This window comes from Phodopus roborovskii, unplaced genomic scaffold, assembly GCF_943737965.1.
Source record: "Phodopus roborovskii unplaced genomic scaffold, PHOROB, whole genome shotgun sequence".
Taxonomy (NCBI): Eukaryota; Metazoa; Chordata; class Mammalia; order Rodentia; family Cricetidae; genus Phodopus; species Phodopus roborovskii.
The window spans coordinates 15973334-17098647 of NW_026126571.1; the positions used below are offsets into that span (position 1 = coordinate 15973334).

General features: G+C 37.8%; 3 protein-coding genes and 2 pseudogenes across 4 annotated transcripts; 2 read left to right on the forward strand and 3 right to left on the reverse strand.

The window, feature by feature from the left end:
- Positions 1 to 70524: 70524 nt before the first annotated feature.
- LOC127235597 (serine-rich coiled-coil domain-containing protein 1) lies at positions 70525 to 598577 on the reverse strand. Its single transcript, XM_051202943.1, has 10 exons — positions 598535 to 598577; positions 477312 to 478667; positions 475677 to 475858; positions 417034 to 417127; positions 374950 to 375070; positions 266671 to 266878; positions 213415 to 213489; positions 143961 to 144044; positions 78275 to 78352; positions 70525 to 70660 (listed from the first exon to the last, which is right to left on the reverse strand). The coding sequence occupies exons 2-10, from the start codon at positions 478624 to 478626 to the stop codon at positions 70601 to 70603; spliced, it is 2217 nt and encodes a 738-aa protein (XP_051058900.1). The 5' UTR covers positions 478627 to 478667; positions 598535 to 598577; the 3' UTR covers positions 70525 to 70600.
- Positions 598578 to 729707: 131130 nt separating this feature from the next.
- Positions 729708 to 730669, forward strand: LOC127235879 (serine/threonine-protein phosphatase 6 catalytic subunit-like; annotated as a pseudogene).
- A 21663-nt stretch (positions 730670 to 752332) lies between these two features.
- Mmrn1 (multimerin 1) lies at positions 752333 to 793764 on the reverse strand. 2 transcript variants are annotated; one of them, XM_051202966.1, is made up of 8 exons: positions 792999 to 793764; positions 782911 to 783030; positions 780901 to 781007; positions 770993 to 771106; positions 769322 to 769495; positions 764651 to 766609; positions 754402 to 754551; positions 752333 to 753466 (listed from the first exon to the last, which is right to left on the reverse strand). In XM_051202966.1, exons 1-8 carry the CDS (start codon positions 793574 to 793576, stop codon positions 753045 to 753047), a joined length of 3624 nt encoding a protein of 1207 aa, XP_051058923.1. In that variant the 5' UTR covers positions 793577 to 793764; the 3' UTR covers positions 752333 to 753044. The 2 variants fall into 2 exon arrangements, with proteins under 2 accessions (XP_051058923.1, XP_051058922.1); XM_051202965.1 differs by having other exon boundaries at positions 754402 to 754554.
- An 87362-nt stretch (positions 793765 to 881126) lies between these two features.
- Positions 881127 to 965620, forward strand: Snca (synuclein alpha). Its single transcript, XM_051202961.1, has 6 exons — positions 881127 to 881196; positions 882308 to 882453; positions 891444 to 891485; positions 895826 to 895968; positions 963863 to 963946; positions 965123 to 965620. Exons 2-6 carry the CDS (start codon positions 882333 to 882335, stop codon positions 965153 to 965155), a joined length of 423 nt encoding a protein of 140 aa, XP_051058918.1. The 5' UTR covers positions 881127 to 881196; positions 882308 to 882332; the 3' UTR covers positions 965156 to 965620.
- An 11747-nt stretch (positions 965621 to 977367) lies between these two features.
- Positions 977368 to 977847, reverse strand: LOC127235551 (ATP synthase F(0) complex subunit C2, mitochondrial-like; annotated as a pseudogene).
- Between the last annotated feature and the right edge of the window lie 147467 nt (positions 977848 to 1125314).

Below are 1125314 nucleotides of genomic sequence, written 5' to 3' on the forward strand. Positions count from 1 at the left end.
TACCTGTGTTGTGGCATTCCACAAGTGATTTCTGAAAATGTATTTGTAAGTCACTGCTTCAGATGAATGACAGTCAGTTCTGGGGGCGGGGGGTTGAAGAATTCAAAAGGACTTACTACTTTGTTTTGGTGTGGATTTCTGGGGGCCTCCTTTGTTAAAAATAAAGTAGTACACTGTACTGTAAAATACCTTAAAGTATGAAATATGGAAGTAGAAAAAGAAAATGTCTCAACCCCAAAACATTCACACCACTGAGATAAATTTAGTGCTTAAAATGATTTTTCCAGATGTTTACAGAATGTCTTCATTCCCTGCATTGTGATAACCTCCACACTTGCTTTTAAGATGTAGTTTAATTTAGTGCAGGCAGCTGTCAGAACCTGTCAATTATAGTCCCTGATAGGCTGACCATTAAAAAGTCTTAGATCAGAAATATGGCACTTTCCATCATATTGCCAACAGAAAGGACTCACCAGATCTCAGTTTAGAGTATCGAAATCTGTGGTGGGTTTTCTGGTGGAAAATGTCCTTTTTGCTTCTCAGATATTTTAAATTTTCTTTTGATTAAGCCACCCTGAGAAAGACACATATTTCAATGGTAATGAGCTCCTGTGGAGTAGGCATGCATGCAGGGCTAGGCTGTATCAGGGTGCATTTCACATTGAAGGAGGGAAGTAACAAGCACTTGCCCTAACAATGTCACTATCTTCCATATTAAGATACATCCTTTTTTATCTTCTAAATGAGGTCAAAGGTGGCTGGCTTCTTTCTGATATCAGTTCCAGAAATAAATATATTTCTTTTTTAAAAATTCATCTCTCTTTTTACTGTATGTGTGGCTCTAGTGTTATTGGGTAGAGTGTCACATGCCTAAAATAAAGTTCTGCCTTATCATTTACAATGCTTAGAAGTGCTGGTAGCTTACATCCTAACAGTGATGAAGATCTCATGGTATTTTGCCATATACTAAATGGAAGCTTTATTTTTATTTCACATTTTGATCAATGTCTTCCTCAGTGCTTACCGCTTTGGTCTTACACATCTGTTAGCATTCTTTATTGTGTGCATAGTTTTGAAAAACTCTTTAAAATACCTTAACAAGCTTCCTGTATATGTGCATATGCCTACATTTACACACTTGTTTGCCTGGTTTGTTTTAAGCCAGAATGCATGCCAGAAAGGGTTCCCTGTTCTATTGCTCAGTAGAAATTCTGGACCCTTAAGGGTTTAAATTATAGCATGGATTTCTATATCTTTTAACTCAATTGAGCAGAAGACAGACTTTTTATTTCTTACCATGTAAGGCCTACTGCAAACACTAATAAAGAATTGTGAGCAAAATTTGTGGTTTATTTATCTATCATTCTATATCTATTTGTCTGTCATCTATCTATGTATCTATATATCCATCCATCTATTTATGTACTTATGGAGACTGAACTTGTGGCTGTTGCTGAACAGGTATTCTACCACTGAGCTTCTTTCCTATCCTATTTATCTTCACTTTTCATGGATGTGGACCCTGACAGTGTTTCCTGAGGTGGGTTAGATGGTAACTGTTTTACAGGTGGAGAGAATAATGTTAAAAGAAATAAGTTAAAGACAAATAATGGTTCTGCACCAAGCCCCATAAACACTTTTCTGTATAAGTCAATGAAGTTAGTAGCAGCATTCTTCAATTCAAAAGTGTATTTTAAAGTTATTTTAACTATAAGGTAATGTAAACTAAGCTTTCTTTAAGGTGCTACAATTCTTAGACCTTGTCCTGTAGGGTTTAATACCAGAATGTGGTGAAATTCTTGCAGTGTTTTTGAAACACACAAAATATAGAATACTTATTATATCTTATCTTCATTTCTGGTCCTCATTTTACACATTTCACTCTTTATTCTTAAATGCAATGTTTCAAGAATTAAGAGGGATTTATAGGAAAAAAACGTAGTATTTGGAGAGAAACTGTATAAAAGTGTAGTTTAGATAAAATAAATTTCATGAACTAAAGTGTGGAGTGAATTAAATATGTGGCATTTGGGGGGAAATCTTAGTTTGTCTGAAATTGAAGGTGCACATTGAAAAGTCAGAGGACTTAAGGCTAAGAAGACAATTGGGATGCTCCTGACATCTTGAATGTCAGACATCATCTCACTGCCATAGCCAGACAATGAATCTAACTGGGATCCTACCACTGAAATTCTGGAGGGACTAAGAAGAGGTCCTAGAAGGTTTGATGTAATAAAGGCATTCCCAGGATAGTGACTGAGAATTGTAAAATAGTGCTGGTATTTATCACAGTTAAACTACCCTCAGGTATTTAAAACCGTTCTAAAGGGTGCTTCTTCTTTGGTGGTAAGACAACAAAGCTTCCAGTGCCTTCTTGGTATTTATACAAGAGCCTCAGGGCCTTAGAAGTCAATGCAGAAAGAAAGAGCAAATCGTCCCTGTGCAGCTCAAATTGGACAATCATTTATCTCCTTATATTCAGAGCAAACAACAGGCTTTTAGCAGCATTTTTGAGTTATGAGAACATTTTGCCTATGGTTCTGCTACAGCAGGAGTATTTGAACTTTTGCCCAAACAATAGAGAGGCTCTAAAAACACTTTTGAGCCCTTATAAGTAAGCAATTAGACTGCTCGGCTCATGGCATGCTGAGCCAGCCTCAGCTTGCTGCTCTCCAAATACAAAACCACAGAAGAAAAATGGCAGGTGGTGCCAACCTGTGTGGGAAACCAGTATCAAGGTTTAAAATAACAAGAGGGAGAGTAGGGTTAGGTCATCCCACAGTCATCAGCTTTCTTTAAAGTCATCCATATTAAAGAGCATGCAGTACAGTGGTTGCTTTGCCCAGCATCACCTAGCACAGTAGCTTCTCTCCTTGGTTTTTGACAAAGGGGCATGAACTGGAGAGTGAAATGTCAGAGAAAAGAGCTTGTGTGTGTGTGTCTTTCCATCTCTATCCTTGCTTCCAGTCTACAGAACCTGATGAGCTTTTCTTCTAAGGTTCCCACTCTCCATGAGTTGTCATGACATTCTCATGGTCCCACACAAGCCTGCAGAGGACAGACATAGGGCTCCAGCTCCGGTTGTTGCCACATTTCTACTATCCTTTTCTTTGATGAAACCTGAGTCTTTATGTGTCCTCTCATGACCCTGACAGATTCAGGCAAAATAGCTCTATAGTTCCCTGTAACTCTTGACATTTCTTAGAGATGTAACTGCATATTTTTATACATTTCCTTTTAGAATTGACTTCAGAGAAAATCTCTATGTATATCACAGGGTAGCTGCTAATAAAGAAAAGGAAAGAGCTCACTGTTTTGTCCCTCTCTTACTGAGAGGAAGTGGCTACCAAAGTGAAAGGTTGGCTAGAGATGGGAAGTTTACTAAGCTACTGGCATTTACATCGCATCTGGGAACTCACTGATAAAGAACATTCTTGGGCTCTGCTCAAGACTAGCCTGACACAGAATCTCTGTGGATGGGTTCAAATAATCAAACAACCTGTGTTTTAAAACATCTTCCAAGGAATCTGCATGGTAAAGTTTCAGGAGTACAGAGCTTGAAACAAACTAAGAAACACATAGTGGTGATTGTGAATTAAAAAATTCAATGTCACCCTGTTCGCTACAATGCTCCCCAGTCACTGTTCAAAACATAAGACATTTGGCAGGCAGCTCATCACCTTGGCCATTGCCCTCTTTTCATCTATGGAGTCATGCTGATTATTTTATGTCTTGCCCAAATTCCCTGATTTTCAAACAAATGGTATTTTTCCTTTCTCTGGAATATTGCATGTTGCAAGTGCTGTAACTTACAACTTCTGGACTTATAACTTTGTCTCCTTTTCATAGTCTTTGCTTTGGTTTCTTTACCTTCGCTACTTGGTTATTGGGAATCCCAATATTATACTGACTTTCCATGACTTATTTGCTCTAGAAATTAATCGTGTGGGTGGGCCATACAGTATTCTTGTGTTGTTAGAGTAGTCACAGTTATTGCTAAAACTTGAAAATGTGCATTAAAATATTCATTTCCAGAGAAAAATTTCTTTGAAGTCTGTACCATATAATCAATACAAATAAATTCAAATGAATGAAATCAAAAATGTAAAAGAAATAAAAAGGGGGGCTGTGTTTAGTTGCTACTGTATTGTTGAGAAAAGACACAGTCACCTTACAAAGAAGTTTGTGGTGGGGGCACTGGAGAATGTGCCTGCAGCTACAGAGGTTGAGTCCACGAGCATCTCGGCAGGGAGTTTAGCAGCAGTCAGACAGCAGAGTGGTACTGGGACAGTAGCTGAGATCTTACATCCTGAGACAGGAACCATAGGACAAGAGAGAACTAACTGTGAATGGCAAAGGCTTTTAAAACCTCAAAGCCCACTCCTGGCATACCTCCTCAATAAGGCCACTCCTCCTAATCCTGCCCAAATGATTTAACCAATTGTGGGTCAGCATTCAACCCTATGAGCCTATGAGGGCATTCTCATTTGAACCAGCACTGGATGAAAAAATGTCAGAATGTTTAAAAGCACTTATGGTTCTTGCAGAGGATACAAAGAGGCCAGTTCCCAGTACCCACATCAGGAATCTCACAAGACCTCCCTCTCCAGGGAATCACAGACCCCCTGGCCCCATGGGTATTTGAAGCCACTTTATGCACAAGAACTCACACAGACTCACACATCTACACAAATAAAGATAACAAATGTGAAGCCACAAATGCAGCAGACATGCTCCTTTCCTCCATGTCTACATGTACGCCTTCTATGAAGTGTTCTTCCCAAACACAAGACTTAAGTGCAGACACACAAAATCAGAACTGAACTGACACAGTTCGTGGAGCAGCTTCAGTTCTAAAGCATTTATGGTTATGGAATAACCAGTGCCAACTTAGTATGAAGTGTTCTTTGGGATCAAGTAATATTAGGAAAAGGGCAATGTGACACAAGAGTGCATTGGTGGTAAAAGGGACTTTTAGAGCACTGAATATTGTGTTTTAGTGATTCATTTCACTTACTTGATACTGTATATCATGAAAACACATCTAAGTGACTATGTAATAATTTTTAAATAATGCAATAAATAGTCTGAGCTCTTTTAAATTCCTACAGAATTTATTTGATTCCAAAGAAAGATTAATACTCAGGAAACCAAGTGACATTGTAGAAAAGACATTTACCTATGATTAGCCCAAAGAGATGTGGTCTGGAGTATTCTGATACTCCTAACATTATAAATACTAGACAGAAAAAACTCATAATCAAACCACTGTAATTTAGACATCTTTTAATTTGAGGGGTTTGAGATCAAGGATACTTTTTCCCCCAAACTTTATTTTTAAGATTTGAGGATCTTTTATCAGACAGACATTAGGAAATTCTTGACAATCATCAGCATGGCAAGGGAACAAATGCCTTGAAAATCCACTTGTTAAAAAATATATTGCTTTTCTTGATGCCATAGCAGATCCAGTAAACTAAGTACTCTGAGGAAGGAAGGCACTCAGTAGGTATAACAAAGTATTTTAGGGCAGAAGGCTAGAGAGAATTTATTAAACATTAATCTAATAGACTTGTACAACTGAAGTTACAAAAGGGAAAATTAGTTACACACATATAACAAAATCCAGGACATCCAGGCAATGTCCACGCCCATAGACTGGCTTATTGATACCCAGTGCTCAGGGAATTGTTACAGCACTCACAGCAAAAGAGAATGGCAACTTCTTTGTCAAAGGAAATCTGATTTCTCAGTAGAGATACAATTTCACTTCTGTTTTTCCTAAATATTTAGGAAATGCTGGCCCATTAAGATTTTAAATGTGGACTTTCTAAGGAGAGAACATTGGACCTTGGAGACAGTAGATACCTATTGTAAACATCTCTGCTCAACGTATTATAAAAAGAAAATATGTCAAACAGAATTGATCCTGACAATGAAGATTTCAGATATAATCATCAAGCTTGTATATTTATAGAAAATAAATTCCTATGTACCTGAAGGATTAGCTAATTTGCTCACAGGTTTTCCACTCTCTCACTTTTTATTTTTTCAAAGAAGCTAGACATTGATTCCTTTTTGTTATACCAATGTGGACCAAAGACAACCAACTAATCTGAGGTCTCTGCAAACCCTTCTCACTATAGTTTACCTGCCTTTTTCATAGACTCAGATGGTCACGTTCTTTCCCTAGTTAACAACAAAAGGGCCAATAGTTTTCTCACTAAATCTTGCTCCACAGCCTCAAGCATCTGAGTTGACTTGGTTCTATTATTGCCTGTTCTAGCTGTATTACTTAATGACCATGTAAAATTACCTCAGTTTAGTTCACAGTAGTGTGACCTTTAAAATGCAGCCTCTCACACATGATGGCACATGTGGCTTCAACTTTCATATCACACAGAGGACAAGAGACATCTCCAGCATTCAGTGGGAGTCTGCTGATAAATACCACAATTAATTTAGCTATTCGTTTGGCTTTCCTTGGAGGACAGAAGATGTGGAGTTCTAAGTTTTCTATCATGTATGCACCACAATTCCCCATGTTGTGTCATGTTCTGTCTTCCAGTGACTTCTTTAACCTGCTCAAGATCGTATATTTTTTGATGATAATTGTTACTCAATAGTAATTGTGCCACTAAAGGACCCCAATCTTCTCTATCTTTTAGAATTGTTTTAAATTATTGTTTTATCATTACTATTTTTCTCTTTCATTCCTCCAGTCCCTCCCATGTAAACTTCTCAAATTCAGTCTCAGACCTCTTTTCTTCGATTGTTATATGAGTGTGCATGAACACACACACACACACACACACACACACACACACACACACGTACTTGGGAATTCCTAAGTACCGAAATACAACCTGCTAAGTATATAATATTACTTCTATGCATATATTTTCAGACCTGATCACCGGGCAGTGGAAGACCAGTTGCTCTTTCCTGGAAGGAAATCTTTCTCCTGCTCTCAGCATGTAGGAATTGCCTCTAACCCTTGGTCTAGGGCTGGGGCCATGAGATTTACACCTTACATGTTACTGTGTCAATGCTGTCATTCTTTTTCAGATCTTTGTTAGACAGCCATGTTGGACAGATTTCATGGGCGTTGTTTTCCTGATATTTATAGGTAAGATACTGGTAAGATAAAAATAGATTACCAAGGTAAAAAATAGCAGCTTGCTGTTTTTAATTGATTAAATTAATAGGAAAGAAGCATTGCCTGTAAAAAATAGTCAGTATCAGAGAGGCAATATCAATATAAAAGAGGAGTACAGTGTATAACAGTGTTGAAAACATTAGCGGGCTGCAGGCAATATTTGTTTTTCCTATGATATCATAAACAAGCATGCACTGGTACATTTCAGTACAACTTGGTATTAAAAAGCATCCCTTTCAATGATTTCTTTGTTAATTGTTTTAACCTTTTGAATAAACCATTGAAGTTGGGACAATTAGAGTGTGAAAAAACAGTAAAATGTGCTAAACAGATGAATTTGCATAAGTTGTAGACTTCCAAAGGTGTAAAGATGTTCTGGCTTTTGGGACTGTTTCTGGGACCTTGGCTAGGCTAGATATTCTGCTTAAAGCCACACAGCTGTTTTTAAACATGGAAGTACTTTACATGATCATTACTAAGTGCTGCCACAGTGCAGCCAAGACTCATTGAGCAGTCAGTCACCACTGCCTTCGTTCCAAATGAGCTTAGACAGATTACTTGATATCTAATGTCTAAATCATGCATTATTTTTTAAAATGTTTAATAGTCTCTCTTAGCACGTTTACCTTTACTATATGATTTTACTAACAGTATATTAAGCCCCTTTATATATTTTGTATGTAAGAAACCATGTGTAAAAAAATATTATTACAGGTACTGAGATTCAACAAGAATTTTATGCGAATACCTCTTGAAGCACTATGAACCTATTTAATGACTACAAGAGAGAGTGAAGCCGAGGAGACTGACAGGCTTATTTTTGCTTTGCACTGTGGATAGGCTCACTCTCTGCTGCTTCTCTATTGAGACCATAATACAGAACATTTGCAAGGGCTTTTATTCTGAGTTATAGATGTAATGTAATTATGGGCTTAGCACATTACTCTTCCATATAACTCTTAGCACTGAACAACTGCATTCTTCTCCTCAAGTACTAGTTTTTCCCTAAAACTTATAATTGTCTTGAGCATGTAGCTAATGTGCTTTAAAGTGTCTAAATGTTTCTATATTGTGATATAGATACATAAGTGTTTCCTATGGCTATAGCCACTCTTATCTCAAACCAATAACAATTATTTCATATCCACAGGGAACCATGATCATCATATTCACCATGTTAGAGCTTAGAGATTTTTTTCCTGGATGAATAATTAAGGAATTATTAACCCAAGATCTGAAAGCAAGATGATACTTGTGGAGAATTTGCTAGTAGGCATGTGCCATACTTTCTTTTGTTCAAATTATTATATTTTGGCATGTTTGGAAAGTATTCTATGTCACTGTTCCCAGGTCACAAAAACTACTATACTTGTGTTAGCAGATAAAGACTGCCCTGATCTGGTGTATATGTTCATAATTTCAAGGGAAACGGTCTCTGACTCACCCATTAACTTGCTAAGTCATTGACTCATAGGTACAGATTAGGATAATAGCATGCCCTGATAATCACACATACCCTGCTCCACCAATAGTGGCTAACTGTGTTCAAATGAAAAAAATGAGAAGCAGTTTCTAAAATTGTGACCTTGACATCCTACTTGCAGTAGGACAGGGAGGCTTAGCACTGTACGGGCCACAAATATACTAGGGAGAAACTATCAATTTTTCAGGGTCATGCTAGTGTAATTGCAATATGAAATTACTATGAAATATCAATTGTCCAACCTGGTCCTGGCAAGCTTGTGAAGCATGGTTTGCCCTTATGAATTTGATCAACAACCATAAGCTACATTTGCCTTCAAGTTCAGTAACTAATATTCTTCCAATTGCTGCTTAACCAAAGTAAATTATCCAAGACATTCAACAGTTTACTATGTCATAAGCTTTGTGTCATATGCTTTGCCCAAGTACAGGAGCTGTTAGTGTTTTGACCATATCCAAGATGAATAAGCTCATGAATTTGGGAAGTTAGGTTTAAACATTTTTTGACTTAAATAATCTCAACTTATAATTGGAAATATCATGGCATAATCTTGTCACAAATCAAGTAATATCTGAACACATTCCTAAAAAAATTTCTACTTTCTTGTTTAGCTATAAATGGAGTCTGCTTGAATAGTTGTTGTGTGTTCTAGTCTACTGATAACTAGAGCAAAAAAGTGTTAAAACATGCATTTTCTCCATGAATATGGCCTAGTGTGACACTTGAGAAATAATGTTTATTTTCCAAATTTAAAAAAAAAAACCACTAAGGCCATCTTCTTTAATACCTTGTAAATCCAAACCCAAATCATAACATTTTAAGCATCAAAATGGAAATATATGGCCACATCAAACTGAAGCTAGTTAGTGTTGATATGCAACTTTAATCTCAGGACTTGGACAGCAGAGGTGGGAAGTTCTCTGTGAGTTCCAGGATAGTCAGGGCTAAGTGGTGAAACACTGTCCCACAAAAGCAAACAGAGAGAGAGAGAGAGAGAGAGAGAGAGAGAGAGAGAGAGAGAGAGAGGAAGAGAGAAAGAGAGAGAACAAAGCTGAAAACAACCCAAAGAGTCATACACAGAGGCACAGGTAGACAATAGATATAACTACTATCTTATCAGTGGGGCACTGATAAGTAGATATCCATATGGTATGAAGAAGAAGGTGGAGAGAGGGAAAGAAATGAGAACATGGAAAGAAAAGAGGAAGGGAGAAGGAAAGGGAGAAAAAGAAGGGGAGAAGAAAAAATTAGGAGGAAGAAGCTTATTTAGGTTCAGTAGTCAAAGTTTCTATGATTGTTTACCTTAGATAGTATTTATATAACAGAGCATAATAAATAGAAGCTACCTGAACCTTTTTGTGCATTGGGGCATGATTAAGTAAAATAAGAGTTGCTTAGATAGAAGACGTATGAGACAACAGCAGTTGGGATGATGGGAACAAAGTCACTAAGTGACTAATGAGTGCATAACTAATGTAGAATTCTAATGCAGTATAATAATGAAATTGTTTATTGAAGGTTACATTTAACTTTTGAATCGTGTGTTTAATTTTGCAGTCATCTTTGATTCTGGAGATTTCTGTGTTATGTTGGCAATATCCATCTTTTAAAACACTACCCTTCTATCAACACCACTAAAAGAAATTAATATTATTCATTTTGAAATGTACACAGTCATGAGAAATCTCAAGTTTAATTTAAAACTATGATTTGTCCACAAGCTTCATGCCAACCCTGGAAATTTTGTGTCTAAGAGAAGTTTCAATTTTTATCTTTATTGCTTAGTATAACTATAAGATTTATTAATAACTGCCAGCTAATGGTAAGCACACATGTGGATCATTCCTTTATACAAAATTGTTTAAATCCACTCAATAGCTTTTAAGACATTATGCTTAGCAATTAACATAGAAAGTGCTGACCTATTTAGTGTTGAAGTTCTGCACAATGGAGTTTAATTGAGGAATAATTGAATTGGTTGAACCTACTATTCACTGCAGATAAAACCAGATGTTTTATTTCCTTATTTCAGAGAAGCAGTTTCCATTTATTTGGAACATTTCATAATTTAATGGTATTTCTTATCATACATCTCAAAGTAGTATAGTGTGACAAAGACTCTCAATATTCTTACAGTAATGACACAGCAAGAAGACAGTCTCCTAAGATGTTGGAAATTTATTGGAAGAAAAGAGTACATTCCCAAAACTGACATAAATATGATATGATGGCTATACTTGGTTGTCAACTTGTCTACATCTGTAATTAAGTAACACCCAAAAATGGAGCTCATACCTATGAGGGAATTTCCCTTAATTTGAAGTGAGATCTTCTAATCTGGATCTTTAAGGTAGGGAGACCCATCTTTAATCATGATCTTGAGGTGGGTTTATACACCTTTAATACAGATCTTTTGAACTGAGCAAACACACATTATTCTGGAAGCCTAGATAAGGACATGGAAAAAGGAAGCTTTGCTCTTTGCCTGCTTGCACCCTCCATGCTAGTACTTCCATTCTTCCCCTGATATAAGAGCCTACTTCTTCAGGGTTCCAGGGTTTACTCAAAACCAGCTGAGACATCTAGTCGTGTAGACTGAGCAACTACTGAATTCTTGGACTTTCTCTTCATAGACAGCCATTATTGAATTATCTGGACCAGCTCTGTAAGTCATTCTATTAGCCCTCCTTTTGATATGAAAAGAGAAGTTGATTTTATAAGTAATGTTACTCTAGGGGACCCCAGCTAGTACATATGATTTTGTAATTACACAGCCTATAATGCTTTAATTGATTAAGGTTCAATAATGTAGATATCTTTGCATTCTCTCCTAAGGATAGCTGTAATGGGAAACAAAAACATAAGTTCCATTGAAAATTATTGATAAGGAAAAGGACAAACAGCAATGGCAAATCCATGATCATCTTCATATAAGCTACAGAGTGAGAAGCACAGATATGCTCACATATAGCACACTGGCAAATAGTGTTTGTGAATCTTCCTCCTGTAACAATTTCATTTTATGCTTAGTCTGTGAACACTCTAAGAGACAGAATGTATTAGGTTTTCCACAATCAGTCTACATGGTGGTAACAAGTTGGCTCAACTGCTCCAACAAAGCATTCTCATGTTTGTTATTTAGGTTGTCTGTATCTCTTCTAGCCTAGGGCATAGGAAATTCATGTAGGCTTTCTAGGAACATAATATAGAAACAATGAGAGAAACTAAATTAAAGAACATGCACATGGAAATAAAGACACCACATATATATGACAAGCACATACACCATACACCATACACACACACACACAGAGAGAGAGAGAGAGAGAGAGACAGAGAGAGAGAGACAGAGAGAGAGAGACAGAGAGAGAGAAATAGATACAGAGAGTCAGACAGAGAGAGATACAAAAATTGAAAGATATAGGTGTTTTATCACAAAAAGTAGCTAGTAAAAACCCAAAGAGTTTTGAGTCTATTGTAGCAACATGACACAGAGAAAGAAATCTCCTTTTGGCACTTCAGAGCATTGCCTATTTAGGCTGAAGTGATCATGTCTATAAACACCCATCATCTTTGGCAGTGTGCATATCCTAGTAAAGATTTCCTGGAAAAACTTAGCTTTCCCAGAAAGAGACTTAAAGCCTACACCCATCTGTATGGAATTTTGTTTTGTCTCAATGGGAACAAAACCGTGAGCAACCACAAGACTCAAGCAGAAATGGATCTTCATAGGGATTTGTCCGGATTTCTGAGACCTCCGGAAAATCATCATCTCACAGTGCCACAGTAAGACTGGAAAAGAGATGAATGAAGTATAAATGAAAGGTCCTACATGCTTCTAAGAATACGAGATGGCCCCTGGAAATTCAGAAATAAGACTCCATGATTTTAAGGAAAAGAAGTTGCCCAAAAAATGATGTCAGAAAAATATTGTTATATACTGAATATTTTGGTTGTGAAATTTTTAGGATGAGCACCATTAAATGCTAACCTAAGAGAAGGAAGCATATGAAGACTCTTTCAGACTATAGATCAACACTGAATCTTCACAGTCTGCATGGCTTTACAAAGACAGAGGAGAAACCAGATTGCCAGTCATTGATACAGGTCCCTGAGTGAAGGAACATTCTGACTGTGACAGATTGTTTTTACTCACTATTGCCCTGACAGAGTGCACTTGTGTTCTTTTAACATGAGCCTTCTTACATGATTGACACTACAGGCACACCAGTGACAAATAAATGCTGCAGGAGTGTGTCTGTAAGCCACCATTATCCCATAAATGTGAGTAGAAAGAAGAGACAGAACCCTTACTCAAAACAATTGAGAAGTATTGGTCTCCTTATTGATGACATAACTGATAACAGTCAGAAAGCTATTTACTTTCTATGGTTACCTAAAATGGGAAATTGGGTTACTACAACACATTGACCAATATTCAGGGAATGAAAACTCTGTATATTCTAAATTCAGTTGACAGTCATAGGATTGTCATAATTCACAGATTATAGAGTTCAATAACATATGGAAAAGCTGTTTTGCTTTCTCATTAGAAGTATCATTTATACTTATACTCAATTAGTTAGTGCTCTCAGCATTTCAAAAATACTTATACTTAAATAAGTTAGTGCTCTCTGCATTTGACATAGGCTGATGTTTATGAAAGAGATACTAATCAGTTCTTAAAATAAATTTAGAAAGACTAAAAAGAGAGATGTAAAATAATTAGATTCAATAGACAAAAATGACCATATACAATTTTGAAAAAATTTGTAAGTAGCTTATTCCTAGATATGTGTATATATTGATAGATAGGTAAATATCTATATAGATATAGATAGATAAATATATATATTTGAAAGAGATCAATAATGATGATAGTACAACCAGATAGTAACCAGAGCACTAGGAAGACTATTATAAAATAAAATAATAGTGAAACAGATAAATAGACATATAGGTAGGCGAAAGAAGATAGATTGATATCCATATACTGAAAAATCGGATTGCACTTGTAACCTGATATTTACATTTATTAATTTATTTTAAAATTATATCTACAGATACGCTGCAAATATTTTTGATTTGTGTATTCAACCATAGAATACTGACTGTCATTTTTCCAAGTTTGTCACTGCGGATATTAGTCTCATCAGTATAAAAGCCCAGACTCATGTTCCCACTGATGTGGTAGTGTTCAGAGTTTTTCAAGTGAGTATAACATATTTGTACACAGTTACCCTTAATAGAAGTGCAAATGTAAACAATATCTGTGTTAGATGATAAAGATTTATGTATAATCATGGGCAGAACCATTCTGCTGTCTGAAGCTAGCATGGCATGACCTAAGCTTGAAGGAGCCTACTCATCAATGACTGTGTGGCATTTTGAGAGAGATTTCATGTAATTTTCATCTAATGTTCATGTAATAAGCCTCTTCTGAGTGATCTATCTATGATGAGGAATATCATAATCACTGATTACTTTCCCTACTGCTAGGCAAATAGGCAAACTGCTCATGAAACAGAGGAAAGGTCTCTCCCTCTCTCTCTCTCTCTCTCTCTCTCTCTCTCTCTCTCTCTCTCTCTGTGTGTGTGTGTGTGTGTGTGTATGTGTGTGTGTGTGGGTGTGGGTGTGTGTGGGTGTGTTTCTGGGTGTGACTACAGGCAGAACACTCACATATTTATCCTCTCCTTCATCATGTGCACTTTATAAAGGCAACACAAAGCTAGTGGTGTGAATTTCTATACCAGATAGTAAACCAAGCTCACAGTACTAAAGCAAATTATTATGAAAAATTTTCTCCTCTATTCAGTTAAAATCTATTCTGTTTTCAGAATCAAAAAAGAAACAATTACATTTTTTGGTAATAAGAAAAACAAAGTGATAACTAAAATGAATTCTAATTAGTTCTCTACAAAATATATTAATATTGGGTTTGAAATGGAAATAGTCAAAGAGAAATATTTTAAGTGAGCAAAAACTGATTTATTAATCGATTTGTAAATAGGCTTACTTGTAGAGGTATAAGCAAAGAACTTGTCCTGGAAATAGGAATAGAACAATAGTAATAACAACTGGAAGTAGCACATCATAAAATAATACACTGTGAAAGAAATTCATATTGAACATAATATTAGCTTATCACATTTGCACTGACAGCATCTAGCCATGCTTAATGAGCACTTACTGTGAAACTGTGTAATGCTTTATACACAACAAAGGAAATTAGAGGAAACACTAAATCGCAGAGGTCATTTTTCCAATAGCATTGGATGCAAGCTCAAAAAGGGTATATGACCCAAGAGAATCGAGTGCTGTCAGATTTCAGAGGCCACCTGATGGGCACCAGCTGATTTGCAACTGTAGTCTGAGAAAGTTCATCCAAGTGATGACACAGAGCTAGGAAGGACTGTATCAATAAAGTCTGAGTCTCTTGCACTGGCAGTGAACTAACAGTAAAATCAGCACACAAATGCTTTCCTTGTGAGGAAAGTTATAAAAACTGATGTCAAAGTTCTCATGCCAGCGTATGAAGTCATAATTAAGTGAAGGGAGATATTTTATTTAAAGAAAAACAGAATTCCCTTAAGGACCTAAAATTAATAAACAGAGTGAATCAATATACATTTAGTAAGATGATTTTGTCTGTTGACGAAGGGGAAATGGCTGTGAGTGAAGATAAAGACACAACCCTGGATGAGAACTCAAAATGAGCTGCAGTCATAGAGTCAGTACAATAGGAATTCACAAGTGAGCCTCAGAGAGATAAAAGTGGGAGGGGGTGAGCCTGTGCATAAGTGTAAGCTTTTAAGAGTCAGTGGAGGAGGTACAGTTTGTTTTCAGAAAGTGAAATGTATTTCATGAAATATATTTATGAGTGAGCAAAGCAAGTGTGAAACTCACAGTAGACCAGGAGCTGAAGAAATGATGAAGACTACAGAGAGGGTGGATTTACAACTGCAGCCAAGGCAGCAAATGCATTTCTCCAGCTAAAAGGCAGATTGCCACAACTCTCTGTTTTATACATGAGGGGTTTTCTGGGGTATATGTATGCGAGGAGTGGATGTGGCATACACATGTGTTCAGTTATACTCCACTGTGCCTGTGGACTTGCAAGTGCAGCCTAGGGCCTGACACTGGGTGTCTTCCTCAGTCAACCTCCATTTTATTTTGTGAAATGGGTCTCTCTCTGAATCTGGAACTTGTTAGTGTTGTGGCTAGAGAGTCCAGGTATGCATCTTGCTCCCTGGTTCCCACATACAGACCTGGGATTACAAACAACTCTGACATGCCACACTTTATATGAGTGCTTAAGATTCAAACTCAAATCTATAGGCTATGAACCAGGCACCAGAACCACTGAGCAATCTTTGCAGAACTTGCACTGGGGATGTTCTATAGGGAATTAGCTTCTCCTTCCCAATAAAAGAAGAATCATTTTTTAAAATAAATATTATCAAATCTTATAAAATATTAGCAAATTCTGGATGATCCAAATGACCTGGGTCCCTTAAGAAGTCAGAAATAAAACTTCTTTATCACGACTACATAGGAAAAGAACACACACATACGTGTGCATGTGCTTTCAGATATATATATATATATATATATATATATATATATATATATATATTAAAGTTAATAGTAAGATAGTACTAGCCTGCAGACAAGGCAAATGCCAGATTCTAAAATATGTAGCATATTTCCTGGTTGATGTAATTTCATAGACACCCCCCAGGATGCAATTATATGTGGGCATTAATGATAGGACTTTTGAAACATCAAAGCCCATCTCCAGTGACACATCTCCTCCAACAAGACCACACCTACTCCAAAAAGGCCACACCTTTTAATCATTTCCAAGCCGTTCCAATAAGTGGGAACAAGCATTCAAATAGTGTATAGTGTGTCTATTCTCATTCAAACCACCGCAATGTCTTTAGGAGAATTTCCAGATCTTCCAACTTTCCCCCAAGATAGACTCTTCATATTATGTTGCAGTTTTTCACGAACAAAAAAAAAAAAAAAAAAAAAAAAAAAAAAACAGTACTTAGTTTCCTCAGCCTCTACTTCTGACTCATCAGTGACAGGAAGAAAACTGAAGAGGTTTCAACAGTTGGAGTTTATTTCCACTTTCACTAAGGAAAACAGATTTTCACTAGGTGTCCATGCCCCAGTCATTCCTAGTTGCAAGTACTACATTTTTATGCATCTAAACAAATGTTTCTATCATATTGTGGAATTATTTGTAATTTCTTTTCTTTTTTTAAGAATATCAACATGAGAGATTTTAGTAAGGGTAGGCTATTGACCATTAAGAGATAAACATTGCTGAAAGGATAAAGTAAGCCACAATCACAGTAGAGGCGATACAAGAAAAGATGATGATGATAATGGTGATAATGATAGTAAAGAGTGACGATTACAAAGCTGGATACTATTGAACTGCGGTGGTTTGAATAAAGATGGCTTTCAGAGGCTCATAGGGACTGGCACTGTTAGGAGGTGTGGTCTTGTTGGATTAGGTATGCCTTGTTGGACAACGCATGTTACTGCAGTTAGACTTTCAGGTTTCAGAAGACCAAACCAAGCCCAGTGTCACTTTCCCAACCTGCTACCTGCTGATCTGGATGTAGAATTTTCAATTACCTCTCCAACATCATGTCTGCCTGAGTGCTGCCATGCTTCCTGCCATGATGATAATGGACCAAACCTCTTAATTGTAAGCCACATCCAATTAAGTGTTTAAGTTTTCAAGAGTTGCTGTTGCCACAGTTTCTCTTCATAGCAATAAAACCCTAACTAAGACAGTGCGTAAATGTTGCATCATGTTTAATGCATTCTGGGATTAACGGTTTTCCTGCTTACTTAAGTCTGTCACAATACTTACACAAAATTGTTATAAACACTGCATTAAGAATGAATCTCAGGATCCTCAAAATGTGTAAAGTGTTATATGAAAGGCTTTCAAATTACTTCACTGAGGTAACATTTATCTTGTTACTATCACATCTGAAAAATAACAAGTACACGCTTATAAAACTAAAAGCTATTCGATGCCTTGTAGTCAGCATCAAGTGGAAGGGAGGTACTCTTTATGCTATATCTTTTAGGGAGTCTGTCTACAGTTTTATGTTAATAGCTTGTCAAACTTGAATAAATGTAAGCAAAGTCTATGAAATCTGTATTTCTAGAGTTACCAACATAGTTTGATTTAAATGATAGATTGAAATATTAAATCAATTACCAAATCATACGTTCAAATTTTCATTGACAAATTGTATCTTAAATTTGAGTTATTCTTATGTTATACTTTATTGTTTTGTAAATGTCAAGTTCTAAATATTTTAATAGCCTAAAAAGCAATGGCTTGATTCAATGTGAAAAACTTCAGACACAAATTCAAATCTACATTTCCGTTACTATTAAATCTTCTTTAATTTGCTTGATCAAAAAACAAAGTTTAGTATATTTTAAGTGAATAACAGCAATATTTTATTTTGCAAACTGATTGCTAATATTAGTATAGACTTTCTGGTAGATATGTTTAAAATTATATTATTTCAAATATAAAGACCAGCTTTAATAAATCAATTATACCAAAACTGAGCATTAGGAGACATAACCAACAAATGGATGCAGGTATCATTAATGCTCAAAGATTAGTGAAACTTCTAAAATTTCAGTCTGAAGGATCCCTTTTCTGATTTTTTTCAGCACTTCATCAAAATTAATATTCTTCCTCCTGTTTTTTTCAAATTAAATTTAGTTTTCATTATTAGTTTTTCAAATGACTACCTTTGACAGTCTAATTGAGAAGAACTTGTTTATATGCATTCAAGTTCAGTTGAAGTCAACAGCATGTATTTAAAATGACAAAGCAACTTTTCTGTCCTTTTTTATACTCATACACATTTGTTTAACATACCCGTAAGTTAAGGCATTAAGATAACATATGTGCAGAAAGATCAGCATTACACAATCTGTATAGAGTAATGGCTACTCCTTATCATCAATTTTTCCTTATTTGGGGCCTGTGAGCTACATGTTAGTGGCATCTATACTGTCTCTTTAAACCACTTAGTATCTCCTAGGAATTGATTTCTTCATCATTTTAATTGAGATAATCTGTGGCTTTCATTTCCCTAAACTTGAACATTCTGCATCAAATTATAACAAATGGACTTAATCTAAATTTCTTTGTTATAATAATGCAAATTGTGTGATATAGGAAAAATAATAACATAGGCCCTAAGAACTTGTGTGTGTGTGTGTCTGTCTGTCTGTCTGTCTGTATGTATGTATGTATGTATGTGTCTGTGGTTTTTTTATACAGGGTTTTTCTGTGTAACAGTCCTGGCTGTCCTAGAACTTGCTTTATAGACCAAGTTAGCCTTGAACTCACTGAGATACTCCTGCCTCTGCCATACTAGTGATGAAAGCAAAGGTGTGTGCCACCACTGCCTAGAATTTTTAAAGCAAAATTAATTCATAAAAACTTCTTTATTGATGACCTCTCATTAAGGATTACATGTAAAACAGGTATTTTAAATATATGTTTCTTTTTGCTTTGAATAAGAATCTGGGTGTTTTTTTTTTTTTTTTTTTTAAATAAGACAGTAAGGGAATTTTATACTGTGCATGACTGCTTCTAGAGAATACTTTGAAGGTCTTACCTGCTCAGTACTCATAATTCTTTAGTAATAATAATCTAACATCTCTAGAATGCAGCTATTCTAGAGCACACATATAAGGAGGACAGACTTTGTAGTAGGAGTAGAATCAGTGAGTGTCACTAGAGGACCTCTGAATTCAGAAGAATAGCAAGTCATCAACAGAAAAGGCCTATGTCATTCATGATTTTAACCACCAAGACTCAGCCCTGCAAAGGTTTTATGTTATTATTTTCCAAGGCAGTACTTGCAAGCATTAATCTATATAAAAAAACCAAGAGATTTCTGGGGTTTGAAATTGATCACTAATACTAATAAAAGGACATCAAACTCTACCCTCCATGGCCATGAGATAGAAGGACTTTTTAAAAGTCCATATGAAAAATAAATAAATAAATAAAATCTTTAGAAGAGATTTTTCTCAAAAAATAAAAAAAAAAAAATCTTATTCCTTCTGGGTGGTGGTTGCACAAGCCTTTAATTGCAGCACACACAAGTTCAAGGCCAACCTGCTCTATAGAGTGGGTTTGCAGGACAGGCTCCAAAGCTTCACAAAGAAACCTAGTCTCGAAAAAACAAACAAAAAAAAAAAACCAAACAAACAAAACAAAAACAAAACCAAAAATTTATTCTCATAATTAAGGAATGAAATCATGGCGCCTATAATGAAATGTGTGACAGAATGGACTCTTGGCTCCTAATTGCGTCTTAAACTGACTGCTGTAGCCCTAAGCTTTTCCAGAGCAAGAAGGAGAAAAAGACACAAGATGAGCACAGGTAGAGAGTTGCTGATGTCTCAGAAGCCCTCACATGTATCACAATGTGGACCTGGAATAGGAGAAGCAGCAAGAGCCAGGAAAATGTACTCTTTTACTTGTACTTGTCACTGACCCCATCTCCATTTCTATAGCAATGTTTATGTAATTGTCATTCTATTTAAATTATTTGTGACAAACTATTGAACCTCTCAAAAATGAAGTGTTCCACTTATAATGCCCTGATAATTTCCTCTGTTAAATAGTCTTCCTAAGATCAACAGTAACAGTGAGACATTTGGTCCCAGCTCTCCTCAGAAAAGAGCAAGCAGATGAAAAACACTAAGCCTTGGGTTTATTACTTAGGTCTCTCATGAGGGCAAGGAGATGGAGTTTATGGCCAATACTACAGCATTTGCAGGGGTTATGTCATAGCTGGTTTCTGTCCTACCTTATTTTACTGGCAGGACTGCTAAGGAGAAAGGAAGAAAGAAGGCAAGGGACAGAGAGTATGGGAATGAAGGGAGGAAGGGAGGGAGGGGAAATGGAGAGAGGAGGAGGAGGATGGTGAAAGGAAGGAGAAAATATAAACAAAAGAAGAGGAGAAGAGGCATGCTTGAATTTTGGCTTAGTTCTCCCTAACAGTGCAGAAGACAGAAGCCACCCAGTTGACAGCCTCTTCCATAAGGAGTCAAGGAAAAAAATACATGTGGCTCTAACATTGAAGCCTTTCAAGGGTCTACAAAATGGACAAGCCTACTCTTGTTACCCTTGCCCTAAGAACAGAAAAGAGCATAACACCTTGCCATCCCTCTGGAATAGGTCCTCTCGAAGTTTCTCCATTCATCACCTCTTTAGGTTGAAATTTTTTATGTGATTGTGGGTACAAAGGTACATAAAATAGGTTACATAAATCAAAGATTTACTGATGAGAAAACATTTTAGATATTTTCAAATATTTTAAACCATTTTTGGTATACATATAATTTACCATCAATTGTAGAGGAAACCAAATTTGTATACTAGCAAGATTGCCTTTACTAAAGGAATTGTATGTGGATAGAGTCTGGGATACTACAGAATGAAAACCTTCATCAACATTTTGCAGCGTTGATCAGTTATTGATGTTATAGTCACAAATGCCGAACATGGTAGACTACTTCCATATCTAATACAGCATGGAAGATTTTCCAACTGATACATACAGAAGAATGGTGGATACACTTTGTTTTCTGTAACTAAACTGTTAGCTTCCTGTAGGAGCAGAGATCCTAATAGGTCAATGCAAACATTATAGCTCTTTTAAAATGGGGGCTGCAGAATTTCCAACACAACATATTTATACTGTGCGATGAGAATGATAACTAGGGACTGGAAGAGAATGTGTTCTTATCAGGGAAATATAAAGGACAGTGAATAAATTGGATAAAACTTCGTAGAATGTCAAAGAACCTGGGGATAATACAAGTACACAAATTCACACATATGGGAGTCATAGAAAAGAGAAAAACGAGCAGAAATTGTATTTGAAGAAATAGTGGCTGAAAACATACAGAATCTTGGGATGGAACGTATACACAAGACTTAATCTCAACAAGTCAATCAACACCACAAGGATACCTACACTGGGATTAGAGGGGCCCTGCCTCGTCTGTCTTTTCATGTGAGTGATGGACATTAAAATCAGGCCCTTATGCTTATAAAGACTCCTTTACCAACTACGCTATCTCCGCTGACCACATATAAAATGCTTTTAATAAACTTATCAACTCAATACCAGCACATTGAAAGGTATCACTGTTTGGTTCTCCCATCATACAGAATGAAGTACATTTAACATAACATGTTTTGCCTGGTAAACAGAAATCTTCATAAATCTGCTTTGGTTTTCAAGTATTTATTAAGTATTTTTGTATATATGTTCATAAGGGAAATTTGTAATTCTTTTTCTTCATTTCTATTTTTTAAAAATTATTATTTCTTATTTTACATATCAATCCCAGTTCCCTCTTCCTCCCTCCCATGCCCCTTGAAGCCCCCTCCTATCCCATTTCCCCCACCCACTTTATAGGGAGGGTGATGCCTTCCAGGAGGGATCATCAAAATCCATCAAGTCATTTGGAGTAAGGTCTAGCGCCCCCCCCCCCCCCCCGCCTCCAAGCTAAGAGAGCATCCCTCCTTGGGGAATGTGCTCCCAAAGTACTTTCATGTACCAGGAATCCATCCTGGTTCCACTGTCAGAAGTCCCCGTATTCTGCCCAGGCTTTCTAACAGACCCATGTTCAGGGGGTGTGAGTCGGTCCTATGCTGGTTTCCCAGCTTTCAGCCTGGTGGTTCATGAGCTCCCCATTGTTCAGGTCAGCTGTCTCTGTGTGTTTCTCCAGCCTGGTCTTGACCCCTTTTCTTATCACTCCTCCCTCTCTGTAACTGGATTCCAGGAGTTTAGCTCAGTGTTTAGTTGTAGATATCTGCTTCTGTTTCCATCAACTACTAGGTGATGGCATATAAATTAGTTATCAGTCTCATCATCCAAAGGTAGTGAGTTATCTTAATTAATTGTTCACAGTCAGTTACAGATTGTAATTCTTTTTCTTTGGTTCTTTATGTGGTTTGGGTATCTGGGTAGCTGTGGCCTCATAAAATGCTGTGTAATGTTCCTTCTGTTTCTATTTTGTGGAAATAATTTGAGAAGCATTGTAATTAACTTTTCTTTGAAAGTCTGTTAGAGTTCTAGGCTAAAACCATCTGGCTCTGGGCTTTTTGTGGATTGAGAGATTTTTAATTACTACTTCTGTTTCACTAAAGTTTATAGGTCTGTTTAATTGCTTTATCTGATCTTGATTTAATTTTGGTACATGATATATATTGAGAAAATTATCCATTTCTTTGAATTTCTGCTTTAATGGAGTATATGTTTTTAAGGTATGTCCCAACAAGTCTCTGGATTTCCCCAGTGTCTATTGTTATGTTGTTCTTTTCATTTCTAATTTTGTTCATTTGAATCTTCACTCTTTGCCTTTTAGTTCACTTCAAGAAGGGTTGATCAGTCTTACTGATATTCTCAAACGAACGACTCTTTGTTTCATTAATTCTTTGAACTTTTTTTGTTGTTTTTATTTATTGATTTCTGTCCTGAGTTTTATTACTTGCCATATACTTCTTTTGAATATGATTTCTTTATTTTGGTTTAGAGCTTCTAGGAGTGCTGTTTAGTTACTAGCTCTCTCTATCCAACTTTTTTTTTAATGTATGCACTTAATACTATAAACTTGCCTCTTAGAACTGCCTGCATTGTGCCCCGTGAGTATGCATATAATGTATTCATTTTTATTCAATTCTAAAATATCTTCATTTTTTCTTAATTTCTGTCTTGATCTACTTTTCATTAGTAGTTGTTCAGTTTCCACAAAGTTGTAAGCTTTATGATTTTTATATACAGTTTTAACCTGTGGTGTTAAGATAGGATACAGGGAATTATTTCAAATTTTTGTATAAGCTGAAACTTGCTTTGTGTCCAAATATGTGGTCAGTTTTGATTAAAGGCCCATGAGGTGTTGAGAAGACAGTACATTATTTTATGTTGAGGTAAAATATGTTAGAAATATTTTTCCATTTAGGTTTTGTCTGGATGGCCTGTATATTGGCAAGAGTGGGTGTTTTAAATATTAAATTTAATTCACAGCATATTCCAGTGTACTTCGTAATACTTGTTTCTACCTTCACAAAAGTATAAAAAGTATATAATTAGTCATGAATGTCCTTAGAAATTAAAATTGAAAGATAATTTTACTTTTTGCTGAAGACTTAAAGAAATTGTGGAAAATAATTTATTGTAAAAATTTTTGAGTGAAAAAAATAAATGTAAAATGGAATTACTAAACATTTAAAAATTACCTCATGTTCTTTTTATTTAATATGTAATATTCTGGTGTGGGAAGAGATACATAATTTCAGTAAATGGAATTCCTGGAACCAAACTAATATGCATCTGTTTACTCCATTCTAAATGTTAAAGTAAAAGTTGGTTCAAATGCAGAAATGTCAGTTAAATGGAGTTTGCCCTCACTCATCATGAGGAAGGAAAAATAGATTGAATGTCCCTTTGTAAAACTCTAGGCTTTTTTCTTGATTTTTAATACTCTTAATACTTAAACATTCACATTATTTATAATTATTGACTTTCTAAAAAGTGCATAAATGTCAAGAAGGACTGTAAAGTACTCATGATTGACAAAATTCAGAGAAAATAATTGGATTAAATGGAAAGGGATGTTATTAGAATTTCCATTAAATATTACAAGTGCTCATACTTGAATCTGCTGCTTTAATTTGTATTAAGAAAAATATGCTGAAAATATATTTTTAGTCCTAAGATTTTAATAAATCCAGCACAAGAATGAAATCACCTAATCCAGGCTCTTCCCATGTTATTCTTTTGCTTGAGTAGTTACTTACAATTTTCAATTTCATAGTCCATATCCTTCTTCTAGAATGTTATTTATATAATATTATTTCCAGAAGTATTTCTGTGAAATACATTTTATCTTAAGAAAAACATTACATGAGTAAACAGTACAAACAAAACAAAGTATAAACAACACAAACATACAACATTCAGCTTTACATTCTATCATGAAAAAGAATGGATCAGAAAATAAAACAAACAAAAAAATATACAGAAGAAAGTAAATCTAGTTTCAATCATAACAAGCAAACTTTTAGCAGGGACAGATAGATGTATGCTGGGCATATACTTTTCAGGAAGATGGTAAGATTGCATTGGGAGAATGCCTGTCTAAGCTGAACACTAATATTCTGCTCTCAGTTGTTACCAGTTATCAGTGGAAGAGATATTTAAATGAAATATCATTAATTGGTGTACTATAAAAGAACAGCATATTTTTCCCACTATATATTTCACAGAACTTCCTAAGAAGATGTTTTCTGAGCAGAAGAAGGAGGAGAAAATAGTTATTCTGTACCTTTATTTTGATACTTAGAACTACGTAATCTAGATATGAAATTTCCATACACATTTGTGAATATGTGTGTAAGAAAGTGTGCAAGTGTGTGCAAGTGTGTTTGTGTGTTTGGTAGAGGAAGAAGGGAAAAAAGGGGGGGGAATGTATATTACAGTGATGAACTTTAAGAATGCAAAAAGAACAAAAAGCATACAATCATGTGATTCATTTTATTGTTCATGTTTCCTGTTATACATCATTGGAATGCACATGGAAAGAAATAAACAAGAATACGCCCAAATAAAAAGAAATTAAGTAATGTTTTACCACAGATCAGATACTCTTTGGAGTCTAATATCACAGAATTCATTTGACTTTTAAAAGTAGCTTATAAATTATTATTTTATTGACAAGAACAAATAAAACTAAGTCCATAATTTCCAGAAAGCAAACCACTTATAACAAACAGCTACTAAAATTTTCTTACATGTGTTACAAGAAATTTTACCCGAGTCATTTTTTTTTTTTTTTGGTTTAATAAAGAAAAATTATGTGGTAACTCAAATATGTAGCCAGAGAGTTACAGAAATGTCTAGCAGTATTTCATACTGCATGTAAAAATGCCCAAGAGGAAAGCTGCTATGTAGGATCCTAGTTATCTGAGCATAAAAATTTATGAACATGATTTGCCAATTATACTGTAATTCCCTTAATAGATTCCCAGAAATATTCAAGAGCTCTAAGAAACAGTGAGAATACTTTACTAAATCAAAAGCCATATGGTGCATGAAAATAGAGAACTTACACTTGATGTGAGACCATGAGAAGGAATAAAAGGATTACAAATTAAAAGAAAATAAAATACACATAGCTGATAAAAAAAAAAAATATCTAAAATGTTTTAAAATAAAATATCAGAACTCAATCGTAAATGTCTTACACTATCCAGTTTGGCATGGACAAATGACATTGGCAATTTACTTATCAGGGAAAACCATAAGCAAAAGCATCTATAGACTGTTCAATATTGTTAGCTGTGGGAGAAATATAAATTAAATCACATTACTTTATCAGCATACACAATGCAGAGTAGACAAAATCAGATGTAGAGACACAGGTACAGATACATACAAGCCAGTTGTTCCCCAGAACCTTCACAAGACACAAAGTTAAAACTACAGCCTGAAAAACTATAAGATAACAAAGTTTTCTTTACTTTAGCACAAGTGGTATTTTTATATGAAAAACAGATAGCAAGTAACAACCCAGTAGTCTGTGCTTGGGCTTTTCTCCAGAAAGATGAGACCACACAAACAACACAGCAGCATAATCTATAACTACTAGGGACAACTCAATGTCCTTCTGTGGTGAAGCCATTGGAGAGCTGTGGAGTTCTACTCAGGAATAAAAAGAATAAACTATGGCTACAAATTCCTACTTTAAGTGTGTCGATTAGAAGATGCCAATTTCAAAATGTTATGTATGTTTCTGTCTCCATCAGCTACTAGATGAGGGCATATAAGTTAGTTATCAATCTCATTATCAGGGAAGGGCATTTAAGGACAGAAGCAGACGTCCACAGCTAAACACTGAGCTGAACTCCAGAAGTCCAGTTGCAGAAAAGGAGGAGTGATGAGCAAAGGGTTCAAGACCAGACTGTAGAGACCCATAGAGATAGCTGACCTGAATGGGGGTGTCAAGGAGGGGGGGAGCTCATGGATACCAGACTGATAGCTGGAAAATCAGCATAGGGATGACCCAGACCCCCTGAAAGTGGGTCTCAGTTGGAGGGCCTAGAAAATCTGTGGGACTTCTGACAGTGGAACCAGGATGTGTCTCTGGTGCATGAAAGGACTTTGGGAACACATTCCCTATGTCCAGATACTCCCTTAACCTAGAGACAGGAGGGAGGGCCTAGGCCCTACTCCAAATGACTTGGTAGATTTTGATGGCCCCTCCTGGGGCTTCACCCTCCCTGTGGAGTCTGTGGGGAATGGGATAGAAGGGGATGTCAGGGGGCATGGGAAGATGGGAGGGAGAGGGAACTGAGATCAATATGTAAAATAAGAAGAAAAATAAAACTACAAATAAAAGAACATATTTCATTTAAAAAATATAATGTATGATTTCACTTCTAAAATGTTAATATTTTCTTTACATTGATTTAGTGTGTTAATGAATGTGTAGGTGTGAGTGTAGTTTTGTGCATGTATTTGTGTGTGTGTGTGTGCATGTGAGGACAACTTGGAATTTGTTCTCTCCTTAGACTGTTGAACTGCAGGAATGAATCTTGGATCATTAGTCTTGATGTTAAGTGCCTTTGCCTGCTGAACCATCTTTTTAACCATCAAAAATATATTTGAAATAATGCAAATTTAGAAAAACAAACATTTCATGTTTACCAGTGGTTTGAGATGATGAGGGAGGAGAGAAAGATTAGTAAACTTTCTGTGGTAAGATCTTTTATAAACCATTAAAGGAAATTCCACAGAAAATAATTCAAGTTTTATTTTAACTGGTAGAATCCCATGTATTTCTTTTTGGTTAATTCAGTTAGAACTAAAAAACATGTTATATTGTCATCTTCACTGGTTTTGTTTGTTACTTTCTTCTCCAATAGCCATTCCTCAAGTTACTTTTAAAGAGATAGAATGCCTGAACTACAAGAAATAAATGGAAATATTAACTAACTGAACACTTAATAGATCCACTGAGTTTAGAAATTGATAATATGTTATATGGAGCCAAAACCTTGATAAGAAAGCCTTCAGTGGTATCAACAAATGTGGAGTTTGTGTAATTAAAAACTATAGAAATCATGAGAAATAATATCTCTCACTGTATAAGATGTATGAAGCAGATGTACTTCGTCAGAAAATTTCGTCTTAGTGCATAATTTTAGTGACTGAAATGACTCAAATGAAAATAAAATAACAATTCAAAGCTCTCTTTTGCAGGTAAATTTTCCTTTTCAATTTTAATTTTTTTATTCATTTTCTATAACAACCAATTACCACCACCCTCCTCTCATCCTCCTCCTCTATCTCCTCCTAACTCACTCCCATCCACTCCTCAGAAAAGGTTAGGCTTCCAATGAGGAGTCAGCAAAGCCTGGAACATTTAGTTGAGGTGGGACAAAGCCTCTCCCCACTGTATTAAGGCTGAGCGAGATATCCCACCATATGGAATGGGTTCCAAAAACCCAGCTCACATAAATCCTGGTCCCACTCTCAGGAGCCCGTCAAACAGACCAAGCTACACAACTGTTCCACACATGAAAGAGGGTCTAGTTAGGTCCCATGCAAGTCCCCAGCTGTTGGTCTAGAGTCTGTGAGCTCCCACAACCTTGGGTCAGCTACTTCTGTGGGTTTTACATTGTTGAAAAGCTAAGGATCATTTTCATCAGTCTGATTTTGACTATAAATCAAGTATTTATATTTAAATATAGATTACAATTTTTTTTTAAATTTGAGCAAATTGAATATTTTATGGAGATTCAATGTGGTGATATTTTTTTCTTATAGTAACCCCCCTCCAAAAAAAAGTAACCCAACCTTAAAAAAATAAAAGATTGAGAAATGGATGAAAACCAACATAGCATCTTGTTCAAAGGTTAAGCTTAAGATCTACAAATTCCCTAAAGATATGTAATGACCTTAAGAATCTACTACTAAGGGAAATGAGATATTCATGATCTTAATTTGGATTTCTGAATAACAGTACACAGAATTTATATAGTCCTTCCAAGGTACATTATTATCCTCTATATTTGGGGTTGTTTATATTGATAAACAGCAATAGAACTTAATACTTCTTTGTAACAATACATCTATATTCTAAATGTTGGATATGAATACAAAATATTTGGAGTTTATATTAGGTCTTACTTCTAAATGAGAGCTACATTAATAAAAAGTTTGAACTTAGTAAAACATTTTATAAACTTAATTACCAGAATCCCTATGGAAAGCTGTAATTATTATGGACTATATTATTTCTTAAGCTTCAGTTTTGAATGTCCCACAGAAGCCATGAAACACAAAAATAATACATATCTAAGTGCTGAATATCAATTTACTGTGTATTCTTCAGGGCAGTGCCAAAAACTAATGGCTAGCATATCATGAAAGCTTAAATAAGCAAATTCAATTTTATACAGTGAAATCAACAAGATATCATTCAATTCTTCTAGAACCTGGGGTCCAGGATATCTAATGGCCACCTTGATCTTCCAATCAACTCACTATCTGCCCTTGAAGAACATATTTAATTAGTCTCTGACTAATTATATGAATGTATAAAATGGAGATATTGAATATTCATTTTACTCATGGGATATGTAAAGGAATTAATTATTATAAAATACAAAAATATTTGTGGATGGAAGGTATATATCAAATTACTAATTAAGGGCAAAGTCAGATGGTTTGTTCTGTTTTATAATGGTAAACTTCATGCAATGCTTGATAATAATAGTATTAATAATATCCACCAAAAGAAGAATCCTAAATACATTGAATGATATGAAGAAATAAATACATTCTGGTGGAAGATATATGGTTTCTGAGTTAACCCTCTTAATTCAGATTAACACATCATCAAAGAAACAGTATCTTCCAGCAACTCTAATAATAAATACCATGGAAAGGAATCATATGTAAAGTGCATTAGTCAAACAATGAGCTATGAATTTAAATATACCTAACAGTAATTCATGCTCTATTTTGCAAGACAATCTTCAGCAAACTTCTTTAGTATAGCTATTGTGATAATTTGAATGAAAATGTCCCCACAGGATCACAGGGACTGGGACTATTGGGAAGTGTGGCCTTGTTGGAATAGATGTGGTATTATGGGGTTATGTAGTGAGATAGTCCTTCTGTGGCACTGACCACGCCCATTGGGGGTGGAGCCATGGGCGGAAGTAACCTGTGGAAGGAAGCCGGAGGAAAAACTAGGAAAAGCTCTCTTGCTGGGTAAAGCTCTCTTGCTGGCAGGACTGGAAAAGCTCTCTTGCTGGCAGGACTCGGACAGGAGAGCATTAGGTGGAATTTCCTGGTGTCCATCTGTCTAGGTTGTAAGTTATTTCTCCCTGAATAAGCATCTATTCGGCCTATTTGTTTATCCTGTTCCATATTTACCGTGATAGGGTTATGCTTTCAGGTCTTAGAAGCACAATCAAGGCCACTTTTTGGCTCACTGTTGTCAGGGACCATGAGAAGTATGGAGGCTAACCTACCAGTGATTCTGTGATAGGGAAAGGCTGTGGAGTTACTGGCTGTGGAAACCAGTTGCTCCTGTCTGCAGTTTCTCTCATGACTCACTTCATTTCTTCCCTAAGAATAGCTTTGGGTGTTCTCCCTCTCTTGTTCCTTTATCTCATGAAAATATTACATGGGGGGCATGGGAGGGATGGAGAAAGAGAGGAAGGGAGAGGTAACTGGGATCCACATGTAAAATAAGAAAAAGTATACTTAAAAAAATAAATAAAAAGGACAACCCCCCAAAAAAAGAACAGAAAAAATTCCATCTACTGGGCACCTATATTTGTGGGTGATCCAGAGGATGATTTTTCATTGACCTGTATAACTTTGTTGTATAGAAAATATGCTGGGACTTCCTTCATAACTAGATCTATTTGTTCCTCTTGGACTGTGGACACTTAATAGCCTGCCTTGTTCTTTTGTTCAGACTAACTGCACACAATTAGCTCACTTTCACCTCAGAGCAAGTTCAAACTAGACTAAAACAGTTTTTGCTAGATATGTTTAATATCTTACAGTTATGTTCAAGGTCAGAGTCACAGATGTCCAAACAAGATTAGTAAGAAAAACATGTCAATTTTTCACTTGCCAGTATACTAACAATAAATACGTGTCTCATAGTTGTCACTGGACACTGTGCCCTTCCCACAGTCTGGCCATGGATATGCTCCTATGGCCTTAGGACTTTATGTTGCCATGGCAATGCCTCAACTCCCTATCAGTTATCCTAGGAATGTGCTCTTGATCAATGAGAAACACCTCTTGTAATTTCTTTATTGCCTCAACGTTTTGAAGAGAGAAGGATTTTAGAATAGAAGAAGAAGCTAGGAGGAATTAAAAGAAGCAAAGAAGAATTAGAACTATGACAGAATAAGGAAACTGATTTGGAAAAGCACATGTGGATAATTCATTCACCCTCAGATTTCTCTAGTCATCATGCTTGCCTATGGTGTTCTCTCTGAACTCTGAGGACTATTGAAGCTGGCACTCAATAGCCTTCCTTCCTCTTTTTGCTGCCTGCAGATCAAGATGTAGGACCATATTGGCTTACATATAGCCATTCTTCTCATGATGATGATAGTGGATTAAATCTCTGAAACTGTAAGACAAACCTCTTATAAATTCCTTTTATAAGAGTTGTTTTGGTCATGGTGTATCTTTACAGCAGTAAAATCGGCTCCGTCGTGTTGCAGTCTGTACAGTACCATTTCTGAGGGTTGAAGATGGAATGATTCGAGCCAAGCTGCAACTGCTCGATGTGTCTGCACTCATCCATTGTTACTATTTCTTCAGTCTATGGGAGAGGCACATCATCCAAACAAGTCTCTCCTCATAACACCTGCAGCACCTGAAAACGGCTCGAGCACACGGCTCGCCCCGGGGCCCCTAGGGCGGCATCTGGGTGGCAGCGAGGGTCTTGGCCAGCAGAGGGTCAGCCAGCAGAGGCGCGAGGCCACGCCCACCAGCACTTTGGTTTACAGAAACAGATCTGTTCATATATTTCAAAATATTTACCTAATAGCCAAAAAGATGTAGTTCAAATGCAGAGTTGATCAAAGGTAGCTATGGATGGGCCTACAGACAAACCAACTAGGCTGTTGACCTGTACTGACCTTCCTTCTACACATACACAGAAGTATAATAAGATAATCAGCCTTTTTTTTTTTTTTTTTTTTTTTTTTTTTTGGTTAGAAATGCCATTTTTATACTTTTACACTTTTGATGAAGTGGGCTTTAAGTAAATGTTTTCATCAGAATATTAGAAATGCAAAGCCACAATAAGAAACAGTATTTAAAGACTCATCCACACTCATATACTACAAAAAGAAAAGAAAAGAAAAAATATATTCAGCCTTGTAGAAAGCTCAACATAGGGTGCATTTACTTATTTTTATTTTCTAGAATCTTTTATTCACGCCTGTATACCTGAAGGCAGATTCCCACCATACCTGTGAGATACTGTGTAGACTAAGATTAGCCTCTGAGTGGCTTTGAAGGATTGTCTTGATTGCATTGGTCAACGTAGGAAGACCCATCTTGTCTATTTTCGTAAGAGGATAGGGAATAGGGGAGTCTGGGATCCTAGACTGCATATAATAGAGGGGTAAGGTGAGCATGAGTGAGCATCCAAGGCCCTGCTTCTGATTAAAGATAATGGCACCAGTCTCCACAGGTTTCTGTCTCTTTAACTTCCCTATTACAATGCACTATAGTCTGATGCAGAAATAAATCCCTTTTCCTTAAGCTGCTTTTATTTATTTTTTTCAGGATATTTTATTACAAGAATAGGAAAAGAAACTAAGACAATTAAAGTTTCTCAGCAACTCAAAGTTGCACTAAGACAATAACTTGGCAACTTGAAGTTCCACAATGGGGATGCTTAAGCATATTTGTTCAGTGGAATATTGGTCTGTATACTCACCTAATAATTCAATGGTTCTTGTGAGTTGCTGTGTATAAAACATTCTCTTGAAGCCACAATAAGTGCCTGTTGATTACACACACAGTACACAGCCTGAAAAATACCTGAATCTTCCTCAAAACAATCAGAATAACATCTTTGAAAACCTAGATAAACTGTATACAAGCTCTGTCATGAATTGATAAATGTAAGCCTTAGTGATATATAATATATATAATTTTTCCTTTTCTACTGAAGAGCTGAGTATAGCAACAGGTGAATAATTGCCTTTAAGAGGACGCAAAACAAAATAGACTGTGAACTTGTGCCAAATATTAGAAAGAAACATTATATTATTTATTTACTATAATACCTTCTAATTTCGCATGTTTTGCCAAAGCTTAAATTATCAGCAAAAAATGTGAGCGTTTCAATGATGAATAAAAATTAGTTATCAATTTTACTTTAAATATTTATGATTTACATGGTTTATGACAAATATGAAGTGTAATTTCGACTGGTATATATCCCATAATGTAGTGAAATAAATTTCAGAAATTTCACTTACTATGTTCTAACATCAGATAAGGACATGGCAAATATCACTAGTAATAACTGTTGTGTTTTCATATAATCAAATTTCTCTCCTAGCAATTCACAAAGAAGCCAGAAATGCAGGTTAAGGAAAATAAAATAGGGTTATAATATATCAACTACCAAAAAATGTCAAAAAAATATTTTCCCTTTTTTTTATTACAACCTACAAAAATATGAATGGTATTCTGATTTTATGTAAAACTCTTTCTAATAATGTCTAATAAAATATGTCATGTTTGTGAAAACATTGTATTTATGGGACTAGCCAAATGTATGTGGTTTTACACAATACTATTTTCAAGTCCAGTGATTGACATAAACTACAGTTATCTTTATACAATAAAATATGCATTTTACAAAAGTATCTATAGTCATTTGTAGCACTGGCTAATACATGAAGAGTCCACATATGTAATGTGGAATCAGTAGATCAATCCTTAATGTGTCAACCTGAAATCAAGTTATTACATAAAACCTCTGTTTTTCAAGACAACTTGGCTTTCCTCCCTATTGCTTGAAAATGAAATAATTGTGTCACTTTGTCCCTTAGGCTTACATAAACTGATGCAAGCAAAGAACTTGGAACACGATAATTTTCCAAAAAGGCATTCAAGGACAAACGTCATATTGACAGCTTAGACAATAAAAATTGTCCAGTGCATCCTAACAACAGTTATTCTTCTCCACTACATGTTTTGTTTTAATTCAACTAACTAAGCACTTGTTCATTTATTCATTAATCCAAACAACATGGGATTTCATTAAGAGCAGGGCATCGCACCCAATACTGTCAGTTATACTGAAAAGTATAATAATGATTACCTAAACACACTTGCTGATACTGAAAAAAAAAGTAGCCAGTAGTTCATCAAATTGACTGAGTTGCAATCTCCCAAGGAGACTAGCATTTGAAGAGCTATATAAAGAATAAGTTGTTGTATGCCAAGCTGTATGATATGTAGAAGCAAGTGATTATTATAGACCGACTATTGAAGAGTCACACAATGGGATGGCAAAATGCTCTAGAGAAAAATGCCTAGGTGTTAAATTTTACTAGCTAACATTACAGTTAAAGTATGTGAGAACAGTGTTGAAATACCCAAAGAAAGAATTTCAATACCTTCTCCTATAGAGGTTTACTTTTTTTTTTTTTTTTTTTTTTTTTTTTTTGTTTTTGATGCTGCTATTGTCTTGTTTTAGATATTTGATATGTTATCATTCTTCAAATACTGATGCATTGTAATTTCTCCTGAGTAGACCCAAGCTACTTACATCAGACTCCTTGACCTCTGTATTGAAACAATAGGAAAATGGGAATCTTCAGATATTTTAAGAATAAACACTTCTAGAAATGGTTTGTGATAGTCTGACTAAAAATGGCCTCCAAATACCCATGGGGAGTGACACTATTAATGGGTGTGGCCTTGTTGGAAGACATGTGTCACTGGGGGAGGGCTTTGGGGTTTCAAATGCTCAAGCCAGGCTCAGCATCACTTTTTGTTCGTTTTGACTGCCAATCCATATATATAGAACTCTCTGCTACCTCTCCAGCACCATTTCTGCCAGCTTGCCCCCATGCTTTCTATATGACTGTAATGGACCTGTGAACCTGTAATTAAGCCCCAATTATAAGAGTTGCCACGGTGGTGGTGTCTCTTCACAACAACAAAACCCTAAGATAGTGTTCAGTAAAATTTTGGCAAAAGACCACAGAATTTCAATGATATATTTGGGAACCCACATAGCCATTTGTCTTCTCAAATTATTTAAAATGTTAATATAAAATTAGTTTATTTGTATGTAATAAAACAGATTGGACTCTAGGGACTAGATATAGAAACATTCTTAGAGTGAATGAAGTATAAGTAAACAATTATTGAAAAGAACATGTGACACCTACTGTAGAAAATATAACATCCTATAGGATTACATTAATCCAAATGAAAGGAAATGGATCTGTAACAACCCTATTTGTTCTTTGGGGTTTTATTTTCATATTCTCCCAAGTGTTAAAAGGTTATAATAATGTTTCATGGGAGATCATGTTGTGCCCTGTGCTGGAGGCAGTGTAGAGGAATATGCATGACATAGCTCATGCATATGAGAGGGTCTAAGGAGAGTGAGACAGATTGAGGTCATGGGAAACCTGAGGAGATGCACTTACATGCATTTCCTTAAAAACTGATTTGTCCTCAGCCTGGGGGCCTAGTGACTATGAATTCACAGTCTATCTGTAAGGATTCTGATGGGTTTTTTCCTCCTGTTTTGTTTTGGCTCCAGGGTCTCAAGCCTTGGAACCATACCAGCTGTCTTATTACAGGTCTTTTCATGCTCTTTTCAGCCTTATATTTTCAAAGGGATGGCTCTCTTTGCTCCCTAGGGAAACACCTGTGATCTAGGTTTTATCTTATTTCCTGGTAGCAGGATCATTGGTTCCCTATGTTTCTAAAGCATCTTGTCTACTCAGTGTTTCTCATTCTGGTCCCAAATTTAAAGCTTGGATGAAATGCTCTATTAAAGTTGAATTTTAATAATGTTATAATCCCATAAACTTAGTTGTCACAATTAAATGAATTCTAAATCTCCCCCCTTAGAGTCCTATGTTAAATCCTAGTCTCATTGTAATACTGGACAATAGACCTTTGAGAGCTGAACTGAGCTCAGGAGGGTGGGGCCTCCTTGAAATTAGTTTTGTTTGTTTGTTATAAAAAGAGATGGAATCACTCACTCTTTCAACCCTATGAGGATGTAGTATTAAATGCTAGTCAATTGTAAACCAAGAAAAGAGTCCTCCCACCACAATGAATTTATTTTCACTTTGATCTTGTACTTACAGCCTCCAGATCTCTAAGAAGTAAATATTTTGGATACTCCAATCATTTGTAATATTTTAACACTGCAGCATAACACTTATTTTTCAGAAGTTTCTGTTTTAAATGTGGACTTACATCCATAACTGGAAGCATAATAGGGCTGGGCTCAAATCTAGTTACTGTAATGCATCAGTTTGCGAACTATGAATAATTGTGATTACTTCTTGGGCTTCCTCAGTGATCTTACAAGAGTGCCATTAGCAATGTGCAACTGATAAGACTCCATTACCCTTTAGTTTGCTGAGATTTCGTAGCTGGTGACTCTCACTCATTTGAAAGTTCCCTTTCCTACCCAGCTCAGGATGACAGTCTTTAAGCCAGATTCCTTGGCAAAACTAACTCTCTTTCTGATGGAAGTAACTTTTTAATACAGGTTTTCTCTGCTTGATCCAAGTTAGGTTATGGATTCTTCTAAGTCTTTGTGATTTGTAAGCAAATACATCTTTACTCTTGTTTTCTTTCAATTTATATTTACACAGCAATTTCCTCTTCTAACTTCTCCCACTGTTAGATGTAAACATCATGTGAACCACAACATATGTCAGCTCACACAACAGGGCAACATGTTAGGTGGCTGCTTCACAGCATATTTTACAAACGAGAGAGAACAAAGTATAATGATCCCAACACACAAAAATGTCAACTGATACCTTTTATTCTGTGCCAACGTAAAATTAATTCTTAAATATATATAAATAAATAAATAACTCTTTGGTGAAGTTTTTATAGTTATGAACTGTGGTTGTTTGGGTATCCTTATAAGCAAAACCTGATCAAAGCTTATTGAGAGCCCATGTTAAGAAATATTGTTTAAGAACAGAGGGCTGAAAAAAGGGGGGAATCAAAACAGTCTGGGCTGGGGAATCAGGTTTATCATGTGTTACTAATTCATTCCGACAATTAATTCAAACCCATCAGGGATGCTAGTTTCCAGTGTTTTCACCTGATGGTTAGGGAGCTGGGTGTTTGTGCAACTTCAGTGAGTAATTGCTTGAGGTCTTCCCAAGAGGATGCTCCCTCTCTGGCACTTCAGGCCTACCATCAGCACTCTGTGAAAAGGTGAAGGTTAATTACCTACAGACAAGGAAATGGTAATTTATCAACAGAAGATTAAGGGCAGTCACCAACAGCTTGCCTGAATCTTAAACAAAGCTCGATGTACAGACAAAAAACAAGTGTGATAAAGCATTCTCCTTTTCATATAGCTCCAGGCCCAAAGACGAGATCTGACTTCTTACTCAATTCTTCCAAGCATCATCAAGGCATTCTTTCTTGCCTAAATTTATTTCAACATTTTCTGGGGTCCCTTTCCCCTGCCCCTGCCATCTCCTTTCAATTCGCCTTCATAAAGCCACAGAGAATTCTATGAGATCCATCTCCAAATGTTCTTATTTTGGTATGTCCTTCCATTTCCATCAGTGCCACTCAGCTCTGTGACAGTGTCCTATCTAGCCTACCTGCTCCCAATTGTTATGCTGTACTGGATTCTTTATAAAGGACTCAGTATTGTCTTCCTAAATCATTTCATCTCTGTGTTCAGACTCCTTCCACTTACTATCACAAAAGGCTATAAGTACTCCCTGGCTCTGTATGCACAAAATTAAAAGCACTCACTGCTCAGAAATTTTTCCTTACTCAGGTCACTGCAGTCACAAGGGCTCTGTGATTTTAACATATAATATTTTCTCACTTCATATCTCCTAATTGTAAGACCTAGGAATTGGTGGGGCTGTGTGTTCTTATTATGGCCTGCTTCACTCACAACTATATCCCTAACACTTGATGCTGTATAGTTGGTATAGGTTTTCTCATGTCTCATTAACAAAATAATGAGGACATTTACCATTTCAGCCTAGTGAAAGAGCCTTCCACCTCCATCTACGCAGGAACAGAACTCTATTAAAGGTCACATCGACAGAAAAACAGAGGCCCTATTCATATGTCCCATAGCCACCCTATTGCTTAAATGTATTCAGAACTACATTTTAACATGAAAATAAGATGGCAGGAATCAGGTAGTACAATTCTTTTCAGTGTCCTTGGAAATAGCCTATAGAGCTACCACAATGTGCCTCATACTAGATATAAGTACTTGCAGAATAAACAAATAAATTATCAAGTTGAGCATACATGTTATTTAAAGCATTGTTTGTTTTCAAAATCTATTAACACATGTAAACTCTACTATCACAACAAAAGTAACCATCATTGACTTCCTTACAGTCTGCATATTCAAATGTACACTTCATGTTTTACTAAGAAATGTGTGTGTGTGTGTGTGTGTGTGTGTGTGTGTGTGTCTGTGTCTGTGTCTGTGTGTCTCTGAAGCTCATACTGACTCTTTTTGCTTAATCTAAAGAATTATATTTAGATAGAAATGCAATGTTCAGACATTCAACTCAGTATATGTTTTGAATCTACATTACCTTTTTTAGAACCTAAGTATTAATTAGTTTCAGGTTTAATGATGGCATAAGAGGAAAATAAAGTAATCATTTTGAGTAGACAATCTTTGGGGACATACTTGTACTGACAGGTTACTGTGAATTTTGACTGAAACCTTCATTTACAGAAAGCATGCATTGGGGACTTATGAGCTCAACATAGCTCTAAGCACTTTATATGAATTAGGGTTTTGAATTCTCACAAAACCTTAATGAGAAAAATATTTATCAGTCAGGCTCCCACAACAAAAGTGATAGGGAGTCCATTCCACATAGAGGGATACTTTCTCAGCTTATACACATGGGGGAAGGCCTAGGCCCTGCTCCAAATGATATGACAGACTTTGAAGGTTTCCCCATAGAAAGCCTCACCCTCCCTGGGGAGCAGAAAGGGGATGGGATGGGGGTTGTTGGGTGGGAACAGGAGAGAACTGGGAATGACATGTAAAACAAGCCCTGTCCAGTAAGAACTGACAAATGACATCAATGGTTAAACCTCCTGACTGATCACTCTGCTTAAAATCCCTAATTTGTTAAGATTTAGTCTTGGCAGGTTATGTCTAAGAATTTATCCTTATGTTGCAAATTAACCAAATTGCTGACACAGATTTTCTCAAGACAGTCAAGTGAACTAATTTCTCTCATTTTTATAATGTCTCACTTTTCACTTCTGATTTTAAGCCTGTTTTTCCTTAGTCTGACTAAGATTTGTACATTTTTTATTATCCCATATTTTCATTCTATCAACCTCTTCTACCATCTGTTCTCTATTTCATTTATTTTTTCCCTAATTTATTCAGTTAGTTTTTAGTTACTTTCATCTTTTCCTAATTCCTTTGTCTTGTTACTTTTCAAACAACTTGTTCTTGACCATGGAGGTGGTTACAAAGCCTCACAGGGGATCTTCTTTGTGCTGCTTTCGGGAAGAGCTTTAAACTTCCTTAATATGGTCTCCCTACCTTTCTCAAGATCTAGGAAATATCTGGGCATCATTTTCTGAAAGGTCCAGCCTCTCTTCTCCTTCTGTGACTCTGCAAGGCTTATATTGCTTCCGTTGATGATGTCCCACAGATTCCTTCGGCTTCATTTGCTTCCTTTCTTTTCTCTTTTGCCCTTCTGACTGGGTCATTTTGTTTGGCGATCATTGAGGGCTAGCTGGTAGTGCTGAGTCTTTATTACAGTTGAGTCAACTCCCAGTAGTCAGGTTTACTTCATTATCTCCAGAAGCACAATTTTCTTCTCGTTTTATTTCTACTTTTTGTTGAAACCTCCTTTTGTTCATACCTTGTTTAATTTTCTGACTTGTTAACTTGTCTGTTTGTATTTTGACTACTAGGTTTCCTTAAAAAATTATTGCTTTAAATATTTCTCTCAGATATTTCATATATCTCTGGTTAATTCAGCTTGTTTGCTAAAATACTATTTTACCCTGTAGAAATATTATGCTTCATCATTTTTTTCTCTTTTAGTTTTCCTCTGTCACCTTTTCATTAATGAAATAGTTTTTCCCAACAGCATATACTCTCTGAAGAGAAAGCCCTTCACTTGCAGTTGGATGGTTAGAAACATTTGGGCTATCTCAGAACATTTCTACAGATAAATCATCTTTTACTTCTTTATTTAATCATGAAAACAAGGAAAATATGGTAAGCCAAACTAGACCTAACAGCTCCCATTTGCTTGACCCTACAAAGAGCTCTAAATTGTCAATCAGGTTGACAGACAGCTTTGTCTGTAGGTCAGTTAATCCTGCTTATCGTCTAGTGCCCTGCATGCCATGAGAAATAAGTTGGCCTCTTAATGTTACGGGTATAGGTGTTTTGTCTGTATAAATGAATGACTAAGAGAACACCAGGTCCCATGGAACTAAAGTTATAGACAGCTGTGAGCTGCCATGTAGATACTGGGAATCACACCTGGGTCCTCTGGAAAAGCAAACAATGCTCTTAACTGTTGAGCCATCTCTTCAGCCCCTTCTTAGTGTCTTATGCCACAGGAACGATTGGGTTAGAAAAGTCTCTCTTGGCACTAAACCTTGCTTCCTGGCAGAAGGTATTCTGAAGGGAAAGAAAAAAGATTCTGTCTCATTTTTTGGGTAATTTGCATCAGAAAGCTACTGGAACCTCCAAAATTCCTCAGATCTATGGGTAGTTTTGAAATTCTGTAAGTTCTATGAGAGAGAGAGAGAGAGAAAAAAAAAAGGCAGAATATATGTACTTCTTCCTGACATCACTTCCATCTACAAATTCATGAGCTTTAGGAAAATTTATGTTGTTTTCAGTTGATTTTCCTTTAGCTGTTTATTGATGTAGCTGTTGCCTAAAGCTATGTCAATATTTACTTCCATGTTTTCTTAAGAATACTTTAGTATTGCTTATTACTTTTAAGCCATTGATTCACTCAGAAATAAATTTTGTATGTTATGAGAGGTAGGTGCCTTACGGGGTTCTTCTGCATGTCCAGTCACCCCACCACAATTTGTTCAATTTGTTCCTTTTACCATTGCAATTGTTGGCACTCATTAAAAGTCAGCTGTCAGAAGTAAGCGATGATTTTGGACTCTCAGTTCCATTTTGTTTATTATTGGGTCTGATTGCATGCCAGTATCAAACCATCTTTATTATATCCTTTATGTAATAAGTTTTCAGCACAAGGAAGTATAGTTTCTTCAATTTCACTCTTCTTTTTCAGTACCTGGCTTTTCTAGGGACCTTTCATTTCCACAGGAAACACAGAGTTCCCTTTTCAATTTATGGATACTGGTTGGGATAGATGTGAGTGGGATGGATTTATAGATCAATTTAAAGAATCCACAAATATGCATCAATACAGACATATGTCCCATATTACACATAGCTATATTTGAAATCAGTATAATAAAGTTATAAAGACAAACATATTCATAGCATCTCTTACATTTCCCCTGGGCCGTTACTTATCCTGATGCTGTATCTATTTGTGTCCCTTCAATTCATGGCTTCCTGCTTTTTTCCAGTGTGATCCACTCCCTTTACTATTTTAATCAAGGCAGGTTGCTAGTCATCAACTCACTACATTTTGTGTTAATCTGGTAGAGTCTCGATGGCATTTTAATTTTTGAAACACAGTTTGGGTTCTCACCGTTTTCTTTTCCTCTTGGAACTGTGAATACTTTGGCAGATCCCTGCTGCCCGTTTCAGAGAGAGGTTAGCTACCTTCTCCATTGTTGCTTTGATCACTCTCTGTCTTCTAAGGTGGACGATTAGGTTTTGGCATGCAGACCTCTTTAAATGTAACCAACCAAACCAAAGGGTTTGCCAAACTTTTGAAAGTTTCGTATATCATCTCTTCACATATTGTTCCCAATACTTTGCATTAGGTTTATGAATGAGTCTGATTTGTGACATTGGGAAGCATAACAGATATTTATTAATCTCTGGGAATGGGGTTTAATGAAAGGTCCTCAGATCCAGGAAGTCCATTTCATACTTTTAGAGCATTTAGCCTCAGCAAAAGCTATGTTGCAAACACATTGACTGTAAAGAGAAACTCCCAATAAAGTACGGAATAGGGGAACATGGCAAGCTAAAACACAACACGGTACCCCCTGTAAATGAGATTGATTCAACCATCTGATTTTATCAAATGTGTCTTGAGTTTACTAATGTGTAATTAAAAACTTTCTTGATTTCTAGATACCTAGTTCATTCAACATTTTTCACCTTAAGCTACTATTAAAATGTATTTTCATATATCTTTGATCTGCCACTTTAGAACTGTTGCCATTTGCTATGTTTTTTATTATTTTTTTCTTATTTTACATATCAATCCCACTTCCCTCTCCTTCCCATCCTCCTTCCATCCCATTCCCCACCCACTCCACAGGGAGGGTAAGGCCTTCCAGGAGGGATCATCAAAATCTATCAAGTCATTTGGAGTAGGGACCAGGCTCTCCCTCCTTTCTCCAGGTTAAGGGAGTATCCTTCCATGGACAATGTGCTCCCAAAGTCCTTTTGTGAACCAGGGATACATCCTGGTTCCACTGTCAGAGGTCCCTTAGACTGCTCAGGCCTTCTAACCCACATTCAGAGAGTCTGGGTCAGTCCTATTCTGGTTTCCCAGATATTAGTCTGGGGTTCATGAGCTCCCCCTGGTTCAGGTCAACTGTCTCTGTGGGTTTCTGTAGCCTGGTCTTGAGCCCTTTGCTCATCATTCCTCCCTCTCAGCAACTGGATTCCAAGAATTCAGCTCAGTGTTTACCTGTGGGTGTCTGCTTCTGTTTCCATCAGCTAGATGCTCTAGGTTGGCATCTCTACTATTGCTCAGATTGTTAGTTGGGGTTATCCTTGTAGGCTTCTGAACATTTCTCTAATGTCAGTTTTCTCTTCAAACCTATAACAGCTCCCTCTATTATGGTAACTCTTTTCTTGCTCTCATCTATTTGTTCCCTGATTCAATCTTCCTGGTCCCTCATGTTCTCCTCTCCCTTCCTCTTCTCCCCTTCCCTTTCTCCTAACTTCCTCTCCACTCACTACTCCCCACTCCCACTCTCAATATGCTCAAGAGATCTTGTCCCTTTCAGTTTTTACCTCTCTAATTTAGGAGTAGTTCTATGTTAAAAATAGTTATAGATATTTATTATTTTACTTATGGATTTAACTAGAAATAACATAGTTCTTGTTCACACAAAAATTTGAATAATATACTAGTATTATTATTTAGCATCAATTCTAAAAGGACCATTGCACAAATATGTGAACATATGGAAAGGTATATCAAATTTATGTGAATTTTGTTTCTAACAATAGTGTAAATGAAATCTCTTGCCTTAAAGTATAACAATTGGTTTCTAATAACCTTTGAGAAATCCCATAGATGAGTGAAAATAAAAGATTTTCTATGTGTCCTTTCCTCAAAACTAAAGAGTTGCAGGGGTAAACCTAACTCATTTAATAGACAGAAGTAAATCCTAACTCACTTAATACATCATTATCTTGAGATATACTGTGCTAATTCACTAGAACTTCTCAATGGGAGTGGCACAGTCTGAGCAGCTCCAATGCAGAAAGGTCTGTCCTGGAGGCTGGTCTTCTAAGGACAATGTGTTCCTGGCTCTGGAACTCAGAAAGCTGCCTTCTCAGGCCCTCGACAAGGAACTTTCTGTTTCCCTTTCTTGTATCTCATCTTTTAATAAGAAGATCAAACATATAGGACTAGAGGCTAGCTTCTTTTCCATGATCTTATTTAATTTTAACTTTATTTTATAGATCATTGTCTCCAGAACACACCCTGTTACTGATGTTAAAGCTATCATTTCATAAGAAATATTGGAATTCATTTGTATATCCACTTCAATATCACCTGCTTATGGGTGTTCAAAGTTCAGACCCTGGGAATCCAAAACTCAAAGAGCATAGCTCCGAGAGTCTGTGGAATCACCCCATTAGGGCTCCTGAAGCTTTTCAGAATGAATCCAAGTCAAATTTGCTTCAATATTTTAATGTCAATGTTAGTTTCTAAGATTCTTCTTTTTGCCAAAGTACGGAGATTAGTATTGGTCAGTATGATAACAATTTTGAAGTTATATTCCTATTTAAAGCACTATCATTAAAACAAATCTCTGAATAATTAGTGATACAGTAAATCCTGGTGATTGGCTTTACTAACAAATAATGACATTCAAATTTAAAACATGATTTTTCTTTTTGCTAGAATCTAACAATATGTAATTACCTACATGCATGTTATAATTTGCCCCTTTCATGCTACTCTGACTGTATTAGCTTTACTAATAATAAACTGCCTTCAGTGACTACAAGAATTTTTCATTATCCCAAAGCTAACAAATGAATATTAAAATAGCCCCATGTTTAAAATATGCATACTGTGGTTACAGGGTAAAGTAATTCAATCCTATTATGCTTGTAACATTAGCCTGAAGGTGAAAGGTAAAACCCCCAAACCAAATATTGCCTTTTGCCATTAATTAATATTCTGTCATCTCAAATGTGCATTACTCTTAGTAAGTGCTGCTTGCTTAACCATTGCATATTTAAGTTCTATACTTGTGCATCACACTTTCCATTTTAATGTGATTATAATCAGTTAGGATATTAGCTACATGAGTCACTGAGACACATTTTGAGGAGTAAGTTTAGAGGGCATAGAGAATTCACAGTTTTAAGGACTCCTTTATTGTGCTGTCAAATTAAATTTAGATTTAAATATTCCTATTAAATTGAAGTGAATGCAGTCAAAATATTATTCTTTCATTACTAAGTCTAAATGGCAAGCTAAATATAAGGGTGACAGATCCTTATTCACAGTTTTGACTATAGTTGGACAAAGCTATCATTTCAGTTTTAAAACAAAAGTAAAATAAATAATTTTGCCCTTTTCATGCTCATTTATAGCATTATAAATGTCTTCTTGTATGTAAAGAAAGTAATATTATTCATGGCATCGTACTTATAGTCTATGGAGTCATAAATTACACAGAAAGCTCATAGTATAGCAAGGCTGATGGTGGCCCATTGCTATCCTATGGTTGAGGTATTTACCTCTTAATCTAGGTCATATCAAACTGAAATAAAATAGTCTCAGTAGGAGCACTAAATGATAATTCTCAGGGCACAGGAAAAGGGCTTTCAAGAACACAAGTTTCCCAAAATGTAATCATCCACACATTGTAATCATTTAATACTTTCTACATTTTTTTGTTGTTGTTGTTCATGCTTCAGGCCAAAATAAAATGACTCAATCAAATTAGCTTATTCAAGGAGCAGTTGTCACCACTTTTAGATCACTCAAATGACCAGTTTAAAGCAATTCTGTTCTGTCTTAACATTAAGGCATTTTATCCACAGCATATTTTATATTTAGCCTTCTGTTATCACAATATTACTTGACAATATTGATTGAATAAAAATATTCACACACTTATATTTTGTATCAGTTTATCTAAGCTTTTAATTCAAATGGTACTTTATAGTATAATAATGTTTTTATTAAAGTCTGAATAATAAATCAATGATTTTTTTACTATATTCATTAATTTATAAGAATTTAAGAAATAAGATTATGTTAAATTTTTTTTTCTTTGAGACTGTGATTCAAATAAGAATGACACCCATAGGCTCCTGGATTGGAATGCATAGTCACCAGGAAGTGTCAGTGGAGATGTGACCTTGTATGGCCTTGTTGGAGGTAGTGTCACTGAAACTGGGTTTTTGGGTTTCAAATGCTCAAGCCATGTCAAGTGTCTCTTCCTGCTGCTTGAAGATCCAGATGTAGAACTCTCAACTACATTTCCAGCACCATGCTGATAATGGACTAAACCTCTCAACCTGTAAGCCAGCCCCATAAAAGCTTTCCTCTATAAGAGCTGTCTCTTACAAAATGTGTCTCTTCAGAACAATAGAATACTGGTCTAAGATAGACACATTGTCCTTTCCCAATAATTCTATATGTATAACCTAGTGCTACAGCCAGTGTAGGTACAGACATGTACTGAAAATGTCTCACTCACTGGACCTAAAGCAGAACGATGGATCAGATGACACATGGTTGATATGATTTGTCCTTTGGATTGGCCCAAAGTTACTATCTTCTAGCATGTATATAAGAAGCTTTACATGTGAGTATGACAAAAAGGAAAACTTAAAGTTATATATTGAGATGAATCAGAAATATTTGACAATTGCTGAGCATTTGGAAGAGGGCAAATGAGTGGAATACCTGTAGAATCATCTCTGCTTATGGCTCTGGGAAAAAAAGCAGTGCAAACTTAAGAATCACGAAATAGAAGCCAAGAAATGGGATACTGTGGGAACTGTTCCTTGGAATTTGCTAGCTTCCTCTCACAAGGCCCTGAGATAAGAATTCACACTGCCCCTCCTTTCCTGTGAGTCAACAGGTGGTAAATAGGGTCAAGAGATAGCTGTAACTCTGGTTTGCCCAGACAAGATTAATTAGCACACCTGAAGCCCTAAGGTCTGCTGACCCTAATAGCTAGACCATCTGGCCTCCAAGGGTCATGTACTCAATGGACAGAGGGTCCCACCCCCTCCCTAAGCTTGTGGGTTTGCCTTTAAAAACACCTGGGCCCAGGGGAGGGGGCTTCTCCCTAGCCTGCGTGCTGGAGGAGCCCATTTGCGCAAATGTTTCCTGTTCATTAAAGCCTCTTGCGTTTTGCAGCAACTGGACTGGACATTGAGTTCTTGGGGTATCGACCAAACCTGGAAGACTCCTCATTCTGAGGGTCTTACAGGGATATCATGACTACTATCCATGCAGTGTTCACAAAGCACTTATACATAAGGTGGTGAAAACTATTCCATGACTTTACAGAACAGTTCCACCCAGTCTTGCTGTGCTTATGAATTAGTTAAGGGTAGTAACATAATTCAACCACATGTAGTATGGAGAAGGTAGCTGGGTTCTGGAACACAGAGCTTCCATTGACAGAATGCAAGATATGGAGGGAATGCCACTGAATCAAATTGAAAGTGTGCCGGTTAGAGCAATACACTTGTCACAGAAGGAAGACTACCTGAAATCTGCCTCCACAGAAGGCTGAGAAGAATGTACATTGGGTCTGTCATTGTCATCCCTGTCTCCCATCAGCTTGAAAATGGAAGGGTAACTTTTCCAGGTAGGACTTTATTTTAGTAGAGGGGATATTCGCCCCGCCCATGACCTTGGGCTGCCTGGCATATAGGGTTGGTGCTTCTTGTCTGTGGATGTGTCCTTTTAAGAGGAAAGGAAGGGCAGTCAAGCTCTCTCATATGGTGGTAGGAGATTGGACTGCTGGTTCTATTCACTCCCAGGCAGGACGGAAGATCATGGCAGCTGTCTACCTTGTTGTGTATTCATGGATGTATTCTAATAAATCCTAATTTTCCCTTTATGAGCATGTGTGAATTTGACTACATGTTGTATCCAGATTTTGGCCAGTATTTTCACATAAAACCTGACAAATGTTCAAAAAAGGATTCCAGTCTTGACCCCTTTGCTCCCTGAGGAGCAAAAGGGAGTGGGGTGAGGGAAAGGTGGGGTTGGAAATGGGAGGAGCAGAGAGAGTGGGATTAGTATTAAAAAAAAAAAACAAAACAAAAAAGCACAACAACAAAGAAAAAGAAATAAAAGCTTTACTACCACACACACACACACACACACACACACACACACACACACACACACACACACACAGGGGATTTCTAAGAACAAAAGACCAGAGTCAAGCATGGCTTCTTGGTAGCAGTATTTTTTGTTTCTGTTTTTTTTATTATTATTATTATTAATTAATTAATTATTTTTTGAGTGTGTTCTGTTTACTACAGGCAAGCACAGGCACCATTCCTTTAAGAGACACCTTCCTTGATCCTGATGAAGGCCCTAGAGGCTCTGGCTCTTTTGACAGGTCCTTCTAGGGAACACTTGAATGGGTTTTGTGGGGCAGTGTGCTGCAAGTTGCTTAATGATGGCATGGACCCACCATGTCCCTAGAGCTGGACTGGTAAGCCAAGTTCCCAGAGCAGAATGGAATGGAACCAACAGACAAAGCTGCCACCTTAGTCCTGGCCACTCCCACTTATAATTTAAAAAAACTCTTCCAGTAAGAAAAGTATTACAGATACACAATAAGAACAGATTCAGACAAATAAATCCTCTAATGGAGTGACAGTGTGATTAGTGTGCAAGAGCTTGAGAGAGAGAAAAAAAGGATAAAAGATACACAGTGCCATAGATACAAAAATAATTTAAGGATAATAAACTAAACATATTATAATGGGTCCTGTAAAGATGGAAAATGCAGGGTCTGGATTATGTACATTATTATGTTTTCTTTGAAGTTTTTGACTGCAGATGAGTTAACTGCCCAGAGACATTTGATTATGAGGGCTGCTAAGCTAAACCAACATATATATTTTAAAGGTTTCTTGACTTCAAAAGTTAAGTCTAGGGACATGCTACTTTGGAAAATGTGGGCACCCATAAAGATGGGGCTACACTCCATCTTGGCACAAGCTGCCAGTAAGTCATGAGACCTAAAGTCAAAGGTGTGGCTACAGGATGTTTCGGCTGTCTTAGTTTAAATAACAACAGACCTGAATCTGAGGTGTGTCTAATACTGTCCTCAAGGCTAGGGAAGGAGAAGTTGAATCTGAGGTGTGGCTACTCCTGACCTCAAGGCTAGGGAACAAGGAGTCGGAGCTAAGGTGTGGTTACTGAACCCTTAGAATAAGTGAGGAAGAAAAGTCCGTTTGTTCCATATACATGATACTGTGTTCCCTTTTTGGTTATGGTATATGAGTGGTGAAAAATAAATTCGTGGCATTTCAGTATTGACTGATCTGCCCTCCTGACCTTTATTCTGTCTTTCTTTATTGTCCTTAGCTAGCCTTTCCCTCATCCACACTCCCCTGCTCAGGTATGGACTTGGAGCCGCTCAGCTGGCTCCGATTGCAGCCCCACAAAGACTGCTCCCGATTGGAAAAGAGGTTCTGCTTTTGTTTCCACAGAACATGAAAAGCTGTGGATTCCTTCCAGGCTAATATGATTTGTTCAAACAGATCCCTGAAGCAATGGCTCGGGTGATCCAACATCAAGAAAAGCTTCAAGGAAACTGGCTGAGATGATACAGCCTCACAGACTACTACAGACAAGATTTAACCATAATTCTAAATTTTCTCAGGGTCCACATATGATCACTGTGTCCAACAATCAGCAGGAAGTAGTCTAGAAAGTTATGCCCAAATTACCAAATGTTGTTTATAGATGTTTGTTTTCATTTAAGGGGGTTGTTATAAGTAGTTAATTGGGAATATGATATAAACGAATAAAAGGTAATATGATATAAAAATAAATACTTTACATTGGTATGGATTTTGGCTTACTGACACAAATTAAGGTCAATTTTAATATATATACATATATATACATATATTTGTTTGAGGTATTATGCCTATGTATCTCATTTTAAAATGTCACATATAATTAAGAAATACAGATTAGTAGGTAGTCATCTACAATAGTTAAACTTATAGTCATGTTAGTTAGGTTTTCAAGATACACAGAGATATATTTCAGTTAAATAGGTAATCTTCAAAAACTTCAAAGACCTACAGAAAATGCCATTTAAAGTGTTTCAAGAAATTAAATTTTTTTTTTTTTTTAACAGTGAGACATGTCTGGTTCTGACAGCACCAGTTACTTCAGAGAGGATGATGGACATCGAAGAAACTCGTCATGGAGTGTGCCTTCAGTGTGGCAAGGCTAGTCATTTTGACAAGAAACTGTTCTTGTCTAGACTGGTGTATAAACTGGACATACAGGGCCCACAGGAAAATGAGTGCTAAACTTTCAAAAATGAGATAGGATGGTCTTTTTGCTTTCCTGCTTCACTGAAGAAACTACCATATGTTTTATGAGACATGCACAAAAGCAACTGATGAACTTTGCCAGTACAAGGCAGAAAGATCTTCAAATTTCCTGTTTTATTGAGAAGTATACCAGACACTCCAGTCCTATAGGCTGAAGATGAATTCCCCTATGTTACAGAAAAACTTTGAGTGAATATTCAAACAGCCAGATATCTCTGTCATTTCTGGAGTTTTGGAAGTTGCTTACAATATGCTTTTTGGTTACTTAGGTAATATTATATCCTTCTGGGGTCTTTTATGGAGTTGAGAACAGTTATAGTTACAGATTTCCTTAGTTATATTAAAGATAAATTAGATAAAACCTTTAGACTCATAAAGATACAACAGATGATAGAGTATTTTCTCTAATTTTGCCAAATGCAAGTTGACTAAATATTGTAACTGTAATTCTTGCTTGATAATGTTTGTTTTTGCCAAAACTGATAGCCTGGACACTTAGTATGTATTTTTTGATTGATGTTCATTGTAGCATGTTATTATCTTTTCTTCTTCCTAGACAAACATTGACAGTCATTTCTATTGTATATAGTTTTGTGTTAGGCATAGACAGTTCTTATTTAGAGAAAAGGAGAAAGTGTATCACCCCCAGGTAGAATCGAAGACCACAGCAGCTATCTACCTTGTTGTGTATTCATGAGTATATACCAAGAATTACTAATTACCCCTTTACTAGCTCTCATGGACTCCCTTACATTTTAGGGTAATTTGGATGGAACACCAAGAAGGTGATGAGCGTATATATATATATGGGACAACATGTTACAGTTGAGAGATTAAGTGGCTTTACCAAAGAGAGAGAAATAGTAAAATTAGAACCAAATGTTCCATTCCTTTTCTCTAGTGAATATTTCTTGATTTTTGTTTTTTTATTTTATGTTTTTGTTGTTTCGTTTTTTGAGACAGGGTTTTGCTGTGTAGCATTGGACTCTGTTCTGGAGCTCGATTCATAGACTAGGCTGGCCTAAACTCATAGAAATTTGCCTGTCTCTGCCTCTCTAGTGCTGGGATTAAAGGTGTGTACCACCACCTCCTCCTGTGAGTATGTTTCTTAATGGTTGATTCTATCTCAGAATGATGTCCAATTCTTGCCTGTGTATACTTGAACTATGTGTTACAGTGTTATATATAAAACTGTATTCAATGAAGTTTTGTAAACAGAATGAATTATTGATAAAAGCAATGAGCATGGAAGTGCCCTGTGAGAATCAGTTTTAGGTATTACTTCATTGTAACCCATGGCATTAGATGTATAATTCTCATCAAGAAATTTCTGAATTTGTAAGGCCTAGGTTGAGGCAAGTTTTTGTTATACCATTGTTCTAGAGCACAGGTTAGAAATAAGCTAAGGTAAATCTAACTCTGAATCAAGAATTGGGCTGTTCATGTGAAGTAAAACCAATAAATGGCAGTGATGCCCAGAGCACAAATAGTCTGTATCATGTGACAAAATTAAGGACAAGAGCTGAGACCAGAGGTAAGGAGGGATACACTATGGTAAAGGGCAAGTCTGATGGATGGAGGCAATCAAGACAAACTCCTATCAGAGAGATAAGTAGACATATACACAGATACCTGATAGCCCAGCATCAATGAGCTGGGCTTCTCTTCCATCCTCTACTGCTACACCATATGAAGTCTTAGGTAAATTTATGATCATCATGTTATTTTGTCTTATTTTACTTAACATTTTCATAATGTGTGGATATTAATTGTTATTTTTAAGTTAAAGGTACAAGACCAAAAATTACTTAGTGAGGTGCCTACAAATACCAAATTTAAAATAAAAGATGAAACTTAGCCTAGCTGTTTATTTGTGCTGTGAACTGTGGAAAACTTACTCTCCCTGAGCATCAGTTTGTTTATCTCTAAGGTTTGCTTGCGCGCGCGCGCGCGCGTGTGTGTGTGTGTGTGTGTGTGTGTGTGTGTAACTAGGGAAATGAGTGCAAATATCTAATGAAGTGCTTAGTTTGAATAGGTGCTGAAGACAGAATAATCAGCAGTATGTCTTATGTGTTTCCTTTTAGAATTTCAAAATATTCCCCTTTGTACAGTGTTTAACTAAGACTACTCATTGTTGCCAAGGATTTCTGCATAAGAACTGCTAAAGCATCTAAGACTAAGAGTTTATAACTGGGATAGGCAGTTAAATTTTGGTCACCAAGCATTAACTATCCTCCTCCTGTGGGCAGAGTATAATTTCCTGCTCTGGATATATTGAGCTTTACACTGAAGCTGGTTTGGACCGAGGGATCTTACACTAGTTGTAGTCTTTCACACATTTTGACCTTTGGTACTGTAGACACTGGAATTCCATCCTGGAAAGCACAAGAAAAGTGAAGAAACGCATAGAGAGAGTTAGAACCCACACCCAGACACAGAAATCAAACCCAGAAAGCTCCAGTGCAAGCCAATGTAGAAATCGCAAATCCACAGTGCTTTGAGCAAAGAAATGAATCTTTGCTGCTGCCGGGCTCAGGAGAAGTTTGTTACACATAACTACTATAGAAAACAAATGAGTAAAATCCCAATGAAAGACTAACACAATGTGCAGGGAGAGGCTGACATCCTCAGGTAGCCTCTCGGTTTCTTACTGAGAGCACACAGTGTAACTGGTGCAGTCACTGGGAACGCCACTGGGTCTGGATAAGTGAACTTGAAGTTTGACATTGCTCACAGGGGTGTAGCTTCTCAACTGAGTCTGAAACTGTCTTTACATTTTGTTGATATTTCAATTAAGTGCTACATTGCATAAAATCTTTGATGGCAATAATTTTTATAAATTTACAGATTCTTACAGACTCTAAAAATCTTTTCAGCATGTCTTTATCTTGAGGGTACAGAGTAACTATTGCAGGACTCTTACTTTATACAATCCCAATTTCTTCCCAGGATTCTCCCTACTAACACTAGAACATTAGGTTAAACAGGCCAGTATTGGGATTTAAAGGGTGGGAAAAACAAGCATTCCTTCCTGAACAAGATCTGTGAGGTGGCCAACAAGGGTATAGCCACCTGACTGATCAGTAATAGGCCTTCCTCTCTCTCATGGCATACAATTGTTAATGAAAGGATCAAAGAAACCAACAGAGATCTTGTCTGTTACAAATCTGTTCCATATTAGAAAAACACCCTCCCCCACCAAAGTCTGTGCATTAAATGCTTAGTCCCAGATGGAATTCCTGGGCATGGCAGAAATTTTAGGAAGTGGAGTCAAGTGACAAGTATTTAGATCACTGGGGCATGGTGCTTGAAGAAATTCTTCTCCTCCATCATTCAACTACCCCCGACTCTCTCTTTCTCTCTCTCTCTCTCTCTCTCTCTCTCTCTCTCTCTCTCTCTCTCTCTCTCTCTCTCTCTCTCCCTCTCCCTCTCTCCCTCTCCCTCTCTCCTTCTTCCCCCCCTCTCTCTCCCTCCCTCCCTCCATCCATCCCTTCCTCCCTCCCTCTTCTTCTCTGTCCCTTCCTGGACAGTAATGTAAGTAGTCTGCTCTGTCACGGGCTCGCCCACTGCCATCCGGGTACCCACACCAGAGATTCAAAGCCAAAGGACTTCTGTTCTTAGACTAGAACTTACAACCTTTGAGTCACAACAAACAGTCTCTTCTCTGCAAGTTTCTTATCTCAGGATTGCATGTAAAGCAACTTTAAATTTAAATTAATGCTAAAATTAACATATGTTTTTTTTTTTTAATGCGCCAGCACAAGAGGTAGAATTCTCTATAAATCATTTGAATGCTACCTGAGTATCTGAGTGAATATAAGTAAGTGTTTTCTCTATCAGGGAACTTCTTCGATCTAAAATTACAAACTGTATGTCTCTGCTTTTTCTTCAGATACCTAAAAGTCCTGTAGTTTCCATCATTTTCCTTTATTATTTTGTCATTCTCTCTATTGTGGGTTATTTGTACACTATGTGATTATGCATTTGCTGTTGTTGGTGTAATAAAAAGCTGAATGGCCAAGAGATAGGAAGACGGTATAGGCAGGATTTCCAGGGAGTGAAAGGAAGAGCAGAAGAATCTAGGTACACAGGAGACACAGGGAAGAAACAGGAGGTACAAAATGGAAGAGAGGTAATGCCACATGATGTAACATAGATTAATATAAGTATGTTAATAAGTTATAAGAGCTAGTTAGAAACAAGCCTAAGCTATAGGCTACATGATGTAACATAGATTAATATAAGTAGGTTAATTTAAGTTATAAGAGCTAGTTAGAAACAAGCCTAAGCTATAGGCTACATGATGTAACATAGATTAATATAAGTAGGTTAATTTAAGTTATAAGAGCTAGTTAGAAACAAGCCTAAGCTATAGGCTAAGCTTTCGTAATTAATAATAAGTCTCTGTGTCATTATTTGGGACCTGGCTGGTGGGACATCTCTTCCCCAAGCCCTGTTCCTCTCTATTTCACATGCTTTCAGTCAGGAGAGCTCCATTCTCCACCTTGTTAATCTGGCAAACTACTACTCTCTATTTAGACTCACCTAAATGAAAAACAAGTGGAGTTCTGAGCGCATACTTCCCAGGAAATGGCATACAGCACAGCCTTCTTACCATGTTTGTTGAAGATACTGATAAGATTTTTCATATACACACTTTTTAGCTCCATTCTTAGCACATTTCAATGTTAAAGATACAGCATACATTCTCATTATGAGCAAATGGAGACTTTGCCAAGTCACATGTGCTGTTTGAGATCACAGTTAATAAGTCTATATAATGCTGCTACATTTGTATCTCACTCAGATTCTGTGGGGAAATCATTTTTTTTTCACATGATAAATTTATAAAGCTCATAGCAGTATCACTAAACCATTTACAAGAAGTTGCATTCTGTTCTAAATTGTAAACAGATATTTTAAGCATTTATCATAAGGATAGGGAACATTGTAAGAGTTGCGAGTGAGTACACCACACAATGATCAAAAGAGCCATGCCGTGTACTAAGACCTGGAGATATATATGTAAAAGTGACAATATATTTGTCATAATGGGAAACTCTGAAGCAGTGTCCTCTGACTATTTATACATCACTATCTATGTGCCATGTGAAGGTTGAGAACCTCTGTGAGAGAGTGTATACTAATGAGAGTTTGGTTTTATGTAACAGATACTTTAATATTGTGAACTTAATTTCCTGAAGTCAGTTTGCTTTTGAAGAAAAGCTAATTTTTGCCCTTACAATCCCATGGGAATCTTTCTTTAATCTTGTCTAGGGATGAAAACTAGCAAATTTTGTCCATTTATACAGTGACATTGGTCTTCTGTACAGCATATATTGATATTCCTTTATGATAGGTCAATTACTAAGTACCTTTCTGGGACCAGCTACTCTTCCAAATACAGAAATAAATCAGAAAAAAGTACACTGCTTCGCTTTTTTGAGTTTATACCCAAGTAGAGATTATAAATAAATCACATGTGGCTCACATTAGATGGTAATATCAAAATGGAAAGGAGAGATATGAAACAAGGACAGAGTATTAGATGTGTATTTATAATCATATTTAGTCTATACAACTCTTAGAGGTTAAGTAATAAAGGTCTCTAGAAGAATAGGATTATGGGCAGAAGCAGTAGAAACATCATAGTTGGGCCTCTATGAATACAAGCAGGAGTCATGACCTATGAAAAAGAGGAAAGTCAGATCTCAAAGAAGTGAATTTGCTGGGGTGTGGGGGGCAGTCAGGTCAAATTGTGTGATGTATTTAAATTTGGCCAATAATGAGACTAGAATTCACTGGGAGGTTTGGAGCACCAGCTCTCTAGCCTATCTGGGGCAAATGAATTAAAAGGAGGTTGATGCTGCAAAGGCAGAGCATCATCCTTTTCCTCATTCCCTGTCAAAGTCATGCTAGTTAACTTTAGACATAATTTCACTTCATCTTCACATGTTATATGCAAATTGTATTCCATTATAGTAAGGGCAAAGTATTGAATACAGAAGAAAATCTGGTAGCCACAGTTAGAAGGAGGGAATTCACTTAATCCTGATGTAAATGAATAAACACAATTAAAATACCGCTGTCCTTCTATCCCTTTATTTCCCATGTTCCCCACCTTTACCACCCTACCCCAACCCTGTTTGTGAATGCACACCATGTGTGCTGATCCCTTTCTTGTTTAGATGTGGCACTCAGATTTAGGGTACCTTCAGAGGTATCTGTCCTGTGGGCTATTGTTTTAAGCATCTGGACCATTCCACAGCCAATGCTACTTCTTTTAAGCAGTGAGCTGCTTATCCTCCTCATGTAATGATCAAATGCAAAACTACCATCTTAAAGAAATGTCTTCCCATTTGCCTGGAAAATTGCTTCAATGGGATTTATAGTATTCCCTCAGAGGCCAGGAAGATTTGAACGTGCTTTTCCTTCCTGTACATGCTTTCAATCAGCTCACCCTACCTGGAAGTTGGAAGCATTTGCTGTGAACTAATGATGGAACCATGATAATGTACTCTTACCCATTTTACTCAGTACTTGGTAGGTGACCTATGGCAAAGATTTTCTTTAGCTTCTTGTGATGTAATGCATTTGTGCTGGTTAGTTTTGTGTCCATTTGACATAAACTAGAGTGATCTAAGAGGAAGCCTCAGTTGAGAAAATGTCTCCATCAGATGGTCCTGTGGGTAAGTCTGTCTATGGGGGCATTTTCTTGATTAATGTTTGGCATCAAGGCCAAAACCATGGTGAGCAGTACCCAGCCTGGACAGGTGGTCCTGGCTTGTATAAGACGGCAAGCTGAGAAGTAGCGAGGAAGCCCCGCTTCAGTCCCTGCCTTGACTTCTCTCAATGATGGACTTGGATAGATATGTATAAAGCAAACAAACCTTTGCTTCCCAAGTTGCTTTTGCTGTGGTCTTCATCACAGTAATAGAATACAAACTGATACAACATTGATCATTTTCATAAATAAAATGCCCAGTGAATATTAAGAAAACTGTAATTTGAATGCAAAGAAACATGTAATAAATTAAACTATACAATTAGATCATTTATTATTAAAAATTAATATAGTTACTATTTCCTACCAAACTTTGGGTTCTCAGAGAATATCAGTAAGTCTTGATATCAGTTCTTGGGACCTTTCACTGAAGCTAAACAAGTTTCATGCAGTGGTATAGCATAAAATATTGTTTCATGTGGCCACACACTGAACAAGAGAGTATTGCATAAATTTTCATGGAAAGTATACTTTGAAATGGACCAATGCAATGTATCTCTATAGGAAGAATGTTGCAGAAATTGTTAGTTGTTGAGTGGAATGAATTTTCATGAAAATTTACAAATATTGATTAGCATTATAGAAGCTACAAGGTGCTTTTCAGAGAATTTTCTTAGAGTTAATGACAGATGAGGAAATGTCAGGGACAATTCTAATGAACTTCATATTTAATCTTATTACTAAGTATATGACTCTAAAAGTTTGGTGGTCTTAAAAATGGTAAGAAATTTTGTGGAATAAAAAATGCTTTTGCATTTATTGAAAGGTTTTCAGGCATGAATAACTCATGGAAACCTGTATGTAATATTAAATTATTTGTTGGAGAGTCAGTAAGTGCAAGTCAATATAAAATCTTCACACACACACACACACACACACACACACACACACACACACACACACACTAAAATCTCAGCCTTTGGCTTTCACCTACTTGTCCTGTGGTGTTTTTGGTCTGTCACACTAGAAAAGCATTACTCAGCAAGTGAAAAACAGACTTCATACTTGGAATGTTGATCCTTTCATGGGCTGGTGACCTCAGGTTAAAGGGGTAGGTACATTCAGTGCACCTCTTTTTAGTCATAAAATTTCAGTCTATGAATGTAATCTCATTGTGAAGTGAGAAGTATCTATATTTAATTGTGGAAAAAAACTGTATCTGTGACATCAAATATAATTCTAAACATATGTATGTATGTATGTATTAATATGAATACAGCTGAAATAAAGTATAATTTATTCCTTGTCTTCATACTTATTTGGGTTTCTGTTATTTTTAAAATGGTATATTCTTTTACTGGGAAGTAGCTCAGTGGGTAAGAATGTTTGTTACTTATGCATGAGGATATGAATTCAAATCCCCAGCACCCACCCAAGAAACTGAGTGCTACCCCAGCACCGTGGTGGACTTAGTTGGGGAAGATAGAAAAATAACAAAACAAAACATGAAATCTGACCAGCAAATGAGCTTTTTAAACCTGTGGACATAGTAGTTATTAATTAGATGATGAATAATAGATGTCATTACAGAGTTTCCATGTTTTTTTTTTTTTTTTTTTTTTGCACTGGGAAGGTAAAGAAAATACCCTGAGCATGTTTCACAAATTAGGGGCCACTAGATTCTGGGGAGCTAAAAAGGCATAGATTCATTTGAAAGATATTTTCATATACATAAAGTGAGCTATGTTGCTTTATCCTTGGACATGGCCACTTAGGGAAATCTTGTCACATACTCATCCTGACAGCACTTAAAGACCACTACAATGGTGGTTCAAAGGATCATTGTCCAAGCTGGTGGTAGAATCTGGTATTGCCTACATGGTGCAAGTTTTTCAGACATACACAGTGCCAACTTTGAGATTTTATAAGGTCTTCCAACAAGATTTTTTTTGAGAAAAGACTGAAGCTACACAGTATGCAGCAAGGTTGGGTTCTCAACAAAGAGCCGCCAGGAAGGCTATGAATGATTCAGTGAAGGTGAAGTTCATGTTAAGTGGAGATCCCAAGAGGCTGAAGATGGCAGCAATCTGAATAATTTGAGAAAATATTTAAGTACCTAGTGTAGACAGCCAAATAGAGACGCAATGAATGGCACACAATGTGTCTTGGATGCTAGCCATGAACTTACAGCACTTCAAAACTTTTAAATGTTTCTTGTTTGGGTTTCTTTGTCAGCATCTGCTCTTGGTCTGCCATGATGCAAACAATACCCACCATATTTGGCTGATAATATAAATAGAGCTGCTCTCTCACTTTGGGTGAAAATCCTCCAGATTAATGAGCAAAAAGCGTGTGTTTCACCCTGTCAGTTCTTTCTATCAGGTATTATGATCACAGTGCTGGGGAAATTAACTAAGGGAAACATTGCTGCAGGAAAGCAATAGACGGAAAATAAGACTGTACTGAGACAATATGGAGAAAATGGGCTATCTCCTCAAAATACAGATTTAGACAGCATGAGTTGTAGGAAGGGAGACAAGAAAGGAATGTGTTTTTAGCAATATGGAGTCATGGGGCTTCCAGAGGAAAAGTCATGCTAATAAGAGAGTGAGCAAGTCCCGTTATTTCCATGAAAAGTAATGAAAACACTGTACTAATAAGCAGTTCATGCTGTTGACAACTATATTATTTATTACGGCCAACTGACAATTCTGATACTGGTTTCTTCCTATCCACAATAATTGTATGTAGGGAAAAAAGAACATGTGTATATGTGTAGTAAAATTAACATTCAGAAATCTCCTATTTGATTAGCTAACTATAACCAGAGAAGTTCAATGGCAGTTAGTGTCTCTTTCTTCCTGGAAACTCTAACTTTCTAATTGCAACAGTAACAATTAGACTGAAACAATTTAGAAGCATTCTGAATAATGTATTATCAGCCCTATTTTCTGGAAGTCTTTTCCCTGTGTCTCTCTTGGTACCTTTTGGTACCTGGGCATAAAATTCTGCTTTACATCTCAGGATTAGTCAAAAGTAAATCAAGCAAAGAATGCTTTTATAACATAAATTCAATGACATTTATGAAAAAAACATTTCTTACATTCTGGTTGGATTTCTAACAATAATTATGAACCATATACAGACTTTCAAGCTGAAGAGTTTATGAGAAGTTACAAGAACACTTAACCTACATTTCTCATGCTCTTTTTATTTCTCCAGGTTTATGAAAGGAAGGTGACTGGCAAAAACAAACAAAAAACAAACAAAAAAAAACTACTTAAAAAATTCACTTTCCATTTTACAAAATAGAAGCTCTATTGCTTTTCCTTTATGGCTCTGAGACTTCTACACTGTAAGGAATTCTTTAGCAAGTCATCTAGGTACAGAGTGATTTTTTTGTAAAAGAAAAATTTTATCACCCTTTCTTAGAAAAGTGTGCAAGTCTGAAAGTCATGTTCTAAGGGCATGTTTCCATTTTCTCCTATTCTGTGCAAAGTAAGCAAAGCCGAGACTACTATGAGAAAATAAGTTTTTTTGCTCAACAATACTTGGGCCTGGAGTAGTAGGCATGAACAAGCCAAGTGCCAACATTCTCCAAAGACACCCGAGAATTTCTTAGAGATATAAAATTATTTATCACCTTAATGTCAATACACCCTGAGCAAAAGTCCATTGTAATACTCCTACCAACTCTGCTTACAAGAGTGCCTGTGCTGGCAAAGATCCCAGTAAGAGATTATTAAGTATAAACCAGGGCTGCCAAGAGATGCCCTACTGGTTTATTTGTGATGCTAAATACAAATCTGTGGAACTTAGAAATATAACATATGGTTGTCTTCCCGTGTAGGACAGAAGCATGCCAAAGCAACACATTAGTGCATGACGATAAACAGATATTTCACTGTGCAATCATATTGCTTTCAGCAGTACCTAAGGGTGCTACAAGAGACTCTCTCCATATCCCAGTATAACCAGGCTTGTGGGCAGAGAAGCCTTGCTGATTTTAATTTGACAGGTATGCATGCTGAGGTGTTATTAATGTAAGCCTTCTGAGTCTATATGACTGCAAACAGCCTCTGAACCAAAAGAAATGAGTTAGATCCTACCTTTCTAATTCTTATGGTTAGAGGCATGGTAATGCAACATCTTTAACTCATTTTTCTATTTTTTTGGTAGATAGTGACTTTAGAACTTGGCACTGTGGGTTTGTTCTTTCTTTGTTTATTCCATCTTTCAATAAATGATATAATTAATAATAATGTATTTTATTCTCCATTGAGTTTAATCTCTCAAATGAAAATATAAATGATTTGAATATAATAGCTCAGTGTGAGAGGAAATGTGAAAAACTAAAGCTTAAACTTATTCATTCTCTCCAGGAATCAATCTAGAATATTACTCTGTAATCAAAACATTATCAAGCTGTCTATTGTCTTCTTACTTTATTACACAGTATTATTTAGAGTTTTAGAAATTAGTCTTTTCCTTTCTTTCTTTCTTTTTTTTTTTTTTTTTTTTTTATTGGATTTTTTGAGACATGGTTTACTCTGCACCTTTGGAGACTGTACTGGAATTCACTCTGTAGACCAGGCTGGGCTGGAACTCGTAGAGATCTACATGTCTCTGCCTCTCGACTGCTGCTGTTAAAGGCATGCACTACCACTGCCAGGCTTAGAAATTAGTCTTAATCAGATAGGTAATATGTCTACCTCAGGATCATCTAACACATCAGTCCTTAATGTAAACTGGAGTAACAAAACCAAAACCTCTTTTGAAGCCGTGGCTGTAATTGGTGAGGGGGAAGTGATGTGAAGATAATGGCCATCTCCCTGATGTAAGATAAGCTCAGGCCTATTCCTACACCCTCCCACTATTGCTAAAAGTCTTAGTATCAGTCATCCCTGTGTATTCCTGGGGATTTGTCTAGCACCAGGTTTCTCCCTAACCTCATAATGGCTCCCTCCATCAAAAATATCTCTTTCATTACTCTCCCATTCCATTCCTTCCCTCAATTTAGTCTTCCTGATCCCTCATGTTCCCATCCCCTATATCCTCTCTTCTACCCTCTTTCCAGCTTACCCAGGAGTTTCAACTATTTTCTCTTCGTGGGGCCCTCCATGTGTGTTCCTCTTAGAGTCCCCCCTTTTACCTAGCTACTCTGGGGTTGTGTAGTGTTGCCCGGTTATCTGTGTTTTACATCTACTATGCACTTATAGGTGAATACACACCAAGTTTGTCTTTCTGGGTCTGGGCTACCTCACTCAGGATTTTGTTGTTGTTCTTGTTGTTCAGTCCATTTGCCTGAAAAGTTCAAGATACCATTGTTTTTTTACTGATGAATAATACTCCATTGTGTAAATGAAACACATTTTTTTTATCCATTCTTGGGTTGATGGCCATCTAGGCTGTTTCCAGGTTACAGCTAGTTCAAATAATGCGGCTATGAACAGAGTTGAGCCTTCCCTTTTAATCAAATTAGTGACTACCCTAATTGTCATCACAGAACCTACATCCAGTAACTGATGGAAGCAGATGCAGTGACCTACAGCCAAGCACTGGGTTGAGCTCCTGGAGTTCAGTTGAAGAGAGGGAGGAAGGATCATATGAATAAGGGGGAGTCAAGACCATGATGAGGAAAACCACAGAAACAGCTGACCCAAGCTAGTGGGAGCTCAGAGACTCTGGACTGACCGCTAGGGAATCTTCACGGGACCAAACGAGATCCTCTGAATGTGGATGACACTATTGTGACTTGATTTGTTGGGGAAGTGGAGGGCCTGGCAGTGATACCAAGACCCATCCCAGGAGCATGATCTGGTGTTTTAGAGCCCACTTCCTATGGAAGGATACCTTGTTCACCTTTGATACAAGGGGCAGGGGGCTTGGTCCTGACTCAACTTAGAATGCCAGACTTTGTTGACTTCCTAAGGAAGGCCTTAGTCCTCTGAGGAGTGGATGGGTGGGGAGGGGTGGGAAGGGGAAGACAGAAGATGCAGAGGGAGGCGGAATAGGGAGTTGGTGGGTAAAATGAAAAATACATATCAAAAGGGACTTTTAAATAATAAAAGAAAAAATGTCAGCTCAGGAACAATTGTGTATATTGTGACATCAGGTTATTGTCTTTAAGTCCAATGTTCTCATCTGTTTAGTAAAGATGAGGGACCTGACATATAAAGTCTTTATGTTTACTGAGTAAGAGGTAAATAATATTTAAGAGGAATGGTAGTTACTGTGAACTACCTCAAACTTTTACAAGTTTCGGGCAAAGAATAGATACTCAAGACATAATGTATGAATGATCTCACATTTATTTTACTACAGTTTAGTAATTTGTTTCAATAAATGTATCACATGAGAAAAAATACACAAATGTGGGAGGCTTCTGACCACTTGATATGATGCTTGTACTGTGCTGCTTTTAGTTTGAGACCGGGTTTCTCTGTTAAGCCCTGGCTGTCCTGCAATTTGCTCTGTAGACCAGGCTGGCCTCAAATTCAGAGATCAGCCTACCTCTGCCTACTGAGTGCCGGGATGAAAGGTGTGTACCACCACTGTCTAGCTAATTTTTTCTTTTATTATTATCTTTAAGACAGGGTCTCACTGTGTAACTCTGGATGTCCTGGAGACTCATACTGTAGACCAGACTGGCCTTGAACTCATGGAGATCCAGCTTCCTCTGCTTTAGAAGGGCTGGGAGTAAAGGTGTGTACCACCAGTGCTGCTCCTTATGCATTGACATGAACAGTGATAATCACACACCTACTGCTCTATAGCATTTTCTGATTTTATAGCATTTGGTAGCATTTCATGTATTTTACCAGCATAAAACATGATATTCTATTAGATTATTTAATTGTTTAAGGAATTATATGTCATATCATTTCATTGTACAATTACCTAATTTTCTAAATTTAAAAAGAGTTCTTAAATGTTGGATGTAACTAAATGTAAGGAACATGCTGGTGTCCTTTTAAATCAATCAAGAAGAAAGTCACAGAAGTAAAAATAACACAAGGAACTGCAGGTGTGACCGAAGCTGTTGATGTTCTTATTCACCAATATCTCCTCCCATTCTCTGAACCAGTATATGTCATAGTCCCTGAAATCAGCAAGCTGATAGCTGATCATAAACTGTGTTAAAATATGCTATGCTCCTGAAATGATCATTTTGAATACATTTTTTTTTATGCTGTAATTGTAATTCAAACAGTATTGTGTTCCTGCCTGCAAATGTGTCAGACTTTACTTATATGGTGATTGGGTTTGTGGTATTATTTGGCTTTATAGTTCACAACCCAGCATTTGTAGATGTTCAGAAAATGCTTCAATTAAATGAAAATACAACCTGAATAAACAATTAAGGGAAAATACTGGAAATCCGAACATTTCATGGTGTTCAGAAAAGTTTAGAAAGACATCACACTGAACCAAATCTTTTCAATATTTCAGCTATGTCTTTTCAGCAACACTTAAAAAGCTCAGGAATGGCAGTATTACATATTTTATATTTTAGGGTTAACTACTGTTGAATGGCAGGAACTAACCTCAAAATTTTTACATTTATTTAGAAGTTTAATTGATGGGCTTTTCAACTGTAAAAGTAATACACAAACTCATAATATTTCTGAATTTATATGGATTTTCTCTAGATCATGTGATATACATATATATGCAATTATATATACAACAAAATTATAAATACATATTATAAATATACATTTAAATACAATATACAATACAATTATATACACATATATAAATACTTAGAACAAATATAAATGTAATTTCTCAAATTGTTATCTTCCAGCTTGACACAATACAATTCACATTCTTAAGATGTTCAGTCGAAAAATTAGCATCTAATTTCATATATATATACACAGAGAGACTGGAGTTAGTAAAACAATAGCCTTAGAGCTGTGCTAACCATAATCTTAATATGTTAATGTTTACTTAATTTGAAATTAAAATAGTTGACTCATTTTGAAGAGTGGGAATAACAAAGCTATAAAGCAAAACAAACAACCCCCTCTACTTTCAACATTGAAGTTCAAAGAGAATAATGCAGCTTTCCTGGTTTAAGAATTCACATTCAATATATGACTTTCTCAACAAGGAAACTTGTGCTTTGTGTAATGAGTGATTGAAGGAGATTTTGTGTTTACATCATGGAGACCAAAAGGTAATACCTGATTTAGGAGACAACAGGGGAAGAATTTAAAGCACATTAGTCAGGAGAAAGGATGCACCTTTCTTATCCACCTGTCTTAATTGATGCAAATTACCTATTTCTGTATCAAACAAAGTATGTTATTTAGGAAAAGAAAAATCATTTTTGTTCACACCTTTAAGATATTTTACTTGTCACTTAAAATCTCTAGACATAGGGTTATTTACAGAAGAAAAATGGATTTAATGATAAAGTTGTAGGAAGGTGAATGATTAAATGTGTGTTGCTGGAACAACAGTGTCACAATGAATTACTCGGACAGGTACAAAAATGATTCTGAGTTAAATACTGTCAAGTATGATCAACTATCTTTAAAATGTTTTAACAGGACACCAGCCAAGGAAGCAGTTGCCTAATTGTGGATCCTCACCTCTCTTTTGTCTCCTCTAAGTCCAATCCCACAGTCTCATCATCTCCAGCTCTGGAATGGACCACCTGTTACAGCCGCCAATTCTGTTCTACTAACCACTCAGACCTTCTCCTCCAAACTTCCTCTTTACTTATCCTGGTATTCCAGCCTCAAACACCAGCAGACATTCCCTGGGAACACTATGCTGCACAAGCCAGAGAAACAGGTAGGTTAACTACAGATCTTCACTTCTCCCTCCTTTACGTCAAATCCAATTCCCCAGCCTCATCCCCAGCTCTGTAGCACACCACCTGCTGCAACCTCATCAGCTTCGCTGACACCAGCTGCAGTGAATCACAAAGTTCTTTCCATCTAAACCTCACCCCCTACTCATTACTTTATCTCAGTCCTCAATTCCAGCACACATACCCTGGGAATTCACAGGCCACTCTAGTCAGGGAAGCAGAAAAAGTAACATGGAGCTCTTAGCCCTTCTCTCTCTTAATCCAGTCCTCCCTTCTTATCCTCGTCTCTGAGCAGACCACCTTCTATGGCATTCCTATCCTCCCTGCCCTCTTCTCCAATGGATCATGCATGTCTTCTCCTCCAACATCCTTCCCCACTCATTGCTTTGTTCCAGCCCCCAACTCCAGCCTCCAGCAGGCATTGCATTCTCTGGGAAGCCAGTGGCCAAATCTGTCAGAGAAGACAGCAGGCCTGCTTTAGCTCTTTGCTCTTTTTTCTCTCCTTTATATTCAGCCCTGCAGTCTTTTCCTCACTCTATAGCAGACTACTTACCTACTGTAGCCTCTCATGATGCTCTGTCTCAGATCCTGGGAAGGCAGCCTGCTTCCTTCCTTCCTGTGGACCCTCATTCCCCCAGCCCATTGCCATGCTTAAGCATTAAATCCTAGTACCTAGAAACAAATTTTGTTAAGAACCTACAGTGGCCATACCTATAAGGATCCCAGAAGAATTTCCTACCAGCAACTCACAGCTACTCCATTCTCCTTAGAAGCAAAGACAGCAAGAGAAACCAAGGGACAAACTACCCATTCAGCAAAGATAAGACCTATAGTTACAAACGTCCCCAACCCAGATGCTTCAAAATCAGTGTAAAAATGAAATCAATAAGAACCAGGACAATATATCTCCATGAAAGCCCAGCAACATTACTACAGTCAGCCCTGAATATTGCAACATAGTTGAAGCACAAGACAAAAACATTAAACAGCCTGTACGAAGATGGTAGAGCTCATTTAAGAGAAAAAGAATAAATCCCCCCTCCCCAAATAATCTATGAAAACACAAACCATGGAAGAAAATGAATAAAACTTTTCAAGACCCAAATTGGGGGAAAAAAATCAATGAAGAACAAACTGAAGAAAATCTGGAAATGAAAAATTTAGAAACTCGAACGGGAAGCCTCACCAAGAGAATACAAGAGACAGAGGAAAGAATCTTAGGTATGGAAAGACACAACAAAAGAAATGGATACCTCAGCCAAAGAAAATGTTACGGAGTGTGTGAATGCCTATTCTCTTTTCTAGACATTTATACAACAGGCAGGAGTGAAGCAGTGTGGGTTCTTTCTCTGTGGGGACTAAAGTGTATGCCACCCTGAGTCACTTTTCATTTTATTGGAGACTCAAAGGGAAACTAAATATCAGTGAGCAGTAGGCAGCATCTGTTTACCTTTGCACAGCCACCATCTCCTTACTTCAGGTGTAAGTTTTCATTCACGTACCTTTCTTTACTATGAATGTGTCAACACAAAAATGCAGTTTTACTTCAAAAGAAAATAAAGAATTCATTATGGAGGCAAATACGTGTGGTCATGGCCTAGGAACATAGACATGGATGTCACCAATTCGTTTATTTTACAGAACAAAGAAAACTGAAAACCAAACTACTTTTCAAATACAGTGGTGGGGAACAGGAATGGCTGGGTCAGAGAAAGCTCAGGTTTTAGATGTTATCTGAAGGAATTCTAGCTTTTGCAATGGTGTATGCTGCTGTCCTATTTAAAATAAGAAGGTTTTGATAGTCTCAGGATGCCATGTGTTTTAAATGGACTAATTATAGACAGTCCAAGCAAGTTTTTCAAAAAATGAACAATATGGAAACCTTTTCTGAACCATCATGAAATGATCGAGGAAAGTAAAGTTCGTGAAGTAAACTGACGACATCGTTGGGATCAGCAAAGTAGAACTCTTCCGTTTCTTGCTTATAAGATATTTTATTGTATTCAAATCATTTTAAAAGTATTATCTACAACTCTAATAATTTAATAAAAGTCAATAGATAAAAGACCCTTTTAAAATTCTAATCCACAAAGACATAAGATATCAGAGACAGAAAGCTGATAACTTAGCAATATGTGCACAAGTAACATTAATTTGCTACATATACCACATATGTGCAACATACACATATCACACCATGTTACATCTCACAAGAAAAAAGCATATTCTGTTATAAACAAAATATGGAATCCAGTGATTTAATGAATATAGAAACACTAGATCTCATGTCTTTTTTCTGAACAATACCTGTTTTACCTAAATCAATTTGTATTGCACATATACCCATAACCAGTTATTTAAATTTCTAATCTAATGTCATTATTTATAACAGAATGCATTTTTTGTTTTTAAACATTTCTGTCTGACCATATTTTACTTGTATTTATGTGCACTGTGTATGTGTGTCTCATGCCAGAAGCAGTAAGAAGCAGGGGTCATGTCTCTTAGAACAGGAGCTACAGATGGTTGTGAGGTACCACATGGGTGTTGGGAACCAAACTTGGGTAAAGAGTGCTCTTAACTGATGTCTTAACTGATGAGCCATCTCTTCAGTTTCACAATGTGAAAATACCCTTTTATACAGGATTGTCCTTTTCTATTTTTCAGTAATTTACATTTGCATTTTTCTAATAAAAAGTTTACAACTTATTGTTCAAATGCACAATAGTAGTTGTTTCTTTTGTAAACTTGCAAGGATTTTTTTAACCCTTTTTAAATACACACACACACACACACACACACACACACCAGGAAGCTATATCCATATATATAAAAGGAAAAGCATGCCTATAATATCTTAATATCTAGCATTTACCAATACAGGTAAAACAAATGTTAAATGCTGTTCTTTAAAAAAAAATTAAGTTGTCATTGCCTTGTACAGAAATTAATTTTAAATTTACTTTTCAGTGTACATGGTAAAGGTGTACCAATGATGCTTTCACATACGTTTCTTAGTATCCAGAGGGGATTGATTATTCCATTTTGTAGAATGACAACATAGGACAGTAAAATGACAATTAATGGATGAACGGAAGAAATCAAAATCAGAAGTAGCTTTTTCCTAAAGGCTTATACATGGAAAATTAAAATAGGATAGAATCCTATTTATGGAAACCTATAAGGAAAAATAAGTACAATGTAAAAAGCATATTTGGTAAACTATACTGTTTCCTCTGGTTCTAGGATAAATGAAGATGATATATATTGGATTTATTATATAAATAAATTTTTAGGCATGTTTTAATTAATCAATAAAACCTGTGGTATATAGACTGCAGCATGACACATACCTTATGTCTATTGTTCAGCTTTTGAAAATTATTATCAACCTTAGTGTAGTGTGCACAGTAAGATGAAGATGTTAATTTTTATAGTGCTTATATACATTTTATAGAAATACTACAACACTCCCATAAGTATTTTATGCATATTTTAAGCAATTGAGTAAGACTTCTAGAAAAACAATGTTACAGCTAAATGAATAGAGATATAAAAGAAAATCATACTCTACAGTAAGTACATGAAAAATTCTGAAAATACTTCTTGAAATATAAAGTGTTGGTTTTGTGAGCATATATTCAGTAATGGGAGAAAGAATGGAGAGATTATTAAGATCACAATGTAAAAAGTTTCTTGTTATTAAAAGGACATCCTGAAGTTGTACTTTTGAGGAAAGCTGTTTGATTCATCTATATTGACAGCTAATGAAAGCTTCATGGTATTTGAGGCAATCAAAAGTGTTTTTCATTATTGATTGACTCTAGTAATTATGCCCAGATTTTGTCTTTTATTGGATTCCTCTTCCAAATGTATGGATCACTCAAGTGGATGAAAAAAATTTATGAAGGGAATGCATTATGAAAGCAGGGGAAGTTTTGCCTTATCTGTATAAAAAGAATTCAAAAGGGAGACATCTAAAAGAATAAAAAGAATGAACTGTGGAAGAAACTGTGGAAGAAAAACAATGTTTTTGTATGTTGGATCCTAGAAGAATACTTAAAGGGATAAAGTCAATAAGGGCACATACAATTTATTTGTGTAAATAAATATATTTATAGTTTAATTTAACACCGCAGTTTACACTCAGCATTTGGTCATTCATATTTTATGGTATATAAACATGCAGATAATTTAATCAATTTTATAGCATATTTCTATACATTACCATTGAAATTATAATTATTTCATTATTACAAAGGGGAGGGGTCTCTTCTGATCCCTGTGGCCCTTCTACTAACCAGCATCCTGCCCACAACACTGAAGCATCCTTGCAATAAAGTATAACACTCAAGAAAGCCTTCTGGCTACTTTGCCCTTTGATAAGTGGGCTATCATAGAAAGGTAATAAAAACAGATCCACAAAAGTAAAGTTCAAGGTAAGGCCTCTTATACCATATACATTCAATAGATAAGTTCATTTTCATGCTTTTTAAGGGTATAATTTGCTTCTGTCTGTATTACATTCTGAGCTTAGATAAAAGCAACACCTATTTGTTCCATTTGAAAACATTGGGCTTCAACTCCTGGTATTAATATGATGAAAAGAGGTGACAAATAATCCAGTTTATCATTGGGAATTATCCTGCTAAAATGAGGTAACTAAGCCTTCATTTTCAATCTGTCTAATGCACATAAAATGTGACAAAAAACACAAAGTTAATACGAAAGAAACAAATGATATGGATAAAGAGGATGATCAAACAATATTTACTGCCAAGTGGAATAATACATTTTAGCATATTTGCATATGGAGCTAATCCTTAAATAAAATTATATTTAAAAGAACATAGTAAGTAAAAGCAAACATATGTCCATTGAATCTTCATCAATAATCTGTGGAAATTGTTTATAAATGTAAGAGTTTACAGTGTTTAGAATTAAACAATTTCTGTATTACATATATTCTGTGAGATAGTTAAAAGAAGGAATCATAGCAAAAGTGTATTTCTCTCAATATTTAACATGTCAAAGATCAGTGATGAATTATTCATGTTCAAATGATTATTTAATTTAACTTGAAATATATACTGGTTTAAATAAACCTCCAGTGCATGTAGGATTCCACAGGGCCTTGAAAAGAAGAAAACAAAAAGAAATGAATTGCAAATAACAAAATGAAATTTTAAATGAAGATATCAAATGTTTAAATACTTAAATAAAAACCCACATTGACATGAAACCCTTCAATTGGTGATTTTATATTAGCATTCACAAAGTATTTATTTTTAGCAATGTAAAATGAAAGAATGGAAAGTTGACACAATTTTTTACAGTTTTTAAAAAATAAGTAGAAAATAGTTTTCTTCAACCATTTATGCATTACTCAACTGAAAAGTAGCCAGAAAATTGCATAACAGGTAAGTAGCACAGGGTTCTCTTGAAGACTGTGACTACCACAGTTACTATCTGAGCCATACACACGAAGCTTCAGAGTGATTTCCATAGTCTGAAACTGTTACTACTCTAATCTTTAGCCTGCCATTTCTGCTGAAACTTCACATGGCAGGAAATTAAAGCATTTCAAACTATTTCACACATACTATAACAAGGAAATCCAAGAAGTGCAATGTCTAAGAAGCACAGAACACTTCACTCATTCCTAAGGACAGTACACTTGTTGAAAAGAGTTCTACAGGACCACAGGATCAATACTGCCAGACTGTGTTACGTACCACCATAAAGGATGTGTTTGGTGTGTGTGTGCCACATGTCAATATGTAAAATATAACAACATATCAGATCTGCAACTAAGAGGTAGCTCAAGCAATACTAGTAGATTCTGAAGGAATTCCACACAAAGAGAAACTTATTTGGGCCCACATCAAGAAACCCTATAAGAAAAGGCACAGCAAGCAGTGATAGAGCAGTATCCGTGCTAGCAGTTCTGAATGAGAATGGTGGTGCTATAATAAAAATCACATAATCAGGAAGTGGAAAATCTCAGCAGTCACCAGGTTTGAGGAAATCAGATCTTATCCTGTAAAGTTTACTCTGTGTGTGTGTGTGTGTGTGTGTGTGTGTGCGCGCGCGTGCGCGCGCATTTATACTAATAGCATTTTTAAGAGAAACTTTTCTATTGTCTCACAGAATATTGCTCATTACTTGGGTATTCAGGCTGATCAGTGTATACTATAAACGAGAGTGCAAGGCTTTAATGCTTTCACATTAGCACTCTGAAGGTATAGTTTCAGTGAACAGAGCTGTACGACTCTGTGAACTATAGAATGGTTAATTCTCTTTGTCCTTAAAAGAAAGCTCACTGAAGATGTATAACCAGAGAAAGAGGTAGGAAAATGCATCTAAAATGGACTTTTAAAAGTATATGTGATACTTTTTGGTGTTTCTCAAAACAGCAGGAAAATGTTCTCTGTTGCACTTCTGCAGCCTAGTTCCCAAAACCAAAGAGTTGGAAAATATGAAATTTGAGTTTCTCATTAGCCCTTCCTTCAGCCTAGAGAATGAACAGCTCATCCAGTTCCAGGTTTTACCTTAAAACTGGAGAAAATACTAAACCTTTTATATTATTTCCTTCCAGAAAATTATTCTATATTGGACGATAACATCAATTTGATGGATTAAGTCCAAATTCATAAATCCATCTATAAACATAAAATTCATAATTATAAATCTGAAATAATTCTGGTATTTATAGAACTGACTCTTTAAGTATTCTGAACTGAAAATTATACTCTCTTGGTATAAATTTTCTATATACTACTTCAGCCTCATAAATTTACAATTGTAATTACCATCTTAACTCGACATCACTAAAGAATATAATTTCCTTGCATTCTTACTTTACAGTGCATAAGGTTAATGATATGTGTGGCTTGCTTTTAAGAAAGTTTCTAATGTAATAGTCTAAAAATTCCTACTCCTGTGCCAGTTCTGTATAAATACATTTATGAAACTTTTTCCCTCAATTCTCTATGACTACATTGTAAAATCACTGTAGATCTTTATTTCTAAACACTTTCCATCTAATTTCAATGTCTTTGTCACCTAAATAATGCATTTCAGTGTTCTCACTTGCAAAAGTTAGATAATCTTGAAAGACTCTCAAATCCAAGAGTGTAAAGCAAGTGGCTGAGTAGTATCAACCTTCAAATAATGAAGCTAGTATTTATAGGTTGTTGATATTGCACAAGATATTGCATATGACCTGGAGATGACCCCTCACAAAGAGCAGGGTGTGAAACTACTGAACCCTTCCTGTAAGAACTTGAGTACATGAAGATGGTTCTAATGTGGCTTCTGGAGTAATTGCTCAGAGATACTGAGGGACAAATGTGCTTCTACCAGTGGAGGAGGGGAGAGAAGAGGAAGAGAGAAAACACATGGGATTATCATTATCAGGAACTCTCTTTGAGTGTAGTTTTATATACATATATATACATATATGTACATATAATTAAATTATTAATTATAATTATAAAATATTAATAAAATATTAATTAAATTAAATATGTATTTAATATCAAGTGGAAATGACAGGGGGGTTACTAAAGTATTGTTCCTTTAGGAAGTCTGAGTCTGCTGTTATCGTAGGAGGGAACACAACAGATCTGAATCTTTGCTCCCAGCAGGAGAATTCTGGGTCTCTTGGATAGGCCTTGATTCTCTCTGTGAGTTTCCTGATGCACTCAATCTGTTCCCAGGCTTAGTAGCACGGAAGTCCCCTTTTTATACCAGGTGGTCTCTATGTTAATCTGACTATTCATATCCAGGACTGTGGCAAAGATAATACAGTTCCCTCACTGACTGAGACTTTCAAAAGATCTTCAGGGAACACATTATAATAGGACTTCTGTCAAAGATGCTTTCCTCTCTACTTCCAATGCACACTGCTCACCCTTCTCTGTTTCAGGGCCCCTGTGTAACTCTGCAGATGCCAGCCCCACTCTCAGTCTCTCACATTATCAGTAGCTCCTTCCTGTGTTTCCCCGCTCTGCACGATGCACGTAGAACCTTCTGATGCCAATGCCTTTATCATTTCTTCATTTGTCTTTCTGAACTTAATTACACAGATTGCAACTGCATACTCCATAGGAGACGCTGGAACTTTTCGGTTAAAGGATCCAGGTAAATCGTGATATTTGATAAATATTAATTCTACAAATTTTCAAAGCTGTGTTATAAGACCACCTGTGTTGGACAAGCCAAGCATCTGTGTTACATAGAAAATAATCTGATGAACATTAGCATTTTTAAACAATGCTCTTATCAGGTACTTAATATCATATTAAAAATAATTTCCTTAAAGTAAATACTTTCTAGGTATAAACAGCAATACCTAAGTTGAGTGAATATTAACAAATGGAGCATTTGACGAAAGACATTAATTATTTCATCTGGCAAGTGACGCAGCCTATGCATAGTCCATCAGATGTTCTGACTAGGAAGGATGACAGCAGCGATGTAATATATCCAGGGAGATTTAATACAGTACAGGTTATTGGAAACTAACGACAATGTTGAATTGACAACTATTCAACTGAGATAATATATCAGCATAGTATAAAACCTTACCACTCTAAAACACAGCCAGGCAACAAGTGCAGTAAAGGCAAGCCTCTGCATACCTATCCTGAACGACACAGGATACACTATTCTCATATTTTTAAGGGCTCTTTGTATACTCACTGTCAGGAGAAGCATCAAAATGAAATCTAATATAGCCAGGAGAAGTTGCTAAACACACAAAAAGTGTACTGAGTAATTCTCTTAATGTCTTCATGTATAAGGCATATTTTGCTAGCCTATAAGCAGAAACTTCATATATAAAGCAAATTTCCTTAAGAAAATAAGTTAAAATAGTTGAAATACATAGACATACTAAATCAATCCTATATATATATATATATATATATATATATATATATATATATATATGGGACTGGGTAAAAAAATGTAAGTGACTCCGTGCTTCAATGAATTTTTAAACAGTTAAATGAAAATGATTAAAAATACAATACTGATCATAATTTAATATGTGATGAAATATCTGGTCATTTTACACTCAAAAGTAAACAAAATCCTAAAAAATTCAATTCTAATAATCACATTCTACATAAAAACTACAAACAAATAGATTTCTTTACTCAAAATTCTCATTCTAAAAGATGAATTTTGTGATTATTCAGAGTGAAACCAATGCATTATTTGGAATAAAAACTATACTTGAAGTCAATCTTATTTATACAAAGTAACATCTTTTATAAAACATAGCAAGAAAGTAAAATTTCTCTGGAGGACACTAAATTGATGAAATCCTGAATTTAATCACCGATATTACTGTTGAATTCACTCTCAAGTAGTTTAATCAAATCATTATTTGCAGTAGCTCTCCAGCTTCAAAATATTTACAGGCAGTATGTGTGCTATATGGAGGTCATTATATGTGGGTGATGCAACCAGAAGGATCTCAATTGGTTGATATGGTCTTATAGGGATGAGTGTTACATCCTGACTGTACCCATCCATCTTCTATCCAGTTTTAAACGTGTAGGTAACACTTAAGAATTTATTTGGTTCGGGAGTCCTGATAAAATTGCTTCACTGGAGACCTTTACATTTGTCTGTAGTGGACTTTTATTAACATATTTTATTCTGTGTGCATATGGATTCCTTTCTTATGCAGCATACATAGCTATGTCCTCAGTGCTAATAGTGACTTGGCCTTTGGTAGTCATTCAGCCCTTTGACACATGATCACAACTGGTCCATAAAGAATGAACGGTGGTTGATTTTGAAAGCTCCAAAAAAGGGTGGGAGAGCATAAGCACCAAGGATGTACAAAGTCTCCATAAAATTCTTTCTTTCCTATGAAGTTCTAGAACAATTATGAATAGATGTTTCATACACATATAGAGGTGTGTGTTTAAAATTCTAACATAAAACTATTTTATGAAATATGGTGAAGAAATATTATGAAGAGAGTGATTGATATGCACATGAAAGTTAAATTATTAACAAATAAATACTGGAATCAATAGATGACATTTCCTATTCTTGGAGAAGTGTGGATTAGTCCCATGTGTCCTAGTTCTTATGCAACTCATAATTCTACAAATGCCTTACTTTTAATTTATTTACAATGTTTCTTTCCTCGAGTTTCCATATAGAAAGCACACTCCAGTTCATGCATGTAGTTGAATATAGTTACTTTCCTAAGTTTCTGTGCATTTAGTCATCCATTTGCTGATTCTGTGGATTGTGTTATAGATAAAAGACTAGGAAATATTCAGCCTATCAACATGAACTGAGTACTGTCCTAGGTTAACAGTTCTCCAAACTATAACAAGTACTTGTATAGAGGGGACATTTTAGGAGTCACTACCAAGGAAGTATTCTTACTTTGACTTAGGTCATGGGCTGATTTGCCTTCGTCACACTGAGACAAGCTAAGAACAATGAAGACTTTAAGAGAACTATTATGTTCCCAACTCTTTTCTAAAATTTGCATTTACATATTTGTAAAACCAAGGATTAAGATGTATTCTGAATATATATATATCACCACAGAGAAGGAAATTCGAAAGAGGTGGCTGGTAGCTGAGGTCTTAAGTTGTTAAGTTTAAATGTTCACAGCTTAGCTATTTCTCCAGACACAAGTTCTTACCATCATTCACAATGGATTCTAAAACCTAGCACTGTTGCATAACAGTCTTATATTATTTGTGTATATTGAGTCTCCGAGCCAGTTAGAATGCAGGTACCCAAGTATTAATTCCCAAATCTAGCCCAAATGCATATGGGTCTTCCTCATCTTTGTATGAAGAATGCATTGCTTTTTCCTAACAATCCAGGCACCTTACAGATCCCATGATTAAAAAAAGAAAAAGAAAAGAAAAGAAAAAAGATTTCACCTTCCCAGAATTTAGATAATTCACTCAAGAATTGAATGCTTTGAAGTAGCTAGAGCCTAAGCTAACCTGTAAAGTATATGTGCTATGATGTATATTGCAGTGGAGTTTGATGGCGATTGTGCCTTTATAATTCTTTTTGAAACATCTCGGACATCCTGAGCTAGAAATACACAGATAATTATCTAAAATACATGTTGGGGTTATATCCTAAGAACCGATACATACATATATATTCACAATTGTTATATTGGGAGTGGGGGGAGTCCCTCGAAAGAGATAAACAATGGATTACTTGTTGTAAATTATCCTAAAATTATAAAACTAGTTCCTTAAAAATATAGATTAACAGCACATACATAGCAAATAAAACTAAACTAGAAACCATGCTGTAATTATATCAGTATCTGTATTTAAACATCTAGAAAAAAATATTCAAATGAATATTATAGAAAAATCCCCTGGAAAACACAGCTTTTAGTACCTTTAAACTTAAATTAAATTTGAAAACAGTTTGTGTTAGAACTCAAAACTGTTTTATTTTGTGAAGGAGAGATGTAGTATGTTAGTAATTGCTATAGTTTTCATGAGGATACAAGAGTGACATTTATGTTATCTGATGTGAAATATAAACATATATTCACAAATCTCAAAGCCGAATATATGCAATTTCTTGTTAATGAAGTAGTGACAGCTTCTAAGTGTAAGAACAGGTTCTCTCAATAGATGGCAATGAGCAAGAGAATTCCTTCATTTGTTAGCAGAGAGGAGTTGAAAGCAATTCAGGAAAACACAAATTTTAGAGCTATGTTAAAGAAAAGACTGCTATTTAGATCAGCTTTACAAAATCATATAGGATTTCTGGAGGAATATTGGGTTACAACACATTTTACAATCCCATCAGCAAGTATTTTACATTAAGAAAAAATACTTTTAATTAAATTACTTGCCTTGCCTATACTAAAGCCCAAAAGCTAGAACAGTGTAAACTTGTTTGCCAAGTTGGAGGTTTTCTTTTACATGCCTGCATGTAAAAATGTTTGGCCTGGGTTATTTCAAACCTAATAACTTTATTAAATTGTGAATAAATAAATTAGAATTTTCTTAAAAAACAAATTACCCTAGTATTCTTAAGAATGTTTTCACTTCACTAGCTAGACCTGAACAAGGGAGAGTTTATGGATCCCAGACTGATAGCTGAGAAACCAGCATAGGACCAACCCAGACTCCCTGAACGTGGGTGTCACTTAGGAGGCCTAGGCCACCTATGGGGCCTCTGGTAGTGGAACAGTATTTATCCCTAGTATACAAATGGACTTCGGAAACCCATGTCACATAGAGGGATACTCTCTCAGTCTAGACACATGGGGGAGGGAGGGCCTAGGCCCTGACCCAAATGATGGACAGACTTTGAGGATCCTCCATGGAAGGTCCCATCATCCGTGGGGAGCAGAAAGGGGATGGGATAGGGGGTTGGTGGGAGGCAGGGGAGGAGGGGAGGAAAAGGGAACTGGGATTGACATGTAAAACAAGCTAGACTCTAATTCAAATTTAAAAAAACAGAAGGAAAAAAAATTCACTAGCCCTGAAAAGCATGTTAGAGATGTTGGCTTAAAAACATTAATAGGACTCTGGTATGCCACTTAGTGCATGGAATTATCTTTTTCAGTTCAAGAATGTGTTTGGGGATTGTTTGAGAACAAGTGATGAATAGAGCACAGCCCATCTGTATTCACCGGACACCACAGCAGAGGTAAATAAGCCGTGGAAGTCTGAAGACCAATAAAGAAGATAAAAATGGTTTCATACAGCTACTTACATCGCAGCCTAGAAGTTCAGTCTGCGTGGATTTATCTACTCGTGAAGCAAACGCCTTCTGTAAATGCTGCACTTTTTCCTGCAAAGTAAAAAGGAAAATCACAATCATAAGACATGTGCTTCTTTGCTAATATATCCTGCTTACTAAAATTTGATAAATCTCTAATTCAAGAATCTCAGTGTGTGTGTGTCTGTGTCTGTGTCTGAGTACACTCAGTTACGGTGGTGTTTTTTGAATTAGTGTAATATTTGCAGCTTACTTTTCCTGTCACAACCATCCCACTGGGCTATCTTTTCTTCTAGACTGTGGTGTTTTGGATGAGTGATGTCCCTCTTTGTTTCAGGAATTCGAACACAACTATCAAAGTGTGTCTGGTAATTCTGAAAGACTAGCACAAGTGTGTAGGTTGGATGGAGAAGCTATTGACACCTTACATAAGGAAAGATAGCTGAATTATTTGGGGGGGCCAACGTTAAGTAGAAACAAATGTCACACGGAGATTTTTGGGCTGCAACAACATTCATAAATAACTGAAGTCAGAGAGATTGCTACAGTTGCAGGCCTAAATAACCACAAGTTCAAAAATTGCTTAAGGGGAGTGAAAAAGGAAAGAACAGAATGCCACCCACTGGAGCCAAGTCAGTCCAGAAAGTACAGGCATGTCAAAGGACGAGGCCAGAGTGGCAAGGCCAGAGCAGGCAGGACAGAGCCCCGCACAAATGATTCCAAAGACGCTTCCTTCTTAAAGTATGATTCTGCAACTGAAACATCAGAAGTCTATTTGAGATAAATCCTAGCACAGATTTCAACTTGTCTGTGGCCTTATGTTATGCCTAAGAAGAAATCAGAGCAAAGTAACACAGGAGAGAGGGGCATCTGGAAATAAGCCAAAGCAAAGATCTTAGCCACCTGTGCTTTTTATTAGCTCCCTAATCCCCTTGGGGTAAGCAAACACAATTTTTCTAGCCCCTCTGGGGGACAGTGGAAGATTAAAATTGATTCAATTTCTCACAGACAACTTTTACAAGTAAATCTGTTAATGTGCTAAAAAATTAACTTTAGCTTTTCCTTTCCAAGCATTTAACAATTCGATTTCTTAATTAAAACACACAAGTTGGCTTTCTTTCTCATTTAAAAATAATAATAAAATGTGTGTGCATAAAGTATAGAAACATAGGAGATTTCTAGAGAGCCAAGATGTGATGAAAAAGTATCCTGATTTATATTTGCTGATGTTTGTAGTACGAAATATATGTTGATTTGGGGTGCTGTGAGCTACTACTACTGAGTACAAGTATTTTTTTCCTGTCTAAATCTCCCAGTGATTAAATTGTACATCATAGATAACTAACATGACACTATTTATATAACAAAAGACAACTTTTATCATAATAAATAAATGCTTATAAGCCAAAAATATAGTATTTGAAATTATGGAAAGCATTTAATTACATTTACATTTTATTTCTACTATAATCTTTACCACTGTAATTATAACTACTTACAGCAGATGCAAATAATGTGGTACAGGCTAGATGTCAGCCACTGAACCCAGTAATATGCACAATTTAGGCATGCAATGGTCATTTCAAAATATTATTGTCACTTAAGTACATGAAATTGATACTGAGTTAAAAATCACCCAAGACAGTAAGTAGAACTGAAAATTCAAACCTTCTTGTCTTCAACCTTAGTATACTCATTTATAAAGATATTCTAACTCTGAAAAGCTATAAAGGAATGTTTTATCTCTAGGTTATATATGCAAGAAAACATATCAAATATATAATTTCTGTAGTCATTGTACATCCAGTAACTGCAGGATGGTAACAGACTATGTTGAGGTCCATCTGTGTATATTCTTTTTCAGACTTTACTCGGTTATGTTTTTCTGTGGTAGAAACTTAATCTTGCCTTAGATATAGCAATGTAATTCCTGTAGCATATATAAATCCACAGAATACCTTCTGCCATATATATGTATGATCAGTAATGCATTTTACAGCAGGACTCAGGAGTGAAGGGATACGGTTTTTGTTGAGTTATGATGCAAGTTTAGAAGGAGAGGAATGCTGCAAAACAAACATGTAAAAACCACAATTTGAGATGGCATGAAGTTCCTTTAATACACATGACAGTTAATCACAGCAGAATATTCTAAAAATATTCTATTTATCCTTATATACATTCAGGATAAATATGTGGTGGGGGGACGTGTGTGTGAAGGATAAAAGAGACAATAGTGGACTCGACATACACACGCATTCTATCCACACACAAATGCTGACTTCACTTGCTGGCATCATTCCCCCACTCCCTGTCCTAGATCAGATTCCCAACATTCACTTGCCAGTACACGATCATCCATAAATCCAGTGCTAAAGGATCCAGCACCCTCTTCTGACCTCTGCAAGCACTAACAATGCATGGGGTGCACAGACATACTTACATACGAGCAAAACACTCATATATAGAAAATAGATAAGTAAAAAAACTTAAAAGGCATTGTTTAAAATATAGTAGTCTTTCTATATTTTATTGATATAGATATATATGTATATATACATATATATATATCTATATCAAACACACTAGGAAATAAATATTGGAAACTATCTCAGTCTCAAAAAACAAAACAAAACAAAACAAAAAACCCACCAAAACAACAAAAACAAATACAAACAAACAAAACAAAGAAACAGATAAACTGGAAGAATAAAACTAGTCAAGGTGCTAACTATGGAAAACACTGGAATGAAAATTGTAAGACTCTGAAGACAGAGAATGGGGAAGATACTAGAATATGGAAAGAGTTCCTATGCTTACGGATTAGTAGAACTCATATTGTGAAAATGAACATCCTTAAAAAAAAAATCCTACCAAAGGCACAATTTACAGATTCAATACAAACCCAAATCAATCAAACTCCACTCAAAATTTTTCTCAGAGGTAGTAAAATTAATCCTAAAATTTATATGAAACCACACCCTACATACACTCCAGATATCCTAAGTATAAATAATAATGCTGGGGTGATTACTATAATAGCTTTCAAGCTAAACACGGTTGTGGTTTATTTTTCCATTTGCCTATGTACTAATTACATAACATGTCACTGAAGCAGCATTACTAAAGGCAAGTGTCACAGGATCACAACCATCTTTTACTCTAATCCCACTGGAAATCAGAGCTTGGTTCTCTGGAAGAACAACTAGTGCCCTTAACTGCTAAGCCAGCTCTCCAGTACCAAATGCCTGATAAATTTTGAGCTGGGTTATGTACATGGGGGGAGTCAGGTCTGGATTCATTTTTTTTTTTTTTTAATTTTCATTGAAGAAAAATTTTACTGTCTTTGCAGGCAGCAGACACACAAGTGGTACACAGACATGCATGCAGGCATAATGTCCATACATATAAAATATAAATAATTTTAAATATTTCTACAAAGTTACATGTCAGGTGTGAAGAGAAGGAAACATAAGATACTTCAAGACACTGGAATGAATCTCGATGATTAGCATACGGCCTTCAGAGGACAGAAAATTTATCATAGACCAAGAGGATTGCATCAAACTGTTTTAGCACAACCACCATGGTGGGACACTGTAGGAGACACATACAATAGCTGCTGCACACAGTGCTGTGCAACTGGAGGGTAAAGAACCAAACAACAACTGTTGTTATCCCCAGTGTATAGAAGAGAATTTGGCAAAGGATATGTTTAAACTAGAAGAATTGATTTCTAAAACCTTTAAAAGAACACAAAGTCTGCTTTAAAGTAGTATGAGCCCAACATCATGAATCCAGAGGTTATGATGGTGACAATTAAATGCTGTTAATATTAACATGAAAGGGGCACAAAAGATAACTTTTAAAATGAAAAAAAAAATTGATTCCTTAAGAGAAAATCCACATGATGTGGAGGATCAAGTTTAATCTATGAATTAAGTGGGTCAATGGAATTTTAACATCATGTATTAGATTTTGATGTCAGTGATAAGAATCATAATCATTTACATAATACGACAGCGAAACCAAGAGAGAAAAATCACTGCGATTGCTGAACAATGCTAGAGCCAGGGATGAGCACAGGGAGGCAAAGTCAACCGCCCAGCCATTCAATTCCATATCCCTTTAGCAAAATGAGGTAACTTCTGCGAGAAATGTTCATAGGCATTGACCTACCCTCGCCCCATTTCATTTCATCTATAAACTTGTGCTTTCCTTCCTACTGGCATGGGCTTTCTGCAAGATGAATCTCAATATTCTAGGCACTTACCCTGGGAGAGGTGTGCAGTTTCCCTTGTGTCAGCAATGATAGAGGTTCAATTCAGGTGAGAAAAGAAAGTGCTGGAAGTAAAGATGGCTGAGCTCTAGTCTAAGTATGGAATGTATATGTATGATGTTTAAGTTTACTTTCTCTGATCTTCCATTTTACATTTAGCTCTAGACTCATGGGGCACATAAGGGTGGGTATTTGTTCGCTTTGAAATACATAGAGACGATGAATGAGTCTGGAAGACCAAATATGAACACAGTCACTAGGAACACCCATGAGAGCTAGGACAATTCATTCAACACAACAGTTCATAACTCTGTAATTAAACCTTGAAAACATAAAAACCATGAATCACTACAAAGACTTTCCTGTAATGACAGTCTTAAAGGATGGCAGTATCCTCAAGCTTTTCCTTGTTTGATATTTTCATTGTGCCAAATTCAACACTAAGATTACTATTTTGAAGAAGATTCAGTTGAAGGATAGTGAGCATTTTATAGTGTGGTATTGATTCAATGTCAACGTATATAAAAGTTCTTCTTATGAATTGTGAATGACCACAGCATACTCCACTCATTGACACCATTCTGCAAGCATGAGCATGAGCGAGACAATATTACTGAAGCCTTGCTGAGTCAGCACAGACTCTCACTTGACAATCAACCAGAAAACAGTGGATGCCATAAATCAAACTTCAGTAGACAAACTATACACACAGATCCAACTGTCTGGACAAACCAGAGAGGTTCTAATGTCCAGTCTTAAACTACTCTTCGGTTTTTCCTCCAGCACACCCATAAGAAAAAGTAAGATACAAAGTAGAGTTCATCCATATATACATTAATTATAGGAAGACCAACCCTAATATAGTAGAGAATATAAGAAGATTCATATTACCTGTAAAGGAATCACTTACTGGTTTTTATCATTTGTTTATTATTCTTTTAAACATAAATGTTAAACAAAGATATTTAAAATTAGATAACTAATTACAAAATTTTAGTGAGAGTCAAACATCTTGATAATTCATCTACCAGAAATGGTAGTATATCTAATTATGCAAAAAATAATGGGCTCACTGTTTCTTTGTGAAAATAAAATTTTTATTTTGTTTACTATTTATTGTGACATTTAATTTTATGCAGATTCTCTCTTTTATGAAAGTTATATTCCAAAAAAATCATGGTAATTTGAAAGTGTTCAAGTAATAACTCTTTTAATATACCTAACCTGCTATGCATCATTGCTTAACAACACAGTATACCAGAGGGCATGAATCACTTGCACTGATGACTATGTGGCTGGCTGAAAGGAATAACATTGCCATAGCTGAGCATCACAATGCTATTGACCTGTGTATCAGCAGTCAGGAAAACAAAGAATGTTTTGATAGTTTTAATAGAGACAGTACCACAAATAAGTTAGTGCTTGTGATGCTTGGGAAAAATATTCAAGGATGAAAGTGAAGTTCAAGGTCATGTCCAAGTATGCTAGAGGAACACCCGGGTTGTCGTTGTCAAGAGGACAGAGGGAAAAGCAGGGAGGAATTATATCAAAGAGAAAGAGAGCTGGGTGAGCATCAGTTGAGTACCCGATTCCGCCTATCTTGTTTTAGGTTTGATGAGCTGTCTCAGTGAACTTTGAAAAAAAATTACTCTTTTAAATAAGGGAGACCGACTTGGCTTTCAAACTAAAAAATATTCAGTCAAACATGAAATTGATTTCTAGGAAATTAAAGACTTAGGAAAACTAAAAGCAGGAGAATCACTGGTAACAGTCTTTAATCCTGTTTCCTGCTTAAGAAAGGGCTTGACTTTTGTATTAAGAATACACTAGGAATTACGGTATCTAAAATGAGTTCTTCCATATAAAAGTTAGGTTATCACATTCAAGTTGTGTTGTTTGCCTGTTCGTTGTCCTCTTCAGTCACATTGTCCACACTTTATTCTGAAGAGATCTTTCTTTCTTAAATATGAATATCATTAGATTCCAATTAATATTAGTGTGATTACTTTGAAACTGGTCAATACATATATAAATGTATTGGTTGTGGATGAGATGTGCTCAAATCAGTTCCACTCATGCTTCTAGAGGTGAAGAAATTCAAAGGAGCAAATCCTATGTGCCTGATCTAACTCCTCATATGATGTTTGCCCTATGAGAAAAAAAAAAAAAAAAAAAAAAAAAAAAAACCCAAACCTCTGTTGTTTGATAATTTTGTAAGCAAGATCAAACTGAAGACATTTGATGTTTTAAAGTCATTCTCCATTCCTTACACACAAATTTACAATGGGCAAGATTAATACTATATTTTTCTAATATTACATGATTTATTATTTTTTTTAACTCTTGAGGGTATCCAAACCATGTGTAACATTTTAATGCATATTTTCTCTTTTGGAATACTCTTTAGTATGAACTGTAGGAATAAAGATAATGAAATAGGGCACCGGAGAGTTGCTTAAATTGTTAAAGAGCATACATTGCTTTGGCAGAAAATCCTTGTTAGTTCACAGAACCTATGCCAGGGCGTTCACAACCATCCTAATCTCTAGTGCCATGTGATCTCCCATCCTTGTTTGGCTTCCATGGGCCCCTGCACTCACATGCACACTCCTCCACTACATATTTTTAAAGATAAATCTTTTTAAAAAGAAATATTAAAATAGTTAATTTCCAGCAGGCACATGTGAGTTCTAGTGATGACAGAGGTATAAAAATAAAATTTATTTCCAATAGTAAAATGTAATCTATGATTCAGCATGTCAAAGTCTTGATTGATAATCGCATCTCCTATTTATATTCTTTTTACTTATAAAAGCTATCTGTGAAGGCTAATAGTTGTGAATTTGACATATCTGTGGAGAAGGGGCCACAATTTAAGGAACAGCTCCATCAAGCTGGCCTCTGGGCTTATCTACAGGGCATTTTCTTGATTATTAATTGATGTAGGAGGATCCAGACCCATATGAGTGGTACTATCCCTAAGGAGGTGAGCTGGACTGTATAAGAAAAGGCAGCCAAAAGTGAGCCTGTGAGCAAGTCAGTAAGCAGCATTCCTCCATGTTTTCAGCTTCCTTTGTCCGCTTTAGATCCTAAATTCACTTCTCTGTGATGTGCTGTGACCTGACAGTGTGAGCCAAATAAACCATAAACCCTCCTCCTCAAGGTGTTTGATTTTATATATATATATATATATATATATATATATATATATATATATATATATATTCTTTTAGTTGTAGTGGCAACAGAAAGCGAACTTGAACACCATCCAGCTTTTTAGAATAAGGATTGTTCTTACTGCCAAGCCACAGACCACGCATGCAACTTCAATATCCACGTGCATCAACGATCTCAGCGTATTCTGAACAAGAACATCATCTCCTAACAATCTCCCTCCTCTGAGGCTTTCTAACAGTGAAAGATCCCCCAAACCATCTCCCTGAATGCCCAACTTCCTCCTTCATCTTTTCTATCAACCTACCACGTGCTCCAGCAATTCTACTTAAATAATGTCCACACTTCCTGCTTCCCCTCTCTCTACCTTAGCCACTCTCTAACACTTTTCACTAAGATCGCCCGAATAAGCTTCTGAGAGTTCTCCCTCTCCAGTTCAGTCTGCTGACGGTGTGCTTCGTAGGACAACAATATCATCTGCTCCAAATGAAGTGAAAATGTGCTTGAATGGCTCCCTATAATTTATAGGCAGGGCTTCAACACTCTGTAAGATATCTTTTGGGATCTGGTGTCAGATTATGAGTATGGTATGTCACTTCCTTGACACCCACAAATACTAGTTTCTCTTCAAGGAAACTAATGAGCTTTCCAGGCATCTTAAATATCTTACTCAAGCCTAAATAATATTTTTTTGGTCTTCATATAATTAAAGGCCATGATTCTTCTGACTCAAAATTTCCATGACTTTATGCATGCCATTTGCCTAGTACTCTATAAAGACAACTCCATGTTTTTAGTCTTTTTAAAAAGACCCAATAAAAGAAAAACTTGTGGCAGACATTTTAGAAAGAATAACTAGTTTAAGTTCAGTCTAATGTCATTAATTTGATGTACTACAGTTTAATAAAGAATAGCATATCAATGATTTTATTCTAATGTAGATCATCAAATATTACAATGATGACAGTCCCAACTTACCAAGGGATGGCTTTGGATTTTCCTGTATTACCTAACAAAATTTTCTTCAAAATCACAGTTTTCTGGGACTTGTATATAGTAGCAGCTAATAATTTTGTCATTAAATATTATATTTTGATATGTTTTCCACAAGAGGATGTAAGTAAAGTATTTTAGGGAGTTAATAATTTTATAGAAAAAAGTTATAGGCAGTTAAAATATAATGTTGTATTTAAATACTCCTGCATCACTGCAACTTTGCTCCATTTTTAGATCAACCTGGCAAGAATTGACACCAAAGAGGCTGGATATTTGACTAAATGTGACATACACAACCCTAGAGCTTTCTACTCTATCACCATGAATCTAAATTCAGTAGTCTGTTACTTTTAGTTTAATTTCAAAGCTGTCAGAACATAATTTTAATCAAAGCACACACACACTGAATTGAACTTGCCATTGAATCCTAAGCACTACCACGTGTAATTACTCATCTGATAAAACATCCTGCACATGGAGAACATTTAGCGACCGCTGGCTAGAATTAGCTGTTATTAGCAGTTGCAAGCATGGCAGGTAGTACCATTGCTGCCTGACAATGCGGGAAGTAAAGAAAGGAAAGGAGAACAGCAAGAAATAGAGAGAAAAACGGGCAGGAAAAAAAGCAAAACATAACACTCACAAAACAGAAAGAAGAGTAAGAAAGACCAGGTGAACAAGGGAGAGCACTAAATTAAGAAACAGAGCAGTTGTTCTACATGTAGGATGCTACAAAGACCAGAGAGTCAACCACAACCACCACAAAATGACCTCCCTTTCAGTGCTACAGGTTAGTGCTTCAGTTGTAATTCTAAGACAACGAACTCACCTTTATGCTTCCCTGGAAGTATGTGTATCATGGCAAAAACCTTTTAGTTTATGTTTACTGTGTCACTTAGTCTGGAAACATAGACCTATGTGTGTGACTCGCTGTAAGAGCGTGTATTCAGAATGCACGAGGACCGGCTTAATTCTCAGCAACAAGTAGCAACACAAAACATAAGTTTTCTCATTCCACTAAAAAGTGTGGTAATTATTTAGGACATAAAACAAGCGACATGAAAAGAATGCTACTTGTATAAACAAAAGGAAACATGGATACAATTCAACAGTCTTATTACAAGTTATCTATGTATATTTTATTAACATTTTTCATTCATTTGCCCAGCTTCCCCTCCCACCTTCCCTCCCAGCGCAAGCGAGCCCCCCTCTTCCATATAAGTAGTCATATCTCCACACTAAAGCCATACCCTACAGCGTGACCATTATCTCAAATCTATTGGTAGAAAAAAAGATGCCACTACAATCCTCCCCACCCCTAATCTCCCCCACACTCCCTTCCACTCCTCCTCCCATGGGCTGGAACAAATCATGGTGCATCAAGGTGAGGCAGGACCCAGCTCCTCAGGTTGTCTATTTTTAAAATATCTGAATTATTTTAACACTGCACGTAAATACAAATTTTCACAAAGGTTTTTGTTTAACTGATGTTTGGCATTTTAACACCTAAAAATATCCTCTCAAATATTTATAAGATCATGTTTTTAACACCTATTAGTATTGTAATTGGAGTTTTTTTTTCACTGTAAACTGAGACAAACATTGTCAACTCCAAAGTACAAAAATTATATAAAGAATCATAGTAATAGAAAACAAAAATGAAAATGATGTAAAAAAGAAATCTTTATAGAATAATTATAAATCACTAGATAGTAATATTTTTTATGATAGCACATGAAACTGTATAAACATATCCCCTAAAATTTTAGCTGTTTGAAAAGGGGAATGATTTGCATAGGTTGCTGGTAATACCTTCTAAAAATGGCCAGGAAGATACCATAAGGTATGAAATACAGAATCAAGCAAGCAAGCAAACAAACAACAAAAACAAAAAACCCCAAAAACAAAACACCATTTTGAAGTTTGTTTAATTATGTGAACAATCCAGAACCATGCTTTGAGGTAGGGAATTGGTAGTGGAAGATTTAAAATTCTTCCTTGGCCCTCCCATCTCACTGACTTACCACCTCAAGAGTAGAGCTGTCCAGGCAAAAGATTTGCTGAATGAGGATAAAGTAGATAGAAGCAGACATGAATTGGATATTTCTGCCTGTGTTTCTCAGATTTTACCCACAGTATTTTTTTTTTATTGCAGTCATATAAACTGCTTCTTCCTGTATTCCACCAGAAAAGCAACAATGGGTATAATCTAAACAAGAGTAGAAACCTACCCAGTTCTTACAAAGTGAAGTGGCTAGACACCTACGGTACATTGCATTTTGTTTCAGGCCCCATCCCCAGGTCTCTCCAAGAGCAAAAAGCAGTTTTAACCCCTGAGCCATATCTCTGGACCCAGAAGGCGTTATTTTCGTTTTTAATTAAAATATAACTACACTGTTTCCCACACTTTCTTTCCTCTTTTCAGTTCTTTTCATATACTTACCTTGTTCCTGTTTGAAATCATGGCCTCTTTTTCTTTCATTGCTATTGTTTTACACACACACACACACACACACACACACACACACACACACACGGTTGCTTAAATATGCTAACTCAACTTGCTCAATCTGTTTGTTGTTACTTGTGTGTATATGATTTCAGAGCTAACCACTTGGCATAGAAGGAAAGAATTTAAAAGGGATATAGGAATTATGATTACAATTTTATTGCTGGTGAGGATGGAACAGCCACACAATTATGCTTTTTCAGCCTAATCACAAAGGAAATTCTGCACTTTGATTTATTTCCCATCTTCAGATTTTGTGAGGACAATGATGCACAGGTGTTTTTCATAGTTTCATTTAAAGTGCAGCCATTTCACTCTCCTGGCTGATTCTGATCATGAATGGACTGCATGGATTATATGAAGCCATAGAAAGTACTGCATCAAGTGTCTGGATATCACCGTGTGACTGCTCTTTGGTATACTGCCCAAGCACATTAACCTCCACCTAGAATTTGAGTTTTCAAGGATATGTCAAAAATGATATAGCTAAATAATGGGACTTCAGGATAAAGTTTGAAATTATTGATTGGAAAAAGAACACACCTGCAAAATAACTAAGAGCAGACTCATAACCTTATACTTTCTCTTTCTCCTCAGACAGATAAAAGTCACACTTGTTTGTGGGTATCAAAGGAAATGGCTGTGACATAGAGAAAATAAATGTCAGGTGTGGTGGCTTAGCTCATATTTCTTCTTGTTAAACTTGCCAGTTGAGAGAGAAAATAGCAGCTTGATATATAGCCACGGACTGAAGTCCTTCTTTAGCAAAATTTTACCTTAAAGAATTTATACCACTCATCACATCTACTTATATTAATGAATATCTAACATAGCACAACAGAATATTTTAAGCTGGGACATAACTTTGAAAGTTATATACAAAGTATTTCTAGAACTAAATTTAATTTTGAAAGATAAAAAGGGACAGCAAGGTAGCTCAATGGGTAAGGGTGCTTATTGCATAATTCTGAATATTTGAGTAGAAATTTGTCCTCTGATCTCCATATGCATAATGTGAATGGTGGCCACACTCATCATGCACACACAACATATACACATAAAATAACTAAATAAAAACCAAAAGAGAATTGTTACTGGGGTTTTTCGCCTGCCAGGTTCCACAGCCACCTTGACCCAAATTAGCATACAAAGACTTATATCAATTAGAAAATTGTTGACCAATGGCTAGGGCTTCTTATTGGCTAGCTCTGGCTTAATTATTAGCCCATTCCTATTAATCTAAGAATTTCCATGTGGTCTCACCTTACTAGAGAAGGGTCCATACCTGTTGCTCCTTCCTTGGCTACATGGCATCTCCTTGTGGCGCCTCTCTGCCTACCTTTCCCAGAATTCTCCTCACCCCCTAGCCCTGCCTATCTTCTTGTCTCTACTGGCCAAACAGTGTTTTATTCATCAAACAATAAGAGAAACATATATGCAGAAGGACATCCCCCATCAGAGATTCATTCTGAATCATTTGATATTGCAGTCATAATTCATTTTATGTCAATTAGTAATATCTACTTTTAGCTAAGATGAGGATTCCCATGAAATTATTTTATTAGTAAGTGGTGGCTAGAATACTGAAAGGTGGAAAAGGAAGGCAGGAAAGGGAAGAAACACTGGGATAGTGGCATCTTCAGTATTTTAGAGAGCAACTTTGGTTGCATCTTACAGGAAAGTTCTAGAGAGAAAAGTGTTGGCACTCATCTGCCTCTGCCTGGGGAAAGCTTAGGGGTGAGCTCTGCACTGATCCGGAAGGTAGGGCGTACACACTTAGTGATGGCAGGCAATGCTTGGCAGTTCCCAAAGCTAGCACAGCCCAGGTGCATCCCATGGATGGCATCTGACAGTAAGCGTTCACCCTAGTGAAACAATCACAATAATACATATTAATCTATGCATGTGGGCCAGGCACTGAGGGAACATGGTTCAGTATTGACTGCACCTCTACAATTTACCTTGAAAAGACTCCAAACTTTGACAGGAGAGAGGACTGTTTCCTTGGGACATGGCAAGTAAAGAACTCACATGTCCATTTAGTTTTAGAGACCATGTTCCATGGTAAACATAACTTTGTTGTCTTTATAACCTCTGTTCTGTTCATTTAGTATTTTAGTATTTCATAATATTTATTTACAGAGTATTGGAAAGTAGCCTGCATGTAGTTTAACTTAAAATATTATCTAATATTAAGATTTTAACTTTATCATTATTTGCTAGTTAAGATTGGAATAAAATTGTTATATTTTCTTTATATCACTATTTTTAAATTTTAACCAAAACCTTTAAATTATTTATAATCTCCTTTATCCTATGTACTCACATTTCATACTTTAATCTTTTCAGGCAACGATCTCCCACAGTTTCATCCATTTGTGCTGCTGACTAGGTATTTTTAAAGCAGAAAAATATTGCACCGTATTTATAGGTTAGTTTACTTATCCATTCCTCCTCTGGTGGAATCATGGTTGTTTCTAGCTCTTAACTACTTTGTATAAAATGATACAACATAAAAAAGAAAATGTTCAGTCTGAGACATCACTCAGTGGTTAAGAGCCCTGGCTGCTCTTGCAGATGACCTGGTTTCAGTTCCCAGCACTCACATAGTGCCTCACAACTATCGTAACTCCAGTTCTGGGTGGTCCAACACCTTCTTCTGGCCTCTCTGCGCACATACAGGACACATACAGTGCTTAGGCAAACAAATACATCTGAAAAATATCAATAAATCTTAAGAAGAAATTGTTCAGAATACTCCCAGATAAGTTTATATTTTTCTATCTTCTTTTAGGTGTGCTATTTCCCAGAGCATTGGAAGACATTATATGTTAGGCTGCAATAAGTCACCTAATTGAAAAATTTACTCCTGCAAAGGGATAGTTATTAGGATTGCCTATGAGTGCCCCTTTGAAGAGAAAGACAGGCAGCAGGACATGAGCCTGTACAAGAAACAGTTTTAAGAGCAAAACTATGGTGTGATGTGGTTGCAAATTTATAATTCCAGCATTTAAATGGAGAGACAGGAATATTCCCTACAGTCAAGGCCAGCCTGGTCTACCTTGTGATTTCCAGGATGTCCTGGAAATCAAAATAAAAAGATAATACAAACAAATAAAAATGGAAACTAAGCAGGGGAGAGCATTCAAATTTGGTATAGAAATTGAAATGATTTGTAAATGTAATTCTTCTCATCCACACTAAACTGGTACTGGAATCAACTAACAGGGTTTTATTGTTTTAGGTAATATTGATATAACATGTTTATGCCTCTTGGATTTTTTCTATCATTTATATACTACTGAGCAGGAAGTATTTTAATTAATGAAATGAAACAAACGTATAACACTGATATATAATACCATACGGAATTTGAGTTAAAATGATAATGGACTATTTATAAACTTGCTAGTTGGGTTAAAATGAAATTTTTATGCCAACTAACTTCACAATGGAGCTGCAAATACTAATGGTAGTACAACACGAACAGACATTGTACACTTATCTCTTAAAAGTATCTGTCTCTCCATACTGTTCCTTCTCTTCAAAGAACTTGGTTTTCAGTGAGAACAATCTCATTCCTCAATGTGAGCAATTATTTTTTTTTTCCTATGGCACTGTGTTGAATGTTAGCCTCGGGTGTTTTGTTTTGCTCATGTCCTAATAGTACCAGATACTGACTGAGAGACAGAACAGCAGGGATGGCCACGGAGGGAAATGGAATAAAACCGAAGCCTCGGCTGTCTCCTTTGCATTTTCACAAAGGAGAAAGCTGGCTGTTCAGTGCATTTATGTTCTGTTGCCGTCTATTAGCTTCCCTCTCTCTCCTCACCCTTTCAAAGTGTAAGTAAACCAGGAAAGGACCCTTAATCTAAGCGTGCACAGGTGAGAGTTAGGCAATGACTAGCAGAGTGCTGAGTCAGAAATGCAGCTGTTGTTGGGCCCTTTAACCCACACTTCACACAATGGTGTGCTTCATTGTCACAAACTACAATTAACTTCACAAACTACAATTAAGGGAAAAACAAGGGTCCCATACAGAATAGCAATGGGGAAAAATTATAGGTGTGTGGTTGTTTCTTTCATTATTAATAAGATTTTATAGCCCACATTTTTCCCAGGGTCTGTAACTGTAGGAGTTCCATTTAGTACAGACCTTCTTGGCTTTCTCTTCTTATTTTTTAAACATATCTGAATTAGTCATCATTCTAAATTCCAAATGACTCTTTAATGGTTTTGGTAACTTTTGTCATTGTTGAGTTTTAATTAATATCTTTTAAAAATTTTAGAATATATATATATTCTATGTAGCAAAAAGGCAAAAAGATTGAGGTGATGGAAGATACCACGGGGAACACTGTCTTACAAACACGAACAGGAATGGCACACATATTAACTCACCAGGACTGTGTAAGCAAATACAGACAAAAATCCAGGCACAGAGAAGGGAAAGTAGACCAAAATGACACCCAAGCAAAAAAGCAACTCACAGTTGATAACTGCTGGGATAGGAAAAGTCGGTTACTCCAATGGCGTGCCCTGGGAATATCAAGTGTATCAAAAAACACTCCATTCGAGTCTCGATGTCCAAAAGTAGTTGAACAACACAAAATGGACTCTGTTGTGGGATTTCAATCTTTTTGACCAATGACTTTTGGGTGGGAAGGGAGGGAGAGAGGATGAGAGGAGTTGGGGAAGGGGAAATAATTTAGTCAAAATAGTTTGTATAATAATATTTTTAAGTAACAACAAAAAAATGACAAAATTTATTTTGTTCCCTCCAGAATGTTTGTTTCTTACTGGTAGTGTTCTCCACCAGTGGTTTTTCTAAATGTCCTGACAGGGAAGGAAGTGGTGCTCTTACCTAGAAGAAACTTCTTTCTCTTGGAGTTATATAAAAATCACTATACATTGCTAACCTTTGTCCTTGATGAGCGGCTCTGTCTGAGGGTGAATTATCTTTCCTCACCTTGCTATTGAAATGTTTTCACTTTGCTGATAGGTTTGTCTCACTTCTTCTAAGGACTGCCATTGTATGACACACATTTGTTAAAAAAAAAAAAAAAAAAAAAAAAAAAAAAACAGAAGTCATAATTAAAATAGGAGATGCTTCAAAGCTCCTGACCTCATGGGGATTATGGTGAATTTGGCATAGAATTAATTCTCTTTTTCAACTCACAAGACACGTCCCTTTTAGGATGACTGTGTCCTCAGAGAATGAGTGAACACCAGGCCACTTCATAAAACATCCTTACATCTCTTCTGCCAGTAAAATAAAAACAATAAAGTACTGCATCTTAGAATTTTTCCAAGGATTACAAATAAGAAATCTAGCCATAATAAGTGTTTGGTGTATTTTATTATCTAGAGATAAATAGTTTTCTACCAGTTAACATGTACTTGCTTATGTAGTGTTGCAGAAGCATCAGTTGAACACAAAGCTGAAGACACATCTCTAATCCAAGGGATTTTAAAGGTTCCTACTGAAGCCAGTAAGCATTTCTCATAGCTTACTATATGTAATTGTATTTGAGCACAGCGAGCTGAGTTTCTTCCCTGAAAAGGCAAGACTGAGGTTATATTAGGAAAAGCTGCCTGAAAGATGGATTGAGACAGACTGAAGGAAGGAGAGTTTTAAAGTTAAAGGGGGCCTGTAGCTGTAAGATGAAGAATTTTCAGGTTATATTTATCTCATACATTTTTCTCCCAAGTACAGCTGAATCTCAGCGTCTCAAATGGTGGGAGAGGTCATTTGAATCTCAGCACTGCTGAAAAACTTCCAGTCCCTCCAGCATGTGTCTGACAACTAGGAAGATTGACCAGCCCACATCCTGAGACCTCAGCTGATTCCAAGGAGAAGGTGTAAGGGCACAGTAAAGAAAAAAACTGCTCGATGTCTGGAGCACAGAGCAATTCCAGGAGAACTTGCCCAAGATGAGAACTGTCACCACAGTGTGTGTGTGTGTGTGTGTGTGTGTGTGTGTGTGTGTGTGTGTGTGTGTGTGCGCGCGCGCGCACGCACGTGTGTATGTGACAGTAGTTAGAACAGAATAGTGAAAGGATGAGGGGAAGAGGAAAGTCATAAGAAACAAGGGCCCATGGTAATGCAGTCATCCCAGTGGCAGGAAGACCCTTGATTTGCTAACATTAATAAAGACTTGATGTGGTTTGTGCACTCAATACATTCTTCATTCCATTGACACCTTCTATGCTTAGGAGATGCCTGCAAGACCTTCTTGTCCTCCTGGTCACGAGTTTCTTTTAAAACCATCTCTCATTTCTGCCACCATTTCTTTGACTCTGTTTATGTTAGATAACACACTCAACAGAAAATGGATCTCAGGAAAATACTCTATCGTGGGGAGGTCCAAAGGGAGAATGTCTTCACCAAAGGTGAAAAAATACTCCCAAATAAAATTCCTAAGGTTTTGTAAGAATTCCCATCTCTCAGCATCACAGTGCATACTTTGGGGCAGGGCCAGAGTTATATATAGCCTGGATAACAATTCTTGACGTCATCAGGCAATTGCTCAAAACAAATAGTGCATTGGCTTTTGACAGCATGTAACATTTTATAACTTCAACTAGATTATCTTTTCAACACACTTCAGAACTAAGAGTGCAACACTGTATATCGGGTTTCACATTTCCCTGTCCCTTTTCTTCTGTCCAGGTCTATCTACTCTGTGGTAATGACACATTATTGGAGAGAATCCTGATAGAGATGTGTGGATACTTCCAAATACTTAAGTGACTGTCATGCAGTAAGCAGCTCATGGTCACTGAGTTCATCTAGGGTGGGTGTGGGGGGGCTATGGTGTCACTTTGCCTTAGTATAATTTCTTGAATGATGTCATTGGAGAGGTGTAACATTTTCCCCTTGGCTCTTTATTATAATGCAGAACTAGACCAAATGAGTTTATGCTTTTAGTAGAGGCGGCAATGTTTTAAAAATCTTTCCTTTTTTTTTTTTTTAAGTTCTACCTCTAGCATAATGGCATTTGAAGGACAAATCCCACTGAATAAAGGGTTTCTCTCATTGTTTAAAACTTTTCCACGACATTGGTGAGCTACTCCCTACTACTGGTTCAATCATATTCTCTATGTGCCCTTGCTGTCAGGGATACCATGCAGAGATCGCCTGTCTTAGAAACAAGCTCTCCATGTCTGAGTCCACTCTATTCTCATGCTCCCTTCTCCTCCCCTTCCAGTGTGATAGTTGTACTTCACATAGAACATCTTCACTTTCTTCAGCAAAGCTATCAGGAACTATTTCAAGCACAATGACATTTATTCTCAAAAGTGATTAGTTTTAAAATAGCATACAATTGTATACTCAATAACTGCTTCTGTCATATTTTAACATACTATTTTTCCTGATCAAGGATGTAGCCCCCCCCCAGAAAAAAAACCAGTAGTGTTAATATTCCTCAGTACAGCCATTTAATTTACCTCTCTAACTAGAATTGATTGTTATAATATATGATATTTATCTGTCCTAGCTTTCAACGTAATTCTTCTGTGCATACAAGGACAGACGGTATTTAGACAAATGTGATCATGTCATATTTTTGTGCCTCCCTCCTCAGTGGGTGCTTTATGTTGCCTTTGAATATTGCTATTTCCTGGATGTCTTTGCCCTTAATTTTCCAACAGTTTTATAGAATTTACTATATGCCAAACAATGTCCTAGAAAAATATTTTATTACCTGGTTGACACCCATAGGCGGCACTCCTTGACCCACTGGACTGACCTCTGCTCTCTGCCTTGGACAAGGATATAATAAGGCTCCAACCACTTGAAAATGAATTATGTTCAGCTTATCTACTTGTTCAATTTCCTTTTGTCTCTTTCCCAGAATTTGTGAATATCCAAAACAGCTTCCCATTTCACTCAGTGGAGTTCTACTGCACCTTACTCTAAATCTGACTCTAATTAGTTACTAATCCTATGATTTAACTCTTAGAAGGTATGAAATGCATTTCCCTCACACCTGCTTTCCTTCTCTCCAGTGCCCGTGTCAACCTTCAGCATCATTTCAGTCTTGCTATGTTTAATTTTAAGCTCTGTCCTTTAGATCCAGCTTATGTGAGAGGAAGGAGCTTGGAGCAGCTCCACAGCATGAAGCCGTAGCCCCTCACTGTCAGCAGACAGAAGGTCTAACTGGCACCTGTCTTTCTCTGCTCTGTCTCTGCTCTCTCCACTTTTACACTTTCTCCATTAACACCAGAGTATTTTTAGCTCCGTACGTAGATTCGGTTATTTTAGAACTATGTACAGACTTTCCATGCTTGTCTGTCTTCCCTGTATCCTTCAGAGAACTTTTGCTTTCCAGCTCTGCAGAATTGTACTTTGCTCATCTTATTCCTCATTTATTCAAAACACTAACCCTAGTGTATCGCTGTAAATAAATGTTAAGTCAGAAGTGAGCTGAATGTTAACATTTTGTAAATATGCATATTTTGACAACGACATGTTTTGTGTTTTTAAAATACAAATATTATGGTTTCTTATTGATTGACAGAATCATGCCGACTAGACACAGCTGCCTCTTTTAATTTCATGCTGTTGTTAATTATACTGATGGATTAATTCAACGTTTTTCCTCGTGCCATACATGGTTAGAGACATGACACAGTACATTGCCAAGATTCTGAACTGCAGGGGTTAAAGCTCCATTACTCAATGCATTGGTATTTGTGGGTTTTACCTTCCTAAGCCTCCATTCTTACCAGTCTGTTGGAATAATAGAAGGCTATGCAACAGAGGTGTAAGAATGAAGCAAAGTCATGAAGAAAACATACCCCACTATTTGTTCTTTTCCTTAGTTTTTGTCAAATTCATCACTAGGTTAAACTAACATGTACTCTAGTGAGACAGTAGTTTTATCTTTTCTAAGAGGCTCTCATCATGACAAGATCCCAGGTGAGCTTGTCTTGACATTTTCAGTGGCACACTTAGCCTAACATTATAGAACGAAGAAGAGACTTTTATTGGTGTTTTGTGCTGTAGGGTAAATGAGTAAAAATAGAACTATGCCTTTTCAGTGAGTGCATGGTGATGAGCTATAGAAGTTCTGGTAATTGTAAAAATACTTTAAAGGAAGATTTGGGCCTCTGAGATGGCTCAGCTGGCAAAAGCACTTTCAAAGAAACCCAAAGACCTGAGTTTGAACCCTGGATCTACATGGTGGAAGAAGAGAATTGGTTCTACAAGTTGTCTTTGATATATACACTGCCACAAATAAACAAACAAAAAGTTGTAAGCAATTCTAACTCCTGTCTTAATGGCGATGTCAAATATATTATCTCATTTAAATCTTACAACAGCCTTGACAGAGTAATTTTAGATAGTATGCACCACAAAATCATGGATATGGCAAACTCTGAAATCCTCAAATTCTGTGTGACTCTACATAACATGGAATATGCTTGTTACCATCCTGTTTCAAAGAAGTTCCAAGAAATATGTGGTGACAGTTGATAAAAATGGCTTCTACAGACATGTCTCCTTGGTTTATAGCTCAAGGGATTTTGATTGTGTTACTATGGTGTTCAGTTGCACATCAAAGGCCAGTGGTAGCCTGTACTACGATCTGAACCTTATGAGACACTCTCCTACATATGTTATCTAACATCAACCAATTAATTATCCAACTAGAATGAAGAGTGAACTAGAATTAAAATGCCAGATTTTTTTTTTTTTTATTGTTGCTGTTGTTTTTTTCATGAGAACTCACACATCTGGAAACAGGCAGTATTATGACAATGGAAGGTTTTAAGCAGTCAAGTTAAGTTACAGGAAGCCCTTGAATAGGTAGGATCACCATAGTAAAAATGGCAATCTTGCCAAATGCAATCTACAGATGCAATGCATCCCCATCAAAATCCCCTCACAATTCTTCACAGACCTTGAAAGAACAATACTCAACTTTATATGGAAAAACAAGAAACCTAGGATAGCCAAAACAACCCTGCACAATAAAGGAACATCTGGAGGCTTCACCATCCATGACTTCAAACTCTACTATACAGCTGTAATCCTGAAAACAGTACAAAATCCTGTATCAGTACAAAAATAGACTGGAAGACCAATGAAATCGAATTCAAAACCCTGATATTCACTGACACACCTACAAACACCTAATTTTTGACAAAGCAGCTAAAATTATACAATGGAAAAAAGAAAGCATCTTCAACAAATAGTGCTGTCATACTGGATGCTAGTGTGTAGAAGACTGCAAATAGATCCATATCTATAGCCATGCATAAAACTTACATTCAGATGGATCAAAGACCTCAACATAAATCCAGCCACACTGAACTTCTTAGAAGGTAAAGTAGGCGATACCCTTGAATGAATTGGTACAGGAGACGGCTTCCTGAACATAAGACCAGTAGCACAGACACTGAGATCAACAATAAATAAAAGGGACCTCCTGAAACTGAGAAGCTTCTGTAACAACAAGACAAAAGGACAGCCCACAGAATGGGAAAAGACATTGACCAACCCCTCATCTGACAGAGGGCTGATTTCCAAAATATACAAAGAACTCAAGAAGCTAGTCACCAAAACCCCAAATAATCCAATCAAAAAGTGGAGTATAGAACTAAATAGAGAATTATCAATAGAGGAATCTAATATGACTGAAAGACACTTTAAAAAGTGCTCAACATCCTTAGCCATCAGAGAAATACAAATCAAAATAACTCTGAGATACCATCTTATACATGCCAGAATGGCTAAAACAAAAAACACCAGAGACAGATTAGGCTGGATAACATGTGGGAAAAGGGGTAGACTCCTCCATTGCTGGTGGGAATGCAAACTTGTACAGAGATTTTGAAAATCAGTATGGTGGTTCCTCAGGAAAATGGGAATCAGTCTAACTCAAGATCCAGTAATTCCACTCTTAAGCATACACCCAAAAGATATACATTCATACAACAAGGACATTGTTCAATTATGTTCATAGCAGCATTATTTGTAATAGCCAGAACCTGAAAGCAACCTAAATGCCCTTCAACTAAAGAATGGATGAAGAAAATGTGGTACATTTACACAATGGAGTATTACTCAGCAGGGGAAAAAATGGAATCTTGAAATTTGCAGGCAATTAATCTAGAGACAGGAGAGAAGCCCTAGTCCCTACTTCACATGACCTGTCAGACCTACATGACCCCAACTGGATGGCATTCCCCTACATATGGAATTGGGGTGGGGGGATGGGAGGGGAGGGTGGTTAGAGTGCATGTGAGAGGGCAGAGAGGGTAAAAGGGAGGGAAGGAGGGAAGGAGGAACATAGGGAGGGAGGGAGGGATGGAGGGAGAGAGGTAGGGAGAGGGAACTGGGATTGACATGTAAAATAATAAATTAAATTAAAAAAAAACATGCTTTGACTCCAAAATTTAAGTTCAAGAACAAGTTACTGGGGAAAAGGATTTCTATTTTTGTTTCCACAGAAAATGAAAAGATGTGGATTCCTTCCAGACTAATGTGGTTTGATCAAGCCAGACACCTGAAACAGAGTACCAGGTGATCTACATTCAAAACAGCTGGACAAAGCAGCCTTATAGACTACAGCCAGGATTTCAGAATCTTCTTCGAATCCTCCATGACAGCGCCCCTTACCAGCAGGAAGTAGTTTGGAAAGAATGACGCCCAAATTCCCAAATATTGTCTATAAATGTTTGTTTTCATTTAAATGGACTTGGTTATATAAAATAAAAAAAAAAGAAAAGAAAAGAAAGAAATTTGCAGGCAAATGGATGAAACCACAAGAAACCATCCTGAGTGAGGTCACTCAGGCCTGTACTCACTGTGGCCTGAGTGTTGCTAAAGGCCAGTTCTTACTGGAGGTTTGCTCTCCATAATGGCAGTATTGAAAAGTGCAGGTTATTTTAAGTTGTAGAGAGATGGGACCTAGTACCAGACTCCCAAAGCCACTGGAATAGCAGTCATAAGACTGCTGTCCTGGTTATCCTCTGAAGTTCCAATGGGTATGTTATCACAGAAGGAGCAAGCCTGGCCTTTCCCATCCACTCTTTCTCTGCTCACTCCGTATTCCTCCTCACATACACTTGTCCCCCAATCCTGTATTTACAGGCACTTTGGCAAAACTTAGAAATAAATGAACTATTTTCCTTCACTGGAAGTCAAATGTTTCATTACATGAAACCTCACTACTATATGAGTGAAAAAGGAGATGAATAATATATGATCAAAGAGGCTTACATATTGGTTATCAAAACAACTCTGAGACAAAAGCAAGTCTATAACTAAAAGGAGGATTTGATTTTGATTTGGAGGACCTATTAAGTCTATGAGGAGTCTGTAACTTTTGCTTTAAGGAAAAAGAAAGTATAGCATTGATTGAAGAAAACACTCTCACACATACTCTGGGTAATTGACTATGGTTCAATGATGTACAAAGCAGATTGGGTGAGGCTCCAGATGTCAATGTGTACTATTCATAACAACTCTTCCTGAACTGAGAGATACTTAGGTAGCTGGCAAAAGCAACCATCTAGACATCTATTGGTTCTCATGTACTTATAAAATTTTATTATGACTGAAAATAAATTTTACTTACAAAGTTTAAATTTTAAAATACTATAGTATTAACCTATTCATATTGCTTCCCCCCCTCCCCCGTTGTATCTGCAGCCATGATCTGGGAAATGTTATTTTCTGATTTAAGTGATAGCTATTTTACACCATGAACTGCCTCAACAATAAAATTTAGAACTAATTTCTGCAGGTTAGGACACCCTTGGAGTAACAATAGTCTTAAAATTGCCTTTTATTATTATGAATGATTATCTTAATGGTATTACTTTCAACTTCTTAGCTACAGGCTTTTGAATTTCAAATGGACACAGTGAAAAGATAGCTTTTCTGGTCTTTTAATTGCACAGGTGGGTGGGGCGGGGGAGGCTATATTTGTGGGAAGGTCCATGCTCGGACCTTCTTTTCCAGCTGTGTCCCCTTGAAGAGTTGATGATGTTTTCAGAATGAAAAAAGAGAAGGCAGGCAGAGCCATGTATCACAATAGAAGGAGTAAACAACACCCTCAAAGCACAATGCTCATGATTTTGAAAATGTTTTGTTGTGAGAAAAAGAATGTATTCAATGCTTTACATCAGTGAAAAAACATAGCAACCGTCTATTCGGTTCTTTTGTTTGGTTACATTCCATTAAGCAGATTCTGCAGAATGCCTTTTAATATGCCCAGAGAAAATTTACAACTGACTAGGCTGAATGTGCACTGACCTTCGTTCTTCTTTGAATCTGCAGTATGGCTCATTTTAGTCAAGCTGTTGAAACATTTGTGGCATAATGCATCAAATTAAAGCAACCAGCTGTGATGTTTAATTTAAGCTAAAAGTTTATGATCTACAACCACACAATACCTTTGAGTATAATTGATATTGTATGTAACTGCACTATAGTGACATGCAAGAATTGTTACAAAATAGCCATAAAATGTCACATACTTTATCGTATTAAAGCCATTTGGACTTCAGGTTTAAAAAGAGCACCATCATTTATACAAAAATGAAAACCAGAGGGTAAATGAATAGACTTCAAAATCATTCTCTAAATATAGATGAGAAATGAAGTCATTTGTTCTAACGTGTCAGAAGAAAGGTCCTTTGTTTTATCCTCCATTGTTTATAATGGAATCCCCTCATTATTTACAACATTCTAAAACTTGGAAATGTCATTAACCATGAGGCTCCACTCTGTTTATCACATCTCTCATTGTTTAAAAGTGAAGTCATTTAATAACCACCAAGACAAGATGATTCTCATCCATCATGTCTCCTTTCTTTGTTCAGTATGATGCAGAACACATAACTGCCTGAGTGTCCCAGCTGATACTGGCTGTGTCATGCTATAGATCACCGAGGAACTCAACAACTTGGGAAAACACAAGATGTAGGTAGGTGGATAGAGGAAGGTAGCTAACTGGGTAGGGAGATATAGTGTAAAGCTTTGCTCTCCAAGATATGCGTGCCTTTGACTATTTTCAGTAACTAAGGATGATTAAAGGAAATCATCTCTATACAATAACATTCCCCAGGAATAATAAACTCACCTGTAAATATTTGCTGAATTTATTTTGACATCAGCTTTTGTTTTACATTTTCAAATAAAGATAAAAAATAAATTGGAAGGTAGAGGCCTCTCTATTTCAAGGGCTGTAAGTGCGGGCAGGGGATAGCAGAAACAGGAAGAGTGTGGAATATTTGATGACCTGGCCAAAAGTGCCATTCACGAAGCAGCCTCAAAATAGCAACCCATCTCTTCCTAGGAATAAAAAACTACCCCTAGGTTTGAAAGCCATAAAATACTTTCAAAAATACCAGGGGAAAGTTACATTTTAAATAAGTTCACAGGTTTGCTACACAGTCACTGGCTTTATATGCTTATTTTAAAGACTTCACATACAAACCCTCCAGTGATTTGTGCTTGTAGATAAAGGATTTATATAATCATATCATGAGAACATATTTGTTAACTTTAAAAATATCCCCTAAAGCTGTGCCTAAAGATAAGTGGAAGCAAAGGGGAGAAAAATGCTTCAACAGCACTTCTAAGAGGAAGAGAACATTTTTCAGAGCCTCTGCCTAGGTACCCAGCTCAAGCAAACAGAAGCCCAATAGAAAACCAAGAGTGAAGGCTCTTTCACTTTCCCTACACCAGCATTCTCTTTCACCTTGAAAGCAGATTAAGGAGGAGAGGTGGAAAGCTAAATCATTAACACATCTGGAGGCATAGTGCTACATGTTGGTGTTTGCATAGATTTTTGAAACTAGTTAAAATAAATTCAGTTATTAAAAAGGCATCTTGATAGATCTGAAATATAGGAAGTTCCCACTGGGACCATGCCTGCCATCTGCTAGTCGTGCAATCCAGGAGACTAGCATATAGAGTAAGGTCAAGGCAATCCTGATATTTTTGCTTAGTATTAGTTGTTTGCTTTTCAATTTAACTATTAAAAAAAACCCCACTGTTCTTTACTTTCTTTTAAAATATATACACAGGTACATACATTCATACACATTTCAATGCACTGTATTTGACCGCTTACATAGTTGTAGCACATGAAACAATAGAATATAGCATGTAGAACATCACCATTGGAATTGCTACAAAAATGAGTGTTCAGAGCTGATTGAGGTCTGAACACTATTTACATTGGCAATGATGTGTATTTTTAATGGTAATTAAAGATTGGTTTGCTATTGACAAGATGTGATTCCCCCAAGAAGAAAATCACACACATAAAAGAGTTTTTAATGGAACAACTGGAGAATGTAGAAATCACAGCAGCTGTTTAAATTAGGTATTGTTTGGTTATGTGTCACTGTTTAGGACTACTAATGCAATTGAACTGACGAGCTGTAGCAAATGCCAAGCTGAAGCATAGTGTATGTCTAAGAGCTGTTTTTTTATCAGTTGGATCAATCAAGAAATGACCTATTGAACAAGTACTTGTTTCTGTGAGAAAGAGAAAACCACCTTTACAATCTGTATACCTCAGCAGTGTTCAGTATGCATGGAGAAGCAAAAATAACAGAGGTAATTTAATAATGGTTAGTGTCTAACTATAGAACCAAAAATAAATTGCTTAATCCTAGAATAGACACACTGATAAAGGCTGTCCTCATTGTAGACTCTCCATGGAGTTAAGATAACCCTGGTAAACAGTTTTACTCACAAATAAAAAAAACAAAACAAAACAAAAAAACAGAAATAGATTACTTTTCTTAGTAAAGATAATCCTTATTTTCCATCTGAAAAAATACAGGCATCGTTACTATAAAGTTTCCTTTACTTTCAAACAAAGTGGCATTATCCAACATCATCAATGACCCTCACTTGAAAGGTTAAAAAAAAAAAAATCACTCAAAGTGGATTTTCTCTGATCTATCATCACATGAAATCTTAGAGGTTTCTCATTAAGACTCAAGATTCACAATCAACTTTCCAGTACATATCAATTATGTCACTGTTGTTGGGGTGGGGAATGCAACAATTAATCCAGGAGAAACGCCTCCATGAACTCCCAGAAGGCTCTTTAATGCAGCAATTCACATGCTCATTACTTCCTTTCATTCAGTGTACTAGAATCCACTCACAGGAAAATAGAGATGAGACTTCATGGACTTAAGGTGTCAGGAAGAGTGAACAGATCGCTATAGCTAAGCCATCTCTCAAGCAGATGACAGCCTCAGCTTCCTCCTCTGTGAGGTGTCAAAAACAGCAGTTTGCAAATTTTAGTATAAAATTATACTTTCTCTTAGACTAAAGAAGTAGAAGCATATTAACAGCAAGTAGCAGCTACTTCTCGGTTTGGTTAAATATTCTAAAAAGGCTGGCCTGGCAGTTGTGATGCTTTGCATAAGTCCAGGACCTTCAACAGGTCCCTTAGCATGCATAACTTAGAACAATGGAGGTGTGCTCTTGAATGAGAGGTGGGGTCAGAGGCTCTTTGTCCTGTCATGTTCGAGCTCTTGCTGCCACTGTGCCACTGTGTGCTTCCTTAAGGACACACCCACTGGCATGCCGACATGTACAAAAGCATTAGAGCCAACTGACCATGGACAGAAAAATTCCATTTAGCAAACTAAAATACTCTTTCCTCTTTTGAAGTTTTTTTTTTTTTTTTTTCAGGATATTCTCAGGATTATCCAACATTTAATGATTAATATTTTGATTGCCGTTGCCCAAAGTCGTTTTAGGAGCTACAAGAAGGAAATAATAAAATAATGGAGGATCTTCTCATTCCTGGGAAGTATACTACACAAAATGTAGATTATTGTCTTATACAAACAATTCTGAAAGTTTTTATAGCCCTATATCACAATTTATAGACTATTTCTCCATATATGTGTGCATGTATATATAGACTTCATACACAAACACTTTCATAATATACAAATGGCCTAGGATAGAATCAAATATAATTATGTTATTACAATTTTAGTTTCCAAGCACTTTAAAGATCAGTGAACAGGGCTGTTTTAATTGGTGAGAGATGCCAGAAAGAGAAAAGACAGGTGCTGAGAGTCAGATCCCAACCTGAAAACACACAACTGCGTTTCCATCCTCGGACATCACTCTTCCAGGAAACACTCCAGGGCTGCTCATGGCCGTGATGGATTGAGCCTCCTCTATGGAGGTAGAATGCAATGCCTGTTTGATTGTGATTTTCTGTGAGGCCTTGCTATGTTGGTTACCACACACTGCTAACTTACACCGACTATAACTTTGTATTCTGAGGAGTTTTGAAAACTAAATGCTGCATACCATGAGCTAAATTCTAAATATGTTCTCATATGTGTAACTGATGAGACTTCCAACAATGGTGGGATTTGTTGTTGTTGCTGTTGTTTATTTTTTTTTTTTAACGATGCAACAAAATCTTATTTTCATTAACTTGGTACATTCTTTGCTTGAAGAAAGCTTGAGTCGTTTAAATCAGACATTGTTTTATAAATAAAAGTTATAATTTACACTCCATTATTTTTAATCTGAGTATTCATCAGGGGTACAATAATTAAATCTTGTGAACAATTCAGCTCAACTGTCAATGACAAAATTTTTGATTCTACTTCTAAGCACCATTTATAAATACTTAGGAACAATTTGAGGTTTATTCAATATGATTTTAGTGACAATGGAAAAAGAGCCATTTACTAAATACCATAAGTATGTGTAGACTGAATAAAGATATATGAGAAATAGTCATACTTGAAATTGAACAAATAATGGGAATTCTACCAATTATTTGTTTTTGGATTTTCTAGACAAGGAAATTGTACCAGTTCTAAAAGACTACAATCATGGATAAAATATGAATAAAAGCAAATATATTTTCCACATAAAAATGTAAAAAATAGTTTTGATTAGGCATTTGATCAATTTCTTATTAGTAGTAGGAAAATCTATTAGTTAGCAAAGATACTCCCTGTACTGAAGGCAAGGTTAATTACTCAAGAGCTTTTTAAATATTTCAGCTTTACTTTTTCATCATGTGGAGCAGCCACAGTTGACAATAAAGGAGTGAGTAGAAGAGAGGATGCTGGTGAGGTCTGCTGATAAATAACCTATTAAACCTCATCTGAACAACAGTGATCAGTGAGAAGGTTTTTCAGGTAGAACAGTGCACACTCCTTCGAATTTTATTTCTGGGAGTAGGTGAAGTTGTGGCTAGAAGAAACCCATCCAATTAAATGACTTAGATGAAGAAAAAAAAAATGTGGTTCTTGTCCTATGTAAACTCTGAAAAGTGGTGTGGTTCCTTAAAAAATTGAATGGTTATGGTCTTCCACACACTACAAATTTTCTTATATTACAGAATCAATTAGTCTCCTAAAATTTAACCCAATATTTATGACAATCTTAATAGAAATAATTCTGAAAAAAGAGTGAAAGGTTAATAATTCACTCAAAATTGCAAGAGAAGACTTGGGCTCACACCTATTCAAACATTCCCCCTGATCTTCAGTGTTAACATTCACAGTCAGATTCCTCAAGTGGTGATTCAAAGACCTACTGTGAAATAACACTGATGTCTCCTTGCTTTTGTAACTCATCTATAAATGCTCAAACATTTCTTCAAAGAGAATTAGTCACACTGCTAAATGAGTTCAGATTTTGAGTGAGTTCCCAAGTAAGGAAGATAAACAAGAGAGGATGGAACTGACTTTTGTAAAGATGAATGGGTTTATGGGGGGTGGGGAGGAACAGAGGAAACAGGGGACAAAGTTGTATCATTGCTGCTATTTTAACTGCAATCTAGTTAAATTTTAATTACATGTAAGAGTATCATGCATATCAAACAATTTTTTAAAGAGAATCTTGCTGACAGAACATTGATGTGTTCACTGGCTGACCAAATAGTAAATGGCATTCTAAATCTTAGTAATAATATTTCACAGCCAACAAGAAATCAAGGAGGGAAGCAAAAGGTATCAGATGTGATATAAAGTTCCCAGAAGGAACTGGGAAATTTAAATTGAGTGGAACAAACTGCAAAGTCTTCAATGGCTGACTAGAATTCCATAGTTTACAGAGAGGTTGGAATGCTGCATGTATAGGTCCTTAAGGCACCCTAGCCTTGGGTTGTTTAGCCCTTCTTTAAATAGTCATTTACAGTTCACCTCTATGTGTGATTAAACATCATTGTGATGTTAATTAGGTAAAGCTTTGGAATGAATGAGCAGACCACTTTGCCACCAATGAAACAGCTAAGAACCTGCTCAGACCCATAACAGTTTCCCCCATTTTTCTGTAAGCGGCCAAGGTGCTGTTTTTAACAATGCATTTGAAAAGTGTGGATATATGACTTTCTTTACTCTGTTCCTATAAAAATTATAGGATTGCTGCATTATTGAATCATGGCATTTGGAGTACCTGAATCTGTGTTCTCATGCTTTACTCTCATTTGTCTCTATACCAAACTGTATCTAATCCACTTCAAGGTAAGTGCTGTGTGTTTCACGGTGGAGCATCAGGCACTACAGCTGCCCATTCTCCAACTTCCATGGTGGCTCACCTTCTCACTTTCCATCCTAAGTTCTAACTGTTATGAATTAACAATCAGGAGAGAACAAACTTTTCACTACTCAAAAGGTCACATCTGACAAATTCAAACTGCTTGAACAAGGAAGAAATAGCCCTATAGGAAGTTCTCCCAGAGAAGCTGTATTTATGGTGTAGTCTTACCACTATTTAAGACTGGGCTACAATCAGGTTTCTAATCAGCACTGGGAGAGAGTTCCTGACACATGCTTCCTTCTTTATCCTTGGCCACCGGCTGGCCTCTATTACAATTACTTATCTATAAAGCAACACCTGATTTAAATGACCCAAATTTTCTTCCAACAAAAAATGTACTGAATTCAGCAAAATGAGAAATTGCTACAACATTAAAAAAATAAAAGTTACTGCCCTAAGTCTTATCACTTACATACATGAGAACACAGGTAGAATTTAGCTCATGATAGCTAACATTTAGTGGTCAAAACTCATCAGGACAAAAAGTGACAGCCAGCAGGGCTGTAATTTAGCAGTATGCAGTAACCAACATAACAAAGCTACTATCCATAGCCTTGCAGGAAGTCAGTCTAACAGGCATTCCATTTTACCTCTGTAGAGGAGGCTCAATCCATCATGGCCATGAGCTGTTGTGGAGTATTTCCAGGAAGATTGATGTCCAAGAATAGAAGAGCAAATGCTCTGGAACTGCCTTGAAATCTGTCTCTAACCACCTTTCCTTTCTCTTTCTGGCATTTCACGCAGATCAAAAGATCTGTGCTAATCAGAGATAAACAAGAAGCAGGGTCAGAACCTTACAGTGAGTAGGGAAAGGTTTATAATAAACTCAGAGGTGAGCAAACAACTTCAGAAAAACAGGAGAGAATAGAAGTGTTTGGAACATTAGTGGAGAGAACAAGCAGGAAGGGAAGAGAGGCTCAGGAGCATGAGTTAAAGCAGCTGCCTAGAGAAAAGGGTAAAGAGATGGGCTAGCTCAGGCATGCAGGAGGAAGAGGGAGTCTCTCCAATAATTCTGGTACACTCAGTGAGACCACCCAAGTTCAAGAAGTAAAGATTTTCCTCCTGTCTTCCTTCCAGCATTATCCATTTTTGTTCTTTCTTCATTTTTCTTCCTACTTAAATATTAAAAAATCACTTTAGATCTTATGTTTAATTTTATTTTTATATATTTTATTAAAATACAATTACGCCATTTTCCCTTGCCCTTCATTCCTTCCATTTGCTCCCAAGTTCTTCATTTTCATGGCCCCAACTCAACACTCTTCATTGTCCTGCAGCTCTGGCTGGGAAAGAACAGCTATTGGATTTTCCCCTACATTACCTCTTTTTCAACTCAGGTAGTAGGAATCATGGAAACATATGGTGGGAGTAATTGATGCAATGCTGCTATCACACTATCTTGAGATGGCCCATTTTGTCCCAAGCTGGGGAGGACCTCATGATGTGGTATAGTCAGGACGGAATGGTAAATTCTTGTACTGTTAGATGTAGAAGTATGAGGTAAGGGAGGGTTCATAAAACCAGGGAGACCATTATACTAATCACCACCCCTAAGAAGAAGTGAAGGATTCCTATTTATGTGGGAAGCAGTCAAAACTCTTTACTAAAAAGCTTCATTATAAAGTAATTGACTTTCATTTGAAAAGAGGAACCATATGGCATGTGGTTTCTGATTTTCAGAATTAACTACTCATCTTGGGAAAGTACTTGCAGCACAGACACTTTAAATACACATGCTAACATGCTAATTGCTGACATATAATTTACACTCAAAACCCCTGGAGTTTCTTAATAAATGGCAAAATCAACTTTACAAAAACATCTTACAGAATCCAACCAAGTTCAAGATTGCATATGTTCTGAATGTCTAATTTCTCATCAATAAATTATGCATCTGTTTTGCTTTTCACTTGTCAGGGTCTCAGCTACCTGCTGATGTGTTGTCAAAACAGGTCTTCACAAAATAGGTGAAAAGGCTCAGTTGGCAAAGCTGCCTGCCTTGAGGTCAAGAACTGAGTCCAATCCCTGGGCTCTCATAGTAGAAGGAGAAAACACATCTCATAAGTTGTCCTCTTATGTCCACACATACAATCACACACATACACACAAGTAAATAACTAACTAAATATATAATGTGCCCATTTTCCTAAACCAATGTCATTTCTAACTGCATTCTGCTCACAGGCTACTTGAATATACAGTACTTACCAAAGAAATTCCCTTTTGCAATAGAAAGAGGCAAAGATCATGGGGTGCCCAACCCCAACTGTTACATATACAATATACCTTCTACATTCAAGGCTCAGAGAACATCACCAAAGAGGAGGCAGAAATATTTTAAGAGAAGGAGGTCCAGAAAATCTATGAGATTGTGTCTTCTAGCTATGACAGAGAAGCTACATCTATGAAGTTTCAACAATACAGCTACCTTGACAAGACTTGAAAAATTCCAACAGTTGATATCCTAGTGTAGATGGAGGAAAGCTTACTTGATCCCCTTGCTAGATAAACAGCTATAAGTAATTAACAACTGCTGGGAGAGGGAAAGAAATTCTTCCCTGGGAATGAGGCTCCAACATTAAGTTGTCAGGTCTAGAAACATACACATTCAGGCAATACCTAAAGAACTCAACTTGTGTTTTTATGTTTATTTATATATATACAACATGGGGTAATGGAGAGGAGGGCACTAATTTGGGAGAGAGGCTGGGACTTTGAAAAGGTAGGAGAGATAAATGCTGTATTGTATATTTTGTTTTTATAAAAGAATTTATTATAATTTTGTCTTTCTCATAGAGCCATTCAACTTTGGTCTTGTCTTCTCTAGCTTCTCATCTGTATGCACAGCCTATTTCACAGATTTTGTGAGACTCAGAGGAGACATGGAACTCATCAAGTGCATTAAGCAGTTCAATGACATATCTACATTGAAAATTCTAAGCTGTGCATAATCTACAAATTGCAAATGCAAAAAGTGTGCAGTTCACAGCTTCCTCTAGCCCATTCTAGTAGATGGAGCTCTCTCACATACATATGTCTTCACATATTTCTCTACACAGTTGCATCATTCGTCCTGAATTGCAACTTGTTATTTGTTAAATGAGCTGGCTAAGTATAATTCTGCAACCTATTGTTCATATCACTGACATATTATTATCATATACCATGGAACACATAGCTTTAGCAATCCAGTCACGAGAATCAAGATCTAAAAAACCTTCATGGACTCACTTAAACACACTTTTCTCTGTGCCTCATTCAGGTTTTATAACTTCTCATGCCATAAGGAAGAAACGAATAAACTCTGAGTCTGAAATCTGTTTTTCTTCTCTTTCTCACACACTCATCTTTACTCTCTGAACAGACCCTTGCCTATTGTCATCTTACTCCACATTTTGTGCTTCTCCCAAGCCACTCATATCCTGATTCATAAATATGTTGTTGTGATTTTATTATCATTTATAATAGTTTTATCAAACCATAATTCATATGTCATAAAATTTATCTTCCAAGGTATCCAATCCAGTGGGTTTTACTGCACAGTGTTCCAATCGTCACCAACATGAAATCCCAGAACATTTTTTTCAACCTAAAACCTCCATACACTCCCCCAGTTCCTGGAAGCCATTGGTCAACCTTTGTTTCTTTTGATTTATGCATTCTTATCTATACTGGGTGAGTTTTGTAGCTATACATCTCTGGAGTAGGCCATTGGTTCAGTACAAAGGAGCCTGCTGTCTGGTTGACCTCGTTAGTTCAATTCCTGAGATACAAAGTGGAAGAAACAAATCGCTGCACGTTGTCCTCTGACCTCTACCTATGATGTGGCACATGCACCCCTTTCCCACAAATAACTAAATGATAAAAACCCAGAGGCTGGAGTGGTTGCTCAGTGACTAGGGATAATTGCTGCTCTTGCAGAGACCCTGGGGTTTGGTTCTCAGCTAACACAACAAGTTTGTCACAACTCACTGCAACTGTAGACCAAGAGGATCAGATGATTTCTATGGGGACCTGAATTCACATGGTATATATAAATATACTCAAGGCACGCATAAACATAAAATAAAAAGTATTAAAAATGTACATACAATGAATGATCATTCCATTCTTCTTTAATCTAACATATTTCCAAGATTGCCCCATCCATCTATTCTTAAATGCATTCTATAGCTATATAATATTCAAACATATGAATATACCAACCACGTTTGGTTTAGCCTTCAATTGATGGACATTTGGGTTATTTTCATTTTGCAGTATTCTGAAGAGCATTGTTATAAACATCACACACAGGTTTTTGTGGGCATATATTTTCATGGTTTTGAATACACATTGGGGGAGGTTCTAAGTCACATGCTATTTCTATCTGTAAAGCTAGAGGAAGTGAGAGTCATTTGTTTAATTTGATCGCTTTGTTTAAAACATCAATGCCAAAGTGAGTGTTTTCATTTCTCCCCATTTTTAAAGCCATACCAGTGGAGCGCTGGACAGGATATGTTTCCATTCTGACTGGTAACTCATTTTTGGCCATATGCATACCTAATCTGTCCATGCTTTACACAGAGTTGTCTTTTTGTGGCTTTGTTTGTTTGGATTTTTGTTTGTTTTTGTTGTCTTAAGGAAGAATTTTCTGTGCATCCTGATTACAAATCTCATGTCACATTTATTATTTAAAAAAACGATTTCTGACCCAGGCCCTCTGACCCAGGCCCTCTGGGTGTTAGTTGGAGGACTGGGCAGTCTGTGGGACTTCTGGTGAGGATCAGTGTTTGTCCCTAGTGTATGAATGGACTTTGGGAGCCCATCCAACATGGAGGGGGGCTTTCTTGGCCTGGACACATGGGGGAGGGACTAGGCCCTGCCTCAAATGATGTGATAGACTTTGAAGACTCTCCATGGAAGACCTCACCCTCCCTGAGGAGCAGAAAGGGGATGGGATGGGTTTGTGGGGGTGATAGGGGAGGACAGGAGGGTGAAGGAACTGGGACTGACATGTAAAACAACCTTGTTTCAAATTTGTATAAAATAAATATTAAAATAAAAAAAAGTTTCTGACATTCGTTGGTTGTATGTATGCAGAAACATGTGTTTAGAGGTTGCACATGTGAGTGAGTAGTTCTTATGTACGTCCTATATGGGGAGGCCTGACAACAACGCCAGGTATTCCTCAAGTTCAATTAATGTTTTTGTTTCTTTTTAGCCAGGGTCTCACACTGACCAGTACCTGTGCAGTAGGCTCACCTGGCTGATCAGCAAGCACCTGAGATTCTTCTGTTTTAGCCTTCCATGCACTGAGATTACCAAGTTCTTTCCTGACGGGACTGTCTGTCCATTCTGAAGGTAACTTTCTTTTTTTTTTTTTTTCATACCAAACATGAAGTGTACAAGTTATATATTAAGTAAAGTTACATAATTTTGTAGGTTTTCTATTGCCTCCTTGAGAATGGAAATTACAGATAAAATGAAGGTAAAGAGAAATTATGTGAATTCTACTGAATCACCAATATTTATAGATGAAGGCCCCGGCTAGTTGTGGTAATGTGTCTGTGTTTATACCTTTATCCTACTCACCACTTTTTCCTGTCACATCAACTATGATTTCAATAAAACTTACACATTGCTTTGTGCATGTTTCTCTTTCTTTTTAAGTTTAACACATAAATTGTTGGTGACCTCTGTCAGGCAACTTAAATCCACATAAAACCTAAAAAAAAAAAAAAAAAAAAGCAGCTTCCTAATAACTGCTTTTTCTTGGGGTAGGCTTGAGCCTAGTGGCAAACACAGGCACAGCTTCTTTTGGAGGCAGCTTCACGGCTTAGTGCTAGCAATTAACATGGACAATGGACATGGTGGTTTTAAGAGGCCTTAGATGGGTTTATGAGCAGTGGAAAACTCCCCAGAGTTGGGGAAGTAAACATGGCTCGACCATGTACCAGGAGGGAAGGAGCCAGCTCCAGCTGCCATGACCAACTCATGTGCTAAGCTGAACTGGGCCAGAAATTAACATGGCAGTTCAAGATCATGGGATTAAAGACCAAGGCAGATATTCAGTAAGGATTATGAACTCTGCAGGCCTTTCTGAATCTAGTTTGTTTGACCTCTAAAGCAAAGATTAAGAAAGAACCTGCTCCATGCGTTCAGGTCACACATCCTCATTGCAAAGGTGTAATGTAGTATTATCACTGCAGAAAGAAAAGCAAAGAATATAACGTAATGCAAACAGTAATAATGTGAGGACCATAAATGTATCAATCATCCTTCTTAAATTTTTTTTTCTCAACTGTCTATCATAAATAACATCAGTCTCTAAGTAAATTTGTTGTCCAGAAAATAGAGTGAATAGGGACGAATGTGCTGTTAACCATACAGATGAGGACAACTCTGTTAGTTCCTTTTCTGTTGCTGTGACAAAAACATGGCCAAGGGATTTTATGCAAAGTTGAGTTATTTTGGCCTTATGAATTTGGAGGGATAAACATTCCATTATGGCAGAGAGAACTGAAGCAGGCAACAGGAAAAGTGACAGAAACCGGGAACCAAGAGATCACTAACAGAGCGGTAATGAAGGAGTGGGGAATAGGTCCAGTTAGGAACTCTCAAAGTCACAGACTCTCCTGGCCCCCTGGCTTCCTCCAGCAAGACTGGACTTGCTACTCCTTCCCAAACAGCACCGACAGCTGGGGCCCTGTGTTCAAATGCCAGAGCCTATGGGGGACATTTCTCATTCAAATCATCGCGAGGCTGAAGCAAAATTGAGGCAAATGTTTAAACTGCCATAGCTAATAAATACTGACATTCCAAAATATTATTTTCCCCTATATAAAAGTAACCCAAAATAACTGATTCCTACATCAAGCTGTAGACCTGCAAATAAAAAGTATGTAGTTATGGGGAAAGAACGTCTTTCCTAACATATCTAGGGATTTAAAAGCTGGTAGGCAATAATTTCAAATCAAGATTATTGAAGATCACTATGAGTAATGATTGTCTTTCACAAAAGTATCAAATTAGAGTAGAAGCTAGTTATTCTAAGATTTAAGATCAAACATTTTTTGACCTTTTTCCCTTGCAAAAAAATTTTATGCAGCATTTGTTTTAATAGTTTTACATTCATCTCCAAAACAAAACATACCATAAAAATAAATATTTGAAAGTACATTGAGCAGATGGTTGTTAGGCTCCAAATGTCTTTGTCAAATTCTTAGTGTCCTTTAATGGCTGAGGGAGACATAACCATGGAAATGCAGAGCCCTATTGCAGGGCAGTGACACCAACTGACTACCCACTTACATTGTGATTAGTCATCCTGTGCCTTACAGAACGAATGTAAGTGAAATTTAAGTAGTAAAGGCAATGGCCAGGAAGAAAGACATTAAGTAATAAGGCTGTAGACATTTGCATGATTAAGCTTGACAAAGGAAGTATCTCAAGAGGGAAAATGAGGCATGTGCAGAAGCTGAGCCCTCGAGGACTTCAGAAGTGCTGTAGGCTGAAAAACTGTTTAGTGCAGAAACAAACAAGACAAAACCCAAACCACCACCTCCACCAAAACCCTCTCCAGATTGCTTCTTGGCAGAGGACAGCTAGTGAGATGCTAAAATAAAATAGCAATGCAAATAAAGAACTGGTTTTAGACATGATTTTGTCAATGAGCAGACATCACTCACTTTAAATACCCTTTTCAGATTTTGAAACAACTATTTTTTCATCTAATCGCATTCTCCCATGCAGGAGACCCCCTTTCAGCCCTTTGACTTTATCCAGGTCTTACATACCAACAAAATAGGTTCATTTCATGTTTCTTGAACATCACCATGAAACTGTTTGCCAATTAACACTATTAACTCCTCTTGTCTCTTCTTTTGATGATGTCCTAAGACTACATTTTCCTTAACAGGGATATCCATCAAATGCACAGAGAACTTCATTACTTTCACACCTGCAAACTTGCTGACAGTTCTGCAGAAACTTAACCATTTCTGTATCTCTAAGTTCCCAAAAGAGTGGTTAGTACATCAGTTGTACCATATATGTTTCTCAGCAGTAATTGAAATAAATTTGAAACAGATCAAATCCAGTAGCCAAATTATTTACATGCCTCAACTTCCCTTTTATCAGTAGAAAGTGCTAATGGGTAAGTAATAAATACATATTTCACACGAGCAAAATGAAAGGGTTGCAAACATTCTGTCAGTGATTCTTATTATGCCTTTCCCTGAATTTCAAGAGTAAGTATATTTTCCATAAGCCATCTAAAATAGTGTGATCTTTACAATAATCATAAATTAGTACTACATGGAGACTGTCATTTACCATATAAGTAATGAAACAGCAGAAATCAGAAACACCTTGCAGTATTACTCAGACCTTTACAAAGTATGTATAGACTTGCACAAAGGTATTCAATTTAGAACAAGGGTTATTTTCCAGATGTTTTCTTTTTTTAAATGATATTAAAAAAATAGAATCTTTACAGCTCTCATAGCTTTATACAGCTATAAACTTGTCTCTCTAAGCTTAAACTGTAAATTTATTTTTATCATGAATTTATAGTATTTACATAAGTTATAAGAAATTATATTTTTTATACTTTAATCAATTTACAAAACAAATTATAGAACAAGGCTTTGGTTAAATGACTTCCTTTTCTTCTAAGATTTCTGCTATTTTAGAATTCTAAACAACTGAAGGTTATGTTATAAAGAATATCTCCCTCTGAAAGGGACAGTGTTATAAAAAGGGGGTATATTCTATGCATAAACTCCCATGCATTGGTGCATCTTTCAAAGAAAAGATAACCTTATAGAGCTGAAGTAACTGAAGAATGGGTAGGTTAAGGCCAGGTACTGAAGATGGATCATGGTTTTAAGCATTTCTGTGTTGTTGCTCTTGTGGGATAATTTTGCACAGGAAGAAACTTTGTGCATCTTAGTTTCTTTATTTCTTGAGCCTTCGGAAGGCCATCCTGAAGCACAGGATGGCTGCAGTACCTTGGTCCTTTAAAACAGCTTAGCCAGGTAACTGGCTTGGGGAAAATGAAGGTATCTGCCAGAAGCTGATGTATGAATTGCTCTGCAGGAAGATTGCCAGTCTGGGTTTTGTAAACAGTTTGGCAGGAAATACTACAAATTACATGTAGTGCAATTTAAGCAAACACACAATTATTTACAGAAGGATTTTATGTCATCTTGTCCCTCAACTTCAGATTTGCACTTCATTTCTTAGTTTATAAAAATGGAGCTGGGGGAAAAAATGGAGCTGAGGGCATTAAATGTTCTTTTTCACTAGCTTGCAAGTTGGTCAGCTTCATAAGTAAGTAGAAGAGGCTACAAAGACAATGTACAAAGGAGATTTCTTCTTTGCTGCAACATGCTGTTTAACAGGTGTTTGCATTTTAAGTTCCCTTCCCAGTATCAGGTTTCTGTAGCGCCCTGCTTCCCAACTGTCCACTACTATAATAGGTGACTATCAGTAGCTCTCAGTGGTCAGAAACCTACTAAGGTGTTTTTGTTGTTTGTCAGTAAAATATAAACATGTGAAACTGCATCTAAAAAGATTATTTTTATGAAAAATCAATTTCCTAATTTGGTAGAAGAATACTTAGGGATTAAGGACTCTCTTTGTACACCAGCTGAGAAGAGAAAATTCTGTAAGCATCTATTGATTGACAGAAAAGAAGCAACTGTTTCATCTCAGCTGTAATGGAAACATTGCAGGAAATGCTCTACGTGTTCCATGTGTTATTATGGCCATAATTTACAACCCAGTAGTTTTTAGCATTCCCAAATGAACAAGTTGATTTATTTGAGGTATTTTCATGAAGGTATCCTACTGACTAGGTGTCAATATGTGTCTGGATTTACCATAATTGTCAGAATTAATTCTTCTGATGCAAATCCTTTTGACAATACATCTGTGAAAACATATTTTGATGAATCTTTTCCAAGTTCAGCAGATGGATTTCATGGGGGAAGAAGACTTCCCTAAACCTTCCCATGGCTCATGTACTACAAGATCCAAACACTTCAGACTGTTCTGCAAGGTCTTGACATACATGCACATCTGACTAGTCTCATAACCCCCTTTAAGTTATTGGCCATGAGGGAGTCTTCCAAGGGTTATCAGAGACAGAATGTCCAGTACATTTCATAAGTATTTAAGCCTGAAATGATGAATGATCCATTTTAGGATGTTTGAGGCACTTTTCCATTCCTAGCAAAAAACCTACAGGACTTTATTTTAGAAAAAGTGATAGCTTTCTATCTGAAAAACAATAACTAGTAACACATATAAAGATTATACCATAAATAGACATAGCATTCTCAAACTATCACCCGTGTTGCAGCTCCAGACAAGGAAGTAATATACAGGACACACCATCATCTCAAGTTTAAGTGTAAATCAAATGACAAGAAAGCAGCCATCTCATAAGTGATATAAGAAAGAACTTTGTATACTACAGAGAAATATTTTTGTATAGGAATGAATTTAAACACCACTAAAATATATTTATTTTTGGAGTATCTATCTATCATCTCTCTCTCTCTCTTTCTCTCTCTCTCTCTCTCTCTCTCTCTATCATCCATCTATCTATCATCTATCCATCTATTTATTTAATGTGCATGTATACCATGAGTGCAGGTACCTGTGGAGGTCAGAAGACAGCGTACGGTACCCAGGATCTAAGTTATAGGTGTTTGTAAACCAGCTGATATGGGTGTTAGAAACCAAACTGGGCCTTCCTCAGAAGCAGCAAGTGCTCTTAACTTAATTTCTGAACGTTAGTTCCCTAAATATATTTCATATCAATACCGAAATCCAGATATCATAGATTTCTGGTCCGGGATATTATGCTCCATGCCTAACTGTGCCTAACTTATGCTTTCTTGTACCAGAACATATTATAGTTATGACACAGTGAATAAAACCTATTGTCTAAAACAGACAAGCAGCATGGCTGGAAAGAATTTCTTCAACTAAGAAGCTGAGTAGGAATTTTAGAGGAAGAAAAAAATGTTTTGGTTATTAATACTCATATTTTAAACATTTTTGGACTTAATCTATATTATTTATTCTTTCATATATATTTGTTGTTATTGTTTGATTGTTAGTGACAGGGTCTCATGTAAACCAGGCTGGTGTGAAACTCACTATGAAGCCAAAGATGGCCTTGAGCTTTTGATCTTCTTGCCTCACCTGCTGGGATTAGAGTTATATGCCGCCAGTACATTCATTTTACAGTGTTGAGAATGAATATAGGACTTTGGGAATACTGCAAAATCATTCTACTAAGTGAGCTACATCTTAGCCCCCTCAGCAAATAGTTTTTAATATCTGTGCCATATATTACTAGTTCTTTATAGGCCACAGGCAAATCTAAGCTTCCCTCTACCTTTAGTAGTACCCCATAAGTATAATGGACTAAACTTTAAAACTATAAACCAAAACAATCCTCACCTCTTGCAAACTGCTTCAGTCACAGTGACAAAGACAAATAACTAATGCAGATAGTGTGGTTATAATAATATTTTGGAGAATAATAACATCTGAGGTTGCAAAGTGATTCAAAATTCACTAGATCTGGACGGGTTTGGCTAAGCCTCAAATTTATTACAGCATACACCAATGTATTTTACATTATTAGGTATAACACTGAAGACACTAAGCAATATTATTAGATTCAGATTCAACAGAATCATAATAATAGTTATGGACTAAAACAATGGTCAGACAAACAGCACTTATACTCTCCCGGAGCAGATCCATGTTGCTCTGGAAATAAATTAAGAAATTAGTGTTTAAGCATGAAAACACAACAAAACAAAAAGCAAAAACATACAAACAAACAAAAAAACATCCAAAGCTCTATCAGTGATGTCCATTTAGCAAACAATAATTAGTTTAAAAGATCGGAAACTGATTTTTCCTGAGTTTACATAAAAGTATCTTAAATAAGGCATTGGTGAGAAGTTAACAGATAATTTCCATAGATGGTAACATGGTAAAGCATTTAGTGTTTTTCAGCAGTTACTAATGCAAATCGTTATATTGTCAACAGTCAACTCTCAAGAGAGGAAACACAAAAGAGACAGCAGATCCATGGACTGACTGCAGAAGGCCCCTATTTGTGATTCCAATCACAGCTCTATTCATGGGTAAGTCAGGGGCAAAACCAGTATGAGAAGTCACACTCTCACTGCTTAACGTTTTGCATGATTAGTAGGAAGAGAAGGAGCCGGATGCACTTCCAAACTCCTACAATAACCTTAAAATAGGGGCTGTAGAGCCTCCTCTTTGCAATGTGACTGACTGGTAGCAATACAGCCTTTTATTTCCACAATACTCAGAACACTAGCAATGGAGAAAATGATGTTAACCAGTAAGTCTAACACAAAATTTTTCTGGACTGGAGTGAGTCAGAGAAAAGCATGAAGCAATTTTCTTTTATGCTTACTATCAACCCTGTCCTCAAACACATCCAATACTTTTTGTCAGTGGAAGGAGTCACTGTGTCACAAACTACTGTTTTATCCACTAATCCTATTTCTGAGGAGATGTCCGTCTTTTGTTTCTGTTAGCTGTAGACTAGTAAGATGTTGGTCAATTTTTTCAAATTATTTTTTAAATGTTTTTTTCATACAATATGTTTTGATCACCTTTTCCCTCCCTTAAAACCTCCTAGATTTTCCATCCCTACCTTCCTAAACAGCCAACTGCATATTCCTTCTCTGTCAAAAATTCTCTGTCAAAAATAAAAGCAAAGAAAAAACAAAAGCCAATAAACAAACTAAAAAAAAGGCAAGAAAACAAGGCAAAGAAAAACAATAACACATTTTGTATTCGTCACTTACTCCTGGGCATGTGGCCTGACCTAAAATGTGGTTGCCATACTCAATGTCACTGTGTTGGAGAACATTGATTTTTCCCTTTGCTTGTGGTGATCAATCACAGATAGCTTTTTGGTTAGGGGTAAGATATTGTGTTTACTTCCCCTTCTCAGTGCAGATATTTTGGAAGACACGTCTCTTACTGCTCAAAGAGAATTGATGAAGAATTACAGTCTGTTGTGCAGACAAACTACTAAGGATATGTCAAGCATGTTGTCTTAGAGCAGGAAGGAATCTTAAGTAACTTAGCCATCTAAGGTAATAATTAGTACATATATGCGATACTCACTGGCTGCCACTTTTCAAAGATAGATAAGAGGATGAAAACTTCTATTTTCTTTTGAACACAGATGCAATTTCAAGAAGCTAAAAAAGAATTGATTCTCTCAGAGAAAGGCCAGAACTGCCAGAGAAATTCAGTCGCCTGCAGTGTAACAACTAAGAACACAAAGCAGTTAGCTGTTAACTTTAGCTGCTTGCAACACACTGTTGGTCTACATTAAGAGTAAGAGTCGAGTGCTTCCTAGTTTTGGCCTTGTGTTTTGAGTCAGTATAATGTCCCGAGGGCTGACATGAACACAAGTACCATCTTCCCACGTAGAAAGTTTCTTGAATCTTAGACTTGAATTTTATTCTTTTAGTAAATTGTCTCAACAAATCATAAAGCAAAATAGTGCAATGATTATCTAAAAAAAAAAAACTTGTAATTAGGGAGAACATTGGAAGGCATTTTAATGAGTAATTTCTCAAGTCCTTGGAGTTATTCCAGTAAGCATGCTTTATATATCAGTTTTGAATTTCATGAGTCCTTAAACTCATGATCTTGTGCTGGACATCAATGATAACGCATGCTTTAATTGGTTGTCACAGCTTCTTTGGGTACATTGATGACCACAGAACAACATCCTCACGATTCTTCCTTAATTTATAATACAAATATTATCCATTAATCATCTGTATTGCCTCAATGCAGCACATACAAAACTGAACTTGGTTATCAACAATTATTCTTTCTGAAATGCTTCAAGGTCTCAGATTCTTATCTAGTCAACTCAACTAACTCCACCACTGCTGACTAGTCATTGTTACTTAGGTCTGGGCCTAAGCAGTCACAAGTATTTTGTATTTTGATGTATAGTACTAGTAGTATGAGGAGGTAAATGCTAGAGTCCTTATATTTTTATACATTATTTCTTAGCTATGTAGTTGTGGAGTAGTGTGTGGTTCAGTTCATATATACCATAACATGTATATATAGTCAGCTGGCTGGAGTCAGCGCTTTCCCTTTACTCCATGGGTTCTAAAAGCTGAGCTCTTTAGGCTTGGCTTCCTATCACCTTTTTCCACTGTGCTACCCCATGGGGTCTACAGTAAAACAAAATGATAAAAAAAAGTTTCAAGCAGGTTTCATAGACACATGCATGCTATGGCTTATGCCAACCAAACGTATATGCTATACACTACACACACATGCAAACTTGCAAGCACTATGCACATATGTGAACATACACAATAACCACCACCACACAATGATATTAATAAAACAAAACTTAAAAGAGTAAATGGGTTTTCAATGCTCTAAAAATCTGTTATATAAAATTCATTAAGATATGTTAATGAGTTTGAAAAACTCTTCACCGTGGATGAGTCATATATGGTTTCTCCATCACCTTTGCTCTTTTACATTGTTCTTCATAAGCTTTGATTATTTTTTAATGTGGCAATAATTTTCATAATGTTTTCTACAGAGACAACAGAAGAAATTCATGTGGACTTGGCCTGGTTGATCGAATTTATTGTGATTGCAACTCTCCTACAGTTTGTTTCTGAAGATCGATCCATGTGTTAGGGTTTAATTTTAAAGTGGAATGGATCTTGAAGAGGTCAGATCTAGTGGGGTGTCCATACGGAAGGGAGAGATGTAATTTTCATGGGACTCTGCTTATTACTCCAAAGAGACAGTGACAAAAGAAAAAGGCGTCTCACCATTCTGTGTTCTCTGGTTTCCACCTCACTCTGTAATCTCCCACTTGAACATTATCAATATCCTGATGGCATATCAATAAATTCTCATAAAGGGTGAGCTCATGCCAGGGACATGCCCTTGAGTATTCAGGACTATGAGTTAGATTTTTGTAAAATCAATACGTATTACCCAGATTCTGGCTCTTGTTATATCTAAGGAAAACAGGCTAATAACACACACACACACACACACACACACACACACACACACACACACACTACACAGTGGATATATATTATATTACATATATAATGTATACTATTTTTAATATCTGGTCAATGCTGTCATGTTCATATAGATTTTATTCATAAAATGTATTTCTGCCTTTTGGAAAAAAAATGAGGACCAAGTTCCCATGAATGTTTTCCTATTTGTGATGTACTAAAAGATCAAGGAGCAGAACAGCACTTCATTTAAATCCTCTTGGAAGGGGTTAAAATAGGCTATGGGGGGTGTTCTGAGTTTGAAAGTTATTGCTAATTATCTTGAAGAATATAGAAATAGTACTAACATCCCAATAATTGCTCCCTCTTTGGGGTCCATACTGAGTCCTTAGTAGCAATATCCTTCACTGGGGAGCTATGTCTATTGCTTCACAATGCAGCTTCCTAGGCAGAGCGGTTGTATTTGACATGCCTGTCCTAGCTACTTAAAGGAAGAAAGATTCACTTGGCTCATGGTTTCAGAGCTAGAGTCCATGGTTGCCTGGGCCCAACAATTTGAAGAAAACATCCGAGTTTCAGAACTTCAGTCAGTGATTACTTGAATCCAAGCACTTTCAGAGAACATATAGCAGTTAGAATAAGAAGATATTGTTCTTCATTTCTTGGGGCCAAGACAGGTACTCAGAGAAGATAGTTTAAAATCAGCAAAGATGTCCTCAGTGACCACGAGCTAGGCCTTACTTTTAAAGTTCCTACAAACATTCAAACCACTCAAAATAGTCTACAAGTTGGAGACTAGGCATTAACACACAAGCCTGTAAGGGGCATACTATATTCAAATAATAATAGTGTCTTATTAGTTCATTTTGTTTTGCCATAGAATGATATTAAACTGGGTAACTTATAATCGAAAGAAATTCATGTGAGGCATCTTTTGGGGGGGGCTAGGAATTCTATAGTTGGGGACTGGATCTCTCAAGCATACTTATCACAATACCACTTGCACAAAAACTATACTAGTCTCCGTTTAAAGGCTCTGATCAACACTGTCAGTTAAGGGTTAAGTTCTCAACACAGGAACTTCTGGAGGACACATTCAAACTGTAATGATGGCATGTAATATATTCACAGTAAACCTGGCTCCTCTACTCTTTGTAAGCCTGGAACTGGCTTTATCCATGTGCCTTGTTTATCATCTAAGAGTGCCATGGGTGAGTAAGAGAGGGCAGAGGAAAGAAAAGAGCAGCAAGCAAAACCTGTGAATGGGCACAACTCAGCAGGACAGGTGCCAGCAACACATTTTAAGGTCTCCTAAGCAGGCTCTCCTGTAGTTTCTGATATTTTACACCACATTTGTCAGATTGACAGCTCAAAAGGTCATGCCAGCCTAAATGCCTGTTCTGAGAGCATGTTGATCATGCCTCGAGGCATCAGTACCAGACACTTAAGAGAACGAGAGACAGGAAAGAAGGTAATAAAAACTTTCTACATTTACTTTGCTTTACCTAACAATTCCCACCCAATTTTACATATATGAGAACACTGGAAATCTCAGGGCTGTTTTGAATAGAAATCTATCTATTGTGGAACAATGAAAAGGAAGCCAAAATGAGAATGTTTCTTTCAAATCCTTAAATAACCTTAAGCCTGTATAAGAGCCCCAATTTTAAAATTCAGAAAGTCTTTCATTGTATTCTACCCCCAAGTGATAATGTGGAATCACTTGAAAATTAGAAAATATGCACAATGATGTCCCAGACCTCATGTTGCCTCTAATATGGCAAAAACTCCACAATGACACAAGACTCTCTGCACTGCAGCAAAAGTCTCCCAGATGTCTTGCACAAAATTAAAACAATCTGGTATAGCCTATTTTAACTTCACAAAATTAAAACTATATTGTAGTTGGATATGTCTCTCTGGAAAAGTTTAGGTTTCCTAACCTGTCATCTTTAATGAGAGTTCTAGATACCACTGACAAAGCCTTAGATGTTACCACTGATGTATAGAGAAAGAAAAGAAAATTTCTTTAAATCAAATTTAAATCAAATATGCTCAAGGAGCAAATACTGTGTATCAAAATGCAGTCACTCGGGGCATATCACTGAAGCCAGACTATAATTTTACTGGGCAGTCTCATGGCTCCAAGGCAATAAACAAAGCGTAGTTTAAAAGATGATCTAACTAAGGAATGGCAAATGAATCTAATGTTACCATGTCAAGTTCAAACATGAAGCTGTAAGCAGCTGCACTGATTTGGAAAACAGTAAGATAAAATACTAAAAAATAAAAAGAAGATAGAAATGAAGATGACAAGTTAAAAGAAAGAATAGAAGCAGTTGAAATAGCATAATTGGTATAGACACAGTTCCTATGTTGGTGATCAATGTCTGAAAATTGTCTGGTACCAGAACAGAAAGAACAGATTAAATGTTCTTGCTTGTTTGTTTCTTTGTTTTGTTTTGTTTTTCCCTAGTACTGTCATTCTCTAAGGAATCTTAAAAAAATAAAAAGGGAAACTACATTACAGCTATTAAGCCAAGGGGGTCCTCACAGCAATAATGGTGATGGTATTAATTATTCACTCATTATGTTCAGCTATTAGTATTGAAACTTCATTTGGAAAGCATGTGTGAAATTCTATAGGCTTAAAAATTAATTCTTATCAAGAATTAATTGCTAGTTAATTGAAAGTTGTCTTCATCATAAGTTTGGCATGAATACTAACGAGAGAAACAGATTAGAAAGACTTTTCTGACGACAAGGATGAGGATTTTAAAGACTTGTTACACCATGAAAAATTATCAACAACTTATTTGAAGCACAGTACCATAAGGAGACAATTTGTATGTGTTTTTTGACAGGTCAGGGTTGCATTTTGCCAACTGAATGTAAGAGTCACGAGAGCAAAAAAAAAAAAAAAAAAAAAGTAAAAAAGAGATACCATAAAAGAGGGAGCCATTATAGGTTTGAAGAGAAAATAGACTCTAGAGACATGTCCAGAGACCTACAAGGATGACCTCAACTAACAATCTGAGCAACAGTGGAAAGGCAACCATAAATGCCCTTCCTTGATAATGAGATTGATGATTAACTTATCTACCATCATGGAGTCCTCATTTAATAGCAGATGGAAACAGAGGCAGACACTCACAGCTAAACACTGAGCTGAACTCCTGGAATCCAGATGCACAGAGGGTGGAGTGATAAGAAGATGGGAGCAAGACCAGGCTAAAGAAACCCACAGAGACAGCTGACCTGAACAAGGGGGTGTTAATGGACCCCCAGACTGGGAGATGGGAATCCAGCATTGGACCGACTCAGATCCCCTGAACATGGATCTCAGGAGGCCTGGTCAGTCTAAGGGACCTCTAACAGTAAAACCAGGATATATACCTGGTGCACAAAAGGACTCTGGGAGCCCATTCCCTATGTAGGGATGCTCCCTTAAACTAGAAACAGGAGGGAGGGCCTTGTACCTACTCCAAATGACTTGACAGATTTTGTTGATCCCTCCTGGAAGGCATCACCTTCCCTGTGGAGGGGGGGGGGAGTATGGGATGGAAGGGTGATGCAAGGGTGATAGGGGGGCATGGGAAGGAGGGAGGGAAGGACAGGAAACTGGCATTTATAAATAATAATAATAATAATAATAATAATAATAATAATAATAATAATAAAAGAAGGAATAGTCTATAACCTCTTCTGAAATTCATTTTCCTTAGAATAGCGTTTCTGACCTGTATCTTATACTACTCTAGAGAAGGACCTTGTAAAAAATATTAAAGATATCAACATGCATAGGTAAGCTTTATAAAATAATATTTTAAGTATTTTCAAATATATTTTAATAGCTGGAAAAAAGAGTCATTTACTCACTAAATACATATGTGAATGCCGACAGGTTAGACAATGGCTCTTATTTTGATAGACTGGTGGTTCTGTATAAATAAACAAAATTTAGAATTTAGGCCTTCTCAAGTACTTTGGTACCTGTCCTTTATTTTTTATTTATTTGCTTATTTATTTTGATTTTTGAGACAGGGTTTCTCTGTGGCTTTGGAGCCAGTCCTGGAACTAGCTCTTGTAGACCAGGCTGGTCTCGAACTCCTAGAGATCTGCCTGCCTCTGTCTCCCTAGTGCTGGGATTCAAGGCATGCCCCACCAACACCCGGCTGCACCTGTCTTTTTAAAATATTTTATTGTCTTAGTTTATTTTATTACTGTGTCTTATTTTGCATGCGTGGATATTTTACTTGTGGTTACATATGTACATGGTACCCTGCAGGCAAGAAGAGGGTGTCAGAGTCCCTGAAACCAGAACTGGTTCTGAGTGCTGAGGATCAAAGGTGGGTTCTCCAGAAGAGCAGACAAAGCTCTTAACCACTAAGCCATCACTCCAACACATAAATTGTTGTTGTTGCAGGAAACATAGTCTGAGGGATTAGAAAATATAAGAGGATTCCTAGAACTTGCCATCATTTTTGGAGCTAATTAATACTGTCCTTAGAAGAGAGGAAAATGAGTTTCTTGGGATTTTGGAAAGTTACTGGGTAATGAAAGATACAACACATGCGCAATTACACATATTTTCTTACTCCCTGGAGAGGGATAGGCTGGTGTGTCTGTGTCTTCTTATTTATCTACAGGAAATGTGTAAAATTAAGATTTGAATTTCATTTGTGGGTGCTGTGAATAAAGTCACAATTTTATTGTTCCAAACTTTCTTGGTACATGTTGCTAAGGGACTAAGCTACAGAATGGTAAGTTTTAGTCTTAACAATATTCTTTGGGGTTGAGTTGTACGAGTTAAGCGTACCTGAGTAAAATTTTCATCCTTATGATAGTCTAACTTGAGGACTTCCGTTTCAGTGAGCATAGTTTACTTAATAATACATAATAACAATACATGAGGAACGCAATGGAAGCTTACCATGTGAAACCATCATCTTTGCGCTCAGGTGTCAACGACACAGACGCTTTTATATTGTAGAATTCATGTATTTATGTAGCACACATTTTATGAGTAGTATTGCCATTCGCTGTGCTTTAGAAAACACAGTTTTCTGTTATATTTATCAACTACCCTATTTGTACCTGTTATTTGTATCTATACCTGAAAATAGAGACCTCATATTAAAACAAACTTTTCACAAACAGCCTCCCTGGAACTAAATTTACTTTTTAGAGGAACAAATTCAGTATGACCTTGCTACTGTAAATAATTGGGAAAATACTACTAGTACATATTCATATTAGACTCATGAATTAAGGGGAAATAATGAGAATTTTGATGCTGTGTAATAGGAACTTTACTTTCAGTAGCCCCATTTACTCTAACAGAAAATAAAAGAAAGAAAGAAAAAGAAAATATTTAAAATCAACAACAACACAACAAAAATAGTCACTGAAACTATGTGTGACATATGCCCAAGAAAAAATAAAAAATCATATACTTATTACTATTTCACTATCCCAAAAATAAAAAGGGAGGTGTACTTGACTATCTCTTGGAGTTGTGGTTAAGCTAAATAGTTGATGCTTTATCTTCTACTAAATATTTTTAGTTTCAAAATAGTCTAACAATGCAGCATAAAATAAACTTTACCTAAAAAAAAAAGCAAAGAAGCTTTTCTCAAAACATACTCTCCATTGTAATATAGAAATGATGAAACTTCTTTAAGAAGGTTTTTGCTGTTGACATAATGACAGCCATGTTCATAAAGTTTCATGGATAAAATAAAGTGCTATTCTTTCAGCCTTAAGTTCAATTTTATGGGATGGATGACATTGCCAAGTATCTGCCTTCTACAATGCGGTGGAGATAGCACAAATTATTCAGGCAATTTTGAGCACTATAGCAAGCACACTGTCACCTTCCTCGCAGTTTATCTGTTTTTCCTAAAACAAATACACCTATTGTGACAAGGTTCAGAGCAGAACCAAATGTAAGACCTTCATCCTTCAGAAATGCTAGTTTTCTTCCATGACATATTGCAAGAAAGCACCAAGTCTAAGACAGCAGTCTGCATAACAACAGAACACTGAGACCACAGTGCCTGTTGTTTAATTAAAAATCCAGCTTACCTAAGGAGGGAAATTCAGTGAGTGTATATTTGACTCATTCTCCTTTACATATCCTGTAGGAAGCCAGTTTTGAGTGAAGGCAGGGCAGTGCCACAGAAAAGCATCTCTTAAGCACTAGCTCACTACTTGGAAGGGAGAGTCGGCTGGCCACCAGTCCTTGAAGCATTCCCATGCTAATTCTACTTAACCCTGTTTGGCTGTGTGATGAACCTCAAGGTGTGTCCTCTGTTAGGACTGGGGACTTAAATAAGGCAAACAGATTATTATTGTGTACGCAATTATAAGCTGAAGAATCCCTTACTTTACAATGAAAACAATCTTCAAATGTCTGTAGTATTGGAGTAACATTCACAACAGCAGAACATAATAGCATATAAAGGTCTCAATACTATAGCATTCTGCTACTCACAACGAAGATTCAAATTTACTCAGACACCTTGTAATTAAGATACCATATAATTCTCTTCATTTAGGAATTAACAGCTTTTATCCTCAATTTCCTTAGTTATGGACGAAAAATATTACTGGGTACAGGACAAGTTGCATAGGTAAACTGACATATATAGTGATGTATATATGACCGACTGCTGCTTCTGTGTGCTTCTTAGACTCTCACAGCCTCATAAGCAAGTTTGAGTATGTGTGCATATGCATTATATAAACATGTGTATGTAGTAACATTTTCCTTGCTCAAGTATTATTAATTTCTATTATTAATTGCTCAGAAATCAAATGTTCCTGGATGATGTTGCATCTAGATTAAACACCTCACAAATGTGAAGGATATTAATTGAAAATATATCATTTTGTCTTGGCGGTGGAATGTAGATCCAGAACAGGCTGGGCAGAGTTCCTCTGAAGGAAAACATCCCCAGAACTCTACTCAGATTTTATTTTGAGACAGGGTTTTATGAACTTGTACAGGCTGACCTTTGACTCGCTCTGTAACCTAGGGGGCACCCTGAACTTCCTGTCTTCCTACTTCTATCTCTCTAGCTTCTTGAATTACTGTGCTATCAGGACTGAGTGAAAGTGTAAGTTGGCCTGTCTCTGTGAATAATTTCATCTCCAAAACTTGGTTCTCTTGGTGGTAAGAGAATCTTGATGGGTAGGAGAGATGTCTCAGCACTCGAGTAGTTACTAAACTTGTTGATAACTATGTATGGTTCCTAGCACTCAAATTAGGTGGTTCACATCTATCTGCTTCTTTAATTACAGGATATCCAATATCCAGTGGCTTCCATGAGTTCTTGAGCATACATGGTATACATAAACTCCTGTAGGCATAACCACTGTCACTGTGGTTGTTGGAATGCGAATGAGTCCCATAGGCTTATATATTTGATTGTTTGATCCCTTGTTGGTGGAATTCTTCTGGGAAGGATTAGAATATGTGATTTTCTTGGAGGAGGTATGTAACTGGGGATGGGCTTTGAGGTTTCAAAAGCCCATACCAGTCTCTCTGTCTCTGTCTCTGTCTCTGTCTCTCTCTCTCTCTTCCTCCCTCCAATTTGTGAATCAAGATGTAAGCTTTCAGATATAGTCACCTACAATAGTTAAAATTTAGGTTAGGTTATTTAGGTTAGTTAGTTTAGTTAGGCTTTCTAGATGTATAGAGATATATTTCAATTGTATAGGCATTCTTCAAACCCTTCAAAGACCCACAGAATATGGCATTTCAAATGGCTTAGGGATTTTCATAACAAAGAGATACAACTGCTCCTGGCAAAATCAATTACATCGGAGAGGAAGATGGGCATCGAAGAAACTCGCTATGGAGTTTGACTTTGACATGTCAGAAATAGCCATTTGAGCAAGAAACTACCCTTGTCTGGACTGTTTGACTTTATGCTTTATTAACTGGACATGCACGACCCACAGAAAAGTGACTTCTGAAACAAGATGGGACAGTTCTGCAGGGTTCCTGCTTCATGGAAGAGTCTGCCTGACATTCTTCAGGACATAGAGAAAAGTGACTAACAAACTGACAACACAGGTTGGACAGTTTCAAATTTCCTGCATGCTGAGAAGTCTGCAAGAAACACTATGGCCTATGGACTGAAGATGGCTGCTCCAATATTACAGAGGAATATTGGATGATTGTCCAGGAAGCAAGATTTCTCTGTCAATTCTAGAGTTTATATCTTATCCTTCTGAGGTCTTTGATGGAGCTGAAGACAGATAGTTATGGTTATGATTTTCCTTAGTTATGATAAAAGATAAGTTACATTTAAAACTTAGAGTCACTCTAAATCTTGCTAAATGTTAATAGACTGAATATTGTAACTATAGTTCTTAGTTGATAACTGTTTTGTTATATATAATTTTACTATGTTAAAGTTAAAACCTTTTAATTTAGACAGAAAAGAGGAGATGATGGGATTGTCCTTCTGTGTATAGGTTTCTCTTATTGGCTGATGAATAAAACACTGAGTAGTTATTGGCCAGGCAGGAAGGACAGTCAGGGCTGCCAGAGGAGGAGAATTCTGGAAGGTGTAAGCAGACAGCAGACACCAAGTGAGACTGGGAAGGCAGGATATGCTGGACCTTCTCCAGTAAGATAAGACCATGTGGAAATACTTAGACTAACAGAAGTGGGTTAATAATTAAGACAGTTAGCCAATAATAAGCCCTAGCTACCAGACAACAGTTTCATAATTAATATAGCATCAGTGTGTTTATTTGGGGCTCAAGGGTAGCAGGACCTTGATGGGCCAAGAAACTCTCCTAACATCTTCCAGCTCTTAGGATATTCCCATACCTTCTTCTTCATTTTTCTCTGAGGTTTATGTGTAGGGATTATGTGTAGATATATCCATTGAGTTTGGCATCTCTGTCCATTTTGACCAGCTGTGTATTTCTGTATTGATCTTTGTCTCTGTAGAAAGAATGTGGTGATAGCCACACTTACTTGTTTGTGTAAGGATGAGTTTTACAATGTAGTTAGAAATTATACTAGTTTAGGAAAGTAGCAATAATAGATTCTTATACAGGGTCCATGATATCATCAGCTATAGAAAGCTGGCTAGACATGAATTTTCTTCTATTGAGAGGGCTTTAAGTTCAATTAGATGATTATTGTTTATCCCCAAAGATATGAAAGCCACTACTGAATCCTTGGGAGCATCATGCCATCTTGATCATTGCTGTGGTTCCTAGGGTTTATAGATGAGTAAGACTATTAATTGTTTTTCTCCATAGGCAACTTTCATATCACCTTGGAATACTATGAGAGGTAGTTCTCAGAATGGAGGCTTTTAAGCTAATTACAGCTTGGTTCCTCCAAATTCAGTCTGAGTTCTTATAGGAAAGTAATCTGAAGAAACCAGTACCCTTTTTGCATTGTGTTGTTTCCTTATTCCTGTAAAACTATGAGAGGACTTTTTCTAAATCTTCAAATGAGATTCAAGCTTGATTTGTTACTTTCTAATAAAATCTAATTTGATCTTAAAAATTGTTGTAATTTTCATCAATTTACATACATCTAAACACACATAAATGTTTCCCTTGTGATCTTTTCTGATGAAATTCATTAAGTATGCTTTCTTTTTAACTCTATATCTTTGTATGGCTTATGTATTGCTTATCTAAATGTCTACATTTTATAAATTTAACAGCAAGCTTAGGAATACCTATTGATATAAAAATAAAAAACAAAGAGAGGGGTGATGTGGAAATTTCAGGATACACTTTATAGAAGAACCTAAGAAAACATAAAAACAGTCAACTGTTTTAATTTACATATATATTAAATTCTGCTAGTTACCTCACTTGATCAGTGTAGCTACATACTTCTTTTAGGCTCTATCCATGACTTAAAAGTAAACCCTTGTCCTACCGGTATTAAAATATGCAACAATTATTTCTCTGTATCTATGACATACTACAATATAACAACACTCTGTGATAAAGAGTTAAACAAGTATGCAAGATTGCTACAATAAATGCGCTGGAATATTAAAGATTGTATCTTTTGGCAGCTCTTCATCAGGCTACTGGAGTGTGGAAGGAAGGAGAGGCTAACCCCATTATGTATCATAGGATACTGTCAGATTCATATTCTACATCTGTCTCACAGTGCTGACTAGGAGAGTAATTACTGCTGAGATAAGCCCTTTCTGGAATATGTGCAATTAATTCTCCTGGAAAAAGAATGAAAGTAGCCTGACACTTTAATAATGTTTAAGTATACCTAATCTATTTCTTTTCTGTCCCTAATGTTTCCTAAATATGAAAAAGAAAGAGGATTTGAAAGTACTTACAGCTGCCTGTTCTTATGTAAATCTTCCACGGGACTATAATATTCTATCTTAAAATGACTGGCATGAAATAATACTATAAATTATAATAGCATGAGAAGCAAGTGGGGAATTACTTCCAAGCTGAATTCAGGATGTGAGTTTCATGCAGAATGATGTTTCTCTTATCAAGTAGGAATTATTCTGTTATTAAATCTTCAAGGGTGTACAATTTCATTCAATTTGAATTCATAATATATATTTAAACCAAATGAAATTATTCTTCTCTCCAGATTCTTTATAAAGTGAGGGCTATTTAACCTCATGCATTTCTCACACTTTTATTTCTAGCAATCTCCTTAAGGCATAGGTAGTTGCCTGATTATACATGATAATATACTTTTAGTGCCTTCATATTTCCAAAACTCTTCAGCTCTATGTCTCCTAAGCACTCGATGCATTGCTACTCAAGTGTTGACAAAGCATCCTCAAACTTGACCTATGTTCTATGGATGGCATCTCAGAGGGCTAAGAGAGGAGTGACTATTGCTTACTTGCATTAAAATAAGAACATGTTTTCATATTTATTTTGAATGAGAGGAAGGAAACTTAATAATACAGGGGATTCTTTTTCTAACTTTTTAAATATTACTAGACTTTCTAGAGTTGGATTTTACCAGAAGGAAAAACTGTTCATCTCAGTGAAGTGTTGTGTTGGCTACCTGGAACAACATTTTAATGTGCTCCTTCCTATAAGAAAAACTCATGATTAAATAATGTGCATGCTATTAAATAGATATTAGCAATGGCCAGAAGAGAAACACAGGTAGCCAATACTTTTATTGACTTTTGTAAATATGAGTTTGAAAAATAGGAAATTTTCACAAATATATCTTTTTTGAAAGTCATGGAGCACTATGGAGGCCTCTCTGTGATGTGCAGAACATGTGTTTTTGTAAGAGCATCACACGCACACACACACACACACACACACACACACACACACACACACACACACAAAGACAAATGAGGACCAAAAACCAGTGTTTTAGATATTAAAGTACAGTGGGTTATTTAATGTATGAATTATAATTTATAAGCATCTATTCTTACTGCAACATGATATGCCATGTTTTGTCAATACCCATGGGAGTCATGCCCTTTTCTGAATAAAAATGGAAGGGGAATGGATAGGGAGATAAGTTTAGTTGAAGAGGGGATGGAAGGAGAAGAGGGAGGTGAAACTGTGGTAAATTAAATAAATATTTAAAATTTTGTAAGTGTCATCTAAAATATGTGCAACTTAATTTTCAGTCTATTATTTTAATTCTTTATATTTTAAGCACATCATTTATATACACATGTGTGTAAACTTGCTAAACAATGTGGTATGGCTTTCAACCGTGTGAATTGTGAAGATCAGGTCAGGTAGTCAGGCTTAGCCACAGATACTTTTACCCACTGACCTGTTACCAATTTAATTCTTAAATGGTAAAATTCATTAAATCAAATTCTATAACTTCATTGCTAGTTTTTGAAGCTGTAGATAATGGCCTTTCTTAGCATAACCTTCATTATAAACTAAATTGAAGCTAGCTATGTTCTGCACAGTTACAAATTTATCAGTTACAGGGGGAAATATGCAACTTGTGTGTTTCGTCTCTTTAAGTGGAAGTCTTTCTATATAGCATTTATTTTAAAATTTATGATACATTAAAAATAAGTATCATTTATATAATAAGTTGTGTACACATAATTTAATTGACATAGAATTATTTACAATGAGATGCCATGGTTTCTCTCTCTCTCTCTCTCTCTCTATCTCTCTCTCTCTCTCTCTCTCACAGACACACACACACACACACACACAAACACACGATACTTCCAGGTGGAATCTCAGCAATGATACATTTAGAATTTTAGTAGACTGAAATAGTAAATAAAGATGACTTTCAGGTGATTACATTATTATTTCCAATCTGTATAGTCAGTTGTTGCTTGCTCTACCATGAAATATGTAGTAGCTGACTTAGAAACTGATATTTTTCACTACTCTCAGACAGTACAGATATTAAGAAGCACAAGCTCTTCATTCATTCATGGGATAAAGAACTTCTTATCTAGAGGCTGTGATGGTTAGTCTCTGCATTGTCAGCGTGACTAGAAGAACCAGCTCTGAACATTTCTAAAGGGGTAAAGCTGAGAATAAGGGCCAATTCTGAATATATCATCATCCCATGGTCTGAGGTTCTATGCTGAATAAAACTGGAAAAAGAAGAGGGAGGAGCTGAGAATGGGTATTGTACTTCTCTACATCCTAGTCAGGGCACCAGGAAGCCCTTGCCACACCCCGTGATGCCTTCTGCACATGACAGAACACATCCCTGAATCATAAGCCCAAACAAACCCCTGATCTCTCTTAAGCTGCTTGTTGTCAGTTGTAGGTTATAAAGACAAGAAATGTAATGAATAGAGAATAGGGCACACTCATTTTCCTTATAATCAGAAGTGACTGTTTGTAGAGAAAAAGCCTCAGAGAAGCTGCACTTAACACTTGTAACTCAATCAGAAAGATGAGAAAACCATCCAGAGGGGAACATCTTCACAAAAGGACATGTAAACATTCAGAATCTTGAGATACTTTCATAATTTGTTTTTCCTTTTAAAATCATCTGTATATTTTCATTTGACATTTTACCAAGTATAAGTATTACTTATTCAAATTACTAGTAAAAACCCTAGTGTATAGCATGTCACATCAACACAAATTTGTACATTTCAGTTCTAATCTTCAGAGTCAAAAGGTTAATTTTGTCTATAAGTAGACTTAAACTGTGTTAAATTAACAGCAAATACAGATTTTAGTTTTTATATCATCTGAAACACACTTTTCACTCCAAAACTGAAAGCATTTATGAGAATTCTGCAGTCACTTACATGATTAATGGGTATCTAATAGAATATATCTACTCCCTAAAACACAAGGCTACATTTCACCACCAATGTTCATGACAAATATCTCAGATTTACTGCAGTACATGAAGATAATGATTGCAGTGTCCCTCAATTTCACATTAGGAATAAAAATAAGACTATGTGGTACCCTTCAACAAGACCTTCACTAAATATATGAGAAAGAGACTAAATCTTTACACAGGCAAGAAAAATAATTCCATTTTATAACAGTCAGTTTAACAAAGTTAAATTTGTATAAGCATATAAAAAAGCTCATCCTATTATAATTTACGATAGTGAATATATTCAGCTATTGTATTTAGGATTTTGGTTCTACTTCATATGGTATTCATTAAGTGTCTTAATTAAATAAATGAGTAAGATCTTAAAATCTAAGTGTTAGATTAGAGAGTAATCTTTCCAACATATGTAATACTCCATATGCCCTATAAAAATAAATCTTTACATTTAAATATACTTTAATACTATTTATTATAAAAACCCTTCCTAGCATTCATGATTCTGAACCTTGACTGTATTACATAATGTTAGCATCCTTTTCAGTCCCCAGATACTGAACACTTGTACCAGAGCCTTGTGGCTGTGCCTTCACATCCTGCTTAGTTCCCCCTTCTCCAATGACTCATAATATGCATTGGCAATCATTCTTTCTATACCGTTGTTTAATTGTATTTTGTATCATTTGTTTCATTAAATAAAATACCACATAGAATAGCAATACAAAAATCAATAAAATTGAACTCTTATTGTTCATTTAGCAAGGGGTATGAAAATCCCAAATTCTTTTCTGATGCTGTTATTGACCCCATCATTGCAGATAACAGGAATAAAACCAAACAAGCTATTATAAATTTTTAATTTATTCTCCAAAGATAAGTATCTTATTTTTTTAAATGATAAAAGCAGTAGATATTTATCATTAAAATGCAATACTGACCCAAGGGTAACAAAGAATGCCACTAAGCCCAGATGACTGCGGAGGAATTGACAAATTCAAGTGATGCCAGGGACAAGACCCTTCCCCCACACACAGACATAAAGCCACCACCATTACCAAAACAACCAAGCAAACAAATAAGCAAACACAAACGAGCAAAAGGAAAGCTCCCAAACCACACAGTACAGAACTGAAAATTCTCATTATGCAATACTATGCATTATTCCATATTTTAAAAAATAAATGGTTTTTATTATTATATAATTATGAATCTAAAAATCTATACCACCTTTTTATAGTTTTATAAACATTCTCACTATAAAAGTATATGTAACCTAATATGTCATATGAACATAAATATAATGGTTTGTTTATCAAATCACTACAAATGGTTATTTTGTTTGTACTTTAAATATTATGCTCTATAGTCTGAATTTGTGTCAGAGAATTCATGGGAAGGAAGCCTGAATGTCCAAGGCAACAGTTATTGAAAGGAAGGGACAAATAGGGAACATCAGAAATGGACCAATACTAACTCAGAGAGAATGAGGGCTTGCTTCACACACACACGCACACACACACACACACACACACACACACACACAGAGAGAGAGAGAGAGAGAGAGAGAGAGAGAGAGATGAAATACCTAAAATTCCAGTAATAAAGGTAATTAGGATCATCTAGGAATAGATTTTGATCTTTTGGATCTCTGTATTGCCACAACCTTCTTTCATCAAATGTCTGCCCAGAAAGATAGAGGATGGTAAATCCTTATTTGTTTTACTATAGGGTTCACTGTCAATTCAAAATGAAGCTGAAAAAACTCAGTTTAAGCCTCCAGGATCCACATGTCATTGGTCCTCATTTTATATCAGCACAATTGGAGAAGTGGTTCATTTATGTTTGTGTGCATCAGAAAATATATGAGCCTCAAAAGAATATTTTATCCTTAATACATTTCCCTGCCATCACCCCTTTCTGAGGTGAAAGGTCACTATGGGAAAGGCCAGGATTGAAGTCCACGTGGGAGAGTTCAGTGTTGGAGAAGAGGGCAAACTTCTGGAATTTACTGTAGCTATCATACAAGTCATCCAGATTCTGTGTGAAGTCAGATTCAGGGCATAGTAGTGTTTCACATGATCCTAGCATGTGGAAAGCCATGTCAGAAAAATCATGAATCCAAGTCCAACTGAGACTGAACAGCAAATGTCTAACAAGCCTGAGATATATATGAAGACTATGTCTCACACACAAGCATATAGACAAGTAATTGTACATCCCAAGAGCACCAATGATCCTAGGAGCTAACAAGTAAAGCACAAAGACTTCATATACAGCATATGGCAGAGAACACAACAGAATATCAACCAAATATATACAAATCATCTAATTACATATAGTTAATGGTTTAATGTTTCTTCTATGCTTAAAGCATGATTTTGAGACTTGAATAATCATTACACCATTAATATATAGCTATGACTGAAGACCAAATTGGTGGCAGAGGACACTGCTAAAAGAAACATGTCAAGAATGAAAACTTATCATTGCTATAAAACAGATTGGATGAGCAGATTAAGGAGGCAAACTATGAAAAATAACATTTCTGGATGAAAAACACAAATGCGACTTGAAGGAAAACTTGAATGGGTTGAACACAATTTCTGAATACTGTTCAGTATTTCAGAAGAAAAATAATAAAACGACCTTGTTAAACCATTGTATGAGTTTTCTTAGGCTCCCACAACAAAAATAGCACAGATTGGGTGACTTTCAAACAGGATCTTTGTCACCTGCCATTCTGAATGTTTTGTTCTGGGACCACAAGCTTACAGAGTCCAGTGCTCCTTCCTGGCTTGTAGATAACTATATTCCCCGGGTATGTTCATGTGATTTATCAGAGAGAGGGTGGAGATGGCATGGACTGAAAGGAGAGGACAAATATGGGCAATAGGAAGGAGACAGAGAGATATGGAGGCAAGAATTTTCTCTTGTAAGTCATCTATCCTCACAGTTAACATACACGGCTGTTATGTTAGGAGCCTGAATGGATAAGAGCATTACCCTTTGCCCCTTGATGTGTTTCTGGCAGAACACAATGGCTCTGCTATGGGCTGAAACAGCTGGGAGTAGATGCTCCCATTGCCAACCAGTTCCTTTCTGCTATAACACAAGGGGCTACAGTGTGTAACTCTTTTTTTTTTCCTGCCAATTAGTTGCCCTATGATGTATATAACCTCAGTAAAAACTGATATTTTAGCATTTAAAGTTCCCTTGGACATCATAAAACAGTGTAAATCATTACTTTTATCTGTCAAAAACCAATAAAGCTCATAAAAGTAAGTAAAGCATGAAAATTTCATAGGCATTAATACCAGACTCCTTGAAAATGTTCCTGAGAGAACTAATTGCTTATTTCCTTCCTTTTTACACAGAAAGGAATGCATTGGCAATTTGGATAGAAAATATACTCACATTAGGAATCCAGTTACAAAACAGTACAAATGTATGATGCAAAATAAAATGATTATTTTGAATTTTGTTGCATCTTCATGCTTTATAAATTCTACCAAGTCAGGAAGCAAGGAGTGTAGAATTAGAGTAATAATTCTGAAATCGTGGGGAAGAAAAATAAGGATACTTCATGAAATGTATTGCAGAACTTGCTGGGCACTATGCTATTTGATAACAAAAAATAAGCAGGAGCACATCATAGGTGTTGTTCTCTGAACTGTGCCCTCCCCCAGTCACACAGTAAGTCACCTTGGAAGAAAGAACACTGGGAAGTGGCTTTAATTAGATGACATCATAGGGTGGGGCACTCAGATGGATTAGATGGAGAGATCATCCTTCTCCCTCTGTATGCAGTGAGAAGTTGGCCATCCATCAACGAAGAACAGTCCTCACTGGTACCCACCCATGCTGGCATTCCAATTTCAGACAGGACTGTGAGAAATTAGCTTTCTCACACTTAACTATGACATATATAAGGAAAGGCCAATCTCTTTTGCAGGATTCCAGCTCACTGGGTATCTATTTATACTTATACAATTTCACTGATGGACTGAAAATTAATATGGTATCTCTAAAGCAATTTTACTCAAATGTTCAAAACTTACAGATACATCAGACATCAAGTAATGCATGAAGGCTGCTCCTGACATACTCTGGGGAAGTGGAAGATGCTGATGAACACCACTGGGAGAGTAATGTGGAAGGATGCATCTTTCCTTCATCCATGATGTTTTGCCCTGCCATACATAGGCTTTAAACAATGAAACCAACTGACCATGGACTGAAAACACAGAAACAATGTGTCAACATCTTTTCTCTTTATCTCTCTCTCTCAGGTATTCTTTATAGGACAGAAACAGCTGAATGACAGTGTTCTGCTGAGTAAACATGGTTACACAAGGCAAACCTTTCTTAATCTTTCTTTTATTGGAATAATTCCTTATACATTTGTTCAGCAATATACAAGTAGATACATTTGCCTTAATAATATCAGTGATCAAGAAATTAAAAAAATTGCAAAAACTTATAAATTCTGTGCTATTAATCTGCATGATAATAAATAGTTACTAAGCTAGTTTTTGAACTTAAATTAAGTGTTGTCAAATTGTTACGATTAAGCCTTCTCAAGTGACTAGCACCTGCAGTTTCTGTTCTTGTAAGACTTAAGCATGGGAAGAGTATAAGTTCATGGTCAGCATGGATACATATAAAAAGTGCTAAGCCATGGTGGGATACAGAGTGAACCCATATCTCACACAAACAAGTGGAAACTGGAAACACAACAGTTGCTCAGCATTAGAACCACATTGGTCCATATTTTCCATTGATTTCAGCATGTTTTAGAGTCCTATACACTTATGTACCTCATGAACTCCTCAGATCTAGTTGTAATTTTCTTTTCAACATGTCTCCTTCCTTGAATAATCACACCTTCTTCCTTACTGAAAGTCCTCTTAATCAAAACAAACTTCACCTAAAAAGGGTAACATCTTTCTTTCCTTAAAACATTCGACTATGCAACACAGACATTGAAATAGTGCCTTGATTATCACTTTGGAAAATTTCAAGGCTAAGTAGCCTATTTGGACACATCAAATTTAAAGAAAAGGAAAATTTAAAAGCCCACCAGTATGTCATTTTAGGATGTCAAGAAATTTAAGCCTTTTTTGGAGTGATGGGAACTGAATTATTGTAATTATAGTTGTAGTATTAGCTCTGGAAGCAATGATTTTCTTTCTCGCACAACAAAGAATGGTCTATTGCTTGTATATTCCATGTTTTAAATTTGATCAAACTGATGGTAAAAAGAAAAATGTATAATCTTTTCTGAGTTAATGATTGAAAATGAGCACTCCCTGGCAAAGTGAGTAAACTGTTATTTAAGATCGATTATCCCATTTGGTAATAGGTATCTGTACTTAATATTTATTAAATACAAAGATATTTTTTCTATGGCATACAAACAAAGTTGGATATAATATATACCTAGAGCAGTAACTCTCAACCTTTGTGTCATGACCCCAACATTGGTTGCATATCCTATATTAATATTATGATTCATAACATTAGCAAAATTAAAGTCATGAAGTAGCAACAAAATAATATTATGGTTGGGGCTCACAATAACATGAGAAACTATATTAAAGGATTTCAGCATTAGGAACTTTGAGAATCACTGACAAAGAGGAATATATTAAATATACTGTGATTTCACTATGTAGGAGATACTGTCTGTAATTTTAACATCCTTTTATAATGGGCTATTTCTTATAGTACAGGAAATGCTCCTTGTATCTGTGAATGCTATTCTAAAATATCAGGTAGTTTAGAAGCTTGTGATGCCCTACTAACATGCTTGTGACCGTGAAACCCTAGTTTAATAAGGGGCAAGTTTCAGTAAAAACACTGCCAGCTCTTTATACTCCATAAAATGTTATGAATTTGATACCACACTAGTATGTCTGTCATCCTTAAAAGCTTGTTGGGCTATAAACTCAGTTAAGCTGTTGGACAGTACTTTATAGCTATGTAATATACCGACATTGATATAGTCAACTGTTAAATCATTTTATGTCTTTAAATAGTATTTATTTTGTGGCACCATTGCACAAATGTCACGGTGTTTTCTACTGAGTTATGTTTATTTTGCTGGTATCGTAAGAATTATTGATAAGTTATCTTTCTCTTTTTAATTATTGTATCATTCTATAATTTTCTTTCTAGAGTACTGATATTCATTTTAAACCACCGATCATAATGTATATAAATTGAAACATCTAAAATAAAATACAGTCCTTCTACACAGCAAATGCACTACTATGTTCTAAACACTTAATTCCTTATTTCCATCATGATAACCCATCTCACTTATATTTTGTGAGAGAAGTATATTCATTGAAAATTCTACCATGTATTGACATAAAGCTTCATATGGTGATCATAAAAATAAAAGTAAAATATGTTTGGTTCCCAAGAGTAATAAATGGCTTCCTTCATATTGTATAGTTTCTCTCTAGGAATTTCAGTATGGAAGGGGATCACACAGAATACAAAATGTTATATGACCTTAGTCTTTGTGATTACAGATACTACAAGGTTGCACTAATTTCTAGTAGGATGTAAACTGTCGCAAATGTAAATTATTTTCTGGCTGTTGTCAATCCACTACTACAGTTTTCTATACAAAAGTTTGATAAAAGTTATGGTGATATTTTAAATCATTCATCAAAATTATAAATAATAGTATTATGTCAATAGATAAAGGTTATACCAAACAATGTTGAAAAGTAAGTAACTGTGTCAGCCAATCACTTACCAGCTCTGCTTGTAGTTGAGAAATGAGCTCATCCCTATCTTTCAGTTGCAGCTTCAGCATTGAGCATTCGTCTTTCATTACATCCTACAAAAATCAGAGAAAACAGAATAGGCTTAGCCCCCTCACTTTGCTCATTTCATATAAAGTCATCTTCTTTCATGGAAATAATTGTATGTGACTAATGAAACTCAGATTTCTCTATGATGTGGTATTTCTTATATTATTTCTAAGTTGTATAAACAAACAAAAGTATATGCATATAAAACATTATATGCTATATACACAGTGTATATTTCTCCATATATATGATTAGTTTTATAGAAGTTGAAAGTTTTCTTTTTGGTACTTATTTGTCAACATTGTGCGACTTAAAAACAAATGAACATCATTCTTAATTCTTTCATCACTTTTTGGTGTATATAATCAATGTGACAACATTAATTATATTCTACAAGAAATACGTTTGTTATGTTGTGTAATTAAGTATTAAGTATCTTTTGGGGGGTTGCTTTGTTTTGTTTTGAGATCGGGTTTCCCTGTGTAACAGAGAACTCCTGGAACTCAGTTTGTACTCCATAAAATGTTATGGAGTCCTGGAACTCAGTTTGTAGACTAGGTTGGCTTCAGAGTCACAGAAATCTGCCTATCTTTGCCTCCAGAATGCCACTATTAAAGGTGTGTGCTACCATGGCCAGATAAGTATTACTTCTTAAACCATGGACAACCATATCATCATTAATAATGTGCCTAGGATTCACTAGTTCCTTTCACTAGGATTCACTGCATTTGACATTCTCTATGTGAAGGCACATTTAGCATCTACAACCACAACCATGGCCTCTGTACCTCTGTGTTGGTAGTTTTCAGATACAACCACCCATTACAGAAATCACCATTTGCTAAACTTCTACTCAGGAATACAACTTCCACCTCATTAGAGACTCCTGAGTGGGAGATAATGCCATTATTTCCAGTGTAAAAAAAACTGCCTTTTTTTTGCCTTTTTTCTTTTTAATTATGTTTTTAAACACTTTTAATTTTAAAAATATTATAATAATATTTTCCATATACTTTCACTCCCCCCCCCAAGTCCTTCCTGATCATATCACCGTCTTATCCATCAAACTTTTAAGTTTTTTTCTCAAAAAACAAACTACAAATAGGATAACAAAGCCCTAAAAACCCAACAAAGTAAAACAAATGAGCAAAAATACACCCACCCCAAAACAAAACAAAACAAAACAACTATGAAAGGAAAGCACAACTGAAACCAAAACTGTGGAGGGCCTTATGTGTTTGCCAACTATTCCTCAACACGAGGCCTGCTCTGAATAGGTTGATATACCTAGTGTCACTCCATTTGAGCTCCCAGCGGGTATAAATAAAAAAAATTTGGTTGTTAACCTTTACCCTAGTAGCTGAATTTTCATCCATTCATTCAAGTTTTGAAAATATAACAAGTAAAAAATAATTAGATAAAACAAAAGCTTTTACATCAAAGATGGACACGACAAACCAACAGAAGGAAAGGAACCTAAGAGAAGGCAAATCAGAGACTCACTCATTCTCAAACACAGGAATCCCTTTAAAACACTAAACTGGAAGTCATAATATATGTACAAGGCACCTAGAACAGAACTATGCAGGCCCTGTGCTTGCTGTTTCATTATCTGTGTGAGTTCATATGATAGGCTGGTATTATTTGGTTTTACCTAGTCCTTGGGCTATCCCAAGTTACCCAAACAGTGTCATGTATTGCTTCTATCTTGTGGAGTGGAATTTGAGTCAAACCAGTTATTGGTTGGTTACTACAACAACCATTACCCTGATATATCTTTGCAGGTAATACACCATCATAGATGAAGGAATTCTGTTTGACCTGCTGTTTACATTTCTCTTTTGATAGCATGCAGATGACTTTCCTGTACCAAAGATGTTATAACATAGCGAACACACACCTTTTCTCTTAGTCTGTATCTCTATCTGACCTGACAAGAAAATATATAAGGGAGAAGATGAAATGGAATTTGGTTATTCTGGGTTGCTCATTACATTCTCTATGGTAACAAATACTGTATAATTCTAATCTATTCATATCTTCTTGATTCTTCTGATAAGTGTTGTTACAGTTTGCTTCCTATTGTTGTGATAAACACTGACTGAAAGTAACTTGGGGAAGAAAAGGTTTATTTCAGTTTACATGGTTAAGGTCTATTAACAAGGGAAGCCAGGGGATGTGCTCAGAGCAGGTACCAGAATGTAAGAACTGAAACAGACCCACACAGCTTGCTCTTCATGGGTTCCTCAGTTTGCTTTCTTATATAGACCAGCACCATCTGTACAGATATGATATCACCCACAGTGGACTGGGCCATCCAACATCCTTCAATAATCAATAAAATTCACCATAGACATCCCCACCAGCCAATCTGCTAGAGGAAATTTGTCAACTGAGTTTTCCTATTTTCACAGTTGTGAAACTATAGGTTGTGTCCAGTTGACAAACAGGCCAGTATAGCCATGTTAACTGAAGATGCTGCAGTCTTCTAATTTGCCCATACATTATGGGTTTCATAGCCTGATTTTATACCTGTTCATTTTAAAAACATATTAATTCTTACTAGTACCCACATTAGCAGAAAGTTGAAGTCCTTTCACATTGCTAAGGGAAAATTAGCAACATTTAGGAAGCATATAAAACAACCATGATATTCTAAATTAATAAGACCTAGGGTTAAATCCCTGAACCTAATCATATAAATACTTATGTGTTTCTATTTCTAGTAATTAACTACTTTTACCTCCAAGAAAATCACCATGGGTGTTGAAAATGGTACCAGGCTAGAAGCTACCTGCTTCAAATACTATCAAAATTCCTATACCATCATATCAAAAATGAAGTTAAGATCCTACATTAAATAATACATGACCAAATTTTCTCTTCTGGCACTAAATAAATACTAAGATGGAGTTAAGCATGTTAAATATTTACTGGAGAAGGAGAGTAGGATATATGAAAAGAAGGGGAAAGTGAGTAGTGTGTAAAATAGTACAACCATATTTCTCTTTGATAAATCATGTCAGTTAAACAACTACGTCCTGAAATCTGTTGAACTACACCAGGAATTCTCTACTGAGGAAAGCAGGTTAGTTTTTGTTCAGTCGGTGTGTGGAGAACGCCTGAAGCAAAACTAGATTCCAGCTACTACCCTCTGAGTTTAGTTATTATTTTAGACCATCTAATGGTGACCTTGGACTTCACTTGGGAATCCAGGAGATGCTGAATGGCATAATGTTTAAAAGGAGTCAACTTTTAACATAGGTCTTCCAGATCTCAGTAAGTCTTCAGGAATTCAGTACATGCCTATTTCAATTTTCTGGTGGTGTTGATTATCAACAGTAGTTTTAAGGAATTAATTAGCATTTTGTGGATTAAGTATTTTTAATATTGTAGACTCGCCACTGTTTTGCTTTCATGAAATTATAAAGAACTTAATCTTTTCAAAATAAGCTCTCTTTAAGAAGACTCAGACTTTATTCCTGTGGAAATTTCTCAAGATATTTATAGCCTCACAACTTCAAAACAGAAAAATGTAATCTATTAGTGATATGCATTTATAACATTGAATATATAACACATTATATGCCACGAAAAAATCATGTGTATGCTCTCTGTATAACTCTGTCAATAAATATTACCTACCTAACATTCTTGGATTTCATTTTCTGGTACTTTTGCATCAATATTCATGAGGGATATTGGTTTGTAGTTCTCTTTCTTGGTCATGTCTTTGTGTGGCTTGGGTACCAAGGTAACTGTGGCCTCATAAAAGAGTTTGGTAATGAACCTTCTGCTTCTATTGTGTGGAACAATTTAAGGAGTATTTGTATTAACTCTTCTTTGAATTTCTGGTAGAATTCTGCACTAAAGCCATCTGGCCCTGGGCTTTTTTTGGTTGGGAGGCTTTTGATGACTGCTTCTATTTCATTAGGGTTTATAGGTATATTTAAGTTGCTTATGTGTTCTTGATTTAATTTTGGTAAGAGATAGCAATCCATAAATTTTTCCATTTCCTTTGAATTTTCAAGTTTTGTGGAGAACACGTTTTCAAAGTATGTCCTGAAAATTCTCTGGATTTCCTCAGTGTCCATTGTTACGTCCCCCCTTTTATTTCTGATTTTGTCCTCAACTTTATATGGAAAACCAAAAGAACTAGGATAGTCAAAACAACCCTGTACAATAAAGGAATTTCAAGAGGCATCATCATCCCCAACTTCAAGCTCTACTATAGAGCAATTGTCCTGAAAACAGCTTGGCATTGGCACAAAAATAGCCATGTAGACCAATGGAATCGATTCAAAAATCCTGATATTAACCTAAACACCCACAAACACCTGATTTTTATACAAAAAAAAGTTAAAATATACAATGGAAGGAGGAAAGCATCCTATATCAACCACTATGAGACCACAGGTTAAAGGGAAAGACAGGGGACTGCAACCCCACTGCATCTCTGCTTGAGAAACCCAAGGTTCACTTGTCCACTGCATCACACTAAATCAGCTCTTCTCTACCTGTGTGTCACAACCCCTTTGGGGATTGCATATCAAATATCTTATATGTAACATTTTTACCTTTTGAATCATAATAGTTACAAAATTACTATTATAAAGTAGCAACAAAAATAATTTCATGGTTGGGGGTCACCACAACATGAGGAACTGCATCAAAGAGTTGCAGCATTAGGATGGTTGAGAACTACTGCTCTTAATGTTTGAATTATAAAATTATGAACAAATGAAATTACAGCTTATGCAATATGTTTTAAGAGTTAAGTGTATTAGAGTCAAAAAAGTTCATAAAAGCTCTCAGTAATCACATTGGAGTTAGTGATCATAATTAATGGTTGTACAAGAATCCATGATGTTAGTTTAAAAGTTAAAATTATTGTGTTAAAGTTTGCATTTTTTCTGATTTACTTTACCTCTATACTTTTATTTTATTAAATTGGAAACTTAAAGCTATATTCTCAGTTATTTGGAAAATATGTCCTAAATTTGTTTTTGAGTTAAGATTCATGTATTATACATTTTTGCTTGTTATTAGTACCCTGCTATTTTTTAGTACTCAACATAAGCAAAATTCAAGTGTCCAAAAAGTAGGGTCAAACTGTAATCATCTTTGAATTTGTCTGGTGCTAAAATTAGAAATTCAAACAAAAATTCAGATACTGTGTAATTCCCAAAGTCCATCCTGATGATTCTTCTGGTTAATATTTGAATTTAATTGTTATCTAGGAGTTAAAAATAATACATCAGATTTGTATGCATCAACATAGATATATCTATTTATAAGTTTCCAGAACTCTCTCTAGGTTTCATTTTACAATGTACAAGACTTTTTATCCATTGTAAAACTGAGGTTTAAAAAATCAAAATAAATAAACTAACAACACAGACAGCTTTGTTGAGCCAATGAAGATAGAATGTTACAAGCAAGTGAAAAGGAAAAGGAAAGAGACCAGAAATATGTCATGGATGAGAGAAAGAATACGATCTGAAAATGGAAGAACTTGCAGGAACTTGTGGTTTTCTCCCTGCTCTACCTACCCAAAGCTTCTTGGGTCAGCATTGCTGTAGGGGCACAAATGGACTTCCCCAGTGGGGTCACTGATAAAGGGGAGTAAGGGACAGCCATCCTAGATCTACAGGAATGAGACTCTTTAGACATGGAAGACAGAGACAAAAAAATCACTTAACCCTTGACTAATTTTAAATAATTAAAATTACTCTACAGTCCACTTTAGTAACAGAATTGCTATATGACACTGTGAATTTAAAAACTGAATAATTGACACTATACAATATTGAATCAATTAATACTGTGTTATTTTATATATGTGATATTTTATCTTGAGATTTTCATAGAAATATATGAAAATAAAAGCCATAGTATTTTAATAAGTATATTACATGCTCAACACACTTGAACAGACTAAAAATCTGAATTCTTAAATGCTCCCAAACATAATATTTTTGATCCCACAATGGGAAAATTCCACATCTGACCTTCTTTTTGCACTGGGAACATAGCTATATTCACATCAACAATACAAAGCTGCCCTAGGCATGTGCACAAAGCAATATGAAATAGAAATGTGCTTTGCATTTAAACTTGGATCCTATCACACAGATACATCTCATTCTGTACTTGAAAATGACCAAAATTTACTATTATCAGAATCAGGACCATGTCTAAAACGAACCATTTTGATAAGGGATGCACACACACAAACACACACACGCACACACACACACACACACATATTATACATACATACATACATACATACATACATACATACATACATATCCATGGAGGGAAGTAGAAGATTAGGGCAAAGACTGTGTTTACCGATGAAAAAGGTGACAGTTTATGCAAGGAGTATTCATACCTAAGTAATAAAAATATTGCCAAATATCATAGGTCTTATTTTCTAAATGTTTTAAGAATTGTACATATATTTGTCAGATGTTATGATCATGGTAATTTATTCTCATATTTATAAGAGATATTAAGTTTGATAAAGAAAATGAAAATGTAATATATTTACTTATATAAAGAAGCTAGTATTTATTAATTTGACTCTGGAACTGTTCATACTTTATTTTCATAACAAGTATCTTTGAAATGTATATTTTTCCTGCAAAAAATTCCACAGCATTCACAGGCTTTTGGAGTAGTGATGTATATATCATGACATTTCACAGCTGAAGAAGAATCATGGAACACTGACTTCTTTTTAATTTTAGTCTACAAATTTCCTTTAGAAATACCTCAAGAATTCTCAGCTATTTTTATCTTTTAAAAGATTACAGGACCTTACATTTGTGTGAAGGCTTTACAATTCATAAAAACTTAATATCATCTCATTTATAACATAATAATATTTTTTAACCAGGTATTTCAGAAAATGGTAGATTTGGGGAATAAAGGAGGCTTAGTCACAAAAGTAAAGGAGAAAAAACATCTACATGACCCCCAACTGGATGGCATTCCCCTACATATGAAATTGGGGGGGGATGGGAGGGGAAGGTGGTTAGAGTGCATGTGAGAGGGCAGAGAGGGTAAAAGGGAGGGAAGAAGGAGGGAAAAAGAGAAGGAGGGTGGAAGGGAGGGAGGAAAAGAGGGAGAGAGGGAGGGAGGGAGAGGGAACTGGGATCGACATGTAAAATAATAAATTAAAAAAAAAATGCTTTGACTCCAAAATTAAGTTGAAGGACAAGTTACTTGGGAAAAGGATTTCTACTTTTGTTTCCACAGAAAATGAAAAGATGTGGATTCCTTCCAGACTAATGTGGTTTGATCACGCCAGACCCCCTGAAACAGAGTACGAGGTGATCCTACATTCAAAACAGCTGGACAAAGCAGCCTTGCAGAATACAGCCAGGATTTCTGCATCTTCTTCGAATCCCCCATGACAGCGCCCCTTACCAGCAGGAAGTAGTTTGGAAAGAACAACGCCCAAATTCCCAAATATTGTGTATAAATGTTTGTTTTCATTTAAATGGACTTTGTTATATAAAATAAATTTTAAAAAATTAAAAAATATATTTTTATGTACCTTCTGTGCATTGATAGTGTTTTCTAAAAACATGGCTGTGACTGTAAAGAATAATATTGAAGGGAAAAATAAGCTATCTTGTTGGCTTTGTTTATTTCTCTCTTTGTAACTTAATTTCATTTTAAGCATTGTGCCTTTTTCATGGGTGTGTGTATTCATAAATTTAATAATATCTGTCTATTTTCTTTCCTTAACTACTGTCTGCCCTTTGAAATCACTTGATAATGGGAGTTGCTAAGCCATGTTTGGCGATGTATGCTTATTGTAAGTGGAAATTTTAGGCAGTTATTCCTGTACAAAATGTTTAATAAAATTTCAATACAATTCTAAAAAAAAGAAAAAACAACTTCAGCAAATACTAAATAAAATGAAAACACAACATCAAAAATGTCCACTACCCACTTAACAAAACTTTTACATTCCTATGATGTATTCACTAGACTTTGAAAAAATAATAAAGTAGTCTTATTGAGCACAGTCTTATTATTCCCAAATTATTGTCAATATTTATTTTGACTTAGACCTTTAGACAAATAACAATTAAGATGAACTCATATAACTTATATGACTAATGTAACTAATAAAATATAGTCATTCAATTTCCCTGATTATAAAGTAAATGGACAGAATGTTGTAACCTAAATCATGGTTCATATCAAAATTGCTGCTCAATAATTTTACTACTATTTATTCAGCCAATATTTTTTAACAATTATTTATTTGATAATTTTATTTAAATTTGGAAGAAGCTTGTTTTATATGTCAATCCCAGTTCCTTCACCCTCCTATCCTCCCCTGTTACCCACACAACCACCATCCCATCCCCTTTCTGCTCCCCAGGGAGCAAACTTCCATGGAAATATTCGAAATCTGTCATATAATTTGGATCATGGCCTAGGTCCTCCCCCATGTGTCTAGACTGAGTGAGTATCCCTTTATGTGGAATGGGCTCCCAAAGTTCATTTGTATACTAGGAATACATACTGATCCATTACCAGAGGCCCCATAGACTGCTCACTCCTAACTAATACCCACATTCAAGGTGTCTGGGTTGGTCCTATGCTGATTTTCCCAGCTGTCAGACTGGAGTCCATGAGCTCCCCCTTATTTAGGTCAGCAGTTTCTGTGGGTATCTCCAGGCTGGTCTTGACCCCTTTGCTCATGACTCCTCCCTCTCTGCGATTGGATGCCAGGAGTTCATCTCAGTGTTTAGCTGTGGATATTTGTTTCTGCTTCCATCAGTTACTAGAGGAAGGATCTAAGATGACATATAAGGTAGTAATCAATCTCATTGGCAGGGAAGGGCATTTAAGGTAGCCTCTCCACTATTGCTTAGAGAACAGATGAAGAAAATGTGGTGCATTCACACAATGGGGTACTACTCAGTGGGGGGTGGGTAATGAATTCTTGTAATTTGCAGGCAAATGGATGGAACTAGAAGAAACCATCCTGAGGTAACTTAGTCACAAAAAGATAAACATGGTATGTACTCACTCATATATGGCTTTTAGACATAGAGCAAAGGATTACAATCCATACTGCAAGAAAAGTTAGGAAACAATGAGGACCCTAAGAGAGACATACATGGTCCCCTGGAGAAGGGGGAATGGACAAGATATCCCATGCAAATTGGGAGCATGCGGGGGAGGAGACAGCAGCCAATATATTTGTAGGAAAAAAAAAAAAAGATAAAATTGATATAGGAAGTTCCTAAATACATCTTAAGTTGGCTGTATTTCATGGCAGAAGGAATATGAAGAAAGTTTTCAGGAAGACAGAACAAGTTACTAGGCACACCAAATTAGTTTCTGATCATCTAAAGCCCAGCTTTGATCCAAGATCAATTTAAAACTATACTATGACATGTCTATAAACTAAACATCAATAAATTTATCAACAGATCACTAACAAAGGTTTAATATTTACTCATATTGTCCGCCTGAAAATGTTTGGTAAAAGTTTTGGGGCAAAAACTATCCTCAAGAGTATTAAGGTTGTCTGACACTAACATTTTTTTTCCTCAAATAAATAAGATTAAAATATTATACTTTAAGTCATGTGAACAGCTGTTTAAATGCCACTTCCCATGATGAAGACTAAATGTGGAAAAACTAAAACACCATACTAAAATTGTCTGTCATCAACTATGAACTGGATGTAACAGAAGGTAGGTAGGTGTGGGGATGAATATGCACTGTGTATAAGGTCAAGTAATTAAACTTTGAGATTACAGAGGATTGAAGTACTTCTTACCATAGCCAAATTTATCTCAGGTTATTTTTGGTTCCTCAGAAATCCATTCACTACCCACCCACTTAAAATGTGTTTTCTTGCAAAGCACTAGCTTCTATCAGATAGGATCTGAATTCTACCTTAGTCTTCCCAGTGGTGTGATAACTCACCTGACATCCTCATCAAGGCACACAATAAATGCCTGATTTAGGTCTTTTCTTAATTCTGTAACTAATAAAATATCATATTACACATCCACAGTAGAACACAGTATTAGGAACTATCTCAATATGTTCCTAGGCCATGGTTATGCATATTGGCTATAGAATAGACTTGTTAAATTGTTAGATGCATTTATTTTACTTTTCATATGATGCTTGCCTACATTCATATAGGTTTACCATGTACAAACCTGCTGGATCTCTTGGAACAGGGGCTCCAGATGCTTGTAAGCTGTCATATGTAAGCTGGGAATCAAACCTGGGTCCTCTGAAAGAGCAAGTACTCATAACTGAATTACCTCTCAAGCCCCAAGGCAAACTACCTCTTGTTCCCTCTGAGGTGAGATGTGCTTTTTTATTGTCTGAAGTATATTTATGTTTTTATAATTTTAATGAAAGATAATCTTATTTTTCTACATCGTGAAGTTAGCAAGAAATTTAACAGTACATTGAACTTATAATCTTTTCTGGAAAGAAGAAAACATAATCAAAGGATGAAATTTATCTCCACTCTGCCATAGAAACATGCAGCACAGTTGTTTTCTGTTTTATCAAATGCTGCCTGGAGCTCATATTGAGTCAGTGTTTGGAATCTAGTGAGCTTCCTTGCATAGTGTCTAACAAATATCAGCATTCTTATCCGTCCCTCACAGGCAGCACCTTCACACACCAACCTTCCCAGCATGCAACCCCTCCAAGCACATCCCACTCCTGGATCAAGACCAAACACTGGGCAGACAGGACAACCTTATTCATGTTAGACTTATTCAAAACACCCAAGCTTTGCTTGCCTTGGCAGGCTGCTTCCTACAGCTAGTGCCTGATGCTGCTCTTTCGCAGGGTGACCTTTGCTAGTCCCTGTGGAGCAGTCTTTGCTCTTTGGAACTGTAACAATGTTCTCTGTTTTACCAACCAGAGTGCTATGTCAGTGTGCTATGTTCTATCATCAAAATAAGTTTTAAGTTTCATAAAACAAAATGCAACCAGGAACCTGGCTGCATGGTAGTGGCACCTCTATCATCCTCCTACATCAAGAGAGCAATGGCTCTTGGCATTTACATTACCATCAGACATAAAGACAGTGCAAATAACACTGGGCAATTCTTGGAGGTACATACATACATACATACATACGTATGTATGTATGTATGTATGTATGTATCTTATATTTTAAAGGGGGTGAGAGTCATAGAGTAATGCCTTTCTGAATTTATCTGTCAATAAACAGGTTAAAAGCCAGGCAGACTTGGCTATTTTATAAGACCCTAAAATATACATAGTACCCTGTTCTGTAGAAAGCTGAACTCTGATCCTAATAAAGAATACACATCTATATAATGCTTCAGAAGTGTTTCATGGGCTTTTTTTCTATAATTATAGAATTTGGGAGAGAAGATACAGTAGAAAGCTCAACACTGTTGTGCAGGAATGATAGATTTCCATTTTAAGCAGTGTTTTCCAGTGGCCTAAGAAGTCACAAACTAAACTGAACAAAGGCAAAAAGCACTAGCCAAAGATTACAGGCCCAAAACAAAACCCACAGTTACAAAGTGAGGAGAGAAGTGAGGGTCCAGTCCTGCTTTGGTCTTTTCAAAGACACCAAGGACAGCAACAATATGCACAGCTGTGTCTTCAAGTGGTCAGTATCCGAATCATCTTATTCCAGGCGTCTTTAAAGAAGGCTAATAATTGATTTGAGAGGTATGTTTTTTTCAGCCTATAATCTAGATACACTATGAATGATTGTTTATGTAATGGTTCTTGTGTAGTGAATTTCACTACACAAGAAATCCACTATATAAGCACATCACATATTATATAATTAATTTGCATAAAAAAACATCAATCTGTGGATTAAAGCGGCTGCAAGTTAAATTTAAGATCACTAAGATATCTTAAGTGGTCACTGACCATTAAAATATACTTTATTTTCTACGATAGAAGAAAATGTACAAAAATGCACAGAACCCATCTTGTTAATGTTAGGTTGGCAGAAAACACTCATTTGATTCTCTAAAGTTACACTGGTTACTCCATAGCAATCTACAATTATCAAAATGTAACAATAGTATCAGCTGTATTACTTTCAAATGTCTGAGTTAAGAAGGAAATGATGACTTAAGAATAATAAACATAATGGAAATTTTTTTTCATTTTTGTTACTGGGTTTCTCTGTATTGCTTTGGAGTCTATCCTGGAACTACTTGTGTAGACCAGGCTGGCCTTGAACTCAAAAAGATTTGCCTGACTCTGCCTGTACCACCAACGCCCGGCTCATAATGGAAATTTTTAAAAATGAGGTTACCAATAGATCAACACTATAAATAAAACATACAAAAATAAGCACTTGTGGATCCACGGAGGATAATACACCAACAAATGTGTAAGTAGGGGTGTTCTATAGCATGATAGAATAGGCAGGATATAACCCTAACAGGAAGATGGTGGGAGGTCAAAGAATTTAAGCAAAATAGAGATGTAAAGTATGATTAAACAGTTGTTTTGCTTATCATAAATATCAGTCACTACTGACATCAAGAAAGTAGTTTCTGGTGGAAAACAGGAATTAAATCCATATTATAGTTGACCCTAAAATATACTGGAAGTAAAGTGGTGAGCTACCAACAACACAATTAGGAAACATGGAAGTTTCCGCCAAGAACTGTGAGAATGGCAGACATTACAAACATTAGTTTCTTAGCACATATACTGTTTCCATGACATGAATGAAACTGGATGTTTATAAATAAAATAAATACAGTTCTGAAGATAAAGAATATAGTCAGAGCATCTTCTATAGTCAGATGATTGTCTTGGGGACAATGGTAAAACATTGTTGTGGGAATTATGGAGCAACCTGCTATGTAAGGAATAGAGAAAAGTAGGTTTGTCCTCTATATAAGTGTTCATGGGAACTAATCCACTCCTACCATGCCTGGCCTACTTGTACAAGAGAGAAAGAGTCTCTGTTGTGTAGTTAAATTTCACTAGACTTAACTTTCAGTACCTTTTCTCTTAATACTGCTAAATTAGGCATTATGCACTCAGTACACCAATCCTTAGGAAGCAAACCATACCTAAATCTGTTAGTACTGGATAGGAATGCAATAGTAAGCTCTTGCTATTGCTTCTGCTGCTGCTGTTGGTGGTAGCATGGTGACGATGATGGTGGTGATGGTGATGATGATGGAGGAGGAAAAATGGGAGGAGGAGAGGAGATGATGAAGAAGGAGGAGGTAGAAGAGGAGGAGAAAGAGAAGAGTGAATGAATGAATGTTTAGGAAAGTTTAAACATATGCAGAAGTTTATGGAAATATTGTAAGAGATTAAAATGTTAAAGAAAGAAAATGGTTGAAGAAAATAAATCTGTTGAATGTTCAAAAATTAGGCCCAAAATGTACAGAAAATTACTAACTTCAGTAGAGAAGTATCTACACACAGAATAAAACAAAACAGTATTTATCAATGGTGAATAAATGCTAAATTTACCCCTTCCAAAGAACTTTAACAATGTTATATTTGTTCCTTCCAAATTCACACACTGTAATCTTCATTCTCAGAATTATGTGTTAGAAAACACTGGAGTTAAGCGGGCTCTCATATAATGATTGATAGCCTTATAAAGAGAGGGAATTTTTATTTTAAAGAACACAAACATGGACAATGGAATGTGATGGATTTGCTGTCACAAACACTAGAACTATTGGAAAACAAAAGTTGTGCCAAAGAGAAACAGAGAGAGAGGAGGATGGAGGGAGGGGAGGAAGAATTAAGGGAGGAAGGGAGGAAAGGAGGGAGTGAGGGAGAGAGGGAGGGAGGGGGGAGAAGGAAGCATGAGAGACAGACAGAGAGAGAGAGAGAGAGAGAGAGAGAGAGAGAGAGAGAGAGAGAAAGGAGGAGGGATACTATTGCTTTCATAAGAAGCATGGCCCACCAATGGCTTCAGAATTTTAGTCTCCAGAACCCCGAGGAAATAGATACTCTTTTTCTTCCTTCTATATATGCATATTGTCAATTTTTTTAACAGTTATCTATTTTAAACTTCACAAATCAAGTCTGCCTTCACCACACTCTGCTAATCATTAACATAAGGTAGGACCTAGCTGTGGTGGGCTTGATGCACTAATATTACAATAGTAAAGGGCTAGAGGTACCCTAGAAAAACACATATAGGAAACAAAATGTTAGTCCCCAAAGATTTAGCAGTTATGTAACATACTGTCCAAGGTTCATATAAGCTATGTTTAGAATAATGACATGTTCCAAAATATACTGAAGAATTTAAAAAAAAATGCACAAAATAGACCTTAATTTGTATAGCTGGGACATTATTATTGAAACATAACTTAGCCAGTTTTACTCTTACCCCCTTGCTTTCCCTCTGTCTTTGTCATTCCAGTAGCTCTCCTAAGTTCATGGAGAACAGGACAAAGAATTCCCTCATTAGAGACTACAGGAACACAGGGAGATAGACCCAAGTTAGAGAGCACAAGAAAAGAGCCAGGAATGGTGAAAGGTGAGATTTGGAGATGACTTTATGTAAGTACCACCTACCAGCTACACAAAATCCACACTATGTATGTACTCAATACATAACCAACATGTGAGTTGTAGATGCTCAGTTACTGGAATAAGCAGCAAAATGAATGACATCTTTCAAACCTTATGACATTGAGGCTTTATACCTAAGAATGCTACAAATTTTAACAACTAAACTCAAGAAAGAGATGCTGCTCAAAAGTAAGTAATAGTAAATTAACTAAAACATTAGGACTGCATAGAAAATGGATGGCAAGTTTTGAAAATTAAGAAACGCTGTATATCTTTTAAAATAGCATGATCAGAGTTTAATTTGGAAAGTAATACATTGTAAAGGTGAGCAGTACCTTATTTTTGTCAACATCTGTCAAGTTACTTGACTTTAAAACAGAAACTGTGTTTACAACTCATGAAGTTTTTACTTTGAGCATGCTATTTTAAGAGGTTTGCACTTTAATGATGTTATACTATCTTAAAAATTACACATCTTTCTGTTCACACTATGAATTTAGATATGACTCTCATGCTTATACTGCTTCTCTGACTGTGTCCAGATGTGCAACATCTTGTATCACAGTACAATCATAGGATTATGAAAACAAAAATTAAATAATCCTATAGATTACAATTTTGGGATATTGCAGTCCTACTCATCTAGCATGTACAGGAGCCAAAGTTCAATGCCCTAGTACAGTGAAAAACACAATCTGTTGAAGTAAGTTATAGATGGCTTTCAAGGGTCGGGATGAAATATTACTAAGCCCTCTGGAAGAGATTGCACAGCTCTGCAGTCCCTAGAAGATATTGCACAGCTCTGTAGTCCCCTCTCTACCCCGACAATCAAAAAAAATAACTGAAAATATAAATGGGAGCTCAGCATTCACATCATCATAATCTCACTTTATGAAGAATCTACATTTCACACTGGTGTAATTACAGTGGGCCATAGACTGTTCTCATGAGGAAGATACTTCCTATTTTCTGGGATGATGGAGAAAAGACAGGATTCCAAGAATTTTTCAAGGAAGCATTTGTTTGTAAATATGAGTCAGTTAAAACTTGATCAGGGTTAAACACTTGTTCATCAATGGCCAGAATAATGGTGTAGGGAGACCACTCTTGAAATCTCAATAACTTTCAAGTTAACTACTTTCTACTTAGTTATTAGAGTCTTTTAGATGACTTAGTTTTTTTCTTTCTTAAACAAATGCACAGCAACAACAACAAAATAGAAACCCATAACTATGACATTTGTGAATCTAACTTCCATTCCTGAACCTTGTTTCAACAAGACACTCTTCTTAAAAGAAAACAAACAAACAAACATTCTCTGATTGTGTGTATGTTTATGTGTACAAGCATGAAGTTGTCCAGGGAGGTCAGAAGAGGGCATGTGAAGGTTTGGTGTGAGAGTCACGTTTGGTTATGAGGCTTCTTCATGTGTGATAGAAAACAAACTTGGGCTATCCTTTTAGTCCCCTTAATGATATTATTGAAAGATGAACTACATTTATAGAATCAATGTCCCCATTTACGATTTAGCATAACAATTTGATAAGAGATAATTGTTTAATCTTCTTGTCTCTGAAAGCTGGTTTCCTGACTAGTCACTTAATTGAAATTTCATCAGTGTTAATTAGAAAATTATTTTCAGTCCTCAGTTCAGTCTCTGCTTTTGATTCCACATTACAAAGAATCCTTAAAACATTTCTCACTCCTGGGTTTCTACCCTTCAAACTCCTTTACGCTTTGTTTTCTTCTCAAGGCACTGTTGTATAAAGTTCACATTTTTTCAGGCTTGTGTTCCTAGCACTCTGAGTCCCACCTAACCTTTACACTTTCACTTCAGAAATTTCTAGAACAGCAACTATCTATAACACTTGAATTCTATGTTTTATTAATTCCTTCTACCTAGGGAAACCCTGTGCCAAACTTGTGCCTGTCCCTCAGGGAGCCTCCCTAAATCCTTCACATGTGTGAGACTGAAGTTGAGCAACATAGTAGCTCAGTGCTTTTCCTGCACTCTGCTTTCAGGCAACACCATGATTCCACCTATCCTGTTAAGAAGGCTGAAGGTATATACTGGCTTCCTTTAACATTTGCAAATGTACCACTCCAGAGCTTGTCTGGCATCCATTCTTGGGAAAGTCTGCTTATCTTTGCTTCTCTATAGTTAAAGATTTTCCCCCTTTGGTTTCTTCCAGGCTTTTCTCTTTGTCTTCTGCAGTTTTAATATAATATGCTTAAGTAGCAAAGTACACTTGTATATAGGTACCATGCCAAGAATTCTCTCTGCTTTCTGGATCTGTGACTTGTGTGTCATTACATTGGGAAGATGGCTGGTCAGGAAGACATCGAGCACACCCCTACCCCATTCTTAGCCCCTTTATATGGTCTCAGCTTTGTTTCTGCTGTGTTCTTTGAAATTAATCCAGAATCTACACTCTTTGCTGTTTTTTTTTTTTCATGGTTTTTTGCTACTTGCATTTCAATGGGAATGTTTCTGTTGATTTTGTCTTTGAACCTATTAGTCCTTCCATTTGGCATTCTTCTTTTTTGTTTTATTTTTCCATTAGAGTCCTAGTCATATTACTTCTAGATACATATCTCAACATCTTTCTGTCTCCCTCTTCCTCTCTCGATCCCCCTTTCCTCCATCCATATTTCTCATACTATATGTTATGAAGCTCTTTTACACGGTTGTCTGTTGGTGGGGCAATAAGGAGATGTGAAGGGTGATTCTGTAATCTAGTAATTAAATCGTATTCTCTTAGCAGGTCTGCAATCTTCCCATAAGACTCTTCATGTGCTACATTGGCAGATCTCAAGTGGTCACTACTCCCATGCTTGTCACAAAGAGAAGTCCTGCAATTCCTACAGATAAGGTTCATGAGAAGGCTAAGCTTCCCCAAGGATGTACTTTTAAGAGTGCCTAACTCCCAAGATAGTCTTTACTCAGCCTATAGCAAATCATTGGTCCTAGCAGCATCCAAGCTCAGTGTCCAATCTAACCACCTAAGCTCAGCATCTAAACTCAAAGTCTTAGTTTATGGCTCCAGTGTCTCTGCTCAAACTTAAATGTTTTCTGGTGTGACTTTTGAGTATTCTATTTTCAGATTATAGCAGGTAGTTTATTCTGTAGCCTCATGTCTCTCATAGTCTCAAATGCAAAGTTTAATACTCTGATTGTTCACCGTTTTTGTTGCTGTTTCAAGGGCTAAATTAGGTTTTCAAGATGTTAATCTGCTATTTCAAACCAGAGGCCACTTCCTCGGTCTGCATGCTTGCATTTGGAAAGCATTCTTAAAAATTTCCTTGCCTTGATCTCAAAGTCCACACCAGAGATTCATCAGTCTTATCATACATGTATGTATGAATACACATACATACATAGTCTATTACTGAAAGTTGTTTCAGGATGAGAGCTGTAAGCAAAATTGGTACATTGCACACCATGTAATCCACTAATGATTACACATGAAGACTTCAATAACAATCAAGTAAATGGATGAGTGGTTGTATAATCTGCTATCTAATGTGCCTTGATTTGCAAGCTGAAAAGTTAGGATGACATTTGAAGTTAAACTGATTTTGATTTCCACAGGTTAGGTACATAAATTCCTTTAAGGAAAAATATTTTATACACAAGTATATTCCATCAATGATGCAAATAGCTACCTCCTGGTGCTATTCAAATTAACAATTCAATGAGGAGAGCACAGGAGATGCACTGTATAATCAACACTGCCCTTCCTGAGTGCTCAGAAAATGCTTTATAGGGAAGGATTTTACTGCCCTCCATAGTACTAAGACAACTTCAAAGGATGTTTTGCAATGGAAACATTTTATACTTAACATTATTCTGTCTGGGATTTAACACATGCTTTTGATTTTCAAAATTCTTTTCAAAATGATGTTATTTTTATAGGGTACATCACAATTGTTATTAGTTTGTTTCACAAGTAAATTGAAATAGAAAGGATAAGTGACTCACTTGAGGCAGCCATAGAAGTTATCAAAACAGCTAAAATAAAGACAACATTCCAATAGCAAAAATAAGGTTGTATACAGAGAACACAGCTTTAGAAAGCAAAGTAAAGGCAGATTTTATAATTTTCAGAAATAGCTTAATCCTGGACTCTATGATCAAATAAAAAGGGGAAGGGGAGGGTGTGTGGTTTTAGCCGCAGAAGGAGTATAAACAATTGAACTCATTGTATATTTTATCAAGAAAAACACCTTTCAATTTTAATTTTTAGTCAAATAAGAGAAGACTATCCACTCATTTCCATGGGCTGCAAGTCCATTAAAGTTTACAGGACATCAATCTATGAGGCTGAATTACAGCACTAAGATTTTGTAGAATATATAGTATAGTTCAGAACAAAACAATCTATTACTCATTAATCTGTTGTAGTGTGATATCTGTCTTGTCTGTACCTGTGACCATGCCCATAGTGAGATGTCTACCCTGCCTGCACTTGTAGCAATGACCACGCCTACTTGGGTGTGGTCACAGGTACAGACTTAACAGATATCTCACTACAATCTGTAGATAATGGTGAGGGTAATTTTTCCTCACAGTATCATTTTTAACAAAGTTAGAATTTTTCCTTTGATCCCAGTGTTCATGACTGGGTCACATGGCTAAGCTCTGCCACTTTCTAGAGAAAATCCAGTATGTTTCAGTGTTAAAGGAAAATATCTCATATCCTTCTGTCTGCTTCAGAGTGTGGCATCATATATATGTAAGCAAAACATGAGGGAAACGTGACATGGAAATGGGTTCCAAATGCTCATAACTGATACTTCTTTCATTTACCAACACATGTAGAAATAAGTGGATATTACATGCTAACCAGTGAACAAAAGCCTTCTGGTTAAATGAGTATTTGTATGGCTGATTCAAGGAACTTTTTAAAAACTATGACAAACATTAATGTAACAGAACTGTTATGTTGTAGAAAGTTCTAATTTAGCCTTCTAAGAGGAAGCAAGAGATGAGTTCTCAGGGGCAAATATGATGCAATGGTGGTAAAAGAAGAAAACACTGAACTATGGCAATCTTGTGTAAAGGATAAAGAATATTCAAAGAAATGGAAAGATGTTTAGTGTCGAATAAACAGTAACAGCAGGGCACCATAACTGCTGCAGGAGCAGCCTGGCTGTCTGCAAGGTGACAGATGGTGGGAAGGAAGGGTAATAAAATTTCCATCAATGCGGAGAAGGAACAAAGGAAAATGAAATAACGAAGGAAGGAAATGAACTTATCAAAGTGCACTTAACTAGACTGAGAGTTCTGACTCTATATGACAGATTTTTGGCCACAAATACTCTGGGAAAATATCCTAATATAGACATTTTGCAAGGTATTAATATGTCTGGTGTTGAATGACACATGATCAAATGTATTATTTACCTTCCCACTGCCATAACAGATACTGTAGGTTTCTGTCCATATTCATGATTAAATCTCAGGATCCTCTCCTTGGCTTCCAGAAAATGACAAGCATTTTTCATCTTGGGGCTCAGTATTAAAGGAGAGTTTTTATGAGGGTGAGTGGAGGTGAGTGGTCCACATCACCTTGATATCTACTGCAGTTGGGCTTTACTCTTAGACCTGGTAAGGCAACTCATAGCATGTGTTACTTCTGGATTCAGTAGGGGCATGGGGGTGTGAAGATTGACAATAGAGTCTCACAATTTCCTTTAGGCTCCTCTTTTCAATGACATAAAAACTTTCCACCGAGCACCAGCTCTTGAAGAGTCACCACTTGCCAAGAGTACATAGATTAGGGACCAAGCCTTTGGCATGTGGGTTCTCAGAGGCCAATCTAGATCCAAACATACAGAAAATGAATTCAGCATAGCTTAGTAAATGTTTTCTTAAAAGACACTCAACACAATCTCAATCTTATGCCTTAGGGACTAGGGATCTGAAGACAGGGAGGTCCCTTCCAGCATATCATATCACACTCAGGTCACTTACTTTACTGAAGTAATTGTCCCCTCCCTAAACATGTAAAAGGGTAGAGGAAGATAAGTCATCTGTGGAACATTTATTTAGCAAATGATAGATTTTGTGTTTAATATGTATGCCCTTTGGTTCTTTTTTCTGTACAAATACATTCCAATAATATATATATATTCATTTGATGATGAACTCAGTTACAGCAAATTTTGCCTCTTAGAAATGTTCACAGTGAGGATTTCTAGGTCTCAACATTCACTCATGCATAGCCTGCTTTCAAATTAATTTGTAACATATTTTTAATGCATGACTTGTACTTGTTTCTTTTCAGGGACTTATGGGTACAAGGATACAGAGTCTTCAAATTGCCACTGCTCTGTGAAGCACAGACTCAAGAAATTAACTTTTGTTCATCCTGAATATACCCCGCTTGCAATAGTAACTTTAAGCAGAGTGATATAGTTTGAATTATGTGGTTCTCAGGCAAAAAGAGTGGTTATATTTTTGAGGAGAGTACATGGAAATAGTTCAATAAATGCATTCAGTCATGAGGCAGTGAACTGTCTGCTTTTATATTCCTAGATATTAAACTAAAGAGAAAGAGAAAATATAAAGGAAAAGTGAATCTTAAAAAAAAAAATAGATCAATCAATACTCATTTGGTTTTAACTCTACGTGAGACATTCTAGGACTCATATTAATAACCACTAATGGAACTGAGTAATGAAAGTGTATTTGAGATTGAGTATTTAGAACCTAAATGTAAAACAACTGCATAAATTCTATCAGCACTCTGATATAATTGTATTGGGTCTCTTTGTCTATGTTGTCTAGATAATCCAATATGATATAGTACCCAGTTTATCCCATGTCAGAATATACCATGTGTTATTAACTGTCTGAAACATGATTTAGTTTAGAATTACAACAAGCCTGCAGGTTCGCTACAGATTGGTATGTGCATTATACAAATGTGAATGCAAAAAATGGATGGAGAAAAGCACACAAGGTTCTGACCCTACCCAGAGAACTACAGTTGACTGAGGATGCTGGAAAAGAAAGACATGGTCTTCTCCAAAGAAGAGCACACAACTGCTTTAATACAAGGGCAGGAACTTAGTCCTACCTAACTGCCATACTTTCTTGACACCCATGGGAGGCCTGACCCTTTTTCAACAAAAACAGAGGAGGAGTGGATTGGTTGGACAGGGTAGTAGGAGAGAGTGGGAGGAGAGGAGGGAGGGGAAACTACAGTTGAGATGTAAAAAAAAATGAACAAGTTAAATTAATAGTAAAACATCACACACATACAATAGTAAAATAAATTAAAAAAAGTAAGAAGGGTCTTACATACATGTAAGGACAAAATTGACTTCTTCAAACACAACAACCCTATGTAAGCTCAAGCTAGTGTCAATGGTGTCAGGCATATCCCTGGGGCAAACGGCATCAGGATGAGGTCCTAATGATATCTTATTGTATTCTGACGCTTTATAATTATATTATCTTTGCAAATAAAACATAAAATATAATATGGGATATCAGAATTTGCAGTTCTCACATAAAAATGCAATAGCATTGTTTGATTAAGAGCAAAGGAAAATGAGATAATTTTCTGTTTATAGTTCATACATCCCTCTACTTTTTATCTATCTATCTATCTATCTATCTATCTATCTATCTATCATTTATTTTACATTGGTAGCTGTGCTGGAGAAATATCCCAGTGTAAATCAGGGGCAAACTTGAGCTTATATTTCAGATGTCTGCTGTAGTCATGTCAACTGAATCTATGCGAGCTTCATTGTACTTAACACATCACCATTACTCTCTGTCAAATTTATGCATCATGATCCACTTCTACAGAAGAAATCCAAGCATGTATCATAACAGTAGTGATCAACTTTACAAACTGCCAGCTTCTGAAAATATTAAATATAATGAAGACAAAATAGCACTCATTGTAGGATAGAAGTTTTCTCTCCATATTTAATATTTAAGCAATCTCATCTCTTCAACTGTGAAATCCTCTTCATAACATAGTTCTACAAGGCAAAACTATTTGTCATTTAATGTAACAACAATAGTTATACTGTTTGATCTGACACCTGAAAGAGATACAGAAACATTAATGAAAATTATTCTTATATTTTGGCTTTTTGAGAAGACACAGCCTTCTCTGGAGAAGAAACAGGCTGCATTTTTACAATTTGATCTCAAATACTCATTCATCATTTTCTCTGGATATCTGGGAAGGATGTGAATGGTTCACTCAATTTTAGTCATTGAGATGCTTAAATTACTTCATAATGAATCATTATTTTCCTTCAATATAAAAAAATGAAACAGAAAATGATAAATAGGGAAAAGAGTGAAAGCTACACATTTCATTTAAACATTGATAATTATAGTAATCTGTAGGTTTGAGCTTGACTCTTCAGTAGTTTGGAATCTGTGATAGTCACTTTCAAGGCCAAGAAGAACGAGGTTACAGATCTTATCAATGGACTTTTTGCAATAAGAGTGAGATTGATGAACTTATTATAATTCATTACAATGTGGTATGTGGATGACTGCCTACTTTAATTACTTTTATAATGGTCAGAAATTGTTTCATATTCTAGGCACACCACCAGGCATGCATGGAAAACATCAGACAAGTAGTCAGACTTGATTTGAGAAACTTTTCATTAAACAGTGTGACTAACAACCCTTATATGAAACACAGAGGGCAGCAAATAGATGGATATGGCAGAAGGTGACAGAGTGAAGTTTATCAGGTCAACTATTTTGTTCAAGAATATGCAAAAGGTAATATTACACTGTGTTGTGGATTCTTAGGTGTAAATCTATAATTATATATCAAAGTGTTCAATGTGTTCATAAAGGTTCATCCATAAAAATCAACATAAATTTTCAAAGTCCCCTAATACTTTCATAAAATGATAATATATTCAACAAAGAAATTCTTCAGAAGGAAGTTTGCACTCAGTATCAGTCTCAAAGATAAGGCATCCATGCAAGCCTTTGAAGAAGAGCAACCAACTGTAAATCTTTTGCAAGTAAATCTACATAGGAAGCATGATGAGATGAAAGGCAGGTAAGGAAATGCCTAATCGTTCCTTTCAATAAATTCTTAGCAGTAAAATGTATTATTTAACCTAAAAGCAAAAATAATCTCATTGTCATAAGTAAGATTTAAGCATTTAAATAATATTTTACCCTTAAGGTTTTTAACTGTTTGGGAATGCTAGAAACACATAATTAACAAATTATGCTCACTAGCTAGTTTGATCTTTACTCTTGGGAGTCCATAATTTCAAAAGTTATTCTGAATATATGACCTATAAACAGAAAATTTTCTCATTTTCCTTCACTATTAACAAACAATGCTATTTTTGTACAAGAATTTATGCAATTTCTGAAATACCATATTATATTTTATGTTTTTCATTGCAAAGATAATCTAACTGTAAAGCATCAGAATACAATGAAATATTATTAAGTAGCAGATAAAATAGCAGTAATTTTCATATACATATATATGTACACATAAACATATATATGTATGAGTGTGTGTCAGTGTGTGTGATGTATATCAAACCTTTAAATGTTGGTACATCTATGGGGAATTATTGAGATGCACATTTCTTGCTTGAGTGGTCTGGAAAAAAGGCAGGAACGGGACCTAAACAGGACCATGCACAGCAGCCACAAAAACAACACACACACACACACACACACACACACACACACACACACACACACACACAAGAAAAACTCAGTTCAGAAACCCAAGTATTGAGTCTCTCTAATGTTCCTTGCATAAGTCTTCCTTTATCTTCTTAAATTACACAGCAAGCCTACAGTTCCTTCACCAAGAAGTCAGAGACAGAAGGAATTGACATATCATGATTTATTGTCCTTTGATGTAATGAAGATTATGCAAGTCTGTCATCAGTTGCTTTTGCTGAAGGGAAATCAGATAATGTAGATGACTGGCAGTAAGCCATAGCTGAGCACAGGTCCTGCTCTGTGTCGATTTTGTGTTTGTGTTTAAATGTTACTCCTTCTCAGTTAGCTATTGAGATTATTGATCACTTGGTAAAACAGGATATAAGCACATAAGGAAAAGAACATTCTTCCTTTCAGGTCATAAAAGAAAAAGATATTCAGAAGAAAAGACACTTAATAGATAAAATCATTTTTTTTTTTTAACACAATAAGGAAAGCCTATTTTTCTTTAAGAGGAAATCAATTTCCACAGACAAGTCACAGTAATTCTGCCAGAAGGTTCTTGAAACTGGAGGATGATTTGAGGTTTCAATTTATCGGTTACACCACATTCTAGTGTCTAAAGACTACAGTAACATAAGCCCATGCATGGAAATGTTTTCAAGTAGGGAACAATCTTGTGATTGATTGATATCCCCTGGAAAGTTCTATTTCATTGACAGTCTCCACAGAGACTCTCTATTCTTTGCCTCTACTTTCATCAGAGAATGTGAATTATTCCTTTAATTTACCCAGAGGTATTTTATCTTTATCATGTAAAGAATTATTACTTGTAAATAATAAACATTTTAAGCATATATTTCATCTATCACCTATCAACATCCAGTCCATTTTTATAGTAAATATTCATTAACCTGAGGTTAGTCACATTTTCTCATTGATGATGCTTTTAGATACTTTATAATATATAGATTTTTAAAATATATCAAATTTGAAACTTGTGTTTTCATAGAATATTGTATCTTCAAATAATGTCCAAGAAAATTATCTAAGAATGCATTGATAATTTAGTATTTTATTTGTATGCTATATATTTTATTATGGAAAAACTTTTTGTCTAAATAAAATACATATTTATTATTTCAGAGTAGATTTTGTTAGAGAATCAATCTGGTTGTACAAACAAGGCTGGGTAATTTCCTGAATAGTCAGAGAGCAACTGATGTTGAGTCAGATCTCAGAACTTGGGATATATCAACAAAAATTATACCTATTACACACTTCAGCTCCATGAACTATCCATGACAATACACCAAAGAATCAGAATTAGCAATGACACCAATTTCAGTTATAGCAATAAAGAAACAGTAACAGGTTGTAAGAAGATAATCACCACAAGCTACCCAAGAGAATAATCAAGTTTCTGTTGGGGTTAAAAGAGAAAGCTCAATTTCCAAGCCAATTCTATAAACAATGAAATTGCCACAGGATCACAATGCTTCAAATTATTCAGCTATCTTATGCAGTAAGACTCATCACAGCAGACTTGGAAGGCATTTGCTATCATAATAGTCTCTCTTAAAATTAATGTTAAAAGATAAAAAATTTAAACAAAACAAACAAAAAATTAACATTGTCCTACTCTAGTTTTTAGTCACAGGAATTTTTTGCATATGGATTTTGCTTGGTGTCAGGCATCTAGTGCCTCTTTTGTGGGAGGAAAGAATAATTGAGCAGCATGAAAAAAATAATTGTATCTAAAACTCAATTAAAAATAAATGGAAAACAGATTTTTTTAAGGGAATCCTTCTGAAGACCTGTTTTGGCAACTGTGTGTTTTTGCTTACTGCATTCCTTTTTGGGAGACACCTAGATACAACACAAGCATGAAATGGCCTCTTTGGGAGATACTTAGATACATCAGAAGGAAACATTTTTAAACCTGATCTCTATAGAAAAGGGAGTAGAAAAAATCATTGGAGAGGACTGCAAAGACCACAGCAGAAACATGAGAACTCAAGTGATTGAGAAAGAATGTGATTATGCATGTGACTGAGTGTGATAAAAACCAGGAACCTATGATAGAGAATATCACCAATAAACATGAATGCTGTAGTAAATGAAAGGCCACTGCAAATATAAGAAACATCATCAGTCATTCATTCTCATATGGGTATCTCAGAGACTACACGGATACCATCTGTATGTAATAACACAGTGGAAAAAGCTTTTACACATCAGGAACAGTGGAAAGATATCCACCATTCTGAATCACTTCAGGTACTTGAAACTTCTTCCAAGGAAGTGAAAGCCAAGTTAATAATGAAGCCAGTAGGAGTCTCTGTTAGGATCATTCTCAGGAGAGAACTCACACTGGAGTTACACTCAATAAAAATGACTTAATGGAATACATGTATGTTCAGAACAATGTCGGAATCCATAAAGAAGTGAAACTGTATGTAAGCTCTGTGAAGAATCTGCCATTGATTCCATGACCTTTATAACCATGAAAAAACTCATATTGGATAGAAAAGGTACATTGTAGGCAATTGTGACAAAACATTTAAGCATGCAAAATGTTTCGAGAAGCATAAAATAACTCATACAAAAGAGAAACCTTACACTTGTAGGCATTGTGGAAAAGCATTTAACTTCCCTAGCCATGAAAGAATGCACACTGGAGAGAAGCCTTATGCTTATAGGCATTGTAGAAAAGAATTTAACTACTCTAGTAATCTATCTGAACAGACATGAAAATAGTTACACAGGAGACAAGCCTTATGCTTGTAAGAATTGTCAAAAAATCTTTGCATGCTCTAGTCATCTGAAATGACATGAAAAGAATTCACACTGGAGTGAAGTCTCATACATGTACGCATTATGGAAAAGCCTTCAGTGACTTCAGTAATCAAAAGGACCATGTAAGGACTCACACTGGAGAGAAGCCTTAAGCTTGTAGGCATTGTGGAAAAGCATTTAACTGCCACAGTAGTCTGAACAGACATGAAAGGATTCACACTGGAGAGAAGCCTTATGCTTGTAGCCTTTGTGGAAAAGCACTTAACTGGCACAGTAATCTCAATGTTCACAAAAGGATTCACAGTAGAGAAATGAGAAATGATAGCATGTAAGTATTGTAGGAAACAATTCACTGACTCCAGTAGTCATAAGAAACATGAGTACTCACACCGGAGTGAAGGCTATACATGTAACATGTAAACATTGTGGAAAAGACTTTAGGCTGTCCAGTGGTCATAAGAATCATGAAAGGAAACCTTATTCATGCAGGCATTGTGAAAAAGGTTTCAGCCAGTTCAGTAGTCATAACACACTTGAAAGGAATCAGACTAAAAAAGTATTATGTATGAAAACATTACATAAAAACATAAACCCTTTCTTTTAATAATTTTTTAATTTAAATTTGAAACAAGTTTGTTTTACATGTCAATCCCAGTTCCCACAGCCTCCCTTCTCCCTGTTCCTTCCACCAACCCCCATCCCATACCCTTTCTGCTACCCAGGGAAGGTGATACCTTTCATGGGGAGTCTTCAAAGCCTGTTATATCATTTGGAGCAGGGTCTAGGTCCTTCCCCAAGTGTCTAGGCTGAAGAAGTATTCATCTATGTGGAATGGGCTCCCAAAGTCCATTCTTATACTAGAGATGATTACTGATCCACTACCAGAGGCCCCATAGAGTACCTAGTCCTTCTAACAAACACCTACATGCATGGGTTCTGGGACAGTCCTATGCTGGTTTCCCAGCTGTCAGAATAGAGTCCATGAGCTCGCCCTTGTTCAGGTCAGCTGTCTCTGTGGTTTTCTCCATCCTGGTCTTGACTCCTTTGTTCATCATTCCTTCCTCTCTGCAACTGGATTCCAAAAGTTCAGTTCAGTGTTTAGCTGTAGTTGTATGCTTCTGCTTCAATCAGCTACTAGGTGAAGGCTCTAGGATAGCATATAATGTAGTTATCAATCTCATTATTGGGGAAGGGCATTAAAGGTAAACTCACCATTGTTGCTTAATTTGTAGATCCTTGGACATTTCCCTAGTGCCAGATTTCTCTTATAACCTATAATGGCTCCATCTGTTATGGTATCTCTTTCTTGCTGTCCTTGATTCTTTCCCTGACTCAATCTCCCTGCTCCCTCTTGCCCACCTCTTCCATCCTTTTCATGTGAACTCCATCTCCCCTCCCTTGCCATGCTCTCAATTTGCTTGGGAAATCTTGTTCCTTTCCCCTTCTCTGGGGGCCATGTCTTAGGTTCCCCCCTTGTTTCCTAGCTTTTCTGCTGGTGTGGGTTTTAAGCTGTAATCCTTTGCTCTATATCTAAAATCCATATATGAGTGAGTACATACCCTGTTGGTCTTTTTGTGACTGGGTTACTTCACTCAGGATGGTTTCTTCTAGATCTATCCATATGCCTGTGATTTCAAGATTCCATTGCTTTTTTGTTGGTGTTTTGCTTTGCATTTTAGGGTTTTTTGTTTGTTTGTTTGCTTGCTTGCTTTTTCCACTAAGTAGTACTCCATTGTGTAAATGTACCATATTTTCTCCATTCATTCTTCAGTTGAGGAACATTTACGTTGCTTCCAATTTTTGTCTATTACAAATAATGCTGCTATGCACATAGTTGAACAGATGTCCTTGTTGTATGAATGTACACCTCTTTGGTATATGCCTAAGAGTGGAATTACATAATCTTTAGGTAGACTGATTCCCATTTTCCTGAGGAAGCACCATACTGATTTCCAAAGTGGCTGTACAAGTTTACACTCCCACCAGCAGTATAGGAGTGTTCCCCTTCCTCACATACTCTCCACCATAAGCCATTTTTGATTTTAGCCATTCTGACATGAATAAGATGGTATCTCAGAGTTGTTTTGATTTGCATTTCCCTGATGGCTCTGAATGTTGAGCACTGTCTTACATACATTTTGCATTCCTCTATTGAGAATTCTCAGTTTGAGGAGGTCCCACTTATTAATTGTTGATCTCAGTGTCTGTGCTACTGGTGTTTTGTTCATGGAAGAGTCTTTTGTACCAATTAGTCCAAGGGAACCTCCCACTATCTTTACTAAGAGGTTCAGTGTGGCTGGGTCATGTTGAGGTCTTTGATTCATTTGGACTTCAGTTTTGTGTGTGGAAATAGATATGGATCTATCTGCAGTCTTCTATACATCAGCATCCAGTTATGACAGCACCATTTGTTAAATATGGTTTTTATTTTCCATTGTATAAATTTAGCATCTTTGTTAAAAATCAGGTATTTTTAGGTGTGTAGGTTAATACCACGTTTTCAATTCCATTGGTCTACCTATTTTTGTGCCAATACCAGGCTGTTTTCATTACTATAGCTTTATAGTAGAACTTGAAGTCAGGGAAGGTAATGCCTCTGGAAGTTCCTTTATTGTTCAGGGTTGTTTTGGTTATCCTGGTTCTTTTGTTTTTCCATATAATGTTGAGTATTGTTCTTTCAAGGTCCACTGGGATGGGCTCCCCCTCATGCAGTCACCAGTCATCAGGAGGCTCTGCCAAGCAGGGCCCCCGGAAAGCAGGCAGGAAACAGAAACCTTTACCCTTTTTAGATCAGAACTTGAATGAAAAAAACCAATGGAGAGAAGCATTTTTTGTGTAAAACATGTTGAAACTGTTTATCCAGTCTAGTGATCTTTACAACTATGAAAAAAGGTTCGCTCAAAAGACAGGCATTATTCATTGAAGCATATTTGAAAAGCCTTCTGTGACTCCAGTAGTCACCACAGACATGGAAGGTGTCACACTGGGGAGAAATCTTATGCTTTAAGTATTACTGAAAAACTTTCAGTCTCTCCGGTGATAATAGCAGACATGACATGCTTCGCTGTAGTCAGTAGCCGAATGCTTTGCAGCATTTGGGAAAGTTTTCTGTAGTTCTAATTGGCATAAGAGCAGTAGAAACATTCACACTGGAGAGAAAGCCATGTTTTTGTAAGGACTTAGGGAATTATTTCTTTGTTCTTATGAATTTTAAGACCTCACACTTGTGAGGAAACTTTTCAATGTCAGCATTGTGGAAGAGCCTTGGGTATTTCAAGTTTCTGTGACCCTCATGCAAGAATAGACTTTGGAAATAGGTTTAATGCTCAAGTATGCCTCTAAGTATTGTGCCAAAGCCTTCACCAGTTCCTGTTGCCAGGATGTTGTCAAGAATTCATCCTTTCGACAGGCCTTACACAGATATCCATTTGGAAAATGCTTTAGTGACAACAGTTCCTACTATAACCTAAAATTTATCTCACTGTTGAAAGCTTTTATGTTTGGAATAAATGTGAGAAAATCCAAACAAGTGGAAAGCAACAAAATTAGTCTTTAACAAATATGAGAAAGATTTCATGTCTAATGTTGTCAAATTGCTTTATTCAATTCAGAATCGTACTAAACTACTGTGTAAAGAGATCGATTTGGTTCCTGCAACTTGGTTATGTCAACAACACAGACCTGCTTCTTTTATCATTAGATGTCTGTGTATTGTTGTAAGTTCATATATGTGCGAAAGAAAAAAAATGCTTTGGAGAAATAATGAAGTGACAGAATATGTGAGAAAATGTTAATAAATAACTGCTCTGTAACAGGGAAGCAGGGAGATCTGGCATGAGGAAGAAGTAAAGACAATGTGTAATGCAGTGCATTCCACCCACTATGGGGAAGGTCGATACAGGTAACATAAGTCACCTAACTTGATTTTGGCTTTCTCCCCCTATTTAATCATCCCATCAACATTTTGCCCAACATCTCATTATTTGCCCATGAGAGTTGAACTAGTGACCAGATGCATGACCAAGACTCAAAAACATATCCTTATTTATCCTTTATGTTCATTTTTTTTCTACTTTTACTTTCTTTGAGGTTATGATGCAATTAAAAACTTTCTCCCTTTCATTTACTCCACACTCCCCCATATATTCCTCCTTGCTACATTTCAAATGCATGCAAGACCTCTTTTTCCATTGTCATTGCATGCATATATTTATATGCACATTCTTAATGGGAGCCTTCTCAGTCTCTATAATGTTACTCATCTGTATATTTTCAGTTTTCCTAAAGATTAACATGCATTGTCTCTGAAAACACGTATCTCCTTGATTCAATAAGATCCAACAAAGGCTGGAATAATTCCATTGCATAGTAAATGGAGTTCTTGTCGGTTTGAGGTAGGTAACTACTGGGCCTCCAAATAACCAACACAAAATTCAGTACATTCAGTTGCTGTGGAATGTCTTTCTGTATGCTGGGAATATGTTTTTATTACCATTGGTTAATGAAGAAGCTGATTTGGCCAGTAACCAGGCAAAATAGAGATGGGAAATCCAAGCATAGGTCCAGTGAAAAAGAAGGCAGAGTCTGAGAGATGCTAGCAACCACCATAGAAGGAAGATGTGAGGTTACGAGCCATGAAACTTGTGGAAAAATATAGACTGATAGAAATGGGATAATTGAAATAAAAGTGCTGACCAGTAATATGCCTGAGCCAATGGCCAAATCATTATAATTAATTTTATTACTGAATGATTATTTTATAAGTGGCTGCAGGGGTCAGTGGGAGGAAGAGAAACAGGTTCAGCAGGACCAAACAGAACCCTGAAAGGCTTTCAGCTACATACAGTTGCTGCAGAAATTGAGATGCCACTGGCATGCAGCAAATCTGTTGTCCTATCATGCAATGTTGCACTTAAGATAAAAAAGCTGATACAGAATAAAGACCCACATAGATATTGGGATGCAAGCTGAAGATCAGAAGAGCAAAGCAGTAGTTCTTAGCTCTGCCTCAGGCTGATACTGAATGCTCTGCTCCTACTTTTTTTTTTTTTTACCTCTCTAGAGCTAGGATTAAAGGCATGATATCCCAAGTGCTGAGATCTCCATTGTGTTTCTCTTTTAGACTGATTGACTCTATTGCAACCCTGGCTAGGCTTGAACTCACAGAGATCCATCTGTCTTTGTCTCCTGAGGCCTGGGATAAAAATGTGTGTGCCACCACTGTTCAGTTTTTATAGCAAACTAGTGTGTCTGGTGGAATTAAAGATGTGTATCACCATTGTCTGGTTTAATGGCTATGGCTAGCTTTGCATTTTTGATCTCCAGTGGCTTTATTAAATCATAAATAATATATAACCACACAGAATTCCTATAACCCTTGACTTTACTTATTGAGTTCTGGTTCTGCTCTCTGAGTCATCATTCTCTAGCATAGCTCCTCCCTTTAGCTATGTAGTAGACATATGGTAGGAATGCTATCTAATTTCTGTTATTCCCATTCCTCTCTGCTCAAGGTGGTATTTCTGCAGATACAAGTTTTAAGAATTTATAATCTCTTACAGATCATCCTGGAGTTTAAGACATTTTACAAAAGCCACATTTATTAATCTAGAGACAAACCCTTCTCTATCTTTGACTCCCAAGTTCATGGCTGACTCAGTAATGCCCCAGAAGCCATAATGAAATTTTAGAGGTCATGGTGGTATGGTGTATGTCAGTGGGGAGGAGGGAGGTCAGTTATGTAAGGACCCTGGGATGACAGCATTCATTTTTATGAGAGCTTAATGAAAATTTTTATCATCATCCCCCTGCTTTCTTCTTTACATTTCTTGGAAGCAGCTTGGATGTGATCTTTACTTGAAACCATTTCTCAAACATCATAGATTTTGAGAGGAGCAATGATAATTACCAGATCCTTTTTACATAACAATTCTTCCTTTAAAATTTCTACTTATTCCTGTATATGATACATAGTGATAACAGAAGCAAGGTAGTATCTTCCTGAATATCTTGGGGTTGGGCCATTCTTTTAAGTATATTATCTAGTTTGCTAAGCATTTTCTTCACTTTTATCCACAACAGTGTTGTAAAAAACATGCACCATGAATAACACTATGAAATAAAGATTTTCCTTGTATACTTTCCAATTCCACTTACCATTCCTACAAGACCTGACTTTCAGCCTACTGGAGACTATTGGGGGATCTAGCAGCAGCTAATTTAAGGCACATTGCATTTTCACTAGAATTCTCCCCTAAATCTGTTCAGACCCTAACCACCCTTACAGGTTAGCCTTTTGCTGTATCAGCACTTTACACTTAGAAACAAAATTTATATTAGGTACCCACAATTTCTTGAAAAGTATCCCCAAGCCCAGTATGTACAGTGAGTTTTAATTATTTCAGTGTCTGTGGATGAGACTTCCAAGCAGAGTTCATACAGGTGCCTGCATCTTATTGTTTCTCTTTAGGACATTCTGACACTCCTACAAAGAATAAATCCATCCCAAGCTACTGCTATAGGGTACTTGCACAGGGCTGCTGGTGAGTCCCAGGAGACAAAGCCATCACTTGGATCTTGCTAAAGAGTTTCCTCATGATAGGATAGATGGCTTCTCCCAAAGTAAGCAGACCTGATTATAAGTCTGAAGTCACACACACACACACACACACACACACACACACACACACACACACACACACACACACCAAAAAAAAAAAAATGGAACAAGCAGATAGTTTCCTACATTTTATTCATTTAAAGATAAGCCAATAATGGATAAATTATAAAGAACAGAGGTGACCAAGAGCATGATTTCAAGTCAACCTGCTTCAAGTACCTGTTGGACTACCCCATCTAACTCTTTCTCTGATTTTAATGTGCCCCCAAAACCATGAGTTAGGAACTCAAGACTTCTTGCAGTAGTCAGGCTTGAAAGTGGAATCTTGAGAAGTGATTGGGAATAGATGACATGAGAGTTGAGGTCCCAAAAAGCAACTGGAGTTTCACAGAAAGAGGGATAAACGCTAAGAGGCATGCATGCTCTGCATTGCCCTGGGATGCCTCTGCCATGCTTTCATACTGGGAGAGGTCTCTCACAGAAGGCCTCTAGACTGTGCTCTTCCAGATACCAGAATTTCAAGAAATAACTTTAGTTCCTTGATATTGTCCTTTCACTATTGTAAAAGAAAAAGAAAAATAGATTAAGGCAACTACTGTATTACCTGGAAGGATAATTCTATTTTTATTAGCCACAGTATTAATGCTCAGATATTTCATATAGATATATGTCATCTTTTCACAGATAATTGATAATAGTCACAAAAACAATCACTCATAAATAGTCACATTTGCTTAAAAAGCTGGAATAGCTACTCGGCTACTCAGCATCCAAGAAGTCAACTGAGTTACAGAGAGAAATAAAATGTTAAAAATGAATATGAATAGCACCTATTAAAACTATATGATACTTGTAGCATCAGGACATCAACAAATCCACAGTTTATATCCAATCACACCATGGTGCTTTCCATTAAAAACATACATTCTGCATTTTCAATCATCACTTTTATAGCTAGGAAGGGCTACACTTGTAAATAACATTCTCATATTAATTTACCTCAAAGAAAAAGGAAATAACTTGTGAGGACAGTGAATCTGTAATATTTTTCTTTACATGTTCACCATGCAGTTAATACAAAAGTTTGTCTGATAGGAAAATATTGGGATTTTGTGGATAATAATTTTATGAATTTCTCCAAATGTGAATGACCCACAGAGCATCCGAGGGATGCAGCAGACAAATGGCATTCTACTAGCTCAACAACACAATCATACTCAACAGGCATTTCATTTAGCACAAACTGGGAGCTGATGCATCAATAAATCCCTGTCATTCTCTTAGGCTGTACAGCATAGATCACAGCTCATGTGCTATCTATAAACTATGATGATTTAGACTTAATATATGTTTTGTGTCTTTGCATTATCCCTACTTCTATTATCAATGAGGGAAATAAACGCTGACTGTAAAAGTATGTGAATACAAACAAAATATTTTAAAATCCATAATAAATATGCACATATAAAAATTAAATTGAATTTTTATAACATTTTTATTGCAATGACAAGATGATGCTGTTTATTATTTCTGAAATGCTTTGAGTACATGTATTGTATGGATACCATAGTAAGACAAAGTGGATCTATCCCTTTCTGCATGAGCATTCAGATGTTTTATGACCATTTACTTAATTGTACCTTATGTTACTTAACAGTCATGAGCCTGAAAGCTTCAGTTGCAGTATAACTGCTTCATAAAAATTCTTCATCAACTGTGGAAATTATGCAGATATAACTTTCAGGAAGTACAAAATGTCTGTATCACAAAGGCTTATCTGCTATGTTCACCCATAATGAGATTCCTATGATGCAGGTAGTTCCTTTAATGGTGTCCTATAAACCTCAACATTGCAATAATGTCTGTTAAAAATTTCAGAATATGTTAATGTGGAGAGTATATGAATTCTGAATGAATGTGTTATTAACATGAGCACCACAGTGCCTCAGAAATGTGGTTAGGCATTCTTCATATTAGATTCAGAGGAATGGTGTTGCCTTCTTCCTCTGGTTCTATACAGATGTTGACAGTATGTGCAGAATACATCAACTGCAGCTCCCTCTTCCCCATCCCTACAGTCCTAGGCTGCTCCCCTATGGAGTGTCTCTACTGAGATTGGCCACCTCCTCCTAGTTTGTGATGTCTATAATGAAAGTGCTGAGTTCCAAGGCTGCTGCTGATGCATCACCATTAGAGCAGAGCCCAGCCATTATCAGATTGTCTAAATGTCTGTCACTTCTTCATGTCTTTCCCAGTCAGATAAATCCCAAAGCTGTGCAGGTCATGGTAGATTAGCTTTAGTGTACACACACACACACACACACACACACACACACACATGCACACACGCACACACGCACACACGCATGCAGGCATGCACGCAGGAGCACACATTTCCTTTACAGGATCCACCTCCAATCCCATATAGTCTCTCAAATAACATAGCCATACTGTTGTATGCTGGCCTATTTTTCTGTCTTGTTTCTAAGCATGCTTTCCATAATACTTTGGGCTTTGCTTTTTCTAAACTCCCCTTCCCATAGTGTAGTTGCCTGTCACCTGGGCTGACTTCCTTGCTGATTTAAACCACATAAAATCACATTTTCTTCCTCTGGACAGCCACTGAGGTTTACAGCTTGCCTTCCATGAGAGTTTTTTTAAACACTAATAAAATTGTTTTGGGACTTTAAAATAATGATGATTATGATGACAATTTGTATATAATGATTTCTGTTATTACTATACATTTATTATGCAAAATGTCTTCAAATAATATACATATTTTCCCCTTAAATGCCACTGACAATCCCATCTCCCTTTATCTCAGGCACCTCCCACATAGGATTCTACACAATTAACAACTACAAATTTCTAATTATTCCTTAAAATAATGATGTTCCCTTCCACAAATCCATCTTTTTTGTGGGCTCATAATGACCTTTTCTGTTGTAGTAAAATCTAACTCATTGTTTATAATTTATTTTAGATGTGGCAGAAAAATCTTAATCTCCTGACTTTCTATTGAGTCAAAAATCTATAATACCACTTACTAGTCTATCTTTGTATCTTATAATCAAAAACAACACACAAGCATACTCCCCACCCATCCACAAACACCTACACATCTTTTTCCCCCATTCTTCATTAGACTGCCAATTCCTGCAAGAAAGCAAACATACTTAGTTTACTTTCCATGTCTGCTTTCTAGTTTAGCTCACATTGCTTGCTCAACCTACTTTCTTATAGAACCCAGGACCACCAGCACAACCTGCCTGACTGGGTTCTCTTCCATAGATTAAAAATTGAGAAAATGCCCTCTGGGCTTTTGTTTGTTTGTTCAGAAAAGCCAAGAGTGGTTGCACATTCTTATAACCTCTGCACTTTTAAGGAACAGAAATATAGATTCCTGAGGTTCACTGGTCACTGGTCTGGATGAATGAGTGAGCTCCAGGCTCAGATAAAGACAGTGCCGCGAGCAAGATGAAGAAGCCATTAAATGAGACAACTTATGTTGACCTGTGGGCTCCACACATGAGCATATACACCTATACACAGATGTACATGGCACACATAGTCACATAGCATACACACACACACACACACACACACACACACACACACACACAGAGCAAGCACATATGCACCCACACACATTTTAAAAAAATTAAGTCAGTATTGCTGACCTCAGCTAATTAAAACCCTTTTGCAGAAAGCTAAATACAGCAGCTAAATGCAGGCATGCAATTTCTACTGTAAGAGAAAATAAGGTGCCAGTGAAGTTAGAAAGTACAACTACAGGATCCATATTTCCCACTTCCTCAGCAGCCTAAGGCTTCCCATGTATCATTTCAATTCAAATTTAGAGCCCTGGCGTATGTGCTATTGTCATTTCATACATTCTGGTTCTTTCACATAAACTTGATTTTTCCTACAAATGTCAACAAAATCAACACTTTCCTAGAGTTTTCTGGTTATGAACCTCAATCTGCCGTTCTTTTGCTTCAGCCCTATACTCACTGCTTGTCTGTTTTCATACTAGTGTGTTCACTGCCTGTATTCGCCTAAGTGGGCAGCTTCATGAGGACTGAATTGTTGTTTACCTCGTTTGTGCCATAAACTCAGCAAGGAACTCACTCATATGTGAGTGACTCAACAACAAACAGCAGAAACAGGAAAAGGAAACAGCGTGGACCCACCTACATCTGTTCCTAACAGTTGCTGTTTACATCAATACACAATTTAGTTACTTAAGAAGAAGCACATTTCTGTTTGCTTAAATGATTTTCTTACATTAAAAATCTCAAATATTTTTCCAGTGTGCTGTTCTCAATAAGATAAAGTACTATGATAAGTAACACCAGATTTGCCTTTTGTTATTTTTTTTATGTGTGTGTTTGCACACATGTGTTGGGGGAGAGTTGTGCCCTTCCTGGGACTTGTGTGTGTGTGTGCACTTGTGTTAACTTGTGTGTGAAAGCAGAGGTCACTGATCCGTCTTTCAGTATCATGGCTGCTTTCTACTTTAAACTTTTGAGACTTAGTGTCTCATTGAAGCTGAAGCTGCAGCTCGATGATTGGGCTAGACTTGCTGGCCCAGGGCTTCCAGCATCCATCTTTTCTGTATCCCTGCTAGCACTGGAATCTCAGATGGAACCCTTGCCATGCTTGGCTTGTCATATGATGATGGTGAAAGACACCCACTATGCATATTGCCTGTTTGAACTGCTCTTGCCAATTTGCCAAGGTCAAGTTATGGGAAAAGTACAGGAGGGAACCAGGTGCTGCTCTCATCCAACACCAACCAGATATCTGTGGTCTGCAGCTTGGACCAAAGCAAGGTCAGCAGGACGGTATCCGGGATGCTGAGATAGCCATAACTGAATTCTTTGCATTCTTTGTGCCCAACCTGAATAACCAACTGTCCTTGGTTAACTACAATCACTACATTTAGATGAAACAATGAAATCCCTGTAAAGATGCTTCTGCTCCTGAAAGCCTGCTTCTTGCAACCCCAACCCTATATAAACTGCATATGCTTTAACCAGGCCTGCTCTCTCAGTCTCCTGAAAGACTGAAGCATCCACAGGTACCTGTGTTAACATTAAACAGCCTCTTGAATTTGCATCCAGTGGTTTGGTATCCTCTCTTGGGGCAAGGGCCTCCCCAGACAGTCTCAGACCTCTTGAGGTCTTTCAATGGGAATTCAAATCTGTCCTCCTGCATGGGCCCCAGGTGCTTTACCACCTCAACATATCACTAGTCTGCATCTTGTTGATTTTTAAAACAGGGACAGAGAACAGTAACTTCGTTGTTTAAATTAAAATAGCAAGATGGGAGTTACAAAAGATTTAAAGTGCTGGATAAAAATTAAAACTTTGAAAATGACTGTAGGTTTCACATGCTAGAAAAAGAAAGTTGAGCTCATCTGTGCTCCAACTCAATGGTAAAGATAATATCTCAATAGTGGCATTAATAACAAGTTAAAAAGGAAAAACTCCTATTTTTGTATTCTAAGGGGATATAATATCATAGTTTTGCTATTTTAAAAAACAATTTACTGATTGAATTGATATTCAATTTCCACTCTAAAATAACAAATATGACTTTACTTACTTTTTTCAACTAGTATATATACTGCATCACTTATTCTAAATGAACAATAATTGCTGTTTTAAATTAGTTCAATTTTGTCATAGTAAAAATCCTTTAAAATATTCACATAAAATTTTAGTTTAAAATTTGTTCATTCACAATCAAAATTTTGCCCTACCACATTCTCTGTCGCATTATCTTTCTGTAGAATCAAAAGCAATGGGGCCAATTAACCATGAATTGAATCCTTTGCAATTGTAAAACAAAATAAACTTTTCCTACTTTAAGGGTTTGATTTTTTAGGCATTTTGTTACTGTAGTGGAGAACCGAATAAGAAACACTGAAGCGAAAAACCAAAGCTCTTATTTTAAAGGAACTAAAATATAGTATTTTCTGCAGAAATTTTGAGTGACAATGGCCAAGGAACACAGGCTTAGGACACCCCAAATTCCATGTTTCCTTAACCAAGAAGTTTCATGAAGTTTTTATAGTTTTACAGAACAAAGAAAATCACAAATCTAGGTAAGTTTAAAATAGGTTGGTGTGCATGTCAAAAGTTGCAGTAAGATGTGGAGAGCTATTCTATAAGCTTAAGATGCTATCTGATGATATTCTTAGTTCTTGGATTGGAAGAAGCAAGTGTTCTGATTAATCAATACATTTTAAAAGGTTTTTTATCTATTTTCACAAAATTATAGTTTTGATACAGGGTGGGGCAAGGATGGCTATTTGGGGGAGCTAAAATTAGCCTCTGGACCTGCAACATTCCCATTTCAGGATTTTGTATTCACATATACAATATTTAATTCTCCTTTAATTCTTTCTTTTAATGAGAAAATCACCTTACTGAGGTACTTTACAGGGTTTTGGTTGCTATCAATTTGCTTACTTGCTTTTATTGCTGTTGTTATTCATTTTCATCCATCCGCAACTCCTTAAAACAATGGCTATAGTCTTTAGGTTTCCTCTCCATTCACTGAGATTCACTGAAGGTACATCACTGTTAAACTACCACAATGAAATAGTCACACCTTGTTCAGAGTGGGTTAACCTTCTCCAGAAACATGATGAAAATGGCAATTCATGGTATCATTTTGACTACCATAAAATTAAGAGTACAGAGTATGCACTCAAAAGAAAGATAATGACCATTAATTGAAAAGAAATGTTGAATTTGGAAGTATTGCTCAGATTGTTTGCTAATAGAGGTTTGTAATTAAGCATGACAAAGTTTTGATAACACGGGTGTTGGGATAACACAGGTGTTGGGAGGAAGTAAAAATGTATTGACAGAGAGAAAGAAAATACAAAATATATTAAGAATTAAGTTATAGGATCCTACTAAAAGGAGATATAAACATAAAGCTCCACCCATAACTAAGAAACTGTAGTGGCATCTTGAATTATCTCAATTGTAATGAGAAAGGAACAACAGACAAGGAAAGACATTGGACAACAGAAAAACCTTCTGAGCTAAATCAGCCGGTATACTTAAAGGATGTGTTGACCTAAGACTAGAAACCAGGATGTGTGCTACTTTTGGGAAGGGGTTTCCCTTTTGTATCTACAGGAGAAGAAAAGGAATTGATACCATCAAAGCTAATCAATATTCGATTTGAAGATGAGAAATCTCTCGATGAGGAGAAATGATAGGTCATCCAACAAGGTAAATAAATACCACAAGTTGTAAGCAAATCTCAGAAAAGTTGGGGCAGGGTTCTGTTCTTGTCTTTGCAGCAAAACAGAAAATAACCATCTTCAAGAAGCCAAAAGACACTGGACATATAGATGCCTAAAGAGGAAAGTATAGCTATCCAGAAAGAATCATCAAACAAAGAAAAATCTGACTTCTGGTACCAATCAATATCTATACAGGGTAAAATCTCACAACTTGAACACCTATGCCTCCTTATTTCCCAGTACAATAGTAGTCCCAATTCACATAAAAATCAAAGCTGGCTTTGGAGTTGGGTTGTGACTTTTCTTCTCTACATCCAAGCATGTTGTTAAAAGGAATATTCAGAGTTTCTGTTTCACATCAGAAGAGCCAACTGGTGGGAGACAGAAAAAACAAAAATCTAGGGACTATTATTGTCAAAACTCTATTATCTCTCAAAAAATCCGAATTCTCATCATACTTATTTTCATTCTTATTAAAATCTTTCCCTTTATGCATACCTATGAAATTCAAACTTTCTATTTTGATATTAATATTTAAGTCTTCCATAGTGTATACCTATAGTGTTTCTTGTCCCACCAGGTCCCAACACTTAAGTACCAAATGAATACATAGACTCCATATTAATTATGGCAAATGGTTAGGGCTTCTTAATGGCTAGCTCTCTTTAATTATCTAACCCATTTCTATTAATCTAAGTATTTCTCCTCCATGGTCTTGGCTTACTGGAGAATTCCCAGACCTGTTACTCCTTTCAGTTACATGGTGTCTCTTTGTGGTCTCTGCCTATCTTTGACAGAATTCTCATAACTATCGTCCTTCCTCTATTGACCAAACCACTAAGAGAAGCATATATACAGAAGGACATCAACATGATGTCTTTAAACTATTAAACACCACTCAAGGATTAGTTTTGGACTAAAACTGCTCTATACAATTCCAGAATAGCTAGCTAAGATTGTCTACCTTCTTACAACACTCTTACCAGAGCTTCAGGTAAGAACTTCAGACAAGCATCACCTGCTACTCAGAGACCAGTTACAAATGTTACAGCTAGTCCTCTGGAGACTTAACCATTGCTTTTTAGTTTTGTTTCACATTTGTTTTTGTTTTTGTTTATGATTTTTTTTCCTACAGGATACCATAGAGTCACTTTTACCCCCATGATAGCTGGAAGTAATTCTAAGAAAACTACACCTAATTTCCCTATAGTTAGCTTAGATGGTGTGTGTGTGTGTGTGTGTGTGTGTGTGTGTGTGTGTGTGTGTGTGTGTGTGTGTTTTCCCTAAAATATAGATAACCTTCTAAGGGATAGTTTTTAGTTGTGTAGCGGTGGGAATGGAAAATGACATTCAGACCCAGGAATCTATTTTAGAAAAGTATAAAGCCAATGGATGGGATGGGATATAGGTAGATTAGTGTATCTTCTTGTGAACTATTTTTAGCAACTATTAGCTATAAACAACTTGCATTGTTATAGATTCTTATATATTGAAACATATGTAAAGTTAATTTTGTATTCCTGTCTTGGACAATTTGTATATTGTTTCAAACTTGAAATTATATTTGTCACAGTATATAGGCTCCTCTTTCAGTTTATGATCTTTTTGGGCAAAAATGTAAAACTATCTTTATCACTGTATGTATGTATGTTTCTACATATGCCTAAGATATTTTGTATACTTACACAATTTATGATTTTTTTTATCATGTTGTACTATACAATTCTACCTCTGGTCAACATATTTGAGTTCTACCTCTGATATTGAGATTTACACATATATGTACAGAGTTACAAACTTGAGAAAAAAAATAAAAGAACTCTTGCATAATCCTGGTAGGGGAATGTAAGCCAGTGAAGTCACTGTCGACTATCTTCACATACCCATAAGTTAGAGCAGCACTACATTCAGATGTAGCTGTATTACCCTTACCATACACTGGAAGGACTCTCCATCAACAAAGGGCAGAGACACAAATCAGTATATACCTGCTTGTGCTTAACTTGCTTCTCTACTCTTAAGCAACCCATAATTCCACACTGTGTGGATATTTCTACTTTAAGTTAACAAAAACTTTCAGAGGAGAAGACAATGATATCCTATATTTGGTGAACTGTTCTTGCCACATGGGATCTCTGTGCCCATATCTATCTCTGTGTGTCCTTCTCTCTGACTATAATAAATCTGTTTGTAAAACACTTTCCATCCTTCACAAAACTCAATTTTCATATCTGTGAGATAAGAACACCAAAGGCACTGGCTTGTGGTAACTTTGGAAGCTGTATAATTCCGAGGATCCTAGGGTCTCTGAGTAAGACTCCATAGTTATCAAAGCTTCCCAATATGTCCTATAACTCTTAGTAATAATGGGGTACCTCACATATCATTAAAAAATCTGTAAATGTGGTAGCTAATATCAACACAAAAACACAAATATTATCTCAAAGGGAACAGGTAATAGTTGATTCTGGAGTCAAATATGAGTGACTAGGACCTGAGAACACAGTTACAGATTACCTCAATTTCAAGTTTGAATACGGAAGCAATTTTATGAAATTTGTAACAGTAAGACAAGAAAGTCACAAATAAAACCACTTCACATAAAAAGGGTGGAAATAATATGTGGAACAGAAAGAAATCTCAGCTATAGGTTCAGATGTTATCTGATGACTTTGGTGGCTAAAACTAAGGTCTTGTTAGTCAATACATTTCAAAGGTTTCTGTATTTTAGTCACAGGATGTTAGGTCCTACTCAGAAGTAGACATGTCCATGGCTATAAAAGACACTGAAGACAGATCAATTGTAGTTAGTCTCTGAAACTGCAGCATTCTCAACCCTACACAGCGTTGACATTTTAACCAATCAACCAGTCTTTGCAGATCCAGCCTTGCTCCAAGAATTCTCACTCGTACTAACTTCAGCTTCAAACCTGAAATTATTTTAATGTGTATCATTATTGAAAACTAGACCATAAAATGTTGGAAAGTTGCTTATGTTTTCATAGATAATAATTTAATGAGACAAAAGTCGTATTACGAATCACTCCAAAGTTGTAACAGACCATAGCAAGGCTATTTACTCTTTGGAAAGAAAGCAATCCATAACACATTAAATAGTTTATTATGTGTTATAAAATCTTGGCTTTTAGGTAAGATGAAAACACTGGACAAAGCAGGAAGCATATTACAGAAACATTAACTCCTTTTTTGTATATAATTTAGGCAAAGTAATAACAATCATTGGCTCTTTCTCCCTCTGTTTACTTGCAATAGGGAATTCAATGGACCTTTCATATGTAACATCCTTTTAGGTGGTTCAACTTTTTGACTGTTTTATTATACAAAAACTGCAGTTACAGTGTTTCTAGGTCTAACCATCATCTCCCCATTTCTGGTGGTATCTCAGTGGAGTTTACTTTCAAATTTAACTGTACAGTTTGGACACTTACTTGTGTAAATACAGCACCAAACAGACTATGTGCATTTTCCTTATGTTTAGACCAGCTTCAGAAGTTCCACAAGCTTCCTGGCTTTGAGCATCTGCCAGTATGGAGTGTTAATGAAATCAAGCTAATAGACTTCCACCATTTGAATCCAAACATAACAAGAATTTACTGTTTTGTGACAGAGTACAAGATGGGAAACCAGATATAGAATAGGCAATACTGGAGTGGGAGTAACATAAATAAAATATGCATAAATAAGCACACAGCCATAAACTAGAAGAGCAGTTGAGTGCATTCTGTAAGACACTAAGGTATTCTTGGCATCAACTGCTATTTATCTGGCACTAACCCTCGTGGTGGCTCAGTTACCAACTAGCTGTTGGTTAGAGCAGCAATGTATGGAGACTACATATTACAACTTTTTTCCAGACTGTATTGAGGTGGGAGTAGCAAGGCACACAGGACTGTATGTGATAGGAAAGCTGTTCCTTTAAGGAAGCTGGCACGGTTAGCAAAGGCATTTCCCCTTTCCTCTGTGTTCCTTATTACCTGGAACACTGATGTGATGGTAGGAAATCTAACATTTATTTACATGAGACTTTCAGAGGCAACCGATAATGGGTGTTGGATTTGAGAACCGTACACAATAGGAGACAGGGCAACAGATCGCTTCCAGAGCAGCCCAGTCCTCTAGAACATCTACTTTCAGAATGATTTTATGTGTAAGATGCAATCAAAGGATTAAATCACTGCTATTTTGTGTTGCTACCGTTTTTCAGTTTTTTCTTGTCTGATTTTTACGGGTGAATATAATGTCTAACTAAAATGATGTACTGAAATGTCAATCAGGTGTTCAAATCAGTAAAAAAGATTAAGAGCATTTGAGTAGGAAATAGAATACAAAAGGGAAAAGATTTCTTTGGGATGAGTGTTAAGAAAACTCACTATGGTGTGTTACAGCAAACTGAAACTGTCTTTCTTTTTTTTAAGCCAAGTATATTTGGTCTATATACAAGTTCCCCATGTAATTCCTCTTCTTTTCTTTTTCTTTTCTTTCTTTCTTTTTCCTTTTTATTCTTTTCTTTCTTTCTTTCTTTTTTTAACTTTTGTAATTCTGGAGATAGAACCCAGGGCCTTTAGCATGTGGTCAACTACATGTAACATCCTGAGTCCTCTCTGTCTAATCCAATAAGCCAGATCAGTTACTGCCTCAGTGCCCTAACATTTTAGTATCACATCTTCTGGGGAGTGATGGGGAGAGCAAGAGACATAGTTGGCTAGGAGGCTTAGGCTAAAAAGACCCAAAGGAAAGAGAAGAGCATCTTTGTTGGCTAAAAATGGGAGCATACTTAGTCTTGCTAGAGGCCAGAAATGTCTAAAGCAAAAGTGGCTTTGGTTTCCCTATAGACTGAGGCTGGAGATGTCATTAGGAGAACTGGTTTCTTTTTACATCATTTCCTGTCATGGAAAACATACTAAGAATGTGAAACACCTTCAGGACCTAAATGGACTGATAGGCTCACTCCTTTCCCCTTTTGGCACTCACTACAGCCTCACTACCAGTCAGTGAGGTACAATGATGTCCTGCTCCAAGGAGGTCCCTCCTTCTTGGGAGAGTTCTGTCTTCTCTCTCTCTCTCTCTCTCTCTCTCTCTCTCTCTCTCTATCTCTATCTCTATCTCTATCTCTCTCTTAAGTTCCCTATGACAAAACTGTTTCTAAAACTCATCTGAATTTAAATGTTTATAAGAATATGTTATACTGTTCACCTAAAAATCTACTTAGTGACTCCTAATGATATTCTGTTATAGGTTAGTGCATTTGTTCTGCCATTATCTGAGAAGCTTCCTCCTGTAGCAAATGGGAACAATTATAGACATTAAGCAGAGAGTGAGAGACCTTTGGACAATGAACCCAAATTGGGAGGTTTTCATCAAGTCCCTCTCCTCACTGCTCAGGTAACCCTGCAGAAGAGGAATCAGAGTGTAAGAGCCAGAAGAACACCAAGAAAACCATGCCTTCGAAACACAGCAGGACCAGTGCATCTGTGAACTCAGAGACAGAAGCAGCATGCACAGTGTTGCCTGGGACTGTATCACGTCGTTGGTACTTATGGCTTGCAGTTTAGTACTTTTATGGGATTCTGAGTGTGTCTCTAATTATTGTGCCTTCTCTTGGGCCCTTTCCCTCCTGTTCTTTTGGCTTGTCAAACTTCAACGTGACAGTTTTCATTTTATTATATTGTATTTTATTTTCTTATATTTTAAAATTGAAGGATTAATTAATTAATTAATTAATTAACTAATTAATTAATTAAAATCAAACCACTAGGGTAAAGGCTAATGACAGAACTGTCATTCATGCCTTCTGGGAGAGGGAAAATCACTTTTCGCCAAGGCAGTGCACTGGGTATATCAACAGTCCCAAGACAGGCCTCATGTTTAGGAGTAGTTAACCAACATATAATGGACTCCACTTTTATTTTGTTACAGGGATTTCTTTGGGGGGGCGGGAAAGGAAGATGTTGTTTTATTTTGTTTTCTTAGTTTTGTTGTATTTTTTATTTTTTGAGAAGAACTTAAAAGTTAGGTTGTAGGAAGGGGGAGAGAATTTGGAAAGACTTGGGGACTGAAAGAATATAGTTAAAACATTGAAATTTTAAAATTCTTTTAAATAATAAAAATAATACAAAAGAAAAATTTTTAATGGAATAATTTAGATCAGGATAAAACTGTGACACCTGAAATATAAATAGATGTGAGATAATGCTTTGCTTCATAGAAAGATGACCACATAGCTCAAGAATAACCTGTATGTTAACAAGGAAGTCCTAAAAGCGTATTACCCAAAATGAGCATGATTTCCTGATGCCACCAACAAGCAAATGACTGAAAACTCAATTAGTACATCAATAATTCAATAAAAAAAAAACAAATTCTCCAACAACTACTTAATAATCTATTAACTACCACTAATTGTTGATTTTTCCCTGGGTCCTTAAAGCATTATTTATAGTGATGCTTTAGTATAATTTTTCCCTTCAAGGAGCTCTTGAGAAGAATGTAAACACCATATGTTACACTGTGTTTGGACAGAATTATAATTACTTACTCAAGTCAATAGGTAATTTAAGTCTGAATAAGTATAAGACTGCTTTCGAGGCAGCTGCTCTCAAACTGCTTTTACCACTTAGATATGAATTTAATTATGTGGCAAAAACCTAGTCTTACAATGTGAATACATTGCAGAAAACAAAATCGAGTTTCTGTTAGAAAAACTAATTCCATATTGTTTGACTAAAGCATTAAAACTGATTTATAAATCAGAAAGTAATGACATGTAACAACTGTGATATGGAATCATGCCTTTGCTCTTTGTATGTGTACATCTTTTAGGGCCCACTTTAAAGCAACATGTGAACATATTCACATATGTGAGCTTGTGAACAACTTTTTACTGGTTTCCCTCAAATATCTGCATATATTACATGAAGCAAAATTAAATAGCTTAGCTCTAGAAATATTTTCCACTGGAAAAGATTATTGACAATAATCTAATAGTTTCCCAATCAATCCAGACATATTTCAAAGACATCCTTTGTTAAGCATTTAAACTGTGAATGTTTGTTGCTGACACAAAGGAGGATATATACAATTAAACTCCCTGATGTTAAGTGCCATTTGGTCCCATCAACAATAAAGAAAAACAAAACAAAAAGAAAAACAACCCCCCCCAAAACCCAGATACAGACACATATCTCAGACACATATCTTTTACTGTCACACTGTCACACCAAATTGAATATTTCAAATTGTTACATTTTGCAGATATATCTCCAAACACCAGAGATGAGGTTGGTTTAAACATGGAATTATTCTTCAAGTAATCTTTAAATGAACATAAAATATCTCCCTGGATAGAGACTTACATATCAATAAGAAAGTAGGTGGGATATTTTATCCCTAATCCCACATGAAATAAAGTTCTTTGCTAGCAGACATGGATGAAAGCACAAATGGACAGTAGACACAACCCCAAGTCTTAGCTCTGAGGAAGACACATGTCTGTCCATGTCCTAACCATGCCACCTCACCTCTGCATGCAGGAAAACCAGGAATCCAGAAGCTAGGGGGAAGGTGGGGTTGTGGGTGGGATGAATTCTATAGATCCAGGCAATATCTCAGGTTCAAGTTGGAGATGAGACATTTACAGCCATCAGAAAGAAACTGGACAAACCCCAGACCATCCCCCTCCCCAAATAATCAGACAAAACTGAGGGATGGACAAATGAAATCAAGTGAACTACACGAAGTCTACATACTAGCCTTGGGAAATGTCCAACCACACCTCACCTGTATTGGTCTGTCTCTACACCTAAACCCTCCCCTAGCAGCAGTCACTCCAGGACTTTGGTTCCTCATGTTTCAATGTAAGAACTACTGACTGCCCAAGGGATCCTTTAAACTATCAAATGATATACAGTGAAATATCATTGATTCAAACTATTTGAGCCAAATTATATTCCAGATAACTCTAATTCGAGAATTTCAAAAACAGTTCACGTAACCATTTAGTTTTGGTTGGAAGCCTAGCCTTTAATGGCTCAGCCATCTCTGAGCCCAAATAACCATTTATTCATGATAGAAATATCTAATTAGAATATGACTACAACAGAAGCTAAATCTAAGGCAAGCTTTCTTTTGGCTCTGCTGATATGTTCTTCCCTTTACATTTCTCTTTACCACATATCATGTATTTATAACTAATAAACAATCAGAATTGTGGGTGAAAGAAAAGCACTGAAAATTCCCACTGCAAAGCTATTCTTCAAAATGTAAACACCTGAGACAGATTTTCACCTAAGCAGCTTGCCCAGCACTGGGACCTCTAGTCAGTTCTCTAGATTTCAAGGCTTCAATTTCCTTATCTGAAAAATGAGACAGTAATCCTTTGTTGCAGATATGATGTAAAGAAACAGGCAGTTTCTAGGGTAAACATTTTGGGAAAAAATGAGTCTGTAGTTAAAATTTCCAGTGCTTGACTAGGTTGTTTTTTAAAAAAGAAATCCCTAAAAATATGCAGGTGCAGTTGGTAGGAATGCAGCTGTCAGGCAAGCATTGCTTATCAAATCAATATTAGGAAGGCAGTAGCCAAGTTTTAAGAATAAAAGATAACATCCTGACAAAAATCAAGAGAGTGTGACAGGGACTTCTCTCTAACTGAACACATCATTTGTACTTAGATTTTGCTGAGCCAGCCTGCAAGTTTCAGGAAAAGGGATAAACTAGAGAAAGTTTTATATTTGAAATTCCCTGTATAATTTAATAAGTTCTTTTTATATTACCTCAGTGTTATGGGTAGGATAAGTAGAGGAAAGGCAACTAGAAATGTGCTGTCAACACTCACTCATTCAACCAGTAGTGTGTTCTGTACTTGTGCTAGAACAATGATGTAAAGAACATAAACATCAGTATCTATTTGGAAAGACTTAAAATAAACATAACATAATCTCATTATATTTATTAGAAATATAAATCAAGTATCGCAGGAAGATGTGGGAGGTTTTTACACAAGAGGTTGCATGTGCTTGGGTACATGCCTGAAAGATACACCAAAGTAAAATAACAGTCTGTATAAATTAAGCATAGAAAAGTTTATTTCTATTACTTAATTAATAATTATGTGGGAAATTAATATGCTCCCCCAAAACTGAATAAAACTGCCCAAACATTTATGAATACAACAAAGATCCCCTGGTGAGGAATAACATTCAGATTTTACAATATTATATTGCTGTCTGTTGTTACGCAGAATGTTACCTTATGGTCTCCACCTGAAAAGATGCTCCTGGCAAGCAGGAATTCAAAGAGCAAATAAAATCAAGGCCGCTAATCAGTGAAGCTTAAAACTGGCTATCTGGATAGAAACAGTCAAGTAACAAGGGTTCTAAAATGTCAGAAGGGCCAGAGGAGAAGGCAGAATGATGGCACAAGGGAAACTTGCCTAAATGTTAATGTAAAAATATTGCTTGAGTATTTATTATTTCTAAATCCTCTATGTCTTTAATATAAATACAGAGCATTTCTATTCTATTTGGAGCATATTCAGGGAGCAAATAAAGATTTATAATAATACAGTAGTATCCATATATCTTATACTTTTTACTTGATCAGGTCTATTTGATATTTTAGTAACTGGAAAATTTCAAATACAGCTGAGAACTCATACTGTGGAACTTAAGCTCAAGAAACATACAATTCATACAATTTTTAGGCGTCTTTCTTCTTCTGTTTCTTTTGCATGCTTCTTGTACCTTACTCTCTGGAGAAGAAAGCCTAACTTTACATGAAATATGGATCACACTCCACACCAGCATGAATTCACAACCCACTCTTACACATCACAGAACGACGATTGGCTTTTTATCTTTATGTCTAGTTTGACACTGGAATTGGGATCTTATAATTCCCCCTACATCCAACTGGAATATTTTGAAATTTTCTAGGCTGAAATACAACCAGCACCACAATTTTCTGCAGCTTTTTAAAATTAGAATAAAATATGACCTCTTCTGTTATTAGGTCTTAACTCATTATAAGACTCATTAGAAGTTTTTCAATTGTTGTGACAAGTATGGTGAAAAATGGGATAATACCTGATTAGGGTCAGGAGAAAATTAAGAAAGAAGAGAAAATGGTAAATTCAAACAAGAAGCTAGAGTGCTGCTCCCCTTATTCCTGTGGATCTTACTGCCAAACACAACCCATCCATTTGCCTGCTGGTCCCACTGCCAATGGTCCCATCTCTGTCAGAGACATGTAAAAGAGAAAAGTGAGGTGAATTCCTCTACCTTTAATTATGTTGTGACATATCTATCTATTGGTAAAAACTAATTGGCTCCAGGAAAGTTGTAATATCATTAAAAAAAAGCAGGACCTAGAAACACTAAATATGTTGTTTTATTCTCAAGGAGAATATGCAACATAATTTAACATAATAGGATTAGTCTGAAAAATGGATCTCTGATTGTGACCTCAAAACTCATGCCAAACCTCAATGTAAGAGATTACATGAGGGGAAAAAAAAACAAAGAAAATGGGTATGCTAGGAATAAAAGACTTCTACTAAAACATGGTGAATCTCTTCCTATTTATCTGCTGGCCATTACTTTCCTACTACACTACTGAGAATGAGAATGATATATAAAGTTTGTGTCAGAATATATTACTCATAGTCCAGAGCACAGCAATTATTTCTATTGTCTCAAGATTAAATATAATTTTCTCATAATTAGTTTTCAACTTCTAACTTCAGCTATTAGCATGCCATTTTGCTTACATTTTTTTAAAAAATAAAGATACCTGAGAAATTTATTATCATTATGAAATATTTAAAACAGAGTATTTGATTAATGTATTAATTTGATTGCATCTTTCAGCATGACTATTTAGTACAATGACAGCAATAGAAGCCTATACATTAGTCTTTCCCATTCCTCATTATAATTATTAGCATGTATCAAATATAGAAGTACGTGGGATCCACTGTGATAGTTCCATGTATACATACATAATGCACTAAACTTGTTCATCCAACCATCCATTCTTGACTCCATCTGTTTTTCCTACAGACATCCTCCTGAGCTCTTAGACAGTCTAATACTCATGTACAATTTTATAGTTACCAGAAAAAAAAAACATAGCCACTTCTAAATAATTTCACTTTAAGGTGTAATTAACTGCACTCACTTCTGTAGTCATTGCATTTTATAGTTTCAAATGCATTAACTTAGTCTGCTTTGGCACTGTAAAGGACTACCAAAAAATAACTGGCCTGTAAGTACTAAAAATGTGTATCTTGAGCTCTAAAAGCAAAGAGGTCTAAGAACAGGAGCCTGCTCGTGGTGGGTGGTTCTTTCTGGACTCAGAAGATTCTACAAATCATGATATGGTGGGAAGGTGTCCTCTAAGAAGTTGGTTATAATATCATAATGAATATCATATGAATCCCCCATAGCCTAGAGTGGTGTTATTTGCCAACTTATGGACCTGTAGGAAGTGTTTCAATCTTAGGCGCTCTGACTCAACAGTGGGTTGATACCTTCCTGAGTTCATATTACAATGGCATCATTTGGATGTGATGCAATAGCAGAGGTGAGGCCTAGCTGGAGGACTTTGGTAAAGGGAATGTGCCCTTTGGAGGAGCATCTTACCCTGGCCTTGTGAGCAGCCTCCCCCATATGTTTCTGCTGTCCTGGCATCACCACAGAATCCACACCAGCAGATCTAAGGACTGTGAGCGATAACTCTGAAAGTGTGGTCACAAGAACACTTCCCTTAAGTTACTTCCTCTCAAAGATAACAAGTGTAGGTATTAATACTGTCTATGAGGACTCAGCTAAGCCTTATCTGCTAATAACATCATATTAGGGAAAATTATTTCAAATGTTGACCTTCATGAGGGTGCAAAATTTCACTCTGTGGATCTTGTATTACTTTATTTTAACTTTTAACATTCCTTTGGTATTTATTTATTTTTATAGATATGTATTTAAATTAGAAACAATATTATTTTACATAACAATCCCATCCCAGTTCCCTCTCCCTCCCATCTTCAGATGCCCCGATTCAAACCCCATCCACTCCCCAAGGGAGAGGGATACCTTCCATGGGGCATCATCAAAGTGTATCACATTATTTGGAGCATGGCCTAATCCCCCCTGCCCCCCATGTGTCTAGACTGAGAGAGTATTCCTCCATAGTGAATGGGCTCCCAAAATCCATTTGTGCACTATGGATAAAAACTGGTTCCACCACACATCCTATAGATTGAGCAGGCCTCCTAACTGACACCCACGTTCAGGGGGCCTGGTCCAGTCCTATCATGGTTTCCCAGCTGTCAGACTGTGGTACTTGAATTCCCACTTGCTCAGCTCAGCTGTTCCTGTATGTTTCCCCACCATGGTCTTGACCCCTTTGTCCATCACTCCTCCCTCTCTACAACTGGATTCCAGGAGTTTGGTTCAGTGCTTAGCTGTGGGTGTCTGCTTCTGTATCCAACAGCTACTGGATGAAGGCTATATGATGGCTTTTAAGGTTAATTATCAGTCTCATTATAGGTGAAGGGCATTTAAGGTAGCCTCTCCACTTGCTTAAATTCTTAATTGGGGTCATCTGTGTGGATCCATGGGCATTTCCCTAGTGCCAGATTTTTCTTTAAACGCATAATGGCTCCTTCTATTAAGGTATCTCTTTCCTTGCTCTCCTCTATCCTTCCCCTGACTCAATCTTCCTAATCCCTCACATTCTATACACCCCCCCCTTTTCCTCTCCTCATCTCCTTCCTCCCTCCCCCTCCCCCATGCTCCCAATTTGTTCAAGAGCTCTTGTTCCTTTCCCCTTCTCCAGGGGTGTATGTCCTCTTAGGGTCCTCCTTGTTTCCTAGCTTCTCTCTGGAGGTGTGTATTGTAGCTGTATATGTCTAATATCCATATATGAGTGAGCACATACCATGTTTGTCTTTCTGTGACTGGGTTACCTTACTCAGGTTGGTTTCTTCTAGTTTAATTTGCTGATTGCATGACAGTTTACATAAGTGACCCAAAATATTCTATCAGAAAACTCCTATAGCTGATAAACACCTTCAGAAAATAACATCAATAGCCCTCCTATATATAGATGATAAATGGGCTGAAAAAGAAATCAGAGAAACATCACCCTTTACAACAGCCACAAACAACATAAAATATCTTGGGGTAATGCTTACCAAGCAAGTGAAAGAGCTGTACAGCAAGAACTTTGAGTCTTTACAGAAAGAAATTAAAGAAGATTCCAGAAAAATGGAAAGATTTCCCATGCTTTTGGATAGGTAGGGTCAACAAAGTAAAACTGGAAATCTTGCCAAAAGCAATCTACAGATTCAATGCAATCCCCAACAAAATCCCAGAACAATTCTTCACACACCTTGAAAGAACAATACTCAACTTTATACAGAAAAACAAAAAGCACAGGATATCCTTTGGTACTTATGTAGACAAATCCAAACTATTACAAATATAACTATCCCCCTCATAGACTAATTTTGCACCATGTTTCCAATTGGTAGCTTTTCAGAGTTATAGTCTCTCAAATGTGTGTTCAAATAAGAAGTCAAAATTGCATCTTGGCCATTAAATTTTTAAAGAGAAGTTACAGTATGTTGTAAATATATGTAACTCCAAAATTATTAGTATAATTGGGATTATTCCATATTACATCTATTTTCCTGCCAATGCCTTAGCATTGCTCTTCTATATGTCAAGTGGCTTTCCTTGTCTGGCACCCTCATTAAATTTGGGAAATTTTAGGAATGGTGATGTGCAAAGGCACTGATCATCCTTTCCTCTTTTCATCCAAGCTTCTCTTGGGGACTGCAGACATGGAGTAAGTCCCAATGAAGCATCGAATGCTGAGCTCTATGGTTCTCAAATATAATGATCTTGCTATCTTGTTGACAGACATAACAAATGCTGATCAGTTCTGAAGTTGTGTCCCAAACTAAGAATGTGATGTCAATGGTTATTGATAGGAGATGTCATTCTATATATGTTCCTCATACTGGTTAATGAATAAATCACTATTGGCCAATAGGAAAGCAAGAGAAGAGGGACTAGGAGACAAGGAGGAAAGAGGAAGTAGGGAGGAGAGGGTCAAGATGGAGAGTCTGGATAAGGAAGAACCGCCAGCCGCCTCTCCCTGGTTAAGACCACATGGAAATACATAGAAATGGGTTAATACTTAAGATAGAGCTAGCCAATAAGAAACTAGTCCCGGGCCAACAGAATTATATCTAATACAGAGTCTCTGTGCGTTAATTGGGGCTGGCACGACGGCGGGACTAGACCAGCACCGGGAGGAAAAACCGTACTCCTTACAGGTTATTTCTTAAAATTTTTCATTTTGTCAAACATCATTTCAAATTCCCATCTCTTTTCAAAATGTCCAAAGCCTTTATGGGCATTGGGCTTTTTCTTATAGCAATTCCATATTCTGTTTTTTACATAAAATCAAATGCAGTATAAAATCAAATTCAGCAGTCAAAGACACACTTCAATACTTTGTACATGGCATCCACCATATTTAAACTTCTGCTACAAAATGTACAATCTACTTGTATGCAACAAATTCTAAATATTTGTATCAGACCACTCTTGGAGGTTCTATTTACCTAAGTGACATATAAAGTGGATCCATGAATTCATTTTTCTAAGATCATTTTCCATCAAAATCTTTTCAGATGATATCCTATAACATCATTAAAGAAATTCTTTTGCCAAGGTTAGGTCAATGCTAAACAAACCCTTGCACAAAGGAGTCCCTTGTGGAACTCAGAAAGAGACAGGCAAAAACCCAGCTAGCAACTTGAATAAAGTTGAACAAACTCTGAAATTTAAATGGGAAGGAAACGAAGTGTGTGAATTCTAGATAATATGACAGGGGCATGCTATTATTTTTAGTGTATATTAATGTGGACAAGTTCTTTATATTGTACATAGCTGCTAGAAATTATTTGGACAGTGTAGGAGAAGAATTTGGACAGTAATATGAAGCTACCATGCAGCAGCAAATTATTTACTTGCTTTTCCCATTAAAATCTTTCCCTAGAGGTGTGCTATGTCTGAACCATATTACATGTCTTTTAGCACAAATTAAATACAATTCATTTTGACTTTAATTTATGTATTTTTCCTTACTAGGACATAAGCCCTCTTTTCTGACTCTATGCATAATAATATATTATACAGTACCACTACTGTCTGGATCAGTCAAATAAAAGGCAAATTATTCTAAGCTTATTACAGAACGAGAAGAGCAATACAGCATAAAATAATATGAAACATTATATAGAAGAAATAGTACTAGTTGTTATTTCACATTATATTTTACTTAGTATTTACATTCTGTGTTATATTCAAGATTTGATAGGCACTGAGTTAATTCAAATTCTGTGACATGGAAGTTTGATAACATAAGTTAATGCAAATTAACATGGCCATAGAACTTAAAGTCATGAGTGTACTGGAGAATATATATGACGAGGAAAATTCTTAATTCTTTTTGTACTCTTTCAGACCCAAAATTCCTATGTTCAACTAAGAACTTAATAGTACTAGAAACTGCCTTAACAATAGACCATCACATATGTACAAGTAGAGTATTGATAATAAAATACTTAGACATTTATATCAAAAACTATAGTTATTTCTCTTATGCTTCAGCAAAGTTCTTCTCTGCTTGAATTCACATAGTAGATCTGCAGTGCATTTATTCCAGCATGGACTATGTTGCTCCACATTTCCCAGCATAACCACATTTAGAGACAAGAACTTCAAAGAAGGATGGGTATGAGGTAAAAAATACTGCTGGTCACAGTGGTGTCAATAGGACAGGATATGCAGGGTTCTTGCACACAGGACATAGTAAGAAGGTAGCCTTTTCTAAGCCATGGAGACATCAAAGATGCACAAGAAACAAAAAATGTCAATGGCTGAATCTTTAATGTCTATTTATAGAACTCATAGAAAATAAACTTGTATTATTCCAACTGTCTGTTGCATGGAATTTTGATATGACAGCCCTATAGAATTGCATTCTCCCTAGTAAGGCTTTCCGGCAAGGTTGTCAATTAGTTGCATCTTTGGGCCTATCTTGTTGCCAGCTCCTACGATGGTAACAGTGGTGCCCAGCAGCTTTAGTGCTTGTACAAATAACAGTTTATATTGGGCACCTAATATGTACCTAGAAATTTGAGTTTTCAGTGCACACTCTGTAGTATTCCCACATGACAAATGCACAACAGAATCCTCAGTGGAGAGTTTCTAGTGGGCTTCAGAGAAAAAGAGTATATCACATGTGTGACACTCGATTTTCTTTCTGTTAGCACTATACAATCCTTGTGGAGTTTTGCCTGGAAAATACACTTTCTCATAAAAATCTACTCTAATTACCCTCAAACATCCATACTCTACAATAATTCAAAAGGCTCCTTGGGAACAATGAAGTATGGCAGGCAATGCCTGCAACAAATGTCCAATATGCAGACCATGGGAACTAGAACAGAATTAACTTCAATATCTATCTCCCTTAAACTTAAGAAATAGTACATGTAAGAAAATATAAATAGCATCTCTATTCTAAATCTGAATGCACTTAGTTTAAAACCTCAAACAAATCTGCCAGGAAAGGCTTAGGCTTCATATCTCAGAAACTGTCATTTGGAGCTGACCAATGTTTAAATGATTTATTACATAAACATACATAAACAAAACTGTCATTCTATGTTTAACTAGTCTAAACTTGTTTTTTAAAATATGTATATTATAACAATAGATATACTTTAAGATTACTTTCATAATACAATCATAATAAGTAAATATTTTTAAAAATCATCATCAATAAGGAAAAATACTGTTACACTTTTACTTGAAATTATATTCAAAATGGCTGTTGGCTGCTGCAAAACCTGTTCAAAACTCATCTTAAAATTTCACTTTCATTGTAACAGCCTTAAAAGCCATGTGGTAAGTGGTAACCAGGCCCAGGGAGCTCTATCCTTATGAAATATTTACAGCATCCTTGTGAGAGTGGCATAATTATTGTTGGTGTAGGTTCCGCATAAGATGGAGGGTTTGACCTCATTTTATCTTTCTGTTTTATGTGTACTTCCTTTAATATTGCCTTTGCTTGATGCAGCAAAATTTTCCTTGCAAATGCTGGTGTCATTATGTACTAGGCTTCTCACTGCCCCGAAGTGTGAGCCAAACCAACACCCATTGCTTTAGTTTAGCAAGCACAGTGTATTTTGTTAAAGTAGAAAAGCACAGAATAAGACAAGAATAATGCTACCTCATTTTCATTTTATATTCAAAATCCATCAGTTATCCCCTGGACAATTTTATTTTGTCTGCCTACTTCTAGTGAACATGGATGGATCATGTTTTTCTTCTATAATTATTGATTTATCATAAACTATGTCAAATTATATCTAACTCTATATATGTGCATTACAGTTTCCTGCAAGAGAGAAAAAAAGGACTCCAGAATAAACAGCAAAAATAGGACTGAATAATAATTCTGATAAAACCAAGGTTATGTTAAAGCTTACTCCTACATTTCCTTCCTCGTGATCACTAAAACAATCCAACCAAGTACCCCCAGGGGGGGGGAAATAATCTCTATACCATACTTAGTTATTGCAACAGCAAAAAGGTAGTTACTGAGACAAAAATGAAAATAGAGAGAATATGAGTTATTAGTATCCCAAATGGTCCTTTTACCTTTTTAAAATACCAGGGTACGATTGGCTACCAGACTCTGCTGATGTCACTGTTGGAATGCACCAATGACCAGCCAGCTGTTGAACTTTCAGACTTTACAGTAAACTTGAAACTACCACAATCCCTAATCTACAGGAGCCTTTGCTGTCTTCTTCTGCCAGGTGGCCATTGGTTGAAGCCATACAGAAGGCAAAGCAATAAGTCTAAAATAAACAGCGAACTTATTCAGCTTTTGCTGTAAACATTCCAATGAGTTCCTATCACATGCAAACAAAGACCCTGTCTATAACCCAGCCTGTGAGACCGTTTGTGGCATATTCTATCTCTCTGACATAGCCCTGAATTACAATCACGTGAGACTCCATTCATTCCATACCAGTTACAAGGACAGCCATAACTAACCAGTCACCTTTATGCCTCACAGCTTCTGTACTTACTGTGCTCAGGACTCTTCCCTCTGAAATACACATTTTTCTCCTTTATTCATTATACATCTGCTAAAATGCTGCAAACCAGAGGAAGCTCCATTTTGCCTTTTTCTTCCCTTTTATTGAAAAATGGGTTTTTCCCCCTTATCTAATAGATCCATTACAATTTCCCCTCCTCTACTTCTCTCAGTTTCTCACAACTACCCCTCCCATCTTGATCCATCCCCTTTTGGTTTCTCATTAGAAGACAAATATGCTTCCAAGGGATTATAATATAATATAATAAATATAATATAAAAATATATAATGACTATGACCAAACAAAAGTTCAACACATCTGAATAGGTCAAAATCAAACAAACACCAGAAGGAAAAGACCCCAAGAAAAGGCACAAGAAACTGATGACGATTCAAAGAACCATTCATTTGGCCTTCCTCTTTGAAAGGAGACATTATAGTGTCACTTTCTTTCCCTGAAATTCTGTTTTATTTTCTCAAGATCCCTAAAAACACACTGTATAGTATTTGTTGTGTATTTTTCTTTTATCATGAAACCCAGACACCATGAAATCAAGTATTTGGTTTGTTTTATTTACATTGAGACATGAATGTCTTAGATCATTATAAAGCCCACGGCAGTTAATCAATAACTAGATTGGATACCTCAACAAATTAATGAGTTAAAAGATAACTGCAGCAATGATTCAGAAATACACCACAGTGGGATCTTACTGGGAGAACAAAAAGGTATTTTAAGTATTAAAAGAGACCACTAATTCCCAAAGGTGGAAAATATCTGTAATAAAATTATCTCACTCTCCACACATGTAGGACATAAGATGGATGTTTCTGAAACGAAATTGCCACAAAATATTCCTCTTCTGTAGGGTCTCAAAATGTACTCCTTTCTATTACGATATACTAGACAAAATACCTTGAAGCTATATTGATTCCAGGACATTTGAAAGGGTAAATTATCAGCCTTGCTTTGTTTATAGCAAATTTTTTTTCCAGAGTTCTAATGAGGTGGATGAGCTCCTTCAATGAGAGCAATGTATTTAGGAAGTTAACTGGTTTTCTATATTTAGGAAGTTGGATAATATAATGAGATATTCACCTTGTCCGCACCTGTGGCATTGACCATGCCCATTAGGGGTGGAGACAGGGCCAGATGTGACCTGGGGTAACTAAACTAAGGCTAAGGAGGGGGCCCTGAGAGCTCTCTTGCTTGCAGCATGGGGACAAGAATACATCTGGAGGCATCCTTGGGACCAGGAACCTGCTAGTGTTCATCTGTCTATGTTGTGAGTTCTCCCTGAATAAACATCTATTCGGCCTATTTGTTTCTCCTGATCCTTATTAAACATCAATAGGATAATTAAAGAAAAATGTTCTATGACACACTTCTGATGAAAACAAAATCTCATATACCTTATGTCATAAAAACTATTTTATATTTTCTCTGCTTATGTTTCAATACAGGTTGCCCTCAAAAAGTTCATATTTATTTTTTCTCCTTTATACACAGCATTCCTGTTAATCAGTTTTTATAAAAGTAATATGTGACAATATAAAATAAATAACATGAGTTCTGAATATTAAACACTAATCTTTCAAAGTTAAATAATCCTTTCCCATTTGACAATAAGAAAAATAATGCTAAGTAGAAAAGTCATTCATATGTATATATAGGGAACTCTTGATCTAAAATTGGAGATCCTGTTTCTGTGAAAACAACAGCAATTATTTTCTGTTTTACTGTGTTGTTGTAAAAGTTCTTTATATACTGACCTCAGCCTTGCTTTTTATTTTCCCCTAAAGTGGTTGTACTTGTCTTTGCTTTATAGATACATAATTTAAGAAAGTAACTGTCTTGTAGTGATAAGGAGAAGAAATTGGCAGAAGTGGGCTTATAGTTTCCTATAATGCTACAGAAGTCTTTACTGTAGAAACCTTCCAGTGTATTTCCTTTGAAAATATATATGCCCGGTTTTTACAATGCTGCATTATGTAATATATGAGGTTATGATAAATGGCAGGAGGTACCTATTTCATTTTACATTGTGGGACTATTTTCACTTTCTACCTTTTTAGAATATTGTATATTTAAATAACCTAACAGGAATGAGGTGACATATTATTTATGATTTAATAAAGCTTATGTGGGGATCAAAATGCAAAGCTGGCCACAGCCATAGAGCCAGGTAATAGTGATACACACCTTTAATCGCAGCAGCCATACTAGCTAGCCATAGAGGCCAGGCAGTGGTGGTACACACCTGTAATGCCAGGACACCAGAAACAAAGGCAGATGGATCTCTGTTAGTTCAAAGCCACATTGAGCTATGTGAAATTGACTGAGTCTAAAACAGAAACACTTCACACAAGGTGATCTCAGTACTTGGGATCCCTTGCATTTAATCCCAGCACTAGGGAGATGGAGACAGGAATGTTATGGCTAGGCAGAGAGAGGAATATAAGGAAGGAGGAGACAGGAACTCAGGGGAGTGAAACCTGAGGTTTGATTAAGAACCTTGCACTCTGAGGATTTCTGCAGACAGGATCACTCATTTCTATGTTAGAGGTAAAAGCTAATGGCTGGCTGCTTTGCTTTTCTGATCTTCAGTTTGAATCCCAGTATCTGTTCTGGGCTTTTTTATTCATGTTACACATGAATACACTTCAAGTTATGGATCAGAAGTCCTATGACACTTTGCACAGTTCATAATCATGGGGAATTAAAGTTAATGAAACAAACTTTGAAAAGCTGAAAAGTTGAAAAACTGACAGGAAATGACCATCTGCATATCAACTAAGAGACACCCACTTACAAAATAGCTGAAATTGTTTATCAGAATATACCTTTTTGAATTAGTGGCTTGTAACATAAGAGTTGGGGTTATCCGAATTAGTAAGACTAAACCTTTCATTTTATTTAGACAAAAAGTGTGTTGGGGGGGATGTTGGGGGATAATCTTTTTGTACACCATAAAGATGTGTCTTTGTCAAGATGCCTCCTGATTAGTTTAATAAAGAGCTTAACTACCAATAGTTAGGCAGGAGGGAATAGGCTGGGATTCTAGGAAGAGAGAGGAACTTGGAAAGAATTAGTCCTATGCAGATTATGTTAGCTAGATACAGAGGGAGTGAGGCATACAGAATGGGGGCAAGGTAAAGAGCCATTCAGCAGAGTGGAGATGAATAGAAACAGGCTAATTTATTAGAGGTAGTTGGGAACAAGCCTAAGCTAAGGTTAAACTTTCATAATTAATAATAAGTCTATGTCATTATTTGGGGGCTGGTCACCCAAAGAAAATCTGACAAGAAGGCTTGCTACATTGTTTCTAATTAAAGACTAAAACAAAAATATATGCTCCTGGCTAATAGGATAGGTAAAGATACTTGCCAACATGTCTGATGAGAACTCTACAAATTGTCTTCTCTGACTACCACACACATGCACTAGCACCCTACCTACACACACACACACACACACAAATACAGAAATGTAAAATTTTATGAATCATCTAGAACTGATGTATTTTTTGAAACGTTTTTCACATAATGCAAATTGTATGTAATAAACAATAAAACTTGTGAGTTATATTGCATGTTAATAAGTCCTGGGTTAAGACTTTATGATCCCATCCCAGTGACACAAAGCATGTCTCCTTTAATGGCCCAGCAAAATTTTGAGAGGCAAATTTATATTTCTGTTTCCTTCTTAATTGAATTGGGGAGCTTTCTTTTACTTAAAGCAAACTTTGGGCCAGGGCAGAAGAATAGTCAGATAACAATACTACTTCAAAAATATATATTAAAGAGACTATTTCTCTCCCAGTATCCATGCTCCTTTATGGACAGGAGGGTAATCTCAGATGAAAATGTAAGAATGCTATAGGCAAAAAGAAGACTTCGGGAAATGAAGAAAAGTAACAGAGATCTTTGATCCAGAAAGTAAAGAAAATGAGAAAATAGTCCATTGTAACTTGGAACCAGTTCTGGGAAAACTGACTATATGAGCGAGAGCACAGACTGTACCATGGCTGGCTCACGTGTGCCTCACAGGTGGTGGTGATACCTGAGAGATGGTGGCTGTACCTCAGAGAAGGTGGCTACATCTCAGAAGGAGTACCTGCACTTCAGCTGAGATACTTGCACCTCCAGGAGGGTGGCTGCACCTCAGAGAGGGTAGCTGAATTGAGAAAGAGTAGCAGTGGCTGCCCTTCGTATGAGGTAGCAATACCTCAAACTGTATGGCAGTACCTCAGAGGGAGTGGCAGTATCTCCAAGGGTGACTGTTTCTGAGAGAAAAGGTAGCTGTACCTCAGAGGGAAAGGCTGTGCCTCAGAGAAAGTGTCTCTGTGAACTCCAGGTGCTGCATAAACTGCCTCAAAGACTTTTCAAGAATGCAAACTTAGCAAGGCAGAAATGTGCTGTAAAAGGAAATGAGTAACATTTCATGGAAGACTAGTGAGTAGTGGTGTTCTTCAGTACTGTTGTGTACTTTAAAAGCAGAATATAGGAATAGTTTATTCCTATTGAATTTATTACAGCATAAGAATAGATAGGGTGATTTAATAATATGTATTTGGTATATTAAATCAAACATGACTTTTGATAATGAAGAGAAGAAGCTATAGACACCGTGCTTCACTGATGGACAAATGAATTTGGAACGCTCAAGATCCATGGTACTAAGGGGGGGAAAGTAGCACAGCTCCTCAGCTGGCAGGCAGGTGGGGAAAGAGGCTGTCTGTTGGTGAGTGGGCTTTCTATTTAAACCCTTAAAATGGCTGTCTTCCTGCTTTTCCACCACTCAGACAAATGGGAACTTCCAAATCTCCCAGGAGGGAACACTCTTGTAGTAGCAATCAATCCACTTTCCTTTCTTTATCTGGATTATCCAATCTCCTTCAATAATTCAAATCCACCCAAAAAAGCCACTCATCCTAACCGCAAGCACAAAAGTATTCTAAAGTTCTCACTTCCTGATAACCGTCCTGACTCACGGAGTCTCCCTGTCTGTGTGCTTTGGGGTGAGTGTGTGTGTGTGTGTGTGTGTGTGTGTGTGTGTGTGTGTGTTTGTGTGTGTTTGTGTGTGTTTGTGTGTGTGTGTGTGTGTGTGTGTGTGTGTTTTCAATAAAATGGTAAAAGGACCATGCTACGATAGAACAGTAAATTGGCCATCCTAAGGGAACTTTAGTATAGGAAATCATGCGGAGTCTAACAAGGACACAAAAGGCAGATTGAAAATTAGGTGGTAGGAAACTAGGGAGGTAGCAGAAAGGAATGTAGAGTACTGTAGACAGAATGAGGACCTGAAGGCCAAGACTTCCGATATGAGTGTCTCTCTATCGAAGACCATAACAAAGAATGAGGACCTGAAGGCCAAGACTTCCGATATGAGTGTCTCTCTATCGAAGACCATAACAAAGAATGAGGACCTGAAGGCCAAGACTTCCGATATGAGTGTCTCTCTATCGAAGACCATAACAAAATCTCATGGTTATGCCATCTACTCCTGCTTTAGGCATCAGAGGAATAAAAGTGTGTGATCATATCATGGGTCTATAATGACATGGTATCCCTACTCAATTGGTTATTTGTAATCCCTCTGTCATTAATAACGATATGGTGAAAGCTGTCAGCTTGTATATGTACAGAGTTAATATAATGCTAAACATAGTTAAAATATAAGTTATGTACTTTCTGTTTCTTTAGAAACATGTGACCATGATCATAGCCTGAAAAATTATGATAATCTGAAATGCTAGAAATTTCTCAACACCAACAGAGAAGAACACTGTGAGACTATTACCTGTCTGTATGGAATGATTGACACTTAAGTGCAATGTATTATGAGTTAGCCATCGTGTCCCCTGATGGATGCACACACATCATAGTTTCACAGTTGGTGTGAATTCAATAGGGAAGAGTGCTGACTGTGGTGAACTGGAGGTCATGTGACTTGCCCATACAGATACTTCCCCAGTTGTTTTGTCCCTTCTGTTTGCAAAGTAAGGCAGAGTTGCTGGATTTTCCAGTTAAGGCAAGGTTGGAGGAATTGCCAAATACCAAAGCAACAAATAAGCAATAATCATACAAAGTTTAGTGGGGTGGGTTACACATTGTATGGGAAAAAATTAAATCATATCTCAAATGAAATGTAGAATGCCTTTCAGAGCATAATTTTAACAACTAAATTTGAAGACTAGATTTTAATAGTACCACTGATGGAAACAATAATTTATCAGAGAAAAGAAATGTTGGTATCAAACAAGGTTTGTTAAGTTTGATGCCTAAATTTCCAAGTCTATAAAGCCACATGTTTCCCACTTTAGTGAACTAGCCTCAGAGTATTACCTAGATTTTTGTAACATTAATTTACTATATCTTATTGTGGAATGCACTTAACAACAGTTTCTTAGCAAACAAGAAATTTAAAATAAAGACACAGGAGTAGCAGAGGGAGAAGAGATGTTGGAAATGATATAAATATATCATCTGAGTAAAATGTTCACAAAGTAAATATATGAAAAAAGGCAGATGTTAATAGGGTTATAACTATTAAGTAATAAAATAATGATCAATTTGTCTATTTTTCATGCTATATATAAAGTAAATATAGTCATAATGTTATTTTAAATGGAAATGTCAATGTGTTGTACACTTGGACTGACACAAGTCATCTTTATTTAACCCCAGCAGTCTGTGATTAATGCTAAATAGGTATGAATAACAGAAGCCATTTTTCTTGCTAGTTTAACCACTGCCCAGAAGAAGAGTATATTGCAAGCCCTCCATCAGCAGCAATGCAGTTTTGCAGAGACATAGTGGCTTTGCTTACTCATTGTTACATATGTGACAATGAGGTGAGGTCCTAGACTCACCACTGTTTAGGAAACTGGTGCTGTACCTTGAATGTTAGTGTGAGTGAACTCACAGACATCTAGGCAGTTAGTAAAACCCTTGGGTGTGTCTGTGTGGCCTATGGCGACATAAATCATCAGAGACTAACAATAGGTGGAACTGTGGAAGGTTAAAAACTAGTTAAATGACCCTGGCTGCTTAGTGTGTACCTTTGAAGTGTATATCTTATTCTTGGCCCCTTCCTACAACTCCTCTCTGCCTCAGGGTAACAAAGAAATGAGTTACAGCATGTTGCCTTCATGATGTTGTTTCTCTCTCACTAAAGGACATGAAACATGAAGCAAGTCACAACAGAAAAAAGGATCTGAAACCATGAGCTCCTACACAACTCTCCTCCTCTTAACTTCCTCCCCCAAGTATTTGTCATTGAAACAAAAAATAAACAACAAACAAAAACAAAAAACAAAAAACATGACTAATGCAGAACTTATGGGGTTTATTTTCACTATATTACATTCTTGGAGAAAAAAAAAAAGTACCCACATTTTTCTCTATATCTGAAAGGTGCCATGCTGACTGATGGAGCTAATTATTTTTCTCTCTTTTCTACTAGTAAATAATTAGATTACTGAAAGAAATAACTTTCTTCTATTGAAAAATATTACCATGTTCATTAAATATATTTGTGTATGTGTTCTGGTTCACACCTTGTGTAGATGATGGTACACATGTGTGCAAATCTTTGTTTATGCTAGTGCATGCTGTTATATGGTATGTGTGTGCGCGCACACATGCGTGCGTGAGTGCGTGCGTGCATCTGTCTGTCTGTCTCTGTCTGTGCCTGTGCCTGTGTGTGTGTGTATGCTATTGCATTTTAAATGTGACTACATGCGTGTGCGTTTTCATGTGGAGCCCAAGAGACATGCTTGGGTGTTACACCTTAGGAACTTTTTACTTTGAGACTCATAGTCTGGAGCTGTACAATCAGGTTAGGCTAAGAAGTCCTCAGGACTAGTCTTGTCTTTGCCTCCGCAGAACTGGAATATAAATCCATTGTGTACTACAAGCATCTGTGTATTGCTTAAAAATAGGTTCTGAGATTGAATCCAGAGAAATCACTCTAGCAAATATGCTCTACTCTCAGTCCAACAGCATAATTTTGAATAAAGTTATAAACTACAATTTCAGGGTTTTCTTCTCCTAATGATTATAAGAGAACATAAATATACTCTATGCCTTAATAAAAATGTTTGAAATTAGTAAACATTATGCCACAAAAGTACTGCCCAAAATATTTTCTTTTACTTTGTATTTATATAAAAACAAATAATTGATGTTACTCTCCAATACAATGTCAAATTTCAAAGACAAACTAATATTGGAGTTTTACTACCTATTTAAAAGATTAAATTTTGAATAACTTTAAGTAATAATGGTATAGTTTTATAAGTATGAGAAATTTCTGAAGACTATAAATCTTATTTTTTCACATGATAAGTAAAATACTAGGAACTTTAAATATATTAGACACTCAAATCCAATGCAGCATATTCCAGGCTCTCAAAAGTCTTAATTGTGTTCAAGAACCATTTATACACATTAGCTCCAAAACAGTATTGATCTCTTAGAAGCAGTCAAATAATCCAACAAAAATGATTGTACTTAAATTAGTTTTATATCAGCAGATTCTAGAATATAAAAAACTCATTTTAACCTTTGTTAAAATCACATTCGGTTTTAGCATTATAATTTATCCATACATTAAGAGAAAATGGTTTCTGGTGATGCACTGAAAATTCAATTAAAATCTTCGTGAAGAATGGATTATTCTATGAATTCCGCCCCATATCCTAAGAATAAAATACCTCATATTATTAATCTTGGTAGCACAAGTTGTGGTGTCATTTTGACAAATCATTTATACCCCAGTAGTTGCTATTCAGTATTTACCAATTCTTTGATACAGAAATGAGAGTTTCATTATTTTACTAAGTCTGCCACTGTTTTAGTTGGGGTTTTACTGCTGTGAAGAGATATCAGGGCCATACAACTCTTATAAAGTAAACATTTAATTAGGGGCAGTTTACAGTTCAGAGATTTAGTGCATTATGCATCATGTCTGTTGATATACAGGAAAATATGTTGCTTGAGAAGGAGCCCTACATCTTGATCAACAGGCAACAGGAAGTAAATTCTGCACCACATTGGGTATAGCTTGAGCATAGGAGTCCTCAAAGCCTGCCCCCACAGTGACACACTTCCTCTACAAAAAGTCATACCACTCCAACAAGCCACATCTCCTAATATTGCCACTCCTTATGGGGGGCATTATTTTCAAACCACCACCGTAACTAATCATGAAACAACTCAGGTATGTTTAGAAATTAAAAGTCTTCAATGGACAGCCTTGTGGAAGACTTATCTCAGTGATACAATAGCATTGAATGAAGGGAAGCCGTAGGTATCACTGTCCAGCTTATATGTAGCATGAGGCTTATTGAGATACACCCCTACTATGAAAAACAACAAAATACCAAATAATAATTTTATACACAACTAAAATGAACATTCTAATACACACTCAAGCATGCCCTACTTTACTTTCAAAGCAAACCAGGCAAAAAAAACTTGAACTCAAGTGCACTATCCCCATGTTCCAACTTTTTTATCCAGACAATTGCAGATTTCTTTTCTTTATAATAATATTAATGACATACAAACATTTTGGTACAAACAGTTCATTTTATGCTAGAGCTAAAAACTCAACCCTTGTAGACAATGAGGAAATTTCCCTATTTGTAGAGTACATAGACTATCAAATTGGAGAATATGTTTAGGAGAATGAATCCACACCTAATGTTAACCAAAAATCAAACTTTTAAGTCACTAGGCCTAATGTTAACTTTTTTGTAATGATTGCCCCATTCAGTACTGCTGCTGAAGAAAATATAAGAAGAATAAACACTGTATATTCACCCATGTAAACCAATTACTGACTACTGTGATTTAAAATCGCTACTTCATATTGACCAATAAGTTAAACTACAGCTCCTGTGTCAGACATGACATGCAGCAACTGCTTCACATATATTTCAACCTTCAGCCTTTAGGTAGCAACTGAACAATGGCACAAAAACAACCCTTCATATAATGCATTTAAAGATGAATTAAGACATGACAAAAGGATGCATAAAACTACTCTCAGCACTAAAGGGGCTGAAGAAGATATCTACTTCATAAGTAACAAAGTAAGACAATCAACCAGGTAAGATGAATGAACCAGCTCACCTCACATCTGTATATGACTATATAGCATAAACTGTTTGCAAAATTTGAAATACTAAGAAAAATATTTTTGGGGGGCCATTATTATCTTTTACCTTGAAAGGCAGAGGGTCTTCTGTGAGAGGGCTGATGGGAAGCGAGGTGGTACTGCTGGAAGGGCTCACATCACTCTACAAAGAAAGGATCCTTGTGTTAAAGATGCCATGCTTGAAATAATTTTCAAAATTCCTAACCGAGAAAGTAAAACTCTTTGTTGAGATAAACAAATAAGTATGTGTTAAAAAATTCAACATGGCTATTTTAATGAACTATAATGACTCTTTTGTGTTAAAGCAATATGTAACAGTGTTACTGAATTTATCTTCTCTGAAGATAAAACTATAATGAGTCATTATTATACCATGTCAATAGCTTTCTGTCTGACATTTAAACATTTTTGTTCCTTTGTAGTGATTTAGCTATGCTACTTACCTCATATCCATTAAATAAGCCACATACAATTAAGATAATTGAAACAAGAGAAACAACATTTTTATGCTTCCTATTCCTAGACCTTGACATTTATATCCTTTCTTTTATTTTGCATACTTTATTAATTATAACATTGTATTAAATATTTGAGAATTTTGTGCATGCATACGATGTACTATGATCATGTCCAGCCCACTGCCAAGCTCCCCTATAACCCTTCCAAGTTTCACACCCACTCCCCCTGTTAACTTTACATTCTTTTTTTTTTTTCTTATAGTTCATGGAATCATATTTGTGCTGCAACATGTTCACTGGGCAATCCACTAGTGTTTGTGCAACCAACCTAGTCATACTCTTGAATCAAATGAATTCCCATCGTTCATTAGCCATCAACTGTCAGTAGCTCCTCAGTTAAGGGTGGGAGCTTGTGAGTCCCTCACCACTCAACGCTAGCATGTTAAACATCTAGATCTTATACAGGAAAATACGGTTGTTATGAGTCCATGAATGCTGTGGCTTTATCATCTGCAGAAGACAATGTTTCACCCTGGCTTTCCCCAACCTCTGGCTTGAATCATCTTTTAATCCCTCCTCCATAATTATCCCTAAGTCAGGAGAAAAGGAAAGTGTGATACAGAAATTCCAATTGTGGCTGAATGCATCATTAATATAGTCACACTTATTCTTATCACTTTGACCAGTTATAAGTTTCTACTTTAAACTTTTGACCACTACATAAAGAAAAATCTCTGAAATGGTTGAGGATTGCATGGGTGTGGATGAATGAATATGGAGGGCAATTTAATACTAAGTGTGTTTAGCAGAGTTATAGGAGTGGGTTTACCACTAGGGTCTATGAGCTCCCCACCATGGATCCTTTGCCAGCTGTGCAGTACCACTTATGAATTTCCTCCTTTATAGCAGACCTTAAACACAACCAGAAAATGGTTGATTGCCCATATAACAGTGTGGGAACTATTGCATACATGAACACGTCTTACCAGCCTGATCATCACTATAGCTTAAAAAGAGTTTACATGTAGGCAGATGCTATTGATTTGTCTCTCCCTTGTAACATTGCTAATTAACAATGTGAGGAGAGGGTTCCCATACATAAAACTAGGTATTCTATTTGGCAACCTGTGACTCCTGGGAGGATATTCCCATTGTAGGTTAACTCAATTAGACTCTTTAATATGAATATATCCATATAAATATTTACATAAATATATACACACACATATATATTTAATAACATTGAGGTTTCTACTTTTTGTTTTCAAACAGCTTTAGTGTTATTTTCCTCAACCCTACCTCTGCCTTACTCTGCAATACTTTTCCCCACCTAACATTCCCTCTCGATTACTCATCCCTGTGTAGAACCACCTATATTCTGCTATTAACTTCCCCTAAGATATTTCTTCCCGCTTCACTGCAAATGGCCGTATCTAGCTGCTAGAATCAAATAAAAATGTTTGCACAAAATAAGAACATGTTTGGAATGATTTATTGCTATTTCAATCCTTCAAAAATATAATTCAATAACACTCCTTAAACAAATTTTGTTTTTGAAAGATGTATGAGTTAGGAGTCTTCATCAATTCACTTTACTAAAAGCAAAAATAAGCTACTGTTACGCAAATAAAACACCAAAAAAGGAATGTCCACTGTCTTAGTCTGCTTTCTATTGCTGCCATAAGACACTGACCAAAGGCATCATAGGGAAGGGAAGAGTATTTGGGTTACAGGTAATAAATAGCCCATCATCAGAAAAGCCAAGTAAAGAAATGAAGGCAAAGGCAAAAAATGAAGAGATAATGGCCATGGAGGAATGCTGCTTACCTACTGGCTTGCTTCCTTTGACTTGCTCTGCTTTCTTCCTTCCTTCCTTCCTTTCTTCCTTCCTTCCTTTCTATTTATTTTTACTTTTTCTCTTCTCTTTTTAAATTTAAATTAAAAACAATCTTTTTTTATATGTCAAATCCCAGTTCCCTTATCCTCCCCTGCCCCCCACTGACCCCCTATCACATCCCCTTTCTATTCCCCAGGGAGGGTAAAGCCTTCCATGAGGGATCATATCATTTGGAGCAGGGCCTAGGACCTCCCACATGTGTCTATGCTGAGAAAATATCCCACTATGTGGAATGGGCTCCCAAACTCTACTCATACACTAGGGATAAACACTGATCCACTACTTGAGGCCCCATAGATTGCCCAGGCCTCCTAACTTACACCCACATTCAGATGTTTGGTGTCGGTCCTGTTTCCTTTCTTATACAGCATAGGCCCAAATGCCCAGGGACATTACCTCCCCAGTAGGTTCCACCTCCTGCATCAATTACCAATCAAGTAAATGCCCCAAACACGGCCACAGGCTGATATGACTGAGACCATTCTGCAGTTGAGTTTCTATCTTCCCTCACAGAGCAAGTTGACAAACAAGATTAGTTATGACATCTACATTTTTCGACTTGATTTTCAAATATATATGTACAAATATATATTTTCAAATATATATGTACAAATACAAGAAACCTTGCCATAAAGAGTAAAGCAAAATAATGAATTGACATGCTTTGATGAACAATATTAGCTTTAGTTCATAAAAAAGAACATATTCAAATAAAGGTTGATGTTGTACTTCCTTTTATTTAAAGGCATTTTAATTCACTTATTAAAGTTTACATTGAAGTAGATAAATTAAAAATTATTAAAATATTTCTCCTGTTTTTCCAGTCTGGAGACCATGGAAAAAAAGTATAAGCACCAACTGAGACCTTCCACAAGATTTTATGTTAAACACATTGCACTTAAGTGAGTTAAATGACTCAGAAGGACATTAAATAAAAACTGAACAACACATAAAAAGTTAGAAAAATATCAGTTAATGGCTATCTTTAATTTCTAAATTTACTCAAGACTGCTAAGCCAGTAATCAATCAAAACCCAGGAAATATTAATTATAAAATCAACTGACTACAGGAAACCTCAGGAAATTTTATGAGTTACAAATCTTTCTGATTCTATTCTATAATAGAAAAGGTTTCTTCCACCAACCAATTTAAGTTATAATTCTAGCATAAGAAATGAGTGAAAATTTTACAGAATTAAAGTTATGGAAAATGTGACTCTGGGCTGTTGGAACAGCTTGTAGAAAGTGGAATTGCTGATACTTGTCTTGGAGGGTCTGTACTTGTTAAAGTGCCATGTCCCTAGCAATAGCTGTGAGAATGGAGATGTCTGGAATATATACAGTACAAATAGTTTTAAACTCCTGTAAGACAGTGAACTGAGAATCAAGCCATGTAGCAAAGTTTTTCAAGGAGTAAGTTCTCTCAGGCCTTGTCAGAAGTCAGTGTGCAAAATTCTTAGCTCTCAGAGGTTGGCTTTGGAGATTTGACTCAGTGTCACTGACATTGGAATGCCATTCATAGTGAGAGCTTCCTTCTGCTTATAAAATTCAATTCATATGATAACACTTCAGTTCTGTCTCTCTTAAAAAAAATCTTGGCATAACTGCTTTAAGCAAGGGATCAATCTTAAATAAAAAATCTGATGAACTACACTCTAATATAAAAATGAAAAAAATTAACAAAAGTCAAGTAAACGTGTTTTCACTTTTATCTTACTGTTTTTGAAACTCTTTTTAGGAACTTGCAATTCAGGTGTCATCAGGACATAATTGCTCTTCTAAATAACAATATATCAAAACCTTTGGAGATATTTATTATTCATATTTCAAATCTTAATTAACTTGACCTTTTATTCAAACATTGTAATATTAACAAATTTGCCTAGTAAGTTACAGATTCATAAAACACAAAAACACTCCATGTTGATTTTTACACTTTTAAAGGATACAGTATATATTATATTGTTATTCTTCCTGTGCTTTGGTTGTATTTATATTTTGGAAGTAGTTCAAGAAATTGAAGGACACATAAAAGAGGTGGACTCCCAGAAAAGCAAAAATCCCCATAGACTGGATCTCCCTCCTCTCAGGTCACACCCTTGTGTGTCCTTAAGCACCAAGGATAGCTCATGCCCTAATGCTAATAGGTGCCATTCATTTGCATGTCTGGTTCTAAGTCCAACCTGGTACCACACACTTTCAACACCAAAGTGAATTCATAATGTAACATTTTTCTTACCTTTAGATTATTTTGCTGAAATTTGATTTCATCTTTCTAATTGTGCCTTATACAATCTTCTCTTTTGTTTTCCTATACACTAAGCTTAATATGATCTTTGTGATTAGTGGCTGAAAGTAGGCAAGTGTTCCCTTGGAGCACTTTGGAGACATTCTGGCCAACACTGCCCTTTACTCATGTATTCTGTTTTCTGCTGTTTTTTTTTTTTTTTTTTTTTTTTTTTACTTGTCTAATCTTAGAGCAACCTTAGACTACTCCTTCATATTACAGTTCCTCTAAATTACCACGTGTATATGTGCCACCTGAACCCATAGCACCTAACTTGTGTTGCTTTAGGGGTGGTGGAGAAAGCTTCAGTGTCTAGTTAGAATTCTTCCAGACACACGCAGCCATGCTCTGGCTCTTATTCCTTATTGTCTCTTCCATTCTCCATCCACAATGTCAGCTGTGTTTCCTATAGTATATCTCCATCATACTTCTTGACCATGGGCTGAAAACAAGTGGATTATGAGCCAAATAAACCATCTTTTGAAGATGATTGACTTAGATAATTGGCTATAAGAAAAGTCAACCAACATACACTAATTTAAAAATTTTCTCTTAGGGCAAGTTTTGTGTTTATGTGAATTTGATAAATATAGTCACATGTATAACCACCACTGAAATCAAACCACAAGGCATTTCAGAAAAGTATGACATTTCTTCATATACTTGTGTATCCAGCAACAAGATATTACTTGACACTATTGGTTTATTTAATGTTCCATTCTATTTCACATAGGATTCCAGTATAGACTTTACCCTGTTTTTGTCCTATTTTTGATTTTTTTAAAACAATATATTAAAAAGAATTATTTTTTTTTTACATTCTGTTTGTTTTTTCTAGTTACTTTTTATAGCTCATATGCTTTTTATTTAAGATTAGGAGTCTTTCTACTACTGGGGTTTCACAGAAAATATATACTATCTTTCTTTTACTTTTTTGACCTTTTCAATTCCAAAGCTTATGCCAAGGAAATAAATACAGGAATCGGGTTTGGAATTGATTTCTGATCTTTCTATGTGTACTGAACAGTAAATGATGGCAATTTTATATCACACAGATTCCAGCCCAATGTTTTCACAGATTAATTTGAATTTAACAACAATTCTTAGGTGGGGTACTCAATTTTTCCATTATAAGTTCTAAGTTGACTTCATCTATAACAAGTGAAATAGCTAATATAGTATCTGTTTATGATTGTGTCAAAGGAGGGCAAGATCCTAGCTAAATTATTTTAAATGTTTTTCAAAGTCAAAGTTCTTCTTATTGTGGAAACTGCTGAGCAGATGGTTCTCAGAAGAATGAACACCTGAGATGGGAAGGAGCAGCAAGGAGGCAGGGGTTACAGGAGAAGCACTGTGTCTATGACTCACAGGCGAGGTCTTTTAAACTAACATATTGACATGCCTTGACACAAAACAGACACACAAAACAAAAAAACAAACAAAAAAAAGGCTGCTTTTGATAAAATTGTTAGAGATATATAGGAAATATTATTCCCTTCTTTAAAGCTTTTGGTAGGATAAAATCTAATTTAAGCAGTTATAGATGTTTTGCAACTTCATTTTGGTGAGTTGAAAGTTAGGTCTCCTACAAGCAGAGCAGATGCCAAAAGGTTTAAGGAAAGCAGGGGATTGTGGGGAAAAAGGCTACAAGCTGATTAGAGCTTCTCCTGGACCATAAGGCAGATTCTATATGTGCACAGAAGATGCACAAGGGCAGATGGTATATCATGACACTTTGGACTGGCAAGATGGCTCAGTGGGTACGACAACTTCTCACAAAATATCATGGTGTAACTTTGATACCTGGGATACATATGGTGAAAGGAACAAGATAAAGTTGTCGTCTGACCTCCATACACATGCCAGCTTTTGTGTGTTCCTGTGATCACAATACACACACACACACACACCCCTAAAGTCCAAAAGAAACAAGCAAAACCAAGCTGGGCATGATGGGACAAAACTACAGTTCTAGTACATAGGAAACTAAGGAGGAGGATGGCAGGTGTGAGGCCAGCCTCAGCTACTTGGTGGCAGATTCCCTAGGCACATAACAACACAATGAAAAGTGAAAAGAAGGCTTTGCAGATCCTAGGCAGTGGTCTGTCAAAGTAAGGCATGTGCATGAAATAAGACTTTTTTGATATAATAATTTTTTCAAGGTGCGATTTCAGAGAACGCTTTTGTGAAATGGTGTGCCCTGTGTTCTGTTGGAGAGTTAAAATATGTGGCTGGAAATGAGGTCCTTGAAACTAACACTGACTACATGGTTAGGCAAAATAAATTGAGGGTATAGCCCTCAGCACACTTCACTAAAGCAGAAGCAAAATGAAAGAAAAGAACACAGTACTAACTAAACCAGAAATCTACTTCTCAAATTTACAATCCCACTTATGAGGAATACAAATATGAACTCACTTTAACAGGATCAAGTAACAAACGTCCTTCTATTCGAGTAATATATCTTGACTGATTCATAAGTGTCTATTACTTGATCATATCGTTCTAGTAAGTACAGTTTTCCCAATCTTCTATTTGTAAACACCACTTTAAATTTTATATTAAATTCAGTTGCAAATACACTTTTTTCTTAAATGAAGAAAGTGCTTTTTTCATTATTCCATATAAGAGAATTTTACAAGTATTATAATTCAATAACACATTCCTAATAGCACAGACTCTCTAAATCTTGGTTTGTTCTGTTAAAGAAACAAGGACTTTGTAGAGAAACGAAGGACTTTGTCATTATATGGCATGGAGGCTTCTAGAAAGTTTTGTCTCAGATAGTAAGGGAATGCACATAAAACAAAACATGCAGAGTAAACTAAAGAGAAACCTAATCAAAATGAAAAAGCTACCAAATGTCGAAGATAGAATGAACTTAATAACAAGAAATATGGTGTTGGGGTATAATTCAAAATCCTTCAATCCATGACCGCACATAGAATAAGTAAATGATCAAATACACAAATGGGAGAGGAAAGGGAAATGCTCATAGAGGAATATCACAAATAATTTATGTATATAATGTTTTTTTTAAAGACTAGGACTTAGTACCACATGTCCACACACAATATGTCTTCAGACATGGCTTTCAGAGGAAAACACAATGAGGGACATGGACAATGCAGAAACATGGAAATCCCTGTTTTAGCCAAGTATTTAAGGTTGGCTTCACACAGATCACATGCATTTATGGTAGGTGCCAATAGGGTATACTTACTCATCAAAAATAATAAATTTAGTCACAAGAAAATAAAAATAAACAATAAGCAAGAGATATTCTATAAAAGACTTGATGCATGTTCATTCATGCAAACAATGAAATAAGAACAGGAAGGTCTGAGAAACTTTCACCTTATACCTTGTTTGTAGGAAGATGTGAAGACCAGTTGTCATATGGTACCCTGAGCAAGATCATTGTAAAGAAAAACAGCATTAATGAAAATGGGTGAATTTGGATAACAGTCACACATCACCTTAATTAAGTGTTGCCCTCCACTTAAGTAGGAACAATGGAGGCAGGTGGACTAAGAATACATGCTGAGTTATCAATAGTATCTCTGCAATGTCCAGGTAAATCCCAAATTGTTCTGACACAATAGTTTATTAAAGAATAGCTATGAAGCAGTATAGTCAGAATACTTGGGGCAATAAAGCAGGCTAGACATTGTGTTCTTAGCTTCTCAGTTTTACTGGACTTTATGCTTTTCGTAAAATATAAACATTGTCAGGTTGCTTCCTTGGGATGTGTTTTATCCTCCAACTCTACCCTTTGCTGAGGATCTCTCTGAAATGCTGACCTTAAATTCTTTTACATGCTTTCAGGTTCCATGTGGGGGTGGCTGAAGGAAAGCTTCAGTCATATAAAAATGATCTATTTATTTAGCTTATTTGAAGGTGCTCAGTAGAGTGAGTTCACACTACTAATATTTATTGAATGCCATAATACTATAGCGCAGATCCATTCATTAGCCTGGCCCAGAAAGCATGATGGATGAACCTGTCTTGTGGAATTAAAGTCTGCTTAAAAGGATTTCTTGAGGCAAAGATGATCAACAGGTAAATCACTTTATATAATAAACAGATGTAGGAATAACTAAAATATACTCATTTTCAAACTCTTCATGTAAATTTAATGATTCCCTATTTCTAATAATTAAATGGTCCCTATATGTGTTAACCCTAAAGACTTATCATCATAGCTGCAAAAAATATATAGAAATACATACAATCTAGCATCACCATCCTTTACAACAGCCACAAACAACATAAAATATCTTGGTGTAGCACTAACCAAACAAGTGAAAGACCTGTATAATAAGAACTTTGAGTCTTTAAAGAAAAAATTAAAGACAATAACAGAAGATGGAAGTATCTCCCATGCTATTGGATAGGTAGGATCAAGATAGAAAAAATAGCAATCTTGCCAAAAGCAATCCACAGATTCAATGTAATGCCCATCAAACTACCAGCATGATTCTTCACAGACCTTAAAAGTACAATCCTCAACTTTATATGGAAAAATAAAAGACCTGGGATAGCCAAAACACTGTACAATAAAGGAACTTCCATACGCATCACCATCCCTAACTTCCAACTCTATTAACGAGTTATATCCCTGAAAACAGCTTGATATTGGTGCAAAAATAGAGAGGTAGACAAATGGAATTGAAAACTCTGATATTAACCCACACACCTGCAAATACCTAATTTTTGACAAAGAAGCTAAAATTATATGATGGGGAAAAAGAAAGCATCTTCCAACAAATGGTGCTGGCAAGCTGGATGGTGTCTTGTAGAAGACTGCAGATAGATCCAAACGTATCGCCATGCACAAAACTGAGTCCAAATGGATCAAAGACCTCAAAATTATCCAGCCACACTGAAACTCTTATAAGAGAAAATGGGAAGTATCAATGAATTAATTGGTACAGGAGACCATTCCCTGTACAAAACATCAGTAGCACAGACACTGAGATCAACAATTAATAAATGAGACCTCCTGAAATTGAAAGCTTCTGTAAGGCAAAGGACACAGTCAACAAGACAAAATGGCAGCCCACAAAATGGGAAAAGATATTCACCAACCCCACATCTCATAGAGGACTGATTTCCAAAATATATAAACAACTCAAGAAGCTAGTTACCAAACCACCAAATAATCCAATTTAAAGGTGGGTTACAGAACTAAAAAGAGGATTCTCAATAGAGGAATCTAAAATGACTGAAAAACACTTAAGAAAGTGCTCATCACCCTTAGCCATCAGGGAAATGCAAATCAAAACAACTCTGAGACACCATCTTACTCCTGTCAGAATAGCTAAAATCCAAAGCAACAATGACCATTTATGCTGGAGAGAAATGGGGTACATTCCTCCACTGCTGGTGGGAATACAAACTTGTACAGCCACTTTGGAAATCAGTATGGTGGTTCCTCAGGAAAATGAGAATTAGTATAACTAAAGATCCAGTAATTCCACTCTTAGGCATATACCTAAAAGATGCACATTCATATAACAAGGGCATCTGTTCAATTATATTTATACCAGCATTATTTGTAATAGCAGAACCTGGAAACAACCTAAATGCCCCTAAGCTGAAGAATGGATGGAGAAAATGTGGTACATTTACACAATGGAGTACTATTCAGCAAGGGAAAACAAACAAGCAAACAAACAAACAAAAAAATGGAATCTTAAAATTTTCAGGCAAATTCATGGAACTAGACGAAACCATCCTAAGTGAAGTGACTCAGTCACAAAAAGACAAACACAGTATGTAGTCACTCATATATGGATTTTAGACATAGAGCAAAGGATCACCAGCCTACAATCCAGGCTGCCAGAAAAGCTAGGAAACAAGGAAGACCCTAAGAGAGACATACATGGTCATCTGGAGAAGGGGATAGGGACAAGACATCCTGAGCAAATTGGGAGCAGGGAGGGAGGGGAGAGAGAGTTAGAAGAAAGAGAAGGGGATAAGAGGAGCTGAAAGGAGAGCATGAGGGAGCAGGAAGACTAAGTCAGGGAAAGAATAGAGGAGAGCAAGAAGAAAGATACCATAATAGAGGGAGCCATTATAGGTCTAAAGAGAAATCTGGCACTAGTGGAATATCCAATGCCAATCTAAGCAACAATGGAGAGTCTACCTTAAATGCCCTTCCCCAATAATGAGATTGATGACTACTTTATATGTCATCCTACAGCCTTCATGTAATAGCTGATGGAAGCAGAAACAGACACTCACAGCTACACACTAAGGTGAACTCATGGAATCCAGTCACATAGAAGGAGGAGTGATGAGCAAAGGGGTCAAGACCAGGCTTGAGAAACCCACAGAAACAGCTGACCTGAACAAGGGGGAGCTTATGGACCACAGTCTGATAGCTGGGAAACCAGAATAGGACCTACCTAGACGCCCTGAATGTGGGTGTTAGTTGGAAGGACTGGGAAGTCTATGGGACCTCTGGTAGTGGATCAGTATTTATCCTAATATATGAATGGACTTTGGAGGCCATTCCCCGTAGAGGGATACTCTTTTAACCTAACACATGGGAGAGGGTCTAGGCCCCATTGCAAATGATATGACAGACTTTCAAGATTCCCCATGGAAGATCTCACCCTTCCTGGGGAGCAGAAAGGTGATCAGATGGGGGTTGGGAGTAGGACAAGGGAGGAGGGGAGGGTGAGGGAACTGGGATTGAAATGTAAAACAAGCTTGTTTCAAATTTAAATAAAATAGTTAAAAAAAAAAAAAAAGAAAACAGAAACACATACACTCACTTCAGTAGACTGCTATAATTTGTGTGACAACTGCTGAAGTATATGACCCAACTTTTATTTCTATAATATAAGTGAACCATTTTTTATTAATAAATTTTCTTTTACACATGTAAATTGGTTAATCATTCTACCACCCAGAATGTATTAAATACACTTCAGACTTTCCTGTTTCACCTGGACAGATGTTAGCAGGCTTGCCCACAGTCATATGATGGACTGAGAAAGAGAACACAGGCCACTTTAAGATGGCACACAAAAATTTTACATGCTAGTGAGACACTTGAGTTCTGTTGTGTCCTTTCACAGTTATATACAAAGTAAGAGGAGCCAGCAAGCCCAGATGTCACCAATTCAGGGTTCTGACCACTGAGATGAGACTTTGCTCTGTGAATACTCAGTGGCCTATGACGATGTTGCCCTCCTCACCTCATGCTGCACATCTCATATATCCTATACCAGCTGAATTATTGTTTTAGCAGTAATCCAAAAATAATCAGTGGTGACTGTTGATCTCTAGATTAAGACTAGACATTTATATTGTCAAGGTACAACAAACTTTCCTCTCCTCCAGTCACCTCTTCTGGTCCAATTTTCACCAAATGAAAATATAGAGACTATAAAACTTATCTTCTTACAGTTAGTCATGGACACTTTTGCCTTCCCTTTCTCTTCCTAATTCTTTCTATAAGAGAAGTATTTTTATTTTCTTGTGAAGGGTGACTACATCTATATGCAATTCCTCTGAGTATTTCTGGTCAGACCTTAAAACAGGCCTGAGTACACATGAAGTCCCAGTCAAGGCTTCCAAGTGCTGACAGAATACACAGCATCCAAATTCCATGAATGAAAGTCCTATCTTGTGACTGTACTGGAAACTTTAGGAAGTGACACCTTCATTGGCTATCAGTGCTGAGGTTATGAGTGCATACATCTCACAGAATGGTCAAAGGCTATAAGTAGATCAGAAGTCCCCAGGGCCAAAGCTAATTCCAGCCAGTCTAAGGAAACAGAGAGCAAAAATATAAGTCTAAGATATATTCTTTGTGTAAACAATTCAGGTCTAGATGGGCAGTTGACTTTTAAAAGACACCTCTACCTAAGATATAAATTTCCCTTCTAATACAATCTGTGTTTGGTGGCCTGATAGATGAAACATTTAAGGCTAGTATTAGAAAATTTAACATTTATATGCCATTAAAAACAGTATTCTCAAAATATTTTAGTGAGAAGAGTGGTATTTTGTAATTATCAATAGTTGTTTCACAATTTTCAGTAAAAGAAATGTCTGGAAACAAGAGTATTTTTTGATTATTTTAAGTTTACAACTTAGAATAGAAAATATATTTACAACACTAAAAATTCCAGTCACATAAAATTATTTCCTTCTATACTGTGGCACTTCAGATTTCAATAGCTCTTGAGTATTCTGTGACACTTTTTATAATATTCTTGCATTTCAACGAGAGATGAAATAAAATTGCATATGCACATATTTCTACATTTTAAAATGTACTTTTCCTGTTAATGGTATAGTGATTCAATTTCTTTTCCAGACAAAATATGTCATCTGCATGTTTTACTTCTCATTAGCATTCATTATTTCTGAGTCTTATATGTGTTTTAATCCCATTCATTCCCTACCTCCATCTTCACCTAGATCTACCCTCCTTCCCTACCTACCTAATGAAATATGTGACTCTTATGTAAGAAAAAAAAAATGCTCAATAAGTACTGTGTTGCCCATATATTATTGGACATTCTGCCTTCCACTTGAGTATAGTCAAAAAGCAATGGCTACACTTTTAAAGAAAACTGACCATTCCCCTTCCAGTAGCTTTCAGATGCCAATATTCTCAACCAAGGCCGGAACTTTTTGCCTATCTCACCAACTTCATGTTGGAATTTCATCTGCATTCTTGCAGCCACTGTGAGTTTGTATGTGCAATTATCCTGACTCTTACAATAAAGATCTTTAAAAAATGTTTATGAAAATCTACTGATCTAGAACCTTCAAAAGTATATGCATAGTGATATACAAGAAGTTTAAATGGAGATACAAAATGGGTGGCAATGCCCTAGTAGATATCCCAAGCTATCAAAGGACAAAAAATTCAAGAACTTTTTAAGGAGTTCTTGTCTAATGTGGTCCCATAGACTCCCCCAAAACATAACAGTCTATTTTCAGTGTTCTTAGTTACCCTTTAAACTTAATATTAAGACCCTATTGCTGAATACATACCATAATTGACTAATAGAACATGGAGAAATCAGGCTGACATTAGCCTGGAAGCTTTATCATACTGGTTAGCTTTCATAATGCTGGAATGTTATGCATGACTCAAGAAGAGAAAAATAAATACCAGTTTTGCTCTGCTGAGAATGCTGCCAGCTATAACAACCAGATCGATAAGATTAACACACTGATGCAATAGAGTACAAATGTCCTGATTGAACTTTCTGATTGAACTTAAATCCTGTTCCACATGATGAAAGTCAAATCTTGTACCATTACCAGGGCCGCGAAGAGTAGCTAGATAATTGATAGGCCCTAGAGGAGATCACACTATTATTATTCTGTTAATGAAACATTAGCAAGCTAACTCATACTGATATTTTTTTTATGTATGTACATTCCTTAACCTCCATTTTGCAATTGATGATATTTAACACAGAGACCCACAAGAACCTATAAAGCTGCAAGAATTCAGCAAAGTCGTGCTCTACACTTTGGTCCCCTGGTTCATGTCAAGTGAGAGACAATCCCCACAGAACTTGCCTTTTGGAGACCCGTCAGACAAACATCCATATGCTGACTAGAGACTAGGCTGCATGTCTCCTGACATCAACAGATTATACCTTACATAAGGCCTAGGAATGAATAATGTCCCCATCTGACCATATAGTCTCCATATAAAAATATTTTAGTACAGAATCACAAGGTGAGAAAAAGATTATACCTTTAAAAGTATAATATAAAAAAAAAATAAAAGTATAAAAGTAAAAGCCTGCTGACTACTCAAAAATGGGGGCTTGGGGGTTGGGGAGAGACTCTACCCTGACAACTGTCTCTGTTGAGTCACCTTTGTTCTTGGTCTTATTGTGATCTTGTAAAATGATTCTAGTTACTAATCCCTTACTTTATCATCCTGTAACTAATTAGAGCTGTGACTAACCTGGAGAATAACCCAAATCATCTACAGCAAAGAAATGAGCCTTCTCATTCCTTCAGAGGTGTCCCACAGGAGCAATTAGGGATGGGCCCTTTGTTTGGAATGTTCTTAAAATAAAACAGAGCAATTTACATAAGGCTGAGTGTTTTTTGTGTGGATGACTCAAATGACTCTAACTTCTTAGACATTGGTAAACATATGAAATGAAAATAGAAAACCAAACTTGGCATAAATACCATCTCAGGGTGATAACCAACTTGAATTTTCTCTCAAAATAGAGTCACAGAGAATATCTTCACAAAGCAGATAATTCTCTGTTCAGTTCAAAGTTAGAAAAAAAGCAATTGGAACCTCTCAAAGGGCATTGAGATGGAACTGTGATAAATTGTATAAATATAAATGCTGAGAGTCTGTTTTCATTGAAGATTCACAACTTCTTGTTAGTGACAGAACTCACATTCAGACAGTCATTAAAAGGAAATCAATCACTTCATGGCACACACATGACAACCCTAGATCAGGAAAAACAGTTCTCACCTGCAATGCTACTTTAAACTAGACCAGTTTGCTAGACACTGTATTGGTTATATAAACAATGATTCAACTTACTTTTATATTTTTTTGTTTACTTCAATTTTCAGCAATTTCTATTTCTATAGCCTAATTCTGAGCATTCATCATATTTAAACTTTAAACTCCACATACCATCCTCCAAAGTTATTGTCTAGCTACTTTTCAGGTAGTTTTTATATTTAATCATTACTTTTCTCAAGCTGACTGACAGATTCTGTCTCAGATATCTCTTCTCTGTGGGTTGGTCCAAATTAATGTTGCCAGACAGCTTCATGTTGTGGTTGTTGAGAGTGTATTCACCATCATCTCTTTGTCTTTTTTCTTATTGGACATTCATAATGTGTTCAGCAACAAGTGCAAATTTGTTTCTAATTTTATTTAGGACACTTAATAGATAGTAATGAGAAGCTCCAAAAAAGCAGACACTGTAGTGTGAGTTCAATAAAGTAGTCCCTACCTCTACTATTTGAAATGTACTAGGGTAGATAGGCCATTAATAAAAGTACAATTTGTTGAAAAATAAACAGATTTTACTAATATATACAGAGATGAGACAAATAGAATGAAAAAAAAGAAAATTCCAATTATGAAATGAAAAGAATGGATCAAATATCCACTTACTTTTTCCACTCATTTTCTGTATTTATGATTATGTCTATCCTAAACTTTGCTACTAACTAGGCTGTGAGAATTTTTTATCAATATTATCTTTCAATGTATTTTATGATAAATATAAAAAGTACCAATGTAAAGTACAAGATGATTCATCTTGTAAGATCACTAAAAGTAAACACCAGATACAATTAAAGAGAAGTAAGTCAATACTTACTGTTTTCTTAGAATCAATAGGGCTTTGACCGACATAGAAACAATAAACAAAAACTAAAAGACAGGTGTGTGTGATATGTTAAACTTTGGACATATTAAAGAGAATATAATAAACTTACAAGTTGTAGAAAATATTTGGAACACTCTGGGGTTTCTAGGAACACTTATTTCTCAGTCCTGGTATTTCTTTTTGGGTAGAGGATGCTCTACCAGTGTTACATCCTCAGCTTCTTTGAGCATCAGAAGGTTCACCTATGTGTTGTTGGATTTGCAATAAATTCAGGGTGCTATTCTCAGCCCAGAGAACTTTCTTTAGCCATCAGAATCACACACAGAGAGATCTTGTACTTTGCTCAATAGCTGTGTAGTTACCAAGGTCACAGTGAGGGCTCATGAAGGCCAAGATGATAAGAAGAGCTAAGCTGGATGGTGGCCTGCTGCTTGTCAAGTCTTCTCATAAGGAAAGAAGTTATTTTTTTACTTGGTCTTTGGAGACTGATGGAGCTCAAAGGATAAAATTTTCTCACTAAAGACTCCAGACCTAAAACAAAAACTCAGAAAAGATAATGGCCACTGGTAGCACTAGCCCAAAACACATACTAGAGCATCAAGAAGAAACTTCCACTGGTTTGCATTTCAGGTGCTGGTATTTTGGGGAATAATGGTTTCTAAACTAAAATACACCTGAGTTCTGCATCTTCTACAAAGTATCCTTAGGCATAGAGCTTTGAATTATGAGAGCCAGATGCAGCAGTTTCAGTTAGTTGGGCTCTTGAGACTTGTGGCTTATGGGATGCCTACAGGTATTTGTATTGTAGTGTATGCATTTTCTTTTGAGTCATGGCCAGACTTAGGAACTGACTCAAAATATATAAGAAATGGCAAATGTTAGGTTTAAGAAATTGTGCAACAAAGGCAGGCTCAAGGGGTCATAGATGTTCACACAGGGACTTATGCATTGGATGTAGTAAAATTGGTGGAGAAACAAAGATTGAAGGTAGAAATGACAAGATTTCTTGATATTATTGTCTGAATAAAAAAAGAACTTTGAAGGCTATGAGAAAAAATAAAAGAAAAGAAAAAAAAAAAAAAAAAAAAAAAAAAGGAAGAAGAAGAACCAAAGGTTTTTTCCAAGGTATTACATGAGAACCTGAAAAATTACAAAATAATTTAATGGCTATGTAAGATGACCTAGGGGATATTTGGAGTGAACAAAATCATTGATTCTGTTTGAGGAGCTAAATTTGATATGCCAATTCAACAAGTGTATGTGTGTGTGTGTGTGTGTGTGTGTGTGTGTGTGTAAAATGAACATCAGCTCTTCCATGTGTTGCTTGAGATAGTACATACAGCAAGGTCATGAATAGAGAGAGCAGACAGGACCAGAAACATTGGCTTCTCTTGTGTGTCTGTTGTCCCTGCTTTGGTACCATCCGTGCTAATCCTAGGGAGGAAGATTGTCATTGTCAGCCACCATTATTATCAACTTTACTAGATTTAGAATAACCTAGGAAATGCATCTTTTATTGCCTCTGTGAAGACTTTTTTTTTTTTTTTTTTAAAGAAAGGTTTAACTAAAGGGAGAAGATCTTTCTGGAAAATAGGCAGCACTGTTCCATAGGTTCAGGACCAGACTGAATATGGAAGTAAATAAATAAACAAATAAATAAATAAATAGCCATCAGAGCACTGGCATTCATTCCTTTCTGTTTCCTGACTGTGGATGCAGTATGAGCAATGCTCCACAGTCCTGACATTATGGTTTCTGTACCACAATCGTGTACCTACAAAGCCAAGGAGACCCTTCCACCCTTAAGTTGATTTGGGACACACATTTTATCACAACAATAAGCACAGTAAGTAACACAATAGTGTAGAGTCTAATTCATTTCTGCTTTATCTTGTATCTCCTACCCCAGGCTATAAAAAATATCCAGAGTGCTTACTCAACTTCCATTGTATTTGCTAAGTTTCAACAACAATTTGATCTCCTTTACTGGTGCAGAAGTCATACTGCTGATAATAATTTACACTTTATTGTTTTTGTTTCATTGATGATTGTTGTTTTACATGTTTTTATTATGTTTGTAGGGATGAGGCATGATGCCTCAGTTCCTCAGGCTTAAAGAAAGCAACTTTACCTGTTTAGTCATCTTAGTTGTTCTTTTATTAATCTTTTTAATTTACCAAACAGATAGTGTGATTTTAAAGTGGTATTCTTCTGCTGAAAAAAAAAACAAACAAACAGATATGTAGCTCATAAAAAAGAGAAATTTATTCACCTAGATCAGAAGGTAAGAAACTCTGGATCATGATACAGGTGGATTTGGAGTGTGTGAAAGCTCCCTTTTGGCTTATGGCAGTTTCTTCTTGTTATGTATTTCCATGGTTTATGGTTCTAGACAGGTCTCTGGGCTTTCCTTTATAGGGACACTAACCCCACTCATTAGGACCTCATCCTCATGATTTAATAATTCCTGTAAAGTCCCATTTACTATGCCTTCAAGGTATTTGTTTTCAGGATTTGAATTTGGGAAACACAAGCATTTGGATCCATATATAAAGTGTAGGAGATCTTGCTAGAGTTCCCGAGGACATTTTGTACATCTCCTAGTAAGGATACTAATGCCACAGCTAGGGAACAAAAATTAACATTAACCAAAACCTCTGCACAAACAGCAACATTAGCTGACCCTGCAGAGAACATCCCACAAGTTGGTTGTCCTTGCTCCATCTGTAGACATTTCCTGTTTGAAAGAAGGCTTATCCTGGGGATACAGCTGCATGAATCCAGGACCCATTAGCATCTAAAATTTTTCTTCAGTTAAATGTCTGTGTAATTATTTACCTCTGGCCATGAAGTCAGTCATTCCCAGCATCAACCCACCCATAATTTGCTGTGAACCTATTACCAGTTCCCCAGTCACTATCCAGTTAGCCCTTAGTTGCTACTGGAAATTTTCTGCCAACCCTTTCCAACTGTCATGTTGAATTATTTCACACTGACACCTTGACTTTGTCCATACAAGGATCATCAATGCCACAGAATCTGGCAAATCCCACACATGTTACCCTAGAATGACTGGGAAGACCAATGTATAAGTGGGTCACTTTACCCACTACTACACTGTGCCACTGATCTGATTTGAGGCCTCAGCAGGCTTTATCTATGCCACATTTATTACAAAGACTCTACTCTCAAGGCAGCCACAACACTGACATCAAATTGATTTTTCTCAAGCATGGCTCTTTATGCCTGCACTTAAAAGGTCTAAGTACTGTACATAGGCAATAGGTTCAAACTCATAATGACCTTGCCTTTCAATTCTTATTACCTTGATTTCAGACCAGCTCTCAGAACAAGTATTATCAGCTGTTTTCCAGGACTCCTTTTAAGCACTCATACCCCTCACAACACTCACTTGCTTGCAGTCATAATGATCTCTCCTTAAGCATCTGAGTGTGTCCTTTCCTAGTAACCCTAATAGAAAAATGCCATCAATCATATCCAGCCAAGCTCCTATGAGCAGTCCTCTGAGAAATCTTCCCTAATGTCTTCAATAGCAAGCACACTGCACACTCTGAAGTACCATGTGTTACCCACAGCCTTTCAGTACTCACAATGCTTTAAGTTCATTATATTTTGTGAGCACACGTGTCCTGTTTCCTTCATAGATTTCACGCTCCTGAGAGCAGTGTTCCTGTATGACACGTTGTGCACACATGCACCTCAGAACACAAGCTAATGAAAATTTCTTGCAATAGCTACAGACCACGGAAATTGTCCATTTTTCTTCTTATATAAAGTACCCCATCCATGCTTATTTGACACCAAGATTGAATATCCTTATGTTAAATGGATAAATAAATGGATGAGTGCTGAACTTGGTCATATCTCTTGAAATGTTCCCCACTGAAGTAAGATTTTCTTTTTACAAGTAGCAAATAAATGGATTAGAATGACTGAGAGAAAAGTGTTGTGTCTAAATAAGAGTGTAGGCAAGAAATGGCATGTTCTACGCATTTCCTTAGATGACAAAATCAAGTTCTAAACAAAGTATTTTATTTCCTCTAAACTCCAGTTTTTAATATGTGCTTCTTTTATCATGTCTTTTAAAACATTGCTTATTTAGACATACAACCTAGAAAGTTGTATCCAAACATTTAATAACCTCATCCATATGTCTTCTCTTGATATACCTCATTTAAAACTCTACAGTATTACCTAGATCCTAGTACTCTGATGTATCCAGTAGTCATATTGAGTCTCCTAGGTGAGGCTGAGTCAGAGATGGAATTCAGGAACTCATACTCTCAAGGCATGTTTACAAGCTTGGACCAACTGCTGGTAGAGAAAAGGAGCTATATAGGAGATGCTCTCTGCTGATGGGAGTGTCTTCAAATACAAATCCCTTCATAACCCAGAAAGTAAGATCCTTTGTGTAGTCCTATCTTTCAGAGATTTCAAACCACTTTTCATAAATCTGAGACTATTCCAGTGATTAAACTTGAAGTTTGTACAAATGTTTCTCTGTAACACACGTGCCATAATATACCGCCCTCCACTTGTCAGTCTTTAACATCCATCTCTCTGATTTCCATGGATTTCTGTGTCACAAATTGGCTGCAGTATACAATAACATAGAATACAAACAAACAAAAATTGAATACCCTACCCACTGTAATCTAAGATGTCCATTTACTCTGGGATGTGGGACCATCCATTGACTCACAGTCTACTTAGCAGTATCCACACCAGTAAAGAAAACTGACTCTCTGAAGCCCTGAACTATCCACAACTACCCTATAATGGGGGGGGGGACTCCTACAGAGTCATACAATACCAAGTCAATACTCAAACATAGAGGGCAGAGGCTAATCTAAATTTGGTATTCTTTTAATTAAAATTTGACATTCCAGATTTGAATAATATTGCATAAAATTAATGAACTTTCAGTCAAAAGTTTCTGTCCCACCGAGTCTGCAGCCATGTTTAGTCCCAAATAAACACATAGAGGCTTATATTTGTTATATACTCTTTGGCCGATGGCTCTGACTTCTTATTGGCTAGCTCTCTCTTAACTATAAATCCATTTCTATTAACCTATGTATTTCCATGTGGTCTTGGCTTGCCAGAGGATTTCTGGGTGTCCTACCCAGATGCTACATGGCATCTCTCTGACTCTGCCTTTACCTTTCTTTATCCCTGTTCAGGTTTCCTGCCTGGCTAAATCCTGCTTCTACAATAGCCGAAACAACTTTATTCATCAACTAATAAGAGAAACATATATTTACAGGGTACAGAGGACATCCCCCATCACCAACTCAATTTTAATATTTGGAAAAAGTAAAGGTACTTTGCTATAGCTATAATAAAATACCCTGAGAGAACTAACTTTAGAGAGAAAGGATTTGCTGTGGCTCACAGTTCCATGGTGAAGCCACAGAAGGAGGAGGTTAATGAGGTAGCTGGGGACACTGCATTCTAAGTAAACAAACAGATTATGGATGATGCATTCATTCAGCTAGCTTTCTGTTTTTTATGAAGCCTAGGAGCCAACTCTAGGAAATTGTGCCCCATAATTATAGGATGAATCTTTCTAGCTCAGTTGACCTAAAAAAGATAATCCCTCACACATATGCACAGAGCCTAACCCAATCTCATATTCCATTATAGGTATAGCTGGAGGCTTGTTTCATGGGTGATTGTAGAGTCTAGCCAATGGAGTTTTAGTAGAGGATATTTATTTTAAGAAAGAATGGAATTTTATCTTAAGATTATTAAAATTTCAAAAATAAATGAATTAAATTGTATTGAAGAATTCATCACTATCCTAAATTTTCTAGATCTTTTTCCCACGTGCCTCTAAAAGAATCCTAATACTATTATGAACACTGTTCACTGCTTGCATACTGAGTGATAACATTGTATGCTTTAATGTAATGAAAATTCCTTCAAGATCTAAATATCACTACTAAGTAATAAAGTATAAACACTGGGTTTTATAACACCAGTAAATAAAATGGAGCAACAGTAGTAATGGAAAAATAAACTTGAAAAAGCTATTAAGAGTCTCATACTCCCCTCCACACACCCAATCCCATGTGAACTTAACCGGTCACAGCTCCTAGGATTTCCTGTTCCTCTTAGTAAACATGTTTACTCCTTGAAAGAATTCATAGTCTCTGTATCTCATGTCAGTCAGCATCACTCCACGGGTGACAATATGATCTCAAAAATCTATGGTAAAGGGTTTTGTCACTATGTGAACAGCATTGAGCACACTTAGACAAGTCAGGATGGCTAAACTATGATTGTATGATCATGTATGGGTAACAGGGTGATATATGCATAATGCACATGGCAGTGTACCAACATGGTATCATATGGTATTTGAATGCAAAAGTTCTCTACTCAAAGAATAACTCATGTGGAGAATTGCGGCTCTAAGCTTCAGGGTGAGAACATGCTAGCTTATTAGCTGAAACCATAGCAAAATTGAGATGTTATTACCTAGCAGGTAAATAATTGTATTAATGAATTCCTATAAAGCAGTGCACTTATTGTATTTTAAATAATCCTGCATTCATCATATAAAATAAATATTTCATTTATAATATGTGAGCTTATCAAATCTGTGCCATAAAGTTTTTAATTCAAACTGCTGTGACCCTGGATTTAATATTACAAAAAAAAAAAAAAAAAAAAAAAAAAAGAACAAAACTTTTAATTCTTCATTGGTTGTCAAATGATATAAAAGTAAGAAAATCTAGATTATCAATATAGAATGTATTTTTCAATTCTAGCCTTCTTTGTTCATGCTCCCTGAAGACAAAGACAGCAATGCTAACATAGAACAAGTAAAGGCTCAATCTCTGCTCTTTGCCATTCATACTAAATATCATGATGAACGGTTCACAGACATAGTTTGTTTTCTATAAAACTGAGGATAGTAGCCAGCTTTTAAAGACTACCATATGTAAATTTTTTCATGAACTAAAATGCAGAAACACACAGATCATCCTGGGGGAAAGTTCCCAATACCCTGGATTAATGGAGCTCTTCAAATTGAAGGCAGTGTTTGGCAGAGTTTGGAAGATTTAATAAGTGCTCTGAATCCTTTCAAGACTGAAAAATGATTTTGAGAGTGCAAGACATTTTATTGAGGAAAAAAATGCACCCAATAAAAACCAATCCAACCAACACAAAAACATTTTTCATGCCCCCTAACCCCAAAGAGAACCTTTCCACTACTTAAGTTTGCTCTCAGTGGGATGCACTGATCTTTTTGTACTATGGCCCACATCATGGAAGGAATAAAAATATGCAATCCTAGATACATGAATAAATTTATTTTAAAAGAATTGTTTTGTGTATCCATGATATCATTTATTAATACGGGACAAATATGCATACTTAGGAGATTGACATGCTTGTTCATTTTTACATAGAGCATTGATCCTAAGCTGAATATTTGAAATCCCAGAAGAGAAAACATTTTCAACATTTGAGAGATGACACACTTTGACTTTTTGATTATCAATGTTGGTAATAGCACCTAACCTTAAATATGTAACACAAACTTATCACGGACATGTAGTGAGAATTCATACTCAGCTTAACAGCACATGGGAAGTCCTTCTAAAGTTGGAAAGCATTTTTAAAATTCTCTACATTTTTCTGGTCTTTATTAATGCAATTTTCTCATGGAAGATCTCTTACTGATATTTTCCTTCTTGTAGGAAATATTTAGTTCATTTAGTTTCCTTTCTCTCTCATTTAGAAAACAAAAATCCAATTTTGTAGGTGTGACAAAACAGAAAACATGCAAATCTGTGCTAATAAATAGTTTTGACCATCACTTCAAACAATTTTTACATCTGTAAACTAGAAATTGCAATTTTACAGGTAACTTTTTAACTCTTTAAAAGACATGATTTAAGAATATTTTATCTTTTCTATCTTCTATATTTCTCTTTTTCCTATGTATGTTTTAGCGTCTTGAAATACTTTTTATTAAGCCAATGTATACACTTACTGATCTGGACCATAAGGAACTAAAGTAGGGAAAACATTTAATCAGGGTTTGGATAAGTGTGATCCTCAGAGAATCCCACCACAATGCATGCTTCCAGTTTGTGCATCAAAGAAGAATTTTTAATAGCTGCATAAGCTAAACATTAGACCACTATATCTCTACACAAAGTGGAAAGAAATAATAAAAAATACTGTTTTCAATTTGTTTTGAAACGTATGTAAACACAAAACTTTTGAAAACAAGTAACTTTGTGTTCAAAACACAAAGCTGCCCATTTCTGCAGTCTTCCAATGTTTTATCTGGTCTTTACCCTAATGTAAACAATTCTAACAACATAAAGAATAAGATATTCCAATTAATTGAATAGTAGTAGTACACAGATTATCTAATGCACGTATTGTTATTTGTTTGGCTTTGGTTTTTCAAGACAGGGTTTCTCTGTGGTTTTGGAGGCTGTCCTGGAACTAGCTCTGTGTTTCTTTGGAACCAAAATGATCGCTAGCCTACAATTTCTAACATTCATCTCCCATTCCTAAATCTGTTTTACAGTTTTATTTATCACAGGAAATCCTTCTATTTTTCATAAAGTGTGTTCTGTGATAAACTGATGGAATTTAGAGAGCCACCATGAAAAAAAAAAATAGGAGAAGAACTTTGACAAGTCAGCCCAGCACTCTGAGATGTGTTTTATTCTTTCCAAGGTGTTTGTTGTAGTTTTAATTAACTCCAACTCTACTTCTTATTGGCTTATTCTGAATGGCTTTTCTACATGTAAGTTAAGAACACATGGTTTGCCCGAGTGGGTGGTCTCCTCAAAGAACTCCAGGAGATGTGGGTAGCAGGGAGATCTGTGCCTCAATCCTTGTCACAATAGTCATGTATATCAAATTTTCCAGACTTTTGAAGAAAACTCAGTATGACCAAGAACACTTTAATAACAGTAGTTCGGTAAGACTGTATGTTTTTATGAGCTCCCAAACTCAGACATAAAAAAAAAAAAAGACAAAGAACAAAAAACACCTAATTCTCATTCTCCTGAAAAGTATTTCCTTAATGTCTGAAGTAATTGCTTCTTGCTGGTAATCTACCTATTAAATTACAAACCTGGGTTCCCAATAACCTTAGAGACAGTAGACATCAGAGAAAGAATTATGACATATTTCTGTGAATAATATAATACCTTCACGAATCTTAGGCAACTGGAAAGAAATCATTTCTCTTTCATCAATTATGAACACTTTGTCTTGAATGGAAATTACATTTAATCAGTCTTGGAAAAAGACAATGGCTATGAGCATTACAGTTGTACTGGATCTTGAAGTATTGTCCATGAGACAACACTAGATTTATTTATATAGAAAAATTTCCATTAGTTGAGAAGTGGTTTGACTGATATTTTCTGTTACCAGTTGGAAGAGATTTAATAACAGAAAAGTTCTGCAATGTACCAGACTTGACAGAAGAAAAGAGAAATCAAGCCTAAGGCAGAACCACCCACACTTCTTAGTGCTTAATAAGCCTTTTTTAAATCTTTCTGATTGTCTAAGTGTGAGTACTTTTGAGAATAGGATAGGGAATTCCCAGTGTGATAGTTAGCACTGAGAGTCAACTTGAAAGGACCCAGAATCATCTAATCATCTAGTAAACAAATCCATGAGCATGCCTTGGATGGATTATCTAAATTAGATTAGTCTCTGGGCATATCTGTTCAGCGTAATTCAGGAGGGAATAAAGGAGTGGGAGCAAAATGAAAGGACAATATGGACTGAACACCAGCACCCATCCTTCGCTATGTCCTTACTGTATGAAATGTGCTTAGTTGCCTCTAGCTCCTGTTGAAAATTAGTACTGAGGAGAAAGCCTGCTGCTATGGTAAACCTGACTGCGTGGTTCTTAGCTACTGCAGCTGATTTACAGTAGGAATGTGGAAGTTTATACTGTGGACTAAAAGTCCCAGACTGCTGCATTAGAGTTTAATAAACCATTCTTCTGAGGGCTTGGAAGGCTAAGGGAAATAGGGGCAGTAACATCCTGTTTTATAAGGGTTTGGAGAGTACCAAAGACTTCATCAGGAACTGGGCTAGAAGCCAGTTCAGGTACAGTCTACCAAAGAATCTAGTTGGATTTTACCAACTTAGGAACTAAGTAAGGCTGAACGAGGGAATAATGCACCAGTTTCTTTTATGGAGAATATTTGAATACAGTACAGCATTCTGAGTGTGACATGGCTACTCTACCTTCCTTATTTAAATCTACAGTGACAGAGAGTATCACTGTAAAACTTCAAAGAGGTGACAGGGAACATATTGAACCTTTATTCTCTCTGATTTCGTTGCTCATTACTCTTTCTCAGATACAGAACATTACTTGACAATGATTACATCTCAAAAAAGGGGGGGGGGTGAAATAAAGCAATAGACCCATCCTTTCTTGCAAGAAAGATCACTGCATTCTTATTTTTTATAATGATATATTATTTTAAAACTTGAAACATGATGTGAAGTTGTTGATTCAAAGCAATAATGAAATCAGTCAGACTCAGAACACTCTCTTAAGTGCAAAGGAAATAAAACATGACATGTTAGTCTCTGTGCAAACAACGCTATGTGATTGCTGTTCACCTCCAAAGGCTTTGAAACAAGTTAAAGGAAAAAGATCAAGAGAAGATAGTAATGATTGTTCCATATTTGGTGCAGTCAAGCAGACAGGACTCAACTGTCAGGTTTAGGTAAATTTAAGACACACAATCTGTGCTGGCTGTCAGCTTGACACAAACTTATGCGATCTGAAAGATGAAATCTCAACTGAATAAATGCCTTCATCGGATTGGCCTGTGGGCAAGTCTATTGGATATTTTCTTAATTAATAACTTATGTAGGAGGGACCAAACCACTGGATGAGGCACAACACCTGAGCTGTTAGTCCTGGGCACTATAAGAAATCTGGTTGACCAGGCCCTGAAGAGCAAGCCAGTAAGCACACTGGTTTCCTTCAGTGATGGATTTAACAGGGAAATGTAAATGAAATAAATCTTTTTTGCTTTTGGTCATGTTGATTTATCACTGCGACAGAATTCCGAAGACATAAACCCTTGTTAGTCCATTGCTTGAGAGATTTTTAAAAAATTAATCTTAGTAAGTCCCTAATTCTACATTTTGGAAACACATAACTTCTGTTTTGACTCAAATGAGTATACTATTTCCTTTTAAACAGTTTTAAAATGAAAGCAAAATCATTATAGCAAAAAGGTTTAAGTTAGTAAAAAGCGATTGGTCCCAAAGCAATTTAAGCAGCTTATCTTTTAGAGTCATTTTTATTGCAGAAGTTTTTAATTTCCCATAAAAGTTTTTTGTTCAGAATGAGGGTATTAGCAACTAGTCAGTGATTACTGTGATGCAATAACAATCAATGTTATGAATTTAACACACAGAGTAACTAGAAGGAATATCCAAAGCCTTCGGAGGCTAACAGCAGTCACAGACAGATGTTTTCTCAGATTCTACAACAGATATTTCAAGGATTTCATATTCAAAACTAATATAAGATAATACATTTGGCTATCAAACTGTAATAACAAAACCAAAATGTTTCCAAAGTTTTGTACTTAAATTTGGTTTAGTTTTAGTTGTACTAGTAATGTTTTCAGCCAAGCAGATGTCAGTTTCCTTAGGATTCTGTGCCTGTAGGTGTTTCTGGAGAGGAGATAGAAGGAAGCTGGAAAATTAAGAAGGAGTATAAGGCTGAGTGGGAAACTCACTCCATACCTCTTTTAATTCACAGGTAACAGATACGTTTTATTCATGACTTTAGCATGCATGTTTTCTACACTGCACTAAAATGATTCTACTTCTTGTATAAAGTGATATGGATGGAAAATTTTGATGAGCTTTTAAAGAGATAAGTCCTGTATGCAAGGGCACAATAAAATAGCATGTTATAGTTTCGGGTAAATTTAGGATGAATCTGTAGGAGAGTCTCCATGTAAGAAATATTTACAATTTACTGGGCAAACATGAACATTATGGATTGAATTTGCTTGACTGGGAAAGAGTAGTTTTCTTATTATTGCATTTCCTTAGCAAAGAGATTATACTGCAAGGGCTGCAGCCTTCTAACATACAGCTTATTCAACAATGAAATGTTTAATTTGTCTGTTTCCTTTATGAAGACCAATTCTGGAATAGGAGAGATTTTCTTCTTACTGTTCCCTAACAATAGGAAATCACAGAGAGGTCATCATGCTGTGCCCTTTACTGTAACTCTGAGAAGTTCAGATGTTTATGCTCCTGTCATGTACTTATTTTAAGTTTAAGAGTAATAGGAAACGTGTGGAAGTAATTTTGCTACTCATGTCCTCTATAGAGATCTACGCACACAGAGAGGAAGAAGTTATAAACAGTTGATTTTCCTGCAAAATAAGCCTGAAAAGTTACAATTTAAATATCAGGCCAACAGGTGATAGAGAGATGCCTTGGCAGTTAGGAGTGCATGCAGCTAAGGCATAGGACCAGAGTTTGGTTCCAGCACTTAGATCACATAGCTCACAGATACTTCTAACACTGGCTCCAGGTAATCTGATGCATCTGATGCTCTTTACTGGCTTCCATGTGTAACTACACACACACACACATACACACACACACACACACACACACACACACACACACACATTTTAAATTTAAAATATCAGATTCATGATTTTCACTGAAGGAACACAAAACACACACACACACACACATTCACAATTAACACTTACTTGTAAAAGAAAAATCCATTGTCTCCAATGGAGTATCACTGGGTATATCAACTACACTGCAAGGCAAGCCCTATACCCAGAAGAAGTTGACCAAACAGACTCCATTAGTATGTTGGTGAGTTTTTGTTACAATTGTTTTTTTTTTTAAATTTGGCAGTTTTGTCTTACTGTTTTGCTTTTGTTTTTGTTTTGAGAAAGAGAGCAAGAGAGAAGACCATGAAGTTAGGTAGGTAGGGAGGGAGGTGTGGAGGATTGCGTTGGAGTTGGGGAACAAATGATAAAATATTTTGTATCAAAAATAATTTAAAAAAAATAAGGGGGCAGCAAAAGTCAGAACCTTCTGTCCTTTATAAAAGTTGAATATTGAAATTATTAAGCACACTATTGATATATTTGATTGCTGACCCAGAGACTTTTAATCGTTATTTCATTATTGTTGTCGTTATCATTATGAAGATGATCAGCATGAGGTGTGCACAGACAGACTAAGGACAGCTTTGTAAAGTCAATTCTTTCTTCCAACCTTTATGTGGGTTCAGGAGATGGAACTCAAGTTTCCAGTTGCACATCAGAGGGCAAGGATGTAAAACTGCTGAGTCACTGCACTGATGCCAAGGTAGGCTGGACTCCTTAAGAAAAGGAGGCTTTGCTGTTTTTTTTTTTTTTTTTTTTTTTTTTGTTTTGTTTTGTTTTGTTTTGTTTTTAACCCTTAACAGTCTATTCCTTCTTTGTAGCCAAAGTCCAATGACTGAGGATTTTATGTGTGCTTAAGTATTTCCAATATTTATGCTTTCTCTGTGATGTATACTGGCATTTTAGCTACCCAGGCTATATTACATCTACTTTTTAAATCCAGTTGCTTTTATGATTGTTTGTGAGTGAGTCACACTTGCTCCTATCTTGAAGAATTTCTCTGTTTACATGAAGGCCCTTCCTCCAGGATTACTAACAGCCTTCCAAAGTCAGTACCTGATGCATAATGGTATGGTGAGTTGCCCAGCCCCTTTTTCTTAAGATAATACAAACTACATAGGGGACTCAGGAGTGGAGCTTCTCCTTCTGCCATAGGAGCGCACTGGACAGAGAACTGGCTTTCATCTTTAGTGGCTTCTTCCCTCTCTGCTTTGAGAAGACTATATTAAATCACGTTGCAACTGCTGTCCTATCTCAAGGTGACTTTTAGGGAACTTAACCCCAGGACTCAGTGTAATTGTAAAAATTAAAAGTAATTGCAGACAGCAAAGTATAGATTGTTTTTGTTTTAATATTGGCCTTATTTCTTGTCATCTTGGCTACCACTTCCTCAACTGATCAAAAGATAGATTCTATTCATTTTAAAGATCTCTTTTATATGCTTTCTAACAAAAAAATAGTGAGAGAGTTCTTAAGGTAAGGCATAATATAGGCATCCAATTTAGAAATTAGACTCAGAGTGAGAACATTTAAGGGCTTGGTTAAAAAGCAGACCTGCTGTTATAGCACATATTTCTTTATATAAACAAAGCCAATGTATATGTCTTTTAGACATTTTGGCAATGTCCTTTAAAAGAAGAGAATTTCTAATTTGCAATGATAAATAGGCTTCCCATAAATTGTTAAAAGACATTTAAATGCATCTTGTTATGGTTTAGCTTGCAGTTCCATGTTGAAAAGCATGTATGTTCTTTACTTTTTTGGTATTTTTTTAAAATTGCCTGTTCTAGGTATACAGTGAAAGTCCTTTAAGTAGTATAATTTGTTCATACCAACCTATGGTCAGTGTCTCTAAATATATCCAGGAAAAGTAGTCCAAGTCTGAATTATAATCCTACCTTCTTCTGAAAGGTGCTGTCTTCTCCCAAACTGCATCATCACAGTCTTAACAGATATTTATTTAACAAAATAAGTAATGTTTACTCCAAATAGAAAGCAGAGAATTTATTTTCTTCCTTATTTCCTTTTTGGAAAAAAAAATGTATAATAGGCATTTGGCTGCACATATGTCTATGCAGTGTGTGAGCATAATGCCCACAGAGGACAAAAAAGGGTACCAGATCTTTTGAAACTGGAGTTCTCCCAGTGGTTCTGAGCCAACATGTGGGTGCTAGGAATCAAATGCAAGCCTGTTAAGAGAGCAGCCAGCACTCTTAACCATTAAGCCATCTCTCCAGCTAGAAGAATTTTCATTAGAGATGATATTTGCCATCAGTGACAGGGGTCCATGTTATGGTACTGATTCCACAACATACTGACACACCTTTTAGAGGTGTCCTTTCCTAAGACCACCTTTAAAATTTATGTGAAATATGCTTAGAGACTTCTCTATATTATTTTGCTTGTCTCATGCCTCCAGACATTAGGTTAATAAGGGATATATTTTAACATTTTCAAAGAACAAAGAAAAATGCAATTTGAGGAAACTCGGCTAGAAGAAGGAAGAAAGAAGAGAAGGGAGGGAAGGAGGAAGGGGGAAGGCAGAAGAGAGAAAAGAAAGAAGTGGGGAAGAAGAGAGGATGAAAGGAAGGAAGGTAAAAGAACAGGGAATGAAATCACCTGTTCTATTCTAGACACATACTTGCAATAGTCTCTGTTTGGGTACTGTTACCACTCCAGTTAGCACTGTGAACCTCGGAGAGCGGAGCCTAAAAATGAGGCAGACTAAAGCCTTATGTAATAGCCAAATTATTCATGGCATCAGGCAATTTTTATTCTGAGGATGTTCTGAGTTCCCATTAGTTCAAGCTGTATATAGTTGGAAGGACAAAGCATATTCAAATGAGCTTAGTCTTAAACAATCATGAGGCAAGCCTATGCTTAGAAATATCATCTGATGGCCTTCTGGACCAACTAAGCAAGGCAAATATGAGCTCAAAGAAACAGAAGCAGCAATCACAGGCCCTACATGTGTCTGACTCAAGTCCTCTTCTTAAATATTATAGCTATTAACCCAGTATTTTTAGGAGATTCCTGACTGTGAAAATGAGTGATTTTCTGACTCTAATGCTTACTCTTAGGACTCTTTTCTTCATGTTGGGTTGCTACGTCCAATGTTAATATTTTTGTTTATTATATTTTATTTTGACATGCTTGGTAACTATCTCCTAGATGCCTGTTCTTTTCCAAAGAGATACAGAAAGAGATTGGGTCTAAAGGAGAGTTGAGGTGGGAGGAACTGGGAGGATTGGAGAGAGAGGAAACTATACTCGGGATATATTGTATGAGAAAATATTCTAGTTTCAATAAAAAAGCATTATTTGAATAGTATGATAATGAAGTAAACTGACTCCAAATTACTTCTCTTAGGAGGAGCAAGAAAGCCCATTCTAAGAACAATCCCATCTTTTTGGAGGAACAGAGGTCACTTTTTATTGGAGTTTCCTCACAAGCTCTCAGAATTCTTCTCACACAGTTTCATTCAATAACTATGTTCCTACAGGTACTTGTTGGTTAAATATTAACTATTTGATATTGGTAATTTTAATTATACATGTAAAATTTTCTTTTCCAATTCATACTTCCATGCCTTGGCTATACTATAAAGAGTTCTCATTATCAAATTTCTAGTTTTCTAGCTTTTCCATAGTCTCTATCCTGTGTTGAAATTTTATAATGGGTTGTGCACACGCATGCGCGCACACGTGTGTGTGTGTGTGTGTGTGTGTGTGTGTGTATCTTTTTTAAATTGTATAATAGCTATATGTACAAAACTAACTTCCAAATTCCTATCAATACCCTTAGGCAGAAACTAAGCTGAATAAGTTTCATGTTTTTTAAAATGGTCATTCCTATACTTTATACATATTACTTATAAACAGCAGTCCAATCAAATTATGCTGATGGGATAGCCCTAACTGCTAATTACAATGAGAGGGAGTTTAGTTCAAAGCCAATTATGAAACAACCAATTCACAAATTCACACATGAAAGGAGTGTTCTTTGAAAGTCTTTTAGTATTTGCATTTAACTATTCGGCAGGATGTAATAGAAAATACATTCAAATTCTGATGCTCTGTAAGGGATCATTTGATGTTCTTGTGTGAAGGCATTCATTTTTTTTCTTTTTTACTAAGTTAGTATAATGTCCTGATGAGTTGGGAATATTTTAATCAAAAATAATAAATCAGAATGAACTGTGGTAATCAGCTCACCTAGCAAAGACACGAGCTTGTAAGTGGTTTCAGCCTGTCAGTCCCCAGTTTGAACTAATGGCAATAGGATGGCATTTTAGGAGATGACTCTTTGCCTTAAGAACCTTTGGCTCTTCTGCAAATTGAGTTGTTCTGAGTAATTCCCCACTGAAAGGTGCTTGGAGGAGAGTGCAAAGAAAGAGACAGACAGTTTTCCAATAGCAGAAGTGACAGCATGTTTCTCCTGCTTCACTCTGGGTGACAGTAGATATTTATTGTGACTACAACACTGAGGAAGATCATTTGACCTCCTTTGTTTTCAGTGACAAATACATTTCTCAAGAGTATTACACCTAGATGATCATTGCTCTTTTTGTTATAGAAAAATAACCCTTCAGAAAAGTTTACAATACTAGCATTGGCATCTTCAGATCTACCAAAGTCACATAAATTATAACTTCTTTTCCTATCAAGTATGTTGACACAGCTTCACTGTAACATACAAGCAATGGTATCTATCTAACTAGCCAGAAAACATATTTTATAAGGAGTACAACTAAAACAAAAAGACAAACAGAATTGTACCTTAGCATACTTCTCTCATCTGCAGACAAATTATTTTTGCCTTGTATCTTCTATAATACTTAAATATCACACAAGTGGTAAAAAAAATTAAAGTAGTGAGTGGTCCTAATGATAGCACTAATACAATATTCTCATTTAGTCTTCACAAATAACTTGTGCCATAGCCACAGACATCTACTTTCCCACTTAATAACTCAATGTTTAAGGAACAGAATAGAACAGAATAACTTGCTCAGCCTTGGAAGGATGGGATTGTAACTGCTTTGGCAATTGTTGGGAGGCAGCTGAGTCCCACAAAGGCCATGGACTCTTAACAGTCTGTCTTGTTCTCTTGCTCAGACTACTACACACAATACACCCAATACACAAAATTAGATCATTTTCACCTCAGAGCAAGTTCAAATTAGATTAAAGGCTTTTTTGTAAAAAGAAACCTTTACAGCTTTCACAAGATCGGAGTCACAGATGTCTACCAAAGTTACCAAGAAAAGCACGCTAATTCTTTACTCACCAGTCTACTAACAATAGATCTGTGTCTCTAAGTTGTCACTGCGCACTGTGACCTCCTCTTTTTGGTCATGGTTTTGTTCCTATGGTCCTAGACCCCTGTGTTGCCATGGTAAACAGCTCAACTCCTTATCACTTTCTCTAGGAATGTTCTTTTGAACAATGAGAGAAAATTTTTTATTACTTCAAGGCTCCTGAAGAAGAGGCTTTAGAATAGAAGTAGCTATTAGAAGAAGCATGGAGAAGTTAGAAACAGGACAGTGATGGCTGATAAATAAAGCCCTGTGGACAATGAGTCAGATGATAGGCAGGACTAGGAGACAAGGAGGATTCTGGGAAGTGTAGGCAGAGGAGAGTCATCATGTGAGTCCAGGGAAGAGAGGACAGGAGTGAGGCACCCAGACTTGGGGCATGAATTTCTACTTAAAACTTAAAAAGGGGGTTTAAAAACAAAACAATAGAAGCAAGCACAGTTGGCAAAAGCACTTTGTCAGAGGAGCTCTGTTTGCCAGGCACTCTCTGAGACAAGCAGAAGCTCATGCAAAGCTCCTATCAGAGCAGTTTCCTGACTCAGCAAACTGCAGCATAGCTCTTTTGCCATGTCATTTAGTAGATTAGGACTCTTGGTTAGAAAAATATAGAGGAATACAGTAAAAAACAGTTATATCTGAAGAAAAACTTCTAAAACATTTACAGTGTGTTTAAAAATACAAGTAGTTTTGGGAGGGAAACGAAATACAGTAGCTGGGTGTGGTGGCACACACCTTTAATCCCTGCACTTGGCACTTGGGTGGCAGAGGCAAGTAAATCTCTGTGATTTCAAGGCAAGCCTGGTGTAAAGAGTGAATTTCAGTACAGGCAAAAGTTCACAAAGTAACCCTGTCTCAGAAAAAAAAAAAGATGAAAAGAAATAGAGTAACAAAAAAGCCACATAAAGATGGAAAATACACAGAGAGTATGGATACTGTATTTTATTGTGTTATCTTTGAATTTTTTGATTGATGAGGAAGGAGCAACAACTATTAAAAGATATTTAATAATAATTCTGCTGCATTATACAATGTATATATTTTGAAAATGCTTTGCCTCCTAGAATTTATGACTTAGCAAGCCACAGTTTGGGGGCTCAGTTAGCAGTGTCAGCCATGAGTTCTGCCTTATGAATTATGCTTAATATATAATTAGAAAAAAGTCATGGAATATTTTCTAATATTCATGTCATCATTGCACCTGTAGTTATGTCTTGTCAGGCCAGTTGTTATTATAGTTTTCACAGTTCACAGCTGGAGAAGACATTTAATTGCTTCTTGCTCCCTTACCCTGGGTAATATGCGTAGAACTTTCCAGCACTATGAAAGCTAACTAGAAGGGATAAACTTTCCCAGTAAATACCAGCTTGATTTCTCCATGTCCTATCACTCAAGTATGTGGTTCTTCATCCATAGGTCTTACCCTCAAGTTTGGATGGTAACAAATAGCACTAACCATAGTATGGAATGTGTGGGGTGGGGGCAGTGTTTAAAGGACCCCATTTACCACCAATTTAAAAAGATATAAACCATACTGACATTGGGCTTTTTATTTTATAGCCAATACTGTCTAGAGGAGGAATTATTCCCTGCATTATAGAGTAACTCTATCTACAACTCTCCTACATATGTGTGAATTTTAGAAAGCCACTACAGGAGTAAGTTTCCACATGACATTAAAGGATTTCAGTATAAGTTACTCCCCTCCCAAATAATAGCCACTGACTTATATTTCCAGAACAAATGAACAAAAGTCTTTATAAAGGTAATCAAGTTATTAAAAGCCAATTAAAAAGAGAGCTAAAAAGCCCCAAACACATTAGCTTCCAAAAAGCAATAAAATTCTCATTAAACACAAAGTGGAAAATTAAGGCACTAACACAAAACAAAACAAAACAAAAAAAATTGCAATCAACAACTTTCATATCTTCTGAAAGTATTTTAAATAAAACCAGATATATTTTTAGGAAAAATAAATTTAAAAAGACAGAATCATTAACATTCCCATAAGAAAACACATACTACATTAAAATTTTCTTTGGGCATTTGAATAATGATCCTAAAGAGAAGTACAGCCATGCAAAATATAAAACATTCAGCAAAACATTAACACTGAAAGATAAATGTATTTTAATATAACTGTTTTAAAGTAAAACATGATGCAGAATTCATGTTCTGATATAAAAAATAAAAAACAAAACATGATGCAGAAATTACGTGTTCATTTGCTTTATATCAGGAAATTTAATAATAAGAAATAACTAATAGAAAATCATCTAAAATGCAATATAGAAAAATTGGTATTAAAGAAAGAGACTAAAGTTGTATATTTTTTCAAATATCCTAGTACTTATTTAAATATAAGCAAAATATATATTTAAATTATTAACTAATGGTGCATATGTAGTTTGCACGCATATATGGTTTTGAGTGGGTACCCTTGCAAAGTCAAACAGTATAGCAATCTGGTAGTTGCCCCTATCATTCTTTTCCTTATGCCCATCACTCAGGGTCTCCCTTAACCTGGAAATCATTGTTTCTACTAGGTTAGATGGTCATTGAGCTTCTGAGATCCATCTACTTACCAATTATGGGGTTACAGGCATGTATGGTCAGACTTGCCTTTTTCATGTTCATTATGAGGATTAAAATTAAGGTCCTCATGCTTGCACAAATGCATAATCTTCTCAGTACCTATTCTCAGGTGATTTTCAATCCAGATTCTAATGCTAAACTAAAACTACAATTACTAAAACACATAGGACATAAAAATGCTAATAAATAGTGAAAATAAAAAACAGTGACCAACAGAAACTACATTGGCAGTATTAATAGTAGATGAAGTAAATTTAAATCAGAGTGCTCAGTACAAATGGAAAGAAATATGTCCATTGATAAAAGGTAAAGTCAATAAATATTATATGTAAAAGCATAAAAAACAGAAAGGAGAGAATATAAAAACATGTCATAGTGGAAAGTTTTATCTCATCTCCATTAGAAACATACAGAACACAGAGTATTTATAGGGGTAAGCCATTTTGAAAGTGGATACTAGAAGGTTTTAGTTATCATTTTTATCAAACAACAACAGCAAAAGCCATACAGACTTTAGATGTAAAGGTGTCACAGAAGCATATTTTCCTCCATATGAAATGAGAGATGAAAGAGAGCTGATCATAAGAATTTACACTGTACATCCATATTTTCTGCCGCACTGTGCACAGTAACCACGACGTGGAACCAGCCTAGATGCCCATCAACAGATGGATGGATAGAAACAATGTGCTACAGAGCTGAAATTCAAGGGAAAAAAATGAAATTATGACATTTGCAACTGCTTCTGCTTCCTTTTCGCTTGTGAGGGAACACGGGACAGCAGCTGGCTGGGCAGCCATCCTCATATACAAGAATGCAAGACTATAGTGATAGACTTCTTATTAAGTACTGCCGTTACACCTGCATCACTGTGCAGCATGCTTTCCTTTTAAGAGTCTACTTACATTCAAAAAGCAGCACAGTCTTGATGGGATTTCAAGCAAGAATAAATCCCTTTTGAAATGTGAATTAATATGCCCAAAGTAATGCATTTCCGAGAGAAAGCAGATTGTCTGGGAAGTAACACATGTGAGGATTTTGTAGTGCCTGTCAGTGGAACACTATCACACACTCTCACTAGGGAAATGCTGATGAGCCTGAGATCATCTTAATTTGTAAGGAGATTCCATTGTGTGCATTTGAAGATTCCAATGTGCTGATGAGGATATGTGAGGACCAGGAAATGTTTACAACAGTGAAATGGGTAACAGCTCAGTGGGCTCCCTGTTTGCTGCAAGAGCCTCTAAAATGTGGCTTATTTGACAAAATGTATCTTTCAAATGTGCCTTTTGCCTTAGAGTGGAACACTAACTCTGGACTATTTATTCTATAAACTTTTCTGAAAAATAGTCCATAATAAAAGCTTTTACAAGAACTGAAATAAAGAATTGTCCCCCGAAAACATCCTCCATCCCAATATCTGCCTACAGTTTTACACCTTGATCTGTGTCTCCATAAAAGGAATGGCCATGTTCTTCTCATTTTCATTTGGTCCTATGTCTGGCACCCATCAAACATCTGAAAGTTTATCACACTTACTTCAAACAGGATGCTGTCAATTCTGTTCTCCTTTGACAATGCCTAAAGTTCAGACGTTTAAGTATGTGGTATCTGCACATATGTGTCCCTTAATTTGCTTTTTTTCATTTGCTAATTAGTGCTTTTAGGCTTTTTTTATTGTCTTAAAAGGAAGTATAATGAAATAGAACTCACAATGGCCGAGTATGCTACCTTGGGTAGCCCAGAAGCCAAATTGGCTGAGATTATCAAAAATGAATTTAAGACATTTACAGAGACTGTAAAGTTGTTTTCTGTTTCCCCCTCATAAACCTAAGAAGAATTAGTCAGCAGCCCTCTACCCACCATCAAGCTAAGTGCTCTGGGATGTAGAAAAGCAGCTGCACCGGGCTCCACCTGTAATGCATGCAGCAATCTTAGAAGATAAACCCTAGTTTAGCCTTGTTGATGAGACAGTGCAGACAGCAGAACATTAAGAGAGTTTTAATAAAGTGGTGAGAATGTCTTGAGAGTACACAAGGCAAAGTGTCAAGAAGGGGAACCGTGGGGAGAAAAATGCGTGGGAATTTGCATTCAGAAGGCACCATTGCCTATCTGCAGAGTAATGGAAAGGACACATTGACCAGTGCAGAACTGAGACACAAACTAGAGATAGAACCAGGTAACCCATGAGGACAGGCTTTGAATGAAGACTGGGAAGTGTGGTGTCATTCATTTTGGAACAAGGAACTGGGTGGGATAATTTTATTGTTATCTTTTCTATTTTTTTTTCTACCCTATCATGGTAGAATAGGGATTGGCATATTAAGGGGCAGGTAAAAGAGTCCTAGACAGACACATGTCTCACAATTCTGAGGACCAGAATTAGCTGCTCCTGATGAGAACTTCCTTCCTGCATTGGAGATGTTTTTTTCTGTCTCTAAATGGGGAGTGGGAGTGGGGAAAGAGGGAATAAAGGAGAGAAGGGGAGGAAACGGGAGTGGAGGGGACAGGACTAGATGTTTGAAGAAGTAAGGGAGACATGGAAAGAAAGAGAAAGCTCAAACAGCCAGCATAGGACTTCCAACAATGGCCATTCCTCTTGAGTTTGTGTTTGGGACACCTCACAGTGAGGCCTGGCAGGCTTCATTTCTCTGAGGTATCTGCTTCGCTGCTTTCTAATTGTGTTCTCTCTCTCTCTCTCTCTCTCTCTCTCTCTCTCTCTCTCTCTCTCTCTCTCTTCCTCTCTCTCTCTCTCATTAAAAGTACACCAGTTGCATAGGATCCTCCTTTATCGCTTAATTACAGGCACACTGGGGAACTAACATTAAACATGCCTTTGGGGACAATAGAAGTCATTTCACAGCAACTGATTCTCTTATCATCTGTCTTTTAGATCATGCCCTACAATTGCAGAAATTGCAGTCTTTAAGCTTCACTTTGAGTGTGTGTGTGTGTGTGTGTGTGTGTGTGTGTGTGTGTGTGTGATGCAAGAGTGTGTATATGGCTGAAGAGGTCTGAGGACAATCACAGGTATCGAACCCCTGGCACCAGCCACCTTGTCTTTCCAGGCAGACTCTCTCAGCTTGGAGACGGCAAGTGTGGCTGGCATTGCGGATCGTTGTTTCTATATCACCAAGGCTGCCATTAGAAACTCACATGTGTACTACATCAGGCTTTGCTTAATGCATTCAGGGAATCAAACCCAGGCTTCACATTGCACTTTGTCAGAGGAGTTATCTTCCTAGCCTTTAGTTTTCTTAATAAAAACCTGAAACGATTTATTTCTTGAAAGCAACTCCTTTCTTCCCGCCATGCCTGGACATGTCCTTCGCTCTCCCCTTCCCTCCCTCCTCTTTTCTTCCCTGTTCTCCTTCCCCTTTGCTCCCTGAGTGCTGGAATCCCTGCCCTCCTGCCTTCCTCTCTCCACATCCTCTCCCTCCCCATTCATTCCCTCGCCCCTCTTCTCTCTTTTTGCTTCATTCCCACATTTTGTAGTTTCAGAGACCATTGTTCATAGAAAATTTGTTGATAAACTGGATAGAAAATTGCAACTCTATGTCTAAACGGAATTGTGGAAGTCCAGCAAATGGCCCATAAAACCCAGCACAGCACAGTTTAAGACTGATCTTTAAAATGGGTAAAGCTCAGAGAGGTTCTGAATAGAAACAAAGTGTCTGAGAAAATAAAGTCCCCATTAAACCTCACATAAAATACTGTATTTTAAGAAAGCTTTGCTTTTCCCATCTTTCCACAATTATATTCTATACACTGGCCAAAAACTTCTGTTTTAAAGAAAATACTATCGTAAATAAAATGTTGCCTTTATATGCTGATTGTATAGGTTTAGTTTTTAAGACTTGCTCTTAGTGCTTAAACAATTCTTACGGTCTTATTCCAAAAAAAAAAAAAAAGAAAAAGAAAAAAAGAAAAAAGTCTAAAACTTATGATCAATGGTGCACTGAAAGAAATATTAGTTGCAAATTAAAAAATATCAACATTATTTTGAAAATCTGAACTGTGTTGTAGAACATGGTCCTCCGAACACAACAGCTATTGTCATTTTAGTCAGGGTAAAAGACTTAAACTAGCAAAGAAATGAAATGAAGCCCAAATAATTGGAATGCTGGGCAGAATTTGCTAACCACCAGCCCTGAGAAAGCAGGATACCTAGAATTCACACTGCCCCTCCTTTCAGTGAGTCAGCAGGTGGTAAATAGGGTCCTTAAGAAACAAAGAGATAGCTGCAACTCCAGTTTGCCCAGACAAGATTAATTAGCACACCCCAAGGCACTAAGGTCTACTGACCCTAAGACTGAGACCATCAGGCCTCAAAGGGTCATGTACTCAATGGACAGAGGGTCACACCCCACCCTAAGCTTGTGGGTTTTGCCTTTAAAAACGCCTGTGCCTGGGAATGATGCTTCTCTCTAGCCTGCATCCTGAGGGAGCCTGTTTGCACAAACGTTTCCTGTTCATTAAAGCCACTTGCGTGTTGCAACAACTGGACTGGACATTGAGTTCTTGGGGGTACCAACCAAAACTGGGAGACTCCTCATTCTGAGGGTCTTACAAGGGCACCTATAACCACACAAAGAGAAACTCATGGATGCAGAATGTCCCTCATAGAAAGAGGGGCCTGAGAGATCCCTTCAACCTTTATTTGAGATTCCAGACACTTTCCCAATATGTCCCTTCCAGCTATATGTACATAATTCAGCCCCAGCTGCATAAAGGCTCAGTCTCCAGGACTGACAGAGTACACAGGGCAGAGTGTGTGTCTTAGTTAGGGTTTCTAACTAACTAACTAACTAACTAACTAACTAACTAACTCATGTTCTAACTAACATGAGGAGACACCATGACCACAAATATTTTGAAAGGAAAACATTTAATTGGGGGTAGCTTACACTTCAGAGGCTTAGTCCATTATCATCATGGTGGGATATGGTTCCATGCAGGCAGACAGGGTGCTGGAGAAGGAGCTGAGAATTCTTCATATTTGATCCACAGTCAAGAAAGAGTGAACTGGGACATCAGGTATGGCTTGAACATATATGAGACCTCAAAGCCTATGAGACCGCTATGCCTACCTATAACCTTTACTAGAAATGGTCTATATCTCCTGTTCCAGGAATGGCAATCATGTGTTTGTTCAAAATGTTGTATATAATAATCTTGCAACCCAACCTTTGTTCCAAAAGGTTACATGGCCCCCTATATCTACCTTGTTATAAGTACCTGTTGTGACTGCCTTATTTTTACTACCTATAACCCCACAGACTTTTTTTCCCCATTTGGAAACCCCTAACCCTGAGCCTTATACATATTCTTGTCCTCTTCATCTCCAATGCTGACCTCCTGAACACTGCCATAGGGGAAGGCAGCCCATGAACACAAATACAAATTTTACTTTAATTAATTTTACCATGATGATTTGGGTTAGTGAACCTTCTCCATTCTTTGGGATTAACATCTTCAATAGTGTCAAAACTGAGGAGACAGTTTGGAAGTGAAGGGATGATTGCAACCATACCTTTGTTTCAAAAGATTGCATGACAACCAATGACTACTTTGTTATGACTACCCATTGTGATTATCTTGTTTGGATAACCACAAAGGATTTCCCTGGGAAGGGAAAATAGAGTAGATTTTGGGGGTGGATGAAGGATAGGTGTGATTGAGAACAGGGGGGATCAGGTAGAAGAGAAAATAGGGGGAGAAATAACTGGATTTGGAGGGTAATTGGGAAGGTGAGGTACAAACCTATCACAATGTAAACTCCATGGAATCTACAAAAATAACCCTAGAAAAGATAGTAATGGAGGACAGGGAGCAAGGCCTCAACAAGGATATTGAGATACCAACCCAGCCACAAAACCTTAACCTACAGTTTGTCCTGCTTGTTGAGTGTAATGGGACTGGAGTCTAGTAGAATCATTATCAAAGAGATTAGAGCCATTTCATCCAGCAACTGATGGGAATAGATACAGAGTCCCACAGCCAATATTAGGCAGATCTCAGGAGTCCTGTGGTAAAGTTGGAGGAAGTATCAGAGGAACCAGAGGAGTCAAGGACTATACAGGGGCATGGACCACAGAATGAATTAATTAAGTTTCATGAGGGCTCCCAGAGACCAGGGATGCTGCAGAGATCTGACCTAGGTCCTCTGTATATGTTTTGTGGCCAAGTAGCTTGGTCTTCTTATGGGATTTTTAACAGTGCGAGTGAGGCCTGTCATTGATGCTTTTGCCTGCTTTAGGGACCTTTTTCTTCCTACTGGGTTGCTTCATCTATCCTTGATGTGATGATATGTGCCTTGTCTTATGCTAGTTTGTTATTGGGTGAGGTAGGGAGATAGAAAAGAGAGTGGAGAGACAGAAGTCAGAATGTAATATATAAGAAGAATAAAAATATTAAAAATCCAAAATAGTAATTATAAATGATGTGACTTTAAGAGTTGGAAAATTAGCCAGGTAGTGGTGGCACACACCTTTAATCTCAGCACTCAGAGGCAGAGGCAGGCCAATCTCTGTGAGTTTGAGACCAACGTGGTCTATAAGAGCTAGTTCCAGAACAGCCTTCAAAGCAACAGAGAAAACCTGGAATCTTTATTCTTCTAAAGTCAATAAAATCTTTTCTGTTCTAAAAAGAAAAAGGAAGGAAAGAACTAAAGAAGGAAGAATGGAAAAGAAAGAAAAAAAGAAAGTAGACACTGAGTTTTGCTGTATCTAAGTCCATTTCATACTGTGTAAATACAACACACATTTATTTTCCACAGCAAACTCATGTATCACTTTAGTCACTGAACTAATAAGAAAACAGTCACAGAATTTAAGTAACTTGTCTCAGCATAACTTAGGTGAACTGTAGAAATATAGATGGCATTACCAGGAAAGCCAAAAATATTATGAAACTAGCCATGACAGATGTCTACTGCCAACTAATGTAGACCTTATGTCCACATACCTTTCTTAATTACTTTTTTTAAAAAACAAAATACAGTGAAGCTTTCAAGAAAATTCTTTGTTCTCTTTAAACTAAACATTATCCTGTTGTGGAATGCTTTGTTTTGGGAGCTGGTTGGAAGCCCAAAAGAAGGCCTGCTACATTTCCCCAACATGGTGGAAAACCTCATCTACTCAAAGAAACAAAATAAATACATCTCTTGACATGCATTACCAAGGTATAATCTGACTTGGTTTTAGTGTTATCAATAGCTCCTCATCTATTGGCAACTAACTTTAACTTAAACAAACAAATAGACAGTAACATATTTAAGTATATAACTTCTGAAACAGTAAATAACTAAATACAGCATTTTATGTCCTCCAATTTTCATCTTCTCTGAAATTAAAGTGCTACTATTACATTTAAGCAATTAGCTTCCCTCTGTCTAAGCAGGGTACCAGATTTTCATCTGCCAAAAGTAGGATACCAATGGGTCAATATACCCCCTTAATAGTTACATGTGACCTAACTTTAAAAAACATTTTCCTGGCCATGATGACTAGAAATAGACATTCCATTATTTTTACACATGGCTTTGCTTCTGATGTTTAAAAAACAAAACAACAACAAAAAAACAACACATAGCATGGTCTTAGTGGGAGTCAGGGGGGACCACCTATCAAAGAATAAAACACTTCCTCTAACACTGCTTGCTTCCTGGAGAGCTTCCTCCCTCCCCCACAGGATGAACCCTCCTGTTCACAGGAAGGCAGGCTTTCTGAACTCTTGGGTGCCACCTGCTGCTCATTTGCTACGTTGCAGCCTCAAATGCTTGATAACAGACAGAATTACATAAAAGGGTCCCTAAAGCAGGCAAAAGCATCAATGACAGGCCTCACTCCCACTGTTAAAAAGCCCACAAGAAGACCAAGCTACTTGACCACAACACATATACAGAGGACCTAGGTCAGATCTCTGCAGCATCCCTGGTCTCTGGGAGCACTGATGCTGGGTTTCTTAAGAAAATGGGAATTGAGACATACATAACGATGGAATGTGACTACAACATAGTGTTACCAAACCTGTCGGAAATGAGGAAGGTGAATTTTAACAAAACGCAAACAGCATATGACTATCACAGAGTGCTCAACAGTATCCTCTACCACTTGTCCTGGGCACCCTATGAATATCAAAAGCACACTGTCTGAAAATATGTGACATTACCCCTGTAGCTTTCACAGCATGGGGCTGAAATAAAGCTGTGGGAACATATCTGGTAGATAGGCGCCTCTTAAAGCACAGACAATTTCAAAAGATTTTGTCTGTGTCTAATCTCCAAACATATCCTAAAATTTTATATGTAAAATGTGATTTTAGAAGCAGCATCGGAAACGCTTGTGAATATATAATGTCTCTTAAGACTTGCTCTCATACACATCTGTCCTTATTCCCTCTACACTGACAGACTCATCCTGCATTGTGTGTTCGGCAGGTCCTTACTTTTTTGTTCTATTTTTCCTCTTGTTTTGCTCAGTACACATTACTTTTGAACACTGTCTTGTATAAACCCACATATTTTTGAACCCTGTGTTCTGCATGAACTGACTCTAATGTAAATTCTCATTCTAAGAATGCCCAAGCTTTGCATACTTGTCATTATGGTCACTTCTGGGTCGCCTCTGCGTTTAAGCAATAGCCAAAATAATTTTAGTAACACTATTTAAAATAAAGACAAGGTTTCACCTTAATGCAGGTGGCATGCTACATAAAATGTTAGTTACTATTCTTATCTATTCAATAAAATTTATTTATTTTTAACATTAAAAAGTCCTATACTTTAAAAGGGAAATATAAACCATGAACCAAGGGACATTTATTATTGTTGTTGAGATAAGATTTCACTAGGTAGCCCAGGCTGGCCTCAGATTGGCAACCCTGCCTTAGTATCTGCCAAGTGCTGGGACTGTAGAAAAGGCATGCATCACTATTTGTGGCAGGTGGCATGAGGAATTAAACATCTTCCAAACTCATAGAGAAGTTCCTTGTAAAGAAAAAAGCCAACAATTTGTGAGCAGGCAGGACTGATTATTATTTTTATTCCAAAAAACACTTCCTGTGGGTCATTGTAAATGCTGATGTCCCACAAGCTTTTGTAGTCTGCATTTGGGATTAACTTTGAAGGGCTTACCATTCTTACCCTGGTGCTCAGCACCATTCTGGTCATTGACTTTCTTCCTGACAGACATCATACTGCTCTGTTCTTTCCTGGTTTTCTGAACATTAAATGTTAAAGCAGTCTATGTTGGTGTCACACATAAACTATCTGATACATAGATACATAGATACCATAGATACAGTAGTATCTATGCTCAAGAATATTTGAAGTATATTTCTACCTTGATCTTCCTGGGAATTCAAAGAAATAAATCCATATGTGACACATATAATTGAAATGAACTAAGTAAGCCCTATAACCTTCCTTTGTCCTGTATAGGGCTCATATGTCCTTCAGCCTCACATGGACGCTTCTCCCATACTTTTCTAGGGACATAAAATTGCAGTGGCCCTCTGCACATTACCCAATCAGTGACATTCAGGGTTACCCTTGCTTATTCTCATTCGGCCACCTCTATTTCAGTCAGCAAGTACTATTGAAGTCCCAAGTGTTTCACATATCCCTCTTCTTTCTGTGCTAATTGCTACAGCCTGGCTAATTGCCATAATTTCTTACATTACTACATTATTCCTGACTACAACTTAGTAATACGTTGAACTGAAAAGGATATTTAATTGACATGTTTTAGTTCATTTATCAAAAAATATGAGATAAAATTGGTGCCATCATTGAGTAAGTTCCTAAATGCACATTATGGCAACAATATTGGTAGTTTAGTTTCAGCTAGCATTGAATTTATAGCAGTGATTAATTTTGTATTTGTACTATTTAATGCATGCAGCATTCACATTATTAAGGATGTTTGACTGTTTAGACTTCAATGTATTTATGAAATCATGAATATTATCCAATTTACTTTTAATTATCCACAAATGAGACTATTGTAGTAGTTTATATTCATGGGTACTATCCCCACATACCCACTGGATGTCTCTTATATGTTATTTGTGAATTGTGTCTTGACTATACTTACAGTTACAAATAATGAAAATAGTCTCTTAAACCCTAGGTCAAAGTGGAATAGCTATTAAGTCTCAGAGGAAGATTTGAATTCATATATCTATGATTCTGTATTTCTTTTGATCTTATCCAGTCTCATTAACATCTTAAAAAAAATTTCAGTGAAACCAAGATAGAATCAGGGAAGAATGTAACTTTGCTTTCCTTAAGCTGGCAAAGCACTTGAAAATGTAGGGTTGCTCACATAGAAAAATAATTAGATTATCTTTTCTTTTGTTTTCCAGATCAAGATTTTTAGCTCCATAGAGAACAAGGCCTTTTGTAAGCAGTCTCCTCTTATTAACAACCTGCAAGTCCTCAATGAACCTAAAAGAGGTCATTATCTAAATGAGAGGCTGTCAGCTAGAAGAGAGTGTGACCCATTGGTCCACATGAATGAGCTCATACTGTTGGTTTTTAACATGTTTTTCTAAAACCGAGTAGCAGATTAGCATTAATAACATTTTTAAAAGAATGGTCAAAAGCTTCCTAACTTAGCATGAATGACAATGTCAAGCTCATTTCCTGATTTGACAAGGGGAAAAATGAATACTCTAAAATAATTGTATTGATAGTGATACCACCAACTGCATGGTGACAATCCATGTGAGTCTGTCTTAGCTTTAAATAATTCAGTGAGCTCTGATAAGCCACAGGGATGGGACTACTCACTATCTATTTGGGAAGATGAGAGGTGTGACAGAGTACCAGTTTCATTCTGACAAAAGTCACCTTCTGTTAAGGCTTTGAGTTTTGTTCCATAGCACTTCTCAACAAAGAAATTACAACTTTCAAAGCCGAAAGCATCTGTAAGTCATCCGTTTCAGACTACAGCTGGGATCATCTAGAAGAGATTTGTGGGTGTGGCTTTCCCATGATGGAATGAATCGCAAATAGGAATAGGCAATTCAAAGAGTTTTAGTGAGTTATGGCTACAAAAGTACTCCTCAGTTTACACTTCCAAGCTGAAGACATTGTAAAATGGAAAGAAGCCTTTGGATACCTATCTTCAAACACATAAAAGATGAAAAACATCTTCCTTTCCATCAGAACCACTGACTCCCAGTAAATTTTCAAAGTCATAAACTCAATGGGAAAGAGGACAGCCACTAATAATATATTCTCCAGGCCCTTTAAAGAGTGTAGTTATTCCTTCAGCTACACATTTGTCAATCTGCAAGATGGATAATATTATAGAGTTAAAGGGAATGTGTACTGCTCAAAAAGGAAAGTTATCCCCAAATGTAACTGTGGAAAATGGAAAACTAGGCAGCATCACTTAGTATGCTATTCACATTGTACATACTCAGGTTTGGGCAAGATTGTTGCCAAGGAGTTATAATGCAGTTTCGGGACTGGTACCATCATAAGAGCTGAAATAGCATCCCGAAAATAAGAAGGAAAATGACCAGAAAAAGAAGAAAAGCTAAAGATAAAGGTATCTGGGTTCAGAATGAAGTGCCAGCATGCTCCATGCAAAGAAGCACACTTGGTATGAATTAATAGAAAACAGCATGTGGTGTCTCCTAATCTCAATCAAGTATGTTCTTGCTGATAAGTCAGGGTCACAGGCACAATGACTTACAATTTCTGAAACAACTTCATAAAATATATTGTGCAACTTGACGTGTTCACCTAGACTGTATGTCCTGAGAGAAAATGGCAGTTATGTAGCCCAATGAAAGATGCACATAGTGAGGAAATGACCTGTCACTGGTTTTCAACTACATTCTGATTGGACAAGGAGGAAGATCCTCAGGCTCAGTAAAGCCTTTCTATCACAAGCCATTGCTGACATCTTGATATGATCAGCCATAGCTCACATCTCATCTTGAACTATGACCAAGAGGGAGTGATTTTCAAATTTTTAGGTAAATTATGTGAGATAACAAATTGTAAATAGCTTTAAAATGAAGCTATTCAGACTTAGTTTCCTCATGTATCACCGTAAAAAGTATTAAATAATTTATGTTTCAATACATATTGTATTGATAGATTTTCCATACTCTGCTGCTGACAATAATCTTAATATTCTTATGGCTATACAAACTGTAGAAATGGCTACTCTCTTCTTGATTTTCCTGAGGTAATTGTCTGTGATTTTTTCCCTTTGTGCTTTAATATCATTCATTAGCAATTCATTTTCTTTTAAAATGTCAATGAACCCAGTGGATATTTTAGATTGACTACTATTTGTCCAAATTTTGCTTCACTTTTTCTTTTTAAATTATTTCTTCCCACTTCTTTTAGATTTAATTTGCCTTTTTAAACCTCGGAAGTGAGAAACTTTGTCACCAGTTATTATACTTTCTTCATGTTAACATAAATTTGTAAGTGAATAATAAATTATCTAGTAATCATCTTGTGAAATCTGTTCCACAAGTTTTGCATTGTGGATTACAATGAAATCCTATAAGTTAAAATGTCTGTGGGCAATAGGATGCTACATTTGGAAATGACCTATCTGCTCAAAAACCCTGGCCTGGCACTGCACAGGAAGGGCTGGTTTTGCATTTAGGACTCACAGCTAAATCTACATAGGCCTATTTCTTAGATATTCTACTATGGTAGGCTTATCCACCTGACAAAGTAAGAAGAGTACTACACATGATGAGTAAGAATTCTTATACTTAGTGATGTTCAGTTTCATAACAATTTATATTTACTCCTTCCTGCTGAGTGTATAATGACTGCTTATAAAAACAACATCTAAACCTGGAAGGTGTGAGGGTACATGGGGAGCAACAAAGTTCTCATCCACTAAGCCTATAGGATTTTCTTCTAATCTTCAGGATTTAGGAGATCATTTTTAAAATAATAACTAATGAATCCCAGAGCATATTTTTCCATAAGATGATCTGAACAGCTTTGGGAGATTATGAGTTCAGTCTATACTCTTTAGCATGTATAAGGGGCAGGATCAAATTAAACTTGGTAATGGTTGCTATGTGACTCTATTGTGTATGCTGAGAAAGTCACATTCCACTCTCCTTGGCAGGGAGAGCCTGAAGTAGTCTTCGTTTCTGAGTTTTGCTTGGCATTCACGTTTGCCAGTTTCACTCCATTAACGGGAATTCAATGACTGACTAGAAGTTGAATATTATCCATTTTTGATGGGAGATGTCATTCTGTATATGTTTCTCATACTGGTTAATGAATAAAGCACTGTTGGCCAAAAGGAAAGGAAGATAGGGGGGACTAGGAGACTAGGAGGGAAGAGGAAGTAGTAAGGAAGAGTCAAGATGGAAAGTCTGGAGAAGGCAGAAGGAGACCACATGAAAATACATAGATCAATAGAAATGGGTTAATACTTAAGACAGAGCTAGCCGATAAGAAACCAGTACCTGGCCAACAGAATTATATCTAATACAGAGTCTCAGTGTGTTATTTGGGGCTGGCGCGGCGGCAGGACAAGACCAGGCAGCGGGCAGAAAAACCTTACTGCTTACACATTTTCTTTTCACCTATCTCTTAAGCAGTACATGTATGATATTTTTGAACAGACACTAAGATAAGATGGCAAGCTCAACTCATTCATGACTTTTACTTGGAGTATCACTGGAGATAAAGAATTAGCAATTGTAGGACCAATCGTATAAAATCCTAAAATGTGCATGTTGCTACCCTGCAGCGTACATCTAAGGGTGTTTAGAAAATGTTCTCTGTCCCAAAAGATTTTTGACTCCAAAGAGATTTTTTGACTCCAAAGAGAAACTGGATAGTAGGTGGGAAGCTCATAAGTCAGAAGGCCAAATATGATTACAATGAGAAACTAGGACATCCCTCAGGTGGTAATTACTGAAGAGAAAAAAAAAAAGGAGGGGGGGCTAAATTGGGAGACACAGGCTAAATTCCAAGTGTTCAGGAAGAATCCCAGGTGGACAAAGGAGTCAGCTGTTTTAATACAGCATCTTAAGAGAATAGCCTAACCTAGCGCCTCTGTTTGAGGGCCCACGGAAAAGAATGTGGGAAAGCTGGCACCCAGCACTTGAGTCTGTGAAACTGACTCCAGCCTAGAGCCATAGCTACTGCTGGCATGCATAGCTGCTCCCACCAGATGGTCAATCACCAGTAGAACAGGGTTGTATCTCTCATGCTACTGCTCTGCCCACTTTAAGAATTGCATTCAATTGAAATTCCATGTAATAGTCTGGCATAAGAAAAGTGATTCCACAGCATTGTTAATTCCACTTTTAGCAGATCTGACACACTCTTCTGACCACTGGCACCAGGTACACATTTAGCGCACACACATACATGCAGACCAAGCATTCATATATGTAAAATGAAATAAAATGATAATGACACAAAAAGTCAATATGAACATTTTAAAGTATCACTACTGGAACCAAATAACAGTGTTCATATTCATTCAAATGGTACAGGGAATGTTGACTCCATAGACACTGTAATTCGGAAGATCACATATTTCAAACACTAGGGGGACTTACCATTGAAAGTCCTCCTCGTGTCCCAAAGTGGTAGTGAACTCTAGACACTCAGGGAACAGCCTTGTGGCTCTGAACTTCCTAGCAGCTATACCCTCACCATATGTAAGTGTCAGGTCATCTTGAATTGTTTGGCAAAAAAAAAAATATATGTGACCTTTTGGGTGTTTCTGAACCTCTCCAAATGTTTCACATAGATGCTCTCTCCAATGAAGGGAGTATGTATGATTTGACCATATGGAAAATAAATTCAGCTTTTATTTACCCAAGTATGAAAATGTCACAAGTGTATTTTATCCCCACTAAGGAACAGACAGGTAGGTTTCAAGGGAACCAACAGAAAAAGGATTATAAAAGTAAAACTTGCCCAGGTTTTGGTGGTGTGTGCCTTTAATCCCAGCACTTGGGAGGCAGAGGCAGGCAGATCTCTGTGAGTTCAAGTCCAGCCTGGCCCATGACAGGCTCCAAAGCAATACAGAGAAACACTGCCTCCAAAAAAAAAAAAAAAAAAAAAAAAACTCAATTAAGAAACATAATTCAATTTGTTTATTTATTTTCATTAGGTTTAAACCCAGACTAACTTCTGATTGTGCCTCGTGCCTCTAGAAATTAGTTTATACTGCTGATGTTTTAGGGAGGGGTCATATTAATGACCTAAAGGCCACAGTGAACCAAGAATCTCTGGACCAGAAAGTTAACTTGACTGACATCTGTGGGAGTTTCTGATCAGACCCCCATACTAATCACTCTGGTGTCTAGCACTTCTTTCTATTGCAGAATAACTGACCTACAGATGGTGTCTTTCCATATCCAATCTTCATTTTTCCATTCTATAAAACCCCAAGAGCCCTCTCCCACCTACTTGACTCTCACTTCTGCAGGGACTGTGGCCCTTGTTGTTCTGATTAAAGAACAATTCTGCTTCTAGAGATGATGTTAACTCTCTTCTGTTTCTACTTCAGGCCCATCAAATCCCAATCTAACAGTTATCATAGTCAGAAGCAGGCACTGATAAACTGAAAACATTTTTGTGATAAAATACTATAAAATAGCAAGTAAAATAACAATTACTAAAAATAGTAACTGAAATATCTGTACACCACCCAAGCTAACTCAATCCTAGCACCAGGGAAGTGGGAGGAGGTCATGAATCCAAGTTTGCTTTCATGATATAATCAGTTTGAAGCCAGAAGAATCTCTATCACACTATGCCTCAAAAATAATGGCAAAATGCTGGATAGCCATGCTGGTTGGAGGGTGCTGTCTACCATGGCCTGGTAGGTCTCTAAAAGTTCAGCAACATGGTTGATGCCCCCACTCACATCCTGTGGCAGTCTCTAGGTTCGCTATCTGTCCTTATTTGGAGACTGCCCTAAGCCCAGGTGCCTGACTTATCTCTAATATGACCCTTCTGACCCTACGCACAGTTCTTTACAGAAGCTTCCCCGCCTTCTGGCCATGCGGCAATCAAAAATTGTGCAAAGAAAATTACAATCGGACGGCGCTTCCACACATGATATTTGAGACTTTACTAAGAGCTTTATGATAGAAGCAATATAGTGTTTTCAAGTTTCTGAGGTACAGGTGCTCCCATATGACTGATTAATGTAAGCGAGGAAGACATAGTGACACTGTTTCAGGACACTTTGATCACATAAAACCAGTAGGCGTGAAAACATTCATAAGAGGCTGTCAGAGGGCAAAGACATTCACCACATACTTCATTAACACCTGCAGACTGAGGAATCCTGGCATGATTAAGACAAGAGCAAAATCACTTTCAAAATCCTGCCTTTCTAATTCCATATAGATAATTCGGCAGCAAAATCAAAGAAAACTCAGTCGATTTCTCAACCTCTTGACAGTGACATAAATAGAATACTGCATAGCTGATGCCCATCTCTCCTTGCTTGAGAGATTAGGGAAGGTTTGGCCTCAACTTCCTTCTTCATAGGATCTGAAGAATTTCTGAGTACCTATCAGAACTTGAAGCTATTCGTCTGCCATACAAGAAAAGCTAAGGCTCAGAAGAACACTTGACCTATGCTCAGTTCCCCACAGCTAATGAGTGACTAAGCAGGTCTACAGACCTATTGCAGACCACTAGGGACAAGCCCTAACTGCAGAACAGCCCTACCTCTTGAAGCACTCTCTTCATCTTCAGTAACAGTGTCTTCACTGCAGTGCACTCCTGCAGCATCAGTCTGAATGGCAGGGAATCTATACCTCCATTTTCCTCCACACCCAGCAGGGGCCAATCTGCAGAAGGACTGTTGGGCAGTCGGTTGACATGGGAACACCGGGCTTCTTGATCAATGTCTTTTGTTATTTTCAGGGAAAGGCTCCTAACAAGAAACAAAATAAAAAAAAATTATAATGAGGTGTGCCTAAAGTTCTGTTTCCTCTCATGTCAATCGACATTTACATGACACGAAATACTTCCAGGGAAGTATTTCTTGTCAGTTTCTTAAATTAGTCTTTTAAGTACTCAGACTGTCATCAGAAATTATGAATTGCATAGTTAGTGATAAAATTCAATGACAATTAGAGTTTTAGACTATATTTCCTCCATCAGTATTTCATTTATTCATGGTATTTATTTAAACCACTTATAAATGTTGAAACAATAAAAACCAAAAGGAGATAAATTCTATATCTAAAGTTTCTGATGATATGCTTATATTAACTTGAATAAAAATATTCAGAGGCAAAATGATCAGAAATTAGTTCAACAACTAATGATTTAAATTGCTAAATCAACCAATAACAATTTCAGTTAGAAAGGCAGCATACACAGGATTTTATGTTAAAATAGTAGCAAAAATGGAAAACATGTAATTCCACAGTGGCATTAGCATGGAAAGGAAGAAAATGATGCCATGCCTAAAAACTGTGCGTCTAGCATGTGGCCCATTTTTACCTGAAGGCAACTGACAAAAGGAATATTCAAGAAAAGTCCCCTGCTCCACACTGCCCCAGTCCTGAAATATAACAGAGAACTCCAACAAGCCATGCTGACTGGGTCTTGGCTTCGTTTTATTTCCTCATTTATTTATGTCTTATACTTTGATATCCTAAAACTTCAATAGCCTTCTTTGTCTTGTTAATGCTCTATAATTTACCCTTTTTGGTTGATATGTACAATAATTCCAATGCTAACTGTCCTTTAAGTCACCTCACTCCATTGAGTTCTACCTGTGGGTGACATTGCACCTGTTAATAAGTTGCTCATGCTCTTTTGTCAAACTGTCTTCCCTCGGTCTAATTTATGGGAGGGTAACAGGGAAAGAATCACACAGAGCCTTCAAGAAAAACTGTGTTTTCAAAACTGGTAATTGATATTTTAACGGGGGTGGATGACAGTCTAGTAACAAAATAAACACTCATTCCAGACTCTCAGAGACATAGGAGCTATGAATGTATTAGTTATTTTTACAAACATGTACACTGTGTTGCTATCTGGAGAAATCTTACACTTAGCTCTAACTACAAAGCTAATTATGGCTACCTCAGCTTCCTCAGACAAACAATGAAGATACAGCTACACCTACTTGTTCAAATTTGAATACAAAATCATATAATCCAGAATTTAAATTATTTTTCTCTAAGTAATCTGAGTTTTGTAAAATAATTAAGAAAATATTACACTTTTTGTATCTTTTCCTGAGTTTAGTAGCAAGGATCAGGTAGCACTTTGTAATACTTGGGTTGATAGTGCTTATGTCATGCAGTTCAGAACAGATAGATAAGTAGATACATAGATACACAGACAGATATGGATGAATGGAAAGATAGATATAATACAGGTGTGTGTACCTGCATGCGTGCGTGAGTGTGTGTGTGTGTGTGTGTGTGTGTGTGTGTGTGTGTGTGTAAACTGGAGATTATAACTGCCAAGTATCTCACGTGAGCTAGATACAGAATTACACAGAGATGATAAAATTAGCTACGAGTTTTATACTTCATCAGTTGGAAAAGAGAATACTAGCATTTCTTCCTCAATTGTGAAATCCACGATTCCAGGCAAGTGATAGTGGCTGAAGTTTGACAACTGAATGTTGTCATTGACTAAGGAGTCTCTCTTCAGCTCTGCACTTCATACTAGTTGATTCCAATTAATAATTACAAGTAAGAGACCTGGGATGTTTTACTTGTGCAAGAAGAAGCAGACCTACTATTAGAGCACAGTGAATACAAATTGGATGGAGATTGTTAGCAATAGGATGCTGAGATGTGCTGGTCCTCAGGAGCACATCTCACACTGCTAGTCACTATGCTTATGATTATGACCATTAGTTTTCTGAAAGGTTACATTACATGGCTTATATTTAATAACAGTCAACTGCATAATTAGTATTGTAAATATTAAATTTTTTTAAAAAACTGAACATTATTGTACCTAAAGCACCTAAGTATCTAAGCATGTTCAATAGAAAATGTTCCAATGTTGTGAAAAGCACAAACATTCTCACATGAAGTCTCAGCTGTCTCTAGCTGTCAAGTGTGGATGCTCCAGTGCACTTGTGATCATAAGTGGGCAAAACTCACAGGACAAAGCAGCTCCTACACTTGGGTTTCATACCCCACTGTTGGTCACATTCTGATAACTGTATTCAATGGTTCATTAACCATCAAAATCACCACAAGCAAAAAAAAGAAAGAAAAAAAAAAAAGAATGTACTCTCTACTTATTAACCCCTACTCTCTAAGGTTACATCCAGAAATATAGACATATGTAGGATTGTGTGATAGTAGCCATACAGTCCCTGATGCTCAGAATGGCTAAGAGAATCTTTGTAACTTAAATTTTAGTTACATTTATGTATGAATACATTGAGACTTATAGACTTTTCTTGATCCATACCTACAATAAGTGAGTTCCCATAAAAATAAAAGTAGAAATGATAAATGTTGTAGTAACAGTATTCTCAAATTTGATTTGAGAGTATGTACTACTACTGAAAATATTTAACTTCAGTCTGCTGCAGTGAATTGGCTTTATACATTTGGCACTCAAACTCCTTGGGAGATAAGAATTTATTTTTACCAACCTTTCTAATATATGACAGACAAGTTTAATGGAAAACACATTTCTTGACATAAATGATAAAAGCATTAGAGGATTTTTTCTTGCCATGGAGGAAAATGCGAGTACTTTCACAATTTTCCTCTCATTTTTTTTTTCTGTAAATAGAATGCCATTTTGATGGCAACAAACTTTGTTTGCACATAAGAAAACTTTTCCAAATAATTCAAAAGCACTCAGATATCAAAGCCAATATAAGCCATGAGATGCAAGGTATGTCACCTGGCAAGCATTGACTTCCTTCCTGTCACATGAGCTGTTTAGCAGTTCCACACATCTGACATTCCTTACTTCAGAGATGGTCTATAGCCAACATACACCTCAGCAACATATCTACTTGTATCTGAGGAATCATTTCAGTGACTTACAAATCTCTCAGGACAGGTCACAGTCATCTAACCTGTAGTCACTCAAAGAAATAAGCAAATACAACAAACCAGACTTCCAACCAAATATGTAGGATTATAGAGAATTAATTTTTTTTTAAAAAAAGTTGATTTTGTGAAATCTACTGCTATGTACTACTAATTTCATAAAAGCTTGGATTATTTTTGTTGAGTTAAATCTGAGCTAAAATATGGCTATAACATATACAGCAACACAGAGATTAATGAACTGGCATCCTAAAATGTAAAATAAATTGCCTGTTGAATGAATTATCTCCAAAAATCTAATGATGATTTCATTTATCCATCACTGGTTTCCTTTAAATGCAAAGTGTTTACATTGTTTTGGGAAACTCTGCTCATAATTGTTTCTTAACTGAATATTTGAACACTTAGACATGTTTAAAGACAGAATCAATATCTCTGTGTATCTCTCTGTCTCTCTCTCGCTGTGTGTGTGTGTAACTTGTAAGAACTTAATACCTTTCACCATTAAATAAAAAAAAAAAAATAAATCGACCTATAACTGCTTTACCAAAACCTATGATGAAGACAATGGCAGAGTAGATTGAACATACCTTGGCATAACTTGCAAGTCTGTGATAGTGCAGCAACTGACTGCTTCTCCTCATCTCACTCATACCACATTCTTACCCTTAATGTACTCGCTCTACTCTCACTCAGGCCCTGTGAAGTACCAAACTCTACGCTGCCTTACAGCCTTTACATATGTAATGTTTGCACACAAAATATTCCTTCGATGTGTGTGTGTGTGTGTGTGTGTGTGTGTGTGTGTGTAGGGGAACGTTTGTACTCCTCAAGCACATCACTGACAAAAAGCACACAGATTCCCCTTTCTGACAGTAATGTTTTGTTCAGAGTAGTTATCCAATATGCAATTAAGATATAGTCTGCTACCCTGGCTCACCCAGCACTCAGGAAGCTGAGCAGGTGGATCTCTGAAAGTTCAAGGCCAGTCTGCTCTACTAGAGCTTGTTCCAAGACATGCTCCAAAGCCAAAGAAAAACCCTGTCACAAAAAACCAAAAGAAAAAAGGAAAAGAAAAGAAGAGAAAAGAAAACGATACATTCTGCAGAGATCACTCTGAACACCTGAACACAGTGCACATTTCATGTTCTACCACACGGTACCACACAGTACCATCACCTTTTAAAATACAGCCAGGCAACACAGAAAAGACAGAAGGGTTCCCAGGTGCCTACAGGAGAATCAAAGCAGCAGTGCTTCTGCAAACTGCCATTTGCAATGGTTTCCTGTCCAAATTGAGAAAAGCTGCATATGGCAGGAATGTGAAGCTGATTAAAAAAAAAAAATGAAAGTACTTGATATGCCTTAAAAGGTATGTTTATCCTGGCTGTCTATCATATAGAATATTTCCAGTATGGCAGTTTCTCATGCAGGGTGTATGAGGCTTACAAATCCTGGGAGACAGTCCATCATATATGGAAGTCAAGCTATGAATGCAAGGCAGGAAACAGAAGCAGGAACTGAGGCAGAGAGCATGAGAGTATGCTGCTTATGGCTTTGGTCTCCATGGTTTCCTCAGTTAACATACCTATATAACTCAAACCCAGTTACTAAAGGATGGCAGTACCTACAGTGAATAGGCCTTCCTACATTAATCATCAATTAAGAAAATATCCCATAGAATCCCCCTCTTATGCATATACCCAAAGGATTCACATCCATGCAACAAACACATCTGTTCAACTATGTTTATAGCAGCACTATTTGTAATAGCAAGAACCTGGAAGCAACCTAGATGCCCCTCAATTGAAGAATGGTTAATGAAGATGTGGCACATCTACACAATGGAATACTACTCTGCAGAAAAAAATAATGGTATCTTGAAATTCGCAGGCAAGTGGATGGCACTTGAAGAAACCATCCTGAATGAGGTAACCCAGTCACAAAAAGAGGAACATAGTATGTACTCACTCATATATGGATTTTAGACCTAGATCAAATGATCACCAGCCTATAATTCACATCACCAGATGAACTAGGATACAAGGTGTATTCTAAGAGATTCATATAAAGTCCCTCACAGAACTGGGAAGTGACAAGTCCCCCAGAGCTCAGGTGAAGTGGGGGAGGACAGCGAATGGAGAGAGAAGTAGGAGAAAATGAGGGGGAGGAAAGGAACACATGTGCGACCTGGAATATTGAGCCTGGTTAGGAATAGAAGATAGGAAAGAGAGAGAGAAAGAGAGAGAGAGAGAGAGAGAGAGAGAGACGAGAGACAGAGACAGAGACAGAGACAGAGAGAGAGAACATAAAAGAGGGAGCCAATATTGGTTTGAAGATAAAATTGAACACAAAGAAAGATCGAGAGAACTATAAGACTGCTCACAAATAACAAGTTGAGCTTACGTGGAAAGGCTATCATAAATGCCCTTCCCAGAGAGTGAGATCAACAACTAACTTCTCCATGGAGCCCTCAACTAATGCCTGTTGAAAACAGGATCAAACACCCATACATAAACACTGAGTCGAACTAAAACCCAGATGCAGATGTAGAGGACAAGACCATGTGGCAGAAACACATAGAGACAGCTTACCTGAACAAGGAGGAGCTAACGGCCACTAGACTTATAGCTGGGAAGCCAGCATGGGACTGACTCAGGGCCCCCTGATTATGGGTCTCAGCCAGAAGGACTGAGCAGTCAAAGAGACCTCAGACAGGATGTATCCCTGGTTCACAAAAGAACTTTGCGAACATATCCCCCCATGGAGGGTTAACTGCCTTAATCTAGAGACAGGAGAGAAGCCCTAGTCCCTACTTCACAGGACCTGTCAGATCTACATGACCCCAACTGGATGGCACTCCCCTACATATGGAATTGGGGTGGGGGGATGGGAGGGGAGGGTGTTTAGAGTGCATGTGAGAGGGCAGAGAGGGTAAAAGGGAGGGAAGGAGGGAGGAAGGACTGGGGGGAGAGAGCAAGGGAGGGAGGGAGGGAGAGGGAACTGGGATCGACATGTAAAATAATATATTAAACTAAAAAAAAAAAAAATGCTTTGACTCCAAAATTTAAGTTGAAGGACAAGTTACTGGGGAAAAGGATTTCTATTTTTGTTTCCACAGAAAATGAAAAGATGTGGATTCCTTCCAGACTAATGTGGTTTGATCATGCCAGACCACCTGAAACAGAGTACAAGCTGATCCTGCATTCAAAACAGCTGGACAAAACAGCCCTACAGACTACAGCCAGGATATCTGAATCTTCTTCGAATCCCCCAAGACAGTGCCCCTTACCAGCAGGAAGTAGTTTGGAAAGAACAACGCCCAAATTCCCAAATATTGTGTATAAATGTTTGTTTTCATTTAATTGGACTGTTATATAAAATTAAATAAAATTAAAAAAAAATATCCCATAGAGAAGCCCAAAAGTAAACGTGATGAGGCAATTATTCAATTAATGTGCTCTCCTTCCAGATATGTGTAGGTTTATGTTAAGTAATCAAAAACTATGACAGAGAGAGCATTACTCTAGAAGAAGTCCATGTTCAATTTTCAGTATCATGCCAAGTGTCTTATAACTCCCTGTAGACTAACACCAGGGAAATTGGTTTCTTATTCTACATTCTTCTGCACGTGCACTCACATATATGTGTCCTCTCTCTCTTTCAAACACAAACACAATTTTAAAAAATGTAAATAATATAAGAAAAATAAACTAAGGATGAATAGTCAGAACTCTAAAGAATATCTCCCTGTAAAGCTTCTGAAAATATTAGAAGTCTAGATCCACTGCAGGAAATTGTTACATTTACTTTTTTTATAGGTTGATAACTTTTTAATAGATTGAAAATCTATACTCATTTCTTTGTAATGTTGGTTTTTGCATACTTACTACATTTCTTTTTTGAAGCAATTATTTTTTTAATTATATAATTTTTAGAACTTTTTTATTTTTTATTTTTATTTTACATATCAATCCCAGTTCCCTCTCCCTCCCTCCTTCTTTTCCTCTCTCCCACCCTCTCTTGCCCCCCCTCTACCACCGTCCCTTCGATCCTCCCACCCCCTCCCCTGCACTCCACATGTAGGTTGATGCCTTCTACTTTTAAATATATCACAAGACAATGACCATCAGAAATGTGTGTAAGGAACCTGGGAATTGATCAATTGATCACAGATATCTATAAGAACTGGTAACTCATGATGCATTTGACTTACATATCTTCACTAATTTGAAGTATTTAGTGGAAAAATACAGTACTCAACTCATCATGCATTTTATTTTCTTTGAAAGTTCACAAGTTCTGGCTCTATTACTATTACTAAGAACATCCACTCTACAGTAAGAATTTTATTCTTTCATCATAATATAATCAGCAAGATGAGAATGATCACTTACAAAATGCACCCATATACTTCAAAATATTTATTGTCAATGCTACTTATTTTAGGCTCTCCTTTTTCACTATATAATAGGAAACAAAATGCAGGTCATATTTATTTCAAACAATTATCACATGGGGAATTTGACTAATCATTCAGACACATGTTTCCATTGCTAAAAATCCACTGTTTTACCAACACATAACAATTCCAACATGTAATTACTTAAAAGTTGCATGCTAAATGCTTATTTTGTGATTATGTAATGCTTTATTATTTATGTATTTAAAAGTGCCTCTATGTATATTTACTTCTGGTAACTTCATTAAATAAGTGCATCTTGAAAACCCCTTCAAGATTCCCTTCTAGATATCTGATTAAAATTTTCATAAATATTTTGCAAATGTGACAGTAAATTGTACCACATGGAAATGTGTTTTGTAGAGCCTCTTCATGTTTAAGAACATTGGCTATTCTTCCAGAGAAATTGGGAAAACTTGAGTTTTCCCAGAACTCACATAGCAGTTATTAGTACTCTGTAACTCCAGTTCCAGGGGATCCAACAGCCTCTTCTGACTGTCATAGGCACTAGGTGTTCTCAAGGTTCACATACATACATGCAAGCAAAATATCCATAAACGTTGCATTAAATGCCATTTAAAAAAGAAATTATGTTGTTCTCAATGTTATCTCAGAATTAAAATGTGATATAAAACAGACCATAGTAATGTGCTTACACTGTGCTACCTATAGAAAATTATGTTGTTCAAGGAGTTAGATTCATGACCTTCATCCTGAATGCCTAGACTTTTGCTATCAAAGTGCTAAGTGTTAGCAGAGGAAGTATAATCTAGGGAATATTAAGTTTTAAAAGATAATCAGTTCTTCCTCTGTAAATTGGCATAAAGACAATATCAAAAATAATTATACACAGTCACAAATATACATAGTATTCATGCATATTGAAATTAGTTGGATTATTACTTTATATAAACCATATATATACAAAGAGCTATAATTTGATAAAGATTAATAAAACCCACAAAATCTAACAAATCATGTACATTTTTTAGGAAGCAAAGTAATTTTGATGGCTTGTATTCAGTTTCAACCAGAAAATGATTAAACATTTTCTATAGTTCACAGAAGACTGAATTCCCAAATGCTTTGACAAAACCATGCATACATACACACAATCATACATAAATACACACACATGAATGCATCACATATACAAATCACTGAATTACTTATATCTGAAATCTATGGTTTTATTTGTAGGCTGCTCAAAGATAACATAATTTGTCTTGATTTGTTAACCATTTAGTCTTAGTTAAATGTTGTAGGAACTCTCTCTTTGGGGGGACAAAAACAAACACCTCTTGCCTTCTTATCATCAACAACAAAACTACACTTCCAACAAAGACCAACTAGGGAACCAATGAGGTCACTGGGTTTACATACTTACAGAGTATGCAAAAAGTTACCTACAAGATCATGGATGACCCCAGGGAATTGGTACTACCACAAAGTCTCACCTCAAAATGGATAGTGATGTTCCCTTAGCAGTATAAACAGAGTGCTCTCAGTTAATCTTCCAGAGCTCATATACTCTTCACCTCCAGGGAAGAGGAAGTCACATTCAAAACAATTACAAATGGCCAGGACTTACGGGAAGGAGTGGCCAGACCCTCAAGTAAGAATCCATCAACATGAAGTCAATAACAAACTCAGAACCTCTTACAAGTCATGGTGGCTCAGATGACTAGGCAGCTGTTAGTTAGGCTTGGAGGATAGTGGTTTAAACTCCTCCCTCATCCATCGGGCTCTTCTGAGTAAGAAGGCATTGTGACTAGCTCTTGAAGTTCTTATTGTTGTGACTTCCCTGCTACAACATACAATAAATAGGAACAGTAAGCTGCATAAACCTATTCTCCCTTAAGTTGCTTTTGTCGGAGTATTTTTAATCACATCAATTGAAAAGGAACTAAACACTAAAGTAAAGAAGCATGCAGTATAGTAAAATAGGTTGCACATCTTTTCACAGTCACTGGCCATGAAAATCCATCCTTTGCGGCTAATGCACTGTTAGGCACAGAACAAATCTCACCCATTCCTATCGCCATACCCCATCTCCAAATGTTCATATTGCTTTGGGCTGCTTGCTCTTCTTATAGGTCTAATAGCAATATATATATATGTGTGTGTGGGGGGTATGGTACTGTACTTGTCTTGTTTCCTAACTTTTTAGGTGATTGTGGAATTTTCAAGCATGCTTTGCAATTCTAAAAGCCTGGCTTCTATCAGTATCCTAATAACTATCTGTTGCATGGATGAAAGCACAGTATTTTCATATACATAAAGCAATCATGCTAAAGACTATGTTATTAACCATAGATTTATAGATTACAATTTCTTCTGAAAAAAAATGTTAGTTTTATCCTTAGAGAGCTACCAAAGTCAATCCTATTCAAAATAAAAAACATTCACTCAACACCTTAGGGATAGATAGCAAAGTAGGCCAACAACTCTGACAGGCATAGCTAACTATGGCAGGAAGGATGATAAAGGGTAGAATATGAAGAGGCAACAAGCAGTTTCACATGGAGACAATGTGGAGCTTATTTATGGTTTGAAGAAAATTGGCTGCTATTGTGGGATGCTTGCTTTCTGTGAGATAAAATAAAGCTAAATGAAGAGGCAGCTATTGGATGTTAACTTCCTGTTTAGTTTAAGAAACACTGTCATTTATTTATATATCTTTCCAAACAAGTAAATCTAATTACACTTCTCACAACAAGCCATTTGACCTACAAATGAAGCAACTTCAAGTCCTCAGTGAAGAATAATGTGTGCCTGTAGTTGCATTAACAAAATAATAAGAAGCTAAAACTTAAGCGATTTGTAATCAATGAATAGTAATAAATAGTAATAAATAATAATAAATAAATAGTAATAATAATAAATAATAATAAATAATAATAAATATATAGTAATAATAATAAATAGTAATAAATAAATAGTAATAAATAGATTTGTAATCAATGAATTACAATCCTAACTATATCCCCAACTATGATGCTTTAAAAGTTATTTTGTTTGGCAATTGCATTATTACTAATATACAAAACACCACAAGCTATATTTAGCCAACCTAAAATATATTTTAGTCTACATAAGAGGAGCTGTAGTCCAGGTTACTGATAGTTACTTATAACAGCACCTGCATTGTGTAGTAAATGGGAGGGCTAGTCGCACAAGCCCTACCAAGATTGGATAGCTGCCACATTTTGATGAAGATTATGAAAGAAGTATATATTTTAATTTTCAAATTTGTTTAAAATATTTAATTATGTGGAAAGTCATAATAAATAATAGAAACTGGAAAAACAATCTAGTAAGTTTCTTTTAACTGTTTACCCAGTATTTCTTAGACATACAAGAAGAGTCACCCATGATTTTTATGATAACATATATTGATTTTAAAAAAATAGTAACATTGTGAAATTTTATCAAAACTAATTTCCTGAGAAAATGTGTAGATAGCTTAGTATGAAATTAATTCAAACATATTAAGATTCCAATGGCGATGTTGAAATCCCCATAAATATTCTGAGGGAAAGTCACTGTTGACAGGCAAGACATTAAAAGATGTTTGACTATAAAAGTGTAATTACTTTGTAAATAATAGAAACTTAACCATAAATGAAAAAGAAACAAAACTGATGTTCCCGTCATTCTTTCTGGACCTACCAGTGGATTTTTCTCAGCATAACAGGCCTGATGAGCAGTATCAAAGCACATACTGGTTAATAAGTCAATGTCACACAAATGTCCAAGGTAAACAAGACTTCTGCAACAGCAACAAAAAATACTTGATGTTTGAAAGAGAATCTGAGGCTAGACCTTGTAACATGGGACACCAACTGTCATATCTGAACTGATTAAATGACAGTTTACTGTTACAGAATTACCTTTCCGTATTGATCAATTCAGCAAAACAAAAATGATATTCTAGTCATACAAACATGGTGCTATGACTACAATCTCAAGGACAGATAAGTCAGAAAACACACAATGGTATACATTGCTGCTGACAAGTCCTTTCCAACTCTGGAGACACAATCACATAGATCTCTGGGCTCTGTCTTCTTCTTTGAATGTTATCTCTGGTTCTTTCTCTCTGTGCTTTGGTGTACTTGACATTTGAACAAGATAACAGTGGCTGTGGGTGGCATGGCTTGTCTTTCAAATAAGCAGCAGAGACACAGATTGGTATCAATGTTATTTTTGCAAGAGGGCTGAAAATAAAAAGGAAATATGCAGACTCTTAACAGAACCAAAGAGGAGCAGAGAATAGGACTCTCCAGTTCATTCTTTACCTCAAAATAGCTCACTTAGAAAGGATAACAGAAAAATGAACTTCAAAACTCAAACAAGCCCATTCAGAGTAAACAGGACTCAAATGGCAAAGTTTCATGTTTCACCGCTACTGTTTTATATTTGAAGAGGAAAAGAATATTTTAGGCTTCAAACAGGAATTCTATCCCCATCCTCACCTCTCTGCCCTCTTCAGAGAAGGGTATTTGATAAATGCCTCAGTGATGTACCACACTGAAAGTCACAACCCTTAGGGATAGAAAGATACAGGTAAAGTTAATCACAGAGCAATTATAAGATAACCACCTGAAAGACATTGGCATTATTTACTTACAGGCAACACTTGTTATTGTTTTGTTGTTGTTGTTTATTTTTTTTCTTGTATAATCATCCTGGTTAAATAGTGTACCCCCTGGTAAAGCCCTTGCTGTCCACCACTGTTTTTACAGTCCTTTGGGGAATGTGAAGCAAGGTCCCATCCCCCAGCCCCTCGCCTCCATGTTGTAACATGTGATTTTCAGATCTAGGTTTCCAAATCTGAACAGTAATAAAGACAGAAAAACACTTCATGGAGCATCGTGAGGAGCCAGGTCTCTAGCAGAGCAGGCCTCTCATCTGGCTCTTAGATTTGCTTTGTGGCTCTGTTGCAATCTCCATATCTTGCAAATTCCCTTTTCAAATGACCCCTTAAATCTTCAAATTTTCTTAGCTTTCATCTAGCTAAGCTCTGCCTGAGAGTACTGCTGTTCCTGACCAACTTGAGCCTTTGAAGATTGACCTTATTCTGGTGAGATATTACCATTCTTCAAAAGAAATATCAGATAAATTTTTGTCATATGAACAAAAGTGGGTCTCTAGGACTACTTTCAAAAACTTTCATTTTTAATTCATAGGCTAATCACTTTTTCTAACTTCACTATCCTAACATTCCAGTGCTATGTCCAAGCCCTTACCCCTCTCAATGTTCCAGGTAATGGATTCAACAAATGAGCTCTTAGTTGATGAGAGACTGTACAACATTGTTATTTTAGCAAATTACTTCTTATCCATAGAAATACAACATAAAACAAAGAGATGCTTAGAGCATGGTACCTGCCCAAAGCAGATATTTGGAGGCACTTGGTGAAGCCAATGCTATTCAGTAAGGAGCTACATGTTCTGTGTATAAATTGTACTGCATTTAGAAGGGAAAACATCTTAGCTATTCTGAAAGTGACCTCTTTTTACCAGGGGAAAAGTTGCCTGAATGGTCAGCAATAGAACATTATATGAGCTGTGTTTCAATGTAGAATTATCCTGATTTAAAATGGAGTAACATGCACCTTAAATCTTGTAAGTTGAACATTATAGTGCTCAAATCTCTTTTCAGAGGTAGTGCTAGTACATCAACTTTAACTCATTTTCTTTCTTTGTTCATTACAAGAGCAAAAATTGATGGTTGGTTTCCCTGATTATCTTGTCTTTTAGGTGATAGACTATTTTCTATTCTCAAAGTATATTGTCCTCCTAAATTATCAACAGAAACTTTAGGGCATGCTTTTCAAAATTTTGAAAGTAATTATCTATTCAATGCTCTAACCTTTTCCTACATGGATACCTTCATAAAAGTTCTATAACCTGAAATTTTAACTTGACATTGGACAAATACTTCATGTAGATAGAAACTATTTTCATTTTAATCATATTATAAGATATATACATTTTAAATGAACAGAGTAATTTTAAATTATACTGTTCTAGCAAAGATCAGTATAACTATCAGTATAAAAGTATTAGAATTTTTATAGCAGTGTTTTAAAAGCAATACAAGAAAAGAAGGGAAATAAATGGAGGGAAATATACTGAGAAAAAATCTAAAGTGTTTGTAAGAATTTGATCAGTTTGTATATAGAGAGAAATTTCTATAATAAATATATTATTACACTTGGGGACCCAGTTTATCTTCTGTTTAAGATGATGCCTTAGGTAGATTTTCTACCACAGCCAAAAGAAACTTTGGTTTAATTTCTTCTTACAACTCTCAGGACACACTCATTAAGTGGGTGGAGTCTAGGCAGAAACTTGAGGCAGAAACTGAAGCAGAGATCATGGAGAAATAATGCTTAATGACTTGCTCCACACGGCTAGCTCATTCTGCTTTCAAATACCAATGATGCCCAATTGCCCAAGGACAGCTCTACCTACAGTGGGTGGGGCCCTTTGACATCAATCATTAATCAAGAAAATTCCCTAAAGTTACCTACAGGCCAATCATATGGAGGAATTTTCTCAAGTAAGATTTTTTTTCTCTCTTTCTCATGTATATGGATATCTTTTGATGCTATATTGTTTACTTATATAGTAACCATTGAACATATGTATAGTTTATACTAAACAGAATGCATAAATTGTTAGAAAATGTGATGGTTTTCACAAGTGCTGGTATTGTAAAAATATTTCTGTGAGAATTATTTAATAATGAACTTACATAAATGGAGCATGCCAGTCATATGAGACCAAATATACATTTTAGAAAATGTTTATTATGGGTTTTACACTAGAAAACCCAGGAGTTAGTCATTAATTTTTTTTTTCTGAAATTTCCTCTCTGTAGAAACAACTGAGATTTAATCCCAAAGAACAATAAAGCAACTAGGGAACAAAGCACTGTGCCTTTGACTTTTTTCCCCCACTTCTCCCACATTTACTATTATTTTATTTCTTATTTCACATATCGATCCCAGTCCCCTCTCCCTCCCATCCTCCCATGACCCCTGACTCACCCCCTCCCATCCAAGTCCCCACCCATTCCACAGGGAGGACGAGGCCTTCCAGGAGGGATTATCAAAATCTGTCTAATCATTTGGTCTAGGACCTCTCTCCTGTCTCTAGGTTAAGGGAGTATTCCTCTATGGGGAATGTGATCCTGGAGTCCTTTCGTGCACCAGACTTTTTTTACTTAACAATACTGGGATTATTTTTAATCGTTCAGGCAAGAAAATTCCACAATAGTATCTAAATACATTTCTTTTAGTTGATATGTCATAGTATTATGAAATTGACATTTTAAACGAATATATAAGTACATCAAGATCAACTTAGTAAAGAGAAAAGCATAACAACCAACTGTTCCTCAAGCTGAAGAAAGGAGAATGACTTCATTTGTCCTGATTTCTATTCTTACAGTTTCCATTATCTGGTAAGGGATGTAGTTACAGCAAGTGTTTAAGTATGGGCATGTGGCTGAACAAAGAAAACCACCCACACCTCTATTATAGCCATGTGCAGCAAATCCACAGACACTGCTATTCTGGACAGCTACAGAAACTTGGGACTCTATCTTGAAAGCAGTTGCACTTGATGCTAGTATTGGATTTTAATATGATGCTATCAAGACAAATGAGGTGAAGTGAGGAAAGATTCCCACAAAGACAGAAACCAATGAACAAAATCATGTAATGACGATACTTGAATAGAAAGATAAAGCATCAGAATAAGCAGTTTTCTTTATTATAAAAGAATGAAATCGCTAAACAGAAGACTGTTTGAAATGCCCTTAATAAAAACATCTCGACAGAAGCATACTGATTGGCCATGAGATAAGTAAAACATGAAAGAAAGGAAATTGAAAATTCTAAATAATATGTGGAAATACAGTATTTCCTAGATTAACATTCTGTGCATGTTAGGCAGTTAGCAGCAACATAACATTTCTAGAGTTTATTATACTTTTCAGTTTTATTATCATTGATTATGTATGTTTTACATATGTGACAAAGTATATGCTGCCATTTAAAATCGTACTCCAACATACAGATGTATACACCTCAAATTTTAATGCTCTGAGGGCATGTGGGAAAACTATGGCTGTGACAGGATTTCATGAGTCAACTTAGTTATCAGTTGCCCTCAAGGTAGTACTACTAGTCACAAACAGAAATAGTTTACCTTGGCTTCGGGACTCAGTCTAGGAAGCTCTAAAAAAGGACAAAACATCATACGTATGCACATTCCTGCTCTCCATGTGCTCTGCCCATAGAGGGGAGTGTGTTTCTTAGGAAACTTCAAGTTAAATCTACATAACTGATTAAAAAACACTCAATAATTAAACATGTTTTCCATCAATTTGAGATGTCAAGAATATTTTATGAGTAACAAAGCCAAACCTATGATGAAAAATAGAATGTTTCCAACTTCATCCTTCTAAGGTAGCAATTACTTAACCTGATTTTTTTCATTAATGAAGGAATAAGGTACAGATTTCTGAACCAAAAACAAAGATCTCTCTACATTCAGTTGTTACAGGGCATTGCAGAACAATCAGGAGACTTACACAGTGATGGTGGCTTATGTTTCCAGAGGATACGCTTTGGAAGAAGTCTTCCATATGCACAACACCAGCTCTGGCATTTGTTACATAAGAAACGTGTAACTATGGCATTCTAAGGGCACATGCCAAACTGTCCATTGTGCCATCTGAGGCTGATTCCTACAAAGACCAGCACTCTTGCCAAGATATTTACCAAGAAATATGGTATGTGTGTTTGCTTGTAAAAGCGGTGGAAATTCAAAGCCCACAGGGGATCATCCTCCTCGCATAGGCTTTTAAGTTGTAGTTCTTGTCATGTCATATATTCTCTCTGTAAGGAAAGGAATTTCACTGCTTTTCTATTGTCTGTGAAATCAACATATCCAATATTAAGTCCCGTGCCTGGTAATTCATGTATAGAGCATTCATTGTATTCTCAAAACTGTGGTTTTTTTTTTTTTTTTTTTTTTTTTTTTTTTTTTTTTGGCATCTAAACTGTACCAGCCATGTAATTTCAACTTCCTGTGCTCATTATTTGGATGTGCCCATTCAACATTAAGTCTCAGAGTTCTTTAGCTATGAATCGTAGGAAAGATTGGGTGGATACGGTACTAGACCAGGAGCTTTGAAGTTGGTAGATTTGTCAAATAGTGTGCCTTGAAGAGGGGTCACTTATATTATCCTTGAAAATAAATGTCATCCTTAATAATGCAGATTTGGTTTTGCCAAAATATAAAGAAAGGAATTTTCTTTCATCAGTATAATCATGTCCATTGCTGTCAATAAATGCAAAAAACAATGTGTCATATCTGTGAGCAAAGGTTTTAGATGAAATTAATGAGGTCATTAGTATCTGTGTAACAAATAACAAACTGATATTCTATTGCAGAACTAGCCTAGACCAAAAATAAAGGTTTTGCTACGTGTTTTCTATTGTCTTTGAAATGTAGCCAAAAAAAAAGATTGTTCATGCTTCTAAGTTTGTGTTTCTCCCTTTCATTACCAATTATTCGTTGATGCCAGTGGTAGGATTTTTGGCAATTATCCTAGACTTCACTCTGAAATGTTTGATAATCATAACAACAAACTAATTTAGGTCTCAGAATAATTAAATATATAATATATGTAGTAAGGTTATTGCACATAATATGTGTTTGTTTAGAAAAATAAAAAGGTTTCAAACCTCAATTTCTTTGCCACTGTGAGATGAAGTTTTGAAAAAATAATGAGAAATATTTAAGCTCATCAATCCTGACATCATTGCTATTATCATTGTGACTGTTCTACAATGTAGGTTTGCATATAAGTACATGGAAAACACAATGTATATCATACAATCATGGTATCATTGTTGAAATGCAACAATGGAAAAGGCAAATTTGTCCTATAGCATAGGTACAAACAAATGTGTAAACAAAATTGCTTAAATTTAAAATTAAGTTCCTTAACCAGTTTGTTCGGGTTCCCAATACTTTCTTGGATATGTGCTTACATGGACAGCTGGGGTAGCATTCATATAAACATAAAGAGTTCCAGCAGTGGGCCACACTGTTGAGACTGTATACACACACTGGGGTAGAGCAAACTGTTCAGATTGTGTACACTCTCTGTAGTAGATCACACTGCTCACATTACATACATACACTGTGGTGGAGCACACTGCTCAGACTGTTTATACACATTATAGTTGACCACATGCTCAAACGGTCTACACACAAACTATGGTGGGCTATTTTCCTCAGATTGTATTAAACAGTGGTACTCCATTCTGCTCAGACTATATATGTATGTATGTATGTATGTATGTATCTGTATATATACATACATGTGTATGTATGCATATATGTTTACTATACACACACACTATGGTGGACCACACTGCTCAGATTTTATGTACACAGTGTGTGTACTGGACCACAGTGTTCAGACTGTATAAACACACTGTGGAGGAACATGCCATTCAAACAGTGTACACTCACTGTGGTGGACCATACTGATAAGATTGTATATACACTGTGTTACATGCTCAGATAGCACAACTACCCAACTGTGGACCACACTGATTAGATGGTATACACACACCATGGTGAAACACACTCCTTGATTATATATAGACCCTGTGGTGGACCACATTGGTCATGTTGTATATACATACTTTTGAGGACCACAGTGTTCAGGCTGTATATAACCACTGGAGGACCACACTCCTCAAGTTGTATACATTCCTTGTGGTGGACCACACTGCTAGCATTGTGAACGTGAGCTCTGGTGGACTACACTGTTCAAATGCTATACACACACTATATACATACCCTGTCCATTCACTTTGCCTCTGAAAATGACTTACCAAAGAATTAACAAAATAAAACATGATGGCACAATATGGAAAACTGGAACACTATCAAAAGTTTAGCTTAGTGCTGCCCTTAAGAACATATGCACGTGCTGGATTGCCTTGCCCAACCTGGGGGAGGTGCTTGGTCTTAAGGCAGTTTGATATGCCATACTTTGCTGAAGCCCATGGAAGGCCTGAACCTTTCTGAAAGATTACAGAGGAGGAGTGGGTTGTGGGGCAGAGGGGAAGAAGGGGACGGAGTGGGAGGACCGAAGGGTGGGGAGGCTGTGGCTGAGATGGAAAATAAATAAGGTAATAAAAATAAATTGTAATTCCTCATTTTTTAAAAAAGGACATATGAAGCATCTGTAGAAGCTTACAGAGAAACTATTTCAAGATGTAGCCATACTACTTCAGGGTACACACCCAAAGGAGATTTAGTTCATCACATAAAAGAGGTACCAACATACCCAGGTTCACTGTGACACTGTTCTCAGCAACACTGGAGACCATTTAAGGGCAAGGAATACACTGCATATGCAAATGATGTATTACTCAGCCATAATGAAAAATAAAACCTCATTATCCACAAAAAGCATGAGGAGCTAAAGGATATAACATGAAAGGAAATCAACAAAACACAAAGCAGTGTGTGTTTTTCTTATTAAAAACTAATGAATATGAACACAAACAATGGACAGAAAATAGGAGGGGACGGGGTGAAATAAGAGAGAGGTGAGGAAGGGTAATAGAGATGGCAGATGCAGACAAAGTGTGATATGTCACTCACGAACACAGAATACTGAACTAATGTCACCGAATTTCATTTTACTAACATTAAATCAGGACACAAGCTAAGAAATCATCGATCTCTTCAGAAGACACGCTTAGAATATGGACATGTTTAGTTTTGTAATCTACCCTTTAGCAGATTTTTGGTTGCCTTTAGTTTTTCTTTTTATGTTTGGCTGTTTTCTTTCTTAGGGACTAAACCCAAGACCTCATGTATGTCAGGGCTACTCTGCTGTGCTCTTAAATCCTGCAGCCCATTCATGAAGGTGTTACAGACTCTTCAGTGTTTTAAACTTTTTAGGTGATGACCATTCAAAAAGAGAATCAAAAAGTTTTTTTTCAAGAAAATCTTTAAATATAATATATATCAGTCTTAAAATGAAATTCATGTTTTTCATAAAAAAATCTCCTATTAAAACTTTTGAAATAGCCTGGCAATGGTGGCATATGCCATTAATGCTAGCACTCACAGGCAAAGGCAGGAAGATCTCTTAGTGTTTTCCAGAGCTCTTAGTGTTAAGATATTAAGCAGCATATATCATGAGTAGTCTAAATGAAAAGAAATAGTGGTTGTAGCATACATTCAAAAATATATATTAGTTGCATGTATAATTTCTATGTATATACATGTGAATATATGTATTTTGCCTACAAGCTCACATTTAAATTGTATATCCAATTATAATTTATAGTTGGTGTATTGACCTTTTCAAACAGGATTCTTTGGTTGGTATTACTTATTAAAATATTACTTGATAAAAATGTAAGTAACTTTTCTAAGAGGGAAAAATCAAATGTTCTCTATAAAGTATTTAGTAAACAAAAAGCAACACTACAAAAAATTCTTTATTCTCCACTATGGACCAATCTCTATAATATATATTTTAAAAAAATAAATGTATAGTTTAATGACCTATCTGAATATATAATTCATATATGCAACCTTGCCTGTCATGGTTTGTTAATTTTTACTTTGAAATAAAAAACATAAAACAAAGCAGTGCACTCTGGATTCTAAGTATATAAACAATTGTTCATTTTTCTTTACCTAGGTTTCTCATATTTTATTTGATCTTACAAAATGAAGAAAAACAAATCTACATGACTTTTTCTCATCAAACATTTTGTTCATTTCTTTTTTGGGAAACAGCTCTATCTACAGGAAAAATAGAATTTCCATCTTCATATTTTGGTTTATGAAAAACATGTAACTAAACACTTGCTGTATTGACATTAGATTTAACTGCAACAGTAAGTATCAAGGAAGAAAGACAGTGGGGGGAAAAAGGGAAAGAGACGGAGACAGAGACAGAGGATTGCTACATTTCAACAGTGCCTCAGAATTCTTGTGTCTTTGAGTATGAATTCTTCAGGACTGTGTATCAAGCACAAAGCCATGACAAGCCACCAATATTGTAAAATTCAGCTGTAAGAAACACGTAATGTTACAAATAATTCCACAGGGAGGAAATGCAGGAGGATGAACAGTTAATGAAGGGTTTACCATGAAGCTTTCTGGATTAGAATACCTTAGTGAAAAAGGAAACCTTCAGATTCCATGAAGGCTTTAGGGATCAAGCAAATACATGCCTCTACTTAGAAGTCATGTGTTTAATAGGTAATCAAATTGAATCCTGGTACATTCATAATTTTGAATTTCCCAGCAACCTGGGAAAGCTTATTTGTGGGGGGGTGGATAAGATCACCCCTATTAAGTTAATAATCCCCTCCTTAGTGCTTATTACATCTGCTATGCTCAAGAGTGATCAAACTGACTTAGTTACTTAGGGTTTGTTCTATTAAATGTGGACAAACACATTAAAATATGCACAGATGTCTCAATTAAGCCAACAGTTTTCATTGTTTTGCAGATACTGAGTTAATAAATACCATTAAATATTTAAAACCCTTCGGTGAAAACAAAGCACATTTTCGAGCAATCCAAGTTCCCCATAACTGAATGTGTAACTAAGCCTGTATGAGGAATCTTTATTCTTCTTGGGTAGGAATGGCTCATGCTGTGTTTTTTTCCCATTAGCAGCGATTACTGTGATCCTGGAATGCTTCATTTCACTAACAACATGTAAACAGGAAAAGTCATGAAAATACCTTCAGGCCAACATTTATCTCTAACAGCACACTTCAGAATGACAACTGCATGGCATGCAAATGTGAGACCACAGCCTGAATCCCAGCAGCAACATTAATATTCATACTATTTATCTGCATTGGTGTCACAGGGACGCTCGTGATCTGAAGTGTTGTTTTAGAGCGGGACAGTCTACAGACTACTATCATTAGTACCTCTGAGAGGCAAGATGCATCCAGAAAATAAACCTGCAGAAATAAACATGTCCAACCATTCCCTGTTATGTCTCCAGACTTTAACTTATTATGAGATGAAGCACAGTGCTTTAAAAAAAAAAACATGACAATAAGGTATTCCATCAGATATTTAAAATGCTTTACATAAGCAAAATAGTGAAAAAATTAAAGCAAGGACTTCGGGATATGCAAGTAGGGATGTAGGTGCTCGTCAGTGACAAGCTTAGCTTTCTTGGCCTATGTCATGAATGGGTTTGATTCTGTAGAACCACAAAACATACAGGTACAATTGATAGAACATACTCTGTGGTAAGAAATAGAAAAGGTGAAGCTTGTCAGTAGGTTATATGCACCCATCTATCACTTCTATATTATAAATTCATCCAGAAATCATCCGTTAAAATTGTTTTCTGAAAAAAGAATAAACATGCATAATGAATATCAAAGTTACAAAATCCTGACTCATATAGTATTGCAAGAAAGATTTCGCAAGAGTTGTATAAAAATATGAAACAAGGAAGATTAACTATAGTAAACACATTACCACATTGTAGTGTCATTCAAAGAATGATAATTTGGTGCTGTAAGTCTAGGGATGTTTCTTAGGAATATGTGTGACATGCAAATGAAATGTTTCCTCAGTTCTTATTATGGAAAAAAACTTAATATTTACACCAAAAGATACCTAGTCAATTTAACATCAGCAAGCAAAACTCTAAAAGTAATGAAATGCATTTCAGAAAGGACTCAAGGGATATCCTTCTTATACTGTGAACACCACTAAATACAACTATTCCATCAGCATTGTGGCCATAGACAAAAGCATAGTGATAGAGTGCTATAAGCCAACATTCCAAATGAATGAAACATGATGATAAATTAAAAACATTATACAGTGGACTCAGTGAGTTCGTAGACATTTAATTGTTCAACTTCTATTTTCTGTCTTCAAATATTTTTTCTTCTTTACAACTTTTGTGAAGAAAAAGGAAGAGAATGTTTAATCTTTGACTTGGGCAAGTTTGAAATGTCAACTTTAGGAGTCTATATTTTTATCCAGTTCTGAGTGTACTTGTTTGTGGCCACAAATGCCACAGATGGCCTATAGAGATCAGGTGTATAACTTGTGGAAGTTGGTTCTCTCCCTCCATTACATGGGTTCCAGGGATTATACACAGGCTGTCAGGCTATCAGGCATGTCTCCAGCCTGTTTCTTCATCTGTAAACATGCCACAGTATTTCATCTTTGCTAGTCGTAACATCAATTATTCTTGATCATTTGCAGTACATATAGGACTCATAATTAATGTTACAACTATGTGCTAAACTGAATATTTAATTGTTTCTCATAGAAGTCTTACTGTCCCACCTGTTTAATAGCTATTAGACTAAAATCCAGAAAGCTAAGCTGAATAGCTCATAAGTCTTATACATAGCAAGTTGGAGTTATTCTAGTTTTATTGATGATACTGTGATATATTAAAAAAAAAACACCCTGATGGGAGATGTCATTCTGTAAATATGTTTCTTGTATTGGACAATAGAAAAGCAAGATAAGCGGGACTAGGAGACTAGGAGGAGAGAGGAAGAAGTAGATAGGAGATACAAGATGGAGGACTGAGAGAGTAGAACGCAGGGCTCTCTCCTGTAAGATAAGACCATGTGGAAATACTTAGATTAATAGAAATGGGTTACTATATAAGACAGAGCTAGTCAATAAGAAATGCTAGTATCAGGCTAACAGCATTATTATCTATACAGCGTCTCTGTGTATTAATTAGGGCTGGCGAAGCGGTGGGACTAGGCCTGCAGGGAAAACCTACTCTTAACAACACCCCCACAAGAACCAGTGTAAGGTCAAAGAGCTTCTTTGGCTTACAATTCCTGAATGTGGTGTATCCATATAGAGAAGTCACAGTAGCAAGAGCTTGAGACAGTTGGCAACACCACAAGTCAAAATGCCCAGAGGAACAAATGAATGCATGCTCACTTGCTTGCTTACTTATATTCATTTGGAAATTTTTACTCTTGGATCAAGCCTATGGAATTGTACCACCCATAGTGGGCTGGTTTGTCCAACATTAATTAAACTCATAAAGACCTTTCCGCACTTATATAACTACAAGCCAACCCAATGTAGACGTTCATTCAATGAGTCTATATTTCCAGGGCATTCTAAGTTTTCACAGGGTAACAATAAAAGGGAACTATCACCTGAGGATCGTGCTCAAATTTTACTCAGGTCCAAGCCTTATTATTTCCAGAGTCTAAGTTCCTTCTAATATACATAACAATATTGAAGAGAATAAAAATGACACTAAAAACTAATGCAAGTCTCAAGGATGTTTTCAAACAGGAGAGAGGATTCCAGAAGTATTTCTAAACATTTATAAGTTTTTTGTGACCAGTTTCGGGTAATTTGCATACAGCTTTTTAGATGCAAGATCACTAACAAATTACGTAGAACCTAGGCCTCAACTGATGCAAAGACAAAGTGATGAGGATAATATAGACATTTCAAAGACTTAACTAGGCATGCCATAGGCTCTCATGTAACATCTGTTAGAGAAGACACCAACACATTTATTTATCCTTTCTTGTTTGGTTGTTTGCGATTGGTGATAGATCTATAAAGGCTTATGCTAAATTATCAGTTTCCACATTTCTTCTGATTGACTCACAAAACAAATCTCCAAACCCAAACCTTGTGTAAACAGAAATGAAGGAACCAGGACTTCTGTTTCTAAATCACTTGCAAACAGTCCTTATCTTCTTCCATCCTACTGCAGTTACTCCCTGGAAAACAAATGCTTGGGGAAGATTATTTGGCACCATCTATCAAGATGAAAGACAGTCACACACTGTGAACCATCACATTCTAGGCATCTATCCAAAGGAAATCCTTTCACATGCACTAAAGAGGTGATGCACAAAGTTACTGCCTTAAATATTGCAAAAGAAAGGGTCTTAAGATGACACTAATAAAGACTCTGACAATTATCTGTTACCAATTTTCCATCCTCCTCCTTCATCTGTTCATTCTCTAAGACACAGGAAAATCTGAGAACTATCCTTCCTGAATCCCCAAAGGGCCAGCAGACTGACATGGCAAAAGACACATGAATGAGGCTTTGGATGTCAGTAATAAGATAAGCCAGTATGCTGAAGCACTGTTGAGGGAAGACTCGAGGGCAGTGGCAGACAACAGACCAAAGTCCTGGAGGTTAACCAAAGCTTTAGGGCATCATTTTGAAAATGAAATGTCCTAATTTCAGAGGCCGAGGGAACAGCAGCTCCAGCATCATGCTCATCTGCATTTCAGGTGTTTGAACTGTAGACTAGGTCTGCACTGCCAACCATCTCAGAGACCTGTAAATTCTTATAATAAATAATATTATAAGAAATTATCAGTGTGACTTTTCTTTTTCTTTTGTTGATAGAACTTTTTCTGATGTTTTCCGGAAATTTCTTTGGTAAGAAAGTTTATTATACAACTCCTTTTTAAGAGATGGGATATTTCTCCTTTAACAAAGAAGTAACCTGCATGGGTACTATTGATCTGCACTATTTCCATTTCCTCACTTTCAGAAGATGGAATTGGAGACGTTATTTAAATCATGAATAGTATATTATTTAATTTGCCAGGAATAACATATTGCATATGTTCAATGGGTTTACTGCCTCTTTCCATGGTAAATCAACATGAACGTGGTATAGTAAGCTAGCCTTGAGGGTGCTGGCTGCTTATAAAACACATGGACACTAGGCAATATAATGGAATACTATGCATACATTAAAGTTAATGAGACAAAAATACTAACAAAGGAAACTGCTGTGCGATATTAACATTCATAAGACAAAGAAAGTGAAGTTCAGTCAAGTAACAATACCTAACTATAGATTACTTATAAAATACAAACTTTATATAGAGACAAAATGAAAACTAAATCATGAAGTAACATATGTAATACAAATACTAATCAAAAGAAGAGATGTAATGATACAGTGGTAGTACACAAAGGAGGTTTCAAGGTATATTACTAGGCAACAAGAAAAACATATATTGAAAAAAGGGTTAAAGTTCAGGTGAAAACACACACACACACACACACACACACACACACAATATGATTTGCCCCCAAATATGGACCTTCAGAGTCCAAATAGCAAAATCAAGACAATGGAAATATACAAGTAGAGTTAGCACTTTCAATATTGTTGTTTTAATACCCACAGAACCAGGAAGCATAAATAAAGGAAAAAAAGTGTAAGATACTAGAATACCAAGCTAAAAACTGTAGAATATTAACCTAAGAATAAATACATATTCTCCTCAAGCACATAAAGAATTCTTGTTCAAAACCATATTCAGTAAGTAAAACAAATCTTAATAAATTAAAAACGATTCAAGAATATTTCTTTGAGCCAAATGCGTTTTTTTTTCAATTAAAAATAATTTAAAAATTTACAAATACTGGCAAGAGGAAAACATGTTTTTAAAAGCTCATGGTCAAATCAAAAATTTTAAAGGACACTGCAAAGTATTTTGAACCAAAATTTAAAAATATAAAGTATATGAAAATTTTTAGATTTTACAAAGTAAGAAACAATGTGAAATTTAGATCCCTACACATGACAGAGAATGCATATGAGATATGTAAAGACATTTCCTGACTCAAAAACAAAGAAACAGCAGCAAAAATAAAAATCTTAGCAAACTAGAAACAAAGGAATTTTCATCACCTGATAAATAGTACCAACTTTTAAAAAATGGTAAAAGATTGTATTATTTACCTTCAAATCTAGGCACAAAAGAGGGTCCCACCTTACTAAGCTTACTGAGTATTGTTTTCCAGTTAGCACAAGTCAAAGGCAGGGAATTTGGAAAAGGAAATATAAAACCTCATTGTACATGACATAACTGTGTATGAATATCTAAACTGTTGTGTCAACTGTATTCAATATACCTGCAACAAATATCAAAGCTTAAAATAAAATACTACTATTATGGATAAATCTAATATAAATGTAAAACTGCTGCACACTGGACACTACAAAACAGGACTATTATGTAAAAGAAGTAAGACTCAAAATCATTAAAGTAATAATTATTCCACAATGAAATATAATCCCAATCCATAGCCTTTTGAGGGAGATCAATCAAATGCTTCTACAACTCAAAAGTAATGTAAAGTACATTGTTATGACAGGTTCCTTATCCTGGATGGGTCCTGCCACACTTGAGCCCCCAAATAAACGCACAGACACTATATTAATTATGAAACTGTTGACTGATGACTTGAGCTTCTTATTGGCTAGCTCTATCTTAATTATTAACCCATTTCCATTAATCTAAGTATTTCTACGTGTTCTCATCTTACCGGAGAAGGGTCCAGACCTCTCACTCCTTCCTATGCTAAATGGTAAATGACTTCTGCCTCCACTTCCCAGAATTCTCTGCATCTCCAAGCCCTGCCTATCGTCCTGTCTGTTCAATCACTGTTTTTTGTTTATTTGTTTGTTTGTTTTGTTCGTATCAACTAATAAGATACACATATACAGAATAACATCTCCCATCATCTCCTCTTTTCTTTCTAATAAAAAGAAAGGTTTTTAACTGTAACATAGTAAAATATATAACAAGACAGTTATCAAATAAGAACTATAGTTACAGTATTCAGTTCATTAACATTTACCAAGTTTTAAAGAAAATATTCTATTGTTTATCCTATCTTTGTGAGTCCGAAGTCTTATATGAAACTTATCTTTTATCATAACTAAGGAAAACCATAACTATAATTATCTGTCTTCAACTCCATCAAAGACCTCAAAAGGATAATACACAAACTCTAAAACTGACAGAGACATCTCGCTGCCTTGTCAGTCACCCAAAGTTCCTCTGTAACATTGGAGCATCCGTCTTCAGCCACAGTGTTGACAGACTTCACAGTGAAGCAGAAATTTTTGTACGGTCCACCTGTATTGGCAGTTTGTCAGTCATTTTTGTGAGTGTCCTACATAATGTCTGGCAAATATTTCCATTAAGCAGGAACCCTACAGGACTCTCCCATCTTGTTTCAGTAGTTCATTTCCTGCATGTCCACTTTATACAGCATATATTCAAACAGTCCATGCAAGAGCAGAGTGCCCAAATGGCTATTTCTGCCATGTCAAAAGCAAACTCCATAAACAGTATCTTCGAAGCCCATCTTCCTCTCTGAAGCAATTGGTGTTGCCAGGAGCAGTTGTGTCTCACTGTCATGAAAAACCCTAAACAATATTAAATGCCATATTCTGTGGGTCTTTGAAAGGGTTGAAGAATATCTATCCATCTCAAATATTTATCTGTATAACTAGAAAATCTAACATAACTTTTGACTAATTTAGGCGACTATAATCTAATCTCTCTCTCACTCTCTCTCTCTCATGCATGTACACACACACACACACACACACACACACACACACACACACACACACACACACACACACCACTTCTGCCTCCAGCTGGCTAATCAGGATGTAGCTCTCTGTTACTGCTGCAGTGACATGCCAGCCTGCCTACTACCATATTCCCTGCCCTGATGACCATAGACTATATATAACCTTCTGGAACTGTGAATTCCAATAAATGTTTTCTTCTATTATTTGCCTTGGTCACAGTGCATTTTTGTTTGTTTGTTTGCTTGTTTTTTTGTCACAGCCATAGAAAATTAACTAAGACACTAACCGTGTACAATTTACAGAACATAATTTATATTGGTGAGTCACATTTACTTTTATTGTCTGTAGAACGAAATCATAAAAACAACTATTTGATTTAACTAAGAAATACTATGATAAGTTATAATTACTCAAAACAAAGTCAAGGGTCCTCCTTTTAAATACTATATTTTTCCTACAATCCCAACATTCTGATAATATTCAATATATCCCAGCCAGTGAACTACAACAAATCAACTTATAGTACTTAAATTCTGTCAAATAGAAAGCATAAGAAAATGTAAATTAATTTAAATAACAGTCTTGTTTGTGGCACAAAAAGAAAAATTTGTCTTTCAACTACATACCAATTTTAAAAAAATATGGCACTTTAGAACATGCACTACATTTAAATATAAAATTCTAGCAGATAAAATTTTATTGAAAAGCAATAATATGAATGCATAAATTTTTTGCATATTCTCTTAATTCCTTCCTGAGGTGGCTTACACTTAAAGTTGTAAAATAAAAAAAAATATTCCTTTAAGATATAATTTATTAGGTGAATACTTTTTTCTTTGTTTTATTTTTCGAGATAGGGTTTTTTCTATGTAGCTTTATAGACCAGAGTGGCAACGAACTCACAGAGATCCGCGTGCCTCTGCTTCTTCAGTGTCAGGATTAAAGGTTTGTGCCACCACCAAGGTTTAGGTGAATGCAGTTTTAAAACCTGTTAAGTTCTCAGGTTTGAAATTCTCTTAAAATATGAAAAATAATTTACTGATGAAACTTTAGCATCCACCGATAAAGACTAATCCAGGTGTCTCTAATGAACTATATAGCATAAATAGGTTATATCCAGTCAAGAACTAAACACTTCATATTTGTGACACATGGGTCATGGACACAATGTTGAGCATGTGTGCAGTGACTGCAGCTCTGTCCATCTAGTAAGCATCATAAGTTTGATAGAAGTCTCATGAGACAAAATTAAGCAACAGCAAGGCAAAAGTCCTGTTAGAATGATCTTAGGGAAAACCATAATCTCAACCATTTTTTCATTCTTTTATAAACTCCCTGCATTGTTGGTTCAAAGCCCATTTATATAATCAAAAGCCATCACTTGGCTAATTTGTATTGCCTTAAGTTAGGAGTAAATCTTCCACATCACAATTCCCCTTTCAAGGTGCCTTTTGCTATCTTAAACCATATGACTCGTTTACATTTACAAAGCTCTGCATGTAGGTAACATGCAGATTCTGGGGATTTTAAAAGGACTTCTTTAGAAGGATATGATTCTTTCCACCAAAGTCATGACTAGCAATACTGATAAAGTTCTTGGAAAGTGGCCAATTCTGTGAAAATTTCAATAGATAACTTATGACAGTCATTTATGGGGAAAATGACAACATTACAGGTAACCTTCATCTAAATGTATCAGAAATAACAAATAGTTTTAGAAATCTAAAAGAATGTCAGCTACTACAGATGACTGGTTCCCATCTGGAGGAGGGAACATCCCAAATGTTTTAGCTGCTGTAGCACACTAACTAATTTTGCATTTGCCAGCCAATCAATCTCAATATTCCCGACTGGCTATTTAAATCCCCCAGTCCCTCCTCAATTAAGTAAATAACAAAAACTGAATTTATATTAATAAAACTCACAACTTCATGGCTTTTTTAAAATTAATATTTCAGTGATAGAATAAACCTATATTCTTGCCAACGTAACTTCTTGATGGTTGTTTCAAATATATGAAGGTCATCTACAGGTATGTTAGGATAATTATATAAAATAATAAATAATAAATCCCCCTAATAACATCATGATATAAATGAGAAAACAGACAACACATGTAGCCTGAATATAACAAACATGACAATTTGTGATGGAAGTAATATGCTTCTGAAACTTATTGCAGTACAGTAATATCAGAGAAAACATTACATTGCCATAATATTTTCAGTTAGATATGTTTTACTTTGAAGAAATTATTTACAGTCTGTTTTGGACACACACACACACACACACACACACACACACACACATACATACATACATACATACATAAAACAACTTTAACATTTGGTTAAATTCATACTACAGAGTCTGACCAATGATTTGGAGCATAATTCTAAGTAAATTAATTTTAGAATGAACTGTTATTAAGGAAGATAATATTTAACATATTTCTTTCAATTGATTTATCATAAGCATACTATTAGCACTCTAAGATTACAAAATAAATTACCAACATTGATCACATGAAAAGCAATAATCAATCTCTATGTGACAACTCTGTAAGTAAAAATTGTGTCACATGGTGGCTAGGTTCTCTCTTCAAAATAGCATTCGGCTTAAATCAAATGTCAGCCAGGTGAGGTTCTCTAGGGCTTGCTGTGAGCTCCCCCTGTTATTTGTGGAGTTAGCTTCCATCAAGTCAAAGCATGTTTCATTTGCCATGGCGTTCTCAATAACTAGAGGCTCCCCCAGTTCTGTGGTATATGCTCCTTCTTCAAGTGAGCAAGCAAAATCGTCCTTGGAATCCATAGTCCATGCTCGGGGGCTTTCATGAGAAAAATCCAAGAATCTTCTCAACAGCTTAAGATGTATGCTTTTAGACTCCCTTAGCCTTGTTAACATAACCTAACAAGGTATTAACTACATATGGAAACTCACCCAAGAGTAGAAATTGAAAGTCCTCATATCTCCCAGGGAAATAAACAGGGTTTGTGTGCTGAAAGGGCTATGAACTCACCACCTACCTAGGCTTCTGCACACCAAAGTGCCATCTGAGCTAATCTGAAGTTTTGTAATAGTTTTGCTTTTTAAAAGAAGTTTTGAGGTAAGATCTGTTTGTACAAGATGGCCTCAATGTTTATATCTTCCCTCTTCAGCATCTGTGAGGTAAGAATACACCACATTCTGCTACAATTATAATGAGGATGCAATTATTTCTCTGAAATTGGATGTTTTATGTTAATAAACATTAATAAGGAAAATAATATGTGCCAACAAATATTAAATTGCAACTTGTTCCTAAGTAAATACAGATCACGTTGTACTCCTAAAATATTTTCCTTAGCATTTGTTAGAATAGATTTACTATTTGAGAACAAAAGGAAAACCTGTGTTTTAACTAATATTTTCACCTAAGGTTGATTTTTAACCTCTTGTATTCAGCTGGAACTAAAAACAGATGTGCTAGAAAATCACATAAAAAGGTGCTCTCATTTAAAACTTGTGACCTTTATGAGATAGACAAGCCTGGCTGAAAATCAATACTTAAGATGCTTCTTTGTGAAAACACTTTTAAATGCTGAAGAATCACCACGATCTAGGTCATCATTCAGCACATTTGACAGGAAGCATCATTTTTTACTTTTTGAATTCTATAGGAAGAATTTGACCACACGAAGAATTCACAGACATACACATTTGTTCTAACCACACATCTGCAAATATTGAGCACATGGAAAAAAGGAGTACAATTGTTTAGTTCAGATAAACTTTAAAGTTGAATAGAATGAAGTATTAATGACCGAAAACAGAGAAGATTAATTTGGGATATAAAAAATAAATAATGTTATTAAGCCAAATGGGGAAAATCCAGTATGGATAAAACAAGCATGTATGAGGACTTTAGTTTTATATCAGTAATCTTCAGTATGACTATCATATAAAAACTCTATTTTCATGAAAAATTTTTATCATTCACATTTACTTACAATAAAATTGTTCAAATTTTGTTTCATTTCATAAATAATTATTTGACAGTTAACAATGATTTACCAAATAACTCTTTGTTAACTTGCCACACAAATCCATCACTATAATATACTTTCCTTTCTAGTTTATTGCCAAGACCTCATATTAACATCACATTTTAAAATAGTACACCTTTAAAAGCATCACAATCTTTAAAAAAAAAAAGAAAGAAAGAAAGAAAGAAATCCTAAGTTGTCTGTATTAAATTCAAAGTCTCAGTCCAAGCTCTGGAAATCCAGTCAAAGAGAAGGATGAGAGAATATATGAGCAATGGAGGTCAAGGTCATGATGAATAAATCTACAGAGACAACTGAAACAAGCTTGGAGGTACTCATGAACTCTAGACCTGTGGGGATTCCAGGGGACTGAATTAGGCCTTCCTTATGTGGGAGACAGTTGTGAAGCGTAAACTATCTGAGGGGACCCTGGCAGTATGACCACAATACAAACATGGTACATGAGCTAACTTGTTGGAGTCCATTTCCTAGGGTGGGATACCATGCTCAGCTTTAATAGATGGGAGATGGGATGTTGGGAAATTTAAGTACTTGTCCTTTACAGCTCTCTTCCTCCCCATCCATTTGTAGAACTTCCATTACAGATTTAGGTCCATCATTGAGGGAAGCCAAGGCAAAAAAAAAACAGGATGCAAGATCTGAAACAGAACTGACTACGGAAGAAGCTATTACTGGCTTACCTCTCTTGGCTTATTCGCCTACCTTTACTATAGGTGCTAGACATATAGCTGTCTTAAACAAGGTTACTAAAACACCATACCCAATAGCAACTTGAAGAGATTTTTATTCTGCTTATGCTTCCACGTCACTGTTCATCATCAAAGGAAGTCATGGAGAGAACTCAAACAGAGCAGGAGCACAGAGCAGGAGCACAGAGCAGGAGCTGATGCAACAGCCATGAGGGAGTGCTGTTTACTGGCTTGTTCCTTAGTGCTTGCTCAGCTTGCTATCTTATAGAACCCAGGACCACCAGCCCATAACAGTACCATTAACAATGGGCTTGGTCTTTGAACATGAATCACTAATTAAACAAATGTTCTACAGGGTTGCTTACAGTCAGATATTATGGAGGCTTTTTTTTTTCCTATTTAATATTTCTTCCTCTTAGATCACTTTAGTTTGTGTTACTGACACAAAACTAGCCTTCCAGACCACCCAGGGATGGAGCAACAGACAATTCAATGGGTACTCCCACAATAATCATCATTCAAGAAAATATCTGACAGGCAAGCCCACAACCCTGTTTGACAAACACAATTCTTAAGATTCGATACCCTATTCTCAGATAAATCTAGTTTGTATCACGATAACAAAACCAACCAGTAAACCCAAATATTTCAATGACTGATGAGAGTAATTTTAAGGTACTAATATGTAAAACAATGAACTATTTATTCACTTATATGTGCATTTGTTTTGTTACTTATAAATATTTCAATTAAACTTCTTGATGTGAAGTATTTGGTTTATTACATAAAACATCCAAGTAGATTTTTTTTCAGGTCACAAAATAATTTCCAAATATTTAAAAATTGTCAGTGACAAAGTAGAAATGAAAAGTTGTTCATAAATAAAACATTGACATTTTTCAGAGCTCAGTTCTCTCCAAGGATTCTGTTAAGCAAGCTATAATTCAAATTATTTTCCTTTGTTTAAAAAAAAAGTCAACAAATTCATCTTCAAGTGAAAGAAATACACTATATTGACAAAAGTTAGTGTTTAGATTTTATAAACGCAATTTAAATAATTTGAACACTAACCTATACCATATACTTTTTTTTTTTTTTTTTGAAATCACAACAGAAATACTTTTGGAGTACTGGCTGAGGGCTTTGTGGAGTTAAAACAATTCAGTAAGACTGATGATCAGGCCTGCATATTCTCAGAAAGGTTTATGTTCAAGCCTGAACCTTGGCTGACTATTGGATGATGAATTCCCAGTTATTGGAATAGTATTCCTGAAAGAGTGCTCTTGGAGGGTTCAGAAAGGAGGATTGAACCTTCACAACAGTATGAACTATTCCAAAAAATGTTTTAGTGTGCAGAGTCTGAATGAGGCATTAACCACAAACACCAGATTAAACAGAGTTTTATGATAATCAACTGATTTCTACTGAAGGGTTCTTTGTTTTTTTGTAGTGTTTTTTGGCATTAGAGGCCTACATCAGAAATGCAAGCTCCCAGACAGATGTGATGGTGCATCCTCTTAATTCCAACACTCAGGAAGACAGAGAAAGGTGGATCCCTGAGTTCTAGGCAAGCCAGGTCTACAGAACAAGTTTCAGAGAAACCAGGGTTTCACAGAGACTCTGTCTTGTAAAACAAACAAACAAATGAATGCATGCTCCACATTTCTTTCAATCCTACAGTGAAATACAGTGAAAATCCACTCTTAATAGGAGCTTATTTGGCTGAGAGCACTTGAAAATCTTACATTTCAGAAAATTACAATACTTATCTGGAGGTCAAACCGTCAGTAAGCAAGCCAAATTGGAATGTGCTTGTTCAGCTACAGGGACAATACAATAGTTAAGTAGTTACACCCGATATCCTGTACAAATTTACTAGCATAAGTTTATATACATGCATACATGTGTTCATATATATTCATGATCTGGGTTTTCAAAAGTGGCCTCTTTTAGACCCTCTAGAATAACGATAATAAAACAAGTCTTAGGGTTTTTTTTATATGAAATATAGAAAAGAGCTATATAGGACATAGACATCTATTTCTACAGTGTCTATTTTTCAATGAATGGAATTACCTCCAGTCTTTATAAAAGTCCCAATTTACCCAACTATAGTCAAGGCTAAGCACACAATGAACTACGTTACAAAACTGAATTATTGGAGTACTGTCCCTCTCTGTCTAGGTTTCAGAGATTTAGAAAAAGATTTGTATGTAATTTTTCATCCCCAAATGCCACTGGCTTTTCCTATTAGCATTTTATACACTTCAGTAATTATATTTGACTTTTGAAAACGGCATAAGCCAGAAGTGTAAAGAGGTATGCATAATCTTCTTGAAAAATTTTATTTGAACAGATGGGTATCACATGAACTGGATGAATCTGTTAATTGTCTAAGTGTAAAGGTTTCTTATGCAATTTTAGGCCATTAATGAGATGGAGAGCACAGCTCTGAAGGAAAGTAGCGATTTTATGCTACTTATACAAGATGTCTGACCCTACCACTTTTTCATTTAGTTGAATAATTGTTCTTATGGGAAACTGAAAAACAAAACAAGTTAGAGAAAGAAACATTTGCTAAACAAAAACAAAAAAGCATCAAGCAAGCAAACAAACAAACAAATACAGCCATATTGATTGCAAGAGTGCTAACAGGCCCTGCTAGACCTACAGTAACACAAATAAATAAAGCTTTTCAAACGTTGGCTTGAATATCTATCTTAATGAAAATAAAGCAATTGAATAATGGAAAGTTGTTATGTGACATTTATAAAAGTTAAGTCTGTTGTGACCAAGTATTGAAAATGAAAGATTATCACCATTTAAAATGTTATGCTTTATCAAGAACAGGCTGGAGAAACCCACAGAAACAGCTGACCTGAACAAAGGGGAGCTCATGGACCTCAGTATGATAGCTGGGAAACCAGCATAGGACTCACACAGACCCCATGAATGTGGGTGATAGTTAGGAGGACTGGGCAATCTATAAGGCTTCTGGTTGTGGATCAGTCTTTATCCCTACTAAACGAATGGACTTTGGGAGTCAATTCCACATAGAGAGATACTCCCTCAGCCAAGACACATGAGGGAAGGCCTAGGCCCTGCTACAAATGATATGAAAGACTTTGAAGATTCCCTATGGAAAGCCTTCCTGGGGAGCAGAAAGGGGATGAGATGAGGGTTGTGGGGGGGACAGGGGAGGAGGGGAGGGTAAAGGAAATGGGACTGATATGTAAAACAAGCTTGTTTCAAATTTAAATAAAAATATTATCATAAAAAATAAAATAAATGTTATGCTTTAAAATTTTTAATTTTAAATATATCTAATCTTAAACCTTAAATATATAAATATACATTAAATAGAAAATATGCAATTTTATTTCTATTAAGTAAAAGAGCAAGTGTAGAAAAATATTTGAATTTTCCTGAAGAGACTGTGTTAAAACAATAATGACTCATAAAGCAGAGAAGTATCATCAAAGGTCTTACAAAAATCAAACAAACAAAAACAAAAACAAAAACAAAAAAACCTTAGCAGGGAGGATGTTAAAGTATAAACAGGACACTTGTATTTTTCTGTTACTATATCCAGAAGACAACTATGGGATTAAATAAGATATTCCGAATTATGTCATCACTAAAAAATAACAGGAATAGCGAGGCATGCTAATATTGTACATCACATGAAATTTAATGTTGGAGTTGAAATATGATGTATTGACAAAATGTCTGGAAAGCAGACAGTGAGGTGCACTGTTTGACTCTGAACCCTCCTTCAATTAAAGTGCCTTCAGTTATAATATATTAAGCAAAGTATTAGTATTTGAAAATATTTTTTGATTATCAAATACTATTAAGGACAAAAGCACAGACAACATTCTGAAGCTAATGAAAAAAATAAAAGGTTAGCAAGATCATTTATTTTACTATAAAAATGACTATTGCCATTCAAATATGATCATTTGCTAATAATGTTTGATGTTTTAAAGTATACTATCTATATTCCCCAAAGTGTTTGATTAAAATCAAAAATCTTTGCTGCATATCTCAGTACTCTGAACTTAAGATTATAAAAATGCAATTAGGCAAAGGTTGATGTACCAATTCAGACTGAATATTATTCACTAATTTGAGTCATCTTTAAAAATTAGAGAAGCCTACTTAAGAAAAAAAATCTCATAACCTTTTTTATTAAATCCATGAAATCCTAAATTAGCAAATATATACGGAGAGTGGGTTGGTGGGTTGGAGATGGAGGAAGCAATGAATACACAAAGACATGAAATAAAATTGATAACAGACCAAAGTATGTGATTCCCTGCTAAAATCACACAGGTCCTAAACATGGTGAAAACACATAGTTGGTTGAATGTTGATAAATGTGTTTTATTTACACCTGTCCGTGCTTTAGTTCTCTTTCTGTTGCTGTGATAAAACCCTAGTACAAGAGAAATATGGGTAAGAAGGGGCTAATTATAGCTCACAATTCAATGCTACAGTCCACTATTGAGGAAAAGTCAAGGAACTTGAAAGCAGCATGTTACGTACCCACTGTCAAAAATATAGTCAAAGATTATCACTTACATGGGCGTGGCCAGCTTGTTTACTTCAGAATCCTCTTATTGGAGTCACGTACTTTGAAAGTAGCCTCTCCTTACATCAATCAACAAAATAAAGATAATCCTCCATGGCCAACATGCTCTAGACAATCTCTCACTGAGCCTCTTCACCCAGGTGATTCTAGGTTGTTTAAATTGACCCTTAAATTAATCCTCATACTACTAAGTGATGGGGCATGGATTTAGTCAGTCATATAATAGCATAGTGAGTAAAAGAGGATCAGCCTAAGATTTCATGGATTTTTGGCACAGGCTCAGACTCTTTATTTAGCCTAGGGAGACCTAGACTACTTCTGATCCACTGCACTCTACCCTTAAGTGCCAGGATTATAAGCATTTACAAAGCATGACCAGTGGTGCAGAGCTGAGGATGAGACCCACAGCTTCTAGCTTCTTTGGGGAAATATTCTATCAACTGAGTGTTACGAGCAGTTTTCCTAACTTAAAAATTAGGCCATTTCTATTAATCTAAGTATTTCCACCTGGTCTTAGCTTAACGCAGAGAGGGTCCGGACCATTGCTCTCTTGATCCTAAATTTTGAATCTCCTCCTACATCTCCCAAAATCCTCCTTGTCTCCTAGTTCTGCCTATCTTGCTTTTGTATAGGCCAACAATGCTTTATTCATTAACCAATGTGAGAAACATATTTACAGAGTGACATCTCCAATCAGCTGAGCTTTATCACAATCCTCTTTTTATATTTCAATTTTATATTTTAATTCCAACCTTACCTATATGAAAATACTCAGTAAAATAAAATATATCTAATTAAATAAATAAAATATTAAATACAAGTGATGGCTAACTCCATAATTTCAGAGTATAATTTCAAGGTATAAGGATGCTCTATGTGTGAAATAAGAATATTGCAATTGATGGGGCTACAAAATATGTTTTTGGATGTTATGCAACAATGTGGGTTTACACATATAATTTAAAAATTAAAATAACAAAGGATGTTGCCCACTTTCTTAAGTGTCTTACCCCCTTTTTGATTTCCTCTACTGAGAATTCTTTCTTCATTTCTGAACCCCATTTTTTAATAGGGTTATTTGGTGTTTTTCTGACTAGCTTCTTGAGTTCTTTGTATATTTTGGAGATCAGCCCTTTGTCAGATGTAGGATTGATGAAAATCTTTTCCCAGTCTGTGGGCTGCCATTTGGTCATGTCCACTGTGTCTTTTACCTTACAGAAGGTTCTAAGTTTGAGGAGAACCCATTTATTAATTGTTGATCTCAGTGTCTATGTTCCTGGATTAGCTATCAGGGAAATGCAAATCAAAACAACTTTGAGATACCATCTTACTCCTGCCAGAATGGCTAAAATTAGAAATATCAATGACAACTTATGCTGGAGAGGATGTGGAGCAAGAGGAACACTCCTCCAGTGCTGGTAGGAGTGCAAACTCATACAGCCATTTTGGAGATCAGTATGGCAGTTCCTCAGTAAAATGGGAATTAGTTTACCACAGGACCTGGCAATCCCCCTCTTAAGCATATACCCAAATGATCTGCATCCATGCAACAAAGACATCTGTTCAACTATGTTCATAGCAGCACTATATTTATAATAGCAAGAACCTGAAAGCAATCTAGATGCCCCTCAACCGAAGAATGGATAAAGAAGATGTGGCACATCTACACAATGGAATACTACTCTACAGAATAATGGAATCTTGAAATTTGCAGGCAAGTGGATGAAACTTGAAGAAACCATCCTGAATGAGGTAACCCAGTCACAAAAAGAGGAACATGGTATGTACTTGCTCATATATGGATTTTAGACCTAGAGCAAAGGATCACCAGCCTATAATTCACACCACCAGAGGAACTAAGATACAAGGTGTATTCTAAGAGATTCATGTAAGGCCTTTCACAGAAGGGGGAAGGAACAAGTCCCCCAGAGCACATGGGAAGTAGGGGGGCAGTGAATGGAGAGAGAAGGAGAAAGAGAGGGGGAGGAGAGGAAAACACGTGTGACTAGGAAGATTGAGTCAGGGTAGGAATAGAAGACAGAGGAGAGAAAGAGAGAGAGAGAGAGAGAAAGAGAGAGAGAGAGAGAGAGAGAGAGAGAGAGAGAGAGAGAGAGAACATAAAAGAGGGAGCCATTATTGGTTTGAAGAGAAAACTGAACCTAAAGAAAAGTCTAGAGACCTACAAAACTGCCGCCCACTAACAATTTGAGCAACTGTGGAAAGACTACCATAAATGCCCTTCCCAGATAGTGAGATCAACAACTAACTTAACCACCATCATGGAGCCCTCATCTAGTACCTGTTGCAAACAGAAGCAAATACTCATAACTAAACACTGAGTTGAACTAGAATCTAGATGCAGAGAGAGAGGACAAGACTAGGTTGCAGAAACACAAAAAGACAGCTAACCTGAACAAGGAGGAGCTAATGGGCCCCCAGAATGACAGCTGGAAATCCAGCATGGGACTGACTCAGGCCCCCCTGTATATGGATCTCAGCCAGAAGGATGCAGTCTAAAGGACCTCAGACAGTGGAACCAGGATGTATTCCTGGTGCACAAAAGGGCCTTGGGGATACATCCCCCATGGAGGGATACTGCCTTAACCTAGAGACAGGAGAGAAGTCCTAGTCCCTACTTCAAATGACTTAAAAGATTTACATGAACCCACCAGGATGGTATTGTCCTACATGTGGAATTGAGTTGGGGGGGATGGGAGGGGAGGGTGGTCAAGGTGCATGTGAGGGAGGGAGGGAGAGAGGGAGGGAGAGAGGGGAGGAGAGAAGAAGAGGGAACTGGGATCGACATGTAAAATTAAAAAAAAAAAATTAAAATAATTAAAATTGCATTCCAGACTCATACTGTAATAATGTTTGATTATGATTATTCTTATGTTTTATTCTATGGTATAAAATTTTCCTACTTTTCTCATAACTATATATATTTATATTCCACAGCCTATAACCTAACTTGGAGTGGGAAGGACACACTAATTTCTGTACTTTTAAGGATTCTTTCCTTATTCTCTAAGTGGTTTTACACTAAAATATGCTGCAACATCTACTTACATATATATAGCATTACCAATTAATAATCTAGTATTTAGATATAGTGTTTGCCATTGGTAAGCTTGTAATATATGTTTGCTATTTGTAGCACTATATTTCTGCAATCCATACTGAATTGTTTTTGATATCCTTTGCATATACTTACTTAATACTTTCTTCTTTATACCTGGGCCTAGAAACCATGTGTGAAAGTACAATAACCTCTTTGATGCTTTTATTAAACATTAAGAGTTTGTTTGTATTGTTTTAAATGCCTATTAAGAGTTTTTCACAGCGTAATCTTGTGAAAACATTTCCCTGCAAAGGCCAAGCTGAAGTCTTTCCTGCACACAGATTGTATCAGGAAGTAGAGGTGTGGCTCATTGTCACCCTACCTTCCAGAACCCAAGCATATTGAATGCAGTGTTTTGCTTTGTTTCGCTTGTTTGTGCTTCATTGTATATGAGCATTATTAAAAACACAAAACAGATACTAATAATGTTATCTGTTTAAGTATTAGTAAATAAATTTGGATGTTAAATGTTTGTAGAAATGCAAGGTAATTAGGGGTCTTAATTTCTATATACACTCTAGACTTGTAAAATTGTGAAATGTATGAATATGACATTCATAATCTTGGAAATAAATAATTTTTTATTATTATTCACTTTTACTGATAAATGCTTAATGCAGTGTTTGATTAAGCTAGCCATTAGTGTTGCCAATTAAAGTATAAATGAAGCAATAATGAATTTATCACTAGTAATCTGTTTTAAGCAGTAGTTAGTATTCATTATTGAATAATAAAAGTATCACTTAAAAACTATGTTTCTAAATAGATCCCTTATGATTTTCCTCATATCAAGTTCATTCTGACATTTCAAAGGATAATATTTAAATTAATGAGTTATTTGATATTGAGACCATCACATGCTACCCAACAAGTTCTCAGAGGTGTATAACGACTCAATAAAAACTGCTGGTCAAAGCTATGAGCTAAAAATGCTCAGCTGAAAACAAGAAAAGTGAGTTCCTGTGTGTTGTACCCAAACATGACCACACATGGACACAATCAAAAACTCATGCGTTTTAATGGAAGTTGAAATCACACTCATTGGCTGAATAGGTGGGTATCAGGGTATTACTGTTCTGTTGTGTCACAGATAACCTCTCACTGAAGCACTCTGGTGTGTCTGTACTGTGCCATAAATATTCTTATACAGAGGTTGTTAAGTGAGGTCCCCTGTTTTGTTTTGTTTTTTACTTTTTGTAATAATGAAAAAAAAAAAAAACAAAAGAAAAACAAAGAGGATTTTTTAAATCTTAGAAAACAAAACAAACAAAAACAACAACAACAACAAAACACACACACACACACATATTGCTGTAAATTTCCCCCTGAGAACACAAGTGCTCATATTGGAAACACACCTGGTATAATAAAAAGGGGAAAGTAAACGTCCTTCATGGAAGGCCAATGTTTGTCAGTGTTGAGAACACTCCTCAGTCACTCAGTCACACGTGCCCCCTAAGCTGATTTTTGTTTGTTTCTGGAGATAGAGCCCAGGCTTTACACATGTTAGGTGAGCATTCTTCCGATAGAGTTTAATGAACAGTCTGTGGATTTCTTCTGTTGCCAACAACATTATGTTATATAGGGAAGGAAATTGCAAATGCTGATCACAATATCCAGCATATAAAGAAAACTTTAATATGTGTTTCACAATGTTGAAATTTAAACTGCTATTTTTTCTTTATTGTTTTATTTTATTTTACATATCCATCCCAGTTTTTGTTACCAGTTTGTTAAAATTAGTATCAATATCAAGTTTCTAATATCATGGTAATTTCAATAGATTGTGTTAAAAAACAGAACTAATATTTGCAATATTGTTTAATTTTTAAAAGGTAATTCATGAGTGCTGAGTTATAGCTTGGGGGTAGAGTGCCTCTCTAGCATTTTCAAAGCCCTGAGTCCCATCCCCAGCACCATCAAACAAACAAACCCAACATTTTGGGCTGGAGGTCTATCTCAGAAGAGGAGAGCAAATTTGCAACCCACCATTGCCAAAAGTACAAAAACTAATAAAGCACCAATAATTCATTTAACACTTAAAGACAAATATAGTATTCTGTGTTTACATGTTGGGGAAACATCCGAACCACAGCACACTTGTATATCCCCATTGTCATACAAACAAATATATAAGAAAAAAATAGAGATAAATGTAAAAAATATGAAGAATAGGAACAATAGAACCATGCAGATGGAGAGATGGCTTGGGAATACACTGTGCTCTTGCTTAGTTCAGTTACTAGCACCCACATGGGTACACTCACATCTGCCTTTAACTACAGCTCTAAGATTTCTTCTGCACTGTGCTAGCACCAGCCCTCACACATGCACAGACCTACATACAGACACCACACACACTTTAAAACAAAATAAATCTTTTAATATAAAAGAAAGATCCATTGCAATGGGAGGTAGAGGCAGGAGAACTCCCTGAAGTCTATTGTTCTGTTATCCAGGTGTATGCTATGGAGAAAAAACAAAAAAAAAAAAAAAAAAAAAAAAAAAAAAAAAAAAAAAAAAAAGAGAGAGAGAGAGACGCTATCTCAAATAAGGTAAAGTGACAGGTTGGTTAGTTTTCTTATCAGCTTGACCTAAGTTACAACCATCTTAGAAGGGAGATCCTCAACTGTGAAAATGTCCAAATGGGCAAAAAGAACCTGATGAAATTGGCCTACAGGGAAGAGTTAGGAACTTTTTATTGATTAAGGACTGATATTGAAGGACACAGTTCAAGGAGCAGTGCCAACACTGGCCAAGGAATCCTGGTTGCATAAGCTATCAGACTGAAGAAGCAATGGCAGACAAGCCAACTGATAGCATTCCTCCATGTTCTTTGTGTCAACTCCTGTCTTGAAGTTCCTGACTTGTTGGAGTTCTTGACTTGGCTCCTCTCTTTGATGGGCTGTGATTGAGATGCGTGTGAACTAACTTCCTTGGCAGAGGAAATTTCGAAACCACCTAATAATGATTCTTTCACCTGGTTATTAGTATTCACTCTTGTGTAGGTCTAAATTGAAGAAGAGCAAATGAGCATGAGAGAAAGAAAGGGAAAGAGCCTAAGACAGCTCCTACAAGAAAAAAAAAAATAGGCAAATCTGCTGGTAACATAATTCAAGTGCTGGGGGGGTGGGGGTGGGGAGTGTCCATTCCAAACTGGCAGCCAAACATGGTAGTGTTATCCATTTGTTTATGGCTTAAGAGTCACAAAGGATGCAAAAATAAGGGGTAGTAGAATCTTTGTAGTTTCAGAAAGAGCTCCTGTGTGAAGGCTGTGGGATTGCATGAGGCTTGAGATGGCATTGAACAAAACTGTGAAGATGAAGTATAGGTTATCTTAGAGAACCCAAGACATTAGAAATGCCAGAGCCATGAGAAAACTGCCAAAGAGAGCTTCACACAGGCAGCTCACAGAGAGATGCATACTGCAGTGAGCAAACCTCGAGGGTCAGAGCCACCTAGACGCTTTGATATCACACATGGAAGTAGAGAATTTTGCGTTTGACCTGCTGGGTTTCAGTCTTGCTTTGCCTCAGTATTTCCTCCCTATGCCCAATTTCCTTAATGTACACTCTGTGCCAGTAGTGGTTGGAAGAAAGGAATCAGCCTTTTGATTTTATTAGTTAAGAGATTTCCTTGAGTCACAATATAGACTCTGCAGAGGCACAAAATTTCTCAGGTTCAGGTCTTAGACTAACATAGCTTTTAAAGTTAAAAGCGTTAAAGTATATACTCATTTTTTCCCATTTCTAATGAACAATAACTTTTAATAAGATAGTTCAATTATCATAAAATGAACCATGAAAATACATATATAACTTCATGATAAAAATACCTGTATATAGTACCATCTCTATCAGTAGCATAAATTAGTTCGTGAATAGATACTAAAATCCACAATTGAAATTTTCACTCAAAAGAATAGACCCATAATAACAGAAAAGTTTGTGAAATATCTATTTATTTTGTTAATCAAATGTTGTGTTCGTTGCACAATTGTACTGCCATTATTTAATAACAGGCAAAGGCAAAATGTCAGCCCCCCAAACCATAAATACTGCAAATCAATTTCTCTAAATCTTACATGAATTTATCCTCAAACTTATGCTTTAGCTCCCTGACATTTAAGCATGGAATGTAGAGCAAATGTTTTAATAATTCTTTCTGGAAATCCATTAATGTTCACACCCAGTCAAAATGAGAAATACTTAAGTATGAAACTCACACAGGGGACCATGAATTATACAAATGCTTGAGACAGCCTTCAGAAAATTAAAAACTGTGAAAAGCTGATAATAAAATTTTATTTTTATTTTTTTTATAATTAAAAAGTCAGTAAACCTGTAAAACAAAACTGATTGTTTTCTGGTTTGAAAATGTATTTTAGTATAATTATATAAGAAGTCTATTAAAGAATTTCACATTAGTGAAAAAGATGGTTTTCATATTGTGAGATACAGGATCAAGTCAATAAATGAACATGGAAATAAAATAAAATGTTGAAGCATGCTTACACTATTTCTGGTTAAAAAAAACTTTAAAGAAAATGTATTTTTAATAAATACCCATTCCTTTTTCTAACTAAACATATAACATATATAATTTAAATTTTGCAGAAACTAATGAACTGAGATGATTGTCCACTAAGCTGCTTGCTTTGACCTCCTTAGCTGTTCAGCAAATAGGACAGTAGCATGCTCAGGCAAATGTAAACAGGGTAAGGCATATAGAGAGAAGCCATTAATCCATACAGTTCTATCAGGACAACATTGCCCTCTGCCATGAGAGCATGATAATAAATTGTATCCGAGAAATGTCACTGTGTTCAGTGAAGTAGAGCTCAATATCTCTGTCACCTCCTTCCCATTCCAATGTCTATACTTTTTGTAAGAATTGTGGGCTCCTATGATAGAGTCCCATAAATTTTATTCATAGAGGATAGCACTTTTCACTAATAGATCCAATTATACATCCACCAAAAAATTATGTTTTCTCTGGGCTTTACTTTGTTGAGTCTAGATACTAAATTGTGAGATGGGTTGATCTGGGTGTCTGGTTTACCATGGGGTAAACCAAACACGTGAGAAACTGTGCTGTTACATGCAGCAGTCTGAGTTTATCTGTTGTTACCCTCAATCTAGATTTGGCTACTGGTTTTACAGAGCTTTATGCCTAACATGCATTCCAGATATCCCTAGGTGCAAAAAAAAAAAAAAAAAAAACCCAAAAGTTTGTAATACTTTCAAAATAAATTTGAAAGTGCAGTACCTTTTTATAATAAAATCAGTTGTGATTTAGGAGAAATGGACTCTGGAAACTTCTAGAAGTTTTAGAGAATTATTTTTCTCTAATCTTTATCATGAGAAACCAAGAGATGTATGTAACTTCTTGAGCCTGACAGAAAGAAAGGGGGCATAAATATATTGCTTTCTAGGAAATGGTTAAGTCAAGGGAGAATCCACTGGGATTAAGAAGCAAAAATCATGGCTAAAATGTGGGAATTTTCACAGGAAGAGGGGCCGTGGCTACTGCAGAGGTACGAAGAGGGGCAGTGGTTGTGCAGAGGTACCTACAGGGGAAATAATTCTTGTGTTCTTTTTTAATCACTGGGCAAAGGAACAGAGGACGATGTCACTACAAAAATAGGGTAGAATTTGAAGGTAAACATGAAATTAGAGAAATTATAATTTGTGGATTATATCAGTAATACAGAACCACATCCTTTAAATGGAAAATTAATTTCAATCATGCCATATCTAAAACTGTTACCACTTTCAGGCATCCTGTTATTTCTCTTCCCAACAGAAACTTGCCTAGGTTTACTTAAGCTATGTGTCTGTGAGTGGGGCAGTTCAGAGCCACCTCATGGTGGAAGCCTTTCCCTCTATTTTCTAACAGTCTATCATCTGTATAATTTTACTGAGAGGAAAACCAGAGGTTCTGCATTTTGATATTCCTAAGGTGGACACCTGCATCTCTTCTCTCGGCCAATTGCAGTCTGTATTCCTTAAGAATTAACAGCATTCGACCTTTTTGAACATTGCATTATGAGGTCATCCACAAGTGTGATGGGCCTCGTTCACAGCATTTGCTGGGATACATGCAGCCAAGGTTGGATATGCCTTGGAAAACATGAATAAGTGCAGCTTTGAGTGTGCTCTGAGTCCATCTGAATCATAGAAGCTGAACTGGCTTTTCTTCACCTGGATTCAACAATTAATACCAGAATTGGAGGTAGCTTCATGATTGTACCCTAATGTTGCACATGGTAATACAAACAATTCTGCCCCATGCCACAAGAGATGAGACAATTGCCAATAACTTATCTACAAGACAAATTTCAGGGTTCCCCTGTGATGTGCCCTCCCCACATTACATATGCAGACATCCCTTGGCCAGATGATGTAGACCCATGGGAATGTAGTTTCAGAAAACTGCAAATAAATGTTACCCTGCCTTCTGCTTCTGCTGGAAACCTAGATTTATATAACTTTCTGCCAATAACTGTGAAATTTTGACAGGAATTCTGCGATTATAAATTCAGGGTGAAATATTGTCCTCTTTTATAGCTGAGTTAAAACTTTAGCACTGACCCTAAAGAGGCCCTACCAATTTTTACTCCTATCTTCTGAAGTTTTAACTATAAAGTTTACTCTATGCTTGTCCAAATGGCCAACTGAGAAATAGTTTCAGTTACATACCTAGCAGCTTTAAGCGGAAGTGAAGACACTTATAAGTGGATTTAAAGAAGCATAATAGCATTATATTACATATCTTTGTGTGATTAAAGACACAATTTACTCCATGCCCAGTAAGCAAATGAGGACTACACTGTCCATGTTACTGTTGCAAAGGACACTTTGAAGGAGTGGCTTGTAATCTAAGATAATAGAACTCGCCGACTCTGACATCCTATACATTCTTTTTCAGACTTATTTATAAGAAAAACAAAACAAAAAATAACCAGCCACACAGCACAAACTCTTGTTTTCACTGTTTGCCAAAATTTCCAAATCATATGCCTATCTAGAAACATTTATGACCTCCAGCTTCCATAGTTGCCAACTTTACGAGTAAACATTCTGGTGTCCACCTGCTTATTCATAGCCCTTCCCACAGAGGGGAGAGCCAGTCAGAAATTACACTTAGCACTGAGCAGTGTGCTTTGCTTTTACTGTAGCATCTAGTTTGTTTTTTTATTTTGTTTTCTGCCTCATATAAAGTGATGATGTAAGCATTGCAATTTCTAGGCAGTGAAGCAAATGACAGAACACATAGAGACCTGAGATGCTGTCCTTGAACTCCTAAATTCACAAATATGTCACCAGCAAAGCTCAGGGAAGCACATACAAACATGTTTGAATGCTTATATTCCCATGATGCAAATATAGAGAAAAAAGTTTCAGTAAATTCATGCATAAAGCATAAGCATATTTTAAAGATTAAATAATGTAAAATTTTTCAAGTCCCTGAAGATTGATATCAACTAAAATTCCAAACCAAAAAGAAAAAAGAAAACACTCTGAATGTTTAAACTAGTAAAGCAAATGATGCCACACACCTCTTAATACCATTTAACTAACACCTCTTTAGGACTGCAACACTCAAAATTGGCTGTTTAAACATAGTAAAACCAAAGTCATACTTGTAGTGAATACAATGGCCTTTATTCACACAAAATAATCATTGACCTTAGTCCTGATTCTATCTATTAATTTTGTAACCAGTTTGTCACAGCTGGGAACCTGAAGTCACTGAGTCCTCTCTGCATCAAAACAACTTTATTGTGGGGTTAGAACCTTTGGGTAGCTTTCCTATTATTGATGCTGTCATTATTCATGACAACAGCAAAAAGAATAACATTTCTGAAGCTGACAAGATAAGAATACTTTTCACTTTCTCCCTGCTGGGTGAAACTCTGTTTTCATCTACACTCTAGAATACATCAGTGAACCTAATGGGATCAGACAGTCCATCTTAAACAGTGTCATTATGTACCAGAGAAACCGGAGGATGCATTACCCTTGCCCATTTTGATGACTATTTCTTCTTCTTCTTTCAATTTTAACAAATAACTGAAATTCTACCTCGAAAATTTTTTTTTTTGAAATTGTATGCTTTTAAATCTGATTTTCCTCTTAGGAGAGTCTGTCCAACAAATCAGTGTTTTAAAAAAAAAATCCATGCAGAATAGAATTAAAAAGATATTGAGCTATTTGACTATACTACTAATGAATTATATATCTATGTATCAAAACATATAAAACCAATAAAAATTCACTGAATAAAGCACAGAAATGATACAAATGAAAAATTAAGCAATAAGTTTAAAAATAAGCATTTTGGATAAACAATGCTGTCATCCAAGTGCTTTTTGAATATAGTCACAATTTTTGCCTAGAAACAAATGTAAGAGCCAGTTTTAAAAAAAGAATGAATATTTGTATGGCATCATAAAATTAATGAATATATACACCACCACCACCTCTCTCTCTCTCTCACCATATATATATATATATATATATATATATATATATATATATATATTGGTTTGAGGTTTGAATAAAAATGGCTCTCATAGAGTGTGATATATATATATATATATATATAATTTTCTTTTACTTTACATATCGATCCCAGTTCCCTCCTCCCTCCCATGCCCCCTGACCCCCTCCCATCCCACTCACTATTCCTAAGAGATGTGTTCTTGTTGGAGTAGGTGTGGAGGAAGTGCCTCCCTGGGAGTGGGCATTGAAATTTTCTGCAACACTATTCCTGACTGCATGCCACCAAGCTTCCTGCCATGATGACAGTGAGCTAAACCTCTGAATTGTAAGCCAGCCAGAAATATGTTTTATAAGTGTTGCCATGGTCATGGTATCTCTTCATATCTAAGTAACCTCACTAAGACACACACGCACATGTACACACATGTATGTATGTATGTATGTATGTATGTATGTATGTATGTATGTGTGGGTGTATCATTGTATTACAATGCACTAGAGAAAAAGAGGACAGATATTAGCCATTGAGAGAGAAGGAACAAGACCGCTAAAAGACCTTCAGACCTATGTACTTTTCTGTGTTTCTTTTGTGAACTGAATTCACTTGAGTTGGGTAGGCACTACTGACCCCACTGCTCCCTACTGAACTTTCAGGTGACACCCTCTGGATCAATGAATAACAGGACACAAAAGGCATGCTAATCTGAGCAATATGAATTTGAGTTGATGCTTACTCAACATCTTGTGAAAACAAAGAGAAAAGTCATTTCTAAAGATAAGAAGACTGACTTAAAAACAGTTATTACTCCATCAACAGTAGAAAGTGTTTTAATAGAAACTTTAGGAAAGATGTCTCTCTCATACTGGCCATACTGGACTCCTTCCTTTGGAACTGTATCTGTTCCTTTGTTTTGCTCCTGTTTTCTTCCAGTTTTGACATTCAATAGTTGTATGGTTTGTTATCCCTCCCACAACCAAGTTACTTAGTTTCGCTCTCCACATTTACTCCTTCCTTAACTTCCTAGAAGTAGACAGTTGACACTCACACTATTAAAGTGATGAAGAAATTTTGTTACTCAATGAATTTATAAATGGAAGAATATCAAACAATAAAAAATGGGAATCTTAGAAAATGGAAGGAAATGTATTTCATAGCTTGGGTCTCTATATGGTTATGACTATATCCAAATCAAAGAACAGCAGAAGTTTATTTTTGGATTTCTAAAATGTTAGCCTCCTAGTATGTATGGCAAACCATCATTACCATATAAAACCATGTATAATTTTCACAACAAATCAGTGAGTAACTGCCTCTGTTTACCAGACATGGAAACAAAGGCTTGGAGTAGTCAATAAGCTTGCTTTAGGCTCAAGAACAAACTCAATAATTATGGAGATGCATATCTGGTGTCTACTCATGAACTCTAGTTTGGGTGCAGAAGCTTCACTTACACACAAATCTGTAAAACGTAATGGTAATATATGAAATTTCAAATACTCTGTGAGGCAAATAAAGAAGTTGACAGTCAGACTGGAATCATTGGAATGAGAAAATACTGGTCCTAAAACAATATATTTAGATTAACTAATGTTAATGTTCTAGACAATCTTAATTATGACTAGAATAGTCTTCATTTTTTTTCAGATCGGAGGACATGTAACAGGGAAAATGCATTTCTATGCACCACTGAGAAGAATTAAAAAAGTCAATGAAAATGGCTGCCTTTTGATGCATTTATTTATTCTCCTTTGAACTTCTATGAAAATGACTTTTGTCAGTTTACTCTCTGTGAGACATTCCCCCATATCATCAAAATTGTAATACATAAATATTTAATTATTTAGAAGTATATGTTGTGTTCTTTATTTCAATTTCTTAGGTCATAAAACAGAATATTGTAAGATGGCTACTAGAAATAGGAAGGTGTTTATCACAATATTCACTGAAGATCTTCCCTTTAAAGGGTTAAGGAAAGAGAAGTGAAGGAGAAAGCAGAGAGACAGAGAAAGAAGGAGGGAAGAAGGAAGAAAGGAGATGAGGGAGGGAAGACAGGCAGACAGCCATGTATAAGTATAGGTGTGATAATAAAGTCCTATGAACCCAATATTCAAAAAGCTGGGACAGAAGAATTGCAAATTCAAGGTCAAGCTGAAGAGATTATATAAAGTAAGGTACATAAGATTAGAAAAGATAGACATTATTTAAAATAAAAAATTTCTAAATTATTACAAGTAAAGGGTAGTCACTGATGCTAAGGTAAATAAGAACATAATCTAGCACATCCTATAGCTACTATTTAAAAATGAGATGAATTCTGGTGTCATTTTGAAACACCTCCTGTAAGTTTGTGAAAATAAAATACATATTTTTATGTTTATGAGAAAAGTAAACTTATTGACAGTTTGTTGCTTACATGTATACTTGAAGGAAATTCTATTTTGCTTAAATATTAATGAAATATAAATGACTTTTTTTCCAAATTCAGAGACAATAAGGTTTTATCTATGATCCTCACAAACTAGAAATGCTCATCAGGGTCTCTGGATGGTCCAGGTTGGCCTCAAGCTGATGACCTTCCTTTTTAGTTTCCATAGTTACAACATCCCATGTTTGTGTCATCACAGACATCTTACACCATGGTTTCATTCATTCTTCAATTGGATTGCTTTATAATTAGCAATACCTTATAAATCAAATTTTACCAAATTAGGCAAATTTCCCTACTATATATAAATAATATTTAATTTTAATGAACATTTTAAAATTATAAAAAATCCTTTGCTTTATGCTTTTCAGTAAGTATATACATGTATATACACACATGTATATGTGTATTTATGTATATGCATATATATATAACATATATATATATACAACTATAAATATATACATGGGAAATAACAATATAAATTACTTTCTTTTTATCATAAATTTTGTGATTTAAAAAAGATTACACATTAAGTAAGGTGTTTGCCTACCAACTGTAAGCATATAAAATTTTACTCACTTTAATTATTACATTTCTGTTACATATACAAAGCAGAAGGCAAAGCATTCAGTATAATGAAAAATAAAATAAGAATATCATTGATTAGAATAATTTATTGCATTCTGCAATGTCCTTACAACCACATTTCTCCATTATTCCTGGAGAAAAATTAATGTTCTGTGGAGACACTGGAGACTTCATAAGATAAATATTTCAAAGATTTCAATTAGGGAACAAGAGAATAATGAATCACTGCATTTTGTTTCATCAGCACAGTAAAAACATCATTTGAAATGGGACAATAGGCAGTCAGACCTGAAAGCCAGACTCATGCTAACATTGGTGCAGCATGCATTCAGCCTGGTTTATTAGAAAAGGCAAACGAACACTGCCACACATTAAAGCCACACATGAAGCATTTCAAGTCAATGCTTTGTAAAGGATTTCAGGGTGGCTGACATAACTGGCAGCTATTTATCTCTCATAGTACCTTGCATTTAGGAACAGATCAAACTAATTCTGTATTTTAACAAAAAATTAGAAAGTGAAATTCTAGGTGTTGTTTTCGAACACAATTTAAAGACTGAATCCCCAAACCCCATAAGAGGGAAATGAAAAGTGGAACCCACATGCATCTCCTTACCTCACTATTCTTCCCTACAACCTCACTGAACAAGAAGCCAGAGAAGACAAGTAAAGGGAGACTTACAAGGAGCACAAGACCCAATCTAACAAATACTCAGGAATAAGGGAAAATACCTATGCAGAAGAGTGCAGGGCCTAGAAGGAAGTGATCTCAAAGCAAGGGCAATTACAAAAGCACATGCCACTTAAACATCAGGCACAACTTAAAGGCCAAAAGGTTTGAAGTTAGATGCAATATGCAATAAAGAAAAATTGAAAAGTGAATTACCCAATACTTGGTGACAAGGAAGAGAGAAATGTAAAAATAAAAGAGGACATGAAAAACAACATAAAATCCCAGAGCGATGAACACTCCACTGACAGGAGAGCACTGTGTAATAGTGATGGGAGAGTTAGCGAGCAGTGCTGCCTAAAGCTCCAGTGTGGCACAAATGACAGAAAGGGTGGTCTTCTTACTGAGACTGGGCAGAAAAAAAATGAGAAGCAGAAATGGACGCATGCACTCACGCATGAACATGCATGCAAACGCACGCACGTGCACACACGTGCGTACACACACACACACAAATTTACTACAAAGACCTCTATTACAAAACATGAAAAGCTGTAAATGAAAAACACAGTGCAGAATTAAATATTCTCAAACCATGATAGTCATGTGCAAAAAAAAAAAAATGCACTATGAATCAGAAATTTAAACTTCAAACCCAAATATTGATGCCTTGCAGGTAGATTTTAGTCAAGTGCAACAGCCCATGTCATCCTTACTCTCATGGCAGTAATCACTACAGTAAAATTTGGTAATTATAGGTGGCAAGAAAGCATTTTGAAAAGAAAAAAGGGGGGTTACAAAATAAATAAAAGAAACAAAGAGAGAGTAGTACAATGAAAGACTGAAAGAGAAATGTAGCTTTATCATATGGCAAAAAAGGCAACAGTTATCCACTGCTGGTGGAAGTATAAACTTTCAGTGTGGACGTTCCAAAAAATTGGACCTAGACCACAATGTGATCCAGCCGGACCACTTTTGACCACATACACAAAGTGTATCTTAAAGTGGAAACCTTGACCCACTCATGATCATTGCTGCTGTATTGACAACAGCCAAGATACAGAAAGTCCATCAACTGCTTATTTGAAATGAAAATGTAGTACATATACACAATGGAATATTATTCAGCTTTAAGAAAAATTCATTTTGCAAATTAATGGGTGGAAATATAAATAATCATACTGAGTGAATGAGGTAGCACAGAAAGTCAAATATCCTATGTTCTTTTTATATGTGTATATTAGTTTTGATGCTTATATATGTGTATTTCATTTGGAATACACTTAAAGGTTAAGAAAGTTATAAGGGGGCATATTGAGGCACAGCATCTTTTAAGAAAGGAGAGGAAGAATTACAGTGATATAAAGAGAAAGGTAGAATAATGGAACAGTAAAGATTATACGGTGGGGGTAGGTGTGGATGTGCAGGGTACAGAAGTGAATATAGGGAGGGATAACCAACACTAAAGACCTTTAGAAAAGGTCATGAAAATCACCTACTGCAGAAGTTTCCTAAAATGTATACATAATCCATCTATGAAAAGAATTTAAATGCATTTACCCATAACAAAGGTACAGTGACCTAGAAAAGTACCATATGCTAGTAAAAAGAAGGAGGAGGAATGGGGAAAAACTGTACCAGAAATAGGTACCCATTTTATTGTTAGTCAGAAGGCACCCATAGAACCATCCAAAATTATAGGCTATTGTCATTGCTCCTGGTTACTACATAGACCTGATGATAAGATCCTATTGTTGAAGATAGCACATATTTGAGTCATAGAACATACAAAAATCAAGCAGGAATGGAATTAGAAGCTTCATCCCTATTGGCTAGCTTTCATGGTGCTGGAAGGTGCTACTCATTCTCCTCTATGCAGATAGAAAAGTAATCATCGATCATATCCGTTTCCGAACCCTTTGAGCTTCCGTAATGAAAGTCCTAGGAAGATATGTCAACAGGTGATAAAGCGGCACAAATGTTACAGTAGTAACTACCATCTTTCTGATTGGATTTCAGGCCCATTCCTTAAAATAGAACCCATTCCTGTGCTGCTATTAGTGACAAGATCCTTTGGTGAGATAAGTTATGGACCATATGAAAAAACCCAGTACTATTACTCTCCTAAATGAGCATAGCGTTTAAAAGATTCCTAGTGACTCACTGCTATATCCATAGTTAGTCTCTCAACCCTCATCAGAGAAGCTTGTTTTGAGCTAGATATTAAATAACAATGAAATCAATAACTGGTCAACCTACAGAAGATGTAAGACTACTATGTTCAGTCATAAATGGGATGTCTATTTATCCCTGACCCCAAGACTCAGGGGTCATTGTAGAATGGAGGGCAGGAAGTTAAGATGAGCTAGAGATGGTAGATGATATCAACAACAAAAACATGTTTTCAGGACACAACAGGTCAGTTGTACATATAAGCACTACCATAACTGTAATAGCATGCACAAAACTGTGACAAAATCATTTTCTGTAAGGTTATGATCTAGATAAGTAGAGCACTTTTGGAGGCAGGCCCCTCTCTCAAGAGTATCTAGTCAATAAAAAAAAAAAAAAAAAAAAAAAAAAAGAGGTTAAAAAGAGAAAAAAACAGCACAGAAATTTGGGTGGGTAGGAATGGTTATATTTGGCAAGGTTGGGGTGGGGGATATGATCAAAAGATACCATATGACATTCTCATATAATTTGTTAAATACCATTTTCAAAAAATATCAAGGCATTGCAACAGAAATGAAACGTTTAGCATCTAGGAAGACTGAACTGTACATTTTAAAATGTTTCTCCAGAAAAACCAGTTTATCAGTTTAGAAAATTATTCTGTAACATATCCACTGTGATTAAAATTACCCTTCAAGGCTGTCATGTATAAGTGAAAAATAATTAACAATGGAAAAATAATTACAATAATAGCAAGGATTTAAAAAGTACTGCACTAAAGCAAGACAACAAAAAAACAAAAGAACAGAGGATGATGGGCAGAGGAGTTTCGAACTTACAGGGACAGTAGCCATTCTGCTCTTGTGAGTCCTCTCAGAGAATATACTGCATACATGTTTGCCTCAGTGCTAATGGTGCACCAGCCAATGACAGTAAACAATAGCAAGGAAGAAGACCAAAATCAGATAACATCAATAACAGCAGTGGTAATTAACCCAGTTGTTCATTTTCCACATCAATGTATTCACTTCCTATTTAGTCTGAGCTTTCTACTCATTCCAGAGAAATCAAGGTCAAATTATAGATTTCAAACAAACAGCACAGTTAACAAAATTCAGTACCAAGTGGCCTCCAGAACATATTGACATCCAAAAGAGGATGAAGAAAGGACTAACAGTAATACAGCTTCAGCAAGGCAACCTAGTATAAGGTATGTGTAGCTAAATTATAGTCTACATTCTTGATATTTCAGCTATTCTGCAAGCAGATATAGATATTTATAATAATAAAATACCATTCTATCAAAAGGGGGCACTTTAGAGTATGTGTAATAGATTTTAATGCAAACTTACAGTTTATTATGTTATTTGACATTGTTATATTTAAATGCATCCATTACATGCTATGTGATAATCCAAGATTATTGAAATAAAAATACTATATTGAAAACATTTAATCACAGTGCAGGTACTTGGTGAAAATGGACATAATTATCCCTCATAGGAGTCATCTAAAATCAAAGCTAAATTTACAAAATAAAGGCAAGTGTCTGAATATTAAACATAGAAGTTCATTTTTAAAAAAGCAAACAAACACATATTGGCTCTCTGTATCATATTTCAAGGTTGTCTAGGACTACTAACAACAAAGGAAGGAAAGCTACATGTGTTCATTCTTTTCAGGATAGAGTCTCAAGAAATTCAGGCTGGCTTTGAATTCTCTGTCTCCTAAGTTCAACTCAAATTTTAAATTATTCTGCCTTTGCCTTCCCAGTCCTGTAAGTTGACATACACCAACCCATGAACTACATTATTTTTATTGAGTTATTATTTTAAGGCCAGTCTACCATCAACATTATGATAGAGAATGAGTGCTATTCATATCATGCTAACATGTGTGAGCTAATGCAGATACATGTTGGCAGGGATACCTATGTAACCCTTTGCTAAGTACTGTCCAACCCTATGTAGCTCTCTGGGTTAATTTATTATCAATTCTCTTCTCAATAGATATTTTCATGAAATAACCTGTGCTTTTGCAACATGGTATATAATGGTATATAATATACGTATCTATTACCAAGATATTTTCCAACTGAAATAAATTAGAATTATTATACAGGGCATCATATGAAAATAATAAGTGCATTTTTCATATAAAATTCACCCGAATAAAAAAAAAATCACATAAATGTTTGGTGTGTTTAAGTTTTAATGTGTTATAACTATTTTTAGATCACTTACAACTTGGTAATTAATTTTAGTCTTCCTTTGTTTAAAATATGAGTATAAGAATTACATACTAATTCAGGGCTTTTCTGAATTCTAAAATCATAACATAATGTTGAAATCATGTTAAATGCTGTTTCAAGTTAGTACTTCTATAGTTTTTGAGTATTCATTCACAGACCACATTGGCTACAAAAGGCCTACAGAATGTGCAGGCACTGTATCCAAGAGAAAATTCAAGGTATATGTATAACAAATTCTTCATTTCAGTATGTACTACATGTGATGTAGTACATTGAAAGGTATTGGGTAAATGTGGGCATTTTGTAAACACAATATTGTAACGTTAGCATTTTTCAGAGTTGTAAAATGTGGCATTGACTACAAAATGTTTCAAGCTGCTACTAGCTGGGTAATCTAGACTGTACACCAAGAGGAATTAACACCTAAATGGGTGTCTGAGCATGTGTTGATCTATTCACAATGTTTACTTAATATTTCTTCCTTGCACTGCAGTTTTAATGGATTGCATGTCTTAAGTGGTTGAAAAGTAAGTAGTAATATTGTATTTTCAAAAAAATCTTTCTATGCAAATTTTTGTAGGAATGTCTGTGCTGGCATGTGAAAGGGTCATTCATTTCTATTTTTTCCCCAACCTTCTAACATATTCTTTAATTCTTGATAATAAGAACTATTGGCTATTTAATAGTAAAAGTTTTAATATGAAAAATAAATACTCATGGTAAAAGAGACTGGCATATTTTCCTGTCTACCACACTCAATCTTATGGCAACTGTAACCAGTAAACATTTTTAATGTTATATTTCACTCAAGTATGCAAAAAAAAGAAAGACCCAGAACCAGAGCTGTCTGCAGTTTTAGCAGGATAATAATTCTTGGTTTGATATAGAAACTCAACAACACATTGATTTGAAATTTAAACGGGCTATTCTTAGTTAGGGCACATGACTTGGTTTCGGGAAATTTTCATGGTTCTTTCATCATAAGCATGTTGTCAAGACTGTGTCACATAGCAGACATTCAATAAGTGATTTTTTTTAAATAAAATCTATAATTAATTAATGGAGAAATAATTAAATCGAAATATTGTAAAGTACTTCAATGATTGTTCTAAATTAGGAAAACAAAAGGTATCATAAGATTTTTATAATTATTTTAAAACAAAGACATTTCTCAATCCCTCCCACAAAAAAGAAAATATTTAAACATCCAGATGTCCTGCTTGGAATCTACCAATAGAGATGAACCTCAAATCTCACAGAGCAAGCTAAGGCACTAACAGCCATGAAGTCCACAGTATCATAGCCACTGTGAAGAAAGGAAGGCAAGACCCAGTTTTCTCTTGGCCCAGGAGGGTTCAGTGAGCCAAACAAAGAGTAATAAGGTGGAGAAAATAATGTAGGCATATTTCTTTCTTTTTATTGTAAAAAGGAACATCAGAAAATCAGAAGATAATAAAGGAGTGTAAACCTTATAAAATCTAAAAATAATGATACTAAAAAATAAAGGATACCCACTTCTCTTCCAGGACAGTATCTTACACTAGAGGAACTATCTAAGTTTAATCTAAAATGACCTGGATAAAAGCAATAAAGATAAAGTTAAGAGGTCAGGGCAACACTTGGGATGAGTACACAGGAGGCAGACTCTCAAGAGAATACATCAATATATCTGATCTTTTTTTTTTTTTCTCAGAAAATAACTTATTGAAAGACCCAGAGTTATCAACCAAGAAAAAAAAAATACTGATTCCTCTAAAAAAATTAATTTTCTTCAAACAGAAGAACATTTTTCTTTCTGGGATTATACACCAAATTAAATACCTCCCCCCCAAAAAAAATAGGTAAAAGCAAATAATAAAAACCGCATGCATGGCATACATTCTCTATTATACAGTCCTTGCATTCACTGTGCCCAGTTGCAGCTAAGTGCAGATAACTTTAATATGGAAATATTAATGAACTAAGTATCAACTACAACCATAAGCTATACAAATATGAATAACTACCAGTTGCCTATTCTGATGAGTTTTGCCTTCTGTACGGCAGAATACACCACTCAGGAGAGCTATGGCTTGAGACCACCTCTCAAAGGGTTTCTGTTAGGAGTTGTGCTCAGACCTTTCAGAGGCAAAACCTGCTGAGAGAGAGACCCTAAGTTTACTGAAGAAACTGCCTTTGAAAGGAATTAAAGTTGTTTATGTGGGACCCAGAGAACTTGAAAGAGGAATTCTTAAAAGATTAAGAGTACGTCCAACCCTGAGTAGGTCTTTGACTTCCCGTTTTGGATAGTGATCTCCATCTTGCACACATTCCCGGTAGTCATCCTAAATTCTTCACCAAAGCCTGCAAGCACCACACTTTCGAAACATCTAAACTTTGAGCTAAATAGCATTCTTTCTACACAAGATATTTGCCTTTGGAATTTTCTTAGTTATGGAAACAGAGAAACACTTCCTGCAATGTTTCAAGACTAAAAAAAGCTGAGAAGCACAGCAATTAATCACAAAGGCAGATTAAGGCAAAATGATCTGACAATAATAGAAAGAAGAAAATGAGAATTGCAGAAGCAAAAACTAAAAACAAACACTAAAGTTGGTAGCCATCATTGTTTCAACATCTCTTAGGTCCAGGTAGAGGGAAGCATGACACATACTGGCTGAATTTACAGTTATAACATCACTCACTTGGAATGCAAATGATGAGAAGAAATAAAAACGGCATTTGAAGGATTCTAGAAAGAGAGGGTGGTAGCTGAAAGATGTTAAATGGCCAGTAATGTTATTTGATAATAACCTCCCTGATACTCTCTTAAAGTTATATTTGATTCAAAGGATTGTCATTAATTCTGTCAAGTCATTTCTGGTAGGTACTAAGACTTCTCTCCTGTCTCTAGGTTAATGGAGTGTTCCTCCATGTGGATGTGCCCGCAAAGTCCTTTTGTGCACCAGGAATACATCCTAGTTCCACTGTATGAGGTCCCTTAGACTGCTCAGGCCTTCTAGCTAAGACCCATATTCAGGGGGCCTGAGGGTCTGAGTCAATCCCATGCTGGATTCCCAGCTATCGGTCTGGGATCCCATCAGCTCCTCCTTGTTCAGGTCAGCTGTCTCTATGTGTTTCTGCAGCATGGTCTTGTCCTCCCTTTACTGGAGGGCATCACCCTACATGTGGAGTGGTGGGAGCTTGGGAGGAGGAGAGGGTGGTCGGGGTGCATGTGAGAGTGGGAGACAGAAAAGAGGAAGGGAGGGAGAGGGAACTGGGATCGATATGTAAAATAAAAATAAAAAGATAAATTACAAAAAGGATTGCCATTAAAATCTACTATGAATAAAGGCACTACTGTTGGATGTGTATGTTCCTTTAAATTAGATTTTGATATTAGTTTACATTAAGTTCAATGACTTAACAATTATGTGAGATTAGACCTTTATCAAATACATTGTACAGATTTTGGAAATTTCTGTAATGCATTCTGGTTGATTCTTTATTTGAAACTAGAGAAAAATCTGCTAAGAAAATTAGGTGGCTTATTTGTGAAAGAATCAACTAGCAAAATGTGTGGATGTACATATTTCTATACCTCTACAAGAAAGAAAATAGGCCCAGCCCTGCTTTGCAGAGAATTTCAATGGTGATATCTTAAAATGGCATACACTACAGTGCTAAGTACCTCCTCCTTTTTTGGAGGCAACTTGTTCTCTCCATTCTAAGTAACTAACTTACTATGTCTGCCTATTCTGACTGTAGATGGAGTGAAACATGTAATTATCCTCCAATAATTGGCATTCATAGGTCTGATGAAAGTATTTCCCACCTTAGTGATTCAAAAAGCCTTTTTGTTAAATCGGTTTGTAAAATAAATATTCATGCTCACACCCATCTGCACTAATGAAAAGACACCTGGTGAGCAAAGGTAGTAATTTTAAAAGTTAAAAGTTGTTTGTTTTTTCTTAAAGATGCCAGTCTGTAGCACAGGAAACCTACTGAGGATTATGTTAAACGTGAAGAGGAAATCTCCAGGAGAATAAATACTCACTGCAGAGATTCTGAGGTCCTTACAAGGCAGTGCAATTTTCAAAAATAAGATTAAAAAAAAAAAAGTAACAATGCATATGCTACATGTAGAGAAATGATTATTTAGAAAATGACATTTCCTTTGTCAGTCTGCTTTGTATTTTTTACTATGGCCCTCTGCAAAAAAGAAAAACAATAGCCAGGAAAAGAGTACTTTTTCCCCCTGAAAATTCACACAAAAGTAAATCACAAATATTGCAAGGGTATTAACATATGTGAATCATTGTTTGGTTGCGCCCCCCCCCCATTGCCACTTAAAATGAATCATTAACAATTGTGTTTAAGGACAATGATTTGTCTGTATTTGAAATGCTTGCTTCATCAACAGCTTAGCTTTTCTTCTAATGACAAAGGGAATTAGGGATGTTTTCCTTGATGCAGCCTACTACACTGACTGCAGCACAGTGATTGTGACTGTTGTATTCCACTCAGGTCCCATGCTGTGTTTTCTTTGCTTTAAGGGACTGTTCTGTGTTATCTCTCACCTTGCAACTCTGATGTGTTTGCCTCATAGTGAACATTCATTGAGTGTGTTTCCGGAACTAATTTATAACTTGAGATCATTTAGAATTGCAACCCTCTCACGGGTAATTGCCTGTGCATATCAAACAAGATGCGCTGAGGGCAGTCATATCGTTTTTAGTTTCAAAGGTAATGCACAAATTCTGACATAGTTGCTGAGACTCCTGAAGATTCTGTGGAGGTAGGGAAACCACTTCCTTTCCTTTGAGTAAGCAATCTTGCTTAAAAGAAAAGTGAGCCAATACCTGGTAGTATCATTTAGAAAAGATCGATAATCTAAAGAATTTTTTCAATGGCTGCTTTAAGATGAGAAATCCTAATAGAACAGACCTATGTTGTTTGGGATGGTACACATCTCAATAGTCACATTGTAAAAAAAAAGGTGATGACCATCTCATCACAGTCGCAGTGTACCCATTGGTTCATTTGCAGGACAGAGTTCATCCACTGTCATTAAGTCAGGATGGTGGTAGAGAATTAACCATAGGATATAATTTCATTCAGGGCACAGCAGCAACCAGTAATTAAAACAGGATACATGTATGGATTAAAGGATGACCTCTTCAGATGAGGAAAGTATCATACTGTATGTATTTAAAGAATAAGGGATGAGAGATCTCTAGTTTGCTCCTCACTCCGGTGACTGACTTAAACCACTTGGTAAATATTAATTTGATTGACAAGAATAATTTATAGCACATCTTAGAACCAAAGAAAAGACATCTGCTTAAGATATTCAAGTATTCATGATATAATCACCATGATGAAAGCAAGATGAAAAAGACCATTTTTCATTGATTGTGATCTAAATAAAATGTCATCAGTATATTGAAAAATGGATTAGACACATATATGAACTCAACATGTAAAGGATGTGACATGTAAAGGATGTAGAAATGAACCAGAGATAAAGGGCAAATGGCAATTTCTTAGGTAGTAAGCCTTTCCAAGAAAGCTAATCTTTTATATTTCAAAAGACAAACTAAAAGACATTAAATTTTAAGCAAAAGAACTTTACTCTCATTTCACTGAACTCAAAAGTACTTCCTTAAGTGATACACTGAAAGCCCAAGAAACAACTATATAGCTAAAACAGACAAGGGAAATCTCCCATATTTGTGAATGAGTGAGATTCAACCATATATAGAAGCAGGTTAAATTTCAAACAACTCTGCTTGCTAGGTACATGTAAAAAAAAAAAAAAGGAAATACTCAGATACCTTAAAGACAAATACCTTCTCAGGACAGATAGCCCATAATGAACCCTGCTGTGGTGATACATAATGTAGGACTCTTTAAAATTTGTCTGAGGATTCAGAAAGCAAAGTTAGCCTCAAGCTATAGGATCAGTCAGTGGTGGTACCCACCTTTAATCCCAGGTCTCAGGACTAAGAGGTAGACTGATCTTTGTTAGTTCAAGGCCACACTGAGCTACAAGAAACTGTTCCAGAGAAACAACTCACACAAAGGTGATCTCAGAACTTGGAATCACGTGCCTTTAATTACAGGACTCATGAGAAGTATTTAAAGCAGGAACAGGGTCTCAGACTTGGCATTCATTCTCCAGCAACACTGAAGATGGGAAGCCATAGAGTCTCTAGCCACACTGAGTAGAGCACAGCAGTGTGAGCATCGCCCCTTTGGTCTTACCTGAGGTGCAGGTAAGAGCTAGAGGCCAGCTGCTTTACTTCTCTGATCTTCAGCTTGAAGCATGAGCCCCAATATCAGTCTCAGGGTATTTTATTTATCTCACTACAACCCGCAAAGTGCCTCCTCAAATGGCAAGTATCATGAAGTGTCATTATAAAGTATCTGAGGTTTGGGTAAAGTCTATGAGGTCTAATCCAGGCTATAAGTAAATAACTCGATGGAATCAAAATTGGAAAACCAAAAAACTAATGACAACTAACTAAATCTGACTATACCAAGGCAAGGAGTCACAAAGTTCAGATTTTTTTCTATTTTTTATTAATTGGATGTCTGGGTCATATCTTTCATGTTGAGTTTGTGGATTTTTCAAAGCTTCGGGGCATAATATAGATTTACAAAGAGAACATGATTGGTATCAACTAAATATGAATGTCAAAGATAATTAATATGTCAAAAATCAAAAACTACCTGTTAAATAAGTTGTAACAGAAGGAGAACCATCGAAAAATCACACCCCACAATTATTTCCTCATTTGAATTTCAATGATCACCATTCAATCAAAAATATTTATTTTAAACTTTCAAAGCCAGTTTAAGAGATAACCCAATGGACTGTGCAAACCTGCTCTGCTGCCTAGAGTAAACATACAAATCAAATACTGAGCAACTGCCAAGTTCAAGTTAAATTCCGTTATAAATAACTGTTTCTGTGTTATCATCATTTCCTTTCTCTGTCAAATACTGATAAAGATTCACTCCCTAAATCATTGTAATTTCCCCTGTGCTGTTGGCAAAAAGATTTAATGTGGTGATAAAATATAAATGGGAACTAGTGTGTGCTCCTTCAAGTCTTGCATATTTTATAAAAAGGTTTGCAAACTAACATTTTTATTTCTATCTAAATAATATCACAACTTATTGAAATATATTAGTTGAACAAAAATTCCAACTCCATTAACTTATTCAATTCAGATTGTAAAAGATGTAATGAATATATAGAAAAGGGATATTTAATTTTTTAAGGTTTACTTTATTTTATGTATATGAGTACTTGCCTGTGTGTGTGTGTGTGTGTGTGTGTGTGTGTGTGTGTGTGTGTGTGTGTGTGTGTGTGTATGCATGGGCACCAAGTGTGTGTCTGGCACAGAGACAAGAAGGCATTGGATGCTCTGGAACTGGAGTTGGGGGTGTTTGTCTTTCATCACATGGGTTCCGGGAACTCACCACAGGTCCTTTGTAAGGGCAAGAAATGGTCTTAAGCCCTGGGCCATCTCTCCACTCTCCACTCTGTAGAACCAATATGAAGAACAAGGGGAGTGAAGGGAAGTTGGATAGTATGTAAAATGAAAATATTAATTTAAATAATATTTATTTAAATAATAATAATGAGAGAGAGACAAGGATAAAGAAGACAGCACAGGACAAACACCTTCTAATTTCTTCCTAGTTTTATGTGGTCTGGAATGTGATTCTTTTTTCACTTGGTTGGGTTCAGGTCTTCCTAGAACATGAAAATAAGTAGAGTTGCTGGGTGTAGCATAGAACTGATCATATTTCATTTCAGCACCTAGCTTTTAAATATCATGAGCACAACAGTGCTACTGAGATAGTAATATTTTAGTGCACCACGGTCTATAGACTATATGTCTATAATCACTGACATTTTACAGTGATTTTTAACATATTATTTTCTCATCAACTCTTTCACTAGCCTTTTGGACTCTTCAAATCCCTAAAAATAAAGTTTGACATTAAATCCTTAGTCCTAATAATGAACTCGGCATGGCCAATGTTAAAACACTAGTTGCAACAGAAAGAAAAATTTCACAGGATGGCTTTGAATAATTGTCACCTCTTGTTTCTCATGGAAGTTAATCATGTGTAGAAGCACAATGTGATGGAAAGAAGTCTAAAGTGATGATTACCTGTCTATCATTCTTGCCTTTCAGCTTGAATTGACAGGGGTCTGATCCCCAGCTATTAGCATAAAAACTTAAAAACTATGTTTTTTATTCATCAAAAGAAGGCATACAGGTTGGCACTTAATTGTATAGTAGAATTAATTGGCCAAATTGTAAATCATCAGTGGTGTTCCTAGATTCAAATAGTCATCAAAAATTTCTAAGTGACATCTCCAGCCCCAAATTAATAACTTCACATAATATAATGAATCATTAGATATCAAGAGTGGAGTATAGGTAAAGGTAAAGGCTGAATTAATACATAATTTAAAACTTAAAGAGGTTAAAACTGACAGTTAACACTACCACAGAGATATCAATACAACTATGAGAATGGAAAGAAGTAAATGAATATAATAGTCCTTCAATTAAAATCCAGTGTGCTTTTAGCAAATGCTAAGAACTGAGAATATAACCACAAAAGCAAAATCTCCATATTCATAAAATATAATTTTATAATAGAAAATTATTACAAACAATAATATTGCATTCTGAAACATCGCAGGGAAGATAAGCCCATGTGGAGGTTGCCAGAGCCTTTGGTTTGAACTGGTCTTTAACAGCTTCCAAGAACTCCACACACGTGATAAATATTCTGCAGAGGTTTACAGTTTACTAATTATTTAAAGTGGAAGAGGAATTCATAATGAGGGCCAAGACCTGATCAGAAGTCTCACAGATGGGAGTCCCAAGCTGAAGCCAAACACAGCCTGTTTCTAGGGGAAATTGGCCATAATGGACTCTCCTAAAGGCTCAGTTGGGTGGGGGTGGGGGGAGAGCACAGCTAAGATATGGTAACTATGCAACACAAAGCTGGACTACACCGACTCTCTAATTAAAGTCTGTTCTACAACACTAGATTTGAAGATCAAGAGAAAGAAGGGCTGCATTAAAAAGGCCTTTTATTTGAGGTGGCAATCTACATAATGGCGTCATTAATCACCCTTAGAATTCAAGGAGAGAAGGAACTGTGTGAAACTGAGTCAAAACTCCATCAAGATATGAACCTGTGAACACCTGCAAATAATTTATCTGACTTCAGAACCAGTGTTGCCATTGGAAAGCACTTCAGCCAAATCGGAAAGCTGTGCTTAAACAAGGGGGGTGGGGGGATGACAAAACATTCCTTTTTAAGGAGCTACACCGGAAAAAGGTCAGCAAAAGAAACCAAGGCTGACTGACATTCTAAATGGAAGTTTATTTAGGAACAAAGATGTGGCTTCAAATGTAATCTGCATTCTCTTACCCTTAAATTATCAACCCCTGTTTCAAAAAGGCCCAAACACTCAAATATGTAATCATAGCACTTGTAAAAAAAAAAAAAAAAAAAAAAAAAAAAAAGAAGAAGAAGAAAGAAAAAACAAGGAAAGAAGGTAAATAAGGTAGGTCATCTCTGTTTTGTGTTTATGTGTGTGTGTTTGTTTCACTTTGTATTCTGAGAGAACAAAGAAGGAAAAAAAGACTACTGAGTACACACAACACAGATCTCTCACAGTGCTTCCATCTCTAACCTGTGGGGAAGGGGACAATGCCATCAACTTGCTTTTCATGGCCACAGTTAACCTCTTTCCTGCCATTGCCTTTCACTGCTGCAATAAGCCCTGTGCACTGTGCTGCCCAGCAGGACAGTGTCACAGGGTTCATTCTATTCGAGAAGGCAGAAATCTCATGGGGTGGAATGCAAGGTGGAAGTCTCAAGTGAACGTGGACCACATATGATGTGCCAAATTTACTTTCTCAATACATATGATCTGTCAAACCAACTTCGCAACATTTTGCATCACCCTTACCAAGAAATAAATGGATGGTCATGACTATATTCTTCACAATTGGTCCCTTTGTCCTTTGCTTTGCATTACTAGTTTGTTACACTGTGGATTGTTTGGTACCAAGTATTTCCTAGTGAATTGTTCCATGAACATGTTAACTGTTGATAGTGGATAGAATCTTTGGAGAAAACCAAGAATTCTCTCATATTAAAAGCAAAAAACAAAAACAAAAAACAAAAAAACCCAAAAAAAAAACAAACAAACAAACTACAACAAAAAAAAAACAAAAAAGATACAAACAAACAAACAAAAAAAGCAAGAGGTTGTAGCCTTCCTTTTTAACTTACATCCATCCAGTCCATTAAGTTAACAGCTGCTATATATGGTTGCTGTCTCTTTCAATCCAAGAATTTGGAAGACTTATGCAATAGGACTAGATTGCCATTAAGCTGAGACAAATCTTGACAACAGAATGAGACCCTAAAAGAACCAGTACCGTCTTAAGGAATTTGTGTCCTAACAACTTCCTAAAAGAACACAAAACTTTTGATCTATACTTAGGAAAAGACATATTAAAATACACTGATAAATTCCCTATTATGTATTCATACACAGTAAGAAATATATTGACTTCTTGGGAGTTTTTCATAAAGACGACATGGTCCAGAGGGGAAATAATAGTTAAAGGAGGATTCCACCCGAAGCTAGAATTACTCATTGAAACACCTGTCAGTTTAACCAACAAAGCATCAGCTGTCTAAGTGCTAAAGTTTTTGATACAGTCTCAAGTAATGACATGTCAAAGTATATAAAAAAAGACTATTTTTAGTATTTACATTTAACTGTAGTTTAATTAAAACATAAATTTATACATTTATATATTATAATTATATACAAACTACATATTAGAATAATAGTTACATAAGTGAAATTGTAAAAGAACTAATTAGTATTTCTTAAGAGATAGTCTTGTCAATTTCTTTCATTATAGGCTAGCCAGGTTAACAGCTAATGTGTTACTGTGCCCAGTGGGGAAAGCAGCACTTGGGATTGCCATCTTGCATTTATTAAACTAGAGCCCCAGAGGCCTAATGAGAAAATTCATAATAAAAACAATATAATTTCAAATGTCACACTTCAGCCACTGCACCATACATTAGTGAAACTATTCCACAATACATCATTTCAAGGAAAACTTACTTTTTAATTATGTTAAAGAGTAAGAAGTTTTTAAGCCTCCTTGGATCATTCAGTCATCAGTAGAACTCAGATATTCTGAATCAATTGGGTAAACTTTGATCTCCAAAACTTTACAGTACTAGTTAGAACTCTGTGATATCTGCTGGTGTGTAAAACTACTACCATTAGTATTTTGGTAAAAAATAATAACCAGTATTTTAAATTTGAATTTTTTGCCAAAGGCAAATCTAACAGATCTTAATATAGTAAATCCTATTACCTACATTATTTTTCTAATTAACCTCAATTTTAAAAAAGAGGTTTTGAAAAAAATTATTATAATATTTGAATAACCCTTTAAAATATTTGATTAGCAAGCTGGTGAATCAATGGAAATTCTGTCTTATCATTTTCCTATCGGTCTTGTTTGTGGACACAGAACTTTTATTTATCATAAATTTCAACTTCAAAATGTACCAATTTCGTCACAACGTGTGCAGTTCTAAACTGTGTACTTATGTAGCACTGTTAACCAGCTAAATAATTTTTTTTTTCTTGAATAACTTCACACTAAAATGTCTTTACTGCTATGACTCTCCAAACCCGTTACCTTCAAGATAGTGGTCTTGTTCATGTTTGAAATGCACATTATCAGGAGATAAAAGAGTGTCTGGCATCCAGAAGGCAGGATGAATGTAATTTACAGAAGCTAGTCACAAAGTGCACATCAACACAGAAACAAAATACGATACAGGAAATGTAGCTATAATTATACAAACTGGAAGATTAAAATGATTCCACCATAAACTTAAAGAACAAATTTTGTTTGCCTGTGTTTCTAAGCAAAAAATTCCACTGAGCCTATTTTTTTCCCAGTGGAAAGATGTGTCAATCAGTGAAGACAATTTCCTCTCCTTTGTGTTAAATGTCATCTTTTGTAGAAAAGTAATGAAAATATTATGTAAAATCTGGCAGACAGAAATGATCCTATTTATTCAAAATTATGCTAATTCTTTGTCTTTACAGATTTAAGTCAAGCACAGCATTAAGAATATAGAAACAATTATCACCTGGCAAAAAAACAATCTATAAAATGCGTCAAACTGTGAGCATTTTATATTGAAATTTTCTACAACAGCATATCAAAACAGGATAAAGTTATATGTGATACCTTCTGTTCAAGATTGATAACAGTGAGTTTGTAAATACTAATTGTAAGATGATTCCCCCAACTGTACATATGGCAAGGCAAAGTACTCACTCATTATCACCAAAACTGTATGGACCACTATGAAACTGCAGTCATTACAAAAGATGCTTAATGTACTGACCATGAAACTCCAGTCATTGCCAGAGATGGTCAAAGCTCTATTGTTAACATCTTAATGGAAAATAGCGGAGTCCATATTTTATGTGGTGAAGCTTAAACGCCAGGGCTAGTTATCAATTTTCCACTTGAAATTTCTCCTTTCTAGTCTCTATTAATAAATCATGTGCTCAGTTATTAGAAACAAGTTGTTAGATCTGAGGCCAGAGCTTGTCATAAATCTAGATTGAAGATAAAATTAATTTTCCACTCATTAGGATGTAAAAATCAAATTGGTGGGAGCTCTGTACCCAAATCCATTTTTAAGTATGTTTTAGTTATGTGAGTTAACTTCATTTATAAGACTGAAAACCATATAATGGGGCTAAAGTGGTTTATTGATTTCAGAGGTGACATATAAAGTAAAGGGAATTAAAATTCTACTCATAGTTCATTTCATGATGAAGATTTCTGAGAAATGCATGGTTGGGCACTTTTCCTCATCATGCTACTATCACAGACTGCTCCCACATAATCCTGGATGGCACATACCCTACTTATCCACATATATCATATAGATGTTATTCCTAAGGTCATGATACACTAAACAAAGGATTCAATCAGGCACTACAGAAAATGCCCTCAAGAAATATAAACACAAGATGATGAATCTGCTACTGACATAAATTGTAACCTCTTTCATAGCAAACTTCATATATGTATGTATGTATAAAAACATTATATACGCATTCTCTCTCTCTCTCTCTCTCTCTCTCACACACACACACACACACATATATATATATATATATATTCCTGAAATAACAAATAGTAGATAGCATCATTGACAGTAAACCATTAGTAATTTATATCATTTCCACATATTAAATGCCATACTTTCTTTTTTTATTTAATTTTATATAACAAAGTCCAATTAAATGAAAACAAACATTTATACACAATATTTGGGAATTTGGGCGTTGTTCTTTCCAAACTACTTCTTGCTGGTAAGGGGCGCTGTCTTGGGAGATTCGAAGAAGATTCAGATATCCTGGCTGTAGTCTGTAGGGCTGTTTTGTCCAGCTATTTGGAATGTAGGATCAGCTTGTACTCTGTTTCAGGCAGTCTGGCGTGATCAAACCACATTAGTCTGGAAGGAATCCACATCTTTTCTAAATGCCATACTTTCATATGACTGACAGAACAATAGACACTTCATAACACCCTCACAACATATGCATTAGTGTTGTTTGTAGTAACATGTTAGGATGATCCTGATGTCAAGAGAGGGTGAGAATACTTCAACTGCAGTATAGTCTTAGGGATCCACCACTGTTTATGAGGTCTACTGCTGAAGGAAATATTATGAGGCACATAGTTATTGCTGTTATTTTCTGTCATTGTTCTAGGAAGATTTTTACTTTAGCAAATACTTGTACATGAAAGCATTCCTGGTATCATGGAAAAAGTACATTGATTTTAAGGCAAGGCAAAATCCAAAGGTCATTTATTTCCAAGTTATCATTAAACTACTCCACAGATCCTTGTTCATAACATGACAGTGTTAACTTAATAAAACAGTAACAACCTAAGTGGGTAACTTGCGTGAAGTACCATTAGCTTAATGCTAACACAGAATTCCTTCATGGATATATCTACCCTAATTAGCTACATTGTATAAGGCTTAGTTCTTCCTTCAGATCTCCTTATAATTATCCATTTATTTTTAATATATATGCATCATTGTTTTATAGATTCAAGTCTATTTACAGAGAACTTCCAAATTTATGCTTTCCATTGAGACTAGTTTAAACTTATATATTCAGTTTGTTGACATTTCCACTTGTATATTTATTATCTAAAACTTCCTTGGCATTCCTGATGTAATCTAATAAAGTAATTGACCTTTACTTTATAACTGAAATTAATGCAGCCTGTAAGTAAAAACCTAACTGAGAAGAATGCTTTGCTTGCCCACACAGTAAATCCATAACAATCTACCTGAGTACGAATATATGTGGCTTCCTGGGATAATTTGTTTTTCTCCTGTTAGTACATAACATGTATAATCATGTAAGGGATATGGGAAAACATGCTGTCTTTTACTGTTGTAATCATTCACTTGAATAACAAAATGTAACTATTTTGTAATTCATATGTCTCCTGAAAAATTTGTTGGGGTATATAAGATGAAAGAAATAAAAAAGAGTATATAGCAGAAAGAGAAATCATACGAGAACAGAGATTAAAGAAAGAAGCCATCAGGAGAGTGTGTCATTTCCCTAAATTCATTCAGACATAAGAGTCTTAGCTTACACTGACTACAGATTCCTATCAAGGCTTTGTGCTGCTGGAGGCTGGCCCCCTGATTGGCCTTAGCTTAGAACACCTCCTTTATTGCTCCAAGTCGCCCACCATCACCTGATGAACACCTATGCCCAGCTTGCAGTTTTATAATTTCTTCATATATGAAGCACATTTTTAAGAGTGGTGCCACCTGTTACCTAACTAGACTAAGTTATGACACCCACTTTTCCTCAGCAGTTACTCACTCAACTGAAAAATTATGCCCTCTGACAACATACTATGTTCACTGGGCCCATGACTGCTACTTGGAGTCTATACTCAAGTTTCAAGTGGACAACAGATTCTCAGAAAGTACCTAATCATATAATTGAAAATATAGTCTAGCAGGTGGATTTTCTTAGACATTGTTCTCTTTGTCTTTGAAACAGATTTCCTGACAAACAGTGGAATGGTGGGATACAACACACATACAGCAGAAACTGTACTTTGATTTTTTTCTCTTCTCCAAAACTGATCATATGCATCAAGACAACATTTTACGATTCTGGCAATGGGTGTAATCCATATGCCCAGTCACCCATGCAAATCTGAAGATGAACAACAGATTCTCTGCAATGTGTTTTATGACAAGTCACAGTATTTTGCAGGCCAGGAATTCAGGTATTTTGGACATCTGTAGTTAAAATTGTAAAATTCCAGGTATTAGTTTTTGTTTGTGTCTGTCTCACTTGAATCAGGCTCCATGAGGAGGAGAATTTCCTACTCAATTGAAAATCAAAGCCTGCAGACTTAGTGAAGAAAACTATAAATTGAACAAGCATCTCTTCTATCACATATTTTACTATCTGTGGACAATGTACAGAAAGAAGAGTCAACAGTGTGTTTTCTAGCTGCACTTGTGGATATGAACCTAGGTGTGCTATGAATTATTTTGTGACCCTCACCAAGAATCTCACACTTTGTATTCCATCTTCCATCTGTTTGAAAATGGTAGTAATAGCACCAAATTAGATTTGAGAAAATGACATTGTTCAGTGTTTAGATTTATAAACTTAGCAGAGTTATATAGGCACTTATTGTTATTATTATTAGTATTTCAATGCTATATAAGTATGTGTTATTAACATTATTGCTGTTGTCATTATTATATTCAAAATATTGATATTTTGCTAGAGTGATTTTTAATTCAAAATCCTCCTGAGTAAATTTGCTAAGTATTGGGATTATAGGTCTGTGCTACCACAGCCAACTATCCCTGTTGTTTTAATATTGCATACACAATGTAAAACAAACACACATACACACACACACACAAACACACACACACAACAGTAACGAAGCCCCTTTCTGATAAAAAGACAGAAGTATAAAATAATGCCAGTATCACATGACCATGTTTAAACTATAACATATGTGTCTCTGGTAATTCATAATAATACAAGGTATACAGAATTTTCAAAAGTAATATTTTATTAAGAAAAACTCCTTCATTCAATTGAATATTGAAAAATAATAGAATATTACAAATTAGATAAGACTTTACTCATGATGTGAAAAATCTGTCTATAATGTGGAAAAATTGTATAATCAGCATAAGTTTGTGTTATTTGTATAAATAAACAGATTTTAATTTTAAGTAATTAGATGTGCCCCCTTTATTGCATGGATAGATTGATAGCTGCAGAAATTGATTGCCTATTTGTACATCCTTAATATATAAAATATATAGGTAATATTTTGAATGCTAAAATTATTTTCTAAGCTATATTCCATTAGACAAATAAATCCTATTAAAAGGCTATGTGAACTAACTCATTCTATAGCTGCAGTCAATAATTGTTCAAAAAATAAATATAGTATGGGAAATAACATGTGAATAATTCCACCTAAAGTAAAATAATGTCTTTTTCAATGTCACCTTTTCTCACTGGGAATAAATAAATGATCCCAGTAGAAAATATACATGTCATCATAATCTATTATTTGTTTAATAGATCATTCTCATAAAAATAAAACCATTAATTACTAGGAAGAGTCCATATTTAAGCAGAAGCACTTCTCTCAATTCCAAAATACCTTTCATGATTTCCATTGAATTCTATATACTGTATCTGCAAAATCCCAACTTCTCTATAAACCAGATTCTCTGCTGGACCTATCTAAACCAGATCTTTTCTCTCTCTCTCTCTCTCTCTCTCTCTCTCTCTCTCTCTCTCTCTCTCTCTTTCTCTCTCTCTCTTTCTCTCTCTTTCATTTATTTAATTGCATGTTTTTATTATTGTTCATTCACTTATTGGTGGTGTGTACACCATGAAAAGCATGCAGATGTTATAGGACAATTTCAGGACTACATCCTCTCACTCCAACTATGGATTTGGGGTATGGCACTCACAGCTTATTTGGCTTAGACACTTAGCCATGTCACCAGCACTAAATATCTCTCTCTTGCAATCAGCCTGCTACACTTCTATCAAATGACTGCTGCTCTCTTTCTATTAACCTTAGTTTCCCCTGAAAATACAGGTGGCAAGGTCCCTCCTTTAGTCTTTTTTTTTTTTTTTTTTTTTTTTTTTTTGATCATTAAGATCACCCTGTCTTCCTCTTAGAGCCCACACGGAAGCTTGTGTTTCATGCCATCAGATTGCACCTACTGCTCTTCCTCTTTCTGGCAGCCATCTACCAGGCCCCAATCATCTTCTCCTTTTTGAAAATACTATTTCTCATTTTTTCAAAGCCTCTCCTTTCTTTTGTGATTCTTAAACTCAGGCTGCCTGCACCCCAAGTTGTCTTGCATTCCCACAAGCATACACTCTTCTTCTTTCATCTTTCACCGTAGTTTCCAGCTGAGCAGCATGTCTGAGTCAAGTCAACCAGTGGGGAAGCAGCAGGCAGCTGAGTGGGGCCCAAAGGTCCCTGCCCTCACACATCTTGCATTCCAAGGAAGAACACAAGTCAAAGCCCTATAAAATCCCTTAAGCTTGCACTTTGTGTATAACAATAGTGCTATTCCAAAAACTGCAATGTTAAACAGTCTAGGAATCTTCCCATACTCATTATGAAATACAATCCTAATTTCACTTCTGTTGTTATGCTGAAACTACCCTGAAAAAAAGCAAATTAGGGGAAGGTGAGTTACAGTAACAGTTCCAGGTTGCAGCCCACCATGGCAGAGATGCCAAGGCAGCAGGAAGCAAGCAAATAGAGAGCAGGGAAATGCACAGGCATGACTACTGCTCATCTACCTTTCCAAACTCATGATATTCGTGGTCCAAAATTAGGAAAGGTGCTTCCCACTGTTAGGAAGAGCATTGCCACATAAATTAGCATAACATGACAATCCTGCACAGATGTGCTCACAGGACAGATATATCCAGACAATCATCATTGGGATTTTTTTCTTCTTGTGATTCTAATTGTGTCAAAATGACATTTAAACTAACCATCATTCAGATCCTACACAATGTCTATTGGGTAATCACATCTATCATCAAACTTGGCTGCCTGAGTTTAAGCACATGGTGGATGGAGAAAATCACATCCTACAAATTTCCATCTGATGTCCACTTGTACATCACCATGAGACCTCTCTCTCTCTCTGTGTCTTTCTCTCTCTCACACACACACACATATACACACATGCACACACACAATATATCTGTAATATATATATATATATAAACAACTAATTAATCACACAAACTGTAAAGATTTCTCTTTGGATAAACATACAATTCACTGACAGAAATCAGTTTCTTACCCAGGCGATGGTAGCACATGCCTGTAATCCAAGCACATGGAGGCAGAGACAGGCGGATCTCTGTTGAGTTTGAGGCTAGCCTGGTCTACAAAGCTACACAGAGAAACCCTGTCTTGGGAGAAAAAAAAAGGAAGGAAGGAAGAAAGGAAGAAACCAGTTTCTTCGGAGTACTTCATTGCATCCTGTCTTCTCTCCTTTACTCAGTGTAGAGTCTATGGTTCATCACCAGGACATACTGTACATATCCTAAAACTTGGTCGAGTATAGACTACTTGTATTCAAGTGCTGTTATACATGCAACAGAACACATGTTGGTGTGTCTACAATCTGTCAAGAGAGAAATGCAATCACTAGTCCTATGCATGTCAATTAACCACAAGAATGACCATTATGGAAAAATAGCCCTAAAGATGAAACAGTACACTTATGTATTGATGATACCCATTAGTGTGGTAATTAGAATTAAGGACCATTCAACAGCAGGAAAACCATGCTTGATACTCTAAAGTGAAAAAATCACCCTTTGCTAATGAGGTTATGTATCTTACACACACACACACACACACACACACACACACACACACACACACACAAATTGCTGCTATGTTTCTGTATAATTCCTAACTACATAGTAAGTGCTTACACACACCTAAGTGTAGCTTTATAGCCAGAGCATTACAGAACAACACAATAGGTCACATTATATAGAAAAATTGATTGTGGGTGCCTAGCCCCAACTGATACATCATCAACACAATCCGTACTACTAAAATAAGACCTGAACAATAAAAACACAAGGTGACATACCAGCACAGGAGGGGAAATTATCACAAGGTCTCTCACCCATAGATGAAAAGTTAATGGCAATTAATGACTGATGTTAAAGGGAGGATTAGTCTTGCCTAGGGATGGGCCTATAACTAGTTATCCAATAGCAAGTGGTCAAAAAGCAATACCAAATTCAATCAGCAGGTTGCATTTACTTGTTTTCATCTATATATAATTGAAACCATACCATGAGTTTGAGAGAGAGAGACAAGGAATATGGGAGGGAGTGAAGGAGTGAGAAAATGCTATAATCAAATTTTTGGTAAAAAGAAAAATATTAGAAATAAAAGTCGTTCCATGGAGTGAAAGGGATAGGACAACATCTGACCTCTGAAGCAGCACTTTGGAAGATAGGAATAGATGACCTTGAAGTCCAGAATAATCTCTGTTTCAAGTGTGAACCAAATGTGTGCTCCAAAGAAACCCCAAAGACATAAGGAAGATGAAAAGATTATTTCATGCCTATCTATTTGTTTATATGATAGTAAGTTAGAAGAGAAGATCAGTGACTACAAACCCAAAGTTTCCTTACAAAGCTATCACTCTGTACAAAAATGCTTTCATGTATCTGACTACTTAGAAACAATTATGCATTTATTGATCAGAGTCTCATTTTAAGGAAGATTGTAATGCAATAAACACCTAAAAGAATAGAGTAAACTTAAAGTTTTTAAGTGCACCACATTATTGGTAATGAAATATTTTGCTGCAAATTCTAAGATGTATTTATTCCATTTCATTTATTTTAGCTTGTGTTTGTCCTTTAAGGACTTTTCAGCATAATATATGATCTTCCAATGTGAATGATCACATCTAAAGAAGTATTTAAATCCTAACATACTGTGAGATTAATAAGCCATGAAAATCTGACATTACTACAGATGCACGGCATTAATTGCCTTTAGACAGAGGCTTAATCTTTATGCGCCATAAAAATTTAGTCTTGATTTTTGAAATAGAAAAACAATTGCAAGGGAAAAAACTCTATATGTAATGCATACATCGTTAATTATAGATTTAATATTTCATTCTATAGAGATGGTGCTTCAACAATCCAGTTGTCATGATCCATGGTAAACTAGCTCACCTGCCTATCAGAGGTGAGGTGTTTTAACTGAACTCCTGTTACCCTAGTGCAGCACAATGCTATCTTTTAGAACATGACAGAAACTAATAAGTGAGGGAAAGTGAGCTGGTCACAGTACTGTGCTGTAATACAATCATTATGAACTCAGTGTCTAGGAAAAGGCAAAAGGAGATAAATCTAACATCCACTTCCTAAATTAATGGTTTACTCTTTCAGTAACATAATTTGCATCAAATCAACTTTCATCAAGACATATTAATACCCCCCATTTCTGAAGCATGTATTTTGAGATCTCCAGTGCAAGTCTGACTCATCATATAGTATACCAAATCACACTACTTCAATTTTATATAAATATAAATTAATAGATATAATTTTATATATTTTATATAAATATATAATTACATATTTGTGAATATATACCATACTTATATAGAATTATATGTAATATAATTAAGGTGTGTGTGTGTGTGTGTGTGTGTGTGTGTGTGTGTGTGTGTGTGTGTGATTTAAGCTTTATTTTCCCATATAATCAAGAAAATGGTAAAAGTGAGTTTATTATAAATGGGCACAGAAAAGAATTAACAACAATGACAGAAAACAAAAGGAACACCTAAAAATGGGAACATGTTTCTATTCACGAATCTCCATCTTAAGTAGGCATTTCTGCTTCATTCTCTGCTCCTATTCCATGTTGAGGTTAACTTACTTTCACTATAAATAATTTCATAAAATAGTGTCTAACCATAGATGCTAACATTAAAACATTTTTCCTCCCATTTAAAGATCTGGATTTCACCTGTAATTTCACAAGTTGCCTTTAGAATATCCAAACAAACAGCCTCAGAGGCACTTTTTACCTTTATCTTCTTCCAGAAAATGGGGCTTATTTTGTACAATGCTGTGTTTCCAAAACAAAAGATCTTAATCCACCAGAAAGTGGCCTACTTAGAAGGGACAGAGATAGTGGGTACTTGGGGACAAAACTATTCGTGCCCGGGGCTGGCAGTCCAATGATGGCGTGCTATTCCACCATTTTACTCAGGAAGGCATACGACTTCAGTGTCAGATTTGCTAATTTTGTAATCTTATACTCCATAAATTTCGGACTTCAACTGACCATGAGGAACTGGAACAAGAGAAAATGAAACTGAAGACAACAGTGGGGGGGGGGGAATGTTTACAGTGGTTACAATGAGGTAACGCGCAATTAAATTCCTGCTTGTAATGAATTATAGACTTTTATTCTGATGTGTGCTTGAAAGTAGCTTAGACAACCTTAGAGTTCTCTCTATAGGATCAGGCGGGGCCATGTGTCACACACCTCTAAAACCAATTTCAGGATACCAAGGCAGTGTGATTGCAGCCTATTTTATATAATGAGTGCCAGTACGACCAGAGCTACACAGAGAAACCCCATCTTGGAGGAAACAAAAAAGCAAGGGATGTATCTCAATACACGTATCTTGGTAGTCACTAGTTTCTATCCCTCTTTTGAATGTTGTAAGTTTACAATCGAATGTAATATTAATTTATGCTAAAATATCTGACGTTCATATATCTAAGCATGCAGATTCAGTAAAGAGTAAAATTTGTCTTTCTGTTTTCATGTGAGATATAGACTGACCCAGATCCCAAAATGTGGTGTTAGTTTGGAGGTCTGGACAGTCTATGGGGCTTCTGGTAGTGGATCCATATTTATCCCTAGTATATGAATGGACTTTGGGAGCCCATTCCACATAGAGGAATACTCCCTCAGCATAGACACATGGGGAGGACCTGGACCTGCTCCAAATGATATGACAGACTTTGAAGACTCCACATGGAAGGTCTCATCCTCCCTGAGGAGCAGAAAGGGGATGGAATGTGGATTGGTCAGGGGAAAAGGGGGAACAATTGGGTGCAGGAACTAGGTTTGACATGTAAAACAAGATTGTTTCATATTTAAATAAAAAATTACAAAAACAAGAATGTGTGATTGATATGTCATTAAAATGTAGATAGTAAAACTCACACCCCAAAACACATATGTACACACAAGCATACATACACACAAAAGCAGAAGTAGGTAATTCCAAACTCTCCTGTGATTGAATTTCCCTTCATTGACTTAATCATTTTTATGTATTAAATATGTACATTAATCTCTTCCTACTGTCCTACACATACAAGGAAAAATAATTTACACTTGAAACTGCCATTAAACATTAAAATATTTAATGCAAATAATAGTAATTTAGTAACATTGTTTAGGAAATATTAAGAAGTCAGATACCTCAAAATTAGTTGTGAGATTTAAATACTAATGAAATGATAAACTGGTAGATTAATTCTTTATAAATTCATTGAATATGAATATTTAAATATGTGAAAATCAGATCTATATTTTAAGCATAGGACAGTATTAATTAAAATGAGTTAGATCATTTTCTTAGGAATAGAAGTATAAAATGATTGTGAAAGAAACAATAAAAAAAGACAACAGGGCCCAATTTCTATAACCTGTATGCTTCAAAAGTATATTGAAACTCATTACACATCATTTTGAGGAGAAAAACATATATAGTTAATGTCCTTTCTTAAGGTGACATTGTACCAGAGTAATTAATATAGAGAGAAAACACAGATTCCAACATCATACTAGATTTCAGTGATCCTAAGCTCTTGGGGAAAGCACATGATCAAGATAGCATGCTACTGTTGAAGAATAAGAAGGATGAGAATATACATTATATAGGCAGAAGATGGATGATAGTTGATAGATAGATAAATGATAGATGATAGATGATGGGAGATGCCATTCTGTAAATATGTTTCTCATATTGTTTAATGAATAAAGCACTGTTGGCCAATAGGAAAGCAAGTTAGGTGGGAATTGGAGACAAGGAGGAGAGAGGAAGAAGTAGTAGGGAGGAGATTCAAGATGGAGGACCTACAGAGTAGTACACCAGGCTCTCTCTCTCAGGTAAGATAAAATCACGTGGAAATACTTAGATTAATAGAAATGGGTTAATATTTAAGACACAGACAGCTGATAAGAAACTAGGAACTGGCTTACAGTTTCATATAAAATACAGCATCTCTGTGTGTTATTTGGAGCTGGCAGAACTGTGGGACAAGGACAGAATGGAAATCCTACTCACAACAGATAGATAGATAGATAGATAGATAGATAGATAGATAGATAGATAGATAGATAGACAGATAGATAGACAGATCGATCGATAGGTTGAAAACTGTGAAATTTAAATTATATATTTTTCTCTAGTTCTCAAATCTTTGATACAGAATAAAGAAATATTGATGTAGAAGGTTTTACATACAAACAAAAGATAGCATAACTATAGATAGTTTTAGATAATAACTGAAATTTCGTTTTGTTTATTGCAAATTGAGAGGCCCTGAGAAGAAATGGGCAATGAAAACCTTGATTTTATCACTTTCTCTCCAGTAATGCTGTATAATTTAAACTGACCATCCTTTATTATAAATTCTGTAGTCTGCCCTGTAGTTTTGTATTTTTCTCTACCATTATATAAGCCCTTTGCATGCACTATTCTTGCTGTATTAAATATGTTCCTATTTTAATTATTTGCACTAAATAGTAATATGTAGCAATTCCCCTTGGGGGAACAATAAGCTAGAACTCTCACATATTATCTATCAAAGTTTGAAAGTAAAATTAATTCATTTTTTCAAGTAATTTTACACAATATAAAATCCATCATCACTTAAATATTTTCTATTTCTATCTTATGACTTCTTTTCTTGTTTACACTTTGAAGGGATGAAGGAAGGATGGTAAAGAATGGTAAGAAGTAATAAGTTAACTCCAGCATGTCTATTTTTTCATCTTTGTTCTGATCCATTATACTTTTATTGCTCTGGGATACGAAAAGAGATAATCACTGGTGTTTTTAGCAAATAGCTATCAGTATAAAGAACAAAACTGGTGTGTTCTTTCATCCCTGGATTTTATTTCAATGTACAAAACTACATTCATCTATGCTTCATTTAATTCTTCAATTTTCCTTGTTAAATGTCAAAATCTGTATAAAGAATAGGCAGTAAAACCATGCACTAACTGTTTAAAGATTTTATTGAAGAGACAAGAAGAATATAAAAGAACACCTATTAGTTCTACCCATCTACTTGTTAGGGGAAGAATCAAAGTATTGTTTCTGTATAAACAGAAACAATATCCAAAGTCCAAAATGAAAAAAGAATATAATCAGCCATTAATTAACAATATTAACAATGTTTGCTATGTCTCAAAGTCACTTGAATACTGAAAAATAACAGTGCAATTAATTACATGTAAATACTTACATGAATTTAAAAATACTAATTGAATTGCAAACCAAGAACACCAGTACTTAGTAAAGCTTCAAAAATCAAATAAAAATATGTATTTTCCATTTTCCTTCACTGGAATTGTATTTATGACAGGAGTAAAAAACATTTCCAGGTCCCATTTTTCTCTAATATTGAGGACACTAATGTACAGAGTCACATCTTTTTGACATTGATGCTATACATTAGGATTTCACAGACAGATGAACTATGACTCAAATAAAAGACTGGAATGCTTACGTCCACACCCTCACTCAAAACACACTTGCTGACATGCCAGGTCTTAGCAAAACACAAACATTAAAACCACAATAAAATATTTCTCAGGAAGGTGGAATTGCATGACAGAATTATTACAGAGGTGAGTCCAATGTGCTGGGATCAAAGCAGGGTTGCTTTTACTCCAGGAGATAAGGAATGAGAGACATTAATAGGTTATTTTAGTGAACAGATTTTGAAGGCTTAACACTTGTACAACTCTTCATCACCATCTTAAAAAGTTCAGAAAAGTGAAGAAACTCATGATGATGTAACTATCTCCACATCTTATCATGAAGAGAGAATCTCGTTTTTGTGGTACTATAACATTTCAAAATTATCTGCCATGGTGCTTGACACAAAAGTTCATTCATCAAGTATTCCTTATACTTATCCATAATTTGTTATTACAATCCACATAAATACCTTCACTACCCTTGTCAGAGACCCTAAATAATAAGGAATGAATCTCATATTGTTCCTGTATTTTGAATATGTATGTAATATCTATATATGTATTTGCCTATTGCTGCATGTTTAACTCTTACATCTCTCTGACACTATTACATATCTATCTGCTTATTGTGTATAAAAACACATACATGCAAACAGATAGATACACTTTTGTTAAAAATATATACATAAAAATTTTCAGTCTAGTGGCCGTTAGCTCCTCCTTGTTCAGGTAAGCTGTCTCTATGTGCTTCTGCCGCGTGGTCTTGTCCTCTCCATCTGCTTCTGTGTTCTAGTTCGACTCAGTATTTATGTATGGGTGTTTGCTCCTATTTTCAACAGGCAATAGTTGAGGGCTCCATGGAGAAGTTAGTTGTTGATCTCACTCTCCGGGAAGGGCATTTATGATAGCCATTCCACGGAAGCTGAGATTGTTAGTTGGGAGCAGTCTTGTAGTTCTCTCGACCTTTCTTTGTGTTCAATTTTATCTTCAAACCAATATTGGCTCCCTCTTTTATGTTCTCTGTCTCTGTCTCTCTCTCTCTCTCTTTCCTATCTTCTATTCCTAACCAGGCTCAATCTTCCTGGTCGCACAGGTTTTCCTTTCCTCCCCCTCATTTTCTCCTACTTCTCTCTCCATTCGCTGTCCTCCCCCACTTCACCTGAGCTCTAGGGGACTTGTCCCTTCCCAGTTCTGTGAGGAACTTTATATGAATCTCTTAGAATACACCTTGTATCCTAGTTCGTCTGGTGATGTGAATTATAGGCTGGTGATCATTTGATCTAGGTCTAAAATCCATATATGAGTGAGTACATACTGTGTTCCTTTTTTTGTGACTGGGTTACCTCATTCAGGATGGTTTCTTCAAGTGCCATGCACTTGCCTGCGAATTTTAAGATACCATTATTTTTTTCTGCAGAGTAGTATTCCATTGTGTAGATGTGCCACATCTTCATTAACCATTCTTCAATTGAGGGATAGCTGGGAAGCCAGCATGGGACTGACTCAGGCCCCCCTGAATATGGGTCTCAGCCAGAAGGACTGAGCAGTCTAAGAGACCTCAGACAGTGGAGCCAGGATGTATCCCTGGTGCACAAAAGGACTTTGCGAACATATCCCCCATGGAGGGATAACTGCCTTAATCTAGAGACAGGAGAGAAGCCCTAGTCCCTACTTCATATGACCTGTCAGACCTACATGACCCCAACTGGATGGCATTCCCCTACATATGGAATTGGGGTGGGGGGATGGGAGGGGGGAGGGTGTTTAGAGTGCATGTGAGAGGGCAGAGAGGGTAAAAGGGAGGGAAGGAGGGAGGGAAGGCTGGAGGGGAGGGTGGGAGGGAGAGGGAACTGGGATAGACATGTAAAATAATAAATTAAATTTTAAAAAAAATGTTTTGACTCCAAAATTTAAGTTGAAGGACAAGTTACTGGGGAAAAGGATTTCTATTTTTGTTTCCACAGAAAATGAAAAGATGTGGATTCCTTCCAGACTAACGTGGTTTGATCACGCCAGACCGCCTGAAACAGAGTATAAGCTGATCCTACATTCAAAACAGCTGGACAAAACAGCCCTACAGACTACAGCCAGGATATCTGAATCTTCCTCGAATCCCCCAAAGACAGCGCCCCTTACCAGCAGGAAGTAGTTTGGAAAGAACGATGCCCAAATTCCCAAATATTGTGTATAAATGTTTGTTTTCATTTAATTGGACTTTGTTATATAAAATTAAATAAAAAAAATTTCAGAAGAATCACCAACAGTTTTACTCACTAAGTTAATTTGGAATTTACTAAGTAAATGCTCGAAGCAAGCCAGAACAATTATTCTTAAGGGTACTTTTAGAAGAAAAATTGCAACTGAAATTGAAGAATAAGAAACTCAAGCACAGGGACTGGAGAAATGGCTTGAAAGTTAAATACTCCTACTGCTTTTGCAGAAGACAAGCTGTCTTTGGTGTTTTTTTTTTTTGTTTTGTTTTGTTTTTTTTTTTTTTAATTTTAGCCGTTCTGACAGGAGTAAGGTGGTATCTCAGAATTGTTTTGATTTGCATTTCCCTGATGGCTAAGGATGTTTAGCACTTTCTTAAGTGTCTTTCAGCCATTTTAGATTCCTCCATTGAGAATTCTCTATTTAGATCTGTACCTGACTTTTTAATTGGATTATTTGGTGTTTTTAGTAACTAGCGTCTTGAGTTCTTTGTATATTTTGGAAACCAGCCCTCTGTCAGATGTGGGGTTGGTGAATATCTTTTCCTATTCTGTGGGCTACCATTTTGTCTTCTTGACTGTGTCCTTTGCCTTACAGAAGCTTTTCAGTTTCAGAAGGTCCCATTGTCAGTCTCAATGTCTGTGCTACTGGTGTTATGTTCAGGAAGCAATCTCCTGTACCAATTTGTTCAAGGGTATCTCCCACTTTCTCTTCTAAGAGTTTTAATGTGGCTAGGTTTATGCTGTCTTTGATCCATTTGGAATGAAGTTTTGTGCATGACGATAGATGTGGATCTATCTGCAGTCTTCTACACACCATCTTCCAATTGTTCCAGCAGCATTTATTGAAGATGCTTTCTCCCTCCCTTTATATAATTTAGGTGTTTTGTCAAAAAATCAGGTGTTTGTGTGTGGATTAATATCAGGGTTTTTTATTCGATGCCATTGGTCTACCTGTCTATTTTTGTGCCAATACCAAACTATTTTCAGGACTATGGCACTATAATAGAGTATGAAGTCAGGGACGGTGATGCCCCCAGAAGTTTCTTTATTGTACAGGGTTGTTTTGGCTATCCTGGGTCTTTTGCATTTCCATATTAAGTTGACGGTTGTTCTTTCAAGGTCTGTGAAGAATTGCGCCAGGATTTTGATGGGGACTGCATTGAATCTGTAGATTGCTTTTGGAAAGATTGCCATTTTTTTTTCTATGTTGATCCTACCTATCCAAGAGCATGGAAGGTTATTCCATTTTCTGGTATCTTCTTAATTTCTATCTTTAAAGACTCAACGTTCTTATTATATAGTTCTTTCACTTGTTTGGTTAGTGTTACCCCAAGATATTTTATGTTGTTTGTGGCTATTGTAAAGGATGATGTTTCTCTGATTTCTTTCTCAGCCCCTTTATTTTATATATATATATATGTTACTGATTTTTTTTGAGTTAATCTTATATCCTTCCTTTTTGCTGAAGGTGTTTGTCACCTGTAGGAGTTCCCTGTTTTTGGGGTCATTTATGTAAACTATCATATTATCTGCAAATAGTGACAGTTTGACTTCTTCCTTTCCAATTGTATCTCCTTGATCTCCTTTAGTTGTCTTATTGCTCTAGCTAGTACTTCAACTACAATATTGAAGAGATTTGGATAGAGTGGGCGGCCTTGTCTTGTTTTTCACTTTAGAGGAATAGCATTGAGTTTCTCTCCATTTAGTTTGATGTTGGCTGTTGGTTTGCTGTTTATTGCTTTTATTATGTTTAGGTATGTTTCTGTTATCCCTGGCCTCTCCAAGGCCTTTATCATGAAGGGGATTTGGATTTTGTCAGGGTCTTTTTCAGTATCTAGTGAGATGATCATGTTTTTTTTTTCTTTTTCAATTTGTTTATATGGTGGATTACATTGATGGATATTCGTTATGTTGAACCATCATCCCTGCATCCCTGGGATGAAGCCAACTTGGTCATGGTGAATGATTTGTGCTAGGAAAGCCAAGAGGTAGTTGTGCACATCTCACTGAATCAGGGAAGCAGAGCATAGAGATAAATAAGCTTCACACCTGGCTCTCTTCTTTATTTCCACACACCATGCTATAGTGTCACTCACATTCAAACCTCAGCCCTCTTTAGCAATATTTCAGGGAAGTGGCTAGAGATGTGACTTCTGAATGATTCCAAATATACTCTGGTTGAAAATGATGGGAAATTGATTTTTACATTGTTCCAAAGAAGTCATAATAAATATATTAACATTATTAACATTCATATTGTTCCTTTATTCTATATGTTTGATGAACTTCTTTAGTATTTAGTTTTAATCCCTCAGGGAAAGTATTTATTGATTAAAACATGGTGATTTATTGAAGTATGTTTAGCTAAAATGACTAGAGCACACATTCAGAAATGAGAAGTTTTGTGACTTAAATGAATCTTTCTAAGATTGAATGAATCTAAGAATGAATCTTCCCATGGAAGCTTAGAAAACCAGAAATTGATCACACTTCAATTTACAGGGACAAATCAATTCTAATACAATAGAAACTATATAACTTTTATAAATGTGATTTTATATAGTGATAAAATACTTGCATTCAATTCCATTTGAGTATTTGGGTCAATACTCCACACTGAATGCACCTGTGTTAAGTTCTAAGTTGTAAGCACAATTTTACTGAATGAAGTAAATTCAAATACGAGTTTCTCTATTTTCTCCTTTATAACAAATGTCATAGAGCACTTTCTGAAAATAGTATGATGAATCTTTTGATTCTTCACAAGCTGTCCATTAGTAATTCTATGCCTGTTGTAGAAACTGAGGCCATTCTATTAAGCTTGTCTAACTGCTGTGACTTCACATGCCATCTATTAATTTCCACTGAATTTCTCTGCATCAATGTATCTAATCATGTTTGAATGATAGGCAACATTTTCATCATAAGATAGGTCCCTCTTGCAAAAGATATTATTTAAGAAAATAAATTTACCATAGAAAATAAAATTGGCAATTGATATTGATTTATTTAAAAGTTCTTTTAGCTGTGTATCAGCAGTTAAAACAATGTGGTTGAGGTCTCTTTCTTCTTAGTCCACTGTTGCAAGGGCTTGATAATTCCAGAAATATCTCTTTATAATCTAAACAGCAACCTGTATAAATGAGTGTCTGTTATATTGAGTGGGATCTTCAATATTTACATCTATAGGTGGGTAATTCTGCTTTATATACGCTTAGAACAGCAGTTACAAACAATCATACATTTTGAACAAAATTATTTATTTGTGTACACATAATTGGTGAATCATTGCCTGACACATAGGGAAAAATAGTGGACATTCTTTACCTTAAACATATATATATATATATATATGTATATGTATATGTATATGTATATGTATATGTATATGTATATGTATGTATGTACTTATAATGCCCCAAATGTAATGTTATTTATACATAAAGATGATAGCAAATAGATGTCAATGCTATAAATATGTAACGATCTATTGTGTGTCTAAAGTATGAAAAAGAAAATTTAGGCAACTAAGCATGTTAATTTGTGGCAAATTCATACTAAGAGTAATTTTAATGTTTAAAACTCAGTTCTCCAATCACTAATACTTTTGGCATGTTAATAGGGTATTAATTATTTAACAGATAGTAAAAAATACTCAAAAAGTTTAAGTGACAGTCTCAGAATAAATTATAATTATCTAAAGTTGGAGGTGATTGTTTCACATAAAATTTAATATTGCTATTTATGCAAACAGTTGCCTCAGCAACAACTGGCCCAGGTTCTGACAGCAGAGATGCCAAAGCCACTTTAGATTAAAATCAGGATAACACTGGAAACAGATTTAAGTTAGGAGCCAGGAAGTATGAGAGACTTGGAAAAAAATAATGAATACAAGTACAGAGAGTGTACATGGGTCGATTAACCAGGAAAAGGAAACCAGATCTTTCATTTATACAAGGGCCCTAAGCATCAACAACACTGTTCCAGATCTTTGTGGGATTTATCTGGAGCTAATGTCCCTGATCCAAGAGACTCTCACTGTTCTGAAGGTACACTGGGATTGGTCCCAGAGCTGTTAAGGTACAGGGAGTTCACTTCTCTGAATAATTTTAGTTGTTGTTTGAGAAAAACATTAGCCTTAATAGAAGTTTCTAGCTAAATGCTAGCGCCAAATGTATGCTGACATGTTTCAGCCACTATTTTAAACCCTTTCCAATCAACAAACTGACATAAATTTGTGAAATCTATCAATTTCTGAGATTCATAGAGATAATGTCATTGTCTCAGCTTTGTGATGTCTCAGGACCAAGCAAGCATTAAGAAGTGTAAACCAATCACTTCACAAGATAATTGTTGTCCTGTGTCTTTCCACAGTTGGATGCCCCGAGGGCGAATCTTGGTGATTCACACTGTTCTTATTGGGGACACAAAAGGAGAGGGTTTATTTTGTAAAACAGTTACACTGGATACTGGAAATCTCTTATACTTGAGATTGCATACTAATTCTCCATATGGAAGTTAATTTCTCTTCATTTTTCCCTAGAATTAGGTTAAAGATACTATATAATACACTGAAACATGAATCAAGACAGTAGGCTCCTTGAAAGAAATAAAAGATGAAAAATAGCTTTCATTATAAGAGAAAACTTAATCATGAACTTGGAGAATTATCTACCCATATCATTAATTATTAATACCAGAACTCGATAAAATACAAACTATGCTCATTATCCTTGTATTTATTATCCAAGAAGCTATATTTATGATTCTGTGAAAAAGTACAATCCACAATTCAATAAAATATTCTCTAGTGAGCTGACTGTATATAAAATTGATCTTCCTTCATACTGTCTCCCTCTGTGCCTATCCCCATGCTCTCAAAGAAAGATACATCCAAAAAATAGTTTACATTAACTGATTCCCTAAAAGGGCTTTGGGTAAAGTCAATGAAATTTTTCCAATACCCCATGTATTGAGATCTAACATTCTACACTGTCCATAATATTATACTTCTCCCAAACTTGTAACTCTAGTCTATGTGCAACAAAACAGCAAGGAATTGTTTAGTTTCATGAAACTTCATCTATTTAAAAATCTTGGAATAAAACAACAACAACTTAAGTTAAAGTCTAACCACTCAGCTTAAATTTCTTTTATCCATTTTCTCACATGTAGTACCCTTCTCTGAACACTACAGATTGTGAGTCTGATTCTCCATGAGACTCACACCTTGTTCCTGGACTCACATCTCACCTGCAAATATTAAAATGTTAGATTAACATGCATTCTGCCATATACTATCCCCTGTATGCTAATTAGCATCTAGCGACCTTGACAGAAGGGTCAATGTGTGAAATAGTCCCCACCAACTTCCACGTAGAGACAAAAACAAAGCTAAGATGTAAGAATGAAAAGGTTCACAACCAGCAAAGCTTTGGTTCAAAGTGAGTCATTGCTGTGGCCAGCACGCTGATGTTCCCCAAGGATGAGAAGCCAAGGAGAGAAAGAAGATGAGGAGTTGGGATAAGCACCATCCTCACCATTGACACTTCCCAGGGGCAAGTGTGAAGCAACTGTAGGGCCACCTGGGGAGAGGTGGGAAATATGGGAAATCCTGACATGAAAAAAGTGGCAAGGAAATTGTGAAGAGAGCAACTCACTTTACATTGAAGCCATCTGACATCAAGGCCTTACACAGAGGAAGCCAAAACAGTGCACATTTGCAACAGGTTGGATTAGAAAGAACACTGGAGGGAAAGCTCACGAAGACAGAGATTGCTGAGTTTTCTTAGACTCTGGGAGGAAAGCCAGGACCTTTCTATGGAACACACTTCCAGTGTTTAGATAAAAAGATAAAAGACTGGTCCATTGTGAACATCCGCAGCTGCTAATTAGGTTATATATTGACTTGTTTGATGAAATACATAATGGGAAACTACAAAGTATAGAGCACAAAACCCAGGGATATATGTTTTAGTCATTTTAAAACAAGGAAAATCCACATTAGCCAGTATAGAGTACAAGAAGGAAATACAGTAGAAGGTAAACAATATGTATTCAAGACATGAATAAACAAAGGCATGTATTGCAGAATCAAATGGGTAATATAAAGGGAGGGAGCCAGCTTAAGAGTGGGGAAGGTCATTACAAATTTGGAAGATCTCTGAGTAATGAAGCTAAGACTGAAGTAGAAAACCATAAATATAGGATGTGACGCTGCTGAAACCGAACAGGTTTCCGGTGAAATGGCACCAATATATCTGAAGAGCATGAGAAGATGAGGCTTAAAATGGGAGTCCAGACCTTGGCTGCAGGGATGAAAAAGAGGGGATAAAGAAAGATAAGAACTGTTGCTGAGACAGCTCTCCTGTGGAAGTACATGACTCAGGAAAATTTTCCTTTTAGTTTCTTTAAGCTGCCAGGCGTCTGAAAGGCAGAAATTCCCAAGCAGCAAATCTAATTTTGTGGTATTTAGGAGACACCCAGGGAAAGAGATGAGTAGAGTGTAAACATGGGACTAGAAAGCATGATTTGAAAATATAACTTTCCTCCCACAGGCCCTTAGAATCTGTGAGCCATGTCTCTGTCTCTCACATACACACACAGAAAAAAAAGTGGGGAAAAAAGACGTAAAGAAGTAAGAAAGAATGTATATACAACATAGAAGGAAGATGTATTATTTTATGTTGATGGGTGTTTGTATGTATGTAAGTATACAGAGACCAGAGGAGGCTATTGGTTCCCCTGGAGTGGGAGTTATCCATGGTTGTGAGCCACCATGTAGGTGCAAGAACAAATAAATACTTTAACCACTGAGCTTTTGTCCAGCCTGGAAGTAAGCCTGTAAAAATACACAGCTTTCAAATATTTTTACACACACTGCTATGCGAACATCACCACAATCTTGTCTGTCAAGTTGACTAATCTAGAGCTAACTACATGGCAAGCTGAGGTGTATTCCCATGAAGGATTTCTAGAATCAGATTATGTTAAGGAGAAAGTTTTACCCTAAATGTAGGAAGCACCTGTAGTGGCCCACTGTCTTTACTATTACTGTCAAGCTTATCTACCAAATTTTCACTACCGCAGCACTCATGTGCTGACATCAGAACACAGCTTTCTCAGGCTTCCAATGTGTATGGAAGAGCAGGGCTACAGGAACCCTCTATCCCTTTAGCACCAGGATGGATTGCCAAGGTATCCAACCTCCTGCATAGAGCAACTACCAGTTCTGGAACCTCTCCAATGTAAGACAGCTGCTGTAGGATAACTTAGACCCTAGTGTAAACCAATCTTCTAAATGCCCTTTGGATATATACATTCATTCTATCCATTTTGTTCATCTTCAAAAATGCCCATCTTCTCAAACTAAAACTGCTTACTCATTAACCAATAAGTCCCCATGTTTCCTTAACCAGGACCAAAAATACACCTCTGCACTCCCTGCCTGAACCTAACTAATAGGTTGTATGCGGACTCGTGAATGAGTTGTCTAGTTGTAACAGACTCTTTCATTCCATATAATATAAAATCTCACTGTATCATTCATCAGTATCTTCGCCACTTTCAGGCTTGAATAATATTCCATGGCATGTATATGCTGCTGTTTCATTTCTCCATGTATACATACACAGCCACTTGATTTTCCTTTCTGTTATGACTATTGTGTTTGACTCTGAACACTAGGGTACACAGATCCTTTCAAACTCATTTAAAACAAAATCCTGTCTAAAGGTGGTCCTAAGACAATGAAACCTTGTTTAATTAATAGAACCTATATCACTAACATAATCACTTGCTTTCATATGAAAAGTTTTTATTTATGATTACATAATTTTGAAATTATCACCAAATATTTTTGTTTAATATTATTACATAATTTTCTTATATTACATAATTTCAAATTTTATGTATTAATATTGCAATACCACATGATTGAATAGTGATTATTGTTGCATATTTTCAATTCAGTGCCTTAAAATATTATTTTTATACTTGCAAGATGCCTGCTTTCAGGGTGATTTATTTATCTTATTGGGTGGTTTTAATATATTTGAAAAATATATTAGCTTACAACAAAATGAAAGATAACATGTATAGAATTTCTATTTTATATATTAAATTATATCCTTTATAAATACCATCATGTAACTAAAGTATTATGGAGGGTTTTGGAAGAGTATGCAAAGCCAATTCTTGATATCTGTGATGGTACAAAGGCTTATAAAATATGACCTATAAGTTACAACAGTGAGTTACTGCATGAACAATGAATAATTTATAGACTATTTAGTGTGAACATTTTGAGTAACACACTCTTCTCAGTGAAACAAAGCACAGAGGCATTAGATATGAAGTCAAGAAAAATACAGACACTCCCCTAATTCTAAATGCTGCAATTCCACTTTTTCTGGTCATTTCCTCCTTCTATTGAACGTTTATCATCTGTAAGCAAAAGTTGGTAGATTGGTGAATAAGATAGAAATGTTTCTTTACTCTCAAAGCTTAAGCAGTTTATCCTAGCACAAGAAGACACTGGCTGAGTTAACACTGATAAGGCACAGTGTTGAACTTTGTCCTCTCTGCTAGGAGACAGATGAAATACCCTAGATAGGTGCTTTGACTACTCAAGGCTACCAAAGCATGCAGAAGTGAGGATGTCCTGGCTAACTGGAAAAGCCATGGTACTTTTCCCAGTTCACTTCTTTATAGAGCACTAAAATAGTCAAGGATTACCTCCGGGATCCCCAAAGCAACCGAAGGACATTCAGAATTTATTTATCCTGTTAAGATAATTATTTTAAGTGCAATATGCTCTGTAACGTGATATAATTGTTCTGAGACCAATCAAAATGTTACTAAATAGAAAAAAGTTGTGCCCAGTTTCTCTCAAGAAGTATTGAGTACTAATGTCTTTCTTCTGCTCCCTGTGAATGACAGTTACAGCAGAAAATGCACTAAATACCTGAGGTAGGACAGAATAGATTCAATACAACATACTATGTCATTTTTTTGTAAGATAAGTAGAAAAAATGTGGTCTATAAATCTTATAGCTGTAAAACTCAATTGAGTAGTCAATCTTTAAATTAAATGTTCAATTACCATATTTTAAAATGTCCAATAATTAATGGTGTAAAACATCTGGAGGACACATTACATTTTAATCGCAAAATGATCATCCAATATCAGGAAGCAGCTTCCTGTTGCATTCTTCTTTTGTTTTATTCTGAAGTGAATGCATACTAATTTAAAAATGCTTTTTATCTGGTTTCTTGTTCCAATTAAATGATAAAGCACGTGGGTACAGTTCAATATAATGCAATACGTTCCTGCCTTGTTTTGTTTATGTAGCTAATGAGAATATTTCTCTATTAAGGCACATGAATTCCAAACGCAAAAATCAGAAAATGGAGGTAATCTATTTAGCATCGTTATACTCTCCCAGTCATAATAGAGCACAACAAGTTTATGAGAATGTTTACAGTTATTTATAATCCAATAGAAATGGTATCTATGGGAGAAGAGTATAAATACTCAGTGTACTTTACTTGTCTAGTTGTTACAGAAATCTTACACGCAACAGGCGGTTCAGTTAAATCAGTTCATGGTAGACTGGAACACAAAAGAGTGAGACAATAATGGAAGGTGTTTCAAAGGGTAGAAAATGTCTACACCATCATGTGGAAGGACAAAGAAGGCACCACTGGCATCAAGGGCCTAGTGCAAACCTGTAGAATAGATAGCTTCTGCACCAAAAAACCACTTAAAATATTATAAATTGATAAAACTTACTGTTGGGAATTTTAACAAATGCTTTGAGCATGCACAATCTAGGTGTTCAAATATAAACTTAGAGGGAGTATACCATCTTAAGAAATACCTATTTTTAAGTCTTAAATTTAAAAGACGTAGGTAAAGGACTGGGTCAAATGATTTACTAAATGTCGGGTATTTAGAGAATGGAGGAGATGGCGCCACAGTCCCTAGACAGGTGTTTTATTTATGTTCATTACACTCCACGCAATAGCTATACAACTTCACTAGTTTCTTGATTTCCCATATAGAAAAGGTCTTGTATTTAACTCCGTGTAGTAAAGCAATTTAATTATTTAAAACTTTCATCTGAACCAGCTTACAAATAAAACTGACAAAAAATGTTTTGTAGAAAACATGCCGAATATATTGATTTAGATTCAAGTGCAGGTATAAAATAAAGACAAAAAGAGAAGGAAAATGAAGTCATCTCCAGAATGAAATAATCAATGGGCAGAATAGCTTACACATAGAAAAATAAAGCAAATTAATTAAAACAAAAATCCGTTCTTACTTAAAGGACTTGTAACTCATTCTTTATAGATCAAAAATTATCTTAATACATAATAATCTTGTAATATTTATTAAGTCATGTCATACCCTAGTTATCCTAAGATAAATATGATTGATATTCAAATCAAATAAATGTGTGACTATCAAAAATACAGGTGACCTTCATAAGAACAGATCCTTTAGCTTGGAAGGGATTTCATGGTGGAGTGTCCTACTGCTTCTGAAATGCTGAAAGCCACCTTCACTATTCCAGCAGCTCAGTCATATGGAGTACACTGTGACTACACATCGCTAGCCTAAATTCCTTGCCATGGAATTCTCTCTACTTCCTGACCCACGTCCATAAATCACTTTTCAAGAGAATTCTTTGTTATGCCCTTTAGGTCTACACAGACCTACATGAAGACTCTTATTTCTGATCTCTCATTACAGGAAAATTATAAGCTGGATTGTATAAAGTAGTAAATGTCATGACGATATATCTAAATTAACTTAGGACATCCTATTTTGAGAACTGTATTATATTACCTGATAAAGTATGTGGAATGTTAGTTGGATATCTTAGTTGAAGATAAATCCTGGTTATTTTACATTGTAGCTCCATTTTTTTTTTTCAGATTTAAGCTTCATGTGTATGGGTGGTGTGTGTGTGAGTGTGTGTGTGAGTGTGTGTGTGTGTGTGTGTGTGTGTGTGTGTAAGAGAGAGGGGGGAAGAGGGAGAGAGAGAGAGAAAGACAGACAGACAGACAGATTCATGTATAGAGGTCAAAGGATACCTGTGGAAGTCAGCTCTTCCTACTATGTGACTCCTCAGATTGAATCAGGTCATCAAGTTTGGGAGATGGTGCCTTCATTTGCTGAGCCATCTCACCAGGCCTATTTCTACAAATACTTAAGTGCATATAAACCATAGAAAAGATATTTTAATCTTATATTAATCTAATAAAAGCCATTTACAAAGAAATGCCAAAAAAGATAAGCTGATGTAATAGACTCTTAAAATGTATCAAATAAAAGGAAAGCACTAAGTGAGGCCAAAGCTCCAGGAATCACATACATTAATTCTTGGCTTATGTGTGAAGAAGTCCTAGAATAAGCACAAATATTCTAATGGACATAATGAGCAACAATGAAGAAGAGTAACTAGTTCTAGTTACTCTTGTACATGTGCTAATTTTATATGGCATAATTATTTTATAATGATTTGTATTGGCATATTTCAGATTGTGAAAAATATAGAAAAGCAAAAATTTCAAAAGTAAACTTCATACTGTGTCAAATTTAAGATTTAGTAAATTAAGATTGTGAAAAGAAAGTACAATTTATTCTTCTTACATAGTGTCATCTTGGATGAGTTAGTTAATGTCTGTGTGTCCATATTTCCTGCACTATAACACATGGGTAATTATTGCACACACTATTACTACAAGAGAAAATTAAATGAGCCAATATCTGCAAATTTAAGGCAGAATGTAAAAAAAAAAAAAATCAAACAAACCAAAAAAAAAACTTCTATGAACTATGCAAACAAAACACATTTATAAATTCTAAAAAGAATAGTAGAATAGTATAACAAGTTTACATTTGTGAATCATATTAATAAAAAGATTGACTGAGACAGAAAAATGGTGGACAGAATGATAGAACAAATCAGACTTGAGAAGCCACTGTCCTTGGTGTCAGCAAAGTAACAATGACAAATGTAGACAGTAAACATCCTGCCTAAAGAGATCCATAACAGGAGCTTTCAGATCTCATCTGAGTCCCAAGGGGTCAATTTGAATTTAAGAAGCATCAGCCATGGGGAATTCTTAATTCAAACATATTTTAAAATATTACTAAGTATTTATTATAGGACTCCTCTTTGGAGGAAATAGCAATGGTAAGTCACTTTGCAATTTGGAAGTTTCCAGACTTAATCATTAGCATTTCTGTTACTAATGTTTGCCTCACAAGCTTTAAAAATAACTTTCTGCTGGTATCCTAGGGGAACGAGAGGAACTAGGATACAAGGTGTATTCTAAGAGATTCATATAAAGTCCATCACAAAAGCTGGAAGGGACAAGTTCCCCAGAGCACTGGAGGGGGGGCAGTGAATGGAGAGAGAAGTAGGAGAAAGGGAGGAGGACTAGGAAGATTGAGTCCAGGTAGGAATAGAAGACAGGAGAGAAAGAGAAAGAGAGAGAGAGAGAGAGAGAGAGAGAGAGAGAGAGAGAGAGAGAGAGAGAGAGAGAGAGAGAGAATAAAAGGAGGAGCCAATATTGATTTGAAGAGAAAATTGAACCCAAATAAAGGTCTAGAGACCTACAAGACTGCCGCCCACTAACAATTTGAGCATCTGTGGAAAGGCTATCATAAATGCCCTTCCCAGATAGTGAGATCAACAGCTAACTTATCCATGGAGCCCTCATCTAATATCTATTAGAAACAGAAGCAAACACCCATACCTAAACACTGAGTCGAACTAGAACCCAGATGCAGATGGAGAGGACAAGACCAGGTTGCAGAAACACACAGAAACAGCTGACCTGAACAGCTGACTGATAGCTGGGAAGCCAGCATGGGACTGACTCAGGCCCCCTGAATATGGGTCTCAGCCAGAAGGACTGAGCAGTCTAAGGGACCTCAGACAGTGGAGCCAGGATGTATCCCTTGTGCACAAAAGGAATTTGCGAACACATTTCCCCATGGAAGGATAACTGCCTTAATCTAGAGACAGGAGAGAAGCCCTAGTCCCTACTTCACATGACCTGTCAGATCTACATGACCCCAACTGGATGCCATTCCCCTACATATGGAAGGGGGGGTGGATTGGAGGGGAGGGTGGTTAGAGTGCATGTGAGAGGGCAGAGAGGGTAAAAGGGAGTGAAGGAGGGACAGAGGAAGGGAGGGAGGGAGGGATGGGATCGGCATGTAAAATAATAAATTAAATAAAAACAGATAATTTTCCGGAGAAAAGAAGTTTTGCCCTAAGCCAGATAGGATGATGGCCTTCTGGATTCCTAGTTTCAAGATCTTCCCAATCTTGTATGACAAAAATTACTGTTAGAATTTCCTCTTCATCAGTGATGAATTCAAGGACTTTCAATGTTAATATTGAAATATTAACAATTGAAGATTTTATTTTCATTGTGGTTCTTTTTTTTTAAAACTGTGTCTTCCCACCCTCCACTCCTCCACTCCCTCCCTATACCAGCCCTCTCCCTCAGATCTGCTCCCATTCCTTTCCCTTCAAAACAAAAGAAGACCTCCCAGGAATATCAACCTAACATGGCTTAAAACGTTATGATAAGACTGGGAATAAGCTCTCATATCAAGACTGGACAAGGCAACCCAATAGGAGAAAAAGGGTCCCAAGCACAGGAAAAGGAGTCAGAAACAGCCTCCACTCCTGTTATTAGGAGTCCCACAAGAACATCAAACTGTACAAATATACAGGAGGTATATGTATAAAATCTAGCTGTGACCCATATGGGGTCCATGGTGAGTCCTTATGAGCCTTGCTTCATTCTATGACCCATGTTCTCATGGTGTCCTCAACCCCTGTGATTCCTACAATTCTCCCTCCACCTCTTACCTGGGGATTCCTTAGCTCTGTCTAGTGTTTTGCTGTGGTCTCTTCTCTGCATCTATTCCCATCACTTGTTGGATGATCTGCATTCTTATTTTGAGACATTATAATTCGTCCTACCTTGTAATCAATAAAGTGCATTCAACCCCGTATATAAAGAGATAGTAACCAGTTCTCAAAGTTTTAAATATAAATTACTTAACGTCATAAGCAGCCTAAAACAAAACAACTGCCCAAGATAAACACACTATAAATAGAACTTAATTTAATACACACGAAAAGGTAATATTTAGGCTAGGAATATATAGTTCATTCCATAAAGCTAGTATATGAGGACCAGACTTCAGTTCTCAGTGCCCATATTAAGAGCCTTATGCCTATAATTCTAGCCCTAGGAAGATGGAGACAAGAAGATCTCTGGAGATTTCTGGTCAGCTAGTCTAGTTTAATCTGTGAGCCCAAGGTCACAGGGAGAGACCTTCCCTCAACAAATAAGGTAAGAGCTGCCCAGCTGCTGGATATTCATGAAGATAACTACCATGCCATTTGCCTCAATGGGCAACCACCTTCCCATCTTCCATCTTTCCACAGCCTCAATATAAATGGGCTTTGGAAAGGGTAACTCAGACTTCCCATTCCAAGCTGAGAACCAACAGTAGTCTCTTTCAAGCACTCTGCATTAAATGTCATACCATACATTGCAGGCACACACACACACTCACACACACTCACACAAACAAACACACACAAGTCCTTCTGTTTAAGGGTAAGTGAAATACTAGTCTGAAGAAACAACACAAGAAAGGGGCCAGATGGAAAGAAAGGTATCAACGGGAGTAGGAAAGAATACGAAAAAGTAATGGGGTAATTATGATTATAATACATTGTATGTGTGTATGTAATTGTCAATCAAAAAATAAAAACCAAGGTGGGTGGTACCTGAGAAATAAGACCAAGGTTGACTTCTGGCCTTCTTAATCCCATGTGCAAATATATACACATCAACACATACACAGTCCTAAGCATATACACATCAGTACATACACAGTCATATACATACACACCAACAAATATGTAGTCATGTACATACATACTCATACTCACTTAAACACAGACATGCACAAACATATAGGCATGCACATAAACATCCACCCATGTGCAGACATGCACAAACACATAGTGTCATAAACAAACACACACACACACAATCACAGTCATCCACATGCATAGTCACATGAAAACATACACTACACATGCATAGTCATGCACAAACACATGCCCACACATGCAAAGTCACACACAAAGACACCCCCCCACAGACATGTGTAAACATATAGCTATACATGCATAGTCATGTATATACGCATACCCACACAAACACAGATATGCACAAACTCACAGCCACTTATACACAGACATGCACATACAAATATATACATACACAGATATGCACTTATGCAGCTATACAAGGATAATGCTTTCTTTAAAAATCAACAAACACATTTTAATAAATACACAGGAAGAAATGTACATGATAATGAATTACATAGTACACTATTCCTATATATTTTCTAGACCTGTACACTTGCTAACCATAATTTTAAAAATGATTCTGAATCAGTTCCTTTCTAATACCTTCCTCCTTTATTCAATGCAATTCTGTCACACATTTTAAACTGTGTAACCTTGACAAACAAATGATGCTTTTTCAGCTTTGCTTGCTTGTCACTGTCCCATAAAATTGAGGAATTAGGAAATTCATATCTGAGGACATAACTTTGTGCTGTTATTAAAAGACTTACACTATTATTAGCACTATTACAGGATACCTTCAAATGAAAGAGTCACTTCTTTGAAAACAGAATTCACTGTGGATGCTAGCAGGGTGGCTAAGAGCTGGCAGTGGGCCTGTATGCATACATAGGCACTACTTGTACAGCAGGGAAGATGCACTTGCAATCTTGCTCAAGGATCTGATAAATCTGTATTTATATTACCCCATAAAGGGAGCTGCGCTGCTGAACTGAAACACTTCAGTCATCTTATCAAGTTGTCCCAAGTCATCTGAAAAATAGCACTTATATGCTCAGCTTACAAAGAAGCTCTGTCAGAGCAGACAAGACATGACAGTCGGAGCTCTTGGCTTGACAAGCTGATTGCACTAGGGAACAAACAGTGTGGCTTACTAAGGAGCAATAAACCGCAGGAAGATAAAATAACAGTGCTATCAATCAAGAGAAAAGCTCCTCTCAAGAGTGCTCTCGTTATAATTTTATGTTTGTTTGTTTGTTTGTTTGATTAAAATCTCCTGGTTCTTAACATTGGATTTTTTTTTTATTTAGGTTTTTCTTTCTTCAGACAAAAATTCATGGCCCCTTCTCCAGCTATTCTCAGATCCACCCCACCTCCTACCCATCCAACTTCATGACCCCTCCCTTGACTAAAAAGTAGATAAAAATATGACAAAATTGTCAAAACAAGATGAAATAGAAGCCTACACACACACACACAAACATACACACACACAAACACACACATACACACACACACACACACACACACACACACACAGTTTATTTTGTATTGTCAACTATTCCCGGCAATGAGGTCTTCTCTGGGATGTGGTTGATATTCCCAGTCATATTCCACTGGAGAAACTAGGTTTTCCCTTTTTTTGTCAAGTGTCAGTTGCAAAAGCTTCCTGATTAGAGATGGGACTTTGGGTCCACTTCCTCTTTTTTATAGCCGGGCTTACATCTGATTTGAACCTGTGCAGGACACACAGTCTCTGTGAGTCCGTATGTACGTCAGACATCAGTCCTGCTGTGTCTGGAATACACTATTTCCTTGGAGTCGTCAAACATAAGTCAATTACCATTATTCTTTTAAAATTTTAGAAACTACATGTGAATGAGATCACATCTTGTAATAGCTGATCAAGAGACCATGACACAGAATGAGACCATGGCCATCTGTGCTCTCCTAGCTGATTAGTCAATACAACCTAATTGACCAGAAATCTAAATCTGTCTCCATGTTCTTTTCACATTACTGTTTCCCTGCACAGCTCACACAGAGGTTGTGTTGGAATGCCCCAGCTTCCCCTTAAGATCTGTCAACTACTAGTGACTGGCATGTCACTGAGTGACTGGAGGTATACCGCCAGGGAACCCTAAGTTTTTTCAATTTTTGTGATGAGCAAAGGAGCACTGCTACAGAAAGGATTTAACACAATCTTCTCAAATGCCAAGCCAAAGGCAAGAATCCAACGCTTTTAAAGACATTGTTGCAAAGGGACAGATGTGGGTGTCAAATGTCGATTCATACAATTCAGAAGGATTGCTTTTATAGAACAATAACATATACTTAAGGTAAAAACAAGTGCCAAGTTATCCGTTTAAGGCCTCAACAGGAGAAAGCCAGGCTGAGAAGAAAGACCTTCCTTAGTCTCACAGTTCTGTATTCTGGAGGTGGGGAGAGAGGTTCAGTCCGTCGGAAGTGTTCAGGGCAATCTGGCTTCCAGATTAGCAAATGCGCACAGAGTGGACACTTCAAGGTTTTCTTCCAACCAGCAAGCTGCAGTGCTCCAGCAATAAACCCAGGAAGCATCAGCTTGTGTTTTGTTCTCCTCTACCTGGTCTACCATGGACACTGTCCTCCCTGGTTGACTCTGCCAGCCTTTCTCCCTCAGATCAGGCAAGCCTTCTTCAGGCATCCAGGCATGAAATTGGCATCTGCTTTTTGTGTTTTCAGCAGCAGAGTAATTGGAAACTGATCCTCCATAACTCTATGAGCTGTGATTAGAAAATGCATCTCTCTCCCGAAATGTGAATAGATTCAGTGTGAGGACTCTGTTTCCAGAAATCTCCTCCTACATCTCTCTGGCAACAGCTTCTACGCTAGGACTAAGGAAAAAGAAATGTTGCTGTCCAATTTGAAACACCAGCATGGAAAAGAGTATGCATAGTCATAGTAGTATCCTGATGTTCACACTCTCCATGCCTTAATATTAAGTTTTACTCATAGTGGAAAGTTTTAATGCACTGAGTGATGGAGACTAAATACAGGAAAATTGTCATGAAGAATCAAAGGATTTATAAGAAGACTTCAGCAGGATGTTCTTTTGTGCATTTCCATTGTAAATTGATCACTGGAATTGACAGAGGATTTTGTCCTAAGTATGATTTTATGAGTTCTGTGTGCCACTCATTTATAACATGCTATTTATAATACTCACTAAAATGGTTAGAATATATCCATTATATATTTAACATTAGAATGACCGCACTACTTTGGATTTTAACATTGGAACAATTAGTAATAGAAATGATACTACATCCCACTTGGCTGATGAGCTTCTCCTTTCACACTGACCATCTTCAAAGCGAACGGCCCGGTGCAAGTTCCTGTCATAGTGGCCATATTCTCTGAGATCTGCCCTCCCTTTAGTGGTGTGCAGGGGACATTTTACTAGCTCTCTGAAAGAGAGGAAAAGCCTGATTTTCCAGTTTCTTCGGTGTCAACATATCCACCATAGATAAATGTAAGCTCCCTGAATAGAATCACTAAGCCTGGTTTGGGGAAGAATACTGTCTACTCCAGGTAAACTTCTGCCTACCAGCACTTCAGTCATGCCCACTCAGCGGTCCACAACAAACAAAAGAACTCCACAATGTCTGCCTTACCTGGGCTCTACATACATGTCTTGGCTTTCCTGTACCCGAGCTCCCTTCTCTTAATTTCTCCATATTTCCCACTACAGAACATATAATCAGGCTTTTCCTCTGCTAGAACACTCTTCGTCTGTTCTTCCATTTAACTAAGACCTTCTAGATCTTCGCTAAAATCTTATCTAAAATAATTTCTTCTGACCTCAATGATTATTCTAAAACTACTTACCAGGAGCCCTTAAAGGAAGATATGCATCTTTCCTGCAACTGTACTCACTGGTGTAAGCTTGAAATTCTTGTTAACATTAAAGGATCATTGTTTGTCCTTATTACTTCACCAGGTGCAACACCTGTTTATCAGCATACATTCTCCAGACCTAAGCATGGTGTCAAGAGCACAACAGGCTCTTTGGCAACACCTAAGTTCAAGAACTTAAGCTGGGAAGTGTGTATCATCTAAAAGCACAAATAAGTATACCCCTGCCTAAAATGATGCTGGAAACAGGCTGATAATATAATTCTGTGATACCTCCAACCAATGAACAGTTTATGAACCAACTTTATGGATGACACTAGGGAATAGCTTCAAAAAATAAAGTAGGTAGGTTTAGATGATGCTTTGCAAACCAGACTCCTGTCTTGAGCAGCAGCAGCCCCACACCTTTCCAAAGAAACTCGGTGTTCCTCTTCAAGGCCAAAACAAGGGAATAAAAGTGAGGGGGCTTTGATCAAGAGAGTTGGGTACATAATAAATTAATGCTGCATTTCCATAAACCAAGCCATAAATCATGCTTTTTTTTTTTTTGGTAGCTCGAGATTCTGGATATAAAATAAAATTAATTTATGGAAAGGAACAGAAAAGTGATAGAGTAATTTATTTTTCTCCCCCTTCCTAACTTTTTGGTGGTCACACGGTCCTTCATTTCAGACACCAATTCTGAGCATGGGTAAAGATTGGCAATTGTTACAAGCAGATATCTAACAGAATACAAAGTCAAACCCATTACCAATGGCAACTGATTTCCTTCTCCACAGAGCTTGAATATTATATCTATTTCAGAAAGTGCTCCGCTGGACACATGTGCAGTTTTGAATAGCAAGCTGTGCAAAGCTGTAAATATAAGCATACATTTCATAGTATAATTTTTTGTGAATATAAGAAATTTCATTCTCAAACTTCAAACTCAGCTTTCTATGTGATTGAATATTTGAACACTGGATACTATTTAGATTACATAGTTGTTCTTTTTGAGAAAGGGTCCCACTGTGCAGCCCAGGATGACCTGAAACTCTGGGCAGTTTTCTTTCATGCTGAGCTCACAGATGTGAGCCACCTGCCCAAGTTGATTTTTGTTTCCTAGCAAATTTATCTTTTCTGTATTCTGTTGATATACATGTGAGGACACTAAGAAGATAACTTTATTCACTTTATTAAGATGATCTGTAGACAAAAACAAAGCTCTGAACAACAGTGCACAAAATGTGATTTGTCATCTTACAAAGGACAGTTTCCTCTTCTCATTTTGCTCTTAAACAGTACGTCCCAATCTAAGATGTTCCTGACTGCAGATAAATGTATAAATTTAATAAAAGCATTTCAAATCAATGTGTATCTATCACATATGAGTATACAAATACCTCTGTCATGAAATGTTTCAGACCTTGCAATATTATGTAATAATGCATTAATACAATAATATAGTAAAGGCCAATATTCTGAATTGTTTCCAAGTATTTATACTGATATATTAAAGAACCACACACAATGTTAAACAAACAAGTGTTTATCCCACAAACTATACTCACATTGGATAGGTGGTATATGTTAGTTTTATAGTGTTATTTACCAGTTAAGAGATTTAAAAGATCTACTTAGTCTATAGCATTATCAAAAGATATTCTCAAAACTTCTTTCTTAAGTATAACCTTACATATTCTGAAGCAAATCTGTGAAAAAAAGTATTTCAGTTCTGCCTAGCAAGAGAATTTCTGGGTTTTAAATTATGTCACTGTAATTCTGCTTCAGACATTCAGAGGTGTATGAATTTATATGAGAAGCTTTCACGATCAGGAGGATGAAGTACTTAAAGAAGTAATCCCATCTGGAATTAAAGGGATAGCAGGCATGCAAGGCTTGCTTCTCAGTGACAGAATTGAAATACCTCAGTATTATATTGGGAGCTAATATTCGTGCATATTTTTCACTTATGGAAAATAAAAATATATTAACTGGCTCTAGCAGTCTTATCTCTAAAATATGTAGCAAGGTTTCCTAGCTAATATATTCTGTGAAAATAATTTCAAGAGGTATATATTCTTGTTTCCTTCTTACATTATTATATTTCAGGCATTGAACTATGAGATAAATAAAATGAAACAAACAAATAAAGAGTAAGGAAATTATATACATTTCCCATGAAGCATGACAACTAGATCAAACAACATAAACTACAATAGGTTAGCAAAATTATTTGAAAAAAGATATGCACAGTGTAACTAATATTTTAACTTACTATAATAAAAATTCCACCATTGAAAGTAAAATTACAAACTAAATTAAGCATAAATTATTACTTTGAATTCTATCTTGACACATTACTTTAAATTTTGTCCTATATTTTACTTTTATTTATTAATATTCTCAAAATTTACAAGTGTCCTAGTCTATACCTGGGATCCAATGCATAAAAATTTCTGTGACCAGCACTGTGTAGGAATATCCACAAGAAAAACAGATTTAACAAAGTCTTAATGATGCAAAAAAGCTAACACCAATAAAATCTATATGAGTTAATAACATTGCTGGCAAAGAACATTTAAATGAGAATGTGGATCCTAAGGCAACAGAGGAGTCTCAGGCTGAACAGAAAGAAAAGGATGTTAATGATAGCTATGTATATACACACACACATACATACATACACACACACACACACACACACACACACACACACACCAGCCAGAATAAGAAATCAGACTGTTTATGAATAAGCTAAAGACTAGGGGGAAAAGACAGGTAGGTTATTAACTATTAATCAGCATTTTTCTAAATCCTTGAAATATAACCTAAAAAGTTTAAGATCCAAGTTAAAACTTTATAGGGATTTAAATAAATCACAAACACTGCAGGAGAAAACATTTGAGCTTTCTAATGTAACTCAGTAGGCACATATGAGGGGTAATTTTCTTCCTATTAGACAAAAGAAGACTATTGGCTCCTAAAACTTAAACTGCATTATGGGCAGTTAAATGGTTTTCACTTTCAGATTGCATTAAAACTGAATTACAACCACTACTTTCTGAATTGCTTGGCATTTCTTTCCTCTATAATGAGAATATTAATAGTGAATATTTTCATTCAATCAAATGAACACATTGCTCCATTTGATTCAGTATTATTAAATGTAATGTTAAGAGATTTTCCTAATTGATTTCACAGAGCATCAAATAGGATCATGTTGCAGGAAGCTGCTTTGGGAGCATATCATATCATCAGGAAGAAAAGCAGGCAAAAAGCAAGCAAACACTAAACAGGGCAACGGGCCCTTCTCTTTGGGATATGCTGAGACTCCTCCCCATGAGAAATGGGATGGGTCACTAAAAATATAGAAAACATGCAAATCACATCACATATCACACACCGTCACACAACACAAAGTGCCTCAACTCACCACATATATCATATAGCACCCCATATCCCTGCATATCACATGTCACTCATTAATACATATTATTACCCTACATATTACCACATAGAACCATATAACAGAGCATAAAATACTACATATTACACAGCACCACATATCATTGACCACCACATATAATCACTTATGACATGACATATCATATAGAACTACATACAACACAGAACCACATATCACACATCATGAAATATCTCACATCAACACATATCTCCACACTTCAATAGCACCACATAGCAGCATACATCATACACCACAACATATCACCTTGCATCCCACATTACCACAAGTTAGATAGTACATCTCACCACAGATCATATATAATCAGATATTATCACATCTCACCACAGATCGTATGTAATCAGATATCATTACATGTTATATTCTCACACTAGCACATAATTATTACCTATTCTATATAATTACATATTACAATATAGATCACATGTCATATATTCTTCATTCAAAGACTTTATATTATGCATAATCATATCATCTGTGGAAAAATCAACACCAGACTGTCCATCTCATTAACTTAATATTTTATTTAAAAATTCTGTGATTTCATATTTAATGTCTACATATATTTGTTATTATGAATTTAATCCATCTTTAGCAATGATGAGGACACTAGTCTTTCATTTATTTAATGTATAAAATCAAATTTAGTTTTCAGTGACAGCCAGTATTTTTAAAGGAAAATATATAAACTATAAGTGTATAATTATACCCTTTAAATAAATAATATTTTGAGGACACCCTCACATATTTGGAAAAAAGCATGGCTGTATCTTCTTCCACCTTGCCAAATTCTGACAAAATAAACGTGTACATGGCAACCAGAACACAGATCAAGGAAGTCAAAACAACTAATTGTTAGCAAACCTCTGCTTCTTACCAGGCAATAAAATGTGTCACAACAAACTTCAATAGTGTATATTTGCAATATATGCTAATTTACTGAAAATTATGAAATAGCAGCATGTGCTCCTCGTAAAACCCAAGGCAACTTTAACTAAGCTCCTATTAAGAACTGACTTCAGAGATGAAGAAAGGCCTCAGCAGTTGAGTGCCCATCTTTTCTTCCAAACCTAAGCTCATTTCCCAGCACCCACAGCTTCAGCTGATGACCACAAAAATACAAACTGATGGCATTTTATACCACAGTTCTGCAACTCTTAAATCACTGATCCAGGACCAGCACTCACACAGACACAGTGCTAACTTGTAAGTTTGTTGGCCTATGACCTACAACAGGACACCAAAATAAAACTTAAAGGACACAGGCAGCAGGTAGTAATGAATTGTTGAAATGAATTACTTGTGAACAAAACAAATTTCTACCCATCTATAAACTTTCACTTTTATCACATGCATGCTTGGGTGTCTGGGCAGCTAGCTATACTTCACAATACTTGGAAGATAGCTCACTACCTGGATCCTTAAATGACAACTTACTGTTTGGAAGGCTCAGGACATTTTGGTTCTTCTAGCTTCTTCACTTCTCTTGATGGGTCCGCAGGGCTAGGAAGGACAGCAGCACATGACATCACGGAGTGGCAAGAATCTTCCCGACAAACTAGTTTGAAAACAATAAAGTATAAATGTTAAAATCACTCAGTGCCTGTTCTCATATTCCTCATTTCACTTTTATATTTGCGGTCAAGCTGGGAATAATTTCAACAAAACATGAATTAGATCATCGTAAGTTTTCTTTTGCATATTTTTCACTAACTAGCTGTACAATTCTGGGCAATTTTACTTAGCTCTAGAGTTACCATCAGAAAAGGTATCCCTTACTTTGAGCAGCCAAATGACAAGTTGTTTTTTAATGGAAAACAAGTGTATGCTATGGCATGCACAGTTCATAAATCTCAAGGAGAATGTACTTGCTTCATCAAGACCAATCTAAGGAAACTCATACATTATCATGTAGCTAAATGCCTATCGTCTCCTTCATGTCTTGCTACAGACCAAAATCACCTAAAACTATCATAATGTTACCATTATGCATTTCAGACCTTTCTGTACTGGAGTCATAAATATTGTGATCATTCTTAAAAGGAGAACTACTTTTTTCCATGTATGTTTCTAAGATCCATCCACAAAATGTACTGTTGGTTTGTTGTCGTGGCAATGTACCTTTCCCCTGGATAAATAAACTAAGTAGTTTTTACTCTTTAACTAGCAATAGACACAGTTCCAGTTGAGGACTGTTTCTATTACCTATAAAGATTCTTCCATTTTTCGTTTAGTTACAAATAGAGATTTGATCTTGAAAGGCCTCTCAGGGCAATAATTCTTCTTAGTGTATATAGTGGAGTGTGTTCTCCATAGCAGAACACCAGTGAAATTCTCTGACCTGACTGCTTTACTTTCTCCTAAACAGATGTTTCAATTGCCCCAGACCCATAAAACACTTGATTTCACAAGTTTTCCCATTGATGTTTTCATAGTCTATGAATAAAATATCACCGCATAACAAATCCACACAAGCTCTATTTAAAATAATACTCATTAAAAGGTCTACAGATTATAAATCTGAATAGGTGAGCTCAACACACTTCCCCTCTTAAGGCATCAAAAGGTAAATGTTAATGTGTTTCTGGCTGCACTCCTATGGAAAGTTACCATGAGCCAAACACTGAGCACAAATCACCCGGGGTAGGTGGCATCCTAGTTACTACCTCCTATACTTTACCTTGAATAGTACCTAACAGCCTGTTTGTCTTTAAAAAAAAAAAAAAAACAAACAAACAAAAAAAAACTAAAACTAAAACAAACAAACAAAAAACCCTGTGTGGAAATGATCCACTGACAAATTAGTTCAGTTTTGTGGTGACTGACATTGCTTATCAACCTGACAAGATCCATAACCCTGTAGGAGTCAAGCCTCTGAGCATGACTGCTAGGGATTGTATTTACCAGATGCATTGAGGTGGGAAGACCCACCCTGAATATGGAAGCAGCATCCCATGGCTGGAGTTTTAGACTGCACAAGAGGAGAAAGTGAGATGACCAAAAGACTTATCTCTGTTTCTTGACTGTGGAAACAGCATAGGCTTGTGCTCAGGCTCTTGTGGAATGTGCAAGGGAAGACCCACCCTGAATATGGAAGCAGCATCCCATGGCTGGAGTTTTAGACTGCACAAAGAGGAGAAGGTGAGATGACCAAAAGACTTCTCTCTGTTTCTTGACTGTGGAAACAGCATAGGCTTGTGCTCAGGCTCTTGTGGAATGTGCAAGGATCCTTGGAGCTAAATAAAATTTTTTGACAGGGTATTTTATCCCAGCAGCCAGCAAAGAAATGGATACAAGGTTGTTTTAAGAATTTGCTTCCTTCCTATAAGAGGAAAATTAAGGCTCCAGTTCCCAGGAACAATCATGTGACATCACAGAATTCTGCCTTACAGAGCTATCTAATTAATGCAATTTTTTTAAACATAACGCAATCATGTTATATATCTCTAAACTATGTGTTCCTGGTATTTTAATTGAATCTGTATGTGCATAGTCCTCATTTATGTGGTTCTAATTTATACAATAGAAATCACCCCAAAATCATTGTTCAATTACTGCTAACATGATGTATCAACTTTAATTGTATGTAGTATAACTGCTCATAATTCTCTTCAGTCTACACAATCCACTATGTAAACCACAAATTCAGGCCACAATTAGTGGCACACATGTGAAATTTTTCAGAATCTGATGGTTTCTGATCACTAGGCACCTGCTACTGACCACAAGTCTTGGATGAACCTATGCAGCCTTTTCCAAATGTAGATAATCCAAAGGGATAGATTTTCCAGGAAAAATGACAGTATGGGGCAGAAATGAATAGTGACTGATAAAACTGAAAGGACATTTGAATGTAAATGCTGTTACTCAATTGATGCAAATATTCATTTCAAGATCTAAGTGATGACAGCACAAATTGGCCTCTTACTTGGTGTAGCAAAAAGCAAATAAGAAAGAGAATACAGGAGAGAGAAAATGAATGACAGAACAAGGAAATGCAAGTCAGCCAAGAGCATGATCCCAAGCAGAAGCTCTCACAGGAACCGATAGCAAGTTTCTTCACTTTCCCCTTAAAATATTGTCAGAAAGTGTCACATGAATGGCATAAGCTTAGCATTTAAAGGAACTACACCCAGCTTTCAGTATTGTATGATTCGGTTCTTTGTTTCTGCAATATAGCCAAACCTACATATAGAGGAAAGCTTTTATTGGACTTACAGGTAACAATCCATCATTTAGGTAAGCCAAGGCAAAAACTGAAACAGACCATGAAGGCAGGGCTCTGGAAATTGAATCAGAGACAATGGAGGAACAGTACATTGACCTGTCTTCTGCAGCTTGCTTAGCACTTTCTTATACAACCCATGGCCACCTTCCCAGTAATGGTACCGCCCACAATGAGCACCTATCCATTAGCAACCAAGCCAATGCACCTCTGACACGCCCTACACAGCAGGCTGGTGGAGGCAAACCATCAACTGACGCTCATGATTCCCAGGTGACTGTGGTTTCTGTAAAGTTGATGGAAACAAGCTAACGCAAGTACTCTTGAATTTCACTTGTCATGCTACACAAAACTAGTGTGACTGATTCAAATTATACAAATAAGTAACAGAGAAACAATATCACTTCAAAACAGAAAGTAAACCAACACTCTGCTCCAAAGGCAGAAATTGAGAAATAACAGAGCCCTTAGCAGCCATCACTGGCAGAAGGTGTCCCCAAGACGATTGGAGCAATGGATATTAATAGGATAACAATATTCCAGCAAAAGATATTCTTCCAAGCCCAAGTGGATACTTAAAATGCAGATCAGTATCTTGTACTGATCATGATGTAAGCTCTGCTATGTTGGAATTGAATTTGCATACCAGTTGTAAATTATGTTGAATTTTATCACCCACAAAAGTATAGGTGAAGAAAATTTCAGAATAAATGAATATCAGTAAATGGAAAAGCTCATTTTTATTAAAGTATACCTTAATGATTCAGATTAAAGTGAAAGTTCATAAAAATTCCCAGTATTTATGGGGCAAATTATATGATTTTACAGAAGATAACTAATGGATTTTTTTCACTTAAAGAGCTCTGAAAAACAAAATGGATGTTAATGGTATCAGGACAATTTACATTTAAAAATAATACTTATCTGGCATTTCTGTTACTTATTACAAATTAATACTTAAGGTAAAGAAGAATTTTAGTGTGATTAGAACAGATAACTGAAATTATTTATAGGTTCACACACAATAGACTTTAACTGATCACAAAGTTAACATCAACAGCAATACAAAATGTCTGGCATTAGGAAGGCACAATTTTTAAGACCACTGCTCAAGATGCTTGAACAGAGTGGTTTCTATGTCCTTATCCATAGAGGCTCCCATCAGCATAAGACTCAAAGCACGGATTTTTGACTCTCATTTGCTGTACCCGCCCTGATGTTCTGAGGAGTACCATTTCTTTCCTCCTTTAAAACCTGTATTGTATGTTCTTCCAGTGTGCACTTGGTTCTTTGTCAGGAAAAACAGCCTTGAGGAGGTTTCCCAAATCTCCATGTGTTTCACCCAGTGACAAAGGCCAGAGCTCTGGTAACAGCATTAAGCCCTCTCTTTGAAATGAATTACAGCTTCACAAATTATTGCAGAGAACAAATAGCAAGGATAATATGATATGCAATTTATAAAAATGTGAACTATAAAGTCACCTGTAACTGGTGCTATTGTTTCAACTCCTCAAAGTTTGACTACTGGATCAATCGAACAACACATACATATGTTCAGATTTGTTTATTTATAGACACCAATACTCTTCAAATTATTTCTCATAACAGAAACAGTACATCATCAAATTCATTTTATGCTATCACGGTTACCATGATACCCAAACCACAGAAAGATTCAACAAAGAAAGAAAGTGACAGACTAGGGGATACAAATTGGAAAGGAAAAAAATCAAACATTCACTATTTGCAGATGATATGATAGTTTACATAAGTGACATGAAAACTCTACCAGAGTACTCCTACAGCTGATAAACACCTTCAGGAAAGTGGCAAGATACAAGATCAACTAAAAAAAGAAAAAGAAAAAGAAAAAAAATCTGTAGCCCTACCATATACAGATGATAAAGGGGCTGAGGAGGAAATCAGAGAAACATCACCTTTTATAATAGCCACAAACAACATAAAATATCTTGGGGTAATGATAATCAAACATGTGAAAGACCCATATGATGGGAGATGTCAGTATGTAAAATAAGTTTCTTTTATTGGTTAAGGAATAAAGCACTGTTGGCAAGTAGAAAGGCAAGATAGGCAGGAGTTGGAGACAAGGAGGATTCTGGGAGATGTAGTAGAGACATGTCAAGATGGAGGACGTGAAAGAAGAGTTCCAGACAATCTCTCCCATAAGATAAGACTATGTGGGAAAACTCAGGTTGATAGAAATGAGTTAATATTACAGACAAAGCTAGCAAATATGAATGAATTGGTTCAGGAGATTTCTTCCTGAACATAACACCAGTAACACAGACACTAAGATCAACAATTAAAAATGTGACTTCCTAAAACTGAGAAGCTTCTATAAGGCAAAGAACACAATCAGCAAGACAAAATGGCAGCCCACAGAATGGGAAAACCCCACATCTGACAGAAGGCTGATTTCCAAAATATACAAAGAAGCCAAGAAGCTAGTTACCAAAACACCAAGTAATCCAAATAAAAACTGGGGTACAGAACTAAATAGAGAATTCTCAATAGAGGAATTTAAAATGGCTCAGAGACACTTAAGACGTGAACAACCTCCTTAGTCACCAGGGAAATGCAAATCAAAACAACCATGTTCTTGTCAGCATTATTTGCAATAGCCAGAACCCAAAAGCAACCTAGATGCCCATCAACTAAAGAATGGATGGAGAAAATGTGGTTCATTTACACAGTGGAGTACTACTCAGAGAGGGAAAAAAACAGCTAGAAAAGAGATATCATAATAGAGGGAACCATTATAGGTTTAAGGAGAAATCTAGAACTAGAGAAATGTCCAGAGATCTACAAGAATGACCCCTACTAAGAATGTAAGCAATAGTGGAGAGGCCACCTTAAATGCCCTTCCCTGATAATGAGATTGATGATACCCACAAATAAAAACTGAGCCTAATTCTTGGAATCCAGTTGCAGACAGGGAGGAGTGATGAGCAAAAGGGATCAAGACCCGGCTGGAGAAACCCACAGAAATAGCTGACCTGAACAAGGGGGGAGCTCATGGACCCCAGTATGAAAGTTGACTGAGAAACTGCCAATACAGGTGGACAGTTTAAAGTTTCCTACTTTGCTGAGGAGTCTGCCAGACACACTATGGTCTATGGGCTGAAGTTGGAAGATTACAGAAGAACTTCAGGTGACTGAACAGGCAGTGTGTTGTCTCTGTCATTTCTAGAGTTTATATATTAACCTTCTGTGGTCTTTGAAGGAGTAGAAGACACATAATTATGGTTATAGTTTTCCTTAATTAGGATTAAAGACAAGTTATATATAGGACCTTAGACTCACAAAGATAGATTAGATGATGGAATATTTTCTTAAATCTTACTAAATGTTAATGGACTAAATATTGTTAACTGTGATTCTTATTTGGTAACTGTTGTGAGATATATTTTGCTATGTTAAGGTTAAAACCCTTCTTTTTATTTAGACAGAAAAGAATAGATGATGGGAGATGTCATTCTGTAAATATGTTTCTCATACTGGGTAATGAATAAAGCACTGTTGGCCAATAGGAAAGCAAGATAGGCAGGACTAGGAGACAAGGAGGCTTTGAGAAAGTAGTAGGAAGGAGTCAGCAGATAGAGACTGGAGAGAACAGAGGTCTGGGCCCACTCTCCAGTAAGATGAGACCACATGGAAATACTTAGATCAATAAAAATTGGTTAATACTTAAGACAGAGCTAGCCGATAAGAAAGAAGTAACTGGCCAACAGCATTTATATCTAATATAATGCCTCTGTGTATTATTTGAGGTTGGCGCCACAGTGGGTCCAGGCAGGCAGGAAAAACCTTACTCCTAATATATACCTATGAGAATGACTAAGTTCATTAACTCAAGTGAATGCTCATCCTGGCAAGGTTGTGGAACAATGGGGATATTACACATTACTGATTGAAGTGCAATGTTTTACAACCACTATGGAAATCAATATGGTAGTTTCTCAGAAAATTGGGAATGAATTTACATCAAGATCTAACTATGTCACTCTTGGAATATAACCCATCTTACCACAGAGACACATGTTCAAATATGTTCACTGAGGCTTTATTCATATTAACCAGAAACTGGAAACAAACTAGATATCGTTCAAGCAAAGGCTAGATAATGAAAATGTATTTCATTTACACAGTGGAGTATTACTCAGCCTTTAAAAAAAATGACATCATGAAATCTGTATGTAAATGAGTGCAGTTAGGAAAAGTCATCCTGAGTGAGGTAATCCATACTCAGAAAAAAAACTATGTATATACTCATATAACTTGATGATAGTTTTAAATAAATGACAATAAAGCTACAATTCACAGGCCTAAAGAGGAAAGCTCTAGTGGGGATACTTGGATCTCCATGGAAAACAGAAATAGAATAGATTTTGCAGGTGAATTGCAGATGGATAAGGTTGGCCAGAGGAGGGATCAGGTGGATGGGAGAAGACATGGGAGAAAGATAGTGTAGGGAGAGACAGCTGGAATTGAGAGTCATTTGGGGGTGATGTATAAACTTTGTTGTGCAATGGAAACTTTCTGGAATCTATATAACCCTAAAGAAGACTCCTTGTGAAGGATGATATTGGGTCCAAACTGGCCAATTCTGGTTACCAGACAAGGCTTCAAGTAGTGGCACTGAGTTTTAGTTGTCTGCATTGTTGGCAGAGGAGGAACCATGGAGATCTCCAAATGACCCAGGCTGATGCTAGTACAGAGGGTTGCTCTCTGCACACTAACAGTGGTGGTCTATTGCCAGGGAGAGTAGAGGTTGAGATGTCTGCATGGAACCTTCACTCCTATGTTCTAGTCTCTTTGGACCAGTAAGGTCCTCTACAGACTACTGCAAGAGAAATCTGTACAACCCAGCCAATAAACCCTCAAACTGCAATCTGTTCTGCCTGTAGATCTGAGGCCCATATGATGATAGGGAGCCCATGTCCACACTGCTTGGAGAGCAAGGAACCAGAGAATAACTCAGAGACCTTGGGTTAAAAGTAAACATGACTAGAGAGAGAGAGAGAGAGAAAGAGACAGCAATATCAATGAATTGATTCCTAATGATATACTCATAGACTGGTGCTATGTTTAGTTGTCATCAAAAAGGCTTCCTTTGGCAGCAGATGAAAATGGGTGCAAAGACCCACAACCAGGCATTTTGTGGAGAGAGGGTCTAAATTGGAGGTCTCAATCAGGCCCCTCCCCTTGGAGATTAGGGAACTGCACAGAAGAAGGGCAATAAAGGACACCAGGAGAACATGAAATCACCCAAGGAGGGCTCACCTGGGCCCTGAAAGGTCTGCATGAGTCTACAGGTCCTTGGTGCCTGTTATGGCTGTTAGCTTGACATTTATGCAGGACTCCTAATACTGGTAGCATATATATACTAACTCTTTTTTCCTGCTCTTAAGTTATTTTCCTCCTATTGGGTTGCCAAAATCCTCCATATGAGAGCTTTGGCCTTGCCTTACTGAGTCTTCTTTTGTTTTGTGTTTTTTGGGGGGCAGATTGTCTTTTTTATTTGTTTGTTTTTGTTTTTGTTTTCTTTTTTGTTTGTTTTTGTTTTCATCTCTTGGATACCTACTCTTTCTGAAGGGAAACTGAAGTAGAGTGGATTTGGGGGAGAAGGGACATGGAAGATGGAGCTGAGAGAAGTAGGGGTAAAGAATCCTACCCTAACTGTAACCCTAAACCTAACCCTAACCCTAATCCCTAACCCTAATCCTAACCCCTAACCCTAACCCTAACCCCAGGCAAGGACAGGTCCTCACTGAGACTCTTACTGACCAATACTGGAAAAGAAATATAGATGCAATTATCCCAAAAATATTAATTTCAAGGCACAGATAATTTTTATATAGCATTCCTGGTCAACACTCTGAGAATGAGAAATAAAAGCTTTTTGATCTTGTATATGTGTGCGTGCACTTTGCATTTACAAGTATAGACACACAACAGAGAGATATTCACCTAAGACAACTATAACAAAAAGAAGTATAATAAATGTGCTGTCCTAGCCATTTGGGTTTCTCATCTCAAATTCAGAAGCAACCTGGAGGGATTGTTGCAGGGATTCTGCTGCAAAATCTACAAACACGCACCACTTCTACCACTCAGGAAAAGACTGTGAATTTTCCAGGCATTCAATGAAACATATTTAATAAGCATTTTGAGTAAATAATTCTGACAACTCCTATATTATCTAAATAAAGTTTAACCTAAGATTTCTGTAATCTGATATCCTACAATTCAGAAAACACAAATATAGGAGTAAAGAAAGGAGCTTGACATCTCAATATAGAAACAGTTTGCAAGGCATGGAACACAAGCAGTAGACAATGTTCTCAAGGGAGGGAGACTGAACCAAAATGCATTGTTATTGTTCCTATTTTTATTGGAGAAGTCTGTCAAAACTACACATTATTAAAAATATTTACTAATTGAATATGTCAAACAAACATAAATATCAGCAAGAAATAAAAATTATAATCTTTTAAAAGCTATATTTTAAAACTTACAATAAAAGAAGTGCTATACATAATTAGACGTAAATAAAACAAGTGGAGTATAAATGTCATTAAAGATGCTACCAGACAAAATCCTTCTGGCACAGCAGCTGTCTGAGTATTTCCCATCTTTTACCTTCCAGCGTCAGGTTGTTCTATGTATTTCATTAGGTGTTTGCTTGTTATAATCACCATTACTACACAAACCACAACAGCCACAAAGCAACCATCTAACTCTTCAGAATTTTTTTCTTTCCTTTGTGTTTTCTTTGTAGTACTGAGGATGGGAACCCATGATAAGAAAGACACATTCCCAGGCTCAAGATTTAATTCTTAATGTTCATGGCATGCATAAGCCAGTTGGTTACTTTACATATTTACTCCATGTAATTTAACCGCATAAACAATGTACGCAAAATAATATTATTAACTCTGTTCTTGAACCAGCTTCAAGCATCTGAAGATGTATCAGTGAACAATAAATTCCTTGCTCCTTTCAGAAAAATTTGGGTACTTTATCTTTTAAATTATTGTTTATGTGAGGAGTGTGTGCCTGGGTGACTTTTGGGCACATACCTGAATTGCAGTTACAAGCTGCACTGATTTGAGTGCTGAGAACCAAGCCCTAGCCTTCTGTAAAAGCAGCAGTGCTATTAATCACTGAGCCAACACTCTATCTGTGTTATTTAATTTTCAACAGCCACACAGTAGTACTTTCATGATCCAATTTATGGTAAGAACAAATAATTTAGCAAATTCTTTTCTTTATTCAAGAAAGACCTGAAAAAAATCATGTATTTGGTCTCTATATTGTACACTATCAAATATAAAAATCAATTAATGAGTAGTCACGGGAATTATTGAAGTATCATATAGGTCTGTGTACATGTAACTCTGCATCATAATACTTGCCTGCGATAAAAATTCTGCAAATTCTGGGTTTAGTCTTTAGTACTACCCAGGTGGTTGGAAAAGCATCTGCAAAAAAATCACAGGCATTCCTTTTCTAAGAGCTAAACTTAGTTAAAACTTGACTATAGGAGTGGGGGACATGGCTCAGTACTTAAAAGCATGCAATGCTGTAACAGAGGACCAAGGTTCTAGAACTAGGGCTTACATAGAGACTCACAAGTCTGTAACTCAGGCTTCAGGGGATTCCTTCACTCTTTTCAAACAGTGGGCTCCATCTTGCATGTGGTATTAAAATAAGCATGCATATTTACACAAACATAACATTAGAAAAAAACACATTAAAAATCACACTATACAACTCTATTAACATTCTTTCTTTAATATAATTCATTCTTCTTCAAGTATAGTACAACCAGTATCATCATAGGATGAGTCAATCACCCTCCTCTGTCCTGCCCCACCCTTATTCTTCCTGTTCTTGGTTCATTGTTTTTGGGGGGGTTGGTTTTTTGCCCCACCTTTGGTTAAGCAGAACAAATGTCAAATGAATTATTAGTCTTTGTTGAAGAAATTACAATATTTAGATCAAGAATCCCAGACTATGAGACATAATTGATCGGTCCTTAGTTCTGTTCTTCTGACAGTTACTTAATGGGATTCCCTCTGTAAAGAATGAGGAGTCATATCATTTGCATAAATGCTCTTCACTTCTTAGAATTGAAATAAATTATTCAATTATCCCCATAAAAAGACACCCACTCTTCAGAATTTTGCATATGAATAACAAATCGCAAGGGAATGTGTACAGGTATTAGCCAGTGTATTATTTAAATACAGCAGGGTACAATTTTGCTGCCCTAAAAACAGATGCTGAATTACCAAAATTGTCTTCTTACTTCTGCAGTCTTCCACCCTACTTCATATGAACTAACTATTGAAAATTAGGAAGTACGACTGTACAGGTTCATCAGCTGATTTATCCACAGGGTAGCTATCAAAGGAAGAATTAAGTTTATGTTTCATCACCAAATATATATATTTTTAAAAAATGGTAAATTTCCCCAGGAGTAAATCTATATACTATTAAATGTTGCAATCTATATTCTATCACTTTAATGAGAAAATGTCCATAAAAACACATTAATCTAATTTTCTAGACACCTTGTAACACTTTGTTTCTTAAACCAAAGGTGATAAGCACACAAGAGTGCAGTGTATCCATTGATATACCATACAATCTATGAGGTGGGTGTGTGGGACAAAATACAAGGATGTCTGCAGAACTTTCAAACTTTAGGTCTGTCACCATCACCAGAAAAGGAGCTTCTGAATGGACACTGGTTTAGAGGCATCATTAAACTTGAAGGAACAATTTCTTGAAAATACAAGATTTCCTTTCCTTAAACCCCATTAGTCTTTATAGATAAATGAAAGGCATCTCTATATTCATGTCACTGTATAAAAAGAAAATATGCACAACTAAATAAGGTATACATAATTTAATTTTCATGAGAAGATGAACTAACTACACCCTGGCCACAGAGACCTAGAAGTAATCATGTTACCCACAAATTTTACTCAAATTCTCACTGGCATGGAATTTCTGAAAAGCTTTTGTCTGCACAGAGTAGTACCAGTCTTCAAAATACTCTTTAATATGAGTAAGAACTACTCAAACCCTCAGTATGAAAAATAGTCTGTGAAAAATCTTGACATTTCCAAGTTTTTGTAGGACAACATACCTAAGTACTATGCTTTAAATAATTCCATTCTGTGTGCAAAATGTAGCCTACCTACCCTTCTTTAAGGAGGGAGCCCATGTCTTTACCAACATACACTTTTTCTAAATAAATATTTGTAACTACATAACTGATAAAGGATGATTTATCTGTAATAATCTTAAGTCAGTGACCAAATATGTCAAGTATCTATAGATTTATAAAACTATCACTTTGAAAGTATTAGTTTCCAGTATTACAAATATAATATACTGAGTAAATTATGTCTGCCAAGTCTGAGATGCAATACTTCAAAAAAAAAATCTGTTCTCCTTCATTTTCAGTCTATTGTCCATTGAGAATTATACTGACCCATAATTTCTCACCATTTTGATTCATGTATTTTTTGAACATTTTCATAAGAAATATGAGTTTTAACAGTCAAATTATTTTCTGCTTATAGTGTACATATATGCTACTTGTTTCTTACATGCTATATTTTAAAGACATAAGTTATCAGGTATCAGAAATGTCTTTTTAGTAATACTGTTCCAATTTGCCATGAGAAAATAAGGCTTCACAGTGTAAGCAACATTATAAATTCCATATCTTTATCATAGGTATAAACAGTGGTAAATAGAAACCAAGATTCATGTGTTTAACAAAAAATTAATGATAGAAATCTAAGGAATTCTAGAGCCTTCATCTAGTAGCTGATGGAAGCAGAAACAGACACCCACAGCTACACACTAAGCAGAGAGGGAGGAGTGATAAGCAAAGGGGTCAAGACAAGGCTGGAGAAACCCACAGAAACAGCTGACCTGAACAAGGGGGAGCTCATGGACCCTAGTCTGATAGCTGGAAAATCAGTATAAGACCGATCCAGATTCACTGAATGTGGGTGTTAGGAGGCCTGGGCAATCTATGGAGACTCTATGTATCCTCAGTATGTATCCCTAGTATACGAATGGATTTTGGTAACCCATTCCACATAGAGAAATGATCTCTCAGCCTAGACACATGAGGAAGGACCTAGGCCCTGCTGCAAATGATATGACAGACTTTGAAGACTCCCCATGGAAGGCTTCATCCTCCCTGGGGAGCAGAAAAGAGATAGGATGGAGTTGAGAGAAGGGAGGAGGACAGGGTAAAGGAACTGAGATTGACATGTAAAGCATGCTTGTTTCAAATTTAAATAAAAATATTACCATACAAAAAAGAAATCTAAGAAATTCAAAAGATTTGGCACGCAATAAGCTGGCAACACCTAAATAGGTCTGTAATTAATTTGAGAACTGTTACAGAGGATACATAGAGAAGTGCTTCCATCCAGAACACCCTATCATCACCCTTACTTAAGCACATATTTTCTTTGAAAAAGAAATAAAGAGTAGAAGCAAGTATTAGTAATACAGGAAGAATCAACTCTGTGTACACTGTTCTAATTGTGTCACAGACAGATCCTGTTTATTTGCCTTCAGCTATAAAACAAAACCATCTCACTTTGCCTAAAAATCAAAATGGATGGCATTTGTGCCTATATAGGAAATATTTTCTCAGTGTTAGCAATAACAATAATTATCACATTTCCTCAAGGTCTGCCAAAGTTTTAATTTGTTAATAACATAAACATTCATAAATTCTAGTCTTCATGAATTCTTAGTAATTAATGAAATAACAAGACATCATTAAATACATTGCAAGGTTAAAGCTTTCCAAAGTTTGTATTTATATATCTGCATTACATTCTTGTAAAATATGTGTATACATATATGATGATATGCCAATAATCTTCAATTTTTCCAAGAATTTAAACTTCATGAAGTCAGGGGCTAGGCTAGTTCCTACATATAACAGTGTTTGGATGAACTAGACACACATAATAATTTATAGATAAAATATTTACCAAATCCACAGAAACCATAATTGTACTTTATAATAGAAATTATGTTATTAAACACATAAGATGTAATAGTCAAAACTGTGCCACATATTTTCCATGTTTGTTTACAGAACAAGGAGTCCACACACACTCAGCACTGAAATGGTGTTTCATGTTTACAGATCATCATTTGCTGATTCCATTGATAAACGTCCCACATGAAAAGAGGGCTGATAAAATTTATTACAGCATGTATCTTCAATAACTTGTAACATACATTTACTACCATATAAATATCCATGGAATTCTGTCAATGAGTCATTTAAGTGTGAGAAAGCTATCAGATTGAATCAGGAAACTTGATTCATTCTTACAAATACATCTGACTGGAATGGCAGATTCAAGGCTGTCTTTGTTTATGGACTGAAGACCAACATCTGCAATATTTGCTTATTACTGTTTGCTTATTACTGTTTACATTAGGGTTCTACTTTAGGATGTGGTATACAAGGAACATTTAAAATGTGACTAGCTTCAAAATATTCCCACCAATTCAAAAATGAGCATAAATGCAAGCTACCCTAAGCTATGCATAACTTCAGGTGAATATGTAGGTATACCGACAAATTTACAAATATTGACATTTCATCTATAATTTTGTCTGTCAAATTTTCTTTAAAAGAAAATAATGCTAAGATATGGGGAAAAGTATTGCATCTCCTTTTAAATATTTTTAAGAAACAGTGTCTAGCTTAATATAGCAATCTTTGCTAACAGACATTGAGAGAAAACAACTATATTTATAAGGATTTCAATGAATTTTTCTTTTATGGACCTTAATCTTAATTCAGTCTTATCATGTGGCTAGTGCTTCATGAATTTTCTAAAAATGTAATTTTTAGTCACCTATAACATTGTGGTTATTGAAATGTTTACAGTTTGATTTACATGTTGGGAATAGTATGATCCTTTTGAATGAGACAAAACCATCAAAATTAAATGTCCTACAATTAATATGGTCTTTCTAGATAGTTATTAACTTCAAAATAGCTTAAAACCTAGTATCTGTCAACTGAAAATAAAAATATCTGTACTTTAAAGCATGCAACATGAATTACTTTTAATATGCTAGTCTCCTTCACCTCCTGCTCAAAAAGAAACCTTAATTTAATACTGATTGAGACTTTAAATATCATTACCTGAGGCAGCCATGGAGAAAAAAAAATACAGGTATAATAATGACATCCATGAATCAACACAAATAAAACAGTTAATTTACAATCATTAAGTATTCTCCAACCTTTTACAACGACACAGATGTAATTATAAACCACAGGATATTTTCTTTGGCCTAATGGTAAAGTAGATTATGGTAACCTCATTGTTGCATTCACTTTATTCAAGAGACAAACAACACACCCACATAATCCATCAACAGAAGGAGTATACACCAAGTTAATTTCAATAGCATCTTCCTCAGTACATGAGAATCAGGTCTATGTGACAGTATTCCTCCAGAAATAAAATACCTAATCAAATAACTTCTGGCTCTTTTCATTTCTCTCTGTTTGTGTGTGAACATATATGCTGTTTATAACCATGTGCTTGTAGTTGTTTATGTAAATGTATATATACTGTGTCATTTGTGTTTGCATCTGTATATACATGTGTCTGTGTGTGCGTGTTTTCTTTTTTTCTTCTTTTTTTTTTTTTGATCATTTTTTTTAAAGAATTTATCACAAGTACTCTAGTTACATCATTTCCAACCATACCCTCTCCAAGTCCTACTGTGTAAACCCCCCATTCCCAATCAAGTTTATGATCATCTCTCTAATTATTGGCCTATCTTTATCTCTTCCTTTATATCTTCTCTCTCTCTCTCTCTCACACACACACACACACACACACACACACTAAATAAATAATTAAACAGTCCCTGTCGATCCCTTTAATGTGTGGGTTTTAGATCTCAGTCAGGTCCTCATGCCTGTACAGCAATCACATTCCAGCCTGGACCATCTCCTCGGGTTTTAATTTTCATTTTTCTAAGAACTAAAACTTTTTAAGGGAATAAAGCAATATCAATTACAAATACCTGACCCATTCTAAGGAGCTATGGGTAATTGACTACTGGTAAGTGAGGGAGTGCCAGGTGTTTCTAAGCTCCTAGTATCTTAGCCAGCTCCAGTGAAAGGACACACATCACATTCAATAATATTTGGACAGAGCAAGTTGGTCATATTTTTGTTTTTAAGGCACACAATTGAGTAGATATGCAAATGTATATATAGAGTATATATAAAGTAGGTATGCAAATGTATATATAGAAAATGCACATATACATAAAGAACATAAATAAACAAATCTATAAGGAAAAAATAAGAAAAATCAAGAAATATCCACTAAAATATCAAAAACCAAGAAAAGCATCAGCATAATATATCTGAAGAAAAAACAGATGAATTTATTCCTGTCCTTCACATATAGAGATTATGTATATTAACTGAGTTTTTACAGTAAAGAATGTTGTAGGTGAAAATGAGCAGAAAAGCACCATTATCTTGTTTAAATATTTAAATTATTTTTACACATTAGATGTAAAGAAGTAACAACTTCTATTCATATTAGAGGAATAAACAAAGGAAGAGAAGGAAAAAGCTTATGTATGTATTTTGTACTCCTCCAGTCCATTAGACTCTGCTAACCTAGCATAGGGTGGACAAAGGAGAAGGCAGGAGGGAACTAGAGCTGGAAAAAGAGTCCACGCATAAAATAATAAGATTATTGTGTGGGCTGCAAAAGGTCTATGAAGTCCTTGAAATTGCAATGCAGATAATCTGCACTCCTATACAGAAAATTAGTCCCAATCACACCAAGCAAACAGTAGAACAAAATCCATGCAACTCCAGTCATATTTCACCAGGACCATACATCCATTGCTTATCTTCCATTTTATTAAGGGCAACAAAATACTTGATAAATCCCAAGGGCTCTCTTCTTAATTGGAAATACTTTTCCTACAATACACTCTGCCTATCTGTTCATCATACTTCATCTCCTCCCAGATTCAACCCGCACCTCCTCAACCATTCAAATCCACACCTTATTTTCCTCTCACATTAGAAAACAAAGAGGCAAACAATAAAATAAACAAAACCAGAATAAAACAAATCAATCCGTGAAAAAGAAGCAAAGAAAAATAATGAGAAACACATACACATGCACATACACACACACACACAAAATCCATAAAAACACAAATGGGAACCTGCAAAATATAAGCAGAAGACCACTAGGAAAAAAAAAAACCTGTACAAACTAAGCCTTAGAAGACAAAGGGTATCCAAAAATACCAATGAGTTAGTTTTGTGCTGGCCATCTTATCCTTTATTCTGAACTCAAGCAGCCATTTTACTTTTCTAATCATCTGAAAATACTGTCATCTTCTTCTGTTAGTTTCAGACCGTCATCCTGTTAATTACAGTGTTTTCCCCTACCCCAAAGTCTCAGAACACCTAGATTTAGGAAAGTTAAAGTTAAACTGTTTACTGATTAAAATTACTTATAGGCAGAACCAATTAACTGCTAAAGGTACCCAGTGAGTTGTTCTGTTCTGTTCAAATGTTGTAATATAAATTCCAATTAAAATCTATTCAAAAAACTTATTTTGCTTTATGAAGAAAAAAAAAAAACAAAATTAAAAGAAAGAAAAGTGGGTGTGGCTAACTTCCTTGGGTTGGAGTTTTCCTTCTGGTACTTTGTGAACGGCTGGATTTTTTTTTTTTTTTTTTTTTTTTTGGGACAGGTATTGTTTAAATCTGGTTTTGTCATGGCTTATCTTGTTGTCTCTGTCTATGGGAATATCAACCATACCCCAGTACAGGCCCATGCTCAGGAGTAGTTGGCCAATACAAAATGAACTCTATAGTCTTTTATGGACATTTTTCTTAAGCTTTGTTTTGCATCTTTCATCAATTTTGTCTTTTGTTTGTTTATCATTTTTGTGGAGCTTTGAATATTGTGTTTGTTTTTTATTTTGTTTTATTTACCATGTCCCAATAAAAAGAGAAAAGAAACATAAAATAGGGTGTTTGAGGATGTGAGGAAAATATGGGAGGACTAGGAAGAGGTGGGAAGAATTGTATTTAAAATATTATATAAAAAATAATGCAATGGCTTTTCTATAACTGAGGCCTTGATGAAGTCTGACAGAGTGTGAAAACCAGTTCAAATATTTGCTCTCTAGAAAGGGTTTTTTACCCATGCTCACCCTTCCCTATGGAAATCTTGTAATGAGTAGATGAATTGTGAAGTAAATGTGTGCTGTTCACATGAGCATAGCCATGCTAGCCCAAAGCAACAGACCCATCAGAATGGCAGAACTCCCCCTAGTTCAGATTCAGGAAAAGGCAAAGCTTTTGTCGGGCCCATGTGTAGATGTTGCCAGTGTGTATAGGGAGTACTGAGCACAGCTTCCTCCACCTGGATGTTTACAGCCTGAGACTGTACAGCCTTTTATATGGACATCCATCCCACTTAGATAAGCATACCTCCTCCTCTTCTAGCTGTGGACAATGAATCTGCGCCTCTGCTGCTGGTTTACAGCCATCGGAGCTGTTCTGTATGTGTGCATCTGTCTCTGTCCTCTCCTTATTCCCTCATCACTCCATCAAGTTTCTGACCCAAAAGTTGCATAGATCATGATGCTTTATCAACTTAAAAGGCATTAGTATTAGCTTTCATCAATCAACAAGGGAAAACCACCTATAAAACACATCTGTAAACACCATAGATACCCAGCAATGTTTGTAACTCTTCCTAATATTTGAATGACCAGGGTTGGGGTGTGCATGTGAGACTGTACACAGAGTATTTGTAAAAGGTTCCCAAACTAAGAGGGATTTCTTACTCGCTTCTCAGTGCATCTTTAAAAGAACTAAGTATACAATTTGTTGGAGTAGAAGGCTTAATCTATTTAAAAGAGTTCAGTGAAAGTCTATCATGTGTCAAAAAGGGGTCAGGACATCTTACATTTGAGAGCCTCAGTTTTCATCATTCTCAAGTTTATTTGTAAAAAGACGGTAGTACACAAAGCATCCACAAAAAGTGTTCAGGGTCTTCACCTTGGTGGATAGAAGTTCTTTATATGATGCCTTAAAATGGGCCTGAATACCTTTGTGAGTATGACTTGACTGAAACAGAAGCCTGGGGGGACTGAACTGGAGCTGTAGCTTGAAGCTTGGTTTGAGCCTTAAGCTTTGAACAGCACAGCATGAACATTTGGCCATGTACACACGAGTCTGCTTCCCAAACTTGAGATGGGTAGTGAAAGAACTCTGTGGGGCCTTTCTTTGGCAAGGGCCCTCTGACATACTAGGGTTAATCACTTTAGGCTTCACAAGGGCCTTGATGGCCTCTGCAAGTGCTCTCGTTGCCTTTACATGATTTCCTGCTCTTCCTCCAGGCCCTTCTTGTCTTGGCAAAATGAATGTTCTTCAGACTGCTTCAGAGATTCATTCATATCTTTGTAACCAGAATTTCTTGGTGCCATTTCTTTGCCATTTTGTGTGTGGTAGGGTTCTTGGTTTGGCCATGTCTTCACAGAAACACAGAGTTCTCCAAAGGCCAGCGACTAGAAAGAGACTAACTATGTCCTCTTAAATAAATACTAAGCTTCACTCTTCCTCTACCACAGGGTTTCTAATACATGCAATGCTTTGTAAATTATAATGTGCTCTAAGTGTCTCACATCCTCTGAGAAAACAACTGTGGGTAAACAATAAATAAAAAGTACTCTGCAAAATAATGACAAATAAAGTAGAAAGTTTATAAATGTAAATGGCGAATGTAAGGATGGAAATTATCTGCTAGATATGTATTTGGTGGCTCTGGGAAGTTTTGCTATCATTTGATGCATGTGTAAAGATACAGGAAGAACTAATAGCAGTTTCTAAAGAAAATGCTTGACATTATGACTTTAGTGAGAACATAGCACATACCAGTACACCCTTAGCTTTCAAGAATTCCATAGTCTTTATGTTACTGTCATATAATCCTGAAAGCTTTGTTCATCTGCAGTTTTCTTGGGCTGAAACTTAATAATTTTAGACAGAGGACTAAAGAGAGTACAACTAATTAACTAATGTTTTTCTTGTTGCCTCTATTGTATGCTAAAAAAGATCCTGCCAGTAATTTAGTTAAAGGCATGAAGAGGCCACCTAAACTTACACTATCTCAGTTTGTACATATTGCTAAAATTCCTTCCCAAGGGGAGGCCTAGATAATGTCTCCTCTTTCCTATGGGTTCACAGACTAAGGGCGGCACAGATTCCACCAAATTCACTCTGGGGAACAAATTAGTTTATACTGCTTCCATACAGAACATAGAAAATAGGTTACTTACATGGTCATATGTACATATGACATTTGAGTGTAGGATAGGATCTGAGTCCTTCCCTCCTCTTTCAAATCCCAAACTTGGCATTATTATTTACAGCTTCCTCTTATTAAAACTCCATTTAAAGAAGAAAATTCTATTTTAAATACATTTATTAATAATGCCTTACAAAATTTTCTATGAACTAATTATCCACATTTTATTCATTCAATGTTAAGACATTTTTCAAGCCCAACTATGTAAAAATATACATTTCCTGCCCCTGATGCTTCCATGATTGCCAGGCCCAAGGAGGAACAGAGGGCTTGGAGAAGGAGGGAGGTGCGCTGACATGAAACGCCATCACCATAGAACAGTTTTATCTCAAAGACAATGGGATTTCAACATTAATATCTAGAGAGCTGAAGAGGATCCGTCAAGCTCACCTATGTCCAGTTGCCCAAAGCCAGTAGGAGAAATCCCAGTTAAAGGACACCAGAAGGTTGTCTGCCCATCACATACACTCACTTTTCTTCCCCTATGGTTCCTCTTTAAAGAAAATATGCTCATTTTTCACATGGTTCATACTTGCTGGATGTCTCATGAATGAACAGGGATCTACTAGTTCTCAAACATTTTACAAAGCTACCTCTGAAAATCTGTGGATGCTGAGGGGAAATAAGGGCTTCACTAGCAAGAGGTGGCAACCACTATTATTTTATTTTTTTAAATAAATAAATATTCAGTTATTTATTTATTTAATTTGTTTACATCCAAGAAACCCCTCCCAACTCTGCTTCCAGTCCCTCCTCCTAGCCCCCTCTGTCCCCACACCCTAATCCAGTCCTCCTCCATTTCTGTTCAGGAGAAGGCAGGTCTCCCATGAATATCAACAAACACGGCATATTAAGTTGCCGTAAGTCTAAATACCTTGCCGTGTATTCAGACTGGGCAAGGTGACCCACTATGACGGGTAAGGTCCCAAAAGCCAGAAAAAGAGTGGAAGACATTGCCTGTTCCCGCTGTTGAGAGGACCAAGAAGACTAAGCTACATGACTCTAACATGTATGCAGAGTGCCTAGGCCTGCCCCATGCACTTCATTTCTTAACATTCTCCAGGGCAAAAGAGGAAAAAAAAAATCTAAATTTACATTTGCATTCAGTTACTGCCAAATCTCTATGATTATATATATATATATATATATATATATATATATAGAGAGAGAGAGAGAGAGAGAGAGAGAGAGAGAGAGAGAGCGCATTGTTAAGAAAGTAGAAATGGGAATGACACCCAAGACTTCATTTTTTAGTTATTTATTTATTTTTATGCTATTCAGTACTCAGGTTCTCTTACCAAAGTCACCTGTAATGATCTGGAGTTACGGACATCTTCTGCAGATGAGGTGTGGGACTTCATGAGTTCTCTCTCAGCATTGTAACTGCTTCACAGACTCAGTGGGACAATGTAACTCTAACTTTGCCAACATCCTAACTTTCAAGGCTTATACTATTCCCTGATTGAGGAGAGCAAATCTGTTTCTCTATTGTGACCTACCCTGTGTCTTTTCTTTTAGCTCCATCAGCAGATTCCACAGTGTATCCAGATTAACTATAAACATTCCTAAAAAGAGTGGTATTTGTTGTTGTTCTTGTATTTGAGGCACAAGGATGAACCCAACTAACAATCTAAGTAATGGTGGAGAGGCTACCTTAAATGCCCTTCCCTGATAATGAGATTGATCACTACCTTATATGCCATCATGGAGCCTTCATCTAATAGCTGATAGAAGCAGAGACACCCACAGCTAAACATTGAGCCAAACTCCTGGAATCCAGTTTCAGGATGGAGTGATGAGCAAAGGGGTCAAGACCAGGCTGGAGAAACCCAAAGAAACTTCTGACCTGAACAAGGGGAATCTCACAGACTCCAGTCTGATGGCTGGGACTGAACCAGACTTCCTGAATGTGGATGTTAGTTAGGAGGACTGGACAATCTATGGAGCCTCTGATAATGGATCAGTATTTATCCCTAGTAAAATAATGGACTTTGGGAGCCCATTCCACATAGAGGGAAATTCCCTCAACCTAGTCACATGGGGAAGGGCCTAGGTCCTGCTCCAAATGATATGATAGACTTTGAAGACTCCCTAAGGAAGACCTCACCCTCCCTGTGGAGCAGAAAGGGAATGAGAGTTGGTGTGGGAGACAGGAGAGGGCAGGAGGGTGAGGGAACTGGGACTGACATGTAAAACAATTTTGTTTCAAATTTAAATAAAAAATTATCAAAAAAAAAAACTTTTCAAAAAACTGATGAACATCAACTAAACATTTCCTTTCCCAGGTATCATTTAAAAGCTAGCTCCCCAATTCAGTAAGCCTAATCTGTTCTGTTTCCCCAGTTGGTCCCTAACCAGGTCTGTTAATCCACTTAGGTAGTCCTAATCAATATCTTCCTCTGTCCTGAAGGTTAATATTGAAATCTAAAGTCACCATGTACAAACTAGAATCATTACATTTTTAAACTAAGTGAATATCAAAACTAATAATCTTTCATTCATCTATGTAAACTGAGCTTACTTTGCATTAAAGTTGAGTCATCTATTTAATTTTTTAAATTTCATATCTGAAATATATATATGTATATATATATATATTTGCTTGCTTCAGTTTTATTAGTTTAATGCCAATCTTTCACCCATCATTCCTCCTAGAAATTTTACATTATTTAAATTTATACATTAAGGAAATCATCCTTGCTTTAAACTAGCATTACAGAAATATAGTTAAATTCCCATAAACATAATTCTTTGAAATTAAATTGCAAGAAAAATAGTTTTATATTTTAACTAATCTAAAATAGTTCTTCTTGAAAACAGAATATCTTCTCTTCATACAACTTTACTTAGCATAAATCTAGATTTACAAATGTAATAAGGCATGAAAACTATTACCTCCAATTCTAATATTTCATAATCCTAACTTGGATCTTTTATATTGACTGAACTTGTTTTCATTATCGCCAAAGTATTGAGAATATTTGTAAACCCTTCACTAGCTCAGGCAATGTTTTCCTAATGAAGTTCTCAAAGAAATCAGAGTGTCAGTTGCACACACACACACACAAATACAAAACAAACATGCAAATGCAAACATGCACATGTGCACACATCACCCATACAAACACACAGATAAACACCTGCACACACACAAACGCACACACACATAAAAAGAACATGTACATTCATAAAGGAAATGCTCAGTCTCACGGATGAGTTTCACATATGGATGGATTTGTAGACTTCTGAAGCAGTGTATCTCCCGAGACCCCACTCTACTGTAAATGAGCTATTATCCAAATCCTGAGAGGCAGAAACTGTCAATAAACTACACCTGGCCCCATGATGCATTTTGATTGTTTCATGCTTCCAAGATCACTACTGTAATGTGCATTGACTTTCCTTTTGATGAGTTTCATTCCGTTTGTATTGGAGATTTAAATGCATTAGAGTTATGCTGTAAAGAGGCCATAAATCTCCTTGAAAATGAATTTTGACATTGTCACAAGTGATTTTTATCTTCTTTTTATATTTTTTTGTGTTTTTGTGCAATGTAGATGACTTTTTCCCTTACTGAGAACACATCTTAAATAGAAACTCAAATGTTAGCTAACTTGATATGGAAATGTTCACGCTCTCAATTTGGAGAAGATTCTTTTACTAGGTTAAACAAACTCAAATTCTAACTGCCATTGCATTAACTTTTTCAAAGAAGAAAATGCCAACGGGAACACACCTTGGAGGCATGCCAGGCATAAACTATAATCAAATGATAATTATAAGTCCCATGTAAATTTTCCCAACACGTGTTGAGGCCTATTTGGACGTGATTACAGGAGTCTACTAAACTCAATGTTTTTTCTTTTCCTTTGCTCTTTTCCTCTCGGGGTTATCCTGGTTTGCTTTCAAAACATGTTTGTGTACAAAGTAAGAGGATTATCAGGTAGGGGAGCTAGCTACCAAGTCTGAAGACCTGAGTTTGTTTGGTCCTGATAACTCTGGGATGGATTCCAAGAACTGACTCCTACAAGTTGCCTTCTCACTCCCACGCATGCTCAAATCAACGCTAAACAAATAAATAAGCGATAATTAAAAGAAAACTTGGTCATAAACTATGAAGATTTTGCTGATGTCTTCACACATAGAGAATGTCTTTTCTTATTCCACAAAGTGCAATAGGGTTATTGTTTAATGACTCATTTCATTTCCTGTCTCACATTCTATACATGAAGCTCACAGGGAAGCATGCTTCCTTTCTACATTAGAAACACAGTTCAGAGCTTTGGGAAACTCATTTGCTGAAACTATGTGACACAAAAAATAATAATATAAAATGAAGATATTTAATTTTGAGTACTACTGCTCTTTTTTGGAAAATCACATACACTTTATCATTATGATGTATATTTGTTCTAGTGATAAAAATGTTTTTCACACTGCAAACTTGGAGCTACAAGTCGGTTCATGTAAGTTAAAGCATATACTGAGCTCATTTCTGTGCCCAGGAGTAGTTTAACATTGTCTGCACATACTTTCATGACAATATTGTCCAAATATCAAAGATTATAGAAATTCCTCTTCACTGATACTATTATACAGTCTTGGTAATAAACAGTAAGTTATAATAATATCGTACTTTTAAGAAGTAGTAGATATTTATGCCTTTAACCATTTCTAGCTCACATTACACATAATTACGAAACTGTAAGGATGAAGTTTATGCCTTATGTGAATACACAACTATGCCATCCAAGAGCATTGCTCAATGAGATGAATTTTAACATGTATAGCAATGACCAAGGCTCTGTGTAAAATCCCATGCTTTACTTTCGCAGTGCCATAAAGTCTTCACAATGGCAATATGTTTACTTTCTTTTTATCAATATTTCAACATACACACCAGCATCTTGAACCATGATACTGAGCCAGTATGTTGAGTGGCATTTGTCCACTTTTGGCATAGTTTAACTTTTAGAGCAGTTCACGGTCCTAGGATAATGTTGTAGAGATAGGGCAGGGATCTCCCAGCAAGCCCTATGCACCCAGCAGTTCCCACTGTGTGATGCACTGTGCTGCACTTACAGTGAGTAATAAGCCAAAGAACATTTTCTATTTTTAAGTAGAATGAACAGCTGATTCAGATATGCTTACATAGTATCTTTCTCTGATAAATGTTTCTAAAAGATATTTACCCATAGAATTTCATTTATTTTTCAAGAACAGTTTTAGAGATGTGTTGTTAGTTACCAATTCTCAGTTTTTAATAAGGTAACCAACTTCCTGCATGCCTTTTATATGGAAAGGGGCTGAAATCACACCCAGCCTATGAACAGTTTTTCAAATGTAAGTCTAATCAATGTCTATCATTGCATGGGTGGAGTTCTTCTTCAGGGATCTCTCCCTGGTCCAATTTGTGCTGATGTAACAGAATACAAATGAGAGAGCATTTTTCCTGACAGTGTACTCTCTGCTGTATCTGCAGCAACCATAAAAATGGGAAACTAGAATAAGCTGACTAAATATGCCATGTTCATAAGGGTGTTCAGGCAATGAATAAAGGCAGCACCTTCGTGGTCTAGCTGTCCCTCAAGGGCAACATCTGTTAATACCACAACAACACCTGGATTGTGGGGGAACACACCCATTCCATTGTGCAACTATAAGGTGGCAAGTCCCAAAAAATTGGAGCATTCTAATCTGGAGGCAGGCCTTAAGACCAGGAAGTACACAAAACTTACAAAGTTCATGATTAGACAACTCACAAAGTGTCAGGAATTTCCTGAAACTTAGAATGAACAGTGTACTTCTAAGGCTATATAAGCAGTAACAATAACTGAAGAAAGATTTTTAAGCAGCTGAGATTCCTATAATCCATTCTTGCTCCATACATGCAGCTTTCCCAAGTATCTACCCATGATAGGGTGGGCTTTATTGGTCACACAGTTGCATTTTTCTATAAGTAGCCCTTCACCTATACTCCTGGATGTAACCCAGTAACATCATTGGTTCACAAATCAGCCATTGGGTGGAATCACCACTTTGGTGGTCAGTGACCTACCTGGTATGAACATGTATTTGTTTACATTTCCCCTAGCAAAGCCACACACCACTGCCCAGAGCTAACTTACTACTGCCAAATATGTGAGGACGAATTCACATTCCTAAGAGAGGACTGTGTTTATGGATTATAAAGATGAATAAGAAGCATTTCCTAAAATAAATACACATGGTATAAATATTGCTCTTAGGAAAACACATTCTTTGGCTGTAAACTTGGTTCACTATTAACAAAGCTTCAAGATTCATCTGGGGGTTTCAGTTTTTACATTTTTTTACCTAAGTTTTTACTACCTCAAAAACAGGCACTTGGCTATGCAACTCAGTTATTCACTCTATGAACCTAAGTATTTACCTCATTGGTGCTGATGGACGGGAACAAAGAAATAGGTCAGAAAAGGGAGAAAAATAAGAACAGTTTCTACTTTAAATATTCCAATAAATCAATTGTGAATTATTCATACCATGTAAAGTTTTGTATCTTTGTTAATATACTCATTTCACCTGGAGTTGGTGGAAATATTATAAGGGCAAAACCTGAAGAGCTATAGAGAGATCAGTACTTGTGGAAATCGTGCTTGCCTTAGAATCCACAGTGTCCACCTGCAAAATGAGTCAGGCAGGAACAGTCATACTAAAGATCTACTGATACAGCTAGACCACAGCAGTGCCCTGCCGGAAATGAGTTTCTGTTCCTCCTGGCTGTAATAAGAGCTACAGTACAAAGTGAGGCTGATTAATTATACATTTCAACCATTAACAGTATAGTTTCCTTTATTCTACAATAACACAACTTTCATCATGCCTTTAAGCTCAACATTAGCACATATAAATACATATTACTGAATATTATTACCATCAAATTTAAAATCCACTTGGAATTTCAGATTACATTCAGTAATGTGTATCTTCTCTCACAAAAAAAAAGAAAAGAAAAGAAAAGAAATAATCTTACCTAAAATGTGGTTGGAAACGCATGCTCTCTGTTACGATTATTATAACACCCAATAAAATAATAACTCTGCCTGAGGATGCACTCCTCAGAGCAAGACAGATATTTAAAGAACCAAACAGAAAGGCTTTTGGAATATTGGTTATGCTGATATCCCCTCAACATATTTAGCATGCTTGAGCACATAAGAACATTTATTTTTTAAAACATATCCAAAAGGTTAGCTCACAGACTGCTACATTATATTCTGTGCATCATCACCTAGATGATACTGAGGAAAAGTTACTCACTGATTCTTTCATTTTTAATTTATTTTTAGTTAGAAACATAATTGCACCACTTCTTCTATTACTGCTCCCTCAAACCCCTCCCATGAAACCTCCAACTCACTCTTTCAAATTGATGGTCTTGTTGATTATATTAGTACACACACACACACACACAGAGAGAGAGAGAGAGAGAGAGAGAGAGAGAGAGAGAGAGAGAGTCTATTACTGCTGTTTTTGTGTATGCCGTTGTTTCAGGGCAGATCAATTTGATTGGCCAAACAATCCAGGGCTTATCCCTGATAGAGTAAATCCCCCCTGTCTTAGCCATCATAAGTGGCTTGTAATTATCTACTGGGCGGGGAGGTCCTGCGTGGTTATCCCCATCAGCATTAGCATGTCCAATGTTATGCCATTGTTTTTGCAGCCCTTTCTAGAGAGTCTCACAGCAGACTTCCTGGGCCTCTGGCTCTCACTCATTGAGTGATTCTAATTTCCTCATACAAAAAAAAAAAAAAAAAAAAAAAACACTAAATTAGAATAAACTTAAGTTCACATCCTCACATCCTTTTATAAAATATGATTTTTAAATACATCAATATTTTGACTAATTCTTTAATGCCTGTTACAGAGTTATCAAAAGTTAAATGATTGAACTAGGAATGACCACAGGGTAACAAATGTGTTGCTAATAGACCCAATGAAATGGTCTGTAACATTTATAAACTGTGTTTAAAAGGAAAACTATCTTTGATAATTACTTGATTTTAAGGATTCCCATTTAAGTTCTTTGTTCCCTGCAGATATTTTGCATCCTTATCTTATAGAAAGGTACTTGAAAGTGTTTTCTTAAACAAATTCTATGAAAATATTTACACATTTTCACTATAAGATTTTTAGCACAATTCAACAGCAGTTCTGTTAGAAACACAAGCTCGGTGTTTTGGGGGAAAATCATGTTGCCAAATTTCAGTCATAGAATTATTGGTATTTTTCTTAGTTATGGTTACTATTACTGTGATAAAACACAATGACCAAATCAAGTCAGGGAGGAAAGGGAATTTTGGCTTATGATTCAACATCACAGAAGGAAGTCAGGACAGTAACTCACACAGGGCTGGAACCTAGAAGCAGGAGCTGATGCAGAGGCCAAGGAGAAGTTGAGCCAATTCTAATTGGTCTTAAAAATCCAGAGTCAGCTATCAAGGTAAATGCTGAAAGATCAGAGAAAAAACAAAAAAGGAGCCAGCCACTAAAGATCTTACCTCTGTGAAACCCTTAGACCAAAGAAGTTTGAGCTCCTGTCTCCTCCTGTCTCATATTCCTCATTCTGCCAAGCCATATCACTTTCTGTCTCTGCCTTCCTAGTGCTAGGATTAAAGGTGTACGATCCCAAGTACTGGCATCAAAGGCATGAGATCCCAAGTGCTGGAATCAAAGGTGTATGCCACCACTGCCCAGCCTCTCTGATTAACTAGTGGCTAGCTCTGTACCCTGATCCCCAGGCAAGCTTTATTTGTTAGACCACAATCAAAATATCATCTATCGTTACTGGCTTGCTCCTCATGGCTTCCTTAGCCTGCTTTCTTATGGGACCACCAGTACAGGACCACATGGGCTGGTCCCTCCCCTCATGGCCAGCAATTAAGAAAATACCCTACAGGCTAGTCTACAGCATGACCTCATGGGCCATTTTCTCAGTTGTATCTCCCCCCCTCTCCAATTACTCTAGCTTGTGTGAAGTCAAAATAAAATTAATCAGCACATTAATGGTTCATGAGTTTATAGTTATTTATTCTCATAGTTCAAGCAGAGTCAAACATCTGAGGGCAAGTTTTCTCTCCAGTCATTCCAACGTCTAAAATTTAGTATCTTATTTCATGCTCTTTTGCTTACTATGCTTACGCACATGAGGAGCAAAGCCTGTGAATGTTTACATATGTGAAGGGCAAAGTTCTTGTATGCTTACACCTGTGAAGAGCAAAACCCACATATGATTACACACTAAGCACATGCATCCTTACACACTGCACATGCTGTCTTCAAATACTAGAGAGTAACATGCTTCAGATTGTGAATAATTTTAGTTCTTAGATTATACACATAGACAAAATTGGCTAGTCACCACTAATTCAAAGTTCCATTTAGAATTGAAAGAATCCAGATTTTTATTTTCTGACTAGGAATCTTGAACTCTATTTAAAATGACAAAAAGAAAAGCACAGTGGATTACAGGATTAAAGATGGTACAAACACTACCTAAGGACTCTGTTTCTGTCAGTCTCATGATGCTCTGTTGCCTTTCAGTTATACAATGGAATTTCTTCAGTGCTTTCCTTCTATTTATCCCCAGTGACAGAATACGACCCCCTGCCAGCCTTTATTGTACTTTACCTCCTAGACTTTCAAAGATGCTGCAGATCACAGAAACACTTCTTCCCCTTAATATATCTATTTAATCCTTACAATCATCAACTAGTATACTTGTTTTTCAAAATGCAAATGTGAAACCTTCAAATGGATGACAGATGTTTACACTTCCTGTTAGTGTGATGCTAAATGATACAGGAAGGAGGCTGTCCCTGAGAATGAGCACTGGAAGCTTCTCAGGGTAAAGCAAGAGATGACAGGCACATTAGGTTATTCAGCCTGCACATCAAAGCACATTGGGCTACTGGGAAGTTCTGGACAGCCGTACACTCTCTTTCTTCTAGGATCTAATTCCCATCATGACTTTCTCACAACCCCATTCATCCTTCCTGGGAAAGCTTAAATACCCACCATGACATCACCAAACTTGCTAGCTTCTCCCAAGGCCTGCTGGCATTTCTTAATTAACACGTGTTTCAAATAATAAGTACACCTTAAACTCTTTGCTAGCTGACTTCTGTTTGGCAAAAATAAGCCTTCAATAAATATTTGCTGGAAGTCAAGTTGAGAGTGTAGCAAAAGTGAAAGTATTGAAGCATGAGGGCTTTGTTAGCTGTTAATGAAATTGGATTTTCTAATGAAGATAATGGGGATATTGACTTTCACATAGGTCCAGGATTAAGATCACTTTAGCATGTCAGCACATCTTGTGAGCAATATGGAGAATGGATTAGTGGAGGTTAAGCTAGTAATAAAATGCTAAGATGTACAGAGACTGAGACTAGATTATTCTTCTGGCACCTATTTGGGAAATCTCTTTGAAGAGCTTTGCTTTGTGTGACAACTGCTCTGCTGAACAATTAAAAATGACCCACAGACCTTCCCAAAAGCCAATTCCTCAGCTCAAGTCCTTCTTCCCAGGTGATTTCAGTTGCTAACTGAAGCTAAATGATGACACAAAAAAGTGGTGGCTTCTATTTATTTGTTTTCATTTGAATATTTTCATAATTGTATACCACAAATATTATGTACTTTAATAATGTGTTCATCTATGAATGATTTACACGATTAAATAGACCAAAGCTACAACCAGTGCCAAGATGTCATAAAAATGTCTTCTTTAACTTCTACCAGAATTCAGGAGCACTGGCATTTTCCTCTCACTTCAGTAAATGACATCTGACCTTTCTCTTACCAAATGGTTGCAGCTCAGCTTTTAAGAGCAGCATCATGGCCTGCACTAGATCCACTAACCTTCCCAAACCATCCTGGTGTAACTTCAACTTTCTTCCTACCCTAGGATGTGTGGACATAAGGAAGGCAGTCTTCATGAAACCAAGAAATGTCCAATGCCAGTGTAAACTTTTGGACTTTTATATGAATAAAATTAGTCTAAAGCCAAATTAAGAGGAAGAATTATTTTTATAGGACCTCAAGAAATTATCAATAAAAGGTTCCTAATTAAAGGAATAGTAAATGAATTTTCAGTATGACAATCACAACAGGATTTTTAAATGTATCAATATTATTAATTATTTCTGTATCTTCCTACCTCAGGAATGATTGGAAATTATATTTCGTGTTGGGAATAATTTTAAATATTTAAATATTATATTCATTCAAAAATATCAGGTTTGCTTTCATAATTGAATAATCATTTAAATAGTAATAGCTGTTGCCATTTTTCAAGAAATTATATGGGGATGTCACCATAAAATTGTAAGAGACATGTTTTCTATTTAATTGTTTCAGGAACAAACAAACAAAAAACACCAAATGTGGAAGAAATTGGAAGAAACATGAAGGCTTATATCCTGAAACTCCTATCCTGTGGGGACATTATTCTGTAACTTGAGTGCACTATTAAAAACACTGAATCAGGTGGATGTTAAGAAAGTTTGATAGTTAAAATGAGAATTAAAGCAAAGCATAAAATTACCAAAATAATTATTAACATAGTTGATTGAGCAAATCAAACAAGCTTTTCCATATTGACTTTACTACATATCCTTATATTACACATCAGTTTCCTTTATATACTCTTGTGGTACCTTTTACAGCCTATCAGTAGAGTATAAAGTACTGTTTTTACAAAGATGATAATCAGAAGACTCATCACAAAGCAATCTTTATATCTAGCTAAGTTTTGTAAGATCTTGGGAAAAATGAAAAGAAAATGTAGAGGAGATGAAACCTACTTAAAACATACTCATATGTTTGTTGTTTGTGACAGGGAATCCTGATGAGATGGTCCTCCGGATAGCTGAAGTTATGAAGAACTAGGACTTTCCCTGAAATAATGAAGAACTGAGGAATTCCCATCGAGCACAATAAATAGTATGTAACAGTTTAGGTGGATCTATCTGCAAGGTTATTGTATGGGCTTGTGTCTCACCAGCTCACAGAAGTTTCTGTTGTGGTTGTTTTCTCATGATTCAGAGCTATCATAACAATGTTCACAAGCAAAACAGCTGCATACTGCAACTTGTAAACCCTGCCCCTGCTGGCGTGGACAGAGATGTTTGCTTCCACAATAAATGACCCCATGCAGGTTTGGCTCTATGACTTTGTCAGTTGTTGTAAAGCTCTTTGCCTTCTTCCCCTGCTCTTTAGCTAATGATCCTTATTTCCCACAGTCAGCATGCCTACTTGAAATACCCACTTCCTTTTAAGATGCAACTATAATTTTCAGTGACCTTGGAAAATGTGTAACCCAATGTATTCGAATTATATGTGAAATTAGATACAGCAAAGGCTGGAAAGAGTTGAGTAGAATCCTGCATGTAACAATGAGATCTCTGTAAATTTTGACAGGAGAAGTTTTTAACCTCAGAGTACGTTCTTCCTCCGCTGTATTTGGGTCATATTATCACCTACTACAGAGTTATCGGGATAATTTGATGAGATAACATATGTGAAAACCTTGTAAACTATGAGGTCGAATACAAATGTACCACAGGGTTTATATCAGCATTATCAGAACAAGATTGCCATCTAATGGCAGCCATGCAGTTACTAGTGCCCTAACTCAGAGCCCAAGTAAAAAGGGAACAAAGTCAGTTGGTGACACCTCAAGGAGACAACTCATGTCACGAATGCATATTTGCTAAGTACTATGAAACAGTGCATCTCAGCAAAGTTTTACAGTTGCTCCTTGTAGCAATTCAATATGATTGAGAACTTTTATATATTGCAAGCAAGAATTATATAGTATCGCACACAAAGTTGTAATTGAACACTATATTTAACCCTTTCTTGAACTTGCTAATTCTTTAATCCTGACCAAAAAAGTCTTTTTATGTCTCCATTCACTCATCCCTGAGAGGATAGAAATAATATCCTGTGAAAACGGTTGGAAAAGAAAACGAGATAGCAGAGAGTGCTGATAAATTATATCCTAAACTAAGGCCCAAAGCACCCTGTTCCCGGATGGGCACTTTGCATGATGCAGATGACAAATCTGATGTCTCTTCAGCTTCTCTGCTGGGATCAAAGGCAAACATTAACTCAAAGATAATAATTTACAAAGCTCATGAGGCAGAACGGTTTTCAATAGTAGCTTTAGTATTTTTGAGATTTTAAATATTATAGGGACTAATTTTATTAGGATAGAGAATCCAAAACTGTTGAGTCCAGCTGAGGCATCTCTTGCTTCTCATTTATCACTCAGGCTCCAAATTTCTTAACATGATAAGAGTGTGAGCTACCACCTAACTCAGTAAATATTATTCTTGTTTTATTTATTGCTAAAATTTCATGAGTTGGTAAGTAAATGACAATCAGAATGAAGTCTATTTCAGACTGTCATTTTGTTCATACAAAGAAACTCAAAAGTAGTGAAATATAAATATAAAAGACGTTTGGTTTTGGCCCTTTGGAAAAAAGAACTCAGCTGGATTTATTGTTTTTATACAAGACTTGATGCCCCCAAAGTAGAACATAATATGTAACTGCTGTATTTTTGGTATTTATTATTACAATCCTTTATATGTCTCCAGTTATAATAGGAATGACCACATTTTGCTTTATTCCTCTGTCATAATCTTTATCAAATTCTTCTATCTTTTATCATAGCCTAAAGTTATGCATCACTAGTATTTTCTGTTAATACCTCAAAAATTCCTCAAGCTTATTTTACATGAATCAAGTGTGTGTGGGGGGGGTGTTATATTTTGCTAAACTGTTCTATAGTCAATAAAAATTCAGTCAGATATTGGACTGAAAACCTTATATCGAAGAAGCAGAGAGGGAGCGACCGACTCAGCCAGCACATCTTCTCTCCACAAGTCCCGATCAAAGAGAGCGTCTGAATTCCAATTCCTGTCTGTCTTCCCTACCCCTATTCTTGGTTTCTCTATGGCTAATTCCAGTCAGCCAGTTACTGGCCCCTCCCCCTAATTCAAGTTAACTTTATTAATACAGTCTAGGAGTATCATACTGTGATCAAATATCCCATAACATGGAGGCATTAATAAAAAATTAAACTTGATGAGTTTCTTTTTGTTATGCTTACGTGTTATTGGGGCTGACCACTGTGTATGGGGTAATCAGTTGGAGGTCCATGCCTGGTGGAGACTAATTCTCTCTTTTCTCAGCTTACATTAGTTGCCTTTAGTTCTCTGTCTATGGGTTAGATCCTAAAATTTTTTTCATCATCTTTCCATGTTAGTATGTCTCTAGATTCTGTCATTCAGGTCTTGTTTGTACAGCCATTTCCAGGCTGTACAAAGTCTCACAACAAACTTCTTGTTCCTCTTGTTCTTACATCTTTCTGTCTCCTTTAGCCTTACACTTTAGCCTTAGGTGTAGGAGTTATAACAGAGATGTATCCACTAACCCTGAGTACCTCACAACCCTTTGTTGTCTGCATTGGGACCAGTTATGGTTTTATAATAGTCTCTGTGGTGAACTGAATGGTTTCGATAGCCTTATTTATTTGAATAGTTGGAGGAACTATTTAGGAAGATTTAGAAAGAGGTGCCTTATTGGAGGAGGACCATCATTGTGGGTGGGCTTTGAGGCTTCAAATGCCCATACCATTCCCAGTTAGCATACTACCTCCCCTCTACTTTCTCTCTGCTTTATGGTTATAATTTCAGTATGTAAGCCCCCAGACACTGCTCCTGTAGCCATGTTCCTCACCACGATGGTCATGGCACTCACCCTCTGAAACTGTGAGAAAACCCCCCAATTAAATGTGTTCTTCATAATTTGCTTTTGTCATGGTGTTCTTTCACAGCATCAGAAAAGTAACTAAGTCTCCATTTGCTGTAAAGTTTCTTTGATGACGGCTGTAAGCTACACTTATCTGTGGGTATAAGAACAAGTTTTAGAATGTAGTTAGAAACTATGCTGGTCTAGCAAAGTGGTAAATGTAGGTTCTCTTATGAGATTCATGAATTCACTAGCTCCAGATGTTTGGCTAGCTTTCTGAGACATGACTTCCCTCATGTTGAGTGTGTAAGTTAGATAATTATTAATCATCACCAACATATGAGTATTATTACCCCACCCACCTTACGAATATCCTCCCAAGCTGGCCACTGTTTAGTTCATAGGCCTATTAGTTGGACAAGATTATTGATTACTGCTCTCTCCTGTTAGATTGCATAGTACTTCATGTTCTAAAGAAACTAGACCACAGGAAAGAGGTTATATTGCTAGATCTAGCTGGAATAATCTGAACCCTGTGCCCTCAAAGTACAGGGTCTTGACAACAGGGGCTTAATCGTCAACCTGTAAGAGCCATCCAAGAGAAACAGCAATAGTTTATGCTGTTTGGGGGAGTAACTTGAACTACCATGACTAATAACTCAAGCAGAGATTTCTCATGTCTGGTACTGAATTTTTTTCTTAGGTAGTCTATGGCTCTTCTGGGGAACACTGTCATCTAAATCACATTGCTTCATGTGTGTATTTACTAACTTCAAAATTTTATCTCCAAAGTTAAGCAGCATAAGTTTCTGAGTTTTTTACAACTTCGTTGAAGATATCCTATGCCCACTTCTTTTGATCAAGATGCACCATAATTCCTACAATCTTACAGTTGACTTTTATAATTTCCTTGTGTTAACTTTGTTGCAACTCTTTAAACATTGCCATTCATATTAGCAAAACCACTAGGGGTTCATCTCTAGTCTGTTGTGCTCTTACCCATTAAAAATTAGTAACAAAATTAAATCCTTAATTAATAGGCACAGGAGGAATTCCTAACACACTGAAGAATTTTTATAATGCTTCTTCATCAAATTCCAAACATTTAGCTACTACCTAATTAATGTCTAATTGACATTGCTATGCCATTACCTCTATTTGCATGTGGACTTACACCAATACTGCTCTGGGTACTTCAGAAGCAAACACAAAATTAATAACACAAGTAATAAAGTCTGCCTTTACTCCATCATCCACCTACTAAATTCTTTTTATCAAAGACAACTAAATAATTTAATTTTTTTTTCAATTAAGTAACCCACCTTCAGGTGGCAAAGACCAACTGTAATGCAAGGCAAGAATTCAATTTCCTTTTTAACATTTATGAACTTAGTTTCTAGTGTTTACGGTATTTAAAACAGAAATGTGTTATTTCTCAGATACTTTGCCATTCTAATTAGGCTGTATAGCATTTGGGACAAGTAACTAATATCTAGGGGAAAAAGTTTTCAGCTATTTAATTGGACTGATTTAACATAAAGAAATGTACTGTGTATTTTAAGCAACATGTCTTCATTTGGTAATATTAAATACTACCAACTCATCACTTAATGTTATAAAATTAAAATATTTAAATTTGAAAGCATATTCTAAAGTAACCTATAATAGTCATGAATTATTCAAAACTCAAGGGCCCTTAAAGACAACAGTGAGAAAACAAAGTATTTACAAAAGATTAAAATTGTCTAAATTCCAAGAAGCAGAATCAAACTGTACTTGTTTCCTGATCTAGCCTATGCAACCTAGGAAGCCAGAGACTTTGCATCAAAACATGCCTCAGTCACCTCCTTAGTCAGGTTGATATTCTGGGGATGAATATAATCACAAGATGTTAGAAATGGAGAACAAGATTCACTGCAGCAGAAATGGAATCCTGACTCAGACATGTCTTATTTCAAGGCTCCCAAATCATTTTCACATATTTATTTCTTTTTATTTTCAAGATTTGAAAATGAGGTCACACTATGTCTAAATCATTTCCAATATAATTTTCCCCTTCCCAGTGCTTCCACCTCCTCTACTCTGTCTCATGACCTCTTCTATAATAACCAGATTAATATGGATGCATGTGCATGTGTTCATGGCTCACTATTTGAGTATAAGGATATATATTTAGAAAGCTGTTAGATGCTATTTTGATTTAGAAAAATGTGCTAATAGTTTCTCCTCTGGGAGGGGGTCGACAAAATCTGGAAGGCATCACCCTCCCTGTGGAGTTAGGGGGGGGGGGTGATGGGATGTGAGGGAGAGGAAACTGGGATAAATATGTAAAATAAAAAAATAATTAATTAAAAAAAAATAGTTTTTCCTCTGAGGTCCATGATTTCTCCAGTTATGAACAGTGGGCTAGGTTTAGAGTAACAAAGATGAATTCCTTCCTATCAAGTGGTCCTTATGTCCAATCACATAGTTGTTGGTTACCCAAAGATTTATGGGCCACTATTTCACCACTGGGGATATATTGGTGGGCGGTTCTTTCTTTGGTTCACGGATTTAACAACTGGGCATGACTGTTGATTCCCTTTCTCCCCTGGGAGCTTACATGGCAGCTTCTGATGCCATTGGATCTGCAAGGAAAGAGGCTTACAGGTCTGGATCAGCTCCAGTTCTCCAAGTTCCTTCTCCAAAGTGTGTTGTGACCTCAGCAACACGGTCGTATCTTCAAGTTGTAAAAGGAAACCAAGGGTAATAGCAATGGCCTATATTATTTTCAAAATCTCTTGGACCCCTTCTCTGCCTGATTAACCACTGCAAGGGAGGTGGTCTCCTGCCTACCACTGGGATATTTGTTCAATAACCTATGACTTTTAAGGGAAATATTATCAATATTTTTTACCACAACTTCGTCTAAACTATACACAGTTTTAAGTGAAGTTCCTTTAGGATTTTCATTTTTATTTTTCCTTGCTTCCTTTCTCTCTCTCTCTCTCTCTCTCTCTCTCTCTCTCTCTCTCTCTCTCTCTCTCTCTCTCTCTGTGTGTGTGTGTGTGTGTGTGTGCATGTGTGTGTGTGTGTGTTGGTACAATTTTAAATTAAGCTATAAATATATAATCTCTATTACTTTATATTCTAACTTTTCATTTATCAAGGATACATCATAAATATAGAATATTCTTTCTGTTTATAAGGTTAATTTGATGTGGCTTTGATAAAGTTCTTACTCACTATGATCCATCAGTTTCCTTTCCACAAGTTTATGTTTTAAACCAACTCATTAAGACTTACTGCTTTACAATAAGCAGTATGTTTTAAAGTGTAGAACTTCTATGCATTGTGATATTAACTCAGTACCAAAAGCAAGACACGGAATATTCAGCACCTCCCAATCTTCCTCAACATCACTGGCTTCTTTCATTCTCTTCCTGTCCACCCATTCTCTCCCCAGACAGAGTTGTGTGTCTTTTTGTTTGTTGTTTCTGTTGTTTTCTTTTCCATGAAATCTGCACTGTTTACACTACTTGGATCTTGTGTTATTTTCATTGCCACTTTTCATGAAACACAGTTCTTCATCAATGAATTCATGCTCTCATCCCAATCAATATTCCAGCTTTTGCTGAAGTTTTTCTATTATGTGGATTTAGACTAATTTAGCAACCTAATCTTTAACCTGCTCTCATTTTTACTTTAAAACATATAATTTTAAAGTAATATGATATTCTATGGCAAGAGTGAGTTATATTAAAAGTACACAATGTGGTTATGTTTGGTGTGCATGTATATAATTCTACACTTGCCACAATCTTAGTCTTTAATGCTTCTTGTATTATCAACATCTTTGACCTGAGATTCCCATAATTTGTTCATCTTATAACTGATCAAAGTTTTCCATGTTTTTCTTCCCAGACACCACAGTAAGCATCAATGCACTCCTATCTCTAGGTTTCTAACATCAGGTGAGCTCTGTCATCCTCCCCTCATCATTTGATCAGTCTTGTTGATCCACTGACTTTACCAGGCTACTCTTCCCCAGGAGGTTCTGCCACAGTGATGCTGAAGAATGTCTAGGATAGATGCAAAGGGAATAATAGCTAAAGATGATGAGTCACAGACCCAAATCTAAATTATCTGGATATATATTGTCCCACACACTAGCCTTTTAATAGCATTCATTTAGAGAAGTGGCACCTTACAGTTGCCCAAGGCTCACATCTGAGCAACCTTGGTTTTAGAGAAAGAGGAGACAGGTGAGTGGCTCAGCATCTATTTCTTAATTACACCTTCTGTGCAGTGAGTCATAAGAATAACATATCACTTTTATTCCCTTAAATAAACTGAGTACTGGTCATAATACTTTATACAGGAAAATAATTTTTTAAAGGTTAATGTTTACCCAGAGCAGACACATGGAGCTACATCTTTGTTTGGATTGGAAGTCATTATCTGTTCTTCCCTGTGGCTGGCTATCAAACATAACTGCTTTTCACCATGACTGACCCAAACAGAACTAGACTTGTCATGTCATCTCTGCATTCAATTATTTCATAAGTATTCCAATAAACACAAAATAGAGATAAGATTTCAGTAGTTTTAATTCCAAATCCCTAAAATTCCATGACTCCCTTACTCAAGGCACTCATTTTCCTGTTTTGATCACTTTACACAATTTATCAACTTAACCTGCTCCCTGCTCAGCCACACACATCTCTACAAAATATTATGTAAAATTCAAACTCAATCAGAATGCCATTATGAAAGTCAACAAAATGAGCTATAACTCTATAAGACTCAGTTAAATCATCTTCTCTATCATTGATTCAGAATGAGTGTATATATATATATATATATATATATATATATATATATATACACACACACACACACACACACACACACACACACACAAACATAAGCTGAGTTAAACTTACTCATCTCTGTAAAATTCATTTATTCTTAATAGAAACATTAAAAATCCTAGCTTTTTGCAAAGAGTATATATAGATTTAAGTAAATGTTCCCATGAGGGTTGTCACATTTCATTTAGCTGCTTAAAGCACAGTTGTCACCTTTGCCTTCCATCATCCCTACCACCCACAGAAGAAACCAGACCGTGTATCTGTAGATTTTTCCATGCCTGATCCTTGGCTGCCTATTGACAACCTTACATTGTCACTTCCTTCTTATTTTCTTTCAATTCTGCCCTTCTTATAAAATTTGTAGTTCAAACTAATTTCGAGAAGTCCCAAATTAGTAAATTTTATTTTATTGCAATTTTTTTAGAGACAAGTTTTCTCTATTTAATAATGTAATAAATTTATTTATATAATATCTCATTTAAGAAAAAGAAATATATTTAAACTTATGAAATTCACTTTACCACACAATGTTTATAAACAATAAAAAAAATCTTTTGCATTATTTCATAGGTAGCCAGAAAATATGTATGGGGTAAGATTAAGAGAGGAGAAGGAGATGAATACATCAGGGTTGGCACCAAACTTCTCTCAGAATTACATAAACAGAGACAGACTGTCCTTCTATTATAGATGCTGATGCTGGGGTTTGACCTAGGCTTTAGATATACTATTGAATCCATCTCTGTTCCATTCATTATTAACAATTTACCAATAATCATACAATAGTAAATATGAATGTTTTATTGCTTTTAGTTATGATTTTTGAACTATTGAATTATAAGTAAGAGTCTTATCAAGAGAAATTTGAAATATTTTCAATATTTTCCTACTGTAGACATTTGAATATGTAATACATATACAGTATTATTTTATAGTTTTCCAATTTTATAAGTATAGATAATAGAGATTAGATAGTTTGATCTATAGGTAAATATGTTGTGCTTTAGTAAATATCTACCTGTAGCAACTTAAATGGTTCTGAGATGTTGACTAATTCTCTTTTAAAAGACTCCTTACAAAGTGAATACTTTTAATGTGTTCCCCTAATGTCTAAGTATTAAGATAAATACACATGCAGCACAAACTTGAGAAGTGAACATCATGAAAAGCAATCAATGTGCCTTAGAAAATGATAGCTGTGTAATCAACTTCAGGTAGAATGCTTTGAAAAAAAATATATTACTTGAGTATAAATATCTGACATAAACCAAACATCTGAAAATAAGGCTGAGAATTAGGACAGAGAATGGAAGTCACAGAAGTATGAAGTAGGAACATTAAGTACCACAAAGTCAATATTCCCTAAATGATCCAGTAAACATAAGACTTTAAAGCTTACTTTAACAATATTGACATTTAATATATAAGTAATAATGTAAGACGTGTCATTAAAATAAGATAACATAATCTTTGCTTTCAAATACCTAAATAATTAGGTCATATAAAGTGATTTGAATGAATAATTATTTTTGAATTTATACTATTTAATATTTAATATAAATTATTACAAATAAGGTGGATGGGCATTCTTATCTTATGTGATATGAATTTACTTATTACTCATTAAAAACGTAAATGTGCATTTGAGGATACATCTATAGCTGTATGCATCACTATAGGCTCTCAGATAAGCATGGGAGTATCAGCATTAATCTATATTGTTAGGGATATTGTGTCTAAAATTTAGAATAACAAATTAGATCTCCAACACTTACATTTGATTAAAAGTAAACCATGAAAAATGAAATAGTAGCCATTGTATGGTTGCCCTTCAAACATAAAATATTAATGTTTTAAATTAGAAAGAATTTTAATTGGAGCATATCTCCTTTTGAAAGGATTTTGTATTCTGTTTCATTTTATAATTAGCTCTAGCTAGATTCATGTTTCCACAACTGACTTTCAAATTATTGAGTACAAGAAGCTCAAGTTATGCAGTTTCTAGCTTTCTTCTTGCACACAGATGATAAAAGAAGAAAAAGAAGACTGGCCATGCTCTAAACATCTAGGTTACAGGGAAAGATACATTAAAAGCTAATTGATTCAACTGGAGTCATATTCTTGCCGGCATTTACTGGGATCATATTACCATAGGCATTTAATCAACTCTTACCTGGGGGTTGAAGATTCTGTTCCTCCAAAAATTCTAAATCAAGCATTAGATCATCTTCATCCAGTTCACAGGATCCCAAATGATTTAGAACATCCTGAATGAAAAGGAAAACTGATCAAGAAGAGAAAGCAAAGGAGCTACTGCCATATGCAGTAGCCATGAAGCAAAACACTCAACACATCAAAATTTGACTCTTGTGACTTCTAAATCTACCAGTCCTATGAAATATTTAACTTTTCCTATTAGATTATTAAAACTAATAACATATTTTTGATTGAGTATATATATGTATTATATATAAATATGATATGATATTGAAAAATGAGTCTAAGACATCAGAATAAAAATAATCATTTTTATAACAAAAATTCTTTAATTACCATAGAGTGATTTTTTACATATTTAAAAAGTATGTAAAATTTCAAATACACAGATGTCCCTTAATTTCATTTTTCTACTATTTCAAATTCTTGGCCATATTGTAAATGGCATGTATAGGTTCTACTTCATGATATGGTCCTCAAATCCATTTTTTTAAAAGTGGTTGCTTAGTCCCATAACATTTGTTACTAATCACACCAATATATCTTGCAAGCCCATCACTGTTGTAGGTCATAGGGTCTATATTTGAATGAAATTGATGATCACTTTTCTCTTCCAAAACCATGCAATGTGTATCTTCCATCACCATGAATGCGAGTCAGCAGGGGGTAAAGCTTATAGCTGAACACCAGATCAGTATTTCCATGCTTAATAATATAAGTAAACTGTGTTCAATAGGGCTTTACCCTCTGGCTATGGAGTTACTGACAGCCTTGGAAATAAAAATGATATTTGGGGGTAGGGTGATGGATTTATGGGGACCCTTCGGCCAATAACTAAACAAGATAGAACCAATGGCTGGCACAAGAGGTTTGTGTTAAATGGGGAATTATCTCCCCCATTATATAAGAAATTAGTTTAAATTCCTTTCATATATGTATACATTTTAGGATGATTCTGCAGTAGATTTCTATATGGCTTTTCACAAGATCTTTACATAACCCATCCTACTTAATATTCCAATTCCAGTTACTAAAAACAATCTACAGACTGAACATTATCCTCATAAAAATCCAACATAATTCTTCACAGAAATTGAGAAAACAATCTTCAAATTCATATGGATGGATGGACAGACAGACACACACACACACACATACACACACACACACACACACCAGAATAGTGGAAACAATCCTCAATCCTTAATAATAAGAGAAACTACTGGAGGTGTTATGATCCCAGATTTCAAGTTATATTCCAGAGTTTTTGTAATAAAAATAGCATGGTTATTAGTTTAAAAACAAACATATTGACCAGTCAAGAGAGAAAAGCATCTTCAATGCATGGTCCTGATCAAGCTGAATGACTAAATGTAGAACAATGCAAAAAGTTCCATATTCATGCCCAAGAAAGGCCACCACCATCCAAGCATAGTGGCTACCTATACAATGGGAAAAATGCAATATCAATTATACATCAGAGGTATTTTTTATAGGAACCCTAGTCAAACAAATAGCCAGCAATGTTTTGAAAAGAGTGAAAAGAATATACTTCAAATATTGGCCTTTTACAATAATTTGAAGTTTTTTATTTATTTAAAATAATTCAAGGAAAAACAAAGTCCAACCACACTGAACCTCTTAGAAGAGAAAGTGGGAGGTACCCTTGAATGAATTGGTACAGGAGACTGCTTCCTGAACATAACACGAGTAGCACAGACATTGAGATATCAATTAATAAATAGGACCTCCTGAAACTGAGAAACTTCTGTAAAGTAAAGGACACAGTCAAGAAGACAAAATGGCAGCCCACAGAATGAGAAAAGATACTCACCAATCCCACATCTGACAGAGGACTGATTTCCAAACAATACAAGAAACTCAAGAAGCTAGTCGCCAAAACACCAAATAATCCAAATAAAAAGTGGGGTACAGAACTAAATAGAGAATTCTCAATAGAGGAATACAAAATAGCTGAGAGACACTTAAGACAGTGCTCAATATCCTTAGTCATCATGGAAATGTAAATCAAAACAACTCTGAGATACTATCCTATTTTTCTCAGAATGGCTAAAATCAAAAACACCAAAGAGAGTTTATTCTGGAGAGGATGTAGAGAAAGGGCCACAATCCTCCACTGCTGGTGAGAGTAAAAACTCATACAGCCACTTTGGAAATCAGTATGGCAGTTGCCAGGAAAATCAGAATTAGTTTACCACAAGATCCAGCAATTCCACTCTTAGCCATATACCCAAAAGATGTGCATTCACACAATTAGGACATCTGCCCAACTATGTTCATAGCAGCATTATCTGTAATAGCCAGAATCTGAAAGAAATTTAGATGTCCCTCAACTGAAGAATTGATGAAGAAAATGTGGTACATTTACACAATGGAAAAACAACAGAATCTTGAAATACACAGGCAAATGGATAGAACTAAAAGAAACCATTCTGAGTGAGGTAGCCCAGTCACAAAGAGACTAACATGGTATGTACTCATTCATATATGGATTTTCGACATAGACCAAAGGATTATTAGCCTACATTCCACACAGCCAGAGAAACTAGGACACAAGGAGGATCCTAAGAGAGACATACATGGTCCCCCCCCAGAAGTGGAGAGGGACAAAATCTCCTGAGCATGGAGGGAGTTAGGAGGAAGAGGAGGTGACAGGAAATGAAAGGATAGGAAAATTGAGTCAAAGAAAGAATAGAAGAGAACAAGAAAGGAGATACCATAATAGAGGGAGCCATTATAGGTTTAAAGAGAAAGTTGGCACCAGGGAACTGGCACCAGATGACCCCAACTAACAATCTAAGCAATAGTGGAGAGGACCTTAAATGCCCTTCCCCAGTAATGAGATTGATGACTACCCTTATTTGCCATCCTAAAGCCTTCATCTAGTAGCTGATGAAAGCAGAAGCAGACATCCACAGCTAAACACTGAGATGAACTCCTGGAATCCAGTTTCAGAGAGGTAGGAGTGATGAGCAAAGAAGTCAAGACCCACAGAAATAGCTGACCTGAACAAGGGGGAGCTCATTGACACCAGACTAATAGTTAGGAAACCAGCATAGTACCCACCTAGAACCCTGGATGTGGGTGTCAGTTAGGAGGTCAGGGTGCATGTGAGGGAGCAAAGAGGGTAAGAGAGAGGGAGGGAGCAGGAACTGGGATCAACATGTAAAATAAAATATAAATAAAAAATGGCATAGTATTAAATTGCTCCCTGAGTTACCTTTATATCCACAGATTAGTGCATCTTCTTTACATAGTAGGTGGTGATTATATATACAGACACCTACAAATGACCAGTCAATATAAAGAGAGAATAAATGGTTGTAGATGGCTCAACTCTAAATGGGACATCTAGGTCAGACATTCTCCCTATTCAGCACTGGGATCACTGTAGAAGAGGGGGCATAAATACTGCAAGTGTCAGAGGTAGTGAATGTTTACACAAAAACATTATTTGCTAAACATGGCAAGGTCACTGCTATCATGCCGTTACTACATGCACAAGACTTGCCTAAGATCAAACCAGTTAAAATTCCTACATTGATAGGTGGAACTCATGAAACCCCACTCCTAGTTGAAAAGCTGTTAGCAATTGTTGGCTGCCAGGGAAGGGAGGGAAAGCTCTTTTTAAGGAGAGCAGCCTCTAAAAGTTTACCTATGTTCTAGAAGGTGGTCCTTAACCCATGCACATACCAGCAGCAGTAAGTGACCTAAGTGTATTTGTGCATGTGTGTGTGTGTGTGTGTGTGTGAGAGAGAGAGAGAGAGAGAGAGAGAGAAGAGAGAGAGAGAGAGAGAGAGAGAGAGAGAGAGAGAGAGAGAGAGAGAGAAGTAAGAAAAGCAAATGAAGTTAGGTGTGGAAAGTGGTAGGAGAGATATATGAAGAGTAGTAAGGGAAGGACTAGTAAACTAGTGAGCACATTTGATCAAAACTATATATATATATGTGTGTGTGTGTGTGTGTGTGTGTGTGTGTTTGCACGTGCGCATGTGTATATATAATATCACAATTTATAAAAAGTAAAATAAAATACTGTCAATTTGAAAAGCAAGTTCTTTGATTCAAAATAGATGTAAAAGTAGGACATTTCATTGGGTAAAATAAAGCAGGCTCAAAAGCAAAATACCATACAAGGAATCAAACACATCAAACTCAATGAAACAGAGAAGAGACAAGTGATTACCACAGGCTAAAAAGGTACTTGGGATGAAGAGATGATGCTCAGATACTAAATTTCACTTAGGAGAAATATGTTTTGGAAGCTAGTGCTTGGTTATTTATTTAATCATAATGTGTACTTGAAAACTGCTGAGAGTAAAATCTCTTCACCTCAGGAACACATAAGATTGCAGATGTTGATCATCTTGGCCAAATATTTTCCAGAGCCTATACACATTAAAATACCACAGTACACACATAAATCTGAGACTATAGTTCTTGCATCTTCAGAATTTCCCGAGTATCACTATTGTGTCCACAAAATATCTCATTAACCAAATAATAGTTAATTTACAATATGGTATGAAAATAATACTTCATTTAATTATCTACAGTTGAAGCATTCCATTGTAAAATTGTTTTAATGAAGAACATTAGTCTATTGTTTAGAACTGCAAAATTTAAAAACTATAAGATATTTTAACAAAAAAATATATAATATTTAGGGATAGTACCCATGTAAGAAAGATTGTAAAGTGTTCTTAATTGCTATACTTATTCTATTTAAGTTAACTTTGAACTTCAAAAGTATGTATTGATTTTTCTTCTAAAGCTTTACCCTCACTTAATTTTCATTATTTCTGGTTTGTATGATTCTAAAATTGTAAAAACTTTTCACCTTTTTAAAATTCCATTAGCTGAATTGTAGTCTGCCAAAGAGAACATCACTCTTGTCCTGTTAATGCTGTGAATATAACATTGACTATAAAACAAATCTTTTGCATAGATAAGGACAGGAGCCACTACAGACAATGGAAATATTCAAGTGTAGACAGCTTTCTGTGGTAAGGTACATGACTGAGTCTAGGCTCATTTTCACACACACAATACTGGAAGATGATGGATTCAGATCGGCGAACAGCCCCCTGACTTACATTTACAGTTTATCACGTCATTTCTATAACAGGAAGAAAACATTTCTAAAATGACACTTACTCTGTCAACCTTGATGTCAAATGATAGGTTTTATAAATGTGATATGTAATACTGACTCAGACACTAAATCAGCTTGGTAAAAGTAAAAAGAGCAACAACAACAAAAATGTAAACTTCCTAACACCCTAGTGAATATCCAAGTCTGTCATGTAAAAACCCTTAAGATGCCTAAGACCTCCTTTTATTATAGGTTAGCCAAAGTTAGATGAACTGCAAAGCCTAGTCATCAAGAGTGCCATACTTTTGACAGCTTTCACAATATCACTATCAACTTTGTTGAGTTCACAAAACCATTGGTCAGGTACTGAAAGGCCCTGACAAGACTCAACAAAACCCATGGAAATCAATGGGAATTATGGATATGGCTTGTTACAGATAACGATACAAGTAAAAACAGTGTCAAAGAAGAAGTGCACAGGGCAGAGTTAAAATAGACCCCAATGAGTTTTCCATTGTCATCAAGATGCACTGCCTTTTGGCATTGAATTATTAAAATTCTAATACAGTGTCACCATGGAAAGAAGCACAGTTATGCATCTTCAATATTCACATTGCTGGGGCTACACTGTATAGTGTGATAGACTCTTCCTACACAGATGATTTCAAACTCTAACTTATATTGCATCACCCAGAACATCTGGTGTGTCACACCCTACTCTAAGATAGTCAAGAATGCCCTTCTCACCCTATGATCCAATAAATACAGTTAGCTACTTTTTCCAATAAAAGACAGTATGGTGTTAAGGTAAGTAAAATATGAATAACTTCTGAAATAAACCTTTCCTAGTTTTCCTCTATGCCTTGTTCCAAATTTTCCACATTGGACACTAATTCTAGAAACAAAAGTAAATGTCCCCTTAATAATAAGTAGCACTTTTTGAAGGCTTGCCTATTGTAAAGTTCCAAGCAAAGAGCCAGAGAAAAATGCTTACATAAACAAAAAACAAACAAGTAAGATGATTTCAGCAACCATAGCTATTCGCATTATTAAAAATAGCAATGCTTGTTCTCAGATGTACATAGTACATACAGTGTTTTTCTAAGACGGGTGACCCCTGTAAAGCTGTCACTTGGGCTGTGTAAAGAATAAGAAAAAAAAAGAGATATGACACAGTTGTGAGGAACACCATCTAAACATAGAAACAGCAGGTGCAAATTATTTAAAGTAAGTGTACCTGGCATATATGTAAGTATGTGAAGAGGAGGGACAGATGGATTGAGCCCCATGAGGCCAAGTGGTGCAGGAGATAGACACACAGCCAACCTCAGGGAATGCCTGCTAGTCAGCAAATGAGTTTAGAATAAATGTGACATGCTCAGATACTCATTTTGGAAAATCACCCTGTCTACTTTGGCAAGAGATTGTATCCTGAAGACATAGTGCCACAAATGTGGACAGTGTAGTTTTCAATCGCCCATTGTAACATTCTCCCAAAGTCCTTATTTGCATATGGCATGTTTACCACTGTTGGTCTCTTTCCTCCTGTTCATTTGTTAATGCGAGTGACACTGGCTTGGTCAATACTCATGTGACATCAGCATCTTTTTCTGGACCAGGCAAATGCATGTGCACTTCAGTTGGTTTCCACACACTTCATTCTCTGGTTATCTGCATTCTCTTTCAGACCATGTGGAGTGCACACCATATCCCAGAGTTTGAATGGACTGATTGTTTGTTACCATAGACATGTTCTCTAACCTCTTCTGATAAATCTCACCTAGAACTAGAATTCTGGGAACAGATGTCAGTTGTAATGTATGGTCGTGGAGCAATAACTACTCTTCATTGCAAGGCTAGATCCAAGTTAATGGAAAACTAAAATTAGTTGTAATATCAGAAAAGGTGGTCAAAATGAGTTTTTAAGAGTATTCAACCACAAAATAGTGCAATAACTAATTGGAATAGCAATGTAGGTAAGTAATTTAATGGATTCTGTATATAAGAGATTAATTGAAGGTAAATATGTGTCTGCCCATGCATAATAAACAGGTAAATAATTATTTGATTAAGAATCTCTATGAAGACACTGGTGATAATATATAGATTTTAATGTATAAGTCATTATTAATAGAATTGAGTATATGTTTTAAATACTACATATTGCTATTAAAATTAGTGTTAGAATTTTCATTTACTTTATTTTGGTTTCTATAAAGAAAGAAGAGTTCATTTCATGGTTTCCACACTTCAGCTACATCAAATGTTTGTTTTCACAATTATTCCTTCCTCTTTGGATAGCTACTTGTATAAAAATGCAGAGTGGACATTATAACATTGACAGATTTGTTATAATTCTAAGAGTGTCAACCATTTAAAATACAATGTCACATGTTTCCCATTTTTCACAGAAGCTAAATAGCCACAACTTTATTTCAAAGGGTTCCATCACAAATCTTCCCTTAGTCACAACTAGTTCTGAAGTCATCAATAAAACAACTCCTCAGTTCTATGTAACCATTCTCTTCTCCACATATGCAAATATGTGTCACTATTAATCTTCCACAAAGCATTTCCATCACTGGTTTCAAGAGACATTATGAGTTGCTCAAAGTGTGTTTTATGTAACCATAATTAGAAGATTGTCTCTTCTAAGACCGCAGCTATTTTTACACTGATCCCACATAGAAAATTAATCTGTATTACAGACTTCTATAGAGTTACACTAGAAATATGATTGGTCTAGGGCCTTCTAACCATTCCATATAGACCTTCAATAATATATATCCTTGTTGGGATACCCACACAATAAATATTGGTCTTGGGCCTTATAACAATTCCATGTAGACCTTCAATAATATTTATCCTTGTTGAGATAGCCACACATTAAAATGACAGATAGATGACCTGGAAAAGGGTGAGTTATAAACAACAAAAGCCTTTTCTGGATATCTGCTAGACTCAAAGGAGATGTAATGTCAACGTGATATGAATTCATATTGAGTTTGGACTACTCAGGTTGACCATGCTTCTTAACACTGTATAAAATTTCACTCTCTTTTATCTCTTATTTCATGTTCTAATTATTCTAATTTTTCATTTAAGTCATATGATGGCTTATAACTTTTCTAGAATAAAATTTAAAAAGACTTATATTACTATTTCTTGTCAAACTTGAATTGTTTTACTTATACCATTTGTCTTGTTGATTGACCAATGTCCAAAAATACCTTGCATAACATTTCCTTAAGGGGACTTTAAAATTTGTTTCAAGTATTAACTGTTTAATGTTTTTATTTTATATATTTTAAATGATGACTGTGAATAAGCACATGGCAGAAACTTAATGCACATACAATTTTTAGTGCCTTGAATTAAACCCAAAGTCTTGAGTGGGATAACCAAGCATTTTAACACTGAGCTATATATCAAAAGTCTTATATATTCCATTACAGAATAAATTATGCTTCCTTAAATGGACATTCATATAAATTTCTCAGGAAAAGAATTTCTGTCTCGAATTCATTGCAAATATTCCTGAAAGTGTATAATGTATTAATTACTCTGGTAATAATAATAACTTAGATCACCATTTTTAAGCTGAGGTCCAGTTTTATTTTATTAATTACTTCTAGAACTACTTACACAAGTCTCAGATATTCAATGAAAAATGTTTTCTTTAGCAGACTTGGTATATCACACTTGTGCATTAGGTGATCCCAAATCCTCAACGTTCACTGAGATCAAGGAAAACTGTAATTTTTCAAAGTCCTCCAAGGACTCCATATGGGATCCAGACACTCTTTAATCCACCATCATCTGTTATGTATGTGCAGCATAGCAAAGGGGTGTACAAGTTACTGTGATGTTCTAATCTTGAGTGTGACCCAGCTTTGAATCATTTCCCTTCTTAGGGACATAGATATTTCTGCATAGTAGAAATGATCCTTAAGTAGATCACATTTACTGAAAAAAAAATCTAGAAGAAAATTGAGAAATGGTTTTCAAATCAGTTTCTTATTCTCATTACCAAGTCAAGTACAGATTTTAGTTCTATCATAACTACAGATGGCAGCTCACCCATGTGTAGAGTACAATGCAGAGGACAGCTAAGTACCAGCCATCCTAGGGTTGTTGAAAAGCATGACAATGTTATATTTAAATGATACCAAAGGATATGAAAGTGTTGTTTAACAAGCAATACATCAGCAAACCTTTTACAACTATTTCTTTGAAATGTTCTATACATGCCTTCTCTGCTGCCTATTTCCAATTATATTTTAATTTAAATTTTACCCTGGCTTATGCTGGGTTTCTCACCAGCTAGTGAACTCTGTCACAACCAGTTTCTATGAGCAATGTTATTACAATCTTACTCATACTTAACATCTTGAAAGGGAAGCACACATTCTCTGATTTTTTGGTTTAGTTCCATCTTTAAGATGTTCTTTCTTCAACAAATGAGCAGTTTTTGAAGTGACACTAATTTTCCCTAGAGCAGCAATGTTATTTTATATTTTCTTATTGCTCATTAAAACAGCTTTTTATTCATTAGAATGATTAGGATTTTAATGAGTAGATTACACATAATTTATCTAACATTTCTATCTAGTTATAGTCATGTTGTACCAAGTATATTATTGAATGATTATTTGGCACCTGTTCAGATTTTATATAGTAAATTATTTTTTGGAACTAAATTGCAGTTAAAATAAACCTGCAGTGACATGAAATATCCTACTTGAAACTTGGTTTCAACAACATATTAATATTCATTTAATTTGTAAATAATGCATTTATTAAATGTATGCTACTGTCTAATATTTCACATAATTACCAAACTGTTAGCACACCATGGTCTTCCGTGTACTCTAAGGTAATTTTTATGGAACCAAATTTAGTTCATTTAGTAATTTTAATCCTAGCCCAACCACTTTCCTATAAGGACCATATGCTTGCTGCAGTTGGACAGCATGGCCCAAATGCTTTAAGTACTATATGATAATCTATAGTACTTCTGCCTCATTGTGAAAGCATCTGCTCCTAAGGTTTTTTTGGGGGGGTTTCTTTTTTATTTAACCTCTTTTGGCCAATGAATAGCTATGGACTTATATGGTGAGCAAGACCAATCACTAAAGTGTATGTGCTGGGTAGTGATGGTCTCATCTTCCAGATCACACTTATCAGCATGGTCAATCCTGCACAAGAATGTGTGACACTTGGTAGTGTTAAGTGTCTCATTCTTGGGTGCCTCCTCAATCTCTGAGAGACAAAGCATCAGAGCAGCCAACATTTCACTACTGTGTCAAATATATTTTAGGCTGATAAACAGAAGGAGGAAGGGGTCAGACGGCATGACCAAGGTGTTACTCTTAATAAGCACTTCACATGTATTGTCTCTCAAGTAAAGCAGCCAGCAAGCTAATGACATACAGGTTTCTGCCTTGGGCAGGTATAAATTTCCCTACATCCATAGTAGTGTGGCTTAATAAAGCCTGAATTCCTACCATCTCACACCGTGACTAAAGCAAAAACTCAAATGCCTCCTGTATTCTTTAACTGTGCTGCACCTTCTACACAAAGGTAAACGCCATTAACTGTCAGATTCATTATATCACTAACCTTAAAAAAAAAAAAAGAAAGAAAGAAAATAGCAGTTTACTTTAAAGGGAAGGAATGATTCCAAGATTCTTGACACACTGTTTAAGAAAAGCTACACTATATCATAAATACATCATCAATCTAGCTTTTTAAATCACCCATTAAACACTCCTAAGAACACTTGAATACCCTTAGACACGTCTACCTGTATCTCAGAAGGTTGGATCTCGTACTATACTTTTCAGTGCATTTCTTCCTCCACCTGCATTGACTTTTTCATTGTTACTCAAATATTAAATCTACTTGAGTTCCTGCAGTCAAAATTAGCCTTTCATGTTTTCAAATTTTTATGGAAGAAATTATCTAACTGGGAACACAGAACTGTGTAATTATATATGCTGCCTAGTTTCAGGTCAACTTGGAAGAAGGGATTTCAATGAGAAAATGTCCCAACCAGACTGTCCTCTTTGTAAGTATGTGACTCACTTTCTTCATTGATATTTGATGTGTGAGACACCAGATCACAGTGGGTGGTATCACCCCTAGGCTGGTGACCCTAAATGCTATAAGAAAACAGGCTGGGCAAACCCAGAGGAGCAAGACAATAAGCAATTCTCTTCCATAACCTCCAGTTTAGTTCCTGCCTCTTTCTTGAGTTTCTGCCCTGACTTCCCCCCCAGTAATGGACCACAGTGGAGGACAGTAAGCTGAAATAAACCTTTCCTCCCCAACTTGTTTTGGGCATAGTATTTCCTTACAACAACAGAAACTCTAAGTCAACATGTTAACTTCTTAATTATATATGCAATGCTAAAGCATCCTTTTTCTCAGGAGTACTTGGTGATTCCTTATAACAAAAAAATAGTTTTCCATTTTTTGAGAAGGTAGATAGAAATGGCACACGTATATCCTAGCATTCAACGTAATTACTGACTAACAGATCATGAAGAAACAATATGCAAGTGTTTTATGGGAGAGAATCTCTTTAAATGAATTTGATATTGTATATTCATAATATTTTTCTCTTACATATACCAAACAATGCTCAGCAAGGAAATTATTTATTTCAATTGAAATGTGTCCTGCTTTATCCAAAGCCTGGTTTGCATTTACATGCTACTAACGAGACCTGTGCACCCACAATGATCCAGACTGAATGATATCATTTATAAAAAGAGATTTAGAGATTTAGATTATTCCTAAATAAAGATGAAAATACCTGCATTTTGTTGCAGTTTTCCTGGAGCTTTTATATGGCTTCTTTTTTCTTCAGCTAATTACTAGTTTCCAGGGAACTGGCTACTATTTATTTGGAGTAGCTATAAACACCAATTCATATTGTTTATAATGATGCTATTGTACCATTTACAATTTAAAATAAATACATAAAATATGTGATATGTTGAGGCATACGGATATATTCATAAATGAATCTTGATTGCTTGCATAATTAGATATTCTAAAGAAGAAATGAAAACCCAACGAGTTAATTCTTGAAGGGCATATTATCTGTATACTTTATAACTGATTTCAAAATATATTATGCATATTAATTTCCTGGAGAATAATGGATGACTTAAGCAGCAATATTGTAAGTAGATTAATTGTGTTCATTTGTTCTCACTATGTACCTCCAAACAAGACAGGATAACCACAAAGTATATAAAACATGAGTTATTTGCACATTGTATGATACTAGAAAACTAGATTTAAATTAGACAGTTACTTATAGGCAAAGTCTGGGTTTGTTTCTTGCAGTAGTGTCTAGCTGACAATTTATCAAGCTTTATAGCTAAGAAAAGTAGCCTTCTCAACCCTATTAGAAAAATCAAAGAATCACTAAGTGAAAATGTCATTTAAACAAACGGTAATGGCAACAAACAAATCTGAACAATTCATGATAAAAATTAAATTTTCCATCTCCTGCAAATTCACCCACTTCAAAGAAAATAGAAGATATATAACAAAATAACAATAAAAACAACAGGCACTTTAAATGTGCAGAATCATTTGCAACTATGGCTAAAATGCCTATCACATAACATAAAGCTTTGAGGCTTTTTTATAAGACAACACAAAACTTTAAAAGACTTTCTCTAAATAAGGCACATAATGGCCTAGAAGAGAGACTTATGGATTTTTATAATTAAATCTTTCACAATATATGTACAAAACAAGCTAAATAGTGAATAACATCCAGATTTACTCTTAAACTTGAGAAATATATGTGACCCAAAGTATATTTCAAAGCATGTATTATAATCTCCAATCATATACAATGTAGGGGATAGAACACAGAGCTTTGTACATGCTAGACAAGCACTATACTAAATGAGCTAAGTCCCAAACACTTGTCATTTAACTTTAATTTGAAATAAGTAATATCTTAAGTGTTTATTTGTTGAATGTGAAAAAGCTACTATTTATTTAACTTTCTATCAATAAATGAAAAATGACCTGTTTTAATAGTTATTGCAAATTCTAGAAAACTATACTCCTTTGCCTCTGTCCATGTTACAAAATGACATTTCCTCAAGAATATAAAAGAAAGACAAGCACTTAATAGAGATGCTTGTACTATCAGACAAACTCAAGTGTATAAGACAATGTGTGGCAGGTGTCTGCTCCAGTTTGCACAATTATGTAACTAAAATGTTTCATTAGAAACATTTTAAATTTTTAGGAAACTGAAAACTGAAGAAAAAAATATTTCTTGTATTTATTAAAGATTTAGGTAAAACTTGTGAGACTACATAATACCACACAAACAAATATTGCTTGCTCAGTTTGCATCCAATGAAATTAAGTAGAAAATTTTTCATTGTAGAATCACCCTCAAATATCACAGGTTGTAGTAACTGAAAGTTTAAAAGTGTAACATAAAAAGAAATCACAAATGTCAACAGAAACAAACGCTGAGATTTAGAAAACAAATAATACAAAATTTAAGACTTGGGGTTCCTTTAAATATTTTTTAAGGAGATAGATTTTTAAAATGAAAGAATAGTCAAAAAATAAAACTGAGGAGGCAGTAGATCTGAAATGGAGAAACACACAGAATCATGAAGCAATGAACAATTGAATGCCAACAATTTGGAAAACGGAAAAGAAATTTCTAAATTCCTACAAGCCAACAGCCTAAAAAAACTCAATCACACAATATTGAAAATTTTGAAATTTTCAATTTGAATTTGAAATATAATAGTAAAACCAAGGATATTATATCTGTAGTTGACTGTCATTGAAGAATTGCCCTTCACTAGATGGCTTCCCAGCTGCACTCTACTAAACAAACAAAAAGGAATAAAGAACTACCAGGATTGCCTCAAACTCTTTCCCAAAAGGAACTGAAGACATGAATATTATTCTGCAGAGAAAGTACAGCATTGGGTAGTGAGATATTCATTTTGTCTGCATCTGTGGCACTGACCACACCCATTGGTGGTGGAGACAGGGTTGGAAATACCTGGGGGAACTAGGTCTGAGGAGGAGCCTGGGAGCGCTCTCTAGCTTGCAGTAAGGGGACAGGAGAACATCTGTAGTTCTACTCTGTTGGTCCTACATCTTGAAACTCCTCCCTCCTACTTCCCAAATCCTTTTGTCTCCTAGTCCCGCCTATCTTGCTTTCCTATTGGCCAACAGTACTTTATTCATTAACCAATACGAGAAACATATTTACAGAATGGCATCTCTCATCAGCACTGCTCTAACACCAAAGCCTGCTGAGGACAACACAGGAAAGGAAACATGCATGTCAATATCAAAGTCACTGTGAAATATAGATGTGACATTCAGACCAAAACTTTAACAACATAATTCAACAGCTCATTACAGAGATCGCTACATGCAAAATCATGACACAATTCACCAATTACCAAAAACAAAACCCAAATCATTCCAGTACAATAAAAAAGTAAGTGAGAGAAAATTTGCCTCCACTTATGGTAAAATTTTCAACAAATTAGAAGAAAGAATGCTCCTTAACACAGTCCAGGCCACATAAAACATGTCCACAACTGATAATTTCGACAGTGAAAGTAGAAGATTTTCCTCTAAGATCCAACAAAACGATGATGCCTATTCTCATCACTCTTGATCAATATCAGGTGCTACTAGTTATACCAAGAACAAATGGATAATAGAAATAAAAGAGGCCAGTTGAAATGCTCATTAATTGTGATAACATGAGCTTACAAAAAAATTGAGATTTAACACAAAACTGTTGAATTCATATTTCTGAGAAGTTGCAATAAGCAAAATTTCAGCAGTATCTGTATATACCAACAATAAACAGTCTGGAAAAAAAATCAGGAAAATTGTATCTCTATAGTAGCATTTAAATTTTATAATAGCACTTTAAAATAATAGGAATAAATTAAACAAGTGACCTGACAGATCTTTTTTGCTGAAATCTGTAACACATTGGTTAAAAATATATTTAAATATACACATAAATGAAAAGATATGTCATGTCATAAATAGAAAAAATTTAAAAAGGCCAAGATAGCTGAAGAAATATACCAATTCAACTCAATCCTCATAAATTTTCAGTGCTGTTCCTCACAGAATTAGAAAATTTCAATCACAAAATTTCTACAAGTTAGAAAAAAATTAATGAGACATTTTGTACAAAGTAAACACAGGTTTAATAATTACTCTACTAGATGCCCAGTTATATAACAGAACTATGGTCATCAAAATTGCATGGTACTGGTCTAAAAATAAATACATACTCAAATGGAATAAATATAAACCAAAAATAAATCTGCATGTTTATAATCAATTAACTTTCAAAAAAGTCAAGAAAATTTATGAAAAAATGATCTTCTCAGGATTGTTAGCATCTTCTCAGGATAAGTTAGCAGTTAAGAGTACTGCTACTCTTCCAGAGGACCTGCATTGTCTTCATGGCAACCACATGATGGCTCACAACTGTCCTTAATTCTAGTTCCAGGGGATCCAATGTCCTCTTCTGGCCTACTCAAGTATAGCAAATGTGTAGAAAAATTAAAAAAGATGGCCTCCTCAGGAGACACCGGATATGCAAGTAGAGGTAAACAGCAGACACACAATCATTATACAAGAAATCAGTTCAAAGTGTACTGATGATTTAAAAGTAAAACCAAACACAGCACTACTATTAGAGGAAAATATCTCCCTGACATTGGTCAGGACTGTGATTTCTCAGATATCACAATGGTACTGACACAATAGCAGACACAAAGATGAAGGGAATCAAATAAAGGGTCCAGACATAAAACCACCTAACTACAGAGGCCTAATCTTAGCAGAGATAACAAAAATATACATAGATGAAACAACAGTGTCTTCAGTAAATGGTGCTGGCAAATGTGGAGAGGAAATAGTACATGAAGGAAACTAGTTTCTCATCTCTCACCCTTCAAAAACTCAACCTCAGATGGTCAATGACCTCAACATAGGCCTGATAGTTAGAAACCTTGGAGGAATAAAGTAGAACTTATGCTTCAGCATGTAGACATAAGTAAATCTTTTTAGTTGGACTCTTGGAGCATAAGAACTAAGAACAGCAAATAACAAAGAGGACATCATAAAATTAAAAAGTCTCTGTATCTACGGAATTTGTCAATTGCATGAAGAGGTTGACTACAGAATGGGAGAAAATCTTCATTAGCTATCCATGTGATACTGAAGTAGTGTATAGAATCCATGAAGAACTTAATAAATTAAACATTAAGAAAAATGTCCAAATGAACTATGGAATTGAATAGAGAATGCTCAAAAGGCCTATGGATAACTAGAAAGCACTTTAACATCCTTGACCATTAGGAGAATGCAGATTGAAACTACTTTAACATCCCATCTCACTCTACTCAGAATGACCCCAACTGAAAATAAAAATAATGATGCTAGTATGGATATGGGGAATGAAATACACTTTTATACTGTTGTTGGTTTTATAAGCCACTTCTGCCACTTCAGAAATCAATCTGGAAGTTTATCAAAAAGCTAGAAACATAAATACCATATGACCCACTATACCACTCATGGGCATATTCCACAAGGATTCTATACTCTGCTTTGGAGATAATTACTTTGATGGTGTGAATGAGAGTGTCCAAATAGGTCCATATATTTGAATGTTTTTTTTTTTTACCCCAGTTGGTGCAACTATTTCAGAATGATTAAGAGGCATAGCCATTTCGGAGAAATTATAGCCTTGTAGAAGAAGGTGTCTCACTAGGGGTAAGCTTTGAGGTTAAACCTCATGCTATTCCAGTTGACTCTCTCTGCTTTATGGTTGTCGTCTCAACATTTAAGCTCTTAGCTACTGCTCCAATGTCAAACCTACAAATTACCTGCCATGGTGGTTATGGACTCACCATCTGAAACTCTATGCAGCACACAATTAAATGCTCTTGTTTGTAAGTCGTCTGGTCAAGGTGTCTCTTCACAGCATTATGAAAGTAACTAAGACACTAAGACACTTATTCATCCATGTTCACAGACACTTATTCACAACAGGCAGGAAATGGAATTAGCCTAGAAGACCATCAGTGGAAGGAATGTATAAAGACTGTTTTCTCAACAGTGAAAATGTGATACATAGCACAATGAATTTTATGCATTGATTAAAAAACGATTATGAAATTCACCAGTAAATGTATGGAACTAGAAATTATTCTTCTGAATGGGGCCACCCAGGCACAGAAAGGTACACATACATGGATCCAAACTTTGAATATATTGCTTTGTGCGTTTGATTTGTTGTTACTGTTGAAGCCACAAAACTAGAAAGAGTCCATGGGAAGTGGAAAGAGGATAGTCAACATTTGTAAAAATGAAAGTAGAAGGGGGAAATATTTAAACTGAGGATGAAGGAAGAAGAAAGAGAAAGGGAGGTGGATAGCCAAATACAGGATATTTTTGAAAAAGCCATATGAAGGCCTACTGATTTTAACGTGTGTGTGTGTGTGTGTGTGTGTGTGTGTGTGTGTGTGTGGTTTTAATAACTTTAAAGGGAAATACCATGCATGACAGAAAAACGTTCTTGAATATACAGATTATTAAATAAAAGTCCCAGTGCCAGGTGTGGAATATCTACTAATGACTAGGTATTCATGTGGTCCCCAAAAGCCCTGAAAGAACACAGATACTTCCAACACTTCTATGTAGCCATCTAAAACCGAATGGTATTGCAGAAAACACAACACACTTTGTTTGCATGTTATAGAGAAATCAAATTGGAACTGAGTTGCAAACTTCTTCCCTTGTGACTAGATTTTACAGTGTTGGGTGGCAGTGTACAGGCTGCTGGGGAAAAAAAGGTAGCAATGGTCTTTCCCAGATGTGCTCCCAATGATAAGCAATGCCCACCAAGCAGAAAAAAAAAATGTTCTGACTTGTTCAATAGAACATAATTTTAGAGGAGGTACCAAATGCTGTATGTCAAGACATGAGGCCCATATTAAAGGAGGAAATCCATGCCTGGTAAGGTAAACCCCATCAAAAACGCAAAGCTGAGGAAGTCACGAGTCCTAAGGCATGAGTAACTACTCACATGTTACCAGTAGCAAACTGAATTCTAAATGTCTATACTTATATGCATAGACAAATGCTACTCTTAGCCTTCATCAGAGAAGCCTCTTTCAAGGCAAATAGATATGAGTGAGTTGTGGTTGATCAAAGTGCTAAGACCAAGTAAATATGGAGTGCCTCGCACTAAACAAGACAAATACCATCTCCTCAAAGGCTTGGGAAACTTCTGGAAAGATGCAGTGTAAAGAACATTAAGGGGCAGAAAATAGGAATAAGGTCTGTGGAATGCTGTCTTCTGATCCTTATTGCCATTGCAACAAGAAACACACAGCACTTTTGTTACCTGCCCTGGACCAGCACAAGACTGGGCCTGTAATAAGTGCTTTCTTAAATTTTTAATATAATTTTAACTAGGTGAATTTATGTTCTTTCCCATTTTTGCATTTTATGTTGTTTCACACTAACAAACCCTATGTTATTTTACTTATTGTTATTTGCTATAATAAGCTAATATGACATATATCCATGCTTGCTGGCATTATTTATCCAAACTAAGTTTTAAAGATTGTGGCTAGGGACATGCAAGCTGCAAAATATTCATGACACAGCTGCTAGCATTTGTACGGATGCTTTGAGCTCTGATAGTCATGGCAATGCTTTTGGGTGCAGTGGGTGTACCACAGAAAAATAATATGGAGCTCTGGGAACCAAGGTCTTCTACATGGAAAAAGCCTGCCTTCTCTTTGTCCTAAAGGAGCAGTTACTATGAGAGAAAAGAAACTAACCTACTTGTTGCTCAAGATAGAAAGCATGTTCCAAGACATAGGATCCCTATACATTCTTGATTTGCAAGATGATCTGAAGCCAAATCCAGGGCCATGCCTTCTCCACAAGACATTCAGAACACAAGACTCTCAGGGAGAATGTCCCACCTATATTGCTTGGCCAACCATGCTTTATTCATTAACCAATAAGAGAAACATATTTACAGAATGACATCTCCCATCAATGAAGCAACATTTACACTACTACGCAGAATACTATATAGCATTACACAACTGGTCTTCATAGAAAATATGGTTCAAATATGTTCCCATGTTCCTTCTTCACTGAAAATGAAGAAACCACGCATCAGTATCAAATGAAGGTATAACCAAAGTTTAATAACTTATTTTCAATGACAGTCATAAACACTATACAAGATATGTTTGGTCAGTACCATTCAAAATGAAAACAGATTGGCATGTAATAAGCCTATGGTATATATTTTTAAATTTGTGACTTGGTATAACCTCCAGATCCTATAACGCCATTCCCTGCATAGAATGAACCATGCTATACCAATTTATAGAGTTATATAAGGCAAAGTTCATCTTATTTTCTTTGCCATGCTTATGGTTCCAATGCAAAGGAAAATAGCAATAAGAGCAAATCGCTGTGAACACAGAGAACTCCTGATGCTGAATACTACACCGAAAAGCAGTAATTTATTTTTAAAGGAAGGCAATCTCTTTTGCATGCAATCATAAGCATTATGTCAGTTGTTAGCAGGAAGGGACAAGATGATGATAACAGATACAGCTGCAAAGAATCCTTTCTACAGAAAAGACCTTTGAACTCCTGCAGACAAAAGAGTATGAGAGATGAATACAGTCTGCAGTTCCAAAGCCCCGGCTTGTCAGAGCAAATGCATCATTTCCCCACCACAAAACAACAGGCTCATTGGTACCTCAGTATATTCTTAATGTACTCAGGTTGTATGTTGTCGTGTTTGTTTTAATTGTCAACTTGACACACTTTAGAGACAACTGGGAAGAGAGTCTCAATGAGGAAGTGTCTAGATTAGGCTGATCTGTGGTTATGCCAGTGAAGGGTCTTCATAATTGGGTTAGTTGAAGTGGAAAGACTCATCATAAGGTGAGCAATATCTTAAGCTGGGCTCTGTACTGAATGAAAATGAGACAGGCAGCTTAGCACTAGCACGCAGACACAAGCCAGCCTCCGCTTGAATGTGACATCAAATGAAGCACTCCATCAAGTCCCTATGGCTATGACTTCTCTGGTATGAGTCACTGTAACCTGAAACTATTAGCTGAAATAAACACTTTCTCTTCTAAATTGCCTTTGTGATGTATTTTACAGTAGCAACCAAAAAGAACACTGGGACACATGCTGAATTTTGAATGTAGTTTTTCTAGCAAATGTAGAAGACATATCTGTAGAATTTAAGGTGCTTTCCAAAGTGTTTTGTGATACCTTTTCAGGGGTTTACCACTTCAAGTCTTTGTATTTCCTATTTTTTATTCAAAATCACTTAATTACCAGTATTTACCAATTCAAGTGATAAGGATTAATAAAAATATAATGTATTTCTAGGGTGATCTTTTCTCTCTAATATTTCTTCCTTGATCTTACTTTTTAATCTAAGCTTTGTTACCATCTCTTGCAATTTCTCCAGCCATCTTTAAGCCCACAACATTGATCTAAATCAGAAAATGCTGGGTTTTTGCACAAATACCACACAGGATAGTGTGTGGAAAGTTTGATCACTAATGCTGGAACTATGTGGGAAAGATGTGGGGAATAAAGGGCCTAGGGCTTATCAGAAGAAGGTCACTTGGATGCCTCAAAGCAGCCACATGCTTCTCTCTCTACTTCCTGACAGCTATCAGGTTAGTGACTTTTGCTGGCTTCCTTAAACTATGACATCATGCCTCAAGGGCCCCAAAATAATAGAAGCTAGTAGCTAAGGATAGAAACTTCAGAAAGTGTGAGAGATATAAAATCTTCCTACCTTCAAATTGTTGCTCTCAGTTTTATGTCAAAGTAACTAAACACCCTTTGTTATTCATTTGGTAATTAGGCATGAGATGCCACCAAACATGAATCTACTATCATAGCATTATTTTAGCTTTCTTTTAATGAACTGTACAGAACATCCATAAAGGCATTCTGAATGCCTAATGTGTGAAGTGGTCATTTATAAGTCCCAGGACAATATTTACTGGATTAAGTGCCTTAATAAATAATCAACAAATGTTTGCTGATGAGTATGATCAAAGACTCTGCACTCCCATTAGGAGCCAAGAATGGTGATGACCTACAACCTCTTTGTAATTTATTTACCCAGTCTATAGACAATTTGCTAAAAGAATATTTGTGTTCTTATAAGTCTTTGAATTTATTTCTCTCACAAGTTTATTTTTCTGCATAAAACATCAAATATCCCAGATTATAAAAACAGAATTTAGGTACCTTGAATCCAATAAATTAGACAATACCTATCAATGAGAAACATCACTTTCATCTTTTATTTCTAAGAAAATTAATTTTACATATTTTATATTGCCCATATGACTTTGAAAATAATTATTAAGTATTACATGTGCTACTTAGTTTACTAAATAGTTGAAATTTGTTGACAACATTTTTAACTGATGCTAATTTCTTTACGTGTGTTGAATAATATCAATAAGGACAGATTTCAAGTGAATAAAATATCATTAATAATTTGCAAACCAATCATGTATCACACACACACACAACCAAGTGGTGGAGAAGGCAAGCACCTTTGACAAGAAAGAACCACTATGCCCATGTGAGACATGTTTCTTCATTTCATTTTTTAAAATATCAAAATCATAAATTCAAAACAGAGGCAATATCAAGGCATATTGGATATAGTGAAGTTGAAGCAAAGAATGGTTTATGTCAGGTGGTTGATTTATGCTCTGCGTCATTCCACTGTCATTTTTATGTTTGTTTTTATTGGTTTTAATTGTCAATTTCTAAAATTTAATTGTAAAAGAGCTGGATTTTGGTGTTACAATTAAGCTTTGGTTAAAATAAAGTTAACCATTGATGTGAAAATACTCAGTAAAATGTTAACAAACTGAATCTAAGACCCCATCAAAAAGAACATCCACCATGACCAGGTAGGCTTCATCCCAGGGATGAATGGATGGTTCAACATACAAAAATGTAATTCACCACATAAACAAACTGGAAAAAAATATGATCATCTCATTAGATGCAGAAAAAGCCTTTGAGAAAATCCAACACTCCTTCATGATAAAGATCTTGAAGAGATTAGGGATATAAGAAAAATACCTAACCATAACAAAAGCAATGTACAGCAAGCCAACATCAAATTAAACACATAGATACTCAAAATAATTCCACTAAGTCAGGAACAACACAAGGTTGTCCACTCTTTCCATGCCTAGTCAAAATAGTAGAATTTCCAGCTAGAACTATAAGACAACTGAAGAAAATCAGGGGGACAAATATGAGAAAAGAAGAAGACAAAATATCACTGTTTGCAAACGATATGAGAGTATACACAAATAATCCGAAAACTTCTATTAGATAACTCTTACAGCTGATAAACATCTTTAGTTCAGTGGTTGAATACAAGAATAGCTAAAAAAAAATTGATAAAGGAGCTGAGAAAGAAATCAGGGACTCAAAATCCTTTACAACAGACTAAAATAATACAAAATATAATAGGGCAACACCAATCAAGCAAATGAACGATGGTATGACAGAAATGACAGAACTTTAAGTCTCTGAAGAAAGAAATTGGAGAAGATATCAGAAGATGGAAAGATCTCCTATGCTCATAGGTTGTTAGGGTTAACATAATAAAAAATGTCTATTCTATAAATTTAGAGATTCACTGAATTCCCAAGGCAATCCTTTACAGTCATTGAAAGAACAATACTCAACTTCATACAGGAAAACAAACAAACGAAATCCAGAATAGGGAAAACAATCCTGTATAATAAAAGAACTTCCAAAGGTATCACCATTCCAGATTTCAAGTTCTACCATAGAGCTGTAGTCATGAAAACCTTGTGGTATTGGCATAAAAATGGACAGTTGGATCAATGGAATAAAATCAAAGACCCAAATGTAAATCCACACAATTATGGACACATGATATTCAACAAAGAAGCAAAAATTATATAATGGAAAATAGAAAGCCTGTACAACAAATGGTGCTGGCATAACTGGATGTAAGCATGCAGAATAATTCAAATAGATCCCTATCAATCACTCTATACAAAACTCAAGTCCAAGTGGATCAATGACCTCAAAATAAATCTAGATACACTGAACTTGATAGAAGAAAAAGTGAAAAACAGGCTTGAACACACTGACACAGGAACAACTTCCTGAACTGGACACCAATAGAACAGACACTAAGATCAACACTTAATAAATGGGACCTCATGAAACTGAAAAGTTTCTATAAGGCAAAGGACACTGTCAATAGGACAAAATCACAGCCTGAAGAATGGGAAAAGACATTCACCAACCCCATCCTCCAGATGGCTGATTTACATAATATATAAAGAACTCAAGAAGTTAAACATCAACAAACAAAATAATCCAATTAGAAATGGGGTACAAATCTAAACAAAGAATTCTCAGCAGAAGAATCCCAAATGCCAGAGAAACACTTAAGGAAATGTTCAATATCCTTAGTCATCAGGGAAATTCAAATTAAACCTACTCTGAGATTCTATTTTATACCTGCCAGAATGGCCAAGATCAAAAATACAAGTGACAATCTTGCTGGAGAGGATGTGGAGCAAGGGGAACACTTCTCCACGGCTGGTGGAAGTGCAAACTTGTACAGCCACTTGGAAATCAGTGTGGTGGTTTCTTAGAAAACTAGAAGTCAATCTATCAAAGATCCTACTCTACCATTCTTAGCTATATACCCAAATGATACTCAATCATACCACAAGGGCACTTGTTCATATATATTCATAGCAGCTTTATTAGTAATAGCCAGAACCTGAAAACAACACAAATGTCCCTCAACAAAGGAATAAATAAGGAATAAATAAATATGGTACATTTACACAATTAACTATTACTTGGCTGTTAAAAGCAATGACATCAGTGAATTTGAAGGCAAATGGATGGAACTAGAAAAAATCATCCTGAGTGAGGTATTCCAGACAGAGAAAGATAAACATGATATATATTCACTCATAAGTGAACATTAGCTATAAAATAAATGATAACAATGTTAAAATCCACAGACCCAGAAGAATAGGTAATAAGGAGAGTTCAAGGAGGGGCCACCTGGATCACCCATGGAAGGAGAAATAGAAGAGATTTTGTGGATAGACTGCTGGCAAGATATTGGGTTGAGGATAGGGACAGAGAAGGAAAGTTCTAAAAGAAACTACTGAAAGCAAGGGTTGGGGACATTGGTGCAAGAGAATCTCCTAGAAATCTCTAAGGATGACCCCAGCTAAAACTCCTAGCAATAGCAGATAGTCTGAATTGACCATCTACATGATCAGGCAAGACTTCAAGTAGAGGGAGTGGGAAACCAAACCTGCCACATAACTTTTGACCCACAGTCTGCCCTGCCTTGGGATATATTGGGGTAAGGGTGACCTAGAGATTGAGGAAGTGACCAACCAATGAGTGGTCTTGTCTAAACACATGCCTAGAGAGTAAGCCTATCCCTGACACTGCCCGGAGCACACGGTCCCACAGTCAGGATAACCCTGAGTTCTGGGATAGAAGAAAACATGACTGGGGGGGGGGATATCAATGTAATGATGCCTAACAATATTTTGCTATACTCATAGATCGGTACCTAGTCCAACTGTCATCAAAGGGGCTTCATCCAGCAACTGGTGGAAATAAATGCAGACCCACCGTGAAAATCAGGCCAAAATCATGGAGTCTTGAACAAGAGGGGGAGAAAGGATTGTAGGAGTGAGAGGAGTCAAGGACACCACAAGAAAACTCACAGAATCAAATATCCTGGATTCACAGGGTCTCACAGAGACTGAACTAACAACCCAGGAGCCAGCATGGGACCGATCTAGGTACTCTGCATACATGTTCTGGTTGTCCTCTTGGGGACTACTAACAGTGAGTACAGGAGCAGGCTCAGACTCATTTGCTGGCTTTTGGGGCCTTACTCCTAACTCTGGGTTACCTTGCCCAGCCTTAATACAAGGGAGGTGCTCAGTCTTACTGCAACTTGATGGGCCATGTTTTCTTGATATTCATGGAAGACCTGTCATTTCCTAAACAGAAATGGAGAAGGAGTAGTTTGGGGCTGGGAACAGAGTGGGGAGAGGGAATCGGGGAGAGAAATAAGGGGGGAGTTGCAGCCCAGATATCATAAATACATAAATAAATAAATGAAGAAAGTGACTTCACAAACATGCTACTAAAATCAGGAGGATTCCCATGGACCTCATATATTCTTAGAGGAATTTTTTTACATCATTTAGCTTTTGGGGGTATAATTTTTATACAAAGGGTAAGGGTAACTTCAATTTCTAAAATATTTTTAATAGTCTTTGTGCAGGATGCTTTCAAATGCTTCAAAGTGGAGAAAAAGGTAGTAAGTCAGGCCCCAGTTCTCACAGCTGGAGGGACTGATCTGACAGTTCCTACAATAGGATGGGAGGAGAGATCTGCACCTCCATTCAGTAGAGTCATTTCCTGGCACAGATCATGATCCTCCTGCACATCCTTGTTATAAAAATCAATGTAACCATTTCCTACCATTCAAAATAGTGTCAAAAATGCTCATAGTTCAAGTCTTTCAATCACAACTTTTAAATTCTATAAATCTCTGACTCCCTCGCTTCTCAGCAGTTACTGTTTGCCAACATTTGCCAGCACTTTTTTGTGTTCCACTTTAGTGCCATCACAAAACATTTCTGAATTATAGCCACTTAGTTTATAACAGAAAATAAATCTTTCATAATTTGTTTTAATTGAAAGGTTTGCTTACACTATTACGCAGTAAACCAAGTATAAAATTTGCTCACCAATGTTGATGTTATGAAGTGCAATACTGCCATCTAGTGGCCAACACGGAGATGACAACACATGATTATAAAGATAAAGGCATATTCCTTTCAAAAGCAGTGGAACAATACTAATGTATAAAAAATAATTCAGAAAACAACTTGATGATCATTAAGGGGTATTTCATATCTTGTTTCAATATAGTTCCAAATCTCTGAAATCAAATATAACTAGAATGAAATGGCAAAACTACTACAAATACCTCAATTATTTACAATTTAGTTAAAAGAGTAGGCTTCATCATCTTAACTAAGTATTTAAAATTTAATTTCATAATACTGTTGATTTCTCAAAATATACTTTTTAAGAAAAGGTTTTCTTCAAGTTTATTTTTATATGAAATATCTGGACAAGCACATCTTTCTTTTCTTAAACTCCCTAAAATTTCCATAACATTAAAGTATGGAGAATCTTGAGAAAATGACATTATAAAAACATCATCACTTTATCTCTTATACAAGAATAGAAACAACTTATCTGCTATAATATTACCATTATTTGTTAAAGAAATTAATAGAGGTAAATGTGGATTTATACAGAAGCATTATTGGAAAAAATAGGTGATTTAATATTTAAACAAACACAAAATGTAAATGTAACCTATCTAGCTTTAAAATAATATTAATATTAAATATACCTATTCCAAAGTTAAAAAGACTATAGAAAAGCATAGTCGTTTTTCTGTAATATTCCAAAGTCATGTAACATGTGTTTAAGTATATGTAGCCTGTGTCCCAGACTGCAGCTATAAATTACTATACTATGAATTAGATTAACACTGTGCAGAAAATAACTATACATATATATTTCAATTGTTTTATATAACTATATCATATTTTATCAATTTAATTATTTCATAATTTATCAAATTAAACTAAAATATTCCAATAATATAGTTGTTTCTGAAATTAAAAATAAAATCCACTGACAAATTGTTTAAGGGAAAAATTAAAGCTTAAAATTGTAGAAGTTAAAAAATAATACACATATATATTAAATTGTCTAATTAAAATCGATGCCTTAATTTCCTAAGCACACTATAAGCAAAGCATCCATACTATTGATTCACACAGTAACATTATTCTGGATAATTATAGACAGATTCTCAAAAGTTATATACTTTTTAAGACATGATGTCAAATAAATCAATGACAAGTTGTAAATTCAAACAGGATTGTTCCACACAATAGAAGCAGAAGGTTCATTACCAAACTCTTTTTATGAGGCTACAATTACCTTAGTACCCAAGCCACACAAAGACACAACTAAGAAAGAGAACTACAGACCAATATCCCTCATGAACATTGATGAACACATCAGAGAAATCATCCACCATGACCAAGTAGGCTCATGCTAGGGATGCAGGGATGGTTCAACATTCGAAAATCTGTCAATGTAATTCACCATATAAACAAACTGCAAAAGAAAAACAACATGATTATCTAACCAGATGCTAAAAAGCATTTGACAAAGTCCAACACCCCTTCATAATAAAAGTCTTGGAGAGATCAGTGATAACAGGAGCATCCCTAAACATAATAAAGACAATATACAGCAAACCAACAGCCAACATCAAATAAAATGGAGAGAAACTCAATATGATTCCTCTAAAATCGGTAAAAAGACAAGGCTGTCCATTCTCTCCATATCTCTTCAATATTATACTTGAAGTTCTAGCTAAAGTAATAAGACAACAAAAGGAGATCAAGGGAATACAAATTAGAAAGGAAGAAGTCAAACTTTCACTATTTGCGGATGATTTGAAATTGGTGTATGAAGGTACTACACTATTTGCTGTGGCTTACCACAGGAAGAAGCGCGTACCTGACTAACACGAAAACTATATCTACGTAGTGGCAAGGGACTATCTCTATTTACAGGGAAAAAAAAAAAAACAGCTCCTTGAAAGCCAGAAGGTTGAGGTTTGTACAAACCTCTGCTTTTAATAATGTTGCAAATACATAACTCTAATACAAAAGGGATACTCAGCCTGTACAAGGGCTGTAATAGTTGGCCATGGCATGCTACAAAGATGGCTTTGGAGTATTAACATACTGGGTTCTATCTCAGCTTCATCTTGACAGGGTGTAAACAGCTTCATCAAGAAATTAACTCTTTCCTGAAAACTGGGACATGTGGATTTTAAGAAGTCTTAAAAATCATAGGATTACATATTAAAAGGAAATTGGGAGATCTGACCCAAAGTAACTTAAACATCTATGGTAGTTCTATATTAAGGAGGCTGATTGTTTAAAAAAAAAAAAAAACGTATATGGAGCCTACCACCTGGGTTGTTTATTTATTTTCTACAATTCATCATTAGTCTCTTCCTTCTACTTAATGCATCTACCATCTACTTATTGCATTTTCTTTTAATGAATGGTCCACTTTCCCAAAGCATCAATTATTAGACTGTGAATTGCTTATACAGATCAATGTTCCATTCATAGACACCTCACTAGATAGAGTAGATAAAGAATTATATTTCTTTTGGAAACCTAGACCAGATGATAAGATGCTCCTTGAACTTGGCCTTCTATCACCTTTAGCGGTGTTTTTGAGACAGACTGTAAAGGATGCAATGACAGAAGCAAGGAGATTAATGTTGGGTGCTGTGACACTTAAAGCTTTTGAACACTATATGCAAACAGAAATTCCTTTGTCCCTTAACAGTATCACCAAGACCACAATGGTGAATCAAGGAGTAGGATGAAAAATTAGAAGAAGGTCAAAGTGTGTGGTGTTGCCAGATGTGTACCAGACACAAAAGCTCCCGACTGAAAACAAAATCGTGAGGTATCTAAGTTGTATTTGAATATTCCTGAAGGCATATGATATTTTGATTTATAATATTTAAAAAAAGATAGTCTGTAAAAATACTACAAAGTAGCCACTAAAAGCCAAAATAGACCTTCCTTTTTTCCTACTTTCCTTCCTTCCTTCCTCACTTACTTCCTTTTGCCTTATTCCCTTCCTCTTTTCTTCCCACTTTCTCCCTTTGTTTTCTCTTTCTTTCTAGATTTTTGTCCAAGTCCAATCATTTCTGCCTCATTGCTTTTCACATGCACACACACGCACACACACACACACACACACACACACGAACATGTATATCTTTTTAATATAACATACAAAACTTAAAAACTTGTTTCTTACTTGAATAATCCTTGCTTTTTCTGGCAATGCCTGCACACAGATTGATGTATTTTGGTCATGGTTAGCTTCCATTACCCTCAATTACCTCCTTCATTTCCTCTGACAAACCCGATCTTCCTCCTACTTCCATGTGTTTTGTTTGTGGCCCACTACATTGTTTAAGTTATCTGCATGAACACTGGCAGGGCCTTTTTGCTAGAGCATGGACAACTTAGTGGTTGCTTTCCCAATAAACTAACTGAGCCTCTGCCACCAACCAATAACTGAGTAATATTCCTCAAGGATAGGGTCAGCCCTCACAAGCTCCTCCCCTATCCATACTGAAACATCACCAGGTCTTGTGTAGGCTGCCTTGTACTGAATTCACAAGAGTAAATATCAAGACATGTCTAGAAGACAGAAGTCTATATCTTTCTCCCAGCCTCTACTGCATATGAGCTTTCTGCTGATTCTTTCCACAATGTTCTCTGAACAGTGTAGCGGGAAATAATGATGTCATATTTAGAAGGTTTTAATGATTATTACTAGTGGAATTCTACTATATATGGTTATTTTGTCCAACAAAGAAGCTCTGAAGCCTTTAATTTCTTTTCCAGGGGATACCAAATGAACTCAACCTTCATATTAATATGGTACCTTTGCCCACTAATCAGCAGTACAACTTTGGCTTATGTTGAATCTCAGTCATGACCTGTTTATGTTACTGACTGCAGATGTATGTGTGCTTAACTTTAAATTTGCAGTGTTGTATTTTAACCCTGTATATAAATCTGACTGTGCTGCTTCCCTCTACTAGAATCCCCTCTGAAAAGTTGCCTGGCCGCCCTGTTCATTTATTTTCTCCTCAGTCAAAAATAACCAGCTATAATTTATTCCAAAATTTAATGCTTTATTGCTGTGTGATAGATTTTATACTTAATGAAGCTGATTCTTTTTACCAAGGTGTATGAACCCTCTATCCATTTTTGAAGTTATTTTCTGTTAACCTTAAAAAGTTTTACATTGCTCTTTGAAATCATCTTTGACAGTAGCTATGGAAATTCTTAAGAATCTTCTAACTTGCCAGGTGTGGTGGTACACTCCTTCCTTTGATCCCAGCACTTGGAAGGCAGAATCAGGTGGATCTCTGTGAGTTTCAGGACAGCCTGGTCTACAAAGTTCCAGAACAGCCAGGGCTTCACAGAGAAATACTGTCTCGAAGAATCTTCTAAATTTGGGGCATTATTGTCATCACCTCCTCTCACCTGGGCCTCTATCCCAGGTGAGATAGTACATAGTCTAAATGTTTGGTTCAGTCTTATGTCCTGTACAGACCTTTCTTCAGATCCCCTACCTTGCTCATCTCCCCTACTTTGGTCTATCCAGCATGAATCCCCTAATACACTTACTTACTTGTTCATGACTCAGTAACAGTAGCAACAAAAAGACTGTATGTATGTAGCTTGAAGACAGTATACAGGTGTTTATCATTACAGCCTCTGAACTAAGACAGTATGGTGCTTTAATTCTTACCATCTACCAGACCTGGTACAAATCACTTAACTTTGGCACACCTCATTTGCCTCCGATGAATGGGAGATATGTCTCAAAGATGAGTTTCATGTAGTAGGTGATGGTCCTTAAACAGCTTTGAACAGAGGACCAGAACACAATGAGTATTAGCTATTGCTATGACTGCCCTCCTCATCATACATACTGCAGTTCAGTGTGATGAGTATTCCACACACCATAGCAGAAGCAAGTAGAAGTCCTTCAAGAAACAGATCAATAGTATGAAAGGAAGAAAAAAAGTTATATGGCAAACATGGGTGAAAAATATTAAAGAATGAGGAATATTAAAGGGGCAAAATGTCATATATGGTGAGGATCATATATACATTAGTATTCAGTAAAATGAAGGTAAAAAAAGAGGGTTTAGCTAATTGAGGCGAATTGAGAACATAGACTCTAGAATTATATGCTGAAGACATCTCATTCTATGTATTCTATATCTTAATCAATCCATACAACTTTTGAATAAGAATGGTTATGCTTCCTATCTAAATGATAACCTAAGTCTAGCACTACTGTATGGGTGACCTGCTAATCTCTGATTGAAATAGAGGCCCCTTCTACAGTAGAGAATTCATACATGGTACTTTAAGCAGAGTTAAAAATCCATAGCAGAGGAGGTCTTAGGCTTTATGGGGAAATGTGTTATATTCATTCTGGTAAACTAGCTTGACACCAAATTGTCTTGTAAGTATTTAGACTTATACTCACAGACAAATACTATTTCTAGCCTTAATCATAGCAGCATCTCTGCAATATATGGCAGTGACTGCTGAGACATGGTTGTTGTAGCTGCAGAGAATAAGTCATTTCACCAAGCATTTCCAAGAGTTTCTATATCTAGACATATAAAATCAGTCAACACTTGATAATGGAAATCTCCAAGTAGTGCTACATGCATGTAATCTATGACTAAGAACCCAGCAATTGTATAAATACCAGACAATTATAGAGAGGCAATAAATATTAAAGTTCTTAGAAATTCTCACAATTTATGTTTTGTATCTAAAAATGAAAGACAACTACATAGTGATATTTTTAATATATAAGTTACTAAATTATATCAATTCTGAATTAAAGTTTTGGTACATATAAAGTTTGTATAACCTTTGATCATACTCTCCCTGTTAATATTTATGTATAAGATCCCTTTCTAGAAATTTTACAAAGGATTCTTTTTGAAATATTTAGAAAACTGTTATTAGTTTTTTTGGAAATTTAACATAACATAATTTGATCATGTTCAGTCTCCCTCTCCAAATCTTCATTCCCACCAAACTTATGTGTCTTTTGTCCTCCTCATTTCTGGATGTGTGGCATTCTCCTGGAGAGTGGTGAACCTATTGGGAGCGAGTTTAGAGAAAAGTGACCCTTTATGTCCAGATATAAGAACTACCAATAGCTCCTCAAATGGAATGAAATTTTGTGACCAGCTCCCCTCTCCCAGCTGGAATTTGGTCTGGCTAGGACTTGCAGTGGTTTTTGTTTGTTTGTTTGTTTGTTTGTTTGTTTTTTGGGGTTTTTGTGTTTTGTTTTTTTGTTTTTTGTTTTGTTTTATTGTTTTGTTTTGTTTTGCATGGTGTTATAAACACTGTGAGTTTGCATGCAGAGTCGCCTGCTGCATCCAAAAGAAAACCTTTCCTTATTGGTGTTCACCATCACCAATTCTGACACTTCCCCACCCTCTCATATACATTGTATGTGAGGTTTGGGATCCTGAGTTTTTGGAGGAAAGGGTATGGCATATATGTTCCATTCTGTATTTTCTTATTCTTTGTATCATGGCCACTTGCCAGTATGTGTATTGATCATCATTTACTGGAATGAGGACTGGGAGATTTTTTAATATGAGTGACTTAGTTACTGTTCTATTGATGTGAAGAGACACAATGACTATGGCAGCCTATAAAAGAAAGCATTTAATTGGCAGATTGCTTACATTTTCAGAGGGTTAGTCAATGACTGTTGTGGCAGAAAATGTGGCAGCCAAAAGGTGGACATGGTGCTAGGTCACTGACCAAGAGCTTGTATCCTTATCCACCAGCAGCAGGGGGAAACAGAATAGGACTGGAACGGTCTTTTGAAACTTCACAGCTCACCCTATGTGGCATATCTTCCCCAATAAGGCCATAACTTCTAATCCTTTCCTAAATAGTACACCAACTGGAAGCCAAACATTCAAATATATAATCCTCTGGGTAGCGTTTTCATTCAAACCACCACAATAGGTATGTTTGGATTGTTGAGTACACACATAAAAGTCAATGAACAACTCAAGAGAGTCTTCTTCTTCCACCACGTGGGTCCTGGAGATCAAACTTAGGTAGGTGGACTTGGCACTCACTGAGTCATCCTACTGCTTCCAAAAATTCTTACTATATAAGACTCACTCACAATCGGTCTAAGTGACACAGATTATTTAGATTGTATTTTAACCTCATTTAAATTTAAGATGCATTTCATCCATGGAAATCATAATGATCACCAAAAGAATCACGTAAAAAGCAAGATATCCCAATAAAGCAAAGACAGAAATGTATCAGGAAAAGGACAGAATAATATAAAATGAGAACGAAGACAGGTAGGCAGGTAAGGTCCATATAGAGGAACACACAAAACGAAAGCAACAAGAGCCCACTTACCACTTATATACTAAGTGCAATGATTATCTATCTAATAAAATGTTTACTCAAGAAGATAATACTATTCCTTAAATAATCAGCATCTCTGGAACATGATTTGAAAGATGGCAGAGAGATGTGGGCAGATTATACAAGGCTACTAACTTACTCCAAAGTAGAAATGATGCTACTCAGGATTTTATTTTGTGCCATTAACAAAAGTTGAAAAGTTTTCTTTGTTTTCTTGTTTATCCCACAACTGAAAATTAATCTGTGACCAAGATAATTATACCTGTATTAAGCACCCCCAATTATTTCAGTTATATTTAATACACTGGATATTTTCCAATATATGAAAACTTTCATCTCCTGATTCTCACAGTAGCTAAAAATCTAAAATCTATATTACAAAGCATCACACCCAGAGGACTGGCTACAGAATCTATAGAGTGGCATTGCTTAAAGTCTGTGCTTAGTATTCACATCAAAGAATGAATCTAGATACTGCAAATTTGACATAGCACTTCTACTTTGGGGAGACAATCATCAACCTCTCGTTGTTTCTTCCACTGGGATACTTTCAGCAACAGCAGCCAATGGCAGGCTCCATGTTTCTCTATAACATTCCTACACATGATGGTTTTTTTTCTTTGCTGAATCTTCTTTTTCAAATCAGCCTGCATGCAAACATCACTGTCTGCCTTAGTTTATTTTCCTGGTTTCATGACAAAATACCCAACAAATGCAACTTAATAGGAAAGGGGCTTGTTCCCGCCTACAGTTCAACAGGATGAACCGTCATGGCTAGGAAGTTAAACTATAAGCAGAATGGCACTTGACATCCACAATTGGGAGCAGAGAGTGATGAATGTCCGCTGTGAAGATCTTTTTCTCCACTTACATATCCCAAGATCCCAGGCAGAAAATAGGGATGCCAAGACTTTGCAGTTCTTACCACATCAACTGACACAATCAAGATAATCCCCCACAGCCAAGCTCAAAGGCTACCAGGTTTTCAACCTTAAAATTAGTACTATCACCCTATCTGTGGTGAAATGTGTAAAGAAAACTGGCATTGAAACATTTTATAGTGCCAAAGGCTTCTATTGTGTCATACAGCTTTTCCTCTCTTATCTTTCACAAAGCAGCAAACTGTGAGGGAAGGGAAGCCTGGACTGAGTAGAGTTGGTCAAATGAATGATGTAAGGAAATTAAATTTGTACAATTTCAGTTTTTGTACAAACTGAAAAAGCAACATCTATAGCATAAAAATCTCAAAGGTAACTCAAAGGGTGAACATGTGCATTCTCTTTTGAAGTCACTCCTTTATTCTTACTTGGTTATGCTATTTAACATTTATTCAAATGTTTATTTTATCTTAAGGAAAAGCCATAGTGCTTGACTGAGGTCCAAAAGGAAAATGTAATATAGTCTCCATATTTATGCTGTACTGAGGAAAACAAAAAGCTGAATATTATATAAATACAAAAAATAAGCTTAACTGGTTGTCAACTATAGTTATGACAATGTGATGGAGAGAAGACAAATAAATGTTAACATAGACAAATAAATATATGTTATTAGGGCTCTTGATAATTGAATGAGTAAGGAAAATAACCAATAATAAAGATGATGAGGGCTCAAATGATATAGAATGCAGAGATTGCAAGACAAATGTGCATGGTTCATTTAAACATCCCTGTGGCATCCCTATAGGTCATGTGACAAAGCTGAACTGAAGATAAAAATGTTCCCATCCACAAAGAACTTCAGTGAATAGACCCATTCAGGAAAAGAATGTATTGAAAATGACGAGGATTGCCCAGGATAAAGACGTGAGGGACACCAATACTTGTAGAAAAGTCATTAGTAACATAAAACTGAGGAGACATGAGCAAGAAGATGGGAAAAGAAAGAATTTAATGGTTTGAAAGCCCAAAATTGTGTTTTCAGAAGAAAAATATGATGTAGTCCACTGGGGAAACTATACTCATCCTTCATAACAGTTTCCTGGAGGTGCAAGAAGATAAAAACCTATAGGATGTGAGAGAAACTAACTCATTTTTTTCTCAAGAAAATTGGCTGTAAAGGGCAAGCAAGACATAGGGTTCCGTAAAAGAGCTCTCAGTGTGGCACTCACTGAGAAAAATAGAAATATTTAGAAAGGAAATATTTAGGCATGAAGAGGTGATTCCAGATTCCAACAAATGGACTAGTATATGAGGTGTTGTGTAGCAGCTTGAATGAGTTCAACTTTTTCCATAGAGACAGAGAGGACAAGGCAACCTTCTGAGAACAAGGGTAGGACAGAATGGGGATAGCCAATGCTTAAAAAGATGCATTGTGTTACAAAGTCTAGTCTGACCTCACGAGGGAAATCACCAGCAAGGGGTTGAAGCAAACAGAAAGGGTGTTGCTTCTCATAAAGCTACAAAAGAAAATCAGAGTAAATCAAAGCTACCGCCTTTCTCCTGTTCTTGGTTCACAGTTATCGTTCTAGAAACTAGAAAATAGACACACTTCCCTGGTACACCTCCTTCTTTCAAATCTTTGTTCTCATAGTTACATCTTATACAATGTCTGCATATATAAAAAAAAAAAAACATGGTTATTGCTGTGCTAGTGGTTTTCTGATAAATCTTTCTGGAGTGGAGCTGATGTATATGTTTGTTACCTTCATAGGAGCTTCATGATGAGATGAGTACTCCCTAATCACCAAATCCATGGCTACTCAATCACCAAATCAATGGCCCCTCAATCACTGCATCCATGGCCACTTAACCACCAAATCTATGACTGGGAAACTTCAGTGCTTTCTTTCATAAGGTACCACAGGGTAACCCTAGATGCTATCTCATCTCTTACTTCTCAGTCTTACATATCCCCTAATTTAATACAGGTTTATATCACAATAGATTATTTCATGGAAAAAAACAGCATTTACTAATTGTCTTTATACTAATAACAAATCAGACTCAGCCATGTGGAGAAAGGCTACATTTAATATTTAAGAAGGCTAATGGCCATGGAAATAAGTCAAAGCTTTTATCCACTGACTCTAAGTGTGACTGTAAATGACTGTGGCAAGTAAGTACCATAAAAAGTCAGTTATTTGGACTCAACTGGACTATTAAAGGCAAATGTAACAAACAGTATAGCACTTGGATTCCCTGAAGACAAAGAATAAGGTTTTGTTTTTTAGTAATTTGAGCAAAAGAATATTATACTTGACAATGTTGCCTGCTGAATTATACTCTCCCCATTCTTCAAAATGTACTACGCTACTGCTAAGCATCATAATCTAATTTATATATTTTCTAAACCTTGTCAGGATAATGTTAAAAATAATCACAACCAAGACATGTTTTTCATGCAAGAAGAAGATAATGAACTCTCATATGCTCAAAGAACTAACCACTTCATCAAATATCATTTCCCTGATTTCACTTCAAGATCAAGCAGGAGAAAATACTGTTTACTAAAAATTTACATATGAAGAAATAGATATTTCAGATGATATTTTAACAGTGAGTTTCCAAGGTCATCTAATTACTAATCTTACAAGAATCTTACAAGAATCTTTAAAATTATATTCTATTTGGAACCACCCCATTTTGCACTTTGCACTCACTATATAGGAGCTGGCTTTACAGCAAATGGCACTACTATTCACATCTTGAGAGTCCTTAAAAATGCCCCATGTTAAAGTATGTTATGTGGTAAATCTGCTTAGCGTTTTTGTTATAAAACACATGTAGTCATCAGGGCAGAGACTTAATGTTTCAGAGTAATACCTAAAATCAAAATAAACTGAACACTCATTTTAACTGAAGCCATTGGATTAGACTGTCTGTAAGACCTAAGAGGATGACTAACCAAACTTAATAACAGAATGCAAAATTAACAGGAACTGAACACTAAATAACATTAGTATTTCCAAGACTCCTGAGAATCTTATGGGAATGACTAGAAATGAAAAAGGAAAACCTATTAAATGGCTTGACATTGTGGAGTTGTGAAGCATGAAGTTGTCATGTTAAATTATAACTGAATTGCTGAGCCCAAAGTTACAAATTATGCAATTGGCACCTCAGATGATTAACAGCTTCTAATCTCTCCATCGCCTTAGAACTGCTGTAGTTATAATTTTCTTTGACTCTATAAACTATGTCCCATTTCCAAATGTTTTAAATGAGCACAAATTCACGAATAAAATTCGATTTGACAGAAACAATTTGAGCAATAGTGTAGCTTTCTCTGAGGACTTTTTAAAATACAAGTCCCTCATTAGACAGGCAATTTGCTATGAAAGAACAAAGGAACTGCACTTTCTCTGCTTCATTGTTTTAGGATAAATATAAGTCAGCATTTTGGAGTAAATAAACACTGCCAGGGCCTCCCAGAAGACATCAGAACACATAATTTAAGGATAAAAAAAATGGAAGTTCCTTCTATCAGTCTCCCTTAGAGAGACCAAAAAGAAGTGAATACATACATAACTTGGAGAGTTGTACAAAGCCCATTTGGGTCAGGTCCTGTTTTAGTGCAATGAAACCACATAAAATGTTGGAGAAACAACAAAGTAGTACTTTTTATTTGTCATGTAGAAGAAATTATGTTAAAGCTACTACAAATTGCCAAGGGTTCATCTCAATTTGTGTATTACATACTTCACCTTCTTTGCATCTAGACTTTAATGATTATTATTTTAAAAAAAAAAAATAGCCTCTACTCTAGGGGCTCTTTTATTTCAGTCCTGGGTCGTTTGTAAACAAATAAATATGCAAAATGGTGAGAAGTTTTATTGAGATAATAATGGAGAAGAACAAGGACTCCGGGAGGATGAAAAGTAGAGATGCTGAGGTCCGTAGGACAAGCAGAAGGCTGGAAGAGTCACACAGGGCAGCAGGAAGGATTCCTGCATAGACAGCTGGTGTGAAATCATTAGACAAGGTAGGGAGAAACCAAAGAGGCTGCACACTGGAAACAGCAAGCATGGGCCAAGCTCTGGAAGACAACTGGGGGTAAGGAAACAGCCCAGATCCTGAGGATGAGTGGGAAGCACCTCAGGAATGTGTTAAGAGTGCGCATAAAATAATTCGCTTTTGATGATGGATGGACCACTCTGTACAGTTCAAAGGGAGAAGCTGATAGCAAAGGCAGAGAAGCAGCCAGGAGCTGCAGAAGAACCCAGAGGGAACCAGAGCCTGACGTGGAGGGAGAGAGGAGAAAGATGACCCGGTGGCACGTATCTGAGGAGTGATGAAGAGAAGTGCAGTGGAGGAGCAGGAAGGAGGATAACAGAAATAAGTAGAGTGTGAGTTCTCTTAAGGAGCCCACGCAATGACAAGTTCAAGCTTTTGGTCTGAGAAATAGGATCAAAGACAGTAATTGGATTTTCTGCTCTTAGTAGCACAGAAAGAAAAGAGCTCATTTTCCTACAACGGATCATATTATGAACTGTGGAAAATCATGAATAATTCATTGTAAAAATTATAAAATATGTTTAAAGCCAAGGGAGGAACGTGTGGAGGGGCCGAGGCTGTCTCTCCTGCACACAATACTCGCCTAGGGATCCCTCCTAGCATGGTCCGCACACTGAAGTCAGCAGATGACTTTATTGCTTCAAGTGGCTTAAAACCTGGACTCACCAATAATGAGGCCTCAGTGAGACACAGATCAGCTCATGAGGTATTGCTGAAGAGCGGAGTACGGATATGATAAGAGCTGGATTTCTCTGTGAATGCCCAGCCATTTTCCTGAAGCAGTTTTAAATAACACCCTCAGGGACGTGGTGTAGCCCAGTGAAGGAGAAGTACTATCCACGTGCAGGATCCTGATTTTAACCTCAGGACCACAAAAGTTAAATAATCAAACAATTAAATAGCATTCTCTTAATGCTTGTTTAAATAAATTAGATGTTACAAATGCTCTTAGGCTATCTCTACAACTTGCTCCTGCGATTGAGCACCACACAGGGCTGAGAACTTAAGTTCTACTTTAGGGGACGTGAGGATGGGACATTGTTTCAAGGCAGAAACTAGCACAGTCTGGGGATTTTCTTCTAAGGTTTGAGATGATGAAAGTTGCTTTTGTTTTAAACAAGTCACTAATGCAAAAGCAAATTTAAAAGGAGGGGGGGATAGATGTGAAAACAAGCAGCTGTAGGAAATGTCCTGTTTGGTTTTCGTGTTTCTTTTTGTTTACAGTTTGTTTTGTTTTTGTCAACAACATACCTTAGAGTCCTCACCTAAGAGAAACTAATTTAGAAAATGTCCCCATCACCCTGGCCTACAGACAAGGCTATGAGGCATTTTCTTGACTAATGTTTGATGTAGAAGGCTCAGCCCACTGTGCCACTGTGAGTAGTGGCAATCCGGGCAGGTGGTCCTAGGAAGTAAAAGGAAACCACTGGAGGAAGCCAGCAAAGCAAGCAGTGTTTCACTAAGGCTCCTGTTTCATTCAGTTCCTGCCTCCAGGTTTCCGCCTTGAGTTCCTGTCCGGACTTCCCTCCATAATGGAAGTGTAGGTGAAATAAACCTCTTCCTATGCAAGTTTCTTCCTTCCTTCATTTCTCTTTCTTCCTTCCTTCCTTCCTTCCTTCCTTCCTCCCTTCCTTCCTTCCTTCCTTTATATTCAGTTTTTTAAGACAGTAAAGTATTAAGGAAATGCAATTTGAACATAAATAAATATGTACTAAGTTGAATTATATGAGAAGTGAATTGAATTTATGGGATATAAGAATTAAAAATATTTGCTAGTTCCAGCACAGCTCCAAAGCCACAGAGAAACCCTGTCTCAAAAAAATAAACAAACAAAAAAAAAGTAAAAATATTTTTGGAATGACTTCATGTTTTTTACCTCTAAGATAAACTTACTTCTTTATATTTGGTTTTCTTGTAAAGCCTGCAAACACAACTGGTATATAAAATTCTGATATTTAACTTTTGCTCCATTGTTACATGCTATTTTTACCAAGTCCTTAATGTAGAGGAATAAGACATCAATTAAACAACCAAACTGAAAAATGTAGTCATAAACTGGAAACAACATATTAAAGAAAAGGAATAAAGCTCTATAAAAATCAGTAAGAGAAGGCAAATACAAGATTACTCACAGCCTGCCACACTTAACAAATAATGTATTTGGAAGAGGTAACCATGAGAAAGGTGTCCTAAAATTATGAAGGCTCTTAATACTGGAAATACGTGAACTGAATAATGGTTCATCAACTAATCTAGATACAGAACAGTAATCACTGCCATCCGAAGGTGTCAAGGACAAACAGTAAATGATTAAAAGCCTAAAGGTCAGTAAAGTATTTAGCACCATGAAGACTGGTGTTCAGATCACCAACGCCCAAGTAAGAGAAGCAAGGAATGGCAACAGGCACCTGTGATCGCAGTACCACAGCAGAAGAGGCAGAAAGAGACTGGGGGTGGGGGAGGGATGCTTGTCAGCCAGTCTAGTCCAGTTGGAAAAGTTCAGGTACAGTGAAGGATACTTCAGGTACAGTGAGACCTTGCCTCAAAAATGGAGGTAGAAAATGGCCTCTGATAGTCACTTCCATGGTTCACAATGTGCACATTTGCTTACCATGCAGACACAGAAAAATACATACAGAGAGACTACACAACATACAAACCCACCCAGTACAGATCAAAAGAATTCTGGGTTTCTACCTTTATAGCTATTGCTACAAAGATAAAATCTAGAATCAAGTTGAGGCAGAAGTAAATGCCTCTCCTGCATCAAGTCTGGGCAAAGCAACTCCGCATAGAGAATAGGTACCCAAAAGCCAGCTCAAGAGGTAGGGGATGGGAAGGGAAACCGAGATCAGGATGTAAAACAGTAAAAGAAAAGCAGTAATTAATAAAAAAAGAATATTTAATATAAAAACCTAGAATCTTATTTTCTGGATTTCAAACCATATCTCAAACAGTACATCATTTTATGTCTTGGACACGAGTTATTGATTACTTAGGGACCTTTAAAAGTGTGAGCAATGTCACTAAATCTCATCAGCAACAAATGCATATACTATGACAGTAAAAGCACACAGTGCCATGGAAGAAAATCTGAGGTTAATCTAGAAAAGGCTGCTGCTCAAGTCATTGGTCCCAGGAGAGGATGATCTGGACCATTCTTGGAAGTAAGCAGGAAAAAGCCAGAGAAGAGTTGGTGTGAGCTCCTGGCAGGGAAAGAGAATATGGGCCTGTATCCAGGTGAAACTGCATGAGACACATACACCTTTAAAATAATTAGAGGAGAGGGGCTTCCAGGAACATGAGTATAAGCATTATCCTTTATTTCAAAGTATGAAAGATTCATCAATACGATTTTGGATCCCACCGTCAGTGAAATGTTACAGTGCTACCCACACCAGCTGCTTGTCTGTGTAAGTCTTACCACTTTTCTCAAAGAAATATATTGCAGCAGACAGATAAGGTCCCAGCCACCATCATGAATCCAGAGAAGAAAGGGATTTACAAAACTGTGACATGATGCTCTAGCTCAACAATATTCAGTTGGGAAGTAAATAACATTTGCTTTATTCCACACTTAAATGGAATCATCAACATCACTTGGAGACATTATTTTTCAAATATTTGCTTCCATTACTGATGTGCTAAAAACTACTGTTCTAGTCTAAAAAAATAAAAGCTGTTTTTTAATCTCGGTATTTTTGAAATGTCAAGAGTCTTGAACAAGTGGATAAAAAACACTATATTAGCATATTTGTCATGATTAATTAACCCCATGCCCCTCAATTTCCTCATTTTGACACTGTGAAGGAAAGTGTGTAATTTACAAGCTTTTTGAGAGGAAATGCTGAGGGCTGTGTTGTGTCCCTCTCAGATAACCAATAAATTACATTTCCCAGACACAGTGTAGCCAACTCATGGCTGAATTCCTGGGACCTCACTACTGGGCTCAGCCTCCGATGCCTTGTGTGAGGTGATCACAATCCCTCCCCAGTGCAGCCTATACGCCTTGTCAGTGCCGAGGCATGTAGAACATCCAATGAAACCAAATATGAAGCAGCGTCTCATGTTGAGACCACTGTGAGGTCCGCAGAAGCGTCATCCTCACAGCATCAAATGTCCAGCTGGTGGGTCAGTACAGTTCTTCTCACTGCACCTGCTCATGGTCCATGAGGAAATGGGGCACTGGATGGAAGGTTTGGAGAGCACCAGATGGACATTATGCCTTGCTCTGAACGGCACAAGCAAAGGTGTTCACAGAGATGCTTTTATTGTGATGCTCACACAAGGTATCTTAATGTCAGATGCAGCAGGAGGACCAGCTCACTGTTTGCGTTGATGGGGTTCTAATAAGCCAGGGATCAGGGCTCCAGGGTTCACTACTAGGAATTGATAAAGTTTAGCATAAAACTTAAAAACAAAAAAAAAAAAAAAAACAGAGTGAGTGACTTAGCTAGTAAGATAAAAAAGGCATGGCTCATACACACTAGTTGCTGGTTGCTGGCCTGACTTCTGGAAGGTCCATAGATGCTCAAGGTTGCAAGCTGCCAAGACTGGCTGTCTGCTCACACTGGTGTCTAATGCAGTACTCCAGGCACCTCAGGCTGACTCAGTGCAAGCATTCTTTCACATGACCAGGAATAAGCTTGGCTGCTATCCGTTTACATGAAAAATTCCACAAGTTTAATTTAATTTTCTATTTAATCTTCATAACTAATATGTGAAAAGGTATTAAAGTGTATTTAGCTAGAACTGGTAAACAGTTGCTAATTACTCATTAAAATCAGGTGAATCGCTGCCCAGCAGTCCACAGAGAAAAAAAAAAGAAAAAACATAGACACCAGAAAAGACTATCCTGTGTACAAGGAGGATGGCTTTGCAGGTTGTCTCTAGGCAACCAATGCATTGGAAGGGACACAGGTTAGTCTTGTTTCCATTCTTGCTGCAACCTCAGTGGATTAAACTCAATAAGTAGAGATGACATGAACAGATGAAACATCTTCAACGTGTATCGCCTAGGATGGCTACTTTCAGAATGAAGAATAAGATTCCTGAGAACACATGAAAGATGGACATTTCTAGAAAAGGTATTCACAATAAAGCCAGGAAAATATAGCCACACACCAGAGGAGCCAACCTACAAGAGGAAGAAAGCAGGGCACTTTACCCCAGGGCATAGTCCTCTCTTCACAAGTTCTGAGTGTTAAACCCACCTTCTCCTTGTAAATTAACAGTGGACTCTTGGAATGCATGAAATTATAACCCTATTTATGTATGTTCCCAGGTCATCCAACATCAGAACCAAAAAAATGTTCCTCCAAAGTAAAAAAGAAGAAAGAAAACAGGTTTTAGTTCAGAGACCTGGAAATTGAAGACAGTAATCATATTGTTAAATTCATTTTTTCTGACTCCACATTCTACTTTTACTCATTTTTCTGGCTCAGGTGTTGCCTTATTGCATGTAATGTGCATAACACACTATGCATACTATGTTCGCCTTTGATCCTAGGCAGGAGCATGGGGAAATACAGTAGATATGGCAGCTGCTGAATGTTGTAATTTTAAAAGGGAGAAATACGCCATGAGACAGAACTTGGGTGGAGGTTTTATTGTTTGGTTGGTTTTATTTTTTGTTTGTTTGTTTGTTTCATTTTTTTAACTTGGAGAAAGTGAACTGGAAAAGGGGGGAAGGGAGAGAGGAGACCAGCCTCTAGGCACAGGAGCAGCAAAAGAGAAGAAAAAGGAAAAGAGAGAGAGAGGGAGAGAGGACAGAGAGACATGCAGAGAGAGAGAGAGAGAGAGAGAAAGAGAGGTATGTGGGCAGGGCCCTTTTGAAAGGAAACACAGTGAATGTGCACAGGTGGTGCTCTTAGTGGCTGCAGCTGAGGACATATCCTGTCAGAACCCCAAGAGCAGGCCACTACAGATGCCTGAATACTAACAATTAATGACCCAAGGAACTAACCACTGAGACCATTTACAGTAAATGGATGAGAAATCATCCAGGTTTACTTGCTCTATAAATCATTATTTTTACATATTATATATTTTAGCAACTTTATCATTATAATCAGAGATTATTATTTTATAAGATGAGCAAAAGTAAACTCTATTAAGTATCTCTACTACTTGGGGATGTAAGTCTAAGACAACAGTCTTCAAAAATTGAGATCACAGCAATACTTTTGAATAAGGACAAATCAGTCAGAAGTTTACTAAATGTTGTTGAAGCTTTTTATGAGGTATCCCATTCTCCTGTTTAAAAAACTGTCATCTCAAATTAAGTCTAGGAAGAGAAACATGAACTGCTTATTTCTTTGGTATCTTCTAGAGGGAGAACACTCAAACTGTTACTCTGTGCTTTAATTTTCTGTTTGATGTACACAGAATCCTAAGTTTAGGATATGACCAGTATCATTATCATAAAGGGAGCTCAGAAACCAAATTAATATCAATAACTAAATAAACTTAATGTTTCCTTGGACCTTTAACATATAATTGTCAGCTAAATTACTACAGCCAATAACAAAAACAACCATTTTGTGACATTTTCCATAATCAAGGGAAGACTAAGAACCAGAGGGAAAGAACACTATTTAAACACTAGGCATAACTAAAAGTTTGGGTCCATCTAATCAATAGGAAGCACAGGATTTTAGTGAACATATCCATGTTAAAAAGGCTCACAACAGTCCATGTGGTAGAATGCACCTGTAATCTCAGCATTCGCAAGGGAGAGGCAGGAGGATTGTGGCAAGTTCCAAGACAATTTAGTTTACACAACACAATCTGTGCCAGACAGGGCTCCAAAGCAAGACCAAGCTTGAAAAACTCCAAAAGCAATAGATGACAAATTAGATACGTAGATAGATGATAGATAGATAGATAGATAGATAGATAGATAGATAGATAGATAGATAGATCGATAATTGATGGATAGATAGATATAGATAAATGATAGACAGATAGAGAATAAACTATATATAGATGCTATGCAGTCCACAACATATGATATTGTCCCAATAAATCTAAATTTCTCTGTTCTTAGCCATGAACAAAACTGCACAGTGTTTGCTTTGGAAAAGAGTTTTAAAGGGAGAGAAGCACAATGAAGATGGCTGAAAAAATTTCTCATTAGTAGGTTATCAAGGCCTTTAGCTATAAGCCAAGGAAGGAATAGCTGAGGCATAGAATAGATCTACTTTTAGCTCTGAAAATTCTGCACACTAATCTCTAAAGTGGCTGCACCAGAGAAGGGGGTTTCCCTTTCCATATTCTCACCAGTACTTGTCAGCTGGCTGGGGTAAGATGAAATCTCAAAACAGTCTTAATTTGCATTTCCATAATTGTTAAGGATGAGGAACACCTTAAAGATATTTCTTAGTAATTTTTATTTTATCTCTTGAGAATTCTCTGTTCAGATCTGTGTCATTTGCTTTCTTAACCCTCCTTTTTGTGTAATGTATTTTGGCAGTTAATCCTCTACTGGATGTATGAATAAAAACTTTCTCCCACTCTTCGGGTCCCTCTTGGCTTCCCTGATTGTTCCCTTTAATGAGGTGAGTAAATTATTGATTACAGTCCCTTTGCCTTTTACTTTTCTTTGTTCCTGTTTGTCAGGTGTTGACCTTAATTTCTCAGCAAAAAGAGTTCCATTTAGAAAGATATTTCCTATACCTATATCTCAAAGAGTACAGCCTATGTTTTCCTAGAAGTTTTAGCATTTTAACTTTCATAGTTGACGTCTTGGATTCATTTGAAGTTTACTTTGTGCAGAATTATAAATATGGATTTCATTTCATATTTTTATATTTGGGCACCCTGCTTCCCAGCATCATTTGTTGAAGATGTTCTCTTCCAGTGAATTTTTTTAGCCACCTTGTAGCATATCAGTTGGCTATAGTTACATGCATTGTCTATCTTCTAGTTTATTCCCTTGTTCTTCATGTAGGCTTTGGTGCATACATGGATAAACTGACATATACACATTTTGTTGAATAGTCTTTAAGTGAGTCTAGCATTGCGCTCATTGTTTTAATGAGTTGGGTAAATTATTGATCACAGTCCTTTGTACATATGTGTGAAGTCATGTTTTAAATGTTATCTTCAGAGTGTGTGTGTGTGTGTGTGTGTGTGTGTGTGTGTGTGTTTTGTATGAGCAAGTGTGCCACAGTGCTTGCATGGAGGATAGAGACTAACTTTTATGGAAGGGAGTGGATATGATTGAAATACATTTTATTCATGTATGTATGCAATTACAAGAGAATAAATAAACTTAAAAGAAAAACGTAGAGGAAATTCAGGAGTGGATCCCCACAGGTGTGTGTGTGTGTGTCCCCATTTAGTGTTGGTCTTATGCACATATGTGTAGGGATGACCACTTAGGATTGGATAGCTTATCAGCGGTTTGTTCCTTAAGAAAACTGACCTTCCCTTTCTCATCCACCATTGATTGATTGTATCTCTTTATATTTAGAGGTGAGGCCATGTGAAATTTCTCCCATCCACATTGGAAAGTCAGCTGGTACTATTACTATGCAGATCCTGTTTAGATGGACATAATGCTGGGATTTTAAAGATGAAATTTTCCTATCATTTCTAGAGCCTTCTATTTCACTGTAAGCATATTGGTCCACTTGATGGGAGATGTCATTCTGTAAATATGTTTCTCATACTGGTTAATAAATAAAGCACTGTTGGCCAATAGGAAAGCAAGAGAGGAGGGACAAGGAGACAAGGAGGAAAGAGTAAGAAGTAACTAGGAGTCAAGATGGAGAGTCTGGAGAGAGCTGGATGCCAGCCAGCTCTCCAAGGGTAAGTGGAGACCACGTGGAAATACACAGATTAGCAGAAATGGGTTAATACTTAAGACAGAGATAGCCGATAAGAGGCAAGTAACTGGCCAACAGCATTGTATCTAATACAGAGTCTTGGTGTGTTAATTGGGGCTGGCGCAGCGGCAGGACATGACCGGCGGCGGGAGGAAAAACCTACTCCTTACATCCACTGGCTCTTACAATCTTTGTCCCCTCCATGATTTTCTTCTAGCCTTAGGCATAAGGCTTGCACTGCAGATGTATAATCAACTTATGTTGAACACCCCATAGTCACTTATTACAGGCATAGTGATCAGCTGTGTCTTCATGTAATACTCTTTGTCTACTGCAATAAGAAACATATTTGATGAGGATGGGAGCTATATTTATCTGTGCCATGAGAATAGCTATATAGAATAGAATTTATATTGGTTTAGGAAAATGGCAGTAGAAAGTTCTCTTCCTGGGTCTATGACCTCTCCATCACTTGTTTTTTGGCATAAATCCCTCCTATTGACTGTGTCTTCACTCCAATAGATAGCTGTTGGTTACCACCAAGTTAAAAGCACCACTATTCTACCAGTAGGGATCTTGTGCCATGCTGGTCATTATTGTAGTCTGTGGGGTTTATAGCTGAATCGGCTATTGGTTGCTCTTCTCCCTTGACAGCTTGCATAGCACTTCCCAATACTAATAGCTAGTCCTCAGGGAGGAAGCTTCCTGGTCAGTTTCAGCTAGAACCCTCTAAATCCTGTGTCCACAGTGTGTGATATCTTCTGCAATAAGGTCAGACTTTCAAGTTCTGAGGATCCAAACTTATATTCTTTAAAAAGCCTATTGAATTATCCTGACCAACAACTCAAAGGAAGATTTCCCACACCTGGCACTAGGTTTTATTAGATGGTCTATGACTATTGGGAGAAGCATTGTCACCCTAAGAGGCTTGGCATACCCCATTTAAACTACACACACACAGTCATATTTTTATTTCATTTTGACATGTGAGTTGAGATTTGGCAAGGGTACAAAAATAAATCACAGGAAAGCCTTAAAGTAGACGATGCCTTCACATTCTTCATATTTATCTTTTCATTTCCCATGGCTGTTTTGAGATGATCGTTTTCAAATAAGCCTTGTAGTAAGAATGATACCTTGTGTTTTCTAAAGTAAAACACACTTTTTTGAATATTTCCTTGAATACTCTCTGCTTGCCTCAGCCCTAGCTCACTGCAGAGAGCCCATATGATTTGATATCATCTACTCAGAACTTTGTTCCACCCCAGTGGTAATCAAAGGCTGTTTAGGAGGGCTTCCCTGCTGCAGCCAGAGGGATGATCACTGTTTTATTCCTTACTTAATTCTGGGATGGTCAAAATCTAGACATGGGTATTTCTTACCTGCTTTAGAATGGTGTCCTTGCAGATAAGGAACCTGACAATGTTTATAGAATGCAAGCCTTGTAAAATTCTAACTCTTCCTCTTCTTTGTCCTTCCCTTCTTCCTCCTCTTCTTCCTCCTCCTCATCATCCTTCTTGCCTTTTCATGAACCAAGAGCTGCCCTTCCCATTGGCCATGCTGTTAAACCCTTCAAGTACCCCAATGCTCAGATGAGCACATGAACACCAAAAGTCTCAACCTGGAATAAACTCACTTGACCTTAGCTCCACCTGATAACATTTTAATGTTGTCTCAGCACAGCTACCATTTAAATTTGCGTGATTCTCCCTCTGTGTTTTTGTTGCTGCTGGTTTTGAAATTTAAAATGTATAATTTTAGTCAGTAGCTTTAGTAATACTCAGTCTCCTGATAGAACAAGAATAGTATTCTGTTTTAAAGTTAAAATATCCATAATATAAAAATACTTATAAATAATCTTGGGGTAAAGCCAGAGAGCCAAAAATTGAAAAACTGCCTCATATTGTATAAGAATGAAAAGCAACTCTGTATAAATCATTGGTATCATTGAACTGCTCTGCATTCCCAAAAGCTAACTAATGGTCTGCTTACTACAAAGAGGAAAGAGATGAAAATTCTAACATGTTGCATTTTCAACCACATTGCACTGAATGAAAAAAACAAAAACATAAAACAAACTATATCCTGACAGCAGTGGCTTAAGCTAACAGACTTGGCATGCTTCCAGCAAGTTCACATCAAGAAACCAGTCTCCCGTTCATGAAACGTATGTGTACTCTAGTGTCCTTTTGTTGAGCAGGACTTCCCAGAGAGACAGAAACTCTGGGGAAGAACATGCACTGACGGCCCCTTTGTGTTTTCTAAATCGAATCCTAAAAGGAACACTTCAGTCTTTTTCATCAGCCATGGAAGCTTCCCATGGGCTTCTGGGTCAAGTGCACACTTTAGTATCTGTGTACTCTGGCTCCCATTTGACTCTGAGATGCTTTCTATATAGCTTTATTATTATTATTAAAAAATAATAGACTGAGAGGGAGAAACTCACTGTGATTCATGAACCATGGCCAGGTGGCTGATTGCCCTTTCATTTAAATCTGTGTTCATGTAGACACACTTCTTTGGAACATAAATCTACCGAGTGCAACAGCATGCTGAGACAGCCCGCCTCATCTCAACCAGAGCCCAACGCCTGCCATGAATTATCTGACAGCTGGTCACCCTCCACTTCAAATCTCATAAAGTTTAAATATTCCAGTTAATATGCTCCTGGTGGAGTTCTTCTCCCAGAAGAATAAAGAAAGGGATCAGAACATCAATGCAAACGGTGAACTCTGTTAAGGTTTCCTTCACTGTTTAGAAACTTCAGCCATCAGCCAGACCAGTCCTCACAACAAAGACAAAGGTCGAAGTGAATTCTACATGGAGAGTAGGTGAGGACATCTATAGTAAATGTCTTAAGCACTATTTTTTTGAAGACAGATACTGTGACAATTTCATACAGCATTATCTTGAGATCTAACAGAAAATGTTTTTAAATTAGTCCATACATTTTTGAGTTTCTTAAGTATTCACATAAATGCATAATTCTTAAACTTGGTTTTATCTATAAAATAAAAAAATGCAAGTTCCTTTGCAAATGTCCAGAGTACATATCTTAAGGGATTTCCCACCAATTTAACAAAAAGTAATAATAATAATAAGTTGTTAGCTTAAGTACGCTTTGAAGTTGTAAAGCATAATATTCAAATATTAAATATTAAAATCTTAAAGGTACCAGTCAAATTTTTTTCTAAGCAATTTTAATGCGATTGATTTTGAAAAACATGAAATTTTGAGAATTATCAAAATAAATCGAGGAAATTGCATTTGAAAAACTTTTAAGAATTTTTTTTTTCTGTTGTGACTGAGAGGCAGTAACTTGGTATCCTAAAACCACACACTTGAGGCATGAGTTTGGTTCTTAAAACACATACCTTTTAAAAAGAAATTATTTATTTCTAAGGTCAAGGAACAGAACTAGGAAACAAGCAGTGTTGTTTGGAAATGAGTGGGAGGAGATGATGTTTGGTGTCCTTTCCCAAACACGATGCCCACACTTGCTAATCCGGAACTAAAGTTAATTCTTACTGAACAAAACAATTCTTTTGTTTTCTTTCAGGGGGAAGCAAGAATAAATCTATTTGGATAATGCTTTTGTTAGGGAAAGTATGCCTTAGATTTTATGAAGCAGTGTGACTCTATTCCAGACAAGTTATACAAAGCTGACATAAAGTGCTATACTTACATTGCACACATTAAAGATTAAACAGAACCCAGAACAGTTAGAAGACGACTCTATACAAACAATATGGACACCTGAGGGAGGTGCGATGTTCAATTATTGGGATTTATCGGAGCATTGAACATTGAAGGACATTTGCAGATTCCCTTCCTTTCTAAGGCGGTGCTCTACGGCCCGGCCCCATTCATGCCAGGGCACCGATGTTTCTCTTGGAGGAGTGCCAGCTGAGGCCAGTCCCAGGGACACAAGAGCAGACAAAGCAGAGGCCACAGCAGGAATTGCGAAGGCAGCCAAGGCTGTGGCTATCAAGCTTCCTGGACAGTCAACACATGAGTGGAGCCTGAAACTTCTGTTACCATCTGCCCTTTGCTTAACTTCAACTGCTGTCAACTAGAAAAATGGAAGTCAGCGGTGGTGGCAAAATGTGTAACTCTGCTCCATGACATGGGCTGCAATGTGGGTCCTATTTTAAGGGGTATAAATCGCTGCTTTTCCAATGCTACTTTGGACACACAGTGTTCGGGTGGGTGGAGATAACTGAACTGTGTGACAACTGTTCGACAGTCATGAGTAACATGACTATCAGAATAGCAACATTGGTGGGGAAATGGCAGGGAAGCCATTTAATTCCACCTATTACTACCCAAAGTTCTTTGAGCCTTGCTCTATTTGCAAAGACGAAACATATTGCTTCCAGTGCCCATTTGATACCAGAGCTCTGACACAGCAGCAATCTTCAGCCTTTTATAATCCATAGACCACAGGTAACTTCATCTAGTTCTTAGATTTCAGGCAGGCAGCAGTGGGCAGTAAACAGCTGTGTCTAAAGTGTGGTCTGAAGAAGGAATCAAAGGGATTCAGAGGGACAGGGAGTGTGTGGACAAAGGGGAGCAGATGGGGAAAGGGAGTACACAAGGTCAGAGAGGACACACATGGCCTCGCTGATGGCGTTAGCTTATCAGAGTTTAGGAAAAGGTGAACGCTGTACAAAGCTGCCACAGTCCACAATTCCAGTTCTCAACTGGTATCATTTGGGCAATGTCTGGAAATATTCTAGCTGTCTTCTTGGAGGTTACTGGTATTCATGGGTGATGGTCTAAGATGTTATTAAACATGCTATAGTCTGGTGTGGTTGTGCTCCCCGTAATTTCAGCATCCTGAAGGCTGAGGCAGGAGGATGAAAACTATCTGTGGCTACCTCAGGCAAAGAAAAGTCCCACAGTGCATAAGCCACGTCCTCTAAGAGGAATAACCCACGAGAAAAGATCATGTCAAGGTTGACAAATAGAAAGAAGGCCACTGCAGCTGAGAAACTCCAGGGCAGTGAAGACCTGCCCAGTAGCAAAACAGATGGGATGCAGACTGGCAGCAGGAGATACAGAAATGTTTGTTTTCTTCGAGGATGGCGATGTAGTAACCAGTGATGGGAGATAAAGGAACTAAAAGGGAAACAGAAAAAAACTAATGGAGGAAGGTCCCCCGTCCTGATGCAGGTTATGACTGGTGGAAAGATTTCTTTGGAAAGCAGAGGTGATGGATATGTTCCTAAGGTCCAGGAAAACAAAGGGTGATGGCCAAGTTCAATGTGATGAAAAAAAAGAGTTAGTATGAACAGAGCATGTTGTGTAAACCATGCAAAGCTCATGCTTGCTATCCAAGCTAAGATGCTCAACACCCACCTGACCTGTTACAGGGATAAAGGATGCAGTCTGCCTGCAGTGTAGAAAGGCCGGTGCCCTGGCAAGGGTTCCCTGCAAGCATGTTATGACAAAACTCCTCACGGACAAACTAGCAAGCTATGTTGCCTCTCTAAGAAACTACTTATGGTGATGAGGCCACCTTCACCCTCGGAATCCCCCTCGCCTCTGCCTCCCCAGTGGTGGGATAGAAAGATCATGGCTCTACACCTGACTTGAGCCCGTCATTATTGTGAGAATATATCAAATTATCCAGAGCAACTTGTAAAAATGTTTACTTAGAAAATACTAGGACTACTAGTGAAAAGATGGAATCTGTATTACGGCTCCCAATAACATGTCCACTTATACTATCTGCAGTCCCAGATGAAGCTGTGGCCCGCTGAGAAGACCTCTGCTGTGTGAAGGAGGTAATTGCACACATGTTGCAGCCCAAGCTTAATTTCATAGCCTAAGTGTGGGAGTGTGGGGGTTTGTGCCTCTTAATACCTAAACAGAGCCTATTGACGGCCTCTCTTAGCCTCACAGTTTCTTCTGTTCCTCACTAAAATGTAAGCTAATACTGAGCAGTACTAAGAAAAGTGGCGAAAGCAGTTGTTCTCACCTTTAATTCCAGTACTGGGGAGGCAGAGGCAGGTGGAACTCTTGAGTCTGAAGCCAGTTTGGTCAGCATTAAGAGGTGCAGGCTAGCAAGGGTTACATAGTGATACCTTGTCTCAACCACAGCAACAACAGTAAAAGAAAGCAAGCACACAAGAAAGAAAGAAACAGACAGACAGGAAGGCAGATGCAAACAGAGAGAGAACACACACACACACACACACACACACACACACACACACACACACACACACGAGAAAGGCAGAGACAGAGAGGAAATTCAGACAGAGAGCAAGAACAACTGAACTAGCTACCTACAGAAAGTATAATTTTAGCTTGGACTAGCTGAGGGGCCCTGGCAGTAGGACCAGGATACATACTTGGTACATGAGCTAGCTTGCTGGAGCCCACTCCCTATGGCGGGGTGCCATGCTCAGCCTTACTGCATGGGAGAAGGGTCTGGTCCTGCCCCGAACTATTGTGCCAGACTATGTTCACTCCTCATGGAGGCTCTTACCCATGAGAAGGAGTGGACTGGGGGTGGGGTGGGGGAGGAAAACAGGGGTAGAAAGAGGTGTGGGAAAGATAAGTGTGGTGGGAATGTAAAATAAAGTTTTAAAAAGGTAAAAAAACAAAAAGTATACTTATGCAGTTAGTTGAGACTACATAGAATAAAAAGCCCCCCCAATCTTTTCTTAAAGGCTAAAAACTGGGCACTTCTGTTGTTCCAGGATTGACGTCAGAAGCTATAACAGAAGAGGCCAAAGCAGTCTGATACCAGAGTGAAAGAGTCCCTGGATTAACATAAAAATAGCAAAGTGACAGCAATCCAAACACACCATTACACTGGCAGATTGAAACTGTTCATGCATGATTCATCTGTCAATCACAGCTCCTGACCTGACATGGCAAGTATGGTGGTTCATAAGGTATTCATAAATAATAGCTGCAATCTTAAAATTAAGTACAAATATATAGATATATACATATATTTATATCTATACACAGATATATATATATATAATATTTTGCTTTTTTTCTAAATTTAAGAATGCTGTTGTTCAGTATTAATATAATGACAGACTCAGTCAGAATTCACCTTTCATATTAAGTTAATGTGTTGTATTAAAATTTCAAGCAATAAAAAAGTGGTAAGAAAAACAACTTTTTAATTGTTTAAAGAAAATGTAATGGTTTAAAGAAATCTGTAATGGGTTCAGAGTCACTTGACCCTCAATCTCACATGCCATGAAGCTGTGTCAGCCCAAGGGGCAACTACACAAGACATGTAGCAGTTTTGATCTTGGAGAAAGGAAGAAACAAATTTGATCAATTCAAAATAAAATCATAGGAATACAGAGAAGGCGCAGAGGTTAAGCACACTAGCTGTTCTTGCAGAGGACCTGGGTTGGTTCCCAGCATCCACGTGGCAGCTCACAACCATCTATAACATCAGGGAATCTGACACCCTCTTTTGGCTTCTATTGGCACCATGCACACATGTGGTACACATAGATACATGCAGGCAAAAAAAAAAAAAACACTCCTGCCCATAAATAAAATGAATTGAAAAAGAACAATATCACTTTTAAACATAAAGGCACAGATAGCATCAAGAGCAAAAAGCAAGCAGCCTTGGTCTTTTAATTGTCTCCATGGAAAGGATAGAACACTTCTGAAGCTGTCCTGCAGCACTCCAGACCATTGTGTACGTCTGGTTTGTTTTCCCAGAGGGCTCACACTGAAGTGAAATGGCCACTGTATGTAATGACAGGTGGCAATGAGTGGCAATGTGAGATGATAAGGGTTGTGCTGTCACAAATGGATTAACAGACAGAAGATTTTCTTGGCATTGAGTCTGTCTTAGATGTAGTTTGGAAAGTTCTTTCACACAAAGCTGTCTCTTCCCATATGACGATGCCCTTGGGACTCTGACAGCAAGAAGGCCATGGACCAGAGCCATGTTCAAAATTTATCTCTCTCCTTTGTGATTCATGTAGTCTCCGGTGTTCTGTTATTAACAACAAAAACTGGACTGAAGCAATAGAATCAGAGACAAGGTTAATGACAGAGAAAAACAGAAATACATATAGCTCTTACTGAGTTTGTAATACGTCCTGGTTAATACTGTGGTCGTATGCCTGCAGAAGAATCACTGAGGGAATGAGCTGGGCGGGCACACCCTTCGGTGAAGAGCATGATGGAGCCAGGGCAGCTCAGGCTCTGCAGATCTCTTACTCAAACTGACCTTCCCACCATATAACATGGCGTGAGTTGTCATCTACAAGAACTAGAACTAATGGAGGCAGCTTCTAAAAGAAAACGGCTCATTTCCCAAAGCTAATCAAAACCAAAGGCATCTAAAACGAGTTCCACAGAAACGTGCATGTGAGCCCGGTTCGCCCAGCAGCACATGACTGAGAATGCATACCTACCAGCTTATGAAGGAAGAACCAGAGAAGGCTGACCCTCCCCTGTGCTTCTTGCCTGTCCTGGTGGTGTGATCCTGGAGTATATAGCATCTGCTTTCTTGCCAGTGTATTTGTGTTAGTGGCCACACCCCTTGGGGCGTGGCTTCAGGTGAGGACAAACCAGGAAGAGGGCAGTGTGTGGCAGGGAGCTCTCTTGGGTCTCAGATTGGAAGTACAGAGAAACTGCAGTGGTTCTTTACTATTATCTGTGTAAATTGTTCCCCCAACAAAACACCCATTTATCATTTATCTTGCGTCTGGTGAACTCATTATCACCCGCCTTCACTGGAGTGTGAGTGTGACCCTGGAAGTCTCCCGAAAGCCCACAATCTCACATGAATGATTCTGGCAGAATAAGTTACAATTCTGTGGCCTTGCTGATTGAGCTTGCAACATCAACCACAGGCCTCACCTAAAGGTGCAGTGTAGCGAGTTGAGTATTCGTGTTTAAATGCCAAAATGCGCATGTGTGCACCGGATCCCACCCTCACGATTGCAGAGCAGCCTACTCAAAAACTGTGCCTTGAGCCCATTAGCATTATTAGAAAGGCATTTCTCCACCACACACCATATTAGTCAATACTAGAATAGCCTAAAGTATTGCAGCATTTGTCCCTTTCGTTGTATATTAAAGAAGTATCGAGCATATTTTAAATTAATCGACAAATAATACAATTGATTGAAAGATACAGTGAAATAATAAATTAATTTCTGGTAAGTCACCTCTAAAACTTCAAATGTCCTGGTATTTATGTCAACAAATACTATCCGCAAATCCAGCCAAGTCATAGTATATATAGAGTCATGCTCCCAACTTAAAGCTTCCAACAGAAAATGGTGTTATCCTGCCATCTAGTGGCTTATTTCTAATACTGCGGCGACCCGGATTGAAGACATCGCAAAAGAACATCTCTTTCTTTCACGAAATCTCTTTATTGATTCTCTGGGAATTTCACACCATGCACCCTATTTCCATTCACCTCTCAGTTCCTTCATATGCTCCTCTCACCTCTGTAGTACTGCACAAAAGATTAAATACAAACAAAAACAAAACAAAAACGCCTCTCCGATTCTCCTTCTTTCCCACCTCACCATGGCCTGTTCATTCATCTGGGTGGCACTGGGAGCTGTGTGTCACACAGTATATATATACCCTTTTGTCCAATCAGCCTTACTAGCAAATGATTATTGCCGAGAGTCACTGGTCTGATTCAGAGCCTCAAGTATCTGGTACAACCATAGACACTGGATGCTCATTGAGAATCCTCTGGGATATCCGGCAGCCACCTGAGTCATGCGGATATCATTTCACAGGACCAGTCCCTTCACAAGCTCCAGCAGGTGCTAGATGGGGTAGACACTGGGGTAGGCTGGCTGGGGTCCTGGGATGTAGGAGGTAGCTTAGCTGGTCAAAGCAGGCCACTGGGGACCCGCAGCCTCAGGCGAGGAGAGGCAGGGGAAGCCAGCTCCTCTTTGCCCAAGCTATCTGGTAAGTTCTCCTGCACCTGGGGTGAGCTCTCCAGCTCTCTTGCTTCAGGGTCTAGTGAGAAGTGAACCAGCTTTCCTGGGGACTGGAAAGGGTGTGGCTGGCTCAGCATGGCCCTCTGATTTCTCATGCATGGTTCCCATGGCCCACTGAAGGGACACATACCACAGACATCAGCACAGACCCCAGCTGCAGTGGGACCATGGACCCAGACATGGCCCTCAGCAGCAGTTTGGGTCCAGATGACATTCTGGTTATGGGTGGAAGCAATGACCCCTCAGATCAAAATGACATTGGTGGTGGCATAGCTCTAGGATATAAATAAGGCCCCAGCACTTATATTTTAAACTTCTAGATCTAATATATGGACCAGAGACAGTGGTCTGCAGACATTATGGAGAAATTTGCTTTGAGTAAACATGGGCAGAATAAAATTTTAGGTGTAAAATATTTTAAAGGCCAGCTCTTAGTTGACTGGATTGAAAAATTATTTGCATAAGTACTGCTCCTTTAAGAAATAATATGGTTTTCTGGGGTGAAAATGTTTCATAACAATTAGCCTCAATCTCAAACACTGAATTCTTTTAAAAGCATCGTAAGCACGTTTGCTTGTTTAAAGTTCTACTGCAAAAGGGATGCTGTGTTTTTAATACACAAGAGAGAAAATTCGAGAAGTGTCGCCTTCCCGTGTGCACGCACTTAACATCCTGCATGTGTATGATCAAATGCAAATATACATGGTGAGTTTGAGTCCAATGGTACCAGGAGTCCTGCCACCATGTTGTTCTGTGGTTTCTGATTTCTCCAGGATTAAAGATATGTTCCTCACTGAACGGAAACTACAACATCCATCACCACACACAAAGATTTCCCTACAGCCCTGTGTTACCTAGGATCTAAGCTCATCAAAAATGCCACATCCACACATCCCACACACGCCCTCAGCCTATAAGCAAGCTCAGTGCTTGCGCTAACGATATGTTCAAGTTTCCAGTGGGAATTTTACAGTGTTTCCCCCACAGCCCCTGCCTGAACCTTGTTCAGCCTGCAACAAAGAACAAGAGTAAAGTCACTGATGGCTGAGAGGTGACAACAGCATAAGTGTACCAAGTGCAGAGGTCACAGAGTGGAGTTGCATGCCATACATGACTTCTAAGCTGTCCCCCGTGGTCAGAATTTCTATCCTGGGATCTTGCTTTAAAACGGAAATGAAGCAATTTCCCCCAAAAAGGGGGAGGGTTGCTGCCTGGCACACTGTTATCTGCCCTACCCCAAGAGACTCTCGAGTGAAAATTTAGCCTCTCTGATTGGCGACATGGATTATAGAACCCAGTTTTCCATTCACTCTGTGTGCACTCTGCAAGAGGAGCGAGCAGCCCTGTGCACAGAGCATTATTCGTTATCTGCAGGTGGATGTACTGACTCACCAGACTGTTCATTTTGGAGGATGAGGATCCAGCTCTGTGCTTTCTTAAGCTGCTGGCTTCTGCGTGCCCATCCTTCGGCTTTAAGACCATTCTGCCGCTCCCCGCTGTCCCTTCAGATGAGGACCTCAGCCGCCGCTCTATGTATCTTCCTTCATGATACGGACTGAGGCTACTGGCAAGAACTTTTCCAAGATAAATAGAGAAAAGTGAGTATCAATACTTACATGGAGTTTTCAATTAATGTACCATTTTCATTAAGAGAAACCTTAGAATGATTCAAAGGTTCTCCACCTCAGGAAAATTTCTAGGCTTACAGCCACAGTTTGCTTCAAACCTTTGAAGACTCATAGCAGTCCCATAAGCAAATCTGTCTTTGTAGCACACCTGTCATTCCATCACTCAGGCATCTGAGGATTGCTGCTAGTTCGAGGCCAGAGTGGGTTTCATGGGGAGTTATAGACAGGCTGACAGTTTGTCTCTAAACTTTTGGAACAAAAACATGTAGTGTAGTCCCATATCAGATATGCTTACTACAAACTCATATATTTAGACTATAAAAACTATTGTGTTCTAAATGAACTAGTCCAATCGTCTTAATGATTTTTGATGTGGTAATGCGTCATTTAATTTATTTTTAACTCTATTTGGTACTTTATATCATTCATATGATATAGCAGAAGCCTCTGAACTTTACATCAAGTTAATGTCCCCCGGGCTATGCTACACAGTGCCATGTTTCCCTGTCTGCAAAATCTGAAACTCAAGGAAGCCAACCAGATGATCACACCCATCAGTCATCTCCTTCTGTGACCCTGGGTGTGCATCTTCCCTGCCCACAGTCCACTTGCTTAAGAAAGGGTTAACAATTATAAGAACAAGTGAGGCCGTTTTTAATTAACACTCACAAAGAGCGCACATTATCTCTGGAAAGTTACTGCTAGCAGCCTTGTTAATGACAGAAAGAAAATGATATAGAAGTAAAAATAGGCAAGTGAGTGGGGGCACATTCAGTAGTTCCTTTGATTAGTTTTTGGAAACCAAAGTAAAATAATCCACACACACACACACACACACACACACACACACACACACACACTCGTGGGACAATCGAGGTAAGGCATTTAAAATTTAAAGCTACATAGCTAGTTAATGTGGAAGCAGGTTTTGAACTTGGCAGGCCTTCTAACTCCAAGGATTCTATTTTCATATTGACAGATTAAAATTACCTTATGTCAAAACACAGATCCTAGTTAACAGAGCTTTGTTAACACAGGAAACAGAATTGAAATTGCACGATTTCCTTTATGAAAAAAATATGACTGAAATACCTCCATTTCATTAAGTACCAAGAAAGAATGCTATCTATGACAGTCATATTCCATGTAGAGTTGCCTCCCTTCCATCTTCTACTAAGGTCAGAGCCACACAAATGATACAGCTAAGAAAAATGAGTACCACAGACTTCTATCTCCATCATAACTGAGGCTCATTTGAAATCAATCAAAGCAAACTTTTAACAGTAATTATAAATGCAAAGGAAATGTGCCTCCACTCAAGATATGGAGGTAAAAGCAATTGATCAAATAATAATAAAAATTAATTTACGTCATTCTTGCACGAGGGAAATCTGCATACCTTTGGCAGCACTTGCTTCATATCCATAGGATGTTTTGTTAAAAACATGATGATCCCCAGACGAAGGGATTACCCTTGAATCAGAAACAGGATGGACCCCTTTAATGCGTTCAGCCAGCACCTTGTGCTGATCATAGGAGCCCAGTGTCCTGGGCGAGCTGGTCCTTGGCATCGGTTCGGCAGCTGGCTTCTCTTCTCTTTGATGACCAGCAGGTAGGTGGGTCTCTGGGTCACTCACATTCCTAACAAGGGGTCCAGTGCTTTGCATGAACACTTTCCCCTGGTTTGCAGCAGAGGTCTCTGGGAAAGAATGCAGTTCGCTGCCATACCGGCCATCTAGCCTGTACCTCCCAGGAGACATCATCGTACAGGGCACAGTCCCCACAAATTCCATTGCTGTCTTTGTACCAGCAGTGAGACCAGGGGTGGGCTGAGAGGTAGCATCATTGTGACCACAGTTGTCGCAGTGCGATGCCATGCTTCCACTTTTAGGAAAGGCATCTGCCTCGGATAAAGAGTCTTCAGTAAAGGCCAAGAATTCTGAAGGGGTCTGGGCTGTGGTCAGGTCTGTGGAAAGCAGAGGTGACTGTAAGGAACTTCCTGCGTGCTCGGTTACATCTGCAGAGCAAGATGGGGAAGGTCTCCCTAAGGCCGGTTCCCGCTCCTGGTACTGTGTGATCGCAAGCGAGAACTCAGGTTGTGGTACCAATGACTTGGATTGGCTCTGTGGAACCGACTTAGAAAATTTGGAATGAGATGAAAAGGATTTGGGAAGAAGCTTCTTTGTTGACTGTTTAAGAGAACGGCGAGTCTGTTCTTCTGTGAATCCGGAATCGTCCCCTTCACTTCTGCCAGAACTGAGACAGTTTATAAAGACGTTCTTATTGGTGGAAGGTTCCTTTTCCCTTTCAAAATCTTCCGTCAGAGATCTTGTGATCTTCTTACTTCGCGAACTACTAAAAACCACAGAATGTCTTCCCCTGGTTTTGACTTGTTCCTCCAAACTTAACTTCTGTGTATTGCTGTGACTGGGTTGAGCACCATTGGAAATACTAAGGTTCTGGTCGGTGGGTTCTGGCTTAGGTTCACTCCCCTTCTTGTGGTGGAAACTGATGGAGGGAGCCCGGAATATGCTCCTGCGTTTCCCCACGCTCCCTGAGCTGGAGTTAGTGCTGGAAGGGGAGGAGCTGTGGACACCAGCTGTGTTACTCGAAGATGGTGAAGAAGGGAGAGAGTCATGTCTTCTGCTAATACTTTTCCTGAATATTGGCAACCGGGACACCAGGGTACATCGTCTTGATCCTGAGTCCCCCATTGGGACCCTGAGGCTTTTACTGTGATAGCCAATTTAGCAGTCTGGGGAAAAAAAAATAAAACAAAGAAAGCAAGTCAATGGAATTCAGTCTTGACCAGTAAACATAGGAACATACATTTTATAGAGGTAAATAGCCACTTTCTGATTGGATTTGAGGACTCCTACATGGGGGGGGGGGGTAACTCATGGCTGATTCAGCCAATCTGGTCAGAAACACATAGCTAAGGAGAGTGGAACTGTTCAGTTTTGCTAAATAAGTAACTTACAATTGCTACCAAAAAATTATCATTGTTGACGTGCATTTATCAATGTATTTCTTGGCCTTTTCTCTAGCATATCTTGTTTGAATCAGCACTCAACTGAAAAAGAGTAACTCAGTTCTAGGTCTCTTAAGAATTATCCAAAAGATTTATGGGTGGTCATTTTTCAGAAAATCATTTACAGTAAGTAACCTTCCCTTAAGTACTTAATGCAAACAGTGAAACCTTCCTCAGACAAGTGTGGAGCACACAGGCTATTCATGGTGGTTGACTGAACTCTGTCCATGAGTAGATATAAAATCTATTTAAAAAAAAAAAAAGCGATTCTTTAAACTTCACTCTATTGTACATGAAGTCTTGTTTCTGGCTGAAAGTAATAAATGGCAAAAAAAGATAAAGTATCTGCAGCTCAGATTTCCCATAGTCCTAGAAAAGCTCTGTAGAGCCCAGCAGCTGTCTAAATCTCCAACCTTTTATTTCTTGACACTCTTTTCTATTTCTGCCTTCAACCTTTGAACAGCCAAAACTGTGTCTGTCGGCTTGCTTAGCTCCTCCGTTAATTATGGAGTACATAACATAGAATGGATTTCCAAGCGGGTAGTTCTGCTTTGAGCACATCAATATTTCAAAGATAACTAAACACATCAAACTGTACACCTTTCAGCAGCTCATCAGAAGTCTTTCAAATTATAAAAACCTCCTGTGTCTTAAAAACCATGTTTATCTGAGACATATGCTTGATAATGGCACAATGTTGGACAAATTGACTAAAACTCGGTCTCATCGCTACTGGAAGGCACTGATGGCTGGCTGAGGGTGAAGTTTCTCATGACCTGGCAGCTTTTCCCAAAAGCTCGGCCACTTGGAAACTCCCCAGTGAAACGTCCTGCTCTCTACTTGCCTTTATCTTGAGGATGTCCCTGACCCCAAAGACTGACCTTATCTGAAAGCTGTTTCTAAACCAGATGCCTAGTTTATGTTTAGCTTGACCCTTGGCACAGATTCCTGCTAGAAAATGTATAGACTGAAGTCTGTCTATTTATTGTCCAGTGGCTTCAACTACCATAAAAAATTATTTACTTTAGATAAACAAACAAACAAACTTATTACATAGATTAAAAAATGCCTTTTCACAGATGCAATTGACAAAAAAAAAAAAAAAAAAGAATCTGTGCCCTCCAAGGCAACCAAGGCAAGCTATGGAACTATCAGTAGCATGAACTAGAACAATGGGAATGATCATATCACAGAGGCTGGAGAGGTGGCTGGGTAGTTAAGCCAGTTTACTGATCTTGGAGAGAAGCCAGGTTTAGTACCCACATCAGTACACAGTTACCTGAGGCTCCTGTTGTAAGGGACACATTCATCTGCCCTTCAGTACTTTCACACATGCGGTACACACAGAGAGAAATCTATACAAATTCATACAAACTAATAAAAATAAATGAATCTTTAACAATGAATTACTTCATAAGAACGCCCCTAGTGACGAGGTGATGCCACAGAGAAATTCATAGACTTCCTGCCACAGGGAACATACTCAACTACCAGTGCTGTGATGCTGGGCTATATTCAAGCAAATGATACTTGGGGCATGCAATACATGAGGTGAAAGCAAGTGATACGTGGGGTCTGCAATACAGAAGTCGATATGAAAACAGTCACTCATCAAACTCTGTGCTTATAAATGAACTTAATGTACAGAGTGAATCAATACTTTCACGTTTATTACCAACTTCCCCTAAGTTGCACTTTTATTTTAGATTTAAAAACTAAGGTTTGCTCTTCCAAGAACAGTGCTTAGAAGCAGTCAGAATGGTCTAGAATTTGACATATCATCAAAGGCTTTCCTGCAATACAGCTTCTAATAAAAACTAGGCTGTTTAGAACCCCTAGCAACAGGATTGTTTGCCTTTATCAAGAAAATTGGGAAAGCACCTAAATTCTTATGTGCTGTGTGCCCAGGCAGTCTTTGAGGGATTCATGCCACAAGACTGAACATCCTTACAGTATTGTCAAGGACAAGAAGCAGGGCCAATGTGTGCCAAGTGTGTCCATGACAAGATCAAGCAGACTTTCCTTACTGAAGAGAAGAGAATGGTTATGAAAGTGTTGAAGGCATAAGCAGAGAGTCAGAAAGTAAGACAAATATGCAGTTTTCATTTCATATTTTTCATTCAATTCATTATTCAAATCATTGTTTGAGGTTTTTGTGAGGAAAGCAGAGAAAGTTATATCTGGACCCGGACCTACTCTTTCTGAAACACCTTTCCAGAAAGTAACCACAGAGAGACAAGAGGACCGAACTCAAGAGGAACTCTACTCTACCTGGGAAAACATGGGAGAGGAAAGCCACAGACACAAATTCTCTACAAGTAACAGTTCTCAACTTTGAGTCATGCAGGAATAGATCATGTGTAATTATATCAAAGCACAACTTTGAGGAAAGTTCTAAGCAACCTTATCTAATTAATGCTAAGTCAACACTCAACAGGACCATCTGAGTTCAGTTTAGGGTTTTCATGAAAAGACATCTGCTCTAGACAAGACCTGCTGTTTAGACAGCAACATTCTAGGACTTTAAAAGTGGCATTCATGTCACTTTTCTGTGAGTGCACATTAAAATATGTTTCACTTAAATGTGGTACATTTACACAATGGAATACTACTCAGCGGGAAAAAATGATGGAATCTTGAAATCCATAGGCAAATAGATGGAAATAGAAGAAACCATCCTAAGTGAGGTAACCCAGTCACAGAAAGACAAACATGGTATGTACTCACTCATATATGGATATTAAACATAGAGCAAAGGTTTACCAGACTACAATCCACATCTCCAGAGAAGCTTGGAAACGAGGAAGACTGTAAGAGAGACATACACGATCTCCCAGTGAAGGAGAAAAGGATAAGAGCCCCTTTTGGGGACATTGTGGGAGGTAAAGGGAGGTAGGAGAAAGAGGAGGGGGAGGAGAGCATGAGGGATCAGGAAGATTGAGTGGGGAGATGAATAGAGGAGAGCAAGAAGAGACACATCAATAGAGGGAGCCATTATAGGTTTAAAGAGAAATCTGGCGCTAGGGAATTGTACACAGATCCACAAGGATGACCCCAACTAGGAATCTAAGCACTAGTGGAGAGGCTACCTTAAATGCTCTTCCCCTGTAATGAGAATGATGGCTACTTTAAATGCCATCTTAGAGCCTTCATCCAGTAACTGATGAAACAGAAGCAGAAATCCACAGCTAAGCACTGAGCCAAACTCCAGGAACCCAGTTTCAGAGAAGGAAGAGTGACGAACAAAGGGGTCAAGACCATTCTGGGAAAACACACAGAAACAGCTGACCTGGGCAAGCTGAAATTCAAGGACCCCAGTCTGACATAGGACCAAACCAGACCCCATGAATGTGGGTGTCAGCAAGGAGGACAGGGTCATCTATAGGGCCCCTGGCAGTAGAACCAGGATATATCCCTAGAGCAGACATGGACTTCGGGAGCCCTTTCCCTATGGGCTTTCAGCCTGAACACACAGGGGAGGGCATAGGCACCATCCCAAATAACTTGACAGATTTTTGATGATGCCCCATGGAAGGCCTCACTCACCCTCTCTGGCGAGTGGATGGATTGAGAAAATGGGAGGGCGAGGGAACTGGGATTGATGTGTAAAATAAGATGATTTATAATAAAATTTTAAAAATCAAATAATAAAAAGGAATGTTCAAATTGGTCAAAACAAAAATAAAATGTTTCACTTGATCTTCTGTGATAATGAAGGTATTTTAATATATAAATCATTACTACAACACAGAAAACAGCCACCTTTGTCAGTAGGATCAGTGAAGACACCAAGGGATGCATTTCAGGGATGACTGATGTGGATCAAATGTGTCATTACTCACGGAAAAAGAGTGACATTACCCACCTAGTAATCATATCATTGAAATTAAGTACTTAATTAATAAATTATTAAGATTGTATATAATTAGCCATTGTGAATACATTATGTGATTCTGAAGTAATAAAAAATTATTGTATGCATAAGAAATAGCTGCTTTTGAAAATGATTTCAGCACAGGGATAGCTATATAAGCAAAATCAGACTGCTCCAATTAGACTTGTACAAAACAAGGTGAACAAACAGAGCAAAATTAACATAATGAGACAGTTACAACAAAAAGGGAGAATATACTTCAAAGCAATGGTTCTGGTAGGATGCTGCGAAACAGAGGAGGCTCTTATCTTAATTGACAGGACAGATTTAGATATGTATTTAGAAAGTATGAGATTGATACCACCATTATACAAGATCATAGCTCTTGGTTTTCCAGACATTGGGTCTTATAATCAAGTTCCTAAATTATATTCTAAATTAGGAAATAATGCATGTAAAATAAATATTCTGAACATTCATATATGCATAAGAACATGTGGGACCATCTGGAAAGATATACTTCCAACCATCTGCCATGGCTATACTTGAAGTAAAACCTTGCTTCAGAGGTTGTCATCAAAGGGGACATCAGTGCTATATATAATAAGATTTTAATAATGGAAATGCATTCATAAATTTGATTTGCAGTTAGACCTATGTAACAAAGCATAACAATGTAGCCTAATAATCATATCATTGACGAGTACACACACGTGAATGTAAAAGTAATTAAAATCAGATCCGGGACACAAACATTGATATCAGTGGTTGTCTCTACAGAACGCAGGAGAACAGGTGTAGTAGGTAAAGGCTGAGAAGTGAGGTAAAAACACAAGAAATCCCCAGAGGCTTGCAGTCTTCTGCAAATATTAATAAAGTCCAACATAAAACGACTTTTAAAAAGAAAACATACTAGAAATTTTTAAACAGTCCATTATCATTCCTGAACTATATTGGACTGTCAAGTTTCACATTTTAATTATTTCTCAAAGTGAATCTGAGAAGGTGAAGATTTAGTTTTCTGATGGTTATGATTCTACTTTGTTTCCTAGTAATGGTAAAACGATTTCCTTTTTTTTTTTTTTTTTTTTTTTTTTTTTTTTTCCCTGTATGGTACTTATTCCAAAAATACCCCTCGATGGTATTCAATCCAGGATTCCTGCCAGCTTTGAGGTTTTGAGACCTCTTCCTTGCTGATATCACCAAACAGTAGCAGATTAATTGACACATCCTGCTCACAAATGGGAGCCTTGGGAAGATGGGGAGTAGGCAGCTCTTCGACGCTTGTGAGACAAGTGAATATGCTTCTGTGGGTAAAGGCTGCTGCTATTCCAGTCTCACCACCTAGTTCAAGCCTCAGCCCACAATGCTCTTTGACCTCCATAGGTGCATCACGGTGCCCACCGCAAACATCCATATCATCCACACCCACACATACAAAATAATACTAATAAATTGTAACAATTCAAAAATGAAATGTAACTTTTAGCTTCCCCTTTAATGAATAATAGGCCAACTAGATTCCAGCTAACAATATATACCCAACGTTTAAGAGCCTCATCACCATCTCAGACTGCTGTTCACTAAAGAGGAAAATGACTGTATTTGCCTTAATGTTTTGTTAACAAAGAGCAAGTCTGAACAAAACACTTGCAGTTTCACAGAGTGATCAACAGAGGGCACAGTAGGCTGTCTTTTGACTTATATGTCAAATTTTTAACTAATGTTCAAATAAATCTAATTTTATAGGTATTTAATCATCAAAAGTATCACAAAGTCCTTAAACTGTAAATGACTATTTCAAAGTATTATTTACAATATAAATCTAAAATGTTTCTAAAACTGGTGTCTGGTAAAAACAAATTATTTGTAGCTAAAGGAAGTCTAACTTGTAAACTCATAACTAGAAAATTTTAGAAGAGCTAAAATACTTTAAAAAAAACTTTTTAATACAAGCATGTATAATATGTATAGGACTTACTCTGGGCATGGTGATTGCCCCTGGAGGCTAAGTCAGGAAAATGGATATGAGATGAAGGCCAAGTTTAGCTACAAAGTAAGACCTAATCTCCAAAAAAAAAAAAAAAAAAAAAAAAAAAAAAAATCAATAAAATAAAATAAAACTACATTAAAATGTATAGGACTTATTCTGAGGAAAACAATTTTAATATAAAATACATTGGCAGGGATTAAAGATGGTGACTGCATTCATAATCACAGGGCTCTATTTTCAGCATGCAGCCAGTAATCACACGACACTCAATGATAGGCAGATACTCTCAGTGTCTGGTCAAGTGAAAACACAAACATTGGGTCCATCAAACTGCAAGTGAGTGGTGCGGGGGAGGAAGGGCCCACAATGCACTCAGCCTTGGGAGGGTCATGAACACTGCTTCTCTATGTTACTGTGATCATGGCCAACCAATGTGTTCATTCCACTCAGTTGTTCATTGACACCACGAGCTGGGTCTGTACGAATCATTTTAAAAGAAACCCCAAATCTTCCAAACTGTACCTCAATTTGTCAACTAATCAGTTTCACCAAATGCCTTGTTTCACAGGGCACATGGGAAACACTGTTCTCAGATTGTGTTTCTTCCTACAGTCGGAGAATCAACTGGAACTTCATGGTTGCCTTGTATTTATGAAAACATGTGCAAAGAGCCTTCCAAGTTCATACCTGTTCGTACAAGCGTACACATCACATACACGTCCCCATACCACTTCATTCTAGTATAAATACAACACTGTTGTTGTTGGCATCCTGTCACGTGCCCCTGAGACGGGAAAACTGCTCTGGGAGCCCTTACTATCAACACTCTGGTGTGTCTTAGAAAACCAGGGGAAGCAGCAGAGAGACGAAGCAGTAGGAGGGTTATCTCTCTCCTTTTAAACTGCAAAGTTAGAAGCTTCCTGGCAAGTTTCTTTCCCTTATATTGCAACTGATTATCTAATCAATGAGCAACTGATTCAACTGTCAAATCCATCTATTTTGGCCCTACGCAGAAAGACATGATATGATGCCTATAATGAGCACTTATACAGCCTCAAAGAGCAATAACTTTAAATGAGAAGAATGGCTAATATTACATCAATTCACAGATTTGAGATAGGCACAGAGCCTTTATTGTAATCATTCTCTTATGTTGATGGCCAAGTATTTTTATGAACCATAGTATTCTTTGTCTTTAAACTGAATTTGCTTCTCTTTTTAAAAAGAACTACATATTACCCATATAATAGATCCATTTTACTTCTTCCTGTTTAGAAATTTAAGGTTGCTAATAAATTCGGTAAATTGATAGTTATGTTTATGTAACAGCTACATCAGCAACTTGTGGTAGGATGCTGCTATATCTGTTCTGAACAACATATTTAACTTGAGAGAATAATCACTACAAAGGGATTTACCGAGGCTACTTTGCCTGTGAAGAGGAAAAGGCAGTGAGCAAAGCAATCGCTGGAATATTAAACTCATATTCCTTCTTGAGATTGAGCTCGAAAGCCTAGTGATGGGAGATGTCATTCTGTAAATATGTTTCTCTTACAGGTTAATGAATAAAGCACTGTTGGCAAACAGGAAAGCATGATAGGTGGGACTAGGAGACAAGGAGGATTCTGGGAGATGTAATAGAGAAGAGTCCAAATGTAGGACCAAGAGGAGTAATAGGTACAGACCCTTTCTCCGGTAATATAAGACCACTTGGAAATATTTAGATTGATAGAAATGGGTTAATATTTAAGACAGAGATGGCCAATAAGAAACACTAGTAACAGGGCAACTGTTTCATAGTTAATACAGTATCTCTGTGTGTTAATTTGGGACTGATGTGGCTCTGGGACAAGGCTGGAGGGAAAGTGCTCATAACAGCCTATAACTGGAAACCCACATTGCTTATGTGCTTCATTCAATGACATACAAATAGTGTCTGTGCCAACATTTATAGAGCTAGGCATTCTCAATAATGGAATAAATCAAATCTAATCAAATACATTCAGACATGTTCCTGTTTCAAGCAAAGCACCTGCTCTGCACATGCCAAACACATCTTCACAGCTGAGGGGTCCATTGTATAGACTTTACTAAGTGATTTTCAATGGGGAATGTGCTTAAAAATAATATAACTCTCTGTGTGTTTATTTGGAGTTGAAGAGCAATGGGACCAGGCTGGACAGAAACCCATTCTACAGGTTTTTGTTTGTTTTATTGTTGTTGTTTTTGTTTTATGTTTTGTTTGTTTGTTTGTTATTTGGCAGACATGGTTTCTCTGTGTAGTCCTAACTATCCTGGAACTTGATCTGTAAATAAGGCTAACCTTGAACTCAGAGATCTGCCTCCCTCTGCCTCCCCATGACGGGATTAAAGGCATGCAAGCCATGCACTACCATGCTGAGCTAAATTTTACATTTTAGGAGAAAAATAATCATAGTAAGTTTCATCTCACCCTTTTGTAGATTTCTTCTAGGCTTCTAAGGAAGAAATTCACCAGTAATAATTTGTATTTAATGAAAATAGGCTATTTACTTTGCCTAACAAGTTTGTATATGACTATAATTCTTATCTGGTAAATAAGTAAATTGGGGGTCAGGGAGGTATTGCTAATATTAAAATGAGGTTGTAAATGGCCAAGAAAAATAAACTCAATGGTATTTTTGTAGAATTTTTGTATCAAAATTCTTTGGGCATTTTTATCTTACTGGATTTTTGTTTATATATTATGGCTTACAATTTTGTATTCTTATGGTATGTATGTGTGTGTATTTCTTGTAGTTTTTCTTTATACAACTTTGGTTTATTTGAGATTTTGTCTGTTTTGTTTTCTAACGAGAGAAAGAAGGTATGAGATTGGGTAGGTAGGGAGGTGGGGAGGATCTGAACAAAGTTGAGGTAGAAGAAAACCATGTCGAGAATATAATTTATATTTTTTAATTAATAAAATGAAATAATTAGCTAAAATTAGCAGACTTTCTATGAGCCTAATAATGGCAAAAATATCCTATGACATTTCTATATTTATAAGTTTTTTAAATATAATCCTCAATAGTATCAAACTATTCACTTAACACATTCTATTTGGGAAAAGTATATAACCTGGTGATATAATCTCATTGAGAAAAGCAAGTTTCCAGGAGCTCCCCCTTGTTCAGGTCAGCAGTTTCTGTGGGTTTCTCCATCCTTGTTTTGACCCCTTTGCTCATCACTCCTCCCTTTCTGCAACTGGATTCCAGGAGTTCAACTCAGTGATAAGCTGTGGGTGTCTCATTCTGCTTCCATCCGCTCCTCGAAGGCTCTAGGGTGGCATATAATGTAGTTCTCAATCTCATTATAAAGGAAGGGCATTTTAGGTAGCCTCTTCAATATTGCTTAGATTCTTAGTAGGGGGTCATTCTTGTAGATCTCTGGACATTTCCCTAGTGCCAGATTTCTCTTAAAACCTATAATGGCTCCCTCTGTATGTTATTTTTTTTCTTGCTCTCCTCTATTCTTCCCTTAACTCAGTCTTCCCGCTCCTTCATGCCCGCCTCTCCACTGTTCTTCCTCCTAACTCCCCCACTAACCATACTCCCAGTTGAAAAACAGATTGGCTAACAATGCTTCTTCTCCTTGGAAGAAAAGGCTTAAAAGCATCAAATATAGCACGGGCATCCCTACTCCCACAGTCCAGAGAAGAAAAGGGAGAGTGACTCACTACAGTATTGCCTCTGAGTAAGGGTGTACCTGCTTTCCCCAGTATTTCTCTAGGAAACATGCTTCCTAAATATTAACCCTCCCATTGACTAGCGCAGGGTTTGAATTCCCAACAGGTGAGAGGCTTACCTGACTTAAAATGTTTAGTAAAGTAGCAGAGTCCCTGACAATCTGAGGAAGGGAGGCTGACAAACCCCATCAGCTCCTCAAGCATGCACACACAACTAGGAAAGGAAACTGAGGTCTGGTACATTAGCTCTGCTAAGGGAATCTCTGCCTGTGCAGCCAGTGGGAAAGCTTGGAGCCTCCTAGCTATACTTCAGTCTGAATGACATTTTCCCGGCACACAGAAACAGCATGGTATATTCGCAAACAAGTTTTGTTTTGGTTTGGTTTGATTTGTTTTTATTTTATTTTTTTTAATTGGGGCTCCTTCTAAATACACAGGCAATGGAAGAAAGTAATGTTCATTCTCTTCAAACTATTCCAGTGTGGGAGGATCACAAAATAAAAAAAAAAAAAAAAAAGCAGACAGGTTATACAAAGCCAATGGTGGGCTTTGCATAAACAGAACAGAGTGATAAACCAAGGAGGAGGTGGCAATGTGTGAGCCAAATGGAAGTAATCTTCTGGGAGAGGCAAGATCAAGTGGAAAGCTTCTGGGTCAACAAGCTCTGCCCAAGACTTTGGTGATGAAGCGAGTGTGCATGTGGAATAAGGCAGTCTGAAAGTGAGAGAACAAGAATCCTGGAGGGCTGCATGACCACATGCAGACAAAGATGCATGAGAGCTAAGTTCATAATGCCTCTCCATAGGGTGATAGCCAACATCTGGGAAACGGCTGCCACTATTAACAAAAGAGGATAACAGGGTCTGGCTCAGAGAGTCACATGGCAGGACAATGACCTTGCTTTATTTTGGGGAGAACGTCGACAAGAACGCTGGGTGGTAAGATTGAAGGAGAGGGACAGAGAAGGGCGTAAGAAAATCCCCAGTGTTTCTCTGTTTGGGATTGTTGTGTTATTACATTGCTATTGCTTTGTTGTTGCTCTAACTGGGGAAGAAATGCTGTTGAAAAGACCCATCACAACTGTGAAATCAAGAAAAAATGAGTTAAAACTGCACCCAAAGATTTAGGTTGAAGCACTGAATCATAATGTCCTTTGCATATAGAAAACAAACTGTTCCTAATACACAACCTTTAAAAACAAGTCCATTTCTAGTCTGGACTTTAAAACATGTGAGAAGATTAGGATTATAAAAACATTAAGAAACAACAAAGCATTGGAAAACACTAGTGCATTGTGTTAAGTTTTTGATACAAGAGCCTTTAACTCATCACAGTGCTGCATTAATTGGGAACCACATCCTGTACCCTCATTGTCCCATCTGCATTCTTCAGTCTCCTGCATCTTAGGGACCACAGCAAACAATGCAAAGCAATGAGCGGCACTTTAAGAATGTCTGTAATGCTGAGATAAGGTGCTTAAGCCCTGTGGGCTTCTGGACAATTTCTCAGGTTTTATGAAATTTCCATGAATACATAGTTAGCCAGATTTTGTTTCCCAATGAGAAATACCATAACTATTTAAGGTTTTGCTCACTGAAAAGCAAGAAGAAATGATCCAGTCATTTGCTATTTAAAAAGCAATATTATACCACTGCCATAAAAGCAGCTAATACACTGTACTCATAAATAATAACATTTGAGTGTCTCTGCTTTTGGCTGACCCACTTTTGGAGTTTTTATTAATGGAAGAACCCTAAGTGATGCTTTGGATTATAGCCCAATAGCAGTATTGCCTCTCTTATGTGCTGAAACAAAATGCAACATATAAATGTCTCCTTGGTAATCGATGAAGCTGTTCTAAAATCAAGACACTCATTCAGGTCACTAGGGTACCACTTAGTAATTACAACAACAGCACATGTTGCTGGAGTGACGAGAAGCAAGGTGTGTCTCTCCCAAGCAAGGAGTTCTCCCAAGGCCATGAGCATGTCTCTGCAGCATGTCGAGAAACCAAGTCATGAAGGGAGACCATGGAATCCCTGAAAGATATTTATATGAAATAGAACATTTGCAAACATTATTGAAATCTAGTGAGTGAGAATCTATACTAAACTTAAATAAAATTAAAAACAGATACAGACTTTTCCCCAGCCTTCAATGAATGTATTATCTAGTTGACCAAAGTAGTAAGGAAATGAAGACTAAAAGTAGTATTAGCATGATATGGACTATAAATCTAGTGTAGCTCTGAGAAGTGATCCATGATTTCATCATGGTTTTGAGGAATTAAGTTCACCTAATAAGTGTCCATTGAAAAGTAGTTATCCTGTTTGGGGCAGGAAATCAAAGATACTTTTCTCTTTGGTCTGTATCCTTATTCAGTTATCGTTAGACCACACAACATAATACCTCCAAAGCAGTGGCTCTTAGGTAGCAGGTGCAACCCTTGGGATCACATATTAGATGATTATGATTCTTAACAGTAGCAAATTTATTTATTCAGTAGTAACAAAATAATTTAATGGAGGAACCATATTAAAGGGTCACAGCATTAAAATGGTTGAGAACCACTGCTCTACAGCACTGAACCTGACTCCTGAAGACCATCTAAACCACTGGTTCTCAAAGCACACTCCATTGCCCAGCAGCAGCAGCATCTCAGAAAACATTATGAATGGAAAATCTTATTAGGCTTGATGGTGCCACTGCACCCTCAGCATGGGAGAATATCAGGAGATTCCTGAGGCCATGCTAAGTGTATAAAGTGAGCTTGTCTCAAAGGAATGAAGGAAAGAAGTTTGGGATGAAAGCAAGTTTTTGAGTCAAACTCAGAAACAATCAGAAACTCTGGGTGTCTCAGCCAGCCATCTGGGAATGACCAAACTCCAAGGTGATGCATAAGACTCAATTATATCATGTACCAAGGAGGAGAGCAGCCTGGTGGTGAGCACAGATTCATTAGTGGCTAGCCACAGAATAAGAACTAAGAACATAATTATAACTCAAAAGGTAAAATAATTTCTATCCGACCACACAAGCCATGAAAATTTTCTCTTGCTCTTACTTACATATTTATTTACTCATTTACTTTCTTACAGAACATATTCAAAAGCCAAGCCTTAGAAAATTTAGGTGTTTGTTAGTATAGTATAAGATTCACAGAACATATTCTTCTTTTCATTTAATAATGAGTTAAATATACTAATTATATATAGATATGTATATGCTAAAATTTTTAAACAAAAAGTAACACTGAAAGAGTTTTTAATACACAAAGAAAACATCTTTAAATGTTCTCTTTCCATTTTTATTTGGTTATTTCTTTTCATTTCTCACCAGTGTATTAACTGCATTTATGTATTAGAAACACAGCTCTTAGTCATCTATTTTTAATAATATCCTCTTACATTTTTCATTTAAAATATTAAGCTTCAACATATGTAATCTGACATATATATATATATATATATATATATATATATATATATCTCACATTTTCTTATTTTTCAAATCTTATAATTGGATTAGCTCTGTCATTTCTAACATCTGTTATCTACCTATCAGCACCTGAAATATTGGCAAGTTCATGTTTATGTTTGACTTATTATATGTGTGGTTCTCCAACTTCAGCGTGCATGAAATCAACTCAAGGACATGGTACAACAGGAATACTGTTGGGCTGTACCCCTATCTTCTGATATAGTAGGATTCAGAAAGTAAATCTTAAATTTCTATCAAGTCCTTCGATTGGGTGGACACTGTGGGCACTCAGCCAAGCTGTAACTATCAGCAGGTCCAAACACCTGTCAGCAGAGGAAACACTCTTTAGGTGAAAATAGGATTTTCATACATATTAACTTATAATGGTTGAGCTATAAGAAATGAGTAGGGGAGATAAAAATGATATCAAAACAGTGTAAGAAAGTTGGAATCATATTACCTTTTTATGATGTGATATGAATTTCTCTGAGGAAAAATCAGCCATGTCTAAACGTAAAGAAATTTATCTATAGTAAAATCCCATTAATGTTAATTAGACCTATAAAATTTCACCTTGAATAAGAAATTAAATATTTCTTTAAACTGTATTCTAAGTCCTTTTCTTTAACCCATATTCATTTTTTACCAATAGAAGAAATTTATAATGGAAGCATCCTTTAGGGCAACTGAACCAGTGAGACATACCATCCAAAGAATAGTTTACTAAATTTAATTATTGACTTAGGTAAAATGGTAAAGTCTGTTTCACCTCTTTGACAAACAATACAATCACAAGCCAAAGATGAAGTGGGTTTAACCTGAGTTTTACAGTTTACCTAATAGAATATTTAATAGTATCCAATACTATGAATTTTCAAAATTATTTATGAATTTGCAATTAAACTACGTCAATGAAGAGATACTCTTAAACCATACAAATGCAGTCAAACATTAATGGGTTTTCTCTGAGAAAAATGATCTACTAAGTATACTTAAAAGATAATTTGAGAAGTGTAACATGTTGTCATGGGATAACAGAACACTATTGTCCCATTTAGATGACAGGGAAGAAGCAGAAAAGAGATAAACACCCAGGGAAAGCCAGAGAAAGCCACCAATACTAACCCTGCAGAATGATCATTTCCTTCCCTTATTATAGCAAATAATTAAATGTAACTTTGGGCACAATCATTGCTCACCTATGGACCTCTGTTCTCTCAAGTCTCTACATGCTGACTCCTCCCTACTAACTCCTCAAATCCCCCTTTTTCTCCTAATTCCACCTATCTTGCTTTCCTATTGGCACACAGTGCTTCATTCATTAACCAATAAGAAAAACATATTTACAGAATTACATCTCCTATCACACCTACACTTTAGTCTCAGTAGAAAACACTTACCAACTTCATTAAGACCTAAGAGTGAGAAAAACAAAATAATGGGCCTTAACCTGATTTCCATGAAATAAGGTAATCAAAATGTTCCTCGTAATTATAAAATTCCTTTAAAGAGTCAAATCCAAGAAGTCAGTGAGGACATATTATACAGGCTTGTCCAGTCAAGGCATTTAGAGATTTGTAACTAAGCTCTAATGATGCTGTAATCTGGGCTAACCTAAACCACTAAAATGTTAACCATTACAATCCATATAAATCTCAACCATAATCTCGCATTGATGTGTCCACTGAAAATATTTTAAAATCATGATGAGTTATAAATTCATTCACAGTCTCAATTACATTATAGAATAACAAAATATATACATGCCTGTACATTACCTATGGGCCTGTATGTATGTGAATCTCTACATAGGGATTTAATCTGGTTTACAAATATAGCAGTGTTATTATCTTAAAATAAATATATTCTCTAAAAGGCATTATAAAACAATATCCTTTGTTCAATTATGTTATTAGCAGTATTACCCATAATAGCCATAACCTGGAAATAACCTAGATGCCCTCAACTGAAGAATGGCTAAAGAAAATGTGGTAAATTTACACAATGGAGTGCTACTCAGCAATTTAAAAAAAAAAATTGTTATCTTGATATTTGCAGGCAATTGAATGGAGCAAGAAAAAAAAAAAAAAAAACTCCTGAGTGAGGTAGCTGAGACCCAGAAACATAAGCATGGACAAGCATGGTATATACTCACTCATACTGGATAAGAGACATAAAGGAAAGTGGTATATACTCACTCATACTGGATAAGAGACATAAAAGAAAGGAAAACCAGCCTATAGTGTACAACACCAGGGAAGCTTGATCCAGTAACTGATGGAAGCAGATGCAGAGATCCACAGCTAAGCACTGGGCCAAACACCTGGAGTCCAGTTGGAGAGAGGAAGGAGTGATAATATGAGCAAAGGAATCAAGACTGTGATGGAAAAACCCACAGAAACACCTGGCCTGAGCTAATGGGAGACCACTGACTCCAGACTGACAGCTGGGGAACCTGCATGAAACCGAACTAGGGCCTCTGAATGTGGGTGACAGTTGGGTGGTTTGGGCAGTTTGTGGGGCCATTGGCAGTGGGACCAGGATTTATCCCTAATACATTAACTGGGATTCTGGAGCCCATTCCCTATGCTCAAACTAGAGACAGCAGGGGAGAGCCTTGATCCTGCCTCAATGTGACATGATAGACTTTGTTGAGTCCCCATGGGAGGCCTCACCCTCTCTGAGGAATAGATGGGGGGGGTGCTGGGGGGGGAAGGTGAAGGAGCTGGGAGGAATGGAGGGAGGGAGAACTGCGATTGGTATGTAAAAAAAAAAAGCTTCAGGAAGTCCCTGAAGCTGACCAGATTCACTAGGCCCTCCCCTCCCCAAAGGCATGTAAGCAAAGACTGCTGAGTCACTTTTAGACAAGCCAAGCAGCAAAGAAAATTCTCAGGCAAGCTGAGCTACTCAGGAGAGGCTCACACCAAGCACCATGAATGGAGCAGAGATTAGCTAAGCAGCCTAAAAGAAAGAAGCAGAGACCAGCTGGGCTTCCTGGAAGAGGCTCAGACCAGCCGAAATACCTGTGTAGCTACTGCATATTGTGTGCTGTGCTCCAGGGTTCCAGCTTTCAAGAACTGTCACCCATGTGGTGGTCACTTACTGTTGCAGCTGTTTTTGAGTCACCTTTGCCTGTAAATAACCCCGATAAAACTCACTGGTTTACCAAAACAATAAAAATCCTCTATAAATCAAGTAACTAAACTGGTTTTAGAGAAACTACAGTACATTTGTATTGTAGAGATAGTTTATTGGTTAAAAAAAATTTATTCAAAAAGCATCTTTTGGGATGTAAAAGCAGTTTGCATAATTCATTTTATTCATTTACATATAGAAAGTTTGGAAACAAAAAAAGAATATAAGACTTTTTATACATTTAACACCATGACACAGCCAGCATACTAGCTGTTTCTTCTTTGACACAGGGTATTGCTATGTAGCCCAGACCAACCTGAAACACGTAGTGATTTTTCCTGTCTAAGTCTCATAAGTTCATCTACTCACTACTCCTGGCATACCTAGACTCTTGATTACTGGCTCTGGGAAGAAAGCAGAGTCTTTCCTATGAAGGAGTTGACTTCCATTGTCTCTCTCAGTCCTGGGAAGCTTAGGGTGGGTGCCTAAGGTTCATAGGCCATGGAATTTCCCAGACAGGACTGCAATTTTTATAACAAAATATCAACAACTAAAAAGCACTAGGACACATTTGTGCAAGTCTCATTGGTATGCAGGTGCAATTAAGCTGATTCAGGAAGTATAAACCAAAAGCCATATGGTTCGTAGTTCCCCAACACTGCAAGCAGGAATGTCAACACTGGATCTGAATACAGCACTATTGAAAAAAAAATGCTTTGCTCAGCCATCCTGAGTATGTTTTGAAAACCAGCTTAGAAAATGAAATGATTCCAACATATCCAAATGTGTGAGATATGAAATACATCCAAAAAGGCACGTCAATCTCAGCATCCCCGTGGTGATGCAAGAGGGCCTTCTGCACAGGATAAGCCAATGCTTCCTCGGCTTTCATTCAAATCTAAAAGTTCAAGGCAATGAAATAACTGTCATAGCAAAACTGGCAGTTAGCAGTCTTATACTTTATCCTCCGCAGGAACATGAAGAAAGAACAATAGATAAAAGACCATCCCAATCCAAGCTCACGAAGGGCTATCTAGATTTGATTATAGCTTCATGTCAATTTTTCCTTGCAGTGTTAAAGAACACAGAATGCTTCCTTGGTCTGAGCAAGACCTGGAATGGCAAAAGCAAGTCGGTTCCAGTGAAATGGAGGTACACAGTGTGCAGAAATAGTCGACAGTGACAGTGCAGTAGGCATGTTTAGCAAAGAAAAGGGGAAAGGTGGGTTTTAAACACTTTTCAAATTGGACTGGATCATGGTATGCATACATAGAGGTTTGACTTCAAATGTTTCTGACATTGAATTGCAAATGGCTTTAGCTAAGTATGAACTCTGTGCCGTGCAGTGTGAATGCATGATTTGAGACACAGGCATGGAAGGCTAAGATAACAATCCTTGCTGAAACATGACTCTGAGCTGGTGTTGGAAGTGTTCCAAGCCTTTGTCAGCCAGTGTGGTAAAATACTTTGATGAATGGCTTGAAGACATTCTTGTTTGTCAGGGGCATCTGGACTTTCTTAGTCTCAATTTTGCCTTGGCAGCATGACATTGTGGTAACTCACCGCTGTACCTTAAGGGCAGGCAGGACATTGATGTGCCTACAACTGAGGGCCATGCTAGTTTTATTTATGATCTCTTAATGTCTACTTTTTCCTTTCTTAATCAAGTCCAGTTCACTAACTTTGATACACATCGCCTCATAAAATAAGCCCAATGAAGGCATTAAAGTTATATTACAGAGAAGTCTCCCAAGCTCCTGCCTTCTTTCTACCAAGATCTGTGACTGACAATCCTTACTGAGGCTAACTGAGCCCTTGTGATTAAAAGAGAAACTAGAAGGAAGAGAAAGGAAAGGGAAAGAGAGGAGAGAAAGATGGGTCATGATGCCGTCCTACTATTTGTTCATGAAAATATTTTCTAAGACAAAAGGAATTACTGTTACCATGGTTCTGTCACCATATCTTGGAGAATGGCTTAATTATTTTATTCTCTAGACTCTTGAAATTATATGTGGAAAATGCTCTTATAAGATAGGTTACTTTGTAATCCCCCACTTACCAATTCCTTGTGATTGTTCTTTGCATTGTTGATGTGTTGATAAATAACCTTAACAGGCCACTGAGAATAATGGCCCTCCTCTCAGGCGCAAATTTACTTAGGCAACAAACTCTGGACTCATATGAAGTATTCTTATGAAGTCTGAAATGAGCATTTTACTTACTTTACTTAGGCTATTCTGAAGAGAGAATACAAGATTAACCTCCCAATAAGCTTGTAATATCTAAATAACACTCAAACGCCAAAAAACAAGATATTAAAATATATAGTACTCATTTGAAGTCCACATTAATCCAGGCCACAGTGATTTCCAGAAGCCAGTAGCATTCAGAGAGTGGGTATAAATAAGCTACTATATGCTTTGGATAGCTACACTTCCTTCCTGAGTTACCTATAACTTCTTTGGTGGAGAACTTCATAGTCAAAATCTAAGTTAGAAAACACTGTCCAGTCTTTCCTGCTAGAGTTCTAAGTATGCTAGAGCTCTCTCTCTCACACTTCTCTCTCTCTCTCTCTCTCTCTCTCTCTCTCTCTCTCTCTCTCTCTCTGCCTGTCTGTCTGTCTGTCTCAGACACACACACACACACACACACACACACACACACACAGACAGACACAATGGCTCTGTTATAGAGTGTCATTAATAAATACCAGTCTGTAAAACTTACAGAAAATCCAAACTACTAGAGCTCACTAATGCACAAGGACACTCAGACTAATATGATCAGCTTCAGGTGTAGACAACTGACTGCACAGAGCACTTAGTTACTTCTCTGATGTCATTGTCCTGGTTTTTTGTTTGTTTGTTTGTTTTGTTTTGTTTTTTGCTTTTTGTTTGTTTGTTTTGTTTTCTTCCTTGCATAAAGAACAGCACATTTGTGTTGCTGTTGTTGAAATGGAAACTGCAATTTCCACAATTGCCCAGCCTAGTCAATACAGTAAGTTCTAGGCCAGCCAATGCTGCATAATGAGAGCCTGCCCCACTCCAAAAAAAAAAAAAAAAAATCACAGAATGACAAGTTGCCACCTACTGTGACAACTGAACATTAACCATGAGTAAACTGTGTCTAAAAGACAGGAAGCAAATAATAGGTATTATCACACAGGCTACTGGCTAGTCCGTGTTATAAAAGTTTTTCTTAGAGCTGCAATGATGCCTTAAAAACACACACTGTCTTAAAAAGTGCCTGAATTAACTTCCCACCAATCATATCCAACAGATCACAAAATTGCCTATAACTCCAGCTCCAGGCAATCTGATGCCTTTGGACTCTGGGGGCACCTGTATTCACATGCTTGAATCCACAGGCACAAATAATCCACAAATAATTAAAAGTAATTCTTTTAAATTTTCATTTCATTCTAATTACTTTTTACTACTCTTTGTATGATAGATTACAACAGCTGTACTTCCAATATAATAAATGTCATTTAAGGTCCATATTTTATACTTGGTTTTTGAAAGTTTATATTAAGAACAGAAATTAGAAAATTGTTAGAAAATGGTAACAACAATTCTGTAAATGTTTCTGTGGACTTCTTTTTCTTTATTTTACATGTCAATCCCAGTTCCCTCTCCCTCCCTCCCTTTTACTCTCCCTCCCCTCTCACATGCACCCTAACCACCCTCCCCTCCCATCCCCCCACCCCAATTCCATATGTAGAGCAATACCATCCAGTTGGGGTCATGTAGATCTGACAGTTCATTTGAAGTAGGGACTAGGACTTACTTCTCTCCTGTTCCTAGATTAAGGCAGTATCCCTCCATGGGGGATATGTTTGCAAAGTCCTTTTGTGCACCAGGGATACATCCTGGTTCCACTGTCTGAGGTCCCTTAGACTGCTCAGTCCCTCTGGTTGAGACCCATGTTCAGGGGGGCCTGAGTCAGTCCCATGCTGGCTTCCCAGCTATCAGTCTGGGGGGGGGGCGTTAGCTCCTCCTTTTTCAGATCAGCTGTCTCTATGTGTTTCTGCAGCCTGGTTTATGTAGACTTCTACACTTTACATTAACCATTGTTAATGTGCACCTTTGATCCGGCTTGTCTGCACAAAAACACATATTGAAATTTGATTGTCACTAAAAATATAAAGAAGTGTAAAGCCTTAGGAGGTAATTGCATCATTAAGAAAATTAATGCTTTTTGTGGGTGATCAGATATGTTCTTGGAGTTAGTGTTGTTGGCCTCCAACATAGCCTGGTCCCTCTACACTTCTGCTACACCCTTTGTCCTTTCTTCAGCCGCCATGTAAACATTATTAGGATTTTGATCACCAAATAAGGCACTCACCTTGGATGCCTAGCTTCTAGAATCTTAAACTAATAGAATCCTGTACTTTACACACCACCTAGTTTCATTTTCCTATCATAGCAAAAGAAGATGGGCTAATATCTGATAAATGCTCTAATTTTGGATAGCCTCTGATGTAGCCTGGGCTTGGACAATACTTGAGAGATCATGTGCTGCAGGCTTGGTCCTTAGTGACTGCTAGTGGGAGTATGGGAAACTGAGCATAAGATTGGGCCAGTGGGGCTGACCCCAGCTTGCTTTTTTTTTCACATGAAATCAACAGCTTTTCCCCTCCAAAGTAATGGAGAATGAAACTGATACAACCACACTTCTACAGATTAATTCAAACTTCTTAACTAGGTAGCAGCACAGGTGAAGATACAAAAATAAAGTGGCTTGAGATCATTAACCCTTTCTAAGATGGCTCCTGTTTAAACCCTGTGATCGCCAAGCAATGTCTAATTGTGAGTGTGCTTCCCATATTGACTTCTCTAACGACAGTAATCACGTCATGGTCAGGCTGAGTAAAGCAGTTGTAGCCTCATATTGGTTATAATTTTCTTTACAAGTCAATGAACTGTAAGCCTAATAGCATTTTAGGAAAGAGTGGAAGGCAGTGCTTCTCAAAGGCTTACTATTGCTGCCATAGTTAGCTTTGGTTGTCAATTTGCCACATCTCAGAAGAGCTAACGTCAGCAGAGTAATTTCCTCCAGTAGACTGTCCTGTGGGCAGAAATGTAGAGCATTTTCTTGATTACTAATTGATGTAGGGGGACCAAGCTTACTATGGGTGGTGCCAACCCTTGTCAGATGGATCTGCAAGGTATAAGAAAGCCAAATACAGCAGAGGAAACAAGCCCGTATTCCTCCATGGTGTGTGCTTAAGTTCCTGCCTGGCTTTCCTCACGGATTGTAACTTGTAAGACAAGAAAGAAAACACTTTCTTTTCACAAGTTGTTTTTGGTCAGTGTTTATCACAGGAACAGAAAAAATACTAGGATACTTGCTGACTGAATTTCAGAGAAAGTACATATGTTCACAAAATATAAATGCACTGATCAGTATTTTATAAGCACACATGAAACTATAGATGGAAGCAAAATTAAGACCACCACAGGAGAAATAAGTTTGAGGTAACTCTTTGAAAATGCCTCATTTAAAAAACAAAGTCACAAATATACTGACCTTAATAAGCTTTTATATATTGAATTTGCGGGAAGTGTAATATGGGTCAGACTTTCACATTTCATCTGTAAGCTCTACTCCAGGACTACATGGGAACACCAGTTGTTATGATCTGTGTAATGTGCGAATCTGTAATGTCCTTCATAGGCACATGACTGGAATATTTGACCTAGAGCTACTACAATCTCTGTTTAACACGGCATGAAGTGATAAATTATGATTTATTAAAGCTTCCCTATAGATTCAGAAAGCAAAGTCAGCCACAAGCCATAGAAGCCAAGTACAACCTTTAATCCCAGCAGCCAGAAGCTAGGAGGTGGTGATACATACCTTTAATCCTAGGACTCAGGATTAAGAGGCAGACAGATTTCTGTGAATCCAAGGCCACCCAGATCTACACAAGATTGATCCAGTTCTAAAGAGAAACAGCTCAAACAAAGATGATCTCAGAACCTGGGAATGCCAGCATTAGGGAGGTATGTATATAAGACAGGAGCAAGGTCTCAGTATCAGGCATTCATTTTCCAGCCACACTGAGGACAGGAAGACATTCAGTGTCAACGTTCTCCAGCCACACTGAGAAGAGGCAGCAGGATCAGCCTATTCACACCGGGGTTGTGGTAAGAGCTAGTGGCCCACTATTTTGCTTTTCTGACCCTCAGCTGGAAGTTTGAGCCCCAATATGAGTCTCTGGATCATTAATTTATTATGTTACAATGAAGCATTTATTTGACTATACACTTCCATGAGCATGAGGTCTTGCCCAAGCAAACAGGATCAAACCAACATGGATTGAAACTGCTAAAACTGAGCATGTATACCCTTTGTCTCTTAAAGCACTGTTGTTAGAACAATCCAAAAGCATGACTGATAAAGGGAACTAATGCCAGAGAAATAGTGCTTCTGTCAATTCACCTGTACATGTTGGTCTTAAGCCTCTATAATTGGTTTCATGGTAGGACTTTGGAAGAGTCTGGAAACGTAGACTAGATGCACCCTGAAACACTGTACATAATGCTTCTGGTAGAAACTCAGAACACAAGAGGTATATTTTCCAGATCCTTCTGACACTTTATTAAAGGGGTAGATGAAGGGATTGCATTGTTAAAGAGATTAGCACCACTAAAAAGAATGCAAACACTGTGCTGGGACAATGGCAAACAAACTGTGAAGGCATCTCAGCAACTTGTCAGAAACCACCCGTCCCAGGTTGTGGGGCATGCAATTATAAATTCATCTAAAAGCCTTCCCATTGAGAAGACAGCCATTTAGGTGTGTTGTTCCCACATGGCTGTCTAAATGGGTTTTCTTCATTGCCTCATACACTGAGGCAATCAAAGACAACATAACCAGGGTTCAAGGATGCCCAGTTAGCATTCAGGCTGTGATAAGATTCTGGCACTATGAGTGTTGTGCTGGGCATAAAAACAGAAAATTCAAAAGACACAGCATCATAGAAGCTTTCACTAGAATTTTTAAAGGTTGAGCGGGCCAGCCAATATGTTACCAGGGGTGGGTTTAAGGAACCCCTGAGAGCAATGCAAAGCTATGAGATGAAAGCTTAATGGAAACTGCAAAGTGCTGGAAATGCCAGGAAGGTGGAATTTTATCAGGAAAGGGACACACAATAGTGCAGTCAACTCGGAAGAGGCCACATAGAACACAAAATCCGTAGATTAGGAGGAAGGATCACACAAGCCCAGTGGAACTCATTATGACTTGAAAAAGATGTGAACCCATAGGCTTTAGTGTTTTCCTTTTGGAGTTTTGTCTGATCACTCCTTTTAGGAACTGGAATAAGTGTTATGTGCTATTTCTTATAGTAAATATGAACTTTTATTTCGTATTTTTCACAGGTTCACAAAGAAGAGACTGCCTTGACTCTCAATAGATTTGAATTCTAAATTTTAACCAATCAAGTCACAGTTAAGACTGCGGATTCTAGAGGCTAGAATAAAAGCTTCCATTATGAAATGGCCATAACTCTTTGACATGATTTAAATATTCAATATCCCCCCATTAGCTTATGATTAGAATATCTGTTCCTTGTCTGCAGTGCTATTTTGGAAAGTGACTAGGAATTCAGGTGGTGGGGCCTTCTTCAGTAAGAAGGTGACTTGAGGCAGAGCCTTCCAGGTAAAGATTCCCAGTTAGCTCCTGTCTGACCCTGGTGTCTTGGCTGCCATAGAGAGTTTTTCACTGATATGGTCCCACTACAGTGATGCCTGAGAAAATGGGGCCAAGCAACCATGGGGCCACAACCCTCTGACACAGCTCAGAAAGTAAGTCCTTCACAATTAAGTCGTCTAAGCCATATGTTTTTACCATAGCAGTGAGAATGCTAATTATTACAGCAATGATATTCAGACAAATATGCTCATATTAGAACCCAGTGGCTGTGCATTCTTTATAAGACTGTCATTAATAGTAATGCATCAAACTGCGTTTCTCAAAAAGTATAGATAGGTGACACCTAGGATGTTTTTATACCCCATACCAGGTTTCCACATTCCATACACTAACAAAGAAACAATAATGAACCTCTCTAGAATAAAGAATTTTTTTTCCATCGAAAGAACAAAAAGTACACATTAAACAGTGTGAAAATTCTTTGTATTTCACACCCACTCAAATTCCCTTAACCTGCTGAGTGGTGGTTTCATTTTACAATGATCATTTGGAGTGTGCTTGCTGTTCAGAAAGTTATGCACATAAAAACATAACTATTCAGTCGAATGACTTTGTCAAGGCTGAAATAATCACCAACATTAACTGCATTTCTACACAGCAGAAAATAACATTAAAATAAAATAAAGAGGAAACCTCTATGAACAACTGCATTAGTAAGAAGGAAATATTTGACAATTTAATAAGCAAGTCCAAACACATGCATCCTGAAAACTCCAAAACATTCATTATAAAAATTAAAGGCTAAAATCATAGGAATATGTCCCATGGCCACTGATTAGATGACAACATTGCTTAATGACAAAGCTCTCCAGAATCATCTTGATCCCCAAATTTACTGTGTCAAAATCCCAGCTGGCTTTATTTTGTAGGAAATGATAGGCTGATCCTCAATTAAATATTACTGGAACCAGAGCAGCCGAGGCAATTTGAATAGACAACCAAGTTGGATAACACATTCACTACAATTTCAGAATATATTACAAAATCATAGTTATAAAGACAGTGTGGTAATGGCATCAATAAATAATTAAATCAGTGGGACAAGACAGCCCAGATTACATCCTTACCCTTTCTTCATGGGATTTTCAACAGCGTGAGGATGACAGGAAATTTCAGTGAAGGAATTAATCTCATTTCAACAAACAGTTCTGCAACAATGGGATAATCACATGTAAAATAATGAAGCTGAGATGCTCTATTGCATGACACACAGAAACTAATTCAGAATAACTCATAAACTATGAATGAATTTCAAAACTGCACAACAGTACCAGGCTAAACAGAAATTGTAGCTTCAAGAGTCCACCAACCCCAAAAGCACAAACAACAAAAAGTCATTGGTAGGACTTTTCAAAGCTCGAAGTTTGTGCTGCAAAGGCAGCCGACAGTGAGGAATAAAACGTGTGCATACTGTACAACTGGTAACAGTGCTTATTTCCCCAAATGTGGGAAATCCTCTCCAATCAATAAGAAGGCAACTAACTCATTTTTGTAACATCCAAAGAAAGAATCAGACTACCCAAAGAAGATACGTAAATATCTCCAATACATCATCGGGGGCAGGGAAATGAAAGGCAAAGGCAAAGGTGTGCAGTGGTACACACAACTTTGATCCCAGCCCTCAAAAAGCAGAGGCAGGAGGAATGGCACGGGTTAGAGGCAAGTCTGCGCTACAAAGTGAGGCTCAGGGAGCTAGTCAAATACAGCGAGACACTGCTTCGAAACCAAACAAAACTAAACTACACTGAGAAAGTACAGTAGTACAGTGAGCTACTACTTCCTACCCACTAGGATAGTTTCGATGACGGAGGATGATAATGAGAAGGGTTTCCCAGATGTGGGGAACATGGAGTCCTCACTAGTGCCATTATGTAGTGCAAGCATGTGGGAAAACATTTTGAAAGATCTTCAAAATGTCAAATATACATTTTATCAAGCAGGTTAATTTGTCCCTGTATATCCAGTATGGGAATTAGAAATAACTATACCATGTATTTGCCACAAAACAATTCCTTCATGTTTCTAATATTACAAGTAAGGCATATGCTAGTAGTTTATGTCTCAGGAGAGAAAAAAAAATGTAAATTAAAAATTCTTTGAAGTCTTTTTAAGTTCTACAGAAACGCCAGACAATGATTAAATAAATAAATAAATAAGCAAATAAATAAATAGTTCTTTTGAATCCACTCTCAGGACAGAGAGGGAGGGTCAGAAGGGCAAAGGCATTTAATGATAACACAGGCTCATCACTCAAACAGGTCAGTACTTAGTGCCCAAAACGCCAAATGCCTCCACTTATTGATCACTGAATTACTGACAATCCATGCCATGATTCTGAAGAAGAACCTGTAATACAGGACCGGCACAGTGAGACCCAATTAGGAAGTGGGAGGCAAGGAGGGCTATGGAAATGGCGGGAAAATACACCTGTGTATATGGTATTATAGTGAGGCAATGTTTTGTAGTACTGGTGATCAAACCAAGGGCCGTATGCACATTCCACAAGCATACTGCCACTAAGCTATAGGCTACCTTTACTTGTAGATCGTCTCTACCAGAGATTACTTTTACACTGGTAATGTAATACATTCACTCATTCAACATGTATTTCCTAGTGGCCATGATGTTCCAGGTGCTAGGCATGCAGGAGAGAGAGAGCTGGGGTCTCGATGCTGCTGATCTATGCTCTTAGCAAAGCACGGTGATTGGCAGCTGGCGGTGCTTTCTTTCCCTCTGAATATTGACATGTAGAAGTTTGAAACCCATAAACCTAATCAGAAATGAAATGAGTGAATGTATCTTTTCAACGTATTAAAGCCAATGGAACATACACGTTCTGCCAGCATTTTATTTAGTAGATGTGAACATTTAACATAACCTTTTGTTATGCTTTTCTGTTGTTGCTGCTAGTTGAAACAGGGTATCAGGCACCTTAGCCTTGCCTGTGTCCTCATGATGGTCGTGGCTTCCTGACCATCCTGCCTCCACTTCTGAAGTGGGTAAGCTCTGCTTCTAGGGTTACCGGCTTGAACCTCCATGCCTAGCTCTGTCATAATTCTTTAAATCACAAGTTTGTTGCTAGAGTTACAAAATGTGTAGCAAATTATAAGCTCTGTTACATGTTAGAGAGTTGTTTCTTTAAGGGACTAGATCAAATGTTTTTGTTTTTATTTTCCCAAGAAAGCATTAATAAGAACCAATTGGTAACAAGATGAAAAGGTATTCACATATGCACTCAAATATATGAAAATGACTACATATAAAGATAACTGCAGAAGTTATTGGCCAATAAACATGCAAAACACCATGTATCACATATTCCTAATGATATAGGCTTATCTAGTGCCATCTCACTATGTGAAGATGATCATATGTACTCATTCTTGATAGGAAAAAAAATATGCTTTCCAAGCTTTTCTGTGGGAGACACAGAAAAGTGGTGGTGCCAACTTTAAATGACATGAGCTATTTTCTCAGTTATTTTTCAAGCTGAAATCCCATTTTTACAACAAATGTTGGCTGTATGAAGAAATGATATCTTAAACCAAAATATGACAGTGTTGAAAGTGTCAATCACTTGAAAATGAGGAAGAATCCATTTCTCACGGTGAAATTTTCTTGACAGTTTTTCCTAAAATTATATTCTTTCTACAGTCTTCCCAGGCTTCCGTGAATTATAATTTCCATATGCAACTGCTTCCCCTTGACTCTTCATCCCTGCACCAGTTCAGGATCTCCAGGATCTCAGGATCAGCCCATTGCTTGCTAAGGGGATTAATAATTTTTCCTCACTAACTCTACTATTTGTAGTTGCATATTTATACATAATTAGAAAGTTTCAGCTCGGAAAAGTATTTTCTATGCTATATACACCCCTGTTTCTAACCAAGACCAATGAGTATTTGCTTTTCTATAATACCTTTAGATGCAGTATATTGGTAGGCTAAACTCAAGTTAGAGCTACTATCTAGCTTATGTTTTTGATGATTTGTGCCTGTGTGACGTAAACACGGATGTTAAAAATGAGTTAGACACCTATTGCCTTGGAAAAAATGTATGACATTGCTCCTTCAGGAAGTTCTTTCTATCAATTCCATCATGCATTCACTCATCTCTCTGTTCACTGCAGGACACTTGGCCTCAATTTAGAAAACTTCAGACTGCCCCAGTGCTGACATAAATGATATCACTCATGATGATAAGCTAACAAAGTCAGAGTTTACATTTAGAGTTAGGCCATACACACAAGTGACTGAGTTCAGGAGCTTGCAGGGTCAGGTAGACAGGATCTCCAACTCTTAGAGCCTACCAAGATAGTTAAGTGCCCACCCAGGTACCCCCAGTCTAGAGGCTTGGTGCCAACCACTGGATCATTCATAGAGGTGAGACTGTGAGGCTGCAAATTAACCAGCAGGCCACAGCACCTATCCGTTTATAACCTGAAGAGACCGTGGGAAGTGATGGAAAATTTCAAAGATGGGGCCAACTTGAAGCAGTTGTGGGTGCACATTCCCGGGGTTCCTCTTGGTTGCTCCTTCACTTCTCCAGGCTATTCTCTTCCTGTGATGAGTAAGCCACCCCCCAACACTCTTCTACCATATTTCTGCTATGACACAAGCCTAAAAGAAACAGAGCCACCCCTCAGCGACTGAAACTTCTGAAACTCTGAGCTAAAGTTACTTCTTCCAGTAACTTTTCGGTTAGGCATTGTGTCATATAGAAGGGAAAAAACAAAAACTCAACCACCAACCCAGATAATTCACATTTACACAACTTTTCATTATTGTGGCCCTTTTTCTTTTCCTGTACTTTGATCAAAAAACAAAAACAAAAACTTATCTTTACCCATTCAAGATTATTTCTGTCTAGGCAGTGGTGGCACATGCCTTTAATCTCAGCACTCAAGGAGCAGAGGCAGGTGGATCTCTGAGTTCAAAGCCACCCTGGTCTACAGGGACACTCCCAAGATAGCCAGGATTACACAGTAAAACCCTATCTCAAAAAACAAAACAAAAAACAAAAAAACAAAACAAAAAACAAAAACAAACAAAAGATTATTTCTAGTCAGTGAATCCTCCACAAGGATGTCAAACAGATATTTTAAATTGAAGTACACAAAACTAACACTTAGAAAATTATATGAATTATTTTAGTTTGCATGCAAAACAATGAGTTTCATTATGACACTTTCATGGACATAATGCTATAATGTTTTCATATTTAATGGCCATCACTACTTATTGTCCTTCATCCTGACTCCATACAAATAGTCCCACTTCCACGTTCATAGGAAAAGAAATCCAGATTTTCATTACAAAAACGTGGGATAATTTAGAAACTGACATTTCAATGATCAAAATTCCTCCTTTCACCCACTTCCATGTGTAATGTGACTAACTTCTGGACCCATAAAATGTCAGTTTTAAATATCATGGACACAGGGATGTCTGCCCAGATTCCCCAGTCCAGAGAGGATGTTAAACCATTCTGGACCACACTCCTCTGGTTAAATTTTCTGGACATTTATCACAGCCTGATAGCTTTACTGTTTATCCTTCCAAGTGGCTCTTGGAATCTTTCCCAAGAAGCAAAGATTGTGTGTCTCCTGTTCACAGTCCCACCAATGGCCAGAGCATGAAGTGCCAGCAGGGACTCAGGAGAGTACTTTAGGAAGAGAGGGTTTTAGAATACTTGATTTGTAGGGAATAAAAAAGAAGAGCACAAATGAAAGCTATATTTGTTGAATTGTGCTTATTACAAGTTTTTAATCAAAACTTGGGGAGAACGCGGAGATTTTACTTATTTGCCTTGGGGAAAAAAAAAGAAATTATATTTCAATAAGCAGTGCTCTAAGAACTACAGCTAAGTAAGTACTACATGTCAACAAGCAAGGCTACACGTCAACAGAGATTGGGATTCGGGATCAGATAAAGCAAGCTGAAATTTGATTCCACCACTTTCTAATGATTTAAAAATGGAAATATTTTGTTTGTCTGAAATTACTTACTTCACATGTTAAACAGTGGCATGCCGGCAAACACATGCATTATTTTGAGCATAGGAGCATGCTGACTATCGACAGGCTGATATGTGAAATATAAAACACAAATGGGCTCCTATAGCTGAGCATCTTCATCCACTGGGTGTTTCCTTCATTTTACAGTTCGTCATTATAAAGGTCCTCAGGAAGGTACTTCACTTCCTATGCTGCAGATGCAAAGGGCCCAGTGAGACTCGGCCACCTACTTCACACCATGGCTCGCATTATACGATGCTTCCAGAATCATGCACGCTTCTGAATGCTCCTGCAACACTTTCAACTTCTACTGATAACAACATACTGCACTGTAAGTAAAATCTGATGACTCTTCATAATCCGGGGCCATTTGTTAGGTGAGGACTGATGTGTCTTCGTCTAAGCATACATTGTACCGTACTAGACTATGTGTGTCCCATGCATTTCTCAGGCAGATTTCTTTTCTATTGAACAAAACACTATTTCAAACTCTTGTATTTATTAAGTAAACTGTGTGCCAACTTTTCTTATTATGAGAAAGTGATGGTACAAGTTTCACACTTCCTCTCTAATGAGAGATAGGATAAATACCCCTGAAAATTCTCATTGTAATCACTGGCATAATGGGGTGGCAGCAAACAAAAGGGGATTTGGTAGCTCACTGCTGTGATAATTATTGTTTTCATCATTATAATTACTAAGTAGTAATAATAGATAAATCAGAATCGATAAGTATGCTACAAAGTAGGAATAAACACTTAATTTTGTTATGTGAACCACGAGATAAACATAAAAATACCAGTGGGAAAAACAACAGCAAATGAATGTTCCTGTTTATAAGGAACTAATTGTCTTGTAGAGCAATAACACATGTGCTGCTCTATTATGCCACCGTTGTATTTTCACCGTTTATATGTTTTAAGGAAAAGGACAGTAAGAGTTGAGTGGTGATATCTAATACTACATTTCTGTCTTTAAATTCCATGCAGATGACTAAACCCATTACATCTCTAACACCAATCAATCATGGAACAATTTGTACCTTGTAGAAGCTGCACTGTAGCAGTGAGGGCCAGCACCTCAGGCATGTCCAATACAGACTTTGTCTCTCTGTTCATTTCTATGCTGTAATACCTTGGGCATCTGAACTTCCACGTGCAATGTACAGAGGCCAAAGCTACGAGGGAACATATAGGACAGATGTACCAGCTAGCAAAGAGGCTGATTTTGTACATACCACTCATGCAGCTCAATAAATGTTGCAAATAACTCAGTGGCCTGTTTAACCAAAGGCAGAATCTTGGTTTTTTTTTTTTTTTTTTTTTTAGCCCAATTTTAACAGCACCATAGAAATCATTCACTTTGTGGGTACTTGTTCATGGAAATATGTTTTATCACTGCATCTCTGGATCATTTTCATTAAATCAGCCCTTCACTTGCCTGTTAGACTTTGGACTGTGAGCAGGGTCCAGAGAAAGGTTGTGTGCCCCTACCCTTTGGGCCATGAAATGTACATCAGAAGGAGGAGCTAAGTGGGACATGGCATTACTGGCATGCCTTTAAAGGGGATTGTGGGATCCCATGTGTTCCCTACCCTCAACATCAGTGGCCTAAGAGTGATGGGCTCATGTGATCATGAAACATGGTCCTAAAACTGTGAGCCAAAAGAAACCTTTTCATAAATCGAATACCTGGAGTATTTTGTTACAGTGACAGAAAGCTAATACACTATCTCTGTCACATACATTTCTGTTATAAATGGGTTTTTGCACTTCTCATTCAGTTTGTACATTTCTGGATAAAGTGATGAAAATTATCTCTAATTCAAAAATCTATAAGAAAGTCATTAAAATTGTGGCTATTATCCATTATTACTCATAGGTCCACTGCAAGATGAACACTTTGCTCTATTCACAGTAGATAAATAGAAGTTCAAGAATATCTCTTAACATCTCTGTTGGGAGTTTTCCCCATTATTTTAGAAGGTTCTTCTTCAACAGCCTCCTGTCACTATACATTTCCTGTCTACTGCTCAGTTGGGGACACACTGGGCACAGGAGTTTCTAAAGAAGCAGTTCTCTTCTGATCTACTGAAACATGTGCTTTGCATTTACTCTCCTGTGCTCACTGTCTAGCAACATGTTTTTGTAAACCATTTGTTGGTAGAACCATTCAAGCTGGACATTTTTTACTGTGTCTAATAAGCTAACAATCCCCCCTTCTTTCAAATAAAGCACAGACTATGGAGCCAAGCAAACAGTCAAAGCAAGTGCAGAGCTGCCATCAAAGACTTGCTTACCTCTAACATAACAAAGGATAAACCATTTAAAATCAAATTCTTCTATGTCCTGCCTGCCAGGAAAATACATGCTTGACAATGCTAATTCACCAGTTAAAGCAACAATAGACATAAATATCAAGAAAGATTTGTCACACACTGTGGCTTTGGAAATAACAAATGACTTTTATCCAGGAATTATTGATCAGTATATAACTTTTTAAATAACACTTCTGATGTCCATACACCTGTATATTTGTCTCCTAAATATGCATTATAGTGGACTTGCTAACATGATGAAGGCAGCACATTGATATAAATATTTAGGACAGTATCTATAGAACAGCAGAAGATAGTGACTAATACTGAAATTTTCTCACCTATATCATGATAATGATAGCAATGGCTAAGGAAAAATAGCCTGGCTACCAACAGTTATTGAAGCATTTGCATGTTTCTCATTGCTCCAAAATCAATATTGCTCTTTAGCTCTGCAAATGGATGATGTACTACTCCTAGCTCATATGCTAGGGGCAGTCTCCTCACTCATTAATAAGAAATACGAATGGCTTTATTAGGATGGAGACTATCAATACTCTCTAATATGTTTATGAGCCTCCTGCCATTGACATTGATCAAAATTAAAGATTATATTTATGGCTATAAAGATGGATCAGCAGGTAAAGATGCTTGTTGTGCAAGATTGACAACCTGAGTTTGAGTCTCAGAACCCACATAAAGGTGAAGGAGAGAATCAACTCCACAGGTTGTCCAATGACCTTCACAGTAGCACCATGGTGTGTCTGCCCCCCCACTGCCTCTCTCTCACACACACATGCACATGTTGTGTGTGCCTGAGAGCTAAAGTACATGTTTGAAAAATGTGGTGAGAGAATAGGAATAGCCATAATAAGCTCAGTCACTAAGAGCAATAATAATGTGACCAATCATAATATTCAAGTATAATGAGCTAAAATTTGGGCACGTACAGTCAATATTACACATGTAGGACCTTCAGAATTTTCAACTGACCTCCAATATTTGCCACAGTAAGCTTTTGGAATAAGGAAAGACCCCGAGTATGAATTGAGACCTATCTCTGAATGCAAAGATAAATCAATGCATGCCTTATAATCACAAATAGAATTCTAGCACACACTGCTTTTTAATGGCCTTATCCAGCCATAGTTGCTAGAGAATCATTGAAGGATATTCTGGCATCATGCAGATTTTGAGAACATTCAGGGGAGTTCTGATTCAAAGGCACAGAGCTTCAAAGAGATTGTTCTTTGCCACCTAATTCAAATTTGTCTAAGACACTTTTCATAGTTAAATGGTCACTGGTGCCAGAATTCCTGATTGGATCTATGTGACAGAGGCACAAACTCTAGCTCTATGTGCCAGCAATGCCACGAAGCCCATTGCAGACCACTATAGATTTTAGGATGGCTGCCAAACTCTAATCTCTTAGCCACCAGCTTGCCCAGTGACCAGATGCCACCACCAGATTCTCAGCCAGATATTAGAACTTCTCTGATGTTCACTGGGGTGGACTGAATCTTCTACAAATGCTCTGAAGCCCATTTGAAGTGTATTCTTCCATACTCCTATATCCTAAAGTACCACATGGGTTTCCATGTGTCTAATATAGTCATTCTCACAGGCTGGTAATTTTGTGCTGGGTATAGCAGTGCATTTGTGTAACCCTAGACCTTGGGAGGTTGAGGTAGGAGTATAACAAGTTCAGACTGGACTGGGTTTCACAGAAGAGGTCCAGGCTGGCCTAAGATACATACTGAGACTGTCTCAAAAACAAACAAAGACAAACAAAAACAAAGTATCAGACTTGCTGATTTGTCTAAAGTTTGTTTGATTAATCTGAAACTGCTTATCAATCAACATGTTGATTTGTGAACATGCTTATTCAACTAATATGTGGTTTCCATGTCCACACCAGAATAGATGGAACACAGATCTTCTAAATGTGGCATCAAATCAACTACAATTTACATTTTGAGACAATTATAAGCTAAAGCCAAGAGTAAAATACACACAATTTATTTAAAAGAAAAAGTTGCCTATACAGACAGTGCTAAATCTCTAAGCTAGTTCAGCCTTGGTTTCTAACTGTGGCAGCCCTTTGGCCTTCATGTGCCTCTGATTCCGTCAAAGATTGGAGCAGCACATGAGTCAGTGTCACAGTGATAATCAATACTCTAACCGGAGCCTTCAAAACCAGCATCATTTACAGAGATGTCAGGGCTCTGCCTCCTAATTAGTCACAAAGCCAGCTCCAAAATGTGTTTGTAGTGATGTTATCTATCACTCTTCAAGAAAACTACCAACATAATATGTAAAAAGGTGATGTCAGAAGCCAGGGTTTCCTGGGCGCCATCTTTATAGACTTCTGTTGCACATAAAATAATACCTAAAACTTTGGGGTTAAGAACAAAAGCTGTGACAGCATTCCCGTCCGAGGCATGTTATTTCCTGGAGTGCATTGGTGCTCACTTTAGTTCCCAGTGGGCTAAGTTTGCTCTTGCCAAGTGACCTTTTAGTCCTGTTTTTACAATGCAAGACAACTTCTTGATGGTCCTTCATTAGAACTTCCTGCAATCTAAAGGAAACATGTATGAAAAACCTTAGTCAGCCAGCCAGCAGAGGTGGTGATTAATGGGCCCTCCAGCTGCCTGATCACTGTCGCACCTCTCCTGGAGTTCACAGCAGAATATCACCACCCCGCACGCTCCTACCATACAAGATAAACAACTCAAGTCATACAAAGCACAATGGATTCAAAGGAAGGTTGGCTTTTTGAGCTACAGTAAATATACATATTTTAACAAGGTATTTTGACAGCATTTTCCTTGTCTTATCAGCACCTGGAACAAGGCAGGTTCTCATTACCAGTACCTAACCCTCAACTCTGCCTGGGCTCCTGAAGGATCTGATAAATATACAGTCACTGTAAGAAACACTCTAGGGAGCAGGATGTGTGGTTTTGATGGAGAAAACTGTTGAATATTAACGAGCAGTGCTCAGTGAGACAATAGTTGAGAAACTTGCCCTGGAAAACACCCTACAGGGAGCATGCTCCTGGGGAAGGGGATGGTTGGAGCTTGACAGCTGCCCCTGCTCTGGGAACCAAGAAGGTTTCTCTTATTACAGTCTGGGCTTCCAGTAAACTCATCATCATCAAGGACCTGTCATTATTTCCAATTTAAACGTCCCTCTTCACAGTTTAAGAAATTGGGGGGGGGGGGAAGCATCCCTGTGGAATAATACTTCAGTCTAGAATTAACAAGCTGATTTCTCTGAGTTTTACATTTCCAAAGACCCTCTAATGGGTTTAAGGTTTTCTTGTTTCTTTTACAAATTATATTGTTGTATCTTGTTATAATTTCTCAAGAACTCATGAAGCAAAGGTTCCTATTGTTTCTATAGTAAAGATAAAACTGATTTTTAATCCATGTAATAAAACAGTTCTTCTGTGTTCAAATAGCAATTTAACTTTGAGTTTGATTACTTTCAAATTCATGTTACTGTAATGTTTGTAGTGTAGCAGAAACACCTGTGTGAGAAAGGAATGTGAAGCTCAGCACAAACACCTCCTATGATGCAATGAATGAAAATCCTGGGTGTGAACGCCTGACGAGTAAGTACTCCTAAATGCACAGGCGCCAACATGCCATTTGCCAGCCTAAAAACTCTACAGCTTTTCCTCTACAGGCTGACTACATTAACAAACATCAGTATCTTCATGTGAGGAGAACATGGGCTCCCATCAAGAACAAAGAGCAAGGCAGGACAAAAAAATAAGATCATATATATAAATACATAGATAGATAGATAGATAGATATGAATAGATATATATTCATCTTTGCACTGCTTTACAATTTAAAAAAAATTTACAAATGAGAACAAAGATGAAAATTTAAAATATATGCATATGAAATACATATTCACACACAGGTACACATGCACAGCTTCTAACATGTTAGGCTAACCTTACACAAATATTTAAAAGTACCAATGCACATTTATGAACTTTTACTTCTTATGTAATGTGTTAAAACTTTTCCCAAAGTCCTGGATGCAAGCAAATCCTTAAAAGCCACATATTTGATAAATCAGAAAGGTCATCATGTTTAAAAATATATGTGTCATCTGGGCAGTGGTGGCATACACATTTAATCCCAGCACTCTGGAGGCAGAAGCAGGTGGATCTCTGTGAGTTCAAGACCAGCCTGGTCTACTGAGTAAGTTCCAGGAAAGACTCCAAAGCTACACAGAGAACCCTGTCTCGAAAAAACAAATACCAACAACAACAAAAATACATGTGTCCAAACATTACTTAAAAATCCCCATATTGGTCATTTAAAAAACAAAAATAAAAGCACACAACTATCTTTCCACTGTACAGAAAACAGGAAGGTAGATTACATTAACTTTAAGAAAATCTACCTTTCATACAGATGCCACTGGCAAGGGTCTCTGTCCCACTCTCTTTACCTTAAGAGGTCACAGGGTATAATTTTAAAAATGGAAAATGGAGGAGGAAAGGATTTAGCATGGAACATAAGAGTTTTCTTCCCTGGTATGTTTTCTCAAAGAACTCAAACAGGCTTTTGCTTTCAATTGAAAAGTCTTATGTTACTTGCCCTCAATATGCAGAGATTCACAAATACATTTCTTCTCACTTCTCGGTGCTGGCAAGCCGCCTTTCACGTGATAAAGGACTTTCAGGAAAATAGGAAACAACCTTGACCAACAAAATAACCCTGGCCCTTTAAGCCATTTGATAAGAAGAACATAAATGATTGATGGGACTTCAAGAAATGGTTTGGCTTTTTGCACTCCAGTCATTTATTTATGTATGTGTCTACTTATTTATTTATGTTTTACAAAACACACTGAAGCCATGCTTGCTTGCTGTCAAATTATATGTTCTGACTTTTTAACTAACTATTGTGCTGTGATTCCTGCAGGTGCTTATAAATTTGTATCTGTTTATGTTTATAAAATTCAAGTGCTCGTTATTACATCTTTCAGACTAAAATATTAAATGATGTATGGATTCCAAATTAAGACTGAGTACATTCTTTCTGGGGCTCAAGTGTTTCCAGTCCTATTTCTAGGGCTAGTGGGCATTTCTCCTATCAGGACAAAGAACTCCTGGAAAAGAAACTCTCTAAAGAGAGGAGGAACACATTTTGGTTCGAGGCCAGTACCCTAGATGCCAGGGTTGAAACAGGCCTCTGGGTGTGTTCTGGCCTGAAGCCTAAGTTCCAAGGCAACAGACCTCAGGTAGCCATTACAAGAATCTAAAAGCTGCTGTGCATCTGCAGAGTCACCCACCCCGGGACAGTGAGAGCCAGGCCATTACCAGAACCCACACTGTAGCACCTAGGACAGACACAGTGCAGTTGGTGATGACACTTACAAGGGCATGAATCCTCTCACCTGCTGCCTTGTTCCTGGAGCACCCACACATCACAACTGAACTACAGAGGCAGCAGGTGACAACTGAAGCCAAGTGCTTCCTGCTCTCCAGTAACTGAGAGCAGAGCAAAGGAAGGTGACAGATAGAAAGGCACAGCAACTTGGTCAGCAGTATCACAATGAATCTTGTAGCCTGCATGTCACAAACAAACCACAGCTGGACTAGAACCAGACACTGCTACTCAACACTTCTATGATGCGCCACATAACTTCTCATGTTATCTAGACTGTTTAACATCACAAACCCCACGTATAAAATGAGAAGAGTCTCCAACTAGTCGAATGCTTCTAAATACTGAGTTCATATACAGAGCTGTTATGATAGACAGCAGATAATAAGGGATCAATCAGTAAAGATGACTTGAAGTAACGGTTCCTTTGGGCAGATATCCTTGTTCTAGTTTTACCTGCTGTGTTAACACGGGGAGTATGTGAAGCACAGGTAGGTTTGCACCGTATTTTCTGACATTGTAACTTCAAATCTTCAATGCATTTGCTTTCAGTACAAATCATAGAATCACATCATGAAGAAAACATAACAAACTCTATTGTAAATATTCAAGATCATTAAGTAAATTTCAGCACGTTTTAATTGTTTCTAGAATGACTATATACTGCAACGCTACATAATGTAACAGGACACATATTATTTTCTCTGTTGCTATTTGCTAATTACCCAAGATTTGGGGATGCTGTTCATACTACTATGACACATATGAAGATAACAAGATGAAGTATTGTTTTCCAAAGTGCAATAAATGACATGGGTAATAGTTTTCTGAGCCTTTATCTGTAATCATCTCCAGTGCAAGTGTTGCCTCCACAGAAACCACAAGTGTTTCCAGTAGCATAATTTAAACATAGTCTCTTACTGGCCACTGTAGCATCTCTATCCCCCTGTGCTAATTTTAGATTCACATGTCTATACACAGATGCAAATACTAGGAAGTGGTTATAACATGAATGTGCTTTTGCAATTTTAAGATGAATCAGATTTGCCAAGTAGTGAAAGTCATGATTTAATGGGTTCCTTCCCCACCTCAAAACGTATCTCGGGTTGTGAGCCTCACTTAATTTTCTCATACTGTGAGATGCGTGGGGTAGGTAGGGATCATAATATGAGCACTCTGAAGAGCTGGCAGAAGCCTCCTGTCAAATGAGTTTTCTCAGCTGAAAGATGCTAGGGTCCTGAAAGAAGCAGGCGCCTGGCCTGAACAGAAGAAAGGATGAATTTTGAGAGAGTAACACTGAAAAGTCCAGTAGGAGAAAACAGCTTTAGAGGGAAGCCCTTAGCCCACACGGCAGGGATACATCAGAGAGAAGGGATCATGCCTGGGCAGGGTAGCAGTGCAGACCTCAGAATCACAGAATTCTGAAGAGGACAATCCATTCAACTTCAACACTACCAGAAACAGCCAGGCCTCCGAGCCCCATGTGCAGTCACAGGCTCGAAAACGATCTGTGTGACCTGGCCTCAGTACTTCAGATTAGCTGAAGAACATGTCATTTATAAAGGGGAAAATCTCTCTGAACTTGATCCATTTACCCATATGTTACTTTCAAATGATTTGAAGTCTTGAATATGCCATATTCCTCTTACAAAACAGGCCTCCAAATGTTGCAATTAATTTTTTTATCACTTGAATCTTCAGTTATCTGCTTTTAACACTCCATATTGCATATAGAGATACTAGACTCTTGCTTTTCCTCAGGTCCCAGCTAACCCAGGCATAAGTTAGGAGGACAAAGCCAACACTGGAAGTCAGTAGATACCCATTTATTTCTATTTATCAAAGAACCCCAAGCTTCAAGGCTAAAAGTAGCAACTGTTTATTCACGGATGACCATAATCTGGGTGAAACTGTGTGTCTGCTGTTTCTGTTGATGACACTTTTTAGGCAGCTAGACCACATTAGTGGGCTTGAAGGTAATCAGTTTTGGACTCCCATTCCATTTCCTACATCACAAAAAGCATTTTCAGAAACGGAAAAACCTTACAATTAGCCTCCCTAGGATTTTAAACACCATATGAAGGGGAGGAAGCACCATGACTGCCCTAAAGATTTGAAGCAGGGTGTGAGCTTGAAGGAAACTGGGCTTTGTGGAGGCCAGGTAAGGAAGGGCTGCTTCCTGGTAAAGCACTGATATATTGCAGACTACTTTCTTGTTGTTTTCTTTAAATCATTTTAAATTGCTCCATTACATACTTTGTACGTACGTACGTACATACATACATACATACATACATACATACATACATACATACATACATACATACATAGTTCTGGGTTCGTCCTGGGCAGGAACTCTCCATTCTAATTCTCTAAAAGATTATAACGATGCAAAATACACATTTCCCCCTTCCCTTACAAGTTAATTTTAATGAAGCTGTCAGTTATCAAACAGGAAAACACCCCTCTAATGTATTCAAGCGGAAAAAAAAAAAACAGCTACTTAATGACATATCACACATACAGACCTCAGAACCCTAACTCTGATGCAGTGATTTACAGGTCCTCACTGTCAATCTCACTCAAAGAGAGTAACTTGTCCATTTCCCTCTTTCTAGCTCTCTGTTGCAGATGGTAACTAAAATGCTACACTTCCTGTACAAGCCTGAGTTTGCCCTGGCTCTCTGGGCGCGTCTCTGTGTCTCCTCCCGTCCCTCCATGCCCCTCTCCTTCTCTCCTTCTCTTTGTCTCTGTCTCTTTCTGAAGCCTCCCCCACCGTGTACAGCCACACACAGAATCCACAGAGTTGTCCTTTTCTAATTCCAAATACAGGCCTTTCTTTTTCTCATTGTCCTGTCCTGCTAGCCACTGCCTAGTTCTTCAGATTGCCTACCCCATGAGTTTACCATCCTCTCTCAAACTTCAATACAATTTTCTCAAATTTCCTTCTGCACCCATTTAAAAAAAAAATCTTTTATAAAACCAGAAGGGACGCTGAGCTGTGACCCTGGTACAATGTAGGTATTCTCCAGCTAAGACTGGAATCCAAAGAGGCTCCAATCTCATCCTGAGTTAGAACTGAGATGAGGGGTGGAGGGGGCAGGAACTATGGCCAGCTAACCAGGCTACTTTCTAGCTCTTGGTGTGAACTCTAGGGAGGTGGTAAGCCTTGTTATAGGTCAGTTCCGACAATCAAGAAACTGAAAGTGGAAACTGCCAGGTATTTCAAAGGGAGGGAGGGAGGGAGAGAGAGAGAGAAAGAGAGAGAGAGAGAGAGAGTACATAAAAAGGGAGCCATTATTGGTTTGAAGAGAAAACTACACCTAAAGAAAGGTCTAAAGACCTACAAGACTGCTGCCAACTAACAATTTGAGCAACCGTGGAAAGGCTATCATAAATGCCCTTCCCGGAGAGTGAGATCAACAACTAACTTATCCACCATCATGGAGCCCTCATCTAGTACCTGTTGGAAACAGAAGCAAATACCCATACCTAAACACTGAGTCGAACTAGAACCTAGATGCAGACGGAGAGGACAAGACCAGGATGCAGAAACACAGAGATAGCTGACCTAAACAAGTAGGAGCTAGCGGCCTCAAGACTGATAGCTGGGAAGCCAGCATGGGACTGACTCAGACCCCCCTGAATATGGGTCTCAGCCAGAAGGACTGAACAGTCTAAGGGACCTCAGACAGTGGAACCAGGATATATCCCTGGTGCACAAAATGACCTTGCAGACACATCCCCCATGGAGGGATACTCCCTTAACCTAGAGACAGGAGAGAAGTTCTAGTCCCTACTTCAAATGAATTGACAGATTTACATGACCCCACCTGGATGGCATTACCCTAAATGTGGAATTGGGGTGGGGGGATGTGAGGGAGGGTGGTCAGGGTGCAGGTGAGGGAGGGAGGGAGAGAGGGAGGGAGGAGAGAGAAGGAGGGAGAGAGGGAAGGAGAGAAGAAGAGGGAACTGGGATCGACATGTCAAATAAAAAAATAATAATAATAAAAAGAAAAAAGAAATAGTATATCTCTATTCACCACATAGGTCAAAGCAAGGTGCAGGTTTATCTCCTGGACTCAAGAAGAAGGGAAAACAGAGTTTAATACTTGATGACGGGGCAGCTAAGTGTTTGTGGCTAATTCTAATCTACCATTGAGGTTGCAGACATTCTTAACAAAGGCATCAATCTCCCAGGTTTAGAAAAGGCAGACGTGTGAGGAAGAAACAGCACAAAGCACACAGAAGAGACCGTCATTGTCACCAGGAGCAGGTTCTGCATCAGAAGCAGGTGGCAAGAGCACACAACTGGCTGGCTGTAGAGATTTAGAGTCTCGCACTAGAAACCTGAAAGACTAGTTCCAGCCTTTTCTAGATAGATGTTTCCATAGCCTCTGTCATAGGGCTATAATTACCTCAGGACCATGTGAGAATCAAATGTGGCCACAGCTCTCTAGATGCAGGATCAGTCAGGTGTAGAGACTAGAACATGGTTCCTTTCTTCCATTATAACTTTGGGAGATTAGGAGAGTCGTGTTAGATTCACAAATGTACTCTTATCACATGGGTAGAAGCAGAGCACAGAGGACCAAGTTTAAACCAGTGGCTCTTGCGTCTGTCTTATGGTTGGGAATCTACACCTGTGGAAACCACGGGGTGCTGCAGGTATATGTGGGGTAAGGCCTGGGAAACCTGTGATACCCTTAAAGAACACACGGTCATCCACATCTATGCTAAGACGCACTGGGCTACTTGTGATCCTAAGAGTGCTGGATGTGGAAGCCACCTTCTACATCATTATATAGTAACTCAAGTACTATCATTCACTTGCTCTAAAATCCATCTGCAAGTGCCTATGGAAGTCCAACCAAAGGCAAAGATTCTTTCCTGCATAAAATAAACCTCAAATCATGAATAAAATACATGTTATATGTGTGCTGCTAAAATCACCTCCTAATAATATTTAATATAATAGCTGCAACTGGAAAGAAAACATTTTGCAATAGGAAAGGCAGCTGGGCACAGCAGTTCAAGTCTATAATCCAGCACTTGGGGGCTGAAGTTTGGAGGATTGCAGAAAGTCCAAGGACAACTAGTGTTACGAAGTGAGTTACTTGCCAACCTGGGGTAAGATCCTGTCTAAGATATATACACTTACATAATACATATATACACATATATAAACATATGTGTGTGCATATATATATTAACATAATATACCACAAATAGTGAACTTGGACACGTTATAAAGAAAACAACGATCTAAAAGAATTCCTGCCACAATACTCACCTCAGCAGAGCCAGAGCTCAAGGCTCGCCCGCTGTCACTGTACAATGCAGTGCCCTGAGAAATGCTACCCAAACCACTGCCTTTATAGTATGTCTTTAAAGCAATCCCACAAAGCACTAAGGACAGAAAGGTACAACGGAGTACAAACCGCAGACATCCCTCACAATGGGGATCTCTTCCCCCTAATCTTCTGAGAAATGTCCACACTGTGACCGGGAAATCAACTTGATCACATGGGCTCTATACACAGCTAGATATAAAATCTCCTGCCAGTAATAAGTGAATGGTGTAGCTACTCACAAAAAGAAAAAGAGAAATCCTTTCCCTTGCCAATGAATAAAGAAAGTCCTGAACTACAAAGGTGGTAAGACACTGAGCACAATTAACAAATGATGCCCCAGTCTCACTATCACTAAATGCACGTCAGAGCGTGATTTATTCAGTTACACCCTGAGGATACAAAGACAGACCGGACATCATCCACCCTGGTTATGTTGTAAAGGTCTAACTGTAAAGAATATTGATTGTATTTAGTTCCTTTCTCCTCGGACAAATGACTTGAAAAGCCACGTAAACAAAACGTTGCAATTTGGGACAAATGGGAAAGCTTCTCTGAGTCATATGTCAAACTGAGGCATGACAAAATGATAGGGAACTGTGGGGACAGGAGAGTGGAAGGCAATAGTCACTGGGAGTCTGACTGATGCCCTTCACCAACTGGGGTCAAGAACTCCGACACAGTTAACAGCATTTGCCATTAAGGCTGCTGACAAAGAGTCAGCTTTCCTTCCATGGGCAGATATTTTATGTTAAAACAGCGGTGACCCAGGCATAAAGGCTGAATATACATGACCTTGGGTAGAGTCCCAATCCTTTCCCCAGATGTTACCTGAGAATCTCAACTAAATCAGTACAGGAAGCATCTCTTAGCTTCCTGTATGCCTGGGGCTTAGATTTGTGCCTTGTGAATAGTGACCCTACCAGGTGCCCCTCAGAACTCAGGCAGTGATAAGTTTGGAACCTCAAACCATATCCTAGTCCTGCACACAACTAAAACTGATGGGTCCTTTGAGAAGCCCACACCAAGTTCCCAGTACAATTTACTGTTTTCTGAGCACCTGCTTTTCTCTTAGCCCTCATAAGTAAGCCTGGATTAAAGATCTTCAATGAAATCCCCCACAGTCCTTCATGAACCATCTTTTCTCTTCAACATGGAAGCTATGAATCCTAGTTCAGCTAGAGACCAGGACAATAAAACTGTTGGGGAGTTCCTCAGGCTGCTGAGTGTGTCAGTGGGCAATTGACTCGTACTCCAAACGCTGGCTGTATTTAACAAAAATTTGGAAATTTTTTTGTTTTGTTTTGTTTTTTTTCTTGTAGACCACATCATTTCACTGAAATCACTGCATTAGCAAAGTTGGCTCCAGACAAAGTAAATGTCGAGGCTCCATCACTCGATATCCATACTTCCTTCTTTAAATGTTACACTCCAAAGGTCCACACAAGCATCCACAAGGTGGGTCAATTTGGTCCATATTCCTGACGCACACACTTTTGGTGCGTTGTCTGTTATAATCTGAACCACTTAATTAGGTCTGGGTTGATTTAATTAATACAAATAATGAAGAGAACTCATCTCCATATATGTGAGAATACAAAGAAGTGTTAAGAGCTACTCTATCTTAATTTGTTCTTCATGAAGTAAACAGTCTTCGTTATCTTCTCATCTCTAAATAAGATATATATTATATACATACATATATATTACATATTGTTTGTCTCACTCTCTTAATAAGATTATATACATATATCATATTGTTTGTAATGCACCAGGAATGCAACATCAAGGGTCACACATAGATAAACAGTACCATTTTAGAAATGAAGACGTCAGTGAAAACATGGCTTTAGAGTTGATAGAAATAAGGGAGAGGTGAACAAAGTCACATAAGGGGCCAGGAGGACATCTTGGTAGATCAGATGTGGCAAAGATGTGTTACATTTGTTTATGCTGTGAATATTACCTTAACTACATAAAGGTGCATTACAATTGTTGTTTATGCTGCATTTGTTTAATGATGTAAAGGGTGTGTGTTTAATTTTGTAAAGGTGTGTCGCATTCCTTTCTCCTTGCCTGTCTAAGGCACTGATTGCTCTGAAAAACAACAACAAAAAGATGAATGGCAATAGTGAGGCCGAGAAAGGATGGGTGGGACTGGTGGGCAGAGAGAATAGATAGGAGGAGAAAGCTAGGCTCTAATGAAGAAGGAGGAGGAGAAAACAAAGCCAAAGCCAGGCAGCTACCGGCCAGCAGTGAAAGAGGGAGACACACTGAAGAATAGAAACACAGAAAGCACCAAGGCAAAGGGCAGATAAAGAGAAGAGGTCTAAGCCAGTAAGAACATTCATAATTAATAAGAAGTCTCCACATCAGGATTTGGAAGTTGGATCCTGGTACAGGCAGAAATTCAACATTACCTGTACTTTGATGGTGACGGTATGACTTTTATATGAAAAACAGTATAGAACTAAGCACACTCCTAGAAGAGCACACTAAAGAGTAATGCAATCAGAACATTTGATGTATTAATGTAATCATACCAATATCCTGAATGCATTAATGTATGATAGGTGGAGAAGCTGGGAAAGGGTTCATGGAATCAGGGCAGATAAAAGCATATGAACCTGCAACTAATTCAATAAAAACTGCAAGTAAAAACTAAACACGGAGACGTCATTTCATAAAAGTCCCAATGTTGAAAGTTATACCGAAAAGATATTCATGTATATATGAATAAGAAATACATATGTGGAAAATAAGGAGAAGAATTTGTAAGACAACAACATGGTGAGTGTTTACTTAATAAAGCAATTGGAATATCAAATGAGACAAAAAGTAATACAACAAAAACTAGGCATAGCCAGCTGTGGAATCTGTTACTCGAGGCTCATTTCCACATTTGCACTTGGAAATGATGTGTTGAACCAAATTTTCACAGCACCTACATCTAGCCAAACCCAAGCTTTCCTTCAAGACAGAAGCAATGCTGTTAAAAGGACTCACCCTCTGAACCATGGAAAGAAAGCTTAAATGTGGTGGCATTAATTATGAGGTGAGAGAGAAGAAAGGAAAATTAATTACAGGGTATATAAGATTGCAAAGAATCAAAGGACATTTTAAATTCTCAGGCTTTTGTTCAGGTCTCTTTTAATACGTTAATGAGGACTAAAAGGCATCCAAATAGGAACAGAAGGCCTGGGGAACATCCCATCTGTAGGTATCTTTGTAGGACAGGAGTCTACAGGAGCCTGTGCCTTCTCGCCAGGGTTGCCCATTCATTCCCCTGCCAGGGGGCTTCGTTAAATAAAAACGGAATTACTCAGCATTGCCTCCATGATCATATGAATTCTATCACTAAGACAAACTTTTGGCCTAGCTTACTTGACACACACACTATTCTGAGACTGCCATTAACAAGCTTCCTTTCCTCCTTCAGACTGTTTAGACAAGGCTTGTTAATAGCCACTTTATCTATCATGGATACAGTTTATGTGATTCCTGTGGCCTGTACTTTCAGCCCAAGCACTATTGCCCAAGCTCAGCATTGATCAGTGGGAGGGAACTTGCCCCAAAAGAAAACTAGACTAGTGAGACAACAGAGTGGGTCAATTACTTTCTTGAAACAAGCTGTATCCGTGTCAATTTAAATGAAAATGTACACTTTTCAGTAACACCATCTAACCCTAGTCCCAGCCTACAGATGTTTTCACAACAGGCAATGAGTGGAGGTTTGTTTTGGGGTTTTGGTTTTGTTCTGGGTTTCCTTTTTTGTTTTGTTTTGTTGTTTGTTTGTTTTTGCTTGCTGGCTTGCTTGGTTGTTTTGGTCTTTATAATTTCACCATCTCAAGTATCTATTACAGTAATAAAAACATACAAAAATATGGGATATAATGCACCACACAGTAAGAGGAGATGTTTATTAGGGATTGAAGGGGAAGGAGTTGTTTAAGTTAGAGAGTTTAGACAGGAAGAGGCTGCAAGCAGCCACAATGGGAGCAACTCCTTGCCAGCTGTCAGGAAATACCTACTTAAGGAAGCCAGGGCAGAAACCAGAAACGCTTCCTGAGGCATGAGCTAAGGCCGGTCAGGGAAAGATGTATGCAAACTGGGGGTTTAGAGCGGATAAGAACTTGTCCACCCTCGTGAACAGAAGAGCCTTTCAGGACTCCTCGTGTGAATGATTTCCTTAATTTGACAGCAAAAGTCAAGACTGAGGTTTCAAAGACAATGTTTCCCCTGTGCTTTAAAAAACAAAATGTAAGGAGAGAGGGAGCTTCTGAGTGCCCACTGGTGTCTTTGCTTCAGTAAGGTGTGTAACCAAGCCCCCTCCAGGATACAGCAGCCAATATTAGCAAATGTGCAAGTATTGTGTGTGTGTGTGTGTGTGTGTGTGTGTGTGTGTGTGTGCGCGCACACACACACACACGGTGAGGGAAGGGTGCGGGGAAACTTGCTGTTTAAAAGACCACATAAAGTCTCTTCTGGCTTTTATCTGATAATTCGAAACTATTACTCCCAAGCTTTTCCACACAGGAAAACACCCCAAACACAAACACACTTGGCTTCATCAGCCTGAGAAATCTGTTCTGTTGATACAAGGTAGCCCTAGTCTGGAAGAAAGAAATCATCTGAGCAATCATCAGAAATTTATGAGGGAAAGCCAAGCCAATTCTGACTTTTAAGTGGAAATGTTTTTACATATTTAATATATAGGTTTTGGCTTGCTCCACTAAACATACAAAAACCCTGTCTGTATGATGAGAGATTTGTTTTTGTTTTGTTTTCTATTGAAGGTTGCTAGGGCAGCAAAGTTTTCCTGGACCTTCCCCTTCTCTTTGGGCAGATGGCTAATCACATCAGATTATGAAGGCAAGCACCCATCAATAAATAGGATGAACCACAGTTACCACCTGAGTCAGGGATAAAAGATGGGAGCCATCTTGGACCTAGTATGCTTGCTAGTCTGGTTTGGATTTTGGCACATATTTTCTTCAAAAAAAGAATTGTCTTGCTTGACTATTACCCTTTGTTTTCATGTAACTGTGTGTGACACTAAAGACACTTCAATTCTAACAAGATCAGTCCTACTTCTTATGTAATATAGGAAGTGTCTTTCCTTTGACCTTTCACTTTAGTCCTGTAGAAGCTCAGGTCAAATAATCAAGACTTTAAAACTTATTCCTCTTTCCTCTATCAAAGCCTGCAGCAGGGGAAAAAAGGGGGGGCAAGCAGTGACCCCATGAAGACCGAAACAATAAATATTATGTATTGTCTTAGTTTTATGATTTTTAAATGAAAATAGATATGCCTTACAGGTTAGTGGTAATGAAAAGGTGAAAGTTTTGATCAGTTCTCCCTGGAATTCCTGCACTCTTGAAACGACAGTGGAAGGTGTCTGACAGATGGCAATACTACTCTTACGGTATGATTCGCTTCCTAACATAGTGCCTGCCTATGAGCAGGGCAGAAGCAGATCTCAGTACACGTAAGGAGGCATAGAAACAAGCTGAATTTAAAAGATTCTAAAAAAATGTCACATCACCATGGACAGCCATAAGTAAACTTTCTATAATGTTACTTATGATGTATGGGACTCTGAGGGCATCTTATTTTTCATAACATTGGTGATATTTCCATAAGAATTCTACAATTTGTTTGAAGCTCATGTGTCTTACTTTTTGTCCTTGACCTAAAGCCTAAATTATTCAAGTGAATCATGGATACCATAGTTTGCTATTGCTAAAATAAAGAACCCATGCTTGTAACCTGGTATGTAGGATAGTTTTATCAAAATCAATTCCTACTTATGTAAATTTAGTTTTTTGACCCAAAAAAATAAAAATCATGTCAAATTATAGCACAATTAGTTTTAGCAAAAATTCAATTTAAATATTTTCATAACTACTGATTTCTCCATTAGAAACAGAAATGAATGAAAGAAAAATAAAAATATAAACTCTATATTTGTGATTCAAGGATGTATCCAAGCAGGTTCCAGGCAGTTACTGTGTTTCAGACAAAACATACCTGAAATGATCAGTGGCAACTCTAGCTGGCTCTTTCAGATAATCTCAGAAAACTGTTGGTTGCCAAGTAAATTAAAGTGATTCATCAATGTCATCACTGTCTCCAAAACACAAGCTTGGTGATCAGAGGTGGATACAGAGCACAGAAAACGTGCCAGATGCACCATTTATTTTAAAACATGATACGCACTTCAAAGACAATGACATCTATCAAGTCTATTTTTTTGTTTTATTGCTACAAATGATTTTTATTAAAATATTTAAGAACAATAGCTAAAGTCGCTGAAAATTAAAAATCACATTAAATATCTAAAAGAAAACTACTTCAAATGACCTTTATAGTTTTCTACATTTCTCTCAAAGTTAAAAGCAACTTAATAAACTTGAAATGCTTTCCTGCGTAGGGGAGAACAAGTCCCTTGGGTCTCTGTCAGAAAAAAAAAAAGATTCTCAGATTCTCAGGGGAGACTGAGGCTCACATTAGCTGCACTGTGCATGGATTTGACCTGAGTACTACAGTGGTTATTCCAGCTGCTTCTCTGATGTGGTAATAAACCACTCTGACACAAAGCAACTTGAGGGAAAAAAAACAAACAGGGTTTATCTGGCTTACAGGCTAGAGTTCATCACCGAAGAGCTCAAGGCAGACCCGAAGGCAGTAACTGACACAGAGTCATGGAGGAATGAATGCTGTTCGCTGGTTTGCTGTCTCTGGCTTACGAAGTTACTCTGCTTAGAAGGGTCAAGCCCTCCTGAATCAATTAGTAATTAAGAAAATGCCCCATAAGCATGTCTACAGGCCAATCTGATGAAGCCAATTTCTGAACTGCGATTTCTTCATATACATACATACATACATATATACACACATATATACATACATATATATGAAATATATGTGCATGTATATTAGATTCTTTTATATTATCTGTGTACATGTTTCGTGTGTGTGTGTGTGTGTACGCACATCATGTGGGTGCCTGGTGCCCAGGGAGGTCAGAAGAGGCCACTGGATCCTTTGGATTTAGAGTTTGTAGGTGGTTTTGAACTATCATCTATACTGGTGCTGGGAACTCAACCCAGGTGCTCTGTAGAGCAGCAAATGTTCCCAACTGCTGGGCCATCTCTCCTGCCCCCAAACTAACTTCTTTTTAAGATATTCATATCTGTGAAGTATTCTCATTAGTCTCCCTTTCCACTGAATTTTGTTTTGTTTCGTGTACATTAAGCCTGCGTTTGACATTAGCAATCTCCACTGTCAATTCCATGCAGCAGCCTGTGCAGCAGGAAGTGGGGGTGGTGTGAATTTAGGATTTATTAATATTTACTCTTAGCATGTAGCTTTCTTTAAAAGAAAAATAAAAATAAGCACAACTTATTCCAGATTGCTTTGTATTAACTTTAATCTTTATTGTTATTGTTGTTATTGTTGTTGTTATTGTATGTCACAACCTTTTAAAAATTTTCAGCAGAAATTTCTTTTACAAATGGTTTCTGGAGGGGACGCTGACTATGCACCTTAAACACAGGTGCTCTGACTGGCAGTTTTTTAACTGTAAGTCCTCAGGGTCCCATTCCTGCACGTGGGCACCATCAAACACACTAACAATCACTTAGGTAATGGATACTCATGAACTCCAGCCGCAGGTAGTAAGTCATTAACACTCATATCTTATTTACAAAGAAAACTTTACACCAACACCCGCACACTAGAGATGAGTTTCTCCAGTTTATGCACTTAATGAAGAAACCAGTCACTTAAGAGAGGAGAGGGAGAATCATGTGGGGGCCAGGAAACTCATCCAGTCTGGGAAAGCCTTCCTTTCTGCATTTCTAAGGAGCTTGCAAGATGAGGCACAGCTGACTCCTGGACCTTGCCTGATTCAAAGAGGAAGTTTGTGTTGTGAAAAGCCTTTCTGTCCCTTTGTATCAACTCACTCAGTTCCTTTCAGGGACACAGAGTGACTCCATGGGGATTTTACATAAGGGGTCTGGAGATTTCCTTAAATAGCATTCATACACAGGCAGCACACAGACACACAGACACACAGACACACAGACACACACACACACTCACACACACACACACACACACACACACACACACAGAGTGCCCTGCCTCTGCCTTCCGAGCCTGCTTAACAATGACTCCTGGCCCAGCAGCATCTCTTCCTCTATCCCCCCTCCTGTGTCCCCTCCCAGGTCGGTCAAAGCTCTGAAGCAGCACCAAGGTTGAGCCCAAAAGCTCCATAAGGGCTGCAAGATTTAATCCCCACTTCCTGTTACACCATTGTCAGGAAACTGAACTGGTTGGGAATTGCCTGTTCTGCTATTATTGCCAGGGTGGTGATCACCATTCATCCACCAGTACTGGATGCGGGGTTTTCTCAGTGAAATACAGGACACAGGAGTAGTACATTTCAGGACACCCTCAACACAGGAATTAACCTGGATCACATCTCCTGAAATTTAGTTAGTGAGGAACATCTGACATACTTCTAAAGTGTTTAACTGCTAGTTTCAAAGACAGGCTGTTAATTTAACACAGTGACCATGTGCAAATAGTACTGGATAATTTCTACCTGGAACTCTATACTTCTTGAAATTCACAAAGGTCAGCTTACAAAGAAGCCTTTATAAATAACTTGGTCACCTGTCACTAAACTTGCCTACTACAATGAAGGTAGCAAGTGGTTTTCTTTCCTATAAACAAGTAGGTCAAGGACATCATTCTCCCAGTCAACTTGCTGAAGAACTGCATAGATCTGTGAGAGTTTCTACATGTTCACTCAACGGAGAGATGGCCTGAGGATGCTTTTAAAAGAAAGACTACACTTACCCTTTGTAAAGAAGGCTACAACATCATATTGTCACCCAAGGTGCTTCATCTGCCGAAAACCCGCTCTTAACCTATTTCTAAGAAACAGCACACGTGCTTAGAAAAACCTGACATACCTTCTAATCATTTTCAAATAGCCCATTTCCTTTAATAGATTTCTATTCACTTCCACTTAATGTGAGAAGGAAAACACAGCACTCGGGACGCTCATTTGTGCCACATTTCCTACCAGCTTTTACAACTAGAAGGCTTACTCATATTTCTTCACTTAATAACAAATCTGCCAAAAAATTTACATAACTGTGAAATAAAACACACAAATTGAAACCTAAACAGGAATGCTCTGTTAGGAGGCAGAAAATTGGAGTAAAGTAAACGATAACACTCCTGGCAGATCATCATCTGAGCCAACCTAGTGCTCTCTGGACAACGCAGTGTAAGATTAACAGTAAGAGGCAGTGGATTCCTCTAGCAGAGCATGCTAAAGTGCACATTTAAAGACCAGTCAATCAAAAATGCCACATAATTGGTCTACTTCTGAATTTACTCTCACCTGGGACTGGCTTAGTCAGAATCCCAACAGCTACCTATCGGAGTCATGCTCCTGCTAATTTCACAGTGAAAACCTTTCTGGGGACTCTCACCTGCTTTCCATTGCCTTCTAATAACCTAGCAACTGAAGGGCAGAAACTGAACAGAGCTGAAAGGAGCACCGGCCATGAGCTTTGGGGAACAGTGTTTATTAATCTCTAAATGGTCCACAGCTTAGAACAACAAGGCCCAGCCCCCAGCATGCCTGAGATGGCCTCCTCCAAACCCACTCACCCTCTCTGAGGCACCTGAAGGATATGGCCAAATTCTTTCTTCTCCCTTCACACGTCCAAGAGACTGCTGTCACATTACATGGGCCACACATTAACTGGGCCCCAGTCTCCCACACAGGGAAAGAGTGACCCCCTGGGATGAAGTAAGTCACATACACCCTGCCTCCAGCCTCAGTTACAAAGCTTAGTTCACATGTGTGACCTGTGCCTGCTTCCTCATGACTGAAGTCCGTCGCTTTCCTTGGAAGCCTTTAGGAAGGACGCACCTCGTTTGGTCTGAGTGGGCAGGACTTGCTTCACAATCCCAATGTGCTGCATCCTGGGGCGTTAGTCATTGTCTGGTCTGAAGGATATTTGACATATTATTCCCTTTCTTTTTCCTAACATTTCCCTCTCTACTTCTGGGTGTCTTCCTTTAAACTTACAGTCCAACTCTGAACATGAGAATATCTCTAAGCCTTTTGGTAAAACATGTCAAAAGCAAACTTGGTATGATTAAAATTTGAAAAGATGCAATTATCAGATATTTTTAGCATCTTCAGGTTAATAAAATATTTTCACATGGAAGTGCTGTAATTATTAGATAGTTAAACTCCCATGACAAGTGTAAGGAACAAAATCAATTTGTATGTTAATAAGTTCAGCAACTCAAACAGATATAGCAGTGTTTTGAGAAAACCAAAAAGCTTGGAGACTTTGCTGGGAGTATGTAAGAGTTCAGACATGCCTATGTCTTTGTTCATAATTTCAATATCTTCTCTATCCAATTGCTTCCGTTAAGCTTATGGAAACAAAGCAGAGTCTCCACAAAGTTAAAAGATTTGATGATACAACCTGAGTCAGTAAGAAGTAAGAGCTGTGTTCAAATAACCTGATAGCTGATTTCTGGTTGATGTCTGCATTTGGACTTGACATTACACTAGGCTGAGCTTTCTTCACAAAGCAAAAATTTTTCTTTCAAATCTCAGGTTATTTGATATTGTGCTCTTTTCTACTTCTTTGTGCTTATGGATGTGCTCAAGTCTCTGAAGACCAGAAATTTATTTGGTGATCTTAATTCTCTCAATTCATCAGTAAAATTCTGTAACACATTTCCAATTATACTTTATTATCTAATATTCTTTATTCATCAGCTATAGAATGGAATCAAAATCCTTAGGGTAACCTTTATTGAATGACTGCATTTTACAAACAGGCTATAAGAACAACCTCATCTGCTAGCTGCACATCAATATGATCTGAGTTGAACTGCTCTGTTCTGGAGGCTTAACAGGCCTTCATGCCACCTTTGTATCAAACAAAATGCAATGGAGATACTATAATCACAAGTGTAACTCTATTCTGAGCAATACTCAGAAATATCCATTCATCCATTCCTAGCCAGGCACAGAGTTCAGACCTATAATCCAGTACTCTAGAGGTAGATGCAAGACAATTACAGGTCCAAGGTCATTCTTGGCTATACAGTAAGTTTGAGGCCACCCTAGGATACATGAGATCCTGCCTCAAAATAAAAAATAAAACTTCCTTCTCAAATATTAGTGCATCTGGCTGCAGTAAAAGCATCTACCACTGTGGGAGAGGGTTTGGGGATTACAGGACTAACTGTGGCATGAATAAACTAACATGGAAAGTTGGTAAAACTATGCAATGTAGGGACAACAATCAACAAAGTTCAGGTTGGTTCAACTCATAGGTTTCCCAGCATGTAAACCGTAAATTTCAGAACTTAAGATTGTCACACTAAGAAGAATGATTTTATTATAATGATGGAAAGATAATTTGCCGAATGTCCAGCCACTGCCTCATGTTACTGTGCAAAAGAAAATGTCTATGAAAGTGTTAACAGTTGCTAACCTTTACTACTACATTGAAGGAACATATTAAAACCTAAATGTATGAGAATACACATTGTCCCAAAGACAGTGCAGTTATCACATACCATCTGAATACAAGGATGTGGTCATTACTGCAAGGAGTAATACAAAAGGAGGAAAGAAAAAAAAACTCATGTGAATTATTTTCCACTCTAGAATATTGATGTAATTATCTTTATTCGTTACTGATTTATAAAAAAAAAAGTATGTTCCTATTTATGAATGCATATATTTTCATTGTTTGTGAAGATTATTACTTAAATATTACTTTTGTTAAGTGGCTTATTTTAACAATGAAAGTGTTTTTGAACATCATTTCCCTACTAAACTCAGTGCATGACCTGCATAGGAGCTTCACAACCAAGGTTTTTCCTGTCAGCATCCTTTTTTTTTTTTTTTTTTTTTTTGACCATTGGCAAAAGATACAACAAAGTAGCTTAAAGATCTTAGTCTATTTTGTAATTAGAATAGAATAGACAGAATAGAATGGATAAACAACACAATGATATGTACAGATGAGGATGAGTTTTTAGATAGAAAAAGACTAAAAAATGACAAGCAAAACAAAATAGCCATTGCAATGCCATTTAGCCTTGCAAAATCAGAGCAACAACAACAACAACAAATTAATGGGTTGGTTGACATAGGCTACTCAAGGTTATAGGCTTACAAGGACTACAGCTGTGGTCATTTATGTTAATTGAAACTGACCTATTTGGGAAACTTTGTCTCTCTCTTCTATTTCTCAGAAAGCCAGAAAACAAGTTTGTATTGGTGACAGGGAACCTCACCAGGGATGTCTGCCTTCTGCTTGCCAGTGTTGTCTGTTGTGGTTCAGAATAGGAATTTAGTTCAGAACAACAATAGCCTCCAAAAATGGTTACATAACAACACTAACACTCAATATCAGAGTGGAATGTCTACCAAAAGATTTCAGATTCTCTATTCTACTAAAACTACTCCTTCCCACAATCATATAGTTGTGAATTCTGCCTTCTCCGTGTATTTAATCGCTTGAAATACACACAATTAGCTCTAATTGATGAATGTTAGATTTCTTCTTTATTAAACAGCACCCGGACAGTTAGCTTACTACTTAGTTCCTTTAAGACCTCACTACTTAGTTCCTTTTCTACAGATTTTTTTCAGAGTTCTATGCAATAGCTACTGATTCTTTTAGAACAATTTAAACATAAAATATAATGAGGCATAAACCATTTGTCCACACAGATAAAAATTGCTGAAGCAAACAGGAAAGAGCTGAACTTCTTCCTTCTTTAATCATTGGGAAGAGTGGCAGCAGAGAGCCTGGAAAGGCAGAGGAGGGATTGTCTGGGTAGCAGTAACAGTGATTAGGAGACCCCATTATTTACTATATCAACACTATGGTATGGATAACCGTCAAGATCATGAGAAAAGCTCCAGCAATTTTAATTATAGACAAAAATGAGTGGGAAGAATTACAACTGTAAAAACATCAACCCAAGTCAATAGTGATATCTTCTGGTTCAATTCCAAAGATTTTTTTTTTTTAAGGACAGAATTGTACCAATGATTGAAGAGTAAGAACCTTAATATGATGGACATTTTTAAATTGCACCATATTGATTTTTTAAATTAAAAATACTAACTTTATACCGAGTCCAATTATTCTAAAGACATTTAGATTGGAACAAAAGTGCTAAAGCATAACCTGGCACAAAATAAAGGAAAACTAATTTTATTTCTTTATTTTATTATTATTATTATTGGGGGAGGGGGTTCAAGACAGGGTTTCTCTGTGTTGTTTTGGAACCTATCCTAGAACTAGTTCTGTAGACCAGACTGGCCTCAAACTCACAGAGATCCACCTGCCTCTGCCTCCCAAATGCTGGGACTAAGGGTGTGCACCACCAACACCCAGCAGGAAAACTAAATTTTTAATTATCACACAAAAACAAGTTTTTATTGTATACTCTATTTTGTCAAATAAAATAAAGGCTATCCTAAGATGGTACTCATTGGATTATGAGATACCAGCATTATATTCTAGGCTAGGATCTTTTTTGAAGGGGGCTTTGCATCAGGGAACCCTCCAGGAATCTAGACATAGGAAATTCAAAACAGAACACACCAGGTTGCCACAGAAGCAAGCAAGCAAGCAAGCTGCTATGGTCAGGACATCACCTTTCTCCTTCCTTGTGGAGCTAGACTGTACACACCCATCATCAGCATCCTCCACTGCTCAATACCAACCCTGAGTTCCCTTCACCCAAGCTCTAGCAATGCCACCCCCTTTATAGGAAGCAATCCAATGTGTCAACTTAAGTGTACTTCCCTTGAGTTACCAGGACCCCTGGTGCCATCCCTTTCTGGATGCACAGCTGTTTCAGTGGCTGAGTTTCCTGGCCTTTCTGCAGTATTGAGAGGAAGTAGGGAAGAGCAGACTATCCTAACAGGCACTATGCTAGGCTCTCATTTCAGAGGCACAGAGAGGCCTCAAGAGGAAAGCCTGAAAAGACAAAAACATAAGCTTTGAGACCAGTCTCCAGCAAAAACTCACATTAACTGTCAGTACTGAATCTGAAAAGAATGCATCATAAGGAATAATCAAATACTTCATCACAAACAATGAAATAGAATTGTTAGTCTACATGGAGAGAACCTCCAATATGATAATAGTTATTTCTATAGACAAGTTACAGGCAAGCACCTTGCGAGAAGCAAACAATTATGCACTAAAATTAAGGATAAAAATGTCCAGTGTCCTGTAATTTTTTGAAAATCATTTCAAAATCAGTGAACAATCAAACACAGACTGCAGATATTCCTGGGCTTTTGTAACTGATGAATATTTAATGAGGTACAAACAAAGTATTGTGCCTATCATTTATCAATTTACATCAGCCATTAGAAATCACAAACGCAGCTGTGGTTCAGGAAAAAATGCATTTCCATAGATGAAAAGATAGGTGGTAATTTCAGTGAATAAATGAATAAATGCCATCATCTAACTGATCATGACAGGCTATGTAATTAGAAAGATACAATTAGAAAGCCTTCCTAAGTTCTGGAAATAATGATAAAATGCTCCTCAAATATGCCTAACGCAGAGAGGACATTAGAGCAATGCTTTCATGTATACCCTCTGCAAATAAGGCAAATAAGGCATCAGGTTCACGAGTGTTAGCTGCACTGGGGAGAAACATGAGACCCTATTTCATACCAACAAATAGAGAAAGAATTGAGCAAAACCCAAAAGCTATATATCCAAGGAAATCTGGTAGGGGAAGGGCCCTTCCCCATAGGCATGAAGGGTGAGTCAGGTTTAGCACATTTAAGTCAAAAGGTTCTATGGCTTGAGTAGTATCTTCAAGTGCTGTTACTCCCCTGACTGTTTTTTATTTGGTTCAGTGTTCCTAGAGGACGTAGTAAATGTAATACTTTTATTAGAACCTCTTCAAATGGCATGGCAACCTTTCCTAAACATAATCTGAAGTAAGGCATAAATTAGCAAATTGTTCAATGGGTAACATAACACTTTTCATTAAATCATCTCAAAATCTACCACTCTTCTTCTCTGCTAGATATTTCCTCTTGTAGACACAAATGCTCTTAAGTTCAGGACAAAGAAATGTCTATGCCTTTCACCTCCTATTGACCCAGACTTCCTCTAAACATCTGTGATTGCAACCTCTTGCTAAATTACTCAGTGCTGTAGCCTCCGGCCATACACTGACGTGTAAGTTGAAGATGAGATGGGCTAAAGTGTCATGCCCAATGGATTTCAAAAACTAAGCATCAAGAATGTAAATGTTTGAAATTTTATACCAATCATTAGTTGATCATTTTAGATAGAGCAGATCAAATACCTTGATAGAATTGCTTTTAAATATTTATGTTTCCTTTGTAAAATGCAGCCAAAGTTTTAATTTTTTTTAAAGGATCAGGGCTGGTGGAAGGCTCAGCATTTAAGAACTGTTCTTTCAGAGGAACTGAACTCAGTTCCCTGTACCCACAGATTCCCAGCTACAGCTTCAGGGGGTTCAATAGCCTCTCCCAGACTCTGTAGGCACACAAACACAGGTGGCACATATAAACCTTAATAAAACTTAAACATAAATATTAAAAACTTAACATAGCTACTAGCAATCTTAAAAATCGCAGATGCTACACTATGTTTTTATTGGAGCATTCTGACCTATATCATCTACTTTACTAAATTATATACTGTCGCTTGCTGGCTTGTTAATTTGTTTTCTTTTCTTCTTCAGCAAATTCTTTTAGAGCAGGATAATAAAATCTACGAGTCCAGAAAGGGTTGTGCAACTGTAATGCAGTCATATATGCTTGTGTTTATTAAATCACTTAGAAGTTATTGCTTAATTGTCTTAATTGGCACAGTGGCTCTTGAAGCTTCTCATCTACTAAGGGAATGGTGAGTCAGGGTTGCCAAACCTGTTTCTGCAATCCAGGCTCTCCACCACACAGCCTAACAACTACTTCACTGAGACAGGATGACAATGTTTTGGCTAATGATCTTTTCACATTCCTATCATCTTAGAAGAATTACGTTTTCTTCTGGGCTAAAAGCAATTTGATGATAGTAAGTCATAGCCTTCAGTCTCTTTTTGTGTCTGGAAGTAGACTCTGTACTCTAGATGTCCTGTGTGGCTAAACTATTTATTTTCTGTAGTTTAAGTGTATTCAATGTATTTCTGACATAATCCTGTTGTAACTTGGGGGAACATCTACACAAAAATTTATTTGGCAATGCAATGTATATAAGAACTTACCAATATAAGACTGGATTTTACAGGCCTTCCTAATCAAATTACTTTTTAGTAATGTACTAAATATGTGTTGAGGCTATTGATAAAGTTCTAAAAGCTATTTATTTTTGTATTGAAAGAGACAATATGCTATGGGAAAACTCTGAAGGTCAAAGGACAAGTTGCAGGAGTTGATTTTCTGCTCTACCATGTGGGTTCCAGGATTTGAACTCAAATCATGAGTCAGGTTCCCCTTATCTACTGGGCAATCTCACCAGCTCCCTTGATGGACTCTTAACATACCTGTTTCCTAAGGTTACCTTAAATTTATAGCAAAGAGTGTTAAGAATTCTAGAACGATGCTTGCTCATGAGAAAAAATGCACTTCTCTGCATTTTATATCCTTTTCTAGTGCCTCAAAAACCTTCTAATAAAAAAGACACAGTGCAGGGACCTTTACCTGAGCACTGTTAGGTTTGTATAAATTGTTTTACTATTTTTAATTTTTATTAGAGTAATTATGTATACTGACAGGTGTCATGTGACATTTCAACACAAGTATTCAGTGTGCAGTTAGCATAGCTTACCCCCTCACAAATTTTTCATCACTTATTCCCTTGGATTAATAATTTCAATATCCTATCTAGTAACTATTTGAGGATGTTTAATGAATGAATTGGTGAGTGCAAAACACAGTTGTCAGTTGTCAACATACTGTGGAACACAAGAAAAATTGCCTTCTAACCAACCTCCCTATCTCTTCATCTCTTTAATCCACCCCAACTATTCTGTCATTCTGAGATGGGCATTTAGCTTCCCACGTCCCTGAAAATAGTCATCCTTGTGTGTCTGACTTAACTCATTTAACCCAATGTCCTTTGCTTCCATTCATGCTGTTGTAAGTTGCAGGATTTTATTCTCTTTACATCTGGAAAGTAAATAACCCATTGAATAAACATCCTGGTTTCTTCACCTGTCCCTCCATTGATGCACACACAGGATGGTTTTCCTGTGGGTAAAGCCACGCCATCTGCTGTTGCCTCCTTCTTTTCTTTTTGACTCTATCAAACTTCTTTCTCTTGCTTCAGTGTCTGCAAAAGTGTCTCAATAATGTACTGAGCAATGGATGTCCTTGTCCTGCAACTAAGGGAGGAAAGGATTCAGCTTCTCTGCACGTAGTAGTATGACACAGGCTATGGCTTTGTCGTGAATGGTCTTTAGGGTCCTAAGGTGTAATCTTTCTGTAAACAATTGTTTTCCAATTGTACAATGATAGGATGGTAAATTTCATCAATTGCTTTTCTGCATCTATTGATATAATCCCGTTTTGTATTCCATTCTGCAGAAACATCACATGTACTGATTCACAAGACGTGAGTGATCCTTACATCTCTTGTAAAAGCCCCACCTGATCATGGTGGGGTTTATCATGTCATCTCCTGTTGGGTTCTGTATAATAACAGTTTCCAAAGGGTTTGCATCTGTGCTTATCTGGGATCCTTCCTTGTTTCCTCTCATTTTCTTTATTATTTTTCTAGGTTTCATTGTAGCTGCTGTCATGTTCTTGTTTAGTCTTTGTATAATGACAGTTCTTACATTCTGGAGAAAAGACAGGGAATTTCCCCTCTTTCTAATTTTGAAGTAGCCTGAAAAGAATTAGCACTAGTTATTCTTCAGTTTAGTAAACATTAGCAGGAAAGCCGCATAGTCCCATTTCTTTGTTGACAAACTGCTTCCTAACTCAGCATCATAATTTGTTATTGTTGTTTAATCCAGGTTTCGAATTGCCCAGTGTTAAGCATTGATAATGTTAAATAACCATTTCCTTCAATTGTAAAATTCTCTCCTAGAGGGATCAAGGAGACTAAGGAAACTTTGGAAGTTACTAGAGGCACAAAGCAACACCCCAAGGTTTTATAAGCAGACCTAACTAATGGGAACAGGAGAGTTCTCAGTCAGGTAAGGTGCTGCAAGCCTTGGAGGAATTCATGAGTCATCGCCCAATCCCAGTGGGCTGCTGTCATTTAAAAACTCCTGTAAGTCACCCCAATAAGCCCACTGGTGCACTCAGCTAGACTTAGGTAGGGTCCTTTCTTTTCCCTGTGTGGGTTTCAAAGGATTTGCTCATGTGTCCCAAGGAAAAGTCACACAACAGTAAAGTCTGTGCTAAAGAATCCACTTCTGGGATTTCTAATTCGTTAAAGTGTTGCTGTTGAGTGGTCTCTAAAGCCTCTGCACATTAGTGTAATGATTACATGACAGCTACAGTTTTTGTCTTTGGGTCTTCAATCTCTCTCTCTCTCTCTCTCTCTCTCTCTCTCTCTCTCTCTCTCTCTCTCTCTCTCTCTCTCTGGTAGTCTAACTAAAAGTTTCTCATTTTTACTTACACTTTCACAAAAGCATGGTGGGAATGAATAGTGCATAGGGTAAAGATCTTGCCTTGCAATCAAAGGGATTTGAGTTGGGTTCCCAGAAGTCACCTAAAAATATAGGGCATAGTGGAAGGAACTGAGAGGTGGAAACCAAAGCATTCCTGGAGGTTTCTGGCGAGCCAGTCTGACTGATTTGGTGAACTTCAGGCCAATGAAGACTCAGGCTCAAAGGAGGCAGATGAACATCTTTAAAAGATGAGGCTGATACTCTGGTCTAGACACACACAGAAAGGAGAAAGAAAGAGACAAGAGAGATGGAAGAAGACAGAAAGAGAAAGAGACAAAGACAGAGGGAGACAGAGATGCGATGTGCGCGTGCGTGCGCACACACACGCACACACACACACACACACACACACACACACACACACACACACAAACTCTAGAGAGATGGCTCAGTGGTTAACTTTAATGACTGCTCTTGCAAGAGGACTTAGATTTGGTTCCTATCACTCAATTCAAATGGTTCAGAACCACCTGTAACTCCAGCTCCATGGAATTTGATGCCTCCTAGCCTTCTCTGACACCAGCAAATGTGTTGCATAAAAACTCATGGAGGCACACACATATGTTTAAATAATAAACAAATATTTTAAAAAAGAAAAAAAAAACTGTTTCACTGATTGTTTACAACTTTTTAATTACTATTTTATTTATGTTTCCATATTTGCTCTTTTCACCTACTACTTTTAAGTTTGGTTTGTTCTTGCCTTTCTGAGTTCCTAATTGTCACCATTAGATTACTGATCTGAACTACTTCTACTTTAATTTCCTGATGAGAACTGCTTTTGAGGTATCCCATAGGTTTGGGCATGTGCTTTCATTTTTCATTTACTTATCTTTTCTAAAGAGGGTTTCTCTGTGTAACAGCCTAGAACAGCTGTTCTAGAACTAGCTCTGTAGAAATGGCTGGCTCAGAATCCATTTGCCTCTGCCTCCCAATTGTTGGGATTACAACCCAGTGCCACCACTGCTTGACCATTCCTCATTTATTTCAGGAAATCTTTTGTTACTTTCTTAAATTGTTTCTTGGACACAGCAATCTCCAAGGACAATGTTGGTTTTCACATACTTGTACAATTGTTGAGGTTCCCCTTTTTGCTGCTTTTTAGTCTGGATCCATGGACAGGGAACACAAATGCCATGATGTCTACTTCTGCCTAGCTTGCAAAGGCTGGTTTTGCAGCCTGCCTTGTAGTCTGTCCTGGAGAAAGAATCACCATGTGCTAAAGGGAACTGGGGCTGTTGGAGGAACTTCTCTACACTATCTATTGTGTATGCTAGACTATCACATGGCCTGTGTCCAATGTTTGCTCCTGATTATCTGCTTGAATGGGGTTTCCTTTGAGCACTACCTGGTGCTTTGGCTGTTTTTAGAATCCCCCTTCAACACCTCCCCCTACTATCCCACCCCCCCCCACCCTGCACCCTGCACATCTGTCTCTTTTTTGACAGTTTACTATTATGTTACATGATCCTGTTTTACCAAAATCTATTAGTTTCCTTGAGCTTTCTGGACCTGTATGTCCACATATTTCTCAAGACTTGGAGAGTAATCAGCAGCTGTTCATCGAATTGAAATTTATCCTTTGCCCCCTCATCCTCTTCCTTATAGTGAATATGTCTATTTACTTAATGGTGATACAAAGGCCCTCCTCATCCTTTTCACTACTTCTTTGTATTTATTTATTGTCAGTGCATTATTAGGAAACACTTGTCTTAATGCAGGGACATTCTCTCTGCGGATCTATCCTTGTCTTGAGACTCTCCACTGCAATTTCTTATTCCATTTATTGAGTTCATCATCTCTGTTGTTGTTTATTATTTCTATTACATTTTAAATTTTTATTCATGTTTTCTGATTTCTTTGAAATGTCAATAGGTATCCTTTTACATTTCTTTGGTTTTCCTTTATATTAATTTTTAATTTAAGTTAAAAAACAATCTTATTTTACATATCAATCCCAGTTCCCTCTTCCTCCCATCCTCCCATTTTCCCTACCATATCCCCATCCCAACCCCCATCTACTCACTCCTCAGGTGGGTGAGGCCTCCCATGGAGGAATCATCAAAGTCTCTTTTTTTTTTTTTTTTTTTTTTTTTTGTTTTTGTTTTTGGTTTTTTGTTTTTGTTTTTTTCTGCTGAGTAGTTCTCCATTGTGTAAATGTACCACATTTTCTTTACCCATTCTTTGGTTAAGGGGCATCTAGCTTGCTTCCAGGCTTTGGCTATTACAAATAAAGTTGCTATGAACATAGATGAATATGTATCCTTGTTGGATGAATGTGAATCCTTTGGGTATATGCCTAAGAGTGGAATTGCTGGATCTTGAGGTAGACTGATTCCCATTTTCCTCAGAAACTGTCATACTGATTTCCAAAGTGGACCAGCAGAGGAGGGGTGTTCCCCTTTCTCCACATAAATTCCCCTCTCCAGCATAAACTCTCCTTGGTCTTTTTTACCCCATTCTGATAGGTATAAGACGGCATCTGTTGAGAATTCTCTACTTAGATCTGTACCCCATTTTTTAATTGGAGTTTTGGTGTTTTGGTAACTAGCTTCTTGAGTTTTTAGATATTTTGGAAATCAGCCCTCTGTCAGATGTAGGCTTGGTGAAAATCTTTTCCCATTCTATAGGCTGCTATTGTCCTTTGCCTTATAGAAGTTTCTCAGTTTCAGGAGGTCTCATTTATTAATTTGGACTTAAATTTTGTGCACAGCGACAGATATGGATCTATCCTCAACCTTTTACACATCAGCATCCAGTTATGCCAGCACCATTTGATGGGGATGCTTTCTTTTTACCATTGTATAATTTTAGCTTCACTGCCAAAAATCAGGTGTTCATAAGTGTGTGGATTAATATCACGGTCTTTGATTTGATTGCATTGGTCTACCTGTCTGTTTTTGTGGCAATACCAAGCTGTTTTCATTACTATAGCTCTATAGTAGAGCTTGAAATCAGGGATGGTGACATCTCTGGAAGTTCCTTTACTGTACAGGAGTGTTTTGGCTATCCTGGATTTTTTGTTTGTTCCATATGAAGTTCAGTATTTTTCTTTCAAGATCTTTGAAGAACTGTGTTAATGTTTTGATAGTTCTGATTTCTCTTTCAGGCCAGGAATAAATCCCCCTGTCTTTCCTGTTCTCTTCTCTCCACATTGAGATTTGTGTGAGTAGGATATCAGGCCTTCTACCAGCCATAATCGTGACTTGCACATGAACCCTAAGCTGATAGGAATGGCTGAAGTGGCTTTGGTTACAACTGGGTGCTTTACTATGATACTTCTTTAGATTCTTTAGCTGTAATCAATACTGATGACCTGTGCAGATGTCTTAGCTGTCTAGCCTTCGAGGGCTGTGGATGCCATGCCTTACTAGGATGTACCTCCACTAGGTAGGCTGGGTCACTGGCAGCTCTGGGAAAATCCAGAAAATGTCATTAACCAAAGTGGGCATGAGTCACTTTGTTTGGCCTCTCAGTACCAGCCTGCCCAGGTAAGACTAGTAGCTGTCTCCTGTGCTGGAGGTGGACAGGCAAGGATTTCTGGCTATTCCCCAGGGCCTCGGTGTGACATATTTCTGAGAGCAGGATGTTTAACTGCTTCTGGAGGTTGTTGGAGGATAGGTGTGACTACCCAACTGTTACACACAGTGCCTTAATAGACAACTCAGTGCAGGCTATTTGCTGCTTCCTGGGTTATGTGTAAGTGAATGAAGCCACTCCTTAGCTTTCAACGGCCTCTATAGATCAACAAGTTCAGAAAGAGCTACCCAACTATGTTCTTGGCCAAGGATAGGCAGGTATGTCCAAGTGACTCCTTCTCGGGATGACTGCTTGGTATTTTTCCAGAATGAAGAGTAAATCAGTGACAGAAGCAGTTGTTCTGGCCACTTTAAGAAGTCAGTGGGTATGCAGAACAGCATGCTTGTGTGCTGTGGGTCTTTGGAGGCTGACACTCACAGTGGGCTTCCCAAGCATTACTTGGGTATCTGGAGAGCTGTTTCTAACCTGCTACACAACAACCTGCTATTTACCAGAAGCCAAGGGAATGTTAGCACGGGATAGGCTGAGGCCTTTCTCTGGGACAACACAGTGGTGTGATAACTGAGAAGGTCCAGGCTTGTAAGCACCATAGGCTGTTGGGTAGATAGATGTTGACAGCTTGAGAAAAGCCTGCTGGGAGACTCTTGTTCCTAACTTCCTTGATGAGTTAGGTCCTCTTGGTTGGAGGCTTAACCTTAGAAGTAGAACAGTGCACAATGTGTACCTAGGGCCTTCTTTAGAAGACTGTCCCACATCTCTGTGATCTGCGACATTTCTCTCTCACCAGCTCAGCATTCTGTAACACACACCAGTAGGAAACCTGCTTTTCTTTACCTTGAAAGGAAGTATGTCAGGCACTTCTAGTCAGCCTTCTGATTGACATGACATGAGTTTGTACAACTTTTTCATTGTGTAAAAATTTGTCATATGACATAGCTTAAATCCCTTCAAGTATACAAAATTATTGCATGCTAGCAATTATAAATTAGATAGTGAGCAGTGTTTTCAATTATACTATTCTTATGTAAAAGATGTCAATATTTTTTAGTTTGGCTCACAAATTAGTTAAATTTCCTGTCACAACTATGCTGAAAAGACCTGAATAACAACCAAATTTTAAAATGTGTATTTGCTTACAATATTTCTCAAAATTATATATGGTTCTGTAAATATTGACTTAGGTAACCTGAAGGGTCTTCTCTCTAATGAAAATTTGGGACAATCTCCGAGTATATATATCATACATTTAAAAAGTACAAGAAACTAAAACCATTTATTTTCTTATAAATCAAAAGTAAATTAGCCCCCACCATACGCACAATAAACTGAAACCTCTTAATAATCAAATAGACCTCAAATCCTGACAACACTGGACTGTTCCTGTAATGTCTTGAGTTCAGAGAAAAGCAGTATTGATTCTTCATGCCTTTCTGCAAAGGAGATCTATTTGGATTGATGGTTTGTACATTACCATCAAATGGTCTCTTGCATGACTGATTTGAAGTAGTTCTTTTGAAATGTAAAGGTCAATAAGCATCCCCTCTAGTTCTGACTACAGATGGCCAATTGGAGTTTTCTGCTGAAGCTGAATCCCTTTAGAATTGGAATTCATCACAAGTTAAAGTTCTCCTGAAATGTCACATTCAGCACCACAGATGATCTCTATTTGGGCAAAAGCATGCCTCATCGGGGCATCGAAAGCTTTTGGAACTGTATCCCCAATCCTTAGTAGCACTAAATCATGCTATTGTGATATTGTAATATAATAACACATATATATTTGGTTTCTGCCTCTAGCTCCTTGCCAAATGATTCCAAGACATTAGGAATCTCCAAAGTAGTGAGTGATTATCGTGTGTGCCTAAAGCAATAACTGATGACTGGGACTCCTATATGGCCTAAGGATATAAGTAACCTATGCCCCAGTCAATGGCTTGTGCTCTTCTTGTCAACCCATGTAATTGTATTACCAGGTTTGATGTAAGCTCTTTGAAAACAAACAAACAAACAAACAAAAAACTATAAAAACAGATTCTTCAATCATTTCAGGAGGATTATGAACAACTAAATTGGGTAACCTTCCCTACATGGTCATATCCACATGTCTCTAATAAATACTCTACTTCCTATTTGTTATTCTTCAGCTTGCCCTTTAAATTGAATATGGCGACACTAAACACTCCTGTTTCAAAAGAAAATCCCATCTAGAACTACTATAGCTACAGAAAAGAAGGCAAAGACTGCCTTCAATGCTTCAAAGGGTAGACTGATGATTGATGCTCCTCCTGGGGGCTTCTATAGTTGGTGACTTTGAGCAAACACCAGTCTTCTTTTGCCACCCTTAAATCCTAAGGCTCTTAAGAATTGTATTCCATGTACTTTTTTTTTTTTTTTTTTTTTTTTTTTTTTTGCTTTCAGTACACAAATTGATCAACAGAATCTGGCTGGCAGCACATTTGTTTCCAGTATGATCAGCTGAGTATGAGAGCTGGGGCTGCTCAGGGAAAAATACTGCTTTCAAAATAGCATTGCTCGGTGACATGGTGCCTAATCACTTAAGAGCACTGATGGAGACACACGACAGAACTAATATCGTTTCCATGCCCGTGAGCACATCCTTCCTAAAAGCATGGATCAAGGAACAGTTCCAATATTGTTAAGAAATAGATTTCATAAGGCATTATTTGTCATACTGATTCCGATGATAGGAAGTAAATTTAAAACCTTCCAGAAATAATTCGCCACAACAATGACATTAAAATATTGGTGATTTGCGGATGCAAATGAAAATGCCAATCTATGCAGAGTTTGGAAGAAGTTGATGACTGACGTCCACAGACTGAGTTTGAGTAGTCTTAGATAGACTTCAATGGATTCAGTAGAAACAGTAAGAGAACTGGCATGAGATGTGTAGATTGAGAAGAAAAGGAGAGGGATTGCTACAACATCATGATGGAAACATGGGTATAGAGTTGTTTCTTAGGGGTTGGCAGGGGTTAGATTCTTCTGATAGAATCAATTCCTGGGGAAGATCCTGGAAACACTGTTAAAACAGTGACAGTCAAGAATTTAGAATAGGATGTGAACTTGATTGACACATCAAAGGCACGGTCTGAGGAGGTTGATGCCCATTTTAGGTACAGTGCTACCTACCAAAGAGCATCACTCATGAGATGATAAGTCAATGTGAAAAATGTTATTATTATCTTATTTTAAGAAAACTTATAATGAATATCAACAGGATCAGCTAACAACCATAAAAAATGAACAAAGAGTTCACATCAACAATTTATTATGACATGTTAAAGACCCAGACTATTATCAGATTTTTATTTTATTTTTTTTAGGAATAAAGTATTTTTAATGAAGGGTATCATGCTATTGCAGAACTAATAGACTGTAGTGTAATGTAAACTAATGAACTGAAAAAATTATATGACTCACTTTATTATGACATCCACTTCACAGTGGTAGTCTGAAGCTGAGCTTGCAGACTCAACACATCTCCACAATATGCCTGTACTGAACAGAGGACAAATATGGATATAAAATTTTTGATTGTAGAAATATCTGTGGCATGCTGCTTATACCCCCTTTTGACTCCCAGATACTGATTGTGATATGTCAATAGGTATAGATGTCTGTCTGCAAGTCTGTAGGAATTTTACTAGCAACCCCTTGACATCAGAATTTACAAGGAAAAGCAGTAGACCCTAAGAAAGGGAAGCCAGGAGATGGTGCAGAAGCCACAAAATATTTTAGATTGAATAAAAAGAGTGAGGCAACACAATACCACATAGTTTGCCATGAGATATTTAAGAGGCAGTTGACTTCCACAGAGTATAACTCAAGAAGGGAGTCAATAGATTATGATAATCAACCTAAATATTATAATCCAAGTGCTAGAGAACCTATTGACCCTCACTTAATGAATACTTCCTCATTTAACAAAATGTCTGCCATTGTCACAGCATTTGTCCTTTAATCAAAAAGAAAAATCATTTTTCCTAATCCCTCAACAGACTACTGTTTAGATCTCATTGGCCAGAGCTGGATCATGTGACCAGTCCCGTGGTGCAAGGGAAGCTGGCTATGGTGGTTTGCAAGAAATCCAGAGGGATTTGCCCTAGTAGGAGGTGTGGCCTTGTGGGAGTAGGTGTGGTCAGTGAGTCAGACTACTTCCTGTTGCCTGTGATGTAAGAACTCTCCGCTCCTTCTCTAGCACCATGTCTGTCTGCACCTGCACACTGCCATGCTTCTTCTCCCCATGCCAACAAAGGAGTAAACCTAAACTGTAAGTGAGCCACCACAAATAAATGTTTTCCTTTATAAGAGTTGCCATGGTCATAGTGTCTCTTCACAGCAATAAAAAGCTAACTAAGATATCAGCAAAAGGAAACAGAATTGCCATGATGCTGTGCCTGAAGCCATGAGTACTGTTGTTCTAATAAAATAAAAAAAAAATGTCAGGGAGACTTCTTATTAATTATGAAAGCTTGGCCTATAGATTAAAATTGCCCCTAACTAGCCCTTGTAACTTAAATTAACCCATTTATAATAATCTACATTCTTCTCCCACATGGCATTACCTCTCTTCCATATTGTACCTCGTTTCCTCTCTGGCTGGCTGACATCTCCATCTTGCTTCTTCTCAGAATCCTCTCTATGCCCAGAAATCCAACCTATCTCTCCTTCCTAGCTATTGGCCACCTTTTTATTATACCAATCATAGCAATACATCTTCACAGTGTACAAATAACCCACAACACAGATATTTACATGAAGTGGATTCAGCCTGAGATTGAAGCTATGGATGCTACAAGACGTAGACATGGACAGGTAGGCAATCTAAGCCTTTCATAACTGAGGTGATTCCACTATGAATCCAAGATACTGGACATGCAGCTTTGCCCTGCTGACTCTGGGACTTGCTTTGGTCAGATTTTTCCTAGCCCTTGCTGCCTTCTCTCCTATTACAGAATGGAGAATGTATACTCTGCGCCACTGTATGTTGGAAGTATGTGATAAGATCCATGACTTTAGTGTAGATGCCACTTCCTGTTTACCCTCTGCTTCCTGACTGGTAATGACAAGGGACTAGCCAACCTTCTGCTTCTGCCACCATACCAATCCTACCTGTTGCCATGTCTTCACCACTAAGATGAAAGAGTACAGAGCTGACCAGGGTTGATTGGAAAAAGGAAGTTTTGTCTGAATATAGTGTCCTTCTCTAAAGTGTTTCGGTAACATAAGGGCATGCGTTTTCCCAACAGCTAATATATAATTAAGATTTGTATATTTCATTGTCTACATTTAGCCTCAAATAACGAAGCTGAATAAATTGAATTTTAGCTGATGATGGGCATGCTGATGAATTTAGAGAGTAGAAGATGAGTTATCTTCAATTTTCTGCATATTTTCATATTTAGTGTTGTTCAAACACTAGATGTACAGAATATATTGAATTCACCAGCGACCATTTTCTTCCTTCTTTTTTCTTCATTTCCCCCATGAAGTGAATTCAGTTAATACACAAGCACGTTCCTGAAACAGAATGTGTTATGAGTCTTTTAGTGACCTATATTTTTAAACTAAGTGGAATATTAGTGCTATTGAGGAAAAGTAATGGAAAGTGGCTTTCTCAAATTGCATCCAAGGGAGTACAAGAACAGATGAAATAAAGGGCTGTATAATTAGGTGATCAAATAAAGTAATAACTTTCAGGAATACATATTACAACAGTGCAGCTCCCCAAATGATTCTGCCCATTATTAGCTTACTAAATCTACAAAATAACTCCATAACCGGAAAATCTATGAACTATCTCCAAGTTACCCGAACTCTCTTGTGTTCATACTTGACTCTTAAATTTCCAATTTAGCATCGTCAATGCTGTACTAGGGACTTGTCCTCTGCATAACATGATACCTGAAGTATAAACAGAAATTTCTCATTCATTTAACCACCCTGTGTTTTCTCTGAATGGCAACTTTGTGCAAGGTTTGGCTCTGAGTCTGACTTGGTCTTGTCTTCAGTGTAGCAATAGGAACTTGGGTTTATGGTTCCTGGAGGCAGCCTAACTTTTCATGATCCCCTACCCATAGCCTTTACACATGCATTTTAAGAATATCACGTTTTACTTGCTAAACCACTCATGGCTATGATGATATGTTACTGCTGCCAATACATAGAAATCGCTCATGCAATTCTCAGTGGGGTGTCATTTCATGCTGAGGTGATGATAGTCATCCTAATAAATTTATTTTAAGATTTAGATATATGCGGTACACAAGCTGTTCTCTGGAAAGGAACATGCTTTTGTTCCTGTTTTATTTTTATATTATAAAGGCTGTACATACAACATGACAAGAGTAATTCTACAGCATTCTTCCCTGAACTATTCCCTTCTATCCAAACCTGGTCCTCAAGATACACACAATGCTTGACATTTTTGCTTTCACTAGGTGCATTCCTAGTGCATCACCTCTTACTCAAAGGCAGACCTTACTTGTAACTCCTGGGTTCCCCGCATTTAAAATACATGCAATACAAATAATCTTGATTATCAATTGCCATGGCCCAGGAACTGGCCCTCCATGCTTTGCAAATCTGTCCTCACAATCACCTTACTCACCCGTCACATACACAAACAGTCTGAGGAGGCTAAGTACCTTTTACAAGGTTAGACAGATATTGTGCTGCACTGTTGCTATTCAATTCAGGATCCAAAGCCAAAATTCCCAGCCACTAATGTAATCTGCTTCTCGAAACAGTCACTGAAGAATTCCTGTTGTATACCTGAAGGCATGCCATTGGTCTGCATTCAAATTCTGTCTGTCTGTCCTATCATGCCCATGTTTCCACTCTTTCTTTTTTAGTTGGTTTTGATAACTGTAAGGTAGGAAAACAACACGTTGTACAAAGCTAAACTCCAACACGTAGTATCTTCAATGCATAGTTTAAAAAAAAAAATATTCTCAAACTTCCCATATAACATATATCACTCTCTTTCAGAGTTTTCTCTGCTTTCTCTAAATACAATCATCAAAGAAACTACACTTTGTGAAAGTGGGGATAATCACTATGACACACTCCTAATGTCCTTGTGTTTCTATTCTCTAGAGCAGGGGCTTACAACCTTCCTAATGCTGTGACCCTTTAATGCAATTCCTCATGTTGTAGTGAACCCTAACCATAAAAATATTTCATTGCTACTTCATAACTATAATGCTGCTATATTGTAATGTAAATATCTGATACGTGACCACAGAGGGGCTCATGCTCCTCTGGTTGAGAATCGCTGTTCTTGCCGGGCGCGGTGGCTACTCGGGAGGCTGAAACAGGAGGATCACTTGAGTCCAGGAGTTCTGGGCTGTAGTGCACTATGCCGATCGGGTGTCCGCACTAAGTTTGGCATCAATATGGTGACCTCCCGGGAGCGGGGACCACCAGGTTGCCTAAGGAGGGGTGAACGGGCCCAGGTCGGAGAATCGCTGTTCTAGAGGGAAGGCAGTGTCTGCTTCACTCCGTGTATGAGTTTCACTTCCCATGAAGCTGTAGCTCTTTTTTCAATAGGAGATGAAAGCAGCCGGCACCCTCTTTAGTCTGTAGAACCGCTGTGGTTTCTAGACAAGCTGTGTGCACTGTAAGCCTTCTGGTCCTCTACTGTGTCCTGTAACCAAGCTGCAGGTGCAATGGGCCTCTCTCTAGGCTCTCCACTTCTCCTTAGTAACTGGACTGTTTACACTGATTAAATTACCCTAGCTAACAAAAGTCCAGGCAATCCAAACCAGCTTGGCATGAGGCATCAGGGACAAAGCCTCGCTGCAAAAACTTGGTCATTCTTCCTATAAACCAGAGGAAAGGCTTTACATCGGGTAGTAGCAGGCACTCAAGAAATACACAGAAACACAAAGAGGCCTCACCAGTTGCTCTGAGCTGCATCTGGCAATGGCTTTCTGCAGAGCCATGCTGAGGGAGGGCTCGTCTACCACATGTCCACTTTTTGCATAAGGCCTGAATCAAGTTAACTCACTATGAAGACAAATCGTCCTTCAGGGAGGCTAGTCCAAGAACAAGACCTTAAGAAGTGAGGCCAAATTCCCTAAATATTTTCAACTAGGGCTCAACTGTCATTAACATCTTAATAAGGTAAATATCAAAGGGTAAAATTTGATGCCCTTTTTTATTTATATTAGCAAGGTAAACATTCCCCAGTAATATTTTATCTGCCATATGAGCAGAGCTTCCGATTTCTATTTCAAAATTTCTGCTATTGATAATCATTTTGTTCCAAGCAGATTAATAGTTGCACCTAGCACACTGCCCAGAGAAGTGTTTCTCCCCAAGCACAGAACAGGATTGACTAAGAATGGCAAGAGTAGCCAGACAGCCATCTGGCAAAAGCAACGAATTCAGAGCCCCCAAAATCAAATTCTCACAGTATGTTTAGGAGCAGGTGGCTGAGAACTCTGTGCCCTCCGCACTTGTAATGCTGTTTGTTGGCGGAGCCTCCCAAATGTATACATGCTCAGGAAAAGCCCTTATGGCGTTCAAGTGTAGGAAAGAATATTTCAGAGCTAATATATAAATATATTGTTTCCTTTAGTGTAAGCAGAAAGTAGAAAAGTCTTTCAGCAGTTGCCCACACCCTGAGAAACCTCTGTATTCTGAGCATGATCAGAGTACAGCGTAGCCAAGAAAGCAATGTGATGGCAGCCACTGCAATGGTCTTTCCAAAGCCACCATGCACAGTGCTGCGAGCTTCCCCACCACCACCCCCATTGAGTGCCACAGGACTCGGGCGGGAGAGGGCTGAGTGACTGCACACAAACGACAAGAATGTTTGCTTGTGTTTTTTGTGAAAAATAGTCTCTTGCTAGGTCGTCCAGACTGGCCTTGAACTCGGGTATCTCTTGCCTCACCCTCCAACGAGTGAAAATTGCAGGTGTGTGCTTCACCCAGTCCAGGCTTCCTTCTCTAGAATCCTTGCTGTAGTGTGTGACTCAAAGTGAGAACATACTAGTCACTATTCTATAGCACTTGCTAACTCATGCGGCATTTCTGGAACACACATAGCTACTAAGCACAGACTCTATCACAATCTGCAAAACTTTCACCCTCTGGAACCACGTGCTTCTACCAGGAAGACGATTCCAGAAACATTTTTTTTATTGTTACACAAACAATGAAAAAATGTAGGTAGATGCTGATTTGGCCACATCTACCCTACCGAGTGGCGGCTATAAATGTCTCGAGTCAGCACATAAAACAATGTGCTTTACATTCTTTCTCCCAGCAGGTAAAAACACTCAAACTTGACTGAAAATATGCCATTCATTTCTTGCAAACAATGTTGAAAATATAAGATACAGCAAATTCTGTTAAGAAAACATCAATAATGGATAAACTAAAAATTCCAAGATATATATGAGGGTTACATGACTAACAAAGTACCTATGCACATTTTTAATTAAACAAATAGATGGAGACTAAGTGGGAAAGAGAGACAGGCTGACTCTTCACAAGATTAAAAACAATAAAAATATTAAACACATAATATTGCCATAGTACATATATATTTAATATATAGCACAAATATATATATATATAGCATTACAAATCTATATGTGCACATATATCTATACAACAATATAAATAAACCTATTTGCAGGCATTTATATATTCAGAATATCACATAAGCCAAGTGTGACAGAGTTGGAATTCCTCAACTCAAGGGACAAAGAAAGGTCATGTGACGTGATCCTTCCTTTAGGCAGTTGAATGCGTAAAACCTTCTAAGGACCAGGGAGTCTACATTTGGAGCTGCTTTGTATGAATGGAAATTCCTTATAGACTACATTGAATTGTGCTTGTAACCGGCTCTCGGGTGCCTTTCTTGACAATGCCTCATTTCACAGATCTTGGTCTGGTAGGTTTCCATGGGCATCTATAAACACTTCCTTCCCCAGTGTGACAGCACAGCAGCTAGTGGATTTAGTTTCGTTCAATAGGTACAGGTGTATACGGGAAAATGATACTAATTTTTGCAAGCATGCTGTCAGCCACAGGACAGCCTTTCCTGGCCTTCCTGTAGGCAATGGATAAAGAAGATGAGATTCAATTTCTGTACCAGAGCCACATGAATTCCTCTATCTGCCCATTAGCTCTCAATGCCCCATCAGCTTCACTATAATTTTCTATTCCAACAGTCACACAAATCCTGTCCCATTTCTTATTCACTCAGGAAACTTCTCTTCAAAGAGATGCAATCTGAAAACGCAAATCTGCACTAAGATACCAAGCAAAAGAATAAGGGTTAGCACTAACTTTTCAGAGTGACAGCATTGACTTTTTTGCTAAGTAGCATGTTTACTAAGAAGTTTATGGGGGGGAGTCAGTAATAGCAGGTTCTGTGACACTTCTATTCTGAAATCTAACTGCATACACACTAACTTTTGGACTTTCAGAAAACATCTAAGTACAAGACTATAATAACAGGAGTTAATGGAAATCCTACTCATTCACAAAGGACACCAGCAACAATTAATTATCCATCAGCAAAACACAGAACGCGTGTTCCGTTTTAAAAGCCTATTACTGCAGTATTCACTTTTTTGCACTTAAATGGCTGTAAAATTTTAAACCATCCTGGAGCAGCACGGAGCTGGCACACAACGTCAAAGGAGTGCAGTGGTAGAGATTCATAAACTGAAGTGCAAAGATTATTTAAATAAACACCCCTCTTGCCAAGAACTCTGCTAAACTGCATCAAAGAGCAAACCATCTGAAAGGAGGCAATGGGTCTGAGTGGTAGAAAATTGAAGAGCTTCTTTTCAGAGGCAGCCTTCAGTCTCGATAGCACAAAGAGCTGAATTTTAGCCAATTTTCTGACTGATTTTTTTTTCCCACTGTTGATGAGCTTGCTTTTGATTCTGTGATTGTTTCTAATGTCTTCCAAAAGGAAGGAATGACACTCTTGTTTTCAAAATTGTGTCTCACATGATGGGTAATTACGGACACAAAGCCTTTTCATCTTCAGAAGATAGCCAGTCCTTCAAGACACTATATTCTTCCATGGTATTTACCCATGTTCATTGCCTCTCTCGCAGAACAAAATGAGGAGGAGTAAAAGGAAAATAAGCATTACAAATGACAGTTTTTAAATGTAGGAAATACACATCATGAATAGACCTCATCTCCAGTATTGACTTCTTACGAATATCTTACACTAAGTTGAAAAAAAAGCATTTTTCAATCCCCTCTACAAAGTCCTGAAACTAAAAGTGAAGCTTCCACTGAAACCTATTAGAGAATGCCCATGGTTCAGCGGTCACATGTATGTAGTTACTTATTAGTTTGAAGTTTCTATAGTGTGTATGCAATGTATGTAAATAGGGGAAGTACTACTGCCAACTACTACAAAGTGTAGTTTGAAAAACGGCAAAAAAAAAAAAAAAAAAGAATACATTTTACTTTGATTTTTTTACTTCAAAATTTCAATTACCATATAGAGTGTCTTGCCTTGTTAGGGAACAGAATTTGTTCTGTTTATTCTGCTCCTCCAGCTTCTCTCCCTTCCTGTCCCCTTCCAGCCTCCACGCTACTTTCATATCACATATGTCCCATTGTCCTCCTCCCTTCTCAACACCCCTGTTCCGCACAGTCCGTATTCATACCCATCTCCTTTTACACACATAGCTGAAAACATCATAAATTAGGATCTGCATATGAGAGACGATATATAATTTCTGTCTATGTTAACTCATTTTATGTATTTTATAAACCCATTCATTTTCCTGAAATAGTTAATGTTTCATATCTGACAGATGAAAATAAAATACTGTGCATTTTTTATGCACACTCATTTGCCCACACACATGTTCATGTGCGTTGTGCATGCATGCATATATTTTTTTCATTAGCCATTCATCTATTTATGGACATACAGCCTGGTTCCATTGCTTGTTATTGTGGAAAGAAGAAAACAGTAAACATGGATGTGCAAGTGACACTGTGGTTGGATATAGCCTCCTTTGGACATACGTGCAGAGCGGTAAAACTGGGTTACGGAAGGTCTAAGTTTTGCTTTTGGAGATGCATACACAGATTCCATGATGGTTATACTACTTTATATTCACACCAAGAACACCCAGATTTCCACTTTACCTACTCCTTACCAGTATTTGTTTTTGTTGTTTTTCTTGGTGACTGAGGTCAACTCTGATTGGAATGAGATGGAATTTCAAAGTTGTTTTAATTTGTATTTCCCAGATGGCTAAGGATGCTGAACATTTTAAAAAATACTTACTGACCATTTGCATTTCTTCTTTTGAGTACAGTCTGTTCATTTTCAATAGCAGACTTGTTGATTAGAAGTCTAAATTTGCAGGCCATTTAATTCATACAGTTCTTTATACACTCTAGGTACCACCCTATGTGAAATATAGTTGGCACAGATTTTTCTCCCATCCTGAAGGCTATCTGGTCACTTTGTTGCTAGTTTCCTTTGTTTTATTACACTCCCCCATATTTCTTTTAAACCAATATAAGATCCCACTTACTTTAAGACATTGTTTTATTCATCATTAAGAATGAACAAATCATGTTGCAAATCAAAGTATGACATGCTGCTTTCTTATGTTAAGAACGTCCTCTTTGAGATCAAGCGATGGCTCCACATTTAAGAGCACTGGCTATTGTTCCCGTGTTCAATTCCCAGCAAGTATTGGCTCACAAAATCCTGGGAATTAAATGCCTTCTTCTGGCATCCATGGGCACTAGGCATGCAAGTGGTATAGAGACATACATATATGCAGAAACCCATACACATAAAATGAATTGTTAATTTAAAAAGAATGTACCTTTGTTTCCAGAGATGTTCAAATATAAAAAAAAAATAGCCATTATGAATTTCCCTTGTGACATGTCAGCAAGCTTTAAATTCTCACTCTGAGCTAATTTTTAAAATAAGGTTATAATTCTAAAAAGGCCTTTTAACATGCATATATTTCACCCAGGAGGTGTAGCAGATTAAACTATTAACAGTCATTAAGATGCATTAATCAATTAGCACTCATTAAAACTGTAAGGACTATGAATTTATCAAGTAATCACAGCAAACAGAAAAGAGGGAAATGATGAACAAAGAGACGGAAAGCAATGGATTATGCTGGTTCTACTTTTCAGGCTGCCACAGTGCAGGGTCTCCTAGGCCACTAGAAGGGAGAACTAGGAAGTTCATACCAGGATGAGAAGAAAGCACAGAAGAGGGGAGGGAAAAAAATCAGAAGTAGGCAGGGCTAAGGGCATGCTTTAAGTTTTACCTATCTCCTGTCTCAGTGCCAAACTAGAGATGTTTGTTGAACAGGACGTGCCCCTAAAGAAACCATGCCTATTAAAGGCTCCAGGACTTCCCATTGATAATTGTAGGTGTGCATTTCATTGCAAACCACCACAGTACCAGCTGAGAAGTATAGTAATATATTGTTTATGATTTGATAAAGTGTGCCTAAGAAATCAGATGGCAAAGTCAGCCACAAGCTACAGAGGTCAGGCAGTGGCAGTACATATATACCTTTAATCACAGGACTCAGGAGACAAAGGCAGATGGATCTCTCTGAGTTCAAGATGACCCAGGGTTACACAAGACTAAATCAGTACAAATGGTAACAGAGCTCACACCTTTAATCCCAGAACTCATGAGAGGTATTTAAGACAGGAACAGCTTCACTACAGGCATTCATTCTCCAGCCACACTGAAGACAGGAGGAGCATTCTTTGCCCGGCCACACTGAGGAGAGGCAACAGTTTGAGACTTGGTAAAGAGCTTGTGCATGGATCAGCCCATTCAGCCTGAGCAAAATGTGAGAACTAGTGGACGACTGCTTTGCTTTTCTGAAGTTTGAACCCCAATATCAGTCTCTGGGTCTGTGTGTGTGTGTGTGTGTTAAAGATAAGTACCCTAACTCTTCTCAAGACTCAGAAACAAGTTAGTACCTCATGGTTTCTAATCTGTATTTTATGATCTGTGACACCTCTTTTCTCATTAAAACTACAGAAAGACACTGATCTATATGACAGTAAGTCATAGTATTTCTTTCTGGTACTAATAAAAGCATCCACATGGCACCTAGGTCAGACATGGTGAACTTTACATAGCTACACCACTGGCTTCCTGCAAGACATCTACAACTATTTAACCTTAACTTGCAGGAGTATGACCAATGACACATCTTGTAAGGACAGTAAGAATTGTCAGTTCATGAGAAAAGGGCCACATTAAAATATGACATATTGGGTTAGAGAGATTGCTCTGAGGTTACAGGAACTTGCCTCTTCCAGAGGACCTGGGTTTGATTGTCAGCACACACATGGTGGCTCACAACCATCTGTAAATCCAGGTCCAGGAACTACAATGCCTTTTCCTGGCCTCCAAAGGCACCAAGCACATAAGTAGTGCACAGACATCCTTATAAGTAAATGAAATACACATAAAATAAAAAGCACATCCAATAAAAACTTAAAAATAAAGTGTGACTTGTACTTTGGGACCTGAAGAGAGAAAGAAAACAATAATACATAATAGGTCTTGAGAAAATACTAGTGGGTATGTGGTAATAACTTTCTTGCACAAATAAAGTCTGTCTGGGGGTTAGAGAATGGAGCTTGCCATTATCCAACCATAGAGGTCTGGAGGTCTGTACAGACAGACAGGAAGTGATATAGTTGGGCAGAAACAGGATGTGAGCAGGGAGAAACAGGAAATTGCTCTCTTTTCTGCTGAGGCGCTTAGGAAGAAGTAAGGTGTGCTGGGGCTTGCTCCTCCTCTGTGACCTCTCAGCGTTTCCCTCTATATCTGACTCTGGCTTTTTATTATCTAGACCAATTATGAATTCCGTTTATAGTGGGTAAATGTCTGTTGCTGCAATGCTTCAGGAACATAAAGAGCAGCTTCTCGACATGAATGTCTGGAATCCCTGATTTGAACACCGCCATGATCGGTTGGTTATCAGCTTGACATAAGCAGGAGTTATCTGGGAGGAGGGGGCTTTACTTAGGATTGCTTCCATCCGATTGTCAAGCAGGCAAGTCTGTGGGGGCATTTTCACGTGGGAGGGCCTTGCACACCATGGGTAGCCACGCCTCTAAGCACCTGGGTCCTGGGTTGTATAAGAAAGTTGGTTGAGCAAACCATGAGTTGCCGTGTCATTAAAAATGTTCTTCCATGACCTCAGCCTTAGTCTCCCACTACTAGGTTCCCACCTTAAGTTCCTTCCCTTCACGATGGACTGTGACCAGGATGTGTAAGACAAATAAACCCTTTGCTCCTCAAGTTGCTTTTGGTTATGTTCCTTATCAAAGCAGCAGAAAGCATACTAGGAACTATCCGGAAGTATGAGGCAGGTGCTAGCTCAGTTCTCTGCATGTCAGACACAACACAGTGACCCGGATGTGACTGCTGTCCCCACACTGACAGACTGGTATTATATACTCTCTCGTTCTATTAGCAGCCAAACCTTTGTCAGACTAAACCATGAACTATGTTCCCAGTTGTGTGGGAAACGGGAGGAGAGGAGACTAGCCATGCTTTCAGAGGCAAAGTCCACCCACCGTAAAGGCATCAGACTCTCCCTCAAAGTGACTTCACCTGACTCCATTAAAGAGCTGCACCCATATTTTGTGGCCCATATTTTAATGTTTATTATCATCCTGGGAAGCTGACAGTGGTGTGTTGAACAATCAGCATCTGAATAAAGTGCTATTGGCTTACTTTCAGAGTAGCTGTACATTTGATTTTTCCAGAACTAGATCAAGCTGGGTTTTAAACATAGAAATTTCCCATGTTAGTCAAGAGGTAAAAAGCATGGATATAATACTGCTATGTCCTCAGCCTCTGACATTGTGGGGACCTGCCACAGCCTCTAATGCTGCCCCTCAGAGCACTGCATGCTGGGGGGACCTGCTAAAGGTTCCTCTAACTCCCAGACTTCACTAATATCCTTTAAAATCAGACATGTTGGCACAACAACTACACATTATAAACAAAAGCAAGATGTAGGATGAGATTTCAAGCCTACCTGAGACCTGGCTGTGGCATCACTTGAAAAGGGCCCTCAGGCGGGTTTTCTTCACACAGATGACATGGTGCAGGATTGGCAGGTACATGTTGTCACCTCATAGGTGTTGCTAAATGTCTTTACTAGTTTTAGGAAATATATTCAAAACTATTTGAAAGCTGTTGCCTCAAAAGGCCTGAGTGTTTGGACATCCTTCTTTAGTGTAATGCCAGAGCTCAGACATTAAGAGATGTAGATGATGGGGGAAGGCCCAGGTCATTGAACTGTGCATATACACTAGACCTGTGCCTTTGTAAAGTAACCTCCCCTCCCCAGATCATAATCCACCACAAGGTGACTGGCTACGAGACTCTCTGGCAAACTATGCTGTGAGAATTTCAAGCCCTAAAACTGGGTGCCAAATCAGCATCTCTTTTCATAAGTAGACTGCCTCAAAAATGCTAGTATAGTTATGAAAACTGAACAGATGCAGCCAGTAACAGGATACACAACCCTGTTTTTTCTATGTGCTTTTTCTAGGTGAGCACTCCCTGTTTCAAGCAGATAGCATCCACTGAGGAGAAATTTCCATTTAGATATGCTTTATAATTTTTCTCAAAATAAAGGTTCTTTTTGTAGAAGGCATAAATAAAACATGCCTATGATTCCACAGTATCACTCACTGACATACCCCACCTTTACTATGAAGTTTATGAAGAGAGAATTTAAATGAGTTTCTCAAGATAACAGTTACCCTGAAATGGTTCATTTGAAAATGGTAAAAATAGTTTCTAAGTGTATTGGGGGGGGGGCAGTAAAATGAAATCATCTTTAATACCGCACCATCATGACCACGAAGAAGCTAACTTCCACTGATTTCTATTGTTGCCATTATGACTAGCTTCTGGGGTTATGGATACAGCCAAAGAAAAAGCTCAAATGAGAGTATTTGGTTAAATGCCTTTCCAGAGATGCCATAATGGAAGTCCATGATTTAGTCACACTCGTGTGTGTGTGTGTGTGTGTGTGTGTGTGTGTGTGTGTGTGTGTGTGCGTGCCTGTGAGCACATGTATTATATGAGAAAACACTTATGCTCTGCAATAGAGACAGTGAGTAATACTGGAATGTCTTCACCCACATGTAATGTCACTGTGAGATTAATAACATCTCAATCTAGTCTTCCATCATTCAGAACTTCCTTTCACAAAATGAAAATAAACAATCATAGACTTTGCATCTAAACCTTTATCAATTGCATCATAAAAAGAGGTTAATTATTAACCCAACTCAATGGTTACAACTGGATTCAGAAAAGTGCATGCATGCTTGAAGTTTATGATGATCAGTTTCTATTGTCAACCTGACAGGACATAGAATCACCTGGGAAATGACTCATCAGTGGGGAGGAATTTGGGAAGAGTTCATCATTGGGAAGAATCACCAGTGAATATCTACTTGGGTGTGGCTGGCCTGGGGGCATACTTGTGCAGGACAGTTTTATGTTAACTGATATGGGAAGACTTAGTCCACAATGTGGTACCAACATCTCCTAGGCATGAGATTATTTCTCCTGCTCTTGACTCTGGATGCTGGGAAACTAGCTGTCTCAAGTTCCTGCCTGCATGGACTGTAACCTGGAAATACAAACTGAATAAATGCTTTCTCCCTCGAGGTTCATTAAAATTCCCTCAGGAAAATTTATCACAGCAGCAGAGAAGAAACAACCGCAGAAATCATTACACAAATGAGAGGAAAGTGACTAAGAGAAATTACATGATGGGTGTTTAGTTTAACATAATCTTAGATATCATAATTTGTTCATGATCTACAGTTAATGTACAATGGTTATATTCTATATTTATGCAATTGAACAAAACAAAGCATCATAAGCTGGGATTATCCAGATTCTGAAATGTTTTACCACGGACAAGATGCTCAAAATTTGATATCATACATCTGACCTAGGTAACAAGTCATAGTTAAAATGTAAGTGCATCAAAACATTGTAACTATCTGTAGGCCATGTATATTATGCATATATGAAGAAGAAGGAGAAGGAGGAGGAGAGGGAGAAGAAGAAATAAATTTCTTTCCTGTTTGGACTCAGGTACCAGCCACAGAATTTATTACTGTGTATTTTAAAATATTTAGAGACAAGTCACACACTCAAAGCACTTCAATTCCAAGCTTCAAGATGAGAGAGACTTGATCTGTGACAATGTAGAAAACTAAGGACTAGAGCTTACGGATAGCTATAGGAAGGAAGGAAGGAAGGAAGGGAGGGAGGGAGGGAGGGAAGGAGGGAGGGAGGGAGGGAGGGAGGGAGGGAGGGAGGGAGGGAGGGAGGATAGAAAGAGTTCTCTCTTTAATTTTAACTTGAGCAACTTCACTTCAGCAATACTTTGCACCAAAGGAAATATAATTTAATTCAATGCAATTTTTATTAATGCAAATATCAGCAAAAAGAAATCTTAATCCTCCTTATTAAACTCTCTTGTATACAATAAGCTCTCCTTTTACAAGTCAGTCATGAATGCAATCTTTTATTCAGAGTTAAGGCACTACTAAAAATTATTTCATTAAAATATTATGTATATATTTGCTTTTTGAAGAGTGGACCTTTCTTCCAAAGCTTATATTGTTTCCTTTTCAAGAGAGAGGTGAACAATATTTCCTAAAATTATGCAATAATGTCCTATTATCTTCAAGTGCGTAAGAGAAGCTTAAATAATAATTCTTTTGCTGCAAACATTATCCACAAACACTGACTTTTTTAATCAAAGATTCTCACAATTGCAAATCTGTGTTGGTGGGACAACATGTCCCATAAGGTCCCCTTCATGTCTGGGTAAAGCAAATAACTATAATTAGTGTAAGAGACATCAGTACACAATAGCAGAAACACTGGACTTGCTTCTCCTAAGATAATATTACTGAAATACAGCAATTGCTCTGATAGAACTAATTTTGCTTCCCAGAAAATTCTATTCATAAACATGAGTTATCTCATCTCCGGTTCTTTCAGGTCAAGTAAAATAAATCAAACCAAAGTCAAATACATTCTAACATTCTAACAGCAGAATCTCACTGTCCAAGTACAAAAGTCATCAATTCTACCTCAAATGTAGAGAAAAAAAATTACAATGGTCAGACCAACTTACTTACACTTCCTAATTAAAGGAATCTTTAGAATGATTCTTTTCCAAAAATAACATGAAGAAACCTTTTCCCCAAAACACCTGAACACCAAATCACCATTCCTCTTTTCCATTACGCAAATTAACAAATGTGTTACAGCCAGACCAAACACACAATATCTACATACAAACAAGCAGTTATTGTCACACGATACTTCATTGCATCTCTAAACATGTGACCTCTTTACCCTTATTCTTTCTAAACCCAACTCTTCTGTGTTCATAAACGTCCTTCTTATAGGGTTTGCCTCTTTCCCCTCTTAGAGGAGAAGACAAACTCAAGGGGACAGAGATAGGGCACCTGGGCATCTGTCTTCCCAGCTCCAAGTGTCTTCAACACCAAGGAAAACTCTTTCCATCACTAAATCTGGGAGCTGCTGCAATTCCTGAAAATTCATACAAAGATGACACTTGCAATTACTCGGGAATCTAGTTTCCTAACTAAAGAGTTTCTCAGCCAGGTGTAGGTGGCCCACGCCTTTAGTCCCAGAGGCAGGAGGATCTCTATTAGTTCAAGACCAGCCTGGTCTACAGGCAAGCCCAGGACAGGCAAAAGTTTCTCTTTGAAGCTCAGACCAAGAAAACAACACTGCAAAGTTCATTAGAGTCCTGGGCAGGGCGTAGCCTGCCTTCATGAACATCTTCCTCTGACTTAATGTTGATTTTCTTTTACTCTTTCTTGCATTTTTTTAAAAAGAGTATTTTTACCCCTTTCCTTACATTGTCCTTTCTTGGGTTCAACTATATTGAAGAAATAAAGAAAAAATAGCAGAAGTAAAACAAGAGATACTGATGTCTTCTTATTAGACTTACTTGGAAATAAATTCTATTTTCATTAAGTTATAGCACGTATTAACTTATTTTGCATTAGTTTTGTATAATATTGCACATATCTTTTCTCTTGGCAAAAAAAAAATAGTAATTTAACATTAGTTGATTAGTTGTCTCTCTTACCGCCCAAACTACCTATTGATATATACTTCTTTGTCAATACGCCTGTCTCACAACACACATGAGCTAAGTTTACTGTTGTTTCATGACAGGCAACTAGTCAGATCCATACAAGCTTGCTCTCAGCACAGTTGTACCTGCAGTTCACATATCATACAGTGACATTCACCTTCATGGATATTTGTTGACAAATCCGACAAATATTGACTGAATGCTTACATATTGCTTTCTCGGTTTTTCAGATGTCATGGGAATGAGACTGGCTGAAAGCGGGAAGTGTGACAGGGTTAGCATCCCAAGTCTGTAACTCAAACCTGGATGTCTAAGAAAGCCGCTAACTCGGAGTAGTCAGGACAAAAGGGAGGGTGTGAGAATTTACCTTCTTACAATTAATTTTGAATGTTTTCTCATGCTGAGGGAAACACATTCACGATTGAAGAATATATGAAATCCACTTAACTACCTAGTGCCTAATAAATGAAGGGAGAGCAGATGATAACAGCTCTTACGTGAGTACAACTTCCCTGATTAAAGACATTGAATGTACACATGGTAAAACTGTCTTCTAACATAAGAAAAATTACCCCATATAGGAAAAAGCAGTCTTTCCTTACATATTAAAAATGCTTTACCCTGACTCCTGTGACTGCTCCAGTTAACCAGAACCTGCTACCGGCTGGAAGGATCCGGAAAGACACCCTCATCTACCATGGAAGCCCCTGATATCCTCATGCCTGGGTGATTCCCTTAGGGAATCAGCACAAGCAGTTTGGGAGATAATTTCTATTTTAATTACAACTTCTATCTCATTGGATAATGTAGATCTATTCAATGATCTATTTCCCCTTGATTTAACTTTGGTAGATTGTAGATATGCAAAATGTGCTCATTTCTTTTCACTTACCCCAGTTTCGGTGAAATATTGGTTTTTTAAAATACATCCTTGTTATCCTCTGAATATCCTCAGTGTCTGTTAAAAATGACTCCCTTGTCAACTTCACTTTCGATAGTTTGTCTCCTCTCCTTCCTTTGGTTAATAATTTGGCTAACAGTTTGTCAATCTGGCTAATTTTTCACAGAACAAATTCTTTGTTTCACTACTATTTGGTGAATTTAAGTCCCAGGACTGACTATCTCTCCCTGAGTACTCTTTCATGTGTCATTTGTTCTCATTTTTCTAAGCCTTTCAAACACATCAAGTTATCAATGGGAGACTGGTCCAGGTTTTGTTTTGGTTTTGTTCATTTGTTGGTTCGTTTCTATGTGGACATTTATTAGATTTAAGGCTCACTCCATAAGATGGAACCATACTTGATACTGTCCATGAGTCCAAGAATCTTAAATTAGGTAGGGCATGGGCCTGAGGGACAAACCTACTACTATTCTGCAAAATGACCACAGCAATAATACAACTTCTACTAACAAATTTCCTATATCCATAGATGAGTGCCCCACTCACCCCACATCAGAAAATCTTCTTAGAAAAATGGCAATTAACACAGAAGCCTACAGATGATCAACATGCAGAGAGACTTTGGAATGGTCAACCTTAAGTGGTATGTCTATATCACATGTCTCCCCTCAAGGCACAAATACCTACATGGAAAAGAGGACAGAAATGTTGTAAGATCTTGTGTTGTGGATGAGTTTAAGGAAATAGCATTTTTCAGACACAACTGGGCAGATATACACATGATCACACACAAACTGTGACAGCATGTACAAGACATACACAAGCTCAAGCCAGACAAACTGTACCTAGCAGACTTCCATAGAACATTCCACTCCAACACTAAAGAATAGACATTCTCCTTACCAGCACATGAAACATTCTCCACTATGTTTTGTGGATTCAGAAAAATTAAAATGACATCCTATATTGTATCTGACCATGACAGAACAAAGCTATATATCAACACCAAGAGAACTCAAGCACACAAAGTCATAGAGAATAAGCATCACATTATTGAATACTAGATCTGTGTCCTGGTTTGCTCTTTACTACTGTGATGAATATCATGACCAAAACCAATGTGGCTGGAAAGGGTTTATTTATGTATATAGCTTACAGTCTATCAAGAAGGGAAGTCAGAACAAGAACCTGAAGCAGAAAATATGGACAAACATTGCTCACTGGCTTGCTCATCTTACTTCTTTATACAGCACAGGACCATAGATAGCCACAGTGGACTGAGCATTCTCACATCAGTCACTAATCAATAAAATGCCCCACAGTTTTGGCTTCAGACCAGTCTGATGGAGGCAGTTCCCTCAAATGGGGTTCCCTCTTCCCAGCTGACTCTAGCTTTGTCCAATTAAAAAGAAAAAGAAAAGAAGCCAATGATGAAAACAAAATGAAGACACAACATAATAATCAATGAGACACAATGAAAACAGCCCTAAGAGAAAATTTATAGTGAAATCTCAAATAAACAATTTAATGATTAAACTTATGACCTTGGGTAAAAAAGAATCAACTAAAACAAGAGTAGTAGATTGGAACAAATTACTAAGATCAGAGCAAAGATTAGTGAAATATAAATAAAAAGGCAAAAAATTAATGAAGAGTTGGTTCTTTGATAAAATAAACAAGATTGATAAACTTTTTGCCTAATTAACCAAAAGAAAGACAAAATTAATTAGAGAGCAAAGAGCACATAAAGCATATACCACTGAAATTCAGAAAATCAGACCAATAGATCTCATATTCCACTAAATTAGAAAAATCTGAAATAGATAAATTTCTAGATTCATATGCCCTACCAATATTAATGCAAGTGAAATAAATAATTCAAACAGAGCAAGAACCAACAAGAATACTGAAACAATAAAACAAAGTCTCCCAACCAAAAACAAAACAATCTCAGCCTCAAACAAAGCATTTTTTACCACTACATCCTTTCATCTCAGAACATATTAAAGGAGATGGGACAGAAAAAATACAGGATCCTGAAGATGGAAAAGAGCTATGAAACACCATCATGTAAGTACACACAGCCACGGCAAGCATGCACTCACAGTGCTGAACCAACTAACCCAGGTCCTACACAGTTTGGGCCTGCCCAATAGTCTGCTAGGGATGACACAAAGGATCACAAGGCCCTACTACTTAATGCTAAACTGTGGGCAACTAAGTACAGTGTTCGGTTGTGTATCTACTGGTGAGTCCATCATGATCCAATGGACAGTTCTGAACCTACAGGCAGACCAAAATAAACTCAATGGAACAACAACAACACCCCCCCTCCAAAAAGAGTCATGAATTAAGATATTCACTGTAGGGAAGAGGGGTGGAAAGAAAAGAGGAGTGGAGAAAAACCAGAATATTTTATATACATGTATGAAATTGCCCAATAGCAAAGCTAATTAACAAAAGAAAAAAAGAAATGTTTCAACATTTCTAACTAACTGCTCATTCATTTCCAATGGGAATTATTCTTTAAAAGCCCTAGGTACAAACAACAAATATTTCAGGTCAGCAGTGAAACAAAACCACAAAAAGCTCTTTGGTATGTCTGTAATCATACCAGGGAGAAACAACAATCTCATTAGCGGGAAAGGGGAACCTAGGTTAAACATCAGAAAAGAATTTGTAATACAAACACAGTCATGTAAAAACACGGGCCACTGGAAGGACTTATGGAACATCCACAGCCTGAAATCTCAGCAGACATGGTGGAAGGCTCATAATTTATCTCAAGAAATAAATCCCTTGCACTTCCTGGGAATTGGCAGCTCACTTCTCATAATACCTGTTTGCCACAAGTTCATATCCAGAGCAACCTCTATGCTATTTTCATTTGCTTCCATTCTAACTTGTTTTGCTTGTAAATGCCCTGTGTTACAAGCATCCAGTTGAACGTTTCCTTCAGGGACATTGATGACCTGACTGATCTTGCAGTTCCCAGAACAGGATGCTGTCATAACACAGATGGATTAACTACTCCCAGCTTTCACCACCAAAATCTGATGATCCTCAGAATGCAATAGGGTGTTTCTGGATGTGTGTGTTTGGGGGGAGGGGGAGTGTATGTGAATATATGTATACATGAAGTTCTCCTTCATATCAATGGTGATAGAAGAGAAATTTGAGTTTCAGTAAATTCCAAATAATAATGTTTATCCAAATAATTTCATGTTTGGAGAGCATATCACACGGAGATTCACCAAAAGACTACAAATACACCTTCTGCACATAACTTAATCATCATAAACCTCTCCCCTTAGGAGCATAGTTGTCAGCATGAGTGTCTTGGAGGGATTACAGCTGTATTCCAGGGATATTTCCTGAGTCCAGCATGCTCATCTGGCATAGTTTGTCACCCCTCTCTCCTCAGCTTTCCTCATTTATTGAGAGAGAATAAATCGTTTTCTATAGAACAATCAGGATACTCATTAACTCTTATTTATGTTCAATTTTCCTCAATAAGAATACATAATGCTATAATAAATGTCACATTTTGAATTCATGGTTTTCTAGCAAAGCCTTCCAAACTTCAAAATGAAGAACATCAAATACTTCATCTTAAAAAAAAAGAAAAGAAAAGAAAAAGAAAGAAAGCCCTAAAAAGTAGGAGGAATAGAAAAGCAGAAAAAAAGATGTGTCATAGGCAAATTGTGCCCATTCACTAATGATGTCTGCATTTTTACTATAATTTTCAGGAGCTTCATTTTAAAAGCAAAAAGCACACAGAAGTTACAGTTTTTACAAAGACAGCATGGCTGATGGTTTATGTAGGAAATTCATGTGGTCATATTAAATTACTGCTATTCTTGCTCAAACACACATTCAACAATTGTTACTTGCGTCATAACGTAATGCATTCTCAAAGGTTTAATAGCCCTGGATTTCCATTAGGTGATCAGCACTGTTTGCCAAGCCTGACCTAGCAGGGTAAGTGAGGCTTGGCTGGCACAGACAGAGCTGTACATATTCCTAGGAATGCAAACTCCCTGCTTTATGACCAGGCACGGGATAGTTTCCAGCTCACACATTTTGTTTATAAGAAAAATAGTACCAGAGAACATATTCCCTACTAGAAATTCATAACTCCCTTGATTTTAGACTCAGTTTTAGCCTCGCAAGTACAAAGATGGATTTAGCGTAGAATGGGTGACTTAGGGGACTGTGGGTGTAGGGGAACAGAGTAACGTTAGTGGAGATCTGTGCAAAGACACCTAAGAATCAGAAGCCAGTGAGATGACATGTCTGCCCACTTTGTCAAGACCTCTGTGTATTCAGAAAATTGCCTCTCATTAAGTTTTATCCACAGCCAGTGTGCACATCTGAAATGATGAGGGCTGACTGCTCTAACAGCAGCTGCCCATCCCTATTAGAGAATCTGGAGACAGAGCTGAAACCCCTGCCCAGCATCCTACAGCAAGGGCCTTTCTCTGCTTAAGGAACCTTTCAAGCAGAGTGAAATCTGAAAGTGGGTTGTCACCATTACAACAGCTGGCCTTTCCACACCAATTGAGAAAGTGGGCTGTCAGAGAGATCAGAATGTCCATTCCCTTTATAAACTATTTTCTCCTCTTTTGCCCTGCAGCTCAGAAAAATGTGGCTTATTTTAACAGAAGCTGTTCTTTGGCAGCCACACCTATATTATACTTCTCACATTCAGGGATATTGATGACCTTGTCATCATCCATGTGTCCTGGATATGCAGTGTACCTGAGAATGGCATGGTAAATTTTACTAGAGGACATGTTTTATATGCTGATGGTGAGGGCTGTCACTTTGGCTCCTCAGCTGCACTTCATCAGGCAGTGCAGCTTTATGATGCTTTCGTCTGTTCCACTCAGGATAGCACATCAGCTCGGTTATCAGCAACATGCTCAGACAAGCCCTAAGTAACCTGTACTCAAGGAATAACATAGTGTACAAATGATCCGTGAATTATTATCTCCTCAGAATTGTCCCTACCCCACTGAAATAAAGAAAGAAAGATATAGATCCAGCGAACAGATCTTCCCAATGTTAAGGTCCCGGTCCCTCCTAATGCAAAGGAAGTAGACCGAGTGTCACACCGAGCAAAGCTTGAGCAGAAGACACCTCAAAGCCTGCCCCCACAAAGGCTCCCTTCCTCCAACAAAGTCACACCTACTTAAACAAGGCTATACCTTCTAATAGTGTCACTCCCTTTGGGGCCATTTTCTTTCCAACCACCACAGTCCCCATGAAATTCCACAGGCTAACATTCAAGGACTTTAAAATTACATTGTCTTTATTACAGCATTTGCAGTAACTGGGATTGTCATGGATGTCCTTGGGGCATCTGAAATCCCACCATTCATATGAAATTAAGTCAGAGGTATAAGGGAAGAGTAACAAGGCCAACTTCCCCTCCACAAATATTGGCCATAGAAAATCACCAGCCTCAGCAGGATCTTCCTCCTCTTCATACCTCCTGTACTTTGGTAAAGCCAACCTGACAACTGAGTACATCGAACACTACTCCTCACAGCACCCAGCATTGCCTTAATGAGGCCAGCACCTTCTCATCAACCACATGACCCCTTCAACCTTTCTCTTCTCAAGACTTTACTGATTAACTTTCAAGACCTAGCCTTGTTTCTGAAGCTCTTCTACCTACTGGCCTGTGTTGACAGCTTGCTCCTCTGCATTAACCTCCTTTTCTAGGTCATTGACTCTTTTCCCAGGATTCACTTTTTTCAGGAGCTTCTGAAGCCTCTGCTTGTTCTTCTCATTAGTTCTAGCAATAACCTGCTTTCCATCAAGAGCTCACCCATCCTGATCACTTCAAGCATCAAGTTGCCCACCCTGAATGTCATCAAAACTCATTAGTCTGCTTCCCAAGAGTCCCAGCATCCAACTGACCACTTTGCCCCACCTTTTCAATGACTAGTTGGGAGCACAATGCATATGAGAACACACCCTCTTCACCTCATGAAAATTCAACCATTTTTCTACCTCAATAACCATTTATATTGGACCATCAACATTAACCTTTACCTTCAAGATTAAAAGCTTGCTTTTATGGCTTTCATTAGTTGGAAATGTCCATATTGGAAATGTCTCTACTTTTTCTGTTTCATTCTTTCTTCTGAAGAAGGACTTCTATTGTGTCCATCTTTTATTTGGCAAACATAGTTGGCTTATGCTATTTTCATATGTTTTTTGAAACATCTGATACAGATAAACTATACATCCCTAAACTATGAGGAGTAGCTGACCGATATTTATCTAAGTACATGCCTGTGAAAGCATCACCATGATAAACAAACATCTCTAATAACATTCTAGAGTTCTCAGCTCTTCATATTCTCCTTCCCATCACTGTTTCTCAACACAACTCCCCTGGTTCACAAAAATAACAACTCCCAGCTTAAAGAGAGTAAGAGCTAGTTTATTCTGGAGCCATTGTGAATGACCATGGCCAAGGAACACAGATTTCCCCAAATTTTTTGTTCCAACATGGGAGTAGTTTTATGAAATATTATAGTTTTACAGAACAAAGAAGATCATAAACAAAGTCAAGTTTAAAATACACTGATGAGTACATCAGGGAGTCAGTTACAATGGGATGAGGGAAGCTTTTTTATAGGCACAAGATATTACCTGACAATGTTTTGAGGGTGGATAGAAGTTAGTGGTCTGAGAAGTTAATAGATTTCAAAAGTTCTTATTAGCTATGTGTCTGTGGTTCTGATACAGCAGTGGGCTGATTATAGCTGCTCTGGAGGACTAGAACTACCTAAAGATATGGTGATTTATCCTCTGGAGCTGGAACATTCCAGTCTCTCCACAGTACTGCATTTCTGATCAATCAAAAAAAAAAAAAGAAAAAAAAAAAAGAAAAGAAAAGAAAAAAAAAAAAAAAAGAAAAAGAAAAACCTCTGCATACATGGCTTCTGTCCAGGAAATTTTTCTTTTTTTGGGGGGGGGGGGTTACAAGGCAGGGATTCTCTGCAAAGCTCTAGCTGTTCTGGAACTTGCTCTGTAGACCAGGCTGACCTGGAATTCACGGAGATCTGCCTGCCTCTGCTTCCCAAGCACTGGGATTAAAGGTGTATGCCACTACCACCCCACATGGAATTCTTATTCACATACATTAGTTAATTTTCTACAAATGTATAAACTGTGAATTCATTTTCCCTACTACATTTTGCTAAATGTAACTATGTTAACATCACCCATTTGTATCCATTGCTTAGTTCCCACATTTTCAGTACTATTTCTTTGTTAATATGCCACAAGATGCTTATCTGTAACTTACTGATATCATTTAGCTTTTGTTTGTTTGTTGTTTTTTGAGACAGGGTTTCTCTGTGGCTTTGGAGACTCTCCTGGAATTAGCTCTTGTAGACAAGGTTGGTCTCAAACTCACAGAGATCTGCCTGGCTCTGCTGGGATTAAAGGCATGTGCCACCACCGCCTGCCATTCAGCTGTCTTTTCCCAGTTTCAGGTTCTTACAAATAAACAGCTATGGACATACACATATGACTTAGTAGGTATTTTTTCCTAAAAATTTACATTTCTCTTTGACAAATATATCTGATTAGAATAGATGGTTTTAGGGAGACATGTATAATGCCTTAAGGAATCATGGAACCATGCATGACAGAGGCAGTAGCCTGACAATTCCAGCACCGTATGTGACCCACCCTTCTAACGGGCGCCATTCTCAGACTCAGAACCATGTCTAGCTCTGTATATCAGTTGCAGTTACCTTAGGAATATATTTTCTAGTCCTTACCCATATGTTCTGCTTAGCAGATAGTTAGATACCCAAAAGGGATCCTCCACTCTTCTCTTTGCATTCGATCTTTGATTTGTACTTTTCTAGCATTTTGGTTTCTCTGCCTATAGTATTGTGGTGGTTTCCCTGAGAACAGATGTCATGGGCTCATTTGCTTGAATACTTGTGCCCCAGTTGGTAGACCTGTTTGGCCTTGTTAGAGGAAGTGTGTCACGGGGACAGAGTCCATGACATTCCCAGTCTGTCTCTCTGACTCCTACTTGCAGATCAAGATGTGAGCTCTCAGCTGCTCCAGCCAACATGCCCGCCACTCCTTCCTTCTCACTCTGCCTTGCCATGATGGACTCAACCCTCTGAAGTCATAAGCTCAGTTAAATGTTTTCTTTTATAAGTAGTCTTGGTTGTGGCATTATGTCACAACAATAAAAAGGGAACTAAGCAACCGTTGAAATAACAGTAACAATTTTTAAAATAACCAGTTAAAAAAAATAAAATATAAATTTGAATATTTATATATTCTATAAAATGCTCATGACATAAACATGGTCCTCCTTCAAGCTCTAGGACACTTCAGATGGAAATCATGTTGTGGACATAAAATTTCTGGTTTGAAGATGTTTTGGTGAAAGGGTAGGCACTGGAAAGCTGAGTCCTTCCTTACTGTGAGACTCCAGCCTGCATGTCCCTGTATGCTCATGAGGTAAAAGAAGCTCAATAATCTCCTTCCATGACACTAATCCCCACAGACCGTCCTAATTATAACCTAATTCAAGGGACTTACACAGTGGAATCTCGTTCTAAATGAAAAAAAAAAAAACTGCTGAAGTGTTTTACTTTAAAGTATTTTTTTTAATTACAAAGACAAATCTAAAAAAAAAAAGCATTCTTAACTAATAAGAGAATGGCTGAAGACTTTTGAAAAAGCAAAATACAGCATTCAGGAGAGGTAGCAGGAATTATTCCATGTTTATTCAAGCTACTTAGCACATTTAGCTTCGATTTTAGTAGAAATGTGTTTGTAATGACAGTTTTGAAATTTTGGCTTGATAAACACTCAAAGGTAACTGAGGAATTTCTTCTTCTAAATTTTTTCACAGTATTTTTGCATTGTTGAGTTTAGTGCTAGACAGAAGATAAACAACAATAAAGAACAAAGCCATTAGCTCTTGTCTAGAGCGAATAATGTTAGAGGATGGAGAGATACTTAACACTCTTTTCATGTAGCCCTGATACACACCAATAAATTGCTTTTAAGGGGAAAATGAAACAATAACAATGTATGTCACTTATGTAACAAAGTGGAAGGTACATCTCTACATATTGTACTTTCTAACACAGAAACAGTATTACAAGGCACATTGTTGAGCACTTATGGCCATATTAGACTATCACAGAGTGAAGTGGACAGATGAGAGGAGATATTGGCATTTTAAAGAAGCCTAGAAACTCTCTGGGGAACCAGGAAATGAAAGCCACGGGAAATCCTGTGTCGTCTAAATCAGAAAGGGGGTTATGAGAACATCGTAAAAACCCAGAGAAGAGTTGGGAAGAGGAGGAGGAAAGAGCCCAGGAAACTCAGCTTATCACAGAAGCTTCCTCATGGAAAATCATACAAAATGATTTCTGCTGGGAAAGCAGGACTGCACCAGGAATGTGCAGTTCTGTTCTCTGGCTCGGGCAGAACCGCCATGGAGTTAAAAGGCCTGCACAGGTCTGAGCTTCAGCAACATGGTGGTCCACAGTGACTTCAGAGATTCTGGTAAAGACTCAAAACTTGGGAACAATTTCTTTTTTCCTTAATGAAACAACACTGTGCTCTTTGTGCATGGGTCTCGAGGGGAGGGCTGCTTGTGACAGCCTCATTGTACATTCTCGGATTCACCATCCTCCTGCCGCACCCTCTCCAGTGCTAGCCTTACTAGATGTGTGCCACTGTGGCTGACTCTGAACTTGTACTGACTGAAGCAAACGGCTTTCTTAAAGGTAACACTTTCAAAAGTACTCTGTGCAGGCAGAATATGGCATACTGCCTTACTGTCTGTAGTCTTCCCGTGTGTGGCTGGTTTGATCCCTCTACTAGGTGGGGATGAGGCACACTCATCAACTCATTATGGAGTTCTGTTTTTAAATTGAGAAGTCAACATGCCCAGATTTGCCTAGGTCCCCCTTTAGTTTTATCACAGAACTAGTAGCCCTTGGGTGTTTAATTGCCTGGCAGGAATGAAGATGTCCTAAAGAGCCACCTGGGCCTCTAATACAACTTCAAGGCTGTTGGAACAATGGGAAATGTGAATTACTGCAGGAATCTTGGGTAAGGAAAAGGTACCAGTCATATGGGAAACTTGTCCCCCAGGATGAGAATTCACCCATTCTCACAACTTGTCAGAACACCTTACAGGATGAAACTGAAGCCCAGACAACAGCGAGCCTGACCACACCTGATGGGGCTGCTCAGCTGTGGAAGTGCTTGGCCCTCTATTTAAACTTTGTTCTTGCTTCAGGACCATAAAAATGGACTTGAAGGGTTTGCTGGTTCTTTTTGTCCCCTTTTCCAGTGGGGCCACATTGGGTAAATCTTCATTTTTCTGCTGTCTACTTTTAATTTGGCTCTTTCTGTTAGCTTATTGAGGATGGAAGGCTGGGTCTAACTTGGGGCACGGGTTGAGATTCCCTACAGTATTACTCCTTCAGAGTTTATGGTCTTAACCTCTGAAGCAACATTGCTATTACCTAAATTAGCCTCACCTTGTTATTCACTGCAAAATCTCCCAGGTACCACTAAGCACTCAGTTTGTCCTGCTGGTAACAAACCTTTAAGTGTAAGATGACCCTCAGATTATTACCAGACCGCCCCTCCTATTGGTTTTTTAGCAGGCATCCTTTCTGCATAATAGAAACATCCATTTAAACTCTGCAAACATAGCTGTCCTTTTTGATGGACAATTAAACCTATGAACTCAAAGTAGGTTCTTTATAATGCTGTGCTTCTGTAACGACCAGAGTGTCTAAAATGAATTATAATCCAACACGCTCTTGAATAAGTAAACTATAATTAAAATATAATGCATCACTTCCCCCTTCCTTTCCTCCCTCTAACCGCCACCGCCCTCCAACTTCTCCCAAGCCCCCTTCACTCTCAAACCACCGGCTTCTATTTTTATTATTACTGTTGCACATACATAAATACATAGTAACATAAATACAATCTGCTGAATCTATGTGGTGTAGCTCGTGTGTAGATTTCAGGGCTGACCATTTTACGTTGGCTAAGCAATCATGGGGCTCATCCCTGAGAAAGACTAATTCTCCCTCTGTGAGTAGTGATTAGTTGACTGTAGTTCTCTATCTAGGAATGGGGGTCCTGTGAGAGTTCTCCTTCTATGTTATCGTGTCTATTGGTATTGCCACTCTTAGCATCTGTCTTAGATAGCCACAGTGTCATGCTTACATGTCATGGGTGTTGCTTCCCTGTCATTTCTAAACCTCACAGATTCCCTGGTCCTCTTCTCCTCTGTCTCCTCTAATACAACCTTCCCTGAGCCTTTGGTCAGGGCACATGTTGTAGATGTACCCATTGAGTTTAGGAAATCTCTGCATTGCAATCGCTGTGGCTTTCTGTAACGGGCTTTCCTTTTTACAATACTTTACATTTGAGTCATCTTTGCTTCTCTCATTTAAAATAAAAATCATAACAGAAAATAACACTTGTGGTCACTGTGAATTACAACACAGAATAAATGCATAGAGAGAATATGGAACAAACATCAATTAAGAATGGCAACGGATGTGTAAAATGGATAAAATAGGACTTCTGTTGATAAAAAGTAAAAATGTATTTTTGGTATGTTTTCTTTGCTTTAAAAAGGCAAGTATAATTAGTTCGGGACTAGCCTGTGCTACAATGACATAAAGACTGGCCTGGTTTAATATAACTTTCTTTCCCTGCATAGGCTGCCAAGCATAATTACAGAGAAATTGTCACATTTAAAATACTGTATCACATTCAGGTCCTGCTAAGATTTGAATATGACCTCCCAAATACACGTGGGAAACTCAGCTTCTCTATGCAGCACTGTCAGGAGGTGAGGGCTACTAAATAAATGTTGTTCCCACGGGACTGGGTTAGTTATTAAATGAGAGTGTGATCGCTCCAGAAAAGCAACACCAGCCCCTCGTGCTCTCTCTCACGTCTGTGATCTGGAACTGAATTTAAGGCAAGGAGATGAGGGACAGGCCTTCTGCTCTACGCTTTGGGGGACCGAGGGAAGAGAATTTGTGAAGAGGTGGTTTCAGTGTGATAGAGTGAAGGTCAGAGGGCAAACCTGAAAGAAGCTGGCGGAGGCTCTTCCCACTGCTGCCCCGCCACCAACCTGTCTACACTCTACCTCTCAAGAAGCGGGGATCTTCCTGTTGATGTTCACCCTGGGACCCGTAAGAGTAAGACACTCTGCTTTACAAATAGTGCCCCCCTTAACTTCACAAAGTTAAAGGGTTAAGGTGGCTGTGCTAATGATTGATGTTTGAATTAAGTATAGTAACACAAAAATAATTATATTGAAAAACATATAAATTGTACATTGTCTTTATCTGTAATGTGTGGGTGTGAGATCTGATTCATAGGGTTGATGGGCATAAACAATCGGTTATTTTGTTGTTACCTGAGCAGGCCGGGAAACAGGGCTAAATGAGTGTCAATGATTAATGGACCCTAATTAATCTGCTCTTAATTTTCATGGAATAAGGGTGTGTTGGATTGGATGTGCTTACATTGTAGATATTAGAAAATAGCCCAGGGTATTAGACATTCTCCCAGGATCCAGAAAGTAAGAGTGAACAGGAGTAAACAGGGATCTGTGGGGAGAGCTCAGGGACAAAGACTACAGTGAGCTGAGATGCTGCAAGACAGAGAAGTGGCCAAATTCTCTAGTAGTCCCAGGATGTGCCCCCAGACTTTGTAACATGGAAAAAGAGGTAAAAACTGGAGGCTTAGGACAAACCAAGCACAGGTCCTCAGTGAGAAGGTAAGGCTACAGGACATGCAATCAGGGCGAATGTATGTGAAGAAGATCCCTCTCTTGACAACCCCTTAGATTAGGATGCTATAGGTCGTTAAGATTTTCAGCAGCTTTCTATATTATTCGGGGTTTCTATTTTGTGGTAGGTTATCCTTTGGGTATCTGAATTTGAATCTTATAAGTCTTGGTTTCTAGGTTTTCAGCAGATGAGTTATATATGCTGCCAAATAATTAACAAAACCCTGCACTTCCTGAAACAGAGCCGAACTCATAAACTAGCTGTTTTTCCACTGGGAACACACGGACAAGAGGCTTTCTGCCTTTGCTAGAAGAGAGAGGCAAAACAATTTGTCAGCAGGTAGTTCTGTTAGGTTAATAATAAACAAACAAACAAACAAGCACAGTCAAACGGAGCTTCCTATTAAAGACAGGGCCAAACAGCATGAGAATCTCCATATTGGCTTAGTCCTACTTGGGCCTGAATGTCTGTCATCACACTGGTTCCCAGAGTCACATTACTGTTTAATGGTGAGCATTCATTTTGAAAACCTTCACCAGTATTCACTTTCTTCTCTAGTTTCTGATGAGCTAATTTTCCTACTAGAGCCTTCCATTCTCTTCCTATGGCCTCTGCTACCCAGCTTCATTGCCTTCTTCATCTTCGTAGCAACGATTTGCAGATGTCTCTCTTAACCGGGATCTCTTTCAACTATAAATAGTCACTGCATGCATTCATTCACCCTATTTCCAGTGCCCTCTGTATAGTCATCTGATAAAAACTGGCCTCAAAAGAGGCCTCCATGACCTCATAGTCACAAAGCCCTGTGGGATCTTCCGGTACTACCAGAGAATGTGACCATTTCTTTCTTTTGAACACCTCAGGTCTACTGTAGTCTTAGTCACTGAACTATCTCTGCATACAGACCCCCATTTACATCTGTTCATTCTTACTCATTGGATCCTGACTCTAACCCTGGGCCTCTTTTCATCCTGTTCCCTAACATCTTAATTATAAACCCAATCCAAACCCATGTCAGGTTCCTCATGTGCCCAAACAATGTCCACATCATCAGCCCAGAACTGTTGATCCCAGAGTCCTATGTCCAAATGCACCCGACTCCACTGTACTCTCTCCTTCACTTTCAGAATTCACTAGTCCTTCAGAGAGACTAACTATATGTGCTGCTTAAGTACAACTATCATAAACCAGATCTTACCCTGCTGCATTAGGTTCTATGATTTTAGGCATATAATGTAACATCTTCAAGTACAAGTGTTCCTGTCTATGAAACACCTAACAAAGGATGGCCATTAAAAGCACAGTATGTAATAAGTGTAAATTGCTTGACACAAGGAGAAGTCATGCTGTAAGCACCTATTGATGTTAGACAGTATGATTTTAATTATCACATACAATTTCAAATATCATTAGTAATGATAAAAATCTCTTGGCCAAGTGCCTAAAATAAAGTGGCCCGTCCTAATGTTAGGCACCATTTATTATTGTTGTAGAAAAAAAAACAATCAGTGTGTATGCATGTATGAAGGTAGATGTGCAGAATTAAAAAATATCACAAAGCCAAATCAACTGGATGTAGAAACTAGCTCTAAAATACAAAGCCATGTGAAGTCATTACACCAGTGACGACTGAATTATTCACCAATATGATAAACTGAATAAAATTACAAATCACATAAACCTTATAATAATCCCCACCTAGCCCCCATCCTTACTCCCCTTGATGTTTCTTCTTTAACATAAGAAACAGTCATCTTCCTAGAAATCTGAGTTCTACACTCGTAGACAGCTTTTCATCGTTTTAGTGTTAAACCTGGCACCACTCAGTCACTTGCTGGAGCCAAAAATTACAATTCACTTGCAAATTGTTCTTTGAAAACTTGTCATTGATAAATTCAAACACTGCTAGGAATTATAAATACTGCCCAGCACTGAGGACCTCCCATCATTTTCCAAACAAATTCCAAATTGCACCATCTAACCTCAAGGTATCCTGCCACTTGTCCAATTTTACTGCTTGGATATTATTGCCAATAGCCGGCATGTTCCAAGTCAGCCTCAGCAGGTGGTCACCATTTCTGGCGCCCATGTACACTCCCCTCTCCTTTAAATGTCTGTATAATCCACTATGCTTGAATGTCTTCCCAGATAAGCAAATGCCCAGGTCACACTGTGGTGGCCACTGTAGGCTGACTCCTTGGGATGTAGGGATGCATTCTCTCTTCATCGCCGGTAGTACAGCCATGTCCACTGTAGCATTTCCATCCACTCCTCAATGTTCAGGGTAAATCAAGGCCAGGAAACAGCATTGGTTTGCTACATCCATGTACAGATTCCTTTATCCTAGCCACATACTGTGGTCCAAATTCCAGCTAGGAACTATGAATTCAGGTTGATCTCAGAAGACGTTTCTTCTGGCAGATACTGTCACACAGCTGTGAGTCACAGCATCTGCAGCCTCTCTGAAATAGGTCCTTGAGAGAAGAGCAGGCAGCATCAAAGAGAGTAGAGCTGCAGCTGCCAGAGAAGTGCTCTCCTTAGCACACTCCATGAGAAATATTTCAGTCATTGCAGTCAGTCAAAAGTGATTTAAACTGATACGTGTGAGGATATTGTAAAGCCAAATTCTAAAATTCTTTGATGGGGATTCTCCTACTTAACACAGCTGAAGATAATCTCTCCTTTATAATCACCCAAAACTTCCTAGGCATTTTATGACATTCACATTCTACTTCTTTGGTGCATTAGAATGTGTAGTGTATTCATCAGAGTGGTCCTTTCTTTAAATAAAATCCTTTCAACATCAGATCCACAGCTAACATATCTTAGTATTTTATACTTTACAAATCCAATACAAATGCACATGATAAAGATCATATAAGGGAATGCTGAATACTGAAAACTGAGTAAGATAAGTGCAAATGAAGAAGCATTTACTGATATAATTACACCCTAGAATCGGTTGCATCTTACATCAAATAGTAAAACAAACACTACATTTGCTTTCTAGAAAATATTCTATGTCCCTTAAACCTCCTTAATTACATAAAATCTGATACTCTAAATTTTAAATTTTTAGATTTAACAGCTTTAGGGGCATATATGTATATTAATTACTGGCTATCTATTCATCTTTTTATAGTTTTATGTCTAGATTCTACTAGAAATTGATAGTTAGAAAAGTATAAGCAATGCAAATAGTAGATTTTGTAGAAGTAACTTCAGCTAACCCCTCTCAAACAACTGGATAATGAACAGAACATAGCAAGATAAAAAGGTCCCTAATTTGAAAGTTTATAAGTTAGATTGTTTAAAGCAATCTTATAGGGATCTTTTTCATCAATCAACTTATAACATAGTCTCAAGGATTTATAAGACACTCCTTGAGCAGTTGACCTCTGCTGTCCTTTCTTTTGCTCACTACCATTTCACTTTTCTTAAGTGGAACTTTCTCCAAGCTTTATTTGAAAGCATTTCAGGCATGAGTTCTTATTATTCAACAATAGGAGAACTTTGGCTCTGATTGCTTTGACAGTTGTGTTTGAAATCTTTCATATCCTCATTCACATTCATCAACCAAGCAAGTCTTTGCCAAGCTAGGGCAGTGTGATTCAAGCTTTGACTGATTCAAATGGTTTATGCTGGTGAGGTGGAGAAAACACTAGCATATTCAAAACTGCTTGAATAATGATATTTTAAATAAACTCTAGGCATAAAATAATTAAATAACAAAAGACCAGAAACATCTTATGTCTCTGTGTATATATCTATCTAGAGTCATTGGGTTAAGTATAATGATTTTGATCTTTAAACAGAGATATTGACTACTAACGTCACCTATCATCAAATACTAACTCTAACTTCATTGATTTTTTATTTTGGTTTGGTTTTTTTTGTTTGTTTGTTTGGTTTTGTTTTTGTTTTAGGGTCTCATATGTGCTACGCAAGTACTGTATCATTGACTCAACTCCTGAGTCATACATGTGTTCCTATAAAGACATGTAGATTAAGCAAAGCTGGCTTGCTTTGTAAGTTACTAGTAATTCTTTATAATTAGTAGTCTTACTCATGAGAAGATCACATCAGTTAACACTGGTCTTAACACATGGCTTAGTTCTATTCAGGATGCTGTCAAGCGTGGCAGAGATGAACAAGCTACGAGAATCAATTATTTCATATTTAGAACATTTCAGAAGCAAGAAAAGACCTTAACAACAACTGTTTCCACACATATGCAAGCAGTCTCAAATAGCACTTTTCTGGTTTAAAGTGGCAAGAGGCAGAGATGGTGATTATGTATCCCCATTGGGCAGGAAAGAACTTACTGTGCTCGAGTCTCCAACTGTTACCCACATTACTAAGTGGTTCTCATTCAAAAGGAATGGAAAAAAAAATATGTAAAGTGTTTGCAAATTCATACTTAATTACCTTCATTTGGAAAACTAATTCATATTGACTTATTTTGTGTTGTAAAACAGTTAAGGAAGTCAGCATAAACACTAGTTATTTCTGGCTGTCTTAAAGGACTTGTATTGTCCTGGTTATAAACTTTCTTTAAAAGAAAATTACATGACTGCTTTTAAGTAAATGTCACTTTTAATAAGTGAATAAATACTGGATAGTCTTATATTAGCTGTAACACTGTCTTAAAATACTGCATTCAATCATAGTAATAAAACAATTCCCAGGTGAAAATAAGCTTTACTCTGATTTTCAAAAATGGCCTTGTGGTGATATATTATTTATGATTTATTAAAGCTTGCCTGAGGATTCAGAAAGCAAAGTCAGCCACAAACCATAGAGATCAGGTAGTAGCGGAACACAACCTTTATCCCAGGACTCATGATTAAGAGGCAGACAGATCTGTTAGTCCAAGGCCTCCGTGGCCTACACAAGAGTGAAGACTAACATAGCTCGTGCCTTTAATCTCAATATTCGGGAGGTATATAAGACAGAAGCAAGGTCTCAGAGCTGGAATTAATTTTCCAGCCACGTTGAGGATAGGAAGAATTGATTCTTCAGACACAGTGAGAGAAGGGAGCAGTCTGAGGCTTGGTGAGAGCTCGTGGAGACAGGATCAGCCCATTCAGCCTGAGCCATACTTTACTTTTCTCATCTGCACCTCAAAGCTTGAACCCTGATGTCTGTCTCTGCATCCTTTATTTATCGTGAGACATGACCCAAGGAAGGCCATTGAGATGACTCAACGGTAACTGCTTGCTGCAAAGCCTGAAAGTCTGATTTCAGTCCCCAAGACACACATAGTGGAAAGAGATAGTCCCGGGTCCTGCAAATTGTCCTTCGACCTCCACACATGAAATGTGGCACACATGATACTGTATACAGACACAAACACAATAAGCAAATGAAGGCAACAAAAAATTAAAACAAAAAACTAAAGCAAGTTTCATAGTGCAGTTCGCTTTAGCCAAATTATTTCCCAATATTGTCACGTTGAGTCCAATAACAGTAAGTTTGTTTCTAATTTCAATTAGTGACCTTCTTCCAAAGATAGCAAAGAAAGACAGTGTTTTGTTTGTTTTGTTGGGGCTATTTTTTTCTGGTTTTATTTTGTTTTGTTTTTGTTTGTTTGAGACAAGGTTTCACTATGTAGCCCTGGCTATCCTGGAACTCACTGTGTTAATCAGGCTGGCCAGGAACTCATAGAAATTCACCTGCTTCTGCCTCCCAAGTAATAGGATCAAAGGCGTGCACCACCACCACTTGGCTAATAGGCAATTTTTAATGAATAACTGAATTCTGGAATTGACTAAAAGGACTTTTACAATGGTAATTAACCAGCTCCCCTCCCCAACATGAAGAGAAGTATATATTTTAGACTTTCTAATCATGCAGAAGTGGACTGCTGACCGATCGTACACATGCATTATTTTTCAAAGGACAATAGAATGACTTGGCTCAACAACTACAGAAACAAAATATACAGATATTCATTGTGAAAATGTTGGTTATTTTGTCATGTTTATTAGTGATGTGCTTAAGAGCAGGGCACTAGGTTCTACTATGTTCCCTCAAGCTCTAATGTGTAACGTGTGAGCTTGGGCTATTTCCTTAACATACCAAACTTTAATATCCTAACCCACAGATTTAGGAAACCACCGTCAGGTTACTAAGAGAATACAATGAGTCAGTATGCCCACCATGGTTAGAACTGCACATGGTCAATACTAAGTCACATCTGTTTGGGTCATTACCTGCAAGTATAAGTATCATTGTGGTTCTGAAATTAGATACCACTGGAGTGTGGGGATAGTTCAGACAAAGCTGAAATATCTTCACACTCTAAAATACATCTCATCATTCATATTTTAATTACTAAGTCTGTGACCTACTTGTAAAACAAAGCATTAGAAGACTCAAGACATACAATTGAAATGTCAATTGACTCTGAAAAATATTGGAGATGTTCCTTAGTAGCAAAAAATGAACAAGCACATCCAATTCCTTACTATATAAAGTCCCTTTCATTTTTAAGAGGTGGCAGAAAAATGTAAGTATGGTCAACAATACAGCTAAGCATATGGTCTTCTTGCTAATCCAACTCTTTTCTCAATGACATCTGCAGTAACGCTGAACTATGATATCCACATTTTCCTCATGAAAAGCATCCTCTTCTGTACCTAATTTTAACAGAGTTGTCAACTGTGACTGACTACTTTGATCCTAAAGGTTCCTATATGATGTTACTCACTGAAAATTTTTAAGAACATACTACTTGTTTCTTAAAAATGAATCATTGAGTGCCCTAAAGGGAATCAGAAAGATCAGGACTTACAAAAGCTATTATTTTTGTATATGAAAACCATTAATTTCCTCACTTCTTAAAATATGCCTGTAAAATATTTTATCATGAAAGTTTTCTGGATTTAAAGCCACATTCTTCCAACACATGGATTTTATCAAACACTGGTGAGTTTAAGACCTAATTATGTTATATTTTACGAAATTATATTTGAAAATAATTTGTAGTAGCCCATTCATTGCATGAACATTAGCAATACTGTTTTTATGTAAGTACTAGGTTCACATTGTAATGATCCAGGAAAAAATGTGTGCTTCATAAATGCCCATCTGTAATAGAACACTTTATTTGATATAATAAGCAGTTATAATAGATAGGCTAAAAGAATTACTTGTTAAACTGCACATAGTTGTATAAGCACTGACAATCTGAATCATTTCATATGAGTAGGGATTAAAAGTGACTTGGAAAGTATGAGACTGGGAAAGGAGAGCACTCAGTGCTATCACTTGCACACAGAAAACATTTGTTAACTGTTATGCAGTGCTGTGGGGAGGGAGAAACACCCAGGAACCAACCTTCATATTTCACTAACATAATTCCCCTATTCACCCTTTATGTACAAGCTAATTCACATCACACACACACACACACACACACACACACACACACACACACATTTTAGCAGAATAGATTGTACTCAATTGTTTGGTACCAACTATGGAGTGTCACACCCCAGCAGTAGTACAAAAGCAGATTCCCAGGCAAATTGAAGCCAAGAGGGAAGGTTTATGGAGTTCAGCTGGTAATGGCAGCTGACATTTGCATAAAGAGGATCGGATGCATATGTTATGTGTGTGTGTGAGGGTGGCAAGTTACATGATCTTAGCAAGGTGAAAGGCCTTGCTTGAATTAACAGTGTAATAAGTTTGTAAAGGTCCTCATAAAGAAACAGTAAGAAAAATACAGTTTCAGGACATAAAAGTGACTTTAGGAAGTACTCATTTTGCTCTAATTAAAAAAAAAAAAAGATTTACTCCTGTACACTACATGAAAAGCAAGATTATCAGTACAACATGGCAGTCCAATTGCCAGACCTTTTAAAGGCATAATATATTAAAGAGTTCTTGCATAAGTTGAATGCAGAGCTATCCTTTAATATACTAAGTTGAATGTGTAGAGCCAACAGCATGCCAACCGAGTTGGCCTGTGACAGTCAATTTCCTCTTTAAACACACCCTATCCTGTTTAAATTAACATGCACAATAGTTAAGCAAATTAACACTGCTATCAATCATGTTCATTTTTCTTTGGTTGCACACAGGAAAAATCACTTCTAACTGGCAAAGTTGAGACATGTGTGTCTTCACTCTTCAGATGTATGCATGATGCAGGCATCAATGTATTGCTCTCTCACTGAAGCTTAACTCACAGAAGATGAGCCTAATCACTCCTTTTACTTGGTTCCACCCTATGGTTTGCTACATGCACTTTGTAAAAGGTAACACAAAAAGAATAAGGAAGAAACATGTGGCTTAAGCCTTCCAGCAGCTGACCACAGTGAAGATTTTTTTCAGGTTGAATGGAAAACACATTCACAAATACCCCTGTGAGCCAGAAAGGTCTTTAAGGCAAATTTCCCCTTGTCCTCTGTGGTGGTTATGGCTATGTGTCAGCTTTACCCACCTATACTGTTTGGCCGCAAGGGCAGATGTGTTTCTCTTCTGCAATCTTTTAGCTTCAGGCAAAGTAGATCACTTTTCGTAATGTGAGTGTGTCTCATCTGATCAGTCAAAGGTCTTAGAACAGAAGCAGAGGTTTTTCTGGAGAAGGAAGAACTCTGCCTACACACTGAAACACACAAACTTCAACCTACCAGTCTACTGAACAGCCAAATGAACAAGTTCCTTAAAACTAACCCCCTTGACAAATAAAAAGATATATACAGAGATTGTACTGTGTCTCTCTTGAACAGGGACTCGTATACTTGTTCCACTAATTGGACTAAAAGTATCCAGGATCTCTAGAGAACATCAAGCAAGGCAGTTGTCAACATAATAAATACCATTCCCATTTGCCTAGGTATGTTAGACCTCCAAGTTGAATCCAGGTCCCAATTAATTTCAAAGTATTTTAATTGAAAACAATTATACTGGTTTTTGATGAGATTTTACTGCCCAATTTTCTCGGTCAATAATCACAGCAAGACCACAGCTTTCCATTCACACTCTTGAAGTCAAAGCAAATCCTCACTCTTGGTCCCCAGAATCCTGACCTTTTGATGTGTTCAGGATCCCGTGTTCTTTGGGGGGGGGGGGGCGGTGGGGTTATCAAGACAAGTTTTCTCTGCCAGTAGCTCTGACTGTCCTGGAACTCATTCTTTAGATCAAGATGGCCTCACATAGATCAGCCTGCCTCTGCCTCCCCAGTGATGAAATTAAAGGTGTGACCCACACACACACATTCTTATCACACCATTCTGTTTACACAAGGCAAATGTTTCATGGGCTTGTTAAATGTATCCCTTTCTCAAGGCATCTCTGCTAAAAATATCCCACGAAGCTATATGTACACTCAGTTTTGACACAGTTCTAAAACAACTTTTCTCATACACAGTTTTTGTGAGAATTCCATCATTTGGAAATGGCACTCATGACTTTTCAGTCACACAATTAATGGTTATCATATATTTTACATAACATCAGAATTTTAGCAAAGATTTCAGTCATTTTCCAAACTCTGAGTTTATTTGGGACTATTAAAAATACTTGTATCATTTTTCATCACACTTTAGAAGTATTTTCCCATATGCATAACTTATTTTGAATTCATATTATTTTTCATAGTTATACAAGTGGGCTCCCATGGGAAGAAATTACTAGAAAATACAGGGTTTTCTTTGCCCTGTGTCATTATTAACACCTTCCTGTTAGCAATTCAAGGAAGAAGAGGAAGAACAAAATAAGAAACAGATGGTCAGAGTATGTGTGGTGTACCTACTTCAGCAACATGAAAGATGGAACTACATTATGTGGAAATACTCCCACATAATGACGGCACAATGGTGTGCTGTGTTTCAGGTACTTGAAATCCTGGAAATTCTAAACAAAGAGGAACTCTTCCGAAACTACACCGTAAAGATTCCTGCAAACACTCACTCACTCCATAAAAGAAGCCACACCCTCCCAGACATGGACATTAGAAAAATGTGGATCTGGGCAGATGGGGAAGCCACATTCCAGAAGCCTCTAGAATGTGAAGGTGGAGCAGGTGCCTTCTGCTTTAAGGAAGTGAGAAATGACTTTGCTTCGACCTCCTTTTTCCAAATGAGCCTGCTCTCACTTCCCCAAGCCTGCCAACCCTGAATGCCTGAAGTACATACAGATGCCATATCCCTCTGTTCTTTCACTCTCCTTGAGAATTTTAGTAGTGAATGTCAGATGACTGGGTTCCAAACTAGGAGTGAGCTTTTAGTTTATGAAGTAGCAAACTAGAGCAGCATTTGAAGAAACTAGAGACTGGATTCAGGGCAGTTGCATGCTTGCAAAGTAGTTTACATAAAACAGACAGTCAAGTGACCTTTTGAATGTGTGCTTATGTGGTATGTGTGTATGTGTGAATATGCGGGTGTGTGTGTGTGTGTGTGTGTGTGTGTGTGTGTGTGTGTGTATTTCATGTGTGTATAGTTTCAAGTGTACTTGTGTGTCAGAGTGTTTGTAGGTTGAAAGTTAACCCTGGGTGTTTTCCTCAATTGCTCTCCACCTTTATTGTATGATTGATGGATGGATGGATGGATTGGATGGATGGATGGATGGATGGATGGATGGATGGATGGATGGATGGATGGATGGTAGGTAGCGGGGGTGGTTGGTTGGTTAGTTGGTTAGTTGGGTGGTTGAGACAGGGTCACTCACTAAACCAACATGGAGATCACTGATTTGGGATTTGTCTATGATGGCTGGTCAGCAGGCTCCAGTGATCTTTCTCTCTTGTCTACTCAATGCTGGGATCCCAGGGGGAATCCAGCAGTTCCTGGCTTTTATGTGGATGCTAAAGATCTGAATTCAGGTCCTCATGTTATGTAGAAAACACTTTACTGAACCATCTCCTTGGCAACCCCTGTAAAAGTCAAGTCACTCTCAGCCAGCAGTAAATTTACTCATCCAGTCTCACTGAGAATCTTCATATCTTTGCTATAGACAAGATTCAGAGGCAAAACATGAAATGCAAACCCCTTGCCTTTATAGGGCATGTAGTACAAGCAAAGCATGAATTATGAAACATTAAAAAGAGATTTAGTAGAGGCGCCAACTGTTACTGGAACTCAGAGCAAACTCCTAGCATGGGATTAAGATGCTGCCTTGAGTTTATACTTGCACTGAACTTTGCAGGATCTGCTAGAATAAACCAAGTGATGGAAAGTTAGCCATTTCAAGCAAGGATGCAGCATTTAACACAGTGGACTCTAGGACTGGTATAATAAAAACAACCACAATTGTACTTTGAAACAGAAGTCTGAGAGATATAAGAACTCTGAGAAGAGCTAGAGGACTTCCTGAAATTCAGATTTAACACTCCAGTTAAAACTTTTGCTTTAAAAAATTTTTTTTCCTCTGTTCACTTCTAGCATTACACTGAGGCACTTTCCATGTAGTCAATCACACACTGGATTGGCTATTCAGAAATGTCCTGGGATCTCTCAATTCCTATCTTCAGTGGATACTCTGGTCTTCATCCTATTAGTGTTGTAAATGGGCCATGCAGCTCATATTATCCTGTCCCTGTAATGGTAAAATACCAGCAAAGCCAGCTTTACACACCCTCTGACACATGCACATTTCAAAAATGTGGATTTGCACTGAGAAACAAGAGATGCGACATTCCAGAAGCCCTTAGAAATTCCAGGCAGAACAGGTTCCTCCTGGTTTAAGGAAATAACAAAATCTTTCCTTTGACCTCAATTCTTCAATTCATTCTTACCACTCCAGAACACTCCATAAAAAACTGAATTGCTATTGAAGGAGAATCTGTCTCCCCAATGCCACTATACTTACATACTAGGGCTCAGTGTAAGTAATAAGGCTCAATGGAGTGGAAAGACAGTACTGTTAATAAAGAGTGTCCCTTACAAATAAAAGTTCAAACCCGAGAACCCACACCGAACAACAATAAAAGCCGAGTGTGGTGAGATGTACTTGTAACCCCAGTGCTGGAGAGATGTGTGGATCAGTGAAAACAACTCTGTTTGGCAAATTTGAAGCCAGTGAGAGACCCTGCATCCAATAAGATGGATAGGATCTTGACAGCATTTGAGGTTGTCCTCTGGCATTCAGACAAATACACAAACACATACACAAACACAAAAAGAAAAGAAAGCTCAAAGTCCATTTTTGTCTTAATATTACTCAAAGTTTATATACTTTTTTAATATAAATCTGTAATGCTTCCTTTAATGACCCAATTTGGCCATGTATAATTTTAAAATCAATTATGAGTTAGAATATATTATTATATATAACTCATGCATTCTAACTTTCAAGAAATTCATTCATTAGTACTTTTAATATTCCTTATTATTTAGATATAATACAATATTTCAAAATTTTAAATCAAACAACTATCAATGAGTTATTTGTTCAGTAGATAATAGCCTTTTTATGTGTATGTATTGCCTGTATGCAAATATATGTACCACATGAACGCTTAGTGCCCACAGATAAGTGGAGGGTATTGGATCATGTGAAACTGTGGGATGGATGATTGTGAGCCACCACGTGGTTGCTGAGAACCAAATTCAGGTCCTTTGCAAGAACAGTAAGTGTTCCTAACTGCTGAGCTATCTCTCTAGAGTGAGTCTTTCTAAAATTCAGACTCCATTTAAAAATTGAATTTAAAATTTACTGTATAAACTTATTGGCTTTGTCACCTATGAAGTCCATTCATCCATTTCCAAAAATAAGCTACTCTAAATTGGCATTTCTAGAACTGGGTTTGGATTAGGGATGTTTTCTTCCATTTCCTCACCTGCTTCTGATACAAAGATACTTATCTCCTCGTGTTTAACCTGAGTGGCCTTAAAAAAACAATGCACATTAGAAAGAATAATCCCTGGCCACATTTTATATATTCAGACAATAGTCTGGTGATTCCTATCTCCATGAGAGAAACAACAGTGGAAAAGACAGACATAAGAACTGTCTTCCAAATGAGCAATATCACAGAGAAGTAAGGGCTAAGGATTATTTCTGCCATTTTTGTTTTGTTTTACTTGAAATGTTGATGTAGGTTTATGTTACACTGTTGCCAATACTGCAAAAACAAAGCCACACAATTACACAAACATACAAACAAAACTCATTAGCAGAGTTACAATATTTAACTAATTCCAAGAAAGGGTTTATATCAAAGGATAGGTACTCAAATGTGACAAGCTGTCTCCATTGGGTTAATGAGGAAGGTTTATTGCAGGGTTTCTCATGTTAAATCAGGGCGTTAGATCCAGCTTATTAAACACTTCCTGAGCACAGAACGCTACTAAGGTTCATCAGTGAAGGGTGCCGTTAAAGAAGGCAACACATCTGGAACACATCTCTTTATGAAGTTCTGTACATTCTAAACTGATCATACTCAAACAGATTGTGGAAAAGCCAATGGATCTTGAATAAACAACTTCTGGGAACAAGAGAGCACACTAACTCTAAAGAAGCCATTGCACATGTTGGTATACACTTGTATTTGGTATACACTAGATACAGAAGAGCTTGTCCTTCACCAAGTATGGATCAAGTTGTTTGGCAATGATCACAAGTTACTGGAAAATACCTCCTTTAGAGTTCTGCCACAGGAGGGTGATTCTCTTTGAAACTGACTTAGTACGAGGAAAGGTTAGACATGGCAAAAAATGAACCACTCTGGTAATTGCCATACACTGGCAATAAACATTGCACAGTGGTGTGAAAAGCACTGTATAAACCCCCACTATAAATACCCCTGAGAAGTCCAACATGCCTGGGAAACTGGGATATGGCAATTTGTCATAAACAGTTGGCATCATCAAGTCTTCTAGTAACTACTGGGATGAAGCACACCTCTAGGAGCTGGAAATGCTTAGAGAGCCAGGAAACAGGCTATGTTTTCAGCAGTGTGCTGGCAGACAAAAAGGCTCAGGAAATGAAGTAGTTTTCCAGAAGAGGCCATCTTTAAAGAAATGTAGGAGATTTATGAAAGAAGGTCTTGCTTCAGTGGTAGGACAGGAGACGAAGTAATTCGCAGAGACGTGAAGAAAAGAAAATATTAGGAGATAAATGAATTTCAGATATAAGAAAGAAGCCTAATTGTTGAATATTAAAGATTTCTTACTACAACCCCCAAAATGCTGGACTGGAAAACAGTTATATTTCCTACTGCACAGAAGAAATGCCCCCCAGTCAGGTCTGAGCTAAGGCAGAAGTTTAGAATTCAACAATTCCAGTAATAAAAATGGACTCTGAAAAATATTATAAAACAGGCTGAAAGGGTAATATCCAGTTCAGCAATCAACTATTTTTGTCTCTGGGATTATTATTCATCTAGTTTAATCACTGACTTAAATATACTGTAAAATATACACATGTATGCAACTAGCCTACTAAAGGGTTTCATGATAGCCAAGTTCAACACTATTCCTGGACTTTTATGGCATCAACCTTTAAGTACATTTTCTGCTGACACACTTTGACATTGATTAACACATCACTTAAATAGACGAATGGGTGAATAAAAGTTAAAACAAACTACACTTTCTCCTTTTCATGGCATAAGAACATGATTCACAACTGTATCTGACGTTGACTTTTCTTGAGCAAGTTACTCAAAGCTCTGTGAGAAACCTCCCAGAGGATGAACTACACTTCTCCATTTCTCCAAAAATGGAATAGAATGTATGGCTGAACAGCCTATGCATAAAGAAACACGTTATCAAAACTATACGTGTTTATGGTGCACTTTCACTAACAAATGAAAATTTACAGTAGGTGGAGTCAGGGAATTGAGGGGATGGCACTGAAGCTTTGTATTATTTGAGGAAAGCAAAGAGACGATGGGAATATCAGCCTTGCACATACTCCATCACCTTTCCCACTTGCCCAAGATTCAAGAGCAGCAGCATTGAAGATAAAGGAAACAGGATGAGTATACAATGATGTTGCCATGTCTGGTCCATTAAGACACCAAAAGAAGACACGCCCTTGGATGGTGAGACTGCCCAGAGGGTAGAGTACTTACAGGTAAGCCTTACAACCCATGGGGAGGGAGACAACCAACTTCCAGGATTTGTTCTCTGGCTTCCACAAAAGCACACATATCACTACTCAATATAATAGTTTAAAATATACAGAGGGGTATTATATAGATAGAATGATTTTAAGAAACGAACAGAAAATACCCGGGCAGTAGTGGTGCACACCTTTAATCCCAGCACTGGGGAGACAGAGGCAGGCAGATCTCTGTGAGTTTGAGGCCAGCCTGGCCTACAGAGCTAGTTCCAGGACAGGTTGCAGAGCAATACAGAGAAACCCTGTCTCAAAAAAAAAAAAAAAAAAAAAAAAAAAAAAAAAAAGGAAAGAAAGAAAAGAAAAGAAAAGGAAAGAAAAGAAAAGAAAAAAACAGAAAAATCAGAGAATACACTCTTTTGAACCATGTTATAAAAAGCATCATCTGGTCTATATAGGAGTACAGGCCATGGTGGAGAAACACAAACTTCCTCATCATTACTATCGGCTGGAAATTGACTTTTCAGTCTTAGAAGAAATACATAACATAAGAAAAAGGTGCTTTGTTTGCCAAAGATCCAGAGACACCTTCATTTTTAAAGCTTTCTTAGAGTGGCTTTCTTTGGAGGAACAAGTCATTAGGATGAGGGTACAGACTCTTAATTCTTCTTTTTTAAATATCTATTTACTTCATTGAATGTTATGTGTGTGTGCCTCAGTGTATGTATATGTACACGTAGAATCCAGCAGAGGTCAGAAGAGAAGGTTAGATGCTCTGGAATAGAAGTTATGAGATGCATCGTGGATGCTGGGAACCAAACCCTGGTCCTGTACAAGAGCAGCATGTTCTTTTAACCACTGAACCACTTCTCCAGACACTAGGCATTCAGTTATTTATTCATTAACTTAGCTAGCCAGTATTTACTGAATATCTATGAGTTAGGCAGTAGGTAGTTTGTAATGATTTGATATTGGGCCGATTCCAAAATGCACATACAATTAAAAGCTGCTCTATGTGGCACACAGTAGAAGAACCCATAACTAAACAATACATAACAGGACAACTGACTTAGCACAGAAAACCAAGAGATGTAACTTAAACCTGAATATCTGAATTAGAGACGGGAGGGGAAAGGACAAAGTAGAGGACAGACAAGAGTTATGCTAAAGGACACACAGGAAATAAACACATAGATGTGACTCAGGAAAGGAGTGTAGATTTTATCTAAACTTCCTGCAGGAGTAACGCTTTGAGACTACTCCACATTCGAGATGCCGTGGCTATATACATAGCGTCAATAATTAGTCCAATTTTATTACACTCTTTAAACTGTGAGTATGTTGTCAATAATGCAAGATCTAAAGGCATATTCAAAGTTCAAAGTAATGTGGCCAAACAACTTCACCTTCAATGACTAAGAAGAGATATTATTAATAATATTAATATCATATGGATGATCTTTGTAAGAATAGGTGGCCACTGTCATTTCTCCTTTTAATGTATTGCACGGGGAAACAGTTAAACTGTAAAGTAAACAAGAATAATTCGTAGTCTGGTGAAGCTGCGGATGGCCAGTTTTACATCTTCATAATTATCTTCAGCTCCAAATCAAGGCATGCTTCGTTTTCACTCACCCTCCCCTTGTTCCCATGGCTTCACTCAGCCCATAGTTCATTATTTATTGTTAAGTGACACTCTTGCTTAGTGAAGATCATATTGCTGATTAAAACTCTTGTCCTTTACATAAAGCTAGTACATGTTGTCACTACCCAGTAGAGAAATCAAGCAGAAGCTGTTAGTCATATAGTAGCCAAGGTTACATTATCAAAATGATACACCTGTGACATTTAATCCACAACCAAACTGCAAAGAGATCAACTGGCTGAGAGACGGACTGATTTGCCCTGGCTATGCTGGAAATCACTCCACTCAGACAAGAATACAAAATCTGATTTAATAAGCTTTTGCTCTGTAATGACTTAGGCAAGCACTGTCAACAACATATAGATATATAAAAATCTTTTAATTCAACTAACCTGAAAGTAATTTTACTTGGTTATTGAAATTCATATCTATTGTTTATACAATTTCTTTCCAGGCACTGTAATATACTTCTGGGCTGTCATTTTGAATAGATAGGCTCAAAGTCAACTCTGATGTTTCCCTTTATGGTCGTAAAATAAAGAAATGCATTTTAAACATTCAATGTTTCTCTAAAAAGTCTCTCTCACTTTATATGTCTCTAAAAACATATCCCTCGCTTTATATTTGGCCATTACATATAGGCTGCATCTCTGCAAAAGACCTTCAGATTCTATTTTGTACCACAGCACAAACTGCAGTGTATACCAACACACCCACACATACACGCCCATGTGCATGCACATATGTTCATTTAAAGCGCAGATAGATCATGCTACTATTAGTAATACAGTTTCCTACCAGGAAATAGCAAATTGATCTTTAAAAGTGTTTCAACTGTTCTGAAAACTTTGCCTCAGGCCCAACATCATTGCACTATGTTCATGGCAAGTGATATAAGAAGAACAGCCAATGTGTCATTTGTATATATGTAAGAACTTGAGATGAAATCTAATCTATCCAACAAATCTATCAATTTTCAAATAAAAAATTATTTCTTAGAGAGCATGCATATACACAATAATACAGTGTTATATTCTATCAATGTTCATCAATACTATTATTTTACACCTTCTCACACTTTTGGGGTTAAGAGACCCAAAAATGTTTAAGTAAAAAAATAGTTACCACCCTAACATAAAGAGATGGTGAACCAAACAGTTGCTACTGCTGGCCAAAACAGTGCCTTAATGTGATGTGACAGCATTTAAGCAGTTTGAGTACCATGTCCCTACAAGTACTTTATCCTCTAGAAGTCCAAAGGTAAACTGCTTAGTAAAAGACATACAGATTTACCCTCTCCGGTACAGAAATATTGACCATTACCTTCAACTGGTCGAATATTTAGCAGCATCCTAATCTTATCTACACTCTGTCTTCTTTACTGTTCTCTAGTCCAGGAGATGTTGTGTCTTAGGTCTTGTTATCCACAATTTACTACTCCTACTACCGCTGAAATAAGTCAGTTTGACCTACCCACTGAAGACTTAACAAAATCTAGCATGAAATATCACTGTCATGCAGGGAACCTCTGAATGCCTCACTTGACCTGTGATCTCAACCTATCATGGGCTATTAATTCTATATTTAAGTATGCACATCATATGCCTTCAAACTTCCCATAAGCTCCTGACGGGTAGGATGAGCAGGATGTATAGAAGAAAGTCCCTGTGTACCACAAAACTGTCAAGACAACCCACTGCTCAATACTGGCCTTTAATATGAATACCATAATGACTAATAAAGTACAATAAAAGGCAAATAACTGCTACTATTAAGGTCATAAATGCTTCATTTTCTACTTCAGGAATTGGATATCAACTAACAGTCTATAGTATAAAGAAAGCATAGCTTTAAAATAAGAAGCAGCGACCAATTCCGAAGATATTAACACTATTCAATAAATATAACTTACAATATCACAGTAATGGAATTCTCTCTATGTGCTGCTGTGTAATACAGCCTTGCTATGGCACTAAACTCAGTGTTTTAATGTGTGTAGCCAGAGTCCACCTGACATCAAGACTCTCCAACACTGCAAATGCTGCAAATGTCTCTGAAACTAGCAGGTAGGTGTGTGTGTGTGTGTGTGTGTGTGTGTGTGTGTGTGTGTGTGTGTATGTATATATATATATATATATATATATATATATATATATATATATATGGAGCCCTTACCTCTGTTCAAATGAACAGGACTATTACAGAAAGCTGTGAAAGAAAGGAAGAAAAAAAGAAGGAAGGAAGGAAAGAAAGAAAGAAAGAAAGAAAGAAAGAAAGAAAGAAAGAAAGAAAACCATTATATTTGGCAGTATTAAGGAAAATTCAGCTTAAGGTCCCACAATCACAGTCAAATTAGCATTTCTATAGAAACATCGGTTGTTACTTCAAAGGGCATAACAAATTTGCTAAGATACTCTGCTCTTGTACAGGACCAGGGTTTGGTTCCCAGCATCCACAATGCATCTCATAACTTCTATTCCAGAGCATCTAACACTGTCCCAACTCAAATTATGACCCTGTACTTGGCACCTATTTGAAGCAAACACAAAGAGAAACCAAAACCGCCTAATAATTCTATAGCCCAGATGAAGAGTACTCTGGGTCATCCCCAGTAACTAGGTTTTAAAGAGCCGGTCGTTGTCAACATAAACTCACTTAGCTGCTTCTTCCCCATCCTCCCTGGGGCTTTTTAATAACATCTCTTCATGGAAAATAGGTGAATATTCTTTGAACAGTCCTTATGGGAAAGGAAGAATAGGGGGTGTGTGTTACATTCCAGGGGGAAAGTGCTCAGCTGCCACGGTTTCTCTTGTGAAAGCAGGCAGGTTTTCTGTCCTGTGATGCTGGTGGGGACCTTAGGAGGCAAGAGGAACGAACAGACAGCCAGGACACCAAAACATCAGAACAGGATCCATGACCTCCAAGAAGCACTTCTACCTGTACAGATCAGAGTGGATTTCAGACTTCCTTCTTTCGTTTTACACAGCATATTCTACAAGAAGGTAAAAACAGAATTGCTTCCCGTTCCGAGCGGGAGGGGCCGAGCGTACACAGAAGGGAACCCCGCAACTCTGCCATAAATAGCCTTTCTTCTCACTCGGGATACTAGCCCCCTTTGCATGAGCAAGGCGCAGCTTCCTCGCAGTAGCGCCATTCACAAATCCCTCGGTCGCCCCTTTGCGCACGCTCCCTGGGCGCTGGCACTGTGTGAGAGAGTCCCTAAGACAGGAGCCAAAAGGTGAGGGGCCTGGCAGCCACCTGCTGTCAGCGCGGGGCTCACTTTCCGCCGGGGTGACTGGGCTGGAGAACACACGCAGGAGCAGCCCCACGCCCGCACCCGGCGAGCCCCGGCTGCGCCACAAAGCAATCTGTCCACTCTGCGTGGCGGGCTCGGGAGGCAAGGGCGAGCGGCGGTCGGCGGGCGAGCGAGCGGCACGGGCTTCCCGCCTGCCCCACCGCACCGTCCCCGCCCCGGCCCCAGTGCACAACTCCAGCACGGAGACCCCCACCCACACACACGCCCAGGTTTCAGGGGCGGGCCACGCCGCGCAGTGCCCACGCCCGCCGGGCGAGTCCCCCCGCAGGGCCCGCGGCCGAGCCCGGCCGAGTCACCCGGGCGCTCAGCCCAGGCCCGTGCGAGCCGGACGCCCCGCGCTGCTACCTGGAGCTGCGGGCTGGTCCCGACGCGGCGTCCACTCCCGCTCGGTCGTTCGGCCGCGATCTTCAGCACTCCTCCCGCCGCTCCCGCCTGCGCCACCGCAGCTGCTCCGCCAGAGCTTCGCAGTCAGTCATGATGAGCTCTCGAGAATGGGTGCGGGCGGGGCGCGCGGCGGCCGCGGGTGGGCGGCGGTGTGCGCAGCGGGGCCGCGGGGCGGCTGCAGCGAGCGTGCGCCTCCCGGGCAGGCCGCGCTCCCGGCGGCAGGAGGCGGCGACGCGGCCTCCGAGCGAGCCGGTGACAGAGTCGGGCCGGGCGGGGGCAGCCCGAGGGCGGCGCTGGCCAACCGCGTCGCTGGCTTCCGCGCACGCAGCCTGGCGCGGCGACACGCGCACACCCGCGGCCGAGTCGGGGGAGGGAGCGGAGCCCGCGGTGCGCCCGAGCCCCGCGCGCTGCTGCGAGTCTCCTGGGCAGGTCGGGCTGCGCGGCGGGACGCTGGAGGCTCGGAAAGCCCTGCGCCCGGGCTCTCTGAAACGCGGATGTTGTCTTTCCCCTCCTGGAAATAGGGGTAATTGCGATGCTCTGTCCCGGTTTTCCCGTGTCACCCGCCCCGCAATCGTCCTGACAACTCTCTGGCTAACAAGGTAACAAGCAGCCAGCCTCCTTTTCCTTTAAACAGGTCCCGCCTCCCGGTTATGGTTTGTGGCGGTCAATTGTAAGAATGGAAGCCAGACGGCCTTGGGACTGGCTGGGAGTGGACTCCTGTTCCTACACACGTGGTCCAGGGAAGCATTCCAGAGTCAGTGACCAGTTTGACACCGTTTGACTAATGGCCCCTTGCAGAAAATTTGCCACTTTAGAGATGAAAAAGACTTCTGATGCGTGGTGCAGATGTTTACCTAATTTATTTTCTGGTGACCCTGCCTCCCCTTGCACCGCCTCATTTCCTTTAAGGATGTATTGGGCCTTGAGCGGTTTTCCAAACACCCTCTTCTTCATCTCCATTCCTAATATGTATGCCTTTAGCAGACAGTGCAACACATGGAAATCATTTGACTATGAGAGACATTTAACCCACCCTACTAGAATATAGGACCATTTAGAGATATACATCTAGAATACATACATACATGTATGTAATATATATATACATACATACATACATGTATGTAATATATATATACATATATATATATATATATATCATACAGCAGAGTTCATTTATTGGCCCCTTATATAAGCTTCTTCCTAAAGGTACAAGGTCTTCATGGTCAGCTATACTACTTTATTAGGAAACAGCGAGTAAAGTCAACCTGCATTTCTTTCAAGTACGTGTTCATATTTGTGTGCATGTTCTGCCTGACTTCTGTGATGTATCTGAGGAGGTGGAGGAGAGGCAGTCAAAGTGTGCCTTTTGAATGACTCTCTTTGTGATTGATGTATATTCTTCTATGAGAATAACTCTACTGTTTATTATTATTATTATTATTATTATCATTATTATTATTATTATTATTGGACAAAACCAGAGACTCGAAAGGGAGGCTAATAGCAAGATTGACACCGCACTTTTCTTCTTGTGTGGCTTAATGACAGTTACATATTTAACATTTTTGTCAATGTGCATGCTTGCACACATGCAAATGTCGTGGGGTTCCCTTGTAGTAAAAGGCCCAGGAGTCTACATGTATGCTTCCTCATGTGGCAGCATACATCTTTGGGTTCTGGGATCCTAGCTCATGCTTGCACAAGCAGCACTTTAGTCACTGAGCCATCTCCCCAGACCCAAGCTTTTATATTTTACCTTTCTCAAGGTGATGCTCCCGTGCCCAACTCTTCCATGTCTCATGAGTCTTTGAGAGTGGTTCAGACATAGCATCAAGACCTAATGAAGACACAGCCAGGATGCTCTCACCCTACTGTCCATCCGAAACTGCAACATCAGTCACAAATCTAAAGCATTTGCTTAGAACTTTGGATGATTATTAACGAGCTGACCTAACACCCTCTAGTGTCCCCTGTCCTTGCCTTTCAATGTAAGAGCTGTAAAAAGTGCTCCCTTTTAGGGAATAGGCAAGGACTTTACAAGTCAGAAAATACTTGAACTCATAGATGGAAAACTTAGGAAAGTTTCCACCACAGTCTGTAGTAGAAAAAATCTGTGGTTACTCTAAAAGGCAGTTTTACAGAACTGTTACTTCTAAACATCTTCAACTGGTGAGTTATGAGCTGTCCGTAGATATTAGCTGTAAATAGATTTTTTTTAAAGTTTTGTCCACTTTTTGAAGGATAGTGCTTAATCACAAGGGGCAAGTTCTGACCATTGTATTAACCTGATTCTGTTTACCTTATTATGCTCAATAGTGATTATTATTCTACAATGCATACCTTGAAACTATATGAGATATTTTAAGGGCATTTTGATAACTACAGATGACTGCAGTTTTCACACTCACAAATTGTACTCATAATGAGTGAGAACCATAGCAATCTGTCAGTTTGTTTTTTTTCCATTAAGACATTAAAGTCAACATTTTTCTTTCTTTATGAATTTTTCCCAAATAAATGTTAGAATTCATATGCACTAGACTAAAAGACATATGAAATGCCCTAAAACACACTTCTGTAAAGTTGATTCGTTTTTTGTTTTTCTTATTAAGAAAGAGTCTATGTGGAAACCTCATTTATAAATTCTAATGGACACTTGAGAAGGTTAGTAAATGAATTATTCTCTTTTAAGATTGCTACATCTTTCAAGTAGAATTTCCCAGTTGCAACACATTCAATGCTATAATTTTTGTTGTGATAGAAAAACAGAAAGCTAATGACTCTTTCCGGTTTGTTCATTTTCATCTCTTATGTGCTTGCTGCTGTTAGGCTCCCAAGTGTATCTAACTGGCACGTTGAATGAAGATTTGGCATTGCAGTATTTGATGAAAGCAGAAAAATTAGGTTGCCAGTTACATACATGCCCCTTATGTGCGCTGCAGTCCCACCACAGAGATGAACCAAATTAGAAATTCCTAAGTAGCACCACTAAAACCTAAAAGTAGGGCTGAGAAGAGATAATAGAGGGATTTTCTTTCTTTCTTTCTTTCTTTCTAACTCCATCACCAGTCATAAACCTTAATAGATTTGCAAAACAATGTGGATAAAAAAATGAAAAATAAACCGGTGATTTGGACAGTAGACAAGTGCTTGCTACTTTGTACAGGGACCTGAATTTGATCCCCAGCATTCACAGAAAAGCCAGAGATGGACAGCAGTGTGCACCTGTAATTCCAGTGCAGGAGAGATAAAGACAAAAGGATCTTGGGGTTTGCTGGCCAGCCTGTCTAAGGAAATCTTTGCACTCCAGGTTCTTTGAGGTTTCACTGTCTGGGGGAATATGGTGGAAAGCAAATGAGGAAGACACCTGGCATCAACCTCTGGCCTCCACATACAGACATACATGTGCACACACGAAGTTTAAATGATTTTGCAACTATTTTTTCTGTCCTAGTTATTGTTCTTTATGATGACTGTTACTCCGTGAAAGCTGCCTGTGGGTAACTGGGGAGAACAGCATTCATGCAGCGCGGGGCTGGAACAGAAATTGGCTCAGGACATGAGTGGATAAAGCATGAGATTGACTCAACTACAGTTCTGGGTACAGAGAGCATCAAAACTGTGACCGTAATGTGGAAACACGTTCATTGGGATAATGCACAGTAGACAAGAAAAAAATAGTTTCATAAGCATAGCAATGGTGACTATTGCTTAGTAAATTGTCTGTGTGTGAAGAGACAGAGTGAGAGAAGGAGAAGGAGGGAGGGATGTAGAGAAGGAGGGAGAGAGATTAACACAACAGCAGGTTCTATTCATGAAGAAAACTAGACAGAAACTAAACTCGGGTCTGCACATTAAACACTGTGTGAGCTGTCTTTGCTGTCCAAGGCATCAACACCCAGGATTGGGAGCAATACTCCCCTTCCCCCAGGCTCCCACCTACCACTGGATTCTTGGCATACCAAAGGAAGAGGTAGTAAACAGAAAACTTTGTGGATATCTCTAGCCCAGCAAACAGAGGATCCTGAATTTGCAGGAGAGGATCCCAGTTTAGGGTGCGAAAATAGTTAAGGTGGGGGAAAGTACAAACACAAATAACCTTTGAGGGTATGCCTCTGCAGGTAATGTTTATTATATCTGAAAAATCCTCACAAGCAGATGCACCATTACCAACTCTTTTATGTTATTTCCTTACATTTGTTTCTGATTTCTAATTCTTCTGATGAGGTATTTGACCAGCTAACTTCAGGATTCCTTGCCTCCTCCTGACATAATTATCATGTTTGAATCATGTATTTTGTATGATCACAATAGTTTTTTAAATTTACCAAATTAAGAGTTAATTATTTAATATTATCTATGAGTCATATCCAACAAAGTGTACTTTGAGTTTGTCTGTTCTGTATTGTCCTAGCACCCATATAATAATACACATTTCATTGAAACGTAGTCTTAACACATCATAAAGTATCAGCTAAGTCATTCCTAAGAACAGTATCTTGATAAAATATGACGCTAACACTAAACATAAGTATAGATACAAGTATAGCAATAGCAAAAGTAAAACTTCAAAAGAGAAGGTATTTGTACTACTTAAATATAAGATAGGTAAAGAAAACTAATAGAATAGTCTAAGCCACATTAAACCAGTAGTAAGGAAAGCTGGAAACTGGTTTTTACCATCTGTCAGCTCCTATACTGGCAGCTTCACAAATGAGATTTCTTTTGAACAAAACATCACAGCAGGAGCTACAGACATGTGAATTGTAATTAAAATGTGAAAATGCATTTCCCAGTTATTGTCATTTATGGAAAATATATTGTGAAATCTAGATTTATCAAATTATATCAAATTTAAGCCATTTTGATTTTCCGAATCTATTCACTATTTCGTGAGAGTTTTGGTGCTAAGGATGAATGTGTTGGTCTTTACAAAGCATGTTTTTTCTTAGGTCTGTTGTACTCTCTAATGAGGGTCAGCTATCTTCTGATCACTCAAGTACAGAAGATGAAGGGAAACAGTTTTCATATTTTTTTATAGTCAGTGTAGACCTGATAAGAACAAATGTCATTTCTTTACATTTATCTAATACTATTTTATAAATAAAATAATTTTATATAAATAAAACTAATCCCCTTAAAAATATAAAACCAAATGAGATCTTTAACCCTGTAACAAAAAAAATGCCTCCCTTTTATATCTGAGAGAATGAGAATATTCTAGTTTCTTAGTTTTTCTGTTTCCAGCAAACCAAATGCACAGCACATGACATGTAACTCTGCTACACACATTGGCTATGTATTCAAGAACAGCAATAAAGTATTGTGTTCCAAATTGTTAATATATTAAACAAGTTTGAAATAGCATGATTATATTTAAAAAGATTTAATCCCCATTCTTAGTATATGAGTCTTTCTAGGAAATCCAGGTTATTTTGAAAGGTAGTCCATATTCTTGGCATTTGTTAATATGGAATTTATTATGTACATTTGCATTTTATATTCAAACAGATTGGCGCTCCGAACCTAGCGAGTGCAACAATGCTTTCTTCCTAGCACATTGCTTCCAATTTTCCTCCAAACATTAGCATTATTAAGAGAAGACTGGGGCTGGAGAGATGGTTCAACCGTCAAGAGTGCAAATTCTTCTTACAGAGAACCAGAACTGGGTTACCAGGGCCATGCCAGACCACGCAAACTGCCAATATGTAACCCTAGTTCCAGAGGGTCTGATCTGCTAGCCTCTGTGTGTACCTGCACTCATTGGCACACACCCACACAGAGGATACACAGACATTTACATAATCAAAAGAATAAAAATAAAATCTGTACTGTACATTGGGGTAGGAGTTTGTCACTAAATCACACGTTTCAAAAACATTCCTCACCCATTCCTCATGTCCCAAACTTTTTATAGTATGGCATAAGAACTGTGAGTGCTGTGGCTCAGGTCTCCTCCACTTCAACTGTAGTGGACTAGACCTCAGCCAAAGAAAGCTGGTGACAATGGTGTGTGACCTCCGAGCTCTATAATCACCATCCACTCTGTCACTGGACACTTAGGACACCTGCTCTTGGGTTGTAACTACCTACTGTAACAAAATAAGTGGAGACCTGATGTCCCCAGTATTCAGCACCATCTGACGGGTGCCATATATGCCAATTTGCCAGCTATTTATGAGACAGAGCCTCAGTGTCCTCATTTGTGCCCTCCAGTTAGCAATGTGAAGTAGAAATTAGCTGTATTAGGTCCTATTGCTGTGTACATGTCTCACTAGTATACATAGTACTCTAAGGTGATACCAGCTCATTGGATCACAGTTCTGTAGGTTGGAAATCTAGTAAGGCCTGGCCACATCTCTATGAAGTCAGAAATCTGAGTATTGTATAGACAGGTTCTCATGCTGAGTCTGAGGTACACAGCTACATCCAAACTCATTCTCCTGGCAGAATCACGTTCCTTGTGTTTCAGACACAGAGACCTTTGTTTTCCAAGAAACGTGGCTCTTTACCTAGCAAGAAAAGCTCAAATACCCACAGTATGCATCTTAAACTTCCTTTTATTCCTCCAATGAGAGAAAATTCTGCCTTTACAAGAATCTTGTGATTATGATAGGAGATTGAGAAAATATTTTTATCTTAGGCTGTCTGTGAATATAGTATTACTAATCACCTGACCAAAATCATTATATGTGCAGGCTCTATCTACATTTAGCATGGGGATGAATATGCAAACATGAGGATTATTAGAGGTTATCACAGTTCTGCCAATCTCCTTCTCTGCTGCCCTTAAACACCACTGGACCATAAACCAAAGGTGAGCTCATGAAAGATTTGCCCAACATTGTATTCCAGAAGCACTGTATTAGGGCTGAGGAGTGGTCTTGCCATTGTAGATTTACTCTTTTGTTCACAATTTGTGTGTAATCGGGGTGTATTATTAATTTTTTATCTGAAAGACTTTGTTTTTCTTTAAACTATTGGTAGTCTCTCGTCCCTGGTCATCCTTTAAAAGTTGTCTTTTCTTTCTGGATTGACTTAAAAATGGTAATTGTAGCTATCCATGGAACAATTCAATCAAATAATATGAACTCTTAAGAGTTCCTTCAAATCTATATTAATTGTATTGCCTTCTAAGCACTGTTATGTTGGTTAATAGCCGTAAAACATCTTCATCTTCATTTAGACCATCAGAAAAGTCAAGCTTGAAGGGACACTAGGCATTCAACAAATTTGCTATTAAATGCACTAAATAAGTCCAACCCGAGGGACAGAAAATAGAAAAGTAAGCGTTTACCACAACTAGCCAAGATATAGAGTGAGAGACTGAAGAACATAGATAACACAACTTCCTCAAAGGCTGCTGAGGAAGAGGGAGTTCAAAAGCCCGGGCTGGTGAATTACCATGAGGAATATTATTTTCTTGACAGCAGGGCAGCTGTTGCAGCACAAGCCGGACCAAATCTTTGTAAGGAGAAAGGAATTGGAAACAAAATCTTATGCCAAGCAATGGAGATAGTGGCAACTGTTAACCAATCGAGAGGAAGAGACCTTTTATCTAAGAGTATAGTGATGGGGAATGACTTCTGTATGCTGTGAATGTATGTTTCTCTTATTGGTTGACGAATAAAGCTGTTTTCTCCAGGTGACAGGAAGGATGCAGCCAGGCAGAAAGTATAGGCAAGGCTACCACACTAGGAGAAGTCTGGGAAGTGGAATTCAGAGAGTGAGTCACCAAGGAGATGCCATGAAGCTACCAGGAATGTAGGATGCCAAAACATTCTCCAGTAAGCCAAGACTATGTGGACATACATAGATTAATAAAAATGGGTTAATAATTAAGAGAGAGCTAGCCAATAAGAAGCCTGGGTCATGGTCAAACCGTTTATGATTAATATAAGCTTCTGTGTATTTATTTGGGGCTAAACAGCTGCAGGAGCAGAGCAGGCAGGACAGAAACTTCCATGCACAATAGTGCATGCCCTTAATAACAGGATTCAGAAGGCTGAGGCAAGATTATCTCTGAATTTAAGCTCTATATAGTGAGTGCAAGAACACCCAAGGCTACATAGCAAGACCTGTCTCGAGAAAATAAAAAGAAAGAAAGAAAACTTATGTTGCATGAACCTTTCAAAGAACCATATTTAAAAAACTAACTTATAAAAATGTTGCCATTGACCTAGTTGTGAAGAGAATTTGAATGCAACCCCGCTGCAATGCAAAGGGGGGCACGTGAACATTCATGGAAATCACAGTCCAGAAATACACACTTCAGACATCCCGGCAGTTAACTCTTGGTCCTCCTTTCATTTTGATGAACTCTGCACTGCAGTGATTTTCTACTACATTGAACTCATGGATAGTAAGTATTTCTTAGCATGTTCTTGCCTTAGGACTAGCCAGGAGCCTTCATGACATTTAGAAGAAAGAAGTACAGCTGTTTCATTCCATCTGAAGTTCTGTACAGGGAACCAGATGCTGTTTCAACTTGAATTATTGCTGTAGATCACCCTGATGGCCAAGAATCTTTGGGTCCTGCAACATGTCCTCTATCTTGTTCTGGGTAAGCACCATTGTGAGGTGTACCATAGTCTCCATCATACATCACTTATATCATTGAGGCTGGGGGTGACAAGAGATAGATGTAAGTGCACAGCATCGACTAGGGTCAAAACTATCAGCTAACCTCCATGGACAGTCTGTCATCTTCCCTCCCCCAACCATTTCTCTTGATCATCAGTGGCTTCGAGCTTACTGTAGGTAGAGTGGCATAGGACTTCCATATGCATCTTCAGTCCCACAATTGCCTAAGGTCCAATCTGCGGTTTTAAATATGTATCCCATTCTATATTATCTCTGCTTCTATGATGAAATATGCCCATACATATATATATATATAGCAGTATGCACTTCTCTGATGAGTCCATGTATAGGCTCAGAATCTCAGTACCATCTGAATGACAATAGATGTTTAAGTTTACATCTTCAGCATGAGATTCTTACATGTCTGTATGATCACTTACACTTCTTACATTAAAATGCATCTCAAAGTTAATGTATATAATGACTTTCAGAGGGGCTAGAGAGATGACTCTGGTTACAAGGACTTTTCCCTGTTGTGGAGGATGGGGCTTTGCTTCCCACCACCTACATATAAGCTACAATCATCCATAACTCCAGTTCCAGAGGATATAATACCCATAGGCACACATGTGGTATGCAACATGCATTCAGGCAAAAACACTTATACACATGAAATAAGACAAGTCTGTTATTTTGTTTTTATTTTTTAGAAAAGACTTCCAGAATTCCTCTCAAAATTCTGCTACATATATATGGTGGTATTCACCATCTTAGTCAATGGTGATTTTATTCTTCCTGTGCCTTTTTCTTTTCTCTTATGATATATGTACAACGTGTCTGAAAATATTGTCTTCACCCTTACACTGTATAGAATAGCTAACAGCTTCTCAAAAGTTCTAGTGCCATCACCTGGTCTAAACCATGATCGTCTTTCACTTAGATGTACAATGGAGCTGTAATTGCCTTCTTCCTCCATTGCCCTTTCTGTATATACTCAATTAGCTGAGTCATAATGGGTAATTTGAAACATTTCATGCCATATTTCTCCTCAGAATCTCTATATTGTACCCTAACTAACTAATCAGAATGATCTATAGATTCAGCATCCCAGCACCTTCCTCCAACCATCATCATAATTATGGAGTATTGCTAGAGCTCTCTGCAGGTTCTTTTCCAGGGCCTAAGCAGAGGTCCTACATTTCTTCAGGCTGAACTTACAAGACTCTTATTGAGCCCATCTTTGGCCATTGTATCTGAAATAGGTACTTTATCCCCCTATATACAACTACTTACCTATCCAAAACATACTATATTCTGAATATTTATTCTTACATATTATTTGTTTTCCCATGAATGTAAAAGACACTGAGGGCCTAGATATTTGTGTTTTTTTCTCTCTGCCTTCTGGAGTGCCTTGCACATAGTGACCCTCAATAAATGTATTGTTAAATGTATTGTTAAATGGATACACCAAATAAAAAACACCAAAAACTCTATTTAATAATGAAAGCTGATATAGGGAAAGGAGACTAAAACTATTACCGTTTTGAACACCTCTTTAAATATCTTGGTGTGAAGAATTTTCTAATAAATCTCAGTATTATAAGGTATTCACTAGCTAAAATATGTGTTCTATGATTCCAAATGCTTGTTCGCTCATTCATTCATTCATTCAACATACTAGTCAGGGTTTGCCAGAGAAACATAGAAAAACATAGCCTCCCCCCCCCATATGGATGAAGTACTATTGCCAGTGATCTGACTTTTAGGGCATGATAATATAGTCTCATAAATCATATAGAACTATTAACAACAGCTTACAGGATTGCATATAGTATCTTGTGACTAAAAGGAACCTAATTCATTTAATGACATGTAAGAAACCAGAACATATGAAGAGATTTATCGTGTGTATTATATCATAGGATTACAGTGGGCCAGAGGTCTCAAACCTGCAAACTGAAACCTAGAGAACCATAAAAACTGATGGTATACTTCAGTGCAAATCTAAAGACCTAAGGTCCAGAGACAAAGCCATTTAAGAACAGGAAAAACAAATTTCCAAGCCTACACAGCATTCTATCTCTTTTCTGCCTTTCTGTTCCATTTGAGCCATAAAAAAATTTGTATCATGCCTATCACATGAGCAAAAATAACCAAAGATATCCCTATAGACCTACCCAGAAACAACTTTGGGATTTCAGAAGCCCTTCCTAAATTGGGTGTTGTAGTTTTCTGATGACCTTAAACACAGAGTGTGAAAATAAAATGAAGTACAGCATAACATCCCTTCTACAAGCAGCACATAGGACTGTAGGTCCCATGAGATTGTAATGGAGCTAGGAATTTGTATCTATGGGGTGACTTCTGTGTCATGGCAATTCTGTCACAACCATGGCTCATGTAGGAAGGGGATTCTGTTGTGAACATTGAACATGCATGTCATATTGCTCATCAAATATTGCAGTCTGTATATATACAATACCTGATATTTGATGATGATACTAAACCTCTATGCTGCTGTTTTGTGTACACACACACACACACACACACACACACACACACATACACACACAGACACATACACACACACACACATATATATATTATACTTATCATCATTACTTTAAAGGGAACCCTTTCACTTTTACAAAAACAGTATCTTTGTTTTGCCAGCACCAGTCTACCAGTCTCATTTGGTAAACACTGTATCTGTTGATTACATCAAGCCACATCCAGTAATACACCTATATGATGTAAGCTTATGGAAGTATACTATATGATGTTTACACATGGTCAGATTGCCTAATGACAGTTCTTAGGACATATCCCCATTATTCATAAAGTGATGTGTGACTGTAGAGACACCTGAAAGCCCTCAGGATCTCTTCCAGTTTCCTTTGTTAGTCCAGATCAAACACAGAATACTGTAACTCTTTCTGGCCTGATGACGAAGAAGCAAGAGAAGTCAAAAGTAGGGCAGCCACTGACCTCCTAGTTGTGTGGATTCATTGTTGTGTCTCATGGTGGAAGCATGTTTCCTTATGAAACTAAGACGTTGACCAGCAGAGCATGAATCACAAGAACAAGATACAGATCTCTTCTGATGTGTCTAGATTTCACCCTGACCTGATACCCATGGATCCCAGCTACTGAAGAGGTAGCAACAAAACTGACTGATAACTCAGAATGCACACAGATTTTATAGAACTTTTCTTCAGCATTGAGTTACTCCCAAGATCACCCCAGACTTCTATCATGTAAACATCTTCAGAGTCATGTGGAACTTGGGAAGAACAATAAATTCTGAAACCTAGCCTCAATTGTTTTGCGAAGACATGTGTTTCTGGATCAGAAGCAACACTGACATACCGATAGTGGTATTGTTATGATTTAAAAATGAAACATCCCCATAGGTTCATGATTAGAACACTTAATCCCCAGCTGGTGTTGCTCCATTGGGAAGTTCTGCAAACCATAGGAGAGGCCTGGTAGATAACTAGCAGCAGGTCCTTAGGATATATACCGCTGCCATTTGCTGTCTCGTTCTATTACTTCCTGGTGAGCTGTGATGGGAACAGATGCCCTCTGACACATATCCCTATTGCTATGATGTTCTGCCCAAGTGCCCAAAACCATGTAACCATAAACTAAACCCTATTGAAGCATGAGCCAAATTAAATCCTTCTTCTTGTAAGCCATTTATGCCAGGTATTCTATCACAGCAATGCAAAAGTAATTACCACACGTGTATACAAGTCTTCTATACTTTCACACATGATTGTATAAGCAGGAAAAGACATATATGTATCCAGAAGAAGTTTTTACTGAAGGATAAAACACCAATTCTTTCATTGTGAAGCCATCCATTGTACTCAGTAGTTGAGAAAACATACTACTATCTTGAGGACTTAGTCTTACCTGCTGCTGCTGCTAACAGACTGGACACAGGATGGTGACCATAACCCTGTAAGCCATGCTGCTGAACACATATTTCATCTCCACCATGTTATTTTCGGACCCCCTTCTTTTCATGAATCCATTAGGCAGTGATGGGTGTAGAGGGAAAGACTCGACTAACATCCACAGCATAGACTGTCATAACCACTTGATATGACTGACAATGGCCTCTGTAAAGTCAGCCTCTAGTGAGAATCTACATGAGGCACTGCACTTTTTTTTCAGCTTCCATGTTTGTTTTCCATTAAGAGATCTCATTTCTAGTCCCCACTTCAGGCAGCTCATAGCTCTGGGGTTATCTAATATCTCTGGCCTCTGCACACATACAGAAATATAATATTAAAAATCATAAGAATATAAAATTTTGAGGTCTCTTCATGAACTCAACTTCTCCAAGATTTTCGTCATCAATATTTGATCATGTTCCTCTCATTCCTAGACTATGAAGCATTGGCTGTGGCCCACAGAGCAGTGATAATTATACAGATGATTATTTTTTCTTATAAATACAATACACATCAAAATATCTTTGTGAAGTTCTGCTCTGTGGATGGATATCAGTTCAACACTGTGCTCCAGGGTTGTAGGGTTACAGTTGTCCACCTTTGAATGGTACCTGTACGCCATGTCGAACCATCTGTAAACAAGACTCAAGTTCTTCCACGCCCTTTATCTTTGACAGAATTTTCAACATACCCCACCCCATCATCAGTTTATCATAGAGAACTTCCCATGATTCCATAGGGAAGGTAGGAAAGAGAAAACTTTACAGGAATGGGGACCATAGACATTTGGACCATGTCATCCTGTAACTTGTGCCTTCGGGGCCTATGTGGGCCCAGTTATGTATACATTCACCACATGTATTTCATGATGGAGAGTTGCCATGTATGCCTAAATGTATAGATTGGAATGTCAAATGATAGTTCATTCAAGATAGGTAACATAAACTTCATGGGAAGTTAGCAGTGTGATATTAAGTATTCCCTTTGTCCTAAGACTCAGAAGCAGGCCAAAAATTGACCATTGAAAAGAAACAATTATCTGTGTCAGGGATTTGCTCACAAATACTTAATGCCTTCACTGTCATCCATATAAAAATATCTACAGGGAAATAAAAATAGCAACCCAAGACATGTCTGGTACCATCAGAGCTGCTGTTTGCTAGAGCAGTTTGCACAGCAGGCTGAATGTATTACAAGACTGTCTTTTACTTTGGGCTCTAATGAATACTACAAGAATTTTTCATGTCATTTAGGAAATATGCTAGAGATACATACATACATACAAGTGAGGAATATATTACTTTACAATCCAAATATGTGTACTATGCATTACATGTGGCTCTTTTTAAATGAGTGAGCAACCTCATACAACATACCTTTTATCTTTGAACGAATTTCCATCCTGCCCCACACCATTTGTATTATACAAATTTAACTGAATAGAAGGACTTTGAATGTTACTGAAAACTATCCAATCCCACTAGCATATAAATGCCTTATCAATACGATGAGATTATTACTTCTTGTTTATCACATGCAATCAGCATAATGTCACTAGTATAATGGACCAATTGAAGGGAAATATGGCCAAGGTTCCTGTGAACCAAGATATGACATTAGGCTAGAGAACTGGTACATCTAATGTACATGAGGTGTATCATAAGCCATCCTGGAATGTTTTAAGTTGGAATTATTTGGGGAAAGGGGCTACCAATGGGGAAAATGCCTCCACAAGATTTGCTTGTAGGCAAGTCTGTAATGCATTTTCTTGATTAAGGATTGATGAGAGAAGGCCTGGACTATTATAAGTAGACCGTCCCAAGATACACGGTCTTGGAGTATGTAAGTAAGAAGGCTGACTGAGCAAGCCATGGGTAGCATCCAGGAAGCAGTGTTCCTCATGGTTTATGCTTCAGTTCCCACCTCCAAGTTCCAGCCTAGTCTGAGTTCCTGCAATGACTTCCGTGGATGGTGGACTACAAGCTTTGAGATAAAATAAATCCTTTCCTTTTCAAGCGGCTTTTGGAACATAGTGTCTTATCACAGTAATAGAAACACTAAGGCACCAGCCTTGCCAGCTGAAAGTAAAGTATTGCTGCTGATCCTTAACATACAGCAATGGAGGATTTATATGAACAATGACTAGCTGTATACCCTTGTACCAGAAGGCTGGGTTAAACGAGTCAAACTACATTGGTGTGATAGCTTCTACAGGAATCTCTATCTTCTTATGCTTGCTGTAATCTTCTGTTGTTATTCAAGACACATCCATCATCACAAAAGACAAATGTGAGAGTTAAATGGGGGGGGGGAGATGGTTGCTGGTGACTGACAACCCTGACATCTTTCAAGCCTTTGTGGAAGAGTCATCTTTGTAATCCCTACAGAGACACAGCATTATTTTTGATTTACTAATGTCCTGCAGAGTGCTGACAGCCTCCTCTGGATTTCTCCACCACAATAGCACTCACTTTCAAGGGCTGGGAACCAACTGAGAGTTCTTTCAGCCCATACTCATGCTTGTCCAGTAACAGGTATCGAAAACTACTAGACGCCTGGACCAACTGTGAGATGTTCTTGGGGTAAAAGTCTGAAGATACTTAGCATCCATGACTGGAGTCTGGTCACAGGGGGAAATGAACTACTTGAAATTAGAATTTAGTCATCCACAGAGCTCCTTACTTTACTCTGCCCAGTACACACTTGCTCTGGTAGGAAGCACTGGAGCGTTTTTGGAGAAAGCTGAAATAAAAAGATTATTTACAACATTTTGAGACTGTCCTGGAATATTTCTGGATTGGGAAACCAATTCATATCTGGGAAATTATGGAGGGGTTTGGGCTTTTTTATGATTTTATTTGTTTGCTGTGACTTTCCTGCTCATATCATTTGGTAAGAATTTAGTCAATTTTATTTCTGAATTCCTTTTGGGATCAATTTTTTTTCTTACTGGCTGGTTAGTATCATAATTCTGCCTGAACAAAATTGTTGATTACTGCTTTGACTTTGCTGTTCATTACAATAACTTGTTTATACCTTGCAGGCTGCCACTTGGCTACTACCACCCTGAGGTCTCATTACTCTATTATATTTAGGTTTTCCAAATGAGTTGCTGCAGTTCCAACCATAAGATGTGGCCCCCAGGAATGTACAATCACAACATATCAAGGATGCTGGGGATCTTACCACAAATCTATTTCTCAAATCATTAATAAAATATATGTCTTCTGGACTCTACCCATGTGAGTATGTATATGCAAATATCAAACCCACTCTAACATTACAATATCCCTTAGTCTTTGACCTTTACATTAAATCAGAGGAGGTTGGGCATTCCCAGTTTATTCACAGTCAATATCCTAGTCTATTTTGTAATTCTGTAATGAAATACCTAGGAGTTAGTATCTTATAAATAAAAGGGGATATCTTACTTCAAAGTTTTAGGTATGGAAAAGTGTTGTACTGTTAACTGTTTGGAACTCACATGGTAGGGATATATAGGGAAGACATGGGAGAGCAAGAAGCAACGATTCAGGGCGATGCCATACTCCTAGGAACCCATTCTGGAGGGAATTGACTCCTTCAATACCCATCCTACTCTTTGAGACCAAAATTAATCCATTTATGATGGTGGATCCCCCAATACCCTAATATTGTCCCATCAGGTGTTACCTCTTAAGGCTTGACAACCAACTCAACACATTCCCACTGCAACCAAGATGACAACCTGAGAACATTCGGCAAACACTTACAAAACCAAATTCATATCACAGCAATGGATCATCTTCTGATCTGTTTCAGCCAAACAACCAAAACCCAGATGTGGAGTGCTCACTAACTCTTCAAGCTACCATGTATTAAATATAGAATATCTGTTCAGCGAGTGCATATAAATGCATTTGGCATGATTCAAGTTTGCATCTCTTCCACCATCAAATCCACTTGCATGCATGTCCCCAACACCTAAACTGAGAAACTGAAGTAGCTCTTGTTTGTTATAGCATACTTCCTCATGGCCCAACATTTGTATCTCACATTCATAGGCTTGATGAATTGAGTCAAGTTAAAGGTCTGGAAGAAAAGCAACAGCTTTAGTTGCTAAAAACAGCATCATTTGCACAATAACTGCCTCAAAGTGCCCATTAACACCACAAGGTCAATCCAGCTGTTATTACCATACGTAGGGATATAATTGCCACTGGCATAGGGAAAACCACTTATGAGTAGGTTGCAGATGTTACTCTTGCTTGGCTTAAGGGGGTCAGACTTCAATGGTAGTAGGGAAGTATTGTGGAATATTAGTTGAAGATAAGTTACATTTGTTTATGCTATGGAACATTTGTCTAATGATGCAAAGATGTGTTGCATTCTTCTATGTTGCATTTGTTTATCTCTGTGAAGCTGTGTTAATTTGCTTGTCTAAAATGCCTGATTGGTCTAATAAAAAGCTTTATGGCCAATAGCTAGGTAGAAAGACAGAAGCCCAGGGTCAAAAGGTAGATGGAATGGCCAATTTAAGTTAAGAAAAACTGGCTAGAAATAAGCCAAGCTAAGGCCAGGCATTCATAAGTAAGAATAAGACTCTGTGTATTTATTTGGAAGCTGGGTGGTGGCTCCCCTAAAGAATGAAGAGTGAAAAACAACAACAGGAAAGTCACTTTTGCTTTGTTGCAAAGGAGGCAATTCTGCAAGGGGTGGGGAGTGTTTTTCCCACTTGCAGGAAACTCTCATTAGAATTTAGGGCTCAATGTTCTAACTTCTTGGAGGCCTTTCTGCATATCTACATCTCAGTTCATCTCAGTTCCCATTGTTTCCCAACCAATGCCCTCACTTTGTCAATAGACACTCTGTGTCTATTGTACTTCTGTTTGTACTTTCCTGCAGCCATTACAGGGTGAGATTTTGTGCTATTTTCAGATGAAACCACAGCTACAGAAGCAAGGATGTTCCTCCCGGGACACCTGCAAGCTCATGCTCCCTGTATGAGTTCTTGTGTGGGAGATCACAGTGCTCAAGCCTTTCTTCCTCTGAGAGCAGTAATCAATGATACCACCTTCACTGCATCTTCAAGAATGCATTGAATGGCATATATAGAAGCATGCAATTTCTTATGTCTAAGACGTGACTGACCAGAAGAAGCCAGTTTGAGTATCATTATAAACACTCCATGCCACAGACTTTTTCACATTCTTTATCATTCAAAATTTACAGTGTTAGATATAATCAGATCAGATAGCAAATTCCAGAAGTCCCAGAATCAATTTAGAAAAATAATTCTTACAACTCTATCCCATTAGAACCATGCTCTGTATAAAAATCTGTATTAGAATTCTCCAGACAAAAGCAATATTGTGTGTGTATGCATGTATAAAATGCACACCAAATAGCTATATAAATATACAGGTGTAGAACAACACCTGTGAATATTCTATAAGCTATTGTGGTATATAAGTTATCTATGTAGAAATGCACATGGTAAGTACAAAAATATGTGATGAAATATAATGTAAATTAGTGGACTATTTTTGAATATTTTTATATGTGTACATGCAGAGACCTCAAGAGAAAGCGTTTTTACAGAATTGTCTAGCTGATTACTAGAGGAATTCTAATCTGCCCTGAACAATCCTGAGAGCCAGGAAAACCAGTAAGGTAACTCAGTCCAAGTTCAGAGGTTCTTAGAACAGAGGTGGGAGGGATATGTTGGCATAACACTATTTAGTCAGAGATTCAGTAGTGCTAATGTTGAAGGGGAGGGGAAGATGCATGTCCTTCTTCAGTATTCTGTTCTTCTCGGGACCTCAACATAATAAACATTATACACCAATGAGGGTAATCTTTACTTAACATACTGATGATATAAGAGGTTAAACTCTTGACAAATAGCCTTACGTATATATCCAGAATGATGTTTTACCAGCTATCTGTACAATCTGTTAGCCCACTTAAGTTTTTAAAAAAAGTAAGGTAACCATCATAATCTACAAAACTAGGAACTGTGTGTGTGTGTGTGTGTGTGTGTGTGTGTGTGTGTGACAGAGAGAGAGAAATAAAATAAATGTTAATAAATAAAATAAATGGAAATAAAAATGTTAAAATATATAGTTTAAAGACAAGAGAATGGAAAAGGATTTTTAAAAAGATAGAAAAGTAAATAAGTTATAAAAATATATCTATACATACATGTAATATGTATATATATATATATATATACATATATATATCAGTAGGTGAATGTAACACACACACACAGGTACTATCTAGTCTGAGTTCTAAAGAGACTGGAATGACCATATAAGCTTCATTAAATCATAAACAAATACAGTGTAATGTTTACTCGTTCTTGAATTTTGTAAGTTTTATTATTGTTTTCTTTTCAAGTAATGTATAAATCTTTCTTCAGCTCAAAGGTATTATTTTAATAAACACAATTATGAAATCAAATTTAATCTGTAAATTTGCTTTTACTTATCTTACTAAGCTAAAATAAGATTGAATCAACTAACTTGAAGTCTTTCTTCATTTTGTGGTGTTTTGTGTTTTGAGGCAGGATCATACTATGCAGATTTGGCTGGCCTGGAACTCATTATATGGACCATACTGACCTTAAAGTACTGAGATCTGTCTGTCTGTGCCTCTGAAGTGTTGGGTTTAAAGGCATGCACCACCATATGTGCCCTCATCCAGAAGAGTTGAATTCCAGATTCATGTGTAAAAATGCAAAATATTTATACTACTCAGGTATTTAGAATCTATTTGGGGAAAGTAACAAGAAAGAAACATACAAATTAAAAGAAAAAAGTTCTGTTTTATTTTTTTCTTGAGATGTGATAGAGGAGAAAGGCACTTGATTTATTTAATTTCATATTTAGTTGTTGATATAAAAATCATTAATTTTATGGTTAACAAATTGTATGTTAAAGTAAAATTCCTAGCAAAGATTCTATACTTCTCTGGAGAAACACTGTATGCTGGAATCATTTAAATTGTGTGTTTATTGTAATCTCTGGAGCCATTGTTTAGGGGAGACACCAATTACAAGAACAATGAGATTTTACTTAATTTCCATCATTGATCTTCTTAACTTCAAATGGCTATGTCAATATACATGCTCCAAACAATACTTTGTATTTCATAAATATTTAAGAGGATTCTATTCTTATCCATATACAGCCTCAAAATGTAGGTCAGACGGCTTACAGAAAGTGCACATTGAGAAAATGCTTTTCCATAAATAGAATTAGGTGTGTGCATAAGGCTGTAAAATCTTTTGTTATGGCTTGGATGCAGAATGATCTCTTGTGTTGAACCATTAGGTCTCAGTTGGTGAAGCCCTAGAATTCTGTAATTACACCCCACGGCTCATTCTGGTGGGCTTTCAATAGACTAGCATGCTGTCCAAAGTGTGGGCAGTGAAAACTGCACACATGACCTTTCAAAGGGGAGCAGGCACTCTATAGAGAACTGGGCTACAGGCAACCCATGGTACATTCTAGCAAAGTATTTTCCTGCATTCTCTGTGTCCTGAAAATGTGAATGAGGCTAGAGTCAAAATAATAGGCTAATTTATTTGATGAAAAACATTTCCAAATAGCATACCATTCCAGCTGTGTCCTGACTTGTACTCATTGATTTTAGTGTGGAAAGACATTTAAAAAAAAAAAGTGAATTTGGTGAGGAAAGAAACATGGACAAATGAAAGGCTGTGGAATCTCATGCTGGGTGAAGGAAAAGGTACCAGTTAGAGAGATAACTTGTCTACCTGAAAGAGATTTCACATAGTTCAAACAACTTTCTAGGAAACTTTACAGGACAATGCCCAGACCACACCTTTATCTTGACTGCTTACAGCTGTCCTCTAGTTAAATTTTGATTTCACTTCTGGACTCTGAGGAAGGTCTTGGCTTCCTGGGTCTCTTTGTCCCAGGGTAGCCACTTTGAGTAAATCTTCCTTTGCTGCATTCCTCCTTTAATTGGATGTTTTAATTGGCTTGCTGAAGGCTGGTGGCCAGATTGAACTTGGGACACAGGTTGTAACCCTTACCCCCAAGGTCACTAACAAGACTTACTGAGTTGAAGTGAGACTTTGCATGTTCTAGTGTGGTAATAGGAAAGGTGATCTGAGGCCAGGATCTTACCTAACAAATGCAAACTATTTTGAAAATATCTAAAAGAAAAGAGTACCTGCAAATACAGAGCATTCAGAGTGCCTTGCCAAAAAATATTTTCTAGATACTGCCAAGATGCTTAGACTCTGTGGCAGCTTTGGGAAGAGGAGGCTGGGCCACATCCTGCTGGAAGCAGAGCCTGGCAGCAGCAGCTGCCAGGCATACAGGCTAGGAGAGCTTCAAAATCAGGAGTGCTCACTCCCAAAGTTCCTGCTGTGGCCAGGTCGTATTTCCTGCATGTAGCTACTGAGTAGGCTGTGAATAAAGCTGTGAAGGTGAAATGTAAGTTACAGTGAAGCCCCCCACAATAATGCAGATGCCAGGAATATGAGATGTCTGCCTGGGAAAGCTGCAGGTAATGAGGGAAGCCAGCCCAAGTGAGAGCACATTCATGTTGCAGGCAGAAGCACTGTGGATACAGATAGGGTTACTCAAAGCCATCCACACCCCAGATGATGAAAGCCTGAGCAGCGTATGTCAGATGTGGAGCTCTAGGGCTTGGTGTTCCCTTGCTGGGTTTCAGCATTTCTTTGGTATTATCTATCTTTACTCCCCTCCCTTTGGAGGAGGAGCATTTCTTCTATGAAATTGTGTATTGGAACTGTACATCACTAGGTTTTTTGGTTTTATGGGGTTTCACAGTTTAAAGAGACTCCTCGAATCTCAGAAGAGGTCTTTGAGCATTGTGGGCCAGTAAGGTTGTGCCTTGTGGCTTACAGTCCATTCCTGTTCCAGCTGTGGTTCTCTCTTTCCTGATCTGCTGCAATGTCAGCAATCCACCTGTGATCTGCTGCCATGAACACCCTGTGTCTTCATTGTCTGAGAATGGAAGACAATGTGTCCTTCCTCCACAGTTGTTTCTGTCTAGGTCTGTTCTCACAGCAAGGAGAATTAGTCATCTGCACACTCTCTGAAGCTGGGTATCCTTTATATATGGGCACTCATTTGCAACGTCAATGAATGCACTTTGGTTAAAAATAACCTACATATGATTTTTGATGCTAATAAATTAACTTGGATCTTTAAAGATGTTACAATTTAGTGAAAGATTATATCTTTATAGGATAAGATGCCCAAATATAGTATCTTATCCTTGTACTTGTAGTAACATGATTTTCTTAGTCTTCCAAATCAAAGCATAAGACTGTTTTTGTGTGATATCCAAGCAATTCTGTACTTTTTTTTCATCTACTGAAGATTTGTGAAATCATTGTGCATTAATGTCAAATGCTCCTAGGGAATATCTGCTTAGAGTTAGTTGACTGCTTCTCTCAAAATATCTTAAAAGGAGGTTGTGAGTGCTGAAGTATATAGAATGGGCAGTTATATTTAATGTGTGTTCATTCATTCACAAAATAAATTTTAAAATAAGAATGCTTCACATCTCCAGGGTGATAAAACATTTCACCTCAACAATATGCATACACTTGTATCCTTAAATGTTCATCATTCTCTCTCAAACCCACAGTCACATTGGTACACACACATTCTAGGAAGACATTTTACCTGATTCTTCCCCTTACCTGTGTTTGGAAGTGTTGAAGGCAGATAATGAAAGGTTTTCAATTTTTATTGCAAAATAGAGAGCAGTGTGCAAAAAACCTTGATGCATTACTTTTGAGAGGAAAGAACTGAATGATTTTAGAAGGTTAACAGGTCTGATAAAGGTGAACATATTTCTCTTCCATTTCTTAGTTTTACTGGCTCTTCCTTTCCCTGCTGGCAAGTTTCTCTTTGTCCTATTCTCATCATCCCCAGCACCTTTTCTCTTCTTTGTTACTATAATCATGGCTACCTTCAAGGAAGGCCTTCCTTAATGCCTCCATGTGTTGTGTCTTCAACTGTCTTCATCAAAATCAATGTTCTTGTAAATGTTTTAAATTGACATGAAAACTAATGATGGTTTGGGAGACTTTGTAATACTTCAATACATTGCTATTCAATGCCTACCATAGATTCATGTGATCTATACAGGACCTGAAGAGTTCCAACATAAGCTAATATCCCAACACAGATGGAGGAAATCTCACTGGGCTGTACTCAGCAGATTGTATTTCAATGTTGATACATATGCAAGTATGTAATAACAATGGTTAATTGTAGATGATGAGAAAGATAACCGGGTTCAAACTGAAGAGCAGAAAAGCAGCCAAGCCACCAGAGAGTCCCAACTCTACCAAAGCTGGGATGATCCTGACCTCAACATGGCTGGAGACTAATTGCTCCAACTTGAGACCCTGCTCCTATCTTTAGTGCTAGGATTAAAGGCGTGACTCTTTTTTTCTCTTTCAGACTGATTCACTTGCACATAGCCCTGGGTGGCCTTGAACTCACAGAGATCCATCTGCCTCTGTCTCCTGAGTCCTGGGATTAAAGTTATGTGCTACCAATGCCCAGCTTCTATGGCTATGGCTAGCTTTGCCTTCTCATCTTCAGTGGCTTTATTAGACCATAAGCAATAACACTGCAGTTAGTAATGAGGAAGCCATGTGAAGGGAGGGTGGACATAGAAGGAGTAGGGGGGGAGGAGAAGGGGTGGTTAAGTGATGTAATTATACATTTTATTGAAATAATCTTCATACAGTATTTTCTGAACACACTTTTCCTCCCCACATTCTTCCAAGATCCCCTCCCCAGCTACTCAACCCACACAACCCCAAGTCCTGCCCCTTTCTCTTTAAATACAAACACAGGAAGACAAAAACAGAAAACAAAATATATAAGCAAAAGAACAATAGGGTTTTTTAAATTACCAAACAAAGCAACATGAGAAAAAAAATGTCTACAGAAATATCTTTGCAAAAAAAAAAAAAAAAAAAAAAGAAAAAAGAAAAGAAAAAACAAGAAATACCTTTGCATTCAATTTCACATTGGCCAACTATTGCTAGATACGAGGCCTACCCTGAAACATGGTTAATGTACCTAGTGAGACTCAATTGAAGAAAACCAATTTTTCCTTTGAAACAGGTGGAGTCCATATGCTGTGTAGACATGAGTTCATGTCTCAGAATTAGGACACTATCTGAATCCATTTCCTTCACGCTCTTCTGAGTCCTTCTGAGAAAAATTCATTATTGTTTTTAAAACAAATCATTATTTTTAAAAAGTGTGGTTCTGGGCATTGGTGGCACACACCTTTAATCCCAGCACTTGAGATGCAGTGATCTCTGTGAGATCAAGGTCAGCCTGATCTACAAGGTGAGTTCCAGGACAGGCTCCAAAGCTACAGAGAAACCCTGTCTCAAAAAAACAAAAACAAACAAACAAAAAATGTGTGGGCTAGGAGATGTTCGGTGATTAAAAACACTTGTTGCTATTGAGAAGTCCTGGATTCAGTTCCCAGCACCTGAATGGTAATGGCCCATTACATCTGTAACTTCAGTTCTCAAAAGATACAACCACCTCTTTGGATGCATGTGGTTCTTATACATATATTCGGACACATCATTCATTCACATAAAATAAATAAACCTTAAAAAAAGAAAAAGTGTGAGTAGAGGTGTGCATCTTTACTTCAGTAAAATAAAACAAAAGCACAAGAAGGAAAGCCATCTGTTTGCTTTCTGCATCAACAGGGGGCATGGCTTTCCTGTGTAAACAGGACATACACAGACACAAACACCTGCTTCAGTAAGATGTGCAAACAAGAAAGCACATAGCAACAGCACCTGCTCCAGTAAGAGCCTCTATTATAAAGTAATTCAGATCAGGGTGGCCAGTGTGGCAGTAGATTCACCCAGTCACAACACTAGGGAGGCTGGTGAGTTAGAGGCCAGCCTGAGCTATGCACAGTGAGACCGTGTCTCAAGAAATGAAGAAATAAGCTACTACTGGCTGTGTGAGTCCCTCAGAACTGGTTTCAGATTCATACTCCACATTTGACTAGCACTGCAACTTTGGGTAAGTTATTTAATGTCAACAATTCTCAACCTCCAAATATAACAATTAACAATAGTCGTAGTAATATTCGCCACTTACTGGATATTTGGAGGAATAAGTGGGATGGCATGAGGACACTTAGCAAAGAACCTGTTTGATACATATTAATAGAGAGCGAAATCAAACTGCTGAGTTATTGAAAGTATAAGCCTATCCCAACTACTAGAAAGCTAATACACATAAGACAAATATGTTGCCTTGTTACGAGTAGATTTTCCGTCAGCCTGGTCTCACCACCACGCCAGCCCCAAATAACACACAGAGACTCTGTATTTGATATACTGCTGTTGGCCAGGTACTAGCTTCTTATTGGCTAGCTTTGTCTTAAGTATTAACCCATTTCTATTAATCTAAATATTTCCACGTGGTCTCATCTTACCGGAGAGTGGGCCCGGACCTCTGCTCTCTCCCGTCTCTTCATGCTGACTCCTCCCTACTACTTCCTATTTCCTCCTTGTCTCCTAGTCCCGCCTATTTTGCTTTCCTATTGGCCAAACTTGCTTTATTCATTAACCAGTACGAGAAACATATTTACAGAATGACATCTCCCATCATTGCCTTCTTTAATAAAAATGAGTGGAAAAATATAAATTTATTTTTTACTTCTTATAAATTAGAAAATACAAAATTTTTCTTACAACTGAATACAGCTAGCTTTATTTTCTGAGTATGGCATTTGCTAGGAAGCTATATGCTTCCCAGAATCCCATAAATATTTACTGAACACCAAGGATAAACTATAAATAGAGCTGTGGGAGAGGCAAGGAGGGCTCTTGATCTCCTGGAATTTAGACTGGAGTCACTACCATAGTGGGACAAAGCAGAGACCCAGAGAGATAACAGATGTTCAGCAAATACATAATATTCATTCATGAAGTGACCAAAACCAGAATGACAAGAATGACCATGATGCTCAAGAGCCATGGGGTGGCTCCCTTGGTGTGGCTGCAGCAGAAGACCCTATTTCAATGAGGCAGAGACCATAAAGAGCTGTTATCTAGAACTAGCCTAAAGGTTGGTGGGAAGAGTCTACCATCTCCCTACACAGGCAGACCAGACGCCAAATCCACACACCTGGAAGCCAGTGTGTTCTAGGACAAGTAAGAATATTCAAATCATTTCTTTAGTGTTTCACCTGTTTTCTCCTTGTAACGTGTACTCACCACTTTCCATTTAATAACTGTATCTGTTACTCATTTTAGAATGTTCACTACCACCCATGTTAAAATTTAAACGAATGTACAAGTCAGAGGTAAGGAGAGGCAGATGGGTGGGTTCAGTGCCTGCTTTTGTTGTGGTTTGCTTGTTGTTTGTTTGCTGAGACTGGAAAATATTGTTCATAGCAGGTTAAGGATCTTATGTGAGAACTATTAATTCTCTATCTCAGTAGCAAGTTTCTGGGTTGAAGACAGAACGATGATGTACTTGATCCATCAGCAAGCAAAGCATCTGGCAGTCCAGCCCTGAAGTCTCTGCAGGGCTTTGAGCAAATTGTTTTCCTTTACTGGTTGGTTCTAAGAACTCTTCTGCTGACTCAGCTCCTGGAATGAAAATATCACAGAAATGAAGGAGAAAGAAAGAAAGAAAGAAAGGAAGGAAGGAAGGAAGGAAGGAAGGAAGGAAGAAAGAAAGATCCAGCAACCAGCTAATTTCAAACTGTGGTTAGAGATCCAAAAGAAAAAAAATAATGCCTCCTACAAACACCTTCATGTTCATAACCTTTTGATTAAAAAATCACCTTATCAGAGATGAAGTCTTCTGACTATATTTGAAACCAATGGAAAAGTAATAATAATTCCTTCCTCTCATATCACTAAGCTTATTACAACTTCCTATCTTCCACGACAACTGTCCTACTTCATACTAGCAGAAAGCATTAATAATGATTTTAATTATATAAACATAAATACATCCCGAGTGAAATAGCAATAAATAACAAAGTGCCACATGGGCCCCCCATTGTTTATTCAACAGAAGGAAGGTTTGGTGGCTGGACTGATTGGTGGCACAGAGAACATCATTTTCTCTCTGCCAGAGTTTGGGTTTAATCCTATATTCTCTGCATATCCAGTCCAACCTCTCCTCACCCCCCCACCACCACTTTGTATTAATACTGCTTCCTGTTGAATGTAAAGACTGGCTTTCGTGTGGTCAGTATGGTAACAATTTCAAGTGGAAGAGTGGACCAGCAATGTGGGCCCTTAAAATTAACTCCAAACAGAGTTAGTGTGATGCTGTGAACGTTACTACATCCGTTCTGAAGCACAAGATAGAAACATGATTATTACAAGTGATTTTTAAACCTGGATAATTATGTGTTTCAAGGATCATCTGAGAAGGGCCAAGAGAAGCAGGCATCTACCTTTCAAGAGACCTTGAAGTTAGTACAGTAGTGGTTTGAAATTCCATCATAATTAAAGGTAAATCGTTACAATATATTTTAAAAGATGAAAGTCTAACGAAGAGAAACTCACAATGAAAACATAAAGGGAATTCGTGGCTATTACAATAAACACACAGCACTGAACCATGTGAGAATAAATTATATCCCTGAGAGTACATGTAGAATTTTAAGTGGTTTCACAAGTCTTTTTTTTTTTTTTTTTTTTTTTTTTGCAATACATAGACGATGTCATTTCATCTTCCCCTGGTCTGATATAAGCAAGTACACACTTTTTAAAAGCAGACATTTCCAAAGCTCCTTTGCATTAAAGCTGGGTCAGGCAGAGACTAAGGAGGACTTTAACAACCAACAGTGTTTTTTTTGGTACCCAAAAACATACACATCAAAAGAGAACATGAACTCACTCTGTGGACAGGTCAGCCAATGGGGGAGGGATATGGAGTTTAGGCAGTGAATTGGACCCAGCTATTTAAATTTCACTCAGCCTTTGCCTTCTGCAGAAGACAATTTCAGCTATGGATAGTAGTGATATTGATATTCTTCATAAATATTCATTCCTATGTTTGTTTCCTTCTAAATAGCATGGTTTTTTTTTATATCGATGCAATTTGCTTTGTAGAATTTACTAGCAAGCATAAATACTCTAAAGCCTTTTTCTAGAAGATTCTTTTCTCTTTTTTCTAGACAATCTGACAGAAATTACTAGAGCTAAAAACTGGGAAACAATAGCTAGAAGACACATGCTAATTAAAATGGTATTTGATGCAGAAAAGGAGCTGGTGTAGATATCCGTCCAGTTTTTGCAGGAGCTACGTGGAAGAGGTATCACAAACCCTATTTCAACTAATAGTAATTGTTATTTGACTCAGACTTCCCTAAAGTCATGAGATGACTTAGAAAAAAACTATAAGCAACCAAGTCTTCCTTTTGAAGAAATTCCTAACCTCAGGCTCAGAATAGTATGTTTGTGCTTTTCTAGTTTAATGTCAATGGAAAGTAAATAGAGAGGAAAACGTTTAATGTATTGGTGTTTCACTCTGTGAAAGATACACAAATAAGGCACCAATCTAAACACAAGTCTGTAAAGACAAAGGAAGCCCACTCTCCATTCCATGGCACAGCCCTCCTTTGCATTAGAACAGGATAAATTTGAAGATACTTTTTTTTTTTTTCCTGCTGATCTGAACACCCAGAAGTTAGGGTTTTCTTAGGAATTGTGGAGTCCTTCATTCCACTCTGTTATCAGCATTCCAGCCAATTCAGCTGACAGAATAGAGTCAGGAAGTGTGACCCTGAGTACTCTATCTAACCATCCTTATTTGGGATATTTGTCCAATCACCACATTCTGTGATACGTGCAGCAGCATACGCTGAAAGGAAGCAGTGGCGGGTGCATGCAGGCTAAGGCTCTCAGTCAGCGGGTCTCTTCATACTCATTGCATCCTGGCTGCTGTCATCATCGCTACTTGTTTTCACCTCCTTTATATTCTTTCTCTCTCTTAAAATCACTATGATCCACGCCATTCTGTCTCATATGTATCTATATCGCAATTTTCCCTACTTTGCTATTTTCAGTTTCCGTTTCATTCCCTCTTCTTACTTTTCATCGAAATGGCTAATGAGCAGAAGTCAAAAAGAAAAAGTAAAGAATCTGCATCAGTGCAAAACACACTCCTGAACACAAATGCCACCTCCAGCAACTTCCCACCAATGATCACTTTAGCCGTGGGTTTAGGGTTCCCTGTGTGATCCGGGTGCATTACTAACTGGGATTCCAGTTAGAAGAGCAGGAGGACTTTCAGCTCGTTGTTTCCCAGGGATCTCATCAGGAAAGGCCCCTAGAATGCAGAACACATTCCGCAACATTGTGCACTGCCCTGTGCACAGCTGGTCTGTCAAACATGCTCTCACAGGCACCTCTTCTGATTAGAACTCTTAGGTGTCTCTGGATAAAAATGTTCTCTAGAGCTCCCCCAGACACGCTTTCCTAAGTTCTGTCTAGAGTCACGCTCTTCAGGAAAACTCCAGAAGTTTTGAGCCAATACAATTCCCTTCTGGGAAATTTGAAACCTAAAGAAAACCATCAGGGAAGACTGCCTGCCACCCTAACACCCAGAAAAGGGCTGTGATTACAGTGGGGACTGGGGTCTCCAGCCAGTCAGGCAGATGTGTCCCACGGAGTGTCGATATTGGGCAGCACGCATGGTAAATACATGAAGCTGTTACTCAGCAGCTGCTTGAGGCAGTGACGAGCAAGTGCATGAAATGAATACATAGTTTAGGAAGTTAAGCAATAGTTCCAAGGCCGCTGATTTTCCCTTAGGAGAACATGCTTTCATGAGGAAGTGCCACTGTGATGTCAGTTCTACTGATGAACCATTTCCCGGATCTGTGTGCCCTGTTGGCTCCCCTCTCTAGTTTCCCAGATCCCTCTAACATGACAGTTCTGGGTTTCTTCGGTGTCTGAGTCTCTTGACAAAGCTTCAGCACTGGCTACGAATTTCACTGTGAGCAGCCAGTTCACCAGAATGACACTAGCAAAAAAAGAGGGATTGTCACCTCCATTTCAGATTCTGTGGTAACATGAGTTGTGGAAATCTGCCCCTCTACTGAGAACTCTGGCCTGGGACAGCCTGTGGTGATGTATTACTTATGATTTAATAAAGATTGCCTGAAGTATCAGGATGCAAAGCCAGCCACCTTAGTTACCTATGGAAGTTAGACAGCAATGGCACATACCTTTAGTTCCAGGACTCAGGTTGGATCTCTGTGAGTTCAAGGCCACCCAGGGCTATACGAGAGTGAATCAGCCTAAAAGATTAACCGAGCTCACACCTTGAATCTCAACCCTGAAGAGGTATATAAACAATGGGAGCGCAGTGTCTCAGGCTGCATTCTAGGGTCTATTCTCCAGCCACGATGAGGAGAGGCAGCAGGCTGAGGTCTGGAGGAGAGCTAGTGAAGACAGGATCAACCGTTTCAATCTGAGGTAGAGGTAAGAGCTAGTGGCTGGATGCTTTGCTTTTCTGATCTTCAGCTTGAAGCTTGAACCCCAATATCAGTTTCGGGGTCTTTTATCTTTCATGTTGCACCAGCCCATTCAGCTCTTCTAATCAAAACATTCCCTTTGACACACATCACATCAATATATTAACAAGCAATAGTGTCTTTCAAGCAAAACATCCACAGCCGAATTTAGAAGACAAGGTCCGTTTCTGCACTTATACTGTTGCCTGTCAATAAATATTATACTTCCATTCATTTTTCCTTCTTTAGATTTTAGTTTATGAATGCAGCTATTGGAATTACTAAATAGATATAATTAAATGACTCAAGATATTTAGTATATACATACATATACATACATATTTTTGACAGCTTATTTTTTGATATATTAAAATAAATATGTGATTCAGTAATGTGAATTTCATGTTATGAATATGTTATCATGGCAATTTAATTGACTTTTTGTTTGGGAGGAAAAATAACAGTGTAATAATCCTTCTCATTTTCATATATAATATATTATGCTGAGTTATGGTTCACTGACATTCATAATGAGGAGTCAATTACATTAATTATAATTTCTTTCTCATATGTTTCCAAGTGGAAATGAAATTTGCCTCCCATTAAAAGATTGTACTAAATCAATAGGTTTTTATTTGTATACTATCTTTGTGAACTTAGCATTCTAAGGTGTCTGTAGAAAATATTAAACTACGAACTACATTCTTATGAATAAAATAATTTGCAATATTTTGGTTATTTATTAGTTCAAGCAAAGATTAGGTTTGGGAAAACTCAGAAAAAATATATGAGTCAGGAGAAATATGACAATAATAAAATGTTTCTTAACATGTAACCACAAAAATTTACTCAAAATCAAACCATCATGAATCTGAGGTGTCTCTGGCAGCTCCAGCTCTCATCTCTGTTGTATTGCAAGACTTCACTGAAGTCTGAGCTCAGAGCACACAACACACACACTTTTCTATGAGTACACCATGTCCATGCTGTGCAACCCCAAACAGCAAGGCCTGACATGTCTGCTCAGGCCCCAGACACATTAGCATTATGAACTGTAGTGTGTTGACCGCACAAAGAATTCTGCTCTTAAATGAACAGAATGGTTTACAGAAAACAAAACGTTTTTACATTTTGTTACTCTTCTTTGTTCATATAGAGTACGAAATTGGTATTTCTCTGCCTTGTATGCTCTGAGAAATGTTTGATTTTTAAAATTGCTTTTTAAGTTTTACACTTAATTGCAAAATAAAAATCATTAAGTGCTTTTTGGCTTGAGATTAGCATTTCTGAAATTGTCCTAAAAACATTTGCAGTTTCATACCATATATTTATGTGAAGTTGCAATCTCAGCATTGGTGATTAAAAATTAAATTCTTGACCTTCTCTGAAAACACTGAAAATATTCTATGTCCTGCACTGTCAAATACTCAGGCACGATATCTTTATGTAAATATAAGCAGGTACATTCATCTCATTAGAATACAAATTTTCTTTCATCTTTAATAAATGGTATAATTATGTGTGTGTGTGAGAGAGAGAGAGAGTGTGTGTGTGTATACTAAATAATTATTTTAAATTTCATCACAATTTATTGTGTTGAGGAAGACCAGAGGATATGAAAGGATAGATTCCAAAAACCGGAATTTCCAGTATAGTATCTGGTAAAATCAGCCTTCTAGGGCTCATTAGACTCAGGGAAAGTACTTCTCACAGGGGTCAAGGCTGTTCTCTAGGGGAGGTGTGTAATGTCTGAGACCATTTTGGCTAGCCACTTAAGACATGTCCCTAGTATCTTTGGTAGAAGTCAGGGATCACACTGAACTTCATAAATCACACAAGGCAGCTTTCCACAACCAATTATTTGGCCCCAAATGTGAATTGTGGAGTGTGAAGTGTATTGACAAATTGTCACATGCTGTTTACACTTACCAAACCTGGACTCTGGAAGTGAAGAGAAAACTCTTGTCCTGGACTTGAACACACTTATTTTAATTGTTCCAGGTCAGGCTGGGCCCCAGAAACAGGGACTAAGGACAACAAACATTTATTTTTTTCAGAGTGTTATGCCTAAAGGACAGCTAGAAGATAAACCAATTTCAAGGGAGATTGTCATTGTCTACCCCATAATTTGAAGCATGCCTGTGGTGGGAACAAGAACCAGATGCTCAGTCAGTACAGAGCTCTCTCAATCTGGAGTGTCAAGAGTGTGTTCTAGAGGGGCTCTCCAGTTGTAAACCCCTGGATTCATGACCCTATCTGCTATTAATAACTTACTCTTGTGCTTCTTTTGCTACATGCTTAATAAACTCACTTGTTTGAAGATGAAAGGGCAGCTATCTGAATCATTCTCAGATAGATTATGTAGTGGCTGAAAAATTATGTTGTAGAATAGCAGAGACAAAATCGCAACGGAAGTTAATAAAATAGGTTCCTTCCCTTGCCACGAGTGTCCCGAGTAAGCAGGAAGCACAGTCCAGAGGAATGGCAGAAAATTTGAGTTCGGAATTTTATTCAAATCAGGGCTCCTAACTTTATACAATTAGGATCTCTACTTGTATTAAAGTTGCCAAGTCTTAGGCAGGGTTGGTGAGGCTCGTCTATGGGATAAGATGGATTGTTTTCTACAAAACAAACCAAAAAACGTGCTGCAGTCATCTGTTTGAGAAATTACTAGCAGTCCTTCACCTGGCAATTGTTGATGAGCAACAAACAAACTTCACCTCTGCATCCCAAGATACGTTCAGGGAGAGCAGAATGTCTCTGACAAAGGTACAGTGCTGCATAGTTTCCAGAGGAGTGAGGTCTAGCTGTCCACTAGATTGTTTGCACCTCAGAAGCTACTTCCTTTATGAGAGAACAGCATGTTCCTTTACAGCAGTGGTTCTCAACCTTCCTAAAGCTGCAACCCTTTAATACAGGTCCTCATGCTGTGGTGATGCCCCCAACCACAAAATTATTATGTTGCTACTTCATAGCTATAATCTTGCTACTGTTGGGAAAAATAATGAAAATATATAACATGCAAGATATCTGATATGCAACCCCAAAGGGTCATGACCCATGGGTTGAAAACCAATACTTCTGTGTGTCAGGTCCAACAGTGGCACCCCTGCCCTTAATTTCTGCTTATATGGTCTTTTTCTTCTCCCAGACCATCTTTTTGCTGCTCTTTTCCATCTGCAATACTGCTCCCCTTCTGTGTGCTCTGAGTTTTAGCACAGGAAGCAAATTCCTCAGTCTTCTCAGTCTCCTTACAGCGTAGGTTCCACCGCCTTTAACTGGAACTTACTTTTCACTTTTGAGTGCATTGTCAACACTAATGGCCTTTAATTATTATTGATTCTTTATTTAAGTACATGCATGTTTTGCCAGCATGTATGTCTGTGTACCACGTGCATGCCTGCTTCTGTTGGAGGTATAAGAGGGTATCCAATTCCCTAGAACAGAATAGGGTGTGAACCACCACGTGGGTGTTCAGAATCAAACCTGGTTCCTCTGGAAGAGTAGTCAGTGCTCTTCACTACTGAGCCATCTCAACAGACCTCCACTCATAGTGATTTTGTCATGTCTACACACCTCAGCATGGGGAGTGAAAATCACCTCAGCCTCTTTGTCAGTCCCCAAATGGCTTTTCGTGACCTCTGCGTCCTTCATAGGGTGTCCTCTGTGTCTGTGACTTTGCTGTGCTTCCTTTTTTCCCACTGTATCGCTCAGCACCTTTGTCTGACAGACCCCATCACTCGATTGTATTCACAGATCTCTCCACCTCAACCCTAGCTTCTTTTAAAGATGCTCTGCGGCCATTCTTTACCATCTCCAGAACTAGAAACAACAGACTATTAGACTCACAAAGCAGGCCCACTTGATGGCTGCGTTAATGAGGTACTTTCCTACGGAGATGGCACTGATGAAAGAAAGTCAACTTGGCAATGACTAGCAACAGACTAAAACAAAATAGAGAAATGTGAGTAGCACGTGAGGACTATCAGTCATCTTTCCCTCGCTGCAACAATAGCACACACAATCAACTTGAAAAGAGAAAAGGTTTACTCCAGCTCACAGTTTAGGAGGTTTCTGTTCATGATTCTTGGTTTTACTGCAGTTTGGTCAACAGAAGGAAGCATAACGGGTCAGGAACATGTGGAGAAGAAACACTGTTCATCACATGACCCAGAGGTCAAGAGAAGAAGAAGAGGAGGAGGAGAAGGAAGGAAGGAAGGAAGGAAGGAAGGAAGGAAGGAAGGAAAGAAAGAAAGAAAAATAAATGGTTCACCATCACACATCCTCTGCAATGGCATAGTCCCAGGAACCTTAACATCTTACAGTAGACTTTCTCTCTTAAAATCCCTACCAACTTCTAATAGTTGTACAGGACTGAGCCAATCTACTCAAACTTCAGGAATTGCTGGTCCTGCAGATTCTTTACCTTTACAGCAGGGGTGGGGAGAGCTGCAGGTCCGTCACCTGAGTACCCAACCACCACTCCCAATAGCCTGGGGTGAGGGAGCTCTTGGAGGAGGGGCTAGAGGATAGGTGGGAAGGATTAAGGGAGTAGTCACCATTAGAGTAGCTATAGGAAAGCCATGTGCTCTACTGGCTAAAGACTTTCCAATGATGTGTGTGTGTGTGTGTGTGTGTGTGTGTGAGTGGTGGGGGATAGAGGGGAGGCAGGAGTGCTCACCCTTCTACTCATAACCACTAATCTATGCTCTGTAAGGAAGCCCAATAAACTTAACACTTCCTCCAGAGTGAACTTTGGTAGAATTTGTCCCTGGAACCTTATGAAGAGAATTGATGTTTCCACCATCCCCCAGGAAGGGATTTTAGCTACATAGACCTTCCCTGAGATTGTATCCTTTAAAACATTATCATATAGAAACATCATAGATCCAAACTCTGATGTAGACATCACAAGATATAATCAGAGAGCAAGAAACTCAGCATCATTGCTCATGGTTGGCTGTGGTTGAAATGTAGGCTGTCAGCATCATGTTGAGACATATTCCCTTTATAATGGTGGCACAAGGTGAGGTCTTTGGGTAAATAATTAATCTGAGGGCTCTGCCTTTGTGAGTAGATTACAAAAGGCTTGAGGGGAATTAGCTTAGGCCTTTCTTGCCTTCTACACTTTCTACCACACGAGGACACAGGAAAGCATCCAGAAGATGCTGGATACTGACCAGAAAACCTTGGAAGTTCCAGTGTCCAGAACTGAGGATAAAGGCAAATAAAGATATCAGGTATTTGATGTCTGAAGCACAAACAAACCAAAATGATCTTTCTATTTATTCTGAGAGATTGGTGGTGTTGGGGAAAATGTTCACTACATTTAAGTTCAGCAGCATTTGACACCATTTATTGAGACCCATGTGTAGCTCAGGAACTATCCTATGTGCTTTGCACACATTAATTGACTCATAGCAAGTGATATTTCACACTGTGTTTTAATCCCTCATCTCTGTTATCTCAAACTGATTTCATCTACCTCTCTGATTAGGAGGAACCCACTTCAACATTCATTCCGAATCTATCATATTATTGGTCTTTCTCAACGGGTTCACTCATTACCATAGTTATTTGTCATTTTTACCTTACTATATGTACACCATGGGACAGCATGCGCATGTTAGTGCAAGGGGCACCTGTAACGCGTACGGTTTTTCTGCCCGCCGCCTGCTCTTGTTCCGCCGCCACGCCGCCAGCCCCAAATAATACACAGAGACTCTGTATTTGATACAATACTGTTGGCCCGGTTACTTGTTTCTTATCGGCTAGCTCTGCCTTTAATTATTAACCCATTTTTGTTGATCTATGTATTTCTCTTACCAGGGAGCCGGCGGCATACTGCTTTCTTCAGACTCTCCATCTTGACTCCTCCTTACTACTTCCTATTTCCTCCTTGTCTCCTAGTCCCTCCTATCTTCCTTTCCTATTGGCCAACAGTGCTTTATTATTAACCAGTATGAGAAACATATATACATAATGACATCTCCCATCAGGCACCTGCTTGAATTTGCTTTCAGTTGTTACAAATTTCTTGTGTTTTACTACTAAAAAAAAAAAAAAATCTGTGTATGGAAAATACTTTGAAAAAGACAAAAAAAGTCATATTTAGAAGTTTGAAACATATATCCAAGACTACCCTTTAAACTGCTGTTACACAATTAATACAAACATAATCACTAAATTGGGTTTCTCAAAATTTCCCTGCCATTTACCTTACAGAGACAGAGCACAACATGTTTCTACTTTTTCCTGAACATATTGCATCTTCAAGTAATGATTGCTCTGCCAAGTATTTGTTTTCTTCAAATACAAAATTTGTGGTCTCGCATCTGTTTTCATGAGTGATAAGAGAATTGACCGTTAGCATCAAGTCTTTAGCAAAAACACATTGGGATGACTACAGACCTGGACTGCAGGCAGGATGGATGGATGTCCACAGCTCTTGGAAGAAACTTCCTGTCTTTATAGATCACAGCAATATCATGAGAACAAGAGACAAGACACAGCTGAGCACATGATGACTGAGGATGTTAAAACCACTTGTATTGTTTGAAGCCTATTTTGAAATTGATCTTAACTATCTAGAGAAGTTGCCATTCTTTCTGTTTGTTCCTTGGTTATGTAGCTCATCCTGTCGAAGGGAATGAAAACCAGATAGGAGCTGAGTTTATTGGGAGCCATATTTAGAAATTTCCTGATTCCACAGACTAAGATTCATAGTTAGGCTCAGGATTTTCTCATTCCGTGTTTCTGTGGTGTGCTGTGGATCTGACCCTGTGTTTCTAACTGGTGGTATGTGTGTGTTTTGTATGTATGTTTTACTCAAATGGTTAGAAATTAGGGAGGAGGGGGATAGTATCTTCAAAATTCCAGGTTTAGTGAAAGAATAAACATGAAATATTGGAAGTTCTGAGCAATTTTGTTGGAGGTGATTAAAAATAGGACCACACACATATTGCTCCATTATTTTCATTAAGTTTTATGGGTGCCTTTTTGAAACTTCAAAGTGCATCCCCAGGGACATAACTTCTCCTGTAGTCCAACTATTGAGGGGACTGCCAGCTCCCCAATATTGACATATAGATTTATTAATTATTAAAGCTTGGCCTTTGCTTAGGCTTGTTCACAACTAACTCTATAACTCATATTCACTTATTTCTATTACTCTATCTTCTGCCATGCAACTTTTTACCTCTCTTCCATTCTATACATTTGATGTGCTCCACATCTTTCTGAAAGTCTCTTTGATGTGCTTAGAATCATTCCCAGTTCCTCTCTCTCTGTCCAGAAGTATCATTAAACCTGCTTAGCTATTGACCATTCAGCTCTTCATTAAACGAATCAGGTGCCTTAGGTAAGCAAGGTAAAACAGCAACACATCTTAACACAGTTTGGTCAAATATCCTGCAACATCCTTCAACAAGGCCACAATTCCTAACCTAACCCTTCCCAGATAGTTCCACCAACTGATAACCAAGTGTTCAAGCATATGATTCTACAAGGGTCATGCTCATTCAAATCACAACACACCATGACTCTTCCTGAACCTGCCTCAGGCATTTGTTCTTAAAGAGTGAATTTAAATCTGGAACTCTAGTTGCCTAGAAATCCTGTGCTTTTCAGGGTAGACATCCTTCTTGCCCATATCAACCAACACAGTCATACCATGTGACATTTGCCTTTTCTTCTTATCTCCCATCCTTTTAACAAAATATGTAATATTCTTTTTCGTTCAGCTTAGTGTGAAGCACAGATTGCAGGGGTTTATTTTTAGTTGTTTGTTTCCTCTCTTGTTTTTCAATAGTATAAACTCCAACACCTCGAACAATGTCTACAACACAGTAAGGGTAACAATTAACTTCATGTTGTCAACTTAAAAAGGCCTAGGAGACCTAAGAAATATTCGTGTGTGTGTGTGTGTGTGTGTGTGTGTGTGTTTGTGTGTGTGTGTGAGATGTCTGTGTTACTAAACAGACTAGTTTTTGAGTTGGTGGACTGAATAGAGACAGACTGCCCTCCCAGTGGAGGTGGACATCCTCCAATTTGTTGAGGGTGAGAATAGAAAAGGAATTTGGAGCTGGGTGTTGGTGGCACACACCTTGGAAAGCAGAGGCAGGCAGATCTCGGTGAGTTCCAGACCATCCTGGTCTATAGAGCTAGTCCCAGGACAGGCTCCAAAGCTACAGAGAAACCCTCTCAAAAAAAAAAAAAAAAAAAAAAAAAAAAAAAAGAAAGGAAAGGAAGTTAAAGAAGATTGAATTCCTCTGTGCTTGGGTGCTTGACCACTGAGCTGGGCACCAGAGCTCTTAAGCTCTTAGTGCTATTGTATCTCAGGTCACGAGACTGAAACTTACACTTTCAACCCTGTTCATAGGACTTTGAAACACACTTCCAGTTCTCCTTGGTTTTCAGCTTGCAGAGGGCAGACTAAGGTTTCACAGTCTCCATAATCACTAAGCCAGTGTCATAGAATTTCTCTTTTGGGGGGGTGTGCACATATGCATATTTATTTGGTTTTGTTTCTATAAAGAACCATGATACAGATGATTATTAAAACTTGTGGAATTTGGGGTAGCTCAGTGTGTAAGACCTGAATTCATATGTCCATTATCCATGTAAAAAGATAGAATTGGTTATACATACCTGTGAATCTTGAATTGGTGGCATAGTTGGGGGCGGGGAGGGCAGCAGTGAGCAGAGCTCACTGTTTAGGCAGCCTAGCTCAAATGGGGGGGGGGGTCTGAGTTGACCAGCTTCAGTGAAAAAGCCTTCTTCAAGGCACTACGGTGTAGAACAGTTAAGGAAGGCATCTAATACCTCATCTCAGCCTCTTCACGAGCCCTCATTGGTACACACAACTCTATATACACCAAACCACAAGTATCACATTCACAGACCAACACACAAAATATGTTAAGTTAAAGAAATAAGCTATTGGAAGTAGGTATATTTCATCTTGAAGTAATTGATTTTTAATGCACTGTTTGTTTTGTATTAAAGTATATATGTAAATAAAAATAACAACAGTATTTCTCACAGGAGGAAACTGGGTATAACTGAAACTAAATTCCCTATTTAAAAATTCCCTAAATAGGTTTTCTTTCATATACCAACAGGAACAAAATTCTTAAGTTGAGGACTTTAACATGTTTTATATGCTTGACTACTAAGTGAACTTTAAAACAACTACTTTTCAAAGTAATATTAATAAAGAGTGTCTGTCTGGCAACCATTTCATGGAGTTAGATTTTAGTGCAAGTCACCAGAGGATCAGAACTATAGAAGGGAAATCTCTACTTTTAATCTATTGCATGAATTTCCTCCAAAGACCTATTCAAAAGAGCACAGTATTGTCAAACACTACTTTTGTTAGCTGACAGTATATTGTGCAAAAATACCAACATGTAAACCAATGTCAAGGCAAGGACATTGCAAATGTCTTTGCAAATGTTGACAATTACCTAAGATGCTAGTTGACTTTCTTGTTCATGTAGAATACACATATGGTGTAAGAATCAGCTGTAACCTCATTGTTAGATAAAGGGACATAAACTAACAGCTGACAAACAAATCTGAGAGTTTCCTAATAACCAGGAAAGAAAGGAATTCACAATGGTGTGCGAGCATCTCTTTGGCCAGAGAATGAGGAAAAGCTGCCCTATGTAAAGCAGATATTCTGAAAATGCCCCCAGATACAGTGTTTCGTCTTACATATGAGAAAGGAAGAGGGTTTTACATTCCCATAGCAGTGTCAGAGTCAGGATGGTTCACATAATTTGCAGGTCTCTGTGCCTACTTAGTGCTTTTGAAAACTTTAATAACAAAATCAAACATGCCTTCTTTCCACATACCTAATCTTACCCGGTGACCTCAACTTGGTCAACAAGAACTCTGTTCTTACGCAAGTAAACTCACACCCCTGAGAACAAATATGCCTTTGAGTCAGGATGATATTTCAAAACTCTGTGCAGTGACATCTGATACCTGCACAACTGAATATCACTCATCAATGGAGCAGATGAGCTTAGGTGAGTTCCGCTCTCTCAAATGATGGAAGGCTGTGTTGACATAATTTGCTCTGCCATTTTTATATGAATCTTCGTTGTTCATCTCCTCCACCATTCATGTCCTGATGGTCGGAAAACTGTTTGGTTAGTGTGATGTAGATATTGGTTCATTCTTCATGTCTACAGATGAGGCTCATCAGAAAACAAAACAATCTGTATAGTGGTGAGCTTAACTGCGCTTAACTCTTTTTAGTGGGCTACGTAGTCATTTTTATAGTTTCTCATCAGCTATAAAGACATCTCATGGGAGACTTTTCATTGCTGTTTATAAATCAAAAGGTGGTGGTTTTTCTTATCCTTTATGCTATTACTGCATTTCATTTTTAATGAGTTTCTCTCACTTTAAAAATAAACCCCCAAGTCTAATGCTCTAAGCATCCATATGGGTTTCAGAAGCAACACAGCAGCTGAAATTTTGATGAGCCACCAGAAAAAATCATAATTATAGAGAGAAAACATCCCCATAACATAAAAATCACTTCCAGTGAAGACAGTGTCATGTTTTACATGCTAAAAAATACATCTCTTTATCCTTCATCTGCCTATCAGCTAAAAATATTCAACATCCCCATATATCCCTCATGCCCTACTTGGCTGCCATGTTGAGTCTGGATACGGAACAGGAATCAGAACAAAATAAAATGCATAACCCTGCTAAGGTACCTGAAATATTCTTTTAATCAAAATGTGTGCTAGAAATATAGCCATTAGTTGTATGTTCAGAAATCAACTACTGATCATTTTAATGAATTCCTGGCCCTTCATAAAGAACCTGGGATAGGTCAACGCCTAGGTTTCTATTGACTAATGGGATATAAAGGAAACACCTGGGGAGAAAGGATATGTTGAAAGAAACAGAGTTTTATTTATTTAATGTTATTTAATATTAAAGACAGAGGTAATAAAGATCCCCCAAATATTTGATTTTCATTGCTAGGGTGACACACACTCTAGTATTTATGCTATTGAACTAGATAATAAATTGAAATGGATTCTCTTTTTTAAATAACATGCACTTTGACACACCTCTCACCTTGATACCAAGTTTATGCCTTCAAGATCTTTGTTGTCATCATTATTATGACAGGTGGTAATAGCCAAAATTCTCTTTTATATTGAAATAGTCATCTCTGTCTCATGCTGTGATCTTTTGGCTCCTCACATTCACTCATATTCAGTGGGGTTTTGTTTGTTTGCTTGCTTGTTTCTCCGTAGCATCTACCCCTCTTAATACAAACTCTGACAAACGGACAGTAGATTGTTGTCCAGATGACTCTCTGAGCATGTAGTTTGGGTTACATAAGCACAGAGGTCATTCATCTACAATAGACTTTTGCACTCTGTAATGCAGTGTTCTGGAAGCAGGGGAATTTCATTAGCCCTGGAAGACAGGTTTGGGGGGTCATCCTGTTTCTACAAGGTTACTGGGTAGCTTTCAAGATTTATTTCCATCGATGATTTAAGAATAAGAAACATTGGTTTTATATTAGCACATTGTGCCTGGGAGATGGTGATTTTCAGTCATTATTTCTGCAGAATTCCATTCTTACAAGCTACCAAACAGTGGTGTCTGTGCTCTGACAATGCAAGAGATGGAAATCAGTGCCGGCATTTCTTTGCTTGCAGATTAGTGTATTTTTTTTTTCAATAGCAATGCATAGAAAGCAGCTCAATATTTTATAGGTGTTTGATACACAATTAACCTGCCAATTATACCTATATCTGAGAAGAAAGGCATTTGACACTTTCCCTCATCAGTGACAAGTCAGTCCTTTACACATATCATTATAAAGCATAAAAACCAAACAAATAAACAGAGACACTATAGAGTTTCATGGATATGAAAATGTGTTTTGTTTTAGGCTTGCAATGACTAAAGACACATTATTTTATTTGAGACAATAAATACATTGATAATCTAGATACCTTTTTAGTGTTTTAACTATTGTAGCAAGAACTACATTTAAAAGATGTATTTAGCTAAGTCTCTGACCTTTTCCCCACTGTGTTGTATTTTGTTTACTGAGGTGGAAAATGAAGATAGCATATCAACACTATTGTGAAAGCTAATTGGGTATTGTTTTCCATATTTATCCACTGTTTTCTCATTTTAAACATGGTAAGCTAGCAATGATTTCTTGTATATGACACAAAAAAGCACAGTCAACATAAGAAAATTAAGTTGGAGTTCATCAAACTGAAATATATGTAGGTCAAAGGGCACTGACTATGACTCGAAAATTAATCCACAAAATGAAATAAACCTTTACGAATACTTTATCTGATGAGGATCTGCTATCTGAATTATGTGAGCAACTACAACTAATTCATCAATGAATCAAACTACGTCATCAAATCCAAAAATAGGCAAGGGGCATACCAATAACTAGTTAGCATGGGAAGTCTTGTTTAACATTATTAATTATTAGGGAAATCCAATCCCATGCTATCCACCATAAATGATGTCTGAAGTGTCCCCCAAAGCCCTCTGCATTAAAAGGTCAGCCCTCTGACTGAGAGTCTATTCTGTTAGAAGTTTAAATCCTTGAAGAGGTGGTGTCTGTTTGAGGTTAGGTTATGAGGGCAAGGTTTTGCAGGCAATGTAAAGGGACTCAAGCGCATTTCCTTCTCTCTGTGCTTTGCAATCATTGCAATGTGAATTCACCTTCTTGGATTAGTGCTTCTGTCATGATGTATTGTGCTTGCACAAGCCCAGAGCCACAGGACCACGACCGTTGCGAACCCAGAGCTTTCTTCTGGAAAAAAATTGTTGGCTTGGGTATATTATTATGGTAACAGAATGCTGACTCATTAAATGGACCATAATTAAAAGCCAGAAAAGTGTAAGTATTGATGAAGGTGTAGAGAAATTGGCAGCCCCAAGCCATCCTTAGGGACATGTACAATGGTATGGATGTTGTAGTAAACAGCACGGCCAATCCCCAGAGTGAAAGTAGAGCTGTGGTAAGACTAGAAGCTACATTTCTGAGTGCGCGATGAAAGGGAATGAAAGCAGAGGCTCAACTCTCTTTGTACATTTATGTTTATGGCAGCTTTACTCACAGCCTCAAAAAGATGGAATCAACCAAATGTTGACCATACATAAACATGGTTAGAAAATGCAGTGTGTGTGTGTGTGTGTGTGTGTGTGTGTGTACTAAAATAGTATTCAGGTTCAAAGAGGAATGATTTTATGGCATAAGTGAACAATGAAAACATTAAGTGAAAAACTATAAAGCAGTTTTTCAGTTACCTGGAGCAGCCTGTCTCAGGGCAAAAAAAAAAAGCTTAGCTCACATGGGGCTGGTCTCATGGAGTGGAGGTTACTGTCGAATGAGTTGTTCTTTGGTATAATGAAATGTCCTGGCAATGGGTGGTGGTCACAGTTACAGAACATTGAAAGCAAGCTCAATTATACAGATTGTACAACTCAAAAGCCTGAAAGCTAAATTTTATGTTGAGAAAATTTCAAGTTTTTTTCCCCCCAACAGAATAATTTTGTGTAGAGTATCCTGAACAATCCTTTGAACTGTCTGCATGGTAAATTTCTTAAGAAGGTTGGATTTTATTATTTTGGCTCAAGGATTTAATTCTGTTCTGTGAAAGTTCATTGTTTATCCATGTTTTTGTTATGTTCCCTTCCTATTTGGTGTTGAGCCTGGACTATTACAGATTTGGCTTCCACGGTTTAGTAGCTCCTACTACATTATGAGCATCTATGGGCTTTGGCTCCTATCCTGCATGTAAATTCTATCAGATTGCTGATTCCATGACATCCATCCCAGTTACTACAGGTATAAAAACAATAATCTCATAATTCCACCTAATTGCATGACCTATATAGCACAATTTGGTTTCCTCATGGCTGTATTTTTTCTGGGATGATCTGTTTATATTTTCATTTCATAAGGGTCATCACAATAGGCTGTCTTACTTATTTTTTCAGACACAGTATTTAGCACAGTGTTCATTAACTGCTGGTCATCTATAACATTAGCCCTATAGTTCTTAAATTCTAAGTTTAAGAACTCTAGGGTTTAAATAAATGATTGTTCAGTTACATTATCTTCTTATAAATGACAAAACTACATTTTGGAAATATGAGTTTACAGGTAAACATCAGAGAATAGTTTTGGGTCTTGACTCAATAACCCAAAGCACGTTCAATGATATCACAGTTACCTCTGAATTTTCTTCATAAATGTTGGTGGAGAAAATTTTTCATGGGCTAGGGGTGTAACTCAGTTGGTTAGAGTGTTGCCTATTAACCATAAGCCCTTTGGTTTAATACACAGAATCTCTGCATCCCCCAACCCCCCCCCACACACACACACAAATAAGGCACAGTGGTGCAAGCCTGTAATATCATCACTTGAAGCAGAAAAATCAGAACTTAAAAGTCAGGGTCAGATGCCAGGCATTGGTGTTGCATGTCTTTAATCCCAGCACTTGGGAGGCAGAAGCAGGAGGATCTCTGTGAAGTTCAAGGCCAGCTTGGTCTGCAGAGCTAATTCAAGGATAGGCTCCAAAACAATAGAGAAACCCTGTCTCAAAAATAAATAATTAAATATAAAAAAATAAAGATAAAAAGGGAGCTAGGTCTGTACTAAAACAAACAAACACAAAACAAAACAAAACAAAACAAAACAAAGAACAGAAAAGGAAAGAAATTACCTCAGAGCTAGAGGTTAAGAGCACTGGATTTTCTTTCAGAGAGCTTAAATTCAATTCCCAACAACTACATGGTGGCTTACAATCATCTATAATGAGATCTGATTCCCTCTTCTGGAGTGCATGCATGCATGCAGATAGATACACTGTATACATAATAAATAAATTCTTTTTAAAAATTACCTAAACTGCATTCTTCATATTTTTTTTTCTGCATTTAAAAGCAGGAGTTCATTCTGCCCCAAGGGGAAAAGTATGAGACACACAATTAGTTGATCTGAAAGAAAAAAACATTGAGTATATGCTGTTTAAACAAACCTTCTTTCTTCCTTTCTCCTCACCCCTCATTCTCCTTTCCTCCCCCACCCTGTCTCCTTCCATCTTTCCCTTCTTTTCTTCCAGAAACCAAAAATAACAGTTTCTCAGAACATCCCCACACAATATTTACCTTCACCTAGATACTTTCACCTGTTCAAATTTCTAATTTCCTAGGATCTCATTGACCTCTTAAGCTAAGTAGTTCCACCAGTTAATTATAATCAATACAAGAGTGAAGCTGATACATTGTTTTCACTTGCTGTTTGTTACTAGGTAGACCACTCCTTCTCACAAAGCCACAGAGCACTTCTAGAACAGTAGTTCTCAACCAGAGGGTTGTGACCCCCTGCCAAACCTCTATTTTCAAAAATATTTGCATTCAGACAGAAAACAGTAGCAGAATTAGTTATGAAGTAGCAACAAATATGATTTTATGGTTGGGGTGTCACAATGACATGAGGAACTGTGTTAAAGGGTCATAGCATTATGAAAGTTGAGAAGCACTGTTCTATATTTCAACTTTAAGAGGAAAGGGACATGGTAAATAATAAGGGAGTATTGGTCAAGAGAATCTTTGACTTACCGAACTTCACTGGTAAGTGCCTGACTCCATTATTGTCTAAATGACAATGAATATCCAATATCAATTCTTATTATTTCCACTCTGTCATTAATTGCAGGAGAGTCCCAGCATGTGAAGGAATCTATCAGAGGCAATGGAATTGAATGAACTCCCAATAGTCTTATCATTAAGTTTAATTTGTTGTGCTAGTGTTGCAAAGCATGGGCACTCTAGTAGCTCCAGTGTTTAGGGAATAAAGCAAAGAAAGAGACAATGTAATTTCAATTAAGGGATTTACAAACACATACACATTTATTTGAAGGGCTAGTGATGTATTTTAATGTTACTACATTTACCTAATATGCACAAGGTCATGGGTTTGACCCTAGTAACATTTTATCAGCTTCTAGGTGCCAGCATGTTTGATGTGAATATATGCTACTTTTTAAATGAAGATGAATTTTTTTTCAGTAAAATTTAATCTTAAAAACACATAGGGAAATTTTACATAGTATTTATACATCTGTTTTTGGTAGGAATGACACATTTCCTGAAGAACCACATAATGAAATCTTTCCAATATCTGCCCATGGTATTCTGAAACACAATCTCTTCTTTTACATAAAGCTTTTCACAATATGCCATTGTTGAGTGGGGAGAAACAAAGTTCAGTTAAAAATTAACATTTGACACCAACTTGGTTATTTAATCTTATAAAATGTATTTGGTTTAAATTTTACCTGTTTTTTACCAAGATTATAATATGGAAGATCTAATTTACATTCTTAAACTCTCATCCTAATACAAAATCCTCTTGTTTTTCTGAGTTATATATTATTTTGAATCTTGAATAGAGTAATCTTTAACTTATTTAAGCACTATAGTATATTAATTTATATATTGGCTTGGCATGTAGCAATTCAGAGTTAACTATAGTGTCTCATTAGGCATTTAATACCTCTTATACACCAATATGTAAGGTATCTTCTGCAAAGATGGAATCCACAGATGTTGCACACAGCGTTATATGGTTTCTAAATCAGAATTTCAAATTTTTAAGTAAACACATTAAATCACATTAGTTACTACTTAGTTTTTAGACTGTTTTTTGATGCTGTCCAGGGGGGGTGAGGTGGGGGGGGCACTTGTGTATGGCTTCTCTAACTTTTTGACCAAACATTTAAATAAACAAGCTAGGGGAAAAAACATATTTAAAAATAATTCTGCTCTAATCCATCAACCTGATATGATATCATGAGATAGCTTGTCATAAAATCAAGTTACCTACCTGTAAGGTGTAAGGTTTTACCTCCCGCCGCTGGTCTTGTCCCGCCGATGCGCCAGCCCCAATTAATACACAGAGACTCTGTATTTGATATAATGCTGTTGGCCAGGTACTAGTTTCTTATCGGCTAGCTTATTAACCCATTTCTACGTATTTCCACGTGGTCTTACCAGGGAGAGGCGGCTGGCGGTTCTGCCTTCTCCAGACTCTCCATCTTGACTCCTCCTTTCTACTTCCTCTTTCCTCCTTGTCTCCTAGTCCAGTCTATCTTGCTTTCCTATTGGCCAATAGTGCTTTATTCATTAACCCGTATGAGAAACATACAGAATGACATCTCCCATCACCTACCAGTTTCCAGGGAGGGCATGATTAGGAACTGTTTCGACTTAGATTATAAATCTTCTAAATGCCGCTTTAAGTTGTTAATGTCTGTTACTTGCAGTTTTGGAACTGATGAATTCTTAGGAAATGACAACCGCTGCTACCTCATTCAAATCACATACAGGAAACCGCAATATGGAAGAAACATAATAGCTATGAAAAATCATAGCTAATATAACAAGAACATTTAATAAAGGCATACATTGGTAACAAAAAGTAGTTTCCTGACCAGAGTTATACAATGTGAAAGCAATTTGGCCTAGAAACTCAGCCCTTTGTTTGACTTGGTTCCTTCAAACAGATAGTTGTGCCCCTCTGGACAACACTTACAAAAATGAAAAAAAAAAAAAAAAGTAACATGGAAATATAACTATCACTGGAATATTTTACATATCTTTCACAGTGAATTTTCACTGCACTTTAGAAATTACTTTTTAAAAATTGTTGTTAAACTGACCATATGTATACTCTTTTCTCTCTAAATTTACCATTAGAAAAGGACCAACTATTTTATTAACTACATGACATATTTTACATACAGACAGAAAAAAAATCAGCTTTAGATAATGATGCTAACATCAAAATTCAATATGTTTTATATTTATTTTGATTTAAAATAAGTTTCCAATGTGTAAATATATGAAAATATGTTTTTGCTTCTGTCAACTGCCCTTAAAAATCTCTAAAATTTTATGTCTAGTGAATAAAAGGAACCTGGGGTAGAAAACTTAGCTGGCTTCTACTTCTCACATGAGTGAAAGTGAAGAGTCAGGAACGGCAGGCCAGACCTGCATCTTCAGATGCTCTCATGTCAGGTAAAACATACATGGGGACTCTGACTCTCACATGAAGGAACACACTTGGCTGATTTTTATCAGACATACGAATATACTGCATATACAGACACCGAAGTATAGCACCTACAGAAGTTGATATAAGCATTTTATACCTTGAAGTGGTGACATGCATTTTTAGAGGTAAGTGTGAAGTCTCTGGACATGGCAACAGATCTAACACCTTCCTGGATATGAGAAAGAGTAAGAACTCAGAGTGAGGACTTTGCAGGAAATAGTTGCTAAGCCTGGCTTGCACCTGTCATTCAATATAACCTTAGACAAGCTTCCCAGCAGGTTTTCCACTTAATTCGTCTGGTTTAAAATGCATATCCCTTCTTCAAGGGTTGGCATAAGAGTCAGTGGGGGTAATAATGGTCAATATCAATTGGTACCTTCAAGCCCAGAGGGAACGCAGAAGTGGACAGGCCCTTATTGCAGTGGCAATTGTTAACCCTGAGTGTTCTTAATGCCACTGAACTGATTCAAAGGATGTTATGTGATGTATAATTACCACACTTGTTAAAAAGTAGATAAAAAGTGATGAGAACAATAAAAATTTAAGGATAGAAAACTCTACAGGGCCAATTTACTGACAGTTGATTTTCGATTATTCTCTACCTGTGATTTTGAGGGTCTGTCTGCTGTACTTCTAGCACCAATACATCCCCATGGTTGGACAATGGCTGATTTCAGAGTGATGTGTCACATGAAGCCATGTTCAATCACAAGAGAAAGTCTGTGGCTGCCAAAGGGCAATGGCATACATGCCATGACATACTTTTTCAAACGCTTGTCATCTTATCTGTGTACTATGATGTTCCGTGTATATAAATCATTTACTAGCAAAGAGGATCATTGGTTTTAGCGCATTGCATGCATAATTTCTATAGCAGTTTAATGGCCATGCTCCTTTGAAAGACTAGAACAAGTTTTAACATGTATGTAAGTTCAACGCAGACCTAGCCAAACCCCCCAATGCTTTATTTTAATGAAAGAAAGAATTTAATTGGGAGCTTACTCATAGTTTTGGAGTAGGGAGCGTGACAAAATATGACAAAATAAATGTTGCTGTAGCTTCAGCTGTAGCTGTAGTGGAGAACTTCATTGTGATCCTCCGTGGGGGGGGCAGGGGATGGGATTTTTGAATCCTGAGAGCCCACCCCCAGTGACACATTTTTCTCCAACAAGTCTACCCTTCATAATGCTTTCCATCTTTCAAATAGTGCCACTCTCTGGTAATTACGCATTCAAATATGCGAGCCTAGGGGAAACGTGTTTGTTCCAGCCACCGCATTCTGCTTCCTGACTCCCATAGGCTTAGAACTATAACACACGCAACTCTAGTTATGGTAATGGTTTAACTCTGGGAAATGCTGCACAAATCACAGTTACCACAGGACACAGGATGTGAACACCAGAGTGAGTGTAAAGCTTAAGGAGTGGGTGGGGGTCAAAACTACTAAGTTTGTATGAAAAGACCACAGGGAAACCCAGCACTCTGTAACCTAATGCAAACACTGAACTGAAACAAGAGTTTGAATAGAGACACATTGCTCAGGTGGCTAAAACTCCCAAATGCCATTAAACAAAAACCCCAGTGCTAGGGATGGGATGCTCCCCCTCGGTTATTGCTCAGGGAGGACTCGGAGCTCCCTTCTTGCCCAGGTTACAGGGTATTACCAATGTTCTTGGCTTCTCACCATAGATGGATGTGAAGACCCTATTACTGAAGGTACCACATGCTTTAGTCGCAGGACAAAGGGAAACCAAGCTGGAATGGAGGTTTCCTCCCTGTTGGGTAGCTTCCATAGTTCCAGAAAATGCTATGCAGGCTGCAGGAAGGGAGAAGCCATCAATGTTCTTACCTAGCCCTGGACCTTCTGAGCTATAAGATTATCCTAGTTTGCTTTAGCTGTCAACTTGGCACAGCCTAATGTCACCTGAAAAGGGAATCTTGACTGAGGGGTTACACAGACCAGAGTAGTCTGTGGGCATGTCTCAGGTGCATGCAGGAGATGGGAGTAGGGGTTGTGTCTTGATTTCCAGTTGATGTAAGAGGATGCATCGAGTTGTGGGCCTCGCCATTCCCTGGGCAAGTGGTCCTGAGCTACTTAAGTAGCTGGCAAAGCAAGAGTCTGGGTGTAAGCCAGCAAGGATCTCTGCTTGGATTCCTTCCCACTTCCCTCAGTGATGGATTGTGATCTGAAAGTGTAAGCTAAATAAATTCTCCCTTTCCCTACATTGCTTTTAGCCATGTGTTTGTCACTGCCCCAGAATGAAACTAATATAAGTACCAACCTTCTAGGCAAGATGTTCCCACTGACACATGGTGGTATGACTATACTGAGAGTAATCATCTGATAGGATTCGGGGCCCACTTCACAGGAGGGAATCCCTGTCTGATACAATAAAAATGTCCAAAAGCCTGTTGCTAGCATGGTTAAAGCCATAATGGGTAAGCTACTACTGTCGTTTTGCTAAATGGAGATGTTTATGCTCAGCTAAGTGTTCCTCTCAGCTTTGGTTGGGGAAACTTCTTTTTGCATTAGTAAGTGGTTAGTGCAGACTACTGAACAGTGGTTGAGGATAAATGGCAGCTAAGATCTCAGCCTTAATAGGACATCTATATTCCCCTCTCCAAGACTGAAGGGATATTACAGGAAGGAGACAGAAAGATTGCAAGAGCCTGAAGAGGAGAAATGTTACAAAAAGCTGTCTTCTAGGGATGGCATGGCTTTTGCTTTCTTGAATTAATAATAACTGTGTTGATCTGCACAATACCTGCGCAAATCTGGTCTATTGTGGTAGCTTGAATGTGTTTGGCCCCAATAATCTCATAGAGAGAAACTATAAGGACATGTGGCCTTGTTGGAGTGAATATGACCTTGTTAGAGGAAGTGTGTCATTGAAGGTATTCAGTGTCTCAGTTGACTTCCTGTTGCCTGCAAGACGTAGGACTCTCAGCTACTCCTCCAGTCCCATGTCTGCCTGCTTGTCACCATGTTCTCCATCATGATGATAATGGACTGAACCTCTGAAACTGTGAGACACCCACTTAAATACCTTTGCTTTATAAGGGTTGCCATGGTCATGGTGTCCCTTCACAGCCATTAGAAACCGTAACTAAGACATCCATCAGCCTTCCCTCATGGATGACAGTGGGGTTCCTGAGACATCTCCTCTCACCGAAGATTGATTGATAATTTATAATTGCTAGGAGATGGGGAAACGTTTTCTACAGTGGTGTGCCCACTAGTATGTTGCCTGTGCTGTAAGCAACAGTAATTAAATTCATTGAGACAGACAGGCAGACACACACACTCCATGAAAACAGAAAAGGAGCTACTTTGGGAAGTAGAAGGTGGGTCAGCATGAGGAACAGGGAAGAGTACTGGGGAGTGAACATGATCGACATGCTTTATAAACATGTATAAAAAGATATGAAATCTATTATTATGTATAACTAATGTGTGCTAATGATAAAAGATTGTCTATTGACCATGAAAAATATAGCATGCTAAAAATGGATGGTGTTTATTTATTTTACTATAGTTAGTTTTTATTTGTATATATGTATGGATTTTCGTGTGCCACAGTGTGTGTAGTATGTATATGGAGGTCAGAGGACACCTACCACATAGGCCCTAGGGATCAAACTCATTTCATCAAACTTGGCAGCAAGCACCTTTCTTGGCTGAGTCCTCTCACCAGCCCTGGTTTTGAAAAGATGCTTTTGTGTCTTAAACTATTCATCCCTTATGTAAGCAGGTTTTCTTTGAACTATAAGGGTGGGCAACACTCCACTTAACAGCTTGGCCACCATTTCCTTCCTAACCTCTTTCTAACTTTAAATCAATTTGCTTCTTTGATTTTTTTTTTATCAGCTTGGATGAATTTATAATGCGTCTATAATTGCATTTGTGAGGGTTGGGGAAACTCTTGATAACACAAAAATTATACTATCTAACGAGACAATAAAATTATGTGTTGTAATGAGCCCAGATTGTGCTTGTAGCATTTTGAGCCCTGCTGCAATCTTGCACCAAGCCCCTCTGAGCTACACATGCAAGTCTTATTACAGCTAATTGCATTTCCACTCCACAGACACATCAAAGGGAGCAAACAGACTGCCTTTGCACCATGGGGTTTATAATCCTTTCTGTACCATGTAATGAAATCCAATTTTACTTTCATGTTTAAGATACTGAGTCTTCTTATCCCAATATTTGGCTATTGTCAGCGTCCCTGCATTCCTTGAAGCTCCTTGGGAATGTTCAGATGCACGTATTGAAATTTCAAACAAACAAACAAACAATGTTTTTAAGGGTGTTCCTCTTGCTCCTAAAATGAAAAGAAAACCCAAGAAGATATTTACCTATAGAATTAGTATAATTAAAGGAACCTTCTACAGTTGATTATCTGTGTAGGTTTTTTTAATAATGTAAAAAAAATTGGGTTACTTCGAAGTTTTCTGTCTTATGCATATAATGCTTTCTCTTTCAAAATACAAGAATTGTTTAAAATAAACTATATTGCCCTTGGCGTGTGGAGAACCCAACTGAATTTCTCCTGGTTTTGCTGCTGGGATCTCTAATTGTGCCAGACCTTAGGCTTTATACTGATAACTAATGTCTGTGCTCTACAAACTTTCCAAACTAATAAGATGCCCAAGGAAGGGGAGATAGAGCGTCACTCTGCGTCTGTGTCCTTCAGCCATGCTTCCTTCACAGATGCCATCCACCCTGTTGCAGAGACTAAGCCCCCATAAGTCCTCCCTGTCCCCATTTCTAAGTTTTATTCTAAGGAGTGGATTCAAACCTCAAGCTAGGCAACATCTCCATCTCATATCTTTTTCCTTAAGTCATTTAACTAGCAATCTTCCTGAGCATACAAACAGCCTTATGTTTCCCTCTTTGTCGAGCCATTTCAATGTTTCCTCCTCGCTCTTCTGAAATTGCAAACTTCCTATAGGCTGTAGACTCCTGTCACTCTAACCTTTTATGTTCTCTTTGTGTTTGGGGCCTTTGGTCCCCTTCTAGGCCTGAGCACCACACAGGGGCTCCAGCCCTTACCTTGCCCTCACTATTGTCCCTTTCCCAGGACACACATGTACCATACTCTCTCCACTCTTGTAAAGCCTCATTCACTATTCCAACTTGCCATTCAAATCTTGCTCCAAATAATAACTGCAACACAACATCATTGATTTGGGTGTGTGCTTCCCTTTAGGAGTCTCTTTCTCTTAATTTAATGGATAATTTAATTGAGCACGGTCAGGAATGCTTTCAGTTGCTGCATTGGGTTAGATACAGTCTCCAGTAGGATAGCTTTTGCTCTAGGGAGAGACAGGCAGTGAACTGAGATCAAGTCAACAAACTGGCAAACACTATGAAGAAAGTAGAGGGTACATTGTGTATAAAACACAAGCATCTACTACCTCTCCTTAGACCCGAACTAAGAAATCCACCAGGCAGATGTTATAGGTTCTTAGTTTGTTGAGAACTTCTTCTTTACAAAATTAGTTCTTTGATAATTTCATATGTGTATATAACACACTCAAGTCCCTTTCCCACTTTGATCTCTTTGGGCTTATTGTTGGGTTTTATTTTCATTGTTGTTTTATAATCCACTGACTTTGACAAGGGCAGCCAGCATGGACGTGGGTATGGCACTACCCACTGGAGAGTGGACAACTCGCCAGGGACTCCTCAACTCACCTGCCCAAAGCCCTCAACTGCCAATAGCTCTCCAGGCAGTCATAGGCCCCCTGTGCCCACTCCTGCCTGTGAATGAATATCGATGGGCCCAGTCTTGTGCAGACCCTGTGCAAGTAACTGTAGCTGCAGTGCCTTTGAAAGTGTAATGTCTTGAAAACAGCATTTCATGGCCCTCTGCCCCATCCTATGCCTCTTACATTCTTGTTCCCTCCTCTTCTGTAACGTCCCCCGAGCCTCAGAAGAGCTCCTATGGGTGTCTCATAGAGGACAGACCACCAACAACTGCATAGTACCTTGAGAAATCTTGAGTTTCTATATTAACTTACATTCACTTCAAAGAGAAGCTTCCTGACCTGGATTGAAACTCTTGTTGGCAGTAACCAAGCTCTCAGGTTACGTTTTCTTATCCTGTTACTAACACAAGCTGTGTCCTGGTTTACCAGCAGTGATTGGGACAGAAGGCTACAACTCAGTTCCTGGAGAGGTGGGCACAGTTTTACCCTCATGACTGCCCCAAAGTTTGGCACTGGCAGCACACTGGTCAGGGAAAAGAGATTTTTTTTTTCACCCTCACACTTTCCAGTGTACTTCCTAGGCCTTCTGGGCACTTTGCATTTATTCAACCCTCACTGTGTACTTCCCACAGACGTACTTTTCATTTTTCTGAACATTCATTTTTCATAGGTTGAGAATATAAAAATTTAAAGAGACAGTGTTGAAACTACTATAAATCACCTCTGTTACTCCTTATATGCCTTGAGAACAGTTTAAAAGGAAATGTATTATGCTCAATGTATGAATGCCTTAAAAAATGAATAAATAAATAGTAAGTCACAGACCTGGTGTTTTCCCAGGTCAAAATGCTGACTTGCACTTGTGTCTGTTGAAGGCCTGTGTCTGTGGCTTGAATGCGGCCACACTTCCAATGCATCAGAGCACAAAAGGTGACTGTGATAAGGACCAAAGTTTGTAGTTGCTTTATTTTCCTCTGAGTATTTTCGATACATTAACAAAAACAGTTCAATTAATTTCTGCTTTCTATTTGATACTGAATGTTAAAATTTCTGAAAAATTCTCTGGACAGAGTTTTACTTTTATCATGAACATATTTATAGGAAGATAGAAGGAAGAGACTATAACTCACATAGCTTACAAATACTTTATGACTGCGAAGTTTCTACTTGGCCACGAAGATGCTTAGCAACATAGTAACATTGTAATATTGCAATGTTCTTGTGAGCTGTATGAGAGACAAACCTTAGGCAACTGATTTCTTTTCTTAGTTCAGCCTGAATTTTAAATTCCTTTGATGAGACTATGCAAAAGTAAAGGTGTTTTGCAAATATAATTATGCTCTCAAATAAACATATTGTGTGTGAGAGAGAGATTGTTCTGGGTGGGAATAATTTAATCAGATTGTGGTAGTTTGAGCAAAAAGGGCCACCATAGGCTCATGCATTTGAATGCTTAGAGAGTAGCGTTAGGAGGTGTGGCCTTGTTGGAGTAGATGTGGCCTTGTTGGAGGAAGTGTTTTACTCCAGATGCTCAGATCAGACCCAGTTTCTCTTTTCCTGCTGCCTGCCAATCAGGATGTAGAACCCTCAGCTACCTTTCCAGCACCATGTCTGCCTGTGCTGTGCCATGCTTCCCACCGTGACCATAATGGACCAAACTTCTGAAACTGTAAGCTAGCCCCATTTAAATGTTTTATTTTCTAAGAGTTGCCTTGGTTATAGTGTCTCTTTACAATTATAGAACACTGTCTAAGACACAGATAAGGACTTCAGAGCAGAAATTCTGGGAGAAGAGTGTCTCTCAACAACCTGAGAGGCCACTGTCCCCAGTGCCTGGCTTTTTCCCATTTGGACTATTGTTCTGTGTGGCACAGAAGATTATTTTTCTTTCGCTGTCTTCGAGCTTTGTTCTTGGAAGAGTTTAGGACAAAAGCCTGTTGAAGACAGGAAATAGTGGTCCTCAGACTGCTTGAGGCTCACTTTCCTTCACTCAGTGGAATATATTTTATTAAAAGACAAAGGACTCATATCCTTGAATGATACATTGCTTAAAAACAAAACAAACAAACAACCCCCCCCCAAAAAAAAAACAGCTCCCTATGTTTTATCACAAACTTTTTGGAATTCTGCTAGTTACAAATTTTCTTTGAGTTTTTAAGACACAAGTTTTAACCTTTCTATTTTCCTTCCTACACTTAAAGACTTACATCCTTGTGCAAGTTGTCAGTTTATACAGCCAGTTCTGGGGTCAATCCTAGGGTGGCTACTGAGCCAGCTTCAGTCACCTCCTTGAGTTGCCCTATTGCTTTGTGGCTGAATACCAAAAGCAAGCATAGCCTAGCCTCTTTCTTGTTAGAAGTTGTTCTCTACCTTCTAAGTGAATAGAAGCAGATGGGTTTTGCTAACGTAACACATTTTGGTTCCAAAATTAATTTTAAAATAAGCGTGGGATATTTGGGTACAATCGTGTCTGTGACGGGATTTTGGAGGTATAAAATTCTCTTTTGATTTTCCCTATAACAAGCATGGATAGCCCAACATTTCTTTGCTTTGGGGGGTATGTGTTGCAAAGACATTGTTTCCTTACTAAAACATTTTCTCCTAGAAAAGGCTTCTAAGTCCTAGGAAATAAAACTTACAATGTAAGCTCAGAGAGAACTTCTAAAAATCACAAGCTGCAGAAAGTCCCTTCCCAAGGTTATAAACAGGGGCAGCAACTGCTGGGGGAGAGGAGCCCCTCCAAACTGTCAACTGCCTATAAACTGTGCTGGCAGCTCCAGGAATGGGATTTGCATGACTTCACCCAGGCTGCCTTGGGCTTTTCAGTGCAGCATCTACGCTCTGTAAGAAACACCAATAACATGCTGGTTCACTAAGGCCAACCTGGGTGCAATTGTTTCTTTGGTTTACCTCTTGTGCCCTATCTGAGTTCAGGAGACAGTTTGAATCTTCCCAGGGAAGTCGGACAGTAGCATGTGAAATAGGCCAGAGGGGAAATTTAAGACATGAAAAACAGCATTTGCATATCTTAACTTGTTTCTTTTCTCCTTTCTTTGAAAGATCAAGTCCTTCTCATGGAATTCCCGAGGAAGTTGTAGAAAGGGAAAAGGTTTTGTCTAACGTAAGAGGAAATGTTCTCAGGCTTCAAGGATGAGAATAGGGAAGGCCCAGCCTGCAGGCTCAGCACTCAATAAGTGCCTGTACACACACACACACACACACACACACACACACACACACACACACAGAACAAACACACACAGACACCAACACACAAACACAGCAGACACATACAGACACACACATACACACACACACAGAAACACTCACCGACACCAACACACACACGCAGACACACACACACAGAAACAAACACACACAGACACCAACACACACACACACACACACAGAAATAAACACACACAGACACCAACAGGTGTGTGCACTTCCCCATGCTGGGGAGGGCTTGGACTAGCTCTACTTTTGCCTCCAAGTCCTCCCATCTCAGTGTATAGCCACTTCCACCCTCACCGGGCCCCAATCCTTTAAGCCTTTCTCTTAACCCTTAGCCTCTAGGGTGTGATACCTGCATTGAACAATTCCCTAGTTGGTCAGAGTCACTCTCTCGTCTGCTGTCTGATGCTTAATTACTTAAAATTTTATTCCAGTCATTTACTAATTTAATGTATAGTCAAAATTCTGTGAGTTCAAAACATGATCTTTTGTTGTTGTTTCTTTTGTTTTATTATTGTTGTTGTTTCGGAAATAGGTTTCTCTGCGTAGCACTGGCTGTCCTGGAACTCGCTTTGTAGACCAGGCCTCCTCAAACTCAGGGATCCACCTGCCTCTGCCTCTGAGAGCTAGGATGAAATGCGTGTGCCACCACACCTGACTTCAAGACATGCTCTTAAGTTCTTTATTTTAATGGTCCACACAGAGCACTTAACTGAAGAGCTGTATTACGAAACAATGCTAAAAAGAGTTACCTGACTTAGACAGCCTTCTTGATGTGTCCAAAAAAAAATAGATGTTTATGATCAATTTGAAATCACACTAGGGATTCTCACATAAAATAGATCATATAAAACCATAGTTCTATAGCGGCATGGGGTAGAGAGCACGAAGACTTATGGAGCAGTCAAGAGCAGTCAAGACGTTCTCTGTGAGAGTATAATGGACATAAGCCATTGTATGTTAGCCAAAGCTCACAGAAATGCATTACTCGGAATAAGCTTTAAGGCAGGAAGGGTGAAGCAGCTTGAAATACTGAACATAACCTGCTCTAAAGTCCACTAAAAAAAAAAAAGAAAGAAAGAAAGAAAGAAAAGAAAAGAAAAAAAAAATTACAAATCCATTCTTTCTAGATGCAGGCTGTTCCCAAAATATATAGTTCCTAGTATTTCATAGCCCAGCAAATTTTGAAATGCTCAGTTTCTGTTATCATTTTCTGTAGCATTCTTGCTTTTCCTATTGAAAGGATATTTCATTACAATGTTAAGATATAAGCAACAGTTGTTGCCTCCTGGTTGGTCAGACTCTTCTATAGCCAGACCATCATATCCTATTTCTACTTAATAACCCGCCTGTTACCTGCTAATTGCCATGTATTGATTTACTTAAGCAACCAAGGTTGCTGTATAAGAAAGATAACACATGGCTCTAGGGGGCCTGAAAATTCTTTACACTGTCAGTGACCTTGACTGAAAGGATAATTAATCAGAACCTCTGGGTGGCATTAAAAGACTTAGACCTTCCATTCTCCGCTAAAGCACATCTTTAGGGATGTGAACACACATTGTGTTTACTCAGGAAATGTCTTATGTAAACTTATCCCCTTCATTTTTACGTTCAGCTACCAGAATTGCAGATTTTCTATACAGATATAGAAGGGGGAAAGACAAAAAAAAAAAAAAAAAAAAAAAAAAAAAAAAACGATTCTAGTGGCTTGCCAAGTATTTGGCTTCTCTCAGGAGTGGTTTTCCATCTGCTGGCTAACCATGTGGCCTTGACTGGATAGTTTGTCTTCCTGTCTTCATTTTGTCATGTGCACAATAAAATGACAAATGCTTCTAATACAGGGGGGAGGTTAAAATTAACAAATAAGAATATTTCAAAACTAGAGGTCCAGAGCTCAGTTTGTTGTTTTTATTTGTTTGTTTGTTTGTTTTCTTTTTATTCTTACAAGGACATCGCAGGTTAAAATATGTCTCAATTATCTTTGGAAGTTCCTCATTTCCTTATCTCCCATGTTTAGTTTCTTGAGACATGCAAGAGGAAGTCAGATAAATGTGAGAAGAAAACTATCCAAGGGATTACACATCAGACACCACCCCGGGAGAGTGTGGGAGTAGAATGGTTTTAAGGTACACGTGTTTGTCAATGTGTTGTAGAAATGGGATTTTGATAGTAGAAAAATGTATCATGTCTTTTTCTTTTGATGAGTATCTGTTATGTTCTTTCCGTTTGACTAATCCCTGAAACTTGCCAAATAGCATTTTTATGATATTGAATTACATCTCAACAATCTACTTGGCTGGCTAGTTCCATGCCGACTTAATGCAAACTAGAATCATTTGGAGAAAGGGAAACTATTGATAAAATACCCCCAATCACACTGTACTGTTGGCAAGTCTGCAGGTCATTTTCTTAATTAGTGATTGGTGTGAGACGGCCCAGCCCATTGTACGTAGTGAGCAGGTAAAGCTGGATGCTATTAGAAGGCTGAGCTAGCTATAGGAGCAAACCTAATAATATTCCTAGTAATATTCTCCCATGACCTCTACAACAGTTCTTGCTTCTGGCTCCCCTCACTGATATTCTAGGACCTGAGAGTTGTAAAATGAAATAAGCTTTTCCTCCCCAATGTTCTTTGGATGGTGGTGTTTATCACTGCAATAGAAGCCTAAGAGAAAACTCAAGAAGCCAGCAAAGCAAGCAGAGGGGAATGGGAAGATGTTATTTGGAGGGACAGTTCTTTTACTCCAAATATTCTCAGGCTTCTTCTTCTTCAGCCAAACCCACTGCATCTCTAGTCATTTTGCACCCTGATCAGCAAATCCCTGGCTGACCTGAGGCCTCTAGAGCTCCCAGGTGCTGAGAGAGAGCACTTCCTTCCTCCTGGGTTGGGAAAAGTAATACTGTACTTCTTGTCTAAAGCTCCCTCCTACTTCTTCTGCAGGTGTATACAAGCATGACACATTCTGTACCTATACTAAAACCCGATAATAGAAGGATGGTGTCATTAGGTCTCTATAGTCTCATAAAGTGAGATTATTACATAGCCAGTGGTTTATATTGATCACAAACAGTGTGGTCTGATTTTGATTGTGGGTGAGTTTAAGCATCCACATCTTCCACCAGGACTTGTCAATTCATCTGATCTTCTCCTTGAAAACACAATATTTTGTGCAAAAGTGGCTTGCTGTGAAGTGTGGTGATATTATTGTTTATGATTTAATAAAGCCACTGGAGATCAAAATGCAAAGCTAGCCACAGTCGTAGAGCCAGGCAGTGGTGGTACTCCGAGACAGGCAGACAGATCTATTAGTTTAAGGCCACACTGAATTACCTGAAATTGATCCAGTCTAAAAGAGAAATGGCTCTCACTAAGGTGATCTCAACACTTGGGATCACTCACCTTTAATCCCAGCACTAGGGAGGTGGAGAGGGCAGAGAGGAATATAAGATGGGGAGACAGGACCTCCCGTCACAGGAGTGCAGCCTGGGGTTTGGTGGAGAGCAGTGCAGTCTGCATTGCACTCTTAGGATTCATGGAGCCAGGGTCACCATTTCTTTCTGAGGTAGAGGTAAGAGCTAGTGGCCGGCTGCTTTGCTTTTCTGATCTTCAGCTTGAGTTCAATATCTGTCTCTGCGTTTACATTGTTCACGTTACAGTGAAGGATAATAGCATTTGACATAGAAATTCTTCTATATAATCTTTGTCGAAAGGTAACCATAAAAATAACTGCAAGGATTGACTTGTTGAATGACTGACTAAACCAATGAGTAGTAGCTTTTCTTTGCAAGACTTTCTTAGCAGAAATTAGTATACAGCGATGACGAGAGCAGCCTTCGCATCATTACAGCTATTTCCTACTCAGTTCATATGATGGTCTGCCAAATGAGGCGTTAGCAGATGAGTTTCACCCTTGTACAGGTCGAGAGGCCTTCATACATTGAGAATCCACAGAAACCCTTGGTTCTGTTGTGGGCAAAGACCCTTGAGCTGACGCTTTCCTGAGGTCCGGGTAGTCAGTCACAGAGAAGGTTGAAACACGGGTATTTTCATTCCTGTCCCTCTCCCTTGGGACTGGATTATCATTTGATCGAGAAGGACAGCTACTACATGCTTCATGGACTTGTTCTCTAATGCAGACAAACGATAACAGATTTTTACTGAAGTTGTATTTGTGATAGCTTTGCCAGAAATTGCCATGTGGGGTTAATGGAACTGTTAATAATTATAAACCAGGAAAACCCTCCATCAATGATTCTTAACCTTCTGCATGCTTCAGCAACCCTCTAAAGGCTTCAGACTCCCAGGTTGAGAACCGCTGCCCTACATGAACAGAGAAACAGAAAAGAAAAAGTAACAATTTGTGCTATTCCATCACTTACATGACGTCTTACCTCCCAGAAGGAAAGACACATTATAAACAATGTATTGCTTTATTTCAGATTCATTCTTTGTGTGTGTGAGATACAAACAGTGACTTTTGGGGCCTTTGTTTAGATTTTCCACCTTCGCATCCCACTGGCAAACCTTGAAAGTAGCTGATTTGGAGCCATTGAATGGGATGTACTGCGCTATTTGAATGAGATAGACTAACCTTGCAAAGACACTTCTCTAACCATATAAAGAAAAGGGTGTGTTTAACTCGCATTTCTCTTTACCGAGAGTTCCCATACTCTCTGTGGCCCCATCAGCACGGTGGCCTCCCCAGTCCTCTCTACACAGTTCAGAGTAGGTGAAACAAAGTGGACTTCCTGCTGGACAATGACGGGCACTAGACCATCTTCCGCCCTGTGTGGCTGCAGACCAATACTCACATGTGTCCTTTCTTACTAGTCACCAGTTACATCACAGGGTAAAGCTTCATATAGCTAGGTGAAGCTTTCTCTAAAACAAGGCTTTCAGAGTTGTCTTTGGAAACCACATCCCAAGTTTTAGCCATTACTGACACTTGAGCCCGAGTCCATCACCTTTAGTGGAACACTTATATTAACTTTAAGATTAACCAAAAAGTGCAGCTGAGATGATGGGATGTAGACTGTGCTCCCTTCTCCTACCTCAGGACCCCCACTATCCCAAGCACTGCAGGCCTGTCCCCTGCTTTTTAAGAAATATTCACTATTCTGAGACATTAGTGGGTAGGAAACAGAACAAATAGATAATATTCATGTTGTAGATTCTTGCATCTTACTTCTGTCATCATGGAGAAAATCCCCTAAAAGTGGAAAGCGTGGGTTATTTCTTTTTTGATCCCCAAGAAACAGGGTCAGGTAAGAGACTAGACTGGCACGTGAATAGATTGCTGGTATGAATGAAACCTCCTTGGTCTACATGCACATGCTCTTAAGCAGTTTCTAGCTTTGTATAGTCATGCTGAAGACATTTCCCAGTGACTATTCTGAATCCTGTGAATAAACACAGATATAAAAAAAAACAAGTGCACAGCTCATATTTACTATAAAATATGAAGAATGAGATGCTAGTTTATATTCAGTCTTAATCATATTCAAATTAAGACATTCAAAGAAAACATTTTTTTAAACTAAACTTGGTTATGACAAAATTAAAACAGAGGATGGGAAAGTGGTACATTTAAATCACTTTCCATTGACTAAACTCATTTTGCCTTGAAATTCCAACATGCTGTGCCAGTGAGTCACACCTGGCTAGATGTGAAGGCAGAAACAGGCTGGCTTGCAAATCTGCCCCTGCCTTCTATACTTAACATAATTACTCTTAAACAGGAGACAGGAACTGCATCTTCAATCCAGGAAGAAGCTCCTATGGAAGTCAATCTTAAATATGCATGTAAGCAAAATATACACAATTCCTTGGGATAAATTTGATAAAGTGATAAATTTTAAGGAATTCTGGGATTTATTATACTTCTTTTGCTTAAAGGAAATTGTCAAATAATTCTTACATTGTGTTAATTATGACTTTCTTCTTCCAGTACCCATCTTAGTCAACAATCATTTAATGGATTTTTAATAACTATTGACTCCTAAAATTCATAGAAACACAGAGACCTTTGTAAATACTACTGCTTCCAATGAAACTCCCTATAAAAACTACAGAACCATGTGCTTTAATTCTGTGGCAATAGACATATTTCCATATAACACATTTCAGTAAAAATATAGCTCAAATTTTGGTGAATAATTAAGCAATATTATTGGCAGTTTTCCATTTTTATTTAATAACAATACTCGTAATATGCCTAACTTGTTAGTTGTTGTAGAATATTATTTTAAGATGTGTTTTTTTTGTTTATGCCCTAAATCATTTGTTCAATGATGCAAAGATGTGTTACATTCTTTTATGTTGAATGTGTTTAATTCTGTGAAGCTGTGTTACTTTGCCTGTCTAATAAAGAACTGAATGGCCAATAGCCAGGCAGGAGAAAGGATAGGCAGGACTGGCAAGCAGAAAGAAGACAGAGGAAAAATCTGGGCAGAAAGAAGAAGGACCAAAAGAAGGAGAAGGAGAGGAAGACTCCAGCCACCCAGCTACACAGTAAGGGGCCAGCCACCCAGCTACACAGTAAGGGGCCAGCCACCCAGCTACACAGTAAGGGGCCAGCCACCCAGCTACACAGTAAGGGGCCAGCCACCCAGCTACACAGTAAGGGGCCAGCCACCCAGCTACACAGTAAGCCACAGAGTGAGAAGTAAAGAAATGTAAATGGTTTAGAGGAAGATAAAAGCCCAGGGGCAAACAATAGGAAAATTAAAGTTAAGAAAAGCTGGCTAGAAACAAGACCTCTATGTATTTATTTGGGATCTAGGTGGCAGGCCTCCAAAAAAAGTACAACCAACCTACTACAGTTAGTAATTTTCTCTTGCAAAAAAACAAAACAAATACAATTACCAATAATTTTATAAAAAGGCTTATAGTTCCTTCAAATTACCACACATATACGTGTGCACCCATGCACACATACATACACATGCCCACACACATGTGCACACTGAAACACACACAAACATTTCCATATCTTTAAACTGAGCTTCCACATATGAGTAAAAGTATGCAACATTTGTCTTCTGAGCCTTGCTTCTTTTGCTTTTGGGCTGTGAGGCCAGTAAGGAGCCCAGTGACTGGCAAGAGTCAGCTTTCATCATGTGTTTGTCAGCGTAAAGAATGGATGAAGGCACCTTTCACCCAAGCCCTAGGGAAAAAGCACACAGCAGCTAGTGTTAAAGCTTACACAGGCCTCTTTGTATCAACCTCAAATTCGAAGAAAGGATAAAAGGTGGTATTAAGGCAGGTATCACTTATCTCTTCCGTGCAATATTTAGATTAGACACAGAGAGTTCCAGGTCTTTACTGGAATTGCCTGAATTACAGCTTTTACCTAAATCAAGTGTATACCTTACAAGCTTCTGCCTTCAGTTACTAGAAAATCCTTTTATTTGAGGGACTCCGGGATATTATGGACTCATTTATGCTGTCAGAATGAAGCCGTTTTGAGGGTAGTATTTACAGAGTCTATTTTCTTCTCTGGGATGTATTTCTAACTCCTGGCAATGCAGCTGGCTTAAGAAAAAAAAAAAAAATCACACTGTGATAACAGTGTTTGTAAGGAGTTTGTCTACACTATTTAAGAGAATAAAATCTAAAGGCAGTGTTAATAATTAACAAGCAATAGCAAGTGGGAAACTGTATAAATCATTCTCTTTCATTTATTATATCAGTTCTTGTCAAGCCATTTAGTTGATCACACTATGTTAACGTACTTCCGATATTTGTATGAACATAATAAAATTCTGTAAACTGTTTCTTATGATATACAACTCCACCAAATCTAAATTATTACAATATTCTAAAATAACTTTATTATTAATTAAGGACAAACAACTATGATTACTTGATTTTTGTGTTTATTAGATTGTGTCATTCATTATGAAAGGTAACATTAAGAAAAGAAAATTTTATTTTTTACAATGAACTGGTAAAAAGAAATATATGTTAATTGGTACATAGGCTTGATGTTTACACAGGGTTTTCTATCAAAATATTTTTGTTAAAAATAGAAACACCAACAAGTCAAATATATTTAGGCTTTATAATTACATTGCTTATAGATGGCACAGTAGTTAATAGTGACCATTACTCCTGTAGAGGAACCAAAGGAGGTGGCTCACAACTCTCTGTAACTCCACCTCTAAGGGATCTGAAGCTTTGTTCTGACCTCTATGGGCAACTAAATTCACATCTACACCCATATATATATATATATATATATATATATATATATATATATATAATCACAAGTAAAAATAAGTAATTTAAAAGTTATTACTACTATGTTTGTAATATTTACATTGTGCATTTGTAAACATCATAAGTTACCTTTACATTACATTATGATTAACAAACTGGAGCTGGCACTTGTGTTTTATAGCATTTGTTACTAGTCAGCATTCTTTGTTAATGTGTGTTAGTATATAATACATGTTACATACAAGCCTAATATTGATTAGAATATTAATGAGCTACCAATCATAATGAAAATTTCCTAGCAAAGCTTTCTCTCCTTCCTGTACTGAAAAATTTGAATGGAAATTCTCAATTTCACAGGACTGTATCCAACTATTGTGGTTTGTGGCAATCTGTTACATGCAGTCAGTTAATGAGGTTAAATTTCTTTGGATAATAATGTAAGATTCATCCTATGTACCTATGTGCAGGTAGAATCTCACACACGTGGAAACATGATTTTTTTTTTTTTTTTTTTTTTTTTTTTTTGCGCCTTCCAGTAACAAAAAACACTGAGCAGGAACTCAAGCTTTGCAGCACACTCACACCAAAGCAAGACTGTATATTATAATCCATGAGAAATTGTAAAATTACTGGCTTCTTCTGATTAAACAGTTGTTAGCTTGTCTCAGCTCTGATGAGGGGAATTCTGTTCAGTTTAAGAATAGCACTGCTTGGAAGCATAACACTATGCAAATAAATTATTCTTATTAGGCAACTTGTTCTTTTCATTGTTTCTATTTATTATTTCGCTTGGTAATGAATACTATGGACGATTTGCAAAGCAATGAACTGCTTTACAGTACAAATGAAAAAAAATACAGACATGGTTTTCAAAATAAAAGAAGTCTTGAAGTTTTTCATGATACCCTTTGTAATCTAGCAAAGGCGGCAGGTTTCGAGCTCTGGAGTTTTCTTGAATAGCCTTTTTAGAAATTTTGACCATGTCCTTTTGAAATACACAGCAAGTGTGCCTCTCTTGGGATAAGGTTTGTAAGCACCACTGACGAGTGGGAAAATGTTAATGTGAGGTGAATACACAGGAAACTGAAACACTGAGCCATTGAGTCAAGGTTGTTGGTGTGCCTCAGGATGAGAGATGCGGGAACAGAAACTGCTTGCATTTAATATGCTCTTGTCACATGCATTTAGGATCAATGCGTACTAAACACACACATACAAAATGGGCATTATGATTTTATGTATCAGCCATGCTGCCATTGCAAACGACCATAAACTATGAAATTTATTTTCTCTCAGTTCTGGAGCCTGGAAAGTCTAAGATCAGGGGTCATGTGGTCAGTTGTGATGATTGATGTATTTCTGGGTCACAGACTCCTGCCATCCCTCTGTGTCCTTGCATGGTAGAGATAGAGCACATGGAACTCTCATGCCTTTTCTAAGAAGTGTACTAATCCCATCATGAGCTGCCTTACCCATGACCTCATCTGACCCCAATTACCTCCCCCAGGCCCATTCTCCAAATAACAGTACCCAAGAGGTAGGATTTCAACATATGAAGCTTGCCAGACATAACCGTTCAGCCTCAAGAATATTATGTTACATTACAAATAAATCTATTAAGCAAAATACCTGCCATTTGAGGAGAGAGAGCGATTCCCTCACCATCCGTGGCAAGACCGCAGGTGTTGGGATCTGGTGAGGGACAATAGAGAAGGTGAGAAGAGTCAGTCAATGGGAGAGTCACACTCAGCTGTATAGTGTGAAGGGTACTTAATACTTTGAAATAGCAATACTTATTTTCCACATCCTCATGCAGGGCCTCTGTGTGTCTTATCTACCCAAGAGGTCACTTGGAACATTTCTAACAAGGTATTAGGGGTTTTTCTATCTCATCCTTCAAAGCCGGTGGAAAAAAAGCTTGGAAGCATTTATATGAAGGAATTTGAAACTGGAATGCCTGTGTCTAAGTAGGAACCTATGGCTTTGCATCAATGGGATGATGCTAATTGTTATTTCCAGAAGCCTTTTATTGTGAAAGAGAAAGAAAGATAGGTCAGTAACGGGAGAGCGTGAAAAAAGGTGAGTGGGAATAAACAGGAGGATGGAGAGATCAAAGAGAAAGGTATCTCTGTTAATTCAATACTTCTTTGTCTGAAAACTGAAGAAAACAACCCTGGAGTGTCTTGAGTCTTTGTTTTAATTCTCCAGAAAATGGAAGTATGAATGTCTCTGGAGTGTCTGACAACATTTATTACAAATGAAGTTATTGTTTAACAAAGTGTCTTAATTAATTTTCTGGTTTTATGTGTGATTCTTTTGGTAACCAGAAAGGAAGTGCACAGTCCCATTTTGCAAAATGTGAGCTTTTGTTATAGTTTCTGCTGATAGTTTTATTTTTTCAAATCCAGGGAAAATTCTACTCAATTGTGACTTCATTACATTGGTTAATATAAGGTGAATGCTCAAGACACAATAAATTAAACAAAATAAAATGAAAAAGCAGGTAATATTTCATATTCTGTATATTGTAGAAGTCATAATGAGGCTTACTGTAGCAAGATTGTAATGTAACTTTCAAGTTTTCATTTGAAAGAGTAGAAAATTTGGAAACATTAAACAATTTTTTTTACAAACTATTGTGTAATCTTTTCATATTCGGCATTATATTTTTTAGCTAAAATATACTAAACTAAACAAAGAAGAGCCGCTTTCCAGCTGTGGTTTGTCTCATGCAGCTGTGGCCCACCTGCCCCAGGCATCAGTGATTTGGACACTGGGCATTCTTGGCTCAATAATTCACTTGTTGGAAAATGTTACCGCAATTAGCAGAAGCAATCTCAAAAGCAAAGACCCAGGAGAATGACGCCAGGAAGCTGTTGAATAAAACATTATCATCTTAAATTTTTTTTTTTTTTTTTTGCGTATTTCTTCTGTATAATATTAATGCAACTAAAAGAACATGCTGGATTTCGCCTGCAGTGAGCTATTTTTAGTCCCTCAATTAAGCTCCATTCCAATAGTTATTATCATTAGTTAGCATTTCCATAACAATATGCCCTTTTAACAGGAGTGCTTTGTAATGATTTTTAGAAGTTTCTCTGCTCTGTGGTCTTATAAGGTAAGGTTAATTTACATAAAATTTGCAAGAAAATAAAAGCAATTACATGGATGCTACAGTCTATGTTAAAATAACGCTCAGTTGGATTTGTCACAGCAATCAAAGGAAAGATGAGTAATTTATGCAAGGTCACATCTGGGATGACTCAGAGACCTAGGCACAAAGGTCTATATCCCTTTAAAGGTTGTATACCCTACTCTCCATAATATATTATACTGGCCCCAAATTCAATTGTCAGTAAGTATATCATCAGAAGGGTCAAGCATGACCTGTTTGCATGATGATGCATGTTATCCATGAATATAATTGGAGGTGAGATCTGATGCCTTAGTTAATTGGAACGATGGCCCCAAGGCTGGATAACATGCACTGGGGACTGACTTCTGGTTACCTGGGTCAGGTTGAACTGCTGCAAAGTCCTCTTCTGGTGGTTTACACTAAATTAAATTTGAAGCAATAATCAATATCTATGCATACCAAGGACTCCTTATAAAAGACAAGTTTATTCATTAGAAAAAAAGGCTCACAACTCTGATACATGTAACATTGAAAAATCCTGAAGTACATTTCTTAGGAATTTCTGAGCTTGCAGCCTCTGCTTTTCGGTTTCTTCTCCAAAGATCTGCTTCAGCACACTCTCCTCCTTTTATCTCAAATCAAAACTAAATTTCCCATATACATATGGCAAATCTTTTATCTCTTTCCTCTGTGTTTTTACTTTAGGAACAGAGGAAGCTTTGGAGACTGGAACAGACTGTAAATCTAATAGCCACTGCTTCACTTAAAAACAGCCAAACAAAAAACCTTTTGAAAATGGCTTAGTATCTGTTTTTATATACAGTGCTCCAGGTCAGGAGATGCCAGGACTTGGCATCAATCAATAATCATCCCCTGTTTTTTATTCACTAAAAGTTAAAACATTTGCATATTCTTATTCTCATAATTTTCTCTCTAATGGACTACTGCAAACAATCTTAAAACAACCTGGAAAAAAATAAGTTGCTCATGAGACATGAATTCAAAGCAATTTCAGTCTTGTCCTTGGGATAAGAATCCCGCACACTCAAGAGTCTTCTACATCCCAAACCATACAGTTTGCCTTTTCCCAGTACACTGTCTGAGCCTTCTGTCAATGTTTCATCTAAAATATGGAGAATAACTTCTAGTTTGGGAGAGAGAGCAAACCCACAAGGAGTGCTCACACTGTGGTGCTGGACTCTGGCCTTTCTTCGGGAACATTCTTTCTTCTTCTGGAGCTACCATGGTGGTGGGCACCGGGCACAGTGCAGGTCTTTCCTAAACTCCGAGGGACTCAGAATTGATGGGATCTAATGGGCTTGAGAGTCCTGGCATTGTCACATGCTACCAGGAAAACTGAGGTCCCCCTTTGCAATTCTAAGTCTCATGGTAAAAACATGTAAGAATAGATTTAAAAGGAATCTCAATTTTGTTAGAATTTTAAAGGAAGCCTCAGGGCAGCCAAGCTGTAAGTCTCAGCAACTGTTTAGAGAAAGGAGATAAAGACAGGAAGAGAGAGAGACAGCCTTGGACCCTGCCAGTGATGCGTGGAGGTCTGGCAGGTAGGCAGCCTGCTGACTTAGAAGCAGCCATGTAGCAAAGGGGAAAGGGGGCTTTAGAGAAAGAAAACCAAAGCTTGAAGTGTAAGAGGAAGCACGTTTAGAAAAGAGAAAGAAGAAAAGGAAGTTACACTTCTTGAAAATTATCTTTCCTTGTACTGAAATCAGCTTCCATTCTCATACAATGCATCCTGATTAGTTTCCCCTCCCTCCACTCCTCCCAGCCCCCACCCCTTCCCATTCACAGCCACTCCCTTTCAGGCTTCAATTAGAGAAGAACAATCTTCTAGGAAATAATAGTAAATGTAACAATAAAATAAAACAGAATCTACCACATCAGAATCAGACAAGACAAACAGAAAGAAAAGAACCCAAGAGAAGGCCCAATAATCAGAGACCCACTCATTCCCACACTTAAGAAACCGGTTAAAGCCCCTAGACTGGAAGCCAGATTACATGGAGGACCTGTGCTCACCTGTGTCCCAGTCTCTGAGTTCCTGTCAGCTTTGATTAACTGGTTTAGAAGGCCTGATTTTCCTGGTGCCCTCCATCCCCTCGGGCTTCTTCTGTCTCCCCTTCTGGGGACAGAGGTCCCTCTGCTCTGGAAGGAGAGATTTGATGGAGATGTCCCATTTTGGGTGGAGAGAAGTTCTGCTTTGTATTCAAGAAATCGGGCAGACTTAGGAAACTGCATGACTGTAGTTTCCTAGTATTAACACAGGGGTCAAAAATCCTGGGAAAAGTACTTTACCTCATTAAAAGCATAAATATTCTTCCCATCTCTTTAGGTGAATCCACCCGGGGTGGGGTGTGGGGGAGGTCCTTCTGCAAAGGGATTGGCCTTATAGCCTAGATTAACAATTCAGGAAGGAGAAAATGGTATATTTCCACCCAGAAGTAGACTTCATTCTTTTGGCTGGAAGGCAAATGCTTTTCCTAATTGGGTCTTTAGAGCCACTGTTACACTGCTTGCAGACCCAGCAAGGTGTACCAAGTGCGTGCGTGCGTGCGTGGGTGTGTGATTCCCAATCCTGGAACACATTCCTTTGTTTCTGATCGAGTTTGTGGGCCTTTGAATATACTATCCTTAACTTGATCTATTTCAATTCCGTTTGAGGGAGTATAGCCACCTGTATTGGTTCAAGGAATTCCCTAATTCCTGTTTCTGCTCTCACCTAGATGAAACTTAAACTAATATGGAGTGCCCTCCTTGGGATCCTGATGGAATGGAGTAAAAAAAAAAAAAAAAGTTAGGCCATAACTGCTTCTAGGCATGGTTGAGGAGGCTTAGTGTAGATACAAGGTTGAAAACAACCAGAGGCATCTGGAAGATTCCACACAGACCTGGTGCATGAGAGAAGAGAGTAGAAGGGAAAGCAAGACAGGAAGTGGGGGTGAGGAGGGGATGCAAGAGACCAGGAGCAAGCCAGAGACCAAGAGCACCAAAAAAATCATGTAGCCAAAATGGCCAAGTTATATGTGGATCAGAGGTGCTGGTGAGCTTAGGGTAGGGGGTGGGTGAGAAGTGGAGGAGGAGCCATAGGTGTTGAGCCAGACTTGCCTTGGTGTTCTTTGGGACTTAATACTGATGAACACATTTTCTAAGGAATAGATACATGCTATGTAATGTTATGTTAATATGTGGTGCATCCAGCAAATAGGATTGGAGGTGATTCTTTACCTGATTTTTTACTGCTTTTCCACAGCTTACTTGGTGAAACTCTTCAAATGGTTAACTGTGGTGTTGTTTTACAGGGCACATCTTAACACAGTTAAAGCCCAAAGGAGAGTTAATCCCTCCATTTCAAGTCTCTCCAAAAATACCCATACCCTAATCTCTGGCATCTGTGCAGTATTGCATTGGGTGGGAGAGGGTAAGTAAGCCTATCTTCATCTTGTGTTTAAAAGCCATTTTATAGTAAAGACTAGCTAGGCTCTTAGTTACTTTTCCTGCTGCTATGGTAAATTTCCTGATAGAAACCGCCTAAGAGAGAAAGGGGTGTGTACCGGCTCACAGATGGAAATTGCTGTCCTTCATGGAAAGTAATATCATCAGGAGCTTGAGACAGTTGGTCTCATTGCATCTATAGTGAAGACACAGAACAGGGAACATCTGCTCAAGTCTTCCTTTCCATATATATATATATATATATATATATATATATATATATATATATATATATATATACACACATTCTAGGCTTCCCAGCTAAGGACATTGTACATTCTACACTGTAGGATTCTACCTAGGGAATGCTGTACCCTCTGGGGTCCTAGCTAGGGAATGATTTGAACTCTAGTCTAGGGTCCTAGTTGGGAAATATACACTCTAGGGTCTCAGCTAGGGAATGTCATATACTCCTCTAGGCTTCTAGCTGGGAAATAGTACCTGCTATAATGATCTCTTCACCTCAGTTAACATAATTATGATACCCTCTGCCATAGGCATGCTCAGAGGCCTGCTCCAAAGTGATTCTAGAGTCTGTCAAGTTGACAAGTAACACCAATCATTCAAAAAGGCCCAATTTCATTACATTACCTCTATATCAGCAAAGAATTGGCTGAATCCAGATGGAAGTTGTAAACCAGAAAGATGCAACAGAAACAGCAGCAGGGGAGGGCAGAGATTGCAAGTGTAAGAAGATTTTTGTGGGTGAGCCTTAGGGGCCATGTATTAGAAAGTTCTCTAAGAGTCAAAATGGCCTGCTATTGATGGCTAGGAAGAAAGTAGAAATCTTGGGCCTGCCACTTCAAGGAACTGAGCCCAGCCGACAGTGTGAAAGGACTTGGAACAGATGACTCTGCGCAGTCTCAAGAGAGGGGGGTCTCAGTCTGCTGAGACTTGGGTCAGACTGCATACCTTCAGAAACCATAAACCAATTAAGTTGGGCCATTAAGCTTGTGGTTATTTTGTACAGCAGCTACAAAAACACAATAAACCGCACACTTCTGGTTTCCTCTGGTATAGTTCCCTGGTGTGGGTTGCCTTAAATCTGTTCTTATGGAAAGCTAGCTACCTGGCAGTATGCCTTGGAGACACTGTCATCAAAGGGCCCAAAGGTTTTTCCAGTACAGGGCAATACACACAACATGTAGCTTTCTCTTTAGCATACTGTCCACAGACTAATGCAAAATCCTTAATTACACCAAACTTTTTTATGACATTCACTGCTGATGCTGATTCTAGCCATTGTCAAAATTTCAAGCCCTGTATGAAAACCATTTGGAGAAAATGGTATGAAGCACATCAATGACCCCACCCACTGTTGGTTTCCGTGGATGCTATGGTTTGTCTATGGCTTGACTGTGATCCCCCAGTAGTTTGTATGCCAGGACCTCGGTCCCCAGTGTGACAAGGTGGAGGTTATGTGAGGAGGTCATTGAGAGAAGTTAAGGCGGTTCTCATGAAATTCTAAATGAGTTCTGAGAGTGTGCTAACCTTCACTGGAACTGAAATGCTTATCAGCCTTCAAATCTGTAGTTAAATGAACCTCTTTTATGTATATAGCACCCAGATTTGAAGTACTCAGGTCCAGACATAGAAAACTGACTAATTTAGAAAGTCACTGTAGGGTTAGAGGTTTTGTATTTCCAGCGAGTTCCTCGGGGATGCACATAGTGCTGGTCAGGCGAACATGCTTTGATAATTAGCATTTAATGAAGTCAAATGGTCCTGTGTTCACTGCTTTCATTCTGGCTTTTTTTCCCCTCACACAATGAATCACCTAGAGTCACGCTCTTTCATGGAGGAAAGGGAAAGAGAGGACAGCCATCCTGTGGGGGCTTTCTATAATGCTGATGAAGTTTAGGTAAGGTTGCTGCATTGATGTTCATCAGCAGGGAAGGACCGCTTTGAACAGTGAGGCCATTCTTCCTGTGTGCTGAGGGATTTACTGTCTGCAGCCCTTGTCTGCACTTCGAGGATGCTTCACTAGAGTATGTGATGACCAACAATCCCTGTCTCCTTAGGTGCCTCAGTAAAGGGAGTGCCACACTAACGAAAACTATCAAGCTGTGTACTCCAGTTTCCCTGTGACTTTTCCTTATATTAGTAAAGATTTTCAAATTTTGTTCTCATGTTTTATTCATAGGTGCTACTTATTCTAAACATTTTAATTAATAGAATACATTACTGAATTAACTCCCTGAGGCCACAATCAGGAAGAGTGTGTAGCTGATACCAGGAGCTGGATCATTTAAAAATGCATACCATCCTCTTTCAAGTGTGCAGAGGCTAGAAAGGAGAGGCTGCACTGCCAAGGCTCCCAAAGTTCCCTACCTGATGCAATTCCTACAGTAAGGTGGCCTGCCATGACCTGCCATTGAAAGACAGATATATGAAAAGCAACTGAGAAGGGAGCATTTGCTTTCCTCATGCAAATCACACTAACAGCTCGGGGGGCCTTCACTTTCCAATTCACCAGCCAACTTCCTGGTCCCACAAGTTCTAACCATTCACGTTAGACTCCAGCACTAATTCACTGCATGATGCGACCTTAGGATTCTATCCCTGTAAATCCAGATTCAGCTTGAGGTCAGTTTCTGTAGCCTTCACCCCAAATCTGTAAGCCATTTAATAGCCAGGTATAAATCTGCTTGTATTCAAACTATCTAGCCTCTGTCTTCTTTAACAGAACTTTTCTCAATCAGGGATGCAATTAAATGTAGATAATAGTCAAAAGATCACTCATGGGTATTTGTTTTTCAAGATAGGGCAAGTCAAACTCAAAGCTAATCCACATGTTTAGATAGAACAAAAATATGAAAATGTAATAATATATTTGATAAAAATACATCTACATATTTATAGTTCCTTGATTTAAAAAAATCCAGGGACTGCTCACGTGGGCAAAAATAAAGGAAACATTAGTCATCAATGGATTTTCTGAGTCTTGGGTGTGATTTGAGTTTGACGTATAGATAGTATGGCAATGTGAAGATGGTAGGAACTATATACAAGCTGTGATCTTCTGGGCGGGTAATAGCAGGCAGTGAAGCTAATCTATCAGAAGTATAATGTGTGGTTCGTAGAGCCACAGTTAATCCTTGTGGTTTTTTTTTTTCTTTTTTTCCTGGCTTCCTGGCTCAATATTCCTCCCTCTCATGTGTGTTCCTGCCATTCATCATGAGGGGGGGCACAGAGCAGTGACATACGTTTTGAACTATCAGCTTCTAAACTTTTAAGGTAAGCAAACATTGCTGTTTTATGAAGTGCCTAGTCTAAGGTATTTCAGCATGGCAATCAGAGAAAGGCTAGTACAGAACTGACATTAGACAATGGTCTTCATTGTTGATGCCTTCTTCTAAGCAGCCCAAGTGGAAGAAGCCATGTCTTTAAATAATTAAAGGATGATGTTTTAGACATTTTTTTAGAGCCTTTCAGATAAACTATATTTCTAACTGCAATTTAAAGCTATTCAAGTAGAATTCACCAGTGTGGTGATATTTTGTTTATGATCTAATAAAGCTTACCTGAAGATCAGAGTGCAAAGCTAGCCACAGCCACAGAGGCCCAGCAGTGGTGGCACACACCATTAATCCCAGCACTCAGGAGACAGAGGCAGATGGATCTTTGTGAGTTCAAGGCCACCCTGGGCTACATGAGAATGAATCAGTCTAAAAAAGAAACAGAGGTCACACCTTTAATCCCAGCACTTGGGATAGTATACCTTTAATCCCAGCACCAGGGAGGTAGAGGCAGGAGTGATATGGCTGGGCAGAGAGAGGAATATAAGTTGCGAGGAGACAGAAATGTGTGGCAGTCTCAGTGAGTCTGGAGAGCTGTGCAGTCTGCAGTTTTGCTGAGGACAGGATCTTTGGTGTTAGCCTTGGTCGAGATAAGAACTCTCTAGTGGCTTGGCTGCTTTGCTTTTCTGATCTTCAGCTTAAACCCCAATATCTGTCTCCTGGTTTTTATTTTTCATGCTACACAGCAGCTTTTATTCATGACCTTGAAGTACTTCCAAATATGGAATACCAACAACAATAAATTACAACAAAATATCAACAAAACAGCAAAATTTCATGCCTGAATCAATTGACATGCAAACCTAAATGGTTAAAAATTAATTCTGTTGACAAAAGTAACTCTGAGGGTGCAGCCAGCTCCATGCAGTCCCTTATTTCAAACAGAGCACCACCACCACCACCGCCCCGACACACACACACACACACACACACACACACACACACACACACACACACACACCTGTCTCACCAGAACATGGCAGATTTCCCAGCACACGCACAGTAAACCCAGGTAAATGCCAAAAGGGTCTGGGTAGGGTGTTCAACACTCTAAACCCTTTCACACTGGCTCTTCAACTGCTCTAGTCTCTAGTTTGATGGTCAGGGTCATGCTGTGATGATCTCTGATAGCTTCCATATGAACCCAACCCTCAGCTTTCCCACTGAGCTCTCTAGAGGAAGGCTGGCACCAGGAAAACAGTGAGTTCTATGGTGTTTAACTGTCCGATTTTGCAATATTTCTTTTGACCATCTGAGTTTTAATAATATCCTACTTTATCCACTTAAAATACAAATGTCTTCTTAATTCTAACTGCACCCCTTTCTTCTTTGACCTGTGTATGCAAATACCAGTTTTTAGACCTCTACAGGACTGAGGCTTAGAAATATTTCGGTACAGATGGATTCGAATATGAAATGCTCTCTTTCTTATAATCTCTTGGATAATTCCAAGATGCAGGCATTCACCTTTCACCATTCTATTCAAGTTTCTGGTGGAGTCCCAGCTGTGCACTGGTCTTCCCATCTCCCTTCCTGTCTCAACCTGATGACATGCCCCCTCCTCTTCATAGTGTTGCATGCCTTTCTTTCTGTCCCCCTCATAAGGAAATTGAACAGATATCGCTCCTTTCTCCCCCCCCTCCATATTGACAGAAAATTGGTTCCAGGATGCCCACCTTACAGATAGTCAAGTCTGTGGGTGCTCAGGCCCCTTAGGTTAAAGGCTGTGCCGACTTCACATAACCTAAGACATCTTCCCATATCTTTGGGTCAGTCTCAAATTCTCACATAACACAACATAGGCAGCAATGTACCACAGTTAGCAGAGTAATATGAGAGAAAGGTTTAGAGGCAACCATTGTAGGTCCAGTTACACAGCACATAATGAGAGGTTTGGCTGTGCCTGCATTGAACCTAGAGATGCAGAACCCATGGAAGCAGGGAGAGCCCTGCATTCCTCTTTCATCTCTGTACCCAAACTCAGCGGAGCTTTGCATATTCTGAGAACCTGTGTCAAAATCCTGGGATCTCTGTCTCCTGTTCCTTTGTGATCTCTGCTGGAGAGGGAGCTCTTAGAGAGAAGGGTTCTAAAGCTCAACTTCTCCAGCTATATGAGGGTCACCTGTTGCTGATGCGGCAATAGACTGGATGTGTGGTAACAGATACCTCCAGTTGGAGAATTAGTTGGAGAAAACCTGCCAGCTCTTTGTCATAGCACCAGTGACCTTTAGCTGGTCTTGGTTGACAAAGAACAGTTTCTTTCAAGACTCCTCCCTCAACAGCACAAATAAATTCCTTTGATTTACCAGGAAACTGTTCTTAAGATTTGTCTGTAAATTCAACAATTTCTACAGGGCCTGGGATGCTATACATGGTGCCTCTGCATTCTGAGGTTGTGCCCCGCCTCTTACTTCATGCACCTGTCGTCCCATGATTTCTCATGATTTACACTGATGCCAAGTTCACTTTCTGCTTTCTAATCATGTGTCTTGATGACATCATTCCCCTACCCAGCTGTATTGGGAAACCCTGCTGGTATTGAGTGGATGTGCACCTCACAGACATGCTCCTTAAGTTTGGTAATGAGAAGGAAGTGTAAACTGTCTTACTGTTGAACTGAAATTGTCGATTGTGAATCCTTCCTTTGTCTCATTTATGAGGTGATTCATGTGCTAACGTACTCCCACTGTAAAATGCAGCGTAAGTGTTGGTGGTTATTTATGACAATAATAACAATGGGCAACTCCACCGTGGCATTCCTCTGCTTTGCTATATACCCTTTGGTTCAGAACATAGAGGACATCTACTGTGATTTCATCCTCAAAAACTCAGTGAGGAAAGAGCTTAATAAAAACCCACTTTCGCGATGGAAGCTATAGTAGGAAGGACATTTCTAGATGTAGTGATTTAATAGGATTTTCTAGTTCTGAAAAGCATTTCCCAAAGAAAGATACACTCGTAAGTGGCCATTTAAACAGTGAGAATACTTACTCCATACTTCCAGCAAAGAATCTACTGCCGCCACTTCAGCTGCTTCATGCAGTAATAGGAGACACATTAGACTTGTCGTATCTGTAAGATAAAGCTAGAGAGAAAGAAAAGTGCTGAAAGGTTCTGGAGTAGCTCTTCATATATCTTTGGATGTCTGAATCTGCTCCTAGACCTAGGGAGAGCTATCTGAAAGAGCATGAAGAGGGGTAGTAGGAAGAATGGAAGCTTTGGGGGGGGTGGAAGTGTGAGGAATCAAAGATGGCTGTGTGTAACATGGGAGGCCCCAAACATGCGGTGTCTCTGGGAAGTATGGGACACCCTTCTCGGGAGAGTTCTGCTGTCTTTGATACTACTTAAATGAAGCATTTATGGCATGTTTCATTACTTTTCAAGGACGAGTTTACTGTCCCTAAGATGACCCAGTTCTTTGCTTACCCCTATCTGGTCACCCCATTGTCCAACATGGGGCTTTCTTTTATGCAGTGCACTCAACAGTCACATTGAATCCTACAGACAGTGCAAACCAAAGCATGGAAAATGCAAATACTGCTTCAGAGCAAACTGCCTGGCCTATGTGTCAGCTGCAAGGTGGGTCTGGCTGAGATCCACATCCTTTGTTTAGTTTCCCAGTGTTGTAGTGGACCATGCAAGCTGTGGTCTGAGTTCTGCATGCATGCCCTGTCCTGAATTTGCACTAGTTTCTCTTCACAGTCCTTTATGCCCTTTGCGATGATGCGCAGAGTGTTAAATTTGATTATTCTTGGTTTAAGCACATGAAACATGACAATTTGCATCATCTCTTCAAGTAGACACACATGGTTCTTTTAAAAATAAATTAATTTCAGTTGCATAAAATCACGAAATAAAAAAAAAATGATGCTATAAAAATAAACACAACAACATGAGATAAGAGAATTCCAGAAACTGGGGAAGGTTCATATGTAAACAAATGAGGGATTTAAATCAACACAGGTTTTTGCAATGAATGGTATAATTAATGAACTGCTGTCTAGATTGTCAAGTATTGCAAGAGAACTTACTTGTTATCCTCGATATCCCACTATAATTTTTACTTTACTTAGAAAAGTACGAATGGAAAAGAGAAACTTTATCTTGAGAGCAATAAAGTGGCATTTATTTCTAGAGTTAGGAAAATTTTCAAAATTTTTTGTTATGAGAATTTCTTTCCAAATAGTTCTGTTATAGAAGACCCATGAAAATAGAGACCTATGGAAACTAGAGTCTCCAGATGTCCAGGCATCTGTTAAAAGAGCCTCCCCTTCATCTTCCTCCTGGCCTCAACTCTGCTGTGTTAACATAGTTTCTTTCAACTAACAATTTCTTTTCCCTCAACTTCAGGATGAGTTTACTCCAGCTGTGCTAGACTTTTTTATATTCTGTAATAGCATGTGGGAAAATCACTTTGTAATCCAGTCTGCTTATTATTGGAGAGGTGTTGTGCAATATTAGTTTAAGATGTGTTACATCTGTTTATGATGCAGAATATTTATTTAATTATGCAAAGATGCGTTGCATTTTTTTTTACTGTAGCATTTGTTAGCTGTGAGCTGTGTTACTTTGCCTGCCTAAAGCACATGGTGGTCTAACAAAGAGCTAAAAGGCCAATAGATAGACAGGTGAGGCTGCCAGGCAGAGAATAAAGAGGAAGAATAAGAGGGAAGATCGTGAAGAGGAGGAGAGGGGGACACCAGGGGCCCAGCACTCAGCCAGCCATGGAGTAAGAAGGAAAGAGAGGCAAAAGTAGATGGGATAAGATAAGAAACGTGGGCTAGAGATAAGCCAAGCTAAGGTCAGGCACTCATAAGAAAGTCTCTGTGTGTTTATTTGGGAGCTGGTGGGCCCCCCAAAGACCAAAGAGTTAAAAAACAAAACAAACAACCAACTACAGAGGGGAAGTAAATAAAGATTGTTGTTGTTTTGTTTTTTCAGTCCAGTCTCCTAGAGTTTCTTCTTTTTTCTTTCTGGAAAAAGACACAGTTATCTGAAAGGGGTCAAGTGTAACTTGAAGGAACTGGTGGTGTGTGATTAGTAAAGTGGTGGCCACTTTTCACACACATTACAACAAACAACAGACTTATTTCTGCTTTTCTGAATATAGCTTCCTCGATAATAATTAGGATATGGAAATTATTGGCCTTTTAGACATGTATTAATTTTGGTGAAAAAAGTACATATAACTAATCAAAAAGATGTAGTGTCTGGCTTTTCATCTAGTATGTCCAAAATAAAAAGCATATTTTAAAATGAACTGGTGTTAATTTTTATTTAGTTGGTTTCTTGAATAAGATTTCAGAATAAATGATAGAATAAGAAAATTCAGAACACTGTATTTTCTGGAAACAGAAATTAGAAATCGAGTCAAATCCTTAGTCAGTGATTATCTTCCATTACAGTTCTGCCTCGAGGTGAATGTTATATCCTAAACCACAAAAGAACTGAGACGCGAGAGCCACTGTTTTCCTCAAATTAAGTATGTCACGTCAAAGAGGAATGAAATTCAACCATATTGAAGTCACTTGGAGGTGCTCACAAAGAAAGACCTTGGCTGTCAAAACTGTGCTTATCCTTGAGCGAGCTATATCGGTCAGAGGACGCAGCTGTAACCCTTTGCCTTTGTAACTGCCACAATAAGCATGCTAATTGTGCGCATGATTCGGATCTGGCTTTCTCTGAAGAATTCGTCTCAATACTCCTAGGACTAAGTAAATCTTAATCATCTCAAAAATTTCAATATTGAAACGAAGAAGGAAAAGGCTGGGGATGGGAGGACAAGGCACGCTTGCTTCAGAGCGCCTGTCTTGGCAACTCTGAGCACATAAAGGAAGCGGTCTGTTCTCTGGGTGAATGATTTGCGTGGGTATTGCTTTCAGGTTCTTTTCTGGCAGGAGAGACTGAGAAACCTAAATTGGACACTATGTGAGAATTGATTGCTTAAAGCCTTTTAAAAGCTCTTTGAAAATGAATTGGTCAATAAAATCTCCCTTTGTTTATGAGGGAGCTGGGACACAGTCAGTCCAAAACAATCGCAGATGGTGAGGTGTAAACAGCCCCCTTCCTCCTTGAGGAAGACATACCGTGAGAAAAAGATAACTTCTCTTTATTATAATAGTTTCTATCGAGGGAAGCTGGTGTCAGAAGCCTTCCCAAGGGCACAGGTGCTTGCCACCCCTACCAGTTAGCTATCAGGATGCTGCTCCCCAGGTCACCAGGTGGCAGACCTTCGCTCAGGCTCAAGTTCAGCGCCACCTGCCTTTAAGCTTTTACATCTTAGTTCGTGGACACAGGAACCCCTTGGCTTGTGCTCACAACTGTCACTTTGTTTGTAAGTCAATTTTAAGTAAAGCTGGCTTAAAAAATACTGTCATTAAAAAAAAAGTACATTGTCCTGCTGGGCTCAAGGAGATAACCAAGTTGGCTCAGGCTATTTTCACTGGCTTAATACCTGGGAATTTGGGGCATCGAAGTCCCTTAGATAATTCCGCCTAGGAGCAACCTAGAGGAAGCCTTGTGCTTGCCTTAGTCCCGACAATTTTTATGCAGTGTGTTTCTGCAGAAAAATCATGGTGCAGGCGAAATTATCAATGCCCACCACTCCCTGATCCTGATGTCAAGAGCTAATGGCTCTCACTGCCCTGCTTTCTCTGCGTTATTCTTAATTTCACTGCAGATGTATACAAATTCTCCCTCCATCATAAATTCTGCAGACTTGTTTGGAGTAGAGCCTGATATTTATTTTGCCTACATATTTTCTCACTAGTTCTAATAACAGCCGGGTAAAGTTTATATTACCAGATTTTGTTTGTTTGTTTGTTTTTGAGATGCAGCTTACTGACTTAAGGTCACATTCTTACGTGCAGGCCCTTCATCCTCATGTATAATTATCATTATTTCTTCAAATGAAAGTGATGACAAGCTGTCAAGAACCATTAATATTAAACAGCGTTAGGACAATTAGGAATGAGTAAGAGGAGAGTAGGGTATTTTGGTTAAGTACTAGACTATTACAAACCTAATGACTTGGTAGAAGGAATTTGTTATGGAAACATGGTAAAACTGGGTTCATGAATTTAAGTTTAAACTACATGTCAGGTTGTATGTCTAAAAAAAAAAAAAAAAAAAAAAAAAAGGAACAAAGAAAGAAAAAAGGGTTGCAGTTTCAAGTTTCACGTCCATGTGCCCATGACAGCTCTCAGACACTTGGCAACTACTGTTTAGTCCATTCCCTGACCCATCTTACCTTAGCCATTTTAGGGATATAACCAACATACATTTGTTAGTAACTTTCAAAAACTGTCTTCCATTTATGCAGACATTCTATCTGAGCATTAGAACCGGGATTATTTCATTTCTTTCCATTCCTGAAAGAAAGTAAAAATTAACACATTTTGTAAAGAGTCCTAGTAATTTGTTGATTGCTTCAAGTCAAGGATTTCTATTTCAGTCAGGTGTTCGCAATACTTGTCATTTTACATTTTACAAGTATTACAGATTAGTGGTTTTTTTCTTTTTCTTTTTTCTTGGAAATCTGTTTTGTAGGTCATCAAGAAGGCAAAAGAATATAATATTTAACATCATCTTATTCACTTTTGAATTCCTAAATTGTTTTCTCATTGCTTGAAACTTGGCTGTGACTGACCACGATGCTCTCTTTTTTGTACCATCATATCATATTCTTATTACTCACAATGGCAAGTCTGACTATACTGAAAACTTAAGTTTTAAATGGCATTTGTCTGCAAAGTCTTTTGCTTTTCTTAGACCTTTCCATAGATAAATTTGTCCACCTCTCATTGCATTATCACTGTGAAACTAATTCCATAATAAAACTTTGCAAATAGTTTCAAGTACTTAGAAATCTCAAATGTATTTTATATAAAGCTGACATTTCTTAGTTCACGATTGTTATCCTCTAGACAAACCTGGCCTTGCCCCTTGGGGACTTGGCAGAGTGGTCATCTCTGTTCGTGACAAGCAGTACCCCGGTTCTACACAGAAGGTTCCTTAAGAGAAAAGCTCTGCCCACTCCTGCTTTCTTTCTGCCTTTTCTCTGAGGAGGCAGCTCTCTCTCTTCCTTTCTCTCTTTCTCTCTCTCTCTGTTCCCATTTCCTTCCCTTTTCCCAATAGACTTCTTTCTTGTGTAAGTTCTGTGTGATGGTGTGTTTATTGCCTGCCATGGAATCCGAGGTGCCACCTCACCTCACATATCATAACAATGATGTCAAAAACATATTGGGTCTTCAGCTCCCCCCTGTACAAACTTTTCCTTTCATGTGCAGAGACAGTTTATTAGAAAAGGTATTTGTTTGTATACTTATTGACGAAGATGTCCTGTGGGTCCCAGTAAGACAGAAAATAGTTTAGGACTAGCAGGAAGACACTAGCATAACTCCTGGAATCCAGTTGCAGAGAGGGAGGAGTGATAAGCAAAGGGTTAAGAACAGGTTGGGAAAACCCACAGAATCAGCTGACCTGAACAAGGGGGAGCTCATGGACCCCAGTCTGACAGCTGGGAAACCAGCATAGACTGACCCAGACCCCCTGCACCCCCTGCATGTGGGTGGTAGTTAGGAGGACTGGGCAGTCTATGGATCAGTATTTCTCCCTAGCATGTGAATGGACTTTGGGAGCCCATCCCTCATAGAGGGATACTCCCTCAGACATGGGAGAGGGCCTGGGCCCTGCTCCAAATGATATGACAGACTTTGAAGGCTCCCCATGGAAGGCCTCGCCCTCCCTGGGGAGCAGAAAAGGGGTGGGCTGGGGTTTGGTCAGTGGAGGGGTGGGAACGACAACAGGGGAGGATGGAAGGGTGAGAGAACTGGAATTGACATGCAAAATAACCTTGTTTCAAATTTAAATTAAAAAAGGAAAAAAAAATTACTGTTGAGGCTTCATGGAAAGCTAAGGACCAGAGGGAAATGCACAATTCCAAATGTCAGGGAAGGCTAGTAAGGTGTACACTGGTGTGTTTCTACCTCTCTTTCACCATCCTTCTCAACCACTACTCCCCAGAAGCCAAATAGGACTGGTAAAGGACAAGTTCCAAGCAGACTGCTTGACTTGATTTCCCCAGATCCTTATTTCAGCTTTCTCACTACTTTACATGAACCTTTAGGTACCGCAGACATATTTGAGTTGTTAATAATTTCAAACCACCCACCAACTTTAGCTCCTGCTATGTTAGAGTCTAAGAACTCTGCCCATCCTCTGGGCACTCACCAGGGCTATCCAAAGCTGTGCTTCCTGATATTGATGACATGTCTGCCTCCCTTTTTTCTTCGTTCTGTGCTTGTTTGCATATCAGACATCTCCATGTCAATCCTGAGAACTACTACTGAAAACACTTGAACCTGCTTGACTGGATCTCACTGTAAAAGCACAGCTTTCTCTGAAGATAAATATAGTTGATGATGATAAATATCCTTTTCCTGCCTGTGCAGGCTACTTCAGCATCCTGCCATATAGCTCCTAAACTGCTTGAAATCTCCCAAGATGCATTATATTTGTATGCTAACGAGCAACCTGGTGGCTCAGGCCATCAAGATTAAGAGATGGCCTTTGAAAGATCTTGGCATTAGAAAGTCAGGGTTTTCATCCCCATTCCTGGACTTCTGGAGCTGGGGAGAAGGGCTGAGAGACTCAATTCAATTGCAAATGGCCAATAATTAATCAACCATAACTCTGCAACCAGAAAAGTACGGAGAGCTGAACTGAACGAAAGAAGGTGAGACAAGGCAACCAAGATGAGGCCAGGAAGCCCCGTTCTATTTACCCTGCCCCATGCCTGTCTTCTCTGCATCCTTGAAATATTCTACCCATCATATGAAACGGCCCCCAGAGTTGAGAGTTGAGTAAACCTGTAGCAAATTCCTCAAACCTGTGAAGGAAGTCCTGGGAAGCCAGTTAGCTAGAAATACAGGCCACAGCCAAGGGTTTGCAATTGGCACCTGGTGCGCAAGGCAATCTTGGAAGCTAACCCTCACCATCTGTGATCTGATGAGACATCCAGTAAGACAAGGTCAGAATTGAATTAGAGGACCCCTGCTGGTCCTGACAAAGAATTGGTTGAAATGTGGGGGACACCTCACACATTTGTTCACAGAAACATCATGTTAAGTGACAGGATAATGAAAAAAAAAAAAAAAACTTGGTTGTTTCTTGTATCTCAGAACAATCGATGTTACATCTTATTTTTAGGTACTTAGTGTCTATTCCATACAGACATCATTATGCTCCGTATTTATAAATAAAGTTCTATTGGAACAAAGCAATGCCCTTTCATTAACATGCTTGCAGCTTTTGAGTCAAATGCCAAATGCAACCATTAACCATTTAGCCTTTGAGAGGAAAAGGTTTTAATCCATTTTTAAAAATTGGTCTTTTCATCAATGACCTTACCCAGCACTGGATGACACATGCTATAACACTGACCTGCCCGGCAAGATGAACCTATGTAGTGGCATGGTGGCTATGGCATGATAGCATGACGGCTTCTCATTGGAAAGGAGCCCTACTCCAAGACTCCACAGGAGAGATTTCATGCCCAGGACAGTAAATCTGGTCAAAACCTGATAGCTTGGGAAATCATAGGTTCCAGAGTTCATCGCGTCAGACTGTATCCTAAACATGTTTATGTCCACATGTTTATGTTGCTCTCACTTTGGTCAGAGCAACATCCCACTTGGGCTGGAGGGATAGCTCATCGGTTAAAGGCTAGGCTCACAACCAAACATGTAAGAGGGACATCCCACCACCACCATGGTGGGCAGGGATCAGTGCAGAAAATCACATCTGATCAAAATGCCACGTTTAAGTGTGTGTGCTCAGCTATCTGTATTATGTGCTCGGCATCTAAGAGGAAGGGAACATCTTGGGAGAGTGGGTAGGAAGACTGTAGCAGCTGATGGAGGAGAACTGTGAAACAGAGTTCTGGACAGCACCTTCATAAAACCTGGTACCTTCATAAAACCTGAAGGGTTAAGTCAAACAAAATTCTGGCAAGAATTTGGTAGAGGCCCCATCTTTGTGAAGAAGCTATTATCAGTTCATGGTTGCTGAGAGAGGGAGAGTTCCTCTCCTTTGGGAACATGGCTGCTGACCTAATGGGTGGCCCCTCCGCCATTAACATGCCGGCAGCACACATTGTACTTCCTGGCTATTACAACAACAACAAAGAGTAAGACAAGGTGTTTCACGGATGACACTGTTGGGGACATTAGAGGAACTGGAGGGAGGTGGTAGTGGATGGACATGATAAAAATATACATGAACAAAAATGTCAAAGAATAAATAAATGAATTACCTAAAAATGTCCTTTGTACCCAAACAGTGAGAAAGCCATCAATAGATCAAGTGTTATACTATTTTTTACATCCTTGGGAAGTGGGAAATATAACACTCTTTAATTGTAGAAATGCACTTTTGAGATCATTTTAGATCTGGACAGACAGAATAAACTTTTTTTTTACATCCTGGATAACCTGTGGGCAGAGTGGGGAAAGGTATCTATAGCCAACAGACATCATAAATGGCTGTGGTTCTGTAAACCCGGAAGTTCATGACAAAGGCACAGCAGATTTGGCACATGGTGAAACCTATTCCTCACAGATGGTGTTTATTAGCTGTGTCCTCTTGGGTAGGAAGGGGCTAAGCACCTAGCTTCTAGGGCTGCCATTGCAGTCTTGACCTTCGTGACCTAATGCTTTCCTTAAGACCCAGTGTCTTCATATTATAACACTGGGTTCTGAATTGTGAAGCATTTTTTGTTTTTGTTTGTATGTTTTTATTGCTGTTTGAGCAATTGTTTGTTTGGGGACTGGTTTCTCTATGTAGCCTTGACTGCCCTGGAACTCCCTTTGTGGACTGGGCTCGTCTTTGACTCACAGAGTTCTGCCTGCCTCTGTCTCCCCAGTGCTTGGATTAAGGAGTAGGCTCTAGATTTTAAACATTAGTTTGGGGAGACACAATGTTTAGATCAGACTAAAGTGGTTACTGAAAATTCACACTCACTTTGAACAACTGTGCAATTAAACCTTGTTCTTTAGTTAAAGATACTGACAATGAAATAAAAATGGGTATAAATTGTAAGATGTAAAGTACACAAATGGCCAAAAGTAGGCCAAAATTCAGACCCAAATGTGTAATTCCAAAGCGGGAGGCTCCCTACATGCTACTTAATCTTCCTATATAAATCATAAACCTAGGGAGGAGCAATTCCTGCCAAGATGCTTTGGGTTTATGTCCAAAAGTCCATCTTGATTCTAGTGCAAAATCTGCTGCTGAAACCTTAGTGTCTAGAGGCTTTTTTCATGTGATTGTGTGTGTGTGTGTGTGTGTCAGAGAGAGAGAGAGAGAGAGAGAGAGAGAGAGAGAGAGAGCATATGCATCTTTAATTCCTTCTCAGCATCCCTGTGAACTAGTCTTTTGAGATGAATGCAGCATGTCTACTCCTCCCTCAATCTTTCTTCCTTTCTCAGAGAGAGCAACGGCATCCAGTACACCTTTCAAACCTCTTCTCCATAGGCTCTTATGTGGTAACATGTTCTTTCTCTACTTCTTTCCTTTGGGGAAACTGCCTTTGCTCCCTGCTCTGAGCATAACTGGGGATGTCTGTTTAATTGGGGAGGGGAATTGAAGCAACAGTCCAGGCACATTCACTACTTTGTCAGCAATATATGGTCTATTTCATTTTTAATCTTCATCTTCTCTTCCTAACTGGAAGAGAGTAGGTTACTGCCTATGTCCTTGACATCACCACATGCTCAGTATATTTTGCCTTAGGAGTGACACCTTCAGGTCTTACAGAAGATTTTATTCTCATAAGGCACAGAAACTTGACTGTAATGAGTGTTCTTCAAATGTGTGACTCAATGGCCCCACCCAATCTGATTGAGTTAGGTGGTATGTGCATGGAACTGCCTCACAACAGGGAAGTTACATGCATCTCCTCTCTCTAAGGAGACACATAGCCTACTTTGTGTTGCTATAATAAGTATCTAAGAATGAGAAGCAGAGAATGGGAATTTATTTCTCACAGTGCTGGAGGCTGAGAAGCCCATGATCATGGGTTAGCTGGTGGTTGTCTGCTGAGCTCTGCGTTCACGTAGCATCATGAATGGTTTGCCCTCATGCAGCATCCAGGGAAGAAAAGAAAACTTCCTTCAGCCCTTTTACAAGAGAATGAAAAGGCCTTTTGTCTAAATTGCTTATTTCATAAAATACTTATTTTATGTGTGTGTGTGTGTGTGTGTGTGTGTCTGTGTGTTGCCTACGTGTATGCTACCGTAGCATGTTCATACAGGTGATCCTGGCAGTCAAAAGAGTACATCAGATACATTTCCTGGAACTGGAAAACTGGATGTTATAAGGCATCTGATGTTTGTGCTACAAACTAAACCTGGTCCTCTTTAAGAGCAGCAAGTGCTTTTAACCACCAGTCCATCTCTCCATCTGCTAAACATTTCTGAAAGGCCACCTCTGAATAATGTCACATTGGCAAGTCCTAAAATGTGGAGGAATGAATTCAAATTGCAACTACAACTGTCCTTGAAACTGCGAAATTCTGATGAATAAGTGAGCAATGCCTGAACTGTGACCATTCTATATCCCTGTGGCTATAAAGATTAATAACAAATTTATTCTTCATGGAAGTCATGCTACTCTTTTAAATCCCTATTTACTCAAATAAACATTTGAAGTAAAACAAAAAATACACACAGAGGAGAGAGAGAGAGAGAGAGAGAGAGAGAGAGAGAGAGAGAGAGAGAGAGAGAGAGAGAGAGAGAGAGAGAAGGTGGTGGCTTGAGTTCGTGGCCTTTTGTGTTACTAGAGTGTTTTGGTGCATAGGGTGCATACGTGCATAGGGTGCTTAGGGTGCATTCCCTGCTATAGGAAGAGGGATATAGTTGGCTTTTTTTTTCCTCTTTGGGGAGCCCACTACCTCGCTCCCAGATAATCACACACAGAGGCTTATTCTTTCTTATGAATGCATGGCTTTAGCTTGACTTGCTTCTAGCCAGCTTTTCTTTTCTTCTTTATATAATTTTTTTTTTTTTTTTTTTTTTTTTTAAGATTTCTGTGCTCTGCCTGCATGTATGCCTGCAGGCCAGAAGAGGGCACCAGATCTCATTACAGATGGTTGTGAGTCACCATGTGGTTGCTGGGAATTGAATTCCAGTCCTCTGGGAGAGCAACAAGGGCTCCTAACTGCTGAGTCATCTCTCCAGCCCCCTAGGCAGCTTTTCTTAAATTGTGCCCTCTACCTTTGCCTATGAGCTTTTATCTTTCTCTATTCCATATACCTTTCTTTACATCTTACTCTGTGGCTGTCTGTATAGCTGAGTGGCTGACCCCTGATGTCCTCTTCCCCGTTTTTTTCCTCGCCATCTTCTCTGCAGGCCAGACCCACCTACTTCCCTCCTTCCTAACTATTGGTCAGTCCGTTCCTTATTAGAGCAATCAGGTGTTTTAGGCAGGCAAGGTTACACAAATTCACATAATGAAACAAATGTACCATAAAAGAATGCAACACATCTTTACATCATTAAACAAATACCCTACAACATAAATGAACGTAACACATCTTAAATACGTTCTCTACAACATTTCCCCATTTTTGACATAGTGAAACTACATACAACAACACAGTTACTTTTTTTCCTTTTTAAAAATTTAAATTAGAATCAAGCTTCTTTTACATGTCATTCCTAGTTCCCTCTCCCTCCCCTCCTCCCATGCTCCCCCCAACCGTCTATCCCATTCCCTTTCTGCTCCCCCTGGGAGGGTGAGTCTTCAAATCTATCATATCATTTGGAGCAGGACCTAGGCCCTCCCCCCGAGTCTAGGCTGAGGGAGTATCCCTCTATGTGGAATGGGCTCCCAAAGTCCACTTGTATAATAGGGATAAATACTGATCCACTACCAGAGGCCCCATAGATTGCGCAGGCCTCCAAACTGACACACACGTTCAGGAGGTCTGGGTTGGTCCTGTGCTGGTTTCCCAGCTATCAGTCTGGGATCCATGATATCAGGTCAGCTGATTCTGTGGGTTTGTGTAGCCTGGTCTTGACCCCTTTGCTCATCACCCCTCCCTCTCTGTAACTGGGATTTTAGGAGTTCAGCTTGGTATTTAGCTGTGAGTGTCTGCTTCTGCTTCCATCAGCTACTGGATGAGGGCACTGGGATGGCATATAAGGTAGTCATCAATCTCATCATCGGGGAAGGCATTTAAGGTAGCCTCTCCACTATTGCTTAGATTGTTAGTTGGGGTCATCCTTGTAGGTCTCTGGGCATTTCCCTCCTGCCAGGTTTCTCTTTAAACCTATAAAGGCTCCCTCTATTATGGTGTCTCTTTTCTTGCTGTCCTCGATTCTGCCCCCAACTCAATCTTCCTGCTCTCTCATGTCCTCATCTCCTCTCCTCTCCCCTCCCCTCCCCTCACCTCACCTCCTCTCCTCTCCTCCTTTCCTCCTCTCTCCTCCCCTTCTCTTTCTCCTAACTCACCCCCCCCCCAATGCTCCCAATTTGCTTAGGAGATCTTGTCCCTTTCCCCTTCACGCGGCTGTTATCAGTTCTGCTGTTCTGCTTTTAATCACTCAATAGCATGGAGGGCATGTGTGGTTGTGTTTGTATTCTTTTGTTTGTTTGCAGGGTAAATAAACAATTTTAGATCTCTTACTAGAAAAAGTATAGCAAACAATTAAATCACACCAGCATTCTATATGCTTTCCTTTTATGTTCACCTGTTCAATATTAGATCTTTTCTTATTAAAAAGTAAAAAAAAAAAAAAAATAAATAAAAACAATTAGAGAAAGACTTTTTAGTTAATCTAGAGAGACATATCAATGAGAAAAGAGTACATATTCAAACCTTATAAAGGAAAAACGGGAACTATCACACATGAGATAAACATTGCATAAGCTGGGCAAATTAATTTCTCTGTAATTTCATTTTCCTTAGACTCTTCTGTGTGTGGCAGGATCACTTGTGATGCCTGTGTGATTGGTTTGCATCTGCAGATGTAGGGCCTGTGATCATGAGGGGGCCAATGGCACTTTATTTGACACATGGTTCTTTTAATAGTGACCAAATCATCAGGGACATTAAAATACTGATGCTTTTATTGCCTATAAAGCCCCAGGATTTCCTGTGAAGCAAGTACACATAAATTCTTAGAGCAACAGTATATATCTTTCAGAATTATTTTCATCTGTTCTTAATACAAAAAATAAAAATAAAACAAACAAGCAACAACAAAAAAAAACAAAAACAAAAAACAAGAATACACAAAGTAGGCACATCAACTTTACAAAACAAACAAATATTAAATTGTAACATGAAAAACATTTATGTAGGGCCAGTGCAGAAAGAAAAAAACTACAAACCATTCTCGGATTGAGGGACATTGAAAAATCTCTTTTGAACCCATTTGATAAAGGTGTTAGCGAGTTGGGCACTAGTGAACCTTTGTGTGTGGGTCTAAGATTTGCTGTGAAGGTCTTAAAAGCACAAAGCCCCCAAGGTAAGCAAAGGCAGTGATCATGGTTCCAATTATAACCCCAATAATACAGGAGTGATTAAATGTCCCTCTCTGGGGGGACAAATAGATTGACTCTGTTTCATAAAGTTGGGGGTGGGGGGATACATTTTCCTCAAATTATGACATTAAATATATGGCTAAAGTTGGGTTGGAAGCGGAGCCTGGCAAATTGAGGACAGATAATTAACTACTTCTCTGAGGTTTAAGCACTTACCACATGCAGAGGTGGTTGTACTGACTAAGCATCTCATTTGGTATTAGCACATTTCAGCTGCTGAATAGATGTGACCTTCTTTTTGTTTCCAACAAGCTGGCTGCCACCTAATTAGACTCTAGCACCGCACCTCCCATCACATCACCACGCCCAGCAGTGACCTGCTGTCCACCTTAATAGCCACTTCCCATCTCTTAAATCATAGGCTTCTAGGAGCCTGTACCCTCCTAGTGTTTATGTCCAGGTGCTTCTACTGTGTTTCAGGGTTTTTTCTCTGCCTTCTGCCAGCTTTATTTTTTTTTTAATCATAAACTATATTAGTTTAAGTAAACAAGAACAAAGACCTGCCTATGTGTTAGCATGTCCTCTTCCACATGTGAGCGGTTCATCTATGAAGTCAACTAGTGAGACACATGAGAGGCAAAAGTTCAGTATCCATCTGTATATTCATCACAAATTCTAATCTTCATTATTTGGCCATTGATTTGGAAGGAAAGTATTAAACTGATCTCATTTAATTTATGTTATTTTCTGTAAAGATTTTTAATCACATTATAATGCTATTGTGTAGCCGCCGGTACTAGCTATTTGACAATAATTTCATATCATAGGCTGAGTCTGGACCAAGGCAACAAAGTTGAGGACAGGATGGAAATAAACACACATCCACATTACCCCCTCTTTGAAGCGAGTGCTTGAGGATGGAGGTAGTCACACCATTTTGAAATATTCACCAGGCAGCCTTAGACATGAAGATTCTTTACCTGGGTTTTATAGACTGATATGAAAATATGAATAATAGTGATCATAAAAGCCATTCTGAAGACTGAATGACAAATGCAATTATTTAACAAATGCGGTGATAAGTGCTTGTTACTTCTTCATTTCGGAATGAATCATAGGGTGGAAAGGCCCGTGAAGCCTGACCTTGGAGACCACAAGTTTCTGTTCACTTCCTTGTTACTACAGAAGGTAGTCAGTGTGCATTTGAAAATGTGTATGGAAGGCAAAAACCACACAGATTTAAACAAATAAACATATGTATGAGTAACCATTTTAAAAGCAGGGTATGACTGAAATACAGAGTTTTGTTTTCTTTGTTGCTGTCTATTTTAAGAAGCAGGTAAGTTGAAACTTGAAGAAATATGTCTGACTTGTCTAGTTCTACATATAAATTCAACTATGATATTATATCCCAGTTTGAAAAATGGAGAAATAAAGGGCAAAGATAGAAAAGCAAGCTGTGGTGTCACAACACATGTGTGGAGCTTGTGGCTGACAGTAAATAAGGCACAAGGCATGCACGTCCTCACAGCAGTGTACCTGGTTTGTGGCATGGACATCTATTGCAGTTTAATAAAGATCAGGATAAATGAATAGGCCGAACAGATGTTTATTCAGGGAGAAATAACTTACAACCTAGACTGATGAACACCAGCAAGTTCCACTGGATGCTCTCCTCTCCCTAACCCTCCAGCAAGAGAGCATCCCCCCTCCTCCTCAGACCTCCTTCCACAGGTCACTTCCGCCTCTGGCTCCACCCCAATGGGCGTGGTCAGCGCCACAGAAGGAGACAAAGTGAATATTCCACTACAGACATCCTCACTAGAAGTGACCTGTGTCCCTCCAAGGCACTCAGCCTCCTGCTTGTCCTGCCTCATTATCTCTCTCTCTCCCTCTGCCTCCTATTCCAGCTCCAGGATGTTGGAGAGCCGACATTTTAAGACTCTTAGAGTCTTTATTCCACGGGGAAAGGAAAAATTGTTTCAAAACATTTATTTACACACAAATGTATTTATTTATATTTACATATGCTTAGGGGCCGAAGAGCTAAATATATGTGTGTAACTATTGACACAGTTCCTGACAGAAGAGGGCTTATTTGGGCAGGAAAAACACATAGCTTTGAGTAAGGACACTGCTTCCTTTCCTTTGTCTGAAACTCTTCCCTTCCTGCCACTATACTGACATATGACTGTGTTTTCCTTGAATTATTTAAAATTAGAGAGTCTAAGTCCTGAACTCTTTGTTTACATTCTTATTGCTATTCCTTATTATTTAACACTCAAATAACTCATTTTTAAAGAAAAAAGTTTGCAAAAATAATAAATACAAAATTTTAAGTTTGCAATGTCTTTTTATTTTTCTTTCTTACATCTGGGGACCTAGGACTTTTGCCTTTTAATGCTGCTCCTCCATTTTATCATCAATTAATTAATTTTTGCTTGTATGTATGTGTGGGAGGGTATGTAAGTGTATCAGAGAACAGCTTTGTCAATTTGGATCTGTACTTTTATCATGTGGTTCCTGAGAATGGACCTAGGTCATCAGGCTTAGTGGCGAGAGCCATTGCCAGCTGAGCCTTTGAACCTGCCCACATTCCTCTATTCTGAAAGCATAACCTCTTACTGCAGATTAAGTGTGCCAGTATTATGCAATTACCTGGTGTGTGCGGGTTAGTTTTTGCCAGCTTGACACCAACTAGGGTCACCAGGATGAGGGAAGTTCACCTAAAGGATTGTCTCCATCTGATTGGCCTGGATATGACTGTGGGGCATTTTCTTGGTTAATGACTGATGTGAGATGGCTCAGGCTTCCGTGAGTGGTGCTACTCCTGGGCAGGTGGTCTTGGCTTGTATACGAAAGAAAACTGAGCAAGCCATGGGGAGCAAGCCAGTGAGTGAGTAATATTCCTACATGGTCTCTGCTCCAATCCCTGCCTCCCACTCTGAATTTCTTGATGATAAACTGTGATATAAAAGTGTAAACCAAAACAAAAACAAACAAACAAAAATCCAACCAAACAAACAAATACACAAAAAAAATTTCTTCTCCAAGTTCCTAGCAGAAAGCTATCTAGAACACTGGAAGATGCACAGAATGTTGAAATTACAGCTGCTCTTTGTAATGGGAAACCTATCCCTTGCCAGTTCGCTAGAATTATGTAGAAGACGAAAGAGGTCTTGAGTATTCTTAAGTCAGTCACTAATGAAAACGATCTATGGCTCACTTTTTATTGCTTCACTTTAACTCATTTTCCTTAACTAATGTTCCCTCCAAATCTGTAAGTTGATTTCCAAGCGGCTTTGGAATTATGTACATTGTTAATAATAACTAAAAAGAGATTGCTTGTTTATTTTTTTTTGGTAAATAAACAAAAAACAGTTTAGGTTACCATTTCTCTGCTTCGTGTCTACAATGTAAAACGGCAAGAATAAAACATAGAATAAAATAAAGGATAAAATTTCCAGCTAAATTTGTGGAGCAAGCATCTATCTGTACTGAAGTGAGTTTTTGTTCAGCATCAGCTGCAAGGATGAATTTTTCAGTTTAGATCTGAAAAACACGAATATGGTGGAGTTTCCTTTGTTAGTTGGACTTGGTTAAAATGAGGTGTAGGCTCAGGAACAGCAAAAGCAGCCTTTTCCCTTAATCCCTATTCACAGATTACAAAGAATGAGAGTACATGTTTGTGCCCTCTGCTGGCAAAGTATAGATCAGTGACTTTTTACAGAGACAATAGAACAATTCTGAAGAAGAATACAACCTCATATTTCCCATTTTACAGAAAATGAACTTGAATTAATCAAACACCTCCAAAGGATCTCTCCCAAGTGTAATATTGTGGTTTACAGCAAATCTGAAAATACCAGATAATAACAATGTAACAGTTTGTCCTTTACATTTTTGTATCAGTTTGTTAAAAAAAAAAAAAAAAAAATGAAGCTTGAATGTGCAGCTTGGTTCATTCTGGTAAGGTTCTAAGTTAGATTGTTTTATAATTCAAACCTTGAAAGTGTTTGACAATAATTATATTGTATTTCTCTCTGAATATTAAGTAGTAGAGCAGTTTAGTGTTCCTAGGCTCGTTAGAAGGCTGGTATTTTATAGTGAACCGAATTTAACCTGATCTATATTTGTAGCATATTAGAAAATAAATTTTTTATATCCTGATACATTTATAGAAACAATTTTATTTTTTAAGAAGTCAACACCTACTTGTTTTTTTATCGTTTTTAAAATTTATTTTACATACCAATCACAGATCCCCTCACTCCCATCATCCCACTCCCTCTTACCACCTCCCCCTACCCATTATCCACCCCTCCATCTCCACTTAGATGGGGTAAAGCCTCCCATTGGAATCAACAAAGCATGGCATATCAAGCTGAGGCAGGACCAAGCTCCACCCTCCTGCATCAAGGCTGGGAAAGGCATCCCACCACAGGGAATAGGTTCCAAAGAGCTAGCTCATGCATCAGGAACATGTCCTGGTCCCACTGCTAGGGATCCCACAACAGACAAAGCTACATAACTGCCACTCAGGTGCAAGGGGCCTAGATAGGTTCCATGCTGGCTCCCTAGCTGTCCTCCCAGAGTCTATGAGCTCCCACAAGCTCAGGTCAGCTGTCTCTACAGGTTTTCCTATCATGATCTTGACTCTCTCCCTTTGTTCCCTGTACCCTCTCTTCAACTGCACACCTGGACAACTGGACAATTGGCTGTGGATCTTTGCATCTCTTTCTATCAGGTCCTGGATGAAGGCTCTATGATGACAACTAGGGCAGGCACCAATCTGATTACAGGGGAAGGCCACTTCAGTCACCCTCTACACTATTGCTAGGAGTCTTAGATGGGGTCATCCTTGTGGGTTCTCAGGAGCCTCCCTGGCACCAAATTTCTCCCTATCCCCATAATGGCCCCCTCCGTCAAAATATCTCCCCTATCATTCTCCTACTGTATCATGTCAACAACTAGACCATCCTGATCCCTCATGTTCCTATCCCCCACCCTCTGCCCTCTATTACCCCCTCCCCCAGTCTACCCAGGACATCCCACCTACTTCCTTTTCCCAGGGAGATCCACGCATCATTCTTGTTACCTAACTTCTGTGGGCTGAGGACTGTAACCTTGTTATCCTTTGCTTTACATCTAGTATCCACTTATGAGTGAGTACATATCTTATTTGTCTTTCTTGGTCTGGGTTACCTCACTCAGGATGATTTTTTTTTTCTAGCTCTATCCATTTGCTCACAAATTTCATGATGTCATTTTTTCCCCCACTGAGTAATGCTTTATTGTGTGGATATACCACATTTTTCTTTTTTTTATATCTGTTCTTTCGTTGGGGGGCATCTAGGTTATTTCTAGGTTCTGGCTATTATGAATAATGCTGCTATGAACATAGTTGAATCAGTGTCCTTGGGGTATCAGTGAACATCTTTGGGTATATGCCCAAGAGTGGTATCACTGGGAAATTTGACGTTTTCTTAAAGGTACACATGCATTGTGATTATATGCAATCTTTTCATTGTCTCCTGCTATCCTGCTTCATTTCTTTTTAACTTCTCCTTTCTACCTAGCCTCCCAGTGGCTACACCAGTGATAAAATGACATGTACTCCTGCAACAACCATTAAAAGTCATAAGCTCCTTAGAAGTGATGGGTCTGGTGGGCATTTGGTCCATGATGGAATGCTTAAGGTCTGATTTTGAGAAAGTGTCTACTGCTGGTGAATGTTTGTGATTATAGTGGCTATGTCCTGTCTAGATGGCAGCATTTCCGGGCATTCTTCCCTTCCTCTGGCTCTCATTCTTCCTAATCTGCTCTTCTGTGATGTTCCCTGGTCCTTCGAGACTGGCAGTAAACAGTTGTCCATAACTATCACTAGATAAACAAAATGTCCTGTTTGGGACTGAGTGCTCAACAATCACTTATTCTCAGCATTCTGATCATATCCAAGTCTCTTTGCTAACTTTTACCCTTTGCAAACAGAGCTTCTCTTCCCCAATCTGGGAATCACACTAGTCTATGAGTATAAACATAAATATTTAGAAGACAGTGTTATAATATGTCCATTTGAGGAAGCAACAGTAGTATGTTCTGCCATGGGTGATGATCTCCCATTCATGGGCTTTTGACTGGGTTTATACTTCCAGATGTGTATGTATCCCCTCTCATGGAATAAACCTCCAATATAACCACAAAGCGGTTGGTTAACCCCTAACACAGTCATGCCACTATTACACCAATGCACTTACATTTCTTGGCTGGTTGGTATTGTGTCGAGCATGGTCTACAGTTAAGCTGATAGATTTTCTTCCCTAGAAGCCTACATAGCAACTTCTGGAACTCCTGTAACCGAATGTGTATAGCATCTTCAAACTACAGGTTCTTATCATCTATTTCTGGTAACAAACCAAGAGCAGTAGCAATAGGCATAATTCTATTAGGGACCTTTGGGACTTTTCTGGCCAAAAATACATGGGGATATATCCTGCATCTGTCAGTAAGGAAACAAAACATATCTTTTAACATAATAAATAAGGGCAGCTGTGGCACATGCCTTCCCCCCCCCCACTCAGGAGGCAGAGTCAGGTGGATCTCTGTGAGTTTGAGACCAGCCTTGTCTACAGAGTGAGTTCCAGGACAGCTGGGGATACACAGAGAAACCCTGTCTTGAAAGATCAAAAACTAAATAAATAGAATAATGAGATGCAATAAAAAGAATCTACTGAAGAAATTTTGAGAAAAAAAAAAACAGCAAATATTCTCTAAACTGAAAACATTTTCTGAAAATGGAAATGACAAGACCATAGTTTATGTGCCAGTGTCAGCTTGAAGAATATGGGGAACACTGGCCTAGATTTGTGACCTGGGCATGGTGATGATCATGGAAGAGGGAATCAGGTTGACAAGTTTGAAATAAACTATTATTAAATAAAGAATTAAGCAAAGACCAAATGAAGTTCAATAAGAGTATTTGTATTTTGTATTGTAGAGAAATAAACATATCTGATAAATCTGGCAGAAGACTTGTGGTTATAGTTTATATGAAGTTGGCCATGACATTAATATGAGAGAAGATATGAAGCATTTCTTACAATAAGATATTACCTTTGTAACATGTGTGGGAGCCTCACAAATTAGCAAGATATTCATTATTTGCTACCCAAGTAGAATCTTGAACAAACATTCGGACCACCCATAGTTCATGTTGTGTTCTCTAATAAAAAAATGGAATTATTAACTCATCAAAAATAATAAGGGAGAAATACACACTTACTTTGATTTATGCAGGAAGTAAACAATCAGCAAGCAATATCTCCAGAAAACAAAACAAAACCAAAAAGGAATGTGTTAATCCTGAATGGGAGAAAGTCATTTAAGACATTTCACAGAAGGATGAGTAAACAGCAAGCTGTAGACATTTCTTCATGAGGCGATACAGCCAGGGGATGTGGCACAGTTGGGTCAGGAAAAGGTCCACGAAAAAGCTGAAGCTGTGATTACTGTAACAAATCCAGTCAAGTTACATGTCAGTAAAAAGGAAGGAGATTCTAAGAGGGATCTTTGGATAGCTTTGGAGGAGGTGATAAAGAAAATACCAATTCTTTGTTTTTCCTCTAATACAGGGCTGCCCCTTAAGCAGTAACAGCAACTCTGCAGCTACCAGCAGGAGTTTGGCAGCAAGGGCTGCAGCTGGCTGGAGTTTTGTTCCCTCACACACCTATCCCTCTATAGAACTCAGAATTCAAAGGTTGAGGTGAAATGTTGCTCCCTCAGAGAGACTGCATAGCAACTAGCCAACCTTCTTTCCTTGCTCATGTCTCCCCCAAACCCATCTTTTCTCTTTCTTCTCTCCCCAGATTTCTCCTATTTATTCTGCCTGTCAGCCCCGCCTATCCTTTCTCCTGACTCGCTATTGGCTGTTCAGATCTTTATTAGACCATCAGGTGTTTTAGACAGGCACAATATCACAGCTTCACAGAGTTAAACAAATGCAACATAAAAGAATGCAACACATCTTTGCATTATTAAAACAAATGTTCAGCAGCATAAAAAAAAGTAACACACCTTAAAATAATTTTCCACAACAACAATTTTCACACTTTTTGCAACGTTACTGGAAAGTTCAAATGCCAAGTCTGAGACAATGCATAAAACCTAGAGATAAACCATGACCAACCTCCTCATGACCATCAGAATCAAAAATATAGACTACAACTGGCATCTATGTCAGAACTTGCACAACAGTTAGTTTCAGGTGACACTGAAATAAAAGAATGGCTATGAGGTGGGATTTAAAACTAAAGAAGTTGTCCCTGATGGTTTAAAGACAATTGAGTGTAGTTAGACCTTGTATGATAAGCAGGGACTCAAGAGGAAGACAGCCCTGTGTAGCGCCGGCGCTACGATCTGTTCCACGAATAAGGTGAAGGCCTAGAGATTGAAATAGAGACAAGACAGCGGGTCATTCGTTCAATGGCAATGTCGGAACGCCAAATGCCGAAAACCCTTTATTGAGGGGATGGAATGGACTTAAATACTGACTTACAGCACAGTGGAAAATAACAGGATTTTTAGGCTTAGCTCTTCCCCACAAGGTGTGTGTTGTCACAAGATGTGTGCTATCAAAATGGGAAGAATACCAACAACAGCTTTGGGGCAAGGAGTTCCAGCCAACAGCTTCAGGCTTGCTCACGGTGCCTCGGGTTGGGGGGTGGTGGTCCATGCAGGGCCCTACAGTCCAGTGATTCTGTTTTACTTTTAGAGAGGGAAAATAAGACTGGTTGCTACTGCAGACTTTGGCCAGGAGTGAGCAATAGAGGCCTTTCAAAGTTTGCTGTGAGGCAATGTGACCATACTTGTCAACCTTGCTCTAGATATCCAGGAAGTTATCTGCTGGGTTACAGCTGGCCATTCCCCTCAGGAATTCAATTGGCTGACCTGAGCCAGAAAGAGTATTGAGGAGTAAGATTATGAACTAAGATAAGAAGTAAAGCTTTGGGCTCTTAAAACTTTTTTCTATTATCTAGATGACTTTGTTTTCTGTGAGTTGTGGTAGTACTCACTGTTAGTGGTTTTTCACCTTTGTTATAAAATGAATTATAATAATCAAGATAAAGGTATAATGAGAGTTTAAACTGTTTAACATATTAATTTTACCAAAAAAAGATGCAAAGAAAAAATATGGCTTTTGGTATTGAAGATTACTTTCATAAATAGTTACTCTCACTATACAAATACCAGAGGTGGGGCTGGAGGGGTAGCTCAGCCGTTAAAGGCTAGGCTCACAACAAATACCAGAGGTGTTGGGTAATGTTACAACCTGGAAGTTTTGTAGATTAAATAACCCCAGAAATTGTTTCAAAAAGCACGTCGGCTGTTAACACAGTGCTTTGCAATATCTATGTCTTCATGTCTTAATCAGCAAGTAGACCACACTCTCCATCTTTCCTAGCTCTTTGTCCTCACAGCCCCACCAATAAAGTTCTTTGGCTTCTTAACCTTTAGTCCAGAGTCCATGAGCTCCCATGAGCTCAGGTCAACTGCCTCTTTGGTTCCTCACCCCACTCCAGTCATGACCCCCCCCCCTGGCTTGTACAATCCCTCCTCCGTTTCTTCAGCAGGGCTCCATGAGCTTGACCCATTGCTTGGCTGTGAATCTCTGCATCTGCTCCCATTAGTACTATCTATAGGCTCTCTGATGACAATTGAGGTAGTCAACAATTAGATTACTGTAGATAGCCAGTTCAGATACCCTTTACACTGTTGCTAGGAGTCTTAGCTGGGGTGATCCTCATGGACTCCTGGGGCTTTCCCTGGCACCAGGTTTCTCCCTAACCCAGAAATGCCCCCATCAAGACATCTCTTTCCTTACTCTCCCTCTGGCCCCCAACCCACCTCCTGTACTTAACACTCCCAACCCACTCCATCAAGCTCCCCTCCCACCTCATCCCCATCCCTGTCCCCAGTTTACCCAGGAGATCTCTTCTTTCGCCCTTCCCAGAGAAATCCATGTATCCCTCTTTGGACCTTCCTTATTATCAAGGCTCTCTGGGGCTGTGGATTGCAGGTCGATTATCCTATATTTTACTTCTAATAACCACTTACAAGTGAGTACATACCATGTTAGGGATCCTGCATGGGACTGACCTGGGATCGACCTAGGCCCTTTGCATGTGACAGCTATGTAGCTTGGTCTGTTTGTAAGGCTCCTAGCACTGAGATCAGGACCTGCCCCTGGCAGGTGGCTTTTACCTCACCCAGCTTTGTTGCAGGGGGAGGAGCTCAGTCTTGTTCTGACTCAAGTTGATGTGCCTTATTGTTCAAGTCCACAGGAGGCCTGCCCTTTTCTGAATGGGGATGGAGGAATGGATGGGGAGGTGGGTAGGCGGGAGGGGGGAGGGGACAGAGAGAGAAGAGGGGCGGGGAAACTGAGGTCGGCATGTCAAAGAAATGAAAAACGTTAATTAAATAAAATAATTTTTTAAGGAAGCATAAGGGGTTTCCAACTTCATTAAAATTTTTAACTGACACCATACTAAGCAGGTTTGCACTAACAGCAAAAACCAAATTTAGCTACTCTAAGTGAAATGTGGCAATCAGAAAGACCCAGAAAGCCCACATGTCTGGATGTCTAGTTCCCAGCCCATACACCTGCATGAATCTGTTCAGTTTTCCTTTTCCTTGTACCTTGGAATGTTTAATCACCCACCTTCTCCAGGATAGAAACCTCATTATTTTCTAGTTGTCACACCTCAATTTTTAACACCTCTTTGTATCAAAAAGACTTGGCTTTCATCAAAGCTTTCTTTAAATAACAAAGAGTCTATTTCAGGGATGAAACAGTAAAATGGGAGCTGCTGAGTTAAGGGAGGGAAAGGAGGATGGGAAGGGCTGATATGATTAAAGCACTTCGTATGCATGAATGGAAGTGCCATACGAAACCCTTTGTTCAATTAATATATGCTAATGAGAAAGACCAAAGAAAGAAGAAAAAGGAAGCCCAAATGTAAAGCGATGACCCTAAATGAAACATGACAATAGAGGAGGAAACCCTTTCTTCCCTTAAGATCTCACAGTAGTTTTTAGTTAAGTGAGTATAAATTTTTGCTTTAAAGAGATGTTAATCTATTACACGCAAAGCAATAAAGAGTCTTTATTGTCTAATTGAGTTAATCTTCCATACAAGCTCTAATTTTTACTAATTCTACAATTAAATGTAAGTGCGAGAGAGATAAGTGCCCTCCAACTTTATTGGTAGTGTCAGAAAGACAGCAATGAAAATGAAATGTCTGTAAGTTTATTTGAAACACTATATCTGTGTTATTAGCAATGCAAAAGCCAAGCCACCATAATTCATTCATGTCACAAGTTATCCTGTAGAGTGAACTGACATCAATTTATCCAAGGGTGACGATATAGCCTGGAAGAAAAATTAGACATTTCTGAGATAAAACAATGAGTACTGGTAATACCTGTGATTGCCTACAGTTCCACCTCCCAAGATACTACAAATCCTATAAGGAAGAAGATGGAAATGTAGTCACATCCTTTTACAAAGAAATCATAAATAGTAGCCAGGCAGTGATGGTGTGTGCCTTTAACCCCAGCACTTGGAAAGCAGAGGCAGTGAATCTCTATGAGTTCGCGGCCAGCCTGGTCTACAGAATGAGTTCTAGGACAGCCAGGGCTACACAGATAAACCCCCAAAAAAGAAAGAAAGAAAGAAAGGAAATCATAAGTAGGCTAGTTATTAGTGGTGTGGGAAAATTCTACAAACTGATAGCAAATAGAGCAATATATGCAATGTTCAGATGTGTAGGCAGTGTTTATATATATTACCAAAGAAGGTATACTTGTTCAACATCCTCTAAGACAGAATATTCTACTCACATTTAAGGTCAATGGAAAGTAAATTTTACTCATAATGTTTTTGTGAGTGTATGCTGTGGAATAATCCTTTTGTACACTGTAAAAAATGTATTGCTTTCATTGTTAATAAAAAGCTGATTGGCCAGTAGCTGGGCAGATAGAGATTGTGCGAGACAGCTTGAGACAGAAAGAATGCTGGGATAAGGAAGAAGGCAGAGTCAGAGAAGAATGGGTCAGACACACAAAATGGAATAGAGGTAAATACCATGGGTTAATCTAAGTTGTAAGAGCTAGTTAGTAACCCGCCTGTAGTAACCCGGCTGAGCTATCAGCTCTCATGATAACTCTTTCCTGCCAGCCTAGTCCTGCAGCCTCGTTAGCCCCAAATGAACACTCAAATACTTATATTAATTATAATACTGTTGGCTGATGGCTTAAGCTTCTTATTGGCTAGCTCTGTCTTAATTTTTAGCCACTAACTACTAATCCATGTATTTCCATGTGGTCTTATCTTACTGGGGAATGCCAGGCCTGCAACTCCTTTACTTGCTACATGATGCCTGCTCAGTGTCTCTGTAGAGAAGAGAGCAAGTTCCTGTTTGTCCTTGCTTACATCCCAATTCTGCCCAGTTTCCTGTCTGGGCAATCAGCCAATCAGTGTTTTATCCATTAACCAATAAGAGAAACATATACACAGAAGAGCACTCCCCATCAATCAGCCAAGGAGTTACAATTTATGTTAAGTTCCTGAATAATTATTTGGTAGCACTGCTGGCACAGGAAAATTCTGCCTACAAGTGTAAGCAACTAAAATGCACTACTTTGAGAACAAAATAAAACAAAAATAACTGTTTCTAAAATGATCTTTATTTTAAACAGCTTGCACACCAATTTCAAAATTTTTTAATTGTTTAGAAAGAGTATGTTTGGGAGTATTTGCTTAACCATGCATTCATTTAACTATGTAAATATGTGTTGCATTTGTTTAATTATGTAAAGATGTGTTGTTGTTTTATCTTGCCTGCCTAAGGCACCTGATTCATCTAATAAAAAGCTGAAAGGCCAATATCAAGGGAGGAGGTATAAGTTGAACTTCCAGACAGGGAGACTAAGCAGGAGGAGGAATTTAGGATTGAAGGAAGAAAGGAAGAAAGAAAGAAAGAAAGAGATGCCTGGGAGATACCAGGGGTCAACCAGCTAGCCAGACATGGAGAAAGCAGGAACGTTGGACATACAGAATGAAAGATAAAAAGCCCCCAGGAAAAACGCAGATGAATCGAAACAGGTTAAATTAAGTTAGAAGAGCTAGTGGAACAAGCCTAAGCTAAGGTGGAGCTTTCATAATTAATAATAAGCCTTCATGTCTTCATTTGGGAGCTGGCTGGCAGCATAAAGAAAATGCCAACTGCAAGATAATTCCCATTAAATTCCACGTGTGAATTTACTTCTAGATTGATAAAAAAAGAATGGTGTCACACTTTTAATTGCTTCGTGCAAAAAAGTATTAAAAATAAATGTTCCTACAGTTATGTTGGAGTCCAGTATTATTTGTCACCATCTACTTGTGAAGCTTCATTAATGAGCGAGAGCCTGTTGTCATAGCTCAGGGGAGAGTGCTTGCCTAACTTGTATGAGGCCTTGGAATCAATCCTCAGAAATGCAGTGACAACAAAACAACAATAACTACAAGATTGATAACAACAACAAAAAACTATCATGCAATTGCACTCCAAAAATATTCTTTAGGGAAAGAGGACTGTATAGACAATCAGGCCAGAAGAAACACACACAGAAGAGTAGATGGACAAGGAACCATAGGAAAGCCATACCTCTGTACCATAGTTCCCACTAGTGGGATAATAGAATTTCCTAAAGGTTTTTCTAACTAGAGCATGGACATGTCAAATGAAGGAATCTGAGGTGGGAAATGAATATACTTTAAGTTGTTCATTAGTATTAAAACTTCGGGGGTCTGAAAGATGGCTTGGTGAGGGTAAAAGCCACTAACTAACAAGTTGCAGCAGAGAACACTGAGTTGCCCTCCACTCCAACACGTATGCACGCATGCACGCGCACACGCACGCACGCGCACACACACACACACAAATCGAATGTATCCTTTTTTAAAGGATATTTTAAAAATTTCACTTTTAAATCAATGTTTGTTTCACAGTGAAATTGAGAGGAAATTATAAACATTTCAGGTAAACCTTCTGCATATGCTTGATTTTTCCATGGTCAGCATCTTAGACCTAAGTATTAGGTATCTCTGCTGATGAAGCTACACTGACATATGGACATCATTGAAAGGTCATAGTTTAATACACTAGCAGTCAGTCTCGGTATTGTGCATCATGTATCTTTGGGAGCATTTATAATGTGAGTCCACAGTTAGAGTTTCATGCAGAATCATATAGGATTTGACCTGTGCAATAAGTCCCCCACACTCCACTCACACACCCCTTCTTCATCCATCCTTCACAACCATGGTCTTTTTAAAAATCACATTGCAATTTTGCATTCTTAAAAGTATCACATAGTTAAAATTATGTATTTGGCTTTTGAAATATGAAGACTGACTTCTGTAACTACTATGCATTTAATCTGCATGTTCATGGCCTCCTATTTGGAACCCCTCCTGGGTAAGGACTCTCTGTTTTGGACTTCCTTAGGCACAAATCTGGCATCTGGCTGAGATATCCCATATTTGTCTGTTCAGTGTAGGTATAACATACCTTGGTCTGAGCAACTGAAAAAGTTTTGTGGACGCCACCAGATAAGTAGCCTGAGGAATATTAGTTACCAGAATTCTGACAGCTGTTTCTGGGGAAATTATTATTCCTTCTGGTGTCCTCCATCAACCTGTGGGTTTGAGTTGCCCATTTCTTCTTTACCATGGAGTCTTAGGCAGAATAAGGGCATGATATGTCATCAGAATACCAATAGACCACACTGATTTTAGGGCCGTTTCTCAGCAGACAGGTCAGCAGCTCAGCAGTGGAAGACAGCAATTTGTAGAGAAAGCCAAATAACTTCTAGGACTGAGAAGTGAAAAGCCCTTTCTCCATAGGCCATACCATGGACTTGCCCAGTAGTAAAAGCAGACTGTCTAAGGAGATATCATCGTGGACTTTGCTTTTCTTCATCTGAGAGCCTGGGTCAGATCAAGTAGTTCTGCTTTCTGGGCTGAGGTACCTGGCTTAGGCCCAAATTGTTTCAGTTAAAGCAACTACTACAGCTCCCGTTTACCTGGATTCGTCTTTCATTTCCTGACAGTCATGGATGAGCATCTTTGTTAACAGGCGGGTGAATTGATGGTGGTGGATTTCTCAAGCTGAAGTTGAAAGGGGGCCTGGGGCAGGGTCTGGTGCTGGATTACACAGTCATTAGACAGACAGCGTTCTGGTGCTCCTCAGAGGAGGGCTTCAGCTGTGTCACGGAGTGCTATGTGTATGAGATCTTGACCCAAGTTAACTTGTTTGCTTTTTTTCATTAAACTAGCAGTAGCCACCACAGCTCTTGGGCGGGCCACCCTGTGACTACCAGGTGCAATTGTTTGGACAGATATGTTATAGGTCATCTCCATGGCTTCAAAAGTTACAACCTCTTTTCTTCTTTGTTTCTTGGCCAAACAGATGAAAAGGTTTTGAGACATCTGGAAATTCTAGGACTAGGGCAGAAGTCAGAGCTATTTTTAAAGCCTCAATGGCTTTTTCTTTAGTCTCATTCCAGATTAGGGGCTAAGTGGCCCCCTTTGTGTTGGAGCATAGAGGCCTTGAATTTTCTACAAACTTGATATCCAGAGGCAACAATATCCAGCTATACTTAAGAACTCTCAAACCTGTCTTTTAGTCTTTGGAGTTGGGATCTGAAGGATAGTAGCAATCCTACTCTGAGAAGGCTTCTTGTGCCTCCCCTTAGCTGGTATCCAAGGTAGGCAGCCTTTGATGTACAAAGTTGGGTTTTCTTAGCTGACATTTTGTAGCTCAAGGTCTAACTTTTGCAGCTATCCCTCAATGACCCCTTTATAATCTATTTCCCCTGGAAACCTCTGATACAGGGCAGGAATTCTACACTTAGTGTGTAACGTGTATGGGTTTTCCGCCTGCCGCCACCCGGTCTTGTCCCGCCGCCGCTCCAGCCCCAAATAACACACAGAGACTCTGTATTTGATATTATCCTGTTGGCCAGTTACTAGTTTCTTACCGGCTAGCTCTATCTTAATTATTAACCCATTTCTGCTGATCTATGTATTTCTCTTACCGGGGAGCCGGCGGCATACTGCTTTCTTCCGACTCTCCATCTTGACTCTCCTTACTACTTCCTATTTCCTCCTTGTCTCCTAGTCCCTCCTATCTTCCTTTCCTATTGGCCAACAGTGCTTTATTATTAACCAGTACGAGAAACATACAGAATGACATCTCCCATCATCTCCTCTTTTCTGTCTAAATAAAAAGAAGGGTTTTAACCTTAACATAGCAAAATATATTATACAACAGTTATCAAGTAAGAATCACAGTTAACAATATTTAGTCCATTAACATTTAGCAAGATTTGAAGAAAATATTTCATCATCTATTCTATCTTTGAGTGTCTAAAGTCTAAGTAACTTATCTTTAATCCTAACTAATGAAAACTATAACCATAACTATCTGTCTTCAACTCCTTCAAAGACCACAGAAGGATAATATATAAGCTCTAGAAATGACAGAGACAACTCATTGCCTGGTCACCCGAAGTTCTTCTGTAATCTTCCATCTTCAGCCCATAGGCCATAGTGTGTCTGGCAGACTCTTCAGCAATGCAGGAAACTTTAAACTGTCTTCTTGTATTGGCAGTTTGTCAGTCACTTTTGTCTGTGTCCTGCATAAAGTCTTGCAGACTCTTCCATGAAGCAGGATCTCTGTAGCAATGTCCATCTTGAATCAGCAGTCACTTTTCTGTGGGTCCTGCATGTCCAATTTATACAGCATAAAGTCAAACAGTCCAGACAAGAGCAGTATCTTGTCCAAATGGCTAGTCTTGCCATATTGGAAGCAAACTTCATAATGCATTTCTTCGATGTTCATCTTCCTTTCTGGTGCAGGTGGTATTGCCAAGAGCAATTATGTCTCACTGTCACAAAAACCCTAAACCACATTAAATGCCATATTCTGTAGGTCTTTGAAAGATTTGAAGAATGCCTATTTATCTCAAATACATCTCTGTGTATCTTGAAAACCTAACTAACTTAACTCTAAGCTTTGAATATCATAGGTAATTATCTATAATCTGTACTACATTATACAATATGTTTCTGAATGAACTATATAAACACAATACCTAAACAAAAGGAGAAATATATACATCACAAAATTGACCTTAAATTGTATCAATAAATGCAAATCCATTACAAAACAAAGTATTCATATCTATACCATAATCCCCTTTTTACCTTTAAAAAGAATTGGCTGTGATCATTAACCATTTATAACCAAATCCATTTAAATGAAAACAAACATTTATAAACAATATTTGGGAATTTGGGCGTCGTTCTTTCCAAACTACTTCCTGCTGACAGGGGGCGCTGTCATGGGGATCCTAAGAAGTTGCAGAAATCTTGGCTGTACTCTGCGAGGCTTTGTCCAAGCTGTTTTGAATGTTGGATCACCAACGACTCTGCTTCAGGGGGCCTGGCTTGATCAAACCACATTAGTCTGGAAGGAATCCACAGCTTTTCATTTTCTGTGGAAACAAAAATAGAAATCCTTTTCCCCAGTAACTTGTCCTTGAACTTGGATGTTGGAGTCAAAGCATTTTTAAAATATATAAATTGAATTAATCCAGCAGCATTTCCTTTATCAGTTGTTGTTATTTTCTCAGCAGTCAAACAATGTAGAGACAACACAATAGCATACAGTAACCAGATTCTCTCTGAGCTTTTAATCTTTACGTGGCTTTATTACTCTGTTTATTTTACTTTTAGTTTTTCATTTTTTGACTCTTATCTATCCTGGAATTTACTCTGCATACCAGGTTTACTTTGAAAATCACAGAGATCTGCTTGCCTCTGTCTCTTGAGTGCTGGGATTAAAGGCGTGTGCTACAACACCCAGTTCCTCTTTGTCTCTAAAACCATTTTTTTTTTTCATGTCTACGTATATTTTAAAACACACTGTAAACCTTTAGAGGTTTTTCTTAATATGAAACTGTCTTTACTGTAAATCTTTATCTTCGTCTGGCCACAAGTCTTTTATCTGGTAAACAACAACATTGCTAAAATGAAAGTCATAGCTGTGTCAGCCACGGTTTACCAAAGATGGTGGCGGGTACTTTTACCCGCCAGCACAGAAAGCTGTGCTCACCACCTTGGTCTGCGCTGCCACCCAGAAAGCATTATGCCGGCTTGGAGATGTGGTCACTGCCATTGCCATCTCTCATACACACCAATAAATTGTTAGCAGAGTTATTTAAAAGCTGTGCGGTTTTTTGCCGTTTATGCTGAGTCAGGAACCTTTCCTTAAAGGAGCCGCGTGAATATCTGCTTGTCTCTAGCAAGTCAGAGTCCAACCGAGAAAAATGCTGCTACCAAGAAACCTTGCTTGTCTCTGTTCTTTTGTTTCTAAAACCCTTTTTAAGCTTTTGTTAAATTTTAAGTGGAAGATCTTACTAGCCACGTGGGCACCATTTGTAACGAGTACGGTTTTTCTGCCTGCCGCCACTGGTCTTCTCCTGCCGCTGTGCCTTTTTTTTTTTTTTTTTTTTTTTTTTTTTTTTGATACAATGCTGTTGGCCTGGTTACTTGTTTCTTATCGGCTAGCTCTGCCTTAATTATTAACCCATTTCTGCTGATCTATGTATTTCTCTTACCGGGGAGCCGGCGGCATACTGCTTTCTTCAGACTCTCCATCTTGACTTCTCCTTCCTACTTCCTATTTCCTCCTTGTCTCCTAGTCCCTCCTATCTTCCTTTCCTATTGGCCAACAGTGCTTTATTATTAACCAGTATGAGAAACATATATACATAATGGCATCTCTCATCATTAGTGTCTTTAAATCCCAGGGCAACCTGGTCCAGGGATGTAAACTCCCACTGGGTCTGTCCACTGTTAGACAAAGATGGATTGACTCACCTCTGCCAATGGGAAGCTGAAGGATGCATCTTTCAGGTCCAAGACAGTGTACGCCTGTTTCTCTGGAAGAATCAGACTCATGAGAATCAGAAGTCCCAGGTTTCTTCATAGGTAGGACAGGTGTATTCCAGGGTGACTGACAGGACACCTGTATGCCTATCTCTTCAAGCCTGGAAATATGGACTGTAATTTCCCCCTTTTGTTTCCAGGGTCATTGGATATTGTTTAACGTGGACAGTGATAGCAGAACTGGTTAGTCAAACGAGCCTGGTGGTGTTGGGTCAGTCTTGTGGGCTTGGTTTCTGCTTTTACCCCCCCCCATCTTTGTTGTCAATCTGAGAGATGGCCCGACTGTATCTTTTGATTGGAGGAAGCCCTTTCAGTTAGATTTTTTTTTTTTTTTTTCTGATAGAGGGTAAGATTCTAAACATTTGCTGAGCATCTATATGTTTAACTGTGTCTCTTCATCAGAAAAGGTGACAGTGGCTTTTAGTTTATGCAAAACATCTTGTCCCAATCAGCTCTCTGCTGCTACACACCCTTTGCACTACCCCCAGCAACTGAGACCTGATGAAACCTTTATTTTATTTTAACTTTTATAACTTTAAAAAAAAATCTGGGGCTGCCTGGGTGGTAAAAGTTTTTTTTAGCAGCTGTCTAATCTTTCTTAAAAAAAAAAAAAAAAAAATACCTAGGGAAAATTGCTCAAAGTCTTCGTGGTCAGTGTTGAACAGAAGGGAAAACCTATTGTGTGTCCTGTGCAGGCTGTACTGTCTGGTGGCAATCCCCATGCCCAGCCCATGGGCGGGGTTTTGTTCTGTTTGTTTTTTAGCTTTTCTTTAGAGAATGGTGGCTTTTATGGATCACTGGTTTAAAACAAAGACATGAATCATGAAAGAGAAAGGAGTAGAACTTTCTCTTTTCCCTTGGGCTCAGGCCAGGGGAACTGTCCCTCTCTTCTGGGTTACTTAGAGCAAGCACAGACAGGAGGGGATGCTCACCTGGGGGACTCTTTCTCCCTCTTTGTGGTCTCTGCTTAGATGGCCTGGGCTCGGGATGAGAGGCCTAGCTCCTCCCCATCGCCAAACAGGGACCAACCCTGACTGGAAGCAGGTGTCAAAACAAGCAAGCATTCCTGCTCCTGGAGTGGGGCCAGTGGAGGGGTTTTTGTTTTGCTTTGTTTTGGTTTTGTTTGTTTGTTTCTCTGCATGATCTGTAAGAATCAAAAGGATTTGGGTCCCCAACAGGAAAGAGCACAGAATCACTAGTTAATACATGGAAACAAAACTGATAGAAACACACACAGACACACACACACACACACACACACACACACACACACACAGAGAGAGAGAGAGAGAGAGAGAGAGGGGGAGGGAGGGAGGGAGGGAGAGAGAGAGAGAGAGAGAGAGAGAGAGAGAGAGAGAGAGAGAGAGAGAGAGAGAGAGAGAGAGAAAACAGCCAGGTGTGCCCACCTCTCATTCATACAAATGAATAGAGAGAGGGATCCAGTGACATCTGACATGGTTCTCAGATACTGGATCAACAGCCACATCTGACCTCTTCTATGTGTCCAAACAAAAGCAACTCAACCAGACTTGCCTCCTGAGGTGACAGACTAAGACTTTCTAAATTGTTTTCTGTTGGGGTGGAGCTGTCAGTGTTATATGGGCAGGGGCTGATAAAGGTATCCCTGGGTACCTGGAATATCTCAGGTTGCCCAACCCTTAGGAATCACCTGATCATCACACTCTTCCCTGCTCCAAGGCGCTCTGAGAACCCTGGAGTCTTGAGGTTTGGTCTCTGGGATCTCAGCAGAACCTGAAGAAATGTGGGGTATCCACCAGAGAAGACTGTCCATAAACCTATGGCTTCAGCCAGCTGGGGACTATCCTGGGTGTTCGGGATCCTAGAGTAGCCCTGAGCCTTTCTCAGGGTAAGCTTTTTAAGCACAAAAACTATGTTCTGGGTTGACATACTTCAGTTACCAAGAACAGTCAGCCAGAAGCAGAACTGTAGAAGCTAAAGAGCAAAGTAAGTACATTTAGAGACTTTCCCAGAAGTATATGGACTTTGATGGATTAGGTCTTTGCTTTCATCTTTGGCAGATGGTGGTGTCTACTTGCTGAGTTTAATAGGCTGAATGGTACTTCCATCATGGAGTCTGTGGGCCTACTAGGGTCTGGGGCCCTGTTGCACGCACACCATGTATCTGATGAAAACTGTCAAAGCATTTGATGTTATTTTCTAGGTGTTCTAAAGCTTCACATTTTACATTTAGAATGATGGTCCATTTTGAGTCAGTTTCTGGGACGTTTCTGAGGCTGGTCCTGATTCACTTTTCCCATGTGGATGTCCTCTTGTTCCAGTGCCATCGTTGAAAGACTGTCTTTGCTCCACTGTATTGTCCTAGCCCTGATCAAAGGTGATTTCACTATATTTAAGAAGGCTTATTTCTGGGCTCTGTGATATGTTCTGTCAAATTTGTTCTTTTGTTCTTTTTTATTAAAACTGTATGATCATTCCCATGTATCTCTGTCTAACCATATAAGTGTTAGAATCACTTTGTTAACATTAACCACATAAGTTTACAGGTTACCCCCCCCCTAGTTGAATCAGATTTATGCATCAAATGTTGAGAAAATAATGTTGTGGCAATGTAGGATCCTATCTGTGAACATGAAATATTTCTGCATTCATTTATTTCTTGTTCCTATTGAATGTCCTTTACCTGAATTTAGTGGTTCCTCTCACACAAATTTTGTATAAAATCTGCTAGACTTTTCCTTAAGTATTTCATTTAGAAGGATGGATTGAAATATAAATGGTATTTTGTTTTTAATTGTAAAGTCTACTCATGAATTGTTATGTAGAAAAATAACTGACATTTCTTTAGAGTCATTTTTCTCTTCGAACTTATAATGGCTCCCTCTATTATGGTTTCTCTCTCTCTCTCTCTCTCTCTCTCTCTCTCTCTCGTCTATTCCTCCCTCGACTCAATTTTCCTGGTCCCACATGTTCTCCTCTCCTCCCCTTCTCTTTCTCCTAACTCTCACTCCACTCACTGCCCCCCTCTCCCTGCTCCCAAAATGCTCAGGAGATCTTGTTCCTTTCCCTTTCTGTGAGGGATCTTGTATGAATCTCTTAGATTCCTCCTTGTATCCTAGTTTCTCTGGCAGTGTGAATTATAGGCTGGTGATCCTTTGCTTTATGTCTAAAATCCATATATGAGGGAGCACATACCATGTTCCTCTTTTGGTGACTGGGTTACCTCACTCAGGATGGTTTCTTCAAGTTCCATCCATTTGCCCCAGCAGTCATTTTAAGTGCAAGCTGCCATGATTCATCTTCCCTCACTAGCCTGCAGCTTCTGAAGGTCCAACCACCTCCCAATAGCACTGCATGCTCAAGAACAGACTTTACACATACCCTGTAGAGATCATTTGAAATCCAACCTCTAATATGAAGCTTTTATACATTCTTTTCCTTTAAACGTTTATATAGTCTAAGTGTTTCCAGAGAAATCTGTTTTATAAGTGATTATATCTTCTCATTAAAGCAAAGCCTTCAAAATGACAAAGGGTGGCACAAATCTTTTCCTGTCTCCAGGCTACATCAGCCTAGATGTGTAGCAACTGAAAACAATTTCCTTTCCTTTGACCTTTCCAGTAACCTTTATGAGACTAAACATCCTCTGCTCAAGCCTGCCTCCTGCAGGATCTGGCTGGGCATCAAAAGCCCAGATAATTGGCACTCCTTAATCACAGCCTTTTTCAGAGTCACAAGGTAAAGTGGAAGCAGAGACCAAAGCAAGTGTTCAGTGCGCACTTTCCTGGCACAGTTAAACCCTTGCTCAGCTTATTTGTTCCTTCTGTTTTATTTTGTGGCCGATTTTCGAAACAGGGAGCCTTGCTCATATTCTGTCCATCTGAAATAGTGTGTGCTTATGGTCACAAAGCAAAAGGACCATGTAGTACATTATTTCCTCTGCTATTTACAATCACTGCAAATGATAAGAAAAAAAAAATTGTCAGTCTGAGTGTGCAGACAATACCTTGACATCATTCCTCGGGGACAAGCTGTATCTGTCAAATCTTGAGGGGTGTGTTTTCATTTGCTGCCTTGATAAACTGTACAAGCCACTCAACAATCATGAGGCTGACAAGGGAGTGCTTGCTTTTTCCATGATTTGGTGATTAGTGGAACACACCATAGTAAGTTAATTGGAGGTATTTGGAGGGGTTTCCCTTAATATTACAGGCACAAGGCTGGTGCATCATTCCATCGTTCCACTGTTGTGCTTTGCCATCTGGACCAGCTAAATAGTAGCATCCCCTTCTCCCCAAAGGGGAGAACAAGACAAATGCTCCTGAACATTCCTTACTCCCGTTTAAACAAATTTCCGGGGGTGCACAGTAGGTCCTGCCACCCCCTCCTCACTCCCCTTCATGTTCCTTCTCTAAATAACCCAGAGAGGAGAAGGAAAGAAAGAAATCTATGTCTACCAATTTCCCATTCTGATACCCAGTGTGGTGCCATTAAATAGTCCCCTTTTGGAGTGGGTCTAATTGGCCGGTATATGGGGGCTTTCTATTGATGCTTTCTAGTCAACTCGGTGTACTTACATGTATATAATTTATCACGTGAAGGTCACTTTCTTCACCCTTATTATTCTGCTGTTTAAAGTGTCATTCACCGAGACTTTCCATGTAATTAACTGGTTTGGTGGCAATTCCAAGCACTTCAGAAAGACAAAGAAAACCTGAGAAAGGCTTGCGCAAACTCGCAGAAGCATCTCTCGTCACTCCCCTGGACCACCAGATGTCAGCCTAAATTGAAGAATAGAGAAGCCATGTTTCATAATGTGCTGTCTCATAATGTGTGCCAGATGGAGTTTTACTTAGCCTTGCAGGAAGGGCCAGGCAGCAGCGCTTGGACTGCTGTGTTATCATAACCTGGATCACTTGCCCTACACAGCCTTTGCGATGATGGAACCTAATTGTACCGGAGGTCAATTAATTTATGAGGATTGATTTTGTTAATTCAAGTGGTTCTAAAGTCACTGTTAGAGCATTAGTCCATTTAGCCATATCGGACTTTAGCTTTCCTCATGCTATAGGAAGACAAATTGCAGGACAGAGGAGACTCAGTCTTATTTTAAGGGCTGTTTCTCCATTTAATGCCACATGTGTTGTTTACTGTGATTTACATCTCAATGAGCGCTTTTCACATACAGGAAGCAGTATTTTTTTTTAAATTTGAATTTCAGCTGAACACAAGTAAATGTAAATGCTAAAAGGCATTAACTGTGTGTCACTTTTTAAATTTTTTAAAAATATTTTTAAAAATTTTTTAAAAATATTTTATTTTGTTTCACTTTTTATTTCACAATGTTAATGCAACAAGATCCCCCCCCCCCATGTTAGTAACAAGCTTTAAACTAGAAGACTGTAGATCATGTTTGTCAGGATTAACAGGCTGTGTTTTAGGCTAGCAGAAGATGTCTGTTGTAATTTTGATAGTGTTTTTGGCATTAAACATAGTGGGAAACTCCATTAACAAATCCATTAAGACAAATGGTGAGACTTACAAGCAAAGGGATTTTACTTCTTTTTTTCTCTTGAATTTCATTTAGAATGCGTGGTACATTAAATAACAGTGGTGGAAGAAAAGGGGAGAGAGCTTAAGAGAGATTCAGAAAGTGAGAAGGGACACACACACACACACAGCTCTGTTGTTTGTTTCTTTAGGACTTGCTCTTGCCGGCACTACTGCTCTGTCAATGAAACAGTTTTCCTGCCATCTCTGCCATTCCTTTTTGAATTTTGAGCCATGACATTTATTTGAACACCATCATCTAGGTGTCATCTTTGACTCGCTCTACTGAGCTATGCAAGCTCAGTTCTCTTTGGAACTAATGCCAATAAGAATAAAACTGAAGGGATCAGACCCCTACCCAGCCCCCTTCTTTAGCAGCTTTGACAGGCTCCAGAAAAGACCTAGCAAGATGTGCTGAGCTTCCTGACCTTGCCTGTCTTCCCAGTGGCTGGGAGGTCAGATGCTCTCCAGGCAAGGAACCAATCAGAAGTTAGCTGGCAGCTCTGGGCGTGCTTTGCAGTAAAAATGGCGCTTGAAGGTCACCTAGGCCTTTGAACTGTTTTCTTAACACTCATGTTCAAAGCCCTCCTCAGATCAACTAGAGCAAATACTCTGATGATTGCTGTGCATAGTGTTTATTGTTACTGTGGCCTTTGGTGAAGGATGTGAGCTGGAGACAGCTGCTCCAGGCAGGTAAGATGGCATAGAGATGGCAATACTTAATGCGATAATCCTCTAAGTTCAGGGCCACCAGGGTGGGTGCAGCTTTTACTAACAGACCTCAGAGGGGTTCGGGACTTAAACTGGTCAATCTGACATTTTCCAAACTCAGTTGTTGCAACTGACTGACTTATGGGAACTCAGAAAGACAGTTCCACTCTAATGCTGAGCCTGTACAGTGAGTCACTGCCAGATCATCCAAGGGGGGCTCTTCATGGACCTAAGCAGCTGGTGCAGGTGGCCCTCAAAGAAGGAGGCAGTATCCTGATGCAACTTCTGGTTGCATCAACACTCCAGGTTGAGGAGCTGCGAGGCAAACCCGGAGATGATATGCTTTCTCTCCTCTAGGGAGATAATGTTCCCTTCATGGATGTTGGAGAGATCTTGTGCAGCTTCGTCCGGGTAAGAAGCCAAGTTAAGAAGGAAGGCTGGATTGAAGGAGGGAATGCAGCCCAGAGTCTCTATAGCTGCGGGTTCACACATTCCAAGAGACACTTGCAGATAGAGAGGGTTGGTGACCAAATCTGAAGTTCATTACAGTACATCTGTCACAACCTCTTCCTCTCCTGGACGAGGTAGAAGATGAACACCAGGAAATTCAACCTGATGCTCTCCTGTCCCAGTTACGCCAGCAAGAGAGCTTTTCCGGGCCCTCTCTCCGACCTCCTTCCCCAGCTCACTTCCGCCCATGGCTCCACCCCCAAATGGGCATGGTCAGTGCCTCAGAAGGACTATCTCACTACAGAGCTTAATTAGGTTTTGGGGAAGGGACTTGGAGAAAGGAAAAGACTATCTTTCGGACAAAAGGCCTTTAGCAAGCCTGGCCATACAGTGTTCTGCAGTAGAGAGTTCATAGCCTACGATAGAGAAAAGGTGTACTGTGAAGGTTTCATGGGGGAAGGATGCAGTCTAACAGTGCCAGGTAGAAGGCTTGTAAGGAATACGGTTTTTCCTCCCGCAGCCGCTGGTCTTGTCCTGCCCTGCCGCCACGCCAGCCCCAAATAACACACAGAGACTCTGTATTAGATATTATACTGTTGGCCAGTTACTACTTTCTTATCGGCTAGCTCTGTCTTAAGTATTAACCCATTTGTGTTAATCTATGTATTTCCACGTGGTCTTCTTACCCGGGAGCCGGCTGCTGCATACTGCTTTCTCCAGACTCTCCATCTTGGCTCCTTCTTACTCCTTCCTATTTCCTCCTTGTCTCCTTGTCCGTCCTATCTTCCTTTCCTATTGGCCAACAGTGCTTTATTATTAACCAGTATGAGAAACATATATACATAATGGCATCTCCCATCAAAGGCTTGCTCTGTTATGTGTTTGAGGTAGAGGTCTGAAGTATATATGACTTGCATGTGACAGAGGCCATTCATTCCTTGGGCGAGGGAGTAGGATGTGGTTAATATATGACCCATGGGATGTGACAGTGGTCAGGCTCCTGTGAGCAATGAGGAGCAGAGGCACTCGGTATGTTCTTGCTGTACTCACAGCCCAAAGGGCCTAGGTTCACTAACATCTGTAGACCTGTGTCTATAAGAGAGAAACAGAAACATGATTTTATAGAAAGGAGACAGAAGGAGGGCAAAGGCTTGGTGTGCACTGACTTCAGTCTGACTGCTCCTTGCAGTACTGGAGAATAATTGAGTTGTAGGTCTCACAGCTCATGTCGGGGAGTCAGATGGTGGTCCTTGGCTCCATCTGTATTCACATTTATGCATGAGGGGATGCCCATGTGAGTCCATGTTGGACAATGATTTGGAAAAGTCAGTTCAGCAGATAGACCTGAGACAGGTCCATGGATATCAAAAAAAGCAAAAAATGGCCAGAAAGGGGGTGATAATGGGGATGAGTTATGAAATAAGCCACCCCATGGTTTTGATGCCCCTTGTCTTATTTTTGGAGCACGAGCAACAAACTCTTCTTGTTGTGTTCTGACTACATCAAACGAGCTCTCTGCCTGCCTCTAAGTAGGCCAGAAATTCACAAACATAGCAAGTATCCTTGCCCACAAAAGCAAAGTCACCAGTCAAGAGCCTTTATTGCCCCATGGGCCTGGAAATGCCCCAGGGAAATCTGCAATCTATATAAGATAGACATCTGCCAGTGATTGGTTCTCCCTGAAGCTGTGGCCCTGATAGATTCAAAATCTCTTCCCTTTGACCTTTGAGACTTCAAAAACTCGTTCTTGAAGATGCCAAATAAACAGGAATTTAAAACTGCCTCTTGCAGAATTATTCATTCCTTGGATGTCTCCCACCTCTATGTGACAGACGTATGTTTAAAAACTTAACCACTGTTTTCCCCTGTTAATCTTTAACTTGTAAAAAGTACCTCAGTCGTATGGTTACATTATTTGAAAGTATTTATAGTTTTAGAACTTTGAAATTATGAACTCAGAAATCTTATAAATCATTTCTTTTACATGTTAATAGAAATTATCCACACATCTGTAATTAGAAGAAAATTGCATCCTGAGGAATGAAGTTTTTGTTTTTTTTTTTTAATACTACATTCACTGTCTATCTCTAACTTAATGTAAAAGGGATGAAAAAGAAAGAAATGATTAAGCATTCTAATTGTCTATTGTTGTGAAAACCTCACAGAATTTGGAGGATCCTCTTGCCTTCAATTTCTTTATTAAAATCATAAAAGGCATTGGAATTGCCCAAATAATGCCCATTAATATTTAATGAATGATTGACCAAATCATGCATGATGCAGCTGTTAACAAACAAACAAACGAACAAACGAACATGGCAACAACAAAACAAAGGAAATGCCTTTCAGGGCATAGCCAGGGTCCTTTGAGAATATTTCTTTTTTTCCAGACAGGGTTTCTCTGCTTCTTTGGATTGGAAGCTGTCCTGGAGCACTAGCTCTTACAGACCTGGCTGGACTCAGACTCACAGAGATCCACCTCCCTCTGCCTCCTGAGTGCTGGGACTAAAGGCCTGTGCCTTTGAATCCTTTTTTCAAATAGTCTGTTAGAGTGTTCCTAACCTTTATAAGTAGGCATCTATCTTCTGTAGTCATTCAACAAGAAATATGAATCTTTGAATTTGTAAGCAATGAAGTAAAACTTGTGTGTCCTAAAAGCGAGGGATGAGTCAAGTGATTACTTATGTTGTTCTATTATTAAAGAAAACTTGGGAGTCCGGGTAAAAATCTAACTGAATAAAGGAGCTTCAGTGAAATGACCAGTGACCTCCTCTCTCTATTTCTTCTCTTTCCTTGATCCAAAAACTCCCATGAATCTTTCTAAGCCTGTCCTTACTTTTCCCTGTGCCTCTCTATCTGTCCCTGGTCCTCTAAAACCTCTATGACTAATTCTGGTCAGCTAGTAGCTAACTGTCTTCTGATTCAAGGTAAACTCTATTATAAGTCTTGGAAGTGTCAGAGTGTGATCAAAATAGCCCACAACAGCTAGGAGTGAGTTTCCATCGTAGGCAGACTGTTAGGGAGAGGAGCCATGACTAGGTAATCAAGATGGTGAGCTTCCAAGACCTGAGACAAAGCCTGGAAGCTTAGGGCAGAGGCCTTGCGGGTTTGTTGTTGTTGTTGTCCTGTAAGTAGTTCTCCACCACCACTTCTTGCCCTGGACTGGTACAAGTTCAAGTCCTGATCAGGACATGTTTACACAAAGGTTATGGTCTGATCAATTATCTGGTCTTTCTTCAAACTGACCAACCAACAGGGAACAGGGGAGGACGACCCTTCAGAAACTTCAAAACAAAACAATACCAAACCAAACCAAAAAAACCTAAGCCTGAGACTGGATTTTTTTACTTCACTGGAGTCTTCCCTCTGCTTGGTAGAGGATGTTATTTGCTATGTGCCTGATTCATGTATGTGTTTCCTCACCCCCAATAAATGCCTTATTTCAATTGCTGCTGCTGGCTGTTGCTGTCTCCTGCTTTTGCTTTTGAGATTCCTCCCCTGCTACTTGTCCAGCTCAAGATTTTTCCTACCTCTTAATTTGTTAACTGGCAGAGAAAGTAAACCCCATCAAAATCCATGGATGGTAACCAAATCATAACATGATAAATCTTTGAACTACTAGACATAAAATGAATTTAAAATTTATTCTGCCACATTGACTCCATAGAGAAGTCTTTATACTTGGAAACCCACTTTCTTAGCAATTTTATGTTCATCAGTTGGAGCTCCAACTTCTGCTTCTGTGGAGACTGCCCATCTGCTCTAAATAGCATTTTCATTATCAAGCGTTAAGGTTTTTGGTTTCTTCTCTCCATATAACTCTGTTTTTGAGCTCTCTCCACATTGGTCTTCTTTCCCTATCCCCTTTCTAGCCCATCACTTTGTGATGTCCATTATATTTAGCTTACAATGAACTCCTTCGGAGTGGGTTCTAGGGAAAACAAACTCAAAGATAGACATTTTTTTGTGGTGATATATTATTTCTAATTTATTAAAGATTGACTGAGGATTCAGAAAAGCAAAGTCAGCTTCAAGATATAGAGAGCAGGCAGTGGTGATACACACCTTTAATCCCAGCAGCCAGAAACTAGGAGGTGGTGATGCACACCTTTAATCCTAGGACTCAGGATTAAGAGGTTGATGCATCTCTGTGAGTCCAAGGCCACCTAGATCTATACAAGATCAGTCCAGTCCTAAAGAGAAACAGCTCATACAAAGATGATCTCAGCACTGGGATCACACACCTTTAGTCCCAGCATTACGAAGGTATATAAGACAGGAACAAGGGTTCAGTATGAGGCATTCATTCTCCAGCCACATTGAGAATAGGAATGCCCCAGCCTTTTTAGGTAAGAGCTCTCTGGTAGCTTGGCTGCTTTGCTTCTCTGATCTTCTCAGGGTCCTTTATTTTTCATGTTACACATTTTATTAGGAAACAGTCTAAGTTTCAAGATTAATAGTCAAAAGGAAAGGGTGTGCATGTTTTTCAGTCTATCTGAACAACCAAAACAGAAAATTGTAAGACCATGGCTTACAAACAACCTATTTTTCACAGCTCCTGAACCTGGAAGTCCAAGATCAGGTTGTCACCATGGTGGTTCTGAGAAGGGATGCTTTCCAATTTACTGATGGCACCTTCTGACTCTCATCACATGGTGAAGGGTTTCTCCATTATTCTTTACAAGGAAAGCAGAGCCCTGAACAGAAGTGTAGATGGATTTTTCTGTCCCACCCCCTCTGGCAGGTGTTTAGTCCCAAATAAACACACAGAGGCTTATGTCAATTATAAACTGTTTAGCCAATGGCTCAGGCTTCTTACTGGCTAGCTCTCTCTTAATTATTAACCCATTTCTATTAGTCTGTGTATTTCCACTTGGTCTCGGCTTACCAGTGATGACTGGGTCACTTGCTTCCTTGACAGCGACACAGTGTCTCCTAGACTCTACGTACTACCTTTCTCTGTCCCTGTTTGGATTTTCTACCTGCCTAAATACTGCCTGTCCATTGGCTGAAACAGTTTTATTCATCAACCAATAAGAGAAACATATATTCACAGCATACAGAAGGACATCCCCCATCACAGAAGCACTTCCTACCTGAACAGGAATTTGAGAAAAAGAGCTACATCTACAAAGGGTGATTTAATATAATGTCAATGACTGCAATTACTGAAGAGTTCTGACTGTTACAGGTCTGAGAAGAGAACACTAATTACAATTTGTCTCAGGCTATCTTTAGTCTCTTTGTTTCTCTCTCTCTCTCTCTCTCTCTCTCTCTCTCTCTCTCTCTCTCTCTCAGGCCTGATAAACAGGTTAAAAAACTCCAAAAGACCAAAACACAATATCTGAAATCTGTTAACTTAACAAAACTGTATTATCCACTAATGGAAGGGCTAAGAATGTAATCAGATGGTCTCTGAGGCCCATAGATAAGATGCCTCTAACTGTGGTAAAAGGATGTTTCCACGGGTTGTATTTTTTAAAATGCCTTTATTTATAACTTTCTGTAGATTGAGTTTTTGTTTTCCACCAATAGCTCCCAAATAACCCCACAGAGACTATTTATTAATTCTAAATGCTCAGCTGCTAGCTTATGCTTGTTATTAACTAGCCCTTATAACTTAAATTAACCCATATTTCTCATCTACCCTCTGCCATGTGGTGGTACCTTCTTTCAGCACTTCTCATTCATCTTACTTCTTTCAGCATCGGCCGATGACTTCTCTAACTCTGCCTTTCTTCTTCCCCACATTCTCTTCATTTGCTTCTCCTACCTAACCTTCTCCTACCCAGCTACAGGCCAGTCAGTTCTTTAAGGAACCAGTAGAGTAACAAATATTCACAGTGTACAAAGCAACTCTCTTTGTTTTGTTAGTATAAAAATTCCATGAAACTGCCTCTACATTGGAACATTGTGTTTGGGGAGACCTAAATCAATGTTTACACAGCATGTCTATTCACATTTTTGCTTTAGAATAAGCCAGGATTTTATTTCTATGGCAATTTAACACATGAATATCGTTCTAACACGATATTTAGTTTATAGACACAGTAGCCTGATCCAGTAGATGTAAGAGCTCAGCTCTGACACATTCACAAAGCCAGTGGCTTTGGGAACTGATTTCAAAGACAACTATGGACCTAGATGGAACATCATAGCTTCTGAATTTAGTAAAGACCCTCAATCCAGATCATTCATGATGTAGGAGATGTGAGCTACCCATTGAAAGGCAGCATTGGTGCTCTCAGGAAAACTGTCTATTCACGAGTCACTTCCTGATGAAGACTGGCACTTTTAGGGCATGTAGCAAAATTACTGCAACCTGGCTGGGTGGAGCACAATCCAGGGTAGGGATTTTGGTGCCTCGTTATTGTGCCCACTACAAAGAATGAACTAAAGTGTGTGTCTTTTACACAGAAGATTTGACCAGTACTTACCTGACTGAGGGCTTTAGATCATATTGTGATAAAAACACATATAAGCACTGTGGTATAAGGCAATAAAGGTCTCTTTTAGAAAATCAAAACAAATGAAGGGATTTAATTCAAATGGGGATGGGGCAGAAAAAAGAAGCATAGAAATGAGTAGGACTTCATACTGTGGTAAAAGAAGGACACGGGAAAATGATGTGTCTGTGAGTGTTGACACAAAGCACAGTTCTGTACTTAAAAGGGACAAGAACTTATTCTACAATTAAGCTTGATGACCAGGTCTCAGGAAACAAAGAGCTATGTTACCCCAGGTCCCATAAAGGAAGAGTTAAGTATTTGAGGAGGAGAGTCAGGAGACAAAGGGCAAACAGTAAAAGACAAACAATTCAAAAGGCAAAGAAAACCAAGACAAAAACCAGAAACCAAACTGCTTTCACAGTTCTAAAAGTGAACAAAATACTAAAAGCAAGCTGAAGTCCGAATCCAAATGCCTTTGGAGATCAGAGAGTAAACAAAACACAGCTAGAGGTCTAGACCAGGATGTTTTCAAAGCAAACTGTTGTTTTTCTTTAAGCTAGTGGCTGCACCTGAGTTTGCTGATATTTTAACTGTGACCCTATGGTCAGCATCCCTCTGCCTAGGCCACTGGCTGGCAGGATTTCCAATCTCATGAGCCCTGTCTCTGTCTCTGCCTCTGCTGCCAATTGTAGTTTTTTTTCTTTTTTTTTTTTCTAACTATGTCTATATCATTATATTTACCATTAAAGACATGGGAGTCAGATGTTGGGGTGAAAACCTGCTAGCTTTTAGAGGCTGAGAAGCAACCAGTTAATCTTCCCTTTTGGCCAGAGAACAAGTAAGAGTGTGTATCTCTCCAGCTGTCCCAAACCAAAAAGATCTTGAAGCCCCAAGTCCCTCCATACTCCTTCCTATATGTCTCTTTATCTTTCTCCCTGGATCCTCTGTACTCTCTATGGCTACTTCTGGTCAATTAGTCGCAGGCTCTGACCCCTGAGCAAAGGTTGATTTAATTAAGACAGCCTTGGTTTCACAGTGCCATCAAATATCCTCTCAACAGCAAACACATTAGATATCTTAAATGCTTTGCAAGCAAGCTCTAAATGTATCTATTAAATTAGGGTTCTTAATTAACCGGTAAAGAAAAAAGAATTGGATTGTTGATCAAAGAGAAGGCTGGAGTCCTGGGAAAAATTTACACAACCTACCTGAGGAAATGTCATCAAATGGGCCCTACATTCAATGGGTCTAAGCAGATATCTCATTCAGGTAATTTGTCTATGGAAAGTAGGTCAGTTTTTGGATTCCCACATTATGGTGTCCTAACTGTTGATGTAAAATACACAGCTCTCTCTTCAAGGAGAATAAAAGATAGATTATTTGGAAGCCAAATTGAGTGATGTTGGCTTAGGAAACATGGAGCTAGGTTACCCATGGTTTTATGTTCCCTTATAGAAACAGTTTTATGAAGTTGTATACTGCAAGAATAAAGTCATAAATCAAGCACTTAAGAGCTACATTGGTGAGAACATCAGACAGGTGGGTTACCACAAAATAGAGGAATTTCTCCTATAGGATTCAGATGTTATCTGATGACATTCTTGGCTTTAGAGTAGGCATAAGAAGTCTATCAAGTTAGATTTCAATTTTTTTTATCAATTAGTTATAAAATGTGAGTTTCAATTAAAAGGAGGGCAACGAAAGGCTATGTAGGGAGCATTAAAAGCTAGGCTAAGATAAGGTAATTAGGCTCTGAGCCTACGACATTCCAACCTCTGCATACCGCTGCAGTTCTAATCAGTCTTTGAAGACATGACTTCTTTCCAGGAAGTCTCTTCACAAGGGAAAGCTGGTGGATTAGAGCAGCCTGTTAATACTGATTCATGTTTGCCTCCCTCATCTCTACAGCTCTCATGATGACTCTCGCTAGGTGAACTTCACACATGTATCTTATACAAATAATGCAATTTTAGAGGAAAGTATGTAGGTTAGTGATCAAATGTGTCAAAACTTGAGAACTTTTATTAATTTCATCACAGATCTTTATCTATAGGAATAGAATAAGTCCAAGTCATTAATAAATTTCAAGGGATGATATGAAGCCAGGTTATACTTGCTAACACATATTAGTAGATTTAAAATAGTTAGGAAATAGTAACAAATTTAGCAGAGGATTATAATTTCAAACTCAGCCATTGCTGAGACAGCAAAAGATGAACTAATTATGATAAACTATTTGTTACTGGTTTTGTTCAAGGCCATCCTTAATCTCCATCCTCTTTCCCCAAGTAACTAAGAGTTCTGATGGAATTTCTCCTTCAGGTGGTAGACTGTTTTCATCAGTAGTAAACCATCAGGCACTTCCATATCATGGCTGAAGTCCAGCTCACATCTCTAGACAGGGGTCATCAAAAACATGACCTTCTGGTTATTTGCATGGTTTTCCTGCTGTTCTACTCAGCTAAATATTTCATACAACAAGACAGATCTATCTCAGAAGAAAGATAAAATAAACACAAGTTAATATGTTTCTACTGGCTAGAAAGGAGAAAAAGTTCCCCTGCTTTGGTTTTATACTTGTTGATGACTGTTAAAGCATTTCTTTTTTATTGTAGAAAGAGGAAATGTAAGTAAGAATAAATAACCGAAAGCATGTGTTATAGCAATTAACTGCATCATTTAGGAGTGTGTGTTTGAATTTGTTTCCTTGCTAATTTTAGTTCATTGGATATAAAATCTTCTATCCTTCCAAATTATTAGACCAAGTTGCTGCATGCCATGTGTTTTTACATTTTAAAATGTTTTGCTTCTCATTTGTCATATCACAGTTTTCAGCATGTAGTGCAGTCTTTTAAATGTTTGTTTCTAATTCTGAAGCAAATTTTTAAAACATCAGTTTCTTTCCTGTGTCAGAATTTAAAAAACAAAAAACTACTCTTCCAATGCTTTCAGTTCCTAAAGTTTTAATCTTTTGTGCAGTCCCTTTCATCTAATAATCCCACCCCACACCTAAAGAAGAAAAAAGAAAAGAGAGGAAAAGAAAACAAAAAAACCCAGGGTTTCTCTGTGTAGCCTTGGCTGGCCTTGAGCTCACGGAAATCTGCCTGAGATTAAAGGTGTTTGCCACCACATCCAGATTTAAGTCTTCCCTTTTCATCTTTGAGTTAGTTTTATATTCTTGCAGTATCAAGGTTTCTGGGAGAAGCTTGTCAAAGTAGTCTACTTGGCTTCAGTCACAATGTCTGACTGGCTGCATGTGACTGATGGACGTCTGTGAAGAAGCATACTAACTGACCCAGATGCCTTAGATGACAGCAGAGTCACAGAGCACAAGAGTGGCATCACAAGGAGCATGAGGCAAAGCCTGAGAAATCTTGGGAGCAGTGGTAAGTATTCAAGGAGGGCTCACGACCCCCACGTTTCTGTTATGCCGAGCCTTCAGTTTGGGTGTGTGAGAGTGTTTGGTGCATGCATGTCTGTTTAAAGTGTGGTTTTCTAGTTATTTTCTGGTGCATTCCTCTCTTTTTGTGTGTGTGTGTTCAGAAGGAATAAATAAAGAGAGAGGGAAGGGAAGGAGGAAGAGAGAGAGTAGGGAGGGAGGGAAGAAGAGGGAAAGAAGAGAGGAAGGAAAGAAGGAAGGAAGGAAGGAAGGAACGAAGGAAGGGAGGGAGGAAGGAAGGAAAGAAGGAAGGACTGACCAACACAATCAGTGTCCCAGTACTTCAATGCTTCTCCTCAAGCCATTTAGAATTAACTCCTTGTGACCTCCCTGCTCAGGAAGTAAATGACAATCAATTCCACAGGAATCTCTCAGATTTTGTTTATGCCCCACACATAATGAGCGCTAAGCCAGAAAAGAAATAGTTAAATTTTAACACTGCTTTGGTGGATCAGATCAAACCACAGGCAGTCATCACTGCAAACTCCTCCAAGTGACTGTTATGAGAATTAATTCCTTTCCCAGGGAGACCTCTTCAGCCTCCACAATAGTCCCCAAATGAAAGTAGAATTCCATCAACACTCATCACAGTGGGGACACACTTGGGTGATTGCTTCCCTATTGCTACATAGACAGAATCCTCCATCCTTACAGCTAGCCTTTAGCAACATCCCTGAAAGGGGTAAACTAAACTCAATGGGTTTACTTCTAACAATTTACACTTCTAATGATTTACCCAATTGTGACAAAGCCTAAGTTCCCATTCAACTCTTATTATCATACTAGAGAGAAATACAGGAACCAGACCCTCACTCAGTTCCCTGAGTTTAGCAGCCATGACAGGCTACAGAAAAGACATGTAGGCCTCTGACTCAGCACATGACACAAAGAAACTCCAGATCCCCCCAGCCTTCTACATACTTGGTTCCTGGAAACTGTTTGACCACAAAATAAACTCCAGGGGAGAACAAAACCTCCCCTGTAGTCTGCAGGATACAGTTCTAAAAACTATTGGTATCTATGAACAACAGGCCACCTGCAAGTAACAAGACAAAGCCATAAAAACCACAAAATGTTCCCTCTCAGCACTGACCAATGAGAATAATTGGTACACAGGTATTTCATGCCAAAATATGACTTTGAGAAATTTCCTTGATTGTTCCCCAAATATCAACCAATCAGAAACCAACCCGTACCTACTGATGTAATCCTGGATTTTTGCCTTTTAAAAATCTGACAGTAGACAGGGGACTCACTTCCTCTGGTGGCTGCTGCATCGGCCAGTTAGAGAAGGTCCCTGTCTTGGTTGAATGAACAATAAACCTTATGCATTTGCATTGGTGGGTCTGTCTCCCTGGTGGTCTTTGGGGATCTTCATGACTTGGGCACAACAATCCCAAGCTAGACCCAGAGTGCATGTGCAATCATGGCTGATGTGTATTGCTTAAAAGGTCTTGAAAGGGCCCCGTGAGAGCTTCTAGACATTCAGGTAAGTCCAATGGTCATCCCTATCTCCTCCTTTTCAGATAGCTTGTGATAGTAACAGGCCCTCTGGAGATTGTCCCTTGCAAGTAGGGACATCTGTTTTGGTGAAGACAACAACTGTTCTGCTCAAAGTACCAGTTTCTACAATGGTGCCACCTCAGTGTTACAAGGAAAAGGTCATGCAACACTGGAGGAAAGCTTTTCAATTTGAGTTGATTATTCCACAGTCACTAAGTGAAGATGGCAACAATGAGGGCAATGTTAGTGAGCATAATCTGGACGTGCTTGGTACAGCATGGAACTCTCTGTGTGAACTGTATCACAGAGCCTTTCTGAAAGTTGCTGAGTTCAGCCCATCCTACCTTGTCTCACTGAACTAATGGGCTCTCACTTCTGTACTGAGCAAAATTCTTAATCCCATTCAATGAAATCCTTACCAATGCTTGATGTTTTCAGGCATCTTGTTTTTAGCAGTTTTGTCATGGGGCTCATGTGTCCTGGTAATTCTAGTTTGCATCTGTGTGGCTGTGCATTCCTTTACAAGCTCTGCGTTCATGCAGATATTCTTGTCTGTCAAGGTGCTGTATAATTTAAATAACAATTTCAAAACATCTGGTACATTGAATAAAAACAATCTTTGTATAATATGCACTAGAGAATTAGAATTTATTCACAATTGGTATGAATGAATTTGTGTTAGTCTAACACAGTAAGAGTGGTGTTTGGCCTCAGACAATTTAAATTCCTCTGACATGTAGTTCTAATTAGTGGAAACATTTTTTAATCTCTTGGTGAAGTCTGGTAATAATACATACTTTGTAGGCTCTTAAATTATCATTATTTATGAGATGACTCAATATGATGCTATTTTCAGGTGTTATAAGCATTTAAAAGAGTGAAGTGCCTGAGTGGTTTTACCAGAAACACTGGGAAATGTCCCACATTCTCTCTCAATGAATACATGAAAGCATCATTAGAGCTATGGTGTTATAATTTTAAAAAGTGTCACAGGAGAGAAAGATGCCATGCAACAGAGCTTGGGTGGAGGGGTTTTCATTGGGAGACAGGCCATTTTCTGGGACAGGAGAAAAGAAAAGAGAGGCAGAGAGGGAGAGAGAGAGAGAGAGAGAGAGAGAGAGAGAGAGAGAGAGAGAGAGAGAGAGAGAGAGATGGGATGGGAGGTAGGCAGGGCCCTGTTAAAAGGGAACATAATGAATGTGCACAGGTGGTGCTCTTAGTGGCTACAGCTAAGGGCATATCCTGTCAGAATCCCCAAGGACAGGCCAGTACAGATGCCTGAATTGCTCCTCACTCTTCCATATGATGGATGGAGGCTGACAATCTTACTCTATACGGTGTGGTATAGGCTCAATTTTCACTTTACACAGGGTGATGTAGTCTCACATTGTTACTGAACACAGGGTGAGGTAGGCTCACAATTCTACTGTATACAGAGTGATGTAGTCTCCCAGTCCTACTGTACACAGGGTGATGTAGGCTCAAAATCCTACTGTACACAGGGTGATACATGGTCATAATCTCACTACACACGGGATGATAGAGAATGAGTCCTGGAACTCACTATGTAGCCCAAGCTAGCCCAGAACTCACAAGATTCACCTGCCTCTGCCTCTTGGGTGCTAAGAGTAAAGGTGTGTGCCATGGTGCCCTGAAATCTTGTAAGTCTTAATGAAAAGTGGGCAATGTTAGCAAAGGCATGACGTTCATAACTATATACCCAATGTTCTACTGAAAGCAATGACATTGAAATGAATGAGCTAACACTATTTTGTTCTGATTGTTTCCCGACTCTATTTCATGGCGGCTCTCATGCTTTTCTACCTCTAAACCCCTCAAGAGTCATGTTCACCTTAGCCATACATTCTGTACTTGACTTCGACCATGGTGGCCCAAATATATAACCCAAACAACTGATCAGTCTGCCAACACAAATGGTATACTTGACAATGATATCACTGAGGTTTTTGTCTTTAGACAAGGTTGACCTTTAGTGCTGAGAATTCTTTTCGGCCATAACCTCCTCTCTCTTGCCTGCTAACAAAGGACTCAAAGTTGGCCCTGTCTGTAAGGCCACTTTCTCACCTGGACTATAACAGCAAATGCGAATTAAGAATATGAAAGGAGAGTTCTGTCTTCTTCCTCCACTGCCTCTACTACAGTTGCTGCAGGTTGTTCTTCCTAAACTGGGGCTGCTGGACCTGTCGATGTGCCTGGAGATGGTGTGGCAGAGCAATTATCTTCTTGAGAAACCCCTGAAGCAGCCAGGTGATCTCTGTGATCTGCTCTTTGGAAGAGCTGACGCCACAGCCTCTATCAGGGTTGGTAACAGTGTGTGGGGATGAACATAGACAAGGTGTGATCTTTGTGAACTAGTCAGAACTGGAGGTCAGATTTCTGATGCAAACCACGTATTTATGGGTGATTGTGCAGACAGAGGTTGTTATAGTTTGGAGTCCTTCACTTACCATCTTTACTAAAGACTAAATGGCCTGATCATATTATGTTTTAAAGAGGAAGTCATGAAAGTAGATAGATTATACAGGTATGTGGATTTTATGATGTGGGCCAAACCAAACATAGAAACACTAATGTCTGGAGATACTATACCAAAGCTTTTAACTTGCTCACAGTGTTAGCTTTAACAGATGAATGTGCTCGTGGTGCTTATCTCCTAATATCAAGACACTGGATCAACTTCAAATCATTGAATGGAATCAGGAAATGCCTCACAATGCAGCATTTTGTGACCTGGTGTGGTCAGAGTCTGAAGACGTAGACACTTGGCCCATCAGTCCCAAAGGTGGGGGTCTGTCTTTTTGGAACAAATGTTCTAAATGGGTTTGTTCATTTCCACAGTTTAAAATTCATCTGCAGAGCATATGAGCTAGTTCAGGAAGGCACAGAGTTTCTGTTCGACCAGAAGCTGTTTACAGTGTTTTTTGCTCCTAACTACTGCTACTATGGCAACATTGCTTCCATCATGGCCACCAACGATTGTCAATATGAGAGACTCAAAGCTATCCTGGGCAGTCCCAGGACGCCATGGCTGGGCCATGGCTAGGCTGCCCCATGTGGTACGAGTCAGTGCCGGGACATCCTAGGATGCTGGCACCTGGAGTTCCTGGAGACGAAAGGCCCGGAGACTCCTAGTGCTGGTACCCTGAAGAATGAGAGAACTGATGAGAGACAGCATCAAGAGACGGTAGATCAGGAGGAGGGTCCCACTCCTCCAAGGCCTTCCTTGTAGCCAGACCCAAGACCCCTTGAGCACAGGGACCCTTTGGAACAAGTGGCTGTGTTAGCATCTTTGGGGATCTTCTTTTTCTTTGGCCTGGCTATTGGAGCCCTGACACTGGTGCTCTGGCTGAGGCTAAGACGGGGTGGCAAGAATGAACCTCAAAAACCTGGGTTCTTGGCACCAGTGATTCTAGGGGACAAGCTTCCAGGCCTTGCAAACCTTCAGAGGACCCAGGAGAACTTTAGCTGATTCCTACTGTAACCCTGTCGAGCTCAGGTGGTTAAATGGACAGACGAGCAGAAAGAGGTGGGCAATGGATCCCTATGGGTGGAGGTCTTAGTTGGAAGTGTGAAGCCCTTTTCTTTGAGACCACATACTCCAAACTTGCCCCCAGCTGAATGCTGTCTGGACTTCTGATGTCTTCTTTGAGGTGAAAGTCCACCCGAGGGATGTGTATTCATGTGCATGCCTGTGTCCATCTGTGATTGTGCGTATGTGAGAGAGGGGACATACATTCTTTGTATGTGTGTATACAGATGCTTGGAAAGTGTGTGCACACTGTGACCTTGGCCCTGCCGGGGACTGGGAAGAGTTGGAATAAAGAGACTCAAGACATTTTTGTGAAAAAAAAAATCCTATTTGCAACTATCTGAAGCATTCCTCCTTACATATCATTCTGCCTTCTGTTTCAGTTTGGTAAGTTATTAAGAAATGTCTGCAGCCAAGTTGTCCAGTGGGCAGGATGACTGCAGTTGCCTGAGTTATGTGCATGTTTCCCAGTTATAGTCTTCACTGTCCTTTGTTGGAGGATGTTTTAAAAGGATACAAAATAAGTTTGTCTGAAGGGCAACACCCCCAACCTATATATGCAAGAGCATCTGGGAGGTGCTCAGTACTTAAGAGCACTCAGTGCTCCTTCAGATGACCCAGCACCCACCTAGAAGCTCCAAACTAATCCTGGTGCCATGGGATTGGCACCTTCTTCTGCACATGACAGGACTGTTGGTCTCCCGGAACAGTCATTGTGGTTTTATGCACACTCACAGGACTGAGCCCATGAAGTATGAATGACGGAGGATTTCACCAGCCCCCTCTGTTAGTTGAGGAGCTATTAGCAATTGATGGCTCCCCAGGGAGCAAGCGTAGGTTTACTTTAAGGGAGAGGATCATGGCAGGTGGGCAATGCTCCTCCTGTGGATGGCCCTACATACAAACTGGAATCAGTGGGGCATAAAAAAAGTTAAAAAGACATGAAGTTGTTGTGTGGAGACAGACGGGGGAGGAGTAAGGAGAAGCAGTGGGGTGAGCGTATGATTGAAGTACATTGTATGCATGTATGAAATTCTCAGAGTTCAAAGGGTCACATTAAAAACGAATGAGTAGGAAGAATAGGAGGGACCGAATGCAGTAGACGGCTCCGCAATGTGATTGTTGAGAGCACACTGTTGTTACTGGTGCACATGAACAAATGATTGCTGCAATACTCCGAAAGAAGTAGTCACCGTGCAGCAGGGAGATGAACCGCAAGCATCAGTTTCTCATTAAGGTTGCTGGTCTGAAGGCGACTGTGTAATGCTGTGGTCAGCACTCTACACACTGCTGTTAGCTAGAGAAGAAAATTGCTTGATGGGAAAGTAGAACCATAATACCACTCCATAAGCTGTCCATGAGATCAAATATATGTATTCTCTCTAGCTACTAAAAAAAAAAATATTATGCTGACCTAAGTAAGCAATACCATCTCTTTCAGGCGATGTCACCCAATTATTTTAAACGTGTGTTTTTAAGTTGTGTGCATCACTTAGTTTATTAGGGCTAACAAAATACCACACACTGGATGCTTAAGCAACAGAAAATTTTATTCTCACAGTTCTAGAGGCTAAAACTCCAGGATAGGGCTGTCAGCATGTTTACAATTTTTTGAAATCTCTCTCCTAGGGTGGCAAATAGTCTCTTATACCCATCTCAATGTAAGAACAGCAGTTATATTATTGGATTCTGGCCCACACAAAGGATTGCATTTTAACATACACAATCTTTTTTCATCAAAAATCATTCAAGTGTTAATTTTTAATGCCCACAGGGTATTTTCTTTACAATGCAGGGGGAGGAAGAAAAGAAAGTTTTTATATGATTTGGAGAAAGAATGATAAAATTGTAAAGACATGGTGAGCCCTGTGATCTGAGCATGGGTCAGTCAATTGCAGGAAGGTCACTGAGAAGGGAATGAGGGATATGAAGCTAGTGGAAAGCAAGGGTTATTTTATTTTACAAGGGTGCTTTGTATGGCTCCAGCACAGCACTAACTCCTAGTTGCCTGTGAGAAGAATTGCTTTCTCCCTGGGTACCAGAGGGGCAGCTCTCTCCCTGGGTACCAGAGGGGCAGCTCTCTCCCTGGGTACCAGAGGGGCAGCTCTCTCCCTGGGTACCAGAGGGGCAGCTCTCTCCCTGGGTACCAGAGGGGCAGCTCTCTCCCTGGGTACCACAGGGGCAGCTTTCTCTCTGGGTACTACAGGGGCAGCTCTCTCCCTGGGTACCACAGGGGCAGCTCTCTCCCTGGGTACCACAGGGGCAGCTCTCTCCCTGGGTGCCACAGGGGCAGCTTTCTCCCTGGGTGCCACAGGGGCAGCTCTCTCCCTGGGTACCACAGGGGCAGCTCTCTCCCTGGGTACCACAGGGGCAGCTCTCTCCCTGGGTATCACAGGGGCAGCTCTCTCCCTGGGTACCACAGGGGCAGCTCTCTCCCTGGGTACCAGAGGGGCAGCTCTCTCCCTGGGTGCCACAGGGGCAGCTCTCTCCCTGGGTACCACAGGGGCAGCTTTCTCTCTGGGTACTACAGGGGCAGCTCTCTCCCTGGGTGCCACAGGGGCAGCTCTCTCCCTGGGTACCAGAGGGGCAGCTCTCTCCCTGGGTACCAGAGGGGCAGCTCTCTCCCTGGGTACCAGAGGGGCAGCTCTCTCCCTGGGTACCAGAGGGGCAGCTCTCTCCCTGGGTACCAGAGGGGCAGCTTTCTCCCTGGGTACCACAGGGGCAGCTCTCTCCCTGGGTACCACAGGGGCAGCTTTCTCTCTGGGTACTACAGGGGCAGCTCTCTCCCTGGGTACCAGAGGGGCAGCTTTCTCCCTGGCTACCAGAGGGGCAGCTCTCTCCCTGGGTACCAGAGGGACAGCTCTCTCCCTGGGTACCAGAGGGGCAGCGTTCTCATGGCACTCTTGCTTGCTGCAGGTGAGAAATCACATTCCCATGGCCCTGCATTCTTCTCAAGCACTCTCAGATAAGAATGATGCATCTACCATGTCAGCACATACTGGATGGCATCTCCTGATGCTTCATTACCTCTGTAACATACACCTTTGAAACACAAATGCATCCCTGTGTGCTTTTTGTTTGTTTGTTTATTTTGTTTTGTTTTTGTAGTCAAATGGCACCACACAAAACAAAACAAAAGAAAAAAGCTGTAGCTTCTATAAATCTTGTAGCTCTTTAGGGCCCAAAATAACACAAGTTGTTGCAAAGAACTAGGTTGATGGCTTTCCCTTGGCTTACTAGATTAAGACCAAGTATTTTGTAACATTTGTGTCATGAATTCATTTATGATTATTATTTTATATCTATATTATTTTTTAAATTAAAGTATAATTCCATAATTTCCCCTTCTCTCCTTTCTCCATTCTGCTTCTGTTATGTCCTGCCCTAATACTCTCTCAAATTTGTGACTCCTTTTTCTTTATTATTGTTACACACACACACACACACACACACACACACACACACACCAGCTACGACTCAGTCCATATAGTGTTGTTTGATGTATTTGATGTTAAGGCTGACAACTTGATACTGGATAACCAATTAGGGGCCCCATCCCCGGGGAAGGCTAGTTTTTCTGCTGTCAGCATTCCTTAGTTATCCCTAATTCTTTGTCTAAGGTGAGTCCCTATGGGATTTCCCCTTCCATGTAAGCATGTCTCTTGTTGGGTTTTTGCTTGTTTGTTTCTGTTGTTGCTCAGGTCTTGTTTAGGCAGCCATATTGTTAAAAGTATCCTAAGAGAAGTTTCCCTGTAATTTCTTGAAGACACAATTCCACAGCAGGCTTCACTCATCTAGTAAGATATCTGGCTCCCATCTCAGGCTGCCTTTTATAATTTTTATGTCCTGTATAAACACACAAACTGGGGGTGTCTAAATCTAGGGTCTATATATGAACAAAAATCTGTGGATTGTTTTTAGTAATATACTCACTTCTACAATATTAATTCTGCTGATCCATAAGCATGAGAAGATTATCCATTATCTAATATCTTCAATTTCTTTATCCAGTTTTTTAGTTTTCATTGTAGATGTTTTTACTTTCTTGGTTATGATTATTTTTCGAGGTATTTTTAAAACTTATTTTTGTTTGTTTGTTTTTTGAGATAAGGTCTCATAGACATACACCTGCCTTTGCCTCCTGAGTGCTTGGAAATTAAAGGCATATGCCACCTTGCCCAGCTTTTCAAAGTATTTTTTGAATCTATGGGGAATTGGATTGTTATCCTGCTTTCTTTCTAGGCATTTCATTATTGGTACATCAGAAGTGTAGCATGAATAATAGAAACCAAGAAACAGATATTGAGGATCAGAGAAGCAAAGCAGCCAGTCCCCCAGAGAGCTCTTAATCTCTACCTAGGCTGGAAGGGAGATCCTGTCTTCCCTGTGACTGGACACTGAATTTCACACAAGACTTGGCTTCTTCGTTGTATACCTCTCTAGTGCTGGGATTAAAAGCGTGAGATATGTTAATCTTTTAGACTGATTCACTCTCTTATAGCCCTAGGTGGCTTTGAATTCATAGAGATTCATCTGCCTCTGTCTTCTGAATCCTGAAATTAAAGTTACCACCATTGCCTGGCATCTATGGCTAACTAGTATGACTAACTTTGCATTCTGATTCCCAGGCAAGCATTATTAAATCATACCATATCACCACACAGAAGGGTACTGATTTTTATATGATGACATTGTATCCTGCCACTGTACTGAAAGTATTCATCAGTTCAAATCATTTTCTGTTGGAATCTATAGGATGTTGTATGTATAGGACTACATCACCTGCAAAGAGGAACAATTTGTTGTACCCTTTAGCTATTTGATTCCTTGTATGTCTTTCTTTAGTTTTATTGGGTTGGCTAACACTTCAAGCACTATACTGAATAAAAATAAAAGTAAAGTACAGTTAATGTCTAAAATTTCTTTGTCAATTTTTAGTTTGGACAATGTCTTAGTTAGGGTTTCTATTGTTGTGATAAAACTCCGGGACCATAAGCCACTCTGGGAGGAAGGGTTTATTTGCTTACATTTCCATATCACTCACCATCATGAGGAGGTCAGGCAGGAACCTGAATGAGGCCAAAAGGGAGCTCTGCTTACTGGCTTTCTCCTCCCGGCTTGCTTAGCTTGCTTTCACATAGAATCAAGCCTAGGGATGGCACCACCCACACTGGGCTGGGCCTTCCCACATCAATCATTAATTAAGAAAATGTCCTACAGCCCAATCTTGGGGAGGTAATTTCTCATTAAAGTCCCCTCATCACAGATCACTCTCGTTTGTGTCAAGTTCACATAAAAACAAGACAGCACAGATAATCAATTCAAAGGTGAAAAGTGGAGTATTGGAGCCATTCACTATTATTCTACCCGAACCCACTTCATCTTGTATGCTCACTAACAGTTCTTGTATGAAGCTTTATGTTCAGTATATTCATATTTACAATTGTTATGGGCCTGAGTGGTTGTAGGATTGGTCAGCCCACCATGCCCTGTCTTCACCACCAGAGTGAGCCCTCCAGCATTGTCCTGGTCATTCCTTGCAGTGATGAGCAAAGGGTGGGGCCAGTTCTCCTAATTTCACATCCTCGGGATTGGTGCTCTCACCTACACCTCCAGGACCAGCTCTACTGTGGTGCCCAGGTGCCCAGCTGGTAGGGATAGGGCTGCTCTCCTGCCCTTATGGCCTCAGGGCTAGCTCTCCCAGCTGCCTCAGGCAATGATGGGTGGGAGGAGGTGGGGGGAGGGCATCTCTCCCCCACACATATTGCCATATGACAGATGAATAATGGGGACACCTCTCCCATGCTCACAGCATTTGGGCTGGCTCACCTGCACCTCTGACAATGGGGTTGGTTCTGTTGTGCTGCCCAGGCAAGATGCAGGGCCTGCTCTCCCTGGTATTGTTAGAGGTTTTTGATGAATAGTCTTCCTTCCTTCCTACCTGCCTGCCTTCCTTCCTGCCTGCCTTCCTTCCTTCCTCCCTCCCTACCTCCCTCCCTTCCTTCCTTCCTTCCTTCCTTCCTTCCTTCCTTCCTTCCTCCCTTCCTTCCTGCCTTTCTTCCTTCCTTCCTTCTCTCTCTCTCTCTCTCTCTCTCTCTCTCTCTCTCTCTTTCTTTCTTATTTTTATTTTTTGAGACAGGGTTTTTCTGTGTAGCTTTGTAGATCAGGCTGATCCTCCTGTCTCTGCCTTCCAAGTGTGGGGATTAAAGGCATGCTCCACCACCACCTAGCTTTTAGTTTCTTTATTATGAGTAGTGATTTCTTTGTCTCTTTTAATGTTTGATTGCTTCTATGTTATCAGATATTAGAAAAACCTTGTGAATTGGTTTTCAATCCTTTAACTCTCTGTCTGTTTGTGCTTTTGCTTATGAGATGTGTTTCTTAGAGACAACAGATACTTTGGTCTTGTTTCCAGAATATTGTCTTTATTGGTGAGTTGAGGCCATATACACTCATGGTCATTATTGACAAATGTTCACTATTTCCCTTGTTTTGGTCAACTGGTTTTCTGTTTGTGGGATCATTATTTCTTTCTTTTTCTCCTATTTCTATTAAATATTTGCTGGTTTACTGGGTCAAACATATTAGATTCCTTCCTAGCACTCTCTCTCTCTCCCTCACTCTCTTTCTCTCTCTCTCTTCCTTTCCCCTCCCTCCCTCTCTCACCTATTCCTTTCATGAAATTTATTCTTTTTGATAGATTTATGATTGAGACAAGGCCACCATTTTCTGTTGTAGCTCAGTATTAAACCTTTGTGTTTCCCTGGTACTTTGCAAGGCTACTTCATGTCAATTATGTGTATAATCACATAAATAAGGGTTTTTACAGAGGTCATGAACTCAGTGCAGTGATTCAGTTTCATTTATAGAATGCCTTAGCTGCTGTGACCATGTGTTAGATTCATTTTATGCCTCAGTTGCTAAGATGGTTATGAAGAAAGCCTGAAATCCTTTCTCAGATGATTCATGCATAGCACTTCCTGGCAAACCAAAATGTTTAGTGGCTAAGATTGGTTGGGACCACATTCCCAATGAAGGGATACTCCTTTAGCCTAGAGACAGGAAGAAGGGCCTATGACTTACTTCAAATGACTTGACAGAAGGTCTTACCCTCCCTGTGAAGTGGGTAGGGCATGGGAGGATGGGAGGGAGAGGGAACTGGGATCAATATGTAAAATATTATCAAAAGACCTAATAAATTAAATGAGTTCAAAAAAAAAATAGAAAAAGAAAGAAAGAAAAAAAGATTGGCAATCTTCATGTCAAGATTCTGACAACCTCCCCCTCCCTGCCCCCGCATTTACTAACAAAAGTAAGCTTGGGAACATCTGCCTTTATGGTTATTCCCCTTCAACTTACTATTATTTTCAGCATTATCAAATTACTTTGCTAATGTGAAAAACCAATGTGAGAACTTTCTTTTACTGGTTGTGTATGAAGTAGCAGGAATGGTTTCCTCTATGTAAAGACAGTTTTATGCTAATGCTTCTTTGGTCTTTTCCAGAATGTATCGCCACTGACAGTTAAAGATCTAGACTAGCTTGTTATAACACAAAAATGGAGTTTGATGAGTAATTTCCAAACTGCTACATTTTTTTAAATGAATGTGCACTAGCTTTGCATATTATAACTCTGTTTGTAATAGATTGAGTAGGCCAAATGAACCAAAGACTTTATTATTGCTACTTTATTCCAAAGATACAGAGAAATGCTGCTTGAAGGACCTTCTCTCTAATAAAGCAGGCATGGAGGAAAGATGAAGGCTGAGAAGAGGGACAGAAGGGCATTATTTCCTAGTGTATTTTACTTTATAAAGGAATATGAGATGGGTGTTAGGGTTAGCTAGGAGGCTAGAGCTAAAATAAAGGAAATGGGACAGATGTGGTGGTTCATGTCTTTACTCCTATCACTTAGGAGGCAGAGGGAGATAGAGCTCTGTGAATTCAAGGTCAACATGGTCTATATAATGTGCCTGAGAGTCACCTGCATGGAAGTGACATGGTCTTTCCTCAATAATACATTAAGTTTTCCCTAAAACTTTGTCACAACTAATTATGGTTGAGTAGTGTGTCATAAAAAGTATTAATGTTGTGATTCTTGAAAACAATAATATTAGATAATTTTTATATACTTTTAATATTTAAAATCTATAAATATTTATGATATAGTTTATGTTTATACTTGCAAATCTAAATAGAATGCTACATTTATTTGATTGATATGAAAAAGATAAGTAGAATTCTTAATTTTGGAATAACAATTTTTGTATCATTATTTTATTACATTCTCATTTTACATATTTTTTTTTTCCTTCAAACAGTCTGTTTTAGTTGGAGGTAAAGACACCTTGAATTACAAAAGTAGTTGAGATTTTAAATTTCAAGGTATCAGATGTAATATATTTGTATAAGAACACATAGAGGGTAAAAGACATAGGATCTTTGTTAATTTCTTTATTAATATTTATCTTGTTTCCTCTATTTATTATGATTAAATTATTGCCATTTCTAAAATCACTAATCTACCTTACAACTGAGTCAGCCCTAACTTTCCCCCATTTCACTGTACTTTTTCCAACTACATTGACTACTAGTGGGCTGTGGGTTGGCGTAGTATGGCTGATTTTTTTCATCGAGTTTCCTTTATTCATGCATCTTCTTATAGTGGATAACTGTAAAATAACTATCAAGGTGATATGTGACCTTCTGTTAGGGTGACATGCAACTCAAGCCAGCATGCAGAAATCCATGTGGATGGGCTTTAATAGTCTATGCTTTACCTAGATCTCAGACTTGTATGAGGAAAAGCTTCAGAAGCTTGATTAAAAATACACAAATGAATATTATTTTAGTGTCTAAACGTTTGTTTCACTTTGTCTTACTCAAGAGATTCTTAATAAAATGCTTCTTGCTTCTGTCCTTATGTTTGTTTCAAGTGAGTATTGTCAACCTCTTTGCTTCAAATTAAATCTCCTTGGCATCAGAAAAATACTCTGTTAGGTAATAAACCAGAATTTATAGTTCTGAGATGACATATCCGGAACCTGAAGACCCTGCATTACATTACATACATAATCATATATATATATATATATATATATATATATATATATATATATATATATATATATGCATTCTGAGATTGTTTAAAATATCTGCTGCCATCATTGCTAAGTGAAGAATTCCAGAAACACCAGTAACAAATACATCAAAAGCACTGAAGATATGCCAAGCAAATGCTGTGTGTCTACTGATTAATCCTGCAAGGCTTTGAGTTGGAGACATTTAATTATTATTCATTTTATAGGAGATGAAGCAGAGGCTGAGATTAAAAAAATAACCATAGGTCACAGAGCAGGTTAGGGCAGAGCCAAGGGTGGAACTCAACAATCCTGTTTGTAAACACTCTACGTTCTACTTCAAACAGTTTAATTAATTTAGGAATTAGTTTAATTAATTCTTTTACAGTTTGCTGGAGTGAGGGTGGAATTTTTGTGTTAGGAGACAAGGTCTTGCTATGGAGCTCAGACAGTCTTGAGCTGCCAATCTTCCTGACTGAGCTTGAGTGCTGGGAGAGCATTCAAGTGTTAACAAGAGTGAGCAGAGGATGCTGTCGCTGAGACAGCTGAAAATTCTCTAGTTGGAGAAACGAATCAAAGAATTTTAGTGAAGCGTCTAACCACTGGACCAATTATGGGTATAAAATGATTTCCTCATCGAAGCAGCTTGTGGCTGCTCTGCTGCTTGCATATTCTATTGACCTTGTCATATATTAACATTTGTGTTTAGCATGTTACGTAAAGGGCCTGCAACTACGATAAAGCTTATTCTAAGGGAAGCAGAAAATTGGATAATTTTTTTTTTTAATTGGTTGGGTTTCAGGTAATTCTGGCTGTTCTGAAACTCACTGTGTATGGTTTAAATTTTTACGTGAGAATTTCTCATAATTTTTGGCAATGGTATTTCTGTTTGTTTTCATGGTACTGGCAGTTGAAGCCAGGGCCCTCACATGTTGGCAAGCACTCTACCACTGAACCATACCCAGCCTAGCAACAGTAATTTCATACCTTCTTGTGGGTAAGCCCCCTTTTTTTTTAAATACCCCTGCAAGATTTGCATCATAAGAAACAAAAATAAAGACTTAATATAGAGCCCAAAGCTCAACACACATTTCCTGTTGGGTCTTTTTGTTCAAATACATTTAGTTCCTGTGCCAGCCTTGAATTGGCCTTTGTTGACCGAGATAAAAGGAACATCTCACTTTAGAAGTGTCCAGAGTTACAGATTTAATTGAGTTGGTAAGTGAACAGGGCATGCCAGCGGCTTTCACAGGCATAGGGAATATCCCATTGACGTTTAATAGCACTCCTAATCTTTGCAGACTCTTGTAGTCAGAGCTATGCAATTAATTCTGCTTGGCATTTGCTGCTTAAAATAATATTAGTTACTTTTTCTGTCATGTTTTTGCTTGCCCAGACCTTAAACAGATCCTGAGAATACTTTCTTTGTGTGTTTATTTTTCAAGTCAGGTCTTTGTTAGAAAAAGAAAAAAGTGAAATAATTGTCTCCTGTATGTTGACCTTGTGTGCTACATGAAGTATGTGCTGTGTCTGTTAACTTTCTACCAAATAACCAGAAAAGGTTACATCTATTGAACAACTGATTATGTATTTTTTGGAGCAGATATGTCCTTTGTATATATTAAATGCTAGTTTTTTTTTATTATAAGGAAAAGTAGGAAATAGGTGTTCAGCAATATTTTCTTGTTAAAATTTCAGACATTTGTAAAGCAGGTTGATTATTTAGAGAGGTCTATAAATAACCGTCCATTCAGAAGTCTGTAATTTTAATCATGTTATTTTAATTGCAATAGGTTGTAAATTTGCAATAAAATAACAAGAAGGGAGGTTCACCAGATGTTTTGTCAGCACAGTGGTTTCAGCACAGACTCTCTGCATTTATCATGCTTCATCTTCACCAACTGAGACAGACTGGTTTGCAGTGGCATGAGCTCTGGCCATTCAAAAGGCATCAGGCACTGGAAACAATGGGGCGGGCTTTCCAAATAGATGTTGAAAGTGGGATTTACTCATTTCTGTGTCCTGACTATAACTATATTATTTCAAATTGCAATTTTTTGTAGGTTTTCTTTATTTCTCTTTAACAAATTTAGTCATTTATGTATTTTTTGCACGTCGAATATCTCATCTCAGTAAAATAAAATATCTTAGTTAGTTTGGATTTCATTTAAAAACTACATCTGTAAAGAATGCTGTTACCATTATGTTAATGTGCTGCTCATATAATGGTTTAATTAATTTGTGTAGAGAGCTACAGATAAAAAGACTCTCATTTTTATATAAAACACAGTTTAAACACATTTCATATTATGTATAATAGAGACTAATTTTATAGCTATTGTAGTAGCATCAACATATGTTTTGGATTATTATTGGGCATTGATGACAAATACGAGTCAAAAGTAAGAGGGCAAAAGGGATGGCAGGATTATACAATCTGTACATTCTTTACATGAAGGCTTGTGAAAACACATGTGAGGGAGGACAGTGTGACAGAGAGAGGGTACAGGGCAGGTAAGAAACTGAAGCGGAAGTCCCATGTAGACATGGCAACGAATGAATGAGCAAGGAAGGAGGAAGAAATGGAGGGCAGAGATGTGAAAGGAAGAAATGAGGGGGAGGGGGAGAAGGAGGAGCAGGAGAAAGAGAAAGTGTGTGTGTGTGTGTGTGTGTGTGTGTGTGTGTGTGTGTGTGTGTGTGTGTGCTGTGTTGCAGGGGGTGGGGTGGGGCAGAGCAAGTGAAGGTCGGGCTTGTGAACATGCTGAAGTCCCAGAGCAGACAGGTTTTCGACCTTGCTTCAGGTTGGCTGTTGTAGAAAGAGAAAAGACAAAATGTTCCCGTCAGTGAGACCTGGAAGGTTCTTAGGTTCTGCACATGCACTGTCTGGTCCTCACGGCTGCTGGATGTATGGTCGCCAGGAAAGTGATGGCAGTTTGAGAGGCAACCTGCAAAGCTGGAAGCTGCCTACAGACAGTTTGGTGAATGTGGAGGGTAAGATAGGAGAAACTGTGTGGGAAAGGAAAGGGGACTCTGTCCCTAGTTTTCTTAGCTTTCCCAGGAAAAATGGTTAGAAATTTCTCTGACATGCCATCGCTGTGGCCTGGGCTCCACGCCCCTCAGTTCTCTTCAGAAAAGAAAGCACAGGAGTTTTTCTTAGCTGAAGGGAAGGGACAGAGCAGGTCTCTGACACAGCATGGGGCTTAGCGGGTGTCTTGTCCTCCAAGCATCTTCCCCAGCTACCTACTCATTTATGCATTTCCTAGGGAGCATTGCATTTTCTCCAAGAATGTGTGCATTTGTTTTAAAATCATAATTCTCATAATTCTCAGTCTTTTGTTAGCCAAGACAGCTCGGATTTTATATACTGTTGTTGTCACTATTAGCTCTCAGGGGGACACAGGAACGGTGTCTCTTGCTCTTTTCTCTTCTGTATCCAGCAGCAGTGCTGGCTCTACTATCGATATTACTCCTGCTCCAGCCACCTGTGCTTTCTGGCTTAATGACGGGAACTGCCTTCCAGGGCCCCAAGGAATGTGCTGAACAACTCACCAATACTCTGTTTAAAGCAGAAAGCCATTAGACATAAATTTACAGGAATATTGCATTTTCTCTTGTTAAACAAATTGCCATTTTTGAAAAATGTGAGTGATAAAATGAGAACACAGTGACAAAGAACACTCAAAGCGGAAACAGTAGTCTGTTCTGTTGGCTTCATGAGGCGGCTAGAGCGAGCGACAACCTCACCAAGCCCAAAGGGACTATGTCTTAGAATTGTTCCAAGACAAAGCTATGATTTTCCAGTGGCAGATGGAGTAAGTGCAGGGTGATTAAAACTTCCTCTGCCAATCGCTGTGGTGGCACACACCCGTTGTCTCAGTATGGTAAAGGTTGAAGCAGAAGGATCATCGCAAGCGCAAGCTTGAGGCCATTTTGATCTGTATGGTGAGCTCTGGTACAAACTGGAGTACGAGTGGACACTGTCTCAAAACAAAGATCTCCCGAGCTGCTTCTCTCTCATTTGGCCAGAGAGGGGCTGACTATCTGGTCCCAGGATTCCCACTCCAGTGCGTTTCACTCTTTCAGGCCACCTCGGGATGTATTTGGCCAGAATCTGCATCTCCATTCTGAGCAAGGCAAGCAACTGCCATTGTTCTTTTCGGCCTCTCCCTCCTTTCTGCGTCCACCCTTCTCTTTCTCCCACTCTTCCTCTACCTCGTCCTTGTTTGTGCTCTGCTGTGCTCTGCAGGAGAGTGGAGACAGAAGCATTGAGTGCTGTAAAAGAAGCTGTCCCAATATAGAAAAGATCAGTGTCTCTAAGTAACAACAACAAAAAGGTTTGGGAAATTGAAATTCTATAGAACTATGTACATCGGAAGGAGCTTTTTTTTTTTTTTCTTTTCTTTTTCCTTTTGCATTTTGAAAGCAGCATCACTCATCAGGCATTTTGCCCATTGGTGGCAAGACGACATATCTTACTGACCAAACTGTAACGGCACAGCTGCAGGAAGCAGCAATGGTTAGAATGCAAAAAGAAAAAGCAATCCAATCGACTTTCTTTGCAATATGCTTAAATCTCTATTAACAAGGACAAGAGGATAGCTAAAATGTAGATATCACACACACACACACACACACACACACACACACCCGTAGGTTAAGAACAGTTAGGATTGTTTAGGGATTATGAATTTAAATGCGTTTCCATTACAGAGAATAAGTTGAAGTTTCCTAGGAATTTTTTTTTTCATAGCGTGATAAACTTCCCAATGTTTACTTACAAGTTCCTAAAGTCTTATTCATGACTTGTGTGTATTTACTCTTCCCTCTCATTGCCAGCGGGTTCTTTGCTCGTGGTTGGTGATTTCGGTGTTTTCGGCTTAGCTATGAAATGAAGGCCTTCACTGGTGAGGCCTTGTTCCCTGGGCAATGCTCTGTGGGCTTGCTGCCATGCCGTTCTTTTCTTCTTTAGACCCAACTGTGAAATAGCTTTTCACATGGCAGTGTGGCTCAGAGATAGTTAACTTGTGATGCTTAAATTGGGGAAGACAGCTCATCCATAGATGTCCACAGGGTCTTTAGCGAACATTGGTATGTTGTTCATGTTGTCTTCTTTTATCAAACACACATTTTGCTTAGCGTGTGCCACACGGGAAGAAAACAGCTACAATTATACAGAAATGCAGTAGTTACTTTAGTTATCTTTATCCTCTTTATCTTTCGTTTTTGTCTTCCTTCCTTTCTTATGCTTTTCCTTTTCTTTTTTTGTTTTTGTTTTTTTTTTTTTTTTTTTTTTTTTTTTTTTTTGAGACAGGTTTCTGTGTAGCCCTTGCTATCCTGGAACTCCCTCCCTCTATGAGGTTGGTCTCAAATCAGTAGACCTCCCTCTGCCACTGCCTCTGCCTCCTGAGTGTTGGGCTTAAAGATGTGCACCACCACTGTGGAGCTAAGAAGTTCCCTTTTTTGCTGCTTCCTTTCCTTGTATGGGTGGAACAGAGTTGCTAGTTTGCGCTTATCACAGAACACTGTGACAAGGAAAAATCCCACAATAATGTATTAGTATTCCAACCATTTAAAGGAATTAGAATTAGAGTTTATGAAACAGAATCATGATTTAAGCATTTAATAGCAAGACTTAGAAAGGGCAATGAAAGTCACATTAAAAAGGCATGAAATCTCTGGAGGGCTTTTGAATTTCTTCTAGAGAATAATTTCCATACTATTTAGCTGCCTCATCAGCAGGAATAAAGGGTTATAAACATTAGTTAAATAGCAAATAGCTGGAAAAATGGACAATATAGAAGCATCTTTGTGAGACAGTTTTTGCTAAGAGCAAAATTATTTTGACAATATATGAAAATGATTCGGGTCAATAAATGGAAGAAATTAGGATAAGAAATGCACCCTTTTTTGACATATGTATAACTAACTAATGCGACATGCCTTTGTCTAAGTTTAATATTTTTCTCATAAATTATGCATGTAGCTATGTTAAATCACCTTAGAGATGGCTAGGTAGTAGAAATAAATATGTTTCCCTGCATGTGTTTTGGCAAATGCTTGTCATTCTCAATCCACAGATTTCCTGTAGGCAAACAGTGCTCATTATACACATTGTGTTCAATTCTGATAGTGGCAACAGGAGGCATAAAAGAGAAACAAATTATAAAAACAGAAAAAAATTAAAATTTGTCATTGTTAGTACTCTGGTCTGCATGGACTTCTTCAACAGTAGCAACAGTAAGGGAAGTTGAATAGTCCTGAGAAGGTACTTTCTGCTGGACTGTAGTGTGTGATATTTTCATTGTTGAGCAGAGTTGATGTCAATTTTACCTTAAATCCCCAAAAGAACACCCAAGTACGGAACTGAATTAACACACTGAAGAACACACTACACTCTAGGCATCACTTAGCATTTTCATTGTCATTTTGAGTAATAGTTGTCTAGAACTGTGTTAATCTGAGCAACAAGGGGCCCTGTTACACCCAGGATGTACTGTACACCAACAGTTCACAACTTAGGAAAACAGGGTTTTAGAAAACCATTCTTAACATTGCTTCATTGGGGACCTGGTTCTGTAAAAGACATGTTTGTTCCCCTCAGAACATTGAAACTCCATTCAATAGAATGAGACTTGGAGGCAAAATCTTCAGAATTAAATTATCTTTACAGGAGACCAGACATATGGGGCCTCTATTGCATGACAGTAGCCTCAGGGTAAGAGAATAGCAAGTATGCGTGCTTGGCCTGGAACTCATTATGTAAGCCAGGCTGGCCTTGAACTTGGGATTTCCTGCCTCAACCTCCCAAGTGCTATCATAAATGGTGTGTACCACCTAATCTTGCTGTGCTGAAACTCTTATAAGGGAAAAAGCAGGCTTCTTCAATTCACATCTTCTCTGTGTAAAGATAACCTGAAAAGATTTCTATAAGCCAAGGAGCAGACATCAAGTCTGTGGGCACCTTATAGCCCTCCAGAATTGGAGAAATATCTCCTGTTTAAGCCATGAAGACAATAGTATTTCCCCAGGGCAGCTGAAACTAAGACAATTGGTTTCTGGAAAATGTTTTATTAAAACCTGGGTTTTATGGTCAGGCTTAGTGGCAAATGCCTATAATTCCTATACATAGAAGGCTGTGGTAGGAGGTAACAAGCTTGAAGCAATTCTAGGATATATTGTGACCCTGTCCCAGGAACAAAACACAAAACAAAAATGAAAAGAAAACAAAACTATCACCACTATCACCAGAAAACAAACAAAACAAAAAAGAAACAAAAACCAAAACAAAACAGAATAACAAAAAAAAAAAATACACCTTCCAAGCAAACACGATCTACGAAGGGATTCATATGTAAATCATGAAACCTCCCGAATTTGGACTCTTTCCAGGATTTTGTATTCAATTGAGATGTCAACCTAGAGATATGAAGGCAAATTTGCTGCTGTTGGGTTGTAGTAGAGTTCATGGAGAAGTATCAATGAGCTGCAGTAAAGGCACCGAAGGATGTTTAATAGCCTTCCCAGGACTGATGCAGCCTGTGTGTGAAGCCCAGGAGAGCCACTTGACTAAATAGCACATGCAGGCAAGGCAGGGCTGTATTTCACTTTAATGTGTCTCACGAGTACCTGAGATAACAGATGGGAAGTAAATACTTTTGATTGATGGCATTTTTGCTGCATTTGAAATTGGCTTTGATGATGACAGGACACCACTCAATATTTTTCTAGCATGACGAAGGAGACACCAATAAAACTGTAGTTTTCACTTAAGGAGTTCTGGGACCTCCTACTATAAGTTCAGACTCAGTGGGCAGTGTAGGAGAAAGCTTGCATTTTTATGTGAACTTTAATTAGATTCAAAGGGTTTTTTTGTTTTTGTTTTTGTTTTTTTTTTGCTTTTTAAATTATTTATTTATTGATGCATTTCCCCCCCACTCCTACCCCCCCCTTCCCGAGATAGAGTTTCTCTGTGTAGCCCTGGCTGTCCTGGAAATAGCTCTGTAGAGTGGGCTGGCCTTGAACTCACAGAGATCCACCTACCTCTCTCTCCTATGTGATGGGAGTAAAGGCGTGTGCCACCACTACCTGGCTGAAATTTAACTGGATTCGTAATAGTTAAATAATACTTAAACTTGAGTGGTACTTTGTTATATAAAAGTGATATAAAATGTACTATGTAACTAACATGCATATGTCATAAAATTACATTTAATATAACTGAAGTATATAAAACATGAAGTATATATTTGTATGATTTTACTGAATATCTGCAAATTAGGTTTCTTTGAAATAGTATATTTATTTTGTGAGTAAATAAAACAACCCCAAGAAAATTAAATAGCCAACCCCAAAAATCATCTTGTCCTATTTGAATCATTTATTAATCTCTAAAAAAATATTAGCTCGTTCTTCTGAAATGATATTTTTGTCTTTGGCCTGGCAAAATAGTGTAAGAAAGAACAAATTTAGGGTCAAATGTTTTTGCTTTTTTTTTTTCTTCACTATTTCCTTGTCTAATTAATTAATGAGAGGTATAAGCGTGTGTGTGCCTGAGCGTATGTAAGTACACAGTGTGTATTCAGGAGCCCTCAGATGACAGGCAGCAACATCAGATTCCCTAGGACGGAGCTGTAGGCCATGTGGATTCTGAGAACTGAATCAGGTCCTCTTCAAGAGCAAAACGTGCTCCTTACTGATGCAATGTCATTGCGATCTTAACCAAGGGCTTTACAAGATGGAATCTCAATCCCTGGACCTCAAATTTGACCACAGACACAGAAGAAAGAACAATATTTAATCGGATAAATCTCTGCTCTTCCGGAACTTGCATGAAGGAGGCTGTGGCAGATACCTTCCTGACTGCGGGAGCTGTATTAACTAAGTTATGTTTGTACTGACTCACAGGGTATTTGCTCTTAGATTATGTTATAAAGGTTTTTAATATCTTTCATATTATCTAGGAAGCATGGATGAGGGAATGGTGTCAGCAGTCAGGGGCTGGCAATTCCCTGGAGCTTGCTGGGAAGAGGCGTGCGGACAGTTTACATGACTGAATCTGCAGAAGGAGGAGGAGGAAGAAACCACTATCTCCACAGAGGAACTCTGTGCTGGCTTTCTCTACTACTATATGAGTAAATTTGTCATGACAGAAAGACATTCCTAAGTTGCTTAAATTATACCTGCTAACCTTTAAAACACAACCATAGCAAGTTCAGGCAACTTAAGGTTGCTATATTACCTCTTAGCTATTGGTGACACGGTTATCTAACTTTATATGCCATACATATGTATATGAAGATTAATGTTAATCATTACATTTCCAAACACCAAAACCTCAGAGAATGTTACACATCAGTCACTTCATTAGAAAACGCATGGCTGAACCGGGCCTGAGACGACAAGTGTTGTCGAGTGGGTTTCTTCCTTGAATTTCAACACAGAAGAGCAGAGCATAGACGCAGACACTGAAAACGCATGTGGAAAGAAAAACATAGGTTTTATCTCTATTTGAAGGAACAAGGTAAATGGCATTTTAACTGTAGTAATTTTCTAGTTAGGGACTGCGGAAGGTATTCGCCTTTTGAATTTTCTTAAAAATAAGCGACTTATACACAATTAGGGAGATGTCAGTGAAGCTTCCAGGGTTCAGCTCTCCCCTTTATCCCGATCTTCTCTGAGTGTGTCCAGGGCCGCCATGTGCCTGAGGCTCACTTGCAGAACTGGCTATAGGTCGCAACCTGCTCTATCACTCTTTTGACGTTCATAGGTACTATTATGTGTCTGTCCTTGATTTAACTGGTGTTTGTCCACTGAGTGGCTATATAAGAATTTTCTACTTGTCTGTTGGACATGTGCGTGGTACACTGCTTTGAGCTACCACTAATAAAACTGCTATGAACATCTGTGTGTATTCTTGGTATTGACATACTCTTTCAGTTTTTGGTAAATAAAATAAACATTTTCAAATGTCTGTAACATGAAAATGCTATTTTCATTTTGAAACTTGGAAACATTTTAAAAATTGTGAGAGTTGATGAAGATATGAGGAACAGTTTTATATTAATGTCCTACAGGTTGATAGAAATATATGAATTTCAACCATCTAGTACTTATTGACATTAAAAATGTCTACCTTCTGTCCAGATGTTCACATTTGCTACATGGGAAAAATCTCTCAGCTTCTGTGTACCTCTGTTTCTCATGGGCAGAAAGAGGGTGGTGGCAATATATAATATGTATTTGATAGATTAGCATATAATTGATGACAAATAGTCATCATTAAAATGAACTCTAGATAAATGTTGGCATTCTAAGAATAGCCTCATTGTTTTTATTACTACTCATGAGAATACATTCAGAAATCCTTTGTCAAATATGAACAGAAAGTGTTATTCTAAAAATAACAGTAGTTAGCTTCATTGCTGCTGACATGACACCTTCCTACATGTTGTGTGTTACTGGAGTCAATGAGAACCTGTCCACAAGTTCTTTGGAAGACAAAGGCATAGTAAACATCCGGGAATCCATTGAATCATACAGATTAGTGTTTAGCCTTTTAGGGATAGGGGTGGATCTGTATATCCCACTTTTTAGGTATCTGAGTAAGGATTAGCAGCCTTGAAGGCCATTGAGGATGTAGTTCTCATCTCCCATTTACCTGATAACAATAAGAAGGACAACATCACAACCCCAACTCCTGAGTATTTGACATGCCATATGGAAGGGTGTGGGTATCAGGGCTTTGTTGAGGCCTATTAATGGAAAGCTATTTCTTTGTGGTCAAAAGAATAAAATCTGAGTTCTGCCATTGGCCCTAGGTGGAGACAAGATCTGTCCCTAGGATTAGAACATTGTATTTTATTGTCTCCTCCTTACAAATCATTCCAAATTGCCTACCAATTAGTTTGCTAGGGGACCCTACGGGAATGTGAGGCAGGGATGACACACCAAGATGGAGGAATACCTGGCTCCCTAACAGGATAATATACTCATATTTCCTAAAACCCCCTTCCCCAGTACAGTTCTTGTTACTCCTTTCCCCAGACACTAGGTGAAATTTCAAAAGAAACTAGACCATCCTTACAGTAATTTTACCCTACCTTCTTATCCTCGTGGGTTAGACTTTTACCTTATCAGTTGTAATCCTGCCAGATGCTGCTTGCAGTGAAAAGGACCATCCAGTTCTGAGATCATACCTTCAAACTCCACCCACATCTCACAGAGGCGTACTGTGGAAATCATGAGCGTTCGTCCTCTCAGAGAAGCACATGCCCACACTCGGGAGTGGGCCCACCGTACTTCCTGCTGAAACCATCTTCTCCTAATCCTCTTCATTAAACCTGTACTAAAAGGTCTTTAATAAAGTTCTCAACTCTGCCAGTTCTAGTCCCAATAGCTTGGTCGGAACTGAGAATATTGCTTTGGCTTCACCAGGGTCCCTAAGCATCTCTGGTGACATGGAGAGACTGTGCCTCTGAGCTTCTCTTTCTTGAATATTGGTCAAAAGCCTGAGAATGTTTCTCTTTCGCTCTGGGCATTTTCACTCTTTCTCTGATGACCTCTACTTTTTTGCACCATGCATCTGCTTCTGGACCTACATTGCTGAACATTCTGGCTTTCTGGACCCCTAATTCAAAAAGGCATGGCAGCCTGGGGAGATGGCCCAGTAGTCAAAGTTCAACGGCAAGAGTGAGCATTTTTAGGATGCATAGGATGATAGTTGAGTGTGGATACTTGTTTTTAATTCTGGTAACAGAGGAACCACAGAGCAAGCTGACTAGGCTGGCCATATCCTGGAGCTCCGAGTTTGACTGAGAGACTCAGCCTCAATGACTGAGATGGAAAAGTGAGCAAAGGTGATTCCCAACATCAACCAGGGGCCTCCATATGCATGCTTACACATGTGCAAACACATGCCTGTATGTAGGTTCACACTACCGCCCACACACTATACAGATGAAAAGTGGAGAAACTTTCATGATTTTTTTTTTCTTTCTTCTTAGTCCCTCCTCCCGGCAGCTGCCCAGATGTGCAGCCCTTACTTTTTGCTCAAACATTAAAGAAAAACACTTGCTCTTCTATCAGCATCCATCTTTGAAATCCTTTATTTTTAAAACCAGGAGTCCACAAAGGGAAGCCCAATTTCCCCCACAATATTACAACAAAAGAATATGCATCAAAAAGCATTTTGCGTGTCTTCATATAGATGTTACATAACAGAGACAGAGGAGTAATACACACTGGTATTTGTACAATCAAGAGGAAATGTCTAAATAGGCATCAGTTATTTCTCCATTTTCCGATTTTGAAAAGAGAATACTTAAGCATATTTCATATTTCTACTTCACTTTTCTTAGTTTTGAGTACAGATATAACTGTTAGTATATAAAACTGATAAACTTAACAGTAAAGCAAAAGTAGAAGTTGAAAAATGAAAAATGTTTGCCTTTGAATTGAGTTTGTTTTTCTAGGAAATTTTTGTTCTATGGTTATATAGAGAGACTATAACAAAATTTAAGTTTCCTTGGCAAGTCTGCTGTGATTGACAATAGTGTGTGGCTGCCATTTTATTCTACACTGGAGAGGCTCCCTTTGAAGGAGCATAGCTGGCGTACACATTGGGTTCTGTGTCTCTGCATTTCCTTAGGAGAAAGAATCCCGCGCTGCACAGGGATTCTTTCCAAATCATTTTATGGGATGCCCATTTTGACTCTTAAAAGACATTTCTCATTTAGTGCAGAAAAACCATAACAGAGTAGATGTGTGTCCAAGGATAGATAAAAGGAGAGACAGTCTACCTCTCAGACAATCTTAGGTTCGGTATAACAAGAAACCACTAAATGTTGTCACAGGTGGGTATTTGATTGGAATTGTTCCTTTTACAAGACGCAACCACACTTCTTGCCCATAATTTAATTCAAATAAGGCATCCCCAGTCAAAACTCTATCACAGTGTATTTCATTGTCAGTATTTTCAGATTCAAATCTAAGCTTGTCTACTCCATCTACCACTAAAAACCCTGAGATATGAGCACTGAATGACTCGATAGTATATTTGAATATGTACACTCCAAGGTATGGGATTCTGAACTTGCCAGTTCTTGGGTTATATGAAGCCCCATAATTGACACTTAGATCATTGAACAGGATAGGCCCAGGTCTTGTCATTCCATGAGTGTGAGATACGAAAAATGCCACCATTGGAGCATATCTGTAAGATCCTTTGGAAAAATCTGTTCAAGGAAAAACATAGCAAGAATTATTTTTCAGGTTTTTTTTTTTTTTTAATCTTGTGTTTCTTCCTATCTTAGTCACAAGGTCTTTAGCAGAAGCTCCAAGGTCTGGATACCATATGTCTGGATACCTGCCTCCACTGTGGGCTAAATTAATTGGAAACACTCAGGCTCCGGCAGCCTCAGTTTCTCCATTTATATTGTGGCATCCCTCGACTCTCTTGTAGAAATACCTGCAAGGTCATGTGCATACTGCTTTAATTCCCAAGAGAAAGAATTTCATTATACCATGCCAGTATGGCCTGCAGGAACCGAAGCCTCCAGGATGGAGACACGTTTCTGTGATAATTTCTAGATGCTGAGACTGACATGAAAAGAAGACTTTATCATCAATGAGAAGCAGAGAAAGCAAGTTTCTGTGTAATTAATGTCGCATACACTTAGGAAAGATTAAAATTGCACTAAAATGTACTCTTGAACGCAAGAAATAGGTAAAGCCTGACTTGAAATATTGTGTCCACTAAAGATCATATATTTTTTAAATGCTGCACATGTTTCCTTGTATAAATGTCAGGAGTGCAAGATTAAAATTTAACATTATTATTATTGTTATTATTATTGGTGTGTGTGTGTGTCTGTCTGTCTGTCTGTCTGTCTGTAGGTCATAGGCTGGCTTTCCGGTGTTAGTCCTTCTCTTTCCCTGTGGGATCTGAGCTGTCTATGGGTGTCAGATGCCTGCAGGTACTCTGTTCCTGTGAGTAGCCTTGGGGCCAGGTGTGTTCCACTCTCAGAGTAAATGTACAACTAACACCAATCTACAGAAGTGAAGAAAACAGGAAAAGCAGGCCAGGAAGAAGGCACAAATGATCTTTCACAACTATTTCCTGCATGTGTTCGAGTGTGCACTGCGAAGCATGAGAAGGTGAGGCTCTTACCTGGCGCTAAGGCATTTTCTTCCTGGATCTTCACAGCGCAGGTGTCACCTGTGAACGGGTGCCGACAAGCGCAGATGAAGCTGTCCTTCTCACTGATGCACGTGCCGCCATTCTGGCATGGGAAGCTGCTGCAGCTGGCATGTTCCTTTGCTACTGAAAGATAATGACAGCAAAGGAGAGGTCACCTGTTTTCATCTCAAACAAGAGGTGTGCAGCAGGAGAGTTGAAATGCTGAGTTTGAAGTAAGGAAAGTGTGCTTTTAGACTGAACCAGGTTGGGCATGGGACTTCAAGCAGATCGCTCTCTTATCTCTGGCACTCATCAGGGTAGGCATGGGGTTTCATACAAAACCCTCATATCTGAACCCATTGTGTGATGTGAGGATAATTTGTGAGCAAGTGGATTTGAGTATATTAAACTTTTGGTCAACTTTGGAACAGAATGTAACTATCCAAACACAGGACTACACATATTTGAACTAGAAAACAACAAGGGTAAGGTTTCAAATCACAAGAGAAGAAAGGCACCTTTTTATTTTGATGTATTATTCTTTAAAACATTTATGTGTTCAAATGCACACATGAGTGAGTGTATGTGTGACATATATGTACAGATTCTTGTTCATGCCAGCAGAGGGGTTTAGATTCCCTGGAACTGGAATTATAGGCAGATTTGAGCTGCCTGGAATGGGTGCTGGGAACAGAACCAATGCTTAGGAAGTGCTCTTAGACTCTGAGCCATCTTTCCAGCTCTACATTTTTAACACTAAAAGGGGGAAAAACTTTTATATTTGATCACCTGAAAATATAATCTTATTTTGAAACTCACAATTTTAATGAGTGACAAATTAAGAGAAAAATCTTAACACATAAATTTAGTGACATATTTATAGTTCATGAAAGTCTCTGATGATCACACACAAGAACATTTCCATTCAAAAAATGGAAAATGGCTAATGATATGAGCTGACAATCCATTGAACCAAACCATGACACCTCCCTGTAGGTTTTTACTATGATTAAATAATAATAAAATTGGCCATAATTAAACAATTTAAGTTTTTGTTTTGTTTTGTTTTTTTGAGACAGGGTTTCTCCACGTAGCTTTGGAGCCTATCCTGGAACTAGCTCTTGCTGACCAGGCTGGTTTTGAACTCACAGAGATCCACCTGCCTCTACCTCCCAAGTGCTGGGATTAAAGGCATGTGTTACCACTGCCCGGCCAGGTAGCAACATTTAAAAAAGACAAAATAATTCAGATACAAGTATCTGACAAAAAGATCAAGTATTGGTTGACAGTTAAATTGTCAGACCCTTTGACTAGACAATTTGGCTATAGTCACCAGCATTAAAGGACTCATTTACTTAGGTCTATACTCTCTGGTCTGTGTCCACAAAGATCACTGCTCAAGTGGCTTTTGTGATATTATTTCAATTTAATTTAATTTTATCTCAAAAATTAAAATGCAGTTTAATAGCCAGAGATTCAGCTTGCCAAACAAACCACAGTATATTGCTACAAAGAAAGAAAGAAAGAAAGAAAGAAAGAAAGAAAGAAAGAAAAAAGCAATTAAAGAATGTGCTAGAACCTTAACACACTGAGTTTACTGTTGGGAAAGTTACAGTTTATACAGCACACCAAAATAACTTAATTTTGCTAGAACTTAAGTTACAATGGCGATGGCAGGCATAAGCATAATGTGAAATTACATAAATTCAGAGAAAATGCTGGAAGATTCCCTCTTTACCTGTCACAGTTTCTGTTAGGGTGCCACCTTGTGGCAGTAATCTAAATTTAAAATTCACTCATTTCAAATTTTATGATTGTAAATCACTTAAAATTTGGAATCCCCCTGCCCCATCTCCTAAGTCTACCCCTTCTGTGTCTTCATGTGTAATGCCTGGATTCCATAAGTGAAGGAAATTGCATTTGTGTGAGTCTGGCTTATTTCTCTCACCACGGTGATATCCAGCTCCATTTAGTTTTCTCCATGTAACATTGAACAGTTGAGTAAGACTCCACTGTGTGTGCATGAAATGTTTTCCCTGCATGTGTGTGTTCAGGTGTGTTATGAAGAGCATGTGTGTGTATGTGGAGGTCAGAGGTTTCTGTGGGGTGTGTTCCTTTCATATGTCCCCACCTATCTTTTGACATGGCCTTTCCTTAACCCTGTATCTCGTTGATTTGGATATATTGGCTGGATAGTGAGTCCCACAGTCTACCTGGCTATTTACGTGGATCCTTGGGATCTGAACTCGGGTCCTTGTGCTTGTATGCTAGGCACTTTATTTATTGAGCCGCATCCCTGGCAGACTACATACTTTATTAATCTGGTGATGAGCAGGTAAGCAGATTCTATATCATGACTCTTGGGAATAGCTAATGATGGGGAATGTCCTTCTTTATGCGGTGAAAATAGGTTTCTCTGTTTCCCTTATTTGTTGATGAATAAAGCTGTTTCAGCCAATGGACAGGTAGGATTTAGCCGGGCAGGACAGGGCAGGACAGGGCTGCACAGAAACTTCTGTCTACACAATTTCTGTTTTATGTTGCATTCTTTGACTCACTTCCTACTTAAGGTATCTCTGGACTTCAAGTTAAGGACATAATAACTCACATTTTAAGATATACTATCCATGCTACCCAGTACTGGACACATTATGCCCACCTGAGTCTTGGTGGTAGAGACTACAGAGACAATTGCTAGTTTGCCCTTCTGAAGAGATTTCGCATGTCTTCCAATGCAAAATAACTCGTAAGTCTTATATAGTCTGCACATGTCTCAAATTTTGTCACAATAGGTCATTTGTACTCGGCTTTATTGAAGGGCTCTAGAAGTCTCCATTTTAACACGTGTTTATGATTAGGGCTGACAATAATTAACGTTCTCATACTTGACTTGCCGTCTTTGTCTGTGGAAACCATGCCTTGTTACATTTTGTGTGAATGTGTCAGTGACACTTCTCAGCTTTGGGAGTATTTTCACATTTATGCTAATTAGCTAATCGGTGCTGCAGTATGTGATGGCACCCTGTCAGGTATTTGGCCTCACAGACAGGCAAGCATGATTGATAACAGTATGGCAATAAGAGTTACTTGTAGTTGCTACAACTCTGCTTTAACGCATCCCATGACTCATATTGTTCTTTATTTCCATATACATTAAAAATGGTTAGGTGTTCAGTAAGCAATACCATCACCTTCTCTCCTCCCTGCTGCTACCTTCACTCTTATTGAACTTACCACTTCATGACCTCAGGGCTCACAGTTTACTCCTTAGACACATCACCCTGAATTCTCACCGTGTGTGGCGTACACAAAATGGCAAAGCTTTAAAGGACGAATGAACAAGTTAATGAAAGTTTGAATTGGTGGTTAGTTCTTTATCCAAATTCTGTCTTCACAGCTTCACAAGATCACATAGGGCGCAGTGGAGGTAAGTACAATTGGCTGAGCAGTTTCAGCAACTCTGTGTTCTACTATCTGTGTGCAAGGAGCATGGCTACTCTTCCAGTGCTAATTTCTCTACACAGAGCATGATGAAAATTAATTCTCTGTTGTCTTGGGATAGTTCTGGAATCTCTGGACTCTGCACTTTGAATTCTAATATGCACTCCAGTTGCTATTTCTTCTTCATCCTATTGTGGCATTTCATCAAATTCAGTGGTAATTTGAACACGTTAGACAGCTCCTTTCATTTCAGAGCACCTTGGCTTTATGCACACCTGCAGTTCGTGGCTCCATGTGTGAACGGCCTCAAGATGGGGACTGACTTGATGCTACACTCCATCCACTTATTCCTTCCCAGCACTCAATCAGAACTTAGTCAATAGGAAATCTGGCACTAGGGAAATGTTCAGAGACCTACAAGGATGAACCAACTAACAATCTAAGCAACAGAGGAGATGACTACCTTATATGCCATCCTAGAGCCTTCATCCAGTAGCTGATGGAAGCAGAAGCAGACACCCCCACAGCTAAACTGAGCTAAACTCCTGGAATCCAGTTGCAGAGAGGGAGGAGTGATGAGCAAAGGAGTCAAGACCAGGCTGGAGAAACCCATGGAGACTGCTGACCTGAACAAGGAGGAGCTCAAGGACTCCAGTCTAATAGCTGGGAAACCAGCATAGATCCGACCCAAAACCCCTGAATGTGGTTAGGAGGACTGGGCAGTCTATGGGGCCTCTGGTAATGGATCAGTATTTATCCCTAGTGTAGGAATGGACTTTGGAGTTCATCCCACATAGAGGGATACTCTCTCAGCCTAGACACATGGGGGAGGGCCTAGGCCCTGCTCCAAATAATATGACAGATTTTGAAGACTCCCCATGGAAGGCCTTACCCTCCCTGGGGAGCAGAAAGAGAATTGGATGGGGGTTTAGAGGGGGCCAGGGAAGGAAGGGAGGGTGAGGGAACTGGTATTGACATGTAAAACAAGCTTGTTTCAAATTTAAATTAAAAAAAAATTACAAAAAAAAGAAAAAAAACTATGCAGTGTAGAAAAGCATTTTCTTGGTGATGTCTAACCTTAAAAAATAATTTGATCATCAGTGCATAAAATATAATGCTATTTTGCCATGTTTCAAATGAAAAAATGTAATTAATGAACAGCAAGAAAACATACTATTGTATTTGATGTACAGAGCACTTAGTAATCAAATTTTCTTTCAAGTCTTGGTGTTAGCAGAAGTGTACTGCTGTGAAAGTGACTGATTCTTGCTGGAGCAAACATGCAAACATCGTTTGAATAGATAAATGCAGCTGATTGTTCTCTCTCTGTGTCTCTCTCTTTCTCTCTCTCTCTCTCTCTCTCTCTCTCTCTCTCACACACACACACACACACACACACACGTGCATGCACCATCAGACCAAATGTTACAAACTTTATTTAGTTCAGAACCATTGAACACATGGGCTTCTGATTAGTCACAGACATCCTGGTATGGGGGAGTTGTCAAATCTGCCAGCCTTCCTGCTTATCTGTCAATAGTCTCCACAGGAAGGAGATGACACAGAAGGCAAGGGACTCTTTTCATTCCCTAGACACCATGAACAGAAACGTGTTCATTTAACTCCTGTTAAACTTGCTCTCTTCAACTCCGATGTGTTACACATAGGAACAGGGGAAGCCGTTCCTAGCAGATAGGCCTATAACCGGGCCTTTAACCAATTCTGACATAAAAATCATCTTTAAGACTTCCATGCACATAAAAAAGTTAATTGATCTTGAGAAAACAAGTGGGCTAAATGGAAAAATGGAAGGGGATTAGGGAGAGGAGAAATGAGTAAAATGCACTGTAAATATGTATTAAAGGTCATGGTCGAAGTGGTTATTCTGTAAAATAATACATATGTGAAGGAAAAGAGAGGGTAAGACACACATGGGTGAAACTGAGAAGCTGTACCATCCTTAGAAGTTGCTTTGTGTTCAGTATTGGGCCTTTGAAACACAGGACCGTTCCTGCTGAGCAACCATCTCTGCAGAGCATGGATTTCTAGGTCTGTAAAGAAGCACATGTCTGCATGATGGTGCTGGGAGCCAATGGGCTTCTCTGGGAATAAATATGATGCATATAGTGTGACATCATCCCACATTCTACTAAAGAGCACAAAGGCACTGGCCCCTTCATGGAGGAAGCACAAAGAAGTGTACTCTGGATTATTCTGAGTGTTCCTGATTTTTTTGCTGTACCTGGTCCTGATCTGTGCTTTGTTTTGTTTTTCTGTTTTGTTTTTTGATTTTAATACATTTTAGTTGAGGACACAACTAATTCCAAGACTGTGGGGATTCCAGGTCATCACCAAATGTGTTTGGTTTTCAGACCTTCTAAGATAAATGGTGACTTCTAAGTTCAAGCAGCCTTTGTCACTGAAGTGCCTTACAGTTAGTCATTTTATACAGAGGTCATCTTTGTCAAATATAACTTAAGGTGCACTTAAACATCCTATTTTAAATAATATAGAAAATCATGACAATAGAAAATTCTTTCATTTCACTCACAGGATTCCGAGTTCAATTCCCAGTACTATAAGAGAGCAAGAAGCATGTGCAGGTACTTTTCCATTGCTTACCAATGCACAGGGTTTTGTACAGTTATATCATTCTGTTTGCAGTCTATTCTTTTTACCATTATGTCACAAAGTACAACACACACACAAAAACACACACATTGAAACACACATGAGCACACACGAGTATACACATACACACACACATACACACCTTGCATGTGCTCAGTTTAAAACAATGACTTTTGAAAGACAGAAAGTGATAGACCAAAAAAAAAAAAATAATACCACAAGATTAAAAAATAAATCCACAATTTCTAGTAGTAAAGGTAAAAAGATACATATCAAATACTGGTTGAAATAGTAAAATTTTAACAGCTAAAAATTGCATCATATAATAATCACTAGATACTGTGCCATAGGCAGACTATTTCTTGATCTGGAAAATAAGCTTGTAAGGTGGCCAAGTTATTTTACAGATGATTAAGTTTAAAACATAAATGGCATAACAAGAAAGATTTGAGACCTCATTCTAAATTCAAAGTCCAATAGTCATCATAGCTGTCTCTATGAAGTTACAAACACTGGAAATGGTTTAGAACAGTGAAAACAGTTAAGTATTCATTAGACCTTCTCTTCTAACTTGCTTACATTAACAAAACTGATGAGTTTTGTAAACTATGTTGGTACAGTGCTGAACATTCTATACACTGAAGTCTTCCTTGGGAATACAGGAATGATTATGGATTATTCTACATGACTCTACACTTAAACACTGCGGAGTGTTAAAAAGGAAGTCTCTTCACTCCACATGATATTGAGGATTCTGTTGTCCTTGGGAGGGCAAGCAGCCAATCTCTCCCCAGGGATATGTCAGCCAATTGCTGCACAAACAAACCTTCAAACATGAAATTAAAATGCATAAGTCTTTGATATCTATTTGACTATTGTATAAAAACAAATCAAGTGTTTAACAACTAAGCAAGAGTAGCTTCTCAGCAATGGCCTGGGAGATACCATAGTTAGCATAATTGAATGCAGGCTTTTCTTTTTACTATATCAGGAAAAGGCTGATTTCATGAATAAGTCATAAGGCTCTCAGGCCAGGTCACAGGAAAGTCAAACTGATATCAGTACCAAGATTTCAGCAGCAGCAGTGAAGGTCTCAGTTATCAGCATTTGAATCCTTGATAAAGGAAACTTCCAGGAATATCAGCTTTGGCCACATGGAATGCTCAGCTACAGCCATATTCTGAAGAGCACAGAAGACAGGGAAGAGAAGCAGAGGGGAGAAGGCACAGGAATACATTCTCCCATCTCTACAGGTGAGGACTGAGGATGGAGGCTGAGGCAGTATAGATCAGGGTACCTGATAATATAGGGCACTTTGGTTAATCTCTGATTGTTTCTGGTTCTTCAGAATAAAATGATCATACCCGTCTTGTAGGTATTGTTGAATAAAGCAACATATCTAATATACCTACAAATCCTGCAGTGAAAGAATGTTAATAAATAATGTTTAAAACATTGCAGTGTTGGTGTCAGGCCTCAAAATAAGTTATGATTTATTAAATTAAAACTGATATACAGATTATTCCCCAAGTCACCTTTTTATAAATATTGATAAAATATGATATAGAGGTTCCAAAAATGATGGTATTTTCCTCTGGTTTTAGTTATGTGGAAGAAATGTAGCTCTACCCTACAATATCAAAAGTCAAAGGGCACTGTTGTAGAGTATTAGTTAAAGATTTATTACGTTTGTTTATGCTTTGGAATATTTATTTAATGATGCAAAGATGTGTTACATTGTTTTATGTTGCATTTGTTTAGCTCAGTGAAGCTGTGTTACTTTGCCTGCCGAAAATACCTGATCGGTCTAATAAAGAGCTGAATGGTCAATAGCCAGGCAGGAGAAAGGATAGACAGGGCTGGCATGCAGAGAGAGTACATAGGAGGAGAGGAGGGATAGAAAGAAGAGGCTGAGAAAAGGAGAGGAGGATGCCAGGGGCCAACCACCCGGCCACATAGCCGGACGTACAATAAGAAGGAAAGAAAATATATACAGAAAGAGAGAAAGGTAAGAGCCTGGAGGCAAAAGTTAGATGGGATAATTTAAGAAAGGCAGTCTAGGGGCCCGTTAGCTCCTCCTTGTTCAGGTCAGTGGTCTCTATGTGTTTCTGTAGCCTGGTCTTGTCCTCCCTCTCTGCATCTGGATTCCAGTTCTGCTCAGTGTTTAGTTGTGGGTGTCTGCTTCTGTTTCCATCAACTAGATGAGGGCTCTATGATGGTGGATACGTTAGTCGTTGATCTAATTATCAGGGAAGGGCATTTATGGCAGTCTTTCCACTGTTGCTCTAATTGTTAGTTGGGATCAGTCTTGTGGGTGTCTGGATTCAGTTTTCTCTTCAAACTTATAATGGCTTCCTCTTTTAGGGAATCCAGCATGGGACTGACTCAGACACCCTGAACATGGGTCTCAGCTAAAAGGTCTGGGCAGTCTAAGGGACCTCAGACAGTGGAATAAGCTGTATCCCTGGTGCACAAAAGGACTTTGGGAGCACATTCTCCGTGGAGGGATACTCCCTTAACCTAGAGACAGGAGAGAAGGCCTAGTCCCTACTCCAAATGACTTGACAGATTTAGATGACCCCTTCTGGAAGGCCTCACCCTACATGTGGGGTATGAGGGGGAGGGGGGTTGGGGGAGATGGGAGGGTGGGAGAGAGTGAAAGAGGAAGAGATGGCGGGAAGGAGGGAGAGGGAACTAGGATCGATATGTAAAATAAAAAGAAAAAGAAAAAGAAAGGCTGTCTAGAAAAACAAGCCATGCTAAGGCTAAGCATTCAAAAGTAAGAATAAATCTTCATGTATTTATTTGGAAGCTGGGTGTTGGGTGCCCAAAGAGCAAAGAGTAAAAAAATAAAACCAACAACAGGGTGTTGGGCAGAAGTGGTGTGTGCCTTTAACCCCAGTACTTGGGAGGCAGAAATAGTCAGAACTTTGTTAGTTCAAGGCCAGCCCGGTCTGTAGAGAGAGAGAGTTCCAGGATAGCCAGAAAGAGAAATCTTGTTTTGGAAAACCATTTAAAAAAAAAAAAAAAGTCAAAGGGCATAGCCAAATTGATTACTTCTTACTCAAGTGTAAAGGACAGACTCAAATTTAGCCAATGCCCTGGCTTGTACTTAGCACAACTGGGAAAAAGGTATATCAGATGATGTACTTTACTTAACAATGACTTTATTTATTTTTTCATTTATTTATTTATTTTGATGTGTGTTGTGTCTGCATGTTTCTCTGTGTTAAATGTATGTATGTATGTATGTATGCATGCATTTATGCATACATGCATTTACATGTGCTTGTGTGTTTACACTTGTGAGTATCAAAGCTTATGCCCCTGAATGAGCCAGAAGTAGGTGTCAGAATATCTTCTTCAGTGACTCACCACCTTACTCTTTGAGGGTTCCAGGTCTCTTCACTGAATCTGAAACTTAGCATTTCTGCTAGACTATTTGGTGAGGGAAAGCCCCAGAGACCCGTCTCTGGTCCACTCTGCTGGTGTTACAGATGTTTACAGCCATGCCTGGCTTTTTCCGTGGGTTCTTGGGATGAGTACAGACTCAGAGCCACAGACTTTTATAGTTGGCACCTTGCCCTAGGAGCCATCTCTCTCGCCCCTCAGGTGCTTTAGCACCTGGTTTTGTCATCTTATACAATTCTTGCTTATTCAGCTGTCCAAAGAGTGCCACCAGTTTATCGCCCATAGCAGGAGGGCCAGGTTGACAGGTGAACAATTACACATGTGCTTAAAAGGACCCCTTTCCTTAGAAAGTGAATTCATAGAAAGTGATTTACACATTGCACTTGGAATTGGGCCAATGCCTCTATTGTCTTGGCATTGTTATTGGTGTCTTAAATGAGATGCAATAAAGAAGTTCAAATTCATTAACTTTGATAGATAAGACTATAAAAATTGATAGATAAATAAATACACACATAGGAAGGAATCTTATCAAGGCCCCACAAGAAAAACAAAAAATCAGAGCTGCTCATTGATGCCTCCCTTACATCCAATCAGATGCAATAGAATGTATCAGTCATTTTGCATTACCCTGCTCTGCCCAAGCATGAGTGAGTGCTTTCATGCCTCCAGCCTGGCTATAAGAGGAGGATCTATACCATAGAATGTAACCTACAGCATGAAAAAGGTTCAAAGTTGTCATTCAACTCCAGCTTACCAGGATGTGTAATGCCGTCTGTGTTTCTTTGTGTCCGGCCTATCAGGATGGTCGTTACGTTCACTGATTTCTTAAGTGCGTTGGGTTTCTTCTGCAGTTTTACCTGCTTCTGAGGCTTGACAATATTCGCCAGTCCATCAGACAATAATCGATCAGCATGCCGAGTTAAATTAGATAGGGCAGCTTGAGTTTTTATTTTAACTATTGATTCTACAATTTCCTTTAGACTGTCTGGCAGGTGGCCTTTGGTCCATATGGCTAAGGGAGCATTCTGTCCAACTGTACTTGAGGAAGCATTATAGCATGTCATTGAAAGCTCATGGACAGTTTTGTTAAGCCAAGAGAAATTCACTGAAAGGTGGATGGATTTTGCTTCCAGCGCCTTAAATCTGGAATTTAATACCTTCAGTTGAAGATCTGTATCTCTCTCATTTGATACCATGCCGCCTTTTTTAAATGAAATATAGTAAGGTATAAGTGTCTTGGTCACTTTAGATTCAATGCTTTGCAAACGAGTTTCAAACTCTTTGGCAATCTTTGTGGCTGAGAGGACATTTTCTTCTAAATCACTCATGCTTTTCTGACATTTGTTCACCTTGGATGTGGTTTCATTGAACATTTGATAAATCTTTTGAAAGTTTAATTGACTTAGTTTCTTATCTTTGGAACCAGTTGCAAGGGCTTTAGCAATTTGCAAAATAAAATTATACTTCTGATTGTCGTTGACCAAAGTCTGAATAGAGTCATTCAGACGCTGGAACTCAGAAATAAATGCCAAAATGGTTTCTATATTTTGGTTACCCTCATGAAGCTTGAGATTATCTGTCATAGTGCTCAAATTGTCCTTTGACACAAAGTTATCCTGAATGAAATCAACGGCATTGTTTATGACAGTCATTGTCTTATTTAGACCATCTTCTGTTTCCAAGACATGGTCACTGATGCGTCTTTCAAAGGCTTCGCTCTGGCCCTGCACTTCGTTTCTGAGTAAGTTGTGTCTTTTTGTAAGTTCTTTAGTAAGAACATTCAGGCGGTTGATAGCACCAATTACGCTTTGTAGTTCTCTGCGTGTAACTGCAGTTTCCTTTGGCTCACGCACAACCTGCTGTCGAATTGACGACCTCTGCTCCAGCAAAGGCTGCAGGATCTCCATGTCATATGTCAAATCATTGAGCTGCTCGCTCATTTTATCCACCTTGATGTCCATGGGAAAGATAACCTCAGACAATGTTTGGTTTAACACATGCAGATTCTCCTCTGTGTCCTTAAGTTGAAATTTAAAGTCATGCCTGCATTTAGATAGCATTTCTTCACATTCTCCCCTTACTGATCTTTTCTCCATCTCCAACAGAACAGTGAGGTTGCTGATCTTGCTCTCTTGGGCATGCAAATCACTGAGCATCTGTAGCAACATCACACCTTGCTTGCTTGCTGTCTCATGTAGCACAGAGATGTACTTAGTGACATTACTGCTGTCTGATTCCTCCCGGGCAGCATTCTCTGGGCCCGATACTCGTTGAGCTGAGAAGAGCTGTGTGTGTGCTTCCTGCATTTTGGAGAGAGTTTCATTGAGGGTTTGGTGGTACAGAGCAAGTTGTGAGTGCTCCTGCCCTAAAGCTCCTTCCATTTGAGCCTGCTTTTCTTCTAGTTCCTTGATGGACTTCTCACAGGTCAAGACCATTTCCTGCCTGATGTTTGTGATGCTGTCCTTTAGATCTGTGATGGCCTTCCATGTGGGTTGATTTTCTTGCATCACAACAGACTTTTGCTGGGCTGTTCCTGAAACCAAGGTCTTGTTCACTTGTAAAACTGCCTGCCTGGTACTTTCCAGGTCCTCGGATAGACTCGACACAGTCTTGAAGAGCTGGGCAATGGTTTCCTGCATGCCATCTTGGAAGACCTTAAACTCTTCTTTTACTATATTCCTTAGTAGATCATCAATGGTTTTTGATTTTAGGACTAAAAAGAACACGATAATAAGTAGTAAATATACATATTTTTTAAAAGACCTATCCGAAGAGGTTAAGATTCTAAGATCAAACACTAATTAGAAATACTAGTGAAAAGAATTCTCCCTTGTATATACTTACATTTGAACAATTCTCAAGAGATAACCACTGTCTTGACCAATAAATCTGACATAAAAAATATATTACCATGTAGAACACACTAACACCACAAACTGACAGATTTTTGGGCAAAAGACAAAGAGGAACTGCTATTAATTCCAGTGACACAGACCACGCTACGGCAATCCTAGGTCTAGTTGTTAGTGAAAATAAGTCATACTGGGCTTTCTGTCTGAGTAGATATCTGCTGTTAGTGTATGACTGCATTGCCATGTGTCTAGTACAGCACTTATATTATGAACTCATGAATGCTAACAAATCACAAAGAAAAATTTAATAAGTTGAAGGAAAAGATACATGTCCATAAAACTTAACAATGGCTTATAATAACAAGTAGTGAAACTCACAATGAAGCAGAAATTTAAGATATGTTTATAACATGACATTAACTTTTGGTATAAAAAGTGGAAACTCACCAGTAGTGAACACTTATTAGGGTTTCCAACATTCAAAACATTTTTGATAACATACTGAGGCTGTGTGAAACAGAGAGAAAGAGAGAGAGAGAGAGAGAGAGAGAGAGAACTGTGGAAAGAAAGGGGATAGGGTGGGGAGAGTTAGAAGAAGAAAGAAAATGGGAGGGGGAGGAAAAAGGCCTGGATTATTTCAAATGAGTAGAAAGCAAATTTTTGAGAAATCTAAAATAAAACAAAACCGAAAACCAACCAAACAAACAAAAACCACTTTCTCATATAGAAACAACAGAAAAAAATAAGACTTATAAAATCTAGCTAACAATAATTATAAATGGAAGAGATGTTCGTTAAAATATACAAAAATAAAACACACTGATCATCATATAAGATTCAAGTAACAAAGGAATTTTAGAAATGAAGGTTGTGCACGGTGGACAATCACCCTACAGTTACAGCTTTCGTTTCGTCACCTCACAAAGCTGGTGAGTGGGCTCCACAGTCTTGCGTTTTTACAAAGCTTTTAGTGTACTTGAACACGCACATAAAAAGAGAAATTTTAGAAGAATATGCCTTCCTTAAACATCTTGATAATTATTTTGGTATTTAAAAACCCTGTAAACTATATTACTGGAAATATATTTTCTAAAGATTACAATTGCTAAATATAGAAAGGCACAGAAGAACAAAAATATAAAAACCATTAGCTATTACTCACTAATACATGGCAGCAAACTATGAAGAAAAAGTAAATTAGAAAAATTTAAATAGCTACAATAGAGAGAATTTATTAAAAAAAATCCTATTTTTTTTTTTAATCTATTAACAAGCCAGTAGCATTGGCTAGCTTTTTGTCAGTTACTCATTTATTTAACAACTATGTTGTGAATGTGTTTCCATATCCTATGTGGATAGTAAAATTTGACAACTTAAAATGTAAGGCAGTTGTAAGGTACAAATTTGTCTGTACTTTATATAGAATAATTTAGCCATTTCTGGTTAGTTGAAATTACATTCAATTCTCACAGCTTTCAAACCTTGATGATAAACAATAAAATTTCTATACCTGTGAGGGTTTGTTCTTTGAATTTGTAACTTCATATTAGCCACCCACAGTATTTTAAAGATTGATAAGGAAAAATAAAAGTTAAGCCTTATTGAGTTAGCTAGTTGCAGAAAATTGCTGATAGGTATTTAATTCTAACTGCCAAAAAAATTGACATGATCAGAAGGTTAGAGTATGACTGACAGGCTGGAAATACTATGCAGAGTTAAGATCAGTACAGATCTTGCTAAAGGATATTAGGACAAGATGAAAATTTATTTGACTCCTTAGCTATCATTCTTTAAGATATCCTTGGGAAAATCACAAAGGAAATCTCCAAATCCCAGCACTATGCAAAAAGACACCAAGCAGAACATCAGCTTAAAATCATGTTTCATCATAGTGTTTTTATTTCTTCCATTTGCATGTCTACAACTCATTGATAAAGAAACATTCATCTAAGTTTCTGAGTTTACAAAAACATATCGTCATGCTTCATGTTAGTACCTGTGTGGGAGGGGTAGCTCTCTAAACTTTACTTGATTTTGTCTTATGTAACTTAAATGTCATTCTTTTGTTGTTATTGATATTCAGTCCAATCAAGGCTTTAGATTATGATACAGTTATAACATCTCCCCCCCCCCCTTTATGTGCTCCTTTTTGCAACACAAAGGTCACTCACTCTTTTCTAACAACTGTGATGGACTTGGAGGCTCATTCTAACTATGTCTAAATACAATTTATGCTGTAACTAGGTACAAAATGACAATCAAGTGAGTATTACAAAATATAATGTGATACACGATTTCCAATTATTTTGAAGTTACCTATTTTAAATTGCCCCATTAAAAATATCCATTTCTTAGGCTCCAAAGTTACACAGAGAAACCCTGTATTGAAAAACCAAAAAAAAATAAATAAAAAAATAAATAAAAAATAAAAATAAAAATAAAAAAAATAAAATAAAATCTATTCTTTTTACTATCTAATCTACAGCAAAGATCTAAAGTGACAGGAGAAAAATGTCAATGAGTAATGTGCTTTGTGTCTTAAAGAATGAATTTTTCCTTTTGTTTTACTTTACCTTTTAGAAGAGATTGAAGCTCCTTGCCTTTGTCTTCACCTATTTTCCCTTCTAGGGAGAGGTATGCATTCCTCAAGTCGTCTGCAGCCAGAGAAACATTGTCAACCTTCTTCTGCAGAACTGTCAGCTTCCTCCCCTGCTGGCTCATTTGCTCTGCCAGTTTTTGAATCACAGCTGTGTGTAGAAGAGAGCGATTTGGGGCCATTAAAATAATAGACTTAACCTGGCAAAATTTATGTTATAAAGGAAATACAAGTACCATATTTGAGTTTATAGATTTGAAAATATAGACTATTTTTCAGTGGCAACTGATGAGGAGACTTCAGTAGATACATTTCTAAAAGTATTATAATACCTTTAATTTGTACATCTCAAAGCTTTCTCATAATTTGTCTTAAAAAAAAAAAAAACCTTAGAACTACCACCACGTTCTGAATAAATAAAAATATCGAGGTTGGAAAGCCAAAGTAATGCACTCTCTGTTACCCAGCTTGTGCTCCTTTCTGCTCTTAAACCATGTCCCAGCACTAAATGTATGTGATTTTACATATGCATGGCATTGGAGCCGTCCAAGTGTTTCATCGCTTACTGAAGTATTTGTTCATTGGTTAGGAGCAGATCCCAATTTAGATGCAGTTACTCTGTACAGTAACAGTACACACTACTTTTTTACACACATTGTACTGATTCATAGGCTTACCAGTATTTTACAGATACCAAGTCACAATATAAAATAAAGGACAATCTAGATATATTGCCCAAATGCACTTTTTAAAATTAATTCTTTGCATTATTATTATCCCCAAAACCGGTTTTACTATGGCATTTTCTATATATTTGTCACTGTACTTCATTCATAATAAACTTTCATTACTGTCATTCTTATCAACATTCTCCTTTTCTCTATCTTATATATGTATGGTATATATGTGCATGCATATATATGCATTTACACATTAATCCTACATGTGAATATATAAATATCCATACACATACATACATACATTTAAATCTATGCTTCCCACATGAGAGAAAACATGATGTTTGTCTTTCTAAGTCTGGATTATTTCTCTTAACATAATGATCTCTTGAGTTTTTAAAAAAGAGATCCCCTTAAATATCATTTCTCAACTGATTGTTTTGCTTTGTTTACCAAAATTCCGACCAGTCTATTGAAGAGATATCATTGACACTATCTGACTTTGTTTTGGGGTTACAGTTAAGCCTGAGATGGCAAGATACTGTATTAGGACAGAAAACACATCTCAGGCTGACTTTTGATCAGTACAAGGTCTTGAGTACACACCATTTTCTTAAGTTATCAGCACCCCTTTGTGGTGTCTTATCAGCCAAAACAGCCTTCCCAGCTCTTTTAACTCAGTCAAGTTGCTCTTTATGCTTCAAGCAAAAGCTGAGTTTGGTTTTGGAAAACTGTTCTTTTCCCCTGGATGTGTGATTTCAGCATTTAGTCTCCTGGGTTTGTTCATGGATTTTTTTTTTTTTCCTCCGTACTTTATATAAATCTTTTCCATCTGGAGACCTGAAACCTAATGCAGTTTCTCCAAACAATTAGCAATTACGGAACAAGGTTGAGAAGTGTATTAATCCATCCCCACTGGAATGGTGTTGACAGTTATTGGGTTGAAGGTGACAGTAATTACAGTCTAAGACCTGGGTCGCCATAGTCTTGCTTCTGCTCTTGCTGGGGTTGCTGGGCCATTCCTTTGTCAACAGCTGCGTGGCTTTCAGCCTGGTTACTGTGTGCCAGTTGTTGCTGTTCTTCAGCTAGATAGAAGCAGAAAGAGTGTAAAGTGTTAGCATTGGAGCCTCCCCGTTTCCAGTCCTGAGAGATAATGAGGCTGACATTCATTGTCCTGTGTACTGAAGCACGGTGATGAGGCTGGCTGCAGAGCAAACCACTGTGTCCCATTCATAGGACAGTGTAATGACACACACACTTGGAAAGGCTCTAATTTTGCCTTGGAAAAAATGACTCAAAATTCTTCTGGGTGTAAAATGGATGGAAGCCTCTGCAGATGCAGACTATGAAACCGAGTGTACATTATAATCCATTATGGTAAAAGCAACAGCAGCCTTGTGAGTGGACTGAGATTTCAAATAATGCATTTCCCAATTGGTGACTGCCAGAAGGAGTGAAAGCTGTGTATTCCTTCCAGCTAGACACCAAGTCAGCATTTAACTAACAGTGCCATTTAAATGAGTTGTTCCAAGACTAAAAAAATAATGCATGGTTTCTGATAAACTAATGGTAAAATGAAACAATTACAGGCATGTCTCCAAGGCAATCAACCCATGAAGTTAGTGACATTCCACAAAAACAGAAATCCTTATACCTCCATTTAAGGAACACTATTTCTTACAAATCTAGTAATTTAAATACCTGTATAATATTTCTCTGGGAAAACAACTTTGAGGGACTCACTTAAAATATTAAGTACTTCAATAACACATGTGTAAATTACAGACTTTGAATGAACAAATGTATTCACTGGTGCCTGCACACAGACATGTGCAAATACATGTTTGATGTCTTCCTGGATTTCTTTCCCTATGAAATTCCGTGCCAATGAAACTGTCATTGTGGTGCATATTAGTAACCCCCCGTGATGCACATGTGGCCATGCTGACAACATTTAAGCTTTCCACATCTCTAAACCATGTCATAGATTTGCCATTAATTTGAGTTGGCTTCAATTGTAATGTTGAATTTTGCAGTGTTGTTCTTCAAGGTCTTGGGCTAAAGAAATGAATTTCAATTTGTGTACAGTTTGTTTTGATGTTCCCTCCCACCGTAATTGATGATTTATTTAGTGGAAGAAATTGATTAAGTCCTTGGAGTGTCCAGTGATTTGAGAATTACTGTAAGGTGGGAAAAGTGTTAGTCTCCTGTTATGCCCCAGCAATAAGGTTCATATGGTCTGAATTCAAATGATTCATACAAAGGTATCTCTGAAATAACAGTGCAACTCTCCTGTCGTGGCTCCTCTGTAGGTGGGATAATGAAGCGTGTTTCTGACAATTTGCATCTCTGTTCACTCAGGTGTGTAGGTAAAAAGTAAAGCAATGGCTTACAAGTTGTAGTCTCTGCAGTGACCATGAACACATTCCCTGGGAAAATTTGAACAGACGGCTTCAGAACTCTACCCCAATTTAGGAAATATTTTGTGGAGCAGCAATCTCTTTTTTACCAAATAGGCCACGTGATTCTGAAGTATGCTAAAGCTTGTGAACCACTGGAGTAAAGCAGCACAGTCCATCTTCCTCTGCAAGCCCACCCCCTCACGTTTCCCGCTTCTCTGAGCAGTGAGAAGTGCCCAGACCGTAAATTGAATTACTGATAGCACGATGAGCGAATGGGTGTAACAGGGTTGCTGTGATCTTTCCACTTCCTTACTGCTTATGTTCTGGAGCCAGACCACAGAACGATAAAGCACTAGTGCATTTAAAAGTGAGTGGGGCAGGGTATTGGAGGTAAAGCATGGCCAGAGGGGCCAGTACCGTGGCAGTGTGCCGTGGACTAATGCCAATGGAAACTTTCCCACTCTCGGCTTTTTATACATGTCACGTATCTTGGTTGTTGCTTTCTACTGTTTTAGAGTACTGTTGGTGTTTTGTTCCTTTGCTTTTATTATAGATAGAAACTAGAAGTCTCTATTGATATGTAAATACTAAAATATTCCTGCTTTTCCAATTCTTCCCCTAGGATTGAGGTTTATTGGACCTATGCTCAGCAATTGGGCACATGTGTATTTCAGTTTTTTAAGTATCTAGGTGATTTTGATTCATGGCTCTGGTTAGATGCACTAATTTAGAAAAAAATTGAAAGGGCTTCCAGATCTAATAAAATTTATTGACACAAGGCAGATTTTTCCCCTATTTTTCATGATAAGATTGAAATACAAAATGATCTCACTTATGACCAGAACATGTTTTAGAAGCATGATGTATTACAAGTGTAACAAGTGAAAACCACATGTCCATCATTCCATAAAGAAGTGGTATTGGCAGGGTCTACTCACAATCTCTCAGCTCCCTTATGTACACGATATCATTCTCGGTGGTTCAGACAATAGGGATGAGCACACAGGTCGTGTAACGTGAAAGATGCTTTTGCTGTCTCCCCAGCAGTCACATCTAAGTCTACTGATTGCTCAAACTTCCTCACAGTAAAGTTCTCCCCATTCTAAAGCTAGGCCGTCCGTCTTCATTACTACTTACTTGTGCTCTCTACCCCAGATTCCAGTCAGGATGAATCAATGTGGCTTATCAATTGTCAAAATATTGAACCATGTCTTTCATTAAATAGATAATAATATTATACAATTGTCATAATTAATCTTAAAATTGTGATGTGAAATTATTTCAAGTTAATTGTGTACATGTGATAAAAGATATATTCTTCAGGATGTATGATGAATGCAATTCCAACTCAGTACTATCTGAAAACTATTTTCTGTCACATAATATAATAATTCTAAAACAGGGATATTATGGCATATCCATTTTATGCTACTTCTCTGAGGGATAAATATCTAATGAAATGAAAAGAATAAATATTTAGGAAACCAAAGGTCAATTAAATAAAAATTGAAATGTTACTAATAAAATAAATATCTTTCATATGTAGATATATTTAGAAGTTAACTAAAATGCAAATGTCATGAATTTGATTAGTTAATAGTTTTATCTCAGGAAACTGGAAGAAAAATATTTAGTATTATTAATACTATAGGCATATATAAGAACACTTAAGAAAAAATATTGTATGAATTGTGATTGTGAAAATGTGGCCAAGCCAGGTGGTGGACATCTGTAAGCTGAATGCTTGATACGATAAGGCAGGAAGACTGTCAAGAGTTCCAGGCCTTCCTGAGCTAAAAAGAGTGACAGTCTATAATAAAGGAAAAAAAAACCACCACTGATGTGAAACAAAGAAAATATACTGAAATTTCCAAATAGAGCAATAGAGCGAGATGAAAGAGTCAGCCTAGAGGCCCAGGCATAACTTCAGAGAGAATCCTGCATCTGTCAGTCACCGTATTCAGGCATCTTAGAATGAAACAAGATGAATACGATGGCAGCAAGCATCTGAGCACAGTTGTACTGGGTTCAAATACGTGCACCATGGTTTCTGTAATGTCACAAACACATGGCAGTCTAAATACAGAAGAGGGACAGAAAAGCAGAGTTCATGCTACAGATTCCAACATGAAACACTACAAGATGCTTGGGCTTCAGTAGTAACCTTTGGGACACAGGTTAAGAAGGCATTTTGTAAATTATGCTCCTTGTAAATAATTTCATATATATATGACATGAAAACATCCATATTTGAAACAGATGCTATCTGAAACATATTTTTTGGGAATATTCACACCTGTATTATTTGAAACCAATACAATGTAACCAGTTGCTTGAGTAAACGAGGCCTTGTCTAATAAGTTAAATGTTTGTGGCACAGCTATAACATTAATAAATGTTCCTACATTGATGTTGCCCCAACTTTGACTAAATGGTGCTTACACAGTTCTAAGAAGTAACTAAGTTTGGGATTCTTCTAGGAATTTTCATGATTTAACTGTCATGGAAGATGGGCAACATTTAAAAGTACACAGCTTTTATAGATTGCAAAACATGGATGTTATCACTTTTCTTTCAGTACAAACCCAGAAGAACAGGACATCCAGAGCATCAGTATCCATAGACATTACATGTTTACAGAGACCTTGTGTCACACAATGGCTCTGGATATCTGTGGAAATTCTCTAAAGAAAGTCAGAACAGCATTTTTCTGAAAAGGACATTTTCTTGGTATCATCCATGGCTAAAGAAAAAGCATGTCAGTAGCTAGGAGACACCAACAAGTCTATCAGGGATTACTACAGTATGAGTGGCTTATGTTTAAGATGTCTATGACTTGGAATGTGGGTCTATATTTATTATGGGTAATAAATATGTTAATTTAGGAAAATAGGTAATGCATTCTTATTACAGTCTTTAGTGATATGTTATTTATGACTTATTAAAGCTTGCCTGAGGATCTAAAAAGCAAAGTCAGTCCCAAGCTATAGATATCAGGCAGTGGCGACCTTTAATCCAAACAGCCAGAAGCTAGGAGGTGATGATGCACACCTTTTTTCCTAGGACTCAGTATTAAGAGATAGACAGATCTCTGTGAGTCCAAGGCCACCCAAATCTACACGAGTGAATCAGTCTGAAAGAGAGTTATAGCTCACACCTTTAGCCTCAACGTTAGGGAAATATATAAGATAGAAGCAAGGTCTCAGACAGAATTCATTCTCTAGCCACACTGAGGAGAGACAGCAGTTTGAGATTTGCTGAAGAACTTGTGCCTGGATCAGCCCTCTCAGCCTGAGCTAGAGGTGAGAGCCAATGGCCGGCTGCTTTGTTTCCCTGAGCCTCAGTTTGAACCCCAATATCAGTCTCTGGATCATGTGTTTTTCTTGTTACAATAGTCTATATATCAGTATTACTAAAGTAGTGGAGAAATGGTTAAACATTACTGTTGATCCCATAGCTCCTATATTCACAGTTTTAATATACTTTGCTAAAGTTTTGTTTAGACAGTCAAGCTTTGTTTCAAATGTCCTTATTCATGTGTACACCCACATGAACTAGGTAAGAAAATTGTCCTCTGAATTGCTGGGAGTAAACAACACACAAAGTTCATCGAGTTCTGATGGTCACACTAGTCTCTCTGCTCTGGAATTCATTGGCTGAGGTCCCTGCCAAGGCTTCTAAAACCTGGAAATGCCTGTTTTACGAATTCAGTAGTTCGTGTTATCTTTTCCTGGCTGTGTTTGTCAACTAGAGTTCAAAACTTCCATTCCTAGGAATTTATATCCTAGGATTTTGACTGGCAGCTGCAGAGAGCTAATAAGATCTCTGACAGTCTGCTACTTCCCTGTGATGAGGAGCCTGGTTGATTGATGCTGTTTTATTTTTTTCATTTAGTAATCTTTCTTTATCCCCAGATATATTCTTTTCAACAAGGACTGAGAAGTTTCCCCAGAAATCTATCTTCCCATCTTCCCTTTCTCTCTCCTTCTCTCTCTCTCTCATTCCTTCCTTCCTTCCTTCCTCCCTCCCTCCCTCCCTCCCTCCCTTCCTTCCTTCCTTCCTCCCTTTCTTTCTTTGGTTTTCTGAAGCGCGCACTACCACTCCCCGGCTCTATTTTCCCTTTGATTCAAACACATACATCTTGGTTGTATGGAAAGCAGATTTCTAGGTCTCTTTCCCTTGTCCTCTTTACATGACAGATTCAGCACAAAATAGTGCTAACTGAAGCCAGCAGATAATTGTGAAGACCTTGTGTACTTACTTTTGACAGGTAGCTTCAGATTTGATTTACGCCCCTTTGGTCTTATGTTTCTACAATGCAAACTCTGACACTGGTGATCAAAGACTTGGAAGCAAGGTCAGCAGATGTCAAGGACAATGGCTTTCTTATTAGGTGTTTTTATTTATTTTCTTTTTAATTAGATTTTATTTGCAAGTTTTTTTTTTCTTTTAGCTTTTTTTTTTTTTCTTGAGCTATTTGAGCCATATGGAGGAAATCACTAATATCAAGTCAGTAAAGGGGGGTGCTCTTTTTCCTGCTTGCTGCCAGAAAGCCTTCCTGTGTAGTTTGACAAGACACTTCTAGCTGATCCTGCAGAATCAGGTAAACTGGCAGGTGGATGCTCAGTGTGCTCATGAAGATGCCCTAGGTAAGCTGGAGTGGGCAGCCTGGAGTACAAAGGCTTTGAGAGTCAATGTCCTTTAGTCAAATACTACGGAGCAAGTAACTCACAGAACACACCATGCTTCCTAAGACAGAAAACAGCAAAGGATATTGGAGAAAAAACAGTTTTCTGAAAAATATAAGAAACACAAGGTTTTCATTCAAATAGTAAAAAATTCAACATGGTGAATTTAGAATGCATTTTTAAAGTAATTTACTACAGAAACTACATATTTAAATGTTGGTTCAAGCAGTTTTGTAACTGGTTGAATTTTCTCACATTTGCAAAATAAAATATTTGTCAGTTTATTCTGTATCTGCCCATGTTTTGTCAGTATTTATAATATCTGTGATAGATACTTTAAAATGTAATTTTATAGATTTTTCTTTAGAAAATATGTATGGGATCAATATGTAAAATAAGAAAAAATAATAAATACATTTTTAAAATTTAAATTAGAAACAGTCTTATTTTACATATTGATCCCAGTTCCCTTTCCCTCCCTCCCATGCCCCTGACACCCCCCCATCCCATTCCCCACCCACTCCACAAGGAGGGTAAGACCTTCCAGGAGGGATCATCAAAATCTGTCAAGTCATTTGGAGCAGGGATTAGGCCCTCCCTCCTGCCTCTAGGTTAAGGGAGTATTCCTCCATGGGCTCCTTTCCTGTACCAGGGATAACAAACTAGTGAAGGACCTATGTAGCAAGAACTTTGTATCTTTAAAGAAAGAAATCAAAGAAGATACCAGAAAATGGAAAGACCCCCCCATGCTCTTAAACAGGTAGTAAAAATGTAGTAAAAATGTCAATCTTGCCAAATATTACTTTTTTATGATGTTACTAGAAACTCCTAATTGCTTGTTTCACTTCAGCCTATTTTAGAGACATCTACTGGAGAGGCACGGAATTGCAAATTTTATCTCAGGCAAAAGTGGTATGTTACTACAGCCTCTAATATTATACTGTAAAATAAAAGAAGTTTTTTTCTAAAGGGAAAAAAAGGAAAGATTTGTGACCAAAATCCAGAAAGCATAACCATATAAAAACTATTGCTTTGATATATATATATGTATATATATATATATATATATATATATATATATATTTGCTTTTGATACTATTGTACTTTAGTAGGTAAGCTATAACTAGAACCCAGAGCAGATGAGCATAGGAATAGCAGCTGGGAAGACATGCCCAACAGGTTTGATGCTCAGCATCTCTTGCTGACACCCAGAGGATGGTTTTTCAGAAGAAGAGGTGGGTACTCTTAGGGAAGCAAATGAAGGACAGTCTGGCTGCCAACAGGCCAACTGATATTTATCCTATGTTTAAACCATTTCTCTAATGCAATCAGATTAAAAGGAAATTACCACATTTACATTATGAAATTACTTTTGTTTCTGGAGATGAAACTAATTTGGGAAGCAGAGATTTATGAAGTGTTTGTGGTACTCTACACATTTTTTTTTAATGAATAAATAATCCAGTGACACTTTGAGGGATAAGGCCTGAAATAATTGCTATTGTACTTACATAATCAGGTATCTACATAACCAAAGTGTAGAAGCCTCAGCAGAGATTTAAAAACTGGATCAGCCAGAATGAGCATTCTTGCCTTGTCTGAAGCAGCCTGTCACATGGTTCAACATAGGCAGTGCTGTCAAACATTCTATTCTTAAGGTGACAACTTGATCCACCCTATAAGAGTGAAAGGCTAGTGCCATACTTATTAAGTGCAATGGGTAAGGGGACAGCTTGGGATGCTATTAGTTAGGTATCAGAATGGGAGACTATGAAGGAAAAGTAAACTAGGAGAGAGCTAGTTAATAGTTCAGGGACAGCATGAAGGAGTGGCTCTTTACTGTACCAGTACCAATGGCACTCATAAAAAAAATGCAAGGACTTGGTGGATTACAATGAAAGTAGGAGACAAATGTCCAGGATTCTGTTTGAAAATATAACATGCTCTTAGAATCAAAGTTATATTGGAATTCACTGAATGAAATAATTGGGCAAACCTGCCACTCTTTCCTTATTCCTCATAGGTTTCTATAGGAAAGATGGCTCCCTGACACTGGCCTTTTGTGTAGCTTTGATTAGGTAACTATGACAGGAGGTCATAATTGAAGCTTTTTTGAGACTTTTGTTGTTGTTGTTGTTTTAGCTAACATGTATTGAGATAGAAAACTGCAAATCTAATAGTAAAGATATCCATAGGTGACATCTAGGAAGAATTTAAGGTGTCATTAACTATAGAATATAAGTCACTTACATTTAAACACTGGGTAATTCCTGTAAGAAGCCAACAGCAGTATAGAATAGACATTCAAATGATCCCTTTGTTTTGTCCCTTCTGAAATTCTTCCTGAAGTTCTGTAGCTTCTTTCCCATCTACATGCATGTAGTCTGCCATGATGATTAAGACTCAATTAGGCTGAGTGTGGGTCAAGCACAGCTCTCAGCAGTTGGGTCTAGGACATGCTTTGACATATTGCTTTGTTCCCTGCCACCTGCAGTCAGCCATTCTGTGCAATGGGGTGTGTAATGACAGCCTGCATTCTGAGAAGACACTTTGTAAACCAACACTTTATTATCTAAAAAATAATCATAGGATTAATATTCTCTAAATGTCTTTCAAATGAGAAATAAAGACCTTAAGCATAATCCCAAATATTGTCAAGACTTTTAAATAACAAAATGCAGGTAAGAAACAAATGTACTGTAGCACTGTGCATATATTTGCACACCTTATAAAAGTGGATTCTTTGAAAGCGGTAGCATATTTGGATATTTTTCAAATATTTTTGCATCACCACATTTCCAAATATTTTCAGTGTGGGTAATGTTTTCTATAAAAGTTTCAGTTTACCTGATAACAAGGTAAAACATTCCTGATACCATCTGAAAATGTGATTGATTTTATGTTGTCTGTGAAACCTAAACCAGGCCCAGAGAAAACAGCAGTGTGGAAGATTTACCCACAGATCCTCACTGCATGGGCTGGCTAGCCATGAATAATATCCCTGGCTAAACTGCATGATTCTTAGAGCTCCTCTGTATGATTTTCTGTTTCTTAATGTGACTCATAATGGTTTCTCCACAGTTACATTAATTTTTAATCACAAACCCCTACACTGTTGATTGAATTCCCCACCACTGCTAATGGTCTTTCTTGTAATATTCATTCACTTAAAATATGAATGCAGATGCCACATCTTATTTTTCAAAGAAAATCTGTTTAAAGCTGAAAGCAAAATAATAGTTGCATGGACATTAGGTCACAGCAGGTGATCATGTGTTTGGTCAGCCTTCCATCAGAAAATCCTTAAAATCTCAGCTTAAAAAACAATGGATCCTTTAAGATGAAAAAAACAAAAACAACAAAAAAAGAAAACCCTAGTTTTTCACAAGTTACACAGTGTATTCTTTAACATGGACTATCATTCACCCCTGCCCCATTATATCAAGTAGTTGAACTGGAGTGAAACCATAGTGTCGTATAATTATTTTATATGGGTTACTTCACATCTTTAAAGCATGAAGTGAGAATTTACAATAATATCTCAGGAAGGCATATCCTTGTAGCTTTAGTTAACAATGAGTAATACAGTGAGATCTTCTTCCTCATTTCCTAAAACCAACACAAGGATGAGAGGGGCAGTGAATGGATAGATTATGAGACTATGCGTGACATGCACATAGCAACAAGCCTACCATCTGGGCTCTTAGCAATTACCCTTGGTGCACAATTTGTTCATTCAATTATGTATTTCTCAGAATTTATTATTACGATGTTATTATTGGTATATACCTTTGAGCTGACAGTTTGGCCCTATGTATCCAGGACAGCATCTCCATTCTAATGAGGTGACAATCTTATGCTGCATTCTGTAGACAGCATTGGATGTCTTCTGGGATCTGGAGTGGAACAATTGATTCAAAATTATTTGTTTTGTGTTGAGATATAATCGTGACTTATAAATAAAATATAGTTCTAATATTATGCTTTAAAGCTGAGGAGCATAAATAGCAGAGATAAATTAACCTGTTCAAATGCCCATATCTAGAACTAATGGAATTGGAATTTCAACCTGGATTGTATGAGTTAGGCCCATGCTACTGGAATTTGTCACAGTCAACCCTAGTGACCTGTTCAAGGGTTGTGTGGGGAGGAACTGAATTAGTCAGGTTTCTGCTTCTGTTGTAACATGACAGGTAGGTCAGTATATCAGAGGTTATCCTGCAATAGCAGAATGAGTTATAAGATTTTTCCCAGCCCTAAAAGCATGCTAAGTCATTCATCTTCATCTACTTCAATGTAATATTCATTAAATTATTCTGTTGGAGGGAATATCATCTCTAGCACAACTGCTAAAGCTAAGTAAAGGGTGAACATAGAATTTATTTAGTTTGTGGGATTGACTCTAAAATTTACAACATTGTTGAACCATGCTAGAGGGTCAGTGTTCCTGCTATGGCAAACTGAATTTCTGTTGCATGAAATGTTGATATAATAAAGAAAATACAGGCATCTATTGTATGAATACCGAAATCATGAATGAATGCAAAGACCCATTCAAATGGACACAAAGAAGGGACAGGAGTAAGGGTAAAAGTAGCTGGGTTTAGAAAAAGTAAAAATCAGGGGAGGAATTCACCTTGAACCCAGAAAACAATATTATAAGGGTTACAGTGGTAATATTTTCATTACTGAAGAATTAACAATGTGTTCTTTGGGCCTTCCTTGACAAGAAAATTGTCACAAAGGGAATAACAGCTGAAAGCAGGACCAGAGATTAGCTCTCTCAAATCCCTAAGATGTACTTAGTTCTCTGGACCATGAATCCAAGTCCTCAAGGGATGCAGAAACACCTGGATTTTATGTGCCCTTACTGTGCGTTGTTCCAGATTGCTGATGCATCAGATTCATTTCCCGAGTTATTTGTATGATAATTAGTGTAGCATTAGTCTCAGAGCTTGAATAGCAATGCTAGTTTATTTTTCTTTTTTCTTCAGGCTCTTTATGAATACCTTTAGTCAACCTACAGTTACTAATGTGGACTCAGAAACTTTATCAAGGACTCAGCCTCACATTATTTTATGACAATGTTATATGTGTATGTGTACATACATCTAATGTATATAGAATACATGTATACATATACATGTATATGTATAATGAACAACATGACCACTAATGTAATGTATACATAATATATTCATATGTATGATGAACAGCAGTGTCACTAATATAATGTATACATAATACAACATATTCATTTATGTCGTGAATAGCATGGTTACTAATATAACATATACATAATATAATATGTCCATATATGTAATGAACAGTATGGTTACTAAGACATACAAAAGAAGAGTGCTTTCCCAGGCACAATCACAGGTAATGGCTTTCTATATTTAGAATACAAGCCAAGTTATATGTGGACTTTAATCTAAAACAAAAAAAGTTAATAAATATTTGAAGTTATCTATGCCTTTTATAATCATATAAACCCAGGCTTTTTGACTAGGTCACCAATAGAATAAAAACTATGGAACAATAAGGCTAATATTCCCCAAGTACTACTCACAGGGTGCTGGGCAGTAGGCTGAGTGCATGAATGCATTAGCTCACATTATTCTGAAAGCGAATATGCAGCACAAGTATTAATAGTAGCCACATCTTAATTTACTAAAAGTCATGTACTTAATTTAATATAAGGACTCTCTTATCAGCCATACAGTGCCTGGGATGGCTATTTTATATGCATTTCTAGTCTACACAGAAAGAGGCTTTTTTTCAGAGAACATTGCATACCTTTGGGAGCAGAGTCCACTGGACCAGCCACAGGATCCTCTTCCATTTGGCATGTAAGAGCTGTGAGTGTCCAGTATTACTGTTGGAGATAACTTGGTATGTACGTAAGCACACCAATTCCTGAGGGAACAATCATTATCAATAGGAAAAACTCACTGTTAGAGAGAAATATTTTTGTCAAAATCATTTTCACAGACCTTTACTTACTTACTCTGATGTATTACACTTTGAAAGATGCTTATCTACTAATTTTTATAGCCATACAGATTAAAAAATGAACATTTTTTGATTTTTGTACTGAAGGAGATTTAAAGAGACAGTATATATATATATAATCATATTTTGTTATATTTTGTTAGTTTTAGAGAAAAATTTAAGTGTTTGTACTGAGTTCAGACTCAAACCTATGTTCATTAGTTGGGGTGATATGTTATAAGATATAAGCTAAGAAAATTGAACCACATGGTATTGGCATAAGAGTTGACATGCTGACTAATGGAATCAAATCAAAGACCCAGATGTAAATCTACACACCTCTGAACACTGGAGGATTCTTACCTTCCTTTTCTTCTATATGTCCTATTCCATCTAGCTGTCTGGTGGCTGTCTGCCTGGCCAGGTGTGTCCCTCTCTTTCTCGCTTGTTCTCTCCTGGATTTTCCCTCCAATTTCTATCTGCTTGCCAGCTCCATCTACCCTTTCTCTGTGTAGTTATTGGCTGTTGGGCTCTTTATTAGGTCAATCAAGTGCCTTAGGCAGGCAAAGTGAAAGAAATATAACACACCTTTACGTAATTAAAAAAAATGCAGCAGAAACAAAAGTGCATCTTTACGTTGTTAACAAAGGCAGCGCCAACAAATTTAACACACCTGTATACAGTTAAAGTAGTATTTTGAAGCATAAACCAATGTAACACCTCTTGGCCTAGTTGAAGTAACATTCCACAACAGGTGATGAAACCCAAACCCAGAAAGACAAACATGGTAGGTACTCACTTATAAGTATATACTAGCTGTAAAGTAAAAGACCAAGCTATGGTGCGTAGAGCCAGAGAGGCTAAGTAACAAGAAGGGCTTAAGGAGGGGGATGCATGAACCTCCATAAGAAGGAGAAATAGAATAGATTTTGTGGGTGGATTGGGAGTTTATGGGGTCTGAAATAGGGGGCATCAGCTGGGAAGAGAGAGAGAGAGAGAAAATACTGAGAGAAACAATTGAAATTGGGGGGGGGCATTTCAGGGGTGAGGTGGAAATCTAGTGCAATGGAAACTCCATGGAATCTATGAGAGTTACCCTAACAAAGACTCCTAGTGACAGGGGACAAGGAGCATGAACTGGCATCTTCTGTAACCAAACAAGGCTTCAAGTGGAAGGACTGGGTCACCATCCCAGCCACAAAATCTTTGACTTACAGCTTGTCCTCCACAGCAAAAAAACTCTTCCTGTGACTCAATCAGGTTTATGCTACTGTACAAATAAGTAAATTAAAGGATGTTGAAAATGCAATTTAAACCAAATAACTTGAAAATAAAGGCTTAAGATATAAAAGTAGATATGGCAAATTGGTGACATTAGACAAGCTGGAAGCCCTTTGTACCTTCCCATATTGACCACGGTGTTGGAAAGTGTTGAATTTGAGCCTTGCAACCTTCACTAACATACAGCATTTGGAATTCTCTCTAAGGACAGAGATTGCTGCTGACCAGCATCAGGTTCTGAGAAAGGCTAGTGTTCTTTCCTTGAGTATGTAAAAGGTTTCTTTTGGGGCAAATCAGACCTCTTTGGTTATGAGCAAAAGCTTTGCCTGCTAAATCTAGTAAAATGTAGTGTGATGAGCATTCTATTGCAACTTAAAAAATTAACCCTCTTGTGCATACTAAAATCTATCTGAATAGTCTATTATACTTTCTGTTTTACAGTTTGGACATTGGGTCTTTCAAATAGCTAGTACATTGAGAAAAACATCCACTAACTGACAAAATCATGTCCCAATCATATCCTTTCATCTTATGAGCCAGAGTGGAAGGCCAATGAGGGTGCCCCTGACTATTACAGCATAGAAATGCATCTATAAGAAATCAGGACAACAGTCTTCAAAGTAACTGTTCATGTATGCAAGTCCTCAGAAGTCACATGAACCAGCTTGTGGTCATGCAGTTTGTTGGAGCCTAGGCTTTCACGTTCACTCAAGTGGCTTGAATTGATAGCATAGCAAGAAAGCACTGAAGATGATCACTTGTGACCATGTGAACCAGAGAACGCCTACACTAAACCGAGCCAATGTTCTCCCCAAAGCTGGGACTTGTAGTTGAGGTACTTCGCTGATTTAATAACCTTTCTTTCCTGGCATTTCCTTTTAAAGATGAATTTAGAAGTCTATGTGCGTTCTAACTATGGCAGGAAAGTTACAGCCATGAAATCTCAGCAATATGGCTGTCTAAAGAAGACCAAAAAACAAAACAAAGAACCCCCACAAACAAACAAACAAACAGACCAGTTGACATGACAACATGAATGACTGGGGGAGACCCTATGGGGATTAAGAGCTAAAGGGAAGTAACAAGTGCTGAGAGAGGAAGAATTAGTGTTCCCAAGGGACAAGCATTTTATTAGTTTTTCAAATGCCAAGTGGTCAGCCATAAAGCCTATAAGTAACACAAATGGACTTGGTTGGGTTTGTGCGTGTATATGTGTGTGTGTGTATGTGTACATATATATGTAACAATAATAATTAAAGGAAGAGGCACTGGGGGGAAGCAAAGGAGGGGAGATTATATAATAATGTTTTAACTGAAAATACAATAAATTTAGAAAACTGAAACCCAATGGAAAGCATCACAGTAGATGAGATCAAGAGGAATGAATATAGATAGGAGACAATATTGCATAAATGCTGTGTCTAGATGTCAGAAAAGAATAAATAAACAAGCAAGACAAATGCTATTTCTGAGAATTCTGGAACATGGTCAAGAGACCAAGATTAAGAATTTAGAGGATAAGAAAAAAAGAACTGTGCTGTAATATTTCTGAAGTAAAGGCAAGAAAAAGTTCACTGTTAGTTAAGTCATCCTGACTGAAAGCCGAGAATGAAAATTCAAAGTAAAACTGTACAATAGACCAAGTGGGTGTTAGTGGCACCTACAGCTATAAATTGCACATTTCCCAGAGCCTATGAAGCTTATTCTGAAATATATCACATTTTATTCCCGGAAATAAGTCTTAACAAAGACAAAAGAAATTTTGATAAAGCTTAATTTTTAAGCCTGTTGTACAGTATTGTTTCTGTTTCATGTTACTTTGTTTTCTGCACAGAAAGCTCAACAGTGACCTGTTTCTCAGATTATGAGACTAAATGAGCTAACAAATATGTGACACGTTGCTAATGACTGCAAGGAAATGATTTTGTGGGCATACATATATGTACACTATATGTGTTATATGCAAATGGGTATGGTTCCTTTCTAATGACTTGATAAATCTTCCATGTATAATTGCTTCTGTGTTCCAAACTAATAATACCAGAAAACAAATACAGAAGGCTGTCATCACTTACTCTTAATTCAAATGACAGAGGATGACTCCAAGGATAACTATAGCATTCAAAATGTCTTTATAGTCCTGAGAAATCATGAATACAAGTATTCTCTTTGTGGGTGGGGGGTTGAGACAAGATTTTTCTCTGTAACAGTGTTGGTTGTCCTGGAACTTGCTCTGTAGACTATGCCAGCCTTGAACTCACAGAAATCCACCCGACCTTGCCTCCCAAGTGCTGGGATTAAAGATGTGTGCCACCACCATACAGTGGGAACACAAGTATTCTTAACATTTTATACAATATTTTATAAGGATTTCATTTGATGAGGTTGAGGGAAAGAAGCCTGTATCAAATCTAAACTTGACATAGTGAAATTTCAGGTTGTTTGCTACCCATTAATGAGAAAGTTCAAGGAAATTTGCATAGTATGAATAAAAGAAATGGTAAAATGGAAAGTGTGGTTTTATACTTAAAATGATTATAATAGGCCAATCACACATAAGACTTTAAACTGTTACATTTATATGTATTTATAGTCCAAACCACAATCACATTTCAATACATTTCTTATTCTGCAAACAAATGCTTTATTTAATTTAATAATGTATGTTCATGCTTCTTTGTCTTTCATATAGTTTACATAAGTACAGTTGAATGTTTTACAAAATTTATGGTTATTAAACTTATAGTAAATTTTTGATACTTTATTTTGCAATTAATGCAGGCTTTAAGATGAAAAACCTCAGCCTGGTGTGGTGGCACACGCCTTTAATCCCAGCACTCAGGAGGTAGAGGAAGGTGGACCTCTGTGAGTTCAAGGCCAGCCTGGTCTACAGAGTGAGTTCCGGGAAAGCGAGGGCTACCCAGAGAAACCCTGTCTTGGAAAAAGAAAATCAAAAGGAACAAACACCTCTTTCACAACCACAATTACATCATGGCCAGCATCATTTACTTTCTCTCTGGAGTGGGATTGAATGGTAGAATAGTGATTGTAATCTTGGGAGAAGATGATGGCACATAATCACCAGGGTCACTGTGTATGATACTCTTTATGGAACACTGTTGCCGTGTACCGTATTCTCAGCGCGATGGTAGTTGTCATGTACAGTGTTTTCTACATGATGTGAGAAGAGAGCTAGATTGTTACCATTTCACAATACATGTGGAGTTTGCTTTTTTGGTGGAACTTATTTTCTAATTTTGAGGTCAACAATAAAGTACTATTAAAATGTGGCACACAAAATTACAGACAAGTGACACACACACATATTCTTGTGGTCAAACTGTGATGTAATCTTTTTAAAAGGGTTTACCAAACTTTGTTTTTCTTTAATTCTGGTTCTCATCAGACAGTGATCTCAGCAGAGGATTGCAGATGGCTTCTCGTCCAGCAGGGGTCGGGCTTTCCCAGACAGCAGACAAAGCGGATTAGGTGGCTTGCTTTTCTATTTAACTCACTGGTCGTTCCTGCCAACTGATTTTTTCAGCATGTTTCCCTCAACAATACATTTTAAAAATAGTTTTATAATTAGAAAAGCAAAAGGTGTTGGAATACAGAAGTTGTTCACTTAATTACTTGATCTGAACCAGCACTTGTCAAATTCTAGCACTTGACATGTATTTGTTGATAGTAACCATGACAAGAAATAGAAAAGTAATGGAAGTCTGTGTTTAATGGGAGAAATTAAAATGCAGAAAACACTCCAGAGTTTGTTTGCACTGACAGTGACATAATGGAATTATCTGCTTGTTGACAAGGTGAAAACTGTCTACCTTGTAATGATGTTTCTGGAATTTTGCGATGTGCAATAATCTCCTTTAGGTGTCTAGATGTCCTCAGGCTTCACTCTAACTTTTCAAATACTGTGCAGATGTAGGACATGGAGAAACATTGAGACCTGTCTGGACAAGCTTTAGTTTCTAACCTACCTCTCTAGTACCAGCATCTTTTTTTCTCACTATTCCCTCACAGGCCATGGCACTCAGGCTGGACCAAGGAGCTCACTTAAACTGTGCATCACATCACTGAAACTGTGGTATTTTTACTTCTTAACTTTCCTTCTTTTTAACAGTATTCTTGAATTCTTCTTTTCTCTTGCCATATGTAGGCCACTCATTTCCCTTCTCATTTCCATAGCTATTCAATTAAAGCCTTTAGTGCATGCATCTGCCATGATTAGGCCATCAACTGCAGTTGCCTTGGGTGTGGTGATAACACATACCTGTCAGTTCAGCACATTGCACATGAGAGCTGAGAATCAGAGCTTCAAAGCCAGCCTCGGCAGCATAGCACATTGAAGGCCAGCCTGTGCTCCATGAAATCCTGAGCACTTTTCTTAGTTTTTAATCTTAAACTCTCTTTTCAGTATCGCCTGCATCCATGACTTGAAGTATTTATCTTCATGAATGTTTTCCCAATTTCTATCATGTTTTGATTTCCCACCTGACTCCAAAACCAGCAACAATTCATCACTCCCCAGCTTCCTTGAGCTCTGTCTTTGTTCCTGTCTCTGTTCCAAGCAGTGAATAGAATTACCAGTAAGACAGGTAAAATCCTTGCTTTCATGAAAAAACAAAAAGCACACAGCTGTCTGTAGATATCAGTGAGTGTGCTAAAGGAAAATCAGGTGAGATCAGAAAGGGCTGTGTACTAGAGGGATGATGTCAGGCTGCTGGAGAGGGTCTCTTTGAAAGGGTGATATCAAAACTAAAGTTGAAAGAGGAAATGGCGTCCCTCAATCGAAACACTGAAAAAGGAATGCTCCAGAAAAACAAACAAAACCCCCCAAGCCTGTGAAATCCTGGAAAGATGGATGCTATTTTTTTTTTTTTAATAGAAGCAAATCTATTAAGTGCAATACTGTGCTGGTAAATATATGTCATTATAGATATTTTCCCATGTACTACACGAACAAAGAGTGAACGCTAATGTAAACTGGAGACTTGGACAGTCCACGGGCATCAGTGTCCGGAGGAATCAAGCGGGTATCATGTGCATGAAGGGAGATAGTGAGACTCGAAATCCGCCCCACCCCCCGATTTTGAGAAACACTCCTCTGAGAATTCAGAATGCATTTTGAAACGACAATGGACCAGTCAATAACTTTTTCTAACTCCCTATTGAAGCCAGTTTTATTTCTTTTTCATTTTAGGTTTACAAAAGTGTGAGACCATAAACAAATCGTAGAGCGTATGACACAATTCCCTTCCTACATCAATACTTGAAATGTTCATTTTAGGCATTAGGAAGGGAATCATTACGTCCAATGAAGATTAACCTAACTTTATTGTTTAAATGAACTCTCACCACGTGGAGCTTGGGGTGCAGGAGTGGAATGCTGATGGCAGTCAGGAGTGTAGAATGGCGACTTACAAGGGCACGGTTAGGGCAAAATGAAGAGAGGCAGAGTGACTTAGAACATACGAGAGGGAGGAGAAGAGACTTGCTGATAGATTGGGTGATAGCTTGGGAAGTGTTTGTAGGGAAAGGAAAATGTTAATGATCAGCTGAGGCCTCCATTTACAGAAACAGCTTAATTCACCAAGATGGCAGCAACTGAGGTCCTTGTGGATTGTACCTTACCTCATTCCTCCTCTTACCCCCAGTCAAGGCTTACTGACCCATTCAAATGGATAGCCCACTTCCCCAAATTCACTCTCCTTTCATTCACACATGTTTACACAAAACAGTCACTGCTGGCTACATTCCCTCCCCACACCTGTCCCCCTGTGCCCTTCATGAGGATGCAGCCTGAGAGAATTTTTGATCACTGAGTTTCGCCATGATCACAATGTTGAGGACACATTCGGTGCACAGCAAATGTCTCTCCTACATATAAATGCCGTCGTTCTAATTTCATCTTTTTATGCCCATTTTAACGTGCTCAGTCATTTAGAAACACCCCTTCTGCCAGACAGGAAACCACAGACTTCTCATAGCTAACAGCCATCAGAGTGCCCAAAGGGAACCAAGTCAGATAAAAATAATCCATCTGAATCTTTCAGAAATAAACCTATTGTCCCTATAAGTGTTCTTTTCCTAACTAGGAATTGTTATTAAATTCCAAACATGACAGAGTGATAAAGGTATGATGTGTTTATCCCGGACCAACCAGTGTTTATTTTCACTGAGAAGACTCCATGGGAATAGCTCTCCTTACATGAAACCTCATATTTCACATTCTCTTTTCTACTTCCCTACATATACCCTATCATCTAGGCCAGAGCACAGTATGATTATTTATCATGCACCTAGCATAACAGATTTAAATAATGCTGAAAGTAGGTCCATCCCTATGTTCCTAGAGTTCATGCATTCTTCCTAAGAATCCTTCTCTGCTTTTAGTCCCAGCATTCAGAGACAGACGCAGCAGATCACCGTGGGTTCCAGGCCAGCCTGGTCTACATAATGAGTTCCGGGACAGCCAGGAATACATAGCGAGATCCTGTCTTCCCACTTGAGATGATGCCCTCTCTTCTGCTGAGAGATGGCACCAGAGGCACCGCCACACCTCTAAAGCCAGTACATCTCTTTGCCCTGAAATGTACTAACTAGTTAGATGTACTAACTAACTAGATGTACTAACATAACTTTAAGTCAATTATGTAACCTCTACAGAAAGACTCCATGACAAAATTTTCCCTTTGGTCCCGAGTTAATGTTATTTGTAATGGTTAAATAGGTCAAACACATACAGATGCCATATAAGTGTTTGCTGTTATTATTGTTAGATAAAAACAGGAAAAGCTTCTTTCAACTCATCTTCTTTGGATCTGTGTGTCATGGGAGAGAGAGAGAGAGAGAGGGAGAGAGAGAGAGAGAGAGAGAGAGAGAGAGAGAGAGAACTGACTTTTCTCTTACACCACTATCATTTGGATGGCCTAATGCGTAGGGTATCTTAGACTGGGTAGAAAAGATTACTAAAAGACAAACACAGGTTCTCCAGGAGCGAAAACAATAGATTTTTCTAAGTTAATTACTTTACTGTACAAACAGTTGAAGATTATCCTCATTTGGGGAATCCATTTGTTTAACTAGTTACATTTCATATGTGGTTTTCCTAAAACACATGTTGAATGTTGGGAAAGTCAATAGATATATTGACACTTTTTGAAGCAAATATTCCATAGAGGTTCAAGGATATTCAAATGCTTTGTGTATACAAAGCCTGACAGAGTGCTAGGCACATAATGGATACTCATAAAAAATGGCCAAATAAATAAATGTTCCTAAGTATTGAGAGCAAAAGCCATAGCTAAAATTACTAGCATTAATTCAAAGTCTAATGCCACCTCTAATATTAAGTATAATATTTACTTATAAAGTAGTTAAATAGTAATTTTATTTATGATACAATGATATGTACTTCTTATATAAGTTGTATTTTAAGTTGTCTTTTAATATGCTTTATTTGGCTTCCTATTCTATTACAAAAACTCTCCTAATTGCAGACATATGAAAAGCTCACAGTCATTTCCTATGACTGTTCAAGGGTTCCATTACAATTAAAGAAAACTGGATTACAGTTTACTAATAAAACATTGTAAATAGAAATGATACATGAAAGAAATTTAGAAAAGATTCTCAGGAGATAACATTTGTCATTATTACTAATATGAAATTTCTTAGTAAGTAGGATGTGTTAGCTTCTATAGATAAATTCCACTCATCCCAAGTTAAACATGACTAATACCATTTGTTTCACAGTTAGTCTGGTTTATTCCAAATTAAAAGTGAATTTGTAGCTAAAATCATACTTATCTACGAATCTTTAAAGTTTTATGACCTTGACATTTTATAGATTTGACTTATAGAAGCTCAATCTCTTGCTCCTCATGATAATCAACAGCTTGCTCAAAATGTCTTTCACCAATTAGGTGTGAACTATTTTCAAGTTAAATTGTACTGTATTAGTGGTATAATGTCTATCCCAATTTAGACACTTGAAGCTATTTCACTATGGATAAATTATTTACAAGGTTGGCTTATACTTCTAAATACACAGATGGCCAAATCATATGTGAATAAAACATTCATGTGCTTAGGCATGTGTTTTCTTTGTAATTTGTTTTTAGGCCCCTTTGGGACATTTTTACGATGCTCATTTTCACTTAGTTTTATTTTGCTTCAACAATTCAAATTTACTGCCACATTAAATAGAGCTGTAAAGCCTGCTTTCTGACTCAGCACACTTCTGACAACTGCAATGTGATTTGTTGGGCAACTGTTTTGTGAGCCATGTACATCTAAATGCTCTTAACTGGAATTTTCATCATAACCTTCACAGTGGCATGTGGGTGTGGTTCTCACTGCCCTGGGGGTGCCACTTTGTTCCCGATTCTGAACAATAATTGGAAAAGCGAAGAGACTATAGCTATTTGCCCTTTTCTCATCTCTTCCCCGAGGCCATGGCTGCAGTTTTTTAAATCACTACCCCAACCCAATGCTACTATGGACCTTGAACAATTCTGTGGGCTGGACAGACTCCAGACTGCCAGCTTTTAAATGTCTAGACAACACAGGCCGACATAGAGCAAAGAAAGAGTAGTCCTTACTTTCCTCTAGTTGTCTCAAAACTGGATTTTTGGTAGCTGCTGGCTCTTTGACTGCTTCTGCTGTTACCTCTGCTGAGGTGCGTTTCCCTTGGGGACCTGCTGCCCATGTCTCCAGCCGTCTTGGGGGAGATTGCTGGCTGATTGGACTTTCTGGAGAAACTCTGAAGGAATTTCCATGTGGCATTAGCGAGCACCACCCTCTCCGCTCCGGGGCTCGGCTCGATGATGCCTTTACTCTGGAGAGCAAGAGGTAGCGGTGGCATCACTGCCACCGTCTTCTCAAGGGACGTGGGTGTTTCGTTTCTTTCCCCCTCGGATGGGGTGCTTGTCTGCAGTGTTGATTGGAGCAGGGTGTCTTCCAAAGGTCTCTCAGGGGCTGCAGCTGCCTTAGAGGTTGGACTCTGAGTGGCTGAGAGCACTTGGAGGCTCAGTCCTTCACTTAGAGGAGCTGAAGTGGAGTTGAGAGTCACTGGGGAGTTTTCATCCTCAGGCCCAGTCCATGAACGCTGGGTGTTCGTAAGCCCAAAGACCCCTCCCCATAAACTAGAAAGCAGGACAAGCAAGTTCAGTCCCGGCATGGCAGTAGATTTACGCACAAAACTTCATGCGAAATTGGGAGACAAAGACCTTCCAGCCTTCCTGATAGCTGCTTCTGCACCGAACTTGCTGAAACTGGGTTAGACAATCTGGTGTGTACAGAGGAAACAGGTTTCTGTGTTTACACTGTGTTCAGGAAGCTCGTTTTCCTGTTTCTGGAGTTGTTCTGCGATCTGTGACCCTCCTAGGATGGATCAATGGATGTGGTAGAGGACCTCTGAGAAGCTAAGGGGAAAACAGAGGCAATTATCACCAGGAAAAGCGGGGGGGGGGGGGGGGGGGGGAGGGAGGACGACCATGAAGCCACATTCCTTTCCCAGGTATGCTCAGGTCCCTCCGACTTTGCAAAGAAACTTTCCTTTGGCAGTGGAGAGTGGAATTTCGTAGGCTTGATGAAAGAGTTTAATATTCTATTCTACAGAATCAGGGATCCTTTATGTTCCTATGCCCCATTCTCTCACTTCTACGCGCCCTCCCAGTTTACCCAGGAGATCTTAATGATTTTCCCTTCCTGTGGTCCTCCTTGTATGTCCCTCTTAGGGTCCCCCTATTTACCTAGCTTCTCTGGGATTGTGGATTGTAGCCTGGTTATCCTTTCCTTTAATTTAATATCCACTTATGAGTGCAAACTTGTACAGCTACTTGGGAAATCAGTATGACAGTTTCTCAGAAAATTGGGAATCAATTTATCTTAAGACCCAGAAATACCTCTCTTGTGCATATACCCAAAGGATGCACGATCATACCACAAGGACATTTGCTCAACTATGCTCATAGCAACATTATTCATAATAGCCAAAACCTGTAAACAACTTAGATGCCCATCAACCAAAGAATGGATAAAGAACATCTACACACTGGCAAAAAAACAATGACATCATGAAATTTTCAGGCAAATGGATGGAACTAGAAAATGATCATCCTGAATGAGGTAACCCAGAAAGACAAACACTGTATGTATTCACTCATTTTAAAATTTTGATCTTAAAATTTATTACCAATGACACCAATAGCAGAATGAATATTCAGGGGTTAGTATCTATACTTTTTAGCTCAGATCTGAGGGTGATAGTGTATAATTAGGATTTTGCCATTGAGAAACAGATGGAGAAACAACAAAGTCATATAAGATGCATTGAATTGGGATTATAGGTATGCTACATTATTGCTATAAACTAAAAGCAGATGAGTTTTAGGTAACTGGAAATCCAGCTGTAAAAAGATTTCCTAAGGTAGTTTTTCAGTAAAGATACTATGGAATACTAGTTCATTTTGCCAGCCTATCTCTAATTAGGCTTCGGCTAAGCTCTGTCTTCTACAGTATTTCTTAACAGACACTAGACAAATCAACATCATCACAGAGTGTGTCACCACATATTCATTCATCCAGTCTCCTAAAACTCCAAGCCATGGAAGGAACTTCCTCTTATATACTAGAATGTTAAAAGAAGATCAGATCAAGGATTACCCAGTGTCTCTTTATGTGTGGTCTGTTGCCCTATTTACCATAGAATTTATTTTTTTTAAGAACTGGGAAACTGGCCAGGCGATGGTGGCACACGCCTTTAATCCCAATACTTGGGAAGTAGAGGCAGGCAAATCTCTGTGAGTTCAAGGCCAGCCTGCTCTACAAAGCTACACAGAGAAATGCTGTCTGGAAAAACAAACCAAAACAAAATAAAAAACAAACAAACAAACAAATTGGGAAATTGTATCTGCTATATATAATTGTCTCCAATTATGGATATGGGACACCAGGGTTCAAAACAAACCTTAAAAATTTCCCTTGATTTACCAAATACTTGTCTGAGTACATTTTCCAGCCCCCAGTTTTGTCACTGATTTCTATCATCACATTGTTGACCCACTAGAGACTATAAGCTACAGAGTGACTTAAACCAAGGCGCAGAAACCAGCAGCTCTAAGTCTGACATGGACTTTGAAACAGAATAATCCAGAAACTGTATCCTTAAGAGCAGAAAATGAAGTGGGGACCCCAGAAGCAAGAGGGTCCCAAACTGCAGAGATTTACCCTAGGGACATGGTTCTCTGTTCTTAGAAGACTTGCTCAGAAAAGACAGGAACAAGCAGACTTAGTTTATATAGCGGCAGGAACTCAGAAAACCTGCAGGAAAGCATTTCTATTTAAAGCACAATTTCATGTCCACAGTGCGAGAAATAGTCCAGACATGTGCAAACGTTTGTAAAACAGTACAGAGACATGCTGCTTCCTTTCATTTTCTTTCTTTGCTTGCTTCTGTGGTTTCCTAGCCATAGCAAGTGAATGTTGGCGGTAACTGATTAATTTCCTGGATCTATACCTGGTACCAACTATCTAGGAAATGGTATTAAGATGGAATGGTAATGAGCACTGCATTTCACCTCTTGTGAGGTATTGACCAGTATAATACCTGTGCTTGTCCCTATGCAAGCTTACAAGCGACCTTGCAATCAATAGGCTAAAGGTTCATTGTGCCTTTATTGATCTGCTAAGCCCTGCTGTGCTGTAAATGCCCTGAAAATGCCTAGCTTACTTGCTGGTGTATGGATCGGTTCTCACTCATAAAATGCTTATATTACAGAAACTGTCATAGGCCAGACCTCACGTTCTGCTTTCTGAGACTGATTAATAAACGTTACAAAGTTAAGGGGGGAAATGCCCTGGACTGGAGAAAACGTAGTATAATACTTATTTTGGATATTAAAGAGGAAGGACAAGAGCTCCTGAGCAAATTGAAAGCATGAGGGGTGGGCAGAGGTAGCAGAAAGAAGAAAGGAGAAGAGGAGATGGGAGGAGAGTATGTGGGATCAGGAAGACTGAGTGAGGGGAAGAATAGAGGACAGAAAGAAAAGAGATAACACAATAGAGGGAGCCATTATAGGTTTAAAGAGAAACCTAACACTAGGGAAATGTCCAGAGATCCACAACGATGACTACAACTAACAATCTGAGCAATAGGGGAGAGGCACCTTAAATGCCCTTCCCCTGTAATGAGATTGATGACTACCTTAAATGCCATCCTAGAGCCTTCATCCAGTAGCTGATGGAAACAGAAGCAGACACCCACAGCTAAGCACTGAGCTGAACTCCTGGAATCCAGTTATAGAGAGGGAAGAGTTATGAGCAAAGGGGTCAAGACCATGCTAGAGAAAAACCACAGAAACAGCTGACCTGATCAAGTGAGAGCAAATGGATCCTGGTCGTAAATCTGGTAAACCAGCATTGGATCAAACCAAGCCTTTTGAATGAGGGTGTCAGTTAGGAGGCCTGGGCAATCTGTGGGACCTGAGACAATGGATCCAGTAGTTATCCCTAGTGTACAAATGGACTTTAGGAGCCCATTTCCCATGGAGGGATACTCTCTCAGCACAGATACATGAAGGATGGCCTAGGCCCTCCTCCAAATGATGTGACTGACTTTGATGATCCCTCAAGGAAGGCCTCATCCTCACTGGGGAGTGGATGGGGAGTGGGGTGGGGGGGGCATGGGAGGGTGGGAGGGAAAGGGAACTGGGATTGATATGTAAAATAAGATTGTTTTTAAAATAAACAAAAAATAAACTTATGTCAAAAAATAAAATAAAATAACTGATCTCCTTTAAAATCCAAAGTCTTTTAAAATTCAAAGCCTCTTCATTGTGGGTTCTAAGAAAATACATTCTTACTTCCAGACAGAAGTCATCGATGTCACAATCAAATCAAATCAAAACCAAATTCCAACTGTATAATGTCTGGGACGCTCTCATGATCTTCTGGACTACTCCAAAGGGCTTAGGTCTCTTCTCTGGCTCTGCCCTCTGCAACATACATAGCTTGTCTTCTAGACTCCAACTGGTCCTGCTTCACCGCTGATACTGTTTTAATGGCCATCCGATCGCTTTGGCATCTCTAAAACACTGGGGTTCCTTGCTGCAGCTGGGCTGCATTTTTGCCAATATCCTTTCACAGGCTCTATCCATGTAGCCAAGCCTCAACTTCTCTGCATGACCTCTTATGTCCTGGGCCTTCAACTGCCACTGAGGCTGCAACTTCACCAGTGGTCTTTCCTGGCCTCTCACAGTGCCAAGCCTCAGCTGTTCTCCATGATCCCTCATGCCTTCAAAACCAGTACCACTGAGGTGATGCTTACCCATTACTAAGTCTGGCTGCCAGCATGAGGTTCAACTTTGGCTGCCTCTGAAACACAGCTTCTCTATGCTGTCAGAAACACTTCACCTCAGTGAAGATTTCACCTCAGTGCTGCTGATTTCTTCTTAATCACACCAGTTTCTTAGTTCCATCCCATTAAGTATCCCAGAAAAGCAAAGTTTTGTTTAGTAGTTCTGGAGTCTTGTTAATCACAGCTGATTCTTCAGCCCCAACTAACCAGAACCACACACAGGTTTGATTTAGTAGTTATGGTCTCTTGTTAATCATAGCTTATTCTTCAGCCTCCCAAAAAACCAGAACCACAGCATCTTAATTCAAAACAATAAATGGCCCTAATAGAGTCTTTAAACTTCCCTGTAAGTTTCCAAGGCAGGCCTCCATTCTCTTCACTTCTCTCAATATTCTTATCTTCCAAGTTCCCACTGAAAATATTCTGGCACAAAGTTCCAAAGTTCTTCCACAATCCTCACAAAAACATGGTCATGTCTATCATAGTAATACCCTACTCCTGGTATTAATTTGTCTTAGTTGGGGTTTCTATTGTTGTGATAAAACAATAATTTGTTTGTCAAGAAAGGGTTTATTTGGTTTAAGTTTCAGCATTGCTGTTCATTACTGAGGGAAATCAGGACAGGCAGGAACTCAGGGGCACAAGCTGATTCAGACCATGAAGGGGAGCTGCTTACTCACTTGCTTTCAGGGGTTTTCTCAGTCTACCTTCTTATAGAACCCAAGATCACTAGCCCAGAGATAGCCCCACTCACCATGGGTTGGGCCCTTCTCACTAAATGAGAAATGATGCAGAGCTGGATCTCATCGAGGCATTTTCTCAACTGAGGCTCCTTCCTCTGGTGACTCTAAATTGTGTTACATTGCAGAACATTTGCAGAGTACATTCTGTACTAAAGTTGGTCATGGTGTTTTATCACAGCAATAGTAACCCCAACTAAGAGAGACATTATGTCCATTTAACAAAAAAACAGTATTAAGTTTTCTCCGGGCCCTAAGACCTTCTTGCCATGCATTGACTAGGTTTATGATACCAGGTATGATTTACATCTGTGAAATGGGTCTAAAATCCCATTAGGAAGCAAGTGGTTACCCCTGTAACAGCCATGCCACTGTTGTGCCAGTAGGCCCATCTTGGTTGGTTTTGGAGTTCACATGGATCACACCTGCATAAAGCTGTTAATTATTTTTCTTTCTCTATAGCCTGCATAGCAGCTTTGAGAACTATGAAAGCTAGATAACAAGGAAGGTTTTAGTTTAGTTCCAGCTTGATTTCTCTTTGTCATGCAACTAAAGTGTGCCATGTCTTTATCAATAGGATCTTATCTAGTGCTAGGGGGCTATGAAGTACCTGCATTGCAGGCTACAGAGAGGTCTCAACAATTAAGAGCACTGGCTGCTTTTTCAGAGGACCAGGATTCAATTACATATACCATCTCACAACCATCTTTAACTTCAGTCTTGGGGAAAAACCTGATGTCCTCTTCTAGTTCTTGTAGTTACTACATGCTTTTGGTGCACAAACTTATACGTACACAAAACACCCACAAACAATTAAATTAATAAATAAAAGCAAGAACCTGTGTTGGTTTGAGAGTCTCTTGGACCATTCTAACCAATTCATAAGGGGCTTCCTACACACCTAGATTTGTATATTTGAATATTTGTAGAAGCCAGGAAGCTAGGCAATTATGAGTGAATACAGCTGTTAGCAAAACTTCACTGACAGTTTCTAAAATGATTGCACATTCTTTGTCTTTTAACAGCAGACTAAAAAGTTAACTTCAAACTTTCTTAAGATTTTGATCATATCAGAAATAAGTGCTTTGTGTTTCTTAATGGAAATTTATATCTATTACAAAATGATATCATTAGTAACTTCTCCTACGTGAAATTGAGATGTTCCTTCTTCCAATTACATCTCAAATTCCCAGACATTATCTACAAAACAAACCCAATGAGATTGAAATGGGTCAAGAAAACAGTGACACCTCTGCTGGAGATAGCACATCATGGAGTCCTCTGGTCTTTCTGCTTCACAGATTCCTGGCTGGATATGGGAGAATTTTCAAGCTGGAAACATAAATGATCATAAGCACTAAATCTTCTGAGAATTACTGTTGTGGGCAACTGTGAGGACCCAAGTTTGTGTCTCTGGAACCTGAAATGGTTGTACATGTCTGCAGCCCTAGTGCTCCATGATGAGTTGAGAGAATTCAGGAAGCCTCTGGGCCATCTAGCCTGGTACAGTGGGGGCAACTTAGTAAATACCCTGCTTCAAACAGGGCGGCAGGTAAGGACTCATGCCAAGGTTGCCCTCTGATCTCCATGTGCACAAAGTAACACACATACACATACGCATTCACACAGATGGAAAACCTTCTCTTCCACATTCCCCCACATCACACATGCCACATACATACACTACATGTGCACACATTAAAAACAAACATGTACATACATTATATACATAGAAACACAAATACTTTTCACCTATATCATATACAAAACACATACACATCACATACATACACACTTGTTCACCTACGTACACCAAACATACACACCACACATACACACACACACACACACACACACACACATATACATACACACAGCAAATGCATAATCACATATACTCTATATACCCATCACACACATGTACATTATTGCTGCAATTAGAGTACTAGAATCACTGAGAAACAAAACATTTACAAAGAAAAACAGCGTGGGAAACTATGAAATAAATCCAAAAAGAAACCAAACAAAAACACAATCCCAGATGACTATACTCATACCAAACAACAGGGACAGAAACACACCCATGTTAGCAAATGCTGACAGGGAAGTGACATTTCACCTTACAAGCATTGTTCTCCTGAGTTATAGCATCATAGAAGGCAAGAGCTGAACCAGAAATGTCACCATCAAGAGGACACCATTGGCCAGTTGAAGTGATGCATGCAGGAGGCCTGCTGGTTCCAGGACAGTTTAAGGTAAAGAGGGGAAGGGAAAATGGAGGAAATAAAAGGGAAAAAAGGAGAAAGGAAATAGAAAGGAAGGGAAAGGAAAGAAGGAATAAGGTTTTCCGTAAATTCACTGTCACAGCCCCCAATGGCCTGGTGTAAACAATGGACCTGATGTCGCCTGGGAGCCACACCAAGCCCACAGGGACACACTTTGGATGAATGGTCTCCTAAAGGTTAGAGACAAGGTGTTCAATCTTCATGTCATTCTAGTTGCTGCAATTAAATACCCTGACAGGAAGCAACACGGGACAGGAAGGGTTTGCCATGTTCCTGTCCATCACCACAGGAAAGACACACCAGTGGGAGCAGAGAGAGGGAATGTATGTGCTGCTTTCTTGATCATGCTCAGCTGGATATCTTCACCCTTACAATTCGGACCCTCAGCCCAGGGGATGTTTCCATCCACAGTGGGTTGGGAATTCCCCCTATCAGCTTAATTAAGGCAGTCCTCCACAGACATGTCCATATACCAATCCAGTGTAGACAGTCCCTCATTTAAACTCTCTTTCCAAGTGATTCTAGATTGACAAACAGGGAGAACCATCATACAAGGCAAGAACTTGTGTCAGGATATATAGATAACTAAATGTGAGGCTAATCGTTAAGATTAGAGAACTTGATATAGACTAATGTCTTGCTGAGAAGTAGAATTTTCTGCCTAAAGTCTTATTTACTTAATTGAAAGTGCACAACATTGATTTTATGTAACCACCACCATAGAGATAGGTTGTTACGAGTATATATTCCTGCTGGCCTGAACCCACTGCGGCGCCAGCCCCAAATAACACACCGAGACTCTGTATTTGATATAATGCTGTTGGCCAGGTACTAGTTTCTTATCGGCTAGCTCTGTCTTAGTTATTAACCCATTTCTATTAATCTAAGTATTTCCATGTGGTCTCATCTTACCGGAGAGTGGGCCTGGACCTCCGTTGTCTCCAGTCTCTACATGCTGACTCCTCCCTACTACCTCTTTCCTCCTTGTCTCCTAGTCCCTCCTATCTTCCTTGCCTATTGGCCAACAGTGCTTTATTCATTAACCAATAAGAGAAACATATTTACAGAATGCCATCTCCCATCAGAAGGTCATTGGCCAAGACATTGTTATACAGCTCATGACTGTGTATTTCATCATGTTCCATTCACATGTGTGTATTGTGTAACATAAGGATATTATAATACAAGCATTGTTCAGCTTATCAATTTAATAAATTGATTTGTGAGTTAAAAAAGTTTTATTTAATTATTTTATCACTTTTAGATGCTTTTTATTTTATGTGTGTGAATGCCTTGGCTGCATGTATGCATGTACATCGTGTGAGCACCTGATGCCTGCAGAGGGCAGAGGAAGGCATCAGATCTCCTGGAGCTGGTAAACAGATGGTTGGGAGTCTTGATATGTGCACTGGGTACTGAAAACAGGTCCTCTGCAAGAGCAACCTGTGTTCTGAACCACGGAGACACCTCACCAGGCCTCATCTGAAGTTCTAATAACCTTTTCAGCCTGTTGGTAGGAGAAGCATCCCATTCTCAGGCTCCTGGGATTGCTGTACACTTAGCCAACAGTGGATGAATGAAAGTGGAAGTGCCCCTTACAGGCCCTGGTGGCACTGGGCAAGACGCCACTGCCCACAGCACACTTCACAGTTGCAGAAGCAACTATGAAGAATGGTGTCCCTGGCTTCAAAGGTAGGCGAGATCAGCTCATATCAAGAGGGGTGTACCCAGTCTTGAAAGTGGGAGAGCTGAGCCTATTTCAATAATTTTGCACTCTTACAGCCTGCTGAAAGCCACTCCTTATGTGCCTGGTCTTCTTGATAAAAGGGAATACATGGTCATGGGGCCTTATCATGAGGAGCAGAAGGGGCAAAAGGATCTCGTGGTCAGGCTGTCCTATGCCTTTCAGTTTTAGATGTCAAAGAAGCATGCACAAATTTTAAATTTAGCACTCATACCATACCAGCTCAGAGGGTTTTCTGTTTGTTTGTGTAGTAATGGATACATAGCTTTCCAGAGCTTTGCCTGCAGTTTAAAGGAAAATCCCGACTATAACCTCAAAACATTTTAAGCTCATGATGAGCTCAAAGTTACTAAAGCTGTCTGTAGTCATTTTTGTTCGGATCAGACGTAGGTTACAGATGGGTGACTCGGCTCATGTAGAGATACTGGGCAGGGCAGGTGCTCCTGTGAAGTCGGTAGTGACAGCACACTGTTTACTGTTCTTTCACGGTGATTTGAAAAGTACATTTTTTTGTTGGCCTCTTCCCTCACACTTTGCCTTTCACACAGTCAGAACTTATGAGGCAAATGAAGAAAGGAGAAAATGTGATCCATTCACAAGAAATAAAGGAATAGAAAAAGTCTTTCTATTAGAAAAAGAGAAATTTAAATGCTATGCTGGGATGTTGGGGAGGAAGAGGGGAGCATGCGTGTGCGTGGGAAGATAAGCAACCGAATCAGAGGACTCACTGAGAAGTGACAAAGCAAGGGGAATGGCTGTGAAGTTGAAGACAGCGCAAAAGGCATCATTCATCAGCAAGCAAAGAGTGATGAGCACATAGCAACAAAGTTTGTGAGCCTGTACAATTTTGTATTGGAAGCACACGTGCTTATCTGTGATTGCAAGAAATGAGCAAAGAGGAAGACAAGATCCATGCAGGAATGTAAATATGTATGTTTGTATCTAAACAAAGCAGATTTTCATTAAATCAAATGGGAGGAAAGAATAATAAAATATCTTTAAAGGCTTAAAGGGGAAGACTAATCTATAAATTAAAAAAAGAAATCTTTAAAAATTATTTTTCCTGAGTGTAGTTGAAATGAAGATATCGACAGGCAAAGTCTGAAAAAAAAAAAATGCCTCCTGTAAGACACACTAAAGAGATTCATCATACTAGAAAGAGGAATTGCCCCAGAGGAAACTAGGCTGGCAGGAAGGAGTGATGACGATCAGGAGAGTGATATGTGTAAGTGCGCAAAAACATGGAACGGTATCTTATTGCACATGCAAGTATAATGCTTGAAAGAGCTCCCACACGCCGGAGTATCGACATGGACTTCCCAGCTTGTGTGGTACCAGCCATAGCACTTGTGAGTGAGGTGCTGGGTGATGGCTGCTCTCTGTGGAAGTGTAAACTCAGTCGTGCCTTTGTGGAGTACTTCTGGTGTCTGTGAAAAGGAAAGTCATGCTTGAGAGTACACTGGGGTTAGTTAAAATGCTGGCCTCTGTTGCTCAACAATACAAGAATGCCAATGGAATAGTCCCAGCATGGAATATTTAAAAGGTACTCAATTCATTTAAAAGGGGCTCGAGAAGATAAAGGAGAGAATTAACAGTTTAGAAAAACAGGATGAAAACCTCCAAGAGACAGAGTCAAGGCAAGTCACAGAAAACAAACCTTCAATACAAACCGAACAGCCATTTCATTTAAAAGGCAGTGCTGGCCAGAGTTGGAAAACCACGAGGGAAAAGACAAGATGTGAGCATTTCTTGCCTTAAACAAGTGCATTTTATAAATGCTACACAAACACGTCTAAAGCAAAGGGGGATACACAAATTAAAAATCAGTTCAACAGAGAGAGACAACTGGCCAGAACTTCAAATACAAAGTTCACTAAAAATAAGGAACAATGTTGAATTATACACGTCTGGCACGTCTTCAAAATAAATGGAGCAAAACTGTACAGAACTTAAGGTGGAAAGAGACACATCCACGGTGATAGAGAGCCTAACAGCCCTCACTTAGAAGTATACAGATGACCAGCGTTGAAAGTGTTTGTGTAAAATCACCAATTCACGACTCTAATTGATGTGTACAGAACACCCGGAATGGAAGGTTGTTCCAGAATGGATATGCAGAACACACTGAGCTAGGATGTGTGTTGCCTGAGAAATAATTTCTCAGTACATTTTTAAGGATAAAAAGCTTAAGTACAGTATGTTGCAAACACTAAAGTATTATACAAATAAAGTAAGCCCTCAAAAGTGCTAAAGAACACACTTCAAAATCTAGCTCAGAGGTGAAGGTGCAAGGAATTTAAAACATTTTAAATTAAATGGAGAAAGTCATATCACTTCAAATGCACATGTCAATAAAGAGGAAACTGAAGAGATATGTTTCTATTGTAAAGTTAGATAAACTGGTCTTAATTTTTACAAACTTATAAAAGGAATTAATAAGACAGTTTCAAAGTTGACATTGTCTCAAGGTTAATATACTGTATATTAATATATAATATATTATAAAACTGTACAATTATAAGTAGTAAAAGAAAATATAAGACAGTGTAATGATATATATTATATAACCCATAATTAATTAGTGAAATAATAACAAGTAAAAGACAGAGATTATCAGTGTTAATGTGGGAAAATAAAGTGATATAGACTAAATGAATGTTGAAGAGATATTAGGAATAATTTTAAGACTTTATATTTGAAAGTTTAAGTGAAATAGACATACTCATTTTTGAAAACTTGCTAAAGTTGATAGAAAGAGACATTTTAAAAATACCCTAGAAGGACTTATTCATAGTGAAAATATGCCTTAAAACAAAATGAGAACTCCAGGCATAGATTTACTAGCATACATTTTTTTTTTCAGATACTGAGATAATCATATAAGCATTACCAAACTTTTTAAAAATTCAACAAGTATTTCTGATAGAAATTTATGAGACCATAGATCTTGGAATACTTACAGAGAATTTACTAAAAACCAATGAAATTTTCAGTTACACCCCACGTTGGTTTGAATTAAAAGTGTCTGCATAGGTTTGTATATTTTCACACTTGTTCCCAGCTGGTGGTGCTGTTGTGAAACTTATGAAACTTTTAGGCTCTAGAGGCTTGCTGGAGGAAATACAGCACTGTGTGAACATTGAGAATTTGTAATGTCATTCCACTCCCCGTTTGTTCTCTCTTCTCCCTGTGTTCAGTTGAGATACAGTCTCTCAGTTTCTGCCTCTTACTGCCATGCCTTTCCCACTACTATAGACTTCTAGCCCCCTGGAACCACTCACAAGCCAAAGTCATTTTCCGTAAGTGCTTTTGGCATGCAGTTTAATGACAGAAACAGAGACATAATTAGCATACGTCCTTTCTTAACATAAAGGCAAAAGTGGTGAACTTAATGATAGTATATGCAAAAGGCTAGTAATCTGATTCCCAGAGGGCTGGCCTCAGAATTCAATCTCAGCTTGCCTTAGAAGATAGAATTTACCGCATTAAACAACAATGAAAATGAAGAAGTACGAGAAACATGTGCATGTCTGTCTCCAGATAGATAAACGCGTTTGTCAAAAGTCAGAGAATAGTTCACACTGAAGTCTGTGTCAGCTGGCAATAGAAAGGCATCCACAGCATGAGCTGGTGTCACTTGTGTTGATGAAAGGCTGTCCCATGATATGAAGGACAGTCCAGTCCCACATAGCAGTTTTAGTCAATGCAACAAGGAACGCAAAAGAATTAAGCAGAATAGTAGGACAAGAAATTATAATATGCTGGCATATAACATTCTTTTGCACACTAACCTTCTCAAATACTTCTTGAAAACTTTATTAATAAAAATACTTAAGCAAATTCATGCATGCATAATAAGTATATGTAAGTTTATCATAGTTCTACACACTAATACCAAGCAACAGAAATGCCAGTGTTTTTGAGCGCCCAAGAATAATCAAAAGGACCATCAAAAGCTAAAGGTAGGGCTGAATCAAATTGTGTAGGAACTCAGCAATGAAACGAGACATCAGCAAAGAAAATAACACAACAGAGGAACACTTGGAGACCTGTGTGTTTAACACTGGCAGACAGCAAGGCTACCTAGTCTGTCCCCCAGAGTTTTCTATACTTTCAGTGTGATGGCAAACTACTACCTCATGTGGAATAGTGAAGATCTGGAAAGAACTTAAAACTCGGAAGTAATTTCCACAAGAAACAGCTGGGTAGTCCATATGATCCCACTTTAAGTCCTTATCTACAGTAACCAAAGCAACAGTCGAGTAAAATCAGAACAGGGCTCAAAACTAAACCCAGGATCCAGAAACAGGTGACACCAAGACTGCTCTACAGTGAGATGTTCCATGAATGAGTAGCTCTGCAATAAATACATATGTGTTTTAAAAACCAGTTTGCATGTTGGATGTGTCCCATGTCCAGTGTGTTCCAAACTCCAAAATAATTGTCATAGACTCAAATATTAAAATGAAAACCATGAGCTTCTAAGATCAAGAATTCATTATCTCAGAATTCCTTGCTGAGACAAGCAGAGCATGAAACACTAGGAAAGTGCACACTGAACATTTTCAAAATTTAAAATTTCATTTCATGGAAAGGATAACATAGAGTGAGCAGTCCGGGGCTGGGTGTATAAATGCAGAGGGGTCCAAGCTGGGTATGCCAAGGCCAGCATTGCAAACAAATGCTCATCATTAATTCAAACAATAGGAAATTCAGTATTGGAATAAACTACCTCATCAACAACATTTGAACACATTACCAATCCATTCAGTGGATAGCCAACTGCTCTAATAAGACACATCACAAAAGGAGATGTTCAAATGACACTATGCATGAAAAGATGCCTTGTATATTTAGTAGAGCAAAATGAAGCAATTATAACTAGAAGTAGCATCAACAGTGTACTGTTCCTAGGAAATGATACTCGAGAAGTCAAGTACAGTAGGGAACCACAGAAATGGCACTGTCTAAATCAGGGATGAAACCAAGGCATCTAATGTTCATTATCCTGGGGTCTGCAATGCAACTGAGGCTGCACCTTCACCAATGGCCTCACCTAGCTTCTCTTCAATGATTCCAACTCTGCCACATGGTGCCAGGCTTCAGCTGCTGTCCATGCCTCATCAGGCTTACAAAACCAGTATTATGTGGGAGACTCTTTCAAGTTCTACCTCCAGCTTGAGATGCAGCCTTGTCCTCTTCTGAACACGACTGCTGGGTGCTGACCACAAGGAAATACTTTCTAGATTTCACTTCAGTGATGCTGATGTCCTATTACTCATATAGCTGATTTTTCATCCCCAGAGGACCAGTGTTGATTGTTCAAGGAAAGCCAAGGTTTCACTTCAGTGGTGCTGGTCTCTGGTTAATCACAGATAGTTCTTCAGCCCGAGTTTACCAGAAACCACACATTCTTAATTGAAAACCTCACACAAATAGTTCCTATAGTTTTTCAGGAACTCTCAAACTTCCCACTGAAATTTCACAAGAAAGGCTTCGTTTTTCTGCATTGTTTTTCAACCTTCTAAGGAACTCACTCTAATACACCCACATAGCCTAGTATAAGTGATACCATAAATTACCATTCATGTCACAAAACTCAGCACATAGATAACATCACCTGCCAAAATGGAAACAAAGACTTAATCCACATTTCCGGGAAAGTCTCTGAATATGCTATCCTTGTTTATTGGCTTCTGTAGCTCCATTTCTGGCTAACTGTTCTTGCTAACTGAAGTTTATCAACTCAGAATATGGGTTTTTTGCTTAAAAGCTCACTCTGAGAAAGGTGTGGGGCTACAAGGGAATCCAAATATCCAGTGCTGTCTCTGGCTGAGCAAATAACGACTTTCTACTGACTTGAACTTGTGTTTTGAGTAGTCTTCTTCGGTAGATATTCCACAGCACTCACTGTGCTCTGAGCATCCGGATGCTTCTCCTGACTAGAGTTTCAAATGTGTCCAAAATCAGCCTGTGTGAGGCCAAAACAGGAGCAACATTTATTTCAAGTTAATAGGAGACCAAAACAGAAACAATATGCCTTGTAAGTTAGTGGGGAACCAAAACAGAAAAAATATACATTGTAGGTTAAGGTTTCTGCATGTAGTTAAAGAATAATTTCCTGTTTGTCCTGTGTTAAGTCCTTGTAAGTTAAGGTTTCTGTTTGTAATGGGTGTCCCTCAAAGTACAGCTCGCTTTAATTGGACAATTGTGGATTTAGACTTTTCATGATTCTCGAGTTGAACACATGGTCATGTATATCACAGCAGTAACCCATTCTCTGGTACTAGTTTCTGTCTATCGTGGTGATAAACACCACTGCTGAAAACTTGGGGAGGAAATGGTTTATTTCCTCTTGTACTTGTATGTCACATTCCATCTTTGTGGGAAGTTGGGCAGGAAAGTAAAGCAGATACATGGGGGCAGGAACTGAAGTAAAGGTCATGCATTTTTATACTTCCCAGGACTACCAGACCAGGGGAGGCATCATCTACAGAGGACTCCACCCTCCAAGTCAATCACAAATAATCACACAAACTTCCCACAAATGTGTCTACAGGTTTTTATTTTCTCAGGGAGGCATTCTTTTTCAGCTTCGGATCCCTCTTCCCGAAATACTGTAGTTTGTGTCAAGTTCATAAAAACCAACCAGTACAATGGCAAAACCCACTTGAAGTAGAAAAATCAGTAGGGAGCAATATTTCTCTCATCTCAACATTATAGGAAACTAAATTAAAATAGCATTTGTTTATTTAAAAAATCATTGTGCCTAAGTTCATCTTTTTGAATTGTTTACCTCAGGAAATGGGAAAACATCTAATAATTCAATTTATACAAATAGAGTAAATACAGTTTTTTTTCCTGTACATATATTCTTGTTAGTATTAAATTTTGGAAATTGTCAACTATTAAAAGAAATATTTTAGTCAGATTTTAAAATACATAAAACAGCCTACAGAGCATAGCACCTTCATCTAAAATGCTTTGAGTGAGTTTGATGCCAACATTATCAGTTCCATCACAAGTTGAAAGGTGACCACACACAAAGGGACTCAGCACACAGTCTTTGGTAAGATATCGATGAATTGAAAAATGTCTACTTCTGTAGTAGTAGCAGGTAAGCATTAGATGCAGTACGGCTGGCTGAGCCATTACTAATGCAGCCTAGGCCTCATTCTAAGACACACCCTCAGGTCATCTTGACACATTTCAGAAACACAAAAGGCCTTTACTTAATACTTCTGTGTAGGTCTTTCGTCTAAAGATAATGAAAAGACATCAGTGTATTTCTTCTTTATGCCTCAGCAAAGGCTTGGAACGCACCCAACCCCTGAGTTCATGGATTGCTTTGTTATTCACAGCAAATGTATTCTTACTCTTACAGGAGAAAGCCTTCTGAATCACCCAGTCCTAATTACTATAAGTTCTCTCTCTCTCTCTCTCTCTCTCTCTCTCTCTCATTGTGAAGGAATATTTAACTAATTTTAAATTAATTTTTATTTAGTTTTTAACTTCACTTTACATTCCAAGCAAAGTTCTCCCCTCCACTCCCCCCCCCCCCCCCGCCTTAGTCCCCCAGCCCACCCTCCACCCACTCCTCCTGTAAGGGGATTTCTGGTGGCTAGATAAAAGCCAGCATTCCTCAAGAATGCTGCCGGGAGTCATTTCCCTTTCCTCTGAGGAAGGCACTTTGGTTCTCTTCGGGCATGCACCTGTGGTGCCTATGGGAATATCAAAGTCCATGCTAGACTTCAAGCCCCTTCACACCCCATTCACACATTCTTGTTGCGTATTTCAGACCCACACTGGCCACCTGGCATTCCTCACCTCTATATCATTGCCTCAAGGCTATTCCAAATCCTGCTCTGTGCTTCCCTGCCGCCCCCCCCCACTATCTCCTCTATTCCTTGTTATTTTTCCCTTCTCTCACAGACAGCTCTGCCCATGACCAGTGTGTCTCTTTTTCTTTATGCTCTGAGCTCCCCTCCCCTCTAATCGCTGAGCTCCCATTTTAGTGGTTCCCTTAGTGTGCTCTTTTTTGCATACACTGTGAGAAACATGATGGAACCTTTCGGTATTCATGTGGGAAAGATTTCTCACATCTGAATTTCAGTGCACACTTTAACGTTCCGAACTTGAAAGACAAAGAAACAGAAAACATGTGATCTGTTTAGGGGAGAATTAGAACATTTTTAAAATTTATGACGCATTTAATTATTTATGAAGCATTTTAATATTAATCTTTGCATTAGTTGTTTAAGAAGTTTGTGCGATGTGTTTTGATCATATTCGTCCCTGTCCCTGACTTCTCCCAGATCCAACTCTGCCTTTACTCTCCACCCAACATTGTGTCTCCTTTTTATTCCCTATCCATCAAGTCCAATTAGTACCTACCATATACTTACGGATGTGTGGTCTTTCACTACCAGGAGTGACACGCTTAGAGAAAACTGACCCTTGCCTTCCCACCAGCTATCAATTACCAATAGCTCATTAGCTCAGGGTCTAACTTTGTCCACTTTCCTTCTCAGTGCTAGAATTTTGCCTTGAGTTTGGGCAAGTCTTATGCATTCTTCCAGAACTACTGTGAATTCACGTTTAAAACTGCCCAATTGAGTCCAGAAAGCAATGTTCATTGTACTCATACATTGGCTCTGGCTTTTACAGTCTGTCTACCTCCTCTTCCACAAAGACCCCCAACCCTGAGTGGAGATGGTACAATTATGTAGGCTTAAAATGTTCTCTGATAGCATTCTTAGCTTGTCTAAGCTAGTACTCTGATAAATTAATGGATTTGTTTATTATCACAAGATGTTAGTTCAGTGATGGATTGGGAAAAGGAAAGCTAAAACTAGAGGAAGATAAAATAGTTTCCAAGTCTATGCAAATTATTGGATTTCATAGCTGCAAGCCTCAGGTCTGCTATTAACTTGTATCTGCATCTCTGGTGTATCCAGCAATGTATTCCTAGGATCTGACATAGAAGAGGTTGAGTAGAGAGCAGGACAGTAGCCTTTGGGAGAAAGAAACAGTAAAGGCCTTTAAGAAAGAAACTCTTGGATCATTACAAAACTATTAGACATTATGATCCAAATCTGAATTAATATTTATACCCTATGTATTTGATATAACATTTACAAGTGCTATTGATTATGAAAATAAAAGTAATCAAGAACACAGTTTGATCCAAGGGAGTGAAGACTATGGACAAAATAACTGTCTAAAATATATATTTTTTGAGAATAAATAGTTCACCCTATGTTTATAGTTATTTGTATTTGAAGAACTGTTTTTCTTATTTTTAGATGGTTAGAAATAGAATAACAGAGTTACTATAGTATTATCTCTCTTTTGATTATTAAAATATTTTAATTGATTTTTAATTCTAGCTTACTATACTATACACTATTTAGAGACATTGACAGTGTTTAAAGTATAAGACATGATGGATGTTGTAAGTAGACATTGATGACTTTCATATAATTTGGATAAGAAGAATTAACTAATATATCTCTTTGGGTATCTCTACCCAAAGTAAATGGAGTTAAAGTTTAACTTAAAAATTGTACTTTTTGTTTTATCCAAATTATACTTGTTCTTTTGCTATAATTATTGCCTATGAAACACAAGCACGAGACATAGCGCCCACGTGGAGTTTATTGATAGAGGAGAGAGAAGGGGAGGGTAGCTGATGGACAACCGAAAGCAGGGGAGAGAGAAGAGAGAAAGAGAGAAGTGGGAAAGAGAGCAAGGGAGAGAGAGAGAAGAGAGAGAGAAAGAGCAAGAGAGGGGGAAAGAGCAAGAGAGAGAGGCACTCTTGGCAAGCTTGCTTTAAAAGGGAAACTTGCACATGCATAACTGAGTCCCCTAGCAGCCAGGTAAAGCTTGAGCAGCCAGGTAAGTCATGACTTAGAGAAGACATGACCGTGAGCATCCCTCCCATCATCAGGGGATGATGTTGGTTCCCAACATTACTGATTAATGAGAATATATGTATGTATTCATAAAGACAATGAAAAAATTTCAAATCTATCAAATATTAGCTTGAAAGCAAACAGTCATAATTACAAAGTATTTTTTATCTATAATATCATTAAAACCAAGACTAGAAATTTTTTATTATTTGGAAATATACCAGGTAGAATTTACAATATAACTCCAAAAAATATTTAAGAAAGATAAAAGTTGAGAAGTGTTTAGTTACTGAAGGCACTTGATGAGTACATTCTTTGAAGTCCTCATGAATGCTGTCTCAGAGGGTGTGAGAAAGCTTCTTGTTTCCTAGCAGTGAATTAGAAGTACCTGGCCATTGTACTAATCTTTCAATCACAATGCAGTCTTTGATGTGATTTCTTTTCTTTCGTCTTTTGTTTTCAGTTGATGACATTATCTGGTTTTTATTCTTTGAAAAAGACTTTTTAAAAATTAATTTAAACTTCAATTATGACAGTTAAAATCTTTTGCAATACTAGGTGTAATTTTTATAAATACATTTAAATATTTATCCAGTAGAATAAGGTTTATAATCATTCTCTAAATGGATTTTATCTACATTTTTTTGTTGTTGTTTTTTTGTTTTGTTTTGTTTTGCTTTGTTTTAAGACATGGTTTCTCTGTGCCAAGCTGGCTGCCCTAGACTACCCTGTAGTCTAGGTTGGTCTCAAACGCAGAGATATGCCTGCCTGCCTCTGCCTCCTGAGTGCTGGAATTAAAGGTGTGAGCTACCATGCCCAGTGGATTTTATGTCCTTATATTATTAATGACTATTTAAAAAACAAGGGCCTTGTCCTATGTGAAAATATATTTAGTCACAGGTCTAAAATGTCCATTATTAAAAGGATACTACTAAAATACTGGACAAAAATATTACTATAGAAATTCAAACATTAATTTTTTCCTTTTTTAATGATTTTTTCTTATTTTACATATCAATCCCAGTTTTCTTTCCCTCCCTCCCTCCCATGCCCCACTACACGCCCTCCCACCCTATTCCCCATCCACCCCACAGGAGAGTGATGCCTTCCAGGAGGCATCTTTGGTAGATGAATCTATTTCCTCTAGTTTATCTCCAGCACCTGAGATTCTCTCTTCTATCTCTTGTATTCTGATGGCTATGCCTGCATCTGTAGTTACTGATCATTTACCCAGTTTTTCTATTTCCAGCATTCCCCCAGTGTGTGTTTTCTTTATTGTCTCTATTTCAGTTTTCAGGTCTTGAACTGTTTGAATTGTTTCCTTCATCTGATTGATCTGATTGTTTTTTCTTTGCTGCCCTTGCTTTCTTTAATTCTTTAGGAGATTTGTTCTTTTCTTTTCTTTCTTTCTTTCTTCTTTATTTTTTTTGCTGGGCCTTTTCCTCCATTTCTTCCAGTTTTTATTTTATTTTATTTTTTCCAATTTCTTTAAGGGGTTTTCTCATATCATCTTTGAGGGCCTCTATCATTTTTATGAAGTTATTTATTTATTTATTTATTTTTTTAGGTCGTTCTCTTCTGCTTCATCTGTTTTGGTGTGTTCAGGTCTAGTTGGTGTAGAGTTCCTAGAGTTTGGTAGTGTCATACTGGTCTTTCTATTGTTGAGAGTTTTCTTGTTTTGCCATCTTCCACTTGCTTCTTCCAGTGGTTGCAGTTTGAGTCTCTCTCTCTACTCTGCTCTTCTCATGGGTCTAGGTTGGCCTAGAGTTCGATGTCAGTAACTTTGGATGATCCAAGCTGTCTTGGAGGTCTCTCAAGCAGAGGCCACAGCAGGGCCAGTGATGTGGTGAGGACAGGCTCCAGATGGTCTCAAGCACTCAGGCATAAGGCAGGTGAAGGGGCCCAAAGGTCAGGTGAGGCAGGCTCCAGATGGTCCCTCCTGGAAGGGAAGGTTCAGTATGTGCAGAGCCAACCCAGGAAGTTCCAAGGGGAGGGTGAGGGTGTTGGACTTGCACTCACCCCAGCAGTGGGCCCAGCAGGGCCAAGAATGAGGGGAAGGCAGGCTCTGGGTGGTAGATGATCCAGAATACAAGAACTCTACCACTCAGGCCAAAGGTATAGGGGGTCAATATTTAGAATTGACCCAGGGAGTTCCCAGGAAAGTATGTGGGTGGATTCAGCTTGGGCTGATCCTAGACTCATCTCAGGTAGAAGGCTGGCAAAGGGGCCCAAAGGTCAGGTAAGGGCAAGTTCCAGATAGTCTCAAGCATTAATTTATCTCAGGGTATTGAATTGACCATTACATTTCTTTTATTTTAATTTTAACTTAGTTATAACCATATGCATTTTTAAACAGCCATCTATAACGTATTTTAATTTTGACATTGTCATTAGAAAACAATTTTAATGGTGTAATTTTAAATGAAAACTTAGGAGACTGCATCTAAAACAAAGGAAACAAATGGTACCTTACACATCACACTGTCTTAAATACAGGTAAAGTACATCAATAGTTCTTGCTTTCCCAGCCAAATCTAATCTATTTATTAAAGATGGAAAGTTTTATAAATGGTACTTTGGAATGATTTGTTAGAAACAGTGTTTACTTTTTATTAGTGTTTTGAGGCATTCAAAATGTGGGATAACACATAAAGAACAGGAGTTGGCATTTATGATCTTATTATTATTTTAACTGAAATAAAGATGAATACACAAGCAATGCACTTATGGGGTAACACATTAAGCTGATCTGTAAACTTTAGCATCTCTGTGTAAGCCCCAAAGTTGGTTTTCATAATGATGCTTTAAAAGGGGGCACCTGGCAGTAAGACCATGATACAAACCTGGTACATGAGCTAGCTTGTTGGAGCTCATTTCTTAAGGTGAGATGCCATGCTCAGAGGCAGTAAGACCACGATATAATCCAGATCCATGATTTATCTTGTTGGAACCCACTCCCTATGGTGGGATGCCAAGCTCCAACCTATTGTACCAGACTATGTTGACTCCTCATGGGAGCCCTAACCAGTGGAGATGTGGACTGAGGGTGGGCTGGGGGGGGGGAGGTGAGGGAGGGTGCAAGGAGGTGAGGGGTGGTAGGAGGAAGGTTGGGAGGGAGAAATATGGTTGGAATGTCCAAATGTACTTTATGTAAAATTAAGATATAACCACATGCATACATATAGTTTATACACGTAATTGTACATAAAGTAACCCAAGATTGTGGATATCACAGTTTGTTAAGAAAAGGAAACAGCATAAAGATTTTCAGTAAACATCCCCCATCTCTCTCTCTCTGTATATATATATATATACACACACACACACACAAACACACACACAAACATATATATATATGTATATATATGTGTATGTATATATATATATGTTCAACTTTAATAAAAATATTACATTCCTTATTGTTATCAAAAATATTTTGAGGAAACCATGAGTTTTATGATACCAATTATATATAAATAAGGTAAGAATTTATAGAGGTAGATATTTAGAATCTGTTTTAGAGGGAAATTCTGTCAAAATCGATGTATATATTGATGAAGTGTTATTAAGCATTTAATATCACACGATATATTTATTTTGATAAAATGTTTGGAGTGCTTTATTTTGTAACATAGTATTTATTTATGAGGTCTTAATATATGATCATAATATTCAAATTTGAATCTGAACATTCATTTTAACTGGGCATGCAAAAAAAAATTATCACACAACCAAAAAATAAATTAAAAAGAACTGACTGGCTACTGCTAAAAAGTCTCTAACAAAAACAACATATAAAACAACCAAGAATGCATGAAAACAGTTATCAAAAACATGATATAGTTTTATCAAATTAGGTTGACCCAGTTTAGGAAAATGGTAAAAAGTTTATTCAATCTCTTTAAGCAGAAAGGCCTAGTAATACAAAAGATCAAAAGATAAAGTTTGTCATACAGATATAAGTTCCCCTTCCTCTCTTCCCTTCTGTTCTAAGCAGCTGAGATAAAAGAGGCTTATTATTTGTCTTGTTTTTTGGGAGATGACTTGGAGGTCTGGTGGTCTGGCCACCCATCTGCAGTAAAACAACTCAAAGAACCAAATTAAAAGTAGAAAGCAGAGGGAGACTTATTCAATGTAGCTACACTGGGAAGTAGGGCACAAAGCCAGCAAAGCCCTTGAGTCCCACTACAGGGTCCTGAAGTAAGACAAAAGTTCAATAGAGGACCATGCACATCTAAGCAGTTCCAGTCAAGAAACAGTCATGACCATGAGAAATCTGTGTGAGAGATCCACACAGAAGATCCCAACTAAAAATCTAGGCAGTAGAGGAGAGGCTGCCTTAGATCCCCTTCCCTTATAATACGACTGATGACTACCTTAATTGTCATCCTAGAGCCTTCATCCATAACTGATGGAAGCAAAAGCAGGCACCCACACGTATGCAATGAGCCATACTCCTGGAATCCAATTGTAGAGGGGGTGAGGAATGAGCAAAAGGGTCAAGACCATGTTGGAGAAACCCACAGACACAGCTGAACTGACCCGGTGAGAGCATACAGACCCTAGCTGTAAAGCTGGGAAACCAGCATTGGACCAAACCAAGCCCTCTGAATGTGGGTGAAAGTTAGGAGGCGTGGGCAGGATATGGGACCTTTGACACTGGAAGCAGTATTTATCTCTAGTGCACAAATGTAACTTGGGAGCCCATTCCCTGTGGAGGGATACTCTTCCCTCACAGATACACAAACTTTGATGATCCCCCATGGAAGGCCTCACTGTCCTTGGGCAGTGGATGAGAGGTGTGATTGGGGGTGTTGGAAGGGGGGTGCATGGGAGGATTGCAGGGTGAGGGAACTGGGATTTATATCTAAAATAACATTGTTTCTAATTAAAAAAAAAAAAAAGATACAGTCATGACCATCAGTGACTCATCAGTATCTGGGGTTTAGTGTCTCACATCCTGTAAGGTAGTTTGACAAGTTACTAAAATTGTTTTAAATTCTGTTTTTCAGAAAGACAAGTTGTCTCCTCTCTAGCTGATGTCCTTTCTTTTTCCTAGCATGAGATTCCAGCAGAAACTCCACTACCTTTAGGGCCTATCATTTTTAGCAGTCTGATAATCAGCTTGGGAGATGTAAGTACTTCTAAAAGGCAATGTAGAAATCCTTCATCTTGTACACTTACTTAGGCCATTTTAGATTTAAATAAAATTTGATCTCCTTGATGGAAAATCCCATTGAAAATTGCCAAACCCCATTTTAGAAACCTGAGGTCAAGTACACCCCAGCTAATTTATCTTAGATGCTGTTAAATTGCTTGCTTGCACAGCCCCCAACTCTTTGCAGCTGCCAAGTGGGTTTTGCCTTTAAAAACTCCTTAACCTAAGTGCTAACTCTTATTGCTATACTTGAGTCTCAAATACCAGCTGGAATAAAGCTTTTCAATTATAAACTGTGTCTGAACACTCATCTCTGGTGGGTTCCCTGTAACAATACTTTACTCTGAAGCTATTTTGGGAGACCATGGCCCAGGAGCACAGACTCACATTACCCCAAATTCCATGTTCCAATGTGCAAGCACTTTTAAGGGATTTTTATAATGTTACAGAACAAAGAAAGTCATAAATCAGGTCAAGTTTAAAATACATTGGTGGGTACACCAGAGAGGCAGATACAGTGAGATGGGGGGGGGTTATTATATAGGTCTAAAATGTGATCTAATGAAATTCTTAGCTTTATGCTTTGGTGGAAGCCAGTGTTCTGCTAAGTTTATAGCTTCTAAGATGTTTTTTATTTATTATCATAAGATGTTAGTTCTAAGTTAATAACTTCTCAGGAGTTTTTAATTTTTGAATTTAAATTAAAAGCAATCTTATTTTACATTCAAATCCCAGGTCCCTCTCTTTCCTGTCCTCCAATTACACCCACCATCTCCCCATCTCACCTCTGCATCCTCTCCTCAGGGAGGATGAGGCCTCCCTTGGGGGATCATCAAAGTATGTCACTTTTGGGCAGGACTGAGGCCCTCACCCCTGTATCTAGGCTGAGAGAGTATACCGCTAGAGAGTTTTTATTTATTATCAAAAGGTCTTAGTTCAGGTAGAGAGTTGGGCAAGGAATGGCTGTTCCAGAAAGCTAAAACTAGCCCAAGATAAAGTAATTATCCTCTGAGCCTACAACATTCCAAACACTTCACAGTACTGAAATTTCAATTGGTCCATCAGTCTCAGCAGTCACAGAAATTCCTTCCAGGATTCTGGTGTTCCATAGGAAAACAGCTTCTCTTCAGAAATTTCATTCCCAGGTCTAAGGCAAAGAGTACCATGTAGCTGCTGGTAGGCTAGAAGTTTTTAAAGGCCTCGAATGTGTGCCTATATCTTTAATTCCAGCACTATGAAGGAAGAGGGGTCCCTTGAGTTTGAGGCTCACTTAGTCTACCTAGTGAGTTCCAAGAAAAAAAACTTTCCAGAGAAACCAGGATGAGAGTGGATGTTATAAAATGGAGGCCAGGGCACAAAGTAGTTAATCCATTTGGCCCAACAATACGGCATTCAGGTGTCTCTTTTCAATTTCACTCACATAGCTGCTTGTAGCATCTAGGTCTTAGAAGAGATACTACAAAGCAAGGGACCAGCACTCTTCTGCTTTGGGGACCAACAGGCTTTCTCTGAACTGCTGCTTTGGGATCATCTGACCAGTTTCTATCCCCTATTGTACAACTCTCTGGAAGTGTTTCACACCACAGGTAGGTAGGTTACACATTCACTTTTCACTACCTGTCAATAGCTTATTCTTTTCAATCAAGGCATGCAAGTTCTTCATTTCTTTATAAATACACTATTCCATTACAAATGAACAAATGAAATGAATCATAAGTAAATTTGACTGTCAGACTTGAAAATTACATTTTAAAATAAATTATGCATGTGTAGATATGTTTTAACATAAAATTGAAAAAGGCAAAGCTATTTGAGATGAAAACTGTCCATTAGAATAAAACAGTATGATTAACTTTATAACAATATACAAACAAAAGGCTGAGTTCCAACAGAGAGAGGTCTGATACAGGAAATGGCAAAATAAGATTGTATTTTAAAAGTATTTTCACAAACTTTTATATGTAAACATATTTACCATGGCATGACTCTACATAACATATTATGGAGAGTATTATATCTACAAGACATCATATATTATGTATAATGTGTTTAATGTGTGTATGAGAGTCCATCCATAACATATGGATGTTTCAATATATAATATTTCAATATATAATATAGAAATCTATATGATTTAGTAATATATTTTAAACAATTTTAATAAAGAATAGAAAGAAATAAGCCTTGCAAAACAAAAAATATATAAAGATACAATTGATTTTTTCCATCTCTTTACTTTTGCACACATGTCTTTAAGAAACTCCTTAGCCTGATGAGCATCTCCTTTGAAAACATATTGCAGAAATGTCCATTCCTTACTGTTGATTTCCTTTTTTGGTTTTTAATTGGTTTATCACACTTTCCAAAAATCATTAAACCACACAGCAGTAAAGGATTATGTCCACTATCTTCAATTTTGGCTATGCAGAATGAACAAGCCTAACCTGAAAATCTTAAACTCAAAATGCTCCAAATTGCTGAAAATTTTAGACATCAATAGTTAACAGTTTCCTACACTTTCCAGCTTCCTGTGCAGCCTACAAAAGTTATTTCTGCCCACTTCCACCCCCTTAACAGACCACAGCTCCTCTTTCCCTTAAGGCATTTTGAACAGCAACATGCTTGAGCAGCAACATCTCCCCTTACTGTGAATAAACATGGTCATACCTAAGGTAAGGGAAGTCTCTGCCTTCTCTCTCCCTACAGATGCTTTAAAAAATAATCTAATTTATGGTATCAAAACCCAGGATAGAAAAATCTGAGCCAAGTAGCAGTTCAAGCCCACCCCTGAACCAACACCCTCCCCTAGTTCTCAAATGCTCCCAATTTCTCACAGGAAGTTTTCCCTTTTACTCTGTCTCTGTCCTTTCTCTCTCACCTTACTGCTCTGACACAATCTGCCCTAGGTGGGATGCCATGCTATGTCCAATTAAAACACATACACATAGTAGCAAAATTCCAGGACAAGCTAATCTATGTAATCTATGGACCTAACCCCGAGGCACCTTACTTGGGGTTCGTTGCTCACTGGAGCTTTCCTAAAGTCCCTCTCCGTAAAAGGCACAGGCCTTGAGACCACTTATTCAGCAGAGAGCTCGAAAGCCTTTTACTGGCCCTGAAGCTACTTAACCTTGGCTTGTATAGGTTGTGGACAACCTTTTCTTATGTTCCAGGTGCATTTGGTTATTTTCATACACAGAGGATGCTCCATGCAATTGGACATTGAGCCCTGTCTGTACATTGGCCTTGGGCTCAGCTATGGTTTCCATTTTTTCTACACAGAAAGACACACTTTTGGCTTCTTTGAAGGCTAACTTAAGGGAGCTCCAATTAGGACAACTGAAACTGGTGTCTCTCTTTTGCCTCTCAATGCAAAATTGGCTTCAATATACATTAAACTAATGACTACAGCTGGCCCAGATTTGGAACTTTTGAGTTCTAATACCTAAATCCATTTTGGCAACTGCCTTAAGACTTTGGTTCGAGGCCCATTCTCAAATAAAACTCCAAGCTCACTTAAATCTTTCTCAAGGCTCTGGCTTGCAATCACACCCCAATGCCAGAATGAAGTTTCTGCTGGGCCTCCAAACTTGTATCTGAGATAGCATAGAACAATTTTTGCCTCATGTTTTTGGCCTACTTGTGTGTCTGCCTCTCCAAGTCTGGAAAATACTGCTTCTATCTTTAACACCTAAGAAGTAAAAGCATTGCAGATTGTCTGCTCTCATTTTCAGACATACACAAACTGGTTGTGGATAAGTAGATCACTGGGTTCAATCTTGCAGAGGTTCAAATGCTCTTTGGGGTATGGATGATATTGAAAAATAGTTTTGGGGATGGAGGTTATGGCTCAGAGGTTAAGAGCACTGGCTGGTCTTTCAGAGGTCCTGAGTTCAATTCCCAGCAACCACATGGTGGCTTACAACCATCTATAATGAGATCTGGTGCCCTCTTGTGGCATGCATGCAGACAGAGCACTCATACGAAGACACAAACAAAACTAGTTTCATCTTGTTCTACTCTATTGATAAAGGAGACTGTAGAAATGGAATTTGGCTTCTTCAGACCCAGGCATGTTTGTTTGAAAGGTTCCTTCACAGCCTCTGTCCTGGGTCAGGCCAGGCACCTGACTCTGTTGTATGGAGAAGAAGAGCAACACAGAAAAGCCAGGGGGAAAGACACTTCGTGCTTGAGAACAAGTAATAAGTAACAAGTAACAAGTAAACTATTTCTCATAGAGGTTGCAAATAGCAACTCTGAATTCTCCCCCTTTTATTATCTGTAAAGCTTTTGCTGAAAGTTTAGCTTTCTGTATTTTAAGATCTGTAAGTTTATGGAATGGGATTTAGAAAGAATCTACAGATTTTCTATAATATACCTTGCATATAACTAGGATTCAACTTTTATTTAAGAAGGGAGGATGGGCTTGATGAGCTCATATTGGTGGACTGTAGCTTGCTGCCATCTTGGGTAATTACCTAGGAACCACATGGCTTGCTGCCATCGGGACTTAGGTTCCCCTTGGAATAAAAACAGTCATGTGGCTTGCTACCATTTTGGCAGCCATGTGACTCAGCCTTCATCTTTTCCAAGGTTACAAAAGCCATGTGACATCACCACCATCTTGGTTAAGATGAGCACATGTTATAAATGAATGAAGACAGTTCCCAGAGAACAACTAGACTGAGCACCCTGCCTGTTAGTTTATCTCCCTTTTATTGGACTAAGGAAGCAACACCAGGCTTCCAAGATCACTTGTTTGGAAACTGAGTCATAAGAAAAAAGTCTGGCATTTTGTAAGAGTAAATTATAAAAGGATCAGAAAAATAAGGTTTCAAGTCTCATTGTGGACTTTATATACAGTTTAAAGATTATTTTGATACTAAAGGATCTTTAATTCAAGAGCTATAATTTTTAAGTCTCAAACTGAAAAGAGATAAAATTATAAAATCCTAATCTTATAAGAGTTATTTACTAATTGTGGACTGTTAAAGGTAATAAACACAAGTTAATGGTTGGTCATGCTAAGTACACATGTAATTTATTTACAAAGACAAGCTTGGTAGGAGATAACAACTTTTATCTCTTTGTTCCAACATATAGCCTTTTGTTATCTCTTATTATATAGTATTCTGTATATGTTATTGAAATTAAGCCCAAACCAATTAAGTTAAAACTAATTTAAATTAAACTTAAAGTTTGTTTAATGAACAATTGGTTATAAAAGATTGAATACTTGAGCAAAATGTGTTAAATTTACAATACATTTGCTTGACAGGAAATCCTCAGGCTCAATCAGTTTGTTTGTATGGAGCACAAGTTCCATCCCATCAGAGTAACTTGCATGCTAGCCTCGTTATAGGACATGGATGCATGAGAAGTTAAGACTTGCCAGAACTCTGTTGCTTCTGCCTCTGGCTTAATAGGCTTAACAAACAAACGAACAACCCCCCAAACCTGCTTTTTATATAAAAACAAATTACTCATGACAATGGGATTGATTCTCTTGCTCAGTAGATCTCAGAGTCTACACCTGCATCTTACATTTCTTAAACAACAGAAAGGCAAATAGCAATTAATGCCCCTTAAATATCTCCAGAACTGGCATATGAGGCTGCTCTGAACAGGAAACCTTGTACCTTTGCTACTACCAAACTGACATGGGACCTGCATGCTAATTCAACTGGTCATGCCCTTTACCCTGGCATTCAGTTCTTTCTCTTAGTAAAAGTTAATTTTAGGGTCTATACCCTAACCACTTATACTGTCTTATTAAAGGAGGATGCCAGATACTCTGCCATCAAACTTGCAGCTGTGGGCACTTATTCAGAATATCCACATGGTATCTTTGACAGTTGGTTTTGTACCTACAGAGTCAAAGGATGATGCTACTAAACGATATCCTGATTCAGGAAGGCCATTGGAGATGACCACTCAGACACAGTTTATAGTCAAGTGAAAGTCTTTATTCCAGCTGGCTGATACTATACTCAGGTATATGTGATCTAAGGCTACCACCAAGCATGGACATATTTGACATCAAAAAACATATTCTGGCATTTTGTTCAGTAGCTGTAAAAGGTGCTTCTGAGAAGAAGGCAGTTTACCAGAAGTAAAGACAAATTAGCTAGGGCATCTTGACCTTGTGTCCCTAAAATAGAATTTGCTAATTTTCTATGGACTTCTCCATCAAGAGGATCAAATTCTACTTAAACCTGAAAAGGCCTCAGTGAGAATATAACATGAGGGAATCTCCATACTGTTTCTAACCCTCTCAGATTATTCAGGAGGAGCTGACTTACATGAAGGCGATTCTCTCCGACAAGCACTCACATGTGGTGCTTTGAGACTACTGTCTACTCTCTACCCAGACAGATAGGACAGATAACTCCAGTGCCAGTGCCTGTGCTCTTAACTTTAAACCTACAAAGAGTACAAGGGCTTCGGCAGTGATGCTCGGGTTGTTTGCTAAGAAACTGCAAAAGCCAAAAGCTCATTTAATTTGGTTACCTTACTTTACAAATTAATGCTGTAAACATCTAACATATTTTAAAATAGACATGTTACGAAATATGCTTGCTGCTGACAGTATTTCATGGCTTCGAGATTCTTCCATGAACAAAAGGAGTAAAGAGTTGGCTTTAGCCAACTCTTGTTAATCCAGTCCTTGTTTCATATAAGTTATTTATTTATTTATTACAGATTTGACGTGACTTTCACCTGTTGGAGTGAAAATGTACAATTTTTCCCCAAAAGGTTCTATTAATAGGGTTAATTTTATAAACCTTTGTAAAGTGAAACATTTATGCCCAACATGGCAGTCACTAACTTGTATAGTAACTTCAGATGGTCTAGAGCAGCGATTCTCAACCTGTGAATCTCAGGTCAATAATTCTTTCAGATCAGTTTCCCAAGACCATTGGAAAGCACAGATATTATGATTCCTAACAGTAGCAAAATTACAGTTATAGAGTTGACATTAGTTTTAGGATCTGAAGTCATCACAATATGAGGAACTGTGTTAAATGATCATATAGCCTTAGTATGGTTGAGAATCACTATTTAGAGTGTTCTAGAAAAGTGACTGCTTAGGAGAAAGCAAAATAGTTACTGTCTCTGTGAGTATATGTTTTAAATTAGAAATTGGAAATCATTTGTTTTGGAAAATACAAGTTAAAATTAAATTGTCTCTTGCAATATAGGAATACAAATTTGATGTTAACAAAAATACATGTTGTCATATTTTCAAATACTAGATATAATCATATAAGGTAATATTCTAAATTTAAAAAAATTTGTCTTATCAAATGCTTCTAACCAAAAATTTTATTTTACTTAAGATACTGTGTTTTTGTTCATTAAATAATAGCTGGTGTTGTTAATACTTAAAACAAATATTCAAAGTCTGTCATATGAGAAAACAAGAAATATCAGACACTTTCTGTTCACAGTTTTTCCTTAGATGCCGACTTTAGATGTTGACTTCTTTTACAAAGCTTGAAGCTTCTTGTTCCTTATGTGGGAGTGTGCTGTAAACAAACGGCCAGTTCTAGTTACCTTATCTGTGTACCACCATCAATTGTATTTAACTTTAAATTAACTATATAATTAACACAGATAATCATATTAATATTCGGAACAGTAGCAAAATTACAGTTATGAAGTGGCAATGAAGATACTTTAATGGGTCACCAAAATGTGAGAACTGTATTAAAGGGTTGCAGTATTAAGACAGTTGAGAACCACTGCACTAACTAACCTCGACTTGTTGGAAGGCCTTGCTGCTTAAGGTTGCAATCCAGCATGTCTGGGATAGCTCTCTAAGTTCAGCGCAGAATGGAAGACTCCCTTTCCCCAGCAGGGGCTTCCTACTCTGCCTGACCTCATTTGGCATCTGCTACTTACCAAGTGTGGCAGCTGATACAGTTCCCTTGCAAATGCTCTCCCCTGCCACCCATATGATTATTAGGTATTGTGCTCCCATCTGTATGGTGCTCCCATCTGTATGGTGGGATGTACTGCCAAATGCAAATGAAGCACACTATGAGCACCTATTAGGTGATGCCCCAGCTGATGTCCCAGTCCTATATATGCCCCTCACACTGGAATAAAGATGGGCATTTCACTAAAACTGACTCCGACAGGTTATTTCTCTAGTACTCACAGTTGGCCAAGCCCTGCTTGCAACCTCTGACCCCTTTGTTCTTGTAGCTTGATGGCCAACAGACTATGAAAAAAGGTGAGACCCACATCTTCTTGCTACTCTAGACATTGTTTTTGTGACTAAGCTGGACTGAAGCCTCCTTGGCACCAATTACCCTCTCTTGTCTTACAATTTAAGATAGCTTAACATCTTTCAGAACCAGCTTAACTCCTTGGTTACTGCAGCACTCCAAGGTTATAAAGGACAAGACATGATGACTTGAATGGATTTGTATCCTCCACAAACAGCCTGCTTTCAAGCCAACAAATCCTGTCTGGTTGGTAATGGGTCCTAGAGACAGAAACAAACAAAAACCCAAACTAATAAAAAAAGTCAACCACAGGCATCCTCCTGTGTCCAGCTGGTCTTCCCTTTCCCTCCCTCTCTGGCTCCTCACTTTGGTCACTTCCTTCCTCCTTGTTACCCTCATACTTAGGTTTTACCCTGTCTTGTAAATGCTTCATTTACTAAACTTCATCCTACACCCAAACAAAACACTCCTCACTAGCTTTCCCAATAGCTTTATCTTTACAACAGCTCCATTTGTTCCTGCAAAAAGACCTCCTAGATACTGTGGAGAAACTGTCTAAAGGGGACCCTCATCGGTTTTACCCAGGGCCAGATACAATTCTTCACATTAGTTCTCTATTTTTTCCTCTTTCTCTTCCTGGATGCTTTGTAGTTCCCAGCTACTTCTGCTCCCTTGATGTAATAGTCCTGGCATTGGGACCAGTCATTGTTACGTCACCCTGAATGTAAGGAGGTTTTTCCTCCCGCCGCTGGTCTTGTCCTGCCGCTGCGCCAGCCCCAATTAACACACAGAGACTCTGTATTTGATATAATTCTATTGGCCAGGTACTAGTTTCTTGTTGGCTAGCTCTGTCGTAATTATTTTAACTGATTTCTATTAATCTAAGTACTTTCACGTGATCTTATCTTATCGGGGAATGGGCCGGCATTGTGCTCTCTCTAGACTCTCCATCTTGACTCCTCCTTATTACTTCCTCTTTCCTCTTTGACTCCTAGTCCATCCTCTCTTGCTTTCCTATTGGCCAACAGTGCTTTATTCATTAACCAGTATGAGAAACATATATACAGAATGACATCTCCGATCACTGAATTATCTTTATGACCATTTTCTCCCACCCCCTAACCCTCAACTTTCCTGGGAAATCTCTCAGTTCTACTCAGTAACCAAATCATCTGCTTACAGTCCACTAATGATGATTTTTAAATCATTATTTTCAATTCCTCTTCAGGAATATAGGACAGCAATAACCTGATGTATTGTACCTGATCAAGTTAAGACTCTTCCCCTGCTACAAGACCAGAGGGCTCCTTCTGCAATGGACCCAGAAGTACCCCTTCTGACAAAGAACTTCCTTAGTGAAAAATAACACCGGTGCCCTGATTTTTTTTTTTTTTTTCATGTCCTCTCAGAGTTAGGAATGGTAGTTTCCTACTGAAGACTGTACTTCCCAGCTTCCCTTATAGACTATGGAAGTCATTTCTGAATCCTATCCTCCCCTTTAGCCCCCTTTAGGCATTTTGATTATCCTCTTATGAGGGTGACAAGATGTTTGTTTCTTCACTGGGAATAAACATGGTCCTGCCTTAGGGCAGCAAAGACTTTTTCTTTCTACCGTCTCTCTCTGTCTACAGTAGCTTTATAAAAACAAATAATCTAACAATAATGGTATCAAAAATGGAAACTTCTAAATGTGGCATGCACACACAAAATGTAAAGGCATTAAAAACACCACATAAAGAAACTTTTCAGTACTGTCCACTCAAAGTTTAAGTGACTTTCTTTCAGGAGCATCAGTGAAAACATTTTGTGTAACTTAAAAACCCTTTTGTCTGACTTAGAATAATGTAATGCCTGTAGACAGGCCCTTGGCACCTGGCAGCTCAGATGGAGCTAGGCCCCAGGGCAAGTGTTAATGAACCAGCTACAAAGCAGTTAGAGACAAGCCCCAAATAGCCTTGATATGCTAAAGAGCTAACCCCAAGGTGGCAGATAGTTAGTGAACCACAGCTAAGCTGTGAGCTCTGGCAGGAAAGCTGCTGCCCAATGAAATGATACAAAAATTGGAACTTAGGAAGTAGCGGCTAGTATCGCACTGCTATAGTCTTGAGACATGGCTTCTGAGACTGCAGGTTTTGAGATGGGCCCCTCTGTGTGGTCCTGGCCTCAGTTACTGTGGAACTTGTGGCACCTTTACTGAGTTTACATACAGCCCACTCTCAACACTAGCTGATGGTTGAAGCTCTCAGGAACTTTCTGGACCTCCAGCAGTGCCTTTCTACCTCACTTCTGAAAGCTGAAGAACTTCACAGCGGTTGTTGTGTCCAGCTGGCAAAGCTCCAGAAGTGAGCTCCTGGAGAAGATTCCCCAACTGAATGCTGCAGCAATGTTTTCTGCTTGACTAACTGGTCCCCATTTGATGAGATGTCTGTTTAACTTTTACATTAGCATGATATTATAAGGAATAATTTCATGAATAAATCAAGCACATGTAAAAGATACATCTCATGTAGACACCGTAATTGCTGAGTGCCTCTCTTTCCTACTCATACTTGGGGTTCATCATGGTATAGAGAAGTGTTCCTTTGCTTCTGTACTAAGGGCCTAGTTGGCAGGTGGTGAAACTTCTTGAGGGACAGGGGTAGGAATTACGCCATTGTCCTTAACAGAGATTGTAAGGCCTTGGTTTTTACATCTCTCTCTGATTTCTGGATGATGAAATGAGTGGTTTTGCTCCCCCACATGTCTTCAGAATGGTGGGTTGTCTCTTCAGAGGAATAAACTACTTTATTCTTGAATTTCTGAAACCTTAGCAAAAAAAAAAAAAAAAAAAAAAAAAAGGCTTTCTCCATACCAACTATTTCAGGTGTCTTATTATAGTGCCATGAAATGAAATGAACACAAGATCCATCCACAACTTCAATATGTGTATGAAAATGTTCCAAAATGCAAAAGTAAGTAAACTCTGAATCACTTTTGGCCACAAACATTTAGAATGAGAGATGTGCAAACCTATTTTACCTACCAAGGGGTACAAGGATCAATGGGTTATTTAATAAATACTTACTAATGAGTAGATACAGAGTAACCTGCGAACCCCCACATTTCTTTAAACACTTGATCCTTATTCACTGCATTGGAGCCATGTGGATTCAAACTGGGTCCATGTTCCTCGTGTGTCAGGGGACATCACAGCAGCAGTGATGAAATGCCCCTAGAGTTGCTGTGATTCATGCTGTGATGTTCTACCCAGGACCTTCATTGGAAATGAAGGGTTTACTTCATGGGAGAGACAGACAGGTTTGGTACTGGGCCAAACTCTTCTGCTTAGTTGAGGTAATGTCTAAAGGTGACTGGTAAATGCTATATCATAGAAATTGCAAAAGTAAACTGCCCCGCACCTAGCAATTCCTGGGTGAGGTGGGAACACTGCCCCTGAGGTCACAGAGTGTAGACCTGTCTTGCTCCCATAGGTGAAACACTCAGAGAGCAGACCCCACACCTCTCCTGGGTGATACAATGGAGCCAGCCCACTTGGTGGAGGTGTGGGTGAGTCAGCCCTGAAGTTGTAAGCCTGGGAGAGCTGCCCTTGGTACTCATCTGTCATGCAGTGGTATGGGTGGGGATGAGATGCCCCTCTTATCTCCTGCCCCTTACTCCCTGCAACAGATGAATGAGATGATTTTCCCCGTTGCCATCTGCAGCATTCAGGAAAGCAGGCCCTGCTCCTCACCTAGGCAGCACAGCTGAGCTGGCCTTGTCGGAGGTACGGATGACCCATCCCTGATGTGGTGAGCAAGAGAGAGTTGTCGCCATTGCTCATCTGACATGTGGTAGCATGGGCAGAGGAGAAATGCCCCCTCCCCTCAACTCCTCATTGCCTGAGACAGATAGGGGAGCTGGCCCTGGGGTCATAAGAGTGGGAGAGCTGCCCCTGCCCTTCACCAGGTGCAATGCTTGGGAGAGTGGCTCCTGAACCTCACCTGGGCAACACAGTAGAGCTGTCTGTGATTGTGCAGGCGAGGGAGAGCCAAACCTAAAGGTGTGAAAGCAGGAGAACTGGCCCCAATCCTTGATCATAGCTGCAAGGGCAAGTTACCTGAGGCACTGCAGAGGAGCTGTCCCTGGTGCTGAAGACAGGGGAAGCTGGTGGGCTGACAACCCTGAAGCTGCCCAGGCCCAGAACCAGGGTTTTGACTTAGCCCACCCCAACATCCACTTCATCTACGATCTGCTGGAGCCTGTGAAGGGACTTGACCCACAGATACAAAGCTGTAGGATCTCTACAACATGGGACAACAACAGGATATCCAGGAAGGCTCCAAGCAAGGACTCAGTATCGGTAGGGTACTAGAAACCAAAGGCCTCGAACCACACCAATGATTTTTGCAATGAACACTTGCAAGTAAAGATATGTGAGCAAAAGAGTTTACTCATTGTGTCACATGGCAGCGTCCATGATGAGATTTTTATTTTTTATTTACTTGTTTATTTATTTTGGGTGGGGAGTTACAGGGGCGGAGGACAGATGTGAAGGGAGGGGGAAATGAATGGAATCAAAATGCATGATATGAGTGACACATTTAATAAATAGAGAAAAAAAGAAAACTGAGCATGAAGGAAAAGAGAAATATTGTTACTGATTTCAAACTCTGAAACCAGAAACATAGCTTCATGAAAGTGTTTGCAACTAACAGGGCAACATATGAAAGAACATGAAGGCTTTCTAAAAGTCCTCCTGACAGATTCACCACTTTTAGTATGGTTATGGTCTAAATCAAATACTGTTTGTAAATATGTTGTCAGGACAATAGATCCTAGAAGCAAGATTTAACCGAGATCTAAATTTACTTACCACAAACCTAAAGCAAATGCTGCCGGGAAGAACACAGGGCTGCCATATCCCAGCTGGGACCATTTCATCATCAACAGCCTGACCACTTTGGGAGTTTTCTGTCCATTTCATGGAAAGTTGAAATGATTTCATAGTAAATGAGTTAGCTGTGTTAGCAATGGTAATAATATAAAAATCATACAAATACACAGCTTGGGATGAGCAGTTTCATTTAATTTCACACACAGTGGTGATTTTAAGATGCTTGCCATCATAAGTAGCTACGCAATTTCCTCTCCAGATTTACTGTTTGTTGCAGTACTTGTTCTGTGGTGCTGATGTTCCAACCCAGAGTCTTGTCCGGACTAAGCAGGCTCTGGAGCTGGAGCTGCCTCCCTAACCCTCGCTGAAACTCTAAGCAAGACTGATGTGAGTGAAATGTGGATAAATGCCACCAATGGAATGTGGTGATTCAAACACATTGATTGCAAGAAAAAAAAATATGAAATTTTGAAGGAATCCAGGACATCTGCTTATAAGGCTTGATAAGAAGGAGTGATTTGACTTAGTTACATTTGATAAGGACAGACTTTATAACCATGTGCAGCATAACTATAATTTTAGTGTGTATGATTAGGGGTGCAATGCTATAAATCTGCTTTTAAAATAGTTCATCCTGAGGGAAAATAAATTAAAAAAATTTTTGTAAAAAATCTCTAAAATTTTATCTGAGTATTGGTCACCTTCATGATTGTTTTATTCCTCCTTTTCTGGTATGATTCTAAGGTCTGGGTGTACAAAAGCAATGGAAAGCATGTTGCCCCTAAGTGCACCATGAACAGCGGGACCTTCAGAATCAAATGCTAGTACCCTCTGGCTAGTACCCTCCTTTATTGCTAAAGTGGTTGAGTCAGAGGAGCTCTGCTTTGAGACTACATTTTGTGTATCATTCATGGTAAACTGCTTGATTACCTTCATGGATGATAACCATGGCCATGCGGGATGCACCTTGACCACATTATCTCTGACATTATCTCTATACTCTTCTTTATGTTGTGAGGCAGCCATACTGGCTTCCTTGGATGCTCTCACTTTTGGGAAGGCTACTTCTTTTGCCAGGATCATCCTTCTCCAGGTACCAGTGGGCTTTCTCTTTCGTTCTTTCTTTATTGCTACCTTCTGAAACTTTATATATATATATATATATATGTGTGTGTGTGTGTGTGTGTGTGTGTGTGTGTGTGTGTGTGTGTGTATTACTATGCTGCCACATGCTACAAATGAGAGAGTTCATTTTCATTCCATGTTCTGGGAGGATAGGCTTTGTATTTGTTCATTTTTATTTGAAGTAATTGAGACTTGCTTTAGGTACAAGGTATGGCCTATTTTATTAGATGTTCAACATGAACTTGAAAAGTGAAGTCCTCTAAAAATAACAACTGGGCCAAATTGATGGTTAGTATTGTTCAATTTCTAGATCCTTACTGATTTTGCAAGTCTAGAGAAGTGTATTAGAGTCTATAATATAAAAATATAAATTTATCTCTACCTCTTTTTGGAGGCTTTTTATTAGATACAGGTGCCGGAACCCTAAGATGGCTCTGGTTTTATCCTCTGCACTGTGTGCCTGTGTATGTAGAGAGCTTCCTTGGTGGAGCTAGGAGGTCAGCCTGGTTCTTAGGAAGGGCCAGGATCAGAGCTAATGAGATTTAAAGTATAAGAGAGAACCTGTGTGAAGGGATTGTCTGCTCTTGGCTTTGAAAAATGGAGGCATTGTTTAATATATGATACAAGAAGTGGCCTCCAGCTAACAGTCATCAAAGCAAATGAAGGCCTTGGTCTTACAGATAGATTTAAAAACTTACAAAACTGTGGTTTTGGAGGAGACTCTGAGCTCTAGACAGTCACATAACTCACCCGACAGCAGGCCCGGGCCCTGTAAATGAGGAGAGATTGTGTGCTCTGATTCTTGCCCTTTAGAATGCTGTGTTTTAGAACGCCATTAAGCATATGGTTATTTGTTATGCAGCAATAGAAAACTGATTCAGTGGATGAACATTTGTGAGTCTCAGCCCTCAAAAATACCTGAATGTTTGGAAGAGGAAGAAGACAAGATCTGCATTATTGCTAATATTTGATCTGCATAGTCTAATGTGAATAGAGTCATTCCCTTTTCTTTCACAAACTTTATCATAGAATATCTCATCCTTCTATTAAAACTCAGGGTATTTATATTTGAATTAGTTTCATCAAAGACAGAATGAGGCTGTGTTACCTGACCTGACATTTTGTGATTTACCTGACCTGACATTTTGTGCATTCTAATTGCAGAAGACCTTTGTCTTCATGATGACCTCTGACTGGCTTAAGTGCCATCTCACTGACCAGCTACATTGTCTACTATCCCCTCGCTTCCCATTTCTTATGAGGTTTATGATATTATGTCCTCTCTATTGGCTTTTAGTTAGAACTCTTTTATCTTATTTGGGTCTGTCCGTCTTTACATTTAGGTGACATTGCTTTATTCCTTGTGAAATATAAGAGCCTCAGAAATATACCCTTCTTCTGCTCCATGTCCTGAGTGTGCGTAATCACCACCACCCATTTTACTTGTATTTATATTATAGACTAGATAACATATTATTATTATATTTGCATTAAGCAATTGCATATTAAAGTGATTTAAATAGTAAAAACCTGAGGATATATATTTGTTTATGTTACCTTTCTCATGGTTTTCATTTCTGTAAACATATTCGTTTATTTGTTTTACCCTCTGATAATTCCTCCTTCCTGAAGAATTTTCCATTTTCTCACTCTTTGAAGTGTGTGTGTGTGTGTGTGTGTGTGTGTGTGTGTGTGTGTTTTGTCTGAGTGAAGAGTACAAGGTCTATGGATTTGTTTCCTTTCCTCTCAGTTCTGTAGAGATGCTATTCACAGCTTTCCAGCCTTCACTGTTGGTGACATAAATAATCTTCCAACGCCCCCATCATTCCTCTGTGTAAAATGTCTCTTTTCTTCTCAGATGCTTTTAAATGTTCTTTGTTCTCACTAGTTTAAAGTGGTTTGATCATAATGGTGTGTTTTTAAAACTGTGATCTTTGTGTTTAAAATTTCCATTAAATTTGGGGGATAAAGAATCATTGTTTCTTCAGATAAATTTCTTCCTAACCCTTTGAAAATTCCAGTTATATTTAACTTTGCTTGAAATTATCTCACAGCTGTTGATTTCTCCATTTTTATTTTACCGTGTTTCAAATTGGATAATTCCTATCAATCTGCTGATTTTTTTTCTTTGCAATTGCCTCATCAAACACCTACCCAATATATTTTTCATCTCAAACAGTGCTTAATTTAAGATGTCTTTATGTCTTCTGTGTCTATACTTACGTTTAATCTTACCTTTAACTTCTTGACCATATAGAATATACCGTAAAATGTTTAATACCTGGGTCTAATGCTGCAAGCAAGAAGGTAGGTATGTGTAGCTGGGATAACAAAAGTTTTACTTTATTTTACTGAGTGTCATCACACACAAAGTTCATACTTCTAGTTCCTAGCTGTGGTCCTAAACTTATCTCCTCAAGATGGCTTACCGGTACGACTTAGCCTAGCTGATGTCTATAGTGGTCCAGTCTGTATCTTAGTACAGTCTCTAATGGTAGTTAGTCTCCAATCTTGGAGGAGACTCTCCAGCCACAGGGGACCTCAGGCTGATCAAGGTGAAGGCTCTCTAATGTCCGGCAGTCCTGAAGAGTCAAAGAGTGATGTGTCACTTTTGGTCTTTGCTTACATACTGCCATGTGGACACCACAGAGTTCTCTGCTTACACAGTCCTGTGTCTGATTATCTTAAGTAAATGATGTCATTAGGTTTTGGTTATCAGGTGCAGCCTTGGGTGTAATGGGGTTTCTGACTAAGTTATTTCTTTATGTCTAAAAGATGCTCAAGATATCGAATGAATATCTGCCCCCCCTTTTTTTTTTGGCCTGTTAGGAACATAAAATAATTAAAAAATTATTTTGTGTAACTTAGAAACCGTTTTATGTAACTTGGAATAGTATGATGTCTGAGTGAGTCACCAGGTAATTCTGACATGAACTAGGTCTCAGAAATAATCCCAACTCAGATAGGAGCCTAGCCCAGGACAGACTGTGATATGCAAATGAACTATCCCCCCCCCCCCCGTGGTGGTATTGGTATGCTAGTAGAACTACCCCAAGCTGTGAACACATGAGCCCTGACATTATAAAACTACTGTCTGAAGAAATGATACAACAATTAGAGCTTTGGAAATGGACCTCAGGGTTTCACTTCTGTGCTCATTTGCTCTTTTCTTTTTGATTTTTCCAGAGAGAGTTTCTGTGTGTGGCCCTGGCTGTAGTAGAACTTACTCTGTAGACCAGGCTGGCCTTGAACTCTGATGCCTTGTGACACACTTGGTTCTTCTCTGTGCTGCAGACCTAGGCCACGCTCCCTGAGCTGATGAATCTGTCCCTCATCTTTTGGGTGTGCTTTTCTCTGACTTCAGTGGTTATTCTCATGTGTGCCTTCTCTTCAGTGCTCAAAGAACGCTTGCAGATGGTGCTATGAAGGTTTCCAGAGCCTTCTCTTCACACGGGTCTTTTTCCCCCTTGAACTTTGAATTTCCCACATTGTGAAGCACATTCTCCCAACTCAGATTTTGCCTGTTCCTCCCGTACCCTGGCTTGGATACTTTCTCGGCAATGACCTGGGCAACCGTAATGCTCATCATTTCATTTGTTTTCTGAATCATGAATAGCTGTCCAGGAATCCAGTGTTTCATATACTTTTCTGGATTTTTTTCCCCAGGGGGTGGAAATAGAATCTCACAGTGATTCCAATCTTGTCTCAAACTGAAGATTCCCTTGCCTTCTCAGCCTCACAAATGCATTCCTGGCTTTTTATTACAACGAAGAGGCATAGAAAAGTAGTTTCTGATATATCATCTGCCCAGTTGGAAGACTGCTAATTTGGTTTCCTTTGGCATTTACATTTGTTTAGAGATCTAGGAATGATGATATGCTTACCCTTTTAGATTTGTGAGATTTTCCAGGTTATTCTCGAAATATCCACGTTATTCTTGATTCATTCCTGTAGGTTTCTTAGTTACCAGTCACTTGTAGAGATTAAATTACAAGAAGAATCTTAATGTAAAACCAGTCCTTATAGAAGCTACAAGAACCACAGGCAAGACAGGAGAATATGAACCTTTGTTCATGTAGAAGTTGGTGATCTTCAACTTTTTATCCATTGAGGGTACTCTTAGAATCACTATATAGATGATGTAATTCTAAAATGGAGTTTTACAATTCTATTTCCAAATTAATGACATTAAACAAAGTTGAAGGACCTTCTGTGAAATGTCCAGCTGTCCCTATAACAGGAGGTGAAAAAGTTTTGGTCCTTTCTGAGGATCTTTCTGTAACATAGCAAAATAAAAGTGAATTATTTATGCAGGTTGATATAATAACAATTTTGTTATACCAGCACATCCTTGTGATAACCCATGGAGATAAGGCAGTAAGTAAAACAATAGTAAATCACATTAGCTAAAAATGAAGGAGGGAAGAGTAACTTCTTATTAATTAATTAATTATTGATTAATTAGGTTTGTTGAGACAGGGGTTCTCTGTGTAGCTTTGGCCTCTGCCTTCTAGTGCTGGGATTAAAGACATGCACTACCACTGCCCAACTCTTTTTTAATTTTTTAAGATATGGTTTCTTTATACATGTCTAGCTGGCCTGAAACCTTCTAAACAGCCCAGTCTGGCCTCAAACTCATATCCACTTTTTAAAGATTTAGTATTTTTATGAAAACTTTAAGTTTTTAATTTAAGATTTGTATATACTCTTGAGATTTTTTACTTTTGAAAGTTCTGAGATGAAGAACTCTTTGAACTGATAGTAATAAATTACTCATAAGAAACAACCATGTATGATTTTATTTTTCTTTTTATCTCTTTTTATCTGAGTAGTAACTTTTGTGTAATAATGATTTTGTTATAATTAGTAGGTAAAGTTCACAGGAAACTACAAATAGAATTATAGACCCAGAACATGTAAGTATGTATTATGCATGCATTTTGTAAAGTATTTCATGGTAAATGTTTCAAATATATATTTTTAATCAATGAATGTCTTATTTTTGTTTTATCTGCATCTTTAAAAATACGTAATGGTTGCTTGAAAATTTTTAAGACATTTTATTTTAAAAAGAAATTATGTAGTTCATATTTAAACCAAATTGAACATTTTGAAAAATTATACTTTTATAAGACTAAAATATGTGCTTAAGTGTTGCCTTAGGTGTTTGCCCAGTTGATCATTTTTGTTAAGAGGTATGGGTCACTCATATACTTTATTTATTTAGGTTTTTTGAGACAGAGTTTCTCTGAATGAAACTCTCTTGGTAGACCAGACTGGCCTTGAACTCAGAGATCAGCCTGTCTTTGCCTTCCTACACTGGTATTTAAAGTGTGTACCACCATTGTCCAGCTCTAGTTACTCTTTAACAATTAAATATAAATTATGTTCTGTTAGATTTCAATACTGAAAAATGAATGTCATCTTGCTACTCTATTATTTTGTTATCTTCAAACATAATCTAAATTAAGATTATTTTAATAGCTGCTTTTATGTAGATATCCTTGTACTTTTTGTAACAGCATTCAGAGCTTCCACATTAGACACTAGAGAATGAATGGCTATTATACTGAGAAATACCTTATGGCTGAGGCACCATTTTCTCTTTTTTAATATATTGAAAAATTGAAAAAAATCAGCCTTATATTTATTTTCTTAAAATTTATCATTTTAAGGACCATGCAATTTTGTTTCTAAGCAATAGATGGCACTGTCATATTTTAAATTCACTTTACAGTTTTTTTTTTTTTAAATTTTCTTCTATAAAAACAAAACAACAACAACAACAACAAACCCATAATGACTACCTTATCCCCAGGAATACAATTACTTTAAATTCAGGAATTAGAGCTTTACTAACATTTAGTCTTAATGAAAAATGTTTACAGAATCTTTAATAAAATGCTATTTTAAAAATAGAAATAATATGTAACAGTGCTGATTCATTGATTTTTAAAAGCATTCAGGTCAGAACAAATGAAATCAAGCACACAATTCAAATGATCTACACCAATGGCACTTGAGTTTTTACCTAGACAATTGCCTCAGAGCACCAAGGGAGACATGGATGTTGAGAAGCAAGCATATCCAAATGACTTTAGAACCAAATAGTCTCCAGGAAGCCATCAAGTAGCAGTTACATGTAATTTGTAACACAATATTGAAATGGTCAGCTATCCTTCAAGAACTACAGTATAAGGTAGACCACTCTGTGGGTTGGGCAATGTATTGAGAAGGAAGGTCAAACAGTAGCCATGTTCTCTAGGAATGAAAGTTCTCTCAGTGGATGTGCAAGGCCTAACCAGTTTTGTGAAGGTGGACCTTGTCAGGGTGTGGCTTCATCAGCAAGAGTGTTTGAAATCAGCAACTTTCCTTTAATGACTGCTGCATGTTTGCTCATTCTACCCAGTGGGCAAACGTAGAGCTGGTTATCTCTTTCCCGTGTTTTCAGGACTGTAACCACTTACAGCACTCCCCAGACACACCATTCAGTTTTTATAACTGACTTATTTTCTAAATCCAACATTCTGAAAACTTAGCCAAAAATGTTTTTAATATATCATTATCTCTTTTATGTTATTTGTGTCCTGTTTGTCTTAGAACAAAGATTTCTTTTTCTCCAATGTTTTCTTTATTGTTCAAAAGTAACATTACCTATCTATGATCTGATAATTTAGCACGTTATTAATAAATAATCATTTTCTGTCACCTTTTTCTTTTAAATAGTTATTCTGTTTAGAGAAATAGGCTTTGAATAAATAACTACATTATTTCAGAGGCTTAAGGGAAAGGTTTATAGTCATAAGGGATTATATTAACAAATATGAAAAATATACAATAAATGACCAATGATGCACCCAAAGCTCTGGAGAAACTTGAAGCCAAACCAAACACAGTAAATGGCTAGAAATAATAAAGATTAGGGAAAAGACTAATGAAATTGAGATTAGAGGAACAATACACAAAATTAACCAAAGAGTTGGTTCATTGGAAAAGCTCCTAAGATAGACAAACCTTAGCTAATTTGACAACAAGAAAGAGGGGAAAAGATAAAGATTAATAAAATTAAAACCCAAGAGGATATAATTACAATTAAATAAAAAAAAATTGAGCACATCATTAGTAGTTACTATGAAAACTTACCTTCTGGAATGTAGGATAACCCAAAAGAAATAGAATAATTCTAAGGCATATCACCCACTAAAATAAGTCAAGACATACATAACACACACACACACACACACACACACACACATACACACACACACACACACACACACACACACAAAATCACACTGCAAGCAATGGGATTGAAACTGTTATTAAAAACCTCCCTTCAATGCAGAGTTCAGGACCAGATGGATTCATTGCTAAAGTCCATCAGACTTTCAAGAAAGACTTCATACCAACTCTTTATGACTTGTTCCATAAATTATAAAGTAAATACACACCACCAAGTTTATTCTATGAAGTCAGAATCAGCTTTATACTCAAAGTAGGTAAAGGCTCTATAAAATTAACTACCGATATAAATGAAAAATCTTTAACAAAATACTAGCATACTGAATTTATGAACACATTAAGATTATACATTATATCCAAGAGGGCTTCATCCCAGAATGGCAAGTTTGGTCCAACATACATATATCAGTAAATGAAATGTACCATATAAACACAATCAAAGGGAAAACTACATAATTAATTCAATTGATGCTGAAATGGCACTTGATAAGCTTCTACATGCTTTCATGCTTTCAAAATAAAAATATGTGGACTTTTGGAATAGTTGATACCTAAAAGTAATAAAGGTGCGTATGTTTCTCTCTCTCTCTCTCTCTCTCTCTCTCTCTCTCTCTCTCTCTCTCTCTCTCTCTGTGTGTGTGTGTGTGTGTGTGTGTGTGTGTGTGTATAAAATAAACTTGTGGACAGTGGCATACTAATTGTCAAGAAACTGGTATCATTTCCTCTACAATATGGAATGAGTCTACGATAGCCATTCTCCCCTCTTATTTGATATAGTCCTAGAAGTATTACCTATAGCAATTAGACAAGAGAATGACATAAAATGTATAACAGTAAGAAGGGAAAAAGTAAGTAACTCTAATTTGCAGACAACATGGTTATTTAATTAAATGACCCAAATGGATGTACTAGAAAATTTTTGGACCTTGCAAACACAATGAAGTTGCCAGCTACAAAATCAACAACAACAACAACATCAACAGCAGCCTTTAGTTATACTAATAGTCTACTGAGAAATTTCTCTCTGATGAAGAAATTAGGAAAAAAACATTTTTTTAAAAAAAATAACTCTCCCTAAGCTTAAATATTTAGAAGTATATATAACCAAAGAAATAAAGAATCTCTACATGAAAACTTCAAGATGTTAACAAAGGAAATCAAAAAGATATCAGGTGAAGGAAAAATACACTGTGTTCCTAGATAGAAAGAATTGATATTGTAAAGGTATCTCTGCTGCCAAAATTACATAAAAATTAATGTAATATCTACCAAAATTGCCATGTTGTATTCCTATTCCACAGATTTAGAAAAAGCAAAAATTCATTTGAAATCACAAACGCTCATAAATAGCCAATGCAATCTGAAGGGGCACGAACAGTTCTAGAGGTTTTATAATATCCAACCTCATATTATACTGTAGAGCCACAGTGGTAAAGACAGCCTGGTAACAGGCATAAAAATAGACAGGTAGACCAATGGAATAGAATAGAGTAGCCAGAAAAAAAGGCAACACAATACTCAACTAAATTTGACAAAGGAGGTTAAAACACACTTTGAGAAAAAAGAAGAAGAAAAAGAAATAGCCTATTTAGTGAATGGTGCCAGTAAAACTGGATTTTTCCTGTAGATTTTTTTCTTAAATAATAAAGCTTATACAAAGTGTTTCCAAATAGATCAAAGATCTCAACATAAACCCAGCCACACTTAACCTCTTAGAAGAGAAAGTGGGAGGTACCCTTGAATGAAATGGTACAGGAGACCCCTTTATGAACATAACACTAGTAGCACAGACACCGAGATAGCCAATTAATAAATGGGACCTGCTGAAACTGAGAAGCTGCTGTAGGCAAAGAACACAGTCAACAAGACAAAATGGCAGCCCACAGAATGGGAAAAGATCTTCACCAACCCCACATCTGACAGAGGGCTGATTTCCAAAATATACAAAGAATTCAAGAAGCTATTTACCAAAACACCAAATAATCCAATTAAAAAGTGGGGTATAGAACTAAATAGAGAATTCTCAATGGAGGAATTTAAATGGCTGAAAAACACTTAAGAAAGTGCTCAACATCATTAGCCATCAGGGAAATGCAAATCAAAGCAACTCTGAGATACCATCTTATTCCTGTCAGAATGGCTAAAATCGACACCACCGATGACAGTTTATTCTGGAGAGGGTATGGAGAAAGGGGAACAATCATCCACTGCTGGTGGGAGTGCAAACTTGTACAGCCACTTTGGAAATCAGTATGGCAGTTCCTCTGGACATTGGGAATTAGTCTACCTCAAGACCCAGTAATTCCACTCTTAGGCATATACCCAAAAGATGCATATTCATACAACAAGGACATCTGTTCAACTATGTTCATAGCAGCATTATTTGTAATAGCCAGAAATAGCAGCATTATTTGTAATAGCCAGAACCTAGAAGCAACCTAAATGCACCTCAACTGAAGAATGGATAGAGAAGATGTGGCATATTTACACAATGGAATACTACTCAGCAGAAAACAAAACAAAACAATGGAATCTTGAAATTCACAGGCAAATGATGGAACTAGAAGAAACCATTCTGAGTGAGGTAACCAGTCATGAAAAGAGGTAGGTGGTATGTACTAACTCATATGAATTTTAGACATAGAGAGCAAAGGATTACCAGCCTTCAATTCACACTGCCAGGAAAGCTAGGAAATAAGGACTACCCTAAGAGAGACATACATGGTTCCCTGGAGAAGGGGAAAGGGACAAGATCTCCCAAGCCAATTGGGAGCATGGAGGGAGGGGAGAGGGAGTTAGGAGAAAGAGAACGGGAGAAAAGGAGGGAAGAGGTAGACATGAGGGAACAGGAAGATTGAGACAGGGAAAGAATAGAGATACCATAATAGAGGGAGCCATTATAGACTTAAGGAGAAATCTGGCACTAGGGAAATGCCCAGAAATCTACAATGATGAACCCAACTAACAATCTAAACAATAGTGGAGAGGCTACCTTAAATGGCCTTCTCTGGTAATGAGATCAATGATTACCTTATATGCTATCTAGAGCCTTCATCCAGTAGCTGATGGAAGCAGAAGCAGATATCAGCAGCTAAACCATTAGCTGAACTCCTGGAATCAAGTTACAGAGAGAGAGAGAGAGAGAGAGAGAGAGGAGTGATAAGCAAAGGGGTCAAGACCAGGTTGGAGAAACCCACAGAATCAGCTGAACTGAACAAGGGGGAACTTATGAACCTCAGGCTGATAGCTGGGAAACCATCATAGAACCATCCAAGACCCCCTGAATTTAGGTGTTAGTTAGGAGGACTGGGCAGTCTATTGGGCTTCTGATAATGGATCAGTATTTATCCCTAGTATAGAAATGGACTTTGTGGTCCATCCCACATGGAGGGATACTTTCTCAACCTAGACACATGGGGAAGGACCTAGGCCCTGCCCCAAATGATATGACAAACTTTGAAGACTCCCCATGGAAAGCCTTTCCCTCCCTGGGGAGCAGAAAGGGATGGGCTGGGGATTTGTGGGGGTGATAGGGGAAGGTGGGAGGGTGAGGGAACTGGGACTGACATGTAAAACAACCTTGCTTCAAATTCAAATATCAATTTAAATAAAAGTCAAAATAAAATAAAATAAATTTTATACTAATTAAATCTTAGCATTTGAACTTGTTTTTAAACTATGGTAGTTTGAATTATTGACAAAAGTTTGAAACTTAACTGCTTTTCTGAATTGTGCTTTTAGGTGAATATTTTCCAAATACACACCTTATGGCATTGTGTGAACCATGGAACAGATATAATCTTGTTTGTTTGTATGTTTGTTTGCTTTTTCAAGGCAGTGATTCTCTGTTTAACAGCCCTAGCTGTCCTGGAACTCACTCCGTATACAAGACTGGCTTTGAACTCACAGAAATTCATCTGCATCTGCCTCCAGAATACTGGAATTAAAAGTATATCATCATGGCAAAGCTCAGAATATAAACATAACCTATGGTCACTTTAAAGCCCTGCTATATTTTATCATGATAAACACTATAATTTATCATGTTTTCCTTGAGTTGGTTTGTATCTGGTAATAATGACTGACTGATTCTGTTAGTGAATTATAAATGAAAATTTCAAGTACTTCACTCAAAAACACCCACCCACACACACACACACACACACACACACACACACATATCTGTTAGGTCTTGGATTTATCTATTGCTGATCATTGTGAAACAAAATGAAATTGTAATTAAGTCAAATTACAGATCTACTAAAAATCTGTCAAATTAGTCAACAGTGTGTTTGTGCCAACTGGGAAGCAAATACCTTTTGTACTCCAGCTGCTATGCAAACCCTGCAACAAATTTTAAAATAAATACTTCAAAATGTGTGATTTATGTTGTGAGAATAATATATACCTTTCAAGCACTCAGTTGCCATAACAACTGCACAGAATTTAGTTCAATCATTCATTTGTTTTTTGACTGTCAAGCCAAAAATGAGAGGGGAGGAAAGAAAGGTGGTGGGAAGCAGAAGAGAGGAAGGGAAAGAGGAGGAGAGGTAGAGTAATAACAGCGTTCTCACTTCTGCACTAATACAGGCATAGGCTTCAGTGATGCTCTAAAATACAGAGCCCACATAACTGAGAAGGGCACATTTTCTGGGATCTTTCGCTGGTCTGTGTAACAGCAGCTTCTGGAACCTTCTTTAAAAGACTAGTTTTGACATCCTTGTCTTCCTCATCTATTCTCCTTTCCATTGCCTGAAACGTGGATGCACTAGGAAAAGCTATTACCAACATTTTGGATCTGCACAACACAGAAAAACTGTTGAAGATTCTGGCGCAGTGAGTTAGATGTAGGTTGAGCCTTGATCACTCTCTGGAACAGCATCTTCATCCAGCACTTGACTGACTGGGAACTTTTACACTACAGATTATTTCCATTTTATGTAAGCCATTATTAACTTACATTTTCCCTAATGTTTGTTCTTTAAATCATCCCTTCTGAAAAGAAGAAATGTAAAACATGCTAGCATTAGGTATGCTTTTTTCCTGCCTCCTGTTAAGCAGTAGAGCTGTCACCCTTGCTACCTCTATATCTTCTTGCTAGACTGCCTTGTCAATAGGAGGCCTACAACTACTGTATACTTCAGGCCCGGTCTGCCTGACCCGAGGAAGAATGTTAGTCCACACCGACACTTAAAATATTTGTTGTGAGGTGCAGGATAGTTATATTATTTGTTTATGGTGATGCCATGTCATTTTAAGATAAATTTGAAAGCCCTAGAGCTTTGCCCAGTCAGCAATATGGTTTTCCTTTTCAGTTTTAAGCAAAGTGGTTAAGATAGTTAAATAACACTCTTGATGTTTCCTGTCAGCCTACATTTGCTGTGTGTCCCATAGTAAACATTCTTCACAATGTCCTCGAAATAACTACATAGCCAATGTACAAACTCACTAGAGGAGTAGAAAGTATGAATTTATTAATTGGGGTGGCTCTGTTTTAATTACACATGACGAGAAATTATGAAACAAAACTGTATTAAATTGGGCTAAAGTACTTTTTAAATTTAAATTTGAAACCAGGTTGTTTTACATGTTAATCCCAGTGCTCAAGACAAATTTAAAAAACAAAGTTTATTTAAAAAAAATCAAGCTTGTAGAAATCACAGAGTGTGTGATTCCCAATAACAGTAATTTCTGGGAATTATTAGATACCAAGAGAAGTATCTTGATACATGCTGAGCACATTCTACTTCATTCTAAAATATTATCTTGTGTGCTTTCCATCTTCAACTAGCTTGTAAATTCCTTAAAGGCAAAAGCATTTTGGGTTCATTTTTGTAATGCTTCCCAAATATTCTCCATGAAGCCGTTTTTTTTTTTTTTTTTTTTTTTTTTTTGTAGAAAGTGTTATAATCTGTTTGCAATCCTGACTCTAAGGAGACAACTGCCTTCTAGGTCTGTTGTTTCCCTGTGTCTGGAAGACCACACTGCTGCTAGTCTAGAGCACCTTCTCAAGGTATCCTGGAAGACTTTATTAGGAGATAATATTTCACTCCACAGCAACCTAAAGGTTCAATCAGCTGTAGAAGACAGGCATAATGTCTCATCATAGTGTAAAAAGTAGGAATGTATCTCTCTAGCATAGCGGCCAGGTTCCCTATGCTCAGGGTTCCTCTCCTATTAGAAAAATACCACAGATGAGGAGTGTTACCTAGTCCTCTCTATGTTGCCTGGAGAGAGATGCAAAGTGGAAGCTTGGAAAAACTGCAAATACTTTCCTCACTGATGTCCATGTGCACGTGTCAGATTTCTATCATTGTGAAAGAACTCAAAAATACTGGAAAACTCAACCCTAGGGAGGAGTAGTTCCAGAGGCTTCAGTTCATGTTCAACTGTTCTGTCGCCTTTGGGCCTGAGGTGTGCTAGGCTGTCATGGGTGGGGGTGGTGGAGACACAGGTTAGAGAGTGCTGCTTACTTTATGGTGGCCAGAAAGCAGAGAAAAAGGCTGGAGCCCCTTCAGGCATTCTCCAAAGAATCCAATGAGGCTCTGCTTCCTGTAGCTCTCTCTTCCCGTGGTGCCTTCCGATGGGAACTTTTTACACCTGGGATTTAGGATTCAATTTAATCTATGTGTCTCTTTTTCATCTCTTTCCCAGATATTGCTTGTCTCGCTAGCATCCTTGAAGCTGGCATGCAAATGCATCAACAAGAATGAAGAATAGAAGTGAGACCTTCAGAGTTCTTGACTCAGCATGCTGGAAAGCAGGGAAATCTGGTAATGGGAAAACTCAGGAGTGTGTTTTGTAGTACTGGCCTCAGAAAGAGCTGAGTCCACACATTCAAAGCAGCAAGGTCTTCATAATGCTGGAAAGAGGGCAACTTCACAACACCACTCTGAGGAACTCTGAGCATTGATTAACTCCCACTACCTCATCTGCATAATTTAACAACTGAACAAAAGTGACCCCCAAAGTTGTTTGTTTCTAATCCCTGAGACCTGTGAATATACCACCCCAATCTGGCCAAAGATACTCCACTGATTTGAGATTTTGAGGTGCATCAATCATCTATATCCACATTGTTTATCTGGTGGCATGGCTCTGGTACTGTAGAATCCCTACCCCCACCCCCTCTTGTAGAGAAAAACAAGAAAGGAAGCAGAACAACCAGTTTTGAAGAGAGAGAGAGAGGATGCAACAAGCCAAGGATTGTGGATGGTCTTTAGAATTGGAAAAGGCATAGATCCATATTACAGAGACTACATAAAGAAACAGCCCAGCCATGTGTTTAACTTGTGACAGTAGGACCTGTATCAGATTTCTAAATGATAAAACTTTAGTAAAACAAATTTGTATTATTTTATGCCATTATTCTTGTGTTAATTTTTCAGCAATATTAAACTAGTGCAATAGCCTTATGTGGGTGTAAGTGGATAGGAAAATGGAAGCCATATATCACTCTTGGCAGTCAGGAGAGTGGCCATCCTTATTGGTGACTACTAATACAGGACACTGGGTCATAGTATCTATTTCTTTCTGGAGTGTTGGTATGTTTAAAAACATGCCAAGTGTGGTAGGTTGAATATAATTGTCCCCCATAAGCTCATGGGTTTTGGCACTATTAGCAGGTGTGGCATTTTTGGAGAGGGTATAAACTTGTAAGAAGTATGTTACTGTGGGTGTGGGCATTGAGATTTCCTATGCTCAGGATACCTCCCTATGTCTCAGTTAATGTCCTGATGCCTTCTGATCAAGTTGTAGTAAGCACTATGTCTGTCAGTAAACCATCAAGCTGCCCACCATGGTGATAAGGTATGTAGGCGACCGCTTCAATGAAATGTTTTCCTTATAGCAATTGCCTTGGTCATGAGCCTCTTCACAGCAATAGAAACCATAACTAAGACACCAAGCAATATTGTCGTGGTTTTATTTATGTTGCCATGATATAACACTAAATGAAAGCAACTTAAGGGAGGGAATGGTTTATTTGGCTTACAGTAACAGCTGTAAGTAACACTGAGGGCAGTCAAGGAGGCACTTAAGCAAAAACCATGGACCATGTTGCTTGCTGGCTTGCACATAGGGTCATGATTGTTAGCCTTCTCATTGAGCTCAGGATAACCTGCCTAGGGATGGTGCTGCCCACAGTGGGCTGGGCCCTCTAATATCAATCACAGGAATCCACAGCAGACATGCCCATAGGCCATTCTGATTTAAGCAATTCCTCTCAATTGAAATTCCCCTCTCAGGAAACACTAGATAGTGTCAGGATGAGAGTCAAAGCTATATAAGACAAATGCATTTGTAATATGCACACTTTTAATTTTTATGTTGTCAGTCAAATAAGTTTATAATGAAGAAATGCACAGTGAGCATGCTGAACTGACTGCATGAGGTATAAAGTCCTGTCAGCATTTTAGCTTTCTGAGCCCTCATTTAGTTACCCAACGTGTAAATAAATAATGATACTGTTCATGGTGGTGATGGTAATGATAGTGTTAAATGGAATAGTATTTATTCAAAGTTCAGAATATGATTTTATTTGGAAATTTAGGGTTTTTTTTCATATTATCAAGTTATACTCTTCAGGTAGCTGTGAAGACTGGATAAGAAAAAGGTTAGGGAAATTTTGACATACATGAAAAGAAAACAGCAAAGTAAAGACAGAGGCAAAAATTGCAATAATGCAGGGAAATACAGGAAATATTGATGGCAGCAGAAGTTAGCCCAAGCCATCTTCTTTATGGGAGCACACCCAGCTGAAAACACATACTGGATGTGTAGTTTCTTTTTCATGGTCTTTAACAGTCAATTAAGTTTCAGAGTGTGATTTTCTTCAGTGTTGACCTATCTTTGCCTCTTATGAATGGGCACTATATGGAAAGAAACAAGAAAGCCAATGAACCGAACAAAAATATGGTCATTTTGTATAAAAAATATTCAGTTTCAGTTTCAAGTCCAGTATGGTTTTATAATAATTCATGAGAAAATTACTTTGCCACATTAAGAGACAAAACAGGCCATCTAACAAAAAGACCCAGACACAGCTTATATCCCCAAGGTTGGTGGGCATTCTTAAAACATCCAATAGGAAGGCCCAAACACACCTTATTTTCTCAGACTGGCAGTCATCAATTACTCATCTATAAAAAACACAGTTTAAGTCCTCCGAATGGGTGGGAATCTGTAACTCAGCCTACTCTTACCAAAATAAAGTTTATAAAGTACACAGATTCCCTCTTCTCACCTCCAAAGACCTTGGTGTTTCTCCCCCCCCCCCCCGCCCAATCATCTGAAACAGCAGATGCATAGATGGTAGTGAGAGCTTCTTCCACTCCACATTCTTTTCTGTTTTCTTCTTAGGAAACTGGCCTATTTAAGTAGTACATTTTAGGTACCTTATTAGCTGTTTGAACATATATGTTCTGCACATTCTGGAGCATGCTATATGACAGCCATGTTTTCACTTTCACATGAGTGGCTCAATTAAATATGCAGCAAGGAAAAGGGAAAGGAAGCAAGTAGCAAATAGACAGAAGACAGACTGACAGCAAAGCATTATTGCGGTTAAGGACGATCTCACTACAAAGCATCTCTAAGTCAGCCCTACCATAACTTAACTGGAAGAGCAAAAGAACATTAGCATCATCTGTTTGGGGCTTACTGCCATTCAGCAGAAATCAACTGGGAAAGGCATACAGCTGGAGATCCTAACAGACTATCCCCAGTTGAGCAGTGTGTCCCCTTGGGGGAGGTTTCCAAGTAAAGTAACAGACAGCAGCAGATAGAGAGTAGAGATATCATTAAGTCATTGATGGCAGAAACTGAAGGCAGTCAGTTGAGGGTGCTGTTTGAAAGTGTTCAGGATGGTTCAGGTCCTTTTGTTCTCTGCATGGATGAATTTCTGGTTTCCCATTTCCACTGTAGGCATTTTTTAGCATGTGATAAATAACAGTAGAACCACTGTCTTATATTTACCTGTTACACACACATGTACATATGTATATATGTGTACAGACATACAAGCACATACACATATTTAAACAACATGAGGTGATGATGCTTCTCTCAGGATTCATAGACTATCTGACAAAAACTCCAATGCCAAACAAGAGAAACCTCCTTTCAAGTCACTGGTCTATGTAATCCATGAGAATGCATGAATAGTACAGCCCATTGCCATTGTCCTTAGTTATCTTACAGAGGTTGACGTTGTCTCCTTCTGAAGATACCACTCACTTTGGACATAGGACTAAGGTTTCAGTGGAACTGATCTAAAAATCTCTTCCCTGAATATTAGTTTCCATGGTACTGGAAGGGGATATACAAACATTAAGGCAGAAAACAATCAATACTACTACCCAGCTGTGACACTTATGAAACACACAAATAACCAGCATGGTAAGATATCCTTATAGGTGTAATAGGGTTGCTTGCATTTCGATGGTGACCAATATCTGTCTAATTGCACTCAAGTTCAATTTAACAGAAGGGGAGCCATGCCTGGTAGCGAACCTAGCCAACCATGCATTGCTAGTGAGCATGGGCTTTAGAGGAGGGCCTATTCTGGTCACTTTTGTAAACCAGTATAATTCTGTCTGCATTCTCAGTACTTATCCTCATGCCCACAGTAAGTGCAACTTTCTCTCCTTATCAAAGAAACTTCTTTTTACAACTGATGGAGACTATTATAGAAACCCACAACTGTTCAAAATGCAAACAAACTAACTACTGATCATGGGGTTCTCAGCCCCAACTGATCCATCTATAACACAACTCCTGTACCCAAGATGGAAGGAACTCATAGAATAAGGGACAGAAGGATTACAAAGGCCAAAGGACCAAAAAGTCTGCTGTAAGTCATATTTCCTAGAAATGACAGGGAAGTTTCACCAAGAGCTGCCTCAACAACATGGCTGCCTAAACAAGACAAACAATTTCAACAACAGTTCTCATTCTAGTATAGACAGGGGGAATTCCACAAGGCCTCACCCGTAAATGAAGAGTCACAGGCAATTGATTACTTCTGAAAGAGGGAGAATTAGCCTTTCCCAGGGATGAACCCCCTGATTAATTATCCAATATGGAGTGATCAGCCCTAAAGATATGAGCATATAAGCAACACTAATTGGACTCTGTATCTATATGCTGATTTATTTATCTGTCCATGTAACAGCAATGGTTAAAGGAGAGGAAGCTGTCAGTTTTGGAGGTGAAGAAACAAGGGAAAATTATGTAATTATATTTTAATTAAAATTGGATAGGCATGTCTTATGTTTAGATGTTTTCAGGAACACAGCATTTTCATATCACAGTTGCTTGTTAAAGAGTTGAGGGACAGCCTGCTCCAGGACAGCTGTACTGAGCACCAGGCACTGGATCATTCAGAGAGCTCAGTGTTGCAGCTCTCAGGTCCAGTCCTTCAGTCAGCAGCCTCAGCATCACCTAAGGAATGAGCAGCAAGTGCAGATCCTCAGGACACCTTCAAGTCCTACTAGGATACACTCATTCAGTAAACCCAAGAATAACACAAACAAGACACTTAGAATTATTTAGATGAAAAAGCCATCTAATATTGATGAATACTTTTCACACCTTTAAGTGTTTCTTCTTATAGAAACCCGATCTGTACTGTTAAAAGCAAATTTTGTAAACTGTGTTCTACATTTAGAGAAATACTCAGAATGAGCTCACATTCTTCAAGTATGTCTTTCCATCTCCTTTTCCAAGGGGCTCTAGTATCCTCCTGGCTGTAGCAGGACTCTTTCCCCTGGAGACCTTAGCCTCCTCTTTTCCATTTGAATATGTTTATACCCCAGTCCTCACTGACAGCTTAAGCTGCCTGGAGTCTGCATCATGACCTTTGAATTCTGTAATCTCTATTACATTTTCATAAAGATGAAGTCTCCATAAGTAATGCAATAGAACATCATCTTTTCTAGTGTCCATAGTTTGCAAGTGGTTTAGCTACCAAAGGTTCATGTTGGAAACTTGCTTCCAAGAGTGGTAAAGTTTGGAAATGGTGTAACCCTTAAGAGGTAGGCCTGGTACAAGCAATTTAGTCTTTAGAAAAAAAAAACCTCAGATGAAATCATGCCTGGTCTCTAGCTTCCTGCCTCTACATGCCTGTTCTCTCTCTTATTATCCAAAATGGTAGCACTAGTTATGTTGTGACTTAGATTAGGTAGTCCTCACTGACGCTTCACAGATCCTCATATTTTCTTGATTCTCAAGAGTTGAGCCTCAAATAGACTTCTTTGTGTTATAAAATACCTTGTTCCATGTATTTCAACACAGGAATAGAAAATACTAATATCAATAGAAAATACTAAGCAACAGAAAAGTACTAAGTATCACTTCAGAAGGCTTTCTTCAACACACTCATGGGAAATTGCCATTCTCCTCCTTCCAGGTACTCTTTCATATATGTACTCCTCTTATTTTCATAGATAATAACCCAATGACGGGAAGGCAATAGATAAATATGTAGATATATTGATAATGATAGATGATGGGAGATAGATAGATATTTAGTTGACTTTTCTTCTAGTATCAGGAGACATCACTGTCTACATCTATAAACTATCTATATATCCCTATACTTTATGATTTATAAGATTATCACAAAATATTATGGAGACTATGGATATCATATTAAGGCTATCCTGTTCTAGAATATTATTTTAAGATGTGTTACATTTGTTTATGCTGTGGAACATTTGTTTTAATCATGCAAAGATACGTTTGTATTATTTTATGTTGCATTTGTTTAACTGTGAAGCTGTGTTACTTTGTCTGTCTAAAACACCTGATTGGTCTAATAAAGATCTGACCAGCCAATAGCAAGGCAGGAGAAAGGGTAGGAGGAGGCAGACAGAAAGAATATATGGAAGAAGAAAAAGAGGGATCTGGAAGCAAGCAAGATCAAGAAGACAGAGAAGGAGATAGGACTCCAGGGACCAGTCACCCAGCTACACAGCAAACCACAGAGAAAGAAGTAAAGAAAGAAATAGAAAAATAGAAAAAGGTAAAAGCCCAGAGGCAAAAGGTAGACAGGATAAATTAAGTAAAGAAAATCTGGCAAGAAACAAGCCAAGATAATTCAGGGAATTAATGAGTAAGAATAAACCTTCCTGTGAGTGATTTATTTGGAAACTACTTGGTGGATCCCCCTCAAAGAGCCAAAAGAGTCAACGAGTAAAGAGTAAAAAACATCCAACAACACCATCCTGAGAAACCAGAAACATATTTAAAAGGACACAATGAAAGGTTAGTTCATTTTAAGACTACTAACAGATTTTCAAAATACAAAACTGTTAACTCTTTTTAGCCCATATTGTCAATAGCATGCTTAATTAAAATGAGTTCATATCTCATTTCTAATAGCAGAATTTGTCTCATTTATTCTTTACTTTTAATAAAATCATTACTTTAAACATTACTAACTACATTTTAGGGTCACCTTGTTGGAGATATTTCACACACACACACACACACACACACACAGAGACACACATAGACACATACACACACAGACAAACACACTCCAGAGCATGTGCACGCTGTTTCCACATCATTTATTTCATTATAGGCGACAAACACACAAGGTTCTACAATTTTTATAAATAGGATAATACTCAATATATTAACTGCACATCCAGCAATAGCTGGACTCACTTTGCCTTTATCAAGTATAGATCTTTAGCAAACAATGTGTGAGTACTAGTTAGTGGGTACTACTCAGCACTTTACCAAACTTGGGGGCAGATATGATCTCCCATTTGAACACCTCACATGTTTCCAAGAGAGCAATCAGCAAGCCATTCAGATTTCCTTTCCCTATTCTCATTTACAAGATGTTCTTAAATCAAATCAATAATCTCAATCACAGTTCTCAAGTTCAATTTTTCCTTATCTGCCTGTTCTCTTCCACATTCATTACCTCTCTCTGAATGCATAAAATATCCTAGTCACTTTTTCTAATTTTCATACCGCGAAACACATAGAGTATAAATTAGATTGTACTCTGTGGGGGAAAAACCACAGAGTTGCTTCTCTTTAATCCCCATTCACATCTCTAGGATAAGCACACATCCCAGCCTTCAAATGCTTACTTAGTACAGGTGTTTACTTTATAATATGTTTAATTATTAGCAGTATTTCCTTTCATAAATGTTCTTTCTTAATAATAAACAAACATGCTCACATTTTTATTTACTTCATTATTCAGTTTGAATAAAATATTTTTCTCTACAAAAGTCTTCATTCTTGCTATTGGAAGAGGTAAGGTTCTTGTATAACTGAATGCATCAAAATGATGGATTATGGATTAACACAGCCAATGCTTTTTAAAATTTCTATACATTTTACATTCCAACTACAGTTTCCCATTCCTCTTCTCCTCTCTCTTCCTCTCTACTTCTCCCAAACCACCTCCCGTTCACTCCTCAGAAAGGTTAAGGCCTCCTATGGGTGTCAACAAAGCCTTGCACATTCAGTTGAGGTAGGACCAAGTCCCTTCTACCTCCATCAAGGCTGAGTAAATCATCCCACAATATGGAATGGACCCTAAAAGCCAGCTCATAAACCATGGATAGATTCTAGTTCTACTACTGGGGGCCCCATTAACAGACCAGGCTGCACAACTCTTACCTAGCTTGGTCCCATGCAGGCTCCCCAGCTCTTGGCCTAGAGTCTCTGAGCTCTCACAGGTTTGAGTCAGCTTTTTCTGTGGGTTTCCCTGTCATGATCTTGACCCCTTCCCCATATAATGCTCCCTCTTCAACTGGACTCCCACAGCTCTACATGGTGCTTGGCTGTGGCTCTCTGCATCTTCTTCCAGTGGTGGCTCATCCTTGTAATTCCAGCACTCAGGGGGCAGAGGTAGGTAGATCTCTGTGGGTTTGAGGCCAGCCTGGTCTACAGAGTGAGTTCCAGGAGAGCCATGGATGCACAGAGAGACCCTGTCTCAAAAAACAAAACAAACAAACAAACCCAAAACAAAACAAAAGCATAGCAGCCAATGTTAATTGTGATGGCTGGCCATGAGTAGACCTTTGATGGTTGCATTTACGATGAAAGCTTTTGTTAGTAACCATTTTCTACGTGAATAATTCTTAGATTATTAAGTGCATCTAAGTCATTCTGATGTTCTTTTTAACATGTTCTCTTGTTCATTTATGAAACAACTAGTGACCATCTACTATCTATAACCTGAAGAAGTGTCACAGGGATGCTTAGAGGCAGAGAAACTAAGAAAACAGTGATGTAACAAAGTAAGGCCAAAACTCTCAAAAGGAGATGTTGAAACTAGATTTAAGGTATTATTAAGGTGTGATGAAGAAATGGGGATTGTATTATAAATAGTCAGTTGAGGATAGACATCCTGTTATAGTTGCTCTCTGCATTTTGACCATTTATAGTTTTCTACTCAGGTCTATTTCTTCAGCAAAATGAAGCTTCTTTGATGAGTTTGGGAATTAGTTACCTGTGGGCATAAGGAACAGAAAAAAAATGCAGTTAGGAATTGTATTAGTAAAGTCACAGTAGTAAATTCTCTAAGATCCATGCTCCCAATAGTCACAAATGCATGGCTATATATTTATGTACATATTTCACATACACAATGTAAGTGCACTGCCATGGTGAGCCCATCAGGTATATAATAGTCAAAGTTAGATAAATATAAAATAATACAATTTCTTAAGGCCTTTTCACATATCTTTAGTGTTATTCATTCCTCTTTACTACTTCTCTATCTGCATTGATTTCTCTTTCTTCTCCCTTCTTAAAGCTACTCCCAACAGTATTTTTTCCATTTCACCTATATCCTGATATTTGCTCTCCGGTACTCCTTACCACTGCTATTTTATTATGTTCCTAGTTCCTGTGATTACCCAGGTTACATGGTCATATACAAAAATTTGGTGCTAGTATCCAAAAAAGAGACTACATGTGGTGTTTATTTTCCTGGATCTAGTTTATCTTACTCAAAAGAGCATTTCCTAGTTCCATCAATTTTCCTGTAAATTTCACGATTTTATTTCTTTATAGCTTAAAAATATTCCATTATGTATGCACACCAGTTTTCATTACCCATTTATTTGTTGAAAGATATTCATGTTGTTTCTACTTCCTAGCTGTTGAGAATAGAGCAGTGCCGCACAGAGCTGAGCAAATGTCTTTGGAGTAAGGTGCTAAGTCCTTTGGGTGTATGTGTAGAAGTGATTAGCTAAGTCACATGGTAGATTACTTCAGCTTTTTGAGAATTCTCTGCACTACCACATAGGCATATGAAAAGAGAAACTTTTCCTAAGGCAAAACAAACAAACAAACAAAAAACTGCTTCAGTGGGCATGAACTTCCATCCCTAATTAAGAAGTTATATCTAATTGGCAACTGCTCACAGAGGAAGAATAGGTTTTCTCCACATGGTATATAAATCACACTTACGCTAGGCCTCACAGCTAGCAGTATGTGGCCAATAAAAAACAACTCAAAGTTAGTTTTGTAGATTTTCTTTTCTTGCCTACATATTGCTTGTTTGAATTTTTTAAAATTATGCTTGTCTTTTGCTTCTATATCATGCTTTCCTATATTGTGTCTTATGGTATGTGTGTGTGTGTGTGTGTGTGTGTGTGTGTGTGTGTGTGTGTGTGTGAGTGTTTTCTTGTGCTTTTTCTTCATTTTCTTTTTGGATATTTTGCTTTGTTTGTTTTAAATCTGCCTTTTTTTCCCCTAAAGAGTGAGAGAAAAAAGGCACAGAGTAGCGTGGATAGGGATGTGGGGAGCATATGGGAGGAGAGGAAGGAAGGGAAACTGTGATCAGAATATGTCATATGAAAAAATATATTTTCAGTTTTAAAAAGCAGAAAAGAAGATTGCTCCAGATACCCAAAGAAAATCAAGGTCAGTTAAGGTTCATGGAAAAGGAACAAAAAAGAACAAGTAAAAAAAAAAAAAAAAAAAAAAAAAAGGCTCATTTTTAAGTGGAGGAGGGGGAGTTATCAACCTGTGGAGGGCAGCAAAGGTAAAGAAAACTCCACACTCCCAGTTTTATTTGGGGGATATTTACGGTTTGTTGAGGCTATTTATCAAATGAGGACAAGAAGTGAGTTTTAGGGGAGCAATGACTAGAGAGATGAGGAGAAATCTGTAAAGAAGATGATGACACAAAAGAGATGTAAGAAAATAATCAGAGCAGAAACATGCTATAGAAATATGTGGTTGTAGAGTTCCCAGTCTCAGAGGTTTATCATGGAGATGGCGCATGTGAACTCAGCAATCTTAAAGCATGAGTGATGTGTAAATCTTCATTCAGTCATGCCCCACAGCTTTGAGGTCACTTCTTCAAGTGTCACATCGTAGGCTCGTCTCCACAAACTTCAAGTCAGCAGGACAGTGTCTGACTCAATGACCTACAGTTCACAAGTCAGTCATGAACCTTGGTGAGCATTCTCACTAGGGCTGGCTACATTTTGCGTATGTTCAGATCATCTGCCACAACTTTCTCACATCTTTAGGAGAGAATCTGGGTAGAAATTTTAATCCTGTGACAAATTTTAGTGGTTACATTGAGTATGGGAATTTCCAGTAGGAAAAGCAGGTGAAAATGTTCCCCTACCAACAGAACTGCATAATGGCAGTGCAGACAGTGTCCCATTCATTAGGCACATCGGAGAACAGGTTACACAGTGGTGGCCTTGACGTTCAAGAGCCTCCATGCTCGCAGCTGAGTTTCTTCCTGTGCTTCCATGGGCTGCTTAGTGGTTGTACCTCTGTGTGGGTTTGTAGATACGTTTTATAAACCCTCATCTTGTTCTTTGTTCTGTATCAGAAAGAAAAGGGGAAGGGTGAATAAAAGCAAAGTATGATACACATGTATGTGATGATAGTTTGTTTGTGATCTAACAAATAAGACTTGCCTGAGATCAGAGAAGCAGAGCAGCCAGCCACTAATTCTTACCTCTACCTAATCCTCAGACCGAATGGGTGATCTAGTCTCTAGGAATCCTCAGACTGAATTTGGTCTCTACCAAACCTCTGACTCAATGGGGGTGAGCTCCTGTCTCCCCCCACCTCATACCCCTCTCTCCACCCAGCCATATCACTTCCTGTCTCCACCTTCCTAGTGCTGGGATTAAAGGTGTGAGCCATCACTGTCTGGCCTCTGGCTAACTAGTGTGGCTGGCCCCACCCTCTGATCTTTAGGCAAGCTTTATTTATTAAAGCACAAACAAAATGCCACCACACATACACATGTGTGAAAGTGGCCCAGTGAAACCCATTACTTTATATGCTCAGTAAAAATTTAACAAACGGAGACACTGTATATAGTTCCTCTTCCTTGAGGAGCTTCACTGTTCCTTTATGTACCTTTGTGCTCTTAGTATGCGTCCCACATGCTCAGTGCCACAGGAGACTGCAGTAGGTAGAAGCTCCCTAGGTGTCCTTACTCACATCTGCAAACATAGAAAGCCCAGTCTTGCCCATATCTTTAACCCCAGGACAGTCCACTCTTACCCATATCATCAACCACAGGACAGCACAGTCCTGTCCACATTTTCAATAATATTGTTCTTCCAACTTTGGATCATAAAAAGTCTCAGTGTCTACATCACATTCTTTCTTCACTCAATCTTAATGACACACTAGGAATCCTAAAGAGTTTGAGGCTCAGTGACATCAACAGAAGACAGTAAGTCACAGTCTCTTCTTTGCAGCTTATTTCTGATTCTCTTTGAACAAATTCCAACTTAATAATTTCAACATTTTCCTCTGTGGATCTAAAGGAGTTAGGACTTAATGGCCATATTTTAAAATAAAAACTGGGGCAAGTTCCACAGCACTAATTATTGGCGAATCTCTTTGCAATGAGTGATTTCATCCTTTCTCCTTTAGTTCTGGATCTTTGAAAATAATTCTAGGCATTAGGCATCTCTGTACTCAATGGCCTGTCAAATAATTATAAACTACTATGTTCCCTATAACTTTTTATAGGCCTTCAGCACAAATGGGTAATCACAGTTGACCTCGAATTAATTTGTTTTGGAAAGTGGCATCAGCTGTTACTGAAATGGAGGTTTATAAAAGCAATTATAAGATTTATTTTGTGACTCATGTCCCTTGATATACAATTTTGAAGCTGTGATTGGCAATATGAAATTTAAGTAGTAATGACAAGTTGAGTAATATATTTGTAGATTACCAAAAGTATGGCATTTTTATTTTTTGTTAGTTGATAAACTAGTAAGCAATGGTCTAAATCTCAAAGGGAACATATCTTAGAAGGCCACATACAAAATAGATGTGGCTTTGGGGAGGAATGTGATTCCAGGAATGGCACATTTATGTTGGACTTATGAGACAACCAAAGGGGTCCTAAGAAGTTATAGATGGAATGATTTTTTTTTTTTTTTTTTTTTGGAGAATACCTTGTTTTAGATATCTGAGGAGTTCCTTTGTCATTCTTGTGAACATACTGTATGTACTGAGAAAGGTACTAAAATGGCCCAATGTTTTATTCAGACTCTACCTTTCAATCTAGATTATAAACCCTATACCTTTACATAAGTACTTCTAAATTCAACACTTTCTTTGCATAGAAATTGCCTGACACTTTGTCTTATGGGGATTCCTCACATTTCAAGTAAACACAGGGTGTTAATGTATATCAACTCTCCTCTTGCCCTTTTGAGACTTTTTAAGCATCTCTCAGACACTAAACGCTAATTTAGGTAGACATCATTGCAACATTTCAAATAATTTTAAATTGCAAAGATTTTATTTTTTCAAAGTTTCAAGTAATAAAGAACTGTTTGTTATTTTAGGGCCTGAGAAGATGACTCAGTTGATAAAGTGTCTAATCTGCTAGAATAGGGACCCTAGTTTGGGCCTTGTCACCCTTGTAAAAAGCTGGTTTCACAACCATCTGTATCTGTAATCCCAGGGGTTGGTGGTGTAGACAAGAAATCCCTGGAGCTGTTAGAAAACCAGTCCATCTGATTCAATGAATTTTATGTTCAGTGCAGTAATTCTGTCTCACAATGTCCATCTCCAGATGTGTGCAACTACTTACATGTGCACATGTGCCAGCATGTATATGTCCAATCAAAGAACCACCTACACCACACACATACACACATGAGCTTTAAGAAAACATTTTGTTTACGGGTGTGTGTGTTTGTGTGTGTACATGCATGTGTCGGGGCAGTTGTTTGTTGTTTTCTACTCTGTAAGTTTCTGGGAATGAATTCAGATCATTAAAGTAGATGGCAAGCACCTTTATCCACTGAGCTATCTGGCCAGCTCTAATAATTTGTTATTGTAAGCAAGAGGAACAATAACAAAAAATGTGTGACAGAGCTAGAGCTGTCATTAAATTCCCAAAACAAGTTTAAGAAACATACTAATATGTCTGACATTCTGAAAAGGGCATGAAATAAAGCATTTCTTAATAACTGATATTAAATGAAATGTTTGTTGAGATGCAAATGAGAATTTAATTGGTATTCTTAATTAAAGTCATAATTCATCTTATATGTCAATGAAAAATAAATGAGGTTACTGTGAGGTTTGTCATTAAGGAGCTAATATAGGTCATGGAAACTAAAATTGTTCTTATGATACATGAATACTATGCTATGTTGTTACTGATAAATAAATTGATCATAAATGTATATCTATATAAACACAGATCTTTACAATTAATGCTGTATATATTATGAATTTAAAATAACAATCACATTAATGCAATTCTAGAACTTTCCATACATTTTAAATCCAAGTATTTTGGTAATGAATGAATGGAGAGAGAGAGAGAGAGAGAGAGAGAGAAAGTAAAGAAGGAATATGAGAAATTAACCTTGTATAAATAGGTGTTATAAATTATAGTGTTCTAGAAAGAGTGGCAGAAGTCACATTGGCAATAAGAGAATGGCTCATTCTTTGATATAATTGTTACACCGAGCACAAATAGGCTAGGCATGCATTAGTGGAAAAATACAGGGATTAGAGGCAGAGGAACTTGGTTCAAATCCTGAACCCATGCTTACAGCTCCCTAAGGACTGTTTTCCTATGTTTCAAGCAGAATGGAGAAAGTGATTCACAACTGCAAACTGCTAAACTAAGGAATGTAAATACTATATGAAGCAAGGAGAATATAGGCTTCTAAAAGGCTGTGGTGGCTTGAATAAGATTGTTTCCCCAAGACTCATATATTTGCATGTTTAGTCCCCAGTTGATGGAATGGTTAGGAAGGATTAGGAAGTGTGGCTTAATTGGAGTTCTGTCTCTGGGGATTTGCTGGGAGTATTCAAAAACACACGAATGCCAGGCCTATTTCCTCCCTCTTTGCCTGCTGTCTGAGGATCAACTACCTCTCCAGCACCATGCCTGTCTGCATTGTGCCATGTGTTCCCCACATGGTGATAATGGACCAAGCTTTTGAGACTATAACTGAGTTTCTATTAATGCTTTCCTTTATGAGTTGGCTTGGTCTTTGTAAGGATTCAAGCATTATATTGGCCTGCCCATGGTCACCTGGCATAACACACACAAGCAGTACCCTTGTCAGACCAGGGTTCCAGGGCTGCTACATCCTACATAGTGGTTTGCATGCAGGTGCAAAGGACCCTGTGAAATAAAAACTCCACCCACTTCTTCTCTCTCTTTCTTGCTGTTCCCTTGAAGGGGCAGACAGGACTTCCCCTGTCTCCCTGTTCTCTTCTGTCTTCTCTCTGTCTCTCTTCCTATATGCAAACTATCATTCTGAATTTACATTTCTGCCTTTCCCTAGGTTCTTCCAACTCCTTCCTTGTCCCCTCATTTCCTCTCAAATTCATGACCTCTTTTTAAAATATGTATATATACACACATATACATAATATCACCTGTTGAGTGAGTTTAATCGCGTCCCACCCTATGAGCCTATGGGGACCATTTCCATTCAGACTACCACAGGGCCCACTATCAGTGTAGAAAGCAACTCTTTTGCTTTAACCTCAGCCTGGATTGTTTGGAAATTTCCATAGTTGCCCCTGGGACAGCTACTCAATTGGATACATTCTAGTTCAATGTTGGAAGCTTCCCCTGGCAACAAGAGATGGCTAGTAGGAACTCCATATGCCCCATTACTAGAAGTGCTCATTAGGATCACCTTCAGAGATTGCAGAAAGTTCCCACATACCACCTCTCAATGCCTCCCAATTCCATCCACATCTCCTTTCATTCTCTCTACCCCAGAACCTTCTCTCATCCAATATCCGTGCTCCCATCCCCACCAACCTCTAGTCCACCCTTAAAATCCATTGTATTTCCCACTCCAGGGAGATCCATGTTGCTCTTTCCCTACCTGCTAGACCTGTCTTCTTAACCTAATCTTTCTGGTTCTAAGTATTGAACCTTGGTTATCATTTATTGAACAGGCGATATCCACTTATACTTGAATAAATCCTATATTTATCTTCCTGTGTCTGCATTAGCTCACTCACAATAATTATTTTTAGTTCTATCCATTTACCTGCAAATTTACTGATGTCAAATTTTTTGACAACCATGTGATACTCCATTGTGTAAATGTACCCCATTTTCTTTATCCATTCTTTTGTTGAGAGGTATCTAGGCTGTTCCCAGTTTCTGGCTATTATAAATAAAGCCATAATGACCATGGTTGAACAAGTGTTCTTGTGATAGGATGGGGCATCATTTGGGTATATACCCAAGAGTAGCATAGCTGGATCTTGAAGTGGATTGATTCCCATCTTTCTGCATCTTCCTGGGGGAACTGCCAAATTGATTCCTATAATGGTTGTACAAGTTTGCACCCCCAACAGCAATTCAGGAATGTTTTCCTTGCTCCACATCATCACTAGCATTACCTGTTACTTATCTTATTGATCTTAGACATTTTGACAATCATAAGATGGAATCTCAAAGTGATTTATTTTATATTTCCATAATGGCTAATAAAGGTGATATTTCTTTAAGTGCTTCTCAGCCATATGAATGCCTTCTGTTGAGAATTCTCTGTTTAGATCTATTCTGAATTTTAAACTTGGATTATTTGGTTTTCTGATCTCTAGTTTCTTGAGTTCTTTATATAATTAGGATAGTAGTCCTCTGTCAGATGTAGACTAATATCTTTTCCCATTTTTTAGGCTACTGCTTTGTCTGATTGACAGTGTCTTTATCTTATAGAAGCTTTTCAGTTTCATAAGGTCCTATTTATTAATTATTGATCTTATTATGGGAGCTATCAGTGTTCTGTTCAGAAAGTCATCTCCTATGCATATACAGAGATTCCAGGAAGTTTCCATTGCACTAGGTTTGCATACCACTCCTCAAATGCCTCCCCATTTCATCCATATCTCCTTGCATTCTCTCTACCACATTTCCTTCCCCTATCCAACATCCCTTGCTCTCATCCCTGCCCACTTTCTTTTTTTACTAAGGTTAGTGCATGAGGACAAATCTGTCTCACCCTGTGGTCCTATACCAAATACAAGTCCTGTGCAGGCCAGGCACAGATTCAAATCAAACTTGAGTCAAAAACATATAACATCAGACATATCAGACATACATCAAACATATAGGTTGTGAGCTCTATCTTACCTCCTACTGGCAATGGAATTGAGTCTGGGGGTCGACCAGATCTTGGTGGAACCTCCAAAATGTAAGACCTTCAGAATGAGGAGTCTCCCAATTTCAGTCGGTAACCCCAAGAACTCAATGGCCAGTCCAGTTGATGCAACATGCAAGAGGCTTCAATGAACAGGAAACGTTTGTGCAAATGGGCTCCCTCATCACACAGGCTAGAGAGAGGCCTCATTCTCCAGGCACAGGCATTTTTAAAGGCAAAATCCACAAGCTTAGGGAGGGGGTGTGACCCTCTGTCCATTGAGTATGTGACCCTTTGAGGCCAGATGGTCTAGCTGTTAGGGTCAGCAGATCTTAGGGCCCTGGGGTTGTGCTAATTAATCTTGTCTGGGCAAACCGGAGTTGCAGCTATCTCTTTGTTTCTTAAGGACCCTATTTACCACCTGCTGACTCACTGAAAGGAGGGACAGTGTGAATTCTTGGTATCCTGCTATTTCAGGCAGGTGGTTAGCAAATTCCGCCCAGCATTCCAATTATTTGGGCTCCCATTTCATTTCTTTGCTAGTTTAAGTCTTTCAATATCAGCTGTGATGATCTACTTCAGACCCTTGGATTTGAGCTTTAGAATCCTGTGCTTGGTTGCACAACATTCTAATAAATAGTCATAGCATCAGCCTGTGTACACTACCCAAGATGATTTGTAATGTATGGTTGTTTGCCAGTAGGTATGTCTGTACACCATTTTGTGTGCCTGGTGCATGTGGAGGCCAGAAAAGGGTGTTGGGTTCCATGGACTGGGAGCTATAGAAAGTTGTGAGCTGCCATGTGGATACTGGAACTCAAAAACCCAGTCCTCTGCAAGAGCACTCATGCTCTTAACTGCTGAGCCATCTCTCTAGCCTCATTAGCCAAAATTTTTCTCCATAAGGCTACAGAGCACAAAGAATTTATAAGGCAGGTAACCAATTCCATGTATTTCATTTCCTCACATTGAACAATGACATTGGTAGATAGTATAAAAGCTATAAATATGACTCCTATTGGTTCATCATGAGCCAGACATACACCTTTTAAAGGTTTAGTTTCCTTGGATAAAGCTCATGTGAGAGTATCAGGTGGCTGTGTAATGAATAGTACATTATAAAAATAAATATTACCCTTAGTTCACAAAGGCAGCCATGAGAAAGACACATGTTTTGTCTTTAAGGAAAGAAATTTGTTTTCCCTCAGTTCTGGAGGGTAGATGTCTAATATCAGGGTCAGCAATTCGATTTGTACTAATACTGCTGTCCTTGGCTCATAGGCCAACATCTTCACAGTACAGCCTCTCTGTCTAAGTCTAATGTATTCCAATCTACTCTTCTTGTAAATACACCAATCATGGTAGATTTGGGCACTCTTAAATGACTTGTTAAACCTTTATGTTCTATTTAAAGACACCATGTCCATATATAGTAGTACTCTGATGTACTGAGGGTTAGGACTTCAACACACATGTTTTAAAAAAAATTTACTTGAAAAATCTTTAAAAACATTATTCAAGTTTAGTAAACACAATTTGTTTAAGATATAGTCTTTTTAAAATGTATATATTTGAACTATTTGTCAAACAGTAGGTGGCTTTAGGGGTGTGGACTTGTATCTCTGCCACCTTCAATTGAATTCCGATGATCTATATGTCTCTGTCCAGAGCTAGACTGTTTTCATTACTATAGCTGTGTAATATAACTTGACATCAGCTATGCTGATACCTCCAGCAGTATTTTTTGTTGTTTTTATTCAGAATTGTTTTGCCTATCCTGCATCTTCATTTTTCAAGATGTTTGAGGAGGAATTGGCCTGAGCACTTGATAGGAATTTCACTGAATCTGTAGATTGCATTTGATAGGATGGATTGTTTTCCTAATATCAATGGTAAATATTCCATGAGCATGAGCAGTCTTTCTATCTCATGGTATACTCTTCAGTTTTTTATTTTGGTATTTTAACACTTTCATTGTAGAAAAATTTCACTTCTGAGATATTTTATTTTTTGAGGCTGTTGTCAACATAAAATGTGATGAGATTCAACTCAGCTTTTAACACTATGTGTTAGGTAATGACAGTTATTGGTGCCTAGGTAACAGAATTGTAAAATAGTATCTTAGTAAAGAAGCTTTTATTTTTCCCTTTGAGATATATATGAAATGGCCACCATTAACTGGAAAAGTAAAAGACAAAGGGAAAGATTAGGGTAAAGGAGTGGAGGAAGACCAAGCTATATTAGCTCTATGCAGGGTTAATACATACGTCTCACTTGCATAAAGACCTAATAGACTTCCTGTCTTCTGCATCCAGAATTACATATGACACATCATCTTCATTAAAGCCATAAATAAATAAGTCTGAATATTTGTCAAGTTTTATCTTGGTCAACATCATCATCCAACAGTGATGAGAGAGTTTGGGAGGAATTTTAGAGGAAAGTTATCACTGATTTTAATTAGCACTTTAAAAGATACATTTTTTTCTATGCTATTAAGTTCTACTCCAAAATGTGTTTAGTTCATTCCTTCTATCTGGGGAAAAAAGAAGAGGTAGGAAATATATTAAGAAGTAGGAATATTTTGATCATGGAGGCTTCAGTGAAATGAACCATATCCACTAGAGTAATAATGGATATTATCATACATTCTGCAAATAGCACTATTTATTATCAGCAAGGAGAAAAAAAAAAGAGTTTGTATGCTGTTCTTGTGTGGACAGGGATGAAGGAGAATGCTTCGTTCTTTGATAGAAACAAGTTGGGTTATCCTGAAACATTTTCCTGGAGATTGGTCTCTGAGATGCTGAGTCTTCTCTGGTGGAGAGGAGCCTGTGCCTTGCTGTTCTTCTGTGAAGTTTTTAGTTTGTTCATCTTTGGCTAAGCTTCACTGTTTGTGGATACCAGATGCATTCTGCAGGTGTGATATGGAAACAGGGAACCTGACTACTTGCCATATTTATTCTTAAACAAATTCTTGTCTCCCTGAAGCAAAATTAGAATTTACAAACACTCCTGCTAACAACTCTCCTAATTAAATTCACATATAGGATTATTAATTAAAGATAGCATTTATGAAAAAAGGATGAAAACGCTTTGATTTTTTTCCCAGTGATAATTCCCTTATGCCCATGGCTATACTTCTATAGTATAATGAATTTGTGTTGATGCTATTTGTGCTAGTTATTTTTCTGTTGCTGTGATAAGATAACATGATCAAATTCACTTATAGAATGAAGAATTTCCTTGGTTTATTAGAGATAAGAGTCTGTCACTACAGAGAGGAATAGGAAGAGGCAGCCCAGGCATGGAGGGAGGCTCACATCTTTAATAGAAACAAGAAGGACAGAGAACAAACTGGAGGTAAAATGAGGTTATATGCCCTAATGATATGTTTCCTCCAGCCAAGTGGTACCACCTAAGCCTCCCCAACAGCAGCACCAACTTGGAAACAAGTGTAAAGACCCAGAGACTGATATTGGGGTTCAAGCTTCAACCTGAAGATCAAAAAAGCAAAGCAGCCAAGCCACTAGCTCTTGCCTCTACTCCAGGCTGAAAATGTGGATTCTGTCTCCATGAGCTCTCACCAAGCCTCAGACTCTGCCTCTCCTCAGCATGGCTGGAAAACCAATGCCTTCCTATCTTCAATATGGCTGGCAAACAAATGCCTGAGACTGACTATTGAAGACCCTGCTCTTGTCTTATATACCTTTCTAATCCTGGGATTAAATGTGAGAATTCTGTTACTTTTCCAGACTGATTCAATCTCATGTAGTCCTTGGTGGCCTTGAACTCAGAAAGATCCATCTGACTTTGTCTCCTGAGTCCTAGGATTAAAGGTATGTGCCATTAAAGCTTCTATGGCTAACTAGTATGACTGCTTTGTTATTTTGATCTCCAGTGGTTTTAATAAACCATAAACAACATATTACCACAGACATGTGTTTAAATAGCCATACAGCTACATGTTTAACATTATCATTCAAGCTACCACATTTTATTCTCTGGAATCTGTAGGCTCATGGCTGTCTCAGAATGTAAAACAATGTTAGTTCAACTTTAAAAGTCATCCTTTAAAGTCACAGCAACTGTTGAAAGGTCCAAAGTCTTTTCTCAGACTCAAGGCAATCTCTTAATTGTAATTCCCTATTAAATGAGAGATAGATAGAGCAAGAGAGAGAGGTTTTTTGCATTAATGGCACAAAATATACATTATCATCCCAAAAGAAAGGGATGAGGGCATAGTGATAAAAGACTGAAAGCCAGCAGGGTAGGCAGCAGATCCCATAGGTTAATTTATGCCCAATGTTGAAGGCTTAGATGTTTACACCTCTCCATCTTTGCTGCTTGCAACATGTCTCCCTCTTTGGGGCTGGTTCTACTTACTTTCTGCTGATCTCCTTGTGAGATAACATATGCTCTAGAATATTCAAAATCTTGGGGGTCTCCATTGTAACCCAGGTTTCATTTTCACAGCTTCACAAAATGGCCTCTCAGGACCACCTGCCCTTTCATGGTCTTCATGCAAGGCACCTCTGTGGCATGCTGCCTGGACTCATACTCTATGAAAAAATGGGAGAAAAATCGCAAACTCCTAACTTTTTTGTGTTAAGAGTAGGTTTTCCCGCAGGCCTGGTCCCAGAGCCGCGCCAGCCCCAAATAACACACAGAGATTAGATATAAAACTGTTAGCCTGTAACTCGCATTTCTTATTGGCTAGCTTTGTCTTAAATATTAACCAATTCTATTAATCTAAGTATTTCCTCGTGGTCTCATCTTATTGAAGAGAAGACCTGGCATACTACCCTGTTGATCCTACATCTTAAAAACTCCTCCCTACTACTTCCTCTCCCCTCCTTGTCTCCTAGTCCCGCCTATCTTGCTTTCCTACTGGCCAACAGTGCTTTATTCATTACCCAATAAGAGAAACATGTTTACAGAATAACATCTCCCATCATTTGTGAACACCCTTTTACCACCCAAACTGTATCTTCTGTGAGAAAGTCGGCAAAAAAAGGCATACGAGAGAAACAAGGCAATGAAGCAAAACCAGATGAAAATAAGTGGACAAAGGCTTGTAATCAACTTTGGCTGCATATGTTTGCCCTGGAAAGAAGTGGGGTAACCATATCCTAAGAATGTGCACAAACTGTACACTCCCATGTACTATAGCCATTATGTGACAGCATCAACATGCCTCCAAGGAGTCAGATTTGGTCAAGAGCCAAGTCCTAAAGAAATCTAGCTCCTTATTCATTTCCAACAGACTATGGTCAAAGGCTTATTTTTTTTTTCTGAGTTATTTTTCTCTAAATGACTTAACCAAAGGATGAATTCTAATGCAGAACTTAATTTAAAGATTACCAAACAAAATTCCAACTTCATTTTCTTCTTACAATTTTAAAAATTCTACTCCAATGTTCCAGATTGATTTATGGTTCTTTGATATACACACTTTAGCTTGGCTTGTCTGTTCTGTTTCTAAGAGACCCATCTTGCCTGACAATAATCCAAATATTTAAACAAGAAAAATGTGTTTTCCCTCAGTTCTGGAGGGTAGATGTCTAATATCAGTGTCAGCAGAGTTGATTTATCCTAATACTGCTGTCCTTGGCTCATAGGTCACCCTCTTCATAGTACAGCCTCTTTGTATTATAGTCTACTCTTCTTGTAAATACACCCATCGTGGTAGATTTGGGCACTCTTAAATGACATGCTGTAACTTTATGTCCTCTTTAAAGACATCATATCAAAATATAATAGTACTCTGATATACTGGGTGTTAGGATTTCAACAAAAATTTTTGAAAAAAATTAATTAATTTACTTTAAAATTGTTTAAAAACAGCATTTTTTAAACAATTTCCTACATATTTATAATTCATTCTGATTACTGTCACCTTCCAAAATATTTAATAAATGTGTGTGTTATGGTTGGCATTTCATTCCTTGTGAGATAATATTATATGAATTCCCCCTTTCCTTTTCTTCTTCCAAACCCTCCCATATACCCCACTTTCTCTCAAATTCATTACCTCGTCTTTCTTTTATCATTGTTACAATTCTGATTTTGTGTATATAAGTATGTATACATATGATTCTCTTATATATAATTCTTCTATGATATAGCCTAACATATTATAATATCTGTAATAATGAACATAGTATTCATTCTCATAGACACAAAAATACAACCTCCTTAGTCTACATAATGTTACTTGTATGTTTATGTTTGCAGGGCTGACTATTTGATATTGTATAGCCCTTTCCTGGGGAAGACAATTTCTCCCAGTCTCAGCATTCCATGGTCCTGTGATATTTTGTGAGGCCTCTTGAGTCACCATCCATGTTAGCATGTGCATTGGAGTCTTCCTTGTTCAGGTCATGTTTAGGCAGCCATGCTTACGAGACATTTTTGGTATAGTTTCTGACATTGCTGGAAGACACAATTTCACAGCAAACTCCCCACTCTTCTGTCTGCCTTCTTTGTCACAAGGATTCCCCAAGCCTTGGGGTAGAAGTTGTATTGTTCTATCTGATGCTATGTGGTTCTACTACTCTGCATGTTGATTGGTTGTGGCTTTCTAAAATAGTTTCTGTCATTTGCAAAGAGAAGTTTCCTTGGTAAGGGGTGAGAATTACACTTATCTGTGGCTATAAGGAAAGATAAAATATAGTTAGGGATTATGCTAATTTGTAGATTCTCTTCCAAGATCCATGACTTCATAAGGCATATGTAGTTTGCTAGGTTTCCAGTACCAGCATGATTTACCTCTAGTGAAGCTCATAAATCCAATTAGAGAGCTGTTGTAGCCACCATAATATGCCTGCACATAAAACCAAGGTAACTGCATGCACCATTAGGGTTATCATTCCATGTTGGTTGTGTTTCATAGGCATTGTAAACTATTGGTTGCATTCGTCCTTTGGAAGCTTATTTGGCATCTTCTAATACCATGAAATCTAGCCCTTAGGAAGAATTAGGTCAGTTCCAGGGCCTCTGGGCCCTATGTCTGTAGTATGTGATGGTGTCTTCAGCAATAAGGCCTTATCTTCTACTTCTAGAAGGCCACCAAAGCAATAGTGATAGTACATAAATGTTTTGTGAGTCTCTTGAACAACTCTGACCAACAACTGTGTTCTCCCATGTACCCATGGTTTTTCTTGTCTTTCTTTTTTCTTTTAAGTTTTAATATAATTACAGTTCCCTCTTTATTCCCTTTAAACCCAACAACAAACCCCTCCCAGATCTCTTTTAAGTTAATGCCCTCCTTTTCATTAATTGCTATTACAAGCATATGTAATATGTTGGAAAGGAAGATAGGAGGGACTAGGAGACAAAGAGGAAAAAGGAAGGAGTAAGGGGGAGTCAAGATGGAGAGTCTGGAGAGAGTTGGATGCCAGCCGGTTCTCTGAGGGTAAGAGGAGACCACGTGGAATACACAGATTAGCAGAAATGGGTTTATACTTAAGACAGAGCTAGCCGATAAGAAACAAGTAACTGGCCAACAGCATTATATCAAATACAGAGTCTCTGTGCTTTAATTGGGGCTGGCGCGGTGGAGGGACAAGACCTTCGGAGGGAGGAAAAACCTTACTCCTTACAGAGAAGTTTCTTAAAAGAGGGATGAAGATGTTTATAGATTGTTGTTAGGGATGGTGATGATGATGCTTGTTTAATAAATTAGTGATTGAGGATTCTTCTCAATAGCCATGACTTCACCGTCAGTGGGTAGTTAGCTGGATATGCAGTTACAAAGCATGGTTTTTATTATTGAGTGTTTTCAGTAAAACCACAGATTCAACATTATGCTGTCTTGAAATTTCCTCCACTAAAAAAATTAGTTCATTACTTTTCAAATGGACCTCAGACAAGTGTTCACAGCATGAGCTGGTGTAAGTTTCCTTCTTTTTCAACAGTTAGCAGCACTTATGTGCACATATGCGAATATGCACTTGAGTTGGGCAAGCATTCCTTTGAATTATATGCACTGGTCACAGCTAAGAAAGATGCAGTACTCTGATTACTCTCTTTTTGTCTCCCTTAGTATACTGTATAAACTAAGCTTGCCACCCATCATCATGACACTTGTTTGTATGCTTGAGTTCACTGTATGCTGCCTGGGAAGACTGCAGTCAGGCCATCCCGCCAGCGTCTTAGATGTAAGGGTTTAAGACTTTCTTAAGTAGAGTGCGTGGCTTAGACAAGTACATAAGCCAAAATTTTATACGGACAATTGTTTTAGTAAAAGACTCATGGGAGATGCAGGATCATTATCAACAGTGTGTACAACGGTAAAATGTGGTGTTTCTTTGAAATATATGTCTTAAGACATATATTTTATGATCATTCAGGAGAGCTAATCCTTTTCTTTTTGTTTTATTCTTCTCTAATACAATACACCCCAACTGCAGCCTCACCCACCTGCCTTCTCTCTCAGATCCACCCCTCCTTCCTTTCCCTTTGAAATGAGCAGGCCTCCCAGGGGTATCAACTGAGGACCAGCATAGCAAAATGCAGTAAGACTGTACACAAACTTACATATTAAAGTTGGAGAGGTTACCCTAAGGGTCTCCAGAATAAGAAGATTCAGAGGTTCCCAATTCTCCCAAATCTCAAGATAAACAATGGGAGCATGTTTGCAGAGGACCTAGCACAGGCATGCAGACACATGCAGGCTTTGTGATTGCTGCAGTCTCTGTGAACCCCTGTGAGCCCTGCTTAGTTGACTCAGTGGGCCTTGTTCTTGTGGTATCCCCAGCCCCTCTGGTTCTGCAATCCTTCCTCCTCTTCTTCTGTAGGGTTTCCTGAGCTCTGCCTAAAGTTTGGCTGCTCCCATCAGCTTCTGGAGGAAAAATTGGAATATCAATATGAATCATTTAATTGACTTTGTTTTGATTTTGGTTTTGCCCTAGGTTTCTGGCCCATCAAGTTACTGGTTCCTGGTCATCCAGGCAATGTCAGGTATGGGCACCCTCTTTGTGGACCTCTGTAGACTGACCAGTCATTGGTTGACCACTCCCAAAGTCTCCAAGCCACCATTGCCTCAGCATATTTTATAGGCAGGACACATTGTAGGTTGAAGATTTTGTGGCTGGGTTGGTGTCCCAGTTCCACTTCTGGAAGGAAGCCTTGCCTGGTTGCAGAAGATGGCTGGTTTAGATTCTGTATCCTCTATTACTAGGAGTCCTCATTAGGGTAACGTTTAATATGTAAATCTAAAGGTTATCAATTTGTGGCCAGGAAGCATTGAATTTAATATTTTTCTTATCTACATTGACTTAATATTTTTAATTGGCATGTACTATTAGCAACAAAAAAGCTTTCTATGTGTGAAGTATGAAGTCTGTTCTTATCACAGAAATTCACTTTGATTTCCCATCTGTCTAGAGAGTGCTTGTTATTTTAGCTATTTAAATTCTCTCTATAGGTAAGACCACAGCACAAGATAATTAAGGGAATAGAGTGCTCATGGACTTCATTATTGCTACAGACACACAATAGTCAATGTATTAAACACAGGTTCATTTTACATTTGAAAAGTTGTCAAATAATTTTATATTATATGCATGCATAAACATATTTTTTGTATGCATATTCTTTTGTCATGAATTTTTAAAATTTAAATGTGAAACAAGTTTGTTTTACATGCCAATCCCAGTTCCTGCACCCTCCCATCCTCCCCTGTTCTCCCCACCAACCCCCATCCCATACCCTTTCTGCTCCTCAGGGAGCAGACTTCCATGGGGAGTCTTCAAAGTCTATTATATCATTTGGAACAGATCTAGGCACTAGCCTATGTATCTAGGCTGATGGAGTATCCCTCTATGTGGAATGGGCTCCCAAAGTCCATTTGCATACTAGGGATAAATACTGATGCATTATCAGAGGCCCCCATAGACTGCCATGAGCTCCCCCTTGTTGAGGTCAGCTGTTTTTATGGGTTTCTTCTAGCCTGGTCTTAACCCCTTTACTCATCACTCCTTCCTCTCTGTAACTGGATTCTAGGAGTTTGGCTCAGTGTTTAGCTGTGGGTGTCTGCTTCGGTTTTCATCAGCTACTAGATGAGGGTTCTAGGATGGCATATAAGGTAGTCATCAATCTCATTATCAGGGAAAGGCATTTAAGACAACCTCTCCACTATTGCTAAGATTGTTAGTTGGTGTCATCCTTGTAGATCTCTGGACATTTCCCTAGTGCCAGATTTCTCTTAAAACTTATAATGGCTCCATCTATTATGGTATCTCTTTTCTTGTTCTCCTCTATTCTTTCCCCGATTCAACCTTCCTGCTCTGACATGTGCACCTGTCCCCTCCTCTTCCTCCTAACTCCCTCTCCCCTTCCTCCATTCTCCCAATTTGCTTGAGAGATCTTGTCCCTTTCACTTTCTCCAGTGGGCCATGTATGTCTCTCTTAGAGTCCTCTTTGTTTCCTAGCTTTTCTGTTGTTGTAGGTCATTGTTGGTAATCCTTTCCTCTATGTCTAAAAGCCATATATGAGTAACTACATCCCTACTGTGTGTTTCTTTTTGTGACTGGGTGGCCTCACTCAGGATGGTTTCTTCTAGTTCCATCCATTTGCCTTCCAATTTGAAGCTTCCATTGTTTGTTTGTTTGTTTTTTCCTGCTGAGTTTGGCTTCTTCCTTTACAATTTGTACCCCCTTGATCTTTTATTTACTTATTGCTGTAGCTAGAACTTCAAGTACAATATTGAAGAGAGATGGAAAGAGTTGAAAACTTTGTCTTGTTGCTGATTTTAGAGGAATAACATTGAGTTTCTCTCCATTTAGTTTGATGTTGCTTGTTTGTTTGCTGTATATTGCTTTTATTATGCTTAGGTATGTTCCTGTTATCCCTGATCTCTCTAAGTCCTTTATCATGAAGGGGTTTTGGATTTTGTCAAAGGCTTTTTCAGCATCTAGTGAAATGATCATGTGGTTTTTCTTTTTCAGTTTGTTTATATGGTGGATTACATTGATGGATTTTCATAAGTAGAACCATTCCTGCATCCCTTGGATGAAGCCTACTTGGTCATAGTAGATGATTTCTCTGATGTGTTCTTGGAATTGATTTTCCAGTATTTTATTGAGTATTTTTGCATCAATGTTCATGAGATATATTGGTCTGTAGTTCTCTTTCTTAGTTGTGTTTTTGTGTGGTTTGGGTACTAAGGTAATTGTAGCCTCGTAAAAAGAGTTTGGCAATGACCTTTCTGCTTCTATTGTGTGGAACAATTTGAGGAGTACTGGATTAGCTATTCTTTGAATTTGTGGTAGAATTCTTGCATGCATATTCTATTCAATCCTCTCTACTTTAATATCACTAAAGACTATATGTTATTTCTTTGCTTGAAAAGGAACTATGTACATTTGAGTTAGATAATTGAATTTTTCCTTTGGATAATTATATTGTATGACAATGTTTAAATATGTTTTCTTTGTTGTATACATTCATACATAATATCTGTGCCAGAGGCCCAAGGTTAGGGCCTCAAACCTTCCCATTTGAGTGGCCAGTCCCTCCACACAGAGCCAGGATGTCTTCCAGGCCCAAGCTGCTGCCAAACGCCATGTCTAGGTCCATGGTACAACTATAACCGGGGTCTATATGGATGTCTGTGGCCTGTGTCAGCACAAGATGCCCTAGGCACTATACAGGACTAAATCAGAGGGCCATACTGAATGAGCCATAACCTTTGCTGGCCCTGGGAAAGCTGGCCTTGCCTCTGGCTGGACACTACAGTAAGAGGGCTGGCCCCTGCATGTGGGAGAGACATCCCCCATCCCTCATCATAGGTCAGGGTGAACAGGCCCTGAGCATACATATAGGGGAGCTGACTCTTCCCATTCACCTGAGGTGATGTACCCAGACTGACCAGCTTGGCTATTATCCATGCCAACAGCCAGCCTTCGTTTGACCTGCCCAAGTGTCTACTGCATCTAGGACCTGCTTGTCTCCATGACTCATAGCAGCCACAGGATAGCCCAGAGGATTCCAGTGGTGATCCAGTGATGGTGATGTACCAGAAGCCAGAGTCATTGAATCAGACCAGTGACTCATTGCAATGAACAATTGACAGTAAAATGATGGGGCAAACATGGCACAAAAAGTCTCCATTGCCACCAGAATGAATAAAGAGGCATTGGAGAAGCAGGAAAGAAGAAGAAAAAAAAAAACGCAATTTTTCCATTGTGGTTTTGTTTTGGTTTTTTAGTTAGTTAGTTTTGTTTTTGTTTTTGTGTTTCCTGATTTTGCTTTTGTTCTTGTTTGCTTACTTTGATTTGTTTCATCATGTGGGGTGGCATGCCAGGGATGAAGGGAGGATGGGAGGACCTGGAGGTTGGATGGAATTGGGGTGCATGATTGACTCCCGCAGAATCAATAAAAAAGTTATTAAAAGAGATTATCTGCTATGAATTAGAAAGTTTTATATCTATAGTCTAGGTTTTAACAAGTAAAATAAGAATACATAGCTCTATTCTTTCAGTCTTTCTGAAACATTGCATGGCTGCTACACACAAAGTGTCTTTTTAAGTTACTTGGAGTTTCTTATTTTGATATCAATACACACACATAATAACTAGTGTTTTAATGAGAAAACTGAAGTAGAACTCAAATATAAATGGACTTAAAAGGCTATGCTTGAAAACTAAAGAATTATGCCAAAATAGCTCAGTTGGGAGAGCATTAGACTGAAGAAAACTAAAGAATTATATACTAATAAGTCATCACTTTGCCCAAGGTTGTAATTTCTAAATTGCTTAATAACTTGGTCCATATCAAATGAGTAATCAAAAGTTCTAACAATACTATCTCTTCAAACTCTCAAGTTATCTAAACCGGAAAAAAAGTATTAGATGCTCTTAGTTTCTGGTGTTATAAGAAAATGATTGCTTTACTTACCTTTTGTAATTTTTTCTGAAATACATAATAACCAATTCAATTAGTCAGAAAGTTATAAATTCCCTTGAGATGCTTTTTCATCCATTTATTTTCTGTCCCTCTGAACACAAATATTACTGAGAAGTATATCTGTCTCATTAATCTGACCAATTTTTTCTCACCTGAGATATTAAAAGTTATGCTCTATCAACTTTTATCCCTTGTTGGAGTGTTTTACTTACTATATTAAGACAACACTAGTGAAGGCAATAATGGACATCTCACCTATGTTCTGAATGGACTGAGAAATGACACAGGCCTATAAATTAGGCTCAAAACTTTAACAAAGGAAAGAATTGCTCCCTAGTTCACTGCAAGCAGCAGTCTACATTAAATTCTCTACTTCTGGCACTAAAGAGATACTTAGGTGATTAAGAACTCAAGTTGCTGTTGAAGAGACCAGAGTACAGTTCTCAGTGTTCGCTTCAAAGGTCCAAGCAGCGTGCATCTCCAGCTCCAAGAGTTCTCATTCCTTGACCACCATACTTATATGTATACACCTTATACAGACATACACTGTCTTAAACATTAAGCTAGGTGCACTCATTTTGAGATTACATTCAGCTGAGTCTTTTCCAAGAGCTTTCCTATTAGTTGCTGACATCACACACGACAAATAAAATATCTACCCCATGCTGATGGAATCATGCTGAGGGTGAGATGCTAGCTCTTGCTTTTGCTTTTTGCTGGCTAGTGGCAGCACATGGGTTAATCTCTCACCTTGGGTACCCACTCTCAGAAGTTCATCCTGTTTACCAGAATTGAGTGTATTTCTTGGGTTCATCGATATGATTTTTTTCTCTGATTCTGAAGTCAATTAATTTCTAATAATCTAAAATACTAAATACATTTTATGTTTAGTTTTATAGTCCTTGATCTTAAAATCATGTATGTCTTCATGTTCTTAGGACTATAACATGGCTGTGATGTTTAGAAAGATATTTGATGAATTATTCATATATGCCATGCTATTTTCCTGTGGTCACAATTGACATTTATTCTTCATTGTTGTCCATTACCTTTTGGTACCTGTGGAAATGATATAAATTGGCTAAGGGGTAAAAAACTAAAGATGTTCTTCAGGTACTACATTCCCTCTACATTGATTCCTTTATATACATACATACATACATACGTACATATTTTAAGTAGGAACAATATCAATGTTCTGCCTCAAGTTCATGACCCTTTCAAAACGAATGTGATGCCATCCTAAAGCCATGCACATGTACTGGGCTTTTCTCCTGCACCTCCCAGAGAAGATTTTTAAGACACATGCCTGCAGATCTCAGCAACACATGTCTCATGTAATTATAGAAGATGGGGAATGGACAGATGGATACTAAGAAGCAGAGGCTCAATGATGAACATGCTATTCCTGTCCACAGTTAAGCACATTAAATCAGTATTTTCCATCCTTTTAATCACCTTGCCATGGGCATCATCCTTCTTGCCATGGCATTTCCCTTTCTCTTTGTAACAGCGCATGCTTACTACATGGTGGATGTCAAAATTAACCTGTTTCCTGGGGAAATCAAAGGAAGTCCAGGTTAAGTATATATTTGAATAAAACACTAATCTACAGCATAATTACCCGAGTAAACTTAGTTAAGTCAATGCCATTAGCATGGCAAAATATTAGGTTTCATTCATGGAAGAGCAGCTGACACATCCAAGCAGTTTGTAACACAGGTGCACATCACCCAAATGTCCCATGAAGCTACTCTTTCCGACAGAACCAATTAGCTACCGAATTTAAGTTTTAAAGCTATTTTCAGAGAAAGGCTTTGCTACCTCTGAGGGTGTGGACCAAAAGAAGAAAACAGCAGTAACTTCCAGTTCCTTCCTTCCTTCCTTCTAGAGGGCTTCAGCCCTATTATAAATGCAGAGTCAAGAAACCACAGGTGGATTGTCAGTAACATCAGCAGTTGAAACAACTGCTTGCTGTGCTCATAGCATTTTGGGGTGTGGACGGAATAAAACAGAACTATAATAATGATTCAAAATAGTGAAAATAATTTAACCATTTTAGTATGTCTTCTTGAGTGTGTGTGTGTACGTGCGTGCACTTGCACCTGCATCTGTGTGTGGCAGTCTGTGTAAATGGAAAGAAAGTCTGCCAACACCAAAAAACAAAAAACAAAACAAAACAAAAAACAAAAACAAAAAACAAAAAACACTGATACAGATACTGCAAAGGTTCCAGTATCTTCATGAGAACCCATTCTCCTGATTTCCCATGGTCATTTTCACATTTCAAGGCTATTTCTAACACAGCTGGGCCCTATCTTTTTTCCTTTCCATCCCTGATCTGGGAAAATTCAGAGAGTGGTTCCCAATGACAGAGGATTTTGCACTCTGGAAAAGCCTCTATGATAACTCAGGTCTAACTCTTCAGAGTGAAGTGATCTGAGTCCAGTGTACTTTTGCAGCTCCAGTTTTCCTGTCTACAAAAGTGACACAAAGCTAAATTTATCTCCTGGCCATGATTAAATGGCACAGTGTCTTGGTCTCTCACCAGACACACCCCACTGTGTACAGATGTGGAGTTACTCCGCATTGTAGGAAGCAGAGCCACCCTGGTGATTCCTTCATTGGTGAGCTATTATTGAGTCCAAAAGTGTCTATCATCTCATTTCTCTTTTAACCGAAAGCACCATGGCTTTATGAGATCCTTGTGAACTTGTATATATGTCATATTAGGAGATATATTACCTAGTTGTACAGAGTTTTATGGTTCACTGTGAAAATGCATTATTTGCAGTAATTTAAAAAAAAGAAAGAAAAGAAAGCAATAAACTACTGATTCATGGAACAACACGGACGAACTAACACATTACACAGACTGATATAAACAAAGGTTATATTCCAAGGATATGCATAGAATAAAACAGAACTATAAGCTTAGTTCAAAATGATGACATTTATTTTACAATTTTCCTTTTCTCTTCTGAGATTTCACATAGGTCAGACAACAAGTCAGACCATGTAACTGGACACACTGAAGCTGGCCAGTGCTTAAGGCAGGAACCACACCTTGACCAGTACTGTTTAGTTTTGAACATTTCCCTAAAAAAAGTACAAGGGAACTTCTATGGGATGAAATAGTCTCTCTTCAAAATGGTGTAAGTTACACTATCACATTTTGTTTCTCAAAACTGGAAGACACTTAAAATCTGGGCAATTCACTGTAAACTATATTCCAATATAGAATATTATCTGATCTTACTGGGGGTATTTCAATTGTATTCATATCTATGAATGTGTGCTGGGGTTCACAGACAGAAAAATGTGTAAAGCTTAAATGTTAACAAGGAGAACTGTTAGTGACAAAGTAACCACACTCATGGCACAAAATCATGCTTTGAAAAATTGTGGAAGCTGTTGATATTCACGTGGAATCTTACTCTCACCATTGTGTATATGTTTAAATATTGTACATAACAATATTTCAGAGGAGAGGCTTCATCACAGTTTATTTCACTTTTATGAAAGAAAACTGAAGAACAATAGACCATAACTTTGTCAAGTTCTGAAAACTGGAGAACCAGCTCCTAGGTTCAATTGAAACAGAGCTGTCAAGACATTACCCTAAAGAGACATTTGGGTCCTTTCATCTGGCTTCAGACTATTGAACAATAGATCCCCAAGAAATTGAAAAGGAATTTTCTGAGAAGGAAAAGGCTGAAGCTCTGTGCCTGAAATAGGGATAGCATGTCTACTAGGAAAAAATTTCAGTCCATACAATCTAGACCACCAAGCACTAAAGACTGGAGCATGAACAATGATGATGGCTGGGACCACACTTTGACCAGGACTAGTCAGTTATACAAACACCCTGCCATCTATTTAGACCCGAACCTCACATCAGGTCCTCAAAGAGGAACTTGGGGCAGTAGACCTCTTCTTTCCTCTTCTCAGTGTAGACACATTGACTAACGCCCCTCCCCAATTTGTACTTTTATTCATCTCCTTAGCTGGCTTGTTGAAGACAGATGCCCTAACCTACTTCCTTGGGAATACCAGGGCCCTGGATCTGACCATCTGTACTTCAGGAACACCACAGTCTTCCTCTAACTTTAAGTAAACACAGTATTTGCTACTACTGTCTGGGAAGGTTGATTTTGAAAAGGAACACCAAGAATCCATGGAAGTGCTTAAGCGATGAAATTTGGTCACATTCTTCTACTCAGCATATATGATTCTGCCTACCTCCTCTCCATATAGCTCGCAAAACTAGTTGCTTGCCCCTTCTTTCAAAATCTTTTTTTAGATTTCAACTTCATTATTTGTTTATTATTCAAAATTCAGAAGTCAAATGAATGCAAAGATTAGATAAAGCATTTTTCCTCCTACATTTCCCCCCTTTTTAATTACAACAATAGCTTTAATTTGCTTCCAGTGCCCAACACAAGTTCAGAACACAAGAAAGGAAAGCGCCATTCAGCTGGGGGAGGAGCTTTGCTCTCCATCCTAGTCCGCTATAGGAACAGCGGTATTCTGTTCAGCTCAGAAAGAAGTAGAGATGTGTTAAGCAACACAAAAATTGTCTCGAAGCCTGTGTGGTTCTACGTGTGTGCTGGTGCTGGGAGAAAGGTTTGTCAACTGGAACTCCAGGCAGTCAGGAGCGGAAAGGTAAGAGGTGTGCAAAATCTGTCTTTTAGTGGGGGTGGAGGAAGAAACTGCCCGATGGTCCCGGAGGGTGAATCCCACAGGCATTGCCTCCCCAGTCTGTACGCCCCAGTCTGAAAGCCACATTTCAAGAGCGAGAACAACTCGAGACAGCTGGTTTTCGACGGTTGGGGGATATTTATTCCTTGCTCCACAGATGGGAAGAAAAAAAAAAAAAACCCAGCGCCTGGCAGCTGCTGATTGGTGGAAAAGAAAATGGTGATAGTGGAGTGGGAAAGAGGATTTGCTGAGACTCCCTTGCCTTTTCGACCTGTAACTCTTCCTTAGTCGGCTCCTCTTTACATTCACAACCTTTTTAGGCTTCTGCAGGCTTAAGGCAAACGGAAATATCAGACTGTATGAACAAAAGCAAACCAAAGGGTGTGTACTCCCTCCCCAGGGTCTCGCTCTGCACACAGGCGGTGTCAGGCGCTCCAGTCAGCGTCCCAGCTGGTCCCGGAGGAGGGGTCGCCCAGAGGAACCTGGAACAGGCGGAGGCAGGGGTGGGGTGGGGGATGGGCAGGAAAGACATCAGCCCAAGTTCAACCTCTATAGAGCCCGGGGTCCCTGAGCTCGAGGTGACTCTCAGGCCACCCCGTCTTCCCTCCTCCTGGGGATCGTGCTCCTGGTACCCTCAGCCCTCACGCATCTCCTTCCCATCCCTCCCCAGGAAAGGGGCGAAGGCACGAGGCAGGCGATGGGCGGGGAGAGGCGCTGACAAATCAGCTGCGGGGGCGACGTGGAGGAGCCGGGAGCCAGAGCGCCGAGCAGCAGACGGCAGGAGACCAGCAGGTGCTGCCCCTGCCCCTCTCTGCCCAGAGCCTTCCTTTCCACTGCCACTGAAATAAGAACAGGGGGAAAAAGGAGGAATCTGAATTCTGCGAAGCCAAGGACACCGGTAAGTACCTGTAGACAGCAGCAGCTCTGGGGATGTGGGAGAGCCCTGGCTGAGACGAGTCCCGACGCCTGGAGGATATCGACTGAGGCTACCTTGGCGGTGGGGAAGCGGCCAGCTCGTAGAAAGTACATTACTTGGCTTTCCTCCCGGGGGAGACGTGCTCTTCCATCCTCCCAAAGCCCGAGGGAAAAGCCAGGCTGCCTGTGGCATCTGCTTTTTCGAGCAGAAACGCTAGGGTGTTTCTGGTTGGGTGCTGGGTCCTGGTAGCTGAGTGCTGGGCCTTGGGGGAAATGTGAGCATTCAACTTTCATCCCCGACCCCGGGCACGTTCCAGCTCTTATTTGCAAAGTAAGGAGGCTGCATTTGGCAAGTGATTAATAGAGGTGCCCAGGAGACTTGGCAACAGGTGATAAGGGGTTAATGAGCACTGGGGTGGAGGGGGGCATGGTTTTCTAGCAGATTCCAGTTGAGGACAGTGCCCCTAGGTTGAGAGTAGCACTGAAGTGAGCCTGCTCAAGTGTATGGACCGTGTCTGCTCTGGGCAGATAGCAGGCTAGAGATAGCTGTGGGTGGAAGGACTTGTTAGATTTGAACAGCTGGGCTGCAGGCAGTTGGTATGTTGTTCCCTTCATCTTGAAGTAAGCAGGGCCCCTTCCTCCCCTACCCTAGGACTAACCACTTACTAACCCCTCTCTGGGTGCTTTTTACTCCAGCCCCCCCCCCATTAGTTTTCCAGTTAGGCTTTTTACTAAGAATATCACCTTTGGGCCCTGAGAACTTGATGGGGTAGATGGCACCCATCTTGCCATATAGCTCCATTTTTTTTAACTGCTATTAGAACTGCCAGGTGATTGGTCTAGATCCAATCCATTCTTAAGTGGCTTGGCTTTTCCTAGATTTGAGCGAAAAAGCTGACATGCAACATTATGCCCACTCCTCAAAAAATTTAAACAAATAAACAAACAAAAAACCCGAGATGGGGGCCCTTTACTGATTTTTTTTTCAGTGAATTCTTGTTAGATTTTCTTTTTAATTCTTCCTATTCTAGCTGCTTTAATCTTGTTTTCTTTTACTCAGATTTTTAATTCAGAGTGTATTGTGTATTCTTTAGTGTGGAGGAAAGGACATCTTTCACCATGGATGTGTTCATGAAAGGACTTTCCAAGGCCAAGGAAGGAGTTGTGGCTGCTGCTGAAAAAACCAAGCAGGGTGTGGCAGAAGCAGCAGGAAAGACAAAAGAGGGAGTCCTCTATGTAGGTAGGTACTGGTGCTGTGACTGATGAGTTGGAATGGCTCATCACTCAGTGCCCGTGTGTGGTGTCTGATTCACATGCATCACTACTTCCCAGGGGACTGACAGGCACTGAAGGTGAGAGAATGGGAACGTGCATGTCAACTCTCAGAAACAATGGGAGCAATGTTTCCTTCCCTTAGAATACTTGATTTTGTCACTTACTTAGGGTTTGTATTCCAGTGTTCAATGTTTCTGTGTGTGAGTACATTGGAATTTTTAAAATTGGCAACCATGGAAAATAACTAAGACTATGCTTATGAATCAAACTCATTTACAGCATCAGTATGGTGGCACGTGATGGTGATCCCAACAGTTGGGATGTGCAGGCCCAAGGATCAGGAGTAGAAGATCATCTTCAGCTACTTAGTGAATTCAGGGTCAGTCTAGGCTATGTGAAATCCCATCACAAAACAAAACAAAATAAGAGGAACCCGGAACACTCATGGGAACCTGGCTTCCTTTCTCATCACCATACATAACACTTGCTAATTGTAATGAATTGTAATTTTTAAAGTAAGACTTTAGTATGATTTTGTTTAATATCTGCAAAAATACACCCACCTTGCCACCCCACCCCCCCCCCCATAGAAAAGAAAAGCAAGTTGTCTTCAGTAGATCGCCCTTTTAGAGATGAAGCTCAAGGAACCTCAGAAGTGTGTATGTAGCCACCTGCCCATGATACACAAAGGGAAATCAAAGAGGTTGATACTCAGTGCCTTTTGTGCTTTAGTGTGGTCCATTAAACAGAGGGCAACAGTCTCATTTCTCTGCATTAAACTGGCTGCAACTGAACTTCCAACACTTGGATGGAAGTAAACACACATGTATGCACCCATATTCATCTCCAGTAGAGACGCAGGTACATAAGGGAGCACACATTCACAACTCACATGCCCCTCTTTGCCTCTCTGAGTTTTTCCACCTTCTTTGGGAGCCTCTCTCTCAGTAGAAGGCCCAGGGTCAACATTAAGATGGAAATGCAGCAGACTAGGTGGCAGAGATGACAGAGAAGCCACACTGAGAAGTATCCACAGAGGGAGCTGTGCTGATGCTCCAACAGATCAGAGGGAAAAATTACACTTGGAAACATTTTCATGAAGACTTCTCATCCCAGTTTCTAGAAGATCGCCTTTGCTCATTCTTCACAGGTTACTTTTTATGTTGACTTTTTTTCTACCTAGAAACAACCTTTCAAAAAGTCTTGGAATGAATACTATAAGAGAACGTTTTTGATTTAAGTTCTTCTTTTGTGAACAGTGAAGTATAATGTTTTCCATAGAATCCAGAATATAAAATCAGTTATTTGTAGATTTTGCGCGGCCTCAAAATCTCCAGTATCCTTGCAATGACAGAGCCAAGACTAAATCTTTTACATTAGTTACTTAATAAATGTTATCTTTCTTCTTTTTAGACAACTAATTTTCTCTTCCTTCCTTTCTTCTTCTCCCCCCCCCCACCCCCTCTTTTGAGATAGGGTTTCTCTTGTAGCTTTGGCTGTCCTGAAACTCACTATTTAGACTATTGTGGCCTTGAACTCACAGAGCTCCACCTGCCTGTGCCTCCTGTGTGCTGGGATTACAGGCGTGTGTTATCAGCTCCCAGCCTCAACACTACTTTTAAGCAAAACTAGAAGTTACTGAGTATTAATTTATTACTCTTTTTGGATAATAAACAGGTCTTGTCAAGCAGGACACTTATATGCTTTATTGTTAATTGTGAGTTTGGGCAAATAAAATGATGGCATTTTTCAAAGATTAATTTTGTTGTTCACTGTGAGGCAATTATGTAATTGCTTAATGTTTTAATACGTTTAACGTTATTAAAATTATCAGTGTTACTATATTTAACATGTGTATAATTAATCAATTGCCAGTTATGTTCTGGAATCTAATTAAAAGCTGAACACATGCACAGAATTTAGTATGAAAAGGTAAGAATTAAGTTTAGATTTTGGTCGACTTTTGTTAACGTTCAAACTTATTTTTGGCAAATCTGTCTCAGATAATCAGGTCTACTGTTAAAGTGTGAAAGCAACCATAGAAAATAACCAGTGTGGCACTGTTTCAGTTTTTAATTATCAAAACAAATAAGCTGGAGTTAACTTAGAGGCTATAGAAAAGTGAAAGGAAATTGGGCTATGAACCTATCAAACAAACATAGGAACATAAACTTAATACAAACTATATTACTTCCACCTTTAGGATCTTGAGGAGGTCGCTTAATGTCTTTGAACTTCCTTCCCCTTTCCACAAATAATGTAGTTCATAAAAGTGCAATTCCCTTGAGAACTGTTGTGGAAATGTGTAACCGAGTGCACTATCATATTTAGGAAACTTGAGTTTTATTAGGTAATTGTTCAACTCAACATGATTTCCTCTTATTTTGCACCCAATATATATAAAACTATTATCAATAATTAGCCTGAAGCATTAGAAATAATCTGGGCTAGAATTTTGGCTCAGAGTCGTGATGGCTGTGCTGAAGCAGCACTGGATTCCATCCCTGTACCGGAAATAAAAAGATTAAACAATATTAAAAGTAATTAAAGAAAAATTTTGAATTTTACTTACAGCTGAAAGGCTTGGCAGAAGCCTCATCTCATTCCCGTATAACAACTGCTTTGGACAACTGCCTTTTAAGTAATTGAAGAACTGCCACAGTATTCAATGTGCTGTTTCTCTTTGTAATATTTGCAGAAAGATTTCAATTAGCGTAGTTTAGTTGCATGAATGTAAGAGCCAATGGCCTGATATATAATTACAGATCAATATTAAACTCTAAATTTTTTTCTTCGCATAATGTTAGTTTTACAGTATGAAGTTGAAGGAAATCACCTTCTCTTTCAGTGCTTGGTGAGCAGCTGTGGCCACACATCCAGCTCTTAAGTCTCAGATGCGAGTCTTATTATATTTGGTTAGAGAGTCAATATATGAAACAATACTATAGCAGGGTTCTCACAGCCCTTTCTAGTCTGCACCCTTGTGAAATCCCCCCACAAAACCAAGACAAGGCACAGGGCAACTCAGCTCAGAGCAGCTTTTATATCTTGCTTATTTGCTACTTGACCCCTGCTTTTTAGGTAAGTACTATCACTTAGAGTTCACATGTAAAATGAAGTTAAATTATCATTTATAACTTAACGGATAATCATGAAAAAAAAAGAGGAGGAACTGTTTTGAGATGCAGCAACTTTATCAAGATTGCCATTAGTCCCATTAAAAAGGTTCTGTGATTTATTGGATGTCAGATTCTCACTACTGCTGAGGCAGAGAAGACAGAGCAGGGGCCAGGGGTGAACATTTCATTCCATTAGTCATGGTCTGAAAGGTTGTAGGGAGTGAAGGTGAAGGATACACAAGAGGAACGCTCTGCTCTCTTACACAAGCTGCCATACTACTTCAGAATATTCAAATTCCAGTTGTGACTTCAATAGCACCCATCCCAAAACAACACAATTTAAATATTTAAATCACTGTTACCGCAGTGAATAAATTAAGAGCAATTATGGAAGGTACAAACTTTGCTGCTAGCTCTTCACCCTCAAAACCATCACACAAATAACCAAAGCCCGTTTTAATTGGTGACTAAGTTAAATCACTTTTTTTTTTTTTTTGGAGTTAGTTGGTGAGTTGCCACTTTCCATCTGTTACACAATTCTCACAAACAGTAACACCTGTGGGTGTGTTGTCTCTTGTATCCTGGAGATGAATCCACATGATATTTTACAGAAATGCATTCCAGAAAGGGAAAACTGACCAGCTGAGGTGAAAGCAAATGAAGGCTCTAACGTGAAAAATGCTGTGTGTAAGTAATTACTGTATAGAAGAAGCAGTTGGCTATTAAGATTGTAGAAATGTACAACTGAATTTCAAATAATTTTGGAATTAGCAGGTACCTCATATTCTGGTTAGTGTTTGTCAGTTTGACACAGAGTAGAGCAGATGTGGTCTTTACTATAGTCCTAGATAGTATACATGCAGTTAAAGACCTGGAGTTGAATGTGTAACATACTCCGAAGATGCGATGTATCAGGAGCCATTGCCTCCGAGGAAGTAATGCCATCTCAACCCCTTGCTAGAGGAATAATCAGCAACAGATTATGACATGAAGAGTTGTGGTGGTTTTAATGAGAATACTACCCAGATGTTCGTGAGCTCGGTCTCAGCTAGTGGCACTGTTTGGGGAGGATTATGAGTTGTGGCCCTTATTGGATATGTGTCATAGGGGCAGGTTATGAAGCATCAAAAGCCAGCCATCACTCAGTGTGCTTTTGGTCTGCTGATTTTGGGTCAAGGTTCAATCCCTCAGTTGTTCCTGCTGCCCTGCTCTCCCGCCACCACTGTGGACTCTAATCCACACAAAAATTCTTTAAGACACGAAAAAGATACCTACCCCATAAGGCATATACAATGAGAAGGCACACTGTCGAAACTGATTAATACGTTGTTTTAGGGAAAATAATTTAATTCACAAAATGTAAGATAAGCATCGGTTTTAATATTTTATCATTTCCCAACATGCTTGTAAATGACTAGAATGTTTGATAATTTGAATAATAGCCATGAGACATCTCCTGCTTGCGCAGTTAACCCATTCATTATCAGGTTGTACCAGCTCTAGAGTACCTTGCAGAATGAGCAGTGCCTGTGAACTGTACACACAGAGCACCCACGTAAAACACTGCAGTATGTGCATCCATGCCTGCCAGTGTGCCCTCCACCCTGTGCTGCTTCTAGTGTGGTGATCTGTCGTGTGCCTTCAGCCCCAGCTATTCCTTCAGAAGTGTGTGTGTGTAGGGGTGAGAGCTCTCACCAAGTCTGCATCATGCATCAGATACAGTGTTGCCGGCCTTACTTGAACTATTTCCTCTGGTCCTTTTACTAAGATAATGATGCAGACTTGGTTATGCTTTAGTGAAGTTGAAGTTGAGACCTGGACTCTTTATTTTCAAAATAAAAGTTCCTACATATGGTTTCTCTCTCTCTTTTTTAAAGTAGGGAGTTGAATGGACTCCTTTTTAAAAATATTAAGTATAATATATTCAAATTTCACTTAAGGCTATGCTTATATAAGTCCAAAAAATATTTCCAAACGCTTTAATATACTTCTGCACATGTACTTAGATCATCTTGTTGATGATATTATACAGATTTTAGAAAGGCTCATCTAATTTTGGAATTAAAAAAATCACGTCATATATGACAAGAAATAGAGACACTTGGAAAGAGGAAATATCACGTGAGTAATTGCCTCCATTAGATTGATCTATGGGAATGTCTGTGAGGGTGTTTTCTTGATTGCTAACTCATACAGGAGGGCCAGGCCATTGTGAGTAGTGCCACCTGGGGGCAGGTGGTCCTGGGTTCTATAAGAAATCAGGCTGAGCAAGCCAGTAAGCAGTGTTCCCCCAAGGCCTCTGCATCAGTTCCTGCCTCTAGGTTCCTGCCACGCTTGAGTATCCACTTTGGTTCCCCTAGATGATACACTTCTAAACTGCAAGCTGAGAGATAAACCCTCTTTTCCACATGTTGCATTTGGTCATAGTGTTAATCGCAAAGCAGAATTTGGTTTGTGACTTAATTACGTACAATGAATCACAAAGTTCATTACAAATGTCAATATTGTACTTTGTATTTACTGTGCACTTGGCCTCTAGGAAGCTATGTATATGATACAGTAAGGTGTGATGTTTTGCTCTTTTGGAGTTTTGAGGGGCCCACCACCCAGCTCCCAAATAAGTTCCACACAAAGTCTTACTATTACTTATGAATGCCTGCCCTAAGCTTGGCTTGCTTCTTGCCAGTGTTTCCTATCCTAAGTTAACTCATCTACCATTTCCCTCTGGGCTTTTATCTCTCTTACCTCTGTGTATGTTGCTTTCCTTCTTACTCTGTGCTTGTCTGGGTGGCTGGCCCCTGATGTCCTCTCTCCTTCCTTGTTTCTCCCATTGATACTCTCTGCCTGCCACCCCGTCTATCCTTGCTCCTGCCTTGCTATTGGCTCTTCGGCTCTTTATTAGGAACATCAGATGTTCTAGATAGGCAAAGAATCACAGGTTCACATAGTTAAACAAATACAGCATAGGCAAAAGTAAGACACCTTAAAATAATATTCTACCACAATATAGTTTTGCTCTATTGTTTTCTACTTATTTCCTGTACACTTAGCAAGAATTTTTTTCTGAATAGTGAGTTTTTAAAATACAAATTGTTAAATTTCTTCCCAAACACAGACTTAAATCTTTTTCAGTTTACATATCCTTATTTTCTTTTATTCTTCATTTTCTTCTGTGTCTAGATAGGTTATGTTAGTTAATGTTCCTTTCTTCCCTTCCTTAATTCTTTCCTCTTTGTTTTCTTATTAATATTGGGGATCAAATCCAGGGTGTTGGATGCCTGAATATATCACTGTACCAAGAACTATGTCTTCAGCCCTATAGGATAACTTCCACTTAAAACTTGTATTGTGTGTGTGTGTGTGTGTGTGTGTGTGTGTGTGCATGTGTGTATGTGTGTATATAAAATTGAGGATATTAATTGCACAAAATGAGGGGTCTTAATATTCTCCCACTTATGTATTTATTATACAGGAATTACATATACTGTTCTTATTGCACAGTTTTTTGTTTGTAGAGACAATCCTTTTCATATTCCTTTGATTTTTACTGCTGTTTTATTTTCATTGTGTATACTTATTTTACATGGTGCTGTTCCATTAAGACACTTTAATGTATGTATAATATGATCATTCACGATGCTCATATTCACTTTGATCATGACCCCTCTATTATTCTTCTCTCCCTCCTCTTCCTCTCCATGTCCCCAGTACTGCCCTATTACTTTTGTGTCCTTCTTTCAAAATATTCCACTTATGAGAGAAAAACCGATGCCATGTTCATCTTTGTGAGCTGGCTCATTTCACTTAACATAATGACCCATCATTTCATTCTTCATTATGACTGAGTGAAACTCAATTATTAAACTCGGTGCAGGGAGAATTCTCAAAAAAAATATAAATAGAATTTCTAGCCATGCCATTTCTGTGTAAATATCAGAGTCAGCATGATAAACTGATATACTGCATACTCATGCCCATTTGACTACTCAACCCCAGCACATTATGGAATTACCCAGTTACGCATCAATGGATGAATAGAAGAAGAGACTCTGGTATATATCAAAAACAGAATTATTGAAAGGAAACTCAAATCTCCAAACACCATGTAATCTGAAAGGTGTGAATTATACTGAAAAAAAAAAAAAGCCCTCAGCATCAGAGAATTTATTATTAAATGCTTTACAAACTTACTTTAGCAATATGTGCAATAATTATTTATTTAGTAATGGCCAAGGCACAGGTGGCATTCTTATCTTGCATACAGACATCATACGATTGTGCCCAAAACATGATGTTAATTAATATTAGAAAAGCCACTTAATTGTGGTTATTAATCTCCTTATGTATGAAATGGACAGTGAGTGGCTACTTCAGAAATTAGGAGAGGTGAACCTGGACCAGAGTTTGGGCAGACACTGGACCTTCCGATTCCTTCTGCTTGCTTGTGTGGCTCGGCCAGTTTCTATTCTGCTGTGCTTTTGTTTTTCTTTCTTTAAATTTGAAACAAGGTTGTTTTACACTGTCAATCCCGTTCCCTCACCCTCCCATTCTCCCCTACCACTCCAGCCCATCCCTTTTCTGCTCCCCAGGGAGGGCGAGGCCTTCCATGGGGAGTCTTCAAAGTCTGCCATATCACATGGAGCAGGGTTTAGGCCCTTCCCCATATGTCTAGGCTGAGGGAGTGTCCCTCTATGTGGGATGGGCTCCAAAACTCCATTCCTATATTAGGGATAAATACTGATCTACTACCAGAGGCCCCATAGGCTGCCCAGTCCTCCTAACTGACACCCACATTCAGGGGGTCTGGGTCAGTCCTAAGCTGGTTCCCCATTTATCAGACTGGGGCTCATGAGCTCCCCCTTGTTCAGGTCAGCGGTGTCTGTGGGTTTCTCCAGCCTGGTCTTGACTCCTTTGCTCACCACTGCTCCCTCTCTGTAACTGGATTCCAGGAGTTGGGCTAGTGTTTAGCTGTGGTTGTCTGCTTCTGCTGTGCTTTTATAGCATGTACAGGTCTGCACAGAGTCTTCCCAGGCCCCAGGTTATATCACCTTTCCCCTTTTGTAAGTTGACATATGAGGTATCAAACATGGATTAGATTAAAAAGTCATTAGGCTTTGTGAAAAAAACATTCTTTGTTTATTTTTTTTGAAAATCAAGCTTATCTTTATCTGATACACAATGGCACAAAATGTTTACCTATCAGGGAGGCCTCTTGTAATGTTTCCATACATATTTACCGTGTGTGGTTAAATTAACACATCTCTGTCACCTTAAATACTGGTCATATCTTGCTGGCCAAGGTGGCAAACACCTTTAATCCCAGCGCTAGGGAGGGAGAAGCAAGCAGATCTCTGAGTTCAAGGCCAGCCTACTCTACAAAGAAGTTCCAGGACAGCTGGTGCTATTCTGGGAAAACAAAACAAAACAAACAAACAAACAAACAAAAAACCAAATAAAAAACAAAGCAAAATACTTGTCAGATCTTTATGACAAGCACCGTTAAACTCTCTTGTAGCTTTTCTGTTACAAGTGCCCAGTTTCTCTCTATGATCACCCCACTGGAAAGCACAGAGTGTTACAGGGCTGACTGACACAGCTCATTGCCCATTAATTAAGCTCTCCAACCTTCCCTCCTGAACTCACCCAGAGAGGCCTAGGCTAGCTTTCTGTTCTGGTGGTGGAATCTCCTCAGTTTAGTGGGGTTTGTGTGTGTTTGGCTTTGCTTGTCTTTTAAGGTTATCTTTGTACATGAACTTCCAAATATTGACGTTTTAATTGGCTCACTGGAAATCCAAGGACAGATTAAGACTTACACATTCAATTTCTTTGTTTTTAGGTTCCAAAACTAAGGAGGGAGTGGTTCATGGAGTGACTACAGGTAAGCTTCATTGGCTTTTATCTAGGGGTAATATCCAAAATTGCCTTCTAGGCCAACTTCACCTTATGCTTATGGTACAAACTGTAAAAACCACTGTCTACAAATTAACATTGGTCAGTTTATTATTCATGTATCTATTTTTGACTTCTTTTGATTTGTTGAGACTAAATCTTGCTATGTAGGCCAGACTGAATTCTGCTTCAACATTCTAAGTATTGGGATTACAGGCATGTGCCCATGTGCCTTGCATATTGTCCTTATTTAAACCTTATTGTTTATGAAGTATTTTTAAATAGAAAAAGTGTGAATTAAAATTTTACAGCCCAAATTCTCTTATGGCCAAGAATGATGGTTTAAATTTACCAGCTATATTTAATCCTAATAGCTTGGTACTTGGGTATTTGTCTAAAAACAAAACAAAACAAAACCAAAAACAAATAGCTAAATAAATAAAATACAATAATGCTATTGTTTCTTCAATTTTTTTTTCAAGACAGTATTTCTCTATGTAATAGTTCTGGTTGTCCTAGAACTCACTCTATAGACCAGGCTGCCCTCAAACTCACAGAGATCCAACTGCCTCTGATTCCCAAGTGCTAGGATTAAAGGTGTATGCCACTACTGCCCGACTCTTCAAATTTCTCTAGTGTTTGGTATTTGGACCACAACTTATACTTATTATACCAGTTACTCTGTGATAAGAGTTCTTTTTAGAAAATATCCTTATTAGTATGCTATTTAAAAATATAATTTTTATTGCATTTATGGGAATTTTGTATAATGGCAGAAAGAATTTAGTCTAAAATAAGACTTACAATAAAGAATAAAAATGACGAAGATGCTGTAATGATGGTGGGAAGATGGTGGGAAGAGACCTGTCAGGAATGTAAGTTCAGGAAGTCTTGGCCATTATTAAACCATGCAACGTATCAAGTTCCCATCAACAACCTATAAAATAGAAACAGGGAAAATGTTGCCTTACTTCAGTATGGTAAATGCCAGACTCAGGCCTTGATTCAGACTTTTGGGTTTTTTTTTTTTTTTTGGTTTATTATTATTATTATTATTATTATTATTATTATTATTATTATTATTATTATTATTGCTTTGTGATTTTCGGCTAGAGTCCTATCTTTCCCTTGCTTTAATGTTCTCGTTTACAAAAGAACTTGAAAACTGAAAGCAAATACATTGCATTACACAGGGGCAACTTGTGTCTTCCAGTGGCTTTTTCCTGAGCAATTTTTGTCATCCAGGGAAGAAAAGAGCTTCATCCCTTTTAGCACAAGGTTCTGATAATGAAAACAGGAAAACTGAATCCCAGGAACACAGGGTCACAGGGTCAAAAGCTCACAGTGCTGGCTGACACCTTCTCTTTGCTGTTGGTCCACAGGAAGTGCAGACAGTGAGACAAATAAGTAGACTGCTTGGTTTCTGGAGACTGAAGAAAAGGCACATTTAAGCATGAGTGTAATAACACACAGAGATTAGACAGGTGGTGAGTGTCATGAAGAGGCCCACCCTAGAGTAATGGAGTTCCAGTGTTTGTGGGAAAAAGCCATATTTACCGTACAGGTAGCAGAGTCTTCTTTGGGGTCCGGCTGCAATGCTCTCTGTTGACAAGTTTGGGAATGTTTAGTGTCCTCCTGAAGAATAGGATGTAGAGCATGAGATTTTATGAGTAGATTATAACAAGGAAACTGAGTCAGCTGCATAGACGGGAATGGAGAAAGGCTTTTGATTGGATGGAAGTCTACTTTCTGAATGGGCAAGACTGACACCTTGGGATAAACACCGGTTAATTTGAATTATACTGTATCTTTTGATTGGGAGGTACACTGGCTGGTTTAATGTGTCAACTTGGCACAAAGCTAGAGGAAGGTGCTTAGTTGAGGAAATGACTCCATGAGATCCAGCTGTAAGGCATTTTCTCAGTTAGTGATCCATGGGGGAAAGCCCAACCCATTGTGGATGGTGCTATCCCTGGGCCGGTGGTCCTGGGTTCTAGAAAAAAGCAGGCTGAAGAAGTCAGGGGAAGCAAGCCAGTAAGCAACTCCTGCTTCCAGGATCCTACCCTGCTTGAGTTCCTGTCCTGATTTCCTTCGGTGATGAACACCAATGTGGAAGTATAATCTGAATAAACCCTTTCTTCCCCAACTTGCTTTATGGTCATAGCGTTTCATCACAGCAGTAGAAACAATAACTAAGAAAGTAGGTAAATACCCATTTGATTCTGATTATAAGGTCTTTAGTCACAAAATTAGAAGTCATTTATTAAATGAAGAAAGCACTGAAAAGTTTGTCTCCTTTGTTTTTTTAAGGCAGTGTCAATGAGTAGATAAACTGTAGACCTTAAAGGCAAAATATATTCCTACAGATGTTTATATTTTTTTCTTAACCATATCTATTATACTACCACATGCTATAATTTTATAATGTTCTTTATTTATTATTATGATAAAACAGTAAAATGGAAATAATGTATTAATTACACTTACTATATAATTTTTGTGTTTTAAAACCAACAGAGTAAACTTTATATTTATATAAAGGAGTATACACATAAAGTTAAGTTTATGGCTGGCAGAAAACATAAGTATATGAAAATGCAAAGCCTATTTTGCCTTGCTTTGAGATGTTTTAACAAGAAAATGTTAATCTCCAGCAAAATTTTAATCATATTCTTGGAAGAAAAAGTAACAACCAGAAACAGAATTCAGTATAATTCTAGTGATGTTTAAAATCAAAATTTCTAATATATCTCTTCCCTGGCCTTTAAAAATACTGTGAATATCCAGTGCTCTTCAGGAAGCATACTGAGGGGCAGAGATTCCATAGGAAGGCTTAGCTCAAAACTGAAAGGCAGCTATAGAGTCACTTGTGTGGATTCTGGTTGAAATCTGCATGACCTTCAGGCCCCCCCCCCCTTTGCTTGGTCTAAGGGGTAAGCCCCATGACTTTACAGGAGAATTTAACTTTAACTTCATTTACATAACTTGTTCCTTCCAAATTAATTTTCATTGCCTACATTATTGGATTATTTGTCTTTCTGGCTGATGACATGAAATCTGTACAGTGCAGTAGCCCTGTGAAGAGATGGTGTGGTGTGATTCTTCCACTCAGGGTATGAGGATATAGGCTTAGGAGATCCTGAACAAACACATGCTTTAAATTTGCTCAGGAGCGAAAACACAGGGGGAGTAGGAACTCAAACAATCTAACACTGAAATGTGGTTGTTTGTTTAACTTAGAATTATTTAAAAAGTAGGATCTCATGTCTTTCACTCCTTGCATGGAACTATGAAATTAATGGAAACACATCTGCATTAACTGAAATTTTGTCTTAACACATTTTTGTTTGGCTGGAGGGATGTCCAGTGTGAAGAGCACTTGCTAGTCTTCCACAGGACTAGAAATGTGTTCTCAGCACCCATGCTGGGAGGCCTTTATCCTATCATTCTGGCCCCAGGGGATCTGACATCACCATCGGTCATCCTTCTGGACCTGCACACATGCTCCACGAGGCACAAGTACACAAAACTAAAAAAATAGTCTTGTAAAAGAACTATCCTTTTCCTCTACCATGTTCTCTTGTATCACCTATTTTCAAAACATTCGAGGAGCATGTATGAGCCCTGCACACTTCTTTATTGGAGGTAGTTAAGGCAAGACTTACTTTAGATTTCAATTATCTTTGATTTGGGGATAAGTGCACACCTATAATGAGACATCTTGGCAATGGGACCCAAGTCTAAACATGATGTTCACTTCTATCACATATACCTGTACATATTGTCTAAAGGCAATTTCACACTCTATTTTAGAATAATTATGGGCATGCAACAAAGTTCATGCTATGAAATTTTCTGCTAGTATCGAATTAGTGGCACTTGAACATTAAGGATTTAGGAACATTTTGTATTTTGCACATAGAAAATAGTGATACTAGTTGTGTGGGAAGCATTTACTTAGAAGGGGTAATGGAAGTGAGCTTGGTAAATGAGATCAAAGTGTTGGCATTGAAACTGAAATAGTGCTCAAATGCTCTGACAGCTTGACACTACCTAGTGCATCGTTTTCTGTCTACTTGCCTCACTGCAAACCAAATCTTGCTTGCATTGTGTCATAACTAAACTCTCACGGTTTTCAAATCTATGCATAATTATAACTCAGACCCAGTGTTTGGCTGAAGCATGTTGCTCCTCCCTTGGTGTCTTGTTTCCGCAGACTCTTGCTGCCTGTGGCATACGTGCCTGTAGAAGCTGGCAGCTGCTGGAAGTAGAATTAAAGTCTGCCACACCACCACCTTTTAATGTGTTGTTGCTCTTGATTTTCTTAAGTGGCTGAGAAGACCAAAGAGCAAGTGACAAATGTTGGAGGGGCAGTGGTGACTGGTGTGACAGCAGTTGCCCAGAAGACAGTGGAGGGAGCGGGGACCATTGCTGCTGCCACTGGCTTCGTCAAGAAGGATCAGCTGGGCAAGGTAAGGCTGCCTGATTTGTGCAATGATAAACCCAGTACGCCATGAGTCTTCACATGTATCAGAAAGCAGCCATTGGGTGTGCACTGTGAGGAGTGACTGCCCTTTTACGGGGCTCTTATTTTGACACACTATTAACCCTGGGAAATGTCATGCATGCTGTACAATATCCCTGATTGTTTTAATTTCTGGAAGAAAACTACAGAAGTGAACAATATAGTAAGTGCTAAAGAATTGGTGACATTTCAGAAAGAATGGCTGCTTTCATATGAATGATGGGTCTGGGATTCCTCTTTGTAGAAAGAGCAATTTGTTTCTTTGCCTAGTTCTTAAATTTCCTGAAAGAAGATCTCTTATTTGATATCTTTGTAATGATACAATCTCTTATTAAATGACATTTGCATATCAGATATCAACTCCTTACCAAATATGTGCTTTTGTAAACTAAGAGACTTAAAGTGCATACCAAACACAGATCATGGTTTCATGTGGTGATACTTACATTTCCAAAATTTTAAATTGTCTTCTGGATAAACATGGGGCTCTAGTGACATGTTCTAGGTAGGTATAAAAATGGAGTCTCTTACCAGAAAAATACATGATCATGTACATGTACCAAAGGACAAAGGTAAAAGGAAGGCAATCAACAGTTTAAAACTATTTCATGATTTTACAATGAGGAATGTGGAATTCATAAAAGGGAAAAGAATATGAAGTTCCTGCAGCCTGTTGGATTTACCTGGATGACTCTGGCACTCAACTATCTGAACTATCACTTCCCTAGCAATGTCCAATATTCAGCGTTCTCTGATTTATAGAATGAATTATGCAATACTAAAGTTAGTGGAAGAATTTGTTGCTTTGGATAAGGAAGGCTGGGAAGCATGTCTAATTTATTTCCCACTTTGCTTGCATTTAAAATATGCAATATAAATCACAAATGGTTCATTAAAAACACTTTACATCAGCTTGGGCATGCTTTCTACCTTTAAAAATGTCAATCCTTATTTTAATATTCTAAAGCAGAAATCTACCTATGTTATAAAATGAAACATTTGCAGATATTTCTGTTATGGGTATTGTGGGTTCTTAAGATATTCTAGTATAAAAGTGAAGCCATAAACAGAAATTGGAATACGAAATTGAAATCAAACACAATGGGTCTGGGCTTAAAATGGGTCATTTGCAAGGTATGATAAGCTTCTGTTCAGTGTTTAAGACCCTTTCATATGTAATGGGGGAATTCCACTACTTTATCAGAAAGCTGATAAAGCCCAATTTAGCAATGAAGTTCTCAATATCTCTAATAACTCAGGAATAATCAAGTAATTGCCAATAATTGTGGCCATGTTTCTTGATGCTAAACATACCCATAGTTTAACTAAAATTATCAAATGTATTCCTAATGAAATTTGAAATATTTCATTTCATCTTTCTGATTCTAATCAAAATGAACTTGGTGAAGAGAAACAAGCACTTATTGATGTGTTAGCTGCTTGTCAGTGGCCCCATTTGATCTATTTTTAAAGAAATAATGATTGTGTACAGTGTTCAAAAAACTTGGAAGAACAGGGATTTGACCAGTGTGGCTCATAGACAGCAGGCTCGTAGAAGTGGATTAACCACACTACCATTCTCTTGGTGGCCATGATCCCCAGGACCAGAAACACCGGGAAAGAGAGGTTGACTGACCTTGGATTTACCCAGCATGCTTTCTGACAGTGTTTGTCTCATTCAGCATGCTTTCTCATTACTCCCTAGAAGATGAGAGAACAGGCACACTTTCTTCCTCATTTCCTTTCGTCTTGTTTGTGTTTCCTTTTTTAGAACCAAGATATAATAGTTCATTTCTTTATCTTTATCTTGTTTATTCCTAAATTCATCTCTTTTGTATTCTACCCATTTTTATTATCAATGGAGAGATACGGTTTCAGATGCCTAAGGTGAGATTTGCTCCAACTTTAATTAGGTACAACCAACTAAAAAAACTATATTTGTGGAATATAGCACAATGTTTTAGTAAGTGCACATGCATCCTGAAATGATTGAAGCAATCAAGATAACCAACAGTCAACACCTTATGTGACTTTTCCTCTTATTGTGGTGACAGTTTAGGTATACAACACAACACTATTAACTGTAATACCTGTAATGCATATTAGGTTTCTAGGGCAATCCCCCACCCTTTGGCCCCCACCATCTGGCCACATATTTCCACCTCCAAGCCACTGGGAACCACCATTCTAACCTGTTTTTAGGATAGACAGATCACATAGAAGACAGATTGCAAAGCACATACCTTTTTGCATATGGCTTAGTTTTCATGTAGGATGTCCTCAGTGTTTACCTATGCTATGGAAAATGCAAAGATTTCCTTCTCTTTAAAGGCCCTTTGAAGGCTGCCTAGTGTTTACCCATTCAGCTACTTATTATTCTTTTGCCTGCTTGCATACTTTGACTATTGTGTTTTCTTTCTTTATACTTAGGGGCATGATTGCCAGACTGTATGGTAGTTGGGATTTTAGTATTTGAGGAGCTTGCATATTGTTTTGATAATGACTCAATCAGGTACATTCTTAGCAGCTGGAGCTCAAGTTTCTCTGTCTTTTATATCTTCATGATGCTTGCCATTTGTAGCTTTTAAGATGACCAGTCTAATGGTATAAGGCGATATATCATTGTGGTTTTGAATTGCATTTTCTTAATGGTTAATAATGAATGGTTTTCGAGTACCCTTTGGCAATTTGTCTTCTTTGATAAATGTCTATTCAGATATTTAGTTCACTGATTGTGCACCTCTCTCTCTCTCGTTTGTGTGTATGTGTATGTGTGCTCTTAGCATGTGTATATGCATGTGAGTTTGGGTGTACGGTATGTATGTGTATATGGTGTATGTAGTGTATCTGTGGTGTGTGTGTGTGTGTGTGTGTGTGTGTGTGTGTGTGTGTGTGTGGTTTGCAAACGTACTTGTTGTATAGACATGTACAGAGACTATAGGTTGAGACTGGGATATCGTTCTCAGTCAATTCTCTCAAGATCTGTCTGTCTCCATTTCCAAGTGTTGGATTTGCAGGTATGCTCTGTCATGATCTGCTTTTTTCATATGGGTATTAGAGTTCTAAATTCAGGACCCCATTTCAGTGCATCAATCAATCATGTTACCAAACGAGCCAACTTTCTAGCTCCTTTTATTCATTTTTTTTGTTGTTGTTGAAAATAGATCCCTAACACAATATCATGAGACAAAGATGTCTAAAGATTCCATTGAATTCGTTTTGCTTTGGCCCTCTGCTACTGGGCATGGGGCCTACACTTAAGGATGAGTTTCTCCAGTTAGACTCCCTTGGAAAAAACTAAGTCTTCATTTGCAAGTGGAGATAGCTTCTGGGTTAGTGGTGGGGGCATTTCTCTTTCCTGTGCCAGGACTCCGACTGGTGAAGACCTGTGCAGGTCTGATGTGTACATGCTGTCACAGACTGTGTGAATTTGTAAGTGTCAGTCTGCCGTGTTTACAAGACTTTGCTTCCATGGTTTTCTCCATCTCCTCTGGCCCATACACTCTTTTGACCACTTTTAAATCAAGCTATAGAATTTCTTTCTGTTGTGTAATTCAAACTCAGTTTTTAAAAGTTTAACAGCTAACAGATGCATGGTTTGCAAACCGTTTCTTCTATTCTACAAGTTACTTCTGTGGTCTAAGAGTTGTCTAACTTGCAATGGAGTTGTTGCTTCTATTCTACAGGTTACTTCTGTATTCTGAGAGTTGTCTAATTTGTAGTGGAGAAGCTGGCAGTCTGATGATATTTCATTTGTGTGTTTTTATAGCTTGTAGTGTTTTAGTGTTGTCCAAAAAGTCATTGTTTAGACCAATGTCAAGGAGTTTTTCCTTTATGTTTTCACATAGTATTTTCAAAGATTGAATGCTGTGTTTGGACTTAATCCCATTTTCCCTTTTGTATGTGGCTACTTAGTGATTTTTTTTCTGAAGGTTTGCCAGTGATGCTTTCTCCACTCTGTTTTTCATGCATTTTGGCGAAGGTTGATTGATGTCCAGTCTGTGGGTTTACAGGTTCTCTGCCTATTGCATTCCTTATGGGGCTGTTTTTATGCCAGTGTATACTATTGTTTTGTGATTCTAGCTTTGTAACAGTTTTTGAAACCTGGTGTCTTAATGCCTCCAGTTATGAACCTGAGATACTGGTGTGATTACATATTGTTCAAGGTGCCTTTAGATATTTAAGGTCCTCTGATTTGACTCTTCTGGGTTTGGAGCTTTTCTCTTTGACTGAAAAAATGTGGCATTTTAGTTTGGATCAGAAGCACATCTCAGATCTGAGCCTTTTTGCCACAGTGAACCGCTGACATTACTGATTCTTTAGAGCCATGAATACAGTTTATCTTCCCTTTTATCACCACATTCTCAATATCTTTCTTCAATGTTGTATAATTTTCAGTTTTTAGAGACATTAAAACCTGCATTAAATTTACTTCTAAGTCCTTTATTTTTGTTGATGCTTTTTATGCTATTAATACTATTTAAATGGATTTATTGATCTTTCTTAAATAGGAAAGCATATAGAACTGCTTCTTAGTTTTGCATATTGAGTTCATATCTGTGAATTTTACCATATTTTTCATAAATTGTTTGATGTAATGATATTTACAAATTCTTATGTGTATATATCAATATACCTATATAAAACATGCACACATATACAGATATATTATACTGTATCTACACAAACAGGGTTAGTCACTTAATGCCAATGGAAAATTTTATAAGTGCTCTACATTTAACTATGTGCAAAAACTTATCAATTGCTCCCAACTTATTCAGTTGACTGTTATAGTAGAAACTGGCTGATACACATTGGCAGAGATGTAAACTAGTAGTGGTTTTATATAAAGCAGATCAAACTATTACCCATTTTGACTGAGAGAAAGTTCTGCTTGCACCAGGAATATTAAACAGAGGAAGTTCCATGAGTTCATACTATTGAGTATTGGTATAATGTTTACAGCTCGGAGCTAGTCTGTGGAGCATTTGGTTGGGACATTTACCCTGTTTGTCTTCTATAGTTGCTCAATGGTGTTGTATATTGGGCTGCTGTACACATTGACTATTGCTAAATAAATGGAGATCTCTTTAATTCAAGTTAAAGTGCTCTGAAAAGTTGTAGCCAGATTTTTAAAAATGTTTTTATAATGTATAAAAGCACTGAGTCAATTGTAGAGCTGATGCCTTGAATTTTTGATGTCTCTCTGCCTCTTATCATGTTCCCATAAGGCACCAACCTAGCCACGTGGTAGGTAACTCACAGTTTTCATACAAGTAAGCTTAAAGCACCAAGGCTCATGAGCATTCATTGTTTTTTCTCCAGAACCAAAAGGAAGTTCTGAAGCATTGCTAATTTTGAAACATTTCTTTAACAGAATATAAATGATTTTTGAAAACTGGATTTCAAAACAGGATAAAAATGGGATAAAACACTTAGCCTATAATCATTCCTTAATTCATAAGACAGTGGTAACCATGTGTGTGGTGGGTGAAGAAGACAAAGGCAGAATGAACAGTGTCAGGTTTGACATGGTCTGTAATGTTTGTTACATCCCTTTCCATGACTCCTGTTAGCATGATTGATATATGCAGCATCGTGCCAATTATTTCTTAAACACTGAAATAGAGCTCAATCAAATGGCATGTGCTGCCTCTAGGTCAGTCTTTTTATTCCGATCTCACAAAGCGGCTACAGGCCACAGGCAGCCTCTCCGGTTTCTCTGAAGAAATACACAGATTGCAGATGAAAACAAATGTCAGGATTAATGAAATACTGTCCTGCACAGCAATATTTTCTCCTTTAGTGTTTAATAATGTTAATGCAACACATCATCTGAACTCATTAAACTTCTGAGTCATGTCTGTTCAGTTGAAGATAGTCAACACAATTGTTAGGAATATTCAAACTTAAATGAAAGCTTTGTGACACAGTGGGTGACCTGCTCTGTGTTTGTTGTGGGAGTGGAGTCCATAAACTGAATTGAAATCTTAAAGAATAATAGCATTCCAAGAAAGGAAAAACACAATTGATTTGTTTTGAAAGAGATGACCTCAGTAACATTTTTGCAATGTGTTCCATATACAACAATATTTTTTACTTAGAGGAGAATCTGCTAATTGTATATGTATCATCTGTATTCAGAAAAGCACTTGGACTGTCTGACATTGTTTCTTTGGACATATAAAGATGAAGATGAATTGTGAATCTTAGTGACTTTCAGTCAAGGAAGGTTCTAAATGCAAAAGTGTTCTGCAATTACCTACAAACTAGTAAGGAAAACAGGCTCACTGGACTTTGGTTGTTTTTGGAATTCAATAGCGCTGCATAATTTGTTCGTATGTGCTGGGAATGCAGATGGCTCATCAGGGGATACATGAATCTTGAGTGCATGAACCCTGCCTTGAAGTATGTAGGGCAGCAGGTATGATTATCCCCAGTGTAAAACTCTGACTACAGTATGTACATGCCTTAAGTCTGTATCTATTATAGGACAAGGTAAATGGCTTTTGTAAGAAATGAAATAGCATTTTTATTATTCCAAATAAATACTCCTGACAAGTGTTAAGCTGGGTTTTTGTCAGTAGTATAGAAGTAATCTTAGATAAATCATAACCATAATACTTTAGCTGTTTAGACACAAAGACACACATTTGCTTCCAGTCAAGTTCTAGGCCTCAGTGGTTACAATCAGCCAGCATAAAACCTTCAGAGGCATAGATATGAATAAAAATGTCAAAGGCCAGACCCCATGGATATTACTGTTTGCAAGAGAAATGCTTTCCACAGTCAGCATGGTAGTATGACCTTATACATACCAGGAAACAGTTACAAGCCATATTAAGCAAGTGGGTTATTTCTTCAAAAATGTTAGAATAGATTTGTATACTAATAAATACTATATAACAACAATGACTGCAGTTTTATGAATAGGCCTTATTTGTACATGTGTGGTCATTTATTGCTAATGTCCCTTTACATATAACTATTTTGCAATTTTTTTATTCATTTTGCATACCAACCCCTCCTCCTGTTCCCCCTACATTCCCCAACCCACCTCATATCTGCTTCTCAGAAAGGGTTAGGCTTTCCATGGGAAGTCAACAAAGTCTGGTACAATTGAGGCAGGACCAAGCCCCTCCCACTGTGTTATGGTTGAGCAAGGCATCCCTCCATATAGAATTATCTTCAATAAGCCAACTCATGCACCAGGTGTAGATCCTAGTAACACTACCAAGGGCCCCACAAACAGATCAGGTTACAAAACTGTCACTCACATGCAAAGGGACTGGTTAGGTCCCATGAAGGTTCCCCAGCTGTTGGTCTAGAGTCAAGTCCGTGAGCTTCATTGAGTTTGGGTCAACTGTCTCTGTAGGTTTCCTCAACATGATCTTGACCCCCCTTTGCTCATAAAATCCCTCCTCCCTCACTTCGACTGGACTCCCATAACTCAGCCTAGTACTTGTCTGTGGATCTAGCAAGGTAACAAGGAGGACCCATGGAAGGACACATGGGTCGCATTGGGAAGGGGAAATGGGTGAGATCTCCTGGGTAATCTGGAGGGGGTAATAAAGAGGAGGGTATGGGGCATGAAAACATCAGAGAACAGGATGATGGAGGTGGGGGGGGAATGTAGTAGGAGAGCAATGAAAGAAATATCATGATAGACGGAGCTATTATGGGGTTAGGGAGAAACTTGGTGTTAGGGAATTCCCAGGAATCCAGAAAGATGACCTTAGCTAAGCAATAGTGGAGAGGCTACCTGAACTAGCCTTCCCCTGTAATCAGATTGTGTGATATTTTTATGGGGTTTTATTGAACTGCTATCATTATATATAAAGTTATTTCAAGTTTACATGATTTTATTAAATTTATTTTATGTATTAAAAGGATAAACAGTGTGCATGCATCTTTACACACACACACACACAATATATATTCTTATAATCTAACAAGTTGACATGTCTGCCATCTCATAGAATTACTTTTCTTTATTTTTTTTAAATAATAGAAGCTAAAAGTTACTCTCTTGGAAAGTGACTTGTATATGCTCAATGGTAGCCACAGTCTTCAATTACCTGGATACACCCAATATTATCTTTCATGGTTTTTACATTCATGGGCTCTCCAGATTTGCTCATATAGTGGTTTGCTTTCTTTTTAATCTTGTTTCCAATCTAACCCATATTTTCAATCTGTAACAAAATGGCAAGCTTAGATAGCATCTAAATATTGAGGCAGAAAAGAATTAAGATGTATTTATATATTATGATCATCACTAGTCTTATCCCAAACTGAAGAAAGAAGAAATAACTTGATTATTTGCTTTTTCATACATAGACTTAGAGGCTAATCCCATATAAACAGAGATTGCATTGTTACTTGTCAAAAGTTAATGATAAAAGATGTCCTATGATTCTTCAAATATTCAAAATACACAACAAATTAGGACATAATACAACTATTTGGTATTTTCAAGATTAGAAATAAAGTAGATCAGACAAGTTCTGTTTTGCATGGGGTTATATATTTATGGGAACTGAAATTGGACGATATATATCATGAATCTAATCAGTTTATTAGAAGAAAATGAATTGTCAATTCCAGTATCAAGTGACACTTTACTACAGTTTCTCTCAATATTTTAAATTTTTGCATAGACTTTAAAGATTTCTGCCCTCCAGTGTAGTAGAATAATTAATCAGGTGTTTGTAACATTTTCACGGTGGTATTTAATTCCCATTAAAGCTATAGTGTATATTACAACAAACAGGAAATTCAGAAGCCAGAGACAATGGAATAAATGAAAGCATGGGAAGAAGTCATGTGTGTTTCAATTTCCCTTTTCCTTATCTTTTCACTGCTGTTTTCTGACTCAAACAATATGACCAATTTATTCTGGACTCATGTTGTACAAACAAATACAGTTGCAGGCCTTTGTATGTGAGGAATAAAACCAAATGTCAGATTTTAACTATGCTTAAAAGGGGCTAAGTTTGAAAATTTACAATAGTAAACCACCAGCAACTCATACCCCCCCATACTTTTCTATCTTATTGTTGCATATCCACACACGAAAATGAGAAATTGCCTTTTAATATATTATATGATTCCCTAAAGTCATACAACTTTAGGGAATGCATGCTCATCCTGTACCATATGCTAGGTCTCTGGGAGAAGGTAGGTGCTTCCTGTTTAAGTCACCAAGTTTGGAATCAATATATTTGTCATACAAAGTGTAAAATTACTAGACTGTTTCACCTTACAGATACATTTCAAAAGGTCTCAACTGATACCAACAAAATTGCTTATAGTAGCAATCATTCTTCCATGGAGGCCAGCCAGCATAAGGTTGAAACAAAGGTACTTCATATATGTTCTGGTTAGAGTCCTTTCAAGCTACTTGATCCTCTTGATCCATCTGGCCCCGATCTTCATACCCAGTGCCTGGTTTATATGCACTGCTTACGTTGCTCAGACATATATAAAAATATGGCTGGGTACAAAGGGCAGCTCTGTAGGTCATGGAGTGTGTGGCATTATTTTCATCTCTTATACCATGCGGAGTGAGGCCATCACATGGCTTTGAGCATGGCAGTTTTATCTGTGGAATAGAATTGTTGAGTGAAATTAGCTCAAAACGTTTTCTGTCTCAATTCAATGGCTTGTTTTTAAGCCAGTTTTTTTTTTTTTTCAATTATGCATTGCCATATCCCTGACAACTCATTTAACCTTTCTGAAGCAGTGCTTTCCCTCTGTAACTGTCCAGCCAACAGCACAGAATTGGAATGAGAAGGAAATACAGCAGCAGACAGAAGACAAGCAGTCAACTGCATGGTAGCATAGTTGTGGCATTTTTTTTTTTCTGTAAAAAAACTTGAGGTTTCCCTTTATATCTCCACTTTAGACACATGATTTCTACATGATTTCCCACATTAGTGTAATTTGGCTTTATTAGTGGTTTAACACTAAAAGGAATAGATTCCACTGATGATTCTACTTTATTGGGCTAAATAAATTGAGTCACATTCCTTGTCTTAGTTTCATGTTTCTGTGATGAAATTCTCTGACTTAAGAAACTTAAAGGAGAAAGGCTTTATTTAACTCACAGTTGAAGGGTGGAGTCCAAAATGGTAAGGGAATTGTGAAAGCAGAAATTCAAAGCATCAACTCATATAAAAAAAAAAAACAAATAAACAAAGTCAAGAGCAGAGAGCGATGAATGTTAGCATTTCACTTATTTTCTCTTTTTATATAAGTCAAGATCCTATCCCAGAGCATGATGCTACCCATAGTAGATTGGTTTTCCCACTTGAGTTACCTAATGAAGATAACTTCTCTCAGACATTCCCAGCTCATCTCCTAACTGATCCTAGAGCCTATCAAGTTTACAACTGAGATTAGCAATCACATCACACCACTGTTATTTTCCCTTAGATTTTTCAGAACCACTAGGTTTTATTAAATGTTATCTTCATGGTATAATTAGAAAGGGTTATGCTCAAATGATTTTCAGAAACACTGGCATAGAGAAAGTTTTAAAGCTTCTTTTTTAAATTGAAGAAAACCCAAGTGTTTACAATTACAAGGCAGAGGTATAATTATCTTTCTTAGTTTCTCTTGGTGTTTAATGGAACACAGATACAAGATGGCCTGGGTTAATGACCTGCCTGACTCTCTTCTTCCTTTTCTTAGTAATGGTTAGTTTAGATTCCAGATAAAAGGACCTTCAGAACAAGTGACAGACCTTTCCACATTCTATAACACAATCTATTCTTTTATAGACACTAAATAAAAGCATTTCTGAGGGAAGGACAAAGAAATGACTCCTTTGTTCTTGTGAGGTTTTACACCAAATCCTGGAAAAGATCCTGCTGGTTTGGATGGTGAGAGGTACAAGGAGACCAGCTATGAAGTTGACATCTTCATTGTTTCAGCATCTTTCTCACAGACATAGAGGGTAGCACACAGAATGTATTTACACATGCTAATTCTTTACCCTGAAAGTTGCTGAAATGGGAGCAGTCTCAGAGAACAACTCCATGTAGACACTTAAAGTTCCTTCTTCCCTAAGTTCGTTCAAAAACAGGAAGGTGGCTTTGCAGAGAGAAGAGGAAGGAAGAGGGTCATGGAGTGTCCTTGGCATTTGGTAGTTATTCCAGATTCCTGCACAACTCTGTGAACACTCTTTCATGTGGTTGAAATGTGCCTCGTTTGTACATTTCCAACCTAGGGGCTTTGGAAAGAACATTCTCCTGATCGCTTCTCTCCTTGTGATGAGCAGCCTACACTTCTTTCTAAGACCTAATTTGAACTCAGCGAACCTAGGAATTTGTCATTCCAGTGTTGAATCTCAGGAGCCGAGGTTGTCATGGGAAGGGCATGGTGCTTTCTGCTGATGCTCCACATGTTGAGCATCTCTATATCGCAAGTTAAGAATGCATTGACAGAAGCATCCCTAAGGACACATGGGACACTGATAGAAAAACAATGCAAGTATGCTTTTCTGTTCACTGCATTTTGTGTTCAGGAATTAGGCAGTTCTGGATTTAAATATGAGGTTATTTATCAAAACATTTCTTAAATGTTAGAAGCTTGTCTTAGCCAGTAGGCTAAATACATCTTTGCTTATCCCATGTAACAGTGACTTGAACAGAAAGGTGCATGAGAATAATGGATGTCATGTTAGGTTGCTCTTGATGTATTAAGTGAAAAGGAAAAAAGACTGTAAAACAATACTAAAGATGGTAAACACTTCAGTTTCTAAAAATATACATATGTGGTGTGTGTGTGTGTGTGTGTGTGTGGTGTGATGTATACATATGTGATATGTGTGTGTTTCTAATCCTACCCTCCTTTAATTACAATTAGAAATGAAAGATATAATTTTTCCTTATTGGTATTCAAATTCCAATTTAAATAGATTCATAAAGTCATTTTAGCTTTGCAGGACTTTGTAATTAACTATATTGCTATGACCTTTGCTGGTCATTCATTTACTTATCCACACATACATGAGTTCACCTAGTTAATTCATACTGTGTGTTCACACTGTACCAAGCGTTATAACTATAGTGATGTATAAAATTGTTTTTGAAGATCTAATGCGCTGATATCTAGGGATGAATCCTGACAGTCATTTATTAAATATGGATGTTGCTTGAAAATATCTTCCTCAGTGATCTTGTCTCCTCCTAGTATGAAACCAGATTTTTTTTTTTTTTGTGAAATTATGTAGCTTCTTAACTGGAGTAGTTTTTCTTATATTACTCTTGATCTTACTTATCAAACAAATAAGAAATACCATTTTGGCAAATCTCTTTCTCGTTATGATCATTGCATGCCATATCCAAATATCAGGACACTGAAAAAAATTTCTAACAGCTATGGATTGAATTGCCTGAGTAGTTAATTTATTGACTTGTGCACATTTGACAAATATTTCTGATCATTTGAGTCCTGATCATTGCCTGACTTTGCCAATTCTTATCACAAATCTTTAGAACTCTGAGAGAGCTGTCCTCATAGTCAATATGCTCTATGATAACAAAATATATGGGATGGGGTAATGCACAAATAACAGAATTTACTTATCACACTGTGAAGGCTAGAAACTCCAAGATTAAGATGGTGGAGAACCTCCTCTTCGCTCCAAGATGGCATCTTGTTGCTGTGTCTTGGAGGGGAGGTTTGGTGTTGTCATGAGGTAAAAAGAACCTAAGGTGTAAGCTTGTCGCCTCACACCTCCTTGCTGAATTATAGATCCCTCATGGCTTAATTACCTGTAAAGAGCCATACCTCAAATACTGTGAAAATAGTGATTAAATTTGAAGGAATTGGTTTTGGGGAGATTCAGGCCATAAAAGCATTTATCTTTATTTTCAAGTATCCTTAGAATGTTACTTTCCTCTCTGTAATAAAAATCATTAACAGCATGATGAAATACCTGCTTACATATCATTTCTAATGTGCTTGTCATCCTGTTTAATAAGGTACAGAATGTCACAAAAGCATATTTTGGGAGTTTTTAAAAAATATCTCTATTTTATTTCTACTAGTTAGACACATCCACAGAGTATGGATTTATTTCACAGATAAACAGAGATCTCAAGTATACTTGTGGAACTTTTTATCTATACATGTTTGTATTTGAAAGTAAAATTTAACTATATGTTTTCCTTTCTTCCAAAACCAACTTCTCCCAGCTCAAATCCAAACACACCCACTATTTTCTTGTAGTGATTGGAATACACGCAATAAATTGAGACACTGAGGTAGACCTAAATAATAAAAAGAATCCATGTTCTTTCCCCCTTTATTCCAGGCTGCCAATTAGAATATGTAAATTACTTGGCAGGGAACACTACAACTTTCTTAGTGACAGGGAGATGAGAGGGGGAGAAAAAAATGCATGTGTGTGTGTGTGTGTGTGTGTGTGTGTGTGTGTGTGTGCATGCAAGCACACACACATGCATTAAGGAGGTGTGGTGAGTAAGGTGAATGAAACTATGCTGAATGGTGGGAGAGCATAACTTTACCACTGCCTGGATACTGTTGAGTGCAACCTAAAAGGTCTGGCTAAAAACCCTGGCTGGGCTCCTTGAATTGTTCAGAATTGTTCAGAAATGGTGGTCATCATCATGATGATATTCAGGTAGAAATGGTGCTGGAGAAGAAGCTGAGAGTTCTATTTCCAGATCTGCAGGCAGCAGGGAGAGAGAGAGAGAGAGAGAGAGAGAGAGAGAGAGAGAGAGAGAGACCCTAGGCCTGTCTTGGGTTTTTGAATCCTCAAAGTCCTCCCCAACAAGCCCTAATTCTTCTAAGTCAGTGGTTCCCAAGCTGTGGGTTATTTATGACCCCTTTGGGAGTTGAATGACCCTTTGCCAGGGGTCACCTAGGACCATCGAAACATATATTTACAACATGATTCATAACATTAGCAAAATTATAGTTTTGAAGTAGCAATGAAAATAATTTTATAGTTGGGGATCACAACAACATGAGGAACTATATTAAAGGGTCACAGCAGTAGGAAGGTTGAGAACTACTGTTCTAAATAGTGCCACTCTCTGATGATTCAAATATAAGAACCTATGGAGGCCATTCTTATTTAAAACACCACAGTTAGAAATTCCTCCTCTGTGGGAGGTCAACTGATGCATTGCAGCTAATCATGTTGAAGGGTTGCATCCCTACATTCAAGGCACATTTTGTATGAACTTCTTCTTCTTCTTCTTCTTTTTTTTTTTTTTTTTTTTGCCTTCCGTTTTTAATTTAATATTTTTTCTTATTTTATATGCCAATCCCAGTTTCCTCTCCCTTCCATCCTCCCATGCCTCCCACCGCCAGCCTCTATCCCATCCCCCACACCCCAGGCAGGGTGAGGCCTTCCATGATGGATCATCAAAGTCTGTCAAGTCACTTGGGGTAGTGCCTAGGCCATTCCCTTGTGTCTCTAGGCTAAGGAAGTATTCCTCCATGGGGAATGGGCTCCCAAAGTCCATTAGTGCACTAGGGGATATACCCTGGTTCCACCGCAAGAGGTCAAATAGGCTGCCCAGTCCTCCTAGCTGACACCCATGTTCGGGGGAGGGGGGCTGGTTTGGTCCTATGTTGGCTCCCAGATGTCAGGCTGCGGTCCATGAGTTTCCACTTGCTCAGGTCAGCTGTTTCTGTGGGTTTTCCTAGAGTGCTCTTGTCCCCTTTGTTTGGTTCTCCTTCCTCTCTGAAACTGGATTCCAGGAGTTTGGCTCCGTGCTTAGCTATGGATTTCTGCTTCTGCTTCCATCAGTTACTGGGATGAAGCCTCTAGGATGGCATTTAAGATAGTCATCATTCTCATTATAGGGGAAGGTTATTTAGCCTCCTATTGCTTAGATTCCTAGTTGGGGTCATTCTTATGGATCTCTTTATAATTCCCTAGTGCCAGATTTCTCTTTAAACCTACAATGGCTCCCTCTATTGATATCTGTGAGACCTGGATGTCAGTGAGAATTGTGAACTAATCTTTTACTCTTGTGCTTGACTGACCCTTATCTAGATGAAACGCTCAAAGCTGGCCATGCAGCCCTCTGCTATTTGCCCCATTAATACAGAAGTGACTGCAAGCACAGGTCAGCTAGACCTTCTCCTACTGTATTAGGATGGTGACTTGGAATTAACACTTTGTGCCATATGGAAAAGGTTAAGACATTGATTATTTGAATCATCTGCATAGTTTTGTTGGATTTATACACAGTAGTTTTTTTATGGATTTATTTCTTTTCCCCCTTTTCAGTTTTTCTTTACTCTGCATTTTAGCTAAACCCAAATCAGGCCTTATGTTGGCAAGTCATTTGCTGCAACAAAACCCAATTTTAGTTATAAAATTAATTTTAAAATTCAGTAAAATATGATTATAATTTCTTTGGTGACTTAGGAGAGCTGTCTTCATATTTCACTAATTACATATCTATAGTTTTCTTATAGTATTATTTTATGTATTTTTTGTGTTAGTTCTTCTAAATTTTCTCTCAATTTGGAACTTGCTTTTTAAAATTTCTTTTCTTTATGTCCCCTTTTGGATAATTGAAAAATGGCTTACAATTTCTTAATATTTATATTTGATACAATTGAAATGGGTTTTAAAATATCTTCAGTGGAATCAGAGTTAACTACAGTGGAGTTTTCCTTGTAAGCCCTGTTTGTGGTTGTTGTGCGTTTTACTGCACCTGGATGATGCTCAGAGTTCTAGGATGCACTGAAGAGGCATTATGTCATTTCACCCATTATATTTCACACAAGGTGGTAGAGATAACCTTTATGTCAGGATGTATGACTGCACACTTCAGATCCTTTATACATTCTAAGCTGGAACTGTATCAGTACTCAAGTTTTCATTCTAGTAGAGGGTTTTAGATGACAGATTAAGGTGATTCCTATACAGCAACTGATAGGAGTTTCAACAAAAAAAGCTCTTTCCAAAGCAACCATATACATAAATATATAACATATACAACCACACAAGCCTGTCGTTATGTATGTTCATATGACTATTTGATTATCCACAAGCAGCATCATGTGCAGTTATACATGCTAAGATACAAGAACGGTTAGGATGTGTTCTTAGGTGTGTAACAATGACAATAGTATCTCTATGGACCAGCTCTGACTCCTCTTTTCTGTTCCCTTCTCATATTAAACTCAAAAAATTAATCTAGAGGAACAGTTTCTTCAGTCTGTATTAGCTCTAGATATTCAGTTCAATGCCCTTTTCCCCCTGCTCACACTGGGATTATTCAAAACCCCTTAACTTCTCAGCAGCTATGGAGATGACAGGCTATGATACTAAATCTTCACCAATTTACCTTGATGTTCTGTACAGGCTAACTTTTACTGAAAGCGGCAAACAGGTTGTTAAGAGTTTGTTGTTGTTGTTGTTGTTTATTTACTAGAAAGAAAAAGTAAAACAGCATTGTTGCTGCAGAGCTATGGTCCAAACCAAGACTCAAGAAAGTATAGATCTGAACAAGGGGGAGCTCATAGACTGCAGTCTGACAGCTGGGAAACCGGCATAGGACTGACTCAGATTCCCTGAATGTGTTGTTAGTTGGGAGGACTGGGCAGTCTATGTGGCCTCTGGTAGGGGATCAATATTTATCCCTACTACATGAATGAACTTTGGGAGCTCATTCCACATAGAGGGATACTCACTCAGCCTAGAAATATTGGGGAGGTTCAGGGTCCTGATCCAAATGATATGATAGACTTGGAAGACTTCCCATGGAAGGCCTCGCCTTCCCTGGGGAGCAGAAAGGGGATGGGATGGGGGTTGGGGGGAGCAGAATGAATGGGAGGGTGCAGGGACTGGGATTGATAAAACAAGTTTGTTTCTAATATATATATCCTGCGTGCCAGAGCATCTGGCAAAGAGACCCAAGATTTTGGCACCGTCCATATGCTATATGATAATGCATACAGATGGCTCGGTGTCTAGAAATTAGAATTCTGGAAACAGTCTATGTAGTTAAGGCTGTGTAATGTAGCTTTCTCCAGTGTCTAGGAGAAAATGGGATTGAACTCATTAGCTATCTGGTCAGGAACACATTGCTTCATTATTGAGTTACTTAAACAGCATGAATTGAAACTAATAAAATTCATGTTTTAGAGGTATGGTGATAAATGTCCTAGTTCCTGCCATAAAAGAACTTAGAGTTTGTGTCCTTTTTATTCCTTAGTGGACTAGAAAATTCAATGCTTTATCTTGACATTTATTAAATTGTACTGTGGTCAATGGGTGTCACATTTCTCTGACAAATTACAAACACTGAGAAGTAAGGACTGTCACCAATGAGACAATACACTTTTTTGTGGTGTTTTATACATTTTAGATTTTTCATAATTTAAATGCACGATATAGTTATTAATTGCTATTAATTGTCAACACTAATTGTGGTAGTTCTAATAGAAATAAGTCCGTGGGAAGTGATACTAGGATGTGTAACCTTGTTGGAATAGGTGTAGCTTGTGAGGGGAAGTATGTCACTGGGGGAGTGGGCTTTGAGGTCTGCTGTACTGGAGCTATGTCCAGTGTCAAAGTTCACTTCCTGCTATTGACTCATCCAGATGCAGACCTCTTAGCTACCTCTCCAGCATCATGTCTACCTGAATGCTTTCATGTTTCCTACAATGAGGATAATGGACTAAATCTTTGAAATTGTAAACCATCCCCAATTAAATGTTTTCTTTTATAAGAGTTGCTGTGGTCATGGTGTCTCTTCATAGCAATAGAAACCATAATTGAGGCATTAATGCTACATCAGAGAAAACTAATGTAATTCCATTTTGCAAACACATTTTAAAGCTTACAAAAAAATCAGATAGACTCCAAAACTCATAAATTGCAAGTGGCCCAGAAAGAAAAGAGATCTAATGCAATAAAATTCCATGTCTTATTTATGGAGTCAAACACAGCATCTCAGGATTGAATCCAGAATCACAGAATTACCATGAATATAATCATACATATTACTTTTTACTCAAAATTGCTAACAGTTAAAAGAATCCTTATTCTGTGAACCATTCAAACCAGTGGAAAACAGATATTGAAAAATGTACATCCTGTGTATGTACAAGTGAATTTTTAAAAATGAACCATTAAAATCCTAGTTTGCTACGCTAACGTTCTCTGTTAGCATGTTGCTTTTCAATAATATCCATTCATTTCTTCAGTGCTTCCCTGAAACAACAGAGCCTCTGATTTTGCTTTTATTTGGTGACTTGAAAGTCTATATGAGAGTTAGCCACCTGAAAAGCTCACCATGTATCAGTTGGATGATCAAATCAAAAGTAATAACAGTCTTACCCAGGAGGATGGGTTGTTAGCTAGAGGAACCCATCCACTGCAGCTGGACACAGAAAGCATGTTTGTCATTTGGAATATGGTTTCTAAGTTCCTTCCAAAGCTAGTGCTGGACTTACTATCTATTATTTAATAGACACAGTTCTTAATATTACTCACTTGACTTGAAAACCTATATTTACATGTGGACCTGGTACTAGTTTTATCTAAATTCCCCCAAGCTGGAGGGAGCCAAGAAGTTCTTTAGTAGGTGAATTGATATCACGATGAATCCGCTCAAGGGGATTTTGTTCAATGATGATTAAAAAAATGAGCTATCATATCACAAAGACACACAGTGGAAATTAAAATATATACTTCAAGTGAAATAAGGCAGTCTTAAAAGACTATGAACTATAGGATATGGTGATATATAAAAATGTGATGTTCTTGGAATGTCAAAATTCAGAGGACAGTAAGAAAGCAAAACAATGGTTATCAAGGCCTCTGGACAGGTAGAGGGTAAAGTGGTGAAGTTGGGGGCATAACTAGGCAGGTACGTTATTACGATTCTGTGTTTTTCCATGTTGGGCATATTTGTTGATTCTTATAAAGCAGTGCGAACCAACCCCAAGGTAAACTGTGACGTTTAGTGCTATTATGTCAGTTTTCATTAACTTTAACAATCAGACCCTGTAAGAAAGATGATAAGATGGGAGTTGGGGGAAGGGAGGAAATGCACCAGGAAATGTTCTTTATTGCGGTGTAATTACTCCATTGAAAGCTTCTCTAAAAATAGTGTATCAGAAGGATCTAAATCCCCTTGATTATATACATATATATTTCCAGAGTACTTAGGAACTTCAGTTTGCATTCTTTCATCTACTCTGTCATCTACTTGGATTCACTTTGGTAAGAGTAGAAATTGCAAATACGTAGACTTAAAATATATGGGAAGTAATTTGCATCTCAAAAATATTTCTGTTACTATAGTGCTCCTCAAAGAGAAGCAGAATTGCAAGACATGTCTAATGAGTCCTTGGAGCATGGGAGTTTTGTGGGCACTAGTTAGGTCTGCAATGAGGCTGGAACCTGGGAAAAGTGTTTATTCCGTTAGATCTACACAGCACTGAAGCTCTGGGTAAAGGTTTCCTTTTTAAGATTTCCTGTAATCTGGATACATTCAACAAGTATTTGTTGCTGATTATTGATTAATCTGTTTATAGGCACTGTGGAGATCTTTTAGTGACACTGATAGTTTAACACTCAAATTTAATATCCATTCCATGTATCATCTTAATTGTTTGTTATGCCTTGGGAGAATATGTACATATCCTTCCTCAGGCTAAGACTGAATTGCACTTGCATTTGTAACGGATCACAATTGATAGGCACCTAGAATGTACTGCCTCAAAAAATGATCCCTTGACTAAATAAGTAGCCAGTCATCCATTTCTACTTCCCTGTCCATGACATGTGACAAGAGAATGCTGCGGAAGGTATATGCTGTCCATGCCTCAAATTACTTAAAGGTATCTCTGTGTGTCCTGACTACAGTGCTGATTGCAATGCCCCCATAAGCTCTTTATTATAAATAATGAACTCTTTATTATAAGCATGTATCATTTCATATGAGAATGATAAGGCAATTTTTTAAAATAATCTTGTAAATTGGGTAAATCAAGGTTAAAAAAAAATGAAGTGTGATCTTGTGATTACTCCAAAGCCATGTATAGAAACATCCCAGAGACTAGGGCCAATGCAGAAGAATTCAGTAACTATTTGGAATTTTATTTTCTCTATGTAGTTTGGTATATAATTTCTCTGTATTTAGTATAATTTCTGTAAGGACAGATAGCATGCATAGATTAGACAATTAGAAGAAACCTCATTAAATGAGAATTTATGGGGGTTGGTAATAAAAATGCCTTACAACACCCAGTTAAACGATAAGGACAGATCACCATAAAGAAAGGAAGAGAGTGGGGAAGTGATTGGAGTCAGGAAAGTGAGAACAGCAGAGAGGAGATGAGAACAGGGAGAAATAAACAGGGTGAAAACGGCCTCCTGGCTGGGCTTGCCATCTGTGGGCTGACAACAGCCTGCTTATTCTAATCTGGCAGGGAGTGATGAGTTGACTGTCTTGGAACAGATCACCTCACATGACCTCCTCCATCCCCCTCTTTCTGGCTCTCATATTGGCCAGTGCCCAATAGTTGTATAGAGGTAAAGCAGTGTTTAGATGTAGTGTAGCTGTTTACCTAGGACAGGTTTCTCCAAAGGTAAATTTCAGGTCACCTCAGCTCTGTGGGAGAAACATGCTCCCCAGGTGTCACTGTTTAGAAACTTAATATTCTCTGTCCAGACTGGAAGATACAGAATTCATCTTGTGATGAATCACTGGCCTCAGTGTCAGCAGTGTGAGACTCAACAAGCCTGAATACAATCCATATGGTTCCTCTTCTTAGGGAATGGCAGGAGAGGATGGAGCCAGTGTCTGAAGGAACCTGTAGCCATACAATGACCTGTGAAAACAGACCTGTGGAGAGACAGCAGGAAAAATAGAAAAAGTCTCAGAAAAACATCTGGTGGTGTGATGAGATTTATTAAAATTCAACAAGGAGTGCATAATATTTAGCACAAGAGATTTGCCTTTAGAGAAATCCTTTTGGGATTTATACAAGGATCTGCTAATAAAGGGCACATGTAGCACTCATATTACATTCAGACATGTTATGTAAAACATGGGCAAGAAATTAATAGGATAACATTGTATTTGCACAAGGGATTTTGTGATATTACACACGGTTCTCCTGCCTTCACTGTGAACTGTCAGAAGCTGTGATTTGCATAGTGATGTAGCCACACGAGACAGTAACCTTGGCATTTTTGCAGCTGTACATGTTTGCATACACTAAGATGCATAGTCTGTCTAGTGACTACCTGATTCTTTTATTCATCTGCTCTTTATTATCCAAAGCATTGACCGCAAAATCTGTTTCTCACATTTTCACAATTTAAGCCTTTAAACCACAGTGTATATTCCTGACATATTCTCCAAGTTTGCCTTTCCCACCAGAAATGTCATATGTACTCAAAGCCATTCATCATTTTATTACAGTTCTAGTTGCATTGTTGATTTAATGTTTCTTCACATACACCAGATGTTTACTTAGAAAGATACTCCATTTCAGCCTTAACATGTCAAAAAGTTTAGTTTAATCTTTTCTCCAAACAAGCAACCCTGCCTTATCATTTCTCAATATTGGAAACAATATTCTACTACAAGCCGCAACACAAAACATGGATGAATTTGAACTTTGTAACATTCCCTTCTCTCGTAAATGATTTTCAGTTCCTTATTTTTCTCATTCTGCCTTCCATCGTCTTCCCCATCATTTTCATTCAGAAGCTTCTGATGAGACACTGGAGAGTGCAGGGGACTGTCAATTTGTCTCCTGGTTGATCTTCCTCTCTGGTTAACTGTTAGCTGCCTGTATCCCTACCCTATACACATCATTTCCTGTGAACATCCACTTAACTCACCCACAGATATTTAACAACTCACATAAAATGGATAGACAATTTAAAAAGTACTGTATTACAACTGTTTAAAAAGGAATTAAGAAAGCTGAATAATCCTGAACTATTAAAGGCATTGTGTTAATTGTCTAAAACCTTCCATGAGGAAAATGTTTTTTAAATGTTTTGTTGTTGTTGTTTTTGTTTGTTTGTTTTGAAATGTATTCCTTGATGAAGTACAAGATATACTTATGGAAGAAAAGTGCCTAGTTTTGGACTAGCTCTCATAGGCCTGGGGAGCACTTCTAAACTCACTCACTATGATCAGCATAACCTTGATGCTAGAAACTGGCAAACAAACTACAAAATGCATTGACAGAAAAATCTGCTTCATGGACATAAAGATAGAATCTTAGAATTTAGCAAATTGCAGCCAACTTTTTTTTTTCCAAGGCAGAGTTTCTCTTTTTGGTCCTGCCTATCCTGGAACACATTCTATATCCTAGGCTGGCCTCTGCCTCCCAAGTTCTGGTATTAAAGGCATTTACCACCACTGCCCAGCAGCCAAGAATGTTTTTAACTATATGAATATATGGTTAGAATAGCCAAACATTTAAAATTGAATTAATATAATTAAATACCAGATTACTTTAATAGGTACAAATAGGTAAGTGTCTAACAACAGTAACAAAATATTTCAGTCTGTGCGCCAGAGAAACAGCTCAGGGATAAAGGCATTTGTTGTGCAGGCCTGGTCACTCATGTCTAACCTTGAATCCACCTATAGATAAAGATAGGAGAGGACCGACTCCACAATTGTCTTGTGACCTATACACATATACCATGGTACATGAGGCCATATACTTCTCTCTCTCTCTCTCTCTCTCTCTCTCTCTCTCTCTCTCTCTCTCTCTCTCTCTTTCTCTCTCTCTCATACCCACACACACACACTAATAAGCCATCATTATTGATTACTAAAAATGTCATCAAAAGAAGAAATAGAAGGCCTACTTCTCAGGTCTGATACAAGGTAATTGTTTATGTGTATGAGATACCTAATATGTTTTCTTTAAATAAAGTAACACAAAAATATCCCTTAAATGATATGCACTGTGGAGGTAGCTCAGTGGTAACACATGAAAGAAAAAATACCATGACCATCATGCCAGTATCTTCAACAGTTTCACTGCTAGCTCATAGGAGATATATAGCTGATACAGTCAGACCAAAAACAACAACAACAACAACAAAAAACCCAGTTAATTTGAAAGTAAAATCGTGATTCAACAGTAAACTGAGATAGTCATAATGACTTAGTTATAATAAAATTTGTTCAATTATAACATATAAACTATAAGAGCAATATACAAACACTAGTCAGAAGTTTTGCATATTAGAAACAATTGGGAAATGAAATTGTTAAATGTTACTTCAATAGTGTTCAGGGAAGAACAATTGACGGCATGGGGTATAATAAATGACAAAATAAAAAATATCTCAGTTGACTTTTGTCAGGATTAACAAGGTAAACATAAAAGTCTATAAGGATATTTAAAGAAATGTCCCTGGAGTATCACCAAAATTCCTGTACATGAGATATCATTTGGGAGAAGGAAGCCTGTATTTCTTCATGAATAGTTAACCAATTCAGCTGGGGTATCAAGATTTTAAAGAACTTCCATCCCATGTGAGCAAGATTTGCCCTGGAACTAACTCTTTCACAGAGATTAAGGAGGAAATAACCGAACATGTGTGATACACAGCAGATCATTACCAGAACAATGAATGTACTTAATGAGCTGGGACAGGTGAAGAAAGAGACTGTCCCTTAGATCTTCTAGTAGGATATAGAATCCTTTGCATGTACTGTGTTAGCAGTGAGACTTCCATGGGTTTTGAACCTATAGTCCTCTAAAATAATATGTATGTGTGCCATTTGAAGTCACTGAATAGCAACAATAAAAATCAAATATATCCAAATCTTTGGAATGATAAAACAGTAAAGTATATATTATAAACAATGGTTTTAAAACTTGTTAATACTATACATAATAATGTATTTAGAGTAATTAGTCTGATGTTTTTAATGGGTAGTCCAAGATGAATGCCTTATGACCCATCCTCCATCCTCATAAACCTTTAAGGGCTCAAGTAAATGGTGTCTGTAAGAAAATACATAAGCTTTCCTGTGATGAAATGAAAGCTGTGTCCCAGTATATTGCCAGTATACAGCAGCAATAGAGACAACAAAGAATTTCATTGTACTGAATAACTTAAATTTTAATTGTATTATATTAAAAGTAGACTAGGTCAAACATGGAAGTCTTTCAAGAGCAAAAGCAAGATGAGGAATAGTTGAGACTCTGATTAATGTGTGTAAGAATAAAAAGATGGTGGAAATATCAAGACCCACACTGATGTTTTCCATGCTAGAGACAGAATCATGACCAGGAAAAAAAGCCATGAGAAGTGAACTCCACTAGAAGTAGTCTAAGCAGTATGTAAACAGAAATGTTCACAGCCAAGAAATTGGTTATTGTACTACAGTAGTCAAAAGCTTTTTCCAATTATTTGACACACCGAATAGAAGCTGAAATTATTTAAATCCAAATTCTTATTGTGTGAAACGTGATTCTGATAATCAGGCCTGCCTTAATGCATTTGTGAGAATTTTTGACAAGCTGCTGTGAGTGTTCACTGAAGGGAACGTATTTTTGGCAGGCCTTTTCCCTCCTACATAGAGAGAGTATTTACTGTGAAGTAAATGTTTCTCAGTGTGTACTATACTCTCCTTTAAGCTTAAACCTCTCTTCTTCTGGAACCAAGAGTTCAGAAATAAAGATTTGCTTAGATGAAATCACATTGACTTTACACACATATTTTGTAAGTATTCAGTGATATGGGTTCTAATAAAAGATATAAAAAACTAAATGCCAAGCATACAGAAATGTCTTTGTCAGCCATCTGAATGCTGCAACTGGATGGTTTTAAAGAACATTTGTTGTTCTCAAGTTGCCCTTAGAACATCCCAGTTCTAATAATAGCTTGAGGAAAATGTGAATGTCCACATTAGGTGTCCTCTAGGGATGATTTTTGAGCACTGATTTTCAAAATCACACTGTCATTGCACTCATTGTAGATTTGCTCACTACTTTTTGCTTGACCTTTCTCCTTCCCTTTTTTATTTCTATTCCCCCCCCCCCATTTTTTTTCTTGGTATGAGGATATGAAACCATCACTGCTCTAGATTTGAGCAAGCCCAGTGATAAGGAAAAATAATATCAAGCTATGGCTGAGGTCAGTGTCCACCAGCTACAGAAGTAGGAAAGGGAAAGCTATCTAGAATGTGGGTCAAAGAAGGTTAGTTATGTCTGCCACACCAAAAAGAATTGAGCCAGTAAAAGTAGAATTATTTAACATAGTCTGGCTTGGATAGTGGTGTAGTATTAGTATTGGCTTCCTGACTCATGAGAAGTAGTATGTTGTTTGTGTAGACTAGTCTTCCTGTGTCCAGGACATGTAGCCTCATCATGCCATACATATAAATTCACACACACACACGCACATGCACATACAGACAGAGTGAGATATAGAGACAAACAGGACGATGGATAGACAGAGAGATAGCCAGACCAATAGATAGAGATAATGTGTCAATGAATAAGAAGACAGATAAGGTAAAATGTTTATTATTAGGGATTTTGGGCAATGTGAGTATAAGGCCTCTTGAACTGTTACTAAAACTTTTCTGGGGGTTTGAATGTATTATGAAGTAATCATTATTTATTGAATATCCCATAACATGCTCAAATATAGTAAGTACATAGTGGGTTTTTTTTTTTTTTTTTTTTTGGCAAGTGAGAGTTTCCTGAAAAGAGAAACTGAGACAGCCATCTCTTCTCTAATGCTATCTCCAAGAGTATATCCTTCATCCCATCACTTGTTAGGAGAAGCACATATCATTTGTTTTTCCATGTCATGAGCTTTGATTCACAATCAAAGGAGGCTAGAAAAATGTCCTATAGAGTACCTGTCTGACAGAGAAGGGACAACAGAGTTTTGGTAGATAACTAGAAAGCCACATTAGGCTCCCTATTAATCACAATATGTGGGCTGATGCTAGAAGCTTCCCTCAAGAAGAGAGCTGGGTGTCTTTCTTTTGGTTGAAACTAGGCTGGCTATGAACTTAACAAGAGGACAAAGTTCTGTCAGTGGACTCACAAAAGATGAATATGTGAAAAATAATTGTGCTTACATAGATCTTGTGCCACTGAAGTAAAATGAAGTATTCTCAACCATGCTAAAACTCATCATTAAATACAATATTGTCAACAAGAGAAAGACAAGTTAGAGACATAGTAATTGCTAAAACAGTTTTTTTAAATAGATTTTTCTGTTTAAAGATATTTATACTTGTCCACGTTCAGAAAGCAAAGCCTATAGTTTTATAACCACAGGAAGAGAGCATGCTATCAATGAAAACTCTGCATTTTTGACAGACAGTTATCTAATCATCTTGGTTGCTCTGAACAGAATTGGTCAATTGACCTGGCCACGTGTATAGCCATGACCAGAATATGAAGATGCCTGTTTGTGCTGCAGATTTCCATCCACTCACATCCAAACCCTCTTCACGTAATTTTACTAGTGGCATATTTGGAGGCCAGACATCCTCTTGGCTGGATCATTACCTTTTTAAACAAATCTATATGCTATTCTAGCTAAAGCATCTTTAGGCATTGCCCTACTGGGAATGGATTCAAGTAATTAATGTCAGCTTGTGAACCAGCTTGAACTTGGCTTCTTATGTATGATTCATCCCTAGAAGCATCTAATGCCAGGCAAATACTGGCAGCCTCAGGAAATGTGAGCTCAGAACTTTGAATTATTATCTCTGAGTTGTTTTCTTTATTTGAAATTGAGTTATCTTTTATTTGAAATTGTCTTTGGATTTATGAAAGAGCTAAAAAGTGTGATGTGTGTAGGTAAAGTTTAATTATGAAGAAAACTTAGTTAAAATGTCTATATTGGCTTATCCTTTTTCAATAAATTTCACCCAAACCTTTCATTTTTGGGTGAATGATGTCTTCATAGACTAGTTTCTAATCGAATATCTTGGACTACTATGATATAAGATGGAGATAACGACCTTGGATGTGGGGTACAGTAGTACGTGCCTGTACCCCAGCATAGCAGATAGAGGCAGGGGGACTTAGGTTCTGGGTAGACTGGGACTATTTGGTGAGATCTTATCTTAATAGACCCCAAAGCAAAATCAATAACAAAAAGGTTTAGGAAGGAGATTTAACATTGTCATACTATCTAACATTTGGCACAGTAGCAGCATAATATTGCAGTTCAACTAGTCAATTATCCATCCACTCCCTGTGTTTTAATTAGATAGATTACTGATCATAGTCAAAAGTATACATAAGACAAAATTCACATGTGCAACTGCACAAACCATCATCCCTTCAGGTAGAAAATAGCACAGTGCCCCAGGAAAGAAAGTCTGTGCCTAGGCAGAAAACAAAGCTTTTATATCCTGCAGTGTAGTCAGGAAGTCAGGCAGACTCTCTGACCTCTCATTACTTTTGAATAAACCTCATCACTTAATTTTGAATTTGAATTCATTTGGCTAGGTTAAGAAGCATTATACATTTCTGGGAGTATTAGCGAGGGCCATTCTTATGTGTCTGAATGGGCTTCCCCTTTAATCAGATTAGTGAATATCCTGATTGTCATCATAGAACCTACATCTAGTAACTGAAGGAAGTAGAGGAAGTGATTCACAGCCAAGCACTAGGCTGAGCTCCTGGAGTTCAGCTGAAGAGAGGGAGGTGGAGTCATATGAACGTGTGTGTGTGTGTGTGTGTGTGTGTGTGTGTGTGTGTGTGTGTGTGTGTGTGTCAGGAGCATGATGGAGAAAGCCACAGACACAACTGACCCAAGCTAGTGGGACTATGGACTGACAGCTGGAGAATTTGCAAGGGACTGAACCAGACCCTCTGACTGTGTGTGACTGTTATGGGGCTTGTTCTTTGGGGGGGGGGGTGGGGCTGGCAGTGGCACCGGACCTATCCCAGGTGAATGAACTGACTTTTTGAATCCCATTCTCTATAGTTGGATACCTGGCTTAGCATTGATACGGGGGCGGGGGGGGGATAGGAAAGAGCTTGGTCCTGCCCCAACTTGGTTTGCCAGACTTCGTTGACTACCCAAGGAAGGCCTTACTTCCTCTGAGGAATGGATGGAGGGCTAGAAGGGGGAAACTGGGGTACAGGAAAAGGGGAGTGAGGGGGAACTTGTGTTGGTATGTAAAATGAAAAGTTTTTAAATAAAAGAAGAAACATTATATATATATTAAAATATAGTTTTATTGGATATTCCTCATTATATTTTAGCTGGCCCTAGGGAAAATTTGTAATAAATATAAGAGGTACAAAACTGCCACTCAAAATCTTGTTGATTTCTGATAGGTAAATAAATGCAGCGTGTTTAGTTAATATTTCTCATTTTAGTATTTATTTACTTTTTGTTTTCACAGTATTTTTCTAAATAAATAAATGTTGGGTCATGAAAATGTTAGTAAAATTTCATGGAATCATTTGTCTGCTCACAATTTTTTGAGGACAGTGGATCCAGCTGATTCTATCAAAGGAATATGGAGGTTATCAATACAACATAGTCTTAAAATTCCAGAGTCTTATGTTTCACTTATCTCCTCAGAATCTAATTATAGCAGGAGAATTGCTGCTGATCACTCACACATAATAGTAAGCCAGTATGTTCATCAGTTATAAACTTATGTGAAAATACCACTTTATAAGAAATAAATATCCCACATAGTTTGATTTTTATTATTTTTTATTAATAAACTGGACAAATGCACTTAGGGGTCTTTTGTTTCAATTCCAGTTTATATCAGCTTTCCTTTAGTATGTCATAATACTCATCAGTAGGTACTTTTGTTTATTTTCATGTATATGAGTATCAGTATGTGTACTTCTGGTCCTTCCAGAAGCTAAAAGAATGTGCCAGATAACATGGACCTGAAGTTACAGGAGGTTATAAGCCACAATGGAGAGATTGGGTACAGAATCCAGACTCTCTGCAAGAGCATCAAGCACTTTTATAACTGCTGAGCCATCTGGCCAACATCATGCTTCTTTTTGGTGGGGGTGGGGTATGTGTCAAAATACAGTATCCAAATCTGTAGCCTAGGCTAGCCAGAAACTCACTGTGCAGCCTACCCTTAAACTCAAACATATACAACACTGCTTTTAACTAAGCTGCATTTAAAATAAAGTTCAATAGCCATTGTGTCTTAGTTGAACATATTATATGTATTTAAAAATATCAGACATGTCAAAATTTTGAAGCTCTTCATAGAGAACCGACTTATAAATTAGACTAAGAGACTTTATTGAAGCAGTCTCTAAAGACAGACCATTGTTAATGGGTCAGTTCCAAGATGTGGCTCATATGGTCTATTTTAAAGAGCAAGCAACAAAAGAAAACCATGTGAGTTGTACAACTCTGTGCATTTGTGTGTGGAGGACAAGCATCTGCATCACATCTTTCTCAAACCATTCTCACGGTAATTTTTTGAGACACTTTCTCTCATTAGATTTGGAATCACTGTTTCAGTTACACTGGTTTGCCCTTGAACTCCTTCATTGCCCCCTGCACTGGGTTTATAACATAGCTATGCCCAGCTTGTGCATGTATGGGAGGTATCTGAGTTCTTTTTATTATTCTTCTTAGCCAATGCTTTACCCACTCAGCCACACTCTAGGCCAAGGGGTTTAAAAGGGAAAATGTTCTTAAGTTGTCTACCATGGACCAAAGCTCAGTTATGAGTGTATTCATCCAAAACCCTCAGTTAAGTATATGATTGCCTAATTATGCATTTGACTGTTAGACTTCTGAAATTGATAGCCAGTATGATGTTGTGATCCACTAAAGTACATATGTATAGAGTCTAGTGAAGGCAGCTAATGAAACTAGAGTTAATGGAAAACTTAAGCATACGTTTCCTTCTTTCATGAACAAAATATGATGATTTCTTTTTACATAACACTGTCTTAACTATATCCAACTAGATTCAAAGAACTAGGAATCATATCTGTCATTCACAAGATGTGTCTGCTGCAGATGAGTCCTGGAACTGATCACAATAGGGAAAGTGAGTGTGGTTTCAAGGACCTAAGCACTTGGCAACAGGGACAGTCACTGTAGACTACAACAATTCCATCCTTATCTTCCACCAAGATATAGAAATGAAAACCAGGAAGAAATATGATTTGTTTGAAGCTTCTATAGTTGGAAACAAGATTGGAAACTCTAACTTGAAAAGCCTCTGTACACCTAGGATGTCTTTCCCATTTCCTGGCAGAAAGTGTCACATAAAGGAAACTAAAACCACTGTCCTCTATCCTAAAATCTTTTTTTTTTAGCATTATGCTGATGAATTGAACAAACATCTAACTTTTGTTCTTACTCAACTCTTACAACTTCAAACACTAAAATGGTAAACCTACAGTTGGCCTTTGGTCATAAGACAAATAAGCTAATTTGTGATGAATTAGGCTCAGAATTCTGAATAAAATAATTACAGGAAAATAATAGTATCTATGGTCTGCATTAGTATGGCAACTTCTTTTTTTTTTTTTTTTTTTTTTTTTTTTGCCTGTCATGCAGAAACAACCAATTCCATGTGGATACTTGAGGTCACTCAACATCACCTGAAACCACACAGCTGCTCAGTTGAGCACAAGCAACAAGAGACTCTCCAAAGCCTGGTACATTCTAAAGGCTTGGGTGTGTTGGCTATGCTGATGCAAGGCATTTCAACTGATGCAAGATTTAAAAAATTAAAACAAGTTCAGCCTGACATTCATCTGAGATATGTTCTTTCCTGTCACAGTGATTAGCCATCTGCTCTAGGATCTGAAGGATGTTTCTTTTCTAGATCTCACCCACCCATCCATCGCTAAAATCATTACAACACATTTAAAGATTCGAGGTCTAGGAATGTTATCTCTCTGGTAGCACACTTGTCTCCTGTGTACAGCTTGAATTCTAGGTCCAATCCCAAGTGCCAGCAGAACACAGAAGATTAAAAAGGAAGATGCGTGAACTTTAAGTTTTTAGCTTCTACCTAATACTACCGATATAATACCAACTTCTGTGACAGTGAAAGGAAGCATACATCATGCATGGCACTTGATGGACAGCTGGTATCAGGTTATATTTATAAAAGACATATGCAAAAGGAAAGTAGCAAAATGTACGTGTTTAGATATACCTGCTTTGAGTGCTTCTGAAATGTGTTACCTGGTACTTCCCTTTTATGCAAAGTAGAAAGGATTTACGTTTCCAAGGGGAGGGTACAGACCCAAGATGAGGCATCATGAAACCCTTGCTCTTGGGCAAATTTCTGCATTATTGTCTTATTTTTAGTTACTTCTCAGACTACGAAATACAGGCCTCTGTTGCAGACTGAGTCTGAATCGCAATCAAGATTCTGCACATGCTTTGTTCATAATTTCCCTATGTACAATGACACTGCACAGTCTACCTCCTGTGACCATGCTTGCACTACAGGGCTGCCACTGAGACCTAGCACTTCTCTCACTGTTTGTGAAAGACTGATCGTGTCTCTGGGCATTTATAAAACCTCTCATTTTGTGAATTAACTCCAAATCAGAGAGCCACAGGACTTCCAGCTTTATTTATTTTTTATTTTACATGTCGATCCCAGTTCCCTCTCCCTCCCTCCCTCCCTCCCTCTTACCCTTTCTGCCCCTCACATGCACCCTGACCACCCTCCCCTCCCATTCCCCCACCCCAATTCCACATGTCGGGCAATGCCATCCAGGTGGGGTCATGTAGATCTGACAGGTCATTTGAAGTAGGGACTAGGACTTCTCTCCTGTCTCTAGGTTAAGGCAGTTATCCCTCCATGGGTGATGTGTCTGTAAGGTCCTTTTGTGCACCAGGGATATATCCTGGTTCCACTGTCTGATGTCCCTTAGACTGCTCAGTCCTTCTAGCTGAGACCCATATTCCAGCTTTATTTCAAAATATGGGTGTTTATTGAAGTCTTTGTGGGATGCAGCCAGTTGATTGATCAATTAACTGATTTGTAGTTGACTCTTGTCCTTCATGTTTGGCTCTATATGCTAAGAAAGATAATTCAATTCAGCAGTCACTCACAGGGCTTCTACTCAGTTGACTAGACACTTCTAGATGTAATTAATAAGGAGCAGTTAGGATCAGTGAGATGATTCAGTGACTAAGGTAACTTTCTTCCAATCCTGATGACCTGAGACTGAGTCCCTTAGACCCACATAGTGGAAGGAGGGAACAGTATCCTGCAAAGTTGTTCTTTGACCTCTGCGGGCCCACTGTGGCTCATTTGCACTCCCACTCTAAGTAAATAAAAATTTAAAATGAGATAGTAAGAATTAATGGGCAAATTTAATAACAGATGACTTACTAAAACTCAAGTACATACTCAAAGATCAGGAAGTTGCATTATGGATAAGTAAAATATTAGTAAAATATATACTGAGCCTTAAAGAAAATATGTCAGAGGAAAGTGAGGAAGCGTAGATTGGGGATGAGCCATACAATAGTGAAGCTTCATCTGGCCCCTCAAAACTACGAAAAGGGGAAGTAACATGAATTGGAAGCTTTAAGGTATTTTGGTTGCATGTGTGCTCACACATATGTATCTGCAGATAAACACACACCCTCACCTACACGTGAACATACACACAAACACACACACACACACACACACACACACACACACAAAACTCATTTTAAAAGCTCAAGCTATAAAGTCCTTCAGACATTTCTCATTCTTTTTTAGGAAACTCCCCATGTCATTCCTGGTTCCTTATAAAACAGCTAATAAAGTGTTATGAACTGTCCTCATGTTATGCTGCTGTAGAACACCAGAGATCATTCCTCCTTTCAATATGTGTTGTGGTCATTTATCCAGCCTCCTCCTGCCTACTCTACCCTCCACCCTCCCCTTGCTGTTCCTAGCATCTCATGACAGCTGTTTACTTTCTACCTGCATGAAAAAAAGAATTTATCTACACTTCAGTGATCTTAATACAATCATTTATCATGATACCCTGTTCACTTAAAAAGTAATGCAAGCACTACAATATGTACATACTGTACATACTGTCTACTATTTCTTATGATGCTGTTTCAGAATTCCCTAGTTTTATTCTAACTTTTCCTCTAAGCCCTGATAAAGCATTCTGTGCATTTGACAATGTCACTAGAATAATCTACATAATTAAATCATGAGAGGAAAAATACAGAATTCATGTTCATTAACTTCACTGAACTATGGGGAAATGCCTCATTATAATAAAATATGGAAATCTAGGAAAAAATACAAAATTTTACAAAATGTTAAAATAATACCAGATAGCAGTATTATAAGAATATGGCAAAAAGTATTTCATTCGTTTTTCTTTTATATTTGAAATAAAATTAAAATTCCTCACACTTTGTGTAAAGCATGAAAGATTCAGTCAAAGGAGAGTCTGAAAATTTGGGTTTGACAGAAGCCACTAATCTAGAAGTTGAATATCTCTGATTGAAATGTTTATTCCCCATTTCTACCAACTTCAGCTTCGAAACAAAACAATGTTAGTGACCACAAAAACTTTAACAACTTAAATCTGAGGTAGAATATATTGGTGAGCAATTTATTTATTTCAGAAGTGCCAATATTTCATGTCTCGGCAGCAACTGAAATAGTCTCAGTAGCACAGGCATAACTGGGTTCTGGGATTTGGTTAAAAATGATTTGGATGCATGCCTGTTGCTGAGGAAAGAAACTGTCAACACTGGGGATATTTCTGAAGCCAAATACCATGTTGTTTGTGCTTAGCATAAAATATCAGGCATGCTCTGCAAAATGATTCCATTCCAAAGGCCAAAAATACTGTGCTCCTAGTTCTAGAATTCTATTCAGAAATTAGGAAACAGAGGCAGCTTCGAAATAGTATGTATCCTTCTTTGCAGAACGTGGTCTTGACTTTCTCAATGCTTAGGAAGCCATTCTGTTCTCTATTATACTTCCTGGGGAGAAGACTACTTCAGAAACACACAGTCTCTAAGTGTCTCTTTCATCTCTGAAGGCCTGACAAATGCTCTTAGCACAGCCTCATAACAAATATCTATATGTCTTCAAATGAGGGGCCCAGGTATCTCACAGCTACCTTGAGATGGAGAAGCTTAGATTGGGTAAGGCAGAACTTATTATTAAGAGTCTCATGCTCTACAGACTGAGCTACCTGGGCATTTAGGACTTACCGTTAGCTTGGTTTGGGGTTCTTCCCTAAAGGAGGGTGATGGAGACAATCCACCACAGCTTTCAGTTAGATAGTATAGCTGAAATACCCAGTTAACCGAAAGCAATTTTCTGTTTTAAGTAGTCTCTATCTATTATTACAGGGATACTTTTAGTACTGGGAATTTTCTTCCTGCTAGATTTTTGTTACCTAGTTTTATACAGCCTGGTAATAAAATAGTTGAAGTCCAGAGGCAGAGTTCAAAGTGCATCTCAGTCAGAGACCATGAGAAGATGTTTATGTGTCACTTGCACAGTGCTCATTTCTGTGACCTAGTTTTCATTCATCATTCACCATCAGGCATGAGCCTATTAAGTGTTTGGGTTTTATCCCACGGCCTTCTCCTCCATGGTCTTCTGTTACCTTCATTCCTTACATTGCACACATGTGAAGAAAAAAAGGGAAAACTTTTTGGTGTCTTCTCTTTAGAATCATTGCTTCTTCTAGAAGGAACTAACACCGAAAGCTACCCAAAATGTAAATAAATTTATAGAATTAGGTTATACAGACACCTAGCCAAAGGACAGCTCCACAAAAAGGTAAACTCAGCTTAAGGCCTGCTAAACAGATAGGTAGAAAATTACTTATTGCTTGAGGTAGTTTTACATCTCAGAATTCCTACCCATTGGCACAGTCTCTTACAGAGTGTAGTTATGCTACATCATAAGTTGGCCTGCTTTTCTGAATTACTCAGAGAACCATAACGTTCCCTTTCTTCTGTATTTTCTAAGTATGCTTCCTCTACCATGTGGAATTTTTTCTTTCTCTTCCCAATTTTCCTTTTCTGGGCCCTTGCTGAGTTATAGCTTGCCTGTCTTGGGTTTTCTCCTTTTGAGCTCTAATAAAATTGCCCTCTTTTAATAAACTTTGCTTGACTTAAAAAATGTTTTGGTTGTATCTTTCCAGAAATGTCCTCGTGTGTATAGTTAGAACCCTATGTCCATATGCACTTTCTTCCTCAATTTTTACAATAAAGATGCTTGGTTGCACCCATATTTAGTTGGCGCTTATTTCATTTTGCTTCTTTTTCCTTGATCCACTTGAAGCAGAGCTCCAGAGTCTTCCTTAGTGAACCTTTCTTCCATGAGATGAGGCTTGTGGGATTTTCTAAGATGTTCAAGGGAAATTTCAGTTTTAAATGAGCCTGTCTTTATGCTGGTGTGGTAAAGGTAAAATGTTATGACAACTGTTTTATTTTTGCCACTTACTAACTGCATTGAAAATAAACTCATTAGATTACATGTCATTCCATAGCATTTAACTACATGATCCTCTATGTAGGCTCTTCTGTGTATCTGAAGGGATCCCCATTATCTTTATCATTTGTGTTTTGTCAACATCTACATATTCAAATACTACTTCCTGGTGAAGATTTTTACTTGAAAATATAAAGAACAAATTAAATCCTATTTTTGAACTTTTTCCGTATCATTTAAATACAGGGTTATAATATTTTAATATGTTAATTAAATACAGATTGTAATATTATTTTAAGGAAGCTTACAGTATATACCTACATAGGGGCCAACACCTAACCTACCACATAGTCAAAGCCTCACAGTCTCAGGCTTCCTCATTTTCCCTTCTTAATCTCTCTAGTTGATAGCTATGGGACTGGAGTTTTATTGCTGGAGAAAGCTGCAGTTGAAAGGTTCTGTTCCGGCCAAGAGTGGCAATGAGAGCAGAACCCGAAGCAAGTCTCCCTTGCAGCTCTACAGTGACAGTCAAGATGTGTGCCAAGCATCTTTAACTAGAAGTTCCACGCACGTGCCAAGCATCTTTGACTAGAAGTTCCACGCACATCTACCCCAAGCTCGCCTACATTAACATAGTTCGGGAACTCCTCATTTCCCCCCTGGTCTCCAATTAGATATTTCCACATTGCACTTCCATAAATTTCAAGCTACAGCCCGTTAATGTTTTCCTAAACCATAGAAAACAATGTCAAAGGGTCTTATTCACAAACCCGGGTTCTCCGTGGTGTACCTTCATTTTCATCTGCTGACACTATTTTAACACTTGTCTTCCAGTGAAAGTAAAAGTCTACTATCACCAGCATATGAGAGGCAAACATGAAGCCCAAAGAGCCTGTGTGAACAGTTTTTGTAATGAATCGTTCATGGCAATTGTACCAAATGTCTGATTGCATTGGTTGACAACTGTTTTCTGGTCAAACAGACTGTTTGCATGCAGTGAGATCTTGTTCAATATCTCTTAATTTTTGTGATCCTTGGCTTCTTCACATGTAAGATGAGAGTAAAAATTACCCCTACTTCAACAGATTTAAATAATATGTTTAGCATACATAAAACCTATCCTATAACAATTCAATCCAGTGGTAGTGTGAAGGGAAAACAGTTGACCTTAATTGCAATTTAGACTTCTGATACCTATGGATGTATAGATATAAAATATGGACTAGAAGATGACCTAGAAAGAACTGGCCATGGAATGACTGAGCATGTGATAGATTGGGAATGAGTGTAGAATTCATTTTTACAAATAAAGGAAAGAATGAAGCTGGTATTTGAGAAACTGAGTGAAAAAATAGTTCAAAAGGCATTTAGCTGTGGCTTTCTGTGATAATCTCTGTCTTCTGTTGGCGCTGCTGCTGCAGCAAAATGCTTTCTTTGATGAGTAGAATGAAGCTTGGAATTATACCAACTTAGAGAAAGGCCAGCAGCAGCTGGTTCTCCTCTAGAGTCCATTGCCCCACTAACGGTGGGTAGTTGGCTGAGTTTACAGTTCCGAGCATGAATTTATCCCTATTGAGCAGTCCCAATTAAGAGACCAGTGCAGACATCTGTATCTGGCCAAAATATAGAGAAACCTGAGCCCAGTCAGTACATTTCCAAACATGTATAGCTGAAGGTCAGGAAACATTTTGGAAGAGGCGACGGAAAGATGGTAAAAACCAGAGGACCAGGTTGTTCATTAGCATATAGGGTCTTCTCACCATCTTTCTAAATGAGAATAAAAGAGAAGATGCGAATTGCAGGCACTAGGAAGAAGGAGGTAGATCTGAGAAGACTGGGGGAGGGGCTGGAATGAAATGACTGAATACGTTGTATGAATTTCTCAAAAAATTAAACTTTCAATATAGTTCTAGCTGCATTCCAAATAGTTATTCTTAGACTAACAGATAAGTGTAGCTCTTCCTCCTTATCACAGCTTTTGAACTGTGCCGCCCTCTATCATTTCCCACAATTCCAGTGGGTTCATTCTTTCCTTTATTCTCAAATATAAATTTATTTATTTTTTTTTTAAGGCAAGGTCTCTCTATGTACTCCTTCCTGTCCTGTAGCTAGGTGTATAGACCAGGATGGTGTTGAACTCACAGAGATCTTCCTGTTTCTGCTTGCTAGGTGCTGAGATTAAGGTGTGTAACACCATGTCTGTCTACTATTTTCAAAAGTCTAGTCATATTTTTAAGTCTGTTTTGTCAAACTGCAAGTGAGAAGATTTGGATTAAGATCATATCCTTTTTGCATCTAGTTTCCACCTAATTTTGATCCTAAAACAAAGTAGCCCTCTTTTTTTTTTTTGAATGAACAAGTATTTAATAGTTTTTATTTTCAATATTACTTAGTAATAATAGTAACAAAGCTGATATTTAAAATGTGCTGACTAGGCTTTCTATACATTAAATTTACAAAACAAGCCTGGTTTTCCTCTCTAAGAACAGTTGCCCAAGGAGAAGAAAAAACCTTGCCATAGTCTCCGGGGTTCACGGTCTCTTCAGGCTAGAGTCCCCTGAAAGAGAAAACAATACGCAGCAAGGTAGCCTTCCTTTTTAAATTATCTTTTAATTACCAAAATAAATTTTCAGCATGTATAAACAGCTTGCCTTATTAAAGCAATGTTTTAAGGTCATGACAGCTGACCAGAGACAAAGCCTACTGAGGATGGGCTCCAGCTTTGTGGAGGGACCGTTGAAGCTTTCACTTTGGGCATATGCAGTAACCACAGCTCCAGAAAGGCCCTTAATGATGCTAACTAACTTCATAATTACTGGGTTCCATGAATCCTGAAATGGTTTGTGTATTTGATTATCAATGAAACTAAACATCAAGGAATGTTCATATTCTGTGTGAATTCACAGGCATTGAATAATTCTGTCCAGTTCAGAGAGAGATGAAGCATTTATCATGTGTTTTCCTTCTCTTCTCAATAAGGTCCTAATTTTGAAGTAAGTCTGCATAAGAATGGTTTTTAGAAATGCTCATTACCAAGGATTAAAATTAGGATTAAAATATCTGGTGTGGGTCCATACTACAGTAATTAGTCTGTAGACATTCAATACTACCACTATAGCCTTGGTCTTTTTTTTTTTTTTTAATCACTATCTGTGTGGTTTTACATAGTGAGGTTTTAGAAATTGAATGTTTTGGTACCTACAAGCTTTATTGGAAGACATACTCATTTGTTCAGGTCTACTGGTGTTTATAAGCATAACTGCACTTCTGCAGATTTCTTAGAGGGACAATACATACAATAAATTTTGTTATTATTTTATACCAGCTGATCTATGCTTATAGAAAGGGGAAATAGAAAGTTTTATAGCTTTCAATGCCATGGAATTTATAGTTGTAAAGTTAATTTTATAAAGTCCATGTAATAGGGAGATTATAGATAATTCATCTATAAAATGCGTAACTCTCCAATACTGCCTTTCTTTAATGAATTGTAGGGGGTTTAACAGTAAAAATTCAGTAGTGCCCTAACCCTAGGAACTCAATGACTATACATCACCTCCAAATTAATTTTAAATTCAACAATATAATTTCTCATAAGCTATGACTTACTCACTTCTTGAGCAAACATTGAGCACCTAAGGAGACCTAGTACCCAGCCCAGGTAGGTAAGTTGTTAATGTAGGCTCATCCTGTAAATACAGAATGTAAGGAAATGTCTGAGAAAAAAGATGAGTTAAGTCATTTATCAGTGATGCTTGAGGGTGATTACTGTCTGGCAAGACCCACAGGTGTCCTCTTTAGAGGGTAACAGCTTCAGCATCGGAAGAGTAGATTCCCTTTCCCATGTATCTCACTGACCAGCTGTGCTTCCCAGCAGCCCTCACAAGTACCTAATTCCCTCCATTGTTAGTGATGTCCCGAGCTCTGGGATTTCCTACAGTTCCTCACACATAGAGTGTGTGTATCTAAAGCAATAAAACAAAACAAAACACAACAACCCCCCCACAGCTTTGTATGAATGTCAATCTCAATGTGTACTTGGCTAAATGGAAGAGAAATTAACGGTGATGCTAGGTGACAGCTGGAAGCTGGGAGCTATTTTGTGCATTGTCTCCCCTTTTGGATGGGCTCTTATGAATGACTGCTATCAAATATGACAGACCTGTAACTGTTCCTAAATAATAGATGCTGTCTTTGAAGTGCCTCTAACTCCTGATATTTTCCTCCAAGACCTCTGTAAGCCCATATCCTTCCTGTAGTCCTCAGCACATGGCAATACTGTTCAGCCAACACAACCAGTTCCCTATTCATGTGACTCATTCAGCTGCACCACAGGAACTAGCTTTTCCTATCCAGCACCACTGTAGCTCTGCTAGGAAGGGTCAGGAGAAAGAAGAGTCTACTGCCAGCCAGCAGGGCCTGTTCATCCCCCTTCGCTTCTAATAGCAATCGTAGCACTGCAGCCAGCACAGATCACTGCCAATATTAAAAGCTTGTGCATCATGGCAAATCTTTATATTTTTCTGTTCTAAAAGAATCTGATATCTCTTAAATATTTCCTGCTTAATGGTAGTAGAGGATTTATACACATTCCATTCATGATAGCAAATATCAGACTGAAACTAAGCAATTAGTGCTACACTTATAGGAAGTGTATAGAATAATGTATAATGCAGATGTTGAAAATATACGTGTGTTAAAGTGTCCTTTAATGATAGAAGTTTGTATCATAGATGAAAATATTTTTAAATGAAAGTGCTGGTATGAAAAATCACTGCAGTCACAAGTCTGGGGACATATGAATGAATAATTCCCATTGTTGCTTCTGTGATAATATGAACTTAATATTTTAACTCTCATAAAAGAATAACAGAGTAAATGTGCCTTTTGTCATAAAAACAAAAGGATTACACTTAAAAACATTGATTATACGTTCTGATCCTTATCCAACATTTAGAGTCCCAGTTGGTTTAACACTTTTGTTTGTGAGGTATTCCTAACACAAATAGCTCTGAAGGTCATAGGGCCAAAGCCAAAGAGGAAAATCAAACAAGGATGATAGATGTTTCTTACTTGTTTGTGATCACACAAATGCAATTCAGGAAAAGTATGTATGTCCTGATGGCCTTTCATAGGGACATTTTTATTGGCTTGGATATAAAACAACTGGATGTCAAATAGATTACATGAGGAGGAGATGAGTAAGAACTGGATCTTGTCAGTATAACTTATTTTTGTACCAAGGCTGTTACACATCTTGCTCAATGATGCCACTTGGATTTTGGTGGTGAGAGATAAACATTTGTTCACATATAGTCCCCTTATCCTAGTCTAAGACCAGCATGAACAGAGTGATGGCTATGGCTTTGTAGACATCAGTTTAGTTATCTCCTTTGAATGATCATTTTTTAACTACAGTCAGAGACTATCGATAGCGGGGCTCACATTTAGAACAATTGAAGGAGAGGTTTGGTATAGGGTCATTTTTCATCCTCAGATGCTAACAAGATTGAAAGTAAGCCTGTCACTGAGCAGAACTCACAATACCAAGGCCAATTTCTGCATATGATCTTTTCAAATGGGCTTGCTGCCTTTCAGATGAATATTCTGTCACACTCCAGAGAATTTGAGTCCCTGAGGATTTGTGTGAATGCTTAGCTATTAGCAAACTATCGCCTCACGGATGACTTCATAAATGTTCGCTTTTGCATCATATAATGACTTACAAGCTAATTTTCTCTGGCTCCCCACCCCACACATGCATTTCCCTTAAAAGCAGCTAATAAAATGAGAGACTTTGATTTCTGACTCATAATATCATAAGATCCTCCCACACACATTGTTTCCAAGTCACACTGCAGGATTTACAGTTTTAGACACACTGTAAATAGTATATCTTCCTAGTGTGCATTAGAAAATTCTGGTTTATAGTATCATTTTATTTTAATACAAGTTACTGGAATTTGTCTTTACCTCATGTTTTAGAACATTGATGATGTTGCTAACTGATTTTTTAACTATACCTTCTGTTTTTGAGTGTTTTATTATTTTATGCTAGGATTTTTTTAGTAAACTTTTATTTAAATTAGAAACAATCTTATTTTACAAAGCAATCCCAGTTCCTTCTCCCTCCCATCCTCCTATACCCCCCCCACTGACCCCTCCATCCCATCCCCTATCTACTCTCCAGGGAGGGTGAGGCCTTTCATGAGGGATCATCAAAGTCTGTTAAGTCATTTGGGGTAGTTCCTAGCCCCCCCTCCCATGTATCTAGGCTGAGAGAGTATCCCTCCATGGGGAATGAGCTCTCAAAGTCCATTCATACACTAGGGATAAATACTGTTCTACTGCCAGAGGCCCCATTGACTGCCCAGGTCTCCTATCTGACACCCATGTTCAGCGGGCTTGGTTCAGACCTATGCTGGTTCCCCAGCTGTCAGTCTGGGCCTCATGAGCTCTCACTTGCTCAGGTCAGCTTAAACACACCTTCTTAGCATAAATATCACAACATCACCTTGAACCCTAAAGTTAAACTCTTCCATAACCATATTTATTCCTTAGCTACCCCACATAGCTATCTCCAACACACTCCATTTTAGAATTCAGAGCCTCCCTGAAGACATTGTTTTAAAGGCTATTTCAAGCTAAATGTGTCAGTTGTGAGTCAAACACAACTGAAAAGTGACTCATAACAGTTAGTTCCAAGGTCTCAAAACACTTTTTGTTATTTAATGTTGACATTATTCTTTCCTCATGTGTTGCATTGTGAATACATTTCTTACAGCCACAGAATTCTTAAAGGCTGTCACACCATCTCTGAAATAAAGTTCTGTAGCTAGGACGTTTTTAATTCCATCAGAAATATTTCCCTACTTTTACTTTCTTGAGAAATTTGGACTATGTATTTTTATCATATTCATTTACCTTCACCTTCCCCCAAATCCTCACCTTTTCATACCCATCCTTTAAAAAAACAAAAATCAAAAACAAGCAAACAAACAAGAAACCCAACAAAACTATCAAATATAATCTGTGTTACCAATGTACCCTTGAATGGGTGGCCTTCTACTGGAGTGTGGTCTAGTGACAAGGGGAGCCCCTTTAAAGAAAACCCACTCCCCCTCTCCCAACAGCTAACAATTGCCAGTAGTTCCTTCACTAGTAGTGGGACCTGTGCCACCTTCCCCTGTCATGGTCTGCCTTGAGTTTACACATGTTTTGTTGAAATTACTTTGTTCATACGTGTGCCATACTGTCTCCCTTGTAGTCATTTACTGCCTCTGGTTCTTAGAATCTCTCTGCCCTCTCTTCCTTCATGATCACTGAGCCTTGAGAAGAAACAATATGCTTAGGATGTTCCATTTAGGTTTGAGAGTTCTGCAATCTCATTCTCTGTGCTTTGACCAGTTGTGGATATCTGTGTCAATCACCAACTCTTGCCAAAAGTAGCTTCCCTGATAACTCAGATAAAACTTCTTTCATTTATACATGTTAGTTCTAGGTCCTAGATATATGTGTTTTATGTGGACTATCTATACAGCTTAGGAAATTATGAGGCTATACGGAAGATTTCAGGGGAGGAGAGGAAGAGCATAGTGGTAGAAATGATTACATGGAAATTATAGAACAGGAAAGGTTAAATGGAGTGGGGAAATGGGAGGGTGGGGAAGAAGAAGGAATACGGAAAAAATAACTACTACTGGAAACCTTTAAAAAAATCATATAATTTTGGAGGGATGAAAGGGAATGGAGAAGTATTATGATTAAAATAAATTAAAAACAACAAAAAAGTCATATGGAGGTCAACTACTATAGAAATTTCTTAAAATAATTCACAGATGAATATAAGCAGAGTATAAATATAGTTACCTTATAACAGGACAATGCCCCCATTAGGCACTATAGGCTAGCAAATAAAGTCCAAGTGCCAGGAATGGCTTACTACTTTTTAGAATTGCTGGTGAGTGATGTCACTAGACATTAGAGGCTATTGCCATTACTCTTACTTATCCTTCAGAACTTGATAATATGGCACTATTGTTGGGGACATCTGTAGATGGAGTTGCTTTCCAGTCTGGTCCTGCTACTCTTGGTCCCAGGAAAAGGAGAGAGAGAGAGAGAGAGAGAGAGAGAGAGAGAGAGAGAGAGAGAGAGAGAGAGAGAGAGAGCGAGCTGTGGGAGAGATGCCATGTATGTAAAGACTGGGAAGATAGGACATGTCAGGAGTTCTGTGGTAAGATAAGACCATGTAGAAATACATAGATTCATAGTTATGGGATAATAATTAAAAGAGAGCTACCCAGTAAGAAACCCTAGCCATCAGCCAACAGCTTATAAATTAATATAAAATTGTTGTGTGTTTATTTGGGGCTAATTGGCTGCAGGACCAGAAGGAACATAAACTTCCATCTACAGACATCACATAAGTCATAGAACATGAAAAATCAATTTGGAAGGTTTTTCCCTACTAGCCAGTTTTCATAGTAGTGCAAAGTACTATAAGAGAAGAAAAGCATCAGTCTTAGCGAATTGTGAACCTTGCAAGATGCAACAAGCAATTTGGCAAGTCATGACCCCTGGTGCAATAGTGGCAAGAATGGCAGAGGAGTAATCAACCACTTTATGGGTGGATTTTATTTAAGGGCTTCTCCACAAGTTGAAAGCCATAAATGCCACCATTACTGGGGCAAAGAATCTGTGGCTCAACAAGTCATATTCCCAGTGGAGAACCTACTGCCATTACTCTGTTAAATGACCAAAGTATTAAACAGACTTCTCATTGCTATACCCATAGATTAGTACATCTATTAACCATAAGAATTATCTTATGTAGGTATATTACTGAATATATGTGTCGTGCTAGAGACATCAGAGGGAAAGAGGAGTAATAAAACAAGACACTGGAGGAACTGTCTTACTACCCTCTAGTTCCTCCTCTGTTCAGGAAGGAGAGCTGTATGAAAATACGAAATCTCTGACAGATATTTGATGGATATAGTGGGGAAGAGAACTGAGGACAATACAAGAAAACAAGGCCACTGGATTGAGTGTTGTTTTCATTATCTTTGTGGAAGTGACGATTTTTCTGCTTGGTTTTGGCCTTGGGTATATCCATGTTGACTTTTACTGGTCGGATCCTCACATCTAACATTGCATTTTCTTGGCTATCTTCTGTGAACTGTAGCAAAAGACTTCTGAACCGAGTTGTGTATTGCTTAGGACCAATAGAGAAGGGTGGCTTTGTGTTACCCAAAGGACTGGTTCAAGCTTGCACTGCGCATCAACTTTCCCCATGAGTGTTGATGATGGCCTGAACAGCAGACACTGGGAATCCTCTTTACATCTTTATCAGCATAGCTTTTATAGATACCATGATAAGAATTTCCATCCTATCTTTCTGGAGGTGGCAAAAAATGTGTGTGTGTAGGCTGTGTTGGTTGCAGGCATAGCAGAAAATTCAGTCCAATGGCAGAGAAAATTTGTTGGTCTAATAATAAACATTTGTTGGGGCGTTGACCAAGTCCATTCAGAGGTTGGAGAAGCAGAGAACTATTAAATAATGCTATGTCCTTGTTACTTCTAAGTAAAGTCGTGTTCTGAAATGGCTTCTAATTCCTATGCCCAATAAAATTATATATATATATATATATATATATATATATATATATGCATTTTTCAGAGTACATAATCTAAATTTTTATGCTATTTTTAATTAGTGGAGTAGATTATAGAAAAAAATACATTATTAACAAGTATATCTTGAATAATCACCTGAAAATGGGATGACTCCATCAAAGCCATCCTCTCAGAGCTCAGAGAATCCTGCAGAAGAGGAAACAAAAAGAGTATACAAGCCAGAGGGAGTGAAGGACAGCAGGAGAACAAGGCCCTTTAAATCAACTAAGCAAGGCACGTGTTAACTCACGGAAACTGAAGCAGAAAGCGCAGGGCTGACCAGGGCTTCTGTGTATGTATTTTGGCTTCCAGTTTAGTGTTTTTATGGGACACTAGAATATGAGAATGAGTGGGCCTCTAATTCTTGTGTCTTCTCTTGAGCTTTTTCATTCTGTTGGTTCGTACTGTCCAACTTGATCATTTTGTCCAATGTGACCATTTTTGTTTTATTATATTCTATTTTGTTCCATTTTATAACTATCTTTTGAAAGCCTGTTCTTTTCTAATGATAGAGAGAAAGGGAGTGGATCTGGATGGGAGAGGATGTGGGGAGGACCTGGAAGAAATAGTAGAAGTGGAAAATGTAATCGGGACATATTATGTGAGAAAATAATCTACTTTCAATTAAAAAACACATCCTGGTATTTTATATTTATGTCATGATAATTATATTATTTCTGAAGCAAACAGTCAATGTCTAATTAGTTTTTTTTTCTTTCTTTCTTTCTTTCTTTCTTTCTTTTTTTTTTTTTTTTTTTTTTTTGCTGTTGTGTATTTTTTGCCATTTGGACCCACACAGACTTGTAAATAGCATGCCTATTTTGAAATTCATCATAACTGCAAACTGAAGCTTCCTTCGCTTCTCTTGGAGCCTGAAAGGATGAGTGAGCCTATTTTTCTGAACCCCCTACTGTTGTACAATATGGCCAAATAGAAGGGTACACAGATCTGTCCAACTCTGTCTCAAGGCCACAAATAGTCAAATGGCTTAATTGGAGTCTGGAAAGGAAATTGCTCACAGATGATGCCTTTTCTTTTAACTTCATTGTCCCCCTTATGAGTTGATGAATAAAACCTGAGATGTTAAATCAACACTTGATGAAGCCTTAAGGTTCTATGTATTTAGACACAGTCAGTGAATAAGAGTTCCTGGAGATTTCAAAATCTCCATGTTCAGAACTATGTAGAGGATATCAAACATGTTTTTAAAACATACAAATATTCACTACTTACTATAGAGCTTGTTAAACATAAACATGATTTACAAATAAAATAATTGCTTAAATTTAGTTTTAGATTAAAAATAAATGCTTATATACCTTCTTTTTTAAAAATATTTTTAAGATTTATTTATTTATTATGTGTACAGTGTGCTTTTCATGCATGCCTGCAGGCCCGAGGAGGGTGCCAGATATCATTACAGATGGTTGTGAGCCACCATGTGGTTGCTGGGAATTTAACTCAGGTCCTGTTGGAAGAGCAGGCATGCTCTTGAATGCTGAGCAACCTCCCCAGCCCCATATACCTGTTTTAAATGCTAACAATTCTTGAGATTAAAACAGCAATCCAGTATTTCAGTTAAAAATAATTCTTATTCTCATCAGTTGCAGAGCTTTATATAATTTTATCACTGACTGATGATGTGATACATAACGTTTTAAAAAATAAATACATATGCTATGTTTATTTTCTAAAAACATAATTTGACATTAAAAGAAAAGTATAGTCAGAGAGTGTACTCTGCCACAGCCACTATCTTTCAAAGCCTGCGTATTGATAGCATCATACAGTATGCACAGAGATGAGAACAGATACCTAATGTCAAATTAGTTGCAGTTTTTCACTGTAGAAAGTCAAATGAATGCTTCCATGCACTGAGTCATTGAGCTCAAGACAATTACAGGCAGATTTGTGGCTGTGCTAAAAGAAAGCTGGTTAGAAAACAGATGAAACTCCTGCTGATACCAAGTTTCACTATTTATTCCCCTTAGGTCATAGAGCAAGCAATATGTATCTTTACTTCTTGGCTATTTCATAGCTGCCCTATAGTAGCTGAGTAGCAAGGAGGTAAGGGGCAAGGAGGTTAGTGGGTGCCTGAGAAGGCACTGAAATAGATTTACAGCTTTTCATAATCCTAGATGATGGTATCTCTTTTGGTATAGACATGAATTTGTAAGACCTCATCTACCTCACCTAAAAATCTTCAGACTGATGGATATGAGGACAAACGTGGTTTTTGTCCATTGTTAATAGTATCTTTGGGCCCTAAGCTGCCCGCCCAGGATGCAGGGCATCTCATGCACTTGAGAACTAAATGTGTGCATTTTGGTCTGCCTGGCTATCTTTGCTGAAACCAGCTACCTGTGAGTTACTCGTGAAGGAACCGTGCCACTCTGTTCCCCTTGCCAATGAGCCCTTTCTTGTGTCTAGGGTATTTCAGCTAGAGTATCAACAGTTCTGGTAGTATACCCTTTCTGGGCAGTAGTGTGATTCTTCACTACTTCCTGAAGTTCTCCCACATTTTTTTTTTTTTTTTGCATCCACTGGGAACACATGCATGCCCACGCACACATACTGTCCTAATTATCGTAAAATGATAGCACGTGAAATAGGAGGGTAAGGTAGTGCCATTTATCTAAAGCTTATACAGAAAGGCCACATTGGTAGATTAGACAAGCAAAGGGTCAAGCTGTATCACAAAATCAGAATGTCTGAGGATGGTGGCATTAGATTGTAGAACTCACATATCCAAAGAAGAAATCTGTCCTATATGAAGATTTAAAAGATCTGAAAATCTTGTGTCTTCGTGGCATGAAAGAGGGCAGAGAGTTGAGAGAGAGTGGAGGGAAAAAGAGACCCAGGCTGGGGGTAGGTGGATTAGCTCAGCTATAGCACGAAGTTTTGATTTTGTGTATAGACTTGTCAATAATTTAGGAAGAGGATTATTATTGTCCAACCTAAGACATATTTTTCTTATAACCAAACATGCTCCAGAAACAAGTAACCTCGGGAGACCTACTGGGATGATAATGGCAAACAGGGTCATAAATGTATTTATGTATTTTAAGAATGTAAAAATCTTGGGGCAGTGAATGGAGAGAGAAGTAGGAGAAAGAGAAGGCAAGGAGAGGAAAGCACATGTGACTAGGAAGATTGAGTCAGGGTAGGAATAGAAGATAGGAGAGAGAGAGAGAGAGAGAGAGAGAGAGAGAGAGAGAGAGAGAGAGAGAGAGAACATAAAAAAGGGAGCCATTATTGGTTTGAAGAGAAAACTGAACCTAAAGAAATGTCTAGAGACCTACAAGACTGCCGCCAACTAACAATTTGAGCAACCGTGGAAAGGCTACCATAAATGCCCTTCCCAGATAGTGAGATCAACAGCTAACTTATCCACCATCATGGAGCCCTCATCTAGTATCTGTTGGAAACAGAAGCAAACACCCATACCTAAACACTGAGTCGAACTATAATCCAGATGCAGAGGGAGAGGACAAGACCAGGTTGCAGAAACACATGGAGACAGCTGACCTGAACAAGGAGGAGCTAACGGGCCCCCAGACTGATTGATAGCTGGGAAGCCAGCATGGGACTGACTCAGGTCCCCTGAACATGGGTCTCAGCTAGAAGGACTGAGCAGTCTAAGGGACCTCAGACAGTGGAGCCAGGATGTATCCCTGTTGCACAAAAGGACCTTGCAGACACATCCCCCATGAACAGATACTGCCTTAACCTAGAGACAGGAGAGAAGTCCTAGTTCCTACTTCAAATGACTCGACAGATTTACATGACCCCACCTGGATGGCATTGCTCTACATGTGGAATTGGGGTGGGGGGATGAGAGGGGAGGATGGTCAGGGTGCATGTGAGGGGCAGAAAGGGTAAGAGGGAGGGAGGGAGAGTAGGAGGGAGGGAGGCAGAGGGAACTGGGATCAACATATAAAATAAAAAATAAATAAAAATAATTAAAGTAATTCATTTAGATAGTAACCAATGTGGTAATACACTAATGTATTTGCTTATTCTAATTAATGATAATATAGAAAAAAAGAATGTAAAAATCTATTTCTTTGTTTTACTCATTTCTATATGTTTATGAATATATGTTTATGAACTAGCTCTTACTGAGGAAGGTTGCTAAAAATAGTTTCCACTTACTAATGAGAAACATGTCACTATCTATTGAGTTAACACACATTCATTTTTTTTTTAACCTTCTTAGAATTCTGGAAGAAAAAAATTATTCAAAGTATACCTAAGTGCCTCCATTTAATTTTGTGAACAGAAAGGTTGTAACTGGTTAGTTGATATATTCCAAAGCATCACTCAAAAACAGATGTATGTCATATATCCCCATATTTCCATCCATTCTCTGGTTGTTGAACATCCAGGCCTTTCCATCATCTAAGCTTTGGAGGAAGGGAGCCAATGGGAAGAAGAGAGATACTGGGACAGCAATGGCGGAAGAAAGACAAATAGCTCGGGTTTCATATCATACATAAAATAAATAAATATATATATATATATATGCATATATATATATATCTTTAACTATAAAATGGAAAGAACAGAGGAACATTTAGGAAGAAGATAGACACTAGAATGATGGAGAGGGTCGAGAGAAAGCAATAGGTGTGAATATGCATACTGCATACTGATATACATGCATGAAAATATCATAAAGAAAGCAATCACTTCACATACTAACTTAAGCATTTAATTTAAAAGTGAAATTGGAATTTCCCCAATTAAAATTGGCTCAGCATTACCCAAGTTCTCAAAATATTTTGCTTTACTGGATTTCTTGAAAGAGCAAAGAAACATTTTATACAGTTGAGGCCATGCCATAAATTTTGTTGTACAAAAAGAAGCTCCATTTACACCAGTATTATGTAAGTCGACTTACACTTGGACCCTAATCTGTCTCTCTGCTGTCTCTTACTCAATCTCTCCCTGACCTCCTTGCAGAATCCTCTAAGACACTGGGCTTTGGAGGCGTCATTCATTTTATGTGATCCTCTCAGAAGACCAGGACCACAATTATAGTCCACACTCAATACACCGTGCATTTCGCTTTATTTTACCACTGGTTTCCTTTAAGCAATAGGGCCAAGGGATCTGATTTATTTCTGCCTCTCTCAAAACATTTGTCTTCCTCTCCACAAGTTTCAAACTTACTCACAAAGGAATATTGCAATACGGATGCTATTGTCTGTGTTTCTTCCTGGAACAACGTGTTAATTAATCTCTTTGGGTCTATGCTCAGAAAAGAGTAGGGAGTGTGGAAAGGGGTTATCTTGGGAGTTCCTTTGTCCTTGGAGAAGAATAGAGAGATGCTGCCTATGTACAGCTTTGCCTCTCCACAGCTTCCCCATGGATGGACTCTCCTCCAGCTAGAGAAGCCATAGATTGGATTCTCTGAGGCCATTTGACCAGAGGGAAGGCAAGCTGTTTACTCCTGTTTCTTCTCTTGGCATACTTACCTACACTCTTCAGAAACGATTCTTTAAGGAAGTGACATATTTATTCTCTAATCCTCAAAAGGTATAATATGTTCAATACAAAAGAAGCGAAACAGACGATGCAATTTCTAAAATTGACTTACAGTGATATCCCATGGGAGTGTAGTATAAACCATCCACTCAGTCTCATCAGGCCGAGAGTCAAGAACCATTATAGAGAGCACAGCTGGAGACCTGGAAAACAGCTTTCTCTGGCATTTGTAGTCTCTGAAGCTTTTCTTACCTACTTAGGTGACATTATAGTATTAAAAGCCTATAAGAAGAGACTAAAAAGGCATTTTCTGAGGTTTAAAACACTTTAAATTGTACAGATTATTAAAACTAAAAGAAGAAAATGATGCCACCATACTTCATCTTTGTTCAGCAGTTGCTTTCACCAGAGCTGATGAATCTTACAGAAGCTATAGAATATTATTCCTGCACAGAGCGAAACCAACACATGCCAAGGAGAATGCCTATTATTTAGTGGACTGGTGGGAAGATCAAAGCAGTGGGTCACAGGATCTGAAATCAGTTGACCAATGAGCAGAGACTGGTTATCGTCACCATAACCAGTCTCTGACAAGTGGACAGAGACTGGTTAACATTACCATTATCAGGGTTTGAACCTGTGCTTTCTATTGCAGAATCCTACCAGTTATTTATGTACCTGTGAGGTGTCGGGCACTAGTCAATTAGATACTAACAAAGTCAAACCCAGGTATTAAAAAAAATCACACTTAAAGAGCGTGTGTCAGGATGGGGAGATACCTAAATCAGTAAAGTTCTTCCACTCCAACACAAGGACTTGAGATTCAGTCCCAGTGTGGTGAAATGGGAAAGCACAGAGCGGTAGATCCCAGTGACTCCCTGGCCAGCCAGCCTAGCCCAACCAGAGAGCCCCTGTGTCAAAAAACAAGTTGGATAGATCCTGAGGGATGATGCCCAAGGCAATTCTGTGGTCTCCCCCCAGCAACACATGAGCATGCATGTACACAGAAATAGACCAAAGGAAGACAGAGGACATGCTGCAATTCTTTAGTCCCAATCTGTATTTTCTCATGAAAACGTACATCATGAAAACTTGGCAAAAATAGAGAATCACTCAGGGACCAAGAATCACCTCTCAGAAAGCATGCCCAACATAAATGTAGTCTAAATGTGCTGCTTACATACCTGCATTTTCACTGTCTAACATGGACAGAGTTGCCTGCTGTTGACCATTGTGGAAGAGGTGTTACTCTCTCCAGAAGCAATCTGAGAGTGCCTTTATTACAATGAACCCTTGTATTCAGTCGGTTTTCTTTTCCTAAATATTTAATTGACATCTGTAAGAAGGTGCATTAGTTTCTGAGGAATGTGGCAAAATTTAAAGCCAAATCCAGAGAGAACTTGAGACTTAATAAGACGTCAAATAAAAATGTTCATATATAAACAAGTACTTTTTGTATTTGTGCACAAATCAATTATAAAGTTCCCAGCTACCGATTATTCTTTTACTGTAGTACTGGAAAGGGCATCATGTGTATTGCACATGAATTCAATGACACTTTCAATTATTCTTAAAGTCCATGGATTTTCTAATTTTCTTGGAATTTCAGACCACAAGGTAAAGGCTGATAAGTGGTTTCAGCCATGCTGACGTGTTCATCACAGTATGCTCTGAAATATAGAACACAGCCATGGTGGCATCTGCTGTAACTGAGAGCTCTGGGTTAACCACCTGTGGAGTAAGACTAATCCTGCAGCATATCTAATAAGACTGAGGTAAAGTTCCTGTGTGTCCCTGACAAGGAACAAATCTTCAAAAGCATGTCAGCCTAAGTGCTTTCTCTGACTTATAGCTTCCTTTATTGTCATGATGCTAAGGATTTAAACCTTGTCCATATAAATCATCTTTCAGCAAGTTTGATAAACTGTGTCTCCTAGTAATATTAGAAGCTACACCCATGAACTCCCACCAACATGACTGCCTAAACATGAGTTCAGCAAGGGCAACAACAATTATACTAAAGTAGAAGAAGCCCATGAGATCTCAACCCTTCACAAAGGACTATAGTCAACTAAGGAATTCTCATGGTGTGAGAAGTAGTCTTCTCAAGAGAAGAGTACACCAATTGGCTACCCGATACTAGACAGTTAGCCCTAAAAATACACATCATTAATGCCACACAGACTGAGAAAGCTATATTTAGTGAACAAGAGGTCATGAATTTGAAAGCAAGCAAGAAGGAGTATATGGGATGGCTTGGAGGGAGGAAAGGGGAAGGAGAAATGATGTAATTATATTATAGTCACATAATACAAATGAGAGAAAGATAAGTAAAAACTTGACATCAAACCAGGTACATTTTTGGCCTGTGTTATAAAAATTCTTAACTCCTATGGAAAAACGTTCCCTTTTTAAGTCTGAGTTTAAATATCACCCAAAACATCGAGAGTTTGCTGTTTGAAAAGAGTTAAATTGTCTTGTGAACTTTTACTTTTCATTTTCAGTGTGCAGGTTTTCTAGGCATTGAGGAAAGAACTATAGAAGGTACAGATGGGAGGATGTGATTCCCTTGTTTTAGAAACTCGCCACCCTACAGGAATAAAGGCTTTTCACCTGTACCAGAACTCTCCAGCATGGCGGTGTTTGTGGGAGGCTACTTGCTGGAGCACATAGGGAGGAGATAATTGCAGCTCACCAAGGCTGGCTATTGGTCACCACCTGCAGGATCTAAGAATAGGGAATACCATTAGTTACTCCTGTCACAACCATTCTATTTTAGGAGCATGTTTGCCAGACTTAGCACAAGGTAGTTAGGACAACAGGGAGTTCAAATTTATCACTCAGGTGGCTTGTTTTATTTACAGTATTACTGTGACACAGGAAGCCTTGGAATAAATTTATGGGAAACAGGCTTAGATTGTCTTTCCCCATCACTGTATCAGCTCCAGAAGCCCTTTGTGTAGATGTGGATCAGCCTCCTGTCGGTCAGTTCAATTCTCAGCTTACTGGTTGTGTTTTCGCACCTGATGGTGGTGATGTAGTGTGAAGACAACTTTAGCCTCTTGATCACAGCCAGCACCTGGATCATATGTCTGTGCTAATTCAAATGAATCAGCCAGAAAAGTGTATTAGAAGTCATGAAAGATGTGTGAATTCCAAACTGACCTCCTTTTTAAGATGAGTAAAGGTACAATTGTGAAGGCTCATTCTGGAAGATTCTTCTGCTTTCTTCTCCACCACATCCCTTTTCTTTAAATCTGTGTGGAAAAAAAAAACTTAGTTGAGAGGCAGCCTTTTTTTCCTTAATGTTTTATCCACCTCTGTTGGAAATAAAAGACTAAAAATAAAATACTTTAAAATGCAGAGCAGTAACTTGTCCCCAGTGAAGCTCTCTTAATTAATGTGGTGACCTATGTAGAGAAAAGGGACAACTGCAGAATCCCTCAGTAATTATCCAACCAAAGCTTCAGATAATTACAGGAGGGAGGTTTGCAAGACATGAGACATCCTGAGAAACTTGACCTTCTATGTTGATTTATGGCTTCTATTGTTAAAATCTTTTCATTTGTGGTAGTGTTTGTACTTGATAAAGTCAACTGCTTGTCAGAAACTCAAACGCCACCAAAGTCTCTGTGGGGAGATTTCAATACAAAATAAAATGGCTCTTGAAATGCTAGAAATCAGAGGATTAACTGAAAGCAAAGTTGGGAAGTACTCATGTAGAAATGACTAATTTGGGGCAGAAAAATAAGGTATGTCCGGAACAGCAAATTGACAACTGTTAGCAAAGGTTGATATCAGATGGCAATATGTTGCAATCCTAAGGACATATATTTTAGTACTCTAGTGATGGACAGTGTTGGAAATATCTTGTTGAACTACAGTATTCAAATGCCCATTAACTAAATTTCCTTTTTACTTGATTTCATAATTGGTAGCCCAAAGAAATTTCAGTTTTCTATCTTTGCAGTTTAAAAAGAGTGGAACCTGTGGCCTTCAGGTGACTCTGAACTTCATACATTCAGTCACTCTGAAATCACATAAAAGTATTTGGTTTTATTTCTAAGCCTTAAAAAAAAAAAAAAAAAACCTTTTCTGGGTGCTCCTGACTGACTTGAATCTTGAATTATGGCATTGCTTCCTGAAAACAATAAATGTTATCTTCTCCGTGTGCCTCAAGATGTGTGTGTAAAATCACCTTAGAGACTGAGCTCACTCGATTTTAAATGTCCTCTGTGTCCTTCAAGCAAGAAGGAACATTTGGCTTTGTATTAAGTAGTCAGAGTATTAACTGTAACCATAGGCTGTGCTGTGATTTCAAAGCTTATGTTCCTTTTGTGACAGATACGCAATAGATTACAAGTCAGACGGTATGCATTTGCTGTGTTCTCAACACTCTCTTCATGTCCTGGGTTGCTTTCCTGGTTTTGGTAATCTTTTCTTGCAGGTGCCTTCTGCTCTGCAGTAGTGTGTGTTCACTAAGGTTAGTCATCCTTCCTTCCAAACGTAGGAGACATTTAATGAGAGGGTCTGAGGCAAGAACATCACTTAACATGCAAAGACTATGAACTCTGGGAACAATACATGAGCAGGTTCATTTTAAATACATTTTACAAGTGGTTGTTCTTTTACCCCCATCTTACAGGTGTGCTGATGATATGCAGCATATTAGTCACTTGGTCAAACCACACTTTATTAGTGTAAAGAAAGTGACATCATTTGTTAATCAGTAGCAGTTCATTATATCAAGCTGTCTCTTGATAGAAACATGACTTTCTATGGTTTTCACAGCAAACTGATACTCAGGGGTTTGCTCCTTCGATTTGAGCATTGGTAGAAGTGAGAGCTGCTGGCTGGCTGTTGCTCGTCTGATCTTCAGCTTGAACCCCAATATCCATCTCTGGGTTTTTATTATCCTCACTTTCTTTGATCATTGCTTGACGCCCTTACCAATGCCTTCCATAGTACCTGGATTTTTCCATTCTGCTCCTAGAACACTCTTGTTTTCTGGTTTCCATTTTCATTTTAGCTTATGTGTTTTTCTTTTTTTTTTCCTTTGACTCCTGTGAAGAATTTTTGGTTTGGGGGGTAATGTATTCCCTTTCTTGACCTGCCTCACTTTTCTTGACATGTTTGTGAAATATGATGACTTCCTTAATCACAGCAATGAAGTCAGTACTCAAACTGTCAGCAATCAGCTGCTTAGGTCCATCTCTTATCCAGAGAGAAATATTGGGTACATGAAACGAAGCTCTCCTGGTACTGTGAGTTCAGGCATTGAATGTTGAGTCCTGGGGGTTGGGCTGCCAGACTCCCAGTCTTTCAGATTTAACCACTTGGAGTATGGGGCCATTGCTTAGACAGATATTAGTCAGAGATTCAATCCTGTAGACTTAGTTACAGACTTATTTCTATGCACTTTAACCACATGTGGCCCTGGCACTTAGCTATTGTAATCCTCAACTTCCAGGTTCAGTGAATGCTTCCAGCAGACAGCTCCTGCCAGTGTTAACAGCCCTTGAGTAGGACACCAAGGATGAAGGATGGGGCTTATGGTTAGCATGGCTAGCATTACTGCCTCTGAAACAGAGCTTTGTTGCTAGCATCCTCATTTCTACAGCAATGCATTCTAGCTCCAGGGCCTAGAATGTCAGAGTCCTTAGCAGTTGGTATCAGCTAGGATGCGACTCTCAGGTCTAAGCTGTCCTAAAGACTGAGAACTCCCTGGACCTTTCAGAAGAGCCTAGTCTGTGTCTTCTTACCTTTAACTCCTCACAGTCCGCATGGTCTTCACAACCTTTGCTCCCTCCCCATCTTTTCCCTCCCCAGCTGCTCTCTGGAGCCTTTCAGTCAACCTCTCTTCACTGTTACCAAGGCTGTCTTCTGTTACTATATCAGCTACTTTGATGACAAAGGCCAGTTGACAAGTAGTCCCTCACTCAAACTGACAGGGTACCAGAGAAATTATAGCAGCTGTCAGTTAGGAAGCCACATTGCCCCAGCCACCAACTCCTCAGCTTATTTAAAGAAAAAACAATAAACATTCAAGTGTTGTTATTATAAGGCTTATTATTAATATTTTTGGTGTTTTGGTGTTTAACAACATTTAAAAATGTTTAACTCTGTCCCAAATGCCTAAAGGACAGGATCCCCTTTCTTTCATTTGTCTTTAAAATATACTTACATTTCTGAAGTCTCTACTATCTTATTCATAAGAGATTTGCAGCAGCATTTCAGACAATATATCTCAGACAGGACTTAGGTGTCCTGAAATATACTATGTCTTTTTTTTTTTTTTTGCTAATAGTTCCTGTGCTGCTGATCAGTCTGACTCAAATTCAAATTAGTCAGCATTAAAACATACATACAAGTAACATTATATGGACTCAACAGACTATGTTAGCAATATGTATCTATACACAATACATATATGGGTGCAATAACGATGCAAAAAGAGACCGAAATTTGAATGAGAGCAGGGTGGGGTATATAAGAGGGTTTGCATGGAGGAAATGAAAAGGAGAAATGTAATTAAATTATGATCTTGAAAATTAAATAAATTTAAAATCAACTAGTTTATACCCTTTCTCTGTTACTTATCCAAAGTCACACAGTCGTGGAACCCACAGGATCTTGCATTTCTGCATATTTGAACAAAGCTGAGGCTGCTTTTGCTTGGGTCTGCATTGCAGAATATTAGCTAAAAATGTGTTACATTCTTTAATGCTGCGGAACATTCCTTTTGATTATGCAAAGATGTGTTGCATTCTTTTATATTGCATTTGTTTAACTCTGTGTAGCTATGATACTTTGCCTGTTGGATTGGTTCAATAAAGAGCTGAGTGGTCAATAATACCAAGGTAGGAGAAAGATAGGTGGAACTGGCAGCAGAGAGAATAAATGGGAGGAGAAATCTGCAAGAAAGAAATCAAGGAGCCAGAAAAGAAGGGACCAGCCATCCAGCCACACAGCATGCTCTGGAGTAAGAAGTAAAGAAAGATTTATAAAAATACAGAAAGTTAAAGCCTACGTGCAAAGATGGACAGGATAATTTAAGAAAAGCTAGCTAGAAATAAGCCAAGCTAAGACTGGTTGTTCATAAGAAAGAATAAGCCTCTGAGTCTATTTATTTGGGGGCTGGGTGGCAGGTCCCCCAATGAGAAAAGAGGAAAAAGAGTAAATGAGCTTAGAGTGAAAACCAACAGACTATAGGTCTGCCTTCATGAGGGTACTAGGCAAATGATCAGCCTTTGAAGGTGTGTGTGTGGGGGGGAGTTTCTCCTTCTTAGACAAAGGTAGGTGTGAGCGAGCAGCCTTCATCAGAAGCTGTGTTTGTAGTCACTCTCCAGTATAATGTCATGCCACTAGCCTGAGCTCTGGAGTTGTGAGAGTGTTGCTTTCTCTTTTCTGTGGGAACTGGGAAGTTCCCTGTGACTTTGGAAGAAGGACCATGCTCAGGTACTGCTATGCTCACAAGCAGTGAGTTAAGGTTTTTCAGGCTCAGTACCAGTTTGTATGTTTTTTTTTTTTTTTTTTTTTTTTTTTTTTGTAGCTATAATATTGACATTGAAAAAAAATGTGTTAACTTGAAAGTAGGAAAAAATACTCAAACTGGACAGCTTTTAGGCTATCATTGCTAACTTTGACAAGATCACAGCTACTCCATTTCCACTCTTAATACCCAAGCTTCCCAACGTCTCTCCTGAGGTTTTTCACTGCTAGCTCACATTCCTCATATTCTGCAGGTCACTGGCAAGGTGTTTTTGTTGGAACAAATTTTACCCTTATATCCTTCACTCAAAGCACAGTGGTTATTAAATGTGCAGAACCTGCCACAAATATTAAGGATGTTTATCTGTCTCAGTTCTATCATCCACATGGACAGAATAATTTTCCTACTGCCATATGTTGTACATGATATATCCCATCTCTGGTTTTCCAGGCATTCCCAAAATATTCAGATGCAATGCTAGTGTTACCAGGAGTAATCTCTCCTCATTTTGAACATCTTATTTTTTACTTCTCAGTACCCTAGATCATGTTTACAGCTGTCTGTTTTATCAACCTTTATATCTCTTTTATTTTTCTATATTTGAAATTATGTGAGGTGAAACCATATGTTACATGTCAGTCTATATTCTACAATTATTGGCATCATTTCACAGTATATGAGAATTTTTATATTGTTAATTCCCCTTTCTTTTGAAGAGCCCAATAGGTTGATATTAGTAGGAACAATGTAGTTTTGCTGGTGTGAAATATCGATCTTATCACTGAATTAGACTAAGATGTAACATATTCTATTTCAGTTTTATGAAAATTTAAAAATCTTTAGCGGTACATAAAAATAGCACAAAGTCCCTGTGATTCTTGCTGTTCTTCAGATAAAATGGCATTAAGTCTACATTTACAGAAATCATATAACCTTTTAAGCACAGGAAAGGTTGTATTTTTGGAAGCTAGCCATGGAAGCATCCAGTCACTACCATAGCCACTAATATCATTCGATAATTATTTGTCAGCTCTTAAATCACAACTGAGCTCAGGTTTCAGTTGTGAAAGTTTCATGGGCAGCATGCTGTCCACTAGCCCATCTGTGAGTTTGGACCCAGATACTACAAAGAATGGATCATACTTTTCATAAAGTTCTTATGCTGCTTTCCTTAAGAGAACCAGTGTCTGAGAGATTAAGAGATGCCCTCTTAGAGCATCATATGAATTACTAGAAGTCTACTTATGCTGAGAACTCTGTACTTTCAGCTGCTACTTCGTTAGTCTCCTATTGGGTGCTCCTAACCCATGTCTAGTATTTCGGCATCTGTTGTAGTAGTCTACACCTGCATTCCTGGGCAGCTAAGAGGTGGGGATACGAAAGGGCATGTGTGCCAGTTTGAAAAAGACAAATAGTGAGGCTCCTTAGAGACTCAAATGTAATTAAGTGATGAAAACAGAGAGGGCTAAATTAAAATACATGTTTTTATTTTATTTTTTTAAAGTTCAGTATATTCTAAGAAAAAGTATTAGCCACAACTTGACAATATAAAAATGAGTACTCATTAATAAAATAATAGGCATTTATTGAAATACATAGCAAAATCAAATGCTATCACAGCACATAATAAATTCACAGCAAATATTATGTTATGTAACTATGTACTGATCATTATTGCCTACTTTATGTCACCATATTTAATATTTATGATGTCCCAGGCACTGTCTGTCACTTTGTTCGTTTGTTACCAAGTACTTTGCTCAGGAGAAAGTATATTTCTCTAGAATTTTTCAAACAACCCATTGTGTATACACAGTTTAGTATATTTCTCTAGAATTTTTCAAACAACCCATTGTGTATACACAGTTTTTAGGAGGGAACTCTGATGCACAGTGCTTGTAGTGGTTTTGTAAGGAAGGTTTCATTTGCTCCACAAGGTAATTGAGCTGGTACTTTTCCCTAGACAGGATTTTCTGTCACATACACATGAATGCTTATCACACAAGGGTGCCTGCACCCATACTCACAATCATTGAGATGCTTACATTTTCCTCATGCAGAAACTCAATTTGTCTGTGGGAAACTGAGTGTTCCTATTGAGCATTAAACAAAAGGATATCGAAAGGAATCAAACTAAAGCAAGATTCATTGAGAATGTTGAGCAGAGCAGGCAGAGCACTGGATTGACTTATTGAGAGTTTTAATAATATAAGTAATCCAGAAATAATGCGTGCTTTAAAAGTAATTAAAAGAATACAAATAAACACTTAGTGCTTTATTATAAAGAAAGGAAAGACAACATTGAGCTCATCTATTGTGATGAGGAACTAATCTTTTCTTTCTCTTCAGATCCTGTGTGAATAACTAAGCAAACTAAATATGATGACTAAATGTGGCATCTGCCCAATGGACTTACTTAATGGATCATTGTGCTTATTGTAATAATCAAAGTGGACATAATGGAGGGGTTTAAGAGGGATTACCATTTTCAGTGCTCAGCAAAGCTGTGTTCCAGAAGGAAGCAACTCAAGGGATGATAATTCAAACTGTTCTGGAAGTTTGTAAAGTCCGAACCTCTGATAAAATAGCTTACTACACATTCATAAAATCTTGTTGTCTAAGTAGGGCTTTTAATTACATGCAACTTTTAAATTGTCTCCTAAATTAAAAAGAAAAAAAAATCTGTCTGTTTTGTCCTTGACAAAACATTGCACGCACACACTCAATTTCCGTAGCACTCTGAAATTATTTTTCCTGCTGCAAATAGAAACAAGCTTTAATTAATGCCAGAGATAGTTCAGGTATTTAATAAAATGTTTTACATTTTCAGAAATTAATTATGCCTTGTTCATGGAGTCTGGCTTAATCTTTTATTAAGAAGATTTTATTTACAAGAAGCTTCATAAAAATACAACATACTAAGAGGGTGGGCTTTGGAGCCAGGTGCAAATCTGTTCAGTGGTGGAAAATTGGAGATCATAAGGACAGCCATCTCTAAGAACGGCTTTGAGTTCAGGTAAAGTTTCTAAGATCTTTGAAATGTGGCCAGACCTTGATGAAGCACCGAGAAAGATGTGTGCTTTACTATTGCTCATTTATAAGTGAGATGGACAAGAAAACATTTAAGTGACATTTCCTTTCAATTACACCCTTTCTTTCTTTGTTTAATTTACTATATTAATTTACTTATTTTTGTGATTAAGTTTCACTTCATATTGAATGGAACTTACTATGTAGCCCAGACTGGGCTCAAATCCTTGGAAATCCTGCCCCTATTCTTCAAGCACAATAATTACAAGCATTAACTACTATGCTGGATTTCAGTTACCTCCTAAGGGGTCCCCTTGTCCATCAGCTTTATTTATAATCTGATAAAAAAAAAAAAAGTTCTCATTTACCACTAATCTGTTTAGACATGGTTAGAAGTTTCCAGAAAAAAAAATGTAAGTTTATAAAACAAAATTTATAAACAACCACAAAAAATAATAATAAAATAAAATAAACAAACAGGAGGAGAGGTTTGTTACTACCACCGTGTGGCAATATTTAATTGTGACAGAACAGAAATTTCAAGTCTTTTGAAGTCAATTGTTATGATCTGTGAGGCATTAGCTCCTCAGTGCCTCTGGTCCCATGGAGACACTGTATTGCACAGTCAAGCTAAGCAGTGGGGAGCTTCTCCTTCTAGACCTTAGGCCTGTTAGACTTCACTTGGTTTCTGCTCCAACCTTCTTAAAGCCTCATAATCACTTAGGTAAGGAGGACACAGGCTTCTTTTGCTCTCTGAAATTTCTTATTTACTGAATTCTAAGCCTCTGCTGTCTGCTTCCGTCCTGTCCATCTTCTGCATATACACATCTTGTTTTGCCTGAAGTATTTTCTACCAGTCATATAGTAAGATAGAATGTCTATTAATTTTTTTAAAGCAAACATCTGTGCCTTGGCTCATTAGAGTCTCAATGTTTCCTACTTTTTCTTCTAAGACCTTCAGTATTTCCCAAGTTCAACTAAAATAAAAGCACTGATCTCATTTCATACTTGGCGCAAAGTCTATCTTTTCATTCAGTTGTTGAGTTTAGGTTCTGCTTTCAAAGAGCAGTACACTTGCAAAGAGGATGTGGCTAGCTGATTATGAGTGCAGTGTGCAGTAAACCTTCCTAAACTCAGCCCACATGAACTCTGACGATGTCCTATGCCCTCCCTAACCAGGGAGGTTATCTTTATGAGCACAAACCATACAAGTTTAAAATAATAGTAAAGTCCCAAGTATATATTTAAACACGTAGAATAATCTCCCTTAACAGTCCAAAACACACACACACACACACACACACACACACACACACACACACACACACAGTTTATTCTCTGGATTCCATTGTGTGCTAGTATTTTTGACCAGATCACATCCAAGTAACAGGAATAAAGGCTGGCAGTTGTTGGCATGCTGTGCAGTCTCATTAGATGAGTCAGCTAATGACATGGTTGTGCATTCAATGTGGCATGCACTATGGGGCTTACCAAAGAAAACGAAGATTAAGATAGCATGTCACCTCCTGAAAACCCTACTTAAAAATGCTTTTACACAGATACCTACTTAGTGTGCCAAATGTTTTATAAGCTTGATTCAATAATTGATAAAAAAAAAAAACCATTTACAAAGATTCCTCAAGTGTGTTATCTTGCTGTTTTTTGCTTATCCCAAATATTTTAAGCAATGAGATAAGTGGGTGTTCATCTCTTCCCTGAGAGGACTGCAGAGACTAATTCACTGTACGAGAAGGGAAGAAGACAAGAAAGACGAATGACTATCAGCCTTCCGATATAGAACATGCCCGTGCTCAGTGAGAACATGAGTATACGTTGTTTCTGTGTAGGGCTAGATTCTCCACTAATGTCACTTAACTGGGTAAATTTGGATTCATAATCTCAAAAGGCATTTTACAGGTGTGAGCTGGGAACAGTGTGTTTGCTGCATGTCCTTAACAGTGCTTCCCAACTTCACTATTTCCACATGGCACATGTGGTTGATGGCATAGCAATGGGCTGTTCATTGAGAAAACCTTGTTAGATGTAATGAGTGGGGGCAGATTCGTCACTATGATGGTAAGTTAGCCTTTCAGATGAACCAGGAACCTCATATCTTCATTCAGCTTTGTTGCTAGCCATTTTGTTGTTGTTGTTCTGAAAATCAGGCTATAGTTGTGTTTTTGTTAATTTAGTAGTAGATCTCAGGGTCAAGGAAAAACCTCACCCACTAAACTCTATAGTTGCATTTTCTGTGTTTATGAGTATGGTGTGCATGCATGCATGTGCCCTATTGCCCTGGGTACCCCCACTTTTGTTTTCTCTTTCCAGTTGCCATGACATTAATAGACTGAGGAAACCCTAGAACTATCATGCATGCCTATTGGGAATTAAGGTCACAGGGTACCAAGGAGTGAATATGAGTGTTTTTATGCCTGGTCACAGGCAAGTATAAGTTAAAAAACAACCCAGGGAGCTGGAACTGTCCGTTAGAACATAGTGGAATCATCAGTGGGTATATAACTGATGGCAATGATTTATCCTTTCCCTAAATTAGTCAGTAAATGGACCAGCAGTGAGAGAGAGGGTCACCTGAGCCCTTGTATCTATGTGTGAGTGTTGACAGATTCATTTTCTATGCACATTTAGAGTGCTATGAGTTTATAGTTGAAATTCTTGTGTCTTGCCAAGAATATAACATTTCTCTGCCCTTTTCTCTTTCTGTCACCATTTCTTCAATGTCCACTGATCTTTAATATAATATATTTTGTAAAGTTGATCACTAACAGTGTACTTTGTAGCCAGGAGTCTGTACATTCACCACTGTTCACTGGACAAAGAAGCTTCTATAATTAAAGTTGGAAATAGCATTTGTTTAAAAACATATACATAAATAGGAATTCACAACGGCAGCAAATATATTGTTCTGTTCTTATAAGAAATGATATCATGTAGGTTACAAATAGTTGCTTACAATGGACAGTAATTTCCAAGATCAGTTGGAAATCCTGGTGAGTTCTGGCCTGAACTTCTTGCTTCTATGAATAATACATGTTTTCTGTACTGTTACTTTGACATCAAGTATCATCTGACACAGAATGCTCTATGCAAAACTTCAGTGAAGATTTTGGTGCAAGCTAAGGGGAGGTAAAATGTAAGCTACACATGGGAGCCAGGTAAAATGCAAGATATACATCGGGAGACAGTTAGTATAAAGACTATGCCTTCTATAGCATTATCGTGGAAGGTTGTTAAAGGTTGACAACTACCTTATATGTCATCCTAGAGCCTTCATCTATTAGCTAATGGAAGCAGAAGCAGAGACCCACAGCTAAACACTAACAAGACTCCTGGAATCCTGTTACACAGAGGGAGGAATGATGAGCAAAGGGGTCAGGACCAGGCTGGAGAAACCTACAGAATCAGTTGACTTGAACAAAGGGGAGCTCATAGACTACAGTCTGATAGCTGGGAAACCAGCATAGAACCTACCCAGATTCCCTAAATGTGGTGTTAGTTGGAAGGGCCTCTGGAATGGATCAGTATTTATATCCCTAGTATATGAATGGACTTTGGAGCCCATCCCACATAGAGGGATACTCCCTCAGCCTAGACACCTGGGGAAGGGCCTGGGCCCTGCTCCAAATGTTATGACAGACTTTGAAGACTCCCCATGGAAGGCTTAATCCTCCCTGGGGAGCAGTAAGGGGATGGAATGGGAGTTGGTGGGGGTGATAGGGGAGGATAAGAGGGTGTGGGAACTGGAATTGACACATAAAACAGGCTTTGTTTCAAATTTAAATAAAAAAGGGGGAGGGAAGACTATGCCTTAGGGACCAAGAAAATGCAAGATAAGCATGACCACCAGGCAGGATGGAAACTATGCATAGAAAGACAAGGAATGATAAAAGCTTTATGTTAGGAGCTAGAAATATGCAAGATATGCATGGGATAGGGATGTGTAGATTGCTAGCCATGCATTGGAGGCCAGGCTTGGTGGAAACTATACATTAAGGGTAGGAGGATTCAGGCTATGTAATAAGGGCCAGAAAGGACACAAACTATGCGTGTGGAACCAGCTGTGCATTAAAGGCAAAGTGAAATACAGTGTGTGTATTAGGGGCCAAAGAAGGATGCAAGATATACATTAAGGACTAGGTAGCATGCATGTTATGCACAGAAGGTCCAGATAGGATACAAGCTATGTATGAGGAGCAAGGTGGTATTGCAGCACAGATCTCTCTGAAAAATAGAAGTTAACAATAATCAATATCCTTGTTACAAGTCTTTGACAACTTTTTCTGCAGGAACAATGGCTGATGTGAGCCTGTCTTTTACATGACCACTTTATACCATGACCTCAAGTACCAATAATTTGCTCTGTTTTTGCCCTTTGGCTGGTGTTTTACACAATCTGCTTACCCATCAGAATGTTGTATAATGACGTCTTCCTTTTTAGCTAAACAAATACTTTATTTTTTGTGCTTTGGAGATACATGTTTATACCATAAATGATATACTGCTCCCTTGATACAGGTTTACATATAAACTTTGTGGACACATGTTTGCGATTTCACTTTCATTACAGAAATTATGGTTCGTTTAAGATTTCTCAAACCCTTTTCTATTGTTGAATGTATTAAAATTTAAAAAACTTTGATCAATATAATTCCTCAAGAATTTGTCATGAGATCCAGGAGAGTATAATGTTTATACTTTTAATTTAATTCAATGTAAGTGCATATTTTGCTTCATCAGTCTTTAGCACAAGTAGCATTTTACTCAGAAACAAATATACTACATTTTAAAAATATAACCATTCATTATTCATTTAAAATTTGACTGATATGATATTTAAAATGAACAATGATAGGTTTTAATTGATTGTAGTGCATGACGAGGAATCCACATGCAACATCCAGTGTTGCCTGGCTGAATTTTGAAGTGAAAACAGTTATTCCCACATAGACATGGATACCCACATCCAGTGGTATACCTTTCTCCTACTCATTCAGAATTGCTTCCTTTCATGAGAGTCAGAAGTCCTCAAGATTTGGATTGCCATTTATCTCATTCAGTTTATAACATAAATTTCAAAGATTACATTAAAAATGCACAGAGCTGGTGGTTTACCATATTTCCTTTATATTGACTGTCTCTAAGAAGCATTTAAACATCAGTGGGAGGGATCAGTAATAAATATCACTTGCTTCTTCCAGCTATATACAAGAAAAAAGATATCTCTACTTTTTTTTTTTTTTCTTTTTAGTAAAGCTAGTTAAATGGCATGGGAAATGTGTCCAGGTTCACAACAGATTGATAACCTAGTGTGTCTAGAATTGTTATGTAAAATCCTGGAGCTGAACCACCACACAACAAAAACTTCGATTCTTAGATCACAGCATGAAATACTGTGAAAGTAATATCTTACTCCACATTTTGAAGTGAGGTGTTTTGGACCCTCTGGGTTCATAAATGGAGATTGATGATGATACATAAAGCAGGTAGGATGAGCTATAAGCTGTTCTGGCCAGCTGCCCAAAGCATGACCTTCAGAGTCCGATCTTGTTTCGCCATCAACCATTGTCTATTCCCTCTGCCTACTGTCCCATCATATCTGTAGTGGGAGTTAGCAATTATACAAGGGTACAGTCCATATAAGCTGAGCATCCTTTGATATCTTCCGATGAGCCCGTTTAGACTCTGACTGCATATCTCCTCATTGAGTTTTTACTGAAATCCTCATTTAATAACTGTTTGCTAGAACAAATGGGAAGGAACAATGGAGAATAGAAATAAGCCACATCATGTCAGTCAGGCTGAATATGGGGTATCTGCATTCATGGGAGATAATCTGAAAAGAACTGTTTCAATATTGTCTTTGTTTTTTTTTTTTTTTTAACTACAAGTATGTATAATTTCAAGCTTCATATTTAGGAAGAGAACTTATTTCTTTGCCAGCATTTAAAAATGAATTATTGGGGCTGGAGAAATAGCTTGGTAATTAAGGCACAGGGGACGCATGTCCTTGCGTGAGGATAAGAACTGTCTATAGCTCCAGTTCCAGGGAATATGATGCTTTCTTCTTGCCTCTGTGTGCACCAGACATGCACATAGTACACAGATATACATGCAGGGTAAACATCCATATGCACAAAATTAAAGAAAAATAATTTTAAGTGAGTTACAAACCATATATACTTTACCTTATAAAATCTGGGGAAAATGAATAACGATTTGTCTATATATATTTGTTTTACTGTTTTGGAGCTTTTTACTTTTACATTAAAATGCTACATAGTTACTATCCAAAACTGATGTCCTGCTAAACATGATGCCATAGGTAAGTTTTCATTATTAGAAAATTAGCCTGTCTTTTTATAATAACCTTGAATACATTGTCATTATTTGACTCACCATCACCCAGTGATTATAAACCATCGTGTAACTACCACATTGCTCTTATGGAGAGAATTTATGGACTTTAGCTTTGGCAACTTGCTAGTTACCTGGGTAAAATCTTTGTACTCTTCAGATTGATAACCCATGTTTGCACAGTGTTTTCTTCAGAGCTTTGCTACCTTTAGATTTCCACTAAAAAGTACAGTTCTGACAACACTTCTTCCAACATCCCATAGATGTATCAGATCTAAGTTTTTTTTTTTCAAACTGTGTTTCATAAAGTTAAGATGATCACTCATTCTGTTTTGCACTTCCCTATTTGACTATAGGGTGAAGAAGGGTACCCACAAGAAGGAATTCTGGAAGACATGCCTGTGGATCCTGGCAGTGAGGCCTATGAAATGCCTTCAGAGGTAATATATACTTATATATACATATATATATATATATATATATTACCTCTGAAGGCATTTATGTATATATACGTATATTTATTTACACACACACACACACACACACACACACACACACACACCTGAAAAATAGTTGAGGTGTTTAGATTTTGCTAACAGGTACTACCAAAACTCCATGACTATCAGATCTCCCCCATATTAGGGTCTGGGTAGTTCAACCAAGGAAATGATTTTGATCTGTGTGGGAGAGGGTAGGAGATATAGTAGGTCAAAATGAGAAAAAATGAGAAGAGAAAATTCTATCACAAGAGACTACTAGAAACAATGGAAGTGTCTGAACAACAGCATAGTTATTAATCATGCTTAGAAAACAGAAAAATGACAGATTAAGATTGAAGACATAATTAGGGTTATAGACAAACTTTGGAGCACCAAGGTCACTTTGTCATTTAAGTTTATATTTACTTAAAGCAAGACAAGCAAAACAAAACAAGTGTTTGAAGATAGGTTAACAGCAGATACATACATACACACATACATACATACATACATACATACATACATACATATAAAACTGGGGTTATTGTTGAGGAAGGCTACCTAATCTAGTTAGGGCTATTACTATGGTGGATGTTATCTGCATTTTTTTCCCCAGGAGGCTTGGGCTTTAGAATAGAGTAAAAGGAGGCATTAGGGCCTTCTAAGAAGATGGAGTTTCCTAATGGGAGAGAGAAAGGACAGGGTTGTGCCCCTTGTCTCTAAGCATTGTCACTCCTGAAAACTAGAGTGTCTAAGCTCTGGGAGAGGTTTCATGCAATTCACCTTGGTGCAAAATGCTCACAGTGTATGGCTAAGGAAATAAATCCAGAGGCCACAGCTACTCCATCCTCTAAAACAAGATCACAAATCAAATTCGGCCTAATACTCTAACCTGACTTAGTAACTCTTGTAACTTATAGATGACAGGTATGAAAAAGAATAAATGTTTGAACGTTTGTAACAGAAAAGTTCAAAACACTGTCCGGAGGATCATTTTATCAGAGTGGAAGGCTGGATCCTTTCTCCTGTGAAGTAGACACTTGGGTAACTGTCTTTTTCACTTACTTACAAGTTGTTCTCTCTCTCTCTCTCTCTCTCTCTCTCTCTCTCTCTCTCTCTCTCTCTCTCTGATGCTAGGAAGGATACCAAGACTATGAGCCCGAAGCCTAAGAGTGTCTTTGCTTCCAGTGTCCTGAAATCTACGGCCACTGTTCCATGGTGTACAAGTGCTCAGTTCCAATGTGCCCATTCATGACCTTTCCTCAAAGCTGTACAATGTGTTTCAAAGTCTTCCATCAGCAGTGATTGATGTCCTGTACCTGCCCCTCAGCCTCCCGGTGCTTCCCTCTCACTACAGTGAATACATGGTAGCAGGGTCTTGTGTGCTGTGGATATTGTGGCTTCAAACCTAACTCATTAGACGAAATTTAAAACACCCAAGTGACTACCACTTATTTCTAAATCTTCTTTTTTTTGCTCTTCTTGAGACGTTGTGATTTGCTATCTTATAAGAGCTTTAGGTGTCCTTAATGATTCTTTCTGTCTAAGAATGATGTGTTGTGAAATTTGTTAATATATATTTTAAAATATGTGAGCATGAAACTATGCACCTATAAATTTTAATTATGAACTTTACAGTTTTGTGATGTGTTTTATTAACTTGTGTTTGTACATAAATGGTGAAAATTAAAATAAAATATCTCATTGCAAAATCACTCTTTTTCCACTTCACTTTGGGCATGAAATCCTGCTTATCAGGAACATAAGCTGGAAATGACAACCGAAACAAAGAACTTGAATTCAAGATTTTTGGCACTATCTTAAGGGAGGGAGAGGAGTGAGAGATGGAATGTACACATGCAGGAGAGAATCCCCAGTGCAGCTGCCCAGTGCTGCTCTGCTACAATGCTGCTCTGCATGCTGGCTGCACTGACAAACAGTTCACTTGCGACTAAAGAGTGTGAGTGATAGTGACTACCTCCCTTTTGCATATTCATAAGACACAACAGCATATCAGAGATCCTCTGAAAGAAACTGCTGAACTTCAAATTTCTTATATATATATATATATATATATATATATATATATATATATATATATATATATATATATATATATATATCTCAAATGCCTCAGGGTCCCCAGTTAGCAGGCTGGCATATATGATACCTTAGCAGGTATGGGAAGACAAAAGCAAAATGTCATTTTGTAAATACAGGGATTTGGGAATATTTTTCAGGAAAAGTTTTCCTTAAAGAGGATTAATCAATTTTCCATGAGTGTAGAAAACAAAAACAAAAACCCACTTGACTATGATTGGAAACTTACTTCGTTCATCTTTCTAGTTATTGATGAGAAAAATAGCAGAGTCATGGTGAAAGCCACTTGCAGATGGTGTAAATTCAGTAAAGAATATTGTGGTTGATGCATGATGATGACTACCTTGGTGCATATTGGGCAGTGGCAGGAAGGAGAAACCATGAAGACACCACCACAGCTGAGAAAATACAACTACAGAATGTCAAGTAGCACACTGCTTTGACACTGGGGAGAAGTGATAATTCTCCTATCTATCTTAAGTTTTCTTGAAGCTGATGAATGATTCATTATTACGGTGTCCTGAATATTGTCAAGGGTATGTTTTAAATCCATCAATGTAAGGAGTATGGTTTTTCCGCCCGCCGCCTGGTCTGGTCCAGCTGCCGCGCCAGCCCCAATTAAAACACAGAGACTCTGTATTTGATATTATACTGTTGGCCAGTTACTAGTTTCTTATTGGCTAGCTCTGTCTTAATTATTAACCCATTTCTGCTGATCTATGTATTTCTCTTACCAGGGAGCCGGCCGGCATTCTGCTTTCTCCAGACTCTCCATTTTGGCTCCTCCTTACTACTTCCTATTCCTCCTTGTCTCCTAGTCCTTCCTATCTTCCTTTCCTATTGGCCAACAGTGCTTTATTCATTAACCAGCATGAGAAACATTTACAGAACGACATCTCCCATCACATCAAGAGTGCCATCTTTTTAAAAAGAAAAATAAGTGGTAATAAATTATAGAACAAAATCAAATTGACAGCAGTGGCTATGAGCAGTGTGGCATGGAAGAAGACTGTGCTTGATCTTGAGGGCTTCTATTGATAGAAATTATTATAAGTCTCTCCTTCCTTAAGCAAATTCTGGGTGTTAATTCTCAGTAGTTTTTTTTTTTTTCTTAGTGGTTTATTTTTCATTCAACACTTAACAACGTTCCTCAGTTCACACAAGCCTTGACTGCCTAGTGTCCTGCACCTGCCTGCCTAGTGTGGCCTGGGGATGGCTCATCTAAAGCTTTAGCTTTGAGGATGTGAATCCCATATCAGATATGTTTGACCTCTAATGAGTTCACCAAGACTTTGAAGAAAGCCTTCCACAGCAGGCTTGGGCACACAAATGGCACCACGCCATATTCAATTATATATTCTGGAATTCCAATTGTATGTTTTATATTTCTTAACTTTTATTGCTATTAGTGATATAATGGAAAATATATGTATACACACACACACACACACACACTTTCTAGGAAATAGTAACATACACCTAGTATACTTATAATCTATCCAGAGGCAGAAGGATCATGTGTTTTAGACACTTTGTCAAGATGCATATATGCTGATAGTTTCTACTTCTAATTTTCCAATTCCTGGCAGAATATTTAAAAGCATTGGGGTTTTGTGAACCATACAGTTGCTAAGGTTGCTAATTGTGTCTTTTCTTCTAATAGCTGATCTCTGCCCTTGGTTTAGACCCAGATTCCAATGTCAGGGATTTTCTGACTCTTGTTCCGATGAAGTACACTTTGGCATCTGAAGCTGCCTGTAATTTATTTTCCTCATTCAGCACAGATGACATCCCTGAAATAAAGATGGGAAAAATGAAGAGCAGACTTATCTAATGAAAGTTTTATATGGCATACAAGGACTCAGGAATCAAGGGTCTAAAATATAAGAAAACTGTATTTTTATTGTTGAGTTTTGTTAAAACAGCTATATAGAACTACCGTTAAATAAAAACGTGGTATAATCTACTGTGATATATTGGGGGAGGCTGGCAAACCTTCTTTGTATTCTTCTTGCTTCTGTTGTCATGCTTTCCATTGGGAGCCTGTTATTTTGGGGTCTTCAAACAGGGAAAGAGAGGAGGGGGTGCTTTGTGATTCTAAAGCTTTCTTTTTCCTTCAGCTCAAAATACACAGCATGTCATAATTCAGACATGTCACATGTTCTGAGTTCTGTCTTTGTTCACCAGAAGGCCAAGCAATGTCTAGAAACTTAAACATTCCAGACCCTATTCCAGTACCCCAGGAAGGGAAAAGATCTCAGAATCAAGACCCATCTTCATAATTTCTCTGTAAAACTCTCTAAAAGACAGGGCTCAGACAACTTCTGGTCAAGTAAGCATTCAGCGACAGCCTGAAGTTCTACAACACCAATCCTACACATTACCCTTTGCATTTCCTCTATCTGGCTGCTCCTGGGGTTTATTTTTTGCAACAAGCTGATGATATACTGAATAAATTGTAAACCACTCCTGAAAATTATAAAAACTAAGCAGGAGATCTTGGGAACCTTTAATTAGGAACCAAGTTAGAAGTTGGGAGTAACTTGAGGACCCAACACTAGTTACTGGCATTTGAAGTTGAAGACAGTTATGGGACTCAAGCCCTAGCTTTACTACAGAGAAAAATGGGTTGTTTTTCTTTTTACCAGAGAAAATGCTATTAAAAACCCATTCCAATAGAAAAAAAAATATTCTTTTAACTACAAACTTAATACTCTGCCCCTGGCTTTGCCCTTGAGGATCTGTATTCCTGTGTAGGAAGAGCTCACCCTGTTTGTTCTTTCTTTCTTGGGTGGTGTAACACACCATGACTGACATGACCATGCTAGCCCTGTCCTTGGATTTGGATATATTTTAAGGAAACATATTTTCCCTAATATGGATTTAGGTATGGTTCTAATACATACTTTAAGTCACTCAAAACAATACTAAGAGACTCAATTTTCTGTCTCATTTACTGCATGAGCTTAAGCACCTACTGGATAAGAAGCTTGCCCAAGGCTGTCTCACCAATAAATGGCAGGTCTGGAGTTCCAGCCTTCACAGTCTCTCATAAGGATGGCAAATACACAAGAGAATTTTTCAGAAGTCTAAGCAGTGGTGTAGAATCTACTTCTCCAGGTACAAATATTAGGGTGTTTCTATTTTCCTTCAGGTATTTGTGTGCCAGAAGAGTTTCATGTCTGTAGAGATATTTCTGATCCTAAGAAAACTACTCATTCTGAGATAGATATTTCATCATAATTATGACTCTTGTCATTTATTTTTAATTGAAAATTAAAATGTAGATGCAAGGGTTGCAATAGCTTAAAATAATAAGGCAAGATTTATCACTAGTAATTGATTTCTGCCAAATGGCCAAAGAAATATACAAAATCATTCATAAGTAGGATTTTAATTTATGTTTATTTATCAGTTAAATATCTAAATTTTATAAACATATTACATAGTTAGGGAGTGAACCAAGAATTTCCACTGGTAAATGATAATAATACCTTAATATTTTGTGATAAGTTCCTATTTTCTAGTTACATTTTTGATACAGTGATGCTTTGCCTGAGTCTAAACTTGAAGGACTCCCATTGTAGCGAACAGAAATAGCATCAGAAGTTTGTAAAGGTAACTTTTCTTCCAATAACTCCAGTATACTCATCTAAGATTTCTTTTCCTTTGCTGCTCCTATGGTAGCTGTGATTATCTTAGATCCTATAGTAGACTCAGCTAAAACTATTTCTTCAAAAAGTGGTAATTTAACTCTATGGTAAGAATGATGATGGATGGGGGTTGGTGTGGGGGAGGGGAGACAATGGAGGACACAGGAGGAGGAGTGGGATGGAGAGCTGTGGTTGGAATGTAAAATGAAATTTTAAAAATGAATAAATTATAAAAAAAACAATGAATAATACAGTTTAACTCTAAAACCATCCAGGATTCCGTAGGGTATTTTAAAATGTTGCATCTGCAACTACAGACTAATATCCTGGGTTGGCCTCTCCTATGAGCCCTTTGAAAATGTATCCTTAGATTCCTTCAAAGGTCAGTGACCAGAAATTCCCAGTGTTTCTATGGCAACACAGCAAGACATGGTGCCTTGGAAATTTGTTGCATTTTAATTATGTTCCCCCAAGTCTTCTTAACTGCCTTTTTTAGGTAAATAAACACCAGGTCATATTTTGAGAGGAGATAGAAGCTGACCCATGTTCATAAATATAAGACTAAAGCTGGGATCCAGAAAAGTCAAATTTAAGCAAATATGGTAGCGAATCTACATGCTTTTCCTAGGAAGAATATAATATGCTTGATGTAGAAAAGTCAGTGATGCATGCTTAGGGAGGCTGGCCAAAAGAGTATTGAAGACCCAAACTCCAAAACAAGACTGTTGAAGACTGGCTAACATACTAACAGTGTTACTTGATATCCAGATGGGTCCTCTATTTGTCTGCCAAAAAAATAAAAATAAAAAAAAAAAAAATACATATGGTAATCCTAGAACTTCAAAGCATTCATGTGCAAAAGATAACTATTAAGTAGAATGCCCTGGCTTATAGTAAATCATCAGTGAGCCAATGTTGCTATTATTGTTAGAGTGTGTTATTTTTTAAAACTACGTAAGAAATATATCAGATACGTTCAGTTATATGATTTATATGTACTCTTAATATAAAATACTTTACAGAATTTAGATGTTATTGAAACTGTCTTGGGGACTAGAGCCAGAAACTATTTTCTCATTGCAGCTGGAACATTTTAATAGTTTAATAAGTAGCAGTGCTACCATCTATAGAGTTAACTGAATATTATCAAGTTGTCAGAACAATTAGAGGGTGCTGGTACATCAATGTGTCTTCTCCATAAACCATATGTTGATAGAACACATCTATCTTGAGATTCAACGTTCAGCTATACTCCTCATGTAACTTCTAACCAAGTGACATGATAGGCTGATAGAAAGAGGGGCATATATATATATATATGTGTGTGTGTGTGTGTGTGTGTGTGTGTGTGTGTAAATAGTCTTTAGTATGCTTTAGTTTGGAGTTCTAGTCATCATGGTAAAAAGATGAACATCATAGTAGAAAGATATCATGTTAAAATGTAAAACAGTGATCTAAATAAAATCCATTTTATCTGTCAACTAGAGAAAAATAACTTTAAAACCTGGACATGAATGTCCATCAGATTTCTAATTTTAATCCAGTTTTTATACTCTCCCATGTCCTTCCTATTAGGTTAAATGTTTGACCCAAAAGAAGGTAATGTTTACTTAACAGCTTCTACATTATCCAGAAACAGCTGAGATGCCAGCAGGTATATTTTCAGGGAAAGTACTGCTTATTTTCCTTTATTTCTGTGGTTTCAGACAAATAAGAGAAAGTAACAGATGAGATACTTTCTGTAGCAGCTGCTTGTGGACTGAGAGATAATGTTGGAAGTTTGTTGCAGAATGCTCAGTGGACAACGGGTCTGAATGGAGACCAAAGCTCGGATGACCAGGTCAGGAGTGGCTTCCGTGTGACAGACACAAACACACTTGAGGTTTGCAACTGCTGCGATTTTTACTTCAGAGTATTGGGTTTTTATGCAGAAAGTTCAAGGAACAGATCTTTGGCCACAGTTTAAATCTTTATAGACATTCTATAGGAATGTCAGCAATTCCCTTGAAGCATGAGATCATAAATACATCTAAGTAAGTGCATAACCAGAAACCTCTTTTTATTTTGGCCTGCCTGTGGCCAGCGTACCAGAGATTTGGTTCACTGAGTTTAGAGAAAAGTCATTGTCTCTGATCAGTAAACTTTTAACAGCATTGATAAGAACTCTTATACTGTTTTACTGATTTTAGAGGATGGTCATTGTCTCCGATCAGTAAAATTTTAACAGCATTGTTTTAGGGGCCCTAAGATCCCAAGTTAGAGTTTTGTAGTAAACCCCACAGCAGCTTTGCTGTGGGTGGGCTATTTTCAGGCAGGATCACATTGCAGGCAAGTTCCTACAGCTTCAACTCTATTAATTTATCAGGCCTTAGGCTGACACCTGGAGTTCTAACCAGCGCCGTGGGTTTTGTAATTGAGGGCACAGAGGACAACTTCCATCTGCTGATCACTAGTCTGCATCTCTTTCAGTTCCTGAAACTATATCTAAGTGTTCTCCAGGTTTCTCTGAACTAACAGTGGAGCTACAGGCCAAAACACCCATGATCAAAATAATTATTGTTATCATAGCACAAAATACACCAAGCACCCCTTCCAATCAGCCAGCCCAGCAAGCACCTGCAGGGACCTCGCCACTTCTTCCCAGGAGGCGTAACCACGTGTGGTGCGAACCTGTGGACAGGTAGCCATTCGAGATTCTTCTCAGCCATTGCTACACTGTCCCCACTGGGGCTGGTGTGGCAGAAGTTAGTAGGTAGGACAATATGAACTTGGCATTTCACACTCTGGACACTCACACTTTTCATAGCTTTGGGAACTAAGAATAGCAGAGTGTTGTTATCCAGTGCTGTAACTCCTAACAATTACTGTTTAAATACAGACTCTGCCTATGGTATGTGGCCTCATCTAGCTCTCTATGAAAATGGTAGGGACTGTCCTGAGAAGCTGCCAAGTATTTTTAATTGAGCAGGACTGGCTCCTGATGTTGAAAATAGAGTGTCATGTGGAATGATGAGAAGCTGAAGTGTTGCTGGCCAATGTCCCTAGCCACCAACCTGAAGAGACCTTAGCAACTTATGAAATAATTTCCCTGAGGCCATTTCCTGAGGGCGATAAACAAAACAGTAATTACAAAGATAATGCTTTCCCTACAACCTTGAAGATCTTCCCTAAGCTAAGGGGAGATACAAGAACTAACACCAGTGTTAAAGATAGCTGGTAATGGAATTTGCGGATCAATAATCACAGCTTCTTTGGCAGAAATGTCCTGGTGGGTACTTGATGCAGTCATGAGGAATCTAGCCTGCCTCAAAGCTGTCTTGGGAGAGATCTGTATATCCACATTATCTTGTCATGGTCTGGTGACAAAAGACATCCCAACTTCATGTTTTGCTTGCTTCCTCCAGACCTAATTTCAAGCCTTTATAAATATCTTTGGGTCATCATTTTCATGAAAATTCCTGGATGTGATATAAACAGGTTCCCCCAACCTCCAGAGTAATTCTTTTTGGAATAACAACAAATTCTATTTCCCTTTTCACGGACAATAACCTCTATTGATGATTTTTAATTGACTTGAATTCCTGAAGAAGTTGCTCAGATGACAAATTTCTCTATTCCATGCCTACTCTCACCCATCTCAGCTCAACACAGACCATCTGTCATCCTGCATATTTATTATGCAGTACATTAAGAATAGATATGTTCATATCTGATATTTAACATGTAATATTAACATGTGTAACATTTCCACTGCTAAATGCTAATTTTATACATGTATTCAATTTGTCTCTAAATAATAACTATGCCTACAATGTAACAGACAACTGTCACCAAAAAACAGACACAAAAAAAAGAAATAATGCTGACATTTTAAATATAAAATAATTCTAAATAATAGAATAATGTCACTAGAGAATGTAGCATATAATAATTAACTAAATTTCCATTATTACCAAATGCCTATTTTAAGACATGGCACAATTAAATGGCACCATTCCAAATTATACTTTCTGGTATTCAAATACATCTTAATAACAAGGATTTTCTTCTTGAAGAGGAGAGTCTGGCAGTCCCTAGGCTTACTAATGGAGTTCAAACACACAGGGGAGTATTCCAGATAATCAGTTCTGCTGTGTTTCCAAAACCAGTTACCTCAGTCCCAAGTGCCACCATAGTGACAGAACTAAAAACACTACAACAATTTTCTGTAAGAAAAGGGCCCAGTGGAGTGAGCTGTCTCTGTTGTCAAGGCATGGCAACAATACTGAGGTACAGAGGTACTGATGGTATGAGTCATGCTGGGAGAAAAAAAAACATTGTAAAGTTGACTTGTCTTTGGAGAAGAAAAAATGTCAGAGAAGAGAATACATATGTATTAAAAATATCTGCCAATAGAAAAGGCAGAAATTAAGGACTGAATAAAATGTCACAAAAGCACACAGGTAAATCAGTACTGAGGACATAAAAATATGTGGTATTTATCATACAAATTGGATGGTAGAAAGTGTCCTTTCCAAGCCAGGGGTTCAACAGTACAATTCTACATCTTTCCATAAATTTGATTTATTGAGTCATACTCAAGTCATAGAATAAAGATACATCCAGGTGGTACTTACATGGAGGTTTCATCCTTACTGGTTAGCTTTTTGTAGTGGTGAAATGTGCTGTGTAGCTGCCAGAGGAGAAAAGTAATCACAAATCATACCCAGCTGTGAGCCTAGTGAGCTATGATAATGACTGGCCTGGAAAGACATGCTTATTGGTGCAGTAGAGGCACAACTAAGCACAGATAGATAACAGACCACTTTCTGCTTGGATTTATGTTCTGCTCCACAAGATGAAGAACCTTCTACTATTATTTTTCTAAATGGAAATAATATTAAACTGACTCCTAATATTTTATCATTATACAAATAGACAAGTTGATCTTTCAGCCCTCCAATCAGAGGCCTCTATCTGCAATAGACAGTAACTAACAGGAAGATTTTTAACTGGTCTGGTCAAGGTGCACAGAATAGTAGACTTCAGTATGACAGAACACGTGCAATCTGTGCTAGTCCAAGCCAGATAAAAGGAAGTTGAGCAAAAATTTCACATCTGCTGATGGGGTTATTGGTGGTTTTTATCTGCTGGGAAAGGAAGAGACAGTTTTCTCTAAGAGTGCATCCCTGGTAAGTTAACCACACCACAGTGGGAGGCTACACACCCAAGAATAGTTGTATAGGAAACAAATTTGAGTGGGAAAGAAAGGGAGGATCCAAGAAGAATTGTAGGAGAGAATATGATTAAAATATATGAAACACACACACACACATACACACACACACACACATACTCAGAGCACATGTAGGTTACAGCAGGATTAACAGTCAGCTCTCCCTAATATCTTCATATCAAGTAAAGTACTCAGACACAGGGCAGGCATTCAGCCAGCTAAAATGAAGGCCCTTACCATGCTGTTAATACTTTGAAAGATGAACAAAGTTTTATTTTTAGAATAAAGTCCATAATGTTGCTACGAATTTTGTTCAGAAACAAATGTTTTCACATGTCAAAGTCCAAGGCATGAGAGGACTTTGAAAACTTCCATTTGCCACATACACAGGAGTCTTATTTATTAAGACCCAGTGCACACTTTATTTTGTTTCAGGGACAAACTAAGGTTCTGTAACATACAAATTTCAAGGAGGAAACTGCTTGGCATTGGGCACTATGAACGTCCTCAAAGCACACCCTTGAAAAGTTTTGGTTTCTAGGTGGAGTATTAAGTAGCTCATTAATTTTCATCTTGGCAGATGTGTTTATTTTCTTGGTTCAAAGAGGAGTTATAGGTGGGAATAGTCCAGTGAAATACCCTAAGAGGCAGTCAAGTAAGTCATAACAGCTTGATGGAGCCTGCCTTGGAGTTTGGTGGAATCTACATTGATAAAGGATATAGAAATTGAGAGGTTCAAGATTTAGGACATAAAACAGATAGAAGAAAATCTAGTCTCCATTGTCTCTGGTATCAGGCTCTTGCAAATAGTTAGTTCTGATAGCACATCCCCTCCCTGAGGCTGATCTTACATGTTACTTCAACTCAATCCTGCCTGCTGGCGTGGAGTGCTATACCAGCATGACCACAAAGCTATGGACTTTATGGGCTCAGAATTAGAGATTCATACTGTCTATTAATTACTCAATGTTTTCATTGATGAAGCATTGCACAATTCACCATTTTGAATTTACACAAACTTTCAATGATCAATATTTTATTGTCACAAAAACTATGAGTGCATTTCATGCTACAGAACGACAACATTCCAGTATGTAACTGTAAGAGGAACTTACAAAATTCTTCATTACATCTTATTCCTATGAGCCACTGTGAGCATCTTTATTCCTATATCTCCCTTATTGCTGTGAAACATTAAATGACAAATTTTAGGTAATTAAATGATAGAGAGATTCAAGGCTCATATAAGCATGTGGAAAAGTAAACAGCAAATTCCATGCAGAAACACTAATCAATAAGAGCAAAACATAAATCCAGAGTAAGAGCCAACCATACATCTGAAAAAAATATGATGTCATCAAATTCCTGGACGTATTTTTCTATAGCATCTCTCTCAGAGTAAGTACCTCATGTAAATAATCAAGTCATTGAACATTACTTTTCTGTATAAAATTTCTCATACTAGATATATTAAGGTGGATATAGAAGCTGTCTCTGAATACCAAAATGCCATCATTAAGGCTTGTATCATTCAAGCAAGTGATTAATATCATCTAAGTATGGGAGTGATAACATTTCAAGTGCTTCCCATCAAGCACAATGTCATTTGCTTTGGAAATGCTGATTCTCTGTTCTTTAAAACATGACTAAATTGTCTTGATCCTTTAAATGCAGACACTCTAGGTTAATGAGAAAAAAAAAAAGGAAAAGAAGAAGAAGCAGTGCTAATATAGGAAAAGCATCAGTCAGCTTAGGACACCATCCGCTTGAAGAAGACAGAGCTTTTTTGGATATGTTTGACATTTTCCATATATTTTGGGAAGGTCTTACTTATCTAAAATTTTAGCAGATGGAGAAGCAGCAGGTGTGAATTAAGCAAGACTACAAACTGGGCCAGCCACATAAGGGCTTCCTCATCTGAAACTAGCAAGTGGACTTACTTTTGAAAAGATACAGGTGTGTGTGTGTGTGTGTGTGTGTGTGTGTTGTATTAAAATGATGAGAGTAAATTTTTTGAATGGCATACCATAGGTCTAGATATTATAGTAGAGATCTCCACAGTCTCCATACTCTTAAGAGACTCCAAAGCAAAAGAAAATTGAACCCTGGCTACTTTGTAAACTACATACAATTGTGATGCTTGTTAACATCAGACCGCATGACTACAGTGTTCCTGTGGGAATGCATTGGAGGCTGGCCTCCACATTCATGATGATGCTTCTAGAAACAAACCTATCATGCTGTCATTTATGTAAAGAAGATAGCACAAAATTATATATCAAACACTTGACAATGAATAATTTTTTTCATCTTATTAATACAGTATTTATTCGTCTTCTCTCTGTCAAATCCTGAGCCAAACACTTTCCCCAGACTTCCTGTGGAGGTACAGAAAAATGAACATACAGGGCAGGCGTGACACGAAAGAACTATGGGAGGTGGAAGTGGAGACAGTTGCTTCACGTGGCGAAGAGGATGAGAAAGGCCACCATCACGCAGAAGAGCCCCATGGCTTCTGAGAGGGCAAAGCCCAGAATCGCGTAGGAGAAGAGCTGCTGCTTCAGAGAAGGGTTCCTGGCATAACCAATGATGAGGCTCCCAAAACAGTTCCAATTCCAGCCCCAGAGCCAGCCACCCCACCTGAAACAGCCCCAGCCCCAATGAACTTGGCGGCTGTGTCAATGTCCCTGGAAATGACCCTGGTTTGGAAGCTGCGGCTAGAGATGAGTGATGTCAGAGGTCGAGGGGCTGCCAAGCTACTGAAGCCCTCATCTGTCCAAGTCTGTGGTTGATTCAACTCCACTGCAGACAGGGGACGACTCAGCAGCTGAGAGGTGCTCCTGATCAAGGAGCAGGTGGAGATGAACTTGGAGCAGGCATACATTTTCAGGGATGAGGGGCCAAGGCAGAAGAGCTGCTCCCAGCATAGAGAAGACAGAGAGGGGATGAATAATGTTTTTTTATTGTTAGTGTATTTATTATTTTTTAAATCGTGGTTGTTCGTTTTAGAATTAACTCCTACTTAGAAAATAAAAAGTTTGCACCATTTGACATGTCGTTCAATTGCAAGACACTATGCCTCATCAGTGACCAGTACTTTCTAGGTTTCACAGTGTCTGCACAGTGCTGGAATTACCCAGAGATGCATCTCTCTGAGCACACCCTTATGTCACCAAGCATGGCTACAGTCATAAGCCTTAGCCTCAAAACTTTCTCTTCCAAAGACTAATTCATACTTATTTCAGCAAGTTTGACCTGGTCTTCTCAAATCATAATCATCATCATTCTTTAGAGATGTGCTCCTTTTTAATTGATTTTTTTCATACAATATATTCTGATCACAACTCCTCCTCCCCACCAACCCACCCATAAAACAGGTAAATAAGGAAAGAAAGAAAGAAAAAAGGAAGGAAGGAAAGAAGGAAAAAAGAGAGGAAGGAAGAAAGAAAATATAATACAAGCAAAAGCCAAAAATAAAAATAAAGAGCCAGAGTTCATTTTGTGTTGACTAACTAGGCATGCAGTGCCATCAGATTACCCAGGCTGGTCTCAGACAAGTGGGTTCAAACCACTCTCTTCTCCATCTCTCCCTGCCATATCCTGCCATTTTGAAGTTATTAATAAAGGAAACATGTTTTCCATTTCTTCAATATGAACACCTTGGACCTGTTTGTGTTCTTGGTCCTTTGTTTTGTTCTGACATGCCACCTATGTGAACTTGGAAATATCTTAACCTTTGAACATTAGATATAATTTGAGAATCTGGAATTTTATACATTTTTAGAGATGAAATAAGATCTACTATAACTAAAGATCTGTTACTAAAATCTAGAGTTTGGTATTCTCTCCTTCAGTTGTATGAGAAAAATATCATAAAAGGAAAAACGTTAAATTTTGAGAGCAAGAAGCCATCAAATTATGATATTGTCTAAGCCAATATATTTGTAAGTTTCAGATATAGTGATTCTTTTTATTGCTAGTATGAAGATTATTTTAAAAATAACTAAATAAGACCTCGAAGATTAAGAGATAAAAGGCAAAATAATGGAAAGATTTTTGAAACAAAATTTTAGGCAGTATTACTACTGCAGAAATATTTTCCTTTACTTCATCTTAGATAGAATTTTGTAATTTTCAAAACATCTTTTGATTCAAAATATCTTCATGAACATAGTCGTAGATTTCAAAAAAGAATATGAGTATTATCTTACTGCATAGTAACTCATATAGAAGAAAATAACATAAAAAGTGAACTCCTTGCTACTCACATGGCTGTGATAAATCTATTGCTGAACTCACTACTGTATCCTTGGAAATGGAAATCAGTAACAACAGCATGCAGCCTCTAGAGCAGTGTTTCTTAACCTGTGGGTCTCAACCCCTTTGGGTAGCACATCAGGTATCCTGCATACCAGATATTTACATTATGATTTATAACAGTACCAAAATTACAGTTATGAAGTAGCAACAGAATAACATTATGGTTGGGGGTCACCACAACATGAGGAACGGTATTAAAGGGTCACAATATTGGAAAGGTTGAGAATCACTGCTCTAAAGGTGTCAGAAGTTTATGCTACAGAAATGCATTTAAGAGTTTCTAGTCTTCTAAATAATATTTATTTTATTATTAGTTGTGTCTATGTGAATGTGCACATTAGTGTAGTGCCCCCAGAGTTTAAAGGAGGATGTTGCAATACCTAGAGCTAGGTTACAGGCAATTAGGATTTACCCAGTGTGAGGGCTAGGAACTGAACTCAAGTCCTTTGGAACAGCCTCAGGCACACTATATCACAGAGCTATTGTTCAAACCAAAGTGTTTCTATTATTTATGCCATGTTCCATCATATGTTTGGATGTCGTAGAGAAATTGGAACATTTCTGTCTTTATATATTCCCTTTTCTGGTAACTCAAAAATGTCACACAAGATTGAAAAGAACCTACTTAAAGGGTAGGAACAAAATTTCAAAATTTAAATTAAATGTAATTAATTAAATTAAATTTAAGTTATTCACAGCCAAATGGAAAAGATAATGGAAATAAATCTTATGTTTTAAGAGAAACGAAGAGTTCAGGTTTCCTCATAGCAGTATCCAATAGTAGATTAAAGTATCACACTTAAATAATATGCAAATTTTTCATTTTATATAAAATTTAATGTCCATATGTCTATGGAACTTTTTATGGCTAGACACTTTTCTATTTCTATCCCCTTCTAAAATGGACATGACCCAGAAAAGGTTAGGAAGCCGAGGAGGCACAATAATGTGTAATTACTACACTTGCCTCATGAATCAAAGACTGAAATGTCATTTTTTATAAAATTTATTCTCTCAAGGATGGGCTCTCAGAAAGGTAGGTAAATATGAAAAAATTGAAAGGTAAATTAAGCTTGTATACTGAAGTAGTGTTTGGAGCTATTAACAGTTTTTAATGTAATATTTGTATTAATTCTTTGAGAATTTCATACACTATATTGAGATTATTAATTCCACATTTCTTCCCCTAACTTCTCCCATAAACACCTCACCTCCCAAATCCTTTCACCTTCATGTTCTCTTCTCTTTTCTTATTTTAAATAACAGAGTCCAATTTGTTCTGCTCATACACTCACAATAAGGGGCCATGTACTGGAAGATAGTTCAGGTACTAGATCCAAACCCTTAAAGAAAACTCTCTCTCCCTGGAGAAGCTACAGCGTCTTAGGCACGTGTGGGAGCTCACTAACTCCTTCCAGCTCCATCTTATGTTGACTGCCTTGATATTGTGCAGGTCTTATGCAGGCAAGCATAGTTGTTGTGAGTTCACTCATGAACTTGTATGCAGGAGATGCTGTTTTGCTTTGGTCCTTCTTGACCTCTGACTCTGAGTCTTTTCTCCCTTCTGTGTTTGGGGGGTCTCTGAGCCTTGAGTATGGGATGGGGTGATAGTTGTTCCATTGGTGACTGAGCATTCCACAGACACTCTGTGTATTTCAATCAGTTGTGAGTTTTGCATTAATCACCATCCAATGCACAAAGAAACCTCTGAGTAGGTTTGAGAACCACACTAGTTTATAGATATTAAAATATAAATTATTTTACAGGCAGTTCGATACCATGGCCAATCAAACGGAGTAATGATTGAAAGTTACCCTTGTTGGCCTTGAGCTCCCTTGGTCGGATTTGCAATACCAGGCATAATATTTCCTTGATTCAGGCCTCTAATACAATAAGAAGCAGCTTATTATAGTACAATACTACATCCATGGGCATATCTCGGCATACTCATCAGTATTGTAGCTTACAGGGTTCACAACTGGGTAAGACTGTTGATGACGTTTCTTTCCAAGGAACTTAGGTAGCATTTTCTAGTACTACAAATGCTAGACAGCAGAGATGAAGATTTCTTGTCAGCACTAACTTGATATCACAACGTCCTGTGACAATCTGTCATCATTTTAATAAGCATGTTCTTTACAAAGCATAAGGTAAGTGTAACTATGATTCCACACTAGGTGCCAGGACACACAGGTATAGGAGCTGGTCCTCAACTTTCACCTTGTTTGAGACAGTGTCTTTTTTGTTGTTCATTCCATGACCCAGCCTGACAGGCTTCTAGAGAATCTCTTGTCTCTGCTACCCTCTCACCATAGGAATGTGGGATGATAGATGTATGCTTCTGCACCTGGCTTCTACATAGATTCTAGGGACCGAAACTCAGATTTTTTTATTTGTGCAAGTACTTATCCACTGGGCTATCTCTCTAGTCCTCAGAGCCAGAGAGTTTTAATTGATTTATTACTAAAGCCTGTTACTGCGGTTCTGGTACCCTGCAGTTTCACAATAAGAATAGCCATGGTTTGGTTCACAGTTTGTGTTTTACATTTCTTTTATTTACCAGGGCCAGGTTGCCCTCCTGGCTTGTTCTTTCCTCACTATTTAGCTGGTCTACAGATAATAAAAAGAGGAGGCAGCTCTATCCAGGACTCCATTAAGGTTGGCAATTTGGTGTTTTCTTGAAACCCCTCCACCCTAACTAGTGGTGTTTTAGGTACCATGTTCTTCTCGTGCCGCCAGCTTGCTTCTTCGGCTGTCTGCACTTCATTAGCCTCCCAGCGGGACAGATTTTGATGCAGTAAGTATTTATGGGCCACCTACGTATTAACAAAGACCTGTTTCAGAGTTAAGGAAACTAATGGGAAACAAAATATAAAGATAGCTGCAATGTTATCCAAGGTAAGATGCTTTTTTTTTTGTTGTTGTTGTTGTTAATGTTTGTATCCTTTCCTTTCAGAGTAAATAAGATATGCCATCATTAACTTGTGTTTTCATTTATAAAATTCTGTTTTGGCATTAACTGGCCGTTTCTATGAAAGCTAGTATTACTCCCCATTTTTAAGATAACAAGAGGTTGCCCATTTAAGAATAATTATAAATTATGACATTTTAGGGACTGGGTATTGTTGTTACTTTTTCCTCTGTTCACTATTTCAAACACTGATAAGACTTTCACTTACTGTGTTCTTCCACAGCTATCTTCTATATTGTTGTCATTAGCTAGAACATAGGATTATCAAAATGAATACTGAACAGGAGAAGTGATGGACATAGTCTAATGATATTATAGGGGATGTATTCATAACAACATTATTTTCTGAACTACAGTACATAGAGTTTTAGCATGAAGATTATTGAATTTTTGTTTAATCATGGTTAATGCAAGCATTTTAATGACTACAAATTTTCAGAGAAAAATTTCTCTCTGCTATGCTACGGATTTAATTTGGATTGTTCAATCTTTATTAAAAAGCTGGGAATATGGGAATGACATCCATGGTAAACACACACATTTGTTAAAAATAGGCTTCAGCCATTAATTAAGATTCTTATCTTTGTAAGTAACAAACACCATCTGGATCTAGATGAAAGAAATCTGCTTTTTAGGAAGATGCTAGTGAATATCAGAGAAGAGAAGACAGAGCTTAGTGAGGCCAGGACAGGCTTCAGAAACTCCCTGGTCTGTGGACTGCCATAGTGAGACCAGGCTGCCAGAAGCACCAACTTCTGTGTCTTTCAGTCCCACTTTCCAAATTTTTGTGGTGGTCTGACTGCCAGAGTGAAGTGGGGCATCTACATCAGATGCACGCAACCCAGTAGAGCTGTGAATGGCAGAGCCCCATCTCTGGGTATGAGGCACAGTTCCCAGAAAGAGCTGTTAGAGACACACACAGGAAGCAAGAGCCTATAGGCTCTACATCCTGCAGGAAGAGCATGACAATTTATCAGATTAAAATGTAATGACTATCAAAATTGATAAATACACACTTTAGATAATAGTTGTTCACCAGTTAGGGACAGATTACTCCTATGTTTAGCAATGCAAATAACAAACATGCTCAGTTTTCCCTTCTAATGCAGATATGAGCATCCAAACATTTCAGTGTTATTTTGGAAGGCAAACATTGAATTAAAAAAAAAAATTTAAGTCAGCCTTATTGTTCACAGTTTTCATCCTGAGACATTTGTCGGATCTCGGATGTACTAATTGTACTGAATTTTCTAGGACTCGAAAGCCTCACTGAATAGCAATTTTGTGTAGTCCATTCTGTGTAATGGTATAATTATCAAAGATATCTGGGTTCAATCCTATTGTACAAGTTAACCAGGTTTCCTTTTGAGCCATGTGAGCTATACAGCTTTCACTACTCTTAGATAAATGACTTTTACTCTATTTTCAGTTTCCCTTGATAAAATTAATAAAGATGTTCCTTTAACGTGCCTGCTAGAAAACCTGTTAATTGCATATTTACATTAATTGCCTTATTTACATCAACGTTCAGAATTTACCAAGAACTACAATGACTCTTCAAGTGAAACACAAACGATCAAACAAAAACAAAGCCCATGTATCTGCCCTTTTGTTGAGGGGGATCCTGCCCAGACACCCCTTGGGGGAGGGGGTGAGAAATCACAGCACCAAGGACTCAGGCACTGGCAGTCAGTGAGTAGCAGAGCATATTGCAGGAGGGCCTTCCTTTTTACCCCTCCCAAGGTCCCTAATTGGCCAAGGCGGCTGACTCTGCTGCATTGTCCTTTCCTCATTGGTGTCTCTGGGTCAGCTGTCTCTTTGTCAGCAGTTTCTGGGGTAGAGGCAGGCGTGGATCAAGGAGGAAGTGCCTGCCACACATGCTCATGCAGGCTGGTTTGGACATGTATGGCTTGGGTAGGCTGGCCACGGTTTCTCCTACACCCTTTATTTTTAAAGAAAAAACTTCATTGTTTCTCTTTTGCCCATCATACAGTAGCATCGTGAAGGAACTGGGTGATTCTTGAGGGTTACAGTTCAGCAGAGAAAGAATAGTCTTCTGTGGCTGTTAAGAAATGCCGCCCTGTTCAAGCAATATTTTCTTTCTCCCTTCTTATAATAACCAATCACTTAACTCATTTCATGAATTCCTTTAGTTGGTGCATGTGATTGATGGATGGAGAGCAGGAAATTGCATGCTGAAAGGATAGCTCTCATTGTTTGAGGAGTGAACTGCGGAGCTGGAGCGATATCAAGGGGCTTGAGCAAGTGCAGAAACGACAAAAATAGAATGGTATTCTTTGTCCATTTACTTGTGCTTTTAGATGCAGGGCAATATACCAGTGGAACGGAGAAGAACAAAGTAAGCATGGACGTCAGTGAAGAGATGGGTGCCTTGCCGCTAGGCACACTGGTAAATGTGCAAACTACAGCTCTCTTGTTCTTTCTTTCTTTGGGGAAGAAGAACACGTTTGGAGCCCTTGACCCTCTACTAAAGAATACAAGCAAGCTTCACTGGCATCCCCTTTACAATAGCATGCCTTGACTAGAATTGCACAGGAAAGGAAAAACAGGGTTTTCTGTGAGCTTAGATAAGGGGGAGCTATTGAATGGATCCCATTATGTTCCACCAAGTAAGGATGAATGAACTGTATCTTCTGCAAGTCATAATCAATTCAATTGATGTGTTATATTAATATGTAAAGATGTTATCTGTACTGTTTGCTAGCTGATTTTACAATGAACCCAGAGTTCTAACTGGAGTTTATTTTATTATATGTGGGGAAGTTTATGCCAAAAATCTTACTGTTCACTTCCAAGAAACCTGAACAAAAGAGGTATAGTCAGGAACCAAATAGATTAGATGGAAGTCATCAGTTTTAAATATATGATAATCATTAAGTTAGCTGTAGTGAGATATTAACTTTGCTTCTGTGGCACTGACCATGCCCATTGGGGGGTGTAGCCAGAGTCAGAGGTGACCTGTGGACCTAGGTCTGAGGAGGAGCCTGGGCATGCTCTCTTTCTTGCAGCATGGGGACAAGGGTACATCCAGAGGCATCCTTGGGATCAGGAACCTGCCGGTGTTCATCTATGTTGTAAGTTATTTTTCCCTAAATAAACATCTATTCAGCCTATTTGTTTCTCCTGATTCTTATTAAACATCAATAGTTAGCTATAATATATTTCTTATGGTGAATTGGATTCATTCAGTAATATAAAACTCAATTTAAATGTGTTAGAATTAGTCCTACTTGGCATCTCAAAATTAAAAAGCTTCTGCGTAGTAAAGGAAACAAGTAAAGAGGCAGCCGACAGCATGGGAGAAAATCTTTTCTAGTTATACATCTGATAGAACATGAAGAGAATTGAAAAGAAAAATATAACAATAAGAATTTAGGCAGCTTAATCAATAGATGATTGAATCGATGGCTGAAACGAACGAAAGTTCTCAAAGGACGAAGCACAAATGACCACAAAAAGTAGCTGCTAATGAAATGCAAATTAAAACTAGGTTCTGGTAAATATTATTCCAGTCAGAATGACAGCCACTAAGATGACAATAACAATAGCAGGCAACAAACAGACAAACGAGTTCCTTCATGCACTGATGGTAGGAATATGAAGTAGACTAGCCACTGTGGAAATCATTATGGAAATCCCTTACAAAGTTAAATACAGAGCTACCATACAACCCATTTCCACTTCTCATGGGTATTGGCCTAAAGAACTCCAAGTCAATGTACCACAGAGACACTTATTCATCAATGTTTCCTACAGCACTATTCGCAATAGCCTATTATGCAACCAGGCTAGTAGTTCATCAACATAGAAAGCAATAAATATATGCACAATTGAGTTCTAAACCATAAACAAGAATGAAGCTATGTTATTTGAAGGAAGATGGATGTAACTGAAGATATTCATTTTAAGTGAGTTAAACCAGACCCAGAAAGACAAATATATATTTTCTTTCATATGTGGTTCCTAAACTTTATAATTGAATTCATGTTTGTATCTAAGACACAAAAATAGAAAGTGTCTTTGGGAGCCTAGGGAACTAACAGGAGGGAGCAGAAAGCAAAACCACAGGTGGGCACTAGACATCACATTCACAGTACATTGCATACTTTAATGAAAATGTTCTTATGGAACACAGTAATATATGCAAGTGTATACACAATGAAATTTTAAAAATAAAATTTAAATAAAAATATAGAATTAGTCTAGTTCTATTTTAATTACATTAACAAGCAATCCATTATTGGACTTGACAAAAATTGTCACGCAGAGCATAAAAGAGTTCTGACATTTACATATTCAGTAAACAGGATAACTGCATTGCACCAAGCACTGAATTAAGGACTTTAGAATAATTTTGAACATTGCCTAGCAAAGAAGAAAGGAGCTGTGATGGAGTCCTGTAGGAGTGCTGGCAGTTAAGCTAGCTCCACAGGAATGGAAGAGGACACTAGAAGATGGGATTTCATATGCTGTATATCATATCCATTTGAGATGTGCAGAGGAGTACTAATTAGAGAGACACGAAATAAAGAAGTTAAGGAAGACAGAAAGAGTAAGTGATCCCAGATCAAAAGGGAAATATGGAAGTCTGAGAAGTTGGGGCACTTGCTGGCCAGTGTCATGTAACTCTCACTTTTACTGCTGTGGATGTGGGGATGATCAGGACCAGAAGCAGAACATCACAGAAAACTGAAATCTCAACTGTGCTGTGCACGTTTCAAGTTGGACCACAGTGAGACTCAGATATGTGTGATGGTGTATGGAGCAGCACATTCCCAAATCCAGGTCCTCTTGACTCTCTCGGGTCTATAACTTCCCTACTTTGGACAGAGGTCTTCTCTTTTCTCTTCTTGAAAACAAGGCAGCAGTCTCTAGTTTGAATACCACCTAAAAACCTAGATTCATCTCCATCCTGACCACCAGAGCAATAATGTATGAAGATGCAACATTAACTGGCCAGTGAGGTGCTGGAACCTGAAGAAAGGAACTGATTACATCCCTAAATAGCTTTTTAATCTTCCCAAACACTAGCAAGATGGAGTCCTCATCTAGTAGCTGATGGAAACAGAAACAGACACCTGCAGCTAAACACTGAGCTGAACTCCTGGAAACCAGTTGCAGAGAGGGAGGAGTGATAATAAAAAGTGGTCAAGACCAGCCTACAGAAACCCACAGAGACAGCTGATCTGAACAAGGGGGAGCTAATGAACCCCAGACTGATAGATGGGGAAATTTGCATTGGACCGACTCTGACTCCCTGAACATGGGTCTCAGTAGAAGGCCTAGGCATCTAAAGGACCTCTGACAGTGGAATCAGGATGTATCTCTGGTGCACGAAAGGACTTTGGGAGCACAGTCCCCATAGAGGGATACCCCCTTAGCCTAGAGACAGGAGGGAGGACCTAGTCCCTTCTCCAAATGACTTGACAGATTTTGATGATCCATCTTGGAAGGTATCACCGTCCCTGTGTGTGTGTGTGAATGGAACAGAAGTTCTAATAATAATAAAGGGTCTTTTGTTATAGCGGCACTGCCAAGCAGCTTCTTAAAATTTGTTAAGGACTCAAGGACATTTTGCAGCTATGATACCTGAATGGAAATTACAAGTTCAATGAAAAGCAGAATAAAACTAAAACAATCACAGAGCAAATAAGAGCAACCAGGAACAAACAGAATGGTCAAGATAAGATTGGAAAATCCACCAAGTGACCATATTTGCTGGGTAGAGGTGGAGCATACTTGTTTTACCAAAGTAGTATATGATGTTCTCAGAAGAGAATCACAATATCATTTGGAATATAGAGGACCCCATTACTTCCGTAGGTGAGAAGCAAAACAAACAATAATAATAATAATAAACCAAACAAGCAAACAAACAAAAAAACAACAGTGAGTGTCCCGCTATGGAACAGGGCTCAATAATATAACCAAGAATGGCAGAAACTCAAGATAACAAGCACCAACTGCAGCCACTTAACTGTCAAAAGCAAAGTAACTACAATTAATGTGATGAGCAGCAAGCCTGGTAGGATAATCATGGAATTGGAATCACAGGACACAGTGAAAACAGATTAAGAAAACCTGTCTTCACTGCAGCCAGATAATTGGGTATGTTGTAAGATGATCACTTCATTCACATAATCAAAATAAACCAAGGCAGAAGGCTGAATGCTACTAGGACCAATGAAGTATTTCAAATGCCTGCCAGTTTCAGAATTCTAAAATATTAATGGTAACAGTTTTATGCTTGTACTTGTACACTTATTGGTTTATGAAAGAGTAGATTTTGAATTGTTCTTCTCTTCTATCCTTTATGCTTTTACTTCTATTAATACAATTGTAGTAGATTCAGAGCTTGATAACCAGAGGGATGGGTAATTCGCAAAAATTATGTTCAATGAGATGAAGCCAAGGTAAAAATATACAGGTCAAAGTGCTTTATTTTGATTAAACATGCAGGTTATAGTCTTGGTGACGTGGAGACATGTCTTTGAAGTAGGCACAGAAGGAGAAATGGACAAATCTCCCTCTGTGAATTCCTTGTATATAGTCTAAAGGGGTTCTGCAGTGCTCTAACACAGTGAGAGCTCAGAGTGCTCCCTAACAAAAGGAGACTGCATTATTTTTAAAATCTTGTGATAAATTAGAAAAATTATCTATAAAGGAAATCTAAAGATTTTTCAAATATAGACTTTCAAGATATGAACCTTTCTGAGCACAAGGCAATTTCATTTAATAGGATTAAGACAGAAAAACAGCACGATAAACTACTCAGTATAAAATAAATGCTCTTATAAATAACCCCAATTCAAGTAGAAATCAAAACTGAAAAGTAATTCAGGCAACACTTTAGTTTTAGGAACACTGTCTTCTCAGACAGCAGCTATTGTTCTTTTGTGGATATATAATCTCTTGCCATTCCCTAAGGGCCTATATTTTTAAGTAAAAAGTTGTTCTGTGTGTACTGCCTCGTTTCTAAAGACGATGTTTTAACAGTGAGAAGATTCTTTCTCATTGAACACATGAAAATAGTATCTTCAACTCTTCTGTAGTTACACTAGTAATTTGAAATAATATTACTAAGCCACTCTTTGTTATTACAGCTTTAGACAAATATTGGAAGTACCCATTGTGTAACAAGAAAATGGGGCTAATTCTACCATTTCATGTTCTTCTATAATTTAAGAAAACAACAAAATTATGTTTAGTTCGTCTTTGCTAAGACAATTATTGCCCCTCCCACATACATTTAACCTGATCTCTTGCTCCTTTCACTCAAATTCAGTTCTTCCTTTCTCTCAAATTCAGTTCTTTTCATCATGGTGGTGAGATGGCACTCTGAAGAAATAGGAGCCCTCCCTTTCCTTCCCCCTCCCTAGAACACTGTGAACCTTTGTGCATCTTTCCTCTTGTGTTCTCTTATTTTCCCATGATTGCTCCTTCACCCACACATTTTTAGATGCCATATTCACAGGGTGAGAATGCTTCTTAGACATCATAGCAATATGTGTGGAATGTTTCACAGAATTGCAACATGGCCATACTGGGAGATGCACCAGTACATATTGAGCTCTGACACCAGCAGACTCCTTTATTTTATTTAAGGATGCTGACTTAACAACACATCTTTGCTCTCTACTTTGATTTGATAGACCATTAAAAACCTTCCATTATTACAACTTTCATTTCTGCCTGAGCAAGTCTTTAGCCATAAAACCTTGAATACACTGATAAAGTCTGTTTACATAATCAGAAGGACTGAGCATGCAGGCATGAAAATGATACTTCAGAACACTACTGTTCCTGATGTGGTAAAATGTTCATAGTTAAATCAAGCACTGAACTCTGTGTAAAATAATGAGAATGATGCAGAATAAGAGAAAAATTAGACGGATAAAGTCAAATGTGTAATTATCACCTCAAAACAAGGGCTAACAGAGTGAGTCATAAACTTGAGAGTTTTCTATTTGAAGAAGCTAATTTACTCGAACAATCTTGCAGGTACCTCTTCTTTTTTGTGCTAAGAAATTTTCATTAAATGTTGACTGAAGTACAGAGATACCTGGGCCACATTTTGGAAATAGCTCCATCCTTTCCTTGATGAAAGTGTAAAAATTAAATGACATATGACTTAAAATCTGAAAACAGGTATGTGATGTATATCTGTAATCCTAGTATTCAGGACTCTGAAGACGGATTGCTATGAATTGGAGGCCAACCTAGGTTATATGGCAAATCTGTGCCTGAAAGCAAAACAAAAGAAAATGTTAACAAAACAAAACAAAAATCTAATAACAAAGCAGACATAAATGAGTAGGCATTTCTCTGTCTCGCACCTGCCCCACATCATTAGTAATCCAGAAATCTCTGCGGATATGCAATGTTTGAGAGGGTTGAAGTGTCCCGGTCATTGTGTGAAGCTATAAAAGTGAAGTAAAAATAACAGTGAGAGCACTGTGGAGACAAATGATGGAAGGTTATGGCTTAGAAGTGATATGATTGGATGTCCAGATGACAAGGGCTGAGATTATGACGATTTATGTTGTTAATCTAACAGGATTTATAGTCATTTAGGAAATGATTTTCTAGGCACATCATTGAAGCAGTTTCTTGATAGGTTTACTTGAGCTAGGAAGACCCACACTAAATGTGGAGAGCACTATTACATGAGTTAGGATACCAGGCTGAGAATGCAGAAGGAGGTGACCACCACCATTCATTGCTCAATGTCATGTAAGTGTAGATGTGGTGTGACAAACAGCCTCACACCTCTTCCACCATGCCTGGGTCACTCTGATGGACTATACTCTGGAAATACACCCTTGCCATTTATTTATTTATTTATTTATTTATTTATTTATTTATTTATTTATAGACAGGATTTCTCTATATAACTGCTGAGGCTGTCCTGGAACTCCTTGCAGATGAGGCTGGCCTTGAACTCACAGAGATTTGCCTGATTCTGAGTCCCGAGTGCTGGGATTAAAGATGTGCGCCTCAGAATAAACCCTTCTTAAGTTCCTTCTGTCAGGTAGTTTCTTCCAACAAGGAGAAAACTAGCTAATAGAACCATAAATGAGATTAATATACCTCACTTTAAGTATATTTTATGAGTAGATTAGACATCTTTGGAACAATGACGGTTGTTTACTATACAATTTTTGTATAAGTGGAGTGAATCCATTGATGGAAGCAAGGGAACATCTTACCAAGTGTAAGCTGTGTTTTTGATGCTAAAGGGAGCTTCTCTCTGTCTATACACAGCTTCATGTTCTAGCATACATGGAGTGAACCTCAGGGAAGGATGAGTTATACCTCCCTTTTTATGTTTATAGGTATTTTTACTTAGGAAGATAGTTAACATTTTGATTCCTTATGGGTTCTTAATATAGATTATTAGTGTACTATCTTCCCTTTTTCTTCTGTGTGATAATATATTTCATATTTCATATACATATTCTATATCTATATATTATATATTTCTTATTTTACATATCATTCCCAGTTCCCTCTCCCTCCATCACTCCCATATCCCCCACCCCACTCCTGTTCCATTATTCCATTCCAGCCGTCCACTCTACAGGGAGTGTGATGCCCTCCAGGAGGGATTGTCAAAATCTGTCAAGTCATTTAGAGTAGGGTCTAGGCCCTCCCTCCTGCCTCTAGGCTAAGGGAGTATCCCTCCATGGGGAATATACTCCCAAAGTCCTTTCATGTACCAGGGATACATCCTGGTTCCCTTAGACTGCCCAAGCCTTCTAACTGAGACCCATGTTAAGGGGGTCTGAGTCAGTATAATGCTGGGTTCTATGAGCTCCCCCTTGTTCAAAGACAGCTGTCTCTGTGGGTTTCTGTAGCCTGGTCTTGACCCATTTTCTCATCACTCCTCCCTCTCTGTAACTGGATTCCAGGAGTTTGGCTCAGTGCTAAGCTGTGGGTGTCTGTTTATGCTTCCATAAGCTATTAGATGAGGGTTCTATGATGGCATATAAGTTAGTCATCAATCTCCTTATCAGGGAAGGGCATTTAAGGTAGCCTTTCCACTGTTGCTCAGACTATCAGTTGGGGTCATCCTTGTGGGTCTCTGGACATTTCTCTAGAGTCAGCTTTCTCTTCCAACCTGTAACAGCTCCCTGTATTATGGTATCTCTTTGACTCCGGGGACAAATAGACAACAGCAACAAAAGACATACGGCTATGTTTTTAAAATAAAAGTATCATTGAAAAATCACAGACTTTGTTGAATTGGTGTTGATTTATTGACTTGTATATTCAACTATTTTCATATTGGAATTTCTTAAAAGGAACAGAACAAAGGAGAATGTTGAAACAGTAAGAAAAGACATAAATCTCCTAATTATAGGGACAAACAAGACCTACACCAAAGCTATGGAAGATATTTTCAATAAAGTCATGGAAGGCAATCTCTAAGTATATTTCAACCTCTGGAGTTGGGGGGTGCAGGAGCCAACCACACTATTATACCCAGTTAACAGGTCTATTAAAATTGAAAGTGAAAGACAAATTGTCCATGATTTTAAAAATATACTTAAAAAAAGCTATGATCCTTCAGCCAGCTCTAAAGAAAATAGAATGATTGTTTGGTATGAGGAAAAAGATAAATATACTAAAGCTGACACAGGGACAAAGATATACAGTATCAGGTCAATTGCTTTAAAAGGTCTATGAAAAACACAGAAAAATTCATTCAACTGACAAAAATCAATACACACCCTTCAACAGTTCTGAATATTGATGGTCTTGATTCCTCATAAAAAAGATCAACACACAGAAATTGGATTAGAGAGCACGAACTGTCTTTTGCTGCTTCTGAGAAACACCCTTCACCACTAAAAGTAGATATGACCTTATTATAAAAGGAATGGAAAAGCACAAGCAAAGTACTCAAACCAAATATAATTAAGAAATAAATAGGCAAACATCAAGCCAAAAATAGTCAAAGAGAAAAAGAGGTCACTTCAAAAGCACCAGCAAGACAACTATCAAGAGGGCATGGCATTTTTAAACACAAACAAACCAATGCATAAAACAAACACTACTGAAAATAACAATTCACAGGTTAATCCTGTCACAGTGATTGGGGTTAACTTCTCTATCCCACTCACACAAAACACTATCAAGTGACTGAAAAAAAATCAAGAAGAAAATTTTAAAAACTTCCAGTCCTGAATGAAAGTCAAACACAACATATAAAAATAAGGATGCGATGAAGGTAGTCCTAAAAGTAAATTTCCTAGATCCAAGTAACTACATCTGAAATTTGTAGATTAATGATACACTTCAGAGCTTTGGGAAATAAGTACAAACCAAGCTTCTTGACTTCTTGATGGCAGAGACTCAGAAAGTTGCAGGATTGCAGGCAAATTATGTTCTGCTCTCTTTGTGGTTTAATTTCATGACCCAATGTGCTTAGACTTCACCCATACACCCAGTCCTGAGAGTATGACCAAAGGACATCTGAGACCTAGCAGGGAAGCTTTCTGCTTCTCCGTGACACACTTACCTGTTGTTTCCATGACAGTGTTTTTAAAGTACCTTGGTATTTTACTTTTCTTTTGCTCTGTAAGTATAAAATCATCATGAAACCATGGTGTGTGGGGAAATCTGAGTCTGTTTTCACCCCAAAGTAAACTTTCTCTTATTCTCTTTGCTGTGAGTGCTGTTTATCATCAACTCTTCAGTGAGTGGTATCTTGAAAGGTTTTTGGATTTAGTTTTCTTTCTTTCCCATACGCCTTCTCATTTGTGTTTGATATTCCATAGCTTCACTAAACTGTATATGGCTGTTGATTTTGGTTTTTACTCACAGCTGCCAGGGGGATCTCCCTCTCATTTCCTCTCTGCTGCCTACTCCTGTGAGTTTAGGAGAGTGAATCAGAACAAGACCCAGAGTATGGTATAGAAGACAGACAGAGTACATTACAGAATATTGTAAGGTCCTCTGCAGGGTGAGAGTCACAATAACTTAACAGAACTTTACAGAGGAAAACTCTCATGGGTGGGAGTGGGCAATGTCACAGAGACTACTGGACTCACTTGTTTTTCAGTCAGGCTTTATGCAATTCTGAAGTCTCTGAGACAGACACTTGTCCTGAGGATCAAGTTCCTCTCCAGATGATTCACAAGCCCACGTGGAATAGATGGGGAAGATTTAAATGAACTAAATTTAAAAAGTGGAACACAATGAATCTAAAATGCTTTATCAAAAATGCTAGGCAAGTTATGCTCAGGGATGAAATAGTGGCATGAAGTTTATGGAGTTAACCAAATACTTTTCCATTGGATTCAAGGCTTGTTCCATGGGAGGAAACTCATGATTGTCACTAGACACCTGTTCAAAAATATATACCTCAGGAGCTTACACCCCTAGAGAGGAGGCTCCTACTATTGCTTTGTCAAACAGAAAAGTTATTTAACCGTCCTCTAAATGTATTTATACAGATCAGTGCTGCCTTCAAATTTGGCCAGAGAAATTTTCTCTGTAGTGAACTTGTGGCTATGCAAGGTGCTAAGAATGAGTTACTGTTGAATACTTAGTCTAAACAGACACCTATATCAACAATGCAACCTCACCCTAAGACTCAGGGAACATTGCAGAAGATGGGCTGAAGTAATCCAAGAGAAGAGGAGGAGAGAAGAGTACTTTGACATGATGTTTTCTGGGAATGCCAGCATCATTTTATTCATGAACTCATGAACTTGTGCTATCGATACCTGCACAATACTTGCACAAGAACAATTCAGTAAGATCAGGCAACATTCCAAAAGGCATCATTAATTGGATTTAGTGTTTACAGTAACAGAAAGGAAATGACATGGAAGGGAGTAGGAAGCATCGAAATGCCTAGGGGGAGAGGGAGGGGCGAGTTGGGGCTGGATATGATCAAGAGCTATTGTTTACATGTATCAAGTTGTGAGGAATAAAAATGTTTTGTAAAAAGTCATGTTGTACTGAAAAAAATGTATCTTTCTGCTGATGGACCTTGTTGGAAACCAGCAGTCTGCTGACCCCCGCCCCTGACGATGGGCGGTCGCTCATGGCCATGTCATTGCTGCATCAGGCTTTACCTGGCTGCTCAAGCTTTACCTGGCTGCTCAAGCTTTACCTGGCTGCCAGAGGACTCAGTTACACATGCGCAAGCCCCCCTTTTAAAGGAAGCGCGCCAAGCGCGCCCCTCTCTCTTGCCCTCTCTTCTTGCTCTTTCTCTCTGGCCTTCTCTCTCTGTTCTTTCTCTCTTTCTCTTTCTTCTCTCTCTCTCCCCTGCTTTTGGTTGGCCACCAGCTACCCCCATTTCTCTCCCTTCTCTCAATAAATTCCACATGGGTGCTGAGTCTCCTGTTTGTGTTTCATAGGCAATAGTTGTATCAAAAGAACAACAAACCTGAGACACCTTTGTTACCTCTACCTTCCTTTTATCCTCTTCATCATCCTCTGAAATGATATTTAAAATCTCTAGGGGAGAAATATGTTTATTTCTTCCTTGTCCACTTTGTATTTCCAATTTAAAGTATTTTATCTTTCCTTAAAATTAGCTTGCCAAAAGAAAAACAGGAGGTGGATTTGAAGCTGATTGTGTGCTTGAGGGAGGGAGGTAGCTCTACCCACAGTACCCTTCAAGCCTTTTTTTTTTTTTTTTTTTTTTTTTTTTTTTATAATATTTGAGATTTACTATAATTACATCATTGTTCACTTCCTTATTCTTCCTTAAAATCCTACGATGTACCCTTTCTTTCAAATCCATGGGCTCTTTTTCATTAATTGTTGTTAATTGCATATATTCCTTAATATAACTTGCTCAGTCTGTCTAATGTTAATTGTATACACATTTTCAGGGTTGACCATTTGGTATTGGATACCAATCATTGTGCTCTTCCATGAAAAGACAATTTCTTCCACCCTGAGCATGCCTGTAGTTCTCTGTGTAGGATTTAGGCCCCATGGTTTATCCCTGTCCACTTTGGCATGTGTATTATTGTCCTCCTTCAGCTCATGTTTGGGAAGTCATGTCAGTTAAACCATATGGGTGGAGTTTCTGACATTCCTAGACAAAATATTTTCATAGCAAACTACATGATTTTCTGGCTTTTATAGTCTTTCTGCCTTCTCTTCTTCAGTGTTCCTTGAGTCTTGGGTATGGGAGTTTTGTAGATGTTTCCATCTGGATCATTCCCCAAAACTCCCATTTTTGATTCGTGTGGTTTTCTGTAATGACTTCTGTCTATTGCAAAAAGAAGTTTCCTTGATCGAGGTGAGGACATTACTTATGTATGGGTAAAAGAACAAATAATTAGAATGTACTTAGGAGTATGCTGGTTGAGTAAACTGGTAGTTGTATGTTCTCCTCCAAGCTCTGCAACTTCACTAGTATTGCTGGCCATGGTTGTGGCTCATAGGCATCAGAGCTAGGAAGGTCTTTTGGTAGCTTCTTCCTTGAAAGCTTAAATAGAAACTTACCGTACCATAAAAGCTAGCTTTCCAGGGAGGATGCATTCAGGCAGTACCAGGTCAGGACCCTCTGAGCCAAGTGTTTGAAGCACATGGTATCTCTAGCAATTGGGACTTAATTTCCACTTCTGGGAGACAAACAAGTGTGTTTTTCCTTTAATCCCTTTTCTGGACCTGCTTGACATACCAGACTCCCTAGCATGTGCTATTCAAACTTGTACACTTAATCTTTCATTGTGTGGTTGCCCTCTCCACAACCATGACATTTTATAATTTCTCTTGTAGTGTTGCTTGGTCACAGTGTAAAATATGCCAATATCCTAAAAGCAATGCCCTGACTTAGAAAGTCTTAAAGACTTAGGGAACTTCATATGACACAGTGCTAAGTGGCCTGACCCCACACACTATCCTGTTACTTCTTTGGCTCTCTTGCATCTGCATCCCTGGACGCTCTTCATTCTTCTGCTTCTGGTTGCAAACAAAGTGGCCCTGAATGCTGATAATGACCGTTTCAGCTGCCCCATAAGAATAAATGATTTCCTTTATTCCTTCTGGGAGCCTCCCTCATGCTGTCACTATGTCAGTGGAACAGGACTTATAGAATATGTAGTCAGTGACTATGTCAGAGGAGCTACAGTCAGCAACGGAGCTTATATGGAATACAGCCCTCAGATGGCAAAGCTACTTTGGGTACACCCTGTAGAAGCAAAGCCCTGGGAGGATTGTTTCCAGAACTCCCCTTGCTTCTACTCTGCTTCCTCCTGCTTCTGGGTTCCTGCTATATTTGGCACCGTGTGATTACCATTTGAAAGGGTTTCACTGTACCTTGTATAGTGTGATTGTTTCATGGGAAAGTCTCACTCCTCGCTGGGCAATTTACTTGCAGAAATAATGAAGATGAGGCTTGGTGGAGAGCTCATGGAGACAGGATCATCCCTTTTGGGCTGAGGTAGAGGTACGAGCTACTGGCCAGCTACTTTGCTTTTCTGATCTTCAGAAGATCTTTATTAAATCATAAATAATATAATGCCACAGGGGCGGCTGCACCCTATCTCTTAGGATCAACATTTCCTAGCAGTGCAAGCTTGCCTGTGGCTTCAGAACCTGAAGAGGCTGGAGGTTATGAAGTGATCACACTGTGCTTCTATTCTATCTCTTGTCTACAGTGATCCTTGTCACCCTTTGGAAAGTAACAGCCCTTGTGATTTTCACCTTCCAGGTTTGGTCCGGCTTGTGGATTGGGAGAGAAAATATCCTCAGAGTGCACAGTTGCCGTTTTCTTAGTCAAATGGTGATAAAACACATTTTAACTTACAGGATTCTCCCCGAATAATATTTAAAAATACAGATGTTTATGTTACTAGACACACACACACACACACACACACACACACACACACACGTACACACACATATGTAACCTTATGTTTTTAAGGCCAATAAAAAATTCCTTCTATTAATCTCTTTAGATTTGTGATGTCTTTCTTCACATTGTTATTTTAAAAACTTGAATCTCCAGCAGCAAGACCACTTGTCTGTTTTCAGACAGCAAACCTATTTTTTATATCCATTGTGGAAGCAAACACAATTCAGTTGGAAGAGAAAGAATAGGATGTGAGAGATCAATTCATTTTCACCTTCAAAGATCAGTTGCTTTATTTACTTATTTATTTATTTTATTTTACATGTCGGTCCCTCTTCCTTCCTCCCTCCCTTCCTTTCTCCCTCTTTCACCCCTTCTCCCCCCTCACATGCACCCTGACCACCCTCCCCTCCCACCCTCCCCACCCACATTCCACATGTAGGGCTATGCAATCCAGGTGGGGTCATGTAAATCTGTCAAGTCATTTGAAGTACGGACTAGGGCTTCTCTCCTGTCTCTAGGTTAAAGGAGTGTCCCTCCATGGGGGATGTGTTTGCAAGGTTCTTTTGTGCACCAGGAATATATCCTGGTTCCACTGTCTGAGGTCCCTTAGACTGCTCAGTCCTTCTAGCTGAGACCCATGTTCAGGGGGGCCTGAGTCAGTCCCATGCTGGATTCCCAGCTATCAGTCTGTGGAGGGGGGGCTTTTTTTTGATAATTTTTTATTTGAATTTGAAACAAGCTTGTTTTACATGTCAATCCCAGTTTCTGCATCTTCCTGTCCTCCCCTGTTCCCCCCACCAAACCCCAACCCATCCCCTTTCTGCTCCCCCGGTGGGTGAGGCCTTACATGGGGAATTTTCAAAGTCTGTCATATCATTTGGAACAGAGCCTAGGCCCTCCACCATGTGGACCAAACCAGACTCCCTGAATGTGGTGTTAGTTAGGAGGCCTGGGCAGTCTATGGGGACTCTGGTAATGGATCAGTATTCATCCCTAGTATATGAATGGACTTTGGGAGCCCATTCCACATAGAGGGATACTCTCTCAGCCTAGACACAGTTGCTTATTTTTATGGCTTGATGAAATAAACAGTGCCATCTGCTGGGTGAATTTTTTCAGCAGTGTCAGGGTCCTTTAATCAGAAAGCAAATTGTGCTGGCTTCAGTTCATCGTCATTTATCCTTAAAGATCAAGTGAAAGTGACACACAACTCTGATGAAACCTAAACAACTATTTTATTTCAACAATGGTGGCCTCTTTATAAGTGACTAAGGACATGAAAATATAGCAGTCATATTTGACCTGGCAAACACAGAAAAGTATTTTTCTCAGTGGGAAAGCACTACACTGAATTTTATGGGTTAAAATATTGAGTAGTTTTTAAAGCATTAATTATTGTCATAAAAGATTTAGAAGTGAGAGAAGAAAAGAAAAGGATCTCCCATCACTGATAACGGTCTCCAAGGAGAAAAGTGGGGTTTTATGTAACTTGGTGATGACTGAGCCAAGAATAGGAGGCTTTCGTCTACTCCAAATACCTCACAGCAGATGAACTCATCATAAACACCATCCAGAGGCAGCAGCTAAGTTCAATAGCAATGTCTCAAAGACAGATTAGTTTATGTATAAATATGTTAAAACTTCCAATTATGATGGCAATGATCTTTTAAAATAAAAACCTCAGTAAAGATTTATTTGTAAGAAGGGCTTAGAATGTCTCATTTGGATTTGATTTCAACCAGCAACTCATATTCTTCTTTAATAATTATCACCCTGGATATACAAATCCTAAGGGACCTTACGATTGTCTGTTCTTAGATGAGAAAATATATTTTTATAACATTTATGTCATTATGTTAGTATTCAGTGAACAGTGAACTTAAGGTTAATTGTTCCTTAAACACTCAGATAGTGAAGACATTATTTTAGTCCAAATAATATAGGTTTTAGGCAATGTATATGTCATTTCCAGCCACCGAAAATCAAATACCATTTTATAGCTCGATAACCATGAAAGAATCAATCAGCGACCAATCAAATGCACCTTTAAATAAAAATATGACCTATATTAGTCAAGCTTTCAATTGTTGTGAGAGATACCATGACATCAACTCTTATAAAAGAAGAACCTTTAATTGCAATGGATTATATTTTCAGAGGTTTAGTCCATTGTCATGATGTCACATGAAGTTCAGGCAGACATGGTGCTGGATATGGAGCTGAGAGTCTCACATCTTGACTTGCAGGCAGCAGAAAGTGGCTTATCTCACTGGGTGTGGCTTGAGTCTGAGTCTATATGGTACCTCTAAGTCTGCTTCTATGGTGACACAACTTCCCCCAATAAAGCCACAAGTACTCCAGCAAATAACAACTCCTAATAGTTTTGCTCCCTTTGGGGGCTATTTTCTTTCAAACCACCACAGCACTATACTGCTCTTAAAACATATTTTAACCCTCGTGTTTCTAATGAGTCACCTAAACTATTTTCAAAATCATTCAAGAGATCATACAGCACAATTCTAAATTAGTTTTAAGAAAAAATAGTACCCCTCAGTCCGTAATAATCAGAATGAGACCTATAAATTTACAAATAAAAATGTAAAAAATATCAACTATGTAATCAATCCAGACTTATAATTCTAATCATGCAATCTCCATTAATGAGGTATGTAAACATTTGAAGAGAAAAATTATTTTGTAACTTAAAACTAATTAAAATGATGAATCTAATTTGTTGTGTAAAAAGTAAGATATGAGATGGCATTAATACATACGAGGAGAATAGTTTAAGCAAGTGACGTAGTGGGCTGGAGACTTTGCTCAGGGAGTTAAGAGCACTGGCTGCTCTTTCAAAGGAACAGTGGTTGCTTTTCCAAAATGCACATGGAGATTAACAACCACCAGTAACTCCAGTTCCAGATGATCCAACACCTTCATCTTGCCTCCCTGGACACTAAGTATTTGGGGGGACAGACAATGCTTAGGCAAAACATTCATACACAAAAATAATGATTAAAAAATAGATCCAATACAGTATCAGCTCCAAGTTCTAGAAAAAGATGGTGCCAACTGCACAAAGAGACTGAAAATGTGGGTCAGAACAGTCAAGGCTCAATTTTCTCACCCGAGACAGACATTTTCCACATGGCAGAACCAAGCCCCGGCAGTCAAGAATACTGAGTGCAGGACTGAGATCGATTTGGCTGGACCTTGTGCACCTATGCTGCAACAACAGACATTTGCTATCCAGGCTAAGGATCCCCCAGAGATCACTTGAAATCGAAAGTGAGACCAGAAAAACATTCACTCACTTGATGTGAAAGCTGCTTGCTGCTTCCACCTGTCAGGCAAGATGACTGTCTAACGTTTTCATTAACATCAAACATTTTGTTCTGGGGGGCATTTGGCTAATAGAATGATGTTTAGCAGGCCCTGGAAATAATATAGTGATCATAAACACTATGGAAATAAACTTTTTTCAGATGATAACTAAAGAACGTGTCTCACCTAATATGGGTTAAATTTCATTACTCACAAAAAGCCGAAGGAACCCCCATTATCTTTTCCATCAGGTTAGATTGAAAATAAAAGTTACTAGAAGCCTGTTATTTACAACTGATATAATTAAACAGAACAACATGGGCAAGCATTTAAATAGGATTTTTTTGGGAACCAACAGTTGGTACATTATTGCAAAATAGAGTAATTGCATACTTTTGAATCAATAGTTTGCTTTGATTTTGTAACAACTAAAATGTCCCAAAGCCCTTTTCTCTACTTCTCACCCTTAATGATCAGTTGCAGTGTGTAATGGTAAGCTGCACAATCATATTCCTCAATGATTTTATTTGGAGATACAGCCTTTGAGGCGGTACTTAACTTTAAATGAGGTCATAAGAAAGACCATAATTCAAGACATATGTCCCTGTAAAACAGGATAGGTTCCAGATGACAGGCTGTAAGAAGACATATTAAAGAGATGACCATCTACAAGTCAAGTGGAGAGTTTTTCTAAAACAGATTCTGCCTGTACCATCCTTGTGGCATTCAGCTTTCAGAACCATGAGAAAATGCCTGGTGTTTAAACCAACCAGTCTGTGATACTTTCTTCTAGTAGCTAAAATAGACTAATGAAGATCTCCCAAATCCTCCATGTAAATCATCTACTGTGCCTTGATCTGTCTACGTTTTGATGCATGGCATATCACTGTGAGTAATAATATCGACATATCAATTTTGAACATCAGTTGTGAAGAATAGTATAATATAGTAGTATGTATACTTATCACTGGATGAGACAACACAGCGTTTCAATGTTGTTCAGAACCTGGGGTCTATTCATTTCATCATTTGCCCCAGAAACAAAATTTCTCAATATTTCCAAAGCAATCTCCTACCTGAGCTGATGATGCTGGCCCGTGGAGCTGGACTGTTGCCCAAATGGGCAGAGATCCACTTTCTACAAGACCCTATTAGCACTGTTAGTAGCTTAACACCAATTAGTATTAGAACCTAGATCCTGGTGAAAAAAAAATCCAATGTACTCGTAAAATAAACATCACAAAATAAGAATGAATATATATGTTTCAGAAGCACATATTTGTGGAATATTTGCACTCTTAGTTGAATATCATATTACTTTTGAATAAGTATTTTAAAAATTATGTATTAGCTCCTTCCTTCAATATAAGCTATTGGCCAAAGTCACCTTGGGATTCATGAGATTTTGTCTCAAAAAGCAACAAAGATATGAAGTGGTGGAAGTGAGGAGTAGGCATAAACATACAGAGGCATTCACATACACACAGCTGATCTGAACCACCCCCCCCCCAAGCTGATAGTTGGGAAAGCAGCATTGTACAGACCCAGATCCCCTGAACATGGGTCTCATTTGGAAGGCCTGGGCAGTCTAAGGGACCTCTGACAGTGGAACAAGGATGTGTCCCTGGTGCATGAAAGGACTTTGGGAGCACATTCCTCATGGAGGGATACTCCCTTAGCCTAGAGGTGGAAGGGAGGGCCTAGACCCTATCACCCTCCCTGTGGAGTATGGGGAATGGGATGGGAGGGTGTAGGGGGACATGGGACGGAGGGGGAAGGAACTGGGATTGATACATAAAATAATAAAAAATTACATATATACATATATATGTATATAAATCAATTTTTAAAACAGCAGAGGAGTAAATATCTTGCTACAAGACTATCAATAATTACCTGGAATACACATAAATTAAATTCTTCTCTAAAAATAAATGACATTTTCTTCATCTCACCATAATGTGAATCTCTTTAAGGACATTATATTAATTGAAACAAGTCAGGTAAAAATCAAAGAAGAATGCATAGTCACACCTATTTGTAGAATAAAAAGATAAAATATAGAGAAACAAACAAAATATGCTCTCAGGGAAGGAGTGATTGAAGAGGTGTAGGCATAGGAGATTAGATGGGTCAGATGAACAAATACAGAAATCTGAAGAGAATCACAAAGCCATAACTCTGCATTCTACATACTGAAAGATGTATTCAATATAGCTGTTCTTGCCACAAAGCAAAAGATCATGTTAACTTGCCTCCTTGAAATAATCCTCTTATCCGACAATTATCCAGCAACATCATGCTGTGTGTTCCTTAAACTCACACCACAAAATTTATTTTGCTTTTAAAAGACATTTCACAGCTCATTGAGTATGCAGAAGGTCACAGGGATAATAATTGTTTTAATGATGAAACAATTTTCATACCAATTACTTGATTAAAAGGCATTAGGAAAAAATAAAAGTAGCTTAATTTCAATAAAGATTTACTGATGTCTCACAATATAACTATTCAATGTTTTTGAGTGAATTTATTTTCTAATATGCTTTTAATACATTTTATATGTGTCTGCATTTAATAAATTTCTTCTTTCCAGTGTTTGTGATTAGGATATCTAAACTCTAGAGACTAATAAAACCCTCATATTGGCACTAAAAATTTATCTGTGAATACTGAAATACAAATAATCAAATATTAGTATCTAGACAATCTCATGAAAATGTTGATAACCAAACTGAAGAAAGTAACATATTTGACCACAGGCTATAAAGCTCTTTATTAATTTCTCTTGTGACTTTTGATTTGTTAGGAACTTCAGAAATTGTTTTCTGTCTGCATGTATTTTTGTTTGTTTGTTGTTTTGTTTATATTGTTTTTCAAACTTGGCTTCACCTTCTAAGAAGAATCCAGGACTACTTTTGTTTCCATTCAGTGTACCAAAATAAATGCCAAGCAAAAGCTTCAAATTACAAGTCATCTTACATTTCTAGCATGACCATATTGCTTTTGTTTTGTTGTTTGGCTTACAACAAATCTAAAAAAAAAAATCTATCAGATGAGCAAGTATGAATTAAGATATTTAAAACATTGTTTAAAGTTTAGCAAAGTGATAATAGAATTAGCATTAATATCATTACATGAAATTTACTGGCACTTACTACATGTCATTTAGGAATCTAAACCAGATGCACATATACACATTACATTATCTGTTTAGTCAAAGGAATCCCAATGAATTGCAATTGTTTTTTCTCGAGTTTAAAAATACTGAAAGGTTCAAGGAGCTTAAAGTAATTGTCTAAATGATGGTGGGAATCAAGCCCAAGTTTTTCAAATACCAAGCTACTGGTACAGTCTTAAACTGTAGGTAGGATCTGCTCAGTGGGTTTTGTTACTAGCTGAAATTAGTGTTCATTTCAAATGAAAGATTGAGCAGGAGAGGATGCTTAGAAGGGAGGCTGCTAGGAGCAAAGTATTGCCCCAGGATAGTCAGATCCAACTATGTTAAGCAAGAGATGATTGGAATTAAAGCCAGGTACAGGTGGCCAGTATGCTTGAATAGAATTCCTAACATAGCTTTAACTTTTGGGAACATTTAACCACTTTCTAACCTCTGCCTACTTAAGTTGACAATTATTCCTTCTTCAGTATCTGTTTCTCCCTTAATTTCACCTTCATGAGCAGCATTGTGGGCCTCTCTCTCTCTCTCTCTTTTTTTTTTTTTTTTTACAGAGTAAAGTACCTGAATCATAGCACTGAAATCCGGCAATGCTTAGAATTCTGAGGTAAATTGGTTTACTTAAAATGTGGTTATATTTCAAATAAATCAAATAAATGTCAGTTAGAAATTAAGTACATTCTGTTTGACTCCCTAGTTTAGAAAGGCTTTAAAATCATGATAATGTAGGTATCAGCAAGCCGTCAGAGTGAGCATCCATACTCTGGGGGAATGCCAACTAGCCACTGTTCTCCTAAACATTTGGAAGTCTACAGTGAGCTGTTTGAATTAACATTTTCTCTGGATTAACAAGTTTAATTCCAGTAAGTTATGCTTTGTATGTACACAAGCTCAGATAGTTATGTGAAATGACATTTACATATAATGTTTTTCACATAACATTATATGTAATCTTAACATTTTGAAAGAAAAAGATCTAAGCAATAGGATTGGGTTAAATACTCAAGACACAAAAGAATTCTGTGCTCATAGAAAGTCTGGTTATGTTCTTATATATTTGGTTGTGAGCCTAACCTTTATCAGCTGAGCCATCTCTCCAGCCCATGTGGGACCAGGAAGATTGAGTTTGGGGACGAATAGACAAAAGCAAAAAAAAAAAAAAAAAAAAAAAAAAAAATGTGAGGTACCATAATAGAGGGGGCCATTACAGTTTTGAAGAGAAAACTGACTCTAGAGAAATGTCCAGAGACCTACAAGGATGACCCCAACTAACAATCAACTAACAATCTGAGAAACAGTGGAAAGGCTACCTTAAATGCCCTTCCCTGATAATGAATTGATGACTAACTTATATGCTATCATAGAACGTTCATCTAGTAGCTGATGGAAACAGAAGCAGACACCCACAGCCAAACACTGAGCCAAACTCCTGGAATCCAGTTGCAGAGAGGGAGGAGTGATAAGAAAAGGGGTCAAGACCAGGCTACAGAAACCCACAGAGACAGCTGTCTTGAACAAGGGGGAGCTCATAGAACCCAGCATTATACTGACTCAGACCCCCTTAACATGGGTCTGTTAGAAGGCCTGGGCAGTCTAAGGAACCTCTGACAGTGGAACCAGGATGTATCCCTGGTATATGAAAGGACTATGAGAGCACATTCCCCATGGAGGGATACTCCCTTAGCTTAGAAGCAGGAGGAGGGCCTAGACCCTACTCCAAATGACTTGACAGATTTTGATGATCCCTCCTGGAAGGCACCACCCTCCCTATGAAGTTGGGGGGGTATGAGATGGGAGAGGGCATAGGAAGGAGAAAAGGAGAGGGAACTGGGATCGATATGTAAAATAAGAAAAAACTCTCTCTCTCTCTATATATATATATATATGTGTGTGTGTGTGTGTGTGTGTGTGTGTGTATGTATATAAAGTATTATGTATTATGTGAATTGTGTATTATATAAATTGTATGTGTTTATGGAAGGTTATTACAAGACTTTGACGTATATTGAATTGCAGGATTTTTGTGATTTTCTATATTTTATTCAAAGAATATGAAGTATTTCTAAGGGCTATAGATGTAGCTCAGTGGCAGAATACCTGTCAAGCATGAAAAAGACCCTGAGCTCCATTCCCAGCACTGCCAAGGGAAACAGAGCATGTACAGGCACACAGGTACACACACACACACACACACACACACAACACAAAAGAACCAACATTGTGCTATCAATTGAACCGAGTTGTCACTAATGTGCTTTTCTCTACTTAAATATCCTCTGAGTGGTTATTTTGAATTAGATCAGCATTTGTCAGTCTTAATGATATTTCCCCCAGATAAAAATATGCTTAAATTAAAAGAGGTATATAAGACCTTCACTTTTTTAACTTGTCAAAAATTAAAAGGAGAAATACTTAAACAGTGATTTTTCAAAGCGAAGCCTTTGTATGTCACTGTCTTTAAACCGTCTTAATTATTCCTCTACTTGCTGGAATGTTCTAAGTCTCACTAAAGAGAAAGCATGCAATGATAATGGTAAATAAATAATTACATAATGAAGGCAGGGTTTAAATGAGTCTACCAGACTCAAGATAAATGATAATTTTGTATTTAATAGAGAAGCACTTACACAGATAAGAGTAAATAACTGATGCAATCTTCCTGCTCCAGAAGATGCAGTCTCTGCTCTTCTGATGCTCTCAACACAACCCAAGAGTCTTAGCCAGCCTGTCCTCTACATTATAAGGGGTCAAGGCTGAACCGGAAGCCATGCCCAAAGGGCGTGGCCACCATCACATGTTCATTGGCAAAGCAAGATTCCACTACAATGTAATCTTGAACTTTTGAGTGCAAGAATACTTATGACTAGATCTGTTTTCAACATTCCACATTGAAGAATTAAGCTCCAAAGTGAATTTTGGCAGGGCAGAATGTCCAAATCAAAACAATACTGAGAGCTATGGTAAATTGTCCTGCCTCTGAAACTCGGAAGTCATAGTTGCACAGCCGTGTGTGAACTACACTCATGTTTCCAAGTGAATCTTGACCTTATCTTAGGTTCCAAAACTATTTTAAGTGAATTAATTCTTAAAAGATAAATACCTCAAAATAACTATCCTTTTCTTTGTAATTCCTTTCCTCACTATCTTCACCCTTACATACTTAACTACATTGATACTCTCTAGAATGTTTTTTCTAAGAACATAGTAGGCAGTCAAAAGATGTTTTATTGCAGACAAAGGTAAAAATAACTTGTCAAATATTTTTTTTTGTCAGAAGATATAGGGCAGCCAAATATTTAGGACACAATAAGTATTCAGTAAATGTGATTTTTTACAGTAACTAGTTCCACAGACAGAAGAACACTGTCCTTGGACACTGAGGTTTCTCTTTAATAGGCCCTGAAGATTGTTCCTGTAATTTGAAAACATAATGGGTTGTCCCTACAAAAAATGGCAATTTGACTGAAAATGCACCACAACAGACCTCAAATACAACTGTTTTCTCCATCCCACACTCAAAGCAAGACAGAGCATGGACTTTGCAGCTGAGCTAGGTGGATTTGCAGCATAGTTCTGCACTTACTAACACGATAAACATAAATAAAGACAACTTCATCTCAAAAAACTGAAGTCAAAATTAATAACTGTTTTTAAATCTCACTTGCTTTGGGGAGTATTGAAATAAACAGAATATCATACTTTGTCCCTTTCAAACTTTGAAATTAGAACTCAATAAGCAGCAAACTCCCTGTTGTCCTGAATAACCTTGATAAGGGAAGATGAGTACTGACATCCAATGGTTTAAGGAAAACCTGATTAAGCGTTATGTTACACTATATCATTCAAATGTCAGGAAGTAGTAGCTCAGTTTTCCCTTCTTCCCTCCCCTTTTATCTCCCTTCCTTGCCTCTTGCTTCTACATTTGTTCCTACTCATTCTTCCATCCTTCTCTATAAACAGGACCTGTTTGAATCGGTCACCATCCGCCATGGAGTCCATCCATCTAAGATGCAGGTGTCTTTCTTCAGAATCAATATACATAAATTCCTTTTAGTGAATTGAGAAATACAGAAAATCTAAATGTTCAAGTTTAGGGACCATGTCTTTTGTTTTGTTTTCTTCTTTATTTGTTTTAAAGACAGAGTCTCATGTTACCAAGCCTGTCCTTAAACTGTGTATGTAGCAGAGGTCAGTCTTAAACTCATGACCCTCCTGCCTCTACAAGCTTTCATATCTATAAAGTGGAGTTATATCCCGCTCAAAGAATTTGAAGAGTAGTAAGGTAAAATGCCAGGGCAATGTCAGTATTTGCTTACTTCTTGTACATTATTACAATCGTGATCAGTACTATCATTTTTATAGTCTAAGTGCCTAGGGTAGATTAGAGAAATATTTGCATGAATGAGTGGCTTCAGTCACAGTTATACTGCCACACATTGTGTTCCTTCTCACCTATGATGGACTTATGTTCTGTGTACTGGAAACATAAATATCCTCGCTCCTTCCCTCTGTCTCTCTCTTCCCTCCCTCCCAACTCCCACCGCCTTTTCCTTCCTGGGACAACTTGTGGCTTCCTGTGACCAGATGACCCAAGTAGAACGGGCACAGTCCTTGGCAACCCAACTGTCTCACCTCCACTGTTTAATAACAACTATTTGAGAAGTAGAAAGAGATGTATTAATAAACCCCAAGAAGGAGGAAGCAGATGCATTCATAAACCGTCCTGCATGGACACAGGTTGCAATTTTGTTTTTCTGACACGTCAGCAATTATTTAAATATTTATTGTCAACCTGGGGAATTCATGTGCAGACTGTATGCATATTTAAGCTTCTAATAGGCCTTCTTAGCAGGGCTGCTTAAGGCAGCCCATCTGGCAGATAAAACTTTAGAGCCAATTTTCAAACAATTCTTCCAAGGACAGTTAAAACTAGCTGCATTCCACCATGGCAGATCGAAGTGAACTTTGGGTTTTGCCTTTGGGAGTTCACATTTAACCCAGAAGCAATTCTTTTCTAGGGCACCCAAAGGAGACACTTGCACAGTCAAGGCTGACTGACATTTAGTGCTACACGCTAACCTAAGAACAGAGTATGAATCATAGATAGGAGATTGCTGTCTTTTATGGCACCAAAAACAGTAAGCAAAGATAGTTAGAATGTCACTTCAATCTCTTCTTTTCAAGCTTAGTGGATAGATATAATGCATCAAATCTGCCATGTGAGTAAAAGTCCTCAGAATTATACCAAACAAATTTTTAAATGTAATGAGAAAATCGTGTCTGTCTTTACAATGGTTGTTTTACAAAAGCTCTGATGATGATGGTGTGTGTGTGTGTGTGTGAGAGAGAGAGAGAGAGAGACTTTTAAACCACCAAAAAGTATTGTTTCACCAGTTTTTGAGAAGTTAGATTTTTGTTGTACAACTTTAGTTGCCAGTCAAAATTAGTCCAGCCTCTGAATCACCCTTCATTACTTGAAGGGATATGTTTCCTTTCTTCCAGCTTTTCCTTGCTCTGTTTCCCCTCCCTCCCTGTCTCCCTTCCCCCTTCCTTGCCTTCTTCCCATCTTTCTTTTCCTCTGGTCTTCTGGTACAAATGAAGAAAGTTGATATATTTAAGTGCTCAGCCCTCCTTACTTATTTTGGTAAATCAGATTATTTTATTCTTGCAGGTTTAGTTTTCCATGAAATAAAATTTAAACTTTCTGTATAGTATGTAATATGAGGTAGAGGAGCCATTTGATGGAACTCACTGAGGAGAGGGGGGAGTCACATCTGATACGAGGGCACTTACAGAGGAGTGCCACAAAGAACACATTTAGGCATTTAGGCCAAAGACAAATTCCCAGCTGGCCTCCAGGGCAGGATCGTGACATGCTACCTTCATGATGGTCAGAGTGAAAATACACGGTGAAGCTAGCTTATCTATAAGTTATTTTATTGGGCAAATTCTGGAAACGTTTGACCTGCTCTAGAATTACCTGTAGCAGTGGTTCTCAACCTTCCTAAAGCTGTGGCACTTTAATACAAGTCCTCATGTTGTGGTGACTCCCAGCTGTAAAATTATTCTCATATATGTCGTAACTGTAACTTTGCAGCTGTTATGAACCACAGTGTTAATATCTGTGTTTTCTGATGGTCCTATGCGACTCCCAGAGGTCATGACCCACAGATTGAGAACCACTTTGTTAAAGCCCCAAGGAGCATGTCCCACAGCTCTCTTGTCCCTCCTTTGAACAGCCATCTCTTAAAGTTAGTGCTACAACTGAGTAACCAGCCTAAACAACACACCCAGGACAAAAGTGTCCCTTTCATCTCTTCTCAAATGAGACTGATAAAGCTAAGACAATGGGCATGAGATGACTTTCTTGTGATGCTTGGTTGGATATAGCTGGCTGAATTTCTTCCATCTATCTCACAGAACAGTTACCAGGAAAATCAAGTCATCCAGGCCCCACTGACCAATTACATCAATTATCAAGTACTCTGAACAGATTGACTAACAGTAGCAGAATCCTTCCTACCCCTCTGCGCCAGGCAGTCAGATGTGCTTACACAGGACCCAAGCAATTGGGCAATGCCGTGCTTATCAGGGTGAGATATTGTTTGGAAAGTTGCTTTGAAAGAGGAGGAATGACTGAGTCCCTCTTCCACTCCAACTGTTGCACGGTGCTGAAAGCAATGTGAGTCCGGAGCTTCTTCTCAGTCCTTTCCCTCCATCGCTCTTTTGTTGTTTCTTTTTAAAACATAAAAAAAAAGTGACAATGGTAGAAACAGAGTGTTATCTATTGGCTCTTCTCTGCATATTGCTGCAATGTTGTAGAAATGACTGTCTTCTCATCCTTTTGCTGGAAGGTGGCAATCAGAAGCCTTGTAGGCCATCTCTGCTTGACTACAGGCTTTAATGTGTAGAGGAAAGTTTTCATTTCCTACATGGCAGTTCCCTGAGGCTTGTTTTTATTCCCAAATGTATCTAGTTTTCATAACTGAGAAGCAAACTTCTATCAGACTGGAGTCCGCTTTATTGGGTTTTCTACTTTACGCAAAGGATCTGAATTCTATCAAGTCTGCTGGTTGTGAGGAACAGACAGTCTGGGCTTCCTGGAGGTGCCACATTCTATTAGCACCTACAACTAGCCTTTAGCCAGATGGAGTCTAAGACAATTGGAAAAAATTGTCGAGATGTAGAAAACTGGAGAATTAAAGGCTTTTTCCATAGAAGAGACTCTGTGATTAAACAAGAAAGCACACTCACACAGAAGTCCCTAAAGCTTCTGAGGCTTGTAAAGGAGCCGGTGTAAACCAGCTTGTGGTGGTTGGGATGAAAACGGCCCACATAGACTCATGCATGAACCCTTGGTCCCCAGGAACTGTTTGGGAAGGATTAGAAGTTGTGGTCTTGTTGGAGGAGGTGTATCAAGAGAACAGGCTTGAGGTTTCACATAACTCCTCCCATCCCTAGTGCTGTTCCTAGTTCGTGTTTGTGGCCTGAGATGTGAGCTCTCAGCTGCCGCTTCAGTGTCATTCCTGCCTGCCTGTCTTGCTCCCCACCCAGACTGTGGTGGATTTGAGTCCCTCTTAGTGTAAGCCCCAAATAAAACCTACTTTCTGTAAGTTTCCAAGGTGTTTTGTCACAGCAATAGACAAGTAACTGAATGACACAGCTTGTGGGAGGTCCCTACTTTTGGTCTTACAGTGGGCGCCAAGTATGATCCTGTTGAGCTGGGTCAGCAAACTGCTTTGCTACTGCCTTCTTATTGGGTTCCATCAATGAGAAGTACTAGCCCAGCACCAGAGTGTAGGAAAAGAAAGGCTGGGCATTTATTTCATGATTTATTTCTCAAGGGTTCATTCAGCTACTTCCCTCTACCATGGGCACATATTCTTCCAGATTCTAGTACTTTTTTTCATTAGAAAAGGCACAACAGTATAGAGCATTGCAGACACTGACTGTCTACATCTTCTATCCCAAGTGTCCTGAAGCTGATTACCCATGGGGTAAGGGTCTAATGCGGCTATGCAGACATTAGTTGCAGGTGGTGAACCTCAGGCTCCCACAGTCTTGTCAGATTGTCATGAAAATCCTTACTTAAATCCATCATTTGATATAACCACCCAAAGCCCATGAAAATTACCTACAGACTATACTACCAGTTTATTATAAAGGATACAAATTGATCTAGTTGAAGAGATAAATAGATAACAGAGGTGTCCAGAGGGGTCATAAGTGAATAGGAAGGTCAGCTTTGCTGACACTTGCTTGAATCCTTGGTCATTGACTAGGAGGTTTTCCAAACCACACTTTGGGGGCCTATGGAGGCTTCATTACATAGGCAAGATTGTTCAGATCACTGCTCATAAGTGATCAGTTCCATCTTCAGCCATTCTCCTCCCTGGAGGTTGAAGGTATAGCTCATGTCTTCAGCCCTCCACCCACATGTTCAACCCACTAGCATCTTCAAAGTTCTCAGTAACCTCAAATCATGAGTAGTGGGAGGGGCTCATAAGGAAAAAAATGTTTCTTTCACTTTATTGCTCTTATCATCTATAACTTTAAAATGGTTTTAAGAGCTCTAACAAGAAACCTGTCATGAAAACCCAATCTGGGTTCTTATTACATCATATATTTGCAGTAACCCAGAGGATCTGGTGTGTCATAGTCCTTGCTAACAGAGGTTACATGTTCCCTTGGCTAGGCACTGCCCAGTGAACCCGACTTCTTCATGATTTCTTTTCCTTTTCTTGCATGGAACTGGAACAGTACCACTGTCCTGGTTGTATTGTTTTGTTAATTTTCAGCATTTATAAGATCAGCAGGAGTAAGTGACCTCTGCAAGGTCAAAGGACTAGGAAGGATTGAGTGAACACAGCAAGTATTCTGAAAGAATATGGACACAGCCCTGTGATGTAAGAGTTGTAAGAATCCTTCCCCTAGGGTTCAATTTCAACACCCAGAGGTAAGCTGTTTGTGAACCAAGGTCACTGTGTCATTTTGGGAAAATTATTTTATGAGTACCGGTGAGTGTTCTATATTTTTCAAGGGCTAAGCATTAGCCAAAATATTTCTGTAAAGACGATGCCTCCCTCTCTCCCCCGTCTCTTACCATCTGCTCCGCAAATCACTTTCCTGAGTATTTTTTGTTGTTGTTGTTAACTCCTGAACCAGCTTTTCTTTTTTCCTCATAACTACGGCTGACTTTTTGTTTGTCTCTCTTACTATATTTCTGTAAAGATATGCTTCATATTATTTAGGAATAATCATTGATTCTTTGCAATTAGTGGAAAAGTAATTTCTTTTCCCAATTTAATATTTTGTGGTTGGAGAGCTGGCTCGGTGATTAATGAAGTGTGCTGATACAGAAGATTTGGTTTGGTTTCCAGCTGCACATGACAGCTCACAAGTAGATACAAGTTCAGTTTCAGGGGTTTTCATGCCTCCTCCTGGCCTTCATGCTTACTGCCTGTACATAGTACACACAAATCCTTGTAAGCAATCCACTCATACACTTAATAAGATAGGAATATTTTATTAATTTTTCAAGAATTTCATGTGTGTATACAATGTTTTTTGATTATATGTACCCTACTACCTCTCTACCTACTCACTTTGTGTCATATATACATGCACACACACACACACACACACACACAAGAAAGACCATCAGATTAAAAAAAGCCTAATTGGAGTTGCTCTACAAAAAGGATAACGATCTTTCCAGATGTCACAGTTTACCAAATAAAAATCTTTGCACTAGCATGGGACAACCCCCCATCAAGTTGTTGGTTAGGGGTATTGAAGAGACCCCATTTTAATTTTTTGTTGTGGTGATAAAAAAATCATTATAAAAAGAAACCTGTGAGGGAAGAGTTTATTACAACTCACAACTTTCAGATCCCACTCAATTACTGAGGGAAATCAGGGTAGGAATTCCAGGCAGAAACTGAAGCAGGTGCCATAGAAGAGTGCTGCTTCCTGGCATACTCAGCCTGCTTTCTTATACCACCCAGGACCATCTTTCCAGAGTTGCCCCTGCCTCCACTGGATAGGAGTCTCCAATGCCCCACAGGGAAATCTGGCAGGGCATTTTCTCAACTGAATTTCTGTCTTTTCAAATGACTCAATCTTGTTTCAAGTTGATGAAAGGCTAACTAGGAAAGATGCCAAAACAATAAAGTGTATTAAAAAAAAAGTATATTGAAAACTCATTTTCTATTGTTCAGCTGCTTCACAGACTCATGAATATCATCCAAATCTGTATCCACTGGCATCAACTGCAAGGGCAATTTATAATGATGCCACGTATTTACAATGGTAGTAATGCACAAGGTGGAGGCAAGTGCTTAAAAATGTGTGTGTATCCAGACACCCAAATAGATATGTGGAATCACATAAGAGCTGCACATTAATTGTCTTACTTACACATTAATTGTCATTCATCTGTTATTCTCAAGCATCAGAAATCTAAGTCATAAAATTGTCCTCTATGAATGGTACAAGAGAATGACAGTGAACATAGATATAGGAAAATGCCAAGACAAAAATGATAGCCAAGGATGCAAACAATTACTAAGAAACTGAGATGGTATTGAGTACCTAAAAGTGATGGGAAACTTCTTCACTTGCTTTGACATCACAGAATTTCTTTTGAAAAGTAGGTCCTTTTCTATGCCTACAAATACTGATTTTATTTCTTGTTTGTCTCAAATCACACTGCAGAATAGGTTTAGTTTTGTAAAATTAAAGCTAACCTGAAGATTTATAGTAATTTATATTCCATCCCTTCGTATCATATCAGTATTTTTTGCTGTTATTTTTAGTTTGTTTTTCTTGTTATCACGATAGGCACAGAGGTATCAACAGTATGAACAGGAAGAGAAATATCCAGAGGTGAATAAGGAATAGGTACTTATAGTCCCTGACATCATTTAAGATCTATAAATTCATTTTAATTGCTCAGCCTTCTCTTGTTTTCCACTGAGCTGAATTAGGTCACATGACATCCCCTAACTAATCATTTGTCAATAAGAAATGGAATAGCCAGAACTGGCTTACTGACAATTATCCCATACCCATAATTGAGTTAAAAATATTTTATCCTAGAGAAGGGCTCAACCTTCCTGAAGTGTTTGATTAGTAAGAAAAGTCCAACAGTTGTACTCAGCATTGTCTGTAATAGTGCCTGAAAATCTGAAAGCACATACATGCAAGAGAACTGGCTAAGAGCTGGGCGGTGGTGGCACACGCCTTTAATCCCAGCACTCAGGAGGCAGAGGCAGGTGGATCTCTGAATTCGAGGCCATCCTGCTGTACAGCGTGAGTGCCAGGACATTCTCAAAAGCTACACAGAGAAAAAAAAAAACTTGTCAAAAAAATAAAATAAATAAATGAGAGAGAGAGGGGGAAAGATGGCTAGAGAGATGGCTAAGCAAGGAGAGAAAACAACACATCAGGTTTCACATGATCACCCAGAAGAGAGGGAATATTGCCCCACAAAGTACCTTTCCTCTTTCCCTGGAGTACTATTTAAGGAATCCTTCATCATTTTTGTTAGGAAAAGTGAAGGTAATGGCCACAAAAAAAATTATGTCTTACATTAAGGAAAAATTGAATTTGTTGGATTGATTTTTATTTAATTGTATGTCCTGAAGGATAGTCTTCAAGCCATATGACCCTTGGTCACACTGTAACTCAATTTTCCCATTGAGCTGACTGATGAGTTCTTATCTTAGTAAGAACAGGTCTCAAGCTTCAAAAGGCAATAGCTTCTCCCTGAGTTTCTTGTCCATCTAGTCACTGCTTATTTTGGTAAGTTATTATTTCTGCTTTAAAAATAGAGTGGCTTGAGTCAGGTAAGAGGGTGGGGCAGCTGTCTCCCATTCTTCATCCTTCAGTGAGTAACATGTGCAAGGGATGACCTTCTCAGAAACTTTTCCAGAAGCTTTCTGGTGCCTTTACATCCATCACTGTATAGAGCCATCACCAAGACTTCTCTAGAGAGCTGGCCCAGATCTGGAAGGAACTCTTGAAGAAGGCTGTTTTCTCAGGAGCCCATGTTATCTAATACTCACTTCTGTAGGATGGAAAACAAATAATGATAGCCACTAATCACTGTGACAGGCTAGCCTCAGGATACAGAATACAGAACAGATTTAAATTTAGTGATAGATTTATTTGTGCAAACACAGAAACATAATTACATTTTATACATAATAATCAGATTTTTAATTATTTTGATTCAATCATTCTTTTTAATTCTTCTAGAAATTAGTAAGCACTCAAATCTTCTGATTTAATTATTCTTTCTAATTCTTTCCAAAATTCTTGTTTGGAAACATTTTGATTTAATAATGAGTCTAAAAAGTGTGCATATTGAGAAACACTAATTATTTTAATGTTAATTTGGTAGACTATAAGAGCTACACAGAAGACAAGGAAATGCCTTTACCCAGACATGAGTAGAGTAGAGAGTACAGTGGGCCTGGGGAAGCACTATGTATGTAGGCAGTATGTTGTAAGAATAGAAAGTTCCTACATACACAATCCCATAATCCCACCCAGATGTAGCCCCTTGCAGCAAGGAAGTAAAATTAGAAACAAAACATGGGTCCTGAATAGATGTGTTTGATATGTGAGCTGGAACTTGAAAAGAACCACTGGAAAGCCTATTCCTGATGTTGAATGTCTGTCTCAATCAGACTGCCTGGGCTACAATCCCACCTTCAAATTTCAGTTGTCCACATGGTTTCACAGGTCCTTTGAGGACTCTGTGTGTTAGTATCCTTTTCTGTAAAATAACAATGACAACAATGACGGTGACAAAATGGGGTGAGTGGGACCATTAAATTATGCTGAAAAACAAAAACAAAACAAAACAAAAGTATGTTAAGGCACACAGGACTCAGTGTATAGGCCTGTCCAGTCTGTAGGTGAAATAATACAACCCAAACCTTGCACTACATTATCCAGTCTGTAGGTGAAATAATACAACCCAAACCTTGCACTACATTGAATTCAATTTGACATGTTTAGATGCTCTGTGGAGTGAATGGGAAACCTACTGTTTCTGGTAACTCATGTCAGAAAGGGAGTGTTTTCCTTTAAGAATTCTCAGAAGGCAATGATTCTTTGATAATTGATCTCCTGTGGCTTTGGTCAAGTGGAAACAGTGTGCATGGCTTTCAAGGACATAAAAGCTGCAAGCACAGACAAGATACTTTTCTGATAGTAATAAAGTGAAGTGTTGCTGTGACCCTTTAAATAATAAAATCTAATCGTTTATTGAAAGCTTAGAAGAAGTCTGTGAGAGGAGAGGAGTGAGCCCATTCTGGTGAAGGGAGAGCTTCAGCTAAACATCAAGGAACTTCCTAAACTGTTTCTAGCTGTTCAGGTAAAGTTTTTGAACATACAAACATATTAGGTCCAAAGCTAAAAGCCAAGGGAGTATCCACAAAGAACAGGAACAACAACAAAAACAGACAACAAAACTAGAAAAGCTTGTTCAGCTATAGGAGACTGCAAAAAGGAAACATTAGAAGTATAAATAGCTAAATAAACAGTAGAAGGGCCTACAGGAAAACATATCTTTAGTCAAGGTAAAATAGAGTTTAAATGAAGAAATCAGAATATAAGCTAGTGAGCATGTAAAGACAGTTTCACTGTGTGTGTACCCATTTCTTCCTAAAACCAGACTAATCCACACAGTCCTTTAACTGAAAACCAAGAGAGTCCATGGTGTCCCTACAAAAGAGCTGATATGCTTTTCCTGTGGACTAAATGTTGGAAAGTCTGAGCTAAATCTTAACAGGTCTGTCTATTTGATGTGCTGAGTAGATCCCACTAGTTTTCATCAATTAATTTATTACCATGCAAGATTTTCCTGGTCATCCCAAACATCAATCTCATGTTTTATTCACCCAACCATGTTGCATTATGAATATTATAAGACAGCTTTATGCAAGACACCCACCTGTGATCCTAGCCTCAGGAGGCTACTAAAGAAAGATCATTGGTTTCAATGATCCATACATGTATAAGATGCATTTTGATTACTACAACCTTCAATTCTCTCTAATATCAATGCCAAACCTATAATCAACTACTTTCCTACACGTGTGTTCCTCACATTCATGTATTTTTTTATTTGTAATTTGTTGTTTTTCTTGGACCCACAGAGCTCAACCAAACTTCTCTGTGTTATTGTGGACTTAGAACTGCCCATTTGAGTTAGTAGACTCCTTAGTGGATACATGGCAGAAAACACTGTCCCTGTCCCCTCAAATCTATCAGTAGCAAACAGTTCCTCTGTGAAGATTAGGGCATGATTATAAAAGATAGACTGTTAGTAGACCCAGTTTTATGTAGTCCACTGTTGTCAGCTACAGCTCTGCTAGTAGATAATTACTTAGTTAACTGTTCCATGCCCTTTATGGCCCTTATGTCTATTTTTTTAACTTTATATCATTCCTGTCCCCTCTTCCACAATGATCCTAAACCTGAGAGGAGGTGGAATTTCTTGTTTAGGGATGACCATTTAATCATTACTTCATCTCAGCATCTTGAACAGCATCTCTGAATAAGTCCGTGCGTAGCATGTCTATAGATGTAAACATAAATATTTAGATGTGAACTTGATAATTTACCTAAATAACAGTAGTAAGTCCACACCTAGGAATAAAACTTCCTTGGTCCTGTTTCTTTGACCAAATTTATGGTACCAGGCATGACATTTCCCAGTGGAGTCATATTCAGATCCAATTTTGGAGAAGTTGTTTACCATCAAATAGTCATGCCACTATTGTACCAGTGGGCACTTCTTGTTAGGCAGTCTGGTTTTGTAGTTTGTAGGGTTCACATATGTATAGGACTATCAATGCCTCATTATTTCCACCAGCAGTTTGTATAACAACACCTGACAATACAAAAGCTAGACAGCATGGCAGAAGCTTCCAGCTCAGTCACATATTGATGTTTTTACAACTTGCAATCAAGATGTGTGGTGTCTTCAGCAATAATATTTTATTACCTAGTTCTGGTGGATAACCAGAAAATAGTAAGACAATGTATTGTTTTGGGCATCTCTGCATCCCCCAACCAAAAATTCCTATAGGCTTTTATTTAGTAAACTTTATTTTAAAAAGACAATATTATTCATACATGTAGGATATTTTTCTTCTAACTTTTTTGCTTAATTTTTTAAATTGTATTGCAAAATAAGTTTCCATAGGACTTTTCCATATATCCTTGGTTTATATTAACCTTGACTCCCTGTCTTAGGGTTTCTGTCACTGTGGAGAGATACCATGACATAGCAACTCTTATAAAGGAAAACATTTAATTGGAGTTGTCCTTGTTACCTGTTTACATCTAATATCCACTTATGAGTGAATACATACCTTGTTTGTCTTACTGGGTCTGGGTTACTTCGATCAGTATGATTTTTCTCTGGTTCTATCCATTTGCCTGTGAATTTCATTATGCCATTGTTTCTTTATCCATTCTTTGTTTGAGAGGCATCTAGGTTGTTAATAGGTTCTGGCTGTTAGAAATAATGCTGCTATGAATATAGTTGAGCAAGTGTCCTTGGGATATGGTTGAACATCCTTTGGGTATATGCCCAAGAGTGGTATCACTGGGTCTTGAGGTAGATTGATTCCCAATTTTCTGGGAAACTGCCATACTGATTTCCAAAGTTGCTTTACAAGTTTGCCCTTCTACCAGCAGACCAGCAGTGAAGGAATGTTCCTCTTACTCCACATCCTCTTCAACATAGGCTGTCATAGTGGGTTTTTTGTTTGTTTGTTTTGTTTTGTTTTGTTTTTGTTTTTGTTTTATCTTGGCCACTCTGAAAGGTGTAAGATGATATCTCAGAGTTGTTTTGATTTGCATTTCCATGATAGCTAAGGATGTTGAACAGTTCTTTAAGTGTATCCCAGCCATTAGAAATTCTTCTGTTGATAATTCTCTGTTTAAATCTGTACCCCTAGATTAAAATGGAGATATTTGGTATTTTTATTTCTAGTTTCTTGAGTTCATTATATATTTTGGAGATCAACCCTCTGTCAGAACTTCTCCCATTCTGTAGGCTGCCATTTTGTCTTATTGACAATTTATTGTTTGTATTTAAAAAATGTTCACCTGGTCTTGTTAACTTAGGCATGTGGTATCTATCAAGAAGGTTGTCCATTTCTTTTAAATTTCCAGTTGTGTGTAGTACAAGTTTTTGAAGTATGATCTAATGATTCTCTGTATTTCCTTGAAGTCTGTTCTTATATCCTCCTTTTTAATTCTGATTTTGTTAATTTGGATATTCTCTCTCTGCCTCTGGGTTAGTTTGGATAAGGGTTTGTCTATCTGGTTTCTTTTCCTAAAGACTCTTTGTTTCATCAATACTTTCTATTGTTCTCTTTATTTTAATTTTACTGATTTCAGCCCCGAGTTTCCTCATTTCCTGCCTTCTACTCCTCCTGGGTGAGTTTGCTTCTTTTTGTTCTAGAGTTTTCAGGTGTGCTGTTAAGTTGCTTTTGTGAGGTTTTCCAAATTCTTTATGGAGGCACTTAGTGCTGTGAACTTTCCTCTTAATACTGCTTTCATAATGTCCCATAATTTTGTGTGTATTATGAATTCATTTTCATTAAATTCTAGGATGTCTTTAATTTCTTTCTTTCTTGACCCAGGGGTGTTTTAATTGAGAGCTGCTCACTTCTCATGAATTTGTAGGCTTTCTGGAATCTGTGTTGTTGTTGAACCTTAACTTTAGCCCATGGTGATAAGATACATGGGGTTATTACATTTTTTTTTTTATAATCTGTTGAGATTTGCTTTATGACTGAGGATGTGGTCAGTTTTTTTGAGAAGGATGCATGAGATGTGGAGAAGAAGGTATATTCTTCTGTGTTTGGATGAAATGCTCTATAGATATCTATTAACTCATAACCTCTGTTGTTCTCTTTTTCTCTGTTAAGATTCTGTCTGGCAAACCTATCCATTGCTGATAGTTGGGTGTTGAAGTCTCACACTACTAATGTGTGAGATTTAATATGTGATTTATGCTTCAGCAATGTTTCTTTTACAAATGTGAGTGTCCTTGTATTTGGGGCCTAAATGTTCAGAATTGAGACTTCATGTTGAATTTTTCCTTTGACAAATATGAAATTACATTCTCCACCTATTTTGATTAATATTAGTTTGAAGCCTAGTTTTTAAGATATTAGGGTAGTTCTACTGGCTTGCTTCTTAGCATCATTTGATTGGAACATCTTTTTCCAACCCATTACCTTGAGGTAATGTCTATCTTTGAAGTTGTGTTCCTTGTTTGTAGCATATGGATGGATTCTGCTTTCATATCCATTTTGTTAGCCTGTGTCTTTTTATTGATGAATTGAGTCCATTAATATTAAGAGATATTATTGAGCAGGAATTGTTAATTCCTGTTATTTTTTAGTTTTGGTGGTGGTGATGGAATTAAGTATGTTACCCTTCTATGGATTTTGCTTGTGTAAGATTATCTTTTGCCTGTGTTTTCATAGATGTAACTGAGTTCCTTGGGTTAGAGTTTCCTTTCCGCTAGCTTCTGTAGTGCTGCATTTGTGGACAAGTATTGTATAAATCTGGTTTTGTCATGAAATATCTTGTTTTCTCCATGTATGTTGATTGGAAGTTTTACTGGTTATAGTATTCTGTATTGGCATTCATGGTTCCTTATTGTCTGTATAATGTCTATCTAGGACCTTTTGGCTTTTGGAGTATTCATGGAGAAGTTGGGTGTAATTCTGATTGGTCTGCCTTTATACATTATTTGGCCTTTTTCCTTTGCATCTCTTAAGATTCTTTTTTTTTATTCTATATGTTTAATGTTTTGATTATTATATTCTGTTGTGAGGAGAGCTTATTTAGTGTTCTGCAAGCTTCTTTTACATTTATAGACATTTCCTTCTTTACCCTGGGCAAGTTTCCTTTTATGATTTTGTTGAATATCTTTTCTGTGCCTTTGAGCTGGGATTCTTCTCCTACTACCCCTACTTTTCTTAAGTTTGGTCTCTTCATGGTGTTTCAGATTTCCAGGATGTTTTGTGTTAGGAAGTTATTGGATTTAATATTTTCTTTGCCCGATGTACCTATTTCCTCAATCGTATCTTCAAATGCCTGTTTCTGTTTGTATCCCTAGATTTATCATTTCTAGAATTCTCTTGTTTCATGGTTTCTTTACTGATTCTATTTCGGCTTTCAAGTATTGAACTGGTTGCTTCTCCTGTTTGATTATTTCCTCCTCCCCTTGGCCTTCTTTAAGGGATTTATTGCTTTCTTCCAGTTCTTTATCTTTTCTTCCACTTCTTTAAGGGAATTTTACTTTTCTTTAAGAGCCTCTATCATCTTCATGAAGTAATGTTTAAGTTCTTTTCCTTGTGTTTAATTTGCTTAGGATTTTCAGGTCTTGCTGCTTACAGCAGCATTTACTCATTATTTCTTCCAACTGGTGTGGATTGTACCTGTGTCTGTTCTTCCAACTGTTGTAGTTTGGGCCTGTGCCTGCTCTTCCAACTGCTGTGATTTTTTTTTTTTTTTTTTTTTTTTTTTTTGGCCTGTGCCTATGCAGTCTGATTTATCAAGTGGTGTGGCTTGTACCTGCACCTAAGTAGTCTGCTGGGGTTTCAGGAGAAGGCTAATTTTCCAACTGGTGTGGTTTTCACCTGCGCCTAGGTAGTCTGCCAGATTTCTTTTTAACAATAAATATAGGAGAATTCCAAGAGCTGGGTGATTCTTCAAAGTGCCAAGCTGTTCAAAGTATCAGCCCACAGTTTCTCTGTTGTTTGAGCCTTGTGGAATTTGCTACAGAGAGGCTGCAACAACAAGAAATTCCCAAATTTGCTCAAAGACTAGGGGTAAAAGGAGAGAAGAAACTAGCTGTCAGGGCCATGATTCCAGCAGGAGCACCACATTCATCTTCAGCCTGTGTTGATGGCTGTAAAACCACAGGCAACTGTCTTTTTCATAAATTTGTACCTTTAAGTTGGGCACCAATTGTTGCACAAGTTCTTATCAGTCTTAATAATAAAAACCCTGGAGTCAAATATAGGGGTATATGCTGTAATATCAGAGAGAAAGGAGTAAGCCACAGCCACTCCTCACCTCACCGACTTCCCAGCCAAAAAAGAGCTATAGATTTTTGATAAAACTCCCATCTATGTAGATTAATTGTACCTTTATTTGGAGGAAGTTTTCTTCTTTGATTTTGTTGAAGATCTGGTCTTTGTTACTGACCTGAGAAAGTTCTCACTATATTTCAAAGATTGAGTCTTTTCATGGATTCTCACAGAGTCCCCGCATGTTCTCTCTCTCTCGCCCTCTCTCTCTCTCTCTCTCTCTCTCTCTCTCTCTCTCTCTCTCTCTCTCTCTGTCGTGTGTGTGTGTGTGTGTGTGTGTGTGTGTGTGTGTGTTTTATATTCTTTGTTTGTGTGCTCATATTCTTTGCTGGTGTGGATTTGAGTCCTGGTATTATCTCTTCTATTTAATTCATTCTGTTTGTAAAACTTTTCCTTGAGTTTTCTGATTGTATTATTAAGACCTAACAATTCCACATTCATTTCAGTTTGAGTTCATGTAAGTGTTACAATCACTTTATTGACTTCAGTCTTGATGCAGGGAGAGGGATTGGACCTGCCCCAACCTATTGTGCCAGACTGTGCTGACTCCTCATGAGAGCCCTTACTTATGAGGAGAAGTGGACTGGAGGTGGGCTACGGGAAAGGTGATGCAGGGTGGGAGAAGGTGAGGGTTGTTGGAAGGAGGCTAGGTCTAGTGGGAGGAGGGGTGGAGAGAGAACTGTGGTTGGAATGTAAAAATAAAAAAAAAATGAATAAATAATGGAAAAAAGAGAAAAAATGAATTCACTTTTCAAATCTTGAATTGTCTTTATTTCTTCACATTGTACTCTCTTGGGCATCATTCTGGCATTTAATTCCTTTAAGCTCATTCTTCTGAAGTTCATTGAACTTTTCTTTGTGTCTTCTTTAAACTTCTTGAATTATTTGATGAAGTTTATTATTGTAATTTTAAGTTCTGTGTCCTGGGGTTCAAATGGATAATTCTTTTTGAAGAACATTTCTACATGACTGCTGCATTTTCGTAGACAGAAACTTTCTAAATTTTTCATACTGTTTTTGTAATTGTACCTGGGTATATGAACTTCTTTTATTGATTTTATGGCTGATATTGACATACATATGTCTGATTGTTATACAATATGAGCTACTCAGCACAACCTATAGCTCAGGAAAGGCAAGGTGTGGCTTGTCAGTTTGGGATGGTGTCCTGGTTGTTAGTCACAGCATAGATTTGGGGACTGAAAAATGTGCAAGTAGCATAGAATCAGTGGGAAGCATCATGCTAGCATAGAGCACAAGATGTGTGGAAGAGCTGGACCTGGAGGTTGGATCTATTGAAAACATCTGTGTGGTCAACTGATTAGGAGAGATTTTTAAGAATAATACATGTAACCTCTGTTTCTGTGCCTTGTAGTGAGGCTATAAAATCACTCATGAAGGGGAACTCTGGTAAGTTCCAAAATTAGAAAGTCTTACCTTAAGGAGGTCATAATCCCTGGTAAGGAGCTTCAGGGTTAACAGAATGTGTGTGTGTATGTGTGCTGTTCTGTGGTACTCAGGTAGACTACCTTTATATTCATGCTAGATGGGCAGGCTAGAGGATCCCCAGTAGGGAGAGGTACAGGGTCTAGCCAGTCCCACAGAGAGGTAAAGCTATCTGGATGAAGTTATGATCCTGGAAAAGCTGACATGGGGTGATTAGCAATCAGGGTTACACCAGGGAAGGCTGAGAGATTCCCTTAGATTACAGATTTTTTAAGGTAGACATTTGTTATCATTTTATGTATTTCATTTATGTCTGTTGTTATGTCTTCCTTTTCATATCTGATTTTATTAATTTGACTCTTTTATCTCTGGATTGGTTAATTTTACTAAAAATTTGTCATTATTACAAATATTTTCAAAGACTTAATGCATTTCATTGATATTTTAGGGCCATCTAATTAATTTCTACTGTGATCTTAATGGTTTTCTTCAGATATTATTATGGGGTTTGGTTTTTATTTCTTGTTTTAAGGCCTTAATATGAATTTTATTTATTTAAGTTCATTCTGCTATTTATGTAGGTATTTAAAACCTTAAACTTTGCTAATAGGAGTATTATCATCCATAGATTATTTTGTATAGTATGTTTTCTGGTTCATTCAGTTCTAGGAAGGTTTTTGGTTTCCCTTTTGATTTATTCAGTAATATCATTTTCAGTCTATAGTATTTTCTGTGTTTCTTTTGCCATTGATATCTAATTTTATTGTATTGTTGTCAGATAAAGTGTAAAAATTAAATTTCCTTTATGTTTTAAGGCTTCTTTATGTACCAATATGTGGTCAATTTTAGAGCAAGTTCCAAAGGCTTCTGAGCAGAATGTACATTCATTAATGTTTGGATGGAATGAGCCATTTGACTATCAATGTCATCCTACATCCATATTTCTCTATTTTTTGTTGAGATGATTTTCCCATTGGTGAAAGTGGGTTATTAAAGGTAACAACCACGATTGCATTGTGAGAAATATGTTGCTTTGTGTACAGTAGCAGTTTTTATATATAAATTGCACAGATCTTTATTTGATATATTTGTGTTTGGAATTATAATGTCTTCTTGATAGACCATTCTCTTCAGCAACATGGGGTGACATTCTTTGTATCTTCTGATTTGTTTTGATGTGAAGCTAATTTTGAAAAATATTAGAAAATCATGCCCTGCTTATTTTATATTTCCATTTATTTGGATCACACTCTTTCAAAAATTCATCTTCAAATTCATCCTGCAGATGACTAAACACTAAGTAACTAGGATATTTCAGGATAAAATTTTAGCTGAGGTATTATTATTATCTATCCCTTATCAGTTAACATTTTCTTATGTAAATTTTAATGTATTAATGTTTCCACCTGCCTCAGCCTCCCACTTCCCAGCTCAAAGTGGATGTTTTAAAGCGGGATTATAGATGACTGAGGAGAAAAACCTCTTAAAGAAGCTATTAACATGAATACTGCACCTTACAGAATTCTCCATTCTTCATCTAAATTCTGAATGTTTGATTTTCCTGTCAATCATACATCTAGAATGTTCTTTCTTTAGGTGCCCTTATTGTTTACTTTCTTTACCAGTATTTGAGTCTTTCATGGTGGTATACTTGAGCTAATGACATTCATCTACCATGTCTGAAATTATTACCTTCAATCTTTCAATTCTCTGAGCTAACCACGTACTGAGTTTTAAATTAGAGCTATCTCATAAAACAGATGCTATTTAAGCTTTGCTTTTGTACTGATGAATGAATTCCCTGGGAGCTGTCCAGCAGTGCTTCTGACATCTTGATAGACTAGCCTTGGAATTGGCTCCCTAATTACCTCAAGATTAACTATCACAGAGGTTATGGAATGCCTGTTGTTACATAGAGCATATGTAACAGTTTCACCATCATTAATGTACTGCACTAACTCCTGGTGAAACAAAAATATAGTAAATTATTTTTATTAGAGTCCTAAATTTCAGGTATGTGATACAAAGACCAAAATATGAATTGACATTATAGCAACTATAAAAATGCACATTAAAATAATCATAGCTTCTCCATGAGACAGAATTGTAACAAACATGTTCACCACTGGCAGAAAGGGTGAAAATGAGAATCATTGTGGGCTATTTGAAAAGCCATCTGAAAGCAGCTATTAAAAATTGAAAAGGCTCATAACTTTAGGCTCAGCATTCTCTCTGCTGGGCAATCACCTCATGAAAAATAAAAACATGAAACAAGGTATTATGTTCAAGGATGATTATTAGAGAATTATTATGGCAAAAGATTGAAACAAAAAGAAAGGCAGTCAGTCAAAAGTTGAGTAGATTATAACAATTTCCAGCCAGGGGCATTGTGCACCTATTAAAATGAATTTGTTGGATCTGCACTAAATGAATTATAGTAATTGCAACAAAACATGGAGTTTTATATCATTTAAAATACATGATAATACTAAACATGCAAATATACAGGTATACTAAAGGAGATAGAAGCAAATGTTAAATACACAAATAAGCAATATAAAAAGGGATAATCATGTATGCAAATAAACAGATGTACTGAAGAAGGTGGGGACTAAATGGTAAGTGTTGTTTTTGTGTTTGTTTCTATTTATTAAGACTTTGTCTCATTGTGAATCACAGTCTAGCCTAGAGCTCATTTCACAGCCCAAGACATTCTCAAATCTATGATTCTCTTATCTCTGTCTCTTAAGGGGTACAATTATAGGTTTTTTTCTACATGTCCATCATAGATATTAGTTTTTCTGGGTAAGTGATTTCAGGTAATTTTCCATGTAGGCTTTTTTGTATTGAGTGATTTTTATTATACATAATTTCTATCAGAGACACAAATTATATAAAACACATTCTTGTGATAAGTGTCAGCAAACACATGAATGACTAGACATTGGTGTCTATTATATAGTTAACATTCTACTTTAAAATTGATGCATATAAACCCATTACCCAATGTTCTTTATGATGCCTGTCTTGCTGCAAGGTGAATGTCTAAAACAGTCTACGAGGAAAGAAAAACTAAAATCAGAACATATTGTATGAGAAAAAAATGGTTTTCAAAAAAAGGAAATTCAATAACAAATAAAAATGGGAGAAGCAAAAGTCTATGTCAAAGAACATCATCATTTGACAGAGCAGTAGTCTGCAGAATGGGACAATATTTTTTTTATCAACTACACATCCAATGGAAGGCTATTATCCAAAATATATAAAGACTGAAAACCTGTACATCAAGAAAAGAAATAATCCAATTTAAAACTAGGGCTCATATCTAAACAGAATTTTCAAAAGAGGAAACTCAAATAGCTGAGAACACTTAAAGAACTCTTAACAATCTTGGTCATCAGGGAAATATAAATCAAATTGATTTGAGATTTCATCTTACACATGTCAGAATGGCCAGTCAATGAAACAAATGGCAGCTCATGTTGGTGAGGATGTGGAAGAAGGGGAACTATTTTCCTTTGCTGGTTGGAGTGCAGATGTTTACAGCCACAATGGAAATCAGTGTAGTGATTCTTCATGAAGCTGGGAATTAACCTCCTTCAAAACTGGGAAATACATTTATTTCACTTGGTTGGTTAGCATTACCCCAAGATATTTTATGTTGTTTGTGGCTATTGTACAGGGTGATGTTTCTCTGATTTCTTTCTCAACCCCTTTACCATCTGTATATAGTAGGGCTACTGATTTTTCTGAGTTAATCTTGTATCCTACTAATTTGCTGAAGATGTTAATGAGGTGTAGGAGTTTCCAGGTAGAGTTTTTTAGGTCACTTATGTAAACTATCATTTCATCTGCAAATAGTGAAAGTTTGACTTCTTCCTTTCCAATTTGTATGCCTTTGATCTTTAAGTACAATATTGAAGAGATATGGGTAGAGTGGACAGTGTTGTCTTGTTCTGGATTTTAAAGGAATTGTGTTGAATTTCTCTCCATTTAGTTTGATGTCAGCTGTTGGTTTGCTGTATATTGCTTTCTTTATGTTTAGGTATTTTCCTATTATCCCTGATCTCTCCAAGACCTTTAATATGAAGGGGTGATGAATTTTGTCAAAGCTTTTTTCAGCATCTAGAGAGATGATCATGTGGTTTTTCTTTTTAAGTTTGTTTATATGGTGGATTACATTGATAGATTTTCATATGTTGAACCATCCCTGCATCACTGGGATGAAGCCTACTTGTTCATGGTGGATGATTTCTCTGATGTGTTCTTGGCCTCGATTTGCCAGTATTTTATTCAGTATTTTTGCATGAAGGATACTGGTCTGTAGTTCTTTTTGTTAGTTGTGTGTTTGTGTGGCTTGGGTACCAAGGTAATTGTAGCCTTGTTAAAAGACTGTCCATGAACCTTCTGCTTCTATTGTGTGGAACACTTTGAGGAGTATTGGCATTAGCTCTTCTTTGAATTTTTGGTAGAATTATGCATTCTGCACTGAAGCCATATGGCCCTGGGCTTTTTTTTTTTTTTTTTTGGTTGGGAGACTGCTGATGACTGCTTCTATTTCATTAGGGATTTATAGGTTTGTTTAAATTGATTGTTCTTGATTTAATTTTGATAAGTTATATCTATCCAAAAATTGTCTATTTCCTTTAAATTTTTGAATTTTGTGAAGTATAGGTTTTCAAAGTATTACCTGATGATTCTCTGGTATTCCTCAGTATGTATTGTTTTGCCCGCCTTTTCATTTCTAAATTTGCTAATTTTTATGTTCCCTCTCTGCCTTTTGATTAGTTTGGATCAAGGTTTTTCTTTCTTTTTGATTTTCCCAAAGAACTAACTCTTTGTTAAATTGATTCTTTGTATTGTTTTCTGTGTTTCTACTTTATTGATTTCAGCCCACAATTTCATCATTTCCTGATCCCTACTCTTTCCAGGGTGAGTTTGTTTCTTTTTTGTTCTATATCTTTCAGTTGTGCTGTTAATTCTCTAATTGACCTTCCTTTGTCTAGCAGTGTCAATACTATAATTCTTCATTATATTCCATCTTTAGTTTTAGGAAGAACTTCAGACTCATAGGAAGCATCTGTTCATCAATGCTCACAGTGTTCTGTAGCTTTCTTCAAGGGCACACTGTTCATAATCCAGGGCCAAGCTGTATGCTTGCATACACATTTTCACTCCCAAACCTCCTATTATCAGAACTAAATCAAGATTCCATAATCTCAGACAAGAAACTCAAAATAGTTTATAATTTGTCTCCCAAAGAAAATATCTGTATAAAATTGTGGTCTCTGTCCTTGGACTGAAGGAGAACATGGAGCAGGGCTGGGTGTGGTCTGTGTTCAGTCTCCTGTTGTGTATGAGTCACACTGCTCAGCTCTACTTGATGTCTCATTGGAGCAAATGTAGACTATACCATTCTAAGATGGTATAAGGTTCCTTAATCATGTGTTTTGCCTGCTTTAGCTGATTTTAAGTGATAGGACAATCACTTAAAAGCTGGTCGCATTCCAAGATCTTCAAGATCTCAGAGACTGCCAGCACTGGTTCATATCTTCTTTATCCCTATGCATGCACAACACACTGTTAGAGGAATCAAGAATGCAGCTGATCCTCTCAGGGCTAATACTGTCTCACCTAGAAAAGGAAGGAAATGAATGAAGAAACTTTAATGTGGTATCTTGGATCCTAGTATTATGAATGTTGAAGAAGAATGTGGTCACGGGGAAAAGGAAGATTTTAAGACTTGAGAAAAACAACTTGTAGTCTTATGTTCAGAGAAAGATTCACTTTTTAAAAGATAGTTTAATGTAACTGAAGTGGGTTTGCTATTCACCTTTGGAAACATACATACTTTAAAACCAGCCATTTAGTATGAAGGATCTAGTGAGGCAGTAAGCTGAATGACTTTATAATGTTAAAGTCGCTTTTAATTTTACTGGTAACAGTATAAATGGCTTTTAATGCAGTGTATTAAATCATAATAAGTATTCATGCTGAACCATAGCCATCTGATATGACAAATGGTCATTTATTCATCATTTTTGTATTGCTGTCAGATCTGATAGGATAATATTTAAAATTTATTAAGCAATACATCACAAGGAAGCATCTAGTTCCGTATTATATTTCTAATAGTAGCAATAACTGTTGGCAGTGCTAGTCAAGTGTAAATTACTGTTCAATTTGAACATGAAGCTACTGCAATATAATGCCCATGGCTAAAAATTGTCATTAGCTTGTAACAGTATTGTCTTGGCTAGAACAGGAGTGAGCCTATAAACACACACACACAGGATCAGAATACTTAGCACTATAGACAAAGAAGAAATAAAGATATAGAAGAAAGCATTAAGCAGACAGTCCTCTGATTTACAGCAAGCAAAGCTTGGGTGGATGAGTAGTAAATGAGATGGAAAGGAAAGGTTATTTTCTAGCAAGCTATCACATCCTCCATCTCCAAGGGAGCAGAGTTCAAAGTCAGGTCAACAAAGCAAACTTGCAACTTTAGAGAAAGCAGAAATATTTTGCAACAAGCTATTGTTTCCAATGGCTAATTCTGCAAATAGTATTAAGTAGAAAAGCCAGTTAATTTTGTTGAACACTTCTGTTGATCACCAGAAGTTTATATGTATGCATGCATGTATGTATGTATGTATGTATGTATGTATGTATATAATTTTTTAAATTTAAATTTGAAACAAGCTTGTTTTACATGTCAAACCCAGTTCCTGCACCCTCCCACCCTTCCCTGTTTCCCCCACCAACCCCCATCCCATCCCTTTTCTGATCCCCAGGGAGAATGAGGCTTTCCATGGGGAGTCTTCAAAGTTTGTCATATTGTTTGGAGCATGGCCTAGGCCCTCCCCCATGTGTCTAGGCTGAGAGAGTATCCCTCTATGTGGGATGGGCTCCCAAATTCCATTCTTATACTAGGAATAAATACTGATCCACTACCAGAGGCCCTGTAGACTGCTCAGTCCTTCCAACTAACACCACATTCAGGGAATCTGGGTCAGTCCTATGCTTGTTTTCCAGATATTAGACTGGAGTCCATGAGCTCCCCCTTGTTCAGTTCAGCAGTTTCTGTGTTAACTTTTAAATCATATGGTAAGACACTTAAAGTTATCAGAGTCTTGAATGCAAGTGCATATCTGTGTGAGAGTTGATAAGTAATCTAAGCGGAGTTCAAATAGCTTTTAGAGATTTGTAATGTGTGTGCTTCACCAGTCTTTCAACAGCAAGGAGAGAAATAACTTTTAGTTCACATGTTGTCAGCTCTACTTTTTGTTTTTCAAACAATAACACCATGATTACTCTTGAGCAGAACTGTGGTTGGAAGAGTGTCTCTCTACAAAGCTATTTAGTGGCAAGACCAGAGCCATTATCAGGAGCCACTTGCTTTCCAAAAGTTTGTAGGAACAGAGGAGGAAACATGTGTAATCAACCAGGTTCCTTTCTGTTTTTGAAATCTTTGTTAGGTTACATCTTGACACATGCAAATTACTAATCCCTTCAATAGGAATAGTACTGTTCTGTTATGGGGACTACCTGGAAATTGACACACTCATCACTGAGCAAAACCTTTAGTTTGTACAACATTGCTATGCACGTACCAGGCTCTTCGATGCATCCATGAGTCAAACATTGTATCTGACTTCCATTGCAATTGTCTGCAGTTCACTGAAGAAGCAAGTCAAACACTGTTGACACTGCAACTCTGAGAGAGTGTTCAGGATTGTCCTACTTGACTTTCCCAACATGTACTTAGAAGCCTAGAAGGTTGCCCTTGGCAATGTACCCTACATCTACAGGTAGAAGCTGAGCCCAGGTTTTGAGTCATTCTTAGGCTTCAAAACAAAACACTAGATAAAGTCTCCCATTCAGAGAGTATTGATTTAAAAGTAAATACTGTTCAGGTTCCAGACCCATTTTCCATGTAGGGAAACAGCTTCTTTCTCCCAGCTTCATAAAAAAGACAAAGGCTATTTTCGGATTTCTCACTTGTGCTGGCTCCTACTTTCATGATAGAAGCACTAGCTAATGAATACCTATCTAAAAGATGCTCTGCTTTGTAAACCCTCTCTTGTGAATATTAAGCTATTTTTCCATCTGTGAACATAGGTCAATCTGGGCAGTCAAATAAATGGAGTACTTCCAAACAGAGTGATGTACTTTCTACAGTGCCAAAAATTACAAATATATATTCCTTCCTCAAAAGATAAACAAAAATAGAGGCAGTATACCTTCATTTCTAAGCTAAATGTGCTATTTTCCAATTAAAACTAAAAGAGATTGAGAGAAGCCATAAGACAGAGATAGAAAGAAATATGGAGGGAGGGTAAGAGAGAGAGAGAGACAGATAAAGGGAGAGAGAGAGAGAGAGAGAGAGAGAGAGAGAGAGAGAGAGAGAGACTAAGAAATTTTTTTTCTTGAATAGCAAGTACCTTTGAGAAGGAGATGGGTGGAGCATCGAGTGACCATATTTTATCTTGTTGATTCCTGTAGTAGTCAGAAGTTCCATGTCTAAACAGCCACAGTTTGCTAAGCAGCAGGTTTGTTGGTATACTGTTGTGGGACTTTTGTTAATAAAGAACTGATAAGGTAATTATGATTAGTTTTCTATTTCATTTTATTCTTTATGCTCACTAAGTGAATAAATGCCTTGTTACAAATAATAAAATTAAAGCCACAATCTTACTGTGTTTTATGAGTTATAATAATAAAGTTTCATTTTCCGAATGCTTCAAGGAAAGGCAAACCTTCCAACAAGCTGGTCTCTAGAGAATGCCTTGCAGCTTCTCAGGAAATAGTGGAAATGACAGGGCAATATGGAGGGCTCAGAGTGCAAAATGGCTACATGGTAGCAAACACCCTTCCTAGAAGAAGATCTTCAAGCACATCAATGAACTGTAACAAAATATTTAATGAGAATTTAAATTCATTTGCAAAATTTTTAAGTCCTACAGAAATTACTAAGTTTTCATGTTCATTGATGCATCAAGAAAAGCCACTTAACCCTTTGCATTTTAGTTTTTTCCATCTATACAATGGGCATAGAGCCAAGTGGTGGTAGAACATGACTTTAATCCCAGGACTCAGGAGGCAGAGGCAGGCAGATCTCTGTCAGTTCGAGATCAGCCAGGTCTACAAGAGCTAGTTACAGGACAGTTCATAACTACAGAGAAATAAATCCTGTCTCAAAAAAACAAAATGGATGAATAAATAAATTAATAAATAAAAATGGACATAAACATACCTTACTCTCACAGCTTTGAGTGGGATTAACTGGAAAGGGGGTGAATTATTGAGTTGAACACCTCATACAGCTACTGATCAGATTCTAAACAAAGTAAATATCAGTGTTTAGTGACTTAATCAGACAGGTCAGTGATGTCAGAAGCTCATGCCACAGCCTAAATAAGAATCATGGATTCAATATTCCCATCCCCAAGTATTACAAGGAGGTTTTTCCTGTCGACTGATTCACAGCCTCGCCAGCCCCAAATAATGCACAGAGACTCTGTATTTGATATAATGTTCTTGGCCAGGTACTAGTTTCTTATCGGCTAGCTCTGCCTTAATTATTAATCCATTTCTATTAATCTAAGTACTTCCACGTGAGTGGGGCCAGCGTCTGCTCTCTCCAATCTCTCCATGCTGAATCCTCCTTGTCTCCTAGTCCTGCCTATCTTGCTTTCCTATTGGCCAACAGTGCTTTATTCATTACCCAGTATGAGAAACATATTTACAAAATGACATCTCCCATCACCCAAGTTACTAAAGTGCTGGTTTGGATCATGGTTTTCTGCAGCGCATACTTGCTTTCACAAGTTCAGAAGGGCCAACTGCGCACAGCACCTCTCCTATCTCCTTTTGCCTGCCTCTCCCATCTCCTTTTGCCTGATTTCAGGAGCACGAACCTGACTCCGAATGAGAATTTACACCACCACAGAAACTAAGCAGTGCTGCTAGTGGAGGGTTTTGCTCCTCACCAACACATCTCTCAGCGGCCCGTAGATTTTGATGCAGCCATGTGTTGTGTCTCTGGTCAGTTGCTGCATGGGAGGCTGACGTCATCTCTAAGAGGACACAGAGGATTTCAAATCATCAGATTCCATTTGTAGTTAATGTTTCCAGTGTGCACTTCATTGCCTCAGGGCAACTTCCAAAGAGGATATTTTCAATTGTATAAGTCTCTAGGTGTCATTTAAAAAAAAAAAAACTTATAGCATCCGTTTTCTGAGATTGGCCTTTCCCAATATTTCTTGAAGACAGAGTAAAAGGCCTTCAGAGAAATCAGAACATTGATTCCCCCTCTTTGATGTTGATAGCTTATCATAGATCCTCAGCCCCGGCCTCAGGCAGGGTTAATGCACAGGCCCCTGTCCTTGTTTGCACATTACTCACACTGTTAAAGCAGCACTCATCACACAGTACCAATGGCAGATTTCCCCTTCTTCTCTTCTGAGCAGAATCAAAAGCTGCTCAAGGGCCTCCATTCACACTTCCTTTTCTGGCAAACTAAAATGATCCCTGGATTTCATAGGTGAGCATAGATGACCTGGCAGACAAACCATGCAGCTAGCCTCCTGTCTGCACACATTGTTCAATTAAAAGAGGACTATATTTGAGAAACAAAAAGCCTAACTGTAGCGATATGTTGCCTAAGAAAATGAACAATGACCCCTTCTATCCTAGAATCAAACTCATAGATAGATCTGGCCTGGACATGGTTACAGGTGCTCTTCACAACCCAAGGGAGCTCATTTCCCCCTTCCATCCCTGAACCTCCCCTTTAATGGGTCACAGCTGCACCTGTAACCACGCTCAGAAGGCGTGTCCTCTGTTACAGGTTCTCAGGCAAGATATGGCTATATCTAACTATACTTTATTTCCTACATCATAAAAATGTTTAAATAACTGTGGTGGTTTTTTTTTGTTGTTGTTGTTGGGTGTTTTTTTTTTTTTTTTTTTTTTTGTCAAGGAGACAATTGGGGCTTTGTGTACGCTTTATATATCACAAGGCCTCCTAGGGGTTCTAATAACACATCCATATCAGATATGGGCAGTGCTATAGTTACCATATACAGTTACTAACTATGTCACATGACAGCAATGCTCAGCTCCAGTAAAGCTAAATTCTCTTTTAGAATAAGTGTTTGTAAGGCCCTTCTATCCTAGAATCAAACTCATAGGTAGATCCTGCCTGTGCCCTTGACTTGGAATTCTTCACAAGTAGTGCCCCTCACTGATGACTAAGCTTTCAAATATTTGAGCCATTCTTATTCAAAGCACCTCAAAAATATCACAGGGGATTAGAACAGACAAAGGGTGAGGCACTCTGGACTCAAAAGCTAGTCACGTTTCTGGGAAATTTAGATTTTTTTTCAAAACCGTACAAACACTATATATAAAATGGGTCTGTGTACTCAAGTGCCAGGGACCAAAGCTTCTGCTTTTGTTCTCAACCTGTGGGTTGTGACCCAGTAGTGATGGAAGGACCCTCTCAGAGGGGTCACATATTAGATACTTACATTACTAGTCATAACAGCAGCAAAATTACAGTCATGAAGTAGCAATGAAAATAATTTTGTAGTTAGGGGACACCACAACATGAAGGTTGAGAATTGATGGCTTATATGCTATAAACATGAGTGTCCGTGCAGAGCTGAAAAGTCACTACCGATTTATCACATTTAGTTTTCCTGCAGAGCACAGGACATCTCATACCTGGATCCCACTTGCCAGCTGCTGAGATCCAGCCCACGCCATCCATCTGCGGTACTAACCATGCTTGCACCTGGTGTGTTAGACTTTGTGGGGTAAAGAAACTCTTAAGCTTTTGGTAAAATAGAACTAATCCTACTATTTTTTTTCTAGACCCCAAACCTAAAGTGAAATTTCGATGTGAAATATTATCTTTGAAAGCTCTTAACAAACAAACAAAGCAGATAAATAAAAATATTTTTTCTTTTTCTTTTGCAAAGATTTTTCTCTGCATCAAATTTGGACCTTCCTAACATTCCCAAGGATTTGAGACCCTGTCTCCACTGTGGCCATTAGAAGAGTGTCTTTCTACACCAAGGGTAACACTCTGCCAGAACCACCACGGATTAAATCCCACTTCTTATAGTTTCTCCTGAGATTGTATTTAAACATTCTGGAGCTAAATTGTGACATACTAACTGGTTGATACTGCCATCTAGTGACTCATAAGCCAATCCACTGACACCATTAAATTCGGCTACACAGATACACAGTTAGTGTATACATTTCTAATTTTACGAAGCCGATGTTCAGCTCTCGTTTATATGACCAGGTCTGTGAAAAAGCCATGGAAATTTCTTCTATCGATGGAGTTCCACAAGCACTGTTGCAGCAGCATGACATGGCAGTGTCCTTGCTAACTGGCAGTATTCCCATTGTAGAGCATACCCACATCTTGACACACACATTCATAGCTTTCTTTCTTTGCACCAAAGGGAACCGGCCACTTTGTTAACATGACATTTTGAATTTTCATTCAGGCTTTTCACAAGCATGAAACATATAATAAAAATAATAACAATAAGAAAGCAGGAATCTCCTGGTAGTTGAGGGAGAGATGATGATTAAAGAAAACTAAAACCTTTTGCCTTCCTGCTTTAAGCTCTATAGTCCATTCCCCTCCCCCTTGAGACAGGATCTCATGTAATCAAGGCTGCCTTGAATTCTCTGTGTAGCCAAGAATGACCCAGAACACCTGATCTCCTCTATCCCCTTATCTCCACCTGCACTGTGTTGACTTAAAGGTGTAACTATTTGAGATATTTGTCACACTGTTAATTATTATTGGCCAAGCATAGTCTATCTTAGCAAGAGAATGAATGCAGCCTGAGAGAAGCAAAGAGTCCAGAGCCAGTGTGTAGTATCTTCCTGTCCAAGTCCACATTCTAAAAGTGCCTCAGGCTCCAGCAGAAGGGAACCATTGCCTCACTATTCACCTCCAAGCATCTCTACTGAGAATCATCTTGATTTTAGACTATATATAAAACACCACTCATACTATTTCTTTTCAGACATTAGTTCAATAGTACCATGTTTTCACTGATGGAGATCTAGCTGGGTAGAGAGGTTGGATGAAGAGCAAAAGGGACTTCTAGGTGGTGACAGGTAGGGCCAGTCCTGGAAGAAGTCTAGTGATTGGTTTTGGTGTAAGTAGCGGTGACCTGACTAGGCTTGGGCACTCAGGTCAAATCTGGAGGGTCATGAAAAGTATGGAGTGAGAATTCAGAGAAACTTACTGAATTTGGCTCTGGAGAAGCAAGTGGGCCATTTTTTAAAGACAGAGAATTAATATGAAATTGAGTGGGGAGGGAACACAGATGGGGGGCTGTTATAGAAAAGAAAAAAAAATAACCAACATTTTGAAAAATAAAACCAAAAAACAAAATAAATGGTGTTCTACCCAATGTGATAATATCTTTCTAAGTTTTAGATCCTAAGATCAAAATGTAGAAAGCTAGAAAGAGAACACACACCTTTATTTTTTATATAAGCAGAATTTTATAATAAAATTGTTTGATCACTGACAATTAGTTGACAATGAGAAGAGGTCACACAGCCTTCTGAGCTATTAATCTGCAGAAACCCACAGACTCGATGTTCAAAGCCTCTTTTCTCATCTGATCCCTGTAATCTTCTTGTTCATTTTAATGGTGATGTCAGCATTAAGCTGTTCCAATCCTTTTGATTAACAGTTAATTGTCAATTTCGAAGCCATGCCAAGTTTCTCACGGATACAATTATCTAGACTATCTCTTCAGTGGCCAGGAGCCAAGGTCATCAACAATAAGGAAAGAGAGTAAAACTGCCATAGGTAGGGAAAAAGTGTTAAAATTCCGTGGTTTGGTGCATAGAATTCTGGAATAGAAAAGGATGGACTTGGGAGAAAAGCCAAAGAAATCTAAAGAAAGTATGATCTGCTGGAAAAAGACACAGAAATGGAGGGGAATCCACAACAGATTGTCTATTACATACCTTGGATTAGACTGGGGAATGGATATGGAGGAGAGAACGGAGAGTAAAGGTCTGAACATCATCTATCTTCTGTACCCTCTATCATTAGCCATCCTTTGTCTTGACCACCAACTTCTGCAGTCACTAACTAGAAACACATTTTCCATGCTGGCCAGGGAATCAGATAGGCAATCTTCATAACATCATTCTCCCTCCTCTCCTGCAAGCCTAGCTCCTCAATACCAAGAAACACATTCTAACCAGTAGCCACACTTGGTAGGATCTCAGAAGCATTTCCTAACAGGCATTACACAGTCACCACACTCCCATAAGAACCTGAAAAGGCAACAGAAACCAAGGAACATAATACCCACTCAACAAAGACAAGAACAGATATTAACATCTAGAATGAAAATCATCTGAAACCCAAATAGATGCCATTAAAAAAAAACCACAATAACTGTCAGAAAAAAATGTGTCCCCACTAAAGCCCATTAACCCTCCTACAGTAGACCCTAAGAAGTAAAATATAGCTGAAGCATAAGACAAGGACTTCAAAATAGCACTTCTGTATACTTTAGAGGTCCTTAAAGAAGAAACGAACTGATCTATTAAAGAAAGCTACGAAAACACAAACAGTGGAATGAAATGAAGAACCAGTTCAAGACAGGAAGCAAATTGAATAAAGAAAACCCAAAGGGAGGGAAAAGTAGAAATGAAAAATTTAGGAACTTGAACAGGAACCATAGACACAAGTCACATCCACAGAACACAAGAGATGGAAGAGAGAATCTCAAGTCATGGAAGATAAGACAGAAAAATGGTTACTTCAGTTAAATAAAATGTTAAAACTAAAAATAATCCAGCCACAAAACATTCAGGAACTGTGGGACACTACGAAAAGACCAAATATACAAATACTAGCAATAGAAGAAGGAGAAGAAGCACAGATCAAAGCACAGAAAACACTTTTTTAAAAATCTCAGAAGAAAATCCCTCCAATCTAAAGAAGGGGTGAACTATCAAGATACAAAAAGCTGACAGGTCAGCAAATAAACTGTAGTTAAAAAAAAAAGTAATTCCCCAGGACTTGCAATAATTAAAACACTAAATGTGTAGAAAAAGAAAGGATAATAAAAGCTGTAAGGGGAAAAGGAGCAGATAACATGCAAAGGAACAACTATTAATTAGTGTAACATTGTAACATCTGACTTTTCACTGGAGGCTCTAAAAACCAGAAGAGTTTCGTACATACTGTAAGAAACCACCGATGCTTAGCTGTGGGTGTCTGCTTCTGTCTCCTGGAAGGCATCACCCTACATGTGGAGTAGGGGAGGGATGGAATGGGAGGATCGTCGGGGGGGGGGGGGAGAGCATGGGAGGGTGGAAGAGAGGGAGGGAGGGACTAAGAGGGAACTAGGATATGTAAAATAAGAAAAATAAATAAATAAAATAAAAAAAACATGAAACACACACACAGAGAGAGAGAGAGAGAGAAAGAGACCACAGTAACTGTTTTACCCAGTAAAACTTTCAATCACAATATATGGAGAAACACACTCCATGTTAAAACAAAATGGAAGCAGTATCTAAGCTACAAAACCAGCCCCCCTAAAAGGTACCAGAAGGAAAATTTCAACTGGAAGAGGCTAGCCAACCAAAGAAAACACAAGGAATAAATAATATCATATGAGCAAAGTGAAAAAAAAAAAGATAATCAACAAACACTCTTCCTTGAGTCTTTGTCAATGGTTTGAATCCCCAAATAAAAACTACAGAATAATAGAATAGATTTGAAAGCAGAATCCATACTTGTGCTACATAAAACAACAACAAACACATATTAACATCAAGGGTAGATATTACCTAAATGTAAAAGAATGGAAAAGGATATTCCAATAAAATTACCTAAGTAAGCCAGTGCACCTATTTTGAGTTCTAATAAAAGAGACATCAAACTAAAACTAATAAGAAGAGCTAGGGAAATTACATACTTATCAAAGGAAAAATTCACCAAAAAAGCATTGCGGTTCTTAACATCTACACACCAAACCCAATCACACCCAGTTAAGCAGTACTACAGCTTAAATTATATATTGACCCCCCCACACACCACAAACTGATAGTGGGAAACTTCAATAGGCATGCCATCCAGAGAAAAGCTAAATAGAGAAATGTTGGAGGTAACTGATGTCATAAATAAAATTAACCTAACATATTTCCAGAACACCCAAACACAAAGTATTATACCATCTTCTCAGCCGCTCATGAAATTTTTTCCAAAACTGACCAGATATTCTGTCACAAAATAGGACTTAGCTGATATTAAAAAAAATAAACTTTATTCTGCATCCTAGCTGACCACCACAGATTAAAGCTGGATATTAATAACAACAGAAGTATTACAAACTCATGGAAAATAAACAACTCTCTGCTGAATGAAAATGGATCAAGACTGAATTTAGAAAATAAAGATTTTCTAGAACTGAGTAAAAATGAATACACAACTACCCAAACTTATGGGACATAATGAAGCCTGTTCTAAAAGGCAAGTTCATAGAACTAAGCTAGAAGTCTTTCAACCAATAAATATACAGAGCCAGGTGGTTTTAGGATTTTAGGATATACTCTTACCAGACTTCCATAAAAGAGCTACTGCTCCTCAAATTATTCTACAAAATAGAAATGGAAAGAACATTGCCCATTTTTTGAGACCAGAGTTACTCTGGTACTTAACCCTCAAAAAAAAAAAAAAAAAAAAAAAAAACAAAAACAAAAACAATAAAGTAAAAGAATTACAATTTTCTTTCATGAACATAGATTAAAATTTTCTCAATAAAATACTTGCAAACTGAATCCAAGAACACATTAAAAAGATCATACAACATAAATAGGCTTCATCTTAGATGTAGGGATAACTCAATATATGAAAATCAGTTAATGCAACTTACTGTATAAAGAGGCTAAAAGACAAAAACAATCGAATAAAAGAAAACAGACAAAAAAAAAAAAAAAAACCAAACACAAAACAACAACAATAACTACATGTGATCTTCACATTACATGCAGAAAAGGCCTTTTTTATAAAATCCAACAGCTTTTCATGATCACGGAACATACCTCAACATAATAAAAGCAGTTTACATCAAACACATAGTGAATATTTACTTAAATGGAGAGAAACTCAAAACATTTCCACCAAAAGAAGGAACAGGACAAGGTTTTCCATTCTCTCCATAGTATTCAACATTGTATTTGTAGTTTTAGCTAGAGTCTTAGGACAACTGAAGGAGATCAAGGGGCTATAGATAGAAAGGGAAGAAGTCAAAGTATTTTCCTGATGACATGATGGTGGTGGAAAGAATGTAAAAGCCTGAGTATATAGTGGTTACCAAGGAACCAATGCTTTCTAGATACAACAAGGCCATTCCACATACAGAGTTATGGAGAATGAAGCAGCATGCACAGGGCCTTCACAGTCTGCAACAGATAAGGTCCTAGAGCTGAGAGATGAACTGGACATATAGCTCCACCCCAACCCAGAAGCTATCTTCAAATAATATCTCTTTACAAATGAAAAATTAGTGTTCTCCAAGGCATTCTAATTGAGGAATCAAACCACTCTTAGGATTAGGCCCCAGGCTCAGCAAAAGATTTGTATGGTAAGCTGACAAGGAGTCAGTTGTACTGGCTGGTTGTGTGTGTCAGCTTGACACAAGTTGGAATCATCAGAGAGGATGGAGCCTCAGTTGAGAAAACGACCTCATGAGTTCCAGCAGTAAGGCATTTTCTTAATTAGTGATCATTAGGGGAGGGCTCAGCCGGTTTCCAGTGGTGCCATCCCTGGGCTGGTGGTGCTAGGTTCTATAAGAAAGCAGGCTGAGCAAGCTAGGGGAAGCAAGCCAGTAAGCAGCTCCCCTCCATGGCCTCTGCATCAGCTCCTGTTCCAGGACCAGCCCTGCTTGAGTTCCTGTTCTGACTTTCTCCAATAATTAAGTATGATCTGGAAGTATAAGCCAAATAAACCCTTCCTTCTCCACCCACAAAATGAATGACAGCAATAATTAAATTTTCATCAACTTTTGAGAAATATTAATGAGTATTTGAGAGTTAAAAAAAATGTAGTTTTCCTTAGAAATTTCCATTGCTGCCATTGCTTAGCCACAAAAATTCTACCTCTGTCAAGTTGACAACATTATGGTTCATATTAGCATAATTATTAGCTAATTTGTATATTGGATTTCCAGTGCTTTATCATTTTAATGGAGAAAACAGAACTTGAGGGACCTCCTTGGTACCTCTTCCTCTTCAGAACATCTGCTTTGCTGGCATTTGTAAACAGTGCCTTTGAGTCTCAGCCACATGGCATATTACCTTTGTGGGGAACAAAGAAATGCTAATGCCATCATATCAAAATTTAAAAATGCTACACCTGGGCTACATTAAAATGAGTTGTTTTTAACATAGCATTGAAAATACCTCATCATCAAAGCTGTGAGGAATTTGAATATATTTGAACAGGTTGGAAATTTCAATAAACAAAATGTTAATATTAGGTGTCTAAGCACTGGAATAATGTAACTTGATATACCGTTTAATAATTCTTTAAACTGCCATGTGTGTGCAGAGATAAGCTGACTTTCCTGAAAAAAAAACCTGTGTATTGTTCATAGTTTTGCTCTTTGACCCAGGAGGAAAACTGGCCCACTTTGAAATTATATTCTTTCCTGACATAAATTAGCATTCCAGTGAATTACATTTACGCCTTGTGAGAAGTACAAAGAGTCACATTTTCACTCTGTCTTCTGACAGTGTGTAACTGATTATTACATGCTTGTCTTCACATTATTTCTGAGGCATTAGTGTTTTATATACCACACATATATTATTTCTTACTTCTGTTCTACAGCACACAATTAAAACCAGTTTCTTTCAAATACTTAAAATAATTCTGTTGATGCCTTATTTAGCTATTTGATGAAATATTACACGACAATACGTCACCAGATAATGCTAGCTATACTAAATTACATCTTTTCTCATGAGTTAGAAATTCTAGAAGTAAAACTTTAAATGAGGTGCATCATTATTCTGTACAACACTATCTTATTTATGAACTGGAACTTTCTGAGATTTGCCAGATCAATCCCTCCCTAGATGCTCCTGTTTCTTCTTCTTCCATAACTCTGGGTGATATTTTCCTCCTGGGGTTCCATGGAAAATTTTGATGACCTGAATTCCCTGCCACACAATATAATCAAATGATCTTCATTTTTCTTCTCTAAGGATAGAACAATATGTTGATGAGGAGCAGAGATGACAAAAGCTTTAGAGACCTGAAGTGACTATCTAGAGTTTCTAGACTATGTCAGCAAGCTTTCCAAGGAAAACTACTTGTGTCATCTAGCACCTTGGTGTGTGGAGCAATGTGATTACATTCCTTAGGCTTCAGCAGAAATTAGAAATGTATATTAGAAAGTTGCTATGTTTGCTACATTGGGGAAACAAGGAGAAGAGTTGGTTTCAGCAGATCCCCCAAACTACAGTCAAATGTCAGTATCTGGAGCCATAACAAACCATGCTGAAGAATTGGAAACTGTAGGAGGAAATCATTAGGGCAAAGCGAGAATAAACTTCCTGTCTGCCCTGCATAATCTCCCAACATTACCACTGGTCAAACTTGAGCTGAAAACAGCTCAATAAATGGAAAAGTGAAGCCTGCAGAGATCAGCAGCTGGAAATAGGAAACAGAATGTGGTAGAGGCAAATTAAAAGCCTCATGTAGAGGCTATGCTCTTGTTAGAAGGCTGTGTTCCTACCCTGAAATCTACACATATAGACACCAGTCATAGAGCTGGGATTAGTAGCCATGGAGGAAAAGGCTTCATAAATGAGTTCCTTCTGGCCATGGGAAGATGTAGAGGGTTTCCACCAAACACTGACCTTTTGGAGCCTTGACCCTGGGTCAGCCTTCAGAGCTGACACACACCATGAACAGACTGAGATTATTCCAGCCAACACATTTCTTGATGTCTGGTTTGCAGGTACCTCTAGTTTCATGGCCACTCAGGAAGCTGGGTCATATTGTTGATCTTATACTATGAGCTGATTGCCAACTTCATTTATCACTTCTGCTGCCTGGCTTTCCTTGAGGACCACATCCTGCCACTCACCAGGAAACTTGCCATCTCTGAGAAAGGTTCACTTGGGGTGACTTAGCAGGTTATCCAAAACCAGCCCATTAAGACCATTACCTAGAAAGTAAAGATGTACCACAGATCATTTCTTAAGGCAGTGACCCATGCGTTTAGATCTTGCTTTTCTTAAGGTAACAGGAAGGCAGCTAGAATTCCTCCTAAAACACCTGCAGGCAGTTTAACTCATCCCATTTGGGTCTGGTTTTCCAATCAAAAGAAAGAATTTTCATTCCACTTGTATAAAGGGCTGCGAATACTAGAAGTATGCTAGTTGAAGATTGCTGATAAACCATACAGCAGCCTACATCTCAGAGGAAATAGTTATTTTGCTTAAAACTTTGTCATGGAGTTTTTTATTATGATTTATCCAAAGACTAAAATTGTAGAAAAAATAATATGTCCCAGCAGTAACAAAACCATTCTTTTAAATGTTACCACCCTTTATCTAAGATCAGCTATTTAATATGTACATCCTATCTAAGCTGACATAAATTTTGAAACATTTAGTTACAAGATTTGTGTCCTACAGGCCAACAGTAATAATATGTCTGCATTTCATCCCTGGGTGTGTTCACTGACTTTCTCAAATATCTTAAACAGTGAGGGCTCAGAGGACCAAGTTTGGAGGAGCTCTGGACAACTATCCCTAAAATGTATAAACCATTGCTCCCCAGAGCTTTCTTTCAATAAGATTTTAATGTGTTCACGAGGCTGAGCTGCCACAAATAGAGATGCCACAATTTAAAAAATAAAATTGCAGACCTCATAAGGAAAAACACTTTTGCATGTAACAGTTGACAGAAAAATAAAAAGTTTAAAGTCATAGAACTTTTACACTGCCATTGTATAAGAAATAACTTTCTCTTAGAGGAAATTTAAAAAGAAGTTTATACAGCATAAAAAAAAAACTAAGGTTTCAGCCAAAAAGACTTTGATGAGGACAGGTTCTGTATAGTCTAGTGTGCAAATCAAAAATGCCAATGACAGTGTATGCTGGAGAGGATGTGGAGAAAGGGGAATACTCCATTACTGGTGGGCGTGCAAACTTGTACAGCCACTTTGGAAATTAGTATAATGGTTTCTTCAGAAAAGGAAACCAGTTTACCTCAAGATCCAGTAATTCCACTCTTAGGCACATACACAAAACATGCACATTTATACAACAAGGACATCTGTTCAACTATGTTCATAGCAGCATCATTTATAACAGCCAGAACCTGGAACCAACCTAGATGCCCCTCAATTGAAGAATAGATAAAGAAAATGTGTTACATTTATTCAATGGAGTACTACTCAGAAGAATAAAAAACAATGGAATCTTGAAATTTGCAGGCAAATGAATGGAACTAGGAAAAAAACGAACAAACAAAAAAACAAACAAACAAAAAAAACCCATCCTGAGTAAGGTAATCCAGTCACAGAAAGACAAACATGGTATGTACTCATTCATAGAGCAAAGGTTTACCAGACTACAATCCATATTTTCAGAGAAGGTAGGAAACAGGGAGGACCGTAAGAGAGACATGCATGGTTCCCTAGCGAAGAGGAAAGGGACAAGAGGCCCTGAACAAATTGGGAGCATGGGGGAGGCAGGAGAAAGAGGAGGAGAGAAGAGGAGGAGGGAAGACATGAGGGGTCAGGAAGATTGAATGGGGAGATGAATAGAGGAGAGCAAGAAAAGAGACACATCAATAGAATGAGCCATTATAGGTTCAAAGAGAAATCTGGCACTAGGGAACTGTACAGAGATCCACAAGGATGACCCCAACTAGGAATCTAAGCACTAGTGGAGAGGCTACCTTAAATGCCCTTCCCTGATAATGATATTGATGACTACCTTATGTGCCATTCTAGAGTCTTCATCTAGTAGCTGATGGAAGTAGAAGCAGGCACCCACAGCTAAACAATGAGCCAGACTCCTAGAATTTAGGAGTGAAGAACAAAGGGGTTAAGACCATGCTGGGAAAACCCACAGAAACAGCTGACCTGACTAAGTGGGAGCTCATGGACACCAGTCTGACATCTGGGTAACCAGCATAAGACTGAACCAGGCCCCCTGAACGTAGGTGTCAGCTAGGAGGACTCCCCAGTAGAGAACCAGGGTATATCCCTAGTGCACAAACTGACTCCAGGGGCCCATTCCCTATGGGGGGACACTCTCTTAGCCTAGATACACAGGGGAGGGCCTAGACCCTACCCCAAATGACTTGACAGATTTCGATGATCGCTCAAAGAAAGCCTCACCCTCCCTCGGGTGTGGATGGTGGATGGGCTGAGAGGGTTCTTGGGGGGGGATGGAGGATGGGAAGGAGAAGGAACTGGGATTGATATGTAAAATAAGATTGTTTCTAATTGAAATAAAATGTATTTAAAAAAACAAAAACAATTGAACTTTCAGTTTTTAAAATAAAAATAAACAAAAAACCAAAATCAAACAAAAATATGGGTTGGAATTGATAGCATGGACTGGGGGTAATTTAAATGACCTAAGTTCAACAGACAAAAATATCAGATCAAAATATCTGCATGTGATATTCTTACTTTAAAATTTAAAGAATTAATTACCCTAAAATCATGTAGTACTTCTTAGCATCCATAGTTATTCACATATTTGGATACAGTGTCTGTAAAGTTCACAGTGTCTTCAAAATCACTTGCAGGAGAGTTATGAAAACCAAAGCAAACAAATTTGACAGAAAGCATAAAGGCTCATAGCCAAAGGACAATACCACACCACACAGACAGGGTTCTGTGTGTTCCAGCCTGTGTGAGCCCTGTTGGCATGTGTGAGTGTGTAAGCTTCCACAAGTACTTTGAAAACATTTTCATGCTACTTGTTACATTTAAAGATAAAGTAATCCAGCAGTTCCAAGTTCACAAAAACAATCAAGACAAGTATTCTATTGTTTTGGAAGATACATGTATGTGGTAAAGTTAGAAAAAACAGACATTCTGAAGAAAACAATAAGCATACATTTCAGGTAAGACACTTCCCCTGGGACTGAGGGCTGTCATGTACTCTATGTGGAAGGGAGAAACAAAGAACAGCCTTGTGAGTGATGATCTTAGGATGGTTGTTGGGTTTTCTGGAGTCTGCTTTATCATTAAGCTTTAAAGTTTACATACAGATTTTGAACCTATAAAACATTTCTTATTTTTAAAAAAATTGTTTTGTGCCAATAATAAATAAATATGTAAAGATGTATTCTATACCACTAGGCATAGGAGCAATACAAAGCCAGACCACAGTTGGGTACTGGGGAGATGGCTCAATCAGTAATGTGATTGCCATGTAAACTTAAACACCCAAGTTCCACCCCAGCATGGTGACAGCTCCTGAGGAATGGCTCATACCCAAGATTTATGGCTAACATGGATGTGTGGAAGGAGAGGTGAAGTGAACTCTGGGAGGAGATGGGGCGGGGCAGCAGAAGTCTCCTTAATTGCTGGTGGAATAAAGCTATTGTTTCAGTTTCTCAAAAACTTCAAGGGAGGGAGGGAGGGAAAGAAAGAAAGAAGAACTCATAAAAAAAAAAAAAAAAGCTAAAAAGAAAAAAGAACTTCAAATATTACCTAAAACTTACATTCTTACTTACATATCTACAATCCTGATTCTGGAACCATTGGAGTAATAGGTACAGAGCTCTGTCAGTCACAGCTAGTGTCTATGAACAGGTGACTGCATGAACACACATGGCTCATGCATGCAGTGGGGTGTTACTCTCCCCTAAAGTGAAATGGCACTCTAACATATGTGGTAAGTGGAAGAGTGCTCTCCCAGATGCAGAGAATGTGGCATGGTTTCATGTATGTATTGGGCCTAGAATAACAAATTTCAGACACAAATCTAAATAGAGGTTTTTACAGCCACGTGAAAAAATAAATAGAAAGTAATGATAATGTCTGCTGTTTCTTTGCTGTGGAAACTAGCATGTGGCTGTCCATTGAAATATTTTTTCCATAGTGTGACCACAGGGCTTCATACTGGCTAAGCAAGATTTCTCTCTTTAAACTACACTTCCACCTCCATGAGATAATAAGTTCTTTGGAAAAAAAAAACTTTAACACAATAGAAGATTATATAGTACAGAATCATCAGGAGTGGGTATTACTGCTATATGACAGGGTCGGCAAACGTTTATGTCAACAGTCAAAACTCCACACAGGCACCACAGTACTGATGCTGACGAAGCACAGCAGTGTGTCCATGCCATGGTGCACCATGACGATGCTTACAAGGCCACACAATGTTACCCGAGGCCCCACAATGCTCACCGATGCTCCCTCCACAACACTTCAATAGCATTGATCTTTATAACCACAAAACTCTTATTAGGTCTTCAAGGCTCAAGAAATTCTGGCCTGACCACGCTGCCAATATGAGTATACTGTATGAATTCTTTACCTGCTTAAGTACCGTTCTATTTATTTTTTAGAGAAAATAGTGGACCTACTTGGTCTATTGGATTCTGGCCACCAGAGGTTACTAAGATCCTCCCATCCAGCGCAGTCCTATAACTGTGGTTCTTTGAGAAGTCAGTTCTATGCTACTAGTGTAGCTAATCCAGAAGTTTAAGGTCCAGGCTTCCAATTTTCCAAGTTTTGTAAGTACCAATTTCTTTGCAAATTCACTTTTCTCTTTATTTTGATGCTGACAACTGGCTAGCTAATCTGGGTCTAGGTGAATATTGCCCTCTGTGAGTCAGAGATTTCTGTACACCACATTATGATCTTGTTAATGCAGGATAGGAAGACAGAGGAAATTAAGACAGAACAGGAAACAGCTCTCTACTCCTCCGGAGCCATTAACTGAAATTTAAGAATTTTTACACAACTGACCAAACCATTACATACACCTTATACATCAAACCACTCTCCCTTTGCTCAGAAATATCTCAAGTGAAATTATTACTAAGATGTCTAATGAAGCACGATTAAGGCCAAAGTATATCCCTTAAACTCTGTGACCTTTGATTATAGTCTCATCAGCATTCCTTCCTCACCATAAACCTAAGCAGCAGGCCTCATAAACTACCACAATCTAGTTTAAAAGGGAGATTGTACAGGAGAAAGGAGAAGCTCACATTCTTGTTTAATTTTTATCCATTAATCTTTAAATCGTGTTATATACCTTGAACAATGTAACTTCAAACCCCACAGAATTGCACATCTGGCCATTTCTAACCGAAGTGCACCTCTTTCTTAACAGCTGCTTCTTCTCTTCCTATTTGGGGGTGTGTCTTTCTTCTTCATTAACTCATTGCTCACGCTAATTCACCTGGACTCTTTCCCAAGTCATGATCTCAGCTGCACTTAGGTTCTCTGCAAGTTTTTCTTGCTATGCAGCCCTGACCAGTAGGTCCCTGCTGGAAAATTGAACAGAATGACAAATTTTCCCTAGTAATCTCAAAGCCATGTGTAACTCTGAGGAATAGTAATTTCTAATAACACCTAAGGAAAATCACACCCTCAAATCCCAGCTGAATTCAGTCTAGGCAAAGGGGAGGCCCACGAGAAACTAACTAATCAAGAAACAAAACTAAACAAATTTGACTTACTTTTCAAGTAAATGCTATACTTCTATACTTAAATTAAAATAATGTTTTTTTAGAGAATGTGATGTGTTTCCTATTATATGGTTCAGTATATATACTAGTAATTCTAAATGTTTAGAGTAATAAAGTACAGACTGATTTAAAGAGTATTTGAATTCCATCATTTTTTGATCAGTATATATTTTCACAAGTGGATACCAAATGTGCAATAATTGTCATATGATCTGCAAATGGTAGTACAGTTTTACTAATGAAAATGTTAGTGGCTATGGTTCCAGAGAATGGAGTTTTCAAAAAGTATGACTTATGAGTAATGGACAATATGCGCAAGGTGAAATAATATTTTGAGTGTATGTCCCTGTTGGACACCAAAGGAAGGTATTCCCTCTCCTGTTGACATCGTATAAGGCCTTTAGTTTAGGGAACTTGAAATTGTGTGTTTCATTTCTGAAATGTATGTATTTTGTTTTGCAAAACAGCAGTTGTATCAACATGGTAGCCCTCACTGTGAACACAGCACAGGACAGGTCCTTCCACTGAGTTTCTGTGAGGGAGCAGCCTTTAGATTCCCTGGCCACCCTGACCTGAGATGCACAGCTGCCCTTTTCCCAATAGAAATTTGTCCTCTGGCTAGAGCTAATTAGGTAGCACAACTGCTCACATAGTAACTGTTGAATCCAGGTGACTTATGAGGCCTCCTGCTTGAGGACAGGTGGCTAATGAGCTGGGAATCAGGTGTATAATAAGCTCTAGCTGCTATTTCTTTAAGGTAAGACTAGTTTCTGACTTTCAGAAGCTCACTGGGATATAGTCCCACTCTGCTTGTTCTCCATGAAATCCATTTGCTTTGGATTTTCTCAAGTAGAGTTACAGAACAAAGTTTGCTTTGAGTAATACTTATCTACCAGCAAAAAAGGAAGGTTTTCTTCAAACAAATCCATCACTTAGCAAGCCAACAATGAGCTGACAAGAACCAACAGGACCCATCACAGAATGCTGGCCATTGTTTCTTTGCTTCTGAAGTCTTTAAACAAATCTTGCTCCTATCGACACTGGGCAGGTGTTCTTATGGGAAGCCTTGCATTTGCTTGTCCGTCAGTCTAACACCCTCCCTGGATTATGATGCTGCTGCTAAAGCATCTTTCATATGAGTAATTTGTCTTTCCTTCCTTGCACCACTGAAAATGTCGCAGTTCTCCATACTTGCCCATTGAAAGCCAGCTTCCATGCAGGCATTACGCTCTAAGATGCCCTCTGTTCCATTCTTACTTCAGCCTTTCCTAAAGATGTAAATGTCTGCCTTGGGAAAGAAAGCTTCACCTTCATGCTGCAACACTAACTCCATTTCAAGTAGATCCCCATACCTCTCTGAGACTAAAAATAACTTCTATTTTGAAGAGGATGTCATGGTATCTTTTCATTCCCAGGAAGTAGCAAGCCCAGTTTGCCTCTGGCAGTTTCTTTTAATCAGCAGATTCAGACTACATTTCAGCATCAGCATGTCAGTGGGTTCTTGTCTCTTGAGTTTTAGCATCCTGTATCTAAACTGTCACTAGTACCATGACAGCTCAGTTTTGTAGTGTCTGTAGCACTGGCATACAGGAGGTAGCACTCATTAGCAATGACCTTGTACTTATTTCTCAAGCCTGACACTCAGACTCATGTAACCTTCAGAGGACTTGCCCATTAAATTGGACTGTTATCTCGGGGGGCAACTCATTGAACAAGGGAAGAACTAATGGGTGTGCTTTAAGAATCCACAGGGGTCTATGTCCCTCCACTTTTTGGTTATTTAAATGATGCCCAGGGCTCATTCTGTGAACAAGAAATACTCGCTAAAGTTGGTGGAGGCACAATAGAGCTTCTCATCTGGCAACTCTGTATCCTTCTACTGTTAACAACAATGATAACCCAGCTGCTGCATAAACCTTTCCCCTAAAGACATAGTATAAGAAAGTAAAGAGACATATGGAAATTTGCATACTTACCAACCACTCTCAGTTCATTTAAAATAAAGTTTTGGTTATTTGGATTGATTTGCTTTGTTTTTCAAGATAATCAACAAATGCATTTCTGAAAAGAAATTTCAAGTTCCAGTGTGTATAGGTTAACATTAGACATGAACAATAGCAAAATAGGTTTTTACCTTTTGGCTTTAGTTGATAAGCCACAAGAACACTCCTGAAGATCCTTGCTGGAGCCAAGTATCTGACTACAAAGCTCACTGCCCAGTCTTTCCCATGATGGCCTCTGGGTGGTTGAGCTTCTGTGCAAAAGGTTGCATCTCAACCATCAAGTAACTGATTGAAGCTGCAAAAGCTCTAGCCTATGACTCAGATGGCATTTGAAAGATGTTTCCTAATTGGTGAACACTTTTCCAGATGAGGCCCCTGTATCATGGTCTAATTTTGTTCCAAGGTAAGTACTGTCTTTCTCATTTCATAGTTACTATGGATTAGTATAGTCCATGAACTTTCCCCTTGGGTTTTATTTGTGTGCTTGTGTGAGTCATGAGTGCTGTATGTTTGGGTGGTACATGATGGAGAGTGTGCAGGTGTTCATGTACCCATGTTCACACAAGCAGAGGAGGATGCCGGGAGTTTCCTTTTATTGTTTGCATTATTGCCTTGAAGCAGAGTCATCCTTTCAGTGATGTTAGCTGGGGTGACTGGCCACAGAGCTCCTTGACCTACCTGTCTCCTTCCATCTTACTCCCTTATTGCTTATACTTGGACTTTTATGTGAGTGCTGGGGATTTGATCCCGATTCTTAAAGAACAATCACTTTTGCCAATATAGCTATTCCCCAGCTCCTCAGTCAACTTTCTATTTGAAAATTTCAGTTTCTCTCTTCAGAGAACTTTACCTGCTGTGCGTGCTATTTAGATTTGTCATTGTTTTCTTTAGTGCTTTATTATGTACATTTTCATGAAGATGTCAAAAAAGCCATTATTTGTATAGGACCAAGATTATACTGTGAATCATTTTATGAGATACATATCCATTTATTGATCTGATCTTGCATTAATTACTAACATCTGAATATTTAATTTAAAACACAAGAGATCATGACAAAGTATAAAGTTACAGTAAAAGTTAAAGTTTATGAAAAGGGACTATGAATTACTAGGATATTTTGAGCTGTCTCATGTTGTGTATGTAAGTAATTGTACCAAAATTGAATGAATGAATGAATGAATCTACAGTTTTGAAGGCTATTTGCACAAAAAACAAGCTTTATGATATGCAACACAAACCTTCCTGAACATAGCAACAGCTAATGTTTGCTTCCTCAGTTTTCCTCACCAGAAACTTGCTGAATAAATCATCCCAACATGGCAGTGAGGTTACAGGCTTCCTTGTGTGCCTCCCACTGCACAACCCATCCATCACCCCTCTCTGGGAAGTTACTACGATAGCATGCTTGCTAGTGGTAGATAGAGGCCTGAGTAGCAGCTAAAAAGCCAAAAACATTTTCAGGTAAATACCAATCATTGTTCTATTGCAAAGGTTACAGTATAAGAACATTTTTTTTAGGTAATTGTATATAGTCCCAGCAACAGAGGGCCAAAGTTATGAGTTTGTCAGGAACTAGTCAGATGCTTGGCTTTTGGGAGCCAGCTGCAGGCTGTGGGCCTGCATTATTAACACCACCGGAACATACATAGAATTCAGGAACTCAAGCAGGAGGAAAAGCGTCAGGATTGGAGAGAAGGGATGCATTTAATAAATTAACCATATGCTTGTACCTGCTACAGGCTAGGCCATGACAGAAGTCTCCTCCTTGTCTAACCAAAGTTACCATGCGTGTTTTAGGAGTGAATGGAACTGTACAGGCTAGGCCATGACAGAAGTCTCCTCCTTGTCTAACCAAAGTTACCATGCGTGTTTTAGGAGTGAATGGAACTGACAAAAAAGCAAGCTGTCAGGCTGCTATGTCAAGCTTTAACATCGAAAATCAAAATTGCAATGAAACTTCAATAACTAAATCCATACAACGGTTTATGTTTATTTTTTATGTAATATATTTTATAAATTATAGTATCCTATATGGTTGATTCAGTCATCCAGCCATCCATCACTCAGACAAATGGGAATGCAGTAACATAGTATTGTATTTCATTCAGGTAATTTGAGAACACTTGTTTAGTCTTTGTTAAGATTCCATGTCACTTATATTTAGAAAGTTATTTTGTATGCTTTATGTTTTAAAATTATATACTGTTAATAGAGTAATGTTTTCTACTAAGAGCCTTCAGGTTTGTGTTAAGTACTAAGCAGTTTCATTCCCATAATCACATGTTCTGGAGTTAGTATGGACTTTCACAAATTATATTATTTTGCTATTTATGTGATATACATTGATTTCAGAGTGTGTAGAATAATTTTTTACTTTGAAGTTTTGACAGTTATGTTGTTTCTACCCTGTGATAGTTACTTTTCTTGTTATGACAAACAACCTAGAATAAAAGAGTTTATTTTGCTTCATGATATATGTGGATTCATCCTTATTAAGCTGGTAAGGATGAAGACAGGTTCACCAAACAGCTAGTTACATTGTATTTGAACCCAGGAAGCAGAGATATATTTGTTACCCACTTTCTCAATTTAATTTAGTCTTGGATGGTGTCTTCCACATTTAGTTAGAATTCTCTGGAAACATCCTCACAGATCATTCAGAGATGTGTTTCCTAGGTAATTCTAAATACTGTCAAAAATTAAACATTGCAATTCTACACCTTGTTCATTTATGACTTAGACACATCACTTTGAGACATCCCACTCCTGGTCAATCAAAGGTTCACAGACAACGCATAAGCCAAAACCGCTTTTAGTTCATATGTGGGCATTTCTCGGAAAAAAATCACACTTCTAAGTATTTAAAAGCCTGATGTCAGAGGTTCTTCTGATACAAAAGGCCATTTCTTAACTGAATCCATGAAAACCAAAAAGTAAGATATAAACACCCAATATACAGAGTAAAAAAAAAATCTTACTACAAACAAGAGGAATGAGGGCACAGAAGGGGAAACCTGGACTAAAGACATAAGACCAAACCATAGAGTCGTCCCCAGGCCTAGCCTCTGGGCTCTGGGTACCAGAGCCTGGGCTCCAATGGGGCTGGAGGGCCCACTGGTCAAGGTCTGCTGTCAGGCTCTGCGTCACTTCTCTCTTGGCCATCTTCACTCCATGCATGGAGTTTTCCAAGATGCCCCATGTTCCTGGCATTGTCAACACCTCCTTGACTCATGCTTCCCCCTCCTCCTTGCCAGGACTTATATCTGTCACACATTTCCTGACGTCAACTAATTTGAGATCTTGGTGCAAGCCTCCATTCCCTTATGACTTTTGCCTTTCCCATGCCTGATAAACCAGTGTCTTGTGGACAATGCTGACAAGTTATCCTGCCAACCCCACTTAAAATCTGGCCACCTTTTCTCACGGCAGTTATAACCTCTATGATGTCTGGCCACCAAACGTGATAGAGCAGGTATCTTGGCAGCCATTTCCAGCAGAGATCGACTCCAGAGGAATCCTCACCTAGGTTGCTCTCCTTTAAAATGAGTACCTATCCAAGGTAACACATTTCCAATTGTGTGGGTATAACAGCAAAAGATATCTCACATGTGCTGGAGGGAATGAGGCATTCAGACTAAAGGAGAACTCTACTGGGTCAGTGTTTGATTCGTAAAATGCATGTGCACTATTTGTTCAGAAGCATTTTACAGGAGTAAATCCAAATTTGAGTTTGTTTTTCATTGCATTTCTTTCTATTTTTATGATATGTTATTAAAGACATGTATGAAGATTCTGTACACATAAAAATCACGAACAATAGTTATCAGGTTGTTTATTTTCCATAAAGATAGTACTTGTGAAAAGTGGTGACTGGACATCCTAAAAGACCAAGGACACCCATTAGCTAGAGGCAAGTGTGGTGATGTGAATGAGAATGGTACCCATGGGTTCATATGTTCAGACACTTGGTCCCTGGTTAGTGGAACTGCTTGGGAAGGATTAGGAGGAGTGGCCCTGCTGGGAGAGATATATCACTGGGGGTGGGTTTGAGGTTTCAATAGCTCACACCAGGCTCAGCCTCTCTCCCTGCTGCTGGCTGTCTGCAGATCAGAGTATAAATCAGCTACTGCTCCAGTGCCAAGCTTGTCTGCTTCTTGCTGTGATCATCTTGACTAATTCCATAAAATTGCAAGCAAAATCCCAATTAAATGGCTTCTATTATATGAGTTACCTTAGTTATGTCTCTTCACAAAAGTAGAACAGTGACTAAGACAGCAAACCAAGTTCCCCCCTGAATTTCTGCTCCTAGAGGCAGAGGTAATGTCATCAGGAGAAAGGGGCATCAAGGTCTTCAACAGCATGGCATTCAGTGTGGGAACTGGAAGGTTCTAGTGTTGTGATCCATGCTCTTAGGCAGCCTCTTGATAAACATTATACTTTCTATATATCATATTTAATGAGAATGATCCTGCTAAGATCAGTGTTGTAGTATTTCTTTCCGTGATGAAAACATCACAGTTATAGAGGTATGTCAGTTTCTAAAAGCCTGATTATGATCTTACACACATGCACACCAAACAACAGATTTCTTAGAGATATAATAGCATAAGAATTAGAGAAACAAATTCCAGATGTGGGAAAACCATGAGAAATTGATACCCGGTGAGCTCTTTACACTGCAGCAGCATGCTGAAACTCATCTGGGAGACAGCAAATTCCCAGTTAAATCCATTTTAGAAAGAATTGTTTCCTATTGCTAGGATGGATCATACTATAAACTTATTGTCAAAGTATTTCTATGAGTATTTAAAAGGTAATGAATCAGTAACAAGAACTCAAAAAGTACGCAACAGAAAATCATATAAACATACCTGCTACACGAATCAAATCCCTGGGATAAATCCTGTGGTAGTATCTTCTGCAATGTCAACAATGTGTTTGTCAGTTGACAATTACCCACATTCAGATCTGTGATGATAATTCTGTTGTATAACAGAAGGATGCAGGGCTCTCTGGAGAAAGGCTGAGGACAGAGCTAGAGTTAGGAATGAACAGGATAAATCAGGAGTATATTGTAAAGATGTGATCAGAAAACAGAGGGATAGAGTATGTCAGTCTGAAAGAGCTAATGATCATATCAGATAATAAAAGAAAGAAAAAACTCTCAGGTCCATAATGTTACAAATAAACTAATTTATACATAACCTAAACTAAAAGGAGAGAGAAAAAAATTTGTCAGCTATCCATTTAATTGAGGACTAGTATCTAGGGTATATAAAGAAATAAAAAAAAAAAATAAGAAACAGCCCGACCAATAAACTGATTATGTAACTGAACAAACTTCTCAAAAGGTGAAATTCAAGTGCCTAGCATGTGTTTTCTAAAATCTTCAACATGGTCGTGTTTCGGAGAAAGCAAATAATCACTTCGATATTCCATCTTACCGCAGAATGGCCATAATCAAGAGAATAAACATAAATGCTAGTGAGGATGTGAGGGAAAGGGAGTCCCAGTGTATTAGTGTGGAAATGTAAATTGGTGCAGCTACTACAGAAACCAGTGTGGCGGTCCCTCCCCCCCCCCCCACAAAAAGCTACAAGCAGAACTAGCATGCATCCCCGCTTTGGCACTTTTAGACACATAAACAAAGATGGCACAGACACTTCCTCCCCCATTCTTATTGCTTCTCCACTAATAACAGGTGAGAAGTGGAATCTGCCTAGATGTCAATCAACTGACAAAAGGGTAAAGAAATGAAGCATAGTACACACTGCAAGGTTTTGAGTGCTACAAGCAAGCTAAATTGTGAAACTTTTAGGAACGCTAGATAATACTACACCGAGCATGGCAATACAAAAATAAGCATAGGCCCAGAAAGACTAATATATATTCTTTTGCATACACAGATTTTAAAGCATAGGCCCAGAAAGACAAATGACTCTTTCATACACAGATCTTAAAGTTGAAGATTTGGAATATTGTAATTAAGTTGGAGTAACGGTCTACAGAGTTCAAGAAGTAAGACCTAAGTTTTGATGTAGGGAGTAAGGAGGAGAAGACTGAATGTGGGGGATTCTAAAATCATGTGAAAGAAAGTATGAGGAATTAATACTATGCTCAGAAATATTCGAAGGGGTATGGGAGTGGGGAGGGGAGGGAAAGTAGAGGGGATCAATAGAAAGAAACTAAAGCCTTTGAAAAATCCATACCACTGTATAATCTAACTAAACATGATAATCTTTAGAAAAAGGGGTTGTTTGAAAAGGCATTTTACATAAGTGGGTAATACTGCTCCCAGAAGTCAAAGTATTTAAACCCCAAATTCCAGTGCAAGGCTTGAGAAAATTCCTCTATGTTCTGTTGGCAGGGAGTCCCGAGATGCTCCCAGGGCAATTATAGGCTATTGTTTGTGGATGGCCACCTTAAGTAGCCAGTAAGCTCTTATTGCTGAAGACACTATGCACCACATAGTACACAGACAAATAAAACTGGAACTGAGCTAGAAGCTATCCTCTCTGTTGGATAGCATTCATTGCACTTGAAGTGCCATGCAGGCTGTTGAGGGAGAAAAGTTATCAATGATCTCACCCAGATACAGACCCTGACTGCTGTAATGCTGACTTACTGAAGAGATAAACCCAATGACACAATACAGGCTTGAATGTTGTGGGGTAACCAATGGCTTGTTATTTGGATTTGAGGCCTACTCTATAGGAGGGAGTACACACCTGGTACTATAAACCTAGTCAAATTCTGTGACTAGAGAGGGTACAGGTCCTATATGGAGAATCTACTACTGATGTTTTGCTAAATGGAAAATTTATTGCTTTCTAAATAGTTATATTTGTACGCATAGACTAGTTCAGGTTTCCCTCTCCTTCAGGGAATCTTCCTTTGGCAGTGGGTGAAACATGATCAAGGTAGGGACTTATAACTGCTAGGAATGTCTCATTTTTGCGTGGCTGGCTGTAAAGGGGAGATGGGACACCTCACCTGCTCTGGGTCCAAGAAGGGAGTATGGAAAGATCGTGGAAGCTAGAGGGTGAGGAGGAGTAGGGTGAAGTTCTGCTTCTGTTTGTGACATGAATGCAATCATGGACACAACAGCTGTGGCCACCTCCACAAGCCCTTCAGGGAAAAAGACAAGCAAGGTGGCAGAGAGATCCATGGGGAAGAAAGGGCACTTGTTGGCAGGAAGAAGGGAGTTAGAGGGAGCTGGAAGGGAGTAAAAGAAGACACTGAAGGGTAAACATGGCAACTGTAATCTCGTGCATCACAATCAAATATGAAATTATAAAAGTATTTTTTTTAAATAGAAGGAAAACGTTCAAGTTAGGAAAACAAAGGGCACTAACAAAAGAGGAGACGGCACTGAAAGGGGCTGGGTAGGTGCCGATGAGAAAATTTGCTCAAAATATAGTATATATGGATATGAAAATTTCCGTATGTAGCACAGTATCATGAACAATGAATATGAACAATGAAAATTAGCATAAATATACTAAAATCTTAGTTGTTTTGGTATTTTTCCTATAAATCAAACATCATTCTAAAATCAAATGTCTTCTTCATGTTGTAAGACTATAAAGTCCCTACACAGTATTTGAAGAATATCCTGTACTCACAGGTTTTCACATTGGCAAATGTCCTGGGGAGGTCAACACTGCTTGAAAAGACTGATTGCATTTAGATTTCAGCACATTGCAATCAATTAGATGCCACATCAGACCCTCTGTATCATAGATATTACAAACAAAGAAGCTCTCTGACCTAGTGCTAAATAGCTCTTCTGATACAGCTTTTCAGAAACCAGAAAACTAACCCTGAAAATAGCAAATGAAACATCACAAGGGAATACTCTTGTCATTACAGACACTAGGCTTTGCTGGAGGAGAGAAGGGACATGATGTACTTTGAAAGGTTATCCATGACAAACGGGGTTGTGATGGATGTTATTATTCATTCAATAGTCTATGCAATAAAAATATGTCACCTGCTCATTGCGTGATAGCTAGTCTAGAAGCAGAGGAGGGATAAGTGCCTGTTGTCACCTGAAAGGTAGTCACAGTCTGGGGAAAGGCATACAGAAGAGAACTGTTAATCTTTGACGATGCTGGGAATGCAGATCTTGTATATCCATGCCTGCTTAAATGTGCTGCGGTCTGTCACCTTCTCCACCCTCAGCACTGTTACTTGTAAAGTCTGCAGATACCATTCAAGGTCTACAAGTGGAAACAATTTTAAGACTACATTGCTACCTAAAATATTATATCTTGCTTACAAGGAATTTACCATAGTAATCTAAATGTAAAGGTATGTCTTTAGAAAGAGAGTCATGGTTCCAAATGGCTTCTAAATGCTCTTCTAAGTATAAGTGCACCATACTTGTTTGCAGATATTGCACAGATGGCTTTACATTCTGTGCATGGCAGACACTGCTGTCTATTCTGACAAGTCTCCCATGAATACTTTATGGGATGATTCTTTAATCAGTATTACTGAGGAATGAAATGCTTATGTGTACATTTCAGTAACTTCTGTCCAATGAATATCTTAATTGTTAGAATATTTTTCTATTCCCTTAAAATGTGGTCCTCAAACTTATCCTCAGGCAAGGGTATGTTAATTTGCATATTCTGGGAAGGGAAGTACATGCCAGGTTCAATTAGCTACAATAACAAATTGGGAGAAACGTGAAATATGAAGAGGAGAATCCCAGGGCCTGCATGGCATCCTGGCTTTTGTAGCCTAGAACTCAACAGTAGAGAAAAGAGTAGCTAAGAAAGGTTATACTGAACACAGTGACATTCTTGGGAAAGGTTGTGTCAAAGCAAGCTGTCCTTTGGCAATTTAACATTGTAGTAGCCCTGACTCTCTGGAATGGACCCAAACAGTGCCTTTTAGTCACTCCTGAGTTTAAACATCCCTGTAGGACTACCCCAAGTTACTCAATCACTGCTGCAATTATCGTTGCTTTTAACTGGAGTCTGATACATGCATGGAAACTATAAGTATATAAATAAGGCTGTCATGAACATTTAGTTACAGCTCTACATAAAGATACATCTTCCTTTTCCTATACCAACATAAAACAGAAGGACTGATGAGGTATATGGTAGGCAATTTAAGGGAATCAGAATGTTATTTTTTTCCTCTCAACTGAGTCCTTTTATGTCTCCAGATGCCCAGTTGCCTCCAACACACTGTGTCATCAGTTCATCTGCTTTGGGTCCTTCCAGTCAGTACGCAATATTTTGCCATTGTGGTTTTTAAGGCATCTGTTTGCATGCTTGTTGGCTCTTGCTAAGAGCCCTAAGAGCCCCATTTCTTCTATAACATCATCCCCAAATCATTTAAATCAGGGCAAGGACGAATTAAAGTTCCTGGCTGTGATACATAGACTGTCCTATGGGCTAATGGTCTCCTGCCTTCTCAGATATACTTTGAAAGGATTTTGCTTGTTGGTGACATACTTTTTCATTTGCCAGACTGGGAAGCTTCCCACATAGTCAGCTGTTTTGTGAAGCTTTCATGTCCATCTTGTTGCTTTAGAGGGTGGTGTCTGTGTAACCCCTCTCTCTTCCCTAGAAGCCCTCATGTTCATGTGACTCTTCCTCATTTTTCATGGCATATGGAAGGAAGGTTTGGTTCAAGCACATTATGTCACAGATATAAATCCTTCAGATTTCTTCTGGCATTATAGCTGTTATTGTTCGTTTTCTGTCATAGATGAGAATAAGCAATATATTTCTTGATCAAATGACAAATGACCATGTCAACCACAAATAATCACGGCAGTGTAGGCATTATTCTGTTGCATAAGTCACAGACACACATACACACACACACACACACATACATACACACACATGAGAGAGAGAGAGAGAGAGAGAGAGAGAGAGAGAGAGAGAGAGAAAGAGAGAGCGATTCCAGCATAAACTCATGAATTAAAAAGTATTTATTACTTAAGGTAGCTAGAGTTTAGGTGAGAATAGGCTTCAAGTATGGTATGATCAGATGGCTAAATCATGTCAACAGGAACCTGCCAGCTCCATCTCAAGGATATCACTTTTTCACAAGTTGGCTATCAGCTGCAGTCAGGGTAATTCATGCTTCTGTATGTCTTCACAACAACTGACCTCAAGTTCTAACTAGAATATTACTGTGTCTGAAACAATCACTGTCAGAAAATCAAATGAACTGGCTAATTGTCTTCTTCCCATATGTCCTTGTGGCTCTGTTTGGTGGGGGCTGGGAGGCTGGGGAGTCAGCACTAGAGAAGTAACCATCCAGGTCCACAATGGCAGTCAAATCTAACATGTGAATTTTAACTTCATTGGAAATCCATTAGTGTTGAGAAGTTTGGCACTGTAACACAAATAATAAAAGCCCAGAGACAGATATTGGGGTTTAAGATGAAGATCAAAAAAGCAAAGCACCTAAGCCACCAGAGAGCTCTTACTTCTACAAAAGCTGGGCTGATCCTGTCCTTAATGTATTTGGAGACTAGTTGCCAGCTCTGAGACCCTGCTCCTGTTTTATATAACTCTCTAGCGCTGGGATTAGAGCTATGACTTTGATGTTTTACATGAAGTATTTGATGCCAAAAAGAAATAACAAAAATATATTCTAACCACAAATATAAGTGATTTTGGATCATCTGTTTTAATTCCTCTCGAGATAAAGATGACTGCATGTGATCTCTGTGGCCTTGGGACAGAACAAAGCCTCTTCTGAATCATTCATGCTAATCACCAAGAAGATATGCTAGGGATAAATAAAGTTTACAGATGAACAAAATCACCTGTGAGTCTATGGCACATTGTATTTCTCTTTGAGATAGAATGTTTTCACACTATTTTAGAATGATGTCTATGCTTTATAGACTAGTCTTAGAGATTTGGAGGTACACAGTTATAAGAAATTGAAGAAAATTCTCAGAGTAAGTCATCTAGTGAGAGTTGGCCATTTCAAGGAAGTTTGAGCATCACTGATAATACAGATAAGAATATTAAGATTTTTGAAACTTTCACATACTTATTGTTGCAATTGATGTGAGGACACATGGGTCTTGGAAGCAGGAACTTGAAAGAATGGATGATTTCCAAGAGTTAAATAGTGTCTGGACAGCTGATGAGAAAATGCAAAGACACCTGTGAGTGACAAGACGGACATATGGACACTTGCAGCTACACCTTCATCTGTATCATAAGAACTTACAGCCAGTGGCTTGAATAAAGTGTCATTCAGAGAACAGGCTCCTTCCTGGGCCTTACTTTTAAAACTCTGTAAATCTAGATACCCCAGTTGACCAATAAATAGAAACATTGGATTTGTCCCCAGTACAACATTGTTAACAAAATTATCCAGATACTTAAAAAATAAATTAGAATTAAAAACTGATTGTTATATGATGCTGAATCCATAGTACTCCAAAGATCAGATATCCAAATATCTGGACCTGCCATAAATATTGAAGCCCAACCACATTTTTTTTTCTGTTTTTGTTATTCCTAGGTGATATTCCTGTTTGAAAGTCACTTGCAGGGACACTAGTCAGAACTTGTTTTCCTGATTCTTTGCTTTGCTTTGGTTTTGGTTTTATTCTTTCTTTTTTTTTTTTCATGTCACCAGTGACATTTTAGAACTAAGTATAGTCCATTACTGTAAATAGTAAAATTTGTTTTTCCAGAATTAGTAACAATCTACATCTGTTTGTACTTGCCAACAATCTGAAATGAATCTACAGACTAGCAAAAATACCAGTAAATGCCTTCATCCTAAAAGATGATGTCAGTAGTTGTAAGAATATTATAGACACAAAACCTTCAGGGACAAGGTATTTGGTAGTCTTGGAGCATAGAATTCCAAGAGCTCTTTGTTTCATGGATATAATTTGATGATATATCTTTCTACATGTGCATGTATTAATTACACACTACGAAATTCTCAGCGTTCATTCTCTCTTTCATGAGTTTGTTGAAAGATAATTTTGGAGAGACATTTGAAAAATCTTATGTCATGTGTTCATTTGCTTGTTTAGATTTATAGAAGCACCATTGGTTGCCTTTTAAATTAACCACTACCCTCAAACCTGTATTTATAGTCACTGTTCAGCTGGATAATGCCCACCCAGTTTAAAAAAAAAAAAAAAGAGGTTGTAATACAAAGGTTACTGCCTGGCAGGTCCCATGGTCCTCGAGCTCCAAATGAACACACAGACACTATATTAATTATGAACTGTTGGCTGGTGGTTTGGGCTTCTTTTTGGCCATCTCTATCTTAATTATTAACCCATAACTACTAACCCATATATTTCCACATGCTCTTGGCTTTCCGGGAATGCAGACCTACAACTCCTTTGCCTGCTACATGATGCCTGCTCAGCGTCTCCGCAGAGAAGAGAGCGATTTCTTCTCTGTGCCTGCTTATATTCTGATTCTGCCCAGCTATGCCACTTCCTGTCTTGTTAATCAGCCAATCAGCATTTTATCCATTAACCGATAAGGGAAACATATACACAGAAGAGCATTCCCCTCAGGAGGTAAATTGGGCAGTGATTTCTGGTTGTACCAGAATATACAAAGAACGGTGTACTAGTCTCCATTTTCTTTAGGCAAAACCAATGGTACCTAGAATGAAGAGCATCAAAAACAAGAGGGCAAGAAGACTAGTGGGTTCAGTTGTCATATGAAATAATGGCAGCACCGTAATGTTTGCTGTGTGTTACTGCGCTTCAGCGAGAGCAAAGCAAATGCTCAGACAGAAGCAATACACTGTTCTTGTTTGTCTACTGGAGTTCTCAGCTGTCTCAGGTGAAAGTCAGGGTATGCAGTTGGGAATTAGTGTTGTTGAATAGACTAAAGGACATTTGGACAGGATCCTGAATATATGTGATGAAATAGATATCCTTCAGCCAAAATCTTTCAACATAATGGTAGTGTGAAAAGGAAGTGCAACCCCACCAAAACAATCTGCTTTCATGAAAGTATAATATTTTTGTCACTTTCCTGAGAGATAGACTCCTCATATGTTAGTCATTAATATGTTTTATTAAACAACAAAAGAGAAATAGAAAAACTGAATGCAGTAGATACTTTAAGTTCACATTAATAATGAAAGAAGTCATAATCAAGGCAATATGAATTTTCCAGGACAGACCAAATGACAAAATGAGAACACCGGAAGCAGCAGATAAAATGATGTCAACATAGCATGAGCCAGACTTCCTATAAAGTGAGGAGATTGACCTTTTGGAGGTTTTCCAGAACAAGCAAATGCTGAACACAGATTTGAAGGCTTGTATTTCTGTAGTAAATAAAGATATGATAAATGAATGTGTTCCTCTGAAATAATGAACCCCTTCATCTCTTTAGATTTCCTTACTTAGAAAATTATATTGTGTAGATTAATTTTCAGTAATTCAGTAAAACTTGAGAAAGCATCTCCTTGTTCAATTAATATTTACATGCATATTAAAAAGTTTAGCGATTTGAACACCTAATCAATAAATTCAAGAACCTAGAAAGTGGTTTCCCCTGAACCCCACTTCTACTTAAACTTACCAGTCATCATTACTATGTCTGAAAAACTACCAACGGTTGTCTAGGAAGCTATAATATGAAGAGGACTGAAATGTATCATAATCTCATTTCCTATAAACCTGTAAACAAGAGGTAAACCCACAAGAAAATGCAAAAATCTATTCATTGTCCATTGGGGAAAATGGGTCTCAAATCTCCCTTTCAAAAGGCTCTTCAAATGTGGATAGGAAATTAGAAGGGAAAAAAGCCCAAGTGAGAATCTGAAGTAATCTCAAGAAGTGGTGGGCTAAATGAAGAGGGAAATGAAAGCTGAATATAAAATGTATAATCATTGCAAACTTATGAATTTTTGGCTTAATTTAAAAATTGGAAACACAAGACTGCTAATATTCCTTTGCCTTTATTATACATAATAAAGCAAATTTTCAGGGATGTTTAATGAGAATAAAACAAACCAACAAACCCTCAGCAACAGCCTTCTGACTATTGCAGTAAATGAGAATACTCAGACTACGACTTCATTAAAATTCTATAAATTAGGGTACCAAAAATTTCAGCTTCCTACCTTCAAATTTTGAAGTTATAAGACTGAAGAAAGGTAGAGAATTGAGAATAGGAAGAGAAGAAAGATGAAAAAAAAAAAGAGGCTTATAAGGAAGGAAGATGAGGATGAGTAAGGAAGAAGGAGGAAGACAAAAGAAAAAAGGGGGAATGGGAGGGAGCAGCAGGAATGGGGGTGGGTGTTAGCAATCCCATTGCAAATTAAGCATGATTTGTCCTGACCATTTAAGGAGCCACGTGAAAGCCAGGAGAAAGGTAGCAACAGGAAAGATAGCTATGCCACACACTGATAGTAAGGAAGGTGATCTAAATAATGTACAAGAGGATATGAGTCTCACATGGGTACTTCTTTGAATAACAATTGCATGCATGGCACAAGTCTATAGTTGGTTTTATTGACATGTTACTTTCCTTGAGTGTAACTTTTACCATTTGAACCGACTTCCCATCTAAGACTTGATCTGTTGAACTCCAGTTGCATTGCATCACCTAGTTCAGAATAAACCCTGGGAAGTTTTATTAGCAAGAATCTATCTACTACCTTCAACATGTGATTTATTTATTTATTTTATTTTCTGCCTGTAGAATCTGTACTTTAGTTACTCTTTCCCTAGACCCTTGTGTTTTCTCTTTCTGTCTACTGACTTAATCTTTGTATATAAATTCCGAGTTATTTATTCTGTGTTAAGAATGGAATCCAGCTCTCTATTAAATTCTCTTTCCCCCTCTTGCTATCCTTCTCAAAAATGAACTTACTCACTGCTTTATTGTCTACCTCTGGCTTGCTTTAACAATGTCAGTTAAATATCTCCAATTCCCCCCTCTTTGTTTACCTCTCTCATTTACACTGTGACCCTACAGTCCTATGAATACCAAAGCTAAATTAATTCCCTTGAGACCCAAAGTCAGTTCTATATTCTCTCGTTTTATCCTTCTTAAAGAGAAAAATCATAAGAGAGCTTAAAATGTTAAGTCAGTTAAAATGAACAGAGTGAATATTATTAAATATTAAATATGATAATATACTAAGTATATAGGTACCATTTCAGTCTCAGTATTTGCTTTTGCCAATAAGCACACATACTCAGCAAAGTTGAGTTTTTTAGGCATTCTTCATATGGAATAATTTTTAAACTAAAATGTCTTGAAATCTTAACATCAGTCAACAGACCTCTAAAGGTTTAAAAGGAAAATATAAAATCTACTTAGTTTGCTTAGAACTCATCTGACAGTGTCTTCTCTAAAGAGGCAGCAAATTAGGGAGATGAAATGATTATGCTGCATGAGCTTCCTTTAGAATAGCAATGACTCTTCCAAATTAAAGTTTGATGTCCCTGTTTCCACAAGAACCCATTTAAATATCTGTATAAACAAACATAACAGTGTGACCTACTTAGTGGCTTAGGGTGCTGTCTGGGACCAGAATGTCCCTGTTTCAACACTGAGTGTATTCCCTTCTTACAGGTGCTCATCTCTACTGTGCTGTGAACAGGAAAGTAGAACCTGGGTTGAAGTTGTTGTCTTTTATACTCAGTTACTAAATCTGTATAAAACAGTGAGGATATTTTGTCATAAAAATATACATGCAAACAGCTATACTAGTAACAGTTGTGAAATTTGTCAGTTCTCCACCATGTGGAAAGAGCTTTGAACTGTCTTATCTGAAGACCACTGTAAATCTGTAGGATGAATAGAACCGTTGCTGTCTTCAGAGCAAATGGAGATCTGATTTCAAGATGGTTTAATTTGCTCTCACTAAATACTTAACTGCAGAATAGTTAATAATTCATGGAAGAAATTAGCTTTCAGTTTTTAGACACAAGTGTGAAAACTTTTCTGTAGTAGGAGCTCTGCAAAAGTGAAGGCGTAACGAATGTGAGGCTTGACATAGGGCACCTAATTCCTAGCTACAGGAGAAAAGTGGGGGGGAAATGAGTCATATGCTTAGCTAGAACACACTCTAATGTTTGCTACGTAACTTTATTATATTCAATGTGAAACTTAACTTTATGGGTATAGATTTAAAATGTGGTTAAAGTAATTTACTAGAAAAATTGTATCTATTCTAACTTCAAACTGTTATTAAATATGTATGCCAGTATTCAGGTCAGGAAATGACTATCATTTCATAAGTTTCACCCAGAACAGGACAATAAGTCATGAACTTCCTTACAACCAAGCAAAACAACAAACATTGTGTTCCATTGCTGTGACAAATGTTCCAGTGGGACAGTGAATGTCAAAGATCAGAACATTTTGACTTAGAATAAAGAACAATGTCCATAAAGAGACTAGTAAAGTACATGAGAAATCCTCCTCTCTGGAGTTCTCTCTTCCACATGTAGTACACACGAAATGGAATGCTCCTATTATTCTCTTCTGCACTGGTCTTTATGCCTTTTATGAACATATGCTGAAGCATATGCTTCACAGATATTTATATTTCAAAAATAGCTATGTTCTTTGAACAGCAAATGCACTCTTATATAAACACACCTGTGACTTGGGATAGTGAATGCAGTGTAGATAGTGGAGAAAGTTCTGAGTGAGTGGCATCCTGAGTGAATATGTCTTGTTGACATGGGCACAGCCATGTTGAGTAAGTCAACACCTTAGTCCCATGGGACACTAACAAAGACATCTCTCTGTGTGAGTCAGGATGAACAGGGGGTCATTAAGCTTTTCTCTGGGGTCTCAGCGTGAGTGTTTATGAACAAAAGGCCAGCGTGAGCAAAGGCCAGCAATCATGCTTCCTCCTCCCAGATGGTTACAGCCTGGGACTGGCCTCCTGCCAAGACTAGATAAACCTCACACTGTACTGTACCTAGTAAACATGCTGAGATTCCAGGTTGCTGGTAGAAAATTCCCACCTGATCCCAGCTTTATTGTATATGTGTTTGTCCTTTCTTCATGTGGTTGCTGACCCCGTTAGGGTTCTAGGACCTAAGCCTAAAGGGTGTAGGTAAAGGCATACTACTTAAGTATACCTGTGTCTTAGGACAAGGAACTTAATGCTGCTGAAGCATACCTATGACTTGGGATGGCAAGTGTTATGCTACTTAAGCCTATGTGCAAACCTTGATTTCTGTCCCAAATGTTCCATTGGAAAATTTTTATCCCTAATGTCACAAGAGCCCCAGGTAACTGATGTTGCCTTTTTTCTCCTTCTAACACCCACCATCCTTGTCATGTTATCTTTTGAGCCAGGAATGAAATAAATAGGCTACTTGGCAGCCAACTTAAGGAATGCCACGTTTCACTAATGAAGCACTAATAGGAGACAGTCACAGTCAGATAAAATTACACTATTTGTGAGATGTTTGATGCTTCAGGCTATAGATTTCACTAGAATCATATGCAAGATATGAAATACTTATGATCATATACAATATTATAGTAGAAATACATAACCATCTATATCCACAATATGAAAATGCACAGTTATTAAGCTAATATAGTAGATGTCAAATATAGGAAGAAAGCATAAAGTTGTTGGATATTATTTTAATTTTCAAGCAAGTTGTTTTCAAAATAATTTTTATATCCTAAACACTTAGTACTAATAAGATGAAATATTTCTCCAACTGAGCAGAAATTTTGACTTATCTGAAATCCCAGCAAACTACACAAAATGACTGTGGTCCTGACAGAAGCCAAAGCAAGGCTTTGGGGAGATGCTCAAAGATGTTCTGAGTTGGTGAGTGATTACCAATCCGTGGATAAAACTAAATGAATTAAGATAAACCACAATGTTGAGTCATGCACAGACTTGTGGTGAATCTGGAATAGGAAGGAAGGATTTAATAAAAAGAATATTATTTCACATTGTTTTTACTGTAAGGTTACAAGATTAGATATACATCCATATTTCTAGGAATTTTCATCTGAGAATTACGAAGAAATGCATATATATATTACTGATGACTGTTTTGTGTAAATTACACACTGTTTTTATTTTATGTTTATATAATCTCTGTATGCGAGCATGCCTGGGTCAATGCCCTTTTGTGGAATTGAGAGGACGTTTTCCAGGAATCAGTTTTCACCTTCCACCATACAGGCTTTAAGGAGCTAACAAACTCAGGCCATCAAGCTTTCCGCAGAGCAATCTCATTTAAAGAAGGTTTGAAATGCTTTGTGTATAGTTCCATATTTTAAAAGATTTTCCTTAGAGTGGACAGAAAAACATTCAATTTTGTTATAGAAGAATATTGGAGTAAAACCATTTTGTCAAGAATCTAAAGCTTGGTAAATGAAAGCCCCACTTACAGAATAAAAAGAACAAAAGGACACAATTTCATAATCAAAGGAAGATTGCCAGAACAAAACATTTGCCACCCCCACTATCCCCCACTTAACCCCGGGCTCTTAATTCCTATGACAAAAGAAGTTATGGTTTTTTTCCAGCCAGACATGGATTCTCTGTGCCATTGGTCACTGTGACAGGAGGAATCAGGGTCTCTATCCAGCTGTGGATCACTTGTTCCCTTGGTCACTGTGATATGAGTCAGGGTCTCCTGACTATGGAAAGTTGTGTTTTCAGTGCTTTTGTTTCACTAATGATTTCACTTATAAAACTAAAGAAGTAAAGCTTTCAATATCTTTTTAAAAGAATATAACATTTATTATGGTCGCCTATGTAACCTGTATTGAAATTGAACTCAAAATGCTAGCATTTCTTTGTTTGTCTTCCCATCATGCTTTCATGGGATCACCTTGCTCCCACACATAGGTTTCTGTCATAGATAACTTTTCAATATTTTTTTTTCACTTTCATAGAAGTCTCCTGAATATGGTGTGCCTTGAGCAGAAAATCCTTAAGTTACATAGATGAAATGTGCTCATCCGTAAATAGAAGAACTCTGCAGGTCTTAGTTCTCTTCAATTTCCAAGGTAATTAAATTCATTAAGCCAAATGGAAATCATATGGCTTTTTTCTTGCAAATCAGCTTTCCACTGGGGGATATTTTGAAATTAAGGAGCAAGGGACTCATTTGCTCTTCAGGAATGATGGGTGACCATAACAAGAAGTCCAGCCTATGGAGTTTAAGATTGCATAGATAATGCCATACTTATGAAATTAATGCTATCTCTTAAATTCTTAAACAAAGTAAAAAATTATATTATTCTTTCCACCATACACTGGAATATTACAAAACCAGCTGTCTTTACCAACAAATTAATAAATCAAACAGCTTCAGGTTGGAAGGATAGCCCAGACATTAAAGACAAGGCTCATAACCAAAATGAAATAACTTCAATCAGTTGTAATAAAAAGAAAATTTGTGTGAAAATAAATATTAGCACTTTAACAAGCCAACTAGATGCTAATGTCTGGAGGTGCAGCTTAGCATTAGAGCATGAGACTCCCACATGCAAAGCTCTGAACTTGAATCTCAGTCCCACAGGACAAACAAACAATAAACACAATTAAAAAAATATATCTCCTCGATTAAGACCAAGGGAAAGCTCCTCAGAGCAGTGTTTTGTGATGTTACCTCAGGGAAAGATGGACTCTCCACACTGTCATTAATATTTACAGTTAAATACTGTTAAATTGCAGAAGGAAAAAAACAATTAAAATTCATAGAGATGAGCATCACTTGAAAATGTTACCGTTTTTTTATTTCCTAGTTAAGAACTTTTTCATTTTTAATTGCTCCCAATGAAATCAGTAAAGATAGTAAATAATTGCACAATTCTAGCAACTGTATCAAAGTTAATGAGATTTATTAAAGATCTTTTCTTCCTATGCCCTACCAACAAAGCCTATAATTAATAACTAAATAGGGAAGTTCCCTACAGCTTGGCTGTCAGGAAGAATTATACAACCTAATTAACAGAAGACCTTAGAGGAACTTGGGCTCATTTATAATCTTGATGGAAAGGAGAAAAATGATATCGCAAAACAAAAAACAAACATATATTTTAAGTAGAAGTTTGGTCTTTCTTAATAATATATATGTCTAATCAGAGGAAGAATGCTAACAAAATGTGTTCAGGAAAAAGAATAATATTCAAAAGATAAAATGTAAGCATTCATAAGGAAAATCAGTAGATAAATACAAAATAAAGATAAAAGAACTGGTAAGTAATTGGTAATTTAATTAGCAATCAAAACTTGAAAAGATGTTTAAAGTATACAAAGCCAAAAATAACTATGCTGGTAATGTGAAAACTGATAATAACTTTAGAAACCATTTTAAATAGGTACTCCAAAAATCATGTAAATCTCCCTACCTTTAAGATAGCAATGGCATTTAGGAACATTTTTCAAGGATTACTTAAATTCATTGTAGGGTTTTTTATTATAGCAAAATACCACAATGACTTAGCAAGAAGACATGATTCATTAAATATAGTCTATAAACTGATATTGAATTAAAGAGCAATAGTTAAAGTTAATTATGAAGATTCTATAGCAACATGTAAGAAATATTAAATGGAAACTACTGTCTGAAAACTATAGCACTGTAGAGATTATGGAAAAAGAAAATAACCTTGTGTAGAAGTATTATTCATGTGCTATCTAATTTTTCATCCTCTTTGGTTCTGCCTGTTTTGGGTAAAATTTGTAGAGAAGGAAGCAGAAGTGGAGATTGTTCTGATTTCTGCTAGAATTTAGTAATTTCCATATACGATAAATCCTTTGAGCCAAGCTTGAAACATTTGGTAAAATACTAGGTGAAGACTCAAATCAGATACCTGCGGTCTGACAGGAGGTTTTACCTAAGTAACAATGTTTCATACTCAGAAGGAAGGAAAAGAAGAAGGAAGGGACAGAGGGATGGAGGAAAGGGAGGAAAGGAGGAGGAGAGAGGAGAGAGGGAGGCGGAGAGGAGGGAGGGGTGGGACAGGAGGGGGAGAAGGGAGGGAAGGAACAGAGTGAGGGAAGAAGGGAGGAATGAATGGAGGGAAGGAGAGGCAAGAAGGAGGGCAGATGGGAAGGCAGGGAGGGAGGAGAGGCAGGAGGGAGAGGGAGGGAGGGAGGGAGGGAGGGAGGGAGGGAGGGAGGGAGGGAGTGTGGTAAGCAAAACTTGCCCAGGTCCAGGTAGCTCACTCAGTGCTGAACTTGCTCTTACATGGGGGAAACTCAACACTCCTCTACCACTGTGTTCCACCTCCATGACTGAGTGGAGATGGCTGCACAAGCATCACTGGGATGCAAGCGGAGTGATCTGATCTGCACAGACTTCTAAGTTGCTGTGATAAAAGGCTGTGCCAGTTACAGCTGGGTGCAAACCTGAGCACCTGGGGACTACAACTTCCTCACATATTTATATCTGGGTAAACCGAATGTTAATGAATGACTATGTGGGATTTAGTTCCTCTAAGGTACCTAATCAGGACTTTTACCACTTGCATCTGTCCCAGAGGCATTTCAGTGCGGTCAATTACTGTGATCTAAAAGGAACTGTGAAAATTTCCAGCAAGGCAGTTTGTGTGGCCCTCCTAATTTGAAGGCAGGTGAATTGTCCCGGTAGCGCCTGGGGGTTGTAGCTACTAGCTTGAATTTTTTAAAGCACATGGTTGCCATGCTTGGAAGGATTGCTTCACACCCACACTGGCCCTTACTTTGCTCTGCCCCAAGGTTGGTTTTGCATTTCTCGGCTGTTGTTTTAGGGCAATCTATCTGTTTAGGTTCATCTCAGAATGAGTCATCCTTCATAATCTGGAGCAGGCAGTGATGCCCTGAATATGCTTTCCCCAACTCCTGCTGGGAGGCAGCTCCTAGAAGCCCTTACTTGATAATTAAATAGTAATATTCAAGTACATTCATGGTGAAATCACTAATAGTCTATGAAGAGTCCTTTGACCCTGCCTAATAGAAAAACATGATTATTTAGAACAAAGTGCAATTAGGCATTTTCAAATAATAGCTTTTAACTGACAATCTCAGGTTTACAGAAATTAGCTGATTAATGTATAAAAAAATGATGTGGGGGTTTTCCTAGTACCTGTTCATCATTTTCTTTTTTATTGGTAATTTAAATATTTTTTGGCTTGATTGTAAATAATGGAATTTCAAGGTAGGAAATAAAATAATAGAATAATTAAAATGAATAAAAATCCATTGCTTTTCAGAGCCTTCAATATAGCTATTTTTAAAAGATGAATGACACAACCCACAAAAAGCACACTTTTCAACCAGACCGTTTTTCTAGGCTACACTGAAATAATAACAGAGCATAAACATTTTTAGACTAAGAGTGGCTAAGATCTAGCATTTACAAGTTTTTGGTGACATCTACTGTACAAAAGAAAAACTGCATGGCATCTCCACCATGATAGTTTTACTGTAAAATATTTAACTTATTTAAAATATTTACAGTTCTGTAATTTTCTGATACTTTCTTTTTTATGTTTATACATTTATTTGCATATATAACAAAGAATAAGAGACAATGATTTTAAAGGGAGTAGAAGAGTGGAGGAGTATAGGAAGAGTTGATGGAAGCAGAGAAAATGTAATTATACTTTAAGTTTAAATCTTTTTAGAATAAATAAATCTTTAAAATTATATTCAAATAAAAAACATAAAAATACATTTATCATATTAACCATGATGGCTATTCTTGGTTGTCAACTATATCTGGAGTTTTCTAAATCACCCAAAATGGAGGGTTACTCCTATGATGGACTTTCCCTTAATTTGAAGTGGTCCCTATCTGTATCTTTGAGGTGGAAAGACACACTTCCAGTCTGGGCCACGCCTTCTGCTGGAAGCCTATGTAAGAATGTGAAAGACAGAAGCTTTTGCTCTTTGCCTTTCTGCTTCCACCTTATCAGCAAAGTCCATTCCTTCATTGACATTAGAGCCTATTTCTTTGCAATTCTGGAATATACTGAAGATCAGCTGAGGCCTCCAGCCTCGTGGGCTGAAAAACTATTAGATTCTTGGACCTTCCATTCATAAGCAGCCATTGTTAGATTAGCTGGACTGCAGCCTGTAAGTCATTCTAGTAAATCCCCTTTCTATATCATTCTATAAGTTCTGTTACTCTAGAGCAGAGCAGTTCTCAACCTATATGTTGCAACCCCTTTGGGGATCAAACCACCCTTTCACAGGGTCACATATGAGATATTCACGTTACAATACATAACAGTAGCAAAATTATAGTTATGATGTAGCAATGAGATAACTTTATGGTTGTGGGTCACTACAACATGAGGAACTATATTAAAGAATTGAAGCAAAAAAAAAAAAAAAGAGTTGAAGCATTAGGAAAGTTGAGATCCACTACTCTATAGAACCCTGACTATATATTAAATGAAGGTTTTTAACCTTAACATAGCAAATGTTATCAAATAAGAACCACAGTTAACAATATTTAGTCCATTAACATTTATTTTTAAATGTTTAAATATTTAAAGAAAATATTCCATCATCTATCCCATCTTTGTGAGTCTATATGTAACTTATCTTTAATCCTAACTAAAGAAAACTATAACCATAACTATCTGTCTTCAACGCCTTCAAAGACCACAGAAGGATAATATATAAACTCTAGAAATGGCATAGACGACTCGCCTTGTGGTCAGTCATCTGAAGTTCTTCTGTAATGTTCCATCTTCAGCCCATAGGCCATAGTGTGTCTGGAAGACTCCTCAGAAAAGCAGGAAACTTTAAACTGTCTATCTGTATTGGCAGTTTGTCAGTCACTTTTCTCTGTGTCCTGCAGAATGTCTGGCAGAGCCTTCCATGAAGCAGGAACCCTGTAGCAATGTCAATCTTACATCAGAAGTCACTTTCCTGTGGGTCCTGAATGTCCAGTTTATACAGCATAAAGTCAAACAGTCAATACAAGAGCAGTATCTTGCCCAAATGGTTAGTCTTGCCATATTGAAAGCAAATTCCATAATGTGTTTCTTCAAGGTCCATTTTCCTTTCTGATGCAGATGGTGTTGCCAGGAGCAGTTGTGCTTCACTGTTAAGAAAAACCCTAAACAATTTTAAATGCCATATTATGTAGGTCTTTGAAAGATTTGAAGATTGCCTGTTCATCTCAAATACATCTCTGTGTATCTTCAAAACCTAACTTAACTCTAAGCTTTGACTATCATAGGCAACTATCTATAATCTGTATTAAATTATACATTCCATTTTAAATGAGCTATATAAACACAATACCTAAACAAGAGGAGAAATATACACATCACAAAATTGACCTTAAATTGTATCAATAAATGAAAATCCATTTTAAAACAAAGTATTCATCTCTATACCATAATCCCCTATTTACCTTTAAAAGAATTGGTTGTGATCATTAACCATTTATAACCAAGCCCATTTAAATGACAACAAACATTCATAAACAATATTTGGGAATTTGTGCGTCCATCTTTCCAAACTGCTTCCTGCTGGTTAGGGGATGCTGTCATGGGAGATCCAAAGGAGATGCAGAAATCCTGGCTGTAATCTGTAGGGTTGCCTTGTCCCAACTGTTTTGAATGGTGGATCACCGGGACTTTGTTTCAGGGGGTCTTGCTTGATCAAATCACATTAGTCTAGAAGGAATCCTCAGCTTTTCATTTACTGTGGAAACAAAATTAGAAAAGCGGTCTGAATCGGATAGAACCTGTATAAACCAGTCTGAACCAGATAGACCCAGTTTGATCTAGTCTAAACCGATCTGAACCGGTTAGAACTGGTCTGAACCAGGTAAAACAGGTCTGAACTGGTTAGAACCGGTCTGCGCCGGTCTACACCGGCTTGATTCTGATTGAACCAGTCTGAACCAAATAGAGCCAGGTAAAACAGGTCTGAACTGGATTGAACCAGTCTGAACCTGTCTAATCCAGTCTGAACTTGTTTGAACCAGATAGAGCCCAGTGCAAACTGGTTTGAACCCGATTCTTTCTATTAATATAAGGAATCTTCATCTTATAAAGTGTAGGAAATAATATCTATGCACTCTGAATATAGAAATTATATATATATATGTGTATGTATATGTATATATATATGTATATGTAAGCCACTCACACAAATAGCGCAGAGTGGTGATAATGATAATCGCTAAACTGTGGAGGCAGAGTCAAGTCAATCCTTGGCCTTCCTTGCTTACCCAACTTTGCCTAATTAGGGAGTCACTCTTCTAAAGGGGAGCCTGTCTCAAAATCAGGGTAGATGCCTTCTCAGAAAGAAGGGTTTGTGTGCTCACATACAAAAACACATACACAAAATACTGGCCTGTGTGGGCAAATCCTAAGGATTTCTGGCAGATAATTTAAATGGGTTTTTAATTTAATGATTTGCTAAAATGCAAGAGAGTATATGTAGTTGCTGACACTCAGAGGTGGCTGGCATGTCTGCTAGTTGGTTAAAATTGCCATGTAAGGAGCCATAAGAAAATAAGAAATCTCTACATTACACATAAAAGTTGAGGTTCCCAAAGAAGCTGAGTCCCTTCTTCTTGATGTCTGCCTGGAAATACTTTTTTTTTTTCTTTTTAACTTTTGCCAGCCATCATCATTCCAGTTGTAATCTGAACTATTGTTCAGGGTCTCTTCCTATGTTTCTGATTCACTCCCTCTCTTTAGACAAGGCTAAGTAAGTCACTAGCTGCAGACCTTTTACATGAGGAATGAATTTTAGATCTTATTTCAATGCCTTTGGTTTGCCCCATCTTTTCAAAAGGTCCCAAATTAAAGAGAACTACAACGTATTCAAATACGTTGTAGTTCTCTTTAATTTGGGATCTAGTCAGATTTTAAGAATGTCGGATTTTCATCCCCAAACATATTGTTCTCATGTTGAGCACTTGACTTTCCCTTACTACTTTGAAGAAGTTGAAGAGCATGGTGGGAACATGTCTACCTTTCTCCCTGAATGAGGGATGGCGAGAAGTCAATAGCAAAGTCAGAAGGCCTGGTGCAAGTGATAGCCACCAGTCTTAGTTACATCTCCCACATTTACACAAATCTCCCTTCCCAAGAAGACAAAATAATCCTTCCTGCAACCTGTCTATAAAATGCATAAATGGAATATTTGTAATGCCTAAAAATAAGTAGAAAATAATGTCAGCTAATTACATTCAGTTGCTAACCGAACATTACAAATGCCATGCTATTCAACATTTTACCTACATCCCAATTTCCATCCCAATTCTATCAATAAGTAAATACTTTCCTCCAAATCATGTTTTGAATTTTCAACACTATTCCAAAGAGACATAATTTTTCAACTTCTGTCTGTGGAATCAGGAAATATTAACAAAGGGGAGAAGAGGTGAAGCTATTTCACATTTTTGACTTTCATTCTAGGTCTACACAAAATATAAGTAAATGGAATGGTTCCCACATTGTTCACCACCCTGCCTTTGTCAAGTGATCTGCCTGGACTCAGATCATGTCACTATGCAACTTCTGACAGCTGGTTGTGTCTAGAGAGGCCATTTGGCAGTGCCATGCCCTTTGTTGACTAATACAGACACTTAAGGGAGTGTGTCTTCTTAGTGTAGCATTCCTCCATTTTTTATTTTATAAAAATTAAATATGCTTGCAAACAAAGGTAAAATTATTAATCTTCTGCATAGTGAGAATTAATATAATGGCGTATACCTTATTGGTATATACTTACCCACTTTAATAGGCTTTCTGAATTTCCTTGTGTGTGTGTGTGTTTGTTTGATTGTTTTTGTTGTTGTTGAAACTGAGTTTTATTAAGCTGTCCCACATAATCTCAAAATCCTGGACTCAAATGATAATCCCTCCTTATTCTTCTGGGTATCTAGGACACTGAAGTTGTTGTGATTGTTGCTGTTGAAGAGGAATTTGAGACAGGTTGGCCCCCAACATGAAATCTTCCTGCAACAGCCTCCTGAGTGCTAGATATCCAACTGCTCTGAAACCTACATAGTTAAGATATTTGGCATACTTGATAGATAATCTCTACAAGTCAAAATAAAGAAAATACTCTTCTGTGGGTACTGAGGAATATTGAATAAATACCAGGGATATTAAATAAATTCCATTAAGTGGCAGGAATTTTCATATGGTCTTATTTTGCTCTTGATAGGTTTCTCTCCACAATAATAACAAATGTAGCAGAGACTAACAGTAACAAAATCCCATGTGCATATAACAGTACATTTTAGAAATACATAACACACACACACACACACACACACACACACACACACACACACACACACGATGAATGGGTGGTAGCTTTACTTATATTTGGAATGTAGTAAGGATTTTATGTTGGTTTAACAAAGTGGCATCAATAGATTCTTTTCTAAGATTTATGGCTTCATTAGTCTCGGAATCTGGCTAGGTTTCTAGCCTAGGCATGATTTACCTCCTACTGAATGGTCATTAATTATAAATACATGGCAGCTGGTTTTTACCAGTTGGAAAATACCACTTAGTACATCTTTATGGATATTGCGTGGTATTCTTCAAGGCATGTACTTTGTAACTATTAATTATTTCTATCACTGTTTATGAGGTACAATGTTTCCATTTTGTGTTATATTCAAACCGTATTTTCCTGCCTGTGATTAAGAAGCCATCTGTGCTTCAGTGTTCACCTGCTCTCTGCTTCTTGCTGCTTTTACACCTTCTGGTTTCAATCAAAAAAGAAACGCGTTTAACTTTATTATTTTGTTGCATTCATGTAATTTCATAAGCAAGAGAGAAATATTAGCTATGTATTTTGACTTTAAATGTGAAAGACCTTTTCTTAATGTGGCTGCTATTGCTATGAACAGACACCATGAACACAGCAACTGTTGTAAATGAAGACATTTAATTCAGGCTGGCCTACAGTTCCGGAGGTTAAGTGGCAGCATGTTGGCAGATATGGTGCTGGAGAAGAAGCTGAAAGTTCCTAATATTGATCCACAGGCAACAAGAAGTGAACTGTCACCCAGACTGAGCATAGCGTGAGCAAAGGAGACCTGAAAGGCTACCCCAACCGAGGGAGAATGTCCTCTATGTATGTTTCTCTTATTGGTTAATGAATGAAACATTGTTTGGCCAATAGCCAGACAGGGAGATAGGCATGGCAACAAGACCAAAGGAAGGCTGGAGAGGACGAAGGGAGAAAGTAACAGGTCCAGACACTTCTCTGGTAAAATAACACCATGTGGAAATACTTAGATTAATAGAAATGGGTTAATAATTAAGGGAGAACTATCCAGTAAAAAAGCCCCAGCCATCTGCCAACAGATTAATAATATAGCATCTCTGTGCTTATTTGGGGCTAATTGACTGTGGGACCAGACTTGAAAGAAACTCCAGCTACACCCAACAGTGACACACTTCCTCCAACATGGCCATATCTAGTCCAACAAAACTTCCCTTCCTCTCTACAACTGGGTTCCAGGAGTTTGGCGCAGTGTTTAGCTGTGAATAACTGATTCACTGTGGTAGGGATATAGCATTGATAATGTATCAGGAATGATTTAATGTGATGTGAGTAAATGAGATCATGTGACTTCTTCAAAGACCAGGTATAAAGCCTGATGGGGAAACTAGAAGAGATTCTTCCAGACTCAAGTTATGTGATGAAGCCTGCACCAAAGAATTTACTTCATGCTCTAGTTTAGGTCATAAAATCTTCCAGAAAGGTCATGTATGCTCATAGGTAAAAGAAAAAGGAGTTTGGTATTCATTTGTATTTTGACTTTAAGTTTTCACATTATTATCTACCCTAAAAGACATAGAAAGATGCACCATGTGTCTGTTATTGTGGTACTATGTGAGCTAAATAATGCCATGATGCTCACCTTCACTTTCAGTTCACCTTACACTGGCACACTGTTGCCATAGAAACCAAGATTTCCTTTCACTGAGTGTGGATCACATCCCACTGGTTTAGACAAAGATATTAACAGACTTTACCTTGTAGATTCCTACTTTAAAATGAAAATTCTTAATCTATTCATTTGATATGGATAAACCTCTCCAACTCTATTTGATAGTTCCTCTTCTACAAATACTTCTGTTTCTGGAGACACTAAATTCATCATTGTTTACCTCATACTTTGACTTCTGCTAATTCATCAGCAAGAAAATTCATATAGACATCAATGATGGTAGACATGGATGGATACACAAACCTGTATGGAGGACATGTGGACAGAAATTTTTGTTCCACCCGGTCCCACAGCCATTTGCTTCCAAGTAAATACACAGAGGCTAATATTAATTATAAACTGTTTGGCTGATGGTCAGGGCTTCTTATTGGCTAGCTTACTCTTAATTATTAAACCACTTCAACGTATCTATGAATTTCCAAGTAGACTTAGCCTGCTGGAGAATGCCCAAGCCTCTTGCTTCCTTGGCAGCTCCATGGCATCTCACATCTCGAGATTCATTCTCTGTGTTCCTTTTCCCAAAAATCTCTTAGTATCCTATTCTTCCTACCTGGATACATCCTGCCTGTCCATTGGCCAAAACAGCTTTATTTATTAGCCAATAAAAGAAAATTATATTTATAGCATTCAGAAAAACATCCTCCAATATCTCCTCTTATCTTTCTAAATAAAAAGGAAGGAATTAACTCTAACATAGTAAAATTACATATAAGAAAGCAGTTATCAAACAAAAACATTTAGTTCACTAGCATCAGAGTCATACAAATGAAGAATTGTATTCACAAATCAAGTAAAGATCTGAGGAATACAAAACCATCACTGATATCTGATATCTGAAATCTACAATTCATATGTGTCTTTGTTTTGTTGATGTTGGGCTACAACAGTATATTTTAAGCCAAGTTCCTACTAAGTTTTTTAGTATTGCCATTTTAAATAATGAACACTTCAAAAGAAGCAAGCAATGAGCTGTAAAGGTTTTTATCTTGATTCTATTTATGTTTGTAAAATTGGAAATGTATTAAAAATTTAATAACTAATATTTTCAGAAAATTCTTCAGGGTGTTCAACTTCTAATGTACTGCTTTCTGAGAACTGGTGATTGAACAGAAAATGAGTAATATCATTCTTCAACCTTCATACCTAATCCATGCTAATTTCTCTGCTGATAAACCAAGAATTTCATTTATTATATGTGAAAGTATTCAGTATTAAATTTTTGATTTCCACTGTCAATTAGGTTATTTAAAATCAGCTAAGACCACATTATACATGAAGGCTGACATTCCTTGAAGCCACAAAGATATTTAACATAATTTTACCTTTCCTTACAAAAGTCCTAGATTTATGGTCATCAGTGTTTTTTATTTTATTTATTTTTCTATTTCACTTTAATATTTTTACAATATCATATATATATACAATAAAATATAATATTGTCTACCCATGTTGCTAACTTCTATTTCCTCTCTATTCCATGAACCCACCTTTAGCCAAGTTCATACATCTCTATCACTGTAGCATGTATTTAGATACTACCTGTGTCCAGTTCAGTCCTCCAAAGTCTTTCTTCTAGTGTTCTTCACAAGGGCAATAGTAAAGCTGCCTTGAAAGCAGAACCACCCAAACTCTGCAATTTGCAAACAAATTCATTTGACAAGACAGACACTGAAAAGATAATGTGTTGGAAGGGTTTGCTTCATAAAGGAAAGGTAGAGTAAGCATTATGATTAAAAGTGATGTGTTTGAGTGTCAGGTAAAAGGGTGAGCTTATGATTGCATATATGCATTTTCAATTTGACTAGATTTAGCACCACTTAGGAGACAGACCTCTGGGAATCTCTGTAAGAATGGCCTTAACTAAAAATGAAAAACATGTGAATGGCACCATCCTTTGAGCTGGGGATCTAATCTAGATCAAAATGGGAAAAGAGGAAAAATGAGCAGAACAGGAAATCCATCTGTCTTTGTTCCATGGCTGTGAATACTATGTGTCCAGAACCCTCACCCTCATGACATCACAGCTGGAGACAGGACCGCTGATGTGCCAACCTCATCGTGGAGAACCATATCCTCAAGCTGTGAGACAGAAGACACCATTTCTTCCTTAAATGCCATCTTTCTAGGTATTTGTCCATAGCAATGAGACAGTCACAAATGTAATTGTGAATAAAGAGCTCAATTGACAGAGTCCAGTGTATATTAGTCCTTTAAAGTTGTAAAGTATGTTAATTACTCTCAAAATTGTTCCAAAACTCAAATTTTATAGCAAAGTACTTTGAATTGGCATGCTTTTAGTCTTCCACAGGAGTTCATTTTCAACATTCACACCTAATGAAAAAAAGTGTGAAGTAAAAAAAAAACATTAGATATCATGATATCAATAATTAGGTTTGAATAGTGAGAAAAAATGAAGGTGAAAAAAATCACTCCAATTAGAAGAATGGCCATCCACAATTACGTATTTACACTGGGTAATTTAAAATTAAAGTTCATAAGAAATTTAAATAATTGGAAAAGCTGTCTAGGTATCTGTATACATGTAGTATATTTGTACATGTGTGCACATGTGTACTTTATCAGTCATCAACAGTCCTATAGAAAAATACAACACTGTTACCTGAAATATGAATAAAATTTTGTTTTTCTTATTTCCAGTATTTTGTACACTTGCTTTCCTTTAAAATGAAAATATGTTCACTCCATAAAGAATTTTAATTACTACATATTAATTTTATACACTTCATTATTACAAAAAATGATAATGTCTTAACAAAATTTGGAAGTTACTGAGGCTGCAGGGTGCTAACTATGAATGTTTGTTTGGTTCCTGGCATTTTTTGTAAGTTGCTTTGTACCACTGTAATATTGTTGTGCAATATTATTTTAAAGTGTGTTACATCTGGTTAAGCTTTGGAACATTTGTTTAATGGTGCAAACGTGTGTTGCATTTTTTATGTTGTGTTTGCTTAACTGTGTGAAGAAGCTGTGATTCTTTGCCTGTCTAAAACACATGACAGTCTAATAAATAGCTGAACAGCCAATATCAAGGCAGGAGAAAGGATAGGCAGAGTTGGAAGGCAGAGCGAATAAATAGGAGAGAGCTGAGCAGAAGGGGGATGAGCAAGATAGAACAAAGGAGAGCAGGGCATCAGGAGACAGACATCCAGATACACAGAGACACACGGAGCAAGACTTACAGAAGTAACAAAAAGATAAAAACCCAGAAGAAAAATGTACACGGGATAATTTGAGAAAAGCTGGCAAAAAGACAAGTCTATGGTAGTTATGTACTCACTCATATATGGGTTTTATAAATGGAGCAAAGGATAACAGGCTTACAGTTCACAGCACAAGAGAAGCTAGGATACAAGGAGAACTCTAAGAGAGAGATACAAGGTCTCCCACAGAATGGGAAAGGGACAAGAACTCCTGAGCATATTGGGAGCAGGGGCATTGTTGGGCAGTGAGTGGAGAGGGAGTTAGGAGAAAGAGAAGAAGAGAGGAGAGGAGCACATTAGGGACCAGGAAGATTGAGTCAGTGGACAGAGTAATAGATGAGAGCTAGAAAAGAGAAAACATAACAGAGGACGCTATTATAGGTTTGAAGAGAAAACTGACACCAGAGAAATGTCCAGAGAACTCCTAGGATGACCCCAAGTAATAATCTGAGCAAAGAGGAGAGGGTACCTTAAATGCCCTTCCCTGATAATGAGATTGATAACTACCTTATATGCCATCCTAGAGCCTTCATCTAGTAGCAAATGGAAGCAGAAGCAGACACCCACAGCTGAGCCGAACTCCTGGAATCCAGTTGCAGAGAGGAGGGGGGATGAGCAAATGCTACAGAAACCTACAGAGGCAGCTGGCCTGAAGCAGGGGCAACTCATGGACCCCAGACTGATAACTGGGAAACTAGTATAGGACTGACCCAGACCCTCTGAACGTGGGTTAGAAGGCCTGGAACCAGGATGTATCCCAGATGCAGAAAAGGACTTTGGGAGCATATTCCTCATGAATGGATACTCCTTTAGCCTAGAGACATGTTGGAGGGCCTTGGTCCTATCCCTAAATGACTTTGATTTTGATGATCACTCCTGGAAGACAGGTGGGAGGGCATAGGAAGATGGGACGAAGAGGGAGCTGGGTTCAATAAATAAAATAAGAAAATAAAATGTAATAAAAAGAATCAGCATTTGTGTTTGATTAATTTGGAAGTGGTGTGGCAGGCTTCCCAAAGAGTAAAACAGCAAAGAGTAATAAATAACCAACAACATATTATAGAGGAACTTATATAAAAATCTAGATATGTGTCCTTACAGGGAAAAAAAAATCCAGTTTTTTTTTTTTTTTTTTTATGCAGCCTCAAATCCTCCAAAGCAATCAGGACTGATAAGTAGCATCTGACACATTCTGATAAGCATAATGAACACTATTAAAGACTCTTTCTTACCTGCTTTGAGCTAAATAAGCAGTAGTCTGCATACCCTGGAGATGTGAAGCTGTATAAACTTCTGCATAGTCTCCATAGTGCCTGCTACCTCCCAAACCAGATTCCTGAATCAGCTGTTTGGCAGCGCATTCAAGTTTGCATGAGCTTGGTGGTGTAAAGTATGCTCTTTACCCATCTCAAGATTTGCAAGCTGCTCTCCATCTGTCTATTTCTCCAAATAATGGTCTGTTTCACATGCTCAACGTAGCCAGTTCCAATCTGTGCCCATCTCTACCAGGATGATTGGATTCTGTCACTCCTCTTTTGTGTGTATTAACCTTTCCCTTGTTATTTATCTTTCATATGCTTCCATTTTCTCTTGAAATGCTTTTTCAGTTTCATATAAATACATATCCACCAAACCCACTGAGGCTCTTTTTTTTCCTCCCTCATATTAAATCATCCGACTTCACTTTACTTATTTATTCATTCAATAGAGCACTGTGAAGAATTTATGGCAAAAACACGGTGAGCCTCTACTTCCATACAATTAGGGAATTATGTCTTTGTGAGAATGAATAGAATGAATATATATATATATGTGTGTGTGTGTGTGTGTGTGTGTGTGTGTGTGTATCTATGTGTGTGTCTGAGATCTGTAGGACTCATTTACAAAACCATATTAACAATTAGGAAAGTCACCCCAAGATGGTGTCCTAGGAGTTAAGTAGGGAGAAGCAGCAGTATGGAATATTTCTTTACATTGCAATTGGGTTAATAAAGATGCTAACTGGTCAATGGCTAGACAGGTAGAGGTTAAGAGATGTGTAGGGGAAAAAAAGAGAGGATGAAGAAAAGCAGAGTCTGGAGAGTTGTGAACAGACACATCAAGAAGACGAATGTGTCATCTTGAAAGGAGCACCACTTGGCAGAGAGTAGATAATACAGGTAATAATGAGTCTAAAACTACCTGTGGAACATTTATCATTATTATTAAGTCTCTGTGCGGTTGTGTTGGAATGGTTGGCAGGACAGAGATAGCCTCCTACACAAAAGTCCCCTGAAAGGAGGGCACTTCCAGGAGGGAAGAGGCAGCAAAGGGGTTGGGAAAGCAGAGGAGCAGAAGATGCTGGCTGTGCCTGAATCTGAAGTAAGGAGGAAGCAAACGAGGTCAGCCAGAGGTCATGCAAGTCCAAGAAAATGTTTGCAGAGAGGAAATGTAGCTTTCCATCTGACTACTTTGAGAAGTCCAAGTTTGCAAGGAGGCTTTGTAGGTTACTATGGAAGATGGTAGATTGAACCATGGTGGTGTTGATGGGTTTCTTAAAATGTCTTTAGAGTTTTCCTTCTTGTCAATTTATTTTCCTGTGATGCCCTGGCTCTAATCACTCACTACTAAAGAGGTACTTATCTCTGGAAGTACAGGATGCTTACTTAGTCCAGAAGACAAAGTAGTAAAGGCTAGGTTTTGAGGAGTTCATATTTCTCTGTATTTGAAGGAAAAAAACATTGCATTTCCATAACGTGATTTATTGTAAAACTACCATTAGTTTATATATTATGAAGAAAAAATTCTCCCAATTGAGCTACAACTTCAAGCTTCCATATAATATAGAAAACTTTCACATTCATTGAAAGATTGCTTTTAGCATTTATATATTACAGTTCAGTTTCAATTTTGTCTACATGCAATAAATTTAAATATAAGACTGAGGCATGAATCTTTATAATGTTCATAAAGGCATTTAATTAGAAATATACATTGGCTTGTGGGATATCAATAGGGTAAAAAGTCAATTGAAATAAACTTAAAATGGTAGAGCTTCTCTGATGTCTAAGCATTCAAATCAATGGCAACCATTCCTCCTGCTCTCTGGCTGTCAATAGTGAAAGAAATCACCATTTGGAAGATACACAGTGTTGTTATGTTAATAAAGTGTAACTAAGATATGTCTCTCATAATGATGACACAGTGACACTGATAAATTGTCTTCATAAATAAAGCTGCAAATAGGAGTGGTGTCAACTCACTTGATTCCTGTTTTCCTCACTCTACAAATTATCTTCCCAATAACCAAGGAAGTTTTGTCTACTACAAATCAAATCTCCTTATTCACCATGAATGCACATTGTACTCCTTAAACAACATACAATTCATCATGTATATATGTAATACATCATAGAAATATACAGCATAGATACAAGACATCACTAGAAGTCACAATATGTTAGACATACTATATATCAGAAAGACATTCATCGCTCACACATTCCCTATATATCACACACATACTCACATACTATACAACTTACATATAATATACATCATACATACATATTATATAATATAACACACTATATATGATACTTCTTTATCCATCTTATACACACTAGACATCACAAACACACTAGACCTTGAGGAGATACAATAGATACATCACACACCCTAGATATCACACACATGCAATATACATTATTGGGCTGAAGACTGGTTTTCAAAGGGAAAGAATTAGACCTAGGGTCAGAGGAAATGATATGTGACTTCAGAGGCAGAGATAGGAGTGACTTATAAATAATGATTATTTGATCTATAAATAAATTTTATATTCACATGTTTATTAGTCTTGTGCCTTAGCAAGTGAACAGTCTTGGCTATTTGTGCTCAAGTTCAGGTGGTTCCTGTGATTCCCAAAAGGCCTGTAATCAGAATAAATCTAGCACCAGGCTTTGAAGATATGTCTCTTTCTCTCTCTCCCCCTCCCTTTCTCTCTCTCTCTCTCTCTCTCCCCTCCCTTTCTCTCTCTCTCTCTCTCTCTCTCTCTCTATCTCTATCTCTATCTCTCTCTCTCTCACACACACACACACACAAAAACGAATGCACAAAATGGATCATATTCTGCGGTAAAGCTGAGAGGAGAGTGAATAATGCCTTGCATTTTGCAAATTAGGAAAGGATCTTGAGAAGGATTCATTGACATACAAAATACTGCGATTTCTCTTGATATTTTTTCCTGTTTCCTCAGAGTATGTGTTGAATTAATGAGGAACCAGAATGTGGAAGAACTTTCAAGCAACTAAATGGAGTTGCTGACATTTTTGTTGTTACTAAGATTGTAGTTGAAACTAAGTTGCCTCTTATCCAGAATAATATAACAAGAGTGACATATTTAGTTGAAACTGGATTATGTAGCTAAAGAAATCCATTGCCGTTATATGAACCCATGCTTCTAAAACATGGAACATATTATGAGACACAAAGCATAAAGCTTATCTTAGAAGGAATATACTGATGTCAGAAAGTGACCTGGCTTTTTTTTAAAAAATAACTTATTATATTTCAATGACTCACAAACACAAAAGCAAACGTGAATTCACTACATGTTATAGCCACTATTCTTTACCTAGACAGGAGAGAATTAGGCTTACTGATTTTCAAATTGTAAAAGTTTGACAAAAATGATAAAATCTCAGGGAAGAATGGCATGGGATTTTTATTTACTAACTTTAACACATACCTGGAGCATTCTGGAAATTAACATGTCAACAAAAAAAAATGAAGTCTAGATATTCAAGGAAATAAAAATATCTCATATAACACAAAACAAAATAATGATAAAACTGATATATGCCTTAATTATTTTGAGATGGAAAAATAATGAAGTATAGGAATATTAGAGATTTAGAATAGAACATGGCTAGATGAGCATTTTAATACTTTAGAGAAGTACCTATGTAAGGAGTATGGGTTTTTTCGCCTGCTGTCGCCTGGTCTTGTTCTGCCGCTGGGCCAGCCACAAATAATACACAGAGACTCTGTATTTGATACAATGTTGTTGGCCTGGTTACTTGTTTTTTATCGGCTAGCTCTGCCTTAATTATTAACCCATTTCTGTTGGTCTATGTATTTTCACATGGCCTTCTCTTACCAGGGAGGCGGCTGGCGTCCAGCTCTCTCCAGACTCTCCATCTTGACTCCTCCTCCCTACTTCCTATTTCCTCCTTGTCTCCTAGTCCCTCCTATCTTCCTTTCCTATTGGCCAACATACCTATTACATGAGCATGAATGGCTGGCTAAGAGAAAATATAGAAATGACTATAACATGAACTAAAGACACAAATCAGCATGGGGTTCTCTCTCTCTTGTGTTCTGGCTCCTTTTTAATTAGGAAGAGACCCAAATCCTTCTCACCAAACTATGCATTGCAAATGAAAGTTTGCTTTCACACTGTACGATGGACACAATGCCATATTGATGAGGAGAGGGAAATAGATGGCTGGCAGAGAAGGCTGAATAAATAAAATAGGTCAATTATGATCAATTTGATTCATGACTCTTGAGAGACTTTTTTGTTTGCAGACAAAAATCTCCCTAGCTTCTTTGTTTCTGAAATTTTCATCAATAATTGCTTCTTTAGTAGCCCCTTGATTCTGTCTTTCCTAATCACTGTCAAACATAAGACCAAGCACACACCATCTGCCTATACATTCCAACACAATTAAATCTTAATAATTTCATCAAATAAATAAATAAATTATCACTGAGTCTTAGCCACAGGCCCACAAAGGGTACTATTACTTTCTAGTAACTAGGAAGGCTCCTGGCACAGGTAATGAAAGGCAATTTTGTGTCAAAAGATTCTGAGTGAGTTAGATAGGTATTTCTGATTCTCACAGTACTACACATTAAATATTTGGAATCAGAACAATAGCTGATAAGGTTCTTGCGTCATCCTTATGTTATTCCAAAAGCAACTACAGTGATTTGTGCTTAAGAAGAAACCATAATAAAGGAAGACTCCCCTACCTCCCTAGCTCCTCACAACCCTAAATTGTAATTGTTAGTTATTATTTTGATTTGAAAATGAAATTAAAGAGTAGAAACATTTTCCCATGCTCATATCAAAATCTAAAATAATATTTGAAGTATTACCTAAGGCAGATCTTTCTACACATTAACTTAAAAGTTATAATTAAGAACATTAATTAGGTAAATGCCATCCTATATACCTAACTTCTTCCTTCCAGATTTATTACCTTTAGCTTTGGTGTATCGCGACTTTTCTTTGATCAGGACAATCTCTGTGCCTGTTTAATTGGGACTATTGACTGGAGAGTGGTTGGTACACTAGTGGAAAACAAGTATAAACAATGACCCCCTATAAGAGTGTGTGTTTGTGGTGGCTGTGTGATATCTAGAAGATGACATTTTGTGGCTCTTTTCCTTATAATGAAGCTGTTTTAACTTTCACATTCAAGTTTCCATTCAGAACTCATTTTTGAGAATGGTGTGAGACACAGATCTGAGATGATGAGCTCAGCACTACTAATTGGCTATAAAGATTTCCACTTTCCCACTTCCCCCCATCATGGAATGAGACACTATAATCTCCATTTTAAGTTTTTACACACACTGCCGCACCTGCACGGCCTGGGACTGAGATTGGCACAGAGTGTCAGGATTGAAACATTTAACAGACCATCACAAGAAGTTAAGAAGAAGCTGCTGCCACTGTTTATTACAGAAAGTAATGGGCTTATATACCCAAGCAAGGAGATGGGGGGCTAAGCATAGGAGGAAGTCATGCACCACCCACACCTGGGGTCAAGGCACCTGCACTGCGCACAGAAAGTTTTGAAAGCAACCTTGTTCGCTCAACCTCGTTTGCATGGAAGTTCTACATCTGGATGGGGAGGAAGAGAGCTATAAGCGATAAGTACTTAAATTTCCCAACAACACACTGTTTGCCTACTATGAGAACCTTTGAACATCTTTTTCCTCAACAGCTTTCCTTCATATCTAACATTACTGATGGTTGAAAGGTCTGTGTTCGTTTTGTAACAGCTGTCATGTGGAGCTGAAACCATGAAACTGTACTTGGCTGTAATGAGATGTTTACCCTGTCCTCACCCCCTATGGGCGTGGCCAGTTGGAGTTGGCTTTACTTCTCTAAATTCAAGCATGTTGTTAAGATTAAATTCACAGTTTCTGCCTTATAACAAGAAGCCAATTGGTGTAAGGCAGAAGAAAAAATCTGGGGACTGTCATTTGCCTGTAACTCAGTTTTCTGTCTGAAATCCCAATATGCATACCCTAAAAGTTGAAATTTTACGTCGATACTGTTAAGTTTTTCACAAGGAATAATAATTCCTAACAGCAATCTTTGAACTCTCTATAAAGAAGATGGGGCCCCACTTAGTCATTTCCACTTGACTCAATCTGATGCATCTGGACTACAAACATCACCCTAAAACCGTTTTGAGACTGTTTTGCTCGAGACAACTCCTGACTAGCTACCTGAAATGGTACACTTTCATATTACATCCTGGCCAGAGTTTCAGACAGAACTTCAGCCAAGCATTTCCTGTCACCCAGAGACTAGCTACCAATGTTACAGCCAATCCCATTGAGAAATTTTGTTGCTAAAAATTTTTTCTCTCTCTCTCTCTCTCTCTCTCTCTCTCTCTCTCTCTCTCTCTCTCTCTCTCTCTCCTATCTTCTATTCCTACCATGGAAAGGCTACCATAAATGCCCTTCCCGGATACTGAAATCAACAACTAACTTATCCATGGAGCCCTCACCTAATACCTATTGGAAACAGAAGCAAACACCCATAACTAAACACATAGTTAAACTAGAACCTAGATGCAGATGGAGAGGACAAGACCAGGTTGCAGAAACACATAGAGACAGCTGACCTGAACAAGGAGGAGCTAACGCCCCCCCCAGACTGATACATGGGAAGCCAACACGGAACTGACTCAGGCCCCCCTGAATATGGGTCTCAACCAGAAGGACTGAGCAATCTAAGGGACCTTAGATAGTGGAACCAGGATGTATATATTCCTTGTACACAAAAGGACCTTGCAAATACATCCCCCATGGAGGGATACTGCCTTAACCTAGAGACAGAAGAGAAGTCCTAGTCCCTACTTCAAATGACCTGTCAGATCTACATGACCCCACCTGGATGGCATTGGTAATTGGGGTGGGGGGATGGGAGGGAAGGGTGGTCAGGGTGCATGTGAGGGGGCAGAAAGGGTAATAAGGAGGAAGGGAGGGAGAGGGAGGGGACTGGGATTGACATGTAAAATAATAAATTAAATAAAAATTCTTCCTACAGGATTCCATGGAACAATCAACGTCCCATTTCAGCAGGAAGTAATCTTAAGATAACGATGTCCCCTTTCACTATAGAGCCTAGTGGTACAGAGCTTGCCTAACATGTACAAGTTACTGAATTAAGTTCCCAGTATTAAAAAAAATTCAAATGGCATTAAGAAGCATTAGTTTCCCAAATGTTTCAAATTTATCTGGAAAAGAAGTTGGGTAAACCAAATTAAATACTGCTAACAAATCCTACTAACTTTAGTAGGATTTAAAATTAAAGTAGAGCTATACATAAAGAATCTCAGACTGATAGGGATTTCAGAATTCAGTCTTCTTAAAAATGGAGTTTGTTATTTAGGCACTGTAAAATTTCTTCAGCCTCAGTAGCATATTAATGTGAAATCATGTTAATTTCTAAGTCATAATGACTTGGCCTCTGTCTTTGATACTGAAAACCTCTTCAGTTCCCTGTCAAAGTTGCCACTATTATCTCTTGACTCTTCAGTGATGTAATTTATTGGCTATTTGCTTCATTTGAGTGAATCACCTTCACAATCTCTGTTGCCATTTTCCTTTATAGGGGTTCTCCATTTGGATCCTCTGAGTCTTGAACGTCTAAAGCTCCTCAGTGGGCAATGACAAGGCATGGTGGACCCAAGGTCTACCAAAGGCATAATGTTGTGCTCACATCCACTTGATATATCTTTTGTGAACACAACTTCTATCCCCTCTGACCTTCAGGCTGCTGATATTCAGGCTTGAAACTTTGTTTCTTCAGCAACTTAAAGGCAGCTTCACCTATGCAGCTCTGCGCCCTCATCTATCCCCATTGCTTCTCTGACTACTCTACTCTACTCTACTCTTCTTTATCTCCAAACAAAAACCCTTTGCTTACAAAGTCACACAGACAGGATAAGCTACATGTCATCAAATAGAACCCAAGTCCAAGACTCTATACAGTAGAAAACTCTATAAAAGACAAATTTATTGTGTTATAAATAATTTGTTAGCAATAATTTATTATTATTAGTGGGGCCAATGATATTAGCATACATTACAAAATATCATGAATTCTGCCCTCCAGCAAGTTAGTATTCAGGAATCACAGCTTTTACTCAGTTTGAGAAAACATTCCAAATGCATTTTTTAAATACATAAACTATACTTACTTACTATTTTGTAGTGAGATATTCACTCTGTTCACACCTGTTGCACTGACCATGCCCAGTGCAACTGGGGTCAGGGGCAGACATGACCTGGGGGAACTATTTCTGGGGAAGGGACCCTGGAGTGCTCTCTTGCTGGCTGGCTGGAGACAGAGAGCATCCTTCTGTAAATATGCTTCTCTTATTGGTTAATGAATAAAGCACTGTTTGCAAATAGGAAGGCAAGACAGGTAGGACTAGGAGACAAGGAGGATTCTGGGAGATGTAGTAAGGAGATTCAAGATATAGGGACTTGAGAAGAAGGTCCTGACCCTCTCTCTGGTAAGATAAGACTACGTGGAAACACATTAATAGAAATGGGTTAATATGTTATTTGGGCCTGATGCCGTTGTGGGACCAGGCTGGCAGGAAAACTTGGCTGTTTGCAAAATTGAGTCTTCTTTGTGAGAGTATTATTTTGGAAAGTAGTCTGATAGTGATGAGGGCAATCAGAGCATTCTCAGAGAGGAAGAACATTGTTGACTTATTGAATGGGCTGATATATTGAGTTTTTGCCATATTCTAAATTTCTATGTAGAAATCCCCCACCCCCACCAAAGTACTAAATAAGTTTTCAAAACTTTTTCCAATGCAATGAATTATAGGAGTTAATATCAGTTAACTAAGAAGAAGTTTAACAAATGAAATTTACTTGTTCTGAAGGAAACTTGTTCTGAAGGTTATCTGTCACTAAAATAGTTAAGTATGACAAAAATAGACAAAGATAAAATGTAGAGGCACTTCAGCCCTTCCTACTTTTTGCCTTGAAGGTGACATGTAAAGTTCCTCTCTGGAGACAACCACTTAACAGCCCACAAAATTCAGAAATTCAAAGGAAATGTACAAATTTCTGGATAGCTATCACTTATCAAAATTAAATCAAGAACAGATAAGCAATTTAAATATACACATACCCCCTAATGAAATAGAAGCAGTCATCAAAAGCCTCCAACCAGAAAAAAAGCCCAGGGCCAGATGGTTTCAGTGCAGAATTTTACCAGAAATTCAAAGAAGAGCTAATACCAATACTCCTCAAATTGTTCCACACAATAGAAGCAGAAGGTTCATTACCAAATTCTTTTTACAAGGCTATAATTACCTTGGTACCCAAGCCACACAAAAACAAAACTAAGAAAGAGAACTACAGACCAATATCCCTGATGAACACTGATGCAAAAATACTCAATAAAATACTGGCAAACCTAATCCAAGAATACATCAGAGAAATCATCCACCATGACCAAATAGGCATCATCCCTGTGTTGCAGGGATGGTTTAACATATGAAAATCTATCAACATGATCCACCATATAAACAAACTGAAAAAGTAAAACCACATCTCACTAGATGCTGAAAAAGTCTTTGACAAAATCCAACATCTCTTCATGATAAAGGTCTTAGAGAGATCAGGGATAATAGGAACATACCTAAACATGATAAAGGCAATATACAGTAAACCAATAGCCAACATCAAACTTTTTGTTTGTTTCAAGACAATGTTTCTCTGTGTAGCTTTGTATACCAGGCTGACCAACAATTCACAGAGATCTGCCTACCTCTCTCTGCCTCCCAATTGCTGGAATTAAAGGCAGGTGCCAATACCACCCAGCCAACATCAAACTAAATTGAGAGAAACTCAAAGCAATTCCTCTAAAATCAGGAACAAGACAAGGCTGTCCACTCTCTCCATATCTCTTCAATACTTTACTTGAAGTTCTAGGTAGAGCAATTAGGCAACAAAAGGAGATCAAGGGGATACAAATTGGAAAGGAAGAAGTCAAACTTTCACTATTTGCAGATGATGTGATAGTTTACATAAGTGACTTGAAAATGTCTATCAGGGAACTCCTACAGCTGACAAACACCTTCAGGAAAGTGCCAATATACAAGATTAACAAAACCGTCAGTAACCCTACTGATGCACTATAAATGCACTATAAAAGAAATCAGAAAAGCATCACCCTTTACAATAGCCACAAACAACATGAAATATCTTAGGGTAACACTAACCAACTAGTTAAAGAAGTATATAATGAGACTGAAGAGTGATGAGCAAAGAGGTCAAGACCATGCTGGAAAAACCCACAGAAACAACTGACCTGAGTACATGGGAGGTCATTCGTCCCAGCCAGGAAGCTGGGGAACCTGCATAGGATTTAACTAGGCCCCCCTGAACTTGGGTGAAACTTAGGAGGCCTGGGCAGTCTATAGGGTCTCTTGCAGTGGAACCAGTATTTAATTCTAGTGCAGAAAAGGACTTTGGGAGCCCATTCCTACATGGAGGGATACTCTCTCAGCCTAAATACATGGAGGAGGGCATAGGTCCTGCTCCAAATGATGTGAATGACTGTGATGATCCCCATGGAAGGACTCACTCTCACTGGGAAATGGATAGGGAGTAGGCGGAGGGTGTGAGGTAGACCGGGTTGTTAGGGAACATGGGAGGATGAGAGGGAGAGGGAACTGGGATTGATTTGTAAAATAAGATTGTTTCTAATTTAAATTTTTAAAAAATCTTAGGAAGAAAGAAAGAAAGAAAGAAAGAAAGAAAGAAAAAGAAAGAAAGAAAGAAAACGTGTCCATATTATCTGGCTATAATTTATTTTCTTAATTGTTGATTGATGAGTTGATGAGGGAGGGCTCAGTCTATTATGGATGTTGTATTCCCTGGTCTGATGGTACTGGGTAGTATAAGAAAACAGACTGAGAAAGCCCCAGGGAGCAAGGCAGTAAGCCGTACCCTTCCATGTCCTCTGCATCAGCTTCTGCTTCCTGATTCCAGCCCTGTTTGGGTTCAGTGATGAAGAGCAATATGGATGTGTAAGCCAATAAAAAACAAAAACCAAAAACCATTTCTCCCTAGCTTACATTTTGGTCATGGTGGTCATTATAGTAGAAACCCTAACTAAGACATCACCTTCCAGGCTTAATCATTTTCATTCATTTGATGTATTAGTCAGGGTTCTCTAAAGTAATAGAAAGTAAAGAATCTAAATAGATAATAGATAGATGATAGATATAGATAGATAGATAGATAGATAGATAGATAGATAGATAGATAGATAGATTTATAGGCTATAGTCCAGTTAATTCAACAATAGCTGCCTATGAACAGAAGGTCCAAGAATCCAATATTGCTCAGCCCATGAGACTGGATGTCTCAGCTGGTTTTCAGTATACCTAGAATCCCAAAGAAGTAGGCTTTAATGCCAGTGAAGGAATGGGCTTGTTAGCAAAGCAAGAGTATGCAGGAAAGCACTAAAGCTTCCTTCTACCATGCCCTTATATAAGCTTCCAGCAGAAGGCGTTGCCTAGAGTATAAGTGGGTGTTTCCAGTTTAAAAAAAAAAAAATCTTGATTAAAGGTGTGTCTTCCCTTCTCAAAGACCCAAATCAGGTGTTGATCTTCTCACTTCAAATTAAGCAAAAATCTTTCACAAGTGTACCTCCATTTTGTGGTTTTTGTTAATTTAGTTAATTTATATATAATCAAGTTGACAACCAAAAATACCCATTACAAGTCCACCCCTTGTCAACTTGATACATAATCACATCTCCTTATGCCATGTTTAATTTTCAAATGAAAACAATAAACAGGTCATAATAATAACTATGTATGATATAACTATCCTACAAATAACCTCAAACACATTATAAATGTAGACTAAGTTAAAATGTCCCCTGAGGGACATTCTTTGAATGTCTCAAACTTAAATATTGAAAAAGTGAAGAAAAAAACCACAAAATATGACAGAAGCACTCATATCAATTATAAACTTCTTTTCTGTAACTAGTCAAATGGCCTTAGCTGGTATTTATTACTAACTTTCTACACTACACATACTTCTTCATACTCTACAAGCATCTCTATAGGTCTTGGCTCTTTTCCTGGAGGAATGACCCATACCTTCATTCTTGATGTGTCTATTCCCTTTGTCATCCTTTATGGATTAGGCTGTTGTAATTTCCCATTGGCTTTAATCACGGGACATGGTAGTGCCTAAAGATGCCCTAAAGGCACTCCCGCACTCCAAAAATAATATTTCTTACCTATATTGTGTAGAAGTAATACAATTTCCCTATGGTATTCTGTATCAATCACCCCTCCAAACACTGTTAATCCTTTCTTAGCCTGATGGTGTAAGCCCAAAGTGGCTAGGAGTCTGAGTGCCAGTTCAATGGATTGTTTATTAGGAGTACCCCCTCTTTGGAAGCAGAACTTCTAGACAACAGAACTCAAGGTCCTGGGAACAGGAAGCAAAAATTTCCCTAGTGGGTCACTAGGGGTGATAATGAGTAGAACTACTCCTCTTTCCATCACTTGACTCCTGATTTGTGGATCCTGGCTATGGGATAAAGTCCACCATATGCTGATTCAGTGCATATACTGTCTTCTGGAGAACTCTGCCCCAGCCTTCCAGGCTCTGTAACTGTATCTTCAAAAGTCCATTCTATCTAGTGGCTGATGGAAACAGAAGCAGACACCCACAGCTACACACTGAGCTGAACTCCTGGGATCCAGATGCAGAGAGAGAGAAGTGATAAGAAAATGGGGGCAAAACCAGGCTACAGAAACCCACAGAGACAGCTGACCTGAACAAGAGGGAGCTCATGAACCCCCAGACTGATAACTGGGAAACCAGCATTGGACTGACTCAGACCCCCTGAACACGGGTCTCAGTTAGAAGGCCTGGGCAGTCTAAGGGACCTCTGGCAGTGGAAACAGGATGTATCCCTGGTGCACGAAATTACTTTGGGAGCACATTCCCCATGGAGAGATACTCCCTTAGCCTAGAGGCAGGAGGGAGGGCCTAGTCCCTACTCCCAGTGACTTGACAGATTTTGATGATTCCTCCTGGAATCACCCTCCCTGTGGAGTATATGTGTGTGGGGGGAGGCATAATAGGATGGGAGGGGGACCCCAGGGGCATGGGAGGGAGGGAGAGGGAACTGGGATCAGTATGTAAAATAAGAAAATAATAATAATAAAATAATAATAATAATAATGACATTCAGGAACACAGAAAAAAAGAAAAAAAAAAGATTCCAGTCATAGGATTTTTTAGAAACATTAAGTCAACACAGATTACAGAAGATTCTACAGTAGACAGAACAATTTGGCCCAAAGAAATCTACATCCTCATCATCAGAACCTGTGAATATATTGTCTTTCATGGAAACAATTTCTTTGTAAATGTGATTAAGGACAAAGGCCTTGAGATTCAGGAGATACATGTAATCAAATGAATCTTTGAGCAAGGAGCAGGTAAACAAGATAGGGTCAGTGATGAGATAAGCCAGGTGATGTAACATACCAGCAATCCTAATAGTCACCAGCAGAGGGAGAAGGGTTGACAGTTTACAGCAAGCCTGTAAAGGAAATGGAGATGGAAAAATGTAAAGAGATTCTGAGTCTCAACCTGAAAGGAAATGTTTACTAAAGAAAATGTTCCCTGTAGAAACTTGGAATGGCCTTCACAGGCAGCAAGAAAATAGAGACCACAGTCTCGCCAATAGGAGGAACTGAGTTCTGCCACGTACCAGAATAAGCAGGGAGCATATTTTTGTCTGTACCCCACCCCCTAACATATCATTTCACTAGCACCATGTCTTCTCTCAAGACCACAGTAGAGATCTGACAGAGGTAAAACCCTTTCAAGTGGTGGTTGTCATCCCATCAATAAAAACTAACTAGATATTCATTACTACATTTACCTGAATATCAGAGAATACCACCCAAAGTCTTTTAGGACATATGCAGGGTGAATATGTAAGCACATCCACACAAAGGGGAGGACAGAAGGGTAGCCCACTGTAGACAGATTTTTCTGTCCCTCCTGCCAGCTCCCAAATCAAGACATGGACACTTACTAATTATGAAAGCTCAGCCAATAGCTTAGGCTTGTTTTCAACTAGCTCGTATAACTTACATTAACCCATTTCTATTCATTTAAATGCTGCCACATGGCTCATGGCTTGTTACCTCATCTCCTGCAAGTCGGGCTTCCTCTGTATCTCTGTCTGGAAATTCTCCAACTCTCTGCCCTTCTTCTTCTTCCCAGAGTCCTCTCTGCTCTGAAAAACCTGCCTAGCTATTGGACATTCAGCTTTTATTAAAGCAATCCGAGTGATAGATCTTCACAGTATACAAAAAGATTATTCCACAACAGCCTAGAGGAGTCAGTCTGAGACAGGACCTCTTGCTGACAAGAAAGGGAAAGCATGGCTTTTGTGCCATAAGCAATCATGTGTTTTCTATGCTAGCCTTCTGCACCGATCCAAAACACTACTGTGCTGGTTAGGTTTTTCAAATTGACTGCCCGTATCTGCAACAAGGGAATTTGCATTAAAGGACTGTCTCCATCAGATCAATCAGTAGCCAAGTGTGTGTGGGTATTTTCTGGCCTAATGATTGTGGGGGGGGCAGTTCACTGTGAGTAGTGACAACCCTGTGGAGGTGGTTCTAGACTGTAAAATAAAGCAGGCTGTGTTAGCCATAAGGAACAAGGCAGTTATCAGTATTTGTCCATGACCTCCATTTTAGTTCTTCACTTCGGACTACTGTGTTGAGCTTCTGCCCTCACATCTCTTCATGATTGACCTGTAAACCGAAATTAGCATGTCCCCCCACAAACTGCTTTTGGCCTTTGTCTTTGTGGGGGTAATAGGAGGCAAACTAAGACAAGTAGTAAAGAAAAAAGCAGGATCCAGCCTAGAGGTCCAGCAGCATTAACTGGTGATGGAGGTGCTTTCCTTTATCCACAGGTACTGGAGCAAAAGTCAGAAAGCAAGGGCAGGTATTAATGGGGTTGGTGAGAAAAGAACAAGGGTGGCTTCCTTGGGAAGATGTGGACATTAGCATCAGCAAAGTTATAATGTGAACTTCTCAGACCCAAACAGTGAAGAATACTCAGTGAATACTGGGGTGAGGGGAGAGGGACAGTGTGGTGGTTTGCACAAAAATGGCCCCATGGATGCATAGATTTAAACTTAGTCAACAGGGAGTGGCACTATTTAAAAGAATAGAAGCTGTGGCCTCATTGGAGGAAGTCTCACTGGAGGTGCCCTTCAAAATCCCAGTCCAGGTCCCAGTGTTCCTCTCTTCCTGTTGTTTGTGGATTCAGTTGTAAACCTCTCCACTACTTCTCCAGCACCTTGCTGGCCATATTCTCCACCATCACAATGATAGACTAAATATCTGAAACTGTAAACAAGCTCAAATTATATGCTTTCTTTCATAAGACTTTCTATATGTCTCTTCATAGCAGTAGACTAAGACAGACAGGAAACTTAAAGCAGTATGATTGCAATTATTACACAAATCCTAGTGTGGCCATGGTCCTATAGTCTAACAGAAGGACAGGTTCACTCCAGTTCCTATTTGCACATCTAGCAAAATGTTCAAAGTGAGCTCATCCCCATTTCTTCTCTCTGTCCCTGCCTTCAGGAGGCCATCTTAGCAACTATGATTCAAGCCTAATACTAAATCACTACTAGGGATTTTATGTTGTGATCACAGATACATTGCAGGCTTACAATTCATTATGTGGATTGGACACAGTGAAGTAAAATTCTAGGGCCTTCATGAAGGAATATATTTGTCTCAATGTATTTGTCAATTACAAAACTATCCTCTGATACAAAATACCAGCGTCTTCAAGAGTTCTAGGCTTGCTTCCAAAAATACTGTAACAACTGAGCCTATTAGTTGTTTTCCTACCCTCACAGAAGGAGGGGATAGTGAGGGTCATGGGGTCCTTTAGACCCCTCTCATAATGCTTCTTCAACTGCATGTAGTCTTGTGATAAGGTAGAAAGAAGGAAGAAGAGAGCTTCATCTATGCACCATGGGAAGCCATCATCCCTGCCGTGAGTGGACTTTCCATTGTGGTGACTTTAAGGCCACCTGTGTGTCTTTCTGTAACGCCACACCCATTGTTCTATACGTCACACTAAAATATCATGGATTTCCAGGGTAAACTTTGTAGGACTGCAACTCAATTTCATGTTGAGACCTTAGGAGGAGGGGTAGATGTGGTTTCCATCTCTCCCTGGGAAGAAATTTTAGCACCAACCAGAATGTCTGCTGGAGTGTAAGAGTGAACCTGAGGACAGTGCTAGTCTGGCTCCATGTGCCTGGCCAACGACCTCAAGCAAAGAAGATAAAGCTTATGAAGCAGAACTGTTGAGGGACACACCCTTGTTCACATTCACAGGTGGCATTCGCTGCAGACTCACTCAGGCCTTATTCCTCTTTTCCTCTCTTTGCTGTCATGGCTAGCTTTGTACGCATAGAAAGAAAAGTTACATATCATCTGAAAGGTTACATCTGAAAACACCTGGATTATTCATGACGCTTTTAACAAGTATCAGAGTTCTATTTAAAGACTATTCTTGGACTTTGATATCAAGTTGATCAAACTGGAAATCCTTGAAAAGCCATGAATAGTATTAATGATAAAAATAATTCATCAGGGTCTCAATTTTCTGTACACTGAGGAACAATTAGGAATTAATACTGTATTTTAAAATGTTGTTGGCTAATGCATCTTCTTTTCCTGTTATTCCGTAAAGCTGATCACCATACATGGCCTTTTAGACAGAGCCAGGAACCTCTCCATACACAAGTTGAAAGAAAGGCTTCCAACTAATACCTCTGGGAGGCAGAGCTTGGGAATTTTTTAAAGAAGAAACCAGGATTTTGGGGTTTGTTTTGTTTTCCTGCAAAACTATATTTAGTTTCATTTGTTTATCTTCCTTGCTGCTTAATTGAGATGTGAACAAAGATAATCTGATTTCTTATCTAGGAATCTGCATCTACTAAACAGAAAACATTGGCATGTCCCTTCCAGCCCCCAGGGGGCCCTGAGCTTAATTGCAGTCTCCTACAAATTATTCAGTGGTGCCTTTCTTTGATCATTAAGATTAATTGTTATTTATAATTCTGAGAAATATCAATCAGTGAGGTTAATAGTGTATAATAACACTGACTGGGGTTTTCTACTGTTTGTTTATCTTAACAAATTAGGGCAAAAGTCCAAAGAACATTAAGCAATGGTTATTAAACACAAGGCACACTTAACAAAAAAAAAAAGGGGGGGAGGGCTAAATTCTGTTTTTTCTACAAATGCTTTTGATTCTTGGATTTCTGGGAATTTCTTGTATAACAAGTCTAATTTTGTATAGCATCAACTTCTCCAAAATAAACAAGCCCCAGCAAACCCAGTAATTAAAAAATAAAAATAACCAAACAAAACCAGGAATTAAGATTCCATTAAATCCTATCACTTGAGCAGTGCTTGAATAATGGTGGACAGTGTCCTAAAATGATTCAGAGAATTTAGGGGTAGAAAGGACCCTTTACTTGATATGTTCCTCCTTTTTTTCACATATCACAGTCCTGCCCTCAAGTCTGGAGTGTCAGTGTGAGGGTGCCTGTGAATGCATCAGTGTGTGTGTGTGTGTGTGTGTGTGTGTGTGTGTGTGTGTGTGTGCATGTGTATGGGTGTCTGTGTGTGCATCTGTATATGTGTGTGTGTGTATGTGTGTGTATGTGTCTGTCTGTATGGGTGTCTGTGTGTGCATCTGTATATATGTGTGTGTGTGTGTGTGTGTGTGTGTGTGTGTGTCTGTGTGTGTGTGCTCAACAGTAACCTGTTTTCAGAAGGGTAATGGAGACTCAGGATTAAGAAGTAAACAGTTCCTGCCATCAAGAGATCCCAACTTCCAACATCCTGACCAGTTTTCACTTCTGTCATCCTTTGTCCATGGAAGATATAAAGGATCATAACAATAGTCCTCATAATGCTATTGATAGAACTTTGGTGCAAGAAGGACTGTAGCCACCTAGGCCATGAGAATCATGAGACCCAGTTAGATTGCAATTGTCAAGGCTAGACACACATCAAAGAAAAATGAGATCCCAGATATGTGGCCCTCACTGCCACAACTAGTAATCAGCATGCTTTCAACAGTGAGACTTGAAAATATGAGTCCATTATCTGAAGTATATCAGCTCATTACTTTCCCTAACACAGGAGATCTATATAGGTTTTTTTTTTTCCTCCAAGTGTCAACGAACTTCCTCATCCCTCTACTTCTCCCTCTTTTCTTCCTTGCCACTCTCTCCCTCCTCCTTCCTCTCCCTCTCTATTTTAATTGGAGGATTGGAACCATCTTCTGCACTAACTAGGAGCCAACATCATAATTATATCCCAAAGACACAGAATTTAAAGGAGGAGGTATGTGCTACCATTGAACATGGTCCAATAGGCCATGTTTTAGAGCAGAAAGAAAGAAGGAAAGGAAGGAAGGAAGAAAAAGAAAGAAGAGAGGGAGAGAGGGAGGGAAGGGGGGAGGATCAAAGAAATGAAGGAATGAAGGAAGGAAAGTCATTAGTTGAGAGCTGCTACATTAAAGATGAAATAGGGTGTTTTCAGGGAGTCAGGCCAGTAAACCAACTACGCAAAAGTACAGGTTTTTCTGGATGGACAAAAATATATTGAATATCTAAGGACAAAAAAAGTAAAGAACAGATGAAAATAGGTATTGGTTGAAGCAAGAAAGTAATGTCAGGAAGAATAGGGCCCCCAGTGCTCGTAGACCACTGAGTAGTGTGTAGGTTGTCCCTTTTATAGGGCCTCTACACCTTTCTTTCTTTAAATTCACTTTCCCCACACTCTATCTCTTGACTGCATGGACCTGTTACAGATGTAGTGGCTAAGACTTATATCCTTATAAGACAGATGGCTTTGTTAGAAACCTATGCAGTTAGGAAAGAGAATATCATATTACATATACGAGTGGCTATTTCTAGAGGAAAAGTGTTCCACGAGTAGCAAAGATGTGAATTGATTTTCTTCAGCATTTGAGAGGGTGGTCCATTGACTCAAAGACAACATTGATCCCATTTGAATTAAGATCTCTAACTAAATTCTAGGCACTCTTCCAAGTTAAAGTGGAGACATGCCATTGAAAAATACATTCCAATGTTATTAATACTTCTTTTTAAAAAGTAATTAAAATTGGAGGATGTTATTACAACTGAGGCTGCCTGCCCTGAGATGTCCATTTTTTAGCATATACCATGGGCCAAATCTCCTGGCAGAAAAGGATTAAAATTGTTTTTCTTAGGACTTTTGGGTCTAATTCTGCCCTAGGCATTTGAGTGAATATTTGAAGAGATCTTACAACCAGTCTGTCCCATAGGTAATGAGATTGATTGCATGGTTAGTCCTATTGCACATACAGATAACTAAGACCACTGGCCTTGTTTGATAAGTAATCTTGTTAGGCAGGTGGCTTTGATAGAAAACATCCAGCCATTATGTGAAAATGTCATCTCACTTCCTACTTTCCTTCTGGATTCCTGCACTTAGCTATCTCCTGCCAAGAGAATTGTTAGTTTTGTAATTTTTCATGTAACCTATAGTATGGATTTTCAAGTAGAAGAACAAAGGCATCCATATTACTGGACTCTCAAATTTGGAAGATCTTTTAGAGGTGAGAAGAACTCAGAGTGGATGCACTTTGGATGCTTTCTGGTTGAGTGCCAAGACCACTCTATAGTCACACTCTCTAGACTCTTTATCCTACCTTATCTGATACTCTAACAGCATATCTTGACCAAAATGCTTATAGAAAGACACATTCTTTCTTATTTCGTCACACTTACTCCTCTGATGTGAATAAAAAGAACCGACTGGGCAGTGGTGGTGCACAACTTTAATCCAAGCACTGCAGAGAAAATGGATCTTTGTGAGTTTGAAGATGGCATGGTCTACAAAGTGAGTTTTTTTTTTTTCCAAAGAGAAACCTTGTCTCAAAAAAAAAAAAAAAAAAAAAAAAAAAAAAAAAAAAAAAAAAAAAAAAAACTTTCATCTAGTGGGTTTCACAAATATGTGTGACAGATTGTTCTGTGAACTCATCATGGCCATCTCATAGCATACACAGTATGCCTTTTCTCTTGATACACATGAGAGGATCAAGATTCCCAAAAAGGCACACATGTCACTATCGGTGAGGGCTAATTCCACCTGTTTTTCCTTCTTCTCTAAACATTTTCTAGCTAAGAGGCTAGATCAACAAAAACTATAGGACAGATCCAATGTAAGGCTATTGTTTTTCATTGGCCTTTTCTGTTTACATGTGTTCTACATTTTGAATGGGAGAAACAGTAAAGTCCACATTACTAGACCGCAAAAAGTAGAGAGTCATATGGGAACCTTGGTGAAATAAGCATTTGAGTGGGTTGAAGATGTTGGAGCTAAGGTAAACTAGAGATTGAAACTTGACACCTTGGGATTGGAATAATATTCAAACCCAAAGAAAGCCACTCAAAATAAATACTAACTTTGGAATAGAGTGGGTGGAGGAAACAGTAAGACTACAGAGGTTTTAGAAATATTAAGTAAGCTAGAAAGAATGTGTGAGGTGGTGAGGGGTTTGGCAGGGTGGAGCTTTGATGTAATTTTCAGTACAGATGTAATAAAGTTTAAACAGGAGCTTTGAGAGGACCACTTGCTCTGTTAGAATAAGGTGTATGTGGAGACTCTAAGAATTGGTAATTTGTTACTGTCTCTTAATTCTTTGCAAAATATTACATAATTATGTTGAGTCTTCCCCAATAAAAAGTGACCTGCCCTTTACAATAACATGAAAGTTAGTCTAGCTTTACTCAACAATCCTGCAACAATTAACTATGGCTCAACAATATTTAGGCTTTATTTTGGGCATGAAATTAATGATTGATTTAGGATACATTATTAACTTGTATAATAGTATTTTTGTATCCAGTGAGTTTTCTCAAACTCTAGTAATGATTTAAACTCCAATCTTTACTCTTATAGAAATGACTGTTTTAATCTAAAAGGCCAAAATGGACCATAATGGAATGAATAGAGGGAAAATTCATCTATGAATGAAAACATGGTTTCTCTTGTTGTTCCACAGCTATGAAGCAGCATACATTTCAGTGGTAGAGTTTGGTCCAGCATATTTACCAATCAAGCACAGAAAGAAAGAAAGGAAGAAAGAAAGAAAGAAAGAAAGAAGAAAAGAAAGAAAGAAAGAAAGATAGAAAGAAAGAAAGAAAGGCAGAAAGAAAGAGGGGTGCAGGGGAGAGAGAGAGAGAGGAAGGAAGGAAAGAAAGAAAGAATGATCAGTGGATGGAGGGAGGAAGGGGGAGGAAGACAGGAAGAAGAAAGAATGTCACCATTTATCCTAACATTTGAAGCTTTATTATTTTTGTAACTGTGATTTTATTGTCATGCTGATTTCAAAACTGTTCTGAAAATTGTTGCTTGTTAAGAGCAGTACATAGGAGAGAAACAGACATGGTCAGACACATGTACACAACTGGATAAGTGTCTCTCTGAGCTGAGTGCCTACTTTTACTGTTTTGATCAAATTTCATTTAGGTGAAATATTTTAACACTTTTTGATTTTTCAATACACATGAGGCCTACATTCAGAAATTAGCAATGATTGACAATTTTTACTTATTAAACTTTCCAGTATATCACAAAATTAAGTCATACTACCATAATCAAGAAATAAAATATGAAATTCAATAGATGAAAGAATGTGTGTATGTATGAGAGAGAGAGAGAGGCAGAGACAGAGAGAGATAGTACATATTCTTGCTATTCTTGGTCTGTCTATCAATTTCCCGATTCTAGGTCCCTCTATTCCAACCAAGCATCCATTCCTTGAGGCACCATCTTTGTATAGTAGTTCTGGTTTGGGTGCATCCATTTATCTTGGCACACCAGATAAACTCCACTATTTTTGTGGAATTGAATGGAGGACTACATCCCATATGTGCTGGCTAGTTTTTGTCAATTTGACACAAGCTAGAAGAAACCTCAGTTGGGAAGAACCTCCATAAGATCTGGCTGTATGACTGCAGAGATGGATCAGAGTTTAAGACCACTGACTGACCTTCCAGACGTCCTGAGTTCAATTCCAGGCAACCACATGGTGGCTCACAACAATCTGTAATGAGATTTGGTGCCATCTGGCAGGCAAGGATACATTCAGACAGAACACTATATACATAATAAATAAACAAATACATTTCAGAAAAGGAATCTGGCTGTAAATAAGACTGTTGAGCTTTTCCTTAATTAGTAATCAATGGGAGAGGACCCAGCCCATTATGGGTGGTGCTACCCCTTAACTAGTGGTCCTGGGTTCTACAAGAAAGCAGGTTGAGCAAGCCATGGGCAACAAGCCAGTAAGCAGCACCACTCCATGGCCTCTGTACCAGCTCCTGCCTCTCCTGCCCTGTTTGAGTTCCTGACAGCATTTAATAATGAACTGTAATATAAAAATATAATTGAAATAAACCATTTCTTTCCCAAGTTGCTTTTACATATGGTCTTTTCATCACAGCAATAGGAAATGTCACTAAGACATTAATTACTTTCTGCATTTTTACTTGTATGTTCATTAAGGATGGAGATTGCATAGAGTTCCCTACAATTTCAGAAAGCCATGAAAAACTCACACACATCCATCTCAAAATATAATTCACAGTGGAAGAGCTCACCAGTTTAAGTGTTTGTGCAAGGACAACTGGGTAGATGAGAAAATCATCTCTTCCATGTTTAGAATCTCGAGAGGGTTCTGACAGGAAAATACTTAAAAACCTTTGATCTAGTCTTAACTTCTGTGAGCTAATAATTTTATTAAACCAGTCCTGAATAAAACACATCTTTTTATATTATTAAGAAAGCTTGTTCTGAGCTAATTTTTATATTGACATGATGTATATATTTTATGTTTAATAAAAAATTGCAACACAGTACCACTCCCTGGCACATAGATTTTTCTCCCTTTATTAAGAGCCTCTTGATTGTTGCTAATCAAGACAGTTTTTAAGGCAATAAAGCACAAACTAATATCACTACATGTTCAGATTTTCTCCATTAATATATTCTCTGTGCTTCCCACAGCATCTATGTTGGGCATTTTGCTTACATCAAATCTTCTTTGTTAGCCCTGGTGATTCTATGTGTGTTGAGACCACAGTAAAGTTCAGAAAATCATTTTATAGAGATATTTATATGGGAACTAGGGATATGGCTCAGTGGATAATAGTACCATCAAGCCCGATGACCTGAGATTACTCCTTGAGAACCAGATGAGGTCAAGAAAAAGCCAATTCCTCTATGTTGCCTTATGCCTCCCCCCCACATACTTGCTGTGAAATGAACACACACATACACACACACACACACACACACACACACATGCATGTACACACACTAAAATGAATACATAATTACAAAAAAAGGAATTTCATGTGTTATATGAACTACCTGCAAGAAAGGCTAGAAATGAGCACAAACAATATGACATCTTTCAGGCACTGGAACATCACTAACAGTAGCTTGGGTTCTTTTGAGGATGTAAGGTAAGTAGGACTCAGTTCCTGCCCTCTGGAGCTCATAGTTTGCATTTTATTTATGAAGAATTGAATAATGAAGAAGCATGTAGTGTAAGGGGAAATTGAGGGTTAGTAATGGGAAAAATCATATTTAATGAAGCAACATAGAGAGAGATCTTTTCCATCCCAGGCAAAATCTTTGCAGGGATTTATCAAACTGGTGCAATAAGGTAAGGCACTAAGGGCCATATTGCCTACCTTAGCTAGGGTTTTTATTGCAATGAGGAGACAACATGACCACAGCGAACTATTATAGATGCTTAGTCCATTATCATCATGGAGAGACATGGTGACGTCCAGGTAAACACAGTGCTTGACAAGGAGCTAAGGATTCTACATTTTGATCTATAGTCAACAAGAAGTAATCAATAACATTGAACATAGCTTGAGCATAAGTTACCTCAAAGCCCACCCACACCGTGATAGGCTTCCTTCAATAAGACCACACCCGCTACCACAAGGCAATGCCTCCTAATATTGCCACTCCCTTTGGGGGCCATTTTCTTTCAAACCACCACGTTGCCTTTGCACTCTATTAAAGCATGTTAATCTTCATGTAAAAAAGCAGGTGGTTGGTCTGAGGGTCATTGTTTGTTCACTATTGACACTAATTATCAACTTTCAACATAAACATGTGTTAAGAGAACTGTGCAATTTGTAGAGCAGAGAATAAAAAAGTTTTATGAATTAAAAATAACGAATTTGCTACTAATCATATAATTGAACAAAAAACATGTCCTACACACTTTTAAGTGTAATATTAAATATCTGAGAGAAGGATAATCTAATAAGCTTCAATCTCAAGGAACTTATTCCTTAGCATGGAGCAGCAGGCTCAGGGAAAGTGTGCTATTATAGAATAAAAAACCACAAACAGTGACTCACTAAACGGTCCTTGTTCATATCATCAAAGCCTGATGACTTGTAAGTTGAGGTGAGAAAGGCAGGCTGAAAACATTACCAGGGAGGGTGAGCAAAGTAAAGGGAGGAGAGCTTGATGAGTTTCAAATCATGCCATTGGAAATGTTACAAAGAACTTAGACTGTGTGCAAGGCTAAACTCTTAACAGCAGTCAAAGTAACCATGTTTCTGTTAGAAGAACAGCAAAGTCAGAATGAGGCAAGAAAATTTAAGTACAATATCCCAAGGCTATTTATATTTCAGGTATGTGGGATATCCACTTTAGTAGTGTGGTCTGTGTTTCACGAATTTCCAGCAGAGAAAGAAAAGCTGATTACTGCTACTGTCACATATTTAGCTACGCAAAGATGTTGCTGACATGTGAATGTTGTGGTTTGGATGAAAGAAGACCACTCACCTATCTCGTTCCTGAAGACACTGAGTGAAGAAACCTAATATGAATTGGTAGAGTTGTTTATTAAAATAACTTTAAGTATTTAACAAATATTTTAGTCCTTTAAAATGTATGGGTAAAATAGAGACCATACTCATCCCCAAAATGCTCTCACATATACAAGCAAAACTGCTTACAAACCCAGAAGAGCAAAGATCTGTCAGAGCCTGCATCTGAATACCCTGGAAGTCTGTGTATAAGTTAGGAGTGACCTGCTAAGGGGAGAACAGTGAAGCAGATTTGATTCACTGTCAATGGTGCCGTTTCAGATCTGACCCCATATCCATATGGTAACATACTGTGTTGTTCCAAACCAATACTGTGTCGCAATTTCCTACTGTGGTGAACAGAAACTAATTTAAAGAATACAACAAAGTTAAATCAAAGTAAAATCAAAATATCTATTTCTAAACCTCATGATAGCAGGAAGATTTGAGTTTCTAGCACTTAAGAGAGTTCCAGAAGGATAGCAGATGTTTTACTATATAAAATAAATAAACCAATGCTCACTGTTATAACATGACACCTCCCAAAGATAGAGCAGAAAAAAACTGGAGTAACAGTTTTCCATGGGAAAAATGTTTAAACTCTCATTGGCAACCATAAATATATCTCTAAGTCATAGTTACAGACAAGGTGAGAATGCATGAAAAATATTAGCCAACTTTTCAGATGAAATTATGACAAATGAGCTTGCCTGTGGGCCAATCTGATAGAGATATTTTCTGAATTAAGGCCCCCTTTCCCAGATGACCTTAGCCTGTGTCAACTAGACACATACACACAGGAAATAAAGAAACAGAAGGAAGAAAGGGGAAACAGAAGGAAGAAAGGAAGGGAAGGAAAGGAAAGGAAAGAAAGGAAACCATAGCAGGGCAATTTATGAAGGAGTAGCTCAATTTTAAGCTTTTCTAATAAATAGCTCTACTTTCTTCTTGTACATTTCTGCTTATCTCTGTGATGGAGAGGAAGAGGTTTTGCATGTCACTTTTTGGTGTATGTTAGAACTTGTGTGACTCTGGAGAGCTTTCAGTTCTTATTTATCATCTTTAGTATCATTAAGACAAAGCAGGTGACTCTTCTATTTCAAACAAAAATGTAACTTGATATTCTAGAGACATATTAATTCTTTAAAATTTACCAAAAATTGAATAGAAGAAAAGGATTTAAAATGTCAAGTTTGCTAACTATATCTTCTAAACCCTAGCCACTAGTAGTACTTATTGTTAAAGACTCTGGCTATGATAATAAATTCCCAAAACTTTGTGGGTTTGAATAATTCACTGCATTAATGCTCATAAAGAATTTATTGTAAATACTTAGACTTTGTAATCAGTCTTCCATATAGTCAGCAAGAGAACTATGATTCCCCAGGGCCTTCCATCTGATGAACACAGAGACAGCCAGGTAGATAATGCACACAAGTAAGTGTGAAGAGTTTTACACACCTTAACTTCATGGCAAGGGCCAGAACACATTCATATAACTACGCATGTCACCCCTAAAAATGCTGGGAAACCTCATCTGTGTGATGATATATTATTCATGGTTTGTTAAAGCTTGCCTGAGGAGTCAGACATAAGCAATAGAAGTCAGGCACACACTTTTAATCACAGGACTCAAGATTAAAAGGTAGACTACTCTGTTAGTTCAAGGCCACATGAGCTACAAGAAATATATCCAGTCATAAAGAAAAACAACACACAAAGATGATCTCAGCACTTGGGGTCACACACCTTTAATTCCAGGATTCATGAGAGGTATTTAAGATAGGAACAAAGTCTCAGAGACAGCATTCATTCTCCAGTCACATTAGGATAGGAAGGCATTCAGTCTCAAATTCTCCAACCACGTTGAAAACAGCATAGCAGTCTAGGATTAGTCTGAGGTGTGGTGGAGCCAGGATCACCCTTCAGTCTGAGGTTAAGGTAAGCTAGTGTCTGGCTCCTTTACTTTTCTGATCTTCAGCTTGAAGCATGAACCACAATATCAGTCTCTGGGTTATTTACTTTTGGTGTTAAAATTGGCAACCAACATTAACATACAAATTCACAAAATAATAGTATCTTTGAGGCTTAGGGCCCAAGTCCAAACCTGAGTTGCAGGTCCCATCTAAGTCCCTCCTGCCAGAGTCTCTGCCCAACCAGCTAGGCTTTCTTTTGTTTTCTCCACAAATCTTTGAGCAAGTTTGGGATTTTTCAGTTGTAGCTTTTCTAAACAGTCTTCAGCTGGCACCCAAACTCAGAAGGCTTTCAGGCTTTTCCTAGAGCTCCTCTCCTCAGGCTGAAGCTCTCACCTCAGGGCCACAAGCCATCTCTGATTCAGATGTGCTACACCTCACAGTTCACTAACATTGTCTTCAGACTTGGTAAGTTACATAATGGATAGTTTTAAAGTGGAAAAAGTGAATGAAGGCAAAAATCAATTTAATAGGGGTTGACATACTGTTGATTTTTTTCATTTTGCTAATCTTTGTTGTCAGTTTGACAATTCTTGGTTTATCTCTTAAAAAGTTGGTTGATATGAATGCTAAGACGAAGGACTTAGAAAAACTTATTAAAGCAGATAATAGAGATATTCAAACCCAGACTGAGAAATTAAATGGGGAAACAAATTCAGCATTGCATATTGAGGTTAAAATGGAACACTCTAAGGTTTTAGGAGAACCACCATTAGTATATCCAGTAACCTTACAGGAAGTGCCAAATGAAGGAGGTTCTATACCAGTTACCAAGAAAAGAAATAATCTGACCTAATATGATCTCTGAAGTCTCCAAAAGAAGATTGAATCCAAGCTTGGCAGAGGTAACACATGTCTTTAATCTCACCACTTGGAAGGTGGAAGTTTGAAGCCACTCTGATCTACAAAGTGAGTTTCAAGACAGCTGGAACTGTTCACACAGAGAAACACTGTCTCAAAAAAACAAAACAAAACAAAAAGAAGAAGAAACCACACAACAATTTCACCAGGACTGTGATAACACCATTAAGCTGAACAATAACAAATGAAGATCAACTTTGGATTACAAACTACTCAGAGCAACTTCAAGATGGGTACAAAATGTTTTTGGATACAGTCAGAAAGAAAGAGGATTAAGTTCAAGTTTTTGTTTGTTTGTGAGGGGAGGGATACAGATATGATAGGATAAAGAAGGAAGGTTATTGAATCTACTTTTTAAAAACTATTAGTTCTAAATACTTCACATTGGATTAGATTTTTGTATATTGTATACAAATACTGTATACTGATACAAGTTTGAAATTAATTGGTTAAAACATACCGTATATACATTTCTAATATTGTTCAAGACATTGTACATATACAGTTTTTTTCAATGTAATGTAAACTTCTAGTCCTTGAAAGTTATTATTACCAACTATAAACAATAATAAGGAAATGTAGGTGAGTAATTAGTCAACTATTAGAATGTCACTTGTAATAACATTAGGTATGTTTTCAAAGTCAAACAGATACATATTTTAAATAGATAGGTCATCTTCAAACAATTCAAAGATCTACAGAATATGGCATCTAAAATGTTTTAATAATATAGGTATTTTTATGACAATGAGACATGTCTGCTCTTGGCATCACCAATCTACTTCAGAGAAGATAATGGGCATCAAAGAAATTGCAGATGGCAATTTGTGGCAAAAGTAAGCCGCTGGGCAAGAAAGTGCCCTTGCCTTGACTGCTGACACTGTGCTCTCCAAAATGCACAAATAGGACATCAGCGAGAGAGAGAGAGAGAGAGAGAGAGAGAGAGAGAGAGAGAGAGAGAGAGAGAGAGAGAGAGAGACTGTAAAACCTTGCCAAGACAAGGCAGAACAGTCCTTCAGAATATTCTGCTTCACAGAAAAGTCTGTCAGAGATTCTAGGGCTGTAAGCCAAAGACAGATGTTCCTATATTGCAGAAGAACCTAGGGTGACTGACCAACCGAGCAGCCAGCTGTTTTAGTCATTTCTCACTTTTCTTGGAAGTCACTTGCTCACACTTTCTGCTTTCTCAGTTAATATTATGTCCACTGAGCCATAAGAAATATATCCATTCATAAAGAGAAACAGCTCACATAATGATGATCTCAGCACTTGGGATTTCATGCCTTTATTCCCAGGACTCATAAGAGGTATTTAAAACAGGAACAGGGTCTTAGAGCTGGCATTCATTCTCCAGCCACCCTGAGGATAGAAGGGCAGTCAGTCTCAGGATTCTTTAGCCAGGAAGAGGAGAGCATAGCAGTCTGGGATTACAGTCGGAGGTTTGATGGAGCCAGGATCACCTTTCAGTCTGAGGTAAAGCTGAGAGCTAGTGACAAGCTGATTTCCTTTTCTGATCTTCATCTTGAAGTTTGAATCCCAATATCAGTCTCTGGGTCTGATCATTTTTGGTGCCTTGCTGGGTTTGAAACATACCTAGGACTTTGCCCTAAAAAGCTGATGTGGCAGCTAGCTTCCCCATCATAAACAAAATACCTGCCAAAACAAGGTGAGAGGAAGGCTTATTTTACTGATCAGGACGATGGACACTGGCCAGGATTGTACCAGGGATTCCCACAGAGAATGGCCATGAGATTCATTGGCCTGATGCCAAAACTAAAAGGTTAAATACCTCCCTCCTTCATCCAATCAGGACCAAACATACATTCTGACATGCTTTCTGCATACATATCTCCAGCCTACCTGTGATCAAGCACATCCTATGTAGTTGGGACAACCAACCTTATTTACTGAAGTGAAAAACTCTAACTTGTTACCTTACATGAACAACAGCCCCCAGCATTTCAGGAAGTTATGGGTCCTTGAGTAAGTAGGGCTTACAGATTAACTTGAGCTAGCAACCTTTTCGTATCAGGACAGGACTAGGCATTACAGCGTGCAACTCAATGCTGTTATTGCTTAGTGCATTATGTATTTTGCCATACAATGTAAAAATTGTCTTATCCAGTTAAACTTTCTTAGGCAATTTTAGTAACAATCTAGGAAGACATAATTTCTTCTAAATTCTTTAGAATCATAAGAAGGCAAACAAAATTATCCACTGAATCGTGTATAATTAATTTAATGGATGATAGAACTATAGTATTTGATACTGATGCAATTCAGAACAGTTCAAATAACTCAGTTATGTTTATTTATATAGTACATGGGGAATCTTTAAATTATTTATGTATACATCTTTTCATATAATTTTACAGAATTTTAAATATATAAAATGACAGCAGATATTTTATTACTTGTTTCTACGATATGTTAATTTTTAAAGGAAGCATTTTCATTATTAAATTCATAATCAGAGAAGCCAGATCTGTTGCAACTTTATTTCTACAGGGAAAAAAATAGTATGCTCTTTTCTACAAAAGGACTTGGTAACTTTTCATAGTAAGTGGATATAATTTATGGTAAATGGATAATTAGACAAGTTACTTGTAGAAATAAACAATTTGAAATAATCACCTGAGAGTTGATTGGGGAAATTAAATGTTTGTGTTAAACAGACAGGATCTTTTTATATTCCCTTTTAGTGGGTGTGTGTGTGTGTGTGTGTGCCCTGTGTGAGTGATATGTGTGAGTGATGGGAACCAAACTCAGGCCCTGTGGAAGACTAGCAATTACTCCAAAATGTAAAGTTCCCCAGTATATGGACCAGAATTTTATTCAGTGACTTTTCAGATATATGGCATTTTCACAAAACCTGCTCATATTCTGATGAATTTAGTTTTGTCCTAATAATTTCAATCTTTAAAACTAAAACACTCATCATCAGTTAGACATTATAGTTCCCTGTATGAATGCATACCCTCTGCCTAGTCAGCAATTTGAAGGATGGGATATTCTTGACACTCCAGGATTCCCAGTCATTTTAAAATAGCCACTACCTACATCAGACTCTCCATTTTATACAACATAGAAGTCACCATCTAACTAGAGCACAGTTTAAGTTGTTCCATTGAGTTAAATAGTTTCAGTAGAAACTAGCTGAACTTAACCAACCTGGGACAAATAGAATTTCCATCAGTCCTTAAGCCCTGTGTATAAGGAGCAAATATACTCACATTCAATATTTATCAATGCTGATGTAGACAGTGAATGCCTACATCATTCTTATTACAAATATTCTACAACCACTACAGAAAACAAAATTTATAACTGCATCTTACTACTAATTTCTTCCTGGTTTATTTTTGTTTTGTGGTGTGATACCATACAGTTCTCTCAGAAACTTCCATAGTTCTACATTGAAACAAGTTCTCTCTGGCATATGTTAAGTTAGGCCTGTCAAAACAAAGGTCAAGGGCCAGATGCTTGGATGGCTGGCTATTTAAAGCAGGGCCCCTTGAGGAATGTAATACTTGTGTGAGCTTACCATAGGCCTGCATTTAGCTTTGTAATTTGCTATCAGTTCTGTTGATTCACAACAACACAATCAAAGTCTGTGGATGTTATTTATAATGGAAAAACATATAAGACAGAGACAAGAAAGCTACAATATCACCAAAGACTGATGTATTTGACAGGATAAAAACATACATTGGTTAGGTAATGCATCATGTAAATAGAGTTAAGTATCAAAAATTGGTCTGCAAACTCAGCCTCAGAACGATGGGAGTTAAGGATTTATAAAAATATTACATAAAGCTAAACTATTTCTCCAAACAGTATTTGCAAAGAGATTTATTGAGATACAATTCGCCCTTTGAAGTGTACATCTCCATAATTTTAGTTCATACACTGGGTCATATAACCATCACTATTAACCAGTTTTAGAATATTTTAATTACTTCAAAGAGATATCCTATGCACATTAGATGTCCCTTCCCTTCTGTCTCCCCCATAGCCCTAAGGAACTGCTCATGTGTATTCTGTCTGTATAGATCTTCTAAACCTTGAATTTTTATGTTGGTAGAATTCTGTATTATGTGCTATTTTGTGGTTGACTTTTTTCATTTGTCATATTAATTCCCAGCCACATCCATTCTGTAGCTTCTTTCAATATTTTGTTCTTTTAATTTACAGATATAATTCTATGTTATGACTCTGTCATATTATATTTATCTGTTGGGGTAATTTGTACTGGTTGGCCAGTATGAATAATGCTTTTGTTATTACCCATACTCTTACATCTAATAGGCCATTTGATAGCTTAAGGTTTAACTTCTTGGGAAACAGGCAGTGTTTTCCATACCCATGGTTATTTATATTGAAGAAAGTAGGGGATTGAGGCAACTAAGAAATTGGCCAATATCACCCAAAACTGCGTATGTAAAAGTCATGGCCTCCAGGGTTCAAGTCTGAGAAGATAACAGAATAAACATTAAGTAAAGGCTTTGTCTTGATAAATTAATTATTTCAGGTATATCCTTGTAGTAGTACAAAGCTAGTCAGTGGGGAAGAGGGAAGAGAAACTGAGAGGGCAATGAAGGAGGAAATGGACAGGGCAAGAGGGGAACAGAGGAAAAGATAAGCAGAAAGCCCGATTTATATCATTGTTACGGTCTTCTAGAAATCCCAAATTTACTTGTCTTTGTTTTCTGTTTCTGTGATAAAACACTGACCAAAACCAATGTGTGTGGGGGGAAGAATAGAATATCTGGCTTATACTTTTATGTCACAGTCCATCACTGAGTAACGTTAAGGCACAAACTCAGAAAGGAACCCAAGAATAACTGCCAAAGAATGGCACCACCTACGGTGGACTGGGTCCTCTCACATCAATCATTAGTCAAGAAAACGCCCCCAAAGACAAATTGACCCCTTTTAAACTTGACTCAAAAACACATCACTATTAAACTCAACTTTTTCCTTGTTCCAAAGATCTCATATTACTATGACAATACCAAACACAATTCAACTTTTAAAAGTCCCATAAAGAAACAGGTTTTCTTGCTCTCCTCTATTCATTACCAGACTCAGTTTTCCTGATCCCTCGTGTTCTCCTCCACACTTCTCTTCTCCCCTCCTCTTTCTCCCACCTCCCTAATCCTCCCTCTATGCTCCCAATTTGTTCAGGAGCTCTTGTTCCTTTCCCCTTCTCTGGGAGTCCATGTATGTATGTCTCTCTTAGCATCTTCCTTGTTCCCTAGTTTCTCTGGAGGTATGGATTGTAGGCTGGTAGGCTGTTAATCCTTTGCTCTCTGTCTAATATCCATATTTAAGTAATTACACACCATGTTTGTCTTTCTGTGACTGGGTTACCTCACTCAGGATGGTTTCTTCTCATTCCATCCATTTGCCTGCAAATTCCAAGATTTCATTGTTTTGTTTGTTTTTTGTTTTTGTTTTTGTTTTTTTCTTGCTGAGTAGTACTCCATTATGTGGAGTTATCTGGCACTAGGAAAATATCCAGAGATCCACAAGGATGATTACAACTAAGAATCTAAGCAATAGTGGAGAGGCTACCTTAAATGCCCTTCCCTATAACGAGAATGATGACTACCTTAAATGTCATCCTAGAGCCTTCATCCAGTAGCTGATGGAAGCAGAAACAGACACCCACAGCTAAGCACTGAGTGGAGCCAAACTCCTGCAATCCAGTTGGAGAGAGGCAGGAGGACTGAGCAAATGGGTCAAGGCCATGCTGGGCCAACCCACAGAAACAGCTGCCCTGAGCAAGTGGGAGCTCACAGATGTCAGTCTGACAGCTGGAGAACCAACTTAGGAGCAAACCAGGCCCCCTAACCGTGGGGGCCTGGGAAGTCTATAGGGACTCTTGCTGTACAGTATTTATCCCCAGTGCAGGATCAGACTTCGGGAGTCCATTCCCCATAGAGGGATATTCTCCTAGCTCAGATACAAGGGGAGGGCCTAGGTCTACCCCAAATGACAGACTTTGATGATTTCTTATAGAAGGTCTCACTCTCTCTGGGGAGTGGATAGGGTATGGGATGGGTTGGGAGAGTCAGTGGGGGAATGGGAGGGAGAGGGAACTGGGATTGATATGTAAAATAAGATCATTTTTGATTTAAATAAAATAAAAAAAAAACCAAAACAACTTTTATGCTTTCTTATTCTAAGAAGAAAGAACCAGGGCACAATTGCAATCAGATAAAAGAAAAATCCAAACTCTAGAAGTGTAAAATCATATACTGTAGTGCTTGTGCGTGCGCGTGCGCGCGCGCACACACACACACACACACACACACACACACACACACACATGACATCTTATCTGGTAAGCTCAGGCCATTTCATTCCATTCCCACTGTGTCCTTGATACTTCACCCCATGCCCCTGGTCTATCAAATATGCTGAAAATGAGGCTGTACCTTTACTAACAGTCTCTCTCCTGGTTGCTTGCTCACAGTGCCAGGCTTTGCCTCTTCTTCATGAATCTTTCGTGCCTTCAAAACCAGTGCCATGTGGAGCACTCTTACATGTTATTGGTCGAGTTTTTCTGCCAGCTTGATGTGAACCTTAGCCCTCCACATAGCTTCTGTATGCTGGACCTGAGGAAATACCTTCCAGAAGACTTCACCTCAATGATACAGGTCTCATATAAATCACAGCTGATTCATTATCCTCAGCTGACCAACATCTATTATTCCAAAGAAGCACAGGTTTCACTTCCAGAGATTTTTAATTCTAATATACCACATTAATAGGCCATTATTGTTTTTGAAATATTGTCCAATTTTCCTCTGAAACTTTACAAGTCTAGACTCCTTTGTCTAAACCTCTCTCGGTATTCTTACCTTACAAACTCTCACAATAACTCATTAAGCTCTGAGCACTCGATGAACAGTTCTTGCCAAAATCTTTAAAATTCTTACACACACATACACACACACACACACACACACACACACACACACATACACACATACAAAGACACACATACACACCTCAACTAAAATGAAAATCATTGTTGGGTCCATTACAATCATACCTTACTTTTGATTCCAATTTCTGTCTCAGTTATTTCTATTACTTTAATAAAACATGAACCAACATCAGCTCAAGGAAGGGTAGGTTATTTGGCTTATTATTCCATGTCATAGTCCATCTCTGGGGGAAGCTAATCTAGGAACTAAAGGAGGAAACCTGGAAGCAGGAGCTGATGCAGAGACCATAGAGAAATACTGATAGCTGATTTGATTTTCATGATTTCCTCGGCTGGCTTTCTTATACAACCCAGGACCATCTGCCTGGGGATGTTATCTCCCACATAATAATTAACTAAGAAAATGCCCCCACAGCTTTACCCACAGGCCAATTTCTTGGAGACAATTTCTCAACTGAGTCTCCCTCTTCCCCAGTTTATGTCAAATTGTTGAAAGAAGAAAGGAAGGAAGGGAAAAAGGAAGGGAGGGAGGGAGAGAGGGAAGGAAGAGAGAGAGAGGGAGGAGAGAGAAACCAGAAAATACTCAAACAATATCTAGACTATCTTTAACTTGAGTCTTCAGTGTGCCTGCTGACTTCTGTGAGCACCCTTCTTTATTCTGTATTAATGGTAGGAATATTTCTTTTGAAACAATAAGAGATCAAAACAAGCCCACTCCTTTGTACCTTCACAGACTTCATGAACAATCTAATTACCAAATTCCAGAAAGTGACTTGGAGGTAGGACAGTTATTTCTAGAAAATAATATTTCCTTTTATGAACAAAAAACAGAAGGTATCTTCTCTAGTTCTTCTTGGCTTGGGCATGACATATGGTTTTGGAAGAGATGCAGCCATCTCATACACATGGCAACAATTCTATCCAGAGCCCAGTAACAAGAAGAGTATAGGGTTACAAAAGGTAAAGAAATTGTGCCCACAGAACAAGAGAGATCCAGAGGGTAGAAACATATCCATGGATTATCTGGCCAGCAACACTGACACCATTGCTCAATGATAAATTGCTTATGTATCTGTGTATTTGTGGATGTGCACATTGTGCATTATGTGTGTTTACATGTTATATGTGAACGTGTTTATGTGTGTAATAAATGTGTGTTTACATGGTGTGTTCGTGTGTCTGTATGTATTTCCAGCACTTCCTGTCAGTATAGCTATAATGAATATACCCAATAAAAGTCATGGCATTTAAAAGGGAGCTTTAGTATAAAATTCTAACATATTTTCAATGTTTTGTGACCCTTGCACATCACTAATGACTTTCACTTCAGAAACATGGTATCAAGAAAGTTATTGGGCTGGACATTGAATTCTCATCATGGTAAAGATAATGCATAGGTGTGAGGCAGTGTACAGGTCATTTGAATATTTCAAAATTTGGATACCTAATTAGTAAGTTGATGGTAATGATTCACTGAAAAAAATAATTTCAGAGATCTTTGGTGTTGGGCAGTTTGTGATATAGAGACATAGCAGTAGACACACATATGCCATTACATCATACAAGGCCGACACGCAACAAACAGCTGTATAACATGCACTAGTGACTTTCCTTGTATTCATGATCACAATGGCATATGGCAGGAGAGGTTGACTTGGCTTATAGGTTAGAGGATGCAGTTTCAGGTGGCTCAGAAGGCAAGGCAGTTGGGACATTTCGGCCTTGGATAATAGCAGCTTGGAGTACAGCCTAAACAAATCTTGGTGGGTTAGGAACAAATCAAAGATCAATGAAAACAGGGACAGATTGTCACCTTCAAGGCCTGCCCATAAGGACCTGTGTTCTAAAGAATCAACCCACTTTCTAAACAGTGCCACCAGCTAGAAGCCAAGCCACCCATCACCTGTCACTCTTGTTTCTTCTCTCCATATCCTTTAGGAACCAGTTTTTCAAAATTTCTGCAAACTCAGAAACATCCATGCGCTTCTGTCTATAAATGTCTTGAGTGTAAGAAAATTCAGTAATGCTTATTATTTTGTCTGATGTTTTGGTTTACCATTATTCTGAAAACTTCCTCTAATGGAATCAGCATCATACTTGGTGATTAGTTAGGGTTTCTATTGCTGTGAAGAGACACCACGATCATGGCAACTCTTATAAATTAAAACATTTAATAGGGTGGCTTGCTCACAGTTTCAGAGGTTCAGTCCATTATGGCAGGAAACATGGAGGTATGCAGGCAGACATAGTGCTAAAGAAGTAGCTGAACAGTCCTGCATCTTGCAGGCAACAGGAAGTCAACTGAGACTTTGGGAGGTATCCTGAGCATAGGAAACCTCAAAGCCTGCCCTCCCCACACACAATTATACACTTCCTCCAACAAGGTCATACCCAACTCCAACAAAGCCACACTTCCTAATAGGGTCACTCCCTATGAGCTTGTGGGGGCCAGTTACATTCAAACTGCCACACTTGGGTTTTGTTTGAGTCTAACCGCTTCATTTCTCTTGCATTTGTGTGCTGTGGAGGACAGAACCATAAGAAGTTCTGTGTCACTGAAGACACCATTCCAGCTGTATCAGCCTTGAACTCACTATGAAGCCATGACTGGCATCAAATTCCTGGTTCTCCTGCCTTTACTTCCTACTTAATGGGATTGCAGGCCTGTACTACCCTGCCCAGCTGTGGAATCTACTCTCCAGGGATTTGGTCAATTGTGTTCTTTGTTGGTATTTCAAATATAATGGATCTTAACCAATAGTTGACAGACAGATGTGTTAACCACTGGATGGTGGTGGTGCAAGCTTTTGATCCCAACCGCAGGCAGATCTCAGTGAGTTTGAGGCCAGCCTGGTCTACAAAGTAAGTTTCAGGACAGCCAGGACTGTTACACAGAGAAACCCTGCCACGATAAACCAAAGAAAGAGTTACCTCAATGTCCAACTTATCTTTTGTTTCCTGTCCTAACTTCTGCATGGCATTGGAAGTATGTTTTGCCAGTACTCATTTGTTGACATCATTTCTCTGTTTTCTCATGAAAACCCATTCCTTAAATTGAAGGAATTTCCAACCCATTTGAAACATCAGCACAAGAAAGGATAAGCGAAACATAACAGAAGCTTGGAACTTGCTCTGTGCAATGGGAAAGCAGAATAAAGACTCTCTATAATTCTGACCTTAGGGATCTGTGAAGGTGTCTTCCTTTATATTGCAGGTGAGATTTTACCTATACATTAACTGGGTGTGTATATTATTGAAATAATTATGGGAAGAGATTTGTGTAGACGAAATGAATATGTAACCTATTTATCAATCAAAATAGAGAATCACCCAAATTATGCCCCTTACTCCATATCTTCCTTCTGTTGAACACACATTAGGCTTTGAGAACTGTCCCTAATATGGTCTGCTGTCCTATCCATCTCGACAGTCTAGACCTCTAGGACACTGAACTGCCACTTCCGCCTGAATAAAGCCATCTTGCTCTGTTTACAAATCAGTATGAGCCCTTACTTTCAAGTCTTTGGTTAAGAGGCTAGGAAGCTGGAAAGACCAAACCACACTCTAGCCACTCTTGTAAGAAAGCTATTGCAGACGTGATCTGGGGCCACTACAACCTTTTCACCCCCTCCCTCTTTCAACCAAAGAGAGACTTGAGAATTACTTTCCACTTCTTTGCTCAAGAGCTAAGATATAACTTCTGAAAATCCGCCTTAATCCACCTACAGGAAGTAGCTAAAACCAACATTAAAGAAACATATTTAAATTCCCTTGGCCTAATGACTGAGACTGTTCAGCCTGACCTGGGATTCTATCCCAGACTAAGATCCTTGGGCTGGGGCTATAGTCCCCATCCCAACAGGAGCCCTGAGTAAGCCCTGAATACCAGCTGAAAGACCGCTTCTTTGAGGGCTTGGAACCTCAGCTGGGCTGCTTATTACCCCGATCTCGAGCAAAGTTTCAAAACATGATGCACAAGAAGGGGCAACACCCCCTTAATAAGTAGTTGTGAGAACTATAGCTGCACATTTTGCAAACGATAATAGTCCTTGTGGTGTTATTTAACACCATCTACAGCAGCCCACTAAACTGCACACTACCTTTT

What these genes read in the sequence shown, in the direction of transcription:
- Snca (XM_051202961.1), top strand. Translation starts at nt 882,333, where the DNA reads ATGGATGTGTTCATGAAAGGACTTTCCAAGGCCAAGGAAGGAGTTGTG. An exon ending in GGTTCATGGAGTGACTACAG is followed by an intron (nt 891,486 to 895,825) that starts GTAAGCTTCATT and finishes GATTTTCTTAAG; the next exon opens with TGGCTGAGAAGACCAAAGAG. An exon ending in CCTATGAAATGCCTTCAGAG is followed by an intron (nt 963,947 to 965,122) that starts GTAATATATACT and finishes CTCTGATGCTAG; the next exon opens with GAAGGATACCAAGACTATGA.
- Mmrn1 (XM_051202965.1), bottom strand. Translation starts at nt 793,576, where the DNA reads ATGCCGGGACTGAACTTGCTTGTCCTGCTTTCTAGTTTATGGGGAGGG. An exon ending in TTTGAGACAACTAGAGGAAA is followed by an intron (nt 783,031 to 792,998) that starts GTAAGGACTACT and finishes TTGTTCCCTCAG; the next exon opens with GAATTGGTGTGCTTACGTAC. An exon ending in GCTTCAATCTCTTCTAAAAG is followed by an intron (nt 766,610 to 769,321) that starts GTAAAGTAAAAC and finishes TGTTCTTTTTAG; the next exon opens with TCCTAAAATCAAAAACCATT.
- LOC127235597 (XM_051202943.1), bottom strand. Translation starts at nt 478,626, where the DNA reads ATGGGGGACTCAGGATCAAGACGATGTACCCTGGTGTCCCGGTTGCCA. An exon ending in TGAAGAGAGTGCTTCAAGAG is followed by an intron (nt 213,490 to 266,670) that starts GTAGGGCTGTTC and finishes CTTTCTTTGTAG; the next exon opens with AGTGATGTGAGCCCTTCCAG. An exon ending in CTCAACTACAAGCAGAGCTG is followed by an intron (nt 78,353 to 143,960) that starts GTAAGTGATTGG and finishes TTTACTTTGCAG; the next exon opens with GAAAAAGTGCAGCATTTACA.